General features: G+C 46.0%; 3 protein-coding genes and 2 pseudogenes across 9 annotated transcripts in view; 4 read left to right on the forward strand and 1 right to left on the reverse strand.

The window, feature by feature from the left end:
• DCUN1D2 (defective in cullin neddylation 1 domain containing 2) overlaps positions 1–131,004 on the forward strand; it is a 230,305-nt gene extending 99,301 nt beyond the window's left edge. For 5 of the 6 annotated variants that reach the window (XM_086934703.1, XM_086934697.1, XM_086934700.1 and 2 more), the window contains 5 exons: positions 16,409–16,577; positions 37,897–38,027; positions 54,639–54,721; positions 103,642–103,738; positions 130,462–131,004. In XM_086934703.1, coding sequence (XP_086790829.1) covers positions 16,409–16,577; positions 37,897–38,027; positions 54,639–54,721; positions 103,642–103,738; positions 130,462–130,541 — 560 coding nt within the window. In that variant the 3' untranslated portion in view covers positions 130,542–131,004. Of the gene's footprint in view, positions 1–16,408; positions 16,578–37,896; positions 38,028–54,638; positions 54,722–103,641; positions 103,762–130,461 lie in introns of all 6 variants that reach the window. The other variant, XM_086934698.1, reaches the window with a different exon arrangement.
• Positions 131,005–220,480: 89,476 nt separating this feature from the next.
• On the forward strand, positions 220,481–221,455 carry LOC147698034 (uncharacterized; annotated as a pseudogene).
• Positions 221,456–223,608: 2,153 nt separating this feature from the next.
• On the forward strand, positions 223,609–225,296 carry LOC147698035 (uncharacterized). The gene has a single exon (XM_086933388.1). It carries the CDS (start codon positions 223,686–223,688, stop codon positions 225,294–225,296), a length of 1,611 nt encoding a protein of 536 aa, XP_086789514.1. The 5' UTR covers positions 223,609–223,685.
• A 193,933-nt stretch (positions 225,297–419,229) lies between these two features.
• Positions 419,230–974,931, forward strand: ADPRHL1 (ADP-ribosylhydrolase like 1). 2 transcript variants are annotated; one of them, XM_086934704.1, is made up of 8 exons: positions 419,230–419,526; positions 580,857–581,021; positions 588,838–588,963; positions 642,127–642,267; positions 654,947–655,074; positions 705,124–705,256; positions 754,367–754,520; positions 970,295–974,931. In XM_086934704.1, exons 1-8 carry the CDS (start codon positions 419,313–419,315, stop codon positions 973,818–973,820), a joined length of 4,587 nt encoding a protein of 1,528 aa, XP_086790830.1. In that variant the 5' UTR covers positions 419,230–419,312; the 3' UTR covers positions 973,821–974,931. The 2 variants fall into 2 exon arrangements, with proteins under 2 accessions (XP_086790830.1, XP_086790831.1); XM_086934705.1 differs by lacking the exon at positions 970,295–974,931 and having other exon boundaries at positions 419,235–419,526; positions 754,367–754,663.
• LOC147698037 (protein NDRG1 pseudogene) lies at positions 760,971–764,645 on the reverse strand (annotated as a pseudogene).
• Positions 974,932–1,102,452: the final 127,521 nt, after the last annotated feature.

Here is a 1,102,452-nt window from a genome sequence, read left to right on the forward strand (position 1 = left end):
TGGGTGCAGTAGCACAATCTATGCCTATATTGTGCCAGAGAGTAGTGTATCTATGGGTGTTATGGCTGGTCCAGAGTAACAGCTTCTGAGAAGTTATAAATGGTTCCCATATATCATGAAGGCATCTACCTTGTGACTGAAGTTTCTAATATGCAGTCAATTGTTCTTGCCAATATGCAATATCTGTTAGCCTCTCTTGAGATCTGGGAGCCCACACTCTTCCACAGTGCATAGCCACCTGACGTTCTGAGTGTCGATATCTGGGACAGGCGATTTATATGGGAGGAACAGCGCTGTGGTAAGAGGCCAAGGGGAGGCTCTGCCCTCTCAATCACGACATGTGGCTGAAAGGGTGTGGGGTGTGTCAAGTAATGTAGAAAATGTGCTTGGGAGCATAATGCGCAGAGATTAAAGTCCGGAGCGCCTAGTCACCCCTGCAACTGCTGTAATGTTAAGTTTATACTTCACCCATGGCTGCCTGCCAGCCCATATTAGTGTAATTAAGTTAGAACTGAACCGCTTAAAAAATCTAACAGTGAGCCGAAGTGGAACGTTCACAAACGGATAGACACATTTGGGTAACACTACCATTTTAGCACTGCCAACTTGCCCTGTCATTTATGGGGGACGTTTAGACCAGATTGGAATGCGTTCCTACAGCCAGTCCATAGCCCTGCCAAAGTTGCACCACCACAACTCCTCGATGTTCCTACATATCACTACATCTAGGTATTTAACTGAACCCATATCCCACTGTAATGGGGAATCTGTGGCAAAAGGGGTCTTCTTTTCTGTGAGTGGAAAGAGTTTATATTTTGAACAGTTCACCTGGATTCCAGAGATGCAGCTAAAACGGACCACCACCTGAATCAGAGGATTCAAGTTGGTCACCGGGTCATTAATGTATTGGTTGACATAATCAGCATAGAGGATATAAGTAGACCCTGGGACATAAATCCCAACCCGTTATTGGCATGGTGCTGACGTAGCCATGCTGCCAAGGGTTCCATGGCGATGGCAAAAAATATGGGTGAATGTGGGCAGCCCTGCCGCGTCCCTCTCCCACTGGGAAGGGGTCTGATAATAGGTTGTTGAGGCGTATTTGTGCAGTAGGTAATGTGTTAAATAAACGTATTTGCGCTATGTAACGGACTCAGTCCAAGCCTCTGCAATAAGTGGTATAGAGAAGTCCATTTTAGAGAATCAAAGGCTTTAGTTGTGTCTAGGAGTGTGACTGCTGCGGATATGTCTGGGTGTAAATAGTGCATAGCTGCAAATAACGTACGGAGATGGTGAGCCGTTGGCCTGCCGGGGATAAAGCCGGATTGATCCAGTTTGACTATTACAGGCAGCAGTAGTTGGAGGCGGTTAGCCTGTAGTTTGGCAAATATTTTATTATCCCTGTTTATTAATGAGGGTGGCCAGTATGAATGGCATTGGTCTGCCGTTTACTGGGCTTAACTAGTGTGATTGACTGCTTCTCTCAAGGAGGGGAGACTGGCGCCTGAATCCATAGTCTAAATACATGTCTAGTAACGTGGGCACGAGAATTTGGGAAAATTCTTTATAAAAACGGACAGGCAGGCCTTCGAGGCCAGGGGCCTTATCAGGGGTGCTAGACCCGCAATTGCTTGATGCACTTTTTCTATCGTGATTGGGCAGTTCAAAAATTCCCTATGCGCATCAGATAGCCAAACCAGCTGCAGCGACTAGATACTCCTGGAGATCTGCTGTATCCACCGTGGGAGTGGTGGTGTATAGCTGTTCATAAAAAGGGACCATAGTCAGCAAGAGATGAAGGACATTGGCCCTCGGAGCATGAAAGGGCGGGGATACAATTAGAAGCGTGCAGTTTCTAGAGGAGGCGTGCTAGGGTTCTGTCTAGCCCGTCTCTTTCCCCATAATTTCAGGCCTGGGTGTCTTTATCTAAAAAATGTGTTTTGCAAATGACTTCTTCCTAAAAAGTAGACATTTTTCCCAGATACTGGCCAGCGTGTGCGGATAGTCAGTATGGAAGAAGTATGATTTTAAGGCTGTAATGTCATTTTCTAGTTTTGACTGCGCACCCACATGTATTTTAATATACTGTGCTGTTTAGCTATGCAGACGTCACGTATGACAGATTTAATGTGTTCCATAACACAGAGAGAGAGTCTACTGATCCTGTGTTTAGCTCGAAATATTCACATATAGCTGCAAGTATTTCTGCTCTGAAGGCGGTATCGTTTAAGGCACCTGTAGGTTGGCGCCTCGTAAAGGCGTGCAGTTGGGCAAGTGGAGGCTGTATGGTCAGCAACACCGGGGCATGATCTGAGAGTGCATGTGAAGATGTGTGACCGATTGTGCCATTGTTGTATGTCTTTAGTAGCTAACCAGTAATCTATCCTCGACCAGGTTTTATGTTGTAGAGATAAGCAGGTGCCCTCCCGGTTCCCCCTGTTTTGCCAGCCAGATGTCAACTAGATGATTATCCGTGATGATTGCATGTAAAGTGGATGCTGCTGCTGGGTGTGGGTGCTCGTGCAACCCCGCCTGTCCACCATGTCATCTCGTGGGACTATAAAATTTGCACCCTAAATCACTGTCTGAGAGCCTGTAACAGTGATCTAGTGCCATACCTTGGTGAAAAACTCAGTGTCTTCTACATTTGGTCCATAAACCGTGGCCAGTGCTATGTGGTGGTTGTGCAATGTGCCTGTTAATATAGTATATCTGCCCTCAGTATCGCTGATAACATTGGGACTTTTTCCAGGCAATGCCCTTGCGTATGAGGATACAGATCCCTCTTGCATAGTTGGAATAGGTAGAAGTGGACGTCATCCCCCACACCTGTGTCAGCAGGTTAAGGAAGACCCTCCCTAGATAAATGTGTTTCTTGAAGTACACATATGTCTATGCGGTGTCTGATCAAAAATGCATGGTCAAGCCGTACCTTCCTGCCGTTGTTTAGCCCGCGTATATTCCACTTGAGGAACTTAACCGTGGCCATTTATTTCAGCGCTGGGGAGTTGAAAGGATACCTCTACGCCAGTGAGATCGTGCTCTAATATATGTGGGTGTTACATAAAATAACGATCTGTAATGGGAGCAATATCTAGGCATCTACCTGTAAATATAGGCCAACCACAAATAACAAGCCTATCTACCCCCTCCCACCCCAACAAATTAGCAACAGTAGAAACACAATCCCCCCCTCCCACATCAACCCCCCCAATCAGGTTGTGATCCCCCTCCCTCCATCTCAACAACTTTATCTGGGAATAATCCCTTGGGAACATGGCACCACTGAACTAACTACCCATCGTGAAGGCTGTGTGACCGAGTTTGTGCATATTGAGGCATCTCAATTATGTCAAAACAAGAGACGTGGGCACTGTCCTGGGAAGACTCGAGAGCCCAGGGGGACGCTCCCCCGCCCGAGACGATGCATCCAAAAGCCTAGATGTATTCAGCATGGGCTACATAGAGCTAAGCAGTCATTAAAGCGACATAGCTGTGACATTATGCTAGCTATTTTTTTTGTATCGGGTTCTAGTGGATTCAGAACTTAGTTATTAGTCATTGTCACTCAAACGTGTTTCCGAGGATTGTGGTGAGGCCGCCAGGGATCTCGCTGGTTTTATTTTCTGCTTGGCGTACTTGAGGGCCTATGTTGTGTCTGTGTAATAATGTGTCTTGCCATTGTGCGTAATCTTGAGCTTGGCGGCATATAGAAGGGCATATTGCACACCCGCCTGCTGTAGTTGGCGCTTAGCAGGTAGAAAGTCCCTCCGGGCAGCCTGTACAGCCACCGTAAAATCAGGATAAAAGGACAGTTTATCACCTCTGTACTGGATCTGACCCCTTTCCCTGGCCAGCCTAAGTACAATGTCTCGGTCCTTAATGTTCAGCAGGCGCGCCACAATGGGCCACTGGGGTGCACCGAGGGGAGCCTGGGACCAAGGGATCTGTGGGCCCCTCCTACGATGAAGACCAGTGACAGGTCATTGCCAAAGAGATCCTTGAGCATGGAGTCCACAAAAATCCTCAGTTTTGGGGATCGCCATGCTCTCTGGCTTCCCCACGATGCAGACGTTGTTTCGTCGCGAACGGGCTTAGAGGGCTTCATTCTTGAGCTTAATAAGTTCCAGGACCTTGTCCATACGCAGAAGTTGTTCCTTTGTTACTGCCTGAATGTCGTCGGTGTCTGAAATTCGAGTTTCCAGCTGGTCTATTCGGATATCATGCTAATCCACTCTTCCTTTGACCTTGTCGAGGCTCGATGTGAGTAGGTCCAGCTTAGCGTCAATATTCTTGAGGCTTGTTTTGACATCCAGGAGTATTTCTTTCAAGTCCAGATCTTCTTCATCCAAGTCCTCCGCACGGTCAGGCACTGTTCGACTGCCCTCTGTATGATCCGCCTGTCTGGCACTTCGTTTTCTCTCGAAGGAGACTTTGGTTTGCCGTCCTTCATGCTTGCCCATGGCAATAGTGCTGGAGGTCTGAAGCCGGTGTTGCACTAATGCAGGTGTGGCGCACAGGTCCGCCCGAGGGTGCCAATCTGCCAGGCCCGGTGTCACACTCTGCAGCCCCACTGCACTGCAGCGTTCACCTTAGATTATGTCTGTTGTGCCAGCCAGAATAGTGGACTTCACAAGGTCTCGCGCCACCAGTACAGTCCCATCCACGCCTCCACTTCTGCTGCGCAAGTGCCAATTTCAATAAAGATGTTGTCTTGCCAGGGGCCGCTGGCGCTGTGCAACAAGTGTATGTGTCGTTTCTGGTGCAGGTGACAGTCTCTCGAGTCGACGGGTTCCGCACAGGCGGCCCACGGCTCACTCTGGCTCAAGCTGTCGGGCATGTCGGTTCGCCAGCGCCAGCCGGAGGCAAGGTCCCATTCGCGTTGGCCCAGGGTGTGGGAAGCAGAAGGTCTCTCCCTCCAATGCAGCCACAGAGGGGGTGCTGCGTGTGTCGGCTGCACCAGATCAGACGCCGCAAGGATCGTTTTTAGCCACTAGCATCAATCCAACTGTGACTTTCTTCCTGCGGACGTGCCTCTGTTCTGCAAAAACTGTGAGCATTTGACTAGTATACTACCATTCAGGCAACTTTATATACAATCTTGTTGAGTGTGAGTTCCACTTTGCGGCTCCATTGCTTAACGTTTATGCCAGAAATAGGTATTTTAGCCGGCAAATTTGTGCCATTGGTGGATTGGTGTGTTTCGTTTGGAAAGTGCTCAGTCAACAGTGACTGTTTCATAAAACGTCTAAGCGCTCTTACCTATTTTGCGTACGTTATGCAGTGCCTTACTGTAGGCTTCTCATTGGTATTTTTGTAACCTTTCTTGCTCACATTTTCTTTCTTTGCAGTTTTACTTATTGCTTTATTTAGATGTTATTGTTGTTAAGTTGTACTTCCGGAGGTAGACAGCAGCCTATGACACACCACGATTGTGGGCTTGTTTTTGGTCTCTGGTTAAACTCTTACAGCTACTTTTATCACACTTCACTTTATCTGCTATTTTTAGTTAGTTAATTAATTTATGGCGTCGGTCTTGGCTGCATGTCTGCGTTTTAGCTTTTCTTAAAGAACCCTCTTATGTATTCAGATTTCCAAATTTCTGAAGCTGGACTTAGCGGCTGTTTGACCCGACTTACTGCTTTTCCATTTTTTAAGTCTTTGTTCTGGCTTGAGTTTACGGATAATTTATCCTGTGAAATATTGTTGGGAGTAAAGTTTTGATCAGTATGCAACCTTTCTTCCAAGTCTTTCCAGCCTGCGGGCATTTTGCCACATGCGCTGAATAGCAAAAAAGACTGCAGATGCAGGTTGTGGCAAAATGCTCATCAGGGTGGGAACAAGCAACTGGGGCACCCACCGTAAATACAAAATAACACTGGGCAATCACAGCGGGCAAATATCTGCCTCTAGAGTGCATTGTTGGTTGCCCTGTCGTGAAATATCTGTACATCTTTTGTTCATGTCCAACACCATTCTTTGTTGTTGGACCATATGTGCTTTTATCAAGGAGTGTGCTTCCCCTTTTTCTACTACTTAAAGTTAGGATGAAGAGAATATCCCATGTTGTTGCCCTTTGTTCCCCTTCTTTTTTGTTGGTTCCTTGCATGCTCTTAATGTAGATCTTTTTTTGTTTCTTCATATACAATTCTATTGTTTTTCTTCTCTGCCACTCCATAAATGCACCCTCTTATCTTTGTTCCTTTCTTCTTAGTAGGATGATCTTTTCTTGTTCCCTTTATAAACAATTATGTTGTTGTCTCTTACCGCATGAGTGCCAGACTTGTGGTATTTGCTTGTCTTCAACAAATAACACTTGCCATGCTGTATATCTTCTAGATTCTGGAACATTCAGTTTCTCAACAGCCCTTGTTCTTTGATCTCAAGAGCTAATTCTCATATTCTTACCCTATTATTCCCCTTCGGACTCGGTCTGTATCCCTGAGCAGGGATTAGATATTTTTTCCTGCATGCCGACATCTGCTTTTGTGCCAGTTCTCTTCCCTTCCTTTGCTCTTGACTGTCTCATTGGATATATCCTTCTATTGGAGTTTGTTGTGCTGCACCATTTCTCTTCTTTTTTTTCTTGTAAGTTTTGGGATTGCTGTTAAGCCTCTGTGCTTTTTTAAGATTGTCCAATGTATTGGCGGGCACATTTTTACTGTAGTTCTATGTGGATGTTCCCCTTTTCTGCCTTTCAGCAGGCCTTAAAAGAATTCCTACCTTCTACTACCTCTGAAGCTATAATTGTGGTTCTTGCAAAACCCAGTTGTGATTCACTTGGCTGCTCCTCTGATCACTCTTTATAAATGATTAACCTGGATTGTATGGTCTTGGGCAAAGTAATGACTAAAAATATTCTGCTGATATTAACGGATCTCGTGCATCCAGAATAGACTTGTTTCATGCCTGGCAGAAGTACCTCTACAAGTATGCTGAGACTCCTTCATGTCCTTGATTGTGTTTCTAAGACTTTCTTGGAATCAACAGTGGTTTCCATTGATATGGAGAAAGCCTTCGACACTATCAGTTGGGATGATCTTTTCCTGTTTTAGGACTGTGGGAGTGAGAGTACTGCGTGGATTAGGCTCTTGTACTTGTGCAACGTACCACTCATCAGAACACACAGCGTCATAACTAACTAACCATTGGTCAGTAGGCCCATCGGGTCCTATTCATGTTTAGCCTTGAAATTGAACCACTTGCAAGCCACATGATATGATTGAGCATGCCTCACAGTATAAGCTACGTATAAGTATTATTTCCTGCGAGCATAGCAAACCCCATGTTCTCAACTGTTCAAGTAAGATGTCTGCAGCAATCCTAAGAATTACATTTCTATTCCAGTAATTAATGATATAGGAATGTAATTCAGTACATTGACATGCCATGCTGCTCCATGGCTAACATAGGTGAAAGGGCTGACAGCATCCTTTTAAGAAAAGTGCGTTCAGTGTCCTTCCACCCACGTGACTCTTGAGAGCCAGTGCTCTCGTATTGCTGCCATATTTTTGTGAAATATACTCCATGATCACAGGACTTAATAACCACCGCTCTGACTGTCCTAGAAATGTTGAAAAGTTTACCAGTTCTTTCTTAAAGGACATTTTTAATTTTCATTGCATCAAGAATGACAGTCGTGTTAGTGGGCAATGTTTATTATTAGTTTGGATCATCTTTTATTTTCAGTGAACCCCATATTAATAAACTAAGTGCATTTGATCCATACAGTAAATAAAACTAAGGAATACATATTTCTTACGTGCATCTTGGGCCCTGTTCAGGAAACCGAAACAAGAAAAGCTTATGCCTGTTCTGCATTACTTTTTATTTATCTAGTCCACATTTTGTCTAACTCTCCTCTACCCAAATCAGCTGCCAATATACTTTATAAAGTACATTGGGGACATTACTGATGTTTTGAGGTTTTATTGCCATCTAATCTCCTAAGCTATAACATTAAAAAGAAGTCGGACGGGATGGGGGCTCATCACCAGAAAACACTAGGTGGCAAGCATATGAGATCTGAGTTTCTCCTATTCAAGTCTGATAATCTCTCTCTGACCACCAGAGATTTGTAAAGCTGAAGATCAGCAGATTGGCTTCTTCAACTGGCTGTATTTGAAAATGATGCTTGCGAGCTTGAATTTAATTCTAACTTCTTTAGGTTGCCAAAGCAGACTTGTATCCATGCATGATATGGCAAGTTCTTGGACAACCGAACAAAAATCTTAGATTGCAGGGTTTTTCATTTTTTTACAGCGGAGAAGAATACATTTTGAGGATTTTAATATTGTGTGCTCGTTATGAGAACACTTGAAGAAAGTGGAGCTAGCCATGTGAGGAGAGATTTAACCTCTGAGATGAGGGTTGGGGTGAAGTCATCAGTGTGAACAGGTAGCCAAGAGTGGTCAAATTTGATTTCAAAATGGTCATGGAAAAGGATGAATTCAGTCTTGTTGGGGTTTAAGAAAATTGTTCAACATCCAGTTGTGAAGGTTAGATAGGCAATATTTTAGCTGTTGTTTTTTGTTTTATTCTGGAAAACAATCACCTTGAAAATTATAGCACACTCATATTTCTAAATGGAGATATTCTGGTACATAGTCTGCTAGTGGTCCATCGACTGGTCTAGGTGAATTTGTTAATTTTTACTGTTTGAACCTGGTATTTTTTTTTCTTTGCTGTCTACTAGGTTTGCTAGGATACCTATTTAGTCTTTGGATAAACCACTTGCTTGATACTCACTCTGAATTTGGAGGCAGTCCTACTGCCTGTCTGCTAACACATGTACACTAACCATTTGTTGATGGCCCTTTAGAAGGCGGGGTCTAGCTGAAAATTTGTGTGAAACCCACAAAGTTCTGACTTTGTGGAAGTTCCCAACAGTGTATCATAGTCATTACAACCTTTTAAGGTTCATGAATCTCTCTGTGTCCCCTCTTAAAACAGATTTCCTAGGCTGTATTTTTATTATTTTTCGAAGGGGCACGATCCTCTGAAGTTAGCTCCATTGTAAAAAAAAAAAAATCCCCATATCCTGTTTTTCCATGAGTTTCTCCCCCTTTCCTTCACTTACACAAACCCAAAATTCTACCAGACAGACATTTCCATTTTAGTTAGTGCAGGTCAGCCAAGTGATCTTAAAACTGTAAACCAGGATTTCTATTTTGTAGGCGCAGTTCTAACTAGTACTCCTATCATAAGCATTGAAATGTGTTTAGGAGAAACAGGCGGAAAGAGGGGAAACTATTGTCCTTGTGATATTATCATGTTCGAGGCATATGGGCTGCAGATGGTACATTATGAATAGATCGCCATCTGGTGTTGGGCTCGGATGATTGCACTTTGTTTTTCTCTTGGAGAGTCTTTTGTATCTTGGTGACTCCTCCCTTGGTTGGTAGTGCGCATGGGCATCGGCTCCATCCTTAGATTGTTTTTTTCCGCCATCGGGTTCGGATGAGGATCGAGACGCTCCAGATCAACTTCAGAAGAAAGTGATTTATCGGCGCGTATTCCCTTTCCAATTCGACGGTATTGTTATCGAACGCGTTCATTTCCATTCCGACGCGTTGCAAATTCAAAATCGAAGAGAAAAACTTGGATCTACGTCGAAGAACAGGAGGCCTTTCTCGACGCAGTCAAGCCCGGAGTCCATGGAAAGGACTCCATTCAAAAAATGTCCAACGTGTGGTGCTAAGTTCCCACACAAGGACCTACACGAGGTGTGCAAACTCTGTCTATCGCCTGAACACGAATCCAGGGACTGCGAAGCCTGTGCAGCATTCTCCTCCAAGCTAACGATTAGAAATCGTCGAGCTCGAAGACACGAGGTTTCCAGAATGCAGGCGGAAGCGATCCCGGAGCTGTTCGGAGACGAGCAAATCGAGGAAGAAGAGGACCAGTCGGGGTCGGAAGGGGACCAGTCGGAGGTTGAAGAACTCATCGAGCAACAAACCGTGAGTGACGACGTCCCCTTACCGAAAAACCGACCCCGTGCGGCAACGACCCCGCCCTCGGGCCCGGTCAAACTGCTGAAAAAAGTTTCTGACGCCCCGCCCTCGGGCCCGGCAACGAAACCGAAACTGAAACCGAAACACTCGGACTCCCACCATGTCGGATCCGAGAAAAGGGCGACATCGACTTCGGCACCGAGGCTACATACAAAGGAGAGCTCGGTATCGAAACATTCCATGTCGAAACATAAATATGACTTATCGCCCAAGATACACTCGATACCCAGAAAGTCGGAATCGAGCAGACATTCGGTGTCGAAAACAACAAGATCTGGCGATCGAAAACAAAAGCACCTCTCGGAACCAGGACCTTCGGTACCGATTCAGGAGCAACAGACAGATCCCAAACAAAAGATCTTGTTTATTGATCCACAAACTGGGAAAGTGGTCACGAAGAAGAGAAAGAGTGAACAGTCAGAAGATAAACCTCTTCCTTCAAAAAAGAGAACAATGGGGACGAATATAACTCCTCCTGCTTCTCCTCGTCCTAGAGTCACACCCTCTTCTCCTATTCCTCACAATAGGCCAAATATTCCTACACCTTCCACACCAAGACCAGCTACACCTCAGTCAGATGTAGACAGTGATCTAGGGGAGGGAGAACCTCAAGGGGATGACGAAACTATCCCAGATGAGGAGGACCCATGGGAAAATTATGATGTAGGGTCAGATGAGGACAACGACCCAGAGCTATATCCCTCAAAGCCTTTACCACCTGATGATAACACAGGTTTTGTGCAGCTCATTAATAGGGCAGCAAAATATCACAAACTAGATATGCATACAGAACCTCAAATAGAGGATTTCTTGTTAGAGACTCTACCTAATGCACAGAGAACATCAGGTACTCTTCCTATGTTGAAGGGTCTTCTTAGTCACACAGAGTAAATATTCGAAAACCCAGTGAGAGCCAGGGTGTTAAACCCAAGAATTGATAAAAAATACAAAGCGGCTCCAAAGGACCCAATATTTATTAGAGGGCATGTACCTCTAGACTCGCTGGTGGTCTCAAACGCTCGTAAAAGAGCAAACTCATTATCTACAGGAGAGGCTCCTCCACCAGATAAAGAGTCGAAGTTAATAGATGCATCAGGCAAAAGAGTAGCATCACAGGCAGCGAATAGCTGGCGTATAGCCAATACACAAGCACTACTCGCACGTTACGACAGGGCACATTATGATGAGTTAGAAAAACTTCTCACACATCTCCCAAAAGAACATCAGAAAAAGGCAGATCAATTAATACAGGAAGGTAAAATAATAACCAATACTTCCATTAAGTGTGCATTAGACGCAGCAGACACTGCAGCAAGATCTATTAACACCAGTGTCATGCTAAGAAGGCATGCATTGCTTAGAATCTCAGGATTCAAACAAGAAGTACAAACAGCCCTACTGAACAAACCATTTGATCAGAAGACATTGTTTGGTTCAAGCACAGACGAGACATTAGAAAAAATGAAGAAAGATACGGAAACGGCTAAGTCAATGGGAGCATTGCAACAGCCAACACACAGAGGTTCCTTTCGTAGATCCACCTATAGAGGGGGCTCAAAGAACACAGGAACGAATCAGCAATCCACATCTTTCACACCAACATCACCCAGAGGTAATTCAAGAGGCAGTTACAGAGGTAACAACAATAAGGGTAGAGGCCGCGGAAATAATAACAACCGCAACGCCTCAACACCAAAACAGTGACTTCATAGAGCTCCCCCCAGACCACATAACACTGGTCGGGGGACGTCTATCACAGTTCCTACCTGTCTGGGAAAACATCACGTCAGACAAGTGGGTGAGACAAATTATCCAACATGGTTATTGCCTAGAACTCACAGCTACCCCACCAAACATCCCCCCCAAACAGTGTCCAATGAGTCAAGATCATCTGACATTGTTAAGAGAAGAAGTTCTAGCACTTCTACAAAAGCATGCAATAGAGAAGGTCCCAAAAGATCAACAAGGAACAGGAGTATACTCTCTATACTTCCTGATCCCCAAAAAGGACGGGTCCCTAAGACCAATATTAGACCTCAGACCTCTCAATGCTTACATAAACTCGGAGCATTTCCACATGGTCACGCTCCAACAAGTACTCCCTTTACTGAAGAAAGGGGACTTTCTTTCTACACTGGATCTAAAAGACGCTTACTTTCATATCCCAATTCACAAAGCCCACAGGAAATACCTAAGGTTTGTGTTAGAAGGACAACACTATCAGTTCAAAGTCCTTCCGTTCGGTGTCACAACAGCACCAAGAGTGTTCACAAAATGTCTAGCTGTGGTGGCAGCACACCTAAGAAGACAACAAATACATGTCTTCCCATACTTGGACGATTGGCTAATAAAGGCCAAGTCAAAGGAAGAATGTCTTCACAACACACAGAAGACAATTCAATTGCTGCACCACCTAGGGTTCACGGTGAACTACAAAAAATCACACCTGCAACCAAACCAGATTCAGCAATACCTGGGGGCTACAGTAGACACAGAAAAGGCAATAGCATACCCCAACCCAATCAGAGTACAGACAATGGTCGGGTTAATACAAAGATTTCAACCACAACACTCACTACCAGCACGAGTGTTTATGCAACTATTAGGCATGATGTCCTCCTGCATACTGCTAATACCACATGCCAGACTACAAATGCGCCCACTACAAGAGTGTCTAGCGACACAGTGGAATCAGGCTCATGGTCAGATTACAGATCTGGTGTTGGTAAACGACCGGACGTATCGCTCTCTGAAGTGGTGGAACACAGAAAACATTTCCAAGGGACGGTCGTTCCTAGAGCCAATTCCACAAGTGATAATAACAGCGGACGCATCGCTCTCCGGATGGGGAGCGCATATGGACAGATACACAGTGCAGGGGAAGTGGAGTGTGCAGCAAAAGAAACTGCACATCAACTACCTAGAACTATTAGCAATATTTCTAGCACTAAAAGCTTTCCAAATGCAAATAACAGGCAAAGCAGTCCTGATCAGAACAGACAACATGACTGCAATGTATTATATTCAAAAACAGGGGGGGACACAATCTCTCCAACTGTCCAGACTAGCACAGGACATATGGAGATGGGCCATTCCTCAAAAGATCTACCTGTTAGCGGAACACTTACCAGGAGTTCAAAATCAAATAGCAGACATCCTAAGCAGACAGTCAGAACAAGTACACGAATGGGAGCTGCACGACCAAATACTACAGCCATTCTTCCAAAAATGGGGGCAACCAGAGATAGATCTGTTTGCCAATCATCAGAACGCAAAATGCAAAGAATTCGCATCCAGGTACCCACACCAACGGTCCCAGGGCAATGCACTGTGGATAAATTGGTCCAACAAATTTGCTTACGCGTTCCCTCCTCTACCACTAATTCCGTTACTGGTTCGGAAACTGCAGCAACACTCAATGACAATGATACTAGTGGCACCCACGTGGGCAAGACAGCCGTGGTTCACCACGCTGCTACAACTCTCACAAGTACCACATCAAAAGCTAAGGTTATTACCCATGCATCTTACACAGAACCATGGAGAAATAATGCACCCAGATCCCAAACAACTGAACCTAGCGATCTGGCTCCTGAGGTCATAGAGTTTGGGTATTTAGATTTACCACCAGAATGCATGGAAATCATTAAACAAGCAAGACGTCCTACCACCAGAGCATGCTATGCAGCAAAATGGAAGAGGTTTGCTATACACTGTAACAGTAAGCACATCAACCCTCTGGACGCATCCACTAAACAAATCATTTGCTATTTATTACACTTACAGCAATGTAACCTAGCATATACCTCTATCAGAGTTCATCTCGCAGCCATAGCGGCGTACCTACAAAACAGGCAACATCTGTCACTGTTTAAAGTACCAGCAATTAAAGCTTTCATGGAAGGACTCAAAAGAGTCATTCCACCAAGAAGACCACCTTCCCCAGTCTGGAATCTCAACATAGTGCTTACCAGACTAATGGGGCCACCCTTTGAACCTATGCATAGGTGTGAAATACAATTCCTCACATGGAAGGTGGCCTTCCTCATAGCTATCACGTTACTTAGAAGAGTAAGTGAACTGCAGGCTTTTACGATTCAAGAACCATTTATGCAGCTACACCAAAATAAAGTGGTTCTTAGAACAAACCCAAAATTCTTACCGAAGGTTATTTCAGCATTCCACATCAATCAGTCAGTGGAATTACCGGTTTTCTTTCCAAAACCACAAACCGTAGCTGAAAGAGCCCTACATACATTGGATGTTAGAAGGGCCATATTGTACTATATAGAAAGAACACAAACTTTCAGAAAGACAAAACAGCTATTTGTTGCGTTTTCTCCTACACATAAAGGCAATCCCATCTCCAAAGCGGGCATTGCCAGATGGATTGTAAAATGCATTCAAATATGCTACTTAAAGGCAAAGAGAACATTAACTGTTCCTCCTAGAGCTCACTCTACACGTAAACTAGGAGCATCTATGGCATTTCTGGGAAACATTCCACTAGATGACATATGCAAAGCGGCTACCTGAGTTACACCGCACACCTTCAGAAAACACTATTGTGTAGATGTGCACACAACACAACAAGCTAGAGTGGGATAAGCAGTATTAAAAACATTGTTTCAGACAGTTGCAACAGACACGGGCGACCACCGCTAGGGAGAGAACTGCTGTATAGTCTATTCATAATGTACCATCTGCAGCCCATATGCCTCGAACGGAATATGCTACTTACCAGTATGCATCTGTTCTTGGCATAGAGGGCTGCAGAGTGGTACATGCCCTCCCAGCCTCCCCGGAAACCTGTGTCTGTTCCAACATTATCTTATTTAGATACACTTACATGGGCACTCTTATCTGTATTCTACTATACTACTCCATCTAACCCTACTATGGCAAAACAATCTAAGGATGGAGCCGATGCCCATGCGCACTACCAACCAAGGGAGGAGTCACCAAGATACAAAAGACTCTCCAAGAGAAAAACAAAGTGCAATCATCCGAGCCCAACACCAGATGGCGATCTATTCATAATGTACCACTCTGCAGCCCTCTATGCCAAGAACAGATGCATACTGGTAAGTAGCATATTCCTTTTTTACTTTCTACTGTCTGAGGGAGTCTTATTCTTCTATTGTGACATGATGAGGCTTATCCACAACCTGCATTTTTCGTCATAAAGGACAAAAAACACCCAGTTTGTTGCTTTGGTAACAATTGCTTAAATTGAGGGTGAGTGCTCACCACCTACAAAAATTGAGCACTGGGCATCACTCTTAAATTATTGAAAACTCTTTTGAAATTGCTTTAACTTGTTTTCATCGATATACATTAATTTGTTCGCAGCGTTTTTATTACAAAATCAGATGATAAAAAAACGACAGTATTAAGCTCCTTAAATCTATTCTTATCAGCAAAACTATTTGATGGATACACTTGATGCGTGCTACAACGTTTTTAGTTTAAATGCAGATCGTATATATATATATATATATATATATATATATATATATATATATATATATATATATATATATATATATATATATATATATAGCATTGAACAAACGTGCAATGACGTTTGTTATGTTGTAAATAAACAATATGGTTCTACTTTGTCTGAAAGTGATGTTATTATTTGCTTGGTTTTTAAATAAAGTTTTTACTTTGATTATGGAAAAAGTCCTATATATATATATGTATATAGTGAGTGTTGCTGCTCTTTGAAATGTCAAAGGGAGCACTTAGTGTTTTTTAAAATACCCCTGGCTAGTGGAAAAAACAAACTTTATTCACTTCCCTAGCTGGGAATATTAAAAATGGGGTTTAATATTCCCAGCTAGGGAAGTGAATAAAGTTTGTTTTTTCCACTAGCCAGGGAATTTTTAAGTACCCTCAAACCAGCAATTCTTCAATGACCCTACCACTCACACTCACCTCACATAGACCTATTCTAAAAAAAAAAAACAAGTGCTCCCGATTAGTCGTAGGTAGTAGCACGCCCCGCCCTGTAGAGGGACGGGATGACCCCTATGATGAAGCATGACACTATGGGATTCATTGTGTGTGAGGGGTATTTTAAAAAACACTAAGTGCTCCCTTTGACACTTCAAAGAGCAGCAACACTTGAGATATATATATATATATATGATTTTTTCCATAATCGCAGTAAAAACTTTATTTAAAAACCAAACAAATAATAACATCACTTTCAGACAAAGTAGAATCATATTGTTTATTTATTATTATACAGGGGGTAGATACTACTTCTTATCCTATGTACTCCCCCTTTTGTTAGTTTTTTGTTTGTTATGTTGTGACATATGATTTTGTTTTTCACTTTTCAGCAGATGTATTGACAAGATTTATTTTTCTCCATTTTTAAACAGATCCTCACGATGATAATAAAATAGGTATAGATGGAATTCAGCAGTTTTGTGACGATTTAAACCTAGACCCAGCCAGTATAAGTGTCTTGGTAATAGCATGGAAATTCAGGGCAGCCACGCAATGTGAATTTAGTAAAAAGGAATTTGTGGACGGCATGACGGAACTTGGGTGAGTACCTTAACAGAACCAGTTTAATATGTTTCCTTAAACTGAATAGCGTGAAAGTAACATCCAATCAATGTGCTTATAGTACGACCTATGGCAGCATTTGTTAACGCAGAAAATCATGTTCTTGACTTCATTGCACAATTTAATTTGAAATTGTGTGTTCTTTACTGGAAACACACACTGGTGATGCTGTAGCAGGCCCATCCCAAGAATATATGAGTGCCTTTCCATTCACTGTTTTTATATAACACAATATTTCAATAGTTTAATTTTAGATATCGTATAGTTCGACAGCTGTTGACTATGAAAACGGGGCCTAGACCATGCCTTTTGACAATCAAACCTCCTGAGACATGACTGAAGTGTTTCAAACAATCTTTATTGAAATATGCAAAAAGATCTAAATAACCAGTGAGTAAAATTAGCATATTTTTAAACGATTTGTAGTCATATTGGTTAAATCGCATGGGGAGCAAAGGCGTCTAGTGGCTGCTGCTACCTTTAAATTAGGGGTGGGCGATACAGTCTGCTCCCCCGGCGCATTTGGCAGAATTTTGGCCACTCAGTGTTATGCTTGTAACACAGTGTTTCAGACACATTCCGCCAACCGCCGTGTGGTAGATTTTTACTCTCTCATGTGGCTCAAAAACGGTAAGTTGACGAGTGTAAGTGAGATTTGGCATCCTCTACCTCGATTTTCAGTTGCTAGGAGGGCATATGGCGATGTTTCTTCAATGTGGGCAGTCGCAACCCTTTCTGAAAGCTGCCACTTGAGTAGAAAATCCGCTTGAGCGGTGGTAAAATCAACTCAAGGAGCTACGCACTCGGTCAAGCTGAATAGAGCAGTTTGTGCTGATTTTTTTAGCATGGAGTCAGCTTCCAACGTTCACTCACCAAGGATCAAATGTATAATGTGGTACTTTCACAGTGCATTGTTCCCAAAAGTCTACTGGAGTTAGTAGAGCTTTCAGACTTCTGAGAGGGCTAGATGCTTTGTCGCTAGCAGTGAGCACGCAGTCCCAAAGGTATATCATGGAGTCTGGAGAGGGCCCTGCTACGTTTGGTTATTCCATATTCCCCCAGGGTCCTTTGGTACCCGGAATAATTTAACCCCTGACCGCGGCAGGCTAGCGACAAAGCATGCAGATTCGGCAGTAGCAAACACTTGTGGACTTTCGCAGTATGCTTGAGTATTCTGAGGCTAGGATAGGAGTGAGAGACAAACCCCATAGTGAAACTGACACCATCAAAGTTTGAGGGTGCTGATCAGACTTTAGGCATGTCCAAGGGGAAGCAACAAGAGGGTAAACCTTCTCCAACCCCTTCGAGGTTTTGGATCCGCTCCTGTTTATAAGCTTGTCCCTGAGAGATTGGGTATACTTGTCCCATTGAATCTCACTCACAGAACTAGAAAATGATTTGGAAATTCACTCATACATGAAGGAGACAAGCTGTGTGCCGGGACATTTGCAGTGGAACTCTGATAGTTGTAAGAGTATCTCTGCTTCAGTTACTGTGAAAGCAGCATGGTGACCTAAAAGAAGAACGGTACATGGTAGCAGCTCTTAAAACAGATGGGCCCACATCTTTTAAGGGATACAAGTGGCAAGAATCAGGACTAAGGAGAAGAGTCTCTAATAGGAGTCGAGCAGACCCTGTTAAAAATTCATAACTGCTATTTACTCAAGTTGTAAAATTGAGAAAATTGTTGCATCTATCAGTACAAAGGATAATATGCTAGAGAGTCTCACTGAAAGACTTGTTGGTTTTAGAATCCACTTGGTGTCCTGAAAATGTTTGACTTTAAGGGGGTCCTGCCTGGCAGAAGTGGAATAAATCAATAGCTGCATAGTAAACAGTGTGGTAGAGCTGGACACAAGAGAGGAAACGTTAAAAACACTTTCTGCGGAGCCCAAACTGAGGGTTTTGAGTGTCCTCTCTGTGATCCCTGCAGATCCCTTTCAAGCCAAAATGTATGTGGTAGTTTGGGGGTCTTTTGGATGGGAATAACTATGCAGAGTGTCTCCTGATTCTCAGGTTCTAAGGCACCCCCGTGAAGGGACCAAGGAAGCATACATGCCCAAGATGAGAAAATGAAGTGATTCTAATAAAAACAAGTCAATGTGCTTGGAATGACTGGTATGTACAAGCTGGACCTTGGGGAGAGGCCTGCTCTGCCCTTGGTGACTCCACCCCATCCGAGAGGGGGGGTTGGGCAGTGAAAAGGAAACTAAAAATAGCATGCATACTGTCAAATGTAAAAAGTTTCGTAGCAGTCTCTGTACAGTTTACTGCCCCCTACGGTATTCTACTGTATCACACGTTTTAGAAAAGTCTCTGCATGAGAATAACGACATAAAACATAGAATAATGTCGAGAACGAGCACAATCGATTAGTAAAATTAGAGGAGCAACAGTGATAAACGTATGCGCTTGAAAAGCATCGGTCATCAAATTAGGGACCGATTTTAAGAAAAAAGTTTCGGCATACAAGTTCAATTAAGTATCAAAACGTGTGCGATAAAAGAGCTAAGACAGTAAGCAGGAAGTGGGATAGGGGAGAAGGTGGTAAATGGTGTGCACTTTTGCGGCCACCTTGATGTTCTCAGTGGCCGCCCTGCTCATTGAGAACATCAAAGCGGCCGCAAAAGTCCTCCCAAAGGCTGCAGGCAGACAAATGGTGCGCACGCCCGGCGTACATGCACTGTGCCCGATCTGCCTGCAGACTTTGGGAGCATTTTTGAAAGCCCTTACTTAACTCTCGCAGAGCAACGCATGCGCGTTGGCTCAGCGAGACCTAAAAACTGAACAGTTTTTTTAGGTGCGTGATCTGAAAAAAGGAAGTATTCAATAGAGAAAACATATTCTACTGTCCCTGTATTAAGGACAAACTCAAGAGGAAAAAGGCTGTTTTCAATTGGAAGAACTGAACTTATTGGGGTTGCAGACTATGTTCCATTTCCCAGCTAAGCTTAAATATTTCGAACTGGGTAAACCATATGTATTCACCCAGGAGGATGCAGATTTTCTTAAAAGGGCCGAGGCGTAGAGATGCTGGTTGATGTTAGAGATTTAATTTCTAGTTGCATTTGTAGTCTGTAATGGAAATGCACTTAAGGGATGGTGTTTCTGTTCTTCGGTGTAGGCAGATGACAATAGATCCCAGGATTAAGTGGTCCTCAAAAGATTTTTTTTTTGTCCATTCTTATTCCTTCATGTTGCTTTTGTGTGTGGCCTTTCCCCCCTTGAGTTCACTTATAATGTGGTGGTTTTACCACCTGTTAATTGCTAACAAAAATTACAAATTGTGTGAAAGTTGTTAAGTTTGATATGTAACTGTGAGTGTGATGAGGGGAGTGTTGGACAGGGCTTTTGAGTTTTGTGGTGCTATTTCATGCCCTTTAAGTTTTCTTTGAAGTTCGTAAAAAATAATTTACTCCTAATAGGACTCCCAACAAAAGGGATTTTTACAGTTTGGTGCACACAGCCCATCTTATAAACATTATTGTAACATGTTTTTGCTGTATACCTCTTTGTGCTTTCCTCGGAAGGTGTAGACTATGCTAGAAGAGTTATTAGACCTCTACACCTTCCTTAACATTTGAAATGGCCCCTTATTGATATGGCCATTTTTTTCTAGAGATTACAGTCACAATGCCACATTGAAAGTAACATATTTTGAAACTACATATCTGGGCATCATGAAATGGTCCCATAATATGGCTGTGTGCTCCTTAATTTAAGTAACCAACTTCAGACACAGTGAAAGTATCCAGTCATGGGCCGTACCTGCACCACAATACATCTTACCTGCTTTGTGCTGAAGCTAACCATTCAATGCCTTGTGCTCACATTAGCCTTCTCAAACATTGATAGATTATCTTGCTAGTCATGAAGATCACTTACTTTCAACCCCCTTCTCCCTGTGTTACTGGTGCAATGTAGACATTGCATCTCCCAGTTGCATTGCACAGTTGGCACGATGCAAATGAGAACTTTGCATTCACAAAGCAGTTGGCTTTTTTGCCATACTGTTTTTTTCACATTAAAGTCTTTGCTGATCTGTCTACAGTAAAACAGTGATGTATGATTAACTGTTAGTTTTGACTTTTTCAGCAGGGCTACCCCTGGGCTTTTTGGCCTCCTGTTTTTGACCCCGCTTTGTTGGATTTAGGATTCTGGGCACGTTACCACTGCTATTCAGTGCTAACGTGCATGTGCTCTCCTGGTAGATTATGTAAATGGATTAGTGTTTCCATGTTTGGCTTATTTGATTTAATATTAAGTCCCTTTTACAGTGCAATGTGTGTGTCCAGGGCCTGTAAACCAAATGCTGCTAGTGGGCCTGCAGCACTGCACAAGCAGCCTTTCCAAGGGGTCTCTGACCTGCCACTGCTGTGTCTGCACACACTTCTCTTTTATCACTTGAGTCACCCCTAAGGTAGGACCAAGGTACCCCTATGGGCAGGGTGCAGTGTAGATGAAAGGTAGGAAATTTACTGATCATGAAATATAGCGTAATTCGTTTTTTACTATTGAAAGGTTACCTGTCCCATAGGATAGAATGGGGGGATACTTTGTAACATCTTAAAAGTGTAACTTTTCATTGGGACAAGATAGAGAAATGGAGTTTAGTGTGCCTAAACTCAGAATGTAAAAATGCATCTTTTAATAAAGGTGATTTTTATATTGTGTGGTTGAAAATGCTACTTTTACAAAGTAATTAAACAACAGGGGGTGGTTTAATTACTTTTACAAAGTAGGCATTTTCTTGCTTAACCATCCTGTGTGCCTCTGCTGGATTGTGGATTGCCTTTCTGACTTTGGAGTGACAGAGGCTGGGGATGTGCATTCATTGTAGACACCTAATGGGGTGGGGGTGGGGGGAGGGGTTGAGGTGTGTTTTGCCTCTCCTGAATGAGTCCGGGCTGGGCTGAATAAGACCTGGGCTGCATTTAGAGTATTGGAAGGAGATTTCCTTGCACCTGAATAGACCTGGTCTGCCTTACACAATGCTGTCTCCACTTCCTGCCAGGAATCTAAACCAGAGAGGAATGAACTGCTTTAGAATAGCACAGACACTCTGCCACAAGAGAACAAAGGAAAAGGCTGTATAAATATTGGGCCCAGAACTTTAGATTACTGCTGAACTAAGGAACCTTCTAGGAAGAAGAGCTGGAAAACTGTATGGAGGAACTACCACTTTGCTGCGTGCTATGCTGTGTTGGCCTGCTGCTTGCTGCTTCAGTCTTGGGCAGGGAAAGGACTGGATAGTACTTTCAGCATCCTGTTATTAGAGTTTTCTCCAAGGGCTTGAAGTAGAGATTGCCTCCTGTTGGAAGTCTCTGGGAGATAAAAGACTTCAGAGAACTCTTTTGAACTCCGAAACCTGCCAAGAAGAAGAGCTGGAGAAGCTGTGAGGCAGAACTACTACTTTGCTGTGTGCTTTTCTGTGTTGGCCTGCAGTTGCTGTTTCTGTCTTGGGCAGAGAATGGACTGGACTGAACTTTCTTCAACTTCTTTGTTTGAGTTTCTCCAAGGGCTTGAGGTAGAGATTGCCCCCTGTTCGATGTCTCAGGAACAGCAAAGACTTCAAGTTCATCAGCTACCAGCACTGGGAACTGTGAGTTTTGTGCTGCAACAGAAGGAAAAGTAACCTTATGCCGTCACCGATGCCGCTGGCTTTGTGCCCTTAAGGCACTGCAGAGGGTCCCTTCGCACCACAACCCTGGTCTCACTGATGACGACTATGTTCAACTCTGCTACCGAGCCTCTGCTTGCAGTGCGACCTGTGGACACTGTACTTCGCCTCGCTTCACAATGTGGCCCTGGTATCCCCGAAGATGCCACTGCACACCGACATGGACGCCGCTGCTTGCACCGTGGTTTGAGGGCACTGCTCGTAAGTTACTCGACGCACCACCCTCATCCTTCACCATAGTCTTGGTCTACAGACGCCATTGACTCGGGTTCGCCAGCATTCGACAGAGCTCCCGCAAGGACGACACTGCTGCTTGGACCATGACCTGCCAACACCGCGATGAGCACCACATCAATTCGCACCATAGCCCTGGTCTCACCGACGGCGCTGTACCACCGTTACTGAGCTACTGCTTGCACCGCGACATGCGGGTACCGCATGCCGCTCTGCTGTACTTCACACGCAACCCTGATACCAGCCGACTTCAACCACGAGGAGTTCGATCTGCAACACTTGTGACTTCAAGGGCGCGACGACTCCAGCACCGACCTCCGAAACCGACTCCTGCCGATGCAAGCTAGTCAAAGCTCAACGAGAGGTCCCTGATGCCCTTCATTTCTAAAGGCACTGTTTTCCGGGTCTTCCTGGTATCGTAGCTGGCCTAAGACACCACGGTCAGCCAGAACTGTTTGGATTTGTTGTTCACAACGCCGAGATAGCCCTGTTCGAAGCTAACCAGCCATCTACTACTGAATCATTAGCGCCGGGAAACCCTTTGTTGGGTAGCTGTTGCGCTATATAAGTTAAATAAATAAAATTAAAATAAAACCACTTCAAGGAACTGTATTTTAAGTCTATTTTGATTACTGATATTCCTGAAAACTGTAAGGTGGATTTGTTTGATCGTTTTTGGTCTTGTTTACACAGATAAAATATTGGTTATTTTTCTAAAACTGGTGTAGTTTCCTTTTGTAGTGTTTTCACTGTATTACTTTTGGTTATGTGCAAATGCTTCACACACTGTTTCTGAGATAAGCCAGGCTGCTCGTGCCAAGCTACCAAGGGGGTGAGCAGGGGTCATTCAGTAGTGTATTCCCCTTATCCTGACTAGGAAGCAAGGTCCCTACTTGGACAGGGTAACAACCTGACAACGAGAGACACCCATTTATAACAATAACTTACTATTTTCTGCTGGATAGATATCAAGTAGCATAAATTAACAAGTTTGCCTACATTTGGCAGATGTTCACGTACATCACATTCTGAAAATACCATTTACTTATACCGGGTTGCATGTGCTATCAGACTGAGACAGTTCGCATTTTAATTGTAGTTTTGTTAGCCTCTATTAGGCTTAGTGATTTTAAAAAGCTTGAACATGAGACATTCTTTAAGTTTAAGGGATAATGAATCTAGAGAAACCAGTCATTAGCATCAGAGATATAAATACACATGTGCATTCTGCAGTTTTTACTCCAGTGGCAACAATTGAATTTTAAAATTGGGTGCTTCTTAAATACTCACCTAGTGTTATGCAACAAACACCAGCAGGAATGGCAACAGATTTCCTAAAGGAGAAGTTGAAACACATCGAGACATATGCTTTTTTGCCAGTAGATCAGAGGGCATTTGATGAATTTTTCTAATTCTTTAGGGTCTATCGAGCAGGCATATTCTCTCTCTAGTAGATGTTTGTGGGTGCAAGATCTCTTTTTTTCCCTGTCCCATACTTTCCAGACCTTTGTCTCCCTGGAACGCATCACCGCCCCCACTCAATGAATATTTTGTATTTACTTAATTATGACTTAATTCAGCGTTTTACCCACATTTGTCTGAGATGTGGTGGGTGTTCCTGATTGTTAAAATAGTCTCAGGATGGGAGTTGTCATGTTTCCATTAATTTGTTATGTGTAACTTATCACTTTCTTTTGTTTCCCCATAGTAGTATATTGTCACTTGTATAATATAACTGAAAATCTACTTGAAAACTTAAACAGCTATACAGATCTTATAGCAGGTTTAAAGAGATGAAGCGGGTTTAGACAACAGTTATATCCTCAAGGTTACACTGATCTTAAACATTCTTGCCTTAGATAGCAAAGTAAAGAACAGGAATAATAATGTAATGAAAAGCTATTTGCATGAACCATGCTCCCCCACGAGGCAATATGGTAACTATAACAATCGGGATGTACATTCTCGGACCAAGGAAATGAAGCTGTAACATCAGCAATTTTTTTCCTGAAAGCAAAATGAATAATCACTCAACTTTCATCTTAAATTATTTTGGATATACTGAATTTGACCCATACTGTCACTCAGTATGCTATTTTAAAGCTTTATATACCAAGTCAAATGCCCATATACCTACATACGTTTTTGCCTACACACTAGTTCACAGGCTTTACTTTATGTGCCCATGTAATACATCATTCCTCAAACCCTCCCAAAAAAGATGCCTAGGTTCACTGTTCCATGGCCATGTACGCTCTTGTATTTCCATGTGATGCTGTCATATTCCTGGCAAGCATTATGCACTGCATTTGATTATCCCATACCCTTATGGCTGGGTACCAGTGCCATATGACAGTAACAGCTTTAATACGCCTGTGATCAGTCTGATATACCTACCTACTCAGATCATATGCCAGCAACAGCTTCCTATGGCCAGTGCATATACCTCCAATATTCTCTTGTACCGTCTTTATATGACAAAAACACCATGCATTGTTCTTCTACAGTATTGCATGCCAGCGTTCAATGAGCATAGACAAGTACAGCCTCACATGCCAATGTAACATCAACCACTACAAGTCTTAAAACGCTTTATCTTCTTACATTAGCCTCCCAAGTACAGCATCACCCATGGACCTACACACTTGTACCTCCACATAGGATCTCTTGTACTTTCATTGTCTCTTGTCTTCTTAGTGTGGTTCGATTTGGGATTTGGGGGGTCTGGGTCCCAATCAAAGTCCGCCATCTTGTGCCTCATGAAGCCTGCTGATTTTCAGATATCTTTTGTGTCCCAACAGGCATTTTCAGTCAAACCAATGGATAGTGGTGTAAGGCTCGGAGAGTAAAAAAAAGGGAAAGCAGTTTGAGTCTCCTCTTCCACATAGCAACAAGCAGCTTCTCTGAAAATGACTTTTTGTATTTGTTCTGTGTCGTTAATATAGCGCACACTGACTTTGTTATGGCTGAGCAGCACATTCTGTAGTCCTGAGATTACTTTCTCGCCGATTCAGAGGTTTCTAGCGCACACCAAAGTGCTTGTGGAGATGTGCAATTAGTGAGTAAAAGAGTGTTTCTCTTTAAAATCAGTGTGCCAGACATAGTGAGTTGCTGGTTTGAAGCTTCAGGCCTGAAGACTGTTACTGGTTGCTTAGGTGTCTTCTCATTCAATTTGCATGCCCTTTTTGTGACTAATATCTCGAGTAACTAGGAAAGGAATCGAAGATGGCTTCTGGATCGGACCAGCAAGGTCAGATCGGTGGCTCCTTTTCAGGGGAGCTAGGGCCTGTCTGAAGCAACCAGATCAGTAGTGTAAAGTCGAAGGATCGTCGTCACAGAGGCCACTAGCCAACGGGCAAGTGGCCGGACAAAGCGTTGAGCAGGAAAAATGCAAAAGGGGCTGGGGCTTCTCAATCCCCAATGCACAGCTTCGAGGGAGCCTCGGGAGCTGCACAGGAAGCACTTCGCTGGCTTTCCAAGATGGCGGTCTCACGTCGCCTCCACGGGTCTCATCTTTGCTAGGACTGTGGATCGGGCTGTTGGAAGTCTGGGAGTCCAGGTCTTGTCGGTCTCTGTTGTTCGAGCTCCGGCGGGAGCAACGACAAAGAAAACCTTTGAGCGCTGATGGTGCCTGCTTGCACAGGGTGGCCACTCCTTGACCACAAGTGAGATTCTTCAGTCTTCTACGTCGAGTAGGATGTCGGAGGGTCCAGAGTTTCGTATCAAAGTTTCAGTCAGGATGATCTGCTGTGCCATGGCACAGCTCCTACCTTTATTCCAAATCAAGGGGCTGGATCTCCTGCTAGGTCCCTCCTATGAGTGGGACCCAGGAAGGGGGTGGTTACACCCCTTTCCCTTTGTCCAGTTTCGCGCCAGAGCTGGGGCTGGAGTGCCCCAGCACCGGTTTGAACTGGGCTTTGCCTGGGACACCTTGTGTGCCCCAGGCAGTGTCTAGTTTCATTCAGCCCTCCCTGCCCCAATCCACCATCTCCTGGGGTGGTGTAACACCTCCCTGTGACAGGAAACCTTTTGTCCAGGCCTCCCCTGCCGGCGTTTCGGTCAGCAGCAGGAGGTCAGACTTGTGTCTGTGGCAGCAGCTTCCATTTTGTGGTGCTGAGGCTCTGGTTAGATTTAACTGCGTATAAGGAAAGTAACATGTCTTCTCCCTCTAGAAGGGTGGAATGCTACCCCCGTCGCCAGGACTGGCGATGGGGTAGTATTCCAAAGTGTATGACACCTTATACAACATGTTTTGATAAAGCCAAACCATAGTTGGCATTTAACCGCAAGGTTCATAATGCACTTATGAGTATATGATATGGCAATATCCCAGAACAGCTATAAGGACATGGTTCCGAAAGCTGAACAGGCTCAGCTCATGCTAGAGCACCATCTCACGTAAAACCAAGCACTCTGCCTCCAGGATTGTTAAGGCCTGCCATAGGAGTGACTTATAGGTGTATATGTGTCTAGATATAGGTTTAGACATAGGTATACTATATCTAAACAAGGGGTGATTACACCACCCTGCCCCAGCTGAGTGATCAGCCAGTTGTGTCAGTTTGGATGGCCAGCCAGGGGTGGCAAAAGATATGCTGCAGCCCCTGGTAGGCCTTGGATGCACCTATAGTACACTGTACAGGGGCTGATATGGTGACCCAATACCCAATTGGTAATGTACCTAAAGTACATGGTTGTGAATTTAGAGAGAGAACAGCAGGGCTGTGGGTCTGATTAGCAGGCCCACAGCAACATTAAGTCGAAAACCAGTGAAGCAAAAAATGGGGTGACCATAGGAAAGCAGACCCTACTCTCCTACAGTGAGGGATTTACAGTCAATGCTTTCCTGGTAACTGGTTTGCAAAGCTCCTTGATACATTTTTCCCTTCTGTTAATTTGTTGAAGCTGTACTGAAGGCAAGAAGCATTCTCAGACCGGTGTTAGCCATAATTGACACCAAAGTGTGCAATACCTTATGCCGTCATAGTGAAGTTTATTACCTTGAGGACAATCTGTAAGATAGTCTCACAATAGCCAAAAGCAGCAGTTAGTACCAGGCCTCCTTCTGTGTAGTGATATTTTTATGAAAGTGTTGCACTCCACACACTCCGTTTCTTCCTTTTAAAGTATATCTAGGATTTTTACTTTAATCAAGAGATCATTTTCTCTGGGGGAAAATGTGGTGTAACCGCCAGAGCTGCCGACTTTGGAACTGGGGGAGCCAGGTTCTTGTCTCGTGTCGGCTCAACATCTTGTGATTCGGGGAAAATCACATAATCTCCCCATGCCTACAAAAAACGAAGGTGCCCGTGCAATTGGTGCTCATGTAAAGCATTCAAATACCTCTGGTGTGAGTTCGCGTTATTTAAAACTGCAAAAAAGAAGTCTCACTTTAGTTTAGAGAGTAAACTCTACTCTTTTTCATCAGTCAAGGCTTACATTTGTTAGAGGTTTTCCGAACTAGAAGATATGGGGACTTCTTCCAGCCTGTCCAGGCACACAAACCTTCAGAGCTTATATTGCATTCTGGGTGTTAGCTTTTATTCTTTCATTCTTTAACCTGTCGTACAATAAGATTCTAATAAAAGTTTTGCAAAAACAACAAACTGCTTTTTGGCGTGTTTCATTTCACAGTACGGCTTCTGCTTTTACTCTTTTTGTCTGCATTGAACATCAAGATCAAGACACCTAGGGTTTAAGCAGGTTTTGGGAAGGGTGATGATATGGCCTTATAGTGTATTGAATAAAGTACCCCCTGCTTGTATATAAGAAGGATATTGAAAGTAATCCCGGCTAATTACATAATTTCCAGATTCAGACCTCATGTTCATTTGGGATAGCCATTGAAAAGATGCCTTTTTGAATTCAGACAACTGGTCTGCTACTGTTTGCCTGGTTCCTTCTGTGAAATGTTAATAAGCTATAGAAAGGTGAATGTACGGTAAAACCATATATTCATCAATGAAATATCTTCTCTGCTTTAGTCATGGAGTTCTTTCCATTCATAGCAACCCACCACAACTCTGGTAAAGTTGCACCACGGATCTGAAGTTACAAAGTAATCATTTGTAGATGGACACAGAATGAGACTCCTAGAGAGGTAAGAATAGGGTGCACGCGTGAGCGATTGACATCACCAAGTAGATCTGTGGCTGCATTACTCAAAGTGCCCCAGGGGGCACAACAGGCGTTTGCAGCTGCTTTGCGCACCCCGGGGCACTTTGGTATTACAGAGGGAGCCTCAGACCCTTGTGCGGCCCCTTCTGTAACGCCGATAGTGCTGGCGCACATAAAGTGCAAACTTTATCTTCAGGGGGTGTTTCCTCATTTACATGGGGGCATCCCCCATGCAAATGAGGGAATCCCTTTGCCTCTGTGCCCACGCCCTATTACAGATGCAGAGGCAAAGTAGCTCTCCGGAGGCGCACTGACAGTGTGCCACCTAAAAGGTGGTGCACTATCGGTGCTCCCCCTGAAAGTAGCCCTCTGGAGAGGGACGAGGGGGTCCCGTGGACCCTCAGACAACCTCTTTAAAAGTGCAGCCGGTTTCCCGCCTGCACTGTGAAAAGACAGAGCGGCTTCAAAGCAGCTGCTCCATTTTTCACATGAATGCGCTGCCCACGGGGCAGTGCGAGTTCATGGCTGCCCTGGGGAAGCACATGTTATGTTATGTTATGTTATAAATTGTTTATATAGCGCCTATCACCGCCGGTCTCTAAGCGCTTAACAGAAGAACATAACACACTGTTACCCCACACCCTCTGCTGTCTCCCCAATTAAGCAGGAGTCATTGCCTTTCTGAATAGGTGGGTTTTCAGTTTTTTTTTTTAAGGGTAGTAGCTGTGATTCTTCCTTCAGAGTGGCCAGGAGCTCATTCCACAATTGCGGGAGAAGCACAGACAGGGCCCTACCTCCTCTGGTTTTAAGCTTAAACCTGGGTTGAATCAAATTGAAAGTTTTTTCTGGGCGCAGAGATCTACCAGGAACATATCTCTTCAGACGTTGCGTAATGTACTCTGGGGCTTTCCCAAAGAGTGCCTTATGGGCCACACAGAGACACTTAAACTGAACTCTGAATTTCACCGGAAGCCAGTGCAGCTTCTGGAGCAGGGGGGTTGCGTGCGAATTTCTGGGCAGGGAGTAGATCAGCCTTGCTGCGTCGTTCTGTACTACCTGCAGCTTCCTCAACAGCTTCTGTGGCAAGCCGAGATATAGGGCATTGCCATAGTCGAGTCTTAAGATAACTGTGGCAGATACGATCGATTGCAGGGTGGAGGCTGATAAGATGGGGACTAGCTTTCTTAATTGCCTCAACACACCTGTGCAAGAGCCAACCACAGCTGAAACTTGAGGGGCCATCGAGAGGTCTGCATCGATCCTCAGACCCAGTCTTTTTACCACCATCCCAGGAGAGGGAGTAGTTCCTAACTCTGGGGGCCAATACAGGTCACCCCAGGGATTCCCTCGGTTGCTGATCACCAGCACCTCCGTTTTGTCAGCATTCACTTTCAACAGATTGTTAGTCATCCAGTTGACCGTGAAACTGAGCAGGTTCCTCACTGATTCCTGGGCCTCTTTGGTGTCTTCCAGCTGAACCAATAGCTGGGTATCGTCTGCGTAATTAAAGATTTTGCAATTCCTACGCATAAGCTCCTCCACCAGCGGTTGTAAATAAATATTAAAGAGCAGGGGGGATAGTGCCGACCCCTCGGGCACACCCCATGTCACATCACTAATCCCAGACAACTGGTCTCCCAGCTGCACCCTCTGAGTTCATCCATCTTAATACAGCGCATTTTCCTTTATTGCGCTGGGCGCACCTTTTTAAAAGGTATGCCCAGCGCAATTAAGGAAAACGCGTCGCATGTATAATGCGGCCCCTGGAGGTCAGTCTCTTATACTGGCTTAATACTGCTACTGTAACATGGAGTGTAAGTATGAAAATCGAGTTTTCTTCTCAGTGAGTAGTGGTTTCCTTTGGTCACTGGCTAATGTACTGAATGTGTCCAGTAACTATTGATATACTGCTGCCATTCCTACTGTCTGTGATGAAAACTCAGTACAGAGGTGCTCTCAATTTTCACTTGAAACAGTGCTGTTCGCAAGATAAATAAACTTAACAGGCACATGTCCTCTCTTGAACCGTCTGACCTCACAGTAGAAAACACCGCCTTAATTAAAGGGTTTGTTTTAAAAAAAAAAAAAAGTGGTCTAATCCTGTTTTTACTCTAAATAGTGGTTAAGAGCCATCGTCAAAAAAGTGGCATGGAATGTGATCATTATGATAAATGACATCTGTTGTTGTTCAAACGTGCAATATACTACCAGTGTGTAGATGCACATCACAAAAATGCTTCAGCATCCTGTTAATGAGTCTGCATTGACTACATCAGTCATGAATCTGCAGATTCAGAAGCCCTGCTATTGAGATGATCTTAGTTGACATTTGTTCCTTTTTAATTGAACAGTTGTGTGACTCAGGTTTGTAGTGAACTGGCGTTAAGTTATTTAGTTCCTTTTTTTAAATGTGCGTGTATGTATGTGCTGGTGCTCATGAATCACTGTCATAGCTCTGAAGCAACACAGTTCCTCAGTTTGAGCCCGGAGAAAGATGTATTGTGATCCTCCTAAAGAAGCGGTAAAAGAAGAAGGGTTAAGGTTTTTCTGTTTTGGAGTGTAGTAGGTGGTGAGTGTTGAGAACTTCCTTGATGATGGATGAGGCATTCCTTGAAGGGAACTCTTTTCTGAAATGCTGTACGGATCGTACACAGATCTAGCTTAGGAAGGCTTTATTTGTGTGGCATTTTTTTTGCTTTTTTTTTAAATTTCTCCATTTTCAGCCTGGAAATTTTTGCTCCTTCCAGTGAGTTCACCTGCAGATATTTTTGGAACAAATCCCTCCTCACCTTTGGTGGACTGACCGCCTTCTTTTTCAGTTTAGGACCAACGCGAACACCTCCCCAACCCCCCCTTTTAATCTGTGGAGTAAGTTGGTCTTGGATATACCATAAGGGAATTTTAAGAATGCCTGATTGAAGGCTATCCGAGCAACTCTGATGGTATGCTGGAGACGCTGAATGAAGTAATTCGTGACACCTTAAATAATAGAATGCCAACAAAACAAAAACCTCATCTGGAAGTTCTAGACCCCAAAATATCTAGTGTATGCATAGCTTAAGAGAGATTATATTGGAAACTAGACCGGCTGAATGGGCCTGGAGAAATTCTTAACCCAAATGTGCGAAAAGAGTTTTTAAAATCAGTCCAAATAAATAGTTGTTTGAAAGGTCCCAAATAGGCCAAACTGAGCTGTCTCTTTTGAAAAATTCAATCTGTCCGATAACTCCTCTCTCTCTGTTATATCATGTAGACATTTAGCAAACTGTGTCTCTTCTGACATATATTTCATAGGTAACTAGTTTCCTATTTCTCTTGAAAGTTCAAAATCTATAACACTTTAGGGACATATTCTCTTCTGACGGATCGTGCACTTATCCATTCCCAGAGAAATGGTTGGAGCCTTCCTGCATATCTTAATTTAGCTCATATTATGTTGTTCTAGCCTTCATTACAAGCAGCCAAATTTTCTCCCCAGTGGATCCCTGCCCTGTAGTAGTTAATTTGTCACTGGGGCTTGCATTAGGAGCTATGTGGCACAGCTATGTAATTCTAGCGTATGATCTGAGGTGGTACCAGATTAGTTTTAGGGAGGGGTGGATTGTCCACTCCTGAAAGCCTGTCCTTGGCCCTAGTGGCATCCATAACTAACTACCAAACGATTATGACATGGAACAGAAAATCTCTCTCTGGGGTGTGTCATGGTTGAAATACTTGATTTAGTGGGGCTGTTACAGGACTGCTCATTTTGGATCTCTACACTGCATTTAACATGGTGGACCACACCTATCCTTGTGCTTTGAAAATCTGTGCCTACTGTGTCCCACTCGAGACGGAATGATCTGAAAGGTGTGCCTGCCGATATCTGGCTTCTAAGCTTCAGAGAAGTCTCCCATCTCAGTTTGAGAGATTTCGAAAATGGTCTGGTCATGCTATAAAAACTTTTATTTTTTTTGTTAAGGTGTTTACATTGTATTTTAGGGTATATTTCTGTCTTCTTGCCATGGAGCCTTTTATGCAGGAAACATATAATGAAATGGGTATTCTGAGTGGACTGTACTGAAAATGATTGGTGCTAGGAGAGGTCAAGAGCTGAATGAGTGTTGACACGCCATTGTTTATTTTTAGGTCTTGCCTAGGCGGCGCTTGCGCAGTTTCATTGAGACATGCTGGATTCAGGATATGATTAATTCAACAACAACAAGGGACCCCAAAATTAGTCAGCAGGGACCTCGGGGAGCATACTTTTTATCAAACAACATTGGTCCCCAACATTGAGAAATTTCAGCAAAAAATAAAATATAGACGGAGTCAATCTATATTTTTAGAAAGGCATGTCCAGCCGGACAGTGGTCTTTCAGAGTTTTTACTCAGAATTCATGTATTCAAATCACATGAAAATACCTTCCAACAATCAACCAGTGTGGACCACAAGCCTGTGTCCAGTACCAACAGAGCAGGTACAAAGGGTTGATATAGACAGCAAAGAAGGGCTTTGTAAGGCGAAATCAGGTTACTCTATTAACAATACAAATGTACAGAGTATTTCAACCATGCACTAGGCATCCAATAGTAATCAAAATTCGGTTTCAGTGCATACAAAGTCGACGGCGTTTCGGACCCCTAGTAAATCTCAGGGTCCATCATCAGGACAGATACAATGAAAAGCCTTTAAGCAATTAAGCCTCTAAATGCCTAAAGGGGGAGAGAAGAAATGTTCACATTAAGTACAGGAACAGCGTTAACAAAGTAAAGAGCATGATAGGAAACCAGTGACTTCAGTGATAACAAAGTAAAGAGCATGATAGGGAACCAGTGACTTCAGTGTGCCCAGTGAGCAGCGCAGCACTAGTCATCCTATCACGTGACCTACGGTGGTTTGTGCATGAATACTCTAAGATCAGGACCTAGTGAACAGCCATGGTGCTGTGAGGAGGGCGGAGGTTAGGTCAACACGGTAGTGAATGTTGTAAGGCAACACGGTAGTGAATGTGCCCAGTGAAGCGGACAAATGCGGTCGAGACCGTCATCGCTCAAAGGGGGGAATATACCGTAATAAGTGAGTGACAGATGGTTTAAAAAACGGAATGCGTGATGTTATCCGTGGTGGTTGGTAAAGTATCGACGGCGGGAGTAAAATTAGCACACAAGCTTACCGGAGCACCTCATGGTGTAAAGGCTCGTCCCTCGGTAACGGAATAAATAAACGTACACCCTGGACCGGCGAAGGAAGAGAATGAAAGCATTAACGCGGTCAGCGTATAGGGATTGGAAACAATTAACGCGGACAGCGTGTGGGTGTATAACTTACCCCAATCGGGTGGCGGGAGCCGCGGAATAAAGTGGAATCCGTCGGCAGCCAGGAACCTGGGAATGAGGAGGGAATTACTAAAGTGCATCAACGATCAGCATGGGTGGCGAGGGAGATGGGGATCCGCTTACCGGGTTAGTCGGTTGAAGGTTCAATTTCCTGGCGTGCTCGGAGCAGAATAGCTCAGCCGGCAATATAATAGCTTCTGATTGGTCCAAGGGGAGGGCATAAAAATAGATGACGGACTCCCATAGGCGCCATCTTGGGGCAGTGAGGGAGTGATGGTATAAGTGGTGACGTGAAGGGACAGTGACATGCTAAAAAAGCATATTAATAGTGAGGTTAAAATGCCTATTTACAGCAGAATTCACACAGCCCGAGTTCTAAACAAGTGACAAACTTGACAGAAAGCATATAGACAGTGCAGTTTAAAATGCATATTTACAACAGAATACAGGTCTGACTGCAGGGAGCACCTAGTTCTAAATAAGGGCAGTCCATTCATCTTGAAGGTTGAGTCCAGAGTTAAGACTATCAGTCTTCAAAATCCATTTAAGTTCCTCTCTGTTCAAGAGGCGGGTGAGATCACCGCCCCTGGGTGGAATGATGATTTGTGAGATAACAGTCCAGCGGATGTCATTTTCCGAGGGTCCTTTCTCCAAAAAATGTTCAACCAAAGGGGCGTTGGGTGTTTTACACCTGATGCGGCTACGATGTTGAGAGATCCTCAGCTTGACCTTCTGCTTAGTTTGGCCCACGTATATCAAGTTACAGGGGCAGAAAATGGCATACACAATGTTCTGACTATTACAGTTGGTAAATGTTTTATGTGCACTTCTTACATTGTTATACACAAATTCCTTGCCATCAATAGAAAAATCACACACAACGCACGAACCACAACGAGAGTGCCCAAGGAGTGGGGGTAATTGCCAGTGATCATTAAGAGTTACATTTCTAGTAGATGGTAATGCTGCCCTCACCAATTGGTCCTTAAGATTTTTATTCTTCTTAAAGGCAAACAGGGGGGTGTCCCAATTCAGTACCCCTGAGTTTAAAATGTGCCAGTTCTTTTTTTTACACATTTTTTAACCTGGTTGGAAACTGGGGAGTAGGTAGTAACACATACCAATTTTTCAGTTGGTTGTTTGGGTTTAGGCTCAAGGAGGGTTTCGCGTGGACAGTACCAGGCTCTTTTCATAGAGTTCTTAATTAGGCGACGTGGGTACCCCCTGAACTGGAGTTTCCCTGATAGTATGTTGGCCTCACAGAAATAATCTTCCTTTTTATAGCAATTCCTTCTCAGTCTCAAGAACTGAGAGTATGGTAAACTGTCCCTCAGGGCCCTGGGGTGACAACTGTCATAACGTAGCAATGTGTTCCTCTCCGTGGATTTGCGGAAAAGGGAAGTGTACAAAATGCCCTCTTGGTGTTGAATATTTAGATCAAGAAAGGAGATACTATTTTGGTTGTGAGTAATAGTAAAGGTAAGGCCATTGCAATTGTGGTTCAGCCAATGCAAAAGACCATTTAGTTCAGAGATAGTAGTTGAAATACTCTGTACATTTGTATTGTTAATAGAGTAACCTGATTTCGCCTTACAAAGCCCTTCTTTGCTGTCTATATCAACCCTTTGTACCTGCTCTGTTCGTACTGGACACAGGCTTGTGGTCCACACTGGTTGATTGTTGGAAGGTATTTTTATGTGATTTGAATACATGAATTCTGAGTAAAAACTCTGAAAGACCACTGTCCGGCTGGACATGCCTTTCTAAAAATATAGATTGACTCCGTCTATATTTTATTTTTTGCTGAAATTTCTCAATGTTGGGGACCAATGTTGTTTGATAAAAAGGATTCAGGATATGGGCATGAAGCTCTGCCCACTTTCCACCCATATTTTTAATTGGCTCCTGCCCCTGTCCTCTGTAAATGGTGGCTTTTCATTTGTTTTATAGGCTTTGTAGTCCTTCCTTAGTACCGCCTTGTCTCTTCTTATAACCTCCAATGAGAACACCCCATGTTACATGTGTTGTTACTCCCTAGGTTTTAATTACAGCCTCAGAGCACTATTTTCTTAAAAGGCTTCAGGCAGGACACACGTTGGTCCTAAGCAAGGCTGGCAGTGGTTACTTTACTCACTAGCACATCTCACATTTTTATGAGACCTTTATAAATTCCGCTTCATCAGCTCCATACAGAGAACAACCTAATCAGAATTTAATATAATAATTCTTTTGTCACATTTCAAAGCGACTAATTTGTATATGGACATAGCTATTTGAATGTCCTCGTAGTTCTGTCTTGCTTGTAATGCATTATGGGTAGGGTGGATATACCATATCTTTTGCAGGGTGCAGTATCATATGTGGCCAAGAAAGGTCCCAGGGGACTCTTCTGGCCACATATGGTACTGAACCCTGCTACATAGCTAGGTAAAAAACATTTGCATTTATAATGCCAATAACTCCAACTTTGCAGGGTGCCGTACTTTATGTGGCCAAAATAGGTCCTATAGGACCTCTTTTGCAAACATATGGTAATGCACCCTGCAACATTGCTAGGTCAAGAACATTGCCATTTATAATGCCAATAACTCAAACAAATGCAAGACCGTTTGCATTTCCAATACAATAGGTCTTGCATTTGTTAACCCTTTAAGTGCTGCGAACGTCCAACGGTCGTCGCATGCACTACCTCGCTAGTGCTGTGCACGACCGTTGGACGTCTGAATCCCGTTAGCGCGATCGAACGTCCGCACTGGGGCGGAATGTTCGACGCGCTAAACGGGTTAAAGTTGGAGCTGTTGGCTTTGAAAATGCCAATATTTTTTATTTTTGCTTTTTCATACCATTGGCAATAGTGCTATGCAAATATAATAAATCCATTGCAAATAAAAAAAAAACAAATGTAAAAAACATTGTTATTTTCAAAGCCAACTGCTCTAACTTAAACAAATGATTGACCTAGTGCATTTCAAATGCATGTTTTAAATTTGTGTGGCATCCATCCAGCTCGCTGCATGTTGACCTGTTCCACGCTCATCGTGTGCTTCTATGTCCGTTGTGAATAACTGCTTGTGTGGCTGCCTATCTGTGTATGAGTTGCTATGTCTTCTTTGTCTGGGTGCCTGTGGGTCTGTGGATGTGTGAAAAGGGTGTTTGTATGCCCATTGGTTACGTTTTAAAAGTACCTGCAAGTGTTTTTTTTGTGTGCATTGGGTGCCTATTTTTGAGTTGCCCTGTGTGTTGTCGCCTATTTCTCTGAGTGTCTATTTGTATGCGTCTGTTATGTATACTCTGTGCAGAAGCTAAACCTTTGACTTTTTCAGTGCTGGTTGTATCGTATTGCAGATGAAGGTTAGGTGGGGGATAGATTGCTGGGATGCTAAGTTGTCTGGCTGGGAGTTGGCTTTCTTAAGCAGTGGGAATCTCCCATGTTTTGTGAATGCCATGACCACTCCTGTGAGTGAGTCGTTTACAGTCTAGAAAAATTGTGTGGGCAGTTCTCCGGTGAGGCATTTCAGGATGATCGATGGGAAAATATCTTGGTTTGCAGTTACCTTGAGAGCAGCAATGGCTGCATTTGAGAGGTTCTCAAAGCTGGGCTATTTTACCATTTTGTCTGGTGATTTGCTTTGTGTTGTCTTGTTGACCTTGCCAGCAAACAATACTTTAATGGCGTTGCGTTTGTTTTCCTAGTGGGTTATAGGTGTGTCTGGCATGTGGTTGATGAGGTATGATGGCTTAACCCGAGGGCTCCATTCTCAGGTTTGCTGGGTGGTGAAAAGATTGCACAGCAGATCGTTTAAGCTATTTCAAAGAAATACGTCAGTTGGGAAAAAGGCTGCTACTTCTCACAATTTTGCCATTTTTAAAAGATGTGTTTGCTCCAAGTAAACGGTGGGGTAATGTCTGTCACAAAATTGTCACTATTGTGCATCTCTTATTCAACAGGTGCGACAGCACGGAAAAGCTGAAGTCTGTATTGCCAAGATTAGAACAAGAACTAAAGGATGCACTAAAGTTCAAAGACTTCTATCAGTTTACATTTAATTTTGCTAAAAATCCTGGACAGAAAGGTTTAGGTGAGTAAAAAGCATACAACGAAAGCTACAGGCGGTATTGTCTAAAGTTTCAAGTGATTATAGAAGCATGCTGCTGTATTTGGAAGCAAATAAATGAGAATACCAAAATGACAAAATTTCTCCTTAGCTTTGTAAATTTGTAAACTTTTAGACATAAGTGACTTAGAGTAGGTCCGAATAATCAGTTGAGTCTTAAAGTTTTTCTATATTTGTAAAGAGCTAAAACCAAGGCTCAGAATACGCAATAAATCAGGTTAGAATGAAGTCTGATTTTTACTTGTCTCCTGAAAGTCATAAGGTCTCTTGTTTCACTCTTATTGTGGTCACTGAACAGGGGGGGTCTTAGAGCTTGGTACAGAGATTGGTAATTGAGGAAGTAGTAGTTGTAGTGGTAGTAGTAAATGAGCAGGTAATGTGCTTCAATAATGTTCATGTGTTTTTAGATTCCTTTAGTGGTTGTGTGGTGCTGCACCATTTTGTACCTTGCCACTGCCTCTGGTGGGAACCATCTCTGTTTCATTAGACGCATTAGAGACTACGTTTTCCATATTTTAAAACAGTGGCACCATTGTTTTAAATCTTTTTGACATCGCTATATTTAAAATTATAATTTAGGAGAAGTTACATCAGTTCCATGATTATTTAAGTGACATGAAAGCGAAGAGGCCCTGAACTAGTCCTGTAGTTTAAGTAAAAGAAAATGACTCTAGCCCCATTGTGTGACTGCTGTTCCTCCAAAAGCATATCTTTGAGGATATTTGATTAATTAATTCCAGGAAGCTTTGACTTTAATGGCCATATTTAAATTGGCTTAGGGCATCTGTAAATGATGTTTACGGTCTTCCTCGAGTACGTTTTAGTTTGTGTCACTGTTTGGCCCTTGAAGGTGTCCCTCCTAAGTGACTTCTAAGAATGAAAGGCACCACACCCCCAACTTTCTCTCCATCTCCTTAATTTTACTGTGCGACATTGCATATGCAATTAAACTCATTTTTCTAGTACAAAGTGTTTTACTATTGATTACATGTAATTTAATGTATATGCTTTATGTCCACTCTAAGATGGCCTCTGTCAAAATTACTTTAAACCCTTATTACAATAATTGTGCTGCTGCAGATGAAGTACTTAGCGGCTCGCTGTTCTCTCGGCTATTAGTTGTCTTTTTTTATACATATATAATGTATTGCAATCATGTCAATGCCACAAGGCAGTGGAAGCAGCCGAGGGCCTACTTGCCATCCTTTTTTATGTTATGTGCATTTGTAGAGCACACTATCACCCAGAGGATATTCTGGAGCTGAGCAGGTGTGAGTCTAGCCACGCCTCGAGAACCCAGGTCTTCAGTTTCTTGAGGAACTCAAGAAGAGAGGAGGAAGCTCTGATGCGAAGCAGGACTGATGTTGTAGAAGGCCCGACCTTCAGATCTAGTTCTGTGTATGCGTGAGCTGTGTAAGAGTAGGAGTCTGACTGAGCGGAGGAGTCTGGAAGGTTTATGAAAGGAGATACAGCGATTGAAGTAGGCAGGGCTAGTGCTACGTAGTTCTTTGAAGGTGAGGGCGAGCCTGTGCACTCTTGTGTATAGGGAGCCAGTGGAGCTCCTTGTTGTGCAGCATGATGTGCGTGGGAGGTTAAGGGTGATTCTGGCTACTGAGTTCTGGATGGTTTTTAGTCTTCAAATGAGTTTTTCGTTGCTTCTTGCATGAAGGGAGTTCGTGTAGTCAGGCTTGCTGGTGACAAGGGCCTGTGTGACAGTTTTGCTGGTGTTGCTTGGGAGCCATTTGAAGATTTTCTTCAACCTATTCAAGGTGTGGTAGTGGGAGTGTGGTAGTGGGAGGCTGTGACGGCATTGATTTGCATGGTCATGCCCTATTTCCTGCTGTTGATAATCGAGAGGTTCTTGGTATGGGTGCTTGGTTGGCTATGTATGTCTTAGTTCGAATGGCCACCAGGAGTCCCTTGGCGAGGTGTTTTTCCGAAGATCACGACTTCAGTCTTGTCGGTGTTGAGTTTCCGACAGTTAGTTTTCATCTTGTTGGTGATTCCATTCATGCAGGCAGTGAACTTGGTCCGAGACTTGGGAGTCTTTTACAAGAAAGAGAGAGTATGAGTTGAGTGCCATCGATGTAGGAGGGGACATTAATGCTGCGTCAGCAGAGAATGCTGGTGAAGTGGATCATATAAGCGTTGAACATGGTTGAGCGGAGAGACCAGCCTCCTTATACAGGTCACATTGTGCCGTAGAGGTACTATTACTTTGGCTTCCTTTCCAGTGTAAAGGTATAGCAAACAGTATGTGAACATCCTCAAAAGGGCATGGGTTGATCCACAGAGTGATGGACAACCCAATGAGCCAATGCCTGAAGGGGCACACCCAGACAAGCCAATGGCCAAAGAAATAGAAAAAAGATCGCCTTTTTCCATAATTTCTTATGCTGTTGTGTAGTGTACTTTGTGAGAGCTGTCTGTAGTGAGACCTCCATGCATCCTGAAACTTACTCTCTTCTTGTTTGATATCTGAAAAATAAGTAGCTATAGACTCGAGACTGAGATTATTAATCCAGATTAAGAATACTTGAAAAAACTTTTCCTAATGTTTATAAATATATACTTGTAAACCTAATTCATCCCTAGACACAGGGCTCCACATTAAGCCAGCAATAAAAGCTCACCAGTTGCTCCCTGTTGAATTCTAGATCAAATTCAAAGAAGTACTCATTATGCTTACTGGGATAAAAGTCTGTACTATCTCCAGGGTCTGACATTTCACCATGCTCTCGTTAATTCTTCAGAACTTTCTTGGAAATGTTTTCTATTTTCTTCCCATCTGCAATGGTTTACGTTTGCTTTGGCACTCAGTCCATTTTCGTAGGTTTGGACTGTGAGGATTTTCTAAGATCTAAAATTGGGATTTTCTTAATTTTCTTTCTTCAGATATTCCAATTCATTTTTTCATGTGAAGATCAGGCATGTATTTTTGATGGTACTTCTCTTTTTTCTTTGCTAATCGGCATTCAAATCTGTTTGATTAGTACTTAATTTATGTTTCACTTATTTCTGACAGTATTTTATTTTGTTTAAATAAATTGTTTCTGTTTCATTTTAATGTTTTCTTTTTAATTCTGCGCTGTTGTGTTTTGCTGATTGCGAGGACCGGACCGAACTGCGTAGGGACTCCAGGTCCCAGGGGGCCATAGGACACGCCACACCTGCACTACATCGTCCACAACAACAGTTACTTAACAGCTTGCCGCTCTCGCATCGCGGGAGCCGCTGCGCTGTTGTGTTTTGCCTGATTGCGAGGACCGGACCGAACTGCGGAGGGACTCCAGGTCCCAGGGGGCTCTAGCACACTCCACACCTGCCCTACATCGTCCACAACAACAGCTTGCCGCTCCCACTTTGCGGCAGCCGCTGCGCTGTTGTGTTTTGCCTGATTGTGAGGAACGGACCGAACTGCGGAGGGACTCCAGGTCCCAGGGGGCCATAGGACACGCCACACCTGCCCTACATCGTCTGTTGGCTATTAGAGAACATTGTCACCCCCGCTGCGTAAAACCCGCGCTGGGGCGTGCCGGGCGAAGACCGGGCCCGTCTGAGCACGTCAGAGACTGGAGGAGGCTGGGCTGGACCACCCCCCGAACATCGATACATTTGTAAGACCATTTATAATCTGGATTTTATATTCTTACTACTGCATTTGACATTTGCCTTGTTTTGTGAAACAGAATCAATCAATCAAAGCATTTGTATAGCGCACTACTCACCCGGAGGGTCTCAAGGCGCTTAGGGTAGGGGGGGTCCGCTACTGCTCGAACAGCCAGGTCTTGAGCTGCTTCCTGAAGGCGAGGTGGTCCTGGGTCAGGCGGAGGTGGGTCGGGAGGGAGTTCCAAGTCTTGGCGGCGAGGTAGGAGAAGGACCTTCCCCCTGTGGTGGCTCTTTGGATGCGGGGGACGGCGGCGAGGGCGTGGCCGGTCGATCAAAGCTGGCGTTTGGGAGCGTAGAAGTTGAGGTGGCTGTTGAGGTATCTTGGGCCTTGGTTGTGCAGGGCTTTGTGTGCGTGGGTGAGGAGACGGAAGGTGATTCTCTTGTTGACCGGGAGCCAGTGCAGGTCTCTCAGGTGTCCGGAGATGTGGTTGCGAGGGGGGATGTCCAGGATGAGTCGTGCTGAGGTGTTCTGGATCCGCTGGAGTCTCTTCTGGAGTTTGGCGGTGGTTCCGGCATAGAGGGAGTTGCCGTAGTCCAGTCGGCTGGTGATGAGGGCCTGGGTGACCGTCTTCCTGGTCTCGGTGGGGATCCACCGTAAGATCTTGCGTAGCATGCGTAGGATGTTGAAGCACGACGAGGAGACAGCGTTGACTTGTCTGGTCATGGAGAGGGAGGAGTCCAGGATGAAGACCAGGTTGCGTGTGTGGTCTGTTGGTTTGGGTGCGCTGCCTAGGGCGGGGGGCCACCAGGAGTCGTCCCAGGCGGAGGGTGAGGATCCCAGGATGAGGACTTCCGTCTTGTCCGAGTTCAGTTTCAGGCGGCTGTTCTTCATCCATTTGGCTACCTCTTTCATCCCTTCGTGTAGGTTGGCTTTGGCGGTGGCGGGGTCGTTGGTGAGGGAGAGGATCAGCTGGGTGTCGTCGGCGTAGGAGATGATGTTGAGGTTGTGCTGGCGTGCGATGGCTGCGAGGGGACTCATGTAAACGTTGAAGAGGGTTAGGCTGAGCGAGGAACCATGAGGAACGCCGCAGATGACTTCGGTGGCTTCTGAGCTGAACGGGGGAAGGCGGACTCTCTGTGTCCTTCCATCGAGGAAGGAGAAGATCCACTCCAGTGCCTTCCCCTGGATTCCGACGTTGCTGAGGCGCTGTACTAGGGTACGGTGGCAGACAGTGTCGAAGGCCGCGGAGAGGTCTAGGAGGATGAGGGCCGCTGTTTCTCCGTTGTCGAGCATGGCTCAGATGTCATCGGTTGCTGCGATCAGGGCGGTCTCAGTGCTATGGTTGGCCCGGAAGCCAGATTGTGAGAGGTCGAGGGATCCGTTTGTCTCGAGGAAGGCGGCCAGCTGCTTGTTGACGGTCTTCTCGATGACTTTTGCGGGGAACGGGAGCAGCGAGATGGGTCGGTAGTTCTTGAGGTCGGTGGGGTCGGCAGATGGCTTCTTTAGTAGGGCGCTGAGTTCAGCGTGCTTCCAGCTCTCCGGGAAGGTGGCGGTGTTGAAGGAGGTGTAGATGATGATGAATAGTCTGGCAACGTCATATAGTGCAGTATATAGGATTAATGGCGGCACGTGTAGGGAAAGGGAGGAAGGCAGTGACCGGTAGGAGTGTTACTGGGACATTGGACCAATTTATAACCAGGGCTACATCCGTATTAGAGCATGAAATAGCTCTGACAAAACGTTGTCTCTCATTAGAACCTATGTATACTAAACAATCATCCTTGGAAGGTTTAAGGTCATTACGCCAGAACAATCGGAAAAACAAATCCACAACTATGATATTAAAGCGGGAGACAGTAATGATGAATCTACCCGTGACAACAGAGGCTAGTTTCATTGTTTCAATGAATGATTCAGTTTCGGATAATACATCTAATGAAATTACTCCGTGGTTCCTACAAGGTCCACAGCTAAACATAATTCTAACCCTCAGTCTTTAAAACAACCTTTAGGATCAGACCTACTATTAAGAGGAAACGTGGAGGGGGTTCTCAGAAGGAAAGGTGTTCAAAGATAATACAAACGTCCAAAATAACCAAGAACACTGTAATGTCGATACCGGCTCTACCAGCCATCACACCTTCACCGACTTCTATCCCTTCGTTAAAGGTATCGTCTGTAAAGTCGGCCAATCCTCCGCTGCCCCCGTTTCAAATTACAGAGAGATTTATGGAGAAAGTTGAGCAATTGATTAAGTCCCTAATGTTACCTTTGTTAGAGAGGATAAAAATGATCAGTGAAAGATTGGGAAAACTTGAACAGGCAACTACAGTTAATTCCGATATACTGAAAAAACTTGCTGAGAGTTTACCCAATCAAAGTGTAGTGGGACATAATACAACAGGAGAACCCACAAGTACAATTGCCCCACTGCCCATTCTGACTATAACTAATACACCCTCCCTGTCATCAAATGGAATTAGTCAAGTTGATAAAACCACAGAAAACAGGATACTGATTTCTGAAGGGGTGGGACGACAAGGGGGGGGGGGGCTGGTAAAGGAATCTGGGGTTGTGGGACAGGTTAAAAAAGTTACATGTACAGCTAAGGAAACTTCAAACACCTTAAAACAAAAGAGTATTCCCCCCACGCATTGATTTACCACCAGATTCTTTTCCATATACTGTTGTGCTATCTGGGGTCCCTGAGTTGGACAATGGTAAAATAGAAACTTATCCCGAATTAAAAAAATAAGGTAACCTGTTGGCTAAATAAGAATAGACCCCTCCCATCTAATATACATGGCGAAATCCTGTACGTTCGAAGAATAAGTTGGGTGGGTCATAGATCAAAGGACCTAACTGGTGACTGCATCAATGTTATCTTTAGGGGCAGACGGGAGGTTTGTCATATTTGTGATTGGTACCACCAAAGAGGAGAGGGTGGTATACAAACTCTTGATCTAAGTTATTATTATCCTCCCTCCTTTTTTGCTCCATCAGATTTGTATCCTTTTGGGGTACAGCGAGGAGGTTCTATGGTTGTGCATAAAAATCAATTTAATATCCCTACGTCTAATCGTTTCGACACGCTTTATGGGCTTGAGGGGGTAGACTGACTTAGAACTGGGAACCCTACTGTTAAAGCGGTGTCTAACTCTTTAAATGTAATACCTTTGACTGGAGATGGCCGCAAAGGAGTAAACTGCTTACGAGTAGATCCTAGTGCAAGATCTGGGATAACTAACTTTGAAGAGACTTGAGCATTGAAGGGAAGTGGTATAGTTGTGAATATCTGAACTGGAAATACTACTAATATTAATGATAATTCTGGCTCTATTGGTCAGGCGGACATTACAGCCAATAAGGGCAAGTGGTCGATAATGTTTTGGAATGTAGAAGGCTTGAAAGCTAAAGTGGCCAATCAAATCTGGGTTAATCTTGTAAATGAGTATGATATAGTGAGTCTACAAGAAACCTGGGTTAAAGAGGCACATCATCTGTGCGGTTTTAAAACTTTATTTTCACCAGCAATAGGCTCAGTAAAGGGGGGCTGTGTACTTGTGTATCAAACCTGTTTAAATGTGAGAAAATAGAGATAGCTTTCAACATAGATATTATCACATGGTTAGGATATATATTGCTAAAGTGTTTTGTTTGAATATTGTACATTTATATAATAATGCTCTCGCGGAGGCAATGGAAGAAATGCTGAAAGCATTGTGTACAGATGTTAAATGTTTGTCAAGAGGGAAATCTAAAGAAGTTTTTGTCATTTGGGGAGGGGATTTTAATTGTTCGTTATGTAAAAGAGGAGAGCAAGGGACATGCGGTATAATGCTGAACGATGAGCCAGTTTAACGCATTTTGAACATACTGTATGTGGGGACCTTTTGAATGAAATTATATTTTCTTGTGATATGAGCTTTGCCAATAGAATTTGTCAATCTGAGGTCCCTTTTTCTCCCACCTTTAATGGCAGAGGTGTCTTCTCAACAATCGATTTTATACTGATATCGGCTAGATCTGGAGGTCAGGTTAAAAACTTTATTTCTCTAGATATCGCATTAGGCGATCATTTTCCTCTAAGTGTGGAAATTTTAAATCCACATTATGAACATGTTAGAGATAGTACACCAAGGCAGCCTATAGGTAATATTGTCTTGAATAGACAAAATGGGTACTCCCTAAAATGGACTAAAGTGGTTTCTGAGGATTTCCTTCATAATTTAATTAAGAAATGTGAATTTAGTATTGATGGTTGCCTGGACAAAAATTCAGACAATTCTGTAATTATTTAAAAATTATTGCCTCGCATATTAAAAATAGCCTGTGGGTAGAAACGAAAAACCCTAAGGAAAATACAGCGAGCTGGTTTGACACAGCTTGCACTAAGGCTTATTCCAATCTCAAGCATGCCCTAAATGCCCCAGATAAAGATCAGATCTTAATCAGCGAGTTGTGAAAGGTTTATAATAAGACGCTGAAAAAGAGAAAGGACGCTCTGAAAAAGGATGAATGGGATTCTTTGTGTGAGTCTTATTTGAATAGAGACACTGTAGCTTTCTGGAAAGCAGTTAATGCCCCTTTTTAAAATGACAAATCTAAGGCAAGGGTGGAAATAGCCATTTCTGAGACCGAATGGGTAAAGCATTATGCAGATTTATATAGTGCTTCGATTGTACCGGAGCAAATACCAATTGTGAATGTAGTGGATGAGGAGACCTCACATACTAATATGAAAATGGATCTGGGTATTACCTTGAATGAAGTGACCTTAGGTATAAAAGGTAGTTTGGGAGGAAAGGCCCCGGGCGCGATGGGGTGCCGGTTGACTTGTATAAAAATAACATAGACTTATGGGGCCCACTTCTCATGCAACTGTTTAATGCATCCTGTTTGATTGGTCTGTTACCATCATGGTTTGAGTCTAATATTGTACCCATATTTAAAAAGGGAGATAGAACAAGTTGCTCGTGCTATTGCCCAATATCATTATTAGAATCAACCATTAAGATTTTTGCTGCATGATTTTAAATAGATTACAAATATGGGCTGAGGAACACTCAATAATTGGGTATCTCCAATATAGATTTAGGAAGGGCCTCAGCACTATTGACCAGGGCCTTAATCTGCACATTGTTTTAGAAAAATACACCAAAGCCAAGGGAGGTCGCATATTTGTAACCTTTGTTGACTTAACGTCAGCTTTTGATTGCGACACCCACAGCAAGCTTTGGTTGATTTTGGAGAAACTGGTGGTGGAGGAAAACATAATCCTATTTCTCAGGGAGCTTTACACGGGGGCACTGGCCACAGTTAGATTTGTTAAGAATGGAGAGTGCACTAAGCCTTTTAGCATCGCAAGAGGAGTGCGGCAAGGATGCGTTCTTGCCCCCTTCTTATTCACAATCTACATCAATGATCTGGAAATAACATTGCTGTGGGAGTGCAGGGACATGCCTATGATAGCTAATAGATATGTCCCAGCACAATTATACGCGGACGATGCGGTCTTGCTGGACCGTACGCCCTTGGCCATGCAAAGGATGGTTACATATTTCTCTCATTTTATGACTAACCTGGATTTGAGAATTAATTGTACGAAAACGTTCTGTATGTATTGTGGCTCCGGGGCAGATAAAAAGAAAAAAGTAATGTACATTAATTCAAAACCATTGGATTTTACCCCAACATTCCCATATTTAGGTATATTGTTCGATCAATCTGGTCTATGGAATATTGCAATAAAGACAAGGAGGCTGCTGTTCTGTAAATCCATTGTGGCCCTGACAAATTTTAGCAAAAAAATGGGTAAAAAAACGACTGGGGAACTTTTATGCGTTTATAGAGCGACTTGTGTAGCAACTGCCATATATGGTGCAGGAATATGGGGATATGCAAATGTGAGATCATTGCAGGTGGCGGAAAACTGTTTTTTGAGATACCTCTTAGCAGTCCCAGACAGTGTCTCCACGTATATTTGTCACGCTGAACTTTGTCAACCGCATATAGAAGACATTAAGGTACAACCGGTTCTTCTGTGGCAGGGGGTATGGACTACTGAGGAATGCGTTTTTAACCGTTCTATTTTAAGGGATGTGATGAGCGTTGATAACGTCAGCAAGATGGGATGGTTATGTAAAGACGTTTCTCACACAAATAGGCCACCAAGATTATTATGATGATCCCTTATTGGTGTGTCATGTTCCCAGAAAAGAACTTAGAAATCTTTGTGTGATGCACTTGGGAGATCTCAGAACCAATATTGAAATGACAAAAAACAGTGGTTGCCCATCAATTAACAATGACCAATAGCAATATCCAACCATATGTTAAGTTGCACATGAGTGATTTTGAAAGGTTTCTATTAACGCGTTTTAGGCTAAATATTTTATTTCGACTTTTAAGGTTCCCCGATATGAATGACTGGTCAGGGCTACTTAGTAAATGTCCAATCAATCGGATATGCATATCCTGTTATTTTGCAAACTTTATACAATTCCAAGGAAAAGTTGGATCGTGCGCATATTGAAGAGCATGGAATTAATCAGTGTCGCCCTGCTTTTTTAGCTATCCAGAAATTAGACAATATATTAACTGTTGCATCTGTCTCTGCGTTTAAAAAAAATGTTTTTAGATCCCAAAAATCAATTCATGCATGAAATTTAACAAGCTTATTCTTATTGTACCATAATTGTTTTTATATATTTTAAATTGTGATTTACCAGTTGTACTTTTATGGTTCTTCTTTAGCATAATAACCGCATAAAGTTTCTAAAAGAAAAGAAAAAAAGTCTTCTTTTGATTCTGACATCGTTCTATCAAATTCAGATCCCAAAACGCTCACTAATCTTTTTTCTGGAAAGAGGCAGCTATCATTACTAAAATTTCTTGAAGGATTCCAGAGCTCTGTTGCGGTTTGGCCAGTTGGTCTGCATTCCTCAAGCCACTGTGACTATTTCTGCTATTGAGTGCTTCAGAGTACCACCCCATCAGTTCTGTGCCAAATCTCCTTTCACTCTATAAATGTAAAGGAACTATCTCACCAGATTGCTTACATGTATAGTGTGCTAGTAGGAGGAGGAAAAGGGCTCCTTCATCCTGCAGCGTAAAAAAGTTGTGTGTGATAGGCGATCATAGTCTCTTTCACTTTTAACTGGCATAATATGTAGATGACGCCACGCATGCCTCCGGCATTGCTTCTAAATCGGCCTTACAGGACTTTGTCCATCATGCTTTACAGACCCTATCAAAAGCCAGAAAAGAGTGAGGCATAGACCGATTGCCCTCCTTCAACCCTATTCTGACTTCTGCTTGTGCAGATTCATAGCTTTAGAGATGTACAGGCTTATGAATATGGGTGGCGCAAGTGGAAACGCTCCATGTTTCTCTTTTTTCCAGTTGTTTATTTATTTATTTATTTGTGAAATGTGATTAAGCGCGAACAATTGCCCGTAGGCGTCTCGGCGCTATGACATCTGCATAAGATTCTCCACTAGTTGTGTGTGATCTGGTAAATTACTGATTAAACAGCCAGGTTTTTAACTGTTTACGAAAGGACCAGAAAGAAGTACAGGTCCGAATTGACTGAGGCAGGGTATTCCACAGTTTCGGGGCCGACACCAGGAACCGCCGGTCTCCCCAGGATACAGTCTTGGTGCGGGGCACCACTAGGTTGTTAAGGGTGGCGGATCGCAGTACCCTGGAGGGCCCGTAAAGAATCAGTTGATCTCTGAGAAACTGGGGTCCCTGTTTATGCAGAGCCTTATATACTATACAGATGGTTTTAAACTTGACCTTGCTTCTGATAGGAAGCCAGTGAAGTTTTCTGATAGTATCTGTGGCAGACTTATATTTAGGGAGTCTGGCAAGTAGTCTCCCTGCCGCATTTTGTATTGTTTGCATTTTCTCAAGTACCCTACTCTGGGCATTAGAGAAGAGTCTGTTACAATAATGCAAAGTGGACAACACAAGGGAAGTAACCAAAGTTTTCCCGTCACTTTCAGGGAGGAAAGGGATAATTTTCCTTATTAGGCGTAATTTATGGAACGCCGAAGATGCTACTTGATTGGCATGGGCGACAAAGTTGAGCTGATCGTCAAAAACTACTCCCAGATTTCTTACCTTGGAAGTGGGTATAGACAGCGTTCCGAAAGAAGTAGGCCACCAATCTAATGACCAGCTAGGTGTGAGCTGTCCAAGAATAAGTACCTCCGTCTTTTCGGAATTAAGTTTTAGACAGTGGGATGCCATCCAATCTCCGATTGCCATCATAGATTCTTTAAAACTCTTGGCGATCTTGTGTCCATTGTTTTTAATAGACTGGACCAACTGCGTGTCGTCCGCATATGAGGTAAGGCTCATCCCATTTGCTCGAATAATGTTGGCTAGGTCAGACACATAGATATTAAAAAGTGTCGGACTCAGGGTTGAGCCTTGAGGGACCCCACATGGCAGAGACAAGTTAGCCACTGAAAAGATCCCAGAGTAACAGCCTGAGTTCTACCTGCCAATAAGGAGGTCAGTAGATTTTTGGCTGTTTGTTGGATGCCCATTTTTTCGACACGGTCGACCAAAATCAAGTGGTCGACCGTGTCGAAAGCAGCAGATAAATCGAGTAGCACCAGTACTGCTGTTCCTCCTTGGTCTCGGATGACTCTAATGTCATCCGCCGCTATAATCAAGGCGGTTTCGGTGTCGTGGTACTTGCGGAAACCAAATTGGGAATTATCCAGTAGGTGATGCTCCTCAATAAATTGTGATAGCTGTTGTTTCATCGCTTTTTCTGCTACTTTTGCCAAGAATGGAAGGCTGGCTATCGGTCGATAATTTTTTGGGTCATCCTTGTCAAGATGTGGCTTTTTTAAAAGGGGTTTAAGGAGGGTTCTTTTTAGGATGTCCGGATAGATTCCTGATCTGAACATGCTGTTGCAGATTTGCGTAATGGCTGGTAATAGAATATCCATTACCGGAGGGAGAATTTTGATAGGGCATGGATCTAAGGCTGATCCAGTTTTAATCGAAGAAATGATATCCTTTATTTGCACCTCAGTGATGTCTTTAAACTGTGTGAATAGGGTAGCAGAAGATGTGGAGGGAGTAGTTGTTACGAGGTTATTGGTATTGGTGTTAGGGGAGAATGCAGTGTAGATTTCATTAACCTTAGTAAAGAAAAAGGTTCCCAGTGCTTCACAAAAAGATTGAGAGGGGGGGGAGGATTTAGGTCTGGAGCATAACCAGCTAAATACTTAGTGGTGTCATAAAGCTGTTTTGTAGAACTTTTAGCTAGTTCAATCCGTTCGCTGAAGTACCTCTTCTTGGCCTCAGTAATCATAGCTTTATATTTAACTAGCATCTCCTTATAACGGATTTTGCTTTCTTCGTCATAAGACTTACGCCAATGCCTCTCCCTATTCCGGCAAATTTGTTTCTGATCCCTGAGCTAATCGGTAAACCAAGGAGCAGAGGGAGTCAGTCTGTTTCTTGATGTATATTTGAGGGGTACGAGCGAATTTGTGGCAAAACCCAGCCAATCCTGAAATTGTTTGGTGGCTATGTTGGGATCATTTGATAGTGTGGGCTTGTTCCCTATTGCTTCCCAGGAGCTCGCCAAATTAAAGCCAGATCCGAGCTTCCTGCAGCACCCTTTGGACCTAGGTCAGTCTGGATACTGTGCATTTGTGTGTGTACATGTGTGCTTGTGTGATTTTATGAGTACATGTATGTAGGAGAGTGATTTAGGCGGTGGGGGATAGTATGAAGGCTTTGTGGGTTTTAACGTGGACTAGAGGTATCCACAACAAACGTACTGTGGGCTTTGCATTCATAGTGATATATTGGCCATCCCATGCTTCCTAGACTATGATCTCTGACATACTATGGGCATTTTGGGTGAAATTCTACCTAGTCCAGACATCATAGGTGCCCATCCTTGACATTATCCTGTTGCCGTTTCTTGGCAACAATAAGGCTATTAAACTCACAAAAAGCACACTTCTAGTCATATGTGTATGTGTGTTAAAAGTGTTTTAGCATGTCATCCACTGGTGAGTGAGTGTTCTCATTCTTTAAGAAGATCTCTTATGGCAGCTACGCAACACACTACACACACACATACACGACTATAAGTGTACTCTGTGCTTTCTCTTTTTATTGACCAGACGTACTTTTTTGTGAGCTAACTGTTAGACAGGGAGTAGTTCATATCTGGTTGGGCCTCTCCCCCTAGATCCTTTGTGTGTGAATGTAACATTGAGATTATTCCCTGTATAACATTAGCCCATCTATGACTTAATTGAAGCATTTTTTTTAAAACATTCTGGTCACGTCCAGCATAATAATGACCTATCTTTGACATTATGTGGCCATCCATATTGGCAGTCTCTGATAGACGTGATAGTACCACAACCTTGATAACATTGTGCCCCTTCTTGGCGGGGACATGATGATCTATTGCATAACACTGACAATTCCTGAGTCATTACTGGTATTTCATTAAGATAAGTAGATATGAAAGTCAGACTATGGCTTTGTGTAAAAGTAGTACATTGATGTGAGAAAATATACAGCTCTTTATGATTCTATGGTTTTACATTGAAATATAAATCTGCCTTTCATTTAGCACACCAGGTTAGATTTATTTAATTTTAGGTCGTTGTCAGGGCTACCATGTGAAGATCGGATATGTCTGATAATATATATATTGTTTAAACTTATTTTTATTAGCATTTTATATTTTGAGCATGACAAGTTATGAAACAAGACATACAAGCAATTAATATACTGCATTTGTACAAGTCCATTATGTCATCGGTGATGTGTGAAACGGATCAGTAGGTCTTATGCAACGGTGGTACTTGGAAGGATATGTCTGATAATATGTGCTGTAAATTGTGAAGTTCTATCTCAATTTGCCCCCCCCCCCCCCCCAAATTTCCTCTGGATGATTGAGAGAGGGAGAACTTTCCCCCAACTCTTCTAGTAGAATCTTAGCTGGCTGCCCGCTTAGTCAAATTTTACTTCATGTATTTATTTACATTGCACCGCTTTCAGAGTTCACCAGACATCACTGAAATGTGTACCCTTTGATCAGGGACCTGCTCCTTGTAGTTTTTTTTTTTGTAGGTCCTAATGTCAGAGCCACTTTAGTCAACTGTTTTCTATTGCAGTGGGTTTTCATACATTTATATTTCATGTGTCTACTCCAAAAACCTCGTCATATTGCCAAACGTCTTTTTCTGACCTTATTCTGAATATTTCTAAAATGTTCCTTTGTGTGAATTTGTTTTGCTGTCCTGCTAAGCATCTGAATTTTCAGCTTTCTGTTACTCTGTTAAGGTTTACCATGTGTAATATGATATCAATGTACACAATATTACGGTTATTTCCATCCGTAATACATCCATGTTTTAAGATTGTTCTTCTGCCTGTGCCTATTTAACCACCGTTGTTTGAATCACGAAACACATTTGCTAGTAGATATAATGGTCCTAAACTTCGTTAAGATTACTTGACTCAAATGCCCAGTGGTTGAGTCATGTCAACTCAACTGTAATAGGCCTGTTTTTACACAAGTGTTTTTTTAACGATTTATCTTAAGTTAAAAAGATTGAAATGAAGAAAAGAATTGCTTTATTTAGGTGAGCATGGCAACTAGTTTTGGCTAAGCACCTTTTCATGCAGCTTAGTTTCTAAAAGGTACAAATACCTTACGTAGAGGGCTGTGTGGTTCAACCTTTGACAATCTGTGAAGTTGATAAACTGTTCTACCCTATTTTCTACAAATGATTGTCCTTTCGCTGGTGGCTACTACAAAAGAGTAGAACCTTGCTTAATATGGATACATGGTGAACGTCACCCATGCATATGGTCATTACTTAAGCTCCTTTGAGGAAAAGGAATTGGACAAGTGATAAAAAAAAATGCAGCCTAGTTCAGTTGTCCAAAGTAAATAATCTAATTTTATCAATTTTACTAAAGGGCAGTATTACCATATCAGTGTAGGTTTAGTGACTAAAACCATTTAAAACTCCTGCATTCCATAAGATTTGACCATTACCAGTATTGGGATACACACATGCTATACCCCAATGATTCCATCTTCCGTCTAGAATCCCCCACCGTCTTTGTCATCTTCAGCTATGCTTGGAAAGTAGTTTTGGTGTTCAAAGTGTGTACATATTTGTATTCCCGATTCTGTGTGGCTGCTTCATTGGTAGATATACATGGTCTGATTCAGTGTTCTTGACATACTCCTTTTTGGGGAGAAGGCGATACATGGCAGTTTCTAGAATTACTGCTGAGAAAGAAGCTTTCCAAGACTACTCGCATGCGTAGTGTTAAACATGTATAGATGGAACTATTTTGCAATACGTATGTAAAAATAATGCAAGGGCATTTGGACTGTAGAATCTTTTCTTTAATATCTCTGCGAGAAAACTGTTTCTTCTTGAAGAAGCTCCTGCCATTACACCGACACCAATCATTTTTGTGACAGCCCCACCCTGTATAGAAACTTACTCATACCATTGACTGGAAGGAACCTTCACTTGTATTCGGGGAATGAATTTGCAAGTTTAATGCTTGTGACTGCCCACAACTTTCAAATTAGTGGGCGCTAACCAACTTGAGAAAACATCCCTGTCCTGGAGTGCCAACAAATAGAGTAATATTATTCACGAGCAATTACCGGAGTATAAATTCACTTTCTGTTTGAACCAAACATGGGTTAAAACGTATAAGTAAAGGTATGTGTGAATTTCAATTTGAATGACAAAATTATAGTTATGATATTGCTGAGCAGGTTTTGCGGTGGCGACTACAATTATATTTAAAAGTGCCGAACATACTTGTACAGAATGCCAGATGTGTAATGCAAAAAATAAATATTAATCCGCCATGTACACAACACCGTTTTTTTATTTGAAATGCTCTGTCTGAAACATTTCTTTGCTTTTTTTCAGATTTAGAAATGGCAGTTGCATATTGGAATTTAGTTTTGTCGGGGAGGTTTAAATTTTTAGATCTCTGGAATACGTTTTTATTGGTAAGTAAAAATGTAATGCTACTGCCAGTGCTTGAAATCTGTAGGGGTGAGGACTCGGGCAAGTGTATTATGGAATGCAAATTGTACTAAGGATTTAAATCACCAGGCAGATGTGGAGACTTGCCGTTTAGTTTGTTGGTTTTTTCGTTTTCACCTGCCTTGTTTCACCTCATTGTGGTAAGTTTGAGAGCAAAAATAATTTGAGAGCGTTGTCTGCCACTTTTCTGTTCTGGTTAGGGAAATTGAGGATATAAATATGTCAGTGTTTCTGACATACTGTACATATCATGAATTGTTGATGTAATGGTTTCTTTTGTAATTGATGTTTTATTTTGAAATTGGCTTGGATTATCGTCCCACTGATTAGTAAAGCAAGAATGGTCTTGTCATATCTGATGTGTAACCCGAGAAAACATATCACTGACCAGTGAGTCAAGGCACTGGCAGTCTATTTCAGTGTAACATGTATTTAAAAGATCAATGTTGATGTTGTTTAGTTTTAAACTGCCCACACCAGCCTAAACCAGTTTTTATGTCTTGCTAGAGCCAGCGCGCATGCGCTGGTCTGCGAGACATTAAGTAACTGGCTTTTAAAAGTGCTACCAAAGGCAGCCACCAGCTTACTGTTACGCACGATCTCTTTTACGCGTGTGTGATCACAACTCCAGTTCGCACCCACACTCGCTTTCACTTTTTTGTGCTGTTGCAGCGCGCGCATCAGTAGACCAATGCTTGTTTTTATTTTGAGGCTTATTCTAATGGAAAGTGTATATAAATGTAGAGCGCTAACATGCATGCTTCGCCTATACTTACTTATTTAGAATAATACTTGAATAATGCCCTTTTTGTTGCATTAGAACAATTACTCAGCGTATCTAGGATTCCAGTGGACAGTACATCGGAACTTCCCAGTTGGATAAGGCCGCATTAGCACGCAACACTCACATCAGCTTCTAGTACATCAATGGCTTTGCCCTCTTTCCATGTTCATTGTGTGAGTTTTGGCGGGTGCTTTGGTTGTGTGCACTCGCGCCGGCATGAGCTGTGCGCGCGCGCAGTAAGGGCCGTGACAGCAGCACTTACCCAGCCATGGATCATTATGATCTGTACGGAGTGGAGGACGATGACTCCGAGAGCCAGTTCGCTTAGGAGCTGGAGGCTCTGGCAGAGCTAGAGGGTGAGCAGAGGAGGGTAGCTTGCTGGAAGTATGGTAACTTCGCTGTGTTGCCATCAAAGTGGCATACAGTGACATAAGCAGCCCGATGCATCAGAGTAGGCAGAATGACAACACATTATTGATCTATTGCCCTTACTGCTGCAAAGTGGCCTCAGGTCATTATGCCACTTTCTACTACCATTACCTTAGCATAGTGTTGAATGACATCGCTATATTACATGAAGTCTTTGCATGGTACGGCACACTCTCGATTCTATTGTAAACAACATGAACATGTCTAAGATGCCTGGGTCTGACACTGCTAGCGCACAAAAAAGAACATAAACACAAATATATAATCTTATAGCAGGTGGACATAAACACATGCCGTGCTAACATTCTTATTCTGACTTTGTATTCTAAGTACCTTAAAAATGAAGCATATCCATATATAGGTTATATGTGCTGCATTTGTTATTTATATGCTTTTAAAAAAAATTGTAATCAAATCCTACATCCATAATTTAGATGTTATTCTACTATGTTGATGTATTGTTTTCTATGTTGAGGTCACTGTACCATATGGGATGTCACCATGTCCTTTCTAATGCATGACTACATCATTGTTTCGTATGAAGAGAATTCAATGTCCTTAGCTCTGTGCTGATGTCATCATGTATTATGGTAATGCCAGCCCGAAGCTGCTGTTCTTGGAAAGACTATGCTCATAGAGTAAGGCCTTGTACAGACAAGATTTTGTGAGCCAAGGTTTGCAGATGTAGTGCCATATTAAGGACCGCTTCCAACAAGGATTTGCTGTATTTTTTCATTTGGTAGATGTCTACTATTTTAAAGCACTTGTTTGACTTCGACTCTTCCTCAGACAAAATACTTGATTTCTATGTTGTTGCCTGGAGCCCTATGCTTACCATCTCATTATATACAAACACCGCCATGTCTCCTCCGAGTCGTCGTGGCACCAACATTCTGTCGGGTCTGTAACGTGGCCTTCGTTTTTGGTGATGGGATCACTGGCATCCAGGTTTTCCTTGTAGGCCAGTTCCTTGATGAATTATCTAATTTTGATGAAAGTGTTATCTTTCCTAGGTATGGCTTGATTGCGTAGCTATCGTGTGACCTTATGTGATAAAAGAACATGAACTTTCAGAAGTACTACTGAAAAGCACTTGGGCTCCACCCACATGTTGGTTACCTTGGTATCATTTGATTGAGAAGAAGTTGTATGTTTCCAGTCAAAAAGAGTGCTTGTATTGCACTTTTTGCCTTGTGGGAAAGTTTATGCTCCGGACTGCAGTATGGAGGACATAACATTATGGTGGCAAGCAAATTATGAAGGCTGTAGACCTGATCTGTTTATTATGAAAAGTTATAATAAAGAAAAGCATATGTTAAAGTCAACATCCATTTCGGAGTGTATTGTTATTATTCTGTATTAAAGTTTTCCGAAAGATATATTTTGTTACATGGAATCTCACAGATCACCATATCAGGTTAGAATTTTGGGCTTGGTTATACCCTCTGACAAAGTGTTGGGTTAAATGATTTGCACTGTGACATTCGTTGTTTTGGCCCTCTTAGGAGAGATAGTATTTTCCTTTGTCTGCAGTAATTTTGTATAATTTGTAATTTTATAAATTTATGTCTCATGAATAGATACCTTGTGGGAAAGCCTATGCTCAATACTGTAGGCCAGAATTGATTTTGGTGACAAACCAATGATAAAGGCTACAAGCTTGAATGGTTCACTGGGAAGAGTAATGTTCGATACTATTGGTCTGATCTATCCATTATGAAAAGTTATGGCAAAGGCAGGACGCGGAACTATTGTATTAAGCCAATTGACTTTTAATGACTGGTTTTATCAGTGTGCTACAGGCTGTCAACAGGTATTTTGTAAACTCTAAACAAAGGAGAGAAGAAGGATTAATGGTTTGCCACTCGTCCTCCTTAGATATTCCAGGAAACCTACAGAAATATAGGAAACCTAAACATTTGCCTGAAATTCACACAACTTTCATCCCCCTGACCTGGCACTCAACCTTCACCTCCGTGGCACTAGCCCTTCACCCCCCCCCGGCCTAGCAGCTACCCTTCACCCCTGGCACTCATACTTCCCCCTTCTTGGCGTTCACCCTTGACCCTCCTGACTCGTGCGTCTCATCTCCCTGGCACTCACCCTTCACCTCTCTGGCACTCACCCTTCACCTGTCTGGCACTCACCCTTCACCCCCATGGCTTCACAGTCACCCTTGTCGCTCCTGGCATTCACTCCTCACCTCCCTGCCACTCACCCTTGACCCTCCTGGCACTAGCCCAGTTTCCCCCAAGAACAAAAAATAACAAGCATTGGCATAGACAATAGGTTTCGCCTTTGGAACCTTATAAGTGTTTAGCCACGCAACTGTTGATGTTGTTGCCCCAAGGATATTGTGCTGCATAACTAAATACTTAGAAGGTCCCAAAAGCGAGACCTATTGGCTATGCCAAAGCTTGTTATTTAATTATATTTATTTAGTGGAATATTTTTCTTGAATATTTTGGGGGAATTGGTACATTTTAGACTTGGACTTGGAAAAAAAGTTAAATAATGCACCTTATACAAATATACTTGTATATGAATTGCTTTTTATATACCATAGACGTGTACATCATGACTCGCCTCAACTTACAAATTAAAACCGTATTAATGCAGAAGTTAATGCGAATCGAAAATATTCCACATTAATCAAACATTCTACTCTCTCACTGTAAAACGTTAGTGGTTTTGCCATGTATCTGTGCTAGAAAAAATCCTTTCTCTAATAGAAATAATCCTGAAAACGTCTTACCGATCACTCGAGTATTTGTGCTACTTTTTCCAGGGAACCGAGCAGAGTTAAACCGCATTTGTTGGGTTGTTCTTTTTCGCCCTAATTGTGGACAGTCTTGCAATGGTGGCTGTCTGCTTTTATTCACTTTAATAATCTATCTTCTACCAGTAAAGTGGTCTCGTTTGTTGGCATATCTCACTTCCATCAATGCACCCTGGTGGGCTTCAATGAATGGCTAGGCAGTTCGTTCAATACAGCTTTTTCATCGATCTATATTTTGTGGTGAAATTCTGTTTGATTTGTGTCAGATCTAGGCCTGGGCAGTAAATTCCGTTCTGCTCGCGGAATTTACGGACTTTGGGTAATTTCGCGTTCGGCGGAGAACGCGGAATTGCCAAAAAATTCCACTATCCTCGGCTTCGCGGAATTTTTTGCTTGTTCGCGCTTTCAAAATGCGTGTTCGCAAGATATTTCTCCTCGATTACACAAACAGCGTTCGTGAACAGGAAAAAAGCATTGCCAACGGGCGGAACAAGCAATTCCGCGCGTTAGCGGAACTTTTGCGTGCTCGCCGAGATTTTTACAGTTTTACAGAGCTTTGCCTAAGGTTCCTAAACAAGTACATAAAAACATAAAAGTTCAAGATGACGCCCCTAGAAGAGGTCATCCCTCAAATAAGGGACAGGGACTTCATGGCCACCAGAGACCTCAAAGATGCCTACCTGCACATCCCAATGAACAGGCAGCACAAACCTCTACTAAGATTTACCATCAACAAAGAACACTACCAGTTCACAGCCCTAGCCTTCGGACTAAAATCCGCGCCAAGGGTCTTCACCAAGTGCCTCGCAGCAGTGGCAGCGCACCTAAGGAGGGAAGGGATCCACGTATACCCTTACCTGGATGACTGGCTAATAAAGGCAAGTTCACACAGGACATGCAAAGAACACGCACGACGCGTGACAAGTACACTGATGGACCTGGGATTCTCCAATCACTGGGGAAAATCCTCAATGGAACCAGAACAAGTGAAGATCTTCCTAGGAGCACAGATCAACACCATACAGAGCAAGGTGTTCCCCAACAACAAGACAACACTGCACCTCTACCAGAAGGGGCGAGCTCTGACAGTGAGGACAGCGAGCAAGATCATGGGCATGATGGCCTCCTGCATACATCTGGTCTCAAATGTACTGCTCCACATGAGACAATTCCAGGAATGGCTGCAAGAACAATGGTCACAAGCTACAGGAAGTTGGGAAGATCTAGTGGTTATAACGCACGCAGTGCAGGAGGAGATATTGTGGTGGAACAAGGAGAACATAACAGAGGGAAGCCTTTAACACCACCAACCCCAACGGTGACCATCACCACAGACGCATCCCAGAAGGGATGGGGAGCACACATGAGCAAGCACAGGGTGAGGGGTCTGTGGACTGCAGCGGATGCGGTCAAACACATCAACTACCTGGAACTAAAGACCGTGTTCCTCACCCTGAAGGCCTTCCAGAAAAGACTGTACAACTAGAGAGTGTTGATCCAGGCAGACAACACAATAACTATGTTCTACATCAACAAGCAGGGAGGAACACAATCAGCCCCGCTATCGAACCTAGCACAGGAGATATGGAGATGGGCCATCCCACTCAAAATAGACCTGCTAGCCATACACCTACCAGGGAAGGACAATGTGGAAGCAGACTGGCTCAGCAGACAGACATCGGCATCCCACGAGTGGGAGCTCAATACACAGAAAACGCAAAGGCTATTCAGAAGGTGGGCAACACCGACAATAGACTTATTTGCAACCCACCAGAATGCAATATGCCGAAATTTTGCATCCAGGCAACCAGGGGAAGGATCCCTGGGGAATGCCCCATGGATAAGCTGGTCAAAAACATTTGCTTACGCTTTTCCCCCCGATACCACTGATACCCAGGTTAATCAACAAGGGCAGAACCAGCAACATGACACTGATACTGGTGGCACCACAGTGGGCCAGGCAGACCTGGTACTCCCAGATAATGGAAATGGCACAGGGTGCACCCCACAAGTTCGGAAAGACTTACTCTCCATGCAAAACGGAGAGGTACTACACCCAGAGCCAGAGAGCCTCAGCCTAGCAGCATGGCTCCTGAAGACCTAGAGTTTGCACACCTAATGTTACCTGAGAGCACACTGCGGGTGCTATGAGAAACAAGGAGACCTAGCACACGAAGGTGCTATGTGGTAAAATGGAAGAGGTTCACACAATGGTGCATCAAGAAGAAGCTACACAAGAAGATGACAAGGGAATCAACGGTGCTAAGATATCTCACGCACCTGCTGAAAGCAAAACGAAGTATATCCTCGCTAAGAGTACACCTAGCAGCGATAGTAGCCTACACAAGAGGATGTGAAGTGATGTGAAAGGCATTTATAAAGCGCAACGTACACTATACAGTTTCTTGGCACTAGAACATAAGGACAAAAGGCAGCTGCCTGGACAGTGCAGGGAGTGCAAAGTCGTAACAGGAACAAAAGAAAAATAAGATGGACCGGGGGGGGGGGGGAGCAGGTTAATTACAGGCAATGCGAAACAGGTGGGTCTTAAGGAGGGATCTGAAGTGGGTATAAGGCGAAGCCAGCCTTATGTCCAAAGGGAGGGCATTCCAGAAAGATGGAGCGAGGAATGAAAATCTTAAGCCTCCTAGGGACTTTGAGTAGAGCTGAGTGAGCCGAGCGAAGATTACGAGAGGGGACGTAGGGGAGAATGAGGGAGGAGATGAAAGTAGGACCATGGCCGGCCAGAGCTTTAAAGACAAGGCATCCCAACTTGAATTTGCAGCGTTCAGAAACAGGGAGCCAATGCAGGGATTTTAGCAGAGGGCGGACATGGTTGTGCCTCGGTTGATGGAAGATGAGGCGTGCCGCCTGGTTCTTCACAAGCTGCAAACGTTTGAGTTGGTAATCAGGGATGCCTGTGTACAAGGAGTTGGCGTAGTCAATTCTGGAGATGACTCGCCAAGAGGGCCAGAGTAAGAGCTTCGGTGGTGAGAAAGCGTGCGATTTTCCGGATTTTTCGCAGTTGGAAGAAGCAGGAAGAGACAGTGGCATTAATCTGGAGTTTCATCGAAAGATCCTTGCTGATGATACCTCCCAGACTTTTGGCAGAGTCAACTGGACGGGGAGGGAGGCCCAAGCTGGCGGGCCAGAAGTTGGAGTTTCAAGGATTGGAAGGCCCTCCGACAAGAACCAGTTCGGTCTTGTCGTGGTTGAGCTTCAGATGATTTGCCCCCATCCAGTTGCTGATGTGACAGAGGGTGGCTTGGAAATCTGAGACTGACTGGTCCGAGGAGTTGATGTTGAAGACTAGCTGGATGTCATCCGCGTAATTGAACGCGGTGACATTCCTGTCTCAGAGAGATCTGAGAAGGGGGGTAAGGTATAAGGTAAAAAGGAGCGGGGACAAAGAAGAGCCCTGCGGCACGCCGCAGGTCAACCCCACCTTGTCCGCGGAGAACTGGGAAAGTCGGACCGCTTGTTGGGAGCTGGTGAGAAACGAGCGACCCAATCCAGGGCAGTGCCCCCGATCCCAGCTTGTCTGACACGGTCGACCAGGATGGCATGGTCGACCGTGTCAAAGGCGGCCGACAGATTCAGGAGCACTAGGGTCTGACTGATGTTCGAGTCGGCCCCCCTGCGTAGTTCTTCCATGACAGAGAGTATGACCATCTCTGTAGAGTGAGCGGGTCTAAACCCGGCCTGCTGAGAGTCGAGAAAATAACTCTGCTCAACAAACGAGCTCAAGATGTTGGTAACGTGGGACTCGAGCACCTTGCTGAGGTAGGGGAGGAGGGAGATGGGACGGAAGTTGCTCATGATCGTGGGATCGGCTGTAGGTTTCTTTAAGATGGGTACTACCTCGGCTGCCTTAAAAGTACTGGGGACTAGGCCAAGAGTGAGGGAATTGTTCAGGAGTGCCAGGGGGGGAGCTGGGCAGGCAGTGAAGGCCTCGCGTAGAATCTTGGGGGGACAGCAATCAGTTGGAGACCCTGAGGTGACTTTGCTTAGGAGAGCGGAGAGGTCCGCCTCAAGGATGAGGGGAATCTGAGTGAGAGAGTGGGGGTTAGGAGGGTCAGCATGGGGGTTAGCGAGGGACCCAGAAGAGTCAGATGAGGGCGGTACCGAGATGCTGTTTTTGATTTTTCCAATCTTCTCAACGAAGATGTGATTGAGAGAATCACAGAGTCCCTGTGAAGGGAGGAGTTTGATGGAGACCCTGTCGGGGTGAGATAGCTCCTCCATGATCGAGAAGATGTCTTTTGCTTTATTGGCTGACTCCACAATTTTGTAGGAGAAGTGCAGGGTTTTGGCTCGCACAACGGAAGACTTATACCCTTTAAGTAGGGTTAAGATTTCTAGCCTAGCTTCAGGGGCATAGTTTGTACGCCAACGGCGCTCGGCTTGCCTAAGACCGAGTTTTAACGCTTTCAGGTCCTCTGTAAACCATTTCTGGGCATCGTGAAGGCGCCTAAGTTTGACCCGTTTGAGGGGGGCAACCATATCGCTGGCCGATTCGAGCCAGCGGGTTAAGTCAGAGGCTTGAGTGTCGATTGAGTCGGATTCAGGGGGAGGGGAGGTGCTGAGTAGGTCGAGGAATTGGCTGATGTCAGCTTTATTCCAGTTGTGGGCAGAGAAGTTAGCCTCCAGAGATCTACTGGGGCAGGTAGGGGCTTTGAGGGAAAAAGAGATAAGGGAATGGTCCGACCATGCACAGGGCAGTATAAGGGGGGCCGAGATCTCTAAGGTGGAAGTCCAGACCTGGTCCAATATGTGGCCTTTCGTGTGCGTGGCTGTGTTAATATGTTGACAGCAATTCTGGCCGCTTAACAGGTCAGAGAAGGCCGCAGAGCAGGCACTCTCCTTCTCGTCCAGGGGCCAGTAGTTGAAGTCTCCGAGGACTAGGATTTTAGAATTGTTGATAATTACCTGGGACAATAAGTCTCCGAACATAGTCGGGAAATCAGGCAGGAGAAACAGGGAAGAGCTTCTTTACATCACAGATAGTAAAGAGATTCCTGGAAGAGGATCGCAGCACCAAAGAGGATGCTGCCACCGGCATGGAACCTTAATTTAGTCCTAACAGAACTCATGAAAGTGCCCTTTGAACCCATTCATAAGGCCTCCCTACAAATGTTGACAATGATCACAGCATTCCTGGTGGCAATCACCTCGCTGCGCAGGGTGAGCGAGCTACAGAAGCTAACACTACAAGAACCCTGCATCCAAATACACAATGATAGGGTGGTGATGAGAACCGACCCACACTTAATGCCAAAGGTGGTGTCAAAGTTCCACATAAACCAGACAGTACAAATACCAAGCTTCTTTCAGAAACCCACCACAAGCGCAGAGAGGTCACTGCACACTCTATACGCTAGAAGAGCAGTAATGCACCACATAGAAAGAACTAAAGAGCACAGGAAAACAAAGCAGTTCTTTGTGTCCTTCGCAAGCAGTTTCCTGGGTAGACCAGTTACAAAGGGAACCATTGCACGATGGATTGCGCAAACTATACAATTCTGCCACAAACAGGCAGGCCAAGAACTAGCAGAAGGGGCACAAGCCCACTCTACCAGGAAAAGGGGAGCAACAATAGCCTTTCTGGCTAACACACCCATTCAAGGCATATGCCTGGCGGCAACATGGGCTTCAGTGCACACGTTCACTAAGCACTACTGTGTGGATATAAAAATGAACAAGGAAGCACAAGTAGGACAGAAGGTGCTTCAACATATATTCAACAACCAACGCTCATCTTCCACCCAGCCGCCACAAACATAACAAACCGCTACAAAGTCTATGCACAGCATAGTGAATCCAGAAAGATTCACGCTGCAAAACGAATAGTTTCTTACCTGTCGGTGTAGTTTTGCAGTTTGAAGATCTTTCTGGATTCACTAGCGAACCCACCCACCTCCGCCAAAAAGATGAGGCAGGAGAAGAAGGTGGTAATACAAGGTCAATATAGAAACAGACACCTTAAAGGACAAAGTGGGAAATAATCACTTACTTGAAAAAGAAATAGAGAACATTGCCAAAGGATTCACAAACAGAACACATAAACAAGAAAAAAGAATCCGAAGATGGTGCCCAAGGGTGGGAGCTGCCACAAGAAGTGTGACGACGTCACAGGAAGCACACCAAAAGATGGGACGTCAATGCCCACCTGGGCTATGGAAAAAAAAGAAAAGAAAAAAAAGACTACGATTCTGGACCCAACCACTAGACCGTGGAATAATGCACAGCATAGTATAGTGAATCCAGAAAGATCTACAAGCTGCAAAACTACACCGACGGGTAAAAAAATATTCTTTACCCAGCACCCCGGCCCTACTCATTAGGATTCTCTTATCAGCCCACTCCCCTTCCTCTGCCTGTAGCTAATCTGCCAGAAATTCAACTTGCCTCTTTAGGCCCTGTAAGGCTTGTGGTAAGAGAAGGCTATTTTCTGATGCTCCTCACAAAGAGGGTTATATTATTTATACTCTAATCCCTAACCTAAGGACTTTTTCTACCAAAACATTAAAAGACAGAGAAACAAGGCTTCTTTTATGACTTTAAAGAGAAAACTTCTGAAAATCCAGTATCTGGAGAGGAAGGATCACTAACTCCAGAGGAAATGGCCTTGAAGAAAGAAGGACATGGTAAGGAGTTGGGTGGGAGCCACCTAAGAAATTATCAAAAGGGACAGAAATAAGACTTGCTTACAGGAGTCCGGAACAAGAGAAGTCTGGTCATACAACAACTCTAGGCTCAACAAAACAAATCAACGTCCGAACCTTCCACTCCGTTTTAAGCAGCCTTAGCCTCTGCCGATGTATAAAAGCCTGCTTCAGATCCACCTAACAGATCATACCCATCACAGCACTGTCAAGAGGGCTATGATGTCTCCATCGACAACGACTTCTACCACTGTTTCAACTGCATCTTCAACATAAAGATTGATTCACAGTCGTTGAACCTGTCCGGATGATAAGTCGGTTTCATTGTCCACAACTGCTCCAGCTATACCAATGACAACCTTGTCTCTAACCTTGAAGCCAGCTTCATCAACTGCCATTACTGAACCCTAAATAAGACCATAGAAAAGCTCACCAAGCGTGGATTCCCCTTTGCTACTAATATACATTCTAGAAATTGGAGGTTCAGACGAGGATGAAGATGATGGACCTTTCGGGGCTGCAAGTAGCCGATCACAGATGCATCTAAAATGCCTAGAAACAGATAATAAATTTGATCAGGACCTTACTTGTAAGGGTATTTATATTTTAGGGAAAGGCACCATGACAAAAGAAGATCATATGAGAAGTTTCACAAGGATTATCCTTATATGAGGAAACTTCTGAAGAACAGACATTTCAGAAACCAATGATGCAGGCTCCTATAGCCTTGTCACAAGCCTTCACATTATGCTTAAGAATTATTATAAGAGATTTCTAGAAAAGGAAACTACAGCCCAACAGCAGCAACAAACTCTGATGTCTCCAGTTGTTATTTCGTCACCTTTTTCTGTAATAAGGACACAGAAAAAGAGCCCTGCTGCACAGCAAAGAGACATTCCAAAACCCAGATGTTTGGAACCAAGTACTTTTCACAATTATGTCGATCAGGGCAACTACTATGAAGAACCTGAAAAATTTGAAATACCTAATGATAAGACTACAAATGCTGGAAGCGAATGGGATGACTATATTGCACTAGTATAGACTACCTCCCAACGCCTCCAGCGGCCAGATCATATTGGGGTCTTCGAGGCCCTCTTAGAAAGTACTGCTAAAAGGCTTGATCTATCAGTATATGTTCAGCAAGCAGACTGTTTCCTATACGATTTCGAAGAAACCACAAGGAAATCTGTGAGATCTTTACCTATTGTGGAGTATATTTAGGCAGAAGGCCTTAAACTCATGAAAAACCCTGCTACAGTGGCACCTGTAGTACCTAAGCTTGACAAAAATATAAGGCCACAGACAACTTCCAAGCTTGTCTAATAGGTCACCCGAAGCCAGATTCGATGTTTATACAGGCAGCACAATGTTGGCCAAAAAACTCAGTAACACCATGTTTCGCTCCTCCTTTCTGACCAGGACGGGAGAAGGCTAGATAACATCAGAAAGAATTTTTCTGCTACACTTCTGTTCTTCCGCAGGTGATGGTGGTTACGGTGCTACGTGGTGAATTTTCCTTTGTCATTGTAGGGACTGACGCTAATAAACAGGACTCATTAAGCTGATCCAACGGCTGACTTCACGCAACTAAAGAAGAATGGTCATTAAAGAGGGACTATGTTTGGACACTATTCATACTGATTGGATGTTGTGGGGCTGTCTCCCAATTGGAGGTTATTTTCTACTTCTTTCCCAAGTGTCCATGGGAAATGTAGTCGATCACGTTTTGAATAATGGCTGCTTTTGAGAATAAAGTGACGAAAGAAGGCATAATCCTCGCCCAGAGTCCTTAATGAAATTGAAACTTTCCGTTACGATACCTAGGGAATTTTTTATTATCTTCATGTTCACTTAATTAAATGCAGCAAACACCCAGAACCCAACCCGAAATTAGACTTAGTGAAGGGGTCTGTGGTCTAAAATGGGCCTAATTTATCGTTTACTGGTTAAGGAAATTCAATGTAACTCAATGTAACTCCCTCATATTTCATAGGCCCCACATATCCTGCAACAAACTGCAGCTTAATCTGTAAATTGCACTAGGGTGAAGTGCCCCAGAGTTTAGAGCCACCTAAAAGCAAGGAGCTTTCAAGAAAAGATTGTGGCTGACACCCAGCCCCCCTACTGAACCCTCCCAGGTTCTCAGTTACTTTTTGGCTTTACCCCCATATTGTCTCCTCATTGCACCCACACCACTTTACTGGGTAATGGATTTTGAGGAGGATCCCCTGGGGATGGAGGACTCACTGTCGGTCCTTCCATGAGATGATGTCTTCAACTATGCGGTGGAGGCATTGATTTACAGGGCAGTGTCAGAAGCTATGGCTCCCTTAGAGGAGCACATGTCCCGCCAGTTGGCCCAGGCCTGCGCAAAGATATCTGAGTCCTTCACAACACCTAACCCTCTTGAGAGCCCAGGGGCATCCCCCTCCCACCCCCGGCTGTGCAAGATCCAATTCCAGAGAAGCCTTGCCACGAAACCGGAGTGGACCTGAACGCCTTTGACAAGTTTCTGGCCAGTTAGCCTCCTCCCTTGCCCCTTGGGGATGATGGGTTTCCAACTCCTGATGCTTCTGCTCCAAACCACCCAGACAAGATGCAGACGATGAGCCTGGCCCTTCTAGACCATGGCTTCCCTCCCAGGCCACTCAGGGTGCTCAGAGTACTCCCTTGGATAGGCTTGTCCCTGATGAGATCACCCACCCTCGGTCTTCAAAATGGGCCCCAGCCAAGAAGGTTGCAAACTATGTTGCAGGCTGCATTCTGAGACTTCTGGAGGAGTCCCGTAACTGCCTCCGGGCTGAGTGGCCACGCCCCTCGCTGGAGGGGAAGTGGCCATCACTCTAGAAATTGACGCATGCATGGTCACCTTCCTCCAGAAGTTCATAAATTACCCCAAAACAAGGAATTGCTAGATACTGGGGGGCATGCCAGGGCAAGCATCTGGGCACCCTGGGTCCTCACAAAAATTCTGGATATGGCCGAAGAGGCCAAACTCACGGGTTCCCTGATCTCTCAGGAAACACTTTTGGGGTGGGCACAAAGGGCAATCCTATTTTTGGGCAACACAAATTATGCACGAGCATCGCTGCTCCCTCCTCATCAAGGTAGACCCCAAACTGCGGGATCTGGAAGACTCTGAAGCGGGTGCCATTGCTCAGGTAGAGCATTTACCTCCCTAGATAAAGCCCAGGCTTCTATTAAAAAGTGTTCCCCTCTCCTGTTTTCCACGGGCCAGTCGAGGTAGGGGCTGCCCCAATCAATACCCTCCCAGAGGGCAAGGCTTCCGGCAAGGCCAGTTTCAAGATCAGTCCTGCTTTGAGAACTTCTACCCTACGAGAGGTCTACGTGGCAGAGTATCCCAGGGAGCCGCAGCCTCCTCCAGTCCTGGGGAGTGTTCTCACTTCTTCCTGTTTAATGGTAGAGGGTGACTGGCACATTTTTTCCAGACCTGGACTTCCATCACAGGGGATGCTTGGGTCCTTCAAACAATACAAGGGTTTCACATAAGAGTTTTTCGGGGGAACCTTCCCAAGGTGTCAACCCTCCCTTTCAGTTCCCAGGTCAAGAAGCCGATCTGGTGGACCAGGAGGTTGCCTCTCTCCTCTCCAAAGGCGCAGTTTCTCTTTCAACCCCCCATCCCTAGGGGATCATCAGCAATCTCTTCCTGGTCGGCAAGATCCACGGAGGTCAGCGGGCAGTGATCAACCTCCACAAGTTCAACAAGTGGCTGGTTTACCGCTACTTCAAAATGGAGGGTATTCATCTCCTACGGGATGTCCCTAGACCCCTAGACTGGATGGTACATCTTGACCTCAAGGACACCTACCCAGTCATTCCACTTTTCCCACCTCACAGACAGTTCCCTCAGTTCATGTGGCGGCAACAGACATTCGAGTTCACAACACTGCCTTTTGGTCTCTCCTCAACACCATAGTTCTTCACAAAGATCCTCAAAGCCCTGGTGGAGGAACCTGAGAGCCCGGAGTAAACATCTTATAGTGTATCTGGAAGATCTTCTCCTGATGAGTCAGTGGCCTCACCAACTGCCCCACCACCTCCAAATGGGGGTGGATCTCCTTCAGAGCCTGTTCGTGGTGAACGAGAAAAAGTCGGTCTTGACTCGGGCTCAGAGATTGTCTTTCCTGGGCTTCGTCATAGACTCAACCTCATCCACTCTAAGTCTGCCCTCCAGAAAAGTGTCGAAGATTCGGCACGAATTGAGACACACTCTCGCCAAACAGGTTTCTCTCAGGCAGCTGTCCCGGGTAGTGGGCCTCCTCTCAATTCGGGCCGTTTTCCCAGGTCCCCTTCACTATCGGGCGCTGCAACATCTGAAGTTCGCATATCTGCACGGGGGTTTTCCCTACCCTCACAGAGTGTTACTATCAGAAGAAGCTTGAGAAGAGATCCAATGTTGGCTAGCCCACATGGACTCCTAGAACGGTCAAGCAATCTTCATCTTCCCCAGATCTGGTCATAGAATCTGATGCCATCAGGGCAGGCAGGGGTGCTAAATGCGGCACCTTCTCCACTGGAGAATTGTGGTCTGCAAAGAACAGAGGTTGCATATCAACTATTTAGAACTACTGGCAGACTCCTTCGCAGTCTGTTGCTCGACAAATGATTCCATCTAGGCCTGTGTTCTCTTCAACATCTTGGTTGTCTGTTATATCAATCATTTAGGCGGCACTCGTTCCAAAGCGCTCTCGGACCTTGCTGACAGCTTTTGGCAGTATTGCCCAGAGCGCCAGATATCGGTCACTTGTATATAAAACAATATCCCAAAGGGTGTAATTCAAAAAACAATAACCAATAACTAATAAGGATATCTATACAGTATTATCCTAAAAGAAAAAATAAGGAGTCAATAATTTTGTTCATGATTGTGCTAAACAAGCATCAGTTTATGATTTTTCAGAAGTTATGAAAGGCAAATTGAGTAAATACAAACAGTTACAGCACTGTGTAAATAAATTAGCCCAAATGGTATGTACAAGGTGCACGAGTGCAGTGAGTGGTGACACTACGGCAGCGCAAGTGACAAAGAATATATACAGCGTGGTCGGCGCAGAGTGCAAAGTGCAGATATATACAGTGAAATTCAATGGTTTCCAATTAATTCAATGTTTTGGTTCAAAGTTCATTTGGGTAAAACCACTGAAGAAGCGCCTAAAGTCTGGCTGTGAAGTCGACGGCGTTTCGATCCGTATCACTATGGATCATCTTCAGGACGGGAAGGGCTGGGTGCAGTGCTGTAAAGGAGTGAGATAATAACGAGGCATTAGTCCTCATGGTAAGGGGGCTGGGTGGTGGGGAACGTCAAGGGGGTGGGGGCAGGATATGGGACAAGGACCGGAGTGAAAGGCTTACCTAGGTCCAGTGAATTCCTGACCAAAGTGAGTAGCCTTGAGATGAATCAGGTAAGGGGAGATCTTGATCGGGGTCCTGGAGCGCTAAAAGAGATTACGCCATTTTTATTCATCTGGGCGGTAACATGGGAAAGGTGCTGGTATAATAGGAAACAGACCTTTACTTACCAACAGAATCTTGGATGGTCCGGGGGGGGGGGGGGGCACAAGGGCCGTGAGGTGGCGTGAAAACGTCCACTGCGGCGTCACGAAATTCAATTATCTAAGAAGTAGATAGGGATCAGTGGTATCACCCGTAATGTCGGGTCTTTAGGAACAAATTGAAAAAGCCACATGGGTGAGACATGGCGTCTTACCTTCGTGTTGGGAGTGGCGTGTCCAGAAGAAGGAGCAAATCTGCGGAGTTAACGGAAAGCGGGGATAAGTAATTGTGTGGAAAGCAGGGCGAGAGATAAAACGGGGAGCAAGAGTAGCGTCTTACCGTCTTCTCTCTACCCGATAGATCCAATGGCAGCAGTCCGTTGCTATGGTAATCAGCCGTGTGGTTGTATTACCTATATGCCGGTTGGTTCAGGGAGCAGGGAAAGCCCCTTGTTGAGAGAGGGGCCGTGATTGGAGAAAGCCACGGGTGACGTGCGGCGTCCCTAGCTACTCGAGCGAGGGCTGGGAGAGGAAAGTTCATTACGTGCCGCGTAGGTAGTTGCCTAGGTGAGGGTTTTTTTTTAGAAATTATTAGGCGCGCGCTGTCAGCCTATTGACAAGTGAGGAAATTGGGGATTACCAATCATCGTGTAGTTTCACGATAGAAGTGTCATGGTGGGAGGGGAGGTATTGCGGGAATGATAGCTAGATGAAATCATGAGTCTCAAAATGGGACTGAAGAGCGCAAGTGACTTGATTGTCAATAGTGACACAGAAGGCATGATACAATCAGGGAATATATTACAGGCATGCAGGTGTTATTTCTGGAAAAAACACATGACCTAATTGGCTCAGAGAATATATTACAGGCTTGCAGAAGTTATTTCTGGAGAACACAAATGACCTGATTGGCGGTATTTACAAGGAAGACAAAATACATTTCAGTAAATATATTACAAGCTGGCAGATGTTATTTTTGGTATACAGTGGTACATGAATATTAACAGAAGTGCCCTGATTACAACTAAGCTTGGGGTGGATAGATATTCAATAAAGGGAACACAGACAGAGAACATTTTACAGTGGAGTGGTCATATCAGAATGGTGCTATTCCATTCATCAATAGTGTTCATCCCTTGATGTACTGAGTCAGAGTGTAATCCATTTGCTTTCACTTTTGTTAAGTAATGCATGAATGTTGCCCCCTCTGGTTGGTAAAGAGATTTGTTCAATGACCTGCCATTTCAAGTCTGTGTCTTTGTGGTTCAATAACAGGAAATGTGGAACCATGGGTGAATTGGCCACTTCACAGTTAATACGGCTTTTGTGCTGTATGATTCTGTTTTTAATCATTTGTGTAGTTTGGCCAATGTACAGGAGGCCGCATGGACATTCAATAGCGTAAATCACGTTTGATGATTTGCAGTTGGTATGACTCTTAAGTATCTGGGTCTTTCCGTTGTACTGGAATGTCTTGGTGTTCACGGTTAATTCGCATACCGAGCAATTTTGGCATTTATAATGTCCCAAGATCGGGGGCAGACCCCATGCTGCAGTGATGCTGTTTTTTTCAGATTTTTTCTCCGGCCAGGTGATGGCTCGTACTAGATGCGTGGAGAGATTGTTGCCTCTTTGGTAGGAGAACAAAGGTTCATCCTTGAAGGGGGCAAATGGACGTAAGATGGACCAGTTTCTTTTGATTATCTTAGCTATCAAATTGCTGTTAGGGGAGAATTTAGAAACAAATGGAATTCTCTTCAGAGGTTGTTTTTCCTGGGGTTCGAGAAGATGTTCCCTATGGCAGTACCATGCTCTCTTGCGTGCATAGGGAACATCTTCTCGAACCCCAGGAAAAAGATAATCAAAAGAAACTGGTCCATCTTACGTCCATTTGCCCCCTTCAAGGATGAACCTTTGTTCTCCTACCAAAGAGGCAACAATCTCTCCACGCATCTAGTACGAGCCATCACCTGGCCGGAGAAAAAATCTGAAAAAAACAGCATCACTGCAGCATGGGGTCTGCCCCCGATCTTGGGACATTATAAATGCCAAAATTGCTCGGTATGCGAATTAACCGTGAACACCAAGACATTCCAGTACAACGGAAAGACCCAGATACTTAAGAGTCATACCAACTGCAAATCATCAAACGTGATTTACGCTATTGAATGTCCATGCGGCCTCCTGTACATTGGCCAAACTACACAAATGATTAAAAACAGAATCATACAGCACAAAAGCCGTATTAACTGTGAAGTGGCCAATTCACCCATGGTTCCACATTTCCTGTTATTGAACCACAAAGACACAGACTTGAAATGGCAGGTCATTGAACAAATCTCTTTACCAACCAGAGGGGGCAACATTCATGCATTACTTAACAAAAGTGAAAGCAAATGGATTACACTCTGTGACTCAGTACATCAAGGGATGAACACTATTGATGAATGGAATAGCACCATTCTGATATGACCACTCCACTGTAAAATGTTCTCTGTCTGTGTTCCCTTTATCTACTATTAGTAACTTTATTGAATATCTATCCACCCCAAGCTTAGTTGTAATCAGGGCACTTCTGTTAATATTCATGTACCACTGTATACCAAAAATAACATCTGCCAGCTTGTAATATATTTACTGAAATGTATTTTGTCTTCCTTGTAAATACCGCCAATCAGGTCATTTGTGTTCTCCAGAAATAACTTCTGCAAGCCTGTAATATATTCTCTGAGCCAATTAGGTCATGTGTTTTTTCCAGAAATAACACCTGCATGCCTGTAATATATTCCCTGATTGTATCATGCCTTCTGTGTCACTATTGACAATCAAGTCACTTGCGCTCTTCAGTCCCATTTTGAGACTCATGATTTCATCTAGCTATCATTCCCGCAATACCTCCCCTCCCACCATGACACTTCTATCGTGAAACTACACGATGATTGGTAATCCCCAATTTCCTCACTTGTCAATAGGCTGACAGCGCGCGCCTAATAATTTCTAAAAAAAAACCCTCACCTAGGCAACTACCTACGCGGCACGTAATGAACTTTCCTCTCCCAGCCCTCGCTCGAGTAGCTAGGGACGCCGCACGTCACCCGTGGCTTTCTCCAATCACGGCCCCTCTCTCAACAAGGGGCTTTCCCTGCTCCCTGAACCAACCGGCATATAGGTAATACAACCACACGGCTGATTACCATAGCAACGGACTGCTGCCATTGGATCTATCGGGTAGAGAGAAGACGGTAAGACGCTACTCTTGCTCCCCGTTTTATCTCTCGCCCTGCTTTCCACACAATTACTTATCCCCGCTTTCCGTTAACTCCGCAGATTTGCTCCTTCTTCTGGACACGCCACTCCCAACACGAAGGTAAGACGCCATGTCTCACCCATGTGGCTTTTTCAATTTGTTCCTAAAGACCCGACATTACGGGTGATACCACTGATCCCTATCTACTTCTTAGATAATTGAATTTCGTGACGCCGCAGTGGACGTTTTCACGCCACCTCACGGCCCTTGTGCCCCCCCCCCCCCCCCCCCCCCCCCCGGACCATCCAAGATTCTGTTGGTAAGTAAAGGTCTGTTTCCTATTATACCAGCACCTTTCCCATGTTACCGCCCAGATGAATAAAAATGGCGTAATCTCTTTTAGCGCTCCAGGACCCCGATCAAGATCTCCCCTTACCTGATTCATCTCAAGGCTACTCACTTTGGTCAGGAATTCACTGGACCTAGGTAAGCCTTTCACTCCGGTCCTTGTCCCATATCCTGCCCCCACCCCCTTGACGTTCCCCACCACCCAGCCCCCTTACCATGAGGACTAATGCCTCGTTATTATCTCACTCCTTTACAGCACTGCACCCAGCCCTTCCCGTCCTGAAGATGATCCATAGTGATACGGATCGAAACGCCGTCGACTTCACAGCCAGACTTTAGGCGCTTCTTCAGTGGTTTTACCCAAATGAACTTTGAACCAAAACATTGAATTAATTGGAAACCATTGAATTTCACTGTATATATCTGCACTTTGCACTCTGCGCCGACCACGCTGTATATATTCTTTGTCACTTGCGCTGCCGTAGTGTCACCACTCACTGCACTCGTGCACCTTGTACATACCATTTGGGCTAATTTATTTACACAGTGCTGTAACTGTTTGTATTTACTCAATTTGCCTTTCATAACTTCTGAAAAATCATAAACTGATGCTTGTTTAGCACAATCATGAACAAAATTATTGACTCCTTATTTTTTCTTTTAGGATAATACTGTATAGATATCCTTATTAGTTATTGGTTATTGTTTTTTGAATTACACCCTTTGGGATATTGTTTTATATACAACTACCTATACCCCAATCCCAACTGGTTGATGGGTTTATACTCCTGTTCTTAGTATATAGATATCGGTCACAGCGGAGAACCAGGTGGCCGATTTCCAGTCCCTCATTTTCCGGGACTCCAGTCTTTGGATTCTTGACCCAGAAGTCTTTGCAATCCTGCACAACTGATGGGGGCCTTGCTCGGTGGACCTGTTTGCCTCAAAACTAGACAATCCGCTTACCTGTTTCGTCAGTGAAGACCGGACCCACTGGCAGTGGCCACGGATGCTTCTCTCAAGGTCTGGAGCAAGGAGAAGGGTTACAAATTCGCTCCAAATTATCACAAGGATCTCCGCGCTGGTCAGGAGACACGGAGCATTAGTGGTTCGGATCAATCCCATTTGGAGAGCACAAGTTTGGTTTCGAGTTCTTCTAGAACTTTCCCGGGATTCTCCAATCCCACTCCCCCGGTTTCCAACTCTCCTCCTGAATCTCATTGATTCAGGAGGGCTCTTTGTCTCTCATTGTGTGGAGGATTACAGGGGATGATGGGAGGTCCTGGGCCTTTGGGAAAAGGCTGAAATCTTCATGTCCAAGGCCTGAGCTGACCGCACAGTCGACAGATACAGGTCCACATTGGGTAGAAGGACCAATTGGTGTTTACGACGGAGTCTTAATCCTGTGGATGCAAATGTAGTGCACATTCTTAATTTTCTTGGCCTCTAGTGGTTTAGCTTACAGATCGGTGAATACTTTTTGGTCGGCTATTTCAGCCGGCCACGTTCCGCTCAATGATGTGGCGGTTGGGGAGCACCCCCTCCTGTGCCGTTTGTTGTGGGGAATCAGACTCTCCTTCTACCAGAGCCCTGCTATTCAGCTCATTGGGATGTGAACCAGGTGCTTAACCTATTCTTCTCCTGTTACCTATTCCTCTCCTGGCAACCTAACTGTTTCCTTTCAAGGAAGGAACTTTTTGCCAAGCTAGCTATGTTCCTCTGCCTCATCTCTTGCTGTTGCGTCTGACGTGAGGGCACTAGACATTACAGGCAGGATCTTCTCTCCGAACAGTCTCGTTCACACTCCACAGACGAACGAAGTGCCATACAAGAGTTTTAAATTGACCTGGAATTTCTATAATCTCCAAAGCTATGTGTTTTCCAATGCCTGAAGGCATATGAGGAAGTTACCGAAGAGTTTCGTCCCCCGGGGGAGTGTCAGCTCCTCATTGCCGTGTGTAAGCTATTTAAGGCGGTTTCCTCCCCGACCACCACTAGATGGGTTAGGTGGGTAATGCAGGAAGCAGGGGTTGACCTTCGGATTTTTGGGGCCCATTCGGCATGAGGTGCAATGGCCTCTAAGGCAACGGGCTTAGGTGCCCGTTTAGAGGAGAATGGTCTTAGGACTCTACCTTCAAGACGTTTTACTTCAAGTCGGTGCTGGATATGGATCACCTCGTGGTGAGCAAGCTTTAAACAAGCATAATCCTCGCCTCCGTTCCTGACCTAGAATGAAAAATGTCCTACCTATTGTGACGGAAAGTTTCAATTCTGTTAAAGACTCTGAGGCGAGGATTGTCCCACCCTGTGTATTTTCTATGAAGATTTCCCCCTCCCCGTGAAGAGTAAGTGATACAACTTGTTGGATTTGAGATTTTATTGATATATATGATTTAATATCCTGCACTCTGACTGCTTACACTTCTGTTCTTCCGCAGGTGATGGTGGTTACGGTGCTACGTGGGGAATTTCCCTTTATCATTGTAGGGACTGACGCTAATAAACAGGACTCATTAAGCTGATCCAACGGCTGACTTCACGCAACTAAAGAAGAAGGGGCATTAAAGAGGGACTATGTTTGGACACTATTCATACGGATTGGATGTTGTGGGGCTGTCTCCCCATTGGAGGTTATTTTCTACTTCTTTCCCAAGTGTCCATGGGAAATGTAGTCGATGATCACGTTTTGAATAATGGCTGCTTTTGAGAATAAAGTGACGAAAGAAGGCATAATCCTCGCCCAAAGTCCTTAATAGAATTGAAACTTTCCGTTACGATACCTAGGGAATTTTTTATTATCTTCATGTTCACTTTTCTGTAGGCAATTTACAGATTAAGCTGCAGTTTGTTGCAGGATATGTGGTGCCTATGAAATATGAGGGAGTTACATTGAATTTCCTTAACCAGTAAACGATAAATTAGGCCCATTTTAGACCACAGACCCCTTCACTAAGTCTAATTTCGGGTTGGGTTCTGGGTGTTTGCTGCATTTAATTAAGCAGCAGCCACAGAACTTAACTGATTTTTTGGGTGGCAAGTACATGCTCCATATTAAATGTGTTCTCTGTTGGTATCCACTCAGCTTCAAGAATGTTGTGGAATCCAGTCAACTTAAGAATTTGATTAAAGACATCCCTTTTAAATAACTTACTAAACAATCAATCTAATATAGTAACTCTGGTAAAAGCACACAGAGATATACACAGTGTACTGAAAATGACTCTCTTCTTCGCCTAATTACTTAAACAAAATCAGTTGGTGCGGCGGGGCGTGGCCAAGATGGCGTCGGAGTAAGACGTGCTTTCGAGTCGCTCCGGCGCCCGACCTGTTAAGCATTGTATAGCATCGCCTTCGGGGTGCCAATTGACTCTGAGACGCTCGCAGAGACCACCGGCATCGAGCGGAGAGGCCCGGTGTCCCCGGCGAGACCCTGGGTGACCGTACAGCGCCACTACGGACAGTTCGTCACCCGGCCTACTACGCACCGGCTTTGCGTGAGGGAGAGGCCGGCCTGTGAATACAGTGGAGCCGGCGCCGGCTGGGCGTGGCATCGCGGAGCAACGGTTCACTTCTGCCCCCTTATCGCCGCCAGTGTGGCTCCGCACTATCGAGATACTGGGATGACCATGGGTGCTCTGCTGTAACGGACCGAAGACCTCGGCGGACGACTGGCCACGTGGAGGGTGTGCCTCGGATCCTCGGCGAGGCTGTACGGCCTGGGCGCGGCTGCTACTGGGCGGCGCAGAGACGGCTGTCTGCGTCCACTCATGAGACGGAGTGTCCTCCTCGTCCCTGCGAGCGACCTAACACTCAAAGGTGGTGCCCGTGGCGTGCAACGACTACGGGTCGAAGGCATTGGCCCTGTGCGGTGGACCCAGGTCTGGCATGTGAGCGGAACTTGAGGCCTATTCTACCCTGCGGGCTAACTGGCTGGCCCGCACCGTCCTCTCTCCGGTGGTGGTGGACTGAGTTAAGGCTTGGCGGGGACAAGTGGCTGCCTTAGTGACCCGGTTGATGGAGGCGGAGGACCCGGGCCTTATTGCCGGACGACACTATCCCTGCATTGACTTTTGGACTCTGGCGGGCAGCTCCTGAGCCGCCATCTTGATCAGGCGACAACCGTTCGTTACGCAGTTGCTCCTGAGCACTCTTCATCCCCGGTGGGGGAGCGATAGCCTTGACTCCACGGCACGGCCGAGCTTCCGTGATGTCTAATTTGCAGCGCAAGGGGAGGACAGTAAAGGACGGAGCATCTAAATCATCGCAGCCGCCATCTTCCCCAGGGGCTAGTGGTTCGTCTAGGCAATCGGACGAGGAGGCGCCCGCCACCAAGGCCTTCATGACGGAGCTGTTCGCCTCTATCAAGGAGGATATCTCCGAGCTTCGCGCCCAGCTGGCGTCGGAGGGATGTCCGGAGGGAGGTAGACGCCATTGGTGAACGAATGGCAACCTTGGAAGAGCACGACTTAAGTGTGGCGAATGATGTGCACCAACTACAACAGGATATTATTCGCCTTACGGAGCAGAACTTGGACCTGCAGGCCCATGCGGAGGACTTGGAGAATCGCTCCAGGAGAAACAACATTCGCATCAGGGCGGTTCCTTGGGACGGTGAGGCTGGAGACCTGCGAGAGTATGTCCAGGCCCTATTCCTGCAGATATTGGATGAGGAGGACGTGCAGGAAATCAAAATGGATAGGGTGCATAGAGTTGGCCTGCCCAGGCGAGGGGGTGGCCCCCCCCCTGGACATCCTCGTGTGTGTGCGTGACTTTCAGACGAAGGAGCGTATCCTCCGGAAAGCTAGAGCCATCACCTCCTTACAGTTTAGAGGCCATCGGCCGCAACTATTTCAGGACTTAGCGGCGTCCACGCTCCAGAAGAGGATGGACTTCCGCCCAGTGACTGCTTTTTTGCGGGAGCGTAACATCTCGTATTCCTGGGGGCATCCCTTCCGTATAATATTCCGATGGCAGAACAGGCTGGTGCAGATCCGCTCCCTGCAGGCCGCGAAAGAGCTTCTGGGGCTGGAGGACGTTCCTTCCTCTCAGGCGGCGCATCCCTCCCCATCGAGGCGCCGGCGCCGATCTCCCTCATGGCATCGTGTTGGCCCTTCCCCGGACCAGGGGCGTCCGGACCACGCTGCTTGCTTGCAGGAGAGAGGATCTGCGGTGGCGTCGGTGGCCTCGGCCACGCTTGCAGATACTCAGCAGAGCTCTGGAGCAGCATGATCCCTGACTTCCTTGATGGTCGGGCGCCGGAGAGTCTCTGTCCCTACGGTCCCGGGGTACTATGGTACTTTTGGAGAAGACAGCCCGGGCCATGGTCCTGGGGGCCCCCGAACTGGTGCCCCCACCCCGCTTCCAGTCTGATGTGGACCTTGTGACCCGTGGCCCATTGGAACTGCTGAGTGCTTGGTTCAGGTTTAGGGCCTTGTGCTCTGTCTTCTTGTTTCTTGGTTTGCTGGAGGGGGGTGGGAAGGTGGGAGTTCTGGACGTTGGTACTATGGTGGGGTTGTTGGGGTTGGGTTTGGTGGGGAGAGGGGGTGTGGTGGCGACCGAGAATGGTGTCTGTGTGCTGTTGTGGACGCTAATGATGTTACTCTCTGCACTTCTTATTTTGCACTACGATGTTACCTCTCCATTTTTTGTGATTTGCAGGGGGGAGGCCTCTCTGGGGAGCTGGGGAGGGGGGGTGTGGTCCCCCATGGCCGGAGGGTGCTTGGGGCTCTATTCTGGCTGTCTCTGTATAATTATCTTCGGTGTGAGTGTGGTTTGATGGATGGCGGGGGTCGGGGGTTGGACTCTGGATACCTTAGCACACGCATAGCATGGAGTCTCAGGTCCTCATTATGCCTGTTAGTATAGGCACCTGGAACGTGAAAGGCCTCAATTCCCCGCAGAAACTCTGGAAGTATCTTTCAGACCACCACCTGGATGTGGTTGCCCTTCAGGAAACGCACCTGGCCAGGAGAGATGAACTGAGACTCCGCCATAGACATTTCCCCCTTATCTACAGGGCGTCTGCCCCCACGAACATAGCGAAGCATAGAGGGGTGGCCCTCCTCTTTCGGGCCTCTCTCCACTTTCAACCCCTGGGGGTAAGCGGTGATAAGGAAGGCCGTTGGTTAATGGTGAAAGGGACGTTATATGGCCGCTTATGTACCTTTGTTGTGGTGTATGCTCCGAATGCGGGCCAAAATGGTTTTTTGCAATGTTTGATGGACAAGATGGGGGACTTTGTAGACGGGAACTTGATACTGCTGGGGGACTTCAACATGGTGTGGGACAGGGATTTAGATAGTTCAGGGGCGCGCAGGGCAGATACTGGTGTCTTCTCGGAGGAAACGCAACGTCAAGTGGGCGAACTGGGACTGGTGGATAGCTGGCGCTTGGTCCACACTCAGGCCAAGGATTATACTTTCTTTTCTCATGTCCATCGCTCGTACTCCCGCATAGACTACATTTTTGTTAACCAGGCTCTCAGGGGGGATGTTCGAATGGCTGATATCTTCCCGCTCTCGCTGTCGGACCATAGTTTAGTGGTACTTGGGTTGCATTGGGCTGCAGGGGGGGGGCGGCTGGCGGAAGTGGTACTTCCCGGCTGCACTGGTGCAGGATGAGGTGTCCTGTAAGGAGCTGCGGAAGGCTATTGGAGACTTTTTTACTCTTAACCCGCCTTCTGACACGTCGGTGTATACCACGTGGGATGCGTGCAAGGCCTCCTTACGGGGTACGTGCCTCGCCCTTAACGCGAATCTTAACAAACTTCGCCGGAAGGAGAGGGAAGCTCTGGAATCGGAGCTTGCGACCCTGGAGCAGGCGCACAAGGCGAACCCCTCCAGGGTGACCCTTCGCCCCCTTATGGTGGTGCGAGGGAAATTGAAAGCCCATTACAACAATAGGGCAGAATTCACCCTTCTACGTCTTAGACGTGTCTCCTATTCCCAGGGCAATAAGGTTGGACGCCACCTTGCCCGGCAGCTTCGAGATAAGCGCGAGAGGGATTACATCGGGGGTATACGGGACCGTACGGGTTCTATTCAACACAAGGATGGGGACAAGGCGGCCATCTTTGGTCGCTTCTACGAGGATCTCTACTCGGGCGACGCTCTAGATCCCGAAGCCCAGTCTGCGTTCTTGAGTGGTCTGCCTCTACCAAGGGTCTCCAGGGAATGGAACCATTTGTTGTCTTCCCCTATCTCTAGGGAAGAGGTGCTGGACGCCATTAAGGCTCAAACTACATAAGGCCCCCGGTCCTGACGGTTACACGGCCCTATTTTACAAAACATTTGCATCCGATATCTGCGACTACCTAGTTTCCCTCTTCAACGCGATGGCCTCTGAGGGTAGGACATCGGACACCATGGCCGAGGCCATGATTACTATTATCCCCAAACCGGGGAAGGACCCTACCTACTGCGCCTCTTACCGTCCGATAGCGCTCCTTAACCTGGACGCTAAATTGTACTCCTCCATTCTTGCGGGCAGACTGCAAGACCTGATGCCAGCTCTGATCCACCCAGATCAGTCCGGATTCATTAAAGGTAGACAAACTCACGACAATCTGCGGCGCGTCATCCATTTGATTGAAAAAGCGGAGCGGTTTCGCATACCGGCAGTGTTGGTAGGGCTTGACGCGGAAAAAGCCTTTGATCGCGTTTATTGGGGGTTTTTACACCGCACGTTGGTGGCCTTCGGATTCTCGCCCTGATTCATACGAATGCTTGAGGCCAACTACAGCAGTCCCACCTCTCGGGTGTTGGTTAATGGTCACAGGTCCGGGAGTTTCCACCACTCCCGAGGGACACGCCAGGGCTGTCCGCTCTCGCCCCTTCTCTTTGCGCTTAGCATAGAACCGTTGGCGCTGGCAATCCGGGAGAACGAGCGGATCTTGGGTCTCCCCTTCACGGGTGAGCAACATAAGATTTCACTCTTCGCTGATGACGTTTTGTTGTCCATTCGAGATCCGGCGTTGTCGTTACCCCATGTCCATACAGTGCTATCTGAGTATGAAACAGTGGCGGGCTTCAAAGTTAACTTTGATAAGTCGTACATCTTGAATTTAACCCTACCGCCGTGAGGTGCACCAGATCCGGTCGCTTACTCCACTCTCGTGGTCAGCTTCTTCCCTGTTATACCTGGGCGTACGGCTGACCTCTACCATAGGCGCCTTATTCCAGGCTAATTTCCCTCCGATGCTGGCGTTGATCCGTGCGGAATTAGTGCGGTGGAAACCCAAGTATATCTCGTGGTTGGGTAGGATTCATGCGCTTAAAATGGTCCTCCTGCCTAAACTCCTGTACCTCTTCCAAGCCTTGCCCATCCCGATAGGAGTGGATTATTTCCGTCGGCTTAAGACCTTGATGTTGAAATACGTCTGGCAAGGCGGTCGGTCGCGACTTCCGTATGCGGTCCTCCGACGTCCGCGGCTGGAGGGGGGGGCGGGGTTCCCGGACATGCACTTGTATTACAAGGCTGCCCAATTGAGAGTTCTGGTGGAATGGTCCCAACAGCTCTCGGAGAAGCACTGGCTCCATATGGATCGAAGCGTTGCGGGACGTTCCATCTGGGACCTGGCTTGGAAACCTAAGGTGGACCGGCCCAGAAACGCGTACATTAGCACCCCTACCAGCACGGTGTTAAAGGTCTGGGAAACGGTCAGTAGCGATGATCGGTGGACCACATTCCCGTCCCCGTTCACCCCGATCCATTTCAACCCGACCTTCCCTCCGGCGTTGACGGAGGGTCCATTTGAAGTCTGGAGGGAGGGTGGCTGTAGGGCCCTCACCCACCTGTTCCATGGTGCCGCGCCCCTCACTTTCCATAATTGTATGAGGGATTATGGTGTTCTGCCGACGGAGCGCTTTCGTCATCTTCAGCTCCTGCACTGGGCGACGTCGCCTGGAGTGGTGGACGCAGCTACCAGGCCTTTGACGAAATTTGAAACTTTTATCCTTCGCACATCCACCATGAAGGTGGCGATTTCTTTTCTGTATGGGATGCTATTAGACACCACGGTGCCCCCTCGGCCTCGGTACATGGACCACTGGGAGAGTACTCTTGGGAGGGACATTTCCGACGGCGAATGGAGGAGCTTGTGGCGGGATGTGACGGCACATAACCATTCTACTGATCTCAGGGAGGCCCATATGAAGCTTCTGTTCGACTGGTATTTGTATCCGTCCAAATTGCACCGAATATTCCCGACTACCTCGGATAGGTGCTGGCGGGGCTGCGGGATGTTGGGCGACTTCAGACACATCTGGTGGGACTGCCCCACCATCCGGCCATTTTGGTCCGAGATTCTCTCTCACATTAAAGATGTGCTGGGTTACCCACTCCCGGATTCAATGGACTTTGTCTTGTTGGGCCTCAGAGACCCGCTGCTTGAACACCAGACTAGGGCTGATAAGCGCATTATGTGGCTATGCTTGGGGGCGGCCAAGCTGACTTTGGCTGCCGCTTGGAAAAGCCCGGCTGCTCCTGCTGTTTCTTTATGGCATGCACGGCTATGGCGTCTGCTGAGTATGGAGCGACTCTCAGATATCTTCCTGGGGAATTTTAAAAACTTCATGTTCAATTGGGGCCCCTTGGTGAGATTTTTGTCACGTGGTTTGCCTTCGGCAGTTTGCCCTTCAGCACTACGAGCACTTCATCTCTTTCAAATTTAATCACTGGTGTGTGTGTTGCTGTTTTGCATGAGTGCTGGTCGCCACCACTGGGAGGGGGGTGGGGGATGGGGAGGGAAGGGGGGAGGCGGGGTGGTCGTTGGGGTTGTTGTTTTTCTCTTGTTGCGACTGGATATGCCTTTGCGAGAGGACGCTATGATTATGATCATGCTTGGATTATTCTATTCCTGCTGGGGACTTTGCACCAACCGCTGGGACTTCAATGCGCACTTCGGACAATAGGCCCATATCATTGGCACTCCTGTTGTTTCGGCTGGTTGCCGTCCCTTTTGATGCACAATCTGGATTTCCTTTTATCCTTTTTTTTTTGCAATCATGCTCTTTAACGCCCCCTGTGTGGGGTTATGTGGCAGAATGTCGCCTGTTCCTTTTATCTCCGTCTCCCTTCTCTTGTTCTTTCTTTCTACTCCTCTCTTTTTCTACTTTCACCTTTGCAAACTATAAATAAAAATTTTACAAAAAAAATCAGTTGGTGCCTCTGCATTGAAAGGAATTTGCCATTAGAACTTGTTTAGACACTCCTTTGCATATAGTATTTCTTCTAGAGGAAAGATTCCAGAGTGTCTCGTTCTTTTTTTGTTGTTGTTTTACCTGGAATAACTTTGAATGCATTTCTCTGCGCTGTCTATGCTTCGTGGTCAACTGCATTGCAGTAATTCCTTAGGCTTAGCAAGAATCAGACTTTTACAGTTGTACATAAAAAGGTCAGGAGGGAGCCTTGATTGTTATCAGAAAGCTAGTCACTTTGCTTCAGTTTCACGATCACCCCCATTGCAACTGGAGTTCCAAATAAAGTAGATGTCACAGTACATTTTTCAAGTTGTAGTTGTAAAGCCCTTATTATAGACATGAGGCCTTAGAAGCCAATCTAGCTTTCAGTGTGTCTACCAGCAAGTTTCTAGGTTGAGCCTAGACCGCATATGTGCTGTCTCTTGACATGCTGTATTTAGTCAAGGGGCCTCCAGCCTCTGATTGTTTTTTCTCAGCGTCCTTTAAAAAGCGTGGCTTCAAATTGGATAATGGTTCCTGATTGCCCCACCTTTTTTCTCAGTTGTTGACTCATGAATCGCCCACAAGACTTGTCCTCTTCCACTTGTGCTATTGTATGTCCAGTCTTTGGAACTTTTTTGGTTAACATAGGGAGGCACCCGATTCACAGTTGCCGCACTTCAGTGTATGCCAGACGATTGTCAGACAGTTGCTGCTTTTAAGAAGGCCGTTCTGCATTCTGTATCAAAACCCCAATGTGGGGGAGGAGCCCCTTGCCCCTCTGAGCTTTTGATAAACAGAAGGTTCTACGGTCATATTAGGAGCCGGTGCAGTGCTCTCCGGGAGTCTGGCAGAGCTGGCCACTTAACTCCTTTCACAGCCCAAACAATGAGCTTTAAGAAACAGGACTGCAATGCATTAGTTAACTGACAAATCAATTGCAGTTACTGCACCAGCTCTTTATTAAATAAACACCGTCTGCGCTGTATTTGTCTGCCCTGCAGATACTTGTACAAGGCTCGCATTGCGAAGAGTGTCAGCCATAGACTTGGCAGACATGGCCAGCACACACATTCCAGCTGCACGACTAGGTGATGGATCCCCCAAGCCCTCCTCTTCTCCAGTTCCCATCAGCCCCCTCCTTCCGCTCGCCACCCTAGTTTACTCCGCTCTCTATCCAGTTCATAATCAAAACTCTCCACCCTTCTTCACTGCTATTTGTGTCCTGTGTAGTGCATCCTTTCTGCGGGGCTTCACCTTCTACTCTTTCCACCCAGCTGCCCTCTTTCGTTCCTGCTCTCATTTGCTTTTCTGTCCTGATTCCCCTCTAAGCTAGGAACCTTCTTTTAGTCTGTCAGTCGACCCCTGCCGCCTGCTCCTCTTTTTCCTCTTAAGTACTTAAATAGTGTTCCCTTTAAAGGGAATACCAGGTAAACTTATATTTTCGTTAAAAAGCCAAGTTAAATATTTCACAGAAAGCAAAATGTAGCCATACTACAAGGAGTGAAAGAATAAGCATAATGGCTGAGTAACTGTGTACGATAACAAACTTTGAATAATGAAGCTTATATTGGTATGGTTTTGCACAGTTGCAATATTATTTGGGTCGTTTTAATTGAGCACCCTTCGCACATACAAATTACAGCACAAGGGCAGTCTGAAAACAATGCCCTGGAGCGGCAGTTGAAGATTTTCTATAACACACACTGTACTTAAGGGCTTATCTAATGTGGCCTAACAGCTAGAGGGTCGACCTCGAAGCTGGGGAACCGGGTTAAAGTCTTGTCCGGGACGCTCAACATCCTGTGATTCTGGGTAAACCACTTAATCCCCCCCTGCCTAACAAAATGAATGTGTCTGTCTGTAACTTAACTGGTATTCATGTAAAGCAATCTGATACCTTCAGGTCGAGTTTGCGCTATATAAAATAAAAACAAAAAAAATGTTTGTTGGTTTCAATGATTGTAATTTTTTTAATACTTTTTTTTAATAAAATCTTTTTGCTCAAAGATAAGTATGAAACAAACTACAAAAACCAAAAAACAATACTTTACATTAATCTAGACTTCAAAAAAGCACATTACACAGTACAATTACATAGAGAGGCGTCAGGCAGTGTTACAAAAGAGACTCCTCATCGCTACATATTTAAAGCAGTTAAATATCTTAGCCGTCCCCCACGAGGGAGGGAGGAGAATAGGAGTGCATAACAGACCTCTACTTTCGTTCTAAGGGCCCCGTATTGTGGTCCATTTTTGTGGGCAACCTCTACTTTCATAAACCCCCTTCTCCGCTTGCATGCACCAGTCGATTTCTGACTCCCAATCCTTATAGCTCAACTGTACATCACCCCTCCATGTATATTGCGTTTAGCCACCATAAAGTCCAGAGTAACCCAGATCTTCTTGGTCCGTGACAAGTCAGTGGCATCCAAGATATTAAGGAGACACAGCCCGGGGGAGTCTGCTACAGTTGAAGTACAGACACAAGACATACCAGCGACAACTTTTTCCCAATACCTCCAAAGGAAAGGGCAATGCCACCATTGGTGTATATAGGTACCATCCTGGCCACATCCACGGGGGCAGGCAGGAGAACCTTTCACACCCATCTTGACCAGTACAGAGCTGGTAAAATGCTTCCGGTGCAGCAATTTAAGCTGTATGAGTCTAAATCGTGATCGGATAGCTACTTCACGTGGGAATGTTAATGCCTCTCTCCAATCATCATCGTCCAGATCTCCCACATCTTCAGCCCACTTAACACACAATTTCTCCTGGGCGTCTGGAGTATAATGGAGGATTTTCTGGTAAGTCAGCGAACTGGCTTTCTTCCGGAGATAATCATCCAACAACCTAGTCAAGTCAAGTCAGAACATTTGTAATGCGCACATATCACGTCCAAAGAGTCTCATGGCGCCTGACAAGAGGTGGACAGCCGAGTTAACAAAAAAGCCAAGTCTTCAGTTTCTTGCGAAAACAGGTGTTCTCTGACGTCGTATGCAGGTTCAGGGGCATTTTATTCCAGAGGGAGGGGGCCAGAAAAGAAAACGCACGGCCCCCATTTCTGGCGGTTTGTATTCTCAGCGGAGTGAGCAATGACTCAGTGCTTGATCTAAGTTGCCTACAGGGTGTATACCAAGTAAGTTTGCGGGACCAGTATTTTGGGCCGTTACCGTACATATGTTTCTGAGCCAAACATAATGTTTTAAACACAATTCGCTTCTTCACAGGAAGCCAATGGAGGTTTCTGAGGCATGGGGCAGACGTCTACCTTTTGGGGAGATGTAAGACCAGCCGCACTGCGGTGTTCTGCAGAACCTGTAGTTTCTTCAGATGGTGTTCATTTATCGCAAGTAGTAGCACGTTCCCGTAGTTCAGCCTGTTTATAATTAGACCCTGCACTAAGGGTTTTCGCGCCTCTGCTGGAATCCACTTGAAAACTTTGCGCAGGCTGCGCACAAGTCCAAAACAGGTTCCAACAATGTGGTTTGTTTGGGTCTTCATGGAGAGTTTATCCATGTAGAAACCCAAGTTCCGCACCGATTCTCCAAGCTGTACTGGCCACCAGTCATGGGTCCAATGTTCGTCAGCTTTGCCAAACAACACGACCTCTGATTTATTGCCGTTAAGCTACAGATGGTTCAGACCCTTCCAGTTCTTAACCTCAATCATACAACTTTTGAAGCGAAGTTTTGTCTCATTGATGTCAGGGCCTAGAGTGACCGAAATTTGAGTGTTATCGGCATAGGATAAAACATCGAAGCCGAACGCTCTGATCACATTGGCCAAGGGTGTCATATAGACATTAAAGAGCGTAGGGCTCAGGATGGAGCCCTGCGGAACACCTCTCTTGACAGGCCGGGTGCTTGCTGTGTTCTAACCAACTTGTACAGTAGTTGCGCGGTTGGATAAATAGCTGTTGAACCATTCCAAGACCTTCCCCCTCCCATAGCTGTTGAATAAGGATGCAGTGGGAGATGGTGTGAAAGGCCGCAGACAAATCAAGGAGGACAAGAATGGTTGCTTGATGTTTGTCCATGGCGAGCCTGATATTGTCTGCGACCTCAACCAGTGCCGTCTCAGTGCTATGGGCGGCACGAATGCCCGACTGAGAAGGGTCCAGCAGCCCCTTATTCTCGAGATAGTTTACCAATTGTCCATTGACAAAGGATTCCAACATCTTTCTGAAATAAGGCAACAGGGAGATTGGTCGGTAGTTTAGAAGAACATTCGGGTCGGCTCCAGGTTTCTTCAATATTGGCCTTATTCTGGCCGCCTTCCATATTACGGGGAAGTCTGCCTCCAAAAGAGATTTGTTGAGGAGGCTGGTTAGACATTCTACCAGCGCAGGGGCCAATATAGTGAACAGTTTAGGGGGCACCTGATCAGTCAGGGAGCCCAATTTAATCTTTAACCCAACTGCCAGGGTCTTGTTGTTATCAAGCATTTCAAATGTGTTCTAGGTATGAGGTGAGTCATCAGGGATAGATGTTAGATCTTGAGACTGTATTGGGATTTTACACTGAGAAAAGGATTCGTATATCGTGGTTATTTTATCCTCAAAGAATTTCGAAAGGGCTTCGATCCATTCTGTAGAGTTGAGGATGGATGATGGATTATTAGGAGTGGTAAATTCTTTTAAAATATGGTACAGTTCTTTAGAGGAGTTTTCAGCTTTAATAATGCGCTCCGCTAAATACGCCCGCTTCGCCGACCTTATGTCTCGCATATAATTAGTATGCAGAGTTTTATATGTATTACGGTTGGTTGGGTCTTTATTTTTCCGCCATTTTTTTCGTCGGTTCTTGATGTTTTTTAGCTATTCCGTAAACCAGGGGGCTGACTTCGCCTTATATTTGACCCTACGCCGGGGGGCTATTTTGTCTAGTGCTTTTTCAATAGCTGCCTTGAGATGTTGTGCGGCTGCACTGACACTTGTGGTCACATATCTGGATTCTGGCTGGAAATGCTTAGCAAAAGAAGGTAATGTTATTTTTTTCAGGGATCTACAAAATTTAGTTTCCTCTTTGGAGGCTGGCACTGTGGTGGAAATAGGGATGGTAAATTTCACTAGATAGTTGTCAGTCCACAGCAGTGGAATAGGAGGGCTAGTCCTGATATCAGGGGAGTTGGTGAAAAGGAGATCAAGGGTGTGGCCTGCCCGATGGGTCGGGCCAACAATCATTTGACTGAGATTCAAGGTGCACATGTTGGAGATTAATTTTTCGGTGTCAGCATCTGATTGTTCGTCTGCATGATGATTAAAGTCATCAATCAGAAGAAATGTATCTGCGGTCATTGCATGAAGGGCTATAAACTCTAGCAAGACATTCGCAAACTCTCCCTTAATACCGGGAGGTTGATAAAGCAAGGCCCCCTTCAAGACCTCTTTTAAAGGACCGCTTATTTTAAATACTGCGATTTCGGTGCGGTCAATCACAGTGCTTTCTATGCAGCCGATGTTAATTTTTATGAGTTGCTGGGATCAATAGCCCACCTCCTCTAGAGGCCTTCCTATCATATCGTATGACCTTATACTCTGGGGGAAAAGCTACATGAAGATCAGGGACGGCGAGTCTAAGAGACCGGCACCTCCGTGGCCTCGGGGAGGACTTTATACAAAACGTTCCGGGGCTGGAAGTAGCAGAAGGTTTCTAGTTCATGCAATTGGTTGTCCCTTTGTAGATCAGAAAATGTAATCACCCTTCCCCTCGCCCACATATCACTGATTATGGAAATACCGATCAAGTCTCCTTTACCAAATCCAGGTTGCGTGGAAAGCAGACCCAGGCGGCCTGTTTCCAATAGAGGAGTGACTTGTGTTATTTTATCTTTCCACCCCAGAGCCCATGTTGCTTTGTGCCATGAATCTACTGTGGATGACGTAGGAGTAAACCTAGGTGTGTATCGTGAACCTCAGTAGAGTGCCCTGAGAAGTGCCAGGCAGCATATTATGTCGGTCCATTCTGTAAGTGGGGTCCAAAATGGTTTGATGGACCCATCGGTTTAAAACAACTAGTTGCTAGGCCCAATAGTAAGACCTGATGTCGGGTAAGGCCATGCCACTATCGTACCAGCACTTCGTCAATTTTGTGCGGGCAATACGAGGGGCACTCTGGTCCCAGACCAGTGCCCTGACTTCCGAGTCATTTAATTGGAAATATTGCGGCGGAACTGGATATGGCGCATTCTGTAGGGCATACAAAAAACGTGGGAGGACCATCATTTTGTAGATGGCCACTCTACCTAACAATGTAAGGGGTAATGTTTTCCAATGACATATGTCTGCCATGAGGCGAAGCAGATGGGGCAGTAAGGTACGCTCATAAAAGACAGAGGAATCTGGTGTAATGTACATTCCTAAATATTGAAAGCCGTCAGTCACTATGCGGACCTTACAATCCGCCGGTAGAGCCGGAGGTACCCCACTCAACACATATATCCAGGATTTGTCCCAGTTAATGGTGTATCCGGAATATTTTTGGAATAAATCAAAGATATGAAGGCCATGCTAAAGTGAAAAGGGGGGTTTGGCCAGGTACAGCAGGATATCGTCGGCGTAGAGAGAAATCTTGTCAGACCACTCAGGCGACCAATTAAGGCCCTAATAAGTGGGTTCCCCTCTTATCCAAATCGCCAGGGGTTCCGGATCTAGGGCAAAAAGCAGAGGCGAGAGCGGGCAACCCTGTCTCGTACACCTCCCCAAAGCAAAGGACCCAGAACGCGCTCCATTTACTGAAATTCGAGCCAGGGGTTCAGAGTAAAGCAGACGCACCCAAGACCAGAATCGGCTTCCGAATCCATATCGCTCAAGTGCAGCGAAAAGATGTGATTGTACTTTAAAATGTCATTGACTTCATCTGAGCAAGCCACATCTGAAACATTTGCACTTTAAAAAAAAAAAATCTTTTTTTCGTACAATTGTTTCAGCTACATTCAGAATGTGTGTTCACTTAGGGAAGTAAACACATGCTAAACATAACAATGAATACTTCTGGAATGGGGCTACGAAAGTCACTCATTTAAGAGAGTTGCCCAGAATCAAAGGATATTGCAGCGGCAACGCCGAACCTGCTTGTTTTTTATTTTGATAAAAAGGTATATCGTTATATCGCTGCAGTCTTATTGCAGTGTAAAATCATTAGAAAAGAATACATAAAAATAAGCGTTGATTTTTCGGGGCTCCCTTCTAAGTATTTCACAGTGATAGAGACACTTGAAATAAAGGTTAATTTTGTCACTGTGTAAAATGTTGCGCCTTGGGTTCCCAAATACCAGAAAGATTATCAGCACTGCGGTGTAAACTCAAAGAGGTTTAGATGAGCATGTGCTGCCCTAGAGAAAGGATTTATATTTGCGGAGATGTCTTCTATTTAGGTCTAGTGTGACAAAGCAGCTTGTCTCAGTCTTGTTTGCTAGCGGAAACCAAATGTAAAAATATCACATAGCTTGGGACACTTGTGGTGAAACTAGTATTGGCATAACCAATACATTTGTCTTTGGTGTGCTAATGCATGCAAATAGCTTTATCCGCATTATCAAAATGTAGACTTTTTAGACATCTTGATCTTATTCTGCAACATTATTCCGGATGTCTCTAGTGCTCAGTGAGTCCATGTCTAGTGTTGGAAGCGAGCATAGCACTAATATAAATATACTTCTTCCAACCAAAAGTTTGTTTGGGGGTTACATTAGGCACAATGTTTGTGACCTGGGAGAGAGGGTTTTTGGCACTTTACAAACTGGAATTGACACATTCTTTCTTACTTTAAAAAAATATATATATACATATTTATTAGTTTTCTTAATCTCAACATGGTACACATGTAGTCATACACAGTTCGAACAGTTCAATATGCGGGTACAGTACATAATATTATTCATCTGCAAATGATAACATTCCATCAAAAATAGTGGTTAGCAAGGTTCCGGCGGATCGAGAGTCTCCCGATACAGCATAGGCATACAGACACAGATGACAGCACAGAAACAGCAGGTGGGGGGTATGTGTGGGACTAGGCCCGATAAGGAAGGGTCATAAATAAAATAAGCAACATATAGCACCAACACGCACGATGTAAGAGAGGTCTATTCCCATTCCAGTTCAAGCAAATCAGGGCATAGCCAACGGCTGCAAGCAGCTCACCTTCCGCCCACCATTCCAACACGCCACTCCCCTCCCCCATGCATCCCCAGGCACAGTGCAAGTGTGCGATTGCAATGTACTACTCTGTGTTAGCAGGTCCATCAGCCTGCAGGGGATCTGTCCGTGAGTGGGACAACAAGTAGCACTGCAATGGGGCCCATATATCATTAGGTCTGGACGTAACCAGTAACAGTTCTGCATAAGTCGCGAGCTGCTCTTGACAATAAGTTAGATCGTCAATCCACACCTTGAATTTGGGTGTTCTTCCTCTGCCCCATCTGCATGCCATTCTCCTCTTAACCAGTAACAGTGCCAAGGCCACAAATCTCCGCCCATAATGGCGCAACGTACCCCAACAGAGCCATCAGCTGCGACAGCTCTACATGGACATTTATCATTGTGGACAGAGCAGCAAAAACCTGCACCCAGTATATCTGCACCCCGGCACAGTCCCAAGCCAGGCGTAAGAAGTCCGCTCCAGGGGCTCGGCATCTGTCACATGAGCCGGTGTCCCTTCGTTTGTACCTGTGCATGCGAGCTGGAGTGTAGTACATTCTGTGGAGGAATTTATAACGAATCAACCTAAGTCTACTACTGGCCGAGACCCGTTCAGTCTGTTGTGAACAAAATTCCCAGTGCCTGTCCGTCAAAGCCATGCCCAGTTCGTGGTCCCATCTAGTTCTTGCTAGTGCAGCCGGTTCCTCTCTCTGTGAGTGGACTGTCCTGTATATTACCGATACCAGGCGCTTGGCTGACGCGCCCTGGATTATGAGCTGTAGTGGTGCAAGGCCCAGGGGCTCTGTAGGAAAATCTGGGGTGATAGAGCGGAATTCGAAATTGGGGATGCCGAATCCCCCCTGGGAATACGTCCTAGTAAGAACGTTCCACTGTAACCGTGGATTTCCTCCCCCGCCCCCTGCCATACACACACACTAAGCGTGTTAATTCTGACCGCAACCGTTTAAAAAAATACGCTCCTGGATGAAACAGGATATTTAGAAATAGATAAAGTAATTGGGGAAATATCACCATCTTAATCTAAGATGCTCGTCCCGCCATGGAGAGGGGTAGATTGATCTAACGCGATATGTTATCCGAGATACGGACCATAGTGGTCTCGTAATTAAGACGCCTCAGTTCATCTCTGTCCCTTGTGATGCTGTTACCTAAGTATTTCAGTTCATCCTCACACCATGCCATTGGATAGTCCAGTGGAAAGCGAGTCGTCGCATCAGTAAGGGGGAAAATACAAGATTTGCTCCAATTTATTTGAACACCAGAGAGTCTCCCGAAAAGTATGAATTCCCTAAGGACGGGGTTCAAGTTCTGCTGGGGGTCACGAATATAGAGCGTGATGTTATCAGCATACAGGGAGACTAGTATCTGTCTCAGATTACACTGCAATGCTTTATCCTTATGGTGTTGTCGTAGCTTGGCTGCCAGCGGCTCCACAGCTATCGCGAAAAGTAAGGGCGACAGGGGGCAGCCCTGCCTAGTGCCCCTTGTGACTGAAAATCCTGGGGAGACTTTAGCATTAATAGTCACTTTGGCTGCTGGTAAGCAGTATAACAATTTTATCCAGGAGAGAAAGAGGGGAGGAAATCCCATGCGTGACATCACACCAAATACATAGTCCCATTCAATAGAATTGAACGCCTTTGTAGCATCCAAAAAAATAGCTGACAAAGGTAGCTCCGATAAGACATTATTCATGACCGTAAAAAGTATTCTCAGTTTGTGGGACGTCGCACTACCGGGCACAAAGCCCGACTGGTCAGGCAGGATTACGTTTTCCATAAGGAGACTGAGACGCGTGGCAATGAGCTTTGCAAGTATCTTCACATCACAGTTGAGGAGTGACAGGGGCCTATAAGAATCACAGTGCTGTGGTGGCTTTCCTGGCTTTAAAAGGGAGGTGATGAGGGCTTCTCTCATAGAGGGAGGCAGATGTCCCACTTCCAGCGCATTCTCATACACTTCTCGTAGTATGGGCGCCATCAGGTTTATGTAGGTTTTATAAAACTCTACGGGAATGCCAAATGTCACTGTGGCCTTCCCCGATTGCATATGCATAATTGCCCCCCTCACCTCATCCAGTTCAAACGGGGAGCATAGGAATTGTCGCTGCACATCACTTAGCCACCCCAGGGTAACGTCACCCAAGTAAGTCTCCAGATCGAGCACATCAATCCGTGTAGTAGTGTATAGTGTAGTATAGTGCACTGTGAAGGCATTCAGTATGTTCGTAGTGTCCCTGTACACCAGTCCATCCAACCCTTCCATCATCACATTGGAGCCCCGCGCCCGTCTAATTGTTTCAGCCAGCGCCCTACCTGGTCTTTCCCCCTCACTATATCGGCGGGCTATCCAGTACCGTCCCCGAAATCGCAACTCTCTACGAGCCGCGTCCGTATACTCTGTGAGCTTCTCCCTAAATTTCGATTGGGTGGCACCATCTGGTCTTAGATTGTTATTCATTCATTCTGACAGCCTCCAGCAGGACATATGCCACTGTTTAAATACAGTTTTAGAAAGATCTCAAGCAATGTCCCACAATGTATTGTTCACTCTTTATATGACATCACTTACTAACCTCATTCCTTTGGCCTTACTTGCTTTTTTTACGTTGACCATACCCAACTCATTCTGAGATTGGATTGTGACCTGACCCTACTCCAGACTAATTTCAAGCATTGTATGTCTGCCAGCACTCAATTGAAACATTCCAACTCACTTAGGGTTTACTCATCCTAGATCACAAATTCAGTTTTCTTTTTTATCTCAGCCTTCGGAATCTTTCTTGTTTGCCAGAAAAGCTTGCCTCTCCGTTATCTCCTATCCCTGCTGCGAGGGGTCTAGGTATTGATCTCTCTTTTCAAGAGCACATTTCTAAAACTGTCTCCCTAGGTTTCCTTCGTTTAAAAAACCTAAAGAAGGTCCTCCCATTCTTACCTCTGAAGGCTGACCACTGTAGGATGCAAAGTCCTATATCTCCCATATCTCACTGACCTCTTCAACTCCCTCATAGTCACTTATAAAGATGATGTCTTACCATTATTCTTCATCAAAGCTCTCTAGGGGGACCCTTTCTTACCCCCTACTTAGTATTGTCAGGGTGTCTCTAACCTAAAGCATCTTCTCTGATGCACTCAAGACTGGCTAGATACTGCTACTCCTAAAGAATTGTGACCTATACCCTGATGACCTTTTCACCTCCCAGCCCATTACTCACCTACCATTCATTAACAGCACTGAAAAAGCAGTCTGTGTTCAACTCCTCGAACACATCAGTGCAACTATCTCCTGCACGACTACCAGTCTGGCTTCTGATCATGCTGCAGCAAAGAGACCGATGTGCTTTTTACCAGTAATGAAGATGGCCCCTGCCTACTGTTATTACTGGAGCTCTCTGCTCCCTTTGGCACAGTCTGTCATTCCTCCCCACTACGCACCCAGTCTTCAATGGAATTCACTGGCTGTGTCCTTCACTGGTCTTCCTCCTACCATTCCAGGTTACTCCAGTTTGTTCACATGGGCACGTTCAGGGCACAAAAGATCCCAATCACCTGCGAAGTCCCCCAGGGTTCCATACTGTATCCTGTCATCTTCAACTTTTACGTGGAGCCGCTTTGTGCTCTACTCACCGATTCAGGCAAAATTCAGCTTTATGCTGATGACACACAACTCTACTTTTAAGGTACCTCTGCTTCAGGCATCCAACACTGCATGAATATCATCCAGGCCCGGATGTCCAGCGCCTACCTGCTGCTTCATCCTACTAAGAAAAATTACTATAATTAACCAAGAAAAACAAATATGACACAGTACATACCTGTCTCAATGACCTGAATCTTGTCAGCTTCGCACTCCATCTTTCACTGAATGCCTAGTCACTTGGATTCACCCTGGACACCAACCTCACCTTCAAGAAACACATTGCCAAAAAACAAACACACCAGATAAAAGCTCTATTTTCTAAAGCAAACCAAATCATTTCTTCCAGTAATTGAATTCCGACCACTGTTCAAGCCCTCATTCTCCTGTATCTGGAAGGTGGGATTTCCCTACAACACAACCTCCAAGACTCCACACTGGCAGGTCTTGGGGTCAGCCTACGTATGGCAGTACATTTTATGCGGGCCATGAAGAAATATGATCACATCACTCCCAACCTTTAGAAATTCAATTGGCTCCCATTGTCAGTGCACACTATAATCAAAGCCAGATTCTTCATTTACAAAGCCATCTTGAATAGCTCCCACATTTATTTTTCAAGCAAGCTCACCATCTCTAGCATTTCTAAGCACGCCTGTAATCTGAAAGAGACACGTTAGTGATAGATTCCTTACCTTAGAATATCCCCAGGCGCAGACTGGATCCGGAAAATTTTGCGTAGCAATACCCCTGCGCGCCGGCAGGTGTCGTCCGCGGCTCCGCGTTCGGCGTCGTTCGCGCCGGAATGATGTCGTTGCAGTACTTAGACGCCGCCCATGCGCGCTGACGTCAGTTCTTCTAGCGCAGATCCGGAGAAGTTCTACCCCTTAGTCTTTTTTGACTAAACTTTTTGATCTTTTTGATCATTTCTCTACTTGAGTCTTCGACTTCAACGGTGCCGGTATTGATGCCCGGGTTTAAACCCTGTTCCAAGTGCGACCGACTGATGTAGGTTACCGACCCCCATCGCCGGTGCCTCAAGTGTTTAGGCCTCAACCACGACGACCGCACCTGCTCCGACTGCCGGGCCCTGATGTCTAAAGCTAGGCAGGAGCGGTCCCGCAAGGGACTGGCACTCCGGCAGTCGGCCCCGGGCCGCTCCAGGTCCCGGTCCCACGGGAGGTCGAGGGACCGGTCACGGGGTCGGAGCCCTCGCAGCTCCGGGAGTGGACATCAGTCGTCAGGATCCAAGTCCTCAGGTAAGAGGCATGAGAGGTCGGAGAGACATCATCGTTCTTCCGACTCACCCAGACGCTTGCGAGATGCGGCCGGGGGGTTCGGGTGACACCACCCACGCGGCTCCGACTGAGTCGCAATCGTCGCCGCCTGTCCCACACCTTCGGGTCCCTGGGCAAGACGCAACGCCTGAGGAGATCGAGCGGTACCTCATAGCCTTGAGGTCCCTCCCTCCTCAGCCGGGTTCCGTGGTGCCTCCGGGCCCAACGGCCCCGGCTGGAGGGTCTAGCGGGTCGGGTGCTTCGGCTCCGACGCCGTCAGGTGCTTCGGCCCCGCCGGCGACTTCGGTCCCGGTGCCGCAGGCCCTCTCTGGATCCGCTTCCGGATCCAGGTCGTCGCCGGCCGACTTCACCGGCGCCGGCCCTGCGGGTGTCACCCCGGCGCCTGCTATGGGCGCCATCCCTGATCCTACCTTCGGTCAGGTTCTGGCGCCGGAGCGGCGCCGACGGGCGCCGCTACCGACGGCATTTGGAGATTTCTATTTCCATGAACAGGACCCATCTGTTGAAATTGTACTACAGGAGATGGGTGATTGGGAGGGGTCTTAGGACCCTCTGGCACGGGAGTGCCAGACACCACAGGATTGGACATATGAGCTTGGGGAGGCCAGTGGAATTGACACTTCGCCAGACACTGGATTTGTCTCCCCTCCCACCGTGGCTACGGAGGAGGGGGCTGCTTATATTGTAGTGTTGACGCGGGCAGCCAAGGCCTTAAACCTTGAGCTCCCTGTCGCGGCCGTGAGGACTAACCTCCTCACTGAGGTGCTTAAACCACAGGCAAGCTCCAGTGAGCCTCTGCTGCCATTTAATGAGGCCTTGTGTGACGTTCTCGTGGGCACTTGATCCAAGCCTGCCACAGGTCCCCCTGTGGATAGGAACGTGGCCAGACGCTACCGCCTTGCTTTTTGTCCACCCACCCCACCCCCGAGAGCTTGGTCATCGAGGCCTCCACTTCCCAGACCGCATTCCCGACGGCTCCGCCCGATCGGGAATCCAAGAGGTATGAGCAGTTCGGGAAGAAGGTGTTCTCGTCCCTGAGTTTGGGCCTGCGGTCAGTCAATACTGCATGCCTCTTGGGACGCGGTCGCGGACGTGCTGCCTCAATGTCCGGAGGAGGTCCTAGCAAAACTCACCCAAACCCTTGCGGAGGGTCAAGATGCAGCGCGGTATTCCATCCGGTGTGGGCTGGATACCACAGACTCGCAGGGCGGTGGCGGTTCGATGCCACGCCTGGTTGAGGTCCGCCAACTTTTCAGCCGATGTCCAGGCCACTCTCCTGGACATGCCGTTTGATGGCAGTCGTCTCTTTGACGACAAGGCAGACCATGCGCTTGAGCGATTTTAAGGAATCCAGGGCTACGGCCAAGTCATTGGGCCTCTCGGCCCCACGCCAGCAAACGGGTGCCTTTAGCTCCTTTCGTGGCCAAGGAAGGGATGCCTCCACACGTGCTGCCAGCCACGCGCCGCAGAATGTTTAACAGAGCGGTGGCGGCCGTGGAAACCGCCGTGGCGGCGGTCAGGGACAAAGGCGCGGCCAGTCCACACCTTCCCCTGCAGCACCTGCCTCAAACCCCTCCTAGTACGTTTCCTTCAGGCCCATGTGACGCCAGTGGGGGGCAGGGTTCGCCATCACCTCTTCCACTGGCGCACCGTCACGTCAGACAGGTGGGTGCTGCAAATCGTCCGAAGGGGCTACTCCCTCCCCTTCGAGGCGACCCCTCCAGCCATGCCACCGCAATTCCACCGCGTGTCGGGGGATCACTTGCAACTTCTGCAAGAGGAAGTCCCGGCCCTCTTGGCCAAGGGGGCCATCGAGGGCGTTCCTGGGCCAGAAGTAGGGTGTGGTTGTTACTCCCACTACTTTCTGGTACCCAAGAAGGGCAAAGGGGGCCTACGCCTTATCTTGGACCTACGGAACGTCAACGGCTTCCTCCGGAAGGAGAAGTTCAAGATGCTGACTCTGGCTCAGGTCTAAGCTGCCCTGGACCCAGGAGACTGGATGGTAGCGTTGGACTTGCAGGACGCTTATTTTCACATCCCCGTCCTGCCGGCCCACCGGCGTTACCTCAGGTTCACGGTAGGCCACGAGCACTTTCAATTTACCGTGCTCCCCTTCGGCCTTACCAGCGCCCCACGGGTGTTCACCAAAGTGATGGCGGTGGTCGCAGCCCATCTGCGCAGGTTAGGGGTTTCAGTCTTCCCCTTCCTCGACAACTGGTTGTTGAAGGCGGGCTCGTCCCAGACAGTCGTCAGCCACCTCCAGACTACGGCCGATCTCCTGCATCTGCTGGGGTTTTCCATCGACATAAGTCACACCTGTGTCCCTCTCAGAAGCTCCTCTTAATCAGAGCGGTTCTGGACTCTGCGCAGTTTCGGGTTTTTCCACCCGAACAGCGGGTTCGGGATATTCAGGCTCTGATTCCGATCTTTCAGCCTTTATCCCGGGTCTCGGTCAGGTGGACGCTGCGGTTTCTGGGGCTGATGGCCTCCTGCATCCTTCTGGTGCATCACGCCCAGTGGCGGATGCGGGCTCTGCAGTGGGACCTGAAGTTTCAGTGGGCCCAGCATCAGGTCAACTTGTCCGACCATGTCTTCATCTTGGAGGGCACTGCAAGACAGTTGCAGTGATGGCTCACGGACCGCGATTGGGTCAGTGGCAGACCCCTCTCCCTACCCCACCCGGAGCACATAGTTGTGACGGACACGTCCCTCCTGGGTTGGGGGGGCCACATGGGAGAGGCGGAGATCAGAGGTCTCTGGTCTCCGGCGGAGTCCCAGCTCCACATCAACCTTCTGGAGCTGCGGGCGATCCAACTTGCACTGAAGGCATTCCTCCCCTCTGTCCGGGGGAGTGTAGTGCAGGTGTTCACGGCCAACACCACCGCCATGTGGTACTGCAACAAACAGGGCGGGTGGGGTCGTGGACCCTATGCCAGGAGGCTCTGCGCCTCTGGCAATGGCTGGAACATTAGGGCGTGACCCTGGTGGTTCAACACCTGGCAGGTTCCCTGAACGCCAGGGCGGACAAACTCAGCCGTCGGTCCATGATGGATCACGAATGGCGTCTGAACTCGGACGTGGCGCAAGGCCTCTTCCAGCAGTGGGGAGAGCCTTGGCTAGATCTATTCGCCACAGAAGAGAACACGCAATGTCATCAGTTCTGCGCGTTGGAGTTTCCAAGGCGGCACTCGCTCGGAGACGCTTTTCGACGCGAGTGGATTTGCGGTCTATTGTACGCCTTTCCGCCTATACCACTTCTGCGCAGAGTGCTGAAGAAGGTCAGGCGCGACCAGGCCCAGGTTATCCTTGTGGCTCCGGACTGGGCACGAAGATAATGGTATCCCGAGCTACTCAGCGTGTCAGTCGATCCCCTGATTCGTCTGCCTCTTTGGGAGGACCTTCTGTCGCAGCAGCAGGGGACGGTCCTCCACCCGAACCTGTCCAGTCTCCACCTACAAGCTTGGAGATTGAGCAGCGACAGTTGAGGCCATTTGACTTGCTTCCCGAAGTCTGTAATGTCATTCTGGCAGCCAGGCGTCCCTCCACAAAGTCGGTATACGCCTGCAGGTGGAACAGATTTGTGGCATGGTGCACAGCAAAGGCTGTGGATCCACTCTCTGCACCCCTTTCTGAGGTTCTCCTCTTCCTTCTTTCTCTTGCCCATCAGGGCTCTGCTCAGGGCACTATCAAGGGCTACCTTTCTGCCCTTTCTGCCTTCTTCAGGCTCCCAGATCAGCCTTCCTTGTTCAAGTCCCTGATTGTAAATAGGTTTTTGAAGGGCATCACACACATGTTCCCTCCTGTTCCTTTCGTGATGCCCCAGTGGGACTTGAATCTTGTACTTACCTACCTAATGTGTGCTCCCTTTCAGCCGCTCCATAACTGTCCTCTCCGCATTCTTACCTTGAAGACTGCTTTCCTGGTTGCCATCACCTCTGCCAGGAGAGTGAGTGAGCTCCAGGCTCTTTCTTCTACACCTCCTTTCCTCTCTGTTCATCCGGACAGGATTGTGTTGCGGACCAGACCCTCTTTCCTGCCCAAGGTTGTCACGGCCTTCCACATCGGGCAGTCCATTACCTTGCCCACCTTCTTTCTGCCTCAGTATCCCTCGAAAGAGGAAGAGAGGCTCCACCGGCTGGACCCAAAACCTGCGCTCTCTTACTATCTGGATCGCACACGCCAGTTCCCGGTGGATGACCAACTCTTTGTTGGTTACGTGGGCGCCAAGAAGGGAAAAGCGGTGCAAAAGTGGACCATCTCGCGGTGAATCATCTTGTGTATCCAGGCGTGTTACTCCTTGGCGAAGAAGGAACCCCCTGTGGGACTACGGGCTCATTCTACCCGGGCCACGGCGACTACCACTGCCCTGGGCCGAGGAGTTCCCTGGCAGGATATTTGCCAGGCAGCTACGTGGGCCTCGCTGCACACGTTTGCAAGACATTATTGCCTGGACAGCCAAGTCCGGAGGGATGACTTCTTTGGCCGTTCTGTCCTCCAGGACTTTCTGGTGTGATTATTGGTTCGCAGACCCACCACCGGGGTTGGTATTGCTGGGGTATCCTAAGGTAAGGAATCTATCACTAACGTGTCTCTTTCAGATGCACAAGTTGCTACTTGCGTAACGATATATCTGTAAGAGATATTAGTTAGTGATAGATTCCTTACCGACCCACCCATCCTCCTCGTTCTGTGAACCGATATCTAGGGTTAAGGTCATCCCCTTTCAGGGCCCTAATTTCATGGCACCAATGTTGGTTCTGTCATGGCTCTACGTATCTGGCGTGGAAAGGCTGTGTATCCGAACTGACGTCAGCGCGCATGGGCGGCATCTAAGTACTCCGACGTCATTCCGGCGCTAACGACGCCGACGACTGACGCGGAGCCGCGGACGACGCCTGCCGGTGCGCAGGGGTATTGCTATGCAACATTTTCCGGATCCAGTCTGACGCCTGGGAATATTCGGAGGTAAGGAATCTATCACTAACTAATGTCTCTTGCAGATATATCGTTACACGAGTAGTAACTTGTGCATCGGGACACTATCAGACTGCAGGCTAAGAAGTGTAAAAAACAAAAACACTGGGCTTTTCCATCTATGTACCCATGGTCAGAAACAGCATCTCTGTATACATCACAACTGCCCAAATGCTGGTCGATTTTAGGAAAGAGTTGAAGGGTCCTCTCTTTAAAGAGCACTACATCACAATGCATTCACCATCCACAACCCAAGTTCTAGTATTTCTATTAGTCGTTGACTTTATGCTTTTCTTTGGCCATGTACAGCGTTGTGCTGACTTTTAGCTAGGTTTGCACTATAGAAATACGATTAGGGATCCAGCTGCACACTATAAATAATGTTGTCTATTAAACAACTACACAATCGCTCTGCAGTCCTATGGTATTGTTTCAAAGGTTTATAAAAAATGTGTTTTATGTATCAATTGCATGTTTCACAAACCGAATTTCATATAGGTGTAATTTATTTTTCTTCCTGGAGTTGAAAGTAAGCTCCTGTCCTTAGTTGATTTGGTTACTGACCATGGTACTGCTGCTTTGCGGTTCCTTTGCACATGGGCTGGGTCCAAATGGCAGCATAAATGTTATGATGCAAACTGGTTTGAAATGATGAATAACTGTGGGAATCGTATACCTTGTTCCCGATTCTCCTGTAATTCCTCATTTCTGATGGCGGGCAATACCAGGCTTGATACCTCGGCACTCGTGATGAGCCCTAACAAAGTATACTTAAAGCGCTAGCCCATTTCCTTCTTTGCCGCTGTGCATTATTGCTCGTCCCCCTCTGAAATATTTACTGTGTGTTTGTGTTTGTTATTTAGGAGCATCATAAAAGGTCAATTCCTAAAGACACGTGGAATCTTCTTTTAGACTTCGGAAATATAATTGCAGATGATATGTCGAACTATGATGAAGAAGGTAATGTGCAACCTCATTAACGGGTAAATAATGAAATATGATTTAATTAAGCTGTCATTGTACTATTCAGTATTTTGCCTTGCTCAACTATGGGTTATCTCTTCAGCTAATGCTTTAGTTTGCCAAGCGTTGTTGAAAGGGGCTTTCTTTTATATTGCAATTGCCTTTCTCTTTCTATTTAAGTACAGTCTGTAGAAAATGCTACTTGAGGAGTCTTTTTTTAATTTTTTTTCTACTGGTTGGTACAGTATACCACTGAGTTGTATACCTGTTAGGTAATGTGAGGGTCATGGATTAGAAATGCCACAGGGCCCACTCAGCCTTTCATTGATCTGTTTTGCAAAGTTAATACCAGAGTTTGGTAATCGCCCCGATTGTTCATTTGGCTTGAAACAGTTCAGTTTGTGAAGCATAAAAATATTGTTACTCTTATCGTCACTCCATGGTTTATAAGGTTTCAAGTAGTTATGGTTTTTGTGGCATTACTCGTGAGTGACGCAGCTACTGTTTTCCCCAGTCGTGCTGCAAAGTGATGTTGTTGACATGTAGACAGACTTGTGTTGCATTTGTAATGATTCTTTTTACCTTAACAAAAGTTTATAGATTACCGTTTTTATCCCAGCTAGCAGGATCATCTAATCTGGATAAATGTATATATCTAGGCCAGTTTCACCCTATAACATTTACCAGTAGTGCACATCACCACTTTACTTGTCTCTTAGTGCTTAATTATAAGGGGAGGGGTTAACCTACTTGGTATCACTTATTTTATTGACCTCAATAATTTAAACGTCGCTGTGGGCCATCCAAGGATTCATTCTATTGGCTTGCAGGTTGCATATCGTTTTTCATGGGCTCTCCTCTCACATTAAAAAATCATCTCACTGAAAAGTATTTTCTGATGAATGCTTCTGCCTGAAGATTCCTCATTTAAAATTGTCATGCATCAGACTACATGCAGAAACTTTCAATAGCTCTTTCATGCCTGTAGGGGGGCGGGTGTAGGGGCTGGCTCTATCTTGGCACTGAAATTGATGCCAACTGCCAACATCGATGGAGTCCAGTGCACTGACGTCGATTCCCTTTTTTCCGCACTCTTAGCTGCGGGTCCCAGTGCTGGGCTTAATGAATGTAGTAACCTCTCAGTAATTCATGGTTTAAGCCCTCTTACATACTTAATGAGCAGTTGTCCACCTCGGACCCCCATAAAGTCTGTATGTGGCGCCTGGTGTCGACAAACTACTCAAGGTAGTACGAGAAGTACATCCTCATGCACCCCAAAACGATAATTATGGCCCGTGGCGAGTTTGGGACTTGATGCCAGTCATGATTTCGGTGTCCCATCCAAATCATGCTCCTTTACTTTGTCATAGTCTTCTGAGGAAGAAAAAAGGATGCCCTATAAGAAGTGGAAGTATTGAGATTAATCACCTTGAATTTGCTTGAAGTCAGTAGGTAAGTCCCCTCGGCACACTATTCCCCCTGCAAAGTCACCTTTGGAACTGGACTGGGAGACATTAACCCATCCAAGGAAATTCTCACTGAGGCTCCACCAATCACTTTTATGCCAAGACCTCATCTGTAGTTTTCACTTCTTGGGCTTATCCAGCCCTCTTTCTCAATGTTGTGATAACGATGTTCCTCCAACATGCATCAGTGCCTGTTAGGGTGCCTTGCGTCCTTTCTGGGCTCTGTTTTGGTTCTCACTGGTGGGTCCTCCCTTGGCACCATACATACTCATGTTATCACAGGATCGCATCTAGTGCTCAAAAACTCTCCAGGAGCTCCTGAACAAACACCAGTGCCTCCCACAGAGCAGCCTGTTATGAAGCCAAAAGCTACCATGATGAGGTCCAAGGGAAGGCCAGTGATAGTGGAGAAAAAAAGCTACAGGTAAGAACAGCAAGACACCACCTCACTCCAATGCTTTTGGCAGATGATGGCCAATTTGTTCAGTGTTGATTCGAATCCACTTCATACGCTGGAGATGGTATAGCACAATGCAAACAGGAGCATTGAAGCAGGCAACGTTCTGCCATCCGTCTCTTCCAACATAGCAGACTTCTTTGTTTTGCAGAATGTAAGTGGACTAAACAGGTCCCATGAATTAGAGTGTCCCTCAAGGCTGGCCTCCCTGGAGGTGTCTTCTTTTCATTCTGTCCTCAAGAAGGCAGCTGAGGTGCTGCAACTTGCCCTTACATACTGTGGGACTTGGAACATACTGACTGAAGTACTGCTGCTGTTCATATCATTGTTGGAATCCATGGAGCCTTTAGTAAGCCATTCTGAAACAAGTAAAGACTCCCTTGTAGAACGCTCTATCAGCCCTGGGTAAAACTGCCTGATAGCAAGCGGATACAGGTCAGCACACGGCTAACCAGCCTTTTTTCAGCCCATTCATCTGCGGAGAGCGTAGTTGTATAGAGTTTGCTCATTACTAACCAGAATCCTTGCATGTTCCCTGCAGCACCACCCAACATATAATTCGAGAATGTCTAGATATGGTTGCCTTTGTGGCCAGGGACTCATCAGTGACATTAAAAAACAGCACTCTGGCAATGTGGGCTCAAAAAGGCGCACTGGTGTGTGATTATTTCAAATTCAATTTCCTCTAACACTCTACTTTTGTGGCCCCACTTCCAAGAAGCCACCTCAACACAAGTTCAAAACAACAAATGAAAAGGAGCGTTACATTTTATGAAAGATAATCTGTTCCTAAAATTTACAGATGATTATGTATTTCTCATAGATCGAAAAGTCATGATGCAGTCATCCAGGAGTCTTGTGAGTTTCTATGAATCCACGTGTATTCAACAAATGCAAACTTGACAAAAGTAGTCTTCATCACATGTAAAATTGACAGGAACAGTCCATTCAGCCTCAGCCGCGGATTAGATGGACATTTGTACCAGGGAACAGAAGTGAAGAAGACAGGATGGTAACAAGAGACATTGTCTAGTGGTACTAGACTGTATCCATGAGGATTTATGGAACAATAACGGGAGACAACAGCAGGTGAAATGCAACATTGAGATATGGATCAACCCTGATGAAGTCCCAAAGGGACGAAACTTGTTGGCTGAGCTAAATGGACTGCTCCTGTCAATTTTGCATGTGTTGAAGACTGCTTCTTTCAAGTTTGCATTTTTTGAATACAAGTGGAGTCAAAGAAACTAGAAAGACTCCTGAATGACCGCATCATTACTTTTTGATCTATTACTTGAGAAATACATAATCATCTGTGACTTTTGGAACAGATTATCTTTCATAAAATGTAACACTCCTCATTTGTTGTTTTCTTCAGGGACATTACTGAGAAATGCATGAGTCCGATCAACCAGATTCTCTGGCAATGTGTGGTCTACACGTACATATGTGATTTCAGCAGGATGCGTCCCTTTGAAGATCAGGTTGACGTTCCTTAGAGAGATTTTAGGTAGGCAGGGCAACAGATTAGTCTTTGGGTTTGAAGTTACCTACCAGAGATATAAACGGTTTTGAAAGTTTTGTGGTTTCTTAAGGGGTTTTACCCTCTGCCAACGTCAGCCATCCCAATCAGCTGAATAATAAAATCTGCTGCTTTGACGGTGTAGGAGCAGAGGGAAGGGGTCGCAAAAACCCAGCAACCGTCATCCTCCTTGTCCTCTTCTGTACCACATCAAAAACCTCTATAGCTTCCCCCTTAAGTAGCATGTCCTGGGCTTGGGAGGATGGGTTTCCTTCTGTTGTTTAGGCTTGGAAGTTCACAACATCAGACCAGTGGGTCTGACAACAGAAAGCAGGTATGCCCTACCCTTACATCAGGCTTCCCCAGCTCTTTTACCTCTGTCCCTTCAGACAGAAGACGATGCAGGAGGTGCAGCCCTGCTTCGGAAAGGAGTAGTGGAGTTAGTTCTAGAACTGAAAATTGGACAGTGGTGTTATACTCATTACATCCTGGTCCCCCAAAAAGATGGTGGTATTCGTCCGATCTTAGACCTCAGAATATTGACCTTGTTCCTTCACAAGGCTCAAGTGTGATTGGCACTTGAAGCAAAAGACTGGATGGTGCTTTAAGATTGCAGGACTTCACCATACCAATCCTGTTCTTTCACAAGAGGTACTTGCACTTTGTGGTAGGCTCTACTTACTACCAGCTCACAATCGTGCCATTTAGGATAACATCAGCACCTTGAGTATTCACCAAAGTGATGGATGTGGTTAAAGCTCATTTAAGAAGGTCAGGAGTCACTATGTTTCTGTACCTAGAGGATTGCCAGCTCACTGCATGTGGTCTTGCATCAGCTGCAGGAATCAGCTGTGCTGCTGTTCAAACAGTTTTTTATCCTTCAACACCCCAAGTCTTACCTTGACCCCTTTCAGTGCCGCCTCTTCCTAGGGACAATACTGGACATAATGTTAAAGACACTCTTTCCTCTTCTGAGCATCCAGGGCATTATGGTAGTGACTCTGATGGTTCAGGAGAAAGCTTGGGTTCCAGTCCTGATGATTTTTCGCCTGCTTGGTCTGCTAGCTTCCTCTTTCCTCCTAGTCATATACGTAGACTGGCACATGAGGGCTCACCAATGGTTCCTCTCCAGACAATGGTTCCACCACACGGGAGATCTGTTGGATTCTATCACAATCTTAAAAGACACTGCAATGAACCTGGACTGGTGACCGGTTAAGGCGTACTTGTCGCAAGGGATGGCCTTCTATACCCCCAGCTGTGACTACTGTGGTGACAGATGCATCCGCTCTCTGGAACGATGCTCTTGTGGGAGAAATTGAGATGAGAGGCTTCTGGTCTCCAGAAGAGCAGATTATGTTCGACAGATGGCTCAAAATGAGGGTGATTGGTTTGGCTGTCGGTCAAAGCCTTCCTTCCCTCCCTTCGCTGACACTGTCCAGATCTTGACTAACATTATGAGCTAAATCTAGTACATCAAAAAACTGGGAGGAGTGGAGTCTCCCCTCTTTTGAGAATCATTGAAACTCTGGGCTGTGCACCCCAGATATTGATAATCTCCATCCATATGGTTGGCTCTATGAACACCAGAGCCATCTATCTCAGTTGACATTACCTTGTTGATCACGAGTAGTGTCTGGAGGTGATTCAGCATAACTTTTACCCTGTGGGACATACCTCAGTCACACCTTTTTGCCACTCATGAGAATGCATATTGACCACTGTTCTCTGCCCTCCAGTATCTGCCACAGGGAGCCTTGGAGGACGTGTTTACAATAAGGTGGAAGTTTCCACTTCACTACGCATTTCCTCCCATAACTTTGATTCCTCAGGTTATTAGGAAGATTAATCAGTAACTGTCCTCTTCATTGCTCCAGGCTAACCAAGAAGCGTATGGGACACAGACCTCCTGTGAATCTAGCAGTGTTTCCCACTTTGACTACCTTTGAGAGTGGACCTCCAGTCGGAGGGATAGTTACTGTACTCCAACCTCAACTGCCTCAACCTTTATGATTATAGATTGAGCTGGCTAGCTGATCTCCTTGCAGCCACCTCTTGTAGTGGTCAGTGCAGTACTGTCAGCTCATCGACCCTCCACTGAGACAGTCTACTCTAGAAGGTGGAATATTTTTTTTCGCCTGAAGTGCAGAGCAGAACATGGATCACATGAAGGCTTGTCAATAGGAGGTCCTCTGCTTTGCCCTGTCATTGGCCCCGCAGGACAACACAGTGGGCCTCCTCAAGAGACACATTGCTGCTTTGCCAGCATTTCTCTGCCTTCCAGACCAGCCATCCTGTTTCAAGTCACCCATTATGATTATATTTTTTAAAGGATTGACTCGCATATTCCCTCTGCTGACCTTTGTAATGCCCCAGAGGGGTTTGAACATTGTTTTGACTTTCCTAACGGGTGCTCCTGTTTAGACACTTGAGAGTTGCACCTGTTAAAGTTTAGGTTACTTTTTCAAGTGGCGATTACTTCAGTAAGGCTTATTATTGAGTTGTGTGTCCATCCTACACATGTTTCTTCCCGGACAAATTATTCCTACGCTGGTGACTCCCAAAACTTCTGGATTAACCTTACCTTCCCTGCTTTTCCCTCACCCTACTAAAGAGTAGGAGTGATTACACTGGCTGGAGGAGTGATTACATGAGCTGCACTTAGGAGATCAGGTTTGGCGATAATCTATTTTGGAGTATATAAAGGTAGCAAGAAATCCAAGGCAGCCCTGAAAAGGACTGTGCCCTTGTTGATTATAATCTGTATTGTAATTTGCTATGCCCATGCCAATAGGGATCTTCAGGAAGTAATTTGGGGTCACTCCACCAGAGCAAAGTCTTCCACCTCCTCCCTCAAAGGGGTGTTGTGTAGCTGAGATTTGTTGCTGAGCAACGTAAGCGTCTCTTTGCTAGGCATTGTCATTTGGATTCAAATGTGAGAAGGGATGGCCGTATCTCACACTCATGCACCAGGATTTTCTCATTTAACCAATTCTTCAGATCCATCCCCTAGGAGACGTATTGCTTTGTAATCTATTGAACAGGTGAGGAATTTGGAGGCAGTTGTATCCTTCAGAAGAAAAAGGTACTTACCTTCAGAAATAACCTTTCTGGTGGACACTCTATCTATCAGCTGCTTCCTCGCAATACCACTTGCCTTCCTGTTCTGAAAGGTGGTTAAAGCCATAATAAAAAAGTGCCAATTTAGATCGTTGCACTTCATGCCCTCATATTGATTGTCAGTGACTCGTCTTCCCTTTTACAGGCACACAAAAAATGGACAGGGAATTGATGTCAGTGGGTGGTGGGCCCTGTAGAGCTTTAGGGATATCCTTTTACTGTAACCATGTCTTATCTTCCAAGCATGCATGGGAAATGTTGGACCTGAACCTTTTTGCAGGGTTATCCCCAAACTATTTGCCTTCCTCCACCTATTTTTCGGAGCTTCTTTTTGTTGGCTTTAGAACTCTGCAGGGCCTATGTGCACAGTTTTCTGCCACTTTTACTTGACATTTAAAAGCATTTGACAAGCTCTAAACTCCCATTTTATTACACATAGGTCACCCGTAAGGTAGGCCCTAAGCAACCCTTTGGGCAGGGTGATGTGTAAGTAAAAGGCAGGACATGTGTCTTCATTGTGTGACATGTCCTGGTAGTGACAAACAAACCATTTTTGTTTTCCACTGCTTTGAGGCCTACTCCTCTCATAGGCTAGCATTGGAAATTCCCTTATATGTGTTTAAGGGGTAATTCCTGAACAGAAAGAAGTGGCGTTGACATGTTTGCTATGTTTATGTTTAGAATGGTAGTGATACGTCCTGCGTGGTAGAGTTGTTGGAAGTTCCCAGATCCAGTCTGGCACCTGCGGATATTCAACAAGTTAGGAATCAGATAGATAATCTTATCTTCCAGTAATATCATTATCAAAGTAAAGTAACATTTTTCTCCGGTTTATTTTGCATGATAACTTCAAAATTAATCTTTACCGCCTATCACAAGTAATTATGTTTTAGCTGAATAGTCATATAATACTTACTCCAAGGCTTTTACATTGATGAGTATGAATGCTACACACTAAAATCTGAACTCTTCTGAGCAAGAGCATAACATACTCTTTCAAGCAAAGGCTGCCTAAGCATAGTAGCAATATAACCACAGAGATACAGTACGCCAGTGTCATCTAATCTGTGCTTTGCTCTACATGCTGTAACAGGTATGATTATATTTAGTTTCCTTCTCTGGCTTTCTACTTGCATTTGGTCTATTTTGTGTTTTCATCAGAGCCTCATTGGAAACATAAATTAGCCCTGGTAAAAATGTACAAACCAGACTCGAGCTGCAGGAGACCGCCACTAGAATGGATCCATGGGGAGTTCAGGGTTGGTGCCTGGCATCCCATCCATCTCTGAAAGCATCCATCCAGCCTGCAGCCCACCGGCAGAGAGCCAGAATGACCAGTCAATCCGTAGTTTGGATTTTATTTTGAGGAGCCTGTTCTACATGATGTTTTTTAAGATGGCGTGGCAACAAAGATCCATGACTGCCTGTGCAGATATAGCATAATTGCACTGCCATTTTCTCTGTCTCTACAAACGCTTCTGTCTATTTTTTCTCCTAGCAGCTGCAGGTGGTAGGACACGAAATCCTAAGGTACCCCTCAAACTGCTGCTTATGAGTGACATATTTAGGTGTTCTGTGAAATTGAGCAAACCTATATTGCTCTCCCCATTTCGTAGTCTTGTGGTGTTGGCACCATCAACCTTTTCTGGTTATCCTTGGCTACTGGCAACATTTAAAGGTTTCAGGTTGTAGAAGCTGCACCACCTACTGGCCTCCCCACGTAAATTAATTCCAGTGATTGGGACATCCACCCTCTGTTCATATTTTTCACGGACCTGATTGATGAATATACATGGTCTGTTGTCAGAGCAGGCAAGTTGAGGTTATACCACTAGTATACACATTGGCAGTGCTGATCATAATGCATTCGGTGAAAAGGGTACTCTTCTTAAAAACCTTTCTGAGGAGGTTAATGGTTCTAAAACCTGGGTTGTAGGATGTTTGAGATAAAATAATGCATTGCTGCTAATTGGGAGTGGGTTGCTGTCCAACTACCTGAACTTGGCTATATAAGCTGGAGCACCCTACGGACCCGTGTGGGCCCGACTGCTTTGGTGATTACAGATCATGTAGTTGCATGTTTCATTGGTGTTCGGAATCAGCCTGATGGCATTTCTAAAGCTGTGCTACCTGTCCTGCGTCTGATCGTATCTTTGTAGAAACTCTGTCAGGCCAACAATTCATAAGAGACCGCTGTATTATCCATAACTTTCTCTACCTCTTCCCAAAGGTTGGAGAAAGAGTCTCCAGGGCCAACCGTTAGAAGTGTAGGTGAGTTAAAGGGTGACTCTCTGGGCACTACCTTTTACTGTTTTTTTTACCCTGCTTTGCATGAAGACGTCCAGCCCTCAGTAGTTGTCCTGTGCTGACACCTTCTCTCCCCTCCCCTCTCCCAATCATAGTATGGATCCACTGACATGGAACCTATAGTTCCCCCAGGTCGGGAGATCTCCTCACCTTAAGCGAGTATCACCACATAATCCTCAACTGGGCGATAGGTTTATCTTCAGTCCCTCTTACCCCTCCTCTCCGTTAACTACAGGGTTCTTCGCTTTTCAAGCTTTGGTTGCATTATTTATCGTTTGCACTGTTTTCCTTTGCTAAAGAAAAGTACTATGTCTTTGTTAATTAGGATCGTGATCTCTAATGCTTCTGAAACGCTATCAAATAATTTTTGTTTTGGCAGCAGTACTGTGACTCATTATACAGTGCCCTGTTGGCAATTAGGAGGCAACTGCAAATGCTACATGCTTGCCAGTATGCTGAATCATTTAATTACTCTTCTAACTGCAGTTCCTATCATCCATATCCACAGGAAGTGACATCACTAGTTTCCTTCCAAAACGTAATTTCCCATCAGCATCTCCCTCAGAAATACATCACTTCCTACCTTCTTCCTATTTCAGTCCACTCTTAAGGGTGTAGTGTCGCCTGGGTGCCTTTAGCAAAGGGCTTACATAAACAAGTGCATTGCCTGTATGGACCTGTGCATGATCTAGTACCCTATTATTCCAATCCCCACAAATACATCCAGATGTAGATGACCCAGACCATAACATAGCTTTCCCACAATTCCTAGACTCAACCTCGTATACATTCTACTAACTACCACACACACTCAAAATAAAGTACATATTCCACTTCCTGCTCACACTGCAGTACTTCTCACACCAGACATCACAGACCTCATCACCTGTCACAAGCTTGACTCGCTCTTCACCACAGAAACATGGTTAACAACCACTTATTTGCATATCCTAGGCGTCGTTCTTCCCACAGGCTACAGCATCCATTGTGTGGACTGAGTACATAAGAGAGGAGACCTCACTGCCTTCCATTAGTCCTCTGCGTCCTGCACTCTCATCAAGCATGTACACTCAGCTTCTGGCATGCCATTTTCCACTCTCTGCAGCTCTTGCCACGGCCTTGTATCTCATATACAGGCCTCCAGGGCAGAACAAGGACTCATTGAAGTCTCAAATCCCTTCACCACTTCCTCCATCCGACGTACCCGCATCTCTCTCTCTTGGATAACTTAACCTCCCAGAAAATACACCCTCAAAAGACTCCCTCTTCAGCCTCATGATACTCAACGTGGTACAGCATGTCAAACAACCAACATACTCCAAAGACCATATCCTGGACCTTGTCTTCTCAACATCAACAATCCTTTGTAAACAACGCATACCCCAGGCCTGATCACTTTGCCATCTCCCTGCTCAGTGTCCTACAAGCAAACCAAGGTCAACCAAAAAAAGAAGACCAATCCTTCGGATCTTTCAAAGACGTTGACATAGACATACTAATACTTGAAGTCAACTCATCCAATCTACTCCATGTCCGATGCAAACACCCTTCTAAACAACTAAAACAATTATTTGGAAAGCCATGCGCACATCCACACCCTAATTACAGCATGCAAGTGCATGCCAAAGTTTGCAGCACCCTGGTACTCTAAAGACCTTGCTGACAAACTATTCATCCACAGACAGGAAAGAAAATGGAAGCATAACAGAACTCTTGAGGATCCCTTGATACTGAAGTCCTACAGACAGTTCAATATGCAGACACCTCGTCACATCAGCCAAATCAAAGTACTATGTTAACATCATTATTGGAGCTACCAACAGAAGCAGAACACTGTTCAAATAATCAAACACTGCATTAGCCACCACCAGACCCACCTGTTCCGCCCTCCACAGAAATGTGCAACGCCGTCAACCTGTTAAGTGAAAAAATGCAGAAGGTCCGACAGCATATCGACAACTCCAAGTCTGCTTCATATCTTAACCACCTCTTCTGGTAGAATCCGGCAACTGTCAGCCTTGAAAGCCCTAGCTCTCCCACATCTTGCTCACATACACAACACCCTCAAAGCCACGTTTATGAAGATGATGCCTTACCATCAACCTTTTTCTAAGCTCTATCTGGGGATGATTTCTTATCCACACTTACTACTGTCGGTGCTTCCCTCACTTAAGGCATCTTCCCAGAAGCTCACACGACAGGCCAGAACCTCCTAATGGAACCTTCATTATTCTCTGATGTCTTTGCCAACTACCAGTTCATCACTCGCCTTCCATTCATCGGTATGATCATTTAAAAATCAATGTATGCTTAACTCCAAGATCACATCAGTACTAACCATCTCCTCCACGAAAAACAGTCTGGCTTCAAGTCAAGCTGTAACATGGATAGTGCTACTTTGCACATCGTGGACCATGCCCTCTTGAGCATAGATGGGGATGCCCCCTGTCTCTTGATGTTGCTATATCTCTCAGCTGGCTTTAACACAGTCAACCATCCCATCTTCATTCGTACCCTGAAGTCTTAAATGAAACGCACGGGCAATGTCCTTCACTGCTTTTCTCCTGCCTTTCCAACACACACCAGTTTGTTCTCAAGGGCGCCTTCTGGGCGCAAAAGATCTTTATCACCTGTACTGTCCCTCAGGGTTCAATACGGTCTGCTATGTTAAACCTTTACAATGAGCCGCTTGGAGATCTTCTCACTGATAACCACACTGAAAGCAATCACAACCAACAACACGCTTATTTTGCCGACACATTCATCATTCCGGCACACCTGCAGCCAGGACACCCATCAGACTGCGTACAGGAAGTGTGAAACAAATTTTTTTTTTAAAAAGAGAGCTGGTCTTTTCCATATCTGGAACAGCCTCCCCATATCCATCAGGACCATCCCAACATTGCCTCCAATTTAAGAAATGGTTGAAGACTGCACTTTTAAGAACACTCCTAATCCCAACATATTAACCATCTAGAGCCCAGAGCTTCCTCTCCTTACCTATTGACTTTATGCTAGCCTTGGATTGCGTACAGTGATCTGCTTCCATTTTAGATAGGTTTGCGCTGCAAAAATACCATATACATATATACACAGGTATTGTGTTTTATTTCTCTATTTCAGGAGTGTTTGGGTGTTCAAGATCATCTAGTGATTGCAGGTGATGTGTAGTGTTCATAGGCATGGGGCCCTGGCCGATCACTGTATTGTGTTGAGTTGCCATGTATATCACACATAATAATGTGTGTGTGAGTTTTTTCACCATTTGACTTTGTCTTGCTTCAAATATATTTAGATCTTTTTTATATATTAATAATCTGTGTTCAAAGCCCTGAATGGATAGTCCACCCTTTTAGTGCAGCTGTGATGACTGTTGTACTGTACTTGGACTCTGCTTCCTTTGGGCAAGAGTAGAGGAGGATTGGGAGCCCCACTTGCAGTCGCAGACCGAGTACCCAGAATCCTAGTTACGCTTTAGTGAGGAAGGACATCACTTTGACCTTTGACAGTGCTTGGTTGTCCCTGCAACTGCCAGAATCTGGGACTGTGGAAAGCTGGACATGGTTTAAAATTTAAGTTGTCTTTCAATTAACATTTTCTGGGGCGTCAACCCACTTTAATATTTGAGAGTTTCCTGTACAAACTACAAGAAAATACATTTAGACTTCAAAATTCTGTTCAGACATATATTTTGTTACCAAAGGGTTTGGTTAAATCAATACACTGGTTACGTCATGCATTAAAGTTCCTTTTCTTTGTATGCTCCTCCTGACTGTTTCACATTTTTTATTGTGCTCACTCTTCACCCCGAGTGGTGCAGCGTTGGGAAACTACTTGTTCAGATGTTTAAATATAGATCAAGGGCCCGTTACGAGACCCATAGGCGTACGTCATATGCAAGCACATCTGATTTTCCTTACATATGGTTCATGCTCTTTTGTGCATGCAGTCTGGGTCCAGCACCATCACTCATTTTCAATGCTTGGTGGGACATCCACCTGCCATCTTGTATTTGACTGAAGTACAGGGGTTACCGTCCCTCCTTTAAACACCAATGTAGCATTTCAGCCACCTCGCAAGGGTCTTGCTTAATAGCCAACCACTTTCGCTCTTAGAAATTGCTGCTGCTGCTTCTGGTAAAGAGGAAAAGAACACATTGATGGATGAGAATGATTTTGTCATAGCTTGTATGTGGGTTTCAGCCTTTTTTTATACAGAACGTACATTAATTAAAGTTTATGAATTAATCTAATCCGTTTGTAAAAACATATGTGCAGTTTTAATTTAAAGGTTTATAAATATGTTACAGTGTTTAACAGGAATCAAAAAGTAAGGCAACAGATTTTTTTTATGCATATTAGTTATCACAACTTCCTCAACATATACAGGCTGGGTTTATTTACAGGCCATCAGGTGTCCGCTGAAAGTCAGCATAAAAGAGGCATCACCCATCCAGTAATCAACCTTTCCATTTTTCTGCTCCAGATGGTAATAATGGCAACGGATTTAAAACCTTTCCCATATTGAATTTTACCTCTTACAACGTGGGCCAGCCCAGCTGCACAGTTTGTTTCTTAGGAGCCCAATTGTTCCATCAAAGATTAATGAACGCGCGCGCCCACATTCATCTCAATACACTGACATGATTCCTCCCTGTAACCAGAGGAATACCTCTGCTGTGCGCAGTTCCCCTAGCGTCGCCCTGTTACTTAACCATACACATCTGTAAAAAGTTGTTAAACCCTTCTAACAAGCGTACAACTTAACTATCAGATGGATGAATGGTTAACTCGTTCCAACTTTATTTCGACAATATTGTCATAAAAGAAATCACATTTGATTGGACAATTTAAAAAAGAAAGTTGCTATTATACATTCAAATACACTATAAAAATAGAATCAATGTAATCACGTAACCAGGGAACTATTTCATCACAGCCTAAAAAATACTAAAAAACATAAATAGGTACATTGTCAGCTAAAAACCCCCCTGCCCATCTTGAAAAACCTTTATTTCGGTAAGAATTTTACCATAAAAGACAATCACGTTACACATATGTTAAAATGATTTGTACAAAGAAATGTAAAACGCATAAAAACGCATAAAAACATTACTGGAAAGAAACCTGCATGTAATAAGACAGATCCGTATTCAGCCTACAATTTAGAGATATTTCCTTCTGGTGAACCAAAGGGCGCCCAGGTATTTGGCCATTGCAAATACAATTTGGTCTGACAAATCAGTTTTTAGAACTCTATAAGCCTGCATACACTTGTAGAATCCGAGGTTCCTGCATAGGGGGAGAATCCAGTGCCTGCGAATCCCCTGGTAAGCAGGACAAAAGAAGAGAATGTGGAGCTCGCTTTCATCGGTGGTTCTACAAGCAGGACATGTACTGCTGGGATCGTGGTTCCATTTGGCTGTAAAAGATTTAATTGGAAGAGAGCCATGCCTCCACTGAAGGTATAATTTTCTCAGTACATTGGGATAAATTTTATCTAGAGTCAGTTCCATATTGTAGTTCGCCTTATGGGAGAAAAAGGACTCTGTCAAGGACCCAGGATCTAGATGGTTAAGAGTCTGTGAGAGTTTAAATTCTCGATAAGACCTGGCTAGATCTTTTTTAGAGAGGGTTTGACACTCATTCTGGGGGTCGGACCACATACCTGAGAAACCTGCAGCCACCAGTTCAAGCTTAATGTGGGAGAGCCATTTGATTTTTCCGGCACCTGGTGTGGCTAGAATCTCTCGTAGACCTTCTCTATAGCTGTCCAGTTCAGGGGTTGACCATAGTCTACGCCAGAAGGCCAGTGGGCGTAGAGCTAGCTCCTCGTTAAGCGGTCGTAAGCCAAGGTCCATCCTCAGCGGAACGAGGGGGGTGCTCGGTGGTAACCCTACAAGGTTACGAATGAATCTGTTTTCCACCATCAGCAATTTAGATGTGTTTACGTGGCCCCAGAGTTCAGATCCATAGAGGGCGGCCCCCTTGGCCTGGGATTTGTAGATCTGTAGTGGGGGGCCAATCGGCCTAACCGAGGATTTATTATTTGCCACGAGCTTCATTACACCTCCCGAGTGCTGGGTCAGTTTCAGTGCCGCTTTTTCCAGGTGGGAGCTCCAGGTAAATTTGTCGTTCACAATGATTCCTAGGTATTCAAAAGTGTTTACCCTTTCTAGTTTAGTATGTAAAATGCTGGGACAGAAGTGGAATTTCTGTGGAGGGTTGAAGACCATGAATTTAGTCTTTGTAGCGTTAATTTCTAACCCATGGGTTCCACAGAAGTCCACAAAACCATCAAGGGTACACTGAATACCTTTTGCCGACTTGGATAAAAGCAGTGTGTCGTCAGCGAACATGATGGCTGATACCCTCTCGGAGGCCAATTTCGGTGCATCAGAGTTGGTTACACCTGCTAAATGGGCAATTACCCCATTGACGTAGAGGCAAAACAGGGTTGGTGCGAGGACACAACCCTGCCTCACCCCCCTGCCAACGGGGAACTTCGCAGACAATTCTCCCATCCTACCACATCTAACCTGGGCATAGTTTCTAGTGTGGAGGCGTATTATCATTTTCAAGAGACCATCAGGGACCCCCAAATTATCAAGGACCTCCCACAACTTGTTCCTTGGTACCAAGTCGAACGCTGCCCTTAGGTCCACAAATACCGTGTAGAGGCTGCCACCCTCCAGTAGTACTGTTTTCCAGTGTATCATGGACAGACGAAAGACCTGGTCCACTGTGGAGACCTTTTCCCTAAAACCTGCCTGAAAGGGACTCAAGATGTTATAGTCCCTGATCCACTCATGTAGACGGTTTAGCAAAAGTTTGGAAAAGAGTTTCTGGGAAACATCAATTAGGCTTATGGGCCTGTAGTTTGCAGGAAGAAGGGGCGAACCCTTTTTAAAAATTGGCACAATTTCAGCCCCTGGCCAGGTGGAAGGAATTGGCAGGCCCTTCAGGATAGCATTAAATAGTACCCCTAGATAGGGGGCCCAAACACTGGGTTCATGTTTGTAAAGATCTCCTGGTAGCCTGTCTAGGCCCGGCGCCTTACCAGCAGGCAGGGAGGAGATTGCCAGGGTGATTTCTTCTAAAGTGAAGCCCTCAATCCCAGTTGTCCTGTTTGTAAAGTAGGAGGACTCTCCACCATGTTTGCTGCTTCCATTGTCGCTGTTATGTGGGAGATATAGGTTTTTGAAATGTTCCTCCCAGACAGAAGGTGCAATACAAGCCTCGACAGCTGCAAGTGGTTCAGGCGAGCCATGCCTAACGATTTGCCAGAATGTCCGCGAGTCTTGGCACGCGAGGGCGGCTGTTATCTTTAACCAGTTCTCCTCATCCCATTCTATTTTTGCGGTGTGGAGGGCAGATTTATAGGAAAGACGTTTCTCCCTGATTTCGGTTGGGGATTCTCGGGCTTTCAGTGATTCGAGAAGAAGAGTTTTTGCTTGCCTGCAGGAGGAGTTGAACCAAGTCGCTCTTCTCTTTTTGGGCTTGCGAAGCCTGGCCACTGGGTTCAATATATCTGCAAGGTTGATACATAGCTCCGAGTGGATGTTCTCGAGTGCAGCCAGGTGAACCTGAGGGTTCAGGCTACCCATGATGTTAGTCTCTAATTCGCTCCCCAGTAAGTTCACACAGCACTCTACTTTTTCCAGGGCAGGTGCGATTAGAGCATAGAGTCTTTCAACATTGGATTGGTTTTCCAACAATTTGGTCCATTTAATTTTGCGTCTGTTGCTGGTTAGCACTAGGTCGGACTGGGGTGGTGCATTGGGATCTACCTTTTCTAGTTGACGATAAGGGGTCTCGAACTTTAGTGTGAGCAGATTGTGGTCGCTATCATGTCTGGGGATGATTCTGAAGTCTTTCACCCTCTTCCAGTCTCTGGTGGGTACCATTATGTAGTCAATCCTTGATTCGTGTCCCAGCCTGTTGAAGGTGTTTTTGGGCGGAATATCACCCTCCATCCGGCCGTTACATGCCCTAAGAGAGTGACTGAGTGTGAGGGACATTATCTGAATAGCAAGGGGGGAGCATGTCTTTGTGACTACATCTGCCAAGGAGGGAATATCCCATAGTTCATCCTCCTCGGCAGATATACCTTCCACGTAGGCGGGGAGTGGTTCGAATTGATTATTGAAGTCGCCACCTATTATTAAAGGGGAGGAAAAGTTGTGTGTATCGAGAAAAAATGCTAGGTCTTCCACTGTGCCTGATATTGCAGCAACCCCAACTGGCCTCGAATAAAAGTTTATCACTACAAGTTTCCCTCCGCATGGCCATTCTAGGGAGACACATTGGAAGTCACAAGAGTTGGTTTCCGTGGGTGTGGCCCTGCATGCCAGGTGGGACCCCACCCAGGTTGAAAGGCCTCCTGAGGGACGGCCTTTGCCCCCCCATTTTGCTTCAATACTAAAGGTCGCAAATCCCTGAGGGCTGGGTTGTTCTCTAGCCCAAGTTTCTTGTAAGAGGCAGATGTCATAGCTCTCTACTAAGTCTCTCCAGTCAGGGGTGTCTAGTTTGTTTGCTAACCCAGCCACGTTCCAGGATAGAATAGAGAGTGTGCCGTGAGCCTCTGTTGTACTTCTGATGTTTGGTGTTCCCCGGTGCCCTAAAGCTACAAATTTCCCACACTGATTGGGTTGGGCGGTATGCAGTAGAGCACTGTTTGGTGTGTGGCTCTGTGGAATGGGGAGTTTAATATTCAACCCCTGGTTGGAGTCAGCAGTATCACCCATAGCAGCGCATTTGGTATGTCTATCTGCCCCTAGACTAAGATCACTTGACACTGTGTGTACTGGTGTTGATGGGAGAGAAGAGCCAATCGTGGGTGTGTCTAAAGTACTGGTTATCGGTGCATTGTCTGGAGAGTGAGTGTAATTACTGGTTTGAATGGGTGAGGGGGGTGTAGTGTTTGCTGGATGTGGAAGTCAGTCCACCTCCTCAAGACATCCATATCTATTGGAGGTCGGGATCCCATTCCATCCTCCAGGGGTATCTGCCCACCAGTTACTTTGTGCTCCCCAAGTGTGTTTCCTCGCCTGCATCCTGCTCCAGTTCCCCCCCTGAGCTATAGGGGGACTTGGTGGGTAGAAAAAGGTGAGTGGTCTTGCTATTATTGTTGTAGCTGAGCTATGGTTGGTCCATGAGTAAATGGCGTGAGCAGTGTTAGAGTCTTCAAAGGTGAGTATCACACAGTCTCCGGGGGAGGTCTTTTGTGTGGTCCCTACCCAAGGTACCCTCCGTACCATAAGGATTTTGCTCCTTAGATGGTTGGGGATTGGTTTGTTGGTTTCCAACCAGTGAATCACCTTGTTCTTGAGAGAGGCAAAGTTTTCATGCTGATTATATACCAGTTCAGTTACCCCAGTTAGCACCACAACATAGGGGCTGACCTCTGGGGGGAGATCTACAAATCCCCTTGATCGGATGAAACTGGTACTAGCTCTCTGCGATGTTGGAGGATTAGTGCTCTGGCCATTGTGTCTAACATTAGGTTGCTCGGTCGGGACAGATATACTTTGGGCAGGTGCGGCTAAGGGGGATGGTATTGCCCCACTAGGAGGATTATTGACATTAGCCTTAGTTCGGGGTTTGGGTGTTGGTTTGACCTTAGGTATAGTATTGGAAGTGTTAAGGGAAGAGCATGCGGCAGTTGGAAGTGTGTTAGTCGATCCTAGTCTCTTAGCTTTAGGGGGAGGCCGCGAGATTACTGCTGCTTCGGTGGTAGAGTCCAAGTGTACGGCTGGGGGCAGGGTTCCAGTTGTGCATGTGGAATTAGAATTCTGCATAGTGACGGTTGCCAAGTTTATTATACTTTTTTCAATTTCTAGTAGCTGCGTCTCTATGTGTGTGAATCTCTTTTCTATTGGGGTGAGTAGTTTTTTTAATGTTTCCCAAACAATAGTGAGAAATTCGACATCCTTCCCTTTGATAGAGCATAGGGGGATTCCTGCAGTATCGCTTTCTATGGTGAGATCGTTGTTTTCCTGTATAACTGCTGTATGAAGGGAGGTGTCTTCTGTGCATGTTACTAGAGTTGCGGATTGCAGTGTTGACGATTTATCAAGGGGAGGTGCCTTGGTTGGTAGCTGTGCCTTCGCTACTTTAGCCTTTTTTCTAGAGTATGCCGAGGTAGGGTTGCGTTTCCTTTTATTGTGTGTGTGCTTTTGTGCTTTGAATAAGCTACCATCTTTTTCTTGTGAGGCAGGGGAGGGTTCAACTATCGAGGGAACACCCTCGTCACAGCCTTCCTTTTGATCTACATTCTCGCCCAGTTGGGTATATGGGGGGGAGATGGATTTGTCTGAGTGGTTCACCTGTGATAAGGGTGATCTTGCTGCTTTTGTATCGTGAATGTCAGCATTGGTAACAATCAGGGTGGGTGTAGGACCTAGCGGACGTTCTGGACTTTTCGCCCAGGCAATAGGGCCAAGGGAAGATTTTTTAGCGGCAGTCAACTCGACTGACAGTCTTCTGGCAGCTTCGAGTTCTAATGACACCCTGTGTTGCATCTTGGATATTTCATTATCGATTGCAGTGTGGGTCCTGGTGATGAAATCGTCCAGTGTGCCATTTTTTAATTTTGATTTGGCTGCTCTGTCTCTGAACTCTCGGGTAGCCATGCTGGGTTGTGGTTTAGAGGTCGACTTGAACATCGAAATGGGGTGGCCCAGCCCAGTCTCTAACAGCCTCTAACGGCCTAAAACGGCCCTGTCTTTGCCCAGTCTTAGCCCTGGCTGCGTCCCGCGCTGCGGGAGTGAAATGGCTTTTTGTAGGCGGCTCTTTGGGCGGGGGGTGGGCCAGCAGGGAGAGCGGACCGGAAGCTCTTCCTTGGTCTCGCAGGGACTTCTGGGAAATGAAGTCCCTGCACGCTCGCAGCCCCGCTGGTGCCTCGCGCCCCTTACCGCCTTGCCGCCACGGACCTTCAAAGTGCTCCCACGAAGCTGCACGGACCGGGGCTCACCGGCGAAGCGGCACCCGCGGAGCGGGTGCGGCGAGGAGTTGACTGGGCGCTGGGAGCCTCGTGTGCTGAGAGAGAGCGCTGGTACAGTAGATTGCCTCCTTCACAGACCCTCCTTCCAACAGTAAGTGTCCCACGAAATGGAAAGTGCAGGTACGCTTTTTTAAAATCCTTTGGTGGGCGGGGGGCGGGCCAGCAGGGAGAGCGGACCGGAAGCTCTTCCTTGGTCTCGCAGGGACTTCTGGGAAATGAAGTCCCTGCACGCTCGCAGCCCCGCTGGTGCCTCGCGCCCCTTACCGCCTTGCCGCCACGGACCTTCAAAGTGCTCCCACGAAGCTGCACGGACCGGGGCTCACCGGCGAAGCGGCACCCGCGGAGCGGGTGCGGCGAGGAGTTGACTGGGCGCTGGGAGCCTCGTGTGCTGAGAGAGAGCGCTGGTACAGTAGATTGCCTCCTTCACAGACCCTCCTTCCAACAGTAAGTGTCCCACGAAATGGAAAGTGCAGGTACGCTTTTTTAAAATCCTTTGGTGGGCGGGGGGCGGGCCAGCAGGGAGAGCGGACCGGAAGCTCTTCCTTGGTCTCGCAGGGACTTCTGGGAAATGAAGTCCCTGCACGCTCGCAGCCCCGCTGGTGCCTCGCGCCCCTTACCGCCTTGCCGCCACGGACCTTCAAAGTGCTCCCACGAAGCTGCACGGACCGGGGCTCACCGGCGAAGCGGCACCCGCGGAGCGGGTGCGGCGAGGAGTTGACTGGGCGCTGGGAGCCTCGTGTGCTGAGAGAGAGCGCTGGTACAGTAGATTGCCTCCTTCACAGACCCTCCTTCCAACAGTAAGTGTCCCACGAAATGGAAAGTGCAGGTACGCTTTTTTAAAATCCTTTGGTGGGCGGGGGGCGGGCCAGCAGGGAGAGCGGACCGGAAGCTCTTCCTTGGTCTCGCAGGGACTTCTGGGAAATGAAGTCCCTGCACGCTCGCAGCCCCGCTGGTGCCTCGCGCCCCTTACCGCCTTGCCGCCACGGACCTTCAAAGTGCTCCCACGAAGCTGCACGGACCGGGGCTCACCGGCGAAGCGGCACCCGCGGAGCGGGTGCGGCGAGGAGTTGACTGGGCGCTGGGAGCCTCGTGTGCTGAGAGAGAGCGCTGGTACAGTAGATTGCCTCCTTCACAGACCCTCCTTCCAACAGTAAGTGTCCCTGCCCATCTAAAATCAGAGATCATGGTCCCTAGGATCTATGCAATTATTTCTACTGAACCGAGTTTCATACAGAGTTCACAAATTTCCTTCTAATTATCTACATAGCTGCTAAAAATTTAGTTACAGCAAAAACAATTTGAGGAGCGAGATCTGTTTCAAGTATTCTGTATGCATGCAGACAGTGCATGATCCCCAAATTTTTTGCACAGTGGAATAATCCACTTCTTTCTGGCTTTTCGATAGACAGGGCAGAAGAACATGACTTGCAATTCATTTTCAAGTTCCGAGGTGCATCCAGGGCAGTTTTTCAGTGACAATGGACACCACTTGCTCGTAAAGTCTCTGATTGGCAGAGAGCCGTGTCTCCATTGAAAGTACAACTTCCTGGAGGTAACAGGACTAATATCATCAAAGACAGGCTCAAATTTATAAGAGTCTTTAATCATTAAAAACGTGGCGGACAAGGTACCAATTTGGGCGTTCGCTAGACAAGCAGATAAGTTGGTTTCATGATACAGATTGGTCAGGTGCTTGCGTGATCTATTTCTGCAAGCGCGCTCCGGATCGGTCCACATGAGCGCAAGGCCTAGTCTCTCAAATTCCTCTCTAATATACTTTATCCACTAAAGTTTCCGAGCATTCGGAAGTCTTAGAACATCCGAAAGCTCTTGCCTATAAATTTTTTACTCCGGGGTAACCCAGAGTCTCCTCCAGAAAGTTAGAGGTTTGAAGCCCAATTCTTCATTTATGGGTCTAAGGCCCAGGTCCAGCCTGAGCGGCAACAAAGGTGTACTTTGGGGCAATGCTACCAACAGTCTTAAGAATCTGTTCTCTACGGTGGCAATCGCGGGTGCACACTTGTGACCCCACAATTCGCCACCATAGATTACAGCCCCCGTGCCTGCAATTTATAGATTTCCAGTGGAGGACCAATTGGTTTGACGGCAGATTTATTTAAAAGATTAGTGATGGCCCACACTTTTTGGGACAGACTGGATTGCCGTGTCTTCACTACTGGCCGGCCAATTGCAGATGTGGGAGACAATCCATGGGTTCCTAAAATTCACCAGGATACAGTCACCCTTGATTGTTTTGTTGGTATAACCCACCCACGGAAGCCTTCTAACCATTACAATTTCACTTGAGGCATGGGGGGAAGGGGTCGGAATGTGTTCCACCAGCTAGCAACTTTATTCCTCAAAGATGGAAAAAATTCTTCCGTAAAGTCACTAAGCTCAGGGACACCAGCAAGAACCACTACATGAGGAGCAGCTTCAGGCGGTAGGTTTACTACCTTTTTTTGCCTCTCTCTATTACCATCAACCTTAGTTCGCTCATCATTCACAGTAGGTTTGTTGACCGGCCTTTGGGAATTAGTCAATGCAACAGAGTCGATGTTCTGTACAGGAACGATGGGGATTGCTTGCGTAGGAATATTTACTAAAGGAGGGGGATTAGTTGATAGGGAACCCCCCCTAGTCTCATTGGAAACCCTTTGCATATTTTCCAGTATCTTCAGCTGGTCTGCCATAGCCTCAGTGGCCGTTTCTATGGTTTGCAGCTTAAGGTCAATTCAATCAAGTCTAGCAACTAGGGGGTCAATCAAAGATTTCAAGATGTTTCCGAGGGCGAGAATAATCTGATCACCCCCGGCGTGAGCGACATCCCCAAATCTAAAAGCAGATGGCTGTACGATTGGCAATAGTTTGGATGGCGGATTAGGAATAAAGTTAGCTTGAGGGACCATGCTATCTTCCATGGCATCTGCAGAATCTTTATTAGTAGGACATTTATCTAATTTCGCCTTTTTTCCACCCCTTGCCTGTGGCCCACGTTTTCTTTTTGGGACAGCCCCTTCCTGGATTCCTTGTAGATGAGGAGAGTTGGAATCGTGCCTATCCCCTTGTGACACACTATTATCATTAGGTTGCACAGGAATAACCTCAGGGATAACCACAAGGGAACCTCTATGCGTAACGGGGCTACTCCGAAGCTCTTGAAGTACAGTTATTGTTTGGTCAATGGTATTAAGAAGAGCAATAGGAGATTCCCCAAGCGTTTCAGGAGAATTAGCATTAGCAATTAGGCCCAATGAAGATCTTCTAACATTTTCAATTCCCTGCGAGAGGCGTCTTTCTAAAATATTTAGTTCATTAGTCACCAGTGAGTTCGCTCTAATCAAAAAATTGTCCAAAGTACCTGCCACCATGGTACTCGACACCGTGGCTCTGCTTCTCAATTCCCGAGTTGACATGGTCCTTAATCCACGAAGATCCGCCAGCCAGAGAAGCAGGAACCAAGAGGCCTGGTCCGGTCTTGCTCGGTCTGTAACGGGCTAGAACGGGCCCACCCTTGGCCCGGGCTTCGCTCGGTGCGCGCGTCCCGCGAAACGGGATGCAGACCCATTGATATAGGGAAGTAGCGGTGGGGGCGGGAAGAGGACTGAACGTTGCCACACGGGCTGCCGGTCCTCGCAGTCCCGCTGGTACTACAACAATGCCCCAAAAGAAGTCTCTCCACAAAATGAGCCTCCGAGTGGCTCCCGCGAAGAGGGGGCCCGAGGCGCTGGTTTAAGCTCCAAAGTGCGGCGGGGACGGGAAGAGGACGGAAAGTTGCCGCGCGGGCTGCCGGTCCTCGCAGTCCCGCCGGTACTACAACAATGCCCTAAAAGAAGTCCCTCCATAAAATGAGCCTCCGAGTGGCCCCTACTTCGCGCTGGTTTAAGCTCCAAAGTGCGGTGGGGGCGGGAAGAGGACGGAACGTTGCCGCGCGGGCTGCCGGTCCTCGCAGTCCCGCCGGTACTACAACAATGCCCTAAAAGAAGTCTCTCCACAAAATGAGCCTCCGAGCGGCACCCGTATTACAAGTAGAGACACTACAGAACTCCAGGTCACAGGGACAGGCTGTTCCAGTCCTGGTATTAAAAGGATAGACACTACAGAAGTCCAGGTCACTAGGGACAGGCTGTTCCCATCCTGGTATTAAAAGTACTTCTTACTCCTTAGTAAAGCAGGGTTTCCCAATTATCAGTACATACATATCTTAATTTGTTGACATAATAACAATATTCCTTGTAGTTTTTTCCTTTTTCACATTTTATTCAGATCTTTTCCAGCAACAGCCAGCTACAGCCAACGCGTTTCGTCGCAACAGGGTGTGATCCTGCGACTTTCTCAAGGCCATGAAATTCTGCAAGTAGTTCTGTACGTGCGGTTATAATTCCGACCCACACAGGGGTTCTGATGATTGTCGTGGTCGCTACAGATGCGTAATTCCTTTGTCGTATCAATCCAATGTATTCTTCAATTATTTCATTATTCTTTACTCGCTGAGCAAGCGAACTACAAAAATAATCATCCCTCTGTCTACCCCCTTGAATAGCTCAATCCTTTTATTTTATCTGTAGGATGTCGCACACTTTGGGGTGTATTGGGATTGTAAATCCCCCACGGGTATGATTCTCTTTCTTGAACACAAGATAGGATAACAACTCATTTAGACAAGAGAGAAACACTACATTGTTGTCCCCTGTAAATGTCATGTAAGAGTCAACCTGGCCATCTGATGTGGTTTGAAAGCTTCGGTGTACAGTGAATCCCCCAAGTGGCGATTATTCAATGTATCCAAGAGCAAGTTAATTGAGATCATTTGTTTGTATCACGTTCAAGTATACCACACAATCCCAGTCGGTAGACAGTTATCTTCCTATAAGAGTTTATAGTCATAAGACCCCCTTACCACATCCTGGAAATTATGATATTATATATGATATAAGAACATTTTGTTTGGTTACTCTTCACTGAGAGTGCGTACTTCAGACGACCGGCCTGACAGGCCTCGCCATGCACATTTAGAAAGAACATGTCCAACTTAAAGAAGGTGGACCCTCCTAATGGTGCTCGTCCTAATTCTTATCATCCCATTGTCTTCTGACTACAGTTATTACAAAGATTAAGACAATGAGGCTCCAGTTCTTACACATTTTTAATGACTTCGGGAAAGGACTGAAAGGCCCCAGAAGCTGAGAGTCATATCTCAACATTTGCTTGTGTCATCCCGAGCCCCCCCCCCTCCCCCCTCCCCCAAAAAGCTAGATTTCTTTTGCGGGAAAACTGTCACATTGTGTTCTTTCTGTACTTGTGTTTTGTGTGGTCCCATTAAATACTGCATCATCACCACTTGGTGTTGAATGTTGTCCTGCAGCAAGGAAAATGACGCTAGAAAATATATTGAAAAGTAAATGAAGTATGGGAAAGAGCAATGCAGATGCAAGTTTATGACTAGGTCGAACTGAAGAAACATCATTGGACGTGTAATGGACACTTGGCAAATTTTAACCCTATGCTGACTGTCATGCGGCAAGACCGTGATTTAACAGCATCGTACAAGGTGGAACGTTGGATGTTTGACTCAATTCTCAATTAAGTGTTGCTATGTTTAAAGAGTATTAGAATTGCTTAATGTGAGCCAGTAGTTGCAGGTGAACCCCACAATGCTCATTCTGTAGCATTGGGTCTTATTTTTCATCATCCGACTTTGACCCAAAACAAGAGAGAGAGAGGCAGACGTGGAGGAAGAAAGAGAAAGTTGGAGAAACCATGGCAAAGGGAGAAAGTCGAGATGAAAAAGAGCCTGTAAAAGGGATATAAATGGGCAAGGAACATATGATCATGGATAAAAGAGGCATGGGATGGAGCCAATACTAGAAAACATTGTTATATGGCAACTCTGACACTCAGCACCACAGGCAGCAGGCTCTTAAGGAATACTTTGGGCATCAGCTCTTATTCTTTCACAAATGAAACACTGGGCAGAAGCAGGCATCTGGTGGATTACTGTGGTTTGTATGGTGAGAAGTAGAAATTATGTTGTGGGGCTGCACAAAAAAGTGGTCTAAGTTGGCAAGTAGAAATCTATCCAAATAGATAAATGGAACTAAGATGAGAGCAAGAAATATGGATTCCCAGAATGCTTAAGAACTTTGTGGCGTGTTAAAGTAAACAAACTTATAAATGTTTATATATGCAATATATTATTCCTTCTTGACATTTTTCATTGTATTGCTCATTCACATCCCATGTTCGGGTTAATTGTAAAAGGAAGAAAAGTGTGGCATCCAGTATAGAGTTTTATGAGTTTTGTCTATGATGTTGCTGGTTTATGATTAACATCTTGAATGTTAGCAGTTATCCTTTTACTGTTGTGCCATGGCTGTTTCTCGTAATTGCCCAATAATTTAATTGTTTTGTGTACACTTAGGTGACCATTTTTGTCACACATTGCTCATTTTACCTCTAAAACTTGCTCCAAGCATGTTGAAACTAGGGCTGGTGTCATGATAATGTTCCTTTCCAAGTAGCCTCCAATTTGTGTGTGTGAGGTTTTCTGGATTATCCTTGTTTAAAGCATTGGTAGTTGAAGCAACTTAAAATCCCAAACTACATGAATGAGTGTATGATTGGCCTGTAATTATTCACCCCGAATTTATTTTGCTGTAGTTTATTCAGCTGTATGCACTAGATCCTTCTTGCCACTGTTGTTCCTAGGCGATCTGTGTTACTTTGGTACATAAGGGTTAATAATGTAGCGTTTGAAATACAATACTTTCCTTATTTGTATACCTACTCAAATTCATGGTAAAAATACTTTTTTGTAATTTTGAATATCTTTTTCACTTTTCAGGAGCATGGCCTGTTCTTATAGATGATTTTGTGGAATATGCTCGACCGTTAATTTCTGGAGGAAAGCGTAAAATGTTTTAAAAAGACATTTTAAACCGGACTATGCTTTCAATATGAACTGCTTCAGGGAACGAAGACATTGTTGGCCAATACATGAGCACTCAGCGTCAGCGGTTGCAACAGTGATGGGGCTTAGTCGTTGACCGAAATGAGAGTCCCATTTTTGTTCAGCTTATGGAAAATAATGGCTAAAAGATGGACATTGCAAGACAGTACTCACAAAATAGCTCTGGCTGTTTGTAGGATGTTGGCTTCAACTATTGTATTGGTTGTCTCATAGAGAATGTAGATTTTGCATGATTTTATACTTTGGAGAGGAGTGGTGAGATACCATTTTATTCGCAAGAAAGAAAGATTTGACAGCACAGCATGCCATTGAGTTTATGGCTTGAGGTAAAACACCAGCAGTTAAATAACAACTGTATTATATTGTACTTACAAAAAGAAAACAGTATTTGTGGTCTAAATTAAATCCTTAAATGAAGCAGTTGTATGTTATATTTTTTGTTTATCATTGTTTAACTGCACTAAAAATATTTCCAAAACATTGGTGCTCGTATTTAAATTCAACGTTTACATGTCTAATAACTTTAATACACTTTCTAGACTGTTTGTTCAATATAGGTATTAAAAATAACACCCTTAAATTAAGTGAACATAAATATTTGGTCCTAGAAAACCACATATCAAGAACTTTCACTACAATGACCAGAAGATCTATAATCTTTATGCTTTCACATTTGGGAGCTAGTGCAGCCTTTAAGGACATTATGTTCATTTTTATCATACTAAAATAAAGTTGTTACAGAGGAACCCCCCCATACCAGTAAATACATATACACTCTCTACATATGAGTGTGTTTCAGGTTGAAAGATATGTCTGGTCAAATATATATATCCATTGTCTATTCTGTCACTTATTTGGAGGCAAAGGAACTTTGTTTGTGGTGTGCCAAATGCACATGTTGACCATGTCCTTGCATAGCCCATCACAGAGAATCCCTCACACACACAAACGTATGCACAAACCCTCTAGTACATACACACAAACACCTAGACACACATTCACACACCAACATACTGTTGTTTAGTTCCTATATTCCCAATAGGCTCTGCGCATTGGAATAATATATCCTATAGATATGACGTAGGACTTAGGTGAGTAGGTCTCTCGAATATACTAAACTTAATTGTGACTGCCAGCTAGCTCAGAGGTCACTAGACACTTTCTCCAATACACAAGAAGGGATTCGTTTCTGACAACCGCATAAACATGAAAACTTTGTTTCCCAAGAATAAGAATATATCTCTGAGTCGTGGAAACAATAGATAACTAGTTCACTCAGTCAATCGTGCATGCTTCTTTTCTACAGAGTTGCAGAGAAATAGAGAGACGGGCGTTTTCAATAAAAGGTTTATTGAACAGTCTTCTTTCTCATGCAAGAGAGGTGAACTGCTACAATTATTAGACAGTATGCAAAGTATAATGCGTACAACGCGAATAGTGTTATGAAGTAATACTGTAAGAGCATTGTATGGTTTCTAAGCCATATAAAAATACATACATAAATAACATAGACTAAAATACTCAACGGGTGCTTCTAAAATACGCCTACCCCAATGTACCTAACCTAAGTCTAGTACGAGGGAGGAAGTAAGTATGGTCTTTTGCATAGGTTTAGTTTTGCCAAGAATCTACCAAAGGTTTCTCTAGGTTATAATCAGCTCCATACCTTGTTAGAATGAAGGAGGTCTGGTATCTGTTTCTCCGGACTCGATTTCCCAACACCCCGCAAGTGGAGTCAGAAATACTGGAGCTGGGTTCTCGGCAGAGAAGGGCAGCTTCCTGATCAGCGCGTCAACTGGAGAGTCGGCTTGCTTTCTTCGGCACTTGCTGTAGCGAGCTGCGTCGGGCAAGTAGGTTGTCTAACTTCTCCGAACCATTGTGCTTTGCTATAGCAAGTGAAGATATATTTATACCTTGAAGGTGTTTAGGAATGCCATGTTTGCCGTAAAGTCGGGCATATGAACGTCATGAATGAACCCCTGGGGAATAGTTGTTTATTGTAAAGTAACTGAGTTCTTGGAGAAATCAATATTGAAGCAAGGGGAAGTCCCTAACGGCTTAAGCTGGTTTTCCAAGAAATCGTTGTGATGTTTGGTGAACGGATGGAAGTAGCCATGCCTGTATTTGGGCTATGCCTAAATAAGGGCTTGATTTCTATGCCTATATAAGGGCAGCATGAATTGTACCTATGTAAGGACATGAATTGGGAAAATCCATTCTGAATCTAAAACGCCATACAACACCCACTCCTCTTTCTTATGTACGACTTCTACTTAGTTCTAAACACGTTAAACGTATCTAAACATGATGTTAGAAACCCACCCAAACACATGAAAATGCGACGGTACTGGTTGTACACAAAAAGAGCATTTGTGCTGTATGCATTTAAAGCAATGTTTCATTCTAAGCATATATGTTGACATTTGTAAAGGCTGTCTGTCTGAATGAATCATGAAAATACATTTATAAAATGGCTCGTAAATACAGAAGAAAAAAGCCAAAACCATTACATGTCAGATTTACATAAACTGTTTGAATGTGGACAAGGTCAAATATTGTCTCTGGAAGTTTTCAAAGAATTCTAGTTCTCTATGAATAGTTCTACTTTAAGCAGATTACTTTGTGCCAAAAAATGAAAAATACACATTTTGAAAAAGAAAAAGTTATTCATAGAAAAAAAGAGTCCCAAAGTTGGAACTTTGTTTTGAAAAATGAAGGTCGAATTCAGAGTTTCTCAGAACACTGTGTGCCAAATCAAAAGTTAGTGTTATTGTTTGGAAAAAATCTCAAATCTTCTAAGTCTGTAAAGAATTTGTCTACCATTGTAGGGGAGAGTTGGATTACCTCTTAAGAAGATCAACTGCACATAGATGTGAGGCATCGCCGTCAGCATTGATCGCATTAGCAATATTCGTAATGGATGGTACCTTTGTGCCTGTTTCCTCTCGTACCTCACCGTCAGAATTTTGCGTATGTGAGATCTCAATGAATGCCATCATCAGAATTGGTAGCCGCTGGGGACAACACAGTGTAAGGGCCGTTACTAGTTCAAGCAAAGTATCCGTTGGCATTGGTATTGGTATTGGTATTGGTATTTGTAGAGCGCGACTGTCGCTCCGGAAGGAGCATCCTGGTGCTAACTGGAAAATGTGCATGAGGTAGAAGTCAGGCAGGACTAGATGGCGTCCAGCACATACTCATCTGATAGGCTGAAGATCCATGTTTTTAGTTGTTTCCTGAAGTGGATTTCCTTGGTCAGGGACCTCAGGTGCTGGGGCATGGAATTCCATACTCTGGAGGATAGGTGGGTGAGTGTTTTACCCCCTTTAGTTTTTAAGTTGAAATTGGTTAGTTTTAGTAGGTTGTTGTTGGAGGATCTAGAGTCCTCTGGGGGTTGTAATGGGGGTAGCGTCTAATTAGGTATTTGGGGCCAGTGTTGTTAAATGCCCTGAATGCAACAATTAGGATCTTGAAAAGGATCCTTTTGTGCAAGGGCAACCAGTGGAGGGTTCTCAGCATGACTGATGGGAGTGTGAGACAGGTGTTAATCCCAAAATTTGGACGATGCACTCACAACACTTCATCGCCAGTAGAGTTGTCTCCACGGTGATCTGTGTGTCACTTGTGGATTGACTTGCCATATCGCAGCGGTAGGAGCAAAAATAGTATCCCTGCAGCGAGTCCCAAAATGAGAGGCAATCCGCCAAACACAGAGTGCACAACGTTTGGAAATATTCCTAGGACTGCTTCAAAGGGTGCTAACAGTCCCGAAAAAATTGTCTTAAGTACATGCACAATACCACTTGCATCAGACATGTTTAAGATACGACTTAACATTTCTGAGAAATGTAAAGGGCAGTTTGTAGTTAAGAGGGCATGTATCTCTGCAGAAGTCCTTGTGACTTGCAGATCATAGGTCTCTTTGGCCAAGGTCAGTGGCACAGTTTTCTGTAAAAGAATGGATTCTCCTTAAAGTATCAATTTGTATAGAAGAGATGTTCAGTGAAGGCCATAAAGGTGACTCTCGGTCTGTCATGGTTTTAGGAAACCATACTTGCATACAGCAAGTGACCCTGGCTGACACAGTTACAGTTACGAGATAGGGTAAACCTGGTAACATGCCACAGCAGCTGTGATCGTTCAACATGAGGTAACGTCCATTAGAAAGCTGCCCAAAAATTGGATCAATCACTGCAGCTGGTGAACCTTGCAGGTGGCAGGATAAGTTGGTAGAGGAACCATTGCAGGCCTGTGTAAATTAATACCCTGACAAAGGAGGCAACTGCGTTTTTCTCAATTAATACCACTAAGAAAAACTTATTTCCCCCCTCTCCAACATCTGTGTGTGTATGGTAATTCCCAGGATGTCTTGATGTATTCTTTACTCAACCTTCGATATGTGCCTACTGGTATATGTTTAGGCAATACTGAAAATTGTAGCAGGCAGAGTGATTGTTCCATGTATAATCCATTCTGTGACTGGCTTTTCAGCGACAATTGCAACTGACCATGTTGCAACATGACCAAGTCCTGTTCCATGATGTCTATGGCAGAGGACACTATGCTGTCCAAAGAATATATCCTGGACGACAGAGTTGTTAACCCATTGTCCACTACAGAGAGAGTTTTCTCTAAGTTAATACAATCAATTTCTTGTATTCTTTTTGCAGTCTCTGCTTGCATAATCTTCCATGCTTCATAATAAGAAGCATAGATACCGGCATATATAAAACGTTTGACGCGGTTTTCTTGGTCCTAGCAAGAATTCCCTAAGATCAGCGCCATCTTTAAGTAAAGACAAGTGTTGTTTTACAGCCTTGAGTGTAGATCTATGTAACCATTCACCATTCAAGGCACAGTTTCCCTACACTGTATGTTGTTACTATTCCTGCATGCTGTCTCTCAACATATCTTGGATCTGGCCTAGTGAATTTGAACCCTTGTGTTTTATTCAGGAATCTATATTGACAGTTGTTTGTGTCTGTAGGCCAGATTAACCATTTTTTACAATCTGGATCTGTTCTGTTGTGATGCAAAATAGTATGTACGTCGACCTCCCCCTCTGAAGTGTTAACACTAGCAGGCGTAGGTGTAGGTATGGACGGATTGTTTAGGTCTTTTATCTTGGCTGGATATTGTCATTCAAAAACATAATTTGCTCTGGGATGATGCAGGCTCTATATAAAGCTTCTATCTCCTGTACTTGCTAATCTTTTGTGCCCCAGACAGTTTTTGTCTCAATGTTGTCTTTCCAAAAGTGGAAACCTAGTGAAGACAGCTGAGCATAAAATGCTGCAGAATAAATGTGCTTGGTATTTGTCAACATACGTTTCATTCCTGTCTTAACATTTTTTAAGTAAAATGACTCTGGATTGGAAACATTAAAACCTGAAAAGTATGGAAATTTGCCATAAAATGTTTTCGAGCTACCCTTTGGTGGCGTTGGACAATGTTCCCATTGGTTATACATCAGTACATTTCTAGGATCTGCAGATTTGTCCAAGATATGACGACCATAGTGATAATAACAATACATTTGTTAATAATCCGATCAACCTTCTAAATATTCATGATTTGTAAACTTTGCAGACATTTCTAAGTCTGACATCATATTATTACCAGTCTTGAAGTCCCAATCATCAGAAAAGGTACTAGATGAAACAAAGTCATTCAAGGAAATCTTGAACTGGTGTGGAATCTTCAACAGCTTTTCCGGGCCAAAAATTTCATAATCAGTTCTGTCCCAAGCTATACCACCCGGAATAGGAATGGCGGTGATGTTCACTGATGACAAGTCTCTTTGTTCACAATGAGATGATTTGTGTGGCTTGAGGAGTAAGTTGATATTCTTACTAGCTATGTCGATTTTAATATATCTTCCATTTATCAGCATTTCCAAAGTTATTACCAGAGTCAACCAAAGTAGAAGAAAAAGCACACCTAACACAATCGAAAGTGCAATCCATGTTGAAATCCGATAAGTCTTTTCCAGGTGATGAAAAAGGTCTCTTGCTTGTTCTTTGAAAGTTCTTTTTACTGGCGTTGTTTCAGGTTCACTTGAAGCCTCAGAAAACGCATCAAAGTTAATGAAATACCGAGAGGCAGTTCTGTCAATTGAAGGTATTGCATCAGAATTCGTTGAAATCGCTGGAACCTCACGATCACTTGTTACATTTGTGTATTCCGATGATACTGTATTGTAGACGGGCGTTTCTTGACAAACTGTTATTTGAGTCTCAAGAGGTATAAGTTCCATAGCTTTATTGCATAGTCCTTCATTTCGCACTGCAGATGATGAGTCTCTCAGTTTAAACCTCTTGGATAGTAGCCAGATTAGGGCGTCTGCTACATTGGCGGAGTCCACTTGGCCTACTGCTTATGATCGGCCACATAATGTGGTTTAATCAAGTCGATGGACACAAACCTGTTCTCCTTTTCACCAGCAAGGGGCAGCAGTAACACTGTTCTTGATCTGTGGGTTATTAGGGCAGGTACTGGTTGTCTGTAAGAAGGCCCAAATTCCTTCTTGTCCGCGATCTTCTCTCTGACTAGACCCTCAAGCGTAGGAATCCAGACAGGCCTTGCTGGGACAGTCGATTTTTCTTCAGTGGTTGTTGGCTTCAGGAACACATTACTTTGTTTCGTTCTTATTTCATTTAAGTCCTGTAAAACAGCCAAACGGTCTTTGATATCAAAGGGTTTTTGGTCTACCACTGAAGTCTGACAATCGAGATCCGATATTAACATTCTGGTCCCGAAAAGGACTTCATATGGAGTGATACCCCCTAGAGAACTTCTTGACAGATTATTAAGACTAATTGGACATTTATTAGATGTTTGACCCACCCATCACCCGAGCCGAATACCTTAGCTGTTATAGATTGCTTTATGTCCCGGTTTTTTCTCTCCACTACCGAATTTTCCTCAGGATGGAATGGACTAGAGTACCGCACTGCAATGCTCAGTTTGGCCATGGCCTCCTTGTAAGCTCGAGAGCTAAACGCAGGACCCTGGTCCGAATGTAGCGTGCCGACTACGTATGTGCCGATAAAGACTTGAACACGAATCCACTGCGGCCATGATATATTTATAGTTACCATCCCTCTGTAAGGGACCGCAGTGGTCCAGGTAAACGCAAGCTAATGGTTTATCTGAAATTAACAGGGGCGTCTGCGCAGGGCGTTTCACTGTAGAGACTTTCATCTTTTGGCAGATTTCACATTCCAAAACATCGTTTCTGGTTTGTTTCCTCCTGCGTGGCCACCTGTATCTCTGTTTTAATAATGACACTGTAGCGAAAACACCTGTGTGTGCAGAGGCAAGCCCTTCGTGTGCTGCTAAAATTAGTCCTAATCTATGTTCCATCTTTGGTATTACCCTATCCCCCATTCCAGGGATTCGAGCAAACGGAACATTGTTGGCATCAGTTATATATAAGCATTTGAGTGGAAACCATCTAGGTAATGTTTTACCACTGTCTTTGCTTGAAGCATTAACAGCCTGCATTATTTCGCTGTTTATTTTCGTTTTTGAACAAGTGATTACAGCTACGGAAGCAGTTTGCACTGCTGCCTTCGCTGCTTCATCAGCCAATGAATTCCCTGCAACGTGAACGCCATCATGTTGATGACTCAGTGTATGTATCACGTGTTTTGTAGTTCCTGTCGTAACTGAACTACTCGTTCCCAAAGCAATTTATGCTTGATTGTGCCACCGTTTGCATCTTTGTAAACGTTTTGAATCCAGTTCTGCAAGTATTCATTGTAAGATTGAACACAATAATACGAATCGCACACTGAGTGTGGGAAATTCGCGCTCCGTATTCTCAAGCGCCATGTTGAATGCTTGTAGTTCAGCTCGCTGAGCTGTACAGTCTCCTAAAGATTGTGTTTTAGTGACCATTGGTCGGAATTTGCCATTGCGCCAACTACCTTTAACTATCACGCAGTCCGCACTATAGGCTTGTTTACCCCCTTAGCGGGTTGAACTGTTCTGTCAGTATAAATTATACATTCATACTGCTCTAGAGGCAGAATTTCAATAGGCAGAGGACATTCTTGTTCATATTGTAGAAATGCTTGTGTTTTCAAGTAAGGATTAAAAACTTATTCAACGTCTCTTTCAGCAAGAGAATTAACCCATTGTATCCATCTTGGATGTAAAGCTTTAGCATTCGTAATGATCGCTTTTGTCACTGCTTCTAAGGCAGGTACAGGTGTAACGACCATAATTAGTTTACCCTGTGCGAGGGCTCTCTTTTGCTACTGCAGTTTGAACCGCTGTAAGAATTTTTTCTGTAGAAGTTAATTTCATTTCCTGCTTGTGTGTACAAGTGTGATTTGTATGCTATTGGTACTTTTTCACCTTTGTTAAAAGTTAAGAACGAGAATCTGCATTGTCCTGGAATGATTCGGATCACTAAGTTGCATGTGTTTACGCATGTTTGCAAATGTTTTGTTGCTAACATGTCTGTTTGCAATGAACGCAAAATTTGTGTGTGTTTGAGTCCAATTTACTGTTTTAAAATCAGGTTTGATTAATTCGTAGAGAGGTTTAACCTTTCTGCGTAGTTTAGAATGTATGTTCTTCCAAAATTCAGGAAACCTAGAAACTAATAAGTTTTTCACTGTTTTTGAAGGTTGGAGCAGCTTAGCTGGCTACTAGGCTTTTACCATCAATTGATAATTCATATCCCAGAAAAAGGACGTTGAGGTGGGCAATTCTAGATTTTTTTTAATTTCTGAGGCGAATCCAAGTATAATGGTGTTTACCCTGTTCATGTGCCTATCCAAGTCATTGTCTGTTAAATAGATGTCATCTATATGTGAAAGTGCTTCATCATCATATGTTTGCAGTAACTCTGTTACCCTTGCTGAAAATAACCCAGGACTATTCTTGAATCCGTGAGGGAGACCACAGAATTGATGCTGTGTCACCATAATTGAGAAAGTGGTCAAATACCTACTTTCTGGTGCAATGTTTTGACAGAAAAAAACGTTAGAAATATCTAATGTGGTTTTATATTTTTTACGCATAATGTTATTCATTAATGCTGCACTGTGTGCTTTTTGTACTGCAAATGTTTTCCAACAAGAGTTTAAATGACTGTAATCCAATACTAGATTATATGTATTGTCTGGTTTGGAGACAGGAAACAAAGGATTGTTCATTGATGAGGTGCATGTTTTAATCACCCCTTGGTATTCAAGTTGATCTAATATCTCCCTGATCTGTTTTTTAGCTTCTTGCTTAACTGGATACTGCCTTTGTGCAGTCAGTTGATTTTTTAACTGGAATTTTTGGTGAGGAGAATCCTCATCCCATCCTACATGATTTTTATATAATGCAGGAGCCTGGGCCACTGCCCATTTCCTGGCATAGGTATATTTTAAATGAATTGGAATGCGATTGGAGAAGGCTGGCATAATGATGTCTTCTCTGTGGGCACTCCCTGTCAAATTGTGGCGGCTAGTCTTGTTCAGCTAGAAGAATGTCATAACCCTTTGAAAGTCGCTCCCAAAAGAGTGCTTTCACTTTTCTTGGTATGTCCCCCTCCATCCGGAGTGTTATTTCATATAACCTATGTGGACAACTAACCCTGGTATCTGCAGTTTCAACTTTAATGAATTCATTAAAGTCCACTGTCCAGATGATTCTTCAAGTTCTTGCGAGCTATGGTGACTTCTGCTGCGCTGTCCAACATTGTCTGAGCCCATTCCCCGTTCTTGAGTTGTGTCGTCAAGATCCTCGGCATGTCTGATTTTTAGACTTGCTACTTTCTTCTTGGTGAATTGAGGTTTCTTGTTTTTCTGACTGTGTTGATCGTCCTTGGACTTCACGCGTTCTTCCTTGTTTTCCGACCGTCTTCTTTTTTCGGATTTCTGTGACGAAGTCTGAAAGGTATGAGAGGAACGTGTAACAGTATCGTGATATCTATCAGGTTTTCTCAAATTACCCCTATTCCTGAGGTTATACCTCCTTTCAGAGGGCTCCTTTTGAGGAGACCTACCTCTGGATTGAGAACGCTTCTCATTAGAAGTTTGTTTGCTATTTTCCTACTTCTTTTTAATAGGAGTAGGAGTGTTTTTATTAAAGACATTTTCAGGACCTTCAGACAGTTGGGGTTTAACTGGTTTCCCACCCAAACTGTCTCTGCCTAATTCTTCTTAGGATTTTTCAATTATTCTGGCCAGTTCTTGTGGTTGCTCAGTTACATCACATTCACTGAACTTTTGGCGGATCGCCGCTTATGCTGCGTCACCTTTAATAATAGCTAATATTATTGTTGAGACCTGTTTGAAATCTTTCAGTAATTTCATACCTAGATTTAAAGCAGGCTCTGCCCCGTAATCATTTTGAATCTGTTTCAAGACGTCGGGCCATAGGCGTAACCCCAAGTGTTGCAGTCCTCCAGATGTGGTGCGATTCCCCATTGGTAAGCAGATTGTTAAAATTCTGTGTTTCTCATGAGGGGTAGTATTAGGAAATTCTGCCTCGATTTGAGTAATTTTTTGTTCTATCAAGAATGGAAATTGTTCCTGTTTTGCGGGTAATTTCCCAACGACCTAATGTAGAGTCTGTAGTGTAATTTTATTTGTGCTCCCTTGGTGAGGGGAGTGTTGTGGAATCATTATTGCTGTTATGACATATTGAACCAATTGTCTTTAGATTTTGATGAGCTCTTTTAGTTGAGCTCGTAGTTCCGCATCTGTCATTATATTAGTTTCAGGATGTGTAGCTGCCTCTGAATCACATTTAAACAGAATCATAAAACAGAACCATCACTCAGGCTGTTCTCTATACACATGGCCCACTAAACTCATGAAATATAGATGGGAAAAAACTAATCAAACTTGAGTAAAAAAATAATAATTATATATATCTTATTTAGATTTTACAAACCCAAGTAATGTCTAGCAAATACCCCTTCTTCCCTACCTTTTTAAAGCTATTTTATTTTCCGCAAAATTTGAGAATTCATTAAACATAATGTTCGAGACATATGAGCTGCAGATTACACACTATGCATAGATGGCCACCTAGTGTTGGGCCCGGATGTTTGCAGTTTGTTTTGTTGTAGAAAAGTCTTTGGGAGTCACGGGATAGGTGACTCCTCCTTTGGATGATACTGCACATGGGCATCGGCTCCATCCCCAGATAGTTTTTTTCCGCCACCGGGCTCGGATGTGTTTCCAGCGGTCCGTGTTGGAACCAATTTCCTTCGACGCGCAATCCTAACCAACTTACAAAACGTAGTTTTAAACGCTTTTCCAGTCGACGCTACTCTTCAACATCGAGGATCTCGATTCCCGTCGACGGCCTTCGAGTCTAGCTAGGCCTCGACTCCAGCTCCTGGAAAGGACACCATTTAAAAAGTGTCCTCCATGTGGGTCGAAGTATCTCCACACCGACCTTCATGAGGTGTGTAACCTCTGCCTCTCTCCGGAGCACGAGGCGAAAGACTGGTCAGTTTGTGCCTCTTTCCGCTCCAAAAAGACTATCCGGGACCAAAGAGCGAGGAGAACAATGGCTCAAAGATCTTCAGCTCTGATTCCTGACGACATCTTCGAGGAAGGCGTCATGTCCCAGAACAGCACGACATTGACAGCAGCTCCGAGGCAGAAGATTCCGATGTCGAGGACATCACTCCAGCGCAGCTGGTCATAAGTAAGACCGTCGACCCTGACCCTTCCTAGACACAGAAGGCCCCAGTCACACCCTCGCCCTCGGGCTCGGGTGCACATCGTCACTCTGCTTCTACTGCCCCACCTTCGGGCCCGGCTAAGTAGCCAATTAAGCCTTCAGGCGACTCAAGCTCGAGTCGACCTTCACACGGTGCCGGTGCACATATACTGGCACCGAAAAAGACAACGGCACCGACATCCAAACGATCGGCGCCGAAACATACCACTACTCCTTCGGCACCGGAACCCAGGTCGGAACCAAGCAAACCCGCTTCGGATTCTAAAAAACCACCGTAACCGAAAAAGCCATCGGATCCAAAAACCATACCGGAACCGAAAAAATCCTCGGAACCGAAAAAAGCTTTGAAGCCGAAAAAGACTTCTGCTTCCCCAGTGAAAGACATTGTCAAGAAACCAAAACAAGCCATTTCGGTGCCCAAGCCTTTCTCCGCACCAAAAGATCAACCTCCTGCAGAGGATTTACCCTATCCAGACCCTGCTCAAAAGACTCTAGCTAAGGATCCAATCACTGGACACTTAATTTTGGCTTCAAAAAAGTGACCACTGGACACACCAGCTCCAGCTCCGCATTCAAAGAAGGACATGGCTACCTCTCCCTTAAGACTGCCTTCCCCTTCTCCTTCTCCTTCACCTGTACCATAACCACATCCTCCCATACCACAGTATTCCCCAGCATCCTCTATCATACCAGACAGGGATGATAGCTCTGATGATATGGGGAATAAAATACCTGATCCAGCCACGCCTACAGGATCCCCAGACCCGTGGCATGATTATACCACCCCAGATGTCCCAAATGTCCCTCAGGGTGACATATACCCCTCAAGGCCTTCCTCACCAGAAGACACTATAGGGTTTATTGAATTAATTCACAGGGCTGCACAATATCATGGGGTAGACATACATACAGACAATATGACAGCTAAGTACTACATAAACAAACAAGGGGACACACACTCTCTGCAGCTCTCTGTTAGCACAGTAGATATGGAGATGGGCTATACCGCTAAAGATCTTCCTCTTAGCCCAAAACGTCCCAGGAGTACAAAACACTATCACAGATCTGCTAAGTCGACACAAACAGCAGATCCACGAGTGGGAACTTCATCTGCAAGTTCTTCATCCGTTCCTCCAAATGTACGGACAACCTCAGATAGACCTCTTTGCCACCCATGAAAGCGCAAAATGCCCAAGTTTTGCTGCCAGATACCCACACCCATTGTCCAAAGGCAATGCGATATGGATGAACTGATCAAAACTATTTGCAAACGCTTTTTCTCCTCGCTCACTACTTCCGTTAGTGTTTCAAAAAATGGACAGCACCCTTCAGAATTAAATACACAATTTAAAATGAATGATGTCTCAGCATTTGTTAAATCACATATAACATTGTTATGATTGTTTCCCCAACAAATATATAGACAAGAGACTTTGAGTCTTCAATTTTCTGTCCTTTATTCAGTCTTTAATTTTCTTTACAATAATCGCTGATAGCCAAATAGCCAACGCGTTTCGTCCGTCACCGGACTTCTTCAGGGCTGAATAGAGCGTATAGTTTCAAATTCATAAATGCTGCATGATTTAGTGTCCAAAAGTGCATTGCACTGGTTCATTTTCTCTAGTGATACATCTACTTCGGGTCCAACCAGAAGACCTGTTGTTATGCTAGTCGTTGCAGTGTTTTTGGGCTTACCTTGGCCTGATCAATACCGTTGCTATACCTTTCCAAGACTCCGTTACGAATTACCAATACTCCTTAATGAGAAAGGATTACCTCATAAATGTTATGCACTATTGGACACTAAATCATGCAGCATTTATGAATTTGAAAACTATACGCTCTATTCAGCCCTGAAGAAGTCCGGTGACGGACGAAACGCGTTGGCTATTTGGCTATCAGCGATTATTGTAAAGAAAATGAAAAACTGAATAAAGGACAGAAAACTGAAGACTCAAAGTCTCTTGTCTATATATTTGTTGGGGAAACAATCATGACAATGTTATATGTCATTTAACAAATGCTGAGACCTCATTCATTTTAAATTGTGTATTTAATTCTGAAGGGTGCTGTCCATTTTTTGAAAGTCTAGTAAGTCAAGGAAGTAGGGTTTCCTTATTTTCCTTGTTGGGTCTGTATAGGGATTGTATTCCTGGATCTAGCACCTTCGTTTTGGACCTAGTCACGGTACTTAAATAGTGCTGCAAACGTTTTGCCTTAATCCCTAAATAAAATTTTATTTTCTGTACTTCCGTTAGTGGTACGCAAACTACAACAACATTCCCTGACGCTCATTCTAGTCGCTCCAACTTGGGCCAGACAACCATGATAACCCACGCTGTTGCAAATGTATGTAGTACCACATCAAAAACTAAACCTATCTCCACGCCTATTAACACAGAACCATGGAGAGATCAGACACCTGGACCCAGCTCAGCTCAACCTAGCGATCTGGCTCCTGAGGTCATAGAGTTTGGCTACCTCAACCTTCCTCCAGAATGCATGAACATCATTAAAGAAGCTAGATGTCCCACTACTAGAGCTCGTTATGCTGCTAAGTGGAAACGCTTTGTCATATACTGCCAAAACAACGAAATAAATCCCTTAGACGTGTCTATTCAACACCTCATAGGATATCTATTACACCTTCAAAGGTGTAATTTAGCCTATACGTCTATCAGACAACACCTTGCTACCATTGCAGCATACTTACAACATCTATCTCTTTTTAGAGTACCAGCTATTAAAGCTTTCATGGAAGGACTCAAAAGAATAATTCCTCCCAGAACGCCATAAAACCAGTGTGGAACCTGAACATTGTTCTTACAAGGTTAATGGGTCCTCCCTTCGAACCATTACATAGATGTGAATTGCAATTCCTAACCTGGAAAGTAGCTTTCATAGTAGCAATTACTTCTCTCAGAAGGGTTAGTGAACTACAAGCATTTACCATTCAAGAACTTTTTTTGCAAATGCATCATAGCATAGTGGTTCTTCGTACTAATCCTAAATTCCTTCCTAAAGTCATTTCACCATTCCATCTAAATCAATCAGTTGAGCTGCCCGTATTTTTCTCACAGCCTCAAACAGTCGCAGAAAGAGCTCTTCACACCTTAGATGTCAAAAGAGCACTGCTGTACTATATTGAAAGGACACAAACTTTTCGTAAAACAAAACAACCTTTTGTGTCTTTTTCACCGCCACATAAAGGCAACCCCATATCAAAATCAGGGATCGCCAGATGGATTGTTAAATGCATTCAAATATGTTATCAAAAAGCAAAACCTACGTTAACAATTCCTCCAAAAGCCCACTCAACAAGAAAGATAGGGGCTTCAATGGCATTCTTAGGGAACATTCCCTTAGATGACATATGCAGAGCAGCTACATGGCTTACACTGCACACATTCACAAAGCATTACTGTGTAGATGTGGAAACTAAACAACAAGCCACTGTGGGCCAGGATGTACTAAAACACTGTTTCAAACAACTGCAACAGATACTGGTGGCCGCCGCTAGGTGTGGGTACTGCTATACAATCTATGCATAGTGTGTAATCTGCAGCTCATATGCCTCGAACGGAAAATGCTACTTACCAGTATGCATCTGTTCTTGGCATGTAGACCTGCAGAGTTACACATGCCTCCCCGGCTACCTATATCTGTTCAGTATTATCTTAATTAGATACAAATCACATGGACATCACTACCTCTTGTACAGCTCCATCACTTACCTAATGGCGAAAAACAATCTGGGGATGGAGCCGATGCCCATGCGCAGTATCATCCAACGGAGGAGTCACCTATCCGTTGACTCCCAAAGACTTTTCTACAACGAAACAAACTGCAAACATCTGGGCCCAACACTAGGTGGGCATCTATGCATAGTGTGTAACTCTGCAGCTCTACATGCCAAGTACAGATGCATACTGGTAAGTAGCATTTTCCTCACTGTCCCACAGCAAGCAGGGTTTCAGTAGTACACAGCTGGTGGTTGTCTCAGTTCTAGTTAATTTGTGCAGGATAATGGATGCCTGAGGTCCAAAGGCTCTTGTTCTCCTCGACCATTTGGCTGCATTTGAGAAAATAGACTACAATATTCTGCTGTCCAGACTAAATGTTATTGGAATTAGAGGGACAGCCCTAGCATGCTTAACATAATATCTGAGCAACCAACAGCAGTTGACGTGTGCGATGCCTAAATAGGCACCACACCAATGGGCTGACCTCAGTTTTTTCTTTCCACTCCAGTCCGTGCTGATCCAGAGAGAGCTACCTCCAGTCTTTTTTTGACTGACTTTTCTTTGATGTTTTGACAGGATTCATTTTCTTGAGAACTTGTCTTGGTGTTGTAGAGTTGTCCCCCAAGGAACCACTGGGGTTGGAGAACTGTGGATCCTGTCACAGATCCCCATCTGGTTTGCATGTGGTGCTTTGAGCTGCCCCACAACTCCCAATACTTGTGAGGCCTGCCGTTCTATGAACCCCAAGGCGCTGATGGAGTGTTCCTTGAAGCTCCTGCTGTCTTACCTTCAGAGTTCCTTGGTTTCAGTCAAGATGGGTGTCCTGGCCTAGGTGCTTTAGCCAGGAGTCATCCCTTCAGAACACCTTCTCCCTTTTAATGCAGCACTCATTGATGTCCTGCTTGGGGACTGAGCCAAACCCTGCACATGGCACCTGTGCACAGGACAATTGCCTGCTGCCACCACCCACTCCTGGGCACCTGGCTTTCATCACCCAGCACTTCACCCTAGAGAGCCTAGACGTCCAGGTCTCCACCTCCAAAGTCAAACCTACCGCATTACCAACCACGCCGCCTGATGGGGAACACATGATTCTTGACATCTTTGTTAAGAGGATGTTCCCTTCCGCCAGCCTTGCACTTTGATTGGTAAACATCACCTGCCTTTTGGGCTGATACACCCACACAGTTTGGGATTCAAGTCAAGTCATAAGCTTTTATTGGATTTGAGAATACAAATCACACAGTTTGGGATTCAGTTTTGCAAGTGCCGCCTATCGTCACAGACTTTTTACTATTTGCTGCAGACTGGGTATGACCGACTAGCTAGGCAGAGCGATTGTGTTGTCAGTGGCACTTAGAATCTACTCCTGGTTGAGATTAGCGGGCTTTTCGGGGGATGTCCAGGCCTCCCTTATGGAGTTACCCTTCAGTGGCACCCATCTCTTTGAAACAAGACCGGATCAGCGCTGGAGGGTTTTAAATACAGCCTAGCCACTGGAAGGTCCCTGGTCCTCTCCATGGCCCCATGCTACCCCATTCTGCCTTTCGCTCCTTCCCTGGCTATGGTAGGGACTACCAACCGCATTCATTCCCACATGGCCAATAAATTCCCCATTTCTTTCATGTCCGGAAAATGCAGTTCTCACAAGCCTAGTCTGACAACAAGCCAGAGGTTTACCCAGTCCACCATTGCCCCTGGCAGCTTCAGCATCCAAACCACTTTAGTTTGCCCTCATACCATCACTGTTACCCAGTTGGTGGAAATAGCTAGCATCACCTGCTCCACTGGCAGTCCATAACATTGGACAAGTGGGTACTTCATATGGTTCAATGGGATTATTGCCGACATTGTAATACGTCGGTCGGAAACACGGTTCATAGAGCTGTATGATTAGCCTTTGACCAACTCGGAGTCTCCGAATGCCGGTTGGAATTGATTCGGACAGCGGAACGGTTACCTTTCCATTGTAGTCGGTCGTCCGGATAACTTTCAGTTGGTCGGAAACATAGGTTTTGACACGGTTTAGGAGAATCCGACTGCCATTCGGAGCCTTTCCAACCGACATCGTAATGAGGCCCAAAGCACGTAATATCTAACAGAGCACCCATCAGCAAATGGCCGCTGTTGGGCTTGCAGATTAATGTATTTCATTGCCCAAAGGGGTGAGGGAACAAGAGAAGGGCAGGTGAAGGGGCAGCAGTGGTGGCAGGCAGGTATTTGAAGGGGGATTAAACGGCACACGAGAGAGTTATGAAAACACATGCACTCTGATTAAAAGTAGTTCCCTAAATCTGAGCAGTGGAAGGAAACAAGTCAGCCAATTAAAAGAATGGTAAACAGGATATGCTCCAGGGGAGGCACAAATACAAGCAGAGGAAGGAAAGGCATTGAATAAGACGCAAGCAAATAAGAGTGGCATTAAAGATAGCCAACGTTAAACAGTGTGCCGACTCATTGTAAGTTTTTGGTTTGGCCCAAGAGAGGCGTTCATCTACAGACAACAAAGAGCAGTCTGTTGGGTGAGTCCTAAAAATGAAAAAACCTAAATATGCATAAAAAGATTTAGTAAATATGCTTTCTCTTTCATTTCCGTGAGTATGAATCAATTTTTAATGTTTTTCACCCTACAGAAGCAACAGGAACTTGCAAAAATTGTTGTCCATTATCTATTAATAAATACACTAAGGGAATGGAATGCATGTAAATTATTGTAATTCTGTGACCTTAGAGTTTGAAGCTATTTGAACCTATACCCGATGGACCAGGTCTACTGTACTGCAAGGATGCAGATACGCTGGTCTTACAATTGAGCAATTGCCTAAATGTATTTAATGGTGGGTTACAGTGCTCACTGTTTTGTTAAAGAAGCCTGCCCTTTGCTGATACCATTTTAGCACTTGTTCCTATACTTGTTACAAACCTATACTTGCCTTCTGTCTCTACACTCAGGATACAGATCAGATATATAAAACTTTGCAAATAAATATACATGTGGTTCAAAAATCCCCACTGATTTGTTTATGCACCGAAAAGGAGAGGAATTGCTGTGTTGCATTGCCACCGCTTTCCAAAGAAACAAAAAAGGCGGGGTGGGAACCGTGGTGTGATACAAAAAAATAATATTACAAGAGGTTATCTCGTTTGTGTAGTGAGCAACTGCCGCTAGTATGGCACTCTAAATGTCTGTACTAATTACTGGCTGACTTGAATGTTTGGCTAGAGAGTTTTTATTTTAGTTTGACCTATATGGGAAGAGTAGGGTGAGGTTGTGACACATGTTCTAATCATGTTGTGGTATACATGGCCCTACTAGTATGTATGGTCATATGTGAGTTGTGACAGATCATGCTTCAAGTAACTTTATTCAAACATACCTGAATTGTTGACTCCTTTCGAAGGGCTTACATTGTGTTTTAACGTGGTCCAGAAGTTCTGAGGCTGGTAGGTGTAGTATTGAGTGTTTATATTAGCCAAATGATGAGCCTCAAAAAACTCGAAGAGTCATGTTTTAACAACCTTCTGGAAAGTTAAGTGTTTTTGTAGTTTACGTTTCTGGAAAGCTAGAAGTCTCTTTTTGCTTGATTAGACTCCAAATGATTGACCTTCATGTAAGTTTTATTGAAACGTTGTGCAGTAGGTCATATGGCCATGTTGTCTCTCTTCCAGAAGAAGAAAATGTAAAACCAGACTAAGGTTGGCATAAAGAAGCAGGAGGAGTCACTCAGCTTGACAAAGGGGCCCAGCTCATGAAATCTAGTAAACGTTCATGTAAGGGGAAGTTATTGAATAACCTCGGCAGCTTAACAATGTTGCCTCAAGAGTAGTGAAATTGAGGTAACCAAAACAGGGATGTGTGGCTTGCCTGAAGTAATCTTAGCTACTGACAGTGCATCTGGGCCACACTCCAACTCCTCGTTTAATTTAGCCCACCATACCACTTCAGACCAGAATCAGCCAAAAGCAAAGCAGCCTTGTTCCTCCTCCTCCTATAGGAACAGGCCAGCCCAAATTTTCAGGCCATGTCTAGTCTAGATGGAAACACAAGCAATACCATACCAGTTTCAGTTTATTTCAAATATATATACAAAAAGAATGACTATCTTTGGGACTATAAAACAGTAGGCAAACAATGGTCCCTAGTTCAGTGAGTAAAACAAACAATAATTAGAGCCAAATGGCAATTTAATGCAAAATATACAATGCAAAATACGTGAAGAATTGGGTGTAAGTTAAAAACTTTCTCAATGCTATCTTAAGTGTGATACATGTTCTAAAGGTGATCAATTTGCGCTATCCAATAAATTAATAAGAATAGCACAGCCTGTTAAATTCAATGTGTAATGGTTTGGGGCACCTAAGTCTACAACCTTTTGATCCTATAGCAAATGTAAGATCTTCATCAGAAAAAAAGAATGAGCCCAAGGAAGATCTGAAAGACGACATAAAATCGAAATCAGAATCAAGTGATTTATTGTAAGAGCGCACAATGTGTTTGTTACAATTACTCTATTTAAGGCCCAGCACTGATTCTGATCGATTTCAGATGTCTCAAGGGCATCTGACCTTTTTCACATCAGAATTAGATATTATTCCTTGTAGAAGGGCAAATACCTCAAGCTTTCTTTCAATCTCTGAATTCGTAAGCTTAGTTCATGCATGACTAGAATTTGGGCGTATAAGAGTTTTCAAACAGGACTGCATTTTATTCAAATTTTGCTAAAGCTTTGCACAAGAAAACTAGCTTTAATTTTGTGGAGGCTTGTCTTTAAGGTACAACACAGATTTCAAAATGACACTTATTTTCTTCTATGTAGAAGTGTCATTTCTTATCTTTGTCGTCTGCCTCAGTAAAACAACATTTTTTACTTGTTTTATATATTTACTTTGCTTTGCAGTAGTAGTCCACCACACATAGATGGAATGAATTGCCTCCGCCTCTTTTGTCCTGTGAGTGGACACAAATAACTGGCAGAAAAATGTCTTTGCCCAGATTAACTTCATACAACATCTTGTAAAAAAAAAAGTATGTATCCACCAAAGAAGGCTTTCGGTAACCCCACCCACCTACTCAACACAAGGGTTGCAAGAAAATTGCTTTGGCAAACCCATCAAATGATGCCTTTTTTGATAACTGAAAAGGCACAGATATAGGGGCAGATTAGGATTGCGGTTTTTCCGCATCCTCCGGGCCGGCGGAAGCCACCGCCGGCCCGGAGGATGCGGAAAAACCGTAGCGGACCCACCAAAGACCCACCGCCACATTAGGATGGCTGGTGGGTCCTGGTTTCTGTCCGCAGCTTTTCCGCCGCGGTTGGCTTACAACCGCGGCGGAAAAGCCCTAATATGGTGGCGGTGTCTCTCAGACACCGCCAGCCATATTAGGATGCCAAAAAAGAAATGCTTTTCCACGGCGGGTTTTCCTCCGTGGAAAAGCATACAGAGCTTCACTGCGGGGGCCCGTTGCGGGCCCCCTGGGTGAAGGGGGGTGGGGGGTGCACATGGGGGTACCTATGGTACCCCCCGCATTTGTATGCAGTAATCGGCTGGCACCGCGCGGTGCCTGCCGCTTTCTGCATACAAATGCAATGTATGCATTTTTAACATTGCGGCGGATGCAGCTTGAAGCCGCACCCGCCGCAATGTTAAAAATAGAGGATGTGACCGCCAGGGTGGCGGTCACATCCTAATTGGACAGGAGGGAACTCCGCAGGCCTTGCGGAGTTTCCCTCCTCCTCGATGGTCGCGACGGACTCAAGTCCGTCCGCGATCATAATGAGCCCCTTAGTTTGTGGAATTATCAATAACTGGAAGATTCGATTGTGCCAGAATACCTTGCCCATGATCACAAACTTAGGCTTCTGATCCAGGCCCAGAATTCTACATTTTCCATGTCCTCTAGTAGTCAATAGAAACATTAACTAGTTGACACCCCTCCCTGAATGTAAATCGTGGATGAGCTCTCAAGAGAGTCAATATAATGTTGTATCAAGGCACTAGAACATAAAGGAAACTCAGTAGTGATTTTAAGTATATCACTGGCCGCCAAATTGAGGGTGTAATAAATAATTATAAACTAGAGTTAGTAATACAGACATGCACCTTTGAGAGTGGCCATCTAGGAAAGCAAATATAAGGTAAATGTAAGGTATGATACAGTACAATATAGGAAAGCACAAATAAGTTGCATAAAATAATCATTAAAAAACCCTGGAAATTATATAGAGTAGCCATTATACTAGAGTTTACAAAAAACCTAATAGACCAGATTAAAAAATCAGCTAATTCAAATAGGGAATTATTTAGGACCCTGGGAGACACAGCAGACCTTAGTTTTAACTCCAATATCTTCCATATTCTTTTAGGACAAGGTCAAGAGATCTAGGCTAGCATTAATTCAATCATACATTTTATAAAGGAGACTATTGGTGCTAAAATGCTAGAAATAACATCCAGATGGTGAGCACCCTGAACATCAGTCAGAATATCGGTGGTACTAAATAGAGAAGACAGAATATTGGGAGTATATTTATATGGAGTTAAGTAATATCATTGTAAATTATATTGTTTTTATGATTAGTTTAATGTTATTGAAGTTTGAAATGCCATTGTCTTAATGTTGGTTTTGCTGCCATTTTTAAAAAATTATATAGATTGTTGATTTTTAATAATTATAATTGTATTAATTTCCACGTTTTTAATATCAGGGACTTGGGAATAAATTGGGGTTTAGAGGGAGCAGTATTTTAAATTATTTAATTTAATTATTTTTTAATTGTATTAGATAACTATTTTGTCTAAATTAAAACGATTGCACATTTTTATTAATTAAAATAGTTATGTAATATGTCCTTTTTTTGGGTTATATGGGGTAGTACTGTAAATAATATTTGTTTTAAATTGTAGTATATTTTTTAAAGAAAAAGTGTTTCCTTGTATAAACCAAAATATCAAATTACATTTTATTCATTATTGTATTTATATGCTTAGGAAGTTTTTTTATTTCACGGTGGTAAATATAGGGATTTAGGGTGGGATAGAGGTTGGGTATCAGTTTAAATTAGTAAGCATAGAGTTATGGTATAATTGATTATTGTAATTAATATTGTCTAAGCATTTTTTTAAATAGCATTTTATTTGAAAACATTAATTTTTGTGTTTCAAATTTGTGAAACTTAAATTTTATTTTAATTTATTGATTTTTTTGCATTTAAAGTTCATAAACATTTTAGATTTGTTTTATTTTTTATAATGTATGTAACACGTTTAAATTCACATTGTTTATTTTGTATAGTTTTGTTTTAAACAATTTTAATGTTAAATATATTTAAATATTACTGGAAAGGTTAATTAAATGTTGTTTAAAATGTTTCTTTTAAAAACATTTAAACTGTCTTTATGGGTAGTAACATAATTTAAATTTTAATTAATGTTTTAGTTATATTGCTTTATATTTCATACATTTTTGTAAACAAACACTGGCATGATGTATGTATATACATTTGTTTTTTAATTTTTACTTGAAAAGTTATACATTGTTTTATTATAATTTTGTTTTGTAAAGAAATGAGTTGTTTTGTACTAAAAATTATTATTCTTTCAATTTGTTGAGCATTCTTATTTAACTGCACTTTTTTTGATAAAAATGTTTTTTAAATTTTTTTTACAATAATTGTTGTTCAATTTTTAAGAATGTTTTGTGTGGGTTATGCTCGCTTGGAAGTACGTAGTTTGTTTGGATTTAAATTATTTCCCCCACGGGGTATAAAGTGCAGTTGCAATAGTACAGCTGTACCCCCTTAATGTTTCACTCCTCCCTAAGTAGCTTAGTTTGGAATGTAAATAGTCAATCTAAACCTATCAAGTTTAAGAGTTTCTCCGATATGTATTAGACTGGAATGTGGATAGTAAATTAGTACCCCATTAGGTGTAAAACTTGTCACATTAAAGTTTCTGTTGGGGTGTAAATATTATTTTATATTGTGGATTTGAGTGTCATATATTTTGTAAAATAGTAAAAAATTGTAAATTGTGTCTTGTAAAGCGCACTGCTACCCGCACCGCAGGCCTCGTAGCGCTATAGACCGCTGGGGAACCCGTCCTGGCTTTCCCTGTGAGATAGTCCCTCCTGGGGGTCTCCAAGGTGAAACCAGGCATCCCCGGCGTTTGTGTGGGGCCGTTGTGGAGATGAGGCAAGCTAATGCCCAGAGTTGCCGAGTGTGATCTCTGGTCGGAGTAGGCACCGATGCGAGAATTATCAGTCCGCTGATCCTGGTCCAAGACCCTGCCGCGTCGGGAATCGAACCCTGGTCCCGGACCGTTCTCTGCTCTCGGGTCTGCCGCCTCTAACCAGTGAGCCACACCTCTCCACCTCCACCTCGCATACATTCTTTCATGTATAATATAGTTAATTGTATTTGAATAACATGTGGTTATTTTTTAACCATTTTATATGTATTAACAGTTGAAGAAATGTACACATCTAACAGTATTAATATTTATGTTATTGTTATTAATGAATAATTTATAGTTAATGTAAATTTTCTCTAAAGTACAGTTTATTCTTGTTATACATTTTTATAGTTTTTATATATATTTGTATAACACTTCACACTGAAAGAAGTAAATGTATATATTAATATAATTTTAACATATATTTTACAAGTAATCATTTTTGATCCCTTATGCATCATTGATACATTTTTACTTTTTGACATTTTTATGCATAGCATTTCTTAACATGTTTTCACATTGGTTTACAGTTTTTACACATTTGTACTGACAAACCTTTTATAACATTTTCACATTCCATTATTTCACAAGAAGAATACATATTAATACAATTGACAATTTTACGGCATCTTTTACAGTAAAAATAACATGTTTATGCTTGTTTTATACAATAGCTGTTTTCTTCTTGTAGTCCAAAATGTAATCCAAAAATCTTTTATTTATTTCAATAAAATTATATGGATGCTTAGTATATTTGTTAATTTTATTAAGACACCATTTGTTTTTATTTCGTACATGGGATTTTAGTTTTTTTGTTTTAGTTCTGATCTGGTGCTGTCTCGATTGGAGGGGATTACGAATCTTATTGGTAACTGTAAGACTTGTTAATTTGTATCTCTATACCTTAATGTTATTGCTAGTATTTAGTGTTTGTACAAGTTGCGTAGTTTGGTTTGTTGGGTTTTTGAAGTAGATATTTTTATTTAGTGAAATGTATTTCACTTTAAAATAGGTATTGTTTTTAGAATGCAATATGTGTTAGGTTAGTTTGTGTAGCTAGGGTGATATTGGTTAGTACCAGGTTAATTTGTGTACATATGTTTTTCATATTCCCATACTGATATGTAGTTTATGGTGTTTTTATGTTTAATATATGTTTAATTTTGGTGATATGTAAGTTGGTTAATTGTTTTAGATAATATTATTTGGGGTGATGATGTATTTCTCAGATTCTGTTTTCATGCACAGAAAAACACATTTTGAAAGGTGGTTTATTTTGGATGTCTTTTATTGTTAAACTATTTTAAAGAGATTTTTTAATATCTCTATTTGATTTTTGTGCAATTTTTTAATTTACATTTTCAGGATTTTTAACTGATGGTATACCTGCATAAAAGTAACTAATTTATGGCGTATCATTTTATATGTATTCTTTTTGGAAAATATTTGAATTGTTTTGGTCTTCTTTTGTAGATTTATATTATAGTGATGGAGTATTTAAGTTGCCTTACTGCTGTAAAATCCGAAGTTTTATTTCTAATTTATGTTTTTAATGGGTGGCAATGTTTTAACATATGCATTGGTTTTTAATTAAATGATTTGTTCCGTGCAATGTGATTAATTTGTGTTGATAGATGATGTTTTTGGGTTGAGTAATGTTTATTTTATTTGCTCACAAAAAAATGTGTGTAATGCATCATTGTATGCTTTGTAGGTGTTGTGTAGGACTATGTAGTAGTGAATAGCCTATGGATTCTAGCCAGTCTATGAGCAGTCATTGTTTATACAGGTTTACCTTTTTACACAGGATTTCCTGAATCTATATGATTTGTTTGGTTACTCTTGGTTTTAACGGAATTTTTAACTTAAAATTGATTTCCGCATTGCCCACACTCACCATCACAACACCCTACTGATTGGTGCAAGCCAGCAGAGGACACGCTCTCTGATTCGTCCTCCCGCGGAAGCTAGAGGGAGGACACCACTTCCTGTTCCCAAACTGCTGGGCGGTTAGCGCTCTAGCAGCTGGGGCTCTCGGGGCTACTTAGCCCTCGCCTTCCCCTGAGCGCGCAGCGATCGCGCGCAGTGGAGCCGAAGCTACGCCGAAGAGTAGCCAAAGAGTAGCCCGTCTGCGCCCGTCCGCGACAGGACGGGACCAGGGGCCACCCACCCTGCTCACATGTCCAACCACCCCCCCCCCCCCCCCCCCGTCCCGGTCTCCTCTACAGACTCTCTTATCAGGTACTCTTCTGATTTCCTACACTCGCTTCGCCCACAGGATCACTACCAATGTTTAGATAGTGGCAGGCCCTACCCAGAAGGACCTTTCTCGTGTCGTGAGTGCGGTTTCCAAACCACTTTCAATACAATCATACCAGGGCATTCTTCTACTCCTAAAGCCACACATAAAGGCTGGAAAAGTTTCCTGCTTAATGTTCGATCCCTTCCACGTCACTGCATTGAAATATGGGATACAATTCGCTGCCACCAACCGGAAATATGTTTCCTAACGGAAACCTGGCTAAAGCCCCACACTATCCCATCTGTTTTGACAGGAATCCCCACAGGATATAAAATCCTGAGGCAAGACCGCCCGATAAAAACTGGTGGCGGCACTGCCATAATACATAAAGACAGTCTCCGTATCACCATATTAGAACAAGCTCTACTTCCCTCTATGGAAATTATGATTTTCAAAATAAATACTAGTAACAAACACCACTGGAAGGGCGCTTTAGTCTACCGCCCCCCTGGCACCGACACTAGTTTTACCCTGGCCCTCACTGAAATTCTTGCTCCTCACATGAAAGCTAAAGAACATTTCATCCTACTTGGTGACTTTAATATCCATGCAGATACACCAGAGGACCCTGATACCAAGCTCCTACTGGAGGACCTTGCTCTACTTGGCCTACACCTACGAAATAGTGGTCCCACCCATAGAGGTGGCCATACCTTAGACCTCATTTTCACTAACGATCCTTCAATTTACTGTCACCCCCCCAAATCAGTATACTGGTCTGACCACAGCATGCTGGAATTTTCCTTCATGCAACTAACCAAACCTTCCGAACCCTCTGCTACCAGGAGCATTAAACGTAGACCATGGCACAAGATATCCCCGGAAGCATTCGTAGAAACATGGAAAACACCAACCTTTTCCGACTCTGATAACCCAGACTCGGCCCTGGCCAAACTTAACAACTCCCTCCTTGACACAATAAACCTCTTAGCTCCTCAAAAATTGGTCAAATTACCTACGACTAATAACAAAAAAGAAATCTGGTACACTGAAGCTCTAAAAACTGAAAAACAAAAGTGTAGAAAGCTAGAGAAACAATGGAGGAAGAACCACTCCAGTGAAAGCAAAGAGCTCTATCAACAAGCTGCCTCCTCCTACTACAATAACATAAAAAAGGCAAGGAAAACTAGCTTACAGTCCCAAATAGATGAAGCAGACAATTCTACCAGAGAACTTTATAAAATTCTAAGAAGCTTCACAAATCCCACAGCCTGCGAAAGTCCTGATACTTTTTCGCAGGATCTGAGCAACAAAATATCTCTATACTTCGAGGATAAAATTGATACCATCTACAATAAAATACTGGCCAAACACCCCAACAATACAGAGACGGTTGACGTTCTCTGTTCACAAACCAAATCTGAAACTTTCACTGAGATTCCTGAAATTTCTAAGGACGAGATAAAATCTTTACTAAATACCACAAAAACAGGGTCCCCCCTCGATCTCCTCCCCCCCAGAGTGATGAACATGCTCTGCACTGACCTCTGCCCCTCTATCCAAAAAGTTTTGAACCTTTCTTATACAGAAGGTAAACTCCCCCAGCAATGGAAAGAGGCAGTGGTGAATCCTATTCGGAAAAATGCCACCTCCCCATGGACAGAGCTCTCTAACCTCCGTCCCATCTCTTTGTTGCCCCTCCTGAGTAAACTGGCCGAAAAGCATGTTAACATCCACTTGTCCAGGTTCATAGAGGCGACAGGGGGCCTGGACCACTCCCAATCTGGGTTCAGGCCCAACTACAGCACCGAATCTGCTCTCCTCACCGTGACCGATAACATCAAGATGTCACAGGACAGAGGAGGCTCAATGATTCTGGTGCTGTTAGACCTGTCGGCCGCATTTGATACTGTGTCCCATAAGATCCTCATGAGCCGTTTACAGGGAGTGGGCATAGGAGGTCAAGCCCTCTCCTGGCTGGAGAGTTTTCTGTCCGGGCGCTCACAATCTGTCAGCCTGGGACCATACCGCTCCTCTTCCAGGATGCTCACGAAGGGGGTGCCACAGGGCTCATGCCTAAGCCCCACATTGTTTAATGTGTACGTGGCCCCCCTTGCTGAGATTGTGAGAAAATATGGATTCACCCCGGTGTCCTACGCTGACGACACCCAACTTCTTTACCCTTTCCATTCCTTCAACTCCAACGTTAGGGACAACTTCGCGGAAGGCATGAGGGCCATCTCCAATTGGATGGCTGCCAACCGCCTCCAATGCAACGTTGGAAAAACGGAGCTAATGCTTTTTGGAAAAGCGTCCTTACTATGGTCCCCCGACTGGTGGCCCCTTGACTTGGGACCAGTACCCACCCCAAAACTAACAGTAAAAAATCTGGGGGTGAAGCTGGACCAAAATCTTACCTTGAAGGAACATGTGAACGCAGTCGCTGGGGCATGCTTTCACACCATCGGTCTGTTAAGAAGAGTCTTCCCCTACCTTTCAGACAACTATAGAAAGACCCTAGTGCAGACTATGGTGATAAGCAAAATTGACTACTGCAACGGACTCCTTATTCAAGCCAACGAGAGCGCTATTAATCGCCTCCAGGTAGTCCAAAATACAGCAGCAAGACTGGTCTTGAATGCCCCCCCCAGAACCCCCTCCAAACCCCTGCTGCGAGAACTGCATTGGCTGCCAATACGACAACGCACCAAGTTCAAGATCTGTTGCATTGTCCACAAATGCTTGTTCGGGAAAGGCCCTAACTATCTGTCCCAAAAGCTACCCTTCTATAAACCTGACAGAGCCTTACGGTCAAGCAACCAACTGCTACTTAAAACCCCTCTTGTCAAAAAAACCAGACAAGGTGGCAGAGCCTTTTCTCTGGTAGGGCCCAAGCTCTGGAACAATCTTCCAATTGACCTAAGACAAACCCTTAATCACTCCTCTTTCAGGAAGAAACTAAAAACCGTCTTATTCCAGGAAGAATAAACATTCCAAACATCAGTCTACAACCTCAATCTCTGGTCTACAGCAGCCATTCCATCATGCGAGCAAAGCGCGGAGATACCTCGTAAGGGGTCGATTCTTGCGCTATACAAGAATATAAAATAAATAAAATAAAGGTTTGTGATAGGGATTGTGGTATTATTCGGGTATGGTAACTGTATTCTTTTTTTTGGAGTATTTCAAAAAACTGTGATAAGCTTCAGCGGTGTCTGCCTGGTTAGTATTAGAAAGATTTGTGCCAACCTTCTCCTCCATTGTTCGACTTGGATTTTTTATTTGGGTTTCTTTCATATACATTTCACCAGTTGATGTGGGACCTGACTTGGTGTTTGTTTCAGAGAAATGCAGGTGGCCAAACCAGGAGTCTTAAAAGTAATATAGGTTTGGGGTTAATTTATCCTTGTTGTTTTTTTATAATGCTACTGCAAATAACTGTTTAATTTGGAGTTTGATTGAGCTGTTTGCAGAGTAGCAAATGCTTATGGTGAATTTCTTAAGTGCTGCCATTTGGTTCTATTACAGTGAAATTAACACCCTTTTGTGTGATTGTGTACTTTTTTGATATTATGTGTATCAAAGCAAACTAAAAATTATTTTATTGGGTGCATAATTTCTCCTTTACTGTGTTAATCAGTTCTAAGCATGTGTTTGTTTATTGGGTAGTAAAGCAAATAACAGTGTTTTAAGGTTGAGCCAGGCAGGGCATGCACTGTCTCTTCAAGACATTCTATATTCACTCTGTGGACTTGCAGCCCACCCATGGGCTTGGTATTTTCTGGCTTCGTTTTCACTCTCTTATTCTTTCTTCCCATTTGTTTATAGCATGCATTTGTCATTCCTCATTCAGTGTTTATCCCTCCCAAAGAGCAGGGACCAAGTACAATATCACTTCACTAGTTACCATTAGAACATGTGTTTTTCGAGCTACTTTTTGTTTAGATGAAAAGGAATGAATAGGTGTGGTCCTTTTTTTTTTTTTTTTCTTTCTTTCCTTGTAGATGTGGAGCGCCTTTCGCCTCTTAGCACGGCGGCCGCTTTCATGTATGTCAATCGCAGGCATATCAGGAGGCTGTTTGCATGTAATTTTTTTTCAGCTCGTGGAAGCTTCACGGTTTCAGCATGGTGCCACGAGATAATGTATGTTTGTCTATATGTGTTATTAATATGTTTGTGTTATATTTGTCAAATGTGTGTGTATATATGTATAATTCTTTACATTTCGTTTGATATTGTGGTATGTTATTTTTAATGTGTGTAATCATAAATATAGGTGTGTCCATGTTGTAGATTCCTTCACTTATTACCACAATATTATGAACTTTCGATGTTTTTTTTAATCAATATTGTGACTTTCAATCATGTATTTTACATACACTGAATGTATTTTTGATATTATTGGCTACGATATTGTGGTGTTGATAGTTGTATGGCAATATTTGTGTTGTCAATATTGCATAGTACAATCTTTCTAGGCACATCTTTCCAAGAAACCTTACCCCCATTGGAGGCTAGAACTTCACACATTATATTACCAGATCCTTTAGTTTGGGCGCTGTTTCTGCACAAATAATACCATCTTGCTTTGGGGTGAACATTTCCAGTCAGGAATGGTTGCCTGTTGACACATCTTTGAAAAAGGAACAGACCAGATACCCATAGGATGAGTGGACCAATGTCTTGATCTGATCAACAATTCTATTAAAACTCTACTAAAAGTGCATCACAAGCAACAACCTCTGAAAATTTCCAGCTCGGTCTCATTCCTGCCAGTGATTCTGGTTTGGTACCCATTGCCTGGAAACTTACCATATTGTCAGTTTGTTACTACAATTGGTCAGTATGGGAATTCAGGATGTATAGGGCAAAAGTGTCTGACAACTTGTATCAATTTATGTCTGCTGATGGTTTAATTTCAGGTGCCATCATGCCCAGCTTACCCCCTTTCGACTTGTATAACTTCCAATCATTTGGCCTTAGATGGGAGAAGGGACACAAAGTTTGAGAATTTGCTGCTGGCCACTTGAATGAAGAATACTAATGAGAACGCCTCGGATCATCTCATTATTGTGGTTGAGGTCGATGTTGAAAATCCTTTTGTCACTTTTCTCCAGAAGAGTTAACTTGCAGAGAACGGATGAAATGCCTGATAGAAAAGTTTGACTCCCAGTGCAACATAGGTTTTCAAAATGATCTGCCAAAATCCTAAGGATTACATGTGTGATTTTGCAACAGATATACAAAAGTAAGTTATAGACTATCATTTCCACAAGTTCAGCAATGTAGAGGTGACATAACACAACTTTGAGGGCTGCTGCTTTTTGGAGACTTTGTACAAAACTGTTAACAGAACCTCGGTCCCTTCCTAAACTTCAAAAGATGGCCCTAACTAATGTCTCAGCGATAACACATACTGCCATCATAGAGGCAGAGAACATTGCACAATTTCTTCAGATGGCCACCACAGTAAAGGACGAAGATGAAATGATTGCACTATCTCAACTGTGGGAATAATGCTGTCACTGCTCTTGCATTCTCACGTACCTTGGTCCACAATTGCGAGGTGGAACAAGAACTGCTGTGTTTGCTGGATCAGGATATCCAAACATTGGTTCAACTCTGCACGCAACGTTCTTAGTTGCAGTCCTGAAGAGACGCTCAGACAAGATATGTATGAGCTTTAATATTCACGTCCCAAATACATTGATTGAGAGAGAGATTAACAAATCATTGATAAGATCTGCTGTTTAATTTTTGCCTGAACTCACTGTACAGCCATGGTACATTACGTCTTTTTCTACACATCTAGGCTATACTGCTAAACAATTGAATTTTAGAATATTGCCAACAACAGAATTTTTCTGGAGGTAATCATTTACAGTGATGATATTCTCAAGTTTGGTTATCTTAATATAGCACTTACTACAACATGCATATGCTTGGAAATGTACCCTGCAACCCAGATCAGTTTGAAATTTGACAAGACAGAGCTCACATTCGAGGGGGGTGTGGCTAGCCAGCCAGCATGGCGGTTGGAGTTGCTAGCGTTCAGGCCGATAACCCGTGTTTATTCTGGGATTTCTCTTACTGAGGTGCCATCTGTGCCCACACTGTGCAGGACCGGTGCGGCGAAGCGGAGAGGTGTCTCAGCAGCCTGGTGATTTGCCGCTTGTTGAGCGCTGAAGGGGGGCGGTGGCCCGGGAGAGCAGCGAGTCCCAGGAGGGGAAGGCGCGCAAAGTGCCCCGCGCTGTAACGGCTGCCGCCGGAGCCTGAGGCTGTATCCTTGGTACAGCACAGGCCTGCTGGAGGCGCGGTGGGGGCCTGGCCCTGTATCGCCCCCGCAGAGGTACAGAGTCCTGGAGTAGATGTGTATGCGGTGGGCACCGCAGCCCGCTGTGCACTGGAGCCCCGGGCTGATTGGCTCCGTCTGTGGGCATTGCGGTGAGGAGTGAAGCCCGGGCGAGGCGCGGGCCTGCAGAATAAGTGGGACACGAGCGGAGGCGGCCTGGTCGGCACCCGGGAGACTTGCTTCTGAAGCTGACAGGAGAGACTGGCATCCGCGGAACATTACTGCAGATCGCGGGCCCGTGCACGTCAGGAACGGGATACGGGACAGAGCGGACAGTCGTCCCCAGCTGGAAAGTAAGTTGGATGAAGTGCAGCGGCCTGGGAGAACGTGGACAAACCTATGAGCAGTAACCTAGCGTGAAGGAGACTGGGTGACGGTGTGCCTGGTGTGCCCTGAGAAAGCGGAAGCTGGCTGGGAGCTGATGGGTAATGTTTGCTGCAGTGACCTGGGACACTGAAGACTGGTGAAGCAGTGAGTGGGCGCCATCTTAGGGGCTGCACCATTTTGAATGGACAGAGACCTGTGTGGTGCGCCCCTAGTATAAGAGACAAACCCGGGTGCAGGGGGCAACCTTGGAGATAGGTGGTGAGACACTTGTGGGACTGTAGGAACTGGGGTCTCCAATCCCACAGGGGTTACTTGGCACGAGCAGGCAGGCATCCGAAAGCTCAGGTGTGAAGTGACCATACTGCACACACATCCACTGAGCCAGTAAACGCACTCAATGACTGACACCACACCTGTCAGGTTGATTTAAAATCAATAAGCTTTATCTAGATCAGAGTTCAGATTTGGCAGGTCATTCAGGGCAATTAATAATCAAGGTAGTGATGGAAACATTTAATTGTGTAACTAAAGGCATTCAGGAAACACTGCATTAGGCAGGAGCATAAAACACTTCACTATGCAGGAGTAAAACAGTTCATTGAAGATCAGGCAACATCTCATTATGTAAAGCAACCATTTCATTATAGAACTGTAGGCATTTAGGCAACATTTCCTTCTGCAGGAATAAGCAGTGCATCCCCCTTATTAATCAAGCATAACCATTTCATCAGGCCTAGGTAAAACATTTCATAAGGCCAGAACAAACAATTCTTCAGGCGAGGATGAGCATGTGAACTTCATACCGGCCAAGGGCAAGTGGGAGCAGTCAGTCCCCCAACTTGGGGTTATCTTTAATAAACTCAGGTCCCAAATTCGTCTCTCAGGGCTCTGGCCCAGTTCCGGTACTTTAATGGGCCAACGGGGCCCAACTTCATGCTTCCCCAGGGAAGGGGCGAACTCGGGGCCTCCTCCGGCCTTCCGCCCTCCTCCCCGGGGGGGGAGGGTTACCTCTTGCTTCGGCCCTACCCGGGCCCTTGTGGCGATGTCAGCAGGCCTCAGGAAGGAGTGGGCTGGTCCAGGGAGGCCCGCGCGGCTCTGGCTCTCCTCCCGGGGATGGTGGGGGCTCTTGCGGTCTTCGAGCGCCGGCGCTGGTTCCGCCCCCGGTCCCGGGCCTTCGGAGTCTCGCTGGGCCCAGGAAAAATCAGCAGGCTTCACTGGGGGGCGCGGCTGCCAATGGCAGCATGGCCTGCGGGGGCGTTCCAGCCTTCCTCCAATGTGCGGCGGCAAAGGCAGGGGCGCGGCCAATGACGTGGCCAGGCGCCCCCCGTCACGTGGGGCGGGTGTTCTTGGCCTAGCGCGGCACTACGGCGGCCCTCCCCTGGCACCGGGGTCTGCCGCAACAGGGCCTGCACCAGGGAGGGCCTCCCCAGGCAGGCACCGAGGTCGCGGCAGTCTCAACAGGGCTCAGTGCACTCCAGAGGCCCCGGGGACAGCAGCAGCACCGTTAACGCTGCGCTGGGCCGCGGCGAGTGTACTCGGCACTTCGAAGGGGGCACAGCAGAGGGCAAGCGGCTTTTCGGGCCAGTCAATCTCTGGGGCTTCAGTGCTAGGAGGCAGACAGCGTGCAGAAGCAAAGTGGCCCAGCCGTCTTGAGCAGCCTAGCGCTTGGGGGGGCAGTCACAGCGCTAACAAGGGCACTGTAGTTCTAGGGATGACAGCGCTTCTCGAGGAGCCCAGTAGGAGAGCGCTGGGGACACAGGGTAGGCAGTTCAACAGTTCAGGCAAGGCAGGACAGCAAAGGGGATTAGGCAGGACAGTGCAGGGGCCCAGGTTAAGACAAAGGGGCGCCGTAGTGACACAGCCCAGTACCTGGTTGATCCCCAGTGGTCCTGGTTAGCACAAGTAAGTTGTCTTCTCTTTGCTTTGTGGTTCCTGCGCCCTTTAGAGCAGTTTCTTGAGGGGGGGTTGAGTTGGAGGCTGGAGGCAGGATAGTCTCAGCAGGTCACTGCAGTTGATCCCTGGGCTCCCCTGCCAGTAACCGGTCCTCGGAAGCTTGTTTCCGGTCCAGGGAAGACATGGCTTGGCAGTTCGGGCTGGACTGTTCCCATGAGGCACAGGGTCAGACTGATTTGCATATAGCCATGTCTGAACTGGGGTGGGAGAGTGGGCTAAAGAACGGTGATGGATTAAACCCAGATCTTTTGACTGGGTGTGAGTGTTTGATTTATTCAGATGCTCCGTCCATCACCACCCTCTTTTGTACCGCTTTTGGCCGCCATAAGTGTGGCAGGGAGTGCTCAGACGTGAGTCCCTTGCTCACTTTGCCACTGGATTCAAGCAAGCCGGGCTAAAGACGGCTGGAATGCTAGAAACCGGTCCTCAGAAGCTTGTTTCCGGTCCAGGGAAGACATGGCTTGGCAGTTCGGGCTGGACTGTTACCATGAGGCACAGGGTCAGAATGATTTGCATATAGCCATGTCTGAACTGTGGTGGCAGAGTGGGCTAAAGAACGGTGATGGATTAAACCCAGATCTTTTGACTGAGTGTGAGTGTTTCATTGATTCAGATGCTCCGTCCATCACCACCCCCTTTTGTTCCCCTCCCGCCGGGCCAGATCAGTGGGCTAGATCAGGGTCCCTCACTCAGCTTGGTGGGCAGCGCCTAAGCCCGGTCACCCCCAGTGGCACAAGTCCCCCTCTAGGCCCTACCACCTAAGTCTCCTGCGTAGGTTCCCCCAGGTCAGTATTGCCCCAACTGACTAAAAAGTTTCCCTCCTTCCCTTATATATGCCCAGGTCAGGTGACCCCTCTCTAAGGCGGCAAAAGCTGATCCCTCCCCTGTTCTGGAATGTTCCAGGAGCTTCCCAAGGCTAGCTATGGGGGAAAAAAGCGGGCTGGTGTTGCAACAATGTTTAAGGGTCCCAGCCAGCTCCTGGCAACTAGGGTCGTAATAAAAAGACCACTCCGCAGTAGCAGGGGTCTGTGGCAGCGATGTTGGAAGAAGAGAGCACCTGCACCTTAGCATTGATTAGCAATGGGAAGGCGCTTGGAGGCCTAAGGCCAACGAAAGAGAGGGTGGAAAAAATAAGGCAAGGGCGAAACAAACAGGGAAAGACCATCCTAGGGCCGACCGGTCTAACATGCGTCCCCCCCAGCCAAAAGTTGGGAGAGCTACCCAACCTCTAGGGAGTTCTCGTCACTAAGGCGGAAAAAATGGGAGAGACCATCCGCATTGGCGTGGTCAACTCCGGGCCGATCTTCCACCCGAAAGCCCACCCCCTGTAGGGAAATGGACCACCTTAGTAACTTGGGATTTTCGCCTCTCATCTGCATGAGCCAGCGAAGGGGTCGGTGGTCTGTCTGAATAAGGAAGTGAGAGCCAAAAAGGTATGGTCTCAACTGCTTCAGGGCCAGACCACAACGAAGGCTTCTCGCTCGATGGTACTCCACCGTCGTTCCCTGGGGAGGAGCCTTCTGGAAATAAAGGCCACAGGTTGGTCTTGGTCGTCGTTGTTCAGTTGCAAAAGCACAGCACCTATGCCGTGCTCAGAGGCGTCCGTCAGCACAATGAATTATTTCGTGAAGTCAGGTGTTGCAAGCACCGGAGCGGTGCACATCTTGTGCTTCAGTGTCTCGAATGCCTCTGGGCAAGCAGCCATCCAGATCACTTTTCGTGGCTGCTTCTTGGACGTCAACTCCGTCAAGGGGAGTACGATGGTACCATTCCCCTTGACAAACCGGCTGTAATTTCAGTGAGGCCAAGGAAAGCTCAGACCTCAGTTTGGGTTTTGGGGGGCTCCCAGGCCATGATGGCCTCAATTTTGGCCTGGAGGGGTTGCACCTTACCCCCCTTAGATCCCTGTCCAATCTGGCACTTGCTAGCCTTGATGGTCAGGCCAGCGCGCTGCAGAGCCTGTAGCACCTCCTGGAGATGCTTCAGATGGTCCTCCCAGGTGCTACTGAAGACAGCTATGTCGTCCAGGTACGCCGCTGAGAAGGACTCCTGGCCAGACAGCACCTGGTTCACCAACCGCTGAAAAATGGCCGGAGCATTCTGGAGCCCGAAGGGCATCATCCTAACCTAAATTGAAAGTGTCCCTCGGGGGTGGAGAACGCTGTTTTCTCCTTTGCTCCGTCGGCCATGGCAATCTGCCAGTACCCTGATGTTAAGTTGATGGTACTGAGGTACCGGGCTGCTCCCAGCCGGTCGATCAACTCATCTGCCCGTGGGATCGGGTGAGCGTCTGTTTTGGTGACCGAGTTCAATCCCCGATAATCCACACAGATCCGAAGTTCTGGTGTGGTGCCCGGTGGGGCCGCTTTCGGCACCAACACTACCGGACTAGCCCATGGGCTGCTGGAAGGCTCGATCACCCCCAGCTCCAGCATTTTGGCCACCTCACCCTGGATGCGGTTCTTGACTTTATCAGACAGCCAGTAAGACTTGGTTTTTACAGGTGGGCTGTCCCCTGTGTCCACATCATGGGTACACAGATGGGTGATTTCAGGCGTGAGGGAGAACAACGAGGCGTACTGCTCCAACACCTGGCGGCAGTCCCTCTGTTGCTCTGGGGTCAAGGACGGGGAGAGGACCACTCCCTCCACCGATCCATCCTTCTCCTGGGCCGCCAGAAGGTCAGGAAGAGGCTCACTCTCTTCCTCCTCGCTCCCATCCGTTACCATGAGGAGAGCAAGCTCAGATCTCTCATGGTGTGGCTTCAGGCGGTTGACGTGGAGCACCCGATGGGGCTATCGGGGGTCTTCAAATCAACGACATAGGTAGTCTGGCCTCGTCTCTCCAAAATCTCGCACGGACCAGTCCACCAGTCCTGGAGGGCACTAAGCTCCCCAGGCTCCATGACCCACACCTTCTGTCTGGCGTTCAACTCCACCGTCCGAGCGTTGCGGTCATACCACTCCTTCATGACGGCTTGACTAGCCTCCAGGTTGTATGAGGCTTCCTTCGACAGCTTGCCCATCTGTCTGCGGAATGCCAGCATGTAGCTAACGACATCTCGGGGAAGCTTCTTTGAAGTCTTCTCCCACCTCTCCTTCACCAGGCTGAGGGGCCGCCTAACGGGGTGGCCATAGAGCAGCTCAAAGGGGCTGACCGACTCCCTTCTGTGGCACCTCGTGGTACGAAAACAGCAGACAAAGGAGGAGGACGTCCCACTTCCGCCTCAAGTTCTTGTTAAAGCGCTCTACGAGCCTGTTAGTCTGGGGGTGGTAAGGAGTGGACAACCAGTAGATCACTCCGTACTCCTTCCACATGGCCTGCATGTAGGCCGACATGAAGTTCGTGCCCCTGTCTGACACCAAGACCTTGGGGATCCCACTCTGGTAAAAATCCCCATCAGGGCCCACACCACCACAGGTGCAGTGATGGTCCTCAGAGGAATAGCCTCTGGGTACCGGGTGGCGTGGTCCACTAACACCAAAATGAACCAGTGTCCCGAAGAGGTCAGAGGGTCCAACTGCCCAACAATGTCAATTCCGACCCGCTCAAAAGGGGTCCCGACAACCGGGAGCGTTTCCAAAGGGACCTTTACCTTAGTCCCAGTCTTGCCACTCGCCTGGCAAGTCTTGCAGGTCTTGCAATAGGTGTCAGAGGCAACTCTCATCCTGGGCCAATAAAAATGCGGGACCAACCGCGCAAAGGTCTTGTCCTGACCCAGGTGTCCAGCTAATGGTATTTCATGCGCCAATTCCAATAGGAAGGCCCGGTAGCATTGGGGGACCACTAAGACCCTCGAGGATCCATGCACCGGAACCTTAGGCTCACTCTAAAGGAAACCATCCTCCCAGTACACATGATAACTGCCGGTCTCTTGGTTGGTCGCTTGGGCTTCGGCCTGCCGCCGCATGCCTTCAAGCGTGGGGCACTCTCTGCGCCCCACAAAATTCCTCCCGGGTAGGCCCTCCTTCCACATGCCACTCGGCAAGGGTCGGCAAGTCCCCCACGGGAACAACATCTACCTCCGTGGACTCCAGGGTTACCTCCGCGAGCTCCCCATCCATCACACTGGGCCTGTCCTCCACAACATTCTCTTCTTCACGACCAGCATTGGGTTGGGCCATAGTTTCAGGCTCCAACCCGGGTTGAGTTCCTTGCCGGGCAACCAAGGACCTCGTGACCACGCAAGTCCATACTGGTAACCCCAGCATCTCAGTGTGGGCTCGGAACTCCACTTCCTTCCAGGCGGTATGTTCTAGGTCGTTCCTGAGCAGACACTCCACAGGCAAGGCAGGGCTTACAGCAACTCTCAACAGGCCTTTAACTCCTCCCCACTCAAAGGGAACCTGAGCCACAGGATAGTGACTCAAACTGTCGTCAGCCAACATGGCCGGATGGAATACGTCAGGGATCACTTGCTCAGGGGACACCAGCCGCCTCACCACGGTGGTCATGCTGGCACCTGTGTCCCTCAGAGCCTCCACCTCCTGTCCGTTAACCTGCACCCTCTGCTGGTATTTAGCAGTGTTCGATGGTAAGGGCGTCACTGGAACCCTCTCTCTATCCCCGAGTGAAACCAGGGTCAGGCCTGTCCACTCCCCTTCCCTATCTAGGGGCAACTCCGTCCCAAGCGCTACACTAGCCACCCTAGGACTCTTACCTCCTGTGGGGGCTGGGGGTCTCTTACGGCACTGGGGATCCCCCTTGTAGTGTCCAACCTCCCCACATTCGTAGCACCGGACAGTTCTTGGCTGCTGACTCTTGTCAGGGTAAGTGAGCTTTGGGGAACTGGACTGAAGTGGGGTACCTACTCTTCTCCCAAACTGTCTATTTTGTGGGCCTCGTGAGAACTTCTTTTTATCTCCCCCCTCTCTCTTCTGGGAGAAAACCCTGTCCGACTTTCGGGCCATTTGCCCCGGGGCCCTTGTGAGACACCCGGGTGCTAACCCAAGTATCCGCCTCCTCTCGAAGTTCACAGGGATCGGTCAGCTTGCGGTCCACCAGATGTTGGCGCAGCACCGGAAAACATTTATCCAAGAGGTGCTCTCTCAAAAATAGGTTGTACAGGCCCTCATAATCATGCACCTCGCTGCCACGCACTCAACCATCCAGAGCCTTACCGGCATTATCAAAAAAATCCACCCAGTTTTGCGTGGGCAGCTTATGGCTGCCACGGAACCTCTGGCGATACCTTTCTGGGTTGAGGCCAAACTTCTTAAGTAGTGCCTCCTTCATGGGGTGATATCTGACTTGGTCTGCCTTCTCTAGGTACAGGAGGGTGTCCCTTACTGTGGGAGGTATGTATCGATACAGGCCACCTCCCCAGTAGCTCTCAGGCACCCCATGGGCTGTCAAGGCCACCTCATACGCCTCCAACCACCTGGCGATGTCATCCCTCACAGTGTAACTCGCATTCACCTCTTTGGGTAAATAAAACTTAGGCTCATGTGGAGCCTCTGGTACGCTGCCACCATTCGTATTCCCTGGCGCACCTAACTGCAATGCTCGCAGCTCCAACTCCTTAAGCTGAAGCTCGTGCGCCAGCTTCCTCTTATCCATGGAAAATCTCCTATCTTCCCTTTCTCTCTCCCTCTTGTGGTCCAGCTTGGCAAGCTTCCATCTCAATTGCCTCTCCTCCCTCCTGTCCTCATATTCCTCTGACGACGCACTCTTCCTAGATACACTACTGCCTGTCCCGGAACATCTCCCTGGTAGCAGGTTTTCAGTAACATCAATACGCAGTAGGTCTAGCTCTTCCTGTGCGCCCGCCTCCTGTTGTGTGCCCTACCCCTTCTGTCCCCATCCCCTCTCCCCTCTGGGTGGGCCCTTACCCATGCCCTCAAGGCTGTACGGAGCTCCTCTCCTTTGGCTCTCCGCCTATCAGGCACCCCCCATCCCCTGACAGAATTCCCTCAGCTGCACCACTGTATATTCTTCCAGGTTGGCCAGCTGGAACTCCATTTTGACAGGTGAGGACCCAGATAAATCAAAGGAAAGGCACTAGGACGTAGGTAACAGTATTGGGTCAAAACAGGGCTCTGCACACTCAGTTTAGACAGTGGGGGTCAATTGATTAGGCTCGCATATATAAAAGATATCTAGTCTACTTGCGGCGCAAACTGGAGGGTGATGTAGAGCCACAGTTCCTTATCCCACCGCTCACCAACAATGTAGGAACTGGGGTCTTCAATCCCACAGGGGGTAGCTTGGCGTGAGCAGGCAGGCACCCGAAAGCTTAGGTGTAAAGTGACCATACAGCACACACATCCACTGAGCCAGTAAACGCACGCAATGACTGACACCATGTCATGTCATGTCAAAGATTTTTATATAGCGCACCTTATCACCGTAAGGTCTCAAGGCGCTTGCAGCACAAAAACAGTTGACCCAATGTGAGCCTAGATACAGTATGGTAGGACTACTTAGGAAAGAACAGGTTTTTAGGGTTTTGCGGAATTGTTTGTGTTCAGTGATGGATAGGAGGAGGGGAGGCAGTTTGTTCCAGAGCAAAGGGGCAAGATAGGAAAAAGAACGGTGACCGTATCTGGAGGTCGGGACACATGGTTGGATCAGGAATGATTTGTTGCTGGACCTTAAGGGTCTTTTGGGAACATACCAGTTGAGTTTCTTTTGGAGGTATTTGGGCCCGTTGTTATACAAAGTGTTATGCGTTACACACCAGTCAGGTTGATTAAAATCAATAAGCTTTATCTAGATCAGAGTTCAGATTTGGCAAGTCATTCAGGGCAATTAATAATCAAGATAGCGATGGAAACATTTCATTGTGTAACTAAAGGCATTCAGGAAACACTGCATTAGGCAGGAGCATAAAACACTTCACTATGCAGGAGTAAAACAGTTCATTGAAGATCAGGCAACATCTCATTATGTAAAGCAACCATTTCATTATAGAACTGTAGGCATTTAGGCAACATTTCCTTCTGCAGGAATAAGCAGTGCATCCCCCTTATTAATCAAGCATAACCATTTCATCAGGCCTAGGTAAAACATTTAATTAGGCTAGAACAAACAATTCATCAGGCAAGGATGAGCATGTAAACTTCCTACCGGCCTAGGGCAAGGGAGAGCAGTCAGTCCCCCAACATGGGGTTATCTTTAATAAACTCAGGCCCCACATTCTTCTCTCAGGGCTCTGGCCCAGTTCCGGTACTTTAATGGGCCAATTAGGGCCAACGGGGCCCAACTTCAGCTTCCCAAGGGGAGGGGCAAACTCGGGGCCTCCTCCGGCCTTCCGCCCCCCTTCCCGGGGGGGGTTACCTCTTGCTTCGGCCCTACCCGGGCCCTTGCAGTGATGTCAGCAGGCCTCGGGAAGGAGTGGGCCGATCCAGGGAGGTCTACGCGGCTCCGGCGCTCCTCCCGGGGATGGTGGGTGCTCTCGCTCTCTTCGAGCGCTGGCCCTGGCTCCGCAACTGGTCCTGGGCCTTCCGAGTCTCGCTGGGCCCAGGATGAATCAACAGGCTTCACTGGGGTGCGGCGCCTGTGGCCACCAATGGCAGCGCGGCCTGCGGGGGCGTTCCAGCCTTCCTCCAATGTGCGGTGGCAATGGCGGGGGCGCGGCCAATGACGTGGCCGGGTGTTCCCGTAATGTGGGGCGGGTTTTCCTGGCCTCCCGGGCTTAGCGCGGCACTACGGCGGCCATCCCCTGGCACCAGGGGCCACCGCAACGGGGCCTGCCCCAGCGAGGGCCTCCCCAGGCGGGCTCCGACGTCGCGGCAGTCTCAACAGGGCTCAGTGCACTCCGGAGGCCCCGGGGACCGCAGCAGCACCGCTAACGCTGCGGCAGGCCGCGGCGGTGAGTGTACACGGCACTTCGTAGGGGGCACAGCAGAGGGCAAGCGGCGCTTCGGGCCCGTCAGTCTCGGGCTCCAGTGCTAGGAGGCAGATGCAAAGGGGGGCATTTCAGTGGCCCAGCCGTCTCGAGCAGCCTAGCGCTTGGGGGGCAGGCACAGCGCTAACAAGGGCACCACAGTTCTGGGGATGACAGCGCTTCTCCAGGAGCCAAGTAGCAGAGCGCTGGGGAGACAGGGTAGGCAGTTCAACAGTTCAGGCAAGGCAGGACAGCAAAGGGGATTAGGCAGGACAGCGCAGGGGCCCAGGTTAAGACAAAGAGGCGCTGAAGTGACACAGCCCAGTACCTGGTTGATCCCCAGTGGTCCTGGTTAGCACAAGTAAGTAGTCTTCTCGGCGCTTGGTGGTTCCTGCGCCCTTTAGAGCAGTTTCTTGAGGGGGGGGGTTTGAGTTCGAGGCTGGAGGCAGGATAGTCTCAGCAGGTCACTGCAGGTGGTCCCTGGGTTCCCCTCCCGCCGGGCCAGATCAGTGGGCTAGATCAGGGTCCCTCACTCAGCTTGGTGGGCAGCGCCTAAGCCCTGTCACCCCAGTGGCATAAGTCCCCCTCTAGGCCCTACCGCCTACGTCTCCTGCGTAGGTTCACCCAGGTCAGTGTTGCCCCAACTGACTAAAAAGTTTCCCTCCTTCCCTTATATATGCCCAGGTCAGGTGACCCCTCTCTAAGGCGGCAAAAGCAGACCCCTCCCCTGTTCTGGAAGGTTCCAGGAGCTTCCCTAGGCTAGCTATGGAGGAAAAAGGTGGGCTGGTGTTGCAACATTGTTTAAGGGTCCCAGCCAGCTCCTGGCAACTAGGGTGCTATTAAAAAGACCACTCCGCAGTAGCAGAGGCCTGTGGCAGCCATGTTGGAAGAAAAGAGCACCTGCACCTTAGCATTGATAAGCAATGGGAAGGCAATCTGAGACCTAAGGCCAACGAAAAAGAGGGTGGAAAAAATAAGGCAAGGGCGAAAAAAACAGGGAAAGTCCACCCTAGGGCTGACCGGTCTAACAGGGACACCGAGAGGCGAGGACCTTAGAGGTGCTGGGCTCCTGCGGAGCAATAGGGGAGCCCAGGAACAATTGATTATCAGCCAGGCGTGTGTTACTAGGAGAGTGGCGCCTGCTTGTGGGGCTAGGTGCGTGGCCCCTGTGGAACACAGACCAGTGGCATCCTCACGGAAGGGAAGGCCAGAGCTTTACCAGGTGCAGCTTCAAAGAGACTGTGCAGTGCATGGCAGAGGTACTACAGAGAGGGAGTGACCCAGCACCCTCCAGTGAGATAGGTGGGCAACTACCCGGTGGTATTGGTGGGGCCGAGCTGCGCCTGTGCTGACCATCTCGAACACTAATAGTGAACAACACGAGAGGTCCCGCCAAGGAGTACACGAGCCGCAAGGGTGACAGTACGGCACCCCTGGGCCAGTGAGGAGGAGCGAGGGGACCCCTGAACCGTGGAGGGGGAGCAGATTGCACGTTGCAGCCCGCAGGTGAAGTCCCTGGTACCTGTGGCTGGCGCAATGTGGGCGATTTTCCTCCAGATTACGGGGGACAGGCTGTTCTGGCCGCAGAATTCACGACATCGCCCACAAAGAGGATTGCCCACTGAATGCAGCTTGCGATGGGCCAGCTGCGGGACAAGACAAGACAAGACCCAGCAAGGACAGGCACTTGCGGGAAGCCTGGACCCCCCACAAGCGCACCACGGGGGAGACATGGAACCACGGGCGGTGGCCCTCACGGCCACGATGGACTGTGCTTGCAGCAGTAGAAAGGATTGGCACCACCTTGGAACAGACCAACGAGTCCCTGGAAATACGGATTGACAAGGTCACATCAGATTTCCCCCTCCTCCACGCAGATCATCGTAAGCTGGCCGAGAAGGTTGCAAAACATCGCTAAGCAATCCAAGAGCTTCAGCCCGTCACCCAGAGTCACACTGCAGCACTACAAGACATGATTGACCCGGTCCATGCGCTTGAAGACCGAATAGAAAACGCGGAAAGGCGCTCGTGCATCAACAATATTTGCATGGTGGGACTACTGGAGGGAGAGGAGGGCAGAAACCCGGAGCAGTACGTTAAGCACTGGCTGCAGGATCTCCTGCCCCAGGGGGGCGCTATCGCAGCAGTTCGTCGTGGAGAGAGCGCACAGAGTGCCGGCACAGAAGCCCAGGCCAGGAGCCGGGCCCCGCCTGTTCCTCTTCAAACTCCTTAATTACCGGGATAGGGACGTGGTGCTGCGCGAAACACGGAAGTCAGGTGATCTGACTGTAGGAAGCAATCGAGTCATGTTCTTCTCGGACTATACCTCTACTGCGCAACGACGCAGAAGCAACTACATGGCGGTGAAGCGTCAACTTAGGGATTTGGAGATACCTTACTCCTTGCTGTTTCCGGCTTGGCTGAGAGTGGTCACGGAAGTATGGACCAGTTTTTTCGACTCCCCGGCAGAAGTGCGGGACTGTCTGGAGGAGTCTGGCTGTGGACAGGAACTCGACCTCCCGGTTCAGATACCGACGGTCTGACAGAGAGAAGACCCCGACGACGTAGGCGGCGAAGGAAGCACCATTCTGCAAGGCCAGGCCCAGTAGCGCCCAGTCTGGAGAAAATCAGGATGGAACGTTGGGAAGCTCTAGAAGCGGTGGCAACTCTTGGGACTATACATAGCAGCGACCCCATGGAGGCCTACATATGCTGTGCTCCGGGAACCAGTGGCTCCTCATCTCCGTCCACCGTAATTTTGGAGGACTCAAACCTGCCAGTAGTGACTCCACAGACTGCTGACCAGATTATGTGATATTATGACGCTGTGCTGAGTTCTGACATGGTCAACTTACGCAAGTTGAGATTTGTTTTGTTTGTCTATCCCTACACACGTCGTTAAGCTGCGCTGCACACTAGGGGTGCCATCAGGGTCTAATGGGGGCGCATGCGCAACACCAGGGGACAGTCAGCCGCACATGGGCAGGGTGTGCGGCGCTTGATGCGGAGTTCACCTACAATCACGGGCACTCTACTGTGACCCACACCGGACCTGCGCACTAGTCTAGATCAGGACACATTGATGCACCTCCAGTATACACAGGAGGCATGGGAGGGGGAATAGTGTATACAAGTCATCGTCACTGAACGCACCCCACCAGGCACTACACTGGGATAGCTCACAATTAACTGTTGTTTCTGAGGTTTGGACGGATGCCCCCCCGGGGATACGCCCCATTTGTTATACTGTTTGCAGTTAGTTGTTCTGTTCTTTACATTGCAGCACACTGACATGCTCTCCTCCGACCATTGCACCGACCTCCTGGTGCGGCCCCAATCTGCGACTGATCACCCAGATTATCAATGACATGCTCTAACATCGCGGCCTGGAATATACGTGGCATGCACACGCCATCGAAGAGTTACTCTATCTTTTTCTACTTACAGCTTTACTCGGTGGGTATCTCCCTTTTGCAGGAAACACACATGACCCAGACAGAGCTTGACAGGCTTCGCGGGTGTTGAAGAGGGAGAATATATGGCACTACCTTTTTAGCACAGAGTACACTGATCTGGATACGAGCAGGCACTCCCTTCATCTGTGAAGAGATGGTGGTGAATCGGGAGGGCAGGTACACCCTTGTGCAGGGGAAATTGAATGGTCAAGAGATGTTACTGGGATCGTTGTATGCCCCTAATGCAGACCAGCCGTCCTTTCTAACACAGCTGACGCAGGTCTTGACCCCTATGCTGGGCGAGGAATTTAATATGGTGCTGGACTTGAATTTGGACAGATCTTTACACCCTCGCCGCGCGACAACGGAGATGTCCAACGCGCAGGCGCTTAGGGACTGGCTCTCTAATTGGGCGCTACAAGACTTGTGGTGCATCCTCCAACCGACTGAAAGAATCTACTCCTATTATTCAGCAGTCCACGATTTGCATGTTCGGTTAGACAGGATGGTGGGTTCCCAGTCTTTTCTCCCGCTTATTGCACAATCCGAATACCTGGGGCGGACGCACTCCGATCATAGGCCCTTGTGGTTCCAGATCAGCTGGGAGGCAGACCGTACACATGAGCCCACATGGCGACTCCAGCCGAGCGCACTGGAGTTTCGCTCTTCCCTGGGAACGGCTATTTTAACATATTTCGATATTAATGAAGGGACGGCGAGCAACGCATTAGTTGAATGGGACGCCCACAAAGTCGCTGTCACACTGCCTGGGAGCCACGCGGAATATACGTAGGAAGCTATCGGCCTCTCTTGCGCGCTTAGAAGCCGAGCTATTATAATATGAGCGTGAAGGAGAAGGGGGGGGAGTTCAAACATTCATATCACCTGGAGGATCTCCGCGCCCAGCAAGCGGAACTTCTGGAAAGCCTGCAATGCCACAATTATGAGGCGCACACGGCCCAAACACACGTCAGGGCAGATAAAGCTGGCCGCCTACTGGCCTGGTTACTACGGCAGGAGGGAAATCGTGCACGGGTAGGGGCACTTCGCACGGCGGAATGGACGCTAGTGTACACAGCGCGAGATCTACTGCACCCTCACTGATCACTACAAGCACTTGTACAGAGCAAGAGGAATAGGCCCTAGGCATCTTCTGGAAGGGTCCTTGGACTCTATCCAACGTCAGTGAAAGTGACTGGCGCTCGCCAAAATGGTCATGCTTCCTCGTCTCCTGTACTACTTCGTTAATTTGCCTCTATTTATTCATGCTGCCTTTTTTTAACATGCCCAATAGGATGTTACAACACTTTATCTGGGGCACCGCTCGGCATAGGCTGATAAGGGATGGTGAGCTCATACCATACGAGACCCTGGTGGCAGAGGAGGGTCTCCCACCTGGGTGGTTTTTAGCGCATCGCTCCGTGATAGCGAGGTTGACTGCCAAATCGGGGGACGTGACCACGGAGCCCAGTCAGCATCTAACCATCTGCACATCATGGGGAGAGGCAGACACCTGGTCCGCTGGTTTATGGCATTGTTGCGGGTGCATGCAGCTTTCAGTTTAGATCCACTCCGCCGCAAATGGGAACTAGACCTGGTGGATAAGGAGTAAGAAAGGATACTTAAAAGTCCTGTGCGTATCCTCAGAAACATGCGGTTCCGCCAAATCCAGCTGTTCATCGTCCATTGGGCTTACCTCACACCGAGCTAATTAACAGGTATTTTCATCGTAACGATGCACTGTGCCCTAGGTGTCATGAGCTGGGGGCGGGATTTTTGCACATGCTATGGAATTGCCCTAGGTTGGGTATATACTGGCGCACAATTAGTGGGCTGCTACAGGGTTGCAGAGGTCGCACCATACCCTTTGATTTGCCCGAGTACATGTTGCATCCCTTCAGGAGGACCCCTAAGGACAAGGCAATGTCCCGGTTACTGGATCTGGGGCTAGTGGTTGCAAAACTCCTCCTCACAAAGAGGTGGAAGGCACAGGACCCGCCACACACAAGGACATGGAGATCCTCATTTCAGGCATGGGCTAGGGCAGAGGGGATTGCCATTCGAAGGGAGGAAACACTGGGGCTACGGAAGGAGCCTATAGCGACTCACTGGGAGCAGATGCTTTGTGCGCTTCAGCAAATGGAAAGGGAGAGACATGGGAGACACATGGAGGGAGCAGATAACGACCACACTGGCGGAGACACGCCATAGGCCAATACACTGACAAGCTAGTCCGGTAACACTTTTCTCTTGCTTTAGTCCTGGCACAAGTGCAATCACACCAATGCGGTCATGGCTGCGGAGTGCATAAGGGGCCGGATGTGGGGGATGGGGAGAGGGAGTTAAGTATGTATACATGGGTTTATGCTGCCACTGTTATTGTTCCTTTGTTTTATAACTAAACCATCTGTTTCAATGATCGAGGTGAATGGTCAACAATGGACCGCACTAGCTACCAGAAGGTTAACACACTGCTTTTATATTGTAACCTCCGAGACTGCATCATGACTATCGGACCGTAGTAAATCTGGCTCCTGCGTGAGCACTCCTCGTTACAGTAACATTCGAATGCATGCGAATCCTATGTTGCCGCACACTTAAGTGTTGGCGAGCAACCCTATGTATGATTGTAAGCTTATATGAGATGCCTGTTATGGCTTAGTGTAAACTTAAATTAATAAAAACAGATTTGACAAAAAAAAAAGACAGAGCTCACATTCTTTTATCCATGTTTTCTCCAGCCAAGGAATGTGGCCAGATCCTGACAAGGTAGCCGGATGGTAAAACTCTTGCATGCATGCTGATTTCGAGGATACAAGTTAGGATCTTTCACATCAGATCAGAAAATCAGTACTGTGGAAGCTGATTTGATTATATTTCAAGGGAATTAGTTTGCACTTCTTAATTCCCTTAAATTCTATTACTGAACACGAATCCCTCGTTTCCTTATTAGCAAATTTTGCTTCCTATAGGAGCAATATTTACTTCTCTGTCGATAACCTCCCAAAATTACCAAATTTCCTGTTCTTTTTCCGCTTGGAACAAACAAATATTGGGCAATAGAATAGCCTTCCATGCAGTGATGGAAATTTGGGGGGAAGGGGGTCCCACCAGATTCCAGTTCTGGCAGTTCAGGTATTTCTGGGCCCAGGGAAACATGTTGAATTTGTCCTGGTGTCATTTTCCTACACTGGAAATAATTCATCAGAGCCCCCAAGTTGTCTGTATTCCATTCTGAGCAGCAACATACAAGCAGCAAGGGGACTTTCTTACTTTATAATATAAGAAAGCACAGGCGCACAGCTTGATATCACTTCACAAGTACTTCAGAGAAACTATTGGGGGCAGATTTTTTACTTTAGACCCAATCCGGATCTTGGCTGTCTTACTGCCGTCTAGCTGCAGTCCCTATTGCTCCTCCAAGTTGACAGTCTTTCACCCACCGTATTTAGATGCATCGACAGAGTGTTTCCCGCTGAGGTCCCTACACACAACTGCTGAAGTGGCAGACTACAATGCTGGAGGAATAATACTCCATCGCCGTCAGGGCGGTGGGATCTGGCTGAGAAGATTTAGGACCAGATGTACGACCCTATTTTGTATGCGCAAATGGGTTTGTGACCCGTCTGTGCATGCAAAATCTAATAGTGCCATGTACAATCCTTATTTAGCGAGTCACACTTTTTTGTGACTTGCTAAATAGGAACTGCGAGTCGCTGTTAGGAAGGGGCGTTCCAAGGGCATCCCATCCTTATAGCGAGTCAGAGGCCTATGCAAGAATGTTTCTCGACCACGGTCTCAAAACACTCTCAATTTACCACCCTCTTCAAGAGGGTGGTAAAGAACTCGCAAATGAGAAGGGGTCCCCAGGGGAACCCCTTCCACTTTGAAAATGCTGGGGAAAATATTTTTAGGGGCAGGCAGTGGTCCTAGGGACCACTACCAGCCCTTAAAAAAATTAAACTACAACCTTTCATTTTTTAAATGCATCCCGTTTTCCTGCATTTAAAAAACTGCTTTATTTAAAAGCAATACCAAAGGGGATGAGGGACGGAGCGTTTGAGCAAATCAGACACTCCCCCCCCCCCCGTCAATCCATCACCATTCTTTAGCTCACTCCACCACCCCAGTTCACCCCAAGTTGACAGGGTATGCCCAGACGTGGGTCCCTTGCTCACTTTGCCACTGGATTCAAGATAGCCTGGCTGATGAGGGTTATGAACCCAAAACCGGTCCCAAGATGCTGGTTTCCGGGGACCAGGGAAGACATGGCTTGGCAGTTCGGGCGGGACTGTTCCCATGAGGCACAGCGTCAGATTGATTCGCATATGGCCATGTCTGAACTGGGGTGGTGGAGTGAGCTAAAGAATGGTGATGGATTAAACACAGATCAGTTGACTGGGGGTGAGTGTTTGATTTGCTCAAGCGCTTCCTCCATCCCCTTTGGTATTGCTTTATTTAAAAGCAGTCCCAGACATGGAGGTCTCCTGAGCCCAGCAGGCCACAATACCTGGGAGGGCCTGCCATTCCCAATGGGATCGCAAATTGCGAGTGCCTACTGAATATTGATGAGGCAGGCAATTTGCGACCCCATTGGGAATCGTAAACAGTGTCTGACACTGTTGTACATGGCAATTAGCGATTCCCAAATTGCGAATCGCTATTGAGGGCAATTTGGGAGCCGCTAACTGCCATGGTTGTATATCTGAGCCTTAGATTTCACAGTTATGCTGGCGGTCTTCTGGCTACAGTTATCAGATGGAGTAAGTCCGTCATGCTAACTGTGGATGCCAGTAGAGCACATTTGAAATCTATTGCCCATATGGAAACACCTGCATACCATCCTATAAAACACACTCCATTTTAGACCGTGATCCTGTGCCATTCCACTGCGCCACAACACTTGCCAGCAGATTTTTTCGCAGGTAAGTCATGTGTTTTTGTTTTTTTCCTTATTACTTGTCCCTTCATCTTCTTTAATTTTACTCCTTGGGGGGTATTATTTTGTTGCACAATGCCAGGTCACAAAAATCCCCATTTCACTGAGTGCCAGTTGTCAGTCATGGTGGATGAAGTCATAAGAGTAGAGCCACATTTGTTTGGCGCCCAAGTCCAAAAATACACCCCTATCGCAGAAAAGGCAAAAGTTAGCTAGAATAGTCAACAGAGTAAATGCTGTAGCTATCAACCTACATGCACAGTAGGAAATTAGGAAGAGGTGGAACGACCTGCGGGGGAGGGTGCATTCCCTGGAATACAAGCATCACCTGAAGGCCAACAGGCCTGGTGGTGGTTTTCCCAGGCCCCCCTTACAATCCATGCCCTGGGAGGAGAAGGTCTTTCAGATCCTACATACTGACGACTTGACAGGAATACCTGGTGGAGTGGAGTCTGAGTTTCACTTTACAAACTCTCACTAAATATCAATGTCCTGTTAGTTTCGAAGTCAGCTATTTCTAATGTGTTTTGCACATATTTCCATAACATAGAAACCCAAACTATCAGTTTCAGATTATTCAGGTTGTTTGTGTGAATGCATTGTGTTGCATCTAGGATTACAGGTGTCATTTATCATTACAAGTCACATGATGGTATGGTGCCTGTAATTGTTACAACACCAAATAACCCATTACCCATTTTTGTGTCATATTGTAAGTGTCAGACCCATTTCCACTGCATATTTTCTACAGGCATGCTCCACTAACCAGTGTGCAAGTGTTGGTAAGTTGTTTGTCTTTGAAATGTCTACAACTACCATGATGCCCGGTTTCTGTTTTCTCAAAAGAATATTGCTGTGTCATATTGCTCATTCCCTCTTGCAGATGTGGTTTCTGTTCGAGGGCGTCGCGGTTCCGCCCCCTTTACATTCACGGTCCAAGGAAAGCTTTGAACCAATGCTAAAACTGTTTCTTTAAATAAAAAAAAAACATGTACACACAGTTTATACACATTTAATTATTTTGCTGGGAGCCGCTGTACACTCCCACTCACCTTATTGGTTGCTATGATGACAGTGATATGACTCTTTCCCTAAATATGCTCCCCTGGGCGGGCCAAAAGTCTAGAATATTTGCCGGGCTGACAATCTCACAGCCCTGAGGCCTTTGAGGTCATCAGCTTGGCAAAGACGCTGCATCCACGGCCAGTCTCCGCCCCCTGATGACGTGAGGGTAAAGTTAGCCCTAGGTGTTTAATTCTCAAGCCCTGTGGCGCTTTACCTCCAAGCCAATCAGGGATCGGGCCTGGGCCATTTGGTTTGTTGCAATTATTGGAGGCGTGTTAAAATCTATGCCCGATTCGTTATTTGGATAATTTTTACCACCTTCATACTGTTTGGAGGGTTTTGAAAGACAGCAGCTATTGGACTATCTATGTGGGGTTTACAGAGACACGTGAAAAGTTCCTATGTTGAACTCTACATACAAAATATGGTCAGTGAGCCTATGACATAAATAAATTACTTGATAAATATTTGTGACTGTCCAAACAGCAGACCATTTTTAGCACTGTTCCACTCTCTAATCAGCTAAGAGTTACAAGGGGAGGCTGGGGACGGTTTGTATATTGGAAAAATGTTCCTCATTGAGCCGATGCTCAAGGTTTAACCTGCAGGTACCTTCAACCGCTTTACATTGAGACACATTATGTAAGCAAAATAATTGTGCTGCACTTAATTTCAAGCAGCAGGATATCAGATGACGTTCGTCTGATGGGGCAATGCAACAAGTAAACTGCGTTTATTTCTATCTGTTGCTCAGCCTTTTTTGCCAAATGCAAATGCAGTCCTTTGACGTTCGTGGTCTGGAACGTGATACCAACAGCCGTTATTCTAAGTGGACACATGTTAATGTCACTTCTCTATTTTCTTGTAGCCGGCAGGCAGCATTTGTTAATAGCCTTAAAGGGATGGCCTGAAATCTGTGCCCTTCAGAGTCCCAGCAATATGTGTAGTGGCTTGCATGTACCTGGGTGATGCAAAGTTTTGGATTCTATTTAGCATTTGAGCAAGTGTATGTCCCATTGTTTTTCACTCCCTCTGACTATGACCTTGCAATAATATCCGATTGAAAAGAAAACTTAAATTATTTCCCCAGCTGGGGATGATTGGATATTTATGAGGCTTCTATAAAGACGTTCGATTAGTGTAGTTTATGTTCTTTATTGATTTTTAAAATAGATTACTTTTGTCTTCTCCGAGAACAGCATGGTAATGAACAGTCAACATGCATGCTTTCACTGTACACTAATGTCTAACTCCACTGAGTGTGCATGCTGCAGGTTTTGGGCATGCTGTGTGTTTACATGCTCTACTTGTTCAGCATATTGTGACCAGTATTCACTTGTAGAGGATTTTATAGGGTATATATTGTGGCAATGCTGTTTGTGCTCAGAATAATATTGTTTTTTTTACTTTGCACACACAAACACGCTGTATTCGGTATATTTGCATGTGTCCTGTGCATGTGTACAGTACTTATACATATAATTAATGTACAGTTATTTTGATTCCGTGTCTGTACGTTTAATAGGGTTTGTACTGTCTGTGTAGCATACTGTACATGCATATTGTGTTTGTCTAGTTTTATGTGCACATTATCCGTGCACTGTAGAGTGAATACATGTCAATGTTCCTAATATTTTTAAGTGCATATTGAATATGTGGCTAGAATATAGTGTAAGCATACTTCAGCTGGCTGCATAATTTTCTCATTTTTGTTAAATAACATTTGCACGGTAAATGGCGACTAGCTTCCCAAAAAATACCATGCCCCCCCCCCTAACGTGACACCTCCTTCCCTCATCCCCGGCCAAGCCCAGCTTACCACTCTCAAACTTCACCAGCTGTCACTGCTCTCTTGTCTAACAGATTTCAACATATGGTAAAGTGTCATGTGGTGACCAATCCTTATTAAGTGCTCTCTTCTGAAAATGGTTTGTGCTGTTTTCTTAATGTAGTCCTGTTCTCAGCCAATATAATTGATGCCATGACTTTTACACTTCAAACTGTGTTGTGATGATTTGTAAGCTATGTAAGTTACTATGCTGAAAACAAGTGGTACATGCAAAAATTGACTTTTCACTGTTCACATGATGACTAGTGCCTAACATCGATCCAAGTTGTGGAAATGTCTGCTTTTAAGTAAGCCAGGCCTTGGAATTGACAATTACACATTTCACCTCTCCACCGTGTTTGGCTGAATGGTTGTGAGGTGTTTATGTATGCTTTCTAATCACTTCATGAACATTTCAGGACATCTTAATACCTGTTTATTTGAAGTTGGACTGTTTGAAATTGCTAAAATTTAGGCTAATTTGTGCCATACCACTGAAATTTATTTATTTATTTATTGAAAAGTTTTATATAGCGCGAACAAGACCCGTGGGTATCAGAGCGCTTCACATAAAAGTATGATAGAAATATTAACAGGATGATAACCATTGAATAACATAAAGATATGAGGTAGATAATTATATAGTTTTGGAGAGTGCTTAGGTACTAGCTTCCATTTAAGGTATTCTTTTACACTACGCAGTAATTATAAAGCATGCAATACTAACATTTAAGTAACTAACTTCCATTTGAGTTATTCTTTTACAATAAGCAGCAGCTATAAGCATGCAACACTAACATCAGTCGATTTCGACAAATGAATGAGGTAGGAGGTTATATGGTTTCGGGATGTGAGATAACTATAAACATTCACTTTGCCATGAGGTAGCATTTGATATACAGTTTAATCACCGGGGAAGTCTGCCGTTTCGATCCATAGATTATCTTTCATCTAATTCACGTCGATGCTACTAAAAGCTATCTTCACAATAATCAATACCTATTTTGTCTTCCAAGTATCTACATTGTTTGCCTCAAAAGATTTGAATGTACAATACACACTATTACTAATAAAAATGTTCTCAGTTTGGGGCGTGACCTGACAAGATGGGCGAGTAGACACTTCTACTGGCGCTCGTGTCAGCATGAATAGAATGTAGCAGCATCCTGAAGTGCCTTAGCAGCAAACCCCCTGCATTAAATCTCAGTGAACTGATGCTTTCTCCCTGCAGCTGGTGAAAATTGAAAGAGACTACCTGGAGCGTGTAATTGGCTCCTGCAAAATAGTGCTCTAGCAGGACGGGCTGGGGGAAGAGGCCTCTGTAACGTGCTTTGGAAAGAGTGCCCAGGGGTTGAGAGAACGGTCTGGGGCACGGACCCCGCCTATGCGGGTGAGCTGCTGTGTAAAGCTGCCTGACCGATGGACTGTCGCTTCAGGGGAGCCGCTGTGAGCCATGGTCCCTCCGGGAAGTGTGAAACTGAAAAAACCTATAAACTAACCCACTTAATTTAGCCACAGGCTAGAAACTCTCATAAAAGGACATATCCCCCAAAAAGAAAGTACATTCCTACAAACTGGTTAATTCATACAAAAGTATTTTATTGTTTATAAAAATCCATATTTTTAACATATTTCTTTCTTTTTTTATATATGCCTTTTTTTACATTTATATTTGTTTTGTCACAATTAAATAAATATGCATGTATTTGCAATTTTAGTGTAGACATTGACTTAAAACACAATTTAAACAATTCTTTATGACCCCACAAAAACACCCCTCTGGGAAGTGTGACCCTGAGATGAGTGGGCCAAAGTGTGGAAGCCAACAGTGGCGGTGTGGCAACACTGAGTGCCCCACTATCCTGAGAGACCTGGGTTCTGAAAGGAGGTGAGGGTCCTACCTGAAGGCCCCTTGTGAGAAGTTAGGCTGGCATAGGAAGTCCACTAGTTCTAGTGGGCACCTTGCACCAGTCTAATCGACCCTTGTTGATGGTGGTTGTAAAGTCAACCTTATAGAAAGCTATCCTAGTGGTAGTATGGACCAGCAGTCTTCAGGCTAAGACTTCAGTAGGCGAGTTAAGCAAGTTGTTTTACCAATTATAATCCCTTGAGTACCAAATGAAAGGACACCACACAAGGTATATATCAAATATATATGTATTTAATCTAAACACAACCCCTCATGAGGTCGGAGGTCAAAATACAATACAAGTCCCACAGTTAATATACGATAAGTTGCACAGTATACGTTATGCCCTAGGGACCTCACAAACCATATACTAAGAAAGTGGTATAAGTACCACGAGAGAATTAGAAAGCAGGCCTAGGGCCTGTGGAATCGCTGGGGCTACACTAATCGACCAAAGGTTAGGAAGTAGGAGGCCCATGGGAGCCACGTGCAGTGTCTAAACACAGATGCGGGTTACCATTGACTTTCTATGGAGTTCGTAAAAGTTACAAATATACAATTTAAGGACACTTCCGGATGGACTAGGATGGAACCCTTTTAAACTAGGACACTTCGAGAGTCAAGACCCACGGGAGCACCAGAGTACTCTTGTTACCTCACTCAGGGAAGCCGGGTGCATAGGTGTCTTTTCGTGTCTGGTTTCGTCGTCGTTTTCTATGGAAAGCTGCAAAGAAGTGCTGCATGCGACCAGAGGAAAAGTGTCTGGGTGGATCCATGGGTGGATCTGAAGAACATGAAAACAGAAGGGGCAGAGTCTAGGTCACTAGCCAGTGACTAGGAAGGAACGAGGAAGGAACCAGGCGATGTCGGGTGATTTCAGGTGAAGTAGTCGAACTTGTCTCTTCAGCCAGGAGGCATCGACGATGACGAGGTGCTGGATTCGGGCTGTCTCACGATGGATCTAGATGACTGCGGTGTCGGTATCCGGATTGGACCCAACAAGCCTTGGCAACTGCAGCCAATGCAGGATGTCAAGATTGGCTCTGTTGCAGACCAGCAAGGTCTGTGGCGCTTCTCCTTTTCAGGGAAGCTGGAGCAAGCCTGGAGCAACCGGGAAAGTAAGTTAAATTCAAAGAAATTCTTCAGGGGGCTCACTAGCCAACGGACTAGGAACCGGAAAGACGCGTCAAGCTCAAATGCAAAAGAGGGCCCACGGAACACTCGCGGAGTGTGGGGGCCTGGGCTTCCGTGCAAATCATGCTCGGGGCTGGAGCTTCAAGCACCCCAAAGCACAACTTCAAGATACCTTGTTGAAGGAGTCCAGCTTGCAAAAAGTAAGTTAAATTCAAAGAAATTCTTCAGGGGCTCACTAGCCAACGGACTAGGAACAGGGAAGACACGTCAAGCTCAAATGCAAAAGCGGGGCCCACGGAACACTCGCGGAGTGTGGGGGCCTGGGCTTCGGTGCAAATGGTTCCTCGGGGCTGGGGCTTCAAGCAACCCAAAGCACGTGATACCTCGTTGAAGGAGTCCAGCTTGCAAAATGCAGGATGTCCAGGAGTGCCGGTCCCATGTCTCTTGTGCCCGCCACCGGTCTCAGCTTTGCTGTGGATGTGGGTCGGGGTCGGTGAAGTCTGGAAGTCCAGTTCCTGTGTCACAGATTCTTCAGGATCTGGCGGGAGCCTCGAAAATGTACACCAGCAAGTTGCTGTTGATGCCTGTTTGAACAGGGTGGTCACTCCTTGACCACAAGGGAGATATCTTCCATCTTCCAGTCAGAATGGAACGTCGAAGGTCCAGGATATGTCTTTCAAAGATTCGTCCAGGGTAATCTAAAGTCCTAGGGATACAGCTCCTATACTTATACTAAGGATGGGGGCTGGACTACCTGGCTAGGTCCCTCCTATGGGTGGACCTAAGAAGGTGGTGGTTACACCTCTTTCGCTTTGTCCAGTTTCGTGGCAGAGCTGAGGCTGCTTGCCACTGCAACCGGTTTGAACTAGGCTATGCATGGAGCACCTTTTGTGCCCCATGCAGTGTCTAGAAGCATTCACTGAATGCAGCCCTCCCTGCCCCAATACACAAAACCCCTGTCTGGGGAGGTGCCAGCACCTCCCTGGACAGGAAATCTATTGTCCAGGCCTCCCTTGTTGGAGTTTCATCCAGCAGCAGGAGGTCAGACTTGTGCCTGTGGCAGCAGCATCCATTTTGTGATGCTGAAGCTCTGTGTAACTTTAACCGGGTAAAGCAGTAACTACATGTCTTCTCCCTCTAGAAGGGTGGAATGCTACCCACCCCCCGCCAGGATTGGTGGGGGGGGGGGGGATAGTATTCCAAAGTGTTTGACACCTTATACAACATGTTTTGATAAAGCCAAACCAAAGTTAGCATTAACCGCGAGGATTATAATGCACTTAAGAGTTTATGGTATGGCTATATCATAGAACAGCTATAAGGAGATGGTTCCGAAAGCTGCAGAGGAGCTCAGCTCATGCTAGGGCACCCTCTCACATAAAACCAAGCACTCTGCCCCCAGGATTGTCGAGGCCTACCATAGGAGTGACTTATAGGTGTAAATATGTAAAGGTAGATATTGGGATACTATATTTAAGTAAGGGGTGATTACACCACCTTTACCAGGCTGTGTGAACAGACCTGTGGTGTCAGTTTGGAAGGCAAACCAGGGGCGGCACAATACATGCTGCAGCCCCTGGTAGGCCTAAGGTGCACCTATGCCCTGGGTACCTATGGTACGCTATACAGGGGCTCACAAGGGTGACCCAGTAACCAATCTTGTATGCACCTAAAGTACATGGTATCAATTTAGAGAGAGAACAGCTGGGCTGTGGGTCTGATTAGCAGGCCCACAGCCACACTAAAGTCAAAAAACCAGAGAATCACAGCAAAAAGTGGGGGTGACCATAAAAAGCAGACCCTACTTCCTACACCCCCCCCCACCCAATGCAGGGACATTAAACTAACCTTGACCAGTTGAGTCTTCATGTTCTAAGTGGAAATATCTGGAGAGTCCATCTGCATTGGCATAGTCAGTCCCAGGTCTATGTTCCACTGTAAAGTCCATCCCCTGTAGGGAAATGGACCACCTGAGCAGTGTGGGATTTTCACCCTTCATCTGGTTTAGCCACAAGAGGGGCTTATGGTCTGTCTGAATCTTGAAGTGAGTACCAAACAAGTATGGCATCAGCTTCTAAAGGGCCCAAACCACAGCAAAGGCCTCCCTCTCATCAGCTGACCAACGTTTCTCTCTAGGGGTCAGCCTTCTGCTAATAAAAGCTACTGGCTGGTCTTGACCATCTTTAGTCAGTTGTGAAAGCACAGCACCTACCCCCAACTCATAAGCATCTGTATAAACAATGAATTCTTTGGAGTAGTCTGGACTTTGCAGAATTGGTGCAGTGCACATGGCCTGCTTCAGAGCATCAAATGCCTTTTGACAGCTGACTGTCCACTGAACTTTCTTTGGGATTTTCTTGGAAGTTATTAAGGGGTGTCACTATGGAACCATACCCCTTGACAAATTTCCTGTAGTATCCAGTCAGGCCCAAGAAACTCTGACCGGAGTCTGGGTGGTTGGAGCAGTCCAGTCCATTATGGTCTGGATCTTGCTCTGCAATGGTTGAACCTGGCCCAGGTATTCAACCTGACTCAGCCCTATCTGACACTTGGTAGCCTTGATAGTTAGGCCTGCCTTTTGCAGGGCCTCCAAAACATTCTTCAGGTGGATCAGGTGATCTTCCCAAGTGGAGCTAAATACAGCAATATCATCTAGATAAGCTGCACAGTAGTCATCCAGACCTGAGAGGACTTGGTTCACCAACCTTTTGAAGGTGGCAGGTGCATTTTTCAGACCAAAGGGCATCACCACAACTGAGAATGCCCACCATGGGTTGAAAATGCTGTCTTTGCCTTTGCATCATCAGCTAGTTTGATCTGCCAGTAGCCAGCTGTCAAGTCAAATGTACTCAAAAACTTGGCAGATGCCAATCTGTCAATTAGCTCATCTGCCCTGGGTATTAGATGGGCATCTGTTCTAGTGACAGCATTGAGACCACTGTAATCCACGCAAAACCTCATCACTCTCTTACCATCTTGAGTGTGAGGTTTAGGCACCAGGACTACTGGACTGGCCCAAGTGCTCTCTGAGGGCTCAATGACTTCCAAATCCAACATCTTTTGGACCCCTGTCCTGATACAGTCCCTGACATGATCAGGTTGCCTGTAAATCTTACCTTTAACAGGCAGGCTGTCCCCAGTGTCCACTTCATGAGTGCACCAGGTAGTCTGACATGGAGTCAGTGAAAACATATGTCTGTAGGACTGTAGAACTTGTCTGCAGTCCTGCTGCTCCGTGAGGCTGCCTGCCAAGGCTACACCATCAACTGAACATTATCAGGGTTCTGAGAGAGCAGGTATGGGAGAGGGTCACTCTTTTCCTCCTTTCCCTCATCAGTAGCCATGAGCAATCCCATGTCTGCCCTGTCAACATATGGTTTCAATCTGTTGACATGACGCACCCTGTGGGGGCTCCTGGGAGTTCCAAGGTCAACCAAATAGGTGACTTCTCCCTTTTGTTCAACAATAGTGTGGGGTCCACTCCACTTGTCTTGGAGAGCTGCTGGGGCCACAGGCTCCAACACCCACACTTTCTGTTCTGTCTGGTAAACAGTCAGTACAGCCTTTTGGTCATGCCAGGCCTTTTGCAATTCCTGACTAGCCTCAAGGTTTTTGGATACCTTTTTCATGTACTCGGCCATCCTGGAGCGGAGACCAAGTACATAGTCCACAATGTCTTGTTTGGGAGGTTTGAGAGGTAACTTCCATCCCTCCTTCACCAGACAAAGGGGTCCTCTTACAGGATGCCCAAACAGAAGTTCAAAGGGGCTGTAGCCAACCCCCTTCTGTGGGACCTCTCTGTATGCAAACAAAAGGCAGGGCAGCAGGATGTCCCATCTCCCCTTGAGCTTTTTAGGGAGACCCTTAATCATGCCCTTTAAGGTCTTGTTGAATCTCTCAACTAGACCATTGCACTGTGGATGATAGGGTGTGGTGAACTTGTAGTTCACTCCACACTCCTTCCACATTGCAGTCTGGTATCCAGACAAAGTTTGCACCTATGTCTGAGACAACCTCCTTCGGAAAGCCCGCTCTAGAGAAAACTGCCAGGAGGGCTCTTGCCACAACAGGTGCTGTTGTGGTCCTCAGGGGAATGGCTTCTGGGTATCTGGTGGCATGATCCACTACCACCAGAATGAATCTGTGCCCAGAGGCTGTTTGGGGATCCATTGGTCCAACAATGTCAATCCCTACACGTTCAAAGGGAACCCCCACCACAGGTAGTGGTATAAGGGGGGCCTTTGTGATGCCACCTGATTTGCCACTGGTTTGGCAGGTGACACAGGAGCGACAAAACTCCTTGGTATCCTCTGACATATGAGGCCAGTGAAAGTGAGGGACAAGCCTGTCCCAAGTTATGTTCTGGCCAAGATGTCCTGCAAGGGGAATATCATGGGCTAGTGTGAGAAGGAAGTCCCTGAATGCCAAAGGTATGACCAACCTCCTGGTAGCACCAGGCTTGGTGTCTCTAGCCTCTGAATACAGGAGCCCTTCATCCCGATAAGTGTTATGGGTCCCACTAGCATTCCCTGCAGCCTCAGCAGCAGCTAGCTGTCTGAGAAGTTCAAGAGAGGGGCAGTCCAACTGCGTCTGCCTCAGATCTGCCCTGGAGGGTCCCCCTGTCCCAAGAAACTCAACCTGATCAAGCTCAATCTCTTCTAGGACAGTTTCCTCCTTGTTCTCACAATCAGCTTCCTCAGAAGGCTGATCCTCTTCCTGAGGCAGGGGGGAAGGCACAGCCTTAACCCTACTGCTTCTCCTCATGGTAGGCAACTGGTCCATTGTTCCAGAAACTAGTGCCTGTTCAGTGTTGCAATTTCTGACCTGTGATCTAGTCACAGGAAGGACATGTGCTGATATCCCTAACATTTCTGCATGGGTCCTATACTCCATTTCAGCCCAAGCTGAAATCTCCAGGTCATTTCCAAGCAAACATTCTACAGGGAGGTCTGAGCTAACCACAACCTTTTTAAGGCCAGTTACCCCTCCCCAGATTAAATTAACAATTGCCATACTGTGAGTGGTAGTGACATTGCTAGCATTGGGCACTAAGTAATTTTCACCTAGTATGATCTGTTCAGGGTCCACAAAGCCAGGTGTCACCATTGTGACACTAGCACATGTGTCCCTGTAGGCCTGAGCCACTTTGTCATTAATTAAAGGAGTTTGTCTGTACTTGCCCAAGTTATTGGGACTCACAGTAGAGGACAGAATGGTGTCCCAATCACAGATCAAAACAGCTTGAGTTGGTATTTTGACTAGGCCAGAATCCATCTCCATTCCCAGGGTTAATCCTACTACACCCTTCTGTTGAGAACCACCACTTGGAGCTGAACTAGGGGGAGCAGTTGCCTTATGGGCAATGGTGGCTGGAGCTGCCTCCTTCTTGGTGCAATCACTGGCCCGGTGAGTATTTACTTTACAAACCTTGCACCATGGTTTCTTTGGGCCTTCTTTCTTTTTAGATTGTTGGGAACCCCCACCATTAGAAGCTTTTTGGGGACCTTGAGAAGACTTCTGGTCTTTTGCTTTCTCCCCACACTTTTGGTCTTGCTTCTTCTGTTCACCACCTTAGTTCTGTACCTTCTGCTGCACCCTGGTGCTGACCCATTTGTCTGCCTTCTTTCCCAATTCTTGGGGAAAGGTCAGATCAGAGTCAACCAAGTGCTGATGCAATAACTGGGGTTGACAGTTGTTAAGAATTTGTTCTCTCATAATAAGGTTATACCATCCTGTATAGGCACTTACTTTACTGCCCAGCAACCAGCCTTCCAAAGCCTTAGTAGCACAATCTACAAAAATCAGTCAAGTCAGGTTTCTATGGTCATGAGACCTTTCCCTATCTCTAGCAATTATGCTGCCACCAATGGGCTCTAGCCCACACAATTTCTTCACTCTTTCAAGAGCTAGGGTCTCTTTTGCAAGGGCAACTTCTTGCCTCTTGATCCTCAGCTTGACCTCTTTCATTCTCGCTTTGTGCTCTCTCCTCTGAGGGGAAGTCATCCTACTCAGAGTAGAGGCACTGGACCCTACTGAGAAATCAGAATGATCAGAACCACTGGAAAGTGATCTGAGCCTTCTGTTTCCACTATTAGGCCTATTTGGAAGGTTAGAGGGGGGCCTACCATGGTCCTCTCCACCTCCAGATAGTCCTGAGTTGACCAGATCAGGTTCATCAACCTCATCCTGTTCAGCATCCACTTCCTCATCAGAGACCAATGGATCCTCCACAGTATTATTTTCTTCTGTCGATGGATGGCCCCCCTCTCTACTACCTTGGTTACCTGGGTCTGATGCATTCTCTACATCATGAGCCACTAAGATATCTACCAGGTGGTTAAAGGTTGGACTCTGTCCTTGCCTCAGTCTTCTGACCACACACAAGCTTCTCAGTTCCTGAAAAGAGAATGTATCATACTTAGAAGGCAACCTTTTGTTGTCTTCTGGCAGAGGCCCACTAGGCCCTGCTTCCAAGGACATTGCTAGTGAGGTGTGGTGTGTGCACATACCTACACTACTTGTTTTCCTACTAGAGCATCTCTAGGAGTTGTAGTCAGGGTGTGCTAAGCCCTTACCACCTAGAACTACTAAGTTCAGTAGAACTTATGTATATATAAGACTTGATTTATATGTACCTACAGGTACCTTGATATGATCTTTCTGATGATATCTCGAGATTATTTGGTAAAACAATTTCAAGCTCTTATCCCCACCGCTGCACACCAATGTGAGAAGTTAGCCTGGCATATGATGTCCACTAGTTCTAGTGGGCACCTTGCACCAGTCTAATCGACCCTTATTGATGGTGGTTGTACAGTCAACCTTATAGAAAGCTATCCTAGTGGTAGCATGAACCAGCAGTCTTCAGGCTAAGACTTTAGTAGGCGAGTTAAGCAAGTTGTTTTACCAATTATAATCCCTTGAGTACCAAATGAAAGGACACCACACAAGGAATATACCAAATATATATGTATTTAATCTAAACACAACCCCTCTGCACTCTTTATGATGTCAGAGGTCAAAATACAATACAAGTCACACAGTTAATACGATCAGTTGCACGGTATACGTTATGCCCTAGGGACCTCACAAACCATATACTAAGAAAGTGGTATAAGTACCATGAGAGAATTAGAAAGCAGGCCTAGGGCCTGTGGAATCGCTGGGGCTACACTAATCGACCAAAGGTTAGGAAGTAGGAGGCACACAGGAGCAGCGTGCAGTATCTAAGCACAGGTGCGGGTTACCATTGACTTTTAATGGATTTCGTAAAAGTTACAAATATACAATGTAAGGACACTTCCGGATGGACTAGAATGGAACCCTTTTAAACTAGGACACTTAGAGAGTCAAGATCTACGGGAGCACCGGAGTACTCGTGTTACCTCACCCAGGGAAGCGATGTGCATAGGTGTCTTCATGTCGGGTTTCGTCTTTGTTTTCTATGGAGAGCTGCAAAGAAGTGCTGCAGGCGACCAGAGGAAAAGTATCCGGGTGGATCCAAGGGTGGATCGAAGATCTGAAGAACCTGAAAGCAGAAGGGACAGAGTCTGGGTCACTAGCCAGTGACCAGGAAGGAACCAGGCGATGTCGGGTGATTTCAGGTGAAGAGGTCGAAACTGTCTCTTCAGCCACGAGGTCCAGGAGCTGGATTCGAGCTGTACCATGATGGATATCGATGACTGCGGTGTCGGTATCCGTATTGGACCCAACAAGCCTTGGCAACCGGAACCCCTGCAGGATGTCGAGATTGGCTCTGTTGCAGACCAGCAAGGTCTATGGTGCTTCTCCTTTTCAGGGAAGCTGGAGCTAGCCTGAAGCAACCATGAAAGCAAGTTAAATTCAAAGAAAGGTCTTCAGGGGGCTCACTAGCCAACGAACTAGGAACCAGGAAGACTCATCAAGCTCAAATGCAAAAGCAGGGCCCACGGAACACTCACAGAGTGTGGGGGCCTTGGCTTCAGTGCAAATGGTGCTTGGGGCTGGGGCTTCAAGCACCCTAAAGCACAACTTCGAGATACCTCGTTGAAGGAGTGCAGCTTGCAAAATGCAGGATGTCCAGGAGTTCTGGTCCCACGTCTCTCTTGTCCGCCATGGGTCTCAGCTTTGCTGTGGATGTGGGTCGGGGTCAGAGAAGTCTGGAAGTCCAGTTCCTGTGTCGCAGATTCTTCGGCATCCGGTGGGAGCCTCGAAAATGTAGACCAGTAAAGTTGCTGTTGGTGCCTGTTTGAACAGGGTTGTCACTCCTTGACCACAAGGGAGATATCTTCCATCTTCCAGTCAATATGGAACGTCGAAGGTCCAGGATATGTCTTTCAAAGATTCGTCCAGGGTAATCTAAAGTCCTAGGGACACAGCTCCTATACTTATACTAAGGATGGGGGCTGGACTACCTGGCTAGGTCACTCCTATGGGTGGACCTGAAAAGGGGGTGGTTACACCCCTTTCCCTTTGTCCAGTTTCACGCCAGAGCTGGGGCTGTGTGCCCCAGCAACCGGTTTGAACTGGGCTATGCATGGTGCACCTTGTGTGACCCAGGCAGTGTCTAGAAGCATTCACTGAATGCAGCCCTCCCTGCCCCAATACACAAAACCCCTGTCTGGGGAGGTGCCAGCACCTCTCTGGACAGGAAACCTATTGTCCAGGCCTCGCCTGCTGGAGTTTCGTCCAGCAGCAGGAGGTCAGACTCGTGTCTGTGGCAGCAGCATCCATTTTGTGATGCTGAGGCTCTGTTTAACTTTAACCGGGTAAAGCAGTAACTACAGGTCTTCTCCCTTTAGAAGGGTGGAATGCTAACCCCGTCACCAGGACTGGCGGGGTAGTATTCCAAAGTGTTTGACACCTTACACAACATGTTTTGATAAAGTCAAACCAAAGTTAGCATTAACCGCGAGGATTATAATGCACTTAAGAGTATATGGTATGGCTATATCATAGAACAGCTATAAGGAGTTGGTTCTAAAAGCTGCAGAGGAGCTCAGCTCATGCTAGGGCACCCTCTCACATAAAACCAAGCACTCTGCCTCCAGGATTGTCGAGGCCTACCATAGGAGTGACTTAAAGGTGTATGTGTGTCTATATGTAAAGGTAGATATAGGGATACTATATCTGAGTAAGGGGTGATTACACCTTCTTACCCAGGCTGCGTGAACAGACCTGTGGTGTCAGTTTGGAAGGCAAACCAGGGTTGGCACAATACATGCTGCAGCCCCTGGTAGGCCTAAGGTGCACCTATGCCCTGGGTACTTATGGTACACTATACAGGGGCTCACAAGGGTGACCCGTAACCAATCTCGTATGTACCTAAAGTACATGGTATCAATTTAGAGAGAGAACAGCTGGGCTGTGGGTCTGATTAGCAGGCCCACAGCCACACTAAAGTCGAAAAACCAGAGAATCACAGCAAAAAGTGGGGGTGACCATAGGAAGCAGATCCTACTCTCCTACACCCCTGGGTTGCATGTTGTGGCCGATGAACCCTGGTGCTTGGGAGGCAGCTTGCCGCAGGCAAGGCCAGTACTGAAGGTCCCCTGCGGCTGCTGCTAAGCAGTGATGCTTCGCATCTGCGGCGCCCCAGAAGGTTGCTGCCCGGGGTGTTGTGTGAAGGACATAGACTGCGGATGCCGAAGAGACCCTTCCTCATGCTTGGACCTGCAGGAGTAGCATAGAATATTGTTTTAAGCGGTGGCTGGGGACTCAAACAAGAGGCCTAAAACTATGCTGTGACCAAGACTGCGGTGAGGGCTACCAGCCAGATCCCTGCTGTGATTCAGGAGACTTGGGTTGTGGCAGTGAAGGGTCAGTGGTACCAGGCTGAGTGGCCTGCAGGACTGAGTCCAACAAAGGAGACAGGTGGGTCGGGCCTCTGTCAGTTGGACGGTGCAGTGGCTGTAGCAGCGGGAAAGCCCAGAAAGAGGCGTGGCTGTCCTGAATTGTTGAGCCCACTGAGCCTGGAATTGAGAGGTGTTCACTGAGAGAGAGGCCTAAACCTGGAGGTTGGTACCCCGGGAGTGTGGGGACCATTGCTGGAGATTAGCGATTGCTCCCTGAGGTCAAACGGGAACTTTTGTGCTCTGCTGCATCCTGGTTGAAGCCCCGGGAAGACACAGAGAGACTGGACAAACCACGTGAGGGGACTGTACCCCACTGGCTAGTAGGAGTTGTAGGCACTAGTGATGTGGAGTTCTCGGGAGGCCAAGCTGCCTGTGGCGCTGCACGTGACACCCCTAGAGAGCCATCTGGGTGGAAAAACACCCACGCTTCCATTGGGCGAATCCAGCAGATCTCTGGACTGCTTGGCCCATTGGTAGGGATCCACAATGGTGAAGGACAGGGTAAAAAGGGAGGTCCAGAGCAACAAACTCCTAAATTACTGGCATCCCCTGCCCCCAGGCCAAAGGTGACAAGTATGGCTGACCACGCCAAGGAAACATTGTTGGCTGTGGAGTCGGCCTCCTCCTTAGTGTATGTGCTGGCACCGATCAAAACTACCTGGAATGCAATGGTACACAAATTTAACTCTGTGGCCATTGAAGTCAACTTACTGCGCTGTGACCTGCATAAAGTATCAGAACGAGTGACCACCACTGAACAAAACGTGGAAGCATTACAAACGGAGGTCCGCTATCTTAGGGACACTGTCCTCGAGCTGCAGAAATGTGTGGTGAGCCTCATGACTGGGCGAAGGACTCTGAAGAGAGGTCGCATAGGAATATTTTCTGGTTTATAGGTTTCCCTGAGAAGGCGGAAGGGCCTTCATCCAAGTTATTTTTAGAAGACTGGACTGTAACCATCCTGGCCCCAGAATACACTCAAAAATGTTAATACTGAGAGAGCGCACAAGGCACTCGTCCCCCCACCTAAACCTGTTGTGACACCAAGAGCTATCAGTCCTCGGCTTTTTAATTACTGGGATACTATCCTGCAAGCCTTCTGTACCAGGGGGCCTTTGATGTTTGAGGACCACCCCATTGCAATCTACCCTTACTACACTCCGGGTGGTCAGGATCAATGGAAAACGTTCCTCGAGGTCAAACAACATCTCCGGGACCTTAATCTCAAGTACAGCATCCTCTTTCCAGCTGAACTGTGAGTTGAATGTAATGGAAAAGCGTTCTTTTTTTTTTTGGCTGTAGAGGTGAGCGATTGGCTAGATTTCCGTGGACATTCTTGATGGAGTAATCCTGATGGTCTGTGTCAGGCAGGTCCGCCTGCGACTGGAAGTGACCAAACCACTAGTAATCCTGCAACAAATATGGGAGGATCCGAGTCTGCCCTGACTGGGCATTGCAGGCCTCAGAGATGGTGCCAGACTAGGATGGGGCAACCCAAGACCGAGTGATAGATCCAAGCTGGAAATGTTAAGGGTGGGGAAATGCTGCATGGGTGCTGTATAGGGGGTTTATTCCTCCATCATGTAGTGAAATGCTGTAGACTGGATAATCCTACCCCCCCCCCCCACACATCCCCAAGAGGTTGGTACCGGAGTGGGAAGCTAGAGGTTCTGGCCTTGAACCCCACCGGCTATCCAACCACTAGCGTAGCACCAACGTTTGGAGATTGTTATACCATATACCCTTGGAAAGATCAGAAACAAAACACAGACTGAGGAATATGGTGATGTGGTTTTTTGTTATCTTTTCGGGATTTGGGTGGGCTATGGGGCGGCACATGCAAATCCTTGCTCTCTCTGGTATTGGGGTGGAAGGGTTGTCGGTACTGCCCAAGGAGAGGGGGGATGTTGGGTTTGACCATAATGTACTTGTTCAGGTGTGGTTGAGGTTGTTTTCTTTGCCTAGGTGTCTGACTATCATGTTTGCATTGCTTGAGGAGTCCCATTGGGTGATGGGAATGCAAAAGGTGGGGTGAATAGGCTGGAAGGGAGTACAATTGCTCTGTGAGAGGGGGCGTGGCTCGCAGCCACGGAAGATGGCGGCATGGTTTGCGAGCTGCACTAGCAGGCTGGGATTACCCCTAAAATCCGGCATAATCCGTGCACCAATGTGGTCACCGAGGACGCTCAGTGTGACGGTGACCCGTGATGGTGTCTGGCAGCTGTTTTGAGCAACTGTGGGTGCAGTGACATTGGGCGCTGACCTGAGGCAGGATGGCTGAAAATGGCCCCTGCTGCTGGGGAATTGTGAGCGGCGACTGCCCTCTATCTCTGGTTCGCCCGTAGCGCCTGAGCGGCTGTGTGTTGCATTCCTGCAGCAATACAGGCCCTGGGGGTGAAAGGCAGAGCGGGCTGCGAGCGGGTGCTACAGCGTCCGCTATTCACCGCCATTTACTACGGAAGTGCAAACGAGACTGGTGGGATCAGGGGCCTCGCTCGTGTCGGGATGTAGGCACCTTGGGGCCACAGGACGCTGGTGGTACCGACCGGGAGCCTAAAGGTAAATGAAGACGTGAGGAAGATAGGACTGGTGAGCGGCCCCTCCCCCATTGGCTTTGCCGTGGTGGCGGTATTTTGCACACAGCTCTAGACGCGCAGGGAGAGTGCCTGAACCCTCTTTATCAGGCCTGGGACCCAACATTCTGTGACGAGCGCTATATTCTGCAGGGGCCCGGACTGCTTCGCAGGGACTGCTATACACGCGCTGGTGCACATACCTACAGTGTGCAAGTGAAGCAACAGACTTTTGGTTTTAGACTGCTGATTGGAAACCCCCGGACCGCAGCACAGTAGGTGTAATCGCAGCTCACAGTGAGCGACAAGTCCACCTGATCCTGGTGATAAGTGGGTTGCCCTGAGACGGTGTTAGAGGGGGACATCTGTCGTGGTTGCAGGTTCTGGCGAGGCTTCCCGAAGTGCAGGTGCTCTGCTTTGTCCTTGTTCACAGTCCGCCATGGGTCGCAACATGCCACTGGGCCAGACTAATCAAATATATAAATACACCTTCGCTGTAAACTGGGAGGAAGGTGCGATGGGTGGTGGTCAGCAAGATGACCCTGAGGACAACGGTTTAGAAAAGGGGGTGGTGATGAACCGAGTGTCTGAGTTAAACAGACCACTCTCACCCAGTCCAAAGATCAGGGCTTGATCCATCACCGTTATTTATCTCACTGCCCCATCCCAGCCCAGAACCTGGCTATATGCAAATCAGTCTGTCCCTGGCCCAGTGCATCATGGGAACAGGGCAGACTAAACTACCAAGCCAATTCTTCACCAGAAAGGAGACAAGCTACCGGGGACCGGTTTCTGGCATTTCAGCCTTCTTCGGCCCGGCTTGCTTGAATCCTGATGGAGCAGTGAGAAAGGGACTCATGTCTGAGTATACCCTGCCACACCTATAGTGGCCAAAAACGATTTAGAAAAGGGGGTGGTGATGAACAGAGTGTCTGAGTTAAACAGACCACTCTCACCCAGTCCAAAGATCAGGGCTTGATCCATCACCGTTATTTATCTCACTGCCCCATCCCAGCTCAGAACCTGGCTATATGCAAATCAGTCTGTCCCTGGCCCAGTGCATCATGGGAACTGGGCAGACTAAACTACCAAGCCAATTCATCACCAGAAAGGAGACAAGCTACCGGGGACCGGTTTCTGGCATTTCAGCCTTCTTCGGCCCGGCTTGCTTGAATCCTGATGGAGCAGTGAGAAAGGGACTCATGTCTGAGTATACCCTGCCACACCTATAGTGGCCAAAAACGATTTAGAAAAGGGGGTGGTGATGAACAGAGTGTCTGAGTTAAACAGACCACTCTCACCCAGTCCAAAGATCAGGGCTTGATCCATCACCGTTATTTATCTCACTGCCCCATCCCAGCTCAGAACCTGGCTATATGCAAATCAGTCTGTCCCTGGCCCAGTGCATCATGGGAACAGGGCAGACTAAACTACCAAGCCAATTCTTCACCAGAAAGGAGACAAGCTACCGGGGACCGGTTTCTGGCATTTCAGCCTTCTTCGGCCCGGCTTGCTTGAATCCTGATGGAGCAGTGAGAAAGGGACTCATGTCTGAGTATACCCTGCCACACCTATAGTGGCCAAAAACGATTTAGAAAAGGGGGTGGTGATGAACAGAGTGTCTGAGTTAAACAGACCACTCTCACCCAGTCCAAAGATCAGGGCTTGATCCATCACCGTTATTTATCTCACTGCCCCATCCCAGCTCAGAACCTGGCTATATGCAAATCAGTCTGTCCCTGGCCCAGTGCATCATGGGAACAGGGCAGACTAAACTACCAAGCCAATTCTTCACCAGAAAGGAGACAAGCTACCGGGGACCGGTTTCTGGCATTTCAGCCTTCTTCGGCCCGGCTTGCTTGAATCCTGATGGAGCAGTGAGAAAGGGACTCATGTCTGAGTATACCCTGCCACACCTATAGTGGCCAAAAACGATTTAGAAAAGGGGGTGGTGATGAACAGAGTGTCTGAGTTAAACAGACCACTCTCACCCAGTCCAAAGATCAGGGCTTGATCCATCACCGTTATTTATCTCACTGCCCCATCCCAGCTCAGAACCTGGCTATATGCAAATCAGTCTGTCCCTGGCCCTGAGGACAACGGGCCGGACCCCTCTCTGAAGGATATCATGAGGGCTATTAGAGATTTCCGTGGTACCCTGGATCCAAAATTGGACTCCGTGACAGAACAGGTGAATCTCCTACAGGCAGACTTCCAGAAAATGTCAGAAAAGGTTTCTGCCGCAGAGACTGGAATTGGGGGCCTTCAGTCGAAGATGAAGAGGCTGGAGCAACAGGTTGCTGCTCTCACAAAACCAGGCCGACATCTACTCTCGCCTGGAGGACCAGGAAGGCCGGGCTAGACGAAATACCATTTGCATAGTTGGAGTGCCGGAAGGACTGGATGGGCCATCGACGGACTGGTTTGTAGAAGACCTGGTCCTAAACCACCTAAAACCTAAACGTCTGTCAAATTTTTTTCTCTGTCGAGCGGGCACACAGGGCCCTGGGAGGCAAGCCCAAACCTGGAGCTCCTCCCCCACGATCATCGCCGGCAATCCTGAATTTTAGAGACCAAGACGCCATATTACAGGCGGCGCGCACTCATGAAGACCTTCACTGCGACAACGCCACCATCCGTTTCTTTCCGGATTTCACGCTTCAAATTCAATCACAGCGGCGCTCCTTTGATGGGGTGAAAAAGACCCTTGGAGACCAGGGCGTGAAATACATGATGCTCTTCCTGGCCAGACTCAAAATCCTGGACAGCGAGAAGGCCTACTTCTTCGATACACCCGCGGATGCCAGTGACTGGCTAGAAGGCTGGTGAACTGTTGGTCGGCAGGGAAGGCAGCCACGCCCGGCACTTGAGGTGCCAGGTTTTTAGAGACCCGGTGGTGCCAGGGGATCACACCCGAAGACCTCTAGGTTCTCCCTGTTCTGGACTTACAGAAACACAGAGTCTTCTAGTTGAAGTCAGGGATCGAGTTTTATTGGCTGCAACCAAGTAACATGTGTCCTAGAAGTACGGCAGCACGGGCCGTAAGTTCTCAGGAGACTGTTCGTTTTTACAGAACCAGCCTTCTTCCTTATATACATGAATAACAGCTGCAGGCAAAAATTCTTAAGTTTACGGTATGGCAATACAAATATTTCCACAATAATACAAAGAGCGAAGTCATGCTGGTCAGCACATATTTCAAATGTCCAGTTAGTGATGGATTACTCCGCCAGATCCAGAACTCCCATCAGATATCAATGAAATGCCAATAAGGTCGGGCACCCTCCCATCATAAACGGGTCATAAACAAGAATCATGGACAGGTGTGTGTGTGTATGGGAAAACAGGGTCTGTATGCAGTGAAGGGTTTATGACATGTTGTGCCTTGATGATATCTGGCTCGGCCACTGGGTGAGGAGTTGCCCAAACAGGCTTGGCTGGAGGCAGTGGAGTCAGCTCGGCCAGGTCATGGGGAAGTCAGCTACGGTGGACGTGTCCTTTCAGATCAAAACTCGGCCTTAATCAATTGACTATATGAGGGCAAGTCATAAGATGGATGCCGTTCACAAAATGGCGTCTGAGGGTCGAGACGGAAACCACGATTTAAGGGTGTCAGCATCACTCGATCGTGACGCAAATGCATAGGGATGATGTCCTAATCGTTACCGGTCCGTCGATACCAAATTCGTCATGTTACGACGACATTTGTGACACGAGTGTGCGGACCCCGAGGCTGGTGAAACGAAAAGGGTCCAGAATTACAGTACCACAGACCCTCCTTTTGCCCTCATATAAGGCAATAACTCTAATCTGAATCCAGATCTGTATTGACGAATTCGTGGAGATGCTGTTGGAGCATCATTTTGTTGCTCAGTTCGTCCCTCGATACAGGCTTCCTTATACATGAAGTGGCGCAGAGGCCACATATTGCAGGAGCGCACTGCACAAACAGGCAGAACATAAACAGAACGGCTAAGATCATATCAATGAAGATCAGAGTTTTCCATCCCCAGGCAGAGATCAGTTCCCAGAACCACCCTAGCAGAGACCAATCCCCTTTCTCCATGTGAAGGGAATCAGAGATGTTGTGTAGTTTGGAGATGGCCTGGTACACTGTCGGAGCATTATCGGGGATGAAAATGCAGCAACTAGATTGGATCACTCTACATACACCACCACGGTCTGCAAGGATGACATCTAGGGCAACCCTGTTCTGAAGGGTCATAAGTCGATCCGACTGAAGCTCTGCTGTCAGGTTGCTAAGGGCACCGGCCATTTCAGTCACGGCGGACTCAACTATCCTCGTTAATTGTCGAATGTTCCTACTGTTCACCATAGGCCCCCAAAATGGCAGAAAACCCTTTGCGAAGTCTCCAAATTCTTGACCCGCGGTGTCGTCTTGACTCATGACACCCCTAACTGTCCTTGTCCGATGGTAATCTGCCCCGGCCATGTAGGTGGGTGGCAGCAGAAACGAGATGAAGCATGTGCCCGAGAAGTCGGCAGGCAACCAAGTGTATGCCTTGTCGTGGCAGATGAAGTATGTACCCTTAGCCGCCAAGAATGGAGGGGAAGTTCGGGAGGCAAACACGTATGTTTCCATGCATATGCTCTTCCCCAACTGTGCTTTGGGATACCTGCCAATACCTTGCAGACATAAGTGACCACGGTGGGGAACTACCCAGACTGAGGATGATTTCTTTGATTTCTGGCTCTCACTTAATGAAATCCCATACTTGGTGACGTTCCACCTACTGTATGGGGTAAACTCATCTTTGGGAGTTGCTCTGATCGTGTCGATATCTCTACTCATGTTCTTGATTCCTGCTATTAGTGCCTTGTTGTTCGAGTTCTCCCCCCGAACGTATGGTTCAAGGGAAAACAGGAACATGGTCTGGAAAGCCCACAAAGAACCGTAATAACTGAAGGGCAGGACGAAGTAAGGGATACCCTTATCGGTTGTGTGCGGCATGAGTCCACATATCCAACAGTTCGTGTTGTTCATAACAGATTGGTGCTGGTGTAGGAGTAGGACAAATGAATTATTTACAAATTCGAGTCTTCTGGCAGACTCGTGTTTAGGTAGGGGATGGAAGGAGTGTGTGGAAATGGTAGGAGAAGGTGTGAGCGGAGTGTGGTATATGAATGGAACTCGAAAGATAGATAGAGCATAGCCAGTTAAAAACATTATTATACTACACAACATTGAGATGCTCAAAACTAGAAAAAGTCTCTTTGCCATTATAGTGCATATTTTCTTTTCAAAATTCATACGTCTAGCAGGTCTCTCTACCTTCGGAAACTCCATCCTCTGGTTGCTGCCCGCGGTGGGAGGTTGCTTCTGCCAAGATGTGCGCTCTGTCCAATCCGGGGTGATTCCCTCAGACTGACCAGAACCGTTGACCTAGGCGTCCCCGGCTGCACTCCTCAGACTTCAACCGCGGCCTTAGCAGCAGAACCGGATGGCGGTTCGAAAATCAAAAATGAGCTAGTTCCCTGGGCGAGAGAGCTGTGGAATCAAAAATAGTTCATGGGAAAAGGGAAGATCGCACTAGTTCGAGTATGTCAGTTCTTTGGTCTTGACCTTAGATTATATCGTTCTTTTCCAGGCACGGTGTGATCTTCAAACAGTGTTTCAGGTTTTGTAGTGTCCAACTGCAGCGACGGTGGCACAGATCCTTGCAGAATGCAATCGCTCTCTTTGTTGGTACCAGTTCCTTTTAGTCGTGCATCGCTGAAGGGGACAAAACGTGGTACAGACTCAGACTCGGAGTCAGCACTCCTTGCTGGACCCATCGGTCGTATGGAAGGGGCAACGGGACCCTTTTGCAATGGGCGCCGTGCACCCAATGTTTCTTGCCGTGGACACGTACTGCAGAGCGGGTCGACAGCAAAACCTGGAAAGGTCCGGTCCAGCGAGGCTCCTCGTTCTTCACTCGTCTGAAGTTGCGAATCAGGATCCAAGAGCCAGGTTCGATAGCATGGCCTGGATCGTCAGATGCCGGTGGAGAGGAGCTGTGGACCTGTTGATGTAAAGCATGCAGTTTAGTCGTCAAGTCGTGCAGGTAATTAAACAGTGCAGGGTACTCTATCTCACTGAGCTTTCTAGGCCTCGGTACTCCCCATATATTTGCTGGGCGCCCGAACACGATCTCGTGTGGGCTAAGTCCCAGTCGAGAATGGACAATCATCCTGGTAGACAGGAGTGCTAAAGGCAGGGCGTCTGGCCACTTGAGACCTGTGCTAGCTTGGATCTTGGCCAGTTTCAATTTAAGCGTGCCATTATAGCACTCTACCAATCCTGCCGATTGGGGGTGGTTTGCAGCGTGGAACTTCTGGCGGATGCCTAGACACTCACACACTCTCTTCATCACTCGTCCCACGAATTCACTTCCGTTATCACTCCAGACAATCCTAGGCAAGCCAAATCTAGGGAAGAATTCTCTAACGAGGGCTTTGGCAGCTGACAAGGCAGTGTTGTCCTTAAGGGGGTACGCTTCTACCCATCTAGAGAAGGCGCAAACAACAACAAGTATATATTTCAGGTTGTTGCACCTCTCCATGTGGATGAAATCGAGCTGCAAGACCTCGAACGGATACGTTGGAGGTGCAAAGTGACCAGCTGGGGTTGGGGTTCCTCTACCGGGATTGTGCTTTAAACATACCATGCAGTTTCTGACCAAATTCTCTGCACATTTCGGGATACCACTATTCTGCCATACTGGGGCCAACAACTTACATATTCCTTTCACACTGACGTGTGCCATTCCATGGGCCATTGTCACCACTGCGAGAACATAAGCGTCCGGTAACAACCATCGCTGGTGTTCTGACAGTTCGACCCAACAACCATTAGCGTCTAATCTACCCTTGCTTTCTCTCCATTCATTCACCTCTTTCTCAGTCGCGTCAGCTTGTATGGACTTCACGCTCTCGATGGTGTCCTCACACATACCCACATCAGGGGTCCATCTAGCAGGACGTACAACATACATCCGACTCATTGTGTTCCTTGCAGTCTCTTTCGCGACCTCGTCGGCAAATGCATTCCCTCGACCAACATCATCTCGGATCTTTCTATGCGCGCTACACTTCACGATCGCAACCTGTAGGGGCAAGGTCAGTGACTCGAGAAGGTCGTGTACTAGCTGTCCGTGTTGAATCTTTGCACCATGCGACGTCAGGAACCCACGTTCACGCCACAATCTTCCAAAACTGTGGGCTACGACAAAGGCGTACTGACTATCAGTGTACACATTCACTCGTCTTCCTTTCGCCAACACGCGCGCTCTTGTGAGTGCGACTAACTCTGCTGCTTGTGCGGAATTGTGGGGGACGCGAGCTGTCTCTACAATCGTGTGTAATGTTGTCACGGCATATGCTGCAGTCGTATCACCATTCGGCAACTTGAAACATGAACCATCAACCCATAAATGATCATTACATTCAGGGAGAGGAGTGTCCTGCAAATCTACTCTCCCTTTTGTCTCTTCCTCTGTCCTAAAACAGCAATCATGTTTGTCGACCTCATCTGTCTCTGCTGGAATGGTTAATAATGTAGGAGGGTTGAGTGTATCACACCTCTTTATGTGAATGTGACTTGCTAACAGGGTCAATTCATAGCTGGAAAGTCGAGCACTAGTTAGATGCTGTGTCTTCGTCCTGTTTAGTAAAATATCTACTGCATGTAGGACCATAACGGTCAGAGTATTATTCATGACTAACCCAGCGGACTGTCAAATACAGACAGCCGCTGCGGCAGTGGCCCTCAAGCAACTCGGTAATGATTTAGCTACGGGATCTAGAGTCGCGGAGAAATATGCACATGGGCGTTGTTTGTCCCCAAAGTGCTGCGTCAAGACTGATAATGCGCAACCTTCCTTCTCGTGGACGTATAATGTAAACGGCTTGCTGTAGTCGGGGTTGCCCAATACAGGAGCCGAACATAATGCCTCACGCAACTCATGGAAACTCGCCTGACAATCTTCAGACCAAGGCAAAGGATTGGGTGTATCCTTACGCATTAAAGCCAGCAAAGGTTTGGCCAACAGTGAGAAGTTCGGTATCCATTGTCTACAATACGATGTAATGCCCAAGAAGGCACGCACTTCTCTTTGTGTCCTTGGGGCACTCAGTTCTGCAATTGCCTGTATTCTTTCTGGGGTCAGTCTCCTTCCCTCCTTCGATAAGATGTGACCTAAGTAGGTTACTTCTTGTCGCCAAAATTGTAGTTTGGAAAGCGAGACTTTGCGCTTCATGTCGCATAAATGACGCAACAACGACAACGTGGCTTGCTTGCAGATTTCTTCAGTATCTGCAGCGATCAGTAGATCGTCTACATACTGGATTAGAGTCGCGCCACCAGGTAGAATAATCGTGTCTAGTTGTGTTTTCAAGGCTTGACTGAATATTGATGAGCTCTCACAGTAGCCTTGAGGAGCGCGTTTAAAGGGAAAGCTTCGTCCTCCTAGATTGAAGCCGAAGATATCCCTGCTCTCCTCGGCAATCGGGATGCTGAAGAAAGCATTCTTCAGGTCAATCACCGACAACCAATTGGCTGAGGCTGGAACCATTGTCAATAAGGCAGTAATGTCGGGAACGACTGGAAACTGCGGTACAACGATCTTATTCACTTCCCTTAGATCGATCACAAATCGGTACACAGGGGGCTGTGAAGGATCGGTACGCTTTAAGACAGGCAAAACCGGACTGTTACAAATGTTGCCTGTAGTTTCTTCGATGACATCTTTCGCAATCAGATCATAGACGATCGCTAACAAAGCCTTTTCACATTCGTTTGATATTCGATATTGGGGAATACGTGGCAACCTAACATTAGCTTTTAATGTTATGACATACGGTGCTATCTCTAAATGACCCACATCGTTAGAACCATTCGCCCAAAGTTCATCCGGAAGAGATGACAATTCGGGCGGAATATTTTCCTTCGCCAAATACATTGGAGAAGTAACTTTCCTTCCTAGGGTAAGCTGTACTCCCGAGGGGGAGCAGTACAAAGTTGCATATAATCTCTTTAACAAATCCAAGCCTAACAAATTTTCGCCACAACCTGTTGTAAGAATGAGGGGTGCTTCTAATTCGCATGGGCCAACAGAAAGGGGCATGGGACTGGAGATCGGGTTCCTAACGGGGGCGCCAGAAAAACCTACTGAAACATTCATTTTGCCAGACAAAGGTGCGCCAGGAAGTTTTGAGTGCATAATCGAACTTTTTGTAGCACCAGTATCCAGCAGAAATGGCTCTGGCACTCCGGATGTAATCACCTCAACGTAAGGTCCATTCTGGTCTACTGGAACTGAAACAACTCCCTCTCTTTGTCCATGGCTGTCCTAGCAACTATTACCCTCATTCTCGTTTTCTGCGTAATAGTCATCAGCATAGTACTGAGCTGTCCTGGAAGACGCATTATTCTGTTGGTCAAAGCTATTCATGGAATTTTGAGGAGGAAAAGAAGTGGTGTTCTAAGAGAAATTTCCACAGCCCCTACCTCTAGGAACCTGTTGAACACCTCTACCTCTTGCACCGGAAACACCGCTTAAGCGTCGTGCAAGAGCTTGACAATTACTTTTGAAATGACCCTCTTCTTTGCAATAGGCACATTGATTCGGGCCATACGGAGAACGCTGATGGGAAAACTCGTTTCCTTGCACGTTTCTTGAATACTGCTGTGGCTGTTGATAATTGGGCTGACTAGCCGTGCGAGGCGGATAGGCTTGCTGGAGAAGAACTTTAGTTTTTAACTCTTTAGTCTTCTTCTCTGTCTTATCTAGCTCGTCTTTGCGCCTATTTTCATAGTACTGGGCTGTGGCTAAAATCTGTGCTGACGTGGAGACAGCTCAAGCACTCTCTGAATCTTTCAGTTTATTGCATAGTTCGGGAAGCAGGTTAAGTACAAATTTGTCTACAAACAGTCTTTGGCCACCCTCGGTAGCCATGTCCTGACCACTATGATCGGTGAAAGTCTCCTCAAATCTCGTGAAAAAGTCAGACACATTCTCATCTTTCTTCTGCTTGCATGCGGACAGCTTGTCCCAATTTACACGCAATTCAGGCATTAACGTTTTCATGTACGCAATAATCCTACCAGGAAGTTCTGCTATTAAAGGCTCGGGTTTAGAACCACCGACTTGTCTAGCTTCAGTAGCGGTAATATTAGCCCATGAATCACCTAGTTCTTGATCATGATCTGCATGACGAACTTTACTCCATAAAGGATGCGGAACAACATTCCCAAACAACATGTCTATGTCTGCTAAATTCATTATACATGAGCTGGCAGTTTGTGATAACTCCTTGTAATACCCTGCAGGATTTTTACGCGGATCGGGTAATGTCTGTTTGAGTGCTAGAACTTCAGATCTTTTCCAGGGGACATGTACCCATACTCGCTGGAAATGCGGTGGAACAGGTGGTTGTGCAATCGCATCACCTTCCCTCCATACTGGAGGAACCTCTCTCATGGGGTACTGTCGCGCCTTTTTCCTATCTGACACATCATCTTCATACAATGATCTCGAAACGTTTCCCTTACTCCTGTAAGATAACAATACATCTATGGCTTTTTCGACATCGGAACCTACCATCATACCCTTATAAAACCTAGAACGCATACGAAATAACTCATTCATCTTGCGTTTGGGATCGTTTGTCTCCAAATCGTCACAAAGATATACACACATTTCCTCAAAGGCGTATCTTTGAGTGGGCGCATCCCATTGACTGAAAACTTCCATAACAGACTGAACATCATATTTAGCAGTGTCAGTAACCCATTTGCGTGCTAACTCATTTAGTACTTCTCTTTCCTCGTAATCAGGCAGTTGACTACGCAACTGTCTACGTTCTGTTTTAGGGGTCGTTTTGGGCGACCCGAAGAAAGGTGATAATAGACCAGTGACAGTACTTGTCACTCTCTGTCTGACAGAAGGAGAAGCTTGCGGCGAGGCAGATGCGCCAGAAAAGACAGGCTGATGTAAAGAGGAAATCGAGGCAACAGCAGAGGAAGTTGAAGCAGTAGCAGACGTAGTATCATAGTGAATAGTCGGAGCGGTAGGCAAAGTCGTAGAAGCAGATGGAGTGTGGAGCAAAGGCGGCGGCCCTTGAGAAGGCTGCGCCGGAGAAGTAGGAACCAGCTGAAGAGAAGCTGGTGCTTGTGCAAGAGCTGCTTTTCGTGCGCCAGGGCGCGGTATAACAATACGTCTCGGGGGTCCCACAACACTCGATGTATATGGCGGTGGTGAATTCAATAAATGGGACATTAGTGGATCTTTCTCGGATGTACCCTTTGAGTCTTGTCCCCCATGTGGTAACATCGGGTAGCATTTATCTATTGCTAGTTTCTTTCTTCTGAGCATTTGTTCACTTTCCTGCTCTTCCTCATTATCCCTGTATGCGATGGCAGCTTGTACCATTGTTGGAGTAAGAATTTTTACCTGCACAGCTATCCAGGGACACACCTGTCACCTGCACAACATAACCCCTGTGTAGGCCCTGCTGTTTAGAGGTTACAGGCCTCAGTTACATTGCCCTGGGCACTGCCATTTTCTCTTAGCTTAAACAGAAGCAGAAAGCAAGTCTGACCCAAGATTCACCCAGCCGCTCTTGCCTGCAAGGACCCGCACCCCTACCAGGCCCCACCTCATTGTATATTTCTCACAAACAGCAGAAGTCAAGTTCCTCTATAAATCTTGCAACATACCCCACGTCCCCCACCTAAGGCATGAATAGAATAAGGGAAGTTCCACCACAGCTACGTCAAGCCAGATATCCGATAAACTGAGGCTAAGGGTGGCGAAATAATATCGCAGACTGCCTGACTGACACATGAATAGGACCCCTCGAAGCAATACTAACACATTTCTGTCGTCTATTGATAGTTTATTCTTAAACTTCCAGTCAAATGGCAGGTCTCAGTCTAGACTGAAGTATGTACCACAATTACAGGAAAAAGGCCATACCTAACCCTATGGGTGGGAAAGGTAGAGAGCAGTCCAGTAAATGACAATGGACAATGGACGGGTATGTGATACGTGGTGGCGTGGGATGACGTAATTATCGTCTCACGGGTTTTAGACAGTATAAGAAGGAGCCCCGCAAGAACATCAGCGGGCAACTCCTCGTCTGTTTGTAGGTATTCAGACCGAGAGTTGTCTCCAAGGGCCCTTGATCAAATGTTCATACTTTTGTGCATGTAAATATTTTACTTATGTTATGTTTTAAACTGCTTTTTAGATAAAGACATTTTATATCTGCATATGTACTTTTTAACTTGTTCTCTACATTTAAGCATTTATACTGTGGTCTTAGGACAACTCACTGATATAGCATTTTGAGTGTACCTAATGATAAATAACATGTACTCTGCATTCTAATGTATCTTGCAGGATTACACTTATGAGCAAATGTGAGTATTCATCTATGTGAACAAGCACAACCGTTTTTAATCTGCCTCAGTACTCATAGGTGCACTCCAAGCAAAATCTCTCTCTCTCTTAGCCATAGCAAATGTTGAACTGTACGTTGTAAAATTTATCTGGTCCATGTGACTTTCAAGAGAATGCTGGGTACAGGACCAAGTACTATATGATTTTTATGTTATCACTGATTATTTCTAGAAGCTGTGTCTTCAAATAAATTGTACAACTCCAAGCTTCAGTCTCCAAACGCTCATATGTATGTTTTTTCCTGTTTTAGAGCAAGAGGTCCAGGACAGCCCCGGTGCACTTTAAGCCACCCTATTCCCCTTAGTTTTCACTCACGGTCTCGTCAGCGTGGCTTCTGAAAGCTGTGCACTGAGTCCCCCTGGCCCCTCCTGTCCCTAATAAATCATCCCCTTCAACAAGTGGTGACCTCGACGTGATAATAAGGAGTTAAACTGACAGGATGCAGCTGGTTCCTAAGGAGGAAGTACTAAACTGCTAAACGACTCTGCAGCCATCCTGCTGGACCATTGTGAGGGAAACACTGCGCTGAGGGTAAGCATACATATTATTGTGTCTGCCCGCCGCTGCGCTGTCTCTCTCTCTTGGGTTTGGCCGAATGGTGGGCTTTGTTGTGATACAGTGGTACATCGGCCAAAGGTCCAGGGGTTTCCTGTCTATTAACCTTGTTATTTGATTCCGCGCAAAGGAAGGGATTGTGTGCTATTTGGAGATTGAACCTGACAGTTGGGTAATTACTGTGATACATGTGCTTTTTTGCTGCTAAAAGTAGCTTCATGTTTTTGCTGTTTCTTCTGTGACTGCTAAGAAGGATTGTAGCAGTCGAATTGTCAAGGCTTATTCTATATTTACTCTTAAGCGCGGTGCCTCTCTAGGGAGAGGGGACCTTCATATACATATTTTAGGCTTTTTTAAGTGACCCTCTGAAGTGTCAGGGAAGGAGGACCGCACGTGGCAGGTCTCTCAGCTTTTGGGAAGCCTCTCCAGAGAGGGGGAGGACCTTTGATACATCTGCAACAGGGTGTCAAGGAAGGAAAGGGTTGCGTCTAGCATCTTTTTCAGTATATTCATGCAAGAGATCCTCTGTTTGATAGGAGTAACAGAGACGAGGTAATCTCTCATGTCAGTAGTCCATGAGAAAGAAGGAGTTTCAGCAGGTCCGATTAGCTACCGTGACCTTTGATCTTTCCTTAAATTTAGCGGTGATATCCCCTACTGTATGTCAAGGGAAGAGTTCTGTGCGGGACTAAGAAGTTTATATGCTCATATTGTAGGCATTATATTTTTTGCCAAGCTAAACGTGGTTTATTAATTATTTTTGGTTTGCCTCACGTGTATAAAGAGCACTCTAGCACACTCTAGTGGCCATAGAGCGTGATTTTTGTAAAAGAATTGTTGAAGTGTTTACATTTTCTTTTTCTTTTTTTTAGATACCTGTTCAGGCACAGACCTGTATGATAGCGCCTAGTGTTTAAATGTTGAATATATTTCTAGGTTCATAGAACTAACTTATGTGATCCTTACTGTTTTCATAGTCTTTTTTGTTAGGAGTCACTGGCTGGCACAGAGGCTGACTATAGCGAGACTATACTATTGATACCTAAGTGCATTGTGATCGTTCATCTTTCCTTGACTAATTATAAACTGTGAACATCGAATTTCTGTAACAATTGCTGCTAGTATATTTTGTGACCATCACTTGAGAACTGTTCTTTTAGCGAGATTCAATAACTAGGGAGATTGTAAATGCATTTCTGTGTTTCCTATGTATATTGATCTGCCACTGACTAACTGAAGAGAGTCTATAAGCTACGGCATTTCGAGCCCCACGGTTGTCACATATATACATATTTATTGTTTTCCTTTTTTTCTTGCTGCTATTAAACTGCGTGCACTTCTGGCATTCAGGATTTCCCCTTCCCTCTACAAGCAACTGCAGGCTTCACAAGGGAAGTCTCAGGGAATTGCTCTGCGTTATTTTTAGACTACAGATCGTTTAGAAAAAAATAAGAAACGTTTCTTTTTTAGCTGCATTCCACGTTAGGAATAGGATACATGAGTATAAGAGGTATCCAGTCATTATAGAAGCATTGTGCTTGTGGTAAACTGCCCCGACCCCGAAAACAACTGACAGAAGGTCAGCCTGTTTCTAATACATATATACACATATAAACAAAGGGAGTACAGATGAGCCAGAGTGGGCAGAATCAGATTGAGGTGGTCCTGCACATATTGGACGATAAGATAGTGGCAATACAGAACACTGACGCGCGAACTATAACTAAACTTGACAGACGCCAGATCCCCTTGGTAGCTAAGGCGTGGACACTGCTGGGACTCCCACTCACGCAAGGCACAGAGATAAAAATATCTACACTACATTTGACGCGACTGTGCCTCCCAGTGCAGACTCACACACCCCTCGTTGACAATAGTCAACTCGTGCGTGAAGTGTCACAGAATTCCACTTCATTAGTAGAGACACCACACATACCCTTGCAAGTGTCACAAGTGTCCCCACCAGCACCACATACTGCTGAGGAAAATTCTATAGAATTAAGTCATTCAATAGAAAGTTTAGTGAGTTGCAGAACTATTGACCTCACCGTCCCGCCCTTGGTGACCTCATCGTCCCTGAGCACAAGCTGCCAGGGAAGACAGGAAGACCAACACGTTTTCCGTACCTCATCAGACTGCGAATTCTACACATTGCTCCTACAGGGACTGTCCATTCCCGACTTGCCCCTGGCCTGTGAGCAACACGCCCAAGAGCTGCACGTGCAGCTGGGGCAGCAGCCTTCACCCAGCATTGTTGAGCAACTGCAGAGACACCCCTTCACAACACATTGCCCTTTATTGTGGGCATATTTACAAAACCGCATAGTAAGCAGTGAGCACAGTTGTCAGACTTCTCCGCCACCACTTGCCCGCCCCCCAAGATAACTCTAGGATATGAACAAACAGCCCGCACAAAATAATAGATTTGACATCACAATACATTTAGAGAACGGGCGCGTTACTACCATTACTGAGGATCCTTCAGTATCCTCAGCCCAGGTCCCACCCCTAGTGGGTACAGTTATATTGGCACTAATATCTACTCTGGGAATAGACACAACAGATTTACAGACGGTGACTCTGACTTTAGCCCCCAGTGGAGGTACACCTTTTATCACTTTCCCACCCCACGCTGAGTAACAATGACAACGCCCCTGGAACACGTGATAAAAAACTTTACAGACCAGGAAAAGCGCATTAAAAAACATTGTAATGAATTGCATGAACTTACACGAAATGCGTCACATTCCTGGCCCAGAGAAGGGACTTTTGACAAGATAGTGCTAGACCATGCGAGAACTTTCTTGGAAGGTAAATACTCTGGTAATAGACTCAAAAAGCGTAAGGACACCCTCGCTATGTGGGCTGTCTTTAGGGAAAATGACACAAGTACCCGAACACCTGAAGCACCCACAGCCCAAGAACCCACAGCCCAAGAACCCACAGCCCAAGCACCCACAGCCCAAACACCCGAAACGCCCACAGCACCCCCACCTGCCTACTCTGAATCTCGAATTTATCCCGAACTGGTTCTTAAAACAGACCTAGAACAAACTACAAATGATAGGGCAGCCGTAGGCTATGAAGATATCTCTGTCCCAGACCGTGATGCCCTCTCCCCAGACTTTTTAAATGGTCTGCAAGGAAGTAGACAAGATAGTGCGCAAATGCACCAACCGCTGAGACCCCAAGCACAAGTGATGCAGGGTGCCACATCTGGAACATCAGGTCAGATTGCAGGACAGATTGATGCACAGTTTACTATAAAGATGACTCCTGCATCAAGTACCCCAGGCCCCCAGCTAGATGAAGATGGAGAGAGTGATAGGATCTCAGGTGGTTCACAGCACAGCTCTCACATGCCTCTCCCCAGACCTCACGGCCCAGCCCCGATGTCCATTAGAAGGGAACACAGCACATCTGAGGCCAGAATTAGACATTATGGCCCGTTTCTGACCCCCATTCAGCAGAATAGCGAAGCACAAACACTCCAAGAGGAGTGGCGACCCCTTAATACTAGTCCCAATAGACAGGAAGAGCGCCAGATACAGTTTCTTGAAGAGAACAGGGATGGCGAACAACGTATCCCTGGCATAATGAATGAAAGAGATATCGTTAGGTGGAGGACAGAACAGGACTTATACCATGAAGCAGGTAGAACAGTTGGGGACATGCCACTCGAGCATTGCTTAGGAAACGCCACTGACAGTGCACTAACTTATCAGCAAAGGCCCTTACGAAATGATAGAAAAATTGAAAGAATGACAGAACTGATGGGTGGGTTGGGCCAGCTGAGTGAAAGGCAACAACCACCGACACTCAATGAATTGGCAAGAGGTGCAAATGATGCAAGGCAACACAGTGGTGGGATCCTAACAACAAGGCCACAGCAAAGGCCATGGATACAATTAGACTATGAGGCCCAGGGTGAGGCCCCACCACAGAGCAACACAGCAGCTAACATAACACAAGCCCCTCGCGCATTCCCTAACTACAACCCCCAGAGGTCACTACCACAGACACCTGTGCGCCAGGCATCACCTCCTGTAGCCGCACCACGCAGGGCCCAACTCAGAGAGGTAGACATTGATAACTTAGGACTGTCCAATGTGCTTGAACGGGCAGAAAGGAGGTACAGGCAAAGAAGGACAGAGGTAGAGAATCTCGCAGTGTTAGGTTACCATGGGAGACCTGACGACATCCCAGAAGAATATGATGTAACAGGTAAAGCACGCCTGCGCACCACCAGATCTGGAGCACTGTACAAGATGGCCGTTAGTAGGCCAGGACGGGTGTCACCTGAAGATCTGACACCGTATGAGATAGTGGTGCTAGGAGAAGGGAGTAACTATTATGCCGACAAATTCACAGATGACTTGGCAGAATGGACAGAAAGTAAAGATCCCCAAATGATGGTGTGGCCTCGAGAAGGGTCTTTCCACCCTGAGGACATGGCAACAGCTGAAGACTGTATCTTGAGGGGGGAGGGACATGAAGACTGGGATTACAATTACATGCGCAGAGGCTTGAGAATATGGCAGAAATACGCACGCAGGTATGACAGCACAAGGCCAAGAGGGGTGCTGCGCCAGCTGCCACTGCTATATAAAAATATCGAGGACCGTCCCATCTACACCCCTTGGTCCCTTATGGACAAGGACAATTTAAAAAAGCAACTTCCGCCCCTCACAGAGGGTGCTGGGAAGTGGATACAAGCCTTTGAGAAAAACACTGCAGGGGTGCCATTGGCTGCTGGAGATGTGAAAAGTCTGCTCGTTTCCCTGATTGGAGAGGATGCAGAGGAAATGTTCACACGCATTGATCACAGACTTTCCATCACAAATTTGGAATTGGATGGCAATCCTTTTAATACAATAAGGTCTGCCCTGTGGAGTGAGCTGCGTAGAAAGTTCCCTGATATCCCAGACATCGGGTCCCTAATGTCCCAGACAATGCAAAGCAATGAAGATCCTGCACAGTACATTACTAGAATGAAGGAAAAGTGGCAGCAGGAGTTAGGAGAGAAATGGGATATAACAGGAGGTAATTGTAGGTTCTTCTACCATACAATTAAGAAGGGACTGCCAACTGCTGTGCAAGAAAAATTAGATGGAATAGTAGCAATGGAATGCAAACCATGGGCAGAAATACAACATCACATCATTCACTACTGTAAAAAGGAGCAAGAGCAGGAGAAAAAGAGGCAGGTGGCAATTGAAAATGCGGCAGCTAAGTTGGTGCAACAGAAATTAAAGAAAAAGGAGGCTGTGGACACAATAATGGTAGCCACACCAGTGAGTCAAATGACTACTGTCACCCAATTTCCACAAAATGCCCAGAGCGCATTACAAGGAGACACGCAGGCAGCAGTCCAGCAGACACAGGCACAGCACCCCAGAAACAATCAGAGGCAACAACAGTATTATGATAATAGACAAACAAGGTCATCAGGAATGCGAGGAAGAGGTAGGGGGATGGGCTATCAAAGACCCACACAGCAGCCAGGACCCCCACTGTGCTACCACTGTCAGCGACCAGGACACATGATAAGGGAATGCCGCACTAAAATGTATGAAGAATTAACAGGCAGAGGCCAACCACAGCAAGTCCAGGTACCAGTGCAATACGTTCAGCAGCAGACACAGCCACTGCAGCCCAACGTAGTGTACACCTACCCGTCTGCAGGACAGCAACAGCCAATGTTGCAGCAAGTACAATTACAGACACCAGTCCAACAGATACAGCCACAACTGGTTCAACAACAGGGGCCTGTGTACCAAATGGTGCCACAGACGCAGGTTCTTGTACCTCAGGGAGCCACAGTACTGCAGCCCGCCAATCCGGTTCTGCAGGGTACTATCCAGCAACATCAGGCTGGAAGGTACACCAGCTAGGATAGCCCACAGAAGACCCTAGTGTGTCCCTTGTTGTCGTGCCTCACAAATATTAGAGAGGACCCAGTTGTGTATGTCACGATCAACAACAAAACGTATAAATTTCTGATTGACACAGGTGCAACATTTTCCTGTATAACAGAGGGAGCACTGCCTATTTCCAATCAAAGTGTAGACACACAGGGTTTCTCTGGGGCAATTACAAGGGTCCCTTTCACCAAGCCAGTACCAATGAAAATAGGAGGCAAAAGCATTCAGCAACGACTGCTTTACTCGACAGAATCCCCCGTAAATTTATTGGGCCGTGATCTTATGGCCAAATTAAACATGACAATTCATTTTGATGAAAAAGGCACAATGACTTGCTCCATCCCTGGCACATCACTGACAAGAATGATGGCTGTCACTGTGGACTCTTCCATGAGAGACCAAATTAGAGCTCGCCCAGTGGATGAACTAGCATTCTTCACAGCTGTGCAAATGGTCATTGCCAACTCACCAGAGATGGCGGGGCGCACTGTACAGCTACCTAAAGAATTTCTTTTCCGTCCTCAATTACAGGACATGCCAGGCCCAGACAAAAATTTGATCCTAGGAATACAATGCTTTAACATGACACCAACATATGGTGTCTTTATAGCATGTGATGACTATGGCCAGTCATGGGCCTGTGTCATTTTTATTGAGCCTGGACATCGGGTAAGAGACATTACAGATCAGGAATTATTCGGTGATAGAGAAGACATTGTATACCAGATTCCAGTCCCCGTGTCAGTGACAGTTGAAATCAGAACACCAACACAACCCACAGTAATTGATACAGCACGTGACTCAGACCTAGCTCAGGTGCCCAACATCCTTTGGACTACAGGTCCCAATGATGTGGGGCTCATTCGATCAGCAGAACCATTCAAAGTGACGCTGAAACCTGACGCCATTCTTCCCAGAGTGCGCCAGTACCCTTTGTCCAAAGAAGCCGAAGAAGGAATAGCCCCAACAATTCAAGCATTACTGGATCAAGGTGTGATATATCCTTGTATCTCACCTTGCAACACCTGTCTTTTTCCTGTGAGGAAGCAACAAACAAATCAATGGAGGCTAGTACATGATCTTCGCTCGATTAACAGCATAGTGATACCTGAGTTTCCCATCGTCCCTGACCCTTCAGTGATCCTTACTAACATCCCACAAAATGCAAAGTACTTTTCCGTCATTGACCTGAAAAATGCTTTTTTCAGTGTCCCACTGCATCCTGAAAGCCAGTACCTATTCGCATTTTCATTCAGACATAGGCAATTTTCGTACAAAAGGCTCCCTCAAGGCTATTGTGAGTCCCCCAGTGTGTTTAACAGAGTTGTCAAGGATGACTTATCAAATTTCCAATGTGACAGCACCTTGCTGCAATATGTCGATGACATACTCCTCTGCAGTGCGACAGAGCAAGAATGCAGAAAAGATACAATTGCTCTGCTTACAACATTAGCACATAGAGGATACAAAGTAGACAAGCAAAAACTACAGTACTGTCAGGAAGAAGTACAGTATTTAGGTCAACTGATTTCAGCATCAGGAAGAAGAGTTACACCAGGAAGAGTAGAAGCAATAAGGAATACTCCAGAACCACAGACAGTTAAGGACATGCAAAAGTTCCTGGGACTAGTGAACTATGTCAGACAGTGGATCTTTGATTATGCTACTATAACTGGACCACTCTTGAAAGCTGTCAAAATGGCTAAGGACAGGCATAACAAGATTGACTGGACACCTGAAATGACATCAGCCTTTGTAAAATTAAAAGATGAGATTACAAATGCACCAGTGTTGGGATCTCCTGATTATACAAAGGAATTCTATCTGTTCACACATTGTAATGGACAGGTCATGACAGCAGTCCTCACCCAGAAATACCCCTTGGGTCCCAAACCAATTGCATACTTCAGTGGCATGTTAGACTCAGTGATGAAAGGCCACTATCCTTGCGAACAGGCTCTTTCAACAGCAGCATTTGCCGTTGAGAAAAGCACCCCCATAGTCATGGGCTCCCCTCTGACGCTGTACACTGAGCATGCTGTCTTTGCAATAATACAGAAAGCTAAAACAACTCTTACCACACAGAGAGTATCAGGATATGAAGTCATACTGTCATTGCCTTCATTGAAGGTTGTAAAATGCCACACTGTGAATCCAGCCACGTTCTTTGCACATCCGATTGCGACAGCTGACGATGACACCCATGATTGTGCCACATACTGCCCAGATGAGTCAGGCACAGCAAAGGAAGACCCATTACCAGACAGTGTAATTTACTTTGTTGATGGTTCTTCTACGATTGATCAAGAGACAGGGATCAGGCATACAGGGGCAGCTGTAGTCAGAGCACAACAGAATAACTCCTCAGACACTCTGGACATTGTACAGCAGATAACATTACCACCCCATTACTCAGCCCAGGCAGCTGAGTTGGTGGCATTGATAGCCGCCTTGAAGCATGGAGCTAATGAAAGAATTACTGTGTACTCTGATTCAGCATATGTCACCACAACAACGCATTCCAGCATATTGAGATGGAAAAGGCGCGGGTTTCTTAAAACAGATGGCACGCCTGTAATGCACAAACAGTTACTTGCAGAACTAATTGACTCCTTGACACTGCCAGCAGAAGTAGCAGTAGTGAAATGTGCAGCACACACGAACGGCCAAGACTTTGTTTCCAGAGGAAATGCAATGGCAGATTGGGCTGCTAAAGCAGCAGCAAAAGGCCAAAGTTGTACACAACAACCATCCCCGACACAGACTGACTGCACCCCCATCTTGCTTGCCAAAAATACACCCCCAATAGCGCAGGAAGATATGCAAAACACAGATGAGGACACCAGTAAGTCACCACTCCCAGATACACCCGACCCAACACTTCCATATACAATTGATGACACACAGCAGTTTGACATCATTGCACAGTTGCACCTCAGAGAGATACAAGAAAGTGCCCAAGCTGAAGAAAAAGAGTTATGGAAGAAGAGGGGAGTACAACAGGATGCCTCAGATTTTATTTACAGACAGACAATGACAGGGAAGCCTGTCATGCCACAGGCTCTTTTGCAAATAGCACTTACCCAGCTGCACCTTCCTACGCATGTCCCTCGTGATATCATGTCCTCTAACTTGCAGGCAGAATGGTTCATCCCCAATGCACATGAGCAGATACAACTCTTTGTCCATCAGTGCCTTATCTGTCAGCAGTATTCACCCAACCCAGCTATGAAAACAGTTGCTTCAACAATACCAAGGCCTAAGGGTCCCTTCAGGGAACTCCACATTGACTATGTGGACATGCTTGACAGATGTAACAACTACCGATACCTCATCGTGGTAGTATGTCCCTTCTCACGATGGATTGAGGCTGGACCATGTGTCCATTGTGACGCTAAGGCCGCAGCTACCTTCCTACTTCGTGAGGTCATATGTCGCTGGGGATTACCAGAATCTATCCGCAGTGACAATGGCGGGCATTTTTCAAACTCCATCTTTGAGATAATAGCCACCATGTTAGGACTAAAACATAAACTTACTTCAGCCTATCACCCACAGAGCAATGGTATTTGTGAGCGCCTCAACGGATTGCTCAAAGCCAAGATCAGCAAAATAAGTGCCACTATTGGAAAGAAATGGCTCTATTGCCTCCCAATTGCTTTGTTTGCACTCAGGAACAGCCCTAGCTCTGATCATCACCTCACACCTCACCAGCTTGTCACTGGCAGATCAATGAATATGGTTGTTCCTTCCACCAGACCTAAAGTAGACAATGAAACGTCTTCTGAGATTGTGAAAGCTGAATTATTTGATTATTTGTGTGCCCTAACCCGTGCTGCTAGGTTTCTTTCCATTCAGACATCCAAGACAAAGAAAAAGGACGGCACAATTTCCGATGAACTTTTGCCTATCCGCCCTGGAACACAGATCTTCATAAAGAAGCAAGTACGGAAGTGGAGAGACCCTAAGTACGAGGGACCATACCTGGTCATTGACTCTTCACCCACTGCGGTCCGAATTGCCGAACGCAAAGCATGGGTTCATCTGAACCACGTGAGGATCAACCCGGCACCAACAGAGACTTGAACTTCAACAGGAAGGAGGGCATCTTATTTCCTATGACTATCCAAGACCGTGAATATGGAGATCGAATGAGGGTCTATGGAATAAGAGACAGTAACAGACCAACGCCTCTTACCAAGATTTCAGTTAAAAAGATATGTACAGTCACTCTTATATTATTTGTTATGTTCGTTGCTTCAATGGCTATATTACATTGGCTTGCATTACAAGCAGAGAGAGAGAAGGCTATATCAAGCCAAGTTAGGCCTACCATCTCAGTAGGATATCACATGCCTAAAACAAGTCCTGATAACATACTAGATGAGGAATACACCAGCAATGGCTGCACCACCCCTGTGCCCACGACACCTTCCACACCCTCTGTAGACCACACCGAGTGGGACAGGGTACTTGATATCACTGTGAATGCCCCTGGGAAAGGTGTCCCTAGACGTTTCCGTCAGCATAAAAGGAGTGTCAGGTATAAAATGGGTCGCAATAAAACACCAAGGAGATATACCCCTCGCACACAACGTAAGGAGAAAGACACAGAACAAATATCAAACTGGGTTAGTGATCTCCAGGACACAGTTGTGTACACATTCGAACAACACTCTATGCCTGATTTTTTCTCCCAGCGCCCTGGTATGTCAGTACAGAATGATGGTACCCATAATGCATTGTTAGATAATATGTGGTACAGAGACATGAGGGAGGTGGGGAGGAAAGCCACGAATGATTCCTGCTTTGTGTGCTCATACATTCCACATGCTGTAGGTGCAGACAAATTGCTCATTCCCAAAGAGATTCCACCGGCCACTGCCAAATGTCTCCTACACCTGTTCCTTTGCCGCATACATGGTCAGATACAGCTCCAGTCAGCAAAAATTAATACAGCATTTGTGAACGTCTCAGACTGGGACAACAAGTATGTTACGTTCACTGTTGTTTCTGACCCAGTAGAATTTGAGAGAAGAATGGAAGTTTACCATGAAATGGGAGTACCTGCCAATATGATACAGGTCTGGGAATATCAGTTTAGAAAATTAGGATACTTCACCTTCCCAACACCCCCATCAAAATGCCACTCACCCGAATCCCAACAGACTAACCATACCCATAACGCATGCCCTTGTCAGTGGAGACCCATTCTGCGCCTGAGGGCCAATATATATTTTAATAACAGATGGAATGGGCCACATGATTTAATATGCAAGGCAGCATCCTTAGGTAGCCCGGTTGAAGGTCAGGAGCATAAGCATTATACAAATGAAACTATTGGGAGGGAATGTGCTGAGATATGGGCACAGGAAACTAGAAGATATACCCTCAATGAGGGTACAAAGTACAAACCTAAAAGAGCATACAAACTTAAGTCTCCTCTCCTTTGCTTCCTAGGTACCGGAACAGTGCCTGTGGGCCGAAACACAAATTGCAGTCACACAGTGTTTAATTTTGACCTCCAGCACGGTACCTCTAGTCTCATGGACATCTACTGGGCATGCGGTGAGCACATCTACCTGCAGCTGCCCCCCCACTGGCAAGGACTATGTTCCATTGTGACAATGCATGAACTACATCTTGTTGTCCCTGCAGCGAACATTTCCCACATCCACACACACCCAATGGCAGATGACGTTACCCTGCTTCATCATGGGAAGAGAGAAATAATGAAATACTTCTCAGATGGCCCTTTTCAGAAAATACCTCAGGATTACAGACTCTTCAATGATGCCGAACTTTTCTTTGGGGGAGTTATCCCCATGTTCCAGACTAAAGCCAATGCTCGCTGGCTGCAAGTGACCAGATATGAACTAATGCAGCTTATCAACAACACCCGGGATGGGTTCAACGCCGTGAAAGAAGAACTTCGACCTCTACGACTTATGGTTCTAGAGCACAGATATGTTCTAGACCAGCTAACAGCAATGAATGGTGGTGTGTGCGCCAAGGTGGGAAAATCCTGCTGCACGTTTATTTTAGCGAACGACGCTGACAACGGAACACTCACGAAGGCCATCGAGGATTTGGACAACTTGGGGAAAGAGATGCATGAGGAAGGAGGTGCTGAAGCAGATCTCTTAAATGGCTGGTTCAATTTGGACTGGATGCCTTCATGGCTGTCTGCAGTGCTTAAATTATTAATGCCAATTTTCTGTGTACTGTTATTATTGTGTTTTGGATCACAGGTACTGATATACTGTGTAAAGAAATTTAGTTCTAAAATGATAGGGATGAATTATGCAGGCTCAGGTTCATATACTGGAATTCGTAGGATTAAGGGAGATGATGGAGAGACGACAATGATGAGCATAGTGGAGTTGACCATTCCTGACTCCCGCCCATTGCCAGACATTCCTGTAATTAGTCAATATCAGGCCCAGGTGCATAGAGTCCCACCACGTTCATCACAGGGGGACTTGACGCGTCCCTATGAGACAATGTGTGATAACTTAGGGAAGACAGATGCAGATTCAGGAAAAGTGCAGGACAAAGATTCAGAGGAACAGCCTCTTTGCGACTCGCCCTGGCCTCTTCCCCCATCTCCAGCTAAATATGCAGTTCGAATGGTGTTTAAAGATGTTTGATAGAGTTCGAGTTTCGAACTTAAGGGGGGAATGTTGGAGTAAGAATTTTTACCTGCACAGCTATCCAGGGACACACCTGTCACCTGCACAACATAACCCCTGTGTAGGCCCTGCTGTTTAGAGGTTACAGGCCTCAGTTACATTGCCCTGGGCACTGCCATTTTCTCTTAGCTTAAACAGAAGCAGAAAGCAAGTCTGACCCAAGATTCACCCAGCCGCTCTTGCCTGCAAGGACCCGCACCCCTACCAGGCCCCACCTCATTGTATATTTCTCACAAACAGCAGAAGTCAAGTTCCTCTATAAATCTTGCAACATACCCCACGTCCCCCACCTAAGGCATGAATAGAATAAGGGAAGTTCCCACCACAGCTACGTCAAGCCAGATATCCGATAAACTGAGGCTAAGGGTGGCGAAATAATATCGCAGACTGCCTGACTGACACATGAATAGGACCCCTCGAAGCAATACTAACACATTTCTGTCGTCTATTGATAGTTTATTCTTAAACTTCCAGTCAAATGGCAGGTCTCAGTCTAGACTGAAGTATGTACCACAATTACAGGAAAAAGGCCATACCTAACCCTATGGGTGGGAAAGGTAGAGAGCAGTCCAGTAAATGACAATGGACAATGGACGGGTATGTGATACGTGGTGGCGTGGGATGACGTAATTATCGTCTCACGGGTTTTAGACAGTATAAGAAGGAGCCCCGCAAGAACATCAGCGGGCAACTCCTCGTCTGTTTGTAGGTATTCAGACCGAGAGTTGTCTCCAAGGGCCCTTGATCAAATGTTCATACTTTTGTGCATGTAAATATTTTACTTATGTTATGTTTTAAACTGCTTTTTAGATAAAGACATTTTATATCTGCATATGTACTTTTTAACTTGTTCTCTACATTTAAGCATTTATACTGTGGTCTTAGGACAACTCACTGATATAGCATTTTGAGTGTACCTAATGATAAATAACATGTACTCTGCATTCTAATGTATCTTGCAGGATTACACTTATGAGCAAATGTGAGTATTCATCTATGTGAACAAGCACAACCGTTTTTAATCTGCCTCAGTACTCATAGGTGCACTCCAAGCAAAATCTCTCTCTCTCTTAGCCATAGCAAATGTTGAACTGTACGTTGTAAAATTTATCTGGTCCATGTGACTTTCAAGAGAATGCTGGGTACAGGACCAAGTACTATATGATTTTTATGTTATCACTGATTATTTCTAGAAGCTGTGTCTTCAAATAAATTGTACAACTCCAAGCTTCAGTCTCCAAACGCTCATATGTATGTTTTTTCCTGTTTTAGAGCAAGAGGTCCAGGACAGCCCCGGTGCACTTTAAGCCACCCTATTCCCCTTAGTTTTCACTCACGGTCTCGTCAGCGTGGCTTCTGAAAGCTGTGCACTGAGTCCCCCTGGCCCCTCCTGTCCCTAATAAATCATCCCCTTCAACACCATCGACATACCTCTTTTGTTTTTCTTCGCTAGTTTCATCTCTTTCTGTTTGGCTTGTTTGCGCCATAAGCGAAAAGAGTCAAACATCGCCGGCCGGGCTTTCTTCCTGAACAATTTGGCCTCGAGGTTATCTAAAATTTCTGAGTCAAAACTACCATGTTGGGGCCATTTTAAAACACCATCCTTGCGGGTGTATTTTATCCACACTTCATTATACGTGATAGGACCTACTCCGTGCTTTATATATAACTCCTATGTTGGAGTTCCAATCGGAGGAACCGGACACGAATCCTCTAATCGGGAGTCCTTACTACAACCAAGATAAAACAAGTTTCCAAGTCTGCTAAGACCAGGCATCTTTGCTCACTAGTCCAGCTTCAAACTTCAAGGGATTATCTAATTATGATGTGGTCGTGAATACACGAACCCCTCGGTTTTGGTGCTTGCAAGTACCAATATACAAACCGTACCTCTGGGATGCCAAACTAAGAACCAAACAAGAACCAAACTAAGAACTGGGAGACGCTCCACTTATACTTAACTGAGTATTGAAGATCGGTGACGTCACTAGAAGACTCGTCTATCGTTTCGCTCTACCAAGGATCACTGGGTCCAAAACAGGGCGATAGTCAGGGCAGCAGTCCTTCGTAGCCGTCGGGACGCGGGGAACCTCGCAGCAAAGACCTTCGGAACCACGTCGACATGCAGGGGTCGCTGAAGTGGCTGGCCGTCCTCCGGAATTTTCAGACGAAGCTCCTCGCGAACATCTGGCTTGGACCGTCACCGTTTGATATCGCCTCGAGTTGGGTGCCAACTGAGGTGCCGGGTTTTTAGAGACCCGGTGGTGCCAGGGGATCACACCCGAAGACCTTTAGGTTCTCCCTGTTCTGGACTTACAGAAACACAGAGTCTTCTAGTTGAAGTCAGGGATCGAGTTTTATTGGCTGCAACCAAGTAACATGTGTCCTAGAAGTACGGCAGCACGGGCCGTAAGTTCTCAGGAGACTGTTCGTTTTTACAGAACCAGCCTTCTTCCTTATATACATGAATAACAGCTGCAGGCAAAAATTCTTAAGTTTACGGTATGGCAATACAAATATTTCCACAATAATACAAAGAGCGAAGTCATGCTGGTCAGCACATATTTCAGATGTCAAGTTAGTGATGGATTACTCCGCCAGATCCAGAACTCCCATCAGATATCGATGAAATGCCAATAAGGTCGAGCACCCTCCCATCATAAACGGGTCATAAACAAGAATCATGGACAGGTGTGTGTGTGTATAGGAAAACAGGGTCTGTATGCAGTGAAGGGTTTATGACATGTTGTGCCTTGATGATATCTGGCTCGGCCACTGGGTGAGGAGTTGCCCAAACAGGCTTGGCTGGAGGCAGTGGAGTCAGCTCGGCCAGGTCATGGGGAAGTCGGCTACGGTGGACGTGTCCTTTCAGATCAAAACTTGGCCTTAATCAATTGACTATATGAGGGCAAGTCATAAGATGGATGCCGTTCACAAAATGGCGTCTGAGGGTTCGAGACGGAAACCACGATTTAAGGGTGTCAGCATCACTCGATCGTGACGCAAATGCATAGGGATGATGTCCTAATCGTTACCGGTCCGTCGATACCAAATTCGTCATGTTACGACGACATTTGTGACACGAGTGTGCGGACGCCGAGGCTGGTGAAACGAAAAGGGTCCAGAATTACAGTACCACACACTGAACCGGGGCGATCGAGTCACGGACCTTGATCAGGGGCGAGCCACCAGTGGCAGAGAGTAGGGGACCGTTGTGTCAAGTCATAGGCCATGAACAAACTTTGCCTCTGAGTTTGCAAATGTGGTGTGGTGGGCGGCATGGATCCAAGGCGGTTGGGTGACAGGGTCCGGTGCTCTCGGCCTGATCTTTGAATGGGACATTGTATGCGATGTGGACAATCTGCGTTCTCTATGGGACTCTTGGGCTGGTGGTGGGAGGGCGCACTACTGTATGTGAGCTACCTCGCCATTTATAGTATGGGGTGTATGATTCAACACTAGTTATGTACCTCTTCCTAATGTCTGCAAGCTCACGTTTCCTCATAAATGTTTTCGTTGTATTACCGGGTCGACAGGCGCTCTGCAAGTTTACTTGATGGGAGGTTTGGGACTCACGTGGCAGGGAGGGGGGTTGGGGTGTTGAGGGGATGTGCTTATGGGGCTCGAGGGAGTTGGGGGGATGGGGAGTTTGCTCAAGGCCATCATATTCATCACGCACTGGGAGATTGCTCTGGGGGTCACATCTGGGACAGTAGCCCCTCCGAGAGGGTGGACGGGTTTTTGATATGATGGGTGACCCAGCTATGGTAAAAGTTTGGACCTGGAATGTTAATAGGCTGGGCAATAAAATCAAGCATACATCGATGCTGCAACACATAAAGAGGCACTCCCCGGATGTGGTCCTTCTTCAGGAATCGCATCTGAAGGGGAATAGATGTAAAGCCCTTGATTTTTTCGGCTACAAAATGGTCACACACTCGGGGTTCCCCTCTGGGTAACGAGGAGTGGGTATCTTAGTACGTAATGCCCTGCCTTTTGTTATTTCAGGTACATGGGTGGTCGATGCGGGCTGTTTTGCCGCAGTGGCGGGTAGATGGGACGGATGCACATTAGTATTCTGCTCTTGTTATATACCCCCCTGGCCTTCACTCTCAGGGCTTTCCCAAGCTGAGCACGCTTCTGACAAATCTCCCTGTGGGAATCCTACTTCTTGGTGGCGATACAAATGCTGTTATGTGCCCGGAGGTTGACCGGTCTATTGCCCCAACAGGCAGGCATGGGGAGCGGGGCCTCTCGGACTTTGTCACTGCCATGGGGCTAGGCGACCTGTGGCGGGCGCAGAACCCCTCACTTAGACAATACAAGTTCCACTAGGCACAACACGGGTCCTTCTTAAGGATTGACAATTCCTTTACCGGCACGGATCAGATGGGGGAAAATGGGGGAATTTGGCACCACTACACATATGGCTTGAGGTATTTCTGATCAGTCCCCTGTTTGTACAGCCCTTAGGGGCCCAATCATAAACAGAGCCACACAGCATCAGATTTACGATGTTCGTGATAAGGCATTGAAATTATTAGCATGGTTGGAGCGCCGTGATAGGGAGCCTTTGTGGGTATGCAGTAAGAGACGAAGTAGGTACACTATGCTCGTCCAACACAGACATAGCAGATGCCTTTGCGGCTCATTCTGAGAGAGTGTACTCACTTGTGTGCACTAGAACTTAAGAGGACTGTGCGGATTTCTTAAGGGACTTCGCGCCTCCCAGTCTATCTGAAGAGACGCGTGAATGCCTGGAGGCGGATGTCACAGTACAAGAGCTCGGTAATGCGCTCAACTCCCTGCAGTCGGGTAAAGCCTATGGTCCCAATGGGTTTCAATCGAAATTTATAAAAGACAAGCCACGATTGTGACAGACCCTATGCTCGGGATGTTCAATGAGGCGCGAGAGCGTGGGTACCTGCCCCCTGACCAGAGATGGGCCATGATCGTGGTGATCCAGAAGGCAGGGAAACCTTGTACCGGCCGATCTCTTTGCTCAATATGGAAGCAAAGGCTCTTGCCAAGGTCCTGGCAGATCGAATACTATCAGTGGTTACAGATTTGGTCCATGTTGACCAATCCAGCTTTATGCCCCGCAAAGCACTCGTCATAACCTTCGGCGTCTCTATGGGGTTCTGTATATGGCTGAGGATGTTTGAGACACCCAGACGGCATTGATGGCACTGGACGAATCAATGGCCTTCGATAGCATACAATGGCCATTCCTGTTTATGGTGCTTCAGCGGTTGGGCTTTGGACCGATCTTCTGTAGCTTGGTACGGCTTCTGTACGAATGACCGACAGCTCGGGTGCGGGTTAAAGGGCTGTATCTAGGGCCTTTTTCCTGCGGAGGGGGACAAGGCAGGGATGCTATATGTTCCCTCTCCTCTTCGCCCTGGCGCTGGAGCCCCAGGCCCATTGGATCAGAAGGGACCCTTCGATTTGGGGACTAGCGGCAACAGACGAATGGGAAGAGCGTATATCTCTATACGCCGATTACATCATCCTCTACCTGGCAAGGCCATACCACTCTATTGCCCAAGTAATGCACTTATTTGAGTTGTTCGGCAGCTACTCCGGCTATACCAATAATTGGTCAAAGTCTGTGATTTTTTTTTCTCTTGTCGGGTTCATCCCCTCGAGTCCCATCTAGGTGCTTACCCCCTCGAGTCCCTTACTGAGGCGGAGTGATGATAATGGGAGGTGACGTTAATTGTGTTCTGGCTGAGTCATTGGACAATGAGCTCCCCCGAGCACATACTAAACCTCGAATGACTGGGGCTTTAAAGGACATCTGGCAGGGCATGTATTTGTGTGATGTATGGAGTGGCCACTACCCTACAAAGAAATTGTTTTTATGTCAAACCCCGGCGTCTGGTACTTTCAGCTGGCTGAACTATTGTTTCCTCTTTTCTGAGCTTTTCTCCTGAGGTGGAAGGGATAACTTATCTACCCAGATACCTTTCAGACCATTCAACTGGGAAGCCATGGAAGTTGTCCTTAGAGGGATCTGTAGTAAAACAACGTACGTGGTACGACGACAGTTGGAACAAGACATAAGAACTCAGGAACGGAAGATGGGAAAGTTGGAAACTGAACTTCCCACAGCCCCCATGTTATTGGGTAGTGGAGGCTTTAATGGAGAACTGGAGTAGATTAGAAACATTTACATACACTGCGTACTGACAGCGCTTGCACATGGAGGGAGACAGAACAGGGGCTTCCTTGCCCAACTTATAAAACGGAAGGCACCCGTGACACTTGTACTATAGATTCAGGGTGGTAACGGGGACATAGTGTATACGCAGCGGCAATTCTTGAGGTCCTGGCTGAACATCTGGCCGACGTGTATAAGAAACAATTATCCTCACCACAGGAGGTTATACAGGACATCCAAACTTCTGTGGCACTTCCAAGACTACAACCGGAAGCCGAAGTGGCACTGGGTCCCTCGATCACTAGAGAGGAACTCCTGGCGACCATTCGGCATCTGAATCTCGCTAAAAGCCCTGCGAGAGGAGTTTTATCAACAGTTTGCTCCTCTGCTGTCGGGCTGCCTCAGAGGTCTATAATGAGGTATTGGAGGCTTAGGGTCCAGATGTTCGACCAAGAAATTTGCGACTTGGTATGTACAACAGTGTCTGCAACACTGATTGTGATTCCCAATGGGGTCGCAAATTGCATGCCTTATGCATATTCATGGGGCACTCGCAATTTGCGACCCCATTGGGAATGGCTGGCCCTCCCAGGTATGATGGCCTGCTAGACTCAGCTGACCTCCACGTCAAGCTGGGACTGCAGTTCAATAAAGCAATTTTTTTCTATTTTTATGCAGCCCGTTTTCCTTTAAGGAAAACGGTATGCATTTAATAAAAGAAAAATGAAATGTTTTTGTGGGATTTTTTAAGGGCGGGTAGTGGTCCCTGGGACCACTGCCTGCCCTTAAAAAATATTTTTGGAGCCAGTCACAAAGGGGAAGGGGTCCCCTGGGGACCTCTTCCAGTTTGCAAGTGGTTTACCACCCTTCTGTGAAGGATGGTAAACTGCGACTGTTGTGCGACCATCGCAAAACAGTCATACCTGGAATTTGGGGGTGCTATTTGGAAGGGAATGACCCTTCCTAATAGTGAGTCGCAAAACACCCTTCGCAAAATAGGGTTTATACATGGCCAAAAGGATTTTTGCATGCAAATATCCGTCGTAAAGCTGGCCCTTAGTCTCTACTGGCCTCCATGCGGAAAGTAGTGTTGATGCCATAACCTGACAGAGACTCCTTGCTATCTAGTCTTCACAGGCCGATCTCCTTTTGAATTTGGCTGTGAAAATCCTTAGTGGGATCTTGGCAGCCTGCCTCCTTCTGCATATGCTTCACCTTATACACACAGAACAGGCCAGGTTTATCCCGAAGAGTAGCACCACTCAATCTATGCCGCTTGGGGCATGTCTGGCATGCTCCATGCCTCGTGAAATACGATTATGCCCTGGCGCGGCCTGACATAGAGCAGGCCTTCGACTCTGTGGAATGGTCATATATCTGGCTGGTTTTGCAGCGACTCGGAGTGGGCTCCGGTTTCCTTAAATGGGCCCACCTGCTCTAATGTGGCCTAATACGGTCTAGGGGATTGGTATCTATTTCATTTGCACGAGGCCAGGGCACCCGTCAGGGCTCCCCTTTATCGTGGCTCATTTTCGCAGGCCCACTGGAGCTTCTTGCGGCTGTCTTGATTGGACAGTTGGATACATGGGGGATACCTCTCTTGGGAGACTAAACACGTGGTCTCCCTATACGTTGATGATACGCTGGTGTACCTTTGCCAACCAGCACATTCGGTGCCTATCCTCCCCCCGGTGCTGTTGAAGTTGGGTGATGTCTCGGACCTCCATATTAACCCAGGGAAATCTAAACTGGTCCCACTGGGGAGATTGGCAGTGAGCCCGACAGATGAGATGCCTGGGTTGAGGTTCCCATGGGTGACTGTGGGGACTAAATAACTGGGGATCCGACTGGTGACTACGGACTCCTCTTACTTAGATCCCAATGAGAGGAGAGTAGTGGAGGGTACATGTGGCTCCATATGGTTTTGGAGAGACTTCCCTCTGTCCCTTATGGGTTTCTATATGCACTACAACATTCTCTGTAAATAGCCTAAGGCACTATTTCCAGACACTGGATGGGCTGCTGGTGGATCTCCTCTGGGCCTCCAGACGCAAACATGGACGCCTAACAATACTACAGAGAGCATGGGGCGTAGGAGGTCTTGAGTTTCCCTGCATAGAGCTCTATCACATGGCCTCCCAATGTCAAAATGCGGTCCACTGGTTGGACAATGATGATAACTGGGAGAAGCAACTTCTGACAAGCACGCATGGTGTCCACTCCTTTCCAGAACTTCTGATGCTTGGATCTGTAGATCCCACTTCCTTTCCTTACATTATACAGTGGGTGGCTGCTGTATGGGAGTCCGAGATTTGGAGAGTGGTACGACACGCACCCTAAACCCCAGACATGCCATTGTGAGTGGTAAGACCCTTTTTCTTTCATCGCTGACACCTTGTTGGTGCGGAAATGGAAAGAGGGTAGGTGCCAGCTGATGAGAGATCTCGACAAAAATGGGCGCTTTATAAGGCAGGCGAGGCTGTGGCCTCCTTTGCTATGAGGGCAGGGCAGTTCCTACATTAAGAGAAGAACTCAAAGGTCGCACAGGAGGTCTGGCCGTTCTTCCCTGAGGAACTCCCCTGCACCAATGTACTGCAGATGATGCTCTATATGGCCCATGAGCAACGATTAGTGTCTCATCTATGCCGGGCCCTCTGAGATGACATTCCATATGGGAATCTACCTGTGCAAATGAAGTGGGATGCTGTTGTTAAGAAACCTTTAACAGAGCGGGAGCGGCTGAGAGTCCATGAGGGTGCCCTGGGTGTAAGCTCCAATACGGGATTTAAACTCATCAATACGATTTTGTACATCAGACATACCTTACCATACGGACGCTAAACAGGATCTACCCAGCCCTCTTGGGAGCATTCCCCCAATGTGGAGCGACGGATGCTGAATTTCCGCTTATGACACCGGCCTGTCCAACCCTTGTTCCCTATTGGGAGACTATACTTGCACACTTAAAAAGAGCTACAGGTTGGGTGGTTACCAGAGAGGTTCAAACAGTGTTACTGGGGCTACTTCCTGCTCCCAAAAATAAGATGTTGAGTACAAGATTTGTCCTTTGGGGGATGGTGTTAGCGGAAAAGCATATTGTGAGAAAATGGGCATCTATGCTGTCTGAGTTACTGTAACCGCAGGCCCCGGTTGAGCCTGAGGATGCAAATGAGCAAGAGACTCTAATACCCCCAGAGCACTGATTGATTGATGGATGGTTGATGGTAGGTGGAAAATAGGGACACCTTAGGATATCTAGGATGCACATAAACATTACAATCTGGCAGACACACAAGGTATTTGACACTGAAGAGGGGAGTAGGAAGGGAAGTGGGAGGGAATCCTTGGACAGAGCAGAGGATCTCCTTACCAAACGTATAATGTGATTGAAATTGATCCTATTTGCTGTTAATTTTTGCATTCCCAAGTACAGGCAGAGCACTGGGATCCTACAAGGACATTAGATTAATGTGGTTCTGCTCTACCCCTCCCCCTTCTTGGATGTTGTGGGAAAAAGCTGGAGGTGCTGTTTTGCTGCTTTATTGTGATCGTGGAGGGGGGGGGGGGTAAGTATATTAAAACTGCCTGTCTGTTTTTCTCAAATGCCAATAAAGTTAGATATATTTAAATAAATGTTCTCAATAGGTCCAACTGGCAGTGCACATGAGTAGGAATTTGCAACTGAAGAGACCACTCCAGCCCAGGATCAAGCCGTCAGTGAGGACAACACTTCTGGTAATCTGGAGGATGATAAGGAGCCTGGTCCATCTGGTCAGTATGGGCAGTCGGCTCCATTGACACTCACTGTGCTCACACCAACACCTCCCACCCCAGCTGTAATACTTCAGCAAACCAAAGACTCCCCTTCCTATGTTCCTATCACTATGAAACTGATTGTGTGCCCCCGAGTCCTGGGTGATGTTGAGATCATAGCACCAACAACTCCAGCGCACCCAAGAACTAGTCCGATGGGTCTCACTGGGCCAAGGGCACAGGGTAGTGGGGGTAGGGGTCATGGGAGGGTTTTTGTGGGCCAGCATAGTGAGGCCTCTGGGGTCACCATCAGCCAGACCACCGTCAACCAAGTCTTGGGAGCCTGCCATTAGTCCAAAGACATGATGGGCCAGGTACTCATCGAGCTTCTGTAGATTAAGTGGTTATAGAGGGAGCTCAATCATTAGATGGAGACTCAAACCTCAAAATTTGGGCTCCCTGACTGGGGTGCTGCAGGACATTTACACCCATATGTGCAGAGCTTTCTGAGCACCATCTATCCCTTTCTGTGGTCCGACAACACGTGAGACATCTGCATCTACCACAGCCACAGAAAGGTAAGCCCTGTCACTGGAAGAACCATCTGCAGCCGCCCAGCTCCTGCAAGTGTGGATCACCCCCCCCCAGCAGGAGGGGACGTTCACGCACATTACCAGGAGGTGAGGATGGCAATACCTCTGCCACCACCAGCAAGAAGTGCTGACACTAATTTCCTCCAATGTGTGCCTGGACATTTTGAACATTGAACTTCAAATAATGTTGGCTCTCCAACTATAGTTTCATTCACCATGACTGACTGCTTCACATTTTGCTTTGGTTTGGTTATGTTCACCCTCTTTAATTTGATCACATTTAGTACAATCCTTTAGCAAACTCAAAAACTCATAGACTGGTGTTGTATATCTCAACTATATTGATGCATTTGTTTTCTTCCATCATAACTTGACAATGATTATTTAGTTGTGTGTCTCCGAAATTTCGAATGCCCTAATCTGGAAAACGAAATGAGGAGTAAAACGGCTTATAAAAAATTAATTAACTCAACCGTTGCTCTGTTATCAGAACTTTTGGATAAAGATGAGCTGAGGAAAAAAAACATTTTAGGTCTAGTGCCAATACTTTTGAGAAAATGGTTGCCCAACCTTATTTATTGTTCCATCAAAAACCCTTAATTAAAAAGAAATTTATGTTATTAAGGTTTGGAATATATCCAACCAAAGATGGAACCCCTAAATGGGAGTATAAATGGGCATCAAATATTTGTAGGCTTTGCGGGCAGCATGAAGAAACTCTGCAGCACATGGTAACACTATGCCCAAAAATGTTGCAGGAAAGGAAGACAATTTTAAGACCTATTTTAAAAGAAATTGGAGTTAGAACTTGTAGATCAGCATTAATATTTTGCTTAAGTGGTGTCAGCGTTTATACTATACATCAATTTGTCCAATTTATTTTTTGAGTGGAAAAGAAACTATGTAAGGTTGACAACCAAAGTTAATGTTAAATTTGTTAAGACTGAGAAATAAGGATGTTACTGTTTTTAGGAAGTGAATGGACCATTTTTATGGCACTTTTTAATTTATTTTGAAATTGTGTATTATTGCATGTTTTTAGTGTATTTTTATTGTAGGGGTCCACTTATCAGGTCTACTATTTTATAATTGTAAGCAGTTTGTGCACTTTATCCCCGAAAGATGCCATACAGTATAGATTGTTATAAAAAATTTAATAATTTCTTGTTGCTAGCATAAGGCACTTTAGCTCGGCTGGTAAAAGATTCAATGTTCCTTTCACGCAATTGCAGATAGCACAAGTCATTTTAGTTTTGATTCTGAACTACTAATGTATTTTAGGCGGTTTTAGTTTTAATCATTCTGTCAAACTGTTTTTTTTTTGCTGCTTATTGCTATTGAATATTTGCTGTTAGCTTATTGCACTTAATGCATTGTTCACTTTTTTTGCTGATAGCATAAGCCACTTTAGCATTGACCTTGAAAATGGCTGTATTCCGGACGCTAACAGTTAAACTGTTATTGAATATTTGCTGCTAGCACATTGCACTTTGGCCTTTGTTATGTGAGCACCCTGCGCTTTACTTGCTCTTTGCAGTCTGCCATCAAACCTGTGAAAATATTGGCTGCAATGTAATCCCTAACTGGAAAATGTTAATCTATTGTTGACAATTTATTCTATGCACTGTATCCATACATGTTCAATTAGTGGGTGCGTTTGATTTGTATTTTTCTTTTTGTAACTGTTTTAATTAATCAACAAATAAATATATATCTATCTAACTTGACAATGACCAAAATATATAGATTGCGTAAACCTAGCTAATTTGCAAGTAGGTAATGTTTATCTCAAGTTCCCAAACATGACTACCAAAAATGTCATACCAATCATCTACCACTATGTTTATTCCATTTGACCAATTCTTGTTTGTCAACATTTGCACTAACATATCAATCCATACATTACACTAATACTCAGTGCTAGTTTGCACATTTCCAGTTCAAAACCTAGCCAACATGAAAGAAGGGTTTGCTTCTAAAACATAAGGTAGAATAGGCAAATTATGGCTGACTTGTGTCATCAGCTGGAGCCAGATCTTCTGGCTCACATAAGGAATCCCACACCAATAACAACAAGAAACAAAAACATGGCCTCACTACATTTCGTAGACCCAGGATCATTCCAAGCCACTGTTCCAGTTTCTGGTGGAATGCCACAACCAAGTTTCATTGGTGGGCCACAAGAAGTATGTCCCACAATGATGTGACACATCAACACCTACATTCACTTTACACACAATTAGGTTTTTCCAATTTCATTTACCACATGTAGTTTGAGTAATTGATGGGGCACATATTGCCTTAGAGCCAATAAATGACAGAGAACAAGTCCAATATAATCTTCAAATATTCCATTCAATCACAGTGTAAGTTGCCTTCATACAAGATATGTACACCAAAAGTCTTTGCCTGTCTTTCCCAGGATCAACTAAGGTTTCCTTTGTACTTGGAAACAGCAGCATATACATGCAGATGTCACAATTCTGAAATGTCCAAATGAAGATGACATGGTGAAAGAACCTAAAACAGATAAAAACAAATAAATTACCAATCACACTGGACATAATGGCCACATCATGAAGTCAACTTTTGGGGGGCATAGTTTCACAAAACAATCCGAGATAAACAGTGTAACTGAACACAGTAGTTTATGTGTCAAAACGTTGATCAACAAACACTTTTGACCTGATTTTCCTTGAACTTGCCTTGGCTACCAAAGTACCACTACACATTTCTCTCATCACCAAATGAATAGTTGGTGTAATAGTGAAAGCTAACATAAACATATACTTATACTCATGAGAAGATGTTGTCAATGACATCTTAACGCAAGTCAACTACTTCCTCTTCACCACTGTCATCTTCATTTGGCATTTCAGGATCCTCACCAGGTGGCTCTTCACGGTCTCCACCCTCTGTGATGTAAGGGATGTTCTGTCAGAGGACAATATTGTGGAGCATACAGCAGGCTACTGTGATTTTGCACAACTTATCAGATGAGTAGAGGAGGGCTCCACCAGTTTTGTCCAGAAACAAAATATGGCCATTAGGAGCCCCAAAGGCTGTTCCACTGGCTGCTGGGTTCTTACATTAACCTTATTGAAGTGGACTCCACCTGGCATTGTTATATTCCTCAGCGGTTCCAACAACCATGGTCAGTTGGGATACACTGAATCACCTAGATGGAAGACAAAAAAGGTCCAAATAATGTGACTTGATTCCGGATTATACAACTTGAAGCAGGCCTGAACTATTTAATGAAAGATTATACTAACCAACAAGCCATTTGGGACATTTTCATGGGTATAGGGCTGTTCCGTGGTAGAAAGGAATCATGGGTAGAGCTGAAGAAATCCAAACACACGCTTGTGATGTCCAAATCCTGTAAGCAGACAACTTGCACATTGATTGAATGGAAGTGTTTCAGATTCCGGTTGATCTATTCTCGGGCATGTGATGGCACTAAGGCAATATGTGTGCCATCAATTGCTCCAGCCACATGAGGTAGGCGAACTAAACCATAAAAGTCACCCTTCAAATTGGCTAAACTTGTTGCTGTGGAAAATGGATGAAGCTGTTGATGTATCTCATCATTGAAGATATAAGTTCTTGTAGCACACCACTGAAAGTTGGCTGTGACATTCTACCATGTACTGCCACAGTGTATTGGAAGTATCCTGTGGCCACAGAATGAAGTACTGCCATGAGTTAGACAATTGGTGTAATAAAAGTGAGATTTCTGTTGTGAGGCTGAAGATCTGGTTACAGCTGATGACATAAATCCAGTATAGTCTGCCTATTCAATCTGAACTTCTTGGTTATATCCTTTTCTTCCATGGTGGCAAGGTCTGGAAATGGGTGGAACACTTGACGTCTCCTTACTCTCCCAGGGCTCATTGTCTGCATTGAAAAATACATTTGAACATTTGACACCCTTTCCACAGCAACATATTTGGTGATTAACACTACAGTCATGTAGTTCTACAAAATATATCAAGTTTAACTACATATTTTAGTCTAAGATTAGCTTTTTGTCATATATTCTTTACAAATTACATTTATAGGCTAATATGAAATGTACATATACAATTGTAAATAATACATTTAAAATGTATTATCTACATAATATTTTCTTCTAAAAACACTGTCAATGGAGGTGTAAACAACACTGTGCTAATGTCGCTTACCAGCTCAGTAACGCAGTACATATAAATGTTTATTTGTAAAACGGAGTGTCCATCAAAGTTTGAATATGCAAACAAACTAGCCCCCATTTTGACTGGTGGTAATGCACGTAACAGTCACAAATACACTATTTTACTCTTCTAAAATAGGGGGTGCCTGACCTCACCCATAGGACATTTTTAATCAGGCGGGTTCGGTGGATGTTCACAGCGTAGTGGCCGGTAAACTACGCGAGACACAGACATAGGCTAACTTGGTTGAAAGTAACATCCGACGGCGAATGGCTGTGTCCATCTATGCTGATTATCATGTACGCCGCGTACATGTACAAAGTGGCTGGGAAATGTAGGAGAGTGGGGTCTGCTTCCTATGGTTAACTCCACTTTTTGCTGTGTTTCACTGGTTTTTCGACTTTAGTCTGGCTGTGGCCCTGCTAATCAGGACCACAGCCTAGCTGTTTTCTCTCTAAATTGATACCATGTACTTTAGGTAAATACCAAATTGGCTAACGGTCACCTTTGTGAGTCCCCGTATATGGTACCTTAGGTACCCCGGGCATAGGTACCCAAGAGGCCTACCAGGGGCTGAAGCATCTATTGTGCCACCCCTGGTTAGCCTTCCAAACTGACACCACAGGTCTGCACTTGCAGCCTGGGTAAGGTGGTGTAAGCACCCCTTACTTAGATGTAGTTTACCTATATCTACCTTTACATATAGACACATAGTAACCTATAAGTCACTCCTCTGGCAGGCCTTGACAATCCTGAAGGCAGAGTGCTTGGTTTTGTGTGAGAGGGTGCCCTTGCATGAGCTGAGCCCCTCTGCAGCTTTTGGAAATATCTCCTTATAGCTGTTCTATAATATAGCCATACCATATAGTCTTAAGTGCATTATAATCCTCGCAGTTAATGCTAACTTTGGTTTGGCTTTATCAAAACATGTTGTGTAAGGTGTCAAACACTTTGGAACACTACCCCCCACCAGTTCTGGCGGGGGGGGGGGTAGCATTCCACCCTTCTAGAGGGAGAAGACATGTACATACTGGTAAACCCAGTTAAAGTTAAACAGAGCTCCAGTATCACAAAATGGGTGCTGCTGCCACAGACACGAGTCTGCCCTCCTGCTGCTGGACGAAACTCCGGCAGGGGAGTCCTGAACAATAGGTTTCCTGTCCAGGGAGGTGCTGGCACCTCCCCAGACAGGCTTTAGTGTATTGGGGCATGGTGGGTTGCATTCAGTGAATGCTTTTCAGATACTGCCTGGGGCACACATGGTGCTCCATGCATTTCCCAGTTCAATCCGGTTGCTGGGGCACTCAGCCCCTGCTCTGGTGCGAAACTGGACAAAGGGGAAGGGGTGTAACCACCCCCTCCCCAGGTCCACCCATTGGGGGCAATAGAGTTATTACAGCCCCTAAACCTACAATAAGAATAGGAACCCAGTCCCTAGGACTTTAGATTGCCCTTGACAAAACTCTGCAACGTATATCTTGGACCTTCAACATTAAATATCAACTGGAAGACGGAAGAAATCTTCCTTGTGGTTGAGGAGTGGCCACTCTGTTCAAACCGGCACCAAAAGCATCTTTGCTGGTCTGCATTTTCGAGGCTCCCACCGGATCCTGAAGAATCTGCAACATAGGACACAGACTTCCAGACATCTCTGAAGCTGACCCAAGATCCCAGCAAAGCTGAGACCCGTAGCTGACACGAGAGACGTGGGACCGGAACTCCTGGACATCCTGCATTTTTGCAACTGCACCTACTTCCTGAGGTATCCCGAAGTTGTGTATTGTGGTATTTGAAGCCCCTGCCCCGAGCACCTTTTGCACGTGCAGATCTAATAGTCAGTTTGAAAGGCTAACCAGGGGTGGCACAATACATGTTTCAGCCCCTGGTAGGCCTCTGGGGTACCTATGCCCTGGGTACCTAAGGTACCATATACAGGGACTCGCAAAGGTGACCCAGTAGCCAATCTGGTATGTACCTAAAGTACATGGTATCAATTTAGAAAGAGACCAGATGGGCTATGGGCCCTATTAGCAGGGCCACAGCCAGACTAAAGTCGAAAAACCAGTAAAACACAGCAAAAAGTGGGGATAACCATAGGAAGCAGACCCTACTCTCCTACGCACCCCCCGCCCCCCCCCCCCCCCAGCGCAGGGACATTAAACTAACCTTGACCAGTTGAGTCCTCATGTTCTAAGTGTAAATATCTGGAGAGTCCATCTGCATTGGCATGGTTACTCCCAGGTCTATGTTCCACTGGATAGTCCATCCCCTGTAGAGAAATGGACCACCTGAGCAGTTTGGGAAGTTCACCCTTCATCTGTTTTAGCCATAAGAGGGGCTTATGGTCTGTCTGAAATGTGAAGTGAGTACCAAACAAGTATGGCCTCAGCTTCTTCAGAGCCCAAACCACAGCAAAGGCCTCCCTCTCAATAGCTGACCAACGTTTCTCTCTAGGGGTCAGCCTTCTGCTAATAAAAGCTACTGGCTGGTCCTGACCTTCATCATTCAATTGTGATAGCACAGCCCCTACCACCAACTCAGAAGCATCTGTTTGTACAATGAATTCTTTGGAGTAGTCAGGACTTTGCAGAATTGGTGCAGTGCATATGGCCTGCTTCAGGTCATCAAATGCCTTTTGACAGCTGACAGTCCACTGAACTTTCTTAGGCATTCTTTTAGAAGTTAAGTCTTCCAGGGGTGTCATTATGGAACCATACCCCTAGACAAATCTCCTACAGTACCCATTCAGGCCCAAGAAAGCTCTGACCTGAGTCTGGGTGGTAGGAGCAACCCAGTCCATTATGGTCTGTATTATGGTCTGGATTTTGCTCTGCAATGGTTGAACCTGTCCTCCACCTACAAGATGGCCCAGGTACAGCACGGACTGGTGATTCCGGGCACCGAACAATCCCCTGGTTGGCCGGATGGTGTGGGGGCTGGTTTTATCAGAGGGGGCCGATTTTCGGGCCGTTACTCCGTGACCTTATTGTAAGGTCACTGACTCACTGAGTCACGGCACAAATTACCGTGGGGGGGGAAGCAAAACTGGCATGATTGACATACCATTCATGTGGCATTTCTTTGGGGCAGGTCAGTGATATATTAATAAGGTGCCCTGCAGGCGCACAGCGCCCAGAAGTCTCTGTGTCAGCGTCTGCGCACTGTCTTTAGGGTGGGGACCGGGCTGGGGCTGCCTGTTGACCAATTGTGTCATGTGCATTGAGGGCGAGGGTAATGCTCGTGCAATTAAACGTTTGTGTTTGGCTTCCCTAGGCCCAGTCTAGTTCTTCTGCTCTCCTCTGCCGGACCCGCAGGTGAGTGTCTGTCACTCAGGCCTGGTGTCTGTTGTGTGTTGTCTCGTCCATCACGGTCCACTCGCGTAGGGGCATCATCAGGATTCATCATGGGCTGGGCACAGTCAGGTGGGCGCAGGCCGGTTTCGTTCGGTTGCTGTGGACCAGGGCCTGTTTGAATAGTTCTTCTAGGAATGTCCTGAATACTACATATTACGGTTTTGCTCTCAAGGTTGGGTTGAGAATGTGACAGATTTTTGGACTCTGCTCTGTTGGCTTTGCCGTTTGATTTTCTGCTGAATAAACCGCTTCTTAGAGATGTGTCGTTTAGTTCCAAATATTAAAGAATTCTTCAGGAGCCTTTCAGTAGTTACATCACTTCTGTCAACGATTGTGAGTGTCTGGCAAGATATATATTATTTGGAAAGTTGCAAACTATTATATAATTTCTTTAAATGTTTGGCAGCTTAAAAACATGTCATGGTTGTGGTAATAGTTGGCAAGCTTCTCTGAATGTATTTCAGGCTCAGATAACAAGGCTCGAGCATAGTAACATTTTCCAGAAATCCAGTTAGTACTGCTCAGTGTTTCAGGATTTTTTTTGCAGGATCCAGCAAACCTCTGATGTTTTTGCAACATCCAAAATGTTTATTAAAAGATCTGATTTTTTTTTTTTAGCCCCCTCTTGTTAATTTTAAGGAAGTATTTGATTTGTTATCGGTTTGCTCTTTAGTGGTGAGATCTGACAGGGTTTTGTTTTTATTTGAGCCTTTCGACTGTATCTACTACTGAATTCGGGTAACAATTGCCAGCTGTTTGGAAGTTTCTGGCAGTCTCATGGCAATGCTTGTCAAGATAATCGTATCCGGTGCTGACCGCCTGAATTCTGGTTTTCTATCCGAAATTGCAGGTTTCTGGTAGAACGTGTCATGTAGATGTGAATAGCGACTAATTAAATGAAGGATAATTACCAATTTTAAATGCCCGATATCATGTGGGAAGTACTGATGTTACCATTGTCACCATAACCCCACCCAACATGGGCAGGTCAGCAGGCCTGATTCATGCCCCTGGCTCACACTCCTCAAACTTGGAATTTAAATTAGCATTTACCATCAAGGATCTAATTTTTTTTTAGTTTTATAGTATTTCGGGCAGTATCAGATATATTCCCCCCAAAAAAAATATTTGTGATTCTGACATAGTTCACAATACATTATGTAGTTAGGTAATCGTTTACTATCCTTTAAAAATTAATATAATCTAATATGTAATGAAAAATATGTTGAAAAATGCATTGTTTTGGCCTTTCTGTCTCCAAAATTTTCCTGGGTGAGAACTCCCCAAATACCCCTAGCAGTGGTTGCTCACTGCGCTCGCTCGCTACACACCATGTGGGGGCTGGTCTCACTTTTACTTTGTTCTCTCTAATTCACTATTCGTGCCTATTTTTGGTGCTCTCTGTAAGAATGTCTATGGGTACATATGACTGGGTGGGTAACCTGGTGCTCTTCCTGTCCTTCATCAGTAGCCATGAGCCCATGTCTGCCCTGTCAACATATGGTTTCAGTCTGTTGACATGAAGCACCCTATGGGGGCTCCTGGGAGTTCCAAGATCTACCAAATAGGTAACCTCTCCCTTCTGTTCAACAATAGTGTGGGGTCCACTCTACTTGTCTTGGAGAGCTGCTGGGGCCACAGGCTCCAACACCCACACTTTCTGTCCTGGCTGGTAAACAGTCAGTACAGCCTTTTGGTCATGCCAGGTTTTCTGTAATTCCTGGCTAGCCTCACGGTTTTTGGTTGCCTTTTTTATGTACTCTGCCATCCTGGAGCGAAGACCAAGTACATAGTCCACAATATCCTGTTTAGAGGGTTTCAGAGGTAACTCCCATCCCTCCTTCACCAGACAAAGTGGTCCTCTAACAGGATGTCCAAACAAAAGTGCAAATGAGCTGTAGCCAACCCCCTTCTGTGGAATCTCCCTGTATGCAAACAAAAGGCAGGGTAGCAGGATATCCCATCTCCACCTGAGCTTTTCTGGGAGACCCTTGATCATACCCTTTAAGGTCTTGTTAAATCTTTTAACTAGACCATTGCACAGTGGATGATAGGGTGTGGTGAACTTGTAGTTTACTCCACACTCCTCCCACATTGCAGTTAAGTAACTTGACATAAAGTTTGCACTTCTGCCAGAAATTACCTCCTTAGGGAAACCCACTCTTGAGAAAACTCCCAAGAGGGTGCTTGTCACAACAGGGGCTGTAGTGGTTCTAAGGGGAATTGCCTCTGGGTACCTGGTGGCATGATCCACTATCACCAGGATAAACCTGTGCACAGATGCAGTTTGGGGATCCATTGATCCAACAATTTAAATCCCTACACATTCAAAGGGACCCTCACCACAGGTAATGGTATAAGGGGGCCTTTGTAGTGCCACCTGATTTGCCACTGGCTTGGCAGGTGACACAGGAGCGACAAAACTCCTTGGTGTCTTCAGACATGTGGGGCCAGTGAAAGTGAGGGACAATTCTGTCCCAAGTCTTGTTCTGGCCCAGGTGCCCTGCTAAGGGAATGTAATGGGCTAGTGACAAAAGGAAGCCCCTGAATGCCAAAGGTATGGCCAACCTCCCGGAAGCACCAGGCTTGGATCTCTACTCTCTGAATACAGGAGCCCTTCATCCCATTAGATTCTATGGGTGCCACTAGCATCCCCAGCAGCCTCAGCAGCAGCTAGCTGTCTGAGGGGTTCAAGAGAAGGGCAGTCCAACTGCGCTTGACTCAGATCTGCCCTGGAAGGGCCCCTTGTCCCTAAGAACTCAATCTGATCAGGTTCAAGCTTCTCTGTGACAGTTTCTTCTTCAGGCTCACAATCAGCTTCCTCAGAAGGCTGATACTCACTCTGAGTCAGGGGAAAGAAACTGCCTTAACCCTATTGCTCCTTTTCTTGGTAGGCAACTGGTCCATTATTTCCGAATCCAGTGCCTGTTCAGTGTTAGACTTTTTGACCTATGACCTAGTCACTGCAAGGACATGTGCTGAGATTCCTAACATCTCTGCATGAGTTATAACTCCACTTCAGACCAGGCTGAATTCTCTAGGTCATTGCCAAGCAAACATTCTACAGGGAGGTCTGCGTTAATCACAACCTTCTTAAGGCCAGTTACCCCTCCCCATGTGAAATTAACAACTGCCATACTATGGGTAGTACTGACATTGCTGGCATTGGTCACTTGGTAAGTTTCACCAAGTATGATTTGTCCAGGTTCCACAAAGTCAGGTATCACCATTGTGACACTGGCACCTGTGTCCCTGTAGGCCTGAGCCCTTTTCTCATTTATTAAAGGAGTTTGTCTGTACGTGCCCAGGTTACTGGGACTCACAGAGGAGATCATATCCATCCCTCAATCACAGATCAAACAGCTTGAGTTGACCCTCTAACTAGGCCAGAGTCCATCTCAGTTCCCAGGGTTAACCCTCCGACACCCTTCTGTTGAGAACCAACACTTGGAGCTGAACTAGGGGGAATAGTTGCCTTAGGGGCAATGGTGGCTGGAGCTGTCTCCTTTGTGGTGCACTCACTATTCCAGTGAGTATTATTCTTACAATGTTTGCACCATGGTTTTCTTGGGCCTTCTTTTTTCATAGATTGGGGACCCCCACAATTAGAAGCTTTTTGGTGACCTTGTGAAGACTTCTGGTCTTTTCCTTTCTCCCCGCCCTTTTGTTCTTGCTTCTTTTGGTCACCACCTTTGTTCTGTACCTTATGCTTCGCCCTAGTTCTGATCCATTTATCTGCCTTCTTTCCCAATTCTTGGGGAGAGGTCAGATCAGAGTCAACCAAGTGCTGATGCAACAACTGGTTCTGACAGTTATTAGGAATCTGTTCTCTCATGATTAGATTATACACTCCTGTATAGTCACACACTTTACTGCCCAGAAACCAGCCCTCCAGAGCCTTAGTAGCACAATCTACAAAGTCAGTCCAGTCCTGAGTCTGTGTCTTCTGGGTATCTCTGAACTGCAACCTATACTGTTCAGTGGTTAAGCCAAACCCATCTATCAGAGGACTCTTCATGACATTGTAATTGTCAGCATCCTCTTCTCTTACAGTGAGGAGCTTCTCTTTACCTTTGTCTGCAAAGGAGAGCCACAAGATTGCTGCCCACTGCCACTAGGGCTATTACTGCCACCATGGGACTCTAGCCCCATCTTCTTTCTCTCTCTCTCTCAAGAGCTGGGGTCTCTTTTTCAAAGGCTACTTCTCGTCTCCTTATCCTAAGCTTGGCTTCTCTCATCCTAGCTTCATGTTCCCTCTTCTCAGGAGAAGTTCTCCTCCTAAGAGCAGAGGCAGAGGACCCTAAAGATGAGCCAGAATGGTTGGATTCCACTGAAGGTGATCTTTCCCTTCTAGGCACACCGCCAGGTCTACGTGGGGAGATGGAGGGAGGCCCATGTTGGCCTTTCTTCATCTCCATGTAGACTTGGATTCCCCAGGTTGAGTCTACTGACATCAACCTGTTCTGCATCATCATCCTCATCCGAGGTCTGGTGGGGCACCCCACTAGAACCCTCTTCTGCTGATAGTTGCACCCATCCCCATTACCTAGTCTATCAGGATCTGATGTTTTTTCCAAGTCATCTAAAACTAATATTTCTATGAGGTGTTGGGTGGTGAGATTTTTTCCTTGCTTTAATTTTCTTATGGCACACAGACCCCTTAACTCTTGAAAGGTGAATGTGTCATACTTAGATGTCTGCCCTTGGCTGACATCTGGCATAGTCCCACTAGGTCCTGCCTTTAAAGCCATGACTAGTGAGGTGTTGTGTGTGTGTACCTACCTACACTACTTGGTTTCCTACTAAACCTCTCTAGTAGTTGTAGTCAGGGTGTGCTAGGCCCTTAATACCTACAACTGCTAAATTCAGTAGAACTTATGTATTTTAAGCTGGATTTATATGTACCTACTGGTACCTTAATGTGATTTTTCAAATGCGACCCTCAAGATTATCTGGTAAAATAATACAAGCTGTAATCCCACACACTGCACACCAATGTGAGAAGTTGGCCTGGCATATGATGTCCACTATTCTAGTGGGCAACTTGCACCAGTCCAAACGACCCTTATTTGATGGTAGGTTTAAAGTCAACCTTTATAGAAAGCTTTCCTAGTGGTAGCTGTGGAGAGCAGCCTTCCTTGTATTGTACTTTTACCTCTGACCTCATAAAGAGTCCAGAGGGGTTGTGTTTAGATTAAATGCATATATATTTGTTATATACCTTGTGTGGTGTGCTTTCATTCGATCATTCAAGAGATTATAACTGGTAAAACAACTTGCTTAACTCGCCTCTAAGTCTTAGCCTGAAGGCTGCTCTCCACAGCTACCACTAGGATAGCTTTTTATAAAGGTGGACTTTGAACCTACCATCAATAAGGGTCATTTGGACTGGTGCAAGGTACCCACTAGAATAGTGGACATCATATGCCAGGCCAACTTCTCACAGGAAAAAAGCTAATTTGTCTCCTAACACTGCTGCCATTAAGACCACCGACACTCTTGCTGCTGTGTGTTGCCTCTGGGAGTAGCGATGCCAGGTCGAGCTGGTTAGAGGGTCCCTGCCTTTTCGCCAAAGGAGCTGGATATGCTAGCACAGGAGGTCCTCTCCCTTTATGGTCAGCTCAATGGCTCACCAGAGGAACAGGTACATGTCTGAAATGTATATGTCAATCCGTCCAAATGTTTTTTTTCCCATTAACACAGGCTACAATGTCCCTTTGAGTTTCAGAGTGACGTGTAGGTAGCGATGTGAAAGGTCATATATTTTGTTCCTTACTGAGGACAAATAATGTTGGGTATTTCAAAATACTTCACACTTTTAACAAACAACATTAGCATGTGTTGTATGTTTAAAGCCTTAGATTACAATTGGTGTGTATGGAGAGATGTACCCATGTATATGTTTGAATTATATGTGCTACATTGTAAACCAACAGCATGGAAATTAGGAAACATGTGATATAGTCTTCACAACTCTACATACAAATGTTTCTCTACAAACATCATGGGAAAGATGTTAGCTTTGTGTATGGTTCCAAATATCACTCAGCCTATATCAGGGCTTTCCAAACAGTTGTATGGGGGCTACCAGTAGCCCCTTCAGAGTAGCGCACAGATGTCAGGTCATTAATTAGTTGGGCACAAGGTTCATTTTGCATGTAAAAGGTAAGGGAAGGCTGTGCTCATGTGACGTCATGATCAACAGGCTGCAGATAACAGGGCCTGACAATGAGCAGTACTCAGTCAGGATAATGGGCCAGTCTGGGGCTGAGTCACAGGGACAAACTGAAGGCCTGAGGTACATCTGTCACAAACATATATTCTAGCCAGGTCAAAAATTTAGATGTACTTAAAGAAATGCCCCTGAATGCTTTTAAATAGACAACATTCGAAAGGGAGATTTAGCTAACTTCTTTAGTTAACACTTCATTTTATTTTTTCTCCCATTTCAAAGTGTGTCATGTCCAACCTGCAGGCCCCTTACTCACATCGGCCACTATTCAGTGTGCCGTAAGTATTTGTTTAGCCTTCAGTAGTTCTCAATCTTTTGCCCTGATCAGAAGTAGGTCACATCACAGAATATGTGGTAGCCCCCTGGGCTATATGGCGTCACAGGCCTAGATTGATGAGTTTAGCCCATGACATGGAATGAGGGTAGGCAACAGTTCAGTACAAAAGTGTGTATTGAGACATTGGCTTTGGTCAGCATGTGAAAATATACATGTTGCATGCTAAATTATTTGTTATGCTAGTGTTATGTTACATCAATACAGACAAACCAAGTCACTGAACCATTTATTATTTTCTTTACATTCTTGTATCCATACAGGTCAATGCCCATCAGAAGTGGGACGTATGGAAGACCATTGCCAGGAAGGTGCGGATCCTGGGGGTCTACAAGTGGCGCTGCGTCCATTGTTGCAAAATGTGGAAAGACCTACGACGCTGAACCAGAAAGGCAGCTAAGTCCAGCTCAGGCAGTTCTCCCAACGTGAATATTTGAAGTAACTAGCATATGTGAATTAGTGTATGTAGTAATGGCTGTGATGTTTTACCCATTTTTGACACAGTAAAATCCAGCATATTTAGTGAGACAATTTCACTGAGAGAACAAACTTCAAATAACAAGAGGTATTAAGGACTGAAATGTGAACATGTGAATTGCTCTGTGCTAAGGGGTATTGGAAATGTTTCAAGGGCTATGTATTTATTTATGCTTTGTAAGTAATTTGTCAATCCACCCAAATATTTGTTTCTGACTGTCTTCAACAGCATCGCTATCTATATAGTATGTGATAGATTGCTAAGCTACTTCAGTGCAGAATAGATTTTTATTATTTTTGACAAATAACATACTTATGTGACTTGAAGTAAGTGTTACCATGGTGAAATGGCCAAACTGAGGTAACCGGCTTTCAGTTTATGCTAATATTGGTACAACATTGCAGTATTTCTTGACACATGTGTTCATATTTTAGTTAGTGAAAATTGAACATATGCAGATTTTAGGGCCTAGTGAATACACTGTGCAAAGGTAATTTTGGCTGAGATCCTTTTTGGTGACATCAGTTCACTATTCTAAACTACAAAGGCCAGCCATTCAGAGGTGTATAACAGTTCCCGGAGCAATGTAATAATGGGTAAGAGACCATATCAGATATGCTATAGGAGCGATCATGGAGAATGACATAACTGACCAAATGGATTCTGGAAATGTTGCCTACATGCATGAGCCTATGCTAATGTAGAACCAAAGATTGACAGGTTTGAAGCAGGTGAAATTTGTAAACGAGAACTGTTTTGTGATTAAAGTTCATGATCAGGTCTGTTCACATAGATCCAATAACACTATTGTAAATGTCATTTCAGCATCATCAAGGACAAGCGAAGGAGAAGTTGCCAACGTAGACGTGGAAGCAGCTGACCACTGTGTTTCCGATGCGAACACCACTGACACCAATGGAGCCAGTTTCGCAGAGGGTGAGGGCAGTGCAACAGAGGCCACCAGTGGCTTTACATATTCTTCGGAGGCCTCCTCCAGCGAGACCTCTACATTGGTGGTGGACCCGACTGCTCCTGTCCCACCTGCATCCTTTTCTGCCACCCAGAGTACCATCTCCACCCTCCCTCTTGCTTCCCATCCAGTTGGCCACACCTGCACCCTTAAAAGGGTTGGCATGCACATCACCTCCTGCTGCCGTCCATCCCGCTGTGCTGAGTGAGGAGGCAATTGCCCTCCTCTGGAACATCTGTGTAGGCCAAACTGCACTACTGAATGCCATCCAGGGGCTTGGCTTCCAAATAAGTCAAATGGTAGCCTACCTGGAAGGCACTCCAAAGGCTATGTCTGACCTACATAGGTCTTTTCAAGGTCTAACCTCAATGACCAGAGCTGTCCGACCGTGTGCCCCACCTCCCGCCACATCCAAATTTCCTATTCCCAGACCTGTCCGAAGCACATTCACACCTTTGCCTGCACCCACCCACGCACACAGACACAAGCAGCACACACAAACACAGGTGTACATCCAAACAGATGGCCACCTCTAGCACAAACAGAGACACCAGACCCACATCTACCAGTACTATCAAAGACACCACACTCCCCCCCCAAACTAGTATGCACCACCACCAGCACAAACAGAGACACTGCACCCACCACCATAGCCACATCCACCACGAGCACACCCTGCACCTCCACAGCACACACACCCACTAAACAGAAACACCCACACTCACCCATACAATATACGCCAACAAAGCAATACACACCCAAACGTTCTCGACATACACCAGAACCACAGACACTTGTGCCCACAACCGACACATGCACATTAGACACTTCCACCCTCTCTACCTCCCAACTCAACTCCCTCCCGAACATCCTACACATTTTCCCTGTGAGAGTCTTCTGATTGCCCTTTCCCAGAGCCCTGCCTCACCCAAGCCCACTGTCCCACATGCACACCTACCCCTTCCACCCCCAAACCCATACCTTTCACATCCCAACCCACCCCTCAAAAGACAGGAACCACCCCTACTACGAGCCAATGCAACCTAAAAAAGGCAAAGGCCCCATTCCAAAAGCAGGACCACCCCTTCCAAAGCCACACTCCACCTCTCAAACCCAAGACATCCCCATCCCCACCACCAGGTAACATCTTTTAGGTGCCTGCTCTGCCCACTAGATGCTCCTTCCCAGGGAGGTTCCCCTGGCACTGGAATTTGAGGCAAGCTGAGTGTCACAGCACACCTGTGCGCAGGCCTTTGTGGCCTAAATATGGACTGGCCTTTGCCTTGTTTGAAACAAGTTGAAAAAGCAATCTCATTGTGAATAAATCACAATTTTCTTTTCCGCAAGTTTGTCCTGGCATCAATTTTCTTTTGCAGTTGTTTGATTCCTAGCGGTGTTTCAGTGTAAAATGTGTATTACTTATTTTTCTTTAGCATGATGACAGTAACTACTACATCATTTTTAAATGTCTACTATGTTAAGTGCATACACTGGTTCACATGGTATGTGATGGTCATTAGGATTTAGGTGCAGACATTCAATATAGTAGTGAACACTTGCACCAACAAATAGATATTGAGACAATATTTAAGGATATATTACTACAGGTGTCTTTGTTTAACCTTGATTACTGATAAGTATGTACACATATTCACTGCACCTTGTAATATTATGTGCAGATTAAAATTGTATTCCACACAGATCCTGCACTACACAGGGGGAATATTACATGGATGAATATACATGTATAGTGCTTCAAATTTGGGACTGCGGTTGATTTTCCAGGTAATCTATGAGGTGAGGGTTACAGCTTGTCCAGTGCAATTTCTACATTATGTTACATTGCACTTATTCCAATGATGTTTGATGCATATGTTTTTTGCGACAATTTTCATTTTTTTTTACACACACCGGTATGGTGAGTTTTTGTTTTTTGATTTGATATTCCTTTTTGTGCAAGTTTCCTTTTTTGGAAGACAGTTGGCACCATATTTTTTAACACAATGTGGTTATACAGGTATGTTGCTTTGAATTTCTGAAACGTCAACATTAGAGACCTATGCATTGCTTATTGATATGTCATTGCTTGTGTGAGTAATTTAATGCACGATTCCTGAACAAATGTGAACTTCCAAGTGAAAAAGGTAACCGGTAATGGGGGCGGTTACCTTCGATTGCAGCAACGATAGTATTGATTGGCATCTTGATCAGCCAGCAGAGGCAGGACGTGTAGGATCAGGTTCATGGCGGTCCAGGAAGTGGGAAGGTGAGTAAAGGTGAGTTTGTGCATTATATGCATTCCATTCCGCCACCTCATGTGTGGAGGTTTTTTCCATCGCCGTTGGGTTGGCTGAAAGGCACATCGTGATTGGCGGGGTGGACAAACTGGGTGTCCTCCCTCCGATAGCCGATTTTGGCTATTCTGCAGTCAATGCGGTCAAGATTTCCTGGCGGTGATGGCGGAACCGCAGCGGTCTTTCATCTATACAATAGCCAACATTAAAATAGAGCGGGTGGACCACCAAGGCTGCTGGCAGGAAGACCGCCAAAAAAGTGACGGCTTGACCAATTTCAGAAAGATCTAAATCAGGCCCTTAGTTTAACGTCCTAAGCAGATGTGCATGCACTATAAACATTTTATATTTATCTGTCTGTATGAGTAATTACACAAATATTGATTTAAATGGCACCTATTTTTTTAATTATTTTTTTTATTTTATAGCGCTACTCGTCCAAGTGTAGGGTACCAGAGCGCTTTACATCAATCATACAGGCACAATAAATCATACAAGTATGTATATCAATGTACAGCAAATGTTACATATATTGAGGGGTATGACGTAGGAATAATATATCATCCATACTTGTAAACATGATATGATAGGAGTGATAGGAGTGACTGGTTGGGAAAACCGCAAAGTCAGGATATAAAACGTAATGCAGTGATTACGATTTTAAGTCCTAACAACACTTTATTTTTTTTCTCCAAAGGAACCCTTCTTTGCTCTCTTAGAATAACAACCAATTGAGGAAAAAACCATAAGGAATGAAAGCCCTGACGTACAGTTTGCACGCAGCTCCTTGATGCCGGAAAAGAGATCCCTGTGCTACATTACAAAGCTTTCAACGTATTAACTGGAAGCAATAAAATGATCTCTGTGTCAAAAGCAGTAGCCCACTTACCTATCTAATTAAAATACAAATCTGTGATATGCATGCTACACACTGTGCTTTGCAGCAGGCACATTAACCCTCTACTACTTTGAGCCAAAACTGTGGATGTACAAAATAAAGAATTCTAACAGAACTGTGTTTATCACTGCCAATTTCTTTGTAGCAGATTTTGTTATGTATACCTTTTTAAATTGATTGTCAGACTGCTTTTTTTAGCTCCTCCTTTCCTCTGCCACACCTCGAACCCTTAATTTATGGCTCCCAAAGTAAAAAAAAAAAAAATCCTAGTACTGCTGCCATAGAATTATGTAATACGGGGACCTGAAATCACATTTTTTAATTCTTTGCTGAATTGTTAACCAGCCGCCTATGCTTGGAGACATATAATTCAATAGTAGAAACATACTTGTTGGCAGGAGGCAGTTATGAACTGTACAAGTACCTGCTATGCTACTGGAGCAAATCTCTCCCATCTCTTTAAGATTTATTTTTGTAAAGATACATCGGTGTTCTCTTTAATGTAACCACTTTAAGGCTTTCACTTACAATTGTCATTGCATGGCATGTTGGTCAAATCTCCAGAACGTGGCATTTTTTTAATACTATACTAGAATAACGTTTGTTTTTACACATGAGCGGTTGGGACCGAAGTAGTGGTATGGTGGTGCATTATACATAAGGTAGGCATGCATATAAACATACCTCATGTATCTCTTTCTAAGAAAAGGTTGATGTACTTTCATCTCAATTGCAGATTTTTGGTGTATGGGGCATTTGTTTCTTGAGTGTACACTTCATGCAAATCTAGTGAATGTGTATGAACATTTTTTACTCTCTCGAGGTCTGCATTCGCTCTAAACAAAGCAAGCCCCTGTATGCATGTTCCCTAATATGCATAAGTCGTCATCATGGGCATTGGAGATGTAACAGTCCAGATGGAAATGGACAGCCGGATTCTCGGGGAATCATATACAACATAGGGAATACATCAAGCAACTGCTAGTTGCTTTGAATAACAAGCACTTTTCAAAACGGTGCATCTTTTTCCAAGCACAGCAATAATATATATTCGCACGCTGTCAGCGACACCTGGTGTTTTTTCTGGGAAATGTACCTTGGAAACCAGTATAGGTATTAAACAATCCCTCGAAAAAGCCATAGGTATTATGTTAAAATATATAAAACTTAAATGTAGCCTAGCATTCCAGGTATACATCCATGTCACTGAAATGCAATCATTTTTTAGGTGGCTATTCACATATGATCAGGGAAAACGCTGTCACTCAGTGCAAAAAAGCCAATAAATGACCGTCTAGTTATGTACTCGATGGAGGGTGAAAGCAAAATGTTAATGAAACTTGAATTGACAATTGCGTTAAGAGAGCTGACTGAAAGGACATTCTAAATATACATATATATGTATATATATATATATATATATATATATATATATATATATATATATATATATATATATATATATATATATATATATTCACTGAAAAAACCATAGGTTTCACACCAGTTATAGTTAGGAATTAACATTTAAAAAACCTATTAAATTCACTGAAAAAACCATAATCCCACGTTATGGTTAGTTGGACTCACTATAACTTGCGTGCCTGCAATGCACTGCTGATGACGTCACATATTACATCACTCATGACATGGTCAGTGACATCACTCATGACATCACTGATGACACCATCCAGTGAATGTGTGTCTTTCTGAAAAATAAATATGTTTTGTATATGTACTTGTAAAGGTCGATGGAAGAAAAAATGTTTAAATAAGTGTGTAAATGGATGTTTTTTTAATAAAATATTGATTGGTTAACTGGCTTATAAAGTGTATCTTAGTGAATACATATATTAGCGAGTAATTTTTAAATATTTAAATATATGTATCAGTGTTTCACTTTGTGTATAAGTGGCTGCATGGGTTGGTGACTGACTCACTGTTTGTATGTGTTTTGAAGGCAGCATATGTGCAGGACTGTATGGGTGGATGAGTGTGTATATGTGTGTGTTAGTGAGTGAATGCCTGCCTCACTAGTGTCGTTATGAGTAACTACATATGTTTTAATCTAGTATATGTGAGTATTGATGTATATAAGTGAGTGTATGTGAGAGTGAGAGATTGAAAGAGTTCCTGTTTAAATAAGTATGTGTTTCTATAAGTGATTGTTTAAGAGAGTAAGTATGTGTAAATTTCCTTAGAAGTAATGTGCTAGTGTGTGTATAGTTGTATATGCAAATAAATGGATGTTCAATAGTTTATTTGCATTTGTGAGTATGGGCGTGAGTAACTTTTGGATGACTGTCGGTGTGTAACAGGATGTATATGTGTATCACTACATATGATGAGTGAGTATATGTATGAGTGACTATATAGAACTGTTGCTGAATGAGAGGATGTGTATATAGATGGTGTAATTACTGAATTGGTTGTTGTATCTGGTATGGATATCTCAATTTTTTTGAAAATGTTAGTTTCTATTTTTGAATATGTGTTTTAAGGGTTACATTACACTGAAAGGAGGTCTGTCAGTCTGTCACAAGGATGGTGTCATCAGTGATGTCATGAGTGATGTCACTGACCATGTCATGAATAATGTAATATGTGACGTCATCAGCAGTGCATTGCAGGCGCGCAAGTTATAGTGAGTCCAACTAACTATAACGTGGTAATTTCAATGGTTTTATGTCAGTAAAATTTCCAGCTAACTATAACTGGTGTGAAACCTATGGTTTTTTCAGTGAATTTAATAGGTTTTTCAAATGCTAATTCCTAACTATAACTGGTGTGAAACCTATGGTTTTTTCAGTGAATTTCATAGGTTTTTTAAATGCTAATTCCTAACTATAACTGGTGTGAAACCTATGGTTTTTTCAGTGAATTTAAAAGGTTTTTTAAATGCTAATTCCCATCTATATATAGGGCCTCAAACCTATGTTTTTTTCAGTGAATTTCAAAGGTTTTTTATTAGCAAATTTCTATCGCTATGAAATGTAATATTTTTTATATTGAATCCTATATTGTATATTTATGTAATACTATTTTTTTAATGTATATTGTTCATGGCTTTTTTATTTTATTTTTTTGCCTTGGAGCGCTCCCGGTGCGCGTCCCGGTGAGCGCACCGGTGAGCGCAGTCTTGCGGCGCGCCCCGGGGCGCGTACGGGTGAGCGTCCCGTTAGCGCTATTGCCGCAAACGAAAACATCATTGTGACGTATGGCGTAGCCGCGTCCGCGTGATACGCACGGTGTAAGCGCACCCGGAAGCACTCGAGCGCATACGATCGCGCTACGTAACCATCCGATGCGCTTACGCGACGCACCCCGGGGCGCGTAGCGTAAGCGCGTCGGGTCATGTGACCTAAAAATAACACTTTTTATTGGTTCAGGACAGTTTTGGTTTCCAAATGATGAAAGCCCTGGTCATGTGACCTGAAAATAACACTTTTCATTGGTTCAGGACAGTTTTTTTTCCTAATGATGAAAGCCCCCACCTTTTTTCCTCATTCTCACTTTGTACTTTGAGTGAGGAAGACCTGTAGACCTGTTTCCAGAGCTATTACTAATTTGTACTCAGAAATGGCATCAGTAGCAGCAGCAGCAGGAGCATCTCAGCCACCACCACCACCACCAAGAGGACCACCACAACACCACAGTGGTGGAGATGAAGAAGAGGAGGAGGAGGAGGAGAGAAGGAGGTTCCTGCCAGAAGATAATACCCCATATAGGCCAAAGCAGCACATTATCTGGGAGTTTTTTTCAATCCCAAAGGACCAAAAAAAAGTAAATGCGCCAAGGGTTACTTGCCTAATCTGTGGCACTGAACTTGTTATGAGTGATATATTAAGTGATGTCAAGCAGTACATAGCAAGGGCCGTATGGTATAGGTAGCTCAGGTACCTATAACTGCTGAATTTCTATGGTTTTATGTTTAAAATCTGAATCCAGCTAGAACATTCCTGTAACATTTGGTTTTTTCAGTGAATTTCTAAGGCTATTTTAATTCTATTTCCTAACTACAATGTCTCTTTTACCTTTGTTTTTTTGTTGTTGTGATTTTTTTAAAATATAAATGACTACAATTTGACCCATTAGTTCAATTTACTAAAATGCATTTTCATAAGTTTACAAATACATTTTATTTACACATTCATTCTTATTATATATTTTAAAACTACAAATTAAAAAATGTATGTAGAGTGACCTATTTAGTCTGTCTATAAATGCAATGTACCAAGTCTTTTTTATTTTTTTTATTCATTTTATAGTTTTGCTAGTCCCTTTACATAGTTTTGCTAGTCCCTTCTCAACCAAAAGCACACATTCAGTACTAAAACGACAACACATTTAAAACAAACATACGTTACTGCAATTTCTATAAGTCTATCAATACCTGTGTGTGGGTGTGTGGGTGTGTAAGTGGGTGTGGGAGTGCTGTGTGGGTGTTTGAGTGGCTGTATGGGAGTAGTTTTGTGGGTCTGTGAGTGGGTGTGTGAGTGGCTGTGGGTCTAGGAGTGGGTGTGTGAGCAGTCTTGTGGGTATGCAGGTGGGTGTGTGAGTGGCTGTATGGGTGTGTGAGTGGCGGTGTGGGTCTGTGAGTGGCTGTGTGAGTGGGTGTGCAAGTGAGTGTATGAGTGGGTCTGTATCAGTAGGTCTGTGAGTGGCTGTATGGCTGTGTAAGGGAGTGGGTGTGCAAGTGAGTGTTTGAGTGCCTGTTTGTGTCTGTGAGTGCCTGCTTGTGTCTGTGAGTGGGTGTGTGAGTTTTGTGGGTGCATGTGCAGCTGTATAGGTTTGTGAGAGGCTGTGTTAGTGGTTGTGTGGGTCTGCAAGTGGGTGTGTGAGTAGTTTTGTGAGTCTGTGAGTGGCTGTATGGGTGTGTGAGTGGTTGTGTAGGTGTGTAAGTGTGTGTGGGTCTGCGAGTGAGTGCATCTGTTTTTTTAATTGGGGTCTAAATCCACAGATCTGCCACAGAGCACACAGGGAGTCGTGCTGAGTGCTGCGGTGGATCCATGGACCCTCGTTCACTAAAAAAAATTTTTGGTCAATTTCTTGTCCATGACGGGTCCCTCATAGACCCCTCCATCAGTCCCATGGAGGTCATGGTACCTCAACCCTGACCCCCTTCTATGACTTTTACATTTTATTCCCCCCCTGGTGACTGAGTCCAGAAGCACAAAATGGCAGATTCAACTTTTCTCTCAGGCTGTAGCCAGCCATCATGCCATTGCTGTTAGAGTACAGATCCACCATGGTGGATCTACAGTGCATCTGCATGTCTGGATATACATAAATCTTTGTACATTAAAACTCTAAAACTACTAAACCGATTTACACCAAATTACAAAAAGCACTCTTTCTGGACCAAGATCTAGCTTTCTACCAAATTTGGTGTAATTCCGTTTAGCAGTTCGGGCTGTAGTCGTATCTAAAATTCCTTTGGGAAATTGCAAGGGGAAAACGGATGTATGATGTTACAACGTGATCATTTTGATCGCGGAACATTACAACGCTGTTTTTACAACGCAAGTCGTTACAACGACTTGCGCTGTAGGGCGCTGGACTTAGGAATAGTATGATTTACTATTTCAAATCCAGTCTACGTACAGTAGGGAAGGTGTTGGAATAGTAAATCACACTATTCATTAGTGTAGAGCGCCCTCCAGTGCAAGTCGTGGTAACGACTTGCGTGGTAAAAGCTGATATGTAGATGTATTGCAGTGTTTTAACCGTGTTGTTAAGGTCGATTCCCGGGGAAAACATGTTTTGGGATTTGACCCTTTTCTTAGCCCCTGTTAAATGGATCACTCCCATTTTCCAGAAAGTAGCTGAAGTGAATGAAAAACTAGTTTTGAAAATTTAATGCAGATTCATCAAATGGTGCCAAAGTTATTAGAAATTAAAAACTCTCTTCCTATGGAAACTAGGTCCTAACTGCAACTACCTACTGGCAGTCGCCAGAAAGAATCTATCTATCTATCTATCTATCTATCTATCTATCTATCTATCTATCTATCTATCTATCTATCTATCTATCTATCTATCTATCTATCTATCTATCTATCTATCTATCTATCTATCTATCTATCTATCTATCTATCTATCTATCTATGTGTCTATTTTCTTCACTGAAAAAAAACAAAGGTTATAGTTAGGTGAATCTATCAATGACATTAACGTTTTAAATTTAACATTAATAAAAAATGCACAAACTCGCAAGTTATAGTTTGCAGCACAAATTATAATTTGTGCACCTGCCATGCTACTTATGACCTCATATACGACATCAATCATGACATCATATCATCAAATTATCAAGTTACATAATTGATGATATCATCCAAGCTCTTTTTATAAGCATTGCTCTGTAAATGGGTATACTATTAGATCTATGAAAGTAAATGCAGAATATCTCAGAATATTATGAAGTGTCAATACTGCTAACATACATACAACCCCATAGTTAAAGCAAGCGTGTGTTATGTGCATGCTGCCCCCCACCCCTGGCTGATTTCAAGCCCGGGGTCTTCACCTTTTAGAGGTGGGTGTCCTGGTGCTCACCTAGGCCTCCCACCATGCTGTCATTGGGGGCTGCAGTGGAAGCCCTGTGTCACCAGCCGGCTCCCCACACATAGGTGTAGAAGGCATTGCTCCCACCACAGGAAACAGATACTAATGCTGCTCCCAGCAGGCCTGAACAATATGTTCACCTGTTTACCTGCCTGCTTCAGTGTGGGCAGGCAAAAATATAAAATAAAAAATCTGCTCCCAGCAGGCTGAAGCATTTTTGAAGCTCCCACACACTGCGAGCAGACTTGGTTTTTGCTCTTGTTTGGCGGTAACTTTGAAAATGCTCAGGCTAGCTCATGGAAAACACAGTTTTCCCTTCCCACACAGTTGCAGACATGGAAGCATCTATGTCCCGGGGGTGGGCTCCCCGAAACATAGCATCTGAGCCGGACCCGGGGGATCAGTCCCTGGAGCAATTAATTTCACAGAGACGTGGTCCTTGCGGCCCCCTCCCTTAAAGGAATCTGCTATGGGAGTGTGCTCCCCGGGGCCTTTACAGGCTTGAGGAGGGTGACAGGGTGGTCCTCATCCCCATTTTACTATATTTTGGCACAGGTTGGGCTCCCTGGGGCTTCTTGATTTCGGCCCCCGGACCCCTAGCACCTGGCAATATTTTGAGGCAGAAGGGGATGAGCATTGTCCCTAATCCCGACCCGATTTAGGCCCTGGGGACCCCATCCACCGGGGTTGGGCATTCTTTTGAGGGGTATACGTGCAGCCCCTCTCCCAATTAGGGCACCAGGGACCCAATCCCCGGGGCCCAGCAAAATTGTTACGGGGAAGGGGACATGCAGCACCTTTCTTCCAGGCTGATTTTGGCCTCTGGGGCACGGCAGCATTTTGCAGGGGGAGGAGGGCACTTGGTGGGAGCCCCAAGGTACCATGGCCCCAACCGGTTACCCGCGTACAGTGGGTGCTGGCATTGCTCCCGCCCACTGGGACTAGCTATAATGCTGCTTCCTGTGGGTGAGAGCAATGTTTTCACCTGTTTTCTTGCCTGCTTCTGTGCAGGCAGGGTAACAGATGAAAAGTCCGCTCACAGTGGGTGGAAGCATTTGTGAAGCTCCCAACTGCTGGGAGTGGACTTGTTGTTTGCTACCACCTGCTGAGAGTTTTAAAAATGCTACTGCCAAACGAGAACCCTCCCCAGTTTGCAAAATATTGGCATTGGGGGTGGGCTATCCAGGGCCTCTAGATTTCAGCCCTGAGGACACCATTCCCTGGGGCCAGTATTATTTTGAGGAGGAGGGGGGCATGCGTGGCCCCCTCACAAGGCCAATTTTGGCTCCAGGGACCCCATCCCCCAGTGCCTGGCATTGTTATGAGTGGAAGGGAGGGCCACGCAGCCCCTCTCCAGGGGCGATTATGGGCCCGGGAACTCCATCCCCCAGGGTCCAGCAACCTTTTGAGGGGGGGGAGTTGCATGTGTGTCACCACTCCCCCAGGTGTTTTTGGCCCCAAGGACCCTATTTCCTGGGGCCTCCACTCTTTAAAGGTGGGTGCTCACACAGGGCATTCACCATACTGTTGTTAGGGGTTGCGGCGGAAGCCCCATGGCCCCAGACGGGTTCTCACATACAGAGGGAGCTGTCATTGCTCCCGCCTGCATGGAGCAGCAACTTATGCTGCTCCCTGCAGGATAGGATCAATATTTACACCAGTTTCCTTGCCCTGCAGAGCCGGCCCTGGGGGGAGCTCCATCTGGCCCTTTCAGGCTGTTGGAGGTCAGCCGCACGGCCCTCTCCCCATTGAAATGTATTTTTTGCCTCAGGATGGGTACGTTGTGGCCTTTTGAGGCTTGGGGAGGGAGTGGCTGTCTGCCCCCCTTCCTATTTTTCTGCATTTTCGGCAGTGGGGGTGGGCTCCTTAGGGCCTTTAGAGGCTTGGGGAGGGGGGCCGCGCAGCCCCCTCCCCATAAATTATAAGATCAGCCCTGGGTGTGGCATTGCCTGGGCCTCTAATGGGTCAGGGATAGGGGCAACACACTCCCCCTCCCATAAAAATTATTTTTGGCCCAGGGAGGCTCTCAAGGGCTTATAGTAAAAATAAAATAAAAAAATGCAACCTGGCCGCCATTTTTTTTCCCCCCAATCCTGCAAGTGTCTCACTGGATCACAGCAGTTTTTGCCTGTTTTTTTCTTTTTTCTTTTTTTGACTCCATTGGGGTCTTCTTCATGGGGCCTAGGGGGTCAGGGTATCCCTACCTTGCCCCATATATCCTTTTTTAGGTCGAGCCTAGCGGCAGCACGCATGCACTATTCGTTCTGCGAGGCATGCAGTAGTAGAGTATGGAATAGTAGCCCCGCCCACACTCCGCCCATAATTTTTATTAGCTCGTGTCATTGTCTTTTGTAAACGCTGGCTTCTGATTCATTCTGAAACTTGTTAGTCGCTCCTTGATACTGCCTTGTCTCCATTTGTTTACTGCCCATGAGGACTGGACTTTTTACTTCGATTGTTATACGTTACCTGTTAATTTAATCTGTAAGCACTACTTTCTTTAATGAGGTTCTCTTACTGCTGGCATGACATGCACTGCTTCAGCTAGAACCGCTTGTTTGATATACTGCTGTAGCAGGCATGGCACACTATCCTGTTCTGGTTTTAAAGGGCATTGTAATGCTGCTTTCACTTAAAATGTAACTAGTGCATAACAATGCACCTTTCTCTAGTTCTTTTCCACTGTGCTGCTTTTAATCGAAATGTAAGGAGTGGCAGAAGTGAGCTCTGTGGTTTACCATACTGCATGGCCTTGTGCCTTTATTATTTATTTGTGAACGATCCCGCTTCCACTGTAAGCACGCCTTTAATTGTTTGTGGAATGGCGCCGCTTTGATTCTTTCCTCCACAAACCACCATAGGTTATTTAAATTTCTTCTCTCTAAGGAGCAGCCGTCTTCTCCAAGACTTGGAATCTCCAGACAACCTTATTTTTAAAAGAGTAATTTGTAGAGAGAATCTCTTTGTTTCTCTCCTCTCTACACAGGAGGGCAAACTAGCAACAAGCATTTGCAATGCAATAGGTCTCGCATTTGCGAGAGTTTGAGCTATTGACATTGTAAATGACAGTCTTTTATGTATGTCTTTATTTTTAAAACCAATAAATATAAGACGTTGTCATTTACAATGCAATAGCTTAAACTCTCGCAAAAGGGAGAGATATTGCATTGCAAATGCTTGTTGTGTAGTGATAGCAGTAGTGAGCCCTGCCATGACTCTGGGACAGAAGACCCCAGATTTCCTATCCTGCTCAGCTGGGCAGACGCTTGCAGTAACTACTCCAGTGTTTATCACTCTCGGGGCTAACCAAAACACTAACCACTGTGTTAGATGGCAATGCATATTCTGAAACCACATTAACATTGTAGGATAATCAAGCCATCATGTTGGCAATCTTCACAAAGGCTGGGAACTCCTCCCCAAACTTATCCAGAGGATAACGTTTTAAAAGAAAGTGAGGAAAAGACGACTTCTCAACATCCTTCCATTAATTCATTAGTAAATTCATGGTGATTGGAAGCATGCAAGGGCAAAGATTCCGTGAGCTGATTTTGAGGGAAAAAGTAATTATAAGCCTGTGTCTGAGCAGAAGAAGCAAATCCCAAATTATCACGCACATGCTGCTAGATTTCAGCCATATCTGCACCATGAGGCCCTTAAGGTCCTAATCATCACCCTCCAAAGAAGGATCCCTCCTGGGCCTGAAACCCAGCCTCCACAGCTGTTGCACAAATAGCCAGGAGATCTGGGCATACAGCAACCCCCGAAGATGGCCCAGTCACTGAGGGGACGTTGTCCATATCGCCAGAAGCAGGACTGCAGTGAATGCAGCATGTCAGCATCAATTCCAAAACCAGCCCAGCACAGGAAACCTTATCCTAATAAAGCAGACTGGTTGCCTAGGCGAAGCTGCTCCTCGGCAACACGCTACCCGCCTACCAAGGAACAGGCGGAAGCACTACAGTAAAGAACCTGGGTCCCATGATAAAAACAGGCAGACGCCACACGACTGCCGTTTTCATTTGTCCAAAGTTGTGAATCATGTAGGAGTGCACCACACCATTGTTCACATCCACGAATGAAAGGGAAAAAGAAAATAAACCAAAAAACATCCCGAGGCCTTCCCAGGCTGCCCCGCAAACCCAAGATGCCACTGTGATCACGCATGTCCAACATACGAGCAACAATCAAAAAATATAAAAAATACCCATAAAGCAAGTCGCAATAAAAAGATATCAAAAGTTCATAAGAATCAAGCATTTGCTTGCACGAATACAATATGAAATAGAAGAAAGTGGAAGCACGCGAAAGTGAAATTGTGCCATGTGCGCGCTGTGATAAGTGTGCTGAAACGCCGCAAGCCGTACACGAGGAGATGTGCATATCGCCTGTCTGGGCGCGTGCATATCTCCTGTCTCCCGACGAAAAACCGACAACAATAGATCTCGCCAAGGCAAGAAGCCCATGCACTGCATTGCTAGGCGAGACCTAAAAACGGAACACTTTCAATATAGTAGGCATGCACTCTGTCCCGTTCTCGTTTTAACCCCTTAGCTGCGGCGGCTATTCCGCCGCAGCGCTAGTGGGGAGGGGGGGCCGCGTTGCGCTCCCGTACTCGTGAAGGAACCGCTCCGTCATGAGCCTCGGGTGGGCTGTGCTTGTGACGGAGCGGTTCCGTCATGGCCCAGCCCGCTTAATGAAACCCGCCGCGCAGGTGCGAAATCAGCAACGCGCAGGCGCGCCGAGCGGGCCGTGACGGAACCGCTCCGTCACCAGCACAGCCCACCCGAGGCTCGTGACGGAGCGGTTCCCTCACCAGCGTGGAACGGGTTAAAGTGCATTGTAACTTGTTATTAATTACTATTAATACAAAAAACAATTCAATAATGCATCCCAAAACGTGTCTGCTTGCTTGCAAACATTTTTGTTTATTTTGGAAAAGTATGTACACGCTTCATAAAGGTTTTTTATAGGTTTCGTCTAAAAATTGCTCCCAAACACTGCGAGACTAAGATGCTACCCGTCGCCCTGCCTCCCGCCATGTCTCTCCACCTTCACAGATGTTAACCAGCGCATGAGTAAATGCATTGCAAATGCTTGAATTGGAAAGGGTTTAGCGTGTTGGAAAGCGAGTTGGTTAATTTGTTTCTCGTCGGGAAGAGAGACGCTACCTGCAGGAGGGAGGGGTCTGAATAGTTTCTAGTTGTGTTGTGAAAGGAGAGGCATAGCTGTGAAGATTGCTACAGCTCTCCTGAACTGCATATGGGTCTTGTTTGGGAACATCATACATTCAGTGAGTTGCTGCAAATCACAGGATGGTAAGCTTCCCACCGAGATATGACCCTACTTTATAAGCTGCAAATAAGTTTGGTATTTACAAACCCACTTCTGGTGTTTTTTGTTACGTATATTTTAGTTTCTCCGAAATCAAAATTTACAATGTGGTACAAAAAAATGACAAATTAAGCCATGGTGCATGTTTAATGTAAACGTTTAAATACAAAAGCAGATACTTTTAGCAAAGGCACAAACGCAACTTTGAATGAAAAGAGTTAAAGTATCTGCTTGCATTTTTAAACTTTCACATTTCGCAATGCATTTGTGCACATTAAAACAGAGCAATACTTTTACACTAGATATAAACGCTATCTAGAATGAAAATACTGTAAGAGTTTAGCAAATTAAAGAGAGACGTGTTACTAGTTACTTTGTGCAAGGTGTAAGGCAGAGTGTCTTTCTGTTGTTTGCTAAACTATTACAGCCTTTGCATTCTACGTCACGTTTGTACCTAATGAAAAAGTATCAGCTTGTTTCTTTAAACTTTCACGTTTATATGTGCGTGTGTGCGCATTGAAAGGTTGCGTGTCTCTCTTCTAATTGTTTTTTTGGGAATGTGCTTCACAGGGCATCTGACAGGCAAGCCTGCCTTTTCGTCCTTATTTACATTTTTAAATTGCAAACCTTACGTATGTAGGCATAATGTTTACAAAAATGTGTTTAGTTACATACACAAGGTTTGCAATTTAAAGATGTAAATAAGACCGAAAAGACACGCAGCTTTTTAGATGCCCCTAGAACACGTTCCTAAAAAAAAACAATTAGAAGAGAGACACTCAGCCTTTCAACTGGCACCATTTATTTAGCCATTGAGCGACCTGGAATAAATACGATAAATGAAATGTGTTTCCTTAATAGCTACATGTGTGTAGATTGGGCAGTCCGTAAGGCTCGGCATTGAAACATCTGGTTTGAAATTTGTCTTCATAAGTCAAAGACCTGTTTCTTTATACTGGTGCGTGCGCTTTTTGGCCTCACATCTATTCATTTATTTATTTAAAAGGTTTTATATAGCGCTGCTGGACCCAAGAGTATCAGAGCGCTTTACATGGTAAATAAACATGCTAAAATACAATATACAATTGTCAATGAGCAGAAAAATTCAAACAAGATTCAAACATTGCGTTAAATGAGTGAAGCGGGCAAAGGAACAGAGGGATAGTAGAAGAGACAAGGGGAGTTAAAAATTAGAGAGAGAGCGGGGGTGAAGTGAGGGAGAGTGAGTGGAAAAGGGGTAGAGGGGTTAGGTAATAATATCAAATCAGAGCAGACAGGTAATGAGCAGGGACAAAGTCAGTAACATTAAGAACCCCAATATTTATTGAGGAGGAGAACTTTGAGTCTTGTTTTGAAGAGAGGGTAAGAGGGGTTGCAGCGAAGATCTTTGGGGAGTGAATTCCAAATCGTAGGAGCGTTACCAGAGAATGCACAAGATTGGGTCTTATTACATTTTAGTCTGGGAGGGATAAGGACAAGGGAGTTAGTGCTCCTCAGGGACCTGGAGCACCCTGCCTTTTGTAGTTTGCTTGAAAGGTAAGAGGGGGTGTTTTGGTGAAGAGCTTTGTGCGAGATGCAGGCAATCTTGTAGGTGGATCGACCTTCAATTGGGAGCCAGTTGAGGTTTTTGAGGACAGGAGAGATATGGTCAAATTTTTTACAGTCAGAAATAAGTCTGGCAGCTAGGTTGAGAACAGATTTAATCGGTGCTAGGTGGACTTTAGGGGTGCCAGCAAGAGTGGCGTTACCATTAAGCATGGGCGAATTTTGCGAATCTCGCGTTCGCGAATTTTGCGGATTTGCGAACTCGCAATCCGCAAAATCCGCGAATTCCCGCGAATTTGCGGATTTTTTTTTTTTGTGTTCGCGCGTGTTTCTGCCAGTTCGCGAGGGTTTTTACAATTTCGCAATTTGCGAACTTACCTGTCGGGTCGCAAGTTTTGCGAACTTGTTGTTTCTACGTGTCCAGCCTGTTTGGGACACTCTTCTTCATCACTGCCACTCTCTGTCACCACTGCCACTCTCTGACTACTCATGCCACCCTCTGGCCCACCCATGCCACCCTCTGTTTCATCACCACACCCTCTGGTTGTCCAGTGTACATTATTTTCGGCAAAGCAAAGCACACCTTCCCTGCCTCAAGTGACCTGAATTAATTTGGGGCTGATTAATGTGTCACAGAATATTTTTTTAGCTGGCACCTGCTTCCTTAGTGCTTCCTGATTAGTGATCTTTTGCACTTGCTAAGTGCTTTCATTGTTGCAAAATTAGTTACAACACCTGCCCTGCCCCAACTGACAATAATGAATTAGGGGCTGATTAATGGATTTTAACTTCCAGCCTGGCTCCTGCTTGTCTCCCTTAGCTGTAATTCAGGACCTTTGTGGCATATGTGTAACTATTCTGAGGTTCAGAGCAGGGTCACATAATAGTTGCAACTGGCAACTGAACTCTGGAGAGGCCCCTCAGGAAGCACTACAGGAAATGGCTACTAATGATGAGCCTGAACTTTTGAACCTGGTAAGTAGTTTCAGTTTTGCTAAGATCGTATTTCTGCAATTTAGCACTTACTCGCGGGGTGCGAAGTTGTACTGGCAAGCCGCGAACTCACGCGAACAGTGCGAGCAAGCCATAAAATCCGCTGCTCGCGGATTTCACGGGAAATTCGCAAATCTCGCGGATTGCGAATTTACCGAAAATCCGCAAAATCCGCGAGCGAAACGGATTTTCCGCCCATGCTTAGTTACCATAGTCAATCCTGGAAAGGACAAGAGATTGGACAACGATTTTGAAATCATCTGCTGGAATAAAGGGTTTAAATTTTTTGAGGTGATGAAAGGGAGAAAAGAGCACTTATGGCTGCATTTTTAATGTGGGGGATGAGATTAAGATTATGATCAATGCTGATACCTAGGGATTTGACAGAGTTAGAGGTGGAGAGGGAGCAATTAAGTACATTGATATCATTGATCCAGAGTTGAATGGGAAGGGAATTGTTTTTGGGAGTGAAAAGGATGATTTTGGTTTTTTTTAGGATTAAGTTTAAGATGATTATGATGGAACCATGTTTGGACTTTAATCAGCGTGTCATTGATGTGGAGGATGTCATTGTGGGATTTGATCCTGTAGTATAGTTGAGTATCGTCGGCATAGAGGTGGTAACTGATTTTGGCTTCTTTGAGAATGAGGGTGAGTGGTTCCATAAAAAGATTGAATAGGGTTGGTGAAAGGATAGACCCTTGAAGGACACCGAGTGAGACAGGTTGAGATTTGGAGAGGCAATGACTGAGCTTAATTTGTTGCGATCTATTTTTAAGGAACGAGGAGAACCATTTGAGTACAGTGCCTTCAAAGCCAAAGCGATCTTTGAGGGTGTTAAGTAGGGTGGGATGGTGGACAGTATCGAAAGCAGCTGAGAGATCGAGGAGGATTAGTAGTGAGGATTCGCCTTTGTCTAAAGAGCGATGAATGTCACCTGTAATATTGAGCATAGCAGTTTCGGTGCTGCACCCCTTTCTAAAACCAGATTGGAAAACGTCAAGGAGATTGAAGAAGATGATATGTTCATCTTATTGAGATAGGACACATTTTTCAAGGGCTTTAGAGAGGAGGGGAAGGTTTGAGATAGGGCGTAGATTGTTCAGGTCATTAGGGTCGGCGGTGGGGTTTTTAAGAATGGGGGAGATTTGACCTAGCTGAAGGGAGGCAGGAACACAGCCAGTGGAAAGTGAGGAGTTGATGATATCGGTCCACAATGGGGCAATGATGTATTTGAGTTCTTGAACTAAATGGGCGGGGAGGGGATCTTTGGAGTGAGAGGATGGTTTGAGTTTAGAAATTATGTTGATGATGGTGGTTTTTGATATTGGACTAAATTCGCTCCATAGGGCCTTGTTTTTAGAAAGGAGATCAGTCCGAGATGAGTCAAGATGGGGTAGAGCAGGGAGGGGTTAAGATGAGTCGAGAAGTGAGGGAGAGGAGGACACTGCTGCCTTAGCCGAGCTACACTGGCTCCCCTTGAAGCAACGAATAGCCTTCAAGGCTCTCTGCCTGGTCTTCAAGGCACTACACGGATTAGGACCAAGACCCCTACAACAAATGTTTACTTGGTACATCCCAACCAGAACTCTACGATCCGCAACCGCCTGCCTTGTGATAGTGCCCAGGTTTAAGAAGGCCAGGATCGGGGGAAGATCTTTTAGAGTAGCTGCGGCTAAGCTGTGGAATAGCCTGCCTGCCGACATTCGCCAAATTCCACAGCTCCTACCTTTTAGGAAACGAATAAAAACATGGCTCTTCCCCTAGCTTTCCCCTACCACTTCCATCCCCCATAATCACTCCCTTCGCCTGTAAATTAGGAGTAAGCTTCTTAGCGCCAGGATACCTGCCAGGTGACAGCCGCGCTCTACAAATGTTTTAAATAAATAAATAAATAAATGTGAATTAGGAATGTTCGGGAGGGTGTGTTGGTTGAGGGGAGGTTGGAGACAGAGAGGGGGGAAGAGAAAGATAGTTCGATGTTGTTGACTTTATTCGAAAAAAAGCTGGCAATTTCTTTGCATCTTTCCACAGAGTCTGCTAATTTGGGAGGGCCTGAGAAAGTTTGTTTTTTAACGATGTTAAACAGTTCTCTGGGGCGGTTTCTGGCCTGGTCAAGTTGTGACCGGAGAAAGGATGCCTTTTCGTTGAAGATATGTTTTTTGTAATGAGTTTTGGTGGTTCTCAGGAGAGCCAGGTTGTCAGCGGAGGGATGACTCCTCCAAGCACGTTCAGATTGTCTGAGGGCCCGTCTTTCATTATTGAGTTCGGCGTTGAACCAGGACTTGGGGGGGATGTTTTTTAGTTTTTTTGGGTAAAATGGGGCAATTAGGTCAAGGGCACCAAGAATAGAATTATTGTAATGGTCAGTAAGGTCGTTAGTGCTATGAGAGGGAGGGGGGAGAAGTAAGCAAGTTTTAATTGCGGATTCCAATTCGCCAGGTGGGATAAGGTGAAGGTTGCAAGTGGGTTTCATAGGAAAAGTTCTAACAGGGGAGGGGAGAGTAATGGGCTAATTCAGGGTGAAAAGGATGAGGTGGTGATCAGACCAGTCTACAGGAAGAATATTAGAGAGAGAGGCCAGATCCTTGCTCGTCACAATAGCATCGAGGGTGGCACCTTTGGTGTGAGTAGAGGCATGGCATAGTTGGGTCAGGTCAGTGATGTCTAAGGTTTCATTAAATAGGATGACAGTAGGGTCATCAATTTTGTTCCAGTGGATGTTGTAATCACCAAGGAAGAGATTCTTGGAGTGAGAGAGCGATGCTTGAATAATAAGATCGGTCATCTCTTCGGGGAAGGAGAGACCATTTCCAGGGGGGTGGTAAATGGTGTGCAGTCAAGTGGTGGGAAAGCCAGGAGAGGAGAGGTCAGCGCAAAGGTATTCAAAGGATGAGGGGTCTTGGAGCTGGACAAGTGAGATGTCGAGTTCATCCTTAAAGATAAGGGCAAGGCCTCCTCCTATTTGATCGATTCTTTCTTTCTTAATGATAGAGTAGCCTGGTGGGATGAGCAAGTCGAGGATAGGAGTGGAGTGGGTGGTGAGCCAAGTTTTAGTTAGGAATGCAATGTCTATGTTTTCACTGAGAATGGTTTCCGCAATCTCAGTTGCGTGGCAGGAGGCGGATCTGTACTTTATCAACATGCAGCAGAGGGGGGAGGGGACAGGTAATGGTACGAGGGGCAGGGGGGATAGGTATAAGTAGTTGGGGAGGTCTAGGAGATGTCGGGTGAGGGAGGAGTCGGTTCGTTCCTAAGAGAACTGGGATAGAAGATTGATAGATAGGGGGGTAGTGTGCAGGTTTGAAGAGGGAGAGACGGGAGTTCCTAGAAAAGTTAGCTCCTGAGATTGTAGGGCAAGTATCTTGATGAGGGGGGGAGGTCGTGTTGGTAATGCAAGGTGGGACGCTTAAGGAGGGATCTGTGTGTTTGGATCGGGAAGCGTAGTTACAGGGGAGGGGAGGAGTTTCAGTGTTGGAAACAACAATAGGAGGTCTGTTTGTGGGTGGATTGAGTTGAGTGTCGATGTGCGACGGTAAGGTGCATTGTGAGGTGATTGATATGTGGTCAGGATCTGAGGAGTGGGCTTTTAAAAGGAGTGAGATGTCGCTTCTGAGTGAGGAGAGTTCTAAAACGAGGGCTGAAAGGAGAAGTTCTACTTTGAGGAGTGTTTGAGTAGGAAAAGAGGAGTGAAGTGCATCGGTTATTTTAACCCCTTTACTGCTAAGGCAATATTTTACTTCTCATATAATTTCCATTGAAATCAATGGAAATTCCATGACGAGTTACCCTTGTCATTAGCAGCCAAGAGGTTAAGGAGATTGGTAGGGTTAGAGTTAACAAGGGGGGGGATAACCGGGAGTGGAAGGGGGGAAGCCTGGGGGAGGGGGGGTTTAATGAGGGGGAGGAACATTTTTAGTAGGGGTATACAGGAGGTAGACATAGGAGAGGCATTCAATTTAGGAGGCCAGATAGGTGAATGAGGCAGAAAGCCAGTAAGGGTTTGTGTACCTCGTGCATTATGGATTGTTGGAGGGAAAAAGGGAGAGTGAAAGGGGGGTATCTGTGGAGGAGCCGATGGGGAGGTGTGTGAGATGGTAAAGCGAGGGGGGAGAGGATGAAGAGCATCAGAGGGTGAGGTGGTGTGGGAGTAGCAGTCAGAGGGAGGGAGGAGGATATGGGAGAGAGAATTATTAGAATGGGGGGATATCAGGGGGTAAGCAGGTGAGGCTGGAGGAGTCCATGAGGCGTTGAATAGGGTGGAGGATGACGGGGGATTATTCAAAATGTGGTCAAAAGGAGGGGAGTGAGTAGCGGAGCATCGGGAAGTCGGGGTTAGAGAGGGAGCCTGGGTAGGTGTGAGGGTATCAGGGGAATTAGGCAGTTTAGGGGAATCATGAGGGGGTGGGAGAGTCGCATGTTGAGGGAGATGAAAGGGGGACAAGTACATTGGAGGACTGAGAGACAATAGGGTACTGGGAGATATTAGGGGATAGGGAGACAAGGGTTTCGTAACAAGTTATAATGGCGAGGGTGGTAAGTAGAGATTGCGAGTCATCTGCTTGATTGTGGGAAGAGGAGTGTGCAATGGTGAGAGGGGGTAAAGGTGTAAGGAGGGGAAGGAAATCCGTATTAGTAAACGTGATGGAGGCAGATGAGGTCAAATGCTGTTGGGAAAGGGTAACGATGTTGGGTGTAAAAGAGAAAGAAGGGAGCGTCAGGGGGAAGAGATAGGGGGGTAGGAGAGACGATGGGAGATGGAGGAACTGAGAGTTGAGGAAAGTCCAGGAGAGGAGACAGGGGGGCCAGGACAAGATAGGGGTATTTGGGACTAGGAGTTAGAGGGGTGAGAGGGAAGGGTTCTAGGATTGTGTGAGGGACTGGGATAGAGAGCTAAAGTGGTATTCAAATATGTGGAAATGGTTTTCAGAAGCTTGGATAAGAATGTTTCCGGATTTGAAGATGGAGATATCAATTTCTCCCGGAAAGGAAGGGGAGGGAGTGGTGGAGAGTTTCAGAACGTATGGGATATTGCGGGAATTAGTGATAGGGAGGTGTCCCCCTATTCTGACTATCTCGATTATGAATTAGGAACACCTATAAAATCACCTGCCTTATGCTGCGTGTTTTACCTAATCACTGTATGGCATCTGTGATCCACATCCTGTTTAAATAATGCCTTTCAAGGGGCAAGTGTTGGACGCTTTTCTTTTTTTAGGTCCAGCCAAGCAACATCGCGCGAGGCATACTGTATTAGAGTATGCACTGTAAGTCCCGCCCACTCTCTGCCCATATTTGTCATTGGCTTGTGTCATTGTCCTTCATAAATGCTGGCTTCTGATTTGTAAATTCGCTTTTTAGTCCCTCCTTGGGACCGTCTTGTCAGCATTTGTTACCTCCCATAACAACTGGACCTTGGCTTGTTACACGGTCTGCATTATAAGTCGGTGAGAACTATTTTGTTTATTAACACTGATGGGGACAATGGTAGTTGCTTTTTGTATTTGCAGTGCACCCACCCAGGACAATAGCGGCTGCTTTTCTTATAGAGCACTATGCCACTCTAGCTTGCTTGTTGAGCGCAGTGCCCCTTTAGGGACACCCCGCTCAGTTGAAAAAAACATTTTTACTTGCATGTTGAGCGATGCGCCCGCTTCAGGGACACTGCGTTCTATTTCACTATTTAAGAAAAAACTTTAATGAGCGGGGCGCTTGCATCAGGGACACCGCGCTCTGTTTCAATTTTTTAAAACGTTAATAGTGAGGGTGGCTCCCGCTTCAGGGACACCGCGCTATTAAAAAAAACTTTAATACTGAGCGCGGTGCCCACTTCACAGACAAATGCAAAAAGAACAGTTGATGGACAGAATGCAGAACAATGTCATACATCCATCCCAGTACAGATATCTGAGCCTAAATCCATAGTTTTTTTGCTCACCATGCCATCCCAGTTTGGCAGCCCTCATCAGCCAGGATAGCTTGACTCCAGTGACATGGAGAGCACGGGACCCACGTCTGGGCATACCTGTCCCATTCGAGGTGACAAATGCAAAAAGAACAATTGATGGACAAGGCGCTCTAAAATACACTAGATATCGCTTTTGTAAAAGTTTAAACTATTGGTATTGTAATGACAATGCTTTTTAATTTTGCCTTCTGATGCGTTAGTACTAGGCGTGGGCGGAAAATCCGTTCCGCTCGCGGATTTTGCGGATTTTCGGGAAATCCGCAATCCGCGAGATTTGCGAATTTCCCGCAAAATCCGCAAATCCGCGAGCAGCGGATTTTGCTCGCACTGCTCGCACTGTTCGCGTGAGTTCGCGCCCCGCGAATAAGTGCAAAATTGCAGAAATACGATTTTAGCAAAACTGAAAGTAACTACTTACCAGGTTCAAAAGTTCAGGCTCATCATTAGTAGCCATTTCCTGGAGTGCTTCCTGAGGGGCCCCTCCAGAGTTCAGTTGCCAGTTGAAACTAGTATGTGACCCTGCTCTGAACCTCAGAATAGTTACACATATGCCACAAAGGTCCTGAATTACAGCTAAGGGAGACAAGCAGGAGCCAGGCTGGAAGTTAAAATCCATTAATCAGCCCCTAATTCATTATTGTCAGTTGGGGCAGGGCAGGTGTTGTAACTAATTTTGCAACAATGAAAGCACTTAGCAAGTGCAAAAGATCACTAATCAGGGCGCACTAAGGAAGCAGGTGCCAGCTAAAAAAATATTCTGTGACACATGAATCAGCCCCAAATTAATTCAGGTCACTTGAGGCAGGGAAGGTGTGCTTTGCTTTGCCGAAAATAATGTACACTGGACAACCAGAGGGTGTGGTGATGAAACAGAGGGTGGCATGGGTGGGCCAGAGGGTGGCATGAGTAGTCAGAGAGTGGCAGTGGTGACAGAGAGTGGCAGTGATGAAGAAGAGTGTCCCAAACAGGCTGGACACGTAGAAACAACAAGTTCGCGAAACTTGCGACCCGACAGGTAAGTTCGCAATTTGCGAAAGTGTACAAAACCCTCGCGAACTGGCAGAAACACGGGCGAACACAAAAAAAAAAAAATCCGCAAATTCGCGGGAATTCGCGGATTTTGCGGATTGCGAATCCGCAAATCCGCAAAATTCGCGAACGCGAGATCCGCAAAATTCGCTCATGCTTACATTGTTTTCCTCATCCGTGACTTGTTCACAGCCCTTCCCTGCCTTGCTTACAAATTGAAGAGCTTTTACTTTATTTTAAAAATGAATTTGTGAAAGTAACATGTTTTTCTGTGCTTATTTGTTATTGAGAAGGCATCTTGGCTTGCTATTTAATTTCTTATTTAGATGCGAAGGATTTCTTTGTTTCAATACTGCGCACAAATCCCTATGTCTACATGCAAACAACCTCTATGTATGTCAGTCACAGGAATGATAACACAGCACTAGCACAGCATCACCTGAATAGCACCTCCGCTTCACTCAGCACCACCTCCGCATCACTCAGCACCACCCCAGCATCATTCAGCACCACCTCAGTATCACTAAGCACCACCTCACACAAGCACACCACCACCTCAGTATCACTCAGTACCACTCAGTACCACTTCAGGACCAGTGCAGCACCACCCCAACATCAGCATAGCATCAATGCAGCACCAACTCAGCATTATCAAAGCACCAGCGCAGCACCACCTCAGCAGCAACTCATCACCAATGCAGCACCACTTTATTATTAGCACGGCACTAGCTCAGCACCAGCGCAGCCCCAGCTCCACATTACTCAGCACCACTTGAACACCAGCACAGCACCACTTGAACACCAACACCACCTAAGCATCACTTAACAACACCTTAGTATCATTCACCACCACCACAGCATCAGTCAGCACCACCACAACATGACTCAGCAGCACCTCCGCGTCACTTAGCACCATCTCAGCATCAGCACAGCACCACTTGAGCACCACCACAGCACCACCTGAGCATCAGCAGAGCACAATTTCAACATCAGCACAGTACCATCTCAGCATCAGCACAGTACCACCTCAGCATCAGCACAGTACATCATCAGTGCACCACCACCAGTGCAGCACCAACTCTGCATCAGTGCAGCACTACCTCAGTTCTAGTGCAGCAACGCCTCAAAACCAGCACAGCACCATCTCTGCATTAGCACCACACCACCTCCACATCAGTGCAGCCCAACTCAGCATGGCCCCACCTCAGAAGCAATTCAGAACCAATGCAGCATCACTTCAGCATCAGTGAAGCACCACCTCAGCACTGCACCACCTCAGCATCACTTAACACCACCTGGGAACCAGCTCAGCACCACCTAAGCACCAGTGCAGCTCCACCACCTCAGCATGACTTATCACCACAGCATCACTGAGCACCACCTCAGCATCACTCAGTACTACCTCAATATCACTGAGCATCACCTCCGCACCAGCAGACCACCACTTCATCATCACTCAGCATCCCCTCAGTATCATTCAGGATCATCTGAGCATAAACTCTGCCCCAGCTCAACACCACTTTAGCAACACTCCTCAACACCTCAGTCTGCCCTCAGAATCTGGCATCTGTTGATTCTCCCCTAGTGTCCCTCCACTGCTCCTATTGCAATTAAACCTCCACCCTCCTGTTATTTATGTTCCGACATAACATAACAAAACAAACTATAACAAAAAAGCATTAGAACAGGCAGGGCAAGGTTGCCAGCATTGCATGGACAAAAAAACAAGAACAATTTTTTTTGTGTTAATTCTGTTTTTAATAGGGTTGTTTAGTTGTGCATAATGTGTTCTTGGGTATATATAAGGTGACAAAAATGCTTATAACACTTTTTAAAATAATGTTTCACATATTGCTGGCTGCCAATCAGAGCACTCGATCTAGCTGGAGTCTCACTCCAAAGGTGTGAGATGGCCCAAGCGAAATCCAGCTCCCAAGGCCAATCAGAATACTCTATTTTTTACGTTGGTGCTCCCTTCAAGAGTCCCAGAGACTCTTGTGAGCCCAACTACCAAAATATAAAATTATTTTTCACCCTTAATTGCTCAAAAACTACTGAACGGATTTACACCAAATCACAAAGAGTACAATCTGTGGACCAAGACCTAGCTTCCTCCTGAATTTGGTGTAATTCCGTTCTGCGTTTTTTGCTGTAGCCCGGTCTTAAAGAAGTCTATGAACGCTAGCAACCAAGATGGCCGTGTAAGCTCCCGGCTCGGCCGACCTCCGCCAGTCGCTCATAAATCCTGATATTTATCCTAAATTCGCACCAGACTCCCGTGTGGCTGAAGTGTTGCTGAGCTTAAAGGTGTAATCCCGAGATTTCCATCTTCTCGAATGATGAAGGTATGCGTGTTTTCATTCTCGGCCTAACCCAGCGTGGAAGCCGGGGCCTCGATTTCTAACCCATCCGGGTTGGAGTTGAACAACATCGGTCGCAGGACTTGGGCGGCATCCGGTCTCCCGAAGTGGAGAATATCCAGACCGGTTTGGATGGTGGTACTGTGGTCAGGTTGATTCCAAGGATACGGCGGCAAGACGCACCGGTTGCTGTGGACGGGGTCCGTTGCCTGAAGACCCTGCTGAGCCCCCGGGGTCGACGGGCCTGGATCCTCGCTGGCGGCGATGGTGTTTAGACCGCGATAATGATGGGTGCCCACTGTTAACATCGGCCACGCTTGTGCCTGCTACCCCGGAGTAGTCGACCTCCGGGGTCAAAGATCTGATCTGTCGCTTTGCGAGAGGATATGGAGCGGGTGGAAGGTACGCCGTCGCTGCAGACTGTAATGGCCGCCATTGAGGTGCTTCACTCGCAGGTCACCGCCATCATCCATAAAATGGTTGTAACTGCTGAAAATATGTGTCTGGGACCGGACTACGACCCTTCGATAGATTTGAAACACGTTGTGTTACCCGCGAAGCAGGGCATGCCCGAGACAGAGGGCCCCGTTCGGAAACCAGATCTGGTGTTTTTTGTCGGCTCCCGAACAACAGCTAGCGAGCCTGGAACTACCAAAAACTCTTCATACTTAATGCCGATACCGCCCAAGATGGACACAGCCGATCTTATACTCCAGGACAAATTCCTCAGTGACTATCGGATTGATTTATCATTCTTTTCCTCCCAGTTGGTTCAATTACGTTCTCGTGACTTACTGTTGGTGGACAGATATCTCCGTTTGACTTGTGGATTTCGAGAACTAATACTTTGGATTCGATCCTACCGTACTGACTTTGACTTTCTTGAACGTTTTGATTCTCCTGTCGAGATGGCGGTTCGAGCGGAGAGAGCTCGCACGAAAAATCGGAGTGGCCAGGGTTGAGTTTGATTGTCTGGGTTTGATAAAAAGGCTTCATTTGATACGGGACTTGTAGCCTATAATGATGCGGGAGTCGGGCAGTTTCCACAAACTCCCCCGGTTGTTTTGTAATTGCTGCTTCAGAATGTTTTGACTATATTTAGGGGTGGTGTGCTTCTGGCGGGGAGTTAGGGGGGCCAGGAGCCTGAATGACATCTCCTCCTCCACTCTTTTCCTACTTTTAGGTTTTAGTTGTTGGGCGACAGGCACGCTGCTTGTGGGGTTGGGCCATAGCCATTGCAGGGGTGCAGGGTGGGGGGAACTGGGGGGGTTTATTTTGTCTTAGTTTAGTTCTATGGCCTTTTTCTTTCCTTTTCCCTTTTTATGAGAGGTGGGTCTTTTATCCTGAGTCGATCCTTTTCACATATCTGGGTGTCTACTCTGGTCTTAATTATCCTGAATCGTGGGTGAACGGATCTTGCTGGCGTCAGCTTAACGGGGTTGTAGATCGTACTGTTTCTCCTTTTTCATATACCTGCTTATGTTGACATCCCACACTCCTGTGCATTGATTTTACCACATTGGCTTATTCGCCTACTCACAGTTGTAATGTATTCCATCGTATGACACCTGATATGTGTAATATTTCCTCTTGTTTTTCTTCTTTCAATAAAAATATATATTAAAAAAAAAGAAGTCTATGAAAAATGCATGGGCATTTTGTGTTTTGGGACCCCTTGTTTGTCTTGGCCCCCACTTGATGGATCAACCCAAAACTTTCCAGGAAGGACCTGAGGTGGGTTTTGTGAAGATCTACCAAAAGGGGCCAAAGATATTTGCAAACAAAAAACAATCCATCTTTTTAAAAGCAGGCCTAGCTTTAACTACCTAGTGGCGACTGCCACTAGATAAAGAGTGTGTGTGTGTGTGTGTGTGTGAGAGATGAATCTTTGCAAAATTTTCAAAACTAATGGGGCGCTCCGGCCAGCTCTTAAACGTTTCGGAGTGATTCGTTAAGCGGGGGCCGAGAAAAAAGGGGGGTCCCAAAACGCATTTTCTCCAGGTTAATTTTCATAGGAAATTTTGGAATAGGCTACAGCCCGAACTGCTAAACAGAATTACACCAAATTTGGCAAAAAGGTAGCTCTTGGTTCAGAAAGCGACTTTTTTTTCAAGTGGTGTAAATCCGTTAAGTAGATCTTTAGAAATTCAAAAATAAAAAATATCAATATCTGATCACTGCGGTGGATCCGCGAACCTTCCCGATCACAAACTTCATTCTGATTGGCTGCCAACACTCTTAACCAAAAAGTGTTGGCAGCTATCCTGTGACTCAGTTGAACAGAGTCACGAGAAAAAAGGCACGCCCCCTTTCTGCACCACTTTGCAAACGCGCCTCCTGGCACGCTATTGGTTGGGGGATGATGTCCCCTTGCCTCCTGAGGATCCCTGGGGGCCAACTAGCTCCCCAAGCACCTCCAGTAAGCCTCACACAGTGGGATTGCTGAGCGGTGGTCCGAGGCCAAGCCCCTTTTTACACCACTCTGCAAACGCACCTTTTGGAGCACTGCTGGTGGGGCGATGAGGTCCTCTTGTGTCCTGAGGACCTCAGGGTTAAAGTGGACTTCATTCTCCGAGTAGCAGTGCACAAGGAGACGCATTAGCAGAGTGGTGTAAAAAGGGGGCGTGGCCTCAGACCACTCTCAGCAATCTAGCTGTGTGGGACTTACTAGAGATAACAGGAGGGCTATTTGGCCCTCAGGAGACAAGGGGACTTCATCCCCCAACCAAGAGCGCACCAGGAGGCGCATTTGCAGAGTGGTGCAGAAAGGGTCATTGGCCTGTGTCCAACTCTCAGCAATCCCACTGTCTGGGTCTTATTGGAAGTAACAAATAGGCTAATTGGCCCCTAAGGACCCCCCGCAGCGAAGGGGACTGCACTCCACATCCAAGAGTGTGTCAGGGAGGAGCAATTTCAGAGTGGTGGGCAAAGGGGCATGGCCTGCTATGTGAACTTACCAGTGCTGCTCAGGGGGACTTACTGGAGGGAATAGGAGGAGTAGTTAGCCCCAAGAACGTCCTGGGGGACAGCTACCCCTCCTGTTACCTACAGTAAGTCCCACACATTGGTATTGCTAAGAATTCTTTGGAGACCATGCCCCCTTTCGCCACTACTCTGCAAACGTGCCTCCTGGCACACTACAAGTGGGGAGGATGAAGTCCACTTTACTCCTGAGGGATTTTAGGGGGCCAAGAAGCTCTCTTGGTACCTCCTGTAAGTTCTATGCAGCAGAATTCCTAGGCGCTGGTCAGTAGTCCAGCCTCCTTTCTGCACCACCCTGCAAAAGTGACTACCATGTTATAGTTATAAATTAGCATTTAAAAAACCTTAGAAATTCATTGAAAAAACCATAGGTTTCAGGGACGTAATAGTTAGCAATCAGAATTTAAAAAACCTTAGGAATTCCCTGGCTGAAATATATAAAAAAGATATGTGAGAGTCTGGGAAGGCCGGAACTGTGGCTAGACCCAGCCAACGCTTGCAGCAGGGTATCCCGTAAATCTTTATCAAAAGACCACTATGAATTCAAAACTACAGCATCATTACAGAATTCACGTATGGGGTCTTTAACACATTCCTCCATCAAATTCAAAGACTCCTATCAACGGGAACTTGTCCTTGATAAAATCAGCCCTGCTCTGACAAGAAAACTATGTTTACAGTGGAGGTATGGCACACTCCCCCTTAAAGCATTTAGTAGTACCTGGTCCCACTCCTCCCCTCCTGAACTATGTCCATCATGCTTGCATCAACAGGAAACTGATTTGCATGTCATCTTCTTCTGTAAGGCTTATCAGAAACCAAGGAAGTATTGGCTTGTTCCCCTACTCAAAAACTTGGGGTTCAGGCACTACTTGCCTGCCTACAGAATATTTAAAATGGATACATCGCCCCCAATTGTGTTTGCGGTAGCCACATTTTTAATTGCGATGTGGTACATTCATACTCGTTGTATGCACTGATATAGACTTGGCACAGTTTTAAAATCCCTTTTTAATGTATTTGTATTTTTAACTGAAATACAGTGCACAAAATCTCTGTCATTCTAAAAAACGAAAGTGTGATATATGTTGGTAAACTCCTGATCTGTCTGATTTGTTCACCAGGAAACTGAAAAAGCCTTTTTAATTATTGTTGATATATTCGCAATAACTTTTTGTACTGTTTAACTTTTTGAATGTCACCTTTTATGATCTATTTGATCGAAATAAAGGAAAATGAAATGAAATGAAAGTTATAAATTAGCATTTTAAAAACCTTAGGAATTCACTGAAAAAACACAGGTTTCAGGGACGTTATAGTTAGTCTGCCATTTCCCTCATACAAAACCAGAGAAATTTCGACCGTTATAGATAGTTGAGCTAACTATAACTCATGCCCCCGCAATGCATGGCTGATGATGTCACATATTACATCACTCATGACCTGGTCAGTAACATCAATTATGACATCACTGATGACCTTTCAAAATACATAACTGATAACATCATCCACTTAATATCTGATGTAACTCCTCAGAGGTGAACAACCTTTACAACGAAACTTTAACAACGCACTACCATTACAACGCGGTCATTACAACGCAAACCATTACAACGCATTGCGCTGGGGGGCGCTCTAGGATAGGGAATAAGTTTAATTTTCTATCCAACACCTTCCCTAGTGTCCACGGGGACTGGAGTTGGAATAGAAAATTCAACTTTTCACTATCCAGCACCTCTAAGCGCTATGCGTTGTAAAGGTATGCGATGTAAAAACTGCGTTGTAAAGGCAGGCGTTGTAATAGCCTGCGTTGTAACGTCATACATCCTCCTCAGACCCTAATATGACCTTTCACATACACACTCTGAAATACAGACTACCATTCCCGAAACCATAGACACACCAATACCAGTTGGTACATACCCACTCACTGATTCATAGGTCTACACACATCCACTCACTCACTGATACAGTCAGGGACCAGGTTGTCTTCCTCGGACCAGGTTGTGGGCGGTGTTGGAGGATATGGGCGTCCCTGAGGATATCTTGCAGATTCTCGTTAGGCTCCACTCCAACAACTATGCGCGGGTAAGGTACGGTAAGGGAGGGAGGCTTACAGATAGGTTTCCTGTTCAACGTGGCGTAAGACAGGGGTGTGTGTTGGCGCCGACCCTGTTCTGCCTGTTTACAAATGGGGTGATAGAGCATCTCTGCAAAATCGCCAATATCGACGCGCCACTATTGAACAACAGCAGGGTGCCTGCGATTATGTTTGCAGATGACACCCTGCTGTTGTCCAAAACGCCAATGGGTCTGCAAAGGATCTTGGATGGGTTTTTGGATTTCTGTAATAAAAGGGGCTTAGAAATAAACCCAACAAAAACGAAATTCATGATTCTAAGCCGCAAGCATAAAAACTGCCCAAACCCACGTTTAGGGCACACACCTCTGGAGCGAGTTAATGTGATTGAGTATTTGGGCATAACACTTAACCACAATTTAACTTGGTTGCCGCATAAAACAAAAGCAACCACTAAACTAATCCAGAGGGCGGGTGCTATCACTAGAATCGCTAACAAATCCCCCTTTCGTCCACTGGCCCCTGCAATACAAATTTATAGGGCCCAAGCGCGGGGTGGCATTATATACGGGGCTGAACTCTGGGGCCACACACCCCTCCATTCCATTCAAGTTGCGGAGAATAACTTTATTAGGCAGCTGACGGCTCTTCCACTAAGTACACCTCTACTCCCCCTGAGAATGGACCTGGCCATACGCCCAATCAGCGAAGAAGTGAGCCTCAAACCACTGACCTACTGGAGACGTCTGTGGAGCAGCCAAGATTTGAGCCACTATAGAACTGAGCTGCAAGAGCTTCTTAGATCAATTCCTGCATCCAAAATTCAATGGCTCAAGTACATTAGAGATATGTGTTTGACTCTTGGAGTCCCAGAGCTATGGAATGATCCACACGCAACATCGCTAAGGCTTCCCAGGAAAGCACTCTCCAAACTTTTTTATGGTTTTATGCTTCAGAGAACTATCACCTCAACTCGAGAGGGTTCGCTAACTGATACATTCATCAAAATAAAGGACATCTACAGTTTTGAATATGTCCTCGATGCAATGTCCCCTGTACATGTTAGGAAAATTTATTTGCAGTGGAGATATGGTTCTCTACCCCTGAGGGCGCTCACAAAAAATTGGGACGAAAAGGATGCTTCACCCAAATGTCCAGCTTGTAATTATAAAGTGGAAAACGACGTTCATGTAGTTCTATTCTGCAAAGCCTATTCCAACATCAGGAAACTTTGGCTAAAACCACATCTAAGGAACATGGGCTTTCGAAATTATGTCCCAGCCTATAGAGTCCTCAAAACTGATCTTTCACCTCTGACAGTATTTGTAATGGCTAAATTTTTAGCAGCTATGTGGAGAGTACGCGCAAGACTTTTAAGAGACTGCACTGTGTCGTGAAAAAATTTTTCTCAATACATTTATGAACTAATCTGTAATATTGGGATTGAATGTGTTTTAAAAAGGTTTTTTTTAACATGTTATGGTTTTAAACCACCTCTTAAATACTGTGATGCTGTTGTTTGTATATCTTTTATGATCGCATAGATCGAAATAAAGATTTTTGATGATACAGTCACTCATCAATACAGCTTATGGTATATGCACTCATACACCCATACAGACACTCACGTACTGCCACTCATCCACAGAGATACTCGCACACTCAGTCAGTCACATAAAGACTCAATCACAGTGCCATTTACTCATGAATACAGTTATACACACTCCACCTCACATATTCATACAGATACTAACACATACTTACTCTTTTCTATAATCACTGACACAAGCACATAGTCATCCATACACTCTCACAATCACGCTCCCATATAGTCAGGTATAAACTCCAACACTCACATATATTGCCTTTCGCATATGTAGTTACTCACACATATACCACTGAGACATCCATTCACTCTCCAACACAGCCATACATACACTCACTCACTCACACAGCCCCTCGCAGATGCACTGTTGAACCCATACACTCACTGAATCACCCACTCACACATCCATGCGGGGAGTTACACCCCCCACCCACACAGACACTCAGGCAACCATAGTGGTACTCAGACAACCAATCATTAACCCATATTGACACTCATGTAGCTACTAACCATCTCATGCTTCCACTTACATACCAACTGATAGACTGTTACAGACATTCACACAGATTAGTCATTCATCGCAAGATCAATCACTGTGACTAAATCAGGAAAAGAGATGAAAAAATTAACTAAGAGAGAGCAATTTGCAGTTAGGGAGAAGAAAAGATCAAAATAATTGAAAACTAAAAAAGCTGGTTACTGGACCCAAATGCTTTCAAAAAGACCAAAAAAATAAAATAAACAAGGATTCAAGGAATAAAGCAGAAAAGTGCCAACACCTGGTGAAAAGGAGGGCTAGATAAAAACCGAAATTAGATATAAAGGAAGAGTATTTCCTATACCAAATAAGGAAAATAGCCAGGAAAATCAATCACCTATAGATGGCAAGTCCACAGCTTGGAAATAAGTTGGCTCCACTAGCTCGGAGTTAAGTTACTCCGAACCAAAATACAGATGCACTCTCTATAAGTACAAAAAAGGCCAGGGTTAATCACTTATAGCGCCTGCCAAAGTCTGTCTAAAACATACTCAGTACATACTCACATCCGCTATGATTTATTGTATTTCAGAGCTCGTATATATATATATGTATGTCTCTAGATGGAGATCACAATATAGCAGCAACAAATAACCCAGAGTTAATTAACTGGTCCTCAAGTCAAACAAGGCTAGAATTAAACCAAAATAAAACAAAACAAATTGAAATAGGTTGCCACACGAATATCGCAAAACAGTCTCCAAGACAGGAAAAAGATGTACCTGCTCAGTCTTCGAGCAAACCAATGGGACAGGCCAAATATTAGTTTATGGTCCCACAAGATGAACGAAACCGCAGAAAAACAGATGAAAAAGGTATGTATAGTATTAAAAGGTCCTGCAGTGAAAATTGATGAGGTCCAGAGAAGAAGAACAACAAACAACACTTACCTGCTCCAGCTAAGAGCTAGTCGGCACAAAATACACAATGCCGGTCTGATAACCATAGGGAAGAAAAGCTGGAAAGGGCATAGCGTCTCCGAAGCATCATGGATATAGAGTTGAACACCAGTCAGAAATATAGAGCTAGAAAGTGGACTGTCTAAGGTACAAGGCAGTCACCCTAGCTCATCGCGGCCTTTCTATGTCAACTATCTTGAAATCGAAAATGGATGGTAAAATGAAAACCGCGTTAAGGAACATGAATAAACTTTGAACCACAAACATTGGGAATATATGGAGGGCACTAAATCTAAATGTGGTGCACAGAAGAAGGAGTTAGAAAAAAATATTAGTAAACAGGCATAGAGTTAACACAAGGAGATGATGGACGGAGCGCTGAAACTTTTCACATCCCTGTTTTGAGGAGTCTACACTGATGCACCGGCACTTATTTACTGCTGTTGGCCCATTGTAATGAATTGCCCTCAATTGAACACGCCGCCGCGGTCCATTCCAAGGATAGCTTGGCCTCGTGCCCATTCTCACAGCAATGTTTAATCAGGCATGTAATGTAAGGTCCTGATGATGATCCCACAAGTGCTCTCACGGGATCGAAACGTTGTCGACTCTCTGTACACCGTACACACAATTTAATTTGCTATTGTTTTTCTGTAACAGTTTCTCCGTACATTTATGCTTGTTCTATTTAATGTATGACGCACAAGCATTTGTTCTGCCTGAGCCTTTGTTTTTTGTTGTTTTATATGCATCTTGCTGGACGCAGGATTGTGTCCCCACTTTATTTTTTGACAATATATGGAATATTAAACTAACCCTGTCCGGCTGGACAGCATTTATATAGTACTGATTCCTACGTTAACATTTATTGCCACTTCTCCTAATGTCCTTGTCTGGGACCACTGTGTTTATAACTTATAAAATATACTTAAAGTAAACTTAAAGATCAGCCAGTAATGTATCACATATACATCCAGGGACAATTAAGTGCATTTCATCATAACTGCGGGTTTCAGGAAGTTATACCATTATGTCAAGGTTCGCCCTTTATTCGAATTACATTTTCCACCAATATCACTAGAACATTCATAATATGAACATTTACTCATAAACGATGTCAGTCTATATATGTTTATTTTATGATTAATTAAAATCTTTTCAATATTTGCAGAGGGAAAAAAGACTTTACAGTAAATAGTCTAGGCAAAAACAGGTGCATTAAATAAATCATTATAAGTGTTGTAAGGGGCACAAATAAAAAGGAATTAAATAGTGCGTCATGCAAAATAATTTCATACAACTATACATGTTTATCTAAATTCATCTTAACATAGTCATCGAATTCCTTGTTCTAACAGAACTTTGAATAAAACTCACACCTGAAATACTTTGAAAAAACGTATTTGTGTAAAAAAGAAAATGCAAGTTGACTAGACTACGGAAATACCCTCTACGCCGGAACTACAGCCAAATTACAGAAAAAACTCCAACGCATCCAAAACGCATCGGCGAGACTCATTTTGGACATCCCTCGCCAAGATCACATTACCGGCCACCTGAAAGACCTCCAATGGCTTCCTGTCAACAAGAGAATAACATTCCGTCTCCTCACCCACGCACACAAGGCCCTCTACAAACTTGGACCCGAATGCCTCAACACTCGACTATCCTTCTACACACCCACCCGCCCGCCAACTAAGATCCTCCAATCAAGGCCTCGCCGCAGTTCCGCGTATCCAAAGATCCACCATGGGTGGTAGATCCTTCTCCTACTTGGCGGCCAAGACCTGGAACTCACTCCCCATTCACCTCCGCCTTACACAGAACCACATCTCCTTCAGAAAAGAACTTAAAACATGGCTTTTCGATAAATAATGAACCCCCTCCCCGAGCGCCTTGAGACCCTCTGGGTGAGTAGTGTGCTATACAAATTCCTGAACGTGAACTTGAAGTCTAGGGTTTCTAAAATGCACACTCGAAATAAACGTAACAAAAACACTTTCCACCGAACTCTATGAACGGGAAAAAAAAAAGAGTAAAATGAGTTCTTAATTGTTACGATTAATTGACACAGGGACTGCAGGACAAATCCTTCTTCCAGAAAGCCTTCTCCGAAAAGTCAGTAAAACATCTACAATGCTAAGCCTTAATCATGTTAAAGAAATCTGGGGTACACGTTTAGAAAAATGAGATGCGGTTTAATGTTAACAGTCATAGAAAATTGTAGTATAAGCTCACATTGTGGATTTACTAGCCTCTGTTAAGATTGATCCTGGCCTCCCTGCATTTTTTTTTTGTCCTCATAACCACCATATAGACGAAGTACCAAAGGAATTTACAAAAACAGCTGTCTCAGTTTATCTCGTAAACTGGAAGGGACATGAGTTTTCTGGGGTCCATTTTTCCCTCAGCTGTCATCTGTATTCCAAATAGGCACGAGGTCAATAATTTACCGATTTACGGCAAACCTTGGGGTAGTTTAGCAGCCAAGTGGGGCCAGGCATGAACCGGTTAGCGGCTGTTCTATAGGCACAAAATGTTTAAGTACCATAGGAGATCAATCATAGGACCCGGGGAAAAAACCCCGGATGAATCAGTGGAGCCAAGAAAGTAGATACCAAAACGCCCTTTTGCTATGATTGCCAGATCTATCCAAATCCATACGGGAGATCTGCAAGATTGAAGATTGCCAATCCCTGACTGTAGGGGGTAAAGGGTCTTTCCATCTTCTGCATATCTCCCTTCTTGCGAGCAGCATAGCATAGAATACTAGAAACTTAGCTGGGTTTTGTAGACCTTCAGATACACCAAATATCACTAAAGACAGATCTATGGTAACCGGGCTGCCCAGTGATTCTGTAAGATAGTTTCTGATGTCCTCCCAGTATGTAGTTAGTAGTGGGCATTCAAAAAACATATGTATATCTGATGCAGCAATCAATCCACATCTAGCACAAGACACTAACTCTCCTCCTACAAACTTAGATAATCTAAGAGGGGAGTAATGTGCCCTATGAAGGGTGAAGATATGGTTCCTGCGAAGCCAGGATGGTTTAACAATCTTCCACAGAAGTTCAAAGGAAGTTATCCAAAGATTTTGTAGGTTTTGATCCATCATAACAGAGCCCCATATTGACTCCGGTAGAATAAAGTCTCCATCCGACTCCTCCAAAATGAGGTTATACCATTTAGATACTTCTTTTTTTGCTGGCACGCAGACTACTAGGTCAGAAACAAGTTGACTGTGCCCTCCAAGTTTAGGTTTGTTCCTATTAGTGGTAGAGGTTTTATAGGCCGCAGTCCAACTATGAATCTGTAGGTATTTAAAGCGAGAAAGATTGGGGCCAACCTTAGCTTGCAAGTGTTCCCATGAATGTAAATCCCCCTCGAAGAAGAGGTCTCCCCAGACTTCAAGGCCTGCCTGTCTGAGAGGGATAGCTAGAGTATCATCAAGCCAGCTAGGATGTTCAGGCAGCCCCCACAACGGAGTTTTTTCACAAAAATAGTTTAATTTTATAAATTTCGTGACTTCAGCCCAAGTTTTAGCCAGACCTTGTAGAATCTTCAGTTTAATTTTTTTAAAGAACTTAGGGTTACCAAACTTGAAAAGAAAACCAGAACGGTTAATTTTTTCCCCATCCAGCATAGCCGCGTACATAAGGCCTACCCCAGAACCTAAAGGAACCTTCAGCAACATTCGTGAATGGGATAACTGAAAGGCCCATGCATAAACTTCTAGCTCAGGTGCCGTTAATCCACCCTTCTCGCGTCGCCGTCTTAATTTTTTCCAAGCAATTCGTAGAAGATGGTTATTCCAAATAAAGGATGAGATGTTGGATTGGAATTTAGTTAAGGTAGTATGATCAAAATATAAAGGAATAGTGTTAAATAAAAAAAGAGATTTTAGGAAGAATGGACATTTTTATGAGATTAACTCTACCCAGTAATGAAAGGGACAAATGTGACCATGATTGAAGAAGCTTACGGCACTCATTAAGAACTAAAGATAGATTAATTTGGACAAGTTTCTTGATATCCTTGACTATAGTCAAGCCTAGATATCGCAAGGAATTGCCTGCTTGCAACACAGTTACAGCATTCTCATCATTCCATATATGCATTTCCGTCTTCGCAGCATTAATCTCATAACCCGAGATTTGTCCCAATGCGTTAGCTAGTTTCAAGATTGTCGGAAAAGCAGTGGAGACCTCGGATGTTAATATAAGCACGTCATCGGCATATACTGCTACCTTTCTCATCCAACCTTGATAGTAAATAGGTTTAATTGCGGTCTCCTCCCTTAGATGTTGTGCAAAGGGCTCAATGTAGAAATCAAAAAGCAGGGGAGAGAGCGGGCACCCCTGCCAGGTACCCCTAGAGATGGAGAAAGGGCTCGACAGGTCGCCGTTAATGAGGAGACAGGCAGATGGATTGCTATAGAGAAGATGTATCGTCTTACGGAACCTTTCCCCCACACCAAACTTAGTCAAGGCTTCCGACAGGTATCCCCAATTAACCCTGTTGAAAGCCTTGGTCGCGTCTAGCGTAAGGGCGGCCAATGGTAGGTTGTTTATTGTTGCGATATCTATAGCTCCAATCAAGTCGTAAGTGAGCTCATAGAGTTGTCTCCCTTTCAAAAATCCCTTTTGATCTGAGTGAAGAACTGAGGGGGCGATAGATGCCAGTCTAGTTGATAAAACTGTGGTAAAGATTTTATAATCCACATTCAAGATGGAAATTGGCCTATAAGAACCACAAGCCTCTTTAGGTTTACCAGGTTTTAAAATAAGGGTGATTGAGGCGTTGTCCCATGATGAGGGAGGGGATACTCCTTCTACAAGAATTTGTTTGAACAAAATCGTAAGGAAGGGAACAATTTCTGATTCCAAGATTTTATATAGTTCGGATGGCAGCCCATCTGGTCCGGAAGCCTTTCCTTTCTTACCCTTCCTAATGGCTGATCCCACCTCTTCTTCTGTAATGGGCTTATCCAGCTGTTGTGATTGCTCCAGAGAAAAAGAGGGTAAAGTGATGTTATTCAACCAGCTCTTAATAGCCTCAGGTGGAATAACCTTATCTTCCTGATATATCTCTTGAAAGAATTCCCTAAAGCTATCCTAATGTCCTCATCTGAGGATAAGATGTTATCTCCTACTTTTATGGATGCTATAATGTTCCGGACCTGATCTACTTTGGTCTTCCAAGCCATTAATCTACCCGCCCCTTCACTATATTCAAAATGGGCCAGCTTACTGGCTTCCCATCGTTGTTGAACTCTCAAGTTTAAGGTTGATGCAAGGTTTCCTCTTAAAATCAAGAGTTGATTTGAAAGAGAGTCTAACGTGGACCCGGGGGCCATGCTGTTGGTGTCAATATCGTGTTGAACACTGGCCATTTCTGCTTCAATTGAGGAAATTCTTTCATTGTAAGTTTTCCTACGATAGGCAAATTTAGCAGTTATAAGCCCTCTTAAGGTAGCCTTGTAAGAGTCCCAAATAGTTCGGTATGAAGCTGAACCGTTATTTGATAGAAAAAAGTTCTGTGTCTCCAACTTGAGATATGAAATATCTTCATCATTGGTGAGAAAAGAACGATCAAAAGACCATGTATTTGACGGTTTCTTGGAACGAAGACATAGTTCCAATTTAATTGCCGAATGGTCGGAGAGATGAGAAGGAAGGTAGTCTATTATATTAATGGAGTCAGCCAGTCTTTGAGTTATTAAGATAAAGTCTATCCTTGACTTATGATGATATTTGAGGTTTCGAAAAGAAACCCCTTGTTGTTGGCCAGACCTTTGTCGCCAGATATCAATAAAACCATATTGCCTCATAGCATCCAGTAAAAAGGATCTAGTCTTAGATAAGACCAGAGATCTATTGTTGGGAGACTAGTCCAGAACAGGGTCCAACACGATATTAAAGTCGCCGGCTAATATTATAGGTCCTGAGACATTTAATAACTGCGAAAAGACAGTTTCCAAACTAGATGGATCGTCTTGGTTCGGACCATAATAACCGACGATGGTGGCTGAGAACCCAGCCATGAGAACTGAGGCCATGGCCCATCTGCCAGCAGAGTCAACAGCCTGCCAGGTCAGCTTTGCTTTAGCTTTTTTCTTAAAAATAATTGCAACCCCTCTAGTGTGAGATGTCTGAGTAGTGGTAACAACAAAATCAATCCATCTGTTCTTTTTAGTCAATGTGGTCAGTTCGCTTTGTGTTAAATGGGTTTCCTGTAACACAATGACCTGCGCATCCAAATCTCTCAAATATTGTAGGATTCTATTAGCTCGAGGGTTGGTGCGCAGGCCATTGACGTTCCAGGAAAAAAGACCAATACTACTCATCTGACTTCCAAAATTCCAAAGCAAATGAGTATACTATACCATACAAGTATATTTGAGATCCCCATCACATCTTTGTTACAAAAATTGTAAATAATATACAGATTACCATTCCCAGGAATGCTGATTAGGTTATTGAGGACTTTTTTATGTTTTTGCCACCCCTTTGCACTCATCCACCCATAGTGCGTGCCCCTCCCCCGTGAAGAACCCTTGCAATATCTAACCGGAACAATGTCCAGTAGATAGTGCCCCTTCCATTGACCTCCAGCAGGAAAAGTCAGCCGCCTAATTTAAAGTGAAAAAGGAAAAGAAAAGTAAAAGGTTTTGCAAAAAAGAAGAAGAAAAAGAATAGCTAAGAATTTGATCCATGGTCTAGTGCATAGAGTTGGGAAGGTAAACACAGATTTCAACATCTAATTTTCTCAAATCAAAAAAGTAGGGACTTAAAGAGATGGTCTCTTTTGATGTTTAAGAAAGATCTATTATTCCTTATTATTTCTTAGAAGCGCCCTTGCCCAGATCCATTAATAGCTCATCCGCTGCTTGTACCGAGCGGATGTTAAACATCTTGTTGTTATGCATTACCCTAAGAGCTGCCGGAAACATAAGCTGAGTCATTGCACCCAGTTTCCTAAATGCATCTAGGCACCTCCCAAATTCCCATTGCTTTTCAAGAGTCACCCTAGAAAGGTCAGATCTAATCAGAAAGGTGAATCCCTTCCCAGCCAAAGATTTTTGTTTCAAGGCCAGATTTAATATACGCTCCTTTAAGGTATAAGTGTGAAAGTTTACCAGAATTTTACGAGGCTTTGATCTCTGAGGATTCAATTTAAAGGGATCCCTGTGAATCCTTTGAATGTCAGCCGACAATTCTGCTGTGGTATGGTCCAAATTCAGTGATTCCTTCAATAAGGAGACAATATATTGCTTAATGTCTGACCCCTCAGATCCTTCAGGAACATTCAAAATACAAATGTTCCCCCGCCTAACGTTATTTTCAAGAGTCTCCATCCTCTTGCTGAGAGCCAGATCTTCCTTTGCCTCCCTGCATTTTTAAAAAAAAATGAGAATTTCAGACTTTCTTTAGAACGAAAATTGCTTAAATCAAGGGAGGAAAAAACTTCTGGATTCCTTATCCAATCGAATCCCCCGTTACATATTTCAGCCAAGGGATTTTATTAGCCATGTTTCAGGGCTCAGTGGTCAGAAATAACCATACGATTAAGACTGGCTTCTTGCTTTGACCAGATAAAGTACAGGAAGACGGAGCCTAATGTGACCCTCCAAATAACACCCCCCATCTCGGCATGGCAAATAATCCCTTTAAGTCCGTGTTGGTGCAGGGATCAGGCCCAGAGGTAGCAATACCAATGCACTTGTTTTACAAAATTATCATTATGTCTCTAAGGGGTTTCTAACCCAGTTTATTAGAAAATCGAAAAATTACTTTGATCGCTCTTTCAAACAGGTGTTCTCTCACCATCGGAAGATGATCCCAATGGAAAGCAGAATCCAAAGGAGCCCCAAATACTGAAATGTTTTTATTTTTTGTACAGGGGTGTGTTGCTTAAATGGAACTTTGTTTTAACAGATTGAGGGCCATAGCCATCACAAACTATTAGGCGCAGTTCGCTTGTAAATCCAACGCTCCGTGAAGTGTGTAAATGAGTTGAAGGGTATTTGCAGCCCATCAGCCATACATGCCATTAAAACTGAATCATCGGCACTGGGAATCATGGGGACCAGACTTAAACCAATCTGAGGTATATATACTGCCCTGTGATACAAAAAACCTTCAAACTCATTAATATACAAGGCGAATAGAAAAGGGGCCAAGACACGCAACCCCTGCTAGACTCCCCTGCCAATCCTAAATTAATGTGTACACTCACTCTGGATGCCGTAAAACACACAGACAGTGGAATCGGTATGTAACTATATTAAAAATTATTGGATCTAACCCTAGGGCCAGCATTTGTGGTCAAAGGTTTGAGGCCGAATGCACTCTCCAAGACCATAAAGGCCCAGTGCATTGCACCACCTTTAACAACTATGTACGGATGTTAAAAAACACAAATTGAGACACTGCGTAATAGTTCTAGACACTGGCGTAAACCATATTGAGCCCGGACCTTGGAGTTCTGGGCTTGGCAGAACAGTATTCCAGGCAACAATTGACTAACTATATATTCTGATTCTTACTAAACCAAGACAGATTAGTGAATCGCCACATTTAAACACCCATGCAGTATTTTCTTAAGTATTTGATTGGGAGATATGAGAGAGCTAGGCCCACTCAAACATCTCTACTCAACCGGATGGTATTTTTAGCTGCTTGAGAGATAAGAGGGAAGAAAGAATCACAATTTAAATTTCAATACAGTGTAACCAAATGTAGCCGCACAATAATTTACCCAACAACTAAATATGGGATTAGTAAGGTTCAATTGAAAGTTCAAAAATAGATTGATATAAATCAATCTCAACATCACAATATAGAACTATAGAACAAACAGAATTAGTCCAAATCTCCTGAAGAGATTTACCTTAATAATTTGAAGCATATGACTAATTCATTTATGACGATACAAGTAATCAGGAAAAAGAATTGAACGTTAAATTGCATCAAATGATTCTAAAAGGAAGGCATGACCATGCTTTCTCTCCGTACATTGCCGTAAAAGGGACTGCCCTAAAATTAGAAACATTGAGTAAGTATGAATTTTAGAAAAGTGTCAGCTGTCACAGTCTTCAGTAGAAGAAATCCAACCAAGGGACAAGTAGCATGAAGCCCCACAAAGCAGAAGCAGAGGTATGTGCCTCATAAAGTCCTAAGATGTTTTGCTGCCCCTCACTATGTTACAGCATAAGACAATAGTTGCACTCTAGGTAAGTCATGTGCTAATATCCAGTAACTTTCCACGATTCCAACACAAAGTGGTTACTGGCACCACCTTTCCCGACATCAATAAGTTGCTATTTAATTTGTCCTTGGCCATGCTTCTCCTCCACCATGGGAACTTGCCTAATTGCTTGTTACCTCGCTTTTCCTTGCCAAGATTAATCTTTTCGTACCTTGCTATTTCACTAAAACAAAACCCTTTTTTTCTAACTAATGAGGCTGCGTCCACAACTACAATAGAAACAAAAAATGCAAACAAACACATTCTACATTGAAAGTTAAATACGAATTACATGTTAGACTTTAAATGTGAGCTTGTACTGAAACAGTCTTGACGCCCTAAAATCATGTCAACTTAATAGCACCCAGGGTTCAAATACATGCAGATTTCTACAAACCTAGCAAATGCAGTTTCTTAACGCATGAATAAATTGTAAACGTTTACGAAAATTATGTTATTTCAAAATACACCAATATGAATATAATTTCTTGCTACACGTATAAGTGCTTAAACATTAGTCTACACATACACTTTATTTTATTAACTACGAAAAACATCTAAACTTTAATTTTGTTTAGAATATTAATATGTAAATGTTGCAAAGACCTTTATTAGTCACATTTCTATGTACACAATTTATAGGTACCATTAGTTATACGTGGAGTACTTTAAATATACATTACCCCATCTTTTCTTGGTAACATTAATGACAGAATATATTTAAGTGCTGACTACACAATGATTATATTGCACTCCTACAGTGTCTTAGGATGGGATAAAAATTACGCTGCTACACATACTTTATGGCCCCCTGCTCACAATCACTTTGAATTGAATTACCCACTTTTGCGCTAATTGTAGTCCGCTTGATGCCAAACAAACTTTAAGAAATGGATTTTGCACAAAAACCGTTGAAATACGTCTTTCTGAGGACTCAAAAAGTCCTCAAGATGCCACTGAGCAAAGAGAGAAAGAGGTGGAGGTAGGCAAAGAGAGGAAAGGGGATTTACATTCAGAAGTTGACAGAGGTGAGTTAAGTTGGGGGCCCGGGTAATTGTCCACGTTGCCCAATACTCTAAAATGTTTCTGCAGCCATGTGGTCCAGTACAGCATTTTTTCAATTTCAACACATGTTTGGATTTTTGGTAGAAAGCCAGATCCTGTTTATCATCTCGCATTCACGACTAAGTTACTGTTTCCATCATTTTTTTCCTCAGAAGTGGCCTCTGCCCTAAAAAATTGTCTCCCAAAGCTCCAGCCCACTTTGGAAATTCCTGATGAAAAAACACAGGAATTTCGGGCCTGCCTTTGCATGTTATTTACCACAAACACTATCTAAGCTCCTTCAAATTACTTTATCTTCAAATGCTTGTATTTTAGAATCTTACGGTGTGTGCAGAGAACAAGATCATAGATATAAACTGCAATTGCAATAGAATAGGGAATATTGTGTAGATTTGTGATTAAATTAATATTAAAAGCAAATTCAGCTTAAGGATAGCCACCCAGGGAGGGCATTGTAGCCTCATCCATCAAATAACAAAGGTATGAATTTGAAGACTGGGCCATTCATTCATCCATTCATTCATTCTGTCTGTCTGTCTGTCAGTTTGTGCATGCATGTTGTTAGAAAAGTTCTGTGATATCTACAAAGCTGAACATATAATCTTTCAGTATTGTGACGTGAACTATTGGTCCTGATCTGAGACCATTCACTCAGGTAAGCTGTATAGCTTAATGATTTACTATAGAAAAGGCTGCACCTGATGTAGATCACAGGCCTCAAAAGAGTATTTTTGGAAACCCTTTCCATGACCACCAAAAACACAGTTTAAACTTGATCTGGCAGCTTATCACCAATGAAGTCTAATGTGAATGCATGCCAATGGTGAGATGGTGATAGGCTGCAACAGTTCTTTGAGAATTGTGTGGTCAGGAGTGATTTGAGATCAAGGTTCACCGATCTGTATACATTTGGTGATCTCTTTCGGCGTAGGCCACCACCAAAAATATCTTTTTACAAGTGACTTTAAAGAAAAAAGAAGAAAAATCAGAAATTGCCTTATATTTGTCTACTATTGCTCTAAAAATCACTTTTAAGAGTGTGCACAGAGTGCAATTGACAGGCAGCCCCCATTCTAGTGGAACAGCTATATATCCTGTTAACTAGCCCTAAGAGTTTTCGAAAATAAATGTCTCGAGTTCAGAAAATGTTCTACCAGGTAATAATACCAGTCCTTCTGTTTTTTTACTTCCTTGACGAAATGTGGTAAAGTAATCATACTCTGCAAAGAATGGTGTCTCCCACAGCTGTTACCCAATATTTTAAGACTTCTGGAGTGCACATAAAATCAAATGTCTTGTAGGAGACCTTGGATGCATGTGCTGCGCTTCAATGTGAATGGCTGAAAGAAAGGGGAAAGAGAAACAACATATGAAGGTATTTGAGACCCTTTACCAGTGAAGTGCCTTTGAGCTGTTGTCCCGTGGTTGTGCTGCAGTATTAGGCTAATTCAGAGCTCACCAATTGGGTGGCAAACACGCAGGTGATCATTGGTGGCAAACCAGGCGGATTGGAAAGGCGTGGGTCCACAGTAGACTTAAAAACAAATGTCAAAAGCCTTCACAACATGGCCATGGAAATTTCCATGGTTCTCAGTTGTGAGAGAATCTATAGATGAAGAACTCCTATAAATAGATTGTTCTAAAAGTGGCAGGGGTACCCAGAGTAAGCCCACTGAGGGACGTTTCAGCTGTGCTGATAGGCCAGAGAGAAGAATAAAAACTCCATTGGGCTCGCCACGGTTTAGCAGATATCCAAGCCACACTTTCACCTGGATAAAGGGTGCATCAGGACAACTGAAATTGCAGTGGCGATATCCTTTGATGCCTTGGAAACTGATCCTGTATTTGTCACTTAAAACTCAACAGTACTTACACACTGCCCATCTAGAATGTTAGTAGCAAATGAAAAAATAAGGCAGCTTCGAATCTTACAATGATTTATTCCAGACCTTGACTTTTTAAGTTTTCTAAATTCCAAATTCATAGTCTGTAAATTGCAATTCCAGATCACACAATGGGTGCTAGAAGTTCCAGCCCTGCAATATTACTACCTAGTGGCCCAGTTAAAGTGGGTGGTGGGTTGGCTATCTGAGGCATGGTCAAAAAAGGCTAAATACAAATGCTAGTCCCTAATCAGGGTAGCTCCACTCGAAGCCATATTAAAAGCCTGTAGCTTGAAGTTGTGTGAACCCCAACTTGATGCAGGTTGTCGGATTCTGTTGGTCCAGATACCTCACTAGGATGCATCAAAGTAACTTTACGCACCCAAACTACTATTGTGGTGCCTTTATTGCTTTCCTGAGGTGAGGAACAGAGGTGTCCATAAAGCACTCTGGTCAGTGGCAGGTGATACGTGAAGGTGAATTATTTTGCAGACACCCATTGGCTTGGATTAACAGAACTCAGATAGGAAAAAGACGTACCCAATGGCCATTTCATGATGCACCTTTCACTGACAAAAGCAGCTCACCTACCTACCCATGGTCTTTCATGCATTGTTTATACTCGGTGGCGCCAAAAAAACTAGTAGCCCATTTTTATAAGACAATAAGCAAAGGGAATGTGGGGTGGGGCATAGTCAGGACATCCAAGATGGGGTGTGCATTTTGGGAGAGCTCCGTCCCGAGAAGCTCTCAATCCCATATTTGTTCGCCATTCCTTGGCCATCTACCGGCATCCGGAGTCCCTCTTTATAGGGACTGGGTGTAATATAGCCCAGAGAGATTCATTTGGGGCTGTCAGCCTGAATTGTGAGTGTCTGGGCCTGCGCCAAGTAATGGAGGCCCGACCTGCCTGGACAAAAGCTAGCTCCCACCTTCGTCTGTGGACTGCAGAGCAGAGCTGCTTCTCCTAGTTGTGCTTTTTTTTTGTTGAGGTGCCCTAAAGAAACGGTCCAAACGATTGTGGCCCTGAGCAAATGCCATATTATCTTGAATAACTTGTGGCACTGGGGTGGGAAAACACCCTGATGCTATATAGAGCAATGCTGCTGAGTACTCCATAGGATTTTTATCTCAAACCGGTGGTGAGTGGGCCTCTATGATTGAGGCGGCTGAGCCAGGTATCTCATGGGGCTACACTGCATGGTGACGGGACTGGTCGGGGCTTGGCTGGGCTGTCCCGGACTGGCCAGTTTTGTTGGCGGATTTGACCTATAGCCATGCCTGATTGGGACTAAGGGGCTGTGGTGAAAGCGCCTGCCCTGGTTATTGTTCTTGCCGCCCCCATGTGAGGTCCTCGATGTGCACAGCAGGGTGAGAACTGCCTTGCATGAACAATCACTGGTTTACACAACTATGGACTGAGCTTCGAATGAGGTAGTGTTGCCTGCCGCCCGCGACCTGAGTGTCACCTGTAGTGCTGCATGGTAATAGATTGCCACAGGCTTTTCTTTTCTTTTTTGTAAATCTTTTTTATTATTTTCAGAACAGAAAAAGAAATAGACATATCGGGTGCCATACATTCCGGTACAATAATGAGGTGAACAGGCATAATAACAGGATATATACGAGCAATGCAAAAACAGTCGAGACGCCTACGCTTACGTTTGAGAAGCAGGATGTGCAATAGTACAATGTAAGATCCACGTTAAGCGCCAGTCCTCAGAGCCTGTTTACCCAAAAAAATATCAGAATAATAACGGAAGCATGATCACCGGGTATTAGAAGACAATCGAAGTCAGGATATTCCACCAACTATACTTATAAAGAAAAGTGAAGAGAGAGTGAAGAAAAAGAAACCACAGAACAAAAAACAAAGACAAAATAAAAAAACCATCCCCCCACCCTGCACCCCTGCATATGGCCATTGCCTAACCCCAACTAGCAGTGTGCCTGTCGCCCCAGCTAACTAACTTCTAAAGATAGAAAGAGAAAGTGGAGGAGGGCATATTCATACATGTCCCCGGTCCCCCCTCCTCCCCGCCAGAACCAAGAATCCCAAAATTAAGGTCAAGAAGTCTATTAAGCCACATATACGTAGTGCAACAGGGGAAACTTTAAACACCGCCCAACCTCCCGAATGCATCATGATAGCAAACCCCATGTCCAGCAAGACTCGATGCTAAACCCAGTCACTTAGTCTCATCCTTGACCCATCTGATCAGAATTGCGAGCCCCTTCCGGACCAACTGTCGCCTCCACAGGATAGTCAGAACACGAAAAAGATGTATCAAAGTTCAAATCGAGATGTAGCAGAGAGATGAAAGCGCTGAGAACACCATCAAGTCCCAAAAAATTTCCTCACCATTATGGACTCCCAGTTTCGTTTCGTCCGCCATCTTAGTGGTGCCGATATACGGGGGAGAGACGGGATTTCAAGACAACAACAGTTCCCATCAAAAGACTCCGGAAAGGGAGCACCTAGCAGACCTTCCTTAATCGGCAACGATCGTAGGCCAGACAATCCATTTACAGCATCGTGCATGCTTCCATCAACCAAAACATTGGTCAGAGGCTTCGACACCTCCCACAATATAATGGCCATCTTGGGGGTCTTGAGTCGTTTCATTTCTCGCAGTGGAAAAGGGTCCGGTCCACTCCGCCCGATTCCAGACACACGCTCCATCATTTTGTGAATGCAGGCTTCAACACGATCATGAAGTGACCCAATGGCTGCCAGCACAGTTCGTAGTGACAGGTCACTCTCAGTCCGTTCCACCACTCCTCGGTCAGTCTCAGTCATGTTCACGTCCCCAGAGAGCCCGGTCTCCCCGGGGGGGAACAGATAGATGTGGAACGGACAACGGCAGAGGGGGACTTATCGATTGGTTCAATCAATCCGGATTCAGCTACCGCAGGCGGAGATCCCAACCCAGCGAACACCGGCGGGGCCAGACCGGGCCACCGGGCCAGAGACCCCCGCCCACCGCTTCAGTTGTGCATCATCACCCTTCCTTCGATGTTAACAACTCGGCCAATCGCCGTCAACTTCGGTCCAAAAATACTTCCACTTCGGTAGGCCGGACCCTGTCCCACGACTACAGCCGATGTTGTTCAACTGAGACCCGGCTGGGCCAGTACTCGAGACCCCGGCTTCCAAGCTGGTCTAGGCCACAAACTGCCACACGACGTAACTTCGTCCACCAAACCAGTAGAAATCTCAGGATTGCACCATTAAGCTGTAGTTCGGTTCATACACACGGACGCAGGGCGCAAAATCAGGATAAATGACAGGATCGTCTGGCAGGAGTCGGAGGTCGGCGGAGCTGGGAGCTCACGCGGCCATCTTGTTTGCTAGCATAGCTCCTCCCCCCACAGGCTTTTCTTGTTTGCTAAGGATGCCCCTGCTGACCTTTGTTCGACTGGTCATTTTGCTTGATCTGGTGTTGTGGCACACTTTATCATGCAGTTTTGGGCTCTAGAGGAAAATAGAAAATGCGTTATATTGAGGCTGCACAAGCCAGCTATGTTGAGGCAGAGTCCCGTTCTGAGAGCGAGAGTGGCGATGACGCCTTTCTGTTGATCTCTCCATCTGCAATGGGCACTTTGCCCATTCAGAACCTTCTTTCTGTTCCAGCAAGTCCCATGCCTGTGATACAGCACTCTGGGCCAACCCTCTTACCATTGGTCCTCCGACTGACCTTTTTAGTCACCTGAAAGGTGATGGGAATTAACATGTTAATCAATTAAGGTACACAAATCTCAGCACTATGATCAAAGATCAATAATAAGATTTGATGCACAGAGAAGAGTTTCCCGTTCTTTCTCCTATATATGAGTAAATCTAAAATCATCTAAGTTGGAGTCCAGATTTAAAAGGATGGTTGCATCTAAAGAGAATCTCAGCTCTAGAAATTTGGTGAAGGGGAAAAATAAAACAGGGCAGGGAAAATAATTGGAAGGTTTCAGCATTTCAGAAGCTCAGTTAAGAGTCTTCTTGGGTCAGGGGAATAAGTGTTAGCCTAAGTCAAACTTAACAGAGAATCAAGGGCAAGCATAGAGGTCTAAACCTCTCAAAGTCCAAAGGAAGAAGAATGCCTAAACTCAGACGGGGTGAACACTTGATATTACACACAAGTCTCATGAACAACACCCCTCTGTTCGCAGCATCAGTGGTTCCATTGTCCATTCCTGATCTCACGTTGTACGCTACAACATTTAGAAAGTATCCCACACTGGACATGGGAACGACATTGTCCTTGTTGACTCTGGCTATGTTGCAAGAATGCTGAATGAGACCTTCCAGGTAATGCTCTGGCTCTCCGCGTTCTTCATCAAAGTGTTCTTCTCCCGCTTTCTCTCTCTATCGCTAATACAGTATCTTATCTATTCTTCAACTGAGAAAGCATTAGAATTGTACTGCATGGGAAAGTCATGTAAGCAGAAAATGGAAAACAGTATTTTATGCAGCATGGAAAACTGGCCTAGTTAAGGCATCTTTAAAGTATTAACTCAATAGTGTATATTTAATATATGTGCACATTTAAACACAAATGAATATAAGAGTACATTAGATACATCTTATGTGTGGCATACAGTCATATCTTAACTGTGTGAGTATGTCTAAGAACTACATTTGAATGAAATATGTCAAACATTAGTGCACACATTACATAAATCATTTTCATTTCTATAGTGAGTACAGGTCTAATACGTTAGGATGGTTTATTATTCAAGTCTTAAAAGAATTTATCATCTAATATGGTTAATGCACACAGTTGTATGAGTAAAGTCTCTAACCCTTCAGTGAATACGCTTTTAATAGTGTCAAGTGTGAAGGAGCGTAAACATTTCCTTTAGAATTTAGCATCACTAATGACAAACCTCCCTCGGGCTTCAGACATGAAACTGCATTTAAAAAGTGACACGCAGACATTTGGTGCTGCAAAATAAAAACATGAGGCTTTGATATTCACAGGCTTTAGTCAGATGCTTTTCACTTAACAACCCGTGGAAAACATTGCACAAGTAATTCATAGCTTGACTTAAATGTGTTAAGTTGATATTTATTTTTGCTTTCACTATAGAATGTGATTTTAACTTGCCAAATTTTTCTAAACGTGTGTATTAGTAGAATATAAATTGTATTAGAATTAACACAACATTTTACAATGTTGAAACACAGAAACAGCTCATGATTTAACTCTTGCTCTGAAAGCTTCAGTTGGCCTCCGAGATAAGCAAATTAATTTTTCTCTTTCCCTGTGAAAAATAAGAACACTTGGCATAATTTACAGCATGTAACCTCTAAGCCTTATCTGAGTGTGGAAATGTTTGAACAAAGCCTCTGTTAATTCTTTGCTTTAGTGAGATTAGAAAAAACACGTATTTTAAAAGTGCATTACCATTTTATGTTTAAAGTTTCCTGCTTTAATAATAAGTTCTTTTGCAGCTAATGTTATGTGTTTAGTTAAAAATAAAAAATTTCTTTAAAGGAAGGTTAGCAGAATATGTTGTGGGAAGGATTTTTCACCTGTCTGATGGATGACATATGCAGACTGCAGAGGGGTGGAGGTGTCCTTTTGGAGAATGCTGGGTTTCAGTTGAATCCAGAATGAAACTCACGGTACATGCTTTGTAACATTAATTCTTTATATAAACGCATTCCTAGTTTAGAAGTTTCCGAACTCTTGCAGACATATTTTGAGATGAGATGCTGCAGAGGTGATTTAGACTTCGATGCTGAACTGAATGGAGCAGAGCAGATGTGATTTGCAGATACATGGAAGGAGAGAGCAGACCTTGATGGAGAGCAGAACTAAGGCAGACGAAGGCAGATTAGATGCATATTTTGTTCGATTCTGACTTTATTAAAATACACAAGCTTTATGATTTGACTAACTGGCTTTACCAAGGCATATTTGCTCTATGCTTTATTTCTCTTTATGGGAGAGCCTGAAATTATTAATTATTGATTTAGCTTCATGCTAATCTCACTCTTGCTTTAATTGAACTCTTCATGAGTTCTGAAGGACATCATTAGTCCCTCATTTTCTTAGAATAGAGATTCTTTCCTTTATGGAATGCGCTGCATGGAATTTATGATATGCTCTGTACTAACTTTAGTTCTCCATTATCAATTCTGCAACCTGATTGATACCTGACTAATGAATGAAGAGTCAGAGAATCTTAAATACTAATTAGAAAATAAATCCCTTTACAACTACTCACAACTCTCACTATCTAAAATGTTTATTTGCATTTGATTATTTGCCCATGTTTATAAAGGAGCTCTGTTGGTCAAAATACGGTGGCCAAGATCCATCCGCTCGAGTGGAAACAAGGGTAATAGTAATTAAATGTAATGGTGCCACATTTCCTACATTTTCGAAGAGAGATTATCCAGAGATTTCAGCGTTTTTTAGTGCAACACTTATCTTTAGTCATTAGATCACACAAGAAACATGTGCTAAGTGTACATTTATGTTATCTTATGTATTTGTGACGTGTAAATGTGTAACCAAATTTACCCTGCACTACTGTGTTACATCCATGAAGAAAGGGCAGCCCTAGAGGCTGTTTAAGAAGTGCTGATTCATCGGGTTGGCTGCTTGCATGGTTGACAAAGCAAGATATGTCAACATTAATAGTCTTGATATTATCACAGCAGGGTCACTTTTTTTATTCTCAACAAGAAATAAAAAAACATATTCCACCAGTACTTTTCTAATTTTTATGATGGCAGTGACCAGGTGGATGATGATGCAATTGACCCTTTCCTCTCAGAAAAAATATTGTTCCTAATCACTGTTGAACAGAAAGACGAACTGTCTGGCTCAGATGGGTTCCTATAGGAGTTCTACCAGACCTTCACTGATCAACTAACACCCCTCCTCCAACTTATTGGAGCTTTATGCAACTGCCATTGACAAAGGGAAGCTACCACATTTCCTTCAGGAGGGTCTGGTGGTCTCTATCTTTAAACCTAGCTGTGATCCCACCCATATGACTTCTTATAGACCCAGGGCAATATTGAATATGGATTACAAAATATTTAGCAAAATTCTTCCCATTTTGATCCATTCAGATCAAAATAGCTGTGTGCCTGGAAGTAACACTGATAGAGCGCGCAGGTCACCCGGCTCACCGAATTTTCTTTCCACGCACTGGGCCCTGGCGTGTAAAATTGTGTTTTATTCAATTTCAATGATAACGTTTTACTGGGGTGAACCAGGTGATTTCCAAAATACGCGCTCTTATGAGTAATCGATTGGGTGACTCTTACACCACTTACTATTCATGTACCTGACTTACCACAGGCACATTACTCCTGACGGATCAGGAGCTAGCAGTGGACAGGTGATAAGGTTTTCCTAAAAGGGAGAAAATTCTACTTTACACATTTAATACCTTTATTATCACTTTAATGTATAATGACCACAGACACCTTGATGGTTTTAAGGGTTTTATATAGTATAAGTTTAAAATGAAAATGCCATTACAAGGAGGCAAATGCAAAGCAATACATCAATGATTAAAATCAGAACCAAAATGTAACTATGGATAATGGTGAGTATCATAGAGTAAAAGGGAACACTATAGGGCATGAATCATAATAAACATATTAACTAATATGGTTTAACATGGGCAAGGACGTGAGGAGGACCTAATGTGTGACCTAATAATTTTATACTAATTCCTAAACCTTATGCTATCTTTACTAACTTCACGGCAACCATACTAAGGGAAAGGGAATAAGTGGAACAATCTAGATAAACAGTTGGGTTTAACAATGTCCTATAGGAAGGGTAAAAGTGGAACATTTACTAATAATCAATTGCATGAAATTACATTCAAAGGAGATATGGAGAATATCACAGGCAAGATTGCTTTAATTAGAAGAGGAAAATTAAGGGTATAGTATAGACAGACACCTATGCCAATATTTACCTAAGTGAGAATGAGGACTAACCCTGGCCACGGGTCAGTTGGGAAAGAACGGGACAAGGACCCTCAAGGATTCAGGAAATACCAGGAGGTGAGCAGGTACAGCTCATGGACAGTCAGGACAGGATACCCCTCAGGTCTGGGTCAGGACTGGGTTCACCAAGGCACGACCAACCCCCTCACAGCTTCGGATGTAACGCCAGCGTTACCCCCTCTTCTGCACGGAATCCGCCAATAACCCCGATTGGGTTTTCGAATCTCCCAGCAAAGTGCTTCGCTTAGCACTTAGGACTAATTTCCACCCCTTGGAGTTTGTGGAAAGTTTCAGGCAGAATGCTCCGCAGCACTCTGTATCAGGCACCTATAGAGTTCGTAGGGTCAGTGACAGGTCTGCTACTCGGACAAGTCGGACAATTTCTCTAAGCTAAGCTAGGCTATATATACAGTTTTAAGTCCCCAAGACCACCCATAAATGTTGCAAAATGACAAAGTCCCATCTTCTGATTGGTCAAGGGAGGTGGTTTAAGACATTTGTCACCACCTATATTTCTATTACGTATTTCACGTGACATTACCCTCCCCCTAGCATCTGGGTTCCCAGGCATACGTGTGGGAAAGTACAATAGTAAAGTAAAGGTTTGAAACATTGTTGCATTTTCAGAGTAAAAATAGCAAGTCTTCAAGGGCGAAGGTGCGCTTGGAAAGGACAGTCCCATTTTCAATAGCCAACTGGCCAGGTTCCATTGCTGCACGTCCCAGATCTTAGGTCACGTGATGAGGGATACGTCAGCTTCAATATGGTTCCCGTCCCTACTTCCAGGCCCTCATTTACGCGGTACATGAAAAGTAAGCGAAAACAAATTAATAACACAGAATAAAATGAATACACTGTACACCATGACCAACTACTCTTAATCCCTTATTTTATAATACTTATAGCATTAAGAGTTAGTGCAGAAAAGATGCATATACAAAAGCGGCTTAAGATAGCATGAAGCATGATTAAAGACAAGCGGCCATTTTAGCAACAATGCGCATGAGCGAACTTTTCCCTCCAGATTGCGAGTGCGTCACATCACATGGGTATGACCGACGCATGCGCAGACTGGATTACTGCAAAGCGGCCATTTTATTAATGTGCAAGCGTGATTATGATGAAAGAACACATAGGCAAGCCTCCTAGGGACACCCGTGTGTTGGGGAAATACAAATAAAATGACAAACAATCGGAGTTAGTACAGTTATGATTTAGGCGAGGTTCATGAAAGAGAGCAAGTCGCGTTACGTGCGAATCCTTGCTCCATCAATCCCCTCTTTGATGATATTTACTATCATCACTACACATGAAAACAGATGCCAACTTCATTCTTCCATTTCATCCATTTCATCCATTTCAATATCGATGAACTTATTGTTGAGCTTTCTCTCCGCCTCTCTGTGAGAATGATTGTTCTTTGCTTTCTTATATATCTGGTTTCTTAATTCTTCTAATTCTAAGTCTTCAGCCTTTCGCTTTCCTCTTTTATTCACTATATATTTTCTGCATTTCTGGCATTTGCAACAAATGAATATGATCAGAACAATCACACCTATTCCAACTATTGGCATCAATATTTTCCATAGAAGACTTCTACCTAAGTTAGAAAACCAACTACCTACAGAGGAGAGACCATCAGTCAGTCTCTTCCAGGCACTGTCAACCTCTAATGGTTTAAGTTCTTTTTCCAAATTAGTTATGTTTCTTACATACTTCTTAATTTCGACACTTTTATCAGGAATGTAAGTGCAACAATGTTGTGCCCTCAGCATCCTGCAGACTCCACCCTCTTTTGCCAATAAGGTATCAAGAGCAAGGCGATTCTGTAAAACCATTGATCTGATCGCAACCATTTCAGTATTGATCATCAGGAATCCAGCAGCAGTGTCAGTAGATAACCGATCCACTACTGTAGATAATTTGCAGATTCTATGAGTATTCAGAACTACCCCCATTCCAGGTATCAGTGCACTAAAAATATCACCTACAATTTCTCCCACACTTTCACGTTTGCTACGCACTAAGCCATTAGTAATCTCATTGCTTCCAGCTGCATTGTTCACATGGTATATTTTCGGAAAGACAATGCCAAAGTAGCAGCTTCCATACCAGTGATCCGGCAATTTGAAATAAGCCTTGTTTCCACATATATAATAAATTCCTGGAAACACAGGTTCTGACCCATTTTTGAAACCCCAACCTCCAATTACCTTGTAATTATGTTCACACTCGCTGGAACCAATGAATACATTGTTATAATAACTAGTCTTTTCTCTATGAAGACAGAGTTTCCCTTTCCGTTCAAAATCCAGCAACAGAGCAGGAGTAACTTCGCTTTGTGAGGTGTTATCCATGTTTTCTGCCCATCTAGGTGTTCTGTCCTTCTCGTCATTTGCCTTTTTCTGAAACTTTTCCCTTCTCTTCTCTGCCATTTTCAAGAACATTTTCTCTTGTGCATGTAAAGAACAAGTCAAGTTAGCTTTCCTAGCTTCATTTAAGTCTATGTCACCTATAGTCAGGAAATATTCCCCCATGTAGCGAGTCACTCCACCAAGTGTATGTACAAGGTTCAGATTCCCTCTAATAGGAAGTTCTGAAAAGATAACGTCAGTGTTTGAGTAATAGTACTGCAAAGTGCTTCTATAGAACAAGCTAGCTAGAATACTACAGGAGATTCCATAGGTCAGGGGTAAATGGTGGTATGTCACACCTTCAGCTACTGAAGTAGGTAGCATCATGCAGACATAGCAATCTTCTATTTCCATAGCTTCTACATAGTGCACTAAAAGATTAGCGAAAACATTTAAGTGTGTCCTGTTCTTCATTTGGTGATAATGTAGTTCTCCCTCATCTGATGCTTCTAAGTCAGGTCGTGTATGTCTCAGACTCACTGAATTGTCACGTCTTTCTACTCTTCGTGGTGTTTCTTCAGTATTTACAACTTCTGCGTCTGGCGTCATCGAGTCCGTAGGATATATGTTAGGGTCTTTGCTTATCATAAAAGGTATAAACACTGTTAATCCTATCCATATCACTATCATTAGTACTATATTACAGATGCATATTTTACAGCAAGTTCTGCAACAGCTAAATCTGGACCTTCCAGTGACATTTGAATCAGACATTTTATCTTACAGGTGGCTTTCTCAACCCCTCTTTGTTTCTTTTCAGCCGAGGTTTTACTTTGCTTCACCTCAAGGAGGGTCTTCGTCAGAACTCCGATCAGCAATGGACTCTTCGTCGCTTTTGCCACTGTGATTGGGCTCATCAATTTCTTCCAACACCAAATAAGTCCACTCAGGGCTTCGATACAGTTTGTTCTGTTTCTTTACTCTGCTGCCCTTTCGGATGAACTTTCCTCGGGCTTCTTTTCCTTCACTTTCAGCCCTTTTCCGGTCCTTTAGTTTTTCTTCGACTGTTTTTATTCTTATCCTTAGTTTCTTCACGTACCGGGGTTCACCCCTCTTTTCGATCTTTTTAGTGGTCGAGGAGACTTGTCCTTCCTCGTGAGCTCTCTTCTTTTCTCTCCTTGGCCGCACTATTGCTTCAGCAGTGTCTTTTTCCCTTCCTGTCTGACTAGTTCCAGGTCTTTCATCTATTTCTTCTGCCTGGTCCTTAATCTGACCTAGTTCAGGTTTAGACTGTATGTGATCTTGGTTTGTGAGTGATTCACTGTACTCTTCTTCCTGAACATGTTCGTCTATTACTAACTGGCCCTGTTCATGCTCTTCGATCTCTTGATTTTCTTCCGCATGAACTTCTGCTTTGACCACTATCTATCCCTTTCCAGTCTCCTCTGTCTCAGGAGGAGTGTCGATGACTTGTTCTGTCCCTACTTGGCCTATTCCCTGATCAGATTTTATGATAGCTTTGATGATCTGACCTTCTCCTTCTTGTTCTGACTCACCTGCACTGTCCCACTCACTACCTAGGTAAGAGTATTTTCTGGTTCTTATTGGATCAAGAACTTGGTCGTCGACAGGAAACCATTCAACGTCTTGACTTGTGCTCGGTAGTTCGCCATCAGCGAGATCCGGACCCTTTTCTGGAGTCTCCTCAGCTGGGCTACCTTCAGCTTCAGTCGCGTTTTCTCCGGTTACCCGCTTCGTGTGGCTTGCATGGATCCACTTTGGTACACCAGCACACTTCACAGCAGTTGTGGTGACAAGGATCACTTGTCGAGGCTTGCCCCACTTCGGTCCAAGGCAACTCTTCCGGGTATGTTTCTTTAACACCACCCAATCACCTGGTCTCAGTTTGTGTGCTGGAGTTGTAGGCCATTCGACAGCAGTCTCTCCAATCTGGTGAGAGATAGAACGCACTTGGTCACCCAACTGCCTGCAGTATTCTAGCACCATATCATCAGTAATACTTAGCAGTTTGTGTCCAGGTACCCATGCCTGTCGCATCACTCTTCCCATCAGCACTTCATGGGGGCTCAGGCCTGTCTTTTTGTTTGGAATACTCCTTAAGCTCATCAGCACCATGGGCAAAGCTTCTATCCAGTTCATTTTTGTGGAGTCACACAATTTCGCCAGCCTGGACTTGAGAGTGACGTTTATTTGCTCGACTATCCCAGAAGCCTCTGGATGATAGGCACAGTGCAGCCTTTGCTCCATTTTAAATGCTCTGCAGAGTTCCTTTAGGACCTCGTTTGAAAAATGTCCACCTTGGTCTGTTTCAATTGTCTCTGGAATTCCAAAGCGGGGTATCAGTTCCCTAAGTAATAATTTAGCTACAGTTAGGGCATCATTCTTCTTTGCTGGGTAAGCCTCCACCCACCGGGAAAACAAGCAAACTATGACCAGGACATATCTATATCCTTTGCACAGGGGCATTGTTATGAAGTCTGCCTGCATCCTAATGAAGGGACCTTCTGCTCTCCCAATGGTACTTTGCTCCACTACTGTCTTCTTTCCTGCATTGAATTGTTGACACACTAAGCACCTCTGGCAAAGTTTGTCTGCTGTGCTCCTGAATTTTGGACTGTAGAACACCTTTTCAAACATTCGGCACATGGCATCCCTCCCAATATGTGTGGGTTCATGTATTATCCGGGCCATTGCAGTAACCAGTCGTTCGGGGAGTACAGGCATACCAGTTACATGGACCACAACACCATCCCTTTCCCTTGGTCGACATTCATCCTGCCTCCACCTGTTCCTTTCTTCCCTGTCTGTCGTCTGTTGTAGTTCTCTCAATTCATCCCATGTTCCCAACCTTTCAAACAACATCAGTTGGCAGCTGCTTCCACCTCCCCATAGTTTAATTAGGAGGGACATTTTGTGTCGGGCGCAGTACTGGGCAATTTGGTCAGCATATCTGTTTCCGGCTGTCACCTCGTCATTTCCAGATCGGTGAGCCGCACACTTGACCACAGCCAATTCTTTGGGCAATTGGATGGCTTCCAGTAAGTTTTGTACTGGTTTCCCATTTCGGATGGGAGAACCTGAGGAGGTCATGAATTCTCTTTGCAACCATAGCTGGCCGAAGTCATGAACAACCCCATAACAGTACTGACTGTCAGTATAAACAGTTACTCTTTTGTTTTTCCCAATTTTACAAGCTCTTGTTAGAGCGATGAGCTCCGCTACTTGAGCAGATTTACCTTCGCAAAGATAGGAAGCTTCCAGGGTCTTTTCCAAAGTGACTACAGCATAGGCAGCACTCAAACCTCCATCCTCATGTCTCAAACATGAACCATCCACAAACATTTTGAGGTCTTCATCAACCAAGGCCACTTCTCTGATATCAGGACGGGGTTTTGTGCTAAATTCAGTTAAGTCTATGCAGCTATGTTCAATTTCATCTCCTGCCTCTACATCAATGGGAAGGGGCAATAGAGTTGCAGGGTTCAGAATGTTACATCGGGAAATTATTACATTTTCTGCACCAATGAGAATCCTCTCATACTTAGTCAGCCGACTAGGGGTGAGATACTGTGTCTTGGTTCGGGTAAGTAAGATCACAACTGAATGTGGAACAAATACAGTGACAGGATGTCCCATCACAATGTTCTCACTTTGCTCTAGACTAGTACAGGTAGCGGCTACTGCTTTCAGACATCCAGGTAATCCAGCAGCCACTGGATCTAGGGCGGCTGAAAAGTAGGCCACGGGACGTCTAATCAGACCATGTTCCTGGGTTAAGACCGAGAGCGCACAATTGTCTCTCGTGTCACAGAACAGTTCAAAGTTCTTGGAATAGTCGGGCATTCCTAATGCAGGAGCTGTGCACAGACAATTTCGCAATTTTACCCAAGCAGTCATGCATTCATCATTCCAACAAACTGGGTCTTCCGCTCCTTTCTTTGTCATGTTAATCAAGGGTTTAGCTATAGCTGCGAAACCCACGATCCACTGTCTGCAGTACCCAACAACTCCTAGGAACATTCTTACTTCTTTCTGGGTTACTGGTAGTGACATTTCTCGAATTATTTTAATTCTTTCTGTAGTGACTTTCCGGATCCCTTTCTCTATCTGGTGCCCCAGATATTTTACTGAGGTTTTGCAGAACTGTAGCTTGTCTGGTGAAACCTTATGTCCTCCCTTTCCTAGGTGATTCAGCAAAGCAATGGTATCTGTGACACAGTCGTCTTGACTTCTAGACGCTACCAGCAGGTCATCTATGTACTGCACCAGGACAGACTCTTTAGGCAGTACTAAAGATTCAAGGCATTTCTTTAGAATCTGGTTGAAAATCGATGGACTTTCTGTGTACCCCTGGGGGACACGATTCCAGACATAGATCTGGCTGTTGAATTCAAAACTGAAAAGGAATTTGCTTTCTGGATGCAATGGGATGGAAAAGAATGCATGGCACAGGTCTATGACAGTGAACCATTCCGCATTCCAAGGAATCTGATACAGTATTACCGCGGGGTTTGGCACTATGGGACAGCAAGGTACTACAATTTGGTTTACCTTGCGCAGGTCCTGCACTACCCTATACTTTCCGCTAGGCTTCTTAATTCCAAGTATGGGTGAAATACAGGGACTGCTCATCACTTCCTGAATGATATTTGCTTTGAGCAATCTGTTTAATTCCTTTGCGACTCCTTCTTTCACTTCTGCACTCATTTTATACTGTTTGGTATTTGGGTATACAGCATTTGCTTTTATAGCTATTTTAACTGGGTCTACATTTGCCATTAAGCCTACATCTTTTCCAGTAAAATCCCAAACTTCAGGTATTACGCTCGATTGAAGTTCTTCAGGTAGACTTTCAATGGACATGGGCTTAATTTCTGTGTCGGGCCTTAGTAACATCAATTTATATAGGCCATCTTCATCTGGGGTCTGAATTTCAACACCATTTGGTGAGCAAAAGATGGTGCAACGCATTTTGCACAACAAATCTCGTCCTAATAGGTTTACGGGACTGGAATCACAGACCACAAATCTGTGCATTTCCTTGAAATTTCCTATGGAAATTTCCATAGGTTCTGTTACCGGAGTACTGATTATCTGATTTGAAACTCCCACTACTTGGATCGCTTCTCCCGAGAGGGGTAGGTTAGGAACGTCCGCTGTTCTCACAGTGGAACGGGTAGCACCAGTGTCCAACAGAAAGGTGACATCTGTCCCTTCAACCTTTCCTTCAATGTATGGTCCAGTCTGGTCTACCGGTAAGGAGGCGCCAAGCACGCACTCCTTGTCCTCCCCTCTCAGGCCCCGTCAGTATTGATCATCACAGAGAAAAGTATCATTTAACAGGTACTGTGGAATGGGTGCATTTCTTTCATTCTCTCCTTCCCACACTTCGACCCTTTCATTCTGTTGACCCTGATTCCTATAATTTTGTCTAGGAGCGCGTGGCAACGGGGGTTGATTTACCTGCTGTTGGGTCTTTCGGATCCCCTCTTTCTGCACCTGTGGATTTAAACCATTTACGGGGGCATTATCAGCCTGCAAGTGCGGACATTTATTTCTCCAATGCCCCATCTGACCACATCCGTGACAGGGGAATTTTCCCATAGCCTCTTCTCTACTCATTTTTACCCGGGGCCTGCCTCCACCCCCAGCATTCGGATTTGGTGCATTATTAGTATTAGTCATTTTACTTAACTGTTTTTCTTGTTGTTCAACTAATTTCACCTGAGCCCACATCACCTTCTCCTTTAGGGCTTTCTTTTTGTTCTCGATTTCATCTTCGCAGTATTTGGCATACTTGAGAACATCATCAATGGGTTTCCCTTGCCAACTGATTTTGTTATCTCTAATCCACTGGGATATTTCAGGTCTTAATCCTAACACGAATCGATAACTGAAATGGGTCATATCCTTCATGTCTACATTATCGATTCCACTGTAAGTTTTGAACACCTGTAGTAACCTTTCATAAAAGGAGTGGACTGATTCATCACGCTCTTGGGTAGTTCTATCTATACGGGTCCAATCAGTTTCTTTTGCAGGTACCTTTTTCTTTAGGTATTGTATGACTTGGTTATATTTTCTCATTACGTCAGGTGAGGGAGCTCCAGTTACAGAGTCTCTCTCGTACTCCTCATTGGGCCAATCGATTTCAATTTTACATTCGGTCCATAGGTCTACAGGTACCACAATGTCGAAAAACCCATCCAGGTCTTTCAGGAGACATTTCTGAACCTTTATGAAGCGTTCAACCTGTCGGTACCACTCAACCGGTTTCTCCCTCAATTTAGGGAAGTCATTGGTAAATGACACTATATCTTGTCTGGACCAAGGGACATGGACATATTTTCCCCCTGGGACTTCCCTCATGGGACATAATTTTTCTGGTTTGTCCACCTCTTGTAGGACGTACTCAGCAGTCCGTGGTCTCTCCTTGCTATCCTCCTTTTTCTTTGCCCACCTGGCTTTCCACTTATCTAGATCTCCCCATTTCTGTACTAGGTTTATCAGTTCCTTAATCTGCATCTTCTTCCCTACTGTATTTAGGTTTTCTAAATCCTTGTCTGAGAAATCTACTCTGTAGGATTTTTGTAGTACTTTGGATCTGCTAACATCAATTCCCATGCATGCTGCCGTGTCCATTAATTTTTCGAAAAATATTTTTGCATTCCGGGTGAGATTCTTGCACATGAACAACAACTCCTCTTCATCCCGGACATTCAATCGGTCTAATCCCACATTTCTTGCTGTCAATTCCTCTAATTCCATTCTTAATTTACAGATATCTAAAGGTTTCGGATGAGAGTCTCCTCCTTCTAATTCTCGGGTCCATCTCTCTATTTCCTCAGGAGTTACTACCCTAGCACTTCGAGTCCCTGATGAAGACTCTATTAGTACGTCTTTGTTCCTAGTCTGAGTTCCAGTTCGAGACATACTACTTCCCTGTTCCTTATTAGGCAGATCCATCAAGGAAACCATGGACTCGCATTCACTTGCTTGGTCATCAATAATGAGTGGTTCCCTTCTAGGCGGGGGCATCATCGGGGTTATGACTGGAGTTTTTGGAGTATTCATTCTGTCCCCATATAGAGGAAAAACTGGACCAATGGTCACTGGAATCGTCAGGGCTTCAGGATTTGGATTAATCTGAGCTATGGCATGTATGAGATCGTTTCGCTGTCCTCTCAGGGCCTCCCTTTCCTGCTCGTGTAACACCCTATTAATGGGGGGATCCTGTATTATTTGGGGTACTAGAGAAGGATAAATATTTGGAGCTGATGGAGTTGACAAAACTGGTCTTTCCTCACCAAAGGGGTTGTAGTTCGGGACTACGGGGTCGGGTCTACCATATCCCTCTCCTCCCGCTCTTCTCTGTTCTATCCCTGTGGAATCGGCTTCACTAGTACTTCTTCTTCCTGAAGGTCTCAATGGAGTAGTTAAGCTTTGAGATCTGGTTTCTTCATTATAAGGTGGGGGACCTTTCATAAATAAGTCCTCTAAAAATTCATCTTCCGATTCACCCAGGGGCATCATGTGTCGGGTTTTCTCAGTACATTTCTTCCCTCCCATCATTTCGTTAGCTCCGAACATGGGGAATAACCCTTCTACCATCATATTTTGTCTCCACTGTTTCAATTTCTGCTCCTTGGTTTCCTTTACCAATTTTGGATACCATCGGGTCACTCCCTTGTCCATCCGGGGTCTGTCTCGCTCTAGAGCCTCAATTTCCCATTCTTCTAGAGCACGGGTACTCATAGTACGGCCCGCGGGCCAGTGGCGGCCCGGCAAGCCTTCCCTGGCGGCCCGCTGACCTTCCTGACATCGTACCCGTGTTGTATTTAAATGAAAATGTAAACCCGTGTTGTATTTAAATTGAAAATGAAAATGTCAAACACTGCTGGTTGCTGCAGCGCGAGTCTGAGAGACTCTGCTGCTCTGTGGGGGCCGGCCGCCGGGTGATTCCAATGATAGTAGAGCTGCAGGGGCCTAAGAAGAGGTTAAGTACAGCAAGGCCTCATTAACATACAAATGGTCTTTCTAAAGACCTGTGAAGTGCTCGGGTGGGGCTGTGTGTGCCAGGAGGCTGTCTCGGCCCAGGTTGACACACGCAGGGTGAGGTGAAGAGGGTGACAAAGGAGGTAGTGGGACGGAGAGAGGGAGAGGGAGAGGGAGGGACGGAGAGAGGGAGAGGGAGAGGGAGGGAAAGGAGACCGAAAGAAACATTGGGGCTTGTTAAAGTAGGAGTTGGAAAACGATTAACTTTGCACCAGGCTTGTGAGGTGTACACAGCGCCAATCTGCCCGCCCACCTTCTCTATTTTTAGCAGCTAGTTTGTTGTGGGTTTAAAATTAGGGTAAAACAGTTAAGCAGGCTAATGGAATCCAAAAAGTAATGTTTGAAAGCAAAGGGCATAGCATCTAGTTTCAATACAGAATCCCTAAATCGCACGTCATTACTATGCACCTACAGTCCAGTTAGATCACGGGTACTCATAGTACGGCCCGGCAAGCCTTCCCTGGCGGCCCGCGGACCTTGCATACATGTACCCGTGTTTAACTTTTTTTTTTACAGAGTGTCAGCAAACACCCCTGCGGCAGCGCGACTCAGACTGCTGCTCTGTGGGGACCGGACGATTTCTGTCGTAGTCAAAGTGGGGCTGCAGGGGTCTAAGAGGTGACAAAGCCTCATTAACTTACGAATGGTCTTTTAAAGACCTGTGAAGTGCTCCGGTGAGGCTGTGTGTGCCCAGAAGCTGTCTCAGCCCGGGCACACACAGGCAAGGTGGAGGGAGGGAGACAGGGAGGGAGGGAAAGGAAGGGAGAGAGACAGGGAGGGAGAGAGACAGAGGGAGGGTGAGTGAGAGTGAGGGAGGGAGAGTGAGAGTGAGGGAGGGAGAGTGAGGGAAGGAGAGAGGGTGAGGGAGAGTGAGGGAAGGAGAGTGAGGGTGAGTGAGGGTGAGGGAGAGCGAGGGAGAGGGAGAGCGAGGGAGAGGGAGAGAGAGGGAGAGCGAGGGAGAGGGAGAGCGAGGGAGAGGGAGAGTGAGAGAGAGAGCGAGGGAGAGCGAGGGCGAGGGAGATCGAGGGAGAGGGCGAGCGAGGGCGAGCGAGGGAGAGCGAGGGAGAGGGAGGGAGAGGGAGATCGAGGGAGAGGAAAAGCGAGGGAGAGGGAAAGCGAGGGAGAGGGCGAGGGAGATCGAGGGAGAGCGAGGGTGAGGGAGAGCAAGTGAGTGCGAGGGAGAGTGAGGGCGAGGGAGAGTGAGGGCGAGGGAGAGTGCGGGAGAGTGAGGGCGAGGGAGAGTGAGGGCGAGGGAGAGGGAGAGTGAGGGAGAGTGAGGGCGAGGGAGAGTGAGGGCGAGGGAGAGTGAGGGCGGGCGAGGGAGAGCGAGGGCGAGGGAGAGGGAGGGAGAGCGAGGGCGAGGGAGGGAGAGCGAGGGAGGGAGAGGGAGAGTGAGGGAAGGAGAGTGAGGGAGGGAGAGTGAGGGAAGGAGAGTGAGGGAGGGAGAGTGAGGGAGGGAGAGTGAGTGAGGGAGGGACAGTGAGTGAAGGAGGGACAGTGAGGGTGAGTGAGGGAGTAGAGGGAGGGAGAGTGAGTAAGGGAGAGTGTGTGAGGGAGAGGGAGGGAGAGTGAGGGAGGGAGAGTGAGGGAGGGAGAGTGAGGGAGGGAGAGTGAGGGAGGGAAAGTGAGGGAGAGTGAGTGAGGGAGAGTGAGTGAGGGAGGGAGAGGGAAGGAGAGTGAGCGAGGGAGAGGGAAGGAAGGAGAGTGGGGGAGGGAAGGAGGGTGAGAGAAGGAGAGTAAGGGAAGGAGAGTAAGGGAAGGAGAGTGAGGGAGGTAGGGTGAGGGAGGTAGGGTGAGGGAGGTAGGGTGAGGGAGGTAGAGTGAGGGAGGTAGAGTGAGGGAGGTAGAGTGAGGGAGGTAGAGTGAGGGAGGTAGAGTGAGGGAGGTAGAGTGAGGGAGGGAGAGTCAGGGAGGGAGAGTGAGGCAGGGAGGGAGGGAGAGTGAGGGAGGGAGAGGGAAGGAGAGTGAGGGAGGGAAAGTGAGGGAAGGAGAGTGAGGGAGGGAAAGTGAGGGAAGGAGAGTGAGGGAGGGAGAGGGAAGGAGAGTGAGCGAGGGAGAGGGAAGGAAGGAGAGTGGGGGAGGGAGAGGGAAGGAGGGTGAGGGAAGGAGAGTGAGGGAAGGAGAGTGAGGGTGAGGGAGAGTGAGGGCGAGGGAGAGCAAGGGCGAGGGAGAGCAAGGGCGAGGGAGAGCGAGGGCTAGGGAGAGGGAGAGCAGAGGAGAGCGAGGGAGAGCGAGGGAGAGCGAGGGAGAGGGCGAGGGAGAGCGAGGGAGAGCGAGGGAGAGCGAGGGAGAGGGCGAGGGAGAGGGCGAGGGAGAGTGAGGGTGAGGGAAAGCGAGTGAGTGCGAGTGAGAGTGAGGGCGAGGGAGAGTGAGGGCGAGGGAGAGTGAGGGCGAGGGAGAGTGAGGGCGAGGGAGAGTGAGGGCGAGGGAGAGTGAGGGCGAGGGAGGGAGCGCGAGGGAGGGCGAGGGAGAGGGAGAGTGAGGGAGAGTGAGGGAAGGAGAGTGAGTGAGGGAGAGTGAGGGAGGGAGAGTGAGTGAGGGAGGGAGAGTGAGTGAGGGAGGGACAGTGAGTGAAGGAGGGACAGTGAGGGTGAGTGAGGGAGTAGAGGGAGGGAGAGTGAGGGAGGGAGAGGAGTGAGGGAGAGTGAGTAAGAGAGAGTGAGTGAGGGAGAGGGAGGGAGAGTGAGGGAAGGAGAGTGAGGGAGAGTGAGTGAGGGAAAGTGAGGGAAGGAGAGTGAAGGAGAGTGAGTGAGGGAGAGTGAGTGAGGGAGAGTGAGTGAGGGAGGGAGAGGGAAGGAGAGTGAGCGAGGGAGGGAGAGGGAAGGAAGGAGAGTGGGGGAGGGAGAGTGAGTGAGGGAGAGTGAGTGAGGGAGGGAGAGGGAAGGAGAGTGAGCGAGGGAGGGAGAGGGAAGGAAGGAGAGTGGGGGAGGGGGAGGGAGAGGGAAGGAGGGTGAGGGAAGGAGAGTAAGGGAAGGAGAGTGAGGGAGGTAGGGTGAGGGAGGTAGGGTGAGGGAGGGAGGGAGAGTCAGGGAGGGAGGGAGAGTCAGGGAGGGAGAGTGAGGGAGGGAGAGTGAGGGAGGGAGGGAGAGTCAGGGAGGGAGAGTGAGGGAGGGAGAGTGAGGGAGGGAGGGAGAGTGAGGGAGGGAAAGTGAGGGAGGGAGAGGGAAGGAGAGTGAGGGAGGGAGAGGGAAGGAGAGTGAGGGAGGGAGAGGGAAGGAGAGTGAGCGAGGGAGAGGGAAGGAGAGTGAGCGAGGGAGAGGGAAGGAAGGAGAGTGGGGAGGGAGAGGGAAGGAGGGTGAGGGAAGGAGAGTGAGGGAAGGAGAGTGAGGGAAGGAGAGTGAGGGAGGGAGAGTGAGGGAGGTAGAGTGAGGGAGGTAGGGTGAGGGAGGTAGGGTGAGGGAGGTAGGGTGAGGGGGGTAGGGTGAGGGAGGTAGGGTGAGGGAGGGAGAGTCAGGGAGGGAGAGGGAAGGAGAGTGAGAGAGGTAGAGTGAGGGAAGTAGAGTGAGGGAAGGAGAGAGTGAGGGAAGGAGAGAGTGAGGGAAGGAGAGGGAGGGAGAGGGGAGAGTGAGGAGCCCGCCAAGAGTGAGGAACCCACCAAGAGTGAGGGAGCCCGCCAAGAGTGAGGGAGCCCACCAAGAGTGAGGGAGCCCGCCAAGAGTGAGGGAGCCCGCCAAGAGTGAGGGAGCCCGCCAAGAGTGAGGGAGCCCGCCAAGAGTGAGGGAGCTCGCCAAGAGTGAGGGAGCTCGCCAAGAGTGAGGGAGCTCGCCAAGAGTGAGGGAGCTTGCCAAGAGTGAGGGAGCTCGACAGAGGGAGGGAGGGAGACAGAGTGAGGGAGGGAGACAGAGTGAGGGAGGGAGACAGAGGGAGGGAGGGAAAGGGAGGGAGACAGAGTGAGGGAGAGAGGGGCAGACAGAGGGAAGGAGGCACGCACGGCCGCCAGCTGCTGCGTGTGCCCCTCAGCCTTCCCTGCCTCGCTGCCTGCCTCGCTGCCGGCCGACTCGGCTGTCGATTGTTTTGACTTTGTTTTGTCCGACATTTGTGCTTGCTAAAATTGTTTTCTTGTTTCCTTGCCCGTGTTAGCGTTTGCCTCTGTTTTTTTTTCTGTATTTTTCTTTTCTCAGCTTGTGTCCTTCCTGTTTGCCCGCCTACCCTCGCCGACCTCCGTCTTCCCTCCCCGCTCCCCGCTTCCCGCCACCACCGCAAGCCCCGCCCCTTTTTTCATTCTGTTCCCTCCCCGCTCCCGCCTCCCAGCTGCTCCGCCCACCCGCGCACTTGGCCTTTATATGGCGACCGTGCGACACAGGTGAGTGTGACCCACTTGTGGGACACCCCTGCGCCGCACGGCCGCCAGCTGCTGCGTGTGCCCCTCAGCCTTCCCTGCCTCGCTGCCTGCCTCGCTGCCGGCCGACTCGGCTGTCGATTGTTTTGACTTTGTTTTGTCCGACATTTGTGCTTGCTAAAATTGTTTTCTTGTTTCCTTGCCCGTGTTAGCGTTTGCCTCTGTTTTTTTTTCTGTATTTTTCTTTTCTCAGCTTGTGTCCTTCCTGTTTGCCCGCCTACCCTCGCCGACCTCCGTCTTCCCTCCCCGCTCCCCGCTTCCCGCCACCACCGCAAGCCCCGCCCCTTTTTTCATTCTGTTCCCTCCCCGCTCCCGCCTCCCAGCTGCTCCGCCCACCCGCGCACTTGGCCTTTATATGGCGACCGTGCGACACAGGTGAGTGTGACCCACTTGTGGGACACCCCTGCGCCGCACGGCCGCCAGCTGCTGCGTGTGCCCCTCAGCCTTCCCTGCCTCGCTGCCTGCCTCGCTGCCGGCCGACTCGGCTGTCGATTGTTTTGACTTTGTTTTGTCCGACATTTGTGCTTGCTAAAATTGTTTTCTTGTTTCCTTGCCCGTGTTAGCGTTTGCCTCTGTTTTTTTTTCTGTATTTTTCTTTTCTCAGCTTGTGTCCTTCCTGTTTGCCCGCCTACCCTCGCCGACCTCCGTCTTCCCTCCCCGCTCCCCGCTTCCCGCCACCACCACAAGCCCCGCCCCTTTTTTCATTCTGTTCCCTCCCCGCTCCCGCCTCCCAGCTGCTCCGCCCACCCGCGCACTTGGCCTTTATATGGCGACCGTGCGACACAGGTGAGTGTGACCCACTTGTGGGACACCCCTGCGCCGCACGGCCGCCAGCTGCTGCGTGTGCCCCTCAGCCTTCCCTGCCTCGCTGCCTGCCTCGCTGCCGGCCGACTCGGCTGTCGATTGTTTTGACTTTGTTTTGTCCGACATTTGTGCTTGCTAAAATTGTTTTCTTGTTTCCTTGCCCGTGTTAGCGTTTGCCTCTGTTTTTTTTTCTGTATTTTTCTTTTCTCAGCTTGTGTCCTTCCTGTTTGCCCGCCTACCCTCGCCGACCTCCGTCTTCCCTCCCCGCTCCCCGCTTCCCGCCACCACCGCAAGCCCCGCCCCTTTTTTCATTCTGTTCCCTCCCCGCTCCCGCCTCCCAGCTGCTCCGCCCACCCGCGCACTTCGCCTTTATATGGCGACCGTGCGAACGCGCAGCGGTCACGCGCAGCGGGCGCGCCGATTGTGCGCCGAAGGCGCGCCAAAGGTAAGCCCGTCTGCGCCTGTCCGCGTCTGGACCGCGCCCAGTGCCGGGACCCTTGGCCCACGAAGACCCCGACCGACCCGCCTGACGTACTCCGCCGCCACCCTCACCGCTCTCAACACCGGCCGACTCCCAGATTGCCATCAAGCCACTCCACGACGTACCCACGGACCTTTCAGCTGCCACGCCTGCAAGTTCACATGCATCCGGACCAGCCTCGCACCAGCACCCGCCAAGGCGAACACCAGCAGCACCCACCTCAAGTGCATCCTGCTCAACACCCGCTCCGTCCACAGACACGCCATCGAACTCTGGAACCTCCTAGACGCCACAGCCCCTGACGTCGCCTTCCTCACGGAGACCTGGATGAACGCCTCTTCAGCACCCGACATCGCCATCGCTATCCCAGAGGGCTACAAGATCGTCCGGAGGGACCGAAACGCCAACCAGATGGGAGGAGGCATCGCCATCATCCACAGGAGCACCATCCGCATCACGACCAGCACCGACAACACCCTGACCAGCGCCGAACACCTGCATTTCCAGATCCACACCAACCCGAACACCACCCTCAGAGGCACCCTGATCTACCGACCCCCTGGACCACGCACGCAATTCAGCGAGGACATCGCCGACTTCGTCAGCCCGCATGCCCTCCCCTCCGCTGACTACATCCTCCTGGGAGACCTCAACTTCCATCTGGAGAACAACAACGACCGCAACACCAGCACCCTGCTCGACAACCTCGCCAACCTGGGACTCAAGCAACTGGTGTCCACCCCCACCCACCTCGCCGGACACACACTCGACGCAGTCTTCTCCAGCACAGACATCGACTTCAGCCACGCCACAGAGCTTCAATGCACGGACCACAGCTGCGTCCACTTCACCTTCAAGAGAACGACGACCCACCAACACCAGCAACAGGCCGCCCGCAGAAGCTGGAACAAGATCACAGCAGACCAGCTCGCCACCTCCCTGAGCCAGCACCCTCCTGCCAGCTCAGCGAACCCCAGCCAGGCCGCCGACAACCTCACGAAGTGGATCAGCAACTGCGCGGACGAACTCGCCCCACTGAGGACCCCGCCTAGCAGACCCGGCAGCAAGAAGGCCCCATGGTTCACCGACGAACTCAAGAGCTCCAAGAAGAACTGCCGAGCCCTCGAGAAAGTCTGGAGAAGGGACCCGACACCGGACAACAGGACCTCCTTCAAACTTGCCACCCGGAAACACCACCAGCTGATCCGCGCCGCCAAGAAAACAGCATTCAAGGACCGGTTGGACAACAACGCACACAACTGCAAGGAACTCTTCAACATCGTGAAAGAGCTTTCCAACCCCAGCGCAGGAAACAACGACGTCACCCCATCGCAAGACCTCTGCAACTCCCTCGCATCATACTTCCACAACAAGATCGCGGACATACACAACAGCTTCAACAACCAACCAACGCACACCATGACCGAGCAACCAACCCCCCACCACCACCCTCCACGCCTGGACCCCGATCAGCACCGAAGACACCATCCGGACGATGAACTCCATCCACTCCGGATCACCGACCGACCCCTGCCCTCACCACGTCTTCAACAAGGCCGACGCTGTCATCGCACCCCACCTGCGAGACATCATCAACACATCCTTCGACACCACCATCTTCCCCGAGAGCTGGAAACACGCCGAACTCAGCGCTCTACTCAAGAAACCAACAGCGGACCCCACCGACCTCAAGAATTACCGCCCCATCTCGCTCCTCCCGTTTCCAGCCAAAGTCATCGAGAAGACCGTCAACAAGCAGATGGCCGCCTTCCTCGAGACGAACGGATCCCTTGACCCCTCACAGTCCGGCTTCCGAGCCAACCACAGCACCGAGACCGCCCTCATCGCCGCCACCGATGACATCCGAGCCCTGATGGACAATGGAGAAACAGCGGCCCTCATCCTCCTAGACCTCTCCGCGGCATTCGACACGGTCTGCCACCGCACCCTAGTACAGCGCCTCAGCAACATCGGAATCCAGGACAAGGCGCTGGAATGGATCATCTCCTTCCTCGACGGAAGAACACAGAGAGTCCGCCTACCACCGTACGAGTCAGAGGCCTCCGAAGTCATCTGCGGAGTCCCCCAAGGATCATCTCTGAGCCCCACCCTCTTCAACGTCTACATGAGCCCCCTCGCGGCCATCGTACGCAAACACAACCTCAGCATAATCTCCTACGCCGACGACACCCAGCTGATCCTCTCCCTGACCAACGACCCCGCCGCCGCCAGAGCCAACCTGCACGAAGGGATGAAAGAGGTAGCCGAGTGGATGACGACCAGCCGCCTGAAACTGAACTCGGACAAGACGGAGGTCCTCATCCTGGGCTCCTCACCCTCCGCCTGGGACGACTCCTGGTGGCCTCCCGCCCTGGGCACCGCACCCAAACCGACAGACCATGCACGCAACCTGGGCTTCATCCTGGACTCCTCCCTCTCCATGACCAGGCAAGTCAACAACGTCTCCTCGGCGTGCTTCAACATCCTACGCATGCTACGGAAGATCTTCTGGTGGATCCCCACCGAGACCAGGAAGACCGTCACCCAGGCCCTCGTCACCAGCCGACTGGACTACGGCAACGCCCTCTACGCCGGTACCACCGCCAAGCTCCAGAAGAGACTCCAGCGGATCCAGAACTCCTCAGCCAGACTCATCCTCGACATCCCACGAACCAGCCACATCTCCGGACATCTGAGAGACCTTCACTGGCTCCCCGTCAACAAAAGAATCACCTTCCGCCTCCTCACCCACGCACACAAAGCCCTACACGACCAAGGCCCGAGCTACCTCAACAGCCGAGTCAACTTCTACGCTCCCAAACGCCACCTCCGTTCAGCCAACCACGCCCCTCGCCGCCGTCCCCCGCATCCGAAGAGCGACTACAGGAGGAAGGTCCTTCTCCCACCTGGCCGCCAAGACCTGGAAACTATCTCTCCCGACCGACCTGCGGCCTGACCCAAGACCACCTCTCCTTCAGGAAGAAGCTGAAGACCTGGGCTGTTCGAGCAGTAGCGGCACCCACCCCCCCCCCCCCGCTCCCCCCCCCCCCCCCCCCCCCCCCCCCCCCAGCGCCTTGAGACCCTACGGGTATGTAGCGCGCTCTATAAGTGTCACTGATTGATTGATTGATTGAGGGAAAGGGAAGGAGAGGGAGACAGAGGGAAGGAGGGAGAGGGAAGGAGAGAGGGAGACAGAGGGAAGAAGAGAGCGGGAAACAGAGTGAGGGAGAGGGAAACTGAGGGAGAGGGAAACAGAGTGAGGGAGAGGGAAACTGAGGGAGAGGGAAACTGAGGGAGAGGGAAACGGAGGGAGAGGGAGGGAGAGGGAAACTGAGGGAGAGGGAAACTGAGGGAGGGAGAGGGAAACTGAGGGAGGGAGAGGGAAACTGAGGGAGGGAGAGGGAAACTGAGGGAGGGAAAGGGAAACTGAGGGAGAGGGAAACTGAGGGAGAGGGAAACTGAGGGAGAGGGAAACTGAGGGAGAGGGAAACTGAGGGAGGGAGAGGGAAACTGAGGGAGGGAGAGGGAAACTGAGGGAGAGGGAAACTGAGGGAGAGGGAAACTGAGGGAGAGGGAAACTGAGTGAGGGAGAGGGAAACTGAGGGAGAGGAAAACTGAGGGAGAGGGAAACTGAGGGAGAGGGAAACTGAGGGAGAGGGAAACTGAGGGAGAGGGAAACTGAGGGAGAGGGAAACTGAGGGAGAGGGAAACTGAGGGAGGGAGAGGGAAACTGAGGGAGAGGGAAACAGAGTGAGGGAGAGGGAAACTGAGGGAGAGGGAAACTGAGTGAGGGAGAGGGAAACTGAGGGAGAGGAAAACCGAGTGAGGGAGAGGAAGACAGATGGAGAGGGAGACATTCAGAGTGAGTGAGACAGAGGAAGAGAGGGAGTGAGACAGTCAAAGTGAGTGAGAGGGAGGGAGGGAGGGAGTGAGACAGAGGGAGAGAGGGAGTGAGTGAGGGAGAGAGGGAGTGAGACAGTCAGAGTGAGTGAGACAGATGAAGAGGGAGAGAGCGGGAGAGAGAGAAAGAGAGAGAAAGACCGAGAGAGAGAGAGATGTCTGTATGCCGGGTCTGGTTGCTAAGTGGACGAAGGCGTCAGCTGCAGGGACCTGTGATCAACCTCATGGTCACAGTTTTTTTTTCTTGCTCTAGCCCCGCCCCCTCCCCCACTGACCCCGCCCCCACCGGTGCGGCCCTCGGACATAAACCACACTATAAATTTGGCCCCCGAGAGAAAGTTTATGAGTACCCATGTTCTAGAGCTTCATACTGAGTTAATCTAGGTCTGGGATGTAATTCATTCATTCGGGTCCTCAGGTTAAATAGGACTCTCCCGTTAAAAGTACCATCAATGGGAAAGGCTTAAAACTCCATCCTCCGCAGTGTACTTTACCCAGTTCTCTAACCATACACAGGTATGATACCCTTTTTCTAACATCATGAAAGAGGCGGGAGTATCTGGCGGAGGAATGATCACTCCCTCCCTAGTTCGTACGGGTTTGTCAGTTTTGAAGAAATTCTTTATTTTGCTGGTAAATGACATTTTTCTCTTTCCTCCGTACATGTTGTGAGGTCTGCCTCTGCTCATCAACTCTTTATGACACCCTAGATTTCGTGGATCAGGCAGAAAATCAGGGTACCACATACACCGCTCGTAACAATCTATAAGCTCGGTGCGGAAAATTTTTACTTCGTTTGTGCTTCCAATGCTAGCGCGACTCCAATTTCGCAACAACCAATCAGTACAGAGGTTGCAAAAGTTCTTGACCAATGGGTGCGCGGCCTTTTCGCGAGACGCGTTCTCACGCTCAGGCACTCACCCCTCCCTTACAATTTCAGCTTCACTACACACCCCGCTGGTTTAACCAATCCCAGCGCGGCACGGAGTGACGTCAGAGCAGCCCTTCGACTGACTCCCTCCTTTACAAGGTAACGGAAACTTTGTATTTTCTCTAAGGTGCTAATGTTAATTTTAGTCAACAACGTGTAACATTCGCCATTGTGTAGGAGTGTTCTAAAGAGATAGAAAGTTCTTCTTTTACTGCAAGTAAACCACTTCTGTCTACTTTTCATACACTTCGGATAGACTTCTCTTGCCTACCCTATCACGCACGCATTAGAAAACCTGCTACTTCCCAGACTCATCCACTTCTTTCCGGGATATATACTAAGCCTAAGGTTTCGACAGCGTTTCCCTCTGCTAACACACAAGCTCCGATGACTCTATTACTCCCTTAGTGTGACCCTTACTAGGTGATATCAGACCAAGGTTTCTATCAGCAGTCCCGTTACTTTCATTCATACAGTTTTCCGAAAAAGACCTAATTAGCGCTTCCAGTTCCACTTGAACCATGCACTAACCTTTCCTCCCTACAAATGACCTCAGAACGGAATGGATTCTACTCACCATCCGTTATACAATTCCCCGGGGATTTCAGACGACACTCAACAGTCACACACAATTGGTTAATAAAACATATAATATTTAGCAGCAAATAAAATTATCGCAAAACAAATTAAAATATTTTACAAACAGTTGCGCAATAAAATATTAAGTAACATAATCAATATTAAAATTTTAGCAGCACATTTATTTTTCACGGTTTATTTTCTAACTATCTTATCTACCTATCTTACTAGTCCTAACCATCCTCTGCTACCAGAAATTACTGATAGATCGCGCAGGTCACCCGGCTCACCGAATTTTCTTTCCACGCACTGGGCCCTGGCGTGTAAAATTGTGTTTTATTCAATTTCAATGATAACGTTTTACTGGGGTGAACCAGGTGATTTCCAAAATACGCGCTCTTATGAGTAATCGATTGGGTGACTCTTACACCACTTACTATTCATGTACCTGACTTACCACAGGCACATTACTCCTGACGGATCAGGAGCTAGCAGTGGACAGGTGATAAGGTTTTCCTAAAAGGGAGAAAATTCTACTTTACACATTTAATACCTTTATTATCACTTTAATGTATAATGACCACAGACACCTTGATGGTTTTAAGGGTTTTATATAGTATAAGTTTAAAATGAAAATGCCATTACAAGGAGGCAAATGCAAAGCAATACATCAATGATTAAAATCAGAACCAAAATGTAACTATGGATAATGGTGAGTATCATAGAGTAAAAGGGAACACTATAGGGCATGAATCATAATAAACATATTAACTAATATGGTTTAAACTAGGGCAAGGACGTGAGGAGGACCTAATGTGTGACCTAATAATTTTATACTAATTCCTAAACCTTATGCTATCTTTACTAACTTCACGGCAACCATACTAAGGGAAAGGGAATAAGTGGAACAATCTAGATAAACAGTTGGGTTTAACAATGTCCTATAGGAAGGGTAAAAGTGGAACATTTACTAATAATCAATTGCATGAAATTACATTCAAAGGAGATATGGAGAATATCACAGGCAAGATTGCTTTAATTAGAAGAGGAAAATTAAGGGTATAGTATAGACAGACACCTATGCCAATATTTACCTAAGTGAGAATGAGGACTAACCCTGGCCACGGGTCAGTTGGGAAAGAACGGGACAAGGACCCTCAAGGATTCAGGAAATACCAGGAGGTGAGCAGGTACAGCTCATGGACAGTCAGGACAGGATACCCCTCAGGTCTGGGTCAGGACTGGGTTCGCCAAGGCACGACCAACCCCCTCACAGCTTCGGATGTAACGCCAGCGTTACCCCCTCTTCTGCACGGAATCCGCCAATAACCCCGATTGGGTTTTCGAATCTCCCAGCAAAGTGCTTCGCTTAGCACTTGGGACTAATTTCCACCCCTTGGAGTTTGTGGAAAGTTTCAGGCAGAATGCTCCGCAGCACTCTGTATCAGGCACCTATAGAGTTCGTAGGGTCAGTGACAGGTCTGCTACTCGGACAAGTCGGACAATTTCTCTAAGCTAAGCTAGGCTATATATACAGTTTTAAGTCCCCAAGACCACCCATAAATGTTGCAAAATGACAAAGTCCCATCTTCTGATTGGTCAAGGGAGGTGGTTTAAGACATTTGTCACCACCTATATTTCTATTACGTATTTCACGTGACATTACCCTCCCCCTAGCATCTGGGTTCCCAGGCATACGTGTGGGAAAGTACAATAGTAAAGTAAAGGTTTGAAACATTGTTGCATTTTCAGAGTAAAAATAGCAAGTCTTCAAGGGCGAAGGTGCGCTTGGAAAGGACAGTCCCATTTTCAATAGCCAACTGGCCAGGTTCCATTGCTGCACGTCCCAGATCTTAGGTCACGTGATGAGGGATACGTCAGCTTCAATATGGTTCCCGTCCCTACTTCCAGGCCCTCATTTACGCGGTACATGAAAAGTAAGCGAAAACAAATTAATAACACAGAATAAAATGAATACACTGTACACCATGACCAACTACTCTTAATCCCTTATTTTATAATACTTATAGCATTAAGAGTTAGTGCAGAAAAGATGCATATACAAAAGCGGCTTAAGATAGCATGAAGCATGATTAAAGACAAGCGGCCATTTTAGCAACAATGCGCATGAGCGAACTTTTCCCTCCAGATTGCGAGTGCGTCACATCACATGGGTATGACCGACGCATGCGCAGACTGGATTACTGCAAAGCGGCCATTTTATTAATGTGCAAGCGTGATTATGATGAAAGAACACATAGGCAAGCCTCCTAGGGACACCCGTGTGTTGGGGAAATACAAATAAAATGACAAACAATCGGAGTTAGTACAGTTATGATTTAGGCGAGGTTCATGAAAGAGAGCAAGTCGCGTTACGTGCGAATCCTTGCTCCATCAACACCTTGTAAAACGCTCACATGATCTATAGATTAATGGAGAGTACCCTCCCATATTCCCCATCTCTGCTTCCCTCGTATTGGACTTGAAAAAAGGCACTTGACATGCTTAACTGGGGATATTTATTTAGGGAACTAGTAAAAAGTTGGAGGATGAATGCTATGGTTAACTCGTCTGTTATACTACTCTCCAGATCCCCAGAAAGTGTTGGTTTTAAACCCAGATGATGCCAAGGCGAGGGCTTAGAAACTGGATAGTTTCAAAGAGTTTATCATAAACACCCCACAGCTTTAGTAACAGTCACTATCTCAAGACTTCATCCGCTCTCCCCAATACATTCTAGAACCTCAGAGAGACAGGATTCTCTGAGAGAGCATTGCTCAAAGTGACATCATTGGATTATACCACAGTTGGTAAACAAATATTGAAACCATTTGAGATCTGCAGAAGGACGAGATACGACTGTCCCCGGTCTCCTCTGCCTTCAGCACTACCTATAGAGCCATTGGTTGCTCTGCTGTGTAGGAAGGGATGCTTTGGTTTCTTTCTGTAAAGTCACTGAATGATAAGTTCACTTCTCGAAGCTTATTGACACCCGCTGTTCTGCTGCATCTCTTTTTGCCTTGGACTAAACTTGTTTGCAATTTACCACAGCTGGTATGGGTGCCTCAAATGGGATTTTCAACTAACTAAACATGTTGCTACCTATGTCCTGGCAATCCGGCTGCTAGGCTTTTCTAAGGATAAGGGATTTCTCACTAAGCAAGACTCACGCCAATGGAGTGATGAGATCTTTCACACTGTTGATGATCTTTTCCAAGAAAGTCACCTTCTGCTTTTTGATGAATTAACAAATCAATATAACCTACATAGAGGGTGGTTTCTAACCTACAATCAAATTGTCCTGGCCTGTGAGTTGTAGTGGTCCACAGCGTTGGTGGAACCGGACACCCATGCATTAACACAGGCGCTCCTCACCTTGGGGTGGGCCGCCATCTCATCACCTGGCTATATCGAGCGCTGCAGGATCATAAACAGTTACCACTCAATGAGCTCTGAGAAGCTTGGGAAGCTGATTTTAACAAAACATTTTTGGTACTGAATGGGATAAGGCCATCACCTACCCCTGTATTGTTTCTCACAATGCGCGCATCTCAAACAGTGAATTCTTTATTTCACATAAAGCATACATCACTCCTGAGAAGCTAAATTGTATGTTCTTGGATGCCCAACTGCTTTGTATCCCCCTGTACTCCCCCCCAGTGGGTTTTCAACATATGCTACAGAGGTGCCCATCCTTAACTACATCTTGGCGCTCTATATTAGATGCTTACAAACGATTACTCAATATCAAGGGCTAGACACATGGGGACCAATTACAGAGAGTGCCTAGGGGAGAAACAGGCATGTGCACCCCTAGGGCACTTTGGTATTACAGAAGGGGCTGCCGATACTTGTGCACCCTTTTTGTAATACACTGGTGCGTATGTAGTACCAGTTCTATCAGAGAGTGTTCCCTCATATGCATATGCATCTCTTAAAGGCAGCTCTCTGGAAGGGGGGAGAAGGGGGTCCCATGGACCCCTCAGGCATCCCCTTGCAGGTGGATGCAGTGACTTACTGCACCCACATGCAGAGGAATCTCTTTCCCCTCTTGAAAGTGCACTCTGAAATACAGTGTGATTTTGAAGTAGCCACCCCATATTTCACCTAAATGCACTGCCCTCAGGGCAAGGTGACTTCACAGTTGTCCTGAGGTCAGCACATTCACCATAATGGGGCGCACTTTTCCTGTTTGCCCCCAGTCCACCGGTTTTAAGGTGAGCTGTGGCACAAACAGGGAAAGTGCGCCCACAAGGTAATTCGGGCCTTGGGAGGCCAGAGCACTTCACATATTTAAGCGCTGTAAAAAGGATTGGGTGATAGTTTAATTTGCTGATCTGGTGTTTGGTAGCTTAACGTAGTCTCACACTTAAATGGAGGGCAGCAGCCCCTCCCTCCTGGGCCTCATGGCAGCACTCCTTGATTTGGTGGGCGACAGCTGGAAGTCTAGCTGTGCAGCGAGAAGAAATGTGAGGCCTCCATAAATGCCCTATCTCAATGGAGTGGTATGTCATCCTATTAAAACTTCTAAAAACAGGAAAATACAACTTACAACCCCCCTAAATGAGGTAACAAAAATGCATTCCATACAGTTATGTTTCTGGCTTTATCATATTGCTTGCTCCTACATTGACTTAATCGCCTCTCTCATCACCGAGACCCATGATTGACCTGGGTAGCTGCCATCATATTGATATTGTAAAGGTGCTCCTCTATTCCTGTTTTACAATCAAATGTATGCTTTTCTCTATTAACGCTAATGCTGTGTATGTAAGTAAAGTAGTACGTTAATTACTTTTATCGTGTTTAGTTGACCTATATGATGTTTTTTCTTTTTACAATGTCTGGATCAATCCCAATAACGAATATTGAAGTATAAATATAAACAACAAGTGTGCCTTTCATACTTACCAGTTTCTAACTGATGTACTGAAAATTGCACCGATTAATACTTACCATTTGTATTTGTTATTATATTGAACTGTACTTGGCATAATGTTAAAACCAATAAAGTATATTTAAAATAAGACAATACGCACATTGATCCTAGTGAACATTGGCATACTCAAGTCAAAATGGAAAGCAACCATAAGGAAAACGGCCTGAGATGAATAAATGATATAAATTCTTCATCAACAATAGAATATTGGGGGGGAGGAGCCAAGCTCGACATCGAGATGGCCGCACGTTAGCTCGGCTCCGCCGTCCTACCTGCCTAAACTCGAATATCCTGTCACTCATCCTATCCAAAAAGGACAACAACTTATATGCAAAGCTCCGCAGTCACTTACCATCCATCCTGGTGGATCCGGCGCTCAGTGGATCCGCGGCGGCGTCCTCCCGGAAGGTGCGGCCTCTCCGGAGTTGAGACCGGGGCCTTACCCTTAGCGAGTTGCCGGCGAGATGGTGTCGGCGGCGGCCTCGGGTGGAGGATTGGGGCCGGCCGGAAGATTCCGATGTGCGAAGAGCCCGGAGGCAAATGAACGCGCCTGGGACTACCGTCCGGTGCTCCAGAGGTGGTGTGCGGCAAGTTGTGGGTGGGGGACGCCGTGTTGGTGGCTCCCCCCTTTGTTGCCGTCCGGCCGTGCCGGACTCCATCGCTCGGTGGCGGAGAGTGATCCTAGCGGAGCGGTGTCGCCGGCGGGTCCCCCTCTTTTGGTGGTCATCATTTTAGCGCCGTGGGTGCGGTTTGTGCGCTTGAGGGGGATCCCGCCGGGGCCCTACTGGTGAGCCCACCCCTGGAGATGATTCCGAAGAGACGGCGCAATTGTCGCAAAATGGCGGCTGATGCCATGCCCTGTGTAACGTCCCGGGATGCCGATTCCTTGCCCTTGTGCTCCGCTTGGGTCTGCACTGGTGAGCTCGAACCCACAATTGGCGACGTCCTGCAGGCGTTGAAGAATTGGAACTATACCATGGCCCAGGACTCTTGTGTACAGGACGATGTGATGGCCGCCATTGCTCCCGGGTCGTCTCTTGAGGACGCGGATGGGCCCGAGGTGGTCGTTGATTGTTCCCCGCTTTCTGGTTGGGGTAACGATGATCCGATACGTGAGCGGGTAGAACCGCTGGTGATCATTGACACTGGTGTACACGACTGCCGTGAACAGCTCCTGCATTGCCATCGGCAGAGGAAGTCCCATTGGTTGCTTCCATTGATCGTCCAGCGACTTTTCCACGGCCTTTTCTCATCGCCATGTTTTATGCCCACTGGATCGACGCACATCGTGACGTTAGCTAAGAAAGGACTAGGATGAGTCCGGTTCTTACTTCGGAAGACTACTAATCGGTGAACGGAGTTATGGACTGCCCCAAATTGTGATACTTTGTTGATTCCTTCATATTTACGTATAACTGAACACTTGCCAGTTTCGTTTTGGGCCACGGTCATGGTTTGTGTGGGCGGGGGGCGGGGGCCGCGCCATCTGCTACATGGTTCCTCTCCCCAGGCTTTCCTTTTTTCTCTTTCTTTTTCCTTTTCTCTATATCATCTCATTCTATATTTCGGGTTCATAATTAGGGCAACAGGCACGCTGCTGGGGGGGGGGGTAGGCCGTAGCCTTCTGCAGGGGTGCAGGGTGGGGCGGGTGGATTAGGGTCTATTAGATAGTTCTTTGTTTCTATGGCTCATTTGTGTCCTTTTCTTGGATTTCCACGACTGTGCGTAATCCCGCGGGGTGAGTTACTGGGGGGGTGGAATAGGTATTATATGTAATATGGTACCCATGGCTCTGTTTATCCTGAATTAGTTGCTTCGCCCCCAAGCACGTTCGCTATTAGTATTATTGATCGCCATTACCACCGTGGGGCGGGTACAGTAACGTGGAGCCCCCCTACTCCCTTTTTTCTTTAGTACTTTTGTTTTTTATTTCTCGGGTTGGGTTGTATAATGATTGCAACTTATCTGTCTCCCTGATGGTTTTTATTATTACGGAAACGCTGTTCAGTTTGTCTCTGGGTATATGTGGTCGTGCGTGGACACTACCAATGAGGAACTGTAAGCGAACCTATGTTTTGCATGCTCTGGACCTTTCTGATTATTGCTTTTTGGCTGTACTGCTATGATACAGTTGGTTTGTTCCCCGCCACGTACACCAGGTTGCTACCTATACAACTGATCCTTTATTCTTTTAATATATAAAAATTAACCTCCTTCGATCCTATGTCGAGTGGTTCCAGTTAGTTAGTACCATTGACTTGCAGCGTTAGGTAATATCGTCTAACCACTCTGTGCCTTTAATTGATAATGGTGCTTTGCAGTCTTGTTCCGTGGCCGGCCCCCGGGTTGTAGGCCCGTATTTGTATGCATCCATTTCCTCAAATAAAGGTTTTCAAAAATTAAAAAAAAAAAAACAATAGAATATTGGAAATTAGAAGATGGGATATTAGTCTCACACTGCTTCATCAAGTTCACACAGTCTCTGCAGCATGTTTTGCCAAGATCAGAATGGTGAAAAAGTTCATCAATTTCTTACCCAACAACACCAGGAAGATTGTAGTCCAGGCGTTGATCACTTCGCACCTGGACTATGCTAATGGCCTGTACATTGGTCTGTCTGCAGGTCTTTGTCATCGACTTCAGACAGTCCAGAATGCTGCAGTACGACTGGTTGGTGGCATTCCCCTACGCGAGCACATCTCACCCCACCGTCGCAGACTTCATTGGCTTCCTGAACAAAAAAGGGCAGAATTCAAAGCACTGGTACTGGCTCACCGTGCATTGAGAGGCAAGGCCTCTGCCTACCTTTCCACCTGTCTCACTCCTTATAACAACACCAGGACTCTTCGTTCTTCGTCAAAAAAGTTCATCACTACTCCCAGATTTAAAAAAACTCGCTCAGGCGGAAAAACTTTCCAAGAATGTACCTCTGCCCTCTGGAACAAGTTACCAAATTCCATCCGGTTGATCCAGGAAGAACTACCCTTCCGGAAAGCCTTAAAAACTCACCTGTTCTGTTAAACATCTCCTTTCTATATGACACTTAATCCAGCATAAGATCACACAGGAGCGCCGGGACACCCCGTTGGGGTATCTGTGCGCTATAACAAAATACACTAAAATAAAATAAAAATAAATAAATATTATTCACTATTGGAGTATTGCAATTGCTTTACATACTCAACTCTAGAAATTGTGCGAAAAAAACTGTTCCAGATAGCTGAAACTCTACTTTGTTCATAATTAATTTTCTCTTATCACAAATTAATTTCTATTATCACCACATTCTTTAATACAATGAATCATCAACCATTGAAGAATGTATACAATCATTAAAAGATATATTGTACACTCTTTCCTCATATATTTTTTCCACAACCAATTGGCAGCCCACGTCTTATTTGGTATGTTGGATCTGTCTTGTAGGTCTTCCACATGTGTATACAATTAACATCCAAACTAGTACCAAAAGATCTACATTCTATTTGCCTTAGATTGATGTTTTGTGTAGTAAAACTTTGTCATCTCTTGTAGACTCATTATATATGTTAAAGTCAACGCGTTTCATTCTTTTTTTATTTTTGGCCTCCTCAGGACTATATAAGGCGAGTGTTACCTGTATGTTTCAAAACAAACCGCCCCTAATCCGACATCCTTCCCATTGTCCGGGGCCAGACCTGAGTGACTGCAAATGCTTCTGATGTGTCTTGGTGAATATCAGCAAGATCCCAACGGATATTTCCCAAGATGTTGGTGAAGATGGACAGGTCAGTTGATTAGTAGTCCAGGGGGTTTAGTCCTCTTTCCTTAGATGCTCCAACTTTTAGAGGATGCATCTCGGTCTGAGTGCGGCGACTGTGGTCTCTTCCCAAAACCTCTACTACGGGCATGCGTGTCTAAATGGAAAGCAGATCTGGAGAAAGATCTATTAGGCAGTAAATGTGAATCTATACTGCAAGATACACCAAAAAGTTCTATCGCAATGCTAGGTGGAAATGATTACAAATTAATAATGTACACCCTGCACCTCTTATGCCCTGCAGACTTCACAGACTGTGCCCAGGCGTCTTGGACACCTGCTATGGTTGTAGGAAGGAATATGCCTCATTGTCCTGCATGCTTTTTAATGCATGCCATTACAATGTGGTCATTACAATGACCGTATTGTAACAACGCATGCCATTACTCCGTAAGTTGGAACAAAGATGTGCTCTATGTGGGGCGCTGAATGTTGGAATAGTATAATTTACTCATCCAACTCTAATCTGTGCAACAGTAGGGAAGGTGTTGGATTTTAAATACAACACCTTCTGACCCCTACAGCAAGTCATTGTTTCGACTTGCGGAGTAATGATATGTGCTGTAACAATGCGGTCGTTGTAACGACTGCGTTGTAATGGCTTGCAGTGTTCCGGTTTCAAGGTAAACAATGTAGGAAGGAGTGGATTTCTTCACATGACACTTTACTATATGTCCTCAAAATATTCTAGTGTGAAGCCATGAACAGAGTTACTTCTCTGACAGGTAAGGGTGATCTATTTTCCCTGGTGACATACCGGTTTGCCTTAATATCAGGACCAAAGAATGACAAATAATTTTATAACTTTATTGACTTGGTTTTTTTAATGGGCAAAACATTATAACAAATAACTAGAATTATGCTAGAGTCCCTGAACTCTCTATTTGGTAGTCATAGCTGTCAAAGGGGAACACGGTGGACACTGAAAGAATGGCAGAACTACCCAGAAGTGGCCCAACTGCACTGACATAGGACATTATTCCACAAAAATTAGACTGAAACTGTGGCATATTTAAGATTCATCGACTAGACTAGACACCAGCTCCCAGAACCACAGCAGTATCACTGTAATTGTACTGACACATCCAACTACACACCACTTACACTTAAGCTGACACAGCCACTGCCTGCTCAGACACGGTCAGCTGAGTACAGGCTCATCACCACACTGGTTTTACAATAGCAAAACTGCATCTTATAGACAACAAAAATGTCATTATTTTAGGTCTTACTGCATATACCTGTAAAGATTTCCCTAAAAGAAGGCTAGCATTGAATAGACGATTGTTAGGAATGGGATTTTTGGCAGGCTAGGGCATGTGCCAAAGCCAGGCAGAAACCACCACTCTAGTCAGGATAAGGGAGTTACACTCCTAAAATAACCCCTGCTCACCCCCATGGTAGTGTAAAAGATGAAAAATTAGTTGGCCCTCTTCAATGAATACATTAAAATGAACCGTAGTTTATATTAATTTATGTCTGACATCTGCCTGTAAATGATATGAGCCATTCATAATGGAAGGTTGCTCCATGCTGCACAAATGGTTAAAATTAAGTTGTCTGAAATTCAGCTGAAACCAGAAAGAATGGCAAGTGAACATGTACGTGCCCATTCTGCTGTAACTCCAACTTGTTTAATGATTCACTAGCTTTCACCTGTGTATAGAGCCAGTTCAGCGAGCCAATTCCTAGAAAGGGTTCGCTGACCTAGGACGTGCCAAGTTTGCTCTGCCCTCGCCCGGTTAAGTGAAAGGGTAAAGTGTTTGCTCAGCACAGATAGCAAGTGCGTCATTTGTATGGGGAAAGCAGAAAACACGGGCCTCTACTGATAAGATCAAACAGTGCACATTGACATTTCAAAGATAACCGACCAAAGGCTGTGGGTCAGGAGGTAGTGGTGTAAAGATTAACCAGCATCTGCATGGTCAGATCCGTCAGGAATAATATAAAGTGTGAACGTAGATATATTTCTGAAATGCACCATGATGTTGTAATGTACACGTGGCTGAGATGGTCACACCACAATGTAGTAGTTAATGAATAATGTGTCAGGGGCCTGTGAAAACATATATAAAGACTGATTTCCTCACTGAAAAACCAGATCACTCTGCAGTCCTGCAAATTGTCTCAGCTGCAGCTTATTGGCAATAAAGCCATTTTTCTTTTGAAACCTTGTATGTGCCCTTCTTGTCCCTATTCACAAATTTTGTGCTTTTACAGATGGAGCCGTGACTCGCTGGGAACTGATGGTCTCTGCAGGGGTAAAGAACTGCGGTCTCAGGACTCTTCATGGGCCTTCCAGTCTCGGTGTATGCTGCGCAGCTGCTGATTGGACATAGTTTCCTGCAAGGCCCAGACAAGAAGGCTCCCGTTGATAAGCCTTTGACAATAGACACCACCAGCTTCCTTTGAGCCATCAGGTGATTTTGCCACAGCAAAGAAGGACGCATACAACGGCATTACTGGTCTGATGATCAGGTAAGCAGTGCTTAACTGCACTGAACTCAATTTTATCAATTGAATGTTGTTTTTCTAAATACATCAGAGGGTACACACTGAGATACATTAGGGGTCTCTAGGGGAGGTCTGAGGGCGCCTTTAAGATAGGTGCCTGAGGAGGACTGTCCAACCTGTGAAAGATCATAAGGATCCCAAGGACAGGAGAGGGACCGTGGGAGGTTGCCTCAGAGGGACCGTGGGAGGTTGCCTCAAGACAGAGCATGCTTCTGAAAGACGTCTAAAAAATATGCATATTGTTGAAGTAAGGTGTACAACAGTGTATTTCTAGAAAAGAAATAAAAAGTGACAAAGGAAGAAAAATAATTAAATTAGTAACTAAATAAAATTAAAAATGCTTAGCAAATTATTTCTGAGCACAACTAAAGGCCGCAGGGCAGCCTTAGATGTCACCCAACCGACACCTCCTCGTGGCACACCAACATGGTACGTGTCACGGAAAAAAGGGTACCATACAGCTGTTCATCTAGATCAATGGACTCATTATACCAGGAAATATCCTGATTTACAATGGCCAGAATATGGCACGTTTGATAGAGCTAAAATGCTTTATTTAGAAGAATGTTTAAGGGAACGTGAAAAGAAAGGGAAGAAAGTACGTTTATTACAATGGGATGCATTTCATGCATGGCGGTCATACGCCGCTAATCGATGGTCAGGGGAACCTAGGACAACGAAAGGAAAAGCTATGGCACATGATAGGGAAAAGGCAAAAGAAAGATGTGTAACAAGTTGTAGGGCAAAAGAAATGGAAATAGACAAATGCCTTACAGTTCACAAGCCAATACCAGATGTTTACCCAACTCTACCTAATGCTCCCTTAGAACAGGAAGATACAGAGGATCCTGTAATAGAAGCATTATTAACGACTCCTCCTCCATATAGCCCACAAACATCACAAAATGCATCACAGGAACAAAAATACACAACTACTATACAACAGAAAGAAATATCTGGTACCCCTATAGGAAAAAGGGGTCTACGATCACAATTAGCACTTTCACAGAAAGAACAGAGTGAGGTACAGGCATGGGTAGATGAAGTTATGAAGAAAGGGTCCTCATTGTGGTTGAATGAAAGGTGCGCATTCCCAGCGCATTACACACCAGCATTTCAACATTTTGCTTTGATAGATTTGGACACCAAGGCGTTTCACAGATTTAAGAGTTGGGAGAGGTTTTGGCCCTCTTCTGCTGGATATCCACGTGTTGAAAACTTGCCTAATAAAATATATAACAAATTACTAACTGTACTAGAAGACACAGCAGCAATAGAAAAAGAGAGATTAGAAGCACTCCAGATATTAACTGAATGGGTGGACACACAGATAATGATAGAAAGAAAATGTGAAGGGTTTAAGAAAAGTAAAGAGGAGGGGGAACTACAACAGCCATCTAAGTCTTGTGTTCTTTCACCTGATCACATCATGCCTTTGAGAGAAGTACCAGGAAGTCAGCCAGGACACACTACTATTAAGGTGCACACACCATGGTCTAACATTGAGTTACATAGATTTGCACTTCAGTTTCCAGATATTAGACAAGACAGAGAAGAATGGTATAGACAGACAGAAATAATACTAAGAGTTGGCACTCTCACACTGGATGACATAGAACAAATGTTTTCTATAATATTGCCACCAGACATTTGGGGAAAAATAAGGAGAGAGGATGATGAATTTTTAAAAATAAAATGGGAAGATATAACTTCAGAAAAAAGGAAACAAGGAGAGGATATATCGGATGATATTAGAGACTTACCAGCAAAAATAATGGCTAAAGTAAATACACTGGTACCCAGAAAACAAATAGACTGGTCAAAATTAAATGCATGCATTCAAGATACTGAAGAAACAGTATCTGGGTTTTTCGCTAGAATACAGAAAGTCTTCACAGCTTCAAGTGGTTTAGATACTGAAAAGGAAGCAACACAAAGCGCACTTGTCTACTGTTTTATAAATAATTTAAAACCTTCAATTAAAAGAGGGATTCTAGAGTACAGCCCTACTTGGTCATGCAAACCTCTGACAGACGTTTTACAATTAGCACAGTATTACGAAATGCTAGGGAAAAAGGATTTAGAAAGTAAAAATAACAAAATAAAGGAGTTAAAAACAAACGTTTTGATTCAGCAAGCAAACCAGTATAGCGGCAGAGGACAAAGAAGCAGGGGGAGAGGAAGAGGCCGTGGAGGCCCACAAAGGTCATTTTCGGCTCCCCCTACACAGCATACCACCACAAATGAACAAACACACACACAGGGATGCTTTATTTGTGGGGAACATGATTACTGGAGAGCTCAATGCCCACACCCTGTCAAACAGTCACAAAGAGGGGGTGGGATGGGGAGATCAAGAGGCCGGGGAAGGAGCATGGGAAGAGCTGGATATCAACAGCAAGGACGTGACTTACAACCTGGCCCAACAGGGTATCCCCCCAACACAAATTTCTTTGATAATGAACAAATACCAAAAATGCAGGTGCATCACCCTTATGATGGAATATATCAGGAAGGGCCCCAAGGGGAATGGGACTATTATGCACCATAGGGAGGCCCGAGAGAGTTAATACAGAGGATGGTAATCCCTGTAGATCCCACTGGACCATATGTGAGGGGTAAGATTGAAGGTACACCTGTGGAATTACTAATAGATACAGGGGCCACCAATTCCTCCTTAACAAAGAAAAAGTTTCCAGATGTTCCTCTCTCGGGAAAAATAAATAAGTCAGTGGGATTCACCAACATACTTGTAACAAGCCCAATTTCAGCACCCTTGAAATACAGTATAGGCCCAATTCAGGACACGCATTCATTCCTTATATCAGACAAATGTACATTTAATTTGTTGGGATTGGACTTGCTAAAAAAGATGAATGCCACAACTAAGTGCACTGCAGACGGAGTTTTCTTGGAAGTAGATGGACCAATGGCACAGGAAATGGGCAACTGTTTCCTATCAATAGGAATACAAAATATTACAGCACAAATAATGGATCAGATAGATTCAAGGATATGGGCAAAACACAAAAATGACACTGGGAAAATGAACATCACACCTGTAAAAATTACAGTCAAACAGAATGTGAAATTACCAAGAATACCACAGTACAAAATAGCTCGAGAGGGTCTAAACGGATTGCAGGATATAGTAGCTGACTTACTAAAAGAAGGGATTGTTATAGAAATATCAGGCAGCCCTTGTAACAGCCCTATTCTTCCGGTCTTAAAAAAAGGCGATGGAAATACTGATGAAAAAAGTTACAGATTCATAGTTGATCTCCGAGAAATTAATAAAATTGTGGTGCTACAGTTCCCGGTTGTCCCAAATGTAGTATCAATATTGTCAACATTGTCACCAGAAATGACATATTTTTCTGTAGTGGATTTAAAAAATGCCTTCTTCTCAATTCCAGTAGATGAGGATAGCATGTACCTCTTTTCATTCTCTGTAAGCGGGAGAAAGTTCTGTTTTTGTAGAATCCCTCATGGGTTCACAGAAAGCCCGAGCATTTACAACCAGGCCTTGAAAAGAGAACTAGACACATTCAATTTATCACCTAATTCTGTGCTAATACAATATATAGATGACCTGCTGCTTGGTAGCATCTCTGAGACACAATGTACAACTGACACCATTAATTTGTTAAATTTCTTAGCTGAACGTGGTCACAAAGTTTCACCAGAGAAAATACAATTTGTTCAACAGGAAGTATCCTACCTAGGACACATCCTGTCGAAAGGGCAGAGAAGATTGGATGATAAGCGCATTAAATTGATTCTACAGATACCAGTGCCACGCACCCAAAAACAGGTGCGAGTCTTTTTAGGTATGGCCAGTTATTGTCGACATTGGATTGCTAACTTCTCCTTGATTTCAAAACCCTTATTGGCCCTACCCACAAGGACACGCCCGAACCCCTTCAGTGGTTGCCAGAACATGAACAAAGCTTCCTTGCCATTCGGCAAGCTCTCTGCTCTGCTCCTGCTTTAGGCCTACCAGACTATTCTAAGTCTTTCCAACTCTATGTTCATGAGTCTGACGGGAGTGCTCTTGGGGTTCTATGCCAGCAGTTTGGTGACCACAAAAGACCATGCGCATATTTCTCTGCCACCTTGGATACTGTAGCCAAGGCTTTACCTTCCTGTATACGTTCTGTTGCAGCAACTGCCTTATCACTACAACATGCAGAAAGCATAATAATGGGACATGAAGTTGATGTCTATGTTCCACATGCCGTAGAGCTGATACTGAATAAGACATGTACGCAGCACCTCACAAGTGCCAGGCTCACGCAGTGTGAGATCTGTTTATTTGCAGCACATGCAACACTTCACAAGTGTAATGTGCTTAACCCTGCCACTCTGTTACCTATTCCCACTGATGATCTAGTGGACTCAGACCATGATTGTATTTTGTTAACTGAGGAGCAAACAAAAGGGAGAATAGCTATGACTGATACACCCTATGCAGATGCTGAAGGAGAATTGTGGGTGGATGGTTCCTGCCTTAGAACAGAGGATGGAAATACATCAGCAGCCTATGCAGTTGTAACAAATAAAACTGTAGTTGAGTCCTGTAAGATACCTGAGTTGTCTTCACAAGCAGCAGAACTTGTGGCACTCACACGAGCTTGTGAATTATCTGAGGGGAGGTGTGTTAACATATATACAGACAGCCAATATGCCTTTAATGTGGCACATTCCTTTGGAAGACTCTGGAAGGAAAAAGGTTTTATTACCTCACAAGGCACAAAGATACAGCATGGAGTGCTGATCACTAAATTACTTAACTCCTTGGCACTTCCAAAGAAATTGGCCATAATTAAATGCAGTGCTCACAAGAAGGTTACTGACAAGGTAGGCCAGGGAAATGCATTTGCTGACATAACAGCAAAACAGACAGCAAGAAATAATTCAGCACTAGTACTAACGGCCCAAGAATTACCTGATGAAGTGAAGTCACTAGATCTAACAACTGAAGGTATAAGACTAATGCAACAAGGAGCAACAGCAGAAGAACAGATGGGTTGGTCAAAGGACGGGTCATTTGTTCAAGGATGTTGGATGAATGACACCAAGGAGAAATACCAGACAGGATAGTCTACTCCATGTGTTTGGCCATGCATGGCCCGGCACACATATGCAGGGATGCCATAATAAATTGTATGGGCAAGTTCTGGGTGAACAAGAATATAAGGAAAACAGCACAGGAAATATGTCAAAGATGTATGGTATGTGCACAGTACAATGTGGGTAAGACTGCTCCAGTACCCAAAGGCCACTTTCAAAAACCAACAATGCCATTTGAAGCTCTGCAGATAGACTATGTGGAGATGCCACCTACAAATAAGTATAGGTATATCCTGGTGGTGGTGTGCATGTATTCAAAATGGATAGAGGCATACCCGGTAAAACACAATGATGCCATCTCAACAGCCAAGTGCCTGATAAAGGAGTTGATCCCACGTTTTGGGGTCCCAAAAACAATATTTTCAGACAATGGCAGTCACTTCTGTAATGAAATAATAACATTGACATGCAAAGCCTTGGGAATACAGCAGAAGCTACACCGCGCCTATCATCCAGAGGCCGCTGGTGCAGTAGAAAGAAAAAATGGCGTGCTCAAGAGCAAGATAGCAAAAATATGTGCTGACACAAAATTGACCTGGATGGTTGCCCTACCTATTGCCCTAATGAGCATGAGGAGCACACCAGATGCCAAGACCAAACTCAGTGCACACAAAATTGTCACCGGGTTGCCAATGGTAGCTTGGGGAGTTCCGGACAAAAATGCTCTGCCTATGATGACGAATGAATTGTTGAATGATTACTGCATGTCACTTACACGCACTCTTGCTTCTATCAACCAGCACGTGAAGGGGGCCCTTCCAGAGCCACTGCAGGTCGAGGGGCACAAGTTCAAGCCCGGTGACTGGGTACTCATCAAGCCATTCCAGAGGTCCTACTGTCTCCAAGCTCGCTGGAAGGGTCCGCAGCAAGTCCTGCTCGCCACAAAGACAGCAGTGAAATGCACCAACAACAAATCTTGGATACATGCCAGCCATATAAAGAGCAAACACAACAGGTGATGGACCGAATGTGGATCAATGTCACACACTCACCCCAGTCCAAAGATCTGGGCCCAAATCCATCGTTTTTTTGCACTCCACACCACCCTGGGTTAGACAATGGCGATATGCAAATCAGCTCTGACCCTGTGCCCCATGGGAACAGTCCAGTCCGAACTACAAAAGCCATGTCCTTCCCAGAACGGAATCAAGCATCCGAGGACCGGACCGGTTTCGAGGTAACACCTCTCATCAGCCCGGCTAGCTTGACTCCAGTGGTGTGGAGTGCCTGGGACCCACGTCTGGGCATCCCCAGCGCACTTAGGGCGGAATATGCAAACACAACAGGTGATGGACCGAATGTGGATCAATGTCACACACTCACCCCAGTCCAAAGATCTGGGCCCAAATCCATCGTTTTTTTGCACTCCACACCACCCTGGGTTAGACAATGGCGATATGCAAATCAGCTCTGACCCTGTGCCCCATGGGAACAGTCCAGTCCGAACTACAAAAGCCATGTCCTTCCCAGAACGGAATCAAGCATCCGAGGACCGGACCGGTTTTGAGGTAACACCTCTCATGTGTAGAGTGCAAAAAACTATGGATTTAGGCCCAGATCCTTGTACTGGGGTGAATGTAAGACATTGATCTGGAGTCAAGCTAGCCGGGCTGATGAGAGGTGTTACCTCGAAACCGGTCCGGTCCTCGAATGCTTGATTCCGTTCTGGGAAGGACATGGCTTTTGTAGTTCGGACTGGACTGTTCCCATGGGGCACAGGGTCAGAGCTGATTTGCATATCGCCATTGTCTAACCCAGGGTGGTGTGGAGTGCAAAAAAACGATGGATTAGGACCCAGATCTTTTGACTGGGTTGAATGTGTGACATTGATCCACATTCGGTCCATCACCTGTTGTTTTTGCAAACTCGCTATAAGTGTACTGGGGATGCCCAGACGTGGGTCCCAGGCACTCCACACCACTGGAGTCAAGCTAGCCGGGCTGATGAGAGGTGTTACCTCGAAACCGGTCCGGTCCTCGGATGCTTGATTCCGTTCTGGGAAGGACATGGCTTTTGTAGTTCGGACTGGACTGTTCCCATGGGGCACAGGGTCAGAGCTGATTTGCATATCGCCATTGTCTAACCCAGGGTGGTGTGGAGTGCAAAAAAACAATGGATTAGGACCCAGATCTTTTGACTGGGTTGAATGTGTGACATTGATCCACATTCGGTCCATCACCTGTTGTTTTTGCAAACTCGCTATAAGTGTACTGGGGATGCCCAGACGTGGGTCCCAGGCACTCCACACCACTGGAGTCAAGCTAGCCGGGCTGATGAGAGGTGTTACCTTGAAACCGGTCCGGTCCTCGGATGCTTGATTCCGTTCTGGGAAGGACATGGCTTTTGTAGTTCGGATTGGACTGTTCCCATGGGGCACAGGGTCAGAGCTGATTTGCATATCGCCATTGTCTAACCCAGGGTGGTGTGGAGTGCAAAAAAACGATGGATTAGGACCCAGATCTTTTGACTGGGTTGAATGTGTGACATTGATCCACATTCGGTCCATCACCTGTTGTTTTTGCAAACTCGCTATAAGTGTACTGGGATGCCCAGACGTGGGTCCCAGGCACTCCACACCACTGGAGTCAAGCTAGCCGGGCTGATGAGAGGTGTTACCTTGAAACCGGTCCGGTCCTCGGATGCTTGATTCCGTTCTGGGAAGGACATGGCTTTTGTAGTTCGGATTGGACTGTTCCCATGGGGCACAGGGTCAGAGCTGATTTGCATATCGCCATTGTCTAACCCAGGGTGGTGTGGAGTGCAAAAAAACGATGGATTAGGACCCAGATCTTTTGACTGGGTTGAATGTGTGACATTGATCCACATTCGGTCCATCACCTGTTGTTTTTGCAAACTCGCTATAAGTGTACTGGGATGCCCAGACGTGGGTCCCAGGCACTCCACACCACTGGAGTCAAGCTAGCCGGGCTGATGAGAGGTGTTACCTCGAAACCGGTCCGGTCCTCGGATGCTTGATTCCGTTCTGGGAAGGACATGGCTTTTGTAGTTCGGACTGGACTGTTCCCATGGGGCACAGGGTCAGAGCTGATTTGCATATTGCCATTGTCTAACCCAGGGTGGTGTGGAGTGCAAAAAAACGATGGATTAGGACCCAGATCTTTTGACTGGGTTGAATGTGTGACATTGATCCACATTCGGTCCATCACCTGTTGTTTTTGCAAACTCGCTATAAGTGTACTGGGGATGCCCAGACGTGGGTCCCAGGCACTCCACACCACTGGAGTCAAGCTAGCCGGGCTGATGAGAGGTGTTACCTCGAAACCGGTCCGGTCCTCGGATGCTTGATTCCGTTCTGGGAAGGACATGGCTTTTGTATTTCGGACTGGACTGTTCCCATGGGGCACAGGGTCAGAGCTGATTTGCATATCGCCATTGTCTAACCCAGGGTGGTGTGGAGTGCAAAAAAACGATGGATTAGGACCCAGATCTTTTGACTGGGTTGAATGTGTGACATTGATCCACATTCGGTCCATCACCTGTTGTTTTTGCAAACTCGCTATAAGTGTACTGGGGATGCCCAGACGTGGGTCCCAGGCACTCCACACCACTGGAGTCAAGCTAGCCGGGCTGATGAGAGGTGTTACCTCGAAACTGGTCCGGTCCTCGGATGCTTGATTCCGTTCTGGGAAGGACATGGCTTTTGTAGTTCGGACTGGACTGTTCCCATGGGGCACAGGGTCAGAGCTGATTTGCATATCGCCATTGTCTAACCCAGGGTGGTGTGGAGTGCAAAAAAACGATGGATTAGGACCCAGATCTTTTGACTGGGTTGAATGTGTGACATTGATCCACATTCGGTCCATCACCTGTTGTTTTTGCAAACTCGCTATAAGTGTACTGGGGATGCCCAGACGTGGGTCCCAGGCACTCCACACCACTGGAGTCAAGCTAGCCGGGCTGATGAGAGGTGTTACCTCGAAACCGGTCCGGTCCTCGGATGCTTGATTCCGTTCTGGGAAGGACATGGCTTTTGTAGTTCGGACTGGACTGTTCCCATGGGGCACAGGGTCAGAGCTGATTTGCATATCGCCATTGTCTAACCCAGGGTGGTGTGGAGTGCAAAAAAACGATGGATTAGGACCCAGATCTTTTGACTGGGTTGAATGTGTGACATTGATCCACATTCGGTCCATCACCTGTTGTTTTTGCAAACTCGCTATAAGTGTACTGGGGATGCACAGACGTGGGTCCCAGGCACTCCACACCACTGGAGTCAAGCTAGCCGGGCTGATGAGAGGTGTTACCTCGAAACCGGTCCGGTCCTCGGATGCTTGATTCCGTTCTGGGAAGGACATGGCTTTTGTAGTTCGGACTGGACTGTTCCCATGCGGCACAGGGTCAGAGCTGATTTGCATATCGCCATTGTCTAACCCAGGGTGGTGTGGAGTGCAAAAAAACGATGGATTAGGACCCAGATCTTTTGACTGGGTTGAATGTGTGACATTGATCCACATTCGGTCCATCACCTGTTGTTTTTGCAAACTCGCTATAAGTGTACTGGGGATGCCCAGACGTGGGTCCCAGGCACTCCACACCACTGGAGTCAAGCTAGCCGGGCTGATGAGAGGTGTTACCTCGAAACCGGTCCGGTCCTCGGATGCTTGATTCCGTTCTGGGAAGGACATGGCTTTTGTAGTTCGGACTGGACTGTTCCCATGGGGCACAGGGTCAGAGCTGATTTGCATATCGCCATTGTCTAACCCAGGGTGGTGTGGAGTGCAAAAAAACGATGGATTAGGACCCAGATCTTTTGACTGGGTTGAATGTGTGACATTGATCCACATTCGGTCCATCACCTGTTGTTTTTGCAAACTCACTATAAGTGTACTGGGGATGCCCAGACGTGGGTCCCAGGCACTCCACACCACTGGAGTCAAGCTAGCCGGGCTGATGAGAGGTGTTACCTCGAAACCGGTCCGGTCCTCGGATGCTTGATTCCGTTCTGGGAAGGACATGGCTTTTGTAGTTCGGACTGGACTGTTCCCATGGGGCACAGGGTCAGAGCTGATTTGCATATCGCCATTGTCTAACCCAGGGTGGTGTGGAGTGCAAAAAAACGATGGATTAGGACCCAGATCTTTTGACTGGGTTGAATGTGTGACATTGATCCACATTCGGTCCATCACCTGTTGTTTTTGCAAACTCGCTATAAGTGTACTGGGGATGCCCAGACGTGGGTCCCAGGCACTCCACACCACTGGAGTCAAGCTAGCCGGGCTGATGAGAGGTGTTACCTCGAAACCGGTCCGGTCCTCGGATGCTTGATTCCGTTCTGGGAAGGACATGGCTTTTGTAGTTCGGACTGGACTGTTCCCATGGGGCACAGGGTCAGAGCTGATTTGCATATCACCATTGTCTAACCCAGGGTGGTGTGGAGTGCAAAAAAATGATGGATTAGGACCCAGATCTTTTGACTGGGTTGAATGTGTGACATTGATCCACATTCGGTCCATCACCTGTTGTTTTTGCAAACTCGCTATAAGTGTACTGGGGATGCCCAGACGTGGGTCCCAGGCACTCCACACCACTGGAGTCAAGCTAGCCGGGCTGATGAGAGGTGTTACCTCGAAACCGGTCGGGTCCTCGGATGCTTGATTCCGTTCTGGGAAGGACATGGCTTTTGTAGTTCGGACTGGACTGTTCCCATGGGGCACAGGGTCAGAGCTGATTTGCATATCGCCATTGTCTAACCCAGGGTGGTGTGGAGTGCAAAAAACGATGGATTAGGACCCAGATCTTTTGACTGGGTTGAATGTGTGACATTGATCCACATTCGGTCCATCACCTGTTGTTTTTGCAAACTCGCTATAAGTGTACTGGGGATGCCCAGACGTGGGTCCCAGGCACTCCACACCACTGGAGTCAAGCTAGCCGGGCTGATGAGAGGTGTTACCTCGAAACCGGTCCGGTCCTCGGATGCTTGATTCCGTTCTGGGAAGGACATGGCTTTTGTAGTTCGGACTGGACTGTTCCCATGGGGCACAGGGTCAGAGCTGATTTGCATATCGCCATTGTCTAACCCAGGGTGGTGTGGAGTGCAAAAAAACGATGGATTAGGACCCAGATCTTTTGACTGGGTTGAATGTGTGACATTGATCCACATTCGGTCCATCACCTGTTGTTTTTGCAAACTCGCTCTAAGTGTACTGGGGATGCCCAGATGTGGGTCCCAGGCACTCCACACCACTGGAGTCAAGCTAGCCGGGCTGATGAGAGGTGTTACCTCGAAACCGGTCCGGTCCTCGGATGCTTGATTCCGTTCTGGGAAGGACATGGCTTTTGTAGTTCGGACTGGACTGTTCCCATGGGGCACAGGGTCAGAGCTGATTTGCATATCGCCATTGTCTAACACAGGGTGGTGTGGAGTGCAAAAAAACGATGGATTAGGACCCAGATCTTTTGACTGGGTTGAATGTGTGACATTGATCCACATTCGGTCCATCACCTGTTGTTTTTGCAAACTCGCTATAAGTGTACTGGGGATGCCCAGACGTGGGTCCCAGGCACTCCACACCACTGGAGTCAAGCAAGCCGGGCTGATGAGAGGTGTTACCTCGAAACCGGTCCGGTCCTCGGATGCTTGATTCCGTTCTGGGAAGGACATGGCTTTTGTAGTTCGGACTGGACTGTTCCCATGGGGCACAGGGTCAGAGCTGATTTGCATATCGCCATTGTCTAACCCAGGGTGGTGTGGAGTGCAAAAAAACGATGGATTAGGACCCAGATCTTTTGACTGGGTTGAATGTGTGACATTGATCCACATTCGGTCCATCACCTGTTGTTTTTGCAAACTCGCTATAAGTGTACTGGGGATGCCCAGATGTGGGTCCCAGGAACTCCACACCACTGGAGTCAAGCTAGCCGGGCTGATGAGAGGTGTTACCTCGAAACCGGCCCAGTCCTCGGATGCTTGATTCCGTTCTGGGAAGGACATGGCTTTTGTAGTTCGGACTGGACTGTTCCCATGGGGCACAGGGTCAGAGCTGATTTGCATATCGCCATTGTCTAACCCAGGGTGGTGTGGAGTGCAAAAAAACGATGGATTAGGACCCAGATCTTTTGACTGGGTTGAATGTGTGACATTGATCCACATTCGGTCCATCACCTGTTGTTTTTGCAAACTCGCTATAAGTGTACTGGGGATGCCCAGACGTGGGTCCCAGGCACTCCACACCACTGGAGTCAAGCTAGCCGGGCTGATGAGAGGTGTTACCTCGAAACCGGTCGGGTCCTCGGATGCTTAATTCCGTTCTGGGAAGGACATGGCTTTTGTAGTTCGGACTGGACTGTTCCCATGGGGCACAGGGTCAGAGCTGATTTGCATATCGCCATTGTCTAACCCAGGGTGGTGTGGAGTGCAAAAAACGATGGATTAGGACCCAGATCTTTTGACTGGGTTGAATGTGTGACATTGATCCACATTCGGTCCATCACCTGTTGTTTTTGCAAACTCGCTATAAGTGTACTGGGGATGCCCAGACGTGGGTCCCAGGCACTCCACACCACTGGAGTCAAGCTAGCCGGGCTGATGAGAGGTGTTACCTCGAAACCGGTCCGGTCCTCGGATGCTTGATTCCGTTCTGGGAAGGACATGGCTTTTGTAGTTCGGACTGGACTGTTCCCATGGGGCACAGGGTCAGAGCTGATTTGCATATCGCCATTGTCTAACTCAGGGTGGTGTGGAGTGCAAAAAAACGATGGATTAGGACCCAGATCTTTTGACTGGGTTGAATGTGTGACATTGATCCACATTCGGTCCATCACCTGTTGTTTTTGCAAACTCGCTCTAAGTGTACTGGGGATGCCCAGATGTGGGTCCCAGGCACTCCACACCACTGGAGTCAAGCTAGCCGGGCTGATGAGAGGTGTTACCTCGAAACCGGTCCGGTCCTCGGATGCTTGATTCCGTTCTGGGAAGGACATGGCTTTTGTAGTTCGGACTGGACTGTTCCCATGGGGCACAGGGTCAGAGCTGATTTGCATATCGCCATTGTCTAACACAGGGTGGTGTGGAGTGCAAAAAAACGATGGATTAGGACCCAGATCTTTTGACTGGGTTGAATGTGTGACATTGATCCACATTCGGTCCATCACCTGTTGTTTTTGCAAACCAGCCATATAAAGAGGGCACCTCCTGAGACTGCATCCAGCCAAGACCCAGGTCAGCAGCACATGCCAACACCAGAACTGATCAAAGAGGAAAAAAGGTACAATTTGAGGTCTACAAAGAAGAAGGAGATGAAATGTCAGTAATTCTGTTAACTGATCTTCTGCAGGAAATAGATCTGATCTTCTGCAGGAAATAGATGAAGTACTACTATTAGATATTATCCTAACAGATATTTTGACAACAATTTTTGACTTTGAGAATAGCAGTGAAGAAGACAACGAAGATGCACTCATTTACCTTGAGGAAGTATTTGATCAGCTAGAATACCAACTAATGCGAGATTTAAATAGTATAGCATTACAAGAAGCCTTGAGTAGAGTACTTTCTGACTAAGAAAATTCAACTAGGGTATATTGCACACTACCACCAGGAGTAATAGCTCAGTTGCAGAACAGGAAAAGTTTAGCACACTTCATCAGGGAGTTCTTAGTAAAAAGTGGGCCAGTACAACGTTGAGTAGATGAACTGATCCAGGAGGTATTTGCGAGTCCTCCTGTAACTGCATAGTGCCCGTGCCACTGCAGCAATTAGTAGATGAACTGATCCAGGAGGTATTTGCGAGTCCTCCTGTAACTGCATAGTGCCCGTGCCACTGCAGCAATTAGTAGATGAACTGATCCGGGAGGTATTTGCGAGTCCTCCTGTCACTGAGAGCACTCGTGCTGCTGCAGCAACCAGCAAATAACTTTTTCACAGGTTGGCAAGACAGCCTGCTTCAAAAAGCTCCTTTAGGGTGAGGTACAGTGGACAATATTGTAAAAAATTAAGTAAGGCTGCACTAACGGTTGATATACGTGACCAAAGGGTCGTGGATTACAAGAATTACATGCATATCTTTGGGAGGCGAGAAGTACCAAGAAATTCTCAGAGGCCATCTGAAATATTAACGAATAGCAGTTCGCAATATATTCTGTACTACAGCCTCACCTTATATGTGTTCATGCTTTTTGTGTGTTTAGCTTATATTATAGTAAAGATTCACAGTGATAATTCACAACATAGTGTCATCAATAGCACTACATCCAATTTAAGAAAGTATAAGATTAGATAGGTATGGATAGGGAAAACACAGCTCTAAAAATGAAGAAAAAATGGTATAAGTCTAAAATATGCATACCTGGGGTGATATTCTGTCTGTTATTGCTAGCATTAATTACTGTATATCTATTGGATGTGTTCTATCCCATGGAACAGTTGATCCCAACACCAACAACACCTGCTACAATACCTGCATACACTTTGTCACCTGAAGAAATAATACACAGAGAAGATATGCACCACAATTCCTTTGTAACTTTGTTGCATCATACAAATAAGATATTACCAAGGGGAAATTGCTGGATATGTTTGCAATTCCCAGCTTCGGTGGACCAAAGCTTGCCCCTGGTTCAAGTCCCACTGCCTTTTGCAGCATCCTGTTATGCCATTTACATAACAATAGTAAAAATAGAACTAATAGCTGTTTTGCAGAATTTAAAGAAAAGTACTGCTGGTGCAGGGACAACTAGGGCTCCACCTGCAGGAACATTATATAACAAATATATGGCAGATATTCTGACTCTGGGGAACTGCACGGAGGTAATAGAACAGAATGCAACATTCCCCCTGTCTGACATCTTTACTCCGCTCTTTCCAACTCAGAATACAAGCTTTGGGATAGCAGGCCCATCAAAAGAGGCAAATAAGAATATACAATTTTTGAAGTTAAAATTAAGAAAACACAACGCAATGGGATTATTTGTATAAAGAGTAATGGGACCTATCAGGTGGGCAATAGTACAAATTGTAACATGACATTTGAAATGACGGCCGGAAATATTAGCATTCCACTTTACGTAGGTGACTCAATTTATTTCATTTGTGGAGAGAGAGCTTATACATGGCTTCCAACAAGTTGGAGTGGTTGTTGTCACCTAGGTTTTGTATTACCTGCTATAGCAATAAAAGACACAAAGGAAGTAAGAAGGGACATGCAAAGACATGCACCACGGCGAGGCAGGAGAAGTGTGGATCAAAGAGATACAGCATCACAGATAGCGGGTGACATATTTAAAGGAGTGATACCATGGATTGGTCCAGCTATCAACTCCAGGGATATACGTAGATTATCCAGGCTACTAGAAGCAACAATAAATGAAACGACAAGTATACTGGAAAACATTACAGTAGAGCTTCAAGCTGTGAGATTAGTTTTGTTACAAAATAGAATGATTCTTGACATGATGCTAGCAGAAAGGGGAGGAGTCTGTGCAATTATAGGGGCGTCCTGTTGCACTTATGTCCCTGACTCCTCTGTTACTGTCAGGGAAGCAATAAAAAGATTGCATCATATAGGTGTAGAAGCACATCAGGATTCTGGTACATGGGATATAGGAGGTTCACTTTGGAGTTGGTTGAGCGCATGGGGTTGGAAGATAGGAATGGTGTTCATAACAATTTTCCTACTAATAATAGGCTGTTGTCTATTAATTAATTGCCTGCCAATGTGCTGTCAACTATTGGGACAGCTGACAAAGTGCCAAGTGAGGAAATTAGAGGAAAAAGAAAGAATGCTGATGCAAACAGTCACTACTGAGTTGATGAACATAGACGTTTCTGACAATGATAAGAATGGACAATATCATTATTAAATTGTGATATGCTTCGTGATGAAATTATTTTAAACTAAGCTTCAAAGGGTCGTTTTGTAAAAGATGAAAAATTAGTTGGCCTTCATCAATGAATACATTAAAATGAACCGTAGTTTATATTAATTTATGTCTGACATCTACCTGTAAATGATATGAGCCACTCATAATGGAAGGTAGCTCCATGCTGCACAAATGGTTAAAATTAAGTTGTCTGAAATTCAGCTGAAACCAGAAAGAATGGCAAGTGAACATGTACGTGCCCATTCTGCTGTAACTCCAACTTGTTTAATGATTCACTAGCTCTCACCTGTGTATAGAGCCAGTTCAGCGAGCCAATTCCTAGAAAGGGTTCGCTGACCTAGGACGTGCCAAGTTTGCTCTGCCCTTGCCCGGTTAAGTGAAAGGGTAAAGTGTTTGCTCAGCACAGATAGCAAGTGCGTCATTTGTATGGGGAAAGCAGAAAACACGGGCCTCTGCTGATAAGATCAAACAGTGCACATTGACATTTCAAAGATAACCGACCAAAGGCTGTGGGTCAGGAGGTAGTGGTGTAAAGATTAACCAGCATCTGCATGGTCAGATCCGTCAGGAATAATGTAAAGTGTGAACGTAGACATATTTCTGAAATGCACCATGATGTTGTAATGTACACATGGCTGAGATGGTCACACCACAATGTAGTAGTTAATGAATAATGTGTCAGGGGTCTGTGAAAACATATATAAAGACTGATTTCCTCTCTGAAAAACCAGATCACTTTGCAGTCCTGCAAATTGTCTCAGCTGCAGCTTATTGGCAATAAAGCCATTTTTCTTTTGAAACCTTGTATGTGCCCTTCTTGTCCCTATTCACAAATGTTGTGCTTTTACAGAAGCTTGGAACGAGCAGTTAGGCTTACCTTAGAGGCATTGTGTAAAGCATTTGCACATAACCAACAGTAATACAGTGTAAGCACTACAAAAGGACACCACACCAGTTTAGAAAAATATCCAATATTTTTATACACTTAAGACAAGGCCAAAAATGAGAAAAATCCACAATTCAGTACTTCAAAATTTTTACTTATCAAAATATGCTTTAAAAATAGTTACTTGATGTCGATAGCTCCCTCAGGGGTTATCACGGCGTTTTGAGCAAACAAATCCAAATTGTTCTGGCTGACCGCGGCGTCGCGGGCCAGCTACGGTGTCGGGAAGACCTGCAAACAGTACCTTTTAGAACTGCAGGGCGTCAGCGACCTCTTGTTGTGCTTCCGAAAACACGGCATCCGCAGGCGTTGGTTCTGGAGGTCGGTGCAGGAGTCGTCGGGGCCCTCGAAGTTTCATGTGTTGCAGGTCGATCTCCTCTCAGATTAAGTCAAGAGCGCTGGTGTCAGCAGGCGTCGTGTGCTGCGGTGCGAAGTGCAGCGGTGCGGCGTGTGGTGCTATCAGGTTGCAGTGCGAGCAGCAGCTTGGTGGCGGCGTCAGATGGCGTCGTCGGTGAGACCAGGGTCACAGTGTGAGATGAAGGCGGTGCTCATCACGGTGCTGGTAGGTCAAGGTGCAAGCAGCTGCGTCGTCGTTGCTGAAGCTCTGTCGTTAGCTGACGAACTGGAGTCGATGGTGCCGCGGGGTCAGTAGGCCAAGGCTGCTGTGCGGCATGAGGGCGGTGCATCGTGTAACTTTATGAGCGGTGCTCTCAAATCATGGTGCAAGCAGAGGCATTGATTTTGGCATGGAGTGGCGTCGTCGGGGAGGCCAAGGCATCATCGTGAAGCCAGGCAATGCGGGGTGCGGTGCCCACAGGTCGCGGTGCGAGCAACGGCTCGGTGGCGGCGTCAGCAAGTGGCGTTGGTGAGACCAGGGTCGCAGTGCGGCATTGCGGCGGTGCTGTCTACGGTGCCCAGGCTTCGGTGTGAAGTGAGGCGGTGCGGAGTGCGGTGCCCACAGGTCGCAGTGCAAGCAACGACTCAGTGGGGGCATTAGCAGGTGGCATCAGTGAAATCAGGGTTTTGGTTGTGCCCTCTGCGGTGCCGTCAGAACACGGAGTCGGCAGCGTCGTCATAGACGTCGTCGAGTTACTTTTCCTCTGTTGCAGCACAAAACACACAGTCCCAAGTGCTGTGGGCAGAAGAGCTTGAAGTCTTAGTTGTTCCTGAGACTTCTGGAGCAGGGGGCCAGCTCTACCTCAAGCCCTTGGAGAAACTCCCAAAGTAGATTACAGAAGGTTCATTCCAGTCCTTTCACTGCCCAAGACAGAAGCAGCTACTGCAGGCGAACACAGCAAAGCACACAGGAAAGTGGTAGTCCCTCCTCACAGCTTCTCCAGCTCTTTTTCTTGGTAGTCTTCTTGATCCAAAAGAGTTCTAAAGTTCAGGGGTCTGGGCCCCAGTATTTGTATCCAAAAATCATTTGATCCTCTATGCAGAGGGTGTCTGTGCCCAGCCAGAACCAGTTCTGCCTTCTCTGGTGTAACTTCCCGGCAGGGGGTGGAGACAGCATTGTCGGAGGCAGACCAGGCCCTTTGAGGTGCAAGGAAATCTCCTCTCTCTTCCCCTATCGCAGCCCAGGTCTACTTAGCCCTTTCCTGACCTACCTAGACTATCGTGAGCCACCCTTGCTTCCTAGCCATCTGTCGTCCCAAACCCAGACAGGCAATCCACATTCCAGCAGAGGCACACAGTATGACTGAGCAAGAAAATCCCTACTTCCTAAAAGTGTTATTTTCAAACACAGAATGTAAAAATCACCTTTACTAAAAGATGCATTGATAGATTCTGAGTTCAGGCATACTAAATGTTATTTTCCCACCTAGTTTCCAGGGCCAGTTATGTTTATAAGATGTTATAAACAAACTTCCCATTCTGTCCTATGGGGAACAGGCAGCCTTGCAATAGTGAAGAGCAAAATGAGCTGTAATTCATTATAAGGACATGCCACACACACCAGGGCATGTCCTACATTTTAAATACGCTGCACCCTGCCCACAGGGGTACCTTGGGCCTTCCTTAGGGGTGCCTGACATGTAAGAAAAGGGAAGGTTATGGACTGGCAAGTGTGCACTGGCCAAGACAACATGGCAGTTACAAACTGCGCGCAGACTCTGCAATGGGAGATTTGAGTTACCTTTTAGGGCTACTCACGTGGGTGGCACAATCAGTGCTGCAGGCCCACTAGTAGCATTTGATTTACAGGCCCTAGCACACTCAGTGCACTTTACTAGGGACTAACAAGTAAATCAAATATCCAATCATGGAAGCATCAATCGATAACACAATTTACACAGAGAGCATATGCACTTTAGCACTGATTAGCAGTGGTAAAGTGCCCAGAGTCCTAAAACCAACACAAACAAGTCTGGAAAAAAGAGGAGGAAGAAGCAAAACGTTTAGGGATAACCCTGCAAAAAGGGCCATTCCAACAACTATGAGGTAATATTTGTTATGTAAATTCACAACTGTTGTGATTCTATGGGCCATATATATGAAATTTCGGATTTGCAAATTCCAAATAGCGAATACATAGAAGTTGCTATTTTGGAATCACAAAAAGGTATTATGTAACCGCCAATTCCACAAATAGAAATTCCTATGGATTCACATTCGCAAATAGAAAATTGCAAATTAGGAAACCGAGCTTTCAGGATGCAGAATGATGATGTTGGACCAGGGAGTTTACAAACCACTGCCAGTGCTACACACCATCTCTGAATAACACCATGGCTACAGAAGATGGGAACAAGGACTATGGGAGCAGGAAGAGGAAGATACAATTCTTTGAGAAGGAGCTGGAGCTCCTTACAGAAGAGTGTGTCTCCAATATGGACACACTGTTTGGGAAGGCCTCCTTCACAGCCCCAGAGAGCCAAACAACAAGGATCTGGACCAGCATCCTGAGATGGTTAACTCCCTAGGAATCACCCAGAGGACCATCACAGAGATCTGTAAAAGGTAGTATGATGTGAGAACTGGCACGAAGTTGAAGGTGGCCAGCAGGATGGCTGAGGGATGGGCATCAAATGGAGGACTCTTAAAATACGCCTTTCCGACTCCCATGCAGACACTCATTGAGGGGAGCCTGGAGCCGGAGAGTGTGCTGGGAGTAGCTAACATCAATACCTCCAATCCAGCAGGCACCAGCCAGGGTAAGTCATCTTCGCTATACTTACCTCGCAAAACATAATGTTTACAAATCCATACATCATACATCCCAGGACAAACAACTCCATTGAGATGCTTGCCCAACCCTAGTAATGCATCATGGGAGTTGTAGTACACATCAGTTACTGTCTGTCCTGTGTGCTGATGACTACACCAAACATATATGTACAACACAACACAACACATTGTGGGCAAACATTAAACATTTATTTAAACAAACTTTTTACATGCATTTCAACAGGTCACAGCCCAGATGTGTAAGGAACCATTGCAGCCAAATGAGCTACAGGCACTGATGTGAGAAGTTAGCCTGGAATATGATGTCCACTAGTTCTAGTGGGCACCTTGTACCAGTCTAATTGACCCTTATTGATGGTGGTTGTAAAGTTAACCTTATAGAAAGCTATCCTAGTGGTAGCACGGACCAGCAGTCATCAGGCTAAGACTTCTTAGGCGATGTTAAGCAAGTTGTTTTACCAATCATAATCCCTTGAGTACCAAATGAAAGGACACCACACAAGGTATGTATGAAATATAAATGTATTTATTCTAAACATAACCCCTCTGCACTCTTTATGAGGTCAGAGATAAAAGTAAAATACAAGTTACTTAATTAGCACATGATAAGTTGCACAGTATACATTTTGCCCTAGGGTCCTCACAAACCTTATACTAAAATAGTGGTATAAGAACCACGTCTGAAATAGAAAGTAGGCCTAAGGCCTAGGGAATTGCTGGGGCTACTCTAAACAACCAAAGGTTAGGAAGCATGAGGCCCACGGGAGACGCGTGCAGTGTCTAAACACAGCCGCGAGTTCCCATTGACTTTCAATGGGAAACAAAGAAGTTACAAATATACAATTTAAGGACACTTCCGAATGGACTACGATGAAACCACTTTAGACTAGGACACTTCAAGAGTCAAGACCCACGGGAGCACCGGAGTACTCGTGTTACCTCACCAAGGGAAGCCGGATGCATAGGTGCCTTTTGGTGTCGGGTTTCGTCGTTTTCAATGGAGAGCTGCAAAGAAGTGCCGCAGGCGACCAGGGGAAAAGTGTACGGGTGGATCCAAGGGTGGATTGAAGATCTGAAGAACCTGAAAGCAGAAGGGACAGAGTCTGGGTCACTAGCCAGTGACCAGGAAGGTACCAGGAAGGAACCAGGCGAAGTTGGATGATTTCAGGTGAAGAGGTGAAGCTTGTCTCTGCAGCCACAAGGTCCAGGAGGTGTCGACGACAACCAGGAGCTGGATTCGAGCTGTCCCACAAAGGATCCAGTTGACTGCGGTGTCAGTATCCAGATTGGACCCAACAAGCCTTGGCAAACGCGATCCACGCAGGAGATGAAGATTGGCTTTGGTGCAGACCAGCAAGGTCTGTGGTGCTTCTCCTTTGTAGGGAAGCGGGAGCAAGCCTGGAACAACTAGCAAAGCAAGTTAGATTTAACCTCTTCGATGCTCATGACGAGCTCAGCTGTGCTGATGACGAGCTGAGCTCGTCATGAACAATGGTAAATCTGGGAATGCAGCACCGGGGGAGAATACCTCTAGCAGCCAAGGTGTTAAAAGGAAGTCTTCAAGGGGCTCAATAGCCAACAGACTAGGAACTGTGAAGACGTGTCAAGCTGAAATGCAAGAGCGGGCCCCACGGGACACTCATGGAGTGTGGAGGCCTGAGCTTCAGTGCAAATGGTGCTCAGGTCTGGGGCTTCTTGTACCCCAATGCACAACTGCGAGATACCGCGGGAGTCGATGCAGTTAGCAAAATGCAGGATGTCCAGGAGTTCTGGTCCCACGTCTCTCGTGTCCGCCAAGTGTCTCAGCTTTTCTGTGGATCAGGGTCAGAGATGTCTGGAAGTCCATGTCCTGTGTCACAGATTCTTCAGGATCCGGCGGGAACCTTGAAAATGCAGACTGGCAAAGTTGCTGTTGGTGCCTGTTTGCACAGGGTGGTCACTCCTTGACCACAATGGAGATGTCTTCCATCTTCCAGTCGAAATGGAATGTCAAAGGTCCAGGATATGTCTTTCAAAGATTCGTCCAGGGTAATCTAAAGTCCTAGGGACACAGCTCCTATACTTATACTAAGTTTAGGGGTTGGACTACCTGGCAGGTCCCTCCTATGGGTGGACCTGGGAAGGGGGTGGTTACACCCCTTTCTTTTTGTCCAGTTTCGCGCCAGAGCTGGGGCTCAATAGCCAACAGACTAGGAACTGGGAAGACGTGTCGAGCTGAAATGCAAGAGCGGGCCCCACGGGACACTCATGGAGTGTGGAGGCCTGAGCTTCAGTGCAAATGGTGCTCAGGTCTGGGGCTTCTTGTACCCCAATGCACAACTGCGAGATACCACGGGAGTCGATGCAGTTAGCAAAATGCAGGTTGTCCAGGAGTTCTGGTCCCGCGTCTCTCATGTCCGCCAAGTGTCTCAGCTTTGCTGTGGATCAGGGTCAGAGATGATTGGAAGTAAGTCCATGTCCTGTGTCACAGATTCTTCAGGATCCGGCGGGAACCTTGAAAAGGCAGACTGGCAAAGTTGCTGTTGGTGCCTGTTTGCACAGGGTGGTCACTCCTTGACCACAAGGGAGATGTCTTCCATCTTCCAGTCGAAATGGAATGTCAAGGGTCCAGGATATGTCTTTCAAAGATTCGTCCAGGGTAATCTAAAGTCCTAGGGACACAGCTGCTATACCTGGCAGGTCCCTCCTATGGGTGGACCTGGGAAGGGGGTGGTTACACCCCTTTCTTTTTGTCCAGTTTCGTGCCAGAGCTGGGGCTGAGTACTCCATCACTTGGTTTGAACCGGGCTATGCATGGAGCACCTTGTGTGCCCCAGGCAGTGTCTGGAAAAGCATTTGCTGAATGCAGCCCTCCCTGCCCCAATACACTACAGCCTGTCTGGGGAGGTGCTAGCACCTCCCTGGACAGAAAACCTACTGTCCAGGCCTCCCCTGCCAGGGTTTTGTCCAGCAGCAGGAGGTCAGACTCGTGTCTGTGGCAGCAGCATCCATTTTGTGATGCTGCGGCTCTATTTAACTTTCCCCGGGTTTACCAGTACCTACATGTCTTCTCCCTCGAGAAGGGGGGGAATGCTACACCGCCACCAGGACTGGTGGGGGGGGGGGGTAGTATTCCAAAGTGTTTGACACCTTACACGACATGTTTTGATAAAGCCAAACCAAGGTTAGCATTAAATTTGAGGATTATAATGCACTTAAGAGTATATGGTATGGCTTTATCATAGAACAGCTATAAGGAGATTGTTCCGAAAGCTGCTGAGGGGCTCAGCTCATGCTAGGGCACCCTCTCACATAAAACCAAGCACTCCGCCTCCAGGATTGTCGAGGCCTACCATAGGAGTGGCTTATAGGTGCATATGTGTCTATATATATATATATTTATATATATATATATATATATAGATATAGGTATACTATATCTAAGTAAGGAGTGATTACACCACCTTACCCAGGCTGTGTGAACAGACCTGTGGTGTTAGTTTGGATGGCCAGCCAGGGGTGGCATAATACATGCTGCAGCCCCTGGTAGGCCCTGGCTGCACCTATGCCCTGGGTACCTATGGTACACTATACAGGGACTCACAAAGGTGACACAATACCCAATCTGGTATGTACCAAAAGTACATGGTATCAATTTAGAGAGAGAACAGTTAGGCTGTGGGCCTGATTAGCAGGACCACAGCCAATCTACAGTCGAAAAACCAGAAAATCACAGCAAAAAGTGGGGGTGACCATAGGAAGCAGACCCTATTCTCCTATATTCACAATAGGCTCTGTACATTGGAATAACATATACTATAGTTTAGATGTAGGACTGAGGTCGACTAGGTCTCTATCGAATATATTAGACTTAATTGTGAGTGCCAGCTAGCTCAGAGGTCACTAGAAACTTTCTCGAATTCACAAGAAGGGATTAGTTTCTGACAACCGCATAAACACAACAACTTTGTTTCCCAAGAATAAGAAATCAATTTCTAGAGTCACAGAAACAATAGATAGTTATTTTACTCAGTCAATCATGCATGCTTCGTTTCACCAGAGGTGATGAGAAATGGAGATACGGGCGTTTCTTAAGCATGAGAAGTGAACTGCTACAATCGTAATACTGGTTATAAAGTACAATGCATACAGTATGAAGAGTATTATAAAGTAATATTGTAAAAGCATTATATGGTTTCTAAGCCATATAAAATAACATGAAATACATACATTAATAAATAAAGACTAAAAGTACTCAACTGGTGCTTCCAAAATACGACTACCCCGGTGTACCTAACCTAGGTCTAGTACAAGGGAAGAAGTAAGTGAGGTGTAGCTTAAGTTTAGTATATCTTTTGCCAAGAATCTATTCCAAGAATTCTCTAAGGGTCTAATCAGCTCCGTACCTTGGTTTAGAATGAAGGAGGTCTTGTATCTCTCTCTCAGGACTCGATTTCCCAGCAACCCGCAAGGGAAGCCTGGAAACACTGGAGCTGGATTTCTCGGCAGGAGAAAAGACAGCGTCTCTCTCAGTGCGTCAGCTGGAGGATCGGCTTCCTTCGGCGCTTGCTGTAGCAGGGCGTCGGGCAATTAGATAGTCGAACTGCTCCAAACCACTGTGTGTTTGCAAATGTGGGCATATTTATACCTTGAAGGTGCCGAGTTTGAACTAAGGTTGGACATAATATCGTCATCAAAGACTCAGTTCTTTGAAAACTCCATGAGTTCTTGGATAAATCAATATTCAAGCAAGGGGAAGTCCCTGACTGCTGAAGGCGGGTTTTTCCAAGAAATCGTTGTGGATTCTTGGAACTAGTGGAAGTAGCCATGCCGTATTTGAACTGCATAGGCTAAGTCTAAATATGGTTATGATTTCTATGCCTATATAAGGATAGGGTGATTTATACCTATATATGGGCATGAAACGGGAAAATTACACTAGGGTCCTAAATTCATATACAACAAACTGAGGACACAACACCTTCATCCCCTCAGCCCATTACCCCTACTCCAACTGCCAGGAGAACAGCCATCTCACCACCAGCAGAGTTTGTGGGACAACCACAACACAGGGACCCCAAAAACACCAGAGGGAAGGAGGAACTGGTTAATTGCACTGTTCATTTGCAGTCATTCCAAGACCATCAAGTTCCCACTGGAGTCTGCGTCGTCTGAACATGAAGATTTGCAATTTTAATAATAAACCTTACCAAAATCTGAACCTTTCGCAGAAGCCAAAAGGTGTGTGATGGTTGTGGCTGTTCCACTCCAAGGCTGACCTGTATGTTTCGCATGCAATCTGATGCCATTTGTGCCTGGAGGTGCATGTTGCAGCATCTCTATGTGATTGTCACCATATTTGTGCCTGTGATCACAGAGTCCAAACATCAGCAGTCCATACTGATAACGTGTCAGACTTGTCGGAGAATTCCTCTGTGTATGGTGGATTGAAGAGGCCCATCATCTCTGTCTAGCTCCTGCAGACAAAACAAATATGAACTTTCAGTAAGCATCTGGTACGAATTTCTAGGTTGCTGCAGCAATTTGAGACAGGACAGGACCAGTGGCTAGCAGCAATGGAGAAGGAGCACTGTGGGCAGGGACAGAGGCACAAGCAGTACCTTCCAAGCTTTGATTCATTCACCCAATCCATCAACCACTTGGCAGTAACCACAACAATGCTAGCAAGGCGGACTGTAAAGATTCATACTGACATGGGGCACTGCTGTCAGGACATTGCACATTGGGTAGTGCAAACGGCCACAGCCCTTGAGAATATCCAGACCCACAACCTCTGTATCCCCAACATCCTGCCCCCACCTGAGAGTGAAGAGTGCTCTAGGCTCAGTGATACATCCATTAAGGATGAACGCAGTTGCAGATGCTCAAGCCAATACACTTCTAGGACTGACATGTCAATAGTCCCACAGCCCAGTGTTGCTGACAGTGCACCCAACCCCAGAGGCATGAAAGAAGTGAACCACTGTAACTAAGAGGAATGAGTCACCTTACTTTTGTTAGGCATTACTTGCTTTGTTGTTACTTTGTAACAATGTTTCATCCACAAGGATCCAGTTGGTCCTTGAGAGAAACAATGCTACTTGAATAAAAGCTGGTCTCTCAGTTATGCATCAAGCATTATCATCATGTGTGAGGTCTCATTATTAGATGTTTTTATTACTCTTACCTCAGAAATAGTTGTTGATGATCCCTGTCTGAAGTGCATGTCCCTCTGCTGCACATATACCACCCTGCTGCACCTGTAGTCATGGCACCTCATCATCAGAGTCAGAATAAGGCTCTATGAAGATGTCATGCAGACCCTTCTTCATTGCAATATTGTGCAGTATGGCACATGTGACAATGATCTTGCAACATGTATCTGTTCTGTACAGTAGTGCCCCGACAGTCTTGTGGAGACAACGAAACCTGGACTTTAAGACCCAAAGGTCCTCTCTATGATAAAACGTGTTGTCCTGTGTGCCCTGTGGTACTGCCTTTCACTTCAGGTACGGTGTGAGTATCCAGGGACAAAAGGCATATGCACTGTCACCTTCTGAGCATCAGCAGGAACACTATTAGGTCGTATTTTGCACACTGTCCTAACCACTCTATTTAATGAGCCTGCAATTCTCTTAACTAGTAGGAAACGATCGCCAAATTCACCCTGTGACAGTCGGTTTGTATTCCACTGTGGCGAACCATAAATAAGTTGTAGGTGCTGCCTGGGATTCTGGCCACAAGGTCTGTTATCATACAGGCGTCATCACACGCTACCTGCACATTGATTGAGAGTGATATTTTTCTGTTCCTGGATATGTATTCAGTTGCTTATGGGGGGCATTTGGCAATATGTGTACTATCAACACAGTCAATGACCTTAGGGTACTGTGCTATCAGTTGTGGCTCTCCATGTGGGCAAAGGAGCGTTGTCCCACTGCTTTCTCGCAGTGCGAGAAGCAGAAACATAAAATGGTATTTTAAATTCCATTTTCTCAATCAATCATTCATATGTTTGTATAGCGTGGGCTACTCACTCGGAATGGGTCTCAAAGCGCTGAGGGTAGTGGTGGTTCCGTCGAACCTGCAGGGTTACTGAGTTCCATGGAGGTCTTGAGATCCTTTAGGAATTTGGGGAGTGATGCAGTTTGTAGGAGGTCTAGAGGGAGGGAGTTCCATGCCTTGGCCGTGAGGAGGGAGAAGGAGCGCCCTCCTGTTCTGCTTTTCTTGATTCGAGGTACAGTTGCAGGGGAGATTTGTGCCGAGCGGAGAGAGCACTGGGGTGCATGGAACACAATGCAGTGGTTTAGGTTGGAGGGCCCTGCTTTGTGGAGGGCCTTGTGTGCTTGGGTGAGAAGCTTAAAAGTGATCTTCCTCTGGACGAAGCCAGTGCAAGGCCCGTAGGTTGAGGACTTGTCTGGCGGCGGCGTTCTGGACATTCTGGAGTTTGCGGGTGAGGTCTTGTTGATCCCGGCATAGAGTGCGTTGCCGTAGTCTAGTCTGCTGCTGAAGAGGGCATGTGTGACCATTTTTCTGTTTCCTGGGGGATCCACTTGAAGGTTTTGCAGAGTAGGCGGAGGGTCTGGTAGCAGGAGGAGATGATGGAGTTGACCTGGCGGTCCATTTTGAGTTCAGAGTCCAGGATGATCCTTAGGTTGTGTGGATGGTCAGTGGGGGTGGGGGGGTCCCTGAGGGCCACCAAGTGTGGTTCCAGGTGTTGGGTAAGGCCCCATGATGAGTATCTCTGTTTTGTCCGTGTTGAGTTGTAGGCAGCTGCTCTTCATCCATCTGGTGACGGCTTCCATTCCGTCTTGAAAGTTGCGTTTGGTGATATTGGGTTTGTGGATAGGGAGAAGATGAGTTGGGGTCATCTGCGTATGATATGATGCTGTTGATGCTGATTCTGTGGGATCTGGTGATGGCTGCAAGTGGGGCCATGTATATGTTGAACAGGGTTGGGCTGATGGAGGATCCTTGTGGGTCTCCGCAGGTGGTTGGTTTTGGTAGTGAGCAGAATGGCGGGAGTCTGACTTGTTGTGCTCTGACGGAGAGAAAAGAGAGGATCCAGTTGAGGGCCTTGTTCTGGATACCCGAATAGTAGAGTCTGCGGGCTAATGTGCGGTGAGAGATGGTGTTGAAGGTCGCAGAGAGGTCCAGGAGGATGAGGGCCACAGTCTCTCCTTTGTCAAGGAGGGCACGGATGTGTGGTTTCTGTGCTGTGGTTCTTGCTGAAGCCTGATTGGGAGGGGTCGAGGATGTTGTTTTCTTCGATGAAGGTGGAGAGTTGGCGGTTGATGGCTTTTTCCATGACTTTGGCCGGATAAGAGAGTAGGGAGATCGGTCTGAAATTCTTGAGGTCGGTGGTGTCCGCTGAAGGTTTTTTCAGAAGAGGATTGATCTCTGCGTGTTTCCAGTCATCGTGGAAGGAGGCGGTCTCGAAGAAGTGGTTGATGATTTGTTGACATTCGGGGGCAGTGATGTCTGCGGCTTTCTGGTAGATGTGGTGGGACCAGGGGTCCATGGGGGTCACGGAGTGAGTGTTCTTCGTTATCCTCAGAGTGTCTTCAATGCCGAGGGCGGTCCAGCTGTTGAGTGTCGGTTGTGTTCTGTTGAGAGCGGTGGGAGGAGATTCTTCGTAGGGATTGTTGACATCGAAGATGGTCTTGATTTTTTTAGTGGAAGAAAGTCCTGAGTCTGTTGCATAGGTCCTGGGAGGGGGAGATGTCTGTGGACTTGCCGTTGGGTTGGGTGAGCTCTTTGATGATGCCGAATAGTTCCTTGCTGTCCAGAAGTACTTCCCTCCTGGAGAGTCTGATGAGCTTGTGGTGGGCCGTGGTAGCTGTTTTGAAGTTGTCGACGTCAGTCGGGGTTTTGAAGTTCCTCCATAATTTTTCAAGTTGTCTGCAGGTGCGTCTGGAGTCCCGGAGTTTGGTGGAGAACCAGCTGGCTTTCTTGGCGTGGGGCTTGGAGGCTTTCTTGAGGGGGGCGATGGTGTTGGAGCAGTCGGTGATCCAGTTGTGTACGGTGCAGGCGGCGGTGGTGGGGTTATCGTCAGTGGTGGTGGGAGCGGAGCTGCTATGGGTGGTGGTGAGCTGGGCGTCGGGGATATTGTTCCAATTCCTGTGTTGGAGCTGATGCGGGCATCTGTGGGGATGTTGTATTTGAAGGTGAAGTGAACACAGCAGTGGTTTGTCCATGGGAGTTTGAAGGTGTGGCTAAAGGTGATGGAGTTCCCTACTGTGAAAACGGGATCGAGGATGTGACCAGCTGTGTGCGTTGGTTCAGGTACGATCTGCTTGAGTCCAAGGGTGTGGAGGTTGTACAGGAGGGCAGTGGAGTTGGGGTCCAAGTGGTCGTCGAGGTGGAAGTTGAGGTCTCCTAATAGTGTGAAATTGGTGGAGGTGGTGGCATGCGGTGTGATGATGTCGGCAAAGGGACCGCGGGGTCCGGGTGGTCTGTAGATGAGGGTGCCTCAGGGGGTGGAGGACCGGTTGGTCTGGATTTTGAAATGGAGGTGTTCCATCAGGTCTGTGTGTCTGTCGGAGTAGGTGCTCAGCTAGAGCTTAGTCTTGTGAGCGATGGCGATGCCTCCCCCTGGGTGGTTGGGGGGATCCTTCTGGGTGAACTTGTATCCTTCAGGGATGGCGATCGCGATGTTTGGGCTGGAGGTGCATTCGTCCAGGTTTCTGTGAGGAAGGCGATGTCCGGGGCGGTGCAGTCAAGGAGTTCCCTGATCTCCGTGGCATGTTTGTGCAGGGAGCAGACGTTGAGGAGGATGCATCTCAGGGTTTGGGGTGCGGTGAAGTTGTTGTTGGAGGGAGGTTGGGGGTCATGGGTCTTTGCGAAGGTGAAGGAACGTTGGCAGTGAGGGCAGGTGAAAGGTCTGTGGGTGTCGAGAGGTGAGGAGAGTTGCAGTTGAAGTTTTTGCTGGCGTTGAGATCGTGGCGAGTCGAGAAGCTGTAGTGTTGGTTGGCCAGACGGCCAGGGGTTCTGGCGCTGGCCACGGTCGGGTCGTGGACGGGTGCAGACTGCTTGTCTTGGGCGCACCAGCAGCATGGCCACACAGTGGCCACCATTAAATAGGAGAAGAGGGAGGGAGACACAGCTGGGAGGCAGGGGGGGGCGCGGGGTAGGCAAAAAAGCAGGAAAGATGGGCAGAGGAAACAGGTAGTGGGGCACCAGCAAAGGCACAGGCAATAATGAGCAGGAAAGAAAAAAAGGAAATACAGGGCACAGGAGATAGAAGAAGAACAGCGGGGGGGAGCCACAAACAGTCAGGCAGGCAGGGATCCGAGGCGGAGCGGGCGCTGGCCTCGAATTGGCTCTGAACAGGAGGCAGAAGCACTACCGGTGGAGTTAAGTGCCAGGGAGAGCAGTGTCCTGGCTGAGCAGTGTCTGGGCTTCCACTGGTCCAGTTCCGTACGAATCGACGCCAGCATCGGGGGGAAGTTAGCCAGGAACAAGGCGCCTATGGTAGAGGTCAGCCGCACGCCCAGGTAGAGCAAAGAGGATGACGTCCATGAGAGCGGAGTAAGCAGACGGATCTGTTGCACCTCCCCTGGCGGTAAGGTCAAATTCAAGATGTAGGACTTGTCAAAGTTAACCTTAAACCCCGCCACCGTTTCATATTCAGAGAGCACCGAATGGACATGGGGTAGTGACAGGGCCGGGTCTCGAAGGGACAACAGGACATCATCGGCGAAGAGCGAGATCTTATGCTGCTCGCCCGTAAAGGGGAGCCCTAGGATCCGCTCATTTTCCCGTATCGCCAGCGCCAATGGTTCTATGCTAAGGGCGAAGAGAAGGGGCGAGAGTGGACAGCCCTGGCGCGTTCCTCGGGAATGACGAAAACTCCCGGACCTATGGCCGTTAACCAACACTCGGGAGGTAGGGTTATTGTAATTGGCCTCAATCATTCTTATAAAGTGGGGCGAGAACCCGAAGGCCACCAACGTTTGGTGCAGGAACCCCCAATCAACGCGGTCAAAGGCCTTCTCCGCGTCCAGCCCTACCAACACCGCTGGTATGCGGAACCGCTCCGCTTTTTCAATTAAATGGACGACGCGCCGCAGATTGTCATGAGTTTGCCTACCTTTAATGAAGCCAGACTGATCAGGGTGGATCAGAGCAGGCATCAGGTCTTGCAGCCTGCCCGCCAGGATGGAGGAATACAATTTAGCGTCCAGGTTAAGGAGCGCTATCGGACGATAAGATGCACAGGATGTAGGGTCCTTACCTGGTTTGGGGATGATAGTAATCAAGGCCTCGGCCATGGAGTCCGTGGTTCTACCGTCAGTTGCCATCGCGTTGAAGAGGGAGACTAAGTAGTCGCAGATGTCGGGCGCAAACGTCTTGTAGAACAGGGCCGTATAGCCGTCAGGCCCAGGGGCCTTATGTAGTTTCAATTTTACGAAAAACAATGGCCCTTGACACAAAGATAGAAGGGTATAATAATTATAGGCCACAATGTGCACTATAATGGCAAAAAAAGTCCAGCCGGACTTGCAAAATGTATTCAATAATTCATATAACCAGTTGAAAAGGAGCAATAAAACAGTGGGACACAGTCCTGTATCCACAAAGCTTACACAGACTCAGGGACAATACAAACATATACAAATACATCAGGCATGTAAACGAGAAATGGAGCAAGAAGGGGACTCTGTGATATACTTGCTTCACATATGTGGGGAACAAAACATATTATGCACATCGCGCCGTGGATTGCGATTGTGCACCGGGACGCCTTCTTGCCGTTCTACCACGAACGCAGGTACCGACTCAGCCTATTCCTTGTTGAAGTTGCGGGCTATTACCTAATTGGATTCCCGCTCACTACCTCATATCTACCTAACTAGCGCTATCCCTCAACTAATCCAGAAGTGCCCATGCATTACCCCTTCTAGCATTACCACTCTGGTCTCCGCAAGACCCACGCTGCAGACCACAGGACGCTCAGCAATCCATGACCGGCATACAGTTGCCCGATCCCTACGAAGGTTTCTTCGAGATATTCAGTCTATAGCTACACCTTGTTCAACGCTCAGCCATTTATTGTTGACGCAGATACAAGCGCCCTGACGCACCTCGGTTAATTAACCGTGACCACGTCCGCCCGAACACCACTGAAATTCCATGTCCCACTCACCAAATTGATGCTTTTTTCAGGCAAACAATGGTAGTCCTGATGATGATCCGTTATCCATGAAAGGATTGAAACGCCGTCGACATGATATGTGGGCTTAACACTAGTTCACTATTATGTGCATAATATGTTTTGTTCCCCACATATGTGAAGCAAGTATATCACAGAGTCCCCTTCTTGCTCCATTTCTCGTTTACATGCCTGATGTATTTGTATATGTTTGTATTGTCCCTGAGTCTGTGTAAGCTTTGTGGATACAGGACTGTGTACCACTGTTTTATTGCTCCTTTTCAACTGGTTATATGAATTATTGAATAAATTTTGCAAGTCCGGCTGGACTTTTTTTGCCATTATAGTGCACATTGTGGCCTATAATTGTTATACCCTTCTATCTTTGTGTCAAGGGCCATTGTTTTCCGTAAAATTGATACCCCAGGTCCTTGCCTACCTAGCGGGTTCCCTTGTTCTTTATAGTATTATGTAGTTTCAAGGCCTTGATAGCATCTAAAACCTCCTCCCTAGAAATGGGGGAGGACAACAAGTCATTCCATTCTCTGGAAACTCTCGGTAGAGGCAGACCTCCCAAAAACTCGGATTGAGCCTCCGGATTGAGAGCGTCGCTCGAATAGAGCGCTTCATAGAAGCGACCAAATATGGCCGCCTTGTCCGCGCCTTTATGCTGAACAGAGCCAGCGTGGTCACGCACGCCCCCGATATAATCCCTTTCGCGTTTGTCACGAAGCTGCCGAGCAAGGTGGCGCCCAACCTTATTGCCCTGGGAGTAGGAGGCACGACGAAGGCGCAGAAGGGTGAATTCCGCCCTGTTGTTATAATGGGCCTTTAGTTTCCCTCGCACCGCCGTCAGGGGGCGCAGGGTCACCCTGGAGGGGTTCGCCTTGTGCGCCTGTTCCAAAGCGGCAAGCTCCGTCTCCAGAGCTTCCCTCTCTTCCCGCCGAGGTTTATTAAGGTTCGCGTTGAGGGCGAGGCACGTGCCCCGCAGGGAGGCCTTGCACGCGTCCCACGTGTTATACACCGACGTGTCAGAAGGCGGATTGAGGACAAAAACATCACCAATAGCCTTCCTCAGTGCCTTACAGGACACCTCATCCCTCACCAGAGCCGCCGGGAAGTACCACTTTCGCCAGCCGTCTCCCCCCGCGGCCCAATGCAGCCCCAGGACCACCAAGCTATGATCCGACAGCGAGAGCGGAAAGATATCAGTCATTCGTATATCCCCCCTGAGAGCCTGGCTAACCAAAATATAGTCTATGCGGGAATACGAGCGATGAACGTGAGAGAAGAAAGTATAGTCCCTGGCCTCTGTGTGGACAAAGCGCCAGCTGTCTACCAGTCCCATTTCACCCACTTGACGCTGTGTCTCCTCCGAGAAGACGCCAGTATCTGCCCTGCGTGCCCCAGAACTATCCAGGTCCCTGTCCCACACCATGTTGAAGTCTCCCAGCATGATTAAGTGCCCATCCACAAAGTCCCCCATCTTATCTAACAAACATTGCAAAAAGCCATTTTGACCTGCATTCGGAGCATACACCACGACAAAGGTACACAAGCGACCATACAGCGTCCCCTTCACCATTAGCCAACGACCCTCCTTATCAACGCTCACCCCCAGGGGCTGAAAGTGGAGGGAAGCCCGGAAGAGGAGGGCCACCCCTCTATGCTTCGTGGGCGCGGACGCCTTGTAGATAAGGGGGAACTGCCTATGGCGAAGTCTCATTTCGTCCCTCCTAGCCAGGTGGGTTTCCTGAAGAGCAACCACGTCCAGGTGGTGGTCCGAAATGTACTTCCAAAGTTTCTGCCGCTTCTGCGGTGAATTGAGGCCCTTCACGTTCCAGGTGCCTATACTAACAGGCATAATGGGGATCTAAAACTCCACGCTATGTACGCGCCCAGACATCCACATTCCACCTCTAGATCCCCGTCACACACCGGATCCCAATCACATCGAGGGCAACTACTCATAGGGAACCAAGGAAAAGTCCCTAGCCACAACCGCACAGGAGGGACCACACGCAATCCCCCCCAGCATCCCAGAAAGGACTCTCCTCTATAGAGCACAAGAGCTGAAGGAGCACCATCATAGAGCCAAGGAAAAAAGGCAAAGGTAAATAGCACTGAAGCCACCAACATCATGTATCCATCACACATGGTCGCCACCACACCACCCCCTTCCCCCAACCCCAACCCCAACCGCCCTGCCACCGTACCCACACTCAGAGCACCAACTGTCCCACCCCCCTGCAACAACCCGAGAACCAAAAAAACAGAGCACAAGGCCCGTAACCTGAACCAAGCATTCAGCAGTTCCAATGGGCCACAGGTCACAAGGTCCACATCAGACTGGAATCGGGGTGGGGGCACCAGTTCGGGGGCCCCCAGGGCCAAGGCCCGGGGTGTCTTCTCCAAAAGTACCATAGTACCCCAGGGCCGTAGGGACAGAGACCCTCCGGCGCCCGACCATCGAGGAAGTCAGGGATCATGCCGCTCCAGAGCTCTGCTGAGTATCTGCAAGCGTGGCCGAGGCCACCGACGCTACCGCTGATCCTCTCTCCTGCAAGCTAACAGAGTGGTCCGGACGCAACCGGTCCGGGGAAGAGCCAACCCGGTGCCATGACGAAGAACGACGCCGTCGTCGCGATGGTGAGGACTGTGCCGTTTGAGAAGCAGGGTCGTCCTCCAGCCCCAACAGCTCCCTCGCGGCCTTCAGGGAGCGAATCTGTGCCAGTCTGTTCTGCCACCGAAATATAATACGGAAGGGGTGTCCCCAGGAGTAGGAGATTCCACGCTCCCTCAGAAAAGCAGTCACTGGCCGGAATTCTCTCCTTTTTTGAAGCGTGGACGCCGCCAGGTCCTGGAACAGCTGCGGCCGATGGCCACGAAATTGCAAGGTGGTGATGGCCCTAGCCTTCCGGAGGATGCGTTCTTTTGTTTGGAAGTCATGTACACACGCGAGGATGTCCGGGGGGGGGGGGCACCTCCTCGCCTAGGCAGGCCAACTCTGTGCACCCTATCCAACTTGATCTCCTGAACGTCTTCCTCATCCAACACTTGTAGGAATAGGGCCTGCACATATTCTCTGAAGTCTCCAGCCTCCCCCTCCCAAGGGACCGCTCTGATACGGACGTTGTTTCTTCTGGAGCGGTTTTCCAGGTCCTCGGCGTATGCTTGCAGATTTAGGTTCTGGTCAGTAAGGCGAAGAACATCTTGTTGCAATTGGTGAACGTCATTCGCCATACTTAAGTCATGATCTTCCAAGGTGGCCACCCGCTCACCAATTCCGTCCACATCTCTCCGGACCTCCCGTAGGTCCGACGCATCTGAGCTCGAAGCTCGGAGATATCCTCCTTGATAGAGGCAAAGAGCTCCGTCATGAACGCCTTGGTGGCGGGCGCCTCCTCGTCCGATTGTCTAGTCGAACCACTAGCTCCGAGGGAAGATGGTGGCTGCGATGTTTTAGAGGCTCCGTCCTTCAACGTCCTCCCCTTGCGCGGCAAGTTCGACATCGCGGCGGAGTCGTGGAATCAAGGCCACTGGGGATGTAGGCCGCTCAGGAGCACCTGCGTCACGGGCCACAGCCGCCCGATTAAGATGGCGGCGTGGGAGCTTCCCGCCAGAGATCCAGATTGACGGCGGCAAGCCCGAAGTCCCCGTCTCACACAGCCGGGCCACGAACGCAGCCACTCGATACCACCAGAGCACAACTTAGTCCACCAGCACCGGACAACGTGGGCTGGGCAATTAGTCCCCAGGGCAGGGCAGGCCTCTGAATCCAACCAATGTCCAGGCCTGGGTGCCCCGCGCAAGGCCAACAACTCCGAGTCGCAGGCGGTGCAGGGCACAGGTCCACATCAGGCGGCACGGTACACACAGGGACGAGAAGGACCCTCCGACCCAGCAGTGGTCACCGAGGGTGCCGCCGCGCCGTCCAGAAGTGGCCGCGATCAGATCGCACGGCTCCGCTAAAGATCCAGGGCTCACCCTCCACGTGGTCGGCCGTCTGCCGAGCCTCTCAGTCCCTTATAGCTATCAAACCAGTGTCCCGGCGTAGAGGAGGCACCTCGATGGCGAGGGAAGGCGGAGGGCGACCGCCACTCCGTGATGCCACGCCCAGCCGGCGCCGAGTCACTGCACTCCAAGGCGGCTTCTCTCCCTCGCAAGGCCGGTGCGCAGCAGGCCCGAAGATGAAGTGCACCTAGTGGCGTTGTACGGTCACTCTGGAACCCGCCGGGAACACCGGACCACTCCGCTCGATGCTGCTGGCCCCTGCAACCGTTTCAGAGCCGAGTGGCGCCCCGAAGGCAATGCTGTACAATGCTTAGCAGGTCGGGCGCCGGAGCGACTTGAAAGCACGTCTTACTCCGACGCCATCTTGGCCACGCCCCCGGCCCTCAGTGTTTTATTTCCATGTGCACATAAAACATATATTACAAATTACCAACATGTGACAACACAACTATGCTCTTGTTAGATGTTTAAAGAAACAATAAAGAGTGGCAATAAAGTAGTCTCAGATGTGTATGCTTTCGTAATTGTAGGGAGGTGCTCACTACCTGTTTGCCAGTTTTATCAGCTGTAGCCTTCCACCCTGTGGCAATACTGTTTCTGGGGCATCAGTATTTACTCTGATGGAATAGGTGTACCATCACTCATACCTCTTGACGAATGTATAACAGCAGAATGTGTCCTCCTCTGCCGAGACAAGATTGTTATATCAACCCAAAGCTAGGGATTTAAACTACATATCCTAAAACATACTCTTACCTAATTGTGAGTGAGTTTTATAGGAGGGATCCCCATCTCACTGATGAAAAACCTATCATTTATGGGCTACCTTGTAAACATGTCTGCACCTTTAAGGATAATAGAGACATAGCTCTCAAATCTCTTCTGCAATTTTCCATTTTTAATCCTACCCTGTGTACCATTTATTAAAGGGATTCCCTTGGGTTTACGAAGAGGTTGTTTTATGTAATAATCTTGCTATCTATATCACCCAGCTACTCTTATTCTGAACTCCCACACACTGATTGTATCATCTTGCCAGGGTGGGATAAGGGTGCCTATATTGAGGTATGCCACACAAGTGTGGCAGAGGCTTCCTGATCCAATATAATAAGTATTGGCTTTCTTATGTGCGGTAGTTGCAGCCTACTCATTGATCGTTAATATCAGCATATTTGTGTGTGTTTTATTGAATTTATGTGCAGCTCAGTAAGAAAGCACAGAATGGCCTCCTGTCCTATATGCCTGCACCTGTCAAACACTGACTGGTAGATGATGGGGAAAGTCGGGGCAATCTAGAAGCAACACTAAAAGAAAAGGGAGGTCCCTGTTATTTTATCCAATCTGGTACAAAGGGGAAATGGCGCAAAAAAGAGAGGTATGTCCCAATCTAAGCACAAAAGACTATATTGTTTTGAAATTGGACATGTGAATGTATGAACTGTGGTTCTTTTATATGTTTTTAATATGTTTGGATTTAATCCAATTTTAAATGAATCTGTGTGACCATTGTATGAAATAAATTCTATTTTATATTGGTAATGACACGCTTAGTCTTGTGATTGATGTTGCGATTTATGTAGAAATTGTATTGAGCACACTCTTGTATGTGGCATTCAGCATCCTTTCCCTTTAGTGTAGTTGTTATTAGAATGTGATCAATATCTCTCATTAGCACAATATAGTCCTTTGTGCTTGGATTGGGACATACCTCTCTTTTTCAATCTAGAAGAAAACCTGACATCAGAGCCCACCATCTCTATCACTAAAGCAGACACCCTGAATACCTTCAAGAAGGAACATCATGGCAAAACCAGCAGTGATGCTAACAAAAGCCAGACTTGTGTGTGAGGGCTGGTGAAGGGAAGTAGGCTATGGACTTGGGGAGGGGTGGGCAGTTTGGGGGATGTTCACATGGTGTTGGAGGGGTTCGGGGTGGGGATGGGGATCCAGGAGTTGGGAAGGGGGGGAGGGTCGTCCAGTGCACTGCGCGGTTACTAGATACTTTGGCAATATTCATACACCTTAGTTTGCCCGGGCGGGGAAGCTACGCGATCACCTACACTTTCTTCTATGCCTTGCAGCTTCTGGTAGCGTTATGGGCGCTCATACACTTTGCCTCACCCGAGCGGGGCCTTAACGCTTTCTTCTACATCTTCCTCTATGCCTCCTGAAACTTTTAAGGTGGAGACCCTGAATGTCAGGGGTTTGAATAATCCGGTCAAACGGCGGGCAGTGCTTTCTCTCCTGGAGAACACACGTGCGGACATATGTCTCCTTCAGGAGGCACACCTGCTACCACAGGACACACACAGGCTGCGCTCACAAGTTCCCGTCACAGTTCTTCTCTTCCTGTACCACTAAGACGGCGGGGGTGGCTATACTGGTGGCCAGACACTTTAAAGGGGATATCCTCCATAAACTCACTGATCAGAAAGGCCGACTGTTAGCATACCGGTTTAGGATTGGGGGTCTTACTTTCACGATCGGGTCCCTGTTTAGCCCTAATGAACGGCAGGAATGTTTCCTGCAATCGGCGATTGTAGATATTACCACCTCGCAAGATAGACACATTATTCTCGGTGGAGATTTTAACATGGTTTTTTTTTTTTAAACATTTTATTTTTGTTGTTGCTATCACATGTTATAAAGCGACAATCAATCGGTCCGTAGAGCAGCGTCAACATTCAGCTGCCCACGAGTAATAGAGCAACTTTTTTTAATTTTACCCCCCCCAACATATAACTTGCTACTTTAAGGGTTGCAGTGAGTGATCTCGAACTGTAGTCTATTTCAGCATTAGTGTGTTTACAGACGTCCATCAGCCCTCAATACAGTCTCTGATAACTTCATTCATGCTTCCAGTTACGTCCCCTATGTCCCGGGGCCATGTTGAATATCTGGGCCCTCCTCCTCCCCCTTTCATCACTCCAGATCCTCCTCGTCCCCCGAGCTATCCCCATCCTCCTCCTCAGGCAAAGGCTCACAAATGTCCCCCCTGTATGTGTTCCACGGTGTCCAAATTTTGTTCCATTTACGTGGATTATGTCGCTGCCGATACACTGCCCTCTCTGTCACCATGAGCACGTCCATGTTCCTGCACCATTGTGCCAGCGTCGGTGCCTCTAGTGCCCCCCAGTTTTTCGCGATATCACGCTTTGCCAGCATTACGCCAATGACCACCCAGCCCTTTGCATTCAATGATAAATCTGTCGGGCCCCACACATTTAGGAGACAAATTCTGGGGTCAGGCGTGAATGGGCTCTGGAGGGTTTGACTTATTGTGCGTGTGACACGCCTCCAGTACTCCTGTATAATTGGGCAGGTCCATATAGTGTGGAACAGTGTACCCTCCCCTCCACATTCTCTCAAGCAATACGGGTGGTCTGCTCTGTGTATTTTGTATAATGTAGTGCGGGTGTAGTAGACCCTATGCAGTACTTTGAGTTGGACCAGCCTGAATCGGGTGGAAATGCCCGCCTCCCTGGGTGATGCCAGGGCTGCGTTCCAGTCCGCCCCATCCAGGCCTCCCAGCTCATCCTCCCAGTGTTCCTTCAGCCTTGCAAGGGGATCCGGTAGGTTGTTCATCAGTTTGCGGTAGGTGAGGGAGGTTGCACTAGACTCCATGTAATCCGTAAGCAATCGGTCCTCTAACGGGGCTGATTCCGGAAGCGTCACCCCTGGCTCCAACACCGACAAGAGCGCATGCCTGATTTGTATGTACCTGTATGTTTCGGTCACTTCTAGGCTATATTGCTCCCTCAGGGTCGCAAAGGAGAGCACTCCGTCCCTTGTCCATAAGTCGCCCACCGTGGAGATCCCAATGGTATCCCATTGATCAAACCCTTTTGAACTGCGCAGGTTGCCGAGGGCTTTGGAGTCCCACAGTGGCGTGAGGTTAGTGATCACTCCCTCCCATGCCAGCCGCCTCTGCGCCTTGTGCCAGATGGCTACTGTGTGTTTGGTAGGCCCCTCTAACTTTCTCACTAGTCCTTTGTTGTAAAGTGGGGCCAGAAGGGTGGATGTGCCCAGCTGGTGCCTATCCGCCTCGTATGCCGGGTCGTCGTGTGCCGCGTGGACCCATTGGTTAATCACCTTGAGGTGAGCGGCCCAGTAATACAATTCGAGGTTGGGGAGGGCTATTCCCCCACTGTACCAGTCCCTGGTTAATTTCAATTGTGCTACCCTCGCCGGTTTGTCACCCCACAGGAGGCCGGATAATTGTGCCGCCACGTGGCGGAAAAGTGATACGGGGACCATCGCTGGTGTGTTTTCCAGGACATAGAGGAAGCGGGGCAGCGCCATCATCTTGAAGAGCGCCGCTCTACTTAATAATGTTAAGGGAAGATTTTTCCAGTGGCGCACATCCGCTTTCAGCCTGTCCAGCTGGGGTTTGAGATTCAGGTCCAGAAAGGTTGAGTGGTCCTTCGTGATCCAGATCCCTAGGTATTTAAAGGAGATGTGTTCTACGAGCAATTGGCAATCCTCAGGCAACGCTGGCAGGTCACCCTGCACCATGAAGATTATGGACTTGGACCAGTTAAGTTTATACCCTGAGGCTGTACCGTGGGTTTCGCACAGTGCCAGTAGGACCGGGATGCTGTTCGAAAGGTCCATGAGGTAGACGAGCATGTCGTCGGCGTATAGGGAGACTCTATCTTCCCAACCGCCCCCCCATTGTACGCCCTTCAGCAGCCGGGTGGTTCTAATAACTGTGGCCAATGGTTCCAATACTAGGGCGAACAGCAGTGGCGAGAGTGGGCACCCCTGCCTCGTACCCCGCGCCAGCGAGAACTCCCTTGATATGTGGCCATTTGCGGTTACCCTCGCCACGGGCTCGGTATACAGTAGTCTGACCCACGATATAAACATCGGGCCAATACCCATGTGTTCCAGAACCGCAAAGAGATAGCGCCACTCCACCATGTCAAACGCCATTTTGGCATCTAGTGACAGTACCGCCGCTGGTTCTTCCAGCCGCGGGGCTCGGGCCAGCACCCCGTGCAGCCGTCTTAGGTTCAGTGCCGTACTCCGGTGCGGCATGAAGCCCGACTGGTCCGGGTGTATCAAGTGCGTCAGGTGAGGCAGGAGCCTGGTGGCCAATAGTTTCGCCAGGATCTTGCTCTCAGCGTTAAGGAGGGAGATCGGGCGGTATGACCCGCAGTCCTCAGGGGGTTTGCCGGGCTTGGGAATCGCGACAATCGTGGCCGTGCGTTGGTCAGGAGGCAGACGCCCCTGTTCCCGACACTCCTGGAACATATCAAGCAATGGCGTGGACAGCGTTTCGGACATAATTTTGTACCACTCTATCGGCACACCATTAGGACCTAGCGCTTTCCCCGGGTGGAGTGCCGTTATGGCAATCTGTATTTCTTCCGCCGTCAGGTCGGAGTCGAGCTCTTCACGTTGGTCGGGGGTGAGAGTGCGAGTCGGCACTCCTGTGAGCGAGCTCTCTGCCATCTCCCGCGTAACCTCATACTCAGGGGTGTACACGGAGTGGAAGTGGTTTGCCAGGAGTTCCACTATGCTTGCCGGACTAGAGTGTAACTCGCCATTAGAGTCTCTCAGCCGGAGTATGGCCCTCTGACCTCCCCGTGCTTTCTCCAACCATGCCAGGAGCCTCCCCGCTTTGTCGCCCACGTCATATACCCTACTCGTAGTTGCTGACATATGTTCCCTCACTCTGCGGCGCAGAAAGTCGGTGTGGCGCTGTTGGGCCAGTCGGAGCGCGTGTTGTGTGTCCCCAGTTGGGTTCCCTTCGTGGTCCTGTGTTGCCTTGTCAAGTTGACCCTCCAGATCTGCCAGTTCCTGACGCCGTGTGCGCTTGTGCTGCGCTATCACCGAGATCGCCTGCCCGCGGAGTACTGTTTTGTAGGCCTCCCATAGGATCGTAGGTGATTCTACTGAACCTTTATTCTCATTGAGGTAGGATCGTGTAGTTCTTTTCAAGGCCTTGGCTATGTCAGGCTCCCCGAGGTACCCCGGGTATATAGGGAAGATACGCCCACGTGTCCGTTCCAGACTGGAGAGAGTCAGTGTCAGCGGGGAGTGGTCGGAGACCCCTCGCGGTCTAATCTGAGAGTCAGTGAAGGTGAGGAGACCCCCCTCCAACGACATGAAATGATCAATCCGCGACAGGCTGTCGTGAACTGCCGAGTAGTATGTGTATTGCCGGTCTACTGGGTGGAGTCGCCTCCATATGTCCACTAAACCCTGTGCTTCCATGAAGTCCTGCAATTTGGAGTGTGCCGGTGTTTGTGTGCGCGTTGGGTATCGATCTAGGGAGTCCTGAACCACTGCGTTAAAATCCCCGCCCAGTACAAGGGCCCCCTCCGGAAGGTCTAGTAGGAATTTACCTAGTTCCGTGAATGCTATAGTGTGTAGTGCCGGTGGGATGTATACCGATACTATGTTAAGTGGGTTTCCCTCCCATTGTCCATGCACCGCTGCGAAGCGGCCCTGTGTGTCCACTGTCACTGATTGGAGTATAAACTTGGACGAGCGGTGAATCAGTATCCCGGTGCCCCGGGACCCCTTCGTGAACTCAGAGTGGGCCACCATACTATAGCCCTTCCTGTCTAGGGCCTTTGTGGCCGTGCCTGTGAGGTGTGTTTCTTGTAGTAGGACCAGGGCAGGACTTAATCTTTTTATACTTTGCAGAACCAGCCCTCTCTTAATCTTGTCGCCCAGACCCCTCACGTTCCAGGACATGAGGCTCAACGGGGCTGCCCGCCCTACATCAGTGCCCTCCCCCATCGTGTACGTGTATGCGGACTAAGTCATGCGTATGGAGGACCAGGAGATCCGTGTAGTGACTCTGCGTGCAGCATCCTGACACTCTCGTTCTGTGTGCATGTGCCCCTTTGTAGCAATCTTGACCCTGTGTATAAACTAAAAACCATAGCCCCATCCTACCCCCAACTCCCCCCCTCCCTGCCCCCCTGCTCAACGGACTCATAACTGCCCGCCCCCCCAACTTAGCAGAGTGCTTGAACCCAACCCATAACATAGTACTTGCTCGCTGGGGTGAAGGATGCTCCGAAGTCGGCGGCCCCCTCCTTTGCCGCGGAGACCCTCAGCCCAGTGTCCAAGGCGGCATTCTCGGGCCGCGGTATCTGCAGTTCAAATGGACAGTATCCGTGAATCACTGTTCTCCGTCGTCGTCCCCCTCTTGAGTTTCTGACAATGGCGAAAGTGGCTCCGCCTCGGCACCGTTTGATTGCAGGCCCTGCTGTGATCCTCCATTACGGTTTTTGGCTTGTCTGTTGGAGCGACGGGGGTGGCCTGTCGTCCGCCAACCCTCCAGCCATTCCTGTGCCACCTCCGGGGTGTCGAAAAACCAAGTCTTATTGTCGGCCACAATCCGAAGTTTTGCTGGGAAAAGCATTGAATAAGGGATCTCTCTGGCTGTCAGTTCTTTTTTGACCTCGAAAAAAGTTCTCCTTCTCCTCGCGACCTCCGCCGTGTAGTCTGGAAAAAATGCTAGCGTGGCGTTTTGAATCTTAACGGGGGGTGAGGTTCTTGCCGCCTGCAAGATGACATCCCGATCCCTAAAATTAAAGAGTCGAGCTATAATCGGCCTGGGGTTGGCACCCGTTTGTCGGCGCCCTCCAGGGACTCTGTGCGCCCTCTCCACTGTGAAAAAATTGGAGAGTCCCTTAGGTCGGAGGTGCTGTTGGATTAGGTTCTCCACATAGAGGTCCATTGACCTCGTGTCTTCCGATTCTGGCACACCTATTATACGGATGTTGTTCCGTCTCGAGCGTCCTTCCTGGTCGTCGAGCTTGTCTCTCAGCTCCCTGTTCTCTTTTGAAAGACGTTCCATATTAACCTGTAGCTCCGACACATCTTCCACCAAGGCTTTTGTTACGATGTCCATCGTGTTCACTTTCTCCGTCAGCTTGTGGAAGTCTGCCCTAATCAGCGTGATTTCGGCTGAGATTGACCCCACCGTGGCCTGCACCTGTGTGAGGGCCCGCATGACGTCGTCCAGGGTAGCCTTCTTGCTCCCCGTCGCCTCCACTGTCTTGCTCGCCTGTGACCTGGCATCTGGCGGGGGGGTGACGGGTTTCTCGTATGCGAAGCGATCAAGGCGGGACTGCGTCACGTTGTTCTTCGGCCCCTTGCCAGCCATTTTGATCGTGGAGCCGTGCCCCTCACTCCTCTCCGGGGCAGCCCCTCGCTTTACCAGCGTCCCGGACTCACACGGCGCGTAGTGCGCCTTTGGTCGTGGTCCTCAGGGTATGGCCCTCCAGTCTCGTCTCCTGCCTTATTTCGCGGCGGCGCGTGGCCCCTCTGGTCAGTTCTATATTCGGTCGCTGGACTGTACTTTGCCCAACCACGTGGTATCGACGGGTCGCTGGCCGCGGAGGTGCTCCCTCAATGTCTGTTGCGCCGAGATCGGTCTCTTTAGACCTTTGCCTTTTCCCCCCTGCCGCCGTTGCTGTGTCCACCTCTCTGCCCGGCACCTCGGCCCCTACCCGGGGAGAAAGTTCCACTTTGTGTCGCATAGGGGCCCCCACTCAGCGGGGGGGGGGGGTCGCGTAGCGCCGTATGCTGCCTGCACCAGTCCTGTGTGTCGTCCTTTGTCCCAGTCCCCTGTCGCAGTTGCTGTAGCTGCTCCGGGGATAGAGCGTCACGTTTTGTTTCACCGTGGCCCCCGCTGGTGCAGTGCGCCCCCACACCGCGGGGGGAGGGGACCGGAGCCGTGGGTCGCCGAATCGGGTGGCGCTTTGCCGTGTAGCGACGGTACCTGCTTTTCCCTGGCGATGTCCGCACCAGATCGGCTGTGCACGGGGACCCGGCCGGGTCCTTAAGATGGCGGGCACCGTTGCAGGTTCATTCCCTCCGCACGTCCGTGCTTGGTTCCTCCGGTCGCCGGATCCGCCTCCCGCCACTCAGCGCAGGGGCCCCCGGGGTCCCGCTCGGGGCTTTTGGCGCCTGGATAGTCCCGCAAGATGTCGGGGAGTCTCTCTCTCCGCAGGTGTCGCGGGCGGGTGCTTCCGGCGGCCCTCCGCCCAGAGCGGCTCACTTCCTGCCGGCTCCTTCGTCTAGGTCAGTCTCCGGCTTGGGATCCCTTCAAGGGCCGACTCGGGGCCAGTGATATCTCGGCTCCCCGGTCACGGATTTTCTTTCCGCTTGGCCGTACCTCTACCGCCCGGTCCTGGACCTCAGTACCTTCCCGCCTGGGACATAAATGTCTCGGATAGTTAGTCGGATTTCGTTGGAGGCCGCTTCAGCTGCGGAGCTCTCCCTCTAGGCTGCCACCATCATCGGCTGCTGGCCACGCCCCCCTTTAACATGGTTTTTGACTCAGCTATGGACAGGTCGGCGCAGCGCTCCCCGCAGGTCGGGGAGTTTTCCGCCGGATGTAGTGCACGGCTGTCGAAGGTAGACTTACTCGATCTTTGGCGACACATGCATCCCACAGACAGGGGATATTCGTATTATTCCCACGCACACAAAATGTATGCGAGGCTGGATCACCTTCTGGTCACGTCCACGGTGCAGGCACTGGTCTCGGGGTCAGACATGGGAGTGTTATCCTTATCGGATCACGCCCCGGTCTGTGCCACTTTGTGTCTGCCTCCGGCACCTCGTCCTCCCAGAACATGGCGCCTCCGCGACACCCTGCTGCACAGGAAGGTGGTGGTGGACCACGTCGAGGACGCGATCCGGGAATATCTGACCCACAACGACAACACTGACACCACCCGGGCCACGCAGTAGGCAGCCTTGAAAGCAGTCCTCCGGGGGTAATTTTTGGTGATCTCCTCTGCTGAAAATAAAGAGCGACAGGCCAAGAGGGAAGAACTCACCAACAGGGTTCGCGAGCTTGAACAGATACATCGCAGGACAGGGCCCCCCAGAATTTGGCGGCAGCTAAAGGATGCGAGGAAACTCCTGGCGGCCCTGGACTTAGACCGCGCGGAACATGCTGCACTCCGGCTGCGCCATACCTATTACACAGGGGGGACCATTGTGGCAAATTTCTGGCCAACAGGCTCCGAGTAGCGTGCCAGAGTCAGCTGGTGAAGGAGATCTCTGACCCTTCAGGGGCGGTGGTGACGGAAGACGCCCACATAGCAGACGTATTCCGCAGGTTCTACGCAGATCTCTATGCTAGTGAGTCACCGGACGAGACGGCCACGGCCACATATTTGGACTCGGTCACCCTGCTCTCCCTGGATCCCTTGCAGGCGGAACACTTAAATCGGGACATCAGGATAGAGGAGGTGATTTCTGCCATCGCCAGGCTTAAACATGGCAAAGCGCCAGGCCCGAATGGATACACCTCACTCTTTTACAAAACGTTCTGCACGTCACTAGCCCCTATCCTTACTCGTCTTTTTAACTCGTTTGCCGAACCGGGAGCCATTCCGCCTGATCTTCTATGGGCTTCCATTACGGTTATCCCCAAACCTGGGAAGGACCGGAAGCATTGCGGATCTTACAGACCGAAATCCCTTCTGAATGTCGACTTAAAATTATACACGGGGATCCTAGCTGCCCGACTAGCCCCTCACTTACCCGGTCTTATAGATCCTGATCAGGCCGGTTTTGTCCCGGGAGGTAGACGGTTGACAACACGAAAAGGATCGTCCACCTGTTAGAGAAGGCCTCCCGGATTCCGGGGGAAAGAATGATGCTGGCGGTGGACGCGGAGAAGGCGTTCGACCGGGTGCACTGGCCTTACCTAGAACGAGTTCTGGTGAAGGCGGGCATAGGGGATAAGTTCTGCTCCATGATCCTTAACTGCTACAGACTGCCAACTGCTGTGGTTTGTGTGAATGGGTATAATTCAAGGGACTTCAACATCGAGAGAGGTACTAGGCAGGGATGCCCACTTTCGCCCCTGCTCTTCGCCCTTTATATGGAGCCGTTCGCCCAACGGGTCCGTGACAATCCAGCGGTGACGGTGGTGCGGATGGGAGGTTTCACGCAAGCTATAAGCCTCTACGCGGACAATGTCATTTTCATCGCTTGATGAGCCCCGGACGGCCCTGCCGGCCTGCATCGAGGAGCTGGCCTCCTTTGGCACGGTTGCGGGTTTTAAAATGAACATGGAAAAGTCGGTGGCTCTAGATATCTCCCTTGAGCCGGCCACTAGGACCTACTTACAAAACCAATTACCCATGCTTTGGTCATCAGAGGCGGTGCCCTACCTGGGGATCCAGATAGCTCCCACCTTACCGGCCATGGTATCGGCCAACTACACAGCCATGGGCACAAAGATCAAAGAGGAATTGGGACGATGGAACCGCGGCACTCTCTCCTGGTTGGGCAGTATAGCCGCCGTCAAAATGACGGTCCTACCCCAGGTGCTTTACCTGTTCCAGGCCCTACCGCTCCAGCCACCAGTCGGGTGGATCCCGCAACTACAGACGGACCTCTCGCGTTTTATCTGGCAAGGGAAAAAACCCAGAATGCGCATTGCCCTTTCACTGTTGGCCCCAGATGCGGGAGGACTGGGAATACCAGACCTCCGTAAGTATTTCCAAGCAGCGCAGTTGCGCTATCTCGTGGAATGGAGTAGGTGGGAGTCCGATAAGCACTGGCTCTTCCAGGATCAGGCGGTGGCGGGCCGACCCCTGCAGGAAATCCCATTTCTGCGCCGGATTCACCGGCCCAAGAATTTGTACGCCTCCTTTGTTACAAGGGTGCCCTTGCGGGTCTGGGACACTACTACCATCGCGTGCGGCCTCACCTCGTTCCCATCGCCACTCACACCGTTGGTGAACAACCCAGACTTTACCCCGGGAATGGAGAGGGGAGCATTCACACACTGGAGGCAGGCGGTGTGTGGAGCCCTGTGTCACATGTATGGCCCAGAGGGGGTTGTCCCGTTCCCGCAATTTTGCCAGGTGTTTTCACTCCCTGAAACCGAGGGGCACCGCTATATGCAGGCTTGCCACTGGGCTTTTCAACCACAGGTGCGGGAGACGGCCGATAGGCACCTCCTTCCATTCGAAAAATGGCTTCTGTCGCGCACGTCGGACTCGAAATTGATTACGGATCTCTATAGGCTACTACAACCGCCTTCTACACACCTCTATAACCCAGGGAGAGAACGCTGGGAACGGGAGTTGGGTAGGACACTGAGCCCTAAAGAATGGGAGCACATATCCTATAGAGCAAGGCACTCGGCATACCACATGGGCCTCACTGACACACTAACTAAGGTCTCCACCTATTTGTATTACACACCGGAGCGGGTTCACGAATCGGACCGTAGCAGGGAGGACACATGTTGGCGAGGGTGCGGGCACCGGGGTACACTTACACACATTCTATGGGATTGTCCACTCCTAGAAACCTATTGGAGGGAAGTGCTAGATGAAATCGATTCCCATTTTGGCATCGAACTACCACGCTTTCCCGCGTACACCCTGCTAGGGCTCCCGAATGGACTGATGTACCCACTCAGATCTCGCAGGGGTAGGCAGATAGCCATCGCACTAGGATCAGCGGTCCAAAACATCCTGATACATTGGCGCACTACCACGACACCCTCTATCACGGGCTGGCTCCATAGATTATGGCACGTGTTGGGCATGGAGAAATGGTCGCTCATAGTGGCGGGGGATATAGAGCAATTTAATGAGATTTGGCAACCATTTCACTCCTTACTGCTTACAGAATTTAAAGAACTTAGGGCTAGATGTAGGAGCCTTAATACCGGTCGGAAACGGCCGATTTCGGCCGTTTCCGACCGGTATTTGGCTTTTGAGATGTAGGGGGCATTTTATTTACAGAATCGGTATATTTACCGATTCGGTAAATATACAGAATCGGTAAAATACCGAATCGGTAAATTTACCGATTCTGTAAATCAAGATGTAGGTGGCACTGTAATCAGTGCCACAGGCCCTTACCGAATCGTTATTTACCATGGAATACTATTACATGGTAAATAACGAATTCCAGTGTACATGTACATCTGTGCATGTACACCTGTGCCATGTGGCACACAGACATGCCCTAAGGGCATGTCTGTGTGTCAAATGGCACACAAGCCAGAAACAGGGGTGCAACAGGGTGTCAAAGTGACACCCTGTCACCCTTGCAAAATCGGTAATTTTACCGATTCTGTAATTACAGAATCGGTATTTGCCATTGATTCCTATGGGCTTCAAGGCCCATAGGAATCAATGGCAAATACCGATTCTGTAATTACAGAATCGGTAATTACCGAATCATACAGATTCGGTATTTTTACCGATTATTTTACCTACATAGCAATTACCGAATAGTGAATACCGAATCTGTAAAATTCGGTATTTACCATTCGGTAAATTGCTATTACCTACATCTAGGCCTTACTTGTCCCAAATACCTCCGCCTTTTGCGGCTCACGAGCCCAGCAGCGCCAGCCCCTTGAATTGATGGGAGACTCACTTCCCCTGTAGGAGGCGACTTTGGTGAATAACTTGGACAGGGTCTGTGCGCTGGACGAAGGGTGGGGAGGGGGGAGACGGGACCGGGGAGTTGGGAAGTTGGGGTTTTGGGGGGGTGTTTGCAATGGAAATGTCATTTCATACTGCGACAATGCATATCACTCACTGCTGTGATGGACTAGCGCAAACGAACTGCACCTGATAGATCTTCGCGGGGGATGCTGCTCTGCCCGCCCTAACAAGATGCTTCATGCTGATGTATTTCTGTCCTTGTATGTTGTGCTGAATAAAATACTTTAAACCTAAAACTTAACTCTAGCAAGACGGAGGTGTTACTATTTGGTGCTCCCACCAATTTTTGGTCTCCCGATCTCTGGCCCTCGGAGCTTGGACCACTACCTACGCCTGTATTCAAGGTAAAGAATTTGGGAGTCATCTTTGATTCTAAACTCTCGTTTGAAAATCACGTGAATAAGGTCACCTCCCTCTCTTTCTACACATTAAAGCTCTTGAGAAAGATTCTCCCATGTATCCCAGACGAGCTACGCAAATTAGGGGTCTCAGCACTTGTTCTGTCAAGAGCTGATTACTGCAATGGGCTTTTTATCAATGTTCAGAAAAAATGTTTGTTCAAACTGCAGGTAGTGCAAAATGCTGCAGCCCGGCTTTTGCTGAACATACTTGGACACAAATCTGTATCAAAGGTGCTTAAGGATTTAAATTGGTTGCAGATAAAGAGATGAATTGAGTTTAAGGCTCTTTGTATTGTCTGTAAGGCCACTCAGGACATATGACCCGACTTCTTTAAGCGGAATGTGCTACCTTACATCCCAACCCGTTGTCTCCGTTCATCCTCTGCCCATGATCTGATCGTCCCCAGGTTCAAAAGGGGCAAAAGTTTTTTGGTGGGCGCAACCCGTTATGGAATTCTCTCCCAATCAAGCTGAAACAAGAAACGCACTTATTAGCTTTTAGAAAAGTGTTGAAGAAGTGGTTGTTTAGTCTGTAAGGTGCCTTCGAACCTCCTAGCCTAAATCCTGTTTTTAGTTGAGAAAGCACCTCGACACCCTCGGTGATTGTTTTGCTCTCTATAAATCTGTTTAATTTAATTTAATTTAATTTAATTTCTTCTCATGAATTAGCGCCTCTTTCCTACATAGGCCCATATGTATAAGTGGCCAAATATTTGTGTAGACAGATAAGACCAGGCGTGGGATACCTTGCAGAGGATTTTTACAGAAGCTCTGCATGTATTTAGTATAAGGAAGACCACTATAAACTTCTTTATGACCTTCACTACACATTTGTGGGGCTCCATCCCTAGTACCAGACAGCTGGACAGGAGGGGATATGACAGAAGAGGGGTTTCTATGCATACTTGGTGGGTGTGCCATACATTTACAACCTCCTGGGAAGACATAGTGACAGCACTGAAAAAGATAATGGAGTACCCTGTGCCTTTATAACCAGGGGTTATGGTGCTGGGACAGAGACTAGATAGGTACATGTGCATGTATAAGTTGATTGAAATAGCAATTGCTTCCATTAGAAGAAGCAAGTACCTTGGTCATTGACTCATGGCATTAAAGATGGTCTAACATCATTGCCTTGGAACGCTTGACCAGTGTTCTTAATAGGGCACATTCTCAGATGGATGGGACACAGAAGCTGCTATTTGACTATATGTTTCATGGCCTCTTGGATTTTTTTTCTTGCCCTCCTAGATGGATGGTGATGGGCTTGTTCTTGTACCGCAAGCAGCAGGGAGTTTTCTTTGGAGTATACTGGGCCATGGAGGAGGTTAGGGCAGAAATTGGAAAACCCTCTTGTGCAGGTGAGCATCAGCAATTTTATGAGCAGCTGAAACTAAGGACAGAGGTTGGAAAGTTGGAGGTTCCTTGACTGTTAGGAGGACACTGGAAAATGCAACTCTCACACATGCATTGGGTACTCCTTGCTCACAAGGTGCCTTCTGTAATTATTAATTCATTAAACTGAAAAAGAATCCCAAAAACCAAAATTCCACCAGCTAAGGCCTGGAACCCATTGGTGCTTCAGATGAATTCCCTCACACTAAAATATTCACTAAGGGCATGTAATGGCCGAACAAAATCGGACTTACCAGGTAACTACACCTTTAATAGAACTGGACATGCCTCCACTCTAGATTACATCCTGATAGATATACAATCCTGGCTCAGGGTAATAGATTTAAGATTGGGCCTCGCCATGATAGCGAACACAATGTCCTGATCCTAGAGATGGCTTTGCCATACCCTGAGAGCGTAACTGGCCTAGAATTTCCAGCTGATGAAAGACTGATCCTTGCCAACTGTAGGACAAGAGTTTGATGGGTGGACTTATGCCAATCACAAGAAAAGCTGTCGTCCTTATATGAAACAACTATCCCAATCCTCACAATTGCGATGCAATCAGTTCTGGCTGACAGCACCACAATTGAACTTTAGAAAGTTGCTGAGAATCACACACAAATAACAATAACAATGGGCAATTTTGTCTACCCCAACAAAAGAATCAGGGCATGCAAAAAACATCAACACCCTTGGTTCAATGAAAGCTGTTGTACGGTCAAATCAGCTATAATTTCTGCCATTAAGGCCAAGAATAGGCCGTTAATTAAAGAGAAAAGGGGGGCCTATAGAAGCAACTATAACACATACGATTACGGGGGACCCTAGGGCTAGTTTAATGACCGTGCTCTGGATACACGCCCTTTCGAACCGTTACAACAACAAGGGTACCAGAGGGTCAAAGTAATAACAAAGGATACTCGGATAATGGCTGAGAATTAGTACCACTAGCTATACCACAACTCTTCTTTATAGGATAAAAGTGAGCCAATCAAGTGTATGGTCTTGAACACCCATCAGTCACCACTCGGAACCGCCCTTCATCATTTGGGGTCAAACTGCCTGATCTCAAACAGGAAAGGGCCTAATAGATGATAAACGGTCCCTCCTGTGGGCAGCGTGGGGTCACCTCTTGTTAGAAATAGTTGGTTATATATATAAATGTGTGGCGTGGCTGATGGGGTAACAGAAAAATGTGCAGTGCAGAGAAAATGTGATACCAAAAAATAAGAGTAAAGTAGGTAAAATTGGTTTAGGAAGCAAAAAACTAATTTAATTGGATATAGCTTCCAATGCCAACATTAAAAATAGCCGAGACAGAGAAAATGTATAAACTGTCTAGTAGTAGAACGTGGTCAACATGTTTCAGCAAAATGCGGCCATGTGGCCTTGCTTTCTTCAGGACCTTGTCAAAACGACTGCTGCTACTGCAAACAGAGCCAAAGTGTAAACAAACATAAAGAAATAGTGTTCTAAAAAAGTGAAACAACTCAGATACTGGTATACAAGTTACCTGGACCTCCTAGGTGTACTCTTCCGTATCTTCTTACAGATTCGGTTGTTCACTAAAAGAGTCAAAAGAATAGCATGAGTACATCACACACAACCTGTCTCTAAACATCCTTGTCCACATTATCATGAGTAACCTTCATCATTAATGAGGCCTGTAAAGAAGATAAGGCTGATTGCACTGTATATACTAGTGTCTCCTAATGTTCATAGAACTTGAAGGTTTTCAAATTTCATATAGTACATCTACCCGATGTGTAAGATGTGAAGACCTCACCCCACCTGGCTGCGGCTCAGGACATAAGTGAAGCACCGCTCTGTTGAGGTGAATAAATGCAAAAATGAATCACCCACCACAAGCGTGTTCCCACACAGCATAGAATTCGCTCATTCTCATAATCTCCGTTTACAGATGGTGGAGATCACTACCTTCTGTTCAGTATGTAAAAAATGCACATTACGAGGTACTGATCCCAAAAGGGTCCTTCTAGTGTATTTCCTAAAATGATACTTTGATGATGGTATAAGCAAGCTTTTCTACAACTGAGGTCCGTTATAAAGATCATATGGCCCTCCTCGTTTGTATGAACTAGCCCGATAGGAAGAGCGATATTGTTCTACCTTTATCGGTTCTTCGAGGAATACCTCGAGTTAACTAAAATGATTCTTCCAACTCTAATGATCACATAGTGTGCCTGAGCGCACCCGAGCACTTGTACTAATGCGTCATAACACCAATAGGACGAGCAATGTTGTCATAGCTCAACCGATCTTACATAGGCACCATAAGTTCACCAAACCCCTCTAGTCTCCCTACGATGATTCAATGGTGTGCCAGCGGCACCTACGCGCTTGTACTAACGCGCTAGAAAATCAAACAAACATAGCCCTACCTCTCCGTCGGTACTCCAACGCGGCATCTGTGCCGTCTGGGGAGGTAACGCCGGCTTGCTGGAGGTGAGTTTAAGTTAGTCTGCCCCAGATAGGCAGGGTACACCACGTGGTAAACGACCGAGCCTTGCCATAGGTCGTATCTATGCCGGCAATGTACCGAGTGCTGTGATTGGTTGGGCACTCTATACATTGTCCAATCATATCCCGGTGGCTCGTAGTCATGGTGAAATTAATAAACAAAGACCGTCGAGGTTCCAAAACGGACCCGACTAGACTACGGAGTGATGTGGGCCCCTTTATTACTGTGAATATTAACAATATATAGCCTTGGTTCATCAGACAGGAGCATTTATTGCCCCCTGGTCAGTAACGCTATATTGAGTATGTAAAGTATAATACTCCTGATGAAAAAACAGGTTACAGTGACTGGAGGAATAATAATCACGACCCAATGGGTCATATAGACAGAACACTAGCAAATCTGGATGACATAACGTCAGCTGGCAGAGTCCTGTCCTCACAGAGAGGACCAGGGTATGTCGTCATTGAGCCCTCTACGGTCGGAGTCAAGTTTCAGCACCCATTTCTATTCCTTCACTCACAGAAAATTACTCACATTGGCCACATGTGATGGAATAAACGGTTTCTCTAGAACCGTCCATTGGAAAGAAGTGGGTGAGTGATTTAAGTTGATGAAATGGGTAGTGAGTTTTGTAGCCTGCCGTTTGTAGTTGATGGTACTCCTGTGTTCAGACAGCCTCACCTTGATTTTACGGGTTTTCATCCCCACGTATCGGAGTCCGCAGGGGCAGGTGATCAGATAAATCAGTTTATCACTGCTACAATTGATGAGTTTTGTCTGTCTCCAGGGCCTAGATGCGCCGATGTCTATTTCAGTGGTTTTAGATGTCTGTGCACACGAAGATAAAAAAGTCTTGAGCGAAAATATCTGACTATTGTCCTTTATAATAAGGCCATTATTGCCACGTACACCTGAAGCTCTGAATAAAAAGTCTTGAGAGAAAACCACTTGATAGAACGTCCTCAATTTCTTTCGCCCTGAAGAAGTCCTTCAGACGAAACACGTTGGCTACATTTTTTTACTTGAAGACTTTGAATAAAAGCAAGAGAGAAAACTTTAAGTCCTACTGAATTGTGTTTCTTAATTACTGTTTTGACCACTAATTTCAATTGTATACTGTGTGGGGTGCTGAACCATTGTGTTGGATTGTACACATGATATGAGGACCTTTTGGAACATGGTAAACACAGGCAGTTCCAAAGGCAAACAGGCAATAGAACCTAACCTAAGGGTGGACGTGGAGAGAACACTTTGAGTCCCTCTACTCGAGGGCAGAGATAGTGGATACTGCAGTAGGTAACAAGCGTATCCCTTCACAGGCTAACTGTATTGAGGTCCACACAACAACCTCTAAAGTGACAGCAAACACCCCTGTGATAACCCTTAAAGAGATTTCTGCAGCCCTGAGCAAAGTAGCACCAGCTAAAGCTCCTGGGCTTGATAAGATCTACAGTGACCTCTTCCGCAGTGAACCTACCATCTGGGCACCCTATTTATGGACCCTGTTTAATGCCATCCTGTTAGGAATGGTGATTCCCGACACCTGGGCAGGCGTGGAAATCGTACCAGCCCACAAAAAGGGCTCACCACTTCTTCCCACAAATTAGAGGCCCATAAGCCTCATTGACATTAGTCAGACAATATATGCTTGAGTTCTGTTGGGTCGCCGTCAGAGCTGGATGGAGGAGCATGATGTTCTTAGTCCGTTTCAAGCCAGGTTCAGAGAAAAGATGTTCACATTAGATCAAATTTTCAGGCTCCAATTGTTACATTGGAAAACTGTGTGCATAGAGGGTGGCAGTCTCTACTTAATATTTGTGGATCTAACATCTGCCTTTGAACTGGTGCTGAAGGACAAACTGTGGGCAACCCTACTGGACCTGGGAGTACCAGTGTATCTTTGCCAACTTTTGAAACAATTACATGAAGGCAAATTAGCCCAAATTAGGTTCGGTAAACACGGTGAACTTTCTATGCCAATACCCGTAGACAGAGGTGTCTGTCAGGGCTGTGTCCTTGCGCTGACTCTTTTCTGTCTTTTGATAAACAGATTAGTTGAAGCTTTAACTGCAGGGAAGGACATAGACGCTCCCAAGTTGGAGAACCATAAAGTACCGGCCATGATGTTTGCTGATGACCCTCTATACTTTCAAAAACATCTTTGGGTATACAGAGGGTCCTTGATACGCTTGACGCCTTCTGCAAGGAAAGGGGGCTTGAGATCAAACTGCAGAAAACAAAATTTAGGGTTTTTAATTTAGGTAATAACTGGCCAAATCCGTGTTTGGAAGGTAGACCCCTGGAGAGGGCGTCTGTTTTTGAGTACCTCGGCATCACGATCACTGAAAAAATGGACTGGGGAGTCCAAATTAAAAAAGCCAGTCTGAAGCTAGCTCAGACAATGGGGGAGTCTGACAAAGGTATTTCGAAACTCTATTCACAAACCTGTTGACCCGGTAGTTGAAATATACAAAGTGCAAGCTAGAGGTGCTGCCCTATATTGGGCTGGAATTAGAGGTCACTGTTCACCAGGCAATATAGCAAATGTCGAGCACACCTTTGCCAGGCAACTATTTGGCCTCCCTCGTAGCTCCCCCCTCACACCGCTCCATCTGGACCTTTGGGTTGTAGTGTAGTTCCTTTATTCCCAATAGGCTCTGCCCATTGGTATAACATAAAAAGCAGTGTAGACATAGGACTGAGGTCATCTAGGTCTCTACTGACTATGTTAGACTTAATTAGTTTTGCCAGCTAGGTCAGAGGTCACTAGAAGCTTTCTCAAATGTTCAGGAAAGGGTTAACCGTCCTGATTTAGACAAGAAGGGATTAGTTTCTGACAACCGCATAAACATGACAACTTTGCTCCCTCAGAAATAAAGAGTGTATCTCTTGTGAAAACAATAGACGGCAGTCAATCGTGCATGCTTAGTTTCACCAGAGTGCAGAGAAATAGAGAGACAGGCGTTTTCAATAAAAAGGTGTTATTTTATTGAGCAGTCTTCTTTCTCATGCAAGAGAAATGAATTGCCACAATTGCAATACTTATCATAAAGTAAAGTGCGTACAGTAAAAGTAGTATTATGAAATAATACTGTAAAATCATTGATATGGTTTCTTGGCCATATGATACTTTAAAATATATAAAATATATACATACATAAAAACATTGACTAAACGAACTCAACTGGTGCTTCTAAGATATGACTACCCCAGTGTACCTGACCTAAGCCTAATACGTGGGAAGGTGTAAGTAAGTAGCAGATTTAAGTTAAAGTTAGGTTTTTGCCAAGGATAGGAATCAAGAATTCTCTCTTAAGGTTTTAATCAGCTCTGTACCTTGGTTATAGAATGAAGGAGGTCTTGTATCTCGCTTCTCAGGACTCGATTTCCCAGCAACCCACGAGGGTAGCTCGGGAACACCGGAGCTGGATTTCTCAGCGTGAGAAAAGGCAGCTTCTCCAGCGCGTCAAAAAGGGAGGGGCAGCTTCCTTCGGCTCTGGCAACAGCTGGGCTCTCGGACAAGTAGAACGTCACTCTGCTCCCCACCACCGTGTGTTTGCTTAAGGCATTGTTAGTATATTTATACCTGAAAGGTGTTGGGTTTGACGTAAGGTTGGACATAAGACGTCATTGAGGACTAACAGTTCTTTCTGGACTCTAGGAGTTCTTGTGCAAATCAAAACAAAAGCCGGAGGGGGATTCCCGGGCTGCTGGAGGCTTGGTTTGTTTAAAGAACGCGTTGTGCTTTCTAGGAGTCTATGGGAGTAGCCTTGCCGTGCTTTGGACTGCATGGGCTATTACTAAATATGGATCTGATTCTTATGCCTTTATTAGGGTATTATTTATTAAAACCAGATAAGGGCATGAATCGGGAATATCGAATTAGGGTCCTAGATAGAAATACAACATCCACTCCACGGATTAATGTCCATCATTACTAAAAAATAAGCAATAGTAAACATACGATGCATGTGTGTTTTTCAACCCACCCCAAAATACATAATTGCATTTGAAATGGTGTATGGTTTATACACGAAAATGAGTATTGGTACTGTACGTTTTCAAGCAAGGTTATCATTCATTTAAGTTCATATATATCAGCTGAATGAATTGTGAAAATTATAAATGAAATTACACATGAAATGGCTCTGTATACAGAAGAGAAGGTTGAGACAATTTCATCACATACTTATACGATATTGTACATGTGCTAGAGGCTGAGGTAAAATATTGTCTCTAATGTTTCTAAAAATAGAAGCTCTGTTCTCTAAGAATAGTTCTACTTTAAGCAAAGTATCATGTGCCGGGAAAAATGGAAAAATATTTTGATTTGAAAGGGAAAATTTTTTCGTTTTCAGAGGAAAAAATAGTTCCAAATGTTTTCAATTGCTTTGTTTAACAGAACTGAAGGCCAAATTCAGAGTTCAGGGAACACTGTGTGCTTGTTGTTCTAAAAAGTTATTCCCGTTGTTCAGGGGAGAACATCATATCAGACAGACTCGCAAAAAATTGGTCTACCACATCAGGTGAAAGTTCGACCAAGTTTGAAAATACTGAAATTGTGCAGTTCTCTGCGTGATTGCTATCATCGATGTTTGGATCAGCAATGCTCACAGAAGGTTGTACCAAATTGGGGGTGCTTTCCTCTCATACTTTACCACCACCTACCCGTAGTGGTGAAGTCTCAACGAATGCCGTCATCAGAATAGGTAGCCGCTGGGGACAACAAGTTGCATGAGTCGTTACCGGACCTAGCAAAGTTTCGATATCCATTGGTACTGTACTGCTGATGGTAGTGTAAGACAGACGCCCAACACACATTCTTCTCCGCATAGCAGACATCGAAGCACAGGTAAGATGCAATCCTGCCAGATCGGACTGAATGAAAGAAACCAAGTTGTACTCAGATCTCTTAGCCGGGCCAATCCGAGGACCTTAGTGATACGGTCTCGGTATCGTATTGCTAGGATCGTTTCTTCCATCGTTGCTGGAGTCTTGTCTGTGGATTGGCTTGCCATATCGGAGCAGAAGGAGCAAAAATAACATTCCTGCTACGAGTCCCAAAATTAAAGGAAGGCCGCCAAAGACAGAATGGACAAAATTCGGGAAGATGCCCAGAACTGTTTCAAATGGTGTTAACAGTCCCGAAAAAATTGTCTTAAATACATGTGCGATGCCACTGGTATCAGACATGTTTAAAATTTGGCTTAACATTTCTGCGAAATGCACGGGGCAATTTGTCGATAAAAGGATATGTATATCTGCAGCTGTCTTTGTAACTTGCAGGTCATACGTTTCTTTGGATGATGTCAAAGGCACAGTTGTCTGTAAAAGAATAGACTTCATTCTGCTTAAAGTATCAATTCGAATAGAAGAGATATTCACATAAGGCCATATTGCCGCCTCTATGTCTGGATTGCTGTTTGGATACAATACTTGCATACAGCAAACAACCCTGGAAGTAACAGTTACGAGATAACATTCTCCTGGCACCAATCCACAACAGCTTTGGTCAGTTATTATAACGTAGCTACTGTTGGAGAGTTGTCTGAAGAATGGTTCTATCTGTGTTGCAGGAGTGCCTTGCAGGTGACATGAAAGGTTATTTGAAGACCCTTCGCAGGCTCCATTGTAGGTTAATACCTTGACACAGAAGTGTACCGCTTAGTGATTTTTTACAATTATTACCACTAAGGAATACCTCCTTTTTTCCTTCACTATAACATTTGTGTGTGTAAGGTAAATCCCAGGTTGATTTGATGTAGCCTTTACCCAACCTTTCATACTGGCCTGCTGGTATATATTCTTGGCAATATTTAAACTGGAAAGTTGTTATCGGAATTGTAATTGTTCCGTGTATTATCCATTCAATGACAGGTCTCTCTGACATTGTCAATGGTAATCTCTCAAGTTTTTCAATGCTCAGAATCGTATAATCTGCTCCTTTTTGTGCCAAACTGATTTGTTTATCAGTAAGGTTAAAGATAGAAAATAATGACGTTATGTTGATTAGACGCCATGGCACGTAGCCTGAACGTAGGTTTTGCAACGTCCAGCCAAGCTGTACAATAGAACACAATTGAGACTGACCATGTTGTAACATTAGCAAGTCCTGCTCTATTATATCAAAGGCAGATGATACAATACTGCCCAATGAATAAATTCTGGAAGACAGAGTCGTTAACCCATTGTCCACAACAGAAAGTGATTTCTCCAAATTTATACGATCAATTTCTAGTATTTTTTCTGCTGTTTCAATTTGCATTACTTTCCAAGCTTCGTTGTATGCAGCGTACATACCAGCCGCTATGAAACGTTTTTGACGCTGTTTGCGAGGTCCCATTATGAAATCTCGCAAGTCAGCACCTTCTTTAAGTAAAGTCAAGTGTTGATTGATTTCAGCCAGTGTGGATGTTTGTAGCCACTCAAGGCATAGTTTCCCTACACTGTATGTTGTAACTATACCTGGATGTTGTCTATGGGAATATCTTGGGTCTGGCCTGGTCATTTTGAACCCCTGTCTTTTATTCAGGAATCTATCTTGCAGTTGTTAGTGTCTATGGGCCAGATCAACCATTTTTTCCAATCAGGATTTGTTCTGTTTTGGTGAAAAATATGGGAAACGTCTATTTCCATATCAGTAGTACTGTTGTAATCAGGTATGGGCTTCGGAATAGACGGTTTGTTTAAGTCTTTTATCTTAGCTAAACCAAGACAAGTAGTTTGTTGAATGGTATCATACAGGAATATTATTTGTTCTGGGATCATGCAGGCTCTAAATAATGATTCTAGACCTTGTACCTGCCAGTCTTTTTGTTCCCCAGATGGTTTTTGTTTCAATGTTGTTTTTCCATAATTCAAAACCAAATGTTGACATTTTGTCATAACATTTTTCAGAATAAATCAATTTAGTATTTGTGAGCATGTTTTTCATTCCTGTCCTATTTAACATTTTAAAATAAAATGTTTCTGGATCACTGTTGTTAAACCCTGAGAAGTATGGAAATTTCTCAAAAAATGTTTTCGAACTTCCTTTTGGTGGTGTTGGACAATGTTCCCATTGATTATAAGTAAAAACATTTCTAGGTTGTGCAGATTTATGCAAATAGTGATGACCATAGTGAATATAACAGTATAATTCTTCATAATGTGATGAACCCTGTAAATAATCATGTTCTGTAAATTTAGCTGACATTATTAAATCTGACAACATATTATTAATATTTCCAAAATCCCAATCATCAGAAAAGGAACTAGGTTTCACAAAATCAGTTAAGGAAATCTTGAACTGGTGTGGCTACTTCAAGAGCTCAATCGGGCCATAAATATCATAGTCAGTTTTGTCCCATGCAATACTCCCAGGTATTGGATTGGCTGTGATGTTCACTGATGATAGTTCTCTTTTCTCGATGTGAGAGGATTTGTGAGACTTTAGGACCAAGTTGATGTTCTGACTTGCTGTGTCCATTGTACTATATTTTCCATCAATGAATCTACCCAAACATAAAACCATGATGAGCCAAAGCAGGAGGAAAAGTACACCTAACACAGTCCAAAATTCAATCCATGGTGAGATCAGATCTGTCTCTTTCAGTTGGTGAAACAGCTCGGTCATTTTTTCTTTGAAAGTTTTTTTTGCTGGCTTGTCCCCATGTTCACTTGGATCATCGGAAAAGTCATCAAAGTTGATAAAATAGCCAGATGCAGTTCTGTTAATTGGTGGGATTGCTTCCAGATTTCCATTGATCTTTGCATTTTCTTTTGTTACGTTTGTTCATTCTGAAGCTACATTGTTGTAGATTGGTGTACCTTCATGAATCGTTGCAATTTGGGTTTCAAGACACACTATTTCCATGGCTTTGTTGCATAGTCCTTTTGTATTTACTGTTGGTTTATCAAATGTGATTAGTCTCTCAGTTTGAACCTCTTGGATTGTAGCAAAGTTTGGTCTTCTGCTATTTCCTGGGAGTCCACTGGGCCTGCTATTTATTATCGGCCACATGTTTGTGGTTTCATCAGGTCGATTGAAACAATTCTGTTTTCTTTTTTACCAGCAAGTGGCGGTAGTACTATTGATCTTGTTCCGCTGATAGCTAAGACAGGTACTGCTTTTCTGTAAGAAGGTCCAAATTCCTTCTTCACCGCAATCTTTTCTCTGACCAGATCCCCAATCTTTGGAATCCAGAGAGGTCTTGCTGGGACAGGTGGTTCTTCAGTGGTTGTTGGCTTATTCTTTATGTTACTTAGACTCTTTCTTGTTTCATTCAAGTCCTGTAAAACAGACAAACGATCTTTGATATCAAAAGATTTTTCTTCTACCACTGAAGTCTGAAGATCTAAATCCTGGATAATCATTCTACTTCCAAACAAAAGTTCATACGGACTGAAACCTTTTAGAGAATCTCTTGGCATGTTATTAAGACTACGTTGGACACTTATTAAATGTTTGACCCACCCATCACCCGAACCTAATACCCTCGCCGTTATAGATTGCTTTATGTCACGGTTTTTTCTTTCCACTACCGCATTTCCCTCAGGATGGAAGGGAGAAGAGTACCGCAATGCAATGCCCATGCTGATTATGGCCTCTTTGTAAGCTCGAGAGCTAAACACAGGACCCTGATCAGAGTGTAGCATGCCAATTGCGAATGTGCCGATAAAGACTCACAAATCTTTTATAACAGTTCTGGCGTCAGCCGAGCGCTGGGGTCTACATTTTGAAGTGAATTCAGTCTTAACAATTATGGGAACGCATTTCTCCGGCTGGATTTCTGCGTTATAGATCGCCTGATGCTTTCTAATAGTGATATCTGGGCTGATGTCTGGTCCGGTTCACAACTGCGATCTCTGTTGCAGTCCTCACAATTTCTTGCAAAATTGTAGATATCTACACTCATTCCCGGCCACCAGTAATTTGATTGTAATTCTATCAGAGATCTCAAAGATCTCTTGGTGCCTCAGACCCAATCCCATGTGTAGGTCTTCAATCAAGAAAACTCTCCGGTTCGTGTTTGGAATTACTCTATCCCCCAATCCAGGGATTCGAGCAAAAGGAACGGAGTTTGCATCAATTATGTATGTATTATTGAGTGGATAGTTGAGAGGGTATGCTGCATAATCGCCTTTAAATGACGATTTTACCGCAAGCATGGTTTCTCCATCTATTTGTTTTTCTGAACGCTTTTTAGTGGCTACGGAAGCCGGTTGAACCACTTTCGCCGTGGCTGTGTTAGCCAATGAATTCCCTGCAACGTGAACGTCATCACGTTGATGACTCAGTGTATGTATCCCGTGAGTCTTTTGTAGTTCTTTCTGTAAAAGAACTACTTGTTCCTAAAGCGTTTTATGCTTTATTGTGGCACCTGTGTCATCCCTGTAACCGTTTTTGCTCCATGTCTGCATGTCATTGTTGTATGACTTGACGCAGTAATGCGAATCGCACACTATAAGTGTGGGGAATTCGCGATCGGCATTTTCAAGCGCCATCTTCAAAGATCTTATTTCAGCTCTTTCATCTGAACAGTTTCTGAGTGATTCAGTTTTGGTAATCATTGGTCTGAATTTACCAGAGCGCCAGCGACCTTTGACAATCGCGCACGCTACATTGTAGGATTTTTTATCTACATCGTAGTGTTGTGCGAATCTGTCCACATAGATTACACAGGTATATTGTTTGAGAGGCAGAATTTCGATTGGCAGATGATATTCTTGTTCATATTCTAGATCATATAGTTTTTTCAATTTCGGGTCAAAATAGTATTTCACGTCTTCTGTAGCAAGAGAATTTTCCCATTGTATCCATCTTGGATCTAATGCCACTGTATTCAGATTGCGTGGACTTGTTAATGCCACAAGGTCTGATTCTGCTGTATAAACAGTTATTCTTTTGCCTTGGGCTAGGGCTCTTTCTTTTGCTACAGCAGTTTGAACCGCTGTCAGAATTTTTTCTGTAGAGCTGAATTTCATTTCAGTTTGAGTGTACAGGTGTGATTTGTAAGCTATAGGTACCGTTTCTCCCTCATTGGAGGTCAGGTATGTGAATCCGCATTTTCCTGGAATTACTCGGATTACAAGGTTGCGTACGTTGTCGCGAGTTTGCAATTTTGTTTTAGTAAACATGTCTGTCTGTAATGATCTCAACATTTCTGTGTGTTTTTGAGTCCAATGTATTGGTTTGAAATCAGGTTTTATTAATTCATAGAGAGGTTTAACCCTCTCTGCATAATTTAGAATGTATGTTCTTCCGAAATTCAGGAAGCCTAGTATTGATTGTAAATTTCTCAGCGTTTTTGGTGGTTGGAGTACCGCACACTACTCTAAGAAGTTATCTGCCAGGCTTTTGCCTTCACTTGATAATTCATATCCTAAAAATAGGACTGTTAGATGGACAATTCTTGACTTTTTAAAGTTGAATTTGTAACTCTCTGATGCGAACCCAAGAATTATGGTGTTCACTCTTTTTAAGTGAGTCTCCAGGTCATCGTCTGTCAGATAGATGTCATCGACATATGATAATGCTTCATCGTCATATATTTGCAGTAATTCTGTTACCCTTGCTGAGAATAATCCTGGGCTATTCTTGAATCCCTGTGGGAGTCGGCAAAATTGTTTTTGCAACCTCATTATTGAGAAAGCGGTCAAGTACCTGCTTTCAGGTGCTATGTTTTGACAGAAGAATCCATTTGAAATGTCTAATGTTGTTTTATATTTTTTGCGCACAATATTGTTCATTAGTGCTGCACTGTGTGAATTTTGGACTGCAAATGTTTTTCAGCAGGAGTTTAAATGTCTGTAGTCCAAAACTAGACGATATGAATCGTCTGGCTTGGAGACAGGAAACAAAGGATTTTTCATTTGTGAGGTGCATGTTTCAATCACCCCTTGGTATTCAAGTTGATCTAAGATCTCCCTGACTTGCTTTTTAGCTTCTGGTTTAACTGGGTACTGCCTTTGTGCAGTAGGTTGATTTTTTAACTGGATTTTGTGGTGAGGAGAGTCCTCATCCCATCCTACATGATTTTTGTATAATGCAGGGGCTTGGGCCACTGCCCATTTTCTTGCCAATGTGTATTTTTTATGAATTGGAATATGATTTGAGAAGGCAGGCATAATCATTTCTTCGCCATGAGGGCACTCCCTGACAAACTCTGGTGGCCAGTCTTTTTCAGCTAACAGGATTTCATAGCCTTTAGCAAGATTTACCCAAAAGAGACCTTTAATTTTCCTAGTTTTACCTCCCTCTATGCGCAATGTTATTTCATATAGTTTATGGGGCGCACTAACTCGTGTGTCTGCAATTTCCACCTGAATGTATTCATTCGTGTCCACTGTCTCCAGAAGATTCATCAGGATCTTGCGAGCTATGGTCACTTCTGCTGGGCTGTCTAGCATTGTCTGGGCCCACTCTCCGTTTTTCAGTTGTGTCCTCAGAATCCTCGGCATGTTTAATTTTAATCCTTGCTACCTACTTTCTGGGAAATTGTGTTTTCTTACTTTGATGAGCAGGTTCTTTGTCTTTGGACTTTTAAGTGCTCTTCCTTGTGTTCTGACCGTCCTCTTCTTTCCGATTTCTGTGAGGAAGATCAAGAAAGATTGAGTGAGAAGGATCGAGAGGGACGTGTATCAATGTCTTGATATCTGTCAGGTTTTCTTATTTTATCCCTATCTCTAAGGTTATATCTTTTTTCCGAGGGTTCCCTTTGGGGAGATTTGTCTCTTCCAACTGGTGATTTATTCCTCCGTTAGGGAGACCTTCCTCTGGACTGGAATTGTTTTTCTCTGGGAGTGGATTGTTTATTACCATCCCAGCTCTTTTTTGGAGTATTTAGATTATTTTTAATATAGTTTTTTTTAGGATTTTCAATTAGTTGGGTTTTTACCGGTTTACCACCAAAGCTATCTCTTCCTAATTCTTCATAGGATTTTTCTATGATTTTAGCAAGCTCAAATGGTTGGTCTGTTATATCTGTCTCCTTCAATTTCTGGCGGATTGCCACACATGCTGCTTCTCCTTTTATGTTGGCTAATAATATAGCCGAGACCTGCTTAAAGTCCTTCAGTAATTTCATACCCAGAGTTAAAGCAGGTTCTGGACCGTATTCATTTTGAATCTGTCCTAGGACATCTGGTATAACCGCCATAGACGGAACACCATGTGTTTTTGTGTAGATAGAAGCAAAGACTGTACCCCAAGTGTCACAGTCCTCCACATGTGGTGCGATCCCCACTGGGAGGCAGATAGTCAGAATTCTGTGTTTTTCTTGTGGGGTAGTATCTGGAAATACTGCCTCTATCTGGGTGATTTTTGAGCTAACCAGAATGGAAGTTGTTCCTGTTTTGCGGGTGTTTTATCAAGACACGTTTGTATGTCCTGTGGTGTAATCTTGTTTGTATTCCCCTGATGACTGGTCAGTTGTGGGATGTTAGTTGCTGGTTGGGCTGTTGCAGTCCGCATGACATATTGGACCAATTGTCTATGTATTTTAGTTAGGGCTCCCGGTTTTATGGTATTTATTTTTTTACCATTTCCGTCTGTATTTATCCATATTTATTTTTATGTTGCTTTATCTGTATATATCTGTATTTATTTTTGTCGCAAGCAAAAAAGACGTTGCAACTAGTATTTTTCCACATTTATTTAAATAGACAGTGCAAATGGTTGTCACAGGTTTAGCTATCTGTTTTAATTTAATTTTTAAATTAAAACAGTGTTTTAAATTGATTTTTTTAAATAAAGCACTGCTCTCGCTTTAGATGCCTTGAATAATGCCATGCACAGGCATCTTTAAAAAAAAAAAAGTTCCTCCTGACAACAATCCTGATGCCTGTCTAGTTGTGCCTAAGGTGGCAAGTGCTGCATCTTCTGTGGTGCGGAATGTAGAGCCAATTGTACATTCAAGACTGCGGCTCCAGATGCCAAATCACACAGGATCATAGTTATAGCTGCTAAGGTCCTGGTTTGTTTATGGGTGATATTTACAGGTTTTCTGTGGACATTCCAAAGTATTATGTCTGACACTTTGAGTGACACTTTGTGACCAGGATAACAAAGTTTGAATGTCAGAAATGACCCATTTTTCCCAAAAATATTAGTGGCCTTTTAAATTCTGGGGAGAATTGTAAGTCAAACAATTACAAAAAAGGTTTGCGCTTTCAAACTCGAGATTATCTGGATTATTCTGCCCACTTCATCTCTCTTACTCTTCACGGACACATGTGGTGTCCTATTGTCCTGTAAAGCGATATGAGCCTGTTGTTTGGGGCAGTCTTGTGGAGCGTGTTCTCTGCCTCTAATCGGCGATTTCTTGATTCAGGAGTATCAAAGTCACTGCTGGGGAAGGCAACATAGAGTTTGCACAGCACACGAGGTTGCCAACAAATGAATTTAGTGTAAGCAAAGGGGAGCCACTGGCCCAGTGCCCTCCAGGGGTCAGAGAGCCTGTCGGATTCATCCCATGAGTATAAAAAAAAGACCTCAGACTGCCACTTGCATGAGGCAGGAGAAGAAAGGGCTTTACCGTTTTATTAGCTATTTAGCCCTGCCAAGTTGACAATGTACAGTCTTTGCGAGGATGTGCATATTTCACTAATATGCATTAGTTAGAGACTAAGTACTTTACTACCACACAGTGTAGCTGTGCCCACAGTTCTTCCTCGCACAGTGAAAAAAAGAACGATTTAACTTGAAGAAAAAGGGCTGTCTCTGTCTCAGGAATGTTTTGTTTCTTCCTGCAGCACCAAGTCACGGAGGAAAATTTCAATTTAAGGCCTGAATGTATATGAAAATGAATGCGGCCTAATTGCCCTAATGTGTTTATACAGCCGGTCTTTCTGACATTTCTGCCGGTCCTGTTAGTGCCAATTACTCGTGCTATTAACCATTCCCCACCTCCTCAAATTTGTAGAGCTGTAGTGGTGCAAATAGCGAAATACAAGTCCACCCCCACCCTTTCACTTACCTGTGACCTAAAACTGCATGTGGTGCTGGCTCAGTGCTCACTAAATAGCCGGCGCTCAGGAGATGTCAAAGAAACAACTGATTGCTGGGCAGGGGGCAAGTTCGAGGGGGGGAAGAAAGTGACATCAATCGTCCGGCAAATGTATTTCCTCAAGCAGGGTGAGCTGATGGGGATCGTAGTGAAGGCAAAAAGGTGAAAGTAAGGGGATGAGGCCCAGAATTTCCTGCGCCTACGAGAGATTAATTGCCCAGCAGGTGTTAATGTGACCAGGCAAACACCGCAATCAGGAAGAGGGGCCTGGCAGGCAACCCTGGGCTGGAGCACGGATTGCCGAACAACTCTTGGAATCAGAGAATCCAATTTGGTTGTATTTTTCCGCTTCTATTTATAAATACAGGCGGAAGAAAAATATTTTTCCGTCTGTATTTATATGTAAAAATCAGTTTAAACGGAAAACCGGGAGCCTTAATTTTAATTAAAAGTTTTAGCTGAGCTAAAAGTTCCCGGTCCGACATTTTATCAATGTCTGGGTGTGGTGTGTAGCTGGCTAGAACAGGCCACGTGGCTCCTGGTCTACCTAGTGGACCGTGCCTGGTGATGTGATTTTGATGTTTTAGGGCGCCTTTAAACAAGAGCAGGTGCTCTTGGTATGTTAGTGGGATTTCAACGTCCTCGAAAGGAGTGTATATATCCGGAGGTTCCTCTATTTTGTAATATTGGAAGTCTTTTGTCACAGCGTGTGCTGCTGGAAAATGTATCCATGAATAGAATACCTCTGTCTGCCGAAACTCATGTGCCTCTATCACGAATATGAATGTGCCACCTCTTGGTGCTAGTCCATTCTCTATAAGTTTAAGAGTTATAGTTCTTCTTATATTGACCGGAATGATTATAGCATTTGGGTCATTTTCTTGAAGACTTGAGTCTTCCGCTAAGAGTCGAGCTGCTAATGCTTCTTTCTCTCTTTCGTCTTCACTTTCTCCCATTTTACTGACAGAAAGTTTTGTTGCAGATCAAGTTTCAAGTAAACAAAGATTAGGTGCACAATATTTTGGAACACTGTATCCTTCAACGTTGACTAAACCAAGAACTAATACATAGGATTCTCATCCTACTAAGTTCCCGGCGGATATTAACCTTTCAGCCACTCCAGACGTCTATTGGAGTTTTTACGGGAAAAAAGGGTCTGTGTGAAAAGCACGACTGAGTTACTCTAGTGTCTTGTGTTAGATTATCGCCTTATCAAACGTTGGGCGCCATGTAGTGTAGTTCCTATATTCCCAATAGGCTCTGCGCATTGGAATAACATAAACAGCAGTGTAGACGTAGGACTGAGGTCATCTAGGTGTCTACTGACTATGTTAGAGTTAATTAGTTTTGCCAGCTAGCTCAGAGGTCACTAGAAGCTTTCTCGAATGTTCAGGAAAGGGTTAACCGTCTTGATTTAGACAAGAAGGGATTAGTTTCTGACAACCGCATAAACATGACAATTTTGCTCCCTCAGAAATAAAGAGTGTATCTCTAGAGTCGTGTGAAAACAATAGACGGCTATTTCACTCAGTCAATCGTGCATGCTTAGTTTCACCAGAGTGCAGAGAAATAGAGAGACGGGCATTTTTAATAAAAAAAAGTGTTATTTTATTGAGCAGTCTTCTTTCTCATGCAAGAGAAATGAATTGCCACAATTGCAATACTTATAAAGTAAAGTGCGTACAGCAAAAGTAGTATTATGAAATAATACTGTAAAAGCATTAATATGGTTTCTTAGCCATATGATACTTTAAAATATATAAAATATATACATACATAAAAACATTGACTAAACGAACTCAACTGGTGCTTCTAAGATACGCCTACCCCAGTGTACCTGACCTAAGCCTAATACGTGGGAAGGAGTAAGTAAGCAGCAGTTTTAAGTTAAAGTTAGGTTTTTGCCAAGGATAGGAATCAAGAATTCTCTCTAAGGTTTTAATCAGCTCCGTACCTTGGTTATAAAATGAAGGAGGTCTTGTATCTCGCTTCTCAGGACTCGATCTCCCAGCAACCCGCGAGGGTAGCTCGGGAACACCGGAGCTGGATTTCTCGGCGTGAGAAAAGGCAGCTTCTCCAGCGCGTCAAAAAGGGAGGGGCGGCTTCCTTCGGCTCTGGCAACAGCTGGGCTCTCGGACAAGTAGAACAACGCTCTGCTCCCCACCACCGTGTGTTTGCTTAAGGCAACGTTGGTATATTTATACCTGAAAGGTGTCGGGTTTGATGTAAGGTTGGACATAGGACGTCATTGAGAACTAACAGTTCTTGCTGGACTGTATGAGTGCTTGTGCAAATCAAAACAAAAGCAGGAGGGGGATTCCCGGGCTGTTGGAGGCTTGGTTTGTTTAAAGAATGCGTTGTGCTTTCTAGGAGTCTATGGGAGTAGCCTTGCTGTGCTTTGCACTGCATGGGCTATTACTAAATATGGATCTGATTCTTATGCCTTTATTAGGGTATTATTTATTAAAACCACATAAGGGCATGAATCGGGAATATCGAATTAGGGTCCTAGATAGAAATACAACAGGGTCAGATCAATCGCAGATGAAGCCACTATTAGACCTTCTCTATTCTGGCGGCGTCTGTGGGCCACCCCACAATTGTTTGAGTACAGGGAAGAACTGAAAGAGGTGTTGTTTATACAAGGGTTGGAGAAACTACAGTGGCTGGCTTTCATCCGGGTTGCATTTATGGCTATGGGTGAGGAAACTGGCCCGCCTCCTGGGGAGTTCTACAGTAGGCAAGCCTACCACAGTGTTTTTAGAAATTAAAGAACAGTACAGATTAGAGCCCGTACTGGATGACATTAAACAGGCTGCTGCGAGGAAGTTATATCTATAGTTTAGGCATGGGGTACTCCCGCTGCGTGCTTTTACAAATAAATTGGGGGGCTCACAAATTTTGGGTTGCCCAGCTTGTAATAATGCCGACGAGACAGGATATCATGTACTCTTTTTCTGCCCAGGATATAAGAAGGTGAGAAAACGATGGCTGATCCAGCTACGTAGAAACCTGGGAACCAGGCATTGCAAGGAGGCTTATAGGATATTGAAATATGATATGTGTCTCCCTGTCACATTTTTGGTAACAGGCTTTTTATTCTCTATGTGATGACTCGCAGAGGTCTCCTGAAGTTGACCCCATAGATTTTGGCTGATTACTCTGTAACATTTTTACTGGACTCTGAATGTCTTTTTGTTTGTATGTAATATATATTTTTTTAATTAGCTCTTTTAACTGTATTAGCAATGTCTATTTGGTTTCATGAATAGTGTACATGCAACTAACAAGATGAAAGGTGGATTCTGGGATAGGGCGTATGCCATGTAAACAGTTTACAGTTAATAGGCAAAGGCACTTTATTTTTTTATTTTTTTAAAGGCTACTGTAATGGAGGGCCAGTGGGCTTGAGCTTGTCCTTACGAGGATTACTGTGTGTTTACTTATGCTCGCTTTCTATATTGCACATGCACTTTAATTAAGTTTTTGGGTTCTGGCCGGCCAAAACACACTTCGTTTCCATGTAATATTTATGTGATGAACATACACTCCGGCGAGATGAATGGATTTCCTTTGACTACTTTATCTTTGAATTGAATGAAATGTACTGCATCATACATATACTTTTATGGTCATATTGGCCAAAATAAAGTTTAAAAAAAGAAGAAAAAAATCGGTTTCAAAAAAGAAACAAGCATTTACAATGCAATGGTTTCGCCTTTTGAAAAGTTTGAGCTATTGGCATTGTAAATGACAAAATTTGTATGTATATGTTGATTTTGAAAACAGATAAATAAATGGCATTGTCATTTACAATGCCAATAGTTTAATATCTGGCAAATGCCACACAAAAATACACAGAGCCGCACACACACACAGACCCACACACACAGAGCCCTACACACACCCACACAGAGAGAGCCACACACACACACAGAGCCACACACACACAGACCCACACACACAGACCCACACTCACACAGACCCACACACACACAGAGAGCCACACACACACAGAGAGCCACACACACACACAGAGCCACACTCCCACCCAGAGCCACACACACAGAATCACACACACACACACACCCAGAGCCACACACACACACCAAGAGCCACACACACACACATCAAGAGCCACGCACACCCACCCAGAGCCACACTCACCCACCCAGAGCCACACACACCCACCCAAAGCTACACACACCCACCCAACACACACACACATCAAGAGCCACACACACCCACCCAGAGCCACACACACCCACCCAAAGCTACACACACTCACCCAAAGCCACACACACACTCAGGAGAGCAAGCACAGTGAGGGGGCAGGGAAGCAAGCACAGCGAGGGGGCAGGGAAGCAAGCACAGCGAGGGGGCAGGGAAGCAAGCACAGCGAGGGGGCAGGGAAGCAAGCACAGCGAGGGGGCAGGGAAGCAAGCACAGCGAGGGGGCAGGGAAGCAAGCACAGCCAGGTGGCAGGGAAGCAAGCACAGCCAGGTGGCAGGGGAGCAAGCACAGCCAGGGGAAGGGGAACCAGGGGGTGGGGGAGCAAGCACATCCAGGGGGCAGGGAAGAAAGCACAGCCAGGGGGCAGGGAAGCAAGCACAGCCAGGGGGCAGGGAAGCAAGCACAGCCAGGGTGCAGGGAAGCAAGCACAGCCAGGGGGCAGGGGAGCAAGCACAGCCAGGGGGCAGGGGAGCAAGCACAGCCATGTTTCCAGTGCTTGGCTATTCTGAACAAACCATTGGTATCCGGCCTGCCACTCAAACGAAAACAACTCCCAGAATACCTTCTATGAGCATTGGTACCCAGGAACCTGCACTAACCTAACTGACTTGATGAAGTAACAGTGACCAAGTGGTCTCACTAGTGGTGTGACACCTTGAGCCAGTTCGGACCTTTTATACAATCGCACTTTTGACTCTGGGAATAGTGAGTCGTTGAATTGTGACTGCAGTATGCGGCTACAGATCCCTACGCACATCGCAACAGCTGGTAAACGTCAGACAGTATAGTGCTAGAGGTGAGTGACCTCCGGCACAGGACCGAGCATCACTTATCAGTTCAGGTACTTCACCTTAACTCGTGATGCCATGATGCTACCTTTGTATTTCCAGTTCACCCACACATGGGCACAGCACCCCCTGCACCCGGAGCCATTATAGAGACACATTAACGCCAGTGCTTCTAATGAGACGACCATTGACACATTTTGGTGAAAACTTATGCAGCAAACTGAGGCCTCATGACTCACACTTACCGGCTGCTTAATGTTATTTCAATATCTTGCATTTATTCCCTGGCAACGTAATTGATGACTTTACATTGACTCAGCATCCTCAAACACGAGGGAGAGCTGCACGTGCAGTGACTCCAGTGCACTCCCTGCTGGTGGAGGGACCGACCGAGTGCACTCTGAGCAGCAAAGGAAAGCAAGTGCAGCTCACGGGAGCGACCAAAGGGGCTCTTTATTGATTTATATTTGGTTTTATATCACAAGAACCAGGCCCGCCTCTGTATCTGAGCCATTTACATCCCATAACTTAAATAAGGCGCACTGGCACATGTGGTGGAAGTTGTGATATGTTGTTAGAGGAAAGACACAAACATATATATTCCGAAACTGGAAGGGGGGACGGGCTCAGGGACAGCGGGAGGGGGGACGGGCTCACGGCCAGCGGGAGAGGGGACGGGCTCACGGACAGCGGGAGGAGGGACGGGCACTGTTCACAATTCAGTCGCTGAATGAGGTAAAATTTTTGTCAACACAGTATGGACGAGTGGTAACATGACAAAATGGCAAAGTAATACTGTTCATTTCGTGCCACTTAATTCGGGCAGCCCACCGCACACTGTTCTTTCCCCGTTAAACAATTCCATTGGTCCTGATCAAAATATAGGGGTTAATGTGTATACTATAGAACCAGGAGACATGAGCTTAAAATCTCGGCATCCACGCTTTACCAAACGTGTGATCTGAGGCAAGCCATGCAATATCTCAGGACCAAATTCCTGTATCTGACCACAATAGAAAGAACCAAGACCTGAAGTTCAGTCTGCAATGTGAAGTGCAAAAAAACAGCTGCTCACTCACCTGTCCAACACTATGGCGGTCATGGAATAGATGCTGGCAAAGACAGACTAAATGGGGAAAAAGTTGTGGAACTTGCAGTAGAAGAGGCCGTAGTACCAATCGTTGTGGATGCCATAGGTGAAGTTGATGACAGTGTTAAAGGCGGCCATGGAGGCCTCGGCGAAGGCCAGGTTCAGCAGGAAGTAGTTGGTCACTGTCCTCATCCTTTTGTGGGCCAAAATGATCCACATGACAATGATGTTGCCCACCACGGAAACCACGACGATGATGGAGTACGCCACTGCCCAGAGGGTGATCTACCAGCCCGGCTGCACAAACGGGTTGGGGATGTCCTCAGAAGAGTTTCCGGGTGACGGGGTCACATTGTAAGAATCGTACTCTGAGACCGTGAGGTTATCCATTCTCAGCGGGAGGGGGGACGGGCTCACGACAGCGGGAGGGGGGACGGGCACACGGACAGCGGGTGGGGGGACGGGCACACGGACAGCGGGAGTGGGGACAGGCTCACGGACAGCGGGAGGGGGGACGGGCACACAAACAGCGGGAGGGGGGACGGGCACACGGACAGCGGGTGGGGGGACGGGCACACGGACAGCGGGAGTGGGGACAGGCTCACGGACAGCGGGAGGGGGGACGGGCACACAAACAGCGGGCGGGGGGCGGGGACGGGCACACAGACAGAGCTGGAGGGGGGCGGGAACGGGCTCACGGACAGCAGGAGGGGGGGCGGGAACGGGAGTAAAATATGCCGCTTACCTGCTAGCAACTCTTGGAAAGTGAAATCGCGCAGCCCACCCCTGCAAGGCACACGGTGGAAATTAAACCAACATGCCGATACAAAAAAAAAACAACCGCCCACCGCCGCATGACGCACAAAAATGGGCGGGATGAGTAAAAATCGCCGGAACGCCCATGAATCTGCTCGGGGAATGAGTGACGCATCTCTGTGCCAATGGCTAGCCTCCATTTATGGAGCTAGCCAATGGAACAGAGAGGCGGGACAACGCACACATACTGTTAACATAAGATTTCGCCTACACGAAATGCTGCTGCGCAGCTGTTCGCCAGGCGAAACCTAAAAAGGAAATAGATCAAAAATACCTTATGGTAAGACAAATTTGTATACAGAATAGGCATTGGGCACTGTCAGTGGAATGCAACAACTTTGTTGGAGAAGCAGACATTTACAAGGGAGTTTGTCACAGATATATGACTTAAGCAGTCAAGATGGCCAGCTACCACCGTGCTCTAAATCACCGAACAATATAACTCCTGAAAATTCAGAATTGGGTCACAAGGCTTCCCAACTAGTTCTGAGCTCCAAGTGTACAATAGTAACAGAAATATTGACCACCTAAAACATAGTTATGCACAATTGCCAAGAATCATAGATCAAGCGAATTAATTTGCATAACACTACCTATTAAAAAGGTGCACTGTTGTAGTTTTATTATGGACAGTGCTTTAGATGGGCAGGTACTGTCCAGTACTGAGTACCAGTGCTGCTTTCATTTGAGCGAGAGAGTCCTTGCACTTCTCAGCTCTCCTGTAATACATTTAATGGGAGAGGACTGGCACCTCTCAGGAGCAAACAGGTACTCTAAATAGTGAGGACCTGCACTTCTATATTTCCATTTAAGGCACTGATTACGGGAGCTCAATTCATGTGATGAGGTTGAGGTCAATTAACCTGACAACAAAACACTGAGATTAATTATACCAAGTGTTTTCAGAGGGAGTGCCTAATTTGACAGAGTAAACACAAGGAGATAATTGACTCCCATGCAAATCAGTCTTGACCCTGTGCCTAATGGGAACAGTCCAGACCGAACTCCTAAGCCAGGTCTTCCCTGGACTGAAAACAAGCATCCTGGGACCAGTTTTGTGGTAACACCCCTTATCAGCCAGGCTAGCTTGAATCCAGTGGCAAAGTGAGGAAGGGACCCACGTCTGGCCATGACCTGCCAACTTCGGGCGAACAAAGCAAATGGATTTGCATATAGTTGAGTCTGAAATGGGGTGGCAAAGTGAGCTAAAGAACAATGATGTATTCAACCCAGATCTGTGACTGGGGTGAGTGTCTGAAGTTTCAGCGTTCCGTCCATCATCTCCTTTTATTTGCTTAATTTGGCAGAGTGACACCTCTTCATTCTTTGAGGATGGAGCAAACCCTGTGCTGTCTTTTAACTCCTCCTCGCATCTCACTTTGGTTTTAACTCAGCGTGTATTCTTCCATGATTGTTGCACAAATAATTGCTTGCTGTTCCTATAATGACCCTTTCCATCCACCCCCATGTATTTTCCTCCCAGGCCATGGCCCTTTTTTCCGTTTCCAGTTTACTAACTTGGCTTCTTCACTATGTACTGTTCTTCCTTTGTGCTGATGCCATTTTGTTCTCGACTGGGGCAACTGCATTGAAGTAAACAAAAGATTGTTGGCCACTCTATGAAGAGCGCAGTGGAGGTACATCTTCCCACTGGATTTATATTGTAGATTATACATTTCAGACACTTAAAGGACTCCTAGCCACTGTGTTCGTCCTGTTTGTTATTAAATAGTGTCAGGAAGTCTGGTTCCGGTTTTGAGTTTTTTGATGGCCTGATGTTTCTTAGAATTAGGAATACAATGTAGAGTGGAGGTAAATCTTTCCACTGAATATTTTGTAGATTATTATACATTGCAGAAACTAAAGGGACTCCTAGCCACTGTGTTCTTGGTCCTGTTTATTATTGCACGGTGCCAGGAAGTCAGTTCACAGTCTTTTCGGTTTGGATTTTTTTGATGGTCCAATCTTTCTTAGAATTAGGAATACAAGGTTTTTGGACAATTATGCCCGATTAAAAGACTGCTTTTCAGTGGAGCTATTTCACTATACCCCACTGCCTTATTATGCATTAAGAAAAAATATTTTTCCCTTTGAACACTCCTCTTCATCTATATACCCACCAACAACATTAGATATATTTTCTATGATCCCCTGCAGAACTTGTATGTTTTGTTCAAATTACCTTTCTGAATTGTGCAGTTCAGGTGAAGGGTGGCATAGCAAGGGTATCCTGTGGACGAGTGCAGCAAAAGAAAGTGCCCTTGCTCCCGGTTGGGTAGAAAAAGATAGCCTTAGCTGGTGGGGCCCTGTCCATTCTCCCCCTGGGCCTCAATGCTACTGCAGTTGCTGCATTTATTACAGGGACGCCCCTGCATACTATTGTTTGCCGAAAGTTATCGTTTCTGCATGTGCGTTTCAGTTCATCACAGTAAACTTGTTTAACAATACGCTTGGTTCACTTATTGAAGAAAGCGAATATCGAGTTTTGAAAGTGTAGAGTGAGACGTAATCCCGTGCAACTAAAATGCTGAATCAACGAGCCCACCAAGTCGTGCAGTGTGCAGTTTTATTAGGGATGTTAATAAAGCCTCAACCTGCCAAACATGGTAATGTTCAGGCCTACCTGAATTCGGGCTTACTGTTTTATAAACAGTTTCTAAATATAAAACCGACTCAGAGCTGAACAGAGCATGCTAAATAGTTGGCATCCGACAACACTAGATAAACAGATTATGGTGAATCCTGGCATAATGAAAATTACAATGAAGGGAACAGCAGCATAAAAAATAAGACCTTGCTCGACCTCCTCGTTTCTTTATGGACAATGCAGCATTCAAGATCAAGAAAAAACGCGTCAAGAGCAGGAGTATTAGTGCCATTTGTGTGTTTTATAGTATCTCGGGCTCCTCGGCGCTGCAGAACATTTCTTTTAGCGTTTAAGGCGAGCGTTGCCATCAGTTTCTGCAGGCTGCCTCAGCTGCGCATACGCGCGGATGTACCAAGGTGCTACAGATACCTGAAGGGTGCAAATTATTATGCTGTTACATGCCCCAGGGACAGGGGAACCGAGGTTAGCGTTGACTCATCCCTTCACTTTAAAAAATAAATGCAGTTGCCTATTTGTAACTGGCAGACGATAGCTAGAGGAAAAGCCTACGGTCTTTCTTTTACCTATGTTTGCACTGTCACCGGTGTAGCGTGGAGCAGGAGCTCGTTTGACTAAACACACGATATACTCTACTGCACAAAATCTAAACTCACCGCTTAGTTAGACCGTGGGTTTGTTTTATCGACAACTTTATGAGTAGGTGACCTGATTCTCAAAACAAAACAAGTCAGGTCCCGGGCCGGCAGCCAATCACAGCGCGGCCCGGGGAATGATGTCACGGGGGTGTCCCGGGCCGGCAGCCAATCACAGCGCGGCCCGGGAAATGACGTCACGGGGGTGTCCCGGGCCAGCAGCCAATCACAGCGCGGCCCGGGACACACGACATCAAGGGTCGGGATTTAAAAAAATAGTCAGAAACGCCCACGATTCGCGTTCTGACCGGGAGAAAGGGATTGACGCTGATGTCTTCCAATGGCTAGCCTCCATTTATGGAGCTAGCCAATGAAAGAAGGGGAGTGTTCAATTCCCCCTAGTGTAAACAAAAGCTTTCGCCCTTGGCGTAGCACCTGCGGTGCTACAGCGAGGTCGAAACCTAAAAAGTGGCATAATATGGGTATGTTCAAAATATAAGACCACCTGCTAATTGAAACCACTGGAGGAGGCTGCCCCCCTTTTGCCAGACCTGCTCCCCAGGTCTGGCAAAACTTTTAAATCAAGGTGGAAACCTAGGTCCAGAAAGGTACAGTAGTAACCTGTGGGGCTGGGAGTCCCGAAGCCCCTAACAGTCCACAGGACCTTGGTAAATAGGTTTGAGGAAAGAACACGAGGGAGACTCTAGAGAGTCACAGGCTGCAGAACAAAGGACAATAAACATTAACTTAACTTGTAATTGTGGTTTTGTGCAGGTAGGCTCAGCATCGTGATTCTGCAACTGCAAAAATACTATGTGCACCCAGAAGGTTTTATTTCACAAGATACTTCAGCACTAACAATCAGGAAGGCGACAACGGCCCCTTAACTCCAGGGTACCTTTCTGCTAACAAAGGCTTCCGATTCAAGGTCACAATGAATGAAATTGAAGGAATGTTTGAAAAGGCCTGTTGTTGTAATGGTAACCCTCAAATAAGCTGCCATATCTCGAAATGGGCCGAAGTAGGGTAGGCCCAGAATCAGACTGTAACACTTGGAACTCTCTCATCCCTGCTGAAAATGAAACAACGATGGAATGGGCCTTCGCTATACCTCTGGATTGACGACCGGCCTTGCATTTTGTGTAAATACTAAGGTGCATGCATGGTAGTGCTATGCCAGTGGCAAAGGAGAGGCACAAAATAAATGTAGGTGCTTTGGTATAAGCCAATCCAAAATGTAAGGTTGAGTCAGCCTGTTATATAATGCTGCAGCCATTTGTGATAGGTGATGTAAAGGGGTCATATGTTTGTTTCCATTTTGCGTAGTTGGATTTACCAATGTCCTACATATGCCCTGCAAGATGTAAATATAAAAGGAAGCACACGTCTGTGTCATATGTTCTCTTTAAGTACACAACTTGCATTTGTAGGCAAAGCTTTTTCGATTCTAAAGTGTTGTCGGCATCATTCAGTTTCCTCTGTAGGAGTCCTTCACTGCGAAACACTGGCTATGTCGCACAGAAGTAATGTACACCCCAGCAGGATTAGGGACTTGGAAGAGAATAGAGAGCGAGCGGCTAAGTTTAGACTGTTGTTTTAGACAAGAGGGGCCGTGGCAGAGCCCAGAGGGGCGGGCCTTGCCTTATACAGAGCACCCCCATGCTGCGAGCAATAGCCAGTATAAGTCCAGGAGCGGCCGGACACAAAGGGGACAGCTGAGCTCCACGCGCCGCCGGAAGACAAAGGAGGAAGCATGGACAAGTTCAAGGCCGCCATGCTGCTCACCGGGGTCGGGGATGCGCTGGGCTACCGGAACTTCAGCTGGGAAATCTGCGGCTCAGGTGTGCAGATCCACCGGGAGCTGAAGGAGCTGGGCGGCCTGGAGAAGCTGGTGCTCTCCGTCGAGGAGTGGCCCGTGAGCGACAACACCCTCATGCACATGGCCACGGTGGAGGCCCTGGTGGCAGGTAAGACTCTCGGAAAGCCAGGGGCAACCCGTGCTTAATTTGTAACACAATAAGTGCCGGGGCCCTCGTCAGGAGGCCACTGCAGCTTCCTCCACCCATTGCCCCTGACATCGCTGCCAATGACAGAACTTACCCAACTACTAACCACCAGGCTCCCAGAAGTGTGACTATTCAGGTCTTCAAAGCTCTAATGGTCGATTGGGCGGTAGGTATTTGTCATTTTTAATGTGTACTGTATTAATAAACAAATGTTGTTGCACTCATCTCTAAATTAAACAGACAGTGCCACCATGTGGCAGACTGTCATGAGCCGGTGCCAAGTCCTGGAAACCACCAGCTCAAATTAAGAAATGGGGGCAACAAACTAACAAGGCGAGCAGCATCCTAACCTTTAGAAAAGTTGTGGAACTTGAGCGTGGTGCTTCCGGAAGAGTGCACTGATCATATTACAGAATTTACACAAGGGGACAGCAATACTTCGACAGGCTTTCATGATAGAGACCTTAAGCAGAACGTTGAACCTTTCGACCTTTGAGGGGACTTTGACAAATGTTTTAAATAGACTTTCGAAAGAGCTAAAACCTAGTTAAAGTGGCTAGTTTCCAGGCCACAATCTGCCTGATGAAGGGGCCTCGGTGTTTTTAAATGCTGACCACCAAAATACGAACTAGCCTAATAAAGATGGCACTTCTGCATTGCTGCCTATGCTTGCATTTTCACTTTTTTTGCTCCCAGCTGACACGGGTTTTGCTATATTTTGAATTGATTTAGGACAGAGACAAATCACAATTGAATATCCTGACCACATGCTTAAGAACAGCAAATAAAACTTGTTGATTCATTAAATGTCTTATTGTATGATGTACACTTTGTTTCCAACCCCGCTCTGCGTCTTCTGAAAGTGCACCAGTATTTTTGTGCCCTTGTACTATAGGGTCTCAAAGTGCTTAGAAGTGTGGAATGTCTGAGAAGAAACACGTTGGCGCTGTAGAAAAAACTCATGAGATAAATAAGATTAAACCATTGTTCCAGTTTTTTATTGCCAGAAGTAAACCCACACAAGGGACATCGAAGGGTTTTTATTTTTGGCTTAAGCTCAGCCCGTACTGACAGATGAATGGCACAGTGGAAAATCTTTTGATGTCTTTCCATTCATCACTGTCAGTTATTGCTTCTCATGCCTGTGAATCTTGAGTTAACAGTTGTCCTTTGATGATGTGCGTCATTTGTTGGTTTTAGGATTGATGCCTGTGCACTATTGTCAATTTCAAAATGGCATAGTAGTGATCCCCCCTCCAAAGTCACAGAGAGCTTGCAGAGGATAGGGTATGTATTTTTACCGTAGTGTGTCATTTGTACATTCTCCGTTGTTTCTCGGATCTAGAGGTGACCTTACCCGCAAGCTTTAGAGGTGAAGGGATCCTGTGTACCACTCATGTCTGAGCAGAGCAACTATTATGTGTGCCACTGCATCATAAGCTGCCAGGCAGACAGGTCTAAATTTAGTGCCCAGTGTTCAATTGAAGGGAATGCTCGCTATCCTGCGAACGAATGCTAGGCCGCAGGCCCAACGCACTGTGATATCTGCTCCACTAGAGATAGGCCTGGGAGGCTGCCCAACGCTATCAGGAGAGGAGAGGCCTGTAGCATTCTTCAGACAACCGTGTGCGATAAAAGGACCCATACCTTCTTACTCAGCACCATAAAAGCTCATCGCGCCAGTCAGGCGGTCTAACCACTCACAGCAGCCATTTTGAGACACAGGTTTGTGCCTCCTCTTCTCGCTGTGATTAAGATGTAAAGCTATACCTATATCTGGCAGATGATGAGCATCTATAATGGGAGGGTTTGGTTTCCTGTTTTCTGTTTATTTGTGTTTCTCTTTTTAATTTGTAGGACACCTTTGCCTTTTTCTTCTTCTTCTTATAGATTATATATATTAGCAATAACATATTTTTGAGCAATTGAATTATAAAATGTGTCCTCAAGGAATCTTTTGATAGCAGGTTCTTTGAGGTGCACTAGAGTGTACGCCGCTGCTTTTTGTAAATTTCAAGGTATTACAAGTGAAACGCTTGTTTTTCAGATATGCAAAGTACATTTTACTCAAAAGGGTGCACTTATGCATTCAGGCCCCAATAACGCAGAAAAGCAAAAACCTGAAACGTGGGATAACAAGCATTTGCAATGCAATAGGTCTCGTAAATGACAATGTTTTTTATATATGTGTTTTGGTTTGGAGTGGAGTGAATGTATGTGGTTTAGAGTGGAATTATGTGGGTTGAATTGAAATTGTTAGTTGTGGAATTGTGTGGTGTGTAGTGCATTTGTGTAGTGGAATTATGTGATATGGTGAATAGATAGGGATGAGAGCGGCACAGAATAGATAGAAAAGAAGATAGAGAGGGGTACGTAGTTTGTGCATCAAGTGGTGAACGCACTCTAGACATAGGAGCAGAAAGAGTGTACAAGAAAGGGAGAAAGAAGGGGAGAACAGGCCACAGACACAAAAAGAGGGAGCTCCTGTGTACACAGAACACATCCTAAGAAGAGGAGAATAGCGTGGGTTTGAGGGACCGAAATGTTGAAAAGGCAAGGGAAAGAAATCATGCTTGAAAACAGGAAGTGAACTAATATGAGCGTGGTGGGAAGAGTGCATGAGAGAGCGACAGAGAGGTGTGAGAAATTGACAGGAGAGAGAGAACGAGAGAGGGGCGAGTAGGAGAGGCACCTAGGGGGTGGGGGGCAAGAGGTGGGCTTTTGCATAGTGCTAGGTGGTACATAAAGGTAGCATGTGTGTGCAGGCAGTATAGAAAGGAGACAGGTAGTGTGAAGGAGGGAGGGATGAGAGGGTGTAGTGGAATTGTAAGATGAGAAGGGTAGTGGCAGTGAAAGGGAGAGATGAGAGGGGCAGTGGGTGTGTGGGAGAGAGATGACAGAGTTGGTGGAAGTGCAAGTTGGAGAAGTGTTGTTTTGGAATTGTTTGTTGTGAATTGTGTGGTGTGGTGGGGAGTTGTCTAGTGAAAGTATGTGGTATGGTGTGCTTTGGAAATATGCGGATAGTAATTCAATGGTATTAACTGTATTGGAAATATTTAGAGTGTGAGTTTGAGTTATGGTGTACATTATGTGGAAATGTATTGTGTGTTGTGTAGTGGCATGTTGGGGAGTTGAATTATATGGTGACCTGTCAAATTTTGTGGCATGATGTGGGAATTTGTGGTGTGTATTGAAGGTGTGTGGTGTGTTGTGGAATTGTGTTGTGTTGTTGAAATATGTAGTTTGGTGTGGAATTATACGGTGTGTATTTGAAATGTGTGGAGTTTAATTGTGTGGCATGTAACTGTGTGGCATTCAGTGGCATCCGGTACAAGTAAGAGCGGTGGGGCTTGGTGGGGCGGAGTCAATGGTGGTTCAAGTCGACAGATGACGGGGTAGGTAATATTAAATAAAAAAATAAAACCACCTACCTTGCACTCGCCATATGGTTTTATTTATTTTCTATTTAATATTACCTATCGTATAGACTGTCGACTTCCACCACCCCCAGACCCACCCCACCTCCCTACTTCCCCACTTCTCTTACCTGCTCCGACCGCCAATGGTGGCATTGAGTGAAATTAAACTTATTGGAATAAAGTGTCATGATGTGGAGTGCATTTATGTGGATTGCTCGTATGTGATATTGAGTGCATTTATGTGGGGCTTTTTTATGTTGTGTTGAGTGTAAACATGTGGAGTTTAGTTATGTTGCACCGAGTGTTATTATGTAGATATATATATATTATGTAATTATGTGTGGTGCTGCGGTGGTGGTGCTGTGCTGGTGCTCAGATGGTGCTGTGCTAAGGTGATGCTGCGCTGATGCTGAGGTGGTTCTGCGCTGATGCTGAAGTGGTGCTGCACTGATGTGGAGGTGGTGCTGTGCTGATGCTGAGATGGTGCTGTGCAGTTGTTGAGATGGTGCTGCACTGGTGCTGAGGTGGTGCTGTGCTGGTGATGAGCTCGTGCTGAGGTGGGGCTGCACTGGTGGTGGTGCACTGATGCAGAAGTGGTGCTGAGCTGATAATGAGATGATGCTGTGCTGATGTTGAGGTGGTGCTGTGCTGGGCCTTAGGTGGTGCTGAGTGATGCACTGATGCTGAAGTGGTGCTGCGTTGGTGCTGAGTTGCGGCTAAGGTGGGGCTGCACTGGTGCTGAGGTGGTGCAGCGTTGGTGCTCCGCTGATGCTGAGTTGGTGCTGCACTGGTGGTGGCGCATTGATGAGGAGGAGGTGGTGTGCTGATGCTGAGATGGTGCTGTGCTGAGGTGGTGCTCAGATGGAACTGTGCTGATGCTGAGGTGGTGCTGGGTCATGCTGTGGTGGTGCTGAGTCATACTGTAGTGGAGTTATGCTGAGGTGGTGGTGCTGCACTGGTGCTCAGGTGATGCTGAGCATGTGCTCAGGTGGTCCCCCTTCCACTGCCCTGTACCCACTCAATCTCAGTGATGCTGAGTTGGTGCTGTACGGTCGCGGTGCTGTGTTTGTGCTCAGGAGGAATTTCTGCTGATGCTGAGGTGATGCTGAGTGATGCTGTGGTGCTGCTGAGCCATGCTGTAGTGGTGCTGAATTATGCTGAGGTTGTGGTGCTGCATTGGTGCTCAGGTAGTACTGAACTTGTGCTCAGGTGGTGCTGAGTGATGCTGAGTTGGTGCTATGTTGAGGTAGTGGGCTGATGCCCAAGTCATGCAGCATTGGTGCTGATTTGCTTCTGAGGTGGGGCTGTGCTGGTGCTGAGATGGAGCTACGCTGATGGTGCACTGATGCAGAGGTGGTGCTGTGCTGATGCTAAGATGGTGATGTGCTGATGTTGAGGTAGTGTTGGGCTGGTGCTGCGGTGGTGCTGAGCTGGTGCTGAGGTGGGTGCTGCACTGGTGGTGGGGCATGATTAGGAGGTGGTGCTGTGTTGATGCCAAGATGGGGTTGTGCTGATGCTGAGGTGGTACTGTGGAGGTGCTCAGGTGATTCTGAATGATACTCAGGTGGTGCTGAGTGATGCTGAGGTGGTGGTGCTGCACTAGTGCTCAGCTGACCTGAGATTATAAGGCACATGCATGGGGGAGTACAGTACACAGCAAAGAAAATAATACACTGGGAGAAACACAGAACAGTGAAGAGGCACTGCTTAGGGTGGGAACATGCAGATTGAGTGGGTACAGGGCAGTGGATGGGAGACAAGTGCATAGGCTGGGGGAAGTGCATAGAACAGGAGGTTAGTGGAGAGGGAAAGATAATAGTTTGAAAGGAAGGGTAGTGGAAAGGAAAGGAGATACTGCACTGGGGAAGTGGTTGTGTGATGTACAAGGAAGGGGATGTGATGAGCATGCGGATGTGCATTTGTGGTCCACTCACATATTCTCTTAGGAGCACCCCTTCTTAGCAATATTTTAATGCTAAGCTCCAACCGACCTTAATAACACAGCCCACAACAACTTTTGATTGATGGTGAAGGACCACTGTTTGGTCCTGTTTGGACCAAGAATGTAAGGCTATAAGGATAAAAGACAAATGTATAGAGATTTAGGGAAGAGATATTTACTTTAAGCTACTTTTGAAGTTGTTTCCTTCACAAGCTCCTTGATACTTTGCAGTTGCTTTATAAATTCGGAATTACATTGCCAGAGATACATAGAATCCCCACACCAGGTGTGATTGCTCATGCCCATTGCATTCTGGGCCTTTCAGTTTTCCGCATGGAAGTTCCAGTTCACCAATATCAAATGGTGCCCAGTGTGTGGTGCTGCGGCAGTAGAGAGCCCCAAAACAAGGCAGCAATGGATTAAACTCCATAACAGTGGAGCTCAAAAACACTTTTTTTAAAGATAGGACTATATTTGGGCCAGAGCAGTTGCAAAAGAATCTCAAGAACGAGCACATTCAACGAATAATTAACAAGCATTTACAATGCAATAGTTCTCGCACTGGCATTATTTTGAGCTATTGACATTGTAAATTACATTGTTTTTTTGTTTTTCTAATGTAAAACATAAAGAAAAGGCATTTTTTATTTCTTTATCGCTGGGGATGTGGATCCATGTCTGGGTAGTGTATCCTATCCATTAAACGGGTACACATTACCATGGTGACCTGCTGAATCATCCGAGCCGAATCATCAGAAAATTCTTTATTGCTATAGATACTACAATATTCAATAAACAATGGGGTGACCCTGTGTCCCTCAGAACCTGGGTATCGTAATGCAAAAAGTACAATGGTTCTGTAGGGTATGAACACAATATTTCTTGTTAATACAATTCATTTTGAGGACAAGTCATTTTATGCACTTGTCGGATGTGGAAGCGTTTTTTTCGGAGCACACAATAAACACAAAAGAGAATTTCTGGGTATTACGGTATTTTATATAAATTAAATCATTTACCATTGTACTTTTTGCATTATAGATACTACAATGTTTGCTAAATTTTTACTCAGAACTACAAATGCTTGACTACACTGTCCTCGGCATTTGACCGAGTTAACAGATCCAAGTTGTGGGGCCAGCTTCTTAATATAGGTATTGACCCAAATATTGTGTATTTCCTAGCTGACCTTCATAAGGACCTTACCGCTACTGTCCGTTATGACAGAAAAGGGAACTGCACAGGGAAAATTAGTATCACCAACGGCGTAAGGCAGGGCTGCATTCTTGCTCCCCTGCTCTTCACACTATATATTAACGATCTGGGTGGAATACTGGGCACAGCATGCAAAGACATACCCAGGGCAGGGAAATACACATTGCCCGCATTACTGTACGCAGACGATGCTGCTCTTATTGCTAGAACTGCAGTGGGTCTGCAAAGCCTGTTGAACTCTTTTTATAATTTTTGATAAAACTGGATTTAATTATCAATTTTGGCAAATCCCATGTAATGGTGTTAGGCCACCATGCTAAGGCCAAAAAAAATGTCATGACTTTACACTGTAATGATTTATTGCACCATCAGGATTCAAGCAAGCCGGGCCGAAGACGGCTGAAATGCCAGAAACCGGTCCCCGGTAGCTTGTTTCCTTCCCAGTGTAAGAATTGGCTTTTGTAGTTTGGTTTGCCCTGTTCCCATCATGCACTGGGACAGGAACAGACTAATTTGCATACAGCCAGGTTCTGAAACTGGGATGGTGCAGTGAGCTAAAAAACGTTGTTGGATCTAGCCCTGATCTCTTGACTGGGTGAGAGTATTCTGTTTAATTCAGAGACTCTGTCCCTCACCACCCCTTGTTGTAAATATTTTTGTCCACCCTAAGCGTGGAAGGGTATACTCAGATGTGAGTCCCTTGCTCATTGCACCATCAGGATTCAAGCAAGCCGGGCCGAAGACGGCTGAAATGCCAGAAACCGGTCCCCGGTAGCTTGTTTCCTTCCCAGTGTAAGAATTGGCTTTTTTAGTTTGGTTTGCCCTGTTCCCATCATGCACTGGGACAGGAACAGACTAATTTGCATACAGCCAGGTTCTGAAACTGGGATGGTGCAGTGAGCTAAAAAACGGTGTTGGATCTAGCCCTGATCTCTTGACTGGGTGAGAGTATTCTGTTTAATTCAGAGACTCTGTCCCTCACCACCCCTTGTTGTAAATATTTTTGTCCACCCTAAGCGTGGAGGGGTATACTCAGATGTGAGTCCCTTGCTCATTGCACCATCAGGATTCAAGCAAGCCGGGCCGAAGACGGCTGAAATGCCAGAAACCGGTCCTCGGTAGCTTGTTTCCTTCCCAGTGTAAGAATTGGCTTTTGTAGTTTGGTTTGCCCTGTTCCCATCATGCACTGGGACAGGAACAGACTAATTTGCATACAGCCAGGTTCTGAAACTGGGATGGTGCAGTGAGCTAAAAAACGGTGTTGGATCTAGCCCTGATCTCTTGACTGGGTGAGAGTATTCTGTTTAATTCAGAGACTCTGTCCCTCACCACCCCTTGTTGTAAATATTTTTGTCCACCCTAAGCGTGGAAGGGTATACTCAGATGTGAGTCCCTTGCTCATTGCACCATCAGGATTCAAGCAAGCCGGGCCGAAGACGGCTGAAATGCCAGAAACCGGTCCCCGGTAGCTTGTTTCCTTCCCAGTGTAAGAATTGGCTTTTGTAGTTTGGTTTGCCCTGTTCCCATCATGCACTGGGACAGGAACAGACTAATTTGCATACAGCCAGGTTCTGAAACTGGGATGGTGCAGTGAGCTAAAAAACGGTGTTGGATCTAGCCCTGATCTCTTGACTGGGTGAGAGTATTCTGTTTAATTCAGAGACTCTGTCCCTCACCACCCCTTGTTGTAAATATTTTTGTCCACCCTAAGCGTGGAAGGTATACTCAGATGTGAGTCCCTTGCTCATTGCACCATCAGGATTCAAGCAAGCCGGGCCGAAGACGGCTGAAATGCCAGAAACCGGTCCCCGGTAGCTTGTTTCCTTCCCAGTGTAAGAATTGGCTTTTGTAGTTTGGTTTGCCCTGTTCCCATCATGCACTGGGACAGGAACAGACTAATTTGCATACAGCCAGGTTCTGAAACTGGGATGGTGCAGTGAGCTAAAAAACGGTGTTGGATCTAGCCCTGATCTCTTGACTGGGTGAGAGTATTCTGTTTAATTCAGAGACTCTGTCCCTCACCACCCCTTGTTGTAAAATTTTTTGTCCACCCTAAGCGTGGAAGGGTATACTCAGATGTGAGTCCCTTGCTCATTGCACCATCAGGATTCAAGCAAGCCGGGCCGAAGACGGCTGAAATGCCAGAAACCGGTCCCCGGTAGCTTGTTTCCTTCCCAGTGTAAGAATTGGCTTTTGTAGTTTGGTTTGCCCTGTTCCCATCATGCACTGGGACAGGAACAGACTAATTTGCATACAGCCAGGTTCTGAAACTGGGATGGTGCAGTGAGCTAAAAAACGGTGTTGGATCTAGCCCTGATCTCTTGACTGGGTGAGAGTATTCTGTTTAATTCAGAGACTCTGTCCCTCACCACCCCTTGTTGTAAATATTTTTGTCCACCCTAAGCGTGGAAGGGTATACTCAGATGTGAGTCCCTTGCTCATTGCACCATCAGGATTCAAGCAAGCCGGGCCGAAGACGGCTGAAATGCCAGAAACCGGTCCCCGGTAGCTTGTTTCCTTCCCAGTGTAAGAATTGGCTTTTGTAGTTTGGTTTGCCCTGTTCCCATCATGCACTGGGACAGGAACAGACTAATTTGCATACAGCCAGGTTCTGAAACTGGGATGGTGCAGTGAGCTAAAAAACGGTGTTGGATCTAGCCCTGATCTCTTGACTGGGTGAGAGTATTCTGTTTAATTCAGAGACTCTGTCCCTCACCACCCCTTGTTGTAAATATTTTTGTCCACCCTAAGCGTGGAAGGGTATACTCAGATGTGAGTCCCTTGCTCATTGCACCATCAGGATTCAAGCAAGCCGGGCCGAAGACGGCTGAAATGCCAGAAACCGGTCCCCGGTAGCTTGTTTCCTTCCCAGTGTAAGAATTGGCTTTTGTAGTTTGGTTTGCCCTGTTCCCATCATGCACTGGGACAGGAACAGATTAATTTGCATACAGCCAGGTTCTGAAACTGGGATGGTGCAGTGAGCTAAAAAACGGTGTTGGATCTAGCCCTGATCTCTTGACTGGGTGAGAGTATTATGTTTAAGTCAGAGACTCTGTCCCTCACCACCCCTTGTTGTAAATATTTACACTGTAATGGCCACAAGTTATCAAGAGTTTCCAGATTCCCTTGTCTGGGTGTAGTGTTTGACAATTGTTCTACATGGCATCCCCAAATGCTGGAGAAAAAAAAGGTTTTGGCACGTTCCATATCTGCAGTCCTCGGTTTCTCACGCAAACTTGGAGTGAAGCCCATAGAGGCAGTCTTAAAAGTGTATGCTGATAAATGTATAGCCATCGCTATGTATGGCGCAGACCTGTGGGGCTTTAGGCCTGTTAAATTTCTCCAAGTGATCGAAGATAACTTTTTAAAATCCATTCTTTCCTTGCCAAAATCCACAGCAAGTTTCATTGTACACCAGGAATGTGGGGTGGATTTTTTGGAAGATCGAGTTTCTATGGCTCCTCTTCTGAAATGGATATCTGTGTGGCTCAATCCAGAGCTTGAAGTTAACCATGAAATCCTGAAGGACTGCCTAAAATTAGATCATTGGAACAAGATCCCCTGGCTGAAATATGTTGAACAATTGTGTGTTAAGCTGGGAAGGCCTGAATTGTTCCACAATCCTTCTGCCCTTATGAAGGCTGATTTGAAGTGGGCCAAAAAAACTTTTTTGTTGTATAGTGGAATGGACAGAGAAAACAGGGAGCTGATCAAACCCTCTGTTAGGTCTCATCAAATGCTTGTCTCTTTAGACCATGAACCGGAACTTTATTTGAAGGTCGTTAACAATCCAAACCACAGGTACCTTCTTACCAAGTTCCGATTGAATAAAGTCCATTTGTTAATTTCCGGCCGCCCTGGCTGAACCAGGGACTCAGAACTTGGCATATGTAATTGTGATGGCTACTCAATTATGGACACTGCCCATTACCTGTTCTTTTGTACCCACTTTAAAGACATTAGAAAAAAATTAATTATCCCCCTGTTAAAGGGGAGAGGGTTTAGGCAGGTTAAACCAGCTTTATTATATCTTCAGATGTTAACTGATATCTGGGAAATTTATAACGTGGCCAAATTTTTCACCATTGCAGTGAGACTGGGTAAAAAGAATTAATTGGATGTAAAATACCCATTACTAATATTGCCTATTGTATAACTGAATCTGTTTTTTTATTCTGTAATGTATTTATTAATGCTTGCCTCTTTTTTACTGTTAAATGTAACTTTTTTTAATGATGTATTGTGATCCCTGGACCATTTTTTATGTGTGTCTTGTACTTTTATGGTTTTGAAAATTGAACCGAATAAAGTATTTCTTGATGATGTATAAATAGCTTGGTACAGATTGTACAATTATTCTCATTTTACAAAGTCAGCATTCATGCACTTTGGTAAGGCAAATAGACGCAGCGAGGCAATTTTAATTTTATGACAAACAAATATAATTAACTGCATGGATGTAAGAGCATGGATGGAAATATCAAGGCACTATAAGTGACAGGCAAAAACCTACTGGCTTTGGCAGCGCTTAACGTTATGGAACAGCAGTGCTAAATACTTGTTGTTTTAAACTGAGTGTTGTTGGTGTATTGCTTTGTTTACAAATAACAGTCTCTATTGGTGTTGTGGGGGAGCAGGCTTTAAATCTTGATTATACTTGTGAGCAGTGTAGGCCTAACTTTGTCCGCTCTTCTGGAACTGTGTGGTAATGTATTATGCTTGTTTGTGATACATTGATACCGCATTAAACCTAGACTTTCTGTAACCATTTAACACCATTTTTGTTTACTGATGAGAATATGTGCATAATTTACAATGACGTTGCCTAAAGTCAGTCCTCCATACACACTAAATCTAGGGGGGAAACATCCTTTACAATGGAACCGTTACAATGCGGTACCGTTACAACGCAGGATTTACAACGAAAGTCGTTACAACGACTTTCGCTGGAGGGCGCTCTAGGATAGGGGATAGTTTAATTTACTATCCAACACCTTCCCTGCTATCCACGGGGACTGGAGTTGGAATAGTAAATTAAACTATTCACTATCCAGTGCTCCCCAACGCAAGTCGTTGTAATGACTTGCGTTGGTAAACCTGCGTCGTAAAGGTACGCGTTGTAACGGTACGCGCTGTACCGATACATCAATCTAGAGGTGGCCATCATATGGAAACGTTATATAATTTTACTTGGATTTAGGCTGCATTTTGTCTGTGTAACTGAACTCTATTTGCTATTGAGAGAAGGCAATTCTGTTGGTCAGGTGACTATTTAAGATCTTTATAGCTGGCTTTCAGGTAACAAGAACGTCAATTTAGTTTAACATGCAATACATAATTATATGGACTGCTGAAGAGCTTTGCGTGGGTCAACAGGGGTTAAAAGACATTGTCATTTACAACATCATTACTTGATTAATGCTTCACGAAGGGAAAAAAAACCAATAACATTTCCAATGCCAATAGCTCAAAACAATGTCATTGCAAGACCCATTGCATTGTAAATGCTTGTTATTATTACATCGCTTTGCATTATGCCACTGGTCAGACCCTTCACAGCGCTGCTCGTTGACCCAGTGTAAGTGGGACATGGGGGGCGGAGGACACAATGTTGTCCAAGAGTCCTCAACACTCTGCCTGATCTGTTTCTAGGCGCTTGAAAAGCGCCTTATATAGAATTTACACAAGCGCTACTAAATTATTTGCGTGTGGGCTTCCCTCCCCCTGAAAAGTCATATTTGTTTAAATCTTGATAAAAAGTGAATCAGCGTGTTATTAACGGTAAATGTTGGTGTCTCTCGTCTGTGCTCACAAGATCAGCTTTTACTCGCAGTGCGCAGTGCTTTGTTTTCTGTCAGGCACTGGGAGATTAAGTGATTTGCCCTGAATTACAGGATGTTGAGAGTGCCTGCAGAGACTCGAACCAGGTTCCCCAGCTCCAAAGTGGGAAACCCCGGCCGTTACGCCATATCTGCATTTTAAGTACCTTACATGCCTGTCCCATTATTTGTTCTGTAAAGTGCTGTATAAATAACTTCAGTACGCTATATAATTTCCCCTAGTTTCTTGGTAAAAGAGGATTGGGCTGCTCGCTGTCAGTAGCCTGTAAGCATGTTGGCACTTCATAAATAGTATAATTACAATGATGAACGTTGGTGTCCGCGCCTACGTGTTTTCTTTGAAAAAGAACTGAAAGAGAGCGGGTGACATAAGAAACCCATTGTACTAATCCACCGAGCGCTGCCTGAAAGTGTTTTGTAATGTATTTTCTCAGTTTGTGGAAAACGGCTAATCTCGGGTTACTGGATATTTAAAAATAAAATAGATGTCGATTTTTTTTTTATTTCTCACGCAAATTAACTTGCAAGCTGAGATATGAGCAAAAATTTGCTTTTGGTGAAAGAAAAACATCTGCTATGCTGCAAGAACAAGAAACAAGGTTCCCAGGTCAACAATCCAGCCATTCAAAGTAAGCTCACGGGAACTGGCCGGCCCGCAACCCGCCCACTTGCAGTGACCTGGTAGCAATGAAGCGTTACCTGCAACCCGGTCACCGGTGCAAGGTTCCTCAGGCCCCAGGGCACTGGGTCTTTGCTGACGCAGTACGGGTGAGGAGCGAGGAAGCCCCTCCCGCCCTCAACGGACTTGGGCTTGCAGCGGCGATGAGCATAGATATCCCTAGGCACCTGGGCCGGCGGCGGTGATTGCAGGGGGAGCAAATTGGTTGCGCTTGACTCTGGCCAGCTGTGGTAATGAGTACAGAGTTCCCGAGGCTCCTGGGCCGGCGGCAGTGATCTCAGGGGCAGCTTTTAATTCCGGTCTTCAGTAGGGTGCAGACACCCACGCACAGCACCACAGGGGTGATTTAAATAATGCGCTCAGTCCAGGCCAGCGGCGGTAAATTTTGGGGTGACAAATTAGTTTCACATGCCCTGGACTGCAGAGGCATTTTTCATGGTCCCAGGGCCCTTATTAAATAAATAAAATGACGGCCCTGGATTTCCAATGCATGCGTCTTGGCGGGAATATAGACCAGGGTTGTGAGTCGCCCCCTCCTCCCGGCAGACGCTGGGAAGGAGAGCCCGGCCGGGTTGGGTTGGGTGTCTGCTGCTGAGTCCACGGCCCAATCAGAGAACCACAGTGGTGCGTGCTGCAGGCATGAAGGCAGCGTGATTGCCTGGAAAGCAAATGCCGTGCTAAAGTCTCCCTGAACCTTTCTTTGACACGCCCCATCAGATAAGAGAAGAATCATAAAACTCAGAGATGCCATAGACTCGGTGTACCAAGGGCGTGCACAGAAAAGCCACAGGGCGGTAACCAAAAACCCTGCAGAGCAATGGCAAGACAGGGTTTTAAATAAATATCGACCTTGCCCAATAGAAACCATGGGCGGGATCAGAAGTCCTTCTCCAAAAAAGACTTTTACCCCAATAAATCTCGCTGCATGAGCAGCGCTGCGCGCTGCAACGCTAGACGAGACCTAAAAATGATTCCACTTTTAAGAGTGTTCCACTCACCTGCTGGGGCCTGAACACACACCAAAAAGTCGCAGTTCAGCTCCAGCTTGCTAACACATAGGCTTCAAATGCTCTGTCACTGCTGGTCCAATTGCTGAAATATTTAGCACCCGGGGATAAAATGTCGGCCTTGTTGGCCACCTTCCACCCCTGTCCCTCTGCCACACCCACTGACACTGACAGTTTATACATTCACAATAACCAGATGTGGTCACCTCTGCAAGCAACATGTGCCCTTCTAACCCCAGGCTGCAGAAAGTTAAATTCAAGGGCCAGTAAAAGGAACATGTTTCAACCTCACCAGCGACATGCAGGGCTGTAGTGAAAGAGAACTGGAACTGGGGGGCAACAGCCTTCCAAGCGCCTTGCACTCATATCCAGTTCGGAGAAACCCCGGGAAAACAAGTAAATATTGTACTCAAAGCCCACACTGCCTGCTCTACTCCCTGCTGCACCAGTCATAAAAACAAAATCACTGTTACATAATGGGTTTACTAAGGGTTAAAAATTCACTCATCCACCACAACATCACCTTAGAAAGCATACAAACAACCTAATGCAAATGCACTTCCATCGATCAAATGGTCACAATGAGAAACTCGAGGAGGGATGTCCAGAAACGTGCAAGGTTACGTCTACCAAACGCACACAGTCAAGCATAGATATAACTGCAAGCTCCATTACACACCAATTCACTCACATGGGGGATACAATCATAAGGGAGAAGACACGAGCACGCCCCCTGAGATAACCTGAAAAAAGGGGCACAAAACTCCAGTTATAGATAAGAGAAGAGAGAGTTGCAGGGTTCAAGTTTAGAGCAGGGTGTTCAGATAAAGACACACCAACAGACTACTCAATTACACATTACACTGAGACTCTAGTACAGACTGGTCACTCACAGTCTGACCACACTTTATAGATGGGTAGTACCTCACGCCGAAGCTGATCCTTCCACGGACGCTGTCAGCTACGTTGCTCTGCCGTAGGTTTGAGCGAAGGAAGAGGCCAGGCTGTGGCAGCTGGCAGAGGGACACCCGCAGCCTGGGCCAGACAGGTGCCAGCATGGCCCAGTTTAAGAGGCATAGGGGAGAGAGGAGGGGCAGAGGAAGAGAGGTGAGGCCATGGAGGACAGCAGGATTACTGGATGGGAGGAGGGAGGGACAACAGAAGGGGGATGTGACACAGAAGGCAGGAAGAATCAGAGGATGGGAGGGACAGAGGAGGGCCAAGGAAGAGGAGGATGGAGCAAGGAATCTTAGTGTGTGGGGAAGGGCATGAAAATGTTGCTGAGGTGAAAGAAGAGGCATTCATCACAACATCAGCTACTAATAAATCTATAAGGAAGACTGTTGCAAGCAAAGCACCAACAACATGGTCAATAAGGCACTTCGAAATTAAAAGTGTGAATTAACTGGTGCATCAAGAAATTGAGGGTTGGGGAGAACGAGTACGAAGACACGAAGAGGAGAAAGGCTGTGAGAGCCAGTTAGGGGCCGGGGTGGAGCCTGTGGATGGAACTGAACTTCCCCAGGGAGAAGATGGGCTTGACCACAAGGGATTGGGTCTGCTAGCAGCAGCAATACCTAGAAGTCCATTTTCTTCCTCGCTGCCCGGCGAGAGAAAGGGAGAGCAGCAAGAGTAGAAAAGGCTCGGATGAACACAGAGGAACAGGGCAGGCATAAGAGAAAAGTGAAGGAAGGGGCGAATGAGGGCCGGGCACATTATGGAGAAGGATAGAGATGAAGAGGCCAAGGCCACGTGTAAATGGAGTTAGCAAGCAATTGCAACAAAGGCTAATAAAAAAGGAGTGCGCAGAAACTAAACATATGGGACATAGCGAAAGGATCCATGTCGCAGGGGCAGTCTCCAGGGCAGGAACAAAACAGCCAAAAGGCATGACAAATGTTAACTATTCACCAACGGCACCCCAGGAATTTCGAAAGGCAGACCAAACTACTAATGAAAAGTGCTGGGCGTGTTCGAAGCCCATAGAGTGAATACAGCATGACTCTAAGACAGGGCATGCATGCTTCCTAGGCTCGACCTAAAAAAGTAAGACCAGTTAGACAGTATTAGATTTTCTTTCTATATTTTTGATTTTCATATTGAAGTGTGCAGAACCCGTACTTAAACACTGTAAAATGAAGGCTATTTACTGTGAATCTTGGGTCACTATTTCAGGTAAGAAAGGGTAATTTTTACCAGTTGCCCAGCCCTTTAGGTTTCCCAAGTCCATCTGTGATGTGCTGCTCCAGTCCAGGAGTTCTTTTTAACATCCTGTGACTTGTAGTATTGTTTATTCCATATAAAACAGGACTAGAAGTCCCAGGATTCAGAGAAAAAAACCCTGACTGGAGCAGCACATCACACATGGACCACAGAAAAATGGCAGCTATTGATGCCACAGTGGCTGAGGTTTTGAATGTTGTCAGTGGTCTTTATCTTTTTGTGGATGCATTTTAGCAGTAGAATGTTTTCCATGTTCTGCAGCAACTTTGTCTGGTTAAACAGAAGTTAGTGTAGAACCAGGCTTTTGGAAAGCTGAGTAATGTTGTTCACAATGCCCATATTTCATCCTTAATTCTGCGAAAAAAAATAATGGACTTCGGCTCGGAGCGCTTATACTTCATAGTTAGGAAGGCAATGGGGTGTATTTACAAGGAGATATGGCCACCAAAAAAACATTTTTAGCAATGTTCTGGTGGCGATATGCCTCTCCATATTTACAAATTAGCGTTAAGCCACTTTTAGATAAGAATAGATAAGAATTTCACTCAGTCAAGCGTGCATGCTGCGTTTCAACAGAGTTGCAGAGAAATAGAGATACAGGCGTTTTCAATAAAAGGATTTATTGAACAGTCTTCTTTCTCATGCAAAAGAAATGAACTGCTACAATCGTAATGCAGGATGCAAAGTATAATGCGTACAGCAAGAACAATATTATAAAATGATACTGTAAAGCATGAGGTGGATGTCCAGTCGCTGAGCGACCTGTATCAGGATGGAGCATTGATACCCTATGAGACTCTAGTCGCAGACGCTGGGCTTTCCCCAGGGGGTTTCCTAATACACAGGTCCCTAACGGTGCATATGGCAGCTAAATAGGGCGATGTTGCGGAAGAGCCGGCACAGCATCTGACGGTACAGTACCTACACGTTATGGGCAGAGGCAGCCATTTAGTCAAATGGTTCGCTGCATCGCTATGGACACATACAGAGCAGGACCTAACCCCGTTATGGGTGAAATGGGAGAGAGATATGGGGCGACCGTTAGCAGACAGAGAATGGGACAGGGTCCTAAAAAGCCCGGTCCGCATAACCAGAAATATGAGGTTCCTCCAAATTCAAGTATACATAGTACATAGGGCCTACCTAACCCCTGACTTAATAAATAAATACTTTCACAGGGCGGACGCCTCTTGCCCCAGATGCGGGGAAGTGAATGCAGATCTCCTATACATCCTGTGGTGCTGTCTGGGCCTCGGCACATACTGGAGGGACATTCACACACTACTTACACGGAGCACCGGCCGCATCATCCCTTGCGATTGGCCTGAGTATCTTCTACACCATTTCAAAAGGCCACCTAAGGACAAAGCGTCATCCAGATTCCTCGACCTGGGGATGGTGACGGCAGTACGACTCCTCACCAGGAGATGGAAGGCGAGGGACCCACCCAGCACTAGAGAGTGGGTCCTGTCTCTCTCGTCATGGGCTTGAGCGGAATGGACAGCCATCCGGAGGGAGGAAACTATGGGTCTCCGTAAGAAGCCCATCGCAGAGAGATGGGAACACATGTTAAACACACTGCAGGAGGAGGAGACGGCGGGGCACTAAGCTGACGCAACAGGCGAGAGGGGCGGGGCACTGAGAGCGCCACATCGGACAAATCCTCTGGTGCACCGCGCGACGCAGCGGCGAGGCTACATTTGGGCGTGGAGCCGCGAGAGTCAAATGGATGGGAACAGTGGAGGGGGGGGATTGGGCTGGAAGGGTCGAGAATCGGGGCAAACGGTAATGTGATTTGGTGACAGTGTCATAGTTAGCTGTTTTGTTCTATTGTAGGGGTGGGCGGCCAGCTACGCTCCGTGCACGGAGTGTGCGTAGTGCCGCCTACTCCGCATTTTGCGGAGCGGTCGTAGCCAGGCGGCACTACGCACGCTCCGCAGACGGAGCGTAGCTGGCCGCCACCCGCCTCCCTCCCGCCCTCCCTAAATACTTTCAATTAAAGGAGTAAAATAATTAAAACGCACTTACCTTGCCCGCCGCTGCCCGCCGCGTCCCTGGGCGAGCCCCGGGGACGCGGCGGGCAGTGGCGGGCAAGGTAAGTGCGTCGTAATTATTTTACTCCTTTTTTTTTTTTTTTTTTTTTTGAAAACCTTTATTGAGCCTTCACAGTTATTACACAGCTTGTCGCCTACAACCCAACCGGGCCGGCCGCTATGGAGGCGTTAGGCAAATTAAATATTCACTATCACAATACAATTGCACCTGCGGTCGTGAGGACGTGAAGGTAATGATCCAGAAAGAAATTGTGAAGAAAAATTGCGCATGGTCCATGCTGAATTAAGAGGTTTTCGTTTTCTGTTTTGCACCTAAAAAAGAACAGTCAAAACTTCGGGAAATCACATAGCCATCGATACAGGAAACTTAATGCCAGTTAGGTGGAAGCGTACTTCTGAGTCCGAGCCATCAGCACTTTGCACGTCTTGTTAGGTACAGTGTGAGCCTTCCCCTCCGGTATCCCGCCCTCTCCCGGTGTCGCCCCCCTCCATCACTAAGCCCGTCCCGCACATTCATTCTTCTTCGTCTGACTCTAGTGTGTCACCTTCAGGAAGTGGCTCGCAAATTTCACCTCGGTAAATGTTCCATGGGGACCAAACTTTGTTCCACTTGGCCGGACACCCCCTGTTCAAATACACTGCCCGTTCTGTGACCATGGCCCTGTCCATATTGACACACCATTGTGAGGCCTTCGGTAGGTCCGCCACCCCCCAGCGCTGCGCGATATCCCTCTTAGCCATCATCATTCCTAGCGTTACCCAGAGGCGGCCATGCCGGGACAAGTCAGTTGGCTCCCACACATTAAGAAGGCAGCGACGAGGGTCTGGGAGCACTGAGACCTCCAGCACTTGTGATATGGTGCGCATGACCTGACGCCAATAGGTTTGTATAAGGGAGCAGTCCCAGAGTGTGTGGAAGAGTGTGCCCTCCTCCCCGCAGCCCCGTAAGCAGAAGGGGTCAGGGGCTCGCTGTATGCGGTGAAGCAATGTCCTGGTGTAATATGTTCTGTGCAAAACCTTGAGTTGGATGAGTCTCATTCTAGAGGATATGCCCGCTTCCTTAGGGGATGCTAGTGCCTCATTCCATTCATGTTCATCCAATTCCCCCACGTCTTGCTCCCATTTACCCTTAAGAGGCACTAGCGGGTCTGGGGAATTGTTAAGGAGTTTTCGGTAGGTGAGGGAGGTGGCCTTTTCCACCATGTAGTCGGTCAAAAGGCGATCCTCTAGCGGGGACGACTCGGGGAGAGTTGACCCCACCGGAATAACCGCCAGCAGAGCATGGCGAACTTGGACATATCGGTAGGTTTCATGTGGCCCCATGTCGTAGAGTTCCTTCAGGCGGTCAAACGTAATGACAGCCCCACGTTCCCACATGTACCCAACCGTTGAAATGCCAATGGGAGAACCCCTTGCTGGTCCGAAGGTTGCCCAGGACACGCGAGTCCCAGAGTGGGGTGAGCTTGGTGATAGTATCTTTCCATCCCAGCGCAGCGGTGGCTGCATGCCAGGTGGCCACCGTGATCTTCGTGGGCCCCTTCAGTGACCTGAGTTTTCGTTTATCGTAAAGCGGGGCCAGCAGGGTACCAGCCCCCAACTGGGCCCGGTCCGCCTGGAATGCTGGGTCCGATTGCGATGCGTGCAACCATTGATTGATCGGCCTAAGCTGGGCCGCCCAATAGTAAAGGTGGAGGTTAGGAAGTGCGATGCCACCCTCGTACCAAAGCTTGGCGTGCGCAATCCGCGCCGGGCGGTTACTCCATAGCAGGCCGGAGACCACCGCCGCTACCCTCTTGAAGTACCTAGGGGGCACAGCAAAGGGGGTATTGTCCAGAATATATAGAAAGCGGGGCAGGGATTTCATCTTGAAGAGGGCTGCCTTCCCCAGCATCGTCAGCGGTAATCCTGCCCAGAAGCTCGCATCTCGCCTGAGGCGGTCCAGTGGTGGCGCTAGGTTCAGTCTTTCGTATTCCGCCGGGTCACCCGTGACGTGAATACCAAGATATTTAAATGATGAACCAGCCAGTCGCAGAGGGCAGTTGGAACCAACCGTTGGTGGGCTGCCCGTCAGGGCATATAATTCGGATTTATTCCAATTGATGGTGTAGCCAGACACCTCTCCGTGGGCATTGCAAATGTGCAAGAGAGCCGGAATGCCGTGTTCAGGATCCGTCAGGTAGACCAGCATATCATCCGCATAGAGCGATATGCGGTCCTCCCAGCCCTCTCTCCATTGAATCCCTTGAAGCAAGGGGGTGGTCCTAATGCGGATCGCCAAGGGCTCTAGCGACAGCGCAAACAGCAGGGGGGAAAGAGGGCAACCTTGTCGGGTGCCGCGCCTGAGCGGAAAGGAGTGCGAAATGTGGCCATTCGCCACCACATGTGCTACCGGCATGGTGTATAGCAGTTTGATCCATGAGATGAAGACAGGACCAAAACCCATGTATTGGAGAACCTCAAAGAGATACGCCCACTCCACCATGTCAAAGGCCATCTTTGCATCAAGTGCCAAGATGGCCGCGGGTTCGCCGATTTCATCCGTTTTAGCCAACACCCCATGCACCCGTCGTAGATTGAGTGAGGTGTTCCTGTGGGGCATGAACCCCGACTGGTCCGGGTGTATAAGGTCAGATAGGTGGGGCATGAGACGATTTGCCAGAAGTTTCGCTAGTATTTTGCTTTCCGCGTTAAGTAAGGATATAGGGCGGTATGAGGAGCATTCCTCCGGGGGCTTACCAGGCTTAGGAATAGCCACGATCGTGGCCGTTCGTTGGTCCAGCGGGAGCACCCCCGTAGCACGACATTCCTCGTACATTCGGAGCAAGTATGGGCTAAGAACAGCAGTGCGGTCTTGAAACCATTCAATTGGGATACCGTTCGGTCCAAGCGCTTTGCCCGTATGGAGGGCCCCAATGGCGATCCGTAGTTCGTCAGCAGTAAAGGGCGCCTCAAGCTCAGCTGCCGCCTCCGGCAACAGCGCCGGGATGGTCAAATCATACAGTGCGCTTTGGGCCGCAATCGCAGTGACGTCCCGTTCCGGGGTGTAGACTTTCTCAAAGTGGGCAGCCAATGCCTCCACTATCCGAGCTGGGTCAGTTTGGATAATTCCCTTTTCGTCCTTAACCTGTTGGATCCCCTTGACGCTACCCCCTCTCTTGTCGAGCCAAGCCAACATTTTCCCTGCCTTGTCCCCCATATCATATATTCGATTTTGTGTGTCAGTGATGTGACCTTGTGTAATGTGCCGAGCGTGGTCTGTATATAGGCGCTGGGCCAGCATGAGCGCATGCAATGTGCCATCAGTGGGGTCTGCTTCGTGTGCGGCAGTTGCTTCGCGCAGTCGGAGCTCGAGCGCCGAGTGTTCAGCCGCCTGTTCTCGCCTATGTGATGTTATGGAGCTTATGGCTTGCCCCCTCAGGACGGTCTTATAGGCCTCCCATAGCACCTCAGCCAAGGCTGCGGTAGGCTCATTCTCCATGAAGTAATGTGTCGTGGCAGTCTGTAGTGCCTTCCTGACCGTAGGGACCTTAAGATAAGAGGCGTGCATCGGAAAGACGCGGTGGCGTGTGCGTGTTTGTGAGGTAATGGTGAGAGTTAGTGGGGAGTGATCCGAGATGCCCCTAGGGTGAATGAGCACCTCTTCGACGCGTTGTAACCCATCCCCCAACGCCAGGAAGTGGTCGATGCGGGACAGGCTATTATGGACGGTGGAGTGGAAGGTGTACTGTCGCAATGTTGGGTGGACGTGTCGCCATATGTCTATCAGCCCCAGTGCCTCAAGGAAGCGCTGAAATCTGGAGGGACCCCTGGGGAGAGTGGTCGCTGGGAACCTGTCGAGTTGCGGGTCAGCAGGGGCATTGAAGTCCCCGCCAAGCAGGGTGTCTCCCTCAGGGAGGGATAGCAAGAATCCGCCCAGGGCAGGCAGCATCACTGAGTGTAGGGACGGCGGGATGTATACTGATACTATAGTCAGGGGGCGCCCTTCCCATTGACCAATCACTGCCGCAAAACAGCCCTGCGTATCAGTTTTTGTGCCAAGGGTGATAAAAGTGGAGGATTTTCTGAGCAGAATACCCGTGCCCCGGGACCCAGCAGAGAATTCTGAGTGGGTCAACATTGTATACCCTCGTCTGTCCAGGGCCTTAGTGGCATTACCCATTAGATGGGTCTCTTGAAGGAGTATGAGGTCAGGTTTATGACGCTTAACCTCTGACAGAACAAGGCCGCGCTTCACTCTATCACCCAGACCGCGCACATTCCATGCCAGAAGCCTGAGGGAGGAGCCGCCCAATCGCGTCTCTCCCGCCTGCATCACGTTAGGTTGTGCATCCACCACCATCGAAACTTAGAGACAGAAACCATCAGTACAGGCCCCACCCCCCCAGCATTGTTCCAGTGAATAGCACAGTACATTCTACGTTGTGTGATCGATAACATGAATCTCCCGCAAAACCAAACAATTCCCCCCCCCAACTCCCCCCACCCTGCCTCCCTGCCAAACGGACTCAGAACTGCCCGCCACCCCAACTTAGCAGAGCGCTTATCCCATGTCAGAAACAGAGTACTTGCGCGTCAGGGGAGAGTGTCCCCCAAAGCAGGCGGTCCCTTTGCAGTCCTCGGGTCGTCCGGGCCAGCGTCCATGAACGACTCGGTGAAGAATCAGAAGGGGAGTAAAGTTCAGGCGTAACTCGTTAGTCCCCCGTGGTCATATCATTTGCCTCCAGCAGCTCCCAAGTGGTCCTGCGACGGTGATCCATTCTCGCTGTTCCTGGTTGGAGAACGTGAGCCCCGCCGGCTCTCCCCTCCCGACCTGTTGCGTCGACGGTTGGAGGTGCGGTCCACAGTGCGCCAGCCATCCAGCCATTCCCTGGCATTCTCCGCCGAGTCAAAAAACCAGACCTTCTTGTCCGCCACCACTCTCAGCCGGGCCGGAAATAGCATGGAGTACGGCAGGTCTTGGTCGCGAAGTGACTTCTTAACTTCGAGGAATGTTCTCCTCTTACGGGTGACTTCCGCCGTGTAGTCAGGAAAGAACGAAATCCGTGAATTCTGGATTTGGATGGGTGGTGCCACCCTGGCTGCTTGGAGGACCGCATCACGGTCTCTGAAGTTGAAGAGTCTCGCCAGGATGGGGCGTGGGGCGGCCCCCGGAGTAGGCGTCCCTCCCGGGACCCGGTGGGCCCGCTCCACTGTAAAAAAGTTGGACAGTCCCTTCGGGGCCAGCTTAGACTTTATAAGGTCTTCAACGTATAGGTCCATGGCCCCCTTTGTTTCAGACTCCGGAACCCCCAAGATACGGACGTTGTTGCGTCTGGAACGCCCCTCCTGGTCATCCAGCTTACTTTTCAGAAGTTTATTGTCCGCCTGCAGCCTCTCCATTGCCACTTGTAGGTCGGAGACGTCTTCTATTAAAGATTTAGTCACCACCTCCACCTGCTTCACTCTTTCGCCCATTTTCTGGAGGTCAGCTCTGATAAGGGTAACCTCCGCCGCGGTCGAGCCCACCGTGGCCTGTACCTGCTCCAGCGCTCGTAGTACATCGTCCAGCGTGGCTTTTTTAGCACCGTCGTTGTCAGCGCCCTTCCCCAGCGATCCGCGCTGCTCAGGCTGGGTGGACGACTGGTTGTCGTAGGCATATTTCCCTAGCTTCGCCTGAGCAGCGGTCTGCCGCTGTCCCTTCCCCGCCATTTCTGTCCAGTGAGACAAGGTTTATAATGGAGCGGGCCGGAGGTCCGTAGCTTTCCGCGGGGGGGAAGGGTATGCAGGGGGGCCCAGAATGGGTGCGGGCCAGAGATCGCTGACGCTGGTAGAGTGCCGCCGATTGCCGCGGGGCTGTGGCGGCTTCGGCTAGGTCAAGCAAAATGGCGACTGGTGCTGCACAGGTCCTCCGGCTTGTGTCGAGCGCAGCCAAGGGGCACAGCTGCCTAGCGTCACTGGGTACACAGCGTGAAGGATGGAGCGTGCGGCGGGGAGGATCACCAGCCAGGAATGTCGGGCAGTGGCGTCGTCGGCTACTTCCGGATAGCTGCGCCGGGGAGGGTGAACTTCCGCCCGGCCTCAGGATTCACTCGACACCGATGCTCGCCTCGTGTCACCAGGCCTGTCTTCCACGAGGGATGTAGATGAAGTTTCGCCCCGATACTGGGGTCCAAGCGCTCCCAAATTTTCTGTGCCGGCGCCGTTCGGTCACCGCACCCAGGACACCCTCTTCGGACTGAGCAGTGAGCGGATAGGCATGCGGATTGATGCGGGAAGCCGCCTCGCTACGGGAGCCTCTCTAGGTTGCTGCCGCCATCATCGGCTGCTAGCCACGCCCCCCTTATTTTACTCCTTTAATTGAAAGTATTTAGGGAGGGCGGGAGGGAGGCGGGTGGCGGGGCTGGCGGCCAGTGGTGTTTGCGTAGTGGGGCTACGCGGAGTGCGGAGGTGGGCGTAGTTTCTCGCCCACTTCGCGTAGCTCCGCGAATCCCCACTACGCACACTACGCCCAGGGCTATTCTATTGCACATGTTTATCTTTTGGGGTTGGGATGGATATGCAAAGTTTGTCCCTTCTCTTGCAGAGGGGTGAAGCGTTAACTCCTGCTTCCTAATCGGAAGTCACACCTGGGCGATTGTACCCTGTTCAAGCACTACTTTAATTGTATTGTCATCACGCCCTCGATGAATCACGATGCTGATGTAATAATATCCGTGAATAACTGAAGAGCCATTCTGATTGTAAAGATGTGCCTATTTTATTGTTGAATTTACAAATAATAATAAACAGATTTAACAAAAAAATAATAATACTGTAAAAGCATTGTATGGTTTCTAAGCCATATAAAAATACATACATAAATAACAATGACTAAAAATACTCAACTGGTACTTCTAAAATACGCCTACCCCGATGTACCTAACCTAAGTCTAGTACGAGGGAAGAAGTAAGTATTGTGTAGCCTAGGTTTTAAGTTTTCTTTGCCAAGAATCTATCCAAGATTTCTCTTAGGTTGTAATCAGCTCCATACCTTAGTTTAGAATGAAGGAGGTCTGGTATCTCTGTCTCAGACTCGATTTCCCAACACCCACAAGGGGAGCTTGGAAACACTGGAGCTGGATTCTCAGCGAGAGAAAGGACAGCTTCTTGATGAGAGCGTCAGCTGGAGGGTCGGCTTCCTTCGGCACTAGCTTTAGCGAGCTGCGTTGGGCAAGTAGATAGTCAAACTGCTCCGAACCACTGTGTCTTGCTAGGGCGAGTGAAGGCATGTTTATACCTTGAAGGTGCCTAGTTTGACGTAAAGTCGGGCATAATAACGTCAGTAAAGAACCCCAAGGGAATGGTAGTTCTTTGTAAACTCCATGAGTTCTAGGACAAATCAATATTCAAGCAAGAGGATGTCCCTGACTGCTTAAGCCGATTTTCTGACAAATCGTTGTGACGTTTTGGTACGAGTGGAAGTAGCCATGCCTGTATTTGAACTGCATGGGCTATGTCTAAATAAGGGTATGATTTCTTTGCCTATATAAGGGCAATTTAATTTAATTTAATTTAATTTAAAAACATTTGTAGAGCGCAGCGTTCACCGTGCGGTTTCTTGGCGCTAGAGTGGAGGGTCCAACAACTGAGGGCGGAGTGAACCTGTCGCAGAGCAGGGAGGGACCTAGTTACACGGGGAAGGCCTGTTTGAACAGGAACGTTTTTAGGTCTTTGCGGAAAGAGGAATATTGAGTGGCAGAACGAAGGTGGTCGGGGAGAGAGTTCCAGAATGTGGGAGCCAAGGTAGAGAAATTGGCTCCACCCCACTTTTTACGTTTGAAACGTGGGATTTGCAGGAGTGTGAATTGTACCTATATAAGGGCATGAATCGGGAAATTTTGCTTGGATCCTAAAACGCCCTACAACAGTATCAAACAGCATGTCACATGTAAACTCCTTTAAAGCATTTTTTAACACCACCAACCACAGCATGAACACTGCTTCAATTACACCACCAAAGTTTAGACTAAGGGATGCTGCTCGATGAACACTCAATGAAGGAATCTGAGTTTCAGGATCTTCCTGAAAGTAGTTTAAATCTGGGGGCTAGGCGGCTGCTAAAAGGCTACAATCTTATTACACGGTGTCTTTGGACAGTGGAGCTGATGATAATAGGTCTTGTATACCGAAATGTTGTGTGAATCAAAATGAGGATCCTAAGATTGTGGCGCCATATAAAAGGGAGGTGATGCAATGCTTCTAACATTGCTCATACATGATCATAAGGTCTACACCTGCATTTGATCGCTCAACATTATTCTGCATCAAAGTCTGTAGATCAGATTTTGGTGACTCTCTGTGGACATGGAGTTTGCATAGTCGTGGCATTGCAGGATGATTGCACTATTCAATGCTCCTTTATGTTAGGTCAAATGGTTAAGGGTCTGTTTGCGTATCGTCTTTAGGTGGAAATTGATAGCCTTCACCAATTTTCCTAACTATGCTTTAAAATACATTTTATGGTCCCCAAACTCGCTTAAAGCAAGTGATGGTCTTTGACTGAGTATGGTTGGCCCGGGAAGGGGCAAATAGATTGTGAAATTGGCGCTTTGTCTATCCTTTGTGTTTTCCTGGCGAAAGCAATCATTATGCATTATAATATAGATCCTTCCTTGTACTGACATGCTGGGCAGGGGAAGTTACATATTCTGTAGCTTCAATTGAGGTTTGAATTTCCTATCTCCTTAGAGGCAGCAGATGGAACGAAACAAACAGCAGGAGAAAATCCCAGGGTCAGAGCTGCAAGATAGTTTTTGTAGTCTGCCTCATTCGGGTTACATGGAGGGGAAATTTGGAAATGCACTTAGTTGATAAGTCAATGGCAACATTATTGGAGTGATATGCTGAAATTAACAATTGCAGGACACATAGAAAAAGCAAAAATGAGGAGAAATAAAAGTATTTCTCCTCGTTGCACCATTCTACCGCCTGCTATTGCATGGTGTTAGTGTTTTTTTGCGCTGCTTCAGATTTACATATGTTTGTAAATCTGGGGCAGCGTCACAATGCAATGGATGTTGCGGTGGAATGCTCACAGCGACATCCATTACACACGCCTTTCACACAGAAATCTGTGTGAAAGGGTACCATATTTACAAAGCGGTGTAAAGACAATGCGCTCGACAGTGGATCCCTCTGGTCGACAGCACCTGAGTTGCTATCCCTTTATTATTCCTATCTCATCTATACTTGTGAGGTTGTGTGTGCACACTGTATCACACCCACTGTCACAATGCTATTCCTTACGGAACTCAACAATTTTAAACAAAAGCACAGGTGCACCACTTATTAATGTTCAGCAAGAACAAATATAAAGTCTATCTTCAACAACTGTGTTCTTCCCCCAATTTTTTTTTCTTTATTCCAATATCAAAAGATTCTGTCATAAAAACAAGGTCATGAGCATCACTTGTTCACAACGGCACAGCGGACGCGTTTCGTCCTTGGAGCGGACTTCTTCAGGGCATTCGTTATTCCCCATTCCATGTTGGGGTAACTAAGTAGCGAGTTACAGCACGACTTCCTCCAAAGATGTGAAGAGGCAGGGTAATGTTAGTACATGGGCAAAACTTATCAATCGAATCATCAGAATGATAGTTAATAAAGATGGGCACCAAGTTCCTACTCAGGCGTGATCCATAATGAGATCTAAAATATAATTAGATCTGATCAGAAGCTTGCATGTCCCTAGTGTGACCAGAGCATGTCAGCTAATATGCACTTCCCTCCAGCAGCTTAGATCAATCCTGAAAGTTGGCACCCATCAGTCAAGGTGGTGTCCCCACATACACACAGCATCAAGCGCAAAACATTAGTCACTGTTGACCATGTACCTCACACGTTTCATAAAGCTTTATGCCATCAATTAAGGCCTGCAGCCGATATTAGTCTTTCAGAGATACCGCCAGGGATTCCACAGAGTGCCAAGCGACTCCGCCGAAAAACGGGAACAGTGAATAAATGTACATATGCCTGATACTTCCATAACAGGGAACAAAGGACAGTGTTTGTGACTATCAGGCATATGTACATTTATTCTATCACCCATTGAGGTGTAACAGGGATCAGTTTTTTGGTCCTGAGGAAGAAAGCCAAGGGGATGGCCTCTGAAACATGTCGACCTTGTAGGAGGGGACTCATTATAGTACACCATCTACACCTCCCCACTTTTACTATTCTCAGCCAGGGAAGACAATAAAGTATTTTCGTTCCACAAGCCAGACAATTTTTAACCATCTCACATTTTCTTTTCACGATCCCACGCACTACACATACCCACCTATCACTGAATAAAGTGCTACTACGTCTACGTAAATCGTAGCATGCCCCGTCCCGCAGAGGGGCACGAAGGCCCCAATGATGAAGCATGACACTGAATCAGGTTTCAGTGTGTGAGGGGTATTTTACAATTTTTTTGAAACATTGCCCTTTCCACAAATTGAGAGAAGGAGCTCTGATCCTTTTGCACAATTTTTCATGTATGACTAAACACTTCGAATAAAAATAAAAATGGCAGCACACACATGGGTGCATATATGTTCACATAATACCTGATAGAATCCCTATGTTAGATAACAATAAGGCTACTTAGCCACACACACTACATTCACAAAGAGCTTTGGCTGATGAACATTCAAGTTACTTCCCTGGACTGATGAACATTCCATCTATTCTCAGGGTGACACAAGTGTTGCTTATTCAAACTCGAAGTCCGTAAGTAAGGAGCAGCTGCCTCTCCCTTTATTTTTTAAGGATGTATGATGGTACAAGTGACATACCTTTACCACAAATGCCTTCACCATGTAATGTAATTGTAAGTATTTTACAGGTAATTATAAAACCTTTATTAAAAAAATAAAAAAATATATATATACACATTACTTACTGGCGGTCGCCAGTAGGTAGTTATAGTTAGGACCTAGTTTCCATAGGAAATCCGCAACATTCTATTGGGAATAACTTTAGCGCCGGTTGTTGAATCTTCGCGAATTTCTGAAAGAAGATGGCCCGCTCCACTCCGCCGGCTGATGAATCTTCGCGAATTTCTCAAGATGGCCCGCTCTGCTCCGCTCCTTCCCTGAAAGTTTTGGGGGGATTTGTCAAGTGGGGGCTGAGAAAAAAGGGGGGTCCCAAAACGTGATTTTTCCCATGTTATTTTCCATAGGACGATTAGACACGGCTACAGCCCGAACTGCTGAACGGAATTGCAAGAAATTTGGCAAAATGGTAGAGTCTGATTCACAGATCACACTTTTGCTTAAATGGTGTAAATCCCTCCAGTAGTTCCTGAAAAAATCAGAAAAAAATATATATATATCTAGGAGCGCGTACAGTGCGCGTATCGGGTGTGCGCGGGCGGAATTCTGATTTGCTGTTAGACTTCTGTCAACATTCCAATCGGTCGAAACCAGGAAGTGTTGGCCGCCATTTTGTGTCTCCGAGGCAGAAGAGAGCCAAAAACAAAAGTGGAGAACATGAAAAGGGGGCAGGGTAGAGACTTCCTGACCCCCTAGGCCTTCTCAGGGGGTCCCTGAAGGACCCCGAAGGCCCCAAAAAACATTTTTTTAAAAAAGAAAAAAAATCGCGGGGTACGTGCACGGTGCACGCACCCGTAGGTGCACGGTTGTGTTCATTGAGTGTTTTTTGTACCTACAAGTAAGTACCGATGCAGAGTCTAAAGTTTTTAGCGCGCACCTATAAAAAACACAAAAAAAGAGCCAGAATTATTAAAAGAATCAAAAATTAGTAAATAATAATACATAAATCAAATTTAAAATATAAATATTGTAAAAAATATAGAACATTTGTATAATAACAATAAAATATAATAATTGATACATTTTCAAATTAGCATTCAAAAAACCTTTGAAATTCATTAAAAAAACCAGAGGTTTCACACACGTTATAGTTAGGAATTAGCATTTAAAAAACCTTTGAAATTCACTGAAAAAACCATAGGTTTCACACCAGTTATAGTTAGCTGGACATTTTACTCATACAAGACCATTGAAATTCCCTCGTTATAGTAAGTTGTACTCACTATAACTCGCGCGCCTGCAATCCACTGCTGATGATGTCACATATTACATCATTCATGACATGGTCAGTGACATCACTCATGACATCTCAAATGACATCACTGATGACATCACTGATGACATCATCCAGTGAATACGGTTTGCTTTGATATTTAAGTATGTATTATAAATGCACTACTTTGCATTGAAGAATGAGTGGATATATAAATATAAATGTGTGAATGGTGGATTTAGTAACAGTGTCATTGATTGTTTCCTTGACTAATTTGTAGAGTCTCACTATATATAATGTGTAGTTACTAAACTGTATGAAAGTCTTTATTGCTTTGTCTTAATTGCTATGTTAAAGACTATGGGCCAGATGTAGGAAGGCAAATACCGGTCTGTAACGGCCGATTTCGGCCGTTACCGACCTGTATTTGAAGATGGAGAAGTAGGGGCATGTTAAAATACAGATTCCGTAATTTTACAGAATCTGTAATTTTACCGATTCTGTAAAATACCGAATCGGTAAAATTACTGATTGTGTATTTTGACATGTAGGTAGCACTGCAATCAGTGCTACAGGGGTTTAAGAATTCATTATTTAAGTTGGTGGTAAATAATGAAAACCCTTTAAAAAGCATTTTTTTGCTTTTTAAACAGTGCCATGTGCCATGTTGCAGACATACATGCCCTAAGGGCATGTATGACTGCAGCATGTGCACCCATGCACAATTGAGGGGTGCAACAGGGTGTCAAAGTGACACCGTGCCACCCTTCAATGTTTCCCCCAATTACCGAATCAGTATTTACCGATTCGTTAATTACCGAATCATACCGATTCGGTAATGAAATCGGTAAATTTACCTAAATCCCGATTGGCAGTTCTTAAATACCGAATCGGTATGATTCGGTATTTAAGAATCGGTAATCAGAGATTACCTACATCTGGCCCTCAATTTGTTATTGGTTTCTTACCTGAGTATTTGTATGGGTAAATGAATGTCTATGTGGTTTGGTAGGGGGTGTGTGATTGCCCAAAAATGTGTGAATAGTTCATTCAGTAGGTATATGAGGTTAAGACTACATGTTATAACCGTTTTTTCAGTGAGTGTATATGTTTATGGGTGTGGTGGTGATGAAGAATTTCTCTCAATGGTACATCTTCATTAAACTTGAAAAAAAGGCAGTGTATGTGACAGTTATATCTAATTAAGTGTGCTTAAGACTTAGTTATTGTATGAGTCACTATATGGATAACTGTATACTTGTAATAGTGATATTATAAAACACTAAGTGTGAGTTACTATCTATATAAATAGATGAAGTGGTGTTTGTATAAGTGTGTAGATGAGTAAATGTAAGTATAATCAATTGTTTGCATAAGTCAGAAGGATGTCTTTATAAGTGAATACAATGTGTGCTGGTGTGTAATGTTGAAATAGGCGTACAAGTATATTTGATAGTGTTCTGTTGATTATTCACTGCATATAACAATGAATCTATAGGTAAGTGATTAGATGTGTGTATAGTTGTATGAATAACTGAGTGGGTGTTTAGAAATTTCTATTGGTGTGTCAATGGTTTCAAATATAATTCATTTTTTGAAAGATCTGCAGCACACCCGTTTTTTTCCCATTGATTGAAACACTTCATTTTTTTCACTTTTAGCGTGCATACACTCCTGATGCACTCCGCTCCTTTTAGTGCACGATTGAGACAATGTCATGAAGGATTGTGACTTGTGGCTTACGAGTCACTGAAGGAGTTGCACAGCTTTATGCACATTTGTGTTGAATTTTTATGGCGTACTCACTAGTAAACCCATTTCATCCATTTTATTTTGATAATTTATCCATTTTTGTCCGTCACGTCACAGAAAACAAAGTTTGATATTTTCACGTTTGTTAGTTGCTCTATGATTGCCCATTGGGGCCTATCTGTAGGCACGTAAAGAAAACTACATCAGTCCATTACATATCTTCACCAAATGCATTTCGGTCTCATGTTGACCTTCCTCAGGGGTATCTACAATTATTAAGAATGCATATGTCAGCCCAACATTTTTTTTACAAATAACTGTGAATAAACAACAAAATAATTTTTTGCTCAAACCCCAAACTCATAATACATCCCTCTTAAAAAAATTATTACTCCCCACTATTTAGTTGTTTACCCTCAATAGAGCTAACCAATGACCTTACAAAAATCCCCAAAACGTTCCTTATCAGTCCACTTTACCATAAAAACAATATCGTGTGCACCAAATTAACCTCCCCCCAATATTACACATCCTTTACAAACGTCCGTGAGAATGTGGTTAAACATGTTATATTAATAGCGTTCCTTAATGCTGACATTTCTACAGACAGTCCATGACGTGCCAAAGATGCTCTTCTTTTATATCTTCCTTATTTTGGGTGCTAACAGAGTAGGAACGGCAGTAAAACAATTCATTTTTCAAAAGATCTGCAGCACACCCGTTTTTTTTCTCATTGATTGAAACACTTCATTTTTTTCACTTTTAGCGTGCATACACTCCTGATGCACTCTGCTCCTTTTAGTGCACGATTGAGACCATGTCATAAAGGATTGTGACTTATGGCTTACGAGTCACTGAAGGAGTTGCACAGCTTTATGCACATTTGTGTTGAATTTTTATGGCGTACTCACTAGCAAACCCATTTCATCCATTTTATTTCGATAATTTATTAATTTTTGTCTGTCACGTCACAGAAAACAAAGTTCCATATTTTCACGTTTGTTAGTTGCTCTATGATTGCCCATCCGGGCCTATCTGTAGGCACGTAAAGAAAACTTCAACAGTCCATTACATATCTTCACCCAATGCATTTCTGTCTCATGTTGACCTTCCTCAGGGGTGTAAACAATTATTAAGAATGCATATGTCAGCCCCACATTTTTTTACAAATAACTATGAATAAACAACAAAATAATTTTTTGCTCAAACCCCAAACTCATAATACATCCCTCTTACAAAAATGATTACTCCCCACTATTCAGTTGTTTACCTTCTGTGCACTTTCCCCAATCGTTACCCCAACATTCATAACACCCTCCTCATGGTTTAAACAGAATTAGTTGCTGGTAACACTTTAGCTCTAATAGCTCATCCTCCTCCCATTCCCCCAATCGGGTATACCGCGTATCTTACTCTCCCAAACTCCCCAAATTATACCTGTAGTCCATTTGTTGTAATTCCAAGCGATAACCGCTCCTGTGCAAAATGCCATATTGAAGCCCGCCTTTCCTCGAAACTCCCTGTTTTTCACCTGTGTGTGCTGCCCCCACGTGACTCACTCGCTCCACCCTCACGTTTGTTAGTTGCTCTATGCATAAAGCTGTGCAACTCCTTCAGTGACTCGTAAGCCACGAGTCACAATCCTTCATGACATGGTTTAAAATATGGCACTTTCTACTTCACAGTGAGGGATGAAAGATTATACTAGTGTGTGATGAGGTGTATTTGATTGTCACATGAATGATGCCATCAGTGATGTCATCAGTGATGTCATTTGAGATGTCATCAGTGATGTCATCAGTGATGTCACTGACCATGTCATGAATGATGTAATATGTGATATCATCAGCAGGGGATTGCGGGCGCGCGAGTTATAGTGAGTACAACTAACTATAACGGGGGGATTTCAATGGTTTTGTATGAGTAAAATGCCCATCTAACTATAACTGGTGTCAAACCTATGGTTTTTTCAGTGAATATATATATATATATATATATGTATTGTTCATCTTCAATTCATCAAAATGAGAGTATGAGCTGGCACTCCAGACAGTGTGTTAATATAATTATTTTATTTAGCAGATCCTAAATACTTACATTTTCATAGTGAAGACATACATAGTAAAAACATATGTGTGGAAAAAATATTATAGGTAAGTATTACCCTATATATAGGGTGTAAATCCGTTCAGCAGCTTTTGAGATATTAAACAAAAAAGAAATGTATACCAGGGTCAAAAAGCATTAAAAAAAATATTTCAAATTTTTGCTTGAAATTACAGAGGATATGCAAACCTCAGTAAAAAATGTAAAAGAAAAAAACAAGCACTGTCTACTGTGCTTGTTTCTTTTCCAGTCCCCGGGTGGGCCAGGTCCTGGGTGCATAATTAAATACCGAAAAGGGGGAGGTGGGTGTATGTGCCCCACCTCCCTAAGGCCAGTTTGTGCCCCGGGGACCGCCACCTCCCTGGGGCTTTGTCAGTAAAACTATAAAGGGGCATGTGGCCCCGCTCAGTAGGACTTTAAAGACCCTGGGGACCGCCACCTCCCAGGGTCTTGGCCTCCTGATTTTGATATTTCCCCGGGAACCGCCACCTCCCTGGGACACAATACTTTAAAAAAAATGGAGGAGGGCCATGTGGTCCCTCCTCCTTGGCCATATTCAGCCCCGGGGATCACCATCTCCTTAGGATATGGCCAATATAAGTGGAAAGGGGGCTGGTCGGTCCTCCTCTCGAGCTGTTTTCAGCTCCGGGGACCAATACCTGCCTGGGGCTGGCCCTGTGCACAATGAAGGAGGGGGGCATGCAGCTCCCCTTGTGGAATCCTTAATGGCCCTGGGGACTGCCACTGTCAGGACCCCAAAAGATCTGAATATCTTTGTCTGTTCAACACGTCAGGAACAGACAATTTTAAACGCGCTGAAAGTCAAAGCCATTACCTGGAAGGATGCTTGGAGATTAAACAACTCCAAGATGGCCGACGACTCATGGAAGGCACAGTTCTAGTCTTTTTCTCACAGAGTTCGATTTGAAGCGCTCACGATAGAACGCTGATGCACTTCACCTGAGATTGCTGCCTGAAGAGCACACATTTTCAAACTCCTCCGTTCATTTAGATAGCTTAGGGTTACGTCGGTACTGTCGGTATCCAAACTCGGGAGTACTCTAGAACTACTTCGATGAAGGAAAGTTGTCAAGTATGCACATTTCCTCCTCTTTCCTCTTCGTGAAAGCGGTGTTCTCCTTGAGGGCATGCGGAGAGGAATTCTGTCAGAAAAACAGTCTATCGAGTCTGCGCATCGAACCAGATGTTACTACCTCGTCGAGGGAGCTGCGTAGGGTTCTAGGTTGTCACCTGATATCTCGGAAGCATTTCCAGCGAGAATAACATCGAAGCGCTGCCTCAGAGCTAAGTACTAATTGGTATTGTTAATAATTGTAAATATTACTGGACACCATTCTTGATATAGATTAAGGAAGCAGTTTAGGAGGTTGTTATTACTCACCCAGATAATCTTCTTGCTGCATCTCATATCCGAAAGGATAAAGAAAAAAGAAGTTAAAGATTAATGCAGATTAAGAATAGTGAGTATATATTAAGCAATACTATATAAATAGGTAGATAGATCAGTAAGAAGGTACATAACTGATATCACTACATTGTTGTTTTTTTCCCTGATTAACCATAGAATTTCTACGTGCAAATAGAATGAGTTAATTCCATAAATTGCAGGAAGATAATGAAGACCAATAGAAGAGAGGCAAAGGTCTAAAGTTATTTGGGTATGTAAGATTAGAAGTAGAAGAATTATTTAACTTAATTTAGATGCATAATTGTTAAGTATAATTGTCTTTAGTTTCCAGAAGCAACTGATAGAAGCTCAATGATTGTGAAGGCGAAGCAGGAAATTGGAAGCAGATAACCGGAGACAGTCTCTTTGTCTTCTTTATTATTTTATCCACTCCCCCTTTCCCCTTTGGGAGTTTGCACTAGATACAGTGACATTGTGCTAGGGAACCTCCTGGAAGGGGCATTGAGAAAAGGCATCTCTGCTTCTGCGCAAGTACTGGATACGTTACTGACAGCCATACCCCAGGGCTGGCACCCTATTTTCTGAGGGGTCCATCCTGGGGAGACAGCAGTTTGCTTTTGCTTGACGGGAACTTTGACAGCTTCTGCCAAGAGTGGGCAAACTGTAATTCTGCTCCCAGCAGGCGGTAGCATGAAAACTGCTCCCGCTCGCTGAGAGCAGACTTTTAATCTGTTTCAGGAAAACTGATGAAAGGATTGCTCCCACATGCACAGAGCAGCATTTTTAGCTGCTCCCTGTTGCGGGAGCAATGCCGGCTCTGCAGGAAGCAGTGAGCCGGCTGGGACCGCAGGGGCATTGAGGCTTCCCACACGGTCCCCTGGGGAATATGTGCAAATCTCCATTAAACAAAAAAGTGCTTACATCATATAAATAAGAGCAAGCACCTTTGGTTGGTGGAGATTCAACTCTTGAATTCTCGCCATCTTCTCTATATGAGGATTCACGTTGACACAGATTTCAGTAATAAGACAATCGGGGCACAATCACTTTGCTAAAATTATACCACACATGACCACTAGAGACACTACCTCATGCTCCTTTATGCAGCAGTAGAGAAGAATGTGCACTATACATTTACCCACCAAGGTAGCACTTACTAATTGCCAGTAGAAAGTACTCCAGTTGGGTAGACATTTTGTTCCAAACTGTGAACTCTTTTTGGATAAATAATCAGGTGAAGATCCATTCTGGCACCAATGCTCATTTCACAGAAATTAAACGTCAGTGGGAAGTACTTGCAAATATAAACATAGCAAGTTCCCCAGTAGGTGCTCTGCATCTGTAAAGGACAAACACCCCCAACTTCTTGAACTCATCCAAAGAAAAACAAATGTGGTTTCTCTGCAACTCCACCTTGAAAAACGATCTGAAATATTCTATGGTGGTGAATGCATCCTTTCTCTGTTGGAGGGCAATCTCTTCTGCAGTGACTGTGACGAGCTGGATTTTTAGTCTGGTACTCTCCTGGTGAGAGTATAGTTCATCGTTCATCCTTTTAATTACTACGAGTATGAAAATGCCCAAAATGACCTCGAAGTACAGCACTTTTAGCTTTAGGCCCTGTGTGGCATGGGGTTGGATGGCTATGGTGGGCTGGCCGCAGGCCTTATGGCCAACCCTTGCCACGCATGGTTACGGCCATGCGTGGTACTAGTTTGGATGCCTAAGGGGGCTAGTGTTAATACTTACCTATAATATTAGCTAAGTTTAATATTTATCTATGACTGGGATCGCCGAAACGCGTTTGGTTGAGCACGGCAATGCACTGATAAAATAAAAATACCAGCGGCTGCTGAATGAATGAATGAAGAGTCCGTCTCTCTCGTTTTTGTTGGCGCATGCAAGCGGCGCTGAGAGTGGAAACTGGATATATATATATATATATATATATATATATATATATATATATATATATATATATATATATATATATATATATATATTGAAGTCCACAGTCCTGCAGCACAAGGATTCCAACGAACACCAGCACAAAACAGGTACAGACCACAACGAAGAGTGAAGAAAGTGCTTTATTCCAAAATGGGCAGCAGCATGACGCGTTTCGCCGGGGAACCCGGACTTGATCACTTGACATACCCAGAGACACAGGTGATTTAAATACTGCTCACATCATTAATGACTCCACCTACCAAATATCATAGATATTGAGAACATACTTCTAATGTGTTCTAACCACAGTCTATTTTCATAAATGCCTGTCTTAAAAAGATTTCTCTTTAAAAGACTTTATACATTTAACAATGAATCTTACTTGTATTGAGAAAACATTTCAACATTTATCTTAGTTGACGTTATAGAGGGCAAGTGCCCTAAATAAACAGTGTGATATAAATATATACAGATAGGTTAAAATCGAGGTGGTAGACAGATGTTATATACAGTATTATAAAACAACCCACACAAAGTGCAAGAGTGCTAATAAATAAAGTTTTGTGCATACTCATAAGAGTGTTAACGAGCAATTTTACCAAGAATGTAATCGGTAATAGCAGCAGGATTATAAAACGTATAAAGTGATAAGTGCTATAAAGGGCAAAAGTGATTTAGAACCGGCTGATTCTTATCAAATACAAGTGGCAGCTAAGAATATCAGATACTATGCAAACAGGGAGGAGCAATAACAGACCCTAGCAGGCAAAACTTATTCCCGAAAACCATAAAATTATCATTTCATCTAAAAATATCTATAATCTAATTCTAAAACTCAGAATAATCCTCAGCGCATTCCAAAATTCGGTAAAACCATAAAAACAGTAAAACCAGAATTTCATAAAAATTATACGCTAAAAATAACAAGATGTTAAAAAACCCAAGATCTAAAAGCTAAATAATATCAGTTGCATATAAGAGAAAGTTTATCATATCTGGACCTACATGATCAATATTGAATTAGAAAGATTGTATGAAATAAGGTTTTCAAAATTAAATATTCAAAGATGATTACAGAAAATTATGGAGGTCCTCACCCATATTAAGACCATTCGGGATTTTACTGTTATGTAGTACTATGTAATGGCTCTCCAATTGTCGCAGTCTTTTTTCTCTATCCCCTCCCCTCTTAGATATGGAGACCGCGTCAATAACAAAATATTTCAAATCGTTCAAGTTGTTATTGTGAACTAATTTGAAATGACGCGCAACAGGATAACTTGCATTGGAGTTGACAATAGCTCGTAAATGCTGTAGAATACGATTGAACACTTGCAATTTAGTACTTCCAACGTACTGTAAATTACAAGTACATTGTAAGACATAAACTGCGTGGTCAGTTTTGCAAGTGCAAAGATTATTAATCTTGCTAATAGTCTCTGAAAAGCTTCTTGGTACTCTGTGGTATTAACTCTGAATTTGCATGCTCTGCAAGAACTACATTTAAAAAAGCCAGATCTATTGGATAGCCAATTAGATTTAATAGTAACTTCAGGGCTAGATTTAACCAGCACATCCCTCATGGAAGGAGCTCTTCGAAAAGTTATTGCTGGATACTCTTCCAACAAGGGTGCTAATGTAATATCAGTCATGAGGATTGGCCAGTTAGATTTAACAATCTGTCTGATTTTGCGTTCCTGGCAATTGAATGTTGTGATGAGTCTAATTTTAGATTTCTCTACACTACTTACTTCTGTTTCTGCCGGTATGGTGGTAAGAACCGCAGATTCTGTAAGGGCGATTGGGGTTTTAGTCATCACAGTTTCAAAGATTTAGTACATTTATTTCTATAAAAACCCCTGACTAAAAATCTTTGAAAAGAATCCTCCAGACAGATATTTAGATCCACCTCATTGTTGCAAATTCTTTGAATTCTTAAAAACTCTCCGTAAGGAATGCTTTTAATAAGGTGTCGAGGATGATTACTCTGGGTGTGTAAAATAGAATTACCTGCCGTAACCTTTCTGTGCATTTTAGTCATGATTTTGTTATTCAGAATATATATACTTCAACATCAAGGAAATCAACTCTAGAATTGCTTATAGTAGCTGTGAATTCTAAGTTCAAAGCATTACTGTTGATTTTTTTAACAAATTCCTCTGCCGAACTTTCACAGCCCTGCCAAATATTGAAAACATCATCTATGAAGCGCCACATATTGACAATTCCTGTCTCTGTTTCAATCAGACAGCCACGGGGCTGACCAAGAACATGCTTCTCCCACCAGCCCACGTGTAAACACGCGTAACTATGGGAAGAAGCATGCCCCCATGGCCACACCCCGCAGCTGCTGATATACTTCATTATTAAATAGGAAGTAGTTGTTATTTAGACAGAAGTCAATCATTTTGACTAGCATCTTACTATGTTCATAGAATCTGATGTCCTTTTCACCTAATAAGTGTTCAATCGCTCTAAGGCCATCACTATGATTTATAGATGTATAGAGGGATGAGATGTCCATAACTAGAAACCGATAATCAGGTTTGCACACGACCCCATTCAATTTATTCAAAAAGTCACTAGTGTCTCTTATGTAGCTCAGGAGGGCCTCCATAAAACCATGAAGGGAAAAGTCCACATATTTTGATATGGCCTCCAGTAGTCCATTTTGGGCTGAGATAATTGGTCGCCCAGGTATTGGAAAAGTGCCTTTGTGGATCTTGGGCAATAAATAACGGGTAGGGGTAATAGGATGATCCACCTTCAGGAATTCAAATTCCTTTTTACTGATTAGCCCTTCTCTCTTCCATTGAGACAAGTTAGTATGAATTGACTGTTTTACTTTATTGAGTTCATTAAAAGAGGCCTTCCTTTAGCAACATGGATCATTAAGTTGCCTCTCAGCCTCTGCAGCGTAGACATCTCGTGGCCAAAGAACAACATTTCGACCTTTGTCGGCTTTGTTCACTATAATATTCCCATGTTTATTAATTTTTCTCATAAGATTAGAGTATTGCTTGTCCTTGTAGCTCCTGCGTCTCTGACTATTAGCCACAGCAAGATTCAATTTCTTCAATTCCTCAATCATTCGATCACTAAAAATGTCAATGGCGTCCCTGGGCATGACAGGGACAAACGAGGATCGAGGACAGAAAGGACTATTCGCTGCACTGCCACTAGAGATACCCATGGATTTAAGCACTAATTGGGTGTTATCAACAGCCTCCTCCTCCGAAGTTAGAAGAGAGTGTGCAGTTTTTAGCGATGTGGTATCAGAAATAGCAAACGTCCTACTAGGTTGAGAATCTTGTAAAATCTTATGTGCCTGATCACTTTTTTTTGTTTAAAGTGTGAAATTTCAAGAGTTTCAGTTTCCGAATAAATTTGAAAACATCAATCCTCGATTGCACATATTTAAAACTGTTTTTAGGGCAAAAAGAGAGGCCCAAGGACAAGAGTTGAATTTCCGCTTTGTTGAGATCCAGGTCTGTTAAGTTGATCACAGTGTCCTCAATATTTTTACTTACAAGTTCATCTATTTTTTCTTCTTTTCCATTGCTTTTATCATTTTTTTCATTGTTTTTAGTTTTCAGTTCAACATCGGTAGGTGATACCTTCGTACTCGTGGTGGCCAGGAGATAAGTAGCACATACATAGTTCATTGAGGATTCCCCTTCCCTCTTTTCTTTTTCATGAAGCCGCCGGCGTTTCCTCCTCTCTTTGCGGCATTTGTTCCTCCTATGGCGCCTTTCACTTGTTGTTGTTGTGTGCCCCTCGAACACAAAGTGTTGCGTCTGTCCTCCACCATAAAAACCAGTTCCTCAGATGGAGTAAAGCTGCTAACGCCAGATTGTTGTACACTGATTTCATCCTCCGAGCCTGTGCTGCTATACAGTGTGAGATATAGCAGGGGCAATAGTGGCTGGTGTTAGATTTTCAGACACCATATTAGTTAAGGCTTGTTTTTTAACTGACTCAAATTTTCTTGAAAAGGTAAATATTCTCCCATTTTCATAGTCAGATTTATCCCTTGCAAACTTGAAGGCTTTACGTGTTTTAATAACATTTTCATGCTTATCCAGGCGTTTTTTTTATCTCTTCCCGCCCTTTCAGGATTGCTTCTTGTTGTTCCATGGCATCCAGTTCCAGATTTAGTGCTTCAATTTGAGCCAATAGGTCTACCCTATCGATCTCAGCATACTTCACCAATAAACATACCATGTTCATTGAGGCATCCAAATTGTTACTGGCCCACTCCTTAAACATAAGGGGATTGGGATTCTCAAAGGAAGGAGCTATCAGTACCCTCAAGCCTCTTGGCACTCGCCCGCTTCCTTATATTTCTCCAAGCTCTTTTTTTTCCCACCACTTAGTGAGTTCTGTACGGAGCAATTTTTCTAATTTTTGTAATTTTGTTTTTACATCATCAGATTCGATCACCTTTCCTTTAGCTTTAGTTCCACTTGAGACAGTCGGTAAATTAGAAAAAAGAGCATCCGCTGCCAACCCTTGCCACGCATGGTTACGGCCATGCGTGGTGCTAGTTTGGATGCCTAAGGGGGCTAGTGTTAATACTTACCTATAATATTAGCTAAGTTTAATATTTATCTATGACTGGGATCGCCAATACGCGTTTGGTTGAGCACGGCAATGCACTGATAAAATGAAAAAATAAAAATACCAGCGGCTGCTGAATGAATGAATGAAGAGTCCGTCTCTCTCGTTTTTGTTGGCGCATGCAAGCGGCGCTGAGAGTGGAAACTGGTTATATATATATATATATATATATATATATATATATATATATATATATATATATATATGTTTGCTTATTGATCTGCACGTCTACTAACCAACTAAGTCAAAGTGTTGAGTTTCAATAGTACTGCTATGGGGTGCTCATATGATGTTACAATACCCACCCACCAGGGTATTTTTATCTCCAAGACTACAAAGTCTAGAACAATGATTAACCACAATACATCAGAGCACACCCGATCATTATATCTGTAATCCAACGATACAGTGAGACAAGAAGATAGTGGAGATTCTTCCACAAGATGCGTTCCAATTATCCTTGTCAAGTGTCCTTTCAATAAAGTTTGAAGCACAATCCTGAATCAGGTCTTTTCCATTTAACTTTTATTTCCAATTTCCAAACACACGAAGCACAACAGCAGCCGACGCCCGTTTCGCCCACTGGGCTTTTTCAAGGCTGCAAAAAGATATATACATAACAATTTTGTAAACTATGAATCCTCATAGTTGCTAGTGTGCACCAAAACATGTATATGCCCTCAAGGTGCATAATGTGACTGTAGGGGCAGATCAAACCAGAGATACTACACCAGGTATGAGACATTAGGATTAGGATAGAAAATAGATGACAATATGGGGGAGACCCCCTCTGGTGTCTCTAGTCTCTTACTATGATTTCATGCTCGGTGATGGTTAGAACAAGTAGGTAAATTATTGTTCACTTACATACAAAAAATGAGTATAAAAAGTGTAAAGTAAGTGCAGGTACGAAGCCTCGAACTTGAGACCATGTGCTATTAGTGTGAGTCAAAGAATGGAATATTTTGGTGCTTTGTTAATATGAAAGAAACCCCACCACCTATTAAGATGTAATAAAGTCATCCAGTATAGCAAGTGATGACTAATTCATCATCCGTGCTCACTTCTGAATTGAATATTTTTTCTTTTGTTATGTTTTCGTTGTCAATCAATGCTGGCCTCGCTTAGTCAAGGCAGGCTTCCGTATTGAGTTATTGCTATGATTGACAGAAGAGATGTAAAACCCCTGTCAGAGAGTATATCTATGTGAGATTCTATTCCAAGATCAAATATATATTGTCATAGGACGAGACGCTTATGTTGTATCTTTTATAACACAACTGTGACCATTTGGTCTATAGTGAGATCATTGTTTTGATCGAAGCCTGGGCTCTTAACAAAAAAAGAAAAATTCACCTCTGTGATGGTTACTGCTTGTAAACATAAAATGAGTAAGAGAAACCACATAGGGAACTCGACCCCTTAACCCTTAGCCTATTCCGAAGTAGAATGTAATAGCATGGGTCACATGGCACATGTTGGAATATATTTATGGCATTTCAAGACTATAGTGCGCGCAAGGTCCGTGTCAGCGCTCCTTACCAGAGACAGTAGCGAGTTGCGTTTAGCCCGTGGTGTAGCAATAAAAAGTAGTCTCAGACTGTGGAATTCTTTTTGAAGCTACCTCCAAATCCTGAAAACCGCTATCGGACCTTGATACGTCCGTTCTACAGCAGTGTGGCAAATAGAGAAGGAGAAACAAAAAACAGAAAGTTGCCGCAATGAATACTTAGAATAAAAAACAATATCTAATTCGAAGTGAATTGTAAAACATCAGCTTCAACGTGCTCTCCAAAGCATAAGGTATACCTGTATCTTTCGATCCGTACTCGTGACTGTCAGCTAAACAATCGCCATACGCGGTCGCCATCTTTTTAACTATTTGGATCCTGATCAAGCATCGAAGTAGACAGTGAATTCAGTCCTATTCAAGTCGTATTTGTTAAGGAAAAGCCATAATTTGCCGTTTTGGTATTCACTATAATGTACTATATTATACGTTGCTCTATATAGTGGCAACATATATATCCCGGTGAGTAAAAGTTTTGATGTACTTTTAAAATGTTGTTTACAAAAGTTTAAAAGAAACAAATTTTCGAGTACAATGTTCTTAACAAATTGGATGGTATCCATTGCCTTAGTTTTCAATTAAAACGCCATGCGTGTTGTGTGCCAGCGCATGGCCATTATTTACAGTTTCAGTTAATAACTTTATTTCGGCCAACTTGGACCATAAAAGTGCATCATTACAATCAACAATCGACAGAGAAAAAAAAAAACAGTAGACTGTACAATCCTACATTCGTTACAATGTAAAAATAATGGTGAACCCTTATCCTAAAATCAAATAAAAACGGTTGTAAAATTCATTTAAGGCTAGTGATTATCAGGATAGGGTGAATAATAAAACTGAGAAGTAGTGCCAACTTCCCTTTTAACTAGACCTACAATAAATTGTTAAAAATAGCATACATAAAACTCTCCGCAGAATCACTTCAGGAAGCCCCTGCTCCTATGCCACATACCATTTGAAAAGCGCGAGACAGCAAAAACAATAGGGGGATAGGTGTCGTATTTTAATATCCTATAAGCCTCTTAACAGTGCCTAAAACCTAGGTTTCTGCATATTGGGGCTAGCCATCGTTTGCGTGGTAAGTGGTATGTGGGGCAGACAAAAAACACATGGGTTTCAGACGCTACCAGATATTTACACGCCGGGCATTCTTCCTTATTTTGTATGTCCCATTTACTGGAAAGGGCCATTAGTGGAAGAGTCCCCATTCTAAATTGCATGTAGAGTTTCCTAGCCAGGGGGGGGGTAGATCACATCCAGGCAATGTTCTTTTCTGTATTCAGCCTTTACTTGAAGAAACTCTAGTGTCAGTCGACCACTGGTGGCCCTTTCTTGGAGGGTAATTAGGTTGTGATGCCTATAATGCAGCACAAGATCTAGCCGGGATTTTAGTGGACATGCTGACTCAGGCGTTTTCTAGAGGTCCTGCCTACCTAGCTTAGCACAGAGATACCTTATGTGGATAAGCCACATTATTTTCTTATTAGTTAGATTAGATTAGACCTCCCTGAGCTCGGCTCTGTAGCACGACAGCTCTGGCGTCGCTCATAGCCTGCCCCAAAATATAATAGGCCTTAGGGCAATCTCTTCGATAATGGGTTGCAAACCCAAATCCATGTGGAGGGGGACTAAGGGGTTGCTACGAGGGAGGCCCAATAATTGCCTCATTAAATTGTGTTCTATATTCATGAGGTTAGAGGGCCTACAGAGCCCCTACAGTCAGCCCCCTATAGGGTGGCCTCCCTGGCCTGGACTTTATATATTTCAATAACAGGGGCAGCGGACTTGAATGTGGAGGTTCTATGCATTTTCATAACCCCCCTACGTCTGTGTTAACTTGAGACTTGCCTTGGCCAATTGGGTTTCCACTAAAGATGTTCTGAATATATAATAATACCCAGGTACTCAAATGTCCTCACTCTCTCCAGAGGTGTGCCCTTTAGGGAGGGATTTGGGCGGGTGATTTTGGGGGGATTGAAGATCATGAATTTGGTCTTGGTTAAATTGACCTCCAAGCCCCTCAAATTGCAAAATTCTGCAAAACCATCCAGGGTACGTTGTATGCCCGTTGATGTTTGGACAACAACAAGGTGGCATCCGCGAACATCAACGCAGAAACCCTCCCCGAGACTAACCTTGGTGCATCGCTGTCTTTGACACTATTTAGATGTTCAACAAGCCCATTTATGTAAAGACAAAATAGGGTAGGGACAAGCATGCATCCCTGGCGTACCCCCTTTTTGACAGGGAAGCGTGCAGAGATTTCCTGTGTAGCCTCACTAGCATATCAAGGAGGTAAGGTGGAATCCTAAGGTTGCGTAGTACTTTCCAGAGTTTTTCCCTGGGAACTAAGTCGAAGGTCGGCTTCAGGTCGACGAATATGAGATAGATGCTGCCACCCTCTATACTCACCGTCTTCCAGTGAAGCAGCTGGAGTCTAAATATCTGGTCGACGGTTGATGTACTCGCCCTGAAGCCGGCCTGGTATGGACTTAGTATCTCCATCTCCTCTATCCAACCGTGTATTCGGTCCAAATAGACCCGTCCCATAGGTTTTTGAGTGGTGTCTATTAAACTGATGGGCCTATAGTTTGAGGGTAGGAGAGGGCAACCTTTTTTATGTATGGGGACTATCTCTGCCCCACGCCAAGTGTCCGGGGGATCCATGCCTTTCAGGATGGCAATAAACAGGGCACACAAGTACGGAGCCCAGATTTTGGGTTCTGTCCGGAAGTGATCCCCAGGTAATTTATCTAGGCCAGGTGCTTATTGGGTTGCAATTTAATAATAGCATCTTCCACTTCACCCAGGTTAATCTCACATGTACCTTCCAGTTGGGACTCCTGGGAAGGCGTTGGAGATGCAATAAAAACACCCAATTCGCTCAGCTCAGTGTGTTTACCAAGCTTTGGGTGCTATATTAGGTTCTAGAGCGGGTCGCCCTCCCCTGTCCCCAGAACTTACTATTGCCCAAAATGTTTTCAAATCTTTATCATTCAGGGCAATCCTAAGGGCTTCCCACTTCTCCACTTCCCAGTTTTTCTTTTCTGTTTGGGTGATCCACTTATACCTTGCCCTACGCTATATGATTGCTGGCCTATCCTTTGCCTTCACTGCATTTAAAAGGTCCTGTTTAGCTTTACGGCAACTTGCATTAAACCAAGGACATTTGGAGCGATTATTTTCCCTTGGATTTATCACCGGATTAAATGGGTCGAGCAATTTTGCTGTTAGCTGCTCATGAATTTTTAGGGGCCTGTCCTGTATCCCTGTTTGAGACTCACCTCTTCCTACCTCCCCCATTTCAAGTAGTAGTGGTAGTGCCTGCTGATATATGTTTGCTAGTTTAGGTAAGGATTGCTGGATGTGACTCCATCTCACCCTCCGCCATTGTTGGATAGTGTTAGTGCATTAGGCTCTCTAGTAAGCACTGATAGATGATTACACATACCCATATTCCCTGCTTTTAGAGTCATTACTATGGCATTATGATCACTGTCTTGCCTCTGGTGGACATAGAAGTCGAGGACCTTACCCCAAGTTCTAGTCTTGACCAGAATATAGTCAAGCACAGAGTTCTGTCCCTCTCTGTTAAACGTGAACTTGCCCGGCCTATCAGATTTGGTCCTCATATTGCAGGCCCTCAATGAAAGGGCAAAAGTGAGCGAGTTGAGTTGCTAGACCAGTGGTGTCCAAGCTTTGACCGGTGGAATCTGTGGGTCGGTATTGACCAATGCTGGTCCTCCTCAGTGGGCCCATCTAGGGATGGATCAATAGGAGGTTCGAATTGGCAATTAAAATCGCCTCCTATAATCAACAAAACTGATGGATCCAGGGTTGATGTGAGATATCCCAGCTCCTCTATGGCACCCAATTCCTGTCTGTCATGCACAGGTCTGGAGTAGACATTGATTAGCACTATTTGTGCCTTTGAGGAGAGTGTTAACAGAACACATTGGACGTTGTCGGTAGAAGGTGGGATCTGCTCGGCTTTAACGCCAAGGTGTGTACCCACTAAAATAGTTAAACCGCCTGACGGTCTCCCCCTCCCCTTCGTGGTAGCCGGAATGTCGAAAGAAGCAAAGCCTACTCTCTGATATTCTTCCCTGGCCCATGTCTCCTAAAATAAGCAGACATCATGATTATCTACAAAACATCCCCTGTCTAGACAGGGTATTTTTTCTTAAGTCCAGCCAGGTTCCCGGACAGGATCCGGATACTATCACCCTGTGCTCTGGCTCTACACTGTGCCTCAGTGCCAGTATCCCACAGGACCAGCAGATCACTGGGGTAGGGTCCGCGCGAATTGCCAGGTGCCCCACCCGGTTCTCCACTAAAGCTCCTCAGGACTACTAAAGGTGATGCAACCAGGGCCCCCCCTTTCTGAGTAGTCAATGATGGTATACCAGAGAATGGGGCACCATCTGCACAACTCCCCCCAACTAAGGAAGACCCACTGAGGTCCAATGCTGCCCTTTGTGCCTGCCACAAGATTATGGGGTTTTCCCTATCCTAATACTCTCCTCCTCAAGACCTTCATACCTGTTATTCACCCAGATGGTAAATTGGGGATACCTACTATACAGGTCCCATCTTCACTCCTTTGCAATCTCAAGGCCCATCTTTTGCATTATCGGTGCTACACTATCTGTTAGCATTATATGTTGTTGAGGATAGAAGAAGTCTAGGGATCGGAGACTGATACCTGTTGGGGCATTGTAAATGTAAATGTACAGGAATTTATATAGCGCAAATCACCAAGCGGTTTCTAAGCGCTTGCTTAGGGAACCCGTCCTGGTATTCCCCTGTGAGATAACCCCGGCAGGGTATCCACAAGGTGAAAGCCAGGCATCCCGCCACGAGGGGCCGTTGTGGAGATTAAGCAAGCTATTGCCCAGAGTCGCAGAGTGTGAACCCGTGAATCGAGTAGGCACCGGAGCGAGAATTGTCGAATCCATGTACATTTTAGGACTCAAGACCCCGCCAAGCCGGGAATTGAACCCTGGTCCCGGGCTGACCTCTGCTTCCAGGTCTGCCTCCTCTAACCAGTGAGCCACACTTCTCCACTCCATTCTGATAGTTAGTTGGAGTGTGGAATAGATTTCTAACAGAATTAGGATTTTTAAAGTTAATAATGACACACTTTCCTGGGTCTTTTTTCCTGCGGGTTCCCACCCACCCTACTCTTCGCACCATAATTATTTCCCCTGCTCTGGCATGCTCGAAATGTTTGTATCTTGCAAGCCAAAAAAGGCATTTATTTCTAAGTTCGAGTGGGGTCTGTTTTGCATTGGGTGCAATTGGCGGAGTTCCTGTCAATATGACAACATATGGGACACATGCCGGGGGGGGGGGGGGGGGGGGAGATTTATATGAGGTAATACGGTTTCACCAGGCGTACTCCCAGCAACTTAATGAACATGCTCTTGTTGCCCCCTCTTGTTGCTATTGATGTTCAGTATTGGGAGATTAGGACTATTGCTACATCTTGCGAAAGGGGGACTACGCTATGCTCTCGAAACCTCAGTGGGGTTACCATTACTCTTCACATATCTACTTCCCTCTACCCCACCGTCACATGTAGTAAATGGGCCCTCCCTGGTGCATTCTCCCCCTACTGTGTGTATTAGTGGTGGAGTGACCCCATCACAGCCACTTTCCATCCCTCCCCTTACATTCTCTGCGGGTGGAATTAGGTTGTGCAGCAATTCCTATAACCCCCGTTGTCATCGTTTTCTCAACTTTGTCTAATCTAATGATTAGAGGGGCTAGTTCAGCTCTAAATGTAGCCCTCACTTTGTTGTGTAAAGCGTCCATTAAGTTGCATGCCCATGTTGGGTAGAGAGTATCTCCACTAACAGGTTGATGTATGACCTGTTCGGAATCATGCCCTATGCTCTTATTCTCTGTGACCACAGTCTCCCCACAGAGTTTTTTTCTCCTAGGGCCAGCTCAGCGATTAACTTACGTTTGCCATTTTTGGGGGCAGTTGTGCCTGATCTACCCTTGTGCAGGACCTTTTTTAGAGGAATATCCCGGCAGGGCATCTTATTTTGTTCAACCTCTGGTGATTGGGGCGTAACTACTGATATAGGTGGGTCCAGTGTTTGAATAAATATATCGGGAGTGAGTGACAACTGCCGCTCAGTTAGCTCAATTTCAGTATTAACCACCCAATAGCCCTCTGTAGAATTTTATCTATTGATGTTTGTGGTGGTGGGGGAGCACAACTACTTTTATTTCTACTTGGACTCACCCTTTTCCCCATTTTTCCACTTCCTAACTCTTGGTTCAGGAACCCAATTTGAACCCAGGGGTAAGCAGAAGGAGTACACTACCCAGAACAACTTATACCTTTTCCCCCGCAACACAGCAGTCCCCAATTTTGGCGGGGCTCCTAGCAGTCCAAAATGTTTGCTTTGTGGCCCAATTTAGTCAAAATATGAATGAAACAGTGCTATTATTGTCTTATACCATCTCGATCACACAACACTGTGTCGGGGCCGGTAGTTACTGCCTTAAAGTATAAATCTCCAAGTCTGTGGGGGTGGTGGTAAAAGGCAAACCCACTCGTTTCTTCACCTTGCAGGCGCAGGTAGGAACTGCCCAGGAGGGTGGCCCAGCCCAGTCTTTTCCGGCCTTTGACTGGCGCGGATGGGCCCGCCCTTGGCCAGGGCTTCGCCCTGGTGAGCCCGTGCGCGTCCCGAACGTGGAGTTTTATGCATTTTCATAACCCCCCCACGAGCCCTCAGGGAAATTTATGGCATGGTTGGCTCCTCTTGTGAGAAGAAACTCCTTCTGGGAGTTGAAGTTCCAGGCAGTGTGCGGTCCGCGATCAGGAGCGGTCGAAATTGGGAATGGTGGCACAATCTCCCCTCTGCGAGTCCCAGGCAGTCCCCGGACAGAAAAGACGGCGGAAACAGCAGTCCAGGTAAGCATGTAAGGGCGTCCTGTGCCGTGGGAGCCCTCAGGGAAATTTATGGCCCGGTTGGCTCCTCTTGCTAGACCGCACTGCCTTCTGTGAGTTGGAGTTCCAGGCAGTGTGTGGTCTGCAATCAGGAGCGGTCGAAATCGGAAATGATGGCACAATCTCCCCTCTGCGGGTCCCAGGCAGTCCTCGGACAGAAAAGACGGTGGAAACAGCTGTCCAGGAAGGCAGGTAAGGGCGTCCTGCGCCGCGGGAGCCCTCAAGGAAATTTATGGCCCGGTTGGCTCATCCCGCGAGACCGCACTGCATTCTGGGAGTTGGAGTTCCAGGCAGTGTGCGGTCCGCGATCAGGAGCGGTCGAAATCGGGAATGGTGGAACAATCTCCCCACTGAGGAAAAGACAGCAGAAACAGCAGTCCAGGTAGGCAGGTAAGGGCGTCCCCCTTACCTTCTTTCCATTTTACTTTATATAGAGTTATTGCATGCTGATACACAGTCATCACATTACAGCCCTTCTCCGCATGGTTAGGTTGCACACTTTTCCCATTGTAATTTGTCCTATGCTCAGATTTGTGGTGTTGAAAGGCGGGTACAAGTATTTACATATGTCCTCTAAAGATAATAACTGACTACCCCACTGTTTCATGCACTATTGCAATACCTTAGTGTGGCGCCATTTACCAAAGGGAATGTCGAATGCATATGTCAAAGGAATTGGCCGAATGTCAATTCCATTTCTTAACGAGTTTTGAATTTAGGGCCAGACTCATGTAGCTGATTCATCAAAATATCCATCTGTTATAATTCTAAACTTCATGATGCAGTCCCCTTGTCAATGAGGTTCCATCAAGCTACATTCTGCATTCGAAGTAACAGCCTACTGTTATCGGATCGTTAATATGCAAATTTGCGGGTCCAGAACTCTGCATTTTGCACCTAAAACTGATAAGAATAATTCATTCCTGGTTTTCTCACTTGGGAACTTGATCCCGATCTGTTAAGGGTATAAGGTACAAATAACTCTTGTGTCCCCCATACTCTCTTTCACGTTGTTGAATTAAAAGTTTGCTAACATTCGTGCCAAGAATTTTCAATTCTATTAAAGACAGGAGGCGAGGATTATGCTTTCTCAATTTCTTTACTGAAAACACAGCAGCCGATCAGTACGCAGTAAAGAAATAACAAACTACATTACCCATAAACCCAGGTTAACCATAGAGTATGAGAGTATAAATAGGGTCATAGAGGTGAACACTTCCTCTTTCTTTGTCCATAGTCAATTAGTAAGGGATCCAACGGAAAAACTTAAACAATCCATCAAAGGTGTCCCCCGGAGAGGTCATTATCCGGCTGAAGAGGGGAAGGAACCTCCCAGAGCCACAGGAACAGCAACAGACCAATCAGGAGAAGATAGTCGCGGCACACTTCATTTAAGGTCGGAGCCTGAAGAAAAGAGACAGAAGCCGTAAAAACTGTTCCCCAAAAGAGTTGAACACAGTAAGCAGGACAGGGAGGGAAACATTTCATAAACAGTAACCAGAATGGTACAGCATAAATGCAGTAAGCATAAATATAGAGACAATAATGAAATAAGGGTGGGATAATCCTCGCCTCCTGTCCTTAATAGAATTGAAAATTCTTGGCACGAATGTTAGCAAATTTTTAATTCTATGGCAGGACGAAGGCTCCGATTATGCTTGTTTAAAGCTTCTCCACCACAACAGATGCAACATCTACAATTGGTTTAAAATAAAAGGTTTTGAAAACAGACTCAGATGACCAATCCGCAGCTCTCATGATATCATGAAGACTAGCACCCATGGAAAAAGCCTTGGAAGCCATAGCTCCTCTCGCAGAATGGGCCCCAAAAATGGAGATATCAATGCCCGCTTCCTGCATGAGCCAACGTAACCAACGTGCCAACGTAGCTGGAGAAACAGGCTTGAAAGGCTTCTGTAAAGCGATAAGCAATTGACCTTGTGAATCAGAACTAAAAGGTGCAGTGCTTACCTCATAATCCTTTAGGCATTGGACTACACACAACTGAGGGTTGTGAGGAAAGCAAGGATAAGTAACCGCAGCAGTATTACATTTTGTTCGCTTAGAAATGACAAATGAGACACCTTCAGGAGAGTAGGTCCGACCCGCGAGATCCACATCAGACACTCTTTTACAAGAGACCAAACACAGGAGCATAGTAAGCTTAGCTGAGAGTTGTTTGCGGGATAAGAGATTATTGGAAGGCCAATCAGACAGAAAACGTAAAACAATAGCAACATCCCAAAGGGCAACATATTTGGGGCAAGGAGGTTTTACCATCCGGATTCCCCGCAACAATTTTGATATTAAGGGATGTTCTCCCGCTGGTTTACCATCTACAGGAACATGACCTGCAGAAATCGCAGAACGAAAGTTATTAACCGTTCTGTAAGCTAGCCCAGAGGATGCCAAAAAGTTAATGATCAAAGAGATATCCGCTGAAACGGGATCCACTGACCGCTGTGAGCACCAATCACACCAACGCTTCCAACTTGATTGATAGTGCTTATGTGTGTTGAGGGGCCCAAGACTCATTGATGAATCTGGTAGCGTCTACTGATAAGCCTTGGATATTCCAGCGTTCCCTGAAATTCTCCACGCTACTAGCAGGAGTTGGCCCGACAGTACTAGAGGATGCGGCTCCCGAAGAGGGTCCAGCAACAGGTTCCAAACATGTGGAAGGAGGAGCGGTGACGAGCAACTCATCTCCAGAAGAACTGGAAACCACGCTTGAGCCTTCCAAAGAGGGGTTATTAGAATGAGTTCTGACGAGAAAAGACGGGCCCCGGCTAGAACTCGGGAGATCATGAGGAATGGTGGAAATGCATAGCATAGCAGAGGAGGCCAGATTTGGAGGAAGGGAAGAGCATTCTATAATAGTGAAGTGCAGAGGTGGAGTTAGTTAGTTGAGTTGGAGGAGCAGAGAGAGTTTAGTTGGAGGAGCGGAGAGAGTTGAGCTGGAGTTGCAGAAGGAGTGGAGAATCAGAAAGAGTTTATGTTGAATTGGAGCAAAGGAGAAGAGTGGAGTTGCAGGAGGAGAAGAGACAGAAGATGCTTGGAACAGAGAGAAGACAGATAGACAGTCAGTGAGCTGGAACTGAAGGAAGCAGTCAGAAGCAGTTACTTATCAGGAGGAGTTGTGAATAGCTGGCGTCTGAACTAATGCCTTTTAGAAGAGACTGAAGTTATATCGTGGATTAATCTGTGGGAGCAGCTGGAGTGAATTGGACATTGGCATGGAAACAATCAGATAGAGTGAAGAAGCTAGTGGAGCGAACGATTATCAGAGCGGCAGAAACCATTAGACTGAAGTTGGAAGGTGGAGAGAGTTCGTGGGGGAGAGGAGTCCAGAGCAAAGTGATCAGCGCAGATGTGTGTCCAAGAATACAGGAGAGAATCTAAGACGAGCTAAGGCACAGACGAGAGAGGAGCCCAGATGACAGCTAGAGCAAGACCTCACACCCCTCAGGTGATACCCTTCCTTTTCCCAAACATTAACCTTGTCCTTATACTGTATGTCTAATCCCTTTTCTTTCAGCGGTGTGTTAAAGTTCCTGTTAGTCACAGAGACCCCGCAGATAACATTGTCCCTGTTATATGTCTAATCCCTTTTCTTTCAGCTGTGTATTAAAGTTCCTGTTAGTTATAGAGACCCCGCAGATCTGTATATGAATCCTTTTCTATTGTTATTGTAAGAAAGATACCCCAGTTCTTAGTGAACTAGTGTGCATGTGTTGTTCTTATGATAGAGAGCGTTTAAATCAGGTAATAACTCTTGCATACAGTGTATGTCTCTTGTTCTTAAAGCACAGGTAACCTTTCCTTCTAGTCAGGTGTTACAGCCAGAACAGATGCTGCCCCTGATCCGGTAAGTAGCCACCGAATAATTAGGGAGAGAGAGGAGCCCTTGAGCTAAGAAAATAGATAGACACTAAGTGATTCGGCCATCCCATAATATTATTGTAGTAGCGAACTCCTTAGTGAATAGTGAGAGAGACTTCCCAACATAGAGAGAGAGAGAGCTGAAGGTATTCATAGGAAAGTGATCGTCGTTGTGTAGCGGCGTTAGTGAGAGCACTGATTGTGGTCAGTGTGTATACCCACATGATTGTGGCTTGAGAGAGCACCGGGGGGATACGGTGTGTAATGAGATCGCCTCTAGGGAAAGTGGCGTTAGTGAGAGCATCAGGTGGAAGCCTGATGTGTAGGTCCGCCGGATTGTGGACCGGATAAAAAGAGAGCACTGGGGCTGCAGCTCAGTGTGTATGGCACGCCAAATTGCGTGTCGAGTGAGCACTGATGGTAATCAGTGTGTAATGGTAAATAATCAGAACTGCCCCAGGGTAGATTAGTCTGGACCCATGTGGTCGCGAGACTATGAGGTATGAGTGTGGTGTAGGGCATGGACGTCCTTAGTAATCAGTGAGTATTCCTAGTAATCCCTATAGATTTAGTGGTGTTCCTAATGATATGAGCTTGTATATTGCAAGTTCTCCATCCTCAGGTAGGTACCCAGGTGCCTGGATAGATGGGTCCTGAGGAGGGAGGTGGTTACGTTTTGGCCAGGTTGGTGTTGCTCTTGTGAGCTCGTTCTATCTAGTCTGAAAATCTGGTCATAACACCATGGTAGGGTCTACATCTGGCGTGGAAGCAAGCTTGTCTGAAACGTCAGGGCGAGGGCATTCCAAGCGTAAACGAGCTCGCACATCCTTTTCAAAAGGGGAACGGATGTGGGATCGGACATATTCAGCCACCTCGGGGATGGCAACCAAGCAGAGGAATTGGGATGAATGATGTCCGCAGGATTAAATGTCAAAACCTTAGGAGAAGATGGTGCATCAACATAGTGCTCCTTCCGAGATTTCTTGGATGGGGGAGTCTTAGTAGACTCAGAGGACGTGGAAGAAGAAGATGACCCATCATCTGTGTCGGAAGGGGGGTCCGAACGGGCAGGCACAGCACGCTTCCTCGATGAAGGAGCAGAGAGGGATTTTTCCAATTTAGCAAATTTGGTTTTGTGAGGGTTCTTTGGCGATTTCTTGCTACGACTAGAGGTAGGAGGCACCCAATCCTGTTGGGCTGCATAGTCAGAAAGATGCTTTTTCAATGGCGCAATCGCCTGAAACAATGCCTGGCCCATATAATCATCCAGGGACGCCGAAGGCTCATCCTCCTCATAATAATCCTCACCTTCCTCATCATAGTAATTCGCCATGGTGACAAAGACCACCAAATACAGCCCACAGGAAGGGAAAGTGATAAGATTTTCTGAACTTATAAAAGGCAAAGCCAAATTGGGGGAGTGGTACCCCTAGTGCAAGTCTTTAAATGCAGGAAGAACCTGACCAAAAATACAATTTCACGTGGAGGGAGGACTCGCACTGAATACCAGCAATTTTTGCCACTCTAGGCAGAGCCTATGCAGATTTATATAACCCTCAATGAAAATAATTGCAAGAGGGCGTCAGGGAGCTCAAGCGGCAGCACAAAAGGGCAGGCGTCGAAGAACACCAGATGTTTCCTCCGTCTGAGGCAAGCTGACGGCTGAGGAAAAACATACGCCTTCACCGAGCGTGTAAACAAAGTTCTCGCACATGCGCGAAGCCGCTGCCGAATAGGATGAGACGCGTGAGGCAGCGCGCCCCAGCCAGCTCCAACTCCCGATCCACAAAATAATAAACAACGCGAAATGCGCGTTGAGGCAACCAGGAGATGAACACACGCTCCTATAACAGAAAATGCAAACGAAGTCAGCGACCTCGCACAACAGGACAAACGAGGTCAGCGACCTCGAACCAACACGCCGAGCGGCGTAGAAAGAGCGCACACAGCGAGAAAACGAAGCACAAGTCAGAGCAAGTAAGCGCTGCAATTATCAATAAACACAATGCATAAACATTAATGTAATGAAATAAAGGCACTTAACTGGCTGCGAAGCAGCAAAGAAAGAGGAAGTGTTCACCTCTATGACCCTATTTATACTCTCATACTCTATGGTTACCCTGGGTTTATGGGTAATGTAGTTTGTTATTTCTTTACTGCATACTGATTGGCTGCTGTGTTTTCAGTAAAGAAATTGAGAAAGCATAATCGGAGCCTCCGTCCTGCCATAGAATTACAACAGATGGATATTTTGATGAATTAGCTACATGAGTCTGGCCCTAAATTTAAAACTTGTTAAGAAATGAAATTGACATTCGGCCAATTCCTTTGACATATGCATTCGACATTTCCTTTTGCAAATGGCGCCATACTAAGGGATTGCAATAGTGTATGAAACAGTGGAGTAGTCCGTTTTTTATCTTTGCAAGGCCATATGTAAATAATGCCCATGTGTTGGCACACAAGACGCATGGCGTTTTAATTTAAAACTAAAGCTATGAATACCATCCAATTTGTTAAGAATATTGTATTCGAAAATGTGTTTCTTTTAAACTTTTATAAACAACATTTTGAAAGTACATCAAAACTTTTACTCTGCGGGATATATATGTTGCTACTATATAAAGCAACTTATAATATGGTACAATATAGTGAATACCAAAGCGGCAAATTATGGCTTTGTTATCCTTAACAAATGCGGCGTGAATAGGACTGAATTCGAATGCGGTCCGCGGTCTTCTTCCATGCTTGATTAGAATCCAAATAGTTGGCAACCATGTACGGCGATTGTTTAGCTGACAGTCACGACTACGGACACGGATAGAAAGAAACAGGTATACCTTATGCTTTGGAGAGCGCATGAAAGCTGATGTTTTACAATTCTATGGCAGGACGGAGACTCCGATTATGCTTTCTCAATTCCTTTACTGAAACAGCAGCCAATCAGCACAGTAAAGAAAAAGCCCAGACTACATTACCGATAAACCCTGGGTAACCATAGAGTCCACATAAGTATAAATAAGGAGATAGAGGTTACAACTTCCACTTTCTTTGCTGCTTCGCAGCCAGTTAAGTGCTTTTTGCATTACTCTTAAATTTATTAAAGCGTATTTGGTTTACCGCTTTGTTTACTTGATAATTACTGTCATTGCTTACGGAATTCTTTGTTGAAATGCTGTGTGCGCATTTCTGCCTTCTATTCCGGCACTTTGCGGGGCGGCTTAATTGGTTTACCGGCTTCTGTGCCAGTGTTTGGGGAGCGTGTGCGGCACCTCCCGACTTGAATATTTTAATATTTCAAGCATTTTGTGGAGCGGGAGCGGAGCTGGAAGGACGCGCGTGTCTCGCGCACCCTTCCTATCTGGCAGCGGCTGTTCGCGCCTGCGCAACAGCTTTGTTTACACGTCCTGTCAGGCGTGTATGTTTGAGACGCCGTCTTTGCCTCAGCTTCGACGGAGAGACTGCTGGTTTCAGCGCGCCCATAATTTGCTGCCTCTTGAGCTCCCTTACGCCCTCTGACAGGTTCAGAGTTGGGGGGTTGTACAAATCTTGAATAGGCTTTGCCTAGAGTTGGAAAAAATTGCATTAATTATTTATTATTAATGGTGCAAGTCTGCTCCCTCCACATTTAATTATTTTTCACAGGCTTTTTTCCTGTATTGCTAAAAAGACTTGCGCTAGGGGTACCACTCCCCCAAAATTTGGCTATTTGGCTATTACATTTATTTAACCTTCATTGGGCATTTATTGGCAGACATTGTCGCCATGGCAGAGTACTACGAAGATGACGGTTACGAGTATAATGAGGAGGAGGAGTCCTCTGCTTTATTCGATGACTTTATGGGTCAAGCGCTTTGTCAAGCAATTGCGCCACTGAAAAAACACCTTGCAGATTATGCTGCGCAGCACGGATGGGTGCCTCCTTCCTCTTGGCGTTCCAAAGGTCGCCAAAAAATCCACATACCACCCATTTTGCAAAACTTGCTAAAACCCTTTCTGCTCCTTCTGCAAAGAAGCGCAAGGTGTCCACTCGTTCAGATCCTCCTTCCGATACGGATGAGGGAACATCCTCTTCTTCTTCCTCCGAGCCTATTAAGCCTCCCCCTCCAAGAAATCGCGGAAAGAACATTATGTCGATGCTCCGACTTCTCCGCAATTGTTAACATTCAACCCCTCTGACATTATCCACTCACACTCTTCTTCTTGGTTGCCTTCCCCCGAGGTGGCTCAATACATAGAATCCCACATCCGTCATCCATTTGACAAGGATGTGAGAGCGCGTTTGCGCTCTGAATGCCCACGACCTGATCTGGCAGACAAGCTGGCATCCACCCCTGATGTTGACCCTACTATGGTCACATACATGAGAAAATACTCCAAAGACCCTACCAAGGGTTTGGATAGGTCTTGGCGGACGTGCCAAGATAAACTTTTAGATCTCTTGGGCCCACTCACTAAAATTCTGGACTTGGGATATCAAGCCAAGGAGTCTGGCGCCCTTATTGACCCAGATGAGCTGGTCGGATGGTCTCAACGGGCTGTCTGTTTGCTTGGAAACGCCAACTGTGCCTTATCCACTGAGCGCCATCGCTCCATCTTAATGAAACTTGATCCAAGACTTACGGATTTGGCCTCCTCAGAGTCGGGCCCTCTGGCCCAAGGTTTACTATTCGGCTCTCCATTTCTGAAGGAGCTTACAAATTTTGTTTCCACCTTCAGCGGCCTTGACAAGGCCCAATCAAATTTGAGACGGGCATTCTGCCCGGTTTTTGGCAGGGCCGGACGAAGGGGACGTTCGTGTGGCCGTGGTTCCGACAATAATCCCCAGCGAGGGAACAAGTCCCAACGAGATGGACAGCAACAATACTCCTCCAACAAGTCATCTTTCTACCCCTCTAAAAGAAGTAGAGGGCAATATGGCAAAGGTGGACACTCCGGAAGTCAAGGAGGACGTCAGGATTCTTCCCCATCAGGTGAGCTTGATTCTCGCTTCAACTGTAATTTTGGGGGGCAAGATTCAATTTTTTCTACACAATTGGCGTTTGATCTCAAACGATGCATGGATACTGGAGACGGTGCAAGGGTACAAAATAGAATTTTACTCTCACCCTCACCAAAATCTTCGGCCTCGCCCCCTTGTTTTTTCCCGACAAGACCAAGAGTTCATCTCCGCGGAAATCTCTTCTCTTTTGACCAAAGGAGCCATCGTTCTCACGACTCCTCATCCCCAGGGTTTCGTCAGCAATGTTTTTCTCGTGGAGAAAAAAGGGGGAGGGTCTCGTTTAGTCCTCAACTTGAAAGAATTCAACGGCGGCGTGGTTTATCGTCACTTCAAAATGGAGGGCATTCATCTTCTGCGAGACCTTCTTCAGGAAGGCGATTGGATGGTTCGACTGGACCTAAAAGATGCTTATCTGTCGGTCCCGATTTATGCTCCTCATCGTCGGTACCTTCAATTCCAACGGATGGACAGTTGGTACGAGTACAAGGTTCTCCCTTTCGGCCTGTCCTCCGCTCCGTGGTGCTTCACAAAGCTCCTTCGTCTGGTGATGGAGTCTTTGAGGTCATGCGGAGTGCGTCTTATAGTCTTATCTAGACGACATTCTCCTTTTGGCTCAATGCCCTGTTCTTTAATCTCAGTTACACTGGTCCATAGATCTTTTGCAATCTTTGGGTTTTCTCATCAATCTCCTGAAGTCCGACTTTTCTCCATCTCAGTCGATGGATTTCCTGGGCTTTCAAATAGACTCAGTCTCTTGTCAACTCCTTCTTCCAGGTCAGAAAATAAGATCCATCAAGAGAGACTTTCTCGCCCAACATACTGTCTCTTTAAGGTCAGTGGTCAGGATTGTAGGTCTTTTATCGTGTTCCATCCAGGCGATCTTTCCGGGCCCTCTGCATTATTGAGCACTTCAGCGCCTCAAAATACGTCACTTGCAGAAGGGTCTTCGGTATTCCGATCACATCCTCCTTTCGGAGGATGCCCGGACGGAGATGATGTGGTGGTTGGACCACATGGAATCCTGGATCGGCCGTGCTCTGTTTGGGAGGACTCCCGACGTTGTGATAGAGTCCGAAGCCAGCCTGTGGGGCTGGGGAGCCCGTTGCGGTTCGGTGTCAACAGGGGGTCGTTGGTCTCCAGAGGAATTGTCCCTGCACATCAATTGCCTGGAGCTGTTGGCGGGCTCCTTCGTGATTCGGTGTCTCACCCCACAGAAAACGAATTGTTGCATTCTTCTCCGAATGGACAATGTCTCAGCGGTTCGTTATGTGAACAAACTGGGGGGTACCAGGTCCAAGCTTCTCTCGGAGATTGCAAAGGATTTCTGGCACCTTTGTTTGGAGCGCAAGATCACGATGATTGCAGAATACCTGCCGGGTTCTCGCAATCTGATCGCGGACTGGAACTCTCGTCACCTGAGAGACTACAGCGATTGGAGGCTTCATCCTCGTGTATTTCGCAAGCTGTCCCGTTTTTGGGGGACTTGTCATCTGGATCTCTTTGCCTCCCGTCTCAACACCCAAGTTCCCCTATTCTACAGCTGGCGTCCGGATCCAGAAGCTCTGGCCACGGACGCATTTCTCCAAATCTGTCCTCATCACCTGTGCTATGCCTTTCCGCCATTCCTCATGATTCCCCGGGTTCTGGCCCGAGCACGTCTGTTCTCTTCTGAACTTGTTCTAATCACCCCTCTTTGGAGGGCTCAAGCGTGGTTTCCAGTTCTTCTGGAGATGAGCTGCTCAACGCCGCTTCTACTTCCTCACATGTGGAACCTGCTGTTGGATCCTCTTCGCGATCCTCACCCCCTGGTGCTGTCAGGCCAGCTCCTTCTGGTAGCATGGAGAATTTCGGGGACGCTGGAAAGTCCAAGGCTTATCGGGAGACGCTACCAGATTTATCAATGAAGCTTGAGCACCCAACACTCACAAGCGTTATGCATCAAGTTGGAAGCGCTGGTGTGATTGGTGCTCACAGCGGTCGGTGGATCCCGTTTCAGCGGATCTCGCTTTAATCATTAATTTTCTGGCATCTCTAGCATCCTCTGGGCTAGCTTACAGAACAGTTAATAACTTTCGTTCTGCAATTTCTGCAGGCCATGTGCCTGTTGATGGTAAACCAGCGGGAGAACATCCCTTGATATCTAAATTGTTACGGGGCATACGGATGGTAAAACCTCCTTGTCCCAAATATGTTGCCCTTTGGGATGTCTCAGTTGTTTTGCATTTTCTGTCAGCCTGGCCTTCTAACTCTCTCTTGACAGGCAAACAACTTTCAGCCAAGCTAACTATGGTTTTGTGTTTGGTCTCTTGCAAAAGAGTATCTGATATGCGTGCTTTGGATCTCGCTGGTCGTTTTTTCTCCCCTGAAGGTGTTACCTTTGTTGTTTCAAGAAGGACAAAGTGTAATACGTCCTCCGTTTCTTACCCTTCTTTTCTCCACAACCCTCAATTGTGTGTAGTCCAGTGTATTAAAGATTACGAGGTAAGCACTGCACCTTTTAGGCATGATTTACAGGGACAATTGCGTATTGCTTTACAGAAACCTTTCAAGCCGGTAACTCCGGCATCATTGGCACGTTGGTTACGTTGGCTCATGCAGGAAGCGGGCATTGACACTTCTCTGTTTGGTGCTCATTCTGCTAGAGGAGCCATGGCTTCTAAAGCTTTTTCCATGGGTGCCAGCCTTCAGGACATCATGAAGGCTGCTGATTGGTCATCTGAGTCTGTGTTCAAGACCTTTTATTTTAAACCTATTGTTGATGTTGCATCTGTTGTGGTGGCTGGGCTTTAAACAAGCATAATCGGAGCCTCCATCCTGCCATAGAATAGAAAATTTTCTAACATTCGTGCCAAGAATTTTCAATTCTATTAAGGACAGGAGGCGAGGATTATCCCACCCTTGTACATTAATTTTGATTAATTGTTCTTTGTACATTTCTGCTGCATCATGATACTATTTGTGCACATACTGTTTTCCCGCCCTGTTGTGGTTTCTATTTTTCCGTTTTGGGAATAGTCTTTACGGCTTTGTTCTTACTCCTTTGCAAGGCAATGTTCACACCTCCATTTAAACTCCGTACTTGCCCCAGTGGGCGTTGTAACCGCAGGGGTTCCTGGTACTTATAGTGTGATCTGTATTCTTCAAGTGAAGTGCCCTGCAAGTACGGAGTTTAAATGGGGGTGTGAACATTGCCTTGCAAAGCAGTCCTCAAACAAGCCTGTGAAGAAGAGAATCCTCGGCTTTGAAAAAATGCTGAGGTGTTCGTTCATGTTGTGGCTGCAGCTTTCAATAAAGATGTCAATGGCTATACTTACCTGTGCGGGCTCTGCTGTTTGAGGTAACTCTGTTTTTTGGATTTGAGCAGCTTGCCTAGCCGTAGCAGAAGCCCCGCTGCCTAAAGCAGATCATGGCTACACCACCCGGCGTATGCAAATCTTGGACAGGAGCCGAGTTTTGAAAGCTTTGAAACAGCAGCGGGACACTGCGATGAGACTGCAGCAACCCACTGTGGTTTAATTTGTGATTATTAGAGACTTACATGCAGGGCATTTCACTTGAAGAATACAGATCACACTACAAGTACCAGGAACCATTGTGGTTACAACGCCCACTGGGGCAAGTACGGAGTTTAAATGGGGGTGTGAAAATTGCCTTGCAAAGCAGTCCTCAAACAAGCCTGTGAAGAAGAGAATCATCTCGAAACGCGTCGGCTTTGAAAAACTGCTGAGGTGTTTGTTCATGTTGTGGCTGCAGCTTTCAATAAAGATGTCAATGACTATACTTATCTGTGTGGGATCTGCTGTTTGAGGTAACTCTGTTTTTTGGATTTGAGCGGCTTGCCTAGCCGTAGCAGAAGCCCCGCTGCCTAAAGCGGACCATGACTACGCCCCTGGCGTATGCAAATCTTGGACAGGAGCCAAGTTTCGAAAGCTTTGAAACAGCAGCGCGACACTGCGACGAGACTGCAGCAACCAACTGTGGTTTAATTTGTGATTATTAGAGACTTACATGAGGGCACTTCAATTGAAGAATACAGATCACACTACAAGTACCAGGAACCATTGCGGTTACAACGCCCACTGGGGCAAGTATGGAGTTTAAATGGGGGTGTGAACATTGCCTTGCAAAGCAGTCCTCAAACAAGCCTGTGAAGAAGAGAATCACCTCGAAACGCTTCGGCTTTGAAAAACTGCTGAGGTGTTCGTTCATGTTGTGGCTGCAGCTTTCAATAAAGATGTCAATGGCTATATTTACCTGTGCGGGCTCTGCTGCCTGAGGTAACTCTGTTTTTTGGATTTGAGCGGCTTGCCTAGCCGTAGCAGAAACCCCGCTGCCTAAAGTGGACCATGGCTACGCCACCCGGCGTATGCAAATCTTGGACAGGAGCCGAGTTTTGAAAGCTTTAAAACAGAAGCGCGACACTGCAACGAGACTGCAGCAACCCACTGTGGTTTAATTTGTGATTATTAGAGACTTACATGCAGGGCACTTCACTTGAAGAATACAGATCGCACTACAAGTACCAGGAACCATTGCGGTTACAACGCCCACTGGGGCAAGTACGGAGTATAAATGGGGGTGTGAACATTGCCTTGCAAAGCAGTCCTCAAACAAGCCTGTGAAGAAGAGAATTTTTTTTCGAAACTCGTCGGCTTTGAAAAACTGCTGAGGTGTTTGTTCATGTTGTGGCTGCAGCTTTCAATAAAGATGGCAATGATTATACTTACCTGTGCAGGCTCTGCTGTTTGAGGTAACTCTGTTTTTTGTATATATATATTCGAGCTCCGCAGGTTTACCAACCGGCAACAAATCAGCACTCACAGCAGAGATTAAACCAGGTATGGTTTATTTTGCGCAACAATCCAAACCAGACGCGTTTCAGCACTTGCCTTCGTCAGTGTCAGCGGGCGACGGCAAGGCGGAAGTAAATAAAGGCATTACTCACTGAAAGTAAAAACGGACCATAATACAAATAAGGGCGCCATCTTGGAGTGATGAAATAACGCTCATTACAGTGCAAAAGTAAACTCTTTCCGAGCAATGCATACGATGCTGTACATATTGATCACATCTCAATAAGTCACATTAATTGCGATGTCCATTTGCAAACATTAAGCCCTGGATGGGCAATTCATTGGTTCAAAAACTAAAACCAAAATCATAAATCAGCATCAATTTCATAGCTCGAGTGATAATATTTCTATGCTGGTAAACAATTCAAAAGTTCTGTACCCCATCAATCTTTGAATTATTGGCAATACTTAAAGCCTAAATGGCATGGTTAATAAAATCACAATTAAATTAACCAAACTAACATAACCATGTTAAATCAAATCCAATTCTAATTCATCAAAGGGGTCGAACTGTGAACCAATTGATAGCTTAAAGCATTTTGTTGTAAGTGTAAATAAACTCTGACAGTGACACAGTTCTGGAAACGATCATCGTGTTTATAGGTGTGATAATAGCTCTTCCCCTGCATTCAGTCCTCCTGGTGACTTAGTTTGGAGGTCGATGATATATCGTGACTCCAATCGTCTAAGTCTCCGTTTCTGATCTCCACCCCTGATGTCTTGAGGGATGCAGTCTAGGCTGAAGAAGCTAAGCTGAGTCCTATCGCTGTTATGGTGACTAGCAAAATGACGGGCCATCGGATAGCTTTCATCTTTGTTGGCGATGGCCCGTTGATGCTCTAAGATCCTGAGCTTGACTGCTTTCATAGTGCTCCCTACGTACATCCGTTCGCAGGGGCACTTCAGGCAGTACACCACAAATGTGGTTGAACAAGTGATAAACTTGTTGATTCTGATCTTAGACTCCTTATGTGGCACCTGATAGCTTAGTACCCTCTGACTGTTACTGCAGGCTTTGCATTTACCGCATGGGTATGAGCCATGCATTGCCTGCAGTTCTCCTTTGGACTTTCCCTTTGGTAAGTGGCTTGTGACTAATCTGTCTTTTAGTGACCTTATTCTTCTAAAAGTTATCATTGGGTGTTGTTGTAGGTCCTTTCCAATTACAGTATCTGATTGCAGGATCCCCCAATTTTTCGACATGATGGCTCTGACTTTATTCGCTGCCACCGAATAGTTTGTAATGAGTCTTATAACGCCACTCCCTCCTTTGGGAATATCAATCTTTTTGTCCTGTAAGAGGGTATGTCTCTCAACTTGTTTTGCTTTCTCCTCAGCCTGTTGGAGGGTAAGTGTAGAATAGCCGCGGGATCTAAAGCGTTTCACGCTTTGTTGTGCGGCCTCTGTGTAATCTCTCTCTAGGGAACTGTTGCGCTTGATTCTCAACAATTCCCCATAGGGGATGCTCTTAACCAGGGAAGTCTGGTGGCTACTGCGTCCGTGGAGGACAGAGTTACCCGCCGTCTCTTTTCTAAAGAGGGCTGTTTGGATCGTGCCTGAATCAACGAATACCCTTAAATCTAGGTAGTTGACCTCTTTCTTACTCATTGAGTATGTGAATTGCAGGTTAAGATCGTTTTGATTGAGAATCTTAATGTACTCTTGTGCTGAGAGCTCAGACCCCCTCCAAATTAGGAAGAGGTCGTCGATATACCTCCTCCAGCATATCACCGTAGGAATCACTGACAGATTATCGATTTCTAAAAAATCGACCTACTATAACATCGAGTCTCTAATATCGATAGCACTAATATCGACACCCTATACTTAACATGAAAACTACAATAATATCGAGCAAACTATATCGATGCACAAAAATATCGTCTACAGAAATATCGTTAGCATTATTTTCGATTACCATAATATCGACACTCAATACTACATATACCACACTACAATAATATCGAATACAAAAATTTCGATAGCACTATTTTCGTCAATATCAAAATATCGATAGCTAAATTATACTCCATTTTTTATATATAACACCAATAAATCTATTCTCTAAGTAATACACACATTTCTAATGACTTCACTAATGTATTTTCAAATTATTAAGTAACATTTAGTGTACAATATTGTGTTTTCGCAAACTGACGAAATTTGTATATAAACTCTTTGTAAACATACTTATTTAATACTTAGTACTCATTTTACGTAATCTTTATTTATTACAAGACTTTTATTTTACATAAATATATCATTTCAATTCCTCAACATAAACTATATAAGAAGATATATCTTAAATGTTTTACTTAAAAAAAATTCAAACTAACCAATAGTAACTCGTCTTTACATATCTGACCAATCAGATGGCAAACTTAATTACACATAGACTATATAAACCAATCACAAACAGCCATACAAGTTGCAGGAAATATTCTTCGTGACCACATACTGCCAATTTTGGGAGCACCATCTATATTCTTCTCTTCAAGAAAATTCGTCCTGAAACTACAAGTAAGTAATCATATAGCTCTGTTAATAAATTCTAATTTTTTGTCTATTAATTATAGACCAAGATTTGTAACCTAATTTGTTATTTCTTTATGTACTTTACCTTTAAACAGACTCTACAAACAAATCAAGTTATACTTCAACTTCAAGATACAGGACACTTTAAATTTAAAAAAGGTATCTACATATGTTTAACATTTACTTAACGTTCTTTGCCAATTATTGGCCTAATTTACAACTCTATACTTTGTTTCTTAGCCTGTAAATCTTAATACATAGTGTGAAGCCAGAATTTTTTGAGGAGAAAACGTTACAATGCTGTGTAAAAAATATTTTCTTCCTGTTCTTAAATATGTTTTAATGTGCTTTTACTCATAATACATGTGTCATCCTCGGTTCTTTTTAGCAATTAAGTAACAATGCTTTATAACAAATGTGTATTATTTATATAACATATAAACGCATTAGTAATTTTCATCAACTTTCTCTCTAAACAGAACACAAAGGTACAGAAAAGAGATAATTCACATCAAAGAACAAACATTCTGCTACTACTATAATTCTCTTGGTAAGATCATAAATAAAACATAAGTAGTCTTTATAAACTCTATGGAATGTACTAGAAATAAAATGCCTCTTGTTATGCATCTGTTAGTATAATCTCCCTGTTCTTAAATATGTTTTTTTGTGCTTTTACTCATAATACATGTATCATCCCCGGTTCTTTTTAGCAATCAAGTAACAATGCTTTATAACAAATGTGTATTATTTATATTACATATAAACGCATTAGTAATTTTCATCAACTTTCTCTCTAAACAGAACTCAAAGGTACAGAAAACAGATAATTCACATCAAAGAACAAACATTCTGCTACTACTATAATTCTCTTGGTAAGTTCATAAATAAAACATAACTAGTCTTTATAAACTCTATAGAATGTACTAGAAATAAAAATGACTCTTTTTATGCATCTGTTAGTATAATCTTGGAAATTTCTCTTTTTAAATTCAAATAAACAAAACTATTTTTAGAGACGTTATAACGTAAAACAAAAGTTACCAAGAAAAAAATTGTAACTTTTCCTATAACATACTTAATTATTTCTCAACAGACCGTGGCAATAGAAGAACAACATCTAACTGAACAAGCATCTACTTTCGATAAATAGAACATTACTGGTGGTAAGTAAATTACTAGAAGAATACTAGCTTTATTTAAAATCTTTTATACATTTCAGATTGTATTAATATTTGTATATTAACTTTTCTAGATACCAGAAGTCAAGAATGACTGATGATGCAAGATTTATTACATCTCAGAAAGGGAAATTTTTGTTATGCTATATGGGCTACATTTATACTCAAGAGAAACAAAAAGACCTTAAAGTGAATTGGAAGTGTACAAAATATTACTCCAATAAATGCTATGGCCGCGCTACAACAAGGGAAACTAGTGTTATAAATACCACTGAACATAATCACCCACCAAACATCTCGGAAATAGAAGTGAGATCCACTCTTGAAAATATCAAGGAATTAAGTACCAGATCAGAACTACCTACCAACGTAATTCTGAAAGAATTACTACCTAAAGTTCCCAAAGAAGCAAGAGGTCAGCTACCATCTATTGCTACCATTAAAAGAACAATAGCAAGAACAAAAAAAGCAAGTAGACCCAATATACCAACTCCTAAAACTTTTGAAGAAGTCATAATTCCGCCAGAGCTTGTAATTACTCATAATGACGAGCCATTTATATTTTATGATAATCATAGCAAGGACAAAAGAATAATCATGTTTGCAACTAATAACAATATAAAAAAATTAACTGAAAGTACTACTTGGATGATGGATGGTACTTTTTCTATATGCCCAAAACCTTTCTACCAGTTATACACAATTCATGGGCAATATCATAATACCTGTATCTCCTTCATATATTGTTTATTACCAAACAAACAAGCCACTACTTACTCAGAAATCTTACAAAAAATAAAGGAACAAAGTTCTGACTACTTCCCAATGAAAATCATCATAGACTTCGAGCAAGCTATGATTAATTCTATTTTGAAAACTTACCCACACACATCCATTCAAGGATGTTATTTTCATTTCAATCAATGTCTCTGGAGACATTTACAAAAATCTGCCCTTAGTGTTGAGTATGCAACAAATATAAATTTTGCATACCAGATCAAACATCTCATTGCTCTGGCATATGTACCAGTAACTGATGTGGCCGAACATTACAATTTGTTAATTGAAAGTCCTTTCTACACCCAAAATGAGCAAAGACTCGCCCCACTTTTAAATTACTTTGAGGACAACTGGGTAGGAAGACTACATAGGTCAGGCCACAGACGCCAGCCAAAATTTGCAATTCCCTGGTGGAATGTCTATCTACCAACACTCAACCAAGAAGCAAAAACGAACAATGCTGTTGAAGGTTGGCACAATGCCTTCCTCTCTTCTACTGGACGTACAACACCCACATTACACAAGCTAGTCTCAGCTATACAAAAAGAGCAAAGCTTTCAGGAACTACGTATGCAGCAACCAGTCATACAACTGAAACCAAAACTCTCTAGACAAACTGCTCAAATGTATTTATATCTTCAACAGCAAGTCCAACTATATCCTACAACAAGAGGACTGGAATATTTAAAAATGATAGCCAAAACATTGAACTAATTGCTATAACTAAATTAATTGATAGAGATCAAACAATATCCTTAATGTAAAATAACACATATTTTAATATAATAAAAAAATATTTATTTAGTCTAATTTATTTTTTAACACTATTCTAAAAAGACTAAATAAATATATTATTATATCACAATATTTGTTTTTAAAAACTGCTTCAATCCAAATAAAATAACATAAATTTCTAACTTACCTTTAAATAGAACATCATAAAGATAATCCTTTACCGACAATACAATGTGTAAATATCAAAGACTTAATCCAACAAATCATTAATTATGTTTTCTTTAACTCTGCAAAAACTATCCATCATCCAAATTAAACGACTATTTAAATGCCATTTAAAATAACGACTGTTATCTTAAAGTGTGATAAATATTTCACAGAACTCAAAATATAAAGGAAGAATGTAAATCATCTCCGTTCTAACAACTGAAACACACTTCCTTTCCCTTAAAATTTTTTTTATCGGAAACGGAAATAGCTGTTTCAAAATACGAGAAAAAAAAACAGCTAAACAATCCCACCGACATAACACTAACGAGTATCCCAGAATATATAAACATAACATTCCTATTTATTTATAATTTAATTAAATTATACCACATACTCATTAACTCCAACTATTTTAAATGGCTCAAAAATTCGTGACTGAAAATACGTATTGATTCCACTCCATTATATGTAAATAGTCATACTTTAATTACCAACCCCAAAATAACAAAATATAACCTTTAATTATAATTTACAATACTTTAACAATATAAAAGTAGATTCGTACCTACTCAAAAGTGAACCTGCTTCCAACCGCGACTTTCCCTTTACCAAAATAACGCAAAAAGACAAAGAGTGGTTACAAAATAAACGAGCCAAATTATATGTAACTGTGAAAAGTACTACTATAAATGTCGATTATTGTTATATATATGGCTCGAAATTATGTGTAACGTTAAAAAAATTGTATAGTATATTGTGAATAGAAAATGTTTTTGCCTGTATATTAATTATATATTACATACTTTTAATATTTATTACATTAAGTATGAAAATATAAAAATATTTAATGTAATATTTATTAAAATTATTATATAACTAAATGTGTAATATTGTATTTCTTTATCAGATTTAATTGTTTACAATATGACTAATATGTGAAAATTGTTATTATTAAAACATATTTATTAATAATAATAATCATACATAAGAATATTGTAATGTTAAAAGAATCATTGATGATGATGTACATGTTCTAATTAGGATATTTATATTATATTATAAATTTAAAAGTGTTCATATGTTAATATCATCATCAGTATATCACTATATGTATGAAAAATTTGTGACTTATGTTTTTCATTACACATGTTGATGTTTTATTAAGAAACAACAATAGTATTATGTATGTATAATATCATACATTGCATTATGTGAACTAACCATTTTTTCTCTACAAATTAAAAGTACTTGTCAAGAAAATTACTGTAAAATGTGATTATTAAAAGGACATTGTCCTCCATTTTTGTTTATATGTATACCAAAGATAGCTTAATAAAATGTATATATGTTCGTATATTTCAAGTGTTGAATAAAAAAATTTACAGGAAAGAAAACTGGTGTCATTATTTTGTATTACCTATGACAAAATCATTTTTATGTATTTTTGCAAATGTATTATAACTGTAATGTTCTATCTATTTCTATATACCACATGTAAATAAATAACATACTATACACTGAAGTTATAAAAATTATTATTCATACACCCATATACATATAATATCAATATTTGAAAGACACATAATTAAATTTTTAAATATTCCGACTCCAATAACCATTTACTTTAGGTAATTGCTTCTCAAAAACCGTGCTTAATTTACAATTCGAAATGCAATCACCATTTAATTAGAGTAAGTGCAGGACACAGAACATATTAAATTTACTCTTCCAACTCCAATTAACAATTAATTTAATTAACTGCAGGACATTAAATAATAATTAATGACTATAAAAAATCAAATGTAAAAAAATGAATAATGTAATATCATTAAATTTAATTTAATATAATAATTTTAATTTAAATAGAATCTTAATTTATGTTTTCCCTGTACCCCTATAATAAAAAACTGACCCTGAAACCTAAAAATACCCCTTCACCCACAAACTAAAAACTGACCCTGAAACCTGACAAAACTCCTTCACCAACAAACTAAAAACTGACCCAGAAACCTAAAAATACCCCTTTACCCACAAACTGAAAACTGACTCTGAAACCTCACAAAACTCCTTTACCCACAAACTAAAAACTGACCCAGAACCCTAAAAATACCCCTTTACCCACAAACTGAAAACTGACTCTGAAACCTCACAAAACCCCTTTACCCACAAACTAAAAACTGACCCTGAAACCTTACAAAACACCTTTACCCACAAACTAAAAACTGACCCTGAAACCTAAAAATACCCCTTTACCCACAAACTAAAAACTGACCCTGAAACCTGACAAAACCCCTTCACCAACAAACTAAAAACTGACCCTGAAACCTAAAAATACCCCTTTACCCACAAACTAAAAACTGACCCTGAAACCTGACAAAACCCCTTCACCAACAAACTAAAAACTGACCCAGAAACCAATAAATACCCCTTTAACCACAAACTGAAAACTGACTCTGAAACCTCACAAAACTCCTTTACCCACAAACTAAAAACTGACCCAGAAACCTAAAAATACCCCTTTACCCACAAACTGAAAACTGACTCTGAAACCTCACAAAACCCCTTTACCCACAAACTAAAAACTGACCCTGAAACCTTACAAAACACCTTTACCCACAAACTAAAAACTGACCCTGAAACCTAAAAATACCCCTTTACCCACAAACTAAAAACTGACCCTGAAACCTGACAAAACCCCTTCACCAACAAACTAAAAACTGACCCTGAAACCTAAAAATACCCCTTTACCCACAAACTAAAAACTGACCCTGAAACCTGACAAAACCCCTTCACCAACAAACTAAAAACTGACCCAGAAACCTAAAAATACCCCTTTACCCACAAACTGAAAACTGACTCTGAAACCTCACAAAACTCCTTTACCCACAAACTAAAAACTGACCCAGAAACCAAAAAATACCCCTTTACCCACAAACTGAAAACTGACTCTGAAACCTCACAAAACCCCTTTACCCACAAACTAAAACCTGACCCTGAAACCTGACAAAACACCTTTACCCACAAACTAAAAACTGAGCCTGAAACCTAAAAATACCCCTTTACACACAAACCAAAAACTGACCCTGATACCTAAAAATACCCCTTTACCCACAAACTAAAAACTGACCCAAAAAAATAAAAATACCCCTTTACCCACAAACCAAAAACTGACCCTGAACACTTAAAATACCCCTTCGCACATACACAAAAACAGACCCTAAACGCACAAAATGTACCTTCGATAAAACTACCCACCCTGATCTACTATAAACTCTACATCCCACTCCAAAAAATATGATACATTTATTTATTTAATATCTACTACATTATATATTTTTGATTCTTTTTACTACATACACAAAATACCTCAATTTAGAACAACAACCTAATAGTGTTCATAATTTCGTATTTAAATAATATTTATATAAAATTTCGAATCGAAACTAAAATGAAATACAAGGCGAAATTTTTACTTCTATGATTAGAGTATACTTTGTTTATACACTACCCACCCTTATCCCCTTGAAAATATACATCCCACTCATAACATAATTAGACAAATATTTTTAGAAAATATATGAAAATAGTATAATTACAAATATATTTTAGTACATAGACAACAGCAAACTTAAAAAATAAGTACTATATTCGAATAAAATCGATATCATTTCGCAAATATCGAAATATTAATTTCAATTTTTGAAATTTCGCAAATTTATATGAAATTGCGAAAATTTAATTTATATAATTACCCTATATATTTTTAAAACACTACCCACCCTTATCCCCTATAAACTCTACATCCCGCTCCTAAATTTATAGTACAAATATTATAAAAATTTAATGTAATATTTTAATATTTATAATTCTTTTTTGTACATACACAAAAATTATTCATAATGTTTAATGTACTCCCTAAATTTCGATCAAATTTCGACGACTCCCAAACAATTTTTATAAATATCGAAATTTTGAAATCTAAAGGAAATGCAAAATTTAAAATTTTACAATTTCACTATACTTTTTTAAAACACTACCCACCCTTATCCCCTATAAACTCTACATCCCGCTCCTAACATTAATATACAATTATTTAGTAAAAAAATAAATATTTAGATATATTTACACAATTTAATAATATATATCCAAAATCAAAGAACAAATAATTTAACAATACTCAATAATTTTATATAAAATTTCGCATTTATAAATATTTTGATTAAAATTTCGCAATTCTATAAATTTACTTCAAATGCGAAATTTATTATTCCATATTTACACTATACTTTTTTTATACACTACCCACCCTTATCCCCTATAAACTCTACATCCCGCTCCTAGACTTCTAACTAAAAATAATAAAATTAAATGTAAAAATGATCTTATATATAAACAACATTTAAATAAATCATTACTTAACATACTTTAAAACATCACTTTTACATATCGATATTTTTGACAATCGATATTTTCAGCATCGATATTACTGATTTCGACATTCATGTCTTCGATATTTTTGACACACACATAAATCGATATTTTGTACGACGATATTTTTGTTTTCGAAATTTCTTACCATTGATATTTTGGACTCGATATTATGGTACATCGACATTAACAACTCGATATTTTGACTGTCTACCATCACCGTAGTTATTGTTAGGACCTAGTTTCCATAGGAAAACCGCAACATTCTATTGGGAATAAATTTGGCGCCGGTTGTTGAATCTTCGCGAATTTCTCAAAGAAGATGGCCCACTCCGCTCCTTGCCTGAAAGTCTCGGGAAGATTCGTCAAGCGGGGGCCGAGAAAAAAGGGGGATCCCAAAACTTGTTTTCCCTATGTTAATTTCCATAGGATGATTAGACACGGCTACAGCCCGAACCGCTGAACGGAATTACATCAAATGTGTGAAAATGGTAGGGTCTGGTACGCAGATCACGCTTTTGGTTAAATGGTGTAAATCCATCCAGTAGTTCCTGAGAAAATCAAAAGAAAAAAATATATATATACATATATCTGGGCAGAGCATAACCACACCTCTCATCGTGAGATCTGATTGGCTGTCAGCACTTCATCCAAGAAGTGTTGGCAGCCATCTTGGGACCAATATACATGATAGCACCTCATTAAAAAGCATTGCAGTTAATAGAAGGTTTTAGGACTTTAGTTACATTATAAATCATTTGTTGATGGTACCATACTCATTTTAGGAATTGTGGTGTGTTCCAAGGTGATTTTACCATGTGAAAAAGCCTTCTGCTGGGATATCATGAATCATGTTTGAAAGAAAACTATTATCTCATGCTTTTCCCACAGTGGTTTGGAAGGGGATCTATAAGCTAAACTGAAAGCATATTTTCTGTAAATTCACATTATCTTTCTCAGTCATGTGAGAATGAAGTCTGACATTCTCAGTAAAACATGTACATCCAACAAGGACAGAGACTGTCAGTTGATTCCTTTGTTTTCTACTGCAGCTTCCCAGAGTGTTCTAAAGAACAACTAGAGCGCTAACAGTCCTACTTATTACAAAGTTATGGTACACCTGAAGCCATCTTGATTGGAATAAAGTGGTAACTCTTAAAACATTTAATTTAAAAAGGAACAAAATTAGGGGGTATATTTTGCCATAGAAAGTATGATTAGTGCTGCAGAAAGAAAAATTAGGGCACTTTTTGAGTGACTTCTCAAATCCTCTTCTATTTCATAAAAAAATTCTGACATGCAGTCTCCCAAGATGGCCACCAGAGACAAAAGAGCACAAATGTAGCCCAAATATCACCCAGATGTAGCCCAAGTATATCCCAATGACAGATTGTCCCAGAGTGTTCTAAAGAACAACTAGAGCGCTAACAGTCTTACTTATGACGAAAGTATGGCACACCAGAAGCCATCTTGATTGGAATGAAGTGGTAAGTATGAAAACATTTAATTTAAAAAGGAACAAAATGAGGGGGTTCATTTTGCCATAGAAAGTATGATTAGTGCTTTAGAAAGAAAAATTAGGGCACTGTTGTAATCATATTGGTATTTCCCCTCTGTGTTTCTCCTTTCCCCCCGCCCTCCTGCCCAGTTGGTACTTCCCATGGAATGTTGGAGTGAAGGCTGCCTTGGAACGTTGGCAGCTTCACTGAGAACCCAGGCACCACCAGCTTAGGGTGCGTCATTTACATGTTATAATAAACCTGCTATTTACTACTATCTTGGCGTGGTTTACTTACTTCACTTGGCGACGAGGATGGGATGCTGTAACAGGGACAGCGGCGCACTCCTCCCTGTGGCTTTTCTGCTGGTTGGTGGCCTGTGGCGCTGTTTGGTCATCTGGGTGATCACCCCTGGTGAGGCATCGGACCGAGACACCGCACTCTTGGTGTGCGGTGGCGTGGACTTCCCAGCTGTTCGGTTCAAGAGGGCGCGAGCTGTCTGCCCCCCTGGTGCCATCATAATCCTCCTGAGGCAGCGGTGAACGGTGGAGTGGCTTTGAGGCCGTCAAGGTAATCTGAGGCTTGAAAGCTATCGTGGCGCGGAGTCGGTGGCGTATCCTCGTTATCACACCCACGCCGGCCCTGAAGAGCAGAAAGGCTCCGTCAGTGGGTAGTAAAGGAGGGGAGGCGTCCTGCTGTGTTTGGAACTAGTAGTGTTTATGGTCCTGCAGCTGTCGCGCTGTCAGAGAGCGCCCGTGGTGTGAGGAAGTACATCCTTTGAAATGTGCCCACAAGAGTTTTATTGCCTTGTAGCGTGATTGCCGGAGGATATCTCCTCATTATCGCCGGAATTGCAGTGTGGGGAGGTTTGAGTTTGTGCTCGCTGTGACATCCCAAGCCAGCGCGCTGCCAGACTCAAAGTTTTCTCACCTCAGTCAGCTGCGTTCCTTCAGCTTGGGCAGGCGCTGTAGCGCGTTCTGAACATTAGAGGGCAGTCACATTCCACTCATACGCTAATGTGCCACAACCTTGGCAGCGACTGGTAATTAATCCTCTGGTGCTTCAGGTGTCAATTAGAAAATGATGCTGGTTTGAGGAAGGAATACATGGAATTTTCACCCCACACGCTGACAGGCTCAGCTTTTCATTGTTCATAGCCTGTCATTTGTATTGAAACTGGCTTTCAGCGGTGAAGACTGGTTCTAGGGAAGATAAAACGGATGTTCACAAGAGGTTCTTTTGGTAATGCTCAAGTCGCTGACTGGCTCTGCTCTTCATTAAAATAAGCCTGTCATCTGTTTCTAAATCCTAGCATTTTTCATCTGTTTTTCACAAAGAATGTGCTGAAGTTTAATATTTTTCACTCTAGCTGCGTCCCAGCATGTTAAACCATTTCATATTCACTTTAGTATTTGCAATTTTGTTGTGATAACCCCCGGTAATTGTTCCTTGGTGTTGCTATTCTTTTCTCATTTGCACTAACACCATCTGACATGGCAGATGCAGGCATGAACCAACCACCCCCATTTTTAAATGAGCAAGGGGAGCCTGACATACCGTGGAAGAGGTGGGAAGGTATTTTTAAATCCTACCTGATAGCAATAGGAGGAGGGAATTTCTCTAGTGTCAAGAAACAAGACATCTTGTTGCACAATTTAGGAATAGAGGGAAGGAAAATTTTTGAGGATATCACTGGGAGGTCAGTTGAGGATGAAGTGCCTAAAAGAAGGTGGGGGTGATGTATATGAGTACACATTAAGGAAGCTGGAAACACATTTCAGGATTAAGGTTAATGTAGTACTGGAGAGACATAAGTTTTACAAAAGAGTTCAAAAGAAAGAGGAAAAGGTGTCATCTTATATAGCTGTACTTAGAGGATTGTCAGCAACTTGTGAATTTGGAGCGCTGACGGATTCTATGATAAGGGAACAGTTAGTCTGGTGTACTAATGACCAGAAGGTACAGGAGGAGCTTCTTACCAGGAATCCTGACTTGGAGAAAGCTATTAACATAGCAAAAGGTCTGGAGCACACAGCCATGTGTGTGAAAGAAATGAGAATATCTGAATCGGTTAAGGTTAAGGGAGATTCCAAAGTGTCTAGTAATGAGGAAGCAGTGTGCAAGGTGGGATTGAAAAACAAGGTGGAAGCTAAGAAGAGGAGTGAAACTTTTCAATGCTTTAGGTGTGGCAGTAGCAATCATTTATCTAACAGTTGGAAATGTCCAGCCAAAAACATGATGTGTAGAAAGTGTAATAGAAGGGTACATTTCTCTAAAGTATGCAATGGCTTTGGGTCAAAAGTACATTGGGTAGAAAGTCCAGAGGAAGTGAGGGAAGAAGATAAAAGTTTCATCTTTCAGATTAAGGAGTCAGAGGCTGAAGAAGCTACACATAACCCCACTTGTGACGTGAGGTTAGATGGTCAAAGTATTGTTATGTATGCTGATTCTTGCTCACCATTCACGTTAGTTGATGAAGGGGTTTTTGAGAAAATGTTGCCTAGTGGATACACAGAAATGGAAAAAACAGACATTAATCCTGCAGGGTACAATAAAGAATGCATACCGTTAGTGGGCATGGCAAGAATGAGAATAGCGTTCAAAGACAGACACACAGTGGGAAAAGTGTATATAACAAAACAAGGTTCATGTTTACTTGGGTGGAGTCACCAGAGGGAATTAGGTATCATTTTAGATCCCAACAACAAGGAGCAAGTGATGTTGATTGAACCACCGGTAATTGGTACAAGCTTATTAGACGAATTTTCAGATGTATTTAATGATAAGCTAGGACTGTTGAAGAATTACATGCATAAAATTGTTCTTAAGGAAGGGGCAGTACCTGGGGTTCACAAAACCCGTTCTATTCCTTTGATGATGAGAGAGCCACTAAGACTGGAAATTGAGAAGCTAAGAGAGCAAGGGGTAATTCAAGAAATAGAGAGCTAAGCATGGTTGGCGCCCATTGTCGTCACGACTAAGGATGGTAGGCGGAGCATAAGACTATGTTTGGATTTGAGGTCTCTTAACTCAAACATTCAAGTAGACAGACATCCTCTCCAGAGGATAAATGAAATGTTGAGCACAATTGAGGGAGCCAAATTTTTCAGTGTCCTGGATTTATGCTCGGCCTATTATCAGATCAAATTGCATCCAGATTCTCAACATCTGACAGCCTTCACCACCCCATTTGGAAACTTCAAATTTTTGAGGATGCCGTTTGGCTTCGCCTCGGCAGCCTCAGCTTTTCAGAGGGTGATGCAGCATGTCTTAAAGGATTGCAAGAAGACTTTGGGACAGATTTACAAGCCCCTTCTGCCACGTTTACGCCGCCTTGTGTGACACAACAGCGGCGTAAACGTGGCGCATCCCTGCGAGGCATTTACAACGTGAGTCATCTAGGGAGATGCATCACGTTATAAAGCCCAGCACCACAATGGGGGCGTTCCCACGCAGGGTGGGCGTTCCGGCGCCTTTGCGCCTCGCAAAAGTGCCTGCGTGAAATCTACAAGATTTCATGCAGGCACTTCCGCGACGATGCTACGTCAATTCCTTACTCCTGCGTAAAGCAGGCGTAAGGACTGACGCAGCATGTTCAGTATTGGGCAGCCCTGATCATTGCTGGAGTTGCGCCGCGCTTGCGACGCGACTCCAGTGATGCGCCGCCCTTACGTCACGAGATGCGTCACGCATCTGCCTACCCTTGCGCCACGGCGCTTCGCATTGTAAATGCGGCGCATCTGCCGTGATACAAGGTTTGTTTTGCGTGACGCATTTGTTCTGGCGCATCTCTGCTGATATTCAGAGATGCGCCAGAACTAGTACATATGCCCCTTTATGCTTTCATGACGACATACTGGTTTACGGATCAAGTGAAAGTGAACACAAACTATATGCGAGGAATGTTCTGAAGGAACTAAGAAAGGTTGAATTCACGACAAAAAAGAGTAAGTGCAAACTTGGGGTATCCTCAGTTGAATATCTCGGGCATACTATCTCTGAAGAGGGAATAAAACCAAAGATTGACTTAGTGGAAGCAGTCAAAAGAGCCCCTGTTCCAAATAACAAAGAGGAAATCCTAGCGTTCCTTGGACTGGCAGAATACATGTCAAAGTACATTAAGGATTTTGCTATGATTTCTCAACCACTCAGAGATCTTATAAAGAAAGATGTGGAATTTACATGGGGAGAGAACCAAGAGAAGGCTCTTGGTAAGATCAAGGAATCCATCATTTCAGCGCCTTATATTGGCTAGTTCAATGTGGAAAAAGACACCATAATAACAACAGACGCAAGTGCAAAAGGAATTGGAACCAACCCTGGCACAAAGGCAGGGGTCGAAGATAAATATAGTGGCATTCGCGTCTAGAGCACTCACGGGGGCTGACCTGAATTATTCAACACTTGAGAAAGAGGCCCTAGCTATATTCTGGACCGTGAAACACTTCAGTTTTTATGTTTGGGGTCTGGCTTTTGAAATTCACACGGATCATAAACCTCTCCTGTCAATGTTTAGTAAAACGGAGGTTGAAAATATGACGCCCAGGATTGCTAAGTGGTCCATTGGCCTCCAAGGGTACAACTTTGTGATGGTATATGTTCCAGGACAACAGAACAGAGTAGCTGATTTTTTGTCGAGGGCTCCTATCCAAGTGGGTGCAGAGGAGGTCAAAGTAGTGGACCAAATCTTAGAAGTAGGATCTCCAGCAATCGACAAAGAACTGTGGAGATAGAGTTTGGAAAAAGACAGTGTGATCAAAGAAGTTAAAAAATGTATAATTGAAGGGTGGCCTGGCAAATGTAAAGATCTTTCAGGTGATTTGCAACCATTTTGGAATGTTAGAGATGATTTATCCATGGTGGGGGATAATCTGTACAAAGCTGGGAGAATTGTTCCTCCAGAAGTTTTACAAGGTAAAATAATTGACCTCACCCACGAAGGAAATTTAGGCAGAAGCCTATGCAAGGCGAAGTTGAGATCAGAGTATTGGTTTCCGAAAATGGATCAGTTGATGGAAGAGAAATTTAAGGGTTTTTATGCAATCAGCCAGAGTGACAAAACTAGAATTGTAAGAAAGTCTCCTCTTAGTCCAGTGCAAGTCCCTGAGGCACCTTGAGACAAGGTAGGATTTGACATTACAGGACCCATACATGTTAAAGGTTCCCTAGATTGGTATCTGTTGGTGATGCTAGATTACTATTCCACTGGATCTACTGCAAATTTGTAAATAATATCAATACGAAAGCCATAATAGAGTTCCTTAGTGACATTTTCTCTAAAGAAGGCATTCCATCTACCATTGTTACAGACAATGGGGTACAGCTAGTTTCTGAGGAAATGAGAGAATTCCTTAAAGACATGGCTGTAAACCATATACGCACTCCTCTGTACTACCCCAAGGCTAATGGAAAGGTAGAAAGGGCTAACAGATTGTTGAAGGAGTGTATACAATTGGCAGTTAAATCTGGTAGAAGAGTGGAATGGGCCATCAGAGACATGTTATAGGCATATCACACTACACCCTGTTTCAGCACAGGATATTCACCTTTTGAACTGTTAAGAGGAAGGAAAGCAGGCTCAAAAGTCTCTCCTAAGTGGGGTAAGAGACAATGGGGTAGAATTAGGGCTGGCCTGTCCTCCTGGGTATAATATCCACCACATTCCAAGAGGGAAGGGCAGAGGAGGGGGGGGGGTCGGTGTTATCTTTAAGGAGGAACTGAATTGCACCGCCCTGCAGGTAGAGGAGGTTGTGGGGATGGAAATGATGGGCCTCACATTTCAGGGACGACGGAGGGGTGGGGGGGGGGGGGTAACTTGCTCACGGGCTTGGTCTGCTATAGACCGCCAGGTAGTGCCACATCCTTTACAGCCTTCCTAGATGTAGTGGTGAGCTTTGCTCTAAGCCATTCCAGTATGATGATTCTGGGAGACTTCAACCTGTGGGACAATGGCGCGTTGGGGCCCCATCTGAGAGACTTACTGGATACTTGTAACAATCTAAATCTGGCATAACTGGTAAACTCCATGACCCATCAGGGTGGCCCCATGCTTGACCTCCTATTTGCCAACCAGCAGGAGTTCGAAGTACTAGATATCACTCCACAAAGCTGGATGGACCACTACCCAATCCGCTTTAAAATCTTGGTAGGAGGGATAGCTGGCCCCATCAGTCACTCAGCGGTAGGCAGAACAGGCAGGGAGTGGGCAAAACTGGATAGGATGGATGTCCATCTGACCCTCCCCAATGCCGACAGATTTGATCCCCAGGCTACGGTAGAAGGGAACTACAAAGCCTACTACGAATTTGTCACGGGAGCTTTGGATAGGATGATCCCGATTAAAAGGATAAAAAGTCGGAAGAAGCCATCCACTCCCTGGTATACGGATGAGCTGAGAATGCTGAGGCGGGTATGTAAGAAGGCTGAATGAAAGTGTCGTCTTAACTACCTAGAGGGGGAAAAACAGGAATTAAAAGTGGTACGGGGGAAATATAAGAAGCTTATCCTGGAGTGTAAAGCTGAGTACTACGCCAATTCCATCTTACAAGCCCCTAACAGCATGAAAGCTCTGTTTAAAATAGTTAGGGAGCTTTCCGCTCCGACCTGTCTTGGTAATAAGACCACTGCGTCACAGGACCTGTGCAACAATATAGCCTGCCACTTTACAGACAAAGTGGCAAAGATTGTTGACAGGTTTCAAGGCCAAGATCCCGGTGACCCTGCTCCCGCGAAATATAAGGCGGAACCAATTCCTCCCAGTCAGCCACCTTGGATAGATTTCCTAGCCTAAATGGTTGTACATTTAACAGCATGGCAGATAGTGTAGCCTCGGGTTCTCCGGACGATCCTATGCCGGTAAAAGTTTGGAAAACATTTGGCCTTTCAACTCTCCCATGGCTGCAACACATCTGTAATCAATCCCTCGAGGAGGGAGTGGTTCTGGATGGATGGAAGCAGGCAGTAGTGACACCCCTGCTAAAAAAAAACATCTCTGGACCCTGCCAAGTCGGAGAGCTACAGACCCATTTCCCTGCTCCCCTTGTGGTAAATTTAATTATCTGAACTATTTTTCCGTATAATTATCATTACAAGACAGCTCATGAAAATGAGAGGCAGAGTCCGTGGTATCTGAGGTTTACGGGGTTTATTAGAAAAACCTCAAGGTTTGGAGATCATGTTCCGTCACCACTAGGGTTCGGGAAGGGATAGTCAACGTTTTATTAACATTACACATTATATATAGTAAAATACATCATTGCATTCAATACAGTAGGCGTAACAGGGGAAAAAGAGCGAGATAAGAGCACATGTGCGTAATAGGAGGCGTGAAAATAGGCGTACACGAAGGCGTGCACTGTACATGTCAGATGAACGTCACAGGAATCGTCACATGTGGGTGGGTGCATAGAGAAAGTTGCAAAATCAGCAGATAAGTGTGGATGCGCGCGCAGCTAGCATGACGTGACATGGATGTGGTAACTGGGGGGAACTTTAACACTAGTAGAGGAGACAGAAGTCTGGGATGTCAGAACGACCTGGACCTATAACATATCTGGTATCTTATGTTTGGAGGATGTATTATCTGGAGTAAAAGGTCTCTCGGGCAGAGGCTATTCTATACTGTGGCTAGTGCGTGCATATGTGTCTACGTGTCTACGTGCAGGGCCATGGGCCTACTATGGCAACGGGAACTGTAAATTACTTGAACGGGGGCAGGAAGGCTTGCTCTTTGCTCTGCAGCCAGGGAGATGTTTACCTAAATCACTAGACAGGAATGTATTTTCGAGGAGCTGAACAGATAACTTGAAGGCAAAATACAGTTTTGGCAGGCAGGCCAGGTTGAGCCAGGCACCGCTTCGCTTTGCAGGAAGTAAGGCAGAGGTCAGGGATACGCGTCCATGCTGCAGCTTTCAGAGGCAGGAGGCAGAAAGGGCTCGGAGACAGAAATCAGGGCCTAGCTCGGCAGAGCCAGGAAAAATGAAAAAGTGTACCATGTAAAGACGTTGGCATGGTATGGTTAGGAACTGAATTATTGATCCATTCATGGTGGATTTGAAAGAGGACATGTTAACGTTGGACGCAAATGTATTTGCGTCTTCATATTCGGTCATGGAGGGAAATTACATGTACTATAAGCACGTACATGGAGCCGTTGGGGTACACGTTAGGGGACACACTTGACCATAAAAATTTCAATTACCTCATTCCCTCCTTGTCCCCTACGGACCCATCAGGATATATCTATTTTCATGAGTCCATCTATCTGTTCATATAACATCATTTGCTCATCTTTTTTCAGTCGGGATTTGGAACGTGGACTAGGATGGGGAATACATGATGTGGCGCACAAGCCGCAAATCGCTGGCCCACATTGTAGACATAAGCAACAACTAAATGCTATGAGGAGGGCTATTCCGAGGAAGGATAGGACTTTCCATCCCCAGGCTGATATTACGCTCCAGAGCCAACTGGACCAAGTCCAGGTGCCTGGATTCTGGTGTATCTGACTAACAATCTTGTGGAGCCGAGTTATGGCTCTGTATACTGACGGTGCATTATTTGGAATGAAAACGCAACAACTGGATCCGATGACTCTACAAGCCCCGCCCCTATCTGCCAGGATGATGTCAAGGACGAGACGATTTTGAAGAACGACAAGTCTCATAGCAGACTGTTCGTCTGTTAAGTTACCTAGGGCAAAAGTAGTTTCATTCACTACAGCTTCAAGGGTTCTGGTCAGTCTACGTATCAGTTTACTGTTAGAGACAGTTCCTAAATAGGGAAAGAATCCTTTATTAAAATCTGTGTATTGTTCCCATGTTGTTTCAGTGTAATCGACAATTGGGAGATCTCTCTTGGGTCTAACATGAACAAGATGGGAATTTCTGTGGTAGTCAGGTGGGGCTAGAAAAATAGGTGGCAATAGGAATGCAATATAGCAAGTACCATCCCAGTCTGGAGGTAAACGTATGTAAGCCGTATGACCACAAATGAAATAGGAATGTCGGGAAGCTTTAAATGTGGACTTGCCTTTATCACTGAATTCAATAACAGTATTACAATCGCTGTGTCCTAAATGTACTGAACCATTCTTTCTAACGCATAGGTCACCTTTCACTGGCAGGACTGTAATTGAAGGTGAGTTCGAACTAGTTTCTGACTGGACATTCAAAATCATGAGGTTCAGTGTAAAATTACCTAATCCATATACTTCATTTTCTAGATCGGTACCTGTCATTTGGGGAAGACCCTCCTTGTCAGGGAAACATATCTTATGCATAACTATGTTCAGGTCTCCCCATATCCAATTACCTTGGGAAACATCGGACTTACTGTCTAACGAGGACATTAATGTAAACCATGCACCACACGAACCATTATGTGTAAACGGGTAAGGAAAAAGAGGCAAGGCTCCCGTCATTTTCTGGTAGGGAGGGAGTCGGCCACATACCCAGCAATTAGTAGCATTGCTGGTCTGATGGGAATGGTGTAACATACGGATGAAGGAATTGTTACGCAGTGCAAGTCGGTAAGAAAGCTCATGCGGGGGCAGATCACTGAAGGTGTGGTCTGCAGTATCATTTAAAGAAGAATGTGCGTGTATAGGAAAATATACATGTAACATATAGCTTAGGCATATAATCGTAAGACTCAGAAAAAACATAATGAGCAAAGTAACGATACATCTGCTTCGCAGACTCTTGTAGTATTTCTGTTTCTTGATCTCCTGTCTATCTCTCTCATTATGGGGGTCTAGCTTGTACATGTCAGGAACCCGTCTAACCGCTTCACCCAGGGGGGACTTAAACAATTAAACTGTCTGACTTACTAGACCTCAATTTCAATTTATACTCCTGAGACGGAGTTTTCTCTACCAAGGGGAGTTTAGTATCAGTTTCTGGTATGCGAAAGGCTTGGGAATCAGTTTTTGGCGGAAGTCCATAGAATCGTTTAACATGACTGGAATGTACCCAGCCTTTCCTCCCCTCTAATTTCACTGCAGTCCTGGTTGTTAACAAAACAATCTTCGGCTCCTTCCAGCGGGGCTCCAGAGGGCTTGATCTGTCGAAATTCCGGACCACGACGACATCTCCTGGAACCAGTTCATGTGGTTTCACCTCGGTGTTGTCTGGCAAGGCTGCTGCAACCTGTGAACGACATGATTGTAGTGCAGACATCAAGGAAGCAAGGTAATCTGTCAGCATGTTACTATCAACATCAGTTATTTTACGTGGCAGAGGCGTCCCCCACATATTCGGTGGCCGGCCAAAAACCACCTCATACGGGGATAGCCCTGTTCTAGAGTGGGCTACCATTCTCATATAGAAGAGGGCAACTGGAAGAGCTACTATCCAGTCTACTCCCTTTTCTGCACAGACCTTGGCAAGACGTGTTTTCAGAGTCTGATTGTGTCTCTCGACTAATCCCGCTGCTTCGGGATGTCTAACACAGTGGAACTTCCACTGATATCCTAACAAAAGGGAAACTTGCTTCATCAATTCGGACGAGAATGGCTGTCCGTTATCTGAGTACACGACACGAGGCAAACCATACCTCGGGAAAAATTCACGAACCAACTGTTTGGCAGTGGTCGGGGCAGTGTAATCTGGGACTGGATATGCTTCTGTCCATCGGGAAAGTGCACATACAACTACGAGGACGTACTTGAATCCTCGACAACGTTCCATCTGGATATAATCCATCTGGAGAACTTCAAAAGGGTGATCAGGAGGATGAAATCCACCTTGCTCAACGGGAATGCCTTTGCCTGGGTTGAACTGACAACAGATCATGCAAGTACGCACTTTCTGTTTTGCTGCTGCTCGTAAATGCTTATTGAACCAGAGGCTTTGAATGCTGTCTAACATAGCTTTTTCTCCTAAATGTGCAGGACTATGTGCTGTGTTAATGAGAACTTGAACCATAGAGTCGGGGAGAAACCAAGTGGATTTTCCCTTCGTCATCCATCCCTGTTCTGTCTGGATCCCTCCTAGTTCTGTCCATTTCTTGATTTCGTCTGGGGTAGCATGTGTCTGTATGTCAATTACATCTAGTGCGGGATCCCTCACTGTCATGCAATGTGTTGGAACTACTGTCTTTCTCATATCAGTTGTATGGGTATGAGTCTGTGCTGTATGTTTGGCTGTTCGATCTGCCAGGTCGTTACCCTGGGAAATGGTATCTGTGACTTTCGTATGTGCTTTACACTTCATGATGGCTATGGCTGTAGGCAAATGTATTGCTTCTAACAGAGCTTGAATGAGGGGACCGTGCTGTATCTTGGCACCGTGGGAAGTTAAAAAACCTCTTTCTTGCCAGAGGACTCCGAAGTCGTGTACAACTCCGAATGCATAACGGGAATCTGTATATATGTTAACTTTCTTGTTCTTGGCTCGAATACAGGCTTGGGTCAGAGCGATGAGCTCTGCTGCTTGGGCAGACAGGGTGTCAATACGATGTGTTTCTATGACTTCGGTTTCAGTGGTCACTGCATATGCGGCCACCAACTCTCCTGTACTGGTTCTCATGCATGAACCATCCACATAAAGTGTCAGGTCCGGATCTGGTAATGCGATATCTGTCAGATCTTGTCTGGGCTTCGTCATAGTGTTAATGACTTCCACACAGTCATGTGCCAAAGGGTCTATTGTGCTAACTGGTAAAAGTGTAGCAGGATTCAGTGTGTTGCAGCGTCTGATTTCTATGTGTGGCTGAAATAATGTCAATTCATAACCTGTCAGTCGTGCTATAGTCAAATGCTGAGTCTGTGTACGGTTTAAAAGAACTTCCACGGAATGTGGAACTTGTACTGTCAATTGGTGTCCTAATACTATGGAATCACTTTGTCTGATTGCTAGAGCTGTTGCTGCTACAGATTTCAAGCATGCAGGCAGAGCCTGGGCTACTGGATCTAATGTACTGGAAAAATAAGCACATGGCTTGTGCGAACCTGCTTGGTCTTGGGTGAGTACTGACAACGCAGTATCTTCGCGCTCTGTGACAAAAAGTGTAAAAGGCTTGCTGTAACATGGTGTCGCTAGAACAGGTGCTTGACATAGGGCTTTCTTCAGATCGTCTTCTTCAGATCGTCAAAAGCTTGTGTATGTTCCTGAGTCCAAGGGAGGACAGTCGATGTCTCTGCCTCCTGGGTTGTCAACTGTATCAGGGGCTTGGCTAGATATGCGTACTGAGGGATCCATTGTCTACAGTAAGAGGTGAGGCCTATGAAGGCCCGTACCTCCTTTTGTGTCTTGGGTTGTGGCATATGCACAATTAACTGGATGCGGTCAGGTGTAAGCTGTCTCCCCCTCTTGGACAGCAAGTGACCTAGGTACACAACTTGCTGAACACAGAATTGCAGCTTCGAAGGAGACACTTTGTGTCCCTTGTCGGCCAGGAAAAACAGGACTGTCAGAGATGCTTGTTCACATTCTTTTTCACTTAGAGCGGTGATCAATAGATCGTCGACATACTGAAGTAGGGTGGTGTTAGCAGGCATGTGGATACTGTCAAGTTGTCTTTTCAATGCTTGGCTATAGATACTCGGACTTTCCGTGAACCCCTGAGGTGCACGTGCAAATTTAAAGCTTCGGCCATTTAAACTGAATCCGAAAAGGTACTGGCTATCAGGATCAATGGGAACACTAAAGAAGGCATTCTTCAGATCAATTACAGTGAAGAACACCGCTTCGGAATCAATAGCAGTCAATAGGGACGAAATATCTGGGACCACTGGGAACTGAGGTATGATACATTTGTTAAGCTCTCTAAGGTCAATCACTAGACGATATACAGGAGGTTCTTTTGGATCTGTACGTTTGAGAATCGGAATGATTGGAGAATTACAAATATTTGAGTCAGTTTCTACAACTACTCCATGAGCGATGAGCTCGTCAATGATTTTCAGTAAGGCTGCTACAGCCTCGGGTGGCAATTTGTATTGTCGAATTCTAGGCAGAACAACTCCTGGCTTGAGTGTGACACGATATGGTGTGATATGCATACAACCTACATCAGTCGGACCTTGTGCCCATAAATGTTGTGGTACATTCTGTAATCGGGGATCAAAATCTCTCAATACATAGTGACCCTTAAAGTCACGCAAAAACAATCTCACTCCTTCCGGAGAACAACATATTACAGCTCCTAGAGCTTTCAGTGTTTTAATACCTAACAGGTTTTCGGGACATGACTTCGTAAGTAATAAATCAGTAGTACGGGACAATGGACCAACTGATAAGGGAACTGGTTTCGATACTTCATTAACAATAGGCTTTCCTGAAAATCCAAGGGAAACATTCTGTGAGCCTGAGAGGGGTGCCCCTGGAACCTCGTCATGACTAATGGTAGTTCTACTTGCCCCTGTGTCAATCAAAAATTTTCTGTCTTTCCCTAGTACCTGACTATGTACATAAGGGCCCTCTTGATCTACAGGAACCTCAATAAGAGGCAAGCCAACCTCCCTCTCTAGGCTGTTTCATGTGTACTGTTGGTAATCTGGATACTCTGACTGTGCATATTGGTACATCTGCTGTGTAACGTGTTGTGTCGCGGCAATGGGCTGGGGCTGTGGTACCGCAACAGTCTGTTGCTGAACACGTGGCGGAGCAAGCTGCGGATTCTGTTGCATATTTGGTTGGACATGTTCTGGCCTAGGCGGACGTGGTCTTTCTTTCGTTTTGCCTGTGGCTATATTATGTTTCAGAACGGCACAATCACTAATAAAATGACCTGGCTGTTTGCAATAATTGCAATTTCCTTTAACGGAACCTGTAGGAAGACTAGTCGGTGTGTTCTGCATGTTACCCCTCTTCTGACCATCTGCTGGAACAGACTGGGCAACTAATACTTTCATTTTAGTGTCTTTCATGCGTCGTTGGTCATGATCGTGTTCTTCTCTGATTCTATTCTGGTGATACTGTAACATTTGTAACATTTGGGAAGGCGTATTTGCTTGCCATGTACTTTCGACTTTCAATACTCTGTTCTTAACCTGGGGTAAGGAATTCTCAACTAATTTGGTTACGAAAAGATGTGGGAATGACTCGCTACTTGTTTTCAGGCCACTATTGATAATAAAACATTTCTCGAATCTAGAATAAAAATCCCTAGTGTCTTCATCTGGCTTCTGTTTACAGGCTGAAATTGCATCCCAATCTTCCTTTTTAACTGTCAATAATCTAGGCAAAACCTGTACTAACAATCCTGGTAATGCTTTCGTTTTATCCCCAAGACCTAGACCTGGGGTACGTCCTTTATCTTCATCTTCTAATTCGGTCCAATTAATCTTTTTGTCTCCCACCTCCCAATCTTTCTCTTTCAGTTTCTCGTAAATCCCTGCTGGCAATAATACTTTCAACATTTTAAGAATGTCTGAATATGTGTAATCGCCCATAAGTAACATGTCCTTTAATTCACGGTGGAATCCTGCAGGGTCTTTATCGTGACAAGGTACTATCTTCTTCATTTCCAATAATTCCATTTTAGTCAAAGGAGTGTATACAAATACACGTTCAAGCGTATTATCTGGCTTACGTATTGGATGTACTTCTCGTAAAGGATTCTGTCTGTGTAGGAGATATGGCTGTCTGACTGGGAGTGGAACTGAAACGTTACGTGGAGTCAGGAACGTACTATATTTGTGGCGTTGTTCTAAAATGATGTCAATCAAATCGGTACCTAGACCTCTCCATCTTCTCAGGAGTAAGTCCTGCAGTAGATTATACAGGGGACCTGGATCAGACTGATGGTTTTCATACTGAATAATGAGATGTTGGGTCATATATATATACCAGCCAATCGCTGTTCTTCTGGAGTAAGACTTTAAAACATTTGCGCTACCTGTCCGTCTTTATATATATTGTCATCCTCGGCCCATTGGACCGCTGACCGGGCTAGTTCCTGATCACGTAAGGTAGTGAGTTCATGATAACCTATTCTTTCTTTCAGGATTTTGTCAGTAACTTGGAAAATATGTTCAAGAGAACATTGCTCAGGTATCGGGGAAAGGTATCGTTTCTTGCTTTCTAGACGAATGGGTCTGTCAAAAGGATTACCTAAAGGGTATTGTTTAGGAGGTTTCGTTATACCTACATACGCTACTATATCTTGAGCCGCTGTAGTATTCTCTGGTTCTTCCTCCTCTGAGGAATCTTTATCGTCTGACTCGGCTGTCGGCATTTTGTCGGGCATGCATAGCTACTATTGCTTTACGGATTTTCCTAGACATGGCCCCTATACAATTCTCTCTGTCATGTTTACAATCTGCAATATTCTGACTCCATCTAGTCAATCTCCTCTTGATCAAAACCTGGTCGATCTCGTTCTCTTATCAAACAATTAATCAAGAAACGTAATATCAAAGCTTGTGTATCAACTTTCTGACATGCCATGGCTTCACGAACACAATCAGGGTCTACTCCTGTCTGAATAAAATGATATATCCTGTCTAATTGTTCGGGCAATCCTGGTAGTGTAACCAAAAAGTCTGCAGCACGTCTTAAACGTAACGAAGCTAGCATCATGGGTCCTGTCTTGCCAGGTACTGGATCATACCTACAATCTGTAAGATATTCTCTAAGCTTTTCGGCTGGGGTCGCTTTCGGGGTACGCAACGCAGCTAATTCTCTCAGTGTCAGGCGCTGCACTTGTGGCGGGGTGTGATAGGGACCTCCTGTGGCCCCTCCTGAAGCGGATGCATGGGCATAACTGGGTTGTAGCGGGGTGGAACCTTGGGCTGCCGTAAAAGGATTAGTAGGGGGATCAATGGGGGAAGTGATAACAGGTGCGGGAATTTGCTGACGTGGAGGGGTCGTGGCTTGGGCTTGACCATCAGGAATAGGCGGTAGCGGATTATCAACAGGTCGTGTGTTGGTATATGCGGGAGCTACATCATCTAAATAGGAAGAAAGGAAAATATCTGCTGCGGTTTTATGGTGACGTACTTTAGTCGGGACCAATGGTGGTGGCAAGTTATTGGATACTTCCGGGTTGGCCTTAGGCAGACCCTCAGCAAGAACTGGATACATGCCTGTAATGAGTGCATTTCTTTTACGGTCTAATTGTTCTGCTCTGACCTGTTCTCCTTCTTCTAGTAACTCTTTTTCTTTGGCTTTTTCGGATTCTTCGCTACTTCTATCTGCTTTTCTGAGTGCTTTTTCTGTTCTTCTATGTGATTCTTTGCGCCACAAATCTATGGCATCTTTCTGAGACTGTCGGGCTTTCTTTTTCCATAATGCTTCTTCTACTCTCATGATGCACTCGGCATCCCATGTCCCTGAGACAGGCCATCGAAACTGTTCCTCTAAATGCTTAGTGTAGTCCACCCATAAGTCTAAATACAACACAGCGTCTAAGCCGTGCTTGTGGTACATAAAATATCCTGGAGTGTCCCTAGGTGGGACAGGTACTGCTTCCTCTAGTATCCCTTTCCTAGTTCCTATCTGACGTAATTTCGAGAATAACGGCATCCTGACCTTAACTTGAATACTAAAAACACAACAATGAAAAGCAAACAGTCATTCATACCACAACATGAAATACATTAAAACATTTAGAATAGACAATGTCTAGTACATTAAAACACAATACCTGGAGTCACGTGAGAATACTAGAAGGCTTAAATCTTGAATCACTGAATCACTGGATTACTAGATGCACTGCTAAACAGTACAGACCGGTCCCATAAAGAGATACGTCATACCGTGCTCACCTGAGTGAACACGTACGGACCAGGACTGTGTACCCAGACCTGTCTTTACCGGACACAAACTAATGCACCCGTCTAGATGCGTCCCTAGCAACGGTACTCACCGGGAGCAATACTTGAACTTGAAGGCCTCGGACTGGACTGGACGTCTACTGGTACTGCTACTACGCATGCGCCTCGTCACATCGGAACAGGTGGGTCTCTGGATACCTCGGACACTGCTGCTCTCGGCTGGGCTCTGGTCGGGATCCTCCGCACTCCTCACCGCCTCGTCTGGATGTCGACCGCAGTCTCAGTCACCTCCGTAGGCCTGAGGGAGATACAGGAAAACCTGCAGATGCGCATGGATGTCCGTCACAGCTGTGGCAGGGGACAAGGCCTGCGACGCATCTCCGGCGCGTGGGGTGGGGGAGGGGTCCCTGTTCGGGCACGAAATTATGTGGTAAATTTAATTACCTGAACTATTTTTCCGTATAAGTATCATTACAAGACAGCTCATGAAAATGAGAGGCAGAGTCCGTGGTATCTGAGGTTTACGGGGTTTATTAGAAAAACCTCAAGGTTTGGAGATCATGTTCCGTCACCACTAGGGTTCGGGAAGGGATAGTCAACGTTTTATTAACATTACACATTATATATAGTAAAATACATCATTGCATTCAATACAGTAGGCGTAACAGGTGAAAAAGAGCGAGATAAGAGCACATGTGCGTAATAGGAGGCGTGAAAATAGGCGTACACAAAGGCGTGCACTGTACATGTCAGATGAACGTCACAGGAATCGTCACATGTGGGTGGGTGCATAGAGAAAGTTGCAAAATCAGCAGATAAGTGTGGATGCGCGCGCAGCTAGCATGACGTGACATGGATGTGGTAACTGGGGGGAACTTTAACACTAGTAGAGGAGACAGAAGTCTGGGATGTCAGAACGACCTGGACCTATAACATATCTGGTATCTTATGTTTGGAGGATGTATTATCTGGAGTAAAAGGTCTCTCGGGCAGAGGCTATTCTATACTGTGGCTAGTGCGTGCATATGTGCCTACGTGTCTACGTGCAGGGCCATGGGCCTACTATGGCAACGGGAACTGTAAATTACTTGAACGGGGGCAGGAAGGCTTGCTCTTTGCTCTGCAGCCAGGGAGATGTTTACCTAAATCACTAGACAGGAATGTATTTTCGAGGAGCTGAACAGATAACTTGAAGGCAAAATACAGTTTTGGCAGGCAGGCCAGGTTGAGCCAGGCACCGCTTCGCTTTGCAGGAAGTGAGGCAGAGGTCAGGGATATGCGTCCATGCTGCAGCTTTCAGAGGCAGGAGGCAGAAAGGGCTCGGAGACAGAAATCAGGGCCTAGCTCGGCAGAGCCAGGAAAAATGAAAAAGTGTACCATGTAAAGACGTTGGCATGGTATGGTTAGGAACTGAATTATTGATCCATTTATGGTGGATTTGAAAGAGGACATGTTAACGTTGGACGCAAATGTATTTGCGTCTTCATATTCGGTCATGGAGGGAAATTACATGTACTATAAGCACGTACATGGAGCCGTTGGGGTACACGTTAGGGGACATACTTGACCATAAAAATTTCAATTACCTCGCCCTACCCGGTCAAAATACTGGAGCGGGCAGTGGGCAGGTCACTCTCCGGCTTCCTGGAGGAAAACCAGAGGCTGGACAGAGATCAGTTTGGCTTCCGCCCAGCACATGGGACAGAGTCCGCGTTGACTTTGATGCTGGACAAACTGAGAATGCGGGCCAACAGCGGGAATGTCACGGTGTTAGTGCTTCTCGATATGTCGGCCGCATTCGATACGGTCGACCACTCCATTCTGCTAGGAAGGCTCGAGAGTATGGGAGTGCGGGGATGTGCACTACAATTGATGCGGTCTTACCTCTCAGGACGACAGCAGGTGGTCACATTGGCACCCTTCTCTGCTAACAAAACGGCAATAGATCATGGGGTCCCTCAGGGGTCGGCCATCAGCCCCATTTTATTTAACGTATATCTACAGCCGCTCCTCCCCCTCATTAAATCATTTGGGGTGGAGGTAGTCAACTACGCAGACGACACACAGCTGGCGTTCTCCCGGGAAGGGAAGCACGCAGTCACAATGGACACATTCCAGGAATGTATGCGCCATACAGCCAGGTGGCTCAGGAAGAACTCCTTACAGTTCAATGGGGAAAAAACAGAGGTGCTGTACTGTGCCCCAGCAGGATTAACCAAGCACCTACTGAGGGAATTTAGACTTACCCCGGAAGAGGAGCCAATGCCCCCATCTGACACGTTGAGAAATCTAGTGGTCTTGCTTGATAAAAATCTGCAAATGGAGTCACAGGCCAACAGGATAGCTGGCGTGTGTTTCGGTCTCTTACGGATGTTGCGCCGGCTCCTCCCGATCCTGCCAGACGACAAACGGTCGTTGGTGGTGAGGAGCATTATCCAGAGTAGGCTGGACTATTGCAACTCGTTATATCGGGCGCCTCAGTTTGTCATCGACAGGCTGCATAGAGTGCAATCGGTAGCGGCTAAGCTGGCATTAAAAATAAATCGCCACGCCTCGTCACACCAAGCCCTACGGGATCTGCACTGGCTGCCGATCAAGGAGAGGGTACTATTTAAGTCTCTGTGCATTGTATTTAAAGCAATGCATGAGACCAAGGCCCAGCTCCGCTGCAGGGGTGTTTCTCCTGGTACCGGCCACAGAGAAAACTTCGATCGGCTGGTGCAGGTCTGCTGGAAGTCCCAAGAGTCAAGCTGGCCAGGTTGGGGGGCAGGGCCTTCCGGGTGGTTGCGGCGCGCCGGTGAAATGAACTTCCCCTGAGCATTAGACAGAGTCAGTCCCTTATGAGCTTCAGGCGAAGCCTGAAAACCTGGCTTTTCCCGCCGACTTGTTAGTGCTTCTCTGTGCCCTTGATTCATCTTCATCTGAGTCTGATACTGTAAAATCTAAGCGCCAGGATACCCGTAGGGTGACAGTATGCGAGGTTCAAAACCTTCATACAATACAATACAATAAGTGGGTGTGTCCAAAAGAGCCTGTGGTGGTTGATGGGGAGGTGTTTAAGAGAAAGGTTAGGACACGCCAAGAGAAATACAAAACGTTGTATGATCAAAAGTGGGGTACCAAAGAGAAGGTATTTAAACCGGGCCAGATGGTTCACATAAGGAAACCTGTAGGTCTAGGTAGAAAAGGAGACACATTCTTTGCCCCAGAAAGGATCAAGGAGGTGGGGAAAAATGTTGTCATCATGGAGGATGGTAAAATGTGGAGTATGGACAGAGTGACCTCAGGTGCCTCTAGAGCCACTGAGGACAGTAGAGAGGTCACTAGAAGAGGAGTCGCTTGAGGGGCAAGAATAGGGGTCACCCTTGAGAAGAGGGTCTAGGATACGCCAACCTCCCCGATGGCAGAGAGATTATCACACAGAGTGACCCCTTTTCCTTCCCTATCCCGGGTTTACTCTTACCCTCGCCTGTGGTGCTCATTTTCACTCAATGGGCACCATATTTCTGTACTATGTATCCTTTTCTCCCTCAGAAAGGAAGAGGTGTTGTAATCATGTAATCATATTGGTATTTCCCCTCTGTCTTTCTCCTTTCCCCCCGCCCTCCTGCCCAGTTGGTACTTCCCATGGAATGTTCGAGTGAAGGCTGCCTTGGAACGTTGGCAGCTTCACTGAGAACCCAGGCACCACCAGCTTAGGGTGCGTCATTTACATGTTATAATAAACCTGCTGTTTACTACTATCTTGGAGTGGTTTACTTACTTCAGGCACATTTTGAGTGACTTCTCAAATCCTCTTCTATTTCATAAAAAAATCCCGACATGCAGACTGAAACATGCACTTTCAATACCAGCAGCAGACTTCCCTGGTGAGCAGTAGCTTTACTACAGTGATCTAATAAGCAACTAGCGTGCTAAAATTCTGAATTTATGGCAAATGTGTGTCACATCTGAATGGCTTCTTGATGGAATCAAAGTAGAAAACTGAAAGTATTTCCTATTGAGGAGACTGTAGTAAATGAGGAAATTAGGAAACTTCATAACAAATAAGTCTCCCAAGATGGCCACCAGAGACAAACAAGCCCAAATTTAGCACAAATATCCCCCAGATGTAGACCAAGTATAGCCCAATGACAGAATGTCCCAGAGTGTTCTAAAGAATAACTAGAGCGCTAACAGTCTTACTTATGACAAAAGTATGGCACGCGTGAAGTCATCTTGATTGGAATAAAGTGGTAACACTTAAAACATTTAATTTGCAAACGAACAAAATGAGGGGGTTCATTTTGCCATAGAAATTATGATTAGTGCTGAAGAAAGAAAAATTAGGGCACATTTTGACTTCTCAAATCCTCTTCTATTTCATTAAAAAAATTCTGACATGCAGACTGAAACATGCACTTTGAATACCAGCAGCAGACTTCCCTGGTGAGCAGTAGCTTTGCTACAGTGATCTAATGAGCAACTAGAGTGCTAACATTCAGAATTTATGGCAAATGTGTGACACATCTGAATTAGTATACTTTGTGTAGTACTGATGTGTTATACTATTTGTAACATATATTATGTGAGTGGTTGTGTGACTGTGTGTATCCATGTGTGAGTGGCTGTATGAGTGAATAAGTGGGTATGTGAGAAGCTGCATTAGTAATTGAGTGACTGTATTGGTCAGTGAGTGGGTGTGTGAGTGACTTCATGAGTAGCTATATGGGTAGATGAATTGGTGTGTGAGTGGCTGTATGGGGGATTGAGTGGCTGCGTGAATGGCTGCATGGGTGAGTGACTGGGTGTGTAAGAGGCTGTATGGATGAGTGAGCGAGTGTTTGAGTTGGTGTTTGGTTAACTGAGTGGGTGTGGCTGTATTGGAGAGTGGATGTCTTTGTTAGTGCTTGTATGGGTGAATGTATGGACATGTGAATGCTTGTATGGATGTGTGAATAGGTATGTAAGTGGTTATGTGGGCATGTGAGTGGTTGTATGGGTGACTGAATCGCTCTGTTGGGAGGCTATATGGGTGAGTGAGTAGGTATGTGAGTGTTTGTATAGGTGAATATGTGGATGTGTAAGTAGCTGTATGGGTGAGTGAGTGGCTATGTCAGTAGGTGTATGGGTAAGTGATTGACTGTATAGGTGAATGAGTCGGTATGTGAGTGGCTCTATGGATGAGTGAGTGGCTGTGAGTGGTTGTATGGGTGTGTGAGTGGGTGTATGAGTGGGTGTGTGAATGGGTACATGAGTGGTTCTGTGGATGATGTCATGAGTGATGTCACTTGAGGTATCATCAGTAATGTAACTGACCATGTCATGAGTGATGTATACTGTGAGATCATAAGCAGGCACTGCGGGGGCATATGTTATATTTAGCTCAGGTAACTATAACTGCTGAATTTCTATGGTTTTGTGCATGTAAAATCTGTGCCTAACTATAATATCCCTGCAGCCTTTGTTTTTTTAAGTGAATTTCTATTTTTTTATGCTATTTCCTAACTATAACGTGCCTGTAACCTTTTCTTGTGAATATATACATATATTCAAGATATATCTCTATCATATATATATTATATATATATATTAAATATAATACTCTTTCCTATGAAATACTTACATTTTTGTGGTAAAGTCGTTTGTGGTAAAGACATATAGTGGTAAAAAAGTAGCCCTAAGGACTTTCGTTGCAAAGATGCATTTATTGTTTGGCCGTTGTTGTAATGGCATGTTATTGTTCCGGTGTTGTTGTAAATACTGTTTCACATTTTTTAAATCATATCCTATGTTTGGATCTTCTAGATTATCCTTTTTGTATCAGTTCAGGCCAAATGCTGAACAGTGGAGTTCTAAAAGGTCGCATTAGAACTAATACCACAAGCTCCCCCATAGCCCAACATTGGCGTACAATGAGACACAACATTGCCCAACTCAAATGTGGGGTCCTTGAGATCATCGAGCATCGCCTCGATCGCGATAAAAGTAAATTTCTATCTCAACGTGAAATGCACTGGATTTGGTTTATGCAATCACTGACCCCATCAGGACTCAATGATAAATTTGAATTGGCTTGCTTTCTTTGACATCACACTGTATTATCTATAGTTATGTATTTTACATGCTACAAGTGTGTTTCGTAGTCTCTGTTTGTTACGATTGTTTTTTGCAATTCGTTACCATCTCACCACTGTTTGTATTTTATCATAACAGCAACATTGTTTTTATTTGACCTTTGGACCTTTTTGACTGTATACTGATGAAGTTTCATTATGTAATGAGTGTTATTTCTATAATTACTATTGCTGGACTATCCCTGAATTGACATGTTCATCTTTTCTATCTGCCCTCATACCACCACTCTCTTTTTATTTACATTTTCCATTCTAAGATGGCCACCACTTTTCCGGAACTTTGGTACTGTTCGTCTTCTTTATCTATCCCATTACTCTTAACTCATTTCCCCCACTGCGGTTTCGTTTACTTAGATTCATTCGGCGCTCTGCCAGCACTACACAAGGGTTTTCAAAATTCTGTTGGAAGCTTTACACCAGTGAGTTTATCTCTCTATCTGCGCGTAAACGTTCACTATATCACTACCTTTCTACATTGCCGTTTCCATTGTATTTCAGGACGCCACATTTCTAAACATTTATTATGTTTCCTGTTCACTTATCATAGCGACTGGTAAGTCCCCAGCTCTGTTTACATCTCTCACTGGCATTTACTTTCACCCTTTTCAAATGACGTTATTTTTCGGTTTTTACCATAGTTTCCTTCAATATCATACCGCTCGGCGGCTGACACTTCGTGTACATGAAGTTTCTGCGAGCGTTTTGCTCGCATTGGTAAGAGCCATTCACTTTTCTCACGTGCATGTTTCATTTGCCCAACACCCGTGGTGTATCCTCACGCGTTGCACGTTACCTTTGGCCCGTTAATTTTGACCTGTTCTCCCTCGCATTTCACTGAAGGATTTTCATTTTTTTCTCTCCCTGTGGTACACTGTAGATATTCTCCATAGTTACGACTGACTTTCATTCCTTTCTTTTCTTTGGTAGAGGCATTTTACCGTTTCACCATCATAACTGTATCCTCACCCCACTGTAAGAACATGATTGTTTGCAGCTGCCACATGTCCCATATTGTATTATATTGTTTCCATAGATTCCCCAGATGAAGGGCTACCATTGAAGCCCGAAATGCATTGGGATTTCTAATCTGAGATATAATTGAAGACCTGTTTTGAATATTCTACGCCTGGATTATGTGAATTTTGAACATCATCCTTGAACTTTATGATTTATTATAAAGACATTCAATTCAAAGCCTGAAGACTCTACGTTGTTCATTATACTGGGTGTTTTCCACAGTTGTTATATATTGATTTACTTGTTAAAATTTGTACTACATTAATCAATGCTTATCCTTGTACACTCGCATTGAGTGACCTGAGCAGTGCATCAGGTTTTCCAGATAATCATCTGGCGAATTCCTGAACAGTGGAAATCTGTCATCCTCCGGTCAACTTTTTGGCTATCCTATTTTCACCTTTTATGCACAGCACTACAATTTGCATACAGTAATACAATTGTGCATATAATAGTACAGTTGTTTGTACCACATGTGTGTGCAGCAGTGCTATAGAGCGTGCAACCACAGTATTGGAAAGATGTGGGGGCATATTACCAACGTTTAGCGATATTTACCGCTAACGATGCTTAGCAACGAATGTTTTAACGCTAAGCATCGCCGGAAATTATCGCAGAGATAACTTGCTATTAGCAAGGTTTATCTCAGTAGTGATAAAAATCCTTGCGCTAACTGCCAATTGAGAGATTATCACTGGAAAACCAACGATAATCTCTCAAAGTTTGGTGTTAGGTTGATGATAGGGGCTCACAAACTTAGCTATGATATCCACCTTCCATAGGATATCATGGCTAAGTTAGTAAAATACCAGGTGTAAAAAAAGCAGCGCTAACCGCGGATAGCGCTGCTTTTTTTATCACTAACAGGGTTAGCGAAATCCTTGATAATAGGAGAAATGTCGCTTAACAACATTTCTCATATTATTTTTCTCTGGAACGCCCCCTTTGCATCTCATTAGAGATGCAAGGGGAAGCGTAGAGAAAAAGGGTGCTAACATGCAAATTTGCGTGTTAGCACCCTGTTGCTGATAGGGAGATAATTTTATCTCCGCTTTCTTGGCTTTTAAAGCCAAAAAAGCGGAGATAAATCCCTTGATAATATGCCCCATGGTGCCATATTTGTCCTTGAAGTAAACTGGAGTAAATCCAGCATATAGCGAACACAGGTAGACATAGACAAATACATTCTACCTGATGCAACTCATAGATTGAAGTCAAAGGCTCCCACAATACATTCCTTAGTGGTGCAAAGACCCGAGGCAGACGTTTAGACAGGAACATAAGAACAGCTATAACAACACTATAGAGTGGGATCAGATTCTGGAAAAAAACGCCAGTTTCAGTGGTAGAAAAGATATCCATATCTAAAATGGTGATGCTCCTGCGCTTATTATATGATGTTGTGACACCACCAATATGAATCCCCAGGGAAGTCTTTTGTGAGTTAGACAAAATGGTGTTAGAACTAATATGGGATCGCAAATGGCGGAAAGTGATATCAACAAATACTGAAGCAGTTCCATTTTATAAGCTGCACAGTTACAAATGGCAACAAGATGAATGTATGAAAGATTAGCAGGTTTGAGGCCCAAAAAGCAGTGATATACCCATTCTGATGCATCTAACAACCATCCTCTTGGATCCAAAACAGGCGAAGGTACCTGACCAAAACTGTTAGAAGCCCTACACGATAGTTGAGTGGTTGCTGACAGAGAATGAAAATGAAGACTTCATACTCCTCTGGGCTCCCTCTACAGTGCTTAAAAGCCCTCCTACACAAAGGTAATTGAGAGAACTACAACTGTGGGAGGAGAGAGAGACCATCCTATTGGAAAACATGTTCAAGGGATGTTTTATGACTTAGTGACTACGGGATACCAAAAGGACACTTTCTGCTAAACAAGCAGGGAAAATCCCCATTCAACAAACATGGAAGTCAGAACTCTCAGAAAAATATTGATATCAGTGGTGGCTGCCTTGGAAAGGTGTGGTGGGGTGGGAATAGATAAAATAAATAAATAAACTTACCTTCGCCTCTACACCACTGCACGCCCATCCTCCGTCCTCTTCATTGGCTGGAAATTACCGGAAGCACCCAGGCTCCAGAACTCTCCCAGCAAATCACTAAGCTGCATGAGCAGAGTCATATTTGATCCGGGCAGCCAGTTAGGCCGCTCAGGCAGTACCTGGGAGCCAAAGGGGGCCAGCCAAACCGGCATGCGCACTTAGAGGAGTGCAAACCCTCCCTCACTCTGCTCTGGCCCCAGACCCCAGCCCCGCCCAGACCTGGCTCCGAGTCCCGCATAGAAAAATAGATGATAATAAAGTCCTGTTATCATTTTCTTTTTCTTTTTTGCACTGCTGAAATAACAGTGGGGCTACGCTCACCCGCTGCATTTGTTTAGTATGACCACTAGTAAAGTTAGAGCAATTTCACCACTATAAAAAGCAATACATGAATAGGTAAAAGGAACACTAGATAACCTAAGAGCCAAATGGGCATCAGACATTGATAGACCTCTAGAAGACCCAGCATAAATTTGCAGATGTACCACAAGAAATGCCAGAGTTAAACTAATGCACTTTATTTAGACTGGACTTATGTCATACCTAAAAGGATTAGCACATTCTTCCCTTGAACGGAGGTGAGCTGTCCTAGGGGTGGAGAAGTTAATGTAGATTTCTACAATGTGGCATGGACTTGCACAAACTTGAGAACATAGAGGGAACAGTCATAGACCAATGAACAATTCCATAGACAGGCAGGTAAGCTGCAGACCAGAGGGTAGGCCCTCATCAGTTTACCCACCCTCGAAAATAAAATAGTTACTAAAAGATTCTGAGCCAGTAATATCGAAGATTAACAACCTACTTTTTGAACAACGACAAATTTATGCTAAGGAAAAGGACGGAAAACAGGATATAAATACGACATGTACAACTAGATATGCACAGCAGACCACACATTTGTGCCATTAGCCCCCCTCCAAAAGTAAGCAACAAATTCTAACTTAAGAATGGATGAATAGAAATAGAACCCAGGGAGGGAGAGAGAGAAAGTTATTTAAAGTTATTTAAACAAGAATAGTTATTAGTTTGAGAGATATGTACTAACATAGCAAGGAAAAACGCTGTTGAAAACGAATTGATTGTAAAACAACTTTTACCCTAATACTACAGTAATGTTTGTAAGTCATGTTGGTGGATAATGTATTATAAACATGTAGAACAATACGCATTTTGATTTAAAAATGTCTGTGCAGCAAAGGAAAATGTTTGTAAATTAATTTTATTCTGTACATTATCGCCACTAGGGTGTATGGAAACAAAATTGCATGTACAACACCATTCGAATGGAAAATACAGTTGTGCGTACAGTAAAATAACCATGACCATATTTGTTTATGTTGAAGAGGGCTTGTGTAGTTGAATGATCCTCCTACAGGGTGAGTGATTGGATGCATGCATGCTGTGCCAGATCACAAGTGTGATGATGCTCATGATGCGGACAGTGCCCCGTAAGCGGGCCTCCTATTGGTTCCATAGCTGCCAGGGCTGTGACAGGCTGTGGAGACAGCGAGGTATCTGTTAATGTCCTCTAGTAACAGGAGGTGCAGGAGACACTGAGAGCCTGGCTGGCTCCATCAATGGCGTGTACACATGGCTTTCTGGGTTAGTGGCGGCTTAAGGCATGTGCAAGCTGTTCACCTGCACAGGGCCACCAAACCCCAGAGGCCACCACGCCAATATATATGCTTAATATAATAATCCTGTGAGGATGGATACATATTTGCGTGGCGGCCCCTGGCAGGGATTTACGGTGACATGCATCAACAAAACGTTTTGCGATTCCTTATTAGCGATTTTTAAGGAGTCGCAAATAAGGAATTGCAAAACGGGATGCATAATTGAAAGTGCATAAAATTTGCGAATCGGTAAAAATCGAAATTTTTACCGAATCGCAAATATTATGTGAATTCCAATTTGCGATTTCGCAATTCCCATTGATTCCTATGGGCCAAAAGGCCCATAGGAATCAATGGGAATTGCGAATTCGCAAATTAGAATACGCAAAATGTTAATGCATTCCATGGGTGCAGGGGGGGTCCAAAGGACCTCCCCCTGCATCCCTGAAATGTATTTTTAAGTGCATGTTTCAAACACACATGTCCTAAGAACATGTGTGTCTGTAACATGACAGTGTTTTGAAATGCAAAATAGAGCATTTTAACACATTTTCGCAAATTACCACGAGGTTCAACCTCGTTGTAATTTGCACCCCCTAATTGCGAATTCGCAATTTTAAAATTAATCATGCATTGCTTTTAAGGAATCGCAAATTTGCGATTCCTTAAAAGCAATCGCATTTTTGGAATTCGCTAAAAATAGCGATTTTACCAAAAATGCTTGATGCATCCCAAAAACCTATTTAGGAATCGCAAACGGCCGAATTTTGCGACTCGCACCGTTTGCACTTCCTAAATAGGTTGATGCATGTCCCTGTTAGTGGCCTCCGGCTCTGTTCCACTTCCAAACACCCTGACCCCCCCCCCCCCTTCTCTGGCCTCTGTGCTCCGCCCCGCCCGGACCCCCTATTCCGGGGCCCCCTTCCTACGCTCCCTGCCCAGGGCCACCATGAGCCTAGAGCCGCCCCTGCTGGGTGACTGCGGTCTGCCTGGCCAGAGAGGGTTTTGGAAGGGTGACTCAGTGTTGAGATGTGGTTTAAAGTCTGCTGCAGAGTGAGAAGCTGCAAAGGGCAGCAAATGGAAGCTGTTGCCTCAGCACTGCCAGGGATAGGAAAGGCTCTGGGGCAGAAGGGGCGTTGGACAGGGCAGCAAAAAGTGAAACCAACTGTTCTCAGTACAAATACAAGACGACGTGGATGTACAAGGAGAAAAACACATGCTTTGAATTTTTGGCTTGTGCATATTCAAACTTCAAGAACTCATTCTAATGAAAGACTAGCACAAAAAGTCCATCAAGTTTGACCTTTACACAGTAATCAAATTTGTATGTAGAGGTTCTGATTTTCTTCAAAAAGATTTTTCAAAATGTAGCAACATTGTGTTTCTTTTTGTGCAAGATGTGCAATGATGTGTCTTCTGCTGCTACGAAGTCTTTAAAACAATTTACAATCTCCCGTGCTCTCCAAAACAAGCGTAAGCATAACAATAATTTCGGCAAAGTACACTATCATCTATTTTATTTTTCCAAAATGCCCTTCCCAATGTTAAAAAAAAATTCATCCATTAAATAAAAAGGTACTTAGAATACAATGTAAAATATTGGAGTCCCTTACATAATAATATTAATAATATTAATAATAATTATATTAATAATAATAATATTAATAATACAAATAACAGCCATTCGCAAGTTACCACAATTACATATGTAACATTACCTCAGTTTTCACATGTTCTCCCTCCCCTCTTCAATCCGTGTTTGCCAACTCTGAGTGCAGAAGAAGAAGGCCAAACATTGTTTATGTAGAAGTAGAAAGTCAATCCGCAGTCGTGCAGGGAGAGAGTGTAGGAAAGTAATGGAATCCAAACCAGCAAACTGACTGGATAGCTTAGAAACCTACACCCTTGCATCGCGATGGTACTCATGGTTCTTCTACAGCCAGGCAAACTGACTGGATAGCATAGAAACCTATACCCTTGCATCCTGATGGTGCTTGTGGTTCTTCTACTGCCAGGCAAACTGACTGGAAAGCTTAGAAACCTACACCCTTGCATCCTGATGGTGCTAATGGTTCTTTTACTGCCAGGCAAACTGACTGGAAAGCTTAGAAACCTACACCCTTGCTTCCCGATGGTGCTCGTGGTTCTTCTACAGCCTGGTAAACTGACTGGAAAGCTTAGAAACCTATACCCTTGCATCCCAATGGTGCTCGTGGTTCTTCTACAGCCAGGCAAACTGACTGGAAAGCTTAGAAACCTACACCCTTGCATCCTGATGGTGCTAATGGTTCTTCTACTGCCAGGCAAACTGACTGGAAAGCTTAGAAACCTATACCCTTGCATCCTGATGGTGCTCGTGGTTCTTCTACTGCCAGGCAAACTGACTGGAAAGCTTAGAAACCTACACCCTTGCATCCTGATGGTGCTCGCGGTTCTTCTACAGCGAGGCAAACTGACTGGAAAGCTCAGAAACCTACACCCTTGCGTCCTGATGGTGCTCATAGTTCTTTTACTGCCAGGCAAACTGACTGGAAAGCTTAGAAACCTACACCCTTGCATCCTGATGGTGCTCGTGGTTCTTCTACTGCCTGACAAACTGACTGGAAAGCTTAGAAACCTACACCCTTGCATCCTGATGGTGCTAATAGTTCTTCACACAGCCAGGCAAACTGACTGGAAAGCTTAGAAACCTACACCCGTGCATCCTGATGGTGCTCATGGTTCTTCTACAGCAAGGCAAACTGACTGGATAGCATAGAAACCTACACCCTTGCATCCCGATGGTGCTCATGGTTCTTCTACAGCCAAGCAAACTGACTGGATAGCTTAGAAACCTATACCCTTGCATACTGATGGTGCTCATGGTTCTTCTACAGCCAGGAAAACTGACTGGATAGCTTAGAAACCTACACCCTTGCATCCTGATGGTGCTCGTGGTTCTTCTACTGCCTGACAAACTGACTGGAAAGCTTAGAAACCTACACCCTTGCATCCTGATGGTGCTAATGGTTCTTCTACAGCCAGGCAAACTGACTGGAAAGCTTAGAAACCTAAACCCGTGCATCCTGATGGTGCTCATGGTTCTTCTACAGCCAGGCAAACTGACTGGATAGCTTAGAAACCTATACCCTTGCATACTGATGGTGCTCATGGTTCTTCTACAGCCAGGATAACTGACTGGATAGCTTAGAAACCTACACCCTTGCATCCCGATGGTGCTCATGGTTCTTCTACAGCCAAGCAAACTGACTGGATAGCTTAGAAACTTCACCCTTGCACTGTGATGGTGCTCATAGTTCTTCTACAGCCAGGCAAACTGACTGGATAGCTTAGAAACCTACACCCTTGCAACGTGATGGTGCTCATGGTTCTTCTACAGCCAAGCAAACTGACTGGATAGCTTAGAAACCTACACTCTTGCACCGTGATGGTGCTCATGGTACTTCTACAGCCAGGTAAACTGACTGGAAAGCTTAGAAACCTACACCCTTGCATCCCGATGGCGCTCATAGTTCTTCTACTGCCAGGCACACTGGCTGGATAGCTTAGAAACCTACACCCTTGCATCCTGATGGTGCTCATGGTTCTTCTACAGCCAGGCAAACTGACTGGACAGCTTAGAAACCTACACTCTTGCACCGTGATGGTGCTCATGGTTCTTCTACAGCCAGGTAAACTGACTGGAAAGCTTAGAAACCTACACCCTTGCATCCCGATGGCGCTCATAGTTCTTCTACTGCCAGGTAAACTGACTGGACAGCTTAGAAACCTACACTCTTGCACCGTGATGGTGCTCATAGTTCTTCTACAGCCAGGTAATCTGACTGGAAAGCTTAGAAACCTACACCCTTGCATCCTGATGGTGCTCATGGTTCTTCTACAGCCACGCAAACTGACTGGACAGCTTAGAAACCTACACTCTTGCACCGTGATGGTGCTCATGGTTCTTCTACAGCCAGGTAAACTAACCGGAAAGCTTAGAAACTTCACCCTTGCACTGTGATGGTGCTCATAGTTCTTCTACAGCCAGGCAAACTGACTGGATAGCTTAGAAACCTACACCCTTGCACCGTAATGGTGCCCATGGTTCTTCTACAGCCAAGCAAACTGACTGGATAGCTTAGAAACCTACACCCTTACACCGTGATGGTGCTCATGGTTCTTCTACAGCCTGGTAAACTGACTGGAAAGCTTAGAAACCTACACCCTTGCATCCTGATGGTGCTCATGATTCTTCTACTGCCAGGCAAACTGACTGGATAGCTTAGAAACCTACACCCTTGCATCCTGATGGTGCTCATGGTTCTTCTACAGCCAGGCAAAGTGACTGGACAGCTTAGATACCTACACCCTTGCATCGTGATGGTGCTCATGGTTCTTCTACAGCCAGGCAAACTGACTGGATAGCTTAGAAACCTATACCCTTGCATACTGATGGTGCTCATGGTTCTTCTACAGCCAGGAAAACTGACTGGATAGCTTAGAAACCTACACCCTTGCATCCCGATGGTGCTCATGGTTCTTCTACAGCCAAGCAAACTGACTGGATAGCTTAGAAACTTCACCCTTGCACTGTGATGGTGCTCATAGTTCTTCTACAGCCAGGCAAACTGACTGGGTAGCTTAGAAACCTACACTCTTGCACCGTGATGGTGCTCATGGTTCTTCTACAGCCAGGTAAACTGACTGGAAAGCTTAGAAACCTACACCCTTGCATCCCGATGGCGCTCATAGTTCTTCTACTGCCAGGCACACTGGCTGGATAGCTTAAAAACCTACACCCTTGCATCCTGATGGTGCTCATGGTTCTTCTACAGCCAGGCAAACTGACTGGACAGCTTAGAAACCTACACTCTTGCACCATGATGGTGCTCATGGTTCTTCTACAGCCAGGTAAACTGACTGGAAAGCTTAGAAACCTACACCCTTGCATCCCGATGGCGCTCATAGTTCTTCTACTGCCAGGCACACTGGCTGGATAGCTTAGAAACCTACACCCTTGCATCCTGATGGTGCTCATGGTTCTTCTACAGCCACGCAAACTGACTGGACAGCTTAGAAACCTACACTCTTGCACCGTGATGGTGCTCATGGTTCTTCTACAGCCAGGTAAACTAACCGGAAAGCTTAGTAACTTCACCCTTGCACTGTGATGGTGCTCATAGTTCTTCTGCAGCCAGGCAAACTGACTGGATAGCTTAGAAACCTACACCCTTGCACCGTAATGGTGCCCATGGTTCTTCTACAGCCAAGCAAACTGACTGGATAGCTTAGAAACCTACACCCTTACACTGTGATGGTGCTCATGGTTCTTCTACATCCTGGTAAACTGACTGGAAAGCTTAGAAACCTACACCCTTGCATCCTGATGGTGCTCATGATTCTTCTACTGCCAGGCAAACTGACTGGATAGCTTAGAAACCTACACCCTTGCATCCTGATGGTGCTCATGGTTCTTCTACAGCCAGGCAAAGTGACTGGACAGCTTAGAAACCTACACCCTTGCACCGTGATGGTGCTCATGGTTCTTCTACAGCCAGGTAAACTGACTGGAAAGCTTAGAAACCTACACCCTTGCTTCCCGATGGTGCTCATGGTTCTTCTACAGCCTGGTAAACTGACTGGAAAGCTTAGAAACCTATACCCTTGCACCGTGATGGTGCTCAAGGTTCTTCTACAGCCAGGTAAACTGACTGGAAAGCTTAGAAACCTACACCCTTGCATCCTGATGGTGCTCATGGTTCTTTTACTGCCAGGCAAACTGACTGGATAGCTTAGAAACCTACACCCTTGCACCGTGATGGTGCTCATGGTTCTTCGACAGCCAGGTAAACTAACTGGAAAGCTTAGAAACTTCACCCTTGAATCCCGATGGTGCTCATGGTTCTTCTACTGCCAGGCAAACTGACTGGATAGCTAAGAAACCTACACCCTTGCATCCTGATGGTGCTCATGGTTCTTCTACTGCCAGGCAAACTGACTGGATAGCTAAGAAACCTACACCCTTGTACTGTGATGGTGCTCATGGTTCTTCTACAGCCAGGCAAACTGACTGGATAGCATAGAAACCTACACCCTTGCATCCCGATGGTGCTCATGGTTCTTCTACAGCCAGGCAAACTGACTGGATAGCTTAGAAACGTATACCCTTGCATCCTGATGGTGCTCATGGTTCTTCTACTGCCAGGCAAACTGACTGGATAGCTTAGAAACCTACACCCTTGCACTGTGATGGTGCTCATAGTTCTTCTACAGCCAGGTAATCTGACTGGAAAGCTTAGAACCCTACACCCTTGCATCCTGATGGTGCTCATGGTTCTTCTACAGCCAGGCAAACTGACTGGATAGCATAGAAACCTACACCTTTGCATCCTGTTGGTGCTCATGGTTCTTTTACTGCCAGGCAAACTGACTGGATAGCTTAGAAACCTACACCCTTGCACTGTGATGGTGCTCATAGTTCTTCTACAGCCAAGCAAACTGACTGGAAAGCTTAGAAACCTACACCCTTGTATCTTGATGGTGCTCATGGTTCTTCTGCAGCCAAGCAAACTGAGTGGATAGCTTAGAAACCTATACCCTTGCATCTCAATTGTGCTCATGGTTCTTCTACAGCCAGGTGAACTGACTAGAGAAGTGTGGCTCACTGGTTAGAGCAGGCATACCCTGAAGCAGAGGTCAGACCCGGGACCAGGGTTTAATTCCCGACGCGGCAGGGTCTGAGCCCAAGTGTCCACGGACTCGATAATTCTCACTTCGGTGCCTACTCGAATCACGGGTTCACACTCTGCAACTCTGGGCAATAGCTTGCTTAATCTCCACTACGGCCCCCCCGCGGCGGGATGCCTGGCTTTCACCTTGGGGATGCCCAGTACGGGTTATCTCACAGGGAAAAACCAGGACGGGTTCCCAATGCAAGCGCCGAGATGCCCAAGGGTAAGTCGAGCGCTATATAAGAACACACATACATACACATACATACATACATACTAGATAGCATAGAAACCTACACCCTTGCACTGTGATGGTGGTCATGGTTCTTCTACAGCCAGGTAAACTGACTGGATAGCTTAGAAACCTACACCCTTGCATCCCGATGGTGCTCATGGTTCTTCTACTGCCAGGCAAACTGACTGGATAGCTTAGAAACCTACACCCTTGCATCCTGATGGTGCTCATGGTTCTTCTACAGCCAGGCAAAGTGACTGGACAGCTTAGGAACCTACTCCCTTGCACCGTGATGGTGCTCATGGTTCTTCTACAGCCAGGTAAGCTAACTGGAAAGCTTAGAAACGTCACCCTTGAATCCCGATGGTGCTCATGGTTCTTCTACTGCCAGGCAAACTGACTGGATAGCTAAGAAACCTACACCCTTGCACTGTGATGGTGCTCATGGTTCTTCTACAGCCAGGCAAACTGACTGGATAGCATAGAAACCTACACCCTTGCATCCCGATGGTGCTCATGATTCTTCTACTGCCAGGCAAACTGACTGGATAGCTTAGAAACCTACACCCTTGCATACTGATGGTGCTCATGGTTCTTCTACAGCCAGGAAAACTGACTGGATAGCTTAGAAACCTACACCCTTGCATCCCGATGGTGCTCATGGTTCTTCTACAGCCAAGCAAACTGACTGGATAGCTTAGAAACTTCACCCTTGCACTGTGATGGTGCTCATAGTTCTTCTACAGCCAGGCAAACTGACTGGGTAGCTTAGAAACCTACACTCTTGCACCGTGATGGTGCTCATGGTTCTTCTACAGCCAGGTAAACTGACTGGAAAGCTTAGAAACCTACACCCTTGCATCCCGATGGCGCTCATAGTTCTTCTACTGCCAGGCACACTGGCTGGATAGCTTAAAAACCTACACCCTTGCATCCTGATGGTGCTCATGGTTCTTCTACAGCCAGGCAAACTGACTGGACAGCTTAGAAACCTACACTCTTGCACCATGATGGTGCTCATGGTTCTTCTACAGCCAGGTAAACTGACTGGAAAGCTTAGAAACCTACACCCTTGCATCCCGATGGCGCTCATAGTTCTTCTACTGCCAGGCACACTGGCTGGATAGCTTAGAAACCTACACCCTTGCATCCTGATGGTGCTCATGGTTCTTCTACAGCCACGCAAACTGACTGGACAGCTTAGAAACCTACACTCTTGCACCGTGATGGTGCTCATGGTTCTTCTACAGCCAGGTAAACTAACCGGAAAGCTTAGTAACTTCACCCTTGCACTGTGATGGTGCTCATAGTTCTTCTGCAGCCAGGCAAACTGACTGGATAGCTTAGAAACCTACACCCTTGCACCGTAATGGTGCCCATGGTTCTTCTACAGCCAAGCAAACTGACTGGATAGCTTAGAAACCTACACCCTTACACCGTGATGGTGCTCATGGTTCTTCTACATCCTGGTAAACTGACTGGAAAGCTTAGAAACCTACACCCTTGCATCCTGATGGTGCTCATGATTCTTCTACTGCCAGGCAAACTGACTGGATAGCTTAGAAACCTACACCCTTGCATCCTGATGGTGCTCATGGTTCTTCTACAGCCAGGCAAAGTGACTGGACAGCTTAGAAACCTACACCCTTGCACCGTGATGGTGCTCATGGTTCTTCTACAGCCAGGTAAACTGACTGGAAAGCTTAGAAACCTACACCCTTGCTTGCCGATGGTGCTCATGGTTCTTCTACAGCCTGGTAAACTGACTGGAAAGCTTAGAAACCTATACCCTTGCACCGTGATGGTGCTCAAGGTTCTTCTACAGCCAGGTAAACTGACTGGAAAGCTTAGAAACCTACACCCTTGCATCCTGATGGTGCTCATGGTTCTTTTACTGCCAGGCAAACTGACTGGATAGCTTAGAAACCTACACCCTTGCACCGTGATGGTGCTCATGGTTCTTCGACAGCCAGGTAAACTAACTGGAAAGCTTAGAAACTTCACCCTTGAATCCCGATGGTGCTCATGGTTCTTCTACTGCCAGGCAAACTGACTGGATAGCTAAGAAACTTACACCCTTGCATCCTGATGGTGCTCATGGTTCTTCTACTGCCAGGCAAACTGACTGGATAGCTAAGAACCCTACACCCTTGTACTGTGATGGTGCTCATGGTTCTTCTACAGCCAGGCAAACTGACTGGATAGCATAGAAACCTACACCCTTGCATCCCGATGGTGCTCATGGTTCTTCTACAGCCAGGCAAACTGACTGGATAGCTTAGAAACGTATACCCTTGCATCCTGATGGTGCTCATGGTTCTTCTACTGCCAGGCAAACTGACTGGATAGCTTAGAAACCTACACCCTTGCACTGTGATGGTGCTCATAGTTCTTCTACAGCCAGGTAATCTGACTGGAAAGCTTAGAAACCTACACCCTTGCATCCTGATGGTGCTCATGGTTCTTCTACAGCCAGGCAAACTGACTGGATAGCATAGAAACCTACACCTTTGCATCCTGTTGGTGCTCATGGTTCTTTTACTGCCAGGCAAACTGACTGGATAGCTTAGAAACCTACACCCTTGCACTGTGATGGTGCTCATAGTTCTTCTACAGCCAAGCAAACTGACTGGAGAGCTTAGAAACCTACACCCTTGTATCTTGATGGTGCTCATGGTTCTTCTGCAGCCAAGCAAACTGAGTGGATAGCTTAGAAACCTATACCCTTGCATCTCAATTGTGCTCATGGTTCTTCTACAGCCAGGTGAACTGACTAGAGAAGTGTGGCTCACTGGTTAGAGCAGGCATACCCTGAAGCAGAGGTCAGACCCGGGACCAGGGTTTAATTCCCGACGCGGCAGGGTCTGAGCCCAAGTGTCCACGGACTCGATAATTCTCACTTCGGTGCCTACTCGAATCACGGGTTCACACTCTGCAACTCTGGGCAATAGCTTGCTTAATCTCCACTACGGCCCCCCCGCGGCGGGATGCCTGGCTTTCACCTTGGGGATGCCCAGTACGGGTTATCTCACAGGGAAAAACCAGGACGGGTTCCCAATGCAAGCGCCGAGATGCCCAAGGGTAAGTCGAGCGCTATATAAGAACACACATACATACACATACATACATACATACTAGATAGCATAGAAACCTACACCCTTGCACTGTGATGGTGGTCATGGTTCTTCTACAGCCAGGTAAACTGACTGGATAGCTTAGAAACCTACACCCTTGCATCCCGATGGTGCTCATGGTTCTTCTACTGCCAGGCAAACTGACTGGATAGCTTAGAAACCTACACCCTTGCATCCTGATGGTGCTCATGGTTCTTCTACAGCCAGGCAAAGTGACTGGACAGCTTAGGAACCTACTCCCTTGCACCGTGATGGTGCTCATGGTTCTTCTACAGCCAGGTAAGCTAACTGGAAAGCTTAGAAACGTCACCCTTGAATCCCGATGGTGCTCATGGTTCTTCTACTGCCAGGCAAACTGACTGGATAGCTAAGAAACCTACACCCTTGCACTGTGATGGTGCTCATGGTTCTTCTACAGCCAGGCAAACTGACTGGATAGCATAGAAACCTACACCCTTGCATCCCGATGGTGCTCATGGTTCTTCTACATCCAAGCAAACTGACTGGATAGCATAGAAACCTACACCCTTGCATCCCAATGGTGCTAATGGTTCTTCTACAGCCAGGTAAACTGACTGGATAGCATAGAAACCTACACCCTTGCATCCTGATGGTGCTCATGGTTCTATTACAGCCAAGCAAACTGACTGGATAGCATAGAAACCTACACCCTTGCATCCCGAAGGTGCTCATGGTTCTTCTACAGCCAAGCACACTGACTGGATAGCATAGAAACCTACACCCTTGCATCCCAATGGTGCTCATGGTTCTTCTACAGCCAAGCAAACTGACTGGATAGCATAGAAACCTACACCCCTGCATCCCGATGGTGCTCATGGTTCTTCTACAGCCAGGCAAACTGACTGGATAGCTTAGAAACCTACACCCTTGCATCCCGATGGTGCTCATGGTTCTTCTACAGCCAGGCAAACTGACTGGATAGCTTAGAAACCTACACCCTTGCATCCTGACGGTTCTCATGGTTCTTCTACAGCCAACCTGTAGACAGTACAAGAAGGACTGTCTAAGGTTTGTACAGGATGTAGAGTGATGGGTGCTGACTGCTGCGCAAAGAATAATCTGTCAGTAAATTGGGGCTGGTGGCGCACTAACCCTGGTCTCAGGGAGAAAACATAGAAACATAGAAACTTCTACTTTTACAGCCAACCTGTAGACAGTACAAGAGGGACTGTCTCAGGCTTGTGCAGGATGTAGAGTGATGGGTGCTGACTGCTGCGTAAAGAATAATCTGTCAGTAAGTTGGGGCTGGTGGCGCACTAACCCTGGTCTCTGGGAGAAAACATAGAAACTGTCGCGGCTGGTCATAAAGAAAGAGTGGTGGGAACTGAGGAGAGGATTCACGGGTTTAGTAGAGGCTGCAGAACTCTAACAGAGGTACAGAGGTAGGTTGGTGCTGTTGACTGGTCAATGAGAGGCAGTTACCAATTATTGTATGTCTACACAGTGAGCAGTCATCTCTCTCTCTGCTTTCCCTTCACCCTGGATGTCTTTGTTTGCTATTACTTCATTCTTCTTCCCCGTCCCTCCCACTCAGCCTATGTCCGTATATCTTCAAATCAAATATGTATGAAAAGCGTTCTTGTCTTCTGAAATGTCTAGAACTGTGATGAAGCAACTTTATAGTATCGGTTGGATCAAGTAAGGAGCAATGAGCATAGTTGTCCCCGATGGTGTGGAGATGCATTATTTGGTATTACTCCACAAAACTATAATTCTGCAGCTGTGCTGTACTGATTCCATCACTCGTGGTGTAGAGGTATATGGAGTGATGGGAAGTGTCGGATGCCAAGGGGAGATGGACACCTGATTGGATTGAATGAGTGCTGGTGGTCAGTAATACGTGTTCCTCACCGGGTCTTCAAGTTCCAGGATCAGCAGCACATATTAGACAATACCCTTCAAATATACCAGGATGCCTAGTCATATGTAGGCAATATCCTCAAACCACTTTTGTTTGATTTGCTGACTAACCAATAGCATTTGGCCACAGACTGCAGTATTGAATGCTGTCTATACATTGCAGAGGACTTTTTCTGTTCAGGGTCATCTTTTTCACATCCCTAGAACTTCTGCTACTGGAATTGCTATACCAAGATCTGCCAAGCCTTTCATTTACATTATGTTTAGGCTGTCCGGATTTCGGTTAAAACCGAGTGTGCACGAAAATACCCTACTGAATGAAAATCAGCTGAGCTGGTTTAAACCGAGTCTCACCGATTTTCATTGTTGTTGCGCCTCTTGACCACTTGATGGTGCCAAAGCAATGCAAATAATTGCCTGCCTGTGATGTCTGGCACGGAGGTGTCAGGGGAAAGCTCTCCTTCTTCAAATGGGCAGACGAGGTGTGAATGGCCCAAAGGTGCGAGTAACACCAGGCCCCCTGCCTGGCTCACGTGAGGGGAGAGGAGCTGTTCAGTTGTGGTTTGCTGTCTTACTGAGGCCGGGTGCACTGGAGTACTTAACAGGTCTTTCAAAAGACCATTTACTTAACAAGGCTTTGTCAATAAAGTAATGGTGGGGGACGGGCGCCGGAAAAAGAGGTTGTGCGCTCGTTTCTGGATTGTTAGTTCTCGCCTAGCACAGCCCTCCACTGCCTTCCTTGATGGCGTTGAACCCTGACGTGTGTGGCCCTCTCTGCACAGTTTAGTCTATGCTTGCAAGAGTGCTCAAGTGTGGTCTGGTACGCTTTTAAACCGGCTCTAAAGAATGCTGTTGAAATACAAGCCACCCTTCCCGATTCAGGCGGGAGACTACCGATTTGATGGCTAGTCTCCCGCCTCCCGATTTATGCATCTAGAAACCCGATGCCAGCACGTAATTGAATAATGTGCCTCTCTTCTTTAATGCGAGGAAGTGGCAACCTGAACCTGCAGCAGCAAACTGGAAAGAGTGGCTGATGGCACTGTGTGTCTCTAAACGGAAGTTACAACTAGCCTGTTAGAGCAGCAGGGGAGCCCTCGTTTTGCGTTATCTTTATTGAAGTGAAAGCCGGTTCGTAGAAGCTGGAAACAATAGAGATAAGGGGTATTTTCCTTCGCACCCAGCAGTGGGCCGTTTATACGCCTGCAAAAGATAATTTATTTTGCAAGCGTATAAACGGCCCACTGCTGGGTGCGAAGGAAAATACTCAACCCTTATCTCTATTGTTTCCAGCTTCTACGAACCGGCTTTCACTTCAATAAAGATAACGCAAAACGAGGGCTCCCCTGCTGCTCTCAGAGTTGACATAGAATGCTGGGGTGGGTCATAGCTGCCGAGGTTGCAGATTCCTTATGTGTGGCATTTTTATAATCATGGTGTTTTTAGGAGTGATATTTAATGACTATGAATGACACTTTCCAGTTATCAAAATAAAGCAATGTAGAGAAGGAGAACGTGTAAATATCCGAAATTACTCCCATTTGCTCAACAAGAAATTCTAAGATCGTAAAAATGCATTAAAGCACCAGAAATGGAAAGGCACTGTAGGACCCAACTGCACCAAACGGGGTTGTTTCATTGCTGAATTGTACACAATTTTTACGTGGCAGCAGTTGAGTGCAGCTGTGAGCTTGAGGTGGAAGAAGATCGGTACCCCTTCTATGTGCAAACAATGAGCATGCAGAACATGATATTTATATTTTATTGAAAACGTTTTTAAGGTGATAAAAAAACACTACCCTTTTTAAAATGTGCATTCATCTCTTCCAAAAACAAAACGCATATTTTCAGGTGGCCGTAAGCAGCAGCAGCTTACCTCAACATGTAAATTCAGGCATCCGCTTTATGCAGAGGGTCTGTCTGCAGCATTTCGTATTGTTGCCAATGTTTTGGGGGCATAGCTTTCACTGTCAGACTCTGACTCACGTTACTGCACCTCCTATGTGCTGACGCTCCTCGACCCCCAGTGTATGGGATCTCAGAGTATTTCTTCTGCCTCCAGCCTGACTGTACTGGTCCCCATCAACTATTCCCCTAGAGTGAGTGGAAGCGAAGGCGGCCTCGGAGTCCCTGGTCGGTGCCAAGCTCTCTCGCCTCACTCTGCCGCCGGGGGCATTTTAGCGCATAGACACAAGAACTGTACAACAGGCAGAATAAACAATCAGATGGGCTGTTATCAACCCCGCTTTATTTAACGCCACATCCAGGAGCAGCACTAGCAGTCCTGTGACCTCACCAAGGAAGGCCCACATCTAACCCCATGAAACACTGCGTCGCCCCTGTATGAGTCACCTTGAAGGACCTTGCAGCACAATCTGCGCATAACACACAGATTAGCACAGCAGTGACTGACAGGACCACAGGGTGGCTGTGCAGTGCAGCGTGGGTCGTCTGAACGTATAGTGTCAGGCAGAGGGAGGCTAGAAGCACCCTTGCGAGACCATGGTGCTGACCGAAACAGAGCAATTTAAAGGCAGCAGGAAGAGCAGCTTTCGGAGCCGACTTCGGTGCCCTGCTCAATTCAGACACACATGGTCCTGTCCCAGAGCCGCCCTGCAAATCGCATAGGAACCCTGATTAATTTAGAACTTGAACGCAGAGCTGCTGTATTGCAGTGTGACTGCAGTCACTACCTGCTTCACCCGGGCTTAATCCCGAAGGTGGTCAAGGCGCTAAAAATGCGTGACTAATGCATTTTAATGCAGTGATGCGGATCACCACATTAAAATGCGTTAGTGTAATGCCTGATGTGTGGTACTTGGCAGTGATGTGTGTTCAAGCCCCTGCGACGGGCAGGGCGTGTCTACCGAGATTCCCGCCTGAATTGGATTCCTGAACAAACAGGACAGACCAGGTTAGGGAAGAGACCGGGAACACAAGTTAGCTTAAAGGCATTATCTGTTTTAACAAACAAAACTTCTGTTAATGCTTGCTCATTCTAGAGTCAGAAATTAGCTGTACAAGCCCTGATTCCGTCAAGCATGGATTATCGTTATAGTCTCTATCTTGGCATTTCAAATGCTGGGCTGTCCAAAATTCAGGTAGATTCAATGTTGTGTCCCTAATGGAGCATTAAGGACATCCCCTTGGGCACACCTTAGTCTCCTCCCTTGCAATCAGAGGATTCCACACATATTTGTATTTCATTAGTCAGATGTTTTTATTTGATATTTTCGATATTTTCTCTTCATTTATCTTGTATTCATTCATATGATAAATTCTCATCATTCCAACATCAGTGACAATAATTCCTTTGTATTCCAATGCATTTCGGGCGATATCACAATGCCCTTCATCAGGGAATCAATAGTGTCACTGTTCTTCTCTTTAGAAGTTTATATCTGATTCTCGCTAACTCGGCGTTTCCTTCGGCATTCTCTACAACTCCATTACCGATGGTTGTCCTTAATGCTCCATTAGGGACACAACATTGAATCTGTTAATTAGGCGCCCAGGGACGTTGGCCGCCACCCAAAAACAAACTAACCGTGTCAAACATAGGTTGTGCACTCACCCCACTGTATATATATTCAAAATTCAGGTAGTACAGAATTCAGTCATCCAGTTAATACTTGGTTTGAGGAGACAGGAGCATGTGTCTGTTTTCACTCATAGATTACATTGGCTCCCTACTGAGAAGGATTTCATTTGAGTCTGCCATGTTTCTTATTCAATACATGGAAGAGAGCCCCTTTCCCAACAAACTTTCACCTGTAGCAACCCAATTGCCGACCCCGCTCATAACCTTGTGCTCCTTAAGGTGAGACCTATTGCCTATGCCAATGCTTGTTTTTTAAATGTGCGCGATTCCCCGTCTTCATTGAACTGCAAATTCAAACTATGCAACTGATGTTGACCAAGTCCTTATCAGAGTTGGTAGGCTACCAGAAACATGCTTAAAAAGCAGACACTGCACTAGTCAGGTGACCATGTCTTTCGTGGAGTGCAACACTCTCTGAGCAGAAGAGGGGTAGTGACTCTGGAACACAGACTGTAACTTCCAACTTGCTGAGTGTTTAATTCACGCTCTCATTTAAAACAAGCATTTGCAATGCATTAGGTCTGGCATTTACGCGAGTTTGAGCTATTGACATTGCAAATAACAATGCCTTTTATTTTTGTTTTCGTTTTTAAAACATTAATAAAAGGCTTTGTCATTTACAATGCCAATAGCTTAAACTTGCATAAATGCGAAACCTATTGCATTGCAAATGCTTGTTAAATCTGAGCTGCAGAATCAAAGGACAATGGAAAGTATTTCATGACTGTATTAAGCTTCTGAAATGTAGAACAGTATACAATTTCTGACGAAAAATGGGAAAAGCAATAATAAAAGCAAAGCGTTCCATAAACACCGGTAAAACACTGTTTCAATTGTTTTTTTATGGCGCGAAAACGAGTAACCACTGAAAAGCACTGTTTTTATGAGGTATTGAAATCACTGGAAAACACTGAGAAAACACCACCAGAATTTCCCAAAAATAGAAACTGAAAACAGGAAAGCCTAATTATGTTATTAGCTACATGTTCATAACTCCACATTGTGCAATTTATTAGTCGCTTTGAAGTGAAGTTCTCACTCTAGTTCCATTTTGAATTGTAAGTCTGTTCCCATTTTTCCCTTGAGATAAAGCAGTGATATGCCCATTTTCATATCATATACTTACATATACGTGTCACAGTTCTTCATATACTTGCTTCAAAATAGGACATGCCTAGTTGATGTGCAAGCGGGGAGCCCAGAAGACGATTATTGCAACGAATGCTGCCAAGGATTCTTATAGAGGAAGCTAGAAACCTGAGGGCATATTATCAAGGACCGGTGTTAAAATTAACGCTGTTTTATCGGCAGGAAACTGCAGATAAAACGGCGATAATGGGCTTGATAATACGCCCTTGTTAATTCCCATAGGAGCCCGTGTTAACATCAGAACATGGGCTTCTATGGGAGTTAACAAGGGCGTATTATCAAGCCCAAACACCGGTCCTTGATAATATGCCCCCAAGATTTTCACTGTTTCCGTTGCTTCAATGATGTACCTCTCCTCTGACAGTGTGTGGCCCAGACTGACTACTCTCATTGTCTACTTATTTGTAAGGTTATTTAGACCCCTGTGTCAATAACAGGAGCAAAACGTGCTGGTACTAAGAACACTTGCACCAGGCATTAGACGTGTTTTTGCATCTGATTGGTGATAGAGATTAAGGAATGCAGACCGGTTTTTACTTCAATTTCTCATGCGGTAAAAGCCTTTGTATGCTATTTTCCAACAGAATTGCCACCAGTAAAAACCTATTGCTAAAAGAGTTGTTAATGATACTTACACGTTTTTTGGCACTTATGCGAAGATCTAATGACAATTCTAGAGTCTTACAAATCTATTTTACGTATATTACCCAGTATACGTTAAAAAAAAGATGGAGGACAAAGTAAGGCAACTGGTCAAAGTCACTGCTTCGTCTGGAAATAGTTAGGGCATGTTAGGCTCACAGGGGTCCCAGGATATAGGAAAGGAGTAACTGCAGAGATTTTCCTAGCTAAATAGAGAATAAAAATAACATGTTATTAAAATACAGAAGAAAGTATTAGGCATATCTCTATTCTTGGCAGGCAGGGAAAGTAACGTGGAGCCCAGCCCTTTGTGTATTTGTGATGCTTATCTCATGCCTGATATTTACTTAGGAATTGGTTCACAGTACCCAAAGTTTATGGGAGATATGGGCCTGTTGGCAATGGCAGGGGTCCATCCATCCACCCATAAGAGTGCCAGAATGGATATTGTAACATAATGTTACATGTTTACAAACATTACGTAAACATGACCCGGTAGATCCTTCATGGGCCTCTGGCACGTGCAGTTGTGGCCCAATTTACAAACTCTGAGCTTTAGACAACACCTAACAATGCCAGAGACTGTTAGACAAATGCATTTATTTATTTATTGTTGTTGTTATGAGTTTCATCAATCATTTTACTCAAGTATATACATATATATACACAGACACACAAAATCCACATTGCTCTTCTTACAATCTTTGTTGTAATCCAATGTTAGTGCAGAATAAATAAAACAAAGTAATTGTAGAAATCAGTAAAATCATCACAAGAGTCTAAGCACAGAATGGTAATATTATTAAAACAGACAACATATTAAATACATTACGCTTGTTATGGATCCTAACATGCCTAATCCTTAAACATAACATATATTCCTTACTGAGGGCTTGGGTAGTCAATAGAATCGCCACCCTTTCGCACCTGAACTTCAGAGGTTTTTCCAGTTTGTAGGCCTTTCTGCAAGACAATGCTAAGTTGTGTCTCTTCAGGATAGATATTATGATACAAACATCTAGTGGCCTTGGGGTGGCTCAGTTTGGAGCCATACTGTTCTGCTATTTGCAATGTCATTAAAGTCTTGATCTCTATCACAGAGAGGTCTGTGAAAATCTATTATAAACTCTCTAAACTTCTCATTTTAAGAAAAATAAACATCCTGACCATCATGTAAGGTGAGGGAAATAACATGAGAATAGCCTTGCACACTCATGCCAAATCATAAAGGCATTATGGTTTCTCCCTAAGCACCACCTATTCAAATTAATAAGTGAATATATGCACTATTAGCCTATGATCCAGACAGACGATAAATGTAATGCAAATTGTATGTACAGTAATGAAAATAAATGCATTAGCTCAAATGAATAATGTCTTAAATGGCCCATGCAAATATAAGCTTAAAGGGAGCCTTAAAAGACATATAAGGCAAAACATTTGACACAGGGCATTTATGGACTTGTCTTCAGAAATTAATTTTTTTCATGTCCAAAAAAGGGGAGGAATAAAATCATGTACACCAACTCTCATAACATACATGAGCACTGGTGTACAGAGCAGTAGGAATAGAACAGTAGATCTCAACTGACCCAGTGCACATTTCAATGTCCCATGGGTCAAGGGAAAATCATTCAAGGTGCACAGTGATGCATGGATTTTCCTTTATGAATTAAGAATTTGATGCACACAACCCACAGATCTCCCAGCTCCCTATTTCGCGGAATTCGAGCAAAATGTGTGCATGCTTTAAATTTATCAGCAATGCTCAATTTCTGCAAGCATAACATCGTTTTGTAATGTCGAACAAGCACAAATTGTCATTTTTCCAACCTGCCCACATTTTTGTGACACCCAGATTGTGAAAGAGGGTTGGAAATCTGCCTAAATTAGTAGAAAGCCAAAGCAGGCAGCAGATGGTTTTGGTGCAATAAACCATCTTCTGGAATACCCACACTCAAATTAGATGACATTATCCAGGAATTATCACTGTTTGGGAAAGAAGCTTAGGGTTAATCTCTTATGCTTTCCTTTTGACGTCTGTTTTATAATCTTATCATCATGGGACAGTTCTTTGACCCTATTCCATAATGTTTAAGAATAGCTGGTGCACCGGACTCCTTGTGCTTAGGAAAAGTTGTGAGATGCCTTTAGCATGGGATACCTCACTATTTATATAACCCAATGTTGATCCCAGAATGTCCCCTGCATGGCGTACAGCTGTGTTGCCTTCCTGGTGTGCTCAACTGTGGGTATCTTGTATCCTGAATGTTTTTGATTTTTGGCGCCAGCCTCATCGAGGGTGTGATTCAAGGCCTAGTTCTGTCCCTAGAGGTGACATGAGCATCAAGCACTCTCTCTTCAGTGACAACAGCTTACAGTGTCTGTCATGGGTGTTAGCATGTAGAACGGTGGTAGCAGCATACTGTGCTTCAGTGATATTGTTGTCATGACCAGATCCTTTTATGTGTGTCATAGGGGTAGAGGCGTGCTGGCCCAGTTGAGTAATGTTCTTTAGCCACAAGCTAGGCCCATATCCTTACGCGAACATCCCAGACTTGTGTTTTTGTATGTATGAGTGTAAGCATCATGCGTGGCTAAGTGAACCAGTGAAGGAGGCCTGTGGGTTTTTTGTAGAAACCCTGACCTGTTTATGTGCAATAGGTGAAAGTGAAGTTACATTCCAAGACAGTGGAAATGCATTTCTGACATTCCTGAGGGAGGGGAACTAGACACTGAAGTGGTGAAAGAGGAGACAAGAGTCCGCTTATTAATTTAATATGATCATTTTCTTTAGCAAAGAGCTGCTGATTAGTCTTTCTGAGTACCGACATTGGTGTTGGGTGGGACTACAGCCTCTGTTGTTCACAGTGTGAATGGCCCTTTAGAAGAGACCAGGCTTTTTGTCTCTCTCCCTGATCACTGTCAGTGTGACTGTTCAGAGACGGGTGTAGAATGCTCACACCTCTTGGTTCCTCTGTTTTGGGTGCACCAACCTGGAGATGACCCTGCTGACAAGAGCATCATTCTACACAAAAGGCTGTGTATGTAAGACAGCCTGGAAAGCATACATGAAATACCCAAACCGGTTCTGAAAATGCAGACAGAGAATACACATCCCTAGTCTGCTTTACATTTATTCGAGTTGGAGCTGTTGATCCACTTTATGTTCCAGTTCCAACCTGGCCAACAAGTGCCTGAATAGACTACACTGCTGTAATGAAAGCTGCTGCCTCAAGGCACTTACCCACTGTATGCTTGAGTGGCTGTGTTCTCAAATGGACTGTGCCCCCATAGCCGAACCCGGAAGTGCCTAGAAGTGGCCCACCTGTTGTCACCCAAACCTGAGACTAAAAGCATAAAGCAATGCAGCTTCGGCCCCCAGGATGGCTGCCCAGCTAAACTGCTGACTCATCAACCAGCCCGATTGGAGGAGGAACATGTCTGGACCTGAGGGTCCCAACCTCCTCACCATGTGCCTTGAAGAGGACTGTTGAATCAAAGACAGCTGCACTCCTGCCTGTCGCTGCTTCTGGAATCCACCAAGTGGCACTATGTCAGCACTTCTTTCCACACAGAGAGAATGACACAAACTGAAGTACATATAGGCCTATCTGAGGCATACCACCGAGACTCGCATTTAGTGAGAGACCTGAGACTAAGCATACAACTCTGCCTGAGGTGAGGGGTGCATTACACCTGTGAAGTGGCGTCACTATGGAGTGCGGGGGGTGCGGACCACACCGGGTGACACCAGGGTGACATCAGCACATGGGGAGACACCAATCTGGTTACGCTGTGTTGGCTGCTGGCCAAACTTTGCAGCCTCGCCTCTGCCATTAAATAGGCCCTCCAGTCTTTTCAGTATTACCTTCTGGGTCGCTCCAATGTGGACCTCCTCTCGCGCTCCGATGGACTCTTGGCCCGGGCAATCGGCCAAGCCTGGTAGGGGAGTACTGTAAGGAAAAAGCCTTGGGGGCTTGTGGCGGGTGCCCCAAGGAGTCCTGCTTCCTGGTCTCTTCCTCTGTTACCAGTGTAATACTTCTGGTGCAAGGGGGAGGAGGGACTTTATATTTCGATGGCCCGGAACAGAGGAGGGGAACTCGGATGCAAGGAGGTAAAAGCAGGAGAGCAAAGGAGGACAATACAAAGGAGGACACAGTAGCGGACGCTACAGAGTAGAAAGCGGTGGGAGAACAACCAGCGCGCCCAGAGACCGGCGGATCCAGAAGGGACACCCTGACCAAGGACGTGGACGGGAGTTTTGCAGGAGCCAGGAATACCACCGGGAAGGCGTACCAGACATGGCGGTCTTGGGGTAAGTCGTGAGGGGGTGAAACCATGAGTTACCCGCACTGGGTGACACCAACCCTAGTGACGTCACTGCACCTGTGTGTGAGGCCCACACCACAGTTACCCTAACTCTGAAAGAGAAAGTGTGGGGAGGTGGGAAGGGAACACGGGCACCTCGCCCGTAAGTCTAGAGATCTGTGCCAGAGCACATGCGTTTTGTACTGTGTATTAATAGTTTGAACCAAACCTGTCCCTTCCGGGCCGTGGATGTGACCAGAGTAGGTTGAGCAGTGGGCGGTTGCTCGGAACAACTAATTCTGAGCGTGAAGATTCCCCTGCCACGAGCCTATGTGGAAACTTCACCATTCAAATTGAATTGTAATTTCCCTCTTTTTGTGGGTTCCGCCACAGAAATTCTGTGAGTTGTTTCTTCTCCCCTTCATGGAGTTTGCGCCTTAGCGTGCACTGAACACCGCTGGGGTATGTATAGTCCTGACGAATGCTGAGCTACTATAGCTCGAGATAGAAGAAACATGTTGACCAATTCTTAATAAAAAGGACAGGTTTGGTTCAAACTAACTCAGCCAGTTTTTGTCCGCTTTGCACTTTATTTTAATGAAGGTATTTTGTCCCTCTATTAAAAGAAATTCTTGGCATTAGGCAACATGTATACCTTCTTTTAACTTCACATTTTTCACTTATGGTATCAATGCTTCTACCTACAACAAGAACCCAATGATGACAACTGGGCACTAATTTTATTGGTGCCTGAGGGTTCTTTTTTCACAGTGTATACTAACTCATTCTTTCAGTCTCTGTAGTGGTGATGGTAATTTATATCCCTTCTACCGCTTGCCTGTCTTTATATTTATCTTTATTTTTAACCAGTTACTCTTTTGTTGTTTAATAGTATAACTCTAAGAGGTATAAGAGTGGCAGTCTGACCCTGGTCTCTCCTGTTGTTTACATACAAAGAAATAAAGCTACAGAGAAACATACAAAAGGATTGTAAGGTTTTAAAAACAAATACAAGGAAGAGCGGCATTGAGAGAAATGATAGCGTCTGAAAAGAGGTAAAATGAATCTTGTAAAAATCATAGAAAAAGTCCTAGTGACAGGGCTACCCCCCTCCAAAAGAATTCCAGCTTTTCATATTGGAAACCGAAAGCTGGAAGTGGTGGACACCTTTCCCTATCTAGGGTTATCATTCGACAAAAAACAATCCTTGTCGCTTATGGTGGACAGCAGGGCTTTAACAATGGAGTGAACTGTGGTAGCAGTTTCTAGTTTTATTAAAAAACTGGGGTTTAAACCAATTACCACTATAAAAAGATTTACAGCTCTAAAACGATTTTGGCAACAACATAAGAGGAAGGCCTGTGGGGAACAGCTCCAATAAACTCTATCAAAAGCTGGGGGATGTTTTTTTTAAAAGGGTAGTTTCCCTTCCCTGTACTTTTTTAGGTCTTGCCTACGCAGCGAGCATGCGCTGCATAGGCAAAAGGACCTATTCCTATTGCTTCGGCTTTTCAGCCAAACACGTGCACTCGTTCCATTGCCTTCAATGGCAACCCGTGCATGTCTGGCGATTTCCTTGCTGGAGCGTGAGGCGCCATATGGTGGCGCCATATGGTCGCACGCTCCTGCAAGGGAATCGCGCAGGCCCCCCTCCCCCTCCTTCCGCGCGAGGCGCACGCTTGTATTTTCCTGCTCCGAGCTCAGTATTTTCGACAGAGCCACATTCAAACATTGGTTTACTGCATTTGAGTGCCACCTAGTGGTCATTAGAAAAACTACAACAGAATTGGGAGGCATGTTGGTCTTGACAAACAGTTAACAATGGCAATGGCAATCATTCTGTCTTGTATGTAAATGTAAGCATGATTGATTAGCACTGCCAATATTTGTTCTGTGTTATTCACTTTATCCCTGCAGCTCTCCGCCCAATCTATGCAGTAGTTTGTAAACTATGATAGTACCCCTCATTTTTACAGGCCTGGGAGGCCCTAGCAGCAGCACTCTGGCCTCTGGAAATGTGGCTTGGTGGCACTTATGCCAATACACACATCCACAGACCAGTCCCTGTGGGTCCCCTCACATGAGTTCTAGTTTGGGATCTCCTGCTGAAGACGAGGGCCTACCTGCTCAGCTCTGCCTACAGCCTGGCGACTACAAGACCTGTCACCTAAGGCTACATACAGTGCCATTAACTTATTAATGTATGCATTAAGACGTTTTATAAAGTGCTACGCTCTCCATTCAGTTACTTTAAAGCGCTGTACAAGACTTGTGGTTAATGTCATAGTAAGGCAGCGAGACCGACTCCAGACCGATGCGTGTTGAACCCTGTCTGAAAATCTTCAGTCAAGGCCCCGAGACTGTTGAATTCTTTCAAAGACAAGTAAAAACACTCCGGTTTTCAAAGGTATCTTGAATCATATGTACATGAGTTCGGACCAGATTCGGCCTGAGGCCATTTCAGAGTCTACCAGTGATCGCTACAAATGCCGATGTAAAGATATTGCAAACCTTGCCTGCCTTCATTAAGGGGAGTGGTTCAAAACAAGAACTTACCCCCGCTTACTGATAGGACGCAGTTGGGTCGTTCAAAAGCTTATTTTCTTGATTAGGCGAAGTGAATGGGAGGATCTGTGGATTTCTTTCCAAAAGATCGCAAAATCTTCAAGACAGCCTGGTATCCACATGTCCAAGACGGAACCCGACCCGAGAAGCCACAGTGCTCAATTCATGGGGTATGCCAAATATCACGGGACATTACGCATGCGCCAATTGCAGCGTATGCCATCTGAGCAAGACTACCCAAAATCTGAATCTTGAACAAAGAAAGATTTGGCAAATCTGGAAACATACGAACTGCAATTCGGCAAATATAATTTACATGATCACATGCCCGGGCGGCCTCAGATATATTGGCATGACCTCCAGAAAGGTTAAAACAAGATTTTGCGAACACAGAAGCAACATCCGTTGAAAGCGTAACACTACTAAACTAACGGATCATTTCCTAACCACAGGACATACCACTAATGACATGACGTGGGTTGTCATAGAACAACTAGAGAGTAATAGACACAACCTACAAAATGCCCTATTTGAGAAAGAATAATGTTGGGTTTATAGACTCCGGACCCACATTTCAGGGCTCAATGATGACGTACCGTGGAACTCAATACAAAGACATTGATCCAGTATCAAGGCGGTCTCTGCCCCCTTGATCAAGCAGGCCCTCTTAATTCAGTCAACTGATCTGTTACCAGGTCTAGAAATCTCTTTGCCTCCATAGTCTAGTCCTCTACCTCCAATGTGAATTCTCTATTGTTAATTCTTATGGGTTCCCTTAGAGACATAACGGGGTCCCTAATGCACCACTCCAGTTTTTAATCACACCGACCTTTACATTCTGTGGGACACCGGTATTATACTTACAGTGTTTGCCATGCCTCTCATACCAAGCAGACTGCCACCTAATTATACTGGGTGTACCATGTCTCTCATACCGAGTAGACTGCTATTTTAACCCATAGCACCTCTTTAGAGTGCCTACCCACGAGCGCCTTATCACGCACAATTGTCCTTCCCTGTGCTGATGATGTTTTATCAACGCGCCACATCTAAAACGCTTTACAGTAAGTTTACAACTCTATACAGTGTGCCTGCGTCGATACATCGATGCGCTGTCCATCTCACCCAGGAGTTACATTAGAAGTTCTGTAACTCGCATTAACTGGCAACGCTTCTCATGTTGCGTAATAAATTCCCCCTGCACCCATCACGCTTTTCAGGGTTAGCACTCTAGCCTTTTTAGACCACGTGACCGCTACTGCGATCACGTGACTTCACACATTTCCTGTTAGTACGAGCTCCCGGAACCGCAGAGCTGCCGGGTCCTGTGCTCCATACTAGGTTTGATGATTTCATTTGAGGAGACAAACGTGAGTAATGACCGCATCCAGTATTGATCGCATTAGGCAAGGCACCCCTGCCGATCGGCCATTGCCGCTCAATATATGTGGGCGCCTTTTTCCTTAAGGCTTTGCAATTTCATTCACAGGGTCCCCCAATACTCCACACGTGAGTCAGGATCCATGTAGCTATTTACACGTAAAGACAACGTGAGCATTCTATTTTTTGTTATCTGTTGGTCTGTCTTGTAGTGTCTTTGCACATGTGTCACTGTTTCCCAAACTTCTGATATCACGCGCTCGTTATGTTATTTTAACATTTTAACCATTTAGAGATACATCGTCACAGGATGTGCCATAGTATTATCTCTAAGCACCGTAATACTTCACGTCAGTAACAAATAAAAGCCCACGTTGGCACATCGTAGCCACGCAAGGTCATTCTTTTCTAGTTTGCCCGTGTATGCAACACTCGTTCCAGTTTGTATATAGCAGGTACCTTCATTTGGTCATTTTTAACTCACCATAAGCACGATACTGTTTACATTATCATTGTTGGTAAGATATGCTTCGCATTGCTTCCTTTTCAGGTACTTTACAATTGGGATCAGTAAGTATACCGACCCACTACATACACAATGCGCTTTAGGGTGCGCGTTGATATATAAGATACACCGCCGTGGCTACTCTACTTTTTTGGCCAGGCTCACTTTTGGTCCTGAAGAAAGCCTCACGACTATCGAAGAAGGCTGAAACTAGTTGACCTACACCTTTTCTAGGACATTGAGGGGCATCACCTCCTCAAGTATATCCAATTACAGTTTTTACCTATGCCATAGGACCCTTCAATTAAAACTTTTAAAAGGGTATTTCCTATAGGCATTTTTAACATATAACTCGCTTCACATAGCACTGTTCACTTGTACACGACAAATCCCGCTCCGCTGTAGACAGGCGTTGCAGCACAGCTGGTTCACACTCCGTGATCCAGCTGGGCCCTGATGATGAAGCATGCCACCTACTAGGTAGGTGGGTGAGGGGTTTCTAAACAAAAAGAACGTGTTGTTTATCCCATAGGGCATTTACCCTGACTAGTACCTGCCTGAGGTCTTGTCCTCGTTGTTCTATCAAATATTTTTGGGGAGACGGACAAGTACTTTTGTCAATTCCTCGCTCTCTTGTTGTTACTATCGATTTCTTTGAAAGCCAGTTAATGCAAATCTTGAGTTACAGCGCATTGTTAACCTACCTCCAGGGTCCACATTTGCATAAGTCATGGGTCATGCCCCCCAAGGGATCCTTCGCAGTGAACAGTCCAAGAAGTCTGAACATCTAGTTGATTTGCATAGCTATTTGCATGTTTATTTATTTATTTATTTAAAGGTTTTGTAGAGCGCGTAGTAACCCTAGAGCATCCCAGCGCTAGAACCTGAGACTCAAGGGGGGTCAGCAATGAAGGGGGTTAGGGGTCAGGGAAGAGAAGGGTCTTTAGTGCTTTCCTGAACTGAAGGAGATTGGGTTCAGTTCTCAGTCTCCGTGGGAGGTTGTTCCAGTGTTTGGCTGTGTGGACCGAGAAGCGGCGGCCTCCGGACCTGGCTTTTTTAAATCTGGGGACTGTGATGAGGTTCTCTCCGCTGGACCGGAGAGCCCTTTCCGCTTTGTAGGGGATGATGAATTCCTTGAGGAGGGGAGGGCCGTTGTTATAGAGAGTTTTGTGGGCCAGACAGAGGGCCTTGAAGGCAACCCTTTCTCTGACTGGGAGCCAGTGGAGACGCTTAAGAGCTGGCTTTGCCGATGATCTGGCGGGTGTGTCAGTGAGTAGGCGGGCTGCTGCGTTTTGGACTTTCTGCAAGGTGTTGAGAGTGGCCTCGGGAGCTCCCAGATAGATTGCGTTGCAGTAGTCAAGCCTTGCCAGGATGAGGCCCTGAATCAGGAGTTTCTTGGCGGTCACGGGGAGCAAGGGGAAGATCTTTCTGCAGGCCCTGAGAAGTCCGAAGCAGATTCCTGCCGTCTTTTTTGCCTGTGTTCTAAAGCTCAGGTCGTTTTCGATCCAAACGCCCAAGCTCTTGACCTCTTCCTTGGGTGCAGGGGGGTCACCCAAGCAGTTGGGCCAGAGGTACGGCGGCAGGGAGGGCCCTTTGTGTCCTAGCAACAAGATCTCGGTCTTGGAACCGTTCAATTTTAGTGATGAGGCGTTCATCCAGCTGTGGACTTCAGTGAGACAGCTGTGAAGATCAGAGGGGGATTGGTGCGTGTGTGAAAGGGTTACCACCAGCTGGGTATCGTCGGCGTATTTGATTATAGATACGCCGAACGGACTGACCAGTTTCTCCAGCGGGGACATATACACGTTGAATAACGTCGGGCTGAGAGATGAGCCCTGCGGTACTCCACAACGGAGGGGGATAGCAGGTGAGTGGCTGTCGTTCTCCCAGACTTGGAAGGAGCGGCCATCTAGGAAGGATTTTAGCCACTTCAGGGCCGTGACCCTTATTCCGATTTCTCCCAGTCGTTGGATTAGGGTGTGATGTGTCGCTGAACCATGCGAGCCGTGGAAATGAAGGCGCTTAACAGAGAGGCCTAGAAAGTTTTAACTTTGCTAAAGGTTTTCAAGAGCCTTCCCAATATTCAGTAAATTAAATATGGAGTTTAACAGCGGTACCTCCGGACACAAGTTGTAATTGATACACCTTCTCTGTATTGATTTCCAATTTTAATGAGGCTGCTACCAGAAATGAAAACTCTCATACCTAAATACGGTTGGAATTTAAAATTAAGGACTAGTGAACTTTAAAAGTAGGTACTAATATATATGTTTCATACGCAGACCCCCTCTAGTATAAGTGCTTTACAAATTAAGAGATACGAGAATATTATCGGGGATGGGGGGGTCAAGTTGTGGGTAGATGAACCTAAGAATGTGAATAAATAATGTAAGCGATTGGACTGATATAATATTATAAATAGGGCTCCATGTTTTCCGTTTTGACTGCCGGCTGGGCTGGCGTGGATTCAATGCTTAGGCTTCGTTTTCCAGACCTTGTGTATTGGGTTGGGCAAACTTCAGTGATGGGTGAAGCCCCTCGGCCGTCTGGATCCGTAATTTTCATCATGCAGCCAATCCAAGGAAGGCTGCAGCAGTTCAGGTTCGGGCTTTGTAGACAACAGAAAATCAGTCTCAGGACAAGACCCACTGGTCGAGGCAGAAGACACACGGGAGGTGGGTACAAGCTAGCCTCCCAGCTTCCATTTTCCTTTTTTAAAATGTGTTTGTTTAAATTTTACTTATTGTCAGTTAAGAAAACGCCTTGACCTGTTATAACAGATTAAGGTGTGCTCAGTGGCGTTAGGGAAGGGTGGTCCCCCAACTCCTGCACCTGACCCCCAGTTTGCAGCAGTTCTCCATTACTCCTCGCCCTATTTGTATCCCAGCAACAAAGTTCTTAAGGCCACAAGGGTCCACCGTCCACTGGGGCCCCATTTAGTGAATGAGCAAAATACATGTTGAAGTTCAGCAAAACTCAGCCATTCAGCGAAGCCTGCTAAAGGCTCTGGAGATCAACTGGCCTCTTTATTCCTGGGTATGACCTGTCTGGAAAAGTACTGGGACCCAGTAGCGAAGCAAGGATATCATGGGCCCTGTGCAAGCAAGAAACATGGGCCCTTTGACTGTTAGGATAGTAAAGTACAGCAATTTATGGGCTTCCGAGGACCCCTGAGGACTCTGGACCCCGGTGCCACTGCCCCTGCTGCACCAATGGTAGCTTAGCTCCTTGTGGGACTCCTCGAAGTTAAGTCCCGTCTGCATTGAACTTGGTGTTGAGAGCTGTGCAACATACAACAATGAGGGCCATTTTGAGGTTCTCTCTTCAGCTGGCATTTGATGTCCAGCCATCCGTGGAGGACCTCTGGAAAGTTAGCAGGAGCCTGGACAGAGGCCAGTAGACGGTCTCTGTGTGTGCAGCCGCCCTTGTTCCTCGACTCAAGGAGTGAGGCGAAGGTTCACAGATCTTGTAACTTTGTTTCTGGAGGCCCCTGGTTTACTCTTTATAACTTTCTAAACAAGCATTGGCACAGCCAATAGGTCTAATTTAACTATGTTTACCACTAGGCTTACCTCACGTGACCAATACCATAGGACTTGCCCTTATTATGCTGTGGCACTCAATTTGGAGAAGAGACACAGTGAACCTAACACAGGCTATAATAAAAAAAATGCTTGTCACTGTACAATGTGCAGAAAATTACTTGGCTGCAGTATGCAAAAGTGGCTTTGGGTTTACTTGATCCATTCACAAATCTGTATTCCTTTTACAAGTTTCTGAAAAAGAGACTAAATGCATTATTTTTAGCAAAGGCCGAATACAGAAGAGAGGAAAAGAATCACGCAAAACCCTTTGTTATGCTGTACCAACTGACCCCGTCCTTAATGGTAGGAGAGTATTTGTATTTAGAAAGAATCAGATTCCTACAGCATAGATTCATTCTTCTGAGGTTTCGAAGGAATGTAATCCCTTTGATGTTGGGCTTCCCTGTGAAGAGGTATTCTTTTAATGCTTTGATACCCTGCCCATGTGACAATTTTTCTGAACAATCTGACCTTCATGTTTTCTTTTTCTGTGACTTTTATTAAAAAAAGAGAACCTCTCACGATGGAACATTCTCCGGGAAACCAGCTTTAGCCTTTTTCCAAGCCATTGTACAATGGAAATCTGTGCTGCACGCCCCTCAACAGATATATGGTAGCAGAATGACAAAGTACAGTCAGTGTGTTCTTCTGCAGAGATTTATTATTCAGCTCTAGGAGGAGCACATACAGATAAACATTCACACAGAAACTAAAATATAGCAATATCATTTGAATGAACGCTTCCTAAACCAAGAGAAAGAAAGAAATGCATAACACACAGAGCATTTCTTTTTTATTCAAAATAAGCTTTATTCAACAATACATGTCATAAAAGCATTGACCATAAAACACCAGTAAAAACATTAAAACAATGAGTTAAAATATTAGTAAAATGTGTACAAGTAATCTTGAGTAAAAAATCTATTCATCCCAATACATTATGATGCAACAAAATTTAAAAATGGAAAGCAGGAACAATGATATTGTCAATTAATTACAAAGACATTAAGACGCTTAGAGGCACCACAGCTCAGTAATAAGAACTAATTTCACAGCCAAATATAGCATGATTCCCTATTCAATTGTTTACAGTTAGTATTTGAGATCTTATGGACCACATCCATTTCAAAAACTTTGCTACGGGAATTGCAAATCGGAGTGATGAGTCAGTGGACAAGATTCTCAGGGCAACAGAACATGAGCTGGTGCCCATGTTTATACGTATCGGCGCCAACCATACTTTACGAGGGCCAACATAAGCGGGACAGACAGACAGTAGTACATGCAAGTAAAGTTCTTCTAGATCAGTCCAACTAGGGCATTTATTGTCACCTGATGCGATCCATATAACAGTAAAAAACTCTAATGGTAAACAGCCCATTGTAAATTGAAAATGCATCACAATAATACTCAAAGCTCAATCAGGGTTTAAGGGTAAAAAGCTACCCGTCAGCGTTGTGCAATCACTTTGCCTATTTACATCTCGCTCGATCAGTTCCTAGTATCCCTCCTTGATTGCATCTCTTAACGGGAACTGGGAACTAGAAGGGGTTTCCCCACAAATGCGTCAAACCCATGGTAGCCAAGAGACTTCTGATCACGCAGCCAGCTGACTTTTATAAAAGTAATCAACCTCAATGACATCCCTAAGACCTTCTGCAAAGGTAACCAATTCCGGTGTGCACCATATTCTGTGGCAGTATAGGCTGAGGGGAAGCCTAGCTAGACCTACCTGTGATTTTCTGTCTAGGTCATTTCGCAGAGGTACCATTGGTGTACTTTGTGGTAAACTTGTAATCACTCGGAAGAACTTGTTCTCTGATACAGCGAACATGTGAGATTCTTGAAGCCCCATAATTCTGCCCCATATATAACCAAGCTCACTACCTTAGCGTTGTAAATCTGCATCACCAGGCTAAGTGGCTTAAGCAAAGATATTTTGAGTTCATTACCTAGAACACCAGCTAATTGCTGGTGCTTTGGTGTCATGGTGTCAATATGTCGCCTCCATCTCAGTTACTTCTGCAGAGTAATAGCAAGGTAAATAAATGCATCTACCTGTTCAAGGGGAGACCTGTCCAGAACTATACTACCCTTGAACGTTCTGTTCAAAAATCATAAACATGGTTTTCGCAGCGTTGATTTTTAGGCCATAAAAAAAACAGAAATTTTCAAAACGTCGCAGCGCACACTGTAACCCACTAGGAGTTTAAAAAATAATGAGCGTTTCGTCTGCGAACATTAAAATCAGAGCATTTAATTTTAGCATGACTTGTATAGACTCAAGTCCACATTAACTGTGGTCAACTTTTTTAAATTTTTTAAATTTTTTTATTTCAAAAGTTCTTTTATTGAGAAATGTTTACAATACAGTACAGAAAGTAGTGCAAGGGTGTTACAGTGGTTCTTGGCGCCTTCTTGGTTACATTAGGTTTGCTATTGCATGGGCTGGTATTGGCAGTGTTCTGTAACGACCCGAAGAGGATGAAGAGAAAAGAAAAGACGAGAAAAAAGGGGGGTGGTTGTAGGGAACTCATTGCTGTTGGATGCCATTCGCTTCAGCCGTACTGCGTGCTGTTATATGTGTATGCTGTGCAGATTAATATAAATGCTGTGCAAAGCATTAAATAGTGACAAAGGCATCACCATTACTGGGTTCTGAGTGTTTCGCCAGCACAACCTTCTTCATTAAGCTGTGAATTGCTCTGCCTCGCTAGTCTGAGTCAAGTGCTAAAGAGGAGATTTTGATAACCCACTTTGAGGCCCAGTAGTAAGGTCGACCAAGGACACCAGTGCTAATGGAGTAATCTCTGATTGCACTGTCGCCACCAGAACCAGGTCTATCACAGGGTAAAGGTTAGGGTTATTGAAGTAAATATGTTGCATTCCTGTGCTCTGAAAGTACCGCAGAGCGGTGCAGCGAAAAGGCTTGCAGTGCCACGCTGCAGCACTTTCTTGTAGATCTGCCCCTTAAAGTGCAATTCATTTGCAATTGTACTGAAAGTTCCTGTTGCAGGCTGATTTTATGATCATAATGACGTCGCTGGGAGAAAGCTACCAACAACTATTAGGATAAGTGCATCAGGGTCTTGCACCTCATTTGTGTACAGCATCTGTTGTGAGGCCTGACCATCGGGCTTCAGAACACTGTGCCGCAAATGTGGGACTGTTTTTAAGCACATCCTCAACACAAGTTCAAACCAGAAATCGAGGCAGTGGTTGCTAACAATGGCTGTAGGAAAATACAAGAAAATATTTCAAGACCAAGATGGACACTTTATTTACTGCTTATGTTTGTAAGTGAAAAAGGCAATCTATTTGGAAAACAGGCCCTCAATGGAAATCATGGGCCATCAATGGATTAAGGCTAACGAAGGGTACGATATCTAGCTAAATATAATTGGGTAGGGGTAGTGGGGTGTTGAGGGTTAGTATTGGAGTAAGAGTTGGCAAGGGGATAATAACCTGGATTAGGTTACATTTAGGTTTTGGGTTATGCAATACTATTGGAGTAAGAGATGTTTAATGTTGGGTGTAACGGAAGATGTTATGTTAGGGTTGAAGTAATAGTGTAAGGATTAAGGTATGGGTTGCAGTTGGAGTAATAGGTGGGATTATGATTAGGTTTATGGTTTAGGGTCTAGTTAGAGTAGTGGTAGGCATAAGTGAGGGTGTAAGGGATGGTGCAAGAAGAAGATGCACGAGAAGGGTGGCGCAGAAGGTGCAAGGTGGAAATGTCCCCTCACCGTCAATAGAGGCAGCGATAACATGAGGACATCAATTCAACGGCATTGCAGCTTCATACCTAGATAATCTCTACGAGGAAATCTAGTTGTTGACTGTGGTTGCTAGCAAGTGTATGCAAATGTGATGTTACCAGTGATCTCATTGGTGATACTATTTGCAATGTCACCTGTGGTGCAATGCAAGTTAATCCGAAAGCATTGAGGAGAAGTATTAGATTGCCTAAGTGATGAATAATGGGGAATTCAGAGGTCTTTGCATCATCATCAGGACTGGACTGGCCGTAGACACCAGGGGGCAGATTTACAAGCCCCTTGCGCCTCTTTTACGCCGCCGTTACGTCACTTTTGTGATGCAGCGGCTGCGCTCAAGATGCGCCATGGTGCGGGGTATTTACAACGTGACGCATCTGGGAGATGCGCCACGTTGTAAAGCCCTGCGCCATAAGGAGGCGTTCCGCCTCAGGGGTGGGCGTTCCAGCGCAGGAACGCCTCCTAAAAGTGACTGAGTGAAATCTACAAGATTTCACTCAGTCACTTTTAGGCCAATGCTGCGTCAAAAACCTGCGCCTGCTTGCAGCAGGCGTAAGGCTTGACGCAGCATTGGACAGATAGGGGCTCCCAGAGCATTGCTGGAACTGCGTCGCCCTTGCGACGCAACTCTAGCAATGCGCCGCCTTTACATCACAGATGCGTGACGCATCTGTGCTGTTTTTGCCCCATGGTGCGCTGCATTCTAAATGCGGCGCACCATGGGTAGCGGAGCTGCGGCGCACAATAACTGGTGCATCCCTGGGGACGCGCCAGTTATTGTATATCTGCCCCCAGGCATTTTCCCAGTGGTCCAGAAGGGTGGGGGCCGGTTCTGGACCGGTGGGGGCCGTTTTTGTTGCTGGGGGCTGGTTTTGCAGCATAATTGACAGGGCTGGCTTTCTTTCCCAGTCTGGCCCTGATCGTTGTAACAATAAAATTCCTTCTGAAGTTTTAAGACAACTGAGTGACATCTCTTTGGTAATGGTTAATCTAACTTTGCAAGGGGAAGTTAGCAACGTTAAAGCTGTTTGAAAAATCTAGACGAGAATGTGCTTTGGCTTTCTGCTGCTATGGATGTTATCTTAAGGTGTTGAACAGAGGAAACGTCAATCGTTAAGACTTAGAGATTGTTCAAGGGGGGTGGGGAGGAGAGTCTATGAGTGCCCATTCATCTCCTGATGAGTCACATAAGAACTAAGGAATTATTTATAGAAACCCCTGAGCTAAAAATCTGGAATTTGTGAATTTACTCACATACTTGTAGGTCTAGGGTTATAGTAAATTTCCAATGTCCACAGTGTTCCCATTAAAAACTAGGACTACTCGAGGGAGACTGCGAATGTTGCAGATGCCTGGACATAATTGCATGCCTAAGCATTCATGTGAACAGAGCTATCACAAAAAAAGTGGATTTGTGCTCCCTAACCTTTGTTTCGTTTCTCCGGAAGAAAATATTTGTTCTGGTAGCGAAACCACTGGCAGTTGACCCCTTCCAATTTTGGGATTGTTACCTCCCCATTCCCACCCTTAAATTGGATTTACCCCTGCCCTTGACATGGATAAATCTCCAACTGCTATCAAGTAGGACAGCTCCTTTTCTACATTTTGTGTCAAACAATTCATACCCAATGCAGATACTGTAATTGAATGTATTCTAAGAAACTGACATGATGAGTGCCATTCACATAGTCTGGCAGCAAGATCTAACATAGCAGAGAGCATTCCAGGAAACAGAACTCCAAATGTCATTGACATCATGGGAGTAGCAGATGTTTCTAGGTCACTCTATTATGATAGCTATGGTGCAGCCCGAGGTTATAGTGTTTCCTTTGTCATTAATCTTTTTTAAAACGCGTTTTGTTGGACTTCAGTTAGCAGTTGCCAATGTGGGTAACTCTGACAGGATCTAAATACTTTAAAGGTGCAAAAAAGTATATTACTGAATGTTGATGATCGCTAAATGGCTTAGGTCTGTTTCTTAGCTGAAACGTGACTGTTAAAAATATTATATTGTTTCGTATTTTTCTGTATTCTGTGGTTATACATATAATTTCCAACATCCCTCTTGCAGTTTTAGGCAGCTTTTTAATAAAATCAGCTCGGAAAGATACATTGTAGCTAATTTCTTCATTATTCCTTTATTTCAAATTTGGAAAGTCACATCATGTTGCTAAAGACCTAAGGGCCGGATGTACTAAGAACTTTAAGGAATGGCAAAACCCTTACTTTCTTTTGAGACGTACGTGCTAAGGCATAACTGCCCATAAGTAAACCTCTGCAATCTGTTAATTGGCTTTGCAAATTGCAGCTTTGCAATACCCATAATTTCACTCGCTGTCTTACACAATCATTTCATCTCTGCTCCTTCCCCCCTCACTCTTCCTTTCTCTTCTCTAGTAATTCTCATCTCTCGTCATTTGTCCTTTCATTTTATTTCCACTCGCTCATTTCTACAATAAACGTTCTTCCCTTCACCCCCTTCTTTGGGAAACGGCCATTACAATGCAGCCTTTTCCACGCACAACTTTAACCACGCATGCATTACAACGCATGTGTGGTTAACACGAATAGCCTTTACCACTCATACCTTTACTACGAGATACATAGCAAAGGAATGTGTGGTAAAGGCTAAAATTAAAAATGGGAGCTTGGGGGGGGGGGTCTCCCGCCCTCAAAAAAGGCGTGCGAAAAGAAAAGGGAGCTTGGGGGTTTTCCCCCTCCGAAAAGACGCACCATGTTTTAAATGTGCAAGGATTTTAATAACAGATGCGGATACAACGTGGAAAGTGCCTGCATATTGTCACTGTGTGAATTTAAAATTAGACGTGTCTCTAGCCAAGGAACGCATACGCCCACCTTTGGTCTCTGTGATCGTGGTGTGCAGTTTCTTACGTCAAAAACCGGGTTAGCACTGTGTTCTTGTGTGACGTATTCACCTCTCGCATGCTGCTCTGAAACATTATGATTTAGAAAAGGGGGGGTCATGAAGCGTGTCATGCCTGCAAGCCACCCGGCGTGGCCGTCACTATGTGCCGTAGTCTTGTGACTGGAGGCGTTTTAGAATAGTGTGCTGAAAAAATGCAAACCACGTCACTACAAGGGAGTTAGAATAAAGATTCCACATGTGAGTAACCGGTCAAAACGTAGAGCTTATGTGGGCACTCAATGTTAAAAATAAAAAAATAGGGGACTGAGATAACCTTTAGCAGGAATGTTCCCTTACCATGCAAAGATTTAGAATGAAAATCATTGTAAAAGTATGCGTGGTAAAGGAATATTCGTGGTAAAGGTTATGCGAGGTAATGGCATTCACGTTGTAACGCATGCGTGGTAAAGGCATGCATTGCCACGGAATGCGTTGTAACATCATACAACCCCATTCTTTCATCTCAGTTTATCTTCCGCTTCTCTGTTTATCCTGTTTCTCGATATCTTATACTAAATAAATGTCTGTCTTTCTTTTCCTCCTTTTATTATTCCCCTTTTGATTTGTCTTCTTTTTGCTTCCCTTTCACTCTGTCTATTTATGAAGCCATGCATCACATTTTCGCCGCTGTTGCATCACTTTTTGAGTCGATGTGGCGGTGTAAATATTTGGAGCCGTTGTCATGGTTTTGCAACTTTTTTCTAAAACCTCTGGTTCAACAAACGTCCACCTACCTCAAGGACCACTAAGAGCCTCTTGGCTCTCTTACAAGATCTGGTGGTGGATGAAGACTCTACCATCTTGGTTTCATTAGACATCGAGAGACTTTACACCAGTATCCCGCAGGATGATACCATCAGAGTACTTGGAAAAGCGCTGGAAGAGGCTGTCTGGGATTACAATACCCCTAAGCAGTTCATCATTGAATGCACCACTTTGGCGCTGAAACAAAACTTTTTTTAATATGAGGGTGAGCTGTTCCTCCAGACGACAGGGACTTCCATGGGCAGTACTTTCGCCCCAAGCGTAGCTGGACTTTATGATTTTAACTTCGAACATTAATACATCTTGTCAGCAAATTATCCTTTTTAATCATGTATCATGTTTGGAAAAGGTACATTGATGATATCCTTGTCATCTGGCAAGGACCGGCAGACACCTTGATATTTTTCTTGGATTGGATTAACACGGTGCCCAGACATAATATCGAGTCCAAAATATCGATTGGACATAATATTGAGTTTTTAATATAGACGGGACAAAATATCGACAGGACAGAATATAGATAACAAAAATATTGTTTTTAAGGTAAGTGAAGTAATATCGACTGTTAAAAATATAGATAGTTAAAATATCGAAGTATATAATATAGATAGTTAAAAATATCGATTTTTTAATACTACATAATTTTTTATAGTTTATTTTTATGTTATAATATGTGTGAAAAGTGTGTATTTATGTTATAAATAATTTTATTTAATGAATTTTGTTTTTATAATTATTGTGTATTTTAATTCTGTAGCGGGTTGTGGGTTTATAGGGGAATAGGGTGGGAAGTAATTTAATTATAATTAATTAAATATGTAAATGTATTTATTGATAGTAATTAGTAATTAATTGTTAATTAATTTATATTTGTTAATTAATATAATTATAATTGTTAATTAATTTTTATTAATTGATTAATTAGTAATTATGTACATTTTACTAATTTAATTTCTGTAGCGGGTTGTGGGTTTATAGGGGAATAGGGTGGGAAGTAATTTATTAATAATTAATTAAATAATAAAATTGATTAAAATTTATTTATTTGGAAATAATTGTAAAATAATGTTTAATTATTAAAAAAATAATTTTGTTAATGTTTCATTAATTTGTATTAATAGGTGAATAATTGAAATAATTATTGTTAATTAGTAATTTTAAAATAATAATTATTATATTAGATAACATTTTTATTTATTTTTAATTAATTATTAATAGATATTATTTTTTAGATTTTTGAATAATATATGAAATATTTACTTTCCCTAATGTTGTATTCTCTGGAGTGGGAATAGTAATTTTAACCCCTACACTATCCAATGCTTTCCCTACTGTTGCATCCACTGGAGTGGGAATAGTAATTTTAAGCCCAACGCTATCCAACGCTTTCCCTACTGTTGCACCCACTGGAGTGGGAATAGTAATTTTAACCCCTACGCTATCCAACGCTTTCCCTACTGTTGCACTCTTTGGAGTGGGAATAGTAATTTTAACCCCTACGCTATCCAACGCTTTCCCTACTGTTGCACTCTTTGGAGTGGGAATAGTAATGTTTACCCTTAGGCTATCCACCGCTTTCCCTACTGTTGCACTCTTTGGAGTGGGAATAGTAATTTTAACCCCTACGCTATCCAACGCTTTCCCTACTGTTGCACTCTTTGGAGTGGGAATAGTAATGTTTACCCTTAGGCTATCCAACGCTTTCCCTACTGTTGCAACCACTGGAGTAGGAATAGTAATTTGTAACCCCTACGCTATCCAACGCTTTCCCTACTGTTGCACCCACTGGAGTGGGAATAGTAATTTTAACCCCTACGCTATCCAATGCTTTCCCTACTGTTGCACCATATGGAGTGGGAATAGTAATTTTAACCCCAACGCTATCCAACGCTTTCCCTACTGTTGCACCCACTGGAGTGGGAATAGTAATTTTAACCCCTACGCTATCCAACGCTTTCCCTACTGTTGCACTCTTTGGAGTGGGAATAGTAATTTTTACCCTTGCGCTATCCAACGCTTTCCCTACTGTTACACTCTTTGTAGAGTGAGAATAGTAATGTTTACCCTTAGGCTATCCAACGCTTTCCCTACTGTTGCAACCACTGGATTAGGAATAGTAATTTGTAACCCCTACGCTATCCAACGCTTTCCCTACTGTTGCACCCACTGGAGTGGGAATAGTAATTTTAACCCCTACGCTATCCAACGCTTTCCCTACTGTTGCACTCACTGGAGTGGGAATAGTAATTTTAACCCCTACGCTATCCAACGCTTTCCCTACTGTTGCACCCACTGGAGTGGGAATAGTACATTTTACCTCTACGCTATCCAACGTTTTCCCTATTGTTGCACCCACTGGATTGGGAATAGTAATTTAAACCCCTACACTATCCAACCCTTTTCCTACTGTTGCACTCACTGGAGTGGGAATAGTAATTTTAACCCCTACGCTATCCAACGCTTTCCCTACTGTTGCAGTCTTTGGAGTGGGAATAGTAATTTTTACCCCTACGCTAGCCAACGCTTTCCCTACTGTTGCACCCACTGGAGTGGGAATAGTAATTTTAACCCCTACGCTATCCACCGCTTACCCTATGCTTGCACTCTTTGGAGTGGGAATAGTAATTTTTACACTTTTGTTGTTGTACGTTAATAATATTGGCTATTATTTAATTATATTTTGTTACTATATATATATGTTGTAAGAAATATGAATTAAACATTTTTTTTCATTCATTAATTATTTAAATATTATAAGTTAGTTTAAGTATTCTTAAGTATATTTTAGTAATTAATTTTTAATATTAAATAAAATTTAACATTGTTTTTAGTAAAGTCGATATTTTTTAATACTATATTTTTGTAAACGATATTTTTAACTCAATATTTTTGTACTTACCTGTTTGTAGATAGAAACTCAATATTTTTTCAGTCGATATTTTGTCAACGATTTATTTGATGGTCGATATTCTGTCTCTCGATATTATTTCAGTGATCCGATTAACACCTGTGACCCAAACCTGAAATTCACGTCCACCATTGACAGAAGGGAAATTGTCTTCTTGGATGTGACCATTTTGAAAATGAATGGTGGTCTCACTACCAAGACTTATTTCAAGCCGACCGCTAAGAACAACCTTCTGGAATTCACCAGTTTCCATCCAAGGCTGCTGTGTGACAAGCTCCGTTACGGACAGTATCTCCGGATTCGAAGGAACTGTAGTAGGGTTGACGACTTCCATTCACAGTCAGCAGGCTTGACAACTAAATTATGCAATCATGGCTTTCCAGAAAAGATCCTGAAAAAAAGCTACAAACAAGCCTGAAACCAACATAGGGACATTCTGCTGGAGGACAATAGGAACCACTCAAGTTAAGTCCCCCTGACTTGTGTCTCTACTTACAGTGTAGCTTCCAATGCTTTACCAAGATCCATCAATAAGCACTGGAAAATATTGTCTACCAATAACTTTAAATAATTAGGTGCACTTCTAAATAAGCACATGTAACTACAGGATATGTAGTCTATATTTTTGACTACACACAGACAAGTTTACAAATGCTGCATGAAGAGTGTCACTCGCACCACCCTTTAGTTTAATTGTTGATTTGATGTACTGTTTATTGGCAAATGCATTTCTATGTTGTGCTTTATTTTAAGTAATTACGTTTTCAGCAATTCTGGAGGTGTATCAGTAACCGTAAGTTATGTGGTCACTTTTTCTGCCACAGGTTAGAGTGCACCTTAGCGAGTGCATACCACCATGGCGTTAGGTCCTGAAGAAAGCCTTGCTAACAGCACTTGTGAGGCTGAAACATGTAGACCACATTTCTTTCATATAGTGTTGTGACAGGTCAATCTATCCGGTCTATCATTCATCTCACTTTTTACTCTTGTTTTACCACTCCACCATTAAAAACATTTGGATTGGTAAAGACAATTTTAACTTGGCACTTGGCTCACATCCTGCACTGTCTCTTTCACTAAACCTGCTCTGCTGTAATCAGGCATTGAAGAACACCAGAGAGGCATTCGGCCTCTCAGGTGGGAACCTAATAATGAAGCATGTCACCAACTATGTTGGTGAGTGAGGGTTTTTTTAACACATAAAGAGTGACTCTCTTTGCCGGTTTGTTATTACCTCTGTCCCCACTCTTCTGTTGTTTTGGTACTGTCATCACGGGGTCGAAGAGTGGCTCCAGTTCTTTACCCTCCCTCCCTTTTTTTTAATAATAAAAATGTAAATAATTTGCCCACGTTGCGCCATATTTACTAAGTGACGCATTAGGCATGTGTCACTTTGTAAACCCCTGCACTACATTATACCTGCATCAGGGATAATGTATGCAGGATGGGCCTACCCCTGCATCAAAGCCTTGTAGAAGTGGCACATTGAAATCTATAAGATTTCAGTGCAATACATGTTTATGGTCAGACATTCCTTTTTCCAATTCTGTTAGATGCATGAAGCATATATCACCACCCAATCAAAAAGTCGCCATCTCAAAAGTGTTTTAGCTCATACATTTGGTGTAGTATATCAAATACTATTGTTCATTGGTAATAACTTACTGTGCCTTTAAAAACAAGCCCTGGCACAGCTATTAGGTCTTGCCTTTGGGACCTTAGCCTTGCAACACATTATCCTGGGTGCTGCAACATGTACTGTTATTTCACATCACTGGTAATGGCCATATACACATAAGGATGGGTTTCCGTGCTATTTAATGAAAAGGGAATTTATAATATGGCCTGACTAGCTCAACTGGTCTTGAGGTAAGTAAGGTTGCGACTCTCCCGAGCAGGGGGAGTGAATTCTGAGTTGTCGAGAATATGTTTAACTCGATTATATCACAGTTTCTATGATCAGTGAATGCGCAGACTATGTGTGCCTTTTAGGAAAGCTCTGCCCTTAGCTTTTAAAGTTGTTATCATGTGGTAGGTGGTGAATTTGTGACCCGTTCTTTTCGAGTTAAACAGAGACATGTTTTGTGACCTTTCAACTTTAGTTGTATAGTATATCAGATGTGGCTACAGCTGTCATTTCTGCTTAGGCAGCTAAGAACGTAAAGCGATTTCAACTTCCGCTCAGCACTCTGAAGCTACATATTGGCAGTGTAAGCGCTATGTTGCAGACCCCAAATAAATAAAGGTTACCACCCATGCACTTAAACGGGAGTGGGTTTGTTACAGGCAAATTGCACAGTGCTCAGAGCACAGCTAGGCAGGAGTTTTCCATGCAGTTCCTGAGGTCTGCCCAACGGCTGTCATGCTGCTCCAGAGCAAGGCATTCTGGGAAAGTGAGCATTTTATTATTGAAGGGCAGGAATCTAAAACTAACGACACTCTGCTCTTCTCCATACCCCTCACTTTTCAGTATGGGCCATGCCGAGCACCCAAAATATCCTTATTATTGTTTTTTTAATTAATCGGATTTATAAATCTTAATATGCCGACTTTTGAATAGTAAGAACAGATGTCAAAATAACCCACAGACCTTAGCTGTGTTATTGGGGAGAAGGGACAATATGATGTTACGTCACGCGGTGTCCTAGTATAGCATGTATAAGTTCAAAATCCTCCTTGGGGAGCTAAATGACAACAAGCTGTGGGTGAAAGGAAGTAAAAATTAAGAAATGAAAAAGGTAACGTTGTCAAGCCTTACCGCACCCATATATCACAGTATACCGCCAGTGAAGTAATGCAAGATGATGGGGTCCCCGCAGAATGTGATGAAGGGACCCGAATTTCCAGATCACACAAGGGACTAGGGATATGATAAAAAACACACCAGGGGAAAGGGGAAGGGGGTCGGTAGAGGAAGCACAACAGCTAACCGGTTCTTCTCAGAAATACTAGAATTAAAGCAGGTAAATAACATCCACTGTCTGAACAGCTGCCCAAGAGGCTGTCAAAGTGTGCCTATTTTACCTCTATAACAAAAACAAATCACTCTTTAGCAAAGCATTCTGTTAAAGTAACAGCAGAAAAGACTCAAATTCCCTTCAGTCGGAGTCCAGGGCATGTAGCTCTTCAAAAACATGCACATGTGCTGCATTGTGGGGTCTGACTTCAGATCTCCTGTTAAAGGAGGACACTGCATCCTGTCACAGTCTCCAAAAATACACTCCTTAACTGAACACAAGCAACTACACATGGCATGGATAACGGAGTCTTACCTATTCCAGGTGCAATGTAGATGAAGTAGAAGAAGGACGAGGAAGAAGAAGGCCACCACGGAGCGGTTCAGTGACCAGAAAAATGTGTTCATGGCCACGCATAGTCAGTGATTAAAATGTGAAAAAAAAATAAAACACTAGCTCAGAACACAGCAGATGCCTCTATAAAAAGTCACAATAAAATTTAAAAATTGATCACAACACAGGCAATACATTTAAAAATGCTGATTACTCGCTGCGCGGGGCGCCAGGACCGGAGGCGTCTGCGTGTAACAAATGTATCAACTAAAGCCAAACACCACATTTTTTGGACAAACTTGGGCCAAATACCGTTTTAAACAACATTTCTGAGAGTTTACTTTAGCCATCTGTACTATAATACCTGGGACAGTCACCTTGATTTACTTTGCATTGCTTTTATGCTTTGAAAACCGGTGGAATGTATTGGATTTAATGCACAGCTGTGCTCAATCAATACGAATCCATTAAGGCCCTTAAGGGTAGAAATTATGCATGTGATCCTGTGAGAGCAAGGCCCTGTTTAGCAGACACAGCTTGTTTACTTGTCTCTCATGCTGTGCCGCTGCAATCAGAACCTGTGGACCGAGGGCGTGTGCATGTGCTAAAGAGATGAAGCCCAACCTGCCATTTTAATCAATAGAACGTGAACATCCTTAAACTCCCTTAGTGAAAATACTGAGCTCGAGGGCTTGTAGCAGCATACCCATGAAGGGCTACGGTTGGTTAATGAATGTGGATGAAGTCCTTAGTATGCCATGTTAATTAGAACACTTGTAGCTATCTTGGTTACTTAAATGTAAAATAACCATGGGTGAAACCCTTAGTGTGCCTTATTATTCAATAAATTGTAGATGTTTGTAGATATACTTACCTCAAAAATGTGCTCATGTCGCTTGCCCAGAACGTTCAACAGCATTTGCGTGAATCACTGCATTAGATGTCCTTAAATAAGTAAGTAAAGTGATCCTGACGGGGGCGTGATCCTAGATATTGTGCTGTTGTAACCAGAATGGAAAACATAAATAAATGAGGGACTTTTGAAACATGCATAGCAGGGGAGCGAAAACATAAATGAACGAGTGACTTTTGAAACGTGCGTGGCGGGGAGCGGAAACATAGATGAACAAGGGACTTTTGAAAAGTGTGTGGCAGGCAAGAGACAAAGAGCTCCGGTGTTCACAGCATTGGACCAATTTACTGAAAAAAGAGTGTGGCAAACAAACAGAAAATACAAAGTGTAAGGAGACATTTAACATGGGTGCTCACCACGAAGAGAAAATACACCCAAAGGGCACCAAAGAGCAATGTCTTGCCAATAAGAATAAAGGAATTCAGAAATGCACAAGAAGAACAAATGAAAAGCGATAGGCATGGCCTAAGCACCCCGACCAAATACAGCATGTCTCGCAGAGCAGTGCATGCGCGCTGCTAGGCTCGACCTAAAAATGTTTAGTCATACATGCAACACAAGCTAACAGAATGATGGGCAAAGACAATGAAAAGCAGTAAGCTAGGCCAAAGGCTTGAGCAGTTTCTGAAGTGATGTGTTAACTGATTTGAATCCCAGAGGGATTCATTCACTCTTTTGTCCTGTGTTTAGCAAATGTGCATTTTCTGAGTATTGCTATTTCCCACCAGGGCCCTGAGGCACAAAAGAGTGTGGTCATTGTGCTGCTACCAACTTTCCTGAAGCTTCAAATACCTTAATTTACGAAAGAATTGTTAAAAAAAAGTCAGACACAGCCCAATTCTATTTGTTCTGTTGTTAGCACTTTTCATCAAATCTGCATTTGTGTACGTCTGAATTGTGATTCACAAAGTGACTTGCAGTTGCTATTGATTGTGCAATTTTTTCAAAAGGAGTTGCAGTGCAAGCATTTGCTGATTTTATACTGTGGCTCCTTATTCAAATTTGCACTTTGTAAATTGTCAAATCAGAGTTTGCATTTGCATGCAGTCAAAGGCCTCTTTTCTTGGAGGTTAGAGTAATGTGAGAGGCAGCTGGTTTTCGGGTCGTCAGCAGAAAGGGGAAGGTTGAGAAGGCAAGACAAAGCTTTAGAGAAGAATAGCCACGAGGAGAAATACGTAAAATGCTTGTATTGTGAAGGATGAAAAAGAGTACACCCAATAAATATTTAAGGACAATTGGGGCAAGGGGTTAAAATATATTCCTTACGAAGAGGGATTTTTTTTTATGCTGGATGCCTATTGAAAAAAAAAATTTAAAAAAGTTTCAGGGGGTATTTGTTTCTCCTGAGAAAGAAAAATTTTAAAGTGCAAAAACTGGGGGAGAAAAATTAAAGTGAATCAAAAAAGGCAACTATTTGATTACAATTTTCTGATGGAAGGAGTTCCCTAAGTTGGTTTTGAAAAAAGGGTAATTGGCATTTAGTTTTGAAATTTTAAAATAAATAGGTTGACTGTGTATAAAAACGGGATCACCAATTTGCTATTCAGCTATTTGATTTTCCTCAAGGATCAAATGCAATATTCCAAGAGCACTGCTTGTTGATGAATGTCCAGTACTATGTCCGGAGGTGTGATGTACCTACCATTTTTCTCTTGTCCAACATTCTCCTGCATGTGCTCTTTTTGCTAAAGTTTGCGATGCTCATGATCCTTAGGGACCCTTCACCCATTAGATCTTGTGCTTCTCCGAGACACCGAACATCCCATAGGTGTGTCATGATATGAAAAAAATCTCCATGGACCTCCCCACTGCAGTCAGAAATAATAAAACCCTCTTAGCCCCCGTCTCATAGGCCCTGACCGGTGACAGTAATAAACAATTTTGGGGTTCAGTTGCTGCACAGAGAGGTGAAGCTTACTGGCCTACTGTTTAGATGAATTCCAGATGCTTGAAACATAGTGGTGCCCTGTTGTGTATAATTTAAATGTTCATGAATGTTATGTGCATAGGTTTTGCCATGATGACAAACATGAGAAAGCGTGGCAAAAGAAAACAATGTGTGATGACTTGTGGTGCACCGTTTGTTAGGATTGCCCTGATCACAAACATCTTTCTATTTTAAAAATGCCATCTGTAAGTCAGAGGGTGTATGTTGCCTACAGAGGACAAGAATAACTCCATCACCTACTTTGTTTCCTCTACTGTTTCTTTGTTTCCAGGACATTTATGAGCGCAATATACAAAGTGTCATTGTACAATAGAATGATGACCCCCAAAGGTATTGGATTCACAACAAAGCTTCTAGGTTTGGCAGAAGGGGCGCAACCTTATTTTCTACAGTGTTGTGTTTTCTATTGTCACGTGGTCAGGATAGGCCTAAAATAAAGAGCACCATTTACAAGTTCACATTTCTTAAGTTGCCTTCTCTTTTACACACTTGACTTTTGACATACATTTGCGTGTGTGTCAATGCTGGATAACATTCTCTGAAACTGCATTGCTTACCTTTAAACTTCACAGGCACTCTATCACAATACCTTGAACATAAAGAACAAGGACTAACGTTCACTGCGCAAATGTCATATTTGTTATTTTTGTGGTTGGTGACACCGATATCCAACTAGAATATAAAAACTGCGACCCAAACAGGGGTTGTGACATGGCCACATGGGTTCTATTGTTATAAATACACAGCTACTTCCTTGTTCAGACAGAGCACTCAGCTGACACTGTAGAGTTACAACATGTCAGAATTCCAACTCAGATGATTCCTGTGTACCAACACGAGGGATGTCCAGCTCTGCATCAAGATGGACAGCATGATGACACTTACCCACAGGTAACTAGGAGTTAGTCCACCTGGCAGGGATTTGAAAGATGACCCACCCTAGGCAAAGACTAGTTTAGGAAGCGCTTGTTAAGAGTACATATATACCCAGTACTTGAATGCCTATATCTATAGACTGTCTTACCATAGTGGTGGAAATGTTTTTTTCATTTCACTGTTCTGGTAATGCTAATTGCGCTAATCTGTTTCATTCTACTCATAATCGCAGTGCACATATTTTATTTAGCAAGAATCACAACGCTACAATAAATATCATATAGCCTTGCTGAGGATTTCTTGTGTACTTCTTTGGGTATGCGCGAGAGTCTAAACAAAAAGGTTCTAGATCTTATAACACGATTTCCTTAGGGAGTCTGGGTTGCCATGTTCTGAGGTTGCACACACATTTGTTACCCTGTAAGGTCAGGGGTTCAGATACTGCACTGTGAACTAGCAGTACTATATGCCAACATCTCCTGAGGAGGTGCAGTAAAATCAGACTCGCACCATCCCAACGTTTATGTTGTCCTATAAACACACTGTTTACCACACTTGCCACAAGGCGTACAACACTATCATTGTGTTTCTATAGTAACTGCATTGTGTTGTGTGTTTTTTTCATTTTTAGGAGTGTTATTGTGTTCACAGTCATTTAGTGATCATGAATGACATATAGGGGTAGATTTATAAACATTTTGCACTTGGTTGTCGCCACAAAAAAATTGCAAACAAGCACAAAAAGTTTTTTTCTAATTTACTTTCCAGCACAAAACTTGTTTTGGGTGTCAGAGTGCACACTAAGGTCTGGAGAACATGGCATGAGTATCTAATAGAAAGCTTTGGGCCACCAAGAGTGAACTGACAGTCTTAGGGGCAAGATACAGGTGACCAGGGGCCATGTGGGGGTCTCTGATCCTCTTCAAGGGCCGACGGAGTGAGTCTAAGGATCAGCTCTGAGCATCATAATGCTGACAGAGGGCCTCTAGAAGGGAGACAGGCATGTCTGAAGTAGAACTGAGGCTCTCTAATAGTCAGCTGTTTGAAGCAGGCCTGTTACAGAGACAGCAACTGGATCATTTTCCACAGGACCCATATGTCTCATGGCCCCAGGTCTGTGATTAATTTCAGACTTAGAAAGGCAGCAAGTGGTTAAAAATAAAAATAAAATGATTTCTCTAGGTCTGGGCCTATGCTGAGACGAAGTGAGTCATAAAAGAACGAATGATGCTAAAATGTATCTTTGAGCTCTGCTGAGACCAGGCTTTAATTTTCACTTTCCACCCACAGTACTTTTTTGAAGCCCTGCTCCATGGAAGTTCCACAGCTACACCTCTGGAATTGTTCACAATTCCATAGTGTGTTTGGTAATTAGCCCTTATTCATTTAATTTCAAGAAAAAAAATATTTCAATGAGGACACAGTGAGTTCTTCTGTGAATGAATAGTTTTTTTCCATAATCTGATTGCATGTTTTCACTATTTTTATTGTCTTTTCTGGTTTTCAGTTTGTTAAGGCTTATGCATGCTGACGCTCCTAGTCTGCATGCGAAACACCTAGGCAGGGCCGGACTGGCCGTAGCGGGCAATGGGCATTTCCCTGGTGGGCGCGATGGGTGGGAGCCAGTTTTGTGCCTGTGGGGGCCAGTTTTGTCACTGGGAGCTGGTTTGGGCCCCATGTAATGAAAGCGGGAGGGGTGTTTCTTGCTAGCCCCAAATTCCCCCCACTCCCCTGTTCCCAGGGCCGGCTGAGTAGCAATCTGCCAGGGCTGGTTGCTGTTCAGAGTCCGGCCCTGCGCCTAGGCCCAGATTTACAAAGAGTTCATGCACCGTAGTGCAGCTAATAAAGTTGCTACGCACTTTTGGTAGCCCATGCAGGCACTCTTATGCCATAGTGCAAGGGTGCTTGCATTGTGAACTGCGTAGTTTGTGCAGGAAGGATTCATTTCTGTAAAAAATCAACTATGCTTTAGGGCATTTTATCTTTGTATGTGTGCTGTAGAATGCAGCACACATGCCAAGAGGAAAAAACAAAAAAATATACATTTTAACATATCACCTTGTTATGTCTGCCACAGGGAGGCTCAGGCTTTTGGTGCAAATCTCTGCCTGCAATTCTTTGCAGATAGGTATTTGCCTCAAGTCACATTTATTTTTTATTTTTTATTTATGCGATTTTATATAGCGCGAACTTTACCCGAAGGTGTCAGAGCGCTTTACATAAGAACCAGTTGAGAAACATAAGGACTTAGGATTACATGCGTTACATAAAGGATACAAACAGAAAAAATTGCAAATGTACAAGATGTAAAGTCACACAAGGAGGAGATACAAATGGATATACTCTAAGAGTCACATAGGAATGGTAGATAGTACAAAGGTCAACTGCATATACTAGTGATTAGAGTTATCTCTATATTCATGGGGAAGGGATACAAATGGATATACTCTAAGAGTCACATAGGAATGGTAGGTAGTACAAAGGTCAACTGCATATACTAGTGATTAGAGTTATCTCTATATACATAGGGAAGGGATACAAATGGATATACTCTAAGAGTCACAAAGGAATGGTAGAGAGCACAACGGTCTACTGCATATACTAGTGATTAGAGTTATCTCTATATACATAGGAAAGGGATATGACTGGATATACTCTAAGGGTCACATAGGAATGGTAGAGAGCACAGCGGTCTACCATTGCATGGGAAAGCCCATGCACCCTCCCCGGAATATACACTTGATTCAAAGTAACTCAAGGCAGTACATTGTGCTGCGTTTTGTTACTTTGGGTTACAATCCAATGCAAATTACGATTTGCATTGGACTGTAAATCCCACAAGTACTGTTTGTGTTGGGTAGGAGTTAAAAAAGTAACATACACAAAGTCTTGGTAAATCTGGGCCCCAGTTTTTCAAGTTAAAAAGTATTAGTTAAGTGTTCTCCCTTTTAATACTTGACTTCAATGCATGTTAATGGGGAAATGTAATATCATTCATTTTAATGACTAAATCTATGGTATTCCTAAATGGCAGCTTGTGTAGAACAGCTTTGCTTTTGTGGTGAAGAGTTTCCCTTCTTGCAAATGGGTCCAGCATCTGTTGGTCTATTTCACAAAATGCACACAAAATAATTGGCCACATACAAGTATGGCATGCACTTAAAACTTAAAATAATGCGTGACAGGGAAGCTAATGACGGATGTAGTTCCACTTCCAATCCACAATATATTTCTATAACATGGACGATTTATATGTTTTTTGACTACATTAAAGCTGTGGTTCAAGTTAAAGCTTTTCATTCCACTGCCTGATTATTCGGTTGTCTTTTACCTAATCACTTATCAGAAAAATAGGTTTTATGAAGATGTGTCTGGAATATTCAGATGATCTCAAAGCCCATATTTTGAGATGTATATAATAAATTCTACCAATTGATTGTGCACCCACCTCATCATGGAGCACGCTGCCAAAACAACTGTCAAAATGCAAATAAATCTTGTTGAATTTTGTACCAAATTTGACACTGTTTCAGTTTTCACTATCAAAGCTGACTGTGCTACTAGCAAGCTATAAATCTGAAAGAACTGTACTCAGCAATGGTTAAAGTGTCTTTCATCCTTAACATTGCTTAGCGTAGATGGCATTGTGGCATTGCAGATCAATTGCCTTTTCAGCTTTTATTGACATTTTCAGCCTGCTGCTGAATAGGAGGATGGTGACATATGAAAGTGGTGGAGCGTAAAAGTTGGGTATGACTTTTATGTAACAAGCTAAGCGAGCAAGCTTAATGGACAAATGTGTGGCTTAGAGGTACCTCCCCTGAGAAAAAAAGATTGGCATATTTTAAGAAATAATTGAGTGAAAATTAAAGAAGGTTTCTAAAGCAATTATATGAATGCGTAGTCTTTACATATTTATACACATTAAAATATGCCTCACATGTTACTGCAGTAATATGTTCAACAGTTACTGTATACTGTAGTGTGCAAATTGTACAGCCTGACAGTTCCAGACCCTTTAAAGTGTGTGCTTGCCCAATGTCTTGCACTGTTTGCGGAATCAACTTTGGTAGAAAATGCTTTAACTAGGCTTAGGGAAGCACCAAAAGCTATTGGCTACAATCGGTCATATAGAAATATGTACAGACAGGGCTTTAAGTGGGACAAAAAGGTGGTGGTCTCTAAAAGGGGCGTGGCTTAAAAATGTACACTAAATTGATGTGATTCCCATAATGTGCCACCTAACTGGTATTTTGGTTTCTCTCTGAGCCTTCTCTTATTGCATCCAGATATATAACACAACAATTGATATACATCTAAAACCTGCCAGGACTATTGGCTTTGACAATGGTTGTAAGGTGTTTAAGATAAATGAGTAACAAAAATGGTTTTGTTGTAAATAATTTATATTGAAAATGTTTCAATTCTGAAATTGTGAGATTGCGAATTAAATATTGTTGAGGCCTGTGTAAAGAGCATTGGTGTTTAGTTATTGGCAATTTATATTAGACACGTATGCCCTTTTTCTCTTCACATCTTGTACATTTCCATATCTTAAACCTCATCTCTTTCCTCTTTAGCACCCTTTTTTGACTCTCTCCTGAATGCACTTCCTTGCATCTCCTTCACTTCACCGCCCCTACGTACACGGTACTCAATCACATGTACTCACTCACGTGTAAGCCCTTTTTTTCATTTCCTTTCGCCTTGTCAAGTATTTTTAAATCTGTGTATCCCCTTACCACACACAGAATTGCAATTGTCACTGGAATACGTAACAATTGCTCCGTGTGCTCTGCAGAGAAGCCAACCCACTGACAGGCACTGTGAGAAACTCACATTACCTTCAGCCTCAGCGCTAGAGATGTCAAACACTGCACATCATAAACAAATGGCGCAACTCTGTTCAAGTTTATACTATACAAGAATCAAAAGATGCATAAAAAAGACAAAAACGCTACATGATGGAAAAAGCTAACACTCTTAGGGAATGCAAGATTAAGTAAAAGATATAAAATTGAAACAGGAACTAAACAGCTGACATGCATTACTTTACCTTTTTTAACATTCATTGTTCATGAAGTAATCAGTGTTTTTGGCATTAATGTTGAGAGCATGAATATGGGGCTTGATATGGTCCCATTTCAATGCCTGTTTTAAAATGCCACATGACAGAGCCAGATCCCCAGAAACATACAACCTCAAGCATCTAGCATACTACAACGTTTAGCGGTCCTTAACATCATAACATGCCCAAAGTGGAGATAAAACATTCTAGAACTGCCGCGTTGCCCAATATAAATAAACCAGGACCTAAATAAACACCAGTGCAGTGCTTCCCTTTCGGTGTCCTTACATACTTATGTAAGGGCACTGAGGAATGTACATTGCACATTACGGTGCCTCCTCCACCCTTTGGCGGAATTCTTCTACATTTTAATGGAATTCCACTGAATGAAACTCTGCCAATTCTGCCCACCCTCTATCCATTACCCTCTTTCTTGGGAGAGGCCCACACACATTTGAACAATAGATCATCCAGAAATACAATTGAGGATCTTGAATACTCAAATGACTAACCTGGATAGACTGAAGAGGTGTTAACAAAACAGGCAAAAAAGAATTAGGACCTTTTTGCCGGTCACATTACCCTGGAGCCTAACACATGTATGCCTAAATATCATCTACCGTCTTTGGCAATTGCATTGGCTCGTGAGTCCACATCTACCCCTGTTTAAAATTATGCAATAGCTTGCCTGAATTTTTCATATGAACCTCAGTTTTCAACCACCTGAGTAGAGACAAACCTGACTGAGAGTACACATATTAGACTGTTTCGTTTGCCTGCAGGTGGCTCAGTAACAAACATCTCCTAAACATCAACTCTGGCTTACCGTTCCTTATTTTAATATAGTTATATTTTATTTAAGCTCAAACGGGCACTTCTTGAAATTTCCTGATTTTTGTTATGTTTGTGAGTATTATATTAGGGCCCAGATTTATAACAGAAAATGGGCCCAGGCACCAAAATAGAAGTGGCCCACATTAGCGAATCAGATAGCTAAAAAAGTGCACAACATTTTCAAATTAGGGCAATTTGACTTGCAAAGACACGCGGTATGGGTCTTTTTCAAGGTTGAGGACACTGCATGCATTTGTGCTTGCTGCAGGCAATGTTTGTTTTAATGTCAGAGAAATCAACATAAAATAGGCCCACAAAAAGCCCCAAAACCGACCCACACATACATACTTGTCAGACCATCCCTTTGGGCACTGACTGATTGCCCTATAGATCACTCTGACCCTTGCGATACCAAACAGTGCAAAGAACGTCAATTTACTTTTGCATGCAAAAGAGTTGTTGCAAGCAAGCAGAGTGCTGAGTGGATTTACAGCACCAGAGATCAGTTAATTGTTATACTAAGTGTGCATAACCTGACAGGATCAGCAAAGTCCCCTGTGATTCCAAGTGAAATCAAAGCAACTGAACTACCACTTCCTGGTTTTGTGTGGAAACCCATCATCAAATGAAAATAAGTGTAAACATTAGACAAAAGAAAAACTTAATGATTTTCCCATAAGTAAAATGTGCAATTTCTGCAAAATTACTCATATTACATAATTAAGGCTCCCAGTTTTCCGTTTTAACTGATTTTTACAAATCAATACAGACAGAAATTGGTGTGTTTCTTGTATTTATTTTTCAAAGTGGAAAAATACAGAAAATTGTATGTATTCGATTTGCCATGCATTCATTTTTAAATTCCATGTCACTAGCTGTGCAGATTTAGAGCATGGGAAGTTAACAAATTGTATGAGATTTCCCTAAATGCTGCATATCTCAGAGAGCTCTGGGGACGTCCGAAGCGCCCACAGGAATGGTTCAATGATCAGTGTAAAGTGGCAACGGCACTCCTCTTGCAGGCAATAAAAAAGGGGGATACTCAATTCTTAAGGGTCTATAGGGCGAATTACCAGGAATGTGTAAAAGCAGCAAAAGTAGCATGGGAAGAAGATGTGTCAGCTGACTTCCTGACCATAGTCAGTAGAAGTGAGGAAAGGTCAGGAGACCCTGTAGATTTATCCATCCTACTCTGCGAATGGGTAGCGCACTTCAGGAGTCTCTATGCGCCCAACTCTGTACCTCAGGGATCGCACAGGTCCTAGAATGCTTCCAGTGCAAAGATCCAATTACATCCTATGATACGTTTTTCCCTTCAGGGAAATTAGTGTTCGTTGCTTCGCTCAAGTAGGGGAAAGCCCCGGGACTTAATAAAATCCCAGCTGATGTTTTCAAATCTGACCCCAGGGTTTGGGTACAATACCTCAATCTGGCCATTGCAGCGGAAGGAGCAATACCCCCTTCTTGGAAAGGGGTGGAGATCATACATATTTTAAAAAAGAGGGACCCTGGTGTGCCATCCAACTACCACCCAATCAGCTTAGTGGATACCCTCCCAAAACTTTACTGTAAACAGGTCCTTGACCACTTACTGGGCTGGTGCGAGTAAAAGCAGATCCTAACAGGGCTGCAGGCCGGATTAAGGCATAGGGTCATCGCAGTTGACCAGCTCTTCTGGTTCCTCTTGGTTAGGTGGAAGGCAGTCGACCTGGATAGGGGTGACCTCTATGTGGCATTTATTGATTTGCGTGCTGAAAGCGACCTGGTCCCTTGAGGGAAATTATGGGAGGTGCTCTTGGAGATGGGGACCCAGCTCGACCTCTTAAATTTGATTAGACTACTGCACGAAGGGAACTTCACCAAGGTAAGATGCAGAGCAAAAGGAGAGTTATCAGAGGCATTTCCAGTCAATCAAGGTGTTAGGTAGGGCTGCATATTTGCATCCACCCTTTTCCTCCTTTTTAGTTACAATTGCATTTCGTACTTAACTAATTGTGTGAATGGCTCCCATTCTCTGGTAGGAGAAAAAATATCAGCCCTCCTCTTTGAGGACGACACGTTGTTGTTGTCCAAAACCATGAGGGGTCTACAAAGGCTGATCAACAGCTTCAATCAGTTTTACAGCGATTTCGGTCTTGAATTAAATACCTCTAGGACCAAATATATGACTTATATTAAGAAGGGAAAGTCAAGTGGGGCCATCAAGGTGGAGGCAGACATACTTAAAAGTATCTAGGAGTTTGACTGCCTGGGTATTAGGTTAGATGAGTCTGGATCCTGGTACCCACAACGGGCAGGAGCTATATTCAAGTTGGCCAAAAAGGCCTCATGGCCCCCTGCATGTCCAGGAGTGAAAATCTAAGAGACCCAAGCAAGTTGGGCAGCCATTTATAGGGCAGAATTGTGTGGGGTTTCCAACATCAGTCCACTAAGTGTAGCAGAGAATACTTTTGATAGAAGTCTGGTGAGCCTAGGGAAGGGCAAACCTCTTGTTCTGCTGCGCATGGATCTGGGGATTTATGAGATATCCTCACTGGTGGTGTTGAGACCCCAATTGTTTTGGATCAGAATCTGAGGCACTGTTGAATGGTCTCTCTTAAGAGAGGGTGTGCAGGATGTTATCTCCGCCAATGGTGGGGGGGGGGGGGGAAATTAACTTGCTAAGGGCACTCAAGAAAGGTTAGAATGAGTTGGGTCTGGGCACATTCTAGAGTGAGCCACAACTGATTAAGATAGGGAATGCTGCTTTAGTTAAAAAGAGGATGGAAGATGAGACCACTTGTTTCGGGATCACTCATCTGCAGCCTCACAAGAAACCCTAACAAGTGGCTTCCTCTTATTGAAAGGAGTGTATAAGGACGAGGAGCTTCTGAAATTTATTAGCCCTGTTCTGGATCGTTCCCTGTACCTTCAATTTAGGCATTGTTGGCTCCCTGTAGCAGTCTTTACTACTGGTTAGAGAAAGATGAACCAGGGCTATGAATATTGTTTCTATTGTAGAAATGTACACACAAGTGAGAAGCATCTCTTGTTTTTTTGGCCCCTTTTTAAAAAACCGAGATCCACAAGACTTCTCCCAATGTGCAGGCTATTGAGCCTACCCACCAGAGGAGAAGCTTACAGGTATGCAAAAGTGAAACCTCCCCGATTGTGGTTGTGGCTGTTTCAAAATTTCTTAACACAGCAGGCTTAACCAGAGGCAAACTCCTAGATATCCTACGAAACTAGCCTTGAATATATCCAGTTAATCTGAACTGCCTGTGGCAGTGGCTGCTGTTTGGAGGTTTTACATTGTTAGGGCAATTAGATGTACATTGGCGGTTATTTTAGGGGATTATGCTTTTTTCGCATTTTCTTTTTTTTTAATATATGAATTATTTTATTGCATTATTTTAGATTTTTGGTTTTACTATTTACCGCCTGTACTGGAATGGCAATCTTCTTATGTATGTTTTTATGAAGAAACAAATGCTTCAATCTATCAAATGCATTAGGAATTTGGACTGCATCTCTCAATGTGACTTTGCTAAAATGCTAATGTGGGTGTAATTCATTTATTATTTTTGGCTTTGTAATACACTAAAACCCGGCAGACAGCAAAGTATGAGAGCACAATTATTATTTAAATAAATGTGGAAACATGCAAATTGCAATTTCATTTCTTTATGAAAAAACAAAATGAATAAGTACCGATAAGATGGCCTAAATATAAATATGAATAAATACAGATGTAGATGTTAAAAAAATAAATACCATAAAACTAGGAGCCCTTTACATGACTGACAGTTGCTTCTAGAAATGTGCACTCAAGGCGACTTCTCACGCATGACACGACTGGCTCACCTTTGCACTATAGGACATTACTTAGGACATCTTTATAATGTCGGTCGGAAACTAAACCGCCGACTCCTTATCGGATTCGGTTCCAACCAACTTGTGGTCGACAATTCCACCCAACCGATTATGATGCTTCCAAACACCATTCGGAAGGACTCCCATTAACTACAAAGGGGGACTGTGTTTCGACCGACAACACAGGCTCTAATGGGGAAAATGGGTGTCTGCAGAAAACCTTGTACCCTGTCACGGACACCCCATGGTGCCTGTCACACTATGCATGACTCTATGGGGGGGTCCCTTGGGTACCCTCTCGACCTCAAACCAGAGGACTCAGGAGGTAGGGGGGCCTGCTAGGGGCACCCAAAGTCAGTTTCTGACAACCTTTTTGTGTCGGATAGACCGAGTCAGAAAGGTTGTTGGAATTCAAGATTGTAATCAGTCTGTCGGAAACACTGTCCGTTGAGCTGTAAAATTGGCTCCGAATGATCCCTGAATGCCGGTCGGAACCAATTTGGAATTCTCTTTCTGGCCGCGAGCATTGTAATCGGTCGGTCTGAATTGTTTCTGACCAAGTCCGGCGGATGGGTTCCGACACGATCTAGGGGAATCTGACTGTCGGTTGGAGGTTTTCTGACCAACATCGTAATGAGACCCTTAGTGCGGTTATCTAAGGCAGCATTATTTGCTCAAGCATGGCCAATGACATTATTGTTCTGCAGATCATAGTAATGCCACATTACAACACAACATGCTCCAAGCTTGATAGATTGTGGCCCAGTAGCATAATTTTCCACAGTAAAGTGGAATGTCAGAAACAAAACTTCCATTTTATTTACTTTAACTGTTGAGACCCTTCAAAATTCTATCTTCTGCAACTAACTAGTCATCATTCTACAATTAGTACACTGTTAACAGATAGCCAGTAAGACCCATTATTGTGCTGTTCAATTTAAAAAAAGGTGTTTTACTTCCTTCACAGAATGCTGGTGTTTGGAAGATCTCTATCGTGAATTGGTGAAACAGTACGTTGATGCAGTTGAAAAACTCCAAGGGCGACGACCTGATCCAGCAACCATTGAAGGATGTTCTCAGCTGAAACCGAACAACTATCTACTAGCTTGGCATACTCCTTTTAATGAAAAAGGTATCAAGCCTTTAATGCAGTAGGTTGCTTAAAATGAAAGAAATACAATTAGCTTGAAGCTCTGTTGAGTGTTTTAAAATTCAAACGTTCTCATAACCTTTCAAAACATTTTTTATTGTCAGCAAAAAGGGATAGGAGGATGGATGGTAAAGGGTGCTATGGAAGGATTTGAGACAGTGATAGGAATATTCTACCTCTGAAGTTTAAATATTGTCTTAATTTCTACGGAAAAGCATCTAATGTAATTATTTTCAAATTAGTATTTCCCACCTCAAGTGCGAATTAATTCAAAGGGTGCATTTTTAGCATATTGTTACAATGCAAAAGAAAGTTGATCATCTGATTTCGAAATCTACAGAGACAATGCATGTTTATTGAGCATTGCCAAAGCCAACTGGTCTGATGTGGACTGACAAACCTTTTTTGGCTTTTGTCAATGCTTGCTTCTTTTTATCACCATTTTTGTAAAATATTGTTGTCGAAGCTGCAGGTGGCTCAAAGCAAAACTATTTTTTGGTGTCAAAAAGCCTACTATTGCCAAAGTAGTCTCTGATACTGAAGGGAACTACTTTGTGTTTAGATGCGCTCCTTGTGAAAGGGTAGAATGCCATAATTCACGGAGAAGTTAGCCACAGACTGAAGTGGGCTGACCCACTGCCCCATGCTGTTTGCTGCATTGGGAGGAACAAAAATGTTAAAGACACAATAGCAGACCAATACATTGAGAGAGCTGATTGAATGCTCCCATAAGTAAGTATAATATACATATAATTTTGGTAACATCTAGCGGTCTTGGCAAATGGAATACTTAAAATAGGTTGTGATATTTGATTTAAATTAAGATTTTTATTTTCTGTGTGTTTCTATATAGAACTTTCATGGTATATTCTCCTCATCTGCTTGATCGAGTTATGAGCGATTATTAGGGCTACCTAATTTTTGTGATTAATTATTGTGAATTGTTTGAATATGCTTATCCAGTGGTTCCTTCATTTTTGGAAGTCAGTTTTTATCAGTGTTTTTCAACTGCCTTTTTATACAACTACGCACCATAAAAATGAATAAAATGGGTTGTCCACTGTGTACAACAATATATATGCTTTTGCTGCAGTGAATTTTATGACACAGAGATTAATATTGCGGGATCTTTAGTGTTCTCCCCTTAATTTGGGTAATCAATTCATGGTACATGTTGCTGGCCTTAATCTAGATGTGTTTTTAATGGATCTGTCTAACTCAGTCAAACACTATCCCTTTACCTTGTGTTCACTGACTCTCTCTCACTCACTGTCTCACCCATGCTCCCTGCCTCTTTCTGGACTACAGGATTTGTCAGACTAGTAATGGCTATAGAATTTTGTCAGATTGAAAAATTGTTTAAGAAACTAATGCCAGACGCAGTTCAAGGTGATATTCCTGTTTCATTTTAAATGTTATGAAAAAAGGGGGCAGTGGCCACGCCTACCCGTATGTTGACACCTTATGCATTTTTGAAATTTCTGGGTTACACTAGATATACTTATACCCCTGCATTGTTAACTGCACATAGTTCAATCCTTTTAGCTTCCTTCCCATTGTCTTCATGTAGTGTTCACAAACCTACATGTCCCTTGTCAAGTGAGATGCTTTCAGCCAGAGCTTGCATTTTATCCAACATCATTCTGAATTCGGGAGCATGTAACTATCTAAAAAATCTGCACTATGCAAAGTGCAAGTTTCTTTTTAAGTTTGAAAGTAAACTTTTATTGAAATAAATATGCAATTATAATGAGAACAAATACAAGATACTCATTGAACATATAACCAGAAGTATTAAAAAACATAAAATATATGATATAAAAAGGAAAAAGAGAAAAAAGTGCAATAATCATACACCATCATAAAAAGATAATAACTATATAACAGTATGAGAAAACTCTACAAAAATACCAAAAGGCATAAAACTAAAAATACAAATAATAATAGTAAAGGACAATTCATGGAGGTTTAGGTAATTCTTCAGTTCGAGGATTATGTAAATATGAATTATGGGCAGAATTATTTGAAAAAGTGCAATGCAATGTTGTGATTGGTCTGAGCGCTGTGGTTCGGTGCTCAGATGGGGAATGGGAGCCTGGGCATGTTCTCCACCCAGGCTGTAATGCAGCATGTTTGCACCAAAATATAGGGCTAAACGCAAAATTACTATTCTGAGTAATGTCACGTAATCATTTGGAATTTGTAAGGAATTCCGCATGATTATGCTTTACTGAATTATGCGAGTTACAGCCAGGGGCGGCTTCTCCTTAGGGTCCAAAAGTGTGGCGTCACCTCATAATCAGGTCTAACTCGCATCACAGTGATAAAAATTTTACAGTTTTGCATCTAGCGAAACAATATCACTGATCATTTGTTTACAAGTAAGAGCTGCATTATTAACTGGCAACAGAAAAGGGCTCCCGTGATCTGTTTTGTGCACGTGTCAGGCATGGGCTTTTACAGTCCAACATCCTTTCACAGACACAATACATATATGGGATGCTGCACTAGTGTCAGGCAGTGCATCATGTCAAGATGTGAGCGTACTCAGGTTCACAACGATCAGGCGGCGTTAGAGTTACTCAAGGATTTTGAACTTAGCGGTCTGCAGAGTGATTACATTGAGGACTTGTGATACCGATAAGAATTACTGAACGTTGACGCCTCCTAAACAGAAACACACTGTGGGTTGGAAATATCACCACAAACTGAAGTGCTTTACACATAAGACATAGCCTTAAGGAAGTTGCGGGACAACCTCCCCATTTACGACGAAACACGTTTTAGCTGTTGAGAGCAGTTTGGAAGATCTACGCAATCAAACAAAGCAACCAAGAAGAAAAAAAAGAGAATAGTGTTTATTATTTATTTGTATTGACTATGTACACTGCCTAATTGAGGAACCTCAATCTTTTACAACATGTGCTAAGGAATGTTAGTTGTTCATGTCAAATAATGGTGATTTGGGGCCTGTCAGTCATACACCCTTATGCCCCACCAGAAGCCATGATTAAGGAAAAACAAGCATTTGCAATGCAATAGGTTTTGCAGTTGTGAGAGTTATAGCTATTGGTGTTGTAAATGACAATGTGTTTTACCCATGTGTTTTGGTTTGGAGTGGAGGTATGTGGTGTGGAGTTGAATTATGTGGGTTGGATTGGAATTGTTAGTTTTGGAAGTTTTGGAATTGTGTTTGGTGGAAATGTGTGGTGTGGAGTGGATTTGTGTACTGGAATTATGTGGCATGATGGATAGATATGGGTGAGAGCTGCACTGCATAGAGAGACACAAAGTATGGGGGAGTGAATCTGTGTAGTGAAATTATGTGGCAAGGTGTGCAGTGGGATAGTAATTATGTGGTATTGAGTGTAAATATGTGGGTTGGTATTTTGTGTTGTGGCGTGATATGTAGTGAGTTTAATTATGTGGTGTTCTGTTGAGTTTTATGGCTTGATGTGGAATTTTGTGGTGTGGTTTGTATGTTTGTGGTGTGTTGTATAATTGTGTTGTTGAGTTGAATTATGTGGTTTGTTGTTGAATTATGCGCTGTAGAATGGAAATGTGTGGTAAAGTACAGAATGAAAGTTAATAACAAACACATGGAAACCTGTCACTATTTATCCAAATTTAGCTTAGCTGAAGGAGGAAATTAGGTGCTAAAACAGGCACAAATGCATTAACTCTTGGATCTAAAAAGGCCACCGCTGTTCAGTGAACTTGATTCCACACACATGTAGTGACCTCCTGGGGTCTACCACAGGCCAGCACCCTGACTTCCTTCTCAAAATCCATTAATCACAGTCAGTCACTCCTGCAATCCCACCATGTGGCTAGACTCCTAAACAGTCACAAAACGATTCACATTATCACATAGCCAAAGCTCTCAACCTACCATCCTAGCTACATAAGAGAAGGCACACATTTGCAGAAAAGGCTGCAAGAAAATAATTCAGCTACCACGTTGCCAACATAATAATAATTCCCAAACTACTGAACAATAGCAGCACAGAAGAACACCTAGGGCTGATAAGATCTGCAGAAAGGTCGATGTGAGTGGTTACCAGATCGAAGTTAAACATGCTAACTTTCAGTAAAGCATTTGCCCACACATGCATCAATCTCGGCTTTTGCGATTTCTAAATTGCGATAAAAAGCGATTCGCAATTTAGAAATCGCAAAAGCCTATGCATAATTATTTTTTAAATATTTATGCAATTCGGTAGAAATCGCTATTTCTACCGAATCGCATAAAAATGCGATTTTGAAATTGCGAATTCGCAATTCCCATTCATTCCTATGGGCCAAAAGGCCCATAGGAATGAATAGGAATTGCGAATTCGCAATTTCAAAATCGCAAATCCTGATTGCATTTCAAGGGTGGTGAGGGGGGTTCACTTGAACCCCCCCTGCACCCCTGAAATTTATTTTTCGCATCATGTTGCACACACACATGTCCTAAGGACATGTGTGTCCGTAACATGAATGCTTTTAAAATGGGTTTTCTGTGTTATTAACACTTTTTGCAAATTTACCGAGTAGTTCAACTACTCGGTAAATTTGTCCCTCTAATTGCGAATTCGCAATTTCAAAAGTATTCATGCATTGCTTTTGAGAAATCGCAAATTTGCGATTTCTTAAAAGCAATCGCATTTTTGGAAATCGCAAAAATGTTGCGATTTCAAAAAATGCTTGATGCATTCCAAAAAGCATGTTTGGAATCGCAAACGGCCGATATTAAGGAATCGCACCGTTTGCGACTCCAAAAATGAATGATGCATGTGGGCCTGTGTGCTTGAGCATTAAAGGACTATTCCATGCTTAAACAGGAATTGGGCAACCGACCACAAACCACTAGTCCAACTAAGCACTCTCAATGAAACATCTACCCCATCGCCCACAAACTGCTGGAGACTGATCACCAAGCTTCATTCCCATATTATGCACTGAGAATCATTGGGACAGCCTCAGAGCATAGGGTTAAATGGGAAGGAAGGGATCCGACAAGAGGGTCAGTGAGGTTGCATGAAGAAGTGCATCTTCGTGACCTTTCTGAAAGGCAGAGAAACTGAAGAGATCAGAGCTGGATCTGAATACTGGGAGTCCAAAATGAGATAAGTATCTATCTCCTTGGCCGGCCATTAAAAATACAGTGTGGACAGCAGGCGGTTGTAGCAGTGAGGAGCCAGATTTTAAAGCAGGACTTACCACTGGCTTTGTGGGCACGGGTTGCCATATGTCAAACCTGCCTGCAATAAATATATTCCAAGTGCAAATAGGTTAGCAGTGTGCAGTAAGTGCAGGAATCCCTGATCCCTCACACATTTTGTAGATAGCACTGCCAGGCCCATGACAGAGCACTCCCAGCACACTTACCAATCCTTTCTATTGTGCAGAGGAGTCTTCAGCTGCTCTCCCAGCTCCTCTCTCTCAACTTTGGGGGGTGGGTCCCCTTGTGCTGCGGGAGACTCGAGACGCGGGGTCTTTGGCTAGTTGCCTCCTTCCACCATGCCTGAGTTTGGAGATCTATTATGGTGGCCTGTCAGTTATTGTGAGTGTGCAAGGCCTGCTACCAAACACAGTACAGAGCTTTCAGCATCGGTCAGGGAAGGACCGTGCTTTAACCACCCGCTACTATGGTGGTCTTTCAGTTATTGTGTCTGCGCATACGCTGCAACCAAACACAAGACAGAGTTTCAGCAGCAGTCACGGAAGGGCTGTGATTCAACCACCGCTACTATGGAGTGCCTACCAATTATGGTGTCTGTGCAAGCACTGCAACCAAACACAAGGCTGAGCTTTCAGCGGCTGTCACGGAAGGAATGTGATTTAACCACTCGCATTGCAAGGACCTTCTTACACCGTACAGCTTATTTGGTTAAAGCTGTACTTGAAACCCCGGCCTCTCTATAAGATAGGAATGGAATGTTCTGCACCTTATAAAGACAACGTGGGAGCTGAGTGAATTTACCCACACAACATGGTTTCTATACAGACTCTGCCTACCTATTTAGGAACGCGTTTCAAGTCTTTATCTAGTACGTTCCATTCAGAATGGCAATTGCTCTGGTGGGCTGATAAAAATTAAGCAGCGCCCCTGAAGTGGCGCTCGCTGAAGAAAGGAAACTCATGGAAAGTCATCAGCTGAGTGCAAACTGAGGCAAAGCGAGATGGCGGCTGGAAGCAGCGCAAAGAAATTACAAAAAAGAATGCACGTGTAAGAAAACTGTACTTGGGCGGTGCTATTCTGCAGAAAAATGGAAGTGACATATCGCTGCCTACACCAGTTAGGAGGTTGCAAAGAGCAACACTGGACTGAACTAATGGTAAGCAGTAGGCAGGGGGAAAGTCCTTTATTGACTACAGCAGATCTTGCAGACAGCACTTGCGTGCTGCCTAGGCTCGACCTAATGACAGTATTCCGTCCTATCTGAGCTTCTGACTGGCCATAAGGGTGTGAGCCTAACTCTGGAACCATGTTTGTTCTATCTAAAAGTTGGCAATCAACATGCAGAAGAAACTCTGGCTGAGGAAAACCCCAGGTGAGTTTCCACTTTCTGTATTTGAGTGAAAGCTTGTTGCTTATGTGCCTGTCTGAAAGTGTGTGCCAGTGTGTGTGTATATGAGCATGTGTGTGTTTGTTTGTATGTGTGATTGTTCATAATTCAGCAAAAGAATAGTAAACAATAGGCATGGATGAGCAAACAATCAAACAAGGAGTGCCAATCAGTGGCAACTGGTGGATTTATAAAGTGATGAGGCATAAAAAAGCCTTAGATTATGACTGAGCACGATCATGAACAGAATCAGCTAAATGTCATCAGGTGGATTTGGGCATCTGGGGGATCTGTGCCCAAAACAATTGTGGAAACAAACTGAACCAAGTTGAGAATCTAAAATCAAAATTATCTCATACATTTACAAAAGAAGTCTAGAGGGTGGGTGAACAAAACAATTCTATTTCTTGTCTCTTTAGTGCGAGGAATCATATTGGTCAATCATTATGCACATTTTTTACCTGGTGTAGCATATTTGAAAAAAATGCCAGTGACACATAAATAGCCATTCAAAGCTATCAAATGTAAGGTCATTTTGCTGGAATATACTTACATCTCATCAATAGTTTCTTTAAATGTTAGTCTGAACTCAAATGAGTTCATTTAAGGCTCACATTGGCACCAGCTGTGGCTCCTCCGCTAAGGCAAAGGGGCTTTGCCCCGCTTGTCTAAAAAGGAAAAACAAAATGATAGCTAACATTATCATCATATTAGTTTTCCTTCCTCCTTAGGTGTGGGCTGGGTGGGGCTGAGCTACCCAGAGCAGGAGCCAGGGAGAGGAGTGTTAGGCTCACTCTAAAGTATGCAGGATTGTTTGGCTGGCCCTCTTGGACTGACCAAACAGTCCTACGCACTTCGCATGTTCCCCACCGGGCTGCATTACACAGCCTGGTAGGGAACATGCACAGCCTCCCTGTCCCTGTCTGAGCGCCGAACCTCAGCGCTCAGACCAATCACAATGCTGCATTGCAGCGTTCCGATTAGGCATAGGATCCTGGGAGGCCGTGTGCTTCCTGTTGCGGTGCGGAGAAGGCAGTAGAGGAGAGGTGGCGGCAGGCGTCACCGAGGTAAGTAATTTATTTTATTGTTTATTCCCCCCTCCCCATCTCACCACCCACGTTTAGTAGCAGCCGCTACTGCTACAAACACCCAAAATATCCTGGCACAAGCTGCTGAAGCCATGCACTTATTTTATATTGGGCACATATTTTTCATAGTGTAATCAATGTGCACTTTGTTTGCAGCTTCAGGATTTGGAGCAGCTACAAAAGCCATGTGCATTGGAATGAGATACTGGAAGCCTGAGGCATTGGAAAGTCTTATTGAAGTGAGCATTGAGTGTGGGCGAATGACTCACAATCACCCAACAGGTAATGCCAGATGAACTTTCGAAAATGCTATCACGTGTCATGTAAATTGTACATTTAATGATCATATTGATTATATATTGCCTTGCAGGACTTATTACATACAGATGTGTTTCTTTGTGATTCAGAATCCATGCCTTATGTTATGCTTGGGATCCATATGGGGAGGGCAAGCTTCATTGTAAAGTGAATTAAGGTAAATGCCTTGCTTCATAAACAAGAATCTCCAGACTGCAGCCTTTTTAGGTTTCGCTGGGGGGCGGAGCCGTTAGGCTCCTCCTCCAGAGAAATCTGTAGTTTCTAGTATGGGTGACTTGAACACGCCTCTCTGCTTCATTGGCTAGCTCCATAAATGGAGGCTAGCCATTGGAACAGAGAGGCGTCCGTCAATGCCGGACCAGACACGGGGGCGTTCCCGAGATTCTTTGGCTTTTGCCGACGTCACGCGACGCCGGGAACGCCCCCGAGTCTGGTCCGGCCGGGCCGTGCTTGCTGCTGTCCTGCCTTGTGTCCCTCCTCCCGCCGTCCCCACGTTTCCCGCCTCCCTCCCGCCGTCAGTTCCTCTCGTGTCCTTTCCCGCCCCCCTCCCGCCCCCTGTGTCCTCTCCCGCCCCCTCCCGCCGTCCGTTCCTCTCGTGTCCTTTCCCGCCCCCCTCCCGCCCCCTGTGTCCTCTCCCGCCCCCTCCCGCCCCCTCCCGCCGTCCGTTCCTCTCCCGCCCCCCACTGTCCTCGTAGGTGCTTGTTCTGTCTTCTGTCACTGTCTCTCTCAGTTCGTCTCACTGAGGCCCTGATACGCACCTTTCGCAGGGGAGGGGGGGGGGGGCGTGCGCTCAGTAGGAGAGAGCATGTAGAGCACTGCTGAGACCGCCCTGTTTTTCAGCTCCTCGCGGGGGATGCTTTCAACGCAAACCACCCCTCCCCAATCCTTCCCGGAAAGCAGTCTGCTGTGATAGGGAGACCTTGTAATCCACGCCTTAGGCCAGGCAAAGCACAGAGGCGTGGCCCCGCTCTCTTCGCTGATGATTGGTTAAGGTTGCCTGGCCTCGACAGGACCGCCTCAGGGTGTCAGGTCACGTGCCCCGACCGGCATCTGGAGTCAGCGTGGAGACAGTGTGCAGTGCGAGGCGTCGCTCTGAGGCGCTGCACCTGCCGCTTCAAGGCGCTGCTCCTCGGCGCACCATGCTCCCTGCAGCCTACCTCCTCCTGCTCTCAGCCCGGCTCCTCGCCTGTCCTGCAGCCGCCAGCGGTGAGTCTGCAGCGGACTGTTGCCGGGGCGATGCTCCGCTCTGTGCATGAGACTGACTTTATTATTATTTGTTGAAGCTTTATACAGCGCCCACTCGTCCCGCAGGCATCGTAGCGCTGCAAATGAGCAGCAGCGACGTCACACAGAGTATCAGTCAGTTTTTATTGGGGGGGGGGGGGGAGGTTGGGATGCCGAGCCCACACCGGGACTAGAACCTGGCTTCGAAGGGGCAGCGCTGGCTGTCCGGTCTCAGCCTCCCCTTAACAGGGATCACAGGGAGGGTTGGAGTCGCTCACCTCACCCGCAGGAGGGGATGCTTCAGCCTCGGGGCCAGACTCCCTCCGGCTATGCATGGCAGACACGTGTCTACTACTGCACCGCAGGCAGAAGCGCGTCAAATAAATGAAGGCATCCTCCTAGTGCAAGCACGGAAAATGTTTAATGGAGGGAATGGAATCAGCACTTTATTCATGTCATTTCGTTTCAAAAGCTTTATTCGGTTTGTCAATAACAACCGTATAAGCAATCATTAAAGTACAAAACTATGGTTAACAGCCCTCAATACATTCATCATGGGTAACTTTATGTACAACCTAAACAAAATGTATTCGTGCAAAATCGCATAAAAGTGCCAAGTGCTAGCTATATAAATTGCATGATGTGCACATGTCGCAATAAGGTACCATATGTAAATGATTTACATGTCGTGCAGATTTTATAAGGTACCATATGTAAATGATTTACATGTCGTGCAGATTTTTACCAAAGTGGCAATTCTGGTACACAGGCATCCTTTAAAAAGGGACAATTTATTGTCTCCCAAAACAATTTGCTATTATTGGTAACTGCTGCTAGGCTAAGTTTATCCCATGCTTCAGCTTGGAGTTCTCTTTTTCTGGCCTTGATAACTAGCTAATAATTCAAACTTAAATCTTGGGTATGTGCTGTATTTCGTGGTTTGGTACCTAAGGCCTGCTTCAAACTATGTAGAGCTTGAGTACAGTTTTTATCAAACAATCCTGCATGCACCTGCTTTTTAGGTTTCGACTGCAAAACTGCGCAAGCAGCTTTTGCGCAGGAGAGATCTGATGATTACAGTATGTTGCTCGGCAATCCCGCCCTCTGTTCGATTGGCTAGCTCCATAAATGGAGGCTAGCCATTGGAACAGAGAGGCTAGGTTTCGACTGCAAAGCTGCGCAAGCAGCTTTTGCGCAGGAGAAATCTGATGATTACAGTATGTTGCTCGGCAATCCCGCCCTCTGTTCGATTGGCTAGCTCCATAAATGGAGGCTAGCCATTGGAACAGAGAGGCGTCCGTCATGGCCGGACCAGATTCGGGGGCGTTCCCGAGAATTTTTGGCTTTTGGCTACGTCATGCTACGTCAGCCAAAAGCCGGGAACGCCCCCGAATCTGGTCCGGCCGGGCCGCAAGCAAGCCGGAAGTCCTGCCGCCGCTTGTTTGTCCTATGCAGCATGATTGCCTTCTATGCCTTTCTTGAGGTGCGGTTGCTTCCTGAATTGCTTAGGAGGAGCCACGCAGCAAGCATGTCCCGTGAGCTCGCCCGTAAAAAGGAAAGGGTTGGTCCGCATCCTTCATTTTCCTTCTCCGCCCGTATCCCCCGTTCTCTGTTTTGCTTCTGCTCTCAACCCTTGCATTTTTTTTGTAGTTACTGAGCCAACTCGGTGTGTAACAAAAAAAAGTCTATGTAATTTGTAAGGGTGCGCTTGCAATTGTTATGGCACACATGTCTACCAAATGACACAGCTGTAGGCGTCAAAAGTTTTTTCTTTTCAACTCTTTAACATAAGACTTGGGCATTTACATTTGCACAGTCATCCTGCAGGCCATATTGTAGGAATATGACAAGGCCCTAACATTTACATAGAACTCAAGAACTCATGATCATTTCTCTTATGTTAGTGATTTTATAAAGTGCAACATATACATCAGATGCCCGGACAATAAGAAGAACTAACAAAATGTGCTGCTGCTTGAGAGAGAGAGCCCGAACCTCCTGATGACCAGGTGCCATGGGATTAAACGCATAGTTTTCATCATTGCTGGCCCCAAGGCAGACTTTGAGCATGAAGGGTATGCTTGTGTCTTCCTCTTGCTGAGACCTGTATACAGTAAGCAATTGCAAAGACACTTTTCCATAGGATGCAGACCCATTAATAGTTTGAGGAGGGCGATCACATAGAGCCTAAATTATAAAGCCCTGGTGGAGGCTAGTCATCCTTGGACTTGACTATCCAAACATCATATTGTTGTTAGCATCTCTTCTTAATGATACACACGAGGTAGACGTCATGTAAAGGGTGAGCTCCGGGTTCTTTTTAAGAAAGCATTTGATTCCTCTTTGTATTGCATTGGTCGTGGATAATACCTGCTGCATGTGCTTTCCTGTGGTTTCTCTTATTGCTGCTCTCCTGTTCAATATGTTCCAGCCTAACATCAAGTACCAAAGCCACTTTTTCCCAGGACAGTGGCACTCCCTGCAGCTTAAAAGTCCCAAATTCAACAGGCCAGATCAATGAAGAGGGAGCTTGGATGATTTATTAGGGCTGATGCTAATATATGCGAGATTAAGATATTTCTTTCTTATTTTCTACACAGTTTCTTCTTTCTTCTTTATTTCTATATCGCTTTAACTGCTGCTCTTCTCTTTGTCGTTATTCCAAAATACTTGACTGTGCCTCTTAAAAGTGTTCAAATCTTATGGATGCATCTCGTTACATATGGTACCCACAATCACTTCAAGTACGTATGTTGTGATCGGTAGTCTCTGTCACCTGCTATACATTCCACCATACAGTTTATGATTCTTTTTTGTATTTGTATTCATCCATTTACACCCTTTTACGTTAAAATAGCTATAGCTTTACTGTATAGTTGCTATAAAAGCTTATAATATGGTATAGTGTGCACTTTAAAAAAAAAATCACTCCACTGCAAACAAAAAAGCATGAATAAAAAACATTGCCATTTACAATGCCAGTAGCTCCAACTCCAACAAATGTGAGACCTATTGCAATGTAAATAACAATGCCATTTATTTATAAGTAAAAAAAAAAAAAAAAAATGTCATGAGCAATGCTAATAGCTCTAACTTTTCCAAAGGCGAAACCATTGCATTGTAAATGCTTGTTTTGAAGGGCTGTGGTGCCAAATGTTCAGCTTGCATAGGTGGGGCACTAATCCCTTGATGCATCTATCTATAAAACAGTGAAGTGAAGTTGCCCTTGATGGGGGCCTTGTCATTATTGAGCACAAATCTTGCTAAAACGATTCCTTCTTCTGAAATAACCTTTTAAATAACCTTTTCGGTTTACAAGCCCCTTATGTAATTTTGGGAAGCGTATTACAATCTAGAAAACGAACGTATTACGTAACTGTGGAGTCACAGGATGATATGATCATAAATTATGCCTAGTAGGTTGTGAATTCCCTTCACATCTTTGTTCTTTGTAGTTATCTGTACCACATGTGCGAGAGCTAATCTCCTCCTAAAAATAAAAACACATTTAAATAGAAAGTGAATGCTACATAATATGCGTATAATAAATGCAATATTTGTAGTAGTTAGCCATATTTAACCATTTACATGCATGTAAGAGAAATATTAATGGGCTGATTTAAGTTAGCCTAACTACTGATGCCATAATAACAACGATTTATAAATTAGCATTGAAAGGCCTGCTTTTCATGCTGAACTGTTGTTTTGCTCGAGGTGTTTTTTCTCTCCTACTGCAGATACTGTAACTTTCCATAAGCCTTCTGTTAGTTAGAGAATAGGCATTTGTTATGTATTAGGCAACTGATACTGAGGTTCTCAGTGGAAGAGAGGAGATAGCAGTAAAGATGACTCATGGGAAAAGCTGGCTGAACCACTAGATGTGGCCGAAGTATATTTTCAAGGACGTTTTTGTGTGATCTGTTGGGAAGATGTGAGAAACTAGGGAATTTACCTGCTCGTAGGATTTTCTGAAATCCTACTCCATACCAAGAACAGGGAATGTATCAAATATTTACATTTTTGTTCTTCCTGATTTCTATAAGTGTGTGTTCCTAGGGTAGGGATTCAGACAATCAGATCACTCTTGTTAGAAATGGGTTTTCTGGTTGGCTAGGTATGCACCTAAGCCAGGCAGAATCTACCACTCTAGTCAGGATAAGGCGAGCACATGTCTAAAATAGCCCTACTTACCCCCTAGGTAGATTGGCACGAGCAGTCAGGCTTATCTCAGAGGCAATTTGTAAAGCATGTGCATATAACAAACAGTAATACAGTGATAAAATTACAAAAGGACACAACATCAGTTTTAGAAAAATATTCAATATTTATCTATATAAAACAAGACCCAAAACAATAAAAATCCAATATATAGTGATCCAAATACCAATAAAACAAAAATAGACTTTATATACAGTTCTTTGAAGTCGATAGCTCCATCCAGGGCTATCACAGCATTGTGAACAAACAAATTCAACAGTTCGATTCGGTCGCTGCATCACAGGCCAGCTACGCTGTCCGAGAAACCCGTAACACAGTACTCCTGAAGATGCAAGGCTTCAGACCTTACAGTGAGCTCCGGAGGAGCAGCGCTGGGAGGCGTTGGTTCTGGAAGTTGGGGCTTAAGTCGTTGTACTCTTGAAGTCACACATGTTGCAGGTCGAAATTCGTCAGTTTGATGTCAGGAGTTGTGGCGTCGGCAGCCATCAGGGCTAAGGTGTGAGGCCGAGCAGTGCAACCTGCAGTGCCCTCAGGTCGCGGTGAGGGCAGTGGTATGGTGACGGTCGGTCAGAGGCAAAAGTGATAGCAGGGTAGTGCTTGTTGCAGTGCTGACAGGTCATGGTGCAGGCAGCGTGTTGTTGTTGCTGAAGCGCTTTCGTTCATAGACTCAAGGCTGCAGTACGAGATGTTGCAATGCGGTATGTGAGGCCCACAGGTTGCGTGCAGGCACTAGCGTCGGTGGGCCAAGGCTGTGTGTGGGATGGGCCAGTGCGTCGTGTAAGATATGAGCGGTGCCCCCAAACCACGGTGAGGGCAGCTGTAGCTGCAGTCTGAAGCAGAGCGGTGCGGCATGCAGTGCCCTCAGGTCGCGGTTAAGGCAGTGGCTCTGTGATGGTTGGCCAGTGGCATTGGTGGCACAAGGGCTGCAGTGTCAAGCAGGGTAGTGCTTGTTGCGGTGCTGACAGGTCATGGTTCAGGCAGTGGCGTTGTTGTTTCTGAAGCACTTTCATTCGTTGACTTAAGCTGTGGTGCAAGATGGGGTAATGTGATGTGTGTGGCCCACAGGTCGCAGTGCAGGCAGCGGTGTGGGTTGACGAACTGGAGTCGATGGCGCTGACCTTGGTGGGCCAAGGCAGCTTGTGGGACGGAACGGTTTGTCATGTAACTTTTGAGCAGTGCCCCCACACCATGGTACAGGCAGCGGCATTGGTATTGGTGTCAGCTTGGAGCATCATCATCGGTGAGACCAGGGCTGCAGTGCGAAGCAGGATGGTGAGCCGTGTTTTCCACGAGCGATGTCCACAGGTCACGGTGCAGGCCACGGCATCGGTGAATGCGTTGCACCGTCATCGCGGATACCCGGGCGGCAGTGTAAAGTAAGGCAGTGTGGAGTGCCTACAGAACATGGTGCAAGCAGCGGCTTGGTGGCAGTGTTGGACGTTGTCGTCGATAAGACCAGGGTTGTGGTGCAGCTGTGCCCTCTGTGGTGCCTTCAGGTCACGAAGACAGTAGCAGCATTGTTAACAGCATCGAGTTATCTTTTCTCCTTTGTGGCAGCTGAAACATCCAGTTCCAGAAGCCGGTACCCAGGAGATGTTGAAATCTTTGATTTCCCTGAGACTTCCAACAGGAGGCAAGCTCTACATCAAGCCCTTAGAGATACTTAGAATGCAGAAAGAACAGTCCAGTCCTTTCCTTTCTCAAGACAGAAGCAGCAACTGCAGGTTAACCCCACAAAGCAACAACAGCAAAGGGTCCTACTCCTCGTGGCAGCTCTTCCAGCTCTTCTTCCTGGCAGGTGCCTTAGTCCAGCAGTAATTACAATTTCTGGGGTCAGCCCCAATATTTATACCACATTTTCCTTTGAAGTTGGCACAAACACAGTTCCTCTGAAACACATGAACCAGTTAGCCTGGCTCAGGCCAGGTTCACCATAGGAGGAGGAGACAGCTTTGTGATAGGCAGCCACAGTCCATTCAGGGGCAAGCAACAACTCTTGCCACTACTCTAAATGCAGCCAGGTCTATTCAGTCTGGCTATGAGTCACCCACAAAAAGGCAGGACATGCCCCCCCCCTTCCCCTCTGTCCATCTAGTGTGAATGCACATCCCCTGCTCCTGTCACTCTAAACCCAGAAAGAGAATACACAAATAGCAGAGGCACATAGGATGGTTAAGCAAGAAAAGGATTTGCATATAGCTGGTTCTGAACTGAGCTGACAAAGTGAGCTAAAGAACAATGATGGATTCAACCCAGATCTGTGACTGGGGGTGAGTGTCTGAAAAGTTTCAGCGCTCTGCCCATCATCTCCTTGTGTTTGCTAAGCAAGAAAATGCCCACATTCTAAAAGTGGGATTTTCAAACACATAATATAATAATCATCTTCACTGAAAGATGTATTTTTTAATTCTGAGTTCAGTAAGCCTAAACTCCATTCCTCTATCTTCTCCCAATGGAAGGTTAAGCTTGTAAGATGTTACAAAGCAACTCCCATGTTAGCCTATAAATCAAATATCCCAATCATGAAAAAATCATTCATAACACAATTTACATGGAGCTCATATGCAATTTAGCACTGAATAGCAGTGGTAAGGTGCCGAGAGTCCTAAAACCAATGAAAAATAGGTAAACAACAGGAGGCCAAAAGGTCTGGCGGTAAACCCGCTGAAAAAACAAGTCTAATACCTCTGGTATCTCTTACTGAGATCTGTAGGGTTACCTCTGTTCAGGAGAGATTTCCCTTGTAGCCCTTTGTTCCTTTCTAAAGATGTCTGCTCATCTATAGCGTAGAATACTTTCCAGCTTAAAATTTCCTTTGTTTAATTGTGAAAGCTTCATACTAATGCATCTTATTCTTTCATTAGACCTCATTTGGTTTCTGAATTGACACCTTTACTCCGGCTTAAATTGCCATTTGAACCAACTCTCTTCATTGATTGTTATGGAACCCCAAATGGACATCACTGTTCATGATATTTGATGTATAAGATTGCTCCTTTCAACTTCTCCTAGTTAGCAAACAAAGGTCCATACGACTAGTTGCGGAGATTATTTAATGACTATAACCGAAGACTGAGATATTAAGATCCCACACCGTCACGTGCATCCCTGATATATTTCCCTGGATTTGTAACTGTATCTGTAGACGAATAGTGCACGTGCCGTCCTCGACCTCGCATTTCATCCTGCACAGAAAACTTTAACTTTCAAATATCAGTGACATGGCTAAGTTGGTGCTACTTTTATTATGGATTTGCATTTGGTCTAACTGCAGGATCATGGTTAACATGGAAATTATTATGGCTTGGTTGGATTTAGATCATTGATATGCCATACCGTGGTTAGCCTATGTACGCAAAATGTGTGGTGTCTTAAACTTATTATTTTGTTTGATTACCTAGACAGAATCAGGAAATCAGATACGAAAATTGCCCAATTGTAATTTTTAGACCATTGTCACTGCCGAAAAATTGTAAGTGAAATGAATAAGAAGACAGTGAAATGTTATTTTGTATCTCACCTTACCTTTGTCACAGTGGAAAAGGGCTCTTCTTCTCAGTTTCAGGGCTGGCACTTGGTGGAGCTTCTGAGTTGTCCAGGGTTAGGCACACAGGCAGTGCCTTCAGAGACAGTCTGTCCCTGCAACATACATTCAGAGCATTCCTTGATGCACCTTTTGTTTTACTATACCTCCTTCTAATTTTTTTAAAACTTATTCAAACCGATTTTAAAACACTTCGGGTATATTCACAAGAACGTGTGATAACTACCGCACGAGTAACGTAACACAACTTTCAAGATCACAGCATATCACGGGATAATAACCCTGTGTCAACGTGGAATTCACAACAAGGCAGTAGCATGTGATAGACACAAGATTACGCGGCAAATGTCCGCGTTAAAATCAACGCCATACCGCAAAAATGCGATACGCGAACGCAAAAAAACATGCAACGAGGCCAACCGCAGTACAAAAAGTAGCGAAAAACCAGCCACAGGCCTGCAAATCCCACGCGTCTGGTGGGACAATGCACCATAAGAACCCGGGAACAAATACACCAGAAACAAGCTAAAGCACGTAGCAAAATGGATGCACCCTGACCCAGCGCAGAGGCCAACTCGAACCCCACAACCCCCACAGACTACCATCAAGGAACAACGGGGTCGGGGAAGGCCAAGGGGAAGAGGAAGATGGAGTGCAGACCGCAGGAAAACAATACCAGCAACTGACCCACAAGCAGACCACCTGGAATGCAGTCAGAGTGCCGAGGAGGCCAATCCAGGAGGCCAATAGACGACGACATGACGTGACAACCTAAACAAGGTACCATCCCGCTGCCAACAGGAAGTCAGCAACGGCAACAGGAGGTGGCAGTTCAGCGCCACAGGAGGAGCTGGAGGAAACCTAGCCCACAGTCATAAGTGTGTAGACGGTTCAAGGAGTAACGAGTATGGACACAACTCGAGCGGACCTGACACAACACCAACAGGGAGTGCAACCAACAGGGCCTGGGGGGACGGGGGAGATGGGCACAATGGCATACATGCAGAACTAGGCGTAGCACACTGCACACCCACAAACACCCAGGATCATGCCCCAGATCCCCTTGGCACACTGCAATACACACTCATAACACGTACAGCACACCCACATTGACGACAACGTGGAACTACGCTCATAGCCGACACTGCAGAACAGAGGACAAAACCGGCTCTACACATGCACCAAAACATGCCCACTTCAGCTGACAGAGTCGATAACAGTGAAATGGAAATGAACGCGTACAACCTCATATGTTATGTAGTTCTTACCCGCAGAACAATCGAGCACCCCCAAACAGTCACAATGTACACTGTCATAGAGTCTGCATGCAAACTAGCACAATGCGCCAACACATATGTCAGCACAAAGGCAACTCACACCTCCCCTTCACATCGCAGAGGGGCACAAAACACCTGCAGCAGAGCACATAATGCAACACATCAGGGATGCCAGAGAGGACCACCACACCATTGACACTGGAGCCCTACAACAGCACATGGATATCCTACGCAACCCCCCACCAGGACCCAGACAGCCAAGCTACTCAGAGGAGAACACCGAGCCTGCAACAGACCACACAGCAGGAAGCACCCGCAAGCACAACTGGCTCGCGACACTTCACCCACCCACACATGGCACCCCAATGGCAAGTGTCAGCACGCCAAAAGGAGGTGGCCCAACAGGTGTGGGTGGGGGTCGAACCCATTGAATGCGAACCAGAACACTTACATAGGGGTCTATCACCCTTCAGGGCCCACCTACACTCCACTAAGGAGACCCACACTGCCATAGAGACACATGCAGATGCACATTCACAGCACGGAACCACGCCCAGGGGCGCGCAAATACCAGTCACACACCCATGTTGACTGTGCGTATGACGGTCCTGGCCACTCCCCTCACAAATTGAGTGGGTGATGACAAAGTTACATGTCCAAGCCCCAAACCGCTGCCTCCGGTGACATGTCTGCATCCGATGTACACAGCACACTGTAAATGTTGTAGGGCCCAGGGCCCACATGCACACTACAAGACCACAGGGACACATGCAGAGATCATGTTTAACTGGCAACGGGCACATGCGCCCTGCCCCTTTATTGGCAGGGCCACATGTACAGTGACGCCTGTGCTGGATGTGTGTGGAGTGAGTGTAAGCCAACCCGCATGGAATGCCTGGTGTTGGCAACCACTTGGACATTGGACACCAGTGCAATTGAAACAGAAATCACATGCAATACAAAGTCAACTGCTAAGCAACATGGGGTGAGCCGGATAAAGCCCAGAAGACAGCCAGCATGCAAACAGAAGTGTCCGTGAGATGCAGTGCACTGGGCTGTGGACGCTAGAGATGAGCTTGCTCATCCGCAGAAAAAGTCTCGGATTGTGTCCCTTCGATACATTCCTGATGCAGATGCAGTGGGGTGTGTCAGATCTGCATCATCGTCACCATCAACGTCTCAGGGCCCCCACACTGTTTGAGGTGACATACCTGCGCAACCGCTCCAGAGCACAAAACGCAATCAGCAATGGACAATGGCCTGCGGTGCACTGAGTCACTGGCACCTGAAGTGCTGAGCAGAGAATCAGGCTGATGATGGCATCCATGACAGGCCTGAGCAACCCTGAAGTCTGTCAGGACCACCGCTTCAACTCTGGCAGATGGGTCTGGAGGTGGTTCTTGAGGTGGGGGTGTGTGCCTCCTGCTGTAATGCGTTGTCCGGGCTGGTCTGGACTCGCTTTGGTGTATGAGCCCTGGTGGGATGCATACAGCGCAAGGCCACAGAGTCATGGCATTGATAACCCCGAGGCCTACGCCTCAGGGCCCAGCCTATGTCTCCGGAGAAGGAGTCCCGGACAGGACCAGCATAGAGTTAGTGGCCAGGGTGCACTGCAGTTTTTTTCTTTCCCCTTCTTTTTCAAAATAACTTTTATCAAAGTGACACTTTTTATAACAAAGCATGGCCTTCTAAGTACGTTGCAGTAGTTCAACTTGTGTGATTGAACTCATTTGGAATTCTGATTTGCGGAACTTTACTACTATGTCATACTTTCACAAAGAAGATTTTTCCTCATTTTTTAAACTGTTTTTAAATGAATATTTATATGTTTAGAAACATTTTAAATGACTGCTTGGTAATTTTATGCACTGACACTGTTATGAATGTGTATCTCAAATGTGTATTATCATTGTTAAGTATAATGTGGAGTGGGTGTTATATTTCATATCAGTACCCTAATATAGGTCCAGGGAACATCGTACAAATTGCCCATATCATCTCCCCGTCATTTCATATGAACAAGCCTTATAAGGACATAACTCCAAATAAGGACAGAATTCCTTATACGGACATACCGCCTTATAAGGACTGTAGCCTTTTATTGACTAAACCTTTCACCTAGTTCCATGCTGAGGGTGGGTTTTTCCCAATCAATATTGCTAAACGTCATCCTTAGCACATATGACTAATTTATGAGTACACTCTCCAGAAGGTACACTTCACCTCTCCCATCGACGCACAAGGTTTAATCCACAACGTCATCCTCATACTGAACAATGGGGAACACATGCACATAGACTGTATATATACAGCACCTCTTGCTATCAGAAGGCAGGAGGGAGCCAAGACTTCAAGGCAGACACACTGACCAGACACGCTGCGGCTCCGGCATGCCATCGCTCCAGCTGACAGTGGTCTGACGGTCCCTTTTGGGGTGTCCAGCTAAAGTCCAGGATGAAGTCCCACACTCACACTAGTCAGGTATGGGGGTTCTACTAAATCCTAGTGGGATTCTTGGCTCTTAGACTTAGGCTCTTAGGCTTAGGCTCTTTCGCACCTACTCATATGCTAGGTACACTTAGGTACATCTAGACAGGCATCTTAGGAGTATGCACGTTATTTTATAAATGCATTTCATATTCACGTATGTGTTCGTGACTATTGCAAAATGGTGAGACAATACTATTCCTTTTTCTTCACTGTATTGCTGGTTCTATATCTCTGCTACTGTTACAGTTGTAGCAGCACACCTATTTTACATGAGAATAACAACGGTACAAAAAATTCTTACTGTAAACATGCTCAACTGTTTCTTCTATGTACCTCTCTGAGAGCAAAACAAGCAAGCCCAAGTGCCTGGGTGAAAAGTAGTATATTGTTTCCACGAGTCTGAGGTTATGTTCTGAGGTTGCAAAAAACGAATCTCTCTGATAACAGGAGACATATTTGGTGGGGGTGTACAGAGTCAGTTTGCCACCAAGCCCATAGTATATGTTATCCGTAAACAGCGTAGGTCCTGTGTAGGAAGTTGGATACCTGACTATGGTTACCCCAGATTTTTTTGCCTAGTGTTTAGCTGGTTTTCGACTTAGTTGGCCTGGGATCCTGCTAATCAGGGCCCCAGGCTATCTGCTCTCTCTTTAAAATGGACTCCATGCACCCTAGGTGCATAACTAAATTGGCTTGGGTCACCTTATCAGCCCCTATACAGTGCACTTTAGGTGCCCAGGGCATAGGTGCATCCAAGGCCTACCAGGGGCTGAAGCATATCTTTTGCCACCCCTGGCTGCCTATCCAAATTGACACAACTGGCTGATCACTCAGCTGGGGCAAGGTGGTGTAATCACCCCTTGCTTAGATATAGTATACCTATATCTAAACCTATATCTGGACATATATACCTATAAGTCACTCCTATGGCAGGCCTTAACAATCCTGGAGGCAGAGTGCTTGGTTTTATGTGAGATGGTGCTCTAGCATGATCTGGGCCTGTCTGCAGCTGTCGGGACCAACTCCCTTAGCTGTTCCGGGCTATTGCCATACCATATACTCTTAAGTGCATTATAATCCTCGTGTTTACTTGCTAACTTTGGTTTGGCTTTATCAAAACATGTCGTGTAAGGTGTCATACACTTTGGAATACTACCCCCTCGCCAGTCCTGGCAACGGGGGTAGCATTCCACCCTTCTAGAGGGAGAAGACATGTTACTTTGCTTAAACGCGGTTAAATCTAACCAAAGCCCCAGCATCACAAAATGGATGCTGCTGCCACAGACACGAGTCTGGCCTCCTGCTGCTGACCAAAACTCCATCAGGGGAGGCCTGGATGTTGGACAGGCCCTAGAAGGGGGCTCGCTCCCTCCCCGCATGACAGAGCCAGGACACTGACTCTCCAGAAGCCACCCACAGAAGTAACCCGTAACCTGTCCCACACGGGACGCCTGCCCCCGAACATCTCCGTAACACCGGCCTGGGCCTCCACCAGCTCCATTGCCCAGGCCCAGCCGCCATCTTGGACACTGCACCACGAGGCCGCGTGGCCTCAGCTCGACCCTAACCCTGGGCCTGGCCAGGCCCCGACATCCCGGCACCACCATCCACCCAGGAGGTGAACGGACCACTTGGCAGGTCAATGGGAGAGAGGAGTTTCGATGGCTCTCCCCCTCCAGGTGCCGATCGCCCCCGGCCTCCCCGGGCGCCGGCTCCACCCCCCTGCTGGGTGTCTGGACTCCCTCATCCCGGACCTTCCGACCTCCAAGTGCGAGGGTCCGGACATCAAAGGGTGCCAGCCCTATAACTGGAGCAGCTCCAGAGCAGGAAGGCAGTTGTATCCTGGAGTCGAGAGACACCGTGAAGAACTCATCCTTGACGGACTACTGGCGCTGCCGCAGCCCTGCCTTGTGAACTGTCGTCCTGCCCGCTGGCGCTGCCGCGGCCCTCTGCATCTTCCATCCTCGTCGGGACCTGCTGGCGCTGCCGCGGCCCGTTGTAACTACCATCTTCGTCGGGACCTGCTGGCGCTGCCGCTGCCCGTTGTAACTACCATCTTCGTCGGGACCTGCTGGCGCTGCCGCGGCCCGTTGTAACTACCATCTTCGTCGGGACCTGCTGGCGCTGCCGCGGACCGTTGCCACCTTCGATCTCCTCGGGACCTGCTGGTGCTGCCGCGGCCCGTCCTCCTAGAACGCCGAGCTCGAGGATTGTGAGCTACCCATCATCTCATCGCAACTGCCAGGTTGGTAACAAGACTGTCCCGCTACCCCCTTTTCCCTTCCAAGAGACTAGAATCGAGGGGACCCCTGAGGCCTGACCTCCTTGTACCATTCTACCGTACTTCAAGATTGCTTATAAAGAACGTTAAACCTTATCTTTGTGTGGTGTCCATCTGTGGGGGGGAAGTTACTTGTCTGTACGATCGCTGGAGACGGCTCTCCCCGGAGACCTCTCCCCTTGTCCTCGGCCGACCCTCCAGGTCCCGTCTAACATTGGTGGCCAGCGGCGCGATCCGAATCAACGCGTACCGTACAGAGAGTAACTCACCCCACGACTAAACCACAATGACAACCAAAGAGAGCGGATCCACAGAGAAATTCCAGATGGAGAAATTGGAAGAGTACAGCCATCGAGAGTTAAAACAGTTTTGCATAGAACTAGGCATTGCTACCACCGGTCTGAGCACGAAAGACGACTTCAAGCACGCCATAGAATCTTGGGCGGAAACCGGGGCCGTCAGACCCCAGGACCAAAACGTCGAAGCATCAGAGACCAACACCACTTCTCCCGAAGAACGGAGAGCGGGTCTCTCACAGGAAGAGATCCAAGAAAGAGAAAAAAGCAGACTCCACGAATTAGAGTTGGCCCAGCTCAAGTTGGACGGAGAGCTAAAACTAGCGGAACAAAAACTGAACTTAGAACACTTACGGATCCGAGAGGAGCGGGAAGAAAAGAAAAGACAAAGAGAACTCGAAGAAAAGAGACTGGCATATGAACACGAGTGCAAGCTAGCTGAAATCGAACTACGAAAACAAAACAAAGAACTAGGGGTGCCTGAGCAACCGCGCGCCCCGGGCGCTACGGAACAAAAAGTCCACATCCCCAAGGGCGTCGTCCGAGAATATTATCGGAACGACGACATACAACAGTCGTTCAAAGCCTATGAGATCGCCATGACCTCCCACCGGATCGATCAAAGTGACTGGGGAGCCGGTCTATGGGGGAGATTCGTCAATGAAGGCCGCGATGCCCTGCTACAGCTCCCGGACCATCAGATGACGTCCTATGATCACATGAAGGCCGCCCTCCTCACTCGATATGGACTCACGCCCGAGATGTACCGCCAGAGGTTCCGCGACTGCACCCGGATCCCGGGTACAACTTGGGTGGAATATGTGAACTATTTTAGCCGAGCCTTCGAAGGGTGGATTAAGGGTAGCCGAGTCACCACCTACGAGCAACTCTTCAACCTCATTGTATGGGAGCACCTCTCCAACAACTGCTTCGTCGAGCTCAGGCAGCACCTCCTCGACAGTAAACTGACTGACCCTCGGCAGCTCGCCGCTGAGGCTGACCGTTGGGAGAGCACCCGCGTGGCCCGGAGTGGGCCAAACGAGCAGAACCGAAACAACCAAGGTCATCATCGTCCCCGAGGAGGAGGAGGAGGCCAGGGCCGGGGCAAAGATGCCGCCTCAACAACTCCCGTCAACAACACCCCGCCCTCGGCTGGGCGGGGGAACCCTCCGATGCGCCCAGGGTTCCGAGCCAATGTCACGTGCCATCGGTGCCAGCGGGTCGGACACTATGCCAACGACCCGAACTGCCCCAAGAATCAGACTCCCGGGCCCCGCCAGGTCGTGGCCGCCGCCCTGGGAGAAGAACAAACTTACGAAGAGCATGAAGAGTACGACCAGGAGCAGCCCGAGTGGGAACCTGCCGCCATGGTCCTGGCTTGCCTAGGGGGAAGAGACATGGTCCCGCGGGTCCCCCTACCCGCAAACACCAGAAAATACAGCCAGTGGGTGAACATCAACGGACGCAAGGCCGAAGCCCTGCGTGACACCGGAGCCAGTGTGACGGCCGTCCGCTGTCACCTGGTGACTCCAGAACAAATCCTGCCAAACGTCCTTTGCCCTGTCCGATCAGCTGACAATTCGGAGAGCCTATGTCGGATGGCCTGTGTCCCCTTTGAATGGGGAGGAGTGTCCGGCATGTTGAAAGTGACTGTCCGCGATGATGCCCCCGTGGACTGCCTCCTGGGAAACGATCTCGAGAGTTCCCCGTGGGCGGCCGTTGAGAGAAGAGAACACCTGGGGATGCTGGGCCTCCCAGACTGGGCGTGCGTAACCACCCGGTCCATGGCCGCCCGTGCCATCCCCAGACCCGAAGAGCCCAAATGGCCAGCACCTCCTCCCCCGATCACTCCAGAGGAAGACGCCGGCCGCCCTGACCCCCCAGAACAAGCCCCGGAAGAGCCCGCTCAGCCTCAGGACCTTCCAGACCTGGCTCAGTGGCGTCAAGAGGGGGGGCCCACCCAAGAACAATTTCAGCAGGAACAAAAGACCTGTCCCTCCCTCGAGGGACTCCGACAGCAAGCCCTCGCCCAGAGCGCGAGAGACACCGCAGGGGCGCACTGGATCTACTGGGACAACGACTTACTGTACAGCGAGCAAAGAATTGCAGAATTGGGGGCCAGTCGGGTACTGGTGATACCCCTCCGTTTCAGAGACTTCCTTTTAAACTTGGCCCACGATGTCCCCCTGGCTGGGCACTTGGGGCAAGATAAAACCTACAACCGCCTGGTGACACACTTTTACTGGCTCAAGATGCGAAATGACGTTTCCAACCACTGCCGGGCCTGCCCCACCTGCCAGGCCAGCGGCAAGAGCGGCCGAAAACTCAAGGCACCCCTGCAACCATTACCCGTTGTCACCACCCCGTTCGAACGAGTGGGAATAGACATTGTGGGGCCCCTGGACCCCCGAACAGCACAAGGGCACCGATTCATCCTGGTCCTGGTGGACCACGCCACCCGTTATCCCGAGGCCATCCCCCTTCGAACAGTGACAGCACCAGTGGTAGGCCGAGCCTTGATGGGGATCTTCTCGCGAGTGGGCTTCCCCCGGGAGGTCGTCAGTGACCGGGGCATGAACTTTATTTCAAAGTATATGAAATCCCTCTGGCAGCAGTGCGGGGTCACCTACTGTTTCACAACCCCCTATCACCCGCAAGGAAACGGACTGGTCTAGCGGTTCAACCGCACCCTCAAGGGAATGATTATGGGGCTGAAGGAGCCCCTACGCCGCCAGTGGGACGTGCTACTACCGTGCCTCCTCTTCGCCTACCGAGAAGTCCCCCAGAAGTCCCTCGGGTTTCAGCCCTTTCGAGCTCCTGTACGGGCACCCCGTCCGAGGGCCCCTCAGCCTAGTGAAAGAAGAATGGGAGATGGCCCCCCTGAAAACCCCTCCGGATGTCTACAAGTACCTCCTGACCCTCCGCAACCAGACCAGGCGATTCAGGGAGATCGCTAAAGCCAACCTAGAGGCCAGTCAGGAGGACATGAAGAAATGGTACGATCAACATGCCTCCTCCATTGAGTTTGAACCTGGTCAGCAGGTGTGGGTGATGTCCCCCACCGAACCTTGTGCCTTGCAAGATAAGTGGACAGGACCCTTCAAGGTGGTCGAACGCAAGGGCCCTGTCACCTATCTCATCGACATGGAGTCCCCTCGAAACCCCCTCCGGGTCCTCCACGCCAACAGACTCAAACCACACTTTGTGCGCTCGGAGCTCAGCCTCCTGATGGCTACGGACAGTGGGGCGGAAGAAGACTCCGAGCCCCTCCCTGACCTGCTGAGGACCCGTGAGAGAGATGGTTCCGACTCTCCGATGCCCTGACCCCGGAGCAGCGCCAAGGCTGTCGGACCCTCCTGTTGCAATTTGCGCACCTGTTTTCCCTCACCCCCGGGGTCACCCCCTGGTGCCTTCACGACGTGGATACTGGGGACAGTCCCCCTATCCGACACCGGGCCTACCGAGTCCCGGTCCGGGTGCGCGCCTGCATCCAAGAAGAGGTCACCAAAATGCTCGCACTCGGGGTCATCGAGCCCTCAGACAGCCCCTGGGCCAGCCCGGTCGTACTGGTACCCAAAGCGGCCGCCCCGGGCACCACCCCCGAGCTCCGGTTCTGCGTCGACTATCGGTGTCTGAACGCTGTCACCCGAACCGACGCTCATCCTATCCCCCGAGCAGATGAACTGGTCGACCGCATGGGGGCTGCCCGCTACCTAAGCATCTTCAACCTGACAGCGGCCTCACCCCCAGGGCCCAAGAACGATCCGCTTTCTCCACCCCGGATGGGCACTACCAGTTTACTGTGATGCCCTTCGGTATGAAAAACGCTCCAGCCACTTTTCAAAGACTTGTGAACCAGGTATTGGCAGGCCTCGAAGACTTCAGCGCCGCCTACCTGGACAACATCGCAGTATACAGCCGCCACTGGACAGACCACCTCTGCCACCTCCGAGAGGTCCTACAGGCCCTTCAGCGAGCGGGCCTCACCATCAGGGCCAGCAAATGCCAAATCGGCCAAGGGTCCGTGACCTACCTTGGACACCAAGTGGGGAGCGGTCTGGTGGCCCCTCTCCAACTCAAGATCGCTGCCATCCAGTCCTGGCAGCCCCCCGTCACCCAAACCGAGGTACGAGCCTTCTTGGGGCTCACCGGATACTACCGGAGGTTTGTGAAGGACTATGGCAGCATTGTGGGGCCCCTCACGGAACTCACGTCCAAAAAGCATCCCAAAACGGTCAACTGGACCCCAGACTGTCAAGCGGCCTTCGAGAAACTGAAGGCCGCCATGTGCACCGCCCCGGTGCTCCAGGCCCCCGACTACAGCCGTGAGTTCATAGTCCAGACCGATGCCTCGGACCATGGTATTGGGGCCGTCCTCTCGCAACTCAACTCCGAGGGGGTCGATCAGCCAGTGGCCTTCATCAGCCGACGCCTACTGGCCCGAGAACAGCGCTGGAGTACCATCGAGCGGGAGGCCTTCGCAGTGGTGTGGGCCCTCAAGAAACTCCGGCCCTATCTCTTCGGTACCCACTTCCGGGTACAAACAGACCATCGCCCCCTGCAATGGTTAATGCAGATGCGGGGGGAGAATCCCAAACTGCTGCAATGGTCCATCTCCCTGCAAGGGATGGACTTCACTGTGGAGCATCGCCCTGGTCAAGATCACGCCAATGCGGATGGCCTGTCCCGCTTTTTCCGCCTCGACGGAGAGAGTCCCCAAGAGGATGAGTGACTCTCCCCGCCTTCAGCTGGGGGGGACGCATGTTGGACAGGCCCTAGAAGGGGGCTCGCTCCCTCCCCGCATGACAGAGCCAGGACACCGACTCTCCAGAAGCCACCCACAGAAGTAACCCGTAACCCGTCCCACACGGGACGCCTGCTCCCGAACATCTCCGTAACACCGGCCTGGGCCTCCACCAGCACCATTGCCCAGGCCCAGCCGCCATCTTGGACACTGCACCACGAGGCCGCGTGGCCTCAGCTCGACCCTAACCCTGGGCCTGGCCAGGCCCCGACATCCCGGCACCACCATCCACCCAGGAGGTGAACGGACCACTTGGCAGGTCAATGGGAGAGAGGAGTTTCGATGGCTCTCCCCCTCCAGGTGCTGATCGCCCCCGGCCTCCCCGGGCGCCGGCTCCACCCCCCTGATGGGTGTCTGGACTCCCTCATCCCGGATCTTCCGCCCTCCAAGTGCGAGGGTCCGGACATCAAAGGGCGCCAGCCCTATAACTGGGGCAGCTCCAGAGCAGGAAGGCAGTTGTATCCTGGAGTCGAGAGACACCGTGAAGAACTCATCCTTGACGGACTGCTGGCGCTGCCGCAGCCCTGCCTTGTGAACTGTCGTCCTGCCCGCTGGCGCTGCCGCGGCCCTGTGCATCTTCCATCCTCGTCGGGACATGCTGGCGCTGCCGCGGCCCGTTGTAACTACCATCTTCGTCGGGACCTGCTGGCGCTGCCGCGGCCCGTTGTAACTACCATCTTCGTCAGGACCTGCTGGCGCTGCCACGGCCCGTTGTAACTACCATCTTCGTCGGGACCTGCTGGCGCTGCCGCGGACCGTTGCCACCTTCGATCTCCTCGGGACCTGCTGGCGCTGCCGCGGCCCGTCCTCCTAGAACGCCGAGCTCGAGGATTGTGAGCTACCCATCATCTCATCGCAACTGCCAGATTGGTAACAAGACTGTCCCGCTACCCCCTTTTCCCTTCCAAGAGACTAGAATCGAGGGGACCCCTGAGTCCTGACCTCCTTGTACCATTCTACCGTACTTCAAGATTGCTTATAAAGAACGTTAAACCTTATCTTTGTGTGGTGTCCATCTGTGGGGGGGAAGTTACTTGTCTGTACGATCGCTGGAGACGGCTCTCCCCGGAGACCTCTCCCCTTGTCCTCGGCCGACCCTCCAGGTCCCGTCTAACACTGGACAATAGATATCCTGTCACAGGGAGGTGTCACACCACCCCAGACAGGAGATAGTGGATTGTAGCAGGGAGGGTTGAATGAAACTAGACACTCCCTGGGGAGCACAAGGCTTCCCATGCATAGTCCAGTTCAAACCGGTGCGGGGACCCTCCAGTCCCAGCTCTGGCACGAAACTGGACAAAGGGAAAGGGGTGTAACCACCCCCTTCCTGGATCCCACCCATAGGAGGGACCTAGCAGGTAATCCAGCCCCTTGATTTGGAATAAAGGTAGGAGCTGTGCAGATGCACATCAGATTATTCTGACTGAAACTTATGAAACGAAACTCTGGACCCTTCGACATCCCACTCGACATGGAAGACTGAAGAATCTCCCTTGTGGTCAAGGAGTGACCACCCTGTGCAAACAGGCACCATCCAGCGCCTCACTGTTTGCTTTGTTGCAGTTCACAATAGAACTCGAGCGACAGAGATCAACAAGACCCAACGTTCCTGCCTTCCAACAGCCCGATCCACAGTCCCAGCAAGTCTGAGACCCGTGGAGGCGACCTAAAACGTGGGGCCGGCCATCTTGGAAAAACTACGAAGTGCTGACCGCGCAGCTCCCGAGGCTCCCTCGACGCTGTGTATTGGGGTTTGAGAAGCCCCAGCCCGAGCAGCTTTTGCACTAAAGCTCTCCCCTTCACACTCACCGAGTGCTGCGTGGGGCCCTATTGCAACTTTCTGCTTGACGCGTTGGTCCAGTCGCTTGCCCGTTGGCTAGCGGCCCCAGTACCAACGAACCTTTGAATTTGCTCTGCTAGTCTGGTTGCCTCAGACTGGCCCTCGCTCCCCTGAAAAGGAGCACCCGCTCTGACCTTGCTGGTCCGAGTAAGAAGCGATCTTCGAATCCTGCGTCGGTGTCGCTTGCCAAGCTTTGTTTGCTCCAATCCGGAAGCCAACATCGCCGACAGCGAGAGCCTTTGTGGGACAGCTCGTGATCCACTCCTGGACATCTTCGGTGCCCCAGAGACCACGTGGCAGCAGAGACAAGCTTCTCAACAACCACCTGATTGCGCCCGACATTGCCTGGTTCCTTCCTGGTTCCACCCTGGTCACTGCTGAGTGACCCAGACTCTGTCCCCTCTGCTTTCAGGTACTCTACATCTTCGATCCACCCTTGGATCACACCGGACACTTCTCCTCTGGCCGCCTGCAGCATCTTCATCTCCAGGCTCCATAGATCTACACGACGAAACCCGACACAACTTTGCACCTGTGCACCCGCTTCCTGTGGGTGAGGTAACTTTTGAATGCTGGTGCTCCTGTAGTGGTATACACCTCTAGTGTCTAAGTCTAAAGTTTTGTACTTCTAGTCCAGTCGGAAGACTCCTAAAACTGTAACTCGATAACTTTTACGCACCATTGACTTTGCATTGGTGCATGCGTGTGCTTTAAGCGCTGCACCCGAATCCCGCGGGCTTTTCCCAACTTCATCATTGCTAGTCCCGATTAGTCCCAGCGATTCCCCAGGCCCTAGGCCTGACCACTGTTCGATTAGTGATACTTATACCACTTATTTAGTATATGGTTTGAGTGGCCCCTGGCCTCATCCATAATTGTGCAACTTTCATATGTTTTACTGTGCTTTTGTTTAAACGCTTGTGCTTCTATACTCATAAAGAGTACAGGGGATTATTCTAGTAATAAATACATATATTTTTATGATATATAACTCGTGTGGTGTCCTTTCATTTGATATTACAGGTTTGCATTTGGTAAATCAGCTGGCTTCACATGCCCTCTTGAGTTTAGCCTGAAGGCTGCTTAGTCCATGCTACCCCTAGGATAGCTTGCCTATAAGGTTGACTTAAAACCACCACCATAAGGGATTGTTTGGACTGATACAAGGTGCCCCCAGAATTGGAGACATCATATATCAGGCCAACTTCTCACATCCTGCATGAAAGGGTACTATCAGAACTACACTACAGGACTACTGAGGACTGCGACTGGCCGATGGATCCTAAAATATGGACAGGCTACGACCACTCTGTAACGTCGCCCTACCTAGTAGGCGTCGTTGATTACCTTGGGCACTCGAGATGGGCACAGATGTGGACTACGGCCGCTCCACCCACCAACACGCCCAGTAGGGTAAATGCACCTACATCCGGAGATGTGTAATCGATCCGGTGCATGTTCTTGTTGGTAATGTTGAGATTTGGAGGTTTTGTTTCATGTTTTTTGGGTGGGGGGATTTGGGAGTGGTGGCAGCTCCACTTAGGTCTCCATCATAGACACATTTTGGAATGCGACAGGCAGGACTGGGTAGCTTATTCCCCTCAGCAATCTGGGTCAGCGGTGATGCCATATATCAGGGGGGAAGGGGAGCAGGGGAGGACACACCACTGTACAGTTGGTACTCTCAATAGGGGTGTGGAATGTTAAGGGGCTTAACTCGCCACAAAAGTGACAGAAAATCTGGAAATACCTCACGTACCACCACTTCGATATTGTGGCTCTTCAAGAGATGCACCTACAGAGGGCCGAGGAATCGAGGCTTAGACAGAGACAATATCCTCTTATATATAGGTCTTTCGTACACACCAAACACCGCGGGGTCGCACTACTTTTTTATACTCCGACAAAGTTCCAGCCATTGGCCATTCAGTCAGACAAGGAGGGTAGGATGGTTATGGTCAAGGGCTCTCTGAGGAGTAAACTGTGCACCTTTATTACAGCTACGTGCCCATTGTTGGTCAAGCGGGTTTTTAAACCACACTATTAGATAAAGTGGGGGATTTTTCAGAAGGTCCACCAATCCTTCTGGGGGATTTCAATCTTACTTGGCAAGCAGCTTTAGATAACACCCAATCTCACAGATCGTAAACTAGTTCCTTCTCCACAGCCATTAAGCAAAGGATGCATGATTTGGATCTTAGAGATGCCTGGCGTACCCTATACCCCCAGACTAGAGACTACACATTCTATTCCCATGTGCAACGTACATATTCCAGAATTGACTATATTTTCTCAGTAAGAACCTGACAGGCATTCTACGGGAAGCCAAAATCTTTCCTCTTTCCATTTCGCATCACTGCCTCATCTCAGTTTGCTTGGGGAGAGGCCTGATCTACAAAACCAAAATGGTACTTCCAGGCCTCATTCACACGAGATAAGGTGTTGCAAATGGAAATGCAAGAAGCAATCACAGAGTTTTTTAACTTAAATAGACCCGAAGAAACCTCATTGTTCAATACCTGGGACGTATTTAAAGCGGTCATACGGGGAAACAGCATAGAACTCAACTCCACCCTAAATAGACAGCGAGTTAAGGAGAAAGAAAGTCTAGAAACAGAATTAGAACTAGCAGAAAAGGAACATAAGAATAATACCACCAGGGGCACACTGGGCACTCTTGCGTCACTACAGGGAAAACACTGAAGGCGATCTACAATAACCGGGCGGAACACACACTATTAAAACTGCAGCAAATATCCTACTCTCAGGGGAACAAAATAGGCAAACACCTAGCGAGGCAATTGAAAGAGAAGCGTGAAAGGCAATACATTGGACGCATTCCAGATGGGGAGGGTGGGCTAGTCCACACCCAGAGGGGCAAAGTTGAAATTTTTGGATCCTTTTACAGAACACTCTACTCTGTTGAATCACGGGATATAGAGCTGGCAAATAGTTATCTTCAGGCTCTCCACTTCCCACAGGTATCCCAAGAGTGAAACAATAGACTCATGGCCCCCATAACTCCGGAGGAAGTGGACACAACCATAGCTTCCCTTAATCTCCATAAGGCCCCAGGCCCAGACGGGCTGACGGCTCCATTTTATAAAACCTTTCCGCCAGACCTCATACCGCACCTCACCTATCTTTTTAACAAGATGGCAGAGGATGGAGGGGTGACTCCTTTGATGGCCAAGGCAGTTGTCACGGTCATCCCTAAACCAGAGAAAAATGTCCACCTGTGACCTTATACCGGCCCATTGCCCTCTTAAATTTCGACGCAAAACTCTACTCAGCTATCTTGGCTGCCCGATTGAATGATCTGTTGCCAGACCTCGTCCACCCTGATTAATCTGGCTTCATAAAGGGGTGACAGACTCATGATAATTTTTATTTTTAAATTTGTTTTTATTGCAGAATTAGAAACCATTGCATATAATAAATCAACCAGCACACTCATGGTGTCCCCACGCATGGATAAAATAAACCGTAGATCGTACACAGCCATTCAGCCCGTATCCCGGAGGCCGGGCGGCGTGGTAATCCATACTTCCAGCAAGAACATCACAGTGAGCATCCCTTAGGGATAATTGGTCAATAACAGCTTTGTGTATCTGCGTTTTACCCCCCTAACCTCCTAACCCTCCCCCAACACCATCCAGCAGTCACTAGCATTCCAGTTATGCAAGCGATACTCGTAATCCTGGACCCCAGTCCATCTAATGGTGGGCCCCTATCGTGTCAGTCTAATGTGTCCCTGTCCCTTCCCCACTGCCTATCTGGGCCCGCCTGTCACGCTGGGGACACGTCCAACCCCGGAAATAACTGCTGTGCCTCTTGGCCTGGGCCTCGGTGCCTAACCCTACCCCCAACAACCCCCAAACAACCCCCTTCCTCCCTCCCCCCCTGCAACCGCTAACGATGTGGGCCATGTTCCTATCTCTACAATGGGTCTCGCTACAGATCGATTGATACCATTACACTCATAAGCCTCATGGAGCCCGTATACACAAATAGCTCAGTCTTCGTCCTCCACCATGGAATCACGCAACGCCTGGACTATCATCTCCCACGCTCTCGCCATTTCTAAGCTCTTTTCATTGTCAATCTTGACTGCCTGTCTCATACGGAGCACACTCTCACATTCAGACCATCTCAACAGTTCATTCACCCATCTCCTCACTGACGGTCCCTCCCTGGACTTCCAGTGCCAAGTTATTTCCCTCTGCGCCAGTATAAGCCCCAGATCAATGAATTTACTCGTCACCTTTGTATTCATCGTGTGTGGGAACCAGAGCAACAAACATGCTGCCATGTCAAAATCCACCTCCCGATCAGTCACTGCATTTAGGAGTTCTCCAACCTCTACCCAGTAAGTCTTCAGCATTGGACAACCCCACAACAAGTGATCTATATCAACCTCCAGTGCCAGGCACCTCGGGCATCGCGCCTCCTGCACCCAGAAATACCGTTTAATCTTCTCCGGGGTCAGGTAAGCCCTATGCAGGACGTAAAAGTGTACCTGTTGAAAGCGTGCATTCCTTGTTCCCTTCCATGTGCTCTTCAGGATATGTCCCCACACCGTATCCGGAATGGGCCTACCTATGCTAATCTACCATTTCGATTTCAGGCCTAGGAGCGGATCCAACCCCTCATGCAACATCCTATTATGGAGGCAGGTCACCGCTTTAAATGTACCTGCGGCCATCACGACATACTGACAAGCCATAGTCGTTTCCGGTTCAAGGAGCCCCCCTTTCCAGTGTTTCTGCACTGCCGCCACCACAGCCGCATGCGAGAGGAAGCTCCCCTCCGGCAGCCCAAACTGTTCCTGCAGCGTCTGGAAGGGGGCCAACGTTCCATCGATATACAGATCACCCACCATCTGCAATCCCAGCTCCTCCCATTCCAGCAGCGGAGACCAATCGCCACCATGCGGCAGCGCGGTCAACATTCCCAATGGTATCTCCGGTGCATAAGGTCGGGACGTCTTCGCTCTCTTCAAACTCCTATGCCAACACAACCTGAGCGTCTTTTCCTCCATAGTGAGGCCTCGTAACTCTAATTTCTGCTGCATGATAATGTAAGCCAGGACGTGACGTTGTATACCATTCCCTCGTTCGTGTTCCGGCCCTCTGAACACCCTAGCTACGTGCTGCGTGAGAACCTGAAGCTGCGCAGCCAAATAGTACAATTCAAAATAGGGGACTGCCATCCCCCCCTCAAGCTTGGGTCGAAGCAAGGTGTTCAAAGCTACTCTACGTCGTCCGTGCCCCCAGAGGAAGTCGATTATCATCGTCCGCAGGTCCTTAAAGATCCTCTGAGGAATCCAAATGGGTAGCGTGCGGAAATAATAAAGTAACCTTGGGAGCGCCACCATCTTCAATAGAGCTACTCTACCCAATACTGACAAAGGGAGGGAGGCCCAAAAGGATATACAGTCTCTCAGTGCTCTTATACACCGCCCAATATTACCCTCCAACAGATTCGCGACCTCATGGTAGATGCGGACTCCTAAATAGGTGAAGCAAGATGGTTCCCAGACCACCCCCATAGCACGAGGGGGGCACGGTGTGTCCGCCCTAAGCGGAAAGATGCAAGTCTTCGTCCAATTAACCATGAGGCCCGACAACCGACCAAACTCAGATAACATATCCATCGCTCCCTCCAGAGCCTGCTCTGCATCCACCATATACAGCAGCAAGTCGTCTGCATATAGAGATATATAGTGCGATTGCTCACCTCTTTCAATCCCCCTGTACATGACTCCTGACCTGGCTCGTGCTGCTAATGGTTCCATTGCTAGTGCAAACAGCAATGGGGATAGCGAACACCCCTGTCTCGTCCCTCTACAAACCGGATAATCCGCGGATACAAGAGTGCCCAGGCGCACCCTCGCTGTAGCCGATGAATATAACACCTTCGTCCATCTACGAAACCCCTCGCCAAGGCCAAACTTCACCAGGACTTCTTCTAAGTAGACCCATTCCAGGCTATCAAAGGCTTTCTCAATATCCACAGATAACACTGCCGGGTCACCGTCTGCGTCCGCCGTGCCGTCCAATATCCCAATTAGACGACGAATATTAAGCGTCGTGTTCCTCGTAGGGATAAACCCTGCTTGGTCCCTGTGCACCAACCTGGTCATATGTGGAGCCAACCTGGTGGCTAGAATACGGCTCAATATCTTGTAGTCTACCGTCAACATGGACTATGGCCTATATGACTTTACATCTGATGCCTCTCTGCCGGGTTTCAGCAATGGTACTATCAACGCCTCCCTCATCGATCTGGGCAGACACCCCAACCTACTAGCTTCCTCGTACACCACCAGTAATCTAGGCGCCAAACTATCTACATACTTCTGATAAAATTCAATCGGTAGGCCATACACCCCGGGCGTTTTGTTCCTCGCCATATGTTTAATGGCCGCCCTGATCTCGGCGAGCGTGATAGGCTCTCCCAAGTCCTTCGCATCGTCGTCATCCAGCACCGGAAGCTGCATCGATTCCAAGTAATCACTGATCTCCCGGGTCTCCACCCCCAGTTGGCACTCATACAACTTCGCATAATAGGTCCGAAAACACTCCATCACCGCTGTCTGCGAATAAACCATCTCCCCCGATGCAGTCTTTATGCTCAAGATTGGGCAGCCTCTGATTTCAGGATTAGCAAGCCTGGCCAGGAGCGTGCCTACTTTATCCCTTTCAGCATGTGCTTTGATGGCATATTGCCTATAATCATAGCTCCGTAGCCATTCCGTTTCAGTCGCCACTACCTCCTTGGCTTCCAATAACCGGGCTTGTAAGTCCGGTCGGTCCGGTCTACGCTGTTCCAGACCCCTCAACTTCTCTTCCGCTCTGGCAAGCGCATTCAACACCGGCGTTCGGGCATTCGAGAACCTACCCATACACACTCCTCTCACCACCACTTTCATCGCGTCCCATTCAGTGGATCTACTATTAGCTGTACCCTCGTTTTCCCCAAAGTATTGGTCTATGCCTTGTTGGACCGCGTTACTAAACACCGAATCTTCCAAGGTGTCGGGCCGAAGCCGCCATGTTGGAATTGCGGATCTCGCACGTTGCCATTGTACGTGTACCAACAAAGGATTGTGATCCGAGATGGTCCTGGTCAGGTACTCCGTATGGGTGACCATTGTAGCCAGGGAACCACTGCACAGGACTGAATCGATCCTGACGTGTAGAGCATGGAGGGCCGAGAAAAAGGAGTAATCCCTACTATCCTGATGTTGCTCCCGCCATACAGCCAGCAGTCCCCACCTTTCCTGCCAATCCTTCCTGTGTGCAGCTAGTCTACGTACTGGGGAATCAGCCAGTGGTGGGTGCGACCTATCCAATGCCACATTAGTGATTGAATTAAAGTCCCCTCCCAGAATCACAGGACCCGCCAAGAAAGAGGCCAGTGAGCACGACAGGCCATCAAAGAAGCGAGCTTGGTCAACATTCGGGGCATATACACAGCACAAAACCACATCCCGGCCATATAACCTCCCCTCCACCGCCACATATCTACCCTCAGGATCCACCAGCTGGTTTAACATCTGGAACGGTACTAAGCATGGGCGGAAAATCCGTTTCGCTCGCGGATTTTGCGGATTTTCAGTAAATTCGCAATCCGCGAGAATCGCGAATCTCCCGCAAAATCCGCAAATCCGCGAGCAGCGGATTTTGCTCGCACTGCTCGCACTGTTCGCGTGAGTTCGCGGCTTCCCAGTACAACTTCGCGCCCCGCGAATAAATGCAAAATTGCAGAAATACGATCTTAGCAAAACTGAAACTACTTACCAGGTTCAAAAGTTCAGGCTCATCATTAGTAGCCATTTCCTGTAGTGCTTCCTGAGGGGCCCCTCCAGAGTTCAGTTGCCAGTTGCAACTATTATGTGACCCTGCTCTGAACCTCAGAATAGTTACACATATGCCACAAAGGTCCTGAATTACAGCTAAGGGAGACAAGCAGGAGCCAGGCTGGAAGTTCAAATCCATTAATCAGCCCCTAATTCATTATTGTCAGTTGGGGCAGGGCAGGTGTTGTAACTAATTTTGCAACAATGAAAGCACTTAGCAAGTGCAAAAGATCACTGATCAGGAAGCACTAAGGAAGCAGGTGCCAGCTAAAAAAATATTCTGTGACACATTAATCAGCCCCAAATTAATTCAGGTCACTTGAGGCAGGGAAGGTGTGCTTGCGTTGCCACAATAATGTACACTGACTGGACAACCAGAGGGTGCTGTGATGAAACAGAGGGTGGCATGGGTGGGCCAGAGGGTGGCATGAGTAGTCAGAGAGTGGCAGTGGTGACAGAGAGTGGCAGTGATGAAGAAGAGTGTCCCAAACAGGCTGGACACGTAGAAACAACAAGTTCGCGAAACTTGCGACCCGACAGGTAAGTTCGCAATTTGCGACATTGTACAAAACCCTCGCGAACTGGCAGAAACCCGCGCAAACACAAAAAAAATCCGCAAATTCGCGAGAATTCGCGGATTTTGCGGATTGCGAGTTCGCAAATCCGCAAAATTCGCGAACGCGAGATTCGCAAAATTCGCCCATGCTTAAACGGTACACCCGCTCGAACCTATATCAGCACCCCTCTAGCGAACGCTGAATAAGTGGTACCAAAGACCTGACCTCGCCATCTCTTCTGTAGCGCAGTGCATTCCTGTTTAGTTAAATGAGTCTCCTGTAACATTGCAATCTGAACACCCCGCCTCACCAAATAAGCATGCACTTTGTGGCGTTTGATCATAGTTCGCAGTCCTCGGACATTCCATGTTAGGCATTTCAAGTTAGGTAACGTCCCCATGATAATCCCTAACGATCCAGTTCAGGTGCAGCCAGTCATTACCCACACCGCAGCAGTTGCTCCCCCCAAAAGAATTGTAGAAAAAACTCCCCAAACCCCACTCCCCAGGACAGAGCCTAATAACCCAGTTTCAGCCCTGATCCAAACCTTGAACTTAACACACATCAGTCTAATCTGTGGTCGCCACCACAGAAGGCCTTTAGGGCCCCAAGGGGGTGAATTATCGCCGACCCAGGGCAGGCAGAGCCCGCGCCCCGCGCCTTCCATCCCGCATTGCTAATGCCACACCCTACCTGCCAGCCCTTCTAGTACCAACTGAATATTTCTCTGTGAGAAGTACAGTGTCATAAGTCCCATATACGAGTCATTCATTAAAGATCCCGTCAGACGTCTGTGGGGTGACCGCCGGGCCCTTCGAGCTCTCCGCCTCCGATAGTTCTTCTCCGGTCCTGCCTCCGTCCTCACCAGAGTCCGATACAACCAGGTCACTCTCCCGTTGCGACCGCGTGATGCTCGCCGTCGCTGCCAGCGCCCCTCTCTTGTCCGCAGCCATTTGAGCTTCCCGTTTCGCTCTCTGAAGCTTGTTACGTGAGCGGATTCGTTGGGATTTCCGGACCTGAAGCGGTTTAGGCCTCTCTCGCTGACTTTTACCAGTCCTGTCCGTGCCGGCACGATACAATTCTAGCCACGACCACGCTTCATCAGGAGTCTGGAAAAATTGAGTGTTCCCATCCAGGGCTACTCGAAGCTTAGCCGGGAAGAGCAATGAGTACTGGATGCCCTCCTCCCTCAGCTCCTTTTTCACTGCCAGGAAGGATGCCCTGTTCTTTTGAACTTCTTGCGTATAGTCCGGGAAGATCGTGACTCGGCTATTTTCCACCTCAAATGGGCCCAGTGCTCGAGCCCTCTGGATTAACAGGTCCCGATCTTTATAGTGTAGGAGCTTCACCACCATCGGTCTAGAAGGGCGACCGAGCGCCGGTGGGCGAGCTGGCACCCTATGTGCCCGTTCCAGTGAGAAGAAGGATGAGAGGCCCTCCGGTGCCACCACCATCCGAAACCAGTTCTCCATGTAAGCCACTGCATCATCCCCTTCGATTTTCTCCGGCAGGCCTACGACCCGTACGTTGTTCCGTCGATTACGGCTTTCGGCATCCTCCGCTCGTCTCTCCAACGTGTCCAAACGGCTGAGGATGTCCGTAATTTTATGTTCCGCGGTCACGTCCGCCGGTTTCAGGTCTAGAAGCAGCTGCTCATGGTCCTTTACTTTGTCCGCCAGCTCAGCATGATCCGCCCTCAGGAGACCCAGCCCCGTGGCGACCTGCGCAATGTCCTGTTGCAATGCCTCCTTAGTCGAGGTTATGGCCTCTAGAATAGTATCCAGGCGCTGGTTCAACCGCTGCTCCTGCTCCATCATCAGCGGGGAAGCTCGGGCCTCACCTTCATGGGATAGCGCGGTTGAGTCCTCCCGGCCCTGCTCCGTAATGGCTGCCCCGCCTGCAGCCGCCATCTTAGGTGCCTCTGGCGTCGTCACATGGGCGTCCCTGGTCTTCTCCAGATCCCGATATCCTCTGCCCGGGGAACGTGCGCACCAACAGTTATCGTGGGGCAGCACCCCTGCCGTACTGGCAACTCCAATAACCAGGAGTACCAGGGCCGCCCGCTCCACTGTCGCCAGGGCCGGGACGAGGGGGGAAGGGGGGAGGTATAAGCGGGTGCGTACAAACTGTGCACCAGTCCAACACTGGCCTCCAGACCCCCAGCTCCACCTCACAGGTCCGTTCGGGTGCGCCCCAGTTACACCAATCTCGCCGAAGGCGGTTCACACCCCAGTCCGATGCCAGTCCACCTCGGCTTCGGCTCAGAGACCACCGTCCCTTTCCGCCGCCATTTTCCTCTCGCTTCGCACAGCACCTCCGACTTCTTCTTTAGGGTCTCGGCTGTATATTCGGTCTCCCAAGAGCTCTCAGCCGCTCTCCGATGGTTCACCAATACTTCACAGACAAGTTACGCCGATCAGGGACCCCCCCGGGTGTAGTTTTCAGGAGAAATAGCGGGACCCTGCGCGGACCTGCAAGCTCACGCCGCCATCCCGATCGGCGTCCAAGCCACCACTTGACAGACTCATGATAATGTAAGACGAATAGTACATTTCATCGAGAAAGTCTCCAAATGGAAGATCCCAATGGTGCTGGTGGAGTTAGACACCGAAAAGGCCTCTGACAGGATGGAGTGGTCATTCTTGTTTTGCAAACTCAAGCGCTTTTGGTTTCACTGACAAATTCATCACTATGATTAGGACTAATTATACGCAACAACGCTCTAGAGTACAGGTTAATGGTTCGCTATTGGCCCCATTTTAACTGATGAGGGGAACCACACAGGGGTGCACGTTGTCACCCCTGTTGTTTGCTTTAAGCATTGAACCACTGGCGATTTTCATTCGGGAGGCACCGGCGATTAAAGGGATTTTATTTAGTGGGGATACCCATAAAATATCGCTCGATGTGCTCTTATCTCTCAGAGACCAGTCGCTCTCTCTCCCCGCAGTGCAGTTCAAACTAGCCAGATATGTGGCAGTAGCAGGTTTCAAAGTTAACCTCGATACATCAGATATACTCAATCTAACGGTCCCCAATAATGAGGAGGACACACTGCAGACCCTTTCTCCACTCTAATGGGCCAGCCGCTCACTACAGTACTTGGGCATCCAGCTGACTCCGCGCGTGGAAGGACTTTACAAAGCTAACTTTGCGGCCACTCTTCTCCAACTCAAAAACGACCTTAAACGTTGGAAGCCCCTCTTTATCTCCTGGCTAGGCTGCATACATGCGATTAAAATGACGGTACTCCCTAAACTTTTATATCTTTTTCAGGCATTGCCTATTAAACTCGATAAGGAATTTCTACGAAAATGTAAATCACTGCTCACACGGTTCATGTGGCAAGGTGGGAGGGCCCAACTGTCATTCTCGATATTGAGGCGCTCTAGAACAGAGGGTGGAGTGGGTTTGCCTGACCTTGGCCTTTACTATAAAGCTGCGCAATTACAGATTGTGGCGGAATGGTCGAAAAGGGAGTCAGAGAAACATTGGATCCATAAGTTGAAACTGGAGAGTACATTAAATAAGGAATACAAGTAAAATTTGAGTACAGAGGTGTGCATCTCACCGCCATCTATTTGCAATCCATGTGAACCGAGCCATCGCCGGGGGGGCGATCTGGGACCTCATATGGAAGCCCAAGAAAGATAGGCCAGCGAATGCTTATATTAGCACCCCCACCTGCACTACCTTAAAGGTATGGGACTCTATACCCAAGGATGATCAATGGACCACCTTTCCCTCCCCCTTTACACCGATGCATTTCAATCCGGCCTTTTCCCCAGCTCTTCAAGAGGGACCTTTTGATAACTGGAGAGAGGGCGAATGCATTGCGCTTTTCCATCTCTTTTACAATTATGACATTCTCACTTTCGATAACTACAGACGAGAGTTTCATTTAGAACCTGATGAACACTTCCATTATCTCCAACTCAAACACTGGGCTCTCAACTGTACATTCGCGAAGCAGCTACAAGAGAAAAACATGTTTTGAGACATTTGTGCTGAAGGTAGGCTCAATGAGGGGGATGATCTCATTCCTATATAACTCCCTTCTATCATTGACACACTCTCCTCATCCTAAGGATATGGATATGTGGGAAAAAGTAATACACAGAGACATAGGTAACAAAGAATGGTCCGGGTTGTGGTCAGACATAACAAAATTCAACCATTCTCTGGAACTCAGAGAAGGCCACTTGAGAACACTGATGGACTGGTACCTATTTCCCGCTAAACTTAAAAAGATCTTCCCGAATGCATCAGATAGATACTGGAGGGGCTGCAGGTTTTTGCGCAATTACCAACACATCTGGTGAGACTGTCCCACAATAAGACCATTTTGGGAGGAGATCTTAGTGCAAATTTAGAACATGTAAGGCTACCCGATACCGACCACCATAGAGGGGGTTATCCTAGGCATCCGCGATCCAGCTCTTGAACACCAAACCAAGCCAGATAAGGCCATTATGTGGACATGCATAGGGGCTGCGAAAGTATCAATTGTGGCAGCATGGAAGAAAAAAGCAGCTCCCACTCTGTCACTGTGGCCCTCCCGGCTCTGGAAACTACTCTGTCTCGAGAGGAGGACAGATATCTTCCGCGATGGCTATACGCGAGGGTTGCTTTGGCCGTCTGTCCGCCCTCAGTTAGGGGTATGCATGTCTTTCAATTTTAAATGTGTACATCGTGAAATTCCGCTTTTCCACACAGCCGCCACTACCCATGGTGTCCGTTGGGGAGGGGGGTGGGGTTTTGTTTGTTTTTTATATTTTTTGGGTACCTTCCCAGTTGGAAGGGCTAAAGGAAAATCCTGTCGCAAAAGAAAGACGGGTTACACGTATGCATCCTTAATGTGGGCACACCCCATGCATGCCTTTATATTATTGGACACTGTACTTGTTTTACTAAATTTATTACGCTAGAAGGCTTGGACTTGGACTGACCATGCAAATTTAAATTTGTTCTTTCTAACAAATGAGAGGCTTTGTATTAAGGCTTGAATACTGTTTTGGATGTAATATACAAAGTATATGCTAAACAGCAATAAAGATATGTTTAGAAAAAAAATATGTCTTTCTCATTCCTGAACATTTAGAATGAAGCATACTTTAGCCACATTTATCCATTGCCCTGAGCAATCAAATTTTGATCCTTGGCACACTGTGATCCAGAACATGTTCACTCAGACTCTTAGACAAGCCCTTATTACAAAGGAACACCTGGCACTTACCACACCCATTAACCCGTGTACAGCTGTGCCACCAAAGGGAGTCAACAAGAGCATGCATAAAATCGCATTCACCAGCCTATATTGACATGAGCACCAGCGACCTAGACAAGGCATTCCCCTAATAAATCACTTCACAGATGTTTAAGAAGTTGTGTATGTGGCGATTGTTAATGGATTTTCAGAAGGATGATGCTAGTTTTGGTTCAAACTGACTCTCCCTGGTCATCAGTATATTTTTGTCAAAAGAAGATAAGAAGTCTTCCCAGTCTGTAAGGGTAGAGCACAGCACAGTTATTAGTGCGTCCAGTTCTGTGGTCTCTCTGTGAATCTGAATACCTCTTGTCTCTGACTTGCTTAAATTCTTTGTATTGAAATGCACTGTTGTGGATACCCGTCACTGCAGCATGTATGATTCTTGTCTTTATGTGCAGTAAGCTTCAACACCAATGGGCATGCACTGCACTGATTGATGGACTTTATGAAAGCCCTAACTGCACTTCCATCAGCTATCATCACATGTCTTCTACACATAAATGTTTCTAGGAGTGACATACCTTGGCCAATATGTGACACATAAGTGCATTCTACCTTCTCCAGGAACCACTCCACCTCACACCTCTCATTTCAGTGTTTATCACATTCTTTAGATTATGAAAACTTGAATCAGTTCAGCAGTCAAATACTCATATGTTCTCTCTGTAGGACAACATACTGACTCTATATGATTATGCAATAACATTGAAGGGGTGTACAGAGGTTCCATTCAGGTGCATGTAGCACTTGTGGAAACGAAAAAGTAGATACTTATGGATTAGGTGGTTGAAAATCTTGAAAACAGTTTGACTTAATCATCTTCCTGGCCTTCAGGAGTACTTCTTTCGTCTGTCCCTTAGAAAAATAATAAATTATGTCTATGTATAGATTTTGTAGGACTAAATGATATTACTGTTAAAGACAGATACCCATTTCCCTAGATCAAGTACCTCCTAAAGGCGTTATGAGGCTCACACATTTTTACCAAATTTGGTCTAAGCATTTGTTAAGGATAATAGAAGTGGATGAGTGGATGACCTGCATTAGAACTCCCTTTGGGCACTTTGAACACCAGGCCATGCCTTTTGGACCGGCTAATGGACATTCAATAATCCAACATAATTTTTTCAGATATACTCAATACCTTTGTACTGGTATTGTTGGATGACTTCTTGCTTTTTTCTAAGCCCCAAGAAGGTCACATCTTATTTATGTTTCTTAAGCCCTTCACCAGCTCGGAAAGAATCAACTTATCTATAAACCTGAAAATGTCCGTTTAAGATGACCTCCCAAATGATTATCAGTGGATTCCACGAAAATATTGGTGGTGTTAGATTGGCAGTCAACTACTTCTGTCAAGGAGATTCAGTGTTTTCTTGGCTTTGCCAATTTTTACATGCAGCTTGTAAAGACCTTTTGGGCTCTAACCAGTAATATTACTAGAATCCTCAAGGGGGAATAACTTAAGTAATGTTTCAGTTAAGATTCAAAGAAAGAAAGTTCTTTCAGAGATTAAAGAGAGTCTTTACCAATGCCCTAGTCTTGTGTCATCCCTGAATGACAGAAATTATTTGTAGAAACAAATGCCTTGGAAGTAGTGTTATTGCAGGTTTGGGATGAAGACCAACAAGAACACCCTATCTACTTTTACTCTAAAACCATTTTTGCTTAAATAAATTATTCAGTCCTGGAACTAGAACTACTGGCTATGAAAGAAGTCTGCCTCGAGTGGAGACATCTTTTGTCAGATGGACGAATTACCGGTACATGCAGGTTCTGCAACCTACTCGGTGTCAGAAGAGTCGCCAAGCCTAGCATGCCTACTTCTTTGCTCGTTGCCATTATCCAGAGGACAAGAATACTGACCCTCTTGAATATCATTCTATCTGATTGAGTAATTATGGCCATCTATTCCTTTCTAGAGAAGTTTGTCAAGCACAGCAGCAAATACCTTTGGAAGAAATAAGGCAATTGGGAAAGAACAACAGTTTACTAAAAAATGATAGGTTGTACATTTTCCATACAATTCTGTATAGTCTATCAACATCCTCACAGAAGGGAGCCTTACTTACATGCCATGACTCTCCTTGTGCCAGATACAGGAGCATAAGAAATACTCTAGCATTTTTATCCTGCTGGTTCTGGTGGCTGAGGATATCAGAAAATGTTATGGATTATGTGAAAGCCTGCACCACACTCCACATCAAATGGCTTTTGCATTACTCCAACCATTAGCTATTGCTCCTGAATCTTGGTGCACAGCCACTACGGACTTTATTATAGAACTTCCTACTTTAAATGTACAAACACTCTTAGGGTCATGGTCAATACCTTTTCTAAGATGACACTCTTCTCTGCCTAAAGACCTACTGTTCAAACGATCAAAGGTATCTTCTGATTCTCTGTATTTCCTCTTAATAAAATCTCTGACTGGGGTCCTCAGTTGTCTCAAAATTTTGGAAAGCACTTTGCTCATCTATAGAGATAGTAAAAATATTATCCTCAGAATTTTAAGCAGTACAAAATATGTTTTTCAAATACCACTTATGATAATTTGGCATGTATAATACCATAGGCTGAGTTTGCCTATAACAACAGCTTGCATTATGCTGTTAAAGTTTCCCCTTTCTTTTGTATGCAATGGTTTCATTCTAGGATTGGTAATGAGGTTACTTCAAGTTCTATCCCTGCCCCTTCCTCTAATTATTACATTGAAACATTGGGGGCAATAAGAAATCTGGATAAGTTGTTTCTTTAGGCTACTCAAGATACAAAAAAGAGAAATACAGATGACCACAGGTTGTCAAACCAAGCTACTCTGCGCAAGGTAGAGTTTGGTTTGCCCTAGCTTTTAGGTATTCTCAGATCAAACACAAGAGCAATCCAGCCATGGTTTCATTGACATTAACCTCCTCTTTGAGAGTTCCTTCAGTATTCCACACTTCCCACATGAAACCTTATGTTTCCACCCATATGCTGGGTAGAACTCTTCCTCCTATCGAAGTGGATGGAAACTCTGACTATGAAGTTTCAGCTATTTCTGATTCTTGCATTTTTCATTGTAAGATGGAAGATTTACCCCATAAGTAACTAGTCCTGAAAACTAGCCTCTGCTGTCCCTGACCCTGCATTGATCCGCAAATTCTTTCACAATTCTCTACTGTAACCCGTAGGCTACACATTTCTGCTGCTACAAATTTCTCAGTTTGGCTTGCGTATTGCAAAGATAAGGGCTGCTGAGTCATCAGGCAGGGTATGCTTACATGCAAAATGGTCACGGGAGCTGCTGTCTCACTGCCCCACTGGGTTTGAAAGCCTGGCATGGCAGGTAGCATGCTGGCAAGCGTTTTCTTGTCAGCTTGGGTCACGCAATTGAGAAACACCAAGCGTACAAGTGTGGCACGCTCATAGTTGAAGTTTGTGGTTGAACGCTCTAGTTCCTTGCATGTTAGAAGGCTGGGGGGGGGGGGGGGCAGAGTTATTGGACTTATCATTCTGCTAATCATCCTTCACACCACATACCTCATTGAAAGCCAGTAACCTTATTTGGTATTCTTTTATAAGGAATTGCCCTATCTTACATGACGGTTCTACTTCTAATCACTACCTTACTTCCTATCCTGCAACCTATAAAAGCCATTCAGGGCCTTAGATGCTCGCCTTGCAAACATGTCCAGGTGTTTTCTTTTTCCAGCGGGTTCTTCACTCCTTGCATTCTACTTTTTATCCTTTCATTCCCTAATTCTGCTTGAGAATTGTTTCTTTTTGTGTTTCCCATTTTTTGTCATTACTCTGGTTTACTTCAGATCTGTTGCTTCTGTCAGTCTTTGTCTTGGGTCTCTGCTTGGTTCAAAATATTGGTCCTTACCTGGCATGACCTGTTTGTCACCATAATTGAAGCCTATTGGTCCTCTACGTCGTTTGAATTCCAGCTGGAAGGTTTTTTTGTCTAGTGTTTTTTCCTCCTAGATGGCAATTTCTTGTTGGGAGCTTAATGACAGGTGGTGTTTACAACCACCACTGGAATTGTACTTAATCAAAGCTATAGTTCTTTCCTCACTGTGCAGACTTCCGGATATAGGTAATTGACCTGGTGCTTTGTATCCGACAGACAGTGGGGTGATTGAGATCCTCTATCACGGACTACTTCTGGCACCTGTATCCCGGGGAACTTGTGCATGCCACACCTTCTCAAATTGTGCCGTTTCATATCCAGATCCTCATGGTGCGTACCTCCACTCAAATGCATTCTGCCTTTTTGTGAGGTCCTGATACAATGCCTACTTCTCAACTCGACCATGGATATGTGGAGGCAGACTACAAAGTTGACTACCAACTTTGCCTCCTCATTGCTGAAGTTCCTCTTTGATTTGAGTGGTATTATCTGCATTTTGAGAGATTTAAAGGCACCCTGGCTCAAAGACAACATGTAGCACAAAGGAAAGATGGTTGGGTTCTGGGTTATGTGCTTCAAATTGTAATTGCTATCTGATGGCTGTGAATGTGGTCATTTGTGCTAGTTGTGCATTGCCCCCACTTGTAATGATACACAATGAAAGGTCTACTACATACCAATTTACCCACTTAGGAACACCATATTTGGGGATACTTACTTCCAAACCTCCCTTGCAGGCAAACCCATTCAGAATAATGGCTACTACTACTTGAAAACAAAGTACTTACAACATGTAGTTAAGACATATTGCGTTACAAATGCTATAGGTGTCACACTTGCAAAAGTTATACCTATTGGCATCGTCATACACAATGCCAATAACTCAAACTTTAATGCTGCGAGACCTATTGCATTGTAAATGCTTGTTCTACATGTGGGGGCAAGAGAATTTACTTTGTATTACCCATCTCAGTTGTTTGCAGTATTACCTTCTTGTGGTGTGGTGGAATCGTTGCAGTTTGCACATTGGGTCTATAAACATTGTGGATGGAGTGTTTTTCCAAAAACATAAATTCAGTGACAGAAGCCCCTTCATGATTGTGCAGCATAGTGGATTTGCTGTCACCTAGTGTGAGTACTTAATATTGACCTCCACTGTGCAGTTAATTAACATTGTATATATTAGAAGTGTCCTAGTATAGGCAGTTGGAATCATACAGGCAAGCCATAAAGGTTGGCTGCGAGAGGATCTCCTGGTGTGCTTATAATAAATTCATGTTTTATGGGATTGGTTTGCCCTCTTGATGGGAGACTCTGGATGAAGCGAAGTTAGTATCTCACTCTTTGATTAATAAGTGTTTTAAGGAGTATCTATGGTTTTGAGAAATGAAGGATGTGAAAGCAGGAAGTCTGACAGATTCTTTTCTAGATCTTAAGATCATTCCTGCCTATGAGTCATTCCTTGATGTTGTCCCGGATATGCTCAGCATTGCAACTTTATTTAAAGTGGAGATATGGGGTCCTACCTGTAAACAGCGTCTGTGTCAAATATGTGCGCGTGGGTTGAGGGAGGGAATATTGTAGCTCTAGCAAGTGCCCCTCTTGCAACTTAGTTGATGATACTCTTCATCAGTTTGCCTTCTTTTGTCCTGCTTAGGCTCGACCACGTGCAAAATGGCTCAAGCCTGTATGCATGCTCCTGGGTTTTAGTCAATATGTAGTTGGATTACAAGTTTTACGATCTGACCTCAGAGAAGTAGTTGTCGTTGCAGTGGTTAAATATTTGCATGCAGCCTGGCTCATTTGCAGCCGCATTGTTTGCTTGCTGAATGAGCGACATATTTCCGCCAGCACCCGATGATTATGCTATGCCCGCCTTACACATTGCATTTGTTACTTGAATGCGATTTATCTTATTTTAATAGAATTTTTGGCAGATGTTGGGTACTTTAGGAGGTCTAGATAGCCACCCTTTAGAAGCTTTATATAGTTTATTGAGATTGGATATATCTTTAGATCCTCCTTATTGCCTTGGGCTTGTCATCTGCAAAACACTGACTCCATCCCGCCCCTTTTATGGGCACCTGCACTTTACTTATTTGATAAAAATAATAATAATAATAATAACACCATTTATATAGCGCCTGGTTACACTAGGCAACAGTGTGTCCCCGCGCTTTAAAACTAATTGCTAGCACAGAACCCCAGAGAAAAGGCTGCTGAAGGAAAGGGCGCAGGACCTCAAAGTTTTGGAAAAAGGTAAGTTTTCTGTTTGTGTCTAAAGATTCCTTCAGATGGCTCCATCCGGAGCTCAATGGGGAGGTCATTCCACTGTTTGCTGGCCAAGTATCTGAATGACCGACTACCCATCCGTGCCCGTTGGATTCTAGGCACCTAAAAGAGCATACGGCCCTGAGATCGTAAAAACGATTAGGGCAGTACTTGGTAAGCAATTTTTGAAGATATACTGGACCTCTATCATAAGCAATGCGATGGGTTATACACATGCTTTTAAATATAATGCACTATCGTATGGGGAGCCAGTGGAGGCGCGTTAAGGCTTGTTTCCCTGAAGATCTTCTAGGGAGGTTAAGAGCCAGTCTAGCTGCTGCGATTTGAACGCATTGAAGCCTATGAAGACCCTTCCTACTCAGACCAAGATACAAAGCGTTACTATAGTCGAGATGGGGCGTCACCAGAGTATGAATTAGCGTTTTCCTGCTGACTGCAGGGAGCGAGTCCAGGGTCTTGCGTAACATCTTAAGGATCCCATAGCATTTCCCTGCTATCCCTCTAGTGTGATGTTCAAAGGATAGAGTCTCGTCCAGTTTGACCCCTAAATTCTTAACCTGTTCCAATGGTTTGGGAACAGTGCCAAGTTCTTTGGGCCACCATGCCGACGACCAGATGGATGGGGATTTCCCCAACACCAAAAGTTCAGTTTTATTAGCGTTGAGGCGTAAACAATTTGTATTCATCCATCCCGCTAGTCCGCTCAGACAGGCTGTAAAGTTGGCTGAAGCCTCTTCCGGGGGCTGAGACAGTGTCACTACCAGCTGGGTGTCATCAGCATATGACACTATCTCAACCCCGCCCGTAGTAACCAACTTGGCCAGGGGCGCCATATATAGGTTAAATAAAGTCGGGCTCAAAATGGAGCCTTGAGGCACCCCATGTTTGAGCGAACGCACCTGAGATTTAAAAGGTGGACAGCAAACTTGGAATTGCCTATTCGCCAGGAATGTATGCATCCACTCGTGTGCCAGACCCTCAATACCAACCTCGCTAAGGCGAGAAAGTAACAGGGGATGGGAGACGGTGTCAAATGCCGCGCTCAGATCTAATAAAAGGGGCGCGGCTGTCTTCCCCTCATCAACTCTACTCCTTAATAGCTCGGTGGAAAAAAGGAGGGCCGATTCAGTCGAGTGGAGCGCTCTAAATCCTGATTGCGAGGGATGCAGATGTAATCCCCTATCCAAATGTTCAGAGAGCTGCTTATTAACTATCTTTTCAACCACCTTAGAGCAGAAGGGCAGCAGCGATATAGGTCGATAGTTATCCAACTGCGTGGCACTCAAATGAGGTTTTTTCTTTAAAGGGAGGACATGCGCTAATTTCCAATCTTGAGGTATGTGGCCTGTTGAAAAGGACAGTTTCGTCATGTGGCCTATATGAGTCGCCAGAAGCTCGACTTGATTCTCAAGGACGTTGGGGCGAGCCACATCCCTAGGACAGCCTGATTTAATACTGCGAATGATATTTAGCAACTCTGTGGTATTGGGCACCGTAAACTGGTTAAGACACCAGTTGTTAGTCATCTCACTGCTGGTGGAGATATCTCTGGTGAGTTCTTCCAGTACCTCTGGAAAGGTTTTATAGATATTGTCCACTTTCTGCACAAAAAAATCGGCAATAGCTTCACACATATCTGTCGAGTGCAGATCAGGAGTTAAAGTTCTCTCCAATGAGGTGAGCTCTTTGTAAATAACAAAGAGTTCTTTAGTAGAATTCTCCGCCAATTCAATTCTGTTCTTTAAAAAATTACGTTTGGTAGATCTAATCAGTTTATGATAACACTTTATACTCTTTTTATAATTGAGTCTAGTCAAGTCATCATATTTACTGCGCCAAATGCGTTCCAACTTTTTGCATTCCGTTTTACATTTTTTTAAGTCAGCATTAAACCACTGAGCTGTTTTCAAGCACCTCGCTGGGGTCTTGGTAGTCCACGGGGCAGTTTCATCTAAAGCTCCTGACAGCCATTTTTCATAGTCTGACAAGGCTTCGTCTACATTATCTTTAAGTGGAGGGGTGTCTCTTTTTAGAGCCAGTTCTAACTCGTCCTGCTTAATTTTCCCCCATTGCCTACGTTTACATGCCATAAGTTTAGTACTAGACAGTCGTTTGGACTCCCCAAGGATGGTAAACTCCACCAGAAAATGGTCCGACCATAATACCTCACTGGGGGGTTGAACCGCCACCCCCTCCCAGTTGGCAAAGATCGGGTCCAAAAGATGGCCTGCTTTATGGGTAGATTGAATGTTAAGGTGAAACATTTTTAAGGATGCTAATAAACTTAACGCTTCCTTGTCGTTTTTATCATCAATATGAAAATTAAGGTCGCCCAAAATCATAAACTTATTATACCGTAGTGCAGGGTGGGCAATTACTTCCATCAGGCTGTCCAAGAAAGGCAACGTCCTACCTGGTGGACGATAAATCAGGTAGCCATTAATGGCCCTATTAGGGCAGTATTTTATAGTGAAGAGAGCAGCCTCACACTCTTTAATTGACACTGTTTCTAAAGTGCATGACAGAGCCAGTTTATGAATCATGGCGATACCACCTCCCCTCTGTTTAACCCGGTCTAGTCTTAGTATCCCATAGTCTTGCTGGAGTGCTTCCAATATATCTGGATTGGACTCAGCATCCAGCCAAGTCTCAGTCAGGAATAATGCATCTGGTTGTTTTTGCAATGCAGAAACTATTTTTAAGATCTTTTATTGAAATGGTTTAAGTGACCAGATTCCCTGTGGGGCACATGCCTCTCCACAGATTGTTTTTATGGTTCTGGGATGTCTTGTGCAATCCTGATTGTGTTTTTCTTTTATGTGCATTGGCACTTGCACTTTACATTGTGATTGATGGCACTTTAGTGTAAATATGATCTATTCACAGTTTCTTTTAATCTTGTTTTGTGTTTTAACCATGTTGGCATATGTATGAAGTTTTATCGTGCACCTGCACATGCCCATCTCCTCAGATGGTCTTTCCGCAACAGATCTCACGTCCTACTAAAACACTACTATGACATCCATCCTAGCCCACCCTGAAACTAAAAAAAAACAGGAGAATTTCTTCCAGATCCTGGTTCAACATGGACATTAACGCTGAAAGGAGGCAACTTAGAGTCACAGAGCGTCTATGGAGGAACAATCCCTCTATGAGCTTTCACGATCAACTCAAAGCAGGCCGAAGGAAATACAAAAAGCAAATCATCACTGAAAAAGCCACCTTCTTCTGCACCGCTCTGGACAACGCGAAAAACAGACCCAAGGAACTCTTTAACCCCTCCCATGCTCATGACGAGGTCAACACGTCATGAGCCACGGTGCTCTGGTGCTCATGACGAGCTGAGCTCGTCATGGCCCGTGGAACGCTCGCACGCTGGGCTAATTCCCCTGCTGTGCTAAGCGTTCCATTAAACGGGCGTGGTCGTGACGAACTCAGCTCGCCATGAGCACTGGAGCACCGTAGCTCATGACGAGCTGAGCTCGTCATGAGTATGGGGGCGCTGTGCGCGCCCCCGCCCCCCAGCACACCAGGGGAATAGCCCCAGCAGCCAAGGGGTTAACATCATCAGGCAACAAACTTCCAAGACCTCAGCAACCCCAATCCAGGCCTCCAAACACTTGTGCGACAAATTTGTCATCTTCTTCAATGAAAAAGTCACCAAGATTGAGCTATCACCTGACATCAACCTCAATCCCGCCTTCAAAAACCCAACTGCTACAATCGAATCCAACACACACAAGCTCCCCACGGAATCCTGGTGGAATTCCTTTGATCACGTTCTCAAACCTGTTCCCTCCCAATTGACCAAAAAGCTGAAACACTCCCTCGCCCCTCTCTGGTGCAAAATCATAAACAGCTCCTTGAAAACCAGCGTCATACCAGACTGCCTCAAAGTCGGCCAAGTCACACCTCTATTGAAAATCCAGGCCTAGACCCCAACAATCTGAACAACTTCAGACCTGTCTCCAATCTTCCCTTTCTATTCAAAATCCTTGAATAATGCATTCTCCATCAACTGACCCAACACATGGACAATATCAACCTGCTAGATCCCCACCAATCGGGCTTCAGAAAAGGCTGCAGCACCGAGACCGCAATCCTTAACATCGTGGATGACATCCGAAATTCCCTATACACCGACCAAAGTTGACTACTCATCCTCCTGGACCTATCGACAGCCTTTGACACGTTTGACCAAAATCTACTCACCAAGGCTCTCCAAGACAGAGTAGGTGCAGACAGGATGGTCCTAAAATGGTTCTCCTCCTTCTTACACAACCGCTCCGAAAGGGTAAAAATCAAATCCTTTACATCCGACCTACACCCCGTCAGCAGAGGTGTCCCCCAAGGTTCAGTGCTCTCCCCTCAACTATTCAACATATACAAGGAACCCCTCACCACCCTTATCAAGAAAGCCAACATTCCCTTCCATCTATACACAGATGACACCCAGATCTACTTGGAAACCTCCTCCATTAATGACATTCTAAGATTAAACAACACCCTTAGGGAAATTCAACACTGGCTATCAACTAACCACCTTAAACTCAATCAAGACAAAACAGAATTCCTCCTCATCTCCAACAAAGAAGAAAACCCTCAAATCGTAGAGTGGCTAAAAGCAATAGATGCCCTCAACGTTAATCTCACTCTGGCTAAATCGGTAAAATCTCTAGGAATCACCCTTGACCCGAAACTGAACATGAACAATCACATTAAGATCTCTGCGAAGAGTGCCTTCCTCAATCTGAAGCTCCTCAACAAAATCAAGCCCTTCATCCCTCCCAAAGTCCTCAAACAAGCCACCCAGTCACTGGTGCTATTCAGACTCGACTATGGTAACGCAATCCTCACCAGTACAGCTCAATCCCACCTAGCCCCCCTCACAACTGTCAATGCAGCTTCCAGAATGGTCACCGGAGTTAAGAAATATGACCACCTCTCACCCGCACTCAGAGAACTAAAATGGCTCCCAGTCGAAATTAGGGCCACTTTCGGACTGCCTGTCTGACACACAAAGCCTTGCACACAGGGAAACCAGAATACCTGGCCTCCAAACTCAAGAAAGCCAGCCAGACAAGAAACCTCAGGAGTTCCAACAACATGCTACTCATCCCCATGAAAACATGCAAACAAAAAACTTCTGCATGGTCTTTTGCGGGAAACTCCCCAAAAATCTGGAACTCCATCCCAGCCGATATCAGGACTATCACTTCCTTTATAACATTCAACAGACTCCTAAAAGTCCTCTACCTCAACCGTGACTTCCCGAACCAAGAGCCGCCGCTGAAACGCATAAACTTGCACTCCAGAGCCCCTGGATAATGCTCCACTACTACCTACCTCTTCCTACAACCTGCAGCCACTTGATAATGCTCAACCTCTGCCCCCCTCCTCAGGCACCCTACAGCCCTGTGACAATGCTCAACCTCACCCTACCTCTTCCTTCCTCCCCGATACCCCCCCTCGTTACCTCCTCCCAGAATGAGGCTGAGCCCAGACCAGTGTGCGCTCATCGAGGCTATCTCAGGACTTCCTCACCTCAATGAAGCGCAGTTCACTGGTTCTCTGAACATTTTGCGTGGGATTATGCCTTTCTTATGTGATTACAGCTTAATTTCTGTTGTAAAGTTCTCCGATATCCTCGGGTCTGGCCAGCACCATATAAAACTTCTAAATAAATAAATGTTAGCACCCCACTGTCAGCACAGTCATATGCCAGAACTGCCAAACACCAAAGATGCCTAATGTTGAACTTAACTCATCATCACTCTTTCTTCCACCACCCTCTACTTTTTCTATTCCTCATGCTTTGACATACTTTTACATGCCTGCTTTCTCCTATCTTCTTGTCTTTCTATTTCCCCTTCTTGCTTCCCTTGTGTGTCTTCCGGTCTCTTTGTAAGTCTGATGATGAAATGTAAGTCCTAGTCATCAAAAGTAGGTGCCAGTGCGCCCCACCTGCAGGCACCACCACAAACAGAGCACTGACTCGTTTAATCAAATAAGGATATATTTCAGAGAGAAAATTTGAAATGTATTTTGCATGCTTCATCCCTATAATCTGCAGTCTCCCCATCAGTCAGAAGGGTCCACCCTTACCTTTTCATAGTCCCCTTATGACAAATAGTTGTAGCACTTCTCAGTGGTCACCTTGGTTATTCAGTAGTGCTCTATTAACAAGTAGAGCTCTTGTCAGCCAGAGGTATTCCCATAAAACCCTCCTGAGGCTTTAGCGAAACCTCCCCACCATATCTGCTAAAGGTGATGACCCTACCAAATACTGTTGTGGTCCAGCCCATGTATTCTGATTTCAGCTGTTCAGCCATAGGGCCAGCTGACCTTCAAATAAACAATTCCTATTTGCAGCCTGGCCTTCCTGGTTCAACGTTCACCAGTTCCTGCCTTGTAAGAGAGACCAGATGTAGAACACAGGAGGAAAAATTCTCTATAGCTATTTCTGTTGCTGGGAACTAGGGGAAAAAAGCACCGGAACTCATCACTACCCCACTACTGGAGTGGAGCAGGTCTTTGGGTAATTGGTGTTGTTGGAAGCACGCTTTACCAGACCTGCCCCTAGTGGGGTTGGATCTTTTTTTGTTATCTTCAACTTCCTTGGCATTTTCAGATTCACAGTCAAATTGCTTTTGCAGAATTTCCGATATTGAAAACATGACATGTCAGCAGTTGTAGTTTCCTAAAAAAACAAAGAGCATGTTTGTAATGTCCAGCAGGGCAGTAGAGAGCCAAATCATATTTGTACTAAGTAGCTGAGAAGAGGCAGACATTCAAATCTTCCTAACTCCGATAGTTGTTATCATGATACATTGACATTAAAATGAGACATCCAAAGGGGGGAGGGGGGTCTATAACTGTCTCTCTGGAAAGCCTATACTGCACAGTATAGGGTCATCCATACTCTTACACCACTCCATAGTGCGAAGTTTCTTAACTTCTGCTGTAGTTCTCCAGGATGTTCGCAATCTAAATCCGTTGGTTCAATCTTGCAACTCAAGTTTAGTATGCAAGCTTTTCATTCTGCCCAATTTCAGTTGCATCTGCTGAGCAGAACCAAGTGATGGCTTCCTGCAGAAAATTTCAGAACAGTACCCTAAGTGCGTGCATGATCAAGAATCAATTGTGTCTTCACACTGCTCTGGCCACGGCCAAGATTTGTATTTTACGCCACTGGAAATCTTCTTCGGCTCCTTCTCAGGAAGAATGGTTGGTAGCAATGATGCAAATGGCTATACACGAACGCACAATTTATAATCTTCAAGATCAAGCCTCCATTTTTCTCCAAACTTGGCCTCCGTTCTTGGAAACTACGATAGTTGATGACTCTACGTCTACTCCTTCTTCTTCCTTCAGTGCTATACCTACTTAACTTTTCTTTACTTAAATCTTGTATATTTCTCTACTCTACATATTCTTACCCTACTACTTTTTTCTTCATTTTTTCATTTCTGTTTCATCTTCATTGTTACTCTGGTACTTTCTTACTTATTTGTCGCTTTTCTTCTTTTTCCTTCTATTATGTTTTTTTTTAAATGTATTCTTTCCCTTACTCATTTTACCTTGTATCGGATTATGGAATATATAGTGTTGCTTCTATACTTCTTCCTTTTTCTCATATTTGCTTTGCTTTAAATCAGATTTAATATTGCTTATATTTTAGTTTTACTGCTTTGTTCTGTATTGCCTTGTTATCATCTCTGCATTTTATTAAAATCTCAATAAAAAATTTCAACACAAAAAAAAAAGAATCAATTGTGAGAACTTAGTGCAGGTGAGCTTTCCCAAGGCCTCTCTTACCACTGTCAAAGTTATTCTCAATCCTGCAGCCTAACTCACGATGGGAAGTTTCAAATATGATCAGGTGACCACATACTTTGCAAGGTCCTTTGGCTTAAGCCATCCCATAGTTAATCTACTCTTCCCTTGCTGGATGCTGTGAAGGTCTCTAATATCAGTCTTGATCGTCCTAAAAAGCGTGACTCCTCCCAGTAGACAATGTGCCACTCTGCACAGTAATAGGCACATTAAAGGCATGAAGTGTCTCCTTCAGTAGGTTTCAGTTAATAAGAAAAAGGCTGAACAGGCAATAAAAGCCTTCTTGCCGATATTGGTAATTCTTGATTGAAGGTGATGGATAATACAGGAGTTGATAAGCAAGTCACCAGAACCTCCCTGAACCAGGATGGAGGAAAAGCCCAGCATAAGCTTCCCAGATGGAAGGAAATCCAGAAAGAATCCTGCTGTAGAAAAAGAAGAGTAATAATAAGGGACAAAAATCTGCTGAGTTGGCAACCAATGCAGTACAAAATAAGGAAACAAATGCCATGTGGCACATACATCTCAAGGTTACACCTCCTTGTTCATGGCAAAAGAAGGAAATGGCATCAGAGAAAAAAGCTTAGCCCCCATGTTGGATTGGAAAATTCCAGCAACAACTATTGGAAACAAAAACACCCTAGATAGGCTTACGTTTAATTCTAGACATGCCTATATCTTCAGTGACATGGCATAATTGAGGTAGAAGAAGATAAACCCCATGCTTGACACCCACTAAACCTCCATGCCTTAATTGCTTCTTCCTGGGTACACTCCATGCTAGCTGTGAAACACCCCTCTGGGTGACTACAGCCGTGGAAATGCCGACACTGTTCATGCAGCATAGTGGAAGATACCTTCCCACATGCAGAGTGAGTAGACCTGAGAAGATCTTGCGTATCACACACTGAGCGCAAAAGCCCAAGATGTGCTGTCTCCTCAAAGGACGGTGAGTCCGACTAACACACCTCTGTCTTTGGTGAGTTTCGAGAACAGATATAATATTAAACTATGTAACTCCGAATATGAAGCTTCCACACATTTCTGGAATCCCCATCCTCCTGCTTTCCTCGCTTTCCTACTTGGTCCACACATCAGAAAACAGCAGAATGTTTTTCTACTTACTTAACCTCGATGTATTTGTTAAACTGAGATTCGCAAATTATCTTTAATTCGTACTGTGTTACTTGTTGACCCAGGTTGTTCTTAATGGTTTGATTGTACATGTTTTTACCGAAAAAAGCTTCATTGTTTCGTCTTTGTCTGATCAGCATAAATATTTCAAATATATAAATATGGAACATCACGTGCTCCTTATGTCGAATTAATGTAGCCCCAGAGCGCCGTGTTACTCAGAGGAGTATTGGTCCTGTGAGATTTGAAGGGGTACAGCTTGAGCCGTCATGCCTCAAAGCCGGGGCAGTCAAAGGCAGGTGAACTGGGGAGCCCACCCACTTTGACTTTTTGCTATATGGCCGGACTGATGCTTCAATTTAATAAAAAGTCCCTTTCAAGAACATTTAGATATTAACACTCTGGTTACAGTGTACAGACCTTTTCAAGCTCCGTGATTTGTTGGCGTTTAAAGAAAAACAGTACATTATATTTGGAAGCCACAGGTCTTTCAAAAAATATTATGTCACACACATGTGATTGTTTACTTTAAATTGGTGTGATCTTCAGCAGCAAGCTGCCTTTAGTTAGGTCCATAAGCAGCAGAGCCACCCGGTTCCCTTTGCTTACGATTGGACTCTTATTTTACATTTCCCAACATTTGTGTTTACTATAGATTTTATTGAAATGAACAGTTAGATGTGATAAGTACTGAAATAGATTTTCAAAATGGCGGTCACCCATGATATTGATTGTGCTGGTGGAGTACACAACATGCTTCGCTTACATTAGTGTCAAGCTCACATACCTAGTCTCACCCCCCCCCCCACCCTTCCCTAATTAGAAGAGGTTAAGGGCCAGATGTATCAAGGCTTTTGCGACTCGCTTGCGACTCGCAAACGGCCGATTTGCGATTTTTGATATGTATCAAAAAATCGCAATTTAAGGAATCGCAATTTTTTGCGATTCCTTGTTTTGCCATAGCATTTAGGAATCGCAAATTTTGCGATTCCTTAAATGATATGTATGACACATTTTTGGTTTGTGAATTTGTGTTAAGAAATCGCAATTTACCACCAACTTGTAGTTGGTGGTAATTTGCGATTTCTTTTAAAAATGCTCTGATTGGCATTTGTAAAGGTGGCATGTGACACTCATACATGCCCATAGGGCATGTATGTGTGCCACATGCACACACATGTAGATTTGAGGGGTGCAGCAGGGTGTCTTTGAGACACCCCTGCACCCTTGAAATAATTCTCAAATTGCGATTAGCAAATTGCGAATTCGCAATTTGAGAATTATTGCACTATCATTCCTATGGGCCTCCTGGCCCATAGGAATGGATTGAAAATTATTCTTTATTTGCGAATTCGCAAAATGCGAATTTGCAAATAAAGAATAATAAGGAATCGCAAAAAATTTGCGATTTTGTACATACATACCGTTTTGCGAATTCTAAATAGCGATTCGCAAAAAATCGCTATTTAGGATTCGCAAAACGGTATCTTGTTACATCTGCCCCTAAGATTCTTTAGGAGTCAGACTTTTTTAGACATTGATATTCGAATGTTATGAAACTGTTGTTCACCTCCAGGTATTCTAAAAAGTATATACGTTTATATGAGTTTGAAAAAAATGTCTGTCTAACAGAATAGGGTCAGTTTCACTACATATGCACCATTCTGTCTCGGTCTTCTAAATCTGATTGATACCGTAAATCAGTGTTTTGTGTTTCAGAGTTTAATATGGGTTATTATTCTTTCCAAAATGATTGGAGGCCATGTTGGAGGCATGCCTCTATCCCTGGGTATTCTGTCTGTTTGACAGACATCGGTTTCATTTTACATAATTTGAAGTACTGCGCATGTGCACAGTAGCTCAGCACATTGGTGCTGTGTAAAGAACATGCTGTCATTGAACTTCACGTAAAGACCTTCTCCAGAGTTTGTTGCGGATTAATTTGAAACTGCCCGAGGAGGGTAGGATGAACTCATGACGCTTATTTGGGGCCTCTGCGTCACACTGTGTTACTATACCAGGGTGCAGAAGCTTTACGGTGTCCACAATAACCGTCACCGCAGCACAGGGGAATGGCATCCGCCTGCCAACAATCCTAGCGAGCAGAGGAGTCCACCTGGCGGGACATGTAGGGCATGAACACATGCCGAACGATGTGAGAAGTGCAAATGTGCCAAAGAAGGATGCCACGTGTAAGATTGTGCCTCTGACCTGCCACAAACCTAATTATTTAGTTCTCACTCGCCTTTGCTGGTGCATGAACAAACTGCTGTCAATTCACAATACAATTTTATTTCCCTTTTTAGGATTTTTGGGGTCATTGTGCACTGCCCTATTTGCATCGTACGCAATCCAAGGAAAGCCCTTGGCGCAGTGGGGACGAGAGATGCTGAAGGTGGTACCAATGGCCGAAGAGTACTGCAAGAAGACCATTCGACACATGGCAGGTAATCTTAACAAAACGAATTGAATACAAATAAGCAAAGCCCATTTAGTAGCCATTCTGTTCATGTTTGGCAGCAAGTCCTGCAATGTCTGCATGGAATATCTCCCCCTCAAGAACATCCCTGGGAAGATAGTCCCCGTTGCCTATCCACCCAACTCTCAGTCTGACCATCTAATGTTAGACTGACTCATATTGGTAAGGTGACCAGGCGTCCCCGTTTTGCCAGGACGGTCCCAGTTTTTAACCAGCTGTCCCAACAAATTTCAAGAAATGTAGTTCATGTCCCGTTTTTTTAACAGGGTCGACTGAAAACTGTGGGAGGTGTTTTTTATGTTTTACAAAGCAGGGATAGTTAGCAATTGTTTCAAGAAATCAATTTAATTAACAGGCAAGCTACTGGGTTTAAAAATTGCATTTTATGTATGTTCTTACTGCCTGTTCTGTAATTCTCTGCTGAGGAGCGCTCTCATCGCTTGAAGTAAAATTGTAGTCCTTCTTCTATTTTTGTGAAATGTCCCGGTTTTTGGCTTTAAAATTCTAGTCACCCTACATATTGGACACATTAGTGTATGCTCTTTAAGCAATTCTATTTCAGGACAGGAGGCTCCGATTATGCTTAGTCTCATTTCTTTACTGACACATAGCAGCCAATCACATTACAGTAAAGAAAAAACAGAACAATACGTCACGTATGAACTCAGGGCAACCATAGAGTACACCCATAGTATATAAACAGTCTCAGAGGTAACCACTTCCTCTTTCTTTGCTGCTCCGCAGCCAGTTAAGTGCAAACTTGTTATTCTATTACTGTTTAACTGGTTTTGTTGGTTAAATTCTTACCGCTTTGTGCGCGCTGTGTGCTATTGCTTTAGCGTTTATTTCGCGCTCTTGCTGCCGTCTTGGTCGTTTATTATTATCCTCGGCCGGCGCGTCGGTGGGAGCGTGTGTCACCTCCCGGGGTCGGGCACTTGCTGCCGTTTGTCCCGTATTTCGGTGGAGGGAGTTCGGGACTGTCCTGCCTCGCGCGCGTTCAGCGCGAGCAGACTCCTTGGCTGTCGGGCGAGCCGTGTGTCTGCGCATGCGCGACCTTTGTCCCTAAGGGCTTTTCCTCGCGCAGCTGTGTTTTCAACACAGCGCCGGCTCCTGAACGCGTCTATTGACGTATACGCCCACTGCCTGTCAGCTTGTCCCGTTCGACGCCGGAGCTTGGAATAAGAGTCCCGGTTGTAAAATTGCATAGGCTTTGCCTAGAGTGGTGATTTTTTGGTCGGCAAGCCTCCCTCCACGCTTTATTTCTTGTGTCCTACGCAGTTTTTTCTGCTTCTCTTGCTGACCGTGAGGTTTTTCACTCCCTCAGACTGTGTCACTGACATACCAGATTCCTTGTCACCTGGTGGGCTGATTTACTACACTCCCCGTGTATCATGAGTGGCTCCTATCACTTTGAGGAGGAAGGTGACTTTGAGGAGGAGGGGTCTGACTTTTTTGAGCAGGACCTGGTTGAGGCACTCGACAAAGGGGTACAGCTCTCTATGAATAGGGCAATGGCTCGCGCCATTACACCCCTGAAGCGCCATTTGACGCAATATGCGCAACAGCAAGGTTGGCTTCCCTCCAGAAAGTCCTCATCTCCAGGTAACCCCCATTCTTCGGACTTTCGGAAGTTGGCTCGGTCATTGTCCTCTACATCCAAGGCTGTCCCTGTACTGGTGGAGAGCGACGACCATGATGCTTCCTCCTCCTCGTCGGAGGTTTTGCCTCCTCCTCCCAAAAAACGAAAATGCAAAGAACATTTTGTGGACGCCTCCTCTCGGCCTCCTGTTTTAACTTTTGAGCCCGAGGATATTGTGCACCCGAATTCTTCCGCCTGGCTTCCTTCCCCGGCTGTGGCTGAGTATGTTCAGCAGTATATCAGGCACCCTTTTGATAAAGATGTACGAGCGCGTCTTCGCTCAGAGTGTCCGCGGCCAGATTTGGCGGACAACCTGGCGGACACGCCGGAGGTCGACCCTACCATTCTTACATACATGACCAAATTTTCCAAGGACCCCAAAAAAGGTCTAGACCGTTCCTGGCGCGCTTGTCAGGATAAGGTTTTGGACCTCTTAGGTCCTATCACAAAAATGTTAGATCTAGGCTTCCGGGCCAAAGAAGCCTCCTCCACTGTCGACCCTGACGAGCTCATTCAGTGGGCACAGCGTGCCGTCTGTTTTTTAGGGAACGCCAACTGTGCCCTGTCGAGTGAACGCCGGCGTTCTTTTCTTTTGAAACTGGACCCGAAATTATCTGAACTTTCTTCATCTGAGGCAGGTGCTGCTGCTCAGGGTCTTCTTTTTGGTCAATCCTTTTTGAAAGAGCTCACCCATTTTGTCAGCACTTTTAGTAGTATTGACAAGGCACAGGCCACTTTAAAACGGGCCATGCGTCCGGTTTTTAACAAGGCCGGACGAAACTGGGGACGTTCGTCCGGCAGTGGTCAATACCACTCCACTCAACGTGGGAACCAGTCCCAAAAGGGAGGCCATCAGGATTCCGGTTATGCCCAGCGGTCTCACTTCTACCCTTCCAAAAAAGGACGTGGGCAGTTCAAGAAAGGAGGTTCAGGTGGCTACTCCGGCGGACGTCAAGATTCCGCCGCTTCAGGTGAGGCTTCTTCCTGCATGCAGTGTTGTTCTGGGGGGCAGGATCCGCCATTTTCTAGCCAATTGGCGCGCAATCTCAGGCGATGCTTGGGTGCTGGAAACAGTTCAGGGATTCAAAATCGAATTCTATCATCCCATTCACCAATCTCGTCCTCCCTTCCCTCTTCACTTCTCAAAGGAAAGTCAGGAGTTCATCACAGAGGAACTCAAGTCTCTGGTGTTGAAGGGGGCCATTGTGCCGACAGTCCGTCATCCGCAGGGCTTTGCCAGCTCGATCTTTCTGGTGGACAAGAAGGGAGGAGGTTCTCGGTTGGTCCTCAATCTGAAGGACTTCAATGCGGGGGTAGTTTACAGACACTTCAAGATGGAGGGTATCCATCTGTTGAGAGACCTCTTGAGGGAACGGGATTGGATGGTTCGTTTGGACCTCAAAGATGCTTATCTTTCGGTCCCGATCTTCCATCCACATCGCCGTTTTCTGCAGTTTCAGTGGCAGGGGACTTGGTATCAATACCAAGTCCTTCCCTTCGGCCTTTCGTCGGCACCGTGGTGCTTCACGAAGCTGTTACGTCCTGTAGTGGAATCGCTCCGCAGTCGTGGGGTTCGTTTGATCATTTATTTGGACGACATCCTCCTTCTGGCGGATTGTCCGGTCCGACTAATGACTCATCTGGACTGGACCATAGACCTTCTCCAGTCCCTCGGGTTTCTGGTGAATGTTCCCAAATCTGTGCTTCATCCTTCTCAGGTCATCGATTTCTTGGGGTTCAGAGTCAACTCCATCACTTGTCAGCTGCTGCTGCCCCAGCAGAAGATTCGCTATATCAAGAAAGAATTGAATTCCATTATCTCGAGTCCGACTGTGTCATTGAGGTTGTTAGCACGAGTAGTCGGGCTTCTGGCGTCTTCTCTGCAAGCAATATTTCCAGCGCCGCTACATTATCGGGCCCTTCAGCGCCTGAAGATCCAGCATCTGCAGCGGGGCCTCCGGTATTCCGATTTGATACCTCTCTCGGAGGAGGCCAAGCTGGAGATGCAATGGTGGTTGGATCACATGGAGGCCTGGAACGGCAGAGCCCTCTTCGGCTCCTCCCCGGAGATTGTGATCGAATCGAATGCCAGTCGTTGGGGCTGGGGAGCCCGTTGCGGTCCGGTCTCGACGGGGGGACGGTGGTCTCCGCGGGAACTTTCGCTCCACATCAACTGTTTGGAGTTGCTGGCGGGGTCATTTGCGATCAAATGCCTGTCGCCTCTTCAATCCCACTGTTGCATCCTTCTCCGGATGGACAATGTCTCCGCAGTGCGTTACATCAACAAGCTGGGGGGTACTCGGTCGCGATTGTTGGCAGAGATTGCCAAGGAGTTCTGGCATTATTGCCTCCAACACAAGATCACTGTTATTGCAGAGTACCTTCCCGGGTCTCGCAATATAGTGGCGGACTGGAACTCCAGACATCTGAGGGACTTCAGCGACTGGAGACTCCACCCCAGGGTGTTTCGCCAACTGCTTCGCAACTGGGGTCCGTGTCTGATCGACCTCTTTGCGTCCCGGCTCAACGCCCAACTTCCCCAGTTCTTCAGCTGGCGACCGGATCCGGAGGCTCTTGCCACCGATGCTTTCCTTCAGACGTGGCCGACATCCCTCTGTTATGCGTTTCCCCCATTTATGATGCTCCCGAGGGTTCTGGCCTACGTGACGCGCTTTCAGGCGGAATTGATTCTGATTGCCCCTCTCTGGAGGGCTCAGCCGTGGTTCCCTGTTCTTCTAGAGATGGCATGCGACCTGCCCTTTCTTCTTCCTCAGAGAGCGAATCTCCTTCTAGATCCATTGCAGAATCCGCATCCCCTGGTTCAGTCAGGCTCCCTCCTTCTCCTGGCGTGGCGAATTTCGGGGAACGTTGGACGGTGCCAGGCCTTTCTGAGGACGCTGCCAGATTCCTCAGCAATGTCTGGGCCCCTAACACTCACAAGCGCTACAGAAGTTCCTGGAAGCGTTGGAGTGATTGGTGTGCTCAACGGCAAGTTGATCCCACATCGGCTGATATCTCTTTGATATGCAATTTTTTGTCCTCTCTGTCCTCCTCTTCGGGTTTGGCTTATTACACAGTCAACAATTTCCGTTCCGCCATCTCGGCGGGTCATCTTCCTGTCGATGGCAAGCCAGTTGGGGAACATCCTCTCGTAGCCCAACTTCTGAAAGGTATTCGTATGGCTACTCCTCCTAAACCTAAATATGTTTCCCTCTGGGATGTTTCTGTGGTACTACGTTTTCTAGAAGCTTGGCCGATTAATTCCTTATTATCTCGTAAGCAACTTTCAGCCAAGCTTACTATGTTACTGTGTTTGCTTTCCTGCAAACGCATTTCTGACGTCCGCGCTATAGATCTAGCGGGTCGTAGTTTCACGCCTGAGGGTGTTTCCTTTCGCCTTTCCCGGCGCACAAAAACTAACACGGAGGTCATTTCGTATCCTTCTTTTCCGGCTCGACCCAACCTTTGTGTGGTTCAGTGCCTTAAGGAGTATGAGGTGAGTACTTCTCTTCATCGATCTGATATGCAGGGTCAATTGTTGATTGCTTTGCAAAAACCCTTTCGTCCCGTTGCTCCAGCCACTTTGGCCCGTTGGGTAAGATGGCTTATGGAGGAAGCGGGCATTGATGTTTCTGTTTTTGGTGCTCACTCGGCTCGGGGAGCCATGGCCTCTAAGGCTTTTTCATTGGGGGTCTCTTTATGTGACATTATGAAAGCGGCTGATTGGTCCTCAGATTCAGTGTTTAAGACATTCTATTTCAAGCCTGTTCCTACTGTTGCTTCTGTTGTGGTGGATGAGCTTTAAACAAGCATAATCGGAGCCTCCTGTCCTGAAATAGAATTCAAAATTTGCTAACATTCGTGCCAAGAATTTTCAATTCTATTAAGGACAAGGAGGCGAGGATTATCCCACCCTTTGTATATGCATATATCTATTATATTGTTACTATGCAATGCTTCATAGTTCTTTCCTGATGAAATGTACTGAATGCTTTAATTTTTGCTCTACCCACCCTTTATTTGCTCATGATTACACAGGATGTGTATTACGGCTTTGTGTCTCTTTTCAGGCTCTGATCCCAAGTGAGGTTCCTCCGGATCCGCCATTGTGGAAGTTCTGCTGCGAGTTTCTACTCCTCGTGGGACTTCTTCTGTTCCTGTGGCTTTTGGAAGTTCCTCCTCCTCCTCGTTCGGATTTTGGCCCTTTCGGATGATGTTCTCCGTGGTTTTCTGATGTTCAATTGGTTCTTCCTACTGGATTTGGACAAAGAAAGAGGAAGTGGTTACCTCTGAGACTGTTTATATACTATGGGTGTACTCTATGGTTGCCCTGAGTTCATACGTGACGTATTGTTCTGTTTTTTCTTTACTGTAATGTGATTGGCTGCTATGTGTCAGTAAAGAAATGAGACTAAGCATAATCCTCGCCTCCTTGTCCTTAATAGAATTGAAAATTCTTGGCACGAATGTTAGCAAATTTTGAAATATTCTCTCTTCTCTCTGTGTAAAGGACTTCACTCCGCCCCCTCCTGGTGGAATTTACCAAACAGAAGCGTTGTTAGACACATTGTTATGATGGCCTAGCTAGGCCTGAGTACCACTGATCCTGATTGGTTGGTGTACAGGCGCAGCTGCTCCTACCTGCCACTCGGAGTCCTGTGCATGTGCCGCATCAGTATATAAAGCCCGCTTCCCCACGTGTCTTTAGATAACGGCGTGGATCACCATCTGTCGTCGCCAGTGTTAAAAAGTATATTCCATCAAGGATGAGGCGTAGATGTAAGTCCCAAATCGCAGTGGTCATTTGTAGTATGTTTGTCAGGAAGAACAGCCCAGCCACCCATACAGCTCTACCTCTCTAAACCCCTTCAAATGTCACCATTCCTAGAGCCAGCATACACTCTAGAATACACTGATGCTAGTACACATTACCACACCATCGTCATGACCTCAGTGGTCGCACGGCAGCTGAGCTGCTGAACTAACCGCTCCGCCTCGAGGCAGGCTGCTTTTCTCAGTAGTTTTATTATGTGTGACATGACCATGTTTGCACTTATGTTTCTACGTCTTGCGTATGAAACCTTGAGTGACCCTTTATCACACGCCTAATGAAGCAATATGTCTTATCGTTAACTACAGACATTGGCTTTTTTTTACAATGCTGTGCTCTCTCCAAATACTAATTTTAAAGTCCAAATAAAATTCTTCTGTCTCCCTGGTCTCCTTTTCTGTCTCTGTTACATCACATTCACATGAGCTCTAGCCTCCATTCTCAGGCACCACACCCATCAGGTACTTTTTGCCTTGCATATGACTTGTGCTCTCTTCATCATCCTTATTCTGGGATTATAGGTTTAGCTCTTGCTTAAGTAAACTTTATCCACCCCAACATCCTGCAATTTCTCCTATATGTTATCCAGGTATGGCTGATACTTGCGATACGTTTGCTCCTGCACCTTTCACCTACTTTCTTCTGCAGTCTTTTCTCTGATACTCCTTTCTCCTACACTACTCAGCTAACTCTCTGCGTCATCCTTAGGTAATTTATGACATCGCCATTTTGCAGTAATTTACGTTTTCCCCAGTTATTTTTGCATTCACCTCCTCTCAGACACCTTTTTTTAGCCCTCCACTGATACTCTCTGCTAGGCTCCTCTAAGACCATCATTCCTCAAAGGGTCTCACTCTGATGTCCTAGTAACCTGTGCTCCACGCTTCCACCTTATAGGGGTTCCCATCTTCAGCAGCCGCAGGTACCTTGCACCCCCCAGGTACTTTTCTGCACCTTCTTCCTAATGGTCTCCTTACCCCTCTGCATTCCTCTCCACTATACCACCTCAGGCACCCTGCTTCCTTTCACATACTTATTGTGACTTCCAAATCTGGTATTCTCCCTTACATCCCTCTTGTGCACCCTCATCTGTGCTCTGTACTTTCAGGTACTATACAGGTACCCATTTTTCCTTATCATACAGTCTATATTAATAAAAATAATTATTATTATTTATTGTTCAGTTAGTTAAAACCATAACAATATCACATACACTATAAGAAAAAGAAAAAATTGCATAAAAATTACATTATTCTAAAAACGTGATAAAATATACATAATTGTAAAAGTATTCTTCAGGTTTTATCATTGAGCTGTTTTAGCTTTCAGTTCTTGTTCATGAATGTGTAAAACTCAATCAATTTGAAGTTCATTTGGGAATCGGTAGAGTCCAGTCCTCTTATAATAGCGGTTCTACGAGATTTTATGCCTCTGTCCTGTCTTTTCCACCATTACACACTGAAATAAAAAGATAAAGGTCAATTTGAATAACTTCCCATATATCAAGTATTGTGCTCTCTACTGCCTCGGGTTCAGGTCTAGAATGATAGGGTGGCATCAATATAATGCTAGTGTTTCCTATCTAGGTCCCGGACATAAGATGACACCAGAGAGACTTATAGCACGTAAGTCCCCGCACCTAGAATCCTTAGGTTGAGATCCTGGTATATCAGGGTTTATGGTTGTCACGCTTAAGAATTAGAGATGTTTAAGGAAAACCCACCGGTTAAACAACATGTCAAGCCCTCGCTTTGTGCAAGCTCCCTACACAATGTTAGGAGATGAACCTCGTCTAGTATGTAAGTGGTTCTATATGCGTAAGATGCGTTTTAGGGATGAGCAGTAGTAGAAAGAGATTTCCAGAGTTTGATATACAGAGAGACTTGTGTCGTTCAGATCAAATTCAAGGCTCCCAATCTCCCCTTTCCACTGGTACAGTCCTGCTTACTTTCTGAGGCTTTCGCATCGTGTTCTTCTCCTAGTCCATCAGCAACAAATAAAGGAGTCTATGATGTCACTATTGTTAAAGGGCGCATGATGTCACTTCTGCTACTTTTGACATTTTAATGAATTCACCTCCATGTTCACGGGAATGTAGATAGAATAATGATGAAACTTGAGAATCCTGTACAAACAGGTAAGTTAAACAAAAGGGAGTTGGGACTCTCTTTTTATCAGGTGGGATTCAGTTCACAGGGCGTAAATCTGATCATCTTGTCTTTGGATACATGAACATCGGAAGGAGACAGCGTCAGACAGTTCTTGGGTTCTTCTATCGATATGCGCCCGAAGTGAGAGAATCGGGCTTCATTGTAACAACTCACCAATGTGAGTTATGTTATGTTATGTCATGCGTTTCATTAAGCGCGCAGCTGCCCCAGCTAAGGGGCGTCCCGGCGCTATCACATGAGGAGACGATAACAATATGGGCCAGCCAGGAAATTACCAAAAGAGACTAAGGGGATGGGAACTTTCACAGGTCTTTGCAAGGAATTCCCTCTTGTAGAAGTCACTGCTCCACGCTTCCCAGTGGGATGACCCAAAATGATGAGGTCCCCATGCAAAACACAGTGAGGAGTCCCTTAGATTCCAGCTTCCTTAGATGTAGGGGCCATCTGGCAGCGTTCTCCACTCAACGAGGCCACCTCACTCATAGAGAAATGCCAGGGACAAGCGAGGTTCCGCCAAATAATGGAAGCACTCAGGGCTCGAGTCGGGGTACCACACGGGTGGACGGCGTCCCCCCACTTATTTTACCGGGAGCTTGATAACTATAAACTGCAACTGAGTGCACACTACCTTTCGTGACGTCACTTCCTGTCATGACGTCAGCGTCCCCCACCTCTTATTTTAGGACGTGTGCCCTGAAAGCACTTATGTTACAGGGGTCAGTGATTACTATGTGTTGGAACTGGCCCTTTTTGCAGGGTCATCCCCAAACTTTTTACTTCTTCCTCCCTTATTTTTCCTGACCCGTGGCTGTTGGCAATAGGATTCTGCGCACTTTACCACTGCTGATCAGTGCTAAAGTGCATATGCTCTCTATGTAAATTGTTATTCTGATTGGATATACATGTTTGGCATATTTGTATCACCATGAAGTCCCTAGTAAAGTGCACTGGGTGTGCCAGGGCTGGTGATGGCAAATGCTACTAGTGGGCCTGCAGCACTGATTGTGCCACCCACAGGAGTAGCTCTAAAATGGTGTCTCAGGCCTGCCACTACATTGCCTATGGGCAGTTTAGAACTGCCATGTCCTCCTGGTCAGTGTCCCCACTGACCAGGCCTAACCCTTCCCTTTTCGTGCACATCAGTCACCCCTATGGAAGGCCCAAGGTACCCCCCTGGGCAGGGTGCAGTGTATGTGAAAGGTAGAGCATGTACTAGTGCAGGTGACATGCTCTGGTAGTGAATTACAGCCATTTTCGTTTTTCACTATTGTAAGGCTATCTTGCTCCATAGGTTAACATGGGGGATGCTGGCTACAGTGGTTAACAGCATTTCTTCCCATAGGAACAAGATAGGACATAAGTATCTAGTATCCCTGAACTCAGAATTTAATAATACATCTTTTAGGAAAGGTGGTTTTTAAATCCTGTGTTTGAGAACAGCACTTTTAGAAAGTTGCTGTTCTCTTGTCTGACCCTTCTGTGTGCCTGGGCCTGTTTGTGTATTGACTGTCTGGTTTGTGAGTGACAGGGGCCGGGGAATTCCCCCAGAGGCTGGAAGAGTCAGCACTAGGCTGAATGAAGCAATTGCAACCTGAGTGGTGGGAGGAGTTAGCACCTGGGCTGAATAGGGCTGTGCCTGCCTGCCACAATGATGGCTCCACCTCCTGCTGGGCGGCTGAGGACTCTGCCCCTCACTCTGAAAGGAAAGATGCAGCCAGCAAAACAAAGTGCTCAGGATCCACCCAGAACTGGTTCAGACCGGGCTCAGGGCCCACATGCACAGAGAGAACAAAGACTTAGGGGGTATAAGTACAGGACCCCTGACAACAGAAAATTAGATCATCCTGGAAATCAAGAAGGAACCTCTGCCAAGGAGAGAGCTGACTCTGAAGAAGGAAGACTGTCCTGCTGTTGCTCTGCTGGACTGACCTGCTGTTGCTTTGCTGCCAAGGAGAGGGGAAGGACTTTGCTGTGAGCTGTGTCCCCTGTCTTGTAAGGAATCTCCAAGGGCCTGAGAAGAGCTGGCTCCCTGTTTCCGAAGTCCCAGGAACAAAAGGACTTCACCCCCAGTCTCCCTGAACTCTGCTGAGAGAGTTCTGTCCTTCGTAGAGTGCTTGATCCAGTTGTGGGGCCTCTAGAAGTTGAACCTGAGCTGGGAAGCTTGAGACTAAGCTGAGAGACTTTTGAAGCTGAAAAGTGTCGCATCGCTCGCTTGCGGAGCGTATCCCCGACAGTGCGAGAAGTTTCCCGCCGCTACGAAGGTCGAGATCGGCGCAGCGCCTGACATCGCTGCCGGAGCCGTCGCACCCTTCGTTTGCGGGACGCACCAGACCGGTGCGGGAGAATCGAACATCGCTGCGAGGGTCATCGCAGAGCCTGTCGTCGCTGGATGAGATCACCGCACCGCTTGCTTGCGGACCGCATCACGTCGCTGCGAACATCGTCGCAGAACCATCACATCGAGGAGCTGCGAGAGGATCACCGCTGGACCACGCATCGTCGCCCCGGAGATCGTCGCAGCCCCTACGAGATCATTGCATCGTGCCTTTGCGAGAACAGACTTCCTACGGAACCTACGCACCGGAATCCACGCAAGCGGCCTTCCTCCCCATACAGACCGGATTCGTCGCAACACGCCCGCTGCTGCAACGGGGCTGTCGCATCGCCTCCCCAGGGTCTCAGGAGTAACGCATCGCTTGTTTTCCACCGCACCAGCTTCCTGCTTGTGGAACTTTGTTGCATCTAAAAGGTACTGTGAGTAAACGTGACGCAACTGTGAACTTTTCACGCATCTGTGGATTGTTTTAACGCAACTTAAAGAACTTTGATTACAACCTGAAGAACTCTTTTGAAACCATATTCTTGAACTGTGTATGTTGGATTTTTGTCGTTTTGGTCTTGTGTAGTTTAGAATAAATATCTTTATTTTCCTAAACTGTTGTGGAATCAGTTTGTGGTGTTTTCACTGTGTTACTGTGAGTGTTGGTACAAATACTTTACGCATTGCCTCTGGTTAGCCTAGACTGCTCAGGCCAAGCTACCTAGAGGGCGAGCAGGGGTTATCTAAGAGGGCTATCTCCTTGCCCTGACTAGAAGCAAGGGTCCCTATTTGGACAGTGGTACTTAACTCTGCCAACTAGAGACCCCCAGTTCTAACACTATGTAACACCTCTGATGCTACCGTGTGACCTCAGCTAATGGTTGATTTTAGTTTTCCATAGATTTTTAGTAAAGTGTTTCAAAGAGCATAGTAAAAAGGTAGCCAACTGTGCCTGCTATCCCCCTCAACACTGTCCTCTAGTCCCAGTGCTTTCCTGTAACAGCCTAACTTTTAAATCGAAACGTCCAGCTTCCCTGCCTTTCCTTAGTGGTCAGTCTTAGCATGTGCATTATGAGAAATGAGTTATCGTGGAGGTGTTACTTTTTTCACTTTCACACGTTAACATGGGTTCACAAAAGAGCAGAGGAAGCGGAAGTGACGTCATGCATCTTTGAGCCACAGGGCAGAGGCAAACTTAAATGGAATGTATTAATGGCACACAACACTGCATACAGAGAACATTCATAAAGATAACAACAGTCTGAATAGCAGCTACCTTCATGACTACTATAGGAGGAATGGGTGTTTCCACCTACTGTTTGGTATAATTGTTGTAAATAAAAGTTAGACACGGTGGGCTAGACTCGGAGATTGCTCCTCAACGAAACGAGTCACTTTTAGTCATCGCACAAGAAAGACATTTTGACTCACAATCGATTCAACTGGTTAGTAGGATTTTTTTCACCCGTTTCTTGAAAGCAATATAAGGGGTTGTTCTTCTGAGTCCTGGTGGGAGGTTTTTCCAGATTCTTAAACAAACACTAGGGAAGGATTGGACAAGAGCTTTTTATTTATTGCTTTGCAGATGAAAAGAAAATATAGACTGCCACCTCTCCCTTTACAGTATGCAAAGAATACCAATTTGTGACGCAAATTGTAACTCTTACCTTTTTTCTATGCATTTAGAGTATCAGGAACACTGGTTCTATTTTGAAGCTAAATGGCAGTTTTATTTGGAGGAGCGGGAAATCGCAGAGGATACCCAGAATAAGCCCTGCTTTCCAGATAAATATGATACAGAGGAAAGAGACAAGGTATGTCTAGAGAGTGTTTTTATTTAAACATTAAATTTTCAATCTTAGAAAATGCTACATGTACCCACAACCACTGGAAAGAATAATTTTTCGTCGTCAGTGCTGTGACAGTTCACGCTTCAGTTTTCGCTTGATCCTATGTTTCATCCGCATCTCAGGCTGGAGTTCCAATCCGCAGCAGACTCTGTCTCATCACCATTTTTAAGGGTGTTGGACTCAGAGAGGTTAGGTAACTAGGGCTTGTGCCCGGGGCAAGTGTTCACCGTTTCCTATACCCGTCTGCAGCTTTTGCATCACCTACTGCTCACAACTTGGCCGTTATCCTCAATCCTCCCACGAGCTGGTCTGTCTCCTTGTTGGCAACATCAACACCTCCAGGTATGCTTGTAAGTAGCCTCCCTCCTACCTTGACCACAAAAAGATCTCCTATACAAGCAGCAAAAACATGGTGAACATATTACTACCCACACCTGCCCCATCAAAGCCCCCAAACTTGTCAAATTCATTCAAAAACCTCTGGCCCACCAATACTCTCCAGCGGGGGTGGAAGTGGAGAAAACTACAATCTGTTTCCCTGGTGCGCAGTGAATAGAGAAGGAGGGCTAACTGTAGTGACGGCTTCAAATGACAGTCGGAGCCGTCACGTAAGTAAACAGGAGTGTTTATTAAAACAAGTACAAACACCTGCGACCTCAGCCACAGCCTCTCGATATGCTGTCGCCTCTCAGTCTCCCCGGCGCTCGCCTTGGAACGCTGGTCGCGGTGACATTCTAAGTGATGTCACCGCGAGCAGCACCATCACACGCAGAGCCGCCGGGGGAGGCAGAAGAGGGAGATACCACACATCCCCCTTCCCTGCAGAAATTGAAAACATTAGATACAACAATGTGCAGAAAGAAGAAATAGGGAAAAACTTACAGTAGGCGAATGGCAATAGTTACATCATTACATATTGATCAAAGTGCCTGGGGGGTCTGGTCACTCTCCTGTTGGGCCTGTGGCCTGGGTGAGAGACACCTGACGGCCTCCTGGTGGTGAAACTACTATCCAGTCTTGGACCACTCCCCCCCCCCTTGCACCTTCAGGGACTTCTACTGGAGGGTGGTACTTTACAACTCTCCCTAGGTTCCATATTTTCCCTTCTTGAGTTTTGACTGCATTCTTGAAAAGTTTTGTGATTTTGGTGGGACTGCTGTACTCTGACCAGCTTGCCCTCCCTGTGGGAGCTTTGATTTTGATGTTGTCACCTACTTTGAACTCGACCTCCTGTGTGGCCTTGCGCTGGTCGTAACCTTCTTTCCTCACCTTCATGGCTTGTTCATGCTTCCTCAGGCTATCCTTTTCTTTGGTTCGGTCCGACCACCCCTTGTGCCATTCCATCCACCCCGGGGTAAGCTTAGTGTTGGGTGTCCTTGCGCGGAGCAATTCGAACGGGGTGACGCCCGTCGTCTGATGCGGCGTGAACCTGTATGCTTCCAAACGCCTCCACACCTCTTCTTTCCAGCTTATGCCACTGGCTTTGGCCAGCTGGATGCTCTCCTTGAGGGTTTTGTTAAAACGTTCGATCATGCCATTGGTTTCTGGGTGGTATAATGCGCATCGTTTGTGTCTGATGCCTCTTTCTTCTAGGAAGTCTTCCATCTCTTTCGAGCATAGTTGCACTCCGTTGTCAGTGAGGATGTTGCTGGGGAGCCCCTCTCGGATAAACACCTCCTGTAAGAATCCGAAGACAGTCTTTGTCGTGACTTCACTGACGAGTTTTATCTCTGGCCACCGAGAATACAAATCCACGAGCACCAAGATGTAAGGCGTCCGCAGTTCCCCAGACATCGGGCCCACGATGTCTAAAGCCAACTCATCCCATGGTCCTGACGGGGGCGGCCTACACACCATAGGTGGTGTCTGTTGCTTCAGGACCTTGTCGCTATTGCTGCATGGGATGCACTCCCTGATTCTCCTTTCGGTGACCAGGTCCATGTTCGGCCACCAATAGCTCTCCCTGAGTCTTTGCTTGGTTTTGGTGATACCCAAGTGCCCTTCGTGAGCTATCTCGACCAGGTTGTCTCTCACGTTTGCTGGTGGCACAAGCCTTGTTCCCCTGAACAGGCATCCGTCAACAATGGTTAACTCGTCCTTAACAGCCTGGAAAGGCCGTAGGTCTTCATCTCGTTTGTCGCCGTGCTTCCATCCATCCCTCACTCTTCTGCAAATTTCCTCCAGTATCTTGTCCTCATCCTGTGCCTTTCTCCACGTTTCTTCACCCAACGCCTTCTGGATGGTGCAGACATTCTCTACCATGTATCCCTCTTCTTCTTCATCCGTTTTTTCTTGCATTTCCCTTGCTTCTACTTCACTGACGAGTCTGGATAGGCAGTCAGCTGCAAGGTTTTGCGTTCCTGGGACGTACTCGACGTTGAACGTGTACTCCTGGAGACTGACCACCCAACGCCTTATCCTGCTGGAGATGGCATCCAAACCTTTTTTGCTGAACACTTCTACCAACGGCTTGTGGTCGGTTCGGAGGGTGAACTGCGTACCCCACAGGAAGTCTCTGAATTTTCCTACTGCCCATGATACCGCCAATGCCTCTTTTTCGATAACTGAGTAGTTGTTCTCAGACTTCTGGAGCGACCTTGAGGTAAAGGCTATGGTTTCTTCTCCTTCCACGCCTTTTTGGGTGAGGACAGCTCCCAACCCTTTTGCGCTTGCATCAGTGGTGAGGATCGTTGCCCGGTTGGGCAGGTATGACTTCAAACTGGGGGCTTCTGCAAGTGCTCTCTTTACATCCTCGAACTCACTCTGGCATTCCTGGCTCCATTTGAATTCGTTTTCCTTTTTTAACAGTAGCCTGATGGCGTAAGTCCTGCCTGCCAAGTTTCTTATGAACTTTCCATAGAACTCCAACATCCCCATGAATGATTTGATCTCGTCTTTGCTTTTGGGGGGTGACAGATTCACGATGGTGTTTTGCAGTTCGGCCTTGGGACGTATGCCTTCCGTCGTTACCTTGTGACCCAGGAAATCCAATTCAGCACAGCTAAATACACATTTGTTCTTCTTTACGGTAAGGCCTTGGGACAAAAACCTCCTCAACACACATCTCAGTCTCTCATCATGCTCAACTTGGTTCTTTGCGAAAACAAGCACGTCATCCTGGTAACACATGACGCCTGAGATGCCTTTTAGGATGTTGCCCATGATTCTTTGGAACACGGCAGCCGCCGAGACTAAACCAAAAGGCATCCTTTTGAACTTGTAAGCGCCCATGGGTGTCACAAAAGCAGTGAGTTCCTGAGACTCCTCGTGTAGTTTTATCTGGAAATAGGCCGAGGTGAGATCGAGGGTGGAAAACACCTTGGCACCCTCTAGCATGCTCATCATTTGGGTGATGTTCGGTAAGGGGTATCGGTCAACAACGACCTCCTTATTAAGTGCCCTCAAATCAATGCAGAGCCGGACTGACCCATCCTTCTTCTTCGCTGCCACGATGGGTGCCAACCATTCGGTTGCTTCCACAGGTTCGATGACTCCAGCCTTGCACAGTTTCTCCAATTCGGATCTGACCTCCTCCTGAATGGCTATGGGGAGTTTTCTAACTTTTGACACAACGGGCTTGGCGTTCACCTTCAATTTTATTTTGTGACAGTAGTTCTTCAAGCATCCAAGCCCTTCCCTAAACACCTCTCTGAACTCCGTTGTGATGTCAGTCTTGTATTCCTGTATCTCCTGTATTAAAATCTGGGGATTGCTATTGGGATTGAGGTACACACCTAAACCCTTCTGAGCTTGCCACCCCAAGATGTTGTCTCCTACTGTGGATACATATACTTTAGACACAGTGGTCCTATTCCTGTACACAATTTTACACAGGAAATATCCTTTCATGGAGATTGGACGCCCCGCATACCCTCCTGACCTTAAGTCTAACCTCTTCAAGATTATCTTTCCCTTAGACACATGTGAGTACTCCTTAGCATTGATAATTGTTATTCTAGAACAGGAGTCAAACAATGCTTCTAGGTCAATGTCCCCTACTTTTATGACGTCTTTTGGGCTACTGATTTGACCTTCATCTTCCTGTACAGCAATTTCTGCACACGTGGGGTTTCCTGGACTGTGTGTCTTCAACTCTTGTATTTGCACTACAACCTCGTCACACACCACATTCGTTCTGTCTCTACTCTGTCTACTGGCCCCCTGCCCACTCTAGCAATATTGCTTGAAATGGCCTTTTTTACCACATTTGTTACATGTGAATCTGAGGGCGGGACACTCCTTGTCATTGGCTAGGTGCCCTTGCTTACCACACCTGTAGCAGGTACCTTTGAATGTTTCTCCCGGCTTGCCTTCCTTCTGTCCTCTGCCCACCACCTTCTGACCTTTAACTTCGGACACTGTCTCGCATTCGGACACAACCTCACTGACACTGGTCTTGTCATCATTCTTCTTCTCCCCTGCGTCTTGCTTAATCTCCTTGACGCACTGCAACATGTGCTCTACCTGCTTGGCTATGATGAGGACCTCTCTCAGCGGTGGGTCATCTTTAAGCCATAGCTCTTCACGCACTCGCTCCATCCTGCAAGTCAAGACAAACTGGTCCCTAATTCTCTCCTCACTCGCTCCACCAAACTTGCACGTGGCGGCTAACTTCCTCAACTCAGACACAAAATCTTCTATAGACTCTCCATCCTTCTGTGCCCTCTTTCCAAAGAGGTACCTCTCCATGATTGTGCTAGTCTTGGGGAGGTAGTGCAAATCTAACTTCTTTAGGCTAACTTCAAACTCATTCAGACCTCTTGCCTCCTGTGCCCCTAAATCCGGGAGGTGGTCTAGGACTTCCTCTCCTTCTGCGCCTAAGTAATAGGCCAGCAACGCAACTTTCCTTTCTAGTCCTAGGTTGGGCCCACACACAGTAGCGTAATTCAAGAACACTTTTTTCCATTTTTTCCACAGGATGGTGGGATCACCTGGGTTGGTTAAGAAAAAGGGTGGAGGGGTCACACTTTGCATGCTTACTTCACAATAGACAGGAAGAAACGTTCACCCTTCAAGCATGCACCAATCCACCGTGAAACTTAGCTACGTTCTGTGAGACGCTGAAGTCTGTGCCAAATAAGTGTGCCTTAAGGAAGGAAATAAAAACTACCAGTGAAGACACTTATAATTAAAGGAAGAACGTCTAACCACCCCTGCGCAGCTCTCACTTCCTCAAACAAACATACAGAAGATGAAACCTGCTTCTGAATATGTCACTGAAATACAGGAGCTTCTGAAGTTATATACACATATGGAAAGACCAGCAGTGGGGAGGTGGAGGTTCAAAATACAACATGAATACTTTCCCCCTTTTTTTTTTGTACAGTCATTCACTCTGGGGCTGAATGTGCTCAGCGCAAAACCTGCCCTAAGAAAAGTCAATGCTTTGCTCTAAATGCTTTAACACAGTTTTCTTTTCTTAGTGTTGTCTGTCAGGACAGTACTCCTAGGGAGATTCAATTGTTGGCAATACACATATTCTTCTACGTCTGCTCCATGGGGGTCAAAATCGCCACCAGTTCTTCACACGTGCAGGACAATTCTCCGTCAAGCCACAGGCAGAGCACCTACTTCCACATGCACATCTCCCCTGTCGCTTTCTGTTAGCGCCTGTCCACAGTGGTGACAGAGGAAACTGCCACACACACACGCGCGCGGTAAAACCTCCTTTAACCAGCAGGGTCACAGGAGTGAAGAACTCTTCTCCAAACAGGTCAAATGCCAGTCAAAGTACGTCGGTTACATGCCAGTGACAATCCTTTGAACCACACAGCCGTGATATGCGCTGAGTCTTTACATGCGGTACAGATCGTGTCCCCTCACGCTTATACGCTGAGTCTTTACTCGCAATGCAGTGCGTGTCCCCCGCGTTTATTTCCGCACTTCTCCTGCCTACGCCTTGACCGACCTCTCACAAAGTCGTTACAGACAGCACTCAGTTTATTTTTTACTTCTGCTCCGGATGGGGACACAGCGCGCCTCGCTCTCGCCTTTTCTCTCGGCTAAGTGGCGTTCAGGTTACACGCTAGCCAGGTTCCGGCATGAACGGGACGTCTCTCACACCTTGGTAGCTGTCAAAACGTAGCTCGCCACAGTCTGGGGGTTGCGCGCAGGGTTGGCAAACAGGCGTACCTCACGTGTCAGGGGAGTTTACACCGACCTGCAGATGTCTTCACACATATTCCGCCATGGCACTTCAACTCCCTCCGCACCTTCTTTGGGTGTTAGACAAACACCATCCACGCTGGGCTGGGTCTTTCTCCTTTCCGTTCTCCGCGTGGTAACCCGATGCCCTCTCCAGTCAGTCAGCTGGTTTACTCGAGTCTGCTGTCCTACTTTTCTTCCTTCTGGCGTGTTGAGGTCGCAGAAGGTCACCCTCGTCGCCAGTGTAGTGACGGCTTCAAATGACAGTCGGAGCCGTCACGTAAGTAAACAGGAGTGTTTATTAAAACAAGTACAAACACCTGCGACCTCAGCCACAGCCTCTCGATATGCTGTCGCCTCTTAGTCTCCCCGGCGCTCGCCTTGGAACGCTGGTCGCGGTGACATTCTAAGTGATGTCACCGCGAGCAGCACCATCACACGCAGAGCCGCCGGGGGAGGCAGAAGAGGGAGATACCACACTAACCCCACCCCTCACCCCGCTAACCTATCCCTGAACTCCTCTCCAGGTGGGTCACAGTAGCATGCCTGAACATCCCGGGTAGAGTTCTTGCCATCTACTTTCTGCTTAGCAACCCTTGGCTAAGTGAGCAGTAGTAAGATAGTAGATATTGCCTGGCCATAGTGCCCAGCGCATCTTAGAAGAGCAAGGATAAACATTGAAGGGCAACGGCATCACAGTTTCTGAAAATATTCACATTTTAGTAGCAAACTCTGAGGGAATAACTCTCTCCATCTTTGTAATTCCGCCTGCTGCACTAGTTCAGGACCAACTCAGTGACCGATCAACCTAGTCAACCGCCATCAACAAATATAGCTGTTTACAAGTGTGTGATCCTTAATTATTCAATTTGTATCCCTTCAGAGTGGCAGTCTCTAGACCAGGGTTCTCCAAAGTCCGTCCTGTAGGGCCGATCCATGCCAGATGTTTAGCATATCTCCATTTATATAAATGTAGTTATCTTCAAAATTTGGCATGGATCTGGCCCTCCAGGACCGACTTTAGAGAACCCTGCTCCAGACAATCAGCGGTGTCCTATATCAGCCAGCCCACCAAGCAACATAACAGCCTCCATCTGTTATGGTCAGAACTGGAAAGGGCAGGCTCTCTGACGTGTCACAAAGTGGCCCTCAAGTTCCAAGACACTCTTCTTCACTGGTGACAACAACTATCAGATCATCATTTACATCAGCGAATGTTATTTAATGGAATTTGTAGGATTTTTTTTATTATGCATACTATTTGAAATTTGACTTAAAAAAGAATGTCCTTTGACCAAAGATGTTTACATGAATGTTTTTGTTTGTTTCTTTTTTACTATGATATACGGTTAGAGCACTATTCCATCTGTCTCTTCATTTACCATCTACCATCTGTTTTCTTCAGCACCATGAAACCCCTGGGTGACAGTGCGCTTAAAAAATTCCGCATAAGATAAGATACTTTGGCTCCTGACCAAGCACCTGTCACTTGTCATCCAGGCTGGAGGGAGAGACCTTCGCCATTTTACGTAAATCCTGGCTTTGCAATATGACCCTAGACTTCGCAGAGTGCAGCTTTTGGTCATGGTCGATGAGCTTAGGGAACGGACCAGTTTTTGCTGAAGGCACACCTTGTGTCTGGGGATCTTAATTCAGAGCCCATTTGGTAGGTCTTCTGCTAAGCTTGGTGGGCTCCAGCTGCTGAGCATGGTGTTTGCCCACACCCTGCTGCAAGTCCACCATGCTCTAACAGTATATACATTTCTTTATTCGGTATTTCGTAATAGAAATCCATAAAAGCATTATTGCACACATTATATCATAAAATGGGAAAAGGAAAAAGTATTTGCAATAAAAGTTACAATAAAAGTTTGAAGAAAAATGCTTAAAAAATATTTCAATTCTCTTTACATTAAATACATTTCATTGTGTTGTAAGCAGTTTTCTCACAGATTGTTTCTATGTTTAAAAATACATTTTAGGAAGTTAACCATGTGATAACAAGTGACTTCAGAATCCAGAAATTGAAGGCGCAGCATGGCAGGGCGACACTGTCTTAAGTCCCACGATTTCAGCAATGGTACCAGCCAAATTTTGCAATGAACATGATAGAACTTACAGAACAATACTGTATGTAAAGTGGTCTGTACAGATGTATCATCGCAAGGACAGTGTCCTAGCGTTTGTTCCCAGGTGTTTTTCATGGGGAAGGCTACTAACCGATGGAAAAGGTTTAATCTGAATCTGGTTAGTAAAAAGCGATAAAAAATGCCAATTTCAAGCGTTAGGTAGGGCTGAATTGTGGGGACAGAGTGGACCATGATTGCATGGTGGACATAAGGTTTCCCTATTTCACTTGTGAGTCTTAGTCCATCTAAGTGAGTCAAGGTCATTTCTTTCAACTCCTTCTTGGATATCTCACAGATCTTTTCTGGTGTCATATAGTATGCCTCCAGGCCTAAGTTCGTAAGGAAATTTCTGATGTAGGTGAGCCATTTTATTTTTCCCGAATGATCTAATGCCATTGAGTCTGCCACAATCCAATTGGTTAACATATTTTTATCTGAGGTCCATATACGCCGCCACAATAGCAAAGGTTGGATTTTTGCCAGGTCCTCAATGTGCGGTATGCCTAATTCAATGTGGGATGCATATGTGGAGATTCGCCTTGGTGCCACCAGAAGAAATCTTAAAAAGGAATTTTCTGCCACCTGTAGAGCGCTAACGTCCATATGCCCCCAAACCCCAGCCCCATACAGAGCTACCGTCTGGCATTTCGCGTTATAAATTTTCAGTAGTTCCACAGGCGACCGTTTGCCCAATTTTTGTGAGAAAGACATCAGAGCTGCTATTGCCCTCTTAAAGGAATGTTTTCTAGACTCCACTGCCACTTTCCAATTACATTTTTCATCTATTGTGATGCCTAAATACGGATACTGGGCCGTCAATTCAAGTTTTTGGTTATTGAGGGATATGTCCCTGAACTAAGCATGGGCGGAAAATCCGTTTCGCTCGCGGATTTTGCGGATTTTCGGTAAATTCGCAATCCGCGAGATTCGCGAATCTCCCGCAAAATCCGCAAATCCGCGAGCAGCGGATTTTGCTCGCACTGCTCGCACTGTTCGCGTGAGTTCGCGGCTTCCCAGTACAACTTCGCGCCCCGCGAATAAGTGCAAAATTGCAGAAATACGATCTTAGCAAAACTGAAACTACTTACCAGGTTCAAAAGTTCAGGCTCATCATTAGTAGCCATTTCCTGTAGTGCTTCCTGAGGGGCCCCTCCAGAGTTCAGTTGCCAGTTGCAACTATTATGTGACCCTGCTCTGAACCTCAGAATAGTTACACATATGCCACAAAGGTCCTGAATTACAGCTACGGGAGACAAGCAGGAGCCAGGCTGGAAGTTCAAATCCATTAATCAGCCCCTAATTCATTATTGTCAGTTGGGGCAGGGCAGGTGTTGTAACTAATTTTGCAACAATGAAAGCACTTAGCAAGTGCAAAAGATCACTAATCAGGAAGCACTAAGGAAGCAGGTGCCAGCTAAAAAAATATTCTGTGACACATTAATCAGCCCCAAATTAATTCAGGTCACTTGAGGCAGGGAAGGTGTGCTTGCGTTGACACAATAATGTACACTGACTGGACAACCAGAGGGTGCTGTGATGAAACAGAGGGTGGCATGGGTGGGCCAGAGGGTGGCATGAGTAGTCAGAGAGTGGCAGTGGTGACAGAGAGTGGCAGTGATGAAGAAGAGTGTCCCAAACAGGCTGGACACGTAGAAACAACAAGTTCGCGAAACTTGCGACCCGACAGGTAAGTTCGCAATTTGCGAAATTGTACAAAACCCTCGCGAACTGGCAGAAACCGCGCAAACACAAAAAAAAATCCGCAAATTCGCGAGAATTCGCGGATTTTGCGGATTGCGAGTTCGCAAATCCGCAAAATTCGCGAACGCGAGATTCGCAAAATTCGCCCATGCTTACCCTGAACCCTTTTTTCCCTTTGCCTGCCACCATTACAAAGGTCTTCTTAATATTAATGTGGAGGTCAGGGGTGCCCATGAAGTCCGCGTATCTGGTCAATGCCTTCTGTAGCTCGCGAGGAGTACGGGCCAGGATGACAGCGTCGTCTGCATAGAGCAGAGCAGGAATCGGGCGTTGTTTTACTTGGGGGAGGTCTTGAGCCCCCCTCAGAAGCTCCTTCTCCAGGCTGTTTGTATATAAGGAGAATAAGAAGGGGGCCAAGACACAACCCTGCCTGACTCCACGCTCTACTCCAAAAGATGCAGTCAACTCACCCCTAACACCGTAACGTACTCTTGCAGAAGCCTTGGAATATAGTTCCCTCAGAAAATCTAAAAGTGAGGGGTCCACACCCATTTGTGACAGGACTAGCCATAGTTTTGAATGGGACACGCAGTCAAAGGCTGCGGACAGATCCACGTACTCCATATAAAGCTTGTCTTTTTTTGCATGAATATATTTTCCCACAATTATTGACAGATTTAAGGCCTGCTCCATTGTACCAAATCCTTCCTGAAAGCCGAATTGTAAGTCGGACAGTACCCCCCCATCCTCTGCCCACTGTTGGAGACGCTCAAGGATGACCCTACCGGCTACCTTACCCAATGAGTCCAACAATGAGATGGGGCGGTAGCAGGTAGGCTCCTGGCAATCTCCTTTTTTAAAGATCGGGACCATAACAGACTTGGTCCAGGATACCAGGAGTCCCTTTTTTGCGGCTGCCGCACACACCCTGGTCAGTATGGGAGCCCAGAGGTCCGTATTGTATTTAGAAATATCCACCGGGACTCCGTCGGGGCGCGGACCTTTTCCATTTTTACTTAATTTTAGGGCCGTAAGGACCTTGGAAATGTCGAATTCTATTGAGATGGGGTAAACGACAGCTGGATGAGTTATTTATTCACTTCCTAAAAGTATTTGTTTCGTAAAAATCTTTGAGAAGTGAGAGACCCAAGCTCCTTCTTCTATGGCCACTTCTATTTTTGGGAGGTTATCGTCAGTTAAGAAGGGGGATCTTACTTCTCTTCAGAATGCCTCGCTGTTTTTGTTTAGGGCACTTTTATGTAGTTCGTCCCACAAGGCTTGTTTTAATTCGGCCTTTCTCTGGTTTCAGGCAGACAGACATTCTTTTCTGAGTCTGGCAATTAGCTGTGGATCTCTATTTTCATTTTTCAGGGCCACTTTGAGCTTGGAATGTGCCGAGGTGCAGCTATGATTAAACCAACCTCTCTTATTTGAAGTTTCTACCTTTGATTTTTTTGTTAGGAGGCCCTTGATGACGGTTAGAATTTTAGAGAAGTTACTTATGACTTCCTCCTCTGTCGTGGTTAAATCAAGGCATTTTATGATATGAGGGTAGGCTAATTTAATCACCTCTTCGGTGATTTGCCCAGGGTTTATCTTCCCCCATTTTAAAGTATAACCATTTACCTGTGCCAGATATAAATTGTTCTGGTTCAGAGCTTTAGCTATCGTTGACGCGAGGGATTGTTGGTGTAGTAAGTTGAGTTCTATCCTGATAGCTGAGTGATCGCTTAGTGTATTTAGTAGAACCTCAACATGCTTAATCCTATTTAACAGCCCATCTGATATGAGAATGTAATCAACAGTAGACTGGTAACCACTCCCTAGATATGTTGGTTCTAGCTTTCTTGTTTTTGGGTTCGAGTTGTTGGCTATTATGAGGCCCAAGTCTGACAGAAGGTCATTCATGGCTGTACCCGGTTTGGTATGACAAAAATGAGTAACGGGGATATCCAGCTCATTAACCATTCTACCACAGTTTTTACTAAAATAAGGACAGGGATGCAAGTTGAAATCCGCTCCCCATAAAAAAAAGACAACACCTTTCCCTCCTTTCGTCTGTCTAAAATTAGAGAGTTTTTCATTTAGATTTAGTATTACTCTCAGGAATTCTCCTTCCTCCAAGTTGTTATAGAAGTTAATGAGTAGGACAGTCTCATTTTGGGTAGGGAAAGGGAAAGAAGCTGGAAATTTGCATCCAGTTCAAGAGTGGTTATTTTTATTTGTTGAATGGTATTCGCTATATAGATAGTTAATCCCCCCTTAGCTCTGCCCATGCTCCCCGCCAGGGCTGGTGAAAAGAACGTCCTAAAGCCCAGAAGGTGTAATTCCATTGATGACCATGTCTCCTGGAGACATACAATTTGGTGTCTGTCTAGGAAACTTATGGCGGAGCCGTCCTCAATCTTGGCACCGAAACCGGCAATGTTCCAAGGCACGACACTCAAAGTTTGCGGGTCCCTAGTTGGAGTTTGAGTTATTTGTGGTCCAGTATTGCGCTCTGATTCTCCTTTTTTGGGGCTAGAATGATTTTCAGCCTGTGATGGTCAATCAACTAACTCAAGCCCACTATATCTATTCGTCGTTGGGATGCCGCTCCAGCCCTCCCAAGATAGTGGTTCTCTATAGGGATCCCTATGATATGGTCCTCCCCAGTCGTCCCTTTCTCTACCCCAATGTCGAGGGCCTACTGTGTGCCAGGGTCCATCGCAATGATAGCCATTACGATGTCTCAGGGGGTAGAAGAAGGAAAGGCGCTCTGTTCCTATGGCGCCAGTTAAGGTCGGGTGGTCCCATGAACAAATGTGGTCAACCAGTCTAGGGGATACAAAGGGGAGGTTGCTGTACTGTTCCTATGTAGAAAGGAGGGAAGGTTTAACTGGCATGACCAAAGGTGTTTGACTAACACCCTGGGGCATCCATTATGTTGGATGTATTTGCCTCACACACCCCGAAGGATGTCATGCTTCATCATCGGCGTTTGCTCCTCGTCGGGGAGGCGGTGCAATCCCCGACGGGCTCACCTCAAGAGGGGCTCTTTGGCGGAGATCTTTTATCCAACAGCCTTATGGTGAAGTGGGGGTGTGTGGGCAGGAGGGTATGAAATGATTGGATGATTGCTAAAATGTAGCTAGGGGTACCGGAATTAACTTTATTCTGGGGGTCCCCTGGCTGCAATTAAAACGTGGGACTAGCTTACTAGATGTCAACAAATTAGGTTGAGTGATACTAGAAAAGACTAGGAGTCAAAGTGGTCAACATGTTTCTCGCTAGGGGTCGAGTCACCCGCGATTCATCAGGACCTTTACAAACAGTGAGAAAAGGGGGGGGAACATGCTCGTGTCATGTATGCGGTGCGTGTTACCTCTATGGGGTCTCCTACGCCCAGGCCGAGCTCGGCGGCGACGGGTAGGTCTCACGGCCAGGATACGGCCAGGATACGGGCTTGCAGAGCCTCAACCAATGGGCTCGCCCCTGTCATCCAATCCCGCCGACCCTCATGTGGTGTCTAGTCCTTGACCCCTGGGCGTAGGAGACCCCATAGAGGTAACACGCACCGCATACATGACACGAGCATGTTCCCCCCCCTTTTCTCACTGTTTGTAAAGGTCCTGATGAATCGCGGGTGACTCGACCCCTAGCGAGAAACATGTTGACCACTTTGACTCCTAGTCTTTTCTAGTATCACTCAACCTAATTTGTTGACATCTAGTAAGCTAGTCCCACGTTTTAATTGCAGCCAGGGGACCCCCAGAATAAAGTTAATTCCGGTACCCCTAGCTACATTTTAGCAATCATCCAATCATTTCATACCCTCCTGCCCACACACCCCCACTTCACCATAAGGCTGTTGGATAAAAGATCTCCGCCAAAGAGCCCCTCTTGAGGTGAGCCCGTCGGGGATTGCACCGCCTCCCCGACGAGGAGCAAACGCCGATGATGAAGCATGACATCCTTCGGGGTGTGTGAGGCAAATACATCCAACATAATGGATGCCCCAGGGTGTTAGTCAAACACCTTTGGTCATGCCAGTTAAACCTTCCCTCCTTTCTACATAGGAACAGTACAGCAACCTCCCCTTTGTATCCTCTGTACCGGACACAAGCTGTGACTGGACCTTCCACCATCCTTGGTGGTAATCTGTGTCCACTGATCAGAAGATCAACCTTCCTCCCTCTTTTTGATAAATACAACCAGTCTAGGGTCATCAAAGGTGATAAGTAACAGTGGGCGGCCAGCTACGCTCCGTGCACGGAGTGTGCGTAGTCCCGCCTACTCCGCATTTTGCGGAGCTGGCGTAGCCAGGCGGCACTACGCACGCTCCGCAGACGGAGCGTAGCTGGCCGCCACCCGCCTCCCTCCCGCCCTCCCTAAATACTTTCAAATAAAGGAATGAAATAATTTAAAAAGCACTTACCTTGCCCGCCGCTGCCCGCCGCGTCCCCGGGGCTCGCTATCTTCCGTATTCCGTCTTCGTTACTAATGCGCATGCGCGGGCGGCCGCGCATGCGCATTTTCTCGTGAAAATGCGCATACCCGGCCGCCCGCGCATGCGCATTAGTAAAGAAGACGGAAGACGGAAGATAGCGAGCCCCGGGGACGCGGCGGGCAGCGGCGGGCAAGGTAAGTGCTTTTTAAATTATTTCATTCCTTTATTTGAAAGTATTTAGGGAGGGCGGGAGGGAGGCGGGTGGCGGGGCTGGCGGCCAGTGGTGTTTGCGGAGTGGGGCTACGCGGAGTGCGGAGGTGGGCGAAGTTTCTCGCCCACTTCGCGTAGCTCCGCGAAGCCCCACTCCGCCAACTCCGCCCAGGGTTAGTGATAAGAACGCAATCACCTTGTATTGTTTTTTTGCCATGCCCTACCCAAGGGGCTCTTCTTAACATTAGAATCTTAGTAGAGCAGTAAGGAGGAGGTGGGCGATTTGCACTTAGCCAATGTTGGACCTTGTTCTTTAGCGACCAGGTTGCTTCATTTGTTTGATCTCCCAATTCTGGAATGCCGGTCATTAAAACTATGAAGGGGCTGGCCTACGGTGGAAGATTTACAGCAAATCTTCTGTCAGGGGGTCCTCTAACCCACCCTCTGTTCGGCTGTGTAGCTGGTGTTTTTAGGCCCATGTTGTTTTGTTCCGAATTAGTGTTGGTAATGTTAATCGGGGTGTTACTTAGTGTGTTTTCTAAAGTCTTTTTTTTCGTCACTATGGGTTGGGCTGGTTTAGCTACTGGGGGGATAGATTGTTTATTTTGAACAGTGGAGGATGCCGGTGGCTGCCTTACCTTTTGTACCCCCTGATTTGGCTTAATTTTTACAGCAATTGTCAAATCAGCTAGTGCTTTTTCTATTTGTCCCTGTCTCATTTCTAGTGGTGTGAAAAGTTGCTTAAATAGATCACCAATTTTAATTAGTAATTGGGCGTTGGAATCGAAGTTGTCGTCTGCCTCCTTACCTGATTGGAGGTCAGTTACGATTTCCCCAGTAATGGGAGCCGGGGTGCCATGTGGTGCTTGGTGAACAATTACATTATGGAATTCCTGATTTCCTCTCGGTGTGGTAAGGGTTCGGGGCTCTCCTGTCTTGTTGGGAACCTTTTGTCATTTTTTAGATTTTTGGTTGTTTGGGGCTGTAAGTTTTTTCTTTCTTACTGCACCCTCCCTCCTCCCTCTTAACTGTCTTATTTCTTCTGGGGTAGTTTGAATCACTAGATCTGGGGTCTTTTCTAATTCCAAGAATAGTTGTGAATCAGAGAGCTGTGAGACCGATAGATCAACCATGGTTGGTAGGCTAAGCCTTTTTTTATTTGTGTATTTTATATGTGTATTTTATAGAGCGCACAGCTACCCCGACGGGGCGTCCCGGCGCTGAGAACTTTGAGGGTGGAGGGCACAGGGGGATGTTATAGGGAAAACAGGTGGGTCTTCAGTGACTTACGGAATAAGATTTCTGATTGGGAAGAGCGTAGGGCCAGAGGGAGCTTGTTCCAATGCTGGGAGGCACAAACCTCAAAGGTTTTTCCGCCTGCCCGTGAGCGTTTGAAGCGTGGAGTTTCCAAGAGAAGGAGAGAGTTGGACCGTAAAGTCCTGTAGTTGGTATACGGTCGCAAGGTGTTTTTCAAGTGGGCAGATCCCATACCCCTCGATGCTCAGTGGGCCAGCGTCATAGCTTTGAAAATACACCTTTTGGCCATTGGCAACCAATGCAATTTGCGGAGGTGGGGAGAGATATGGTATCTGAAAGGTATTCTTTCCACTAACCGGGCGGCGGCATTTTGGACCGTCTGGAGTTTTTGACATTGGCCTGCTGTGATGCCTAGGTAGAGGGCATTGGCATAATCAAGATGGGAAATGATCAGTGCCTGGATCACAGTCTTACGGCAGTCCGCTGGTAGGTAGTTGATGAGACGCTTGATGGTTCTGATCTTGCCAAAACAGGAGGCTGTCACTGTTTGAACCTGGGTATTGAAGCTGAGATGATTATTATTAAATTTTTACTTTATTACAACTCCAGGTCACATACACAGCCAACATCGCCTACAACCCGGAGGCCGGCGGCATCAGGATCGGGAAAGGGGAGAAAAAACACACCTATCAAACCCCTGCGTAAAAGTAAATGACACAGCCGTAACATCCAACAGCCCAAGGGCCTGGCGGCAAGAGCGCAGGCGCAGAACCAGTGCGTAGAGGCAGCAGAACACATCCGCCACCACTGGAGAGCCATATTTCGTAAGCAGGATGCAAGCACCGCAATGCAAACAGAGTCAGACCCAGGTGTAAGAAGGCGTGTCAGAGTAGGAGGATCGACATAGCAATCCGGGAGGGACTGTGAAGAAACCCAGACCCAGTTCAGAACAAACCCACCCTCCCCCAAAGAAGAACCAGCCAGACTACCTAAACCCGTGCCCACCACCCACCCCCCACCCTACACCACTACCAGTAACCCTCCAGCTAGGCTGAGGGGGAATGAACAGTCGCCCGCGAAGGCGAGATGACGCTCCAAGAGGGGGATAGTGGTTACCGCCAATCAGCGCAGCCGTCACAGGTCACATCCACCTCAAACACCCCAAACGCCAGAAGAGAACCATCATTCTGACACAACGTGGAGGTTATCAACCAACACACTCTTCCAGCACAGCCGCTGCAGCCCCATCTTCCTGTAGTACATCAAGCTCCACACTCTCTGGGCCCGATTCATCACTCTCCCTCGCATTCTGGAAAGCCCGAAACATATCCCAGAAGTTTTTGGGTCTACTCGTAGGCGGTAGGAGTTCACTATACACCTCCGATTGCGTGCAACAGTAAAGCAGGTCTGTTTCCCATCTTTTTTTAGTAGGGACCGGCCCCCGCATCCAGCATAATGCTAACAGGCGTTTCGCCATGAGCAGTGCCATGTCCGCGAGTCGTCGCAGAGCCACAGGGAGGGGTTTTGAAAAACCAAGTAAGGCGAGCGCCGGGTTGGGCAAGAGCACCTCACCAAGGATGGTACTGAGCTCCGCAAAGACTTCTACCCAGTATTTGTGTATTGCAGGACAAGTCCAGGCCATATGGAAAAAGTCCGCTGTGTGAGAGCGGCAACGCTCACACTCCGCTGAGTCTCGAAGGCCATACCTGTGCAACCTCTCAGGAGTGTAGTAGACTCGTTGCAAGAATTTAAAATGCACCAGTCGGTGCCTGCCGTTGAGAGAGATCTTCCTAGTGTTAGTGGCACAATACCTCCACATGTCGTCCGAGATAGGAGATTGGAGGTCAGTCTGCCAGGCCAAGCGGGCCTTGGAGGGGGAGCACTGCCGCTGACCATCGCCCAGCGACCTAAGAGCCGTTATCAATTTGCGCGCTGAGGGGGTTTTGACGACATAGGTGAGTTCCGGCACTACCGGCGGTTCGGCGAGGCCCGGGCCCAAAACGGCCAGAGCCGCTCTGCGGACCCTGTGATATTGGAAGCGATGCAGCATCGTCGCCCTGGGGCAAGACTGAAGGACGTGACGCAGCGTTCTCAGAGTGCCCTCTGAAAAGAGGTCCCCCATGGTAACAATGCCAAGGTCACGTAGCGCCGTCTGGACCCCCTTCTCCGTTAAAGGAGTCAACCAGGCCGCCCATTCTATCCGGAGCAAAGGTGAATACAGCAGGGGGCACTCGCGGGGGCCGATCAGAGCATGCCAAGCATGATTCGTGGCAGCTATGGAGTCCAGATTGCCGACCCGTCTATCGGGCGGATAGCACACCGTCGCCGGGAGTGGGACAGGGTCTGCAAAGAGCCGCTCCAACTTCACATGAGGTATGTCCGGGTCCCCATGAATCCACGTGTGAAGGTGGGCACCCTGTGCGAGTCTGTAGTATCGCTCCAGATCTGGCGCCCCCAGGCCTCCCTGTTCGTAAGGGAGGGTGAGCGTTTTCCAGTGCACCCGCGGCTGTTTGCCTCCCCACGCTAGGCGGACAAGTGTCTGCGTAAGTTGCCGGAAAAAGGTTTTGGAAAGGACTATTGGTATATTCACGAATAGAAAAAGGAACCTGGGGAGCACCACCATCTTCATGAGTGCAATCCTGCCCATGAGTGAAAGTGGGAGCCTAGACCACACCTCGACGTCATCCGTCAGCCTGGAGTAGGCCACTCCGTAATTCTCGCGAATCAAAACCTCCGGATCTGTATGGATGTGTATCCCCAAGTAGCGAATGGAGTCCGTGGTCCATTGCAAGGGGTACTCCGAGTCAAAGGGGAGCGTCACCGGAGTCAGGGGCAGTGCTACTGATTTGGACCAGTTGACGCGGAGGCCCGATAGAGCCCCAAACCTCACCACCTCTCGCAGCACCGCAGAGAGGTTGGTCTCCGGTTCTCGGACATATAGTAGAGTGTCATCCGCGTATGTGGAGATACCAATTTGGTACGTCGGGAAGTTGATCCCCTCAAACCGGTGGTACTCTCGCATAGCGCAGGCGAGAGGCTCAGCTACCATGGCATACAGTAGCGGGGAGAGGGGACAACCTTGGCGCGTGCCCCTCCCAATTTCGATGGGAGCAGTGACCAGGTTACCCATCCTCAATCTCGCCGTGGGTTTGTAGTAAAGGGCTCCCAGCATTTGCAAGAACGGCTCCCCGAGGCCGAATTTACGAAGGACCTTCAGCATGAACGGCCACTCGACCGAATCGAAGGCTTTCTCCATATCCAAGAATATGGCCACAGCCTTGCTTTCGTGCTTGACATGTTGGATCGTGCCCAGGACTGTGCGGATATTGTACGTGAGATTGCGGGAGGGAACAAATCCAGCCTGCTCTGGGGCGACCAGATCCGGGACCAGCAGCGAAAGGCGAGTCGCAAGAATTTTGGCATACAGTTTCGCGTCCACATTGATCAGGGAAAGCGGCCGGTAAGAGCCACATTGGTCAAGGGGTTTGCCAGGTTTAGGGATGGTGATGAGCAGCGCCTCTCTCATGGATTTCGACATGCTGCCCTGCTGGCAAATATCATCGAACAAGAGCATCAGATATGGGACCAGTTGCGCCTTGAAGGTTTTATAGAATGATACCGTGAGACCGTCCGCACCAGGAGCGCTGCCGGATTTCATGCATTCCAGCGCCTCCGTTATCTCCTCCTTCTGGATGGGGGCCATGAGAAACTCCCTCTGCCAGTCAGCCAGGAAAGGCATCTGCAGGTGGCCTAAATAGTCGTCGATTTCCTCTTCGAGGTGTGCGTCCCTCGAGGAGTAAAGGGCAGTGTAGTAGGCTTGGAATTCCGCCAAGATATCTTGCTCCTCAGTAACCACCGCCCCAGCAGCTGTCACCAACTTCTCGATAACCAATGGGGGCCTACTGTTGCGCATAAGTTTAGCTAGGAGGGCACCAGGCCGCTCCCGTTCCCCATACGCCCGCGCCGTCGCGTATTTGCCCATATGTTGAATTTCCCTGTCCGCCTCCTCCTGAAATTCATCTAGCAAGGTTTTGCGCTCGGCTGCAGCAGCCGTGTCCCCCGAGTCCGCCGCCCGACCCTCCAAGTTCGCTAGCTGCGTTTCTAGCAGCTGTAGGCGCCGTCTGATGGCTTTGAGCACCCCTGAGTGCTTTGCCATAGTCATCCCCCTGATGTAAACCTTAAATGCGTCCCAGAGAACCTGAACGCTGTCCACTGAGCCCACATTGGTCGCGAAATAGGTCTCTATGTCGTCTGCGAGTTCCCCTCTGAAGACCTCATCTAGGAGGGAGTATGGGGGGAACCTCCACGTGAAGGGGGGGATCCTCTTGGGAGGAGCAACAAGCAACAGTAGCAAGGGTGAGTGATCAGACAGCGTGCGCGGGAGGACCGAGCAACCCTTAACCAAGTCGAGTAAACTGCGGGAAGCAAGCCAGTAATCAATGCGTGTGTGGATGTTGTGGTAGGCCGAGTAGTGAGTGAACCCACCCCGCCCCGAGTGTTTATGCCTCCACACATCAACCAAATCAAGTTTCACACATTCAGACAAAAGGAGGGACGCGGAGGGCACAGGGGACCTAGGGGGACCCGCAGATCTGTCAAGGGCCGGGTTCAGTACCAGATTAAAATCCCCTCCCCACAGCATTCTAGATCCCACAAACTGCCTGCAGCTGTCCGCAAGCGAAGAGTAAAACTCTGGGGAGTCATAGTTGGGGCCATACACATTCACCAGCAGGAGATCATGATCTGTTCCAACACAACGCGTAATCACAAACCTCCCCTCTGGGTCACCAGCCACTCGGGTCAGCGTCAGTCGGGACCTGGGATTGGCCCATGTGAGCACCCCCCTGGCATGCGTTGTGAACCCCGCGGAGACACAAGCGGGGCCAAGACCCCTCACCTGTAACATAGGGCTGGAAGGCGGCAAATGTGTCTCCTGCAACAAGGCAAGGTCAATGTGATGGCGTTGCAAATAGGCCAGGACCTTCCTGAGTTTGCGGTAGTCGTTGAGCCCCCTCACGTTCCAGGATAGCAGTCGCAAAGAGCTCGGAGAGCCCTCCGCACTCAGAGAGTCAATATTAGACATAGCAGATTAGAAAGTAGAAGATCGCAGAGCAGGCAGCGTGGCAGACACAGTGTGGTAGTCGGCAAAAACAAACCCCCCACCCGGCAAACCCCGAACCCCAAACAGCATGTCAGCAACAATGCACAAACAGTCAAGGAAACACCCCCCCCCCGCCCACAGCCGACCAACCCCAACCCGGTCAGACAGGAATCATCACCACCCAACATCCCCCCGTGTTCAACTATAAACTGTATAGAACCCCAAATAGCTCCCGAGGGAGCCAGAAGCCAAAAGCGCAGAGGCAGAGGGATCTAGCCAGCAAACTGCTCAGCCGGGAAACAGAACAAGTAACCTCTCGTGTGCCCCCATCCCGCCCCCCGCCAAAAAGTAATGAGCCCTGCCAGCTCTAGTCTTTACAGTTCCTCAATACCAGTCTCTCATGTAGAGGGGCCTACCCCCGACCTCCCCCGGCAAGTAGAGCAGCCTCCCACCCAATCCACGGTGTTACCCAACCAGATCAGGAGTAAACAGGTAGATCTCACCCAAAAAGACATTTCACGGTGGGTCCACACCGGTCGTGTGTAAGTCTTTGCGCTGTCCAGTGCCAACAGTTCAGCAGCGTCCCTCATGTGCTGGGCTACTCCTGGTCACTCAAGTGGGAGGAGGCGCCTGGGTCCTCCCGCCTATTCCCCTGATTGTTGCGGTTGTCCCTTTCCCATTCCTTTAAGGATTTCTTAAGATCCGCTGGGTCAGTAAAGAAATGTGAGTGACCTTGCCTGTTGATGCGAAGTCTCGCAGGATACAGCATGGCGTAGTCAAGCCCCAGGTCCTTCAGCTGTTTCTTGTAGGGGGCGAAGCGCTTCCTCTCCTCTTGCACTCTCGCCGTGAAGTCCGGGAATAGGGAGATGGCCATGCCTTCGAACTGCAATTTCCCCTTCTCTCTGGCCAGCCGCAGCGCCAAGTCCCTGTCCCGATAATTAAGCAACTTTGCTACGATCGGGCGCGGCGGGAGGCCAGGTTGTGGTTTCGGCCCCAGAGTGCGGTGGGCCCGTTCAACAATAAACATAGGGGAGAATGCATCTTCCCCCAGCAGGGCCCGCAGGAGTTTCTCCACAAACAGCTCCATTTTACCGGTGCTAGTGGATTCCGCTACGCCCGTAATGCGTAGGTTGGAGCGCCTCGAGCGTGCCTCCAAATCTTCTGTCTTATCTTGAATAACCTGGAGCAGCCGATTAAACTGTTTGCGGTCCTTATCCCACTCCGTTTGAGCCTCTTCCGCCTCTGTGAGCCGTCTCTCTGCCATGTCCAGCCGCTCCGCGTGTTTGTCTACCCTCTCGGACATGCGGTCCATCCGGTATGTCAGTGCATCGATTTTGGTGCTAATCTCCGTCATGCTGACTTGAAGACCTTTTTCCATCGTCCCAAGCATGTCCCGTATCTCAGAGCATAGGGAGGACTCAGATGTCGCAGGGCGCGGTGGGGAGGATTGTGTTGTCCCCTCGGCTCCTTTCGCTTTCCTCTGGTCGAATGTCAGCTTCGGCTGTGACCTGTCTCCTTTCACCATGGTGGCTCTAGTGGACACGTGGCCAACAGGGTCAGACGCGTGGAAACCACCACTCAGGATTCTTGATTAGGGTCAGCAGTGGGCGCAGGGTCGTGGGACTCCCTCGATTAGGGCGATGCGTCGTGGGGCCGGCGCCCAAGATGGCGACTCCCCGCCCCAGAATTCCAATTCAAACGTTCCGCAGAACGTGGCGTCGGGCAATACCCTGTACTGTCCGGTCGCCCAGACGGTGAGCAAAGTGTCTCAGTGCTTGGGATCCGGGCGCCCACCGCAACTCCGAACTCCCTCCTCCTTGTGGCGCTAGGTGCCGGGGGTCGGCGGACGGTGCCCCTCGCTGTCAATGTAGTGCCTCTCCTCGGGGCCTCCCCACAGGCGACAATGGCTCCGTGCACCTCCTGGCCGCCCTCTCCGCACGTCGCCACCAGACAGGGGGATGTCCTCTCCGCAGCGCCTCAATGCCGGGCGCAAGCGCTTACCGCCGTCCAGGAGACTCCGTGGGTGTCCGGGTCCGCCGCGGGCACGCACGCCGCACGTACTGCGACGCAACCCGGGTTGCAGTCCAGGCTAGGTCGGGGATCGCGGCCTGGGTCCTCGTCGCTCCGGGTGCTGCGGCACAAAGTCGCACCGCGTCCGGTCTCCGCCGAACAAAGGGGCCGCCGTCTCACCGAGGGGTCGCCCAAGAGTTCCCCACAGGTTTCAATGCCGGCAGGGTCGGTCAAGGATCAATTGCCGAAGTTTGGCGGGTTATCGGTAGGGAGCTCCGCGCTCGCGCGTCTTACATGGACGCCGGCTAGCTCCGCCCCCTGAAGCTGAGATGATTATCCCAGCGGACTCCAAGATTTTTTTACTGAGTCTTTAGGTGTGGGGGCTTGGCTCAGATCTTCTGGCCACCATAGACTGGAGTCCAGAGGGGATGGTGAATTAAAAAACAGAACCTCCGTTTTTCCAGCATTGAGTCGAAGGGAGTTGGCATCCATCCACTTAGAGATGTCTCTGAGGCAGGTTTTTAACGGATCAAAAGCTGAGGGAGAAGGGGAGTCGAAAGTGAAAAGAAGCTGAATGTCGTCAGCGTAGGAGGTGGACTTGATCCCAGTCTGAGCGATCAGTTTTGCCAGGGGGGTGAAATAAACATTAAATAGAAGCGGGCTGAGCGAGGAGCCCTGTGGGACTCCCCATTTGAGTGGTCTGGCTGTGGAAGTGTCGGGGGGGGGGGTGAAAACCTGCTGAGTACGATCAGAGAGATATGACCTGATCCAATTAAGCGCAGTGCCACCTACGCCTAGGTTCGCTAGCATCCTCAGCAGGATCCTGTGGGAGACGGTGTCGAATGCTGCTGAAAGATCCAGCTGCACCAACACCGCCCTTGACCCTTGGTCGAGCGTCCACCTCACCGAGTCCGCCATTTCAATGAGGGCTGACTCCGTGCTGTGGCCCGACCTAAAGCCATGTTGGGAATCATGAAGTAACCCATTGGTTTCAATGAAGTTCGCCAGCTGGGAGTGGGCCAGTTTTTCCAAAATTTTTGCGGGGGCGGACAGAAGGGAAATGGGCCTGTAGTTGCAGGGGAGGTCCGGGTCAAGATTAGGTTTCTTAAGAATGGGAACCAGGGAGGCATGTTTCCACTTGGCGGGGAAACTACCCAGTCTGAGGGAGTCATTCCAGATGTGGTTCAGGTGGGGGTTCAGAAGAGGTGCCAGTTTTTTATATTGCTTAGCTGGCCATGGGTCGTTGGGGGAACCTGATTTACACTTTAGTAATTCAGTCAAGGTGTCTGCTTCGGAGAGGACTGAAAATTCGGAAAAGGTAGCCTGGGGTGTCGAAGAAGTAGAGGGTACCTCTTCCCAGTCTTCTTTGTTAGGGGTGGGGAAGGAGGAATAGATGATCTCAATTTTGTCCTCAAAAAATTGTGACAGTTTGTCACATAATGACTGAGATGCAGGCTGGGTTCGAGTCAAAGCATTGGGGTTAGTAAAAGAACGAACTATATTAAAAATCTCTCTGGAACCGTTACTGGCTTGTTTGATTCTGGAGGCTAGAAAGGCCTGGTTATGTTCTTTGATCATTCTCCGATATTCTTTGAGTGCTGTTTTATATGAGCTTTTCCTTTCAAGGGAGAAGTTCTGCCTCCAGAGACGTTCAAGAGTTTTACAGGCAGCCTTTTTCTGCCGGAGCTCGTCCGAATACCAGGGTGCTGAAGGTGCAGCCCGATAGGTCTTAATAGGTTTAAGAGGGGCTAAGACATCTAGGGCCCGGCAGACCCAGGTGTCCAGGTAATCGATCTTACGGTCGAGGTCAGGAGACTGGCTGGGGAGGGAGTTTTTTTGTTGTTCCGAGAGGGTGTCCGGGGTGATGCGGCTCCAGTTTCTTCCTGCAGTCTTTGGAGTAATGGTAGATCTGACGGTATAGGGAATATTGATTTCAAAAGGGATGAGGAAGTGATCCGACCAGATAACGGGGATAGGGGGAGTCACCTGGATAGAAGAAAGGTTGGAACAGATCAGGTCCAGTGTGTTACCCGCTTTATGCGTAGGCAAAGTAATTGTTTGGACGAGGTTGCAGGCCGTCAACGTGGAGATGAAATTTTGACTGTGCAGACAAGATTCATCGTTGACGTGGAGGTTGAAGTCTCCTAAGGCAGTGAAATTTGCATAACGTGTGCTGAGCTGAATAATGTTATCCGCCAGCACCGGCAAATGTGAGAAGTTGGAATGGGGGGGGGGGTGGTAGATAAGAATACCAGAGCAGGAGGAGGATGGGGAGAGTTGAATGTTGAAAGGCAGGCCTTCTATGCTGTCTGGCAGGTCAATTGTTGGGAGGGAAATTGTCCATTTGGAGTTATGAATTAGGGCAACACCTCCGCCCTGTTTGCCGCTGGGTCTATTAGCACATATAATACTGTATCCCTCTGGTACGGCCTGGGTGATGGCGGGATTCGTAGTGTCATTTAGCCACGTCTCGGTGAGAAAAAGCAAGTCCCAGTGGTTATCCCCGAGGGACTGCCAGATATCGATGGCATGTTTGCTCAGTGATCTACAGTTAATCAGCGCTGCTTTAAGGTTAAGGGGTAGGCAGGCTCCGGTGGAAGGGTTCGAATCTGTGATAGGGGTTGGGCTGACTATAGGGTCCAAGGTCAAAAGGGAGAAGTGGCAGTCTGTGCATGTGTAGCCCTGGTTACGGGTGTCAAAGGATAGACAGGGGCGTGAGGCGCAAGGGGGGGGTCTCAGAGACATCAACTCCGATTGATTGTAATATATGATGGTATGGCTAACGGGTCGGACAGAGAGTCCGGCCCCGGCCGCGTCCTGATCGCGGACGAGCGCAGACGAGCTTGCATTATGCGCGCCTTCGGCGCGCAATCGTCGCGCCCACTGCGCTCGTCCGCTGCGCTTCCGGTACAGACACATTTTATGGACTGGGGGCGATGTAAGGGGGCGTGGCCTCAGAGTGGGCGTGTACCCGCTCTGGGCGTGGGGAATGGCGGTGGGGAGTTCGGCGTTTTTCGCCCTTCCCAGCGCTCGTTTTGGTTCCTCGAGGGGTGTCTGCACACCACAGTCGTGTAGCAGAGAGGTGAGTGAGGAATTTAAAAGTACAAAATTTTACATTTAAAAAAACAGATAATGCCACGTAAAACACACTGCTCCCGGCTGTGCCTCAGGAGTAAACACACAAAGCAATCTGCGCACTAGCAAATCGGCGCGCTATTTGTGCATCAGCGGGGGGCGTGGCCTCAGAGTGGGCGTGTACCCGCTCTGGGCGTGGGGAATGGCGGTGGGGAGTTCGGCGTTTTTCGCCCTTCCCAGCGCTCGTTTTGGTTCCTCGAGGGGTGTCTGCACACCACAGTCGTGTAGCAGAGAGGTGAGTGAGGAATTTAAAAGTACAAAATTTTACATTTAAAAAAACAGATAATGCCACGTAAAACACACTGCTCCCGGCTGTGCCTCAGGAGTAAACACACAAAGCCTTTGGCCACAGGCTTCACTCGGTCCAGGGTCCCTAAGTTGATCCGGCGTTCTTGCGTCCGCCAGAAGTCCCAAAGAGGATCTTTTTGCATTTGCTAAATCTTGGGACACTCTACGTTCTATCAGGGAGATACTCTGATCTATGAAGGTGTTCGCTCTGGTGATAAACTTATCAATAGGACCTGTAATTTGCCCATCCTTAGCGGCAGTTTTGCTTCTGCTTCCTCGTGTAGACATGATAGATATTAGAGTACTGTCTTCCTTACAACGATGAGGGTGGACGTGTGGATACGTAGGCAAAGTCCCAGGGTTGGTATGGGACAGTATGGGGAGAATATCTAGAATTTTTAAGATAGAACTAAATGATCGTACTTTTTAGGGGGGTGGCCCAGCCCAGTCTTTAAGGGTCTCTAACGGGCACAAACGGGCCCGCCCTTGGCCCGGGCTTCGCCCGGCGCTCACCCGTGCGCGGGTGCTGAGCAGCCTAAATAGAGAATGCTAAGGGGGCGGGGCGGGAAGAGGACCCAGGTGCGGCCGGTGTCTTTGGCGCTGTGCTACCTGGTCCTCGCAGTCCCCCAGCTGGTTCCGGCAAGTGCCCCCAAATCCTGAAGAGTCCCGGTGTTGCTGGCAAAGTTCCACGGCAGGTGAGCTTTCCAAAGTCCGCTATGCAGCCTCGAGCGGCCCCCGCGAAGCGTTTTCAAATGCAGGGGGGCGGGGCGGGAAGAGGACCCAGGTGCGGCCGGTGTCTTTGGCGCTGTGCTACCTGGTCCTCGCAGTCCCGCAGCTTGTCCCGGCGAGTGCCCCCAAATCCTGAAGAGTCCCGGTGTTGCTGGCAAAGTTCCACGGCAGGTGAGCTTTCCAATGTCCGCTATGTAGCCTTGAGTGGCATCTAACAGTATAGCTTTTGGTCATGGCCTTCTCTGTCTTGGCTCAGCGCATTGCCTTCAGCTGAAGTCCGTCCAACATGCCTGGTCCTCTTCTCTTAGAGATGTCAGGGTAAAGTATTTAGCTGCAACAGCTGACGCCGGACACAAGCCATGGCCTTTAACTGCGACCCCTTTACCTGGAGTCCCACAGGCAGTGTCCAGAAAGCTATGGATGTACTGCGGGGCCTCCCTTAATTTTAGAATTTAGAATCACATAAAAGTCATTTGTTTTAGAGTATGCACTGTACACTTTGTACTGTATACTGTACAACTCATTCATTTATGATATATAACATCTTTATTACTCAGACCCCCCAGGATATAGCGACATGGATTGGAAAATTTAGCAGCACAAATATGGAAATTTAGCAGCACAAATATGGAAATTTAGTGGCATTTTGCGGCACTTTATTTTGCAATTTATGCCTCCGGAGCCCGCCGCACACTGGGCACGCGGCGGGCCCCTCCTGACATTTAAAAAAAAAAGGGTTGTTTGGCTACCCGCGTGCCCAGTGTGCGGCGGGCCTCGGGGGCATTATGTTTTTGGGGCCCACTGCACACTGGGCATGAGGCGGGGCCCTCCTAGTATTCCTTTTTTTTTTGATTGTTGGTTAGGCCCACTGCGTGCGAAGTGTGCGGCGTGCTCCGGGGGCATAAATTGCAAAATAAAGTGCCGCAAAATTCCACTAAATTTCAGTTTGTACTTCCCTTTTCCCCTTCTGGCTTTTTTCTTTTTTTTCGTGATGTGCCAGCAGTCATCTTTCAACTGGACATATCAAAATACAATGAACTCCCTTCATAGGTACCCACCACACATGCGTGTGCATGCGCACCTACAGGTGGTCATTGAGAATACAGCTGTAAGTTATTAAATAAAATGTAGGATTTTACCTCAGAAGGGGGCAAGATTAATTCAAATGCCTCTGCAACTTTTCCCATTGTTGAAGTTAACAAACTAACTTTCTCAAAAGGAGGCCTAGAGGGGTACAGGATATCCCTTTCTGGAATTGTATTGAAACCGCTAGTATTTTGTAAGTCTAGGAAAATGCCAGCACTGTATAGTCAGGAGGTGGGAAGTTGTCATCCTCCGAGTCGTCATCCACTTTACAGCCATAGTCCTTGTCATGCATAGTGAGAGATCAATCTGATAGTTCTTGTATTCGAGAAAATCTCTAGGCCCTAGGTCCTGTGTTCACCCAGTGGCTCATTATCAAAACAGGTACGAACATTGTCCCCCGCCCCACTTTGCTGCTTCATTTTGATGCACAATTCTATATATAAATTCTTGCAACACATTCGAAAGTAGTACTGCCTTCTCATGTTTGCCTGCATTAAAGTGGGTTTGTGTAAAATAGACAAAGCCTCAAACAATGTCAGAATTGCAATCCACCTGGTTTAAAGGCCACCAGCAAAGCCATACCCGCAATCTTATTTTCACCGGAAACGGAGAAGTGCTAATTTCGCAGCACTTTTGTAAAATCCCGGCATTTTAACAAAAAGTGCCGATTTCGCGGCAAAACGCGAAATTCCGAAATCCTGGAGGGTTTGATTACTGAACATTTATGTAGTTCATACCTTAAATGGCGACTGGGCTTACTCATGGCAAGGAATTTCTTCTTAAACATTTTTAGGTTAAAGTAAAAAAAATGAGAAATTTTAGGTCTGGCTTAGGCATAACTTTAGCTGTTTCGCCAGGCTATTGTAATCTCAGAAACCACTGCATAAGACCTGTCAATTTGTAAATAATCTTTCAGCGTGTGAGGAGGGGTGGAGCCTTGGAGGGGCCAAGTGCTACCTAAGAGGCACTCGGCCCTCAACCAAGCCCACCAGCCACTCCCCTTCCCCCAAAAACACAAAGGGACGATTAGGCTGTTGCCGATGTCCTGGAGTGTTTTCACACTTCTTCATGGACATCCACTTCTCACTGCCGCAAAAGTCGAGCTGGAAATCCACTATATGCAGTGGTTTCCAGCATACCATTCCTGTCACCCTGTGATTTCGGCTCCTCACCATGTGAACGTGTGAAAGGAGCCACAATCATGTGACATTTTATTTATTTATTTATTTATTTACGAAGTTTTGTATAGCGCTAGCCTGACCGGAGGGTATCGGAGCCCTTCACAACAATTGCATAGCAAAACACACAAGTGCACAACATATTACAGTAAAGCGAGCAAAAAAGAGCAGAACAGATAGCAAAACAGTGAGACAGTCCGGATGGGAGTCGTAGTAAAGAAGATGTTGAGTGGGTCCATTACAGGACTTGTTATCCCACAGCCGGGAGAGGTAAAGTGCCATTTTCAGCACTCCGATTGATCCTATCTGATCGCTAGAGATCGATCGAGGAAAAGGATTTTGAGCTGACTTTTGAATTTGGAAAAGGAGGGAATAGTTCTGATGTGGGGGGATGGAGTTCCATATTTTGGACGCATTGCTGGCAAAGCATCTGGCTGCGGTTTTTTGTTTTCGTGGTTTTAGCGGAATAAGAAGTAAGGTATTGGAGCTTCTGAGGCTCCTGTTCTGAACTGCTTTTTTGAATTTGGACGCCAGATATTGGGGTTTTCCTGTGTGGAGGGCTTTGTGGGTGAGGCAGGCCGTTCTGAAGTTCGCCCGCATTTCTATGGGTAGCCACTTGAGTTCTTTGAGGTCAGGAGAGATGTGGTCAAATTTCTTTAATCCAGTGACCATTCTGGAAGCCCTATTGAGGGTTGTTTTTAGCGGGGCAAGGTGTGTTTTCGCTATTTCAGAGAGGACTGCGTTTCCATAATCTAGTCTTGACAGCACCAATGCTTGAGTGGCTTGTTTGAGATCTGTGGGTGGAATGAAAGGTTTTATTTTGTTTAGTAGCTTCAGGTTCAGAAAGGCGCTCTTAGCCGAAATCTTAATGTGTTTGGTCGTGTTTAGTTTTGAGTCTAGCGTGATGCCTAATGATTTAACAGAATCGGCCAGGGAGAGGTTCCCGTTGAGCGCATCGATCTCCTTTAGCCACTCAACCACTTGAGGGTTCTCTTCTTTGTTCGAGATGAGGAGTAGTTCGGTTTTGTCCAGGTTCATTTTTAAATGAATTCTTGCTTGCCAAAGTTGCGCTTCTCTTAGTGTTTCATTGAGTCTTTGGATGTCTTTGGCAGAGGAGAGTTCCAGGTAGATTTGGGTGTCATCAGCAAATAGGTGAAAAGGGATGTTAGCTTTTCTGAGTAAGGCGGCGAGGGGTTCATTTAAATGTTAAAGAGTAGGGGGGAGAGCACTGATCCTTGGGGGACTCCCTTCAAGACTGGTTGCAGGTCGGATTCGAAGCATCTGATTTTGATTTTCTGGGAGTTGAGTAGGAATGAGGAGAACCATTTAAGGACCACCTCGTTTAAACCAGCTCTTTCTTCGAGAGCTTTGAGGAGAAGTTTGTGGTAAACAGTGTCGAAAGCTGCCAATAGGTCTAGGAGAATAAGGAGGCAGCATTGGTCTGAGTCCAGTGATTTGTGAATATCATCAATTATGTTGACGAATGCGGTTTCAGTGCTGCATCCTTTCCTGAAATCCGACTGATGGGAGTCGAGGAGGTTGATATTGTCCAGGTGTTGGGTTAATTGTTGGAGTACGCATCTTTCCAGGATTTTGGACAGATGGGTAAGGTTGGAGACGGGTCTGAAGTTGTTTAGGTCATTAATGACCAGGCCTGTTTTTTTCAGCAGTGGGGTGACTTGACCCACTTTCAGACAATCTGGAACGATTCAGTTTTTTAGGGAGCTGTTTATAATCCTGCACCAGAGTGGCACAACTGAGAGTTTCAATTTTGTGGTGAGTTGATTCGGTAGAGGGTCAAGGGTGTGAGATGAAGGCTTAGAGGTGGAGATAAGTTTGACTATCTCTTCCTCTGGAATGGGTTGGAAGAGTGACCAGGACTTGGTGTTGGGAGTGGGAGCGCAACTGAGCACCTCAGCTGAGCTGCTAACATGAGGGGAGGAGCCGTTGATGTCTAGCGAGTGCTCGATCTTGGATATCTTGTCATTGAAGAAGGTGGCAAAATTGTCGCACCGTTCTTTGGAAGCTTGTCCCTGGGACGTATCAGGTTTGGAGGTTTGTTGTCTGATGATCTGGAAGAGCTCCTTGGGTCTGTTTTTTGCACCGTCCAGGGCAGAGCGGAAATATACAGATTTTTGTTCATGATATGACTGTTGTATTTCTTCCTGATAGTTCTGAGTTGATCACGGTGGGAGGTAGTGGGCATGCTCCTCCAGCGTCTTTCTGAGGCTCTTAGTTGTCTCCTTTCGTTGTTGATGTCAGAGTCAAACCAGGATCGGGACGGGTTGGCTCGGTTTTTTTAAAGTTTCAGGGGTGCTAGTTGGTCCAGCAGCGAGACCATATTCATGTTGTATAGCGAGGTGAGGTCAGTTGTGGAGAGATCTTTGTCGCTGGGTAGGAGCAACTTTAGCCTTTCTTCCATGATGTCCAGGGGGATCTGGGTGAGGTTTCCAGGACCATTTGGGGAGGGTCTTGAACAGGAGGCATGGATAGAGCTTTTTTGTTGATGTGGAATAAGATCATGTGGTGATCCGACCAGCCCACTGGAAGAATGTTGTCAATCGTGATTACATCCCTATGGGCAATAATGGCATCCAGGGTCGCTCCTTTGTTGTGAGTTTCTTCCAATCAGTGTTGGGACAGGTTATTGTCGCAGAGTAGATTATTAAGAGATTGAATTAATGTGTTGTTGGCTTCTTTCCAGTGAAGGTTGAAGTCACCCAGGATTAGGCAGTTAGTGTCTTTGAGAGCGCAGTGGGCAATCAAGTCGGATAAGTGTTCCCCAAATGTAGGGGTGTTACCTGGTGGGTGATAGAGCAGGTGACCAACTAATGGGCTGTTATCCTTCGTTTTGATGTTGACCGTGAGACATTCAAAGGAGCTATACTTTCAGGAGTCCATTACAGTAATGTCTATGTCCTCCTTATGGATTATGGCAACGCCTCTACCTCGTTGGTCTATTCTATCTTTGTTGATGATGAAGAAACCTGGGGTACCAGCATATCAAAACAGGGAGGGGAGATTTTGTTCAGCCTCGTTTCCGTGATGAACGCAATATCTAAATCCTGCAAGAGGATGGCTTCTGCTAATTCTGTTGCATGCTTGGGGGCTTATCTACAGTTAATGAGCATGCAGTTAGTATATAGTTTCCTATTGCTCGGGTACTCTCCTGATGAGGCCCTTGGAATTGAGGAATGGGAGGGTGGAGGTCTTGTGCATTTTTCAGGGGGTGGTCTCTTCTGAAGCTTGTGATCACTTGAATATTAGAATTCAGGGAAGCTGAGAGAGGAGAGACATAGGTGGAGGCAAGGTCCGAAGCTTCTTCATCAGACATTGCTGCTTTAGTTCTGAAAGGTCTTTTTGACTGGGTCTCAGCCTCCTGACTTGGAGGAATCTGTACCCTAGATGCTGAGGCTTTGATTCTTAAGGGGGCTGTAACCGGATCTCAGCGTCTCTCCTGGTAGGACTCTGCTGCTGGATCTTGTGGGCGGATGAGGGTCGAGATGCGGGTTGAGAAGGATAGGGTCGGTTTGAGAAAAGGACCTGGGTGGGGATTGCTGGGGCTTTCGAACTTCGTCTAGGTTTGTTAGGATTTACCCGAGGTCCCTGACTATTATATCTAGCTGGTTTTCTAGTAGGGTTAGCCATAGCGTCAAATTCTCCGGGGCTGGGGGCGAGCGGTTTTGGGTCGGGACATCTCGTGGGGTGGGGAGCAGGGACGAGATGGGAGGCCCAATGGTACGTTGGTCTTCCCAGCTATCTCTGCTAGCTACATTCGATAGGGGGTCTAATTGAGGGCTCTGCCTCGGTGAATATGCGGGCGTTGTAGGGAGGTCAGTAGGTCTAGCCCGTTGGATGGAGGAGTGGTGATTACGATGATGAGTTTGAGGGGGTGGAGGGACCTGATCGACCCCGGAAGAATGAAGGTCACGATTCAAGGGGGCGGGAGAGTGGGAGGAGCTTCTAGGGGCGGCTGAAGGAATTAAAAGAAAACATTTTAAAATAACATACAACATTTAAAAGAAGAATAGTAGCACAGCTCAGCACAATTATAACAGCATTGTACTTCGAGCCCTTACTAATTTAAGAGAATCAGGATGTTTCATTACATCCCTTACATTGTTTATAATCCCTCAAATTGTTGTAAAGCTGACACTCAAATCTTAATTTGAATGTGGGCTCATACATATATGTTTCTATTTTCCACTTCAATTATGCATTCATCCATTTCATTTAACCACTCCCAAGCACTCCTCCATCTAACCTCACCGATACTTGCATTAATTGGCTATGCTCTCACACTCATCCAATCCACCCTTGATTAGACCCAGAGCTGTCCAACCTTCTGTTTATCCATGTGTACATCAAGATTATCATGAATCCATGCATCCAACATCATTGAATATGCATGTACCTATATGCTGTTTCTGTTTGTGTAGCTGGTAAGGAACAGCCACAAAACCAACCCTTTGACCCCGTACCACCACCCCATACCCACTGTTCTCCTTCTACTCATGGATTGCTGAACCCACAAACCAGCTCTGCAGTCCTACCGAAGACTACACACTTTAACTACTATCCATATTGCCCATGGCCTCCCTCCTCCTACTGCACCAGGTCCCTCATCCTCTATGTATCATTGCAACAAAGGGACAAAGGCCTGGCAGCTAAACTTCCTGCCTGCTCCTTAAAGCGAGATCCATGAACAAGAACCATCATAATATTTTTGACCTACTTTCAATGGCAGTACCATACATCACTATATTCACAGAAATGTGGCTAAGAATTCCACACCCACTTGCCACAGAGCCATACACCCTGAATACAGCATCACCAACAAAAATCATATTGGAAAGATTGGAATGCAGTCATCGATAAGAAATATTTACAAATATCTCACATCAATCAATCAAAAGAATGTCTAAAGTGCATTGCTAACCAGTGCGTTAAATGGAAAAAATAAGTGCAGGTACTCACCAAAAGGAGCGGTGGACTGGGGGGGTCGAGTGTGGGGTGGGACTAGGGGCAGAGCCAGGGGCGGGGGTAGGTTTTTAACCTTTCTAAACTTTGTATACAAGAAATCCAAGAGCAAAGTAAAAAAGTCAGAAGTATCTGTCATATGGTTATGGCCCTCATAATAATAAGGGTATGTTCAAAACTGTCTGAATTTTGCCATCAAAGCTTTGCATGCTGGAATTTTTAGAAACCCTTACTTATAACGAGACAGGAGAACTACGAGTCCCAGCATGCAAAAAGATTACCAGCTAAAATCTAGACCTGTCTGAAAGCCTAAAGCATTCCATAGAGTAGCCTGTCGCATTTGGGCTAAACATGGTTTCCCATACAAAACAAGCGGTTTAAATGCACCAACCCCCCAAAAATAAAATTCTGTTGCCCTTAAGGTGTTTTTTTGTTTGAGTGTAATCATAAAATTGGCGGCAAGGGCAGGGATTTACATTCAAGTAAAAATGCCTAATTTAAATTGCTTATGAACTAACATTTACAGTCATATAAAATAATGGCACGCTAAAAGCTGTACTGCCCTGAAGAATGCACCCCACGCCCTCGTCTATTAGTTTGATGGTGGACTCTCAAATCCTACTGTGCAGGATTAAAGGCTAAACAACACCCTGCTGCCCCACCCTGCTGGAAGAGTTGCAGAGAAGCAGGACAAGATTGGTGTGTCCTGGTGACGAGAGCTGCTGTTCTGGCGCTCCTGTGCGATCACAGCCCGGGATTGTAGAATCTTAGTGTGTCGTGTGAAAAGAGCTGCAGAGGCACGAAAAATGAGGAGCACTACCTGTGTCTAGGCAAGGCCCCTATGAGTACTGGTGCTCTCCCTGTCCTAGGAGAAGTTCCGGTACTCAAGGGGTGAAAAGTAAAAAGTGGCGGTACGCCGTACCTGATGAGTACCGGCCCATTTAAAGCACTGTCGCTAACCCAGTGGCGCTTCCCATTGCTAGCTGCTCACAGACCAGAAAATGCTGAACTAGGTTTCAGAAAAGCCAAGTCTTAAGCATCTTCCAAAAAAGTGTGTAGGTGTTAGTCGCATAGATGCAGATTGGGCGGGCGTAATTTTTGTCCCGGAAATGAAAATGATCAACCTCCATGCCTTGCCAGTCTAATTTTGGGAAAGTTGGTCAGACTGGATTTGCTAGATCTAAGTTCCCGCTTTGGGGTACAGGGGTGGATCAGAGAGCATATATATATAGAGAGCCAGCCTGACTCATGGCTTTATAGACATAGTATAGAGCCTTGTACTTGGTGCTTTGAAATATAGGAAGCCACTGCAGCTGGTGAAGATGTTGAGAAACTGAAACATTGCAAGGGGTATGACTTAAAAAGTGAGCCACAGCATTCAACGCAATCTGTAGCTGCTTTAGCCATGCCTGAGTGACACCCAGGTATAGCACATTTCCGTAATCCAGTCTAGAGATTATTAAAGTCTGAATGACAGTTTTTTTGCGTATCCAGAGGTAGATACCACAGGATCTCTTTCAGGCATCTGAGTAGCCGAAAATAGCAAGCCGCTACCTTGGTAATTAACTGCTCCTTGGACAATCTGCCATCCAGCCAAAACACTAGTATAAGCTCCTCACTTTTTTTCAACCATTCAGTTTTAAACAGTTAAGCCTTATCCTACAACCACTTCCTGAAGACAGCGAGCCATACTGGGGGAGGTGGAGTTATCCATTGAAGAGAGCAAGAATAATATTTGCGTGTCAGCCACATACGAGTAGAGGGAAAAGTGATATTGTTGCACCATATTAGCCAGTGGTATCACACTTATATTGAATAACATGGGGTCCATGGGGCGGATTGTGAATTGATGATAAGAAAGGTCCAGAAATTACCTGGAATGTGCAGTCTTCCAAAAACAAATGAAACCAGGATAGAGCCAAACCTTAAACCCCAACCACGGTGAGTCTCTTGAGGCGCACCCGATGTGAGACATTGTCAAAAGCAGCACTTAAATCCAAGAGCACTAGAGCTACAGTTCCTCCTATGTCTAGCTCCTGCCTCAGATGTTCTGTAACCCCTAGCAGTGCAATTTCAACAAAGTGCTCCATACGAAACCAGATTGATAAGGATGCAGTGCTTTTTAATCTTCTAGGAATTAGGAAAGTTGACTGGTAATGTGCTTCTCAAGGATCCTGGCATAGCAATACTAGAGAGTGTTTAAAGCTATAAGATGCCCCTAAATTGGCTTTTCTAACAGTGGGAGTACCATAGCAGGCTTCTAAGCCCTAGGAATATTACCTTCGGTCAGGAAGGTGTTCAACAGATCAATAAGGATCAGGGAGAGCGTGTCACTCACCAAGCTGAGCTTATCTGGTGGTAAAAAGTCAGAACGCGAGCCTGATTTACTGGCCTTAGATAAGACCAAAAAAGTAATGGACTCAAGAGGATGAAAGAAGTCAATTCCCCTGTCAGGGCCTTGGTAATAGTGGTAGCATAGACTGACATGGCTCGGCTGTCAAAGGTGGAGTGAATAATTGTTACCTTGTTGCAGAAAAATTCTGCCAGTTAATTTCAGTAATTTTGAGAAAAATATTGGTGTGGTCCAGGAAATATTTACCTATCTGAAAAAACATATTTGGGGGAGTTGCTGGCTGTCTCGATTCTATTTAAGTAATAGGCCATTAGGGTTGTTCTGCAGGTCCTATGACAAATGCTACTGGCATCCTTCAATCTTTGTGTTTTGTCTGCAGTATATGTCTTCACCACATATGCTCCAATCTTATTTTTCAGTCCTTCTTTAAAGCTAATACTGCATCCATAAATCATGGGGGCAGGGTTTGCCATTGTTGCTCCAGCACAGAGGAAGCGTCAAATCTAAGTTAGATCGGATCGAAGAGTCCACCAAAGTAGTGCACTCATCCATCGATCCCTCCATCTTAGGCACAGTGTTTTGTCGAGTCAAACTTAGCCTAGCTCCTGAAGAGGGTTGCATGAGCTTGCTTCCTCTCTTCATGTGCATATCCCTTGATAGAGAAAGGATTCACAAAATAGTCCGAACAGCTGAGGGGGAAGGTGGCATGCAACATGATTGTTGGCTAAGTTAGTAAAAATAGGATCAATGAGATGTCCTGCATTTTGAGTAGATCCCTCCACTAAAAGTTTGAGCCCTAGCCCTTTGAAGTCAGCAATAATAGTGTCAACCACGTAACACGTTGTGCCATCAAAAACAAATACTGAAATCACCTAAGGGGATTAAATTAGCGCATTTGAGAATATAAGTAGAAAGGGTTCCAGCCTACTGGGAGCTCCAAACACCTGCAGGGCCAGGTGGGTGATAAATAAAGGACCCTGACAGAGTAAAGTTCTTAGACAGGCCTATGGACTAAAGTGCACATTCACAGTCTGGGCTGAAGAGCTTAGTAATCTAGCTGAAAATGATAGCTAACCCACCTCTCCTTTTCCCAACCCGATCCTGCCTGATCATACTATAGCCGGGCAAGGCAAAGAGTGGTGTCTGATCCAGCAAGAAGACAAAAACTTTAGGGAGTTCTGCACCAGGAAACAGCAGATAAGACTACAGAGTCAATAGGTTACTAACTTCCTTCTCACTGAGCCGCCTATACGGAAGGAGGCTTCAGACACCACTGACTCTGTGAAGGAGTACCTACATTGGTGACACCCTTGATTGTTCCTAAGAAAATCTAAACTAGCTCTGCAGCTAGTGCTGTGGCAGGGCATACCTGACACAGTTATTTCCTAGTGTATGATATCTTACCTGGTAGCAAAGGGACAGGATTTAAAAACTTTGCCTTGGAGTGACTGTGCATCCTTACTGTTACGATGTTACCATAATTCATCCTCCATTTGTTCATTCATTCCTCTTGATCTGCAGACCACTTTCCAGCCATGCTAAGTTTAAGGATGCCTTCCTGGACAAAGCAACCAAAACTCTAATAAATCACCCCAACCTATAAATCCTAGTAGACTTCAATACATGGTTTTACAAGAAAGATTTAACAAAAGCTGCTGCTATCACCTCCTCGCTGGAAACATTCAACCTCTAACAAATTATACTGGACCCAAACCTCTCTTTTAGTCGCACATTGGACATCATATTTGTTCCACTAGGACAAGCCTTAAAGATTGACAATTCCTCAGTCATCTGGAGCGAACACCATATAATTATCTATAGAATTAACGTAAACACACTGCCAACACAGAAATGTCCATAAACAACTCACCACAAAGGCATGGAAAAAAGTGGGCCTCGACCTCGGACCTGGGGATCTGGGTTCGAGTCTCGGTAATGACGCCAAAACCTCCTGTGATTCTGGGCAAATCACTTAATCTCCCCGTGACTAAAATGAATATATGTCCCCATGTAACGTAACTGGTGCTATGTAAAGCGCTCTGATACCCGATTTGGTTAGGGTCTAGTTTGCGCTATATAAAACTCTGCAAAAAAAAAAAAACAACACCAATCAATATGTGAGCTCAGAACGTACCCACCTTCTGCACTAGATCCCAACTGCGCGGGACATCCTCATACCGCTAAAGACAATTGTCAGAATTCACCCCAATAAAAGACCACACAGCATAATGACAGGACCAGAAAAATGAATATCCAACTCAGTGTTTCACAATAAAAGTGAAATAAATCAAAGGATGAATATGGAAAACTCATACTGTGCCATTATAAAGGAGCCTACAAGGTGGCCCTCAGACCGTCGGAATGAAGACACTGCTCTCAACACAAGATTGAAGCTGACTACCTATCGACGGACTACCACAAGATTCTAGCTGAATTTGTAATCCAAAGTGACAAAATGCAGGGACCTCAGTATCGCAAGCCCTCTGTTACAAAATCTCCATGGAACTGATCCAAAAAATTGAAAGATAGAAAACTACCTTGGAGACAAAACAACTAACACTCCTCCTACATATGACAGCACCAACACAGTGATGGACACCACCAATCTCCCATCGCTAACCACCATCAACAACTTCCTTCCTTGAAAGGCAATTCTATATTATCAACAAAAGCAGGTCATCAGCAACATCTAGAGACCCAGCCCTCAAACATCTTCAAAGGTATCATTCACACAACTTCTGAAGAGACAGATAGAATCATACTAATAAGTCATTGGAACGAGGATCTCTCCCACCTAAACTAAAAACCTCTTACATTAAACCAGTCTTCAAGAAGAAGAAGAATCTTAACCCATCCATTCCAGAAAACATCAATCCTATCTCTAACGGATTAGGTAAACTATTTTGAAAAAGCAGTTTTTACTCAACTCTGCAATTTTACTGAAGAAAATAACGATGTTAAAACAACAATCTGGATTCAGACACGTTAGAGGCACAGAGTCTGACCTCATATCTTTAAGGAAAAACCTAAAACTCAAAGGGGCAGATTTACAATAATTGGCGCATCCCCAGGGATGCGCAAGTTAGTGTGCGCCGCAGCTCCACCACCCATGGTGCGCCGCATTTATAATGCGGCGCACCATGGGGCAAACACGGCACAGATGTGCGACGCAGCTCCAGCAATGCTCTGGGGGGCCCTTCCTGTCCAATGCTGCGTCAAGCCGCACAAAAGTGACGCAACGGCGGCGTAAGAGAGGCGCAAGGGGCTTGTAAATCTGCCCCAAAGTGAGCAAAAATGGAGTGCTGCCTTCTTGCTTCTGGAATTAGCAACATTTGACACTATTCGTCATCAGACACTATTACACAGACTCCTTCATCTCAGTTTTCTCAGAAACTGCCTTCAATGGAATAACTCTTATCTCAAAAAAAGGCAGACCTTGATTTTCATAGCAACAACATGGTGTCCATCAGGGGCCAACTGAAAATCTAACAGGATCAAAACCATGAGTGCAGTGAGCACTGTTCACTTAGAACTAACCGTTCTGTAATGTCTTTTACACAGTTTGCTTATATTAAATCCCAAAACAATAAATCTAATCAAAAACAGAACCATTATGTTGTGTCGTGTACCAATTCTTATTCACCAACAAATTGTATGAAACACATCATTCGGTGTGCTGTACTTGGTGATTAACAGCAAAATAACATGCACATTACAATGGTGGTTTGCAATCCAAACCAAAATATGATTTACAATCCAAATCAAAATATAAATGAGAAATTGCAGACTTTAACAATAACAGTTTTTATCATGACATTAAAATGAAGCCCATGCATTTCGGGACTCTACGGTCCCTTCCTCAGGGGCATGTCTGAAAACAAACAAATGTCAAATTACACAAACGTATATAATTTTACATAAAGAGAATTGTATAACCCAACAAATGATAGATGCGCACTAATGTTTGTATGAGATACAAAGTAAGCCCAAAATAAAAATGAAACAATGTCTAGAAAAACCAAACCATAGGCAGAATATAGAAGTGAAAAAAAGGACTGAAATCTAAACAACCGACGTAATCAATGTGAAAACTCAAATTAAAGAGCAATTTTGTTTAAAAAAATAAACACTAAATACAGGAGTGCTCTTCTTTCCTTTACTTTCTTTACGTCCCTCAAGGGCCAATCATCTCTCCTCTCCCATTAAACATCTACCTAAAACCCTTACCCAATTGATTGGATCATTCTACCTTACATGTTATAAATATGCAGATGATTTCCAAATCATGCTAAAAATGGATGCCTCACAAAACCTCAACAAATGAAGACTTGGCGATCGGCTCTGTGGCTTAGATGCATGGGCGGTTACCAAGTACCTGAGGCGCAACACCACTAAAACGGAGATCATGACCTGTGGCCAATGGCACAAGCAGCAGTATATGTTTGTGTTGCCTAAGAAACATAATGCTGTGCCTACTACTTCAAGAGTGATTTACAAAAAGGGGGTGGTGATGAACAGAGTGTCTGAGTTAAACAGACCACTCTTACCCAGTCCAAAGATCAGGGCTTGATCCATCACCGTTATTTATCTCACTGCCCCATCCCAGCTCAGAACCTGGCTATATGCAAATCAGTCTGTCCCTGGCCCAGTGCATCATGGGAACAGGGCAGACTAAACTACCAAGCCAATTCTTCACCAGAAAGGAGACAAGCTACCGGGGACCGGTTTCTGGCATTTCAGCCTTCTTCGGCCCGGCTTGCTTGAATCCTGATGGAGCAGTGAGAAAGGGACTCATGTCTGAGTATACCCTGCCACACCTATAGTGGCCAAAAACGATTTACAAAAAGGGGGTGGTGATGAACAGAGTGTCTGAGTTAAACAGACCACTCTTACCCAGTCCAAAGATCAGGGCTTGATCCATCACCGTTATTTATCTCACTGCCCCATCCCAGCTCAGAACCTGGCTATATGCAAATCAGTCTGTCCCTGGCCCAGTGCATCATGGGAACAGGGCAGACTAAACTACCAAGCCAATTCTTCACCAAAAAGGAGACAAGCTACCGGGGACCGGTTTCTGGTATTCTCAGATGTGAGACCCTTGCTCATTGCACCATCAGGATTCAAGCAAACCGGGCCGAAGACGGCTGTAATGCCAGAAACCGGTCCCCGGGAGCTTGTTTCCTTCCCAGTGTAAGAATTGGCTTTTGTAGTTTGGTTTGCCCTGTTCCCATCATGCACTGGGACAGGAACAGACTAATTTGCATACAGCCAGGTTCTGAAACTGGGATGGTGCAGTGAGCTAAAAAACGGTGTTGGATCTAGCCCTGATCTCTTGACTGGGTGAGAGCTTTCTGCTTAATTCAGAGACTCTGTCCCTCACCACCCCTTGTTGTAAATAATTTTGTCCACCCTAAGCGTGGAAGGGTATTCTCAGATGTGAGACCCTTGCTCATTGCACCATCAGGATTCAAGCAAACCGGGCCGAAGACGGCTGTAATGCCAGAAACCGGTCCCCGGGAGCTTGTTTCCTTCCCAGTGTAAGAATTGGCTTTTGTAGTTTGGTTTGCCCTGTTCCCATCATGCACTGGGACAGGAACAGACTAATTTGCATACAGCCAGGTTCTGAAACTGGGATGGTGCAGTGAGCTAAAAAACGGTGTTGGATCTAGCCCTGATCTCTTGACTGGGTGAGAGCTTTCTGCTTAATTCAGAGACTCTGTCCCTCACCACCCCTTGTTGTAAATAATTTTGTCCACCCTAAGCGTGGAAGGGTATTCTCAGATGTGAGACCCTTGCTCATTGCACCATCAGGATTCAAGCAAACCGGGCCGAAGACGGCTGTAATGCCAGAAACCGGTCCCCGGGAGCTTGTTTCCTTCCCAGTGTAAGAATTGGCTTTTGTAGTTTGGTTTGCCCTGTTCCCATCATGCACTGGGACAGGAACAGACTAATTTGCATACAGCCAGGTTCTGAAACTGGGATGGTGCAGTGAGCTAAAAAACGGTGTTGGATCTAGCCCTGATCTCTTGACTGGGTGAGAGCTTTCTGCTTAATTCAGAGACTCTGTCCCTCACCACCCCTTGTTGTAAATACTACTTCAAGAGTAGCATGGACCCAGAGCTATCCGTGACCACATGCTAATAAAGTCACAGGAAGCGCTTTCTGCACAATGAAAACACTGCACCATATCTTCGACTTACCTTGGATGCCAAAAAATCTATAATCAATCCTCACTTTCATGATCTCCAAGCTCAACTGTGCCAATAACCTGTATGGTGATGTCAACTGCTTCATCGTGCGCATGACTAACATTTATAGCGCCTTGCATCTACGACTGAGCTTCCTAAGGGAAAGGAACCCATTCATTAAATGTCATTCCAACAAAATAGGACAGTTCACTAAAGACCGGCAGCACAGAGGTTCATACCCCCTCGCAACAGGAAATGCATTGGAGGCTTTGCTTTCTGTGGGTTCTACTTAATTTCCTCATGGCCTACTCACAGTGTCAGACACTGTGTATGACGCAACTCTGCACCAATGGTGGTGATCCCTTACATGGCTCTGCTCCCAAAGTGATAGGCCAATTTAGTCAGGAAGCATCAAGTGCTTTGCACCAGAGAGCGCAGAAGGAAGGAGTGAGACATGCTGATGGCTATGGCTTAACTAGGGCTTTGGACCTTATATTTTCGGAGGACAACGCTGGCTGTACTCTATTCCATATTAACAGATTGATGGAGGGCTTTATCCCTTGTGGAGTAAAGGCCTCCATCTTTGAAAGTTTTGCCAGGTAGGTGGAGATCTTGTGCCTTCAGCAGAGCTCCCGCCACCATTGTGGCTCTGCTGAAAGTAGTGATTTACTGCTGTTTGGGCGCCATGTTCAAAGCGGTACAAAAGATGGCTGGAATGCCAGAAACCGGTCCTAGGAAGCTTGTTTCCCGTCCATGGCTTGGCAGTTCGGGCTGACTATTCCCATGAGGCACAGGGTCAGACTGATTTGCATATGGCCATGTCTGAACTGGGGTGGCAGAGTGGGCTGAAGAATGGTGATGGATGAAACCCAGATCAGTTGACTGGGTGTGAGTGTTTGATTGGTTCAGATACTCCGTCCATCACCACCCCCTTTTGTACCGCTATGTTCAAAGCAACAGCACAGCAAAACATTTTGTTGTTCAAAAACAAACTACCTGTCAAGGACTGGATGCAGGGAAGACCTCTTTTGTTTCCTTTCTGATTACCCAAAGAAAGATCAACTCTCTCCAGTAGCCACATGGTTATCCATTACCACTGACTCTGGTGACTTAGTGGACTAATGTGTCCACTGTGGGGGGCTGTGTTTGACCTCCTGGTCACAGGTTCAGATCCTGGCAGATCCATCCAGCCTTTCATCCTTCTGAGGTTGATAAAACAAGTACCATTGAGATGGGTAACAATATTAACGTCTGTTTTTCAGTGCTAAGATACTCTTGGGTGAACGTGCGCTTTACAAATGCACGTTATGTTATCTTGCACTTAACATTCATGTGAAAGACATAACAGATCTCCTTAGTAGGGGCAGCTTTGGGAGGAAAAAGGCACAAAGCGTTCAAAAAAAGCTGCTTTCTTCAAAGGCGGTCTAGAGCTCTCAATATTTCACTATAACCATTACGTTAAACTTACAACCTCTAAGCTGATGAGCTGTCCTTGCTGGAGCTGTGGTGTAGCCGTAGCCTACCAGGACCCAGACTGTTTGTCTGGTTCTAGATTCAAAAGTACCTAATATAGAACTGTCTCACATGCAAATAATGTTGTTTTATTCAACAGTTTTGCATCGCATTCTCAGATTCCATGCTTTCTCCAAAATTGTCTTCCATATTCCTATAACGCGATATGCACACTGACTTTGATTTTCGCCTTTCCTTTTTCATTTTGAATGACTTTCCCTTTTCTTTCCACCCTCTCCATGCCTCCTTTGTTTGAGCACAACCTATTTTAAATTGCATGCATGCTTTTCTTAATTTGCTTGTATGTATTTTAGCAAATTACCCACACTGCTTTTCAAAGATCACAAACGCTTCTTCTTAGAAATTCTTACCACTGCGACCTAATATCCTGTAGCTCATATTAATCCCAGAGACCATCTGCAGGAACACACATTACCTCCCAACCCCCAAAGAACGATGGGGCATATTATCAAGAAACAGCCTTAAAATTATCGCCGCTTTAGCAGCAGGAAACTGCCACTAAAGCGGCGATAATGGGCTTGATAATATGCCCTTGTGAATTCCCATAGAAGCCCAGGTTCTGGTGTTAACCTGGGCTTCTATTGGAATTCTCAAGGGCATATTACCAAGCCCATTATCGCCGCTTCAGCGGCAGTTTCCTGCCGCTAAAGCGGCGATAATGTTAACGCCGTTCTTGATAATATGCCCTGATCACATCTAACTCCTATTAATTTAATTTAATTGACTTAAAGGAAACTGGAGTAAGTACATGGAATGGTTTCAGTGAGATCACAAGACTTATCTGAATAACCAACAATAACTAATCACCACTGGAGTAACTGCTAACCTTGGGTTCTGGAGCAGAGTGCAGCCTGGTGTAAAGCACTTCAACGCCTCATCTGGGAAAATAGGCACTATATAAATGCAATACAATGCAATACAACAGAATAAAAGTACATTAATATTACTGTGCTGTCTAAGCAATTAGGAGGCAACTGTTGAAATGTGATTTTTCATGATTGAATAACCAAAACCTTTGTGAGATTTGGTTTGGGCAAAGTAATAGGTGACAAGAGATATTTTAGTTCTAATTGAAAGCTGGAGTGGCAAGAAAAAGGAGTTCTACTTCAGCTCAATGCATGTAATCCAGCACATATTATTGTATGACGGAATACTGCACACAGAAATATTGTGCAGTATAAATATTGTGTCATAAATATTGTTTGCATACATATTGTCCCAGTGGGTGTCAATTTTCTGTTAATAACTCCAGTGGAATTATATTTTGCAAATGATGTTTAGAACACAATATTTACGTCAAACTATACTCTGACAATGATGTTGTGGTATCAAACAGCACTTATGATTATCAGAGGTAGAACACAAGTAATTTTTTGATTTTTTTTACCTTCATCTTAAGGCCATGAGAAATACAAGACCAGTCCACTCGTTACACCAAATTATATTATTGTCTTTTCCCAATTAATATTTAATTCCACAGACAATCCCTAGAATTCTAGATTGGTAACTTAATAACAGGGGATGTTTTTCACCAAGGGTTTTGACTGACCTGACATAGCTAAAAGAGGAAAAAACCTCAGTTGTCCATACTCAGAACACCCTGGTGAAAAACACCCCCTTTAATCACAGTTTGTTTTTTTCACATAGCTTTTTATAGCTCAAACTTGACCCGAATCCATCAGAGGGATTTACATAGCACCAGTTGCATTACATGAGGACACATTCATTTTTGTTATGCACAAGGAGATTAATAGCCTGATTCATGAAGCTAAATAGCGCTCGCAAAGGGCCAGATTCTGAGAATCTGGCCCTTTGCGAGTGTGATTTTTGCATTTGGGATTCATCATCCCAAATGCAAAAATCGCTATTTGCGGTATCTCATATTTGCGAGGAATTGGATTTAAGGAATCTCTATTAGAGATTCCTTAAATGCAATTCATGAACCAATTTTAAATTGCGAATTCGCAAGTCTGACTTCGTGGTAAATGGTGAAAATGTAGAAAAAAGCACTTTAGTCCATTTTTCTCTGTTGCATGTTACACACACACATGTCCTTTGGACATGTGTGTGCGCAACACCTGTGTAAAATTGCATTTCAGGGGTGCTACAGGGTGTCCTTTGGACACCCCTGGCACCCTTGAAATCGCTATCTTATTTGCGATTAGCTAATTGCTAATCGCAAATAAGGAATACTCCCCATTCATTCCTATGGGCCTTTATGCCCATAGGAATGAATGGGGAGTTATTCCTTATTTGCGGTTAGCAATTTGCTAATCGCAAATAAGGAATGTGTAGGAATCGCAATTTATTTTGCGATTCCTACATGAATCCCGTTTTGCGAGTCTGTAATAGCGATTCCTTATGAATCGCTATTAAAGACTCGCAAAACGGGTCTTTGATGAATCTACCTGTAAGTGATTTGCCCAGAATTTCAGGATGTTAAGCTTCATTGTCGAGACGCGAACCCGGTTCCTGGGATTTGAGGTCGACAGCCCTAGCCGTTAGGCCAACTCCTCTGTACATGAGTTTGAAGCCTGTTTACTATTGTGAATAGACCTTTTAACCTAAGTTGTTTTAAACAGAAAAACAAGGTCTGAATGAGGTATGCGCCAGGATCGAGAAGTAAACTCACAGTAGTACAAAGTAAGCTTTAATTCTCACCTCTGTGACATAACTGGAGCACATACCAGCAATTTGAAAAGCCTGCATCAGATAGTGGATGGTATAGCACTCATATTTATAACATAGAATTATAAATAAGAATAACACTGATGTGAAAACATTTCCTTTATTCACTGTTACCCATTGTAATTTCATGTTATGCAGTGCAACCCCATTTCATCTCTCACTGGTGGCATTGGCTGTGTGAACCTCTACCTGCACTGGTAATCACACATTAATGAAAGGCAGACCAGCTGTTACGAGCTACAGGTCTTCCTTTTACTGATGGCGATGACACCAATTATTTATATATATTAATGTGATTTGTAATTATAAGTCATAAAATGTAGTCAAGGTGCCACAGAATTAATATGTATTTCCTGCATTTTACATCATTCATCACAAGGTCTGCCTTTTCAAAACAATCATCCTGATGTAGACACGTATTTGGCAGAGAAGAATCATCCACTTCCTGGGAAATTGGTTGGTGTGAACTGAGCTGCAAACTTCCTTAGTGAAGGACACCAGCCCCTCTATACCAGGAAGTCCTTATCAGCTTGTGAACACCATAACTGAAGGAGAAAGTGATCTTCTTCCAAGTACAGAAGCTAGCTAAACAACAGTCCATTTCAGCTGAAGAATGCAGGCTAGAGGCCACCTGAACAAACTCAGACCTTTGGCAGTAAGATGGGTTAGCTAGGGGTAGATTGGATACCTAAGACTGGTTTCATCATTAAAAGCAATGAATTACTGACACACCATTACCATTTTGCAATTATTTTAAATATTTTGCTTATTTATTGGTTTCATTGCCACTATTACACAATCGTGGCAATGATTAGATATTATAAATAGATAGATAGACAGATAGATAGATAGATAGATAGATAGATAGATAGATAGATAGATAGATAGATAGATTATTGAGTGCGTCCATCCATGTTGAAAGATATTGTGTAACTCACTAACAGAACAAATGATCCTGTAGTCCCATAGGATTGATTGTTGCCCAGAACACATCATCCTTACGTAACGCATTGAGGGTCCATGGATTAAAGTCCACCAGATTCCCTGTCTCAAGTTGGTAAATTGGCTTAATGCTTTAGGTAGAGGGTATAGGGTCGTATTTTGCATAGGTGCAAAAGAAAATGTCTTAGGTGTGCAAAAAGTAGAAGCGGGTGCCCGTAGCACCCTTTAAGCACTATGTATAATACTGTCCCTGGTATCCTGTCACCAACCAGACTACTACTACATTATCCTACCCTCCCAGACTCCAAATGAGGAACGTGTACTGCTGCCACCCACACCCGCCACCCTCTGCGTTTGCCCTTCCAGCTCTGCCTAAATTGAAAAACCCTGGTCTCAAGGCATTCCATTCACACTACCCTCTCTTTATCCATCATCTCCTACCAAATAACGAAGAACAATGCTGGCCTCCTGCCACTCACCGCCACCACTCTCTGTGCATTCCTGCCCTCTCCCAACACAAAACTGTGCTCTATGCTCTCCATCAGAACCAAGTGTCAGTGCTGCATGACAGGCTTTTTGAGAGCTCTGTTGACATGACCTGACATCCCTTGATGATGTTGGGAAACAACTTTTGATTCCCAATGTTTTTACATCATGGCAGTGAATAACCAAATTTAGAATTCAGTATTAACTGTAATCATATATAACAGTTATACAGTGTATAGATAGATTGCCTGTGGATTAGTCAGGGGTGATCCAGTAACAAGAGTCACCCATATCGATCAATGTAGGGATGTCCTCTCACCTTGAGTGGAAAACTCCCCACTGTCCATACAAGTGGAAAATCTGCTACTCGTGGAATATAAAGAAGGGTGGGACAATATCCCTATTTTACTCCATGTAATGTACGTTATGTTTCAGTCAACAAATCAAGAACTTTATTTATCTATTTATTCTGGGGTTTTGTAAAGCTCTACACAGAGCCTGATGATGGAAAACCAAGAAGTCCATCCAAAAGGGTGGCATTCACCAAGGACACCTCCCCTCAGATTTATCCTAAAAGATGACAAAGAATCAAAGAATAGAGACATCGAGGAAACAATGAAGAAATGTTTGCTAGGCTTATGCATTTATCAACCATGGCTCCATGATGTCAACACGTATGTTGACCGGGTTGCTACTACAGTTAGACTGATTTCTTCTTGACGAGCACTTCAGGGGAAGCAGCACTTATCTTTATGAGGCCTCTGCAAGCTGTTGGACAGAGATAACAAAGGATCTACTTCCTCCTTATTTAGAGTGGAAGGTAATTCGGGGTAAGACCAGAGACACAATGAACGAAAGTGGAGGTGGAAATTTCTAACAGACAAAACCCTACCAGTGGCAGATATTTTCAAGGTAAAATGTCTGAGCACTACTAATGACGGCATTGCCTTCAAATCTCTACGACTGCCCAGGTCATGGGAATCCAAATAATTTCTCATTTATTTTGGAATGTCTTATTTTTCTCACTATAGGCATTTGAAGGATGTTGGTAGGTTGTTTTATCAGTTTATGTAACAGGATCACAGGAATTGACCTGACCACTGCACCCAACTTTGCAGTGGCAGAGGTCTGAACAACTGTTGGTATTTATACAAAACCGACATGTTTCACACTCATTGTTAGCATTGGGAGAAGGTTATAAAATAGCTTACCTGGTTGAGCAGTCCCTACGAAGATTTGTGTTCATCCGTTAGGCCTGAGGTTAGAACCCCAATGGAGGCAGATAATTCTTTCCTCTTCCTTAGACCAATACAATGAGTATCAAGCAGAATAATAATGCCTATTGTTTAAGAGAGAATTATGCATGTGATAAAGCACTGTGTGAATTGTAAATATAATAACTATGGGATTTAAGACAAAGGTTTCAGCTTGCTTTATCCTCTTTAGAGTTACAGAAAATGGAGCTCGGAAGGCCGCGGTGGCAGAAGAGGCCATGATGCCCCGATGATTGCATATGATGCCCTGCTAGGAGCAGGCGCTGACTTCAAGGAGCTCTGCTACCGAGCAATGCTGCATGGAGGTGGGTTAGCAGTGTTTCTTTTCTTATAAATCCACAACCACCCCTTTAGCCATACAAATATGTAACATTACTACCACATTAATCAGATCTCACTTGCCACTGTACTACCAAAGCAGTAGCTAGCGTGACAGCAACATGGGTGATTGGGAGTCTTCAACTTCCCTTACACCTCTTTGTGTGATTGTAACTGTTTTCTTTCTAAGAACCATTCTGATTTTTCACATGCTCTATATATAACACATCACTCACTTTCTATTGCCTGGTGGACTACATCTGGATAAAACAAGCTGCAAAACTGACTAAGTAGGGGCGCAATGAAACAAAAGGTTTGAAATGCATATGCACGAGACCTGCAACTTTACAGGGCCTCCTTCAGAAGTATGCTAGAGGAGGAGTTTGTGCTTTATTCAGAGATCATTGATGCTGCAGCTGGAGCACTGGTTTTTGATTCGCTCCCAGCGCCGTTTATTCATTTATTCTGGCCTGCTTTTCAGTCGCTTTGTCCAATATCGGCTGCTCATGGGGAAGGGCGGGCAAGTGTTCATGGCAGTGGCGTGGTTTCGCTGTGGGAGTGTGCCACACAGCGCAGTGGCAACGGATCTGGGCATGTATCAGCTGAGGCATTTCTCTATCTCTTTCTAGTACACGCTGTTAGGCACCGATAGCGCCTCCATGAGCCTAGATAGCAGGTATTTGGGCACCGCGTTGGGGGTTGTTGATATGGTAACTTTGTGATTGAGTGATGCAATGCTGCATTTTCTCTGGGGCTTATTTATCAGGCCTGAGTCACTTTTGCGCCGTGGGGTAAAAAATGCGCCATGTTGCATCATATTTACAAAGTGACGCATCTAGGTTTGTTAACCCCTGCACTACATTATACCTGCGCCAGGTATAATGAATGTAGGGTGGGCATTTTGACGCAAGCAAGCCTCGTAGAAGTGACGCAGTGAAATCTATCAGATTTCACTGCTCCACTTCTAGGACGCAAATGCGTCAATATCTTACTCCTGCCTCATGAAAGGCGTAAAACTGACTCAGGCATATTTAACACGGGACGTGCCCATGTGAAATGACCCATTGCTGGAGTTGCATCACTTTTGTGACACACTCCAGCAATGCGTCATTTTTGCACCTACAGATACGTCAGAAATACTGACGAATCTGTAATTCCTTGCGACACGATGCGTCATACTTTAAATATGACGCATCATTGGTGTCGCAAGGAGGGCGCAATGAAAAGTGACGCATCGCTGTTTTCACAGTTATGCGTCATTTTTCATAAATGAGGCTCCTTGTTTTTAGAGTGTATGTGGGAGTTGGTGCGAAGTCAACCTCGCATGCATTGCTCTGGTACACTGGGGTTCGCCAGAATTGCCTGTGCACTGGAGCATTAATCGTTCTTGTCACGCGATATCATCCATTGGTGCTAAAGTACAGTGGAAGGCATGCTTCCTCTTCCTTCTTCTGTGCCAAGTTTCGGTTCCCTCTGGCAACACTTTACGTAATCGTTGGGAGGACTTCCCAGGAGTAGTGGGCTGGGCTATGGATGGCTGCCACACAGGATACGAACAACGCAAGCAGCAACACCACCATGCATGGGAAGAGAACTAGCAAGGTTGTAATCATTTGGGTGCCCCCTGAGTTTAGAGGTTTCAAAGTGCGCATGTCTGGCTGGCTGTCACAAGACGTTCGGCCAAAGGAACATGCATACTTTGAACTGCCAAGGCAGCCACCCTACTTCCTGCTGCTGACATGTAGCAGGCCCGCCTTGTCGTGGCACTCAGTTCAGGACCAGTGGATGGAAAATAAAATGGTAATAAATTAGGCTTATTGTCATTTATTTTTCATCTATGGGGCTTTTCTGGGCATTTTAGTTAGTCGGGTGCCGCTCCTCCGCTTAAACGGAGGAGCCGCCCCTGCCATTACCTTCAAATATATACCTCTTAGAATCACTACTCCTTCTCTGACAGCACATCAGGACCCCCTCCCAATTCTTAGGGCATCAACCTACTTTCTTTTATGTACTTTTAAAACCTATGTTAGGGCCTGATTATGACAGGCTGTCGGTAGCGGGTTCACCGCCATCGTGCAGCCATTTTCCGCCTGCCAGATTGTGATGGCGGGCAGTGGGCTGGTGGGCGGAAAGCCCGACTGCCACGGTCCTGACAGACGCAATCATTGATTCCCTGTCCGACCGTCCGCATCCCCAGAATGGGGGAGGTGTCTAGCAGGCACCGCCCACCTGATTGGGATGCAGAATCGCCGCCAGCCTTTCCATGGTGGTTCAACCGCCATGGAAAGGCTGGCGGGGATGTACTTTGAGGGCCCATTGTGGGCCCCTTCGACCAGGGGCAGTTCATGTATGCACCATAGGTGCTCCCCTACATTTCCCTGCACCATGTGGCAGGCACCACATGGTGCCTGCCACGTAGTGCAGTGAAATGTTCAAGGTGCATTTTTAACATTGCAGCGGGTGCTGCAGCTAGCAGCACTCGCCACAATGTTAAATATTGCAGATGTGACCGCCGTGGTGGTGGTCGCATCTTAATTCCATGTGTGGGACCGCGCCTTTTAGGCAGACGGTCCCCATCCCCGGGACGATGGCAGATGGACTGAGAACCGTTGTCGATCGTAATGACCCCCTTAGTGTTCTGAACTAACCTAAAATGTACATGCAATGCTTTACAAAGCTCCAAACTAAATATATGCAATTTTTAGCTTTCACTTTTATTTGCCGGCAGAGATTTTAGGGTTCTCTCCTTCCTTAGACTTAATAAGTGGGTTCCGTCTCTCGCTAGCTCCTTTTCAGAGATGGCCCAGTTTGAGGCACCTTTACCGCTGCGCAGAATGGTCGCAAACAGAGGCTTCTTCCCCTTCTACCCTTCCTTGTGTATATCTACCTTTCCAGATTATAAACGGAGAGAAGTCTGGACAACCATTGGTGAAATGTAGGGGGCATTGGATCCAGCCATGCTAATGCCACACAAAGGCATAACACTGCCATTGCAACAAATATAAAGTAGTTAGCAGTACCTTCCCCGTCTACTCCTAAGATAACCCTTGATGGTGTAAGCGCAGTGTTCATTCCCAGGGATTTGTCCAAGAAAATTTCTATTGCCTTCTTCAGTGGCTGTAGGCTTGGACAGGTAGCAAAGATGTAAACTGCCCCAGCATCTGTACTACTGCAGCGAGGGCAAGTAGTCCAGATGTGCCCCCCCCCATTGTGCAATCCTGGCGGGCGTGTAATATAATGAAAACATTGTTTTGTAGTGTTGTGCCTGTAGTGCAGCGGAACAAAGAATGTTCCTTCCTAATTCTAATGAGAGATTAAAGCTTTCCTGCCCAACACCCAATCTCTCAGCCCACTTGTTTTCATGTTTTCCTAGATCGTCCTCTCTGCTTGCTGTTAGTTCAGAATAAATTTGTTTGATCGTGCAACTCCCTCTGCCTGCAATGCATTCCATGACTGGATTTTTCCCAAACCCAGCAGGGCCCCCCTTTTTAGACCCCAAAAAGCTCCTGACTTGCAAATATTTATAAAAACTCTTTGTCTCAACCCCATACAACTGCTGGACGTCGGAGAACTGGCAGTGTCCATGTAGTCCCATGAGGTCCCCGATTTTCACAATTCCGCGCCGCCCCCAATCTGAGAAGACAGAGTCTGCAAAAATTGCTGTAGGAAGTGACTTATTCCCATACAGTTGTGTATATGCATTGTATCTCCCAAGTCCACATTTTTCCTAAATGCTTCCCATATTTTATATGCAGCCATCAGGGTCTTAAATTTAGTTCTCTTGAAATAACTAGCGGCCACATGCATCATCCCGGCCGTTTGCGAATTCCAAATTGCGAAAAATAGGGAATCGCAATTTGGAATTCGCAAAATGGGATGCATGTATATTTTCGCATAATATTTGCGATTCGGTAAAAATCGCAATTTTTACTGAATCGCAAATATTATGCGAATTCTAATTTGCGATTGCCAAAAAGGCCCATAGGAATCAATGGGAATTGCGAATTCGCAAATTACAATTCGCAAAATGTTAATGCATTCCATGGGTGCAGGGGGGGTCCAAAGGACTCCCCCTGCACCCCTGAAATGCATTTTAAAGTGGATGTTTCACACACACATGTCCTAAGGACATGTGTGTCTGTAACATGATAGTGTTCAAAATGCTAATTTGAGCATTTAAATTCTTTTTCGCAAATTACCACAAGGTTCACCCTCGTGGTAATTTGCATCCCCTAATTGCGAATTCGCAATTTTAAAAGCAATCATGCATTGCTTTTAAGGAATCACAAATTTGCGATTCCTTAGAAGCAATCGCATTTTTGGAAATCGCTAAAAATAGCGATTTCGCCAAAAATGATTGATGCATACTAAAAAGATATTTAGGAATCACAAACAGCCGATTTTACCGAATCGCACCATTTGCGACTCCTAAATACCTTGATGCATGTGGCCGTAGGGTCTGTATACATCAAAAAAACATTAAGTGCCTCTCCTCCTAGCAATCCATACTAATATAATAAAGAGAGAGCCCAAACCTTTGAGGCGGGTAATCTCAGGAACCACAGCACCAATCACAACACCCAATACCGCGTTGGAAAGGGCAGTTGCAGAAGAAGGACATAGGCTATGAAGACGCCCACCATATACATTTAAAAGGTAAAGAACCGTGCCAGCAAAGTAGTCCCTTGTGGGCGTGTCTGTGTTGTGCTGTGGGCGTGTGCTGGGGGCGTGACAAACGCTGGGGGCGTGTGGTACGTTTCGCCCTTCATGCCATGTCTCATATAGTGCGCTAATCCCACCCTGCTCCCTTTAAATACCCCTGCACCCCATAATCATAACCCACCCGTACTCCGTAAAATACCACAACACCCTGAAACACTAACCCATCTTAACCCTATACATATACCCTGTACCCCAAAACCAAAACCTACCCCTAAACCCTATAAATACCCCTGTACCCCAAAACCCAAACCTACCCCTGAATCCTATAAATATCCCTGTACCCCAAAACCCATACCTATCCCTAAACCCTAAAACTACCCCTGTACCCCATAACCCCAAACTATATCTGAACCCTTAAAATACCCAAACACCCCAAAACATATACCACAGTATCCCAAAACATATACCCCTATACCCATACTTACCTTATCCAAACATTAAAAAAACATGCTTTTACCATTCATGCATTTACAACGAATTTCATTGTAAATGTATGCATGGTAAAAGCATATAAAATGTGATGCCTTGAGTTATAATGGCATTGCGGTGTCATGGTACTTTCGTAATGAAAGTATGCAGAGTGATGGTATGCGGAAAGAAAGTTGCAGAATAATGGGTGTTTACCCTCCCCCGGTAAGTACATTGGTGGCACGGCGGCCCACATCTCCAGCAACATACTCATATTTTTTCACCACCCATTTGAAAAATGCACAGGTCTCTCTCATTGATGGCCAGCACCGACATACACTTTTAGACACACCTCCCGCCACAAGTTCTAGAATTGAGAACTTTAGAGCTGGGGAGCTACGTTCGAATCTCGGCATCAGCTCAACATCCTGTGATTCCCGGCATTCGCTTTGTCTCCCCGTGCCTACCACAAATTAATGTGTTCTTCTGTAATGTAAATTGTGCTCATACCATGTTGTCGAGTTCGCGCTATATAATATTGCAAGGAAAAATAACGTAGGGAAACTCGAGTTCACACACTACTGAACGCGCACTCTTAAGTGTATCAGCAGTGCACTGTGAATCGGAGCGTTTCACAGGCCTGTCAACATCCTGTGATTCCCGGCAATCGCTTTGTCTCCCCGTGCCTACCACAAATTAATGTGTTCTTCTGTAATGTAAATTGTGCTCATGCCATGTTGTCGAGTTCGCGCTATATAATATTGCAAGGAAAAATAACGTAGGGAAACTCGAGTTCACACACTACTGAACGCGCACTCTTAAGTGTATCAGCAGTGCACTGTGAATCGGAGCGTTTCACAGGCCTGTCACAGATAAGAAATGCTATCAAAACGAAATCCCACAAAACAATATACTACTGGCCGGCAGCAATTCATACCCGGACAACGTCGGGACGGGCTGCTAGTACTGACTATATAGTTGTAGAATGAGACGTGTGTTCTGTCTCTGGTGAAGCTCCCCCTATAAGCCCAGACATATACTGGAGGGCCGCTGCTTAATGGTACATTCTAAAATCGGGGACAGCCCAGCCCCTCGATCTCTAGGGAGTGCCATATACCAAAGAGCACGCCTCGTCTTACCGTGTGCCCATAAGAATCTATTTGTCATCTGCTCTAATGCAGTATACCAATTTGCCTCAAATGTTAATGGGATCGCCCTGAATATATATAACAACTTCGGCAGCAAAATCATTTTTATGACGTTAGCCCGTCCCACTATGGAGAGGTGGAGATTGTGTAGTCTATCGAGGTCTTTTTTTGCTTTGTTAATTATCGGCTCGATATTCTTAGCCACTGTGGGCCTTATGTAGGTAAACCATGAATACCGATTCTTTAATACCAAATATTACCGATTCAGTATTAAGGAATCTGAAAATACGATGTATGTAAAAAATCTGTAAAATTTACTGATTCGCTAAAATTCGGTAAAAAATACAGATTCGGAAGGAATCTGTAAAAAAAAAAAACGAAACACCAATACCAAATCAGAATTACCGAATCCATTACTGAATCGGTAAATACCGATTCGGTAATTCAAAAATGTGTTATTTGATGAATCAGCCAATCCTCTGTCATCCAATTACCTCTCAAACAGGAAGTGGCCACACCCAGGCAGCTGCACTGAACCTGGAGCTGACTGTGAGGCAGGCAGGTGGGCTGAGGATCCAGGATCAACAGAGCATCACAGCTACAAACCAAAAATAAAAATACATTGGAAATGGCAAGCCAGGAGAGAGAGAAGGAGGGAACTGAAAGGAAAGGGAAGCTGAAGTTCAGCGAGAAGGAGCTGGAGGTACTAATACAAGATGTGAGCCAGGACCATGACAAGCTTTTTGGAAAGCAGTCCCTCCACGTGCCTGAGTCTCAGAAGAGACAGATTTGGACTGGGATCCAGAGCAAACTTAATGCAATTGGTGTCACCCAGCGTTCCATAGAGGACATCAAGAAGAGGTGGTACGACCTCAGAAAGACGGCAAAGGCAAGGATGGCTGCGGGCAGAGGCAGGCTGGCAAAACTGGCTGAGGGAAGAACACAGCACCTGCACCAACACCAATGGAACTGATGGTAGAGTCCACCCTCCAGCCGGAGAGAGTGAGTGGCGTGGGAGACGCAGACAGCTCTGACAGAGCTGCAAGGAAACAAGGTAATATGCATGCCCAGCATGCTGTGCTACCCCCTCCCCAACCCCAATCCCCATAGTGGCATAGGGGCTCCCACTCCACTCCTTACCTTACTCATTACCTGCTATGCATTGTGGGAGATGTAGTTTCAGGGGACTGATGTATAGGACAGTCAGCCTAGCAAACACAATAGCATGTGAAAGTAATTAGCAAGCTCAGGACAGTCACTGTGATCTGTAGGCAAGATGTTTAATGCAATGCAAATGCAGACAGAAAAGTGAGTATATCTACATTCTGTCATTACAGGCAAGACATCTTGCAGTGCTGCAGAGGGGAGCAGACCAAAGACAGCCAGGCAACACAATGAAGAGAGTTTGCCTGCAGGTCACACAAGCTCCGCACAACCACCACCACCAACTACTCCTTCACAGACATCACCACAGCGCCAGGGAACACCGCCATCTCCTCATAGTCAATCCCCACTGCAACAATCACCACCATCACCACATTCAGGCAGGAGGCATGCTGTGGCCACCCTCCAGCAGATGGATTAGTCGGAGGAGGAGGAGGGCACAGGGGGCCAAGAGTCTCCAGTCCATGAGGAGGGCAACATAGTGAGGGCTGGTACTCCATCTGAGGGCGCCCACACTTCATCAAGACGCCGCAGGACAAGGCCAGCCAGTCCTCAAGGCTCCGAACAGGGCGAAAGTGTATTTGCTAGACTGGAAGGCAACATGCTCAAGGTCCAGCGCCTGCAATGGAGGGAGATGCGATCATTGCACAGAGAAGTGGCCCACATAAACAAACACATGTACAGGATTGAAAAGGGCATTAGTACAATGGGCGACAACATGTCTGAGGGAATGAGGGAAATTGCAACCTCTGTGGACAAACTCTGCAGCCAGTTGGAGCAGGACCGTCTTTGTAGGCGCAGGGAGAGGCAGAGACTACAGGCCTATACCAAGGCAGTGAACCGGTTGGCCACTGCTACCTCCCTAATGTGTTGAAGGTCTAGCGCCATGCAGGAGGAGATGGCGCATTGTAGCAGGGACGTGGCCAGGGGCATGGTCTCAATGACCTCTGCATTGGAACTGATGCAGAATGTGAAGGCGGCCACAATGGAAGGAGGGGACAGTGAGGAGGCTACCAGCCGTGGAAGCATTACGCCCTCTCCCACCGAGGGCAGGAGGCGCAGCGAACGCCACAGCGCTGCCCAGGAAAATTCTGACACTACAGACAGTGTGGCCAGGGAATGTGGACATGCAGCACGTGGGCGCAGGAAATAGGTCCTACTGATATTTGGCAATCATTAGATGGGTGATGTAACCCATGTGTTTATGGACACTGCTTTCAATACTGGTGGTGTGCTGATTAAACACCATTACACAAAAACTGTTACTGTCTCTGTCTCGTTACTCACTCAGAAATAGTTGACCAGTTATCTCTGTCCATCTGTGTCTCCCATCATGTTCTACTGCAACACCAGCTGCACAGGGCTCTGGCTGCAGATTGTCCTTGCCCTCGTCCTCAGAGTCAGTTAGTTCCACTGCTGTTCCTTTTTTTGTGACTAGATTATGTAGCATTGCACATGTTGCAATTATTTTGCAACATTTGATGGGGCTGTACTGACGTGCACCTCCACTTTTGTGAGGCAACGGAATCTGCTTTTAAACAGCTCCACCGCGTTGCGTGTGCTCTTATGTGCCACATTGTATCTCCTCCCCCTTGGGGTGGATGGGTTGCGATATGGTGTGAGTAGGTAAGACCGGAGGGCATATGCACTGTCACCTAAATGCAAAAGAAAGTGCCATTAATTTGTGTTACCAATAGGTTGAGCCAAGGTATACATCAGGGTGCGACACATTGATTTACCTAGTAGGTATCCTTCTCCGAATTCACCAGCAGCCAGCCGTGTATGGACACCACTGTTCCTGAATATGTACGAGTCGTGTGCACTCCCTGGAAATTTGGCCACAATGTCAGTTATGATGAACTTAGCATCACATATCACCTGCACAATTATGGAGTGGGTGGATTTGCGGTTGTGGTAAATGTATTCTGTTGCTGAAGGTGGGCAGATTGGTATGTGGGTCCCATTGACACAGCCAATGACGTGTGAGAACTGCGCCAGTTGGTAGAAATCCAGCTTAGTCTTCTGCAGCTCCGCCTGTGTACTGGGGAAGGTTATGTAATGATGCATTTGGTCCATCATGGCATCCAGGAAGGTGTTGAAAAAACGGGATAGACATCTCTGTGACACACCACCTGCTATGGCTATCACACCCTGGTAACTTCCTGATGCCAGGAGGTGCAGGCAACAGAGCACCTGTACATGGGTGGGTATTGCGTGCACCCTTGGTGTCTGATGCTCAAGATATGGTTTCAGGTTCCGTATGAGGTCAAGGATGGTGTGTGGGTGCAGCCTGTACCTCTCATGGATTTCTGGTTCAGTCAATTGGAACAATGTGATGCGCAGTCTGTACACCCGCTCTTCACGTCTCCAAACTCTCACTCCTGCTGCTCTCAAAAGTAGCCGCCTTGCTATGAGGTAGAGGCCCGCCATTGTGTTCAAACTGTTGCATTTTGGGGCTGTTTTTAAGCACTGCACCTGATTACCACCTGCTCAGGATCAGTGGTAAATACTGAATCGTTAATACCGAATTTGGTCAAATTCGGTATTACCGATTTTTGCTACATCGCATTTTGGGATTTTTACCAATTCGTTATTTACCGATTCGGTATTGTTTGTTTTGGTGTTCACCGATCAGTAAATAAGGAATTGGTAATGAGTTACCGATTCGTTATTACCGATGGCATTCGGTAATACGTACATCCCACAGGGCTAAATACCGGTCGGCAAAGCCAAAATTTACTAAATTTTGGCTTTACCGATCGGTATTTGGCCACCTACAAATGGCCCTAAGTTATCCAAGTCTGCAGATATATCAATGCCCAGATATACACCTGAGTCCACTACGCGGCTGTCAGAGCAGAGCACCTTATTGTTTTAAATAATGTGTGTTTTAGGTCCGTTAAGGGCATATCCAAACATTCTGCCAAACACTACAGCCTCTCCCTCAATTTCCCTAATAGCCTCTGTAGGGGCCGGCGTGATGATCGCTACGTCATCAGCGTACGCTAGTACTTTACTTTTGCTGCCCACGGTCTTTACAGGTAGAATACTCCTATTAGCTTCGAGGCTACGCAGTAGTGGGTCTAAATATAGCGCAAATAGCAGTGGGGAACACGGGCAGCCCTGCCTCGTGCCTCGCTTGATTTCTAAAGTCTTCGTGTTTTCACCGTTAACCCGGACGCGCACTGTGGGCTCTGAATATAACGCCTGTATGGCCTGGATGTAGTTGTTACCGATACCTGCCCATCTTAATGACAACCAAAGATAGTCCCAGGAGACCCGGTCGAATGCTTTCTCAGCGTCCAGCAGCATGACAGCCATCTGATCTCCTGAGATCTCTGAGGCATCGAATAAGGTAATGACCCTACAAATGTGTTGTGTTGTCCCTCTTCCTGGAATAAATCCATGCTGTGTTTGACTAACTAACCTATCACTTTTGAAAGCCTGGAGGCCAGAACTTTAGAAAAAACCTTTGTGTCCGCATTCAGTAATGTTATTGGCCTATAAGACCAGGATCTGTTGTTGGTTTTCCTTTTTTAAGAATAATAACAATTTCAGCCCCCACCCAAGACTTTGGCGTAGAGGAACCCCTTTTTGTCTGTTGCAATGTTTCGATCAAATACTTAGAGATTTCTGCCTGGAAAATGTTATAGAACTCAATAGGGATCTGGCCCGGTCCTGCAGCTTTACCTGCAGGTAAGCTCGCCAGGGCGGTTCTAATTTCTCCCTCCTCCATAAGTGAGTCTAGCTTATCTCTAGCCTCCTGTGTAAGAGATGGAGGCGGTATATCTGCGAGATAAGTTTGGATTTGCAAGGGGTCCGTTGATTGTTCTTCACTATATAGTTTGGTGTAAAATTGTCTGAACACCTCGCAAATCCCAGCTGTATCCATTATCGTGCGACCCGTGCTATCTAAAATACCCTTTATCTCCCCCAGTGCAGCCTTTTGCCTTGTTCGAACTGCTAAGGTGTGACCCACCCGTTCGCTGTATTCGTGGCAATGCTCCTTCCTTGTTAAGTACGCAGCTGCTGCCTTGCTAGCAATATTTTCCACTGCCGCCGACTTTGCCCTCGCCAGCTTGATAAGGGTTTGGTTTATGGGCGCGCCTACTAGGGCCAGAGCTGCCAGCTCCGCCTCAAGGTCCACTACAGTTTTAGTCAGCTCAGTTGCCCATGTCTGCTCCTGCCTTTGTTTAAATAGGCTAACGCTCAGGGTTTCGCCGCGGACACCTGCCTTAAAGGCGTCCCTAGTAAATCCTGTGGCAGTGCTAGCCCAATTAATATCCCAGTCGTTTTTAATCCATTTTTTCATATGGAGGACATAGCTGCCATCTTTTAGTAGTCCGCGCTCAAAAGTCCACTTGCGTAGGTCTAGTTTTTATTGCAGCGTCTAAGCAGAGTACTAAGGGATTGTGATCTGATATGATACGGGCAGTTTTTCTATCTGGGATTTTGCAACCAACCCATTTGAGACCAAAAAATAATCTAGCCTTACACAGATCTTGTGGGGAGCTGAAAAGTAGGCTGCCCCGCCGTCTTGCAGCTTAAGTATAGACCATGCATCTACTAATGCGTTATTTCTTGCCAGGCTTAAAACTGCCTGGCATACCTTTTTCTTACGCCTCTGGTATTTGTCTGTCGGGTGCAACCCAAGACCACCTATGCCGTTAATATTAAAATCGCCACCAAGGATCACTAAGGGGGCCCACGCCGAGAGCTCAAGGTCTAAAAAGGAGAAGATCTCAGGATCGTCCTCTGTCGAGCTGTGGATAGAACCTAGCGTGACCCAGCCACCGTTAACCAGGCATTCTACTAAAACCCACCTCCCCAATGAATCCTCAAGTTTCTTCCTGACTGGGACCTGCTTATCTTTAGAGAGTATTGCCACTCCTCTAGTTTTGGTCCCCTGTTTTGAGTGAGCCAAAACGTGATAGCCTAGCTGCTCCAGCAGGAACACCTTGTTTCCTTCAATGTGGGTCTCCTGTAAGCAAATAAGATCAGCCCTCGAAGCTCTCAGCATCGCTGACACTCGCTGCCTTTTAATACGGTTGTTCAGTCCACAACCATTAATAGTAATTATTCGGGCATTCATCCCTCTGCTTTAGGAGACTGTCCTAGTCATTTCTCCTGACCAGAATTGCTCAGATTTATATTATTGCCTTTCAAACCTGCTGTATCCCTTGCTACCCCCGTGATCAATATGTTCCTTAATGTGTCATGTCTGTATAACAACAAGTGTCCTTCTAAGGTGTGCCCTGCAACCCGAGGGCAGGCCCGGGGCCTGTTGTCTAGTGGCAGCATCTAGCTCAGTGTCTGTATCTGGAACGACCTCCAAGCACTCCTCTGTGTCTTCTGCTCTTTCTGTTGCGTGCCTTCACCGAGCTGAATGCGCTGAGTGAGTGCATCCTCTGGTGCTGGTGCCGGCACGGAGATTCCTTTCGTCACGTCCCTCTTTCCAGCCTCAGCGCCGGTGAACACCTGGCCAGTGCTTTCCTCCTCATCTGCTCCCTCCGGGTTCTGCTTGTGCTGTCTTGCCGCTTGATCGGTGCCGCGAGGAGTCTGCACTTGAGCTGAAGATCTTCCGGCTCCATCTGTTCTCGTCTCCTGTCTTGCCCAAGCTGCCGTTGCGGGAAAGGCTCCCTACAAGGCGGGTTGCCGCAGCGCTGCGTCTTTGCCTTTCGCGCCAGCAACTAGCCGGCTCCTAGAGCTCTTCTTAGTCACATCGGAGGAAGTGTCTTTTCCTTCAGTGAGATGTCCGGGCTGCTCTTCCATCAGCCCCATGTTCTTAGCAGCCGCCAGTTTCTTTACGATAGCAACCCTGCGTAGGGTCGATACAGCAGCCGCCCCGGGTGTTACCGGGGCAGAATCTTTCGTTTCCTTCAGTTCTTTTGTTTTTATTCCTCTCGGCGCCATTCTGGAGATCAGCTGTATTACTCTCCGAGAGAGGTAAGCCTTCAGGAGTTTGCCCACTGTTATCCATGGTGCGGCTTCCTCGGAGGGCTTCAATAGGTACAACAGCCTTTGGGGTCTATACAGTAGTTGTAGCAGCCAATCTGGGGTAATCAGCATAGTCAACTGTGTTCAGTATGCCAGCTTCAATATACCGCGGAGGGGGAGAGACAGCGCGACTGCTTCCCTACGGTCTGTCAGCGGCCATCTTGCCTCAAACAATGTAAGCCTTTAACTCCGATGCATCGTGAGAGGCAGCTCACGTCTCATGTACTCTCTGTGTCATCAATGTAACTTGAGAGACAGCCCCGTTGACCAAGGTGCAAGCCTTTAACTCCTGTGCATCCTGAAGCATTGCTCTCCTCTCATTGGCACCCACGGTATAATCTAAGTAACATGAGGGACATCCCTGCTTTGTAAGGTGCAAGCCTTTAACTCCAAGGCATCCTGGAGCATAGCTCTTCTCTCATTGGCACACATGGTAGGATCTAAGTAACCTGAGAGACACTCCTGCTGTCTAAGGTGCATGCCTTTAATACCCTGTAACCCTGAGACACCTCTGGTATCTAAAGTGCAGGCCTCTGTGTTAATTCGTAATTAGCTAGGGTGTCGGCGGCCACACTTATTTTCTTTTCTGCGAGCTGTATCAACTACACACGACATAAGTTCTATGTTGATATAGAGTGTAGCATTCATGTTTGTACCTTATGTACATTTTGGTGTCACGAGTGCTGGATGTTTCCTTATGAGTTGACGGAATTATTTGCATCCCATTCTCCATATATGTATGGATTTTTCACACTTGCCCCTTAACCCACTCTCTGCTGCATAATCCCAGACTTCCATAACCAGAAGAACCCGCTTACCGTCTCAGGCCTTGCAAGGGTTACACACACTGCACAGGGGGCCCAGCACAATACCAAACACTGTAAAAATGCACGTCAACTTAACTGCAGATTACTGTACTCATCATTAAAGAGGTGAGAAGTTTGCTCAGCTGGTCTAGATATCCAATATAAGAGGCTTTCTGCTGCAGTTAATGAAATCTCAGCACATTTTTAATGTGAGGGTGTAAAATATAGTTCTTTCCTCGACATTAAAGTGACGTGCATCTCGAGTCACACAAATGAATGTTTATATTCTAGATTCGCTTTTCTGAAGGCACCAGTCACCATATGAGGGCTCTGAGAGACTTTTTTGTGTGCATCACGGCGATCACTCGGTGGTAGACAGCAGAGCTATCTCTTCCTGTGTTTGCCTTGTGATTGTTGCACAACAGGGTCCAGTTCCTCCGTCATAAACCGCAGAGAGGCGAAGAGACATGTGCTAGACATCGTGTGCCTCTTAGCTACGGGGTCTATGGCCCCATTACTTCCCCAGAGTGGTGGTGAGGTCGCAGGGCTTTATTGTGCTCTGCTCTCGCATATCTGCCCCCTCCGATGTCACATCCTCTCCAGAACTTGACAGCCATAAAAAAGGGAATTTGGGATAGGTTTCTTGACCTTCCATTTGCTGGCACTGGTGGAATGTGCTTCTGGGTGGAAGGAAAGGACAATTATTACATTTAGGGAGGACTAGGAAGATCCACCCAGTGGGCTAAATTCCTGGTTAGTTTTTAGATTTTTGAATTTGGAGTCCCACTTTCTAGATCTCACACTGTGTGATCTTTTTAGCAGATTGGTGCCCCTTACTGTACATACCAAACCTTTAAAAAAAATGCCATTTTGCATTACGCAGCACACGTGAAAGTGACAGAATGGCATTTTAGGATTGTTTATGTATAGGAAGGGACACCTTCCTACACATAACCAATCCTCCCCTGGACACAGACACCCTTGCACTCTGGTGCAAGGGTGCCTGCATTGACGTTAAGTTGCTAAACTTAGCGCCATCGCAGGGGGAAACGTAAGGCTGCACCACATTCTTGTAAATATTTTGAAGCCAGGCGTTTCAGAAGTGGCGGGCGCGGCGTTAAGCCATGGAGGCTAACGCCGCGCTCCGCCACTTCCTTGTACATATCCCCCTGTGTGACCCTGGGAAGGAAGGCTCCTTTTGACTCCTAGCTCTGGCTCCCCACTCAGGCTTGGAACCAGGAATTCCCAGATTTGTTTAAAAACATAAAAGACATTTCAATTATCCACATTTCACAGGGGGACAAATCACACATTCTCGTCTCAATTAGAGTCAGCTCAATGGAGATTCAGCCTTCTACCGATGATAGAAGAAAAAAGCCTGGCTTCAGAGAGAAAGGAGCGAGCTTTCTTACACAGCACAGGGCACACAAACTTCTCTGACTTCTGGCAGATAGAAAAATTAGTCTCTAGGTAGCTGGAATGTAGATGAAATGACCACAGAGGTGTAGTGCCTGTGAGTGTAAAATAATGGTGCTTCACACACAAGTCGGTGATGGATTAAACCCAGATCTTTTGACTGGGTGTGAGTGTTTGATTGATTCAGATGCTCCGTCCATCACCACCATCTTTTGTACTGCTTTTGGGCGCCATAAGTGTGTGTGGCAGGGTATGCTCAGACATGAGTCCCTTGCACACTGTCACGATTCTGGAAACCTCAGGCTCAGGGTGATGCTGAAAGGGGTCCACCTCCTGATTTCCCCACACTCTGACTGTACAAATAACACAGAGCGTAAAGGTAATCAAGCGAGGGATAAATCAGGGAAGGTAAGGAAGGGGTCTGGAACGGATGGGATAGCTGAAATGACAAGAAAAAGAGGATTATCACATCAATTCTGACTACTCTCATTCAAGTCTCGCTAATGGAACGATACATACCAATTAAATCAGGAGGGCACCTCTTTCCTCTAAAACCATAGATACTTCTCTATATCAGAGTGCTCCCTGTAAGAAAACCACGTGTTACTAATTATTCAACAACCTTCAGCAAATCATTCAAAAGGCCAAACCTTCACCTCACATACCATATAATGCTTCCCTTGAGTAGATAATAGTTTTCTCCAGTAACCCAGTGGTTATTGTTTATGATACAGCCAAAAACCTCAGTTCCAAAACACTGAAGAATCAGGAATTCGTGATAGTATCTTTAGAAGCACTTCCAGTTCATCAAAGGACAAAAAATAGAAATCGATTTAGTATTCCTAGCTGGGCCCAACTAATAATGGAACACTAACAAAAATAGACACAAAATAATGCTTCCTCATCCGAGGCTTACCAGCTTCCCTTGAATAAGATTTGTATAGTTCATAAATTAGGTTGCGCGATTTTTATCGTCTTCAGCAACCCGAATAGTTACAATATCTGCTGCTTTCCACCTCGCGGCAGCCGCTCGCGGTAAAAACCAAGGCACAGTTGAACTTCTCAGCGTTGACAAGCTTCCTAGCTAAACCAAAGTTCGGAGTAAAGGCGCCCCTTGCAACGGACACCCAGAAACCGGGGATCTTCCCTCGCGGCAGCCGCTCGCGATCGGGAATTCTCCTTAGAACACAGGAACTCCTTCTTTAGCAGCCGTTACTCAAACCCGCGTCTTCCTGGATGACACGCATTTCTCTCCTCGCGGCAGCCGCTCGCGATCGGAAAGAACAATTAGGGAAAGCCTTCCCCAAGTCTCTTTTGGCAAAACGTGAGGATCTCGCCACTCAAAACTCCAGCAAAATTACAGGTTCCCAGTCTTTGATCCTGGAATAAAGCTCCCGAAACAGGGAACACGACCACACTCTCTCTTTCAGGTTCCAAAGAGTAATCAATTACAGCGCCATCTAGTGGACATCACAAATATATAGACTCTGTTCCACACCTATCTTTATGGGAGTTGTAGTTCTGTAGGCGCCATTACGCAAATCCTGACAGTATGCCCTCCTCAGCGGCGCCTTCTAGCACCGGGCTTCCCTGGGTTCTGAGCATGAAATTTTCGAACCGCAAGAGGGGCATGTACTTCAGTGCAGGCTTCCCAGGAGTCATCCTCCGAGTCGTATCCTTTCCATGATATTAAATACCACAGCTTTCCCCGTTGGTATTTGGAATCCAAGATACGACGCACCTCATACTCCAGCTGGCCGTCTCTCAGCACTGGAGGGACCGCTTGACGCCTCCCAGTCTTGGCGGGTTTCAAAAGACTGCAATGGAATACCGGATGTATTCGTAAGGATTCTGGCAATTTCAGTTTGTATGCCACCGGATTCACTACACGCAGCACTTCATATGGTCCAATGAACCGAGGATGGAAGATACTGCGGTAGCGGAAACGGATGTTTTTGGTCGACAGCCACACCTTATCCCCCACCTTGTAGTTTGGACCCTCCTGACGACGTCGATCTTCCCACTTCTTATATGAGGTTTTGGCCCTTTCCAAGTGCTGTTGTATTCAGCGATGGATTTTCAACAAAGCCTTTATCCTGGCAGCAACAGTAGGATGGTTATGCACATCGCTAGGAATAATAACAGGCAAGATGTCAGCATGATAACCCGTGTTGGCCCGAAAAGGGGATTCCCCAGTAGAACTATGCCATGCGTTGTTGTAGGACAATTCGGCTAGCCACAACAAAGAGACCCAGGAATCTTTAGCCTCTTCGGCGTAGCATCTCAGATATTTTTTGAGTGTTTGATTAAGCCTCTCTGTTTGGCCATCAGACTGGGGATGAAAACTCGTAGACAAGGCATCCGTCACTTGTAAAGCCTTGCACCAAGTATGCCAGAACCTGGCAACAAACTGCGGTCCTCGATCCGAAATGATGACTTTTGGGATTCCATGCAACCGTACCACTTCGGTCAACAATATCTGCGCTGTCTGAGCCGCTGTAGGGAGATTACGACATGGAATAAAATGTCCCATTTTGGTCAGGCTATCCACCACTACCAGGATAGCATCACAACCCTTATCCAACGGTAGTCCCAGCACGAAATCCATGCTTAACACTTGCCAAGGTCTAGAGGGGGTAGGTAGAGGCATCAACAATCCCTTACTCCTGGTTTGTTCGCTCTTAGCTCTTGCACAAATCTCGCACTGACCAATCCAAGACTTTACATCGGTCATCATTCCTTCCCACCAGAATTGTCTCTGTAGCGCCTGTAGGGTTTTGGTATGTCCCGGATGTCCTGCCACCATGGCGTTATGACACCAATTAAAGGCCATCAGACGCAAGTCATGCGTAGGAAGATACAAGGCATTATTCCGCCTTGGCAATCCATGTTTCAGAGTACGTTGTTTTTTTTTTCCTGCCCAAACCTGCCATTGTGAGGCAGAACGTTGTTCACGGACGGCTTCAAGAAACATCTCAACTGTGGTAGCACACACCACTCTCTCGGGAGGTAGAATCGACAACTGTTCTCCCTTTGACGACACTCCCGGATCCAATTGACGGGACAAAGAGTCTGCCTTTCGATTGTCGGCCCCAGGACGAAAAGTGATAGTAAAATCGTACTCTGCGAAGAATAGCATCCAACGCATTTGACGTTGTGAAAGGTGCCCAGCAGTCTTCATAAATTGCAGATTTCTGTGATCCGAGAATACAGTAACAGGATGTTGACCCCCCCATAAGTAAGGCCTCCACTCCTGAAAGGCCCTCTTTACGGCCAACAGTTCTTTTTCTGCCACTGTATAGTTCACCTCTGCAGGATTCAATTTTTTGGACAAAAAAGCAATAGGGTGCAGCTGACCGGTGGATTTATCTCTTTGCGACAAGACTGCTCCAATGGCGATGTCCGAAGCATCAGCTTCCTCTACAAAAGGAACATCAGATTGTGGATGTCTCAAAATAGGTGCAGAACAGAAGGCCTTTTTGAGCTGGTCAAATGTTTCTCCTGCTTCCGAGTTCCAGCAGAAGGGGACACCCTTTCTCAACAACCGGGTTACTGGAGAGGCTAGCTGCGAGAAATGGGCTATAAATCTCCGATAGTAATTGGAGAACCCTAGGAAGCATTGTACGTCCCTCACACTCCTAGGAACAGGCCATTCTTGTACTGCCTTCACTTTTCTATCCGCCATCCTAAACCCCTGAGGATTCAATATCACACCCAAAAACTCCACTTCAGTCACTCCAAACTCACACTTACTGAGTTTACAGTATAAGCAGTGTTCCTGCAATTTCTGGAGGATCAATATAACCTGACTGACATGCTGAGATGGATCATCGGAATATATCAGAATGTCATCGATATAGATGACAACAAAATGGTCAATGTATTCTTTCATAATGTCATTAAGAAAGAACTGAAACGCCGCAGGGGCATTGCAGAGCCCGAACGGCATCACCAGATATTCAAATAGCCCAAAACGCGTCTTGAACGCCGTCTTCCACTCATCTCCGGCCTGAATCCGTACCAGGTGATAAGCCCCTCGAAGGTCCAACCGGGTGTATATGTTGGCCTCCTTCACCTGGTCTAACAGGACGGGGATGAGTGGAAGAGGATAACGATTTTTAATCGTGATCTTATTCAGCTGTCTAAAATCTATGCAAGCGCGCAGCTCACCGTTTGCCTTAGAGATAAAGAAAAGAGGCGATGCCGCTGGGGAACGTGATGGTCTTATGAACCCCAACGAGCGCAGATGTTCTAAATACTCTTTCAAATACCTCGTCTCAGAATCAGACAACGCATAGACCCTACAAGTAGGAATCTTGGAACCTTCCACCAAATCAATTCGACAATCATAGTCGCGATGAGGTGGAAGTTTTTCAGCCTCCACTTTGCTGAACACTGATCGATACTGATGATATTCTACTGGTAGAGTCACCTCTTTCTCGGCTGCAGTGGCCACCCTGAAACTCTGTGCCAAGGATAGAGTATGTGATCCCCAATTCTCCTGCAAACATTCGGATACACAAAACTCCGAAGTGAACTGGATAGTTTTTAGCTTCCAATCCATCAAAGGATTGTGTTTCCACAACCACGGCATCCCTAGGATGATTTCATATTGCGGAGCCTCAATCATATTCAGTACAATGTTTTCTACATGATCCCAGGGCTGTCCACAAAGAGTCAGTTCTAACGCTTCAGTATGTTCTACAATGGGGCCTGATTTAAGTGGGGTGCCATCCACCGCCAACACCAACTCTGGTAGGTGAGTGGGAACTTTCTTTAAGCCTAGCTTCTGCACCAAACCATAGTCTATGAAGTTTCCCGTAGCCCCAGAATCCACCATAGTGTTCACAGATACCTTTTGCTGTCCTGACCCCAGATACATGGGCAAAATTACATGAGACACTGCTTCCATTCTGTCCACTACTCCCAATGACGGTATTCTCCATTCCTTAGGGGGTGTAGGCCTACTCTCAGCCCCCTCGTCTGTCTCCTGTAAAGCATAGGTGTTTTCCGCTACTACTGCAACCATCTTTTTGGCAGGGAAAAACAACCCCCTTTTTTGGGGTTTAGCAGGACATTCTCGCACATAGTGCCCTTTTTTGCCGCAATACATGCACAAACCAAGGGCACGTCTGTTCTCTCTTTCGGCCTTGGGCAATGGAGGACGAACAGCCCCTATTTCCATAGCCTCAGGACCTGAATCTTTCTTATGGTTAACACTCTCCACCTCATACCCACTCCATGATCGCCCACCTCTTTTCCGCTCACCTCCCCTCTCAGAAAGACGGTGATCCAGACGCAAGGTCAGATTGATCAATGCTAAACAACTCGTGGGCTGGGGATCGATCTGTGCCAGGACGTCTTTCATGTCTTCATTTAACCCCTGGTAGTATAGTGCCATTCTTTTCTCTTCGGGCCATGCTGTTTCCCCCACCAATCTATTGAAGGTTGCCATATAAGTTATTAAATCCTTTCTCCCTTGACGTAACCCCAATAAGTCACGATCTGCACTAAGGGTAGTAGCCCGTCTATCAAACACCCTCTCAAACTCTCTTCGGAATGCATTCCAATCTGTCAACAAAGGATCGTCTTTGCGCACCAAAGGGACTGCCCAATCTGCGGCCTCTCCCGTCATATAAGATATCGCAAAAGCCACCCTGGAATGGTTGGTAGGGAAGGAAGCTGGCCTACACGAAAAATGCAAGGTTATCTGCGTTAAAAATGTCTGAATCTTAAGAGGGTCCCCTGCAAATCTCTCCGGACTAGCCAATGGTATCGGTGGGGGCACAGTAACCTGTATTTGGGGTACACCTGCAGAAGCATCAAAAGGGTTCCTAGCCTGCCTATCGAACCTTTCCTTAAGAGCAGTAGTTTCTGCACAAGAATTCACCAACTCCTGCTGAACAAGAACTAATGCCTGCATCACTTCTTCGAGTGTAGTCATCTTTCAGCACACCCTGACCGGGAGGTTCACTATTTTCTTGGTGAATTGATTCTGTCACGATTCTGGAAACCTCAGGATCAGGGTGATGCTGAAAGGGGTCCACCTCCTGATTTCCCCACACTCTGACTGTACAAATAACACAGAGCGTAAAGGTAATCAAGCGAGGGATAAATCAGGGAAGGTAAGGAAGGGGTCTGGAACGGATGGGATAGCTGAAATGACAAGAAAAAGAGGATTATCACATCAATTCTGACTACTCTCATTCAAGTCTCGCTAATGGAACGATACATACCAATTAAATCAGGAGGGGACCTCTTTCCTCTAAAACCATAGATACTTCTCTATATCAGAGTGCTCCCTGTAAGAAAAACACGTGTTACTAATTATTCAACAACCTTCAGCAAATCATTCAAAAGGCCCAACCTTCACCTCACATACCATATAATGCTTCCCTTGAGTAGATAATAGTTTTCTCCAGTAACCCAGTGGTTATTGTTTATGATACAGCCAAAAACCTCAGTTCCAAAACACTGAAGAATCAGGAATTCGTGATAGTATCTTTAGAAGCACTTCCAGTTCATCAAAGGACAAAAAATAGAAATCGATTTAGTATTCCTAGCTGGGCCCAACTAATAATGGAACACTAACAAAAATAGACACGAAATAATGCTTCCTCATCCGAGGCTTACCAGCTTCCCTTGAATAAGATTTGTATAGTTCATAAATTAGGTTGCGCGATTTTTATCGTCTTCAGCAACCCGAATAGTTACAATATCAGCTGCTTTCCACCTCGCGGCAGCCGCTCGCGGTAAAAACCAAGGCACAGTTGAACTTCTCAGCGTTGACAAGCTTCCTAGCTAAACCAAAGTTCGGAGTAAAGGCGCCCCTTGCAACGGACACCCAGAAACCGGGGATCTTCCCTCGCGGCAGCCGCTCGCGATCGGGAATTCTCCTTAGAACACAGGAACTCCTTCTTTAGCAGCCGTTACTCAAACCCGGCGTCTTCCTGGATGACACGCATTTCTCTCCTCGCGGCAGCCGCTCGCGATCGGAAAGAACAATTAGGGAAAGCCTTCCCCAAGTCTCTTTTGGCAAAACGTGAGGATCTCGCCACTCAAAACTCCAGCAAAATTACAGGTTCCCAGTCTTTGATCCTGGAATAAAGCTCCCGAAACAGGGAACACGACCACACTCTCTCTTTCAGGTTCCAAAGAGTAATCAATTACAGCGCCATCTAGTGGACATCACAAATATATAGACTCTGTTCCACACCTATCTTTATGGGAGTTGTAGTTCTGTAGGCGCCATTACACAAATCCTGACACACACTTTGCCACTGGATTCAAGCAAGCCGAGCTGAAGACGGCTGGAATGCCAGAAACCGGTCCTCGGAAGCTTGTTTCCGATCCAGGGAAGACCTGGCTTGGTAGTTCGGGCTGGACTGTTCCCATGAGGCACAGGGTCAGACTGAAATGCATATAGCCATGTCTGAACTGGGGTGGCAGAGTGGGCTAAAGAACGGTGATGGATTAAACCCAGATCTTTTGACTGGGTGTGAGTGTTTGATTGATTCAGGTGCTCCGTCTATCACCACCCTCTTTTGTACCGCTTTTGGCCACCATAAGTGTGGCAGGGTATGCTCAGACGTGAGTCCCTTGCTCACTTTGCCACTGGATTCAAGCAAGCCGGGCTGAAGACGGCTGGAATGCCAGAAACCGGTCCTCGGAAGCTTGTTTCTGGTCCAGGGAAGACATGGCTTGGCAGTTCGGGCTGGACTGTTCCCATGAGGCGCAGGGTCAGACTGATTTGCATATAGACATGTCTGAACTGGGGTGGCAGAGTGGGCTAAGAACGGTGATGGATTAAACCCAGATCTTTTGACTGGGTGTGAGTGTTAATTGATTCAGATGCTCCGTTCATCACCACCCTCTTTTGTACTGCTTTTGGCCGCCATAAGTGTGGCAGGGTATACTCAGACGTGAGTCCCTTGCTCACTTTGCCACTGGATTCAAGCAAGCCGGGCTGAAGACGGCTGGAATGCCAGAAACCGGTCCTCGGAAGCTTGTTTTCGGTCCAGGGAAGACATGGCTTGGCAGTTCGGGCTGGACTGTTCCCATGAGGCACAGAGTCAGACTGAAATGCATATAGCCATGTCTGAACTGTGATGGCAGAGTGGGCTAAAGAACAGTGATGGATTAAACCCAGATCTTTTGACTGGGTGTGAGTGTTTAATTGATTCAGATGCTCAGTCCATCACCACCCTCTTTTGTACCACTTTTGGCCGCCATAAGTGTGGTAGGGTATGCTCAGACGTGAGTCCCTTGCTCACTTTGCCACTGGATACAAGCAAGCCGATCTGAAGACGGCTGGAATGCCAGAAACCGGTCCTCGGAAGCTTGTTTCCGGTCCAGGGAAGACATGGCTTGGCAGTTCGGGCTGGACTGTTCCCATGAGGCACAGGGTCAGACTGATTTGCATATAGCCATGTCTGAACTGGGGTGGCAAAGTGGGCTAAAGAACGGTGATGGATCAAACCCAGATCTTTTGACTGGGTGTGAGTGTTTGATTGATTCAGATGCTCCGTCCATCACCACCCTCTTTTGTACCGCGAGTTGCTAAACATACAGCCTGATTCATGAAAACCGGATTCTGCAATTCTCATTTAGCGATTAACTGTGAATCACAATTGAGAAATCGCAGAACGGTATTCTTGATGTTTTGCGATAAAAAAGCGATTCGCACGCGGCCGCAAAAGCCGTTTGCGATTATCGATAATCGCAGAAAAATCGCTATTTTCGGCTACATCCGTGTCGGATTTGCGATATCGCAAATAGCGATATCGCTAATTGCGAGATCGCAAAAAGCGAGATCGCAAAATCGCGAGATCGGGAAAACGGGAAGTCGCATTTCGAGCACTGTGATGACATCACAACCAGGAAGCAGCCAGTTCCCACCCCCATTCACCACAGTGAGGCAGACCTCGAGTCAGCAACTGGGAGAGCTCCTGCAATTCACCTTGGATTACTACTTTCAAACTACACTGCAGCTATGTCTGAGGAGCCAGTACCTGGGCCCAGCAACACCACAGGGCGGAAGAGAAAGCTAAAGTTCTCCGAGAAGGAGTTGGAGCACTTAATTGAAGGGGTGGTGGAGAACCACTCCAAACTGTACGGGAAGAACTCAAGGAGGGTGCCCGAGCAGGAGAAACGCAGGATCTGGGTGGGCATAGCGTTCGCGGTGAACTCTGTGGGTGTGGCCGATAGGTCACTGGATGAACTTAAAAAACGTTGGTACGACCTCCGAGGTTGTGCCAAAGAGAAGGTAGCTGAGAGGCTTGAAGAGTCCCTGGGCACTGGAGGGGGAGGACCTACAGTCCCTCCAAACACCCCCTTGGAGGATCGAGTAGAAGACACGCTGGAGGCTGAGGCGTGCATCGGAGTGACCCGTCTGGACTCATCCCGCCCCACCCAAGACATCCAAGGTAAGTGGCATGCGACTGCGACCCTGTCCCCTATGAATGGCCATGACCATGTAGCTTCCCACAATGTGCCATAGTCATGCCATCGGTGCCCATCAGGTAATGCCCTAAAGCATTGTGGGACATGTAGTGTGGCCACAATGTAGAAGTACCCCAATGCAGCCAGACAGGTTCAAAAGTATGCAAAGCCATAGGCAGTCAGGGAATGTCACCCAGCATGCATGTAGCAACTACACGTGTGACAGATACATGCAACTAATGAACGTCCACTTCCCCTCACAGGTGGCGCAGACAGCAGCGACAGCGAGAGGCTGCAAATAGATGAGGAAGGACAGGATGAGGAGGAGGTGCTGTTAAATACACAGCCTCCTGCGTCTGGCGCAGCAACAACTCCTGCAGCCAGGTCAACTACCAGTGTGCCTCCAGCCCCTGCCGCAGCAACAACCCCTGCAGCCAGGTCCACCACCAGTGTGCCTCCAGCCTCTGCCGCTGCAACAACCCCTGCAGCCAGGTCCACCACCAGTGTGCCTCCAGCCTCTGCCGCTGCAACAACCCCTGCAGCAAGGTCCACCACCAGTGTGCCTCCAGGCCCTGCCGCACCAGCAATGCCTAGCTTCACTCCTCCATCAGATGGAGCATCAACATCAGCTCCCGCGACAGCGGCAACACAGCGGCCACCCACTGTGTCAGGCCAGCAGCAGCGTAATAAATCTAGTAATTGGGGCACACAGGCCCCCCCTCTCCATTGCTGGGGTCATTGTTCCAGTAGCCACTCTGTGTCTTTTAGCAACCCAAATCAGAGAAGTAAGCAGCTATCGGAGCTGTAAAAAGAAGAGTGTCTTCAAAATCACGGAAGCTCTGCAAAAAAAGTTAAGTAGTTGGGGGAGGATGAACAATTTCGGTATGGATACTCTATCCATTGGTGACAGCGGTAGCTGTGTCCAAAACAGTAAGGACTGTCGAATGGACGTGAGTGCCTTACCAACGTTACTGTCTATATGAGACCTTGTTCCAGATGGTAGACATGGACCCTCCAAGTTCTTAAAGGTGTCAATTGCCCAAGGTAGGGAGAGCTTACTCTCGGGTTATGTAATGGGTCAGGCATGTATAACAGTGGGAAAAGGCAAGATTTCCGCAAGGTAAACCGGAGTCCCGACACCTGACCAAAAATATTTAAAACTGAAATGACCACCTGTATGACCGCTGGGTCTGCTTTTAGATCAATCAAAGTATCTATGGCATCCATTGAAACTACTATGTAAGAGTCTAGCCTGCACACCTTTTTATTCCCAAGTTTTGACTATGTTTATAAAGTTTTTGTCTGCGTTGGGAGATTCCCAGTGGTCAGTTGAGCCCACAACTGTGTATGAAATTGCTATGTAGAGGCCTAGTGTAGACTAGGTCTAACCGGGAGCTCACTCTGATGTCCCTAAGGTGTCAAAACACTTATGTGATTAATCGAAATTACTCAAATGTTTTCAAAAAATGATAAAGTCACATTGCTTTGCAAAAAGTTAAACTTCTTTTGTTAGCCATTATTTATGCACATATAAGCAAAATATTTAGATGTATAAAGTCGTAGAAATGAAATTCAACTTAACAATCAAATCGTTTTTGTAAGATATCGTTCCACATGAATCAATTCATTAAACAAAAACATGTCCCTTTATTAAGTACTCTCTCTTCATCGGATGTTAGTTTCCTATTGGAAATGTTCACTACTAAGTCACTTTTTTTTGTAACTTGTCTCTGTGGTCGTCCTGTCTCTTTAGTTTTCTTTGTGACCTTGTCCCCTGCGGGTGCGTCTGTTCTTGTCTCTGTGGACTGATCTTGTGGGTGAACTGCTGCTTGACCCTCCGCTAAAAAAGACGGTTGTATGTTCTGCGATGTACCAGACACTGTTGCTTCATGTGGTACCATGCTCACTGGGGTAGGTTCTGGTGGTCTTTGTAATGAGAGATCTTGGTCTTGTGCCACACTTTCCTCTGATGAGGTATTCCTTGGAGTTTTGCTGGTGAATCTTCTGTGTGCATAGGCTTCCGCCCATGTATAGACCTCGTCTAATTTATAATCTATCGTATCTCTACGAAATTTGCGAATCTTGCGGTCATGAACCTCCTTTGCATGAACATCCAGTCTAGTGTTGATATCTTCAAGTATCTTTGTCCAATCTTCCTGCGGGATGTTTTTAGATAATTCTTGTTGGAGTTTAAATATGTCTTCCTTTAAGTCATTAAGTATTTGTGAGAGTTCCTCTATGATCAACAATATAGTGCGGAATCAAGTATTAGTCAGGTATACAGAGCACATGTCATAAACACCGGGCTCTAATATTGGGTATACACGTAGGCACCTAGGGTTTGGATATTGTTATTAGGACCCTCTCTCACGACCTGTGGGTGCTGGTACCTTATTTTTTACACACTTCTACGTTTTTTTTTACACACTTCTACGTTTTGTCTATACACATATATCTTTATCCTGCATGTTTTTTTCTCATGGGAATCAGTGTTAATTCTACATTACTTTGTACATTTCATTCTGTCAAGCAGGAATACATTACTTCCTATTCATTTTGCAGTGCCCCAGAACGGAACTGATGTGAATGATACAGAATATCAAGTTTGGATTCGCTTTTACGTTTGAATTCCCCTGAAGAAGGGTCGGACATGACCCGAAATGCATTGGGAAATGTTACATGTTTTTGTTTATTGAATTGATTCATGTGGAACGATATCTTACAAAAACGATTTGATTGTTAAGTTGAATTTCATTTCTACGACTTTATACATCTAAATATTTTGCTTATAGGTGCATAAATAATCGCTAACAAAAGAAGTTTAACTTTTTGCAAAGCAATGTGACTTTATCATTTTTTGAAAACATTTGAGTAATTTCGATTAATCACATAAGTGTTTTGAAACCATAGGGACATACATTGAAACTATCCACGAGTGATCTACAACTCAGTATTCCCAATCAAGCGCATACCCCTGTAATAGGCAATCCAGTGGTTCCATGGGCGAAGCAAACAGTAAGGGGGGCAAGGGGTAGTCTTGTCTAGGGCTTCACTCGATAGGGAAACTATCCGTGATGATCCCCGTGCGCACTCTAGCCCTTGGAGAGCTATAAAGGACCTGGATCCACCTACGGAACTCCGTCACGGCCCAGATTCAGTAATACCTCCTGTTTATAATTCCATCTCTGAGTATCAAATGTCTTCTGTATATCTAAGGAGGGCACCCATTCCGGAGTGTCTATTCTGCGTGCCCAGTCCATGGTGGTAAACAAACAGCGAAGGTTTAGAAACGTGTTCCTCTCCAGAATAAATCCATTTTGGTCAGAGTGGACTACTGTATGTACCATCGGTGTCAACCTATTTGCTAAGACCTTGCCCAACACCTAGTAATCAAGGTTAATGAAAGAGAGCGGTCTATATGACGCTACCTCAAGGTGGTCCATTCCGGATTTGGGAGTACCGTGATGTGAGAAGTTGGCCTGATATATGATGTCTCCAATTCTGGGGGCACCTTGTATCAGTCCAAACAATCCCTTATGGTGTCTGGTTGTAAGTCATAGACAAGCTATCCTAAGGGTAGCATGGACTAAGCAGCCTTAAAGGCTTAACTCAAGAGGTCGTGTTAAGCAAGCTGTTTTACCAATCACAATCCTGTAATATCAAATGAAAGGACACCACACAAGTTATATAATATAAAAATATATGTATTTATTACTAGAATAATCCTCTGTACTCTTTATGAGTGCAGAGGCACAAGCGTTTAAACAAAAGCATAGTTAAACATATAAAAGTTGCAGATCACTGAAATAATATCGAGCGCATTAATATCGAGTTGCAAAAATATCGATGAGAAAATATCGAGGGACAAAATATCGAGTTTCTATCTTTATACAGGTAAGTACAAAAATATCGACTGTAAATAATATAGACTGTCAAAATATCGTTTTTTTTATATGTCTTTAAATTAAGTTAAAACTAATATAATAATAAATATATTTAATATAAACTTAGTTAAAATGATTAAATAAATGTAATATTAATAAATAATTAATGTAAATTACAAAAATATATAACAAAAATAATAAATATATATATATAAATACATATTATTAACTAAACATATATAATATTTTTACCGTAGCATAGCAAAATGGTTAAAATTTATTGTAACAACTATAGTGAATTCAACAGTAGAAATACGCAGGATAGCGTAGGGGTAAAAATTACTTTTCCCACTCCAGTGGGTGCAACAGTAGGGAAAACGTTGGATAGCGTAGGGGTAAAAATTACTATTCCCACTCCAGTGGGTGCTACAGTAGGAAAATCGTTGGATAGCGTAGGGGTAAAAATTACTATTCCCACTCCAGTGGGTGCAACAGTAGGGAAAACATTGGATAGCGTAACGGTTAAAGTTACTATTCCCACTCCAGTGGGTGCAACAGTAGGGAAAGCGTTGGATAGCGTAGGGGTAAAAATTACTTTTCCCACTCCAGTGGGTGCAACAGTAGGGAAAGCGTTGGATAGCGTAGGGGTTAAAATTACTATTCCCACTCCAGTGGGTGCAACAGTAGGGAAAGCGCTGGATAGCGTAGGGGTCAAAATGACTATTAATTAATTAACAATTAACAATTTTAATTAATTTACATAATTAATTAATTATTATTCATTTACTTCTCACCCTATCCCCCTATAAACTCACAACCCACTACATAAAATAAGTTAGTAAATATTAATTATTTATCAGTTAAATATTTATAATTAATTACCAATTATATTTTTATTAATTACCAATTAATAATTATTTAACAATTATTATTATTTAACATAATTAATTAATTATTATTAAATTACTTCCCACCCTATGCCCCTATAAACCCACAACCCGCTACAGAAAATAATTTACTAAAAATTAATTATTAATCAATTATTATTTTTTACCAATTATATTTTAATTATTTACCAATTAATAATTAATTAACAATTATTATTAATTTACATAATTAATTAATTACAATTAAATTACTTCCCACCCTATTCCCCTATAAACCCACAACCCGCTACAGCTTTATATTACACAATTATTAAAAATTAATAAAAACTACCTTATTTTCAATTTTTTTTTGGCTATATTCTATCTAGTCGATATTATGTCTAGTCTATATTTTTGATTCGATATTTTGGCTAATAATATTGATATTACTCGATATTTTTGTAGTCTATATTATGTCTGGTCGATATTTTGGTTAGTCTATATTTTTTACTCGATATTTTGTCCAAACAATATTTTGGAATCGATATTATGTCTGTTTACCAAAAGTTGCACAATTATGGATGAGGCCCAGGGGCCACTCAAACCATATACTAAAATGTGGTATAAGTATCACTAATCGAACAGTGGTCAGGCCTAGGGCCTGGGGAATCGCTGGGAGCAGTCGGGACTATCAATGCTGAAGTCGGGAAAAGCCCGTGGGATTCGGGTGCAGCGCTTAAAGCACACACATGCACCAATGCAAAGTCAATGGTGCGTAAAGGTTGTCGAGTTACTGTTTTAAGAGTCTTCCGACTGACCTAGAAGGACAAAACTTTAGACATAGACACTAGAGGTGTATACCAGTACAGGAGCACCGGCGTTCATGAGTTACCTCATCCACAGGAAGCGGGTGCACAGGGCAAAGTAGTGTCGGCTTGCGTCGTGTAGATCTATGGAGCCTGGAGATGAAGATGCTGCAGGCGGCCAGAAGAGAAGTGTCCGGTGCAATCCAAGGGTGGATCGAAGATGTAGATGACCTGAAAGCAGAGGGGACAGAGTCTGGGTCACTCAGCAGTGACCAGGGTGGAACCAGGAAGGAACAAGGCAATGTCGGGCTCAATCAGGTCGATGTCGTGAAGCTTGTCTCTGCTGCCACGTGGACACTGGGGCACCGAGGATGTCCAGGAGTGGATCACAAGCTGTCCCACGAAGGCTCTCGCTGTCGGCGGTATTGGCTTCCGGATCGGAGCAAACAACCCTTAGCAAGCCCAACCCACGCAGGATTCGAAGATCGCTTCTTACTCGGACCAGGAGGGTCAAAGCGGGTGCTCCTTTTCAGGGGAGCGAGGGCAAGTCTTGAGCGACCAGATTCACAAGTTAGATTCAAAGGTTCGTCGGTACTGGGGCCGCTAGCCAACGGGCAAGCGATCAGACCAACGCGTTGAGCCAAAAGATGCAGAAGGGCCCCACGCAGCACTCGGTGAGTGTAGAGGGGTGAGCTTCGGTGCAAGAGTGGCTCAGGGCTGGGGCTTCTCAAACCCCAATGCACAGCTTCGAGGAGCCTCGGAAGCTGCATGGTCAGCGCCTTGTGGTCTTTCCAAGATGGCCGGCCCCACGCTTCAGGTCGCCTCCACGGGTCTCAGCTCTGCAGGGACTGTGGGTCGGGCTGTTAGAAGGCAGGCGCGCTGGGTCTTGTCGATCTGTTGCTCGAGTTGCGGCGGGAACTGCAACAAAGCAAACGTCGAGGTGCAGGATGGTGCCTGTTTGCACAGGGTGGTCACTCCTTGACCACAAGGGAGATTCTTCAGTCTTCTATGTCGAGTAGGATGTCGAAGGGTCCAGAGTTGTGTTTCATAAGTTTCAGTCAGGATAATCTGAGTGCGTTGGCACTGCTCCCATTCTTATACCAATCTAGGGGGCTGGATTACCTGCTAGGTCCCTCCTATGGATGGGACCCAGGAAGGGGGTGGTTACACCCCTTTCCCTTTGTCCAGGGTCACGCTGGAAGTGGGGCTGGTGTGCCCCAGAACAGGTTTGACCGGATTATGCAAAGGGAAGCCTTGTGCGCCCCAGGCACTGTCTAGTTTCTTTCAGGCCTCCCTGTCCCAATACACTATCTCCTGTCTGGGGTGGTGTAGCACATCCCCGCGACAGGAAAGCCTTTGTCCAGGCCTCCTCTGCCAAGTTTCGGTCAGCAGCAGGAGGTCAGACTTGTTTCGGTACCAGCAGCATCCATTTTGTGATACTGAGGCTCTGGTTAGGATTAACTGCGTTTTAGTAAAGTAACATGTCTTCTCCCTTTAGAAGGGTGGAATGCTATCCCCGTCAACAGGACTGTCGAGGGGATAGTATTCCAAATCGTATGACACCTTACACGACATGCTTTGATAACGCCAAACCAAAGTTAGCACATAACCGCGATGGATTATAATGCACTTAAGAGTATATGGTATGGCATTATCCCGGAACAGCTAAGGGAGTTGTTCCCGACAGCTGCAGACAGGCTCAGCTCATGCTCGGGCACCATCTCACGTAAAACCAAGCACTCTGCCTCCAGGATTGATAAGGCCTGCCATAGGAGTGACTTATAGGTTTATATGTGTCCAGATATAGGTTTAGATATCTAAGCAAGGGGTGACTACACCACCTTGCCCCAGCTGAGTTATCAGCCAGTTGTGTCAATTTAAGAACCAGCCAGGGGTGGCAAAAGCTATGCTGCAGCCCCTGGTAGGCCTTGGATGCACCTATGCCCTTGGCACCTATGGTGCACTGTATAGGGGCTGACAAGGTGTCCAGTACCAAATTGGTGATGTACCTATAGTACATGTCTGTGAATTTAGAGAGAGAACAGTAGGCTGTGGGTCTGATTAGCAGGCCCACAGCCACATTTTGTCGAAAACCAGTGAAGCAAAAAGCAAAAATTGGGGTGACCATTGGATAGCAGACCCTACTCTCCTACACGTGAACAAAGCTACACCCATGCTATCCGAGAGGTTACCATGTTTCTTTGCTTGCTCATATGGAGTCAGTAGCGATGGAGCTACGATGGTTCGGTATGAGGCATAGAACTCGATGGGTAGGCCACCAGTCCCAGTTGTCTTACCTCTGGCTATTTATTGATGGCTAAGAAGGACTTTCTCGAGCTTCAAAGGAGCATCCAGTTTTTTTGCCAATAATGGTTTAAGGAGTGGTGTCGCGAGAGGTCGCAGATAAGGAGTCATCACTTCCAAAGTCACTCCTTGGGAGGGCCCTGTACAACTTTTTTTTTTGTTTTGTTTCTTTTTTTTTTTATCCTCATTTGCCTGATCCTCCTCTTATTCAGCCTCCAATTGCCAGGCATTTGTTACTCAGAGTGCAGGCCTCCTGCTGCCCCTGATAATGCGATAGGTTGCCCTCGGCAGAGATGGCCTGAAGAGAGGACGGGGTGTGACTCCAACCTTGGTGTTGCACCAGTTGAACTAGCCTTGGAGCCAACTGGAGGGGGCCTAGTTCTTGGAGTTACTAAGGCATAATCATTGGACCGGGAAAACAAAAAAAAAACCCTGGCTATTGCTTCCACTGAACTAAATAGTTCCTGTGAGAAGTTGGCCTGATATGTAGTGTTTCCAATTCTGGAACCACTGGGTATCAGTCCAAACAAACCCCCAAGATGTCTGGTTGTAAGTCAACCTTGTTAGACAAGCTATCCTAGTGGTAGCATGGACTAAGCAGCCTTAAAGGCTTAACTTAAGAGGTCGTGTTAAGCGAGCTGTTTTACCACATACAATCCTGTAATCAAATGAAAGGACACCACACAAGTATATATTATAAAAATATATGTATTTATTTCTAAATTACTCCCCAGTACTCTTTATGAGGAAAGGGGCACAAGCGTTAAATCAAAAGCACTGTTACACATATAAAGTTGCACAATTATGGATGAGGGCGGGTGGCCACTCAGACCATATATTAAAAAAGTGGTATAAGTAACACTTATCGAACAATGGTTAGGCCTAGGGCCTAGAGATTCGCTGGGAGCAGTCAGGACTAGCAATGATGAAGTCGGGAGTAGCCCACAGGAGACGGGTGCAGCACGGAAAGTGCGGCGCGCACCAATGCACTGTCAATGGTGCGTAAAAGTCAGTTAAAGTGAATTACAGGATACTTCCGCTGAACCTAGGAACACAAAACTTTAGACACAGACCCTAGAGGTGTGTACCAGTGTATAGACACCGGCGTTGCAATGTTACCTCACCCACAGGCCGTGGGTGCACAGGGTCGAAGTGGCGTCGGGTTCTGTCACGCAGGTTCTTGGTGCTTGAAGCTGTTGCAGCTGCAGGCGCTGTGAAGCAGAAGTGTCCGGTGCGATCCAAGGGTGGATCGAAGTAGAAAAGTACCTGAAAGCAGAGGGGACAGAGTCTGGGTCACTCAGCAGTGACCAGGGTGGAACCAGGACGGAACCAGGCAATGTCGGGAGCAATCAGGCGGTTGTCGATAGGCTTCTCTCCGCTGTCACGTGGGCTCTGGGGCATCTGTGACGTCCAGGAGCAGGTCACGATCTGTCCCACGTAGGCTCTCGCCGTCAGCACCGTCGGCTTCAAGATTGCAGCAAACAGCACTTGGCAAAAGCAATCCACGCGGAACCGGGAGATTGCTTATCACTCAAACCAGGAGGGTCAGAGTGGGGGCTCCTTTTCACAGGAGCTGGTGCAGATCTGGAGCAACCAGAAAAGCGAGTCGTATTTCAAGTTTCGTCGGCACAGGGGCCACAAGCCAGCTGGCAAGTGACCGGGCCAACGCGTCGAGCGCACACAAGCAGAAGGGCCCCACGCAGCACTCGTCGAGTGTGGAGGGGTGAGCTTTGGTGCAAGTGGAGCTCGGGGCTGGGGCTTCTCAAACCCCGGTGCACAGCTTCGAGGAACACTCGTGGGCTGCACGGTCAGCGTCTCGTGGCCTTTTCAAGATGGCGTGCCCCACGCTTCCGGTCGCCTCCACGGGTCTCAGCTCTGCAGGGACTGTGGATCGGGCAGGTAGAAGGCAGGCAAGCTTGATCTCGTCGATCTCTGTCGCTCGAGTTCCGGCGGGAACTGCAACAAAGCAAGGGTCGAGGGCTGGATGGTGCCTGTTTGCACAGGGTGGTCACTCCTTGACCACAAGGGAGATTCTTCAGTCTTCTCACGTCGTGTAGAAAGTCGAAGGGTCCAGAATTCGTTTCTTATGTTTCTTCAGGATGATCTGAGTTCCATTGGGACTGCTCCCCCTCTTATTCGAATCTCGGGGGTTGGACATCCTGCTAGGTCCCCTCCTATGGGTGGGACCCAGGAAGGGGGTGGTTACACCCCTCTCCTTTGATCCTGGCCGCGCTGGGACAGGGGCTGGGAGGCCCCAGAACCGGTTTGGCCGGATTATGCAAGGGGCAGCCTTGTGCTCCCCAGGCAGTGTCTGGTTTCATTGAAACCTCCCTACTCCAATCCACTATCTCCTGTCTGGGGTGGTTTGACACCGCCCTGTGACAGGAAACTCTTTGTCCAGGCCTCCTCTGCCGGGTTTCGGTCAGCAGCAGGAGGCCAGACCCGTGTCTGTGGCAGGGGCATCCATTTTGTGGATCTGAGGCTCATTTTAAATCAACCGCGTTTCAGTAAAGTAACATGTCTTCTCCCTCTAGAAGGGTGGAATGCTACCCCCGTCGCCAGAACTGGCGAGGGGGTAGTATTCCAATTCGTATGACACCTTACACGACATGTTTTGATAAAGCCAAACCAAAGTTGCTATATAACCGCGAGGATTATAAGGCGCTTAAGAGTATATGGTATGGCATTATCCCGGATCAGCTTAGGGAGTTGTTCCCGACAGCTGCAGACAGGCTCAGCTCATGCCAGAGCACCATCTCACATAAAACCACGCACTCTGCCTCCAGGATTGATGAGGCCTTCCATAGGAGTGGCTTACAGGCTATATATGTGTCCAGATATAGGGTTAGATATAGGTATACTATATCTAAGCAAGGGGTGATTACACCCACTTGCCCCAGCTGAGTGATCAGCCAGTTGTGTCAATTTAGATAGCCAGCCAGGGGTGGCAAAAGATATGCTGCAGCCCCTCGTAGGCCTTGGATGCACCTATGCCCTGGGCACCTATAGTGCTCTGTACAGGGGCTGATAAGGTGACCCAAGCCAATCTAGTTATGCACCTAGGGTACATGGAATCCATTTTACAGAGAGAGCAGATAGCCTGGGGCCCTGATTAGCAGGGAACCAGGCCAACTAAGTCGAAAACCAGCTAAACACAGGGCAAAAAATCTGGGGTAACCATAGTCAGGTAGCCACCTTCCTACAGTTCCAAAACGCCCGGTTACGTGAGCCACCTGATCTCAACATGTCAGTTTTAGAGGTTCTATACAAAGATGTTAACCAGTTTGCATGTGTTGGTGGTGTTTTTTCAATCCAAACCTTGCATATCTCTCTTCTTGCAAGTAGTATTGCATAAAACAGAAATGTCCTTGCATGGCCCTTTATACTGTTGTCCCATCGGAAAATAACCAGGGGGAGTGTTAGAGAAATCGAGATGTTAAGAATCGAATCCAGGATCGCTTTAACCTCATTCCAGAACTGCAATAGGTTAGGGCAGTCTATAAACATGTGAATGTCTGAAGCTGCGATGTAATTGCATTTATTGCATTTCTTCCCTGGAACGAATTTAGACAGTTTTAGGGAGGTAAAATAGGCTCAATGTATCGTAAAAAAATGGTTGCGCCTAAGCCATGCCGGTTTAACACATTTATATAGCAGGGTGCTGGATTTCTGCCAGATTTCAATACTCTGGGCCCCACATTCTATGCCCCATAGCTGTTCCGGGAGGATAAATTCTCCATCTATCTCTTCTAACAGACTCCAGTACCACGGCGAGACTTCTTTACCCCCTCCTGGTCTTCCTACCAATTTCTCTTCAGTGGAGCTGCACTTCCCAAATGTTACCCCTGACCTGTTCATTGCTTTAAACCAACTGTTTAGTTGTAGAAATTTAAACTTCGAAAACTCTGAGCCCAGTTGGTCCCTTAACTCCTCCCAAGGCCTCAATGATTCGCCTACCAACAGATCTCCCCATGTTGCTATTCCTCCTTCTCTCAGCGGAGTTGCCAGCCTGTCTTCCAGACAAAGCGGCAAACCCGGAGATTCCCAAATGGGTGCAAAGTTAGAGTAATATTGCAATCCTAGTTTCCTCCTTATATGAAACCAGGTCTTCGCTTGGGACATAAGAATTTTTAATTTAACTTTTTTGAAATATTTCTGGTCACCGTATTTGAACATATAGCCATTAGTTGGTAAACCGGCTCCGGTCAACATCGCATTAAACATGAGACCTATAGATGTATTAGTTGGGACTTTTAAGAGCATTCTTGAGTGAGACAGTTGGAATGCCCATGCATAATACTGCAAATCAGGCAGAAACAATCCCCCCCTTTTCCCTCCTCCTTCTCAGTTTCTTCCATGCCACTCTTGCCGATTTGTAACACCATACAAAAGAATTAAGCTCTCTTTGGCATTTCTCCAAGGCCACGTTATCAAAAGCGAGAGGGATAGTGCTAAAAATAAAAGTGAATTTAGGGAGAATGGACATCTTCATCAGACTTATTCTGCCGAGGACAGTCAGTGGAAGACTAGACCAGGATTTTAAGAGTTTCTTGCTTTCATTAGAGACTCTCTCGAGATTAACTTGGGCGATTTTGTCGATGTCGTGGACTATCCGAGTACCCAGATATCTCATCGAGTTGGTTACGGTTAACTGTAAGTCAGGAATGTTCCAAGCCATGATATCGGTTTTACTTGGGTTGATCTCATAGCCCGAGATACTGCCAAACTCTTTGGCTCTCCTTATTACCTCTGGGAATGTTGTCTCTGGGTCTGAAGTAAAGATTATGATATCGTCTGCATAAAGAGCTACCCGCTTTTCCCACTCTCCAAACCTAAAAGATGGAATGAGTACATCTCGTCTTAAGACTTCTGCAAACGGTTCGATGTACAGATTGAAGAGGAGGGGGGAAAGCGGGCAACCCTGCCTAGTACCTCTCGAAATCCCCAGTGCCTCAGACAGTGTGCCATTTATTAAGAGCCGGGCTGATGGTAAGTTTTAGATAAGTTTGATTGTACGACAAAATCTCTCCCCGAAGTTGAATTTCTTCAACACGTCATTGAGGTAGGCCCAATTTACCCTATCGAAGGCTTTAGCTGCGTCTAAGGTGAGTGTTGCCAACGGGAGGGAGAAGGCTGAGGCGATGTCAATTGCCCCTACGAGGTCGTACGTTAGATCAGAAAGCTGGCGGCCTTTAATAAATCCCTTCTGGTCCTGGTGAATTATTTCCCCCACTACTGAGCCCACTCTAGATGCTAATATGGACGTGAATATCTTATAATCACTGTTTAATAGAGATATTGGGCGATATGATCCACATAGGGTTGGGTCTTTGCCGGATTTGGGAATCAATACTATGGTAGTCTCACTCCATGATCGAGGAGGCTTGAAACCCTCCCTCAAGATGTCGTTGAAGAGGACCGTTAAAGTAGGGGCGATTTCGTCGACCAAGACATGGTATAATTCCCCGGGAAGTCCATCCGGACCTGCAGCTTTACCATGTTTGAGTGACAGAATGACCCTCCTTACTTCTATTTCAGAGATATCCATCTCAATCCCATCACGTTGTATGGGTGACAGGGAAGGTAAAGTAATCTGGTTTAACCATATATCTCTTAACTGTTGGTTATCAGGGGTATCTTCCCTGTATATTTCCTCAAAGAATTCCTTAAAGGCGATACTAATTTCTTGGTTTGATGTTCTAAGATCATTTTCGCCTTCAGCCTTTATCCCTCTAATATGACTTTTGGCCTGATCTGCTTTAACCCTCCATGCCAAAATCTTGCCCGCTGTTTCCCCGAATTCAAAATTTGAAATTTTGCTAGCCTCCCCCCTCTTAGTTACTCTCTCTTGTAGTATATTGTCCAACCGATTTCTCAGATCAGAGAGATTATTTTTATCTTGTATTGACCCAGATGATGCCACCAGTCTCTGCTCGATTTTCTCTAATTCCATTTCGAGAGTTTGAATTTTCGATAGATAGACTTTCCTCAGATACGAGGCTCTACTTGTGATACACCCTCTCAGGTAGGCTTTTAAAGCTTCCCAGACTGTAACAAGAGAGGCTGAACCTAGGTTTGTTTCAAGGAATGAGCTCGTTTCTATCTTTAAGTATGTCACTTCCTCCGATTCTAGTAAAATGGTGCGGTCAAATGACCAAGAGGGATGTTTGACTTGAACTGGGAGTTTTAATGTAAATGAGAGTGCCGAGTGGTCAGATAAGTGGGAGGGCAGATACGTAATGCTGGATATAGAGTTTTGAAGGCTATAACTGAACAAGGCAAAGTCGATTCTTGAGGTATGTTTATATTTTAGGTTCCTAAAAGATACCCCTTGTTTAGAGCCCGCCCTTTCTCTCCATAAATCTGCCAGACCTATTTGCTCCATAATCCCTTTGAGAGACTGCCTGGCTTCGGATGGAGGATGACTTTTATGTCTCCTGTGATAGGTGGATTTATCTAGTTTAGGGTTCAATATGACATTGAAATTCTCTGTCCATATTATAGGTTCCGAGGTGGTAATTAAATTATTCCTGACTATTTCTAAGAAGGATGGGTCGTCTATGTTGGGACCATAGTAACCGACTAGGTTACACACCCATCCATCAATAGACAACTTAACTAACAGCCATCTTCCACGTTGAAGTTAAGAATCTGCACCTTTGCAGCTTTTTTACAAATTAAGAGAATTCCTCTTATATTGGCGTTGTGATCAGTACTGATGAATTTGTCAATCCACTTCTGTTTTTTCAGTATCTCGCTGCCCTCGCTTTTTTAGAAGATGTGATTCTTGGATGACAATGATCTGCGCTGGGGAATCTCGTAGATATTGTAATATACGTTCTCTTCTCCCTCGAACGCGCAGACCATTGACATTCCAAGATAAAAACTGGATTGAGGTCATTTGTCGCATCCCTCCCTAGCGTTTGACTCTATATTGTCGTCATTAAAGTTATTGCCTGTGTGAGCTTTATTTATCTTGCTTATGGCAATTGATTTGTTTATTAAAGAGCCTAGTCTTCGAGGACCTGACTTCTGAGGATTATTTTGGATTTTTGTGCCCCCCCCCCCCCACCAGCTTCCAGCTCCCCCCCCCTTGGAGAACCCTCCCATACCGACTCTGACCAGATGTTAGGCCGGCTTTGCGCCGACTGCGCCTTCTCCTCCCTCACCACGGAGTGCTCATCCTGCAAAAACTAAAGAAGAATTTACCTGTATATTTTCCTGTACAGGGCATTATACCTGATGCTTCATTATTTTCTCCTTTAGTTGTGTTTATTCATGTAAATTTTTTTTTCCTTTATGTGTTTATTTATTTGTTATTTAATTACTTATTTACCTTTTTATTCTTTTTTTTATATATATATTTTTTTTAATTTTTAATTTGGTAGAAGAGATGCCCATATCTGTGTCCTCTCATCCTTCCTTCCTAAAAAGACTTCCCGTAGCCCTTATAAGCCTATGTATTGCCCCATTATAATACAACTGGTGCTAGTGCAATGCAGTAGAGAAAAGGGGCTTACTGGTTCTGGTCACAGTTTACCCTGAGAGTGGTTACGAATAGTTTCCAAAAGTTCTTCCGCCTCGAAGGAGGATCTAAAATTATGCGTCTTGTTGTTGTACATAACACGTAAGAACGCCGGGAACCTCATTTGAACTGTTGCACCAGCCGCTCTAAATTTGTCCATCTTTTGGCCCAGCTCCCACTGCCTGTCAAGCGTGGTCTTAGACAGATCAGAGCGGACTTCAAAAGGGAAATCAGGGCCTTTTACAGTTCTAAGACTGAGTGCCACATTCAGAATTTTCTCCTTCAAGGCATAAGTCAGGAAATTTATAAGAACTTTCCTGGGTTTAGTTCTACCAGCGTTCAGACGGAAAGGATCTCGATGGATTCTCTGTATATCTTTGTCCAACTCCTCTACTGTCTCCTCGAGGTTTAGGTATTCCTTCAGGAGTTTAACTGTAAAGCCCTTGAGATCTCCACCTTCCTTCCGCAGGCGCAAGTTGTTTCTGCGTGAATAATTCTCTAATGATTCCAGTCTATCTTTCATTGCGTCCCCTTCTCTCCGTAGAGATTGGATCTTGGATTCAGCTGCATCTAAGTTAGCTTTCATTACTCCGGCTGAGCTCTCAAGTGCCTCTGTTCTTTCTCCCAGACCATCTACTTTCCGCTCTAGTGCCTCACATGATGCCCGAAAATCGTTCTGGTTGGCTTTGGAGACCAAAAAGTTGTTGCGGATCTCGCCTCTCATTGAGGCAATCGAGGCAACCAGAGCCTCCAATGCAGACTCGGTGTTGGTTAAGTTAATAGGGCTGTCTCGCTTTTCTTCCTGATCTGTTAAACTTCGTAAATCGCCTGTGAGGATCGAAGCTTGCCCCTCTACGTCATTTTCCAGGGTGTCTACTAATGTACTAGATGGTGACGGGGACATTGGATTAGCCATTACAGTGACTAAAGTGGGTAAACCAGGAATTTCAGGGACCCTGGTGTGGCTATAGATGTTCGAGTCAGTGTTGTTTACAGGCAAAATTCCAGAAGGGGCGCCTATATCGACACTCTCAACACTCTCAACCAGATTATTAACAGGTACCAAATCTAGAACCTGAGGCAATACTTTGAAAAAAGAGCGCAAAGAGGGAGTTACTTTCCCAGCGTTGCATGCTGAGCTCGAAGCTTTCGTGCCCCCCTGAGGACAAGAATTACTGTGTTTTTTGTTTCTTTTCCCTTTGGGTTTTGATTTGGATTTCTGATTTGGCTTATCCTTCTCCTTCCCCTTTACTAAATCCTTGAGAGTAGAAGTAGAAGTTAAGGGCTCGGTTGCTATCAGAGTGGATGTAGAGGGATCAATTACTGCCGCTGGCCCTAAAACAGGGGATTCTGGGATTTGTAGTAGCCTTCTGCTGACCCCTTGTATCCTCTCCAGGTTCCCTATTACCGAGCTAAAATTTTTGGCACAGCCCCCTCTCTGGGAGATTTCCTTGTCTGTCTTGTCTTTCTCACCCCTCTGGTTCACAAAAGCTCCCGGGCAAACATTAACCCCCTCCCGACTCTTTTCTCCAATTATTGAGACTAAGTCTCCTCCAGTCGTTGTCTCCTGCTCCCGTCTAGTTTGAACAGGGAAAGCAACTTCGCCACCTTGTTTCTGCAGTAGCTGAACCTCCACCCCCCCTGAGCCTGCACAGCCCAGCCTACCTCTCTGCTGTCCCCTCGCCGAGCGCCCCTGAAGTAGCTCCACGGCTGCCCTGTGCCACAAGCCCTGGAGGGGCGGAGAGCTGCTGGGAGGAGATCGTGAAGCGTGACACATCCGAGAGGTGAAGGAACACCAAGCCGACACTGGCCCCCGCAGGTTGCAGACAGACGCGCAGGCAAACGCTGCGGAGACACGGTGTTCACACCAAGACACACACGGCATACAACACCGTGGTTACATGCCCGGACCCCCAGCAGGTAAGAGCAGCGTGGATTCCGTCATGTCAGGGCTTCAGAAGAGATGAACGAGGAAGAGCAGCTCCGTGGTGCGGAGCTTGGCGTTCAGCGCGCGCACCGCACTAGCCTGCGGCCGCCATGTTCTCCACCCTCCTAGTAAACAGAAGGTTAGGGTGCATCGGGCCCTGTACAACTTGTAATAACCCTCAAATTCCTTATTAACATCCAATTGGGAGTTAACTATAGTGCCCAAGTGCATGCAGATAGCACCAATAGGAATACTTGGGCACTCTGATCACAGCAGCCATACCAAAAAACAACTGGCTTTGTCCCCTATGTCAGGTTGATATTTGGTGGGTTCCCTGAAGACAAAGAGATCTTCAGGACCCAGATAACGTCCTGAAATTAGCCCTAATATCCTCCAATGCCAGATAGGAGGTCGGGTTGGACACCCAGTCACTTAATGCTGACTTTAATCTATCCTCCAAGTCCAGCATCTCCGACTGCAAGGCCCGCCGCATGCCATGTCATGTGGCCATACGTACACCCTGCAACACCACCATAAGTACATCCCACTCAACCATCCCATCCGAGGTGGAGCCCTCATTCTCAATGAAATAATTATCTATGTGTTCCCCCACCATTTTCCAGAAGAGTACAACTGCTAGTGCTTGTGGGTGTAGGGCCTGGTAGGAATGGCTGGGCGCGTCCTTCCTCATTGAAAAGTTACCATCAGGGGGACAGTGGTCAGATAACATGCACCCCAAATATTCCACCCATGTACATTTAATTTCCAGTGTCACAGAGCTGTATACCACGTCTATTATTGTGTGTAGAGCATTTAGTACAGAATAATGAGACTATTCCCGGTGACTCAGATAAAGCGTGCACCATACATCAGAGACTTGTACACTGTGAGTCCATTGCAGTAGGTGTTTAGTGATATTGTGTTACTGGGCACCCAGAATAGGAAGGGAGGATCTGTCCAGCTCTAAATCTGGAACACAGTTAAAGTCTCCACACCAAAACCTATGGGAGTGGGCCAGGCGGAAGAGGCCGGCGACAGTGAGAACAAAAAGAGGGGCTGACCTGCATTAGGACTGTAGAACGCCACCAAGGAGAGAGTGCCTCCATCTAGTTTACCCTCTGTGATAACATACCAGCCTTCAGGATCAATTAAAGAATGGCGTGGGACAAAGGAGACCTCCACAATAGAACTCCCCCTGGCATTTGCCAAGTATGTAGAATTCCCCTTCTGTTAAGGGCGCCTCCTGAAGGCAAGCAAATTGAATACAGCGCTGTTTCAAATACATCTTGTGTCTTTGCAATAGGTGCCCATGCCCCTCACAGTCCATGTGAGTATGTTAGATTCATGTGTAGTCAAGAGTGTTGGTTAAGATGAGGTGCCCATGCCCCTCACAGTCCATGTGAGTATGTTATATATTCATGTGTAGTCATGAGTGTTGAGTAATATGATGTGCCCATGCCCCTCACAGTCTATGTGAGTATGTTATATTCATGTGTAGTCATGAGTGTTGAGTATGATGAGGTGCCCATGCCCCTCACAGTCCATGTGAGTATGTAATATTCATGTGTAGTCATGAGCGTTGAGTAAGGTGAGGTGCCCATGCCCCTCACAGTCCATGTGAGTATGTTATATTCGTGTGTAGTCATGAGTGTTGAGTAAGATGAGCTGCCCATGCCCCTCACAGTCCATGTGAGTATGTTCTTTTCATGTGTAGTCATGAGCGTTGAGTAAGATGAGGTGCCCATGCCCCTCACAGTCTATGTGAGTATGTTATATTCATGTGTAGTCATGATGGTTGAGTAAGAGGAGGTGCCCATGCCCCTCACAGTCTATGTGAGTATGTTATATTCATGTGTAGTCATGAACGTTGAGTAAGATGAGGTGCCAATGCCCCTCACAGTCCATGTGAGTATGTTCTATTCATGTGTAGTCGTGAGTGTTGAGTAAGATGAGGTGCCCATGCCCCTCACAGTCCATGTGAGTATGTTCTTTTCATGTGTAGTCATGAGTGTTGAGTAAGATGAGGTGCCCATGCCCCTCACAGTCCATGTGAGTATGTTATATTCATGTGTAGTCATGAGTGTTGAGTACGATGAGCTGCCCATGCCCCTCACAGTCCATGTGAGTATGTTATATTCATGTGTAGTCATGAGTGTTGAGTAGGATGAGGTGCCCATGCCCCTCACAGTCCATGTGAGTATGTTATATTCATGTGTAGTCATGAGTGTTGAGTAAGATGAGCTGCCCATGCCCCTCACAGTCCATGTGAGTATGTTATATTCATGTGTAGTCATGAGTGTTGAGTAGGATGAGGTGCCCATGCCCCTCACAGTCCATGTAAGTATGTTATATTCATGTGTAGTCATGAGTGTTAAGCAAGATGAGGGCCGAGTGAGACGAGGGGCGCCAGCTCTGATAAGTGTGGTAGGGAGTAGGCAGAGCAGTGGGAGGGGGGCAAAGAACGGAAACAAACAAACAAACCATTAAAGGCAAAAGAAAAGAAAAAACAATACCAATCCCCAGCAAACCCCTGATCCCAGGCCACACCCTCATTCTGTCACAGCCAGGTACTACTAGCAATGATCGGGCAATAAACATAAAGTCTACTCGATGGTGTGAGGAGTCCAAGATAGGCATCTCAGAGGGTCACAGTGTCCCTATGACAAGGCAGGAGAAGAAGTACCTCTATCCCCTCCTCTGGTTGCAATACCATAGTTCCCATCCCCCAACCCCACCCCTGGGCCCCCAGGAAGCCCCAGGTAGGAACAAAGCATTACAGAGAAAAACGATATATACGTCCTCTGTCATTGGGGTGGCAAGGGGGCCACCTCTCAGTTCCTCTGGCAGCTCGTCTTCTGACACCGTGGTAAAGAAAGCTCACACTTCCTCAACTAAAGTTTGCCATCTTGACTGGATAAGGATGCTTGTTCCGCTGCTGCTTGCGCTGCCACCCGGCCCCACACCGCCGGCTGATGGAGCCGTGGGTCTTCGAGCTCGAGAGGGATTCTGCATCTCCCCGCAGAATACGACGAAGGCCCCAGCAGCAACCCAGGGCTCGAGTCGGGGTACCACTCAGGTGGACGGCGTCGCCCCACTTATTTAACCGGGGTGACGCCGTCCCCCCTGCCAAACAGCTCGACTTCACTCTTTGGCCTCTCTGGGGCGAGGAGCTCGGCCCCTTTCGTGACGTCAATTCCTGTCTTGACGTCACTTCCGGTGACAGCGTCGTCCCCCCTTTTTTTTTACGACTTGTGCCCTGAGCAACACCTCCTTTTTTCCAAAAGATTGCTCTTCGCACATTTGGAATTAGTGTCCTCAGCGAAGAAGCACACAAGCTCGTTCATTTATAGGAAGGCTAACAAAGGGCGGCGTGTTCTTGTTTTCATGAATAGGGCACTTACTCTCACCACATTTGGTAGCACTCACGGTGTCCTACAGTAAACCTGAGCCTCCATCCAGGGGTATTTTAAAATATGCTCTTCAGCTCTTATTGTATCACCCCAGCTTTTTTCCACGTACCACATGTACAGTACTTGTGTGTTCTGTGGTTGTGGGTGTGTACCAACCTGTACTGCATGTTCTTTCAGTGTTTGGGGAGTTTTTTCTGCTTCTTCATATTGGCACTCCATGTTTATGATTTATTGGTATGCGCCTTCTACTGTATTGCTGCCCGATGTTTTACATGGTCTCTTCTTACTTCTAATCTGTACAGTTTTTAACGTGTGTGCATGTCACTGAGTGTATTTCCACCTGTCTACTCTATATTGCTCTGACTGTCTACGGTACATGATTTGACTCTTTGTTGGCACTTACTAGAGTGTCTTGCATTTCTGCTGGGGATTGAAAGAATTTCTCTGCCTTTTCCATCTATACCCAGAATAATTATTGGGTTTCTGTGACACCTGTGTCTCTGTTATAGGAACATTGTTGACATTTGGGCCTTTGACTTTGTATAGAGAATACTTGGTGCCTGTGCCCTTGCAATAAATATTCTGACCTTTCTCACAAAATTCCATTCCACAACATGCCACATAAGTCCACTCCACATAATTCCTCTCCACACCATGCAACATAATTCCACACAACACCACACAGTTCCACACCACACAATTCAGCAGGACGATCCGGTGTTTTGCGCCCTCCATAAGCCCCCTGCGAGGTGGAAAACACACAGGGCCTTATTTACAACAAAGTGACTCAGCGCAGTGCTGCAAGCCATTTTGCCTCACTGAGTCACTTACAAAGCACAGGGATTTGTCATATCTACTAGGATATGACGGATCCCTGGGCTCTCCCCTGCGCTGGCACACACTTGGCTGCCATGCGCTGAAGGCACCCTTGCACTATGGTGCAAGGGTGCTTCCTTTTCGGGGAGATTCTTTTTGTGCAGGAGGGGACACCTCCCTGCACAAAAGCAATTACAAGAGGTGATTTACTCTTTCTATGCATGCTGCAGAATGCAGCACACATTGAATAAGGAAAAATTGAGGAGAAATGAGAACATTTCTCCTCATTTCGCCTCCCATTCTTAAGCATTTCCAGGTTTACAATTTCCCATAAATCTGGAAATGCGGAAGAAGCCATGGGTGCTGCTTGGGAACACCCACAGCAACACCCATGGCATGACCCTTTCACTCACAGTGCTGCATGTAAAGGTGCTGTATTTACAAGGACACTAAAAGCCACGAAGGATGGCTGTACTTGTCCTTGTAAATATGGGGCCGCAATATGCGATGCCGGTGCGACACAAAAAGAGACGCTCCGGCAGCACAAGGGCCATGTATATAAGCCCCACAGGGTCTCATTTACAAGCTCATTGCGAGCCGATGCGTCACTTATTGAGACCCACCGGCGGAGCATTGTGCCTGCCTATATTTACAAGGCCACGTAAAGTCACCCTGCATTAATTTTTATGCCCTTGTAGAGATATGGGTCGCATTCATGCGTTACTATGCGTGAAAGGGGCATTCCATTGGTGTTTCTGTCGATGTTCTCACGCAACATCCATGTAACCTACACATTCACAGACTTATATAGTGTTGCAAACCTGGGAATGCGTCAGAATCCAGAGTGGCGCAACGAGGAAAAAAACGTTATTTCTCCTTGTTTTTTGCTCTTTGTATGTGTGCTACCTTCTGCAGCACACATAAAAGGAACAGATCGCCTTTAATGATTGTTTATGTTCAGGAAGGTTTCCCTTCCTGCACATAAACAATCATCCTTGCTACGCAGGCCCCCTTGCTCCATGGAACAAGGGTGTCTACTTTGGCGCACTGCTGCTGTTTGTGCACCGATGCAGGGGAGAAGGACAGGAATTATTTATTTATTGAATTTATAAAGCGCACTATCACCTAGCAGGCATCTTGTAGATACAGCTCATTCCTATCCTTTTATATTAACGCACAGCAGTGCAACAGGGAGGCTTGCTCTGCTCAGAGCATCACAATATAGTAAATGAGGCCCACGGTGTGTGGCCGCCGAGGCCTGGAGCTTAGAGGAAACCTAGGAGGGATGAGGAGGAGTTGGTCCAGGTAAACAGAAACTGTCAGTGTGAACGGCAAGACCAAAGCCCCAAGAATATTTGAATGTTTTATAAACACAATCATTTTGCATTTTAATATATAGCTCTTTTGTAATGATGCCTTTATTAAAAAATCCATGCGATTTAGGACAGGGTAATTTTTTATCATCATATTTATTATTGCATAATTTGATATATACTATAAACTGTAAAAGCAAGTTAAGAAAATAAGAAAAGGCTGCAGAAAAAACGCAATAGGTTTCCCAAAGGAATGCTAAAAACGCAAATAAAATAATGTAAATAGATCACAAATCAACACAGGCTCCAGTCAGTTCCCATTTAAGCACCATGCGCAGCCAATATAGTGTGGCACATCCCATCCTGCAACAGGTTAACTCATCAATGACAGTACCACCATTGCAACAGGGACACTTCTGTACCAATTCTTAAAGGGGCCATCCAGTATAGACAAATAATGCAGTTATGTGTACTATGTCTTGCATTGCTAACAATCGCCAACAATTTGTATTCCAAAATGTTCATTTGTTGGGCTATGCCTGCTTGGGTTTTGAGAACTATTTATTGTGACAATATTCACCTGATGGTCGCTGTAATATTGGGCCAGTCCAGGACTTCCGTAATCTCTCATAGAAGCCACAGAATAAGATAAAGCAATCCTCCTTTACCTGGCTTATCCACGTGAAGGGTATTGATAAGCTAGTTGGGATCACATTCTTGCCACCAAACTCTCAATGTAGACTTGAAGGGTGGTTGACATAAGCAAAGACTTGACAAATGTGTTTTATCATCGATAAGATATGGATAACCGAGAGAACGCAGATATCCCCAGGTAAGTTTGGGCTGGAAGTAAGCTAGGCCATGGGTACCAATGGGTGCTTTGTCACCCACTCTGTCCAGATTGTGCTTTGTATAAACTTCTCACACTCTTGCCAAAGCCGACCTATTAATTGGACCAGTGAGGACCAAAGGTTTTAATATTCAATTCATCCAACTGATCCTGGATTTAGTTCAGCCAGAGATGCCTAGGAAGGGTTTCTGTTTCAACCTACTCCACTCATCACTTTCAACCGACATTGATATCTGTATTGTGTTAACATTTTTATGAAGTGTACCTTATACGACTTATCGTCTCATTCTTCAGGTGAGAGTGCCGCCACTGGAGCTGTTGCTGGCTGCCTTTTCGGATTGCTTCATGGTCTGAACAGCGTGCCCAAAGGATTGTACCAGGATCTTGAATTTGGGAAACAGCTGGAGGACTTGGGCGAAAAACTCTACCAAGTGTCTTACAAAGAAAAGTAAAGCAGTTTCTGACATTGTTTGCCTCGCAAAGACTGTTTGAAGCTCTGTGTATGAGTCACATGTATGAATGAGTTTCATCAGCTGGAGTCTAGTGAGTTAGAACTGAAATCAGAGGAGCAAGACCAACCACTAGTTTAACTCTTGCCAGATATGTCCCCACCGGTTGTGTTGGGAGCCTAGAGATCAAAGCATGGGGTTGGGGATGTTTGTATTTTTCTGATTATCAATCCAGATTTGTTTAGAAGTCCTAACTCCACCCAGTCACCACCATCAAGCACCATGTTCCCTCCCCAAGCATCTTCCTCATATCCAGTATCCAGGCCTGGAATAATGCTGTTCTTAAGCCTTTTAGACACGTGTTGTGTGCTACTCTCTAATATGACCTCAAGCATCTTCCTTGTCCGACTGTCCCTGTCTGGAATACTATACTAAGCATATTCCGCATGTCTAGGATCCCTGCCAAGAAATCTACCATTTGCAAGCCTCTTACTCACATCTAGGTGCTTATTTCCAGTAGAAGGCAGTACAATGTGACATTTGTCTGCACCATTCTCAGCAAAGCTCTCTGTTAGCTATTAAACCCATACCCATTAAGTGTCTCTTTGACATATTAATTTATATCACATCACCGCATGGGCAAATGAAATACAGTAGCCCAACTTTTCTTTGATAGTATTCCTAATAAACCTCATCTCCTTTCCATCTGACATAGTTTCACGCAGGCAAAAAATCTTGGTGAGAGAATGTGATATTGAAATTCTTCGGAGGGACTGCGGTCCCGGGTGGGCTGGGATTTGACAACAGGAAGAAAGTTTAAGTCTTGTAAATGGAAGCAGCCTTCTGATTGGTCACTTCCCTGACTTACCATTCCCTGTAGAATAACATGATAAAGAAAATATCTTTTAAAATCTTAAAAAATATTAGTGATATACAAGATAATTTTTTGGGGGGGACTGGCTTCCAAGTACCTTGTTGCTGATCTGCCAACTTAGAAAATATATTTACCATGTGAGGAAAGAGGGAAACTTTCTTTTGAGCACTGAATATAAAGCCCTTAGAGCCTACCCCCCTCCCAACAAAAAAGCTTCTAAGGTGCAGCTGATGTCTTGGGGAGAATTAAACACCAATATTAGACATTGACTGTGCAGAGGCTCATAATACAAACTGGAACCCCAATCTGTGCACGGATTTCCAGCTCTTCACTTGGTGACCGAGAGAAGCGAGACGATAATGTGTGACTCATAGTTGCACCGAGTGAATTGACAGGTCTGCAGCTGCCCTTATCGGTTTTCGGTGGTCAGTAAATGTATCTTTATTTTTATTATGATGGTGTACTTGCAGTATCAATAAAGCCAGACATTGTGAGTTTTATCTGCCCAGTAATTATTATCTCATGGGCATTAAATACTAGCAGGTAGCTACAGACTTTGTATAGCATGTTGGCGGGCAATCTCTCCTAAGGCTGCTGTAGAATATCTGATATATTTAGAAAAGGTGAGGTTTTTAGGTTTCTCCACCAAAGTGGAGTCATCTGCCATGGCCAGAGCCATAGTGAGTGGAGAAACATTTCGGTGGAAAGTTCACCCGTGGCTGTCGATTCTGTTAGACACTCTGCCAAAAAAAGAGGAATCTAACCATGCCCTCTAAAGTGGGATCATCCTATCAGTGTCCAAGTAGTAGTTCCCTTACGGTATACATCTTTTACCACAAAGTTTTTACCACGCAGTACCTTTACCACGCGGCCGTTACAACGCAAGTCGTTACCACGACTTGCGCTGGAGGGCGCTAAAGGATTAAAAATAGTAAATTTACTATCCCAACACATTCCCTCGGGTCCACGGGGACTGGTGTTAGAATAGTAAATTATACTATTAGAAATCCGCGCACCCAACGCAAGTTGTGGTAAGGACTTGCGTTGTAAGGGATGCGGTGTAAAGGGATGCGTTGTGACGGTACGCGTTGTACCATCATACATCCTTCCCTTACATACTTGGGTGAACTAGGATAATAGACCGGGCAACTGTTATGCCACCTTTCCTGGCAGAGCCAACTCTGGACGTTGGCTCTACTGATGGTGGAGCTGCAGCGACTCCTCAATGTCTGCCAACTAGATGCAGCGTCATCTTGACAATGTGTCACTCCTAACATGTCCAGGGTAACACTTTCAGGTGCACACCTTCTTGGGACCCATACAAGATAGCGGGAGCGTAGCCAGAAGCAGTCGTTGGAGGTGATCGAAAGCATGACTGCGGTGCTGTCACTCACCCGGCTGCTGCCATTTAATTTCACTTTTGACCGCCTTCAGCTGCATGTATTATAATCTGTATTTTTGCTTGCAGCTCTAGTTCATTTTCCCCATTTCAAGAATAAAGATGTCGGTCCAACTACCGGAGGTAGTGGTGTCTTAAATAATGAAATAGCCTAGGTTAAGAGGTGGCTTAAAAAAGCCAGGAAAAAAATGCCTATTAATTCTCTACATCAGAATTATAGTAAATGGGGCCCTGATAAAACTGTAGTTGGGAAATAAAGGAAATTATAACATATATTGGGAGCTCCTTAGAAGACAATGAAGTGGCTCAAGGACCATAATTGCTGATATAGAACTTCTGCTCTGTTATTTCACTGCTTGTTTTTCTGTTTATCCCTGTTTCTTTTGTTTATTACTCCGAGAGTGGAATGTCCTAATAGCGTTAAGCTGTTCTGTCTCATACTCTGGCAGTTGATAAAGGCCCCCTCCCTTGTTTTTGGCCCTTACCAGCATCTCAAGCCGATAACTTTGGAAGAAGGCCTTTCACAACCGTTATATAACCCATCCGAGGGCTACAATGCTATATTAAAACACTGGAATGTTAAGAGCACGTTTGAAGACAATGTTTTGGCTCCGGGCTAATAATAGTTGGTAAAGACTTTCTGCTACAACATCCAAGTGATTGTTCCTAGTCTCCCCACCATTATTTTAGTACACTCTACCCTCATTAGATAGATTGTTCTAATAGATTATTAACCCTTCCGTCATAGGCTATGCAGGTTGTTTAAGGCCCTGTTCCCTTATTATTTGGCCTCGCCGGCAGCAGGGCCTATAACTAGGGAACAGGGCCACTGAAAACCGTTATAACCCTTTTCAGAGGTCTATAAGGCTGTGTTGCGAGATTTTGGAGAATAACAAATGGAAATCATATTTTTCTGTGCCGATTTCAGCATGTTTTCTCCTGGCCTGTCACATGGAAATGTAGGCTGCTTTCCGCAGCCCAGATCTCCCTGTGAAAAACAAAAACTTGAAGTGCAGACTTGAAATATGCCATTTGTTTTGGCTGATTGTCACTTTTTGCACTTCTGTAAAACAGACTTTCAGCATCAGAAATTAGAATTCCCCCCTGGTCCCCACTGAACTGATAGAGATTCCAATACCCATCATCATTGTTCTAATCACAGACTGCAGAACTATCATAAGGCAGTCAGAAGGGTGTTTCTTGCTGACTTGTTAATAATAAATTTTGAAATGTATCTGTAAAAGGTGAAACAAAACACTTATATTTCATAATCAAATAAAAAGTAAGTCTTTTGAATATGTCTTGTTCGTTACTCAGTGATGTTAAACCCAAAATCATTGTTTAATCTATGTGGCCTTGTTAAGTGATATGCATAAGTCTTCGCAATGGAGCATTTATGTGCTATGTCTGCCTGTCCCAATCACTGTGGTGTGAAATGTTGACAACTGCTTTTTTTACTGAATACCTCTTAATACTTCATCCATCGCACTCTGTAACATCCCGATGGAGGGGAATGTATGTCCAGGAGACAGGCAGCGCCATATGTCCTTCACGATATAAAAAATGGTTGGTTTGGTCACTCGTCTTGACCGCAGTGTAAATACATCCACCACCTTAAATATAACTTTATACCAATTTGTCAGTCTCTTAAAGGCTTAGGCACCTTAATGGAGCTGGCGGGTACTTTACCAAATAGATGCCAACTCCCCCAAGGCTTTCAAACTCTGGGCTTTTCTAGCACCGGCTGCAATTAAAATCTTCCTCATTCGCACCCACAGATACCTTCAGGGGAGGTGGGCCTCACAATCAAGATGAAAAGTAATGAACATGCTGCTTCGGGTACTCCTAGAGTGCTAGAAGCAACAGCTTAAGCATTGGTTTAAACATCTATCACGTTAGTTCTCATAATGTGAGTCTTGAACAAACTGAGCTGTACTCGTCCTAGAAGCCGTGTACGGCACCTTTAAAGAAAAAGCTGTCAGGACATTCATCAGTGACTTCTGAAACAGAATGTTCTTCTGACTCTAAGTGATGGAGAGAATTGATTAAAAATTGCCTTCATTCTCTAGTGTCTGCTTTCAATGACACAATGGCTTGAAGGCTTGAAGGATGGGACCTTTCAAGATTCAAGTGCATGCATCCTTCCCTGATAGGCACTGTCTCACCCTCCTCCTGCTCAAATGTCCCCTAGGAGTTTGTCATGGCTCTCGAGAACCAAGCGATGAGCCATCAAGTCAGAGGTCACCTTGTATACTCCTATTTACTTGTGTTGGTTTTTTGTAATGTACTAAAATGTTGCCTTATGGTGCTACAATTATCAGTCAAAAAAATCTCTGAATATGGTCTTCTGGCTAGGTGGTGGTGATTTAGTTTCAGAGGTTTGCTTCCTGGTCCCAACAGATACGGTTGATGCCAAAATTAACCATTTCATGTTTATAGGCATCCTACAACAGGTTGGTTGTCAGAGCTCTAGTGAATGCTGGTAGACTGGGCTATTTGCTCAGAAGGGGGCTGAGGTTGTTCCAGAATTGTGAGCCCTGTGCTTTTGATGGTTTTGTCTCTGTACTTCTTGAGTTAAATCTAGACTGGGTGGTCAAGTTTGCCTTCACAGACTTGTTTGGAACTAGGTATGTGGTGGGAGTCTATAGGCCCCGTCTTATCCCTAGAGTACCCTAGAGCATTGTCTATTCCTCCTTCATTCTTTTACTTATAGAGATTTCAGCGGGCGGTTGTTTACAACCTTGCTGAGTGGGAGACTTTGATCATTCAATGGCTGGTGGATATGATTTGGCTTTAGTTCATGCCTCTCCCTCTCTCTCTCTCCTTTAGAGGTAAGATATTGGTTGTTCAATGTCTTATGCTTCTTATTCTTGGAGCTCGTTGGTTTCTGCTGCATACAGAAACCTGAACTCCACCCTAACTAACAGTGCTTCCTTAGTCCTCTTTATTCACAGGCATGTAAACAGTATAGTCATTGTTTGGGTCCAGGTTTGAGTGCTGGTTTCAGGCCGTTTCTCAATAGGAATAGATCTGACCTGAGACACCGGTTCAGTGGCACCACTGGGTGCTGTTCTTTTGCAGTCTTTCGGCCCAGTACAAACTGTATGTTGCAAAGAACTCAGACTGGAGGAACTGTCATCTACAGAGAACGGGTTTCATATTTTTGCCTCCGATTCCCTTATTACATCTGTTGCAGGCAAGAACACTGCATCAGTAGTTCTGCACCTGGAATTACCAGCACCGCATGGCTGAGTCATTTGCTGGATGCAGAAATTCAGGATTATTGCCATTTTTCCTCTGTGTAATGGGAAATAATTTGGGAATTGGACTTTCCGCACCTATTCCGACAAATTTTTTCCTCATTCGGGGCCTATTTTCTCGTGCAGATGTTTCCATATTCTTCCCGAAGAAATCTGCATAAGGATAGGAATACACTGTCAAGGGATGGAATGCGACAGAATACATAATCTTATTGGATATAAACATTACCGCACTTTGAAAGAACAGTATGATAGGTGCCCTAGTGTGGTAGAAATTATTCACTAAACAGATGCATAGGTTCAATTATTAATAGTGATGCCATGGAGATCAATGTGCTTTAATACATTTTAAATTCGTGATGGCAAAAAACACAGATTATTTAAAGAACTGAATCCAAAAACGTCAATTTATAAAACATTCAGTGCATTAAAGCGTTTAGTTTTGCGTTAGGCACTGTGTGCATTGGCTTAAGTTTTCCTAAATAAATCAACATTTTCTTATCAATGTTATAATATACAAATATATATTTTCAGTATAGAAAATAGGTATACTATTTGTTTCCATATCATTGATACAACATTTGGCAAATGTTTTGATTTAGCATTAGTTATTGAGTGGCAAACTACAGGTATTTACGACTACTTATGACAGTGAACTGACTAGGTAGCCAAACAATTATTATATTTGGTCCCTGCAAACATCTGGCAAAGCAAGATCTTCGTGAAACAGACAACAAATCCGAAATGCATGGCATAGTGGTCAGTCATTAAGCAGTAGTGCTGAACTATTAGTACACTGAAGACTGGCTTTGCAAGAGGATTTCATGGGTGTAGCATCGCTACCAGAGTTGGGAGTGAGATTTGAGTTTGCACGACTTCTGTTGCCATCAGAAGCATGGGTTCTGCTTTGGTTGCCTTAGCTGGTGTGAGAACGGCTTCCTGTACCCTCTCCGGTATGGGATTGACTTCTATTGCCTTCCATTGAGGTTACAGCAGACCCAGAAGTTCTGCGGGATCTCATAAGCTGGGTCATACTAGCTGAAGGCATGGAGCCAGTGCCTTGAACAAAGTATTTAAATGCTTCTGTAAGTTTTGCTGGCTGAACAACTTGTGGGAATCCACCACAATCGGACATCTTTAAGAGTTTGGTCTTTCTGGGTCCCAGTTTTGAGTTGCAGTCAACCACAGTATCAACAGCAGGGGAATTATAACCAACAATAAGCAATGAAGGGCACTTCATAGTGTTACAAGGTCCTCCCAGAAATGAGTGCTCAATTTCTTTGGCTGTTATATCACTTGACAAAAAACTGAAGATTGTCCCTGTTTATGTCATTCAAAATATGTCAGCGATAAGTCAGGATCAAATCGTGGTTGTTGTGAATTTCCTCCTTTGAAAATGAATGTGATATAAACTATATCCGGTAGTGCATGAGTCCATCCAGAAATTTTGGCTGCTGCCAAGTCCATCCAACCCCCAGCGCATGGGTTGATGTTAAAAAGAACAAGTCCTTCCACCACCAACAGGTGATTGAGAGCAAATCTGGTTAGGACAAAGGCGCCTGCTCCAATTCCCATTCCAATAATACTCTTTATACAAAGTTGTTGAACAACTCCTGGCAGCATCTCTGCAAGCTGATCCATAGAAGGGTACACGTATGCAGGTGGGGAAGATAGCGCGCCCTCTTGTTGACCCGGTGCATCCACGTAACAAACTGAAAAATGTTGTGTGATTTCCTGCATGTCTATGGGGTATTAATGGACGCACAGCGTTATTATTGATAGTTTTAAAGTTTGTAAGGTGCTCCGGAGTATCGCCCTCCGACGGGGAGCGTAAGAAATGCTGAAGGTAGCACTGCTCGTGTAGTGAGAAGTGTCCCCCGGGCTCCTCAGTAGTCCTTATATGAAGGTTTCACCCATATAAACGATGTAAAAGTTGTGTTTTGGAAATACTTGTTTTTATTGTTCCATATTGTTGTATTCACAAGAAAATCTTTAGTTCACAAGAATCTTTCATTTTTACAAAATGCACTCATATAAATCCCAATGCATTTCGGCATAACGTGAATGCCTTCTTCCAGGGGATAAATATCTGTCAATGAAGAAGAAAAACGGGGTGTATGTGAGAAAACGATATTCGGTGTCTGATACATCACAGTGAAGTGATTGGAAAATGAAAAATCGGTAAGGGGGTGCTGGTGAGAGAATAGCAGTGAAAAGAAGGTGCAAGGTTCAATTTAAAAACACGGGTAGCGGATAACCAGTGAATGGGTTCGTGAATAAGCGAAAGAACAATGGTGAAATAATAGCCGTAAGATAACGTGAACGCGAGTGAAACATACGGGTAAAAAATGAGGTCTAAACTGACAACATGCAGTTTTTACGTGATAAAAAGTAAACGGGTGGGAGTTCATGAAAGGTTTACCGTGGCGTGCACGGACAGGATTCGTGAAGATACCGCAGTCGTCTGCCGGGTCAGGGCGTTAGCTAAATCCCGGAAGTTGTTTAAAGAGTAGTGGTTGCTAGGTTACGGGTGACGCTGACGTTGATGCAGTGGGGTGAAGGCTTATCAGAAAGGAAAAAAGGACTCGGTGAAGAGATCTATGCTGGATGAGTAACAAAGGAGTGGACATATAGCAATGGGAAAAAAACAGGAAACCAAGTGACACTAAATAATGACAATCGCGAGTATCAGGCAAAAAAACACTGCTACATGTGATATAAGGAAATGAATGAAGACAATATAATATATAATATAAAGTGAAAGGTAAATAAACAAAGCAATGCATGTGTGCGCTTAGTTGCTACACAGAATCACAGAAAATAGATAGAAAATGAATAAAAGTAAAACACACAGGGCTAACCAACAGTCGCATTCAGGAGATGCCCGAACGGGGTTTACAAATAACAAGAATATTCCACTCTATCATTGAGTCCGTGTGGTTTCATGCTGGACAGTGTGAAAATCCAATAATTTTCACGTCTCAAAAGTTCATTGTGATTGTCTTTACCTGGTTCCTTAGTAACGGTTTCCAATGCGCAAAAGCACAATTGGCTGATGCCATGACCTGCTTCAAGAAAATGTTGTGCTACTGTTGATTTAGATTGTTTAGTTCTTATGTTAGACTTGTGTTCCGTGAGTCTTATTTTGAGTTTTCTCTCGGTTTGTCCAACATAAATTTTGCCGCATGGGCACTTCAACATATAGATTACGTTGGATGTGTCACACGTAGCCGTGGCTCTGATCTTAATTTGATGCCCTTTCATGGGATGGTTAGCAGTTGTGCCTTTTATGACACTGTTACAGTGATTACAGTTCCAACATGGAAGAGTTCCTTTGAATATTTGGCACGTGGCTTTAGGAAGTTTGATAAGTTCCCCCAAATTTTTGGCTCGGGTGTAAGCAAAGATGGGTTCTCTCTCAAAGATTTTGTTGAAGTCAGGTTCAACTCTGAGAATATCCCAATGTTTTTTGATGATTTGTTTGAACTTACGGCTGGCTGTGGAATATTTAGAAACCATAGTGATGACATCGGTTTTGGACATAGTTGTGATGCTCAGTAAATCGTCTCTAGATTTTGTTGCACACCGTTGTTTGGCCTGCTCAAGGATCTGGTCCGGATACACTCAGGCTTTAAAGCGTGATGTTATAATGTTTGCCTCTTCATTGAATTTATTTGGGTCAGAAGTTATTCTTTTGGCTCGAATGAGTTGACTGTATGGTAGATGATTTTTGAGTGGTTGAGGGTGAAAACTCGTATAATGTACAGTGTTATTCCTATCGTTTTTTTGCGGAACAAGCTTGTTTCAAACCCTGTATTGGTGTCGGTGATCTTAACGTCAAGATAAGTTATGGAGTGTACTTGAATTTCATGGGTGAATTGTAACCGTGGATCAATAGAATTGAGCTGGATTAGTTCGTTGAGCAAAATGTCTTCTGGACCTTGCCATATTAGAAAAATGCCGTCAATGAATCTGACGAACATTTTCAGATGATCTTTCCATATGGTTTTACAAAGAATATGATCCTGTTCAAATCTGTGCATGAAAATATTCGCATAGGCAGGAGCTGCCGAATTGCCCATTGAAGTTCCAGTCAGTTGTTGAAACCATTCATCTTTCCATATGAAATAGCTGTGGAGTAAGGTGAATTCTAATAACTCCATCAAGAAGAGTTTCAGGTCCTGGTTCAGTTCTGTCCTCAATAAACTGTGTTCTATTGCTTCTATTCCCATTGAGTAGGTAATGGACGTGTATAAAGATATAACGTCTACTGTACATAGAATTAAGTTACTGAAATCTTCTATTTCCACGGTTTTAAGTTTGTTGAGGAAATCTGTTGTGTCTCTCAGAAAAGTAGGTGTGGAAGTGACGATTGGTTGAAAGTATTTATCCAAGAATTGAGTCCAATATCGTGGTATGTCAAGATCACAGGTCTGTTAATCTTTGGGGTCCTACACATTGTAACATGGCGGATTCCATGGGCCGTCTCAATGCTTTGCTCCTGAATTTCAAGCTCTGGATTGATAACTGTGATTCCCTCCTCCGTTATTATAGGTCTAACCTCGGCCACATCCTCAAGTACGATCGACATTGGGAATAGTTTGAATCTCTCGAACGGTACTGTGGAAGCTGCCCTGTCCCATGATGACTGTATTTACGTGCCTCGCTGCTGCCCTGTGTGATTTATACAAGCTTGTGGGGTTGGCTCGCACCTCCCTCCCCAGTGTTGCACCTCGGGATGAACTCAGGAGTACAGAAGGGAAGTTTTCTCATACTGCTTGTAATTCAGATTCAAATTGTTAGATTTGAATAGACTTGGATTTGGGGGTCTTGAGTTGGCGGAGGTAGGTACCTTTGTCCAAATAGGGACCCTTGCGTCTAGTCAAGGTAAGGAGGTACACACCTAAAATAAACCCTGCTCACCCCCTTGGTAGCTTGACACAAGCAGGCAGGCTTATCTCAGAGGCAGTGTGTAAAGCATTTGTGAACACATACAGTAACCCAGTGACAACACTACAGATGGACCCCACACAAGTAGTAGTATAAAAATAAGTATTTTTATATAGACTTAACACAAGACCACAAACAACAAAAATCCACAATACTGTACTTTAAAAACGGTAGAAATAGCTTAGTTCTCTTTAGATGTAAAATGCGACACTTTAAGTTCAATGTAACTTTGGTTGCGTAACGCTATACAACGAAAGTGTTGCAGGGAAGGTGATGCGTCGGTTCCTTACACGCAATAACAGTGATACGTTGGGTCCCTACTGCTGCGTAGGGGATGCTCCGGCTCTTCTCCGCGTGGGGAGGTGATGCATCGGTTTCTCACAGCGCTTCCGTGGTGATGCGACCAGCAGCGCCATGATGCAATAAAGATCCAGTGCAGTGAAACAAAATGGCATATTCTTCTTGATGCAACAACGATGCGTGCACGCCCGATGGCCGTGCGGAAACTCAAAGATTCTTCTGAGCAGCGACAGGCCCTGCAACACCCTTCTCCGGTGATACGACGGCGTCTGCTGCGAGGGCAACACTCTTCTCCGGTAATGCGAGGCGATTCGGGTGATGCAATGGCGGCAGCAGCGGCACGCTTCTCCTCGGTGATGCGACGGCATCTGCTGCGATGGTGACACTCTTCTTCGGTGATGCAACGACAACGGCTGCGGCAGAGACGCGCTTCTTTGTCTCAATACGCGTTCCAGCTCCCAGCGACACACAGTCTCTTAGAAGGCCCAGCTCAACAGCAGTCACTTCAATTCCCAGCAAGGGAAGGCAGGGAAGCTGGTTGGTGAAGTCTGTTGTCCCTGAGACTTCAACAGGAGGCAAGCTCTATCTCAAGCCCTTGGAGATCCTTTACAAGTTGATTTGAAAGTAGCACAAAGTCCTTTCTCCTTTCTTTTGCAGTCAGGGAACCACTGCAGGCCAATCCCCCAAACAGCACTCACCTTGGGGATAGTCTCCTCCTCAATTTCTCTGGTTCCTCTCCTCAGCAAAGGTTCTTCTTGTTTCCCAAAAGTGATCTAAAGTTCTGGGGTCTGGGCCCCAATATTTATACTACTATTCGCTTTGTTCTCTGAAGGCAGAGTGTCTGTACCTAGTCTAAACCAGTTCTGGCCTATGGGGAACAGGTAGCCTTGCAATAGTGAAAACGAAAATGGCTGTAATTCACCATTAGAACATGCTACACACACCAGGGCATGTCCTACCTTTTACCTACAATGCACCCTGTCCTTGGGCCTACTATAGGGGTGACTAATATACAGAAAAGGGAAGGTTTGGGGACTGGCAAGTGGGTGCACTTGCCCAGTCAACATGAGCCCCCTAGACGTTGAAGAGGGTGGGGCTGAGTGAGGATCCTTGAGGGATGCCGCAGATGATCTCGGTGGCCGCGGACAAGAACGGGGGGAAGCGGACCTTCTGGGTTCTACCGGCGGGGAACGAGATGATCCATTCCAGGGCCATTCCTTGGATTCCGATGTTACTGAGGCGCTGTATCAGGCTGCGGTGGCAAACGTTGTCGAAAGCTGCTGAGAGGTCGAGGAGGATGAGGGCTACTGTTTCCCCGTTGTCAAGCAGGGACCTGATGTCATCAGTGGCTGCGATGAGGGCGGTCTCAGTGCTGTGGTTAGCTCGGAAGCCGGACTGCGAGTGGTAGAGGGATCCGTTAGTCTCGAGTATCACACAGCCCCCTACAAGTATTAACCAAACTATCCTTCACCTCTCCATCCAGTGCCTCGCACACATACTCCACATCACTTTCTTGAGATTGGCAAGACAGTATCTGACTGTCTCTGTCACTAAACCCACACTCTTCTTTGTGGTCTCCACACTCACATACCAGGACTTCAGTCTTGGGGAACTGCTCTCCCTGCACCTCTCATCTAGAATCAGGACAGTGTCCCTCCCACCACTAGGCCCATGAACCCCTGCGTCAGTTTCCCCATTCTCCTCAGGGACACTGCGCGCTACTGGAGCTACCTCATGTACTTGAACCTCCTGGTGTATGTTAACCCCCCTCCTTCAAGTCAGGCGCCACGTCTCTGGGTGTATGTACTGCTCCCTCAGCACTAGATAACCCAATTTTGCTGCCACCATCTGAGCTGGATTCCACCTCTAACTCAGCAAAGCTCACTTCCTGAGCTACACACATTTCTTTTTTCTGGGCTGAGACACTCATGGCCTCAAGCCCCTCGAGCTCGAACTCAAGCTCCCTCATCCTCAACTCATGCCCAAACTTCATCCTCTTTTCCTCTAGGGCCAATTTCCTAGTCTGCAACTCCAATTCTAACTGCCCACTCAACTTGAGCTCGGTCAGCTCTATCTCATGCATCCTACTCTTCTCCCTGTCCTCCAGCTCTTCTGGAGGACAGGGAGAAGAGTAGGCAAAAACACTGCTACCTGCTGGGGAAGATGCTCTCCTCCCCCCTGGACCCAATGGCCTTCCAGCTGTTCCTCTGCATTTTCAGCCCCTTCCTCATTGTCAGGGGTATTTCTTGTTTCTACCCAGGATCTCAGCGCCTTTTGGAACTCCTTCTTAGAGAGACCGGTCATAGCAACTTTAAATCTCCTGCAGAAGTGCTTCAGCTGTTTCACATTGTAGCATTCTAGTTTCTCCTCTTCCCAATCAAAATCAACAGATGCTATGGTTGCTGCTTTATCCATGGTGGTTAAACTTGGCAGTTCTTGGCAAAAATAGAAAATCCCAGGAAAAACAATCTATCAAAATGTATGTGGTTGCGTTTGGTCTGCACTCACTAGTAGTGTTCACCAATCACTGTATATGAGTCACCAATGCAAGTCCAGAATCCTCACCGCTGACCACCAATGTTAGATTTGGTGGTCTCTAGTTGGCAAAGGTAGGTACCCTTGTCCAAATAGGGACCCTGGTGTCTAGTCAGGGCAAGGGGGTACACTCCTAAAATAACCCCTGCTCACCCCCTTGGTAGCTTGGCACGAGCAGGCAGGCTTATCTCAGAGGCAGTGTTTAAAGCATTTGTGAACACATACAGTAACCCAGTGACAACACTACAGATGGACACCACACAAGTTGTAGTATAAAAAGAAGTATTTTAAAAACCCAAACGACAAAAATCCACAATACTGTACTTTAAAAATGGTAGAAATAGCTTAGTTCTCTTTCGATGTAAAATGTGACACTTTAAGTTCAATGTATCTTTGGATGCATAACGCTATACAACTAAAGTGTTGCAGGGAAGGTGATGTGTTGGTTCCTTACACGCAAGAACGGTGATGCGTCGGGTCCCTACTGCTGTGTAGGAGACGCGTCAGTCCTTCTCCGCGTGGGGAGGTGATGCGTCGGTTTCTTACTGCGCTTCTGTGGCGATGCGACCAGCAGCGCCTTGATACGATGAAGATCCGGTGCAATGAAACAAATGGCATCTTCTCCTTGATGCGACAACGATGCGTGCACACCCCACGCCCTTGCGGAGACTCAGCGATTTTTCTGAGCCGCAACAGGCCCAGCAACATGCTTCTCCGGTGATGCGAAGGCGTCTGCTACAACGGAGAGACTCTTCTTCGGTGATGCGAGGCACTTCGGGTGATGCGATGGCAACAGCGGCATCATGCTTCTCCGGTGATGCAACGGTGTCTGCTGCGACAGCGACGCTTTTCTCCGGTGATGCGGCGACAACGGCCGCGACGGCCACATGCTTCTATGTCTCGAGTCGTGCTTCCAGCTCCCAGTGACACGTAGTCTCTTAGAAGGCCCAACTCAACAGCAGGCACTTCAATTCCCCGCAAACGGAGGGCAGGGGAGCTGGTTGGTGAAGTCTATTGTCACTGAGACTTCAGCAGGAGGCAAGCTCTACCTCCAGCCCTTGGAGTTCCTTTACAAGTTGAGTTAAAAGTAGCACAAAGTCCTTTCTCCTTTCTTTGGCAGTCAGGCAACCACTGCAAGCCAATCCCCCAAACAGCACTCAGCTTAGGGATAGTCTCCTCCTCAGTTTCCTGGTTCCTCTCCTCAGCAAAGGTTCTTCTTGTTTCCCAAAAGTGATTTAAAGTCCTGGGGTCTGGGCCTCAATATTTATACAACCATCTTTTTGTTCTCTGAAGGCATAGAGTGTCTGTACCTAGTCCAAACCAGTTCTAACCTATGGGGAACAGGTAGCCTTGCATTAGTGAAAAACGAAAATGGTTGTAATTCACTATTAGGTCATGCCACACACACCGGGGCATGTCCTACCTTTTACCTACAATGCACCCTGCCCTTGGGCCTACCATAGGGGTGACTAATATGCAGAAAAGGCAAGGTTTAGGGACTGGCAAGTGGGTGCACTTGCCCAGTCAACATGGCAGTATCAGACTGCACACAGGCTCTGCAATGGCAGACCTGAAACACACTTTTTCAGGCTGCTTCTGTGGGTGGCACAACTAGTGCTGCAAGCCAACCAGCAACATTTGATTTACCAGCCCTGGGCACCCACAGTACATTATACTAGGGTCTGACTGTAAATCAAATAAGCCAATCATGGAATCACTAATACATACATCAATTTACAATAGGGAGAGTATATGCACTTTAGCACTGATCAGCAGTGGTAAAGTGCCCCGAGTCATAAAACCAACAAAACGGGGCAGACAAAATACAGGAGGAAGGCAAAAAGTTCAGGGATGACCCTGCATAAAGGGCCAAGTCCAACACAGATGTTGCAGACAGAATTTGCATTAGCTCCCGAACCTTAATGAAGGTCCAAGTTGCTAGGTCTTCCAGTGACGCTATGCCCAGGTTGTGGAGTGACGAAGGCTTCTGTGTCCTCTCTGATACCACACATTTAGTTTAGTTTAGTTGCCTGACCTAGTGCCATGTCTTTTTACAAGGAAGAATCTTCCACCTTTGATGGCAACAAATATCAACAGTCTACATTCGCTTGATGCAGTGTTTCGGTGGGGGTGGTTCCAATTAGCCATGTCAGATAGTGCACCCCAGTTGGATTGTAGTTTCAGGGGTGCAGAACTGTTGACATAACAAAAGTCACTACAGATCTTTATCTTTGTCCTACCTTGCACCCTTTACCTCTCGGGTCCTGACAGTGGTTTGAGGGTCAAGACACTTTTTAACTTGTGGTTGATTCGTATGTCTTGATCTTTCACCACTTAATAGAATGTATGTAGATGTTCCCTCCACCAGTGTTCAATTCTTCGTTTTCTTCTCTGATGTCATGCAGTTTGTGGATTTTGTAGTTGAGATAGATTAGTTGAACAACCTGTACAAGAAAATTGCAATTCCCATCCAATGGTATAGCCATTCAGTTTTTTGCTTGTCTGTCCTCCAGTAGTGCATGTTGGGTTCAGTCAATTTAGGACCATTACCACTTTTACGTTCGATTTTTATACCTCTTTGTCTAAAAGTCTCAGAGGTATGTTCTCTACTCACAGCAACCATGGCATTTCACGAAAGCCTGCTGAGCCATATTTTAGCGCATTTCCGAAGTTCAGAATATGTGATTTAAATTACCTTGCTGGACAGGATATTCCTTCTTAAGATTTGCTATGGGTGCTTCAAAGTCCTGTTTCTACTTCTTTGGGCAGCTGGAGATGTTTTCTTCACTCTTATTGACCCAGGCCGTCACGTGTTCAGTAGACCCTCTTGGTGAATTGGGTGGTTCTGTTTTTTTATTCGTACTTCCATTTGCTTATTTTCCCCAGTAAGAGCACACTTCAACAGTTCTTGCCTTTACACTGTGTGCAATTTAGGATATAGTGCTCTAAGAAGCAGATTTACAAGCCCCCTGCGCCACCACTATGTCACTTTTCGTGACGTACTGGTGGCGCAGGGGGCTCCTCCATATTTACAAGGAGAGGAAAAGCCACCCTGCATGATTTTTCCTCTTCTCGTAAATATGGCCCCTTCACAAGCAGCACTGGCATGGAAGGGGCGTTCCATGGGTGTTGCTGTGGGTGTTCCCACGCAACACCAATGCAACAAGACACATCTCTAGATTTACGAGAAATCGTAAATCTGGAGATGCGTGTGAATGCTACGCCGCCCTAGAGTTGGCGTAGCCAGGCGCAACGAGGATAAATGTTTTCATTTCTCCTCATTTTTTCCTTTCAACGCGTGCTGCATTCTATAGCACGCATTGAAAGAGGAAAACGCCTCTTGTGATTTTTTTTGTGCAGGAAGGTGTCCCTTCCTGCAAAAAAACATCTCGCTAAGACGCAGGCATCCTTGCACCATGGTGCAAGGGTGCATGCGCCGGTGCATGCCTGCAGTTTGTGCACCAGCGCAGGAGAAGCACAGAGATGCGACATATTCTTGTAAATATGTTGCATCTCTGTGCTTTCCAAACTAAGCCAGCATGGCGCAGTAAAATAACTTGCTGCACTGTTCTGCGTTACTTTGTTGTAATTCTGCCCCTAAGTTTTTATACCATGTGGATGGTCGAGGACACTATCCTCTCTTTCGGGTTCATGACTATGTTACTCCCTTGGTGACTTCTTTTCAGGGCTAGCAGCTTTCAATGTGACATGGTGCTTCTGGATTGAACTGGTCAATATTGACAAGACCAGTGGAAGCTTGACACAGTGTTGTAAGGTGGTCTGAGTGAGCAACCCTCATGCTCTCATTCGATATTATGAAATTGCAGGTGTTTGCCTTCCACTGACCATGGCTTTATAATTTTGTAGATGGCTTCTAGGTGATATATATGTCTGCTCATTGGTTCCATTATCCTTGGAAGCGCTGTATTGTTTTGCCTGTGTCACATGGTACCAGCAGTGTCAGTCAAAGTGTTGCCGCGGCCTTGGCATTTTCTCACAAAGAACTGAGATGAGTATGATGAGCAAGTTAGTAATGCTTAGATTACTTACCTGTAATCGTCATCACGCTGAGAAATCCTCTTCCTTCTTTCGGGCCTTATAAACCCTTTCTTCAGCATTTCTGCTCCATCTTGCCTACAGTAAATGTAGATTTTGCTTTGGTGCAGCATTCAGTAAGATCTGAGGGAGCTCAAGAACATCTTAAGTGAGTACATTCATACTCAGAAAAAAGGGAGAGACGAACATTTTAGGTTACTTTTTTCCAGGACATGCACCGTCTGTCATAAACTAGGAGAAGTAATGAGGAAGAGTCTAGCATAGTATTGATAACCGGTAAGTAGTTTATGCAGTAATTAGTCATCCATATACAACTGTTATGAATGGCAGATCATGCACAATTAATTCTGTATGCCAAACAGTACATCTACACTGCTTTCTGATACGTGAGATTGGAATTATTTTCAATTTCTCTCCTTAAATCTCATGAAAATAAGGAACCTGCATGGATGTCACACGAGAACTATTTTAAACGATGGGATTGGTTGTCAAATTAGAACAAAGTGGTACTCTAAGACATGAGAGAACTTGCAACCAGTGAATGGGAGCACAGGCGGCCTACAAAGATGATCTTAGGGCCTGATTTAGAGTTGATCGGTATTAAGAATGATAAACGCCTCTGATTTCTGGAGGAGTTGCTAAATCTGAGGAGACTCCACTGGGTAAACTTCCTCCGAGATACATTCTCTGAGGTGGAGGAATCGCGTTCTCCAGAAATCTCTAAATTTTTCAATTCCATCAACATCTAAAGCTGGCCGTTTAATGTGAGAAGAGCAAGTGGTATCATGAGGGTACCAAGAGGTTCACTGTGATTCTTGATCACTAGTCGATTTCAAGGGCTCTTTGATCTGGTGTTAGCCAAGTCCTTTTGATTTTACTAAAATTATATGTATAGTGTGCAGCCTCTTCTTCAATTGGCTTGTTGTTCTGGTATTTACATTGTCTTCTGTCCACTACGGCAAATGACATGGGGCAGAGTGTCAGCCCTCTAGAACCAACGGCAAATTTCCTTCTGAGTTATGGCATTATGCCCTTTCACAAGAGACACATCCAAACACAAAGAACTTCCGACCATTGCCAGGGACTACTATGGCAACAGGTGCTTTTTTTACACCCCCAAAATTTTGTTTGCTTTTATCTCTATTATTTTTCTTAGATTGACGAGGGCCCGGCAGCTTTCCCAACAATAACATTTTGCAAAAACCATGACAAAACACAGGAACTGACAAAGCCATACAGCTGGCAGCCAACACCAGGCTATTGACTTTACCAATGCTTGTTATTTTATATTATAAATCTTTTTATTAAACATACATCAGTAGGTAATGCAATACAGAGGACAGGGCAGTTTATACAACACAGTATGTGTGGGTGGAAGGATACATAACTATTACAAAGGAGAGGAACATTACAGGGAAATAGGTTCATCTAGTTCGATACTACGAGGTGGTGTACAGATCTCTCCTCTATAATTATTCCACGAGTTCCAGATATGGGACCACTTCTTAGGGCAACCCCTTGCCAGATATATTGGTTTTTTTTCTCTAAACATACACCTATCAAGTTTTCTTTCCCAGGCTTCTAAAGTGGGCGGATGTGCTGACCCCCACAGTTGGGCGATATTTATTTTTGCCAACATGAACCCTAGAGTGGCCCATTGCGTCTGAGAAGTGTTTAAATCCGTGGGCTCCCAGATATTTAGAAGGCATCCCCTCGCCTCCGGACGAGGGAGACACGTAACACCTTGTTGATTGTGTCATGTACTTGGAGCCAGTAGGAGCTGATATGTGTACATTTCCAAATAGTGTGTATTAATGTGCCAGGGAGGCCATAACGCCTTTTGCATTCTCCTATGTCGGACCACCCCATGTGTACTAATCGGGCCCCGTTATGTAGGTCCTATGAAGATCTTAAGCTGAAGCAGTCGCAAGCGTGCTGTGATAGGCATCACTTTAGGGGTAGACACTGCTACTTGCCAATCCTCATCGTCTAGTTCTATCCCATCCTGCACCCGCTTATTCCGCAGTGTTAGGAGAGGGTCTGCCATGTGATTAATTAACTTTTTGTATATTACTGAGATCGTTTTTTCGGGGAGGTGACCGTCTAAAACTCTGTCCTCCAGTGGAGAAGCCTCCGGGGGATTGGTTCCTCTAGGCAACGAAGACTGGAGTGACTGTAGTTCTCTTCCAGGGGATCCTCATCAATAGTCATAAGCATTAGAATATTCCCGCCCATGCGCGGGACCCCGGAAACACTATATTATATGTGCCCCACATATATATATATATACATATATATATATATATACACATCATATATATATAAAAACAAGCAATAGCAGCCAAATCACATTAGAGCTGAAATATGCTGTGAAGAATTTCCACCATACATATATAATAAGCATTAGAAACATGAGAAACAACACCAAAGATTGTTTAGAAATTGTTTTAATGCTCAGAAAGCAGTAGAAATTCTCATAACTCACTGGAAGCATAGGGAGCTCCCAGGCTGCATTGCAAACACACAGTCTAAAAAGACTGAAAAGCTAACCTGTAGCTGAATAGCAATAAACTGACACCGTGCCTTTAAGGCACTCATGACCCCCAGTATCCCATCATGCCCCAGGGGTGACAGTTAGGTCAGTTGTTCTTTCCGGCTCCTTCAGTGAAGGACCCTGGTTACACAGCTCCACTATTTTTCTGGTTTTTGACAGAAAAATACTTCTTTTTTGACAACTTTTACTCTTACTTCGACATCTAACATCTAGTCAAGTAAGATACTGCTTGTTTTCAGCAGTTTAGTGAACATTTTCCTCTGAGAATGCCTTCACTCTTTGATAAATGCCCTTCTTGTGGCAACAAGAAGGCAAAATCGGACAACCACGACGTCTGTATCCTTTGTCTGCCTGAAGACCATGATCCAGGCACCTGTCCACATTGTGAGAACCTGTCAGGAAGAACTCTCAAGGACAGGGAAAGGATTCGAATTTATGGCCTGGCTCACAGAGCTTCAAGAGGAAGATCTCCAGTGAAGAAGGGCTCCAAGAAGACTCATACATCTTCAAGAAAGAAGTCTTCATACCCTTCAACTTCAGCATCGGGCTCGGCGCTGAAAGAAAAACCACAGGAGACGTTTTCCTCTTCAAAACTGCCGTCGACGGCGGGCTCGCCGTCGAGGAGAAGACCAGGTACGTCGACGACGTCGAAAGGCCCAGCTCCATCGTCGAAATCCCCTCCGCCGTCGTCAACCGGGCGACGATCGGCGTCGAGGAAGGCTACTCCGCCACCGTCAACCGGGCGACGGTCAGCGTCGAGATCCATTACCCCTCCGCCGTCGTCAACCAGGCGACGACCGGCGTCGAGGGAGGTCACTTCGCCGTCGTCAACCAGGCGACGACCGGCGTCGAGAAGTGTGACCCCTCCGCCGTCGTCCAAGAAGCGGCGATCGGCGTCGAGGACCAAGACCACTCCGCCGTCGACAGTAGCTCGTCGATCGGCGTCGAGTACGCAGTCTACGTCAGTGCAGCATCAGCGCTCGGCGTCGAGGGTGCCCAAAACCCCTCCGCCGTCGTCGCACAGGCATTCAACGTCGAAGCAGAGATCTCCGTCGACGACAGGACATCGTGGTTCGACGTTGAGAGAGAAGCTTCCGTCGACGACAGGACATCGTCGTTCGACGTCGAGGCAGAGAGCTCAGTCGACGGCCGGTCATCGCCGTTCGACGTCGAGAGACTACAGATCCTCTCATGGGCCTTTGGGGGCGAGATTGTTTGATCCTCCGACTCCCCGAAGGCGTTCGACGACGAGAAAAGAACGCTCGACGTCGAGGCATTCAGATGCAATCATGGTGACGGAATCTGCGTCTCATCATTCATCTTATCGGTCCTCTGGCTCCTCAACTGAACATTCAAGGTCCAGAAGCCCTATACACGGAACTCCTGAGCGTCGACCAGATCCATCGGCCGAACGACTCAGGCTGTCACCTAGATGGTACAGATCTTTGGACCATTGGCGAGATGATGGGGCTACCAAGCGTATGCAGCAATATGCCAGCCCACACCACAGGTCTCCTCTCCAAGATCTGGTGGAGGAGATGGACAGGCGTAGCCCTCCCAGGCGCAAATCCCCTGTGAGACTACCCACCAAAGCGCTCAGAAGATCCCGATCTCCTAGAGGGGAACATCGAATGGAAGGTCGGATAAGGTCTCGCTCTCCTAGGGGCAAATCGCCCGTGAGATCACCACCCAGATCTCCCAGAACATCCCGATCTCCTAGAAAGGAACCTCGGACGGAAGATCGGATCAGATCTCGCTCCCCTAGACGGGAGGAGCGTTCAAGAAGGTCACAGGAGCGGAGACTCAGTGCTCACCGTAGACGTCGACGTACTCCGTCTACTTCTTCAACCTCTTCTACCAGATCGTCAAAGAGGGACTACTCCCCGACGTTGACGGACAGTCCTACGTCCAGGTCCTCCCCAGTGGATGACATTGGCACATATCTGGATGTGCTGCAAAGAGGTGCGCTTAAACTGAACATCGAGGTGTCTGTCCCTCAAGTAACAACGACAGTCATTTTTGAAACTTTACACAAAAAGGCCATCTCCAGACCTCTGCTGCCTTTAGTCAAAGGGATTATGGACCCTGTCAAGGAGGTTTTCCTAACCCCAGCAGCAATCAGAGCAGTACCGGCCCGCATTCAGAAGAAGTACAAACCGGCGGCCTCTGACCCGGTGTTTGTAAAATCTGACCATCCAGCAGACTCTGTGATTGTGGCAGCGGCGAGGAAGACACATGCGGTGGCTGATTCCTCTTCAGTCCCGCCAGATAAGGACAGCAAAACTCAAGACTCCTGGGGTCGAAAGGTTTGCAACTCTGCTGCTTCCACTCTTAAGGTCGCTAGTGCAGCGGCGCTTCTGGGACGATATGACAGAGCCTTATGGGACTCGATGGAAAGATTCAAAGCCAAGCTGCCAAAAGAGGACCAGCAGGACTTTGAAGAAACGGTTACAGAGGGGTGTCTGGTGGCGAATCAGATGATAAGCACGGCCGCGGATGGGGCGGTGCTTTCTGCTCACTCCTATTCCCATGGAGTTTGTGCCAGAAGATCGGCCTGGTTGCGCCTTACAGGTCTGAAACCGGATGCTCAGCATCAGATTCTGAATCTTCCCTTTTCGGGTACCGCTCCCTTCGGAGAACATGCGGACAAAGAGATGACCCGAATGAAGACTGAGCTGGATACGGTGAAGGCGGTGGGCTTGGAGAAGAAAAAGGAATTCAAGGGCCACTTCAAGACCAACAGGGGGAGAGGGGCTCAACAGAGGGTTCAAACCCCTCAGTGGTCCCAAAACAAAACTCAAGGGAAACCCCAGTTCCGTGGCAAGCCCAGCAGAGGTAGAGGAGGTCACCAACAGTCCTCCAACACCACAAGAGGAGGAAAGGCCTGAACAGAGGCTTCCTCTGACGCCGTGCCCCACTCCAGTGGGAGGAAGTGCTTCACAACACCTGGCAGAGTGGGTCAGCATCACAAAAGATCAGTGGGTGCTGAGTATACTGCGCAATGGATACAGGATACGTTTCCGTGCTCTTCCAAAGAGCATCCCTCCAAAGAGCTCTTGCCCTCACCAGCTAAGCTTGCTCTGACGAGAGGTGAAAATCCTGCTGCAAAAAAGAGCGATAGAAGAGGTTCCTCTCGCTCTAAGAGGAAAAGGAGTTTACTCCAGATATTTCCTTGTCTCCAAAAAAGATCAGGAGGACAAGTTCAGACCAATACTCGACCTACGACTATTAAACAAGGTCATCGTCAAGGAAAAGTTCCGCATGTTAGCGCTTCACCAAATATGTCCACATCTTCAAGCCGGAGATTGGATGTGTTCGGTGGATCTGCAAGATGCGTACTTTCACATCCCGATTGCGCAACAACATCGCAAATACCTAAGGTTTGTCGTAGGGAACAAACACTACCAGTACAAGGTGTTACCCTTCGGTCTCAAGTCCGCACCACGAGTCTTCACCAAATGCATGGCAGTGGTGGCGGCTTTCCTTCACAAGAAGGGTCTCTTCATTTACCCATACCTGGACGACTGGCTCCTAAAAGGTCCATCTCCGGTACAAGTAACGCACGATCTGCAACTATGCCTGCACCAGCTACACAGACTCGGCCTCCATGTGAACCAGGAGAAGTCAGTCCAGCGGCCTACACAGTCCATCCACTACCTAGGCTCCGTTCTGGACACAAGCTTGGGGAAAGCGTTTCCTTCGGAGGAGAGACTTTTTTCCATGAAACAGAAATGTGGAATTCTGCTAGAGTCTCGGCTTCCAACAGCCCGACAAGTAGCGTCTCTGCTGGGTTCCATGGCGTCCTGCATTTTTCTCATCCCAAACGCCAGGCTAAGAAAGCATCCTCTACAACAGGCTCTGGAGGATCAGTGGGACCAAGCGACAGGACGCTGGGAAGATCGAATCAATCTTTCCCAGGCGACAAAAGAGACCATCAGATGGTGGACCCGGAGAAAGAATGTGATGGTGGGGGTGCCGTTTCACCAACCCATTCCTTCCCAGTCTATAGTGACGGATGCCTCCCTGCAAGGCTGGGGAGCGCACATGGGTCCGCTTCAGATTCAAGGCCAGTGGTCTGCGCAGGAGCAGACATACCACATCAACATGCTGGAACTCAGAGCCGTTTTCCTGGCTCTCAAAGCTTTCCTACCAGCGATCACATCCAACTCAGCCCTGGTTCAGACGGACAATACGACCACCATGTTCTATCTGAACAAACAAGGAGGCACAAGATCTCGCCCACTATCTCGAGAGGCTCAGGCAATCTGGCATTGGCTCCTCTCTCGAGGTCTCACAGTAGTGGCAGTGCACCTTCCAGGCGAGTTGAATGTCAAGGCAGATGCGCTCAGCAGGCACTTCGAAGATCAGCCAGACTGGGCGCTAAGCGACGAAGTAGTAGAAGAGCTTTTTCGTTGCTGGGGTCGTCCATCCATAGACTTGTTTGCAGATGACGAAAACACCAAATGCCACGCCTTCGCGTCCAGGTTCCACAGGCCAGGGACGCAGGGGAACGCTCTACTGTTGGATTGGGCAGGGATGTTCGCATACGAGTTTCCTCCCCTAGCGCTGATTCCGAGAGTAGTTTCCAAGCTCCTCAGGCCGAACATGGAAATGATCCTGATTGCTCCGGATTGGCCTTGGCAGTGGTGGTATCCGGACCTTCTACATCTGTCTGTGTGTCCACACAAACGGCTCCCTTGCAGGCCGGACCTGTTGAGCAAGATGAACGGGAGGATAATGCATCCCAACCTCCCGTCATTGAACCTAACAGCATGGCTCCTGAGGTCCTGCAATATGGACATTTGAACTTGCCTCCCGAATGCATGAACATTTTGAAGGAGGCTAAGAGACCGTCCACGAGAGCGTCCTATGCTTTCAAGTGGAAAAGGTTTTACTTGTGGTGTAGAGATCATCATTTGGATCCGACTAAGGGGCAGGAGGACGTCATCTTACCATGCCTCCTTTCCCTCGCAACTGCTGGTTTAAAGTACGCTTCAATTAGAGTGCATTTGTCAGCTATTGTAGCATACAGAAAATCACCTGATCAGATGTCTTTCTTTCAGGTTCCAGTGGTCAAGGACTTCCTCCAGGGGTTAAAGAAAGTGTATCCCCCTGTGCGAAATCCTTCTCCCCCGTGGGAATTGAACCTAGTTCTATCAAGGTTAATGTCTCCACCTTTCGAGCCCATCCACAAGGCTTCCTTACAACATCTCTCTTGGAAGGCAGCTTTTTTGGTGGCGATTACCTCTGCGCGCAGAGTAAGTGAGATACAAGCACTCTGTGCGAAGGAACCATATACTATATTCCACCACAACAGAGTAGTCCTAAGGGCTCACCCATCTTTCTTGCCTAAGGTCATCTCTGATTTTCATATAAATCAGTCTATTTCCCTCCCTTCCTTTTTTCCAAATCCTACGACCCCAGCCGAGCGGTCACTTCACTCCTTAGATCTTAAGAGAGTACTTAAGTTTTATTTGGAAAAGACTAAAGGGACTAGGAAAACGGACCAACTGTTTGTGAACTATGGCTCAATGAGAACAGGTTTTCCAGCGGCCAAGAGGTCCATCTCCAGATGGATTGTCTCTTGCATTAAGTGGCCTATCAGCTAGCAGGCAAACCTTTGTTGATGTCTCCAAAAGCCATTCCACTAGAGGGAAGGCTGCTACAGTAGCTTTCTTGCATGACATCCCAATGTCGGAGATATGCAAGGCGGCAACCTGGAAATCAGTTCATCCCTTTACGAGGCATTACTGTCTCGAATCTGATTCCAGGGCCGATACTCAAGTAGGGCAAGCCTCCTTGAGGAATCTGTTTGGGTAGTCTATCGTCTACTCAGACTTATTGATGAGATTACTGTCTTATCATTCCTTTGCCCGCAGGGATGAGGAGAGGCTCTCTACTCTATTCTAATGCTTATGACTATTGATGAGGATCCCCTGGAAGAGAAGGATTAGTTACTTACCTGTAATCCTAGTTCTCTTCCAGGGGTATCCTCATCAAAGTCATAAGCAACCCTCCCGCCTCCCCGGGCAAAGGATACTCTTACTCTTTAATAAGGAGATATTGTTAACCTATGTGTTATTGGGTTTGTTTTCAGTCTCCGAAAAGAACAACTGACCTAACTGTCACCCCTGGGGCATGGTGGGATACTGGGGGTCATGAGTGCCCTAAAGGCACGGTGTCAGTTTATTGCTATTTAGCTACAGGTTAGCTTTTCAGTCTTTTTAGACTATGTGTTTGCAATGCAGCCTGGGAGCTTCCTATGCTTCCAGTGAGTTATGAGAATTTCTACTGCTTTCTGAGCATTAAAACAATTTCTAAACAATCTTTGGTGTTGTTTCTCATGTTTCTAATGCTTATTATACATGTATGGTGGAAATTCTTCACAGCATATTTCAGCTCTAATGTGATTTGGCTGCTATTGCTTGTTTTTATATATATATATGATGTATATATATATATATATGTATATATATATATGTGGGGCACATATAATATAGTGTTTCCGGGGTCCCGCGCATGGGCGGGAATATTCTAATGCTTATGACTTTGATGAGGATACCCCTGGAAGAGAACTAGGATTACAGGTAAGTAACTAATCCAACCTGTACGTATCGAAAATATTCTGTGTCTGCCAGTTTGTATTCACTCTGAAGCATATTGAAAGACTTGATCCCTCCCTTCCCCCAAACGTCCTTGATAGCTGAAATCCCAATAAGATCCCACCTGCCGAAGCCCTTCGTTTTCCAAAGATCACCTAGTTTCTCTGAGTCTCAAAGAGGGGTGGCCAATGTTAATTTATGTCTCCAGCCAAGTGAGCCAGTAGTGTCATACCAAATTTGAAAGGAGTGTTTCGTGGAGCCTGTTAACAAGAATCGTTTAGGTCGGGAGTACAATGCTCTACCATAGTTCCCACCCGGAAGGAGCCACCTGTCCATGGCGTAGCCCGGATCATCTGCACAACTATACGTACCATGATTGATGGTCGCCAGCTGGGATGCCCAATAGTATTTCTTGATATCTGGGAGGCTGATGCCTCCATCGTACCAGTTTAGCGTTAGTTTGTTCAGAGCAATTCGAGGTCTGCCTTCCTATAATAGGTCCCTCTGCAGGCCCTCAATCTCCTTCAAGTAATGTGCTGGAACTACATCTAAAGTGTTTTGTAGGGCATAGAGGAATCTTAGTAGGGCCATCATTTTGAATAGGGCGGCTCTGCCAAGGAGTGAGATGGGGAGTGTCTTCCAACTCGTAATATCACTTTTACGTTTCTGAAGAGGTGAAAGAAGATTTTGGGCATAGCGGACTGAGGGGTTAAGTGAGACAAAAATCCCCAAATATTTAAATCCAAACGTGTTGATTTGTATTTGGCAGTTCCGGGAAGGGACGGGAGTGTCCCCCCTCAAGACAAATAGTAAGGATTTCCCCAATTGATGGAAAGTCCAGAAAATCTACTAAAGACTGTAAGAATGTCTAAAACTACTGTAAGATATTTTTTGGGGGAGGCCATATAGAGCAATATGTCGTCTGCATACAAAGATATGCGTTCCTCCCATCCGGGGGACCACCGCAGCCCCCTTATCATTGGATCTCAAAGGATCCAAGTAGCAAGGGTTTCCAAGACCAGGGAGAAAAGGAAGCGAGATAGCGGGCAACCCTGACGAGTTCCCCGACTGAGTGAAAACGTAGCTGACACTTTGTTTGATTAATCCACCCTTTCTACACAAACCACTGACGGAAGCAGACGTGTCTCGAGCTACTGACCGAAAAACACATGGGTGTTGCACCTTTAACGGACGTCAATCCCGTTGAACTCAAATAGCGGAACCATCGAGTGGAGAAAAGAAAAAAAGCGCGAAAAGTTCCGTAGCCATCCACCTTTCTCCAGTAAACGAAACGGAGGACAGGCTACAAAATACACCCAAACCGGAGACAGACCCCGGAATAATCCCGTTCGTATTTCACACAGGTGCAACCAATCTACATATACATCTGTTCTATTCCTCGTCCTTGGAAAGTCATCGCCTAGCAAAGGTGATCAACTATAGTAGCGAGAACGCAGTGTAGTGGGAAAATGATGGAAAACGCTTGAAGTTTCCTTTTTAAAACCGATGAGAATTAGATGAAGGTAGAAGCGAGATGGGAGCAGTGAAAACTGTTTAAACAGATATCACATGCCAAATCCGAATGTAAAAGGAAAGGTGCCTCACTCCCTTCATCAGTCTGTGTGCATAAACTATATGAACATTTGTTTTTAGAAAAAGAGGCTGAACATTCATTTGTCCTGATGAAGACAAAAGACTTTGTCGAAACGCGTTGACATACACAGCCCAATTCTACTTTTTCAGAGAGAATATTTTATTGTCAATTGTTATGATTTCTTATGTTGTGTTACAAAAAGGTCACACTAAGAATCAATAGTTTTTACTGTGTTTATCTTGTATACAGATCTATATGTATTTATTTAAAAAAAAAATTACTATCAGAATTAAAAATTATTTTTGATATCATTACAGTCCATTGCACTATTTTCTTAAATTTTGCTATATATAATATGTTTTCTTAATAGCCAGTTTTCTTGTGTTGTAAGTCTGCCTGGGTATATACCTTTACATAGAGACTGTGGTGAGCCCCAGAGCGAAAGGTGTGCTGTATCTGGTCCGGATGGTATAGTCTTAAGTCATTGACCAGTCCCATCCCCTCTAAAAAATCTGGCAACTAACGGGCAGCCTGTCTCACCTCCCGGGGGAGATACCTGTCTAACGTACCCGAGACCACTGCATTAAAGTCACCCACTAGGACTAAAAGCCCATCTGGAATGGTGAGTAGGACCGCCCACCAAATCAGCGAAGATTGTGCCCTGCAGGCCTGGGGGAACCTAGATCGACATAAAAGTAATGAACCGACCCTCCCACATACCAGAGATACCAACATATCTGCCTCGATCATCCATCCATGTGGAACTCACTGCCAGTGGGAATGTGTTTCTCATCATGATACCCACACCCCTGGAGCCCGAGGTGAATCCAGAGTGTGCAACCATCTTATACCCCTGTGTGCATTGCCTTACATAGGTTCCCAACCAGATGCATCTCCTGAAGCAGAACTATATCCGGTGCGTGCCTCTTAATGTATTAGAGAACCACACTTTGTTTGATTTGTCCCCTAACCCGTTAACATTCCAGCTCAGAATTTTAACGTTTTTATCCCCCATCACCCTTGGCATGCAAATCGTAATGCCAAAAATCCTCTGCATTTACTTCTCCAGTAACTCTTTTGTGGATGTACTCATATACTGCACCGATGTAACAAATGTGACACACAGCAAACAGACAAAATACCCCAACCCAACAACCCCCCACCCCGCTGCCCTGCACTCTGGGCTTAAAACTGCCCATCGAAAACTTGCAGAGTGCTTGTCGCCCTAGAAAAGAAAGAAAAAAGGGGGAAATAGTGCGCACCGCGTCCCTGCCCCTAACCATGTCCATGTTGCGACCTTATTGAGCAAGTAACTTAAAGCCATATGAAACTACCAGTCCCCGCAATCAGACACAAATACCCCACCCTCCCCGCCCCACCTCACATCAATTTTCCCATTACTCAGTTTAAGGCTGCCATCATCCAAGTCTCCATCACAAGGAGGCTGAATGTCCGCAGGTTCCCCGGCACCTCTATCCGTCGAACTCTTTGCTCGATCCACTCCACCACTGCTTCAGGTCGGTTGAAGAACCACGCGCTCCTCCTTCCGCCTCGACCCGGAGGCGCGCTGGGAACAGCCTTGAATATTTCAGGCCCTTTTCTCTCAGGTCGCGTTTCAAAGAAAGGAATGACCTCCTTTGCTTCTGAACTCTCTGTGTGAAATCCCGAAAAAAGGAAATGTCAGCATTCTAATAATGAAGGGGGGCCCCAGCTCTGGAATTTCGGAGAATCACATCTCTGTCACGAAAGTTCCATACCTGAGCCAGCATGGGCCGTGGGGGAGCGCCCGGTTTGGGTCGCCCGCCCAGGAACCTTGTTAACACGTTGGATTAAAAAAAAATTACTAAGGCCTTTGGGTTGCAAGTGTTTAAGAATAAGGTCTTCAACAAACAGGTCAGGGGATTGCCCTTCTGATTTCTCCGGAACTTCCAGGATGTGGAGATTATTGTGGAGAAGTCTACTTTCGTAGTTATCTAGCTTGAGATCTGCCAATGCTTGTTTTAATGTGTTTCAATGGGTTTTCTTTTTCTCCGTGAGAATTCTAAAACAAAATAAGATGCATATGGAAAAACCAGGAAAATAACTTTGGTTCTCAAAACATGTGACAGAGACGGTAAGAGTAGAAGAACTGCTGTTTAGGAGTCGCAAAAGGTGAAAAATAGTTAAGTATTTGAAAAAGGAAAAGAGGCCGAGAAGGCCTTTAAGAAAAATCGAGGCCCAACAAAAGATCCAAGCCTAGCAAAAGTTAACTGGTCTAGCTTTTATTTTGAGTCCTGACTAAAAAATTCAAAAAGTATATGCAGCGAAATAATGATATTTATGAGTGAAATAATGTAATGGTTGATTATTCAATATAATTTTAAGATGTAAATTAAATTCCCTCATGCAGGAGGAATAATACAACAAGCAGCAGTAGCATGTGGTAAATACTCCACTGGGTTTTCGATGCCCGCACTCCGGGTAAGTCCAAGATAGATTTATTAAAATAGCTGCCGCGTTTCGACCAGGAGGGATTTGTCCAAGCTGGGAACTATACATTGTGGCAAAGTATTAATAGCATACAGTGAGATACAGTGGAGAGAAAAGTATATATTAAACATAGGGAAAAGACTTTGGGTACAACATACATTTTTGCCATCTCATCAGTCACAGGGAAAAAAAGACTATAGAAGTCAAAACATTTTAAAAGAAAATTCAAAAGTAAAATAATTAAATAGTAGGTGCCTCACCTTAAAAAAGGGAAAAAAATATGTATATAAATATACATGTATATATGTAGGGTGAAAAACATGGAAAAAACGTCAAGGGTGGGAAATTGCAAGTGCATATATATATATATAGATATATATATATATATATAGATAGATAGACAGATAGATAGATAGATAGATAGATAGATAGATAGATAGATAGATAGATAGATAGATAGATAGATAGATAGATAGATAGATAGATAGATAGATGTATATATATCTCCCAGTGGTGGTCGCCCACGGATTTCCTAATAACTTTGTCGCCATTTGACGAATATTCATGAAACTTTCCACAGAAAATATCTCATACACCTCGAATCGTTCCTGAAAAGTTTCGGGGTGCTAAGTCAAGTCAAGTGTATATTATACACTTTTGAGTCTCAGAGGACCCAACAGATCTTATGCTGGGATCTGACTGGCTGCCAACACATCAACAAGTATCTGGCAGCAGCCATCGTAGGACTCTGTTATCAGTCCTGAGTCCTACAATAAAGGTCAAGTGAACAGACATAAGGGGGCTGAGTAGGCATACTCTGACACCCCAGGCCTGATGGGATGGTCCCAGGGGTATCCTGCCAAGGGCCAAAAAGGTTTTTTTTAAAATTCACTGAGGATCTATGATTTTTTTTTTAAAGTGGAACTCTCAGACAAAACAATACCTCCCTGGGTGAACCAGGACTCGAGGCTAGGCGGAAAACATATTTAGGGGAAAGGGGCACGTGGGCCCCGCCCCAGCCTCTTGGAGGCTCCATGGACCCCCTTTTTACCGGGACAGACAATAGCATAAAGAGGAGGGGAGGCATGCAGTCCTGATCCTAGAGCCTTAAGCGGCACAGGGACTCCCATCTCCTGCGGACTTGATCATCTAGGGCCGTAAAGGAAAATTAAGCTGAGGGGGGCGTGTAGCCCCTTCTCTGAGCCTGTATGGGCCGAAAGGACCCCATCCCCCAGTGCCGCATACAAAATTAAAGGGAAGATGGCCCCCCTCACAAGGCTTCTAAGAGGCCCCAGGGACCCCAACCCCCTGGGCACACTCTAAAACTGTGTCCCTGGAAGCCCTTCTCCAGGAACACAGTAATTTCTCTGCGGGCAGGGTAACATATGTCTGATTCAACCCAGTTAAAGCATTTTTAAACTTCCCTGAGCACTTGCTGGGAAGGCAACTTTGCTCCCACCAGATGGGAGCTTTGAAAATGCTCCTGCTAATTGGGAGAAGACATTTGTTTCCTTGCCTGCACTCTTGGGCTATAGGGAAACTCAAATTGCTCAGACAAAAAACTGTTGCCCACTCTGGGCAGTAGCAATTCTGACTGCTGATGCACCCAAGATGGGGGCATGTGGGGAGTCGGCAGGGCTTCGGGGGCCCTGGATCTCCCCCTTCAGCTTCCAACATAATGGTTTGTGGGTACCCTGGGTGGGTCCCAGGGCACCCATCTGAGGCCTCAGGTGATGGGGTCCCCGGGACCCTTAAGGCTCAGGGAAGGGGATGCGCACCCCTCCCCTTATTCAAAAGAAGGCTTATGAAGGGGAGCCACTCACTATCTTCCCCTAAAAATAAGAAAGGCCCCAGTGCCCAAGAAGTCTCAGGGAGGAGGGGCTGCATGCCCCCTCCTCTTCTTTAAAAATAAAGGCCCAGGGGGATGGGGTTTCTGGAGCCCATGGTTGCTCCAGGAGGGGGACGCTCACCCCCCTTCCCCTTAATAAAAAAAAGGCCCCAGTGGATACGGCCCCAGGGCACAAAGTCGCTTAAGAAGGGGGGATGAGATCCCCTTCCCCTTAATTAAAAAGAAAGGACCTAGGGCATGAGGCCGCCAGGGTTATAAATGCTCATGGGATGAGGCTGTGAACCTCCTACCCTTTAATAAAAAATAAGAGTGTTCTGCGTCGGCACTTGGACACCAAAGTGAATAATAAATTATTATTCACAGCTCCAGCATGGAGCCCCCCATAATACCTTGCAAGGGCTTTTTTGTACGTAAACTTTTAAGCCTGGTGGTGCCCTTGGAATAGGGAGGGTCAACAGCAAGTATTTGTTTAATGTTTTGGAGGACTGCAGGAAGTGAATCGGCTCCCCCCCAAGCAACATTAAATAAAAGCTAAGCCTCGTGGGTCATTAAAACCATGACCCCAGTACAGCTTACATTATTTTTTTTAATACTCCTAGCTGGAGCTATGTGCTCTTCAGCTGGAGTGCAAGGCACTCTTGATGTTTTTATCATTGCATTTTGTGGGCTAAAAAAAATATAAAATAAAGACTTAGAAATATGTTGATTATATTTTTCAAACCAATATGCCCCTGAGTTTTTCTTTTAATATTTTTCAGCCCACAAAATTCAATAATAAAAACTATTCTACAGGGAAACTTGCAGACATGTTTTGATACACATATTTTTATAGCAGTTACTATTATTAAAATATTGCATTGTGTGAATTACTGAAATATACACTAGATAAAAAATATTGGTAACTTTTGGAGAAAGGTGAGAATAGGGTCCCTTTTTATACTTTAGTGTTGTGACTCCTTGGCTAAGTCTTTAAGTCTAACTAATGCAGCCAGGACTTGCGTTGCACATGCCAAAAGGCAGTGCTTGGTGTTAGGTTGGCTGGTTGCAGGTGGCTGGGAGCCGGGCCTGGCCATGCACATCATGGGGTTGGCTGATGGGAGGCGGTTGGCTTTCCATAAAGTAATAAAATATTACTTAATAGTAAAAAAGAAAAACCTAGAAATTCACTGAGAAATTCAAAAGTTAAACTGACGTTATGATTTGGTGAACATGTCAGTTAAAACATGCTGTTTTATTGTAAAAAACCAATGAAATACACCAGTTAGAATGATCCTATGTAACTATAATTCATGTCATGCACTGCTAATTACCCCCACATATTACATCACTCATGACATGATCTATGACACCACTGATAGTATCACTGCAACATTTGGATTTTTTTTTATATGAAAACTGCATGGCAGGGGTCCGAGTTATAGTTACCTTAGGGCACTAGTTATAGTCACTTGAGATAACTATATTTGGTGAATTTAAGTAGTTTTGTACATTTAAAACGTCATGTTTTAACTGACAATTTCACCTCAGTAGATCATCACTTTAACCTTTGTTTTCTTCAGTGAATATGTATACATACTTATAGCATGGTGCATGGCGTAACAAAGGGTAAAAGAGGGAAGTGGGAGGTGTTCAATTTAAAAAAAGATATATTACTGCGCAACTACTATTTGCTAAAATCACAGAAGACAGTCATGGTTAAACTAATTTCCAGTACCTCAGAATACACTCTTTGGTCCCTGCTAGTGCCGAGTCAAGCCATTATTTTATATGGTTTGTAATCTTTGAGATTCCACAGGTATCATAGAGTAGGACAAGTTCATGTAATGGTTCATTTGTCAAATTACTTGTATCTCTCATCATCTTTCAGATGGTGCCAACCTGAAGGCCAAAAATTCTGCAAAATCGGCAGTCCCACAAAATGTGTTGAATGTCTCCTTCACTCTGTCCCACCTCTGGCATTGTTCACCCTCAGTCAGCTTTGCCCTATGTAGGTTATACAGACACCAGTGCCAAATCTTGAACTAATTTAAAATAACTGAGCTTTAATCTGTCCTTTCTAAGACTGCGATCATGGTCGGCTAAAAGGGCAAAACATTCAGCATCAGTGAAGATGTTCTCCATATAGGACTAATGCGCTCGTCGAAGTGGTCCATAGTAGGTTAGAGTATACCTCTTCGATTAATGTTGTGTAGAAGCATGAGATTATTTATGTAGCCACCCCATTGTTCCAGGAATTTACGGAGAGATGATTACCAGGTTAGTCAACAATTTATCCTGTTTGGTTTTACAGTGCCTAAGTTCTAATGATGAAGAAATTTAAAATAATCAAAATAAAATTCCATGCAAAGATTTTGAAAGGAGTTGGTCACATCATTTGAAAGTATATGACTAACAGTCAATATTCATTTTCTGACCCACATTGTCCAGTTGAGCATTTGTCCGCTTATATGGATTTTTCATAGGATGGTGCACATAGATCACTTGCGGACCTAACACTGAACTCTGTAGATACATTTCCAGTATCACTCGCACGATTCTTTTCAGGTCAATGTTGAAGTGATATACTAGTTGTGACAAAGGTTGGGCACTATGACACATTTCTATCTTAGGGAGTCAGAGAACTCTTAGAAGTAGTTGAAGCATGCAATCTGACCATTGCCACCCTGGATGAGCCATTCTGCCAAATGTCTTTAATGTGATGAACACTTTGTTGAAGTTGTGTATGGTAGATTATAGTGGGAATCCGTGAGAGGCTGGCCTGGTATATGCTGTCCACTAATGCAAGTGGGCACCTTGCGCCAGTCCAGACAACCCTTTTGGTGAATTAAGAGGTCTCAGGCAACCTTAGAAAGCTATCCAAATGGTAGCTGTGGAGAGCAGCCTTCAGGCTTAGTCTTGAAGGAGTGTAAAGCAGTTTGTATTCCAAGAATGCAATCTTACAGTATAGATTAAATGAAAAGAGAACCACAAAGTAGTTAATAAAAATATGTATTTATTATATAACACTATCTAGTACGTTATTGTATCTCATACATGGAGATAGACACAAAGCACACAATACTTAAGCAAAGAAATCACAGTAAATAGCACTAATACACAGTGGGCCCCAGGAGTGGACCAAACCATATACCAAAAAAATTGTATAAGAACCACAACTCTAGTTAGGACAATGTCGATAGGATGTAGAATTGCTGGGAACCCAAGTAACCACGTAAGGTGAGCAGATAGGGACCCCACGAAGTGCGTGTGCAGTGTGAGAACACGACCGCGTACTCCGTAAAAGTCTATGTGAAAGTCACGGTTGGAATTTTAAAGATTAAGTACACTTGCCAGTGGACTTGGAAGAAACCCTGTGGAAGACAGAAGGTTGGAGAGCCACCCCACCTGAGGATACAGGGTTACCTAACCCAGTAAAACCGGATGCATAGGTGTGAAGTGGTGTCGGAAACCCCCGTCAAACCCAATGGAGGACTTCGTAGAAGAGCTGCTGCGGGAAGAGGAGAAAGTGTCCATTGGAATCTAAATGTGGATTCTTGTCGAAGAGTACCTGAAACCAGAGGGGACAGAGTCTGGGTCACTTGAGAGTGACTAGGGGCTCAGTAGACAAATGTCCACCGATGTCGGGTGCTTCAGGATAGTTGACGGTGACCTTGATTTAGCAGCTGCAGGGACCAGGCAACGTTGATGATGACCAGGAGCCAGATGCGAGCTGTCCCATGAAGGATGTTTAGTGCTGAGGAGTTGGTGTTCGTCAGGATCATCAACAAGTCTTGGGAAAAGCAACCCAAGCAAGAAGTCAAGGAAGTGTAAAGTTTGGACCAGCAAGGTCCAAGAGATTTATCACACACAGGGGAGTCAGGACAGGCCCCAATCAGGCAGGGGAGCCCAAGAAAATTAAAGATGACTATCAATTGGACCCACAGGCCACAGGCACAGGAGTCGCAGGAAGACCTTGGGCTGTTTAAAAAAACAATAGACCACGGAGCACTTGGTGAGAGGTGGTTGAAGATCTTTGTAGGAAATATTGCCAGAGGTTGGGGCTACTTGGATGAACTTGTTGCAGAATTGCCAACACGTACATGCACTTGCAAAAGTACGCGGTGCACAGGGGTTCGGGAAGTGCAGCTCTCACAAGGGATTCTGACCTCAAACACTGTGAGAGGGCAGCTCGGACCTCGAGGGATGTGGAAACCCACCTCCTGTGTTTCTGAGCCTTTCTGAGTCCATAGGAGCTCGGGATCAACCGACCAGTCAGCAATGTTGCGGTGCCTGCGAATGCAGAGGAGTGACTCCTTCACCCCAAGGAAGAATATCTTCAGGTGTCTTGGACACTCCACAGGTCCTACACTGATCCTGGATGGTGCACAGGCACAGACAATGCAGTAGACTGAGAGAGAGACAAAGTCAGGCCCAAACGAAGTCCAGCGTGCCCAGACAGTCGAAGTGCAGTGGTTTCTGTTCTGACTCTTGTCCACGACAAATCTAAGGTCCTACAGCCAGGTAAGCCCTTAAGTACCCACAGGAGAGGGTTAAAAAGATTCAGGGGACCCTCCCATGAGAGGGTCTGGACAGGGGGGAGGTTACTCCCATTTCCTTTGTCCAGTTTTGTGCCAGAGTGGGAGCCAACGGCCCCAGGACTGGTTTGAACTGGACTATGCACAGGGATACCAAATGTGCCCCTCATGCAGCCTTTCAGTCACTGGTAAGCGCTCCCACCCAGTCCTAATACACTAAATCCTGTCTGGGAGGTTGTCACATCTCAGGATGCCTATTGTTCTGCCTTCCCCTGCTCGAGCTTGGCTCGGCAGCAGGAGGGCAGAAATGTGTCTATGGTGGGCAGCACCTATTTTGTGCTATCGGGGACTAGAAGGCTGGTACCAGGAACACCAGGGGCCCCATGAAGGATGCTTCTGAGGGGTGGAATCATACCTCCCACACTGGTTTCTGGTGAGGGGGTATGATTTCAACATGTTTGACACCAAGCACGATAGGGTTTGTTTCAACCGTTTTAGAGTTGGTCCTCACGTGGTCGCATATTGCCCCTCTATAGTAGTATATGGCTGCTTCACTGACAACCCAGGAGAATGGACTCCATAGGCTGCAGGGTGTCCTGCTCATGCAGGGGCACCCTCTCACTTAGAACCAAGCACCCTGCCTTCAGGATTGTAAAGGCCCGGCAGGCAGTGACTTATTGGTGTTAAGTGCAGTGACCCTTATATATACTATACCTATATCTTAAATAAGTGGTGCATGCACCAATTTACACAGGCTGCCATGGCAGGCCTGTAGTTCCAGTTTGCATGGCCTCTCATGGGTGGCATAATACATGTTTCAGCCCATGGGAGGCCTCTGGGGTACCTATGCCCTGGGCACATGTGCACAATATACTAGGGACTGACAAGGGTACCCCAGTATCTAATCCGGACTGTACCTAAGTACATAACATAACAATTTGGGGAGAAAGCAGATAGACTGAGTTCCTGATTAGCAGGACCCCAGTCAGACTAGTCAAAAACTGCATTACATCCAGCAAAAAGTGGGGGTAACCATAAAAAGCACATTCTACTTTCCTACAGTAGATCAACAAAAATGTATTTAAAACAGGGTGGTAATACAATTTCTATTGTTTGTACCCATCCCCATGTGGAGCGCTGGGTCTTGCTACACTTCTCAAAGTACCTACGCATTTGTTCAGCAAGGACATTCATACTATCTTTAATCATCCTCTGGATGTTGCTGCTAATCAGGACTCTTAGCCATTTCATTGCATTCTGTACTTAGTTTAATGGGTGAACATAAAGAGAACTGGCCATATTGTACGGTGTCATTGGCATGGCTTCACTCTTGGCCCAGTTTATCTTATATCCTGAATATAAAACCAAAGTCTGGATTATCTCCATCAGAGCTAAAATAGATGTTTCTGGGGGAAGTTAGCATCAGCAGGATGTCATCAGCATACAGCGCCAGTTTAAGATTGCCAGCCGGGGAGTCTATGCCTGTTATCTCCTGTGGACATTTAAGTGCAATTGCCAATGATTCCAGATCCAGCAGAAAAAGAAGAGGAGTCAAAGGGCACCCTGTCTGGGTATAGTAATTCTGTCTGATAGAAAAGCAGTACTTAGGACTATGACCGTTGAGTTCCTATATAACCATTTCTCCATGTCAATGAAGGTCTGTCCCAGTTCCATCATGGCCATGAAGTGAAACAGATATCCCCACCCCAGGTGATAAAATGCCTTTTCAGCATCAAGGGAGATGGCCAACTTCTTGTTTCCATCCCTTTTGGAAACTTCATTGTAAATGCAAGCGGATACACATGATTTTGAGTAAAACATTCAGGGACAACCCCAACTTGATTTCTATGCTCTATTAGTAGGTTGATTTTCTTCAATCTGGTAGCCAAAACTGTATCTAGGATTTTAATGGCAACATTTATTAGGAAAATAGCTCTATGGTTTTCTGAAATCAAGCAGATCTTTCCCTAGTTTAGGTATATGGGGAATGCAAGCTTAACTGATGTCCACACTTATGCCCTCTGTCTCCATGGCTTCTCTGAACATCTTCCCTAGAAGTGGGATGGAGAGTGTATTTGTAAAATTCTATTAGAAAGCCATCCGCTCTAAGCGGCTTCTCCAATGGTGTTGTTTTATTCACCTCTGCAATTTCCTTGTAATTAATCTCTCTATATAAGTCTTTTCTGAGTTCATCAGCTAGATGTAGAATGAGTAACTTAATCATGAAAGCTCTCTCAATGACCTCTTCTGATGGAACTTCTGAGGTGTACAGGTGAGAGTAGATGGAGGTAAATTCTTTGACAATAACCCTCGGGCAGGAAAGCAGTGAATTATTCTCTTCATACAACACTGGGACAGCTGACCACGCCTCTATATTCTTAAGCTGTAGGGCGACAAGTCTGTAGTCCTTTTTGCTTTTCTCTTAATAATGCCATTTGATACAACAGAGAGCCTTTCGGCTTGTAGCTTGAATATATTATTTAATTTGTACTTCTTCAAAGTAAAGGCTTTAAGATGAGCCTCAGTCAATTTTACTTGAAGTCCTTGGTTAACCAGTTTCTCCACTTTGAACTTCAATTTGTGCTCTAATGCTGTATTATGTGCTATTGTGGCATCCCGTATCATAATACTTGGAACATAGGCTTTCCATGCTGCCATAAAGTTTGTGTTAAGGATACAGAGTTCTCATTCAAGTCCAAATATTCATCTAGATAGCTAAATAATGTATTTTTCAACTCAGGGATTAGATATTGTGTCATACAGATTTTCCACAATACTATCATCGGTACATTTAATCATACGTTTAGCATGATAACTGGTGCCTGATCATAAATAGAGCTTAAGATTGTAGTTTCTGCTACTTTGGAAAGTGTCTAGCACGTATCAAGAAATAGCCAGTTCTCGTCTTCATGCCATGAGGAGAAAATAGAACGGTATAATCTCTTTCCAATGGGTACCTGAGTCTCCAAGTACTGTTTAGTTAGCGATCAGACATCAGATCTCTGAGAATTCCTCTATTACTATCACATCTGAGGTGCAAGTGGGCTGAGTGATCAAGAATCAGATCAATTGAGAGATTTCAGTCTCCCTTAGTTACCACAGAAAATCTGCCTATTTCGGTAAATACCCTTTGCACTTTTGGAAACAAATCAGAATTGTTTGTATTAAGAGCATATACTGAGCCAACTACTATGACCTGTGTCTGGATTGTAATTTTGACAAAAAACGAAGCGAGCCGCAGGCCAGGGTCTCATGACGCTTTATGTATCCGCATTGGAAACGTTTTTCAAATAAGTATAGCAACACCACCTTTTCTATAGGGCAGGTCCCGAAATGTGATACTCTGGTTGGTTTATCAGTTCCTACCCAGTCTTTTTTGAGTTTGTCAGCCTCTGTCTGTAACACAAGAGCCAAAGCAATCGTGCAATGTCAGAGTTTTTGGATATAAGGTGATTCAGCAGTTTTTTCACCTCATTATTTCTTAAGCCTGTTTACATTAAGAACATAATGAAAGTGGTTTTGTTTTATACATGTTCACTTTTAAGCAGATCAGTTGAGCGCAGTTTCAGATGTAAATGTATTTGAGTAGGAAGAAGTCAATGAATCATCAGCCGGCAAAGAACCAGAGATGGGTACAGGTATATATATATATAGTCACTACTTTAACCAGTTACTTAGCATTTAATGTATATAAACGATTTAATGGTGCTAAACTCCACTGAGCGCACCCAGCTTCCATGTGAGTGCTGTGTAAGTCACTCCATTATAATCCAGTTTCCTCAACGTTGAAGATTTATAAAGCGCTATAGGAACATAACAAATCAAAAAACAAAAGCATCACATCTCAATCCCCCCTTAGATGATCAGATTAGTATGATGCCATCCGTTAAGCCCTAGGAAGAAAAGTAGACTGATCACTGCACCTTAAAAGTGGTTTCTCATGGCTTCTGTCTCGTCCAGGGTGCCTATTTCTCACTGGGGATCTCACTGGAACAGCCTCTGATGCATCAGAAGAAGCAGTAGCGAAATAACCATCTCCACCGTGAGGCATCAGGACTATCTCCATCGAGTTCAATATTTTATGGATCATAAAATTCTTGTATTCTGTGGTCCAATGTCATCAACATCATCACGGGCTATGAGGTTATAGCTGACACCTTTCTTTTTGAGGAGGGGTTGCAGGTCTAAGATTTCTTTCTAAAGTAGATTGATCTTGTTGTAGAAATCAGCCGTAACTGTAATTTTCAAAGCCATGTTGCTACAGCGCCTGGAGGAGAAGTCGCACAGGCTGGTGGTTCTAGAAACACATTATTTCTGGTCATGGAAGTTATTAGCAGTTTTTCTTTTCCCGATCCTGTGCACCCTCTGGAATTCAATGGATGACTGGAAATTAGTGTTACATTATTTCTTGATAAAGGTTACTAGAAAGCCCTTGACATTTTCCCCCTCTTGCAATTCTGTCAGCCTAAAGAGGTGGACATTGTCTCTCCTGTTTTTATCTTCAAAGTCAGTGCCTTTTTTTGTAGATTCCATCAGTCTGCTACTCTATCTGGGGTATCCAGTACTTTCTGTGCTAGGATGTCAATATGTTTCTTTGAGGTATCTGTTTTTTTTATTACAGGCGTTTCTACATATATCAATTATAATTCCCAGATTGTTTCTGCTGATGATGCCTCAAAAGTTGTAAGAGAGGAATTGATTTCCTTAAGCTCTTTCATGAGCCTGTCTAGCATAGCCAAAGCCGTAGTATGTTGATGGGCAGTTTGGCTTACCTTGTGTTTGCCACCAGTCATAGCTTCCAAAAACAGTAGCTGCCTGGAAGCCTTACTCCCAGAGATTGATCTCAACCAGTGTTGTTAGGTTACAGTAAGCTCTGCCGTCATAGCTGACCACTACTGCCAATAAACCCTATCTTCAGCTGTACCTAGGAGATCCACATAAAAGCTCAGTCAATTGAGGCAGGTAGAATTGCAGTCTCCACAAGGTGTAGCTCCGTCAGTAATTTCCAGGCCTGCAGTTTCATCCAAATGTATTCAAATAGGGGGGGGCAACAGTTAACCTTACAATGCCATCATTCCACTGCTAGCCCTATCAAAGACTGTGGACTCAGAGCGGGAGGCCCTTGTTTTGTTCTTCACCAGGTAAGGCTGTGATGCTTAATGCCCCAAACTTGCAATGCTTTTAAATAGGCTGTCTCCCTGAGCACCCTAGCTTCTTTCTGTTCATACATGCCCTTTGACGTGCAGTTCTGGGGTAAGACACAGTCTCTCAGTGTGGATAATCACTGAGGTGGTTGCTGTGCACCCTTCCCACTCACAAGGATGGTGTCTCTGATAGTGGGAGCATCGTCATAGTGGTGGCCAATCCTACACCATGACACTGAAGAAAATAGAAAAGGCCTAGTTCAGTGGTTGTCTGTCTTCAGGCCTCCAAGTCAATATATTGTGTTGTTACTGGTTTTATTATCAAGTTGGGAGATTAGGTAAGTGGGGCAATACTATGATAAAAAATACATGTACCTGATATGTAGGCTTGAAATTGGTGCAGCAATGGAGAGAATAGGTAAAAGATGGATGAAAAACCAAGCATTTATTACAGCCATAACTTGGATCATTACAGATATATTTTTGGCAAGCTAAACAAAGGCTTCATACATTTCTACAAGAAATATGTCTCTGGAGCCATAGGGCGCTGGCGCTGTTTTTTTTTTTTTTTTTTTACTCAACCATATAGGCTTAATTTTGTACAACACATTTAAGCTTTCACGTTCTTTTCGGACTTGTTTTTTGGTCTTCAAACCACTCAAAGAAAGGAAGCTGTCAAGGAAAGGGGCAGAAGATGTTAGAGAGAAAGTGAAGTTGGTCGGGACGAATCGGGAAAGTGAGGGACAATGGAAGTCAGGGAGAAGAGAAGGGGCAGTAGAAAGATTAAAATCGAAATAGGGGAGGTATAAAAAAGAGGGCTGGGAGGAAGGGAGGAAGTAAGAAACAAAGAGAGAAAGACAATAGAGAGAAAAGGAAGAAAGAGAACGATAGGGAGGGTGCAAAAGGAAGGGAGCATGGCATAGCATTAGAGTAAGAGACAGTGAGGGATGAAGAAAGACAGATAGGGAAGAAGAAAGAAACGTAGTAAGAGAGAAAGAAAGAATGAAAAAAGTGATGGAAGGATAAAGAAAGACATAGGAAGGATGAAAAGGTAAGGGAACTATTTGTATGGGAGACCTAATAATTAAAGATGTGAATTAAAAATAGCAAAGCATTAATGTGTATGTTGATGAAATATTAACAATAACTATAACGCCTAGCAGAACACACATTGCAAATAAAATCAGGCACCATCTAACAGCAATTTTACTAACCACAGCAGGACAGTAAATGTAAATAAGACAACAGATGCATAAGGACTTCGAGTTATTGGCTAAAGCTTCAGCGAATGCTATGGTTTCAACCAGATATTTAACATTTTCACTGGAAAGTTGATATTTGCAGTGTTTTATTCCTAAAGTAATTACAGTGCACATAGGTGGTGTAAATGTATGAGCTCGTAGTGAAGCATCTTTATGAATGTACCCCATCACTACAATGTGTTCCTGCTTCATTACTGGGAAAAAGCATTTGTGCAGGTGGTACGTCAAGGTTATCTTACAGAAGAAGCATGCGGAAGAAAACAAACAGGGAGCACCTGGTTTGCGACCTACAGATAAATGCATTATGGGAGTTGTAGAGTTTATTTGCATCAAGATAATACATTGTACTGAACTATTCAGTTTTCAATGGTGTGCAAAAAGAAAGCCTGTGACTACGGGTGAGCCTCACCACTGTCTCGCTATGCAGCAGCAGGCGACCATGAGGAGATAGTTATCAATAGTGCAGTAGGCCTAGGAGGAAGGATTGCATCAGCAGGGGTGCAAAAGGTAGCGCAAAAGTAAGGAATGAGGACACAGGAAGAGAAAAGAAGGTGCATAAAAATTGGAAGGGAAGAGTAGATAAAATGCTCACCAGTGTAAGATTAAGTTATAGTACTCACACAGAGGAAGCCTTTAACCTCGTGGGTGGGAGAGCAAACCATGAATGGGCCATGTTTTATACCTATATGCAAGGGGTAGAAACATTTTCAATTACACTTACCCCGTGTAGTATGGTGCCTAGTACATTCACATCTGTAGTTTGGTTTTAGCCCGAGGGAGCTGGTACTTAAATGTGGCTTGAATGATACCCCATTGGACTTTAGTTATCACCCCTGAGCCAGCAGTGCAGCAATTTGACAGTCACTGTCGGTGTTTAATCAGTATTACTTTCACACGCTGAGCGCAAAGCCACTTCTCGTGAATACAAGGCTTGAAACTCAACATGCATTCCTTGCGTCAATATCATGTCACAATCCATGATACGTGTGACGTGATCACGCAAAGCGGGAGACACAAGATGTTATTGAAACAAGCTTTTACACTCTGTGTCCCTCAAAAGCAAGGCTTGGAGAACGATGTGTTCTAGGCCTTGTGGAATTCCTGAAACATTACAAAACAATCCACAAAAGTAGATTAATACATTACTTAGGCCACAGGACACTGATAAGAGCCTCCACAACAGGTAGAAAAGGAAATAGTATGCTACAGCGAATAGAAACGGAGGAAACGTGATTGGCAAGCACAGACACCAATGAAAAGCAAAGGGGTGGGATGTAAGCCCCTTTTAACATATATATTAACAATAGATTTCACAAGCACAGCAGGCGAAACATAAGATGAGAGTAAGTAGGTTTTTATTATGGTGGTTCCTAATATCCCAGTTTGTTTACCAACATTTGAGGAGGATTGTTGGCTTGTAAAAAATAACTCACTAAATTTCACGCATAATGCTTAGACATGTTTAATCATTCTAAATGATGAAATCCAAACATGAACTCTCAATTTTCTGAAATGTAATTCTCTTTGGGAAAAAAATGCTCTTTGAGTTCTAAGTTGCTTGAAGTGTTATTAGCTATTTGCCTATCAAACAATACTGTTTCCATGCACCCAGGAAGCTCATCTATTCTTCAGGGGATCAACACTTTGTATTTTAATTCATATTTGTATTCCGTCTAAAATCCAAGTATACTTAAATTCAGATTCATCACACTAAACTATACAAACAAAATAAGACAAATAAATGTCGTAATTTACCCATACACCTTTGCTAAATATAAAACTTCAGGGTTCTCTATTTACCCAGCATGCAGACGCAGATTAATTTATTCTTTTATGCAACTCAAAAAATGTTGGTAGATCTTTTATTTTTAAACAAGTTTTAGTGGTTCCTTTTTATGTTTTTCTCTATTTCTTCAGGTGCTTTCTCATACCACCCTTTTTCAATGCAGGCCATTTTTTAATTCCTTGTGCATCGTTCTCTTTCTTACTTTTTTCTTGCTCTTCGAGTCTTTTTTTCTTCATTGCAGTTGATTTCTAATTATCTTCCTCCTGCTATTCAATTAGTTGATGACGCATGTTTGATAATGATCAGTTTGTATCAGTGGTTACTTTAATGAAGCAAACATATAAATCTTAATTTTAATTTAGTGCCATGGGACTGAATTTGCCCCAAAATTAAATTCCATGAATTTCTCTTTTAAATAGTCTATTTTCAAGGCTAACTTCTCTTAGAAAATCTCCCACGTGGTCATTCTAACGAAACAAAGCCCACATGGGCATTTATTGCAATAAACATAGTTCTATATGATGCGTGTTGTAAAACATTACAACCTTATCCTTTTGCCATTATAGGGATAGTATATTGCATCTTCCTTAATCAAACTGTCAGAGTTGTACTACAGAGACATACTTTCTGTGGAATAAAATAGATTTGTTTTAATCTAATTGCCTTTCATTTTATACACACCGAACTCTGATTCAAACTCCTTTTATATGCAAACGCTGTTTTTTTAAACAATATTTTCTTCACCTCATTCCAAAAGTTGCCAATGCTTTAAGGCAATTCTTTTACATTTTAGACGTAATGTAGAATATTTTGATGCATAAATTAATGTTTTAGTTTTTCCTTTATGTTTAGTTTTCCATAGTTAATCCCTTGTTTCTTTTTATGCATTTTTATCACTTGTTTTAACGTTTACTTGTTATAGCTTCCCCCTGCAAATTGTTCATATATTATATTTTCTTCGTTCTCAAAGTCTTGTTTTTTCAACGGTTCCTTTTTAAAAGTAGGGTTTGACTTGAAACCAGCGACGGCTCGTGGAGGGAGTTACGGTGGGGCAGGAGGGCGGGGAGGGGGAGGGGCAGGGCGGAGGTTGCTAAAAACCGGCATATGGATAATTGCAGGTAAGTAAACAATTTAATTAATAAAACGAATTTCGTAGTGCGCCTTGCATCGCAAAATGCAATGCAGTGCGAGCTACGAAATTCGTTTTATTAATTAAATTGTTTACTTACCTTCAATTATCCATATGCCGGTTTTTAGCAACCTCCGCCCTGCCCCTCCCCCTCCCCGCCCTCCTGCCCCACCGTAACTCCCTCCACGAGCCGTCGCTGCTTGAAACCTACCCCCTTTCAATTAAATACTTTTTTCGGTTAGCTTGTTTTGTAAACAAGCTAGTTTTCCTTTTTGAGTCTCAAGTTAATTTTACATTCAAAAAGTGAATTTTATTTTTGCTTACTTTTAATGAGAATGAAATCCTCTTAATGAATCAGACTTAATTTATGTTCCTTGTACATTTTGCTCTATTCCAATCCTTATTAAGACAATGTCATGTGTGAAACTTAATTTATGCATAACAATATTTGTACATGCAGATGCTGCTATTGATCACATCCACATTTCTGATATCTGTCACTAGTTTTTGTCTTACGATTAGAAATAGTTCCATGAAGTTATTACGTGTAACATTTTGGCAATGGAAACTTCATTTTTTCCATCTTTAACATTATCCATTCCTAACTCTTTGTACGTTCTGAATGTTTTACAATCATTTTACATCAATAGTACACAGTAATCTTTCTCAAAACATTAATGGTGTATTTGAAACTTGTATTCAAAACGTTCTTCAGAATGTTTTAAAAGGTGTCTCGACATTCAGAAGTCAGTTGAACCCAGATTTTATGGGTTCAATATGCAGATTCATCAAAGTTTTAAGTATTTTGATGTAAATGATTGGTGTCACTGAATATTCTTGACTTAAACAATACTGTGTATTTTCAATTAGCTATCTGTTTCCAAAGACATTATTTAAAAGTGTTTTAATATATTCCGAGTATTATTGGAGAATCATTTGGCAGTACTTGAAATCTCTCTTTGTCATTTAAATATGAACTTTATTTTCACACATCTGGATCTTCTTGATTCCAAGAGCTCCAGCATAAAATGCAATTTTTATGACTATATTTTCCCCTAGCTATTTTTCTATCATTTGTTATTGTAAAATTGGAGTTAATCTTTTTTTAAATGACAGCCCTTCCTAATCAGTTAGTACTGGTCTTTAATATAAATCAGTGATCTTACTTATTATGCCTTAACTATGTGTTAAACGAGCTCTAAATACCACATATCCACTTGGTTCCTTGCTACCTCTGTCAATGCTTTTGAGCCAGTATGGAAGGCCTCTTATACGGGCACAGTGTTGTTGAGTACCCGTGCCTTGTTAAAATGATACACATGCCTGATGCTGGTATATTAAAATCATTTAATTTGCTATAGGGAGGCCTGTATCAGTCTCTTTGCTCGAATGATATATATTCCAAGCTGTTTATCATTTTACCCCAATTTGGACCAATGCTGGAAAACTGCCCAGGTTCGAGCAAAAGGAAGTAATTGTATCTTGATGTTCGGCCATCTTCATTCTCCTTCCCCTGTTTTGGTGGTTTTATGCCCTCAAATGTTACAAGCTGATGTTGGTGGCATGCTGCTGCATTATGAATTATTTTATTTATTAACTCATGGTGTGAGGATTGTATTAATTTACTTTTTACGCAAGCAAAAAACTCCTGGCAAATACGTAGATAAAATTAGGAAAATGCTGGGTAACATTGTTACTGGATGTTATTCCTCATTTTTAGCACCAAAACCTTAAATATGATGGTAAGCCTGTGTGTGAACGTTAATGCCATTTCGTGGCAATTAGCCTTGGATTTAAACAGGGATGAAAGAGCTTGCGAGTAACACCACCACCTGCTAACATACAGGTATGTCATTGCATCCTTTTCTCTCATTGAAAGGGCTGTGGTACGTTTTTCTCCATTCTGTGTCCCTAGCGAGAGTGGTGAGCATGTGCATCGCTTTTTGGTGGTATGTGTGTTCTCCCTCACAGGTCTATGACAGATGCAAACTGGCCATATGCACCACGTCCTGGTTTGTGAATATATGTGTCAGTCAGTCAGTCAGGATATCTTTATTTGACTTATTCCAAGTCATACAAAGAAACGCAAACAATAAAACATAGCATAGGATACATACATAACATTGCGTGTTAAAAAAAAGCATCAATCTACATACACGTTAAAAAATACTATATACAATATTAAGAAGGCGAAATTTGACCAGCAGCTTTCACCCTAGCAGCAGCCACTAGGAAATTAGCTATGCAGAAGGTTGTACGTGGATTTGACACAAGCTGTACATAAAGCAGCGCCGGGCGTACCTGTGTAAAACCCGCTTCTTTCAGGATGGGGAGCAAATATTTTTTCCTCTGCTCGTGATATAGGCTACAGAACATGACGAAATGCATTGTGTCCTGCACCGAGAAGTCATCACAACTGCAGGGTGGAGCTAGCTCTGGCTTCTGCCATCGCTTAAAAGAACCTAAATAAAAATGTAACAGGTTAAACCTAAACTTTGTCAATAAAAACCTGTGATAAGGGTATGTAACAAAACTGAGATAAGGGGCAAGAGAGGGAGCACTAACCAAAAGGTTATGTGACCTAACTGAAGGCTTCAGTAGTTCAACGTCCTCGCGACGCGCTGCCTTCCTTTCCATGAATGCCTTTTTTATATGGACTATGTCCAAGGCCTTGATTTTTTCTGGGCATGAAAAAAGTTCTGGTCGACCTAAGTCAGTGAATGATTTAATTAGATAGGCCAGCCATGGAATACTCCTATGTTTGTCTAGGGAAAGAACATCTTTCAATATTTTATGATTCAGTGGGAGATCTTCATTCAACCACATTTTCAGCCATAGGATCAGCGGCGCTAAGCTTAGTGAATCCGACAAGTAGGGTAAGCCCACCTCTTGATGTATCGAATAAGTTGGGGCTGACTGAGGTACAGAGAGGAGGGATCTAATGAATCTGTTTTCTGCTCTCTGGATAGGATCAAGATTTACATAGCCCCACACGGGGGATCCATAAAGTGCGATGGCCACAGGCTTACACTTGTAGATCTTTAGAAGGGCTTCCATGGGCCTAGCTCCCAACTTACCCGCAAAGCCCAGGATCGCTGAGGAAGACCTGGTTACGGCCAACCTTTTTGCTCTTATCTGTGGCCCCCATGTTCCCTTTTGATCAAACAAAACGCCCAGATAGGGGAATGTGGTTACCTTTGAGACAGGGGCCCCACTGCAAAAAAATGATTTATGACTTTTTTTGGTACACTCACGCCCCATGACCATCATATGTGATTTGGAAACGTTCACCTTCAGATCCAAATTTTCCATAAAAGAACCGAAGGCATCCAATAGGAGCTGAAGTCCAGCACCAGTGCGGGCTATCAGCACCGCGTCGTCCGCGTACAGGAGTGCCGGGTATTTGCACATCTCCTGCGCGCGGGACGTCCGCGTCCTGGCCACGCAGGTGTGCCCCCAGGCCATTGATGTAGATGGTAAAAAGCGTGGGGGCTAAAATGCAACCTTGCCGTACCCCCTTTAGTGATTTAAACAGTGGAGTACATCTGCCATTGTTTGACACACGTACGGCTGCAAAGAGCTCCTGATGCAACGCGGCCATGAATGTAACCAAAGCTTCATCGATGCCCATCTCCAACAGGATCGCCCACAGTTTTGACCTGTTGACGAGGTCGAACGCCGACGAAAGGTCCATAAATGCGAGAAACACGGAACCCTCCTTGGCCACCGTATACTTAGAGATGAGTAGGTGCAGGTTAATGCATTGTTCAATGGTCCCTTTTCTCTCTCTGAAGCCGTATTGCAGTTCGGACAACCCACCGCAACCCTCGACGTTCTCCCTCAATCTAGATAAGAGGACTCTACCCAAGATTTTTACAGTTGAGTCCAGGAGGGATATTGGCCTGTAAAATGCGGGGTCGTCCCGCCGACCTTTGTTTTTAAAGATATGGACGATAGTAGATTTGGCCCATGAAGCGGGGGCTGAATTACCGGTGACTGCATTAAATACGTTTGACAAGACCTCAGCCCACAGTTTAGGTGAAAACATGAAAAAGTCAGCGGGTACTCCGTCTGGCCCTGGTGCCTTATGTTTAGTGGTTGCCAGCAGGGCTTTTTCCACTTCTTGAGGGTTAAAGACGATAGGGTGGGCATCTATGTTATACAGTTTGCCTTTTTTGGTTCCTTCGTCATCACCCCCGTATACATTTTCAAAGAAAGACAACCAAGACTCGTCGGTGATCACGCAATCCATGGAATCGTTACTGTCGTCAAGAAATAAGGGCTGTTTGATGATTTCCCAAAATCTCCTACTGTCCTTCAGTACTGCCGCTGAAAGGAGATTTTCCCATGTTTCACGTTTAATGATGTCTTTACGGTTCTTTATGGCTGCTTTATAGGCTTTCCTTAATCTCGAGATGTCATCTTTAACCCTAGGAGCAGATTTAAGTGCCGCCAGCAGTTCTCTGTGGGCTTTCGAGCATGCAGGGTCGAACCATCACTTATGCCCATGGGCTCCCTGGGTAGGTTTGGCAAGAAGATCCTTAGAGACCTGATTGCAGATTGCCTCATAAGCTGCTATTATTTTAATCCCTTGGGTGCCCGGATCTCTACATAGCTCCACCTGAGCTTTAATTTTTGGGTAGCATTTTTCGTGAAAGTTTTCCGGGATAACTTTAGCCCACTTTACATGTCTGTTTTGATCAGAGGTCCTCAGGGGATGAGCCGATTTAGGCATTGCTGGTGGTGCCCCCATATGGGCTCCCCATGCCACTTCAAGTAGGACTGGATTGTGGTCACTATAGTGTGTAGGGACTGTTCAGTAGGCCATAGACCGATTTAAGATGCCTGATGAAACAAAAATATAGTCAATCACTGTTCCGTGTTGGGCACCAGTAAAGGTTGGACTTCTCAGGCCACAGTCAGGTTCGTGTAAATCGTAATTAGCCAGTAGCTCTTCAAGCTCCTGCCCCTCTACAGAATGTTCGAAGTGAGGTCCCCGTGTGGCTGCGTCATCAGCCTCGTTAACATCTCTTCCCTTGCAGGCTAATCCACATGGATGAATATTAAAATCGCCTAATAAAATAAACTCAAAAGCAAAGTTGATATCCTGTGATACTGTGTTTAAAATATTGTCCAGGTTGGCGATATTGCAGCCACTGTAATCGCTGTTCCCAGAATTATAAAAGTTGACATACAGTGTCCTACTTTCTTTGTTGATCACCCTCTCGACTATTAGGATGTTATCAGAGTCAGCGCTGATCTGCCTATAGCTACCTTTTAGGGCTAATGAGAATAAAATCACCAAGCCCCCTTTGGCTCTGCCCGCTCTGCTGGGTACTGCAGGTTTAGCGAAACTGGTGAACCCATCCCACCAGAGATTGTTAGATGTGTCCCAAGTTTGTTGCAAGGCGATGATGTGATATTTTGAGACAAAGCTCAGCCATGCTTGATCCTGGTGTTTTGCATTTATACCTGCTACGTTCCAACTTATGATCTTACATGAGTCAATGGGTAGCCTTGAATCGTTAACGCCCTCTGATGCTCCTTCAGCTGTTTGTTGCGATACCAGAACACCACTTACTGATAATGGGTCATTCGACGCCTCCCTTACTTGCCTGACTCCTGGTTCAAGTCAATCGCAAGTGTTTAAGTCAGATAGAGGGGCAAACCTATTGCCTGTGCTAAAGCCCCACTCAAACGGGGTAGCTACCTGACCCTGACCATATGGTACTGAGTTCCACATGGGTTGTGGAGTATTTGGGTGTTGCAGGAACTGGTCGTTTCTCAGCCAGTGTGTTGGCCTAAAGCCCCGGGCGTTACGATCGTCACCCAGAAAGCCACCACCCCAAACGTTACCTCTTGGCTCTTGTGCCAAGACAGGCCTGATGTTCAACTCAGTCGGGCGATGGAATCTTCCTGGGTCCTGATAAGCTATAGGCTGAAACCAGTCATTTGGTTGTCGAGGTCTGGTGGCAGCTCTCCAGTTACTAGTATTGGTGTGTCTATTATTACTGGTGAATTTAGGTAAGGTGCGAAACTTAGTCTCGTCGAAAAAGAACTTGAGGGTGAGAGGAACAATGGAGCCTCTACGACGTTGGGGTGGAAAGACATTATTCAGAATGTCTGGAAGAACCTCCGCATTTGCGAAGTTTAAAATGACGCAATCCCCTTTAAACTTTTTAGGCTTGCTACCGATCCAAGATACCCTCCTAGACATGACAATGTCCCCTGCCAGCTTATCGTACCCTTGATCTGTCATGAACATATTGTTAGTGAGCCAATACAGCGCTTTATCTTTTAGATCCTGATTGGACTCTACTTTGCCTTGTGCTAGAACAGGGACATTTGCCAACACCAGAACAACCGGTGAGGCTTCCAAAATAAATTGAGCTGAAACATCCTCTTGCTGTGTTCCCACTGTGGCAGCAGTTATGCTGATACGGGGGTCTGCAGCATCTGTGTCCTGTCCAGGTACAGGTAATGAAAGTGGTGGTAATGGAGGCGGAAGCGGTGACCCTTGCTGAGTGGGTTGCGGGTTACTTTCAGTAGGAGTAACCTCCGCATTAGTGGGTATGAAATTTGTGACGAGGGAGGATACATTTTCGACCTCGTCAGCCAACTTGCTATGAACCGCGCCCAGCTTTTTGACCTCAGATGTTAGTTTATCCAGTTTCCCGATCAGAGGTTTGATTATAGTCTTGATTTTAATGTCTATCATATCTTGGATCCTATTGAAGAGGTCGTCATCATTATTACTTCTAGGCTCACTATCAGTATCGAGATCCACCAGTTTCCCTAGCCGTCTAGGAGGTGGGGTGGTGGCCTTTTTTCTACCTAGATGTTTCCCCCCCCGTTTGGCTACGGATTTACAACAGGCTCTGACAGCCCGTGTGACGGGCTGCGGGGATTGTGATGCTGCGTCCGTAATGGATATCTGATGGTTTGAGTCATTGATGGCGTTGACTGATAGGTCTATCGGGTCTAATCTATCTGATCGAGGATCAGAATCAACATCGGCGTTGTCCACGGTTCCATTAGAGTGAGGGTTCAGATCTGTAGGATATATTGTGGGGTTTTCTTGCGGTGGGTCAGATGTCGCGGTGCTAAGTACGCTTGTCGAAGGGCTTTCTGGAGGCATGATAGGTGATTGACTCAAGCCTAGAGATTGCCTTCGCTTATTGTTAATATCGTTAACCACTTGTACCAAATATGAGTCTAAGGTATTCACAGTCTCATCCGGCGCAGGTGCCCGTTTTTCACCATTGTTAAAACTGTGGCTATGGACAGCCTACAGAAAACTCGCCCTAAGATGTATTCAAAAAAGAGCCAATGGAATAATGTGTTGTGGCTGACAATCAGTGTCAAGATAAAGGCGGACCGATCACAGCAATATAGTTTGGTGAACAAAGTAGCAGACTAGGAACAGTACCTTGGTAATCAGCCGGAAGATGGATAGGGAATGGCCTTGCCTGGCCTTTTCGTGCCTCTGAGGGCCACAGAGGGCCCGCCCTTTGCCCGGGCTTCGCCCCGGGCGTCCCGCTCGCGTCCCGCGTAGCTGAGGGCTGTTTGCTTTTGTACGCCCCTCCTGGCGCCTAGGATCGGCGTCAGGGAACGCGCCTCCGCCGCAAAGGCTGCCGGGACCTGTAGTCCCGAAGCGGTGGTGGCGTGCCTGGTGCTCGCGGTCTGCGCACTCCGGTGCTGGTTCCTCCTTGTCAGGACAAAGTTCTGCGTGATTCAGGTAATGACCCCTGTGATCTACGCTCCGCTGTCGTTGGCTCTGAAGAGCTCCCCCCGCTTCACCGAGGGCTGTTTGCTTTTGTACGCCCCTCCTGGCGCCTAGGATCGGCGTCAGGGAACGCGCCTCCGCCGAAAAGGCTGCCGGGACCTGTAGTCCCGAAGCGGCGGTGGCGTGCCTGGTGCTCGCGGTCTGCGCACTCCGGTGCTGGTTCCTCCTTGTCAGGACAAAGTTCTGCGTGATTCAGGTAATGACCCCTGTGATCTACGCTCCGCTGTCGTTGGCTCTGAAGAGCTCCCCCCGCTTCACCGAGGGCTGTTTGCTTTTGTACGCCCCTCCTGGCGCCTAGGATCGGCGTCAGGGAACGCGCCTCCGCCGCAAAGGCTGCCGGGACCTGTAGTCCCGAAGCGGCGGTGGCGTGCCTGGTGCTCGCGGTCTGCGCACTCCGGTGCTGGTTCCTCCTTGTCAGGACAAAGTTCTGCGTGATTCAGGTAATGACCCCTGTGATCTACGCTCAGCTGTCGTTGGCTCTGAAGAGCTCCCCCCGCTTCACCGAGGGCTGTTTGCTTTTGTACGCCCCTCCTGGCGCCTAGGATCGGCGTCAGGGAACGCGCCTCCGCCGCAAAGGCTGCCGGGACCTGTAGTCCCGAAGCGGCGGTGGCGTGCCTGGTGCTCGCGGTCTGCGCACTCCGGTGCTGGTTCCTCCTTGTCAGGACAAAGTTCTGCGTGATTCAGGTAATGACCCCTGTGATCTACGCTCCGCTGTCGTTGGCTCTGAAGAGCTCCCCCCGCTTCACCGAGGGCTGTTTGCTTTTGTACGCCCCTCCTGGCGCCTAGGATCGGCGTCAGGGAACGCGCCTCCGCCGCAAAGGCTGCCCGGACCTGTAGTCCCGAAGCGGCGGTGGCGTGCCTGGTGCTCGCGGTCTGCGCACTCCGGTGCTGGTTCCTCCTTGTCAGGACAAAGTTCTGCGTGATTCAGGTAATGACCCCTGTGATCTACGCTCCGCTGTCGTTGGCTCTGAAGAGCTCCCCCCGCTTCACCGAGGGCTGTTTGCTTTTGTACGCCCCTCCTGGCGCCTAGGATCGGCGTCAGGGAACGCGCCTCCGCCGCAAAGGCTGCCGGGACCTGTAGTCCCGAAGCGGCGGTGGCGTGCCTGGTGCTCACGGTCTGCGCACTCCGGTGCTGGTTCCTCCTTGTCAGGACAAAGTTCTGCGTGATTCAGGTAATGACCCCTGTGATCTACGCTCCGCTGTCGTTGGCTCTGAAGAGCTCCCCCCGCTTCACCGAGGGCTGTTTGCTTTTGTACGCCCCTCCTGGCGCCTAGGATCGGCGTCAGGGAACGCGCCTCCGCCGCAAAGGCTGCCGGGACCTGTAGTCCCGAAGCGGCGGTGGCGTGCCTGGTGCTCGCGGTCTGCGCACTCCGGTGCTGGTTCCTCCTTTTCAGGACAAAGTTCTGCGTGATTCAGGTAATGACCCCTGTGATCTACGCTCCGCTGTCGTTGGCTCTGAAGAGCTCCCCCCGCTTCACCGAGGGCTGTTTGCTTTTGTACGCCCCTCCTGGCGCCTAGGATCGGCGTCAGGGAACGCGCCTCCGCCGCAAAGGCTGCCGGGACCTGTAGTCCCGAAGCGGCAGTGGCGTGCCTGGTGCTCGCGGTCTGCGCACTCCGGTGCTGGTTCCTCCTTGTCAGGACAAAGTTCTGCGTGATTCAGGTAATGACCCCTATGATCTACGCTCCGCTGTCGTTGGCTACCTCTGTCAATGCTTTTGAGCCAGTATGGAAGGCCTCTTATACGGGCACAGTGTTGTTGAGTACCCGTGCCTTGTTAAAATGATACACATGCCTGATGCTGGTATATTGAAATCATTTAATTTGCTATAGGGAGGCCTGTATCTGTCTCTTTGCTCGAATGATATATATTCCAAGCTGTTTATCCTTTTACCCCAATTTGGACCAATGCTGGAAAACTGCCCAGGTTCGAGCAAAAGGAAGTAATTGTATCTTGATGTTCGGCCATCTTCATTCTCCTTCCCCTGTTTTGGTGGTTTTATGCCCTCAAATGTTACAAGCTGATGTTGGTGGCATGCTGCTGCATTATGAATTATTTTATTTATTAACTCATGGTGTGAGGATTGTATTAATTTACTTTTACGCAAGCAAAAACTCCTGGCAAATACGTAGATAAAATTAGGAAAATGCTGGCTAACCTTGTTACTGGATGTTATTCCTCATTTTTAGCACCAAAACCTTAAATATGATGGTAAGCCTGTGTGTGAACGTTAATGCCATTTCGTGGCAATTAGCCTTGGATTTAAACAGGGATGAAAGAGCTTGCGAGTAACACCACCACCTGCTAACATACAGGTATGTCATTGCATCCTTTTCTCTCATTGAAAGGGCTGTGGTACGTTTTTCTCCATTCTGTGTCCCTAGCGAGAGTGGTGAGCATGTGCATCGCTTTTTGGTGGTATGTGTGTTCTCCCTCACAGGTCTATGACAGATGCAAACTAGCCATATGCACCACGTCCTGGTTAGTGAATATATGTGATTTGCCTTGTTTCCTTCCGCAAGAATATTTTTTCAAAACTACAGATGACAATGTCACCAGCTCTAGATTATATCCATAACAATATGTTCAGGAGTACCAAGAAAAACTGACATGAGTCATGCACTCCTTGGTAGCTATACTGGCAAGAATATATGTCAGACAATATATAGAAGTGAAGGTAACAGACCAGATCAGAGGCGCAACTAGACCCAATGTTCGGAGAGTGGTGGCTAACAGGTCAATCAATAGAGGCAGTGCTAACACTTCAGAATGGCAGAGCTAGCCTTAGAGACAATGCAAGAAAACTGTGATAAATTGTGTATTTTAAACATATTGATCACATGATTACAGTAACCAAGTTTTAGCGGATTTATTAATTTTTATAGGCTACTGACATGTTTTGGTAGATTTGACAATGTTCAATAGGCTACTGGATGATCTTTAAGAAGGTGAATAAGAGAGCTGACAAATAAAAAGCAGCACCTACAGTTTTCAATATAAAGCTCTTTAGAAATAGATTTCACAAAGAGGTTTCAAGACAATGACCCTTTTTGCCAATACTCCAAAATTCCTTCAGTGATATAACAATGAGCTCATTAAATATTTTTGATTCGGTTTTCAGAAAAGCACTTCTAGCTAACTGTTGACCAAAGTTACATTTGCTCGTTTGAGGCCACATATATACAGGTCTCAAAATATTGAGATTAATGTACTAACGCATCTGATTTCAGGATGTGGGACTGGCACGTCAAAGGCTTAGTTCCTAATGCATTTTCCATTCCTCCTGAAATTGAATAAGTAAATGCCCATCAGTTGGCAATACTACCTGCTATGAGTATGCATATGGCTTTGTTAAGGTGGGGTTGGGGGAGGTGAAGCAAGGAAGGAAGAATGGTAGCTGCCAGGGGGAGTAGATATTCCATGTCTGAGGTTCGAGACAGGGTTATGGATGAGGTCTGGGCTACAGTGCAGCTGTTTCCCTCAGTGATTTTACCTGCTGGATTTACCGACCAGTAAAATCAGATTTGCTGTCCCGGCACCCAGTAATTCCGGGTGCAGGAACACCAAGCTCTCTTAATTGTGCAGAACAGAATTCCAACTAGGAATTCCGCCCCCACAGCTAATTACACTTTGTGCTGGGGTTGCATTACTTTTGGGACACAATTCTGACACAAAGTGTTAGTAAATCTGAGTCTAACTCCCTTTGGGGCAGATGTATCAAGATACCATTTTGCACTTCTCAAATAGCGATTGTTAAGGAATCGCTATTTGAGAAGTGCAAGATGGTATGTATGTAGAATTTCGCTATTATTTAGCGATTCCTTAGAATTCCTTAATTGCGATTAGCAAATTGCTAATCGCAATTAAGGAATAATTTCCTATTCATTTCTATGGGCCAGGAGGCCCATAGGAATGAATGTAAAATTATACTCAATTTGCGATTAGCAATTAGCTAATCGCAAATTGAGAATAATTTCAAGGGTGCAAGGGTGTCTTAAGGACACCCTGCTGCACCCCTGAATTTGATATGTGTACGCATATGGCGCACATACATGCCCTAAGGGCATGTATGAGCGTCATATGGCACCTTTAGAATTTAAAAAAAGTGCTTTTTGAAAAGAATTCGCAAGTTACCACCAACTACAAGTTGATGGTAATTTGCGAATTCTTAGTCAAAAATCGCAACACTGAAATGCTTGATACATTTCAAATCTAAAATCGCAATTTGCTATTTCTTAAAAGCCTCGCAATATTAAGGAATCGCTAAATTAGCGATTCCTTAATATTGCGAGGCTTTTTGAATGATACATTCCGATTCCCGTTTTTTTTGTCGCAAACGCTGCTATTTTCCGAATCGCAGCGTTTGCGACAAAAAAAACGGATGATACATCTGCCCCTTTGTGTCTATCTTATATTGTATGTAATACAATTTTAAGTTGCATATTTAAAGTGCTTTGAGTCACAGGTTGGGACTTCGTGGTACTATGGTACGTCACTATTCCCCAGTAGACCAACCAGAATTCTGTTATGTGACTGGTTACATACACAGACTTCTGTGGTAATTGCACTTTCCTATTGAGCTTTTATAACATAAAAGAATGCTTTTCCCACCAATTAAATTAACACAGTTCCCATACTTGCTATGTATTCATTCTCTGGATGAACTGCAAAATACGTGGTACGAGGCTTCACTGAGGCCAAATCCCCAGCTCAGCCCAGTATACAGCAGCTGAAGAACAGCGTGAGTCCAGTAACCTGTAGGAGCGCAAGCTAAGATCAGTGGCGTAACTTGAGGGTCATGGGCCCTAGTGCACGCAATGGAACTAGACCCACCTGCTGGTATTAAACTACTGATATGAATAAGGTACAGCACGCTCAAGACAAGTCTGGATCTTGATGCCACTGCCCCTGCTACACTAATGTAATTTACGGGTCTCCCAGCTTCTCAGTCTACTCGTCTTTTCCTCTCACTTCCCTGTCTCCAACCCTCTCTCCTCTCATCTCCTTCCTCAATGTAATGCTCTTGCGAGGGCTTGGACCCAAACTTTCAGTTACTCTCAGAGCGACAATCTTTTTGGTAGCATGAAAGGCAGAGGGGGGGAAACTATCATTTGTTAACATATCAGTACAGTACAATTAATATGGCCACACAGGAATCCACTGGACATGGTATCTGAGTTTAGTAAGATTTATCTATATGTTTAGAACTAAGTCAATGTAATTCAGTTTCATCATAACCATAATAAAATACAGAAAGGTCAAAATAAGTCTACATCTCCTGAAGAGATGTACCCTATATAGTGCAAAGCAAATAACTAACTTAAAAGTGATGATGCAAACGATCAGGAAAAAGAAATGCCCATTAAATGTCATCAGGCGATTATTTTTGGGAAACATGAGCAATCTATCTTTCCCTACACTATCCTATAGTGTCAACCCTAATCTAAGGAACATCTGATAAGGGTAAGTCTAACAAAGAAAGGTAGAAAGGTGTCAGCTGTCAGAGTCTTCAGTAGGTATACTCCAACAATGGGTCTCAGTAGCATAAATCCACTCAAACAGAAGCATTGGCTTGTTCTCTGTGAAACCTAAGTTGACTCTCCCTCACTAAGAGCAGCACATAATATCAACTGCAGTCGAATTCACACTCCCACATTACCTCCTCTTTGGTAATGTTCCATAGCTCTGGCACAACTGGATACTCCCACCACCTTTTCCACATCGACAAGTTGCAACCTTCTCTTGTCCTTCGTCCTTCCTCTCCTCTGCCATGAGAACTCCTCTTCTCACTCATTAATCCGATTCCCTCAACAACAACCTCTTCTCATGCCTTGCTATCTATTAAAACAAAACTTCTTCATTCTAACTAATGAGGCTTATCCACAACTGCAGTGGAAACAAAATGAGATGAAACATTCTGCAGCAAAGGCTAAACACAGAAAAAACGTGAGATTACAATGCGAGCTTGCACAGAAACAGAGAACATTATGCTAAAATGAAATGAAACATGAATAAAACAGGCTAAAATACACATTCGGTCTCAATGTAACTGTCGACTTTGGGTACGGCACTAGGTTACAAACAGGTGCCCATTTTTACACACAAATAAAATAGATGCAGCTTCTCATATGCATGAATATAATGCAACACATAATGAAAGTGTCATTGTAATCATACCTGCGCATAATTAATTCTGGTTATAAGTATGATGTCAAATACTAGTTGCACACATCCTAGTTAATAATCTCACAAGGCATTTCGTTATAATTTTTCCAGTCACATCAAAATATGTAAGGGTTACACAACTTTAATATTCACATTCTATGCAAGAATATTACGTTATGGGATACTTTAAATATGCACTATTTCACTTCCATTAGTATGATTAATTACTCTGAATATCACTGAGTGCTGACTACAAATGATTATAACGCACTCCTAACTTATCTCAGATGGGATCACGATTACACTTCCTCACTCTCCTCTCTATCCCCTTGGCCAGTCTCTCTCTTTTTCCTTTTCTATCTCTCACACATCCTCATCTCCTTCTTCGCTTCTGTCCTTACTTTTGGTTCCTTTCTCTTCATTTTCCCTTGCTCATTCTTATCTCCTTATTCTTTCTCGCTCATCCTTATTCTTTCTTCCATTCTATTACCTTTTTCCTTCCTCCTTCCTAATCTTTAACTCTATAATTTTCTCTCACCCTTTTCCTCTCCTTTACTATTCCCTAGCTCTCCCCTCATTACCCCTTCTTCTGAAAAGTAAACACAGCCAAACTCCTGGTATGCACTGTGTTTAAAAAACAAATCAGAACAGACAGCCTTTGAAATAGCATCAGCTGGCAGACTGTACCCACTTCCACCTTTGGGCCCCGGTGTATTGCACTGGCTGCACCAATGATAGCTAACCCCCCCCCCCCTCCCGTGACGAGAAGGGGGGGGGGGGGGGGCTGAAGCCCTTTTAGCCGAATGGGCCTGGAACACAAAATGCAATTAAAGTTTTTATTTGGATTGCACAAGGAAGAAAGTGATTCCTTAACTTTCTCGCAGATATTTTTTGTGGAGCATTACAAGACACTATTTAGTTTTAATGCTCCACAATTTCATGACATTCCAATCCAAAAAGATTCTTTCAGTCTAGAGGCCCCACAACATAAGAAATTGCACCAAATCAGCTCAATTGCAGCCACTACTGACATAGTTTTATATGATTAATCTCAAAGCATAACTGAACCTGCAGGTCTTAAGATGGAGTATGTTTTGCATTTCTGAAACCTTAATTTTGGAAGGCTTTCCCCATATGCAATTGCTCACAGACATGCAACTCACCTCTTCAAAACATCTTGCGTCTGATTCTTCAGCACAGGAGCACTTCAGGAGTTGTGCTATTCAACAGCTATCACACACTTATTCATTCATTCTGATTACAATCAGTCCTTTGTTTATTTATTTTTCCATTCTGAAAGATAGCAGGAAAGTCAACAAACACAAAGCATCAACAAAACAGATTGCTCCAGCTTGACTTTGGAGACACAAGTTCTATTGGAAGCCCAGGATTCATCTAAAGTGAGTATTTACTATCCTATGATCATACATTCAACCATGTATCCATCTTGTCATCTTTCCTTTCCATCCCATGAGTGGCTTGCTGCAAATTGAAAGACAATGATTATAGAATTGATTATAGAAATGTGTTTCTTGTGTTTGGTCTCTACAAAGCATTTTCCTTGATTTGGGGGGCATTTCAGAACTTTTTAGGCACATGATCACTTTAGTTACATGGCAGGTGTAGAAAGAAATGATGCTGGTGTGAAATTTGGCACGGGCATTACTAGAATTGGGCAGCCTCTCTGCTGAGATTTCCACTGGCATTCAGTCAGACACCATGGTCTATCCTTGGCAGACCCGGAAGAGTCTCTGCCATCAGAAATACCTTTGGAAAACTGTGGTGTCTTGATGTCATGTCTGGAATCAGGAACGCTGTGCGCTCGTGATTCCAGAGATGACAGTTTAGACCCAGGCTTATGGAAACGATTCGCACTTCTATGCTCTTCAATAAATCTAATATGTATATCACTCACCACTCGTGTGCCTCGTCCAGATCTTTATATTGGCGACGATCGGAGGCGAACTTTCAAGCCTGGAGTCCTGCTCGATGCAGATCAGGGTCCTCGAGAGCAGTACATTTTAATTTTTATTTCCATCGTAATTTGGACTACCGAAGCATTTCTCTCGACGTTTGACCACGATTCCCGGAAACCACGTGTGTTTAAGAGGTCCGGTGAGTTTTTTATGCATTTTAATGCTGTTTCTCAGAGCCCTGGAGCTTAGGACAGACCCTGACGCTTGCATAACGTTTGACGTAGGAGCGTCAAAACGTAAGGCAGCCATGTTTTGGGAGCCGATTTGCAACAATACACACGCAAATGATGTGGCATAGCGTGTAAACGTCAAAACGCACGGCGGCCATACTTTGGGAACCAATCCCATAATATTACATACAAAACCATTTCGAACAAGCTTTACAACGTTGTTTTGTTTGTCATTGCATCGTAACTTTAATTTTGGCCTTTCTAACAGTTATTAATACATTTTAACGCTTTCATTGCAAGATACATTTGGAATTATAAATTTTGTTTTAGAGAAAGAGAAGAAATACATTTTTAAATTTTTTTTTTAATTTTATTATTTCATTAAGTAATCCAAAAATGGATAATTTTTCTGCACCAGCACCTTTTCTAGCCTCTGCTGGTGAGCCTATTTTGGAATGGAAAAGATGGAAAGAAGGTTTCCAAGCATATATTGAGGCAATTGGTGGTGATGACTACACTGAAAAAAGAAAATTGGCTATTTTGAAACATTGTTTGGGTGCAGAAGGTAGACACGCTTTAACTCATTTACCTCCAAGTGGAAATGCGAAATCCACCACCGAAGGAAAAGTGGATGTCTATGATGAAGCTATGTGTCAATTGGATAAGCAATATATTAAAAAGGTTAATGAAGTGGTTTCACGACACAAATTTCTTAGTAGAGGTCGGATGCCCAATGAATCAATCGATTCTTTCATGAATGATTTAAGAATTTTAGTGTCAAAGTGCAACTATTCAACGTTCCAAGACCAAATGCTACGTGATCAAATGGTGCATAAAGTTGCTGATGTGAAAAAGGAAAGTTATTGGATACTGAAGACTTAACCTTGGACAAAGCTTTGGACATTGCTCATCGTTTTGAGGATATGAAATTGGGATTGAAAGAACTTGCTGAGCAAAAGGTCTCGGAAGTAAATCTTGTCAAGAAAACTTACTCTGATGACAATAAACCGAAAAATAAGACTCTGCAATTTCAAGAAAAAAAAAGAATATGTTTGTTTTAAGTGTGGTATTTCAGGTCATTTAGCAAATGACAGAAAATGTCCAGCCATCAGTCAAGTATGCAGATATTGTAAATTAAAAGCTCATTTCACAAAAATGTGTAGGAATAGGAATAAGTTCAAAAGCAAAAATTTTTATCGTAAAGGGCTGTCTGAAGAGAATGTTAAGGAAGTAATGAGTGACATGGAAGATTACGAGTCTCTTCTAGCAGTATATGAAATTGATACATCTGTAAAAGATGCTCCTTTTTGCACTGTTGTAATTGGAGGAAAAGAAATTAATGTTATGGCTGATTCTGGTGCTAGGCACACTCTTATTGGTGATGAATGGATGAAAGAATTTCCCAATCCTACTCTATCACCTCCTGACATAAGATTGCTTGGGTATGCTAGGAAACCCATTGATGTGTTCGGATTTTTTCGAAACAACTTTAAGTGTTAAAGGAAAGACAATTAGTACTAAGGTTTATGTGGCTAAAGAGGGTGCTTGTCTTTTGGGTTGGCCATAACAAAGGGATTTGATGATAACTTTAGATCCTAATCATCCTGAACAGGTACTGGGGTATTCTGATTTAATATCTAGTGTAGAATCAGACCCTAGTTTAGAATGGGAAAGGAGATTTCCTAATGTCTTTGCCTCAGAGAAGTTGGGTCTTTTAAAGAAATTTGTACATAAGATTGTTTTGAAACACAATGCCATACCAAAAGTGCACAATGTAAGACATGTCCCTTTACATTTAAGACAAGCTGTTAAGTGTGAGTTACAAAGGTTGTGTAAGTTGGATGTTATTGAGGAGATAGAATCTTCCGAGTGGTTATCTCCAGTGGTTGTCGCACTTAAGCCCAATGGCAAACTGCGCTTATGTGTTGATTTGAGGGATCTAAATGATAATGTTTGGGTTGAGAGACATCCCTTGCCAAATATAAATGATATGTTCACAAAATTGAAAGGGGCTTCAATATTTTCTACCCTAGACTTATCTAACGCTTATCATCAAATAGCTCTACACGATGACAGTAAACATCTCACATCATTTATCACTTCTGAAGGCACTTTCCGATATAAAAGAATGCCATTTGGTTTGATTTCTGCCTCCTCTGTCTTTCAGAGGGTAATGCATAATTTATTTAAAGATTTGGCAAATGTCTTATATTTCCAAGACGGCATCTTGATTTTTGCATCCAATTCCTCTGAACACACAAACATTTTGCACAAGGTTTTATGCATCTTACAAGACAATGGTCTTACCCTCACAAAAGACAAATGTAGATTTGGTGTGTCATCTGTTGATTACTTAGGTCATTCGATTAGTAAAGCTGGTATTTCTCCAAAACAAAACTTGATGAGAGCCATTGACTTAGCCCCAGATCCTGAAAATAAAGATCAGCTCAGATCTTTCTTAGGGCTTGCTGAATATTATGCGAAGTTTGTTCCTTTGTTCGCTGATAAGACCTTTAACATGAGATGCTTAATGAAGAAGAATGTATCGTTCATGTGGGATGATAAATGTAAAGAGGAATCTAAAATGTTAAAGAAAAGTATTATTTCTGCACCTGCGTTAGCAACTTTTGACACAGCATGCAGTTCTGTCATTGTTACCGATGCCAGCAATGCAGGGATTGGTGCAGTATTGATGCAATACCAGAAAGGTCAGTTAGTCACTATAGGTTTTGCATCCAGACCATAAAGGGGCGCTGAGTGCAAGTATACCACTTTGGAAAAGGAAACCTTAGCCTGTTGGTGGGGAATTGAGTTTTTCCGCAAATATGTTTATGGTACCACTTTCAAAGTCAGGAGTGATCATAGACCCTTAGTTGATTTGTTCACCACAAAGGGTTGTGGATAAGCAACTTCAAGAATTGCTAGATGGCAATACAAATTGCAAGACTTTCACTTCAAGGTGGAGTATATTCCTGGTGCAAGAAATATATTAGCTTATTGCTTATCAAGATTACCTGCTCCTGATGACCATGTTGTAGAAGATGATACTGATTTAGAAAGTGTTATTTCTATTTGTGAAATATCTAAAGGTTCTCTTCAGGAACATGATTGGAGATCTGCATGTGATAATGACACGACATTGAGAGATGTTAAGTTGTATGTTAAGTCGTCATGGCCACGAAAAACTGATTTGGCAGAAAAATTAATTCCTTTCTTTATGATTGCTCATGAGTTATCCCTGTGTGATGACATTTTGTTTAGAGGTTTGCAGTTGGTAGTTCCTTGTGAGTTACAACAAGTAATTTTAAATATGGCTTATGAAGGTCATCCTGGCATGACAAGCATGAAAAACAGAATTAGAAGTGATTTTTGGTGGCCAGCAATGGACAAAGCCATTGAACATAAAGTTAGAGATTGTATGGAATGCTGTTTGAGTGATAAATCTCAAAAGCATATTTCTTATGAACATTTACCCCTTTCTAGACCTTGTCGTCCTTGGGAGTGTGTTTCACTAGATATAGCTGGACCTTTAACTTATAATAAATGTGTTGTTTATGCCATTATTCTTATAGATCAATTTTCTCAATGGCCTGAGGTTAAAATAGTTTCAAACATTACCTCAAGTGTTGTTATAAAGTTTTTGAATGAGATATTTGAGAGAGAAAGCTTTCCCGATTCTGTTACCACTGATAATGGTGTACAGTTTATATCTACTGAAATGAAAGAATATTTGAGGTGTCATGGAATCATTCATAAAAGATCCTCTGTATACTATCCACAGAGCAACGGAATTGTGGAAAGATGGATACGTGTATTTAAGGAAGGGTTACAATTGGCTCTGCGTAATGGAAAGGATTGTAAACAAGCGTTAAGTGAGATTTTGTGGTGTTATAGAAATTCTCCTAGAAGTATGGGAGATTTGTCTCCTTTTGAAAAAATGAGGGGACGGAAGAGTTGTTCTAATATGTCTCAATCGTGGACGTCAAATTTGACCAATAAGTATAACGTTAATGTCTCGAAAGATGTTTCGGGTCAAATTGATGTCAATGATTGGGTCCGTGTAAAGAAAAGCAGACTAATCAAATCTGGTGAGTCACGGTATTCTGATCCTTTGAAAGTCATACGTGTTGGCAGGCAGGTAGTTGCACTATCGGATGGAAATGTGTGGAGCTTATCCAAAGTTGTTAAAGTTCCTCATTGGTTGTGGCAAAATGAAGATGCCCATGATTCTGTTGTTCCATCTTGTTCAAATTCTGCCAATGCCGCTAAAAATTGGAGAAGGTTTTCCACATCATCTCGTGGTGTTCCTTGTAATCAACGTCCACAAAGAAATCGTCAGAACCCTATTTGGCATAAAGATTACTCTTTTGAAAAGTAATGGTTCTGATTAAGTATGTTATGATTTTCTCCATGTTTTGTATAAATTGCTAGTTTCTATTCTCATATGTTCACTAGAGTGTAATTTTCACAATGTATTTTGTTTTCTTCCCGTTGCTGCATGATTTATTCTTTTGTTGATATGTTCCACTACTGTTTGTTTGGTTTTTATTTTGTATATTTCTCTTCATGCAATTCTTGTTCTTTTGCGAAGGGAGATGTGTGGTGTCTTGATGTCATGTCTGGAATCAGGATGTGATTCCAGAGATGACAGTTTAGACCCAGGCTTATGGAAACAATTTGTACTTTTATGCTCTTCAATAAATCTAATATTTATATCACTCACCACTCGTGTGCCTCGTCCAGATCTTTATGAAAACCCCATTCCCCAACATTCTGATGTGGCGGGGTAAGAAAATGGAAGGCAGAGTGGACACCTGCCTATTTGGCGGATGTCCCATCAACACCTGCTGCTAAATGAGATCTTACATCTACATCAATCCACTTGTTAGTAAGTGCCTCATCATTAATACCGCATTTGACTGCCATTTGAAAAATCATTGAGCTCTTCTAAATAAGTGCCTACAGTTTTTAGGCTAAGAAATCATATGACTGATAGTGAGTACACCTTTCTTGCTCTTGACAATATGATCAATGCATTCATGCATAAAAGGCATAATCCTACCCCTATTCCATTAAATCCATACAATGCTTTTCTATTAACTAATCTCCAAAAGGTGATTCTTGTATTTGTGAATGACATCTACCTCTCTTTTATTCATTGCCTATTTAGATTAATATAGACCATTTGAGTTTGTTGTCTAAATTGGTGATGTTTTTCAAATCTTAGACTTTACTAAGGTAAAGCCTGACAGAGCAACAAACTGAACTGCCAGATCCTAGAAGGGTAGTCAACATGTGCTTAGAGGGGAGGAGCTTCGCGCGCAACCAAGATGGTCGCGTGAGCACAGGGCTCCCGAGACCCTCGCCGCCTCCCGCATATATCCTGCAACTAATCCTGATGACGACGACGGGTTATTGAAGACGCAACCCAGCTGACATAATAGCTGCTTTCAGAAATGGATTTGGACGCCGGGAGCCGAACTTACGCCACTCCGAATTTCAGTGGCCTGCTCCATGGAACAGCCTGGGACTCGAGTCACCGTGGTGCCCAGGTGCTAGTTGAACAACAACGGCCAGCGGGAATTGGCTTGCGCCCCTGGGTGGACTTTCAGTTTCGTTTTTGCATTTCTCTACCCCAGCCTACCATTGCCCGACTTCGGCGGCCCACGGTCTAGACCTCAATTACGCTTGGCACAGGCTGTCTGGTTCTCCTGATCGTGTAGCTGCCTGCTGAGACCCACATTTAGACTTTTTTGTGGCTGAATTTGGAGGAGTCGTTTTCACCAGGTCCCAGACGCCCCTCCGGGGCGCACCATTCAACATGGCGGGCAAACCGGACAGCGGGAAGCGGATGACCAAAACCACGCACCGAGGGGGTACCATCCAATCGAACATCATGGACCACTATACCCAGCCTAAAGGCACCCCCAGTGGAGCGAGTAGGTCGCTGGAAGAGGCGGGAGATGGCTCTGCTGCATTGGATGATTTGACCCTACGTGGTGTCATGGGTGCCATTGCTAGCATGAAGACCTCCATAGGACAACAGTATGAGACATTGGCTCTAAAGTTCGACACGGTGGCGATCAATGTTAACCTGATCAGGACAGACCTGGCGAAGACCAGCGAAAAGGTCAAGTCTTTAGATTTGAAGACCGCCAGCCTCACTACCGATGTGTCTGACCTGCAAACAGAGGTTCGTAATTTACGGTCCTCTAACAACCTCTTTGCCCGCCGACTGGAGGATTTTGAAAGTCGGGCAAGGCGCAACAACGTCCGTATCATTGGGGTCCCTGAGAAGTCGACTGAGTTGACTACAGACCTCCTTGTGGAAGATCTCATTTTGAACCACCTCGCCCCCACAAGCCTCAGCAACTTTTTTGCAGTAGAACGTGCGCACAGAGTACTGGGTGGGAGACAGAAGCCGGGTGCCCCTCCACGGCCTATAATCGCCAGGATTTTTAACTTTAGGGATAGAGACGCTATCCTGCAGGCATCACGGGCAGGTGGCCCCACTAAATTCGAGAACGCTACGGTCAGCTTCTACCCGGATTTCCCCCAGTCCGTTCAGAAACAAAGGATGGGGTTCCAGGGGGTGAAGCGGAGACTGAGAGACATGGGCTTGAAGTACGCAATGCTTTTTCCAGCTCGGCTTCGTGTTGAATACAACGAAGAAATGCGTTACTTACCTGTAACAGCAGTTATCCAGTATTGGTGTCTTTCATAGATTCACATGCCTGAATCATTCCCCGTCGTCGAGACGGGAGCCTCCGGTAAATAAAAAAGTAATGTCCATAGACATACATAGAGAAACAAAGGTGCAAGGGTCTCCCCTTAGCAACCTTTCCTTGTCCTTATGTAAAAAGGACCAAACTCTCAGAGTCAGCCAATCAGCTCCGACCTCCCTCTAGAACCTTCCTGGGAGGAGCCTCAGTCCCTCAGATTTTCGTACGCAGCCAGCTAGGTTGGCGTAATATATTCCGAGAGGGAAGTGAGTCCTTCCAGGGGAGGCGGGAGGGTTGCATGTGAATCTATGAAAGACACCAATACTGGATAACTGCTGTTACAGGTAAGTAACGCATTTCTTATCCAGTATTAGGGGTGTCTTTCATAGATTCACATGCCTGAATCAGAGTAGCTAGCAATCACAGTAGCACATTTGTAAAGTAAAGTTGCTCTGCCATCATGTTGGATAATGCATACAATATCTTACAACAATAAGACAGCATAGATAGAATAACATCAGAGCAAGAATGTGCATACCTGGAAGGCGGGATGTAGGAAGGCTCACCTTACTGAAAGAGATGGCGAAGCACCGCCTGGCCCACTGCCGCATCCTTCTGGAGTTCAATATCCAGGCAGTAGTGTCTGGCGAAAGTGTGCGGTGACTTCCAGGTCGCCGCCCTGCAGATGTCCAGGATTGGCACTCCAGCAAACAGTGCTGCTGACGTGGACATCGCCCTGTTGGAATGAGCAGTCACTTGATCATTCAAAGGCCGGCCTGCCTTGTCGTGGCAGAAAGAGATCGCAGAGGAGATCCATCTGGAGATGCTTTGCTTCGTGAGAGGCAGGCCCATTCGTGGTCTGCTGTATGCCACAAACAACTGTGAGGATTTTCTGAGAGCCTTAGTCTTTTCCAGGTAGAACTTTAGGCATCTCATAAGGTCTAGAGAATGCAGAGACCTTTCCGCTGCCGTTGAAGGGTTGGCGAAGAAGGACTTAAGGACTATTGGTTCATTGAGATGAAAGTCCGACGGTACTTTTGGAATGAACTTAGGGTTTGGTCGTAGAACCACTCTGTCCTGTCTGAATTGCATGTAAGGCTCCTGAATGGATAAAGCTTGCAGTTCGTTCACCCTTCTGGCAGATGTCAGAGCAAGCAAGAGCGCTGTTTTCCATGAGATGTGTTTAAGAGAAGCACGATGAATGGGCTCAAACGGGTGACGCATGAGCTGGTTGAGCACCAGATTAAGCTGCCATGTAGGAGGTACTTTCCGAGGCCTCGGAAAGGATCTGTAGAGCCCCTTTAGGAATTGCTTGACCAGACGGCTTGACCACAGAGAAGGCCCCGTGACAGTTCTGGTGAACCTCGAGATCGCCGCCAGGTGAACCTTGATGGACGCATGCGCTAGTCCCGACTGCGCCAAATGCAAGAGGTATGGTAACACCTGTTCAGGGGTGATGGTCAGGGGTCGGAGGCCCTGGTCCGAACACCAAATGCAGAACCTCTTCCATTTGAGGGTGTAGGTTTTGTTCGTACTGTCTGCCCTTGCCTTGGCCAATACATCCCTGCAGTCTTGTGGGATATTCAGGCCACCGAACTCTCTGTGCTCAGGAGCCAGGCTGATAATTTGAGCGATTGGAGGTTCGGGTGTTGCACTTGCCCGTTGGACATCGTCAGGAGGTTCGGGTGCTGCGGCAGGCGAATCGGTGATCTGATGGAGAGTCGAAGTAGATCCGAGAACCAGTGTTGCCTCGGCCAGAACGGGGCAATGAGGATCAGGGTGCAGGGCTCCACCTTCATTTTCCTGAGGAGCCGTGGGATCATCGGGAATGGAGGAAAGGCGTATGCAAAGGCGTTGAACCATCCGATGGAAAAGGCATTTCCTAGTGACCCTTGTTGGGGATGCCAGCTTGCGTAGCTTGGGCATTTGGCGTTCCTCTTGGTGGCAAATAGGTCGATGTTCGGGACTCCCCATAGAGAAAAGATGTGAGATAGGGTGTTGTCGGAAAGTTCCCACGAGTGGGAGAGGGATTTTTGCCTGCTCAGTGCGTCCGCGATGGTATTGTCCTTTCCTGGGACGTATTCCGCCTTGAGTGGGATTCCGTGTAGCACTAGCCAGTTCCAGATCTTTTGCGATTCGCTCGAGAGAGAGAGCGAACGCGTTCCCCCTTGTTTGTTTAGGTAGTGCATCGTCGTGGTGTTGTCTGTCCTGACGAGCACCGGGGAGTTCTGGATTCGTGGCAAGAAGGCTTGGAGAGCGAGATACACGGCTCGTAGCTCCAACAGGTTTATGTGTAGCGATTGTTCTTGAGAGTCCCACTTGCCGCTGATCTGAAGGTCCTGGAGAACTGCGCCCCAACCTTCTAGGGAGGCGTCTGTGGTTATCACTAGAGGTGATGCTGGAATGAGAAATGGTAACCCGACAGTCAGATTCTGGCGACGTTTCCAACATAGTAGACCTTTGGACATTTTTGGTGTGATCCGAATAATGTCGTCGAATGAGCCGGTACTTTGAGTCCATTGGCTCGTGAGTGCCTCCTGCAAGGGCCGCATTCTGAGTCTGCAGTGCGGGATGAGGAGTATGCAGGAGGACATCATCCCTAGGAGGGAGGTGAAAGTCCGAACCTTCAGGTGTGTCTTTGTCGCCACAGCCGTGGCCAAGGATAGGATCTTGTCTGTTCTCTCCTTCGAGGGGAAGGCTTTTGTGGACTCCGTGTCCAAGATGGCCCCTAGGAAGGTAATTTTCGTTGAGGGGACCATGCAGGATTTTTTGAGGTTGAGCGTCAATCCCAGTCTCTGAAAGAGAGTGGTGCAGGCATTGGAGGATGTGACTGCGTCCGCAGCCGAGGGTGCTTTCACCAGCCAGTCGTCTAAGTAGGGGAAGACTTGGTGGCCCAGTTGGCGCAGGAAGGCTGCCACTGGTGCGAGGCACTTTGTGAAGATCCGTGGCGCGGACTTGAGGCCGAATGGCAGGACCTTAAATTGATAGTGACGGCCCGCTACCTCGAATCTTAGGAATTTCCGGTGACTCTTGAGGATGGGGATGTGGTAGTAGGCATCCTGGAGATCTAAGGATGTCATGAAATCTCCTCTTTCTAGAATGCCCAGGATTTCTTGAATCATCACCATCCTGAACGATTGGCTCCGTAGGAAGGTGTTGAGCTCCCGGAGATCCAGGATGGGCCTCCACTTGTTCTCTTTTTGCTGCACAAGAAAGAAGTGGGAGTAGAACCCCTTCCCCTTTGAGGATGCCGGCACCCTTTCGATTGCCCCTTTTTGTAGCATTGTCGAAAGTTCTTTGAGAAGCAGGCGAGGGTGTTTGTGCGTCCGCCTGCGTGGAGGGGTATTGGGAGGGGTGGAGGTGAATTCGAGAGAATGGCCGAATCGAATAATTTGAAGGACCCACCGATCCGTGGTGATGTACTGCCAATTGTTGAGGAAATGGGTCAGTTTTCCTCCAATTTGAAAGGATGGAGAGGGTTGTTGGACTGGCTGGAGTAATCGGTCACTGGCGGCCGCCAGCGCCCCTCTTGGTATTTTTACCTCTGTAAGTAGACCTTCCAAAGGAAGATTGGCGACCTTGTTGCTGCTTGTTTTGGTATTGGCCTTTGTGATTGTATGAGAACGAGGACCTGTTCTGGTAGGAGCCTCGATAGGAGGACTGCCCTCTGGGTTTGTTGCCCCGAAAGGACTGGTTCCTGGACTGTAGAGTACCCAGCGCCCTTGCTGTGTCCGTGTCTTTTTTAATGGCCTGCAGTGCCTCGTCGATTTTTTCACCAAAAAGGTGTTGTCCGTCGAAGGGCATGTCAAGAACCTTCAATTGTACTTCTTGGCGGAAAGATGTCGCTCTCAGCCATCCTTGGCGTCGTAGGACTGCTGCCCCCGCAAGCTGACGGAAGCCTGTCATGGCCGCGTCAATAGCGCAGTCGATCAGTTCCGCTGCTGAGGATTGACCTTCCCCCAGGAGCGCCTTCACCTCACCCTGGACTGCGTCAGGTAGTTTCTGCACGTAAGGGTCTATGTCCTCCCATAGCTGGCGATTGTAACGCCCCAACAAGGCAATGGAGTTTGCAATCTTGATGCTCATGGCGGAAGTGGGCGTGAAACGTTTTCCAATCGTGTCAAGTTTCCGGCCTTCCTTATCCGGGGGAGCGGACAGTGGTGAGGAAGGATTGCGGGAGTGCTTTTGGGCCGCTTGTGTCACTACCGAGTCTATTTTGGGGTGACCGTTGAGGCAAGCCGTAAGTGGTGCCCTGTACTTTTTGTCCAGGCGTGGAACCACCGCCGGTACAGAAGCTGGTGTCATCATTAATTTCTTTCCTTGTTCCCACAAGAATTCTATAATTGGGATAGCTTTTGCGGATTTTTGAGTCTGTTCTTTAAAATCGAGCAAGAAACAGTCCGTTTCTGTTGATTCCAAAGCCATATGGAATCTTTTCGCTGCTCTCTCCGCAAGCTTATGGAAGCCAGCAATGTCCACAGGTGGGGAGTCCGCCTGACGTGGTTGTGGTGAAGCTGGGGATGATGCCACATATTCATCCTCCTCATCCCGGTCTGAGTGGTCCGAGTGTACCTCCTGGACCTCTCCGTCCTCTAGTTCTTCCTCCTCTTCATCATCATCCGAAGAGACCACCACCTGAGGCTGGACTTCCTGGTGGGGCTGAGGGTGATTCTGAGTTTGTTTTGGGGCGGACTCCTGTGCTTGGATTGTAGGTGTCTGATCCCCCTTGTCCTGAGGCGTATGAGTGTTAGGCGCTTGACCGCCCCTGTTCGCCTCTGGAAAGCGTTGCTTGTAGTCTTGTACGAGTAGCCTTAGGTCATCTACAAGGGTCGCTGGTAAGCAGATCATGGGGGTGACTTCCGTGCGGACACTAGTATGGACCGAGTGCTCTTGATAGGTGAAGTCTTCCTGCTCTTCATCAGTGCTTTGGCATTTGATGTGCAGGTCCGAGACCGAAGTAGCGGGTTCAAGGTGGTCCTCCTCTTCGGATTCTTCGCTTTGGAATATTTCCTGAGGTGGTTGTTTTTCCACCTTGCTTGGAGAGGTCGTTTCCGGTGTAATTTGTGGTTTGTTAGGCTTGCCTGACTGCACAACAGAGCCTGTCGTCGTCGAGGGAACCGTCGACGGCGGTAGCATGAGGGCCGATAGTTCCACTAGTTTCGATTGTTTCCATGGTTCTGGAAGTGCTCCCTTCGACGACGAGCCTTCCGTCGACGGTGTCGTCGTCGAGTCCCTCGTCGACGGAGTCCTCGTCGACGGTGTCGTCGTCGAGCCCCTCGTCGACGGAGTCTTCGTCGATGGAGTCGTCGACGGAGTCGTCGACAAGGTCGTCGACGAGGTCTTCGTCGACGGTGTGGGTGACAGGTTCTTGGTCGTCGACGACTGCGAAGTCGTCGTCGAGGTCTTCGTCGACGGTGGTTTCGTAGACGGCGTCCTCGTCGTTGAGTCTCTCGTCGACACCTTCGTCGTCGGCGGTGGAATTTTTGATAACTGCTTCGTCGACGACGGCGTCGTCGACGGTGTAGTCTTCGTCGACGATGATTTTAGGCTAATAATAGAAGAAACAGGTCTACCTGAAGATGAGGAGGACGTAGTCGTCGTCGTCGACGCTGAAGGCGACGATGCTGAGGTGGTAGAGACTGTGGTCGTGACGGAGGTAGTCCTCTGGGTTTGTCTAGAGGACGGAGCAGGCTTCTTAAAAGTTTTATCCTCCTTAGCAGACACTGAAGATGACTCCGATCTTGCCTCTGAAGACCTTTTGTGGGTCTTCGCAGGAGGAGTGTCTGAGGGGCCCGGGGAAGATACCCTAGGCCTCTTTTGAGAGACTGTTGAGGTCTTGGAAACACTGCTCACAGAGGATTCCAGATTGTCCCTGTCCTTAAGTCTGTCCAGCCATATAAGAAGGCGGCCTTCCCTGTCTCTCACAGTCTTTTTTGGAAAAGACCTACAAATCTTGCATTTGTCTGAGACATGGTCCGGGTAAAGGCAATACAAGCACAGGTCGTGCTGATCATCCACATGGATTCTCTTCTTGCTACATGAAGAGCAGGCCCTGAACAGGGCTTTCTTCTTCGAGTCAGACATGGAAGAAGCAGTGGAAACAACACACTTACTGTCAAGACAGTGTAGTGAAGTAGTCCTTGAAGAGTCGAGGGTTCAGAGAACACTTTTGAAGAAAGTTTGAAGAAATTTGAGGATTCCTGAGGAGAGCTCAGGCTGGAGACTCCCTAGCACAACATGCGGTAGAAAATCTGAGGGACTGAGGCTCCTCCCAGGAAGGTTCTAGAGGGAGGTCGGAGCTGATTGGCTGACTCTGAGAGTTTGGTCCTTTTTACATAAGGACAAGGAAAGGTTGCTAAGGGGAGACCCTTGCACCTTTGTTTCTCTATGTATGTCTATGGACATTACTTTTTTATTTACCGGAGGCTCCTGTCTCGACGACGGGGAATGATTCAGGCATGTGAATCTATGAAAGACACCCCTAATACTGGATAACAGACTTTCTTCTTTGATCGACCTGAGAGCGTTAGTGACTGGCTTGATACATTGCCCACGCAGCGAGATCGCTCTGATCATTCTGGAGGTGCGGAAGGTGGCCCAACTGGATCAAGAATGACGAGTGGTAACCGGTTCCCGCACAGTACACAGAACTCGCAGCTGTGGTTTGATGACTATTGTACTTGCATTACTTCTGGTGTAGTACCCAGAGGTGGCGAGGGGGACGGGACTCTCCCTCCTCCGGGGTTTTCTTATTGTAGATTAGTTTAATGTTAGGGCAACAGGCACACTGCAAGTTGGGGTGGCTTTTGAGTCTAACGCAGGGGTGCAGAGTGGGGGGATGTGTTCTGGGGATTCCTTTGGGGGTGGGGGGTGGGTTTGGTTCTGTTTTTCTTCGTTTCAAGGCAACGCATTGTTGTGTAATTTGATCTGGGTGTATTGTTCGCTGTGGGGTGGATTCTGCCCTTACGTTTGGGATGGGGGTAGGGGGTTGAAGGTACTAAGTTGGAATGTTAATGGTCTGGGGAACAGGATAAAACGAGGAGTGGTGTTACAACTTCTTAGACGTCTTTCCCCTGATGTAGTATTATTGCAGGAGACACATCTGATCAGCAATACGTGCCATGCCATGAATCGGAGAGGTTATCGTCTAATCGCACACTCTGGATACACTTCTGGTACTAGGGGGGGTGGGTATCCTAGTCAGGAGTTCCCTCCCCCTGGAGTTAGATGACACAATTCTTGACGACAGGGAATGCTATGCCGCCATCACGGGTAGGTGGGAGGGGAAGACGATCTCATTACTCTCTGTGTATGTTCCACCGGGTTTACAGACGATGACCTTTGCTGACTTGGGGAGAATAGTGTTGGGACTCCCTGAGGGTATTCTTGTTATGGGCGGGGATTTCAATTCAGTTGTCTCCGGCCGGGAAGACCGCAGCCCCCCAGAGACCTTACGAGATCACAGTCTTGGTTGAGTGGCTTCTTGAAGACACTGGGCCTGGTAGATTGTTGGAGGCTGATGCACACGAGACAGACACAATACACCTTTCACTCTGGTGCACACATGGTAGGCTCGCTAGGCTTGATTATGTCCTGATGCCGGCTGCACAGGCTGCCTCGGTGAGGGAAGTCAGACACTTGGCTAGGGGTATTTCGGACCCCTCAGCACTGTGGCTTTTGATGGACATGAAGATGTGCTCCAAGGGTCGAGTGGCTCCGATCAATCCCTGGCACCTCCGTAACCCTAAGACCCGGGCCTAGTTGGTTAAGTCTTTAGACCATTATTTTGCTGAAAACGTGGGGTCAGTGTCCTCTTCAATTTCGGTGTGGGTGGCCTTTAAGACGGTTATACGTGGTCAGGCACCGTCGTTAATTGCTTGTGCAAAGAAAAGTAAGAATGAGGAGGTGGTGCGGCTGGAAGCCGAGATAACTGACCTGGAGGGGGAATTGGAGTTGGGTATTACTCAGGATAAATTGCACGTCCTTAGTCTGAAACAGCTTGACTATAGGGCCCTGGTAACTGATGCGGCTAAAGCTAAAGCTATGAGTCGAGAGCAGCAGGGACGGTTGTATGATGTTGGAGACAAAGCCGGGAAACTGATTGCCTGGCTGGATAAAAATGAGAGGGCGAGTCGAGTGGTTCCCGTGATTGAGAGAGTGGATGGAGTGCGTGTTACTGACCCGGTTTAGATATTGGAGTGCTTTGCTGAACACTTTCGTAAGGTATATCCCCCAGTCTCAGACAGACCAGAGGAAGGCTCGCATTTGTTGCTACGGGACATCGCGTTGCCTCGCCTATCTGATTCTGACAGGGATCTGATGGATGCAGAGTTTTCTGATGATGAGGTAGCAGTCGCTATCCGCTCCGTCCGCTCGGGAAAGGCTATGGGCCCAAATGGTATCCCCGTCCAGCTTTACAAGCTGCGTCTGGACAAAATGGCGCTGTACCTCCGACTTACAACCATTGTTGTGATTCACAAAGAAGGGAAACCGCGGGATCGCTGCACGTCCTACAGGCCTATATCGCTTTTGAATGCAGAACCCAAGATTCTAGCAAAATTAATGGCAAACCGACTGATAAAGGTGATTAGCGACCTGATTCATCCGGCTCAGTCCGGTTTCATTCCACATCGCAATACCGCATTAAACCTGGGTCGCTTACATGGCGTCCTGGCGAGAGCGGAGTCGCTGTGTGAGCCGGCCATCTTGGTTTCTTTGGATGCCACGATGGCCTTTGATACAGTGGAATGGCCATATCTTTGGGCGGCTCTTGCGAAGTTTGGTTTCGGCCCTGGTTTTATTGGTTGGGTAAAACTCCTGTATGAGGAACCACTGGCCCAGGTTGTGGTAAATGGTAGGGTCTCCAGGTCCTTTGTTCTGGGGAGGGGCACGCGACAGGGGTGCCCATTATCCCCACTGCTTTTCGCCCGTGCCTTGCAACCCCTTTGCCGCCTGGTTGCGGTGGGAACCATCGCTTAAGGGTATTTGGTGGACCCCTGACTTCGAGGATCGAAAATCAGTCTACGCGGACGATATCTTGCTGTATCTCACATCGCCTCGGAAGTCGTTGATAGTACTGTTTGACGTGCTTAACTCGTTCGGGAAGAACTCCGGTCTGGTTATTAACTGGACTAAGTCCTGTGTTTATGTTCTTACTGGAGACGTTCCCCCTTTGCCAAGCGTTTGCCCTATACAGGTAACGCAGACTGGTTTTAAATATCTTGGGGTCTTAATTTCACTGGACTCTGCTGTCCGTTATGAGCGTAATTTACTTCCCCCGCTCCAGGGGTTGAAGTCTGACGTAGCGGCCTGGTGTGGTTTGCCGTTGTGCCCTCTCGGACGGGCAGCCCTTTTTAAGATGATGTCTCTACCACGGATTTTATATACGCTTCAGAACACGCTGGACCTATTACCGGCGAGTTACTTCCGGGAGGTTGAGAGTTTACAGAGGCAGTTGATATGGGGCGGATGCCCTCGTATCGCCCTTGCAAAATTGACGCTACTTTGGTATGACGGGGGTATTGCACTTCGGGATATCAAGCGCTACTACTGGGCCTCCCAACTAGGAGCAATTAATCATGCAATGTACGGCCCTACGCCAAACCCTGCGTTTAAGATGGATAAGTGGCAGCTACCGGGTGGAGACTACAATAGGGCGCTTTACTCCAAGTTGGTCGGAGGGAAACTATCAGGACCCACTAAGATTGCAGTGCGAGTGTGGCAGAGTGCGAACACGTCGATGGGGTGGTCAGATCGATTGACCCGGGCGACCCCTCTCTATGTGACTGAGAGACTGGGTTGCTTATGGAAGACGAAGGGCTTTGAGAAGTGGGATCTGATCGGCATTTGTAGGGTCGGAGATCTCTGGCACAAAGATAGGATTAAGACCTTCGAGGATGTTGAAGGTAGAATACGAACTCAGTGACAGGGAGTATTTCCGCTTTATGCAGATCCGCCATGCATTGAGTTCAGTTTTTCCAGCCGGGGTCGCAATTCCGGAATCATCCCCTCTCGAAGATAGGGTGCTGGACGGACACGTTCCGGACAGCACCATTTCTTTGATATATAAGAAACTGATCAACGACCGTACAGATCTGCTGTTGCACCTCTCTGAGGTATGGATCAGCAATGGGCTGGAGTTGGATGACGAGGATTGGCAAGCTGCAATATCCTCTCCTAAGGAGGTCGCGATTCCGGCCCGTCTCCGGCTGGTGCAACTAAAAATGTTACACCGGATTTATATAACTGGCCCCCGCCTAATTCGTATGGGTTATTCTGTGGATGGAATGTGTAAGCGTGGATGTGGCTTAACGGGTACTTTCCTTCACATAATTTGGGAATGCCCAGAGGTGGTAGTGTTCTGGAATCGAGTGCATGCAGTTATGGAGGAGGTCACGGGAGTTTCGTTGTTGCCCGAAGCCCGGCGCTGTCTGCTGAATGTCAGGGAACCGACTGATTATAATGTTGTGCAGACTCAATGGGCGACCCTTGGAAACATGATAGCCATGAGAGACATAGCACAATTGTGGGGATCCCAAAGGGCACCCACTGTCACAGCGTGGAAGGAAAATATGGATTGGTGCATGTTTCGGGAGAAAACGGTGTATGTGGCCCATGGCAGACAGAGGAAGTGGGGTAAAATTTGGGACCAGTGGAACTCGTACCGGGGCGAGGTGTGTACTCCTCCCCTCATTGATAGTCCTGAAATGTCGCAGTCTCCCTAGCCGGACATTCCTAGTACTGTTTAATCTTTAAAACATGTGTGTCTGCTTCCCCCCTGCTCCCCCCACCCTTATCATTTGACATTGAAGATTTGCATTGACTAGTAATGTGGTTTTCCCCCCCTAGAACATGTGCCCAGCGATATTGTCTGTATTGCCTTCTTGTTGTTGTTTATTTTATTGTTAATAAAAGAAACGAAAAAAACGTGCTTAGACCTACCCATTTAAGAAGTGTGAGGTTCTAAAAAAGCAAGCATTTGCTTTCAAAGTGTAGCTCAACACAGCTGCCACAGTAAATAAATTCTAACTTACATTATACATTAAAGACTCATAAGAGATATCCTTACATCATGAGCAAAGTACGTAGACATAGGCAATGCAGCAACCTGGGCTCCTCTAGTTGCTTTCTTAGTTCATTGCATGCTGGAGACTCATTCTTTTTTTAGAAAATATAGCTTAGTGGTTTATGTTTTATGAGTCCTCTTCTCAGTTTAGTGCAATAATAAAAATATACCTTTGAGCAGATTTACTGCTGTGTGTTACAGGGGCGGCTCCTCCATGTGGGCAGAGGAGCGTCGCCCCACTGCTTTCTATTTTAAACACCATTTTATGTTTCTGGTTCTTGCACTGTGACAAAGCAGAAGGGTATGCCTGGTTGGGGGAGTGCGGGTCAGCGATCCTGCAGGAGTACAGGGGAGGAGTGGCTTGCCCACTCTGAGTGCAGGGCCGACCAAACCAGTCATACTCACTCTGCATTTTCTCTATGTAGGCTGTATGCAGCCTGTATAGAGAAATGGCCTCCCCATAGACGCCTGTGGAGTTAGCGTCCCAGCCAATCACAACGCTGCCATTGCAGCGTTGTGATTAGCTTAGGGGAGGGGGGGGGGGGCTCCCTGTGGCTGCTTTCTGTTCAGACGGACGGCGCGGGCGGGACAGGACGCCAAACGCATAGGTAAGTTAACTTACGTTTTTTTTGTTCTTTTATTAACCCCCCCCCCCACCCACGAGTCGTACCGGCCGTGACTGGTGTGTTAGTGTAACATCAGAAAGATATCAAAAATATATAGCTGTGGGTTTGCTGCAAGGAAATGAAAACATAAACTGTATTTTTAAATGTTTGATGTTAGTGCTTCCATTAATGGCACAATAACTTCAAAAGTATATAAGAAAGTATATCCTTAGATTTACTCCATGACGTGTCAGCTAGACATCACATAATGTCCATGTAAACCCCAAATACAGGTGTCTATGGGTAGAAGGTGTTTTACTTACCATAACACTACCTGGCATAGCTGCTGTGATACTGTGATACTATACCAGATGCTTTTACATACAATTATGAATTATTGCATGCAGCTGGTAACTATTCACTCTCACAAATATGGTCTCCACCATCAGACAGATTGCCATAAGAGGATGTGGGCAATTAACCGACCTTACTGCACCACACAAGATGGCAAAAAAATCTATTAGCTCCAGCCTGACTGATTCGTTCCCCATCTCCCCTAAAAACATAAAATCAAATTTGTGCAATTCAGAATGGCAAGAACTTTTTTTCCTGCACATTTCTGTTCCTCAGCTTGATGCATTTTTCTGAACATCGAGTTATATAGTTATAACCTTTACAATGCAAATTTCTAAGTGGCCCTGATAGACCAGTGTGGTTATCTCTAACTGATACCTGTTGTCACATTGCTCTGTCTTCATCCCACGGATGGGTTAAAAAGGGTTTAAAAAAGAAAGCTCAACCACCTCGATCAATCGCAGGGACAGGGCAAAAAATGTTTACACAGAAGAAAACAAAAAGTAATATTTGTCTGCAAACCAGATATCTGGTCAGGTCCTTACATTACAACGCATGCACTAAATCATGGGCCGATTCACAAACTGCATTTTGTAGTGCGTCAAGTAGTACTACAATAATACTACCTACTTACTTGAAAATGCAATTCACAAACCTACGAGTGCAAATCTGCAACACCACCTCTCCTATCTTTTCTAAGGGGAGAGCTTCACTTATGTAAATGTATTATGTAATAGTAAATATGGGCGGGACAGGGAGAGTGGTTGGAGAAAAGAGGCATATTTACTAATAAATGGGAGGGGTTTAGGTAGGAGTTTGAGGTTTAGGGAAGCCCATGGATAGGTTTAATGAGGGACATGTACCCACCCACAAAAGAGCAAATCCATTGCTATTCACTCACCACTTCAAACGCTATTACAGCCACAGCCAAAACGGATCCAAAATATTAGGAAATGCACTGCAGCTCAAAGAAATTTCCATAGGAAATAATGGAGGTAGAAACATAAAAAAAACTGTGGAAATCATGTTACATTTAAATAAAAAATATAAATTAGTTACAATTTTAAATGAAATTCGATTTACTGTTAATAATTGATGCAGAAACAAAACCTTTAATTTGTATTAAACAATATTTTAATAAACCATTTTAGAGTTAAAAGATGATTGAACATATTGACATTCAAATACAATTAAATTACATTTATTTAACTCTATTTTTCACTTTTAATATGTTTTTTAAATAATACAATATAATTTTGTTGTACTTTTGGTGGGATTGTTTCATATAAACTTTATAAAAATAATTGACTTTTAATCTAAGATATTCAAAATAATCAAATGTATTTAATATTGCTGCAGAATTGTTCTATTTTGCACTACATTTAAAGTAAAGAGATAACTTATTTACATCAATATTAAACATAAAAACAAGTTTACCATCTTTTAAAAGGTTAACAAACTAGTTTACTTTGCTCTATATTTTACCATAGGGGGATCGCTGACCTCATGGTGCAAATGCAACTTAACATTTCTTTAAGATTTCTTTATTTTTTTAAAACACTTAAAGTAAAATGTTTACATTTGTTTATTAAATATTACAAAAAGGTATGTACAGAATTAATTTAAAATAATGTAATTATCGTAAAAAAAATGTAAAGCTACATTTATTTTTAATTGACAAAAGTTATTAAAATAATATTTATTTTTATGAATATTTTTACATTTTATGACATTAAATTAATTTTATATATTTAATAAGTCGAAGTAAATATAATTTAACATTATTTCCTATGGTGTCTTATTTTGAGTCTGTCTCCCTTAGTTTCAATGAGAGGGTGTTGCAGTATCTGTGGTTGACCATGTGTGGTTTTGGACTGCTCCTTTTTTACATTAGCAATTTACACTCGTATATTTGGCTCTATTACCTGTTTCAAGTAATAGGAATAGGTAAGCCTATACTTTTGAGTAGCTGCACACCCGTAAATGGTAAATAGCAAAAGTGGTGAAGTTACTAAAAAGTGTATGAGTAAACTTACATGTATCACTTACTCACAAGTATAAGTTAGCTTTGTGAATAGCCACGAATATGTTTAAAAGATTAACTCTCAACACTTCTACAGGCTAGAAAGATTAAGCCAAAATACCTAGTACAAGGGCACAAGCTCAGTGGATTGATCTTTGTTGAGCAGCTGTTGCAGGTTCAATTCTGGGAACGCCAAGACAACCAGTTCACCAATGCTGGTCAATAAAACATGTCTTTTTGAGTTAGGAACTAGGAACTACTTATTGTCTGAGCTGTGTGTGATCTGAAACCAAAGATCCTTGATTGAATGGTATATTGTTTTACTCTGTAAGAAAATTTGGAGGAAACTGAGAGTGTCCTTGGGTGTACTGGGGCTGTCCCGCTACAAATATAGTTGTCCTGCTCAAAAGTGCTAATGCTATCCCATATAATATTAACCCCCCTACTTAGATATCCACGTGTTGTCTCGCATTAGCAGCCCTGTTGAGAAGTGCTTGTACTGATCCACGAATAAAAAATAATTAAATGTATTTTAGCCTAACAGCAGTGTCTGTTCGTTCAAGCACACGTGAATTTCTCTAATTTATGACTCCCCACTTGCTCCTCCCTGCTACAGCCTGCTCCCCCTTTCTAAGCTTACACCTAATTTACTAACTCATCAACTGTCTTTTGAATCATGTCCCTTACTCTTAATTCTGTTCCAACCCACCCACTCTTTCTTTCGCTCAAATAAATCTCCCTCCTTATCTCTGTCTCTCTAGTCTGATCTCACCATTTGCATATCTCTCCCTATGACTTCTCATTCTAAGCCTTGCATTCTATGTCACTCTCAAACCGGGTATCTCTTAATGTCTCTCTTACAACCCACACTTCTCACCCAGCTCATTCTCACTGTGCCTTACTTACAATTTCCACACACCCTAGACCTCTCCCAGCCTTTACCTCACTTATCCTATGCCACACTCACCCTGTACCCATGTCACCTAAGTCTTTCTCACTTTTCAACTCATTAACCCTATGCTTTCTTTAAATTATGCCTCACTCAACTTACTCCTCGCTCAGCAATGCCTACTGTTAACCTTATGTTTCACCCACCCAATGCTTCCCTGACCTTATGTTTTCTCACCCTGTGCCCCTCTCACCCTGTTCGCTCACCCTAAGTACCTCTACCTCTAAACCCACTATTTGTCTGTCTTCGCCTGGTGCTTTCACTTTCTCATCTATGATCACATCTCTTGAGAAGCTCATTGACCAACCTATTTTCTATTAATCTTTTATTTTTGTTTCTCTCCAATTGCCTCATTTACAAGCCTATTAATGAAGTTTCTAAGGGCCTGATTGAGTCGAGCGGTCAACGGACCACCAGACTCACAGTGGCGCGGATGTGGCGGTATTCTGCCTACCCTATTAAAACTAGGGTGGTCAGACTGCCAGTGCACTGCCTCAACCACCAGGCATCAGAGATCCCTGCCAGTGGCACGGTGGTCTTGAGGCCTCAATATGCTTGGCGGGACCGCCACAATCTCGCCAAACATATTATGAGTTTCCTCTCCACCACAGTTTTCATGGCGGTTCTTACTTCATGAAAACTATGGCAGAGAAGAAACAAAGGGGGGCCTACAGGACCCCCTGTTGGTTCAGGGCCTTGGGGTACATTCAGGGGAGCACCTGTGGTGCCCCCCTGTATGTATGCACCCTAGTACCTGCACAGCATGGACTGCACCAGTCCATGCCATGCATGTACTGCCTTTGACGTTCCCATTGTGGTGCCTATTTCATAGACACCGCAGTGGGACTGCCCAAAAAATGTCTGCCAGTGACCAAAATAGTTGTAATCTGTCAGGTGGTGCACACACAGGTTTGGCGATGCGGAGCGGAGCCATGACGGTCACGCTCACGCACCGTCAAACTTGTAATGAGGACCTAAGACTCTCATCAATTCCCTTTGTTATGGTCTCTCTCCCTCTTTCATTTCCTACACCTATTGTCTGTTACCAGGCGCAATAATAAGATTTTTGTATAAGGAGTTGTGCTTTACTTACATCTTAGAAGTATTACACTGAACATTCAGGCCTCATTCACAAAGCATTTTCTGGGAGTAGTTTGTAGGATTAAGACTTGGTTACTTAGGGACACCATGTTTATGGATAGTTAACTTTTGTAGGTTCAAGGGTAAGCCACACTTAAGCCTGGAGTAAGACACATCTACGCATAGAAAAAGCTTTGTTAATCCTGCCCTAAATATTACACGTGAAGTCTTCACTGCCCTCCTAATATTGTACCTGCTAAGAGACATCAACCCACTAATAAAACGTCAAAGATTAGAAACACAATAAGAAAAGCCAGTTGTATGTTTTAGGACGGCCCCTCTGACACATGACTTCTGAAATATGTACCAGGGTGACTTTGGCATGAGGAAACACATCGTTGTGGTAATTCAAAACAGAATACATGTATTAAGCTTTTTTAGGTCATGCTAGGCAGTGCTTGCACTGTCTCTTCGAGACCTGCTGTAATCAGTCAGTGTGCTTGGAGTCAGGTCATTTTTTTGCTATTGGCTGACGGCATTTTCACTCGTACATTCTTTATTGTGATTAGTTAAAGGCATGCATTTGTCATGCCTCTTTTACTGTTGCCCCTCCCCGAGAGCAGCGACTAAGTACAATCTCATTCCACCAGCTGGTTTTATAGGCTCTGTTTTCTGAACTTCTTCTTTTGTTATTTTGGTTTTAAAAAGGCATGATTCCATCCTTTGTGTTTGTGGTGGCACCATGTTTTTTGTGTGTTTTAAATAGTTTTGCATTCCTGTTTTTCTTGTAGCTTTCAAAGTTTGTGTTTATTTGTAGGGCACGTAAAATAAATAACTTTGGAAAGGCATTTAAACTTTCGTTTGTTTTGTGGTTGTTTTGTTTACGGTTGGTGTGTAATGCACACTCACCATACAGTGAACCACTAAATCTCTTCATGTGTACTAAAAAAATATTTATCATTCGTTCAATTAATTGAATTTTCCCTGCATAACAGTAAAAAAAAAACCTTCTGTAATATAACTGCTGCTTCTATAATGCTCCCCAATACTAGCTGACGCGTGTACTTAAAGGGCACGCTTTATATTTTTCACCATTTACAAAATTACACAACAAGGCCGCGCTGCCTTTGGTACACTGTAAATGTTCTTTTTTTATGTTTGAAAGCTTTATTGAAGAGCAAAAATGATAAACAACAATAGACATCAGCTAGGAGAGAAAATGCAAAAACAAAGGCTGAAGTAATGTCATTGCTAACGTCGTAGCTGAGAAACAAAAGCATTTTATGGGATTTTAAGGCGATAGGGAGGGGGGAGGGAAGGGACGAAAGAACAATGCTATAACAGGATAAAATTGTAAAGAACAACGGCATATAAAGCTATGAAAAGAAAGCAATCAACCATACAAAATACACATTAATTGTAGCAAATTAGCACAAGCATTTGCAATGCAATAGGTCTCGCATTAGGAAAGTTTGAGGTATTGGAATTGTAAATGACAAATACTTTATTTATGTGTTCGTTTAGAAAATAGTGAAATGAATACCTTTGTTATTTACAATGCCAATAGTTGTAATTTTTGCAAACGTGACACCTATAGCATTCCTAATGCAATATATGTTGCATTTACATGACTTAGAAGTATTAATATTACAAATATTTATTTTTTTCATTATTAATCAAGACTTAAATTACATTTTTTGTTAAAAAAAATTTGAAGATTATGTTTAGTGAATTTTATTGTGATGAAATGCCAAGAACGGAAGTGAAATATTAACATTATTTTTGTGACAGTTGTAAAAAAGCTTTAAACTTTAAACATTGAGATAACATATTAGAACCATTTGTATGTTGTTGACTTATTGCACAGAGTGATGCTGTGGCGTTCAGTGGAGCTGATTGATGTTGTGGCCTTCAGTGGTGCTGAGTGATGCTGTGCTGTTGAGTGATGCAGTGGCATTGAGTGATGCTGTGGTGTGGAGTAATGCGGTGGCGTTGAGGTATGCTGTGGCGTTGATTGGTTCTGTGTCGTTGAGTGATGCTGTGGCATTCTTTTATGCTGTGGTGTTGAGGGATGCTGTGCACTGAGTGGTGCTGTGGCGTTGAGTGGTGCAGTGGTGTTTTGGGGTGCTGTGGCATTTAGTGGTGCTTAGTGATTTTGTGGCGCTGAGTGATGCTGTGGCGTTGAGTGGTTCTGTTGCGTTGAGTGTTGCTGTGGTGTTAAGTGTTGCTGTGGTTTTGAGTGATGCTGTGGCATTGAGTGATTCTGTGGCCTTGAGTGATGCTGTGGCATTGAGTGTTGCTGTGGCCTTGAGTGTTGCTGTGGCCTTGAGTGTTGCTGTGGCCTTGAGTGATGCTGTGGCCTTGAGTGATGCTGTGGCCTTGAGTGATGCTGCGGCCTTGAGTGATGCTGTGGCATTGAGTGATGCAGTGGCCTTGAGTAATGCTGTGGCGTTGAGCGATGTTGTGGCATTGAGGGATGTTGTGTCGTTGAGTGTTATTGTGGCATTGAGTGGTGTTGTGGCGTTGAGGGGTGTTGATTGATTCTGTGACGTTGACTGATGCTGTGGCGCTGAGTGATGCTGTGGCGCTGAGTGATGCTGTGGCGCTGAGTGATGCTGTGGCGCTGAGTGATGCTGTGACGCTGAGTGATGCTGTGGCGTTGAGTGTTGCTGTGGTATTGAGTGGTGCTGTGGTATTGAATTGTTCTGAGGTGTTGACTGTTGCTGTGGCGTTGAGTGGTGCTGAGTGGTGCTGTGGCGTTGAGGGGTTGTGTTGGAGGGTGGAGCTGGAGGGTGGAGTTGGAGGGTGGAGTTGGTGGGCGGAGTTGGAGGGATGATGTGGAGGGTGGATTTTGATTTTGAGGGTGGAGTTGGAGGGTGTATTTGGAGGGTGGAGTTGGTGGGTGGCGTTGGATGGTGGAGGGTGGATTTGGTGGGTGAATTTGGAGGGTGGATTTGGATGTAGTATTTTGATTTGGATGTTGTAGTTTGATAGTGTATTTAGAGGCTGGAGTTGGAGGGTGGAGTTGGAGTGTTGAGTTGAAGGGTGGAGTTGGTTCTGGAGGGTGGAGTTGTATTTGGAGGGTGGAGTTGGATTTATAGGGTGTAGTTGTAGGGTAGATTTGTAGGGTGGAGTTGGATTTGAACTTAGACGTTTGAGTTGGAGGGTGTAGTTGGAGTGTGGAATTGGAGTTTGAGGTTGTGAGGGTGAGTGGATGTAAGTTTTAGGGGGTGTGAGGGTGAGGGGGTGTGATGGTGTGTGAGGGTGATTGGGGGTCAGGGTGTGAGGGTAAGGGTGTGTGAGGGTGTGTGATGATGTGTGAGGGTGAGTGAAGGTGAGGGTGTTAGGGTGAGTGAGGGTTTGAGTGTTGTGTGGGCGAGGGGTGTGAGGGTGTGAGGGTGAGTGAGGTTGTGTGCGGATGAGGGTGTGGTGGCGAGTGATGGTGTGTGAGGGTGAGTGGGTTGGTGTGAGTGAGGGTTTTAGGGAGGGAGAGGATGCGAGGGTGAGTGAGTGTGTGTGAGGGTTATTGAGTGTGTGAGGGGGTGTGAGTGTTTGTGATGGTGTGTGAGGGTGATTGAGGGTGAGGGTGTTAGGGTGAGTGAGGTGTGAGGGTTGTGAGGGTGAGGGGGATGAGGGTCTGAGGGTGTGTGAGGATGAGGGGTTGAGGGTGTGAAGGTGTGAATGCGAGTGAGGGTGTTTGAGGGTGTGAGGGTAGATGAGGGTGAGGGTCTGAGTGAGGATTTGAGGATGTGAGGGTTTGTGTTGTTGAGGATGTGTGAGGGTGAGTGTGATAGAGGGTGCTTAGGGTGAGTGAGGGTGTGTGAGGGTGAGTGAGAATGGGTGAGGGTGTAAGGCTGAGGGGTTGTAAGGGTGTGAGGGTGAGGGAGTGTGAGTGATTGATGGTGTGTCAGGGTGAGTGGTGTGTGAGGGTGATGGGGTGTGAGGGTGATGGTGAGTGATGGTGTGTGAGGGTGATTGGGTGAGGGTAAGTGAGTGTGTGTGAGGGTGATTGGTTGAGGGTAAGTGAGTGGGTGAGGGTAAGTGAGTGTGTGTGAGGGTGATTGGGTGAGGGTAAGTGAGTGTGTGTGAGAGTGAGGGTGTGTGAGGCGGTGAGGGTAAGTGAGGGTGTGAGGGTGAGTGAGTGGGGGTGACTGTAAGTCTGTTGTAAGTGTGTGTGTTGTTGTGTTGTTTTGAGCGTGTGTGTGTGGCTGTGTGAGTTTGTATGTGTGTGCGTTCTGAGTACGGATATTGGCCTAGTCTTCAAATTAGTCCCTTTTCCCTTTTTTTTCTTTTTTTCCTGTGCGTAAAAATGGCGGACGCTACCCTGTGCCATAACGCTACCTATGTTTTTTAGGTTAGCGTTCTAGTTTATTTTCCTCATTTACCTTGCATTTTGATTGGCGTGTATTCCGTCCAATCAAATTGCAAAGTTGTCCTACGTAGCGTTGCAATTGCGTCACGTTAATTGGGAAACTTCCAGATCTTCACGAACCGGTGTATGTGGAAGGCGTGTCGTGCTTCCTGCGTTGTAGCTGCGTCGTTTGACAGGTAAGTTGTCAATTTAAGTTTTGTTGTTGTTGTTTACCTAGTGTTTCTCTACTATATATATATTTAGTACGTTTTGTAATGTTTAGTAATGTATTTTAAAGATTTTTGTTTGCGATCGTACTCGGCTTGTGTATGTACCTATTGAACTTTCATGGAATGTTTCTAATTTTCCTTATCTAATGTTTTTTTGCTTACTTTTATGTAATGTATGTCATAAGGAAAAAGTTTTTGGATGTACTCTTCCCACATGTTGCTATATTTGTTTGGTTGACAATGTGTTATTTAGACAGTACTTTCTTGTATTCTTCCTTGTGTTTTTATGTTGCTTAAATCGTATTTATGCTTTTGTTTTTGTTATCCGTATACTTTGTGATTTTCGACCACCTTTAAATATTAGTACTTATTGTAATGGTACGTAGAAGCTATATTTGCTGTATAGTTTGAAACCTTCATGTTTTGATGCGTATGAGCAGCAATTCCTTATTTATGTTTTTTTAAGTACTATAACATTTTAAAGCAATACTTATGGAGTGTAAGCTTATACTTTTCAAAACATGTATTTTTTTATCAAAAAGAAATGTTATGTTCTCCATACCATTTGAATCACTATAAAGTAGTATGTATGTTAATTAATGACAAAGTATACGTATGAAGCCACCTTTATTAATTGTTTTGATTTTTTTTGTTAGTTTGAGTGAAATACTCTATTGTAGTTCTGGAAGAATTGCAATTAGGCTGTGAAGTCTCGTGCTCTTGTGATTACGCACTTTCTTTGTTTTGTGGATTATTCCCGCCATTGTTTATTGTTTTTTTTATTTTTGCTTACTTTAGTAACTGCTTTATGTTGTGAATTCGTGTCCTTTAGATGGCTTTGTCCCCTTTTAAATTGTTCTATTACTCGCTTTGTATTCAGATATTTCCCTATTTTGTCTGCCTTTATTGTTTTTTTTAACAATGTTTTATTTTACAATCCCTTTCTGCATTTTTATGTATTAATTGCTGCACTGTCCTCGTGATGCATTAAGTTTTCATTTTTGAATACCTACAAGTGTGTAATCCGATGTTTAGTTATTGAAATAAATGTCGCCTAACGCTATTTACGTGTGGAGTTGGAGGGTGGATTAGAGTTGGAGGGTGGAGTTGTAGTTGGAGGGTGGAGTTGTAGGGTGGTATTGTAGTTGGAGGGTGGACTTGGACGGTGTGAGTGTGAGGGTGAGTGGATGTGAGGGTCAGGGGGTGTGAGGGTGTGTGATGGTGTGTGAGGGTGAGTGAGGGTGACGGTGTGAGTATGAGTGAGGGTGTGAGGGTTGTGAGGGTGAGGGGGTGAGGGGGTGTGAGGATAAGGGGGTGAGGGTAAGGGGGTGTGAGAGTGTGTGATGATAGGTGTGGGTGAGTGAGGGTGAGAGTTTGAGGGTGAGTGTTGTGAGGGTGTGAAGGTGAGTGAGGGTGTGCGAGTTTGAAGGTTGAGTGTGTGATTGTGTGTGGGTGAGGGTGAGGGTGAGGGTGTGTGAGGAGTTGTGAGGGTGAGGGGGTGATGGTGAGTGATGGTGTGTGAGGGTGAGTGGGTGAGGGTGTGAGAGTGAGTGAGGGTGTGTGAGGGTGAGGGGGTTGAGGTTGTGAAGGTGAGTGTGGGTGAGGGTGTGTTGGTGAGTGATGGTGTGTGAGGGTGTGAGGGTGATTGATGGTGTGAGGGTGTGTGAGGGTGTGAGGGAGGGTGAGGGTGAGTGAGGGTATGTGAGGCTGAGGGTGAGGGTGGGGGTGTGAGTGGGTGTGAGTGTGAGGTGTTGTGATGATGCCTATAAGTGATCAGTTTTTCTCCGTGAATATTGTACACTTCAAATGTATTAATGTTGTGAAGCGTTGTTTCAGAAGCTAAAAGAGACCTATGTAATGTTGATTGATGCTGGTATTTGCGCTGAATCAAAAAAGAAACACATCAGTAATTTTTTGAATATTATGCATTTAAAAAGTTATCAATTTTTTTGTAAGGTACACATCAAATTGCACTGCAAAAGCTTCGCTTGCATTAACATAGAGGCACAGTCATTTTGTCTGTGTTTGCTCATTAGAGACAATGTTTACCTCCTTTTAAATTTTTCACCACAGATGCGTATTAATTGCTATGTTTAAATTTGTTTACTTTTTTGAATGTTGTTTTGGTTGCGCATTTTTATAATGAAATGTCACTGTATATGTTTGCTAATTAGTATAAGTTAGCTATTTTGTGGTGGAGTTGTGGTGCTAACTAGAGTTATGGTGCTCATGTGTACTGCTGTGGTTGTGCTGAGTGGTGCTGTGTTGTTGTCTAGTGATAATGAAGTGGTGATGGGTGACAATGTAGTTGTGGTCAAAGGTGATTTGGTGGTGCTGAGTGGTCCTGTGGTGGTGCTGAGTGATAATGTGGTGGCGCTGTATGATAATGTTGTTGTGATGAGTGATGCTGTAGTAGAGTTGAGTGATGATGTTGTGACGGTGAGTGGTGCTGTGGTGGTGGTGAGTGATGCTGGGGTGTTGCTGAGTGATGCTAGTATGGCGCTGAGTAATGCTAGTGTGGTGCTGAGTAGTGCTGTGTTGGTGATGAGTGCTGCTGTGTTGGTGTTCACTGATCACCACCCCAGCATTACGCATCACCACGACAGCACCATTCATCACAACCACTGCATCACTGAGTACCACCAAAGCACCACTCAGCACCACCACAGTATCACTCAGCACCCCTACAGTCCCACTCTGCTCTTCCACAGCATCACTCTGCAGCACCACAGCAGCACTTTGCACAACAACATTATTATACAGCACCACCACCTGAGGTATTGGCATTGTAAATGGCAATGTCCCCTTTTAAATTGTTCTATTACTCGCTGTGTATTCAGATATTTCCCTATTTTGTTTGCCTTTATTGTTTTTTTTAAACAATGTTTTATTTTACAATCCCTTTCTTCATTGTTATGTATTAATTGCTGCACTGTCCTCGCGATGCATTAAGTTTTCATTTTTGAATACCTACAAGTGTGTAATCCGATGTTTAGTTATTGAAATAAATGTTGCCTAAAGCTATTTACGTGTGGAGTTGGAGGGTGGAGTTGGAGTTGGAGGGTGGAGTTGTAGGGTGGTATTGGAGTTGTAGGGTGGAGTTGGAGGGTAGACTTGGATGCTGTGAGTGTGAGGGTGAGTGGATGTGAGGGTCAGGGGGTGTGAGGGTGTGTGATGGTGTGTGAGGGTTAGTGAGGGTGACGGTGTGAGTATGAGTGAGGGTGTGAGGGTTGTGAGGGTGAGGGGGTGTGAGGTTGAGGGGGTGAGAGTGTGTGATGATAGGTGTGGGTGAGTGAGGGTGAGAGTTTGAGGGTGAGTGAGGGTGAGTGTTGTGAGGGTGTGATGGTGAGTGAGGGTGTGCGAGTTTGAAGGTTGAGTGTGTGACTGTGTGTGGGTGAGGGTGAGGGTGTGTGAGGGTGAGGGTGTGAGAGGGGGTGTGAGGGTGAGGGGTGATGGTGAGTGATGGTGTGCGAGGGTGAGTGGGTGAGGGTGTGAGGGTGAGTGAGGGTGTGTGAGGGTGAGGGGGTTGGGGTGGTGAGTGTGGGTGTGGGTGAGGGTGTGTTGGTGAGTGATGGTGTGTGAGGGTGTGAGGGTGATTGAGGGTGTGAGGATGTGTGAGGGTGTGAGGGAGGGTGAGGGTGAGCGGGGGGGTGTGAGGCTGAGGGTGAGGGTGGGTGAGGGTGTGAGTGGGTGTGAGTGTGAGGTGTTGTGATGATGCCTATAAGTGATCAGTTTTTCTCCGTGAATATTGTACACTTCAAATGTAATAATTTTGTGAAGCGTTGTTTCAGAAGCTAAAAGAGACCTATGTAATGTTGATTGATGCTGGTATTTGCGCTGAATCAAAAAAGAAACACATCAGTAATTTTTTGAATATTATGCATTTAAAAAGTTATCAATTTTTTTGTAAGGTACACATCAAATTGCACTGCAAAAGCTTCACTTGCATTAACATAGATGCGCAGTCATATTGTCTGTGTTTGCTCATTAGAGACAATGTTTACCTCCTTTTAAATTTTTCACCACAGATGCGTATTAATTGCTATGTTTACATTTGTTTACTTTTTTGAATGTTGTTTTGGTTGCGCATTTTTATAATGAAATGACACTGTATATGTTTGCTAATTAGTATATGTTAGCTATTTTGTGATGGTGTTGTGGTGCTGACTAGTGTTATGGTGCTCATGTGTACTGCTGTGGTTGTGCTGAGTGGTGCTGTGTTGTTGTCTAGTGATAATGTTGTGGTGATTAGTGACAATGTAGTTATGGTCAAAGGTGATTTGGTGGTGCTGAGTGGTCCTGTGGTGGTGCTGAGTGATAATGTGGTGGTGCTGTATGATAATGTTGTTGTGATGAGTGATGCTGTAGTAGCGTTGAGTGATGATCTTGTGATGGTGAGTGGTGCTGTGGTGGTGGTGAGTGATGCTGGTGTGTTGCTGAGTGATGCTAGTGTGGCGCTGAGTAATGCTAGTGTAGTGCTGAGTAGTGCTGTGTTAGGGATGAGTGCTGCTGTGGTGTTCACTGATCACCACCCCAGCATTACGCATCACCACAACAGCACCATTCATCACGACCACTGCATCACTGAGCACCACCAAAGCACCACTCAACACCACCACAGTATCACTCAGCACCCCTACAGTCCCACTCTGCTCTTCCACAGCATCACTCTGCAGCACCACAGCAGCACTTTGCACAACAACATTATTATACAGCACCACCACCTGAGGTATTGGTTTGCAGTGGATTGGATATATGTGGTTTGGAGTGGAATCATGTGTGTTGAATTCGGGAGGTGATTGTGTGGTATGCAGTGTATTTGTATGGTGTATGAAAATTAGGTGTCATAGTGTGCAGTGGAATTATGTGGATAGTAATTATGTGGTTGTGAGTGTACTGGAATTATCTGGAGTGGGATTGTGTCATGAAGTGTAATTATGTGATATTGTTGTGTTGTGGATTGGTATGCGGTGTAGTTTAATTATGTGGTGTGCTGTTGATTTTTGTGGCATGATGTGGAATTGTGTGTTGTGGATTGAATTGATGTGGTGTCTTACATATTTATAATTCACGGTATCCCTGTCTGCCTATTTTCAGTTGAAAACATGCTGTATTATACCACTGTCTCTTGCTGGTGTGAAAAAACTCACCTTAGTAAAACATTATTTGTTGCATGTGCTATAGTAAGACAATTCAAAACAAGTCATGGTGGTGCCACTCAGCCTTTCATTGTTACGAGGTCGATGGAATGAGTACCATTGACAACAATAAACATCTGTAATTCAGCTCCAATGTATATGTGCTTTATAAATGCACGTTTTGCACAATAGCAGCACGTTGTGTGTACTGAGTGCCAATGTGAGTGTGGTGCGTCAGCGGAGCTTTGCCTAATGTTCCTCAGGATTAAAGTACATCGGAGACATTTATGTGAGCGTTGGTCCTGGGTGTCTGCTGCGCCTTCTGACTCTTGCATGGCAGCGTGGGTGGGGTACAGCAGCGGCCGTATGTAGATCAGGAGTGAGGTGCCCTGGCAGAGTTCGAGTTCCTGAAGAGTGACCGCTGTGGAGCCAGCGCTTTGCCAGGACTCTGCGTTGTCCCAGTTTTTAACTATAAAAAGGTCTGTTGCGGTTAGGGACTGGGTGTATTGGCTGCGCTGTTTGGGCCGTGGATGTGAAACAGCACTGGTTTTTGTAAGTGAGGGTGGAGGTGTAGTGACCCAGCTACGGGTGGGGTCTGATACTCAATTTGTGGATTGTTGCCTGAAGACCATCCTGGAAAACCCTGGGCAGAACTGGAAGTGCTCCACAGTACTGGAATAATTGGCGATACAGACATTAAGGGCTGATTTACATTGGTAGAGCTTTATGGGTATTGTAGTACTGGAACATACATACATAGCATGTGCATTCCTAAAGCACACGTTCACTCAGAAGGGTATGTTCACGCTGAATTTCAGATGTTTATTGTTGAATTTCAGATGTTTATTGTTAACCAACTCAGTGGCACTTATTTTTTCGACCTCAGAAGGATGAAAGGCTGAGTGGACCCACCAATATTTGAACCTGTGACCATGAGGTGAACACAGGCCGCTACAGTGGTTGCATTCGTCCACTGAACCACAAGACTCGGCATAGCAGGGTCAAAAACCAGGTTATGGAGTAGCAGGGCAAAGCATGTGAAAAGGGACAGAGCGGTGAGAAACGTGAGACAGGGGATGGCATGTGAGAAAGTACAAAGAGATCAGTGAGAAAGACGGGAGCTGAGATAAAGGAGGAGAAGAGGGTTAAAGAATACCGCAAGAGATGACAGATACTCCAGCACAAGACCAAATGGTATGTAGGCAAGGGGGGCCTGGGGAGAGCGCAACGGGGGTGAGCAGGAGAAGCAGATGCGAGGGAGGGGGTGGTGATTAGGAGGCAGGAGAAGGGAGGCTGGCCGAGCGCACGCTGGGGAAGCCTGTGGGAGGGATGGTTTGATGAACATCAATAAAATTCCTGCAAGCAGCCACGAGGAAGCAGCACAAGTTTTAAGAGGCACCCATGATTTAATAATAACTTGGAGAATTTTCGCCTTTGGTACTCGACTTTGAGACATATGCGGACGTACTATAACTTTTCATAGGAATCTCATCAGAACTGCCTGCATGTACGGAGAGAGAGGGACAGAGAGGAGGAAAGGTGGGAGGGAACACGGCCTGGGGGAAGCTGGCTGGGGAGGAGAAATCCGAGTAAGGCTGTGTGCGGGGAGAGAGAGGGGAGGTGCTGGAGCTGGGGAACAGATGGCCGTGAAGCAGGGGGCAGGGCAGCTGAACCCTTTGATGTGGCCTGGCGGCTGTGAAAGAAGAAATGCTGCTGCCAGGGGGAAGGCTTGTGCATGAAAGCAGGTCACGTGATTGTGATTCACGTGAACTGTCCAAAATCCGCTGGAGGAGAGCCCTTGGCCTGAAGTAGTGGTTCAGCAGGTTCAGCGGCATTAGACTCGCAATTCATTCCTTGCGGAATAGAATAGGCGAGACCTAAAAAAGGAGAGAGTATAAGTCCTTCAAGGAGGTTTAAAATTCTCTGAAGTGGTATGAGTGGGTACCTTACGAGCTAATTGGTCTAGGTATATGGTAAAAGGTAACCAGTAAAGTTCCACATTGCGTTTTGGCTTACAAGAAGAAGCAAAGGCAACATCAAGCTTGTGAAAATGGCATAAGGAGTTCTACCAATTTTGTATTGAAATGTTTGTAAGTGATTTCCAGTTGGAAGAAATGTGTTGGAATGCGAGTGCAAGCATGAGATCATAAAGACCATGTGAGTGTATAGGAAGATCTAAAGATTCTAAAAGACTGCCCAGAAAAAGATGAATGATTGAAAAAGGAATAGAAAATGTGAAAATGCGGGAAAGATAAGACCAAATTCTTTTCCAAAAAATAGAGGCAGCAGGACAGAGAAAGAATAGATGAATGAGATCAGCATTTAAAGAGCCACAGGTCCAACGTTTAGAATCGGAGGAGAAAGTAAAATGGGAAAGAGAATGATAGAGCAAGAGATTTTCAAAAATCTGGACCAGATTTTATCCCAAAGAGTAACGGACCAGGTATAATCCAAATCCTTTTCCCAAGAAAGTTTCACTTTAGTTTTTGTGCGGTCTGGGTTAGGAGAGGAAAAGAATTTATAAATTAGAGAGGCTTTAGCATGGGTAGAAAGAACAACAAGAAGAGGGGACTGAGGAGTTGGCGGAGTCAAGGAAGGAAGAGAATAATAACGATCAAGAATTAACTCCATAAGAATAGTACATTTCTGTAGAAAAGAGTGAGGACATCGAAACAGAATTTGAAATTGGGGAAAAGATCGAGGTGAGACACCGTCAAAGAGATGATTGACCCAAATGATACCTCTCAATTTCCAAGATCTCCAACAAATGGGTCTATTATTAAAAAGTATTAGAGAGTTCGACCATATGGGAGTGGTTAAAAATGATTCGCGCAAGATGTCATGCGAGAAAATCAGAGGTTTTAGAAGAGAAGAAGTATATTTAAACAGAGGAAGAGAAGTATAAGGAGTTTTAGTAGAAAATCACAATGTTTCCTCAAAGGAAAAGGGTAGTAATAGGTTTCGTTCAATATTGTTCCAAAGAGGAGAAAATGGGGAAGGATCGAAGAGAGCCATCGGGAAGCTTGTAGCAGAGAGAAGGATTTGTGGTAAAGATGAAAATCTTGAAAATTAACGCCACCATTCGATCTGGTCTTACGGAGAGCAACAAGAGAGATTCTAGTTTTTTTATTTTTCCAGAGGAATTTTGAGAGAGAGGAATCAATACATTTAAAATAGAGAGCAGGGATATGAACAGATAACATGGAAAATATATAAATAAGAATAGGGGCAGCCATCATTTTGATGGAATCAAGTCGACCCTACCATGAGAGAAAAAGAGGATTCCAGGAGGAAACCAATTGATCAATTCAGGATAAAACTGCGGACATATTTAATTTGATGGAGGAGGAAATAGAATTAGAAAACCAAATACCAAGATATTTGATCTTTGTGCTGTTCCAAGCGAAACCAGTTAAGGAGAACATATGGGGAAGACAAGCTGTGGTCAAGGGGAGAATTTCTGTCTTATCAGAATTAATCTTATAGCCCGAGACTAGGGAAAAAGCTTCACATTCGGAAAGTAAGGGAGGGATAGACGATGGATTCTGGGTTGGAAATAAACAAAAGGATATCGACCGAGTATGCAGAAAGCTTTAATTGATCCTCACCGTAGGGGAAACCAAAGATGGATTTATTATTCCGAATGGAAGACAAAAACGGTTCAAGAGCTAGAATAAAAAGAAGCGGGGAAAGAGGGCAACCTTGACGTACACCTCTTTGAAGGTTAATAGATGAGGAAAGTTGACCATTCACAAGAACTGAAGCTCTGGGTGCAGAGTATAACAAAGATATGAGAGAAATAAATTTGGGGCCAAAACCATGCCATCATAATGAAGCAAACAAGAAGGACCAATCCACTCTATCAAAGGCCTTTTCCGCATCGACAGAAATAGCAGCTAAAGGAACTGAGAGAGAAGAGCCCTTATTCAAAACATTAAAAAAGAGTCTGGAATTATCGGAAGTTAGTCTACCCTTAACAAAACGGCACTGCTCCTTACCAAAGAGATGAGGCATACATGGATCTAAACAGAGGGCAATTAATTTAGCAAATAATTTATAATCTACATTAACTAATGAGATTGGACAGTAGTTTTTACAGAAATTGGGGTCACGGCCATCTTTAGGAATCAAGCAAATGGTATCATCCTGAAAGGAGCCTTCAGCTTTGCCAGAGGAACAAAATGATTGAAAAAGTGACAGAAGTTTGGGTAATAAGAGGTCAGAGAAGTGTAAGTAAAATTCAACAGGAAAACCGTCAGGACCAGGTGTTTTACCCTTAGTAAGGGAAGAAAGAGCTGTAGAAAGTTCATGTAATGAGAGATCAAGTTCAAGAACTGGGAAATCAAGATGGGAATTAGTAGGTCTGGGTAGTTTCTCAAAGTAAGACTGAATAAGAGAAGAAGTAGGAGGAGATTCTGGAGTATATAGCTGTTGATAAAACAATTGGAATTGATCCAGTATATCTTTATCTTTATGTAAAATGGTATCAACGAAAGAATAAAAGTAGTCAATAAAGATGCGTTCTTTACGAGATTTAAGATAGTTAGCCAAGAGTTTACCAGATTTGTTGCGACCACCATAGTAGCGCGCGCTACTGCGAAGAAGAATCGAAGATGCGTTATCAGTAGTGAGTTTATTAGAATCAATTTTTGCTCATAGAAGCTCCGATGACATACATTTATCGGAAGATGTGTAAAATTTATGTTCCAATAGTTTAATATGTGCTAAGGAAAATTTACGTTTCTGAAGAAACTGCTTCTTTTTTCTGGACACAAAATCAATAATGAATCCCCTTGCAGTGGCTTTAAAGGAATCCCAGACGATATAAGGAGAAGTGGTAGGATCAGAGTTAATTTGAAAGAACTAATTAGTAAAAGAGCAAAAAGAGGAAGAAAAATTAGGGTCAGATAGGAGAGTGAAATTGAAATGGCAACAAGATGGTTTGGGATGAGGTGGGAGCAAGTCAAGATCCGTTACAACGGGAGCATGGTCGGAAATGACTATAGGTTCAATTGCGGAAGAGAGTAAGTTTTGGGATAAGGATGGAGAAAGAAAAATATAGTCCAAGCGAGAAAAAGAGGCATGAGGAGAAGAAAAGAAAGAATAGTCCAAAGTATCTGGATGTAGAAGTCTCCAAGAATCAGTAAGATGTGATTGTAAAATGGTATTTAGACATTGTTTGTGAGATTATTGAGGAATAAACCGAACTGTAGATTTGCGGTCAAGAAATGGGTCCATAATCTGATTACAATCTCCACCTAAGAGGAAAAAGTCATCTTTATGTTGACTACATTTGCTCGTAATTAAGGGCCAAAGAGAACAATCAGGTTGAGTAGGACCATAGACATTAAAAACAGTTAAAGGTATTGAATTGATTAGTAATTTAGCTAGGATCCATCTACCATCAGTATCTTTTTCTTCTGATAAAACCGTACATTTCAATTTTTTATGAAATAAAATGGCAACTCCATTTTTCTTGTTATTAGAAGGGGAAAATAAGGCTGTACCAACCCAATTCCTTTTTAATTTGAGGGATTCAAGCTCATTAAGGTGAGTTTCTTGTAGAAGGACTATATCAGGAGTATAAGAAGCTAAATGAGAGAGAACTCTCTGCCGTTTAATAGGATTAATAAAACCGTTTACATTCCAAGAAACAACTCTAAATGTTAAATGAGGTAAGATTGATAATATCAAAAAATGCAAAACAATATGTATACATCATATAGCCGGAAAAAAAAATAGGAAAAGAAAAGAAGAGCATGTAATAATTTCAAAAAGAGGATAAGGTTGAAAGAGGGGGATAGAAAGAAGGTTGTAAGGATGTAGAATAATAATAAGAAGAAGAGACAGTACAAATCCAAGGGGACAACTGTAAAAAACATACCTGAAGGGGAGATACAAAAGGAAAGCGGGGTAGTGGTCACACTTAACAAGACGGACAGTACGAAGAGTAGGAATCCAACTACACCTGGACTTCCAAGACTTATGGTGAGGGAACCACATGAAGTAGAAGGTAAACGACGTGGATCTATGTGAGGGAATGAAAAGGAAAAATGTTAACAGAAGAAACAGAAGTAATATGGTATCAGGTATGCAGCAAACCCATAAAACATATCATCAAATACGAAAATGTAGAGAATACATTAAGTACAAAAACACCAACAAGAACGCTGTGAAAAAAGAAAAGAAAACTGACAAATAATAACAACAAATTATTCAGCCAGTAGGAGGAGTGGAGGTATCCATGCCAGCATTAGATTGAATATGGATAAAGTTCTTAAGTTCTCCAGGATCTTGAAAAGTCCATGTTCGATTTTGGTGGGTGACCTTGAAGATGCATGGATGAAACAAACCATATCGAGCTCCAAGGGAACGCAGAGAAGGGCGGAGGGATAGAAATGATTTTCTTCTTGATGCAGTGGCATTTGAAACATCTTGAGAGAGAAAAACTCTTTGGCCAAGCCAGGAAGCTTGCCGCTTAGATCTAGCTGCTGAGAGGGCTGAGAGCAAATGCGTAAATTTCAAAAAGAGAATGATGACTTTGCGGGGTTTTGTTGAGGTGGTTGAGCGAGGACCAAGTCTATGTGCTCTTTGAAGGCTGAGAGAAGTAGAAGACGGCATGTCCAAAAGCTTTGGGAGGAAGGATGTGAAAAAAGTCACAGGCTCATCACCCTCCAGGGATTCCGGCAGGCCATAAATGCGGAAATTATTTCTTCTATTTCTATTTTCTAAGTCCTTGGTGTGCTGTTGAAGAGAGAGAACTGACTTTTCCAGAGAAGAGATGCGCTGAGAGTTGGTTTGTGCCTCCAATACCTGCTGTTCCACAGAAGTAATCCGGGTATCCATAGACGACCATTTTTCTTTCAAAAGTTTTTTTTTTTAAACCTTTATTAGTTGCGCACAGTACAGAAATGACAAAAAAAAAAAAAAAAAAAGAAACATGACAGTGACAGCATTTGCCATACAGTAGAGCAAGTCTCATGGTACAATCAATAGAGAGGTAACAGCTTCACACAGTTCACTACAATACAGGCATCTTATCATGTGTACATCAATGGGTTGCCAGAGCACCGGCAACTTCCCTGCTAGGTAATGCAGCTAATTTCCAGTGAAGGGATATGCGGGGCAAATCACAGCGCTAGGCCGTGCCCATCGTCCCCCTTCTCAAGCATCGATTGCAGCTCTGGGTGTATGTGGCTATCCGTGTGAGTGCCCACCCCCTCTATCCCAGGATCTGGATGGGCGCAGGAGGTCCCTCCCTACCCCATTGTCCCAAGGTCTTCAGGTATCCCCAGTCCTACACTATCAGTGTTTAATCAACCGTCATGGCCACCCATCGTATGTTAGGCGGTGTGAGTACCCCCCCATCATGTATGAAGTAATATGGTGAATACAATGCACATCGTCTATATGCTCACAGGCCCGGGGCCGGCTCGTCATCTCCAGAGGATTCGCTATGTGTCGCCTGGGACAGCCAGTATACCTGCAAGGGAGACCAGAAGTCGCTAGGCGTGCAGCGGGTCGGCAACAGTTCCGCATATACACCATGTTGGTCCTGGCAGTATGTGAGGTCTTTAAGCCAGTCCTTAAATTTTGGCGCTCTCCCCCTCCCCCATCTGCAAGCTATCCTCCGCTTAGCAAGGAGCAGCGCAATGTCAACAAATTTGCGATCCGGTTTGGGCACATGTTTGGTGTAACCCAAAAGCATCACTATTGGCTCCATGGGCAATGAGCTAGCAATCATTATCTGGAGTGCGGCATGTACCTGTTCCCAGTACGTGTGTATGGCTCCACATTCCCAAGCCAGGTGGAGGAAATCCGCGCCGCTCGCACGGCATCTCACACATCTATCATCTTCCGAAAGATGAAACCTGAGTTTCCGGACTGGAGTATAATAATAGCGTTGCACAAACTTGTAATGAATTATTTTCAGCCGGCAGCTGGAGGAGACTCTCGCCGTGCCCGAGCAGCAGTAATGCCACTGCTCATCTGTGAGCGCAGAGGGCAGCTCGGAGTCCCAGTTAGTACGAGCCTTTGACAACATCGATGGGCGTTGCCCACGTATAGCGGCATACAGTTTAGACACTAAGTGCTTGCCATCCGACACGAGCATGGTATGCAATGGCAGCACAGTCCCAGGTTCTTCCGGGAAGTTGGGGAGTATGTCTCGCATGCCCTGCCTGAGTCTGATATAGTAAAACACCTCCATGGGCGTCGGGGGGGTAGCCTGGAACATCTGATCTTTTGTACGGAACGTCCCTTCTAGAAATAGGTCGCCCCATGTATTGAGTTGTATGCGTTTGCACATGGACCGAAATCCGGTTTCCGTTAGAAGTGAAAGTTTCGGATGGTACGCAAGGGGCAGTACCGGGGAATAAAGTAAGGGGGCGTCCACCAGTTTAGTTACTCTCCGCCAGGCATCAATAGTGCAGGTAACAGTAGTAGCAGGCGTCTCGACATCCCCAGTTAGTCCCATCAGCATGCCCTTAAGCGGGAGCGGATGAACGATCCAGTCCTCGGCAGCGATCTGTGGCATGAAGGGAGCGGGGTTAACCCAATAATAGGAGTGTTGAGTCTGAGCGCTGAGATAGTATAATTCCATATCGTGCACATCGAATCCGCCCCTATCGTATGGCTGCGTCAGGACCCTCCAGCTAATGCGTGGTTGCTTTCCACCCCAAAAGAGGCGCAAGAGCTCAGAACGAAGTCGTTTAAAAAAATAGGCCCCTGGGTAGTAGGGAATGTTTTGGAATAGATAGAGGAACCGGGGGAGGACGACCATCCTAATCAGGGAAGCTCTCCCTGCCATTGAAATTGGTAGGGCCCGCCAGCGGGATACATTATCAGTCAGCTGCGAGATAGCCACCCCATAGTTTGACCGAATAGTGTCGTCCTTAACGAGCGACACCTCTATGCCCAGGTACCTCAATTCGGAATCACACCATTCCAGGGGGTAATCCAGCGGGAACCGAGCTACTGAAGGTGTGAGGGGGAAGAATTGCGACTTCTTCCAGTTTATATGTACCCCTGATATGCCGCCAAACGCCACGAACTCCCTCAGTACCGAGTTAAGGTGATCTTGTGGGTTACGCACGTATAACGTGACATCATCCGCATAGAGCGAAATACTTATCTGCCGCTGATGGCAGTTAAAAGCACTGGCCTTGTGCAACTGTCGCACTCTACAAGCCAACGGTTCTATCGCCAAGGCGAAAAGCAGGGGCGACAGGGGGCAGCCCTGCCTAGTTCCTCTCGTGATTGGCATATGTGCCGAAAGCACCCCATTGACTACGACCCTGGCGACAGGGGAGGTGTAGAGCAGCTTCACCCAGGCTATAAAGATACGGGGGAACCCCATTCTGCCAAGTATAGCAAGTAGGTAACCCCATTCCACCGAGTCGAACGCCTTGGTGGCGTCCAGGAACACGGCCGCGATCGGCAAGTCGGGAGAAATGGTGGGTATAAGGGAGAACAGTGTGCGCAAGTTGTGGGACGTAGCTCTCCCTGGGACAAAGCCAGATTGATCAGGTAACACCAAGGTGTTCATAAGCAGGGACAGCCTCGTCGCCAGCACTTTTGCGAGGATCTTCGCGTCGCAGTTTAGCAGCGAAAGGGGGCGATAGGCATCCGTGTCCTTCGGATCCTTCCCCGGCTTCAACAGCGACGTTATCGCCACCTCCCTCATGGATCCCGGCAGTATCCCAACCTCGAGAGAGTCCTCGAAGACTTCCTTCAGTACCGGCGCCATGATGTCGATATAACATTTATAAAATTCGGCCGGTAGGCCGTCCAGCCCCGCCGCCTTGCCATTGCTAAGGGACATAATCGCCTCTCTGATCTCGTCCACTTCGAACGGGCACCCCAAGAACGCCCTATCGCTATCACCAAGCCAACAGAGTGCGATATCGTCCAGGAAGTTCCCGAACTCCACCTCTCCCACCTGCTGCGTGGAGTATAAACGCTGGTAGTGCTGTAGGAAGGCGTTATGAATTCCCTGGGAATCTTGGTGAGTCCTACCCTCCCTATCAGAGATTTCCAGGATATGGGTGGCGAAGCGCTGGTGCCTCGTGAGAGCTGCCAGCACCTTTCCCGGTCGATCCCCTTCGCAGTAGCGCCTAGCCGTCCAATATTTGCCCCGGAACTTTGTTTCCCTGGCCGCTTCTTCCTCATAGGTCGACAGCAGTGCCCTGAACTGCCCAGCGAGGTCAGGACAGGGGTCCCTAACCATCTGTGCCTCCAGCGCTTTAAGCTCTGCTTCAATTTTAAGTAATGTGCGCACAATGCCCCTTAGTATCCCGCAACTTTTAGAGATCGTGATCCCCCTCACTGTCACCTTAAAGGCTTCCCAGATCGTTTCAACCTTATCGACCGACCCTTTGTTCCTCGGAAAGAAGGCTTCAATCTCCTCCCCTAGTTCATGTCTAAAAACAGGGTCCAGCAAGGCTGAGGGAAAGAGCCGCCACGGCGGGCGCACCCTAGCGTACCCCGGCATCTCCAGGACCGTCAGGACAGGGCAATGGTCCGAGTAGGTACGAGGCAGATGTTTCACCCGAACAACTCCTCCAGCGAGGCCTCGTGAGATAAAGCAGTAATCGATCCGTGCCCATGAGCGCGCATGTGCCGTAAAATGTGTACCCTCCCTAACTGTCGGGTGTGTGTGCCTCCAGCCATCCACTAGTCCAGCCTCTGTCAGTATGCCCTGAAGTGTATCCCTGGCGTTCGTGTTGTATTGTGTACTGCCGTCCGATCTATCCGTCATAGGGCATAACGACAGGTTGAAGTCCCCCCCCCAGAGAATGTGAGTGGCTTCAATGTCCAGCACATGGCCCCACAGCGACAAAAAGAATCCAGGAGTGTCAACATTAGGGGCATAGCAATTCACAAGTATTATCACGTCAGTGCCCAATCTTCCCCAAAGAATGACATACCTCCCCTCATTATCCACCCGCACACCCAGCTTTTGAAACGGTAATCGTTTGTTGACCAAGATAACAGTCCCCCTAGAGTAAGTGGAATAGGAGGAAAACTCTCTCACACTCGCCCATCTGCACGCAAACTTAGGGATACCATTCGGGTTAAGGTGGGTTTCCTGGAGCATTGCTATCTGCACATGGTGCCGATCTAAATAAGCAAGCACATTCCTGCATTTGCGGGGGTTATTAAGGCCACGGACGTTCCAGGACATTATGAAAACAGTATTCGGCGTGTCATCACCTGTATTTGCCACCATATCCCTGAAGGGAGCTTTTAGCCGACCCTGCAGCTCTCGACCGAAATGTACCTGACGTAGATCTTTCCGCTGTCCAGAACATTCTCGTCATGCAAACATCCGAACGTTCACACATACGGAGTCCAGTACCTGCGCTCCCGTCACTCATTCCATACGCAACAGTAATTCTACGTTCAACAACAACTCGCACCCCAACATCCAAGTCCCGCACCCCCCCCACGCACAACTGTTCAGCCCCCAACCCCCCCCTCCACCCACTGAAGCAACCCAATCTTGCCAGTATCACATCCCCCCCCCCTCCCCAACCCCAACAATCAAGAGCTATTGAAAAACCTTTTGGGGAATCCCCTTCTGAGGACACCAGAGGAACGCACTCCAACACCCCAACACTCCTCCCTCGACCCGCATGCACCATACGGAGAAGACAGAGAAGGTGGGGCGGTGCCTGGCATATGTTACCCCTGCAGGTTAGTACCCATATGACAAGACATTTTCTCATATCCCCTCCCCTCATGCCAGAAAAAATACCAAAAGATTCAGGAGGTCTATCACAGGAGCAATCGCTACCCAGTTCAGTGCAAATTCTGCCTCCAGTGTGGCCAACTCTAGAACACCTTCAGCATAGGGGCAGGTATATACCAAAGCAGTCGTCGCTCACCAGTGACCCGCAGATCCGCAGGTCTACCATAAGAGCCATCACTGGCAGTTCCTGATCCCCTCACCGGCGGCAGGCATCTCCGATCTGAGTCCAATCTCTAATCCATAGTTCAGAGCCAGCAATCCATTGTTCAGAAGGACGCAGTTAGGGATCCACGTGGTCAGCCGGGTTCACGTCTGCCTCCTCGTCACCCTCGTTTCGCCTGTCCCTCCTGGCGGTGCGCAGCTTGCGGGCATAGTCCTCGGCTTGCTGTGGGTTTGTAAAAAAATGTTGTTTACCCTGGTGGGTCACCCTGAGCCGCGCCGGGTATAGTAGTGCATAGTCCACTTGCATGTCCCTCAGTTTTTTCTTCACGTCTAGGAATTTCCTCCGCTGGTCCTGCACCATCGGTGTGAAATCCGGATACAGGGAAAATTGCACTCCGTCACAAGCTAGATTCCGAGCCGTGCGGGCTGCACGCAATGCCGTGTCGCGGTCCCGGTAGTTAAGTAACCGGGCAATGATGGGTCGCGGCTGCATCCCCGGCTTTGGGACCGGGCCCAGGGAGCGATGCGCCCGCTCGACAATAAATTGGCTGGAAAAGGCCTCCTTGCCCACTGCCGTGAGGAGGATACGCTCCACATAGTCCTCCATGCGTCCAGTGTTGGTGGATTCCGGGACCCCCGTGACGCGTATGTTGTTGCGTCTGCTCCTCGCCTCCAACTCCTCGTTCTTTGCCGCTATTACTCTTAGGATGTTATCCATTCTAGTTAGGCGCGTGTCGTGGGACGCGGCAGTGTCCTCAGAGGAAGAAATGCGTCTCTCCGCCTCCCCCAGGCGCTCCTCATGGACCTCCAGTTTCTGCGCAACCCCATCCATTCTGGAGGACAGGCGGTCGACCTTGTCAACTATCGTAGCGAATCCCTGCCGCATTTCCTCCATCAGCAACTTAAGTTCTGGGGCCATGGGGGTAGTGGGGGGCTCAGCGTTCGACGGCCCTGGGGCTCCGCCGGTCCCCGTCGTGCTGCGTAGCGGTTTTTTGGCAGTCGCCGGCTCGAAAGAGAGCTTGGGCTGCTTGTTGTCATTTTTGCCCATAGTGCCGCGACAGGAAGCACCCACACGGGCACCGCAGCTGGCTGTTCAGCACGTGTCTGTAGCTCCCAGTGAGTTCGCGTTGATGGCCCCCCCGAGCGGCAGCCACGTCCAGAGGGGTGTCCCTTCCTCGGTGCTCCGATTGTCCCAGGTAGCCCCTCGTCCCAAGGATCCCCGCTCCGGCGTATCAGCTATGGGAGGTGGGCGGCCGCGGCCGACACCGCGGTCCGGAGCCCAGGGAGAGTCAACAGGGGGTGGCGGCAGGCCGCTGGGGCTAGGAGGAGATCAACGCGCCACATGCGCGGGGTAGAATTCGCAGTCCGGGCAACCACTATGCCCTCAGAGTGTCCGCTGGTGCGTCGCAGGACCCCGCTCCCAGGTGGCGGCAGTAATCGGTGTCAGTAGCGGGGTTGCGGGGAGATGGCCGCCCCACACGGCGGCTGCAGGCGTGCCCCGCGATGGTCTCCCGGTCTCGTTGAAGTGCGCCGGAGCAGCACAGAGCCCCCACACGTTGTGCAGCGGCTCCGCAGGGGGAGAGACTCACCTCCGCAGTCCCTCGAGGGCCGCCAGCATTGCCCTCCGTCCGGGATACAGGCCTCTCAGTCCCGAGGCCTAGCCGCCTCGTGGAGAGCCGCGGCCTTGCGTGGGCCGATGTCCGGGCGCCACCGCAGTGCACAGCCACAGCGCTCACCGGTCCGGTCGCTCAGCCCCGTATCTCAGGCTTCCGACGGCGGATCGCTCCCAAAGTTGGACCGGAGCAGCAGCACAGGTCGGGCCACCGGTGTAGCGATTTTTGGGCGTCTATTCGCAGGAGAACAGGATAAATTCAGGATCTGCCTGGCCAGGCTGCCAGAGCCACGCTAGAGTGCGGCCATTAGCTGGTGCGCCCTCTAGCGCCTCTTTTCTTTCAAAAGTTGCATGTCTTTGTTAGTGTCCTCTATAAATGGACGCAATGCACGTATTTCCTCCAATATGAGCTCCATAGAGATAGGGGAGGAAGATTTGTCAGGAGAAGGGGGATCATGATTTAGGCGCTTGGACGTAGTTGGAGGAGAAGATTTGTTAGAAGTAGCTTGGGAAGCAGAGGAACGATTAGGCACAGCTCCAGCCATTGATATTGCAGCAGTAGAGGAATGTGAAGATGGGGAGGAAGTCACCTGAACCTCTGTGGAAGGTACAAAAACGAATGTTGGCGTGCCCAGTCGAACCATAGGAAACAAATTGCTTCCAATGCGTTGGTATGCAGTAAATTAGATCCAAAACAACCTCTTCACGTTAGTGCTAAATTACAAAATTGGAGACATGCAGAGCAAATTTTAAAAGTCAATATGCACAGATGTAGTTCAGAAGCAGAGTGCAACCAAACCAGTTCAAACCTGGTAGAACAGCAGAAAATAATGATATGAAGCGCTGAAAAATATCGTATAGACTCTTGCATATGGTAATGAGAAATGCTCTCAAAGATACTCCAGAAAAAGTATATTTAAAACGGAGCATACATGTTGGTCATCACAAATATAGGTTCCTAAAGTAAGAAAACAGGTCTGTAGAACCAATAATTATTACAAAAAATTGCAGACACTCAGAGTAGAATTGAAAAGTCAATATGTATAGATGTATTTCAGAAGCAGAGCATATCCATATCGATGTAGACCTGGTAAAACAGCAGAATATAATGATATAAAGCGCAGAAAAACAGCAGATAGATTATTGTATAGAAGAATGAGAAATGTTCCAAAAAAGACTCCAGAAAAAACAAAATTAGATGTAAAGTGCAGCGCTCATGTTGGTCATCACAAATGTGGGATCAGAAGTAGGAGAACAGGTCTGCAAGAGCCATTAATAATGGGGCTGAAGATCAAGTGACTCTAAAATGGCGGCATTGTGAGGTAATTCGAAGCATTCCACTGTGAAGGCAGGTGTTGTGTCCCCGAGGGTCCGCCCCCGAGGTCCGGAGGGACGGACAAGTTGGTCATGTGACCGCCCTATAATAAAAAGGAGGTCGAGCACGTGAGAGGGCGTTCAGAGACGCGCGCCGACCGACCAAGCAACTTTATTCCCAGTGTCTGGCTGAGTTTATTCTAGGACCACGTGCTAGGCCTAGTCAGGGTTAGATGTCCCTTATTGAGCGTAGATCACCCGACACAACAATTGGCGACGAGGGTGGTGATCGATTCCCCGCTCGGGGTGCGTGTGTGTGTCCCTGTTGGGGTGAGGCGGCTGCGGGCACTACCACGTGTCCGCGGTGCTCGTGCCTTGCCACCACACACCCCCCCCCGCTCTGCCTGCCTGGAGGAAACACTCTGATCCCTGGCTCTCATCAGGTGAGCAGCGCTGGCCTACTTCTCTCTGCGGCGCACAGGAGTCTGATTGGTCGCGCGAAGTGCGTCCGGCGCTCCGGCTGCCGCTGGATCACATCCCGGCTGCCCACGGACATCCTCCCGGGCGTCCAAAGCGATGGCCAACATTCCGCCCATTGAGCCGTTCGTGGTGGAAGGTGCGCCGTCCACTCTCGCACCGAAGTGGAAAGAATGGGTGGACAGGCTATTCATATTCTTTGAGGCCACCAAGGTCCACAAGGAGCAGAAGCGTGCCATGATCCTCCATCTTGGTGGCAAGGACATTCATTCCATCGCCCGCACCCTCACGGAAGCAACTCCCAAAACCCACCACACGCTCATAAACGCGCTCAATGCGCATTTTGAACCCATGGCCAACCAAGACTATGAACGGTTCATCTTCAGGCAAGCGCGGCAACTGCCAGAAGAATCGCTGGACGCCTATCACTCTCGGTTGAAGAAACTGGCACTAACGTGTGGATTTCAGGATGTCACGGAGGAAATCAGAGGCCAGATCATTCAGGGCTGCGCTTCTGCTAAACTGCGCGAGAGAATTCTAGAGGAGTCCGGGAAACCCCTCCCAGACATTCTCACGCTGGGCCGCACGAAGGAGCTGTCCAAGGCCAGGGCAGCCCACATGGAAGCAGCTCTGCAGGCCAATATGAAAGTGGAACCGGTGAACAAACTGCAGGTCCGCCCACAGCCCAAATGGGTGAAGAGAACAACAACTCCGCAGGGCGGAGCCTCGGCGCAATCATGTGGTTACTGCGGAGGCCCGAGACACCCGGCGCCAGAATGTCCAGCACGGGGCAAGATATGCTCCGGGTGCGGGAAAATGAACCATTTTGAAAAGGTGTGTCGATCCAAAAAGTTCAGCAAGCCCCGCCAGACAGTACACGCGGTGGCGGAGCCTGAAGGCGCGGAAGGAGGACCCAGCAACAGTGACATGGACGACGACGAGGAGGAAAGGTCCCCACACAAGGTACACATGATCGGCACAGCCACCCGACGCACAATGACACTACCACAGTGCGCAATACAAGTGGCTGATCAGGACATCATGGCGACGGTGGACACGGGCGCCTCAATAAACCTGATGAGTGCGTCCCTCTATGGAGACATGGCTACTCCACCCAGCCTCCGCCCCACTCCGATCACCGTTTTTGCCTATGGCCAGGACGTGCCCCTCCGTATTCGAGGAAAGTTCAAAGCAGCAGTCCGGCACGGAGATAAGATCACGCGTGCCAACATCTTTGTGTCGGAGGAAGGCCAAGGTATGCTCCTGAGTTGCCGGACGGCAGAAGACCTGGGAGTGGTCTCTTTTGCGTTTGGGGTGCACGAGGAGTCAGTGCAGCAACTGATCGCAGACTTTTCGGACCTGTTTGAAGGGATTGGCCGATTCAAGGGTCGGGAAATACACCTGCATGTGGACCCCACTGTCCAACCGGTGGCCCTGCGACACCGGCGGGTCGCATTTCATTTGAGGCCCCTGGTTGAAGAAGAGCTACAGAAGTTGGAAACAGCGGGCATCATTGAGAAGGTGTCCGGACCCACTCCCTGGGTATCGCCCATCGTGGTCACTCGGAAACCCAAGCAGCCGGGAGCGGTCCGGATATGCGTGGACATGCGCCTCCCCAATGCGGCCATCAAAAGGGAAAGACACATCACCCCCACGATCGATGACCTGATCGGAGAGATGGCTGGGGCCCGGTGGTTTTCCAAGTTGGACCTCAGAGCGGGGTACCATCAGCTCGTGCTGGATAAAGAGTCCCGGAACATCACGACGTTCTCCACTCACATCGGACTGCGCAGGTACACCAGACTGAGTTTCGGGATCTCCAGTGCTGCCGAGGTATTCCAGAATGTCATCCAAGAGCTCATTGCTGGCATACCGGGGGTGATCAATGTCAGTGACGACATCATGGTGCACGCAAGGACAATCCCTGAGCACAACCAACGCTTGGCACAGGTGTTCCGCAGGCTCCGCAGCGCTGGACTTACTCTGCACCGAGAAAAATGCGAGTTCCTTCAGACCAAGCTGGGGTTCTTCGGCTACGTATTCTCGGCCGATGGCGTTAATCCTGATCCGGACAAGGTCAAAGACATAAAAGATGCACCTCCGCCCACGACTGTCACGGAAGTCCGAAGCTTCCTCGGGATGGTGAACTACTGTGGTCGCTTCATAAGAGACCTAGCCAACCTGACCCTCCCTCTGCGTGAGCTAACCAAAGATTCCACACCATGGAACTGGGGACCGGAGCAGGAAAGAGCATTCCAAGCCATCAAGAGTGCGCTGTCCAGCAACACCACGCTGGCGTTTTTTGACCCCAGACATTTCACTCTTATTGCAGTAGATGCTGGACCGGCGGGATTGGGGGCCGTCCTGATGCAGAGAGCCCGAGACGAGATAGACTGGGCCCCCGTCGCTTTTGCCAGCCGGTCCCTCACGGACACCGAACAAAGGTACTCCCAAATTGAAAAGGAAGCCATCGCGATTCATTGGGGATGCCGACACTTCCACCTGTATGTATACGGGAAGCCCTTCACAGTAGTAACAGACCACAAGCCACTGCTGTCGCTGTTCTCAGGTACCTCATCCAAACCACCCCCCAGAATAGAAAAGTGGATTTTGCAATTACAGGAGTACAACTGTGCCATTGAGTACCAGCCAGGGGCAAAGAATCCGGCGGACTATCTGTCACGACACCCCCGGGCGGCCACCCCAGAGGAGATGGAGGAAGCTGAAGAGACGGAGGCCTATGTGCGATGGGTCGTGGCCAGATCATGCCCGCGCCCCATATCCCTGGAAGAGGTGGTGAGCGCCACGGCTCAGGACGCCTGCATACAGCGGGCCAAAGATCTGCTCCGGACAGCCAACTGGCAGAAAGCTAGGGAGAGCTGGAAGGTGCTCACCCCCGAGGCACAGAAAATCATGGACGGTCTGTACCACGTGAGGGCTGAACTGAACGAAGACGAGGCAGGGTGCCTCCTGCGAGGGCATCGTCTGGTGATCCCGACGGCTTTGACGAGCCGAGTAGTTCAGCTGGCGCATGTAGGGCACCAGGGAATGGTTAAAACAAAGGCCCGGCTGCGGACAAAGGTGTGGTTTCCGCTAATGGACGACATGGTGGAAACTGCTGTGCGCACATGCACGGCCTGCCAAACCACAGGCGACAGCCCCCGCGAAGCACCCATAATCGTGGAACCCAGGCCCCGAGGCCCTTGGGAAAGGGTCAGCATGGACTTTGGCAGCCTTCCGGATGGACGGCACACGCTAGTGATGATCGATGATCACTCCAAGTACCCGGAAGTCGAAATTATCACCAGCACCAGCGCCGACTGTGTGATTCCCAAGATAGAGAAAATCATTGCCACGCACGGAGCCATGAAAGAACTCAGAACGGACAATGGCCCGCCATTTCAGGGCCAAGACTTTGCAGACTATCTCTCATCCCAAGGAATTCGCCACAGGCGCATCACCCCAAGGTGGCCTCAGGCCAATGGAGAGGCCGAGCGGTTCATGAGAACCTTAAACAAAGTAATCCGTATTGCGCATGATAAAGGACAGTCTGTGGAGATGGCCATTTTCACCTTTCTCCGTAGCTACCGCCAGACCCCTCACTCCACAACGGGGGTAGCTCCGGCACACCTTCTCCTAGGACGAGTAATAACGGACTCCATTCCTCATCATCCCCAGTGGGCCCCTGAACTGATAAAGGAACAGACTGTAGAAATGAGGAGGCGGGCCGCCTATGATCAGATCAGCAAGAAACGGAGGGCGGTGGCCCCCCATATCAAAAGAGGTGACCTAGTGCTCATAAAAAATCGGGCCACTGGGGGAAAATTCAAACTCAGTTATGAAAGACGACCATGGCGAGTCAGTGGAGTGAAGGGCACCCGCATCACAGCTACTCGAGGACGAGACAAGGTGACTCGCAACGTATCTCATTTCAAACTCTACCACCCGGCGAGTAGCGAGCCAAGGCGCCAGCAAGGCGACAGAGAAACTGAAACTGCAACAATGGTGCCGCCTGGTGAATCAACATCTCAGCACGAGGTCCGGCCACGTGCCGAGCAGCCGGTCCCTGGTGAGGATGTGGGCGGAGACCCGGAGGCCCTGGATGAGGCCCCAGATCCGGAGGGGGCCGACAACGAGGCGCCAAGCCAAGAGGTGGAGACTGGAGCAGAGCCGATGACTCAGCGAGGGTCCCAGCGCCAGCTACGTGCTAACCCCACCCCCTCCAGCTGGCTGAGAGACTACTTTACGTAAGACTGTTCTAATTTATATGTGTGCCCGCAAGGTTTTGAACTGAATACGTTAGCATTTGTGAAAGACGCTGAAGGTACCGGTCCCGATGCGAATGAGACAGTGGGCTCGATCAGACCATATTTGCGATAGTACAGTGTGTTTTTGGTTTTTGTTGTTTTTCTTGTTTTAGGAGGAATGTTGTGTCCCCGAGGGTCCGCCCCCGAGGTCCGGAGGGACGGACAAGTTGGTCATGTGACCGCCCTATAATAAAAAGGAGGTCGAGCACGTGAGAGGGCGTTCAGAGACGCGCGCCGACCGACCAAGCAACTTTATTCCCAGTGTCTGGCTGAGTTTATTCTAGGACCACGTGCTAGGCCTAGTCAGGGTTAGATGTCCCTTATTGAGCGTAGATCACCCGACACAACAGCAGGAAAGGCTGCAGTGAAAAAGGACAACTCCTCCGCTGTGAATCACCAAAATTGTGATTAAAAAGCAGCGTTAGGAGTTCCCAGCATGTTGAAAGATGGTAGGTTAATAGGTTAATGAGGGGCCATAAATCTGAAGATTCAGACGCGTGCGTTTGTAATGGCGGCAGCGGCGGCGTTCGTCATGAAGATAACGAACCGCTGCAATGAAATACAAGCAGGTAGACGGTTGCTGAAAACAGAAGGGCTCACCAGATTCTGTAAGCGTTCCGACGCTTAGTACAGTAAGTAGAATTCGGAAATAATGTCGGAGAGCGCATTGGAGACAGAAAAACCGTCCCGGTGTAGCAGAGGAAACACTCTAGGCGGCCATCCCGTACGACACCTTAGCCACGCCCCTACTGTAAATGTTCTGTTCACCTATGTAACCCCTCAAAAGCACCCCCACCTTCCTCCCCCGGTGAGCCTTTAAATAGCCACACAAACACCACAGGCACCGGAAGGTACAGATACGGGCATGTTTGCAGTTCTTGCTTCCACTACCCCTGCACACAGCGCAGCCCGCTGCACAGCGCAGTGCACATAGACCAGCCCTGCCTTTAAAAAGCCAGGCTGGGAGGATTGCAGTGTACCTGTTACATCATTAGAATGTAACCTTTACGACGTTTAAAAGACGTTGAAACATTCGTTCCCAGTAATTTTTTCTGGGGCTTTAAAAGTTATTATAAAAAGCATTTTGGTGTTTCTTTTTAGGGCACCTTTTACATATTTTCTATTTCAAACACCATTCATATGCTGCTTGCTGTTTGTTTTGCAGTTGTGTTTTGTTTCCTTTTGTTTTGGGATTCTGTTTGAATAAATATTTACACTTTATTTAAACCACATGTCATATAGAGGAGATGTCAAGTAGCACACACTCACGTGCACAGGCACACTGACATATTCACATGCACACACATTCATAAAGTAGTGCACACGTGTAACTCTGCGTGTAAGTTTATACAGCGTGCCACACAACCCCTGCATGCATACACAAATACAAAAGCATTCTGCTTTGTAACATTATTTCTAACATCGCTAACACCTCCCCATCATGGACGGGACTACAAAATTGCAGTCTCAGTTGAAAAGTCCCCATCCTGTTGTTTATAGAGCAGCCATGCGTAAATGGTGTTAAAAGACAATTATACAGTTCACACCAATGATAACAATCTTAAGCACTAGGCTACATTTCTCTTTACTATACCACGGCAATCTCCAATTTAAACACATCTAGAAACTATTCATCACCTTGAGACCTTCAGAGGTGAGCAGCGCGCTTTATAAACCCCCTGATTCATTGATTTATTCAAAGAGTTCACACCACTCCCGACTTCATGGCACACCATTCTCTTTCCTTCGAGAACTAGGTGTGAACGCTTTTCAAACAGATTGAAGTGAAAAGGTTCCATATTTGCAGTTCTTGCTTCCACTACCCCTGCACACAGCGCAGCCCGCTGCACAGCGCAGTGCACATAGACCAGCCCTGCCTTTAAAAAGCCAGGCTGGGAGGATTGCAGTTTATTTATTGTTCAGTTTATTATAGGATTGTTGTTTCCTTTCACAGCAGGTTGTGAAACATTGAAAACTGTTAGGCCACTCTAGACTCTGTGGCACACCATGTTTTCAATTTTTTTATAAATAAAAAAGTGTGCATTTAATTCAATCTGTTTGCTAGTACTCCTACTATCACAGTGTTTTACTGCCATATAAGAAATAGCGTTCCTTTCGTTTCCTTTTCTATGTATGTCTGTAGCAATTAAAACACATTTTAATCACTTCTAAAACGCAGTGCATTTTCTAATTCAAATACCTAATTTGGTCTCAAAGGATTTATTTTTATTTGTAAAACACCCCTGCAAATCGATTTACCTGTTTTTTCTGATGCACAAAAATATATATGTGCTGTTTTATAAGGTTGCCTCTTGTTAATGCATTTTTATAACAAAGGCCCTGCTAGTGTCATCTATGTATTTTGGTCTAGAAGGATGTATTTCTATCACAAATAACCAGGGAACTACAAAACATATAAATAAAATCAACTATAAGTTACAAAGTAAGTTGTCTACTGGCACTGGCTGTTTTTATGGAATGATATTTATTTGGTTTTGGAAATCTTTTTAATGGTAAATAAACATACCTTTTTCCTTTAATAATTTTGTTCCAAATATATTACCATCTACAACGCCAATAGCTCTAACTCAAACAATTGTGAGACCTATTGCATTTCCAATGCTTGTCTTATTTCCTACTGCAACTGAGCAAATTACAATGCCATATCTTCATTTGAGAACATGAATAACTTTAGTAAATGTGCAACTCAACGCAATAATGTTCCTTTACGGGAAAGAAGCATGTGTGTAATATTGATGAATATGGCCTGCATGGGTGGAATTCAGTTGAGTGCTGAACTGAAAGTAATACTACAGCCACATGTTTCAACAAGTTTAATCAATTATAGTTGTATTTTAATATTCACCATTAGGTTTTCCTTTTTAATACTATCTTGAAAAGAGACTCCTGCCAAAGCAACATACAAAAAAGATCCCTTCTGGTTGCTTCTCTTAAAATAATTCATATTGCGAGAAATTTGAACTCCCATTTACAGATACATTCCAAATCAACGCACTCGATAAAAGTTGTGTACAAAGCATACATTTGTTCCTTTTTGTAAATTCCCATTTTTCAGTAGTTCATCGACTTTTCTGTTGCACATAAATACAAAGCAAGCATTGGCAATGCCAACAGGTCTGGGAATGGATATGTGTTTGTGTGGAAGCAAAGGACTGTAGAATAATATTGGTGTAGGTTAAAAGGTCAGGTGCAGACCAAAAATTCCATGTAGGTTAATGGCTGTCCTCCTCCCATCTGTGCTGCTGGCAGAGAAAAACACCATAAATTATCTAGTTATCTAATTCACTTTATTAGCATTAGACTGTCATGTCTGTGAATCTAAAAAATAAACTCCAGGCAGCTGGATAAATAAACAAAATGATCACAGCTATGTTGAGAGCAAGCACTAATTTATGGAAGCACATAAAATCTGCTCAATCAGTACTCCTGGCTCTCAACATGTGGTGGGAGCCAAAGCCACTCTCCTGGTGTTTCCTTGTAACAAAATTGTCCATCACCAGCTAAGCTGTCAAGACAGACCATAAAAACAGGCTGTAATAATGTTGGGAATACATTCTATTTTAGCCCAGTCTTTTTGTTGCATTTTGAGGTATATAACCTATATAATACACAAAAAGCACTGCTTTAGTAAAATATAATTCCAAAGACATTCTGGCTTACTGCTAATCAATCTTAACTCCCACCCTCCGCGTCCCACCTTCAAATGTTGTACATACAATTAATGATTGTGTTCCCACCATACATCCTATGTTTTGTGGTACTTGCGGGGGGAACAAGAAACCAATACTTTGGCTTTTTTTTCTAAATGTCACGAAAGAAAATCCTAACGCCATTGTCTTTGTTTTTGTACCTCCTCAGTAAAACCAGGGCAATCCAAGGTGCCCCAAAGTTCGACCCCATTAGGTGCTTTTGTCCTCACTTTCACCTTGGCAGTGTCCAGATAAGTGGCTTCGCTGATTATATTCATGTTGAGCACAGTTTAAGCACAGTTTATAACACTCAACAATCACCTGTAAATCTCTTAATTGGACCAAACCTGATTCTTTCTATAAGAATATAATACAGTAAATCTGGCATGATAGCCCTAATCACACCAGGTTGCTTTTCATAGCCAAACATACCAACTTGAATGAAAACAAACTGCTCTTAAAAATAATTCTTAACAAATATTATTTATGTTGATTAGACTACAACCTTGACATCTCATTTCTTGAGAAAAATAGACGTTTCTGCCTAATTTTCCTTAAGGAACTCTGTAATATAGTATCTCATATAACAACTCAAAACTGAGGGTAGTTATTTATGTAAGTTGGCATCATGGAATGCATCTATCATCTTCAAGACATGTCCTTTTTTGTAGGTATCCATGGGAGAACAGCCAGTTACTACAATTAATAAAACTGAATAAAAAAAATAGAAATCACTAAATATAATAGACCTTTACAAGCTTTCACTTGGTCAAAATAATATAATTTCTATAAACTAAATGTTCTGATGTTTGAACAGAAGCATTTTACTGTTCAGAGAATTGTTTGGCAGATCACTTATCAGAATAAAGGCTACTCTGCTGAAGGTAATCTATTTACAAACATGACCAATGCAAATCTATGTAGAAAAAGGAAGGTTTAATTTTACGAACAATCCTTGGAACTGCTTGTTGACTCTGTCCTGGAAAACTGCACATTAAAAGGGGTATCTGGGACAGTATCCTGCAAAGCTAATGCCATCTAATATCAAAAAGAGGTGATATGACCTGCACAAGAAAGTGCATGAGGATTATAGCAAGGCAAAGCAACACGCTAAAGGGACAGGTGGCGGGTGGCCCTTAGAGCTTTACCTTAGTAATGTTGAATTAAAAGTGTTGGAGATTATGGATCCTGCTAGTTTGAAAGGACTAAATGGAATTGATACCACCTTGGAATGTATAGAAAATTAACAGCCAGGTAAGCTTTTTCCCTTATCCTTTTGTTAAATAACTTTAGCCCTAATGAAATGTCCATTACGTGAGCATAAACTCGCATCATTTTGGGAATTTTTACATTACGCTTGCTAAGAAACATTTCCGAAATTATTATATTATCCCATATTGCATACTTAAGCATCATCGCGCAAATATGTAGCAGAGAACAATGCGAATGACCAGAGCTCTAATGGCTACTGTATGGCATAAAGTTATATAACATGCATACGTTTCAGTTATTATTGCGTGTGGATGAAATAAACTCCTTTTGTTGCCAATCACAAAATATACACATCTGCAAAATGCTGGGTACACAACAAGAGTTCTTCAGCTGACGCCCAGACCTAAAAACAAACAGTTTGGCAAGATGTAGTCTATACACCTGTGGTTGTGCATAAGCACGCATACATGCACACACACACACATTCCCCTACCCCCTCTCTCTGCGACTGTTATGAAATGGGGCTCTACTTGTGTACCAGAATGTGGTACTGCCCTGAAAGAACTGCTAATTGTATATATCTCTGGTGAAGTGGCAAACTTGAGATGTAGAAGTATGTGTCCTCCAGGTTATATGGAGGATTCGGAGGCACTACAGCAGACTAATGTTCCGAAGAGCTATGATCCGAAAGGTGATGATGGTCCTCCAGTATTGATTGTTTCTATTTAAACATATGATTTGTAGAAAGGTCATACTTGACAGGGGTGTGATAAATATGAGTGGCAATGACAAGACACTCAAGTCCCATTACTCCCGGGAAACGTGGATGACCCACCTGTTCCACAGTAGGTCAGCAGTTCCCAATTAGAGCGCAAGTTACTTCCATGCATCACCAGGGCAACAAGTCAAGCATGGCCCAGAATCCAGGGGAACATGTGCTATCTATAGGACAAAACCTCTTCAGACCACTCCCAAAACCTAATCATTGGATTAAAGCATCTGCCAATCATGGACGAAGGGTGACAGACATTCTCTTTGAGGAAGGAAATTCCACAACACCCCCGTTCCTTTAGTGGTGACGGCCTCTGTCAATCTAAAGGTCTTTTTAGGGGTGTATACAAGAAAAGGCCTTGGTCAGGCTGATTCTTTCTAGTGCCTCGTCACTGGTGAAGGGAAGAATGGTAGCAGATGGCAAAAGGACTTGAAGGCTGAGATTGGAGACCTGAATACCTCCAAACCAGAGGTGGACGCTTTGAGCGAAAGAGCATATATAATTTGGAAGCTTCAATTGGCTCTTTGACCATATTGCCCACATTGTGCTCAAAAGTGTTTGACAGGAAATGGTAGTCTTAGATGCAATGCCTTCTTGGATGCATCCCCCAATAATGACCTTATTCCGTACTGTGTCCCCGCAGCACCGGCAGAGACCGTCAAGGGCCTAGCGTTAGATCTCCTCACCTCCTTTCTATCTGACAGGGAACAAGTCATCTTCTGGAATGGCCATCAATCAGACACATTTTTCCTCCCAGGAGGAGTCCCTCAGGGTTCAGCGCTATTGCCCACTTTATTTAACATTTACGTCTCCCCTCTGGCCAAGATAATAAAGAACCTGGGCTTCAAGCTAGTGTCATATGCTGATGACACTCAGCTGATCGTCTCTGTGTCCCACTCTGTGGATTCCAAGGCTGCTGATTTCTCCGGCTGTATGTCGGAGGTCAGGGAGTGGATGAACTTGAACTTTTTGAAGTTGAACACAGAAAAGACGGAAGTCCTAGAGTTTGGACAGAAAGCATCTATCTGGAACCAAAGCTGGTGGCCCACATCGGCGGGAGCCTGTCCGGTTCCAGTGGCGAAAGCAAGGAACCTAGGGTTCATTTTTGATAAAGATCTGTCCTGGAAGCCTCAGGTGAACCAGGTGGTCTCTGCCTGCTTCTTTATGCTTAAGGGGCTAAGAAAGATCCTACCGTTTATTCCATATCATCTTAGGTAATCTGTCATAATTGCTACTATATTTTCTAGAATAGATTACGGCAATGCCCTCTATCTAGGAGTAGGGTGCGCTCAAACGGCCAAGTTGCAATCTATTTAGAATGCCGCAGCCAGGCTACTCCACCACCTGCCTAAATATCACTCCACCTCACAGGCCATCAGGCAGCTTCACTGGCTCCCAGTTGAGAGGCAGATTGACTTTCAAGCACTCTGTTTGGTTCACAAAGCATTGGCGGGAGTGGGGGCCTCTGACCTTCAATACCTATTCACAAGGTAGCAGCCAACTCGATCTTTGAAGTCTGCCTCTCAAGGGCTGGCTATGGTCTCCAAGATCAATATACAATGTTGGGGAGGGAAGGGCTTCTCCCATCTGGCCTCTAGGCTTTGGAACTCTTTACCACAGCAGTTAAGACAAATTTCCAACCACAGGCTGTTCAGAAAGGAAATCAAGACGTGGCTTTTTACTCTATAGGGCATTGGCCAGCACATATCTTAGTTACCATGCACAGCGCCAAGACGCCTCGGCATTAGTGCGCTTTAGAAATACCTTCACTCACTCACCGTCATGAGGGCTGCAACTTTCAGCCCATCAGTTGTCACATCAGAAGACAACTGCCATTGCTGTTCCATCATTTCTAGTATAGGGCAACAATCTTTCCCCTGCTCCAGGGAGATGAGTAGGGTTTGGAAACTGGAGTAAACATTATTCCACAAATTCCAAGGGAGTCTGGGACTTTAATGACAAAACTACAGCATGCGGTCTGAGTGGGAAGGCCCTCCAATGCTGCGGTCATGCTCCAGGAAGACTAGCCAATAGACAATCAATTCTGAGGGTTTTAAGGAAGTCATCAAAATTTAGCAGATGATAAAGATTATAGCAAACTCTGAGCATCACCACCTTCTCTAGCTATGCCTATTCCTTGAGGATCAAAGACTGTCAACTGGACAGAAAGGGAAGACATGGTTACAAAACCGGTTTGTATCCGGTTAAGGCATCATTCAGGTGACGGCCAGGAACTGGAAATATGGAAGAGAGAGAAAGCTCCAGTAACCTTAAGTTTCCCTGGATGTGAGGGATGACATTCCATTAATATTTTGCCCACACAATCCAGATTATCAAACTCCTCAGGGGCATGCACCACAATAGTAGAAAAGTCAACCATTTCAAAACAGGTCTTTTGGGCACAAAGAGAGTTGGAAAACATTGAACAAGTACATCCTGTACAATGAGACAATGCAGTTGTGGGTGAGTCACGGTCACCAGCGGCTGACATGCTGGAACAGAAGGATTTTGAGTGGAGCCTCAACACAGGAGAAGCAGGAGTGCTGGAAGGATGAGGAGGAAAAGTAGAGACGTCTATGTGTTTGCTTCCGGACCTGTCTGTCACCACTGCCAGGAGTGAACCCTCCCTTGGGGGAGAAGACACATATCATTATTCATTCTATTATTTTTCAGAGTTCTTTCAGCCGCTCATGACTGAAGCAGGCGGAAAGATGCAGAATACAAAAGTTAAATAATATTAAAAGCATCTCACAGATGCTTTTCAGATGCTCATTTGAATTACAGTGTGCTTCCTCAAGGCCCCTTGACTCTGCATGGCCTGCTTGAAGGTCAAGGGTTACCTGGGGAGAATGGCTATCATGCAGCTTGTGAAGAATGCTAGTGCGCTAGAAGATTACACCAGCATACCATAGCCTCGTAGAGCAGCATTGCACACGTCTCTGCCTCTAAGAGCACCAGACTGGCCTTCTCTTCCAGTCCTGCAATTTGGTTACTGGGACAAAGATTATAACTCTGCAGCAGAAGAGAAAAAGAGCAAAGTGGAAAACTTCTAGCACACACCTGGGCAGTACAGGAACCGGAAAGGCTAGCGGCAGGCTAATCATTTTAACTTACAGTTTTTATTTATAGGTAATCCTCATTACTCTTAGTCCTACTCATCCTGGATCCAGTCATAAACATTATGAGGTAGTATCCAAACACAGGAAATAAAACAGGAAACTCTTGCTAACCCCACCCACGCTCCAGGTAAGGGCTATAATAATACTAGCCACAACTTAGCACTTCCTGTTTTGTTTTCTGTCTGTGACGGGAACTGGCAACTTAGATGTAACTACCAGGATTTTCCATCCACATTACTGTTATGACACCTGTTTGCTCCCTTTGTCGGACTTCGAGGGGCATTGGTCGCCTCTGAGGGAGCAACCTGGTCAGGACGCAATTATGGCCTCTTTTATGAATTGAGTACTAGCCAGGTGAGTTTTATGGGTCACTGAGGTTAACATGGTTAAATCTTGGCAGCCGGCTGGTTGCGATCTTTCTCGTTTAGGATCTTGCACATGAATGAGACCACTGAGATTGTAAGGCATGTCTCAGACATTGAATCCTGTGGGTTATTACCCATGTGTGCATCCTTGTTTCAAGAGTCAGGCCTGTTTGTTGTGGGAATCTCTGGCTGTGTGGATTGGCATGCAGGACCGCTGAGTTCAATGGGTGAGTCTTGGTATCCCCATGTAGTAGCTCATGTGCGATGGGTAACTGGGGGACTAGGTTTGAGCTGCGAATGCCGGTGTGTTGCGACCGCATGCCCTGGTATCCACCCTGTTCTGCACTGAGCCGAGTCATAGCGTGGTTTGCCGTGGTCGAGTGCTTGTCTCCGCCCTGCTCTGCCTGGAGCAGAGTCAAGGGTTTTTGCTGGGCCGTAGGCATTTGTCTTTGTCCCGTTCTGCCTTGAGCTTTCTGAATTAATAGAAGGCTAATTTGGAGCGTGGTGACAGGCTGGAGGAGGAGTGTTGGACACTGCCTTCATAGCGCATGTGGATTTGGCTGGCCGTATCAGGCTGGCTAAACCCACGTGTGCAGTGAAGCTCTCCAACCCCAGTTCCATTGCTTCGTTGGAGTGAGCAGGCACGGGCTCCCAGTCTGTGTGGGAGCGCAAATCATCTGCATTCTGGCCACTACTCACGCAGCACTCAGCAGCATAAAAGCAGCGTCAGGATGGGGGGGGGGGAGGATAGGGGCACGGCCAGTAGGCTAAGATGGTGGACGCATTCCCTGAGGCTCCAAATCCCTGGCCCTTAATCCAGCATAAACCCTGTCTAGCTGTGAAATAATTTCACCATCCTATCTGTCAGGAGGCATCCGGATACCCTGGGATCCCTCCCAGCTGCCCGGAGAGAGTATCTGCACACAAATGCACTGGAGTGAGTCGGAGAGCTCACTGCTGCGGTCTACACTGACCTGAGTACTGCTTTGTGGTGGGCTGATGAGCTGAGCGGGCCTTGCCACAGCGTGCAATGGGGCGGCAAATTGATGGCGGGATGCGAGGCAGTGAACGTCGGCATGCAGGAGGACTTTCCTGTGGCTGCGGTCTAGTGGGATCACATTGGCCGTTAGGATCTTGGCCGGGTGGAGGCGGCGCCCTGCTGCTGCGGATCACACGAGGGCCAGGATCACACGAGGGCTAGGATCACTGGACTGGATTTGATGGCTGTGGACACCAGCAGACTTGCAGCACCCACCTACAATCAACCCCCCAGGTTAGGAACCCCGCCCAGAAGGTGCCCTGTGGCCTGACTGGACCTGAGTGCTGGGCCTGCGAAACGTGTGAGCCAGCCTGCCGACTGTTCGCAGATGCTTAAGCACTCACTTGTAGCTGTCACGTTGTGTGAAGCCTGTTCATCACCTGCACGTGGCGAAGAGGGCAGCCCCCGAATATTTATACACCGGAACACTGGTAATGGGCCCGAACCGACTGGAACCGCAGGGTGAGCACCATCTCTCCCCATACCACAGTCCCCTCCAATTGAAGGACTTGTGTCGCTTAGACCAGGGGGTCAGGTCAGGCCTAGACCACGAGGCACAGGGTGGAGGGGGATCGCATCTGCCTCCCTATAATTGGAAGAATCTGGCTGGTCTGACCAGTACCCCCTGTAGGAAATGTGCTAAACCACTGACCCGATAGAAAGCATAACGACTGAGCTGAAGAGCTGCGCCACCCCATCCTACAAGTAGCGCAATACCAGAGGGGCGCCCAACAACGCAGCCAGGGCAACTCTCTGCCTGGCATCGAGCAAAATCTGCCTTGCCGGCTACTGACTGAGTAAGGGCCCTCAGCTGCACAGAACAATGTTGGTCCTACTGCTGCCCTGAACACACCTGGAAGGCTCCTTTATCCCCTCCCATCTGAGCGTGGGCAGCCCGCCTTAAGCATTGACCGGTCCTGAGGCGGGATCAGGCCGGAACTATGTAGTCTCCACTGGATGGCGTTTTTGCTTACCGCTCCATTAGGAGGGAGCTGGCAAGGCCCAAAGGAGGAATTATTGAAGTTCTGGCCTTACCACAAATGGTCCACACATGGGCCCTACCAGCTGCAGAGAAACACACTCCCTTCCCATTGGCGAGTTAATGTAGAGTGGCCTGGAGGCCGGATCGGGTCTAGGCCATACAGGCGAGCGAGGCGAGCAGGGTAAACAAATACTTACCCTCTGCAAGCGTGCAGGAGGCCTAGGGTGCAGTTGCCTGCTGTTCCAAAGGCGACTGTGGGCAGGGCACGAGGAGAGGAGCAGCGACAACATCAGACAGGTTGACACTCATGTGTAGTGGGACGACTTAAGGTTGGCCTCTTTGGGCTGTTGTAAGTTGCTTAACAACAATTTGATACGACTTCTGTTCATTAACCCCCAATTTCTGCTGCAAACTGCTGGCCTGAAATCCCTACAGGTAGTGAAGTTGTGTGGCTCACTGGTTAGAGGCGGCAGACCCGAGAGCAGAGGACGGCCCGGGACCAGGGTTCGATTCCCGGCGCGGCAGGTTTCTGGACCAGGGTCAGCGGACTCGATAATTCTCTCGCCTCGGTGCCCACTCTGATCAGCGATCACACTCGGCAACTCTGGGCATTAGCTTGCCTCATCTTCACTAACGGCCCCACCAGACCGCCGGGGATGCCTGGTCTCACCCTGGAGATACCCATTAAGGGACCATCTCTCAGGGAAGCCAGGAAGGGTTTCGCAGTGGTCGAAGCGCCTTGGGACCCTACGGGTAAGTAGTGCGCTATATAAATGCCTATACATTTACATTTACAAGGTTATGCTGTGGACCTGATAAGAGTAGAGGGTGGACCACAAGTCACAAGGGTGGGGGGAGAGGTCAAGTGGCTTGACACTGCGAGGTACAAGATGTGAGGTAATGTTGTTAGTACAATTCAGTAAGCCTGTCTCCCCATCTCCCTCTAGCACTCTTACTTGGCATCATCCTACTGCGCTCCCTTACACCACGCTAATATAAGTAGGTACAGGAGAGGAACTATAACTTACCCTCCCCCTGAGGGCCGACAGAGGCATGGGGGTAACAAAGGGGACATACCCTGGGGAATCTGCAGACGTACACAGCTCTCAAGGACTCAAAATATACGATCCCACAAGGACAATGCCTCACCCAGATAATGTACCCTAGCACAGCAAGTCGCTGAGCACCTGGAGAACCACCATTGCCACTCCTGCCCGGCTTGCAGATACAATACAAGAAGAAGCCAGTAGACTAGCACATGCACACTGCCCAACAAATAGTGATGGGACGTTTGTGCTCGACCACCCCATCCGCCCAGACATGCTCAGCCTTGGAACAACCAGAGGGGGGCACACAAACGGAAATAGAGCTAAACTACAAATTAGAGAGCGTCCTGTCAGCAGTGGAAAAAATTGGTGCAGCCTTAGAAAATATGATGACATCCCTTGAAAGCTAAATAGACAAGATTACCGTAGATTTCAACCTGCTGCGTGTAGACCAGCGCAAGCCCACTGATAAGCACCGCAACACCCAATTACAACTGGAGGGGCTGCAACCAGTCACCCAAAAAAACACAACTTTACTGCAAGCACTATTGGGGCGTGTAACTGCCTTGGAAGACTGAGTAGAAGATGCTGAATGAAGGTCACGGCACAATAACAGAGTGATCAGACTCACGGAGGGCGTGGAGGCCTGAATAAGAGATCTGATGCATTCCCATGAGCTGTCCCCCCAGTTCACAGTTGAATGGGCCCATCGCGGAAACCACCGCCGGGAGCCAACCCAAGGCCATTCCTCTTTCGACTCTTCAACTACAGAGATAAAGACAGCATCTTCTGTGAAGCACGCCGGCTTAAAGAGATCAAAGTGAACAATCCAGTGCTTATGCTATTCCCAGATCATATGCTAGCTGTACAGAAACATCCTTCCTAGTTGTTAAACGGTGCCTCTGGGTACTGAACATACAATGTTGTCTGCTCTTCCTGGCAATCCTTAGTGTAGTAGACAATGGTGTTACCAGTTTCTTTGATGCCCCAGAGATGCATGATACTAGATGGAGACTGCGGAACATGTGACAGCGGCTACACGGTCCAATGAAACTGAGAAAATGGCTGTGCCGGAGGCTGCAGGCATTTTCGAGAGTCAGTGGACTGGCCGGCCCAGGCCCCCTGCAGCTGTACCTAATCTAGAGCAGATGATATCAGAGAGAAGTGCCCTGCAGACAGCAACCGCATTACACTCCAAAACCCTCATCTCTGACCTGGATAATGCCTCTGTCAAATCCACTAGCGAAGATGACTCCTCGACCGAGAGCACGACTAGGACGGCAAAACCAACACCACCGGACGTAACACCACAAATTGCAGACAACATCATCTGACCATACAACAATGTCTTCACCAAATGTCATCCCTAAATGACTGAAAACCTACATAACTTACTGTTGTAGTAATTAGCCACGGTCAATGCATGGGCCAACCTGGGCTCAGTAGGGCACACAACTGCCGCCAGGCGGGGTTGGGGGGAAGACTTGCATCGGACCAGCCTTGCTGACCTGACAAACACACTCTGCAGCTGACACACCGCATGCACAGACAAAGGGGCACAGAGAAACTTGGGACTTGGCCTCTCACCTTATAGACCCCTCCTAAGGCTGACCGGTTGCGTTGCCGCTGGCATGGCAGAGTGTTCGCTAGTGGTTATTCATCCTATGCCAGAGGGGTGCCAGTCTGGGTACGGCGGAGATGACCTTTGTTGCAGAAGAGGTTCATAAAAGCCCGCCTCAAAGGCCTGCAATTAGTGCTAGGATTTGCCCCCAACTCGAAACAGGCACTAATCCTCCATTCTCTCTCTGCTTTACTAGCAGAATGGAGCGGACTCCTATGGCTATTGGGTAGAGACTTCAACGCTGTCATTGACACTGCTCATTTGTCCCCCTGTCAAGTACGAACTCCCTGACCAATGCCTGAACACTGGGAGAATGGCTGAGCCACATGCCACTGGAAGATCTGTGGCATATACGGAATCCTAGGCCAAGAAGATACTCCTACTACTCAGCGCCACATGGACTGCATATACGTATTCACTGCATAGTAGGGTCCCCCAGCATTATACCCCACGGTTGACCACATAGAATACCTTGGCCGCACACACTCCGACCACAACCCACAACTTTTATCATTTCAATGGGGGACACCCCAGCAAGTTTAAACCGTGTGGTGCCCTTAGCCTTCCACCCTAGAGGACAAGCCGTTTCAGGAGACAGTGGGGTCTGACTCAGCTGAATAGTTTGAACGCAACGAGGGTACGGTGGGGAACAAAACTTACGGAATGGGAGGCGTTCAGAGCGATAATCAGGGGCAAATGCTTGGGAATTAATTGAAACATCCACAAACATCTTGGCAAAGCCATAGGGAAGATAGAATGGGAACTCATACAGCTGGAAACGAGATCAGTGACGCAGCCGGACAATGCAATTTGACTCAAGGCAAAGTGAGGAGAGCAAGCTGACCTACTGGAATGCCTCAGAAGTGTAAACTACGCAGCACACTCTGCCCGCACCCGTGTGAACACCGACCATGCGGGTCGCCTCTTAGTGTGGCTCAGGGATGAAACAGGTTGTGTACTACATACCCAAATCAAAATACACACGGAATTGACACTATATATCTAATCGCTTGAGACCGGCCTCCTTCCTGCCTTGCTGAGGGAGGCACTGCTAGTTTCCCACCCAAGCCAGGCAAAGATCCAATTGAACCCTGATCATACCATCCGTTGGCCTTACTGAATACAGACTATAAAATCGTAGCCAAGATCCTGGCTGATCGCCTGACCCCACTGTTGCCAACGCTGGTTCATCTAGAACGAATGGATTTGTCCCATCACTGAACCTCAGATGCTTCTTTAGGGTACCCACTTATTCTCTCCAACAGTGACCAAACTCTGGGGGCTTGGTCCTAGACCTAGAGAAAGCCTCTGATTCACTAGAAACAAACTACCTTTTTGCAGTTCTCACCAAATATGGAGTTACAGACTCCTTTCTCAGCTTGATTCGATTATTATACTTGCAGCCGACAATGCGGGTGAAGATGGGCTTTCACATCTCCACACCCATACACATCTGTCGAGGCGCACAGCAGGAATGCCCACTATCTCCACTATAATTTGCATTAGCAGTAGAACCACTTGTACAGCACTTCGTGAGCGAGGTGCAGAGTGGGGAATTCCCCTGGGTGATGGCATGCATACGGTTTCTCTATTTGCAGAAATATCCTGGTATATCTTGGAAATGTGTGTTTGCTCCAGCCCACGCTAACTCAAACACTCAAAGCATTTGCAAACCTTTCTGGTCTTCGGGTCAAGTGGAACAAGTCCTGCCTCTATCCCTTACACATGGACAACCAGACCCGGCAGCCACTTTTAAAGGAGACCTCATTAGGTGGTAGCCTGACACCTTACGCTATTTAGGCAACAGAATTTACCATCTGCAAGAAGACCTCCTGGATGGCAATCTTGGGAATGCGATCACTGCATTGCATTTACAGATGACCTTCTGGCGCACACTCCACCTGTCAGTCGCGGGCTGGATAGTTTTTTTGAAAATGGTGGCACTCTCCAGGATGTTAAATTATTTTTATTAATCAGCCCTTAAACATCACACCCTCTCTCTTCCGAGTGTTTGAGCGGACAAGGAGATAATTTATCGGGAATAATTCCCACTGTTGCGTAGCCCTCTCAAAGCTCTATCTTCCAGCAGGCAGGGGAGGCCTAGAAGTCCCCAACATGGAACAATACTATCTAGCTTTGAACCTGAATAGGATGGCGGGCAGGGATACAACTGTATGACACCACTACTGATGGCCCACTCCTGTCACTGGCATATATCCTTCGAATATTTCATCCCTGCACAAGGGCAAAGTGCCTGAACAAATACTCCTTAAGGTCGCACATCAATGCTACTGTAGAAGTTTATACGTCACACACACAGTACTGCCATACGCAACGGCGCTACCGCTGCAGGGTACAACGCGGGGTGGTGACGTCATGACCGCTGCAGAATTATCAACCTGGCTGGAAACTGGAGTCCAAACACTGGGAGACCTACATCAAGAAGGGGCGCTCCTACCATATGACACACTTGCAGAGCTGAACGACTTGTCCCCTGGCCAATTCCTACAGTACAACTCCCTCCTGGCGGCCATTAGAGATAAATGGGGTGACATGACCACAGAACTGCCTGCACACCTGACCATACAATACCTCATCAACTCACCAATAAACTTTATTCGGTTGTCAGACCATAAAAGTACAAAATACATAGCACAATCCAATAAAAAATTAAAATAATAAAAACGTGTTGTGAGCCTAAAAAGACATAGTAATTAATCATTTTGGCATCGGCATAGAAATTAGTGCAATTCCTACCTATCATGAGACGGGGTAGACACCTCACTTCTTGATTTGCCGTCTCGCTGCATCAGCACACAGAGGTGTCACTGGCACCACTTGGACAGCAGTGGGAAGCGGACAGAGGACGCCCTTTCGAGGGCAGGAAATGGACTGAGGTACTGAGCAGGCCCAACTATGTCCCACGTAAAGCACTATTCAGACACATCCAACAATACATACTTCAGAGCATACCTTACCCAGCAAAAATCAACACATTTTGCAACTGGGCAGATGTGATGTGCCCTAGGTGCCAGCAGCTGGACGCTGTCCTTCTCCACCTGCTATGGGCCTGCCTATTTATGTTCAATTACTGGCGACTGGACAGTGCAGCCCTAGCAGCATGTACAGGCTGTACCCTGGTGTGCACATGGGAGGAATGCATATTGCACCTTTACCCTTGAGGCAAAAGACTGAAAGCCACCACCTGCTTCCTAATCCTGGGTATGCTGACAGCTAAACGCCTGATCACAAAAAGTTGGAAGACGCCCGATCCCCCGCCCTGTTGTCCTGGAGACGGTCACTCCTGGTGTGGGCCAGGGGAGAAGATGTGGCATTGCGAGCTGAGGAGACCCGGGTCCTCCCCAAGGAGCCTATTGCTGCAAACTGGAGGCCATTCAACACAATTTTCAGGGGTCGCAACCTGGTCCTGAGCAGACAACTCATCCGTTCTCCCCTGGCGAACCGAACTGTTGACACCCAAACCTTAGCCAGGGAAGTTAAGATGCTGAGGGTTGAGCGGTGGAAGAAGTGTTAGTCCCCCCCCTTCCCTTCTCTTTTAATGCTGGGAGTTGTGGGTGCAATTACGTGGAACTCAGTAATCATTAGTGACACTTAATAGGGCTATTGAGAGTGGTCAACTGACTGATAAGTATGGGAATTGCACACGATGTTGCAGACTAAAAGTCACCTGCGTGAGCACCTGTTCAACTTACTTAACATCTGTATATACAATAGCAAAAACATATATTGTAATCATCAAACAATGTAAACGGAACTGGGGGCGTGGAGAGATGGGTTGATCTAAGGGGGAACCATTGCTACATTGTTCAGTTGTTATCTGCAGTGAGGCGTTTGGGGCACAACCGAGGCAGACACGTAACGCTGAGTATGTAACTTTTATTTACAAGAGCGCCGGGGAAGACTCCTGGTTCTCTCGCTATCGCGGGGCTGCTCTATCGCGATCACCGCCCCGTGCTCCTAGTGTCTTCCGTCACGCCTGGCAGAAACACTAGAGCACGACACTACATATCTCCCCCTTTAACAACACAATGAAAGGATACAAAACCACTGGGTAAAAGTAGATAGTTCAGTCCACAATGTGATTAGGCCTTCATGTCGAACTCGCGATACTTCTTGGGCAGTACCACGATCCTACGTGTGCGGGTTTGTCTCGGCAGGGTGCCTACCCTCATGTCTCTACTACCACTGTGTGAGGCAGCGTAGATTGTCTCCTGTGATAGGTCCCTGGTGACAGTGCCACTCGTACCTTGCTCTTCTTGTCTTGCCTGCCACTCAGAATCTCCTAGATTCTCCTGTGTCCTGGTGGTGTTCGCCTCTCCTGTCTCGATGCCTTCCGTGCCACTGCTAGGTGTTTCTGTGTCTCTGTTATTTTCTTCTTCCTACAGGTTCCCGTAATCACTTTCATCCAGTGGGGTCTCTTCTGTCTTGGCCCATTTCATAACTTTGCTGCACCTGGACATCCTGTCGAGGGACCATATCTTCCTGTCACTCAATAAGGCTGACCTGGGGTACATTTCTTTGACCTGCAGTGGCGTGCTGTACTTGCTGTTGCTTTTCCTCCTCAATTGAGCGAGCTTCACTCTGACCCATTCCCCTTTTTCCAGCACTGCTTCTTTGATATTGTACTTCTTGTTGTAGTGGTCCGTGTAGATCTTTTGTGCCTTTTCTAGATTGCTGCGCACTACCGCTGGAGACCATTTGCTTTGTACTGTGCGCTGTTTCCACGCTACATATCTCTGGTGAATGGGTCCGGACTCTCCATATTTTGAATGGGCTGTACCCTGTCTTAGTGGAAGTGATACAGTAGGCCCAGACAGTGCACTTGAGTTCCTTCTCCCAATTCTTCACTACGTTGATGGCCGCTTGGATGGATCCCATGATGACTCTGTTAAACCTTTCGGACAGCCCATTCCCTGCTGGATGGTATATTGGGGTGTATTTGATCTGTATTCCGTTCATTTGCATGAATGCCTTCCATTTCTCAGACGTGAATTGGGGTCCATTGTCACAAGTTATGACTCGTGGAATCCCTTCTATCAGGAATGTGGATGTGAGGAAAGCCAGTACCGAATCGGTGTCCGCAGACTCAATTTCCGGCCACTTGGAGTACCGACCGACGAGCACGATGGCATACTTGGGTACACTGTTTGCATCTAATATTGGACCCAATATGTCCACTGACAATTCTTCCCATGGATTGGCTGGGTTGGAGAACTTGCCTAATGGGGGTCGCATCGAGGTCTGTGTTTTGTCTGCGTGGCTGCACTGTTTGCATTCTCTGGCATGCCTCTCCACCTGGCTATTCAGCGCCGGCCACCAATATGCTTGTTTGGCGCTTTGTTTTGTTTTCTCTATTCCCAGGTGACCTTCATGCAGAAAAAGAAGCAACCGCGTTACCAGTCGTCCTGGGGGCACCACTTTGTCTCCTCTGAGCACGAACATCTCGTTGTCTCAAACTGACAACTCTTCTCGAACTTCATAGAATTTCTGCTGTTTCGTGGTTAGGTGTTTCTTTTCTGGCCACCCTTTGATTATGAACTGTTTGATTGCCGTGATGCTTGTGTCCTCCTCAAATGCCGTCTTCCATTCTTGTGCACTTATGACCGTTTCCTGGTCCTTCATGAATGCTATGGTGTAATCTTCTTCTTCCGCTGGCACCGGAGCGTTCTCCATTGCAGCTGCCCTGCTGAGGAAGGCATACAAAAAGGGGTGGTGATGGACGGAGCATCTGAACCAATCAAACACTCACACCCAGTCAACAGATCTGGGTTTAATCCATCACCGTTCTTTAGCCCACTCTGCCACCCCAGTTCAGATATGGCCATATGGAAATCAGTCTGACCCTGTGCCTCATGGGAACAGTCCAGCCCGAACTGCCAAGCCAAGCCTTCCCTGGACCAGAAACAAGCTTCCGAGGACCGGTTTCTGGCATTTCAGCCGTCTTCAGCACAGCTTGCTTGAATCCAGTGGCAAAGTGAGGAAGGGACTCACGTCTGAGCATACCCTGCCAACTTATGGCGAACAAAGCGGTACAAAAGGGGGTGGTGATGGACAGAGCATCTGAACCAATCAAACACTCACACCCAGTCAACAGATCTGGGTTTAATTCATCACCGTTCTTTAGCCCACTCTGCCACCCCAGTTCAGACATGGCCATATGCAAATCAGTCTGACCCTGTGCCTCATGGGAACAGTCCAGCCCGAACTGCCAAGCCATGCCTTCCCTGGACCGGAAACAAGCTTCCGAGGACCGGTTTCTGGCATTTCAGCCGTCTTCAGCCCAGCTTGCTTGAATCCAGTGGCAAAGTGAGCAAGGGACTCACGTCTGAGCATACCCTGCCAACTTATGGCGAACAAAGCGGTACAAAAGGGGGTGGTGATGGACGGAGCATCTGAACCAATCAAACACTCACACCCAGTCAACAGATCTGGGTTTAATCAACCGCTTTTGGCCGCCATAAGTGTGGCAGGGTATGCTCAGACGTGATTGTTTTGCTCCTTCCTTGAGGCAGATCTTATGAGTGAACTTCGTCAACTTGCCAATGGTGCCTCCGAATAACGTCAGGAACTCCGCCTTCCATTTTTCTGCCTCATATGCCTGCGCTGGGGTCGTCATCAGAACTTGTGTTGTGCCTCCCGGATTCCGTTGAATACCTAGTTCACCCTGGTCCACCCATCATAAGACTGAGGGTCCTTTTTCCGCTACGTAGAGCTTCCCTTCTGCCGTGCGGCCTTTGAATTCAAATTGGAGGAGGCAGTACCCCACCATCGGGATGGGCTCCCCGTGAAGGTGACTGGGAGGATGTCCAGGGCCAGGAGGTATGCGCCTTTCATTTGCCAGAAGTCTCTGTCCCAGATGCTGCGTTGTATGATGGTGTGTGGGGAACCCGAGTTAGCTATTATGCAACTTGGACTCCCTTATTAAGAGTTCGCACAACGGCTTCTTCGTTCATGAACAGACTATGCCTAGGACCTGGTTGTCTATGCACAGGACACTTTCATCGTCGTCTTCACCCCATACTTCTTCGGTCTCAGAGTCCTGAACCATGTATTTGACTGGCGTTTTCTTGGGTTTGCATCTGCAGACCTTCTCGAATTGTCCCATGATACCGGAATACAGGTATTTGGCTCTGAAGGCGGGACAACGTTTGTCGTTGGCTGCATGTGCTTGACTGTAGCACGAGTTCTTGTCCTCCCCGTGGGGTTTCCGGTTTGTAGGTGTCTTGGGTGCATACCTTTTGGACTGTCTTGAGCTTCCCTTGAACGGCTGCTTGCGCTCTTGAGGGGTGGCGTCTGATACTTTGCCCACCCTGGCTCTGCTGGCACTTTCCTTTTTGGCAGCTTCCGCACACCGTTTTGAGAGTTCCGCTTTTTTGACCATGGCCACTATCTCCTTGAGGGGGGCTTCTCCGCAGACCCATAACTTCTCCTGTATGGATGTATTTACCATGTGCATGATGATTTGATCCCTAATGAAGTCATCGTGGAGGGCTCAGAATTTGCAGGTGATATCTAGTCTCTTCAACGCCGCCACATAGCCATCCACTGATTCCTCCGCGTTCTGTTTCAGTTGAAAGAAGTTGAAGCGGTCGATCGCAATGCATACCACTGGATGATAATGGTTGTCCAAGTCCTCAATTGCGTGCTGAAACATGTCATCATCGTCCTGAGCCCTGGTCTTCTTTTCCAAGTTCATGTACACCCTGATGCCTTCCGGACCCAAGTTGTACAGTAGGATCTTCTTTTTCTGCTTGCTCGGGAACACTTCGCCTCCTTCGTCCTCCAGAGGTGACAAGTAGTGCAGGAGGTATTCTTTTCAATCTTCCCATTCCATTGCCAGTTCGCCCGGTTTCGGTAGGAAGGGGACTGGGTTTGTGAGGGAGAAAGTGTGGGCACACATGGCGGCTTGCCTGCTGGGAGGGGCGTCATCTACTCTGTGCGGAGGGCTTCCTGGCGCGCTTTGGTGATGCGGACCCGCCGCATCTACCTGGGCCCCGAGGTCTTAAGCCATGTTGCCTTGAGCCTGGTGTGCCAGGATCAGTTGTCCACCTGTTGCTCAGTGAGCCTTCCCCCTTGTCCGTGGGTGCCTGGCGTAGCTGCTTCTGGCCTCCCCGACCTCTACTGTGGGTCTGCCTGCCTGGCCGGTGCGTCAGGATCAGGGCGGTGCCTACTGGCTCCTTGCTCCCTCTGGTCTGCTCTCGCCTAGTCCTGCTCTGTGGTGCTCACTGGTGCTGGGTTGCTCTCACCCCCTCCGTGCCACCAATGTGCTCGCCAGTGGGGAAACCGGTGCCCGAGACTGGCTGGGCGGTGGCTTTGGGTGCTCCCCACCTCTAGAGTTGGAGACTGGGTGCGCCCCCCTGTCTGCGGTGAAGCGCTCCACTAGTAGCTGCTCCCTGGGCCCCGGGATCTGCTGTGACTGTTGTGGGACCCTGTAGTCTGGCCCTTGTTGCTGCACACTTCTTGCTATCGTGGGAGGGGTCCTTGTGCCCTGCACTGGTCTACACTTCACCCTCAGTGTGGATACTGGCGCACGCACTCTGCATCCAGCTCCCATGTGCGTCCTGTGCGGGAGGGGCACTGCTACTTACAGTTCTGCCGCCCCTCTGGCATGGGAGTGAGGCTGGATGGCTGCTTAGCCTGCTGCCGGTGAGACGCTCCTCTTATCCCCTGCGGCGCTGCTTCCCTCGTGCCAGTGCCGGCTACAGCGGCTTCCCTGCCTTGCTCTGTCACAGTACTGCGCCACAGCGTGTGCACGGCTGCCGCGGCATGGTCAGGCTGTTCGCATGTCTGCCTCCCCAGCCTCATCGCCAATTTGTAGTGAGGAGTTTGGGGCACAACCGAGGCAGACACGTAGCGCTGAGTATGTAACTTTTATTTAAGAGAGCGCCGGGGAAGACTCCTGGTTCTTTCGCTATTGCGGGGCTGCTCTATCGCGATCTCCGCCCCGCGCTCCTAGCGTCTTCCGTCACGCCCGACGGAAACACTAGAGCGCAACACTACATTATCTTTGCTTATGTTTAATTTGTTGATGGACTTACCTGTTTACTGACTCATACATGTGTGACCCATCATTCCGAATCTGATCTATGTAACATATGCTCTACTGTGAAAACAATGAACAACGGACACTATACGCAGAAGCCTCCATACAGGTAACAAGCAGGAGGTAACCCACTTAATGCCTCCCAGAAGAATAAACTAATTTAACATATTTATTGACTACGTGAAGAAATATAGGCCATATACAACTGTGATGTAATATTTGCACATTATATACTGTAAATATAACTGAAAATTCAATAAACAGACGTTATACAAAATATGGAAGCAGCTTCAGGATTTACCACAGTGCACTCTAGGAGCCTGTGCCTGGAGAAGCAGAGGTAAGGTTTTTTTTTTGTGTCTGCCCCATCCCCCTTCCCCATCTCCCGCCACTTTGTCAACTTACCAGCTGCTACAGGGTATACTGCATCGGCTACATTGTGGGGGAAGTGAAAGCGGAGGCAAGCACAGGTGTGCTCCTGCAGCCTTTCTCTATGTTACTTCCGCATTCCTGAGTTTGCACTGTATTTGACAGCATATTTGTGGGTCAGCTGTCAATCTCACACGATTCTGGGTAAATGCAGTATTTTCTACATGGAACCTGGGGTACATTTCTGGTAATATGTAGTTTTACTGCATGTGGGGAATCCCTTATAAACAGGAATTGTTTTGGATGGGACTGACATTCTGTCAAAGCTGGTTGGTGTGGAGGTGCTCCAGTTTTGGATTAGGATGGAAAAGCTTACAGGAAAGCGGAGGCACTGTTCTCCAACATCCTCTTCTACCTCAGAAGGCAGTCTGCTCGTGGTGCAATTCTAGCAGTTTTTCTTGCGAGGTTGTGGCCTCCTGTGCTATCAACGAACCTGTGAGGATTTCTATCACTGTGTTTCATTGTATTAACAATTAAGTACTGTTGTCTGCAGAATATTGAGAATATCAACTCTCTCCAAATATATTTGAACACGTGGAGCATACAGATAGATATCTAAAAGAACCCGGAAGGAAAAAAACAGAAGAGATGGAAAGAAAAGGACAATTATTGTGACAGGTGACATGCTATCTCACCTATAGACAACCTTATCTTCAAGTGGAGTGGTAACATAACCTTATTGTGGGAGATGTCACACTATTCAGAAGTTGATCTCTTCCCATAATACAGGTGGTTATATCTGTGGCTTTCCTGATGAAGGCACACTGGTCGACGAAACGTGCTTTGACACGATCCTACCAAGAACCAGCCACGATCTAAGCCAACTTCTCGTTGTGTTTTATTCCTTGTTGGTTATTGTGGGGAAATGATTTCCATGACATTTGACATGTATTCCTGTAGTCTATCAAGAAATGATGAGGGGATATAATGATATACTTAACTCATAGAATAAGACATAGTGAATGGAGCTATCATTAATGTTCTCAATTTTTTTCGGATTTTCAAATTTATATTGTTGATAAAATGTTGAGGTTGATTTTATCTGCATTGCTTGGCTTTTTCCATGTTAAGATATTTTAAACTGAAATAATAGGCTGCCTAAGGTCTTTCTATACAATATATTTTCCCTGCCTTATGAGAGCTGATCATTAGCAGGGGGTCATTGTTGTTCTCAATTTTTTCTCAGTTTGGATGTGGTCATGAGTTTTATTCAGATAGTTCCAGTTCCAAATCATCAGATGAGTCTTCATTGAGTGCTATGGAGCATAGAGCAAAGTATGTCTCTAGGATATGGTGCCAACATTCTTACCCATGTGAGTGAGAACATAGGTTTTCCAGAGGAAGATGTGGCAAGCAAGTCTCTAGAAATGGTTCTGCTACAATCTAAAGAGCATGCTTCGAAAGACTTACCCATTCATCCATTTGTCATGAATGTTCTGCTAAACTAATGAAAAGATCCAGAACGCATTAATTTGCCCTGCTTTATGACCAAGTTGTAACCCCTTAAAGGATATGGAGTCTAAACTTCTTGAGACAGTCCATGTGGATTCCATTGTGGCCTGTCTAATGGGGTGTCCATCTATCGCCGAGAACCATATTCTTAAAGATGGAGTAGATAAGATTTACATTTTCTTAAAAAAAAAAGCGTATGCTGGTTGACATTTGGTAGTTCGTTCTGGAATCTTTTGGGCTTATGTGACTCAATCATTATCTGACTTTAACATTTTGTTCCTTGCGATGCAGAGGGTGGATAATGTCTGGAGTTGTTGGAAGCAAGGGAAAGACAAACAGAATTTCTTTCAGAAATTGCGTTTGACTCAGTCAGGGCCTCTGCCTTGGCCTATGGAGCATCCTTTGCAGCCAGATGCAAACTTTTATTGACAGAGTGGAACACTGATGCTTCTCGGAAGGCTATGGCTTTGAGATTGCCATTTGTGGGACCATGCTTGTTTGGAAAGACCTGGAAGACAAGCTTCATAAAGTCTTTAAAGAGAGGAAACATTCAGATTCATTTCGAAAACAGAAGTAGGATAAGCGTCCACGTTTTTCCTCTGCAGAATCTTTTCTTCAGCCTTCTTGGAGACAACGGAGTTCTGGAGGTGGCCAGGAATTCCATGTGAAAGATTTCCTGGGGAAGTTCCTGAAAAAGTCCCATATAGATATGGGGACTGCTAATCAGCGTTCCTGACTATGCCACCGATTCTGAACTGATTGGCGAAGTACCAGAGGTTGGTGGGAGAATTTGGTACTTCCTGGAACACTGGCACAACACTACATCAGACCAGTGGTTAATTTGTAAAAGAATGATGAATGCCGGGTCTCTCATAAGTATTCAGCTTGAACCAGCCCATTTCTCCTGTTAGCGCCGCCTAAAACACAACAAACTACTAACTGTGATAGTGGGTAGAGGGTGTGTCATAATGGCCGGAGCTGTAGATTTCAGATCTAGGGAACCAGGTTCGAGCCTCAGCATCGGCTTAAAATCCTGTGATTCTGGGCAAATCACTTAAACGCCTCGTAAATGAATGTGTCCTTAACTGGTGCTCATGCAAAGCACTGGTGTTGATGATTAAATGCTGGTGATGTACAGAGTTAGGACCACGAATAACCCACGCCTAATTTAGTGGCCCCAGGGATATCCTCTACCGAGCTTGTCGTGAAGAATAGCACATACAGAGCGGATATATAGAAGAAATAGTTGGCGTTCTTTGGGCTTCCGGTGGCTTGCTGCCCTGGAACTGCGTCCTTGGAGTTCTTTTGTCGCCCTGTCCTGAAGAGGCCTGATTTGTTCGAAGGCCGAAACGTGAACGCGTCGACACTTTCCATATGGAGGAGTCTTTGTTTTGAATTATTTTGGGAAATTAATGCCATTGGATACATCTGAAAATGTAGGTTCTATGAGGTTCTGGATTGGAACTGTTGTGTCCAACTACCTCCCAGTGCACCCCCTAGATTGAATAGCAGGGCACTCCTATAATATTGTTTCTTAGGGTGAAGAAAAGACAATGAGTACTTTCCATGATATAAATATATATCTTTTTTGTCACTTGTTTTGTTGTATAAAGTGTACATGTTGTTTATTGTGTGTAATTGTTGTATATAGGTATATACATAGGTATGTAATTTATTTGTGTAGAGTGCATAAAATTGCCTTGATAGGATTTTTTTCTGTTTTGTGATACGGTTTGATTACAATAAATAAAATGTGTAATCTTATCCTCTTGTGTGTGTGATGACATTGAGAATATGTGAATAATTGAATAGTGGACTTCTGCCACAAAACCTATAGGAGAATTTATTGTCACCTATTTGAAAATGAGTAGTATATATTTGTTCCTCCTTTCTCCATTTCTCTCCTTTTTTTTGTAAATGCTGGTGCTGCTGAGCACTGGAAACTACTGGTTCAGCCTGTCCGGGAGCAAGGATAGAGTCGGAGTGAGCTCAATCGTCAATCGGCCGCTCACGCCAGCCGCGTATCCGTTCGGCTAGGCGCCCTGCGATGCCTGGACGATTACACAGGCTGACAGCGAGAGACGCACAGCTTCAAAGACACACAGCAGCCGTGGTCACAGGGGCAATATACTTTCAAAACCCCGTCGATCTCTGCATACTGCCCACTTGGAACCGAAGGAATGTATTACTAATCCTGCTTTCCTGGCTTGTTATTTTTTTACCCCGGACTCGGTCACCTTTACCACCTTGCTACCTACAGCGCTCTGCTTTTCAAACCAAGAGGGAAATCTTCGGCGGCAGCAGCCCCAGTACAGACGGTCAATCATGAGCAGCAGGGGCGCTAAGAGGGGCAGCAAGCTTAAGACTGCTAACGCCATCGCTGAAACCAGAGACTCGGCTCCTGCTGAAAGCAGCAATAAATCTAGACATGAGGTCAGTGGGGCTAAAAAACTGTTGGGGAAGCTCGGGGCAGGGGTGACAAAAGACTTGGTTGCCGCCCAGCCACCGCTTTCCAAAATGCTTCTAGGTGTTAAAGGACAGGCTTCTACCATCAATGCCAAAACTCCTTCACACCCCCGCACCACCGAGAGTGCCCCCTAGACCTGTTGTCTGTTCAACCACCCATGCCAAATCAGCAACAAGAGACAAGCCCAGCAGAGTTAACCCTGGAGGAGGTGCTGCAAACTGCCAACGGGGGTAGTGTAGATACACTAGGCGCAGTGGAGACCCTGAGCAACTCCCTTTATCTTCCTCCTGCAGAACAGGAAAACTAGCCTAGTTTAACCACAATAACCTAAAATGCAGAAGGCTGCCCCCAGGTGAATGATCTTGGAAACCTTGGTAAACCCTCCATGACCCCTGAGTCGGGCACTACCAACTTTGTTCAGGGCCTGGAAGTCACCTCTGGCATGCCATCACCCTGGACTCCAGAAACTGGGCCCGAGAACTTTTTCTCACTATCCGACGGCACTGGGACTTCATCCGATGAAGCGGGCTTCGACACAAGCGAAGGCGACAGCGAGGAGTCAATTAAAGACACCGGAAAGGTGCAGCGATCCAAGAAGGCAAGGAGTAAGGGGAAAAGACGGAGTCAACTCAAGTGGGACTATTCAGACTCACAGATGTCTTATCCCCTGGACGATGAAGACGACTCACATCCATCAAAGTGGGAAAAGACAAAGAGTTTGCTGACGGCCTCTGCTGAGCCCTCACTGGCGTCAATTCTAGCCTCAATTAAAGAATTCCAAGAAGAAGTTCAGGCAGACAATCGCGCAGCAAAAGGGGTGGCAAAAAAGCGGCAAGGAGGCCTGAGACGATTGAACAAGACATGCACCAACATAAGTGATCGTGTATCTATGATTGAGGGACGCACTGAATGTCTGGAAACGGAGACCACGGCTGTTAAAAAGCAGAGTGAGGCCAACACTGCCTGCCTAGAGGACATCATGTCAAAAATGGAGGAGCAGGAAAACCCAAACTACAGACTGGGAGAAATTAACTACATGGTACTATCCTTAAAGAATACCTCACCAACATTATGGCACCTAAGGTCCTACTAGTCACGAATGGGCCACGCATTTTCTTAGAGGATGCCACACTTAGAAAAGACTGGTATTTAATTGCATGGCATTGTACCCACGATTGGATAGTGCTAATTCTTAAAACTGCACTGCGACTCTCAGAGAAATCCTAGTAGAGATCCAACTGGCAGAAGGACATATAAAAACAACTATCACAGGTTATAAAAATAAATTGGAAGAACTAAATAAGGAAACTAATGAATATAGAGAAAACCTGACTCAACAGAAGGTTAAAAAATTCCAAAAGGATTTGAAACACTTCTCCTAGGTGAAAACGTATCCATACTCCGATCCCGATTACGTCGCACCAGTCAAAGTAGACCAAGAGTCGGATGCCTTTAGCAATGACTCTATGTCAAGTAATAACTCCAGTACTGGCAGCAACAGGCAAAAAGGAAGGGGGAGAACAAGACCCCAAGGGAACTGGCCCCCCTTTAACCCCTTCCATGCTCATGACGGAACGGTTCCGTCATGAGCGTCGGTTGAGCTGTGCTCATGACGGAACCGATCCGTCATGAGCCGATAGGCTCATTAGAACCTTCAGCACAGCGCGAAAATTCGCGCAGCGCTGAAGGAGTTAACCCAAAAATGATGCAGGGCTTCCAGGGGCCATACAATCATCCACAACATTTCCAGATGTACGGCTGGCAACTGCCGTTCCCTCAGCCACTCTTTCCACCTAACAGCTATAGACCGCCTTTTTCAGGCAGGGGCGGAAGGGGAAGAGCAGGCGGAGAAATACAAACCAAGTGCACTGGGAAGCAGAAGACCCGGTGGGAAACCACACACGGAGCAAGGCACCACAAGCGGGCACCAGCAGCAGCAGCAGGGCCTAGTAACCAATCTTGCGACAAGACCTCTAACCCCCACTGAAGAAAGTGTTCTAAACAAAGGGTTAGGCTTTGTCCCCACGTCCAGATTAGATAAGTTACAACTCCACTGCGAACTGTCAAGTTTCTTTCGGAAATTGAAACTAAAAGCCTTCTTTGAAAGAAAGGGCGACACTACACCCAGTGACGATCCAAATGAAACAGGACTCCGCACAAAATCCAACTTCTTGCCACCACCACATACTACCCCTGTGGAACTGGCAGCCTTCGAGAAGGCAGTCTTTAACGACATCGAGAAACTACAACCAAACAAACCATTCATGAACTTGAGCAGACAAGAAAAAACTGCTCTGGAGAACCTAAAAACTTGCAACACAATTGTGATAAAACCAGCAGACAAAGGGGCTGGCGTGGTTGTCCAGGACAAAGCATCCTATCAGACTGAATGCCTGAAATTACTATCAGACGAGAACAATTACCTTAAGCTCCCTTGTGACCCCACAGAGGACCTCAGAAATGAAATAAAATCTTTAGTCGACCACAGAGAGACAATGGGATTTATTTCCAAACAAGAGGCAGATTTTCTATGCAATAGTGAGGGTAAAATACCATATTTCTATACCCTCCCAAAAATGCACAAAAAAAAACACCCACCAACGGGCAGACCCATAGTGTCGGGAATAGGCTCCCTTTTGGAACCCCTATCCCGATTCTGCGATGTCTTTTTCAAAACCCTAGTCCAAAAAACCACAAGATACCTCCAGGATACCAAAAGCCTCTTACAACTTCTTGACCAGATTGAGGTCAATGATGATACAGTACTGGTCAGCTTCGACATCGAAAGCCTGTACACAAGTATACCCTAAGATGACACCCTGAAAGTTCTTAAAAAGGCACTAGACAAAGAAGAATGGACATTTAGAACACCCACAAACTTTATCCTGGAGTGTGCAAGATTGGCCCTAAAAAAGAAATGTTTCGAATTTTAGGGGACCCTGTACCTCCCAACCGGGGGTACCTCGATGGGCAGTACTTTTGCCCCAAGTGTGGCGGGTCTTTATGTCTATGATTTTGAGGAGAAGTTCATCCTCAAAGAACAAAACCCCTTTGGCTCACATATCCTATTCTGGAGACAATATATTGACAATGTCCTTGTAATCTGGCAAGGACCAGATGAGACTTTGACATCCTTCTTTGAATGGATCAACACCTGTGATGACAATCTCAAATTTACCTACACCAAAGACCCTATAACCATGGTCTTTCTTGATCTTGTCATCAGCAAAGGGAACGGACGCCTGGAAACAAAGACACATTATAAACCTACAGCCAAAAACAACTTACTTAGGTTTGAGAGCTTCCATCCCAGGCCCCTGAGGGAAAATCTCCCCTACGGGCAATATTTGAGAATTCGCAGGAATTGCAGCAAATTCAGTGACTACCGGGAACAAGCCACTGACCTTACGACTAAACTCTATGCAAGAGTCTACCCTACAAAAATTTTAAACAAATGCCAGAAGAGAGCACGTAACCAACCGCGAGAAGCACTACTGGGGAATACTAAAAAAACCAAGGACAACACCCCTTTGACCTGTGTCACCACGTACAGCGTGGCGTTTAATTTGGTTCCCAAATCCATTAATAAACATTGGCCAGTCCTGAATACTGGGAATCTTAAGTGGGACAAGCCACTATTTTCATTTAAAAAGGCAAGAAGTATAAAGGATTGTGTTGTCAACACAAGACCTAATGAGACATGCGACAAACCGACCACAGTACTGAATGCCTGGGGTTTACCCAACATCATAGGACACTACAAATGTGGTAATTGCAGTGTGTGCCATCTAACAGAGAATACCAAATCTCTTTCCTTGGAACCTGGCAAAATATGGACCATACAATCTCATACGAACTGCAACAGAACCAACGTAGTGTACAGAATTATTTGCCCTTGTAATCTACAATACATAGGAATGACCGGCAGGAAAGTAAAACAACGAATATGTGAGCACCGGAGCACCATTAGGTGTAAAAAATCAATGACAAAACTCACTGAACACTTTCTCACACAGAACCATACCCCAAACGATATGAGATGGACTATCATTGGACAAATGAACTCAGGTGACAGACAGCAACAACAACTGTTTGAGAAGGAACAGCGCTGGATTTACAGACTTTCGGCACACAAAGCCGGCCTGAACGATAATATACTGTGGAATTCTATTCTTCCCAAGTAGACAGTCTGCACTGCATACCACATCCAGAAATTAATAACACCTCCATTGCTGTACACTTGAATGATAGTCTGTCTGGGGGATTGACATATTCCCAAATGTCGTGCTGAATCTGGGTGTGACTGTGTAATCGTCGTAGTCACAATATAAATACATATGAATCTGCAAGTGTGAATGTTATACTGTACTTCACCGCTTTTTTGTGGGCACATGTACCTCGTAATTATATGCCACCTAGTTTGGGCTTTAGGTGAAGGCTTATCTGCTGCCTCACTCCTTCCCATCAACCCCAGTCTTAAAAACGTAATTATTTTCCCTGCTTTTTCTCACTTACCGACTGTGAGGTATTGTGCATGGGGTGACACTCCCATGAAAGTTGAAGGTTCGCCTAATCTAGCGAAAACCCCAACCCCCCCTTTCTTTATGCTCATTCCCAGCATACCAATTTAAGTGGCAGTGTTCCGCTTCTTTTGCTGTTCACTACTTTAGTGTGTGACACTGTTTTTTTCCTAAATTTCCCTCCTGTCTTCTTTTTTAAGTCACACTCCGTTTTTATGTATCTTTATTGATGCACAATTTGACCGACACAAGTGGCAGAGCAGTCACAGTACTGGTTGCTCTGACGACCAGCGACGCACCAGGTATCACGTGGGTTGACGTGACCACGCCCCCTTTTCCAAACCAGGAAGAGCGACTTTCTCAAAAGTCCCTACCGGGGCCCGCAGTCTGAATCCACGGGGCTCCAATGAGGTTGCATTCTAGGTGAATTGGCCTTCCAAGATCATTCTACAAGTAAGTGACTGCCTGACATTTTTCGACCGGAGCACCCAGTACGTCTTTGGCGCGGCCCCGTAGACGATCTAACACTTCCCGTCCCCTCCTCACCCCTCTTTTTCTTCCTCCCCAGGTTGTGGAATTGATCTTTTGCAGCAACCGGGACGCCCATGAAACTGACACTTGAAGCACTTCGAGTAAGCGCATTCTTTTTCTCTTTCTCCCCCGCACATAAAATTGGTGTCCTCATGACGAGTAACACGTTGGTTACCGGATGACTGTTTTTAATACTGTGTTTTGCGAAAGTTTTTTAAGTTGTAAATACGTACGTATGGTATTTGGCCAAACCTACGCTTCGCTTACATTTCATGTGAGAAACCCGACACCCACTGATAGCCTGTCTGTGTGATATCACCCACTCACCGTCGAATCAAAGTAGTGAGTTATGAATGAGACCAACACAGTATCAAGTGGGTTGTACTAATAACAACTACAGGCTTATTTAGTTGCCTAGCAGTGCGATTGTCTGGGCACTTTTAGGTCGACCAAATGGACTAGTCAACTTGTAACATCCATGATATTGTCTTCACTTGGCTGGATGTGATTGATGAGGAGCACCTCCAGCACACTTTATGTTTAATGTTCATGTATTGTGTGTCTGTCACCCCAACCCCCACCCCTCTTTTTGTTTCCACAGGTTTTTTTCTAGGAATTCTGGAGAAGAACTTCAGATTTTAACAAACCACAAATTTGTGGTTTTTGCTGCTTTTTTCACATAGTCTAGGGCAGGGTACACCTTAGCGTGTGTATACCACCCAGACTACCACCACTGGTCCTGACAAAAATCTTATACTTGCATCATGGTTGAAACATGTAGACCACTATTTTAACTCACTACACGACTTTTGACACCACTAGCCTACCTAATCAGGCCAAGGTGTCCCACTTTGTTTTATATGTTGCCCAATCACTCCAGAATAAATTCTACGAGTGAGTAGTATTGGACAATTTTAAATATTCAATTCCAATCCTGTACATAAAAAAACAAAAAAAGCACGCTTCACTGTAGTCAGGTGTCGCAGCACACCCGGATGGCACTCGGCTGTCCGTGTGGGACCTTGATGATGAAGCATGTCACCAACTAGGTTGGTGAGCGAGGGGTATTCTAAAAGGACAAAATCTGTCCCCTTTTGTGTGGTACTGAGTGCACCTCGATATTCTCCTGATAGAGGCATTATAAAGCTTCTAGGAGGTACTACTCCATTTGTTGTTGAAAATTGATTAAGGGGACCAGGGGTTACCTCCCTACCTACAGTCAAACACCCTTTCTCTCCCATTTGTTTCTTATAAGGAGCAGGAAAACCGCCAGCGCAGGAATAATTTCCGCTTGCTTGGAATACCGGAGGGGAAGGAAGGCGAGGACCTTAGGCGGTTCATTGTAAAACTCCTGCAAGAATCCTTTCCTGAACACCCTGGCTGGGACTAAGATTGGGAGGTTCAGAGGGCGCATCGCTTCCCCTTTAACTTAAGGCGACAACGTGACGGCAACAGGGCAGCAGACGGTGGACAACCAAGGGTGATCTTGGTATATTTTGGGAACTTTCTTCTGAGGCAGCTGATTTACGACCAGGCACGACCAAATTCCAAGAAGGTGGCTAATGGAATAAACTTCTTTGCAAAGCCAGACTTTTGCCACCAGGCAGTTGAGCGAAGATGGCGCTTAAGACAGCTAATTTCCCCATTTCAACAGCTAGGAGCAGAAGTCTATCTCATGAACCCTGCCAGACTTAAAGTCATCTTTAATGGGGGTTCTAAAATATTTCTGTCAGAAATTAAGGCTGGGGAATACCTGGAGGAGATTAAGTCCAAGAAGGGTCCTAGATAAAGAGACTAACACATAGGTACACAAGCACGGACACGGGCTGGACAGGGTAGAGACGGGAGTTTTGAGTAGAGACCTTTTCTACTCTACAGCCTTTTTTTTCCTTCTTTTCTTATTTTTTCTCTCTCTCTTTGGGACCCTCCTTTGTGACAGCCTAACTTTTGTGTAAAAATCTGCCGATCTAGTAATGTACTATTTTTATTCACAATAACGATATAGCCGTACATGTATGTAACCTACTGAAGGCGTGATCGACTACCATCACTCAGGTTATACCTGATTGCTCTAAGAAAGGGGGGGGGCAGGGTGGGGAGGGAGGGAATCCAGACTGAAACAGCAGATTCAAGGACACACATTTTTACGCACAATCACTCACTTATCCACTCACTCACTTACACAATGGGCAAGGTTGAAGGTTAAAGTGCTTAACGGTTCAAGAAACCTCTGGCCTGTTTATCTTAAAATTCTCAAATGGCTAAAACAAGTGCGCTTAGGTTTATCTCGGCTAATATCTGTGGCCTGAATGATGCTTCAAGAAGGCAGAAAGTAGCGCAAGGCTTGCGCTCTTTGGGGGGCGACATTTGCCTCCAGGAGACACACATGGAGGGATCACAAAAACACTTGTTAAACTCACTAGGGTATAAAATCATTGGGGCTACTACACAGGGTGCTAAAATGAAAGGGGTAGGAATTATGGCTGAAAGGAGACTACCTGTTAAAAACCCACGCATTAAATCCGACTCACTGGGCAGATGGGTAAATTCTGAGTGCCACCTTTCTCCAAATCCTCCTTTTACTATATGCTCAATTTATGGCAGTAATGCTGATGACCCAGGGATCATTAATTTGATCTCTGGGGAGCTAGCTCATTGGCCCACTCCAATAATCTTATGTGGTGACCTCAACATTAATCTGCCACATGATTGGGTAATAGATAGTGAATGGTGATATAAAGGTAGAAAACCCTTAGTGTATCAAGCATTAATCAATCTAACGCAAACCCATGGGCGGAGTGATGTTTGGTCTAAGCTTAACTCCACTCGACCTGGATACACCTACTTTTCCGCGCCACACCGATCATTCGCTAGACTAGACTACTTCTTGGTTTCATCCTCCTTATTAGGCAAATGCACCATAGACACAGCACTGCGCTTCATGTCAGACCACAACCCGCTTATCCTGAACATCGGGGGGTTGGAGAATTGGAAGGAGACACCAAGATTTAGTTTTGAGAAAGCACTCTTGCAAGACACAGGCTATCGGGTCCACATGCAAGCCTGGATTCAGGAGTTTCTGGAAATAAACCTAGGACAGCCTCTAATATGGTAGTTTGAGACACACTAAAAGCAGGTGTTTGGAGGGAGACTTTAAGGTTCTCAATCAGGAAAAACTAAAAAGACAAGCAACTAATGAGCGATCTACAGGAAAAATTAAAAAGAGCAGAAACCACATTAATCCAGATGGTTCAAATTCGAACAGAGATTGAGAACATTCAAAATGAAGTTATACTTACTAAAGCTGAAATACGGGCAGTATTCGCAGAAAAAACTGCAGCTAAGAGGGCGGCTATGCGGGAAACAAGTTACGAGTGTAGCAACAGTATTGGCCATCACCTTGCTGTCAAGACTAGGCAGCAGGCTATAAGCAGCAAAATACTCACAATACAGCTATCGACTGGGATAGAGACCAGTAATCCTACTAAACTTCAAGAGGGCTTTCGAGACTTTTACGCTGAGCTCTACTCAGAGGAAAATAACAGACCAGCTGAACTGAACTAGCAGAACCCAAAATTGCTAACTATGTCGAAGACATAGAACTCAGGCAGCTCAGCCAGGACCTTTGTGAGCAGGTGGAGGTTATTCCAACCTGGGACGACATTTCAGCAGCCTTAGCTAGCCTGCCAGAAGGTAAAGAAAGCCGCAGGAATAGATGGCATTCCTGTGGAGTTCTATAAAATATTCGCACCCCAAATAAAATCAATTTTTTTTTATATAATAACTGCTATATTTAACGGGGTCTCCCCTCCGGCCTCCTGGTCCAATGCCAAAATCTCTATATTTCCACAAAAAAGGCAAATCGCCCTTAGAGATGGGATCATACAGGCCAATCACTCTAATTAACTGCGACTCCAAAGTCTATTCCAAAATACTCGCAACAAGAATATCTTCTATAGTCGAGTCTCTGGTGTCAGAATGGCAGCACAGATTCATTCCAAAAAAGAGTACTACCGAACATATAAGGCGGGCTATCACTCAGTTTGACGCAGCATAGGTGTCAGGAGACCCAATGTCTCTGATCTTACTAGACGCTGAAAAAGCATTTGATCTGGTCTCCTGGCGGTTTCTGTGGTATGTCATGAAGAGGATGGGCTTTGGGCCAATACTTATGTAGGCAGTACAGGCTTTGTATCAGAGCCTGACGGCCTGTGTGTCAATGGGAGGCTATCTGAGCAATTCAACATCTCTCGGGGCACTAGGCAAGGCTGCCCCTGCTCTCCTTTACTTTTTGCCCTCTATATAGACCCCTTAATCAAGTAAATTGAAAATAATCCGGCAATCTTGGCAGTGAGTACGCAGGGAATCAACACTAAGATCATGGCGTATGCTGATGACCTGGCCGTTACAACCCCTAATCCTGAAAGTGCTATTCTGGCACTTGAACTGGAGGCACAAACATTTGGAAACATTTCGGGGTATGCATTAAACAGAAATAAAACCCAAACAATAATAAACAGTGAAGTTAACTGGGGGTTACTATAACTGTCAACTTAGACGAAATTGTAACAGAGAACTTATCCCCTTTGGCCTCCGATACAAAAAGAGCCCTCAAACAAAATTGACAACTTACACCTTACTCTTGTGGGTAGATGTAATGTGATCAAAATGAACTACTTCCCGAAATTGCTTTACTACTTTCGCTCCATCCCACTGGAATTTAGCAAGGCCAAGCTGCTGAAATTCCAGCAAATCTTCACGCAATTTATTCAGGCATACGCGCAACCGAGACGGGCCCTTGCACAACTGTCTCTCCCCAGGGAGCGGGGGGGAGGGGGTTGGGCCTTGCCTAATATAGTATTTTATTACTGGGCTTCAATCCTACAATACAGCACTGAATTGATGAAAGAACACTCTTTTTCCCTTGCAACTGGTCTTCCTTCTCCATTCTGGCTTTTATTGGGAGAGGAGTCTCGTGGTAGTTTGTTCAGACAGATATCCTTTGGCTACTACAAGCGGGTCAGGTTCAAGATATTGATGAACTCCTTTAAAGTCTTTCGCAACATAGTCAGAATTTATGGGCTGGGGAGATTTAACAACTATACCCCTATCAACCTGAACTGCAACCTACCTGCTATTTTTGGCAGGAACTACCTAGCAGACTGGTATAAGGCAGGCATTTCAAAACTAGGAGACTTAATTTCAAGCAAAGGAGTCAAATTCTTTACAGATCTACAAAACAAATATGGTCTAAAAAACCAAGACACCTTTAAACATCTTGCTTTTCACGACTTTCTTTCTCGAAAAGTTGGGGGACCCGCTGGGTTCTCAGAGATTAAATCTATCAATCTACTACGGACCCCAGTGACTCCACGGATAGGCCCTATCTATGCCTCTTTAAACAGTGAACCCCCAGGTGATCTGTCCAGGATAGCGGACAAGTGGTTCACGAAACTAGAGGCGCCGCATAGCATGTTCTTTAATTCACTTGAACTCTCCCAAAGCGACCTACTGTCAGCAAAACTACAGGCGCAACACTTTAAAACCATCTTTTTTTAATATATTACACCTAGTAAAATTTCTAAATGGGGACTGGGTAAAGGGACGCTGTGCCCTTGGTGCTCCGAGTTCGGAGCCGACACAATACACATGTTTGCCAGCTGCCCAAAACTTACCCCTGTCCTTCTCAGAATACAGGAGTTTCTGGGGAAGGTCATCTCTCAAGCTCTTGTACTGACTCCTACAACTATATTGCTAGGGACACAAGAAGAGCTTAGTAGGAAAGAAGGAGGGGCGCTTGTGTTTATAGCTATGACAGTGTGGATGATCTGTGTAGCTTCAGCATGGATCAAGACCAACTCGCCCCTTTCTCCCAATGGCTGGCTATGCTAATGGCAACCTATCATCTTGAAAAAGCTGTATATGCCAAAAAAGGCCGCAAAGGTAGAAAGAAGGGATTAGATATTTGCGGACCTCTCACCACGTGGCTAGAACAGCCTGGGCCAAACGTTTAATTTGTTTTCTTTCATATAAGGTATGTCCTGCTAGTAAAAGGGCCAGCTCACGGCTAGCCGAAAGTCTGACAGCACTCACACCTCATTGTTTTTTGCTTTTTTTTCTGTCTCTTTGTTCTTTTTTTTTTACTCTTTTATTTTTCTCCTCTTTTAACCTTGCAGTTCTCCTAGTTCATATTGAAAGCTAATGCGTTTATTTGTGTGTATTTCTGTGTCCTTTCAAATTTGGTAACTTTGCAAAAGTAGGGGGTGGGAAGTGGGAGGGGGAAGATGAAGATGTCGAACTCTGTATACACTGTATTGGAAAATTAAAATTAAAAAATTTAAATTAAAAAAATAACAAGCATTGGAAATGCAGTAGGTCTCGCATTAGAAAAGTTGGAGCTATTGGTCTTGTAAATCTAATAATTTTTTAAGTTATGTTTATGTTTTTATAATAGCAAATGTATTAATTTTGTTATTGTAAATGCCAATATTTATAGAATTTGCAACTGTGACACCTATAGCATTATTTAACATTTTGTTGTGTCATTTGTAATAAAGCTTGAAACATTAAGAGAACATATTTGAACAAGCGATGCTGTGGTGGTGCTGAGTGATGCTGTGGTTGCGCTGAGTGATGCTGTGGTTGTGCTGAATGATGCTGTGGTTGAGCTGAGTGATGCTGTGGTTGCGCTGAGTGATGCTGTGGTTGCGCTGAGTGATGCTGTGGTTGTGCTGAGTGATGCTGTGGTGGCGCTGAGTGATGTTGTGGTGCTGACGAGTGATGCTGTGGCGTTCAGTAATGCTGTGGTAGCGTATAGTGAGGTTGTGGTGCCCCTGAGTGATGCTGTGGTGGTGCTGAGTGATGCTGTGGTGATGCGATAGATAGAGTGAGGGCGATAGTTAGATATAGTGAGGGGCGATAGATAGATAGAGTGAGGGCGATAGATAGATAGAGGGAGAGCGATCGATAGATTCACTTAAGTTCCAACCAAAGCTGGAGCACGTGAACTCAGCAGAAAGAAAGGAAGACAGAAAGGAAGGAGAGAAGGAAGGAAGGAAGGAAGGAAGGAAGGAAGCAAGAAAGGAAGGAAGGAAGGAAGGAAGGAAGGAAGGAAGGAAGGAAGGAAGGAAGGAAGGAAGGAAGGAAGGAAGCAAGAAAGGAAGGAAGGAAGGAAGGAAGGAAGGAAGGAAGGAAGGAAGGAAGGAAGGAAGGAAGGAAGGAAGGAAGGAAGGAAGGAAGGAAGGAAGACAAAAAAGAGAAAAAGAAAGACAAAAAAGGAAGGAAGGAGGGCAAGGAAGACAAAAAGGAAGATAGAAGGAAAGAGAAGAAAGGGAGAACGAAAGACAGAAAGAAGGGAAAGGAAAGGAAAGGAAAGGAAAGGAAAGGAAAGGAAAGGAAAGGAAAGGAAAGGAAAGGAAAGGAAAGGAAAGGAAAGGAAAGGAAAGGAAAGGAAAAGGCGAAGGAAAGAGGAAAAGTAGGAAAAAAGAATGAAGAAGGCAAGAAATGAAGAAAGAAGCAGACAAAGCAAAAAGGGAAAAAATAAGGCAAAAGGAATGAAAGAAAGAAAGAATGAAAAAATAGGAAAGAAGGCAACAACAAAACATAGAAGGAAAATAAAGAAAAAGAGAAGGAAAGAAAGAAGGAAGAAAGAAGGCTGCTTAAAGGTGCTGCATGGGCTCTGGAACTCTGAGCTCTAGAACATGCAGATGGAGTGGACACACTCTCTATAGGGAAAGAAAGGATTTACTGATGTGGAGAAGCGATGCACCTAGGTCCTATGCAAGGGAGTTAAGTATGGGAATAGTTTGTCAATTCTGGTGACGAACTGCCTGCAAAACATGTATAGTTTGACCTCGTTTTCAAAACAAATATTTTTAATTCTTGAGGTCCGAACCTCTCTGTGAAAAGCCGGTCTCACCATAACCAATGGGTAACTAGTAAGACATTATTTCCAAAACTCCTTATAGCTCCTGACCGTGGCCTGATGCATAATGACAAATTATAAAATAATGATTGTGCAAGACTCATCGCAAACTGAACAGCAGTTGCATGGACAACCCCAAGTCCGTATCGAGATACGAAGGATAAAAGGCTATGCATGACTACACAACGAAATTGTGTTCTTTGTATCGACTCGGGAAGGATGAAAAGCAGACTCTGCAGTGCCGGGTTTCCAACCCTTGACTTGAAGGTGCCACTGTGAGGGTACATAGCCTCCTGAGCTGCCCCACAGCTGCCCACATATCCGAGGCAATGTGCACACAAATAGAAGAATAAACATTCGGATGGGTAAGAATGAATTCACAAATGAATGATTATACATTGGATGCCATCAGGGGATAAACAAGCACAAGTCTGCTTCCGAGAGAAGTGTTATTTCCTGAACCGTGGCTGATACAGTAATATTGCAAGAGGCAACTATTCATGAAGCTGCGGAGAAATAAGCGAGATCTAAACAATCAGTAGAAAATAAAGTCAAGCATTGGCGGCCAGAAAAAAAAATCGGAGCGAAAAGTCCAATGGGGTGGGGGGGGCGGGGGAGAAGGGGAGTGAGCAGCCTTTGATGAGCGAGTGGGGAGAGGTGAAGGGGGGAGGAGAAACGAGAGACACGACCCGCAAAACAAATCGGTGCGAAATGAAGACAAGTCGGAAGGGGTGGGGGGCGGGGGAGAAGGAGAGTGAGCAGCCTTTGATGAGCGAGTGGGGAGGGGAGAAGGGGGGGGGGAGAAACGAGAGACACCGCCTGGCGGCCGTGAAAGTGAAAGCTCTTGGCATTGCTGTGGGGAGGGGGGAGAGCTCCTGACCGTGGCCTGATGCATAATAACAAATTATAAAATAATGATTGTGCAAGACTCATCGCAAACTGAACAGCAGTTGCATGGACAACCCCAAGTCCGTATCGAGATACGAAGGATAAAAGGCTATGCATGACTACACAACGAAATTGTGTTCTTTGTATAGACTCGGGAAGGATGAAAAGCAGACTCTGCAGTGCCGGGTTTCCAACCCTTGACTTGAAGGTGCCACTGTGAGGTTACATAGCCTCCTGAGCTGCCCCACAGCTGCTCACATATTCGAGGCAATGTGCACACAAATAGAGGAATAAACATTCGGATGGGTAAGAATGAATTCACAAATGAATGATTATACATTGGATGCCATCAGGGGATAAACAAGCACAAGTCTGCTTCCGAGTGAAGTGTTATTTCCTGAACCGTGGCTGATACAGTAATATTGCAAGAGGCAACTATTCATGAAGCTGCGGAGAAATAAGCGAGATCTAAACAATCAGTAGAAAATAAAAACAAGCATTGGTGGCCGGAAAAATAAATCGGCGCGAAATGAAGACGAGTCGGATGGGGTGGGGGCGGGGGAGAAGGGGAGTGAGCAGCCTTTGATGAGCGAGTGAGGAGGGGGGAAGGGGGGAGGAGAAACGAGAGACATGGCCTGGCGGCCGTGAAAGTGAAAGCTCTTGGCATTGCTGTGGGGAGGGGGGAGGAGAAATGCGACATGGCCGAAAGCCTTTGATGCAGCAGGGGGCGGAGCGGATGCCATTCAACTGAAGTGAAGCTGCTGGCGACAGATGGCTGGCTTACATGTGCACGGGCATTTTAGGTCAATGCGCTTGCGCATTGAGCTTGCTTTTCATGGGCACTGCATGGAATCGCCCCGATAGTTAAACTCTGTTTAAGCCCCTATATTCTCGCAAGCTCAATGAGCAAGCGCATTGACAGGCGAGACCTAAAAGGGAAACCACTGGTTCAAATTATGTAGTGCATCAGACAAATGGGTCCCGAGCATTCTGGAGAGCAGTTGCCGGATCGAGTTAGTGGAACCTCCCCATCAGCAGGAACTGTTCAGACGCCCCTTCCAAGGAATCCACTGAGGAGGAAGGCCTTAAGATTTGGTCTCTTCTTTTGAAGAAAGCTATTCTTCTAGGACCAAAAGAACAGAGAGGTCAAGACGTTTATTTGATTGTGTTCCTGGTCCCGAAGGTGACAGGAAGTTTCAGGATTGTCATAAACCTCAAGCCTCTGAACAACTATGTGAGAAAAATACCCTTCAAAATTGAATCATTGTAATGGATCATTTCCTTGATCCAAGCAGGTTTAGTGATTACCACGCTGGATCTCATGGACGCATATCTCCATGTTCGCATGGCATTGAAGTTCCAGCAGTATCTGCAATTCTCCCTGATGGGGCATCATTGGCAATACTACATTCTACCTTTCAGCCTCAGGTCACTGCACAGGGTGTTCACAAAGGTGGTAACCATTGCTTGCCCTCCTTCATCTGCAGGGAATTTCTGTGTTCCCATATCTGGATTATTGGTTACTCCAGGCCACATCTGCCCTGGTTAAGCAGCATTATCTGGAATTGACCATAGCTGTGCTAAGGAGCCATGAGTTTCTGTTGCATATTCCAAAGTGCACTCTTCAGCCCTCAACACGGTGGACATTCATAGGTGCAGAATTCGATTCTCAGTTCAGGATTTTACAACTACAAACTCTGCTGTCGTAGCAATTATCACAGAAGATATCAATATTGTTACAAGAGATGGAGTTGCAGGGTCACATGATGGCCTCAGTCGTCACAGTACCTTGGGCCATGTTGCACCTTCGGCTGTTGCTGTGTCACCTGCACAAGTTTGTGACATTTCCTATTTACTATATGTCCATGGAGATTCCTTTTTTTGTGGAGGTTATGCACAGTCTGCATTGATGGTTGGACGTTGTGAACCTTATCAAGGGAATGAGGATGCACCCTTCTCCTCCGACTGTCGTTACCACAGATGCCACTGCCCTGAGTTGGGGGCAACGTTAGGTCAGTTGTCTGTTTAGGCCCGATGGGACAGATCGGAGACCATCCAATTGGAAGGGGATAGAACACTTAGATAGTTTGAGCCCCATCTGTCCAATTATAAATTCCTGATCTGATCAGACAACACAGTGACCGGGGCTCATGTCAAACATCAGGGCAGCACTCATAGCCAGTTGCTCAATCATGTGGCATGTGCTGTGGAGAGTTGGGCAGAAAATCCTCTTCAGTTATTGTCTGCTCAACACATCAGGGGCAGCAGCATTGTGGTGGCAGATATCTTGATTCCCCTCCTCTCAGGTTCTGAGGTTTTCCACCAGCATGATTTGCTGAAGGTTCAGATGAGCTGTGGTGGATTTGTCCGCTTCCAGAACCAATGTGCTCCTGCCTCTGTTTTGCTCGAGGTCTCCGGAAGTGAGGTCTTAGGGAGTTGATGCCTTATCAATCCCATAACCTCCACTGCTGCTGTATGCCTTCCCTCATTTTCCCTTCATTTAGTCTTGTCTACTGAAGATCCAATGTGAGAGAGAACAGGTGGTGGCGATCCTTCGGTACCGGCCGAGAAGACCATGGCTCCCGTTGTTAAAGGGCATGGTAGTTCCATCTCCACTGCCCCTCTCAGTCCACATCTGCTGGCCCCTCTAATTCTAGCGGTTTGGAGGTTGAACAGCGGACTCTAGAGAGGCATTATTTCGGCGGTTCAGGGCTCTCCTAGGAATTCTGCACTGTCTTCTTACTCTAAACAGTGGGCTAATTTTGACACTTGGTGTTCGCTGCATGCTCTTTCTCCTACTTCTTGTTCCGTTTCTTCTCTCCTTCAATTGTTTTGTGGATGGGTTTGACAAAGTATATGCATGGTCTACCTTAAAGAGCCAGTGGGTAGCAAACAGGGTATTTAGGGATTCAGAGTCTTTTTCCTCAAATGATGGCCCATTGGTTTCTAGGTTATTTCAGAGTTTTTCTTTATCATCTCCCACTGTCAGAGCTTCTGTTCCTTCTTGGGATCTGTCTCTGGTTCTTCATGCTCTTCAATATCCCTCTTTTGAAGCCTTTGGCATCTGTTGAAATGAAGTTTATTTCCTTTAAAGAAGCTCTTTGAGTTGTTATAATGTCTGCCAGATGTTTGGGGGAACTTTCTGCCTTCAGGTGCTCTCCTCCATTTTTGAGATTTATGGAGGATGCAGTGGTTTTGAGATTAAATTCTAGTTTTATTCGTAGAATGCATTCTAGATTTCAGGCACCTCCGGAGCTGGTGTTACCCTGCTTCTGTCCTTCTTCTCCAGAGGAATGTGTATTGCACACTTTGGATGTGAAATGTGCTTTGACTGTGTATGTGGAATGATCTGCTGCTTTTCGGACTTCTGACAATTTTGTTTTACTATTGGTGTTGAAAGACAGGGGAAGGATACTTCTAAGATGACTGGGTGGATTAAGGACACCACCCCTTGGCTTATCAGGGCTCTAAATTGCCTTGTCCTTCTAACATTTAAATAAGATTCACTTGTGGGGTGTTGGCTTCTAGGGCTGCCTTTAAAGGAGTTTCTTTGGATGAGATATGTAGTGCTAGAACCTGGACTTCTGAGCACACATTCATTAGACATTTCTTTTTTTTAATGTATTTTTATTTTGAAAATGGTGCATCGCATGACAGTACATGGATTGAGCACACATCAGAGAATAGAATTCACACATGGTAACGTATGTGTCAGAAGAGGCAACTACCCATCCCCTCTATTCATTAGGCATTATTGTTTGAATTGAGCTCAATCAGATTTATGAATTTTGGATGTTGGATGTAACAGGCAGTGGAGACTCCTGCTCCTCTGTGACGTGGGATATAGCATTAAATTTCAATTGGGTGTGCTGTATATCCTGTGTCATTCTTTCTTTCAGGTTTCGGCACTACAAAGGCCTTCGTTTAGGGCGTGGTTTAGTATACTTCATGTTGTTTATGACTGGGTCGAGGACGAGGGACATAGAGGTAATAACATGTTTACTTACCGGTAATCCTCAATACTCTCAGTCCTACTTATCCTAGACCCAGTCATACTTCCCACCCACCCTCCAGATATTAGGCCTTTGTGGTGCTTGGTATTTCAGGAAGTGCTAAGGTGTGGATAGTATTACTATAGCCCTTAGCTAACGGGTGGGTGGGGTTTGAAAGTGTTTCCTATTATATTTCCTGTCTAGTATTGTATACTACCTCATGTTGTTTATGACTGGGTCAAAGATGAGTAGGACTAAGAGTAATGCGGATTACCGGTAAGTAATCAGGGCATTCTTTAAAACGCTTAACCTGCTGCTAGCCTTTCCAGTTCCTTTACTGCCCAGGTGTGCGCTAGCAGTTTTTCACTTTTTTCTTTTTCTCTTTTGCTGTAGGGTTATAATATTTGTCCCTGACACTATATTGTAGGACTGGAGGAGGTCACTGTAGTGCCTGCAGAGGCACAGGCATGTCCTGCCCTATGAGGCTTTGGTATGCTGGTGTAATCTTCTTGTGCACCAGCCTTCTTCACTTCCTGTCTCTTCAGGGTAACAAGCTGCATGATTCCATTCTTCCCAGGTGACCCTTGACCTTCAAGCGGGCCACGCAGAGTCAAGGGGCCTTGAGGAAGCACACAGTAATTCAAATGATCATCTGCAAAGCTGGTGTGAGAATCTTTTAATATTATTTAATGTTTATATTCTGCAGATGTCTGCCTGTATGAGCTGCTGAAAGAACTCTGAAAAATAAGAGTATGAATAATGACATGTGTCTTCTGCTTCAAGGGAGGGTTCACTCTCTCTTTGCAGTGGTGACAGAGACAGCTCCAGAAGCAGACACATAGATATCTCTCCTTTTCCTCCTCACCCTGCCAGCATTCCTACTTCTCCTGAGTTGAGGGTCAACTAAAGATCCTTCTGTTTCAGAGTGTCAGCTGCTGGTGCCTGTGACTCATCCACAACTGCACTGTCTTACTGAATTGACTGTACAGGATGTACTTGTTCAATGTTTTCCAACTCTCTCTGCGCCCAAAAGGCCTTGCTTTGAAATTGTTGGCTTGTCTTCTGTTGTGGAGGATGCCTCTAAGGAGTTAGCTATCCTGGATTGTGTGAGCAAATATATTAAATCGGATGTCATTGCTCACATCCAGGGAAACTTAAGGTTACTGGAGGTTCCTCCCCTTCCATGTCTCCAGCTATTGGCCTACACCTGCCAGCCTTGGCCAGGTACCAACCAGTTTTGGAACCAGGTCTTCCCTTTCTACCCGGTTGAAAGTCTTTGATCCTCAAGGAATGGGCATAACTAGAGAAGGTGGTGGTGCCCAGAGTTTGACTGAATCGTAATCTTCTGCTAAATTTTGATGAGGACTTCCTTAAAACCCTCAGAATTGATTGTCTATTGTCTAGTCTTCCTGACAGCATGCTGGGAATCGGAGGGCCTTCCCACGCGGACGCCATTCATAGAGTGTATTCATCTCTGAAATTAGTGCATACTCCTGCAGTTTTTTTCATTACAGTCCCAGACTCCCTCTGTATTTGTAGAATAATGCTTACTACAGTTTCCAAACCCTGGTCATCTCCCTAGAGCAGGGGGAAGATTGTTGCCCTATACTAAAAATAATGGAACAGCAATGACAGTTGTCTTCTGGTGTGGCAACTGATGGGCTGAAAGTTGCAGCCCTCATGGCAGTTTTTGCAGTTGCTACGGGGACACAGTACTGGATAAGGTCATTATTGGGGGATGCATCCAAGAAGGCATTGCATCTAAGACTGCCATTTCCTGGTCAAACACGTTTTGACCACAATGTGGGCAATATGGTCAAAGAAGCAATTGAAGCTTCCAAATGTTCCATGTTCTTCCGGCCAAAGCTTCCACGTCGGATATGGAGGTGTTCAGGTCTCCAATCTCTGCATCCAAATCGTTTTGCTATCTGCTACAAATATTCCCTTCATCCATGAAGAGGCACTAGAAAGAATCAACCTGACAGAGGCGATTTCTTGTATACACCCCAACAAAGACCTTTATGACTGACAGAGACAGTCCCCACTGAAGGAACGGGGGCGCTGTAGAAGAAAACAAGTTACTTACCTGTAACTACAGTTATCCAGTATTGGTATCTTTCATAGATTCACATGCCTGAATCATTCCCCGTCGTCGAGGCGGGAGTCCCACGGTAAATTATATATATATAGCAGTGCCTAAAAAACCATTAGTAGTAGGCTAGAAAAGGATATAGGCCCAACTAGGCCCAAAACTTAGCAGCCTATCTACCTCATTATGTAAAAAGAACTGAAAATGTAGCCTCAGCCAATCAGCTAACCTCACCCTCTAGAACCTTCCCAGCCCAGGCAGTTCTCCTCAGATTTTCCCAGCACAAGTGAGAAGTAGTATCCTATATAAGAACTGCCTAGGAGGGTGGGTGCATGTGAATCTATGAAAGATACCAATACTGGATAACTGTAGTTACAGGTAAGTAACTTGTTTTCTTATCCAGTATTGGGGTATCTTTCATAGATTCACATGCCTGAATCAGAGTAGCAAGCAGTAACAACCATAACTGTCGGTAGAGGAAGGTGGGAGACAATCCAAACCATATATCCCCACACAACCTGGAAGGTACTAGAGCAATAACATATCTCAATACATATGCAAAATCATGTTAATACCTTCATATAATATGTATCTATATATAGAACATTAAAAACAGTATATTAGTAAACATGTAGCAATAGAAAAAAGAAAAACCATAACAGTCTGACCTCAGTGAAGAAGATGCTGCAACACTGCTTCTCCCACTGACGTATCTCCATGTAGTACCGGCTGCAGGCAATAGTGCTTCGTAAAAGTATGCACACTTTTCCATGTAGCAGCACGGCAGATGTTTTCCAGGGACACCCCTGCAAATAGGGCTGTAGACGCTGACATCATCCTGGTGGAATGCGCCTTAACCGTTCTTGTCAGGGGCTTGTTCGCTTTCTCATGACAGAAGACGATGACAGAGGAAAGCCATCTGGCTATAGTTGCCTTCGTCACTGTCTGACCACGTGTAGCTTGTCCATAAGCCACAAACAGTTGGGTAGATTTGCGTAAATCTTTTGTCTTTTGTAAATAGAATTTGAGGCATCTTTGGACATCCAAGGAATGCAGCATCCTTTCAGCTGGAGTCTTGGGGTCTGGAAAAAAAGTCTTGAGTTTCACCGGTTGGTTGATGTGAAACTGGGTCGGAACTTTGGGAATAAACTTAGGATGAGTTCTAAGTGTCACACAATCTTTTGAAAAATGTAGGAAAGGTTCTGATATAGTGAACGCTTGTATCTCACTTACTCTCCGGGTTGAAGTGAGGGCTAACAGAATAGCCACTTTCCAAGTCAAGAATTTAAGTTCCGATTTATGAATTGGTTCAAAAGGCCTTTTCAGCAACTGAGATAACACAATATTGAGATCCCACTCAGGAGGAGGAGGCCGCACTGGAGGGAAAACTCGAAACAATCCTTTAAGGAACTGTTTAATTAAAGAAGAAGAGCACAAAGATGGTTTGTTGTAACTCTTCCTGAATCTGGATATGGCAGCAAGATGAACTTTGATAGAAGAAAAAGCGAGACCTGATCTGGCTAGAGACAGCAGATAAGGCAGAATCTTCTCTGGAGGAGCCTGTAGTGGATGGACGTCATGCTCTCCGCACCATAAACAGAATCTCTTCCATTTGAAGCGATAGGTTCTGATGGTAGACTGTGCACGAGCCTGAGATAGAACAGCTCTACAGTCTGGAGAAATCTCTAGGTCCTTAAACTCTAAGAAATCAGGAGCCAGGCGTGCAAGTGTAGCGACTGAGGATCTGGATGAAGTATTTGTCCTTCCTCCCTTGTCAGCATTGAAAGTGTCGGCTTGAGGCGCAGTGGAGGTTGATGGGAGAGTATCAGAAGCTCCTGGAACCAATACTGTCTCGGCCAGCGAGGAGCAATTAGGATTAGAGAGCAACGCTCTCTCTTCATTTTCTGTAGAACCTTTGGGATGAGAGGAATCGGTGGGAAGGCATATGCAAAGATTCCGGTCCACCTCATCAACAGGGCATTTCCTCTCGATCCTTGCTGGTGGAACCTGCTGGCAAAGTATATGCATTTGCTGTTCTGTTGCGTGGCAAACAGGTCCAGCGTTGGTGTGCCCCAGAGCTGGAAAATTGTTTCCACTTGGCGTTGTTCGAGTTCCCACTCGTGACATCCTGTGAACGATCTGCTGAGATCGTCGGCCGGAGAATTCTGAATTCCCTGAACATGTTCCGCTCTGAGGGAAATTTTGTGGTGGAGTAACCATTCCCACATTTCCTGCGCTTGAAGAGACAGGGCCAGAGATTTTGTGCCCCCTTGCTTGTTTACGTAAAACATGCTGGTGGTGTTGTCCGTGCGCACCAGTACTGCAGAGCCTGCAATTCTTGGCAGGAAGGCTCGCAAGGACAGGAAAATTGCCCTCAACTCGAGGCAGTTGATGTGTTTGTGCTTGTACTGATGGGACCACCGTCCCTGCACCTGAAGGTCCTGGAGATGACCTCCCCAACCCTCCATGGAGGCATCTGTCGTTAGAGTAAATTCCGGTAGAGTCTGAAGAAAAGTGAGCCCCGGAGACAAATTGTTCTTTGCCGCCCACCACAGAAGAGCTTGTTTTATCTTGGGCATGACCTTGATACGGTCCTCGAAAGATCCGTCTATCTGCCGCCACTGTTGATGCAATTCCTCCTGGAGAGGCCTCATTCTGAGTCGAGCCAGTGGAACTAGATGGAGTGCGGAGGAACACATCCCTAGCAGGGAAACAAACTGTCGGACCGAAAGAGACTTTTTTGACCGTATTTGACTTGCCAGCTTTGTGATCTTGTCCTGACGAATTTGGGTTAAGAAGGCCTTGCACTGAGAAGTGTCTAGTACTGCTCCCAGGAACGTCAGAATTTGTTTGGGTTGAAGTTGAGATTTTTTGGCGTTGAGGGTCAAACCCAGATTCGAGAACATTGACAGAGCACTCTTGACCGATTGCCTTGTTGAAGTCCTCGTCGGACTCTTTATTAACCAATCGTCGAGGTACGGGAACACTTGGATTCCCTGTGACCTCAACGCAGCTGCAACTGGGACTAGAGTCTTGGTAAAGATTCTTGGTGCAGACTTCAGGCCGAAAGGGAGCACCTTGAATTGAAAATGGACACCAGCCACTGTGAATCTCAGATACTTGCGGTGGTTTGGATGAATTGGAATGTGGAAGTAAGCGTCTTCCATATCCAGGGAAGCCATGAAATCTCCCTCCATGAGACAATTGAGGACATCCGTGAGTGTCACCATGCGGAAACTCTGCTTTTTCAGATATTTGTTTTAGTTTCGTAGATCCAGAATTGGACGCCACTCTCCTGAAACCTTTTCCACAAGGAAGAAGCGAGAATAAAACCCCTGATTTTTCTGGGATGTTGGGACTTTCTCTATCGCATTTTTGTGCAGCATTTTCATGGCTTCCATGTATAACAAATGAAGACGAGGAGGGGAGGGACCCCTGGGCGGTAATGTTGGAGGTTTCTGCAAGAACTCCAGAGTGTGTCCGTGTTTGACTATGTCCAGAACCCACTGATCTGAAGTTATCTTCCGCCACTGTTGATAAAAGGCGGAAATCTTGGCGCCCACGGGGAGGGAGGGAAGGGAGGATGGTGTCCGGCAAAACTCACTGGCGTTTATTTGAATCACGTCCCTGGTAGTTAGAACGTCGTTTCCCTCCTTGACGAGAGAAACCCGCTGACGATGACTGCCGATAGGACTGCTGGTAGTACGGCTTATTTTGAGGTTGATACTGGCGGTTTTGCTGATTTTGATAATGTCCTCTTGATGAAAAACCACGGCCTCTTGCTCCTCTGAAAAAACCTCGCTTATACTGTAGTGCACCAAGCGATTTGGCCGTATCAGTATCCGTTTTTATCGCAAGCAATGCTTCATCTATGTGCTTGCCAAACAATAACTCGCCATTATAGGCCATGTCCAGTATTTTGGTCTGGACCTCAGGTCTGAAAGAAGTCGCCTTGAGCCATCCTTGCCGTCTGAGAACTGCCGCTCCGGCCAATTGTCTAAAGGCTGTATTAGATACATCGAGGGCGCAATCGATAATCTCAGAAGCTGCCCGCTCGCCTTCCAAGACAACCTTCCTGACCTCTTCAACACGGTCATCGGGAACCAAATTGATGAACTCCGACAGATCTGACCACATTTGTCTGTCGTACCGTGCTAAAATTGCCAAAGAATTAGCAATCTTGACAGTAGCAGCGGCATTAGCCGAGAACTTCTTTCCAATTGCATCCAATCTCCTGCCCTCTTTGTCTGGAGGCGTTGAAAGAGGTGCAACCGGATTTTTGGATCGTTGTTGAGCCGCTTGTGAAATCACTGAGTCAGGACGCGGATGACCAATCAAACATGAAAGAGTGTCCGGTGGTGCTCGGTACTTCTTGTCGACTCTAGGAAGAACCGCCGGGATGGAAGCTGGCGTCTTCATAATATCAATCCCTTCTTTCCAGATATAGTCAATGATAGGGATAGATCTGGACACCCTTTTATACCCTTCTTTGAAATCATGAAGAAAACAGTCGGTTTGTTCAACCGAAACTGTGATTGCAAATCGAGCAGCTGCCCGGTGCATGATGTTATGAAAACCTCCTATGTCTTCTGGCGGAGAATCTGAAGGTTTTGGCAGATTAGGAGAGGGCATAGGAATGACGTAATCATTCCATGGTTCCGTAGGCGTGGAATCCGGAAGTTCCCCATCCTCCCTTTCATCCTCATCTGGAGATGAGATGTCAACATCCTGACCTCCAGTCCCGGGGTCAACATCCTGCCTTGGAGAGTGTGAAGGATGTGGCGGTGGATTTACTGGCATGTCCTCTGGCACAGTATTTGGAGTAGGCAGAGTTGGTGGAAACCTCTGACGATAATCGGCCAGCATGGCCTGCAAATCCTGTACTAGAACAGACGGAAGATGAGTCGTGTCTTCTGTGTGTTGTTGCTCCTGATGATAAGGAGTAGCTAAATTTTCCTGATAGTAATGAACCTCATCATCATCCTCATCCTCTTGATATTTTATGTGCAACTGGGAAGGGTGATGGGCCACTCCAAAAGGATCATCATCATCATCCTCTTCATTATCCGAATCTGCCTCCACGTAATTTTCCAAGATATGCGAAGGCAAGAGGGGAGACAAATGAGAGTAACTCTGTCTCTGAAAAGATTTCATCTGAAAATGGGTATACTGCACCCTAACCGGAGATGTGGGCAATAAATGCGTAGACGGCACATTCAAAGATGCCAGCGCTGCTGTCGATGGCAAAAGTGAGACAGATGTGTGAGTTGCCGATATTGTCGTCGACGGTATCGTCACAGGTATTGTAATCATGGATGAAGACTTCTTGGAAGGCGTCCTAGTAGACGGATCCGTCGACGGACTCCTCGTCGTCGAGCTAGTCGTCGACGGAGCTGAAACCTTCGTCGACGTGTTTGTCGTCGACGGGGTCTTCGTCGACGAGCCTCTCGTCGACGGGCCCTTCGTCGACGGGCCCTCCGTCGACGGGGTCTTCGTCGACAGGATCTTCGTCGACGGGATCTTCGTCGACTGGGTCTTCGTCGACGGGATAGTGGAAGTCTTCGTCGACGGGGGAGCCGTCGACGAGAGCGTCGACGGGAGCGATGACGAACGCTTCAAAGATGGTGATTTGGTCGTCGACGGTAGACTCGTCGACGACGCGCTTTTCTTTGACGATCTTGTCTCAGAAGAAGAGGCCATGACGGACATCACAGGAGAAGTAATTGCTGAGGTGGTAACAGTATTTGAAGAAGTAGAAGACGTAGAATAGGTGGTAACAGTGAGAGAAGACACTAAAGTGACAGCTTTAGTGCGGACTGTACTCACAGTAGAAGACTCTGTTGACGCAGCACTCCTTGTGGATTCAGAGGGTTTATGAGAGAACTTAGATTTTTTCAATCTCTCAGGGGAACACCTCTCTTTGGAACTGGCTCTCTTACTTGAAGTAGAGGCTCTGTCCTCGTCATCTCTGACAGACGACTTCAGCCACAAAAGAACTCTCGCCTCTCTATCCCTTTTGGTCTTAGGAGGGAAGGTTCGACATATCCTGCAATCCTTCACAACATGTGAAGGATGCAAACAATAAATACAGTCCGAGTGCTCGTCGTCCACGTGAACTCTCTTCTTGAAGCATGAAGCACAGGCCTTGAATAAAGCCTTCTTTTCCGACATCTTGAAAGAATTGAAGAAATTTCTGAAGAAAACTGAGTAGGCACTAGGGAGACTCCCTTACACACGAAGTGCGGTGAAAATCTGAGGAGAACTGCCTGGGCTGGGAAGGTTCTAGAGGGTGAGGTTAGCTGATTGGCTGAGGCTACATTTTCAGTTCTTTTACATAATGAGGTAGATAGGCTGCTAAGTTTTGGGCCTAGTTGGGCCTATATCCTTTTCTAGCCTACTACTAATGGTTTTTTAGGCACTGCTATATATATATAATTTACCGTGGGACTCCCGCCTCGACGACGGGGAATGATTCAGGCATGTGAATCTATGAAAGATACCCCAATACTGGATAATCTCTTTTCTGAAAGAGAATGCCTGTCACCCTTCTTCCATGATTGGCAGAAGCTTTAATCCAATGATTGGGTTTTGGGAGTGGTTGAAGAGGTTTTGCCTTGGAGTCCTCATATATTCCTCTGGATTCTGGACTATACTTGACATGTTGTCCTGGTGACCCATGAAAGCAACTCGCGCTCTAATTGGGAACCGCTTACCTGCTGGGGAACAGGTGGATCATCCACGTTCTCTGGGAGGAATGGGACTCGAGTGTCTTGTCATTTCCACTCATATTTATCACACCCAAGTCAAGTATGACCCTTCTACACATCATATATTTAAAGAGAGTCAATAGATACCTAAGGACCATCACCTTTCGGATTGTAGCTCATCAGAACATTAGTCTGGTCTAAGGCCTTCAACCTGGAGGACAAATACTTTTACATCTTAAGTTAGTCTCTTCACCAGAGATACCTTCAATTAGCAATTCCCTCATGACAGAACAACATTAGTCCAACTCTGTTAATAGAAATCAGCCAAGAGTGTTCACAAAAATGATGGCCCCGCTTGTGGATTTCCTCATTCCATGAGGATTCAGGCCCATCTGTATTTTGATGATTAGCTGAGTCAAAGTCAAGTCAAAGATAGCTTTATTCGATTTTGTTAAAAAATCATGAAAGCACATAAAAATACATATATGTATAATAAAATCATTCATAATTAAAAAAACTAGTCAAGCAAGCCACTGTACATTTCAGTTAAGTTCAATATTCAATCTTTTCACAGATATTATATCAATAACGTTAAGAATATTATAACAATGAGGATCGACATCTAAGAATACTTTTTAAAAAGATTGAGACCGCGTTTAGAGTCGTTTCATCTTGCAACAATTGTATCTTAATAAAAGCAGGTCTACATTGTCTCAGGGCCCACATATGTAATCTATTCAGTAGGACTCTGCCAGCCACTTTCATCAAAGAATCTAAAAGTGAAATTGGCCTATAGCACTTAGGGTCATTACGATCTTCCTTTTTAAAGTTTGGCATTACGATCGCCTCCTGCCAGGTCGATGGAAATCCTTTTTAGTATAACTATTTAACACATTAGTTAGGAGCGGTGCCCAAAGGGAGATATTGGCCTTGTAGGTGTCTATCGGGACTCCATCCGGCCCTGGGGCTTTATTCAGGGCACTCTCTACGATAGCTAGTTCTACTTCCGCTAGGGAGAAGACTATTTTCAAGGGGAACAAACCCTGTGTATCACTCATCACTTGTCCGGTAGCCAAGACGGTTCGAGCTGACTAGTTCATCTTTTTTGTAGAGCTCAGAGAAGTGGTTTACCCATACCGCCTCCTCTATAGCAATCTCAATTATGTCCGTTTTCCTTTCTATAAAGAAGGGGGCATTTACGGCCCTCCAGAAGCCCGTATTATCTTTAAGTGCACATGCCTTGTGGAGGGCTAACCAGGCGTCCTCCTTTATATCCAACTTCCTCCTTTTTACTGCAGCTTTGTAAAGTAGTCTAGCTGACCTTATTTCTATTTTATTTCTTGGTTCCTTTTTAAGAGCTGACTTTAGCCGAGAGTGAGCTTTGGTGCATTCAGAATCAAACCAGCCCTCGTCCTAGTTCCTTCAGCCACCCTTGTCCTGCGTGTCAATTGATTTCTAATTTGATCTGTTATCTTTTTGAAAGCGGGTATAACCTTAGCTGGGCTCGGGTTTTCCTCTAGGCAGGTCATAAAATCATCTGGATGTCCTGATATTAAAGTATGCAGAAAGGTGGCTGGATTTATCTTGCTCCATTTAATGGAATATCCATTTACTCTAGAGAGTGTGATCCCATGATGGTAAATATTTTCTGCCACATCAAACTTCTGCTGGAAGTGATCGCTCATCGAGTTGTCCTCCGTTCTAAAACTCAGGACACAATGATGATAGCTGGCTGTAAATAATGTAAAATCGATCACTGACCTAAGGCCTCGTCCATTAAAGGTAGGTTGGAAAGCGACCTGGGGACTACAAAGCTCATTAGTAAAACCTAAATCCCACTCGCACATCAAAACATTAAGTAGAGTACCTAGCTTAGAGTGCTCAAAATGAGTGCATGGGTCTCCCCTCAAGTTAACCAACCCACAAGTGCAAGACTCACTATAGGGGCATAGGTGACAGTAGAAATCGCCCGTTAATATGACACGTGTCTCTGTTTGCCCACAGTGCTGTTGTTTGTGTAGGATATTGGTTAGATCCCCCATGACCTTATCTACATCATCCTTAGGGGTGTTATTATAACATTTAATCAGGATAACCTGTTTATTTTCTCCCATCTTTAATCCCAGTAGTTGGTAATAATGTCCTCCTGCGCTCAGTGTTTTTACCACCATGTTTAACATATTTGAAATATAAACAGTCAGATCACCTGAGCTCCTACCCCTGTTATTCTGTTTAGCCGCTAAGAAGAATGTACGATATCCACTGATATGTATCTCCCGCTGTTCCCAGCATTCCTGTAAGCATATAATGCTAAATTTATCAACAAATGTTTAGCTGAGTCATCATTTTCTGATTGAGGTACACACCTCTCAAGTCTATTGCATCCTTAGGTCCTTTGGGTGGAGGCTGAATGGCCAGATGTCGGAGCCTTTACCCTGCCAACAGAAGGGAAAAATTGGAACCCAGGAGAGCAGTTTGGATTTTTTTCTTCCTCCCAGAGTGGAAACTCTGATGTCTCAAAAGGGGTGGATTCTCAGCTACAGAATGGGTCCTGCATCTATGACTGTACTCTCAGGGCAACAAGGCGTCCTGCATGTGTTTGATGCCTTGGGTCAAGTAGCCCCTCCAACCTCTGATCCAGCACTTTAAGTATTGCTGCCTTTGGTTCACTGTTACCAATTGTGGTTTGTTTTGTACACTATTTCAGGGGGAGCAACTTTAACCCTTTGCTTTCTTTGGTTTCAATAGCAAAAGCCAGAGGCATGGTTCGTGGATCACTGGATACCCCCTCTGAATACCCCAGCGTCTGAATACTCCTTGGGGTGATAAGCTGTGCTAAAGAAATACAGATTGATTGATACTTAATCTGCTCAGGGTTAGTGATCTCTCCTAGTATCCTCTGTGTACTCCAAATGGAGTGTGGGGGCTCTGCATGTGTCCCCCTTTTTTTGGGGGGGGGGGCTCCTATCTGGTGCAGACAGAAAACATAGCAATTTAGTCATGCATAAACAGAAAGAGAGAGACCAATTCTCGTTCTCTGAGCAGAGTCGCTCACAAAGACGTGTTCTCATTGGAGTCCCACCTTCATTCTGGCCTATCTACCAAGGATGTAAAGTTCATAGGTTGATGTGCCAAGCTGTTTATTTCCACCTTCCAGGGATTATTCCTTTCTTTCTGCATTCTTCAATGAGATTGAGACTCAGTTACATCTGGAATGGCTGGAACTATTGGTGCCATCACACAGTCCCCTGTGCAAAAGTTTCTGCTCCGGGGGTTTGGTTTCAGGGAGCATGAATAATAGACTGTCTTTCGTTCCTTGTACACGGGATCTGTTGCTAGCATTTTGTCTGTTTCTCCTTATCCTGAGAGTAATTCACAAGTTTGGGAGGCATGGTGATGCAGTGATTCTGACGGCTCACATCACTCCTGGTTCCCACCGCTTTGGCTTCCATCAATCAAGCTGGCCTAGGCCCTGCCTTAGTTGCCGTCTTCCCTCTGTTAGCCTACTGTGAGTCTTCAACAATTGACTTAATTGAGGCTTTTGACATGAAGGCGGCTAAATCAGACAGTCTAGGCAGCCCTCCACTTGTAAGGCCAAGCACTGACAGCACTCGAGCTTTGCTTCTCATATATTTGCAATGGATCTCACCTATTCGCAATCTAGACTCTGTTTCTACTTCGGCGCCATTGTTCCACCTGAACCTCTCTTGTTCTCTCAAGTCTTCCATGCCTCCTCATAGTAAATGTATCTCTCCCAGTCTACTTCTCAACATTATATCATCTTCCATGGGCTCTTGGACAAGTGAAACAAATTGCAATATTTGCACATGAATTGGAGTGCTGGTGTCTAAGTGTGCTTGTTTTAACTAAGGTGTCCTTTTGAGGGGTTGTGATTGTTTATCATTGGGATCAGTACTGTTAGGTACACTAATGACCTCATTTAAAAGTGTAAAATCAAGTTTGAGTTTTGCAAAACGTGAATTTGCACTCGTCAATTGATTTACTCGCATGTAAAATTATTATACCTTGGTATCATTTTATGTTGGCATGAATTTGCTTCCCTGGGCAGGTAGGAAGGTTGTCTGGCATAAAAGCCATGAAAAGTCAGTGAACATCAACAGACTTGTGAGTTTTTGGGTATCCATAAATGTTTTCTTTGTCCACTGCCACCCTTCATAGAGTCGCAGTTGTAATTCTGTCAGGGGGACAAATGAATCCCTACACAGGGTAGAAATAGAGACAAGAACAAGCCCCAAAATGGTGAAAATGCAGGGGATGGAATTTTTTCCTAAAGGACAAGTAATTTTCTTTTGCAGAAAAAGTAAAAGAAAAACCTCAGCGAGCTGAAATGCACGTTATTCAGCAATAACTCGTGCAAATTTAGACTATCAACATTTACTCATGTATATTTGCTAAGGAAAGCAATCAGCCACTGAACCATTTTTCTGTGTATTCACAATGTTTTATGACATATCAAGAAAATCACAGATTTCCTCTGAACGTATGTGTAAGTGTGTAACAAAATCAATATGCACCTATTGTGTTCTTATTGCAAAATAAAAATAAAGGTAACAACAAAAAAAGGGGTGCAAAATAAATATCTTTTGTGAATCGGCCAGCATGACTTAAAAGCCCCTTGAAGCACATCTATCCAGTGCTGTAATTGATAACAAGTGTGAAATACAACTCAGAAATGTGCTGCTTATGTTGGCGCCGCCTGCCAGAGGCCAGTTGTCTTGCAACTTTCAGAAGCTTAACACTTATTTGAAGTCCTGAAGCCCTTTTAAATAGGACATATATTATAATAGAAAAGTCAACAACTTAATCCCATGGGGTAGAGGTATCATTAGCATCTGTCCTTTTTATAAACTTGGCTAGGGCCATCTAATTAAATGCATTCTTTGTTGCTTATCTTTATCCAAGACGTGGTAGGTGAGAGGCAATGTTTGCATGTGTTCAGTTTCAGTAAGCTCAGGTTACAGGCTGTGATGTGTCAGCCTTCTCCTGGGCACCAAAATGTCAGAGTGCAGTCCTGCGGCATGCAAAGCACCACAGCCCCTTTCATTCTGGTCATATTTCCAAAGTGAAGATTGAAACAAAATAGGTACTGGGCTTGTTTTGTTTCAGAATGCACTCAAGAAAATTAATCACCGCCTCCGAAATGGCGGTGAGCGGCCCCCCACCCCCCTGCAAACAGCCAGAAAACAAAAAAAATAATGATAATAAATCAGCTTTATTATAATTTTATTTTTTCTTGTCTGGCAGCCGGCGCGAACATAGAGAGGGGCCAGCCAGGTTAACAGGGCAGGGACTGGGTCTGGGAGGATTGGTAGGTGCCCTAAAGTGTAACTGCAACAAATGATGGACGGAATGCTGAATGATTCAAACATTCTCCCCCAGTCAAGAGATCTGGGTTAAATCCACTGTTCTTTTGCCTACTACGCCACCCCAGTTTGGACCCAGCCATATGCAAATCAGTCTTGACCCTGTGCCTCATGGGAACAGTCCTGACCGAACTGCCAAGCCAGGTCCTCCCTGGACCGGAACAAGCATCCTGGGACCGGTTTCTGGGTATGGAACACTTCATCAGCCAGGCTAGCTTGAATCCAGTGGCACAGTGAGCAAGGGAACCACGTCTGGGCATACCCATCCCACTTAGGGCGAAAAGTGTAACTTCAACAAATGATGGACTGAATGCTGAATGATTCAAACATTCTTCCACAGTCAAGAGACCTGGGTTAAATCCTTCGTTCTTTTGCCCACTACGCCACCCCAGTCATATGCAAATCAGTCTTGACCCTGTGCCTCATGGGAACAGTTCAGACCGAACTGGACCGGAAACAAGCATCCAGACTTTGTTCTGCATTCTGTCCATCAATTGTTCTTTTTGCATTTGTCACCCCCGAGTGGGACCAGTATGTCCAGACATGGGTCCTGTGCTCCCATGCCACTGAAGTCAAGCTATCCTGGCTGATGAGGGGTGAAACCCCGAAACTGGTCCTAAGATGCTTGTTTCCAGCCCAGGGAGGACCTGGCCTGGCAGTTCGGGCTGGACTGTTCCTATTGGGCAAGACTGATTTGCATACGGCTGGGTTCAAACTGGAATGGCATGGGGAGGAAAAAAACAATGGGTTTAGGCCCCAGATCTCTGTACTGGGGTGAATGTATGACTTTGTTCTGCATTCTGTCCATCAATTGTTCTTTTTGCAGGTGCACTAAAGTACGCATTTCAGTTTGGCCGGCTGTCATAGGCCGTCCAAACTGACATGCATACTTCGGTTTCTCCATCTGAGCTGTGCTGCAGAGCGGGGTGGGGAAAAGGCCTCAGCTCCCTGTCCCTGACCAAGCGTCAAAGCCTCCCGCTCAGACCAATCCCCACGCTGCTCTCATGCTTGGTATACATAGCATGAGAGCAATGTCGGGATTGGGTGGCACTCTGGGAGCCTGTGCTGGGAGCAGAGGAGCACCGAGGCACCTGTCAGCGTAAGGTAAGTCTATTTTCGATTAAATAATAACCCAGCGCCATCACCCTCATGCCGCCCTTGCGCCCCCGCATTCTCTGCCCTACAACTGATTACTTGTATCAGTCGTCACTGAGCAAGTTCTGTGCTTACACCAACTATCGGGAAGGATTCACTCGGCCCATACCCTTGGTACATAAAAGCAAATATAGAACTCCATTCCTGCGTTTTAGGATAACTAAACTAAACTCCGTAACCCCTTCGGTGCTTATGACGGAATGGTTCCATCACGAGCACCAGTGCTCGTGTGCTCATAACAGAACCATTCCGTCATGCACACACAAGCACAAAATCCCTCTGCTGCGGACGGCAGAGGTATTTTCTTTTTAAAATGTTTGCCTCCCAATTTAATTGAAATGACGGTCGGACGCATGGGGTGCTGACGTCATTATATTGGAAATGAAACTGAAACTTAGTTTCAGTTTCACTGTTTTATTGCTCGTTGGGCTATCTCAAGCAGGGATTGCAAAGCAGGGATCCACCCACTAGGTACCAGGGAGGGGGAGTGTCCCCTTGAGCAAAAGCCTTTGCTCCCCCCCCCAAAAAATTGCCATAATCAATCTTTCTGCCCCCCTCCCCCCGGGCACCCTAGACATCAAGGATGCTTTTTTTATAGGTCGGGGTGGGGTCACTTCTCCCCCTCCCATGCAAAACTCCTACTAAGCACCAGGATATTCTTTTTCAGAGTTCAGGTGTGGTGCCAAGGTCTTTCTGAACCCCCAGGAGGCAGATTGGATCAATAGCCCCTGATCTGTCCCGGGGTGGGGGGGGACAAGGCGGAAAGCTCACTAGGCACCAGGGATTCATTTTTTGTATACGTAGAGGTGGGGGCTGCCCCCGAAATAATTTGCCACAGTCTTTCTGCTCTCCCAGAAACAGATGGGTTCATTAGCACCTTAGAATAGGACATTTGTGTTGGTGCAGTTATCACAGGCAGAAATGTAGGGAACATTTTACTTTTTTCAGCTATATCTGAGGTTTGCAGGGGATTCTGAGTAGGAAAACGTTGTAGGATCTATGCAAGTCACACTTCCGTAGGTTTCCCTAGATGGCCGCCGAGCCCAGGATCAAAAACAGGTGACTCCCTCTTAAAACAAGGTCATTTTGTAATCGATAATTTTGATGTCTCCACAGTACGCTTTAGGCAGTCTCCTGTCGCGGGCACTAGGCCTACCCACACGAGTGGGGTACCATTTTTATCGGGAGACTCATAGAAAGGATGGGTGGGTGGAAGTTTGTGGCTCCCTGTAGATTCTGGAACTTTCCACCACAGAAAGTGAGGAAACTGTGGGTTTTTTTGCAAAGCTTGGGCTTTGCAATGCATTCTGGGTAACAGAACCTGGTGAGAGCCATGCAAGTCACTCCATCCTGGATTCCCCTTGATGTCTAGTTTTCAAAAATGTAAAGTTTTGCTAGGTTTCCTAATGTGCCGGCAGAGCTAGGGTTTAAAATCCACATCTAGGGGTGTGGCCAAGATGGCGACCGCGGCGGACGTCCGCTAGCGAGGCTCCCCGTCCCGGCCCAGATAAATGCCCGATCAGCAGCGCTGAAACCCTCCTCCAGCGTATCCAGGTGGGGGCACCTGCAGTAAAACGTTGGTGCTTCCCTCGGCGGGGTGGCTAGAGTTGCGGCGGCATTCAGAAGCGGAGATACGGCTGCCGCGTTGTGGCTGCGGATCTCGAGCAGTGACCCCCCGGGCTGCAGTGAGCCGGAGCTGGGAGGTGCAACCTGGACCGCAAGACGTGAGCGGAGGACGGCGGCCCGGTGAGCGACGGCCCCTCGGCGGTGGCGGAGACCGGGGTGAGAGACACCCAGAGGCAGTGACCGCGCGCACTCAGAGAGTGCGAAAATCGAGGTCCAGGCTCGGAGGCCTACTTCTAGGGAGGCGGTGAGCAGGAAGAGAAGCCCGTACCCCGGGGACGGCGGAGGAGGGCACCGCGGGACCCCCTTAGGAAGCGGTGCACAGCGGAGGACAGTGAGGCACACCGGATGGGATACAGAGGCAGGCACAGGTGACCTGAGATTCGACAGAGGTGGCGAAAATCGAGGCCCGGGCTTGGAGGCCTATAGAGGGAGGAGTGCCTGGCAGGGCCGGGAGAGTGTGGAGGGCCGGCACCGGGTGAGATCGGGGCCCTGGGGCCTGAAGGCGACACGTAGAGTGGTCTCCTGAGGTGGTGGACCCTACGGCTGCATGGTGTGGGGGCTTTGCGGTAGCCCTGGACTTGCCGGATAACCTGGGAGAGCCCTTAAATATCCCTGGAGTGGAATTGACAGGCCGGTGACGCAGTGTGGTCTAGTCTTGGCGAGCGGCTCAGCCCTGGAGCCCCACTTGGAGGGGGCCCCTCTTTGAAGCACTGGTCGAGACACATGGCGCCGGGAGTATTACAGAGGCGGGCTTCCTAGAAACCCAGTGGTGAGCGGCCTGGGTCTGGACAGTGAGGGCTTTTCCTGAGTTCTGGAGCCACCGGACAGACCAGCTGACCCCCTAGCTGAGGAGCCACTGGACGGGTAATCCAGGTGAGACTGGTTGGCCTGAGAGTTGGTGGTGGAAACGGAAGGGACGTTGCCCCGTGCCATAACAGGGAGTCTCTGGCAGCATATACTTGGTGGGACCCGCCATGTCCGGGGGCTCACGCAAGGGAGGACGCACCATTACGGACATGTTGACGAAGGGAGCGACTAAGGGGACTAAAAGCCCTTCGAGCCCTGGGGTGGTCTCGGACTCCGGGAGGCGTGAAGAAGAAGGGGCACCGATCACCAAAGCATTCCTAGAGTCCCTATTCAACTCTCTACGGGAGGATTTCCAGACCCTAAAGCAGGATATGGCGGGAGAATATCGGGAGCTTCGTCGCGATGTCGATGGGCTGGGAGACAGGGTGGCCGCCGTTGAAGAGGCTGACCAAACTTGGAGTGAGGAAGTAGAGCAATTACAGCAGGAGGTGTTGTGCCTGCAGGAACAACAACTGGACTTACAGGCCCACGCAGAAGATTTAGAAAATCACTCCCGGAGGAACAATATACGCGTCCGAGGTGTACCATCCAAGGCAGAAGGGGGTGATGTTACCCTGTTCCTGCAGGGCCTCTTTCGAGACATCTTGGGGGAAGGAGAAGACTATGTGGTACGCATTGACAGGGCACACAGAGTGGGCCTGGCACGTTGAGCAACCTATACAATATCAAGGCAATCAGGTCGCGTTATATCAGGACCTCTCCGCAATTACTTTACAGAAGAGGAGAGCCTTCAAGGTTGTCACCTCGGTCCTCCACGAGAAGGGGGTCCCTTACTCTTGGGGTCACCCCTTCCGCTTGGTATTCAAATGGAATGGCGCGCTACATCAGTTCCGATCTCTGACGGATGCGTGCGCTCTGCTGGGTATAGAGATGGAGGAGACTCGACGGCCAGAGAGGATGTGGGTAGTCCCTCACAGGAAAGGCCACCCCGCTCAGAAGGAGAGAGCTGGCAGAAAGTGCGGCGTCGGCGAGCACCAAGGTCGGCCCGTAGGCCGGACCCAGAGACGGTGGCGCAGGAGAAGGCGGCAGCTATTGAGGAGGTGTCCAAGGATACGACGGCACAAGACTAAGTCTCTTCCTCGTGTGCAGTTGAGGGGGAGGTTTCTTCTATTAGCACTGAAATCAAGCGGGCTTGAGTGGGGCCGGGTGGGGGGCCGCTGGGGTAGCCAGTGCCACGTTTCCCATCACTACTTCATTCCGGGGGCCTGAACAAGGACATGACCGGCCCAGGACTCTTATGACTGTTTGGGGGTTTGTGGGGGGAACTGTGGTTGGGGTTAGGGTGGGTACTGAGGGGGGGAGGGGTGTTGAAATTTGGAAAGAGCGCAGGTCTAGTGCGGGGTTTAGGAGGGGGTGGGGAGGGGTTCTAAGTTCCGGTAAGAATGGATGAGTATGGGGACGCTGGGGTGCAGGGGCTTCAGGGGATACGGCTTGAAGGTTTGAAGATTCCCTAAGTTGGCGACTGAGATGTGCCTTCTCACTTTAAATGTCCGAGGCTTGAACAACCCGGTAAAGCGCAGGGCGGTCTTGCCTCTCCTGGAGAACTCGAAGGCGGATATCTGCCTCCTGCAGGAGACGCACTTATTGCCCAAGGACTGTCCTAGGATGAAATTGCACCATTTCCCAAAGCAGTTTTTCTCTTCGGCCCCCACAAAGACTGCAGGAGTCGCGATATTGGTGTCCCACCGCTTTAGAGGCAAAGTTCTGCAGAAAAGAGCTGAGATAAAGAGGAGGATGCTGTCCTACAGCTTCTCTATGGGAGAGGTCAGTTACACAGCCAGCTCAGTGTATGCACCTAACGAGGGACAAAAAAAGTTTATACATCAGGTTCTTGATGACACTGCTGCGTCCCCGGATAGACATATTGTGGTAGGGGGGATCTTAATCTGGTCTTTGACAACCTACAGGACAGATCGGGGCAGCGCTCTTCGCAGACAGGCACTCTGTCGGAGGGGGGGGGGGCACTGCAGATTGAGAGAGTTGGAACTGACTGATCTTTGGCAGCACTTTCACCCTAGCACCAAAGATTACACATACTACTCCAATGCCCACAAGACCTATGCTCGGTTAGACTACCTGCTGACATCCACCTCATTTACAGCGCTGGCATCCCAGAGTGACATTGGAGCGATGGCGCGGTCAGACCACGTGCCCCTCACAGCACTATTCTCTTTCCCGCCCCTTGCCCGCGCCCCGCGTTGCTGGAGATTGCGCAACACTTTACTTCATCGGAAAGAGGTTATAGCTAAAATCAAAGGGGTCATAACGGAGTACATGACATATAATCAGCCTTCTGACACCTCACGGGCCACGCACTGGGCGGCGCTTAAAGTGGTACTACGAGGCGATTTCATAGCGATATCGGCGGCGGAGAATGCGGAGCGGGCACGAAAAAGGGAGGAGCTGTCGGCGACTACGCGCGAATTGGAGAGAATCCACCAGCGAACAGGGGTGCCGAGAATCTGGAGGCAGCTCCGCCTGGCACGTCAACAGCTGGCGGCCGTTGACCAGGATCGCGCCGAGTACGCAGCTTTGAGGGTCCACCATATGTATTACACAGGCGGGGACCGCTGCGGGCGGCTGTTGGGAAGGGCACTCAGAGAACGGGTCCAGCGACACACGGTGCAAGAACTAACCACACAGGCGGGCAATCGAGTCAGAGGGGACAGAGACATAGCAAATACCTTTAGCGACTTCTACTCTCCGTTGTATGCCGGAGCTGGTCTTGACCCCGCGGATGGTGAAGCATTTTTACAGGATGTTGCGTTACCCACTCTTTCACCGGAGCAGTCGGAGGTGCTAGAGAGGGCGATCCGACCGGAGGAGGTGATTTCAGCGATCTCACAACTTAAATTAGCTAAGGCTTCGGGCCCGGATGGCTACACCGCCATCTTTTACAAAACCTTTTGCTCCCAGCTAACTCCGCTGCTCACCTCTCTCTTCAACTCATGTTCGGAAGTTGGTGCCATCCCGAGAGATCTGATGGAGGCCACCATCTCGGTCATTCCCAAACCTGGGAAGGATTGCACGCAATGCGGAGCCTATAGACCCATCTCCCTCCTCAACGTTGATCTCAAGCTTTATACTAGCATCCTCGCCTCCCGGCTTGCACCCCTGATGCAGGGGTTGGTTGACCCGGATCAGATGGGGTTTATCCCCGAAAGACAGGTGGCCGACAACACTAAGAGGGCGCTTCACCTGATCGAGCGGGCCACAAGACTGCCAGGCGAGCTTATGATGCTGGCAATCGACGCCGAAAAGACGATCGGGTCCATTGGCCATATTTGGAACAGGTGTTGATAAGGGCCGGATTGGGTGCCAAATTTCGCACATGGGTGCTGAACTGTTACACCTTTCCCACAGCGACTGCCCGTGTCAATGGTTGCTCATCAGCCCGGTTCCCTATTGAACGTGGGACCCGACAGGGGTGCCCACTCTCCCCCCTACTATTTGCACTGTATATGGAACCGATGGTGCAAGCACTAAGGACGGATCGTAGAGTTAAGGGGATGAAATTCGGAGCCTACATCCACACAATCAGTTTATATGCTGATGATGTGCTCCTGTCTGTAGTCACCCCGAGAGATTCCCTGCCGGCCTGCATCGAGATTCTGGACGCATTTGCAAAGGCCTCGAGCTTCAAGGTGAATATGGCGAAATCGTTGGCTTTGGACCTCTCGCTAGAGCCCCAGACTCGCGCCTTTCTGGAAGAGCGCTTCCCTTTCCACTGGTCCTCAGAGGCAGTCCCCTACCTGGGGATTCACCTGGCGACCACTTTAAAGGACACAGTGTGTATTAACTATGCCACCCTCCGCCGCACAATCCGTGCAGAGCTGGGGCGATGGCGACACTTGCCTCTCTCTTGGCTAGGACGGGTGGCGGCGGTAAAAATGACCATCCTACCTCAGATCTTGTATATCTTTCGGACAATTCCGCTTCGACCACCTGAGGGTTGAATTCGCCAAACTCAATCGGAACTCGTGCAGTTCATCTGGAATGGAAGGCGTCCGAGGATGTAACTACGGTTGGCGATGCTCCCCCCAGAGAAAGGAGGCTTGGGATTGCCCGATTTGGCGCTATATTACCAAGCGACGCAACTCCGCACCCTGGTGGAGTGGAGTAGGTGGGAGTCGGAGCGGCATTGGCTATTTCAGGATCAGGCGGAGGCCGGCAGGCCCCTGCAGGAAGTCCCCTTTCTCCGTAGGCAGCATAGACCGCCTAATCTATATACTTCCTTCATCACCAGAGTTCCTCTGGAGGTGTGGGACCAGACTAATGCTCGACATGATCTGACAACATTTCCGTCACCCCTGACACCGCTGTTGGAAAATCCAGATTTTGGACCTGGCAGAGATGTGTGGGCGTTCGCTCGGTGGCGACTGGCGGGCTGTTGGGTTCTATCTCACCTGTACTCCGACGGAGGGGTTGCACCCTTTGAGCACCTACGTCAAGAATATGGCCTTCCAGAATCGGAGCGCATCCGTTATCTCCAGGTGCGTCACTGGACGTTTGACCCTCAGGTGCGGGAGGGAGCTGACCGGAAGCTCAGCCAATACGAGTACTGGCTGCTCTCCCGGAAGACAGACAGACGACTTGTATCGGGCCTTTACCGATTGCTCCTGGAGAGATACTCGAGAGTTTACAATGCGGGGAGGGCACGCTGGGAGAGGGAGCTGGGAAGGGGCCTGAGTAGTAAAGAATGGGAGGACATTTGCTATCGGGCTAGACACTCTGCTTACCATATGGGTCTAACGTCTACTTTAATAAAGCTGGTGTCATATTGGTACTACACGCCGGAACGGCTGCAAGAGATGGATCCTTCCCGCGCCGCGACTTGCTGGAAAGGCTGCGCAAAGACAGGCACACTGACACACCTTTTATGGGATTGTACGCGCATTCAGGGATACTGGAAAGTAGTTCTGGATGAAATTGATGCCCACTTTGACACCGAGATTCCCGGTCTATGTTCTCTTGGGGCAAATATGTATAGGCTTGCAAGGTTTACTTAGGTGCAGACAGAGCCAGGGTCCAAAATTCACAACTAGGCACTTTGCGTAGAAAAGGGTCAGTTTTTACTGGAAAAATGTGATGTGTCCACATTGCTTTTTGGGCAGTCTCCTGTTGCAGGTACTAGGGCTACCCACACTAGAGAGGCACCATTTTTATCAGAATACTTTGGGGACGGCTGGGTGGCTAGAAGTTTGTGACACCCTTTGGAAGTTGAGTGAAGAACACCCCAGCACTCTCGTGGGAACATCAGGTAAGTTTATTTGTAGCATAGAGACAAAACGTACATCTCACCAGCTGACCAGTCTCCAACTGCCGAGTCTGGAATGTCAGCTAGGTGAAGTCAGAACATAGGAACAATCATAACATTCTGGAAGTATAAGCTAGTAACAACATGAAGAAAAGACTGCAATTGAATTGTATTAGCAGTGAATTGTATTTACAACACATCTCCTCCCCTTGGAATAATAAAAAATAAAGAAAACAAAGATGCAATTTATTATAACAAGTGGAAATCAACAAACGTAATCATTCAGATAAAAAGGTGGTTGACGAGATCTTGAACTTAAAAAATTATCATTAGTCGACATACCTTCTGCAAACATACTATTAAGAAAAGAACCATTAGTATGACAATTATGACTTTGTAAATTAAGATGATGTGAAGCATCACCATCACCTTCCTCTCTCCAATACTCTGTTGAGATAGGGAAGCTGACATCTTCTTGAGTTGAGAACATATAGCCACTGTTACTTAATGAATTCTCAAAGATTTTATCTTTTGTTTTAGAAACAGAACACTTTTGATAAAGTGCACCCTGCGGTAGTTCCACTTTTTCCCATTTTCTAAAACTATGTAGTGTGGGTATACCTGTTTGACTACAAATAGGCCTCTAAATTTAGAAAGACCTTTAGACACTCTTCCAGGTTTGACCTTCACCAAGTCTCCCACTAAGATAGAATAAAATGAATCACCTTGACTGATCTGTGGTGAATGATCATCTTTATAATTTTTCAACCAAGAAGGTGTCAATTTTGTACCTGGGGACCTTCCTCGCATTACTTCAAATGGAGACTTAATATCCTGTTTGTGTGGAGTAGAACGGTAAGCCCAAACCATTTCTTGAACTTTTTCAATAGAAAAACAACCTGAAGCACACGTCATTTGTATTACACCCTTTACTAATCTATTGACTCTTATACAAATTCCTTTTTCTTGGGGATTGTAGAGACTTGTGCGATGGTGTGTTATGCTACATCTTTCTAAAAATATTTTCATTTTGTTGGATGTTAACTGTGTACAATTGTCTGTTATAAGTATAGAAGGAAATCCCTCTTCGTGAAATACTCCCTTTAAAAAGTTAATGGTACAATCAGTAGTGATTTTTTTGACAAAGGTAACTGTAAGCCACTTTGAAAAACTGTCCACAACAACAATTGCAAAACACTGATTGGTAGGCAGTTTATCCATTGGCCCAATAAAGTCTAAGCATATACTATGCCAAGGCTGATTTGCTGAAATATTTTTACCTCTCACCTGACCAGATGCAATCTTAAGTCTTTTTTTGCCCTCCTTACAACTCTCACAATCTTCAACCCAAGATGCTGCTTCTGCATCTATCGAAGGCCACCAGAAATTAGTCTTTATCCTACGATGGGTGAGCGTCTGGCCTAGATGTCCTTCATGGTCCAACTTTAATAACTTAGGCCTCAATAAACATGGAGGAACAAATCTGTCTCCCCTCATCAAAATCACATCATTTGAGACCGACAATTCATCCAAAATCTGTATGAAAGGTTGCACTGAGGGTATTACACTACTCTCACGTCTGGTACCTATTTTTATAAGGTCTATGACTTTCAAAAGAACTTAGGGCCATATGTATCAAGTAAACGATTTGCGATTCTGAATTAGCGATTATTACCGAATCGCTGATTCAGAATCACAAATTGGGATGTATCAACGCAATCGCAAATTTTTCGCGATTCGGAGAAAATCGCTAAAAATTTGCGCGATGCAAAACAGCGATTCCTTAAAGGTAAAAAATCGCAATTTAGCAAGTTCGCAACCAGTATTTCGCTAAATAGCGCGATCGCAGCCCGAAAATCGCTAAATTGCGATGTTCCCACGCGATAAATCACAATTTAGCGATTTTCTGGAAACATCCAATCGCAATCCTGATGCATAATGATGACATCACCATCCAGGAAGTGAAAGATTACCCAAGGTGCTTCAGGACAAAGACAGAGTGTGAGAGTGTTGTTTGGAAGTCAGGAGCAATGGCAGAAGGTGGAAACCAGGATGTCCCAGCAAGCCAGCAGGACCAGCAAGAAGGGGAAGCAGGCAGGAAGAGGAAACTAAAGTTTTCAGAGGCTGAACTGGAGACCCTCATCACCGAAATGGTGCCACACCATGAGGCACTATTTGGGAGGAGTTCCCACAAGGTTCCAGAAGCCAGCAAAAGGAGGATTTGGGAGGGCATCCAAGCCAAAGTGAATGCCCTAGGAGTCACCCACAGGACAGTGGAAGTGTTGAGGAAGCGCTGGTATGACCTGAGACAGCGCTCCAAGGAGAAGTTGGCTGCCAGACTGGAGCAGTCCCAGCTCACCGGTGGGGGAACCTCCCAAATCCCTGACTCTACACCACTGGAGGAGCTGGTAGAGGCCACACTGCCTACACAGACTGTTGCGGGCGTGTCATTGCTCGACAGCTCAGCACAACCTGCTGCAAGACCAGGTAAGAAGCATGCCTCCCCACCCTAAACCACCCCCAGCAACCCCCTGCAGAAACCTAGGGATTAGGGGAACCACATGGCAGGCTAGAGCAATTACACAGGCAGACACAGCAATGCATTATGGGAGTTGTAGTCACCATAGACTGTAATGTAGAAAGTAGCTACAGATTTTAACTTAGTACAATTTTTCAGGTCAGGATAGGTGAATGACACAAGTAAAGTCAGGGAAGACTGTGAAAAATGTATTTGAACATCACATATAATGGAAAAATAATTCACGTGTGCTGTTCTATCCACAGCACCTGCAAGTGGGAAGGTTACAGCCACTGCACCTGAGACAGGACCCCAAGCCTCTGGAGAAGGCAGCCATGGCAATGATTCAGATGGGGAGGACAGTCCTTTCATCCGGCCACAGGGACAAAGTAGGAGGAACGTCAGGCCATTGAGGATTATGGATGACGATGACGATGAAAATGATAATGTGCAGTCTGATGCACCAGTACCCCAGCAGCAGGAGTCCAGAGCAATGTCCAGAGGCAGGCGTAGACCCCGCACGGCCATCAGCTCCAATGTCCAACAGGAGGAATCTGTGTTCGCAGGCCTGGAGATGCACATGCTGCAGGTTCACCAGCTGCAAGCGAAGCACATGAAGGCCATTCAGAGGGAGATCAGGGCAGGGAACAGAGGCATACGGGAGGAAATCAGGGGGGCTGTGCAGGAGCTAACTGCAGAGTTGAGAGCGGAACGCGCAGCCAGGCCCAAAGAAATGGCCCGCATGGACCACTACACGCGTGCTATTAATCGGCTGGCTTCCTCCACCAATATGCTGGCAAGGCGTGCCATAGAGACACAGCGTGAATTCTCCCATGGTATCCAGGACATAGCCACTGTAGTGGTACAATCAACTGCCACCCTTGACGAGCTGCGTGCGCTGCGCACTGCTGGACCCGGGGTGCTTACCCCCAGTGAGGAGGACTCACAGTCGGTCCGGAGCTCAAACACACCACCACCCACTGTTGAGAGGCGCCGTAGTGGCCGGAGCACCAGGCCTGCCACATTACAATAGTGACTGTTTTGATAAGCAAATACCACACAGGGGGGTTATGGTGCCAGCAACAGTGTAGCACTTGCTGCACTACTGACTGATTGAGTAGCACTGTGATGGAAACATGTGCTTTTGTTTTGGAGACTTCATCCATGTTTGTTTTGGATGTGTTACATTGTTGCAATTGGGTAGTAAACACGTTTGCAAAGCAAGAAGTTGTCAGTGTATCATTTTCACTCACCTAGAAGTAGTTTCGCATGATCTCATCACGCCTCTGTCGGCCAGCTGCAGCAGCAGCTACGCCAGCTTCCATGTGTATGGGTCCAGGTCCCTCCACGTCAGAGGCGTCGGAGTCACTCAACTCCATAGGTGTCCCTTTCCTGGTTGCAATGTTGTGGAGCATGGCACAAGCTACAACAATTTTGCAACACGTCTCAGGGCTGTATTGGAGGGCTCCTCCACTCTTGTGTATGCATCTGAATCTGCTCTTCAAAATCCCAAATGTTCTCTCGATGGTGCCTCTTGTGGAAATGTGTGCCCGGTTGTAGCGCCGCTGCCCAGCAGTGGCAGGATTCAGGTAGGGTGTCAGGATGAAATCCCGGACTGCATAGGCACTGTCCCCTGTGGATGGAAATGTGTAAAGGTCAGTCACTGTGATGCACATGCTGGCCATGTCAAATGTGGGCTGACAGTGTGTGCTGTTACCTAGTAAGTATCCCTCTCCAAATTCCCCTCTTGAGAGTCTACGGTATAGCCCACTGTGTCGGAATATGAAGGCGTCATGTGTGCTTCCAGGGTACTTTTCTTTTTCACATAATTTCCACACACTATTTAAGAAAAACAGGCACAAACAGAACCACTGTCAGATCAAAAGGTTCATATATACAGTATCTACAAACATACACATTTACGAATTTGCAACAGTGAATTAAGCAGAATTGATTGAACATACCAAAAAAAACATTAGAATATATAATGGTCCAATTGAATTGCAGTTATATACAGTGCAAAAAAATACATGAACAAAGAACAAGCACCAGTCCTAGGAACTAAAAAACCAAAAGACAAGCGGGTTTGAGATCGAAAAACCAAGCCTGCCTGTCTACAAAAGCCTGTGGTGTGATGTTTCTATGGGGTTGCAGCACTAGGGTCCACAATTGTGATGTAATTTATATCCTAGCGGCACCCTTTATTGTTGCCACAGGGTGGTAGTGTCGACGCGTTTCGGACCTGGATGTTCTAGGTTCTCTTCAGGACAGGGACTGGGGGAAAGATTCTGCACGGGGGCACAAAGGTTGCCGTAGTGTAGGTATAGTGTAGTTCGCAGTCAACCCTGCAGTATATGCAGAACAGAACTGAGGGCGTGTGCCTTCGGAGAGCGTTCAAATAGGGAGGCAGCTCACATTATTGGCGCAGAAATGAAGGACTGAGTCTAAGACGCGCAGAGCAGGGAGCACTCGGACACTGAACCCAATTCAGGCCGGTCGGCGGAGTTAGCTCGTTGTTAAAAAGGATTATTCCAGCCTTAATTCAATCGGTCTTGTCCTGAATCAATCGCTCTCTCCAAAGACAAAGACAGACTACACGTCATTTGGAGAGAGCGATTGATTCAGGACAAGACCGATTGAATTAAGGCTGGAATAATCCTTTTAAACAACGAGCTAAATCCGCCGACCGGCCTGACATTGTGGTAGGGAGTGTGTTGCATTCTGGGCTGCAATTTATAGTTTGCACCTGGTTACCACCTGCTCCCACTTGATGGTAATTGCGATTCCTTATTTTGCGATTTTGAGTATTTCGCTATTTGCGATTGTTTGATACATTCCATTGCGATTTCTGAATTGCAATTTCCACTTTAGCGATTTTCGCTAACAGGTTTCATCGCTAATTTGGAAATCGCTATTGTAATCGCTATTTAGCATTGTCGCTACGCTTGGGAATCGCTAATTTGCGATTCCTTATTTTGCATGCGTTTTTGGCTTCATACATTGCGATTAGCGATTTTTGAGTCGCAAACGCTACTTTTTACCGATTCGCAGCGTTTGCGACTCATTTTTGGCTTCATACATATGGCCCTAAATCTTTTTCCATGCTAGAACACCACTCATGCTTAGAGAAGGTTCCCTCCCCAAGAGATATAACATCTTGAAAGAAAGCTACTGCACTCTCTTCTTGGAACTCAACTAAGTCATGACATGATACATCATTCTTGACAGGAAGTCTAGATAAACAGTCCGCCTGCACATTGCGCCAACCTTGAACATAGGTCATCTCAAATTGATACTCTTGCAATCTTGAGGCAAGTCTTGCTAATCTGGGTGAGCCTTTACCTGCACCACCAGGGGCTAACACATTTACTAGTGGCTTGTGATCAGATCTTATCTGAAACCTGGTACCCCACAAGTAGGTCCTAAAATAGTGTGTACCCCAAACGGCAACAAGAGCTTCTCTTTCTATAACGAAATAATTACACTCAGAAGTGCTCAAAGAACGAGTAGCAAAGGCTATCGTTTTTTCTTCACCCCCATATTTTTGCAGCAACACAGCACCTAACCCGATGCTGCTAGCATCAACCATTAAGATAGAGGAACGTTAGATGTCAAACGGGGACAAAACTTTAGCATGACACAATTCTTTTTTTATGATATTGAAACAATTTGTATGTTCCTCATTCCAGGTAAATATTACACCTTTCTTTAATAAACTCCTCAAAACAGATGTCTTGTCCGAAAAATCTCTCACACATTTTGCATAAAACTCTATTAGCCCCATAAAGGACCTTAGTTGATCCTTGTCAACAGGACATGGAGCTGATTCAATGGCCATTAATGCATTTCTCTTAGGTTTGACACCTTCCACAGTTATCACATATCCTAAATATTCTATCTCTTGTACCAAAAAAAGAACATTTTTCTTTACGGAGTGTCAAACCTGCTTTATTAATTTGAGACAGGACGACCTTTAGTACATCATTGTGTTCAAATATGGTGTCACCAAAGACAAGTATGTCATCCTGAAAGAATATTACCTTTTTAATGCCTTTGAAAATTTCAGTAACCATCCTTTGGAAGACGCTGGCTGCAGAAATAAGGCGAAAAGGTAACCTTGTGAATTGGAAAGTACCTTCACTGGTAATAAACGCTGTGAGGTGTTTTGACTCATCATGAAGGCGTATCTGATGATATGCACTCTTCAGATCAAGCTTGGTGAAAAACTTTGCACCTTTCAGCGTAGAAACAAGTTCACCAATATTGGGAAGTGGGAAAACATCTGCCACCACATTTTTATTTAATGACTAGCAGCCCGTCCCGACCTTGTCCGGGAGCAATCAGGCTTCCCCGACCCCTGCCTGCCCCGTCATTGTCCAGGAGCCCGGGCCCCCGCCCGGCCCGTCCCCCGCCTGCCCCGACATTGTCCGTGGGTCCCCTTACCTCAGCCGCCGCTCCTCCCCGCGCTCCTCAGTTTACTGGTCTGCCGCTCCTCGCTCCTCACTGCTGCTGGTCACCGCTCCTCCGGCCTGTCCGCTGCTCGTCACCTCACCGCTCCTCCCGCCTGTCCGCTGCTTGTCACCTCACCGCCGGCTCCTCCGGCCTGTCCACTGCTCTTCACGTCACCACTCCTCCCCCGCGCCATGTCCGCCGCTCCTCGTCGCGCTCCTGGACGCCGCTCCTCCCCCCGCTCCTGACGTGAGCACGCACGTCGCGGCCAGCGCTACTTCGGAGGGACTACTTTTTTTTTAATGTACATTTTTTAAATAACGGGTTTTTTTAAAATTTATATAGCCTATAACCATCTGCACACCCTGACGATTACAATGGTGTATCGGGTGTGTGGATTGGCGCTGTGGTTCCCGAGTTTACCCGCCTCAAAGCCTCAAAGTTCTTCCTTTATTATAGTAGTATAGATCTGAGATCCACACAGAATCTTATTTTTTTATCCGCCTTCTGGATAATCACCACCGGAGACACCCATGAGGATGCCTCCACAGGCTCAATTATACCCCCTTGAAGCATTTCATCAATAACACTCTTTACCTCTTCTCTTACTGGAAGAGGTACTCTTCTTGCTTTGTGCTGTGTGGGTAAGGCATTTTCCTTTAACAATATTTTGTGTACATAACCTCTCAACTCTCCCAATTCATCACTGAATACATTTTTAGAATCAAGTAAGATGTAATTTATGCTAAAGTCATCAATGACCATAACTTGCACTTGAGCTCTAGGATTGACAATGATATGCAAGTCATATAGGCTAATTTAACCTAGTATGGGTGGTCCATCCACTGAAACATATACCTTACCAAATGTCGACCTATTCTTGAAGCAAATGTCACTCTCAAAATATCATATGAGATCTATCTTTTCTCCTTGGTAAACTGTAGGACATATATCACTATCCAAAAGTGACCTTTCCCCCCATACTTCTTTTAACATAAATTCCGGAATTATGGTCCACCTTGAACCAGTGTCCACCATAAGGGTAACAATGTGACCATCTATATTAAATTCAGCTTTGGGTCTCTTTTCTCTTTTCTCATCACAAGTGATGATATCTGGGTCATCAATTATTAAAATCGTGTTCAAATCTCTTTTGATTTCACAACTATCGTCAACTACTGCTACTTTCCCTCTAACTTTGCTTCTACACATCCTAGAGAAGTGACCTAATTTGCCACATTTTACACATTCTTTGTTAGTTGCAAAACAAAATTTAGCATCAGAAGTATGTGCACTACTACCACATTTTGAGCACATCTTGTTTTGACCTTTGTTAAGACAACTTTTCTTCTGCAAGTCATACCCTTTTTTTTACAAGAGCTATTGTACCATCATCACCATATTCACAATCAAATAGATTTTTGTCTGAAACTTCTGCAATCATCTGCTCCGATCTGCACTTTTGTAGTTCTCTCATACTTTTTAGGTCTCGCCTCTCAATGCGCATGCGCATTGAGCGAGACTATATGGGCTTAAATAAGGTTTACCTAGACTGGCGAATGACTGGCGATTTGATGCTGTGCCCGTGCGCTTTTAGGTCAATGCGCAAGCGCATTGACCTAAAATGCGCGTGCACATCATCAAATCGCCAGTCAATCGCCCGGCAGCACTCCTCCCACACCTTTGAAGTGAAGCTTAGCTTCACTTCAAAGGCCCCTGCTGCTTCACACCCTCATCGCCGCTCTCCCCGCTCCGCCCCTTCCCCTGCCCGCCCTGTTGCATTTCTCCTCCCCCTCCCCTGCCTTCCCTCCGTCTTGTCTGTAATCTTGTTTCTTTTGGCTGCCCACAACCTCTCTTGAATTTTTCTATTGTTACATTGTACAATCAGCTGATCACAGATTAATTCATCCATCATCTGTCCAAAATTGCATTTTACTGACAATTCCCGTAAACGTGCCACAAAATTGACTATTAATTCCTCACTACGTTGTTTATTCTTGAAGAATTTATACCTGTTCATAACTAAGTTTTATTCTTTTGCAAATCTAACCTCTAATCTTGAGACTGCCTCTCTATATTCATCCAAGGGGGATTGACTGCTCGATTGTAGTACCTGAGGGAGATATTTAAACACCCGTAGACCTTATTTTCCTAATGTTGTCATCAACAAAGCTTTCTTTCTTTTAGGTGAAAAGTCTTCTCCATCCAAAGCTTCAATGTAATTATCGAACATGACAATCCAATCATCCCATGATATTTGAGGAGTACCTGGTTCACTGAGGAAGTGAGGTGGTAGCGCTACATTAACCTGTTGTGACATGTTTGAAATGCAAATCAAACTCTTATACACTCTAAAGAATATTTGTCACCAATGAAGATCAATTAACCTAATTAATAATTTGTCTTAATGGAATATAAACTCAGCTGTAGCGAATGCTACTTGAAATATTCTCAAGTGTAATATAAACTCAGCTGTAGAGAATGCTACTTGAAATATTCTCGAGTGTAAGACAAATAGAGCTCTGAATATAATGCTATAAGACACAACATAAAGTACCAGGTGAGCACATCACCGATTAACAGTTATGCTTGTTACGTAGATCTAGAGGTCCTTTCAATGTTCTTATTTAATCTGGTGAATTGTAAAACTGTTAACACTGCAGATGTAAGGTGAGCGTATCACCGTGCCAATTTACGCTCGAAACAAACAAATAGTTCTCTCTTCTTTTGTTCGAGTGTTAGACTTTTAACGAGTTTAATGCAAATGAATATAAATTCTTGTTCAACGCTAAAAGTTAAGGGTATGCAAATAATATTCAAATTAAAGTGAGCGTATCACCGTACATGACATCGCTCGTTGTTGTTGCAATCGGAGATTTCTTTTCAAGATGACCATCTGCGTACGTACATGATTACATCACACAACGTTATGCTGAAGATGCTTGGATACGCTAACTTCAATGACGCGTCGCTACGTGGGGACACACTGCTACTGGCAACCGTGGTTGCTAAGTAATGTTCGTCACTCCACAAAATTTGCACGCGCAGTAGAGTTGAAAGTCAGCTCACCGTCTCACAATGACGTCACTGTCCGCTAATCTCCTCGATAAGTTTTCTTTTGAAACAATACCCTTCAAATTTTCTTGTTGAACTGCACAGCACGGGTTCGTTTCTTTGGAGGATGTCGTTTGTCTTCTGTCTCTTGTTCGTCTTATAATTGCTTCCGCTACAGTAATAATCCATCCCACAGCCTGGTCAGCACTAATATCTCTCGCCAAAAATTGTAAGTTGAGTGAAGAACAGCACAGCACTCTCGTGGGAACATCAGGTAAGTTTATTCGTAGCACAGAGACAAAAAGTACATCTCACCAGCTGACCAGACTCCAACTGTTGAGTCTGGAATGTCAGCTAGGTGAAGTCAGAACATAGGAACGATCATAACATTCTGGAAGTATAAGCTAGTAACAACATGAAGAAAAGACTGCATTGAATTGTATTAACAGTGAATTGTATTTACAACACTCCCCACAGATTCCAGAACTTTCCATCACAGACAATTGAGGAAAATGTGTTTTTGTTATACAAAGTTTGAGGTTTGCAAGGGATTGTGGGCAACAGAACGTAGTGAGATCTACACAGGTAACCTCATCCTGGTATCCCCTGGGTGTCTACTTTTTAAAAATATATAGGTTTGTTAGGTTTTCCCAGGTGACGGCTGAGCTAGGGTCCAGAATCCACAGCTAGGCACATTACAAAAAAAGGGTACGTTTTCACTAGAAAAATATTATGTGCCCACGTTGCGTTTTGCGACGTTTCCTGATGCAGGCCACTAGGTCTACCTACACAAGTGAGGTACAATTTTTATCGGGAGACTTTGGGAAATGCTGTGTGGGTGGAAGTTTGTGGCCGCTCACAGATTCCAGCACTTTCCAGCACAGAAATTTGAGGAAATGTGTTTTTTTTTTACAAAGTTCGAAGTTTTCAAGAGATTCTGGGTAACAGAACCTGGTGGGGCCACAAAAGTCACCCCATTCTAGATTCCCCTGGAACTCTAGTTTTCAACAAGCATTTACAATGCAACGGTTTCACCCTTGGAAAAGTTTGAGCTATTGGCATTGTGAATGACAAACTTTTTATTTATGTGTTGGTTTTGAAAACAGATAAATAAATGGCATTGTCATTTACAATGGCAATAGCTTAATCTCTCGCAAATGCAATTTGTATTGCAACTATTTCAGTTAGCATTTTGCACTACGATAAAAACTGGCTTGTGCATTTACTCCTGCAGAAGAGTATCAAGAGGAGAGTCAGCAGGCGTCCCTGTAGGAGGTAGTGTATTCAAGACTGTGCGCTAGTAAAAATACTCAAAGAAAGGCACTGATATGTAGACAATATTTCAGAAAAGCCCTTTCGAACTGTACACTGTACTCAAGATATACCCCTGCCGGTGATCTGTAGGTACATCGTACAGGTGAAACACAGCCTCCCTGTCCTGCTGATTTTATTTACCTCGTATGCAGCATGTGTTCTGTATGTATGAAGGAAAGCTTGCATTGCTGCTGCTGCCACCTGTGATGTGACGATTATTTGCGTTGGAAAAGCCAAGGTGCTGCTCTCCATAATGTACCTTGAGTTGTGTGTGCCCGAGTGAAGCTTTGCATTTTCTTTTCATTATACAAAAAGACAAAATTACTTGCTTCATCAACGAATGTGTAAGCCTTTTTCTTATGCATTCTGCCTCTACTACCACCATAGCATAACACAACATGTGTATTTGTAAAGCGCAAGTTCACTCCAACGGGGTATCTTGGCGTTACCCAACGGTACTCATTTTATCGACCTCAGAATGCATGAGAGGCTGAGTGGACTCGCCGGGATTTGAACCTGTGACCATGAGGTAAAACACAGGCCCCTGCAGTGGATGCACTAATCGACCAGACCACTTGAAGTGTGTTTCCTATAGTACCACACTTTTTCATGGAAAGAGCATTCTTAGGTCACTCCTGGTCCTTCCGATATGTTTTATGCCATAACACCTTGTCCTAGAGCGACACCGTGACCTAACACAGTATGATCATCCTCTTGACTATATGCATAACCCGGATGTATTTACATGTCAGTGGCCTATGCCACCGTTCGGTTTATATCGACAAAGTACTTGAACCACCATGGCTCTTCCTGCTTTAACGAGGCCACATCTACCACCATGGCTCTTCCTGCTTTAACGAGGCCACATCTCTGTGGTATTTAAAGGTCTCTCCCATACATCTCTCCTTGCTCTTCTGTATGTTTACACGTGAAACCCTCGTACCTCCCACCACGAGTATTCTGATGCAGTCCCCGCCCCCACCACCATCCCCCCAGCTCCCCTTTCACTCCAATTAGTCACAGATGAAGCTCTGGCGTGTGAAAAATCAGGCCTGCAGGGGTCTAGCAAAGCAGCGGCATTTCTCTTGTATACATATGAAAGCAATCCCAGATCTTCGTTTCACATCGGGATTGCTACTGCAGAGGGCAAGGGGAGCCACAACCACTCTAAAGGTGTACGTTCCTTTCTTTAAAATGTAGTTGCCGCTGGCCACTCACGCCCACAAATGCCTCCAAAGTTAGATAGAGTGTGTCCTGCGTGGGCTGATCTTCAATGTGTGCAGTGAGAGCTGTCCAGAACAGCAGAGTGAACCAGATCTGGAATGCGATGTATAGTGAGTGCTGTGCAGGAACCGTGGCGCCTGTGCGCTATATGGATAGGAAAACGGAGGCACATTTTGCATTAGTGTGCATGTTTGAATGTGTTCTCCCCTCATCACTGAAGCTGATTTGCAAATAACTTGCAAATAACATACAAGTTGTACGAGTTATAAATCTGCAATCCTACCTAATAAAATCGAAAACGGATTTTCAAAATATAGGTATTGACCTATTTCAAGTTTTTAGAATGATACCAACAATCGTAGTTTGATTGGCCTTATCTGACTCCCCATCACTATAACCACTGCCCCCCTTAACGAGTGTTTGGATGCGCACAAGTGAGGAACCTGCACCAAACGCGACAACGGGGGGGGGGAGGTCGGGCAGGCACACGGACAGCGGGGGGGGAGTCGGGCAGGCACACGGACAGCGGGAGGGGGTGAGGGCGTGCATACAGACAGCAGGAGGGGGGCGTCAGGGCAACATAAGACGGGATACACAATACGAGCTGGAAAAGGCACGGACAGCGGGAGGGGGAGGCGGGCAGGCAACATAAGACGGGAAACATACAAAGTGAAAACACATTTATAAACAAAATGCTCCTTACCTGATCGCTTCGTGGAAACTCAAATCTTGCAGCCAACTCGAACAACAAACACTTGTAAAAAGAAGAAAACAGGTTGACTCGAAAAAAAAAAATAACACCCACCCACCGCCGCGATGACGATCAGAAGTGGGTGGAGAGGGAAAAAATCGCAGGAACGCCCCCGAATCTGGCCCGGCCTTGACGGACAGATCCAGCTCCCAATGGCTAGCCTCCATTTATGGAGCTAGCCAATGGAAGCCGGGGGACGTTCCTGAAGCCAATATTGTAAACAGTAGATTTCGCCTGCGCAAACTGCTTGCGCAGATCGCCAGGTCGAAACCTAAAAATGTATAGGTTTGCTAGGTTTCCTTAGGTGCTGGCAGACTAAGGGTCCGAAATCCACAGCTAGGAACATGGTGAAAAATGTTTTGTATTCACTGAAAAAACGTGATCGGTACACGCTGCGTTTTGGGCCGTTTCCTGTCGTGGGTACTAGTCTTACCTACACAAGTGGGGTACCATTTTTATTGGTAGATTTTGAAAAATGTTGGGGGGCTTGAAGTTTGTGGCTTCTCACAGATTCCAGAACTATCCATCACAGAAATGTAAGGAAAACTTGTTCTTTTCACAAAGTTTGAGGTTTGCAAGGGATTCTGGTTAACAGAACCTAGTTAGAACCACACCTCTCACCCCATCCAGGATTCCCTTGGGTGTCTAGTTTTTAAAATGTATAGGTTTGCTTGGTTTCTCTAGGTGTCGGCTGAGCTAAGGCCCAGAATCTACAGCTAGGCAAAGTGCAAAAAAAGGTCAGTTTTCACTGTAAAAGGTGATGTGTCCATGTTGCGTGTTGGACCGTTTCCTGTCCAGGCTCTAGGCCTACCCACACAAGTGAGGAACCATTTATATTGGGAGACTTGGGGAAGACAGAATAGTAGAACAAGTGTCATTACCAATTGACTTTCTTTGCATTTCTGCCTTCCAAATGTAAGACAATGTGTAAAAAAGAAGTCAATTTGAAAAATGTGCTTTAATTCGCATGCTTGTATGGGTACCCACAAATTCAGAGATGTGCAAATAACCATTGTTTCTAAACTCTATATTATGTTCCCGTTTCGGAAATATAAAGGTTTCCTTGGTACCTATTTTTCACTCTTTATATTTTACCAAATGAATTGCTCTATGCCCGGTACACAATGAAAAATCATTGCAGGACGCAGCTCAGTTATTGGCTCTGGGTACTTCTGGTTCTTGGTGAACCTATATATCCCGCAGCCAGACGGTTCCAGCGGACATAACCGTATATTGCTTAAAAATATTGCTTTAAAAAACTGCCCCAATTTTTTTCTTCTTACTTTATTTATTGATTTAAAAAAGAAACAGTACAAAACAGGCACATGGCGGCATGACACGGTATACAATACCTTTTTACTTTTTTTTGTATAAACGATTTGTCTAATGCGCTCGGATGATCATCAGACTTGGCCTGCACCCTCCTCTCCTCTGCCACTTCTCCCAATTCTTGCTCCCTTCCCTCCCCTAACCCCTATGTTCCACTTTCCTCCTGTATCATCTGTTTGCACATTATTGTATTTGCTGTGAAGCACTCTGATGCCCTTGGGTCTAGCAAGAGCTATACAAAACTCCTAAAATAAATAAATAAAAAAGTTAAGGAAAGGAAGCATGAATGAAAATAGGCTCATTACAGGCACGAAGATCCAAGCAGAAGTGTGAGCGTGTTACACAGGGAGCAGAGGAGCTAGGGAGGTGAGGGGGACGGCGGCAGAAGTGCGATCAGTAAGAGCCAGAAAATCACTGCTTGAGGAGCCAGACGAGGGGCTGACTTCGGCAGTTGAGCTCTGTAAGTAAGAAATGAGGGGAGCCCAGATGTCAGGGGGATGACTAGCAGCAGGCATCAGATCCTAAAATTCACCCAATAACGTTTGACAATGGGAAGCGTCGTTCAGCCAACCAGCTACTGTGGACGCCGGTTTACGCCCCAGTGGAGGGATATCCTGCGTTTGGCAAGGACTAGAAGCATGGCAGTAAGTTTGCGGCTAGGGTTAGGAATATGTGTGACATAGCCAAGGAGACATACCAACTGATCAAGATTGATTCTCTCAAAGGTGATGTCACTAATGGTCGCGCATACAGCCTGTCAGTAGGTAGAGACCTTGGGGCACAGCCAAGCTATGTGTGAGAAGTCGGCAGCAGGGGAGGAGCAGCGCGCACACCTATCGCTTTTCTAAGACCCCTATTCTATGCAATGAAGCAGGAGTGCGGTATAGTCTATGCATATATTTAAAATGGATTAACTGCAAGCGGTAGTAAGGCAGCACGCGCTTTATCTGATTGCAGCAAAACAGCCAAATGTCTTGAGGGAGGTCCCTGACAAGGTCTTCACGCCACGTGGTGCGGGCTCTGTCGGTGCTGGCGGGGGAGGCAGCAAGCGAGAGAGCATAGAGCCTGGTGACTAACTTACTAGGGGAGCTAGAAGAGTAGACCAATTTGAGGGCAGACAGCTTCGGTGGGGGCTTCGGAAACCTGGGGTGGAGGTCTTTACAAGTAGCTCGAATTTGGTAGTAGAGAGGCTGATCCAGCGGCCCAGTATCTCCAGTAAGGGCGAAGAAAGTATTGTCAGGATAGAGGTCAGCAGTAGTGGTAAGGCCTAATGACGCAACGTGTTTAACCATGCCAGACGTCTGTAAGGGAGGAAACGCCGGATTACAAGCTAGCGGCATGGAGGGAGCATAAAGTGTGGAGATGCCCGCAAGTATCCAGAGTCTGTCCCAGGCACAGCGCAGGCATTCCACTGTGTCAACCTCGCCACGCGGAGGCCTGGGAGTAATAAGTAGTGCAGTCTGGAGCAGCCAAGGGGCAGCAAAATCAGCCTTGACTGCAACATGGGGTTGGAAGGGGGTAGGGTGGAGCCAGAAGTGAAGAAAACTGGCTTGGGCGCACAGTGCGTATAATCAAAAGTCGGGAGCACCCATGCCCTGAGGGACAGGTGAAGTGTGAAAATGTTGTAGGCAATTCTGGGTTGTCGGCCAGTCCAGACCAGTGCAATGATGTGTGAATTCAATTTACGTACAAAGTGCGAGGTGAAAGGTATAACAATGTCAGTAGGACGATCATTTTTGCAATAGCAATGCGTCTCGCTAGCAACAGGGGAAGTTTTTACCAAGCCGGTAGGTTGGACTACAACCAATTCATAGTACGGCTAAAGTTGGAGCGCCAAAGTTCATCTATGTCACGGCTAAGACAGAAACCTAAGTATCAGGTGGGGCAGGAAACCCAGACAAAGGGGTAATCGGGGTGAAGGGTTTGGTGGAGTCGGTAAGGGAGAAGAGAATAGACTTGCTCCAGTTGACCTGGATGGCGGAGCGGCCCACAAAGCGCATGACCTCCCTCGTCATAGTGCTGAGATTGTCCTGCGGATTGGTGATATAGAGTGTGAAATCATCCGCATACATGGATACGACCAGAGCACGGGCCGCGAAGCCAAGGCCACGCTGAGTGGGTGTTGTCGGAGCCGGGTGGTGAGGTTCCATAGCGATTGCAAAAAGCATGTGAGGTAGGGGGCACCCCTGCCTAGTGCCTCTCGAGATGGAAAATGGCTCAGTGACGTGCCTGTTGATATGGATGTGGGCCGTGGGGAGGGTATAGAGAAGCGGGACCTTGCGCACAAAGTCCGGATTGAAGCCCAGACTAGGGAGGAGGTAGAAGACGAAAGGCCATTCTAGGGTATCAAAAGCCTTAGTGGCATCTAAAATTGCTGCAACAGCAGGAAGAGACGGGTTAATCTGGGGGAGCACAGCAAAGATGGTCCGAAGATTATGCCACGTGGCGCGCCCGGGAATGAATCCGGATTGATCAGGACATGCGATCGACAACATTAGGGGAAGAAGACGAGAGACCAGTAATTTAGCGTAAATTTTGTCAATATTAATGAGAGACAATGGGCGGTATGAGTCGCACAGCTCAGGGGATTTGTCAGGCTTAAGAAGAAGAATAAGCATGGCTTCCCGAAGGGAAGGGAGGAGGCACCCGCATTCTAGAGAATCATTATACATGGTGGCTAGGTGTGGAACCAAGAGGGGTGCATATTGTTTATAAAAGGTCGGAGTGAGGCCATCAGAGCCGGGGGCCTTGTCCCCAGTAAGTCCTGAGATAACGGCGTAAATCTCCTCCTGAGTGAGCGGTTTGTCCAGGTACTCCTGGTGTGCATTGCCCCGCCATAGGAGTTCAAGGTTATAAAAATATTAGTCAAGTGTCTTGCGGGAGGGCGCCGCACCTGCGGAGTAAAGTTGGGCGTAAAAAGCGGAGAAGCGGGCGATTATATCCAAAGGGGAAGTAATTCTGTCAGAGGGTCCACTCTGTAGAGCGGTGATATACGAGGATGCGTGGGGGTGCCGGAGTAAGTTGGCCAAGGTCTTGCCGTGGCGGTCGCCCTCCCCATAACGCAAGCTTTTGCTACTTTGCCTAAAAATGCTAGTTCTCTATCTGGCCCCTCCTGGAATTCAGAATGTTTTCCCCGAATCTGAGCTAAAGTGTCCAGCTGTCGGTTGAAGGATTGTTGGAGGTCCAAAGCTTTGATTTCTGTCTTGAGGTGCTTAAGGGTGCCACAAAGGGAACATAGCACTTCAGATTGTTTAGTAATGCACTCACCCCAGATTACCACCTTGAACCCCTCCCAGAGGGTGGAAGGGGACTCCACCAAGCCGACATTAAGCTCAAAATAATTGACAATGGCAGTGCGGATCTCCTCCCGGAAGAGAGCATCCCGGAGAGCATGCGGGGGCAGTCTCCAAGCAAACATACGGCGCGTGAAAAGCGGAAGCTGTAAGCGCAGCTCCACGGAAGTGTGGTAGAAAAGGGTGCGGGCATATAGTCCGGGGATGTACCCCATGGGGCGGCACCACGTGTGGTGAGCCAAAGGTCCAAACGGGACCAGCACCACGGTGAGCCAGACATCAAGTGCCCTCATGCCGATCCGGATCGGTATGTCTCCACATGTCAAGCAAAGAGTGGTCAGAGATGATAACATCGAGAAGGGAGGTGGCCTGAGGGTGCTGTGCACTCAGACCGGAGCGGTCGAGCGTCTGAGAAGGAGCAATGTTGAAGTCCCCCAGAGGAGAGGGCAAGGGCCCAGGGAAGAAATAAGTTGCCAGACGTTAATAAAAAATTCTGGGGTGTTGACATTAGGGTCATATATTGCAGCGAGAATTAAGGGTTGAGTGAGGAGGGTCCCTTTTAAAATGACATTGCAGCCCCTGGAGTCAATAAAGGATTGGGTGGTATGCCAGGGGAGCCCCCTACGAAGTAGGATGGAAACTCCGCTGCGGGAATAGTTAGAATAAAAGGACGAATAAGTCTCGCTCCAATGTCGCGATTGCAACCTGGAGGAGGTAGCAGAGAGAAGGTGGGTTTCCTGGATGAAACAGATGTCCACCTGATCTGGGCAAACCCACATTTCTGTGTTCTCCACCTGTTGGCGTATGGCGTGCCTTACAGTGGTCATTTATACCTCTAATGTTCCAGGTCCAGAACATGGTGTCAGACATTTGCGGTGGATTTAAGCCCAGATCTCTGTACTGGGGTGAATGTATGACATTGTTCTGCATTCTGTCCATCAATTGTTGTTTTTGCATTTGTCACCCCGAGTGGGATGGGTATGCTCAGACGCGAGTCCGGTACTCTCCACACCACTGGAGTCAAGCTATCCTGGCTGAAGACGGCTGATAGCCAGAAACCGGTCCTAGGATGCTTGATTCCGGTCCAGGAAAGACATGGCTTGGCAGTTCGGGCTGGACTGTTCCCATGAGGCACAGGGTCAAGGCTGATTTGCATATGGCCATGTCTGAACTGGGGTGGTGTGGAGTGCAAAAAAACGATGGATTTAGGCCCAGATCTCTGTACTGAGGTGAATGTATGACATTGTTCTGCATTCTGTCCATTAACTGTTTTTGCATTTGTCACCCCGAGTGGGATGGGTATGCTCAGACGTGAGTCCCATGCTCTCCACACCACTGGAGTCAAGCTATTCCTGGCTGATGAAGGCTGATAGCCAGAAACCGGTCCTAGGATGCTTGATTCTGGTCCAGGAAAGACATGGCTTGGCAGTTCGGGCTGGACTGTTCCCATGAGGCACAGGGTCAAGGCGGATTTGCATATGGCCATGTCTGAACTGGGGTGGTGCGGAGTGCATAAAAACGATAGATTTAGGCCCAGATCTCTGTACTGGGGTGAATATATGACATTGTTCTGCATTCTGTCCATCAACTGTTGTTTTTGCATTTGTCACCCGAGTGGGATGGGTATGCTCAGACGTGAGTCCCATGCTCTCCACACCACTGGAGTCAAGCTATCCTGGCTGATGAAGGCTGATAGCCAGAAACCGGTCCTAGGATGCTTGAATCCGGTCCAGGAAAGACATGGCTTGGCAGTTCGGGCTGGACTGTTCCCATGAGGCACAGGGTCAAGGCTGATTTGCATATGGCCATGTCTGAACTGGGGTGGTGTGGAGTGCAAAAAAACGATGGATTTAGGCCCAGATCTCTGTACTGGGGTGAATGAATGACATTGTTCTGCATTCTGTCCATTAACTGTTTTTGCATTTGTCACCCCGAGTGGGATGGGTATGCTCAGACGTGAGTCCCATGCTCTCCACACCACTGGAGTCAAGCTATTCCTGGCTGATGAAGGCTGATAGCCAGAAACCGGTCCTAGGATGCTTGATTCTGGTCCAGGAAAGACATGGCTTGGCAGTTCGGGCTGGACTGTTCCCATGAGGCACAGGGTCAAGGCGGATTTGCATATGGCCATGTCTGAACTGGGGTGGTGCGGAGTGCATAAAAACGATAGATTTAGGCCCAGATCTCTGTACTGGGGTGAATATATGACATTGTTCTGCATTCTGTCCATCAACTGTTGTTTTTGCATTTGTCACCCGAGTGGGATGGGTATGCTCAGACGTGAGTCCCATGCTCTCCACACCACTGGAGTCAAGCTATCCTGGCTGATGAAGGCTGATAGCCAGAAACCGGTCCTAGGATGCTTGAATCCGGTCCAGGAAAGACATGGCTTGGCAGTTCGGGCTGGACTGTTCCCATGAGGCACAGGGTCAAGGCTGATTTGCATATGGCCATGTCTGAACTGGGGTGGTGCGGAGTGCAAAAAAACAATAGATTAAGGCCCAGATCTCTGTACTGGGGTGAATGTATGACATTGTTCTGCATTCTGTCCATCAACTGTTGTTTTTGCATTTGTCACCCGAGTGGGATGGGTATGCTCAGACGTGAGTCCCATGCTCTCCACACCACTGGAGTCAAGCTATCCTGGCTGATGAAGGCTGATAGCCAGAAACCGGTCCTAGGATGCTTGATTCCGGTCCAGAAAAGACATGGCTTGGCAGTTCGGGCTGGACTGTTCCCATGAGGCAATCAATCAATCAATCAGTGACACTTATAAAGCGCGCTACATACCCGTAGGGTCTCAAGGCGCTGGGGGGGGGGGGGGGGGGGGGGGGGGGCGCTACTGCTCGAACAGCCAGGTCTTCAGCTTCTTCCTGAAGGAGAGGTGGTCTTGGGTCAGGCGCAGGTCGGGAGGGAGGGAGTTCCAGGTCTTGGCGGCCAGGTAGGAGAAGGACCTTCCTCCTGTAGTCGCTCTTCGGATGCGGGGGACGGCGGCGAGGGCGTGGTTGGCTGATCGGAGGTGGCGTTTGGGAGCGTAGAAGTTGACTCGGCTGTTGAGGTAGCTCGGGCCTTGGTCGTGTAGGGCTTTGTGTGCGTGGGTGAGGAGGCGGAAGGTGATTCTTTTGTTGACGGGGAGCCAGTGAAGGTCTCTCAGATGTCCGGAGATGTGGCTGGTTCGTGGGATGTCGAGGATGAGTCTGGCTGAGGCGTTCTGGATCCGCTGGAGTCTCTTCTGGAGCTTGGCGGTGGTACCGGCGTAGAGGGCGTTGCCGTAGTCCAGTCGGCTGGTGACGAGGGCCTGGGTGACGGTCTTCCTGGTCTCGGTGGGGATCCACCAGAAGATCTTCCGTAGCATGCGTAGGATGTTGAAGCACGCCGAGGAGACGTTGTTGACTTGCCTGGTCATGGAGAGGGAGGAGTCCAGGATGAAGCCCAGGTTGCGTGCATGGTCTGTCGGTTTGGGTGCGGTGCCCAGGGCGGGAGGCCACCAGGAGTCGTCCCAGGCGGAGGGTGAGGAGCCCAGGATGAGGACCTCCGTCTTGTCCGAGTTCAGTTTCAGGCGGCTGGTCGTCATCCACTCGGCTACCTCTTTCATCCCTTCGTGCAGGTTGGCTCTGGCGGCGGCGGGGTCGTTGGTCAGGGAGAGGATCAGCTGGGTGTCGTCGGCGTAGGATATTATGCTGAGGTTGTGTTTGCGTACGATGGCCGCGAGGGGGCTCATGTAGACGTTGAAGAGGGTGGGGCTCAGAGATGATCCTTGGGGGACGCCGCAGATGACTTCGGAGGCCTCTGACTTGTACGGTGGTAGGCGGACTCTCTGTGTTCTTCCGTCGAGGAAGGAGATGATCCATTCCAGCGCCTTGTCCTGGATTCCGATGTTGCTGAGGCGCCGTACTAGGGTGCGGTGGCAGACCGTGTCGAATGCCGCGGAGAGGTCTAGGAGGATGAGGGCCGCTGTTTCTCCATTGTCCATCAGGGCTCGGATGTCATCGGTGGCGGCGATGAGGGCGGTCTCGGTGCTGTGGTTGGCTCGGAAGCCGGACTGTGAGGGGTCGAGGGATCCGTTTGTCTCGAGGAAGGCGGCCATCTGCTTGTTGACGGTCTTCTCGATGACTTTGGCTGGAAACGGGAGGAGCGAGATGGGGCGGTAATTCTTGAGGTCGGTGGGGTCCGCTGTTGGTTTCTTGAGTAGAGCGCTGAGTTCGGCGTGTTTCCAGCTCTCAGGGAATATGGTGGTGTCGAAGGATGTGTTGATGATGTCTCGCAGGTGGGGTGCGATGACAGCGTCGGCCTTGTTGAAGACGTGGTGAGGGCAGGGGTCGGTCGGTGATCCGGAGTGGATGGAGTTCATCGTGCGGATGGTGTCTTCGGTGCTGATCGGGGTCCAGGCGTGGAGGGTGGTGGTGGGGGGTGGTTGCTCGGTCATGGTGTGCGTTGGTTGGTTGTTGAAGCTGTTGTGTATGTCCGCGATCTTGTTGTGGAAGTATGAAGCGAGGGAGTTGCAGAGGTCTTGCGATGGGGTGATGTCGTTGTTTCCTGCGCTGGGGTTGGAAAGCTCTTTCACGATGTTGAAGAGTTCCTTGCAGTTGTGTGCGTTGTTGTCCAACCGGTCCTTGAATGCTGTTTTCTTGGCGGCGCGGATCAGCTGGTGGTGTTTCCGGGTGGCAAGTTTGAAGGAGGTCCTGTTGTCCGGTGTCGGTTCCCTTCTCCAGACTTTCTCGAGGGCTCGGCAGTTCTTCTTGGAGCTCTTGAGTTCGTCGGTGAACCATGGGGCCTTCTTGCTGCCGGGTCTGCTAGGCGGGGTCCTCAGTGGGGCGAGTTCGTCCGCGCAGTTGCTGATCCACTTTGTGAGGTTGTCGGCGGCCTGGCTGGGGTTCGCTGAGCTGGCAGGAGGGTGCTGGCTCAGGGAGGTGGCGAGCTGGTCTGCTGTGATCTTGTTCCAGCTTCTGCTGGCGGCCTGTTGCTGGTGTTGGTGGGTCGTCGTTCTCTTGAAGGTGAAGTGGGCGCAGCTGTGGTCCGTCCATTGAAGCTCTGTGGCGTGGCTGAAGTCGATGTCTGTGCTGGAAGAGAAGACTGCGTCGAGTGTGTGTCCGGCGAGGTGGGTGGGGGTGGACACCAGTTGCTTGAGTCCCAGGATGGCGAGGTTGTCGAGCAGGGTGCTGGTGTTGCGGTCGTTGTTGTTCTCCAGATGGAAGTTGAGGTCTCCCAGGAGGATGTAGTCAGCGGAGGGGAGGGCATGCGGGCTGACGAAGTCGGCGATGTCCTCGCTGAATTGCGTGCGTGGTCCAGGGGGTCGGTAGATCAGGGTGCCTCTGAGGGTGGTGTTCGGGTTGGTGTGGATCTGGAAATGCAGGTGTTCGGCGCTGGTCGTGAGACGGATGGTGCTCCTGTGGATGATGGCGATGCCTCCTCCCATCTGGTTGGCGTTTCGGTCCCTCCGGACGATCTTGTAGCCCTCTGGGATAGCGATGGCGATGTCGGGCGCTGAGGAGGCGTTCATCCAGGTCTCCGTGATGAAGGCAACGTCAGGGGCTGTGGCGTCTAGGAGGTTCCAGAGTTCGATGGCGTGTCTGTGGACGGAGCGGGTGTTGAGCAGGATGCACTTGAGGTGGGTGCTGCTGGTGTTCGACTTGGCGGGTGCTGGTGCGAGGCTGGTCCGGATGCAGGTGAACTTGCAGGCGTGGCAGCTGAAAGGTCCGTGGGTACGTCGTGGAGTGGCTTGATGGCATTCTGGGAGTCGGTTGGTGTTGAGAGCGGTGAGGGTGGCGGCGGAGTACGTCAGGCGGGTCGGTCGGGGTCCTCGTGGGCCAGGGGTCCTGGCACAGGGCGCGGTCCGGTCGCGGACGGGCTTACCTTTGGCGCGCCTTCGGCGCACAATCGGCGCGCCCGCTGCGCGTGACCGCTGCACGTTCGCACGGTCGCCATTTAAGGCGAAGTGCGCGGGTGGGCGGAGCAGCTGGGAGGCGGGAGCGGGGAGGGTACAGAATAGAAAAGGGGCGGGGAAAAGCGGCGGTGGCGGGAAGGGAGGGCGGCGAGGTAGGCGGACAACAAGGAAGGAAAACCAAAACACGGGCAAAATGAAATTAAACAAAACAGGCACAAATTATCGACAAAACAAGGAAAACCAAAACACGGGCAAAATGAAATAAAACAAAACAGGCACAAATTATCGACAAAACAAGGAAAACCAAAACACGGGCAAAATGAAATAAAACAAAACAGGCACAAATTATCGACAAAACAAGGCAATAACAACCGCAGTGGAGGCAGCCGGCAACCGGCAAACGAGGCAGCAGCGAGGCAGAGGGCAGGCAAGGGGCACACGCAGCAGCTGGTGGCCGTGCGGCGCGGGGGTGTCCCACAAGTGGGCACAGGCACAGGGTCAAGGCTGATTTGCATATGGCCATGTCTGAACTGGGGTGGTGCGGAGTGCAAAAAAACAATAGATTAAGGCCCAGATCTCTGTACTGGGGTGAATGTATGACATTGTTCTGCATTCTGTCCATCAACTGTTGTTTTTGCATTTGTCACCCGAGTGGGATGGGTATGCTCAGACGTGAGTCCCATGCTCTCCACACCACTGGAGTCAAGCTATCCTGGCTGATGAAGGCTGATAGCCAGAAACCGGTCCTAGGATGCTGGATTCCGGTCCAGGAAAGACATGGCTTGGCAGTTTGGGCTGGACTGTTCCCATGAGGCACAGGGTCAAGGCTGATTTGCATATGGCCATGTCTGAACTGGGGTGGTGCGGAATGCAAAAAAAGATTGATTTAGGCCCAGATCTCTGTACTGGGGTGAATGTATGACATTGTTCTGCATTCTGTCCATCAACTGTTGTTTTTGCATTTGTCTGCTCACCAGGGCACAAGTCCTATAAAAAGAAGTGGGGGGACTGACAATATGCAAATGGCCCCATGACGTCACATGCCGAACGTGTCCTGGTGTCTGAAAATTATACCGGGACACGTTCAGCATATATCTGTGGGGCCCAGCTTCTTGGCAGGGGGGACGGCATACATCCTGTGAAAAGAGTGGGGGGACGCCGTGTACCTACCTGTGCCCCTGACTCGAGCCCTGCTGCTTACTCAAGCCGCGTTGAGGATTCTAGAACGACTTCCCCTGCATGCCAGCTCAATGGTAGGCCCCATGCGGGAAAAATAGTGTAATCACTGGGTTAGAGCACCACAGTTTAAACAAATGTATACTGTATTGCAAATTATGTTTTGCCTATCTGGTTTCCTGTTGATATGTTATGAATTGTAAATATATATTTTTTAACCCAATCCAAGATAGCCAAACCACTTTCTGAACTATGTCACATCCTGTTTAGTTCTATAAAGGGGAAGTCTATTTTAAGTCCAGTTGTATAGCAATTATTTATTTGTGACTGCTCGCTCACTGGACTCAGTGTAATTTGCACTTTTTCCAGTTTCTGCTGCCTTATTCTCCTGCCCCTTGCCTTACTTGGACAGTTTGAAGGTTTTTAAAATGTCCAATGGAGCAACGGTGGACCACTATTTCCGCACCCCACCCCAGTTCCAATTAGTGAGTTTGCCGCGCAACCAACCCCAACGCCAGCCGTTGGGTGACGTCACTGTGCTCAAGATCAAAGAATTGTTTAAATGTCAAATGGGGTGCTCAGATCATAAAGTCCAACAGTCAGATATTGATGTAAAAATATTTTCTTTATTCCAAATTTATAAAAGTAATCAGACATAGACACTCCAGCAAACGCGTTTCATTCATCATCAGGGCAATGGAAAATTGTGGCTTAAATATACCTGCACACACCAGCAAATTTCAGCGTTCAGTAATCTCAGATGAGGTGGATTCTGCCAAGATAAATATGCGTCCTTATGTATGCCAGTGGAAAATTACGACTTGATTAAACCCGCACACACCCTCGATTCCTGACTCCTATTTCAACGCTGTGGACAGTGACATACGACTCCTGCTGTGGGACGGCAGGACGGCCCGTATTGCCCTCCAAAAGCTCACCCACAGTTGGTATGATGGGGGCATCACCTTGCCTAACCTGCGTCTTTACTATTGGTCATCACAGCTGGTGGCCACCAACCACTGGATCCATGGGTCACCCCTGAATCCAGCCTTCCACCTAGACAGATGCCAGACGGGGCACGAGGGCTACCTCGGGCCCTTTACAGTAAACCAGTCAGGGACAGGTACGTGGGACCAATGGCACAAACAGTCACAATCTGGCATAGGGCCAACAGGTGTCTGGGCTGGTCGGACAAAATCACCAAAGCGACGCCGCTGTGGTCATCGCAAAAGTTAGGCTCCCTTTGCTTCCATTTGGAATTCGACCGCTGGGACACGATAGGAATACCGACGGTGGGAGACCTAATACACAAAGGCAAAATACTGACATTTGAGGATTTACGAACCAAGCACTCCCTCGCACGAACCAAATTGTTTTGCTACCTCCAAATCAGACATGCTATCCTCACTGCCATACCCGATCTCTCCTCCGTACCTGAGACCTCCCCCTTGGAGGACAGACTGCTTTCGGAACCTCTCCCCTCGAAGGCCATCTCTTACACCTACCAAAAAGTATGTAAATATCTCCCTGATACTTTTCAGCCCCTGCAAGACAAATGGCAAGCAGACCTAGGTCCCCTGGAAGAAGAGGACTGGCGGGCGGCCCTAATGTCCCCTAGAGAGACAGCAATCAACCATAGGTTCCGGTTGATTCAATTGAAGGTACTACATAGGGCCTGTCTGCTACATTATTGGCTAGAATCGACAGGCGTCCCGACGACCTGTGTTTAAGGGCTGCAGCTTATCTGGCACCTTCTATCATGTCTTGTGGGACTGTCCGATAATGCAACAATTCTGGGGGGGGGGCTGTTTGAAAGATGAGAAACTCCCTGGGAAAGCCAGTTCCGCTATCACCGAAGGAATGTGTCCTTAATATATGGGGGGCCACGGACCTAAATGACCTTGAATTACAGTGGGCGGCTGGGTTTCCTACTTACCAAACGCTCAATAGCTATGAAATGGAGCTCTGTTGAAAGACCACTTGTGGTTGGTTGGATGGCGGAGATGGACCGCTGTATGCTCGCCGAAAAAACAATGTATAAACTTAGAGGCTGCCCTGCAAAGTGGGATAAGAAGTGGGGACACTGGAATAAATACCGTGGAGAATTATGTGACTCTCCGACGTTGGAATTAGCCATGGACAGAGATGGACCTTTAGCTCGAATTGTGCGCTGATGTACCCATATATTTGTTTTGTATCTTGCTTCTATTGTATCATTCTAAATGTGACTGATTTACTGACTCTGTTTTCTTTCCAATAAAATTTTATGTTAAAATAGTCCCAAAAAACCCCCAAAAAAACCTGACCACACCGGCAAATTTTCGCATTCCGTACTATCAAATAAGGTGGATTCTCCCCAGGTAAGAATGCGTCCTTATGTATGCCTATTAGGCCATTGTTTACTTCTGAATGTTGGTTAATGCGTCAGTCCCGTGCTATGCACTGTGAACAACCGACAGAGAGCAAGTCAGCAGTTAAAATCTCTTGAAACATTGTTTTCTTGTGTTAGTCTGAAACTTCTCACCGTCCCGTGTATTGCACTGGGGCCAAGCACAAAAATCAGATAATTCCTGGATGCCGAACGAGTGTTTCTCCCTCTTAGAGTCTTGAAGGTTTTTCTGGTCTTCATTTTTTTCCTTTCTGCCCCACATTATTTTCTGAAGCACCACAAGACTCCTAATTACAATCTGACACTGCATCTGGATATAGTAGGGCATACCTCCGAACAAAGTAGACTTATTATGGGTACCTAAGAAGACTAGCTCTTGACAGTATGTCTATAGCAAGAGCCCAGAATGTCTTCGAAAATCTGAGAAAAGAGTCAGGTATCCCCAGAGGAAGACCTTTCACATATAGGTGAGGATTCCCTGTCCAGCATTTTACCTAACTGCCCTGCCCTTACTCTCTATGGGGAACATTTAGACATCATGCAAGACCCACCTGGGAATCCCACAGAGCAGGGATCCCAACTCTTATTTCCCCTGGAGGTATATTAGTTCTCATCGTCCTAACAGCTGCAGTTTCTTTATGAGGGTGGAGGAGTGTCACCCTCCGCCCGCTGTGTGTCGCACGAAGTGTTAAAAATAAAATGGCAATGGAATTATTTCATTACCATTTTTTTTTCAACCAAGGCGAGCCACAGCCATGAGCCTGCCCGTGAGCCAGGAGGGTGTGTCCTTGAGCCGATTGGCAGCAGGAGGACTGGGGTAGTGGTGCCCACACACTTCAAAGTGTGCATGTCACTTTGGCCGGCGGTCTTTTGCCAGCCAAAGTGACATGCACACTTTGAAGTTCCCCACCCAGCTGTCTTGGGCAGCTGGGTGGAGACCAAGCAGAGGCCTCTAGAGCCTGAAGGAGCGTTTGGCCAAACTGCTCATCTAATTACTGGCACTGCTCTCAAGCAGCATGAAAGCAGCTAAAGGATTGGTTAGGGGGTGTTCTTCGTTCCATAGGCTTCGAAGGACAGCGAGGAGGACACAAAGCCTGTGGGTAAGTGCACTTTAGTTTTATTTAATGAATGTATAGAATAATGCATGTAGTTTGTTTTAATTTGGAGGGAGGGTGTGTTTTTATTTGGGCCTTTGAGGCAGTGTTTTTTTAGTATACGAAAATGTGTTTTTGGAGGTGGTGGGGCACTTTGCTGGACCCACCACTTTGAAAGGTAACCAGCAGCTCCTGCATTTTAACTGAAAAACCCTAATCCTTTCTCCCTCCATGAGCCCTAGAAAGAATGGCATCTTGGGGAGCTTTAACCACGTTTCAGATGAGAGGCCTACACCAACCACCCACACACTTACTTCAGTAGTTTTTCTTCTATCAAATCTCAGATCATTAACAATCTCCCACTCTACATTCACAAAACGTAATTCTGATTAATACAATTAACTTTATTGTATGGGCAGGTCAGTGCTACTCTCTGCAACACTACACCTCTCCACTCTTCATGTGATGACCTCAAGCTTTCAAAGGATCAGCACGTTCCTTTCTTCTTCTCTTAGGACCAGACCAGGTCTCACATTGTTGTCAATTTACTTCTTTTGGTCTGCTTGGTATTGGCTTAGTCCGTTTACTCTCACTAAGTGTTTCCTCCTGCCGCTCAATTCTCCCGCCAGTTCCCGCCGTCTCGCCCTACCGCCGGCCCCTCCCACCTCTCAGGACTATTTATGAAGTCCACTAACGCCCCCTGTGAGCTGCCCTGGACCTCTGTGGTCTTGCCTCGCCACTCCCACTGCTAACGCAGATCGGCTGCTTGGCTCTGTTTGCTGACCGCTCCTCAGTCTCTGAGCCCCCAGGTTCACGCCTACTTTAGGGATCCCGCACTGCCATCACTGCAACATTTTTCCCTTCCTAACTTCACAGTAATTGTACATTATATGTTTTTATTTTGAACTATCTTGTTTTTATTTTGGTCTCATTTGGTGTCCATTCACTTTTCTTTTGGTGTGCTTGGTACTGGTTTAGTCTATATATTCTCCCCGAGTGTTTCCTCCGGCTGCCGACTTCTCCCGCCAGTTCTCGCTCCCAGCTCCCACCCTCCGGGCTGGCCCTTGCCACCTCCCAGGACTATTTAAGGAGGCTCCCTGGTCCTCCCACAGTCTGCTGCTACTCCACCAAGAAACTCCTGGCCCTCAACTCCGGACGCCACAAACCCACTACTTCACGCCCTCTCTGCAATCTACCAAAGGACTCTTCTCCTGCCACCAGTGCCGATTCGCCTGCCACATAGGAATGCTTTCCCACCCTTGACTCTACAACGCTACCACCCAGAAGACCATTACCAACCCAGAACAACTCCAATGCATCCTGCTCAATGCCCGATCCCTCAGCAAACATGCCATGGAAATATGGGACACCATCACCACCCTCACCCCAGGCGTGGCCTTCATCACTGAGACATGGCTCAACCCCACCTCGAACCCTGACATTGTGATCGCCATCGCCACACCTGAATGCTACAAGATGGTACACCGAGACAGCCCCAACAAACGCAGAGGGAGAATCGCCATAATATTAAAAGAATCCATCCAACACACTGCCTCGAATGACGACCCAATGCCTCTCATGGAGCACCTCAGCTTCTGAATACAATTTGACACCAAAACAACAATAAGAGGCATCCTCGCTTACAGACTACCAGGACCCAGACGAGCCTTCTGCAACACCATCCCCAATATCATCGCCGCCTCGCCATCAACTACCTCCACTACGTCCTACTCGGCAATCTCAATTTTCACATCAAGGACACTAAGGACACCAACTCCACCTCTCTCCTGAAGAACCTTCAACTACATTGGCCTCACCCAACTAGTCACCGAAACTACACACAAAGCAGGGCACACCCTCCAACAGAATCAAATTCACTCACACGTTGGAGCACACGTGGACCGACCATGCAATCGCCACTTCACCACCTCTGACTCCCAACACATCATCACCACGCACCACACCGCCACCCACCTTTGCTAGAGCAAGGTAACCGAGAGCCAAAGGATGTAGACTCTCAGCACCACACCACTCGACACAACAGTCAAACTCTACCAGGCCATCTACAACTTCTCTGCATGGATCAACAAATGCACCTACATAGTCCCCCATTGAAACCGCAAAACCAGTAGAACCTAAAGCCAAGCCGGGTGGTAGACCCCAGAGCTTCAAACCACCAAGCAAAACTGCTTCCGACTTGAGAAGCGTTGGCACATCATCAAGGACCCCTCCGGCAGAGCCACATACAAAACAGCACTCAGCGACTACCACTGGCGCATCAAGGAGGCCAAAAAGCAGCCATCACTGACAGCATCAACGCCGTGTCAAACTTCACTAAGGAACTTGAAAATCATAAAAGAATTCTCCAACAAGGCAGCCACAGAAAACAATGTCCACCCTTTCCAACAACTCTGCAACACCTTCTCAGACTACTTCCACAGCAAGGTTGCCACCATCTACAACGACTTCGACCCCAACCTACTATGCTCAGCCTCGACAACCTCATCCATCCAGCAAACACTGGCCCAGCCATAACAACCTGGCCTCCACTCGACATTCAGACGACCACTACCATCATGTCTTCCATCTACTTAGGGGCAACCAACGACCCCTAACCCCACTATCTCTTCGCCGCCAGAGAAAATATAATTGGCACAGAACTCACCAATGTCCTCAGTGTCTCCATCTCCATAGCTACCTTCACAGATGTATGGAAACAGGTTGAGGTCAGACCCCTGCTAAAGAAACCCTGTGCCGACCCCAGCGACTTCAAAACTACAGGCTGATCTCCCTACTCCCATACCCAGCCCAAGTACATCAACCAAAACCTCTCCGACTTCCTGGAGCGAAACCAACTACTCGATGCCTCACAATCAGGATTTCGGGCCAACCACAGCACTGAGACTGCACTGATCCCCACCACAGACAACATCAGGATTCTCCTCGACCGAGGAGAAATGGTGGCCCTGATGCTCCTCAATTGCTCTGTGGCGTTCAACACCGTCTCCCATCACATCCTCATCGACTGACTCCACAACATTGGAATTCGGCAACAAGCCCTCAAATGGATCACCTCTTTCCTCTCAGGACGCACAAAGAGCACCCAACTACCTCCCTTCACCTCAGCTCCCAAGGACATCTCCTCTCATACGCTGATGACACCCAGCTCATCCTCTCACTCACAAAGAACCCCTTCAAAGCCAGAACAGGCCCTTGTCACCAGCCACCTCGACTATGGCAAAGCTCTCTACGCTGGAATTCCCACCAAGTTCCTCAAGAGACTTCAGACCACATAGAACACCACAGCCAGACTCACATTAGAGCTCCCCAAACAGACCCACATCAACGCTCACCTCAGAAACCTCCAGTGGCTACCCATTCAGAAAAGATGCCAGTTCAAGATCCTCATGCATGCATACAAGGCCTTACACAACCAGGGACCATCCATCATCAACAATCGTATGAACTTCCACCTGCCCACAAGAAGCGTGCACTTTGCCTCACTCGCCCGCGCACACACCTCCTGCATCCATAATAGCTGCAGCGTGGACACTCCTTCTTCTATATCACTGCCATGACCTGGAATTACCTCACACCCTCCACCTCCAAATGGCACCCTCTCTGGCGGACTACAGAAGCGACTTACGGCCTGCTTCGATGCAGACAGGTGACCTCAATGCCCAGATACCCTAGGGGTAATAGTTTTGCACTATACAAATACTGATTGATTGATACCCAACCACATTACTAAGTATAGCAACAAAGTGGGCAATTGTAGGTTTGAGAGTTTTAGCAAGCACTATTTGCTATAAGTTCTAGTCCTTCCTGAAATCCTTGAGGATTTTAGCCAGCCTGCTACTCTTTTCTCCCAAAACCACGTGCTTAGCTTTTCAAATGTGTGCCCTTAACATGAAAGCTTACAGCTTAGGAAGTGGTATAAAAGTAATAGCCCATCTCTTGAAATATGATTTAAGCCTTGGAGACCTTGGGACTCCATCCTCCTCGAAGAGAGGAGAATATTTCAAACAAGGCAGTAGTCATCTAGAAAATGGAAATGGACAATATGCCTCAGTCCCATCTATGGTTTCCCATTTGCTCAAAGTATGGACCAATGGGAAGCCAGCAAACTGCCCAGTCAGGGTTCAGAATATCCAGGGTATAGTAATTTAAACAGGGGGGTTGTTTGTTGCGAATTTACCATTAAAAACACAGAGGAAAAAAACAGAACTCAATATTTAATCACAAGTTTTTAAGCATTATTGGCGCGTAATCATATCTCTCTGTAATCACTTATAAAAAATATGATTGTTACTTTTTTGTGCAAACCCAGATGTAAATATTCCATTAAATTAAGTTGTTACCCAGTAAAGGCATGCAGAAAAACCAATCTTCTCAGATGTTAGCACTCTTGTCTGAATCGTTCTGAAATGTTGAATGCAAGTGACAGGCAACTGATGTCACCAGTGTATTGGAATCGCTTCAACAATGCAGCATGTAGCATGAATGTGATAAATAACTTTTAATATTATCAGTGACCTCAAAAGAGCCTTCGTTTTCTTTTATACAGTGCCAAGCGTTCAAAGTTTCATGAAGATAACAGGCTGGTAGACCCTTTGTTGCTCAAGAAAAAAATCAGCAGACCAGGCAACGCTGGAGACCTTGCTGTTCTCCGCAGTCTTCTCTGCTACATCACGGAGCTTGCTGGGTGGGTGACGCAGCAGAAGAGCAAGACACCCACCACCTCTGACATCACAAGCAGCAAGACTATTGGCACCACAAAACATCTGAAATCGAACAACAACAGCATCAGCATCAACAGCACTGCCAAACGCCCAACTAGGTTCCAGCTTTTGCAGTCCAAATTTATGAATCCAAACCGCGACCCTCCAATAAAGAGGACGAGAGAAGTTGGGAAACTCATCTTTAAAGAAAAGCAGTCTGTCAGCAGGGGAGGCATAGCCATCAATATTTACAAAATTGACAGAGCAAGAGAAAAGAAAGAGAAGGAGGCAGTGGAAGAAAACAAAATGCCATCTGACCGCATAAGGTGGACCCATCCTGCGGGAAAAAATGCAGTAAAAAATATTCTACGCAAGTTTATTGTAGCAGAAGAGAAAGAAAAAGAGAACACTGGTGTCAGGAAAGAAATGTCTTCGAAGAGTAGTCTGCCAAAAAGAATCAGCAAGAATTTGGTGCTGTCAAAACTAAAAGAAACGTTTGAGCAAACCAGTTCCCTGTGCTCAGTGACAGAGCTAAACAAATCTCTGGCACCCGCTGGTGGTAAGAGCAAGAAAATGCAAAAAACAAGGCAAATATGCAAAGCAGAAATTGGAGGGTTACATATCACCACAGATGCTGTCACCAACATATATCGACCTGCCATCCAACATATGGTGTGCACAGAAGTCCCCCCACCCTCATTTCATGCTGTGTCTATCATAAGCTGCCCTCCCACCTTGCTGATGTGTAGCACTGAAAGTGTGAGCTCGCAAATTGTATCCTGCTCTACTGGTACCATCAAACAAGCTGGAAATACACCAGGCAACACCTTGGTTATTTTACATAGTGGAGGAACAGATGCCAATAGAACAGAAGTTCTAGAGAAGAGTAATAGTGTATGCTTAGGTCAAGTCAAGCATGGCGGCCATTTCCCAGAAGAGATAGGAGAGTTGACTCAACCTCCGAAGACGAATAATGACAGTTTTGAGACTGAAGAAATGAGTGATCCTCAAAGCACCAGTGACATAAACCATACCAACGGAACACCAGGAAACACGATGAAGCATGGGAAGAGAGAGAGACCATCAAACACAATACTGAATGGGAATGTGGCACAAAGTGGGCAACCCACCCTGTCCAGCATTGCTGATATTCAGAAGCCACTCGAAGACATGACTGAGAAGGTGGAGTCAGATCGGTGCCTTGAAGTGCTCAATGGGCTCCCAGATGAGAAATGGGCATCAGACCTAGGGTCAACTGAGCTCAGGGGAACAGATTCAATTCAACCTCCCAGTGAGATCCTGACAAACAATATAGTTGATACTAAAGAAGTAAAAAACGAAAGGCCTTGTTCTACCAACAACACAGACCCTGGCAGCGAAAGGCCTAAACCAATGATAGCAGACATGGAGCATAGTTCATCATTGAAAATGACACTTAAGGGTGAAGTTAAGGAAAAGGCACAAACAAATAAAGGGGAAATGAATGAGGGGATACAAATAACGGAAGCAGGTCAATACACCCCCAAAAAGCTAGAACCTGGCAAGGAAAGCCCTAAAGCACTGAGAAAAGACATGGAGGGCAGAACCCCACTTGAAAGGGCACCACAGGGTCAATTTAGGGAAAAGACTCTAACAAATGTGCAAGAGAAGAACGAGGGGACGCAGATAACGGAAAAGGGGCGCAGCTCCACCAAAAACAGAGAGCCTGGCACTGAACTGCCAAAACCAAAGACGACTGACATAGAACATGAAAAACCACTGAAAAGGGCACTTAAGGGTCAAGTTGTGGAAAAGGCGGAAACAAAGACGGGAGTGAAGAACGAGGGGACACCAATAACGGAAGCAGGGAGCTGGTCTGCCAAAAAAACAGAACCTAGCAGTGACCTGCCAAAAGCAAAGAAAGGCGATATGGAGGATAGAAAAGACATCACACGGGCACTTGAGGTTCCTGTTACGCAAAAAGCGGAGACAAATAATTCCTACTGTCGTAGTGACATAAAACCTGGTACAGAAATAGAAGGGCAGAGCAGCGCTGAAGGGAAACGTGCCAAGATGGCCGCTAAAAGTGAGACACGGCGCGCCGTTAATATGGAACGCACACGCAAACTACCTGAGACCTCTGTATTAAACAAAGTGAATGAAGGGCAAGAGAGTGGCTCTCAAAGACAAAGTGGGCCGATTAGTGACGATAATAAACATAATATGGAACCGGAGTCTGAATTACCAGGTGGCATAGTGCTGGGTGGGCACGACAGAGAAGAGGCGGGCGCGCTGGTGTGTGACGAGCCCAAGGTCAGAGATATTTTCAAAGACATGACTGATACTAAAATAGACTTCTCGAACGAGGGACTTAGCTTGGCTGCTGCTTTGGAGAGACTCCCTGTCTCGAGTGACAGCGGGGCTCCTGTCGGCTGCAACGCGGATACAACAAAACAGAGTGAAAACTGTAGGGATGATCGCAAGGTGGCAGAATACGGGGCTCCACCCACATTCTGGGCTGTGTCGCATTCCAGTGTTGTTTGCCAACCAACTTCTTTGACAAGCCCGCCTTTATTTGTCACTCCAGAAGTTTCTTCAGCGTCCACACACAAGGAGCTTATTAATGAGGCTGGCAAAACGGGCCCAAACAACACCATGGAGGATGGAGGGCCATCTCCCACAATGCACAGCACTCCCAGCCATGGAACACAAAAAATGCTCCTAGTCGAAGAAGTCTCAGTAAATATCCCATCATTATCTCACAAACATGCAAGGGCATTTTATAATGTGGAACCTGCTATAGAAACTTCAAGAACAGTGCCTCATCTCCCAAATGTTCTGGAAACACTCTCAGTGGCATCTACAAAAGACAATGAGGCAAGTACTAAGAAAGGTCTTCCTTCACTACCTGGAACCGGAGCAACTCACAACATCCATAAGCATAAGAAAATACCCACTAAATCACGAACAAGCGAATCTAAAGTTGCAACAAAGCCAAAAGATAGCCTGGCAAAAGCCGAGAGGAAGTCACCCAAGTCTCAAACTCCAGCAATACATGGAATGCAAAAAGGCCAACCAGACACAGCTTCGCAGCAACAAGGCAAACGGCTTGAGAGCAGTATGGATACACCGAAAAGAACCACTAGCCAAAAGTATCAGATACCACCACCAGATGAGGCAGGCAAACACAGAGAGACTCACAAGGTTGAGCCGACTCAACAAGATCAGTCTGGTAAAACAAAGAAATACAAGTCAGCTTGCAAGGACGCAACAGGTGTGTCACAAACTGCAAAATACAAGGCAGAAAGTTACAGTGAGAATAACAATAGCCCAAAACAAACTTTCAAACCACTTGTTGTAAGGGCAAGTGACACCTTCAAGCGCTGCACCTAAAAAAAGTACTCATAAAACTGCTCAAGAAGCATGGAGACATCATTAGTTTGGGACACATAGAAATTTGAGGTAGTTGGGTAGTCCAGTGCAATTTTCAAAGGACAAGTGTTGTGTAAATTAATTTTTTTGAACAGCAGGAAGATGAGGCAGCTAAGCAGTTTTAATTTTTCCCATTTCTCTTCCTTTGAGGTCTGTGTGAATCTGTAAATATTTCCCCATTTGCCAACCTCTCCAGTCTACATAAACGTTATGCTCCTGTCTGTAATGCTTCCTGTCTGCACATTCAACAACATCTACAACAGACGTGGTAGCAACATAAATATTGTCTTCCAAATATCACCCTCTTGGACTAGAAAATCTACACATATTAGGTGAATGCCCAGTGGGTGTGGTACCAACATAAATATTGTGTCCTAAATATGCTGCCCTATTGGAGTAGAAAAGCTACACTAAATAGACCTATATTTTTGTAAACAACATTTCATGATATGATATTTCTGTATACGTTTTTCTGGCATATAACCCCACAAAAGAAATCAAAAAGCTGATCAATGGAATGCTTCAATTAATCCAACCACTTCAAATTACTGGGCGGCATACTGTAATCAATTGTGTTTTTTCCTACTGTGCTACTCAAGACAGACACCAGCCATATCCAAATCAGTCTTGGCCCGACTCCACCTGGACAGTCTAACTTTTCATGCCAAGACCCTTCCAGAGGGGGACACAAGCAACCCCAGACCAGTTTCACCCTGTTTGCAAAGTATAGCTTGATCCTTAAGGCACAGTAAGCATGAGACCATCATCTGGACACATCTGGTGCGTGTAGGGCGTCAAACTGAAGATTGTCATGGGATGGATAGAGAAGGGTAGATTTACTCTTCTAAATTTGTATGTATGTACCTGGATGATATAGTGTAAGACAACATTGGAGAGTCAATATTGTCGAAGAGAGGCATTAAAACATCGATACTGTGACTCCCCACTGACCTGTTACAATAAAAAACAATTCTCCCAAGTAATTGCACATAAACCAGTCACTGCAACCGATATTTAGGAATTTATTTGTTCATTGATATTTTAAAGCTGCATCATAATAAAAACAGGAGAGCCAGCCATTGATAAAAATAAATAATTGCACAGCTGGTACAATGTTTTCTATGCTACAGAGTACAAGATAAAATTCTGTCACATATTGGCAAGGTAAGTCGTATCGCAGGTCATGATTGTGAAATGACGCTAGTATGTGATTGAAATTGAAGTGCATTATAAGAATTGATTTGTTGCACCATAACCAGGTCCTAAAGCAGCATTGTGCAAGTTGGCAAACATACACCACCAGCTGCTCTCCACCCATACACTTATTTTGAGCAGTTACTTGCATAGATAACTCAAGATTTGCAAATGTGGGCATTAACATTATGTAACTATTCACTGGAGTTTTTTCTACACTTTGAATGGATTTGCTATAGATTAATAAATATTAAATACATCCCAATTTTTGCAGCAAGACTGTGACCAGAGACAGCACAATCTTGTGTAAGCTATTAGGGGGAGGCTCCTCAGCATCTCACTGGTGGGTGACAGAGCCGATTTTTTTTTGTGTTGATTCCTTTTTTTCTAGTTAACAGAAGCACAACATTCCCAACAACCTTGGTAACTCCACTTAGATTTACGCAGTCCATAAACTTTTTTTCTCTCCCCGAAATGACACAAGTTCCATCCAGATTCAGACTTGCCATTCTGCCTCTCTTTGATTTTCACAATGGGCTACAATGCTATGCAACCTTTCTCAGATCAGGTTGGGCTGCCATAACCCAACCATTGAAGGTCCCACATCCAATGGGGACTGTAACCACCTGTAGTGAAGGGCTGGTTTGAATATTTTTGCCAGAGCTGATTTTTGTTTCAAGTCCAGATCTGTTTCTCTCTCATGAGTGTCAAGTTGTTTTGATAGTGGACCAAACAAAGTTTGATGCAGGTAGGCCCTTTCACACGGGAGATATACGAATGAATGCCCAGGACATGGTTTTATGATAGAGGCACGCATTACATAACCATGTCTGCCTCTACCACGCAGCCTGAACCAGGAATGGTTCTTAACCATGCATTCCTGTACCACACATGCCTTGGCAAAGGCATGAATGGTAGGGATATGTGTGGCTAAGGTCGCCACTACTTTGATCCCCCTCCCCCTGCCCTAAATTACACTACCCTACCCCTCTCACCCAGCACTGTCCCTAAAACTACCCCAACCCCTTTCACTGCCCTGAGGCCTAAAACCCTAACCCCTAATTTAAAAACCAACCCGACCCTCCCGAGCCCTAACAGCTACCCCACCCTCCCGTTAGCCCTAAAAACGACCCGACTACCCATTACCCTCCCGTGAGGCCTAAAACCTTGCCCCTTAACATACACTACCCCAACTTCCCACCCCGTGCTGTCCTTAAAACTATTCCAACCCCTTTCCCTGCCCTGAGATTTAAAACCCTAACCCCTAATTCAAACAACTACTCCAACCTGTCGGAACACCGTGGCTCTGCCCACGTTGTTCTGACTGTTTCCTCCAGGAGCCTTCTCACCCGGTACATTTTGATAAGGAGGCCTAGTTCTTACTTCTTAGGTCACAGTTTCCATCATACTGGCCCCCCTAGTCCCAGTAGCTTCTTTAGCTCTGTTCCTTCCCTGCTCGAGTGAACATATGTGTCTTCTGGAAACACCATCGCAGTCTCATGGTGAACCAAAAGGTCTTATCTTCTCTCTCGCCAGTACTAAGGTGACCAATTAAAGATCAGGGTGCCAGGCTTCTCAGTCTGAGGCCATCTCTGTAGAACACTAGCCTGCTGCAACCATCTACTGTGACTGAATACACCCGGGCCATTGGAAGGGTACTGCTCAGGTCAATTAGCACACACTCGCATGATTGGTGGTGTACAGCTACTCTGACATGTTGCCCATTTACTCTCATCTTCTAAAATCTGTTACTCCACTTTCCTAGCGTCAGAACACTTCGGTCCACCAGTGCGATGGAGGACCAGGAAACTCCAGACCTCCATCTTTCAGAAGGTCAATATGGTTTTGGTGCCCATCTGTCTGACTCTTACACTACTCCAGAGAGCTGTCCTATCCATTGTGGGATCCCTGGAGGTGTTCGAAGAAACACTAACCTCTCTAGAGCCGCTCAGGCAATTCTGTAATGGGCAGATTCAGGAAACAGGAGTTGACCCACGTGGGCTTTCAAACGCTTACATTCTGCTTAATGAGCACTAGGTCCTGCCGGGACGCTCTACAAGGTCATCCTCCTGCTGCTGGATTATAGTAACATTGATCCCACCCCTTTCACAGACTGTGTCTTACAGATTCATCTGATGGGGCTAATAGGAGCATGTACACAGGCACGCTCAGCTCACCCTGTTAAAAGAGACACATACCTGTAATCGGGAGACAGCATGCATTCAGATCTTCAGTCTGTAAACAGAAACTCTCCAGTGGTGGCTCCTCCACTAAGGTGGAGGAGCGTCCCCCCACTGCTTTGCAGCAGTAAAGTGAAGGAATCATAAAAATGATAGTAATTTGCGTTATTATCATTTTTAGTTTTCTTCTGCTGCAGCTTTCCATTTGGGGCGGGGCTGATCCAAAGACAGAGGAGCAGGGGAGGAGTGGTTTGCCCACTCCTAGGTGCACATGACTGTTTGGCCGGCCCTCCCGGGACAACCAAATATTTATGCACATTTCGCATCTTCTCCATGGAGGCTACATGACAGCCTGCATGGAGAACATGCCCAGGCACCTATTCCCTGGCTGAGCTCCGATCCACGGTGCTCAGACCAATAACAACGCTGCATTGCAGCGTTGTGATTGTCTTTTGGGAGGTTGGGAGCCAGATGCCTACTGCTGCTCCCTGCATTCTGCTGCTGGACCGGAGTGAGGAAGAAGAGGATGGAAGAGAGGCGGTAGCCTGCCGTCCGTCACAGGTAAGTGTTTTTTTACAACTTTTTTCTTCCCACTGCCCTGCCCCCACCTCACCACCCGGGTCCGGTAGCAGCCACGACTGAAATTCTCACACCCATTACTGCCATGTATAGTAAATCATAACCACATAGATAAATCTCACGAGACAGCTAACACATTTCCCGTGGCTTGATTGGCCAAATTACTGACTTATTGTTAAATGCTGGCAATGGCGACCTGGTTAGAGACTCTGCCAAATATCTTAGCTAAAGGTTTAGCCTTTGGTTTGTAGCCCTTCTTTCTGCTGAAACCAAATATCCAGTGCTTTAGCACAACCAGTCTTCTATAGATGTCAGAAAATTTCTGACCATCTCATCACAACCAATCCTGTGCCAATATATGAGCAGATTTGTACCCTGAAATCCAACAAAAAAAACACACATAGAACCTGCAGGCTTCAGCACTTCTAATGTAATCACCAAACCAATCATGGTAATGTTTATTCCTAATTCTATTCCCACAAGCTCCTACCTTCACTCTACCAATTCCACAATACTCTCCTATTTCATTGCTATTCGCTACACAGAACTGTTTAACTACTTTGCTTTATTTGAGCCACTTCTGTCTTTGACCAAAACCTTGCTGTACACTAGTGCCTACATCAATAAATATCTACCAATCCAACAACAAAAAAACATCAACTCCACATGCATAGAGAAAACTTTCCAAGAGACATGGTCACAATCAACGACAAAGTCTACCATACCCCTAAATCCCCAATTTATACATGGATACTTATAAATCTATTTAGTTGTATAATAACAGATTTAGTGACTCTCCCAATTCTTTCCCCATTGAAAATGATACATAGTTATCCTCAGTCCATTCTGCCTTTGAGGAAGAGATGATGTGACATCAATTTAAGCTGGAAACCCCCAACTTCACCTTCAGATCTTCCTTTGCTGTCATCCTAAACAATGGATGTATTTGCAACGAGCATCTGTCCCCTTCAGTATAGTTGGATAGTTTCTGGACCTAATTATAACCAAGAATCACTACATTGCTTTCTAAAACCTAACTAGGTTATACTGGGTGGACCACACTCAACTCAAGACTACCCCAACCTAGAGGCACACTAACAACAACTCCCTATTGATATAATTACCCACAGAATATCCATGAATATCACAGGGTTAAACCCAGCATCCCCTGATATACACCGAAATCCAAGCTCCTAAAATCATAACATACAACCCAGAAAGGAAATAGTTGGCTAAGGGTCTTATTAATACTTTGGCAGAGTGGCAGCGGGCCGCCACTCCAACGCCTCTCTGCCACAATGCCAAAGCCATAATGCGACCACCTGCTGGATTCCGACAGGAATCCAGGTCAGGCGGTCCTGCGTCGGCTGACCCACACCGGTGCAGTGCTAAGGCTCATAAGTAAGCCTTAGCACGGCACTGCAATGGGAACGCCATTGCACATACCTGAATGACATGGACTGTCAAGTCAATGCCCTGCAGGAGCTCGAGGTGCATACAGACAGGAGGGTACTGTCCCCCTGCATGCATCCACTGGTGCAGAGGCACCAGTGGGCCCAGTAGGGCCACCTTTGTTTCCTTACTGCCACACTTTTCATGGCATGCTCACTGCAATGGAAATAGTGGTGGTGAGGAAACTGCTAATATGCTTGGCGGTGGCACAGAGCATATTAGGGACCTCAGACTACTGCAAGACTGCTAGGGATCTCAGATCCCGGGAGGTAGCAGCGGTCCATGGTGGTCCGACTGCTCAACTTGTTATAGGGCAGTTGGACGACCAGTGCAGGAGTAATACATCACTATAGTGGGTTTGGCGAAAACTCAAACTAAGGCCCTCAAATAAATAAAGCAGTTTCTTTATATATATCAAAAACACAAGCAAAGTCATAAAACGTATGATCATTTTCCCTCTTTCATTTCAATCTTGACTCGAAATCCAACCCTAGTACCTACTTAAATCCAATCAAAGCGATACCATGTAACTAATATCATATCATTGCTTCATAATCTGAAAGTAAGGTCTTGACTTCTTCAGTTACAAAATAATGCCATCTCCAGCTCCTAACACAGTATTCCGACATTAATGTTACTTTTTCATTAAATGAAAAATAACACCAAAGGTACATTTTTTACAAATTCTGCACCAGCCATCCCTGACCTTCAGTTGTCCTTTCCTGGCAGATTACTGCCAGGATCCATGCTCATCAGATAAAGTCATTGATCCCCCTGTCGTCCCATCTGCAAAGGCTACCTTGTCAAAGAGTTTGTGTGTCAGCAAATTTGAGAAACCTTACTCAAGAAGGTACCTAGTGGGGGAGGAGCTACGTCAGCAAGCAAGATGGCTGCTTAAGCTCCCGGCTCGGCCGACCTCCGTAACCCGCCACGATATCCTGTACGCTATCCTGATTTTACGCCCAGTCTCTGTGTGTATGAACTGATCCACACTCTGATGGTGAAACCCGGACACTTTTATCGGCTTGTTTGACAAAGTTGCATCGAGTTGAAGTTTGCGGCCTGCACCAGCGGTGAAGCCGGGGCCTGGAGTGCTTTCACAGCCGGGCTGTAGTGCAACAACATCGGCCAGGAGGATTGAGCTGGGTCCGGTCAACCGGAGTGGAGGCCTTAATTCGGCCCGCAATTGACAGCGATCGTTTCCATCGCTCAGCATCGACCGAGGGGTGAGTCAGGCTGTGTGTGGGGGCCCCGTCCCGCGGCCCCGTCTCTTGGTCTTCGGGGCTCGGTGGTTCGGGGTCTCTGATCTGCGGCCTTCACCGGGTTGACCGCGGACGAAGACTGGTCACCCCTCGCAAACTGCACTTTCGCGGTCTTGCCTGTTCCCCCCGAAGATGCCAGATTCACCCGGGGAGGTAATTGCGTCAGATGTTGGGCATGGAACTATGAATCGAGCGGTGCATGAACCATCAATGAGGTCGATACTAACTGAACTTTGGGCACTTCGCTCACATGTAGACACTTTGGTGAGCAAATTGGATACGCGCCTATCCGCGATGCTCCGGACGGAACCGGGCCTGGCCCTATCGTTGGAACCGGACTCTACAGCCATTCAGACCGCAGCCATTTTGATTCCGTGTGAGAGCCCCAGGAGGAAACAGGCACTGGAACCATCGGATGGTCCCCTGGGAGATTGTGCTCCCGAGGATCTCAAGATCTTGCTTAACCCTCCACCACCACCGGCTTTGGAGATGACATCGGGCGCGCCCCCCAGAGACTTTTGTTTGTGACTCTATATCTTCTTTGTGGTCATCTTCTCCTTTCCTGGTGACGCTGCGACTCCAGTGCAAGATACAATGGATCTGTTTAACTAGGAGGGAGAGTCCGTCTACGTCTACAGTTCCTGTGGACTCACTGCCTGCCGGTAGCCATGGACTGCTTTATGATGACTCTCTGCCTCTTTATTGCTTCTTTTTGGGCCTTTGGGTCTTGCTGGGAGGGGCTCGCGGTCTGGTTCGGAGGGGCCAAGGTTGATACTGACTGTATCGGGAATGGTTGGCATGGCATTTATACATGTTGGACTTGTAATTGTTTGCTCTGAGAGGCTGGGCGGTGTTACACGGTACCCTCTACTTTCATTTATATCGTCGTTTTAAACCTGTCTTTATAATGATAGGGGGTGGCTGTCTCGGGCGCGGGGGTCTAAAGGATCGGGAATCTACAAGGAAATGCCCTCCTCCGTTTCTTCTCCTACCTTTGGGGTTTTAGTTATTAGGGGCAACAGGCACGCTGCTAGTGGGGTTAGGCTATAGCCATTTGCAGGGGTGCAGGGTGGGGGGTTGGAGGGGGAGTTTATTTTGCCTTTTTTATTTTCTATGGCCTTTCTTTCTTTTTTCCTTTCCCCCTTTTTAAGGATCAGTATAGCTATGAATCATCTAGACTCTTACTGTGCGCTCGTATTTTGTGCTGACGTTTTATGATATCCTGATTTTTGGGCGGGCGGGCTCGGAGTGCCGGAGCAATATGGAATGTGACTTTTGTTGTCTTTCGTACAGGTCTTAATGCTCTGGTGCCACTTTTCTATCATAGTGGTTATTTCATGCAAATCCTGTTTTTACCCTGTCCCCCGCATTCTGTTTGATTGTATAGCACCTGATCCTCTCGCATAAAATATAAAATGAAACCTTTGTCTCATCCTGTAACCCGTCGGTGCATTCCTAAATACAACTCTAATCCTGTATCGCTGCCGGACCCCGGGATTGTCGGCCGATGAGCTGTTATGTACATTGATATTGGAGATTTTAAGTTTCTTAGCGGTCGGCCCCCGTGGTTGTAGGCCCGTACTTGTATTTTTATTGAATGCTACAATAAAGGTTTAAAAAAAAAAAGGTACCTGGTGATCACAAAAACCCAAACTAACCCCTGGCCACCAATCCACAATTCATTCTCAAAGTCCAGCTTCAGGCAGCACTGCAACATGGAGACAACCACAAGCCACATTCTGGATGCCCTTCTGTGCCCAATGAACAATAGAGATAGAGCATTGCTTATACACTTTGATGTCTCCGCAATGGGCTACAACAGAGACAACGACATACTTCCAATACATACTCGGAAGAGGCGCTTATAGCAACTTCATAAAGTATTTTAATACCAGTCTCATACTTTATCAAGTTATCAGAGCAAGTGAGTCTGAAACTCGCCAGTGGAGTTGGAGGGTTCTCACCCCAGTGACTGTGTTTTAAATATAATAGTATTTTAATATGAAAACGTTTCTGATGAGATTGTAAAGACATTGTACACTATAGAGAAGTATAAGTTCACAGCAGCAGCAAAGAGAGTGTGTGTCGATGAGAATATGACGTGATGCTACTTCAGGGCTGTACGAGAAAAACTCCTCCCACACCTAAAAAAAATATCTAGTCACCAAGCCGGTCAGGGCTATCCAGTGTCACCATATTGCCAGTCAAGCAATTTTTTTAAATCTAGCAAGGAACCAACAACACAGTGGGGTGAAGCGTCATAATTGGAAACCGATAAACGACAACAGGGTTAAAAAGAGACACTGTGGAAAGGAGTGTTTTCAGATGCAGTGAAGCTGCAATTTAAACAATTGGAACCCGAACTAGGGAATAAGTGCATCAAATGAACAAGGAGAAAGAACATAGTAATCAAAGCATGAGCGATCAAAGAGCACAGCAACAAGTAGTTACCTATAATCGACAGTGACAGAAACAGACATGACCAGGAAAAGCGGTGAGAACAATAAATACGATGACAGTAAAACTGGGAAGGAGGTATAGTCGGAGAACTACATAAAATGACACACATGGTTTGAACGTGTATCCTTATAAATGTGACTATGATAATAACAACTGACCCAGGGTGGTGTGGAGTGCAAAAAACGATGGATTTAGGCCCAGATCCTTGTACTGGGGTGAATGTAAGACATTGATATTCATTCTGTCCATCAAATTGTTTTTTGTAATTTTCTCCCTGAGTGTACTGGGGTAGCTCAGACGTGGGTCCCAGAGCCTCCACACCACTGGAGTCAAGCTAGCCGGGCTGATGAGAGGTGTTACCTCGAAACCGGTCCGGTCCTCGGATGCTTGATTCCGGTCTGGGAAAGATATGGCTGTTGTAGTTCGGACTGGACTGTTCCCATGGGGCACAGGGTCAGAGCTGATTTGCATAAAGACATTATCTGACCCAGGGTGGTGTGGAGTGCAAAAAACGATGGATTTAGGCCCAGATCCTAGTACTGGGGTGAATGTAAGACATTGATCTACATTCTGTCCATCAAATTGTTTTTTGTAATTTTCTCCCTGAGTGTACTGGGGTAGCTCAGACGTGGGTCCCAGAGCCTCCACACCACTGGAGTCAAGCTAGCCGGGCTGATGAGAGGTGTTACCTCGAAACCGGTCCGGTCCTCGGATGCTTGATTCCGGTCTGGGAAAGATATGGCTGTTGTAGTTCGGACTGGACTGTTCCCATGGGGCACAGGGTCAGAGCTGATTTGCATAAAGCCATTATCTGACCCCAGGGTGGTGTGGAGTGCAAAAAAGATGGATTTAGGCCCAGATCCTTGTACTGGGGTGAATGTACGACATTGATCTACATTCTGTCCATCAAATTGTTTTTTGTAATTTTCTCCCTGAGTGTACTGGGGTAGCTCAGACGTGGGTCCCAGAGCCTCCACACCACTGGAGTCAAGCTAGCCGGGCTGATGAGAGGTGTTACCTCGAAACCGGTCCGGTCCTCGGATGCTTGATTCCGGTCTGGGAAAGATATGGCTGTTGTAGTTCGGACTGGACTGTTCCCATGGGGCACAGGGTCAGAGCTGATTTGCATAAAGCCATTATCTGACCCAGGGTGGTGTGGAGTGCAAAAAACGATGGATTTAGGCCCAGATCCTTGTACTGGGGTGAATGTAAGACATTGATCTACATTCTGCCCATCAAATTGTTTTTTGTAATTTTCTCCCTGAGTGTACTGGGGTAGCTCAGACGTGGGTCCCAGAGCCTCCACACCACTGGAGTCAAGCTAGCCGGGCTGATGAGAGGTGTTACCTCGAAACCGGTCCGGTCCTCGGATGCTTGATTCCGGTCTGGGAAAGATATGGCTGTTGTAGTTCGGACTGGACTGTTGCCATGGGGCACAGGGTCAGAGCTGATTTGCATAAAGCCATTATCTGACCCAGGGTGGTGTGGAGTGCAAAAAACGATGGATTTAGGCCCAGATCCTTGTACTGGGGTGAATGTAAGACATTGATCTACATTCTGTCCATCAAATTGTTTTTTGTAATTTTCTCCCTGAGTGTACTGGGGTAGCTCAGACGTGGGTCCCAGAGCCTCCACACCACTGGAGTCAAGCTAGCCGGGCTGATGAGAGGTGTTACCTCGAAACCAGTCCGGTCCTTGGATGCTTGATTCCGGTCTGGGAAAGATATGGCTGTTGTAGTTCGGACTGGACTGTTCCCATGGGGCACAGGGTCAGAGCTGATTTGCATAAAGCCATTATCTGACCCAGGGTGGTGTGGAGTGCAAAAAACGATGGATTTAGGCCCAGATCCTTGTACTGGGGTGAATGTAAGACATTTATCTACATTCTGTCCATCAAATTGTTTTTTGTAATTTTCTCCCTGAGTGTACTGGGGTAGCTCAGACGTGGGTCCCAGAGCCTCCACACCACTGGAGTCAAGCTAGCCGGGCTGATGAGAGGTGTTACCTCGAAACCGGTCCGGTCCTCGGATGCTTGATTCCGGTCTGGGAAAGATATGGCTGTTGTAGTTCGGACTGGACTGTTCCCATGGGGCACAGGGTCAGAGCTGATTTGCATAAAGACATTATCTGACCCAGGGTGGTGTGGAGTGCAAAAAACGATGGATTTAGGCCCAGATCCTTGTACTGGGGTGAATGTAAGACATTGATCTACATTCTGTCCATCAAATTGTTTTTTGTAATTTTCTCCCTGAGTGTACTGGGGTAGCTCAGACGTGGGTCCCAGAGCCTCCACACCACTGGAGTCAAGCTAGCCGGGCTGATGAGAGGTGTTACCTCGAAACCGGTCCGGTCCTCGGATGCTTGATTCCGGTCTGGGAAAGATATGGCTGTTGTAGTTCGGACTGGACTGTTCCCATGGGGCACAGGGTCAGAGCTGATTTGCATAAAGCCATTATCTGACCCAGGGTGGTGTGGAGTGCAAAAAAGATGGATTTAGGCCCAGATCCTTGTACTGGGGGGAATGTACGACATTGATCTACATTCTGTCCATCAAAATGTTTTTTGTAATTTTCTCCCTGAGTGTACTGGGGTAGCTCAGAGGTGGGTCCCAGAGCCTCCACACCACTGGAGTCAAGCTAGCCGGGCTGATGAGAGGTGTTACCTCGAAACCGGTCCGGTCCTCGGATGCTTGATTCCGGTCTGGGAAAGATATGACTGTTGTAGTTCGGACTGGACTGTTCCCATGGGGCACAGGGTCAGAGCTGATTTGCATAAAGCCATTATCTGGCCCAGGGTGGTGTGGAGTGCAAAAAACGATGGATTTAGGCCCAGATCCTTGTACTGGGGTGAATGTAAGACATTGATCTACATTCTGTCCATCAAATTGTTTTTTGTAATTTTCTCCCTGAGTGTACTGGGGTAGCTCAGACGTGGGTCCCAGAGCCTCCACACCACTGGAGTCAAGCTAGCCGGGCTGATGAGAGGTGTTACCTCGAAACCGGTCCGGTCCTCGGATGCTTGATTCCGGTCTGGGAAAGATATGGCTGTTGTAGTTCGGACTGGACTGTTCCCATGGGGCACAGGGTCAGAGCTGATTTGCATAAAGCCATTATCTGACCCAGGGTGGTGTGGAGTGCAAAAAACGATGGATTTAGGCCCAGATCCTTGTACTGGGGTGAATGTAAGACATTGATCTACATTCTGTCCATCAAATTGTTTTTTGTAATTTTCTCCCTGAGTGTACTGGGGTAGCTCAGACGTGGGTCCCAGAGCCTCCACACCACTGGAGTCAAGCTAGCCGGGCTGATGAGAGGTGTTACCTCGAAACCGGTCCGGTCCTTGGATGCTTGATTCCGGTCTGGGAAAGATATGGCTGTTGTAGTTCGGACTGGACTGTTCCCATGGGGCACAGGGTCAGAGCTGATTTGCATAAAGCCATTATCTGACCCAGGGTGGTGTGGAGTGCAAAAAACGATGGATTTAGGCCCAGATCCTTGTACTGGGGTGAATGTAAGACATTGATCTACATTCTGTCCATCAAATTGTTTTTTGTAATTTTCTCCCTGAGTGTACTGGGGTAGCTCAGACGTGGGTCCCAGAGCCTCCACACCACTGGAGTCAAGCTAGCCGGGCTGATGAGAGGTGTTACCTCGAAACCGGTCCGGTCCTCGGATGCTTGATTCCGGTCTGGGAAAGATATGGCTGTTGTAGTTCGGACTGGACTGTTCCCATGGGGCACAGGGTCAGAGCTGATTTGCATAAAGCCATTATCTGACCCAGGGTGGTGTGGAGTGCAAAAAACGATGGATTTAGGCCCAGATCCTTGCACTGGGGTGACTGTAAGACATTGATCTACATTCTGTCCATCAAATTGTTTTTTGTAATTTTCTCCCTGAGTGTACTGGGGTAGCTCAGACGTGGGTCCCAGAGCCTCCACACCACTGGAGTCAAGCTAGCCGGGCTGATGAGAGGTGTTACCTCGAAACCGGTCAGGTCCTCGGATGCTTGATTCCGGTCTGGGAAAGATATGGCTATTGTAGTTCGGACTGGACTGTTCCCATGGGGTACAGGGTCACAGCTGATTTGCATAAAGCCATCATCTGACCCAGGGTGGTGTGGAGTGCAAAAAACGATGGATTTAGGCCCAGATCCTTGTACTGGGGTGAATGTAAGACATTGATCTACATTCTGTCCATCAAATTGTTTTTTGTAATTTTATGATAATAACAACAGCAGCAAGTAACCCAAAAAATAAATGAGTGACCTGCCATTGTACTAATCAGTGCTTAAGTTGTGACAATTGTTGAATGTGGTGGGTGCCAGCAGTCATTTTTGAGGACCAGGACTTATTTTTAACCATCAGTCTTTGACCCAAAGCAAGTGAGTCAAAAACAGACAATGGGGAAAGAACGAGGAAGAGAATTAAAGAAAAACAGTGGAAGAGGAAGAAAGCAGGAATGAAAAGCAACCGACCAGAGTGGTATAAAGAAACTGGATATTTATGGCGCAAGAAGAAAGAGGCATACAGTTGGAACCAGTTCTAGGCAGCCTTTATATTCTAGTACCCAAGCACTCAGCATCATGGGTGGCAGACTCCGAAGAAAAACCTTAGGAACCGCACTTAGATTTTGTATTTAAAAAAGGTACTCTAGAGAGAGTATTTGTTCTGGGCATGGACGTCATTTAGGGGTTGCCAGGGTACGCAGCTGTGAACCCTGGCTTGCTGCCTTGTGACCCCTGGCCCTGCCTTTGCGACCCTGGCCTCAGAGGTGGCAAAATCAGCGCGATGAAAACAACATTAGCTCGTCCTCATTGATGTTTTTGGGGCTCCGCTCTCCTTGTTTTCTGTCAACTTGTTATTCTAGTATTGAATACTATTACATTAATCACTATTCGTGTAGTAAAACTGGAGTACAGCTAGCTGTAATATGACTTTCCTTGGCAGTTGAGGTATGTTTAAAAATGCCTTTATATGTGGATTGTGTGCGTGCTTGCGGGTGAGAGTGTCTATATGTGAATGTGTGGGCATGTGTGAGTGAAAATAAAGGTAATTGAGGATGTGAGTGACTTCCGCTAACCCAGGTATTTTGGTGAATTGACGTCCATGGTCTGGGGACAAAGAGTCCCAGGAGTAGTGGGTCAGTTTTTAGGCACCAGCCTGCAGCTCTACTGCCACACTTACTAGCAATTGAAGTTTGGAGGAAGATAAAGTGGAGAAAGGAGTTTTAGTAACCAAATTATGCCACACTTCTTCAGCATGGTGGGTCGCAAAAGGGAAGAAGCAGGGATTATATATGTAAGGTACTAAGAGGTTGGGTAGTAGATAGTCAGATAAGTACTGCATTTATGGGAAGTAGATAAAGCATTGGCAATGATATTGTCAACCTGATGAATGTAACACACTCCAGAGTCAATACGTTTTCTTGTGTATTCCAAAACAAACAACCAAAGCAAGTGCAATACCATGAAATCCTCAACTGCCTGCCTGTTCACCAATGCCATCCCCGTCTCATCACCCACATTAAAACTAACCATTCTTTTAGCTAGATGTCCTACTGCCCACAGGTGCCCTAACACTGCCTGCTGAAAAAATCCAAACACCCAAGGGCAAGCATATTCCCCTTCCATGAAACTAGACTCCTTTGCACACCAATGCCCCTGCCATGTGCCCGGGCATTGGTGTGCAACTCCACTTTCCACTCCACAAGTTTACCATCAAGTCATAAACAGCCATCTCTGAATAGGGCACAAAAAGTCTTACCACATCTTGAAGCCTACCATGATCTTTTGTTGAGTTGTCTGGTGAAAGAAGAAAGAGGTAAAAGGTTGTAATCAGTTCTTGGCAACCTTGATATTCTACTACCCCAGCACTCTGCATAACGGATGACAGGCTCCAAAGAAAAAAGGGTATGCTACCCCTTCATGAAGTTTACAATATACGTTTACAAGGCTTGCGCTGTGCCCCAGGAACTTGGCAAAAAATCTAGTTCAAACACTCCTTCAACTTCTTCACATTGTCCCCAGTAGTGTCAATTTCACAATCATAGAGCCACCTGTTTGTTTACCGGGGACACAACTGACCTGAATACTACTTCTGTTTTCTGAAGAGTGAGTGAAACCATCAGCTCCTCTACTATTTTTTTTAGAAGTCCTCAAAAAATAATTTCAATCTCCTACTTTAGCTGCAGTGGTCAGGAGCAGGAAATAATATAGCTATGCAACACCTAACATAACATGCATTTGTAAAGAGCACGTATCATCCAAAGGTATCAAAGTGCTGAATAGCACATGTTAATTGCTAACCAGTGGTACTCATTTTTTCGACCTCAGAAGAATGAAAGACTAAGTGGCCTCATTAGGATTTGAATCTGTGACTATGAAGTCTAACAGAAGGCCCTACAGTGGGCCCATTGGTCCACTAAGCCACCAGACGCTACTCATACTACGTGCGAACCCCGAAGACCCACTACAAGAAGAAAGAAGATTTTTCAAAGACAAAGTACTTCATAGCCATTACCTTGCCAATAAATATTGTCTCCTACATTAACTCACCAAATGGCAGAAATATTCCAGAACCCCAGAGGCCTAGATGCAGATGCACATTTGATATCATATTTTCCCACCTCTGTGCCCTTTTCATCTTTCCTTATATATTCAATTCCAGAAACTACCCTTAAATATAAAATCAAGTGATTATTCACTGAACTTTCATCTGGTCTTGTCCAGCAATAAATCAATCCATAATTTCTTTCTGACAGTCCACCTTAACTACCATAGAGGCTTGTTCCTATACCCTCATTCAAATACCATACCCCCTCCTCCTTCAGTAATCGAATGTGCTAGCCCGCAGTATAAAACAGTGGCTATTAATCTGGGGTGTGTGAAACCCTTGTGGTTTGAGAAGTCTACTGAAAGTGACTGCGATTGTTTAGAAAGTTAAATAATATTAGCAAATTTCAAAAGTATATATACATAAAAAATCTAAATTAAAATGTATCAATTTTAAAACGCTCTATAAATGTCTAGAAATTTGAAATTGACTGCTAAAAATGAAGGTGGTATCCGTTGCTTGGTTTGTGGAAACAGCTCAGGTTCACAACTAAGGGCTTCAAAAATCATCTACACTGTCATGCGTCATGAAGAGCATAGATTTAAAGTGAACAAAAACTGCTATGCTAGATTCTGGTATATTTCTTTGTCTTTTAGAAACAAAATCAATTTTGAAATAATCCCACTTCCCCTTTAAAATTTCGATTTTTGTATATTTGTTATTTGTCAATTAAATAAAACGTATCATAATTTGTATAGTTGTACTTTTTTTTAATATTCAAAAACATTTGTTCAAACAAAATTATTATCAATGAGTTCTCAATTAAATACATATTTCTAAACCCCATATTCTTCCTTAACACTGACATCAAACTCTATGCCTCCATTTTGGCCCAGCGGTTGAAACCCTATTTGGCTTCATTGGTGCACCCGGATCAATGCAGGTTCATCCCTCAGCAGGGGACCTGCTGATGGAGCAAGGATTCGCACGTATAGCGCCTTGCTCGTATGCAAAACCCTTGTCTAAATTGCATAATAATATTAACACCATTGTTCGTCATTTGTAAAGTGTTTTCCCCTACACGCGGGTGTCCCTAGGATGCTTGCTTGTTTGTCTTTTCACGTACTAACGAAGCTTGCACTGAAAATGGCTGCTTTGCCGCAAATTCAGTCTGCGCATGCGTCGGTCATACCCATGTGATGTGACGCACTCGCATTCTGGAGGGATTCTGTGCTCATGCGCATTGATGCTAAATATGGCCGCTTGTCTCTCACCACGCTCTCTGCTTACTGCAGCAGCTTTCAGCCTATCTATTCTTTCGCATTAATCCTTAATGCTATAGTTATTATAAAAGTAAGGGTTGGTTATCTCTTATCATGGTATACAGTGCGATCATTTTATGTATGATTTTAATTTGTTTTCGCTTACTTTTCATGTACCGCGTCTTTGTGGGCTGGGTAATCATGAGCGGAGCCATGCTTGAAGCTCTGCTGGGCACCGTCACATGACCGGAGAAAGTTCCAACTGCGCAGAAGCTAAACCTAGCCAGCTGGCACCTGAAGCACAATGCGCCTGGGAACATCGCTGGGAATACGGCGTCTCACCTTGGAAAAAGCAATACTGTTGCTACCTACTGTAGACTATCCTGTACTATTGTATTCCATGCATGGGAACGTGAACCAAGGGGGCGGGTATGAAAATTGAATAATTATGATGGGAACGTTGAATTTAGGAGGTGATAAAGACCGCACCACCTCTCCTGACCAATCACAATATGGGAAACTGTCACTTGCAACATTAGGGGGTGGTCTGAGGGTCCCCAAAACTGTATAATTACCCTAGTTTAGCTTAGGAAAATTGTCCGACTTGTCCGAGTAGCAGACCTGTCACTGACCCTACGATCTCAATAGGTGTTCAATCCTGAAAGTGCTGCGGAGCACTTTGTCCATACTTTCCACAAACTCCCAAGGGGTGGAAAATCCTAAGTGCTGGCGAAGCACTTTGCTGGGGAATTCGAAAATCCAATCGGGATTTCTGGCGGATTACTTGCAGGAGGGGGTAACGCAGGCGTTGCTGTCCGAAGCTGTGGGTGTTGGTCGTACCCTGGGAGGCCCAGTCCTTGATCCGAACCTGAGGGGTATCCTGTCCTTATTCTCCGTGAGCTGTACCTGCTCACAGTCTGGCATTCCTTTTCTGAGGGTCCCTGTCCCCGTCTTCCCAACTGACCCGTGGCCAGGGTTGGTCTTCAATCTGAATTAGGTAAATATAAATTGTGGGTTTGCGTATCTCTTTTTTCTCTCTCTCTCTCTCTCTTATCTGTTAAACATTCTTACCTGTGTTATTGCCTTATTGCCATTGAACTTATATGTGCCTGAATTTTAGTTGGTTCCTTCTCTCCCCCTCTCCTTTAGAAATTCATTGATTTTATAAAACCATAGCATGTTCCCGTTTTTCCCTTTCCTTTAGTGGATTGCAGTGAGCTTAGCAAGAATATTCTGAACACTTAGGTTAAGTACATGTTCTAGGTCCAATCCCATTCCTATGTTCTAGTATAACGTGGCAGTGAATAGTATGTGCTAAAACTTCTCCCTGTAGTTTCCCACATATTCTAAATGGTCATATTTTTTGTGCAAGGTTACCTTGTGGTACTGATTTTGATGTTTGATATATTACTCTGTGTATCGCTTATTATTTTGGCTTCTTCACTTTGAACTCTTATATAAAAACTCGAACTTAATCAGGTGTCTGTGGTCATTTTACAAAACTGTGGGAAGTATTTTACGGATTTTAAGGTGTATTGGATGTTAGGCCTGTCTACTTTTCCTTAACAGCTCCAGGTCCGTCAAGGAATTGCGCCTGTGGTAAGTCGGGTGCATGGTAAGCAGAGGTAAATCCAAACTTGATTACTCCTAGCAGCGTGCAGGAGGAGAAATCCTCAACCCAGTTTCACCCAAACGAAATTAATGTGTTCTTCACGCCAAGGGCCCAGTGCGTGTTAGAGAATTGGTATCCCGGGTGACCTGGGGAAAAACTGCGCGCTCTAGCAGTAATTTCTGGTAGCAGAGGATGGTTTGGACTAGTTAGAGTAGGTAGGCAGGATAGTCATAAACAAACCGTGAATACAAAAACGTGCTGCTGATTGTTACTGTATGCTGATTGTTACTGTATTTTTACAATATTTTTGAAATGTGTTTTATATGTAAATGTTCATGAATTTGCATTGCTGTTATAAATACTGCATGTTGAATTAACCCAGAATTGTTTGTAAATGTTCAGTGTAGTCCGAATCCCCGGGGAAGTATTTTAGCTAACGGTGAGTAGAATCCGGTTAGCTGTTGAAGTCACTAAGTTTGAATCATTAGTGCAGGGTTAAAGGAGTAACTGGAAGCACTAATTAGGACCTTTGTTTCTGGAGTGAATGATAGCTACGAGTCCATTATAAAACTTTCATTGCGATATCACCTAGTAAGGGTCGCATACGGAAGGAGTAGTAGGGTCTCCGAGGCTTGTCTGGTAAGTAAAATAGTTCGCTGGTGAAATCCTGGCTCAGTACATATCCCCGACTAAGGTGGATGAGCCAGAAGAATAACGGGTTCTATGTTACTAGCGTGAAGGGACAGGCAACGAAGTCTATCCAGAGTGAATGAAAAGTAGACAGAAGTGGTTTACTAGTAGCGAAAGAAAAGTCTTTTCTCTTTTTAGAACACTCAGACATAGTGGCAAACGTTGTGTATTGTTAACTAAAACTTGCACTCGCACTTTAGAGAGAGTAAAAAGTTTCCGTTACCTTGTGAAGGCGGGAGTCAGTCGGAGAGCTGCTTTGACGTCACTCCGTGCCGCGCTGGTATTGGTCAGGACAGCGGGCGTGTAGCGGAGCTGAATTTGTGAAGGAGGGGTGAGTGCCGAAACGGGAGACTCTGTCTTGCGAGAAGGCCGCGCACCCATTGGTTAACCGTAGTTGTATTCCCTGACCTGATTGGGTGGCGCGAAATAAAAGTCGCGCTAGCATTGGAAGCACGAAAGTAAACAAAATTAATCAAGCCGAGTTAGAAGCGAGTCTGGAGAGTTGTATGTGGTATCCAGACTTCATACCGAATCCAAAGTACCTAGGATTTCATAAGGATCAGCTTATACGAGGTAGACCGCACATGATGTATGGAATAAAGAGAAAATTGTCCTTCTCGGATAAAGTAAAGAACTTCTTCAAAACTGACAAGCCCATTAGAACGAGAGAAGGCGTACTCATTCCCCCGCCAAATACCCCTGCCTCTTTTATGATGTTTGATAAAGGGTATCACACTTGTATCTGGCTAGAAAATTGGGCAAAGTATACTGTAGATGACGGAGTCCTGGCATTCCCTGTTGAAGGTACATTTAATGGTCGGATCCTGTTTAACTTAAGGACCCGCATGAATGAGTTACACCCTAGACCTAGGCTGACCCAGTACGAAGCTTTGGAGGAGTGGGAGATTGAGGCTGCAGAGCGAGATAAACCCCGAATGGATAAAGGAGTGAGTAAGTGGTATCCCAGACTTCCAACGCCAACCAAAGAACAGAAAATGAAACAGTGGAGGCAGTCTATGTTAACTGAAGGACTGTTTCCCATGATGGGAGTATTAGAAGAGAAAAGAGGGAAATGTAAAGCAAAAACCCATCACCTAGCACCTATGGGGGATGTAGAAGATGAACACCTGGAAGACTTGTTAATGAAGGATCCGCCTCCCTATGTGGCAGAATCAGATTCGGTGCATTCTCAAAGCTCTGTTACCAATTACCCCCGGAGTAGGAGGGAAAGTGATACAGACAGGACAGCTACAAGCAGTAAACATAGTGGAAGGGATGAGTTTTGCAGACCTAAGTCCACAGTCCCGAATTATCAGCCATTCGGGGAAAGTCCCCCTCGATTGGTTGCCCCGAGTATTTATCCATCCTTAGTACCCCAGGTATTACATGGCAATACTGCTGAAAGGGGGTTGCAGGAAAAAGAGAGAGAAGCCCTCTGTAAACAACGAGAGGATTTAGCCAGAACCATTGCACAGATGCATCCCCATCCTGATTCCTTGACCATTCCGGTAACTATTGGTCCTGCTATCCCGATGTATAAGAATGACTTGATTAGTCCCCTTCCTCCTGTTATCACCCCAATACTGCCCACTCCTAGCTTCCAGACCCCGAGGAAAGAAGTATTCATAGATGAGGATCAGGAAAGTGAGTGTGAATCTGGAAGTTTAATGGATTTGCCCATAAGGGAGTCGAGGGCCAGTGTAGTAGGGACAAGAAGTCAGCCTAGACAAAAGGAAGTGGTGATCGAAAGTGCATCTGGAATTAGGAACGCCTCTTTAGTTTCCCCTGAAGAATTAGACAGGTGGACAAAGGAGATAGAGAAAGAGACCACTTCTCAACCTAAAACATTGGAAATATATAAATTAAGAATAGAAATAGAAGAAATGATGGCTGGGAACGTGGGAGTTGAGCGCCTGAGCTCGTATAATGAAGAAGAGTTACTATTCATCAGTAAAAATCTTACCCGGAGTGCTAGGGTGCTCCACGAAAAGATAATGGATGCCGCCACAGAAATGGGAGTTGATGCTAGTCGCTCCAAAATTCTTCAGAAACCCTACAGAGTGGACTTTTCAGACAAAGACTTAGAAAGCCTGAATGTGATGGGGAAACAGATCCAAGTAAAGGAATTGTTGAAACTCCTGCAGAAATGGGGCGAAGTGGGGAAGTGGAGAACAAGGTGGGCAAAGAAAAAGGAAGGCAGCAGGGCTGGGTCAGTAACCTCAGAATTTGTATTAAAGGAAGTAGCCCCAACAGAAAAATTGTGTCCCATGAGGGAGGTCCCGGGAGGAAAATATGTCCATGTCCCTTGGTCCAGACAAGACATTGTGTCATTTACAAATGACTTCCCGAAATTACGTGAGAAACCAGTTGACTGGTACCGACAGGTAGAGCGTTTCATAAAAGTTCAGAAATGCCTGCTGAAAGACCTGGATGGGTTTTTCGATATTGTGGTCCCTGTAGATCTGTGGACGGAATGTAAAATAGAGATTGATTGGCCTAATGATGAATATCCCAGAGATGAGAGAACGGGAGCCCCTTCACCGGATGTAATGAGGAAATATGACCAGGTCATACAGTATCTTAAGAAAAAGGTGCCAGCCAAAGAGACAGATTGGACCCGAATAGATAGAACAACCCAAGAACGTGATGAGACAGTGCATTCATTTTACGAAAGGTTACTACAGGTATTCAAAACTTACAGTGGTATTGATAATGTGGACATGAAAGACATGACCCATTTCAGTTACAGATTTGTGCTAGGATTAAGGCCTGAAATATCACAATGGATTCGAGATAACAAAATCAGTTGGCAGGGAAAGCCCATAGATGATGTCCTGAAGTATGCGAAATACTGCGAAGATGAAATTGAAAATAAAAAGAAAGCCCTCAAGGAGAAAGTGATGTGGGCACAGGTAAAATTAGCCGAACAGCAAGAAAAACAGTTAAGTAAAATGACTTCTGATAATAATGTTCCGAATACCAATTCTGGGGGGGGAGGAAAGCCCAGACCTAAAATGAGTCGTGAGGAGGCCATGAAAAAGTTTCCATGCCATGGGTGCGGCCAGATGGGGCATTGGAGAGACGAGTGTCCACACCTACAGGCTGGTAATGCCCCTGTAAATGGTTTAAATCCACAGGTGCCGAAAGAGGGGACAAGGAAAACCCAGCAACAGGTAAAATTACCTCCAGTACCTCGCGCTCCTAGACAGAATTTTAAGAGTCAGGGTCAGCAGAATGAGAGGGCGGAAGTATGGGAGGTTGAGAGTGAAAGAAATGCAGTCATCCCACAGTACTTGCTAAGTGATACCTTCCTTTGTGAAGATCAAGATTGACGGGGCCTGAGAGGGGAGGATGAGGAGTGCGTGCTTGGCGCCTCCTTGCCGGTAGACCAGACTGGACCATACATTGAAGGAAAGGTTGAAGGAAGAGATGTCACCTTTCTGTTGGACACTGGCGCTACCAGATCTACTGTAAGAACAGTGGATGTTCCTAACCTACCCCTCTCGGGAGAAGCAATCCAAGTAGTGGGAGTCTCAAATCAGATAATAAGTACCCCTGTAACTGAACCGATGGAGATTTCCATAGGAAATTTCAAGGAAATGCACAGATTTGTGGTCTGTGATTCCAGTCCTGTAAACCTACTGGGACGTGATTTGTTGTGCAAGATGCGGTGTACCATTTACTGCACACCAAATGGCGTTGAAATTCAGACCCCCGATGAAGATGGCCTGTACAAACTAATGTTAGTCAGACAAGATGCTGATGTCAAGCCTTTGACAATTGAGGATTTACCTGAGGAACTCCAGCTAAGAGTAGTACCTGAAGTGTGGGATTTCACGGGAAAAGATGTAGGCCTGATGGCAAATGTGGACCCGGTTAAAATAGCAATAAAAACAAATGCTGTATACCCCAAAACAAGACAGTACAAAATGAGTGCAGAAGTGAAGGCAGGAGTAGCGACTGAAATCACGAGGCTGCTAGAAGCAGAAATAATAGAAGAAGTGTTGAGCAGCCCTTGTAATTCGCCTATCATTGGGATCAAAAAGCCTAGTGGGAAGTACCGGGTGGTGCAAGATTTGCGCAAGGTAAACCAAATTGTTGTGCCTTGCTGTCCTATTGTACCCAACCCTGCAGTGATACTCTACCAGATTCCTTGGAACGCAGAATGGTTCACTGTCATCGATCTGTGCCACGCATTCTTTTCCATCCCATTACATCCAGAAAGCAAGTTCCTTTTCAGTTTTGAATTTGACAGTCATATCTATGTCTGGAATCGTGTCCCTCAAGGGTACACTGAAAGTCCATCGATTTTTAACCAGATACTGAAAAAGTGCCTTGAATCCCTAGTGCTGCCAAGAGAGTCTGTTTTGGTGCAGTACATAGATGACCTGTTAGTGGCATCTAAAACCCAGTCTGACTGTGTCACTGACACAATTGCCTTGCTGAATCACCTAGGAAAGGGAGGACATAAAGTGTCGCCTGACAAATTACAATTCTGTAAAAACTCAGTAAAATATCTGGGGCACCAGATAGAAAAAGGAATCAGGAAGGTCACTACCGAAAGGATCAAAATAATTAAAGCAATGGAACTACCCACAACCCAGAAAGAGGTGAGAATGTTCTTGGGAGTTGTGGGTTACTGCAGGCAATGGATTGCAGGATTTGCGGCTCTAGCCCGACCCCTGATAAATATGACAAAGAAAGGAGTGGAAGATCCCGTCCACTGGGACAGTGAGAGCATGAATGCTTGGGTAACTCTGAGAAACTGTCTATGTACCGCACCTGCATTGGGTATGCCTGAGTACAATAAACCCTTTGAACTGTTCTGTGACACCAGAGAAAATTGTGCTCTTTCAGTCCTGACCCAGGAGCACGGATCAGTCAGAAGACCAGTCGCCTACTTTTCGGCCACCCTAGATCCAGTGGCGGCTGGACTGCCTGGCTGCTTAAAAGCCGTTGCTGCTACTTGCGTCAGTCTAGAACAGAGTGAGAGCATTGTCATGGGACATCCCGTCACTGCCTATGTTCCTCACTCTGTTGTCATCCTACTGACTAGAACTAAGACCCAGTACCTCACACCTAGTCGGCTGACTAAGTATGAGAGAATTTTGATTGGTGCTGAAAATGTAACTATCTCCCGGTGCAATGTCCTAAATCCTGCGACACTGTTACCTGTCCCTCTGGATGCAGAATCGGATGAGGGTGGGGAACATAATTGCATTGATCTGACTGAATATAGCACCAAGCCCCGTCCTGACATTCGTGAAATAGCACTACGGGACGGGGATAAAACAATGTTTGTGGATGGCTCGTGTTTGAGACATGAGAGTGGGAGTCTGAGTGCTGCCTATGCTGTGGTTACTCTGACAGGAGTCGTCGAGGCATCTTACATGCGCGAAGTGAAATCTGCACAAGTGGCGGAGCTTATAGCGTTAACTCGAGCATGCAAGAGGGGAAAAAACAAAAGAATTACTGTTTACACAGACAGTCAGTACTGTTTCGGGGTTGTTCATGACTTCGGCCAATTGTGGTTGCAAAGAGAATTCATGACTTCCTCTGGCACACCTATCCGAAATGGGAAGGTAGTGCATAACTTACTGGAAGCCATCCAATTACCCAAAGAATTGGCTGTGGTCAAGTGTGCGGCTCACAGATCTGGAAATGATGATGTGACTGCCGGTAATAGGTACGCTGACCAAATTGCACAGTTTTGTGCCCGACACCAGATGTCCCTACAAATTGCCCGGTGGGATGGAACCAGCTGCCAACTTATGTTGTTTGATAATGTGTCAACGTGGGAAGAATTAAGAGAGATACAACAAGCCACAGACAGGCAAGAAAAAGGCAGGTGGGCCGCAAAGGAATACGAGTTGCGAGAAGATGGTGTGGTGGTAAATCCGGATGGGGTGCCTGTACTGCCTGATAGCTTGATCGACCCCATGGTCAGAATGATACATGAGCCAACACATATGGGAAGAGATGCGATGTGTCGGGTGTTTGAACAAGTGTTCTGCAATTCAAAGTTCAGGGACCAGGCGGACAGGCTTTGCCAGAGGTGCCTAGTGTGTCAGCAATTCAATGCAGGAAAGAAGACTGTAGTGAAACAGAGTACTATTGGAAAGGCAGTAGGTCCCTTCGTAAGAATCCAGGCAGACTTCATAACCATGCCCAGATGCAACGGATATAGATATGTTTTAGTCATAGTTTGTCTATTCTCTAGGTGGGTGGAAGCATATCCAGCTAAGAAAAATGACGCTATTACCACAGCCAAACTATTGCTCAGGGAGTTGATACCTAGGTATGGGATCCCAGAGACAATCGAAACGGACCAAGGTGGGCATTTTGCCAACGATGTCCTATTGGAACTCTGTAGGGCATTCAAAATGAAGCAAAGATTGCACTGCGCCTACCACCCAGAGGCTTCTGGGGTAGTGGAACAAATAAATGGCACTCTGAAGTCCAGACTGGGAAAAATGTGTGATTCCACAAAAATGAACTGGATAGAAGCTTTACCCCTGGTGCTGATGAGTTTGAGAAGTATCCCGAATCGAAAGACTGGCCTGAGTCCCCATGAAGTGTTGATGGGAAGAGTGATGCGCCAGGCATGGGTACCCGGAAACAAACTGCTAAGCATTTCTGATGATATGGTGCTAGAATACTGCAAGCAGCTGGGTGACCAAGTGCGTTCTCTCTCTCAGCAGATTGGAGAGACTGAAGACGAGTGGCCAAAGACTCCAGCACACAACCTGCAGCCAGGAGACTGGGTGGTGTTAAAGAAACACACCCGGAGCAGCTGCTTGAAGCCAAGGTGGGGAAAGCGACGACAAGTGATCCTCGTCACCACCACTGCTGTGAAGTGCGCTGGTGTACCGAAGTGGATCCACGCCAGCCACACAAAGCGGGTATCTGGAGAAAACGCGACTGGAGCTGAAGGCAGCACAGCTGAAGAGACCTCCGAGGAAGAGAGTCCGGAGCTAGCTGACATCGAACTGCCGAGCACAAGTCGAGACGTTGAATGGTATCCCGCCGACGAACCAGTTCATGATCCAATACGAACAAGGAAATATTCCTACTTAGACAGTGAGTGGGATAGTACAGGTGAGTCAGGAGTAGAAGAAGAAGGTCAGGTCAATGAAAGCCGTAACATACCTGATCAGGAAATAGGCCAAGTAGGATCAGATCAGGACATCGACACTCCTCCTGAAACTCCCGAGAGGGGAGAGGGACAGTTAGAAATTAGGGCTGACGTTCATGCAGAAGAAAGCGAAGAGGTCGAAGAGCATGAACAGGAACAGATAGAACTAGATCAAAGTGCTCAGACAACGGAAACAACAGTAACAAAAAGTAAAAAGAAAGTGCGATTTGAATCTGAGCAGGGACAGATTAGCGACCAGGCAGAAGAGATAGACGAAAGACCTGGAACTAGTCAGACAGGCAGGGAATCGGAAGTGCCACAACAAAAAGTGAAAAGAGTGCACGAAGAAGGAGAAGTCTCGTCAACCACTGGGAGGCACGGAGGAAGAAGTACACCTCGATACGTCAAGAGACTAAGGCTCAGACTAAAAACAGTCGAAGAAAACGATAAAGACCGAAAAAGGGCTTTAAGTGAAAGGAATGCAGCCCAAGGCAAATCGCTGAGAAAGAGCGACAGAATAAAGAAACAGAACCGACTGTATCGGAGCCCTGAGTGGACGTACTTTGTGTTGGAAGAGATTGACGAGCCTCACCACAGTGGCAACAGTGACAACGAGTCCATTGCTGATCGGAGTTCGGACGAAGACCCTCCTTAAGTGAGCCCTGAAGTGAGCCTTTGGTGCAAAGAAACGAAGAGGGGTAGCAAAAGCCACCTGTAAGCTAAATATGTCTGATCCGAGTGTCTCTGGGAGATCCCGCTGTGGGTGTCTCAAAACCTGTTGTAAGATATGTCTGTGTAGTGTAGCCATGCTAATAGTAATGTGGATAGGACTAACAGTTTTTCTACCTTTTATGATAAGTAAGAATCCTAACTTGTCCCCTACTGAACCCGAAGCAGTAGATGTAGGGGTTGTACCGACTGCAGAAACACCACGAAGACTAGAAAGACGCGACAAAAGAGTAGGACTGACACACACACGACCTGATTTAGAAGCACCAGATGAGGATGGACTACATTTTCACAAAATGAAGAACAGGACGCACTTAAATGTTTTTGCTAACTTGTTAGTGCATTACGTAGAAGCTATGGAAATAGAGGACTGTTATGTCTGCATGAAGCTGCCAACTTCAGTGGCTGAAGGCGTGACATACCACCATCTTCCTTTGACTTATGGAATCTCCTGTAGTATATTAGCTAGCTTGTTCTATAGAAGCACCTTGCAGTACTATTATTCAAATGAGGACGTAGTATTTTCTGAACTTCCTATTAGAAGACATTTGAACCGTGTACATACTACAAGTGACGTGACCCGCTATATGGGAGACTATTTCCTGACTATAGGTACCATAGACTTAGATCAAGCAAAAGAAGACAATCTGACCTGTTCACTGCAAGAGCAGGAAAAGATGTTTATAAAGATGGCAGACAGAAGGAGAGAAAAGTTTCAGAAGAAGGCAAATGACGAGAAAGATAGAATCCCTAGGTGGGCTGAGCACATGGATAACACCTCAGAAGGCGAAGCCAGTCCTGCCTTGTTGCTGGATTTTGAAAGAAAGGGGAAACTTTGTATTCATAGGGAAAAGACAGAGTACTATAACAATGTATTCATCGGTTCCAGCGAGTGTGAACATAATTATAAGGTAATCGGAGGTTGGGGTTTCAAAAATGGGTCAGAACCTGTGTTTCCCGGAATATATTATATATGTGGGAACAAGGCTTATTTCAAATTGCCGGATCACTGGTATGGGAGCTGCTACTTTGGCATTGTTTTCCCGAAAATATACCATGTGAACAATGCAGCTGGAAGCGATGATGAAACTAATGGCTTAGTGCGTAGTAGACGCGAAAGTGTAGGCGAAATTGTAGGTGATATTTTTAGTGCACTGATACCTGGAATGGGGGTAGTTCTGAACACCCATAGAATCTGCAAATTGTCTACAGTAGTGGACCGGTTATCAACGGACACTGCTGCTGGTTTCCTGCTGGTCAATACTGAAATGGTTGCGATCAGATCAATGGTTTTACAAAACCGTCTTGCCCTTGACACCTTATTAGCAAAAGAGGGCGGAGTCTGTAGAATGCTGAGAGCGCAACATTGTTGCACTTACATTCCTGATACAAGTGTCGAATTAAAACAATATGTGAGAAACATAACTAATTTGGAAAGGGAACTCAAACCATTGGAGGTTGACAGTGCCTGGACGAGACTGACTGGAGGTCTCTCCTCTATAGGTAGTTGGTTTACTAATCTAGGTAGAAATATTTTGTGGAAAATACTGATGCCAATAGTCATAATAGGTGTGATTGTATTGATCATCTTTATCTGCTGCAAATGTCAGAAGTGTAAAAAGAAATATACAGTAAATCCGAGGGGGGTGAAAAGAAACATTGATGAATTAGAATTAGAGGAGCTGAAGAGTGCAATTTATAAGAAGGCGAAAAATCACCACTCTCAAAGGGAAGCTGAAAGAAAACTAAACAATAAGTTTATTGAAATCGAAATGGACGATATGAATGAATGAGAAAAGTTGGCATCTGTTTCCTTCATGTAGTGATGATAGTAAATATCATCAAAGAGGGGATTGATGGAGCAAGGATTCGCACGTATAGCGCCTTGCTCGTATGCAAAACCCTTGTCTAAATTGCATAATAATATTAACACCATTGTTCGTCATTTGTAAAGTGTTTTCCCCTACACGCGGGTGTCCCTAGGATGCTTGCTTGTTTGTCTTTTCACGTACTAACGAAGCTTGCACTGAAAATGGCTGCTTTGCCGCAAATTCAGTCTGCGCATGCGTCGGTCATACCCATGTGATGTGACGCACTCGCATTCTGGAGGAATTCTGTGCTCATGCGCATTGATGCTAAATATGGCCGCTTGTCTCTCACCACGCTCTCTGCTTACTGCAGCAGCTTTCAGCCTATCTATTCTTTCGCATTAATCCTTAATGCTATAGTTATTATAAAAGTAAGGGTTGGTTATCTCTTATCATGGTATACAGTGCGATCATTTTATGTATGATTTTAATTTGTTTTCGCTTACTTTTCATGTACCGCGTCTTTGTGGGCTGGGTAATCATGAGCGGAGCCATGCTTGAAGCTCTGCTGGGCACCGTCACATGACCGGAGAAAGTTCCAACTGCGCAGAAGCTAAACCTAGCCAGCTGGCACCTGAAGCACAATGCGCCTGGGAACATCGCTGGGAATACGGCGTTTCACCTTGGAAAAAGCAATACTGTTGCTACCTACTGTAGACTATCCTGTACTATTGTATTCCATGCATGGGAACGTGAACCAAGGGGGCGGGTATGAAAATTGAATAATTATGATGGGAACGTTGAATTTAGGAGGTGATAAAGACCGCACCACCTCTCCTGACCAATCACAATATGGGAAACTGTCACTTGCAACATTAGGGGGTGGTCTGAGGGTCCCCAAAACTGTATAATTACCCTAGTTTAGCTTAGGAAAATTGTCCGACTTGTCCGAGTAGCAGACCTGTCACTGACCCTACGATCTCAATAGGTGTTCAATCCTGAAAGTGCTGCGGAGCACTTTGTCCATACTTTCCACAAACTCCCAAGGGGTGGAAAATCCTAAGTGCTGGCGAAGCACTTTGCTGGGGAATTCGAAAATCCAATCGGGATTTCTGGCGGATTACTTGCAGGAGGGGGTAACGCAGGCGTTGCTGTCCGAAGCTGTGGGTGTTGGTCGTACCCTGGGAGGCCCAGTCCTTGATCCGAACCTGAGGGGTATCCTGTCCTTATTCTCCGTGAGCTGTACCTGCTCACAGTCTGGCATTCCTTTTCTGAGGGTCCCTGTCCCCGTCTTCCCAACTGACCCGTGGCCAGGGTTGGTCTTCAATCTGAATTAGGTAAATATAAATTGTGGGTTTGCGTATCTCTTTTTTCTCTCTCTCTCTCTCTCTTATCTGTTAAACATTCTTACCTGTGTTATTGCCTTATTGCCATTGAACTTATATGTGCCTGAATTTTAGTTGGTTCCTTCTCTCCCCCTCTCCTTTAGAAATTCATTGATTTTATAAAACCATAGCATGTTCCCGTTTTTCCCTTTCCTTTAGTGGATTGCAGTGAGCTTAGCAAGAATATTCTGAACACTTAGGTTAAGTACATGTTCTAGGTCCAATCCCATTCCTATGTTCTAGTATAACGTGGCAGTGAATAGTATGTGCTAAAACTTCTCCCTGTAGTTTCCCACATATTCTAAATGGTCATATTTTTTGTGCAAGGTTACCTTGTGGTACTGATTTTGATGTTTGATATATTACTCTGTGTATCGCTTATTATTTTGGCTTCTTCACTTTGAACTCTTATATAAAAACTCGAACTTAATCAGGTGTCTGTGGTCATTTTACAAAACTGTGGGAAGTATTTTACGGATTTTAAGGTGTATTGGATGTTAGGCCTGTCTACTTTTCCTTAACAGCTCCAGGTCCGTCAAGGAATTGCGCCTGTGGTAAGTCGGGTGCATGGTAAGCAGAGGTAAATCCAAACTTGATTACTCCTAGCAGCGTGCAGGAGGAGAAATCCTCAACCCAGTTTCACCCAAACGAAATTAATGTGTTCTTCACGCCAAGGGCCCAGTGCGTGTTAGAGAATTGGTATCCCGGGTGACCTGGGGAAAAACTGCGCGCTCTAGCACTGCCACTGCCTCCAACAATTGCAGTTGGCTCTGGTACATCGGCATCTGCTTACCCCTTACTTGGCACTCCTATCCATAGACTTTGAAAAAGCTTTCGATTCGGTGGACTGGGTGTACCTACAGGGGGTGCTGGCTGAGATGGGGTTCGGACCCCACTTCTGTTCACTGGTCTGAGTCTTCAAAAATATTTATTCAAACAAAATTATTATAAATGAGTTCTCAATTAAATACATATTTCTAGACAATAAATACAGTATTTATTTATATTTAATCGTATAAAGCGCGCAGCTACCCGAAGGTTTCCCGGCACTAAACCAAAGACAAAGGGAGTGTGCTTGCAGACTCGTTTATTGATTGAAAAGCCAGGTTTTAAGATCCCTGTGGAACGTAAGATGGTTAGATTCCGTTCGAAGAGGAAGAGGAAGAGAGTTCCACAGGGACGGGTCTAAGAAGGCAAATGAACGACCGCCCATTCTGGCTCTCCTAATTCTGGGAATCTGGAGTTTGTGTTGGTTGGATGACCGCAGAGAGCGCGAGGAGACGTACAGATGAATCAAGGATGTTAGATATTGAGGTGCCTTACCCCACATGATTCTATGTGTGAAACAGAGCGCCTTAAATTTAGAGCGACTCTCAATGCGGAGCCAATGAAGGCTACGCAAAGAGGGGGAGGTGGAGGATTGAAAGGGTAAATTACATAATAGACGCGCTGCCATGTTTTGGACAGTCTGTAATTTACGAATTACCTCTTTGCTAGCCCCCAGAAGAAGGATGTTACCATAGTCCAGACGAGAAGTAATAAGCGCCTGGACTACGGTTTTCTGGGTGTCTAGGGGGAGCATCCAGGCAATTTTCCTCAGCCATTTAAGAATGACTGTGCAGGGGAAGAGACAGCGTGTTGCCTCATGGACAATTGGTTATCAAAAATGATGCCCAAATTGCGTGCTGTTTTGAAGGGATTGGGAGGGGTACCCATTTGGACAGGCCAATGGGAGGGACCCCATAGGGCGGTGCTATTGCCAAACAGAACGAGTTCTGTTTTTCCTCCGTTTAATTTTAGCTTGTTGTTGTGCATCCAGGAGGCAAAGTCCAGAACAAAGGGCAGATGTAGTGACATGATGACTGGTGGAAAGTGAGAAGATGATCTGAGTGTCATCTGCATAGGAAAATATGGAGAGCCCCGCTTGCTCCGCAATGGTCACCAAGGGTCTGACAAACAAATTGAAGAGAAGGGGGCTAATAATGGAACCAAGAATGGAACCTTGAGGAACTCCGTGTATTGATTTGTGAATTTTTGACGTAGATGTGGCCGAAAAAACGTGGAACGTCCGGTCATACAGAAAACTGGTAAGCCAATTGAGGGCAGAATGAGAAATGCCTATGGTTGTGAGAGTGCTGACCAGAATGTGGTGGGAGACCGTGTCAAACGCTGCACTTAAATCGAGTAGAATAAGTGCCACAGTCTCCCCTCTGTCAACCAGATGACAAACTGTTTCAGAGACTCCCAAAAGAGTGGTTTCAGTACAAAAACCAGAACGAAAGCCAGACTGAGAATGATGCAAAATGTTGTTAGATTCGATAAAACTGGTGAGTTGTTTAAGGACATGTTTTTCGAATATTTTGGAAAATACTGGGAGAAGGGAAATTGGACGAAAATTGGAGGGGTCATTAGGGTCAGCATTAGTCTTTTTTAACAGGGGTACAATCATTGCGTGCTTCCAATCACTGGGGACCTTTGCCTCCCTGAGTGACATATTTAGTAGCTCCAGGATGATTTTGAGAGAGGGGGGGTTAAGGGTTAACAGAAATTGGGGAGGGATGGGGTCAAGAGGGGAACCCGATTTAATACTTCTGATGATGTCGTATAAAATGGATAAGGTAAGGGGGTCCCATGCGCTAATACCTGTTTCGGCTGGCTGAAGATCGCCCGGAATGGTAGAGACGACAGGCTCAAGGGAAGGAGTCGGGGAGTCGGGATGACCGAAGTCAACATATATATTCTCAATCTTAGAGATAAAAAAGTCTGCTAAAGCATCACATTGTGCTGCATCAAGACAAGGGGCTTTGGGTTGACAGGAGGCACTTGACAGTTCTTTAACAGCCTTAAACAGAGCTTTGGGACGTTTTGAGCATTAAGAATAGAGGAATTAACATATTCTGTTCTGGCTATTTTGCAGAGGGAATGATATTTCGTTAAAGCAGCTTTATATTGCAGTTTAGAATGACGATCGTAATTGGAGCGCCACTTCCGCTCAAGGTGTTTACAATAGGTCTTTTCTTTTTTCAATAGGTCATTAAACCATGGTGCGAGAGGGTGGTGTACATTGAACTTCTGCTTGCGGAGGGGTAAACAAGCATTAGTCGCAGACATAAGCCAGTTATGAACAGCGTCTGATTGCTCAAGGTTGTTAACATCCGTAAAAGGCAAAGAGCATGACAGAACAGAGTTCAAGTTGTTGGAGTCCAGGTTCCTCCAATTGCGGGTCAGTCTGAGTTTAGGGATATCTCCAAGGGCATTGGATTGGTTTATTGTTAACGAGAATTCAACAATAAAATGGTCTGACCAAGGGACGGGTAGGGCAGGCTTACATGTGATAGTAGTTAGGTTGGAAAAAACTGGGTTGAGCAGATTGCCCGCCTTGTGGGTGGGGCCTGAATTGTGCAAAGTAATGGTCATCGCCGCTAAATCAGATATCAGGTTAGTGCTGATGGAGCAGGTAGTATCATTAAAATGGACGTTCAGGTCTCCAACAATTAAAAAATTAGTTGCATTCAATAATAACGGGGCTTAGTACTCTGAAAGAATTGATGCCCACGGGTTAGCAGGGCCGGGAGGACGGTAAATAAGAACCCCTGAGAGGGTGAACTTGGGGGATAGAAGTATTTTAAACATCCCAGCCTCGCAACTCGGAATATCAGTGTCCTCCCATTTGCAAGAGTAAGTTCTTCTGAAAATGGTAGCTATTCCTCCACCCTCCTTGCCCCTTCTGTTTCTACATACGTATGTGTAATCGTCAGGGAGAGCAGCCGCGATGTCAGGACCCGAGTGATCCGTTAGCCACGTCTCCGTAAGAAACAGGACATCAGGTCGGGCGGAGGTCAGAAGATCAAATACATCTCTACTGTGTTTGGGAAGAGACCTGCAATTCAGGCTGATGACGTTGAAAGAGTGGGAAGGGGACTCCTGAATCTGCCTCTGTAGGAAGGAGGAAGTGGAGATATCCAGTGTAGAAGAAAGTGAAGTGAGGGTAAGCAAACAATTGGGGCATGACAGTGGGGCTTGCTGTGGCCACATTAAATTACATGGCGAACATCGGGTGACGCGCTGTAACTGACCAGACCTGAAATTGAAGGGCCATAGAAGCAAACAGAGGTGACCTACGCGAGGGAAGCAGACCCTCTCAAACCTACCGGCAAGCTGTCTGCAGTGTCCCCCTCCCGCCGCCGCGTTGAAGTAAGATCTGCGGCCGCCGAGCGGAGGGGGACTCTAAACTACACCCCCCAGAAGGCCTAGCGGCGCCAGCCGCCCTGTCATCGCGCCAGGCGGCGCATAAAGGAAGCGCCACCCCGGCCGAGCGGGTGACGCGCTGTAACTGACCAGACCTGAAATTGAAGGGCCAGAGAAGCAAACAGAGGTGACCTACGCGAGGGAAGCCGACCCTCTCAAACCTACCGGCAAGCTGTCTGCAGTGTCCCCCTCCCGCCGCCGCGTTGAAGTAAGATCTGCGGCCGCCGAGCGGAGGGGGACACTAAACTACACCCCCCAGAAGGCCTAGCGGCGCCAGCCGCCCTGTCATCGCGCCAGGCGGCGCATAAAGGAAGCGCCACCCCCGCGTCGCGGGAGCGCCCGGGGCGAAGCCCGGGCAAAGGGCAGGCCCTCTGTGGCCCTCAGGGGCCCTCTGTGGCCGGGTCGGGCCACCTCCCTAAGCACGTTCATCTGGACCCAGAAGACACATCCTATTCCATAAACGGAGCAAGGGGCAGCAAACACTGTTTAAGGATGTCCAAAACATGTAAAACACCGATGGCGACAAGATCAACCAGCAGACTTAAAACAGTGAGTACACCATTACCCACTATAACCGCTATAGACAAAATGCTGCAAAAAACCATAAATGTTGTAGCGGATGCTATTCAGGACACCGAGAGGAGACTCTCATTGACACCTAATCTATGCTTCCCAGATCTGTCTACGCATACTACTAATGATGATCAAAATATGGATGACACTGCCTCATCGCAGGAGTCCCTACTAATGCAATCATTTTCGGAATTACCAAGGTCACACATCAAAGAAAAAACCTCTAATTCTTTGTCCATGGAGCTAATAGCGAATAATTTGGATAACAGTCTTATGATTCTATCTAACAGCGCAAAAAATTACCAGCAGGAAAAGGATCCTCCTATAGCATTGGAAGTTCACCCCGAGGAGAGTGCCTTATTGGTCACTGATTTAACAGAAACACAAACACTTAAACAACATAATTCTCTAAAGGGCAAACGGAAAAATCCTAGAATCAAATTCCCCATGAGGAAAACCCATCTCCTCTCAGGCAAACCCAAACGATCAATTAAAGACATGTGGCAGAAGAAAAGTCTGGAGAAACCCACTGAACCAACACGTGGGGGGTCCTCTTCAACTTCCCCACAGGACCATGATGTACACGGAAACACTAAATCCAACTTAGTTAGTTCTTTGGTCAACGAGGAAACAGGACACATTGACAAGAGGAGTAGTACGAACTTACCATCTATGAGAGAGATTGAAACTTTAATTAAATCACTCCTACAACCTATTAGCCACCAGATTGATAATATTGAAAGGGCGTTGAGTAAATTTGAGAGGGCTCAAAATGACATATCATCTAGTATTCTCAGATTGCTTAAAACAGCCAATACGCCTACTACCTTTGTCCCAGCCTCTACAACTCTCAATGTAAAAAACCCAAAAACATTTAAAAAAAGTAGGTGACTCATCAAAGAACACAGGAAAACAAAAAAAAAACACAGCACCAGAGCCTTTCAACAACTGACCTAATGTTAAGTTCTCAAACAGCTCACTCCACCGCTGCGATTACAATGACACCCATAGTCAACACGTCAAACAATCAAGTAGATGAGGATGACGATGATAGTGAGTGGGCAACAGAGGGACATCTACCTAATACAAACACAGGTACTTCTGAGAACTTAAGACGCACGGCTTCCCCAAATGTTAACACCCAGACAAAAGAAATAGGAGCACAGCCCCCCAGACCCACTACAACAAGTTCACTATCACATATCAATCTACCCCCACAGTCCAACCCCTACACAATAGTCATGATTGGGGTACCGAAAGTTGATGACAATAGAGAGGAAACGCGGGAGGAACTGAAGAACAAAGTAATGCAATGGCTAACTACGCACAGGCCCCTTCCTCCAAATATAACAGGTACCATCCAACATGTTAAAAGAGTAGAGTGGGTGGGCACGTGCTTCAAATCCACAGAGGGTGACTGCATTGTGGTCACCTTTAAATATTTAGGAGCGGCAAAATTCATTGCAGACTGGAGGAGCCCTGGGACAAACAGCCTGATCCGCACTATGGGTCTAAGCTATTTTTATCCAGTCCGCTTAGACACCCATAGGAATAAAACTAAATATAATTATACCCAAGAAGGTCCTTTTATGACGCAGCCAAACTTTCAACCCTGGCTGGCCCCTGTCCTACCCCATCTAGGTATACCAATGGGTCTAGAACCACACCCATACACTCACCCCTGGGGAAGCAAAGTGTATAACCACCAACCAACAGTAACAGCTGATAGACAAGGGCGCGGTTCTTATCGAGCCTATAACCATCGTACTTTACAATATAACGACTATGGGTTCCCAACGGCCAACAGATACAATGCTCTCTACAACCACGACCAATTGGAAGAGGTTGACTGACTGCCATCTGACCTGTCTCCCGTCTCATTCCCTGATAGGATAGATAGCTTTGTAGAAAGTAATACCATTTTATTAAAAACATCTAACCCCCCGGTGGTCTGTTTACCCAATACCACTTCAATGACGAGATCAAGTTACTCAGTCAGCCCCCCTGCAGAACAAGTTCCTGCCCCTCCATTATATGAAGCAGGTAGTCTTTCTATCTCCATAGTCTCTCAACTTTCACCATCCCCTGTAACTCACAGGACGAACCTTGCGACAAGGGCCAACTCAGAATCGCGCCTTTTTTCTAACACAACTCCTGCATTAAATCTAGAGCACAATGATTCCAATCCAATCAAAATACTATCATGGAACATTGCAGGATTTGCCTCTAAAACCAATGACCCGACGTGGGTAGCTTTTGTCAATAAGTACACCATCCTGTGTTTTCAGGAAACCTGGCTAATAGACGGCAATATCTTTATTGAGGGATTTCAAAGCTTCTTTGTTCACGCATCTCCATCGCCCAGTGGCAGGGCAAAGGGGGGCTTAGCAATATTTATCAGTCTGTCTCTTAAATCGCAGATTAACCGTGTGCAGCTGGATAGCAGGAACATCCAGATCTTGACCCTCAGAAAGGGGAAGAAAGGCATAACCTTGGTCAACTTCTATAACTCTGTCTCCACTCCGAGCGAATGTAACATCGACACTCTTCAAAATTATCTAAAAGATAACCGGACAAAATTGCCCCAGGACAAAATTCTTCTTGGTGATTTTAATACGCACATCTGCGGTAACCCTCTTTCAACAACTCTGGGATCTTTGGGCTGCGGACTTAAAACAGGTCCTCACTTTACTCACTGCCATCGCGGAACAAAACTGAATACCTTAATGGATACCACGAACCTGACCATGGCACTATCCATGAAAGACGACTCTTTTACCTTCAAAAATCCAACTTATAAAGGATCTGAGTCTGGGTCTTTCATATATCACATCCTCCTTTCTGCTGGCGTGGCCCAACAGGTTTTAAACTTTGACATACTTGTTAGTATTCACAGTGACCACAACCCCCTACATCTCGAGTTACAATGCGGCTCTTTTGTACTCCGAAAAAACATCAAGGATCCAGGGGTACTTAAGCCGGTCAATAATAACCGCCGCTTGAAATGGAACCTGGTAAACAGTGACAAACTGTACGAGACTGTTGTCAAACACTGTGAACCTGAACTTAAGCTCTGTGCCACAAACTCCGCTCCCCCGGAATCTATCCTATCCGCCTTTGCAGTGGTGTCTAAAAGGATTGATCAACTACTGACCGTATCCACTAAGGGAACAACTGCCCAATACCCCCGATGGTTTGATCACGCCTGCTCTTCAGCAAACCGTAAACTAAAAGCTGCCCTTAAGAATAAGCCAAGAGACTCTGCACTCATTAAGGCCCTTCGAGCAGAATACAAAAACGCCCTTGCATCACGCAAAAAATCTATAAAAATTAAAACATGGGAATCTTTGCTCGATCTCTCAACTTTGGGCAATAGCTCAAAGTTCTGGAATATAATCAACAAACCACTCTTTAACGACCCGAATGCTGAAAGTCTCGGTACAGTCATACCGGAGAATGACTGGATTACCCATTTTGGATCTATCTTTAAGAGCGACGGTCCACAGCCTTTGAAACCACTTCATCTCCCTGAAAGCAGTCCTCTACATTTTTCCACCAAAGAAGTCGAACTAGGGATACATGGTCTCTCTAGCAATAAAGCCCCGGGCCCTGATGGTCTTCCACCAGACTTATTTAAATCTAACATCACTTTATGGGCACCAATTCTCACATCTGTCATTAATGCTGGGGCCGAAGTGGGGGCTCCTAAGTCCTGGGGAGCTTCTACTATCATCCCTGTATATAAAAAGGGTGACAGAACAAAAGCGGCCTGTTATAGACCAATCTCCCTGATAAACTCTGTTGCAAAGGTAGTGGGTGGGGTCCTTCTAAACCGGCTGAATGCGTGGGCCAAACAAAACAATATAATGACCCCCGCCCAGTATGGATTCAGACCAGGACATGCTACAACCACTCAGTGTCTGAATTTATATTTAATAAGTGGCAAATACACTCAAGCAAGAGACGGAACCTTATACATGGCCTTTATGGACCTTTCTTCGGCCTTTGATTGTGTCGATAGGAGTAAACTATGGGAAGTCCTGCAGAACATGGGCGTTGAAAATAATTTGATCAACTTTCTGGCTGACCTCCACAATGACACTCGCGCAAATGTCCGTTACACAAAAGATCTGAAAGTAACGAGAGACTTTAAAATCAACCGGGGGGTCAGGCAGGGCTGTATTTTAGCACCTTTTCTTTTTATCTATATATAAATGGACTCGAAGAACACTTGCTAAAAACTGACACGGATTATCCTCGTATTGGAAAAACGGGCGTGCCAGTTCTGCTATACGCGGACGACGCCGTTCTTATATCCAGAACTGCACTCGGACTTCAAAAGTTGTTGGATTCCTTTCTTCAATTTATGTCCTCACGTGGCCTGAATATCAACAACTCCAAATCTTTTGTCATGACGGTAGGCTTAACTCCTAAAAAACGATACCCCTTCTCAGTTAATGGGGAAAACATACCGTCAACAAAAACATTTTCTTATTTAGGAGTATTGTTTGATCACAAACTTTCATGGGGCCCTGCCATAATCAAAAAGAAAGGCGAAATACTAAGGACCAATACTGGAATAATGGATTTTGCACGCAAATTGGGTAATACTCCAGTGTCCGCCGTAATGAAGCTATACCAGGCAAAAAGCGTTGCGGTTGCATGTTACGGAAGTGAACTGTGGGGCTTCTTACCAGCAGACGCCCTTGTAACTCTTGAAAACAACTTCCTGAAACAGGTCCTGAGTTTACCAAAAAGTACCGCTAATTTCTCTGTTCACGAGGAATTAGGCACACCGTACCTAGGCGATAAAATTGCTGTAAATCCTCTGCTCTGTTGGTTAAACTGTTGGCGCAATGTTTCAATACCACTGACCCATAACATCCTCGCGGAAGCCCTCACTTGGGAAGGGCAACTCAAGATACCCTGGTTGAAATACATTAGAAACTGTTGTAAAGAACTGGGCAGGTTGGACCTTTACCTAACACCCCAGCATACCTCCAAGAAAGATGTTAATTTTGTAAAAGACACTTTCCAACTAAAACGACAACTTGACAGGGAAGAATTTGAGTTTAAGAAGGCCAGCGTAAGGAGCCATATATTAACCAAGACTTGTGTGCGCTCTGAACCGTATCTATCATGGAACATATCCAGACATGAGCGCTTCCTGTTGAGCAGATTCCGTTTTGGTCTCTACCATTTGTTGTTAGCTGTACCGAGTGGAGCCCATAGAGGTCAAGTGTTGCCACCTTGCGGCTGCGGCAACAAGTCTCCGCAAGATTTGGCTCACTTTTTACTCCTGTGTTCTTATTATTCGAGTCCACGAAATATGTTTTTAAAACCCTTGCTTAAAAAGTTGAACTTTGTGCAAATCAAGCCAGCACTCTTATACCTCCAAATGTTGCACGGCGATAGCACTTTTTTTACTTGTACGTTTTTAAAAACAGCCCTGAAATTTAGATTAAGTATGGAAGGTTGATCCTAAATTGAACTGTATTATATATGTAACCATGTCTCGGATAAGTACACCCATACTGGACTATAGTATCTTTTTAATCTTCTTGTGAATTGCCCTTTTTATATGCGTCTGTTGAAATTTTTTATGAATGAATTGTATATAAATGTATTTATGTGCTTTTATGACTGCATTTCTGTCAGTCGAATAAAGAATTTTGACTTGACTTGAGTGGGAAGGGGACTCCTGAATTTGCCTCTGTAGGAAGGAGGAAGTGGAGATATCCAGTGTAGAAGAAAGTGAAGTGAGGGTAAGCAAACAATTGGGGCATGACAGTGGGGCTTGCTGTGGCCACATTAAATTACATGGCGAACATCGGGGCGAACTAAATGTTAGGAGAGTGTCTTTCGAGTAAGTTAGCCTAGATGTTAGGGATTTGGGAACAGGGGGACTAGCCCATGGCCGCGTACAGGCCCGGACGGGCGCAGACGGGCAGGACTCTGGCATGACTCCGGCGCGCCACCGTCGCGCCCGCTGCGCGCTTCCGCTGTCTGTCATGTTCTGAATCGACATCTCTAATTTGTAAATTCTAAATAGCCTATTCATACATACTCCCACATTCATACCACATATAGTATTTCCATAACTCCTAGAATAATATATAAAGAATGTAATTTGTGCTTTGATGATTGCTATATATTTATCTTTGTCCATCCTTTTTATACACAATATCACATTCTATAATGCAGTTTTCTCAATAATTGGAAGTTTTCTACCACAATGTTAGGTATGTTATTCAAATTAACCAAGAAGGATATATTATTTAGATTAACCAAGTGGGGTCAGAACATGCAATCGTTTTTTTGTTACTAAAGGAACAAACACATCATTGACATTGTTAGAGAGTTGTGTCCTTATTTGGATTGACCAAAACGATGTATTATTGTCAGTAGAAAAACAGAACAGCATTCACTATAAAGTCGTGTCCTACGCGCATTCCGGCTGTGAGCCTTCGTCACAAATCCATGAAATCATTTTTTTAAGTTCAAGAAAATTTTATTAATGAGTACCAAGGTGTCAATGAAAAATACAAAACAGTAACCTCAGATCAATACATTCAAAATATGGCACATTGAGAGTATACAAATCAGACTCATGAATAACAGCATACAAGGTACAAATAATACAAAGAAAATCTTAATCAGTAAATTATGACGAATATTAGGAACGTTTAGGGAATCAGGGGGGTTTAAGAACTTCTTGCAGTGATGGTCATAGCTTGGAGAATTTTTTGGCACTGGTGTCGAGAAACGTTGTAACAGGTGACCACAAATCCAAACGCTTTATTGCCAAATTTATGGGGTAAACAAAAGCAGTATCTAACCTATGATTGTGACAAACGGCATACCACCAGGCTCTATAAGAAATTTTTGTGAAGTCTTTCCAATTTGTAGTAATTTGTTGAAATGCAACTGCTAATAACAGATCGATAATTTTGACATTAAGCAACACATTTTCCAAACAGGTGAAAGATTTCCAAAGAAAATATTGATATCAAGTCAAGTCAAAAGATCTTTATTCGGAATAAAAAACATCCATAAAAGTACAGACAAAATACATTTAAAAACATTCAATTCAGTAATGACAGTTGGAGAATAAATCCGAGAACAAACGAGTATAATCAAATTCCATTTGCAATTTCACATCTAAACAAAACAAAATTTGTCCCTTCATAAAAATGGGTTTTTAAGAGAAATATATTTACACCACTATTTAAAAGACGCTGTTTAAAAAACACTGTTTAGAACACAGTTTTAACGACCTTAGTTAAAAAAGTTAAAAAATGGACGGCTAGCACATTATCATAATTATATCTGCATACACATAGAAAAGATTTTGTTACAAAGAGATAAAACAGGCAGATAAAAATCTCTAAAATGCATGATAGAAAATGCAGTGTGCGATGGTTATACCTCAGTATTAAGAGTGATTCTCAATCTAACAGCAGCTTTGAGAAAACAGCTCACCCTAAAAGTGACTTCATCTGATCCCAATAATAGGAAGGACCGAAATGCTAATTTAAAATTAGTCAAACCATTTTTTCTGCAAAAAGGCATAAGATAATGTACAGTGAGCTTTTTGTAGAAACCACAGAAGAACAAGAAATGCATAAGATTTTGCTTCATGTCAGGGTTACAAGGGCAATTTAAAGTTTCGAGGTGTTTATTATATCCCAGCGGGAAGTTCAGTAAATTAACTATACTCCCATCTCGGAAACGAAACAGTAAACCCCTAACCCATCTGCCGAGATGCAGACGTAAATATCTGTATGGTGGGCCAGGTTTTTTAGTATGCGGTTCAGAATAGGCCAAATATTTTACAACAGTGCATTTGGTCAAGTTCTTTCTATCACGCTCTTCGCTGTATAGATCATACAATGCCCTTAAAGTGATGGTCTTATGTGAGCGATTTATTAGGTTTGGTGATGTAAACAGAGAGCCCAACCCCACACTTACAAGGCACTCTTTTACTGCTTTCAACCATGGTATATGGTGTCCCCTATCACACTTTAGGCAATCCAAAATGATTTCACGGGTCAGGGTAGCAGCCGTGTTGTTCCATATCTTTATCCAGAATAGTGCTGGTCTGGATCTCACGAAATCCTCTATGTATGGAATATTTAATTCGTTGTGACATACATAGTTGGGAGAACAAATAACCCCCCCCAGTACCTCACGGAAAAATCTATTTTCTTCTCTTTGGATATGGGAGCAGTTGGTATAACCCCAAACTTCGGCGCCGTAAGTGCCGGTTGGCATACATTGGGTTTGATATATCTTAACCAGGGGAGTTATTACATCCGCTTGGTTGGGTTGTCTCAAGGAGGTTACACAGTTAATGGCCTTACCCAACTTATTCCTGGCGTAAGATACATGTGCATGCCACGTACCGCTGTTTGAAAATAGCAGCCCTAGGTAGGGGAAAGTGCTGGTGCTTTTTAGAACATTTGACCCTGAATTGATCTGGCGGATTTTGTGATTTTTAGGACCACAACTCATGATCAGCGATTTTTTAAAATTAGTTGTTAGGCCTAAGTCGGCGATAAAAAGGACAAAACCTGAGATTAAAATACGGAGTGCCTTTGGAGTGCGGCCCATCAGGACCGCATCGTCTGCATAAAGGAGGGTGGGTATAGGGACTCCATTAATGTAAGGCACATCACTGGTTAAAGTGCTCAGAGAGCCACTTAGCTTGTTGATATACAAAATAAACAGGAGGGGGGCCAGCACACACCCTTGTCTGACCCCCCTGCCAATGCTAATATCATCAGAGACTTCACCCATTTGATTCACACGCACACATGCTTTAAGGTCACGGTGTAAAAAAGCTAAAAAGTGTACCAGATGGTCATCTAAGCCATATTCAAGAAGGGTAGACCAAAGGCGGGAGCGGTTAACGAAATCAAAAGCCGAGCTCAAATCCATGAAGCCAAAGTATAAAGGGGATTTCTTAGCAATGTTGTATTTTGCCATGATCAGGTTCAAGTTCAAGCATTGTTCCACCGTTCCGACACTACTACGGAACCCAAGCTGGCTAGGGTGTAGGATGTTATTCTCATCAGTCCAAGTTCTAATCCTTTTAAATATGATCCGTCCCAAAACTTTCAAGGTGTTATCTATTAGGGAAATTGGACGGTAGCACCCAGGATCCAGCCTATCACCCTTTTTAAAAATGGGAACAATAATGCTACGTGACCATGTTTCCGGAATTTGCCCATCTGCCAATTTGTTAAAAACATTGCAAAGCAATGGGGCCCAAAAATCGGGCTCACATTTTAACTGGTCAATAGAGAGCCCATCAGAACCGGGCGCTTTATTCCCGGCGCTTTCTAAAATAGCATCAGATACCTCAGATACAGAAATATTCAATGGGTGTAGGAAGGGTAGCAACAGAGGAGGGTTATCTGGTGTTGCATAGATTTTTCCAAAATGTGCAACCCAGGTAGGACCAGTGATGTTACAATTAATTTCGGTCAAGTTAGAACCAATGGATCTTATCACCTTTACCTCCTTCCAGAACCCAGTGGTATCTTTCAGGTCAGCAGATCGTGCCAAGGAATCCCAGTGGGTTTTAAGTAATTCGTTTGATCTGATGCGTAGGGCACGCTTGTACTCTGCTCTGAGCAACCTTACTCGTGGTATATCCCTCGGTTCAGCTTTTAGGGCAGCTCTAAGCATCCTATTTGCTCTGGAACATGGGGCATCAAACCATCTAGGCGTTTCCTCAGCCTTACTAGAGGCTGGTCTGGAAATCTCACCTTTAATTACAGAACAGAGTTCAGAGAATGATTTAATCACGTTAGCCCCATGGTCCTCGGTAGTAAGACAATCTTCGATCAAAGTTGGGTATTTTTTACAAATTCCCGCTAGGATTCCCTTATTGTCTGCTCCCTTCCAGATTACCCTCAATTTGTCTGTCGAGACTTCCAAATCCCTTGTGCCTATTTCCTGTCTTGGACACTTACCCCTCGGCAATGATAAGTGGATGGCAATTGGGTAATGATCGCTGTAAATTTTACACACTACTTCGGCCCTTATTAATGCCTTGGCAACAGCGGGTGAGACAAAGACATAATCAATTGTGGTGCCTCCCCCGTGTCCAATAAAGGTGGGAAATGGGGATACACGGTTTTCCATACCTACATATTCCATGCAATTAACAAGTTCACTAGTAGCAAGAAAATTTAACAGTTCTATACCTCTTTTGCATGGGGGATTCCTTTGATGTACATGTGCATTAAAATCCCCTCCTAAACAAATGCCATCAAATTTCCCATGTACCTGTCCATCCATAATTTCATTAATAAAATCGAATAAAAGAATAAAATTTGGGTTAGGTTGGGACAAAAAATCATTGTTATAGAAGTTGATTAGACACAGTTTTATCCTCTGAGTATATGAGAGTGCCATGAAGCTAGGACAATTGGTTTGCAGTTTGTCAATTTTTACTTCTGCAGTAATTTTTATCCAAATGGACAATCCACCACTAGGACGGCCAGACAGGGGGGCTAAAACAGTCCTATTATGGCAACTGTACCCCTCAAGCAACAAGTCCTCAACACACCAAGTTTCTTGAAACATTAATATGTCGTAACAATTGACACAGTCCCTCCATGAAGGAATTCCCATCTTGGTCTTCAGACCCGCGATGTTCCAACTGAGAATTTTTAGATTATTGTTATTCCTCAGACAAGGACCCTGATTAATTCTTGAGGCGGATTTGGTTGTGACATGCCCCTGTTGATCACATAATGTAATAGATGGAGAGATCTCCAATGTTAACGGGGCCGCCTCTGGAGGTGTTTCCACTAGCTGAGCTGCCTCAAAGCACACGGAAGGCAGTTCGGTGCTTTCGGAGGGCAGTCAGTCCAATGTGTCCAAGTCCTGAAATATTCCAAACCTATTATATAAAGGAAAAACTGGTGGGGGTTGCATCATCTTGTGGGGAGGACGGTAGAAATATTTTAACGGTAGAGGGGTCACCACAGTAGATGGTCCATATCGACCAGAGTTGTTGTTCAACAAGAATTTTGCAGTGCCCGGGTTTCTGAAGTTAATTACAATGCAGTCCCCGTTGATATTTTTGAAAAGAGGGCCAACCCAGGTTACTCGCCGTGTGGTTATGATCTCTTTAGAGATATCATAACCCACCCCCTTGTGTTTTGTTAACCAATCTATACACTTATTGTGCAATTGAACCCATGATTCACCTTGTCCTTCCCTAAGTGGTGGAATACCAGCCAGAACTAAAACATACGGACAAGCCTCAGGTGGAAGGTGTAAGGCAGGGCCTTGATGTTTTATAGGCCTAGTGTCCTCATGCAAGGTCTTTTTATCGTGCTGGCTGGGGTTAGCAGGGCCCTTCTGTGCTAAAGTGGTCTGCATCGCTGTGTTACTCTTTTTGTTAGTGTTAATTAATGGTCCGTTTGCAATGTTAGCAGAAACAGAGGGTTTGGACGAGGTGACAGGTCCACGTGTAGAATTACGTGGAGGTAAGGGGGTATCAGTTAGAGGGTCAGGCGGGTTACTGCCTGTTGTGCCTTTGCTTTTACTTTTAGACACCTTGGGTGTAACAAACTGCGTTGGATTAGTAATAGCTTGTTGTTCCACAGCCCTGATAATGCCATGGTCACTACTAGTGAGGACACGGGTGGTGGATTCAAGGTCTTTTAGCAGACGTTCTACTCTCATTTTGTCCAGGTTCGCTGTACCTTTTCTCTTGGCATCCTCATTTTTAATTAGGTTCTCCAATTTGTCAAGTCTTTTAAAAATATTATTAAATTGTTTAATCATTTGACCTTCCAGGTTTTTAAAAATAGTATCTGCAATAGTCTCAATAAGGTTCCCCTCTGACTTGGAGTAATGACCGGATTTGTCAGTTCCGTTGGGGGGTTCAGTCTGGGTGGAAATAGATATATAGTTTGACCCGTCGTTATTTATAACGACGACGTCACCCAGATGCGGTTGTTCCTGTGTAGGTACTGTATGTTGAACCAGCTCCTGTCTGTTCCCCTTATTCCACATGCTTTGTGGGGTTGGTTGGTTTACAGTCCTAAGTGGCTGCTTCCGTTTGTTGTGGGTTAATTTAGCAGGGCCCCTCTTTCTCTTGGCCACGACTTTATCGGATACCTTGTTGGTAGCCTCTGTGGATGTTGTTACCGGGGCATGGCCAAGAGCTACATCTGGTGCTATGTACGTAACGGTGTCATCATCGTCTAAGACAATTGGTACATCAACAGCAGGATGTGAGATTTTTACCACAGTTACTTCAGGGTTTATATGGGTGTTGCCATTGAGACTGCTCATGGCATGTGGTTGGTTAATGCTCATGGGACCCATAGAGAATCTCCTTTCAGTCTCAACAATCTCGTTGAATGCGGTATCTATCAATGCCTCAAACGACGTTAGCAATGATACAGGGGACTCTGCATCCTGAGTAAAGATGTCATCATTATTACTTGTCACGGTGCAATTAGCCATTGTATAAACCTGTTTGGGGACTGACCTTTTAGAGAGATGTTAAAGGGGTGGCCCGCCCGACCACTGTTGACCTCTGAGGGCCTCAGAGGGCCCGCCCTTTGCCCGGGCTTCGCCCCGGGCGTCCCGCTCGCGTCCCGCGACGCGGGGGTGCTCCTCCTTTTCAGCGCCTCTGTTGGCTCTCCCTGTGCGCTGCCGCGTCACTCAGACGCGCCGCCGCAGTGCCTGCCGGGATTTGGAGTCTCCCGGAGCGGCGGCGCGGAGTCTGGTGTCCCTTGACTCTTGGCGGTGGCGGCGGCGTGGGCAATGGCTTCTGCCTTCCTCTGGCGTTCAGGTAAGTTATTGTGACTCTCGGCGGTGGCGGCGGTTTGCAAGTGAACTCCCCCGCTCTGCCGGGGTGCTCCTCCTTTTCAGCGCCTCTGTTGGCGCTCCCTGTGCGCTGCCGCGTCACTCAGACGCGCCGCCGCGGTGCCTGCCGGGATTTGGAGTCTCCCGGAGCGGCGGCGCGGAGTCTGGTGTCCCTTGACTCTTGGCGGTGGCGGCGGCGTGGGCAATGGCTTCTGCCTTCCTCTGGCGTTCAGGTAAGTTATTGTGACTCTCGGCGGTGGCGGCGGTTTGCAAGTGAACTCCCCCGCTCTGCCGGGGTGCTCCTCCTTTTCAGCGCCTCTGTTGGCGCTCCCTGTGCGCTGCCGCGTCACTCAGACGCGCCGCCGCGGTGCCTGCCGGGATTTGGAGTCTCCCGGAGCGGCGGCGCGGAGTCTGGTGTCCCTTGACTCTTGGCGGTGGCGGCGGCGTGGGCAATGGCTTCTGCCTTCCTCTGGCGTTCAGGTAAGTTATTGTGACTCTCGGCGGTGGCGGCGGTTTGCAAGTGAACTCCCCCGCTCTGCCGGGGTGCTCCTCCTTTTCAGCGCCTCTGTTGGCGCTCCCTGTGCGCTGCCGCGTCACTCAGACGCGCCGCCGCGGTGCCTGCCGGGATTTGGAGTCTCCCGGAGCGGCGGCGCGGAGTCTGGTGTCCCTTGACTCTTGGCGGTGGCGGCGGCGTGGGCAATGGCTTCTGCCTTCCTCTGGCGTTCAGGTAAGTTATTGTGACTCTCGGCGGTGGCGGCGGTTTGCAAGTGAACTCCCCCGCTCTGCCGGGGTGCTCCTCCTTTTCAGCGCCTCTGTTGGCGCTCCCTGTGCGCTGCCGCGTCACTCAGACGCGCCGCCGCGGTGCCTGCCGGGATTTGGAGTCTCCCGGAGCGGCGGCGCGGAGTCTGGTGTCCCTTGACTCTTGGCGGTGGCGGCGGCGTGGGCAATGGCTTCTGCCTTCCTCTGGCGTTCAGGTAAGTTATTGTGACTCTCGGCGGTGGCGGCGGTTTGCAAGTGAACTCCCCCGCTCTGCCGGGGTGCTCCTCCTTTTCAGCGCCTCTGTTGGCGCTCCCTGTGCGCTGCCGCGTCACTCAGACGCGCCGCCGCGGTGCCTGCCGGGATTTGGAGTCTCCCGGAGCGGCGGCGCGGAGTCTGGTGTCCCTTGACTCTTGGCGGTGGCGGCGGCGTGGGCAATGGCTTCTGCCTTCCTCTGGCGTTCAGGTAAGTTATTGTGACTCTCGGCGGTGGCGGCGGTTTGCAAGTGAACTCCCCCGCTCTGCCGGGGTGCTCCTCCTTTTCAGCGCCTCTGTTGGCGCTCCCTGTGCGCTGCCGCGTCACTCAGACGCGCCGCCGCGGTGCCTGCCGGGATTTGGAGTCTCCCGGAGCGGCGGCGCGGAGTCTGGTGTCCCTTGACTCTTGGCGGCGTGGGCAATGGCTTCTGCCTTCCTCTGGCGTTCAGGTAAGTTATTGTGACTCTCGGCGGTGGCGGCGGTTTGCAAGTGAAATATTGATATAAGAAAAAGAAAACTTAGTTCCAAAAATTAGGTTAATCTGAGCCCAAACTTGTTTCCAAAAGTTGCATACAGATAGACAGGAGAATAACATGTGGAATAAATCAGCATTTGGAGATTAACATGTGCAGCAAACATCTGACACAGTTGAAAAACTCTTACTTAAAGCATGTGGGGACAATAAAAGCCTATTATATACAAAGAATAAAGTTTGCGCTGTGTTTGCTGCTCTGGAGGATTTTCGTAACTTAATCCATACGTTTTTCCATAAAGGAATTGGCCAAGATGTCGGAAAATCGTATTCCCACGACTCCTCTATTTTAGATTTCTGCCTAATTATATCATTACCCTGTAAAAAATGATATATGGTAGAAGCTTTGGGTGTAGTTTTTAAAAGAGCATGCAGTTGTGAAATAGAGTTCGAGTTGTTAGATATAATAGATGTTCTAGATAGTTGAATATATGTAGACAACACTGCTTACTTTAAAAGATTATACTTAGGAGTAAATGAGGCAGGTAGGTTAAACAGCTGACTGAGCAAGGGAAAAGACAAGAAGACTGAGTGAGAGAATAATTGGTGGACCTAATGTAAACCCTTCTGTCTCCAAGTTTTCCAGTAGATGGGTTTATTATGAATAAGCAAGTATTTATTATGCCAGATGGTTGAATTAAGGAAGGAATCTGTAGTGTGATGAGTAGGGGAAGATGGTCGTTGATGGAGTTTAGTGGTTAATTTAATTATGGGGTAGAAAGGTACTGTGGTTTGCGTGAAAAAGAAAGATATTAATGAAAAGGAAAGGGAGACAAAAAAAGTTGTTCAATGGAGGTCCATAAAGGGCAGTCATCCGTGGGCTCAAGTAGCCAAAGAGAGGCCTGACATAGGAGGAATGCCTTCTGATACGCCTGAAAATCAGGGAAATTAACTCCAGCTTCTGTTTTGGAGCAAATTAACTTCAACAAAGACATTCTGGGTTTCTTATTGTTCCATAGAAAGGAAGAGAGGATGGAATTAATCTTCTTAAATGATTTAACAGGAATTGGAACAGGTATATTAGAGATAGTATATAAAACTATGGGCGACAACATCATTTTAATAGTATCTAAGCGTCCCCACCATGACAAATAGAGGGGGTGCCACTTACCGGTTAGGTCTGATATCTTTTGAGTACATTTATTCATGCATAGTGCTACTGTATCAGAAATACACGGTGTAATATGTAGTCCTAAGTACTTAATTAATATGGTTGGGGCTCCATGTAAAGTTAGAAGCGCTAAATTCTGTTTTAAAAGTATATTTGGTTAAGGGCAAAATTTTGCATTTATCATTATTTAAATTATAGCCAGAAATAAGGGAATATGCTTCAACTTCCGCTAAAAAAGCAGCATTTGGGTTTGACATAAAAAGCAAGACATCGTCAGCATAAGCTGCAAGTTTAATATGACAATTTAATGTTTGGAAACCATGCAGATTCGAGTTTTGGCGGAATTTGGAAAGAAAAGGTTCCAGCGCCAAATTAAATAAGAAGGGAGATAAGGGACAACCTTGACGAACTCCTCTGCCCAAATCAAAAAATGAGGAGATCAAACCATTAGCACAAACTGCAGCACGAGGATTGGAATAAAGAAGAGAGACTAAGGAAGCAAATTTAGGACCAAAGCCAAACCATTTAAGAGTATAAAACAGATAAGTCCACTCAAGTCTATTGAACGCTTTCTCCACATCCAGTGCATTTGCCGCCAAGGATTGTTTTAGGCGGGGGGATTTGGATAAAAGTTAAAAAGAAGTTGTGTATTATCTGTGATAAATCGTCCTTTAACAAAGCCAGACTGTTCTCTTCCCAGCAAATTCGGTAGGTAGGAATCTTTTTGGAGAGCCAATGCTTTAGAAAAGATTGTATAGTCAATGTTAACCAGGGAGATAGGCCTATAGTTTTTACAAAATCTAGAGTCTTTGCCTTCCTTGGGGATAAGGCAAATATGAGCTTCTGAGAAGGATCCAGAGGATTTGTTCAAGGTGCTAAAAGAATTCATTAAAGAATACAGTTTAGGGGTGTGGTACACAGTCTAAGGTGTGAAGTCCTGCGTTGGAAAGCGGTAGCCATTACGATCCCATTAACGGCATCAAAACCAGACAACGAAAAGCCCCCCTCGCGGGGTAAGAGGGCTCAAGAATGTACAGTCCGATAAGATGGACAGATACGCACAGGCCAAAGGCTCGCCAGTGGAACGGACGAAATCTCCGCCGCTTAGGGAAGATTCCTTGGTGGAGGCAGTGGAACCCACGCTGGCAGATGTCATGGCCGCCATTAACAAAGTGCAGACGTCTATGGTGGGAAAATGGACGCATTGGACAATAAGTTGGACACAGTGAAACTGGAGTTTAACCTACTGGGAGCTGACCATGCCAAGACGAGTGAAAAGGTTAAATCGCTGGACATTAAGACATCTAGCCTGGTTGATGACATGGCGGAGGTGCAGCGGGAGGTCCGGGCCTTACAAGCGACCCGTGAGGAAACGCGTCGGAAGTTGGACGAGTATGAAGGGCGTAACAGGAGGAATCATTTCCGCATCCTCGGTATACCGGAGAAATCGGAGGATCAGGCCCCTGATCTATTTGTAGAGAACATTGTGTTGAATCATTTAAATCCCAAGGGCCTCAGTAACTTTTTCTCGATTGAACGGTCCAACAGAGTGCCGGGTGGACAACCGAAACCCGGGGCGCCCCCTCGACCTATGATAGCTAGAGTGCTGAACTACAGAGACAGAGATGTGATCCTGCAGACGGCACGCTCGGCAGACCCGCTTCGCTTTGAGAACACGATCTTGTCCTTCTTTCCGGACTTCACCCAGGTGGTGCAACGGCAAAGACAGAGTTTCCTCCCTGTTAAAAGGAGACTGAGGGAAAAGGGAATACGCTACTCAAAGCTTTTTCCAGCGAAGCTTCGGGTGGAGGTGGATGGGAGGGCATGGTTTTTCGATCATCCAGAGGCGGCATCAGACTGGCTGGACAGTGCCACACGGCCTCAATCGGAGGAAAGACATGAGGAGGCTCCAGAGGAACAGTGAGGCCAGAATTAGTTGATTCATGACTTCCACAGGGGGAGAAGGGTTTTCTGTCTGAAACTTATACATGACCGTGACTCAGGTGGTTTTACTTAGAAGGGAGGAGAAGGGGCTGAGGGCTGGGTTCCCCCTCGTACTATCTTTAGTCAATTGTTAGGGTCGGGCGACGGGCACACTGCGAGTTGGGGTTGGGCATTGTCCTTATGCAGGGGTGCAGGGAGGGGGGAGGTGTGCGGAGGTAGGGGGATTTATGTTTGTTAGTGATGTTGAATTTTTGTGTTTGTTTGAGTTGTGTATGTATGTGCGTTTTTTGACTCAGGTGACTATCCAGTTTTGATCTTTCTCACGTATGGGTTCGAAGGCACGTGAAAAAAGAGGATCGGGGATGAAAGTGTTGAGCTGGAACGTGAACGGTTTAGGAGATAAGATCAAGAGGGGGATGGTCAGTCAGCTCATTAGGAGACACTCCTGGATGTAGTGTTGCTACAGGAAACCCATCTAATTGGTAACAAATGCATGGCTCTGCACATAGGGGGATACAAAATGGTGGTGCATGCGGGTTTCACATCCCGTTCCAGGGGGGTGGGTATACTGGTCAAGAATTCCTTCCCCCTTTCTATACAGAAGACTAAGATTGATCAACGGGGCAGATACGCCTGCATCACCGGCCAGCTTGGGGGACATACGTTTAAACTCCTGTCCATTTATATGTACCACCGGCCCTTCAATCCGAGACGTTCAGAGACTTGAGTAACATATTCCTTGCGTTTCCCCATGGAGGGCTAGTATTGGGTGGAGACATTAATTTGGTGCTTGATGGTGAATTGGACAGCAGTCTGCCCCGGGTGTTGGCGCAATCACAGAGATGGCTTCCGGAGTTTTTAAATACATTGGGACTGATTAATAGCTGGCGTGTGCGCAACCCGAGATCCGTCCAGTACTCCCATGTTTCGACCACGCATAGATCCCTGTCCAGGCTTGATTATGTCTTACTTCCAGCGGCAGCGGCGCCTTCGATTGTGGAGGTCAGATACCTGGGGAGGGGTATATCAGACCACTCCCCACTATGGCTTAGTCTCATGCTTGAGCTCCCGACAGTAGGTAGATTGGCACCTATTGGGGCTTGGAGATTGAGGGACCCCATGGTACGGAAAGAAATTCTTAATGTGGTGGACAGATACTTCCTGGAGAATGAGGGGTCGGTTGAGTCTGCCGTATCACTTTGGGAAGCTTATAAAACCGCTGTGAGGGGCAAAGTGTTGTCTATTGTTTCGAGGCGGAAGAGGGAAGAGCAGGTGGCGATAGTCAGCAAGGAGGGAGAGGTCACGCGTCTAGAGAGGCAGCTTGCAGAATCACCTACAGCGGCGGACCTCCACCTGCTGAAGCTCAGGGAGGAAGAATATAGGACTTTGGCTAGAGAGAGTGCCGCGACGCAACATAATGCAACACAAAGCCGTATATATGAATATGGCGATAAGGCCGGGAAACTGCTCGCATGGTTGGAGAAGGGGGAGCGAGCGTCTAGATTAGTCCCGGAACTGGATAGTCAAGAGCGGGGTTTGATTAAAGACCCACAGGCGGTGGCAGACGAATTTGGGGACTATTATCAAAGGGTTTATGAGGCCGGGGCTGCTTTCACGGAACAAGACAATAGAGAAATGATTAGAGATATTGTCATGCCAAGCCTTTCCGACGAAGACAGGAGCTTTCTTGACTCCACTATTACAGACGATGAAGTAGCCCAGGCTATACAGCAAGTTAACTCTGGAAAGGCCTCTTGTCCGAACGGAATACCTATCGAGCTATATAAGTTAAATGCCAATAGAGTAGCACCGTACCTCCGCGCCATGTTTCTCGAGAGAAAGGAGAGCTCCCATATGATCAGCGAGTGGCCAATATAGCTGTTATTCATAAGCAAGCTAAGCCTAAGACAAGTTGCTCCTCCTACAGGCCAATATCGCTCCTTAATGTAGAGCCCAAGGTCCTGGCCAAGCTACTGGCTACCAGATTAGGTAAGGTGATCACAACCCTGGTCCATCCAGATCAATCCGGTTTTATGCCAAGGTGCAGCACAGCGTTGAATTTGCGTCGGCTTCATGGTGTACTTGGAGGAGCTTCAAAGCTAGGGGAACCAGCGGTCCTAGTGTCCTTGGATGCCACGATGGCGTTCGATAGAGAGGAGTGGCCATACTTATTTTCAGTTTTGACCAAGCTGGGTTTCGGAGATGGATTTGTGCACTGGGTGCGCTTACTGTATACTAAGCCACTGGCAAGGGTAGTGGTTAACAACTCCGCATCCTGTGTTTTCTCCCTTGGAAGAGGTACCAGGCAGGGGTGCCCTCTCTCGCCGCTGCTCTTTGCATTGGCAATGGAACCCTTGGCAGCGTGGGTTCGCTGGGACATCACTATACGCGGATTGCGCTGGACGCCGGAATGGGAGGACAAAATATTGCTATATGCTGATGATGTACTGCTCTATCTTACTACACCTAAGACCTCTTTCCGATATTTTCTAGATGTCCTTACTATCTTTGGGAGATACTCCGGTCTAGCTATAAACTGGAGTAAATCTGTACTTTATGTCCTCGCCGGAGATCCCCCGGAGATGCCTCATACATGCCCCATCTGTATAGAGCAGGACGGATTTAAATACTTGGGAATCTATGTCTCACTCGACCCGAAACAGCGCTATGCTAATAATCTTCTATCTCCTCTGACTCGATGCTGAGGGGATGTGGAGCGCTGGAAGGCCCTCCTGCTGTCGTTGCTCGGCAGAGCAACCCTGTTTAAGATGATGGCACTGCCGCGATTCCTATATGCCTTGCAGAATGCAATGGACCCCGTGCCAGCGGTCTACTTCAGAGAGATAGAGGCACTTCCGCGGCGCCTCTTGTGGGATGGCGGGCCCGTATAGCATTCAATAAATTGACTCGCTCCTGGTTTGATGGTGGTATAGGGTTGCCTGACTTGCGACAATACTACTGGGCATCACATCTAGCTGCGTTAAACCACGTTGTATACGGAGTCCCCGGAGATCCAGGTTACGCTATGGATAGAGGTCAGGCCCCGGGTGGCAGGATAGATAGAGCGTTATACTCTAGACTAGGTAGGTTTCCCCTCACCGGTCCAACGAAACATTCAGTACGAGTGAGGCATGTTGCTACCAAAAGTTTGGGCTGGGAGGGCAGACTTACATTGGACACTCCGTTGCTTAATTCTGAAAAACTGGGTAGCCTATGGAAATCCAAAGGGTTTGATAAGTGGTACCTTATTGGAATTACTCAGATTAAGGATGTGTGGGGGAAAAATTCGATACACACGTTTGACTCACTTGCAAATCAATATAGTCTCCACCAGAATGAGTACTTTCGATATTTGCAGGTGAGACACTCGTTGTTAGCCCATATTCCTGAGGGAACGGAACTCCCTGAGGCGTCCCCTCTGGAGGACCAGGTCCTTGATGGTCATATCCCTGACAAGACCATTTCCCTGATATATCGCAAGTTAATTAACAATGCAGAAGACCCATTGGTGAGGCTTAGGTCACAATGGTGTGCAGATGGCCTTGAAATGGAGGATGAGGACTGGACGGAGGCGCTATCCTCCCCTAAGGTAGTCGCTGTCCAGATGAGGCTTCGCCTGGTCCAGCTGAAAGTGCTCCACAGAGTTTATGTTACCGGGCCACGGCTCGTGCGAATGGGTAGAGCGCTTAGCCCAGCACGCAGGAGAGAATGTGGAGAAGAGGCCACATTGATGCATATTCTTTTGCACTGCACCTCCATACAGACTTAATGGGAGAAGGTTTACGAGAAATTGAGAGTTGTTCTGGGATTGGAAGTACGTATGGAGGTCCGTTGATGCCTTTTGAATGTATGGTAACCTACTGACCTCAATGATTATCAGAAACAATGGGTCACATTGGCATGTATGGTGGCCAAGCGAAACATTGCGCAGTTGTGGGGTGCCCGCCAGTCGCCTCAGATACATAAATGGGAAGAAGACCATGACTGGTCCATGATAAGAGAAAGGGCGGTCTATTTGGCCAGGGGCTGCCCCCGGAAGTGGGGGAAGGTGTGGGGGGCATGGAACCAGTATCGTGGAGGCCTTTGTGAAGCCCCCGGGGGAGACTCGAATATTGCAGCACTGGAATCCCCATGATCCCGAAGTTTCTTTTTCTATACACTGCTTTATCCTGCACAGTGCCCAATGAACCGAAATGTTGTAATGATTGCACTCACCTGAGATCTTGTTATTTCTATTGTTTTGTTTTTTCATAATAAAAAGATTTTCAAAAAAAGAATACAGTTTAGGCAGTAGGAGTTTGGAGAAATGGAGATAAAATTCAACGGTGAAACCGTCCGGACCCGGGACTTTATCTTTTTTCAGATGTTGTAGTGCACTTAGGAGTTCTTGTTGTGTAATGTATGCTCCAAAGGGGATAGATCCAAAGAAGGAAATTGGGGTTTTGGTATATTAGAAAAGAAATGTGATAGGGAATGTTCCGTGGCCTGTGTTTTGGATGATTATAGAGATTTGTAAAAAAGGGAAAATTCCCTTAAAATTTCTGTATTTTTAAATTTCAAATCTGAATCTATGTCGTAGATCGATACTATGTTTGATTTGTTCTGCCTAACTTTTAAATAATTACCCAATATTTTTCCCGCTTTATTTCTACCTCCATAGAACTTCGCACTGGACTTTAACAAGTATAATGATGCATCATTGGTCGACTTCTTGTTAAATTGTAATTTAGCATTTATAAGAGCTATTAAGCAGTCCTTAGAATGGGAAGTGTAATAAGAATGCCCCAGTTTCTTGATATCATGAAGGAGATTTTTAGTGTGTGTGCATGCAATTTTGAGTTTCTTGCCAACAAAAACAATAATGAAGTCTTGTGCTGAAGCTTTTTAAGCATCCCAAATAGTGGAAAACGGCATGTGCTCAGTGTGGTTTAATTCAAAATATTCCTCAAAAAAACTAGTGAAGGAAGCAGTAAACTCCGGATTTAAAAGAAGAGATTAGGAAGTTTAATTATAAATTTAGACAAAAATCTATGTAAATCAATCTTAGAAAAAGCATAGAAAAATACAGGAATTCTTCTAGACGTTTCATTTCATGGTAATATTCATTTTGTTTCTTTTCTAACTTCAATGCTCCTCCTTTTCTTGGGACCCCTTTCTGCTCCTTGCTCCTCCTGTATACCTTCACTCCCAACAACCAAAATTATTACACAAAGTGCAATAATTAGCAACGGTCTCAAGATAGAACCCACAATTCCACTTCCTAAATCATCAAACCATCCATCTTCCTACAGCACTAAATCCATGACCAACTTTGTCCCAAACATCTTTTTCTGCCAACCCACTCACTTCATTAGGTACATCAATAAAGTTTTTTATACACTTCTGCAAGTCCTTGCTCTTATCTGGAATATATTTGCAACACTGTTGGACCTTTAACATCCGAACAGACTCTGCCTTCTTTTGTGAGCAATTTATCTAACTAAGTGAATTCTGCATAAACATAACCCTAATAGCAACCATTTCTGTATTTACAAGCAATAAAGATCCAGCTGTATTAGTAGACAATTTATGAATTACAGAAGAAAGTTTTCTATTCTTAATATACTTTAATATAGCCCCTACACTTGGGATTATTGAGCCAAACATATCTCCCATTATTTCTCCTGCCATAGCACCTTGTTTATCTCGTCCCATACAGGGTGATCAAAGTTTTATACATGATAGATTTTATAAGTACAAGCCCCTTGAGCCACTCGTACGTCACTTTTCCCATGTTAAAAATTACGCAAAAGTGGCGTAAGGGGCTTGTTAATGAGCCCCTTAGTGTCTCCTCTAGATAAATCATTATGTAAGTTGTGCTCTCCTAATGAGTATAACCCTCCACCTACTTTATGTGAGGTTTTCTGTACAGATGCATGTTTCTCCTCTACAACCTTTGTTGGGCTCAAATATAACCGTACAATTATCGTGATTAAACCTATCACTAATACTGTTAGTGTTGCACCTATATTGTACCTATGTCTACTACTATTATCTTCCATTTTCATACTCTCTAGATTCAGACCAGATGGGTAGAGAAATAGCAGCAACAGAATCTTCTCTGTGGGTCTCCACCTGTGCAAACTGCAAAATAGTCTCTATTCTGGAAAACAGTCTTTAATCTGTTTGTAACTTTATTTACACTTTGTACAATCTTCATGAGACTTCCAAAACCCTAGCCAGTGTCCTTCTAAAGATTAACCCTAAATGTATTCTTCTTCTACTCAGGCCCAGGTATTCTTCTTTCAAGTACTCAACAAAGTTCAAGCATCCTCCCTAACAAGGTGAGGACCATGTTCATGAATGAGTATTTACAGTAACATTTCTCTCATTTCCTCAACTTGTTCAGGATACTCTTCTGAATAAGCACAAGGGAATTTGATTTAAATAATTAAATATTAGATATTCTCAAACCACTTAGTCTTGTTGGGTAAGGAAGGGAAAATGCAAGAAGAATTTTCATATCAGTCTCTTGATGTTTTGGCAGAACTTCTACTATTAGTCCAGAATTCCCAAATGTTTCCTTTGTTGTGATCAGTTGAGAAATGAGCCCACTCAGGAGAAGAATATCACTGACAAGGCACTCTCAGACTCTTAGAACTTCAGAAGTTTGATCCTTCACCCTTGTCTCCACTCTGTTCAGATTCACCAGATGCTTCTGCTATGGGTGCAACATCTATTTCAGCAAACAACTTCACTGTCTCATTTCCTTTGTTTTTGGCCAACTTTCCCCCCACCACTCATCACCCCACAGCACCAGTTCCTTCTCTAGGGTTGGAATCTGTTTAGCTCTAATGTACACACAGGGATAGAATCACAAACCACAAATTGATGATTATCCACAAATGTCTCTATTTTCACAGGCATTTCTATGCTAAGGTGATTTGACATTTGTTTATTTGAAACTCCCACAACAAGGATTGTTTTTCCAGAGAGGGGTAGGTTTGTAACCGCTGATGTTCTTACAGTAGAGAGGGTAGCACCAGTATCAATCAAGAATTTGGCACTGTGACATCCATGTCAGCATCAACATATGGCCCACTCTGGTCTACTTCCAAGACTGCACCAATGGTACATTCTTCCTCCCCCACCAGGCACCACCATAAGGACTGATCTGAGCCACAGCAATTTGGTGCATAAAGCACAGGGACTTGTTTGTATTTGACATTCATCCCTGTATTTCAATTGTATTGAGCACTACTAGTAGTTTGCTGTGGCATCGGGGTTGTGGTGCCGCATCACTGGACCCTGTGAAACAGCTGTATTCTGAAGGCTCGATCTGGGCACATTCTGGGGTTGCACAGTATTACCCTGAGCTTGACTCAACCCTTGAAACTGTTCTTGATTTGCAGGACTAAGGTGATATTCACACTTCCAATGCCCCAACTTGTTGCAATAGTTGCATGGGTTTGACTTCTTCAAAGTGGCAACATCAACTCCTGTCTTGGGGTCTATAGAAATATCCCTTCCCCTTCTGTGTCCCTGAAATTCACCAGTCTGTTGCGTTGGAGTCCCTGACTGTTAAACGCCTTGCATTGGGAAAGCATTCCCAACATAAGGTTGTCCCTGAAGCTTTTCATCGGCACCACCATCAGCTTCTCCTTTTGTTTTTTGTGCTTCATTTCAATTTTGTCACTGCAATATTTTGCATAGGTCAGAATTTTGTCAACAGATTCATCCGTCAACAGATTAAGTGCTGCTGTATCATCATGCTAATCCCGTCCAAACCATGACACGAACTGTCCCATATCCTTGGGCCTTTAGGATATCCAACCCACTATACTGTTTGGAACCCGGCAACAACCTTTGTTTCTTTAGATTCCTGAATCGTCCTGTCGATCTTTACCCAAACGCTATCTGGCGGCAATACCTTTCCCTTCAACCACGTTATAACCTGCTCATACTTTCTCATCACAATGAGTGACAGACCATGTGTCACTGGATCTCTCTTAGGCTTCCCCTTAGGCCAATCTATAGCTAGCTTACATGCTGACTACAAATTAAAAGGCACCACAACTTCATACAATGTATTCAAGTCGATCCATAGCACTTTCGTGATTTTCACAAACCGATCAACCTGTGTACTCCACTCCATAGGTTTCTTTCTCAATCTCGGAAAGTCATTGGTAAATGCTGCAGGATCACCCCTACTCCAAGGTACATGGACCTAGCCCCACTCATCACTTCCTGTAAGGGGAAAGCTTTGACTCCCTTTCCTGTTTCCCCCAACAGAGGAGGCTCTTGTATCGGCCTTTTTGAAGCCTTTCTCTTTGCCCATCGTTCTCCCCATTTGTCCAAAGTGTTCCAAGTTTGAATATTCAAAATTAATTCTCGAACTTGGGTCTTTAAACATAGCACTCTCAAATCCTCTATGTCCTGATCACTAAACATAAGCCTGTAATTCATCTGTAGTGCCTTTGTCCTTTCCAAATAAACACCATATCGCTGGGCCAATTCTGATAAATTCTCATGAGCTTGCCTCGCTCTCCTAGTAACGTCTTTGCTCATGAACAGTAATTCACTTTGTTGATAGGTATCTATCTTATTTAACTCTACTCCCAGTTAGCATTTCATCCAATTTGGTTTTTAGCTTAACCACATCTATCAGATCTACCTTCATGGCTGATTTTATTGTCCCCTGAATCACTAGTGCACTCCTGTTTCCATACGATTCATTATTATTGTGTCCCTTCAACCATTGTTCCAAATCCTGAACATCAAACTTATTATTCATAAGTTTTATAAAGCACTAACTAGACCCGAAGTTATCAGAGCACTTTACATAAAATAGATGTTAACTTTCAGAAGTTGTTGTGTATGAAGTGCTATTTCGGGGCGTACTATTCTCTAAGTTCAGAAGAGTTTCCCATGTGACCGAAATCATGTCATTTAGTAGAAGCAGGCAGTCTCCAATTCTCATTCCCAGCAGATCTATTGTCTTACATAGGGAATGTAGGTCCAATAGTGACTGGTATGGTAAGAGTATTCCGAAGCCAAATTAGTACTACCATTTCTCGAAGGACCTGAGACACATGTTCCCGTATTTCCTCCGGAGGCGGTCTGTGTCATGCCATTTGACATAACCCCTACAAGTAGAAACACTCTGTGCTGAAGCATGTTGAGAATTATCTCTAGGACTCCCATTTCCTCCATTTCCCGCAGGCATCTAGGCTCTGCGCATTGGAATAATATACACTGTAGTTGTGGCATAGGACTGAGGTCAGTATGCCTCTATCGAGTACATTAAACTTAATAACTTGTGTGTGCCAGTTAACTCAGAGGTCACTAGAAACTTCTCGAATAAAAAAGAAGGGATTAGTTTCTGACAACCGCATAAACATGACAACTTTGTTTCCCTTAGAATCGGAACAGTCTCAGATTCGTGGAAACACTAGATAACAGTTTCACTCAGTCAATCATGCATGCCTCGTTGCTACAGAGTTTATACTGAAATAGCTGAACGGACGTTTCAATAAAAAGGGTTTATTGAACAGTCTAATTTTCCGAAGAGATATCAACTGCTACAATCATAAGACAGAATGTGAAGTATAATACATACAGCATTAGCAGTAAGATTAGATAATACTGCAATAGCATGGTTTGTAGCTATGACATATATTCATAAAAATACATTAATAAATAACACAGACTAAAATGTGAATACTCGTTTGGTGCTTCTAGCTAGTTCTACCCCAGTGTACCTAACCTAAATGCAGTACGAGATAAGAAGTAGGTGCTGGTTTTCTATAGTCTAGTTTAGCTATAGTTAGGATTGGTGTTGAGAAAATTTGCCAAAAGTCCCTCTAGGTTCTAGTCTGCTCCATACCTTAGAATGAGAGAGGTTGGAATCTCTTTCCGGGATTCGATCTCTAACGCCCCACAAGGGGAGTCAGAAACACTGGAGCTGGATTCTCTGCGAGGAGGATGACAGAGTCTGGTCAGTGTGTCAGGTGGGGACTCGACTTCCTTCTAAACTTGCCGTGGCGAGCCATGCAAGTATACAGCCGCGACTTGCAATGGCAAGTGAAGGTATATTTATACCTCGAAGGTGTTTAGGAATGCCAGTATTGACGTAAAATTCGGGCAGAGGAACGTCAAGAATGAACCCCTAAGGAATAGATGTTCATGCATAATAAATGAGTTCTTGGAGAAATCAATAATCCAAGCAAGGGGAAGTCCTTAAGGCTTAAGAGTCTGGTTTTCCAAGAACTCATTGTGATTTGGATGGACGGATGTAGGTGGCCATGCCTGTATTTGGTTAGCATGGAAAATGCCTAAATAAAAGTTGGATTTCTATGCCTAAATACGGGCAATGCGAATTGTGCCTATATAAGGGCATAAATCGGGAAACATATATACAGTATCTAAATCGACACACAACAGCCACTCCAGGTTCGTATGAACAGCATTACTAAATTCTATGCATGCTAAACATATCTAAAATATAGTTATACATGATTTGCTAAAAACATGGCTAGAACATATTTCTAAAAATGCATATAAAACTGTTGCGATGTATGAAAAATGCAATGGTGCTGTACTTATTAAAGCAATGTTTCATTCTAAGCATAAGTTGCCATTTGAATGCCACATGAATGAATCATAAAGATATATACATTATGAAATGGCTCGTAAATACAGAAGAAAAAGGGCCGAAACCATTTCATGTCAGGTTGCATAATACAATTAGTTGTTTGACAATGTGACATATTGTCTCTGGAAATGTTTCAGAGATGTCTGTTCTCTATGAATAGTTCTACTATAAGCAGATTACTGTGCCAAAAAGGAAAAATACAAATTTGGAGAAAAAAGAATTATTCATAGGAAAAAGTTCCAAGTTTAGTCTTTCTTTTTGAAAAATGAAGGCCAAATTAAGTCTCTTCCCAGTACACTATGTGCTGAATCAAAAGTCAGTGTATGGGGTTGGAGAAAACATGAAATCTTCTAATCCTATAGACAAAAAGTCATCTACCGTTGTAGGTGAAAGTTGGACTACCTCGTTTAGAAGACTAACCGCACATAGATGAGAAGCATTGCCTTCAGCATTGGAAGCGTCAGCAATGTTCAATTCCGAAGTTACCTGTGTGCCTGTTGATTTCTCTTGTACCTCAGCAGCAGCAATTAGGTCTGTGAGATCCCAATGAATGCCATCATCAGGATTGGTAGCCGCTGGGGACAACGCACCGCATGGACCGTTATCTGGTCCAGCAGAGTATCGATATCCGTTGGCATGACTAATGGAAGTGTTAGACAGCTGTCCAGCACGCATTCTTCACCACAAAACAGGCAGCATAGAACAGGTAAGATGCAATCTTGCCAGATTGGTCTGAATGACAGAAACCATGTGGTATTTAATTCTCGTAGACAAGGTAAACCCAAAATATGGACGATGCGCTCACAACACTTCCTTTCCAGGAGAGCTTTCTCTACTGTGCTGGGAGTGACGCCCGTGGATTGGCTTGCCATATCGTAGCAGTAGGAATAAAAACAGTATCCCTGCAACGAGTGCTAAAAGTAGTGGAAGTCCACCAAACACAGAGTGCACGAAGTTGGGGATTATTACGAGGACTGCTTGAAAAGGTGCTAACAGTCCTGAATGCACGTTCTTAAATACATGTACAATACAGCTCGTACCAGACATGTTTAAGATATGTACCAACATTTCTGAGAAATGTATAGGGCAGTTTGTATTCAAAAGGGCATGTATCTCGGTTGAAGTCCTTGCGACTTGCAGATCATAGGTTTTTTTGGCCGAGGTCAGAGGCACTGTTTGTTGCAAAAGAATGGTTTTCATTCTGCTTAGAGTATCAATTCGTATAGAAGAGACGTTCAGTGAAGGCTATAAAGGAAATTCCCTGGCTGTCTCTGTTTGGGGGAACAAGACTTGCATACAGCAAGTGACCCTGAATGTAACTGTTACTAGATATGGGATACCAGTCAACATGCCACAGCAGCTGTGATCATTCAACATGAGGTAACTTCCATTTGAAAGTTGTCCAAAAATTGAATTAATCACTGCAGCCGGTGAACCTTGCAGGAGGCAGGATAAGTTTGTAGTGGAACCAGCACAAGCCCCGTGTAAATTAATACACTGGCATAGGGGAGAACCGCTTAGTGCGTTTTCACAGTTTGTACCGCTAAGAAACACTTCATGCCCCCCACTCCAACATCTGTGTGTGTAAGGTAAATCCCAGGATGTCTTGATGTATCCTTTACCCAACTTTTCATATTTGCCTGCTGGTATATATTTTAGGCAATACTGAAAATAGACAGTTGTAACAGGCAGAGTCATTTTACCATGTATGATCCACTCAGTAGCTGGTTTTTCTGTCACCATGAATGGTAATGTTTTCAGTTTTTCAATGCTCAGCACCGTATAGTCTGCTCCCTTCTGTGCCAGTTTGATCTGTTTATCAGTGAGCTTGAATTCTGAAAACAATGACGTAGTGTTGATTAAACGCCAAGGCATATAGCCTGTACACACGTTTTGTAGCGTGCAGCCTAATAGCATGATAGAACGTAGTTGAGACTGACCATGTTGCAACATGACCAAGTCTGTTCCATAATGTCTATGGCAGAAGATACAATGCTGTCCAAAGAATATATCCTGGACGACAGAGTTGTTAACCCATTGTCTACTACAGCAAGAGATTTCTCTAAATTAATACGATCAATTGCTCGTATTCTTTCTGCAGATTCTGCTTAGTTAACCTTCCATTTTTCATTATAAGCAGCATACATCCTGGCATATATATTAAACGTTGTTGACGCGGTCTTCTTGGATCTAGCAAGAATTCCCTATGGTCTGTGCCTTCTTGAAGTAAAGTTAAGTGTTGTTTCACATCCTCTAGTGTAGCTTTCTGTAGCCAATTAAGGCAAAGTTTCCCTACACTGTATGTTGTTATTACCCCTGGATGCTGTCTTTGAACATAGCATTGGTCTGGCCTATTGATAGTGAAACCTTGTGTTTTGTTCAGGAATATATCTTGACAGTTGTTTGTGTCTGTGGGCCAGAGCAACTATTTTTTCCAATCTGGATCTGATCTGTTGTGATGCAAAATAGTATGAACGACGACCTCCCCCTGTGTAGTGCTATTACTTGCAGGTGCAGGTATGGACGGAGTGTTCATGTCTTTTATCTTGGCTAATCAAAGGCAAGACGTTTGTTGGACAATGTCATTCAAAAACATAATTTGCTCAGGGATGATACAGGCTCTGAACAAAGCTTCTATCCCCCTACATTTGCCAATCTTTTGTACCCCAGACAGATTTTGTCTCAATGTTGTCTTTCCAAAGGTCGAAACCCTGTCTAGACAGTTGGGCAATATAGGCTGCAGAATAAATCTGTTTTGTATTAGTTAACATTTTTTTTTCCTGTTTTGTTCACATTTTTAAAGAAAAACTTTTCTGGATTTGAACCATGAAAAATATGGAAATTTCTTTGCAAAAGTTTTTGAGCTACCCTTTGGAGGTGTAGGTCTATGTTCCCATTGGTTATACATAAATACATTTCTAGGTGTTGTAGTTTTATGCAAGAAATGATGACCATAATGGTTATAAAAATACATTTGTTCATAGTCTGATGAACCCTCCAAATATTCATGATTTGTGAATACTGCAGACATTTCTAGATTAGACATCATGTCATTAACAGTCTCGAAGTCCCAATCATCAGAAAAGGTAGTAGAGGTAATAAAGTCACTTAAAGACATTTTAAATAAGTGTGGAACTTTCAAAAGTTCTGACGGTCCAAAAATGTCATATTATGTTTTGTCCTAAACTATACCATCTGGTATAGGAACGGCTGTGATGTTCACTGTTGACAAGTCTCTTGCTTCACGATGGGATGATTTGTGTGGCTGGAGAAGTAAGTTCAATCTTTTACTTGCTGTGTCCATTTGAATATATCTTCCATTAACCAGAATACCCAGAGTTATTACCAGAGCTAACCAAAGTAGAAAGAAGAATATTCCCAAAACAATCCATAGTTCATTCCATGGTGAAACCAGATAAGTCTTTTTCAGGAGATGAAAAAAATCTGTTGCTTGTTCTTTGAAAGTTCTTTGTGCTGGTGTCGTTTCAGGTTCGCTGGGATCCTCAGAAAAATGTATCAAAGTTAATGAAATAGCCAGAGGCAGTTCTGTCAATGGTTAGAATTGCATTAGGATTTGTTGAAATCTTTGGAACCAGTTGATCACTTTTTATTTCATTGTAAACAGGTGTATCAGGACGAACTGTTATTTGAGTTTCAAGAGGATCGAGTTCCATAGCATTGTTACTTAGTCCTTCATTTCTCACTGTAGAATCTTCAAAGGTGATGAGTCTCTCAGTTTGTACCTCTTAGATTGTAGCTAGAGGAGTGTGTCTGCTACATTGTTGGAGTCCATTTGGCCTACTGTTTAGTATTGGCCACATAGTGTGGTTTGATCAGGTCGATGGACACAAATCTTTTCTCCTTTTTACCAGCAAGGGGCGGCAAAAGTACTGATCTTGATTATGGATTGCTAGGACAGGTACTGGTTGTCTGTAAGAAGGCCCAAATTCCTTCTTGTCCGCGATCTTTTCTCTGACTAGATCACCAAGCTTTGGGATCCAGACAGGCCTTTCTGGGACGGCTGATTTTTCCCCAGTGGTGGTTGGCTTCAGGAACACGTTGCTTTGTTTTGATCTTAGTTCATTTAAGTCCTGTAAAAAAGCCAAACGATCTTCAATATCAAATTCTTTATTTTCCACCACTGTGCCTTTCATGTCAAGGTCCGGTATCAACATTCTAGTCCCAAATAGGACCTCATATGGAGTGACAAGCCCTAGAGAACTTCTTGGCAAATTATTTAATGATCGTTGGACCCCATAAAGATGTTTGACCCACCCATCACCCGAACCTAATACCCTAGCTGTTATAGACTGCTTTATGTCCCTTATTTTCTTTCCACAACAGAATTTCCCTCTGGATGGAATGGAGAAGAATACCGCAATGCTTCGCCCAAACTGGCCAATGCTTCTTTGTAAGCTCGAGAGCTAAACGCAGGGCCCTGGTCATAGTGTAGTGTGCCTATTGCGTATGTGCCGCTAAAGACTCTCAAATCTTTTATAACAGTTCGAGCGTCAGCCGGGCGCTGAGGCCACATCTATAGGAACCTTGAACACAAATTCACTGCCACCATGATATATTTATAGTTACCATCCCTTTGTAAGGGACCACAGTGTTCCAGGTAAACACAAGCTAATGGTTTATCTGAAACTAACAGGGGCGTCTGCGCAGGACGTTTCACAGAAGAGACTTTCATCTTTTTGCATATTTCACAGTCCAAAACATAGTTTCTGGTCTGTTTCGTAATGCTGGTCCACCAGTATCTCTGTTTTAATAATGATACTGTGGCGGAAACACATGCATAAGCAGAGGAGATCCTTTTATGTGCTGCTAGGATTAGTCCTAATCTATGTTCCATGTTTGGTATTACCCTATCTCCCACTCCAGGGATTCGAGCAAACTGAATATTCTTCGCATCAATTATATACGAGTATTTGAGTGGAAATCTTTTAGGTAACGCTGCACCGTTTTCTTTCCTTGAAGCATTGACAACTAGTATTATTTCACTCTCTATTTTTGTTTTTGAACAAGTAATTGCAGCTACGGAAGCCGTTTTCACAGCCCCCTTTGCGGCTTCATGAGCCAATGAATTCCCTTCAACGTGAACGCCATCATGTTGATGACTCAGCGTGTGTATCACATAAGTGTTTTGTAGTCCGTTTCACAACTTAACTACTTGTTCCCAAAGTGTTTTGTGCTTGATTGTGCCACCTTTTGCATCTTTGAAACCATTTTGAAGCCAATTCTGTAAATATTCATTATATGATTGAACACAGTAAAAAGAATCGCACACTATGAGTGTGGGGAATTCACGATCTGCATTTTCAAGTGCCAATTTGAATGCTTGTAGTTGAGATTGCTGAGCTGTTCAATTTCCTAGAGATTGTGTTTTTGTGACCATAGGTCTGAATTTGCTATCGCGCATACGACCTTAACGATCACGCACGCTGCACTGTAAGCTTGCTTACCCCACCCCCGCATAGCGGGTTGTGCAGATCCGTCAGTATAAATTTTACATTCATACTGGTCAAGAGGGAGAATCTCAGTAGGCAGCGGACATTCGTGTTCGTATTGCAGGAATGCTTGTGTTTTTAAATATGGATCAAAAACATATTCAACATCTGTTGCAGCAATAAAATTAACCCATTGTATCCATTTGGATGTAAAGCTTTTGCATTCGGAATGCTCGCTTTTGTAATTGAATCTAAGGCTGGTACAGGAGTGTAACGGGGTCGGGTTGGGCTGCCAAGACGAGTGGTGGAATCCTGATTGTACCCCTTCTGCTTCACAGACTACATCTACGAGGGGGGCCTGGGACGCGGAACCAACCGATGAGTCGTCTACAGTTCCCTTTAAGTGGGCGTATGAGGACTTCCCGGAGGACCAGCCTACCTCTGACGTCGACGATCCTGGATGGGTGAAAACGGGGAAGGCCCTGTACGCGGCGTGTGACGTCACCAGCGCACCGAGGGACGGAGGACGCGAGGAGAACCGAGCGGAGGAAGAAGACGAAGGAGAAGACGGAAGGCGAAAAGAAGAAGGAGAGCCAGGAGGCCAACGACCCCGTGTTCCGCCGTGCCACGCTCCAGAGGGAGGAGTGTGGCTCAGCCAGGTACGGCGGCGTTGGGCGGCTTGGGTGGGGAGGAAGAGTTCCCCGTGTGAATAGCGTGGAAACCCCTGTATGTAACTTCCCTCTGTGTTACCCGATCCCTTAAAATACCTAGCTACCTACCCCCCCGCTCTCCTCACTCATTTTCCCCCCCACGTTACAGCACAGAGTCACTAGCGTGTTTGTTTTATACACCGGTGTCCTTCACTATCACGGGTTCCCTTAGGTGCAATACCTTGTCAGATAGAAAGACTAACGGCGTCCCTCTGTCCATTTCCTTTCTTACATGTGAATATAACGGGAGAGCAAAGCCACAGTCTGGAACCCCACGGAAGTGACGACAACAGGCTTTCCAAGACGACATCCCCGACGTCTACCTCTGAACAGCGGGACTTCCTCTATCCTCTACCCTGCGTACCCCAAAGACCACCACCACGGATAAAATAGAGTTTGCAAGGGAAAGACTGACATTCCGCACAAGACGCACGTTGAAAATAAAACCTAGTTTAAAAAGATACACGGGTCTAGTGTCTGTTGAGCCAGAGTTGGTTACCACTGCTAGTGTTCCCAGTCCCCCTGACCAGCCTACATTGGTGTCAGAAGTGGGATCTATTCCCTCCACTCAAACAGCAGTTATGGAACAAGTGGTGCAACAACTCATTGAAGGCCAACAGAAGTTGGAATGGGCTATCAGCCAACAAATGTCGGCCGCAGATGCTGACCGGGACATGTTTAAAAATACCATTACGGCCCAACTCGAGGGACTACACAAGGTAGCACAGAACCCCGGGGTACCTCCCACAACAGAACGACGGGGATTTGGGCCCCATCCGTCCGGAATGCAGTTGCAGAAATACGTGCCAGGGGAAGATCCCGACGCGTTCCTACTAAACTTTGAACGAGCAGCTAGAGCATGTGGATGGCCCGAGGACAAATGGCCATTCTTTTTGGCTCCACTACTGTCAGGTGAAGCACAAGCAGCATACCAAGTGGCCAACCATGCGGGAATAACTCCCTATGCGACCATTAAGGCCGTTATCCTGGACCACCTGGGGTTGGACACAGAGGCCTATAGACTGCGTTTTAGAAAAGAAAAAGGGGTAGCAGGGGAACATCCCAAAACCTTATACTTACGGTTAAAAATGGCCGCCGACAAGTGGTTGAAGCCTGAAAGTAGGAGCAAAGAGGAAATCATGTCCAGCATATACCTGGAACAGTTCATGGAAGCCTTACCATACGGCACTCAGCGATGGCTCAGACAACATTCAGGCCTCACCGCTGAACAGGCCATAGAGATGGCTTCGAACTACAATAGAGCGATGCCACGAGCCTTACCATGGGATATGGACAAAGGCAACAAAGGACCATTAGGGGCAGCAAAACCTGAGAAAAAATCAAAACCAGCACCGGAACAGTGGAAACCCCGCCCCATAAGATATGAACCTCCCACCCAAAGAGGCCCTCAGTGCTTTGACTGTGGAGAATGGGGCCACATAGCTAGAATGTGTCCCCGGAAAAGATCGACCGAGGAGCCTATGGAGGTCGGCTACATACCAAAGGCCGTGATGTACACAGCGGAGATGGGACCCTCCTTCTACGCCAGGGTAATAGTGAACAGTAAATGCATAAAAGCCCTTTTAGACTCCGGTTGCAAACAATCTGTCATAAAGGAGATACACGTACTGCCCTCCCAGGTGGGCCCTGACCTGACCGTACACATTAGATGTGTTCACGGTGACGTGAAACCGTACCCAGTGGCTCATCTTACTCTTAAGCCCTTAGGTGGTGAACCTTGTAGAGTGAAGGTGGGAGTGGTAGAGTCATTACCTGAAGACCTAATTTTGGGGTTAGATAATCCTGATTTTTTGAATCTCTTCCGCAAACAGTTAGAAGTTCCAAGAGAAGCTTTGTTATCCACTGAACCCTGGGAGACAGACCGGAGTTTCAAGTTTGCCCAGAGCAATGACCCTACGCTCCTGAATGCATGGGAAGCAGCCCATATCAATGAAACCACACCATCTTCTGGGTATCCTAGATTCAAGATCATTAATGATCTGTTGTACAGGGAAGGGAAGGCAGGTGATTCCCCACAGCTAGTAGTCCCAAAGGACTTTAGAGACCAAATTCTGTTCTACGCACATACCCACCTAACTGCAGGTCATAGCGGGGCTGAGAAGACCCTACAAAACATCACAAGACTGTTCTTTTGGCCTGGCATTTATAAAACCTCCGAGGAGTACTGTAGACAGTGCGAGGTATGCCAAAAGAAAAACATGAGTAGACCTCCGGCAGTACCTCTCCAACCTTTACCCATCATTGGCAACCCTTTTGAAAGGGTAGGCATGGACCTCATCGGCCCCCTGCCTCGCACCTCCAGAGGACACACTTATGCCCTGGTTGTTGTCGATTATAACACCAGATTTCCTGAAGCTTTTGCTCTCAGTGCTCCGACAACCCGGAATGTGGCAGACAAGTTGATCGAATTATTTTCAAGGGTTGGGTTTCCAAGAGAGATCCTCACGGATCAGGGGACGCCCTTTGTGTCTAAAATGATGGCTGAGGTTTGTAAAACTCTGGAACTGAAACACATACGCACCTCTGCGTATCATCCCCAAACGGATGGGCTGGTTGAGAGATACAACCGCACTCTCAAATCCACATTAAAGAAAATGTTGGTGGCCGAAAACAAAGACTGGGACAAGTTATTACCGTTGGCCCTCTACGTGCTGCGGGCCCAAGTACAGAGCAGCTTGGGGTACTCCCCGTTTGAGTTGTTATATGGCCGCCAACCTAGGTCCCTATTAGAGATCACGAAGGAGGCCTGGGAAAAAGAAGGGGAGGCGGAACAAAGGTCTCTATTGGAGTATACCAATCAGTTGAAATCCCGGTTGGGTAAACTCAGGGACCTGGCATACTCCAACTTGGAAAGATCCCAGGCGAATCAGAAACACCAGTACGACAAAGGCAAGAAATGGCGGGTGTTGAACAAGGGAGACTGGGCACTAGTGCTTCTTCCTTCATCAAGTCAAAAATTCAAAAGTGAGTGGAAGGGACCCTACCAGGTCATAGAGACCATAGGCAAGACCACCTATCGATTGCAAGTCACTCCGGGAAGGCAACAAACTTTCCATATCAATCTGTTAAAAAAATGGATAGGACCTCCACCCAAGGCAGCAAACCTGACATTGCCATCGAGGAGCGAGGGAACTACCCTCGATAAACTGCCCCTCAATCCTGAACTAACAGACATTGAAAAGGAAGAACTTGTACAGGCCTTACACCAGTTCGCTCCGATGTTTTCGGATGTGCCAGGTCGCACTCATTTAGCCGAGCACTGTATAGAAACTGAGCCCGGCAAGGTAGTGAAACAGAGGGCCTACCGCATTCCGGCGGCCAGGAGAGCTGACGTAAAAAAGGAGGTCATGGACATGCTACAATTAGGGGTCATCCAGCCGTCGCACAGCAACTGGGCATCCCCCATAGTGATGGTGCCAAAACCGGATGGGTCCACCCGGTTTTGTATGGATTTTCGCGCCCTAAATGCCATCTCTTCCTTTGATGCCTTTCCAATTCCACGAGTTGATGAACTCATAGAGAGAATCGGAGAGGCCAGATATATCACAACTCTGGACTTAACTAAGGGGTACTGGCAAGTGCCCCTAAGAGAAACAGACAGGCATAAAACAGCATTTGCCACGGATGATGGATTATTTGAGTTTACAGTATTACCTTTCGGGCTACACGGAGCTCCAGCAACTTTTCAGAGACTTATGAACACTGTATTAGCTCCCCACACCAAGTACAGCTCTGTGTACCTCGATGATATAGTCATCTTTAGCAAAACCTGGAAGGAGCATCTTGGCCATGTAACCAACATCCTACGGGCACTACAAAATGCGGGCCTACATGTAAATTCAAAAAAATCAAGGGCTGCTTTCCCTAGGGTAAAGTATTTGGGATTCATGTTGGGCGAGGGGGTCATCGCTCCTCAGGAGGAGAAAATAAAAGCAATCACCAACACCCCCTTTCCAACCACAAAAAAAGAACTGCGTGCATTCCTCGGTCTGATTGGATATTACCGACGGTTCATCATGAATTTTGCAGAGACCGCGGCTCCATTAACAGACCTCCTAAAGAACAATGTTAAAAACAACCTAGGGAAGAATCCTCCCGCAGAGGCCTGTTTAGCCTTTGAACAATTGAAAACAGCAATCACATCCAGTCCTGTATTGATACCACCGGACTTTAACAAACCCTTCTCCCTGGCCACTGATGCCTCTGACGTGGGTATCGGGGCCGTGCTGTCGCAAACGGGGGATGATGGTTTGGAACACCCCATTCTCTTTATCAGTCGAAAACTGCATCCTAGAGAAAGTAAATACCCCACAATTGAAAAGGAGTGCCTGGCAATCCGATGGTCCGTAGACAAGTTAAGGTATTACCTGGAAGGCAAGCCTTTTACGCTGTTCTCGGACCATGCCCCGCTTCAGTGGATGCAGAGGACCATGTCGCAAAACGCCAGGGTGTTGAGGTGGTTTCTATTTTTGCAACCCTTCTCGTTCACCCTAGTACATAGGAAAGGTGTACACAACGGCAATGCAGACTTCCTATCTAGAACACCCATTCTCCCCGATCGGGAGAATCCTAGGGGGGAGCAATGTAACGGGGTCGGGTTGGGCTGCCAAGACGAGTGGTGGAATCCTGATTGTACCCCTTCTGCTTCACAGACTACATCTACGAGGGGGGCCTGGGACGCGGAACCAACCGATGAGTCGTCTACAGTTCCCTTTAAGTGGGCGTATGAGGACTTCCCGGAGGACCAGCCTACCTCTGACGTCGACGATCCTGGATGGGTGAAAACGGGGAAGGCCCTGTACGCGGCGTGTGACGTCACCAGCGCACCGAGGGACGGAGGACGCGAGGAGAACCGAGCGGAGGAAGAAGACGAAGGAGAAGACGGAAGGCGAAAAGAAGAAGGAGAGCCAGGAGGCCAACGACCCCGTGTTCCGCCGTGCCACGCTCCCGAGGGAGGAGTGTGGCTCAGCCAGGTACGGCGGCGTTGGGCGGCTTGGGTGGGGAGGAAGAGTTCCCCGTGTGAATAGCGTGGAAACCCCTGTATGTAACTTCCCTCTGTGTTACCCGATCCCTTAAAATACCTAGCTACCTACCCCCCCGCTCTCCTCACTCATTTTCCCCCCCACGTTACAGCACAGAGTCACTAGCGTGTTTGTTTTATACACCGGTGTCCTTCACTATCACGGGTTCCCTTAGGTGCAATACCTTGTCAGATAGAAAGACTAACGGCGTCCCTCTGTCCATTTCCTTTCTTACATGTGAATATAACGGGAGAGCAAAGCCACAGTCTGGAACCCCACGGAAGTGACGACAACAGGCTTTCCAAGACGACATCCCCGACGTCTACCTCTGAACAGCGGGACTTCCTCTATCCTCTACCCTGCGTACCCCGAAGACCACCACCACGGATAAAATAGAGTTTGCAAGGGAAAGACTGACATTCCGCACAAGACGCACGTTGAAAATAAAACCTAGTTTAAAAAGATACACGGGTCTAGTGTCTGTTGAGCCAGAGTTGGTTACCACTGCTAGTGTTCCCAGTCCCCCTGACCAGCCTACAAGGAGTTACAACCATAATGCGTTTCCCCTGAGCTAGAGCTCTTTCTTTAGCTACAGCGGTTTGAACTGGTGTCAGAATTTTTTCTGTTGATGTAAATTTCATTTCTGCTTGTGTGTACAAATGTGATTTGTATGCAATTGGCACTTTTCACCTTCGTTAAAAGTTAAGTAGGTGATTCCGCATTGACCCGGAATGATTCGGATCACTAAATTGCGTACGTAAGTGTTTGGTGGCTTACATGTCAGCTTTAAGTGAAAGCAGGATATCTGTTTGTTCCTGTGTCCAATGTGTGATTTTAAAATCGGGTTTGATTAATTCGTAGAGAGGTTTAACCCTTTCTGCGTAGTTTAGAATGTATGTTCTTCCAAAATTCAGGAAACCTAGAATCGACTGTAAGTTTTCTTTGCATTTTTGGAGGTTGGAGCAGTGCACACTTTTCTAAAAAGTTGGCTGCCAGGCTTTTGCCTTCACTTGATAGTTCATATCCTAGGAAAAAGAGGTTGAGATGGGCAATTCTTGATTTTTTAAAATTGAATTTTTAACCTTCAGAGGCGAAGCCCAATATAATGGTATTCATCCTGTTCAAGTGCCTATCCAGGTCATCGTCTGTAAGATAGATGTCATCGACATATGACAATGCCTCGTCATCATAAATTTGTAGTAACTGTTACCCTTGCTGAGAATAACCCCAGGCTGTTCTTGAACCCTTGTGGGTGTCGACGGAAGTGACGCTGAGTTACCATTATTGAGAAAGCTGTTAAGTACCTGCTTTCAGGTACTATGTTTTGACAAAAGAAACCGTTAGAAACATCTAATGTAATTTGATATTTTTTACGCACAATGGTATTCATTAATGCTGTACTATGTGCATTTTGCAGTGCAAATGTTTCACAACAAGAGTTTAGGTGTCTGTAATCCAAAACTAGACGATATGTATTGTCTGGTTTGGAAACAGGAAACAAAGGATTGTTCATTGATAAGGTGCATGTTTCAATCACCCATTGGTATTCAAGTTGATCCAAGATCTCCCTGGCCTGTTTTTTAGCTTCTTGCTTAATTGGGTAGTGCCTTTGTGCAGTTGGTTGATTTTTTAACTGGATCTTGTGGTGATGTGAGTTCTTGTCCCATCCTACATGATTTTTGTATAATGCTGGGGCCTGGGCAACTGCCCATTTCCTGGCATATGTATATTTATAATGTACTTGAACATTGTTGGAGAAGGCGGCATAATGATGTCTTAGCTATGTGGGGACTCCCTGACAAATTCTGGTGGCCAGTCCTGTTCTGCTAGAAGTATATCATAACCCTTTGAAAGTCTCTCCCAAAAGAGTGCTTTCACTTTTCTTGGTCTGTCTCCCTCCTTCAGGAGTATTATTTCATATAACTTTTGTGGAGAACTAACCCTGGTGTCTACAGTCTCTACTTGTATGTACTCATCAAGTCCACTGTCTTCAGAAGTTCCTTCAGGTTCTGGCGAGCTATTGTTACTTCTGCTGTACTGTCCAACATTGTTTGAGCCCATTCTCCGATCTGGAGATGTGTTCTCAGAATTCTCTGCATGTCTCATCTTTAGACCTGCTACCTTCTTTTTGGAGAATTGAGGTTTAGGTTTGTTTTTCAGAACGTGTTGATACTCAATGGATTTCACACGTTCTTCTTTTTTATCTGACCGTCCTCTTCTTTCGGATGTCTGTGACGATATCTGAAAGGTACGAGAGGAACATGTATCAGTATCTTGATACCTATCAGGTTTTCTCAAATTATCCCTATTCCTGAGGTTATACCTCCTTTCAGAGGGCTCTTTTTGAGGAGACCTACCTCGGGATTGAGAACGTTTCTCTTTTGAATGTGATTTTTATTTCCCCACTTCTTTTTACAAGATGTAGGATTTTGTTTAATAGAGTCCTTCTCAGGACCTCCAGACAGTTGTGGTTTAACTGGTTTTCCACCCAAACTGTCTCTGCCTAATTCTTCATAGGATTTTTCAATTATTCTGGGTACACTGATGCCGCTTCTCCTTTAATATTAGATAATATTATTGTTGAGACCTGGTCGAAATTTTTCAGTAACTTCATACCTAAATTCAGAGCAGGCTCTTCCCTGTATTCGTTTTGAATTTGTTTCTGGACATCAGGTATTACCGCAATAGACAGAACACCATATGTTTTAGTGTAGATGGCAGCAAAGACTGTGCCCCAAGTGGTGCAGTCTTCCAGATCTGGTGTTATCCCCATTGGTAAATAGATTGTTAGAATTTTATGTTTCTCAAAAGGGGTGGTATTAGAAATTACCACTTCGATTTGAATAATTTTTTGAGCCATCCAGAATGGAATTTGTTCACGTTTTGTGGGCATTTTACTCATGACTGCGTGTAATGTTTGTGGAGTAATTTTTAGTGTGTTCCCCTGGTGAGGGGTCTGATTTGGAATGGTTAATGGTGGTTGGACTGTGAAAGTCTGCATGACATATTGAACCAATTGTCTGTAAATTTGTATTAACTCTTTGAATTGAGTGAGTAATTCCTCGTCTGACATGTCTTCGATGTCAGGATGAGGTGTGTAGCCGGCTAAAATCAGCCATGTTGCTCCAGGTCTACCTAGTAGACCCAGCCTGGTAATGTGATTCAAATGTTTTAGGGCGCCTTTAAACCAGAGTTGATGCTCCTAGTATATGAGTGGAATGTCAATAGCCTTGAAAGAAATATATTCCTCAGGTGGTTCATCTTCTTTGTAGAAGTGAAACATTTTTGTTACTGGATTTGATTCTGGGAATACTATCCATAAATAGAATACCTCCGTCTGAAAATATTCATGAGCCTCTATCACAAAAACTGCTCTACCAACTCTAGGTGTTAGACCATGTTTTATAAGTTTTAGAATGTTGGCTCTCCTTAAATTTGGATGGATGTTTATAACAACCTCATTTTTTCATTAAAACTTGTATGATTAAAAGCTGTTAAGACTGGGTCAGCCGCAGGCTCACTGGTCACAGTATTATTATCCCCGTTTTGGGACATTGTTTAATGAAAAATCCAGAGCAAGTTTCAAGGGAACAAAGATAAGGTGCACATTATTTTGGAACACTGTATCCTTCAATGTTGAACAAACCAAACAGCTAATACATAGGATTTTTGTCCTACTCAGCTATGGCGGATATCATCCCTACCCACTCCAGATTTCCTATGGAGTTTTAAGAGTAGGGGTCTCTGAGAAAAGCATGACTGAGTTACTTCAGTATCTAGCTTTAAATTAGTGCCTTACCAAATCGTTGGGCACTATATAGTGTAGTTCCTATAGCCCTGATAGGCTCTGCGCATTGGAATAATATGCACTATAGTTGTGGCATAGGACTGACGTCAGTATGCCTCTATCAAGTACATTCGAGTGCGGCGGTCTGTGTCATGCCATTTTACATAACCCCTACAAGTAGAAACACTCTGTGCTGAAGCATGTTGAGAATTATCTCTAGAACTCGCATTTCCCCCATTTCCCGCAGGCATCTGATTATATGGTGGTCGATGTTCCGTAGTGTAGTTCCTATATCCCTGATAGGCTCTGCGCATTGGAATAATATACACTATAGTTGTGGCATAGGATTCTGGTCAGCATGCCTCTATCGAGTACATTAAACTTAATAACTTGTGTGTGCCAGCTAACTCAGAGGTCACTAGAAACTTCTTGAATAAACAAGAAGGGATTGGTTTCGGACAACCGCATAAACATGACAACTTTGTTTCCCTTAGAATTGAAACAGTCTCAGAATCATGGAAATAATAGATACCAGTTTCACTCAGTCAATCTTGCATGCTTCGTTTCTACAGAGTTTACACAGAAACAGGTAGAAGGGCGTTAATACGTACAGTGTTAGTAGCAGTAAGATTAGATAATACTGCAATAGCATGGTTAGTAGCTTTGACATATATTCATAAAAATACATACATAAACAACACAGGCTAAAATGTGAAAACTCGTCTGGTGCTTCTAGCTAGTTCTACCCCCGTGTACCTAACCTAAGTGTAGTACGAGGTAAGAAGTATGTGCTGGTTTTCTATAGTCTAGTTTAGCTATAGTTAGGATTGGTGTTGCCAAGGTTTGCCAAAAGTCCCTCTAGGTTCTAGTCTGCTCCATACCTTAGAATGAGAGAGGTTGGAATCTCTTTCCGGGTTTCGATCTCTAACACCCCACAAGGGGAGTCAGAAACACTGGATTCTCTGCGAGGAGGATAACAGCGTGAGATGTGTGGCTCACTGGTTAGATCAGGCAGACCCTGAAGCAGAGGTCAGACCCGGGACCAGGGTTCAATTCCCGACGCTGCAGGGTCTTGAGCTCAAATGTCCACGGACTCGATAATTCTCGCTTCGGTGCCTGGCCTAATCATGGGTTCACACTCTGCAACTCTGGGCATTAAGCTTGCTTAATCTCCACAACGGGCCCCCGCGGCGGGATGCCTGGCTTTCACCTTGGGGATGCCCTGTAGGGGCTATCTCACAGGGAAAAGCCAGGACGGATTCCCAAGGCAAGCGCTTAGAGACCCCTGGGTGATAAGCGCTATATAAATCCAATATACAATACAATACAATACAACAGCGTCTGGTCAGTGCTTCAGGCGGGGACTCGACCTCCTTCCGAACTTGCCATGGCGAGCCGTGCAAGTATACAGCTGTGACTTGCAATTGGCAAGTGAAGGTATATTTATACCTCGAAGGTGCTTAGGAATGCCAGTATTGACGTAAAAGTCGGGCAGAGGAACATTATGAATGAACCCCTAAGGAATGGATGTTCATGCATAATGAATGAGTTCTTAGAGAAATCAATAATCCAAGCAAGGGGAAGTCCTTAAGGCCTAAGAGTCTGGTTTTCCAAGAACTCATTGTGATTTGGATGGACGGATGTAGGTGGCCATGCCTGTATTTGGTTAGCATGGAAAATGCCTAAATAAAAGTTGGATTTCTATGCCTAAATACGGGCAATGAGAATTGTGCCTATATAAGATCATAAATCGGGAAACCTATGTACGGTATCTAAATCGACACACAACAGTTCAGCTAAGAGTCCATCCAGAAAGCTGTTGCTTGCATCACTGTCACTGTCTGTGTTTTCCATTTCCTCTTTTCCTGCCGCTTTCGCTCAGGGTCCTTCCCTCACTAGTGATGACAGGGTATAATCTGGGTCCCTCAGTCATGTTTACTCTCCACCTTTTCTGTTGTTCATCCTATCTCGCATATGCAAATGATCTCACTGCTTTCTTCATTTTCCAATAATCTCTGTCCCTTTGTTTTACATGCTCTGCTCGTTCACATGTGTTAATCCCTTCTAACTGGGTAGTTCTAGGTTAAGGTTTCATTGCAAATAATATTCCTCTCAAATTATTGATTATTCCTAAATTGAAAGTGCACTAGCGTGGAAACATGAATGCTCCTTCTTTCTCTGTGACATTGTGCCAATTCTTAAGCCAAATAATATTATGGAGCCCTACTTTTGTTGCCATATGATGTGCTGTTGTAACCACTGGTGGTGATTCCTCACCTATTGTTGATGGTACCTTTACATCACCTTGAATTATGTCTCTGATTGCTCTGAAACATCTCATCTTTCAAACTCTTAGTTACACAATTTCAATCCAAATGAAAATTAAACAATTTCTAGTTTTGAAGCGATTCAATTTCCAACAGCAGCTCAATATCCAAGAATTTATTTTCAGCCAATACCAGTGTGACAATACACCAACCGGCCTTTCACAGCATGACACACACTGGTGTCACTCTCAATCCTCGCTGCGGGCACCCTCCTTCACAATTGTTCTCACACTCACTCTTTCTTACACTTCTTTTTACTGATAAACTTTTAACTAACAGTTGTCTGCTCCTCTAAAAGAATCCATAGATTCACTCACTCAGAGAAAACACATGCACAAATGAAACATTGACTAGTGGGGAAGCACCTAAATCAGTATAGATTCCCTTCCGTGCAAATGTTTGACCACACTAATTTCAGGTCTTTCTTGAGTACGAAAGTACCCTATCTCAAATGGGCAGTCGATGAAGTCTGACGACAAACGTAGCATACAATTACAGCGCAGTGCCTTCTGCACCTTATTATATATCCCGGGACCTTAGGTCACTTCGGACCTGATAACAACTTCAACTTCAACAACTTAATCAACAACCTCTACTTATAACCAAATTCACACGACTCTCGCAACATCTCCGCCAGACATCATACACTCAGTACTGTACCGCAATCTAAGCATCCTCTTCACACACATCCCTATTAATACTCAATCCTCCGCCATTGCCATTTTGTATGCACGCCACTGGAACTCACTCTAATCTCTGTCGATCCTAGATTTCAAACTAGGGCCACTAAGGTTGAAGTTTGGACTATTCTAAATCGAGTTCTACTTCCTCTGCTTCAAGATCCAATCATCCAACAATACAACTAGTTGATAGAGCCTGGGCCCAATCCTTTAGTTATTCTCAGAGCAACAATCTTTGTGGAAGCATGAGGGACAGAGGAAAAAACTGTCACTGGTTAAAATATCATTACAGTGAAACCAGTGTCCCTACACAGGAATCCACTCAGCAACTTAATCCGAGTTTAGAAAGTTAAATTATAAATTTAAACATGTCAATGTAAATCAATCTGAGCAAAAGCTTATACAAATACTGGAATGTTTGAATAAATCCAAATCTCCTGAAGAGTTGTACCCTATTGTGAGAAGCTGGCCAGGTATATGATGTCCACTAATGTAAGTGGGCACCTTGCACCAGTCCAGACAACCCTTCTGGCGATTTAAGAGGTCTCAGACAACCTTAGAAAGCTATCCAAGTGATAGCTGTGGAGAGAAGCCTTCAGGCTTAATCTTAAAGTAGTGTAAAGCAACTTGTTTTACCAGAATGCAATCTTATAGTGTAGATTACGTGAAAAGAGAACCACGCAGAAGTTATAAAAATATGTATTTATTATATAACACTACCTAGTATGTTACAGTATCTTCCACACTGAGATAGACACAAAGCACGCAATACTTTAGCAAAGAAATGACAGTGAATAGCACTAATACACAGCGGGCCTCAGGGGGGGACCAAACCATATACTAAGAAAGTGGTATAAGAACTACAACTCGAGTCAGGACAATGTTGAGACGACGTAGAATTGCTGGGACCCCAAGGAAACCACCCAAGGTGAGTAGATAGGGACCCCACAGAGTCCATATACAGTGTGTGTGAACACAACAGTGTGCTCCGTACAAGTCTATGTGCAAGTCGCGGTTGGAATTTTAAAGATTAAGGACCCTTTCCAGTGGACCCTGAAGAAACCCCGTGGAAGTTAGAAGGTTGGAGAGCCACCCCATCTGTGGATAGCGTGGTACCCAACTTACCTACCCAGGGAAGCCGGGTACATAGGTGTGAAGTGGCGTGGAAACTGCAGTCAAACACAAAGGAAGACTTCAGGTAGTGCTGCTGCTGGAAGAGCAGAAAGTGTCCGGAGGGATCCAAACATATATTTTAGATGGAGAGTACCTGAAGCAGACAGAGACAGAGTCTGGGTCACTTGAGAGAGACTATGGGCTCGGTAGACGAATGCCCACCAATGTCCAGTGCTTCAGGATAGATGTTGATGATCTTGACTCTGCAACTGTGGGAACCAGGTGATGCTAAGGACAACCAGGAGCCGGATACGAGCTGACCCACGAATGATGTTGAGTGCTGAGGAGTCCGTGTCCGGCGGGAACACCAACAAGCCTTGGTAAAAGCAACCCATGCAGAGAGTCAAGACTTTGCAGGAACAGGACCAGCAAGTTCCAGGATACTCACCACCTGCAGGTGAGTCAGGGCTAGCCCAGAGCAATCAAGTGAGCCCAAAGAAGTCATAGTTGACCCTCCACAGGGCCCACAGGTCAAAGACACTGAAGTCGTAGGAGGACCTCGGGCAGCTTTACAAAACAACAGGCCATGGCGCACATGCTGCGATGTGGTTGAAGATCTTTGCAGGAAAAGTTGTCCTACAACCAGGTAAGTCCCTAAGTACTCATGGAGAGGGTTGGGAAGATTCAGGGGGCCCTCCCAGGGGAGGGTCTCGACAGGGGGAGGTTACTCCCATGTCCTTTGCCCAGTTTCGTGCCAGAGCTGGAGCCAACTGCTCCCAGGACTGGTTTGACAGGAACACCAAATGTGCCCCTCATGCAGACTTCCAGGTGCTGCCAAGCGCACCCACCCAGCCCTATTACACTAAATCCTGCCTGGGAGGTGGTTGCACCTCCCTGTGACAGGATGCCTATGGTTCTGCTTCCCCTGCTCGAGCTTGGCTCAGCAGCAGGAGGACAGAAATGTGTCTGTGGTCAGCAGCAACCATTTTGTGTGTCCGGAGCTAGAAGGTTGGTACCAGGAGCACACAAAGCCCCAACGAGGGCATTCCTGGTGGGTGGAATCATATCTCCCACACCGGTTACCGTTGTGGGGGTATGATTCTAACATGTTTGACACCAAACATGATAGGGTTTGTTGCAGTCGCGTAGTGCCCCTCTATATTAAATATGGCTGCTTCACCGACAACCCAGGAAAATGGACTCTGTAGGCCGCAGGGGTGTCCTGCTCATGTAGGGGTACCCTCTCACTTAGAACCCAGCACCATGCCTTCGAGATTGTAAAGGCCTACTAGAGGGGTGATTTATAGCTTTTAAGTGCAGTGACCCTTAGACATAGTGAACCTGTATCTTAAGTAAGTGGTGCATGCACCAACTTACACAGGTTGCAATGGCAGGCCTGTAGTTCCATTTTGAATGTTCTCTACGGGGTAGCATAATACATGCTGCAGCCCATGGGAGACCTCTGGGGTACCTGTGCCCTGGGTACATGGTTACCATATGCTAGGAACTGACAAGGGTACACCAGTATCCAATCTGGGGTGTACCTAAATACATAACATAACAGTTTAGGTAGAAAGAAGATAGACTGGGGTCTTGATTAGCAGGATCACAGGCAGGCTATTCAAAAACAGCATTACATCAAGCAAAAAATGAGGGTAAGCATAAGAAGCAGATCCTACTTTCCTACACCTATATAGTTCAAAGCAAATGACTAGCTCTAAAATGATGATGCAACCTATGAGGAAAATGAATTGTCCATCAAATGTCAGCTGACGTTTTTCCTGAAGAAACGCGAGCAACCAATCTTTCCTTCACTATCCTTAGGTGGCATCCTTAAGTTAGAGAACATCCAGTAAGGGTAAACCTAAGAAGGAAAGCAGAAAGGCGTCAGCCATCAGAGTCTTCAGTAGAATTTCTCCAACAATGGGTCTATTAGCATAAAGCCCCTCAAGCAGAAGCACAGGTCTGCCCATCGTGAAAACCTAAGATGGACTCTCTCCTTCACTAACTTCAGCAAAGAATATCAACCCCAACCGAGTGGGCACTCCCATGTGACTTCTTTCTTCTGTAAATTTCCATGACTTCATCACAACTGGATACTTTCCCCACCTTTCCCACATTGTTGAGATTTGTAACTCCTCTCGTCCTTTGTTATTCCTTCTCTCTCCCATGAGAACTCCTCTCCATGCTGCCTGCACCCCGGTCCACCACAGGGCTCTCCCGATTGTAGTGGAGGGTGCAGGCTGACATAGGCAGACAGTCTTTTTTCAGTGACAGTTGGGGACGGAGCACCGCGACTAGCGCCGTGCTTGCAGCCTATATCTGCCAAAGTGTTTCCCTTCGCGCAGCCATGCGTGCTGACAAACTGCAGCGGTGATTAGACTTAATTATGTAAGGCTCAGTGAGTTCATCTGCCCAGCATTAGTTATAGCAGACCGCTATCCACCCTCGGAAACTCTTTTTTAAATTGACTTGCTCATTTGCACATTACTCTGTTTTTAAAAATTACTTACTTTGCCTTCTTCTTTGTTTTGCCGCCTGCACCCCGGTCCACCACGGGGCTCTCCCGATTGCTGTGGAGGGTGCAGGCTGACACAAGGGGAGTGGGTCATAAACCCGGACACCGGAGTATCCTAGATAAACTAGGGAACTTGTCCCATAAGAACACTGCCTGTAGGTCAAGTTTCAACCATTCTGATCACACGCCGACAACAAGATCGAGGGATACTCCCCCCAAAACTCCTACCCCCGCTTATCAGCACAAGCCAGGATAATCTGTCCATCTGGTATCTTAACACCCGCTCGTTGTCAAGCATGAATAAGAGATTTTTTATCTCCTAGACACCATCAAGCCTGACATACTCCTTCTTTCAGAAACCTGGCTAACTGCCAGATCCACCCCAGATATCTTAGCTGCTATCCCTGACAACTACTATGCTCTCCAGGCCAGTAGGTTTGAGAGCAAGGCGGGGGGAGGGGTCGCGGCCATAATATTACGGTCACACAAATTCACTTCATTAACCACTTCAAAAATCTCCTCTGTTGACAGCCTCCTTTTTAAGTTCGAATCTAACTGCTCCTCCTTTACCTGTGCGTTATTTTACAGGCCCCCCATCCACATGCCCAACTTCTCGCAGACATTTGGCAATGTGATTGCGGAGATGGCTATAAACCATGCCAGAGTGCTGATCATTGGCGATTTTAATTATTGGCCATATGATGCGCGAGAAAGCCCCTGCTCTGTAGATTTCACTGACTTGTTAAAAGGGATGAACTTCACCCAGCACATCAAGGTAGCCACCCACATAAAAGGACATATCCTGGACCAGGTCTGGACATCCAACCTTGAAATCACTGACTTACATATCACCCCCTGCTCATGGTCAGATCACCACTTTATCTCTTTTTCTATCTCTAATATCCCCATCACCAAAGCCCCTCCTCATGACTCCTCTTTGGCCAAGAATTGGAGCCGGGTAGATACTACAACATTCTGCCCCTTTTAGCCACCTCTATGCCCTCTACCTCTCTGCCCACTAGCCATTCCGTTTCCCCGCATACTCAGGCAGAAAACATCAATGCCTGGCTGGCGTCGGCGAGAGATAGCCTGGCTCCCCTGAGAAAGCTCAAATGTAAGAGGCCCCATGATGCTCAGCGATGGTTCACTAACAACCTCAAGGAAAATAAATTTGCCTTGCCCCAAATTGAGCGCAAGTCGAGACAGGATTATTGTCATCAAAAAATCTATCTTCTCACCTGCCCTCAAACACTATAAGAGCGCCATCCTCAGAGCCAAATCAGATTATTTCTTGCTGAAAATCCTAGAATCCACCAACAAAGCTAAAGACATCTTCTCCATTGTGGACGAACTCGTCAAACCTGACCGCGTCACTGTTAAACCCACCCCGTCACAATCCCTCTGTGACTCTCTCAATACATACTTTATTTTTTTTTTTTAAACTTTATTTTTCGAAAGTTTAAGCGACAATACAACAAAAAGGGTGCATTCATTTGTACACATTTTAGTCCATGTTCCACAATGCATGTACAGAATAAAAGAAATTGAACACATGCAGACTCATCATATCATCATTGTGTAATAAGCAATTAGCCTCATTCCGAACCCAAGCCTAGTACGTTTGATTCTCAGGATACCTGTAACATCAATACATATTTACAAACAGAAGTAACTGTAACACAGCATTCAAGAAGAAGGCGCTGTAATCCCCTAGGGCCAGGCCCCAAGTGTCACGAGGGCCATCAGGCTGTTGCAGTATTGCAGAGCATCTCTCAATACATACTTTATTGAAAAAATCACCAGCATCATAGCCAGCATCCCCAAGGCCACCTTACCCCCTGATCCCAGCTGCCCTTATCGCAATCCTCTCCATCTTGATGTTTTTCCACCAATTACTCAGGAGGTGATCTTCTCCCTTCTCAAAAGGTTTCGCTCAGGCTCCCTGACGGACAGCTGCCCCTCTCACATCGCTCGGGAAGTCTTTTTCCACCTTCCCGAACCTCACCTACGCTTCTCAATAACTCCCTCACCACCGGCATTGTCCCTAACCTCTTTAAGTTCGCGGAAGTTGCACCTATTCTAAAAAAAGTTGGCTCTGACCCTCTTGTACTTAGCAACTTCTGCCCAATATCACTATTACCCTTTCTGGGTAAAATGTTTGAGGCCCACGTAGCAAACTGCCTGAGCACATTTGTGGAACACTCCCACTACTTAGATCCACATCAAGCGGGCTTTAGGCCCGAACACTCTACCTAGTCCATCGTTCTGGTGGTTAGCGATGAACTCAGGAAGGGGGCTGATCAGAACATCACGCAGGCAATAATGCTCCTGGATTTGTTGGTGGCTTTCGACACCGTCAACCACAATTTATTGGTTGACCGGGTCGAGAGCGCCGGCGTCCGGGGCCTCCCGCTAAAATGGATCATCTCCTTCCTCAATGATCGCTACCAAGCGGTCCGTCTTTCCAATTTCTCCTCTGAGAAAAAGACTGACCTGCGGGGTCCCCCAGGGCTCTTCTCTCTCCCCACTTCTTTTTAATCTGTACATTTTTCCCCTGATTTTAGAGCTTCGAAAGAGAGAAGTAGTTACTTTTAACTACGCTGATGACCTCCGGCTTGTCTTCACCATTGACTCGTCATCCTCCTCTATGGAGGACTTTCAATCAACCATAAATTTCATTAGCAACTGGATAAACTTAAACCAGTTAAAGCTCAATCCTGATAAAAAGGAGCTGGTTCTAACTGGGACCTTAGCCAACCCTTGGAACTCTAACTTTTGGCCCCATTTTTTGGGAGGCCCACCCTCCCCAGTCAGCTCGGTAAAAAGCCTAGGGGTCACAAATAGTGGTGACCTCACCATGAAGGCCCAGATTAATTCGGTGGTCTCCGTTTGCTTCTTCCACTTGCGAAGAATCCTTAAAATCAGTAGATTTCTTTCCTTTGAGGCTCTTATTCAAGTTACCCTGGCCTTAGTAATGTCGCGTATTGACTACGCCAACTCACTGTACGTCGGAATCCCTGCATACAAATCACATCAGTTACAACTGGTACAGAATCAAAATGCCAGGCTCGTTTATGGCCAGCCTAAATCCCACCACACGAAACCCCTGGTTAGGAGTTTCCATTGGCTCTCAGTGACCCAGCGCTGTCTCTTCAAACTTGGCTGTCTGATCCATAGAGCCCAATCGTCCCATGGACCTGCTTTTATTGCCACCAGAATACAGCAATGTGCCCCCTCTCGTGTGCTACGCTCTTCTAGCCTGAATCTACGGACCCCCTGTTCTTTCAAACGAAAAAAACATGGTGGACTAAGATTTTCGACCTTGGCGCCTCAATTCTGGAACACCCCCCCCCCCCCCCCAAACCCCCGAATTGCGCTAAGCTCCTTCCTATCCTCAGTTTAGGAAATCCCTTAAGGCGTGGCTCTTTTCCCAGGCCTTTAATTAACTAATTATCACTGCATCTGTCTATGCATCTCCGTTTAGCGCCAAGAAACGGCTGGTGAACGTGTGCTCAATAAGTCATTTTATCATATCATATCATGTTTATTATCATGATTCTCCCGGCCGTCTTCTCCTTTTCAGGCCTTGCTGTCAAATAAAAACAACACTCCCTTATTTTAACTTATGAGGCTTATCCACACCTGCAGTGGAAACAAACTGAACAGGATACATTGCATGATGAAGGTTAAAAGTGATTCGCATTTCGAGTCCTAACAAGAGCTTCCACTGAAATGGTTTCTACTTGAGGCCTAGTTTATCTAAGTTAACAGGTGCACACTGTTACAAAACATGTGCAACGATCTCCACACAAAATAAATGCAACTGCTTCAGGCATGAATAAATGCAACACATTATAAACGACTCATTGTAAATGCATTTGTACATAATTAATTCTAATTCCACATATAACTGTAGAAATGTTAAACATTAGTTTGCGCATGTCCTAATTCAGTTTACAATAAGACTTTCATGTTCTTGCCTCTGGTCACATCAATATGTAAATTGCCACAAAACCTTTGTTAATCACATCCTATACACGAACATTTCATTGGTGAGATACTTTAGATATGCATTATCTTGCTTCAATTAGTTCAATTAATTACACTGAATATAGTTGAGTGTCAACTACATATGATTATAACGCACTTCTGCATTATCTCAGATGGGATCGAAATTACACTTTACCCATCTTTTAAGCAGCCAACCAGTAATTATTGAGGGATACATGACAGGCATCTCCTCTCCAGATGTCCAATCAAACACGCTTTTCATAAATGCACTTTTAAGGGTGGTATGAGAAGTTGGCCTGATATGTAGTGTTTCCAATTCTGGAACCACTGGGTATCAGTCCAAACAAACCCCAAAGATGTCAGGTTGTAAGTCAACCTTGTAGACAAGCTATCCTAGTGGTAGCATGGACTAAGCAGCCTTAAAGGCTTAACTTAAGAGGTCGTGTTAAGCGAGCTGTTTTACCACATACAATCCTGTAATCAAATGAAAGGACACCACACAAGTATATATTATAAAAATATATGTATTTATTTCTAAATTACTCCCCAGTACTCTTTATGAGGAAAGGGGCACAAGCGTTAAATCAAAAGCACTGTTACACATATAAAGTTGCACAATTATGGATGAGGGCGGGTGGCCACTCAGACCATATACTAAAAAAGTGGTATAAGTAACACTTATCGAACAATGGTTAGGCCTAGGGCCTAGAGATTCGCTGGGAGCAGTCAGGACTAGCAATGATGAAGTCGGGAGTAGCCCACAGGAGACGGGTGCAGCACGGAAAGTGCGGCGCGCACCAATGCAATGTCAATGGTGCGTAAAAGTTAGTTAAAGTGAATTAAAAGATACTTCCGCTGAACCTAGGAACACAAAACTTTAGACACAGACCCTAGAGGTGTGTACCAGTGTATAGACACCGGCGTTGCAATGTTACCTCACCCACAGGCCGTGGGTGCACAGGGTCGAAGTGGCGTCGGGTTCTGTCACGCAGGTTCTTGGTGCTTGAAGCTGTTGCAGCTGCAGGCGATGTGAAGCAGAAGTGTCCGGTGGATCCAAGGGTGGATCTGAAGTGGTGAAGACCTGAAAGCAGAGGGGACAATGTTCAAAGTCACTGACCAGTGACCACCGTGGAACCAGATTGGAACCAGGCAAAGTCGGGTGCAAACAGGTGATCAGGGGTTGCTTCTCTCTGCAGCCACGTGGACACGAAGAGGTCAAGGACGTCCAGGAGTCGATCACGAGCTGTCCCTTGAAGGCTCTAGCTGATGGCGGTGTCGGCAACTCGATTGAAGCAAACAAGCCTTGGCTAATGCAAGCCACGGGGAAAGTGAAAAAGGCTTATTACTCGGACCAGCAAGGTCAGAGCGGGTACTCCTTTCTACAGGAGCGAGGGCAGGTCTGGAGCAACCAGGCCCACAGTGTAAATTGTAGGTTTCGTCGCCAAGATGGCCGCTGACCACGTGACAAGCGGACGGGATGGCGAGTCGAGTGGCAAAAAGCAAAAGGGCCCCACGCAGATCGTGGAGATGCTGGAGGGCTGGTCTTTGGTGCAAATGCTGCTCGGTTGTGGGGCTTCTCAAACCCCAAAGCACAGAGTCGAGGGTGCCTCGGGTGCTGCGCAGTCAGCGTCTCGGGGGTCTTTCAAGATGGCCGCTCCCACGTCTCTCGGTGCCTCCACGGGTCCCTTCTTTGCAGGGACTGTGGATCGGGCTGGGAGAAGTCTAAGAAGCTGAGTCTTGTCAGGCTCTGCACTCGGACTCCGGCGGGAGGCGGCGGCAAAGCAGACGCCGAGGTGCTGGGTGGTGCCTGTGTTCACAGGGTGGCCCCTCCTAGGCCACAAGGGAGATGCTCTTCAGTCTTCTGTCATCAGAATGTCGAAGTCCAGTCGTCTTCTTAGTTTAAAGTTGATTTCAGGATGATCTGAGTTGCATTGGCACTGCTCCCCCTCTTATTCCAATCTGAGGGGTGGATCTCCTGCTAGGTCCCTCCCCTATGGGTGGGACCAGGAAGGGGGGTGGTTACACCCCTTTCCTTTGTCCAGGTCTCACTGGAGCTGGGGCTGGGCTGCCCCAGAACCGGTTTGACCGGATTATGCAAGGGGAAGCCTTGTGCTCCCCAGGCACTGTCTGGTTTCATTCAAACCTCCCTGCTACAATCCACTATCTCCTGTCTGGGGTGGTGTCACACCTCCCTGTGACAGGAAATCCTTTGTCCAGGCCTCCTCTGCTGAGTTTCGGTCAGCAGCAGGAGGTCAGACATGTGTCTGTGGCAGAAGCATCCATTTTGTGGATCTGAGGCTCTTTCAAAAATCAACCGCGTTTTAGCAAAAGTAACATGTCGTCCCCTCTAGAGGGGTGGAATGCTACCCCCGTCGCCAGGACTGGCAAGGGGGTAGTATTCCAAATCGTATGACACCTTACACGACATGTTTTGATAAAGCCAAACCAAAGTTGACATATAACCGCGAGGATTATAATGCACTTAATAGTATATGGTTTGGCATTATCCCGGAACAGCTAAGGGAATTGGTCCCGACAGCTGCAGACAGGCTCAGCTCATGCTAGAGCACCATCTCACATTAAACCACGCACTCTGCCTTCAGGATTGTTAAGGCCTGCCATAGGAGTGGCTCACAGGTTTATATGTGTCCAGATTGGTTTAGATATAGGCATACTATATCTAAGCAAGGGGTGATTACACCACCTTGCCCCAGCTGAGTGATCAGCCAGTTGTGTCAATTTTAGATAGCCAGCCAGGGGTGGCAAAAGATATGCTGCAGCCCCTGGTAGGCCTTGGATGCACCTATGCCCTGGGCACCTATAGTGCACTGTACAGGGGCTGATAAGGTGACCCAAGCCAATCTAGTTATGCACCTAGGGTACATGGAATCCATTTTACAGAGAGAGCAGATAGCCTGGGGCCCTGATTAGCAGGGAACCAGGCCAACTAAGTCGAAAACCAGCTAAACACAGGGCAAAAAATCTGGGGTAACCATAGTCAGGTAGCCACCTTCCTACATAACCCCCCCCAAAACGAAAGGAGATAAGGCTATCCTTGGCCAGGTAAGCCTTTATTGCCTGAGTGGCCATATAAGGAAGTACCTGCACTAGCATGGGTACCCCCTGTCTCATGGTCCACTAAGCAGTCCCTCACCCTAGGGTATTAGAGGGTCTCCACCATAGGGAATCACTACCTTGGGTGTGTTTATGCAAAGTTAAAGGCTGGTTTGGATATGGAGTATTGAAGTGAGGCTCCACTATTTTTGGGCTCAACTTCCTCCAATTATCTTCCACCATATGTGCCTTTCTTTCTTCAACTGAGTTGCACTGAGCTCTCAGGGTCAACCTCTGGCTACCTAAAGCTGGAGGCTGGGTCCCTCTGTTTGGCTTGCTGGAGGGACAGTTCAGGTTTGGGCCCTTTGGGTCCCAGGTTTGGCTGTGCCCAACAGAATCCATCTGTGGGAGGTCCCTAACTGTTTTTAAGGGGGCTCCCTCAGGAGTTTTTAAAGTTTTCACCTCACTAGGCCTACTAGTTTTGGTGCCCCTAATCTGTTGATGGGGGTGCTTTATTTGACAGGGGGCCCTCTGGGTCTCACTGTCCTTCTTGTCCTCTGCAGCCCTGGGCTGACTAAGGCAAGGTAGAGAGGGGCAGGTTACCTGCTCCAGACTGGATCCCACCTGAGAAGGGTCCACTGCCATCAGAGGCTCTGTCAGGCCAGGCCTAACAACCTCTGGGGCAGTTCCTTCATCAGGGGTAAGATCAGTTCCCTGAGGAGGCTGATCCTGTCCTACTGTCTGGTGAGGGGGAGATTTCTCTTCCTCCTCTATGCTCTCAGTTTGGGTGGAGTGATCCATCATTTCAGGCTTCACAACACACATATCTGTTTGAGTTTGGGCTGTGGCCATCACAGCCCCACCAACCTTTTCAGGAGGAGACTCAGTTTGGGTTTCTGCTGTTATCATAACAGCTTTGCTATTCTGTCTTGGAAGAGCTTCTGGTAAAGATGGGGCAGAGAGTTGCTCAGCCCTACCAACCTTTTCAGGAAGGACATCTTGAATTGGGGCCATAGCCAGTACAGCCCCACTAACCTTTCCATGGGAATTTACCATTCTAGAATGGATTTCCTGTTCAACCTCAGCCCAGGCTGAGATTTCCAAATCATTACCCAGTAGACAGTCTACAGGCAAGTTTGGTGACACTGCCACCCTCTTTGGGCCAATGACACCTCCCCAGCTGAGACTTACTACTGCCATGGGATGATTTGTTTGGATGCCATCAATGTTTGTTACCTGGTATGTGGCACCTGGTAAAAGTTGCTTAGAGGGGACTATACAGTCAGCCACCATGGTGATGCTAGCCCCTGTGTCTCTAAAAGCTTCAACTTTCAAACCATTGATGATGGGTTCTTGTCTATATTTGCTCAAGGTATTTGGGCAAACAGAGAAGTTGGCAAACCCCATGCCAGTCTCATAGACAAGATCATTTGGGGATGGAGACCTGGATAGGCCAGGGTCCCCTTGGGCTCCAAAAGTAAACCCACCCAGATTCCTGGGTGTGCTCCCACTTCCTGGGGGATTACTGCTGACAGTAACAGGAGGTGTTGGAGCTGGCTTTGGAGGTATGTTTTCTTTATTGCCATTCTTGGGACAACAGCTGTCTGTTTTGTAATGCCCAACCTGTTTACAGGCATGACAATAAGGCTTTTTGTCAGTTGATGAAGTGTCTTGGGACCCACCCCCATTCTTGGAGTTTTGGGGCCCTGGGGAAGTCTTTTCTTTACTTTTATCCCCACCCTTATCTTGAGGCTTGGTAGACTCCTTCTTCTGGTTATTGTCCTGATTCTTAGGCCTAATCCTGGTTCTGACCCACTTATCTGCCCTCTTTCCCAATTCTTGGGGAGAGGTCAAATCTGAGTCCACCAGGTGCTGGTGTAAGAGCTGGTTCTGACAATTACTAAGGATCTGCTCCCTCATAATCAAATTATACAATCCTGTGAAGTCATGTACTTTGCTGCCATTCAGCCAACCCTCCAGAGCCTTAGTTGCACAATCAACAAAATCAGTCCAGTCCTGAGTCTGTGTCTTCTGGGTATCTCTGAACTTTAACCTGTACTGTTCAGTGGTTAAGCCAAACCCATCTATCAGAACACTCTTCAGGACTTTGTAATTGCTGGCATCCTCATGTCTGACAGTGAGGAGCCTATCCCTCCCTTTCTCTGAAAAGGAGTACCATAAGATTGCTGCCCACTGTTCCTCAGGAACCTGCTGTACCATGCAGGCTCTCTCCAGAGCAGTCATCCATTTGTGGATGTCATCCCCTTCCTGATAGGGGGGCACAATCTTTGTCAGGTTTCTACTATCATAGGACCTGTCTTTAGGAATTTTGCTGCCACCAGTGGCATCTAAGCCACTTAATTTCTGTTCCCTAGCCAAGGTAAGTTTAGCTTGAGCCAAGGTAAGTTTAGCTTGAGCCAGAGCTACCTCCTCCCTCTCTATCTGGAGTTGGACAGCCCTCATTCTGGCCCTATGCTCTTTTCTCTGGGAGGAAGTCATCCCTCTTTGAGATTCTCTTGAGGCACTAGAAAGATGAGAGTCCCCTGATAGAGATCTCACCCTCCTGTTGCCTGGGAGAATTTGGTTATGAGATCTGGAGTGGTGCTGGCCCTCTCCATTCTCATGTAGGTCCAAGTTGGCCTGGTTAAGCCTGGCAACCTGTACCTGGTTTCCCCCCTGATCCTGATCTTCAGGCTCTTCTACATCAGAGCCTTCCTCTTCCTCTTCCTCCTCCTCTTCTTCTTCTGGAAGATTCTCATTCTCAGGGGAGTGTATCCCTTCACCTGATTCTAAGGGAGCCTGACTCACCTTATCTAGGTCATCCTTTTCTAGGAGAGCCACTAGGGAAGGAATGGTAGGGCCTCTGCCCTTTTTTAGCCCCCTGGCTGTGCACAAGGCACTCAGGTCTTTGTGGCTAAGGTTGTCATATCTGGATGTTGTCCCTATAGGATCAACTATTACAGGAGCAGAGCCTGAGGCTCTACCTGTATCAGACATGACTGCTAGTGAGGTGTAAGTGATGCACTTACCTACACTAAGTGGTTTCCTACTGTACCTTGCTAGTGAGTTGTAGTCAGGGTGTGCTAATCCCTTTAATCTACAACTACTAAGTTCAGTAGAACTTAATATGCTAAGCTTTTGATTTATATGTACCTAGAGGTACTTGATGTGATCTTTCAATTTGATAAAGATTGCAATGGTAAAACAAACAGCAAGCTCAAATCCGCACCGCTGCACACCAATGTGAGAAGTTGGCCTGATATGTAGTGTTTCCAATTCTGGAACCACTGGGTATCAGTCCAAACAAACCCCAAAGATGTCAGGTTGTAAGTCAACCTTGTAGACAAGCTATCCTAGTGGTAGCATGGACTAAGCAGCCTTAAAGGCTTAACTTAAGAGGTCGTGTTAAGCGAGCTGTTTTACCACATACAATCCTGTAATCAAATGAAAGGACACCACACAAGTATATATTATAAAAATATATGTATTTATTTCTAAATTACTCCCCAGTACTCTTTATGAGGAAAGGGGCACAAGCGTTAAATCAAAAGCACTGTTACACATATAAAGTTGCACAATTATGGATGAGGGCGGGTGGCCACTCAGACCATATACTAAAAAAGTGGTATAAGTAACACTTATAGAACAATGGTTAGGCCTAGGGCCTAGAGATTCGCTGGGAGCAGTCAGGACTAGCAATGATGAAGTCGGGAGTAGCCCACAGGAGACGGGTGCAGCACGGAAAGTGCGGCGCGCACCAATGCAATGTCAATGGTGCGTAAAAGTTAGTTAAAGTGAATTAAAAGATACTTCCGCTGAACCTAGGAACACAAAACTTTAGACACAGACCCTAGAGGTGTGTACCAGTGTATAGACACCGGTGTTGCAATGTTACCTCACCCACAGGCCGTGGGTGCACAGGGTCGAAGTGGCGTCGGGTTCTGTCACGCAGGTTCTTGGTGCTTGAAGCTGTTGCAGCTGCAGGCGATGTGAAGCAGAAGTGTCCGGTGGATCCAAGGGTGGATCTGAAGTGGTGAAGACCTGAAAGCAGAGGGGACAATGTTCAAAGTCACTGACCAGTGACCACCGTGGAACCAGATTGGAACCAGGCAAAGTCGGGTGCAAACAGGTGATCAGGGGTTGCTTCTCTCTGCAGCCACGTGGACACGAAGAGGTCAAGGACGTCCAGGAGTCGATCACGAGCTGTCCCTTGAAGGCTCTAGCTGATGGCGGTGTCGGCAACTCGATTGAAGCAAACAAGCCTTGGCTAATGCAAGCCACGGGGAAAGTGAAAAAGGCTTATTACTCGGACCAGCAAGGTCAGAGCGGGTACTCCTTTCTACAGGAGCGAGGGCAGGTCTGGAGCAACCAGACCCACAGTGTAAATTGTAGGTTTCGTCGCCAAGATGGCCGCTGACCACGTGACAAGCGGACGGGATGGCGAGTCAAGTGGCAAAAAGCAAAAGGGCCCCACGCAGATCGTGGAGATGCTGGAGGGCTGGTCTTTGGTGCAAATGCTGCTCGGTTGTGGGGCTTCTCAAACCCCAAAGCACAGAGTCGAGGGTGCCTCGGGTGCTGCGCAGTCAGCGTCTTGGGGGTCTTTCAAGATGGCCGCTCCCACGTCTCTCGGTGCCTCCACGGGTCCCTTCTTTGCAGGGACTGTGGATCGGGCTGGGAGAAGTCTAGGAAGCTGAGTCTTGTCAGGCTCTGCACTCGGACTCCGGCGGGAGGCGGCGGCAAAGCAGACGCCGAGGTGCTGGGTGGTGCCTGTGTTCACAGGGTGGCCCCTCCTAGGCCACAAGGGAGATGCTCTTCAGTCTTCTGTCATCAGAATGTCGAAGTCCAGTCGTCTTCTTAGTTTAAAGTTGATTTCAGGATGATCTGAGTTGCATTGGCACTGCTCCCCCTCTTATTCCAATCTGAGGGGTGGATCTCCTGCTAGGTCCCTCCCCTATGGGTGGGACCAGGAAGGGGGGTGGTTACACCCCCTTTCCTTTGTCCAGGTCTCACTGGAGCTGGGGCTGGGCTGCCCCAGAACCGGTTTGACCGGATTATGCAAGGGGAAGCCTTGTGCTCCCCAGGCACTGTCTGGTTTCATTCAAACCTCCCTGCTACAATCCACTATCTCCTGTCTGGGGTGGTGTCACACCTCCCTGTGACAGGAAATCCTTTGTCCAGGCCTCCTCTGCTGAGTTTCGGTCAGCAGCAGGAGGTCAGACATGTGTCTGTGGCAGAAGCATCCATTTTGTGGATCTGAGGCTCTTTCAAAAATCAACCGCGTTTTAGCAAAAGTAACATGTCGTCCCCTCTAGAGGGGTGGAATGCTACCCCCGTCACCAGGACTGGCAAGGGGGTAGTATTCCAAATCGTATGACACCTTACACGACATGTTTTGATAAAGCCAAACCAAAGTTGACATATAACCGCGAGGATTATAATGCACTTAATAGTATATGGTTTGGCATTATCCCGGAACAGCTAAGGGAATTGGTCCCAACAGCTGCAGACAGGCTCAGCTCATGCTAGAGCACCATCTCACATTAAACCACGCACTCTGCCTTCAGGATTGTTAAGGCCTGCCATAGGAGTGGCTCACAGGTTTATATGTGTCCAGATTGGTTTAGATATAGGCATACTATATCTAAGCAAGGGGTGATTACACCACCTTGCCCCAGCTGAGTGATCAGTCAGTTGTGTCAATTTTAGGTAGCCAGCCAGGGGTGGCAAAAGATATGCTGCAGCCCCTGGTAGGCCTTGGATGCACCTATGCCCTGGGCACCTATAGTGCACTGTACAGGGGCTGATAAGGTGACCCAAGCCAATCTAGTTATGCACCTAGGGTACATGGAATCCATTTTACAGAGAGAGCAGATAGCCTGGGGCCCTGATTAGCAGGGAACCAGGCCAACTAAGTCGAAAACCAGCTAAACACAGGGCAAAAAATCTGGGGTAACCATAGTCAGGTAGCCACCTTCCTACAGGTGGTAACTGCTACATGGGCTGTTTGCAGTAGTGCTCAGGCAGCCGAAGACGTTAGGAAGGGAATGAGCCTGCCTCCCGCCTAAGGAAAGCTTTTATCCTCAATTTTTGCAAAGTATTTTTTTGAGCTGGGGGTAGGGGCTAAGTAGTTAAAGCAATAATGCTTCTACGCCCTATTTCCTGCGTAAGAATAGTGAGACGGTTCTGCCAATGTTTCACTGAATTTAGGGACATTGTGTGTCAGGTGACCTAATAAAGTGCTACATTTCATGTTTGCAGGGAAGACTACCTTCTTTCATCAGATTATCCCCAGATGCATCAAGCACCCACTCTGCGAATTCTAAATAGCTAAAAATACCGAATCGGTATCTAGAATTCACAGACTGGGATGCATCATAAAAATCGCGAATCACCTGCGATTCGCAATCGACCGCAATCGTCGTATGCAAATTACCCAAAATCGCTAATAAATCGCAGAATCGGCTGTTTCCCAACCCCAAATTGCGATTTCGCAAATACCGAAATCGCAAATAGTGATCTCGCAAATTGCGAGATCGCAAAAACAGGAAGTCGCATTTTGAGCCCAATGATGACATAACAACCAGGAAGTAGGCAGCTCCATGCCTCATTTGGAACACAGAGCTTGATAGAGGAGGAGGCACAGCACTGAGCTCCAGGAGACACACCCTGCAGTCCCAAGACAGGACACACATTGATACCACAATGTCCCAGGATGCAGCAGGATCCAGTGACACAGTCAGGAAGCGAAAAATCAAGTTCTCTGAACAAGAGCTGGAGTACTTGATAGAGGGAGTCAGCAGGGACCATGACCAGCTGTTTGGTAAGCTGTCCCGGAAGGTGCCCGAGGCTACCAAAAGACGCATCTGGCTGCGCATCAGGTCACAGGTCAACGCCGTAGGAGTGACACAGCGGTCAATCGATGACCTCCAGAAGTGGTGGTATGACCTCAGAGGCTGTGCCAAGGAGCGCATTGCGGAGAGACTGGGGGAGAGATTGGTCACGGGAGGAGGAAACTCTACAGTTCCTGCCAACACACCACTGGAGGACTTGGTGGAGGTCACCATCAACCCTGCAGCCTCCGTGGGGGTCACTCAGCTTGACAGCTCCTGTGCCACTCACCAATCACAAGGTAAGAGCCATGCAACTGCGACCTTGTCCCCTAACAATGCCCATGCCTCCAGAGCAAGCCATATTGGGAACCCCAGTAATGCAGTCCCTGCCCATCCCAAACGCCCAATTGCATTGTGGGACCTGTAGTGTGACAATGTGCCCTGATAGCCACACACAGCCAGAATAGTCAAGTGAAACATACCCCTAAAGCCAGTCAGGGAATGCAAGCCTGCATGCGTGTTGCTACATCCCAGGTGACAGAATTATATCATTAATCATGCACTCATTCACATCACAGGTGCTGCAGATGCTGAGACCTCTGATAGCGATACACTCGACATCGTGGAGACTCCAGATGAGACGGAAGTAGTGGGCCAAACAGCACCAGCACCTGGACCATCACATGCAGCTGCTCCTGCGCCAGCACCCGGAGCATCACATGCAGCTGCACCTGCGCCAGCACCTGGAGCATCACATGCACCTGCACCTGCGCCAGCACCTGGACAAGCACCTTCCCAAATGCAGAGGGCCACTCCTGCAGCCATAGAAGGAGCTCAACCACCCCAGGCATCACGCATGGCAGAGGAGCAGACCCCACCTTCACCCAGGAGGCAGACACGCCGCACAGCCACTGTGCGGTCCCAGGCAAGCGGCAGGATGAGGCAGCAGCGTTCTGTGGCCACACCACCAACATGGAGCAACAGGCACAAAACCTAGGGCTAGGAATTGAAGCTCGGATGCTTGCTGTGCACCGCAAGCAGGCACAGCACATGGCAGCCATGCAGCTGCAGCTGTACAAAACTGCATGCAACATTAACCATCTAACTAAAAGTGTGCAGGAGCTAACTGCAGCTGTGAAACAGAGCAACCAACAGATGGTGGCGCAGCAGGACATCACCCGCCGACGCCACTGCCAGCCTACACCCGGTCAAACCACCTCATTGGGAACGCCACTTCACAATTGTCGCGCAGGTCACTGGTCATGCAGCTACAAATGGTACAAGGCTGCCAAGATGTAGCAAGGGCCCTGGAGCAGGTAACCACCGCTGTGGAGAACCAACAGGTGTGCGGCCATGGCCATGCAACGGGGGGGTGATGATGCCAGTGAGGGTACATCGAGCCTGAGCAGCCTGTCTGTGCCGGTGCTACCTGAAAGGCGCGCAGTTCCAGGCCCAATGCTGCATCACGGCTGGCCACTCCCAACGTGGAGTTGGAGAGGCGACAGGGTGCGTCCGGCAGGAGGCGCCAGTGACTGACTACACATTACCAGCAGCGCCATGGTGACGTAACCGCGCACGCCTGCTCTGGATACAAGAGCTTGTATGACTAAATACAGTTGCACACATTTTTGCTGGTTTAAAACTCATCTAGAGCTTGTTGATCAAAAAAAAGGAATTTATTTTGAACACAAATCTTCCTCATGTCATTAGTTCATGTGGCATGCATGAGTGCAGTGTTGTGTGAGGGGTATGGGTGCACTAGAAATAGTTCTGTGTGATGTTGTTGCGGCGCCTGTGTCCTTCAGCAGGATTCTCCCCGCGTGCATGATGCACATGTGCAGGTGGCAGGTTGTCCCCTTCCGACTCACTACCAGACACCTCCACAGGTATCCTCGGCTTGGTGGCAATATTGTGGAGTATGGCACACATGCCACGATGCGGCAGCAGACCTCAGGCCAGTATTTGAGGGCCCTGCCAGTCTTGTGGACACTTTAACATGCCAAATGTCCGCTCAATAACATTTCTGGTGTGTATGTGCGCAGCATTGTAACGCTGTTCCTGTGGTGTCGCAGGGTTGAGGTATGGGGTGACGAAGTATTCACGGAGGCCGTAGGTGCTGTCACCTGAAAGTAGGAGCAGAGGGTCAGTGCCTATTATGCGCAGAAACATTGGCTTGACATTCTGTATGTGGGCTTGTGTACTTACCTAGGAGATGTCTTTTCACCCCTGGCCAAGCGGGTGTGTATGCCGCTGTGCTGGAAGATGGACGAATCATGCATGCTCCCCGGATATTGGGCCACAATGTCTGTGATGATGGTCTTTGCATTGCAGACCATCTGGATGTTGAGTTAGTGGTATGACTTGCGGTTCCGGTACATGTATTTGGTCTCTGCGGGTAGCAGATGTGAATGTGGGTGTGTTGGACCCGGCCTCGTGGCGTGGTTCGACCCCTCACGAATCAGCTCCCCGTCAGCCCAGCTCTGTACATAGGGACTCCCTAGCTGCCCTACCAATGTCCGACCAATGCCCATTGTCCGTATCGGCCTGTCCCCGGCCATCCTTCCAACCTGCACGCCCCAGACCCGCAAGGCCCCATAGGCCCCTCGGCAGCCATTTTCCCTTCCCGTGATCCCTGATGCCGTGGGCCTAGCATGACTCCAGCCCCAGCGCAGCGTAGGCTCCAGACGCGCCAGCCCCCGTTGGGAGGGTGAGGGCTACCCTAGTGAGAGAAGGCGAGGAGTTTCCATGGCACCTCCGGCCTCCCCTGTGAGACTGGTTTCGCTCACACCTCTGGTCTCCCCCCTGAGGGCCAGTTTTGATGTCACCTCTGGCCTCCCTGAGTGCTGGCTCCAGACCTGCTGGGCGTCTGGGAATTCCCAGACGCATCCTCAGAGAGATCAAAGAACCAACTGCCGGACCTCACCCGCTGACCGCCCCCACAGCCTCAGACCCCCCGCCTACCAGGGTCAGGACATCAAAGGGTCACTGAACTATATCCAGGGCGCCCCAGAACTAGCGGGCAGTTGTATCTTGGACAAGGAAGCCCTGCTGATCTGATCGCGGCTGAACTGAACCTCGTGAAATCTTGAGCCCTGCTGACGCTGTTGCGGTTCGTTCTTGGAACTGAACCATCGGAGCCCTGCTGACCTCGTCGCGGCTCGAGCTTGAATCTTGAAGACATCTACGGAACCCTCTGAGCCCTGCTGACCTCGTCGCGGCTCGAGCTTGAAGCTTGAAGACATCTACGGAACCCTCTGAGCCCTGCTGACGTGGTCGCGGCTCCTCCTGAACATCCTACAGAGCGAGCCCTGATGACGCTGTCCCGGCTCAAGGAGCATTCTAGTCCGGCTGGACTATCGAAGTCACCATCCTGAAGAGACTATCCTCAAGTGAGTAGGACCAGCAGTGCGGTTGCCATCTACCGTATCCCCCCGGCTCGAGGATTGAGAGCTGTGCACAGGGTACGCTACGTACTGGCCTACGAGATTCAGATTGTCCCGCTACCCGCTCCCTAAAGACTTGAGACTCTCTGCGATCCCTTGATCGTTGTACATAAGTGTGGTATTACTTCTCATCGTGAATATAAAGAAGTTGATAACTAATCCTTCGGTGTTGTGTCTGTTCATAAGTGTGGGGTGGTCTTCGTGTGTACGATTCACTACTTAAGGTCTTCCCCGGTGGAGATCTCTCATAAGGCTCGGCATTATTGGGGGGAGAGGTAGGTCACGGAGGAGTTGGGTAGACTTAACCCAACCTCTGGGATCGCCCCTTCTAACATTGGTGGCAAGCGACGGGATAAGAGCCTACGCCTAGAATCGTACAGTAAAGCGACTGACACACCACTCGAACAAGACCAACCATGAGTCTCTTCGGATCCAACGAAAAAAACACATTCCAGAAGGAAAAGCTGGAAGAGTACACCCACAAAGAATTGAAACAATTCTGTAAAGATTTCCGCATCGCTACCACTGGATTGAGCACGAAAGACGACTTCCATAAGGCCCTGACGGCCTGGGTGGAAGCCGGGGCCCCTCTCCCCACGACTGAATGAAACAGTGGAGAGGAAGAGCCGCCGACCGAAACTGACGGCCCGAAGGAAGAGGGAGCCGACTCCCTACCACAAGCTACCCACACGGAGAGAGGTCTGTCGACGGAAGAACTGGCAGACCGGGAACGCAACCGGAACCACGAGCTGGACCTGGCCCGACTCAAAATTGAAGGTGAACTCAAACTGGCAGAACAAAAACTGGCCATGGAACAGTTACGGCTGAAAGGGGAATTGGAAGACAAAAAGCTCCAGCGGGAGCTGGAAGAAAAGAAGTTCCAGCGGGAGCTAGAGTAAAAGAAGCTCCAGCGAGAGCACGAGGGGAAGATGCTCCAGCTCGAGCACGAGCGCAGCCTGAAGGAGCTCGCGATCAAGGCCCAGAACGAAGAGTCCCGACCCCCGGGGAACAGAGACCCTGCTCCCCCGGTCGAATCGAAGGTACACAACCCCAAGGATGTGGTGAGGGAATACTACAAGAGCGACGATATTCAACAGTGGTTCAAAGCATACGAGGTCGCCATGACCGCCCACCGATTAGCTGAGAAGGATGGGGGGGGCCGGATTATGGGGCCGCTTCCTCAGCGAAGGGAGAGACACCCTGCTGGATCTGCCCTCCGCCGTCGTGAACTCTTACACCCACATGAAGGACGCCCTCATGACTCGCTATGTGCTAACCCCCGAAATGTACAGGCAGAGATTTCGGGACTGCAAGAAGATACCTGGCACCACATGGGTGGAATATGTGAATTTCTATAGCAGAGCTTTGGACGGGTGGATCAAGGGCAGCAAAGTGACCACCTTCGAAGGTCTGGTGGACCTCTTCGCCTATGAACATCTATCAGATAACTGCTTTGTAGAGCTGAGACAGCACCTTCTTGATAGCAAGATGGCCGACCCCAGGAAGTTGGCTGTCGAAGCTGATCGATGGGTGAACACCCGAGTCCCCCGAAATCCAGTAGGAGACTCCAACCGAAGTGAACAAGAAAAGTCACGGCAGAGGGGAGGGGGGAATCAGAATAGGCACAGGGTTCCCCAGGCAGGGTCTCCTCGCAGTCCCCCTAGAAATCAGCCAGGGACCCCCCCGCCAGACGTCAAGGCCGGATTCCCTCCTGTTAGGTCAGGACCCAGAATAGCCACAGCCTGCTACAGATGTAACCAAACAGGGCACTATGCCAATGACCTCAACTGCCCCCTGCTCAAGAAAACCCCTGCTGCGGGTCCCCTGCGCGCCACCTCGCCAGCGTAGCCCTAGAAGAAGAAGAAGAGATGGAGGACCCCGAGGGGTGGGAACCAGCAGCCATGACCCTAGTTTCCCTGGGGGATAGAGAAATGGTCCCCGGAACCTTCCTACCTGACAACACAGAGAAGTACCAACAGCAGGTGACTGTCAACGGGTTCCGCATAGGAGCCCTCCGAGATACCGGGGCCAGTATCACGGCTGTGAAAGAGCACCTCGTCACCCCAGACCAAATAGTACCCCGTGCCTCCTGCAGAGTGATCTCCGCGGACAATTCCGTCCGCACCTGTAAGATAGCGCAGGTCCCATTCGAGTGGGAGGGCGTCTCCGGAGAGTTACGAGTTGCCGTCCGCACCGACATGCCCGTGGACTGTCTCCTCGGTAACGATCTGGAGAGCTCTCCCTGGCAGCAAGTGGAGCGCAAAACTCACCTCGAGATAGTGGGCCTACCCGAGTGGGCCTGCGTGACCACCCGATCCATGGCAGCCCGGGTGGCCACCCCCGAGGAGGTGACTACCGAATTACCTCCCCCCGTTCCCGCTGAACCAGAGGGTCGCGGGCAGACGGAGGGCCTGGATCTCTTCCCCAGTGGAAGCAGCGACCCCGACTCCGATCATTTGGACCAAGCTGGTGAGCCAGCCTCGAGCACAGACGATCTCCCCGAGTCGGCCCAGTGGCGCCAAGAGGGAGGACCCTCCCGAGAGGAGTTCTGCCTGGAGCAGACCTCGTGTCCCTCTCTAGTGGGGCCGCAACAGCAGGCCCAGGCCGCCGGTGACCAGTCCGGCTCCCACCACATATATTGGGAAAATGGCCTGCTATATAGCGAACAGAAGTCCGCCGAACTAGGGTCAGCCCGAGTGCTGGTGGTACCCCTACGTTTCCGCGGATTCCTCCTGAACCTGGCCCACGGTGTACCCCTGGCGGGACACCTGGGTCAAGACAAAACCTACCACCGGTTGGTCACCCATTTCTACTGGCCCCATATGCGCACCGATGTGGAGGCATACTGCCGGTCCTGCCTCACGTGTCAGGCCAGCGGAAAAAGCGGAGGGCGACGCAAGGCTCCCCTCCAACCTTTCCCCGTGGTCAGTACCCCCTTTGAACGGGTGGGAATCGATATCGTGGGGCCCCTTGACCCCCGAACGTCCCTAGGACACCGGTTCATTCTGGTCCTGGTGGACCATGCCACCCGTTATCCCGAAGCCATCCCCCTCCGGACGGTGACAGCCCCAGTGGTGGGGCGGGCCCTCATGGGGATCTTCTCCCGGGTGGGATTCCCACGAGAAGTAGTGAGCGACAGAGGAACAAACTTCATCTCCCGGTACATGAAGTCTCTCTGGCAACAGTGCGGGGTGACGTACAAGTTCACCACTCCGTACCATCCCCAGGGAAAGGCCTGGGGATGGTACGGACCCTCAAGCGGATGATCATGGGTCTTGAGGAACCCCTGAGACGCAAGTGGGTCGTCCTCCTCCCCTGCCTCCTGTTCGCATACAGCGAAGTCCCCCAGAAGTCCCTGGGGTTCAGCCCTTTTGAGCTGCTCTACGGGCACTCCGTCCGAGGACCCCTCAGCCTGGTCAAGGAAGGGTGGGAGACGACGTCCTTAGAGCCACCCCAGATGTGTTTCGATACATTCTAGCTCTTCGGAATCAGACTCGGAAGTTCAGAGAACTGGCCGAGGCAAACCTCGAGGCCAGTCAAGAAGAAATGAAAACGTGGTATGACCAGAATGCCACTCTGGTCGAGTTCCAACCTGGACAGCAGGTCTGGGTGATGGCCCCTGTGGAACCCTGTGCCTTGCAGGACAAGTGGACGGGACCCTTCAAGGTGGTGGAGCGGAAGAGTCAGGTTACCTACCTCGTGGATGTCCAGTCCCTGCGAAACACCTTGCGGGTTCTCCATGTGAACCGCCTGAAACTCCACTTTGTGCGGTCCGAGTTGAGTTTACTCCTCGCCACCGACGACGGAGAAGAAGAAGAGACGGATCCCCTCCACGATCTCTTATGCGTAAAGGAAAAAGATGGCTCTGTAGAGGGAGTGAGACTTGCCCCCTCCCTCACCCCCGAGCAGCGCGAAGACTTTCGCCAGTTGTTGGGGCAGTTTTCTGACCTATTCTCCCTCGTCCCCGGAGTTACCAGCTGGTGCGTCCATGATGTGGACACCAGGGACAGCCCTCTGGTACGGCACAAGGCCTACCGCGTTCCCGACAGAGTCCGAGCCTGCATCAAGACTGAAGTTTCCAAGATGCTAGCCCTGGGAGTGGTCGAGGCCTCTGGCAGCCCATGGGCCAGCCCCGTGGTTCTGGTTCCGAAGGCGGCCAGCGCTGTTCCCGAACTGAGGTTCTGCGTAGACTACCGTGGGCTCAACGCCGTCACCCGAACCGACGCTCACCCTATTCCCCGAGCAGATGAGCTCATTGACCGCCTAGGGTCTGCTCGATACCTCAGTACCTTCGATCTGACCAGTGGCTACTGGCAGATTGCCATGACCGAAGGGGCCCGGGAGAGGTCCGCCTTTTCCACTACTATTTCCTAGTGATGCCCTTCGGCATGAAAAATGCCTCCGCCACCTTCCAGAGACTGGTGAACCAGGTACTGGCAGGATTGGAAGAATTCAGCGCCGCGTATCTGGACGATATTGTGGTGTTCAGCTTCAACTGGCCTGAACATCTCCTCCATCTCCGGGAGGTCTTGTTAGCCCTGCAGAGGGCTGGTCTCACCATTAAGGCCAGTAAGTGTCAAATCGGACAGGGGTCCGTGGTCTACCTGGGGCACCAGGCCGGCAGCGGCCTTGTGGCCCCACTCCAACCCAAGATCGATGCGATCGTAGCCTGGGAAGCCCCCTCCACCCAAACGGAGGTGCGAGCCTTCCTCGGGCTTACGGGGTACTACCGCAGGTTCATAAAGGGATACAGTAGCATCGTAGTGCCCCTCACAGAATTGACCTCTAAAAACCAGCCGAAGAAGGTTAACTGGACCCCCGCCTGCCAAGAAGCGTTTGAAGCCCTGAAGCACGCCATGTGCACTGCCCCCGTGTTGCAGGCCCCCGACTACTCCAAAGAATTTGTGGTCCAAACGGACGCCTCCGAGCATGGCATCGGGGCCGTCCTGTCCCAGTTGAATGAGAAAGGCCTGGATCAGCCAGTGGCCTTCATTAGCCGGAGGTTACTCCCTCGAGAGCAAAGGTGGAGCACCATCGAGCGGGAGGCCTTCGCGGTGGTTTGGGCTCTGAAGAAGCTGAGGCCCTACCTGTTCGGTACTCACTTCCGAGTCCAAACCGACCACCGACCCCTGCGGTGGCTAATGCAAATGAGAGGGGAGAATCACAAATTGCTGCGATGGTCCATCTCCCTCCAAGGGATGGACTTCACTGCGGAGCACGGGCCAGGTGTTGACCACGCCAACGCTGATGGCCTGTCCCATTTCTTCTGCCTCAGTGAAGAGAACCCCCAAGGGAATGGGTAGTTCTTTCTGCCTTTCAGCTGGGGGGGACGCGTGTTGGACCCGGCCTTGTGGCGTGGTTCCCCCCTCACGAATCAGCTCCCCGTCAGCCCAGCTCTGTACATAGGGACTCCCTAGCTGCCCTACCAATATCCGACCCAATGCCCATTGTCCGTATCGGCCTGTCCCCGGCCATCCTTCCAACCCGCACGCCCCAGACCCGCAAGGCCCCATAGGCCCCTCGGCAGCCATTTTCCCTTCCCGTGATCCCTGATGCCGCGGGCCTAGCATGACTCCAGCCCCAGCGCAGCGTAGGCTCCAGACGCGCCAGCCCCCGTTGGGAGGGTGAGGGCTACCCTAGTGAGAGAAGGCAAGGAGTTTCGATGGCATCTCCGGCCTCCCCTGTGAGACTGGTTTCGCTCACACCTCTGGTCTCCCCCCTGAGGGCCAGTTTTGATGTCACCTCTGGCCTCCCCGAGTGCTGGCTCCAGACCTGCTGGGCGTCTGGGAATTCCCGGATGCATCCTCAAAGAGATCAAAGAACCAACCGCCGGACCTCACCCGCGGACCGCCCCCACAGCCTCAGACCCCCCGCCTACCAGGGTCCGGACATCAAAGGGTCACTGAACTATATCAAGGGGTGCCCCAGAACTAGCGGGCAGTTGTATCTTGGACAAGGAAGCCCTGCTGATCTGATCGCGGCTGAACTGAACCTCTTGAGCCCTGCTGACGCTGTCGCGGCTCGTTCTTGGAACTGAACCATCGGAGCCCTGCTGACCTCGTCGAGGCTCGAGCTTGAATCTTGAAGACATCTACGGAACCCTCTGAGCCCTGCTGACCTCGTCGCGGCTCGAGCTTGAAGCTTGAAGACATCTACGGAACCCTCTGAGCCCTGCTGACGTGGTCGCGGCTCCTCCTGAACATTCTACAGAGCGAGCCCTGCTGATGCTGTCGCGGCTCAAGGAACATTCTGGTCCGGCTGGACTATCGAAGTCACCATCCTGAAGAGACTATCCTCAAGTGAGTAGGACCACCAGTGCGGTTGCCATGTACCGTATCCCCCCGGCTCCAGGATTGAGAGCTGTGCGCAGGGTACGCTACGTACTGGCCTACGAGATTCAGACTGTCCCGCTACCCGCTCCCTAAAGACTTGAGACTCTCTGCGATCCCTCGATCGTTGTACATAAGTGTGGTATTACTTCTCTTCGTGAATATAAAGAAGTTGATAACTAATCCTTCTGTGTTGTGTCTGTTCATAAGTGTGGGGTGGTCTTCGTGTGTACGATTCACTACTTAAGGTCTTCCCCGGTGGAGATCTCTCATAAGGCTCGGCATTATTGGGGGGAGAGGTAGGTCACGGAGGAGTTGGGTAGACTTAACCCGACCTCTGGGATCGCCCCTTCTAACAGGGTGCAGTCAATGCGGCCAATTACATGGGGAAATGTGATAGAAGTCCAGTTTTGTTTGCGCTAAGTCCTGTTGGGTTGTTGGGAAGGTGATGTAGTGGTGTATCCGGCTCAGCATGGCATCCAGGAAACTCTGTAGGCAGTGTGACAGTGTACTCTGTGATATACCCCCTGCATATGCGACTATCCCCTGGAAGCCTCCGGAGGCCAGGAGGTGCAGGCAGCACAGGACCTGGACATGGGTGGGCACGGCATTGGTCATCCGTATTGGGTGCTGCATCAGGGGGTCAAGGTCTCTGATGAGCTTATTTATCATTGCCCCATTGAGCCTGTATTTGGAGTAGATCTCCTCTTCAGTCCGGCCCAGGAGTGTAATCTGAAGCCGGAAGATGCGCTCCTGGATCCTGCATTGGTTCTGGGCTGCAGCCTGGAGCCTCAGCCCCCTTGCCACGATGTAGAGACCTGGCATTGTGACTTTCCTCATGCTCCTACTGAGTCTCCTTAAGTGTGTTTCTTTTACCCTACACGTGTTTCTTGTTTACATTTTTTTTTTCAAATTTGACTTCATTGTTACCACCTGGTTTGGCTTCTCCTTAAATTGCGACTTGTTTTAAGCGAATTAGGGTATTTTTGCAATTTGTGATTTATGATGAATTGGAATAGCGAATTATTAGCAAATTCGCAATATATTTGCGAATTAGCATTTTATTTCGCAGAAAATGGGGGGAATCGCTGTTAAGGAATCGTAATGTGGGTTACCAAATGGTTTTGCGATTCTTTGTTTCGCGAATTCGCTATTTGCTGCTTTTGTATTTGATGAATTGCGGGAGCGAAAATTGCAATCGCAATTGCTGTTTCGCAGCTATTGCGATCGCAATTTCCCTTGATGAATCTATGCCTATGTCTTCAGTTTCTAATTTTTCGTCTTTCACCCAAATTTAGTGGGTTCAACACACTTCCTACAACCCTCTATTTTGAAATATATATGTTTCTTCAATAGTACTTTAAAAACAGACATTCAACCTTCTTCCATCCAGGCACTTCTCAGGGTTGTTATGTGTCAACTGTTCATTTTTAAGGTTTTATGCAATTTATTGTGTTAAAACATTCTGGACAAATAAGCAATTTTATATAGTCACTGCCAGGATTTGATTCGGTGATTGGTGGTCACCCTAGTGATATTTGTGCTACAGAAAAATGCAAGGCAGCACCCCTGTGCACCTTAATTTCGTATTTTACATTAGTAGATGAGGCAGCACATCTGGCAGTTTGTAATTGTGGTTAGGGAGGTCCATCACACCAGTTTCCTATGCGAAAAACACACACAAAAACCCACCAACATGAACTCAAAGATAAAATGTCTAGACAAACAAAAAACATAGCCTAAATCCAGAAAAATACATTACAGTTTTTCTCGGCAATCATGGCAAAGATGAATAGCTAAATTGAGTTACCTTATTTACTTCTCGACCCCTATTTTGTACTAGAGCAAAAACTAACACAAAAGTAATTGCTCCTGTTTTTGCACTCTTGACCTCAACATGGCAGTATTGGATGCATTTAAGAACAGAGACATCCGCCATGGTGGGTCGCCATATTTGCACCAAATGAAACCAATATTCTTAGATAGCTGCATGTACAGCTGTACATGAAGGGCCAAATTACAGAACCAGGCGCACAGCCCGGTTGTGAATGGTGTTTTCAGGCTGGCCACCTCATTGAGTGTCCTCCAGCTTACTCTGGCTTTTTGTCCAATAATTTACAGACCTACCCGCGCTTTTTCCCTAGGTCAATCAGTTTTATTTACGGTGCGTCAGTGAAGCCTACTTTCTAGGTTCAACAAGAAATAGCAGTCTGCGTTTCCCAGCACAACAATAGCATTCATCATGGAAATGCTGAGTATTGTGCACCGTTTTTTTTCTTCTCTGCAGCAGTACATAAGGGCGAACCACAGAGTGAACCCTTTGTTTTTGCTGAATTTCCATCTGTATTGCACATTGCATGCTAGAAATCCGCACATTTCTCTTGTTTGCTTATGGAGTAGAGTTGGGCAGTTTTTTTCTGCATAATAATGGTCTGCACATGGACTAAAGATAATGTCAGGTTTTGCCCACTCACTTCTCACAATGCTTTTTTTGGGCGAACCTCTTGGTATAATATTGTAATCGACACGTTAAAAAGTAGAATACAGGCATTAATGCACTGAAACACAAAGGTATTCAGAACGAATTCTGAGTAGAAAAAAGAGTTAGCATCGAAAGGAGTGTCTTTCATCCGCAGCCCTGGCCTCCTCCAAACATGGGTGCAGAAATAGAAGATAATTTGAAAGCGAGGAAGAGAATGCTTGAGTTCAATAAATCCACAAGTTCCAGGACATGTTTTATGCTAAACGTATTTGCAATGCCTTATGATTTTTGGCAGGATATGAAAGAATGTGAAACTGTAGATAATGTTTTTGAACAACATGATGTAATTAAAACTAACCAGTATTGTTCTCAACCTATAGTGTTGTCAGCAGGGCTAAATGAAAAACCAGAACTTTCACTGGAAACAATGCTCAGCCCGGCCTCACCTAGCAGGAGGCCAGGCATGGAATGGGGGCATTCCGTCATGGTTGGGTTATGGGTGGCAGTCCCAGTGGCACCCCCCCACCTCCCCTTTACTCATTCCAAAGACCTCCTACTACTGCTATGAGCTCAAAAAATAAAAACCTTCTAGACCCTTCCCCCTTCTATCTCTCCACTACTCTTTTCAATCCGAATAACAGACTAACATGTCAACCGCTCAAATTAATTTCATATTACTCTATACTAATTCCCCACTAATCCTGTTTGGGTTCCGGAGTAGCGTGCTACTCGTCGAAAAGCGTTTCAACACCTCATCAGGGGTAGCAAGTCTTATAGAAATGCAAACCCTTCCCACTTCTATCACTCCACTATCGTATTCCATCAAAATAACAGACTAACATGTCCACCGCTCAAATTAATTTAATATTTTCCTATATTAATTCACTACTAATCTTTTATAGGTTTCGGAGTAGAGTGCTACTCGACAAAAAAGTGCTTCGACCCCTCATCAGAGGTAGTAAGCACTAAATAAATGCAATTACAATTACATTTCAAAAAAACTTCAACCTATTTTGCCTTGTACTTGTGTTGGGCCTGTTGGCCATCTTTCGCCTTAGTTTTATACTACTTCCTGACCTTCTATTTGTTTCTGTGAAATTGACCTTTTTCCTGAATTCTTATCTGACTTTTGAGTCTTTGTCCTGAATGTTTACAGTCAGTGACCAGAATTTGCCGCCATATCTGGTGATGACCCTACCAACAGGAGGGCACTGAATGCACTCCTTCAATTCAGCAACCAGTGTCAGACACTAAGTGCCTGATTTCCAAAGGATTCACAAGTGCCATAGTTGAGTGCGGAATCCCCGCACATACTAAGATGGGAGACGACTTTTACTACACAAGTGTTTCACCACGGTAGGTTTACAACGCAGGCTTTACAACGCTAGTTGTTTCAATGACTTGCGCTGCAGGGCGCTGTAAGCTAAGGAATAGTACGATTTACTAGTTCAACACCTTCCCTACTGTATGTCAACTGGTGTTGGAATAGTAAATCGTACTATCCCTAAGTCCAGCGCCCTCCAGCGCAAGTCGTTGTACAGACTTGCGTTGTAAAGCCCGAGTTGTAAGATACTGTGATCAACATGATTGCGTAGTATCGTCATACATTCTACAAAGGTAGCACTGTCCTCAGGCCCTCAGTATCTACCTGCACTACTTTAATTTGACCGCGAGAGTACCTGCACTTCTCAGGAGCTAAAAGGTACTCTGGGCAGGGAGTACCAGGAAGTCTTTATTTATAATTAAATCACTAATCGCACTAGCTTAGGGTAGAAATCTGCCCCTTGGTGTTAGAATACAATAAACAAATACACAATCAGCAAGAACCCACTGAACGTTTGAAAACAACAGGCGGCTTCTAGTGAGTATATACGAGCAACCATTAGTAAAGCATATTTTTACTGGGATGTTTATTTACTGTTAAATTGTGGTCTTGTACTACAGAGCTCTTGGTGTATACACACAGACACAGGAATTCGCTGTTGTGCTTTCGCACTGATTACTCATGTGTTTCCAAACCATCACCCAGAGCCTGCCAATGAAGTGTGTGGGCCTCACAACTCAACATGGATAAGAATGCTAAATAAAAATCAGCAAGCTGCTCACTTTCTGCTGTACTGCTGATCTATACCGTGTTTAACAGCTTGAAGCAGAGGTACCAGAGCCCACCATCAACTCTGAGATGAGCCCTGTAGTATTGTGGGATGTAGTCTAGTGGTTGGGGGGTGGAGTCAGAGGGAGGAGCAGGAACAGGAGGAGCCGGGGAACAGGAACCAGGGACAGTTAGAGTAGGGACAGGGTCAGGAGAGGATGTAAGAATAAAGCTCCAGTTAAGATACTAAGAAGTGTTTGTATTCATCTGTAGCACGATGCTACAGCTGGCGACGAAGGTGGGATAGGCATGTCCTGTGCCCACAGAACCCTGTTGAAAGCACCCTGACCAGTGCAGTGTCCCAAGAAGCAAAACACTGCTGTGTGGAGCCGTGCTGCCGCCTAAGGAAGAGAGGCCAGCAGCGAGTGACTATCTCCCCAAAGCCAGGGGATTGCGGGGGCCCGAAAGAACCAAAGAAACGAGCGCCCGAGCGTCGGAAGAAAGGAAACGCTCAATCGCGCCAAAATGCGACTCACGCTCGATGCGTATAAATAAGCGTGCCCTCAGCGGAACAGAAGTCGGGTGCCCACCCCGAATCTGCTCAACACAGTGAAGAGTGCCCAGAGAGAGAAGGAAAGTGCCCCAGAGGACCTGCGGCCAAGCGCCAACAAGCGCGACGAAAGCGGAGCCTGAAACAGAGCTCGAACGGCTCTGACGTCGGAAACCTCACCCCTGATGCGTGAGTGTTAGCACGCAGATGCAGAGTGAAGAGCCTGGTGAGGCGCTGCGGGAGCCCACCCCGATCCTACCTGCTGGTCCGGCGTGCTGTTGGCCTGGTGATCAGGGAAGGTGTCATCGCTGGAGAAACCGGCTGTCGGTAAGTGCCGGTTGTGGCAGAGGGAGCCGGATGAGTGGAGAAACCGAAATCTCGTGGGAAACGAGATTCCCATAGCGGCGGCCATTTTGGAGTCAGGCGACTCCTCCAATCCCCTGTCAGGGATCGGAGTCGGCCATATTGAAGTCAGGCAAACCAAGTTAGAGGAACAAGCCTGGATAAATGTCAGTCAGCAAAAGGAACAAGCATTGATAAAGATAAATGAACAAGACTTGGCAAATATAACAAGACAAACAGCAATCAATCTGAGGAAACAAGCATTGACAAATGCAAGAAAACAAACATTGTTAACTAGGAAAGGAGCAAAGAAAACAAACACTAGTAAAGACAAGAGAAAGAACGCAATAAACATTGGCAAATGTAGAGATGCAAGCAAACGAACACTGATACCTTCAAATAAACAATCAGCGATACATGCAATTAGACAAGCATTGATACATGCAAATCAACAAGTATTGGTGCATGCAAAGACAAGTATTGGCTAAGAGTAAACCAGCATTGGTACATGCAAAGAAACAAGCATTGATCCATGCAAAGAGACACAAGCATTGATACATGCAGATCAACATTGGTGAAGGCCAAACAAGCACTGGCGAAAACCAAACAAGCCTTGGATAAATCGCGGCAAAGGAAGAAAACAAGCATTGTGAAGGCCAAACAAGCATTGGCGAAGACCAAACAAGCATTGGCGAACATAACAGAATCAAGCACTGGCGAAGGCCAAACAAGCATTGCCAACGTCCCAGCACATGACCAGTCCGCAGGTTTCGACTAAAGAAGATCAACTACGAAGACGAGAAGACGAGTGAACAGCCCGTGCCCTGCGAACATGATCCATCAAAATCCTCCTCTCATGGAGGGGGAAGAAGTAGCACAACGGTTCACTCCACCCCCAGGGGTGCAGACGGATACCTGGAGTCTGTGTCTCAAACGGAACCAATGGCTGGCAACATTGAGTGACTTCCTGGACGCCAATGGTGAACAAAGAGAGAGGAAATGTTTAATGCTGCTCCTCCATTTGGTGGGTCCAGAGGGCCGATGCCCAATCGAAACATTTTCCAAAGAAGACACAGAAATCTATAAAAGACTCCAAGAGAAGCTATGTGCCCGTCTCTCGGCACAAGCAGAAGTGGATCGAGAGCGCATCGCTTTCAACACAGCTCGGCAGGAACCAGGTGAACCATTGCCAACTTTCATCACTCGGTTGAAAAACCTGGTACAAGGCTGCCACTTCAACACCTTTACGAATGAGGACGCAGTTCGACTCCGGATAATTGAAGGCTGCACAAACCCCGACACAAAGCTCAAGATCTTGCGAGGAAAGTGGTCGCTAGAAGAAATCATCAGGAAGGCTGAAATTGGAATGCACGTCAAGGCAGGAGACAGATCAAAGGACCCGAATCTGAAGGCAAATTATCAAGATGCCTGGACAGATGAAACTCGGAAAACAGACAAAACAAAAAAGAGAGAGAGGGAAGGCAGACCAATGAAAAGACAACGGGAGAGACACAGTGACAAGGAGTACTCTGAGTCAATCAGTCAAAGGACAACCTCAAGGAGTTCTTCACCCTCAAGGTGTCATTCAAAGTCTGACCAACGGGAGAGACACAGTGACAAGGAATACTCCGAGTCAATCAGTCAAAGGACAACCTCAAGGAGTTCTTCACCCTCAAGGTGTCATTCAAAGTCTGACGAGGAGGAAGCATCAAGTGGGACAGATTGCACCCCTGGACAAGATGGCAACTTACACAACAAGAGAGTAAGGAAGACAAACTATAAAAGGAGAGCTCAAAATGGTCAAAACTGGAAGTCGGCGCAGGAATACTCTTCGTCAAGTCGTGAAGATGAGTCTGAGGGAACATCCAGCAGGAGAACACATCGCACCCACATCATGGGTGTCCGAGCACCAAACAAGTGGGAAGAAGGAACAGGTTGCATAAGACGAACTGGTCCTCCCCAACAACGAGCAGGAAAAGACCAACGCATCAATGGCATTCAGGACACTGAAGAAACGGAGAAGTCGGTGATATGTGAGAAAGCCAAAAATGGAAAACCTCAAGACCAAACACAAAGAACAAGCACGTGGTTGTTGAACAACTTCTCAAATGAAACAACGTCAAAGACAAGTTGGCGAAGGCGCCCGGAGAAACGTCTTAAAGACAACCCTGAGACAAAGAACAACGTGTCACGGCCTACTCATTTCAGAAATCCAGTACTTGATGCCCTCTCTAAGGAACGCTTTAAAAGGGGCATGGCCAGTAGCTCCTCTGATTCAGAGAGCGTGTCTGTCCGATCCTGGAAGTCGACAAAAGACTTCTCTGAACCAGAGAGCACGGCTGTTCAGTCCCGTGAGTCGACAGAGTCATGGTCCCGACAACAGCCATGGCATCAACCACCTGAACGCACCAAGGAACCAAAGGACATCCGTCCTGTCAAGAGCAACATGACACACACTAAAGTTTATGAATACTCAGTCACTCCACAAGACAATCTATCGTGTCAGTCACAAGTACTTCCAGACCTAGATCAGACACCGTCACCCCTGAAGGGGTCCGCGAGGCTGACTCAAAGGACCTACAAAGGGAAAACAGAGACAGTGGACCTTGGTCACCGGACGGGAAGGGACCAGCCAGTCACTCCGCAAGAAAAACCGGACGTGTCAGTAGAGAGAGATCATCAGATAAGAGAGAAACATGCCTATGCACAGACAGCTCACGAGTCCGCCAGACAACCCGAGGCTGTGAATGAGTTATCCGCCAGACAACCCGAGGCTGTGAATGAGTTATCGAATCAAACCAAGATAGTCTCGTCAGATAGCACCGTACTGTCTGATATACATGACCCTGAATTGGAGGACAGTGTTGCCCTCAATCGGACTCGACAAAAGGAAGTAAAAGTTAATGCGGTGAATGAGTTACTGAACCAAGCCAAGACGGTCTCATCAGATAGCACCATACTGTCTGGTATACATGACCCTGAATTGGAGGACAGTGTTGCCCTCAACCGGACAAGACAAACGGAAGTAAAAGTAGATGCGGGTGCTCGGAAGAGGACCAGAACATTATTCACTCATGAAAGAGATCGAGTATCTGAACCAACAGTAGTTACACCACTGGAAGGAGACATACTGACTGCGGAATGTGAGAGCAGACAGTTCACACGCAACGTGATCAAGAATGCCCCGATTAAGACAACAGAAAGATTGACCAAAGTCAAGCCCACCGCGGATTCGACACTACTGAGGCTTGAAGAACAGGCTGTCCGCCAACCCGTGTGGTGGTTTGAAGAACTGCAAACACTGAGGACATTAAGCTCATTTTGTTAAGAAAGGGGGAGATGTAGTATTGTGGGATGTAGTCTAGTGGTTGGGGGGTGGAGTCAGAGGGAGGAGCAGGAACAGGAGGAGCCGGGGAACAGGAACCAGGGACAGTTAGAGTAGGGACAGGGTCAGGAGAGGATGTAAGAATAAAGCTCCAGTTAAGATACTAAGAAGTGTTTGTATTCATCTGTAGCACGATGCTACAAGCCCCAGTGCCAGACCGGCCACCCCGTGAGAGAACCGCGGCAGCAGCGAAGCAACAGGGGCCCGCCATGTCAGGAACCGCTCCGGTGATCACGCTAGCTGCGTGAGAAAAATGAAGGAGAAACATGGGAAAGACTACATTTCCCATGATTCTCGGCAGTGGCGCGAAACTCGCATCCCTCAGGCGCGACGGAAGAGAATACAAAGACGGCAGAGGAAACGAGAACGCTGCCGATAATTCCTTCGGTTGCGGGTGAGCAACTCTGCTGTTGTACTTGAACCTGTATCTTCGGCAGCTGGAAAAAGACGGAGTTCGTCTTTCTACCGCATCATAACAGGGACCACAGGTATCGTAGGGCAAAACCGGGTCTCCTCTGTTGGATGAGACGCATTTTCAGCGTTCTCGTGCAGAGGAGACGGTGCACACTTAGGGGCGCTTGGGCAGCGTGATCTCCCTGTTGGAGAGACCTCTAGCAGGTTTCGTGCAGGGAGGTAGTGGCGCCCGCGAGTTAACGAATAGAAATGCATTGGTATTTCTTCCATGGCCACGAGCCTTTGCCATACATGCCAACATTTCAGGAGAGCAAAGTAGGAGATTTAAACCAAAAAAATCGGGAGAATGGGACTTTGAATCGGGTTACTGGCATGCATGGGCTTTGGAAGTGTGCTGCTGTAGGATCGGACATTTGAAACGTAAATGTACGTTTTTTTCTTACCTTTCATAAGCATGGAGCATAATGGCAGGCAGAGAGGGTGATGAAAGTGTTGGGCACTGGCCTGGCAGGTTGTTGGCAGTGCATGCACCCCCCACCCCCCTGTAAGAGCCTGGGCTGAAAAACAGCTCCCCTCCACCCCTCAGTACTTAGCAGGTCTTTAAAAGACGATTCCCTTGTTAATGACGCTTTGTTGTTTTTTCACCCCTTCGAGAGCCCCTGCATCGCCATTCTTTATTGGAAGAAATAGCACTTTACACAATACCAAGCCCTGTCAGTTGAAACCCCTGAGGAATCGGGTTTTTGCTTGTAGGAATCGGGAGGCGGGAGACTAGCCTTCAAATCGGTAGTCTCACGCCTGAATCGGGAGTGTTGGCATGTCTGCTTTGCTTATGATTGAATGCGTGTGCTTAAGAGGCCATTAAGCAACACTTCTTTGTTTTACCTAGTGATGCATGCTTTGGAGTGGTTAAGCAGCAGAACCATGCCTCAATAATTGGAACGTATTATATGCTTATTACTCCAGTGGTACTTGCTTTTGTACTGGAACATAGGTTGCTCTGCTGAACACAAGGAAAGCTACACATTTTTTCTTTGATATTAACATTGTTTTCAAGGGGAAAAGAGAGCAAGTCAGAATCAAAACGGACTCTCTCATATCTCTTCTATTAGGATTAAGGAGCAGTTTTTTTCCTTTACAGGTATGAGCAATATACATAGATAAGAGAGAGAATAATAGAGGGAAAGAAAGTGAATCTAAAAGTCTGGGTTTTTATTGTATGTTCTTGTCGCCCTTACAGGTCTCCCTCCCTGCAGTTCCCTCCCTTTCCTTTCCCCCGCTCAATTGCTCCCAAAAGTCTGTGCTTGATTGCAAACCAGACTTGGGTCGATTCAGAGATGGGCCCCCATTGAGCATCATACAGCCCTGAGGAACTGGGATTCGGACGGCCTTGACAGAATTATCGGCCCAAGAATTGATTCTCTCCTGGTTTGTGATTCAAACATAGAGGATGTGGTGGCAGCCCTGGCGCTTGTACAAGCGGAATTAACCGCCTCGCGTCAGGAAACAGAAGCCCTACATGCCCGTGTAGATCAGTTACAAAGAAACCCCTTTGACTTTGGAGGCTCAACCCGACCCACCCCAGTTGTTGTAGAAATGCCAACACAGGTCCCGTTAGCTCCTCCTGAAAGGTTTCACGAGATATAAAGAAGGTACAGGTCTTCCTAACACAAGTGCTCTTCTTTATTTATTTATTTTTAAGATTTATTAAGCACAAACAAATGCCCATAGGTGTCTCGGTCACATGCAAGCCTAAGTTGTTCACCACCAACCAGGCTAGGGAAGCATTTCTTATCTCTTATCTGGGTGGAGAAGCGGCGCAATGGGCTGTTCCCATAGTCCGCAACGACGATCAGTTGTTATACGATTGGGATGAGTTTAGAGCAAGCTTCGAACGCACGTTCGACAGAAGAGCAGACACCTTTTCCGCCGATAGGGACCTCCTGGAGCTGCGTCAAGGAACGACGGACTTAGTGACGTATTTGAACAATTTCCGAAGACTGGTTGCAGTGACAGACTGGCCAGAAGTAAAACGGTCAGCTGTGTTCTATCGAGGACTCACGGAAGAGCTGAAAGACGTCTTGGCACAGATAGACCCTCAGCCGTCGACTTGTTCTGCACTCATCGATCTGACTCTCAGGCTAGATCATCGTTTAAGGGAACGTCCTGGGGAGAGTAAAAGAAAAGAGAAGTTGTTTCCTTACAGCGAGAAGTCATCTGGGACTGAGAAAACCAACGTGTCAACAGAGCCTATGGATATAGGAACGGTAAGGGCGTCGTTGACACTCAGCGAAAGAGACCACCGTCGCAAACAGGGATTGTGCCTCTATTGTGGCAAGAAAGGCCATTTCTTGAGGGAGTGTCCGGTTAAACCCAAATATGGGAGAACAAGAGCCGGACAAGCAGCGGTCCTGACGGCTGGAAAGGAAGAGGGAAACTTCAACGGCTGAGGGACATAGAAGGGAGTTCTTTGGGCGGTCGTGATATCCCTTCATTAAACACACTCATCTTCAGAGAAAAAGATAACGTTTTTATATCTTTGATCCTAATGATAGGAAACTTGGCTCAAGACATTAATGCCATGATTGACTCCGGAGCCACGGGGTGCTTTATGGACGAAGGAGAGGCCTCACGATTAGGGGTGAAACTCATACAGAAGGAAGTACCTGAGTTGGTATATGCCGTGGATGGCAAGGAACTGGTCTCCAGACCATACAACACCATACCGAGGAGTATGAGCTAATATATGACGGATACCATCGGGAGAAGATATCCTTCAATATAATACAGGCCCCTCTTTATGGAGTGATCTTGGGTCTTCTGTGGCTCCAGAAACATGAACCTTAGGTGGACTGGGGAGCAAAGACGGTTAGCCTTGATTCATCCTATTGTAAGACCCATTGCCACCAAGAAATATCCTGACCTACTGGTTATGACAATTCCCATCATCATGTTGCTACGGCAGCCAAAAAAGAAGTGGCCTTACAGTCTTGTTACAGGAGTTTCGCGGACGTCTTCTGTGATACTAAGGCTGAAGTGTTACCACCCCATAGGGAATACGACTGCTGGATAGATCTGGTTCCAGGGTCGGTAGTCCCTTGTGGACGAGTTCACTTCCTTACTGTACCTGAAAACACTTTCTGAGATTGGGATACATACGTCCGTCTCGCTCGCCAGCAGCTTCTCCCCTCTTTTTTATCCCGAAAGCCAACGGGGATTTGAGATGCTGCATCGATTACAGAAGGCTGAATGAGATCACCATTAAGAACCGTTACCCCCTTCCCCTTATCCCAGTACTCCTGGAGCAAGTAAGAGCCGCAGCTATTTACACCAAGCTAGACCTGCAGGGTGCCTACCATTTGGTCCGCATCAAACAAGGCGACGAATGAAAGACGGCCTTTAAGACGCAGTATGGGCTCTTTGAATACCTAGTGATGCCGGTTGGGCTCTGTAATGCCCCGGCTGCATTCCAGTTCTTTCTGAACGAGGTATTACGCGAATATCTGGATGTCTTTACAGTGGTATATATCGATGACATCCTTGTATATTCCACCACCGAACAGGAACACGTCAACCATGTCTGTTTAGTTCTAAGAGCATTGAGGAAACACCATCTATTCTGTAAAATCTCAAAATGTGATTTCCATGTGTCTACGGTGAAATTCCTTGGGGTAATGCTCACCCCCTCAGGCCAAGTCATGGCAGAGAGGAAAGTAAAAGCCATAGAAGATTTTCCTTGTCCTCACAATGTCAAGGAGATACAGAGCCTGTTGGGTTTTGCGAACTTTTATCGCTGGTTCATCCGAGACTTCTCAGACATGGTGGCCCCACTGACCAGGTTAATCAGAAAACGAACACCGTTCATATGGACCGAAGAAGCCCAAGGGGCGTTCGATCGCCTTAAAAAAGCCTTCACCACAACTCCTGTTCTCACCCACGCGAATCCAACCCTGCCGTACAAAGTAGAAGCAGACGCATCGGATGCCGCTGTAGGGGTAGTCCTCTCAGTGTCAAGACACCACCGGCTATCTACATCGCCCGGAGGAAGACGTTGCTAGCGGACACCGGTTCCTTGCGAGAGAGAGCTATATTTAGAGACTTCAGGAAGAGCGTGTGACTTGAGCCACCCCTGTGAACCATACGATTTGGAATCTATATATTGTGTTGGGCGGACACACTGTAGAGATTAAGCTTTCTCGAGACTTGAGCCGAGACAGTGGCACCTACCCCACCCTTCCGGGTGGGCTGTGGGTTGACCGAGTATATTTGCCCTAGATTTGGACAGGGCCGTGCAAATGAGAGTACCTATGTCCTGATGAAGCCTATATCATCTGGCTGAAACGCGACCGCGACTGCGTCGACACCTTTGGCTTTGAACGGAGTCCCTTAGTTCAATACAACAAAGATTTGATTTATTCATTGATGCACCTACACAAATATAGGTCGGGTATATGTGTTAACCCCCTGGTGCCTGTCTGTTGGGACTACCTTTTTTGTATACTCCGTTAGATCGTAAGAGGAGATACATTTGTAAATTGGTGTATGTATATATATTTTTTATATATATATAATTTTTTTCCTTAGGGTACATAAAAGTGTTTTTGATATTATATATGTTGTAAATTTGTATAGAATGTACATGTGATGTGTTGTATATACATTGTTTTCTGTTGTGCCTCTCTGGCTGCCCGCCCATATATGTATATATGAATTTATGGATATGCTTCTTTGATTTAATTTGCTATTCACAAGAAAATTAATTGTTTCTTGTTTGAGAAATAAAAGTGGATTGATCCCTTCAGTACCATTTTTTTCTACTTTTTTCATCCGTGGATGTCTCCTGCTCAGGTACGGGAGGGTGAGGTGGGCAGAACCCCTAACCATTTTTTCTAGTATCTACATCCCATAGCCTTCATGTCCAGGAAGTTGAACACTGCAGAACAAAACTACACAATCGCGGAGAAAGAACTTCTGGCGATACGCTATGCCTTCCTGGAGTGGAGACATTGGTTGTTGGGGGCTGCTCATCCAGTCACCGTATATACAGACCATAGAAACCTCCAGTTTATGAGAGCAGCTCGACACCTCACACCCAGACAGTTGCGGTGGATGCAGTTCTTTGCTGAGTACCATTTCCTGGTTACGTTTCGCCCGGGACGAGAGAACAAGAAAGCAGACGCTTTAACCCGACAAGATACAGCACCAATGAGTGATGATCCGGCAGAAGAATCCATCATAGAACCTAGCAAAGGGGTATGTTTGACTCACACCGATACTTTCCTTCAGAGGATCCATCAGGAAATGCGTCCTTTGGTTTGGAAGTGTTGGATTAGAGCACATCCGGACTGGCAATTACGTAATGGGTTTCCGATATGAGTACATCAGATTCTGGTTCCATCCAACCCGCTACGCTGAATGGTGTTTTCTTGGTGCCATACTCTTCCTTGTGCTGGTCATCCGGGGGGTGAGAAGACCTTTGACAAGGTATTACGTCAGTTTTGGTGGCCTTCTGTTCGTAAGGATATTGTGTCCTGGGTAAATGAATGCACGGTGTGTGCACAGATGAAAACAGATGAACAGCGCAAACAACGCCTCCTACAGATCATGCCTACGCCCGAAGTTCCGTGGGAAAGAATTTCCATAGACTTTATAGTGGGACTACCAGTAAGTCAGGGCAACACCGCCATAGTAGTGGTGGCGGATTGCCTTACCAAGATGGGCCATTTTATTGCCTGCAAACAGGTTCCTTCCGCAAGGCAACTGGCCAAACTGCTGCTGCTACATGTGGTCAGGCTCCACGGGCTTTCCAGGGATATCGTATCTGATAGGGGGGTACAGTTCATTGCAAAATTCTGGAAAACCTGGTGTGCTGAATTACACATGAAGTCCTCGTTATCTACAAGTTTCCACCCACAGACGGACGGAAAGAGCGAGAGACTCAACCAGACGCTTAAACAATACCTCAGATGCTACGTCAATAACAACACTGACGCATGGGTGGAGTGGCTGTGGGTGGCTGAAATGTCGTACAATAGTGCTAAACACGCATCCACATTACACACTCCGTTTTACAGCAGATACGGGTTTCATCCTAGGTTTTCTCCTGCTCTCCTCCCCAGCAACAGTACCCGGCTTCCTGACCTGCGCAAAAGGCTACAGCGCATGCGTAAGGTACTCTTACATACAAGAGCGAATCTAAACCGGGCAAAAGAGAAATACAAAGTCCAAGCAAACAAACACCGTAGAGCAGGAACATCATATGCTATAGGGAATTGGGTATGGTTGTCCACCAGAAACATCCGCTTTAAGCGGTATAGCGTGTTTGGACCAAAATACATAGGTCCATACCGAATGATAAGGATCATCAACCCAGTAGCTGTTAGACTTAAGCTCCGGTCACATATGAGAATACACCCTGTTTTCCACGTCTCTCTGGTAAAGCCTCTTCAGGGCAAGGTGCCGGGGAAGCCTGCTCCGGTCTTGGTCCAGGGTGAACAAGAGTTTGAAGTCAAAGGAATCCTGCATGCAAAAAGAGTGAGGGGAAAGCTGTGGTATTTGGTGGCTTGGAAGGGGTACGGCCCCGAGGAAAACTCTTGGGAACCCAGTGAGGCTGTGCACGCTCCAAGGCTTACAGCCCGGTTCCACCGCCTTTACCCTGGTAAGCCCTCAGTCAGCTAGCATCAGGAAAAAGAGAGGATGTACTGTCAAGAACCGTTCCGGTGATCACGCTAGCTGCATGAGAAAATGGAAGGAGAAACATGGGAAAGACTAAATTTCCCATGATTCTCGGCATTGGCCCGCAACGCGCATCCCTCGGGCGCGACGGAAGAGAATACAAAGACGGCAGAGGAAAAGAGAACGCTGCCGATAATTCCTTCGGTTGCGGGTGAACAACTCTGCTGTTGTACTTGCACCTGTATCTTCGGCGGCTGGAAAAGGACGGAGTTCGTCTTTCTACCGCATCATAACAGGGACCACAGGTAGCGTGGGACAAGACCGGGTCTCCTCTGTTGGATGAGACGCATTTTCAGCTTTCTCGTGCAGAGGAGACGGTGCGCACTTAGGGGCGCTTGGGCAGTGTGATCTCCCTGTTGGAGACACCTCTAGCAGGTTTCGTGCAGGGAGGTAGCGAGTTAACGCATAGAAACGCATTGGCGTTTCTTTCATGGCCACAAGACTTTGCTTATGATTGAATACGTGTGCTTAAGAGGCCATTAAGCAACACTTCTTTGTTTTACCTAGTGGAACATTTGCATGCTTTGGAGTGATTAAGCAGCAGAACCATGCCTCAATAATTGGAACGTATTATATGCTTATTACTCCTGTGGTACTTGCTTTAGTACTGGAACATAGGTTGCTCTGCTGAACACAAGGAAAGCTACACATTTTTTCTTTGATATTAACATTGTTTTGAAGGGAAAAAGAGAGCAAGTCAGAATCAAAACGGACTCTCTCATATCTCTTCTATTAGGATTAAGGAGCAGTTATTTTCCTTTACAGGTATGAGCAATATACATAGGAAAGAGAGAGAATAATAGAGGGAAAGAAAGTGAATCTAAAAGTCTGGATTTTTATTGTATGTTCTTGTCGCCCTTACAGGTCTCCCTCGCCGCAGTTCCCTCCCTTTCCTTTCCCCCGCTCAATTGCTCCCAAAAGTCTGTTCTTGATTGCAAGTCAGACTTGGGTCGATTCAGAGGTGGGCCCCCATTGAGCATCACACAGCCCTGAGGAACTGGGATTCGGACGGCCTTGACACACCACTCACTCCGAGATGACTCCCTGCTCTGGCCGGGCCGGCCACAGGTGCCCAGTGCTCTTCCTCCTGCTGCTCTTGGGGCTCCTTGGTGGGGGCTCCGCGCTCATCCGCTATGCCATGCCGGGGAGGCGCAGAGGGGTTCCCTAGTGGAGAACCTGGTGGCGGGCCTGGAGCTCCGGGGCCTGGCAGAGTGCCGGATCCCGCAGGTGGTGCCCGCCGGAGGGGGCCGGCGCTACCTGGAGGTGGACCTGGAGAGCGGGGCGCTGTATGTGAATGAGAGGATGGACCAGGAGGAGCTGTGCGGCCTGGCCGTGCCCTGCCTGCTCACCCTGGAGGTGGTGGCCGAGAACACCCTGGAGCTGTACAGCGCCGTGGTGGAGTTGCAGGACATCAACTAGAACGACCCCGCCTTCCTGGCCGGGGACATGCGGCTGGACATCAGCGAGTCCCTGGTTCCCGGGGCGCGCTTCCCGCTCGAGAGCGCGCAGGACCCTGATGTGGGGGTCAACTCCATGCAGACCTACATGCTGAGCCCCAATGGTGCACTTCACCCTCAGAGTCCAGACAGGGGGAGACGGCACCAAGTAGCCAAGTAACCAAGAGAGGCCTGTCCCGCCAAGGACTCTCATGGACTTATTTACTTTTTCTTTTGTCCTGGCCGCCATTTTGCTGCTGTTCTCTGCCGCTTTTCTCTGGACCCTGTCCCGCCATCTTGTCCATTCCCTTATCCTTTACCCTTTTCCCTCGTTTCCCCCTTGACGGTCCTCAAATGTTTCTTCCCTTTTCTTTTTTTTTTTTTTTTTAAAAACCTTTATTTTCAGATAGCACAGTACACAGCGTCTGCCTACAACCCAAGTGGGCCGGCCGCTATGACAAGAAACATCTGGATACCAGACAACAAGGCATTGCAGTGAGACCATAAATAGCAACATATTGGTGCACCGGCATCAAAACACAATAAAGAAAGGATCAACCAGGTTTTGTTTTTATAATTTTGATGAAAACAAACAACAAACATCACAAACACTCACATGGTAAGAGCAATGTCTAGGGTTCGGGGTGGAGAGGAGAAGGAAGTCAGACTCTAAAGAATTTAGCAACTCATATCTGGGGGCGGGGGGATGGTGAGAAGGATCACAAAGAGGTTTTATTAGTCAGTCTTCAGGAACGTCAATTACGGGGATGAAGGAACATCAAGGGTATACTCGAGTGGAGGGGTGCAGATATCTCCACGGTACTCATTCCACTGTGACCAAATCCTGCCCCACTTCTTGGGACGGCCCGAGCCTCATAGACCGTCTTCTCCCGAAACATGCACCAGTACATGTTTTCCTTCCAGGCTGTTATCCCAGGCAGCCTATGAGAACCCCAGAGTTGCGCTATGTCCCTCTTGGCAACCATGTTGCCAAGAGTTACCCAGAAGGTCTGAGCGGCCGTGCAGTCCGTAGGCTCCCAGACATTGAGCAGGCAACGACGAGCCTCAGGCAAAAGAGAGACCCCAGTGACTCGCCCCATAATGTCATGCACTCTGGACCAGAAAGCGGATACCACCGGACATTCCCAGATGATATGTAGAAAGGTGCCACTCATGCCACAACCACGCTTACACAGCCCATCAATCGAGTATCCCATTCGAACCAGACGCGTACCAGTCATGTAAACTCGATGAAGGATCTTCAGTTGCACAAATCGAAGGCGAGCTGGAATAGCCACCTCTTTGGGGGAGGCGATTGCTGTCTGCCAATCCTCGTCATCTAATTCCAGGCCATCCACGATCCAGGAGGCCCGAAGCCGCACAAGAAGATCAGCCCTGGTGTTGATGAGCTTTTTATAAATCAAGGAAATCGTACTGTCAGGCACGTGGCCATCCAGAATACGGTCCACGAGCGGTGACGACTGGGGGATCTCCGTCCCAGGAGGGAACACAGAGATCAGAGCATGGCGCACCTGAAGATATCGAAAATACTCCCTGTCGTCAAGCTGGTACTCCACCATAAGGGCATCAAAGGACTTAACTGTGCCCTTGGACCAAAGATCCTCCACCTTGCTAATACCGCCACAGGCTGCCCAACCTCTCAGAGTCATACAATGGAGTCAGCCGCGTCATCTTATCACCCCAGCCCGTAGCGACATTCGCATCTCGCCACACACGCACAGCACATTTTGTAGGTCCGGTCAGAAGTCGGAATGGCTCCTTTGAGTACAAAGCCCTGATGAAGTTACCGCCCGGCAACAGGAATTTGTCCATTGCAAAGGCTGGGACGGGGCCCGGGGAGTACGTCACATGGTTGACCGCGCTCAACTGAGAGGCCCAGTAGTAGCGTTTGATGTCCGGAAGGGCTATGCCACCGTCTTACCATGGCAGGGTGAGTTTAGATAAGGAGATACGAGCCCGACCGTCCCAAATCAATTGCCTCTGGAGTCCCTCGACCTCACGAAAATAACTAGAGGGAACAGGATCGAAAAATTTTTGCAGGGCGTATAAAAATCTAGGGAGAGACATCATTTTAAAAAGAGCCGCACGCCCCAGTGGGGACAAGGGCAAGCCACGCCACCGCTGGACGTCCAGTTTAAGGCGCCGAAGAGGGACATATAAATTGCGGTCGTAACGTACAGAGTGGTCCAGGTATTTGAACCCAGTCTCCACCACCTGGATCGGGAATCTACGGGACAGCGGAGGCAGCTCCCCGCTATAACATAAATACATGATTTATTCCAGTTGATGACGAGCCCCGAGTTCTTCCCAAAGGAGGTGAGGACATCAAAGAGCACGTTAAGGGACTTCTGAGGTGAAGTAAAGTAAAGGAGAATATCGTCTGCGTATAGCGAGACGCGATCCTCGAGATCCGGGGCCCACCGGATCCCCTTAATCGAGGGCTCCCGCCGGAGCCACGCCACCAGCGGTTCCAATGCCAAAGCAAAGAGGAGGGGGGAGAGCGGGCAACCCTGTCGGGTGCCACGCCAGAGCGGGAACGATCCAGAGACTCTGCCATTAACAACCACCTGGGCCAATGGACATTCATACAGGAGCTGCACCCACGCAATAAAGTTAGGACCAAAACCAAACTTCGAAAGGGCCGCCCACAAAT

The sequence above is a fragment of the Lissotriton vulgaris genome, chromosome 8 (assembly GCF_964263255.1).
Source record: "Lissotriton vulgaris chromosome 8, aLisVul1.2, whole genome shotgun sequence".
Taxonomy (NCBI): domain Eukaryota; kingdom Metazoa; phylum Chordata; class Amphibia; order Caudata; family Salamandridae; genus Lissotriton; species Lissotriton vulgaris.

Excerpts from the sequence above, each read along its gene's own strand:
- LOC147698035 (XM_086933388.1), top strand. The coding sequence starts at position 223,686 with ATGGAAGTTTACCATGAAATGGGAGTACCTGCCAATATGATACAGGTC.
- ADPRHL1 (XM_086934704.1), top strand. The coding sequence starts at position 419,313 with ATGGACAAGTTCAAGGCCGCCATGCTGCTCACCGGGGTCGGGGATGCG. Across the intron at positions 588,964-642,126 it reads GACTCACAATCACCCAACAG|GATTTTTGGGGTCATTGTGC; the intron begins GTAATGCCAGAT and ends TTCCCTTTTTAG. Across the intron at positions 642,268-654,946 it reads GACCATTCGACACATGGCAG|AGTATCAGGAACACTGGTTC; the intron begins GTAATCTTAACA and ends CTATGCATTTAG.